General features: G+C 35.5%; 6 protein-coding genes, 2 long non-coding RNA genes and 1 pseudogene across 12 annotated transcripts; 4 read left to right on the plus strand and 5 right to left on the minus strand.

Annotated features, from left to right (window-relative positions):
* The first annotated feature begins 1398 nt into the window (after positions 1-1398).
* Positions 1399-2309, plus strand: LOC123632240 (annotated as a pseudogene).
* A 24293-nt stretch (positions 2310-26602) lies between these two features.
* KIAA0408 (KIAA0408 ortholog) lies at positions 26603-38551 on the minus strand. Its single transcript, XM_045544328.1, has 5 exons — positions 38417-38551; positions 34194-34556; positions 34026-34105; positions 30200-31523; positions 26603-27691 (listed from the first exon to the last, which is right to left on the minus strand). The coding sequence occupies exons 1-5, from the start codon at positions 38549-38551 to the stop codon at positions 27518-27520; spliced, it is 2076 nt and encodes a 691-aa protein (XP_045400284.1). The 3' UTR covers positions 26603-27517.
* On the minus strand, positions 38538-95480 carry SOGA3 (SOGA family member 3). Its single transcript, XM_045544327.1, has 8 exons — positions 95054-95480; positions 91939-93140; positions 91249-91473; positions 89285-89443; positions 65039-65110; positions 58326-59501; positions 56376-56513; positions 38538-38657 (listed from the first exon to the last, which is right to left on the minus strand). The coding sequence occupies exons 2-8, from the start codon at positions 93043-93045 to the stop codon at positions 38538-38540; spliced, it is 2997 nt and encodes a 998-aa protein (XP_045400283.1). The 5' UTR covers positions 93046-93140; positions 95054-95480.
* Positions 95481-133636: 38156 nt separating this feature from the next.
* C2H6orf58 (chromosome 2 C6orf58 homolog) lies at positions 133637-143460 on the plus strand. The gene is made up of 6 exons (XM_045542313.1): positions 133637-133937; positions 135152-135238; positions 136720-136904; positions 137814-137914; positions 141942-142180; positions 143420-143460. Exons 1-5 carry the CDS (start codon positions 133637-133639, stop codon positions 142171-142173), a joined length of 906 nt encoding a protein of 301 aa, XP_045398269.1. The 3' UTR covers positions 142174-142180; positions 143420-143460.
* Positions 143461-164518: 21058 nt separating this feature from the next.
* LOC123632136 (protein LEG1 homolog) lies at positions 164519-182398 on the minus strand. The gene is given in 7 exon segments (XM_045542244.1): positions 164519-164526; positions 164585-164823; positions 175592-175692; positions 176637-176821; positions 178354-178440; positions 182099-182272; positions 182275-182398. Coding segments are annotated over 7 exon segments (918 nt in total).
* Positions 182399-193954: 11556 nt separating this feature from the next.
* On the plus strand, positions 193955-363748 carry LOC123633248. Its single transcript, XR_006733565.1, has 3 exons — positions 193955-194122; positions 312015-312135; positions 363728-363748. It is a non-coding gene; the product is annotated as an uncharacterized LOC123633248 (long non-coding RNA).
* On the minus strand, positions 254924-408210 carry THEMIS (thymocyte selection associated). 3 transcript variants are annotated; one of them, XM_045544329.1, is made up of 6 exons: positions 407873-408210; positions 371294-371452; positions 347141-347599; positions 334793-335841; positions 266218-266368; positions 254924-256732 (listed from the first exon to the last, which is right to left on the minus strand). In XM_045544329.1, the coding sequence occupies exons 1-6, from the start codon at positions 407961-407963 to the stop codon at positions 256701-256703; spliced, it is 1941 nt and encodes a 646-aa protein (XP_045400285.1). In that variant the 5' UTR covers positions 407964-408210; the 3' UTR covers positions 254924-256700. The 3 variants fall into 3 exon arrangements, with proteins under 3 accessions (XP_045400285.1, XP_045400287.1, XP_045400286.1); XM_045544331.1 differs by lacking the exon at positions 407873-408210 and adding an exon at positions 382533-382578; XM_045544330.1 differs by lacking the exons at positions 254924-256732; positions 266218-266368 and adding an exon at positions 318915-319010 and having other exon boundaries at positions 407873-408168.
* Positions 408211-426324: 18114 nt separating this feature from the next.
* On the plus strand, positions 426325-448660 carry LOC123633249. Its single transcript, XR_006733566.1, has 3 exons — positions 426325-426345; positions 446048-446139; positions 448591-448660. It is a non-coding gene; the product is annotated as an uncharacterized LOC123633249 (long non-coding RNA).
* Positions 448661-468316: 19656 nt separating this feature from the next.
* Positions 468317-971917, minus strand: PTPRK (protein tyrosine phosphatase receptor type K). 3 transcript variants are annotated; one of them, XM_045544333.1, is made up of 30 exons: positions 971508-971917; positions 858780-858902; positions 787188-787459; positions 714792-714873; positions 712590-712705; positions 695709-695883; positions 667372-667665; positions 582730-583032; positions 576691-576800; positions 575374-575575; positions 572890-572995; positions 560696-560969; positions 557935-557971; positions 511459-511594; positions 503325-503485; positions 497024-497208; positions 495228-495315; positions 494083-494159; positions 491295-491331; positions 489924-490021; positions 489404-489520; positions 482782-482936; positions 480546-480681; positions 480177-480326; positions 479113-479286; positions 476068-476199; positions 475804-475929; positions 473031-473194; positions 472410-472545; positions 468317-469796 (listed from the first exon to the last, which is right to left on the minus strand). In XM_045544333.1, exons 1-30 carry the CDS (start codon positions 971602-971604, stop codon positions 469743-469745), a joined length of 4317 nt encoding a protein of 1438 aa, XP_045400289.1. In that variant the 5' UTR covers positions 971605-971917; the 3' UTR covers positions 468317-469742. The 3 variants fall into 3 exon arrangements, with proteins under 3 accessions (XP_045400289.1, XP_045400288.1, XP_045400290.1); XM_045544332.1 differs by having other exon boundaries at positions 511459-511597; XM_045544334.1 differs by lacking the exon at positions 480177-480326 and having other exon boundaries at positions 511459-511597.
* Positions 971918-975175: the final 3258 nt, after the last annotated feature.

Here is a 975175-nt window from a genome sequence, read left to right on the forward strand (position 1 = left end):
CTCGCTTGTTTACCCCTGTGGATGAAAACAACGTTATGTCTTGGCTACAATCCTGGTTAAAATAAACTCTTTCTCAGGAAATACCTCTCCCACAGAGTGTGTGTGTGTGTTATGGGGTGGAACGGAAAAGCAGGGAGACTGAGAACGAAAGTGGGTTTCCTGCCTTCTCTTCTCTGGTGACCACCTACTTTCCCTTTGCCCACTTCGTGTTAACCTTGCTGTAGTCCAAGGTCACGCTGGAAACCATCCCTGACCTTGACTCTCTCTGCTCCCGTCCTGCCCCATGAGAGGGGCAGATGCTGTATAGGTGCCTCAACACATTTCCCCTGAACTCTCCACTTCCAGCAAGAAGGAAATTTACTTTACTTGCCTCTGTGATCAACTCCCAGCCCCTATCTTATGCCCAAACATCCTGAGTTTTCTAAATCCCCAAGTTATTGCCACACTCACAATAATTCAGATTAAAAAGAGAGAGATTTAAAATTTTTAAGCTAGGCTTAACTGAATTTGCTACCTTTACACGAATTAACCAGACAAGAATGTATACCAGTGCTATGTTTAAAGATATAGTCTCTGTCTGATAGACTACCAGGCACTTATAATTCCTTTTCAATTTCAGGATTGTTTGGGGGAGCTCTGATGTCCTTGATTGTACAAGATACTCAGGAACTTACACAAAACATCAAATACAGTTTTATGGGGAGTGTTTTAAATGCTGCTGTCCCTTACCTCCTGTGACTTTAGTTTAGAAAAAAATTCTTTCTAGTACTTCAAGTTTCTGTGAGGAAGGAGGTTTTTCTGAGTGTGGTTTTCTGGAGTCTCTGAGATTACGCCATGTCCTGGGTGCTACATACTCTTCTTGTTCAGAGTCCTCCCTACCCCTCACCCTGCACAGGCTGAAAATCTGCCTCATAGTGACTGTATCTAAGAAAGGGAGAAATCAGGGCACAGCATAGCCCATGGTGAACTTCAGCTGGACCTCGGCCTCCCAATCCTGTGCCAGGTTCTTGACCTCCAGCCATTGCTTCTGACATCTTCTTATGTCTAGTCAAGGAAAGGATTGAAGGAGCAGTAATCACTAGAAATGTTCTGTCATGTTCCCTGCCTCAGAAATATTATAAAATGACAAGAGATAATATCTCAAGTTAGCTTTAGTTTGCTCAGTGCATAGTTTTGTCTAAAACGTGAAAGTAGAAAGGGCAGCCGAGGAAAAGCCCAGGGAGGCTGAGTCACACAGGACTGCAAGGGAAGGGCGCGTCCGGGGCAGGACTGAGCTAGGAGCCCCGACACCTCCCTCTGTGGTGCCCGTGGCAGGGTGGCAGGAGCAGGTGTTCCTTGATCTGTGGAAGCAGGTGTTGGCCCCAGGAGCACCCCTGGGGACCGAATGTGCAGTGGACGATGCCCCTTCTAACCTGGCATACCCACAATGAGAATGATCAGTACAGCTTAGTGGCCAGCCTTGGCAATGCTAGGAATCTCTCCCCTATTTTGAGAGCTATTCATTTCCGAGATCATGCTGAGTGTTTTGCTACTAAATATGGAATCAAGGTTACTGTGGAAAATGCAAGTCTGTGTGCAAGCAAATGCTTTTATTCAGGCTGGAATATTTCAAGAGTTTACACTTCAGGAAGAGTCTGTTACTTTTCGAATTAATTTAACTGTCCTTTTAGACTGTTTATCTATTTTTGGATGAAGTCCTATGCCAGTTTTCTTGCAGTTATTTTTGGAATTGTCTACACACCACTGTCATCAGGGAGGATGTAATCCCTTCTTGTGAGGAGACACATATATGCTAGAAATTGGGCAGAGGAAATTATTCTTGAGAAATTTTACATGTAATTTTGAGAAGCTGAACCCAGAGTTATAAAGCCAAGCCCAAAGCATGATTTCTTCCACTGCTGCACGGACTTTACATGCACTTCAGGTGTGTTACCAAGGTTATGGTTGTCCTTTCATACTATTCCTGGAAGAAGAAAGAGTGGTGACAGTCTGTAAAATCAATACTCAGGAGCCTGAGGAGACTCTGGACTATGATTTTTGCAGCACCAATGTTACTAAATAAAATTATTCTGCAGAGAGGCTCCATGAAGCACTTTCTGAATTGGATGTGATGAGTGAGGTCCTACAGATTGCCCTGTCTCCTGACAAGCCTTTATTTCAGGTTATCTACTTTTGGAAATGCAGGAAGTTCCAGACATAACTGAGGATTCCTCTCACTGCAGTATATGATTAGAAAAGAAGATGGACAAATATGTTTTGTGGAATATTACTGCTGCCCTGATGAAGATGTTCCTGAGTCTGAGTCTTGAGCATAATTCACTGTGATATTGATATTTTATGTGTAGATTCATGATAGGTTAAGTTCTCCCACTAAGTATAGTACTTTTTATAATTTATTGGATTTTCTATAGAGAAGAAGCATAGAGAAGATAGGAGTAAGATCCCTGTACCCTAATAGTTGTAGTGTATTTTGTAAAATAAATGTTTTCACATAGTCATAGATTATCCAGAATTGGACTGTCATGTGATTCTGTCTTTTGAACTCATGGGAATCATTGTGAGCTGAGATGCATAAATTATATGTTCTATTTCAGCAGAACATTTGAAGAATCTAAAGAGTTACAGTTTGTTGAAGCCACATCTGAAATGTTCTTTTATTTATTTACTGTTGGAAAAAAGCAAAGGTAGACGAGCATTGCTTATTAGTTTGAAATCTGGAGACTAGATCTTAAAGCAGTGGTTCTCAAAGTTGTCTGCTAACCACCAGCCAACTTGTAAGAAACTCTGGGGGCGAGGCCAGCAATGGGTATTTTAACAAGCTTTCCCCAGGAAATTCTGATGCACATTAAAGTTTGGGAATCACTATTTTAAAGTACACTTAAACAAAAGCATTTAATTGCATTGAGGTGATTGCTTTTACATGTGATTTCTTTGCAAACATTCTAAAGTTGAGACATCGCCAGATAAGTCTGAACAATTCTTTATATGATTTATTTTTAAAGTATACCTTTTGAAGAAATTCATGAACAAGATATAAAACAGTCTTCAGAGTTATAGATTTTCTTCTTGTTCTCAAAGCTGTTCATAACAGTAAGTACTGTAGTAAGTACTTATTAGATACCTTCCATTTGCCTATAAGTTTCTTGACCAAACCAAGGTGTAGAAAACCAGTTATTATGTGATTTTGCACTTTCTTGGGTAGGTCTCACTGAAATAATTTTTGTGGCATATAACTATTTTTTGTATTTAATAAAATATAACTAAAAAATAAACAGTGAATGTAAATGTAAGCTCTATATATAACTTTAATGATGTATCTTATTTAATCTACTATATCTAAAATATTATCCTATCAATGATATGATATTTTACCTTCTTTTTTTATTGGTAGTGAGTCTTTAAAATGTGTATTTTACACTTATAGGATATCATTAGTGGTTTAGACAAAATGAATCATAAAAATAAGTTTTATGGAATGTATGATAATTTATTAATTACATTTATTTTTATTCTATTATTTATCACTTCACTTGTCTCTCAATAGAACACCCAGACATATGTAACAGTAGTTGAATTCAGTAGAATTTGGTATTTTGCAGACTTTCAATCACATAAAAACCATATTTTGTCACATATTTTGCAATTTAACTGCTATGAAGGTAGGTGACATATGGAATATGGATCTCCTTTGGTACTATTTCCACAAGCCCCACAAATGTTAAGGGTAGGCTTAATTTCTTCTTCTCCACCCTATAAGCAGGTGCAGTTGGAGAAGAGACTCTTTAGAGCCCCAGACCTCCACCATGACAGCGCTTACCCCTGTGCTTTCTCATTCCTGAACACTGTCCCCCATTCCCTCCATGATTCACCTCAATTTTTTCCCGTTCAGTGAAATAAATGTTGGTTAAATAAATTAGTATGGTATTTTTTTTTTCAATCCATAGGGGCTTTCACCTATATCATCTATTTTATGCACAACAAACTCCATGAGTAGTAGCACATAAGGAAAGAGGATGAGAAAGTTTGAGTGATAGGACCAAAGTTTAACAATCAGTAACCCAAGCTTTCTCATTCTGAGTCCTTGTCCTTTCAACTTCATTTTGTTGCTTAGTTTCGGGTGTGATTTTGACTAAGAGAAACTGGAGTGAAGGAAGCCTTTTAGGTGGAGCAAACAGCATGAGCAAAGAAGCAGAAAATAGTAGTTCAGTTTGGCTAAATCCCATGGTCTGTGTGCAGGAAAAGTAAAAAATGTGGGAAAGAACAAGAGCTGTGCTGATGAAACCTTGGGTGTCAGGTTTGGGATTCTGCATTTTATTCTGATGACTGTGTTGTTTAGAAAAATTAATTGAAATAAAGAAATGTAATTTTTAATTAATAAAAATGCTGTTTATTTGTCCTTGAGAGGAAGCTGGTGTCCATCTTAGGAATAAGAGGAGAGAGAAGTAGCTCAACCTGTAACCGCAATGAAAAAGTCCTGCAGCCCACAGCTTCCCATCTTTCTACCTTCTAATCTTGACCAGCTGGCTCCCCAGTGTGCACAGCTGCTAATAAGGGTGGCAAGGTTCCAGAGGAAGAATGGGCCACTTCCAACTTCTACCACCATTTTTCAGCCACATGGCCAAATGAGCATGAATCAGTCACATCTTTGTACACTAAGGACAGGCATTTATTTTTTCAATTGATATACAATACCTTTGCAGATTTTTGTTTTAAAGGGAAAGAATTATATGTTTAGATTTTTTTTAAAACAATTCTGAACACAACAGAGTAATCCCTTTAAAACGTGTGTAGGATCATGCCATTCCTTCACTTAAAGACCTGCAATGGTTTTCTATTTTATTCAGAGAGAAAGTCCTGAATCTACAACAATCTTCAGAGTTACAGACAACTACCCAGGAAAGTACAAAATCACATAATAACTGGTTTTCTACACTTTGGTTTGATCAAAAAACTTGTAGGCAAATGGAAGGTTTCTAACAAGTACTTACTGCAGTACTACTGCTGTGAACACTTTTGAGAAGAAAATCTACAGCTTAGAACATCCTAGAAGGCCTTACACAACCTGGCCCCTCATTACCCTTCTAGTCTCTTTTATATTTATGTTTCTGTTTTTCACTCTTTTTTGCTGCACGGGTATCTTTGCTGTGCCTCTGACACACTAAACACACTGCTGCCTCAGGAAATTTGCACTTGTTATTCCCTTTGCCTGAGATACTCTTCCCCCAGATACTTACAGCATATACTCCCTCGCTTCCTTCTGACCTTTGCTGTAATATCCTCCTCTCAATGAGGCCTCCCAACCACTCTTTTGAAATTGAATCCCCATCCCAGGATACCATATCCTCTATTTCATTTTCCAACATGCCATCTGACATCCTACATCTTTTATTTACGTGTTTGTTTTCAGTCTCTCTTCTTCCACTAGAATGTAAGCACCAAGAGAAGGGATTTGACCCATTTTGCTCATAGTTGTTTCTGCCAAAACCTAGAACAATGCCTGATACATAAAGGTGCTTGACAAGAATGTATTGAATTAAATAAATGAGACCTTCTATTTTCTGATGGTTGAGCACAACATATCATGGAGCCTTTTGTTTTGTTAAAAGAACTTCTAATTTTCTTATTAATTTTAATGAATCTCAACAAATGTCTTCATCTCCCTGAGTATTTTGGGTTTCTGTGTTAGATGCTTCATTTCTTTTCCCATGGTGGCAAAGTTGCCAGGGTTTTAGTCAGACTGACTAAAGAAGATCTGTTTCTTCTAGGTCATAAAATGGAGCATTGCAAAGCCTGGGTGTGGGGAATTCTTATAATTTCATATTGCCTTGGTATCCAGTTTGAATATATGTTTAACTTTCTAATACCAGAAGCCGGGTTCAGTCACCCATGACACAGTTTCCAGTTCTACACACACCCAAATGGCTCAAGCCAGGGGGAAGAGATAATAACTTAGGGACATGTCTCCTGCTTAGTAGACTGAACTCCCCACTTTCCTGCTGCCTCCTTTAAATGTACCATTTAGGCATTTGCCCATGAACCTAAAGTGACCTACATCCTAGTCCCTTATATATACTGCCACTTACTCTCTCTCTTTCTCTCTGTCTGACTTCATTTCTGCCTTGTGTGACCCAGGGAAGGAGAATTGCCCTCCCAACTCATTACGCTCTTCTAGCCCAGGATTTGTTAAGTAAAAATCTTTGAACTTGTTTCCCATTGTGGTGGTGTATTGCATTTGTGCTTCCTTCTGAAGAACCAGGGGCTGACCCAGACTGAGTTTTCCCTGTGATGCTGGGGAGAACACAAAGTTCGGCTCCCAGCACCAGAGTACTAGGCAGGCAGGCATAAACTGGATGTGGATCAAACAAGAGCCACAAGGGTATGTGTATCAGTATAAACAAGTTTCCTGTGCAAGGGACCCCTGGTTGAGGGTTAGACAGCTGGGCATTAGGCCATCCACCAGGTAAAAGAAGTATTCTATGAAAATCACACTGAAAACACCCATGTCTAGCTCCCCTTCATTTCTTCTTAGGGCAGGGTTGCCTACCATTCTGGTACTGGAACCCCAACTTAGCTGAAAGTTACCAAGACACTGGGACTTCGCAAAATTTCCATCTGTTGGCTGGGACATGAGCACACTATGTGATCAGAAATAGTATTACTCAATTTATCTAGTCTGTTATTTCTACTCTGATTACATCTTATATGTGTGTATGTAATTTGTGCTATTATGATATTGATTTATGCTCACTGACATCCTGACTTTGGAAATGATTCAAAGCATATATATGTTTTTTTCTCTCTAGAACTAGTTTTAATATTTGAGGGTGACAGACCAGTTTTGTACTATGTCCAAAATAGTAATGTGCAGACAGGCTCAATAAATGTAGCTTGACTTGGTGCAGTGATGACTTTCTGTCTTTTGATGTTGAGAGTCAAATAATGCCATGAAAATTATAGTCATAATCCATGGATATCAATTATAACAAGCTATTCAAGATTCATACAAGGACAAATAAATCTTGCATGTCCTTAAAATATCAAGAAATGTGGAATCAGAGAATGGAAGGAAAAGAATAATTGAAAGGACAACTTTCTATTTATTGCTTTCTATTATATTGCTAATATTTCTATTATATTGCTAATATTTCTATATTTTCTATTATATTGTTTCAATGTTTATCTCCAATTATTTAAGCATTGAAAACATTTTCAGAATGCTAATTAATCTTCTTCATCCTGGTATGTCTTGCTTCCATATATTGTTATAAAAGTAATTGGTAAAATATTCATAAGAACAAATTTAGTGATTCCTTCAAATCTATAGATTATCCTTATGCATCATAGAATTTTAGAATTTTAGAAGTGGGCAGAGAATGTCAGAAGTGGGGCATAGGTCTGTGGAAGACAGCACTAGTGGGGTAGGCCTTTATTATACTATGTTATTTCAGCAACGGAAGATAATTACTCAACTCTGATGTAGATAAGAAAGACAGGGATCTGACCCAAGATCTGACCGATTGGTAGGTCTTAGAGCCACACCCCATAGATTCCAAACCAGTTGTCACTGCCATAACCATTCACTTCCTGTCTGCCATGCTTCTCCCAGTTTTCTTGACAACTGAAGGCTTCTGAGAAAAAAGACTTTTTCTCAGAAAATGTTCCAGACTAAACAAGCATCACATGTACTCACCAGAAAATTGGTTTCCCTAATCATCACCTAAATGCAGGGAAGGGTACCAATTAGATATCAGACTGAGGCGGGGGGTGGGGGGAAAGGATGGGTGTATGCCTACATGATGAGTGCCTTGTGCACCGTCTGGGGAATGGTCATGCTTGAGGCTCTGACTCGGGGGGATGGGCAGGACATGGACATTGTATATAACTTGAACTTATGTACCCCCATGATGAGCGGAAATAAAAAAAAAAAATGTTCCAGACACTTGAACATAGAGACTATTTATTAGAGATGATAGTGACCCAAATTTCTTATTTAAAAAAATGGTTCTTAGACTTTCTGGTCATTGCTACAAAGAAACAGCTGACTTAAGTGGATATCCCTTAGCTACTGTCTAACAGAACCTGAGTATCTGCGAAGCAATTTTGACATCTCATTGACACCTATAACAATTTTGCCAGCGTTAGTGATCCGAAAATTTGATATCTCATAGTATGGCAGTCCTAGGTTCCTAGGTGTAATTTATTAAAAAAAATATGAAGACTATTTCCAACTCATTGGCCTGTCATTTTCTTCAAAGATATTATGTCATTCCCTTGTTCCAAATTTTGATTAGTTAACCACTAGTTTACAGAATAAAGTATAAACACTTTATCTTTACCAAGTTCTAGCCTCACTGGAAGGCTTCCCTCCGGGCAAGCTGATGTAGTTACTGTCTTACAAATTCCAAAGGAGGACGGGGTGCCAGAAAATGGCGAATTAGTGGCGACCTCCTGGCTCTCTGCTCCCAGAGTAGGAGGTGAAGAACGCCGACAGCTACACACGAGTGGATCGCTCTCCCGTAAGAACAGTATCGTGAATTCTGCAGAGAAGCAGTGCGGGACAAGCAGCGCTGGGGGCGGGGAAAAAGACGAATTGGAGAATCGACTGCAAAGTCTAAAGAGTGCGAGATATACAATAGGGAATAGAGCGTCGGACGGCCGTACCTGTCGGCCGGCCAGGGCAGTGTGATTTGACACACAGGAGGACGACTCTTCCCTCACTGACCTCCGTATCCACTCCAGCAGGGAAGTGCCTGAAGTCAATTGCCCCTCCACAGCCCAATAGGTCAGACTCCGCCCTTGCAGGCAGGGAGAAAGGAGAAAAGTCATTTTCTCTGTGCGACTGGCATGAATCTGTGGGACCTTGGAACTAAGGAAAAGGGGACAGAATGCTGACTCAGTCCAGTGGGTTGGTTTTGATCATCTGATAAGAACATAATACTTGGGCTCACCCTTGGTGCCCAGGCTGCTGCCAGCTTTGGGGCTTGTGGTCTGGGAAGAATAATCTTGGCCAGAGTCCTTAGCAATTGCACCAATTGACATCCCCCACCTGGGATGAGCCCAGAGTTGCCTCACAAGTGTGGTGAAAGAGCCCTGAATAACATATTAGCAGCTCTCCCCTAGCAGCAGATCAAGCAACCACAGAAGTATACGCCCTCAGGCTTGCAGGTACCTGTTGCTCTTCTCCTACCACCTAAGTGGCAACAGAGCTCAAGTAACCCTTGGGAGTGACAAGACATTTCCCAAAGATGGGGGCACTGGTATATCTCATTTGGGTATTTAAAGCTCAATAAAAAGGTATTGGAATACCTTGATAACTGACTCATCCACGCAAACTACAAGCAACAACAGAGAGGCAGAGAGGGTAATCCCACAGCCCAACACAGTGGCTTCCATCTCAAACTACTGGAGGGCAGCAGAGTAGCACACACAAGAGGGTTTCACCACCTGGGAGACTAAGCAAGGGGTTCAAACTCACTAATCTCCTTTGGCAAGAGGTGAAGACAACAGGTCAGAGATAACGCAACAGGCTAAAACACCTCTAAGGCGATACAGGACCAGAGCACATCTCCCCAGCACTGGCAAGGAATATCCCTTCCGGGACTTGGAGTTAAGGCCATAAACCAGCCCATCACCCCCAATTCTTGACAAAGTAGTCTGTTGAGAAAGAATCAGTGATAGAACACAGGAAACATGAAAGATCAGGGAGAAAAGTCACCCTCAAAAGAAAATATTCAATCTCAATCAATAGATACCAACTTACACGATATGATTAAACTGACAGCGGAAGAATTCTGAACATCGACTGTAAGAAAACTCAATGGAATAGAAGAGAAAATAGAAACCCAATATAAAGAAGCCACAAGAACAATACAGGAAATGAATGAAAAAATTCTCTAAAGAAATTGAAACGCTATGGAAAAACCAAACAGAAATTCTGGAAATGAAGGAGGCATCCAAGGAACCTCAAAACACAGTGGAAAGCCTCAAGAACAGAATGGATCATGCAAAGGAAAGAATCTCAGAACTTGAAGATAATGCCTATGTGCCAAACAAATCTGATGAAGAAAAAGAACACAGAAAGAGGAGACAAGACTAAAACATACAAGAAATGTGGGATTATGTAAAGAAGCCGAATATAAGAATCATAGGCACCCAGAGAGAGAAGAAAATACACAAGCGCTGGAAAACTTATTTCGTGGAATACTGGTGGAAAATATGCCTGGCCTGGTCAGAAATCTAGATATCCAGATACAAGAAGCACACAGAACTCCTGGGAGACTCAATGTGAAAAGGCAATCACCACGTCACATAGTTATTAGGCTGACCAAAGTAAACATGAAAGAAGCAATCCTTCAAGCAGTGAGGCAAGTGATATTAGGCAAATAAATTCATTAACAGGTTCTATAAATTATTTTAGGGTGACCTGGGTTAGAGGTGCTTAAGACATAGTTTAACGAATAATCCTCAATGATTTATTAATCTTCTATAGTTTCCCCACACCCTTAGAATGGATGGAGTACTTTTATGGTCAAGATCTTATTCCTTGCTCTTCTCTTTCACATAAACAAGTTAATATCTTTGAGTACAACATGAAAAAAACCAAACCTCTTTATTCTCTTCTCTGGCACTTTGACATTTCTGTCAAGCTTAACTCTGCCAAGTTAAGCTATAAATCCTCTTTGTTGATTTTACTGAGAGCTGTAAGTAAATGATCCTGCTACGTATTGAAGATAATTTTATTTTGCGCTAAAATTTTGGAATAAACAGACAATCACCCAACAGACACTATCACTTTCATTTTTCCTGTTGTTTAAGACATTTTAAATCAAATGTTTAATTTCAGAATAAGTTCTACAGAAACATTTCAATTTTCCCCACTTGCTTTTGTATACTTTGCAGTGTGTAGCCAGGGCAGGGAGACTACAAGTTATATTATATTTCCTAGGCTCCTTTGCTACTGGCAGAAGATCAGAAGAATAAATGAAAAGAGAGGCTTCGAGTCTCTAACTCATGCTAGTGGTAGTTACTGGTAGTTGTTATTATGGTATTGGAAGTCAGGTGATTTCAAACTTTACACTTCGAAATGGAAGCAGAACTTTTCCATGTGGACTGGTTCTTACTTAGTGTTTCAGAATCTGCCAACAGTGAAGCATCAGGTGTGTGCTCCAAGCTAGAAACATTAGCAATTTCTAATCTCTAGGTATTATCTCTGTTTCCTTCTTTCTCCCCTATTCCCTTTCACCATTTTGTTCTTCTAGCTATTCCAGCATCTTTGTTTCCAATTTTCTGTTATGTGTTTAAATTCTTAGTGTTGTTTCTTTTCTCCTTACTGGACCCTGATTGATAAAATACTGATAAGAAGCCACTAGAATCTTACACTAAAAACAGAGCACATGTCTTTGACACCAGAATAAAGAGGCACCTCAAAAAGTATGCTCTTTTTGTAACAAGGTATATTATTTCACAAAAGAATGATGAACTACATTCATGCTTCTGAAATGGAAGTGGAAGCTGTTTGCCATATTGTAAGCTCAACACAGCTTTCTGGAATGTAAATTTTACTTGAAGATTTGTATTTAAGAACACAATATTTTTTCACTCAAAAATTTTGAAGCAGATGGTTTTACTAGAAAATGCTACCAAAGATTTAAAGAAAAATTGATAACTATCCTTCACAAACTCTTCAAAAAATAGGAGACAGGAACACTTCACATCTCATTCTATGAGTCCACATTACCCTCACACTAAAACAAGATAAAGTCATCACAAACAAGGAAACTAGAGAAAAATATTCACTAGGAATACAGATGCAAAAAAGCCAGCAACATATAAAAAGGATTATACACCATGACCAAGTGAGATTTATCACAGGAGTGCAAGGTTGGTCTAACATATGAAATCAGTCAAATGTAATACAATGTATCAATTGACTAAAGGATAAAAAAATCATCTGATACCTCAATAGATGTAGAAAAAGCATTTGGCAAAGTCCAACTCCCTTTTACAATAAAAATGCTCAGCTAAGTAGGACTGCAAGGAAACTTTTTAAACTGAGAAAGGAGATCCATGAAAAACCTACAGTTAATATCACACTTAATAATGAAAACTAAATTCTTTCCCCTAAGATTAGGAATAAGACAAGGTTATCCACTCTTGCCACTTCTATTCAATATTGTGCTGAATGTTCTAATCGGGCCAATTAGTCCAGAAAAAGAAATGAAAGACATCTAGATTAAAAAGGAAGAAGTAAAACTATCTCTGTTTGCAGATGCCATGGTCTTGTATATAAAAGATCCTAAGGAACCCCCACGCACAAAATATTAGCATAAATAAATGAATTCAGTAAGACTGCAGGATACAAAGTCAACATACAAAATAAATTATCATATGAAATCAATAAAACAATTCCATTTACAATAGTATCAAAAAGAATAAAACAATGCCAATTTTAACAAAAGTAGTACAAGACTTGTACACTGAAAACTACAAAATATTTTTGAAAGAAATTAAAGAAGACCTAAATAAATGAAAACACATCACATGTTTATATATCAGAAGACATAATATTAAGGATGGCAATACTCTTCAAATTGATCTCCAGTTTTAATACAAAAAGTACCAAAATCCCAGCTGTATTCTTCTTTTGCAGAAATCAATAAGCTTATCTTAAAGTTCATGTGGAAATTCTACCCAGAAATTTACTATAAGCTTATAGTATTCAAGATAGTGTGGCACTGGCATAAAGACAGACACACAGATTGGTGGAATAGAACTGAGAGTCCAAAAAGAAACTATTATATATATTGTCAATTTCTTTTTATCAATGATGCTTTGAAAATTGTGTATTCACATGAAAAATGTGCTTAGACCCATATCTCACACCATAAACAAAAATTAACTAAAAATAGGTCATAAATCTAAAGATAAGAGCTAAAACAACAAAATGCTTATAAGAAAATATAGAAGTAACACTTCATTATCTTGCATTAGGCAATGATTTTATTAGATATGACAGCAAAAGCACAAGTGACAAAAGAGAAAAAAACAGGTAAATTGAACTTCATCATAATTAATAATTTATGCACTTCAAAGGACACAATAAAGAAAATGAAAAGACAACATATGGAGAAAATACTTGGAAATCATATATCTAATAAGGAACTTGTATCTAGAATCTAATAATAAAAAGGAAGACTTAAAGCACTAACATATCTGGCCGGGCACGGTGGCTCACACCTGTAATCCTAGCCCTCTGGGAGGCCGAGGCGGGTGGATCGCTCGAGGTCAGGAGTTCGAGACCAGCCTGAGCGAGACCCTGTCTCTACTAAAAATAGAAAGAAATTATCTGGACAACTAAAAATATATATATAGAAAAAATTAGCCGGGCATGGTGGCACATGCCTGTAGTCCCAGCTACTCGGGAGGCTGAGGCAGGAGGATTGCTTAAGCCCAGGAGTTTGAGGTTGCTGTGAGCTAGGCTGACGCCACAGCACTCACTCTAGCCAGGGCAACAAAGCGACACTCTGTCTCAAAAAAAAAAAAAAAAGCACTAACATATCAATAATTACTTTAAATGTAAATGATGTAATTATACCAATTAAAAAACAGATTGACAGAGTGTATTTAAAAAACCGTCCAACTTTATGCTGTTTACAACAAATTCACTTCAAATACAACAACATAGGTTGGTTGAAAGTAAACAGATGGAAAAAGATGTGAAAACATTAATTTAAAAAGAGTAAGAGTGGATATGCGATAAACTAGAATTCAGAGAAAAGAAAATTACCAAGGACAAAGGAGGATTGCATACTGATAAAAGGGTCAATGTACCAAGGAGGCTTAGAAACTGAGCTTCAAAATACATGAAACAAAAACTGATAGACCTAAAAGGAGAAAAAACAAATCCAAAATTATAGTTGAGACCTTCAACATCACTCTCTCAGCAATTAATAGAATGATGAGACAGAAAATCACCAAGGATATAGAAGACTGAATCACACTACCAGCCAATAAGAGCTAACAGCAACATATAGAACACACTGCACAAGATCAGAATACACATTCTTTTCAAGTGTCCACAAAACTGTCACTAATACAGACCATATCCTGAGGCATAACACAAACCTTAACAAATTTAAAGCATATGAAATCATACAGAATAAATATACTCTCTAATCATAATAGAATCAAACTAAAAATCAATGACAGAAAGATAACAGAAAATTTTGCAAAGCCTTGGAATTCAAACAATGTACTTCTAAATAATCCATGTGTTAAAGAGAAAGTCTCAAGGAAAAAAATCTTTTAAAACTTAGAATGGGATAAAAATGAAAATGCAACATATCAAAATTTGTGAAATGTAGCTAATGCAGTGTTGAGAGGGCAATTTATAACATTAAATACTTATGTTAGAAAAGGAAAAAGTTCTCAAATCAATAATCTAAGCTTCCACCTTCAGAAACTAGAAAAAAATTAGCAAAATAGACACAAACAAACAGAGAAAAGGTCATAAGGAAGATAAAAGCAGAGATCACTAGAATTTAAAACAGAGATCAGTAGAACTTAGAGAAAAATCAATGAAACAAAAAGCTATTATTTGAAAAAAATCAAAATTTATAAGACCCTAGTAAGACATGAATATAAAAAAGAAAGAAGACATAATTAGCAATTTTAAAACAAAATAGACAATATTTCTACAGACTTTGCAAGCCATTAAAAGAACATAAATGAAATATTACAGACAACTCTGTCTAGACAAATTCAACTGTTTAGATGAAATGGACCAAACCTGCTAAAAATCATAAACTACCAAACTCATCCAAAATGAATTAGATGATCTGATTAGTCCAAATTCAAGAAAAACTGAATCTATAAAAATATTTGAAAAAAGAAATCTCCAGGTTCAGATCATTTCACTAGAGAATTCTACCAAATATTTAAAGAATAATTAATATTATTCCCAATCCCACATCATCTCTCTGAGAAAACAGAAGAGAAGCTAACGCTTCCCAACTCATTTTATGAGGCCAGTAGTAGTATCCTAATACCAAAACCACATAGATGGCAGAGAAAAGGAAAACAACTGACCAATATCTCTCACAGACACAAAAATCCTCAACGAAATACTAGCAAACTGAATCCAGCTGTCTCCCCCTCTGTCTCTCTCTCTATGTATACACACACACACATACACACTTTTATATTTATATACTGTGACCAAGTAGGGTTTATTCCAGAAATGCAAGGCTAGTTCAATATTAAAAAGCAATCAATATCATCTGTGAGATAATAACAAAATATCTAACATTTGTATCACTGGAGTCCTAGAAAATAAGGAGGAGTGGTAATAAAGAGTATTCAAAATAATGGCTGAAAACTTTCCGAAGTTGGTGAAAGACATAAACCTGCTGATTCAAAAAGTTTAGTGAAACTCAAACAGAATAAACCCAAAGAAATCTATGTCAAGATATATCATTATCAAACGTCTGAGAGCCAAAGGAAAAAACAAATCTGGGAAGATGCTATAGAGAAACAGAACATTATTTATAGGGGAAAATGATTAAAGTTAAAGTGAGTTTTTAATTGAAACCATGAAAGTCAGAAGGAAGTGGCATAACACTGTTCAAGAGTCAACCACAGTGAAAATATCCTTCTGAAGAAAGGGGAAGTGAAGGCATTCTCAGATGAAGGTAAACTAAGAAAACTTCTTGCCAGAACTACCCTTAAAAAATATTTAAAAGGATGTTCTCTAAACAGAAAGGAGGCTGGGACTTCAGAAAAAATTTAAAAAGAGAATAGGTGAAAATAGAGGTAAAAACAATAGACTATTTTTTGTCTTTTTTGTTTTTTAACCATGTTTGAAGTTGACACTAAAATTATGACATCATTTGATGTGTTGTTTAAAATATGTAGAGGAAATATTTATAACATTTATATAGACAAGTGAGGTGAGTAAAAAGACCTAAACAAATGTCAGGTTCCTACACTTCACTCAAAGTGGTAAGATGTTGACACTAGCAGACCATGATATGCAATGTATGAACACTGTAATAACAAGACCAACCAGTAAAAACTGTACAAAGAGATATATTTAAAAACCCTCTAGATAAACTAAAGTGGAATTCTAAAACATATCTAGAAAGCCCACAAAAGAAGAAATGGGAAAAAGAGGAATGAGAACAGAAAAAAAATTGAAACTCAACCTCACAACTTAAAAAAAAAAAAACAACTCAAAATGGACCATAGATTTAAATGTAAAACATGAATCTATAAAACATTTAGAAGTTAATATAGGATAAAATATTTGGGACCTAGGGCAAGGCTAAAGGTTCTTAGACTTGACACCAGAAACATGATCCATAACTGAAAAGAAAATTAATAAATTGGATTTTATCAAAATTAAAAACTTTTGTTCTCAAAGGGTCCCATTAAGAGGTTAAAAAGATAAGCTACAGACTGGGATAAAATATGGCAAACCATCTGTCCAACAAAGGTCTTAATATTAGAGATATATAAAGAACTCTCAAACTCAGTATTAAAAAAAATCCAATTAGGGCAGGACATGGACAGTGTATATAACCTGAGCTTTTGTACTCCCATGATGAGCTGAAATAAAAAAAAAAAAAAGAAAGAAAATGGACAAAAGAAGAGGCCGGGCACGGTGGCTCACGCTTGTAATCCTAGCACTCTGGGAGGCCAAGGTGGGTGGATTGCTTGAGGTCAGGAGTTCAAGACCCCGTCTCTACTAAAAAATAGAAATAAATTATCTGGCCAACTAAAATATATATATATAAAAAATTAGCTGGGCATGGTGGCACATACCTGTAGTCCCAGCTACTGGGGAGGCTGAGGCAGGAGGATCGCTTAAGCCCAGGAGTCTGAGGTTGCTGTGAGCTAGGCTGATGCCACGGCACTCACTCTAGCCCAGGCAACACAGCGAGATTCTGTCTCAAAAAAAAAAAAAAAGAAAAGAAAAAAGAAAATGGACAAAAGAAGTATAAAAACATTTTGTCAAAGGTAAGGCATAAATTGCAAATAAGGTCATTAAAAGATATTAACATCATTTGCCATTTGGAAATGCAAATTAAAACCATAATGAGATATCACTATATACTTATTAGAACATCTAAAATAAAAAATAATACAGTTGGCCCTCTGTATCAATGGGTTTTCCCCATCTGCAGATATGGAGGGTTCTACTGTACTAGGCCATTTTATGTAAGAGACTTGAGTGTTTGTGGATTTGGTATCCTTGAGGGAGTAGGGGGTTGTGTTCTGGAACTAATCCTTTAAGGATGGAGAGGGCCAATTGTAATATCAAATATTGGTAAGGATGTGGAGAAACTGGATTGGAAATATAAAATAGTACAGTCACTCTCAAAAATAGTCTGCCAGATTTTATAACACTAAAACATGCACTTACCATTTGATCAGCAATTATACTTTTGGGCATTTATCCCAGAAAAATTAAAACTTATGTTCATACAAAACATGCATATGAATGTTAAGAACAGTTTATATAGTAAAATACTGGAAAGAACTTCAATGTCTTTAAATGAATGTATGGTTGAACATACTCAAGTACATTCATACAATAAAATACTTAGCCAGCAATAAAAAGTAGTGAGCTATTGATATATGCAACAATCTGGATGGACTCCAAAGGCATTATGCTTACTGAAAAAAAGATTTATTTCAAAATGTTACACACTGTGTATTTCCATTCATATAATATCCTTGAAATGACAAAACTACAGAGATGGAGAACAGATTAGTGGCTGCCAGGGCACAGGGACAGGTGTAGTGGCGGAAGGGAGACACAAAGAGGTAGCAGAAGAGAGCTCTTTTGCAGTGATAGAACAAATCTGTATTCTGATTGTAGTGGTGATTAAACAAATTTGTGCATGGAAAACAGTGCTTGGAAACACACACACACACACACAGATGAATGCAGATTTTGAAACAGTAATGTACCAATGCTCATCTCCTGGTTTTGATTTGGTATTACAGTAATACACTGTCATCATCAGAGGAACCTGAATGAAGAATTCATGGGATTTTTGTTCTATTTTTTTAACCTCCCATGAGTCTAACATCCATTCATAATAAAAAGTTTTAAAAATCTGGTACATGAAAACTCAATGAACATAAGAATATTTGATTTTCTTTGTTGGTAAATATTTTGTTGCTTTTATGTAAGCTCAAAAAGCATACATTTTTATATGCAATTGTTGATTAGAAAATTATTGATTTGGTGCTTTTGTGCTTGGGGAATAAAGTGGCATTAACATTGCAATCCCCATGAGTTGATCTGGGCATGCTACTACGGGAAGAACAGAGTTGTGCGGAGGTTGCTCATGGAACTGGCTGCCAGAGTGAAAGAGCTGAAACTGTGATGTCCTCATGTAAACTCAGAGACCCACATGGCCAGTCTTCTGAGAAATTATTTTGCATCTGCAGGAATCAGTGTTTTAGGTCACAAAACCTGACCAAGTCATCAATTCCAAATGGAGTTTAAGAATTTCTAACAGTTACTCTCATTATATATCTTGTTTACAAGCATATGATTCATTTTAGTTCTATTTCCTCCCAATAGTACATAAGTACCCCCTAAATCTGTATTGTGTGTGTGGTTACCATTTTTTTCATTTATATATTTAAAGTGGAATAATCTTAAAATTATATTTCCAATAGGAAATATATTGTGACTTAATACAGGAAGTTTGGATCATAACTTGATATTGGGTAAAACAGGAAAGATGATTTAAAATTTTTAGTACAACCATACATCTGAAAAGGTTGAAAAGATGAGGCTTTCCCAATGAAATTGATGGTGAAAAATATCATAGACCATTCTCTTTACTACTAAACTGGTAGTAGCTAGATGCCATCTAAAAATAGTAAATATATTTAGAAGCTTTAACATTGTGTAGCTGCCAAAGGTTTAATTCTTTATACATTTCAGCGGATAAAACTCTGAAAATGACTGCATAAATCCTCATTGTTTTTGTGGGTAACATTAAAAATGAAGGATTCAAACAACCAGAAAATGTTGCATCAACAAAGGAAAAAATATAGCGACTAGCAATGAAAAGCACAATTCAAGTCAATATTGCTTGATGATTATTAACTTAAAGTTTATTTACAAGAACCATGAATCAAAAAAAAAAAAAAAAAACCAGCAACCAAACAAAAACTTGGTGAAGTGGAACTTCACTACTTGGGGAAGTATTTAAGGTCAAACCTGTGTGGAGCTTAAAAACAAACGAGTAATTTGAAAAAGGTATACTTATTGAATAATGTCCAACTAAATAATTCTAACATGCATGATGGGTATTCTGGAATGATTCGCCAAGAGATGAATGTTCTTTATTTTACATTGGAAAGCATAGATACTAATAATTTAGCAATTTAGTTATTGATCTTTGTTCACTAATTTTATAAGGATAATTGATAGTGCAATAACCAGTCAAAATAATTTTTAAAAGATATAAAAGTTTTTTTACAAAAAGAATAGAATAACAGATGGATGGGTAGGGACATGCATGGAAACAAATCTCTGAGGCTGTCATTGGTGGGAAAAGTAGCACTTTTGTACCCTGCATGAATCAACAGCCCTGGCGTCACCCGTCAGTAAAATCTCCTCTCAAAGAGTTTGTTTCTTGGTTTTCATTGTCCATTAATGACCTGAAAAGGAATGCTGGATTTTGTTTAAAATTAGCAGAAAAAAATTATCTAGATGCTTACCTTCTTAGATTAATTTATAAAGAAATGGGACGTGAGTTTGACAACTTGATCTTTGACATATATGTGTGCTGGATTAGGCAGAGAAAAATGTTGATCAGATTTTCAATTATTGGAATTACTTTTTTTTAAGTGACTAAAACATAGGTTAAAATGATGAATCATTGTTTTGCCTAATGGTAAACAGCGATTCTCAAGGTTGGCTTAATCAGCCAAGACATTTTAAAAGTAATTTCTTTGTGAAAGGCAAACCGTGAATTCTTTCACTGGGTGCAATGAGATTGCAACAGAATTAAAGTGTGAGAGTTTTGAAGAGTTGACTTTATTGACAATAAAGTTTTAAAAACGTAATTCAGTTCAACTACATGTAATAAAAGCCCATATAATCTGTTGTTTTTCTTCCTTCAAAAAGGCCCTTCAACTATTTTTTTCTAAGGCAATAAAAGAGACAGCCTTATGATATTTCATATGACACAAGTGCTTTGACCTTTCAGCTAAAAGATATTTAGCAAAATTTCTATCAGCAGTCCTCTGAAACATTACAGTGTGCTGTCTCTTCACTAGTGTTCTGGTCATCTTGCCTTAGTGACTATGTTTATAAAATTTTTCAAACAATGAAAAAGCAATTTCAGTTTGTATGCACATTTTTCAGTGGGTTCAGGTTCTCAAAATATTGTTAAACAGGAAGAGAAATTACTATACAATGTAAATTCAGGTCAGCTCAATTTTATAAAATAAGTAAATTCAGTTATCTGTGATTAAATAAGGAAGCAGGGAAACCTTTTTCATTTTTCCTGATAGCGCTTGATTAAAACATTTAAAAATCTCATTTATTCACTCACTCAACCTACTGTCTGCTGGCACTTTTCTAAGTGCTTGGCATAACTGGTGAACAAAGCTGTTAGAATCCTGGTTTGCTTACAGAGTAAAAATTTTCAAGTTAAAACCCTTCAAATTTAAACAATTTTCTCTTACAATGTGCTATCTTAGACAATAGGAGAGATCTTTGGATGGCTATTTCTTTTCTCTCCTACTAGAGATTTTTCTGGAGACATTCAAGAAACACTGGTCTAGATTTCTCCAACTTCTCTAAGTACAGAGATTCTGTTCTTACCAATGCAGTAAGGTCGTTCTCTATGCTCATTTACTTCATACACAGATAATTTTGGGTAATTTTGTAAGTTCTAAAAACGGTCTAACTCTTTATGTGCCTATTTTAAATTTTAATTGGAGAAGAATGTATCATTTAATTTTAGCATTTTATCATATGAAAGTATGAATGGCTTATTTTATTTATCATATTATCAGGAAAGTATTGGGTTCTGGAGATAGAGTCACAAGAAAATAGCACCAAAAGGAAGAGAAAAAGAGGATTAGTCCCCACTTCATCATCTTTGTGCCTTTTCCAGTGAGGTCCTCTGACAGTATCCTATAAATTCTAGTTGCTGAAAATGTCTCAGTTGAGGGCCCACACTGCAGACCCTCCATTTACTTCAGCTTAGTGGTGGTTATTCTCCTAGTTGCCTACAAATGGGTTCTCATTTGCTACCCTAGTCTTCTTGGGCCTCAGCTGCAGTAGAGATCTGGTGTGCTGGTGAATATTTCTTCATTTCTAATTCCAGTGGCACCTGCCTTCCTACCTCAGGCTGTATCTCTTAACTTTCCTACATGCTGGTCCCTAGGACTGGACTGCTTGATCTTGGATCTTGCTTTTGCTAATTTCCTTCCCCGGACACTTCATTTCTACCTGGGCCCAATGTCAGGTCTTTGCTGCTTTATGAAGAAATCTCCTTAAGGATGACCACCTGTCTGACCCCTGAGCACTGCCCATCCTGGAGTCTTTGATGTAGTGTGTTCTCCAGGCCTAGATCTGCCTGGGAAGCCTAGTGCTCTCATTTAGCTCTGGCTCCCTGGGCTATACTGCCATCTTTAGCACAGTGACATGCCAGGTCTCAGCTCCTCTCTCTTTGCCTGGGCTTTTCTAGGAAGAATCTTTATTCCCAATGATTTATCTCCTGAATTTTAACATATAGAGACTTTTGCCCCCTATTACTCCTATATGTAACTTCCTCTTAAAAATTACTTGGATGCTTCTCTGGCTTTCATTGCAAATGAACCATTTTACTTCAGATATCATTAACTCAGAAAACTCTTTACTGAGTTAATTTTAAAAACAAAATTTTAAGCAATGATTGGGATGAAAAAATATATAATTTACATTAGATAATTTGGCAATATTTTGAGACTGATCAGCATTACATAAAAAAAAATTTGCAGATCGCAAAAAGCTGGATTAAATTTGTTTAATGATTCTTATAAAATTGCCATGAGTAAATAATTTGATTGGAGAATAAAGCTTCAAAAAGAAACTGATGGTAGAGCACAATTACAGTCACATTGCTTAATGATAGGGATATGTTCTGAGAAACGCATCCTTATATGATTTCATCATTGGGCGAACATCATAGAGTGTTCTAACACAAACCTACATAGTATAGCCTACTACACTCCTAGGATATGTTGTACAGACTATTGCTCCTAGGGCACAAACCTGTACAGTGTGTTACTGTACTGAATACTGTAGGCAACTGTAACACAGTGGTAAATATTTGTGTATTTAAATGTACCTGAACATAGAAAAGATACAGCAAAAACATTGTATTCTAATCTTATGGGTCCATAGTTGTATATGTGGTTTGTCATTGACTGAACCACTTTAGGCAGATATGACCGTAATTTTGAGTGAGATTTAAATTGGAAATAACTGCATACTTGCTATGGTTTGAAAGTGTCCTCCCAAATTTAAGTGGAAACTTAGTCTCCAATGCAACAGTATGAAGGGGGGAGCCTTTAGGAGGTGATTAGGTCATGAGGATTCCTCCCTCACAGATGGAATTTAAGGCCATGATAAAAGAGGTTTCACACAGCATTTGGCTCCTGTTTGCTATTCTGCTCTTCTGCCACGTGAGGGCACAGCAACAAGACACCATCTTGAAAGCAAAAAGCAGCCCTCATCAGACACTGAATCTACTGGAGTCTTGATCTTGGACTTCTCAGCCTCCAGAACTGTAAGAAATAAATTTCTATTCTTTATAAATTACCCAGTCTCAGATGTTTTGTTGTAGCAGCACAAATGGACTAAGAAGAAAGCTTCAAGTGAAATGCAATTATTTATTCTGGAGTACACGTAAGTTACCTAGTGTGAAACTTTTCTGTGATTCTTTTGAAGACTAAGGAGGTCAGGATTCCATTGATGCTATAGATGAGGATTGCTTGGCTATTTATTAGTTTTACTGTCAACATCATGTCCTACACACAAAATTTATATAAAACAAGAGCACAAGCATTGAAAGTGGAAAATATTTTGTTAAACTGTGCCTTGTTGACAACTTTTTGAATTTGTTAAAACCATATAAATCAGGAGTGATGATTTTTGATGAAGAGCACTGAAAGATGGAATCAAGAGACTCTCAGTGAAAGCAAAATGAACAATTTCAGTGTCATGGATAAAACATAAAACAAAATGAAAAAGTACTGTCCGGTCTTTTCCTTCCTCTTGTTCTTTGGGAAAGGAAAAGCACCTGTGCTGGGACTCTGAAGAGCCATCTGCTATTTATTTCTAACTATTATCTTGGAAATATTTATTCTAATTATTATCCCGATGATTTAATTTTTCCTTCTGTAATTGGAAATCACGACGTATGCCTTGAGGTTTGTTGTAAGAAGCAAACAAGTCATGGACTATGTAAACAAGTCTCGTGCTTTGCAAACAAAGAAGTCATAGATGTACACGGCACATTTTACAGGGAGGTGGGATACTAGTATTTGAGCCGAGGTTTGGATTCTGTCCTTGTAACCTTGGCAGCCACACAGACCTATGAGTCCCCAGTTTCTTACCTCTAAATGAGATTGTTCTGAATGACTTCTTAGGTCCTTCCAAATCTAGACTCTTCCCTAATTTCTAGGCTTCACCATCATTTCATCTAAGTAGGTTTTTTTTCCCCTTCAGAATTTAGCCTACTGGATTCATAAGATCATTGCAATATGTTAAGTCTCATGATTTTACTCCCAGTAAAACAAAAATCATTTCCCATGCTAAGAAAAATTCATACAGTAAAATTGATCGGGTAGAAATTATATTTGGCACTTTCCTGAAGGACTCCCTCCCCCCAATTTTCTTTGTTTTTGATTTTTTGCTTTATGAAGCCAATTTTTTGAAGGATCATGTTTTCTGGGTAAGATGAATAAGTCATAATTCTAACTTCTGATATAAGTACATGCTACTTAAGAAAAACATGCAGAATTTGAAGGAAAATACTACTATACTAGAAATCTGAATCTGCCTAAAACTAATGAATTTCGTCATGTAAATGCAAACTTCAGAGGTAAATGCTGTTTTCAAAGAAAACTTTTATCTGACTCAATGAGCAGCTAAATGGGCACAGAGAGGATGTCTGTGTGAGAAACAATATGAGGTTGTGTGTGGCCAGGAGCAAGGAGTCAGGCAGATTTGGCTTAAATTCTACTGTCTGGAGATATTTTGGGAGAGGCTAGATTGAACTGCGCACATATTTGAGTATAGAATTTGTAAGACTCTCCGCTTTACTGGAGTTCACTGCAGAAGAGGAGGAAAATAAAAATGTTCTCAATGTATACAATTGCCAGGGTGAATGTTTCCACACCTATTTTATTTGATAGCTTCTAATGGCTGAAGATTTCAGTACCAAGTAGTTGTTTATCAGCAAATATGCCTAACAATAATTTTAAAGATCTTTGTAGGGAAGCATATACACTTTTTTTTTCAGTCCAGATGTTTTCTCAAGATACCATGGAGCCCAGTGAAATCACCCATGTAGAAATAACTCACGTTTTATAGTAATATCTACGAAATGAAATATGATCATCTTCAATGTCTATATAAAAACAAATGAAAGTTATGGATAATTTTTGATAAAGTGAATTATACAAAGCATCATTTATATTTTTATATTAGGCTTTGGGACATAAAGCAATACCGAGAACTTAATGTGTTGGTGGCGTACACACACGCACACACAAACTCAGGCACTCTTCTCTGTCTCATTCTTATTCTTTTCTGAGATCAACCTATAATATCAGTAACCCCCTGACGAAACAATATAAGATTTTTTCCCCCAAATCTGCTAGGGAAAACATCTATTAATATAAGTTTTTCTAATCAAATATTTCTAGAAATGTTTACAAATCTTTTGTATCTAGCAATGATGGTATAATGGAAGTTATGCTCTTGGGAAGAAAACACCCATCCAAAGTAGAAAAATTGCCAGTTAAAAATTGCAATCAATCACATCAAAAATTATTTTCAAGGATAATTCCTATTTACCTAATAGGTTTTTCCATTAAAAAATTATAAAATATTTAAAAAGAGAAAACAACATTCAAATAACCTATTTTAGTTTCTTCAGTTTTACAATCAAGTGGTTGGCATAGATGCTAATTATTTTTTCAGTTCTAATAGTCTATGATTTTAGTCAACACAAGAAGATGTTAAAATATGTCCCAATGGTTCATTCAAAAGTTAACCAAAAAAGTAGCTTAAAACTATGAAGCCTGACAATGTAACCCTTTTAATTTACAGATAACGAAGGTAAGTCTCAGAGAAGGAAAGTGACCACCCAAGGGTGGGTACCCATCCATTCAAGTATTAATCAATGTCACTGCTTTGGAATCTGCCTGGTCATCAAATATTTTGCTTTGCTTAGTTTGGTTTTACTAAAGACTCCAGAGTCCCAGTCCCCACCTCTGGAAATTTTGTTTTAGTAATTATGGAGTAAGATCGGGAATTTCATTGTTTAAAGAGATCCTTAATTTCTGGTTTATAGGTAAAGGTAGCAACCACAGGTCATAGCAGACTACCTGGGATACAGTGCTGGAGAGGAACAGTGACGTCGCGCAGTCGCTGGGCAGGCTCGCCAGGGCCACACAGCAGCATTTTCCTAAAAGGACCATTATTTTATGCCCCAAGGTTCCACCTTCCTGCTGTTTTTTTCCCCTCTAGCTGAAAAGTATATTATGACAGGGTCTAGGTTATTTTTCTTTCATAGGTTTCCTGTGGAAATGGATATTTCTAAAAGAAACAAGAATTAAACGAGTGAATCTACAGCCCTTACTTACCATCCGATCCAAACTCACATTCTAGAAGTTTAATTCTGGGTCACTCCTGAAAGTCTCCTTATTGTAAAGTATGGATCTAGACATCACCAGTCTTGGGCCTTTCAAGGCAGTCTGCAATTTGAAAATTATTTATTTACTCCAGGTCATGATCTAGAATGAAGTAAATTTCTCTAAGCGGGTTAGAAAACATCATAAGGAAAAGGCTCTTTGAATATGTTTGGCGTAGGAATTGCTTAACCTTTTTTGGTAGTAAGAGAAAAGCTTAAATAGCATTAATGTCTAACTAACAACATAATTGATTTTATATAGAGACAGTGGGGAGCAAAGTTGCTTCTAAGATCTTCCATGTAGTATTCCAAGCACCTCAGCATTCATATTTCTATCAGTTCTCAATACATATTTTGTGTGTTCACTGTATGTAATTTGTAACCAAAATATATGTTTCTCTTCCTGATGCTACTATGCGATGTCAACATTTAGTTTAAGGCTTTTTTTTTTTGGTAGCACATTACAATCAATATAATTCAGGTCTCAATTAAATATTATTCTTGATCTTCATTGGTTAAAAAAAAGTAAATGAGTCTTTTACCTACTAAATTTAAGGAAAAGGTGAGAAAAAGGAAAAAAATGAATAACTTACCTCTAAATATATACGACTCCAAGTAAAGCAGCTAGACTAAAATCTGACAACAATTTTAACAAAGAGTAAAATTCAACGTAATTTAATGTCTTTTGCATCCTGTTTAAGGAATGTTTGTTACTGAGGTTGACAAAATAAATTCATTATTTAATCATTTATAAGGCAGTCTCCTGACATTGGCTCTGAGGATCAAGTATAGATAAAGCCTTAGTAGACTACCAAATGATATATGAAAGCATTTATGAACGTTTTATGCTTGCTTTGGAAAGCTGATCTGTTAAACTTGTGACACTTTAATTCATAAAAGAATAAACAAGGAGATTAATGGTATTAGTTTATCCTTATATGGGTTAAGAAACTATTTATGAATTGTATTTAGAAATCTACCGATGTTAGATATGTGTATAATTCTTATTTTTCAGTGTAGCTGGGGGTCAAGGAAGTGGTTAATTAATATATGTACCTCAAATGCTTAAGTGGATACCTATTAAAAGGTATACAAAATATAAATAGTACTATATATTTTCAAAACTTTTAAATAAACACAAAGAATATATAGGTATACATGTTATAATTTCAAAGTCAACACTAGCACATAAGTTTTTCTTATCTAAATACATACTAAGATACTTCCTATTTCAACACATGCACCTACAAACACATGGTCATGCACATAACCTTACTTTCTGCCACTTGCAAGAAAGTTAGAATATACAATATTATACATTGTTTCAACTTAAATCATATTGGAAAATTAATGAGAATGGCATTAAAAAATTCTGATCTAAGAAATCAAAATACAGGGAAATAATTATTCTGTGGATTAAAAACACTGAAGACTGATGGAAAGTTAAGAATTAAGTTGCTTGTCCCAGTGATCTTGAAAGACACAGAAGAGAACAGGACTGGCTGTAAACACTCAGAATGCTGTTTGACAACTGGGACTAGAACTTTTGTAATCTCACAATCCAGGCTAGAGACTTAGATCATTGATGCTTCAGATCGCAAAGAAGTTGTATGGTTGTGGGCAGTTCTCCGCAAGGCGGGGGGCGCTGATGGAGATCTAGATGCCCATCTGGATGGGAGACGGCGATTTGCTGGTCTAGCAGGTCGGGAAAATCCTTTTCCATGTGAAGTTTTCACCGCCATGGATTCCTAGGACACAAGTGAAGGCATCTCTTACTATACAGGCACCAACAGTGGGCTTAATATGTCATGGATCCCAACTATGGGATTCGTGTATTAAAAAATTTATAAGCAAAAACAAGCATTGAAAACTAAAGAAGGTATTTGTCTAATATTTGTGGTCTTGGATGTTTTAATCAAAGCAATTGAATTTTAATTGAATTTGGAATGTGGCACTTGATAATCTTGTAGCTTTACTCTCACTAACAAATTTTAATACAATTGATCTCTTTGTAGAACTAATTATAAGCACAAGATTCAAAAATTCAAGTTAAATAAGTTAAATAACTTCGATATGATAGAAGAACAGATGTTTCTTAGCAGAATATTAGGATGTTTTAATGTTATTTAAAAATAAAAAGTAATTGATGGAAGAAACTGTTCATTTAAGTCAGATTATTGGCACTTTTATTTTATTTTATTTATTTATTTTTTTGAGACAGAGTCTCACTCTGTTGCCCAGGCTAGAGTGAGTGCCGTGGCGTCAGCCTAGCTCACAGCAACCTCAAACTCCTGGGCTCAAGCGATCCTCCTGCCTCAGCCTCCCGAGTAGCTGGGACTACAGGCATGTGCCACCATGCCCGGCTAATTTTTTCTCTACATATTTTTAGGTGGCCAGATCATTTCTTTCTATTTTTAGTAGAGACGGGGTCTCGCTCTTGCTCAGGCTGGTCTCGAACTCTTGACCTCGAGCGATCCACCCGCCTCGGCCTCCCAGAGTGCTAGGATTACAGGCGTGAGCCACTGCGCCCGGCCAGATTATTGGCACTTTTAGAGTTCATAAGCAAAAGGCACACAAACTGAATTATTTATCTGATACGATTTTTTTTCACTTAGAATCACTGTTATTATCTCTCAGAAGTCTAAAAATCATCATCATAATACTTTTAAATACAACTTCATTCCAATAATAATTGCTAATAAAGAGTTGCTGTCTCTACTGGGCATGTTCTGATGTGTGAAAACCTTTTCCTTTTCTTTCCTTCTCTTTCTTTTATTTCCTTTCTTCTTTTTTTATTTCAGTGAAAGAAAAGCATTTTTTGAATCTCACAATTAAAAAAATTAAAAAGCTTTCATGACACATTTTATGCATTTGGTTCTTACTGACCTTTTTAACCAACACTGTGCTCTTTCACCCGAGACGGGCAATGAAGATTGCCTCTATTTCTGCTATTTTAGTCAAGGCCTGACACTAACCTGCATTTTCTTTTCTCTCTTTGGAGACATTGTTTAGATTTATTCACAGAGGGGGAAAAAACTAAAACCAAAAGAAAAGTAAGGATCTATAACACACGACCCCCTCTCCCAGACCTCCAGTCAATGCAAAAAAAGGGAAACATTTAGTATTATTTCTTGTTAGTGAATGAGAATTTTGGCTGTTTATTGTACACAGGTTTCTATTTCCCATCTCTAGCTACAGGACCTTACAGGCATTTATGAGCTCAACTTCTAAGCTTTTAGTTTTTTTAAGCTGAGAAATACATAAGCAGGATAATTATTTGTACCTTCTGTTTTTATCAGAAACAGGTAAGAGTTCTGATAAGATGGATAAAAATTGATATTTTTGCAGGATTTGAAATCCACATAATATTTTAAACCAGGAAGAGTCAATCTGCATAGCTTAAAACTATGCTGCGTACACACAGCATTCTGTAAGACTAGAATTTTTGAAGCATTGGCTAATAATAACAATATGCCACCTTATAACTTTTTGTAAGTTATGTTCTTAATAATTATATCCATAAAAAGGGACTGTTGTATAACTTTTTCATTGTAAATATCAATTTCTTTGACCTCTTACTCTCCTATAATTAATGAAGATTATACTCTTTTGAAATGGACAGGAACAAAAAAAGGATAAGAGTTTATTTAAATATCCACTTAAATTCTTTTTCCAATTTCCATGCTAAGAATATATACAAATAAGAATGACCTTATTTTATATGCTATCTTTTAGTTCCATAAATAAAAGAACCCTATTAGGTGCTGTTTTAAATGATGAGTTTTACCCATATTCACTCTTGATGTGACTAATCTGATCAGAAAGAACATGAATCAAATGCTGAGAATGACTGAACCAATCATAGTTGTTAACTGAAAAGTGAAAATTATTTTTAAAATATTTTCCATATACTTGAAAAAAATAAACCTTTAAGAGAACAAAATTCTATAAATCAACCAATGTTCATTCTGAATATTGTTTCAAGAAAGAACATTTGATCTTCTCGAGGTTGAAATCCACTTATTATATATGTGTTATACCGTTTCAAAATTTTAAAAAAGTTATAATGTACTATTCCCATTCTTAAAAACTATACCTTAAAAGTTCCTTTTGAGTTATATTCATTCACAAACAGAGGGTCAAGCACAGGTAAGAAGAGGCCAAAGTGTTTGCCTACATCCTATTTATACGAATGGGCAATGGATTGGACTAAATATGGATGCATCTCTACCAAACTATGTTATTTGCTTTCTCACCTCTGTTACCTTTTTCTGATCTATTCCTTGCTTCTCTTGCTGTCCCGCACGCATAGATGTCTTTTGCTGAAATTCTTGTTCCATTTGGAGCATTTCTAAATGCTGACTTAATGTGGCACCAACACTGACATGAAAATTACATTTGGTCCAATTATCCCGGAAGCACTTAGAATTTTGCAATGCAGACCCTGTTGATGTCTCATAGGTTTTCAACAGCTTTTCCACAACGCCATAATTTGACTTGGGATCAGCTGACCTTGGTCGACCAGACAAATTACTTGGTCTCCAATCATGCTCGTGGAGCATATTCCGATAACTGCGAGGATTTACGTGTCCCTGCATTTGTGTGACTAGTCCTGTTGTGGATTTCTTGGTGGGATTATCAGGCACATTTTCCATGGGCATAGGCATGTGGGCACTGGCTTTCCATATACCAGACACATTGTAATTTTCTGATGTGTTACCTGTATAAGTAGATAAAGTATCACAGGGTTTAAGATCTTCAGAGTAGCTTTGATTCTGCTGTATTGCATGACAATTTCTATCTGTTCTAAATACAGCTCTGTTAAATTCATCAGTCTTTGCTGCCAGCTTTTCATTCTTTGTAGTTCTTTCAAAGCCACAACTGAAACTTCTAAGTGGGCTACTGCTCTGTGTCACTGAGGAGCTACAGTCATTACTTACATGAAGATCAGGATGAGATTTAGCAGGGTGATCTGGGATCACCATTTCATATTTTGGCTTATTGGGAGTAGAGCAGGTTTTCTGAAACCAAAAAGTGGAGGGACTCTTTTTGGCACCTATACCAATGTCATGTGACCACATGCTAAGGCCAACATCTTCTTTACTTGGAGGCTTGCTATCTATTTTGACTTCTGGTGCCAAAGAGGAAAACATGATACCATCTTTCAAAGTCTTCTCTTCATTTGGACACAGCTTAGGCATATCATGCTGCCTCAAAAGGAAGTGAGAATTGCCGTTCCTTTCACTTAGACCCTCATGGGCCACCCAGATGTTGTGTTCTAAACTTTCCTTCAACCTTTCATAGGCTTGTTCAGAATCTGAGCTCGGAAAATTTCGAGAGGTGCTTCTGGGAGGAGGTACTGGTGGAGTTTCATTTATTTGCAAATGAATTGTGTCAGTTCCACATTTTTTCATAGGATTGCTTTGTAGCACATTGGTACAGCTCAGATTCTTTCTATTTTTCTGTTTCTCTTTTTCTAAGTTAATCGGAAGAATGCACTGGCCATTGTTGATCATGTGGTCCCCATGAGGCACATTAATTACATTTGGCATTTCCTGGAGAAAAGAATCTGACTTCATCCTAAACAATTATAAAACATGCTGTATTAGTTATAACTTTATTTAGGATAAGGCCTCAAAAATACAGTTAGATAAAATGAACAAGATCTAATAACAAGGTGACTATAGTCAAAAATAAGTTATTGTATATTTTAAAACAACTAAAAGAGTGGAATTGGAATGTTCCCAACACAAAGAAATGAGAAATGCAGGCTGGGCGCAGTGGCTCATGCCTGTAATCTTAGCACTTTGGGAGGCTGAGGTGGGAGGATTGCTTGAGGCCAGGAGTTCGAGACCAGCCTGAGCAAGATCAAGACCCTGTCTCTACAAAAAAATAGAAAAATTAGCTGGGCGTGGTGGCGCACACCTGTAGTCCCAGCTACTTGAGAGGCTAAGGCAGGAGAACTGCTTGAGCCCAGGAGTTTGAGGCTGCCCAGGAGTTTGAGCTATGATGAGGCTGCTGCACTTAAGCCTGGGTGACAGAGCAAAACCCTGTCTCAAAAACAAAAAAAAAAAAAAAAAAAGAAAGAAATGATAAATGCTTAAGGTGATGGATACCCCAATTACCCTGATTTGATTCTTACACATTGTATGCCTGTATCAAAACATCACATGTACCCCACAAAAATATACAACCATTACATACCTATAATAATTTTTTTAAAAAAGCTAAAGAAAACATTCAAATCCCCTTTAAAATCTGGCATTGTCAAAGTCCTCAAATATGCTTTACATTAATTGTGATGAGATGCTTTCTGTTGTATCTCCTGACAACCATTTTGAAAAAAAAGTATTTTTATTCTCTGAAGAAGTTCTATAAATAAAATACAATAAAAAAGGGGAAAAAACATAGCTTAAGCAATAGATTTCTGCTACAGCAAAAGGAGTCACAATTCCCTCAAACATCATTTTTATATAAATCTGCTAATCAAAAACTTCAAGTCATATTTTGGCTTTTATGGCAGAGTCTACCTCTCAGTGTTACATTCAAGGCTCTACATACTCCGACTCAAACTATCTTTCCAAATTCGTGTCCCATTTTCTCTGTTACCTGAAACTTCACATACACTCAAATTAGACTGTGTAGTCTTGTGGGTTTGTGCTATTGGCTTTCCCATTTTTATAGCTGTCCCTTGCCATTTCTTTACCTCCTCTCTGCCTACCGAATTCCTATTCATTATGTAATGTGAGCTCAAGTTCCTCCCCTTGAATATGAAATAACATTTTAAATAGTAAGATAGAAATCTGAATGCAAGTGCAATGAGACATGAATAATTCCAAATGAAGGTGTCATTTGGACTTGAAAGAAAAGTAAGATTTTTTTTTTAGATGAGCTGAGTAAAGGGCACACAGACAAAGTGAGCTCTGATAAAAATTGTGTGGCTCTTCAAGGGACAATGAGTATTTTGGTACAGATGGATTATAAAGCAGAGTGGGGAGCACAGTGAAAAATGAGAGGGAAACATTAGGTCATGTCAAATCATCATGCCTTTGAACTACATATCAAAGATTTTGAATCTTGTTCTAAAGGTCATGGGATGACAATAAGAGCTTTATACCAGGTGTGACTTATGAAAGAAAATTGGCAAATAAGTTCTGAGTTATTTAAATAAAAACCTAAATAAAGCAACAATCACAAATCAAACATATTTATAAATATAAATCATACATATAAATATCTTCAATTTATTAAAGAGTATGAGATACCTTACAATAAAGTACAGATAAGCACTCATTAATAGAGAATAGTAAACAAAAGCTAAATGGGCAAGTAGAGGAAAATATTATGTATAAAACATTGTTGGCTAAAAAAATCTATTGCAAGTCAGCACAAAAATTCTCTCTGAACTTCCTAAGAGCTGAAGAAAAATAAGGGAACACATGTTGGAGCTTTCTAAAAGAAGCATACTGCCCCACAAGATGTTAATCCTAAAATATTCCATCTTTACTTAACTAATAGAGAATTCCAAATATATTTTTTGAATTTGGCTAAAAATTGCTGTTACAATTATCTACTGTTTCTGAACAACATGTTCAGAAACATTATATTAATACTAATTGTAGAGAAATAATTGTGTCTTAAGCATAAAATGTTTCAGTAGAACATCATTATATATATAACTAACACACCATTGTGTTAAACCTGACATAGTTTAAAGATGTATTTGACTGGGTTAGCCCAGTTGTATACTCTTCTACTGGCCAAATACTCAAAATTATTAATAAGAACTACATTAGAGGCTACTTGTTAATTTATTATGGAAGATCTACCTTAACAAACACCAGAAGAGTGAAGTATTCCTAGTAGCCAAATTACAAAACGAACTGGAAGATTTGCTTTAAGAATTAGTGAGCAGAGACTTATACAATCGAAGTTTCTATCTCCCATCCAAGATAATAAATTTTAACAACTCAGTAATTCTCACGAACAAAATGTAAGGAGGAGGCAGTTTGGATTCACTAACTAGAAACAATATTCTTTTTGATTTCCCATCATAAAATAATCATGGATGTACCAGCCTACCTTCTATGGTTAGACCGCTTTTGAATTTCCTCTTGAAAGCTGCATAATTCTTCACTAACTTTGGCAAGTTCTTCAAGAGCCTTTATATGTATAAGCAATAGCATGTTAGCACTTTGAAAAGTAAACATTTCTTTAGAAACAGTTCTAGGCTAATCACAGCTCACTTACAGTGCTGAGGGCGCCAGAACAGCTCTTGCTCTCTTCCTCAGAAGTCCTCGGAGCAGGCCAGGCCTCACATTCCTTTTGATTGCCTGTGGCCAGAGGATCTATAAATCCTACTTTTGATTTTTTTGTTGCTTTTTGTTCTTTACACATTTGATTTCCTTCGCTGAACAAGCTCTGCTCTGTTTTCTTTTCTTTTCCCAGACCATCCCTGTGATTCATCCCTGTAAATTCGTATTGTCCTGCACTGGGGTCATCTGGAGAAGATTCCACCATTTTGTCCTGAGTGGTCTTCTCAAGATCAAGACCAATGATCCTAGCACGTTCATGCATATTGATTTTCCTCCGAAGCTTTACTTCCTGGCAAAGCTGTAAAACAAAATTAAAACTTTTTTCCCCCTAATTCACTTTGTTAATATTCTTGATACTACGAAAACTGTTTTTAGTTCTTTTTGCCATATTACTCTATTCCACCTGGGTATAATGTTTCTGCCTCCAAACAGGGCTTCCAAAATATGGATTAACTAGAACAGCTTTGATGAACCATAAGACTACTTTTAGTAGGGCAATACTAACGTCTATCTTTATGACTAGAAATCAACTCATTTGAAAACAAAATGAATCTGTACCTATACATACATAGATACAGAAGCACTGTCACAAAATTAGAATGATTTGGATCAATTATTGGCCATACTATCTAATTGCTTTCAGAGAGAAGAGTTTAACATTAAAGTCATGTTTTTAAAAATATATGATCCTACTTGTATGCCAACATTTAACACTCTAAATAGTTGACAATCTCACATAATAAGTCAATTCATTCTGTTCCCTAAGAGACATGTGTCAATCAAAGAATGTTTCCCTTGGTCAATTACATTGGTGAAGGCTAGATATTACCAAGTTTTTTTTTTTTTTTTTTTAATGCTAAGGCTATACACATTCTAAAAGTTTCTCGTCCACATTAAAACATATGTGACAATCCCCTATGTGGCATAATAGAACTTTAAGGCTTTGATTGTCTATTAGTCTCTGTTAAAGTGGACTCCAAATTGTACCTTGGTGAGACCTTAGTGAAACCTGCAGGCACTCACTCACCTCACCTTTGAATAGAGGAAGGAAGTGGCCTTCTCTTTAGGCTGGAGTCTTGGAAAAGCTTGTCAAATTTCAAAACAGACTGTCAGATAACCATTGACCAAACAACTCTACATTTTATAGCCACAATCAATATCTCACCACATGTATTATTTAAGGATATAACAGATTTACTGCTACTTAATATTTACTCAAAACTCAGTTGAGAGAAGCAGTGAACATAGTTTATGCCTAAAAGATATATGATGCATTTATTTTACTAATACTAATAAATTTATTAGTATTTATTGTATAAAGTCAGGATAGCATCAAACTGCAGCCATGAATCAATTGTTTTGGTCTCGTAAAATTATTTGTATTGAATGGCTGTGGGCATGATGGTTTGGGCTGATCTCGAGATAAATTATAAGAAGCAATGCTAAAAAGTGACATATTAAATGTAAGGATGCCATTGGTGACATTGTCCTGTTTTTGAGAAGCCATCGGTAAAAACAAAATTGCTTTAGTTTAAAAACCAGGGGGGAAAAGTGCTATTCCTAGGAAACAGGTTTAATTTGTCTTCTGAATATTAAGAAATATGCACCTGATAATTTCTGTGTTAGCTACTAGAAAGACAGATCCACTGCTGCATTTCACATACAATCCTTCTTCCTGTCTTCATCTCATCTTTCTACTTTAGTTTTTGGATACTTTACCTCATATGTAATTTTATGTCATCTTAAATATTCTTGGGAATTTAGGTGAGGTATGAATACACAAATAACATAAATGTTATTGATGGAAAACCATTTATTCTGTATAAGGGAATCTGAGTTACCTGATACTCAGCCCTTGTCAATGGTTATATGATTATTCTACCAAAAGATACAAGCAGGAAAGATTACAGTGTGAAAAAAAAAATTTCCCAGATATCTATCAACTTTATCCAGTGTTTCTATCTGGATTATTGGAAGTCGTTTCAGATGATCTGTGTATGTATATCTTAGTTTTGCAAGAGCAAATGCAATGATTGTGGATAGTGGCTGAACAGACACTCATGAGCAACTTAATACCCAATACTGCATCCTCTCATTGGATGATATTATCACTTGAAAGTACTGAAGATATAGGTGTGTACCTGGGAATCTACAATTCTCTAGCACAGGACTTAATAATTTACATCTAATTTCATACACAGAACTTAGTGATAAATTTTAAACAAATACAGTCTATGATGTTTGTGTCATATTATTTTTCCAAGTGTTGACTTCTTAATTTTAGCTTAAAAAAATTGTCCTGATTGTCTGAGACATGTGAAGATCCTTTTGCCTTGTTTTCCTCACTCTTTCTATGCTTTGTAGCCCCTAAGAAGGTACCTTTTATATATGTTTTGGTATATGATAAGGGAACACAGTGTGGTATTCAGGTATAGTAAAGCATCATCTATGGGCATTGTGGGTAACATATTATCTAAACATATTCCCAGCTATGGAGCTGTATAGTACAGGCAGCAAGACATAAATAGTAGCACAACTCCTCTCCAAGATGAAGAAAAAATATTACAGTCCTTCTGTTTCCCTGATGTAGAAAGGGATGCTATAATATATCTATGAGCAATAATCCTATGTTTAAAGCATATTTATTTATTTATTTATTTTTATTTCAGCTCATCATGGGGGTACATAAGTTTAGGTCATATACATTGTCCATGTCCTGCCCATCCCCCCGAGTCAGAGTCCCAAGCGCGTCCGTTCTCATTCTCCAGACAGTAAAGCATATTTAATGCTCACTAATTGATAAGGCTAATACTTACCTTGGACAGACTCTACAGAGTGTCAGAACAATTATTGGACAATAACAAATTCAACCAGACAGATTATTTTATCTACATGGCTTAAACAATTGGCTAGACTAATCCTGCATCCCTTAATTATTTTGCTTAGATGCTAGAAATGTATGAGACTGTTACCAACTGGACCTCCCAAACATTTGGGACCAGCCAGTGACCCATGATTACAGATCAGTTTCTGATGGAACTGGAGTTCTGGATTCTGACTTGACCTAGGCATCTCTTTGTTGATCCAATCTGAGTCTCTGGGTAGGGGAGTTAAAAGAGCAAGCAGGACACATTTCTCAAACTATAAAAGGAGAAGTGGATTCTCCTTTCAATCTCCAATTATACACTACATGCCTGCCTGCTCAGCTCTATTTTAGAGAAAAGGCTTAATAGCTAATTTTCTTTATTTTTCCTTTTATTAATACTATGCCAATTTGTACTTTATTCACAATTTAGTACATGGCTGTTAATAAGAAAAATGTTTGCACTATAAACACATAAAGCACTTACTTTGCCTGCAAATAAAGACCAAGGGGTCTTACAATAACTGCTTTGGTAATGTGCATAAAACCATATAAGTCAATACTATGGATGTTACCAGAAGAAGCAAGAAAAGTATAAATAATTTCCAGCTGGAACAAGCTTGACTATATACCAATGCAAATGCTTGAAGGAAATATTCCAGGCCTACCAGGCTGAGGGATGGCTAATGGGAATAAAATGGCTATTTGTATCAGAGTTGTGACATGTAATTTTTCATAACCCCTTTCCTAACAAATGTGCCAATAAATGTGGCACACCATGCCAGAATACAGCTCTTGTCTGCTGCCACTTTCTGTTTGATATATGATACTCCTTTTTTATACTGACTTATATAACATGTAACTTCCTTTAATAGACATTACTTATAAATTATCTCAGGAAAGATCGATATTCTAATGTCCAGTGGTAATTTTGCTAATGTACGTCTTAACAATTATGTCTTCCTTGCCTTTTACTCCTGGGACCTGGTATTTGAAAACTCATGCAGAATACATACCTCACTTTTGAAACCAACGTTCTCTAGCCAGAAAATAATAAATTGATATATTTTAGAGTGACATTTCAAGTTCTTAATTTTCATGCAAGACTATAAAATAGTTCTTAAGGTACCATTGGGTAATATTATGCTATTTTTGGTCCAGTAAATGTCACTGAGACATGCACCTCTTAGGGGGAATAAGGAAAATAGGAATCGTTTCCAATACAAAACAAACTTCAACAGACTTTTCATTCAAGAATGAAGTTTACAAGATATTCAAAACAAATCAACTTGTACCTCTTCTATCTTCTTCTGCATGATCTTCCACTGACTTTCCCATTCCTTTCTTTCGTTGTCAAACTGGTCCAGTAATTCCATCTTTTCCTTGTGCCAGTTAGTCTCTGTGTTCTCCCACTGCTTATGTAGGTCCATGGCAACAGTGTAAGTGTCGGCGAAGAAGTGTTTCTGCTCTTCTCGGCCTTCTCTTAACTGTTTCTTGGAAGCTTGGAGTTGTTTTATTTGAAGCAGTCTCACTTGCCTTTAAAATAAAGCCTAATATAAACATAACAAGACAGAGTTCCAAATCCACGTGCTTTCTGGAAATATATTTCATCATTTTGTTAAGAGCCATTGACATAAGCAAACTGTAGAAAAATTGGACTCAAAGGGAGAGATGAGATTACAATAATCTGCTTAGGGAGAAGAAACTAACACGGTCACTAAAGTAATAAGTATTGTCTAAAATTATTTTTTTCCCTTTCTGAGACCAGACAGCAAAATTATAGTGGACATGATGGCTAAATGCACATGTGAGATATAAATATTCCTTTAAGTAACCATGTAATCTAAAAATAGAATTTTTTGTGAATATCTAAGAGTAGATGTTTGAAATTCAAATGTATCATTACATCTACACAACTGTGGCAGATTCTGCTGCAAGAGAACTACCCTTTCTGTTCTGATGCAACCTGATTATATATTTCCGTGACTTAAAGTCCTGAGCCCATGCTGGTCTACAGCCTCCTTTCTATATTCAGAGATCAAGCCCATGCCAAATGTGATTACTGCATTAATTAAGACCCCAAAGTTGGTAGTCAACTTAGGACTGATGTATCAGCAAGAAACCCACCTAACTTATAAAAAATGTGTTCATTATTTTACTTCATCAAGTAAAATCTAAAAGCATCAAAACTATTCCATGAGACATGTTAAAATTTAGCCATTCTCTTTTCCTTCTAATAGACTATATATCATAAAGTCTTTAGGACACTGAATACAGAGAATTAAAGAAAACATTTTGCTTACTTGGCAGGGAATCTTCTATTATATTAAGTAGTAATTGAAATAATTAGATTTCTAGCATTCAGGGTATGTGTATTTAGGGTTTGAAGATGGAAAATACTACATATACAACTTTGTTATAAGTCATCTAAAATTTCTGAGATTTATTTACATTAAAATGGGGATATTCACAAAATTCTTATGAAGATTAAATAACATACTGAATACAAAGTAGTTTGAGAAAATTAAGAAATTTTCCTAAATTTTGCTTTATAAAATTTTGCTTTGACTTCAATTGAAAATGGTTTTTATTAATAAAGTCATATACCTTTTTTAGTGGGTCAAAAAGCATTTTAAAAATGTCTGAAACTCTGTTTAAGATAATTATGCCTATAAGGAACTCTAACTCTTCAATTTACTAGGCCATTACCAAAATGCTGTAACTTATTAGTGACAGCCTATGCTAATTATGGACAAAGTTCCCAATGGTCAACAGCTTCAGGGGTGCTGACATTGAAGAATTAAGCCTACATATCAAGGCAGCAAGCACCAATTTTGTACTCACAGAAGATGCCTGCATATTTCATATCCTAAATACAAGATAAAAATCTAAGACTAATTTTATTTTTGTCAGACTGCTCCTTTTATTTTTTAAAATTATTTATTTATTTATATTTATTTTGTAGAGACAAGGTCTCACTATGTTGTCCAGGCTGGTCTCAAACTCCTGGCCTCAAGCAATCCTCCCATGTCAGCCTCCCAAAGTGCTGAGATTACAGGTGTGACCACTACATTCCGTTTGTCAGACTATTCTGAAAATACGTATCTGAGTTGTAATCAGTTTCGAACATATATTTTTTTAAGCTGCAATCTATCAATAAATTATAACAGGCTACTAAGAATAAAAAATGTCAGCTCTATATGCAGGGCTCCACCTTCAAAAACACCCTAGTAATATTGGGATCTATACTGTTATTCTTTTCTCATACTATATGCTAAAGACATTGATAATTTTTTCCTTTTTCTTTGGCATTGCCACTATTATGATTAATTCAGTGAAGAAAAATAAGTAACTTCAGATCCAGCTATTAATGCCAGATGCCATCATGTCTCATTTTATCCACTTAGCCATGCTCATTTCTATATGAGCCACGCTCACTTCCCATCCCCTCTGTCACTCCTTCTTTTTTGCTGTCCCCTACACCTACAAGCCAGTAACCACAAGTACTTTCCATACCAAATGTCAGTGAAGAACTAGCAAAATGAATATAAGAAAGAGCATACAGAGTTTTGGTTTTGGTTTGTTTTGGTTAATCTAACGTTCAGTGATCTTGATTACCCAGTAATATTGTAGGTTCATCTAGCAACTACTCACAGGAAATGTAGACAGTGCTTATCTTGAGACTGGTGGACTGCTTTAAACTACATGTAATTAACTGTGTGCAGAAACTGTCTTGCTGACTAGAAGGTATTTATCATTGGAACTCAGTGGTTTGAGATATCAAAAGATAGCTGAGATTTAACCAAAGAAGCTATAAAAAGGAAGCAGACCAATTTCAAGCTACGTGGAAAAGAGGCACTATGATAGTTCATGTTTTATCCCAATTCTTTTTAAACACTGAAAATGTTCAGAAATCATCATCGTACAGTTTTTCCTACAATTATGTAGCAAATCGCTCCAACTTTTCTTTTTATTCCTAACTCTTCTTGAACCACTTCCACACCACAGTTGAAAAGATGCCAGTACTTTCTTTTTTTTAACCTACCAGAAGATCATCCGTGAATCCTCTAAATCAGTCTTGCTCCTGGTAACAACTCTATCTGAACCCAGGTAACGTTCCCGAAGCAGAATAATCCTGCACTTACTTGCAAAGAGCCAAACTCATCACTTAATATGGAGAAGGGCCAATCTACAGTTCCCCTTTCCAGGCCAAACAAACTCCTAATGCCAGGAAATGTAATAGTTACAGATCAAAAACAAGTTTTTGCAAGAAAATTTCCATACAGCGATATCTGTGCCAATTTTTGTGGGAGGATTTAGTTAGCCTTCCTAGCATCTCTGTCCTGTCATAAATATAAATATCAAATGTAATATGGCCAAATATACTGCTTCCTCTTCCAAAAATAAAGTCGGGGGTGGGGGGCATTGAATTGTGTTGAGGATTAAGTGAGAAAGAAAGGAAATCTTCATAGAAATGCCTAAACATCGTTTTGGATCACAGTGGATGCTTAATAAATGCTTGTTTCTTGGTTTCTTCCTTCTGTCCCTCTTACCCTTCCTCCCTCTTCTCACTTATCTCTCCTCCCTCCCTCCCTTTCTCCTTTCTTTCTTTCATCTATCCCTCTCTCTGTTTCCTTTCTCTGGAAAAAACAGATTATTTTTATCTTTATTTATTTTAAAAATCGATAGAAGCAAGTCTAATTATGTGAACTTTCATATTCTCCATGATCTTCCTTTGCCCTCAAGTATTTTAAGGATACATGTCAAGTTAAATATTTAGGAGAAAGTTTTTTATTGTTAGTAAAAATCTAAATGAATCTTATATAAAACTGCTTTTGTTATAATTCTAACTTAAATATTTAAAAATATCAGACTAAAGGGGCAACCTTTGTAGGGACAGAATGTTCTGTTACGAGATATTATGGGGTAAAGTGATGCAGCAGATTCAAAAACTCAATTTAAGTGCTCTCTACTGAGGCAAATATAAAAGTTCTCTTTGTTCCTAGTTGTCACTCTTTTTCTCCCACAGATACTGGCATCTATGTGGGAGAGAAGGAAGGATTTCTGCTATCTGAACCTCCCTTCTCATAGCTCTTTGGTTCTCCATGTCATTTCACTCCTTCCAGAATTTCATTCAGAATAAAAATTTATTAGAGCAAATGTCAAAAGACAGAGTGAGCTGCGTTACTTAGTCACACACATTACTCCCCCAATAACTCTAAACTAGCATTGCATAATCCCTTTTAAACTACTTCCCCTCCTCAAGGCTGAAAGCCAGAATTATAAAGGGTTGTGAGTGGGTTGCATAAGTATGGTGATAGGAGGCAAATAGTTCTGCTAACCTTCCGGCTGACCAGTAAACAAAATTTAAGAGCAACACAGAGGTCTCACAATAAATTATTTTCATCCCCCAAATTAGTCTTGGTTTGGCCATGGCAACACTTCTTTATCTGAGGGGTGGTGTCCCATTCTTACTACACCTTGGTCATTACCATTTCAACCTCCATCTCCCCCACTGAAAAGTGGACTGTAGCCAAACACACTCAACAGTGTTAGGACAGACAGGACACTCCATTGCTACCTCTCTAAGATTTTTGTTCAGAGTACTTGTTTCTTGCTCTACTATTTCCTTTTCCTAACCATATTACTTTGCACATAATCGAAGATCTTTCACTTATAACAGGTTACGTATTCCAATAGGAACACCACATACAGTAGGTACTGCCAATCTCACAATTCCTAGAAGAATCATTTGGCCTGAAGATGCTCTGCTTCTGATTAATTTTGAGGGATTAGGAATTCCCACGCCTATACTTATCAGAGTAATGTACCATTTCGCTCCCAAATTTTCTAGCTATTATGAATCACTTGCATCATTTCAACTAATTAACAGATCTCAATCCTCCCCTATTGTTCACTTGCAAATGCATCTTTCCAAAGATCGCCATGATTTGATTTTGTTAAAGGATAAAAGGAAATTTTTAAAAATTGCTGTCTATTGCTATTCAGCAGGTTTCTCGGGCTCCAAGGTCAAAGAGACAATACTGCATGCAATTCTGAATTCATCAATTTTGCCTTCTCATTTAATTATCTTGTCCTTCCTTGTTTTGTCTCCAGTTGTTTACTTAAACAAGAAAACATTCAAACTACAGGCACACTGATTTTATTTCTCTTAACATTTAAAATACAAGCTTTGAAAAAAATGTTTGGCTAACCATCTTGAACAGAACATATTGTGTGGTAAGCGTCCCTCCTAACTGTAGATTATCCCACTATGAACGGCACAGACTTCAGTCCAAATCACAGAAACACTTATCCTACAGTGTGTACACCATCACCTTAAATGAAATTACATTTATTTATTTTTCATCACAATTTTCAAATACCAGCAATCTCAAGGTTTGTGAACTTTGATTTGCAAATGTTAAAAACTCTTCACCCCAATAAAAATCACATTCTAATAAACATACTTAGTGAAATCCCATAGTGAGCAGAGTGCTTTTCAAACTACTGAGCAGCAGAGACTCAGAGAGCGGATGGCACTGTCAGTCCAGAGTCTGGAAATCCACCCTCAGCAGCTGAACCGCCTCTTCCCAGGGAGTCAGTACAATCCATTACACACCCCACCCACTGTTTTTAAGCCCAGACACAGACGCCAGCACAGGCAGATGTTGAAATCAGTCTCCACGTAAACAGTATCCATAGTTCAAAACATGTTAGCAGCAGCCCCTCTGTATCGTGCCATAATTAGTCACTTGCTTGCAAACTTGCCAGAAAGAAACATACCTTTTTGCACTGGGGAGAAATCCTATGGATGCTCGGCCACTGGTCAATCTAGCAAGGGAAGGAAGCAGAGTGGGTGGCTAGCTGTCTCAAACAAAAGAGTCTCAGGTCGGTGAACCTTGATTCTTCACAAGAAAAGGGAACACAGAATACATCCAACCATTCCACAGAGCGGTACTGACAAGTCCCTCTGAAACCTTCACCATCACATTCACTAGTCAAGAAGCTGCTCGGCTCAGTGTCACAGCAGCAGCTGAGACTACCATGACGTCAGTTGCTTGGAGGCGGCCTTCAAGCCACCTCTTCCAACCAGAGCCCTGTAACTTTAGAGCAGCTCGTACTCAGGGTAAACAACTCCAGGTCCAGGACATTTTTAGCTTTTATAATGGAGCCCAGTATTTTCAAACTTGCCAAAAGAGCTGTTGTTAATATCACACGATGACAATGGACAATTTTAGATTTCTTTTATTGGAGTAAACTCATCTTTTATAGGCAAGAATTACCCCCCTCCTTACATACTTTTCTCCATCCCCTTCCCAGCTAGTGTCAGGAAGTACTCTTCAGGGACTTTATAAGTTTGTGTCTGGATGTGACAGAACATGTGTAGCAATTACATATATGCGATCTCAGAAGTTCTATAAAACTTATTGAATTTCTGTCTTTAAATAAAATAGAGATGGGACATAAAGTCCAACCTCATAGCTCTTTGTGATTCTGAGAGTGTACTGCTTATATCTCCAATGAGAGTGATGTCTTTATGTTAGAGGAAATCAGAGCCCACAGGAAAGGATGATACTTATTATGGGAAGACAAAAACCAAAACAAAAACCACCCAATGAGATACCTACGTGCTTGTTTTCAACTGAGGTGTGCCTCAGCCAAATCGGGAAAATAAAGCAGCTCAAATGAATGGAAAAGCTCCCTAAATCATAATCAAATAGGTCTATCCTGGAAAATACTAGAATTTGCCTCCCCAGCAACATGTCCAGCTTTATTGTAACCTAGCACACACGTGCAATGGTTGATGTTTGGTGTAATTTAGTCAAAGAAAGTCCCTAGAGCAATTCTGTGTCTAATTTAGCAAATATACTAAAGTTTAAATAATAAGTTCTTATTCTCAAGTCTGAAGAGCTTCCCTGGTGTGGTCTTTAAAGGATAGCATATTCACTCTCATGTTATTTTCATCTGCTTCTAGACAAACATTTCACAGGGAGATAAAAAGTTTAATAATAGTAACCTGCTCACAGTAGGACTTTAATACATGTAGGACAATTAAATGAAATCCTATCCTGTGTTTGGAAAGCCTGGCATCACAATCTCAACAGCAATAGCAACAGTTACAGTAATAGTATCAATTATTCATTGAGCAGCAACTCTGTGAGGCTCTGTGCTAAGTACTTCGAATACATCTTTATCTGAGCTCACCCTCACAGCCACTGTGTCTATAGATATTATTTACCTGATTTTACTGATAAAACCATGGCTCAGAGAGGTAAAGCATCTTGCCAAAGTTCATAGAAACACATCCACCCAGAGGAGCTGGACTTGGAACTGGTTTCCCTGATTGGACACCCTGGAATTTTTGTCTCAGAGATCTAGGATTCAATTCCACCGCCACCACTTATCTGTCTGATCTTGGAGACTGTGTTTCTTCCTTAAAGGGATCATTATATTTTCTTCAAGAGGCTGTGAGAATATGAGGAATACATACAGTGCCAGGCACACAATAAATGCTAGCTCATGTCTGCCTCCATACTTCTGTGGAGAGGAAGATGAAGGAAGGTTGAAGGGAATTGCCCAAAAGCATCAATACAGAATTATCTAATCACACTGTTTCTTCTACCCTTTCTTCCACACCAAACTTCTTAATTTCTGTGTGTTCTCTGTAAATCAAGTTAAGACTGTTTTCCAGATCCTATCAGAAATTCAGATAAAACGTGGCTAAGTTATAGGAGAAATTATGTTGGGCTATACTTCATACAGTCACTCAGTAGTACCCATTTCAATGCCCTTTCTCAAGGATATTCTAATAATTGCATGTGCTTTATCTGCTTCTTACCTTGTTAAAGCTGATCTTAAACTAGTGAAAGACATTGACAAAAATTTTACTCCAAGTTTACCACTTATTCTAGTATTTACCAACCCTTTCTGATGAATAATTTTTATATATGTGTATATACATACATATATAATGTATAATTTCCATGCCATATTTCATACCCAAAAGAAATAAAATAACTCAATTAGATGACAGAATGCAAAGGCAACAGCTACTTAGCACAGCTTTCAAACCTTTCCCCTGGAAACTTTTTCTAAAGAAAACTTTGTTTTAAGAAAAGTTCCTACAATTCTGTACATAAAATGAATGCATTTAAAAGACTATTGCTGGTGTACTCAGCCGTGCAATGACATTCAGACATCTTGAACGCCCTGATATTTTCAAACAGGTGTCAGAAAGACTGAAAACATTATGGAAAAAATGCAATTTTTTTTGTGTGTGGGTAATCCAGGTTACTTTTAAACCATTTGAACCTTTAAATCTTCAAATATGAAATTCACCCAAATTATTGCTCTATGTTTTGGAAAGAATCACAACATTCATAGCCAACGACACATTAATCTTATTTCAATGTATAACAGATATGTAAAAAATGTGTATAATATTATTTAATGGAAAATAAACGTAGAAACTCTGGCTGCTATCAAGTAACAAGAAAGAAATTCTAAAAAGGACTCAAAAAGAGCTATATTAATAAGATCTATTAATCCGCAAACAAAAACATTTTGGAAAGTGTGAAAGAAGAATACTGAGTGCATAAATGTCACTAGCAGGTGTTTGGAGACTTACAGAATTTTAGAGACAGAGAGAACCCCTGAAATCCTCTAGCTAACCTTCTCATTTTACAGCCGAGGGAAGGGGCCCTCCCTGATGATAAGTCATCTGCTCAAGGTCACAGAGCCATTTACTAGCTATGCCGAGAATAGAATCCAGGTCTTCTCATTCCTGGTGGAGTGCCTTGAAGTTTAAAATTCCAAGGAGTTCCAGGGAAAAAAATTGAACCCAAGGATAAGAGTGTTGGATCAGAGAGGAAATTGAGAAGTTGATTTCTGGCTGTGCCAAATTTTAAATTCAGTTTTCTTCAATGTCCAAATGAGAGAGATGATATTCTGTCTTCCAAGTATGGCACAAGAGTCATATAGCAGAGTGTTTATTTTCATGACTATTTATCTAAAGAGGCCTGTGTCCTTAGCTAATAGAAATTCTGGGTCAAAATAAAAAGGCAAGACAATTGTACCTTAGTAGTTTAAAACTACTAAGGGGGGGATAAACACAGTAACATGGCCTTAAGCATGCCTGCACATATTTGTTTCCTTGTTTGTTTGTTCTGAGAAAGAGTCTCACTCTGTTGCCCTGGGTAGAGAGCAGTGGCATCATTGTAGCTCACTGCAACCTCAAACTCTGGGCTCAAGCGATCCTCCTTCCTCAACCTCCCGAGTAGCTGGGACTACAGGTGCACGCCACAACGCTCCCAGCTAATTTTTCTATTTTTAATAGACAGTTCTCATCTACAGCCATACCACCCTGAAGGTGCCTGATCTTGTCTGATCTTGGAAGCTAAGCAGAGTTGGGCCTGGTTAGTACTTGGATGGGAGACAGGTCTCACTCTTGCTCAGGCTGGTCTCGAACTCAAGCAATCCTCTTGCCTCGGTCTCCCAGAGTGCTAGGATTACAGGTGTGAGCCACTGTGCCTGGCCCATATTTAATCTACAGTTTTCTGTCTGGAGGATGGTCCTGAAATGTCACAAGCAGTTACTCATTTAATCTCCTTACACTAGACAATCCCAGTTGTTATGGGCCTTGGGGGCTTCTGACATCTTGCTTGTACAGTTTTTCAGTTGCTTCTTCCTTTACCCTTTAAACATATTTAATAGTAAAAGGGGTATTGTGTTTCTATTTTCATTGGAAAAGATTGGAAAAGAGAATAACTTTTGAAAAACAAATCATTTTCATGCATGTTAATGTTCAGAGGCTACAATAGGTGGCAGATTTAACTAATCTTTCCTTCTCAAATAATGTCTGCCCTTTGCAATTTTCAAAGTACTTTAAGATTCATGATCTCACTTGTTTAGCAGAATTCTTGAATCTTAAATTATCTTCAGTTCCCAAGAAGTCTTGGGTACTTCAGTGAACATTCCATTTAACAAATATTTGTGAGTACCAACTCTGTGCCAGGTTAGACCAAGTGGATTCAAAGAAGAATAAGACAAATCCTTGCCTTTAATAAGCTTGGTCAACTCTGAAAATTCCCTGAAATGTGACGTGCAGCATGACTGTTCACACCCTGAGTAGCCACTATCTTGAAATAAACTTATAGACAAATATGGAGAGGTTCTCCAGGGAGTACCCATAGCATTCCACCAACGGGATCACAGTGTGGTGTTACTCTCAGCCCTAGGTGCACACTGCAATCACTCAGAGAATTATAAACAAAAATAGTAAAGCTGGAACTTTCCCCCAGGCCTTTTGAATCAGACCATCCAGTGGTGAGGTCCAGGAATTCTGAACTTTTACAAGGTTCCACAGGTGATTCTGTCAAATTTGGTCCTGTGTTATTTGAGTCCTAGAATGGCAGAGTTTCAATTGTGTGTTAATAAAATAAGTTTGATACTCTTCAGATGCTGTTTTGGGGCACAAAATTATGAAGGTCACACACAGGGCATTTATTATCCATGAAAATTGCATGTTTAGATTATTGTGTTCCAGCTGATGTACTATGTTCTCAGTGCTGGATGTTTTTCCCTAAAGTCATGGGATGCTGGCTCTCTCTGCTATTCTGAAGGCTGGTGCCATGTCAACAGATTTTTTTAGCCAAGCAGATCCGTCATGGGGCTTATGTACAGGCATTTCCAGATGACAGAAATATTCAAAAGAAACAGTTTTGAACTATTTGTTCTTTTAAAGTATTGGTCCAAATTCTGAACAAAACAATAACATATTTGAGAAATGTGAGCTATTTTAAAGTTAGAAACAGATCTTGCTTACATTTTTCAAATTTGTTTTTAGCGTCTCATATTATTTACAGATTCTTAACTTAGGAGATGTTGATAATGATGACAATAAAATCAAAATAATAAAGAGACTTCTCTAGGGCTACCTGAAAAAAGTGACCTGAAAAAAGCCCTGGGAATGCCTATCCACCACAAGAGGGCCACCCTGAATCACTTTCTCTCTGCTAGGATGTTCCAGCAGTAAAGCATGGCTCAGAGAGGCCATTTAGCCAGTGTATTTGAAAGGTCACAGGAATTAATCCATATTCCCTCAGGGAATTACTAGTCCACCTATATCTTCCACCAGAAATGTCAGATTTGTCACTACTGGGTGACAGTATTATATTTCCAGTAATCAATCGTCTACTAAAATACCACTGATAGAGGAAGCGATTACTAGCTCATTACACCTCGGGACAGAACTAACACACAGAAAGGACTAGAAGGAACAGGTCGATATAGGTAAGCTCTGACTGGAGCTCAGGAACGCTGTCTGTTTCATTCATGGGGTGTAGAGCAGGAAACGGAGGTAAGATCTGAATGGGAACTGCGTGAGTGGGTGCTACAGTTTGAGCACTTGGTGTTCAGGTGAAAAGAAATGTGGCACCATGATATGAGAAGGCTAGAGTAAAGGGTCTGGAAATGAAGGTACAGAAAGGGAGGCTCAAAGTCACACTTCAGAATAGCCTCTGGGCCACTCTAATCAGAGGACATCTGAAGAGCCAGCCAGATCTGTTCTCCATGGCCAAGGTCCCCCAGTGAGTCCACGTGAGCCTGTAAACACAATACCTGGAGGGCTGGTTTGCCCACGATCATCTCAAATACTCTTCCCAAAATGGTGGTATTGTGTAGGATAAAAGATATTCAAGTGCAGGAAGGAAGCAGTAGGTTTTCAGTATATCCCCAAAAGCGGCTATGTCTGGTCCTTGCACTATATTCTGTTGTTGTTGACGCTATCTATATATTTTGTGCAATAAGATTCCCATAACTTAACTTTTTCTTATCCAACTATTTTGAATCCACCCTACCATTTTGAATCCACTCACTTTACTGATACAAATATCAGTATCTTTAAAATTACTTTTGAATCAATTACACTCCCTCTAAAGAAAGGAGTCTGAGCAGAGACGTAAGTTTCCCCTTCTGGAGAGTTTTCTCACTTCAATACTTGTGAGGGTAGGGAAACCTCACTTTCCTTCATCTACTTCCTTTTGGCTGCTTCACTGTGGCTTTTTTTATTAGACAAAACCTAAACATGTGAGAGTAACACTAAGGCTCTCTATGCACTGGCCCTGGAGTCAGAGCAGATACACATTCTCTTCCAGGTAAAGGTGCTCAGATTCCCAGGAGTCATCTAAAATCTGGAATAAATTAATTCTGGTAATTTGTCATGTTGAAACTCCTCCTCTGAACCTCTGAAGTTCTAAATGAGTAATGTAGGCCAATACAAAGGATGCTATTTCTAACTCTGTTTTATCTGTCCAGGAGTTAATGATACAAAGGGAATGACATAGAATGTGAAAATATTGTTCATGAAAAAGAAGGAAGGCAGTTATAGACTACATGTTAAACTGAGTTCTCTGGCATTAAGAAATAAAAGAAAGATTGCATATGGTATTAAAAACAAAACTCTTAAATTCTCTTCCCCTACTAAATCATTTGAGGCAAGTGGGCAAACAGATGAGCTTCTCTCTGTTCCTTATAACCTCTTAATATTTGAATGCATAGGTTAAGGTAGGTACTTTTGACATGATTTTAAAGAGCTGACTTTGAAGGTATATCATGTTGGACAACCACAGAAAGGAATGACATCATTTTCCAGCCTTCAATAATCACTTACGTATCTTGTATGTTAACATAAACAGCTCAACAACTCAAAACATTTCAGAAGAGACTACAGAAAGTAAACATGTAAAGCACACTTTTTCAGTAATTAAATTATTAAATTAAATTAGATCAATAATTTCCAAAGCTCTATCTCTGCAGTATACAGCATATTAATACTCTTCAAATAGTCAAGAAATTGTACCATTCCTGAATACTTCTGGGTGGCACACCATTTTGTTAAATTAATCAGTGTTCTAAACTTTCTGAAAGATTCTAGTTTTTAAATTACTGTTTATTTAATATTTATTTTGGTATAAGATAAAAACATTTTAAGTTATTTATTTAATATATCTAAAACTGTACTGATAATTTAAAGAAAAAATATTAAAATAGCAAAATTTTATGATCTGAATTTGAAATACCCTAAATAGAAATTTGGGGTAGACAATATTAAAAAAACATTTTAACATGCAAGTCAATAAAATTATATGAATATTTTTGAAAAGGCTGAATAATTGCTAACAGTCACTGATTATATATTGTTATTTTCTCTTTTTTTTTTCCCTTTCTTGTAGACCAGCAGGCAGAGATACAGTCTTAAGTTATAGTAAAGTTTTGCAGTTTTATTTTCAGATGTTGGGTTTTGGTGGTACCTTATTTTGAAAAATAGCTACAGGAAAATACATACAACTATGAACTAAGAAAACTTTTTATCATTTTAACAATGAAATTGAATAATCAGGAAATGTCAATAGATTTAAGTTAATTAAACATAAACATCTGAAATAAAAGATAAGACTCCTGAGAACACCACAGTGTGGCTTAACAGTGGGTAGTGCAAGGTGGAGACTTCTGAAGTTTCTCCTTATTTCTAAAGAATAAGTGTTACATTTGCTGCTCTTATTCTCTGATCAAGTGGGTTATAACAGTACTCTACTCAAAAGGAGTTCCTGGACATGTTTAAAAATTACCCACAACTTCACTAGGACAGCCACAGATTAGAACTGCCAGTGAATACAAAAAATACACCCTTAAGCAGAGAAGGTGTGGATAAAAATGCATTTATTAAGGTACATGGTAAGGACCTTTCAAGATTCTATAATTTTGCACACACTTTCCAAATGGCTAACATGAAAAACAGCCATCACCACCTCCCCCCTCTCACCTGATCAACACAAAAGTATTGTTTAGATGAATTCAAGATGTTACCACATTTATTACTACAATTACAAAGGGGCTCCTGCCATGTCCAGACCATGAGGCATTCTTACTTTGTACAAATCGCCTTCTGAACTTTCACAAGTAGGCTGCTGAGAATATCAGGACCTACTCACGAAATGCTAGTTTCATTAAAACGTGTACAAAATCACCCCACCTATCAAAAACCAGATCTAAATTAAGAACATGGAATCAAAATTAATCTTCCATTAGACCTAACTGGTTTATAACTAGGGTTTAAGCAGCTATGTCTTCATGCATACTGTACCAAAACCCAGTAGTTTAATAAATGGTCAAACTTTTCTCACTTCCTAATACTATCTACTACTTTCACTTCAAACTCTACATTCATTAGGGCATCTGACCCAGAGCATGCCTCTACCAGATGAACTGGCCTGTAGTTCTAAGAGAATGTAACTACAAACACTGCACGAATATTTGGAGTTAAGGCTGAGCTACCAAATTGACATTCCAAACTTTGCTGGCAGCTGATTAGATACTTATATCCTATTCCAGCACAGAAATTGGAGTGAAGATTGGGGAACGCAGGCCAATACACATTCCAGGCTCAGCACTGAATTTTTCTTTGTTTTATGAGTTTAGTCAGTTATACTTAAAAATAGCCAACCGGATTCCTTTTTTCTTACATCTAGGCCAAATTAACAAAGACACTCCTTCTTAAGGCCACGAGTGTGCATGCAAGGATATTTTCTACAATAAGGTTTGCTTTTTTGAGTTTAGTTTCAGTGTTATGTTTATGTAACACAGCTTCAAAGGTGCAGACAAAAGATCCCTTGTCTCATCAACTGGGGGACTTTGCTCCCTTGGTGAACAAAGAAGCATGGGTGTTCCTCTTTCAAAACTAGCTTAACACAACAAAAATAATACAGATCAAAGGCGGAGGGGAAGGAGATTCTGGGAACTTTCTCTCTGCAGTTTTGGGCACCAACCATCTAACTTCTCTTCCCTAGTCTGTGTTCTGTGGTGTATGAGAGAGACACACAGATACTGGATGCCCACGGAATAGCCTGAAGTGACAGGGAGAAGACAGTGAGGGAAAAAGGTCACTTCATGCCTGCTGGCAATTTGCTGAGCCCACCTTCAACCCACTGGCCCCCAACTTGTCCCTAGAGACACAGGCAGGTCTGAATGCCCTGACCCTAGATGCATTTCTCATCATGCACCATTATGACAGAGGTATGTGCACACACACAGGCAGGGCTGGGAAGCTGTCTATGCAGTGGGTACAGCAGAGTTGGAAAGAACCTCCCTGGAATTCAACTGTACAGGAAAGTTGCCTTACTAACTTCAGAGGAACTGTCAGAGAGACCCCAAATCCCCCAGAATCTGTAAGCAGCAGTCAAGTCAGTCCTGTTTCAACCTACTTTCCCCTCCCCAGTATCTCACGGAGTTTCCATGTATGGAGAGCCTGGATGGGGTTCGAGATTCTCATGAAATTCTTCTACAAAATTAATGCCTTAGGAGTTCATAAATAAGATTAATACCCCTGTTGCCAGAATGACCATAGTTCCTAAAAAGAGATCTAAAGATGAGGCTGGTGTTTTGGTTAGCTCAGACACTTCTTCCTTTTTCAGATTATAAGTTATCACTGAGGTATTTGTACCATCCCTGTATGTATTATATTTATGGTGTCATCCCATCTACAAATGCCTAGGGATTTTATTGTAACAGCATGCTATATCATTGCAGGATCATCTTGAATTCAGTGTGCACATGGGCCTGTATCTCTAGGTGTGTGCATGACCCTGCACCCATACACCATTCATCTTGGTTCTCTTTTATGTTATGGATTATTCTTATTTGTCTGTGATTTTGTTAGTTTTGAGAACCTGTATTAATGCCAGGAGAGCTTTCTAACACCACCACCAGCATAGCAATAGAACCGCTTTGTTCTGAGGGGGCATGCTCTAGAGAGGATCCAGACATCCACTGAGTGACTGGATCTTTACGGTCTACTCAAACCCAGACACCTGATGAGCCTATATCCTAGTACAACATAGTTTATTGTAACCTTTGTTGGGGCTACATAGAATGTGTATAAGTATTTTAGATAATTCAAATACCTAAAATCAGTCATTCTCGGGAGTTTTAAAAAATACAAATACCTAGATCCATACATTTAGTTTCAATTAGTATAGGGTAGGGCCCCAACTAAAAACATCCCAGAAATTCTAATGTGCAGCTAGGCTTGAGAACTACTGATCTAGATATTTAGTTCTTGGTTCTGCTCATGATAAAAAAAGCTAAAATTCCAAAGCCAGTTTCTTAAAGCCACACAGGGCAGTGAATATGCATGATACTTCTGAAGTGAACAAATGCATCACATACCACTTTTCTCCACAAAGACAGTATCAGCAATTTGGGCAAAACCGTTGTTTGTGATGTGAGATCACAGGGAACTTGAAGTTCTGACCCTTTTCCTCTACATGCCAGGGAGCTGCCCAGTGTGACAACTCACAACACTGCCATACATTTCCAAATGCTCTGTTGGTAGCTGAGAACCACTGCGAGGCTGGATGTATCTGGCTTCAAAGGTAATAAACATTTCAGAGACATATCAGCCATCAAACATTTACTTTCAGTTCCTTGAGATGGTGACCTGGATCTAACAGATTTTGTTTTTTAAAGTGGTTGCTATTCCTGAGATCAAATTTTTTAAAAAGTAGACTTGAATCATAATGATTAAACATGGCATTTATCATATTTCATTCATTTTTCTAATGAAGTTCTACCTAGCCTTTTGAATTTCTAAAATGAAAACCCAGAAGTACATATCAACAGGTTCTAACTATTAGTTTTTTTTTTTTTTTTTTTGAGACAGAGTGTCACTTTGTTGCCCTGGCTAGAGTGAGTGCCGTGGCGTCAGCCTAGCTCACAGCAACCTCAAACTCCTGGGCTTAAGCGATCCTACTGCCTCAGCCTCCCGAGTAGCTGGGACTACAGGCATGCGCCACCATGCCCGGCTAATTTTTTCTATATATATTTTTAGTTGGCCAGATAATTTCTTTCTATTTTTAGTAGAGACGGGGTGTTGCTCAGGCTGGTCTCGAACTCCTGACCTCGAGCGATCCACCCGCCTCGGCCTCCCAGAGTGCTAGGATTACAGGCGTGAGCCACCACGCCCGGCCTCTAACTATTAGTTAACCACCGATCCTCACTCTAGGACTTTTCTCCCCCAACCAAAAAAGCAAAAAAACAACTAAACCAAAAAACCTAAAACCAAAACAAACCTTATGGAGAGTAAGGGCAGTTATTTTAAATTGAACTTTTATACAGCTGTGAAGTTTTTTTTTTTTTTCAAACTAATACTCAAAGGGAAATGGATGTGTGTGTGTATGTGTGGGGAGGAGGGATGAGAATATAAATAAATCGTGGTCTGTTGCAAGCTAAATTCCTGGGATTCAAAAGGATGTTACCAGTGCCAAATTTTGTGGCAGAGCAACATTTTTCCACACGTTACTCTTTTTGTTGAGACACAAGATATTTCACTTTACCAAAGATTTTCACATCCACCAACCAAACAGTGAATATTTACAAATATGTGACTTTCAACAAGTGCTGAGATTTCTGGATCTTGGGTGGCACTCGTATAGTCCAGCTCTCCACTGGATAAACTGCTGAGGAGATGGACAGAATGGGGCCTTTGGGTACATGGAGGCTCTCCAGGCCACTTTAGGTATGAGGAGAAAGTAAGTTTATATCTCAAGAGCACCTCCCACTGGAACTGTGCTACTGGCATTGGATTGTGGTTTAATGAAATCTGGAGAATGACTGTATTTTTTTCCCCTACTCAAAACAATTCACATATCATTTTTATAGCATATTTTCTGCTTTGGAGGCAATCTATAACAAAGGATAGGACTCCAGGCAACAAGCTTGATTAGCAATATATGGCTCTAAGTATAAGTAACAGCAGAAATGGCTGGTTTGGTGGGAAGCAAATACAATAGGATGGGGATAATTATTCTCTAAATGAACTAAGACTTAATCTACTCTCATGCTTCCAAGCATATCTCTGTAAACAGAACACATCAGCATTACAATACATTACTTAGTTTCCAAGAAGGTCACATTTCATTTATTCACCATATTTTTCACAGATATTTGGTGGACGCTATCTTGTCAGTCTGATGCAACCCAGAAAGGTACTTTATAAATCTATATAATTTTTGAAAGTGTGACCAACTTGTGAATGTCCAGCTTTTGAATTACCATAATAGTCAACTACTGTGAAATAATTATGAAAGATTTGGTCAATCTGCCAATTATTTATCAAGAAGAATACAAATCAAGTTGTAAAAGAAGGAAGCAAACATTAAAATGAATTATACCAAAAAGCCACACTTACTTCCTTACCTGAAATATTTTAATGCTTGGGCTTCTTATTGAATTTGGTAGTGGTAAGATGAGTTGTGTCTTTTTAAAGAAATAAGCAGTCTTCAGTGTTTTTATAGCATTGGTTACTACAGAAATTATACTTCTTTTACTTCTTGTCTTGAAGGGTGAACAAAATAAACAAACCGAAAATACTACAATGAATGGTAAATGATGAAAGACTTACAGTACAAAAAATAGTGTAAAAAGGAAGACAAGTTTAAATATTGTTGTGTAAGAAAGTGATGAAAATAATACAAGAATGAGAATAAGTAAAATGATAGGCTGGAACATCTGGGAAGGTAAACGCAAAGACAAAGAGAAGAGTCAATTAATAATAATTTTTAAAACTTAAATTTGTATCAACTAATCTAAGTATTCATCCCACTTAAGAAAAAGACACCCCCCCCCCCACTTAGGCCTATATTTACAAAATCTGAAAGCCTGTTATTACACACAGTGCTTTCTCTCACTCTGATTTCCCCTGAGGGTATAATTTAAAAACTACATGCCTTTAGTATTAAAAAATCCGCAACAAGGAAACTAAAAACCAATTATTAGATATAATAAGTAGAAAAAAGTAAACTTTAACATATCAAAATACACCAAGTTTTATCATAAAACTTATTATCTTTTTCATAGCAAAGCAGAGAGCAACATGCAAGATAAATAAGCGATAGGGTTGCAATTTTTCTTAGTTGTACTGACAGGCAGTTAATCTAATATCATGCTTCTGTGTATAGGCTGATTTTTAAATATAAATGTCTTGCGTGTCTTAAAAGCCATGCATGCTGTTGTACTTCCGTGGGTTCTCCAATGGATACAGGACACCAGGCTTGCCAACAGGAAGAGCATTGCCTGTTTTGTTTCATAAATTATCTTTCACGTGGTTAACTCTGACAAAATGCATTGGTCTTTACGTGGCCACCATACCTGGCCAAAGCAGCTCAGTCCAATTCATCCGGTGTGCCTCTACAAATCAGGATGGAGGAAAAATGCTGGTTTTCCCTGTTCTGGAATAGTTATTACTATTTCTCTGATTTAATGGTGCCTTCAAGCTACAGTATAACACTCCTTCCCCAGTCCTGAGATTCTCCACCAAAGAACTGACAGTGATTTTCTCTGGAAATAATGATCATGTTACTTTAACTTATGATAAAGAGGAGACTTTCATTTGTTCCTTTTGATAAGGTGCTAGACACAAGATCATGTCTCTTTACCACTGGTTTCTATTTAACACATTTACCAGTAGGTATCCATCAATCCTGCTTATTTTTTTATTTTTATTTATTTTTAAAAAGCCAGGCCTTCCAGAGCTTTCACATGGATTTTAATTTTTTTTCTATTTTTATTATATTTTTTTCTTTTTTAATATATTAGAGACAGAGTCTCACTATGTTACCCGGGCTGGTCTCCAACTCCTGGGCTCAAGTGATCCTCCTGTCTCAGCCTCCCGAGTAGCTGGGACTATAGGCACAAGCCACTGTGCCCGGCTCAAGCAATTTTTTAAAATCTTAAACTTAGTTTGGATCTTGGCTCAAAAACCGCAAACTAGCATTTAAGGATTCCTATTCAGGACTTTCTTGCAGTTCGATGTGTTAGTAGAGTCCAAGTGAAAAATGCTGACCTTCCAAAATAATAATGCATCTTAAAAATCCTTTAACCTTTACACAAAAACGGAGGGTGACGGTGTTAAATTTCAGAGGGGAAATAAATGGTGACTAGATGATTGGCGTACAAAAACCTCAGGCCTGAAGGAGGACAGTGTGAAGGAACCAGTAGCCGGGCCAGGGGCTTCGAAGCCCAGCCGGACTCCGAGCGGGGCTGCCCTACAGCGGGCGCGGCGGTCTGGCCGCGGAGACGCCCCGCCAGGGACGGCAGCGCCGCGGGCCAGCCTCGCCGGCGCCCGGCTCGCAATAGGCAGAACTGTACCTGACTCACGGAAATGGGCTCCTCGGCACCGCGGTCGTCCGCGGACTTGGGCACCTCGAGGCGGTCGATGAAGGTCTGCAGCTCCTTGCGGAAGGCCTTCATCTGCGCGTTGATGCGGTAGAGCAGCTCGTGCTCGCGGATGCGGCTGCCGTCGTCCTCCTCGTCCATGAGTCCGAACAGGTCCCCGTTGGCCACGTAGATGCGCGCCTCGGTGATGATGGTGCTCGTGTCGGCGATGAGGCGGTCGATGGTCTTGCCCAGGCGCTCGGCCTCCGAGCGGATGTCCTTCATCTGCTGCCGGTCGGAGAAGCTCTTGGGCCAGGGCCCTGGCGCGGGGTAGAAGGAGCGGGTGGGCGTCAGGCAGCGGATGTTGCGCACCTCCTCCGAGTCGCTCTCGCCGCCGATGGGCCCTTCGCGCTTGCGGTGCGGCGGCCGCGAGTCGTCGTCGCTCTCCTTCTTGCCCGCGTCGCTCTCGGCGTCGCTGTCGCGGGGGCTGCCACGGATGCCCAGGTGCGAGGCCAGGTCGTAGCGCTGCATGTTGGACATGAGCACGCGGTTCTCGTACTGCAGCTGCATGACCTTGCCGCTGAGCTCGTTGATCTGCAGGCGCGCCGCCTTCAGCTCCTCCTGCAGGGCCTCGGTCTTGGCGTTGTCGTGGTGCCGCGCGCTGTCGTGGCCGCCGGACTTGTACTTGTACTTGTTGAGCTCCGCCGTGATGCGCTTGTTCTGCTCCTCCAGGTCGGCCACGTTCCTCCGCAGCAGCTCCGTCTCGTCCTCCACCAGCTGCAGGTGCTGCCGCAGCTCCGACAGGGATTCACTCTGCTCCCTCATGAGGGGGTTGGCCGAGCCATTGAAGTCGTCGCCCCTCAGGTCGTCCAGTTCCGCCTTCAAGCCTCTGTTCTCCACCTCCAGTTCGACGATTTTCCTGCCCAGGATGTTGGCTTCTTCCTCCACCAGCCTCAGCCGTAGCTTGAGCTCGGCCTCCCTGGTGCTGGGAGGACCCCCGGCTTCTCCCTTGGGCAAAGGACTGTCCAGATCCCCATAAAAGGATCTGTACTTCTGGAGCTCGTGTTCGAATCTGTCCTTTTCTTTGTCAATCTTGGCCATTTTCTTTCTCATCAAAGCAGCTTCTTCCTTAACGAACTGCAGCTGGCATTTCAGATCTTCATTGTCCTCCTCATTGTGGGAAAAAGAGGGAAAAGGACAGGAGATCATTTTTATGCAAATCAGGAAAACAACCAAAAAAGGACACCTGCGAAAAGAATTTCTTTTTCTTGTAATCAAGATTTATTGAAACACAGAGACAGTAGATGCTGTGTACTTTCCTCGTATCACTTCAATTCTTTGGCAAAGTAGAGATTAGGACAATATTACCTCCTGGAAACAAAAAGGGAAAGGAATATGGAAAGAGAAAAACTGTTCATCACTATTCAGAGATTATTATATGTTGCAACTGCACACAACTGTTTGGTGGTCATTTTAACAATGCTCCTTTTGCTTGTTTTGTTATTACTCTAATATATATAAACCCTATTCACTGAAAGGAATATGTGGTTAATGTGCACTCGCTGCCATTTATTGCGCACTTACTCTTTGTCACGTGCTGTAAAGTTCTTTACACACATGACCTAATTTAATGTTCAGAGTCAAACTTACGAGTAGGTATTAAAATTCCTGGTTTATTGATGCTCAGTGACTTGTTCAAGGTTACACAACTAATAAGAGGCAAAGGACTAAGGTGAAATTTGAATTCAGTTTTGTCCGAAACTAAAGCTCAGGTTCATGATCACTATGAAATCTAGAAAATAATTTGCCCTCTGTCTTTATTCAAAGGAAAATTCTTTTAAAGGCCTTTAAGTAGAAAATCGCCCATCCAAGGAGAAACTGTTATTCCATCTAGCTCACTTTTAAAATAGAATGTACTCCCACCAGTATGAAATGGATAAAGGTGGTTCTTGCTGGTGAAAAGATACTGGAGTAGAATCTGTAAAAGTTCCTCTCACACATCCTTATGCCAACCTTTAAAGCCCAATAATTAACTAAATTGAAAAGTACAAAATAAGAAGTGGAAATACATTCTTTCTCTGAGAGCTATTATAGAAGCATGTTACTAAGTCCAAAGACATATCTCTCAAGGACAAGTTCCCAAAATTCTATTTTAAGTATGTACTTTGGGCCAATCATGTAACTTCTGTGAACTTTGGTTTCCTCATTTTTACAATGGGAATAAAAATGCCTTCCTTAAGCAGTACTCAGAGTCACGTGTGTCTGAGATGCATTCCGGTAAAGAAGTAGCGACCACTGGGGAGAAAGGCAAGGAGGATAATAAGCTTCTGCCAGAATGCTCAGTAAATAAGGCCCAGAGCCTTTGAGATGGAAGAGATGGACAACAGGGCACAGGTCTCCTGTCCTCCCATCTCCTGATGGAAATATGAAGGGTTTGAGAGCTGCTGGGTATGCAGAGCCTGAACATCACATTCCTTGTATCATTAAAGTCTCACATCAGCCTTTCAAGATCTGCCCTTTACCAGTAAGAGAGGTTTATGATGATAATACAGCAGAGCACAAGTTAATAAACTACAGAGCGCAATCTGTGTTCAGGCTGATTCCAAAACTTATATTCTTTCCACTGCACATGTTGTCTCTAAAAAAGAAGCATGAAAGAAGAAAAATAGGGCAATGGGGTAAAAATCAAAGAAATCAGATGTGTTGGCTTGTACACTTTCCTCTAGAAGAAGTTTAGAAGAAAGGGGAGAAGCACAGCCAGAAGAGATGAGAGAAGCTCAGCAGCAGAGAGGATAAGAGGGTATGTCACAGAAAGCTTTGGTGGGAGAACCAATTTCGCAAGGGAAGAGAGAAGCTGCACTGCAATAGACTATGTGTTGAGGCCCTCCCACTAATTCCGTGAGGATGAGACCAAGGCATTATAATGTTTAATATTACATCAGTAGAGGGATCAAAGATAACCCTGAATTTTTGAGCTTAGGTGTCTCCCTGGATTGTACTGCCAATAACAGGGATGGAGAATGAGCAAAGAAGAGCAGGTTTTGCGTGAATAATATGGGTTTAAGTTTTTTAAAATGCTGTCTTCGAGGTGCATCAGTGAAAGGATACTGAGTGGAAATATGTATCACCAAGCATGTAAAATCTCAGGCTCCAGATTACAGAGATTGCACTTTGGCACCTGGAGAGAGCTCAGGTCTAGCGGTGAGGACATGTGAATAAGATGCACAGAGGTGAGGGTCGAAGCTCTTGCAGTGGTCAAGCGGTAATCAAAGAGGAGAAGAAAAGAAAGGAAGACAGATAAGAAAGGGGCAAAGGATTGGAAGGAGAAGTCTAAGATCATGTAGGCCAATAATTAGAAACAATGTGTGCATAGAAAATTGACCAACAGTGTCAAATATGCTTTTACATATAGGCTAGGTTTTATTGAAAAGTAAGAGCAGATGAGACTGGGGAGCTAGGTAGGGCTACGTGTGGGGTGGAAGTCCTTGATTGCAAGGCAAGGCCTTCATTTGCTAATACAAAAAAAAACAAAACAAAAAAATACATTGGCATATGCGGCAGTTTGAGTCTAACCAAAACAGCAGTGGGTGTGATACCAGCCACAGACTGAAGCAGAATAACACTTCACTGGGCTATGCTAAGTGAATTAAAAAAAGAGAAGAATATCTGATTTGTGTATATGTAAGCTCTCCTGCCCAAAGGAATGAAAACATAACAATTATTTTAACACTTGGACATATACTGCAAGTAACAGTCATTATGAGGGAAGAAGCCACATCAAGAGAATGATGGGTACAGTAATTATTCTCTTTATTTAAAAATAAATCTTTTTACAAAGTGTGATAATTTCTGCAATGCCAAGAGTTTAAGAACCCTGTATGCCAATATACCTTGTATCCCCATCTTGTAACCTAACCATTATAAGCTGCATTTGGAACTGGGCATAGAAATTACTATATACAATTGTTTTAAAAACTAGGAGATTGTATGGGAAGTGCCTGGTCCACAGTAATAGAGCAGTAAATGTTTGCTCCTGTTTTCCATAGTGAATGGTAGGCAGGAAAGATTAAAATGCTCTGAGGTACGGAGCAAGTTGTTTCTGATTTTTGTGTCTGTTAAAGACTCGCTCACTCACTCATAAGATACAGATGACTATGAGGAAGGGAGCATAAAGATGAAGAAAGGCCCCCAAAAAGTGAGCTAAGCCTGGCTTTGACTTAAAGAGCCACTACTAGCACCTAAACTGCATTCTAATTAATTACATATATTAACTGCTTTAATCTGTACAACTCCCTATTATGATTCCCATTTTATAAATGAGAAATAGAGGCACAGAAAGAATCAGTAACTTGTCTAAGGTCATAACAGCTGGTATATGCCAGACATTTCAACCCAAGCAACCTAGGCCTAGAGCTACAGTTCTGGTTTGCTATGCAACAGCATTTCTCAGTAAATGAAGTCACTGCTGCTGGAGGAACATGTAAAGAATAGATCAAAGAAGATGAAGCAAATTAACAAAATGAAATACAAAGCTATGCGAACAGTAGTAGATCGGACCATATGAAATTGCTATTTCTGTAGATCAAAATGAATAGCATGTTGGCAATTCATGTGGTTCAACCTAGAAAAGGGGGACATAGAAGTATTCAAAAGTGTGCACTGTGCATGCGCAGAGTGCCACACACCAGACACAGATGATTCACAGCTGAGTAAGATGGGCCCTGTCTATAAAATGCCCGGGGCTAAGATGAACACCTAAACAATAACAATAGAATGAGATGTTTGCAGTAATATATGTGGATCAACGGTCCTCAACATTGACTGAGCAACAGAATCATTTGATAACTTTATAAAAATGAACCATTCTATCACTGAGATATCCCATTGGAGACAGCCTTGATCAATCAGCTGGGGTGGGTGTTTGAAAAGTGACAGATCATAACCACTGAAAATAAATGTGTTGGAAATGATAGCAGGGACTTCAAATACCACAACAGTACACTTATAACTATTCCAGGAAGTTTGTGGTCAAACAAAAGCTGGTGGATTGCAAGGCATCTTGACTTTTGTAAAGTCCCAGACCCTCCCTAAAAAACTGATGAAAACTGTGGATGTCTTTTGCACAAAGGTGCCCACAAGCACATGCCCATGGAGTGGAAGTCCATAGAACCAGGGACAAACACTTAAGAACTCCTGGATTAGAGAATATTGTTGAAAAAATAAATAAACTTTAACATAGGAAGTGTAAGAATAGGACAAATGTGGATTAAAAAAAATAAACTGCCAATTAAAACTGACTTAAGATTTTAGAACAGGGAGCATATAGCATCTACTTCCTAAACAAGGGAGGAAAGAGGATTCATGGCAATGTGTGAAATGATCCACAGCAAAATATTTAGACAGAGGTGACTAAAGTGATAGCAAAGAGAATGGCAAAGCTGTAATGACAGAGCATATCTGGACTTATTAAGGGAATGGGGAGACAGGAACAAAAACAAGTATTATGATCTTGATATGAGACTCTCTGGGATTCTAGAAATGCTGAGGCCTATAAATGTTCTTGTACAAGTACCAGGAGAAAAATTAACCACGAATGGAGCAAGGACACAGAGGAAAAGTGAAACTAATACACATTTAATATGTTATGCTTCAAAAAAATGATTGGGATCAACTTTTTCAAACTTTGGATATTTAATTATCACTTTAAAGTTACTTAATGAGAAAATATCTTGTAGTAATTTTTTAAAATGTACATTTAAAATACATTTAGATTAAATAGATTCCCACTTATTAATACATGTTTAAAAGTCAGTATCTAGCCATGTGTTGTTGGACAGCCATAATGTCACTTCTATCCCAAATATTTCCTCATCTGTTTTAAAATCTCCTTTGTTACAACCATCAGGATCTTCTGCTTACCCTGAAAGCAGAGCTAGTCTTTATTGAGCCTATTTCTAAGGTACTTAATAAGCCCATGGTTAGTACATCTTGTAAGTTTTATTTTTATTCCTTTGTTTCCTTTCTTTCACTTCTCCAATCACTGGCATAGAGAATTACCTCATTCTAGGACTCTCTAAAGACATCGTGAGCTTCTCTCTCCCTTCTGCCATCCCTTCCTACAACATTCCTTTCTTTGCCTTCTGCTGATACTATGGGAACAGCCATTCTATTGACCTTATTAATTATGAAAGAACAAGATTAGCGTCATGGGTACAGTTCTCAAATACAGCAGCACATAAACTACTAATGACATTTTGCTGTGTGCTTACAATGTAAAAGCAAGTATAATGGGGATATTAGTGCTGGCTTTACAAGTAAATATACTGAATTCTTTATACTACTTGTGTCTATAGCTACATAATTGATATGCATAATTTAACTTTGTCTATTTGGCCATTATGTTGCATAATAGGGTGACTATAGTTAAATAATAATTTATTGTCAATTTCAAAATAACTAAAAGAGTGGAATTGGAATGTTCTTAACACAAAGAAATGATGAATGCTTGAGGTGGTGAATACCCCAAGTGCCTTGTATAAAAATATCACATGTATCCCATAAATATGTACAAATATTATGCATCCATAATAATTAAAAATAAAAAAAATTTACAAAACATTATGTCTATGTCTATTTATAAGTATAGCTTATTATTATATACATTCAGAGATACTTGATGTGCTAGTTGAAATTTTATTTCTACATACCTCTGTGGGAGTCTGTTGAGCCTTTTTTTCTGATTTTGGCAAATCTTTGCTTCCTCTTCTTTTTAAGGATAACTGAAACAAAGCATGGACACATTTAGTTTGGCAAGCTATAATATTAATTCTATTTTATGTTTTTAAGTGTCCTAATCTCCTATGACAAAACCAAGACCAATAAAAAGAGTTAGTTCAACAATCATAAAGGAGGAAAACATCGCAACCAGTTAGATTTAGCTATATGTTTACCTTGGACTGGGATACACATCACAGTAGAATGTAGCTGGCAATTATCTAATTAATTTGAGAAATACAGGAAACCTACTGTGAAAATGCAGAAAAACAACTCAGATAAAATTCAGATTGATGACTTGATAGGCTATATAATTCAAATGAAAGCAAATGCTTGTGGGCCTTCCACGTCACTAAAGAAAAAAAGAGGAGTACGTTATTATTTCCAGGGTTGGAGTTACGTTGCCAGAGGCTTGTAAAGGCCAATTTTCAATGAATTCATGTAGAATTTGAAGAATTTCATTATTCCCTCATCCCACATCCACGTAAGCAAAGCACAACACACGCATGTGTACCATGACAGGAACGGTAGGGTTGCAGTGAAACGCAGAGGGTACGCTCCATCTCCGGGAGCAGGCGGACTGGGAACAGACTCAGCTCATTGGTGCAGTACAAGAATATGGGCATTTTCAAGAGGAGCTGGAAATCTGGATTCATGTAAAGTCCCCCACATTTTATTGGGTGATTCTAATTAAAACTCAAACGAACAACACTTTGTAAGTCAAAGAATTCATACCTAGTGCCAAATTGTTTCATGGACCAGCAGATTATGATTGCTGGTGCTCAGTTGCATTTCTCACACAAATATAAAAAGAAGGGTCTCTCTATGTAAATAATAATTACCCACTGTACAAATCTACCACATACCAGATATTGAGCTGGAGACCCAAAGTTCTATTAGATATTACACCTACCATCGGGAGGCTCAAATTTAGCATGGGTGGCAGGGAAGTAAAGAATGACAGTACGAGTTGGTAAATGTCACGCTTTTGGTTGTATGAAGCAAACACTTTGTTTTAGTTGGCATCACCACCATGAGAACAATGCTTGCTACATGGCAGATGGTGATAAAATATTTGCTGTACCAATGAGTTAGTATAAAATATGAAGTTCTGAAGTCAAAGAGAAGGCCAGGGGTATGGACAGACAGTAAAAGCGGAAAGGCTTTTCAAAAGAGGAGGATTCATGACTTTGCACAGAACTGAGAACTAAATTCTTCACGTTAATTTCTAACCCATATCCACTATTAAATAAAGGCACATGGTCAAGCACAGAAAGTAGGGGAATACATTGCTGCAACTGTTTTATTCAGTACGAAATTGAAACTACAGAGACACATGAATAGTCCACATGGTTATTCATTTCTAATTATTTATAGAAAGAAGTTCTTTATGTTGCTTGTATAATCTTCTTAGAAACAAAAGCTGTGGAGACTAACTCACTAACTGAAAGTAACTTAACAACTGATCAACAAAAACTGTCCCAAGAATATAGCGAGCTGAACTAGGACACCTGAAACACCGTAGGTAGGAACTACCTACAAGAAGCACTAAATTTTTTTATTAAATATTTATTGAATGCTTTTATTTTAATTCACCACAGACATTTGTTGAGTTTCTGGCATACGTGTGGTTCTGGATGCTGAACACATATGACTAAGAAATATTTTACTCTTTCCCCAAAGAGCTAACTGTTTATGATGATAAGAAAGATGTAATTAACTAAAACAGTGGACAGTATTAACGAGGGGCAATAAATAAAGAATAAACAAAGGACCGAGAGATCAAAGGAAGAAGCTATGACTCCAGACCTGGGGAATCAGAGAAAATTATCCGACTGAATTGATCTTTGAAATTTGTAAAATTTCAACAGAAACAAAATTGAGTAAATAGTTTTAGGAATAAAGATATGGAGGCATTAGTGTGCCCTATAGGTGCACTGACCTCTGAAAAGAAATGAGGGAGGTAGGGTCTCTGCAGAGAAGGGGTGAGAGAAGATCCTGAAAAGATTGAGGTCAGCTTGTGGAGCAGAGAAATTTAGACTTTATCCTGTGGGCAATGTTAAAATGAGACCTCTAAATTAATATAGGAGAAATGATGAAACTAGGACATTCTTTCCTAAGAGAAATTTTCTATTTTACTTTTATTTAAATATCACTCAAGTAGGGGGTGTTAAACTCAAATAAAGCTCTGAAAAAAAGGTTTCCCCTTGAATAAAGGTACATTGCTTTTAAGGTGCCCCTAGGACTACAAGTGCCTTTTAAGTATCACATTTAAATTTTTAATAAATATTTAATCATCTTTTCATATCCCAGTAAGTTTTAATAAACCTTCTGAATGCTATGAAACAAAGATAAGAAATTCATACAATTAGAGAAAGTCAGAGAAATAATGTAAGTCCACACAGTCCTCTCCTGTGTGGATAAAACTGTGTCACCTGCCCCCTTGTCATCCTCCCCCACCCTTATCTACTAAATCTATTAACCTCTGCAAAGGCGAGCAGTTTGGGAGGCCAGAATGAAATCTCAGATTTTCGTCTTTGTTGGCAAAACAGGCACTTCAGATGGTTCTCTAGATAAATATGTTCAAAATATTTCTTGTCTACTTAATTCTTTGCATTCTCAGCCTCAGCTTGTCCAAAAGAGGCTGCTGTTCTTTTTTATCCATGGGAAGGCCAGGAATTAGAGAGTTTTGCCAATAATTATGTTTGCACAGCAATTATATAAAATGGATCGTCTGTGTTCTAAAAATGTTTCAGGATTGCCTTTCTCAGTTGAAATTTGGTCCACTTCTTAATATGGACCAAATTTTTAGTTACTTAAATAACAGAGAAGAACCTGCTTAAAATGCTACCAAAATATATATTATGTATGTATACAGACGTCTCCTATGTTGTTGATAAAATTAAAGAGAGGCCCATTTATATGGTGATTAAGTCAAGAAGGAAACTACAGATATATTAATATCGAGGATTTACTGAGGACAAAATATATGCCATGCATTTTTCTAAGCACTTTATATGCATCTACTCATTTAATCTGACAACAGCCTTATGAGCTTGACACCATTATCTGAAGCACACAAAAGATATACTACTCAGCTAGTAAGTGTTAGAATCAGGATGCAACTTCTCCGGTTTCCGAGTTCTTACTCTGAACAACTACACTACACTGTTACTCCAAAGGAAGAAAAGTGCAATTTAGAAGCAAGGTTATACTACTTCTGAGCATATCCTTCTCTATGGTAACAGAGCATGACTGCATGGGTTTGGGGTGCTAGTTTACACATATTACACATGTACAATGTATTTTTGTATTTTCAACGTGGAACCAGCAGAAGTGACATACACACTTAACTGGTTCTCACAGTCAATCTGTAAATACTTGTAACTTCAGGGCAACATTGGGAGAGAGGCCTGGGTATTGCTGACTGAAGGCTAGAGGGAAACTGAAAGAGGCAGAAGCTCTGTCTCCAACCTGTCTTGGAAGGAAACAGGAGGGCACCTGTCCCTAGAAGTCCTCCTCCTTCCCTTCTATTATATCCTTGACACTTAAGCAAAGAGCCTAGCAGAGGCAGGACAGGTAAGGTGCTCAGGGCCTCATTCTCCACTCTCTCCCCCGAAAGGATGAGGCAGGATCCCAAGCTTTATACCAAGGCATGATCTTGGGGGCCAGAGGAGAATGTGGGTGAGGAAGAGGCAGATGCCAGGGTGATGAGGCTGTGTGGGTAATGAGGCTGTGTCATTCTTCTGTGCAAAATCTCCTGGCAGTTTTCTATCTTGTTCAGAGCTGAGGCATGGTTTACTAAGGCATACCAGACCTTGACTACACATTAGATTTATTCTGGTAATGTTTTATAAAGACTTTATCAGGCTTCAACCCAGACCAATTAAAACGGATTTTGGAGTTGGGCCCAGGCAATTTTGCAAAGCTCCCAGGGTAACTACACTGTGTGGCCGGCTGTGAACCACCTCCCTGCTCTAGGTGGTCATCCCATCCAGCATCCCAAACAAGTGCTCCAACCACACTCCTCCCAGCTTTCTTTGACATTCTCGAGCTCCTCAAACATGCCAAGCATGATCCTGATATAGGGCCTTTGGCCTATGGTTTCCTCTGCCTGCAACACTCTTTGCTGTAAACGCTCATGACCCATCCCACAGTTTCTTCAGGGTCCCTAATTAGAGAGACCTTCCCAGACCACTTCATATGAAATAACAAGTACTTCCCTCATTCTCTTCCTCCACATACTCCTCGTCTTCCTAACCCTGCTTTTATTTTTCTCTATAGTACCTCTCTCCATCTGACTTGTGTGCTTGTTTGTTTCATGTCTGTCTTCCTGTTCTGCAATGTGAGCCCCACAGAGCAGGCTCTTAGTATTGGTCTCTGTTATACCCCCTGCTCTTAGCAATACACCTGGCCCAAAGTAGCTGCTCAGTCAATATCAGCTGAATGAGGAAACAGCAATGTCAGCCGTATTTCTTACACAGATTTGTTTTGGAAGCATGAATAAAAGTTGATAAATGATTAAAACAAACAAGTAAATAAAAGTCCATTTTAAAATGTCCACTTAAAAATTTCCCGTAAAGCTGGAAAAATAAAAATGTCTCAACCTTTTCAACAAAGAGACTAAAGAGCCAAAAATTGTATGAGCTGAAGAGTATTTAAAATGGGACATATCAAATAGAGTCGGCCTTCTGTATCTGTGAATTCCACATCTGCAGAATCAACCAACTGCAGATCAAAATATTTGAAAAAAAGCAATAAAAAGTAACAATACAATTAAAAATACATTATAACAACCTTGTATAGACAATTTACATTGTATAAGTAACCTAGAAAAGATTTAAAGTACAGGTCTACCTCATTTTATTGCACTTTGCTTTATTGCACTTCCCAGATGCCGTGTGCTTAACAAATTGAAGGTTTGTGGCAACCCTGCATTGAGTAAGTCTGTCTGTGCCGTTTGGTCAATAGCACGTGCTCACTTCATGTCCCCATGTCACATTTTAGTAACGCTAACATTATTTCAAACTTTTTCATGATTATTATTATATCTGTTATGGTGATCTGTGATCACTGATGTTACTATTGTAATTGTTTTGGGGTGCCACGAACCACACTCATATAAGACAGGGAATACTCAATAAATTATGTGTGTGTTCAGACTGCTCCACCTGCCGTTCCCTGCCCCCCCACCCCCGGGCCCCCGCTTCTCCTCAGGCCTCCCAATTCCCTGAGACACAACGATACTGAAATTAGGCCAGTTAATAACCCTATAATGGCCTCTAAGTGTTCAAGAGAAAGGAAGAGTAATACGTCTCTTACTTTAAAAATCAAAAAGCTAGATCAAAAGCTAGAAATGATTAAGCTTAGTGAGGAAGGCATGTCAAACACTGAGATGGGCCAAAAGCTGGGCCTCTTGCACCAAACAGCCAAGTTAAAAATACAAAGGGAAAGTTCTTGAAGGAAACTAAAAGTGCCAGTCCAGTGAACACATGAATGATAAGAAAATAAAACAGCCTGTTGCTGATACAGAGAAAGCTGTAGTAGCCTGGACAGAAGGTTAAACCAGCAGGAACATTCCCTTAAACCAAAGGCCAATCCAGGGCAAGGCCCTAACTCTCTTTAATTCTATGAAAGCTAAGAGAGGTGAGGAAGCTAGAAGAATGCTGGAGGCTAGCAAAGATTGGTTCATGAGGTTTAAGGAAAGAAGCCATCTCTATAACTTAAAAGTACAAGGTAAAGCAGCGAGTACTGATGTAGAAGTTGCAGCAAGTTATCCAGAATATCTAGCTAAAATAATTGGTAGCCACACTAAACAACAGATTTTCAATGTAGATTAAACAGCCTTCTATTGGAAAAAGATGGCATCTAGGACTTTCACAGCTAAAGAGGAGAAGGCAATGCCTGGCTTCTAATCTTTAAAGAAAAGGCTGACTCTCTTATTAGAGGCTAATGAAGCTTGTGACTTTAAGCTGAAGCCAATCCCCATTCACCATTCTGAAAATCCTAGGGCCTATAAGAATTATACTAAATCTCCTCTGCCTGTGCTCTATAAATGGAGCAACTAAGCCTGGATGACAGCATATCTGTTTACAGTGTGGTTTACTGAATTATTTTAAGTCCACTGTTTAAACCTACTGCTCAGAACAAAAGATTCCTTTCAAAAGATTTCTGCTCATTGACAATGCACCTGGCCACCCATGAGCTCTTATGGAGATGTACAAGGAGATGAATGTTGTTTTCAGCCTGGTAACACAAGACCCATTATGCAGCTCATAGATCAAGCGAGTAATTTCAACTTTCAGGTCTTATTATTTAAGAAATACATTTTGTAAGGCTATAGCTGTCATAGATAGTGATTCCTCTGATAGATCTGGCCGAAGTAAATTGAAAACCTTCTGGAAAGGATTTACCATTCTAGATGCCATTACAAACATCCGTGATTCATGGAGGAGGTCAAAATATCAACATTAACAGGAAGTTGAGTAATATTAACAGAAAGAAGTTGGTTCCAACCCTCATGGATGACTTTGAGGGGGTGCAGACTTCAGTGGGGGAAGTAACTGCAGATGTGATGGAAACAGCAAGAGAACCAGAATTAGAAGTGGAGCCTGAAGATGTGACTGAATTGCTGTAATCTCACGATCAAACTTTAATGGATGAGGAGTTATTTTCTTCTGGATAAACAAAGAAAGTGGTTTCTTGAGATGGACTCTACTGCTGATGACAACAAAGGACTTACAATATTACATAAACTTAATAGATAAAGCAGTAGCAGGGTTTGAGAGGATTGACTCCAATTTTTAAAGAAGTTTCATTGTGGGTAAAATGCTTTCAAACAACATCACATGCTATAGAGTGATCTTTTGTGAAAGGAAGAGTCAATTAATACAGCAAACTTCATTGTCGTATTTGGTTTTAAGAAAGTGGCACAGCCACACCAACCTTCAGCAGCCATCACCCCGATCAGTCAGCAGCCATGGACATCGAGGCAAGACCCTCTACCAGCAAAAAGATTATGACTCACTGAAGGCTAAAATTATGTTTAGCATTTTTTAGCAATAAAGTAATTTTTAATTGAGGCATGTCCATTATTTTTTAGACATAATGCTATTGCACACTTAATAGACTACAGTATAGTGTAAACATAACTTTTATATGCACCGGGAAAAAAAATTCACATGACTTGCTTTACTGCTGTACTTGCTTTACTGTGGTGGTCTGGAACTGAACCACAGCGTGTCCAAAGTATGCCTGTAAATGAGAGGATGTGCATAAGTTACATGCAAATACTACACCATTTTGTATAAGAGACGTGAGAGGCCATGGATTTTGGTACCCGTGTGGGTCTTGGAACCAATCCCCCTACAGATACTGAAGGATGACTGGACCTTCGTTCTGTTTTAATACTTTGCCTGATTTTTACCAATCCATTTTTACCAGTGTCATAAATTAAGATTCTGGTTCTCAAAATCATTTTGTAAAGGATATTTGCTACTCACATTCTTGATGGCTTATCTGCCTTTGTGCCTTCTACTCATTAGCTCCTTTCTACAATTCTTCTCTGGTTACTGGTCCTCCAAGTACCTGAAGCCTGTGCTCCTACCTTCCTGCCCTGAAGCCCAAGTCACAAGGACTCTTCTCCAAGTTGCTTTCTAAAGTGCCTTCTTTCTTGCCTTCACTCCTGGAAGGGGTGCTTGGGCAGGAGTCAAGATTCTTTTACTTTCCCTTGATTTGGGCATATGTAATAATTCTAAGGTGAACTAAGTTATTTTCCATGTACTATAATTCACCAAGGGTTTACAAAAAATATATATTTTTAGCTGTTTGGCTAATTTCTTTCTATTTTTAGTAGAGACAGGGTCTCACTCTTGCTCAGGCTGGTCTCGAACTCCTAACCTTGAGCGATCCACCTGCCTCGGCCTCCCAGAGTGCTAGGATTACAGGTGTGAGCCACCGCACCCGGCCCTTTTTCTATTTTTAAAGATAAGGAAAGTACAGGTAGAAGTAATTGGTTTCATAAGAAAATTACTGAATATTTAAAATGGCAAATAACTAAACTCAATCTTTTAAAATCAAATAATACAACCATGAAGTGTATATGTTTATATATGTTGTATGTACATTCATAGAGCAACTGTGTATGAAAGTGTGTGCCTGTTTATGTGCATATGTGTGCATGTGAATTTGCATATGTATGTGTTGGAACATACAAGTGTATGTGCATGTGTATATATGTGTATGTTCTAGGTTCCAGAAGGAATGTCAGCACACCTTAAAAATTGCTCAGTGAATTCTAAAACACAAGGACAATCAGAATCTCTGTAACCTCCATTCATATACCAAACAGATAATTTTGAAGTCTATTGAAGATATTAGAACACATGCCCATTAAAATAAGTCATAATTTGATTTTACTTTATATTAATGGGCATCTTGATATCTTTTGGAAGTATATTGTATTTGATCAAATTGGTCAGCTTACTTCAAAATTATTTTGGAATAAATGGGCAATCACTAAATTTCTGAAAATTTAATTTAAACAGAAGCAAGTGCCATGTTTTAGGCTACATAAATTACTTAATTTCTTGAATATAATCTTGAATAATACACACATGCACATAAATTATTTTTGGACACAAAAACAACTTAAGAGGTACTCATAGTAGTAACTTAATAAATAATAAATAAGTACCTAGGGGAATACATGCATGAATACAAGAGCATGAGATATCACTGCAATAGTAATCAAATATTTCACATATTAAGGAAGTTATGGAAAGTAATCATAAATGAACCAGATTGTTTTCTGAAGTATTGTATTTTAAAGAAAATTGACGGTTTTCACATTGCTACTCAAATTGAAAGAATTCTGGGTTAACATCACATGAAGTTATCATTTATTTCCTACTGAAATACACCTGAAGGCAAACGTAAAAATGTAAACACAGTAATGTCCAAAACTAATCAAGCATTCGTCAGAATCCAAGAAAATTTTCCTTTAACAAAAGCATCAGTGGAATTCAAACAAGAAACATAATCTATCTAATATATAGCCTTTATTGTCTGAAACAGAAGAATAGGACATGCAGACCAATCAAAACTAACCATCCTTTTCTTTCTTTTTTGTTTTTTTGTTTTTCTTTTTGAGATAGGGTCTCACTCTGTCATCCCAGCTAGAGTGCAGTGGTGTCATCATAGCTCACTGAAACCTCAAACTCCTGGGCTCAAGTGATCCTCCTGCCTCAGCCTCCCAAGTAGCTGGGACTACAACTGTGTGTCACCACCACATCTGGCTGATTTGTTTTCCATTTTTTGTAGAGATGGGGTCTTGCTCTTGCTCATGCTGGTCTTGAATTCCTGGCCTCAAGCAATCCTTCTGCCTGGGCCTCCCAAAGTGCTATGATTACAGGCAGGAGTCACCACACCTGGCCACCATCTTACTTACTAAAAGATTAAACATAAATTTTCCATATGATCTGGCAATTCCACTCTCAGATACATACCCAAGAGAAATGAAAACACATATCCACAAAGGACTTGCACAAGAGTATTCTTAGCAGCATTATTCCTAGTAATCAAAGCTTGGAAACAACTCAAATATCCATCTACTGGTGAATGGATAGATAAAATATGATATCTGTACAATGGAATACTATTTGGCAATAAAAAAGGAATGAACTGCTGATAACATGATATGACATGGATGGATCTAAAAACCTTATGCTAAGTGAAAGAAGCCAGACCTAAGAGACTACAAATTGTATGATTCCATTTAAATGAAATATATAGAAAAGGTAAATCCATAGATACAGGAAGTAGATTAGCAGTTGCCTGGGGTAGCAAAAGGGAGGGAAGAAATGGAGATTAACAGTAAATGGGCATGAGTGATCTCATTGGAGTGATGAAAATGTGCTAAAACTGATTTATGGTCATAGTATGAATTGGAAATTTACTAGAAAATTACTGAGTTGTATAGTTGAATAGATTAATTAAATGATATGCAAAATAAGACTCAATAAAGTTATTTAAAAACAACCAACCAGGGAGCAACACATCTGCACCTCAACCCTATTTTTTTATGTGTAAATATTGCACAGACAACATTACAATCAGCAGCTCTCTGGTTATTACCATGCCAATACAAGTAGGAACTATTCAGGGAAAAGGAGCTAGATGATTAATTGTGCAATGACTCATGAGACATAGTCTTTCCTTATCTGGTGTTTCTTGGGTAGAAGCATAGGCAGAAAAGCCTTGGGAGCACCTATGTGGGCGTTTATTGTTTTTCATGTACCAAAGATAGGCAAAGAACAACTACAAGCTGCTTCAAATTTTTCTAAGACACAAGTCTTCCTCAAAGTCAGTGTACCTGAGTGCTGCAGTAGTAGACTTTCCTATTTCAGATAAATAGGCCAGAATTAGATGAATGTCTACTAGCCATCAGAAATTGGGTTGCAATTGCACACATCAAGCTGTTCCACACCTTTGGATCTGAGAGAGGGCAATTAATAGCCAGCGGACAGTGACAAAGATAAGAAAAAAAGCTATACCATGCATGTCTTAAGCCAATATTAAGTCTACAAAGAATGGTTGACATTCAATGATGACATTTTCTAAAAGAAAGAAAAAGGAGAAAGAAGATAAAAGTGCACTGGGTCAAGAAAGCTCAGTGGGGAAAGGATAGTTTTTGCAACAAATGGAGCTGGGGCATTTGGTGATCCGCATGCAAAAAGATGGAGCTGTACCCCTAACTCACACCATACACAAATATTAACTCAAGATGGATCTTAGATCGGAATGTAAGAGCTAAAACCTTAAAACTGTTAGGAAAAAAACATTACAGTGAATTTTCCTGTAGTTTAGGCAAAGATTTTTTAGATGTGACACCAAAAGCATAAGTAATAAAAGATATATAAATTGAATTTCATCAAAATTAAAAACTTTTGCACTTCAAAACACACCATTAAGAACGTAAAGAGATAAACCATAGAAGAAAATATTTTCAAATCTTGTATCCCATAAAAGACGTGTTCAAAGTATATGAAGAACTTAAATTAGAACTCAAAAATAACTAAATAAATAACCCAATTAAAAACGGGCAAAAAATTTTGAATAGACATTGCACAAAATAAGACATATGGATGGACAGAAGCACAAGAAACAAACCACAGGAAGAGATGTGCAACATCATCAGGGCAATACAAATTAAAAACACAATGATGTATCATTTAACACCTGATAGAATAGCTATAGTAAAAAAGATGGGTGATCAGTATTGGCGAGGATCTAGATAAATTAAAACCCTCATTTGTTACTGGTGGAAACGTAAAATGGTGCAGCCACTCTGGAAAATAGTTGGCACTTTCTCTAAAGAGTTAAGCATAAATTCACCATATGACCCAAAAATTCCACTCTTAGGGATCTACCCAGGAGAAATGAAAACACACATCCACACAAAAACTTGTATATGAGTGTTCATAGCAACATTTTTCGTAAAATTAGAAAATATCCAATGTCCACTAGATGAAGAATGGATAAACAAAATGTGGAATACACATACGGCTGAACATTATTTGGGAATAAAAAGAAATGAAGTACTGATATATGCTACAGGGATGAACCTCAAAAACACTGATCTAAGTGAAATAAGTCAGATGCAAAAGGCCACATATTGTATGATTACAATTATATGAAATATTCAGAAAATAAAAGCTATAGATTCAAAAAATAGATTAGGGGTGGATCGGGGTTAAGGTTGAGAACAAAGGGGACCTGCAAATGGGCACAAAGGATCTTTATGAAGTGACAGAAATGTTGTAAATTTAGGTGAAGGTGATGGTTACACAACTCTGTATATTTACTAAAAACCATTAAATTGCACACTTAAGTGAATTTATGATACGTACATTATACCTCAATAAAGCTGTTAAAGTAAAATGCTTTGGGTCAATAAAAAAATCATCTGAAGAGAACAAAAAACCCCCAAAATACATCTCTGAAATCTACTATGAAAAATAGAAGATAGTTTTAGAAAATACTGCATTCTTAATGAGATAATGAAGATGGCTTCTATAAACAAGGTCATAAGAGGAGATTAATCTCTGAAGACTAGGAAACTGTGAGGAATCAGAAAACTCACAAAGGACACTAAAATTCAACGTAAGAATTTTGCACTCATATCTTTAAAAAAGCAAAACTGACATGGCAGAAATTCATTAATACTGGGAACAAACTTGAGAAATTATCCAAGGACGCAGAGGAAAAGAATTAAAAAATGAAAGGATGAGAAGATAGTAAGGAATACAAAGTGAAGAAAACGCTAAGAAGAAAAAAAATAGAGTACACATAATTATCAAATCTATAATGCAAGAAACCTTTTCTGAAATAATAAATAAGTAAATGTTAATTTACTTATTAAAGGGTTTATGTGTCCTGGACATATTTAAAACAAAGACCAACATCTAGCTATGTCGAGGCAATATTTCTGAACTGGTTATTCTCCTATAGCTACTCAGATTCATTCTTGCTCCTTTTCTGCCCTGTTCTGTGCTCCAGGAGCCTGACCTCCGCACCCTGATTTACCCAGGTCTCCACCCCACCAGCTTACTCCTAATTGGGTTTAGCCAATAGAAGGAACTGGTAGAAATGCTTAGGAATGGAAGGTGGGAGGAGAGAGTTCATTTCTTCACTTTTTCAACAGCATATCTTAGGCAGTAGCTAAGTCCACTCCAGGCAATAGATCCCACTGGGTGGACCCTACTCCATAATTTCAGTTTTCACTGGCCTCCAAGTACTATTTCCTAGGCATGTCTTCATTTTCAGGGATGGTGATCGTTTCCAAGCATTGCTAGTCTTTTCTGAATGCTTCGCCAGCCCTGGTTTGCTCCCTTAATCCTGCCCACACCACTGTGAGTAATCCCACTTCATTTGAATCATCTTGGGTGAATCTGGTTTCTTACTGGAGGACTCCAACTGATACAAAGGGTAAAGAAAAATATTCATAAATATGTAGAGAGGGGGCTGGGTTCAGTGGCTCACGCCCATAATCCTATAACTTTGGGAGCCAAGGTGGGAGGATTGCTTGAGGCCAGGAGTTCGAGACCAGCCTGAGCAAGACAGAGTCCCCATCTCTACAAAAAATAGAAAAATTATCTGGGCATGGTGGTACATGCCTGTAGTCCCAGCTACTCGGGAGGCTAAGGCAGGAGGATCACTTGAGCCCAGGAGTTTGAGGTTTGGGTGAGCTATGATGATGCTGCTGCACTCTAGCTCAGGTGACAGAGTGAGACCCTGTCTCCAAAAAAAAAAAAAAAAAAAAACATGTAGAGAAAAAATAATTTGACCTACAAAGGAATCAAAGTCAGACTAATCTCATTTCTCCATTGCAAAACAAATGCCAGAGTTAATATATAATAATATATGTATGAGAAAAAATTTTTACTCAATAATTCCATTCTGCCTTCCCTGTGTAAAGTCAACCAAAGTCTACTTTCAAAAGTGCAAAAGCTCAGAATATATAACACTTACAAACTTTTCCTAAAAAATAATCTATTATCTAATCAATTAAGAATTATTTAAAATTAAGGTCTCAGAAATGTAGAAGTGGTGGTTTAAAATCATTGATTTTAAATACTAAAATTGTTTGAATACACAGAAATTGTATGACTACAAAATCGCATATAAAAGCAAAAGATAGTTTTTAAATTAAAACCATATGGTATAACAATGAATAACTTAATAGTAACAATCTTAGTCTATAAACACATATTAATTTAACAAAGACCAAGTTGTAGTCTAAGGGGTTAGACTAACTGAAAGAATTTTTTTAATTCCTTGCGTTAGTTTTGATTTTGGTAATTGGGAAAATTGAAAATCATATATGTATTACAAAATAAAGTTAACACCAGTAGGATTAAAAATAGAATAACCACTTTCAGAATCATCACAGGACAAAATTATTCTGATTTAAATTTAGCCATACCTCTAAATAAATGAATCCAATAGCTATATTTTACCTATATGGAAAGACAACATTTTCCATGTAATGGATCCTCCTAAATACATACAGATGGATTCACTTTATCGATAAAGTTCCATGTCCAGGGAGGTAGTGGATGACTACATACCAACACATTAGTTGCTCATTATGCACCTGAATAAAATAAATGATTGGGTTGTCTAATTACTTCTGCTATTAATTAAGGTGCTTAGCCAATGTAATGCTAAGAAACTTCGTGAAGGAAAGAAAAAATAACATAGTTAATTTTATTAACCACTTACACCTATGATTAATTGGCCAGACAAATTGGAAATAACTGAGCTAGCCAGCAGATGAATACAGAATACTTTGAATTTTTAATTTTAAGTGCTTCTAAGTTGAATCATGCTGAATACAAATGGCCCCATTAAGTGAAATATATAAGTCTAAAATGGAAAATGTCAGGAAAGAGGCTAAATGACATCTTCAAATGTCATCTTCAAATGTCATTTACCATCTGGATAAAGATCAGCTTAACTGACCCTGATATGTAAAAATGGAATTAGAATAGAAACATCAAATAAATAATTATATTATATTACCATTCAAATTCAGCCAAGTATAAAATCTTCAAGCTATAACTAAATTTTCATTTGGAAACTACTTCCTAATATACAGTGAAATTGCATACTATATTTACTCAAAAGTAATAACACACATATTGGAAAACAAAGGAAATTAATAAATTCTAATTTAAGGAGCTAAAGATGAGCTCTGCCAATAGCAATCTTATCTTTAAAACCTCTTCTCTTGCCCAAGCATTTATTGATGGTTTTTGTATGTATAACAGTATGTATATGTGAGTCAAATAGAAATATGGTTCTTAAATTCAGAGAGCACAGAATTTAGCTGTGGAGTCCATAAAACCTACAAAGCAATCCAAATTGTCTTGTGCTTGAATACTTTTGATCAAAGAACAGCCCTACTCTCTCTGCTAAGGCTCTCCTCTTTAGGAAGCATATTTATAGAGCAGCAAGGTAGGAGAGAGACATTTAGCAAGACAAGTCAGTGTAGTCAGCCCTGTTGACGAATGCAGTGGCACGTAGTGCAGCCAGATTAAATTTTCATCCCCCAAATCCTTTGCAAATGTGAGATAATGGATGGTGAAGCAATAAGAACTAAAGACAAACCTGGTGGAAGAGGCATTGGGACAAGTGGAAGAAGTTAGAATGGCTTTATAAGGAAGTAAGATGTAAAGGGGAGGTTCAGAGAGTGACAGACATTCATTAAAAACAAGAAAGCAAAAGCGATTCAAAGCCCTGTAGAAAAGAATTGGAGTCCTAGACTGATCTAAAATTTCACTCTCATAGACTTAAAAATTCTTTCTAGGAGTTAAGTCTTAATCAGCTAACCTAGAGCTATGTGATGATAATAATAATAACATCTGATACAGTACCTTACCATTTATAAAACACTTTCATACATAATTATCTCATGTTATCCTTGTGAGTAGACTGGATAGAAAAATACTTATTTCCCTTAAGAGGTGATTACATTGAGAGTCAGCTATTAAGTGACTTATCTGAAATAACACAGCTATTATATCTTTAAAAAGGGAGACAGTATTGACGGACCTGAAAACATTTTTCTAGCCCTATATTTCTCGTTTTTTCTCCAAAGATTCCCTTTCTGTGAGATAACATCGATTTTTTCCTGTAGACACCTTGGAAGTCTACTCTCAGTGCTTGATCAAAGAATCACGAGAGACACAGAATATGAAGATTCAAGGAGTATTGAGGTCCCTAAAGAAGGTAGGCTATTTGCAGGGTGGGAAGAACGCGGAGGTGGCTGTAAAATATAACTATTAACAACATAATTATACATAGAGTATCTGATACAGTGACTGGAAGATAATTAGCACTCGACACTGGTGGCTACTGAGCAACTACAGCCCTGGGGTAATTTTCCATATCTCTCCAGCCACATTAACTGCTGAATCGACTGTCCCAATGAAGGTTTGAAGCAAATTCAACTGGATAGTCTCTGGGAGTGACAAGCTCTGCAGTCTTCTTTCCTTCCCTAAACCTGCATTTCACATTTTTTTACCAAAGCACATAGAAATTAAACTGCACAGCTGATGCCCAAGGTGTCAGAGTTATCTTGTTCTGCGTTCCTGTCCTCATTCCTCTTCCCAAGACCCCTTTGAGACGGGACCTTGTTTCAGGGAAGACTTGCTGCTTCTGGGGGATAACTGGGATTTGAGAGGAGCAGGGTAGAGAATTGGAAGTTTGTAGAAGGTCAGGAGACCTCTAGTTCTGCAAGTGGGGTGAGGCTGGAGTTACCTACCTGTTATCTTCTCATTTGTTTGTATTGCATTAAGTACCATAGAAAGAACCCTGGTTCTGAGTCACCTTTTTTTTTCTCTCTGTGAAACAGGACCTGAAACATCTTGCTCAGTTCCATTTATTCTCTATTCAAAGTGACTTATTGCTTATCACCTTTGTGCCAAATTCTCTTCTGGTTGTTGTGGACATAATGATGAATAAGACAGACTCCGTCTATACCCTCAGGGAGTTTACAGTCTAGTGCACGAAAAAGATATGCACAAATTAAGTATGAAATTATTATAATATTACAGAAGAAAGCAGTCTATTGGTCTACATGCTGGGCACTGAACTGATGGCTGACAGTGCCACAGTGACCAAAACAGGCATGGGCCTGTCCTCGTAGAGCTTACAGTCTGGTCGATCTTGTGAGGACTTCACGAGATGATGGACATTAAAGTATTTGGCACAGGAATGTGTACGTGTAGTTGTTGTCAAAGTACAGCCTGTACAAGGTTGTCTTTTCTATTAGAAAATAATTAATAGCTTGATGGCAGGAACTACTCCCATGGTGAGATTATCTGTTATTCCAACGTTTGCTACATTAAAGTCAGATCAAAGTTTATAGGTTTTTAGAGTTATGTAAAAGGCTGAGACAGAGAGGAGATGCTATTTTCTGCCACTGTTAGGGGCAAGGCCATTGTCAGGCAGCCAAGGGTGGCCATGGAGAAGGGGAGTGGTAGAGAATGGTGTCATTAGTTACTGCTCAGAAGTCTAAAGGTACCGCATGGACTACTTAATTCATGGCTGCATTCTTGGAATCCCCTAAGGAAGGGACTGAGGTTGTTTAATGGGCATCTACTCTACATGAGGTTTATTATGTCTGTCACGCATACAAAGACTAAGTAGCCTCAAAGAGATTTTTATTATATTCTTTGAAATATAAAAACTTGTAACTTCAAAAAACATCAGAGAAGTCATGGGGGATAAAAATAAGTTTCAATAATAGCAAAATACAAACGTTTGGATGTTTGACTGAGGATCAGCATGCATTAATTCACCCTCTGTGGTGAGAGCCTGGCAGCCCTCCAGGGGCAGAAAACAGGAGCAGATTTTACCCCAAGAACTGCATGGTCAAAGAACCCACCTCGGAGACTTTCTGCACAAATTAGAATGTTTAGGTGCCATCCTTCAATACAGTGGTTTATTTACTGGGAAAGATGATGAATTCTTTGGTCACGACATGATCTTTGTGGCTTCCTAGGGTGGAGAACTAAGGCCACATCAAAATGAATGGCCTAGATTATTTGAAAGATTCCACTTGTCCTCAGACCCACACATCAGGGCTTCGGTTCTAATTTCTACAGTATTAAACCAGGCTCTGAATGCTCAGTAGCAACAATCAGAGAGATCACTGTAGGTCTTACTCCCTGGGTTAAAAATTCTTTAGCAGGGCCCTTTGGTAAATGCAAACTTGGAGTTTACTGCAACACTATGCCATCTATATCTTTATATCCTCTGTGATATGTATACGGCCACACTATAGCAGGTATTAAACTATTCTTCAATAAATATCTGTTGACTGAATATATAAAAAATTATAGTAATTAAATAACAGTAATAAAACTGAATTTCATACCTGAATATGAAACTTTCTGGGAGAATGGAGATAGATAACTGACAAAGTAGCAAATGACATTTTTATAGGGACCACTGAAAGCATTCAGTTTAATTTCTGTATTCACAAATACAAGAAAATAACCTAAGGCCTATAAATTTCAAGTTATTTGCCCAAAGTCACAGGGAATGACAGGTGAGGCCTCAAAGCCAATTTCCAGAATTGATGACATATGTACTTTCTAATCAACCACATTTGAATTTATGGCTAGTGACAAAATGCCTTAATTTTCTTTTCTGTAAAGTTTTCATTCTTAATGTATTATATAGATGAGAACTGGCAATTGTTTCGAAAGCTCATCCATCTATAGTGGTTGCCATGTAATACCCGTTTATAATTGTCAACATTTTGCTGCACTGTAATTGATTTGCTTCCTGGTTGCTCCAGAGGCTTCACAGGAAACTTGATGTTGCTTCCCTGTCTGGTCACAGCTACAAAAGAATTTCTTTCAATATTTGTTTCCCTGCCTTAATTGCTTCTAAACTCAGAGCTGTTACATAACAATGTACATCCCCTGGATTCCCAGAATTTTTACTTGACCTCATTTTTAAACCCTTATTTCAATAGTTTTATGATTTTATTGTGAACCACTTCAAATCCGTTTTTAAGGTCGGTTGGACACAGAAGTCAGAGAAGTAATAACCTTTTGGTAACTCTATAAATAATATACTTCCATGGAGATATTTAACACAGGTAAACTGTAGTTACTGCTCTCTCAGGGGTGGGTCACTCAAAGTTCAGCCTAGAGTCCTTGGATAATGTTAAACCGGCCTCTGAGCAGGGTCCAGGGTTGGAAACTTAACTCTCATGAATATGGTTTAATGGCAAATAAAAAAAGCATTTAAACACACCTGTGTTGAACAATTTCTGTGAAGTCCATTACATTGCAAACATTAAAATCAAAAGATATTTTAGATGGGAACTGCAAATGTACTCAACTGGCGATGCTTACTCAGGTAAAACCTGTATTTGCACAGTGCTTTACAGTTTCAGGAACATAAAGTTCAAAATTTCAGCCAAAAAAAAGGAACTAGAATCTGATCAACTATGTGGGGGTGTGTCATTTAGACCTCTATTCTTATGTAAATAACCAGAAGTTTGAAATCTTTATGAAAAGTTCAATATATTTCATAAAATAATCCACCAATTTCTGATTGTGTACTAATTTGCTTCTGCCAGGGGCTTGGCATTTGAGTAAAAAAGCCACTTACACAAGCCTAAATCTTGGGCATGCAGCTGCATATGTAATGTCTTTAAAAAAAAACAATAAAATGTATAACTCCTAAATAAATACATCTTTAAACATGCATTCATAACAAATGGTAATTTCCTGGAAGACAAGCTTTGCTATACTTACCTGGCATGCTCTTCCTTGTTTTTAATTTAGTCTTTATTATTCCTGCCTATGTTATTCAACAAACTATTGGCTCTGAGAAGATATGACTAAAGTATTGGTGTTTAATTGATGCATTTAAAAATATTTATGGCCAGTTCATCTTAAAATATCAGTGACTACTGTTCTGTTCGCAAATTTTAAGAAAACCACCAGAACCAGGGGAAAATATTTGCATGCCAAAGAAATTCCCCATGAAAAGTGTCTCTTGAGCTGCTGCTTCACTGATTTATTGCTTGGCATTTCTTTTTCACGCTTTATTACTTAGATAAATATATCCTATCAGAACCAAGTGTAGTTAGGATTGGTCCTTTATTTTATGTAAGAAAATAAATTGGTAATTATAAATGTGTCGTACAAAAATTTGTCTATTAAAGTGTTCTGTTTGTAAAGAGAATCTGGGTATATAGATAACACTCTCAATGGACTCTAAAAAACAAAACCAGAGGCACCACTGTTAAAATTTATAGTACTAATTAGTTTTGTGTTCTAGAATAAAAGTTCATTATAATAGATAGGATATATAAACCAAGCACACAGAAAATAAAAGTCCCAAGATAGGTGGTGCTATTGCAGTAGACCAGTTAAGAACCCTCCAGAGCAAAGACTGGGACAAGTTAAGACAATTATTTTCTTTTAAGATTCTTATGTACAGCTGAGGGACAACACAGAATACCTATTCTGAAATGAAAAAGAGCTGATAAATAGTTCTCATTATCGTCATCTCACTTATTCTTTCTTCCCTTTGGTCATCTGTTGGTGATTTCTTTGCTCAAATGTCTGTCATCAATGCTTTTTCCAAGCACCCAACTTTAAAAGTGACATGAGAAGACCCCTCTCTCCTGAAGAGCACAGAGAGTTTCAAAGTTTTGAAAATAATGTTTACTCCTACAGCAGCAGAACTTCATGAGGGCAATGACCCTCAATTTAACTGGACCAAAAACTCACCTTTTACAGAAATGTGTTGTCTAGAGCCTCCTCCATACCCTCCCTTTATCCTATTTGTTCATGAACCCATCCTGGCATTCAAAGAGCTAGTTGTTTGCATGAAACAACTTTTACAAAAATTACTGTCTGTCTCATCATTTACGATGCTGAAAGATACACCATCATTTTCCCCTGGTTACATAAAGGTAAAGGCATTTTTCTACAGTGAGAAAGCATACTGCTAGTAGCAATCAATGCTTTATAATTGGGATGAGAATGCTATTAAGATTTGAAGGCAGCACTCTAAGCGGTTCCTCTTGTTTGCAGTTGGCAGAATATCAGCTATTTCTATACAAGCAAGGAGTTGCAGTAGACACAGCTAATTACCTCCATCCTGCCTCTACTCAATTCTTCTTACTCCCAGGTGCCTACTCCACTCGCTCAGGGGGAGAAGATAAGCAGATAGATGTGAGCAGGCACACAGGACCTTGTGTAGCCACCAGCACTGAGAACAACTGGTTAATACCCTTGGAGCTACTTAAACCCTTAGTAAACAGTCTCAAACTCTAGCAGATGGTCTATTAGTCCCAGTGGCGCTGTTCAACGTCTATACGACTCCATACAAGGAACTAAATTCTTAGGATTGGATGATTGCTCTTCTCTAGTATATTCTATTTAACATTTTATGATTTTACTCTGTAACTAGTATCTTTTCTCATAATGGAGAGTTTGGCCTGGTTCTATTTTTCTCCACCAGTAGAATGACAAAAGGGATGACAGTCCATGTGGTTAACACTCACCAAGGACTTGAATGTATTTTCACTTTACAACCAAGGAAGCAGATGGATAACTGAAGCTGTTACAAGTCATCCAATGGGAAACTCACAACCCCTACCCCACAGAGTAAGCCTGTTATATAGCAGCTCAGTTTTAATATTTATCTTCTTAGAGGGTAACAGAATTACTGTTGTAAAAATCTTATTTGAAACATTTCTGATTTCTAAACATATTTTTTAAACTACTTATTCTATTTCTCACACTGTTTTGAATACTATGAAGGTCAACCTCAAATGGATGATTATAAAATATTCATGCCATAATATTCTTCATTTTTCCTTTATTACATGTAGCATTCCTTAGACTGTTATCTTCTCTTTCTCCCTTCCTATTTCTATTCCCCGCCACCACCCACCTTCTCAAACTGTGAATGCTATTTTTCTTAATGAAAGGCTACTTTAAAAGTTGATGTCCTGAATACATGCTCCTAAATTCTTTATATTTTTGTTGTATTTCCTAATCAGGGATTGGCATTTGGCTTTTATAACTCCAAAGAGAATATGAATTGCCTCTTTGTCATGAATATATATATCCACACTGCTTGGTGCTATAATAGTATTTTCTCAACTCAGAATTAGAGCCCTGAAGGAGGAAATAGTTACAGGGAAAGGTGTGGGAGAAAAAAAAATCAAGGAAACATATCTTTAAAATTCTCCTGAGGACATTCCTAAATTCCAGCCCTTACTCCTTCCTGGTGGCCAGATTATTTTGGCTTTTATTTTAAGATGAGAGAGATCACATCTTTCTAGCTAATGGACAGTCTATGAGCATTTCCTTTCCTGGATGTAGGATGAAAATCAGAAAACTTTTATGCCATTCTCAAATACAACTTTTCAGATAACCACTTGAAAAACATTCACATGACACCAAATTACAAGGTATTTCTTTTTAATATCTGGTAATCAAGTGAAGTTTGTTTTTACTCAGATGTTTTTATAGACATTGTTTTGTATAGACAAAGAATATGGGATAACACGAGTGATGTATGAACAGGGAATGGGGCCTAATGAGACTCACGATGAACTTTCTTTTAGCCTGCCCATAGGACGCCATTAATTGCTACTGTTGTGGGCTGAAGTGTGTTCCCTCCTACCCACCTTCTGTGCCAATTTCATATATTGAAGTTCTAATCCCCAGTGCCTCAGGATGTGACCTTATTTGGAGATAGTCTTTACAGAGGTAATCAAGTTAAAATGAGGTCATTAAGGTGGGCCCTAATTTAATATGACTGGTGTTCTTATAAGAAGGGGGGGGGAATTTAGAATTTGGAAGACGGTCATCTGCAAGCGAAGGAGAGAGGTCTGGAACAGATCCTTCCCTCACAGCCTCAGAAGGAATGAGCCCTAGCAACAACTTGATTTTGGATTTCTAGCCTCCAGAACTGTGAGACAATACATTTTGTTGTTTAAGCCACCCAATTTTTGGTACTTTGTTAGAGCAGCCCTGGAGAACTAATACAGTTTCCTACTTAATTTTTTGCCCTGGAAATGACACTTTTAACATGACACACTACAACTGTAGTTATTGTTGAAGACACATATATCTATATTAATTTCACATTTGATCTCTTAACGTTAGAAAAAATACTATGCTGCTCTTTAAATGGTGATGTCCTGAATTTCAGGAAAAAAGTCTTATATAGTGGCAAAAGATGTTGAGAATCATATAAAACAACCTTTACAGTTTATAATGAATAAATGAAGGCAAGTAGAAATTACAGGCCTTTTATAGTCACTCAGTTAGTTACTGGTGAAGATAGCTCACATGGCTCTCATTTTGTACGTTTTTCTACTGTAGCACAGAGTCACTCTTAACTAGTAGCCAAGGATTTCATATCATTAAAATAATTTTCCCTATTTCATCATGTTAAAAAATGTTTAAAGTCGGGATAATATAAGAATAAGTAAACACTAAGATCAAAAAAAAATAGTTTACTCCACTGAAATCATGTTTTACAAAGTCTTAGCACGTATATATTCTCAGACTATATTTTCACTGTTACATTGTAGATATATTTTTGTACCATTTTGAGATAAGCACAGCTATGACATGTGGCTCAATACCTCAGTGTCTGTGGAAAGCTTAAGATTTTCCTTAGAACTCTGCATATCCAAGCAGAGGAATTGTTCAGAAGACCACTTGTGCATTTGCTAATTCTCAAGAATAGTTTTCATAAGTTACATTGTACATGCTCAGGTAGTTTTCAAAGAATATTGTTTTAACTAAAATTAAATTGCTATTTATCATAAAGCTAATTACTTCTTGATAGATCTTTCAATTTCTTTTCTCCTCCAATTATTTTCTTTGGTCCTGATTCTGTTTTTTTTATTTTATTCTTTGAGAAGACTCAGGGTAAATAAGGTAGGAATCTTCAAGTAGCTAACATGGAAGAGAAATTTGACTCTTAAGGGTAGAACTAAGATATATTGGTTAAAGTCATTATTCAATAGATTTCAACTCAAAACAAAGAAAACTTTTAAACAGAGCTATGATGTGATAGCAGTGGCTGCTATAAAAGATCTCAAGGACTAGTCACTGGTGATATTCTAAGTATTAGAGCATCAGGGGCAAGGGGGCTTCATTATAGACAGAATTCAACCAATGAATGGATTAGACTAAATGGCCTTTGTAGCCTTTTCCATCCTAAAAGTTTATGGCTCTATGAACTCAGCAGTAATCTCATAGGACTAACTCCCTGCAACTAACACAAGGCTCATTCCTTCATATTCTTCACACACTTTGCATTTAGTACACTATGTAATTTATCTAATTAACATACATTTAGATGACCCAGAGATGAAACATCCATCACAGCCCATGTATGTCAAGTTAGAGACAGAGTTCAGGTCAGAATTTTTTCATTGCTACTCATATATTAGTATGAAATCATGTATTTTTTTTTTAACATACTGCGTGAGGACAAAAAACTGTCCTATAATCTTAAAAGAAAGAATTATTTTAACAGTCATATTACTCCTTGGAATTCTTTTCTGAAGAGCTAAAAATATATGGCACACCATGAGATAATCAAATACTAACCTCCTTCATTTTTTCCAGTTCATTCTGTAAAGCTTGCTTTGCAATTTCAACTTCTATGAGCTGTTGCCTCAGTTTCTCATTTTCACCTTCTGTCGTTGTTCTTTTTTCTTCCACATTTTCCAATTCATGGTGAAGTCTCACAGATACATCCTTTGCAACCTGAATTACAGTGTTTGTACCAATAAAATATAATTAAAGACAACACAGTAAATGGGCTAAAATTTTATTCATACTGAAAGCATTAAGAGCCAATACTTATCTAGTACTTACCATGTGTGAGGAAGTGTTGAGCATGCTTTGCATATAAGCAATTCACATATACCAACCATTTAACCCCCATGACAATCTCATGAGATAGGTATTATTATTATCCCTATCTTACAGATGAGGAAACTGAGTCTCAGAGAGGTAAAGTAATATGCTCAAGGTCATAAAACTAACAAGTAGTCTAGTAGTCTGGCTCTAGATTTTGTTCCCTTAACTTCTACCCTACACCATGGTGACAAATGTTCTACTGCGTTTTATCACATGTAGAGAAATTTCATATATCTCCTCGAGTTCTACAATAAAACTCTGCAGTAGATGTTTTCATTATCACCTATGATAAAGAATGGAAAACAGAAGTTTTTATAATTAGGGGGCAGGGGCTTGGATTTTGATCTTATAACTAGAATTCTAAGTGCTTAATTTTAGGAAATACTTTAGTTCTTGACATTAATTTTTTGGAATGACTGTGCATTTTTACCCCATATTTTGAGATTATCTTGGAAGTTTTAGGGTTTGAAAGAAAAGTGGAACATTCTGGTGCAGAGGAGTAGGATACTGGCTTGTGGTTTTAGACAGGATGGAGAGTGAGCCTGGCTACTTATTAGCTGCTTTCCAGGTCTGGGTCCTATACCTCTGTGAAAGGTGCAGCTTGTGCCTCTGTAAAATGATGTCATTAATAATCTCTACCTTAAAGGTTTTTTTTTTCCCCCTTGAGAATTAAATGAAATAATGTATGAACGATGCTAGCCAAGTGCCTGGTACATAGTGAGCACTCAAGAAATGCTAGGAAAAGTAACAAAAGAAGTAATACAATAATGACTTTCATAAAATACATACTCATAGCTTTCTTTAAAAGAAATATAGAATATTTATACATTTGATTTTTATATCTTGATGAAGCTAATACAATTAAAAGTACATTCATTTCGTTGCCTAGGGCCATTAATTCAATATCTGGTTGCGTTGTCAATGAATCCGCCTACGATCAAAATGAACTGGAGACTACTCTTGCCTAAAAAAATGCATTTCAAGGTCGAGATTTCTTCACTGGGAGAGATTCTGAAGGAGCAAACTTCACTTTAAAAATGAGATTCTTTCATTTACTTTATTCTCCCTTTACTTCAACAAACCGGCCACAAGTTGGCCAGTTTTCCTTTCAGGGAGTTACCTACGTGGCAAGTACAGGAAGAAAGGTATCCTGGAAGGAGGTAGGGTGGGGACTTGCAGAGAGAAATCTTAACAGTCCCCTTGCCGGTGCTGTTCCTATTCTGGGCTTCAACTCCCTGGGAGGGGTCCTCCTAGTGCTCCTCTTGAGTGCTTGATTCCACCCGGCTTTGGCTTGGAAGACAGACTCCAGGCCAGATCCAAGCCAGAGCCTGCGCTCTGTCACGCCCTTGTTTCCGCCCAGGAGGGAGGCGGCCTCTTCCCTTCACCTCTGGAAGAGCCACAGTTACTCCCGGGAGAGCCCACGGAGCCCGTTTTCTGCCAGGCCCGCCACACACGCTGGACTCTTTACACCCACCTGTCAGTGCTAACCCCTCCGGGACCCTGCTGTTTTGTGTCAGCGGGGCGAAACTCTGTATCCCCAGAGCTCTTTGCGTGTCGCCACTGAAGACATTTCCGCGCCAAGAGCCCTCGACCAAAGCCCCCACCGGCCGCCCCTGCCGCACGCCGTAAGCCCGCCCCCCGCCGCAGACCTTCAGGTCCTGCTCCAGGCTGCGCAACAGCTCCCCGTCGATCTCCCCCGTCTGAGCATAGCGGAGCCTTTTGCGCTCGGCTTTGCGGAGGCGGTACTGCAGGATCCGGCAGTTTTTGTTGGCTCTCTCCAACTCGTGGCGCATTTCCTGCAGCTGACAGGCATCCTCCTCGAAGAAAGTGTCCCTCATCTCGTCCATCTCGGTTCTCAGCTCATCGATCTCGTTCTGAGGCGGTGACAGGCCGCGGGTCAAAAGTAGCCTCACCTCCAGCCCCTCCGACATACATCGTACACACCCCATTCCAATTCCAAATTCTCAGCCTTATGTCCTCCTCCTCCATTAGACAAGTGACAGGAAGACGAATGAAGGAGAGGAAACTGGAAGGAGGGCCCACTATAGGCCTTCCCTCGCTCTCTCACTCTAGCTTTCTCCACGAAAAAGTGGGACAAACCATGATGATTAGAGAAACGAAGCCCCAATTTGGATTTAAATGAAAACCCAACGTTACCAAGATAGGGTTCTGTTTCAAATCCAGACAAGGCCGAGGACCCCCCCTCCCTCCTTTCCTGTTCCCCTCCCTCTTTAAGGCTCCCTATCGGCTTAGCGGCCTCGCACCCCCGCCGGGACACGCCCTAATCCTCTGAGGCCCACACCTCCCCTCCCCCACCCGACTCCCCCCACCCTCCTCACCTTGAGAGTCTCGTTCTCCTCTCGCAGCTTCTCCATCTCCTCCTGCATCTCTTCCTGCTCCTGGAGCTGCTGCGGGTGCGGCTGCGACGAAGGGGGCGCCGCCGCCTGCATGCCCCCTCCGCTCGCGCTGCCCTCTGCGCTCTGCTGGGGGCCCTCCGCCGCCGCCGCCATTGGGGAGGCGGAGGGGACTGCGAGGGGCTCACAGATGGCAGGGGCGCCAGAGACAGGGGAGCTGCGGCTACTGCCAGCGCCGCCGTTCTTAGTGTGCATCTGAGCCGCGGCTGCCGCCGCCGCCGCCCGCTCCTTCTTCAGATGGAACTGGATGAGCTCAGACTGCAGACATCCTTCCTTCCAGTAGCTCCCGCCGCCGCCGCTGCCGCCCCCTGCAACGCCGCTTCCGGAGTTTCTGCTACCGGGGCCTGGGGGTCTGCCCGCGGGAGAGGAGGATGGCGAAGGGGAGGCCCCCTCCCCGCCGCTGCCGCCCCTCTGCGGAGCGCGGATGCCTTTCCCTCGCCAGCCCCTGGGCGGCGGCGGCGGCGGCTGCGGAGCGCCCCCCTCCCTTTCCCCGGAGCCGCCGCCGGCTCCTCCTCCCTCCCCGTCCCCTCCTCCCCCTTCCCCGAGCGGAGGGGGTTCCCCGAGTTTCGAGGGCACGGAATCTAGCTCTCGGGGCTGCTCCTCAGGCGGCCCGGGCCTCCTGCTGCCCACAGCGGCCAGGGTCGCGGCGGGGGCCGCTTCAGCACCGGCCGCAGGCTGGACAGCTCCCGGCGCGGCCCCTTTGGGCGCCTGGGGCGCCGCCTTCTCGGCCCCGCCTCCGCCGCCTCGGGAGCCCGCCGGAGGCCCCCCGCGGCTCCCGGTCTTGTTACCCTGCTGTTGCTGCTGCTGCAGCTGCTGCTGCCGAACAGAATTGAGTTTCGTGCCGGCCCCCACCGAGGACCGGGTGGCCGTGGTTGTCTGTCGGAGCGAATTGTCCCTCGGCCTAGCGGGTGACTGAGCTCGCTGCTGCTTTCTGCTGCTGCCCTCCGGGTGCAGGCGAGCCTCTGGGGCTGCGGAGGCAGCAGAAGCTGCGGCTGCCGCAGGGGCAGCGCCCCCGGACGGTGGCTGACTCATGGCAGTCTAGGAAGAACCTACTGGATGCGATTTGGAATCGTCCATCACTAGATCATCCTCTTCCCTCTTCACCGCCTCCAACCTTCCTTTCTAAGCTGGGACAGAAACAAAAGAAGGAAAGCACACATGTCGACATTGTTACAGAGCACAGGGTGATTTTGCTGTACAAGAGAAGCCCCAGAAAATGATGAGATTTGGAAGGAGCTTAATAGAAGCTTTGACTTGAGGAATAGAATGCAGGGTGGTCAATTCTCATTTTGTCCACGGTGGCGCTGTCTCCCTCTCCCGCCACCTCAGTAAAATGATGACGGATCTGAAAGCAGCTGAACCTTACAGTCTCACGGTAGCAGGTTTTGGAAAGGGTGAAATACAAAGTCAGAAATGTATTGATGGGAATGGAGATTTAAAGAAAAGAGGATAAGGTCGAGAAGAAGCTTCCAAAACAAAAGGAGATGTTCACATGCTATAGTTGTTAAACTCTTGCTTTTACACCTTTGGCTTTCCTCACCATCAAATCTATATTTAAAGCCTAGTTTAGTGGAGAAGGTTTTATTTAATGAGTATTCCCAAGTGTCAATTAGAGGGAAAGGGTTATGATGTAAGGCTCCTAGAGAAAATTTGATTTGTGTAAGTGAAACTTTTCTCAAGCAGCTTCCAACCCCCAATGTTGTTTTTAGAGAAATACACCCAATTTCCTTTAGAACAGAACTAAAAGAAAATCTAAATAACAAATGATTTTAAATCAACCTCAGTTTCAAGAAAATAATGGCATTAGGAATTATCTTTATGGTTTAGTTATTAGCAACCCCAAAGTTTTCTTGTTGTTTTGTTTTGTTTTAGCTTTGTAGAATAATTTTTTAAATTCTTTTGGAAAAGTTGATGGGTAGCTCTACAGAATTCCCTAAGTTTCTGGTGATGAATTTTTCTACACTTATCCAATTTCATAGTTCTTGCTAATCATTTCAGTTTTAAGTATAATTGCTAAATAGAAAATATTTTCATTCTTAAGCATCTTCTTAACTGGCTATCATAGGCAAAGATGTACTTTTAAAGTGCCCATTTCTTTCTATACAATGAATTTTGAGACAGAATGACCCTGTACCCAGAAGGCTGGTACATCTTCCCTCATGGTGGTAAGATCAATTTCCATTGTGTATCTTTCCGAGATAAATCCAACACTGGCTTCCTTAATCTGGAATATAGCAAACTACTGCCTCATGGGTTCCTCTCCCTAGTGATGCAGTCAGCTAGTCAATTACATACCTTTTCCTTAGAATCCTTTCTCTCTAAAGCACTGAAAAGGCCATGACTAGGCATAAAGTTTTGCTTTTTAAAATTTTTCTCTTATTAAGAGAGAAAGTTACTGTACTCTCAGTCACTGTACTTGCATTATACTTGTCATCTATTTTTAGTATCATAAGTTAGCATGCAGTAATTCATCATTTTATAAAGAAATATTACTGGAGGACTCCTCCCCCACTTCCCTATCTGTTTCTGGCATCTCCTTCCAGAAACAGAAGTATTATAAGGTGAACAAAGAAGATATTAGGGGAAAAAATGCCCACCAACATATTTTCTACACCTTCTCTTGGAGCCACAACACTACTAAAATGTGTGGCCTAGTTCATCAGCCTGGGTCACACTAACGTGGGCCACCCAACTAAGCTATATGCCAATGCAAACTTACTTTTTGTTTTTAGTTAGGCAGAATCATTCCAGAGCTGAGAAGCCATCAGATAATGCTTAAACTCGGGCCCCAGACAGCTTTAACCCAGGAGAAAGTTCGTGTTCCAGTAACTGGGCTCCACAATCAAAGGTACCTGGCTGCTGTCACGTGGTTCTCACAAAGTGACAAGATGCTGCATCTCTTCAAGGCTTCCCCCTTGGAAACTGCCACCCAGTCAACCCTGGCAGGGCTCAAACCAACACTTTCAATCTCAAGTTTTGTCTGCCTACCGACCCAGCCCATCTCTCATCCCCATCCCTTTAGAAATCCAGAACTGCTCACTTCTCAGCAGAGGCGATGTTTCCAACAAGTTGATGCAAATCACCAACGTTTTCCTTTTGGTATTCCGTGGATCTCAGGGTTTTTATTATTGTGCCTTTCGGAGCCAAGGAAAAGTTCAACTTCGCAGTATTATTTGCGGCTTTCTGGCTGAGCACGACTTTGGGCCAGCTTGCTCCAGTTTCACACCCACTCGATTCCTCCAAACAATGGCGGTAACGTCAGGCCTCAGCTGCCCCGAGAGCGGGTTACTTCCCGGCGCTCGGCCGCTGGGCTGGGGCTGCGGCTCGCAGCAGGCTGACACGCGAGGTACCACGCCGTGCCAGACGCTCCGCAGGAAGTGCAGTGATATGCATGAGCTGACCTCACCGGACTGGGCAGGGGACAGGGCGGGATTGCAAGGGACCACAGGGTAGGGGTAACCAAAGAGAGGTTACTTTCAAGAGGAAAGGCAAGAAGGCAGGGAAGGGGTGGGGGGTGGCGGGACAAGAAGACAAAAAGGCCGGAGCCACCGCCCGAGATGGAAGATTGGCAGCCGCGCTCAAAGTCCTTCCTCCACTCTCATATCCCGCACTTGGCAGAAGATTCCAAAGCCGCTTGAAATCGCATGCGCTGGTTTTCTGCGAAGCTTTGTCCTGGATCCGCTCAATCTCCATCAATTATTTACTTGGGCTCTTTTTCCAGGGAGGCGGATTCAAACAGCCCTCTGGGCGTGCCCGATGCCTCCTGCTGCGGCTCCGAGGCGCTGGCGGGCGGCTGCCCGGACTCTCTTTGTTCACTCACTTTAATTCTCAGTCGAGCTCTCCACGCGGTGCTCGTCCCCACCCCCAGCCCGGGCGGAGTCATCGGATGTCGTTTCCACGAATAGATAATGGTTGCCGCTGTGGGACTTAGCGTCCCACAGACAAAGGTTTCTTGCGAAGCCACCAAGAATGTAGTGCAAACTGAATAAATATCGGCTGACAGAGATCGTTCACAGATAGGTTTGCCCTGGGTGCATTTTTCTCTGTCCTTTATTGAGTGCAGGAGCAACTGCTGGGATCCATAATCTTTATTGTAGTGCATGTGGGTAACAGGATTCAGGAAGAATGTATTTATGGGATATCAGCTTAAAAGGGAATCCAGGAAAAAAAGGGAGAATTCAGAACATATGCCTTTACAGTGTACACAAATCCATGCCGGTCCATAGCAATAACGTTTTTAAAATCTGAATGGAAATTTCTCGTTTTCTTCCAGGGTTTTTGTGGGGAGTGGGCATGGGAGACTCCCTCCTACCTCTAAGAATTCCTTTGTGAGCTTGAAGATGAGAAAAAAATAGCTTTTGAAAGGGCATTTTTTAAAAATTAAATTTCTCTCTCATTAATATGGTGGTTTTGTAGGGGAAATGAGGTAAATATCTTGAAATAATAATTGTTTAGATACTAACATGAATTTTTGTGTAAGAGATTTTATTTACCAAGTGTAAATTTTGCGTTAAAAGTGAAATTAAAACAATGTATAAGTAGTTTGCAAGCAAAAAATCAATATAGCAAAATAAAAACATGTTCATGCCCTGCTGATTAATATTTCCAGTGACATATAAGACAAATATAGTATCATAACAAAGTCATTCATGTTCCAAAATAGATATTAAGAGCCTACTTTGTGCCTGGCACTGTCCAAGGTGATGGAGATGCAAAGATTAAATCAAGAAATTGTCCTAGTGCTAGGGAGGCTCATGCATATTGGTGAGAATTGAGATAATTTCTTTATTTTTATTCAAATAGTTTTGGGAAGTGGAAAAGTGACGTTACCATCTGTAATAAAGAGATCAAAACTTGACTAGCATACCAAAAAGAAAAGAAAAAAAAAGTGAAAATGTAATCATAAGTTAGTTTGAATTTATATTGGGCAATTCCTCATCATGTACCTAAACTTGAGGTGTAATATCCTTAAGAAATATCAATATCTATAGGTCTCAATCAATCATAATTGATAAAATATTTTTCAGCTCAATCTTTACAAATAAAATACTGATACTGTAAATATAATCTGAGGACACAAAACATACTCGGTCCTGTTTCTCTAAAAACTTGTACTCTGCTTAGGCATGTATACTTTAAATTTTTCCTAAGGTAATGTTATTTATTTCAATACAATTTGTAACTTTAAAGAGTCTAATAAAATCAAGAATGCATTATTTATGAATGCTTAAATCAAACAGTCAATGTACCTGAATGTTTCATTTTATAATTTAATATTACTAACTTCAGGGTTCAAAACTGTAATAATATAGGATAAGTATAAGCAATATTTAAGATACTTCTTAGCTCATGTAAATATACCATAGAGGTCAGCCATGGTGGCTCATACCTGTAATTCCAGTACTTTGGGAGGCTGAGATGGGTGCATCGCTTGAGGCCAGGAGTTCAATTAAGATCAGCCGGAGAACACAGGGAAACTCTGTCTTTACAATTTTTTTTTTTTTTTAAATTAGCTGGTGGAACCCATTCTACTAAGTGAAGTATCCCAAGAATGGAGAAATAAGCACCACATGTACTTCACTGCTCATCACCTAAGAGCACATTTAGGAATAACATCAATCGGGTATCCGGCAGATGTGGGAGGGGAGGGGATGGGTGTATACATACATAATGAGTGCGATGCGCACGGTCTAGGGGATGGACACGCTTGAAGCTCTGATTAGAGGGGAGGGGAGCAAGGGCAATATATGTAACCTAAACTTTTGTACCCCCATAATATGCTGAAATAAAAAAAAATTAGCTGGGCATGGTGTTGCATGCCTATAGTCCCACCTACTTGGGAGGCTGACGCAGGAGGGCCACTTGAGCCCAGGAATTCAAGGTTACAGTGAACTATTATCAGGCCACTGCACTATAGGCTGAGTGACAGAGTGAGATTCTATCTCTAAGAAAAAATAAATAAATAAATAAGCCATAGAAAAAGAACTTTTGAATTAGAAATTTGTCTGGTTTATTCTTTTATTTGTTGGTTAAAATTATATTTCTCTAATTAAGCAAAACCCAAAGATGATTACTAAAAAATTTTTCCAGAATTTATAGACTTTGGAATTATTTTTAATGTGTTTGAGAAGCAGGCAAGCCAACTGACCTTTTAATGTCTGCTTGTATTAATGAATCATCCACTTCATAGCACAGCAAGATGTAGATCTTAGATCAAGGGAAGAAGGCTAAAGTCTCAACTTCAAAGCCCTTAATATATACATAGCTTAAAACATCTACCCTTCAACTCTCATGACTTTCACCATATCACAGTATCTTAATCTACATAGCTTTACAGCTTGCAGGCCCTTTCACTTTGTGTGTTCAAAACACTGTGAAGTAGATACTATCACCCCCATTTAAAAACTGAGTTTCAGAGATGTTAAATGACTTACTCAAGTTTAATTTCACAATCACACCTTGAATTTGGGTCCTGACCCCCATCAAGTCTGCTTGTTGTATTGGTCTTAGGTGCCTCACTTCTTTTTCATACTACAGTTTTAAAATCTGTATCTCCATGTATCCTAGTTCAGTCTGTTCACCTATACATAGAATATCGACATTTGGAGGTAACATTATCACCTCAAACTCTATATGAAATTTTTCTCTTTTCTCTAACTGGTATCTATTTCTATTCTATTTTTCTTTTAGTGAAGAAAAACATTATGTTCTATATCTTTTTCTTTTGGGGAAACCATCACTTTGTATACATTCCCACTAAGCACTGGTTTCTTCATTGCTTTATTTATTTATTTATTTATTTATTTATTTATTTATTTATTTATTTATTTATTTTGCTTATCCATTTTTTCTTTCAAAATATCTTATAGCTTTTATTCTTTATTTCCTTTGCAATCACTACCAAAATTCAGGCCCTCATAATTCTACATTTAGACTGTGGCAATGCTTCCTATTTAAATGATAGATTCTTTCTGACAAATCTACACTGCCTAATCCTGACAGTTTACACCTTTATTAAACAACACTTTCGTCATGTCACTCTGATTACAGTCATGTCCACATTCTTACAGTGCATCTAAACTCTTCTTCCTAGACTTCAAAGAAATATACTGTCCCATCTTATATTACACTGTACTCCCTAGTACTTCACTACACATTCCCTGTCCTAGTGAGACTTATTGTCTCTGTTTCCCATCAACATGCAGACTCATGCTGCCTCTGTACCTTTCCCCTTGCCATTCCCCATACTTTTCATGTGTCCTTCTCCCTTTCCTGTCTAAAATCTGCCCATAGATTTTGGATGATTTTATACTGGTGAGTGTTGATTGTGCTGATCCGTGTGTAACACTGTTCTGAGTACTTCCTGGAGGGCAGGTCTTGTCCTGATGAATTCTCTCAGTGGTTGCATATCTGAGAAGGTCTTTATTTCTCTTTCATATAAGAAACTTAGTTTTGCAGTGTATAAGATTCTAGGCTGGGTATTATTCTGTTTGAGGAGAGTGAGAATGGGGCTAAAGCATATCTCCAATTTGTCATTTTTCTCCTGTATCTCTGCTTTCCTTTGTGTTGGCTTCAGTCAGGATCACAAACTATTTGGTATATAAATTGCTTTTGTACCCTTCCCATCCCCCAGATAGTGTACATTGTACCCATTAGGTGTGATTTTACCCATCCCTTGCACCCCTACCACCTGTTTGATTTCCAATGATTGTTATTTCCATATGTGCACATAGGTATTGATCAATTAGTTCCAATTTAAGGGTGAGTTCATGTGGTGTTTGTTTTTCCATTCTTATGATACTTCACCTAGAAGAATTATCTCCAGCTCCATCCAGGATAATAGAACAGATATTAGTTCACCATTTTTTATGGCTGAGTAGTACTCCATGATATACATATACCATATTTTACTAATCCACTCATGTATTGCCGATCACTTGGGTTATTTCCACATTTTTGTAATTGTAAATTGTGCTGCTATAAACATTTGAGTGCAGGTGTCTTTTTAATAGAATGTCTTTTTTTCCTTTGGCTAAATACCCAGTAGTGAGATTGCTGGATCAAATGGTAGTTCTACTTTTAGTTCTTTGAGTTATCTCCATACTGCTTTCCATAGAAGTTAACTAGCTTGCAGTCCCACCAATAGTTTATAAGTATTCCTATCTCTCCACATCTACAACAACATTGGTTGTCTTGGGACTTTTTGATATCCGCCATTCTCGCTGGAATTAAGTGATATCTCATTGTGGTTTTGATTTGCATTTCCCTGATGATTAGAGATATTGAGTATTTTTTCATATGTTTGTTGGCCATTAGTCTGTTCTCTTTCTGAAAGTTTCTGTTCATGTTTTTTGCCCACTTTTTAATGGGGTTGTTTGATTTTTTTTCTTGCTGATTTGCTTAAGTTCTTTATAGATTCTAGTTATTATCCCTTTATTGGATGTATAGCATGCAAATATTTTCTCCCACTCTGTAGGCTGTCTCTTTGCTTTAATGATTGTTTCCTTGACTGTGCAGAAGCTTTTTAATTTGATCAGGTCCCATTTATTTATTTTTGTTGTTGCTGTGATTGCCTTTGGGATCTTCTTCATAAATTCTTTGCCTAGGCCAATGTCTATAAGAGTTTTTCCTACATTTTCTTCTAGAATTCTTGTAGTTTCATGCCTTAGGTTTAAGTCTGTTATCTATATCATGATTTAATTTTTGTGAGTGGTGAGAGGTGCGGATCCTGTTGCAGTCTTCTACATGTGGCCATCCAATTTTCCCAGCACCATTTACTGAATAGGGATTCTTTTCCCCAGTGTATGTTTTTATCTGCTTTGTCAAAAATCAGATAGCAGTATTCAGATGATTTCATATCTGGGTTCTCTGTTCTGATCCATTGGTTTATGTCTCTGTTCTTGTGTCGGTAACATGATGTTTTGGTTACTATAGCCCTGTAGTATAGCTTGAAGTCTGATAAAGTGATGCCTCCCAAATTGTTCTTTTTGCTTAAGGTTGATTTTGCTATACCAGGATCTTCTCTGGTTCCATACAAAGCATAGAATTATTTTTTCTAGATCTGCAAAAAATGATGTTGGTATTTTAATAGGGATTGCGTTGACTCTGCTTCAATTTTATTACTTGATATTGGTTCAGGAATTCTATTTCTTTCTGAGTGAGCCTGGGGAGGCTGTATGTTTCTAAGAATTTGTCCATTTCCTCCACATTTTCAAGTGTATGTGCACAGAAATACAAAATATCATCTCTGAATACTATAAAAATCTGTATGCACATAAGATTGAGAGTTCTTAAGATGGAAAATTAGTTTATTATAAACTTTCCATAATTTTAATGGTACCAAGATACTTTCAGAGTACTTATAAAACATCTTAACTACATATTTTAAAAAAGGGATTATACTACAACTTTGTTTATATTTCTACACAGTAGATTTCAAGTACAAATGGGGCAAAGTTGAATTTTTTTGCATTATGGTTGATGGGAGAGGGTGGTTGAAGTTCCTTGGGTAGTGAAAAATCATAGGGAAAGAGAAATCAGTGAGGCTGGGCAGTCTATGGTGTATTAGTCTGTTTTTTGTTGCTTATAGCAGAATACTTGAAACTGGGTAATTTATAAAGAAAAGAAATTTATTTCTTACAGTTATGGATGCTGAGAAGTCCAAGGTGGAGGGGCTACATCTGGTGAGGGACTTCTTGCTGGTGGGGACTCTGTGGAATCCCAAGGTGGTGCAGATCATCACATGGTGAGGGGGCTGAGTATTCTAGCTCAGATCTCTCCTTACAAAGCCACCAGTCACACTCCTATCATAGCCTATTAATCCATTAAGGTATTAATCCATGAATCTATGAATGGATTAATCCATTCATGAGGGTAGAGCCCTCATGACCGAATCACTTCTTAATGGCCCCACCTCTCAATACTGCCACATTGAGGATTAACTTTCAACATGAATTTTGGAGGGGACAAACATTCAAGCCATTGCATGTGGGGCAGCAAAAACATCATATAATCACCTGAAAAGGAGCTTTGTAGAAGAGGAATGTCTATTATGGATTATTTATTTATTTTATTTACATAAGTGATGCTAACGTATATTATTATGAAACATGTTTAAAATACAGATATATATATATATATATATATATATATATATATACTAAAAACTAAACTGAAAGTCTAATTTCGTATCTTTCTCTTTTTCCATTATCCAAAACAAAAGTTATCACCATTGAGAGTGTAGTGTGTATACTTTCTGGCCTTTATTATGAATTTGTATTATAGGTAAATGCATTAAAAATAAAATGTGAGCATACTATGTGTGTAGTCCTACAACATGCTTTATTTTAACTTAACAATATGAGTTGGATATCTTTCCCTATGAGTCATACAGATTTGCCTTATTTTCCAATTGCTGCTTAGTACATCACACTATGAATATTCCAATATATTATATTTAAGGCATTTATATTGTTTATAACATTTTATTACAAATAATAATATAAAAACTCACTTTGTACATATGTTCTTGTGCACCTCCGGTTTTCTGTAGAACAGATATTCAGAAAGGAATTACTGATTGCAGTATATACTCTTTTAATCTTTTTAAGATTTGCCCTTTTATTTTTTAGAATGTCATTATTAATATATTTATCTACTAACAGTGCATGAGAGCACTTGTTTTTCCTTTTTGTCAAACCTAAATATCTTTTTATTTTCAGTATGTTAGATTAAAACTATATATAATTTTTATTTAATATGCATTTCCCTATTTATTAGTAATATCAAACATATTTTTATGTATCATTTTTATTTGAATTGCTTTTTATCTCCTTTACTTATTTTTCTATTAGATTAAGTTTTCTTTATTAATTTTAGGATTTTTTAACATTCTGGATAATATATTTTTCTGTATTCTATTCATAAATATTTTCTCTAGACTGTCTTTTGTTTTTGACTTTATGGTGTTTTGGACAAAATTTTAAATTTGTATGCAGACACATTTTTCAATTATATTTGTCGTGATTAAGCTTTACTTCTAGTTTATAAAGGTCTTTGCAATAAAAAATAATAATAATCTTATAAATAGGTAGATGCTGTTATTATCTTCATTTTACACATGTCAAAATTTAGGGTGAGATTAAATGATTTGTTCCCAAGTGACACAGATAATTAGTGTCAGAATCAAATTTGAACTCAGGCACTCTGGCTCCAGAATACATGCTCTTAACTATATTCTAAGTCTTTAATATTTTAAATTCCAGTATTAATATGGGTCTTTTCTATACTATCCATTCTGTTCATTGATCTATTCTTGTGCTTATGTATGATATTTTAATTACCATGAATTCATATACCATGTTGATATCTGGTAGGGCTTATCCCCTCTTATTTATTTAAATCTTTTTTGTCCATTTATTTTCATTTTCTCTTTTAGGTGAACTTTAGAATTAGCTTCTCAAATTTCATGAAAATCCTGCTGTGATTATCTGACTTTATACATTTATTTAGGAAAATTAATGTCTTTATAATTTAGAGTAATTTTACATAGGAATATAATCTATTCATTAATTTTGATTTTTTAAAATGGTCTTTTCAGGTTTTTTGTCATAGTATTACACTTTTCTCTTAGTTTTATTTCCAGGTATTATAAAATGTTTAAAACAGCACAATTTTCAGCTTTATTTTTCAACTATTTATTGCTATTTATAGAAACTATAACTAGTTGATTTTTTTCTCTACCATGTAACTAAATGGTCTTGTAAATTGTAATTCTTACGGCTTTTTCATTTATTATTTTAAATTTCTTTTAGAAATTAAGAATATTAAAAGTCTTTTAGATTTCTTTTAGAAATGAAGAATATAAAAATGTTACAGAAGTAAATAAACAAAGGAAGAAGGACAAAGAGAAGTACCTTTATAGTAAGTACATGTTATGTATTTTGAGCTAGTTGATGTGTGTGATTCAAGTTTCCTTCACTTGAATGACTTTTTTTTGGCTATCTTTTTTTGAATTTTTCTTTTCCTTTTGCGATAAAGAAGTATAATAAAAGTGATATGTCAATTTACATTATTATAATAATGTCAAATATTGCTTATGTAACTAAAGAGTGGTTGACTCAAAGTGAAAACGTCAGCATTGTGCAGTGATTTCTTTCATCGTTTTGTCAATATCAGCATCTTTAAAAGACAAAAACTTGATATTATGAATGTCACTGATGGCCTTAGACAACTTAAAGATTATTTTGTTTGAAATGCACACACACACACACACACACACACACACCTCTAAAGAGTAAAAAACAAAGTCAGTAAAACAATAAACTGCTGTCTACCATTTTAAATGAAATGTCCCATTTTGACCAAGAGCATCTTGCCAGGAGAACTGAACTAGCATGATAGCAGGTGAGTGTGCTAGCTCAGGTGACATTATGTAGTGGTAAATAAAAATATGCTATTTTTATAGAGTGCTGCAAGATTGATAGTGTTTCCATACCATGTTATTTTTTTTACATCTTCATCACAACCTGGCAATATGTGACATGGGGAGGGTTTAGTATTTCTATTTTATAGGTGAGAAAGCAAATTACTAATATCTACCCAGGGACACAAGTTTATTAAGCCATAGAGTTGGAACAAAACATGGATCATCTGACTGCGCATCAAGTGTAATTTTCACTCCCACTGAAGAGGCATAGAAAAATTAGTCTTCACTGGTAGTTTAAATCAGAAATATTTTAGAAGAAATTAGAATAACATGCAATGCCTAATAAAAGGAATCTTTACATCATACATCTCATGATTGATTGAAACTGTACATAATATGTGGGAGTAGTACTGTTGCCTGGCTTAAAGTCTAACAACTAAAATTAGTGAACAAGTACTTGACTGATTCTCTTGAACATTTAGTGGATTTCTATCTTGGGCTGCAAAAGATATATATTCCAAAAGAAGAAAGTTTTCTAGGCTTTTGGAAAGACTCTCTGCCTCCCTCCCCCTTTTTCAAAACCACTTTTAAGTAGTGTGAGATATTTTATAATATTCTAGTATATTTTGTAATTTTTTCACAATGTTTTAGTGTCTATAAAGTTCAAAGGAAATTAAATAAGATGAAGGTCCTACTTTCAAATTTATATTCTAGAGTGTATCTAATGTATACCTCTAAGCAAATATAAACATAAGAGTAAGTCAAATCTAGTGCTCATTTCATGGAGGTGTGGGGGAAACCTCCTGAAGGTGCATTTTTTCATTAGGGAAAGCACCATGGAATAGTAAAACTGAAGCAAGTCTTGAGCAGGTTTGACCTATTTATTTAATTCTCCCATCAGTGATTTCTTTCCACTTTAATTCTGGTGTTTCATTTTTTTCATTTAATGCATTCTGAAAAATTCTTCTATCCCAACCATGCAGTATGGGGATACCATCATTGAACTCTGAGCATAGGATACAAGCTTCTTGAGAGTAGTCATGCCTTTTTCATTGTTATGTACCTACTGGACTTCTGTGCCTATTCACTATTCTTTTTTTATAAAAAGTTATTTATCCAGAAAATTTTGCATATTTGAATCACGGTATATAATAACAGGTACACATTATTTTTCTTAAATAGATCCATGTAATATATTACTCTGCCATATATTTTGTAATACAGAGCCATGTAATATATTTTGATACCCTTTTCAGTTTCTAGTGCAGAGCTTTGCAAATTATGAACGGTTCATAAATGTTTTTAATTGAATGAGAGTATTGTGGGTGGGAAAATGAATTTAAGCAAAGGAAATGAGAGACGTAGCGTAAGTCCAGGAACGACACCGACCAAACTGAAACAAGTAGAATTTTTCTGTTAAGGAGTAGTTGGATAGTTGTCCAACGTCAGTTGGTGAAAACTCCATCTTTCTGGATTATTCAATTCAAAATCTTGGGCTCCTTTCTTTCTCCACACATCCCACCTCATTTGGGCAGGAAATCTTGTCGCCCTATATACAAAGTAATTCCCTAACAGGAGATCCGTTTCTCACCACTTTCACTGCTAGCATCACGATCCAAGGGAAATATAATGTGCCTGTAAGGACCTCCCTGCTTCTGCCCTGCTCTCCTTATTTAAGTAATGTCCACATGGTGACCAGTGATCTCTTGAATGATGAGGCGGATCATGTTGCTCCTAGCTAAACCCTTACAGTGGCGTGGCACCTCTCCCACAGCAAAACCCAAGGTGTATAAATGGCTCATGAATCCCTCTGTGTTCTGGCTCCTGCACTTTTCCTGACCTTCTCCAGTCCCGCTGTACCCTTTCACCCTCACCTCCTTGCAAGACTTATCATTTTTGAAGCATTGTTTCCCTTTTGTTTCCCAGAATAGTTGCTTGCCTACTCTTCACACTTCCTTCTGGTCTTTTTTCAAATGTAACCTTCTCTGACTGTCGGGATATATTCTGAATTGTTTATATAAATTTCCACTGAATCAGTAATCTCTACCCTTCTCACATATCTTTATTTTTTCCATCATAGCGCTTATCTCCAAGTGACATATTATTTGTTTCTTGTCTGCTTCCATACTTTAGAGTGTGAGCTCCATGATGGTGGAGTTTTGTCTCACTTTGTTTTGTTTTTCTCACTGCTATATCCCCAGGACCCAGGACAGAGGACTTTAGTTAAGACTAAAGAATGTTTTTACTTACTTGAAGAATGAATGAATAAAAATAAATGCATGAATGAACAAGAAAGCATTGATGGAGGTTTCAAATACCAAAATAGAGTTTTGATCTGAAAAGAAACAGGGAGAGATACACTACAGATACCTGAGAAAGGGAACAGAGATTATTTTCAGTCAAAAAAAAAAAAAAACACAAAACAATAAATCTGTGGAAGACAAAAAAAAAAAGAGTTAAGAAGGGATTGCTATAACCCAGTCTGAGATTATTGGGATCTGGTTTAAGAAAATAGGTATGGAAATGGAAAAAACATTATAAATTTTAAGTAGGAGAAAATGTGAATTGGCTGGATTAACTATAGTGGGTGGAGAGAAGTGGTAATTCATGGACATTCCCAATACTCTGATTTTAGAAGACTGGAAATTGTTGGGCCACTCTCAACAAGGGAGAATTTGGGAAGTTAAATTTGTTTGGGAAAATAGCACTGCTATGTATGGGGGGGCGGGATGTGGTGAGTAGCTGTGGTTTACTGATATTTTTTTTTTTTTAAAAAATCCTTTTGAATCCACAGTACTCTCTATTGTAATGACTTAGAAAAGGGTGAATGAACACATTTTTACAATTGTAAAATACTCTTTTTTTAAACCATGTTTTTACTTTTTATGTTTTATATTCACCTCTACATATCAGACAACTATAATTTAATCTGTAGACTAGTCAGCAGAGGAGTAGTTTTAGCTCCAAATTATTTTAGGGTATGTTTTTACTGGATTTAAAAGAGTCATAAAACTAATAAATGAGTCCCCAGGTTCTCTCTGGCCCTACCCCCTCCCAGCTGTGTCCACATTTTAGGAATCTGTTTACACAGGCAGCATATGAGTATAATGGATTCTCAAGATTTTACATTTTTTTCAGAGAGAGGGAGAGAGAGAGAGAGAGGAGAGACAGAGAGATTGAGAGAGAGAGAGGAAGGAAGAGATCCAAATTGGTTTATTGCTTTGATTTTATTGTTCTGTACTGGACTGGAACCCCTGGTAACTTCTGCTATTTACTTTAGCCTTGAATTTCTGAGAATTTAAGTGCCTGGGAAACACATGTTTACATCATCATTTTATAACCATCCAATTAAGACCTTTATAAGTTAGTGGAATAAAGTTATGCCACTCACCCACCCTCCAAAACTATTGAAATCCCAGTAGTAGAATGTCTGGGAGGGCTGAACCATATAGACTTTTAGGTTTGAAGCAATGGTTTTAAGAAGTAATAACCACCTGCAAAATGCTTGGCATTTCTGGGCAGGTGTATCCTTTTAAGATTCTAATTAGTCCTAATGAGCCACAGCTTTGAACTTATTCTCCTTATTTTGCCTTTTTCTCTCTTTGCATCTTTCCTCTTTTGGTATTATCAAATACGATGGGAGTTAGACTACAGGGCTAAGGGCTTGTAACTGCTCCGTTACTCCTTGGAATGGACACAATGAACGAGCACCTAGATTGGTAAGAATTCCTTTGGTTAAAGTAACTATAACCCAGGCCAAACAGGCTGGGGCAAAAAGGGGTATTTACTGGAGGAACAACTGTTTACCAAATTTGATTAAAGAAGTATGAATAATCAATTCCTAGAAGGGCAGGGCTCTCACGGGCTCCAGGAATAGTTGAAACTAGGGACATGAACATGGTCAGGACTCTCCATCTTGGCCTCTTGTCTCTGCTTTTCAGCTTCATTCTTTTTTTCTTCTCAAGGACAGCTTTCTACCCTGCTTCCCCCAGCACCTGCATTTTAAATCTTGCTGTTCCCACTACCAGGGAGGCACTAGCTAGTTTCCTAAATCCAGTTTGAAAACTCCCGGAGAAGGATTTCTGAGTCACTTCTTTTAGGTCATAGGCTTACCCTGGTATATTCAGCCAAGATGAAGAGGCTACATGTGGGGCTGTGCACTAGAACCAAGTGTCTTCTGCTCACTTCACAGATGAGGAAACTGAGGCACAGAGAGGATAAGTGACTTGTCCAGTATCACTCAGTTAGTACATTATTATTTGATCAGTGTCCATAGAAGCCATCAAATATTAGCTATAATTAGACTTGTAATTAGAAGCCATTGGAAAGAGCTTGAGGCAGAGAGCAGCACAAGAGGGAATATACTGTATTTAAAAAGCTATATAGTACCATCTAGTGATGATCTAGATAATTTCAGCATTATACATTAAATATGTATTTCATATCTGAGGAAGTTTTTTCTTGTTATAATCTATTAAAATGTATCATAAATTAGCAATATATTTATGATCACATATTTACATGTTTTATGGCCCCAGTAAGAGAACAACGCTCACTTAAAGGATCATTCCAATTAATATTTTAAAAACCCAGCCTTTTAATGCTGATGTTGCAATAACTTTGCAATTTAAAAAATTGGGATATATTCTCTTGAATAAAATAGCCATTTACTCCCAGATGACAGTTTGAAATGAACCAGATGTCAAGATTTGCAACAGATAGTCTGATATGTGGGTCTTCTTTCTAGGAAACAAATAGGTGATATTAAGAATGAAGCAAAACATAGCTAAGGGGTCAGGTCAGCCTAGCGTCTTGAGGGTATCCTGCTTATCCCAGATGCCAGGCCTGAGAGCTGCTCTGCCACTTTGCTGCTAGAATAGGAGAGAGGGAGCCACAGAGCACAAAGCTGTCCAGTCACCCTGGTTCTGAATCCACATGTCCACTCTGTTCCCACCAAATATTTTGATACAATGTAGCCATGTTCCCCTTGTAAATGAATAATTTACGATAGCAGGATTCTAGCATTTATCATGTCTACATAGTACAGCACAGTTTTAATGTGAAGAATAACTGACAGCTTTATATATTAAAAAATTGAGCACTTGACTTTGAATGTTTTTAAGATTATATTTTTTTCAATATTATGCAATGATGTTCAGTATAAACTCACATTCATATTGCAGAAATAATATTTTATAGTGCATGTGATTAATAAACTTGTCCCTGGAGCACTAGACATGTACCAAGGGCTTTTACATATCTTTAGAGAATTCATCATGCCCTGAACTATAGGCCTGGGATCTGGCTAATATTCAGAAATCTCCAGTTAGTTGATGAGGTCTTTCAAATCTTTATATGATCAACAAGGGGAAAAATCATGAGAAAGGAGGTAACTTGAACATATTTTCTGCCCTTGAGGTAACAATATTTTATGGTGTGTGAAAATATTATTCTACCCTTCCCCAGGTAAGAAAGAGCTGCTACTCCAGCTTATTAAAAATTAGTTTAATTTTCCATTCCTGTATCAAATGCCAGCACAGGAACAGATTTTAGGGACATTGGTCAAGGGCTGATGAATGTAAGCTGTTGAATGTTAAGGTTTAAAATTATATTAATATATATTTTGAATATAAATAGCATTTTCATTGAAGTAAAAGGGATTTTTTTATAGATTCTTAAAATATAAAATGTATATGTATAGTCATTAATATATTTTCTTTGGTATAAATGTGTTATATATTTTAAGTATATGCTGGAATATTTATTGAAACCATGTGGCTTCTTAGCAATTATTTTAAAATGTATCACATTAACCACAATTTTTAAAATGTTTCATTGGAATATAGAAAACAGCATCTCCTGCTATACCTCCACCTCCATCCCATTTCTTCCTTCCAGGTAATTTGGAGGTGACCCAGAAACCTGGTATTCATCACGAATCAGCATTCTCACACACCAAGGGCTCAAGGTCTTGGGAAGCCTGAAATTTGAGTGGCATCTGACCATCTTTCCCGATTGAGGAAAGTGTATTGGTGGGTACATCCGCATCCACGTAGGATGTAGGATTCCTGGGTCTCCTCTATACATGTTCCATAGACTTGCACATTACAACAGAATAAACACTATGATTTACAGGTTGTTCATGGCAAGACATCACTTAGACTATTTTTGGCAGTGACCAGGAATAGTTCTGAAAATTATTCAGAGACACTAAGAGATAAATCAGCTCAGGTGTGGCTAGAACACAATCCACACAGGTATGTTGAAGGCTAGGCTATGTCTGCTCATCTTCACCGTACTGTCAGGGGTCCTCCTCCTCCAAGCTCTAATTCAATGAAATTGTCCTTGCCCAGGCCAGCTGTGCCTGGGCCTGTCTCTCACCTGAGCTGAAGATTTGGTAGCACAACTGCCACCATAAAACCTCCACCTCAGGACTAACTATAAAAGGAGAGGTGAATCTCCAATGCCCACAGGACCCTGGTCCTTAGCTGATTTAGATTAATGATGGAAACCACATGAAACAGAACAGTCTGTTTTCCCAGAGCCTGTCTAGGGTAATTCAAAGAGAGAATGGGGCAGAAAAGGTGTGTCTTGACCCATTTTATGGACCAAGTCTCTAATTCCACGTGGTATTTTTATTCCTTCTGTGGAGGACCATTCCAACTGAGCAGATTCTCCAAGTGAATGTCTTCTGATGAGAACTCTAATACTGATGGAATCCCCCACCCTCACCCTGTGGACCTTGCATGAGAATCAACTCCAAATTGCCATGCTCTCTACATATATTTTCCTCAGTCGTCAATTTCCTTCTAAATGCCTATAATACCAACACCTGCAAGAGACCTTGCAGCTATACTTTTGCACACACCTGCCCAAGCTTTCTGCAGGCCCACAAATTTCTGTTCCACCCTACTACCCCCTTGCTTTTTTCTCCCTTATTTGGCATCTGGATTCCCTTCTAAATGTGTCATTTACCAAGAGGTAGAAGACCCTTCCTCACCTGGGGAGTGTTGCCAATGGAGAGAACAGCATCTCTGTTCTCATTCCTTGAGCCTGAGATGGAGGTTTTTGCCACCATTGGTGACCATGTTTCCAATATCTACACTTCTTTCTGGAACCAAGTATAAGACAAATCTTGGATGAAAAATCAGCTTTTGGAAATGCAACATAAGTTGGAGGAGGAGGCAGAGAAAATTTTAACATCATGATCCTCAGAAGACATGTGAGGAAAAGCACCCCTAACAACCCGTCTCCATTTACTCCCCACTGCCATGCCCATAAGAGCATGTGTCTGGAAATGGAGAAGAACTGCTGAAAATCTGTACCAGGGCACACAGAGGAGAAGAGGCATGAATCTGTGGGAGGAGCCAGGGGAATCGAGGGACATGTGGAATTTAGAGTAGGGAGAAGAGACTGTAGCCCTAGAGGAAAAGTTTTCTTATTGCCTACTAATTACAAGGGTGGTGGCCAAGCTAGGTGGCTCTAAGACCCTAGATGAGAGGCTCTGGGCCACTTAATGATTTGAGCATGACTTGTATATGGCAGAAAAAACTACTTCTGATATTCTACTATTTGTGAAATATGTATAAGTTGGAAGATATAGTTTAAGTATAAATCAAATTATTATTTTATATATCCTTCTGGCCTCCTAGTGAGTGTGATGAGGAAAGAGATTGTTCAATACAGGACTCCATCACCCTCCCTACAACAGTTAGTGCATTGCCCCAGGTTATACTTCTATTAATACATTCATGCAACACTATATGTGCCATGGTTCTCTTCTTTGGCTATTCCAATGTAGTCATGAAGAAGAAAAACGGATAACTATGTTTCCAACATGTTTTCTGCACCCTTAATGCACTGCTGTGAGAGAATGCTACTAACGTACACCAATCCTTTTCTAGCCCTGATTTTCATGAAGCCAGACCTCTGAAATGTCTGAAAAACAAATGAAGAAAAACACATTGCTGGAGATTTCTGAACAACATAAGTTTATACTATTGACTTTTATTTCTGGTTTCTTATGACAGCTGACATACTAGATTCTGCATGACCTTGTGAAACAGCCAGTATCGTTGCTTATCTAAATAATTTATTCCACTAGTCTGCCTTACATGGTCTCTGGTTCAAGTGTTTATTTGGTTCAAAGCTAAGAAACATGTATCTGAAGACCTGTAGTAGAGTTTCTTGAAACTGTTCTATCTGCTATGGTCACCTGCAGAACACCAGACAACTTCATCATTTATTCTGAATGAGAAGGGTCCCAATATTAGGGACATCCAATAAATTCTGCATTTCAGTGGGTTTCTGTATCCCATTTTCCCACCTTCACTTTCATGTTTAACAATTTTTTGAATGAAAAAGAATCTTCTTTACAAATTCACTATAGGTTTCCACTTTTGGTGGCATAACTGGATAGGCTTTTCTTAACCTAGGATTATTCATCAATATTTTATTCTGGAATTTTTATAATTACATGTTTTCATTAACTCATTGACATGAGTTTTCTTCTTTTCTTTTTTTCTTCTTTTTGCTATGGTGTAGAATTTGTTGCTATAATGTAGAATTTATTTCTCTAATATAAAGTGGTCTGCCTTGATTTTTAGTCACTTAGACCAATGCATTATTGAAAAATCAAACTGGTTTGAAACCCCATTTTTATCATATACCAAATTATTTCAAATACTTTGGTCAGTTTCTTATTTTGTTTTTGTTTTTTTTTTTCCATTTATCTGTTTGTTCTTAAACTGTTACCAAATGTCTTCTTTTCTATTTTATTTCTTTGGTTATACCTCTTTTCCTCAAATATAAGAGACTTGAATTTTCTATTTTTTTTTCCCAGAAACACCTTGCCTTTCTAAACTCTCTCATATGCATTGACAGGTCTGCATTTGATTATCTTGGATTTTCTACATAAATGATCATGTTGCTTGTAAATAATCATGATTTTGACTCTTTTAATATTTATAGTCTATTGATTTCCTTTCCTTTCTTTCTTCCATCCCTCCTTTTTCTTCTTTTTCTCTTCCTCTCCTTTTCCTTCTTTCCCTCCCTCCCTCCCTCCCTCTCTCTCTCTCTCTCTTTCTTTCTTTCTTTGTTTCTTTCCTTTGCTTTCTTTCTTTTTCTTTCCTTTTTCTTTCTCTCTTTCTCTCTTTATAGGTTAAAGCTTTGTAAACAATGTTGCAGTCTCATTTATATCATATCCTCTATAACTTTAATGGATATAGCTAGGTTTAGTTTTGCTTTCATTTTTCAATCAAGTATAATATTTGCTATTGGAGTCTCTTACTGGTATACCACCTAGGACAAGTGCAAGATAGGATAGTGGGCAAGCCAGTCTCCATGCACTTAGGTAAGATGAGGGTAAGGTAAGATTGAGAACTCCCTTTCCTCTTCCTCACCCATCATCACCTACCCTGGTTTAGGTTAAGCTTGCCTATGTTCCCCGCCTAGTGGAGATTCTTGTGTTTTCAGATCTTTTGAAAACTATCCATTGACTTTCTAGGTGGGTGAGTAAACTGCTGGGTGGTTTGCCATTCACCAAGCTTAATATCGTTAGTATCATGTCTTCCAGAAATTACTTAAAGTTATCCTTCTCTGATTTCCCTTAATTTTTTTTTTATCGTTCTTTGGAATTGCAATGAGAATTAGGTAAAAAAAAATCAACTCAGCCAATCAACTTGAAATAGTTCCTTTAAAAATAAAATTTATCATTTTCAGTTCTCAAGTGTTAAAACATAATGAATCTTCTGTTAAGTAATAAAGACAGATGGAAATACTATTTTAAAACTCAGCCTCTACCATGTATCAGTGATAGTAGCTCACTTAAAAATGTTATCCTGCTTAACTTGATTAACATTGGATTAAGAGCAGTGGTTCCAAAGTGAAAATATGAACATGAATAAATTGTTCCTTTCTAGAAAAAGTAAAAACTAGCACATGTACTGAAAGACTGCTTCTTGTTCAAGTTATTCTATGAATTATTTTCCTTTTATTATGTTGAAAAACAACCTTCCTAAGAAACAATGTTGAATTTTAGATCAACACAATACCAACTAGAAAAAAAAATGGTCCTTATTAATCTCTCTGAATAACAAGTATTTTTCCAGTTGGATCACTGTACGCTTGTGCATATTAATGACTGATTTTTCAAAAGATTTACCACTCTGATGTATGTTTTACAGCACTAGGTTTCCTTGTGTCCTCCACAGTGAAATTTCATCATTGTTTGAATCACATTTTTGGCAGGATGGTGTTTGGTTACATTCCAGGGGAATCATGGGAGGCTGAGAGAAGAGGGAGACAAATCTCATCTATAAAGTTTATTCGTGAATTTTTGTTTTGGTGTGTGGGAAATTTGCCCCCGTGTATAACAAGAGTGTTAAAAAAAATTCTGTAATGCTCGATCGATCTAAATTAGTTTCAAAGCAAAGGAAACTCTTTTCTCTGAGAAGCTCTTTTCTCAGTTGTGTATATGCTTCTAGACTTAGTTGAAAATTCAAAATGAGCTTGAATGTTGTCTCCAATCTATGTCACTGCACCCTGCCTTTGTTCCTATACCCTCCTTTTTCAGACACTTTATATCCTTGTTTTATTCCTTCAGTGGACAACAGTTAGCACTTTTGTCGGTCCCTAATCCAAACCTGTTCTCTGTCAGCACTTCATGCTTGCAATCCTTCCTCTTTTTTCATTTGACTCAACTCGTCCACTGATTTCTATGACTTGGTTCCCTGATTTTCAAGGTAAAAGCTGGCTGATCTGTCAAACTGATTCTAAATCTATCCACATTATTTTTCTCTATACTATATTGTCGCATTAACACATTGTTGTGACTCCATGTTAAAGATATGATAGTACGAAGGGTTGCATTATTTTTTAGTAACTGAATACTTGATTTGACATGACTCAGTGCTGAACAGCCTGGACATTTATACTTACTCCCCTACTTTCAATCATACTGAAACTTAATTTTAGTAACTAAGGTTATTACAAATATTGCCTACATATTCAAATACTGCCTCTCGTCTATAGCTGTCAAATTGAAGCAACTTATCTTAGAATTCTGCAAAGTCCTGAAAAACATGGTCTTCAATGACACAGACTACGGATGTTAAGATTTACCAACTTAGTAACTTCTCAGGCTGACTGAAATTTTTATCAAGCAGGCAGCTGTGTGCTCCTGCTGGTGGGTTGCCTCACTGGTCTGGCCACTCTCTTGGTGGAAAGGCTCATGTGTTCTCTAGAACTGTTTCTTCTTTTCTATGGCCAGAACCATCTCTAGTTCACTCTCCTAATTGGCCTACTGATGCAGCCTTTTAAACATAGGGCACTACTCTTGCAAACAAAAGGTGCAGATGAAAGAACTATCATATCTAGATTCTAAGTTTGGTTCTATTCCTGACCCAGTATGTGATTTTGAGCAAATCAGGGTGGACCTCAGTTTCCTAGGAAGTAAAATGAGTGTTTTGGATTATACGTTATTCAATGACATTTCTTGTTCTACAGTTTAAAACCCTCTCTCGTCTCAAGGTTACTTCTCTATTTGTTTATAACTGGCTGTACTGACTCATTGTTGGGAGACAGAATGAGGCAAGTGGGGTATTTGTCAACTCAAGACTGCTAGGAAATTAAGCCCTAGCCAAGATACACATTTTTTTCTCCATGTAAATTATCCCCATCTAGTGGTTAAAAGTTAAAATAGCAATCCATACTTGGAGAGAAAAGGAATTTTATATATCACACCTAGGTTATGTTTCCTTGGGGTAAAAGATACAGTGTAGGCCATATTTCTGAGCATCAGGTTCCAGATGATGGTGGGTGTAGTTGGGCCATCCTACGTGGTAACTCCAAGGGCTGGGTTTACCAGAAAGTCAGAAAAGGAATGGAGAAAGGTCACGTTTCTAGAAGCTGGTATGGAGACCTTTGTGCCTCAGATAACTAGAAACTTTTTGTGTGCCCCAGTCTTTACAGTTTCTTTGATTAATGAGATTTGAAGACAACTAATCTCTGACAACATCAGAGATGAAAAAATCATTTGTTTAAAGTTGATACACAGGTGGGGCAAAGTTTACTTATTTATTTTTAAATTTTGGGCTGTGTGTACAAAAACAAACTATAATTCCTGCTTGACTGTCTGGAACACACCCCAGTTGAACATTCAAGTCGAGTGTCTAATGTTTTCTCTTCTTTTCATTTGTCCAGGCTGCCCCTGTGGGTCACTGGACAAGTAGGCTAGTTACAGAGCAACTGGAAGTTCAGGAGCCCAGGTGAGTCAGAAACAAACAAACAAAATGCAGAAGCATAAAATAAAGTCACAGGAAGCTAAGCTGTATTACTCAGACTTCTGAAGCAAAGCCACATCTTGTTATAATAGTAGTTGCCTTTAGACTCTTTGTAAGGGTGGAGATATAAAAGTGGAGAGTGGAGAGGTAATCTTCACTATTTGTTACTCAAAGAGTCTTCCTGTTTGAGCTCATCTGATCCTGTTAGGCTACTTTAAATAAACCCATTTTATTCAAACATCAAGAGATAAAATTCAGGCCAGGATTTTTGGATCATTTAAATTCCATATAATTTATCTATTAAAAATTTGAAGAAGAAGTTATGATTTTCATACAAATTATTACACAAAAGATCCTTTAAAGATTAATGTTATTGCTTGGACTTCACTCATTTTGTCTTGATTAGCTTGCTAGAAGTTTATGTATTTTGTGATTTTTCCAGAGAGCCATGTTTTGTTTTTCTTTTCTATATTGTTTTCCCATTTTCAGCTTTTTAAATTTATATTCTCATTTTTGTTATTTCTTTACTTCTACTTTCTAAACTTTAATTCACTCATCTTTCTTTAGTTTCCTAAAGTGGAATCATGGGTTATTAAGTTTAGATCTTTTGTAACTTCTTCTTTTCTAATGTATGCATTTTAAAGCTCTAAATTTATTTTTAAGCACCACTTTTACTATATCTCACCAATTTTCATTAGCTGTATTTTCATTCAAAATATATTTTTTTCTTTTGAGACTTATTCTTTGACCCTAGTGTTATTTAGAAGTGTTTTGTTTAATCTCCAAGTAGTTGGGGATTTTCTAGAAAACTTTCTATTATTATTACTAGCTTAATTCTATTGCAGTATGAGAACATACTTTGTCTCAAATCTATTATAAATTTGCCACATATGAATATAATAATAGTGTGAGCATAAATTTTAAAAGTTGAAAATGAGTGAACAGTATAGAAAATAAACAAAAACAAAAGGTAGTTATTTGAAAAGATCTGTAATATGGATAAACCTCTAGCAAGGCTAACGAAGACTAAAAAAAAAAAGTAGGAAGAAGACAGAAATTACCATATTACAAATGAAAGGAATCATTACCACTGATTTCATGCATAAACACTTAAAGGATAAAGAGGGAATTCTATGAATAGCTCTGTACCTACAAATTTGATGATTAGATGAAATGGACCAAACTTTTGAAAGACACAAACTACTAAAACTCACTCAAAGAGAAAAAAATAACCTTAATATCTCTATGTATCAAAGAAATTAAATTAATAATTTAAAACCTTTCCAATTCCTCACTGGGCTACTTTGTCTTGCTTGAGCAAGCAGAGAAACACAGTGTTCATTATATCGATGGATAGTCTTTGACATTCTTTTAAAAAGAGATCCTACTGAGTGAAACTGTTAGTTTTTGTTCATCTAGATCGGAGTTTCTCAACCTTGGCACTATTGATGTTTCAGGCTATATAATTCTTTGTTGTGGTAGGGGCAGGGAGACTGTTATGTACATTGTATCAATAGCATAGTTAGCTACATCCCTGGCCTTTGCTCATTCATTATCAATAGCATCTTCCCTTACAGTTGCGATAACCAAGAATGTTTCCAGACTTTGCCAAATGTCCCCTAGTAGGCAAAATCATGCCTTGTTGAGAACCCCTGGCTTAGATCAACAAAGGAACTGAAGTGGTCAGTGATAGGGCCTTTTGAGGTTAAGTTCCAGGTCAACTCTTTCTAGTGATGAGTAACTCAAAGACAATGGAGGTTTTATTATCCTCAGTTAGTTTGGTTTGCTAAGTACTAGCCAGCAATCTTCTGTGAGTGGTACACAATGCCTCTATGTTGTGACCAGAGTTTGTTGATTGAGCTCTCATCCTTGGTTTGTGCTCTGTTTTACCCTGACGTTACAGAAAGTGGAAAATGTTTGTCACCAGGATTTGGAATACATAGTTAGTGGGTTCTTCACTCAATCTGTGCCTAGTCTGTTTGCCCTTTGTATCTTTTCTTTACTCTTTCACCCATACACAGACTACCATTGACCAAAACACTGGCCAATCCTCAGTTGGAAAGTTGCTGTCTGTCATTCCTTGCATATTATCTTTGTTATATTTTTCTTATTTTCCTCTTGATTCTATGTTAAACAGGGTGTCCCTGAGTTCAAAAGATTCAACAATCTCAAGAGAATCTCAATTTCTAACAGAATACGCATTATAATCTTAAGACTTGCTGACAGAACTGGCAGGCTTTAAAACAATTTAAAAACTTTAGTAAGTGGTATATAAATGTAATAAAAGTTCAAGCCATATCCTTAAATTTGGTAAATACTTAGAAATTAAACTAGGTTGTTACTATCTTCTTGCTTTTGTCATAGTTTAAAAATAATGTTAACATAATACTATAGTTTAAGCAAGACATGAATTTATTTTCTTATGGAATGCTTAGACAGATAGGCCAACATTACTTTGGTAAAATTTTTGGATTATGAACATGTAAACATGTGTTCAAGGAAACTGAATTATAATAACCAATATTCTTATAAAATGGGCTGGTTCATTTAATTTGTGTAATATTTTAAGAATAATTCTCTTATTTTAGACCATCTTAATTTTATAAGAAACTATTTATACAGTCAATCCATATATTAGATTTAATAAAGATATAATAGCATCAGAAAATTTAATAACCTTTGTATTTGTTTCAGTCAACATAATCAAAGTTGAAATATTTGTCTCATATTAGAAAAATTTTAATATCCAGACCATGTTATATAAATGAATTTTGTAAATCATTAAGAAAAAGAAATAACTTAATAGGAAAATAGGTAAACAAAGGGAATAGGCAATTAATCTAGGCAAGAGAAACTGGACAAAAATAATTTGCATGGACTCGATCTCACTGAAAGAAGAAGAAAAAATAAAAAAACTACAATTTTACCTTATCAGATAGGCAAAGATTACAGCAGTTTATAATAGAATTGCTGAGAGTTGGTGGGATGTGCAAATTTATTTAATAAGAGAGGTAGTGTAAATTAATTTATCCATCTTGGAGTTCCATCTGATAATGCCTCTCAAAATTTCAAGTTATATATGTTTTAACATAACGGAAAAATTTTCCTTCTGCAGATACACATTTTTTAATTTAGTAAACATTCAAGGTCACCTATTATGTGCCAGGCACTATGTGAGACACTGGGAATAAAATAGGAGAGAATATTTACTATAGGATCATTTTTAATATAAAAATTCATAGCCAATTAAAATTTCCATGCTAAGAGTTGGTTATATGGACTTACAATACATGTAGTATTGTGTCAACCTTAGAAAGAATAAAGTAAGGCTGCAAGTACTGCTGCAGCCAACTGCATTTCTTTTAATTTATCAATATCTCTGGATAAGCATATGGACTAAATTATATGAAAAAAGTTGAAAAACTGTGTGATATAATTACATTTTGGTAAAAGAAATTTAAGTATACATATTTACCAAAATTTAACCACTAAATTGTTAAATTGTTGGTTTTGCTTTTATCATTAGAACTGCTGGCCTAAATGAACAAATAAATAAATTTATCAGAGCTACGTCATCAAACACTTAACTATTTAATTTTAAAAACCTATTATTCTTTACATTATTTCTTCCCCAATAGCATGAACAGAAAACCACGTTAATGAAAACTATTAATGGAAATACCCTAGTATTTAAAAATAATTATAGTTTGTTTTAATGATCTTTAAACTATAGTAATCCTAAAATTTAAAAAACTTCCTCAAAATCTAAGTTTGTGTCAGCCTCTTTGCCTTTCTCTTCTCTGCCTTTAACCTGTGATCCTGTGCCTGTTCTCTTTAGCCACACGGTGGCAGCATTTGAACACTGCTGCTCATTTCCTTGTGGGCAAGAACCAGGTCGGGTGCCGCATGATTAGGGGGGCGTGGTTAAACGAGACTTCCTTGCCAAGACCACCAACGTGCTCTGTAATGCCTTACTATGAAAACACATCAAAGAAGAAATAATATCTAACGTTTGATCGCCAAGTATGAAAATTATACATGTTTTAGAATACTTTAATTTTTAGAAAGACCCTTATATAAATTAAATAACCTTCAGAATTAATTTTAGTACTTGTAGTGCTTTTTACAATTAGTCATACTTTTTTATACTCTTAAACACTTATTAAAACAAACAGTAATCCTAAATCAAAAAGTAAAATATGTTTTATGTTTTCTGGAGAAGGATGAAGAACCGTTTTAGAGCAGTCTGTTTTAATTTTAGGATATTAGATTGTCACCATGTGAATGAGCCCATTGGCAGGATAGTACATAATTTCCAAATTCACCATTCTCTTCCTGGAACTTAACACCTCATCTAAAATGAATGAATACATTAATGATGGTCTCATTGATCATCTGATGATTTGCCTCTTGGAGCTGCTATTCAGATTAATGCTAATATCATGATAGAATGATACTAAAATTTGTTCATAAAAGATAATTTCACAATGGACTTGCCTTTTAAAAATATCTGGAGTATATATGTTTAATATAAATATTAACAAAACATTTTTGAAAGACTTTTATTTTGCTTTCCTTGCAGTGTGTGAATGTGCTTTGGCAATGTAAATGTAGTTTTTTAAATCACCTTTTAAATTTGTAGTTCATAGCAAAAACATTGTGTGAGGTAATGTCATGTCCATGTAAGACCAAAAAAAAAAAATCCCTGGGTCAATTATTATTAGGAAAATATGTCTTCTGGTTCAGACATTCTGAATTTAAATTTAACCACATATCTAAATCTTGTACAAGCTACTTAAACTCTCTAAAATTCAGTTTTCTCATCCATAAAGTGAGGATGAAAATAGGTCTGTTATAAATTATGGGAAGATTCAATGTAATAATGTCTGTAAAGCACTTAGTACAGTTCCTGGAACTTAGGGAGTATTATAGAAGGTGTTCTAGTTGGTATTATTATGACTAGAGAGTATACTTCTGGAAGTGGGAAAACTCAAGTCTCTGCACTATAGTGACACACTTTAACAATGGTAAAATGGTAAGTGGGATAGGCTTTGCATGGAGATTCATCTCTAATTATAGATAGGCATGGCCTACTAAGTAAAAACAGGTGTGTGTGTGTGTGTGTGTGTGTGTGTGTGTGTGTGTGTATGTATGTGTGTGAATTAACCTTTCTCCAGTAGATGGAATAGATACTAATAGTTGCCAATACTCAGCTTTATTCTGGACTTTGTATGAGAAATGATACGACAATAAATTGTTTTTTGTTACTTTAGACAAATATGCTCCACCTTGTGTTTTGCAAATATATCTGAAAGTCTTCACAAGTGAAGATGGAAAACCAATGTTTTTTCACTGTTACTTTTATCTTTCAGAAAATTTTGGACATTTTCATCTGATTGTATTCTAGAATACAATTTAGAATCTTTTGGCTAAGTTACCAAATCATTATTTTTGGATCTGTTAGAATTGCATTAAATTCATGAGTCATAAAATATCCTTCTAAAGTAGTGCCTGACCAGGTCAGTCAAAAATGCCAAAATTGGAGCAATGTTGGCAAGATGGCAGATTAGGAGTTCTCCAGCTCCACTTCCCCTCCACTTACCCAGAAATGTAATTAGCACCTATCCAAAGGCAAGAATAACTTTGTAAATATCCCAGAACTCACGAGTGAGGCTGAGAGATTCCCTTGGACCCCAGAAGTGAGAAAAGCCAGAAGGTAAGAGGAACAATTCTCTTTGACTGTATCACCTGTGCTCCAAGCCAGCATAGCACAACACACAGAGCATTCTCCTGGACCCATGGTTCCTATAGGGGGCAAAATGAGTTGGAGGTAGACATTCAGTTTCACCACAATTCTGGGAACCTTTTCAGGAGGCTCACTGCTGTCTCATCCTATGGGCAACATTGGGAGTAACAGCAGGGCTAGATTGCCTGGGCTCAGTTAGAAATAAAGAATGGAGTGAGGCTTACAGAAACCAGTACACAGATCTTGGCAAATGCTCTGCATTTCAGCCAATGGAGGCAGCACACCAGACTAGCCAACAGCATCATGCTGCAGGAAAGATGGTCTACAAATCTGCTTGGCTTGAGTTCTCTGCTAAAGCGTACTTTAGTCTGGGAGGGAAGACCAAGTCCACGCATATCTGTGAAGTATAGCCTCTGGCCTTGTCCACCCCATGTGGCTGAGCAGCAATCACAGAGACCTCACCCAGCCTTAGAGCACAGCACACAACTCTGCCGAACTACAGATTCTAAACAATAGTACTACCCAGCCAGGGAAGAAAATCTGCACCCCTACCCAATCAGAGATAATCACAGAGCCCAGCCGGAAGCTCCACCTGACGGAGTCCAGCCAGTGTTCTTACCAAATTACAGAGCATGGCCATTAGTATCATTTGACTTCAGAACACAGGAAATGACCCAGCTGCATTAGGAAATCTGACACCAATATCAGCCTGTCTGGTGTTGTCACCAGCCTGACCTATTCAAAAATCCAGGCTAGACTAAACAGTAAAGGTATATCACCACCAAAGAACACCTGCAAAGGCCAGATGATGTGGCTGTCTGCTTAAATGCACAGGCATCAATGTAAGGACTCAAGGATTATATAAAATCAGGAAAATATGACGCCACCAAAAGAAACTAATAAAGCTCCAATAATGGACCTGGAAGAAATGGAGATCTGTGAAATGACTCACAAAGGATTCAGAATAATCATCTTGAAGTTCAGGAAACTCTTAGAAAATACAAATAGAAAAATTAAATGAAATTTGAAAAATAACGCATGAACAAAATTAGAAGTTTGACAAAGAAATAGAACTAATAATAAAAAAAGGAAATCCTAGGGATAAAGAATACAATAACTGAACAGAAGTATCCAACAGAAAGCTTCAATGGCAGACTTGATCAAGCAGAAGAAAGAATCATGAGTTCAAAGATAGGACATTTGAAATTATTTAGTCAGAGAAGCAAAAAGAAAAAGAATGAAAAATAATGAAGGAGGCCAATGGAAGTTATGAGACATCATCAAATAAACTAACCTTTACATAATAGGACCTATTTCAGAAAGAGAAAAGAGAAAAAGGCCTAGAAAGCATATTTAAAGAACTAACGGCTAAAAATTTTCCACTTACCGGAAAAAATGACAACATTCAGGTACAGGAAGCTCAGCAATTGCCAGTCAAATTCAACCCAAAGAGAAGTTCACCAAGGCATGTAATAATCAAATTGTCAAAAAGTAGACAAGGAAAGAATACTGAAAGCAGCACAAGATAAAACATAGCACATTCAAGGCTTTCAGCAGATTTCTCAGCAGAAACCCTGCAGGCCAGAAGAGAGAGGGATGCTATATTGAAAATGCCAAAGGGAAAAAAAAACTACTAAGCAAGAGTACTTCGCCTGGAAAAAGCTGTCCTTCAGAAGTGGGGAGAAATGAAAACTTTCCCAGACAAACAAAAATAAAATAAAATAAAAATAAAAAGAGGGAAATCCTACCCTGCAACGTGGGTGAGCAGGAAAGACAGTATGCTAAGTGAAATAAGCCAGACACTGAAAGACAAACACTGTATGATCTCACTCATATGGGGAATCCAAAAATGTTGAACTCATTGAAGCAGAGGGCAAAATGATGTCTTCCAGGCTAGGGAGAAGAGGAAATGCGAAAGCAATAGTCAAAATATAGAAAGTTTCAGCTGTATAAAATAAGTTTTGGAGATCTGCAATACAGCAAATAAAATTTCTTAAATTTCTATTTACTGTGCTATAAAAACCATAATAAACACTCAGCTGTTATCATTATAATAGATGAATACACAATAATATCATGTGAATCAGTGAATGCTGTACAAAGAGATTTGTATGTAATTGTTACGATGGATAACAAAATATATTTCAGATAAAGCTATAGATCTAAGTAATTATCAAAAATTTTAAATTTTATTTCATCATGAAATGAAGTAAAAGAACTATTTCTTTTATCAGTTCAGCATTACACAAACAAACTGTAATGATTTATTGTCTTTAGCTCCTTAAGTGTGACTGACTGTTCATACATTTCATTGCAGAAGCTTGCACGTGCTTGATTATATGGTTCAAGTTCAGACTTTACTCAGGCTGTTACATAATGCTTATACTACCTTTCTAAAATCTAAAAAACTTCTGAATTCCAAACTCCTTTGCTGTTTATATGAGTTATTTATTGCAGTTACAAACCACCCCCAAATCCTGTGTCTTGTAAAGACATTTATTTACAAGCTCACAATCTGTGGGTCAGCAATTTGGGTTAGACTCAGCTGGGCAGTTTTACTGCTTGCATCTGGGCTCATGCGTGGGACTCAGTCACATGGGGACTAGAGTGAGGCTGGATCCTCTAGGATGGCCTCATGTCTGCTGGTTGTCTGGCTATCACCTGGTTCTCCACTGATGCTTCTTCAACAAACTAGCTGGGGCTTGTTTGCATGGTGTCTGTATACTAAGACAGCAAAAATAGAAACTATAAGGCCTCTTGAAGTCTGGGTTTGGAAGTTATTCAAAGTTATTCGAGGTATTCATTTTCACCACATGTTATTAATGAAAATAAATCACAAATCATCACAGCTCAAGAAGCAGAGAAATGTATGTCCTCTCTCATGGGTCTAGCTACAAAGAATTTGTGGCCACTTTGCATCTGCCATGGTGACGTTTCTCACACAGGATTATGGATCCACATTGTCAGAGGAGGGCAAGCGTCAAAACTATCAAGGAAAATGTTCCTGTTGCTAATGGAGTATCTAATTCTGGAAACCAGTTTTGATTCTCTTTATAGAATTAGAGATAGAAGATAAGAATAAAAACAAAAAAGTGAGGTATCCAATTATTTATTTAAAACTAGGGAGAATATTATTACAAATCCCTGGCAAATACTAAAAGAATGGAGGTGAAAGTTAATAGAAATGATGACGATATAGAACTGTGTGAATAGGGCGTTCGATGGGGGCAGCTTGCATCTTGCTGAATCTGCCTGTGATTTTTGAGCTGTAAGTGAATGAGGATGCCCAGGAGCTACCTACCAGGGAAAACAGTGTGTCAGGGAAAAGAGAGCTGTCAGATAAGGCAAAGAGATACAAATAGAGTGTGTATGAAGAGAATGAGGATTATATTTGCCTATTATTTAAAATGGAACAAGAGGATACAATGGAAGAAGATCGATTGGACAAGGTGAGTCTAGGGGATTCTAGGTTCAGATCTTTGAAAGAAGCCATTTGTGCTTGAATATTTGATAAGACTATTTGTATTGAAAGTCTGAAAAAAATCTGTCTTTGCTAAGAGAATGGCACATCTCTATCTGTTGATTAATGATCCAGGAAAAGAACATAAAGACCTTGGAAACAATTTTTGTTTGGATAATAAACAGCAGGCAAATACCGTACATGTTCCTTGAGTAAATCAACTCAACGAACTGGAACTTAGAACTAAGAACACATAAAAAGGCAACGATAAATATTAATCTACCTTTGTACAAAGACAGTTTGCACTGAATGTTGAGTGCTTGTCATTTAGGTCATCTTAGGGCAAGAAAACAGTAAAGCTAGAAAAAGACATAAATTTAAGAGGAAAGGAGGAGATAGCTGCCATGTAAAGATAGACGAAGAAAGTTATACTTCCCCCCTGCGTCTGGGTATATAGGGGCCTTGGGAATTAAATAGGAGCCATTTAAGTCTTAGGCTAAACCAATTACCTGGGGGTGGCCTTTCAGTTTCCCCTTTCCTTTCACCTCCCACGCACTTCAGCAGTAAGAAATATTGTTCCTCACAGGGAAGACTGGAGAGCGCTGAGAAAGTTTCCCCATGGTACAGGTAGGGAGGGGAACAGCAGGTACTGGAAGGATGGCACAAAATTCCCTTAGGATTCTTTATCTCCTATTTTCACATTGGAAAGAAAAGCCTTAATCTGTCAGAGTTGGTGGAAACAAAAATGTCAATCTTAGAGTACAGGTGAAAACTATTTGCAGCTGGGAGAAGATAATAGAAAAACTCTGTCTATGAAGATGGGCAAAGATAAAAAGCAGGCCCAGAGCTACAGCCGGAGGAGAGTCAACAGCACTTGTGCAGGCCACGCTCTTGACCAGTGCCTGCCTAACCTGGAGTCTTACTCAGAACATCACAAATGATCCCTGCGTCCCACCTCGCTAGGCTAACAAGTGTCAAGGAAAAGGAACTGTGAAATACTTCCGGCAGAGCTACAAGATATGTAATTTCTGAATTATATCACAAAGGGAAAGTCTAAAGCTGAATAAGGAGACGATATTAAAAATGATTCTCTGGTAAACCAGCCCTACTAGAGGAATTTGAAGTCTGTGGTTCACTGAGTATAACCATAGAAACAAAACAATTCTCACATCTAGCTCAGTGAGATTAATAAAAATCCCTGTGCTAAGGAAAGATCTAACAGAAAGTGTGCCCATATCCAAGCAAAAGTCTATTTAGTTCAGTGTCTATTGTCCTACATAAGCTGTCCATGTTCAACAAAAAATTACAAGGCATATGAAAGTCAAGGAAATGAACATACTCCCAAGATTCAAATAAATTTGCACTAGACACAGATATGACACAGACACTAAAATCATCTGACAGAGAATTTAAAATTATTATTACATTAAAGGCTGTAATGGAAAAGGAGGTCAACATACAGGATCACATAGGTAATCTCAGCAAAATAATAGAAACTTTAAAAAAATCAAATAGAAATACTACCAATCTAAAGCACAGTAACAGAGGTGAAAAATGCCTATAATCAGCTCATTCATACACTCAATACAGCTGAGTCAAAAAATTGTTGAACTTAAAAGGAGTTCACTAAAAATTGCCAAATTTGAAACACAAAAATAAAGAGTAATATTAATTAAATTAAATTTGCTTTGAATTGCTATGTAGCAAAATGCAATCTAACTTAGTACATAAACCATTTAAATCTATCTTCATTGATTGTATTCAGTAATATCACAGGATATGGCTAAGTACAGGTTATTCAGTGTTCTTTTTATGCTGTCAATTCAAGGTGTTCTTAATTTCAGGAAGTGTTCTTTGGAATCCTGATTTCCTTTTTTCTTTCTTTTTTATTTTTCTATTTATTTATTTTTGAGACAGCGTCTCACTCTGTTGTCCTGGCTAGAGTCCAGAGGCATCATCACAGTTCACTTCAACCTCAAACTCCTGGGCTGAAACGATCTTCCTGCCTCAGCCTCCTGAGTAGCCAGGACTACAGGCGTGTGCCACCACACCCGGCTAAGTTTTTCTATGTTTGGTAAAGATGGGGCCTTACTCTTGCTCAGGCTGGTCTCGAACTCCTGACCTCCAAGCAATCCCCCACCTCAGCCTCCCAGAGTGCTAGGATTACAAGTGTGAGTCAATGCGCCCAGCTGTCTTTGGATTTTTTTATTCAACTTTTTCTTGCTCTTCTTCAGATAGGAAAGAACAATTATATGTGTTGGTCCTTGTCTTTATTCTTTTTTATTTCATTTTGAACGACTTCTTCAAGCAGTATATCAAGTACCTGACACTATTTAAATAATTTCTATTTGTCACTGTTGTTTCCTGTAACTATTTTATTTTCTCTTCATCTCTAGAGCTCTTCAAGTTTATTTATCACTTTTTATGATACTTTGCAATTTTTTCTTCAAGTGCTTATATCACTTTTTTGTATACTTTACATTAACAAGCTTTGTTGTCTATAATTTCTGATATTACAGATAGTTATAGTCTGAACTCCATCTCCTTGTATAATTTCTCTAGTGATATAGGTTGTCTACATTTTGAATATATTATTTCTCCATTTAAATGTTTTAAGGATTTTTTCATTTTATCATATTATATTTTCCAATCTCTATTGTGTCCTATCATTGTTTCCTAAGACTGTGCTTATCTTGAATGGAGCAGTTTAAGAACAGATGAAAAAAGGACAGAGGAAGAATGAGCTAGGAAATCCTATAGTCTTGATTAAACACAGTTGTTTGAATAAATTCCTACCAACTCTGTACTTACTTTTCCTTAGTCTTTCCTAGATTGTCTGAACTCATATATTTTGGATTTTGTCTGGATAATTGTCTGGATCCAGGTATTTGGGGGAGCACACAACAAAATCCCCTATTTCATCGGCTGTTAGCTTATAACCCAGTGGCTTCTCCTTCTTTCCCCTCCTATACCTAGTTTTACATCTAACATTGTTCTCTATCAAAGGGGAACGATAACAGATAATCAGAGTCACATGTTGGCCTGATTTCTCTCTCAACTTCTTGTTTTCTGTACTTCTCCCGTTTTAAATTGTACCTCTAGTTTATCTTCCACACTGTGACTCTAGAGACCTTTCAAGAAGTTGATTTTTTTTTTTTGAGACAGAGTCTCACTCTGTTGCCCGGGCTAGAGTGAGTGCCGTGGCATCATCCTAGCTCACAGCAACCTCAAACTCCTGAACTCAAGCGATCCTTCTACCTCAGCCTCCCGAGTAGCTGGGACTACAGGCATGTGCCACCATGCCCGGCTAATTTTTTCTATATATATTTTTAGCTGTCCAGATAATTTCTTTCTATTTTTAGTAGAGACAGGGTCTCGCTCTTGCTCAGGCTTGTCTCCAACTCCTGAGCTCAAACAATCCGCCCGCCTCGGCCTCCCAGAGTGCTAGGATTACAGGAGTGAGCCACCGCGCCTGGCCAAGAAGTTGATTCTTTACCTGAACTACATCAAAGAGTTCATCAAATATCTTTGTCTTCACACGTGGTTTATACTGTTTGATAAATATGTTTCATAATCTATAATATTCAAATGTATCCATGTCCTTGTTTCAATGAAGACGTTTTGGTGTTTTTGCTTTATTTTTATTCCCTTCTATATTTCATACTATAGGAAAGAATATAAAAATCCTTTTACACTGGAGTAAACAAAAAACAATTTCAGAGAAAAAAGTATACCCATAGAATATTTAGTCAGGAAAAATGTAATTACTCTGATATACTAAAAAGCATGTATAAATATATCTAAAGGAACAAAAAAATTTTAACTATAACATCATACTACTTCTTAAGAGTTAGCCAGTTAAGTATTTTAAGATATTCTTATTTTGTGTTAGGAATGTTAACCATAGCTTTTCCTTTGGGTAATTTTAAAGAAATTTTTTATTATTACCGCTCTTCATGTGTGACTGTGAGCTGTGTGTTTTGCATGAAAAAGAATCTAAACTTCTCTACTCTTACTGAGGGTGGGTAAAGGAGGAGAAGGCTGACTGCACTGAGGTAATTCAAGAATATATCCAAATCATTTATAAGTCAAGGCACATATTTAAAAGAATATGGAAATGGACCAATTAGAATTGCTTAATTCTAATGAAAATGTTTTTTGTAATTATTATTTTTGGATTATTTTATACTCTTTCACTCCTTTTGTCTTCTCCTTAGGTCTCCCAATTCCCTTATGTAATAGGAAAGAATAGTTTCATTATTTGCATTTTGTAGAGAAGCAAATTTAGACTCCCCTAGTTTATGCTGCTAGTGACAAGGTTAAGATGATATTACAGATCTTCTGTCTGTAATTTCTTGGCAGTTTCCACAACATTATGGCTATAGAAATACACACTTACAGTCAGCATTCTAGGCAAATGAATAAAATGTCTTGAAATGCATAAAATGCTGGATTTTTTTTAAATATAATTTCTTCCCTTAGATAAAGTTAAAATTTCCCTGTAATATTATTTGTGTCATTAGTTTGTGGCATAATACAGCATCATCTACAAGAACCCTGGTTTGATCCAAGGCAGATTGGGGATCAAATTTAGTCTTTCCCATCTGCAACCTGTATGACTTTGGGGAAATTCCTTAACCCTGATAAGCCTCAGTTTTCTTATTTATAAATTAGGGTATTAGCATTCATTTCACATTGAAATTCTGGAGTTTGAGTAATTGTTTGTATGTGTGTGCCTCAAACACATATTTTCTATCCAATATCTAATACAAGTTACCTATCCAAATGTCAAACTCAAACAACTTGAAATGGAGTCATAATTAGTAGATCTAGAAGCATGTAACACTATTTCTACATTACAGTTAAGGAAAATGAAACACAGAAATATTAAAAGACAAAGTGTTTGTTCAGATTCAGTTCTCCAGGTAGTAACAAATCCTGCAAAAAATACTGGTTTAAGTTAAAATTTCATTGCTTTCTTGGAAATGGTAATACAGAATTAGACAATCTAGAGCTCCATGAATATCAGGAACTCAGTCTTTCTTTGCTTGTCCTACTATCTTTTCTTGCTCCCCTGTCATAATCTAAGACAGCATCAGTCTGTAGATATACTTGTATTACAGCTAGCAGAAGAAGAAACACCGAAGAATAAAGGACAGGGCATCTTTTAAAGAAATTTCTTAAAAGCTGCGATCTAAGAATTTTTCCAGACCTTTATCACATAGCTGCATCTAGCTGTGACACTAGATAATATAATATTTATTCCAGAAAGACTGTGTTTTGTGCTAAGTATTAGAGGTGTTCTTCTTGCAAAAAAAGAAGAATAAATAGTGGATTATGTAACTAGTAGTTCATGCTATGGTAAGTTTGATGTGAACTGGAAGTTTATTTGTAAGTTTCTAATTTATTTCCTCTTCTATTAATAGTATTTGTATCAGAAGGTCCAGATTCTACTATTGACATTATAATTTTATTTATATCTTCCACAAATATCTTTACATTAAGATATACTCTTATTTTTTTCACTGTATATGGGAATTTCAATAACTGTCTCATAAAGGGATATATAAGCAATGTCTATATCTAGTCCTAGCACAGTTCCTTGTTAAACTCTTATTTGTAATTGGGTCTTTCCTTTTAAATCTTTCTCTAATAGTCCAATAATGTGTCTTTTATGTGTACCTCAATTACATCAATGATTGTAATATGTTACTTTAATTTGTGAGGGTTTATAACAATGTTTTAATATTTGTTAGGGAACGTTTCCTTTCATCATTATTATTTTCCCTTATTATTAGAGTTTTTCTATTTTCCTACATAATTTAGTTTTTAAACAAACTTAAGTCTTAGCTGTTCTACTTCTAAAAATCCTGTTAATATTTCTCATTCTTATTGTGTAAATTTAGATTAACATGTTGATAATGTTGAGTCTATTGAAAAACATGGTGTGACTTTAAAATTGTTCAATTTTATTAGAATTCTTAAATATTTTTATCCAAATAGATCTAATACAATTACACTTATTTCTAAATATGTTGGTCCTTTTGTTGACCTTAAAAATGAGGACTTTTCTTCATTGTATTTCCATGCACTGTACTTTCCAATTGCTTTTACATACAAAGCTATTGACCTATATATACTAATTTAGTTCCTATACACTTTATTAAATTTTCTTTTTCTTTGTAGTTATCTTTCCAGTTTTATTCTCTTATATTTTCCAAATATTCAATACTTTCATATCATCTGCAAAAATTGTACTACCACTTCCTCATTCTCAATTTTATACCTCTAATTTCATTATCTTTACTAACTTATTTATGACTTTAAAGGAATGTTCTTAAGGTTTCTTCACTGAGAATGATCCTGACACTTGATTTTAGAGAAACATCTTGTAGTATATATTCATGTATTTATTTTTTATAAAGATGGAATGTAACATCCAGAATGCTTGTGTTTTTGATCAAGAACACAATAGCAATTCCTAACACTTCTCTTTTATATGAATATATCTGAAAAATTGAATAGTTAATGGTCAAATGGCTATTGGGTAAATAATATGACAGAAATAGAGTTGCATTATGCTGAAGGATATTCAATCTGGACCATGCCAGGAGTGAGCAGTGCCCCTGAACTGCTATGAAGCATATGGATCTAATTATGCTAATAATTCAGCATTTCAAGTGCATTACCTATTAAAGAGGCAAACATTTTGACTATGTGTGAATGAAACCCAAATAACAGTAGTTGAAACCAGGAAACAGGATGTTTTTCTCTCAGGTAAAATTCAGCTGTAGGAATTCAGGGGTATCTCATGGCTCTACAGTCTGCTGGGACTCACACAACCTCCAGCTTTGCATTATGTCATCTCTAAGATAGTGCCTTGTGCATAGGGGTCAAGATTGAGTTTTAACCGTCACATCCATAATCCAAGCCACAACACAGAAGAAGGGAAGAGAAAGTGGCACATGCTCTCCATTTAAGGACATATCCCAGAAGTTGTGAACATGGTTTCTGTTTATGTCCCAATGGCTAACACTTAGTCATATGGTTGGTTGGTTGTGCAAGGGACAGTGAAAATTTAGCCTTAATTGTTTGAGACCATATCCCAGCTAAAATTCCAAGGTTGTTTTACTGATAAAGAATGGAAAATGGATATTGGGAATTAACTAGCAGATTTTTTTACAGCAGACTGGCTTTCGCTATTGAATTGGGCTAATTGGATGTACTTGAAACTTCTTAAACTTCTTTCTTGAAGCAAAAAGTTGTATTATAACTGGATCACACATGTTTTTCAGTTTACCTTTATACATTATTACAAACCCTTGTATGTCAATCTTCAACTATTTAATATTTTCCATGAAATATATTAAAGTATTTTTATGAGAGGAAAGCATCCTAATGCCATTTGCAATATATTTTGTAATGATAGCGTAGGCTGAGAAACTTCAGGAAGGTTTTTGTTGACAAATAGTTTTATCCAATATATTATAGACAAGCCTAACCTTGTAGTCATGTTCTGACACTGAAGAGATTACACAATTCAGTTATGTTGAATTTCAGCTAATATACAAATTTCCTCTGTATTTTCACCCTATCCAAGAAAAAGTATTTAAAGTATTGATAAGCTATGATGTAAGAAAATATCATGACTTCCTCCTCCATTCTCCAATAAATACCCGGCCACAATCTCAATTGCCACCTTTCGTACGATGGCTGTCCTTCCTTCCTGGGTTCATATACTAGTCGGTTGCTTTTCTGCTTCTTTAGCATGGGCTTCCAATCTCTCAGCTTTGGAGCCTCCTCTGTGGAAGGAGAGTCCTGGTCAGTTCAGTGACTACAGGGTGGAGAATGGGGTGTACATTGTTGATCCATGGGTATTCCCTGAGAGAATGGGGCTATATAAAATCCTGTTGAACCAGACAGCCAGGTATTTTGAAAAATTTGCACCAAAAAATGAACAAAATATTTTATGGGGATTGCCTCTGCAGCATGGCTGGCAATATAGTTCAGGTAAGTAGGGCTCTTTTTTTCATTCTAATGATCTACCAATATAATGAAATATTTGGGAAATGGGGATCTTATACACTATACATGTTTTTGAAAATTGATTTTTTTTCCTTTCCCTCTTTTTCACTCATAATCGTTATATTTCCACATCTCTTTCTCCTTCTCCACAAATCCATCTTTTATGGGTTGTCTGTTTGTATTAGAAGCTTCAGTGAGGCCTAAAACATAGTTACCAACTATAAAAAGACACCATATCTAATCTATTGAGCATTTGAAAAATATTTACTAAACTTCTACTAAGTGCTGGACTCCTTTATAAGCAATGAGATGAACAGAATAGTCAAGAAATATTCACTAAAATCAAAAGCTGATGCCAAATTTATCTGAATTTCTTGACATTTTAATTGTGATTACCTAATCATGGATATGGGCTTATAAAGGAGCAGCACCTTGTTCATGAGGATCTTTCTCTGCAAATGACTGCTTCCTCTTGGAAATAGGTATTTTACAATATACGGACAGAAGATATGTTGGGGAATAAAATATTCATCAGTTGAAAGGTAATTTTCTTCTGGCAAACAGAGGAAGCTCATGAGAAAGTGGTACATGTTTCCCACCACACATTGATAACACAGCCGATAAGGAAATTAGAAAGAGAGAGAGAGAGAGAGAGAGAGAGAGAAATAGCAATTTCATTTGGCAAGGAAAAGAAAGATTCTTTTCTAATATTTACATAATATATATTACAGGTGAAACACTTTTGATACTTTTCCTTAAATGTAGTTTATGTTGTTATTCTTGATTTATAGGTGAGGCAACTAAGGCATAAGATGTTGTTATTCAGACAAAGCCAAACTAGTAAATTATGGAGCAAGGATTTGGTTTGATTTTAAACCACCTCTTTAAATCTGTATGCATATTGCTTCCATAATTTTGACTATGAGGTAGAGGAAGAAGTAGAAGAGCTAATACTTGCAGAAGCAAAAAATATTTGACGTATAATTCAAAAGTAGAAAATTGTAATGTTTTTAAGGAAAAGAAAAGAAATTGGTTGAGAGGTAGAACATAAAAGATAAAGCGGGGTGGGAATACAAACACAAGTTTTTCAGAAATAAATGTTTTTGCATCTGCAAACAAAATGTATCTGGTTAAGCAACAATTATAGTCAGTTTCAAAATGTGCATAATAAATACAGCTGTGCATCCTTTTTTCTCTAGGCAGGTTAGCAGATCCAACCCGGACGACAAGCTGTGGCTATGCATCTGGAAATACATTGTGCATCTCTGTGGATAGTTGGTGGGGTGGTAAGTTGACTTAAGTAGCAAAATAGATATTAACCTTTTCCAAAAGAAAGCATTCAAACCTAGAATCTTAAGGACAGAAACAAAACAAAACAGTACTGTTCCTTTTAAAAAAGGACTCTACTTCACCATGTACCTTGTGGTCTTTATGTCACATTATAGGGTTTAACAGCCACTATGTCAATAATAATTCCTTAGGACATATTCAGCTTTTCACAGAAGGACTGAAATAAGGAACTGCAAAAGGTGATGAAGGAACCAACACTAGCAATTAAGTGGGAGGTCCCACGAGTGACAGCGAATCTCCAGAATAAGGAAGGATTCAAAGTGAGAGACCAAGAAAAATGATGCTATTTCATTTTGCTCAGACCAGATGTGTTTAATACTGAAACTCATAAACTTGTCAGAGATAAAGACTGACTGCAATCAGTAATCTAAGGCTTTAGTCATATACTTCATGCTAAAATAACCAGAAGGTATATTCTAATTCTTCAGTTTAATTTTATGCTTTAGTAATGAAACCAATTTACACAATTCCTTAGAGATATTTCCCAATAATTGGAAACATGACCACATTAAATTTTACATTCTCAGAGTGATGCACATCATACATATCCTTATGTGTTTTCTTCATCCTACCCCTAATCATTTTTTTTTTTTTGAAGACCCACAAATAGTGGTGGCCACAGATCTAGAATTCAGAGTTTGTTATACTCAGATTGGTTTAGGACTTTGGAGTTTTGCCTGTCATACAAGGGCATAGGACTGATTCACATGTGCATGTCTATGATGAAATATTCTGTATCACTGATTTCTAGTGGGACTCAGCATAAGCCTAATACCTAACTAAATTATAATGTCTGAATCTGCTGGAATAGGTAATTTATAGACAGGAATTTTTAAAAAATTAATGAAAGGGTCTTATTTGATTGTCAACCCAATTATCCAATGGTCTATTACCAAAGCTTTTCCAAAAATTTTTCTTTAGAGACATAGAATAAGGCACAAACTTAGTGATAACATGGCTACAAATTAACTTTACATATATAAAATAGAAAATACCTATTTACTAGAGCTATAATCATGTTAAAACGTTTTAGGAAAAACACAGTTCACAATAAAATCTGAATGAGCTTTTTTTTTTCCATTCTGTGAATAAGCTGATAGCTTTCTTCCTTTTTTACTTAATGCTTTGAAAAATGAATACTGCCAAATCTATTACAATCACTTTTTGTTTTAAAATATCATAGTCAAGTTCTTTAACTAATATATGTTTATGATTATAGGATTATTAACAAGAACACATTAAAATTACATATATAATCCTCAGCGGGATTTTTGGTCAATATTCTTTTTCCTAATGCCTAGCTCTTATTAAATGTTTCTGGATCTGTGAGTTTTTCCTTAATGACTTATGGCTTCCTTAAAAATGTCCTCTGATGTTTGTTAGTGCTTGTGTAATAATAAGGCTTTTGTTCTTACAGACTTAAATTATTTTCTGTCTTCATTGCCCTTCCTCGCTGCGGTTGATTCTGGCATAATGGGGATATCATCAGGCCAAGTTAGGCTTTTGCCACCACCCAAGGATGAGAAGAAGTTTTGTTATGATGTCTCTAGCTGTCATTCATCCTACCCTGAGACAATGAACAAGTGGAATGCCTTTTACCAGGTTCCTTCTTTATACTCTTAGCAGATGGCAAGAGAATTTATTTTGTTATATAACACTTTTTGTTTAGGATTTTTTGTGCATTGTATAATATTTTACTTAGTATGAAAATATAAATTGTTATGCATGATATAGTAATAATATCTTTTATAGTGGGGGACTATGTGTCATTAACACCCACTGCCCCAATACAACATTAACACAAAATCTATACATTCTTCTCACCTCAAATAAATTATACACTAATGGTCAACATGCAGGATATTTTGCTGAATGGCGAACAAACTAAATCTGGTTAATTGAAACTTTAGCTCAACTGTGGGATCTTGGATGAAATATAATTATCAAATTGGTTTTAGAACAATCAACACATTTCAGCTGAATTAATGAATAAACATGTATGGGTAGAACAAAACAATTATGTGTTGCTCAAAATCAAATATTCAGTGATGCAACTAAAGAAATACATTGGTTAAACACAGACACAGACTAAAATCAACAAGGAAAAGATAGATTTATTTGTTGTTTAGATTATTAATTTATTACTTTAGATTTAATTAAATTAAACATTCTAACAAGATTTTTTTCTTCTTACTTTTAAGATGTTTTGGTAATTTTAACAATGTTAATAGAAAAAAATGACAAACAAAAAATAAAGACCTGCTGACAAGTATAAAATATGGATTCTTCGAAGACACTTGAAGTTCATTTCTTCTAGATGCATGTGCCATTATTAAAAATAGTGTATATTTTTGTGTCCTTTATAGAGTGTTAGTCTTACACATGTTAATTCTTAGAAACAAAATTCTACTTTCATTTAAATATTGCTAAATTATATATTTGAACATGATTGAATTTCAGGGAGAGAAATTGTTACAGTTGCTCAAATATTAATAAGTTTGATTTCTTTAGTATATGCAGTCACCTTCTAGTAAATTTAATGACCTGCTGAAGTACTTATGGGATGCACACACCTCAACCTTGGATCATACTGTCAAAAGTTTTGAAGACAGGTGAGATTGTATCTAAAGTCATCTCTACTTAATATGCTAAATAATATTTTGTCTTATTTATACCTTTTTCTTTTTCTTCTAGGGTGCTTTTTAATCTTTATATTAAACATAAATCTAACCATTGGGGATTATAGTGATGAGGTGTAAATATTTTAGCGTGATCAACCTTAAAAAGTGTTTTATGAAGAGGGAACAAAAATCTGAGAAAAAAGTTCTTGCATTAAATAACAAGTAAACAAGCAAGGTGCAATACATTCCTCTAATTGTATAAAAAAAAACACAATATAATAAATATGTGGATGACATTTATTATTTTGATCATAGATACTATTAAAACAAACTTTAAAAAAATTAAAATTTGAATTCAGGAGAATTTGAACAAAGAATGATTCATGAATCAGGCATCACCCTAAACCAGCAGAGGTTCAGCATCACTCCTATCTCATTGTATTTCCACCCAATCCTGAGTCCTGTGGTCAGGGTCAAACACTCAATTGAGTGTTCTTTTTAGGTCCTCCTCTGAGCATATGGGAGATTCAGGGCCAAGACATATTTTAGGCAGCAAGGGCATCAACAAAGTCTTGGGGACATTTTTTCTTGTTGTTTTGTGACCTGATCTGCCTGATGATTGCCTTTTGCCACCAGACCGCCTGCTGATGTCTGAGGCAATGTACTATAGCTACTTCCTTGGCGGCTAAAATGGCAAGGCTAGGATTTTTTTTTCAGCAGGTTGTATGTCTTTATCACCAGAGGTTAGGAGTTCCCTTTTACTCCAGATGGCCCCATGAGCATGAACAACAGAAAAGGTGTAACTGGAGTCCACGTAAATGGTCACTCGTGCTCCTTTACCTAGCTGGAGTGCCCTAATAAGGGCTACTGGTTTTGCCTTCTGTATTGAGGTGCCAGGGGAAAGCACTGCAGCCTGGAATGTCTGTCAAGGAGTCACCACTGCGAATCCAGCTCTCCACTGTCCCTGATCCATAAAACTGCTTCCATCAGTAAACATCTCTCTGTCTGGGCTAAGGGTATGTCTGTCCGATCTGGTTGGCTAGAATAAACTTGTTCAATTATTTGTAAACCGTCATGCACAGGTTCACGTGGCATTTGAGAAAGTAAGGTGGCAGGGTTTAAAGCAGAGACTGTTCTCAATGTTACATTTGGATTGTGTAAAAGGATGGCCTGTTTTTTGCCAGGCCTCCCAGAGATCAGCCAGTATCCTCCTTTTTGTTCCAGCAAGGGAAGCACAGAATGAGGTATGTGTGCAGGTGGTGTGGGCCTGCCTAATGTACACTTTTCTGCTTCCTGAAGCAGGTCACAAGTGGTGGCAAATGCTCTAAGGCAAAAAGGCCATCCCTTTGTAACAATGTCCAATTGTTTTGAAAAGTAAGCTACAGATCTCTTAATATTTCCCAAACCCTGTATTAACACTTCCAGACTTATTCTTTGTCTCTCATGTACAAAAAGATTGAAAGGATTTCTTATATCTGGGAGCCCCAATGCTGGTGCAATTAACAGCTTTTCCTTGATATTTAAAAAGGCCTTTTGACAGTCCTCAGACCATTCTAAAGTTTCCTTATCTTCTACTTTAAGGGATCATACAGGGCTTAGCAATAGCCCGTTAGAAATCCATATATGGCAGAATCCAGCCATGCCTAAGAAGCCCCGCACGCATCTGTTGCCAAGTCAGGGGTCTGGCTACTCTGGCAAGGGTCTCCCTCTAGCTAAGGAGCAGGTTCCTCTGTCTTTGGGAAAGCTCGTACTCTAAATATTTAACTGAGGGCTGTGGAACTTGGGGTTTTTTTTTTTTTTGGATACCTTGTACCCACATTCAGCCAGGAAGTTTAGATTTAACATAGTGTTATGACCAGATGTCTCTTTTGTAATGCTAGCAGCTAATATGTCATTGACATATTGCAGTAAAATCCAGTTGGAGGTCTCAGAGGTCTTTAGCATGGATTTCCCTGAAGATGGTAGGGGAGTTTTTGAAACCTTGGGGAAGAACTGTCCAAAAGCATTGTTGCTTTGCTTTTGTATCTGGGTTCCTGGGTTCTCCTATTCAAAAGCAAACAGTTCTTGTGATTCAGAGCTCAGAAATTTGCAGAAGAAAGCATCTTTTAAACCTACGACTGTGAACCAGCAAAGTTTACCAGTCAGAGCTGTGAGTAGCATTTAAGGATTGGGAACCACCAGGTGAATGTCTTCTTCAATTTGGGTAATGGCTCTCAGGTCCTGAACAATCTATATTTTTTTAGTCCCAGGCTTCAGGAGTGGCAGAATGGGTGTGCTGTGTGGGGACTGGCAAGGTCTAATAGGTTCAAACCAAAAAAAAAAGGCAGACAGCAGAGGCTCGATTCCCTATCGTGCCCCTTCCCTCAAGGGGTATTGCTTTAAATGTGGTGGTGCCATTCCTGCCTGTACCTTGACTTGCACTGGGATGGCGGTTTTAACCCTTCCTGGTCTCCCACCTGCCCACGCCTCTGGACTCACCTCTTGAAGTATCTCTTCAGGAATGGGAGCAGGTTCAGAGGCTTCTGGTTGCAGCAGGGCAGCCAGCAAGGCACAGGGCTGTTCTGGAGGCACCCTGACAGTCAGTCAGCTTCTTTAGTTTGAGACCCCTTGCTTTGGGTTCAAAATCATGTACAAGTAGATCTTTTGCAGCTGCTATAGCTATAAAGACATGTAACTGTTTGCTTTTTGTAAGGAGTTTCCCCACTGTGGCTACTCCGACTCTAAGTTTCCTTTGACAAGCTTCGCCCATTTCCCTAGAAAAGCACAGAATCTGGGTCCATAGTTCTTATACATGAAATTGGTTGGAGTTCCAGATGGAGGAGCTCTAGACCCCTCGATCCAGAAGAACCCATGATATTTCTTCATATACTTTGTTTTGGTAAGGCACAGCCTCCAGTAGATTCTGAACAGGTATATGATAGGTAAAATTGTTTGAGACTTTGCATATGTGAATATATTTTTTTCTATCATTATTTTTGACTGAGACTTTAGGTGAATATGGGAATCTAGGCTGGCAGTTTTTAAAATTTTAAAGTAATTTGTTCATTAATTTTTACCTTCACTTTTACTCGTGAGAAGTCTGAAACCAGTCTGATTCCTGATCCTTTGTAAACATGAATAACTTCATATTTTTTTTTCTGTTTGTTATTTTGTTTCGTGTCTCTTATCTGTGTTAGAGGCTTTCCTCAGGTATCTGGTAATACCTGGATGTCTACTCATATCATATAAAGAGGATCACTCAGAAGCTCTGAAGTGCTTGAGTGGAATTTTTCTAAGAACACACCTCTAGAGTAATCTTGCTGGGTTGTTTAGGTAATCTTTTAATTATTGACACTATGGTGCCAATAAATTTTAAAGTCTTTTCTCTTGAGCTTACCTAGTTTTCCCGAAGAGATAATTTATCTTCTTCAAAAGTGAAGGCCTGGCTGCTGGTATTATTAATGTCAAGAGAGAAAAAGGAAGGCAAGAGAGGAGGGTGCCTCAGTATACCATATTCACTGACATCCCTTGTTTTCAAGGTGGGGTCCCTACCACCAACCATGAATAGTTTACACAGTTCAGGTACCCGCTGCTCTACCCTTTCCAGTGTGAAGAGTGGCAGTTACACACTATTTTAAGTCTGGAAGGGAATTTTTGTATATGACTACTCCTTTAACAGACTTTTAATCATTCTGATTTTAGCAATCTCCCTTTACCCAGAGGGTAACACTCGGTTTTAAATTGAGAATTCCACAAATTATATTAGCATTATTTCTCTGTTTTCCTTTCTGGTTGCTTAGGATTTAGTTTTCTTGATTCTATTATATCTTTTCAACTAGTTCTTTCTTTTTTTTTTTTTTTTTTTTTTTTTTTTTTTTTTAATTTTTTAATATATTTTTTTTTATTTCAGCTCATTTTTTTTAAACCTTAAATGGGAAACGATTAGAATTCTAGAAGAAAATGTAGGAAAGACTCTCAACTAGTTCTTTTCAATTTTCAGCTTCCAAAATTTTGTTGCTCTCTTCCTGTTTTTTTTCAGATATGATTATTATTCTAAACCAGAAGCATGTTTTGAGAGAAAATGGGTTGTGGCTGTGGAATATATAGCTGCAGCGCTCTTTCCTACCACCTTGACCAGAATACACAACTTCCAGAAGGGCCTGCCACCACGAGTCCTTGTTAGTACTGATGTGGCCCCTTTCATCAGTGACTTTACTGCTTTTCAAAATACAGTCCTGTTTGTTGTAAATAAACTTCGCAATGCAGATTAACTTGTAGGTAAGAATCTTAAAAGAATACTTTAAAAAATCAATATTGGGTTGAACAGAGAGAGGAAGAAATAACAATAAATCAGAGAGAGAGACATTATAACACTCCAAAAAGAAAGTTATGATTTCTTGTGGACATCCCTTCCATTCCTTTAGCAATGATCACTCTTGATATATGGCAGAACCATTTAATGAGCATACATTTTGTTCCTTCCGCTAATGGCCTGTCCTTTCATCTGGAGTCCACACCAAACCTTGAAGTTGGCAAACTAACTGAAGCACAGTTTTTGTTCTACACACCCACATATAATTCTTATTTTGCTTATCAGATCTTTTTAAAGAAAATTTCCACTCTGCTTTTAAATTTAAAGAAAATAAATTCCAAAAGAAAACCTGCCATAATTAATGAAATTTAGCAATTTGATTTATCTGAGTTCCCTCAATCCAATACTATTAGTCATAAAAGAAGTCTTTTGTTCCAGCCCTTCAAATGCCACATCTTCTAGCAGAGTGAAAAACAGGATTCTATAATTACAAGTTTGAAAATTACCATGTCATCCCCATTTTCCATATATACACTGAAGGATTGAGCCAAACTTAAAACATGATTCTACTTATTAGTGTTTTACAAAGCATTGGATCTGAAAGATATAAATGAGGCAAATTAAACATAAATAAATTAAATATATGTTTTTAAAAAATTAGAGTAACTAAAACATCCAAACATTTTAGGGACTTCATGTGATTGAAGTTGTTCATACTCTAGTAATGGCTCTAGTACAGCATTGTCAGTCTGTAGGCAGCTTCCCTTCACACAAGGAGTAGGAGCCCAAGTCTCTTTCACTCTGAAAATTATTTTCTTGGAGATTTCACAAAATGAGTTGTTCCAACCCATTCTGTTTTATAGATATATAGTGTTTCATTTCATGAATTTACCTTAACTAAGAACATTAGTTATTGTTGTAAGTTATTGACATTTAAAAATAACATTATCTTTTCTTGTATAATTTATGATTTTACCACTAAATTCATAGAAAGGACATGAAATAAAATTGGTAGGTCAGATATTGTCAGATGGTATTGATAATAATGCAACTAATGGCATGCCATATTTACTTTTCTTATAATTTATGATTTTACCACTCAATTAGTATAAAGGAAATGAAGTAAAATAGAGGAGTCATATTTTGCCAAATGTTACTAAAAAAATTTTCAGGAGTTTACTGTATTAATTTTGTATCTTTTACAGGTTAACTTTGTATGGAAAAATTTCATGAAGATAGAAGTTACAGGGAAGCTAATTCTAGAGGTTTTTGCACAATTGAAAAGGTTTTTGAAATAGTTCTTGAAATGCTTAATTCAAAACTTCTGGAAATGATTAATGAATTAAAAATAAACAATTCTACCTTGGCAACCAGTAATTTCAAAAAATTAATATGATCATAATCATGTAGTTTTATTATTTCTGATGTTTTTAACTTATGTTTGAGATTTTGTTTATGCATTCTTAATTTAAAATTCAAATTAATACTGTGATTATTTTGCTCAATTAACAATTCTTGGTTTTTGAATTCATTAATGTTTAAAATGTTTAGGATCAAAGGAGATTGCAGTAAGCTACTAAAAAATCACAGAGAAATTAGCAAACAAATATTAAACTGGTATGGCCTTTTTGTTGTTATCCTATCTAATCTCGTTTCATTACATTTACAATAATATATCTTACAGATTTATAATCAAATATAGATTATTTTTAAATAAAAGTTTAAATTTTGGCTGGGCAAGGTGGCTCACGCCTGTAATCCTAGCACTCTGGGAGGCTGAGGCGGGCGAACTGTGTGAGCTCAGGGGTTCGAGACCAGCCTGAGCAAGAGCGAGACCCCCATCTCTACTAAAAATAGAAAGAAATTATATGGACAGCTAAAAGTATATATAGAAAAATTAGCCGGGCATAGTGGCGCATGCCTGTTGTCCCAGCTACTCAGGAGGCTCAGGCAGGAGGATCACTTGAGCCCAGGAGTTTGAGGTTGCTGTGAGCTGGGCTGACACAACGGCACTCTAGCATCGGCAACAGAGTGAGACTCTGTCTCAAAAAAAAAAAAAAGTTTAAATTTTTAAAATTTGTAAAACTGAACTGGCAAATAGAACACATTAACTGATTTGTCATTTTTTCTGTGTTTTTACTGACCCCAAGTTTACATGATAACCCAAGATTACATGATAGAGTTCCCTCCTTTGACCCACACTTGATAATGAGTACCTCAGGGTCAGGTTTGTCAGAGTTGCTCTCTTTTGTTATAGTAGAGAGAATGTACTGGCCAGGAGGGGGTGATTTACAGAGCTGATGTAAAACTTTCATATGAATATTTTCCCAGGGTCTCATCCACGGACTAAATCTACCCACTAACTATTGAGAATGAAATTGGATAAATTGGTTTGACTTGCATGGGTATTGGAGTAGGAAAGATGTACTTTAAGTCTCATCCCTGTTGTTTGTCAGTTGAACGAGCTTGGGCAATTTTTCTAGTGTCCTCTGTGCTTCAGTTTATTTATTGTTAAAATGAAGATTATCAAACCTACTTTGCAATATTATTTTGAGGAGTCAATAGAAATTTAGATATAAAGTATCTAGTATAATCCTTTCCCTAACATATAGTAGGTATCCACAAAAGACAGGAATTGTCAAAATAATGGCGCTTGAATATGGATGGATGTTCTATTGCTGGGACAGGAAAAGCATCTGTGATGAGCCAGGACCATGAATAAATTTTTGTTGAATCCACAAACATACAGAATATTTCCTGGTAGCTGTGGATAACCGAGTCAGTGTAATAAATAAATACCCTCCCAAATCTCCTTCCCAAACCATGTGAAATAACTATGCATCTATGAAATGTATATACACAACTAAACTCTCATTATTACCTGAAGATAGACAATGCAGAAACAACAAAATAACTTGGATTAAAAAGCAAAATAAACAAATATCAGTGCCCCAGTCCCATTGGCTTCTACTTCACCCCAGCAAGCAAAGGTAGACTGAGAAAAACTTTAGGTGAAGACTGAGGAGAGAGGGACACTAACAAAGGAGCCTGAGTGTAGCACTGGAAAGATTCAATCCAAACCTATTCTGAAGATACTAAAAAGCAATGGGCAGATAGAGCACTTCAGAGTACAACTGCAAGGGGAAGATTTCAAGGTAGGAGCATCTTAAAGGGCCAGGCCTGTGACTTAATTATTTTTTACTTTTTCCATCTCAAAGCTTCCTTTATTTGACTAACAGTAGAAACTATTTTTTCCCATTTATTTTTTATTTGTATGTATTCGTGAGATACAAAGTGCAATTTTGTTACATCAATATATTGCACTGTGGTGAAGTCAGGGCCTTAGGTGTATACATCATTGAAGCAACACACATTGTACTAGCCAAGCAACCTCCCATCTTCCATCCCCCCACCCCTCTGTGTCTCCAACGTCTATCTTTCCACACTCTGCTTCCATATGTACACATTATTTAACTTCCTTTTATACATGAGAACATGTGGTATTTGCCTTTCCATAGCTGAGTTATTTCACTTAAGATAATGGTTTTCAGTTCCATCCATGTTTCTACAAAGATATGATTTCATTCCTTTCTTACAGCTGCATAGTATTCCATTGTGTGTACATACCACAGTTTCTTTATCCAATCCTCCATTGATGGACACCTAGGTTGATTTCACATCTTTGCTATTGTGAATAATGCTGTGATAAACATATAAATGCAGGTATACTTTTTATATATTGATTTCTTTTCCTTTGGGTTAAATATCCAGGAATGGGATTGCTGGATTATATGATGGCTCTATTTTTAGTTCTTTGAGAAGTCTCCATACTGTTTTTCATAGAGGTTGCACTAATTTACATTCCCACAAACAGTGTAGAAGTGTTCCCTTTTCTCCACATCCCCATCAACATTTGTTAGTTTTTGTCTTTTTAAAAATAGCCACTCTGGTGTAAGAAGATATCTCATAGTGGTTTTACAATAATTTGCATTTCTCTGATGATTAGTGATATTGAACATTTTTTCATATGCTTTTTGGCCATTTATTAATCTTTTGAAAAATGTCTATTCATGTCCTTAGCCCAATTTAGGGGCTTGAGGTTAATTGTGTGGTTTTGTTGTTGTTGTTCAGTTGAGTTTCTTATAAATTCTGGATGTTAGTCCCCTGTCAGGTATATATAGTTTGCAAATATTTTTTCCCATTATATTTGTTGTCTCTTCACTCTGATGATTATTTCTTTTGCAGAAGGTTTATAGTTTAATTAAAGTAAACCATTTGTTTACTTTTGTTTTTGTTGCTTGTGTTTTTGTGGTCTTGGTCATGAATTCTTTGTCTAGACCAATGTCCAGAAGAGTTTTCCCCAAGTTTTCCTCTACTATTTTTATAGTTTTAGGTCTTACATCCAAGACTTTAATCGATCTTGAGTTGATTTTTATATATGGTGAGAGATAGGTGTCCAATTTCATTCTTTTGCATATGGCAATCCAATTTTCCCAGCACCATGTATTGAAAAGGGTATCCTTTCTCCAGCGTATATTCTTGTTAACTTTGTCAAAGACCAGTTGGCTGCAAGTATGTGGCTTTATTTCTGGGTTCACTATTCTGTTCTATTGATCTATGTGTCTGTTTTTATACCAGTACCATGCTGTTTGGGCTGCTATTGCCTTGTAGTATAATTTGAAGTTAGGCAATGTGGCCTCTCCAACTTTTTTCTTTTTGGTCAAGATTGCTTTGTCTATGTGGGCTATTTTTTGCTCCATGTGGACTTTAGAATTGTTTTTTTTCTAATTCTGTGAAAAATGACTCTGGTATTTTGTTAGGGATTGCATTGAACCTATAAATTGCTTTAGCATGGTCATTTTAGTGATATTAATTCTTGTGGTCCATGAGCATGGGATATTTTTTCATTTGCTTGTGTCATATACAATTTCTTTCATTGGTGTTTTGTAGTTTTCCCTGTAGACATTGTTCATCTCCTTGATTAATTATATTCCTAAGTATTTTTTTTTTTTGCAGCTATTGTAAATGGGATTGCCCTCTTGATTTGGTTTTTGGCTAGATTGCTATTGGTATATAAAAACACTACTAATTTCTGTATGTTCATTTCATATTCTGAAGCATTACTAAATTCATTTATAAAATTTAAGAGTTTTTTTGTGAAGTCTTTAGGGTTTTCAAGACATAAGATCATATCCTCAGCAAACAGGGATAACTTGACTTCCTCTTTTCCAATTTGGATGCCTTTTCTTCTTTTCTTTTCCCTATTGCTCTGGTGAGAACTTCTAGTACTATGTGGAATAAGGGTGGTGAAAGTGGGCATCCTTGCCTTGTTCCAGTTCATAGGGGGAATGATGTTTTCAACTTTTTCCCATTTAGTATGATCTTGGCTGTGGGTTTGTCATATATGGCATTTATTATTTTGAAGTATATTCCTTCTATGCCTAGTTTGTTGAAAATTTTTATCATAAAGTGATGGTGAATTTTATTGAATGCTTTTTCTGCATCTATTGAGATGATCGTATGACTTTTGTACTTAATTCTGTTTATGTGATGTATCACATTTATTGATTTGCGTATGTTGAACCATGCTTGCATCCCTCGTAAAAACCCATTTGATGATGGTGTATTATCTTTTTGATGTGCTGTTGGATTCAATTTGGTAGTATTTTGTTGAGAATTTTTGTGTCTATGTTCACCAGGGATATTGGTCTGCAGTTTTATTTTTTTGTTGTATCCTTCTCTGGTTTTAGTATTAAGGAGGGACTTTATTTAAACACGCAAGGCTAATTTAAAGGGACAGGCAGTTTCAAGTAACAGTCTTCCAAAAGCATAACTTCTAGAGGAGAAAAAAAGGCTAAAAGGAAGGGATCTTAATGCAAAAAACAAACAAAAACAAAAAACATAACATAAAAGCACTAGAAGAACGTATAAATGAATTCCTCTTTAACTTTGGTATAGACACAAGCTTTCTAACTATAAGTCAAAACCTACCTACAGGCAATAAAAAATAATTGATTTGATCACATACCAATGAAAAATTTTGTGTGACAAAAACAGTACAAACAAAAACAGAATATAATTTATCTAGGAGATATGTTTATTCAGAACATATACCATAGTCAAATGCAATTATCTCTAATATACAAAGAATTCTTTAAACTTGAGGGGCAAATGACTAAAAACCTGATAGAAAAAATGGAGGAAAGACATGAACAGATGATTCATCAACAAAATATAACAATGATATGAAAAATACAAAAAAGATATAAAAAATAGTCCTCATTAAAAAAATGGTTAAACTCATTCATAATTATAGAAACAAAAATTAAAACATTGAGATACTATTTCTAAGCTCTCAGACTGACAAAAATTAGAATATGGAATAACCATTCTATTAGTGAAGCTGTAGGGAAACAGGTATTATGATATTGCTGGTGGAAATATAAATTGGTGCAACCCTTCAGTAGGGAAAGTTGGAAAGACCTAGTAAAACCACATATGCACTTAGCCATCTATCCTGAAGATATACCCTCATCAATAACAAAACAGAAATATACAAGTTTATGTATTGTACCATTACCTGCAATTGTAAAATGTTGGAAACAATGTATGTCCTCAAATAGGAAAGTGATTGCATTAAAAAAAAAAAAGAATGCTACGTGTCTGTAAAAAAGAACGATGAAGATTGCTATGAACTGTCATGGGATAATTTCCAGGACACATTGTTAAGAAAAAAAGCACTTCAGTAGGAAAGAAGAGAAAATCACTTTAACCAATGATTAAGACTGGCATCTTCAGTAAAAACACTTTGACATTAAGAATCTCTTAATGGTGCACTGAAAAGGACACACAGCTTTTCTCTGGTATTATTGTCAACAATGCATAATTTAAATTAATAAGTTATTATACCTGGGACCACAGACCAGCTCCTCTGTTTCTCTTTGACCATTTTCTTCACTCTTCTTTGGCTATCTCCAGTCTGTCTTTCAGTACTGCAATTACAACTGACTCATCATCACTGCACTCCAAATGTATTCTAAGCCCAGTAATGTATATTACTTTATAAGATTATATATATACAAGGATATAGTCCATATGACTAAACCTACCCCTTTCAAAATCTAAATTTACAAAAGATATATTTTATTTATCTCAAAGAAAGCTGTGAAATTTTTCTCCTCTATTGGCTGGCATCCTTAATCCAATCATCTATGAAGCTTTGTTTAGAGGTGCAAAAAGTGGGCAGATATCAGATTCTGACATCTATTATTGAGCGTATAGACTAAAAGATACACAGTTTCTCCTTGTACTAGCCTTTTTTTGAGGAATCTACTACAGTATAAACCATATTGAATCAAGAAACTACTGGCAAAATTGGCAGAATGACTGATAGTGAACATTAAATATGTTAAATTATATATGTAGGAAAAATATGAGAACAAGTGTGAAGAATAATTTTAAATGACATATTCTGATATATTATATTTAATACAACTAATGCAGGAGAAGCACACCTGAGAGGGGAGATTAGAAAATCCTCATTGATCAATGAGATCATCACATAGTTCGGAGTTAAATGGTGTCATTTAAAACTATTCAAGCCAAGTATTACAAGGGTAAGTTGGAAAGGCATTATAAGGGTATTTTATAAATGTAACCACTAGAACATAATGAAAACACTTTAAATACCAAAAGATAAACATAAACATATAAGGGGGGAAGAGAATGAGAGAGAGAGAGATCACAAGAGAAAAAATATTTCAAAGTTAAGAACAAACATGTATACATATCAATAAAAGTTGAGACTTATCATAAAATTAGGAAAGCTTTTTAAATTTGACTCTCAGAGCAAAATCTAGCTCAATGATGCATGTCAGAGAAACCCCTAAGCTCCATCAGGGCATCTCAAAGGCAATTGTACCATGGAATAACAGGCTGGATTTTATTTTCTTTAGCTCTTCTTTTAAACAGATAACCATCAGAACAAACATCTTTCCTCTTTCTGAAAGAACAGTTATATTATGTTTATCTAGATAGAGTTATAATATTTAATATATTTATGGTACTTCATAGCAGTTAATGTGATTTTATTCATTTGGTAAATGTTTATATGTAGCACCCATTAATATGCCAAACACTGACGTATGTACTGTTATATAAGGACAAATTAGTTTGTTTCTTGCTCATAGGTGAGCTACACACATTTGCAAACAAATTTATCCAGGTCAATGATATCAGTGATAATACTTGGAAGTATAAAAAGCTATATGCACTACAGTGGAACTCAGACAGATGAAAATTTATTTTAAAGTATTTTATCTGAAATGAAATGATAAGTACATGTTCAACAGAAGAGCAAAGGGCAGGAAATAGCATTTTTTCGTCTATATTTTTTATTGACACAAAGTAATAGTACATATTCATGGGGTACAATGTGATATTTTGATGCATGTATACATTATGTAATGATCAAATCATGGTAATTAGCATATTTATCACCTTAAACATTTATTATTTCTTTGTTGTGAGAACATTCAAAGTCCTCTGTTCTAGCTATTTGGAATACACAATACAGCTTGTTACCTATAGTCACCCTACTGTTCAATAGAGTGCCAGAACTTATTCTTCCCAACTGTAACATTGTACCCACTGACCAACATCTACCCATCTCCGTATCCTCCCTATTCTCTTCAGTCTTGCATAACCATTACTCTACTTTCAACTTTTATGGAATAATTTTTTTTAAGATTCCACATATGAGTGAGATCATGTGGTATTTGTTGTTCTGTGGCTGGCTCTTTTCACTTAACATAATGTTCTCCAGGCTCATCCATATCATCACAAATGACAGAATTTCATCCTTTTTAATGGCTGAATAGTATTCCATTGTTTATATATACCATAGTTCTTTATCCATTCATCTGCTGATGGACATTTAAGTTGATTCTATATCTTGGCTATTGTGAATAGTGCTACAATAAACATGGGAATGCAGATGTCTGTTTCATACACTTCCTTAATTTTCTTTGAATATATACTGAGTAGTGGGATTGCTGAATCACATAGATCTCTTTTTAATTTTTTGAGGAAACTCCAAACTGGTTTTCATAATGGGTGTACTAATTTAATTCTCACCAATAGTGTATGAGTATTCTCATTTATCCACAGCCTCCTCAGTATTTATTTTTTTGTCTTTTTGATAATAGCCATTCTAACTGAAATGAGATGATATCTTATTGTAGTTTTGATTTGCATATCCCTGATTGTCAGTGATGCTGAGCATTTGGGACAATTTGACTTTCTCTTTTCCAGTATGGATACCTTTTATTTCTTTTTCTTGCCTAATTCCTCTGGCTAGGACTTCCAGTAGTATGTTGAATAGTAGTGGTGAAAGTGGGCATCCTGTCTCATTCCAGATCTTAAAGGAAAAAGTTTCAACTCTTCTCCATTCACTATGATGTTGGCTGTGGGTTTAGCACATATTGTCTTTAACATGTTGAGGCATGTTTCTTCTATACCTAATTTGTTGAGAGATTTTATGATTAAGTGATGTTGAATTTTGTCAAATGCTTTCTCTGCATCTATTGTGATAATTATGTTTTTAATCTTTATTCTGTTAATATAATGCATCAAATTTATTGATTTGTGTTTGTTAAATCATTCTCACATTTCTGGGATGAATCACACTTGATCATGGGGTGAATGATCTTTTCAATGTACTATTGAATTCTTATTTTTAGTATATTTTGTTGAGGATTTTTGCATCTATGCTTGTCAGGAATATTGCCCCATATGGTTTCTGCTGAGAAGTCCGCTGCCAGGCATACTGGAATTCTCTTACATATTATTTGCATATGTGTATTTTTTTTTTTGCTGCTTTCAGGGTAATTTCTTTGTCCTTGACTTTTGAGAGTTAGATTATAGTATGTCTTGAGTTTGTCTTATTTGGGTTGAATCTGATTATTGACCTTTGACCTTCTTGTGCATGGTTATTTGTATCTTTGTAAAGTTTTCTGTTATTATTTATTTCGGTAAGCTTTCTACCCCTTTTTAATTCTCTCATCCTTTTTTAATGGCAATGATATGTATATATGCTTTTTTGGTGATGTCCCATAGATCTCATAATTTTTCTTTTTTCCTTCTCATTCTTTTTTCTTATCTGTGTATTTTTGAATAGTTTTTCTTGAGTTCACCGATTCTTCTGCTTAATCGATTCTACAATTGATACCCTTGATTGCATTTTTCATTACATTTATTGTATTTTTCACCTCTAGTATTTCTGTTTGATTTTTTTGTTATTCCAGTTTTTCTATTAAATTTATCTGATAAATTTATGACTTGTTTCTCTGTGGTTTCTTGAAGTTTGCTGAGATTTCTTAAAACACTTATTTCGTATTCTGTGTCTGCCAGATCAATTATCTATTTGGTGAGGTCATATTTCCTAGTCTATTCTTATATATTTTAGATATATGTCTCTGTCTTTGAATTGACTAATTAGGTATTTATTCCAGTTTTCACTGTCTGGGTTTGTGACCTTTATGTTTCAGTGGGCTTGTTTAGAAATTCTGAGTGAACTAACTATTGTATTCTTTTTTTAATCACTAGTGGGCACCATAAGACCATGTTAGATGCAAGTCTCACACTGACTCTTCCACTTACCCAATGTTTAACCTGGATGGGCCCCCAGACTCCTGTTCCTGTGAGAGTAAGATGGCTAAAGATACCTACTGTGCTATCTTGCTCCACATCCCTAGTTAGAAATAGTGTTTTTGAAAGGCAAATAATTTGTGCAAAAGTATGGAGATACAAAAGATCACAATAAAGTCCAATAAGTATTTTGACATATGTGACTATATTTGCAGAAATTGTTGTAAACAAGACCATAAAGGTAAGTGATTGATCATATCATGAAAGCTGACATATAGGTTAATGAGGAAAAGGGGAAGAAGTAAGAGTTTTGAGGATAGGGCCGATATAAGCCAATACATTATATTTAGGCAATACACTGTAAATTTCATTCACAATGGCAATCAATGGCTCAGGGCCAAATCTAGCCAGCCACCTGTTTCCATAAATAAAATTTTACTGTAACATACCATCCTCATTCATTTACATATTGTCTGTTGCTTTTTTGCCCTATGAAGTCCAAGTAGAATAGTTGTGATAGAGACCTAATAATCGACACACTTAAAATATTACTATTTGGCCCTTTATAGAAAAAGCTGGATGATCTCCAGTGTAGATTAATGAGCCTGTAAGAATACCCAGGAAGTTTTTTCTGGAAAGAAAGGCTGGGGCTTGTCCAGTCAGATATTAAAGTTTACTGCACAGCCACAATTTTTAAACACATGAGCACTGAGTGATGCATAAAGTGGAGGGATAACTACTTCATTGGAGTAGAAATAAAAAAACAGAATATTTGGATTAAAAATAATGTAGAGGTAGGTTCCTCTCTTTTTAAAAAAATTAGTATATGAGAAATGTGGTACTTTACCACAATGGGGGGCAAATTATTAAACTTAGGCAATTGGGCCCATTAACTAACTTCCTTTTTCTGGAAAAGGAAATAAAGTTTCATCTTTTCCTTAACTTTATACCAAATTTTGTAAATCTAGTCATTCGTTTTTTATAATATAATTTAAAGAGGTATAAATACCCATATTAGACCTTACATAGGAAAGATATTTTGTAGCAATTTTACTAAATGCCATTTAATGAATTAATGGTTGAAGAAATAATGATATATCCATGCTATGGAATTTTATATAACTATTTTAAAAATTCAATAAAATTATGCATAAATAGATTGGTAGATAGTTGACAGAAAGTTAATAGATTGTTGATAGTTATTAGATCTGAAAAAGGAAGGACATGTGCATAATAAATCTCTCGGGAACCTTTCAGACATGGGGAGGGACACAACTCCCAGGGCTAGCGAGTTACTGAGGGTGTTGAACAGCTGGCCTGAAACATGCCTTTCATGTGTGCACAGGCCAATTCAAGGCCATGCCCCCCCCCACACTCTTATGTAACTCTCGCACACTAAACAAATGTTTCCCCTGCCCTATATCATACCAAGGCCAAGTAAGTACCAGGCAACTAGAGAACAGCCTTATAATTCCAACCTTGCTGGAATTATTCAAACTGGACAATCCTAAACTGTTTTCTCTGCCCTACTTGCCTTTTCTGTGGAAACACCAATAAAGGTTCTGGACTGTGCCTTCCCTTTGTTCCTGTCGTCTGCCTCCTGTCCATCCTGATATTTCCTTGTGACCCTGTTCCCTTCTCTTGGGAAATGTAAGCAATAAATTCTTCTTCCAATGGCATTGGCCTCTCTGTGTCATCACTCAGACATACCTCTATAACTTAAATCCCAGGTGTAATTTTAGGACAGAGGTTGCCCAGCGGGTAGAAACTCTCCAGCCACTCTGGATGGACAAGGCTGAGCACCAAACAGGTTCCAGCAGATGCCCCATGTTGCAGTAGAGGCACAAACGCCCAGGGAAGTAGGTAAGAGGTGTAGGGAGTGGTTGAAAGTAAGCTCTAAAGTTGCATCTGCATGAAGCAGTTCAAAGCCTGTGTGGAACTGGTCATAGCAGGAGTGGCTACAGTCAGAAGAGAGGCCGGGAGGATTCAGGATCGATGTACACAAGGTGGCTAATTCAGAACCTCTGCACTATGGTCTGATTTGTGGGCCCAGCCATTCCCTGCATGTGTTTTGTGTTTATTCTAATCACAATGAGTTTCCAGAAAACTCTATCAGAAAAACCTGTACAAACCTCAGACCTAATTCAACAGATATTTTTTGAGCAGCAACCTCATTCCTGGTGCTGCATCAGTACTGGCTTACAGTGATGAACAAGGTAGAAAAAATCTCTATCTTTGAGACACTGAACAAAGAATGACTATAAAAATCTAATTTCTGATGAAGTAATATGAATGTTTAATAGAAGAATTTTACCCTCAATTTGACTTCTCGTTGCAAGTTATTTCTTATGATTACATAGAGAAGAATCAAACATAAGCAATGCTACAACCCTGCAAAGAAGGAAGGACCATTTTAATGTCAGTGAATCCTATCAGTGGGGTAGGTTGTGTTACGTGTATGTTAGTAGGTCAGTGAAAAATCTGCTGTTTTTGTTGTCATGAATTATAACATTTTTACTAACATTACCTTAAAGCAGAAGTGGTAAGCGTTTCTTTTTGTAAAGTGCCTGATAGCAAATATTTTAGGTTTTATGAGCCACTCCCTAAACAAAAGTAGAAATAGACAAACTTATGGATGTGGCCAAGTTCCAATAAACCTTTACTTATAACAACTGACAACACAAATAAAACTTTATTTATAACTACTGACAACAGGCCAGATTAGGCCCATACCTCGATGATCTGTGCCTTAAGTTCTTTTAGACAATATTGACAATACTGATATTTAGGACTCAGCTTGGCCTACTTAAGAACACATTACCATATAATTCAAGATGCAATAGAAAACTACATTTTATTGTTCATTTTTCTTGGAAAAGATAGCTTACATCATACATTTTTTATAAATTTGAATCAACCTGAATTCAAAACATTAGAAGTTCCCTACTGATAAAGTCCTGGGTTAGAGACCCGATGATACAGGGCCTGAATTCACTGAAGATGAACTAGTAGATCAGAGGATAAGCAGGAAAACAGAGAATGACCTTGACTACCTACTCCAGGCTAGCAAGCACCAAATATTAATAACAAGTAACAAACTCCTAACATTGGAAGAAGAGTAAAAGCATGGAGAGAGACTCTCTTTGAGGCATAGCCTGATGCAAAAAAAACCCCTAAAGCTGAGGGTGGAAAAAGACTATTAGAAAAACCCTCGAGCAATCCAGTTTTCAACCTAAGCACAAGAGAACACCAGAGAACTATTAAGCCCTAGTGATGCACTAAGGGTAACAATAGCAACAAAACACAAAGCCAGCTCAAATCTCCACTAGATATTTTCACCCCTTCAACTAAAAGCCTATCAGAATAAGATACCTGCTCACTTACCAGCATAACTATTCTTTACCTTGGTTTTTACTGTTTCACATGTTGATTGGCTTTCAACCAAAAATTATAGGTCGCACAAAAAAAAGGTAAAAAACAAACAAACAAACAAACAACAAAACAAAAAAACCCCGAACGGTCAAGAGACAAAGAAATTAGCAGAATCAGAGTTATATGACTGCAGTCCTGAAACCCCCGCTGTGGACTGGTACGGGTCTGTGGCCTGTTAGGAACTGAGCCATAGAGGTCCCCCTCCCCCACAGCTCCGCCTCCCCCATCTCCCTGATACCTCCCTCTGTGGAAAAAATGTTTTCCATGAAACTTAGGAACCAGGTGCACCGCAGGAGGTGAGCAGTGGGTGAGTGAGGGAATCCTCATCTGTATTTACAGCTGCTCCCCATTGCTAGCATCACAGCCTGAGCTCCGCCTCCTCCCTCCCCACCCCACGTCTGTGAAAAAATTGTCTTCCCTGAAACCAGTCCCTGGTGCCAAAAAGGATGGGGACCACTGATATATGACACAAATGTTGAAACTATTTGGCAGGGAATTTAAATGAACTATGACTAAAATATTAAAGGTTGTAGTGGAAAAGGTAGAGAGTAGCATGAATAAATGGGGAATTTCAACAGAGAGATAAAAACTGAGAAATAATTAAAGGGAAAATATTAAAAATTAACAATAAAAACTGCACATGGTACTAGAGGTGGAAAATGCCTTTGATGGGCTTATCAGCAGACTCTGCACAGATGAGGAAAGATCAGTGAACTCAGAGACACGTCTACAGAAATTACTCAAAATAAAACTAACAAGGAAAAATAGTAAAAAACCAGAACAGAGAATAAAGGAGCCGTGGGATAATATCAAATAATCTAACACAGGTATAATTAGAATCTCACAAGGAGAAAGGAGAGAAAAAAGGCCAGAAATATTTGAAAACATATTGGTGAAGAATTTTCCAAAAGTAGTGAAAGATATCAATCCTCCAGAGCTAAGAATCTCAGAGAACACCAAGTGGGACACATACCTCCCCAAAACACAACTAGGTACATTATATTCAAACTGATGGAATCCAAAGATAAAAAGAAATTATTAAAGATTGCCAGATAAAAAGGCAAGTTACACAGAAGAATAAACATAAAGATTCTAACAGACATCTCATTAGAAACTATAGAAATCACTATACTATAGAGTAAAATCTGTGTACTAATAAAGAGAAAGAAAAAATAGATGAATGGAAAGTAATTTTTTCAGTGAAGAAAAAGAAAACAAACCTCATCACAGCTGCTACTATTACCATCACCACTCCCAACAACACCACAATTAGTTTCTTGTAGGAATGTGTTACAAAAAAATGTTTAAAAAATTTCTTCAGGTAGAAGAAATTTGATACCATACAGAAACTAAAAAAAGAAAAAAAAAAAGAGGAATGCTAAATACAATAAAAAACAAAGCAAATATAATATTTACATATTTATTAATGATTTTTTTCTAAAAGGCAATTGAATATGTAAAGAAAATATAATAGCAATATGTTCATTCCATATTTAAAAGTAGAGGGTATAATGAGAGGACAAAAAAGAGGAAAAAATGAGAGTATTCTGTTGTAATATTCTAGTACTACACATAAAGTGACACAATATTATTTAACAATAAACTGTCATTAAAGTTTTATGCTGCAATTCCTAGACAACCAGTATGTGTTTTTTAAAGTGACTTGAATGACAGTAAGCTAATAGAGATAAAATGCAATTATAAAAATCAATTCAAAGTAAGGAAAAAAGAGAAAAAGAGGATAATACAAGGACATACCTCCTTTTTGTTGGTAAATTCAAACTAAAAATTACATTAAAAATAAATGGCCCACACATACAAGTTAAAGACTTGATTGTTTGGATAAAAATATCAAGACTCAATGATACACTGTACACATAAGATAGGGATAAACATAAAGATAAGATAGGATGTTCAGGAAATTAATTTTGTGAGAATCCCAGTCCCTAAAATTTTCCACTTAGTAAACTGATTTTCCTAAAACAATAGTGCAAATATGAGAACACAAAAAACATGGAAAGCATTTTCAAAGTTTTCTTTGAGAGATTTTTAGGCCATATATGTTGCAAACTTAACTATCATTATAAAGTTTAAAATTAATTTGTCTAGACCAAAAATTCACCTTGGAACTTTGCATTATTTGATCTGAATCTCAGGTGTGCATGGGCATTTGTGAATAGTTTGTACATAATAGTTTAGTCCATATATTCCTTCCTGAAAACAGTCCACATATTCTCTGAATAAAGTGGGCTATTATTGCCCATTTTTTTACTCTGTGATTGTACACATATTAGTTCTTGTCCCCAGCTCATTGGAGCCAGTGTGCACAACTAACATAGGGAAACTAATTCAGAGGCTACATTCTACCAGACAAAATCCATATCCAGGGAATTTGCATTTTGATAAGAATGAGTCAGTTAGTTTTGGGTTGTGAGCCCAAAACCTATTAACTGATGTGGACTCTAGAGACTTGGACAGAAAGGATGATTCATGTTCAAATGTAGCAAAGGAAGCTAGGCTGTACATATTAAGAGAAGAATAAACGTAATATACAGAGAGAAATGAAAAAGTTTTCATAAAGCCCTCAAAATATAGAGTATTTTATTTCATTCCTGATGATCTTTCAGCTCTGGGTTTTAATATCCAATGAAAACTATTTCCCCTTTCATCTTATTGTTTCCATGCAATAGTCCTGTAGTCTTCATATAAACTCTCTACCTTTTTAGATTTTTAAAAAAAACTTTTTAAGGACGGGGTCTCACTCTTGCCCAGGCTGGTCTTGAACTCTTGGCCTTAAGGTGATCCTCCTGTCTTAGCCTCCTAAAGTGCTAGGATTATAGGCATAAGCCACCACACCTGACAATTCTCTCTCTTTTAAAAAATTTGCTTTACCTATTCACCTCATGAAGCTAAACTATTCTAATTTTTAATTTAATTTAATTTTTCATTAAAATACTGCCAACCACCTTTTCTGATATTCCTATTGTATTAAAGCCATCAATAGAAAACACATACAGTTGACCCTTAGACAATACAGAGGTTAGGGGTAGTGACCCCATATGTAGTCAAAAATCCATGTATAACTTTTGACTCCCCCCAAACTTAACTACTAATAGCCTACTGTTGACCAGAAGCCTTACCGATAACACAAAACAGTTGATTAACACATATTTTATATGTTACAGGTATTATATACTATCTTCTTATAATAAAGTAAGTTCTCTAAAAATGTCATTAAGAAAATCATAAGGAAGAGAAAATATCTTTACTATTTTAAGTAGAAGTGGATCATTAAAGAGGTCTTGATCTTTATCATCTTCATGTTGAGTAGGCTAAGGAAGAAGAGGAAGAGGAGGGATTGGTCTTGCTGTCTCAGGGGTGGCAAAGGCAAAAGAAAATCTGTGTATAAGTGGACCCGTGCAGTTTAAACCCATATTGTTCAAGGGTCAATTGTATATTACTTTGTAATGAGACACTCAGAAATTCATCATGTGTTTATGACACTGCAACTACTAATGTGCGATTTTCTTATATCTATCCTTGAATATATACAAAGCAGAGATAATCTTATGAATGGTGTGATAGCAGAAGTAATGGCCCCCTAAAGGTACCCATGTCTGAATACTCAGAACAAATGAATATATTAATTTACATGGCAAAAGGGACTTTGCAGATGTGATTAAGTTAATATATAGTGGGAGATTATCCTGGATAATCTGGGTTGGCCAATTATAATAGTGATGGTTATTATTAGTGAAAAGTGGAGGCAGAATAGTCAGAATTAGAGAAAAATCTAAAGATGTTACACTATTGGGTTTGAAGATGAAGGAAGGGGTCATGAGCCAAAGAATATGCATGGCCTCTGGAAGCCGAAAAATGCATGAGAATTGATTCTTCTCTGGAGCTTGCAGAAGGAATGTGGCCCTGTCAATTCTTGATTTTCATCCAGTGAACCCATTTCAGACTTGTGACCACGAGACTGCAGTATAATAAAGGTGTGTTATTGTAAGCCTCCAACTGGGTAGTAAGTTGTTACTGCAGCAAAAGGAAACCAATACAAATGGTTAAAAGTTATTAACAAATGGAAAATGGTTTCTATGAATGGTGAAGTTGCTGGAATTCATTATGGGTATGTTTCATGGTTTCGGATTCCTGGAGTTGAATGCTATAGCTGTAGTAATAATTGATTTTTGATCCAACAGAGTTATCTTATTGGTGTCTTGGCTGCTCATTACCTTCTAACTATTGATCCAGTCACTTTTTATCATCAAAATCATGTGGACTCCTCAATAATCTTAATGTTTTCAATAAGTATATTAAAGTACAAGAAAATTTACTAAGTTACTTAGGTTTAACCAGCTGACACCCACTGGAAAATAGCAGACATTAGATGCAAACTCAAGTCTTTCTGACCTTGAAGTTCATGTTATTTTATCATGCTATCTACCCTTTGCCTCAATTTATCCATTTTATTTTTCCAAATAGTTTGTTAGTGGATATATTTTGCCTATAGATAGGGATCTATGCAATCTGTATAATAAATAAGCTTCATAAAAGCTGTTGAAGAAAAGTCACCAAGAAGACAAACAAGAGGGAGAGCTACCTTCTTGCCAGTGCAGGTTTCTTCTTAAAAAAAAAGAAATTTTGCCTTCTGTGACCCTGAAGTACTCCATAAAAACTATGCACCAAAAAAAGGGATATTCATAGCATAATTTTTGGAACTTTGAGATAATTGACAACCTCTCAAAATACTGATAAATCAAGCGGTACCTTGTAAACTAACTGTTCATTTTGAAGTGTTTTAGAAATCCAGACTAATCTTCCAAATGTTTATTTAAAATCTGCCTTTTAGGCTGGGCCCGGTGGCTCACGCCTGTAATCCTAGCACTCTGGGAAGCCAAGGCGGGTGGATCGCTCGAGGTCAGGAGTTCGCGACCAGCCTGAGCAAGAGTGAGACCCCCGTCTCTACTAAAAATAGAAATAAATTATATGGCCAACTAAAAATATATATACAAAAAATTAGCCGGGCATGGTGGTGCATGTCTGTAGTCCCAGCTACTCGGGAGGCTGAGGCAGTAGGATCGCTTAAGCCCAGGAGTTTGAGGTTGCTGTGAGCTAGGCTGATGCCATGGCACTCACTCTAGCCCGGGCAACAGAGCGAGACTCTGTCTCAAAAAAAAAAAAAAAAAATCTGCCTTTTGACTCTTGGCCATAAAAATCTATTCCTCCAAATTTTATGAAATTAATTTAGGCAGAATAACATCCAAGAGTCCAATAAAATTTTGGCTTTTATGAATTTATTAGCACTTGTCAGTTATTCAATTGAATCTACATTGGATAGTAAACATTTTAGTCATTTTTGTTAACTAAAAATGATTAATTAGGCAAACTAACAGCAACATTGATTCAAAATTTAAAATGTAGGCACAGATAATGAAAAAATTATACAAACACAATTTTGAGTACAGTTCTTCAAGAAATTACCTTTGTGGATTTTTATTTCATTATAGATTTCCAGAAGCATTTAATTTAAAAAGTGGAGGATAAATTCCAAAATTGCTAGAAAAAGTTTTCTTGCAATTTTTAACTGCATTAACATTTTCCACACAATGAAAGACAGTGTTCCTAGAAAAACGGTGAAGATATTTAAAAATTATAGGTTAAGCTTTTATTTTGATCCTAAATGATGACATTATTTAAAACAAAATTCAATTAAATTAGTATTAAACACAGGTTCATATAAATTCTTTACTAAAACATACGTTTTGCTATTTTAAATTATGTTATCCCTTCTTTTTCAAATTTGTAAGATACATAAGTAATTAAAGAGTAAAGGATGATAAATACAGTGATAAAGAAATTAAGACCTATAAAAAGTGAAGTATCATTGCTTTCATATCAGACTCTTACAAATTAAAAAGTGTGCTAATACTCATTTTTGGCTGTCTATGCAGAAACATAAACCTTAATAAGAGTTTGTGTTGTTTTATTTTGGTTTGGCGAGAAGATCATCTATAACATACTCTTTAATTATCATTTGGCAATATTGGATCCATAAATTTATTTTTAGTATTTTATCTGTTATTATTCTGACAAGTTAAGCTAATAAAAGTACACATTGAATGCCACTTTTGCATTGCTTAAACATTAAAAGAATATAAATTCACTCAATAGAAAGCTAGCATTAATATTACTTAATGAGAATGATGTGTGTCAGTATTTGCTGACTTACTAACATACCAAAGACACATGGTTAATGAAATATATATAGCACAGACAAGTGCTATACATATAATCTCTTTTATGCAAACAACGAAGTTTTTAATCAAATAATTTATTCATTTATTTTTATTCATTAGGGCATACAAGTTTCGTTGTAGGAGTGAGCCCAAAACCTTAAAGAAAATATCAGTCAAGAATCAAGGTATGGAGGTTAGAAAGAGATATTGGAAAGAGTAGGTTTTATTTGCATTTAATAATTTTCTGTAGCTATTAAATTTGTAGTAATAACATATATAGAATATTTATTTAAAATAAGTAAAATTATAGCCATAATAATTAAATGTTATTAAAATACAGAGAAAAAATATTTAGTAATGGTGTGGATTTTAAATACAAGAAATGTGTCAGGATCAGTTAATGTGTAAGAAGGAAAGAGGACAGTTAAGCCTGAGCCTATACTAACAGTCGGCCAGGGCAGCTGTACTAGATAAGTGGTCTGTTTTGCAGACTAAGCTTTCCCTTGTAATCAGTGTTTTCAGCACTGTTTCTGAATTCTGAGCATCAGTAAAAGCATGAAATCACTGGAGGTGGTGATGATGCCAGGTAGCTAGTTTAACGACATTCCAGTTTGTCCTTTTATTTCTTTTTATTGTTTCCTACAGAGTCAATTAAAAAGTCACTAACAAATCCAAAGCTAATTTTAGTAAAACTGGAGTTTACAAAAATCTGGAAATTTGTTACATACAATTCTAACCATCCATTCAATCCTTCACTTTTTATATACCAGGAAATTAGAGTTTGTTTATATCCTCTGGTCCTAGAATGTACTGCCTATATCTGACAATGTGGCAAAAACGGCTGGCAGAACACTGGATTTTGTGATTCTCCTATCAGTGAGGCTCCAATAAAATCACCTTTCCCAAGTTGCACCATCCCCCATTTACTGGGGCTGTGTGACTACTCTTGCCAATGGTACATGAGATAAAGTTAACGTTTGCTACTTCTGGTCCTAGACCTTTAAAAGAGCTCCCTTCTTTCAGCTCTCTAACACTTTTTACTTTGCAGGAGGCTGCAGTGGTGAAGCTGTCAAGATTGGTGGAGCCACAGATGGAAGGATTCTAGGTCCCTGAATTACCATGGAGGAAAGTTTCCTGTCAATTGATTAAACATCCTCAATCATCCTGTGAGCCAGAAATAGAATCTTATTGAGTAATGCTATTAAAATTTGAAGATTTATTAAAACAGCAAGTATTACCTTGAGTAATACGTACAATTTTTAAATTTAATATATAATTTATTCATTTTTATGTTGATATCTTATCTCTAAATTTTGTATTAGGGAATAGAAATTACACACACACACACACACACACACACACACACACACCCCGCACAAGGCATGTTTTCCCTCAATAGAAAGAAGAAGGGTAAATGGTATCTGGGGAGTGACATGATACAGTAATTTTAAAATTTACTATTATGCGCTTTCCTTTGTGTTTTCTACTGATAGTAAACCTAGGATTTGGAAATTTTGGAAAAATATACCTCCCTCAAGACCAGACCTTTTGGGGTCACATTTTTTTCTTTATGTCTGTAATTAGTAGAACCGGTGAGGATAAAGGTCATATAACACAATTTATTTTGTTGTTCTGTTAGTCATGGCAAGTGTCATTGTTATGTTATTATGTTTTTCATTTAAAAGAAAGGATAAAGTAAGATTAAAATTTAAAAACCTATATAAAAAGGAAATAGGGATTCCTGTTATCTCCTTGTTAAACTAACATGCCTTTATGTTGATCTGCTGTTTTTGTGCAAGAACCCTGTGGAAGAAGACATGCCAAATGAGGAAGGGGTCATAATATGTGCCCATTAAGTGAAACCTATGATAAATCCACAAGGATTATTGTTCAAACTTTTAAACAGATACCTATAGGAAGTTAACATTTCCTTCTTTAGATAGTCTGTTGTGATGATCTATAATTCTGAGTCTAATGCTGTAATATTTAATCACCTATGAAATCAACACAACATAGAGAATTTATCAAAAATAATGTCTCTGTGTCTCTTACCTGTATACTTATGCACTTTGTGTAGGACATTGAGAGCAAGCAGGACTATGTTCTGAAAGTTAGTAAAGTCACTGATGAAGTGAGCTGTGTCCCCATTAACAAGTATTCGTGGTGGCATGCCCTTCTGAAATTCATAAACTCTAATCAAAGTTGTAGGAAAGAGTGGTGGAGCTAAATAATCCACAAATAAAGCCCAGCTTCTTTGAAAATCTGCTTCGTGTTTAGAATAATATTTTAACCTAATAGACAAATGAGGAAAAAACATGCATTAAAATCAGTCTACTCAGAATTTTGCCAACTAAATTTTCATTCCAAAGCTCCCTTGGTCTACTTTTTAGAATACAGATTGTATAAACTTAGTTTGGATTTTAGCCCCTAGATTTGAAAATGTGAAGAGACATTATTAGAATTTTAAATATGGAAATTACCATCCCAGAAAATATGTATTTTTTAGTTGAACATTTTGCTCATTTCATCGGGCATGCTATATTTGCATACATATGAAATATGATTGTCTCATAATTTTAAAATGTAAAAATTACAATGGAGGTGAGGCAAAATTTCTGCTGAATTTTGACATCTCTTGAAGAACACATGATTTTCATGTCAGATGACCACTGAAAAATGAAATAAATTAAAGAATTTTTCCTGTTTTTTAGGTAGTTTTGTTTTTCTGAAATATGCTAGAAAGCAAATTTTTCTTGTCTTATTGAGACAGAAATTTTATTTTTGTAGTGAATACTTTTACATCCATACAATCTTTACCACCTTTTTCAGTTACTCTTCTGAACATATGAACAACTTTCTGTTTTGTAGCATGTGTGTTCTCTCCAAAAAAATTTACACTCTACATCTCGCTCATTGTGCCCTATGTCCTTCAGGATTTATTATGAAAGTTACATGGTTTGTTAAATCTTCCCTGGTATTAATAAATAACCAGTAGTGGGATTGCTGGATCAAATGGTAATTCCACTTTCAGTTCTTTGAGGTATCTCCATACTACTTTCCATAGCGGTTGGACTAGTTTCCAATCTCACCAGCAGTGTATGAGTGTTTCTATCTCTCCACATCCATGCTAACATTTGTTTTGGGACTTTTTGATAAAAGCCATTCTCACTGGAGAAAAGTGTTATCTCATTGTGGTTTTGATTTGCATTTCTCTGATGATTAGAGATGTTGAACATTTTTTCACATGATTTTTGGCCATTAGTTTATCTTCTTTTGAAAGGTTTCTGTTCATGTCCTTTGCCCACTTTCTACTCTACGTAATACAGACAAGGGGGCCTACATGTTATGGATTCATAAAGCAATTAGAACATATCCCTTTATCAACACTGAAAGAAACAAACCTGTACATATGTGGTCCACATGGAGCTAGGGGAGTATATATAAAGGATGAAATAACTAACCCAGCACTGTATTACAGAAAAACTGGTTAGAACTCTATCCTCTTATCAAAACATCATAACCAATTCTGAAGTTTGAAAGAAAGTATATACATTTTGAGGAACTGTCAAACTCTTTTCCAAAGTGGATGCATGGTTCCCCCTTCCCACCAGCAATATACAGGTATGAGGGTTCCGAATACTCCACATCCTCCTCAACACTTATTACTGTCTTTTAAATTTTAGCCATTTTAGTCAGTGTAAAGTGGTAGCTTATTGTGGATTTGATTGACAGTTCCTTAATGATTAATGATTTAAAATATCTCTTTGCATACTTATTGGTCATTTGTATATCACCTTTGGAGAAATATCTATTCCAATATCCTTTCCATGTTTAAAAATTGAGTTGTTTGTTTTTTTATTATGGAGTTGTAAGAGTTTAAAAATACATTATGAACACAAGTCCCTTATCAGATATATGATTTGCAAATATTTTCTTCCAACCTGTGTACTCTTTTCCTTTCTCTATGGTATCATTTATAGCAGCAAAACTTTTTAATTTTTAAGAAGTTCATTTTATCTATTTAAATGCCACATCTTAGGAAAAAAATACCTAACTGTAAGTCAAAAGAGTTCATTCTATAAGTTTGTAGTTTTAGCTCTTACATTTGGATCTATGATGCATTTTAAGTTAAATTTGTTGTGTTGTAGGAGACAAACTTCATTCATTTGCATATGGATTTTCAGTTTTCCCAGCACCATTTATGGAAGAATATTCTTACCCATTGAATTATCTTGCTCCCTTGTTAAAAATCAAGTGACCATGTATATAAGGGTTTATTTATTCTGGACTCTTAATTCTATTCCATTGATCTATATATCTGTTATTATGCCAGTGCTACACTATCTTGATTACTATAGTTTATTAGTAAGAGGTTAATAGGGATTGTATTGAACCTGTAGATTAATTTAGGGCATGATTCCAACTTAATAATATTAAGTCTTCCAATTCATGAACATGGGAGGTCTTTCCCCTTATATGAATCATTAATTTTTTCAACAATATCTTGTATATTTTCAGCATAAGCAAATTTTATATTTATTTTTTAAAATTTATTCCTATATATTTTTTCTTTTTTGATACTGTTGCAAATGCACCTGTTTTCTTAGTTTTATTTTAAATTTTTTTACTGCAGTTATAGAAATATAACTGATTTCTATATGTTGCTCTTGTATCCTACCAGGTTGATGAACTCATTTATTAACTCTAATAGTTTTTTTGTGGATTTCTTGGAGAAATAGAGAAAGTATGGTCCATTTTTAGTGTTTTTTTTTTAAATCATGAAATGGTGTTGGATTTTGTCAAATGCTTTTACTGTGTCTATTTGGTGATCAAGTGGTTTTTGTCCTTTATTCTCTTAATATGGTGTATAATATTGATTGATTATCAGATGCTAAACCAACTTGCATTCCCAGAATAAATCTTACTTGGTTATGGTTTATAATTCTTTTTATATGTGGTTTGATGCTGTTGCTAGAATTGTGTTAGGATTTGTGTATCTATATTCATAAGAAATATAGGTCTGTGGTTTTTTTCTTGTGATGCCTTTGTCTTATTTTGATAATGTATGTGGTATAGTATTATCATTTTGCTATTTGTTCTTGTGTCTTATGTCTTTTTTCACATTTTCCTTTGCCACTGCCTTCTTTTATGGTAAATGGATATTTTCTAGTGTAACTTTTAATTCCCTGTGGTTTCTCTTACTACAGATATTTTTTGTTTTCATTGTTGTTACTCTTAACAGATGAGATTACAACTACCAGCTTAACTTGAAACAATGTATTTCAGATTGATACTAATTTATTTCAATAGCTAACATATACTTTGCTGCAATTTACGAAAATTCCTACTCCTTTGTGCTATTATTGTCATGCTAATTATATCTTTATACATTATAAACCGATCACAACAATTTTAGAATTGTTGCTTGATGTGGTTTTATTTCAAATGAAATAGAGAACAAGTCACACAAAAATGTACATGTACACTGTCCTTTATATTTACCTATGTAATTCATTTACTAGAACTGTTTATTTCATAATATGGATTTGAGTTACCATCTGGTGACCTTTTGTTTCAGCTTGAAGGACACCTTTTATTATTTCTTAAAAGGCACACCTACTAACAATGAATTCTCTCAGTATTTACTCATCTGGAAATGTCTTAATTCCTCCTTCATTTTTAAAGGATAGTTTTGCAGGACATGTAAGTCTTGGTAGACAGTCTTTTCTTACAGCACTTCAAATACGCCTTCTGGCCTTCATGGTTTCTGATAAGAAATCAACTCTTAATTTTATTGAGGCTCCCTTATTTATGAGGGGTTATTTTTTTCTTGGTGTGTTTCTTTGTATTTGGACAATTTGACTACAATTTGTCTAAACATGGCTTTTCTTTTCTTTTTTTTTTTTTTTTTGAGACAGAGTCTCGCTTTGTTGCCTGGGCTAGAGTGAGTGCCGTGGCGTCAGCCTAGCTCACAGCAACCTCAAACTCCTGGGCTCAAGCGATCCTCCTGCCTCAGCCTCCCGAGTAGCTGGGACTACAGGCATGCGCCACCATGCCTGGCTAATTTTTTCTATATATATTTTTAGTTGTCCAGATAATTTATTTCTATTTTTAGTAGAGACGGGGTCTCGCTCAGGCTGGTCTCGAACTCCTGACCTTGAGCAATCCACCCGCCTCGGCCTCCCAGAGTGCTAGGATTATAGGCGTGAGCCACCGTGCCCGGCTAAACATGGTTTTTCTTGAATTTATCTTACTTAAAATTCATTGAGCTTCTTAGATATATGGATTACTGTTTCTAAATCAAGTTTGGGATGTTTCTGGCTATTGTTTTTTCAAATATTCTTTCTGCTTCTTTTTCTCTACCTCTCCTGGGAATACCATTATGTATATTTCATATATTTGATGATGTGTTATTGGTCTATGAAGTTCTGTTCATTTTTCTTCATTCTTTTTTTTTATTTCTCAGACTGGATAATATCAATTTGTCTATATTCAATTTACTGATTTTTTTTCTTTTGCTAGCTTAAATCTGGTTTTGAATACTCACATTGAATTATTTATTTTGGTTATTGTACTTTTCAACTCCACAATTTCTATTTTTTTTTTCTTTTTCTATAAATTCTATTTATTTATTGATATTCTCTACCTGGTAAGATGTTGTTATCAGGTGTCATACTTTCCTTACTTTAGACACGGTTTCTTTTCTTTCTTTCTTTTTTATTTTATTATTTTATTTTACTAGTTTTTTTATTTATGGATATTACAGGGTACAAATGTTTAGGTTATATATATTGTCTTTGCCCCACCCGAGTCAGAGCTTCAAGAGTGTCCATTCCCCAGACAGTGTGCACCGCACCCATTATGTGTGAATATACCCATCTCCTCCTTCTCCTTCCCACCTGCCTGACACCTGATGAAGGTTACTACTGTATGTGCACATAGTCAGTTAATACCAATTTGATGGTGAGTACATGAGGTGCTTGTTTTTCCATTCTTGTGATACTCCACTTAGTAGAATGCGCTCCAGCTCTATCCAGGATAATACAAAAGGTGTAAGATCACCATTGTTTTTTGCGGTTGAGTAGAACTCCATGATATACATATACGACATTTTATTAATCCACTCATGTATTGATGAGCACTTGGGTTTCTTTTATTTCTTTAAAAAAAATGTTAGAGACAGAATCTCACTATGTTTCTCAGGCTGGCCTCAGACTCCCGGACTTAAGCAATCCTCTTGCCTCTGCGTCCCAGGTAGCTGGGCATATAGGTGTGAACCATTGCATTTGGCTATCTCTTTAAACATGTTCAAATACCTAATTTTAAATTTTTTCCTAGTAAGTCTACCATACAGGCCTGCTCAGGAACCATTTCAATTGACTGTGTGTATGTGTGCATGTGTTCAATACTTTCCCAATTCTTTGCAGGTTTCTTACTTTTATTTTTTTCCAACAATGAACTTTTCAGAAAATATAAAGTAGCAACTCTGAAAATTAGATACCCACCCCCCCAACCAGGGTTTCTTGCTTCTTGGTTCATTTGTCATTGTTTGTTTGTTTAGTGACTTTCCTGGACTACTTTTGCATATTCAGTCTGTATTCTCTGTAGTGAGTCACCACTGAAGTCCTGCTCAGTAAGCTTAGTGATCATCTAACAATTGGTAAAAGATTTCCTTAAATTCTCTGAAATAATGCCTTTTGCCCTTTGTTAAGGAGCAGTGTGTGTGTATGTTGGGGCATACCTTCAATGCTAAGGCCTTTTTCAACTCTGCCTTAGCTTTTACTTTTTACTTGTTCAAGGCCCCAAGGTGGGGCCCTCTCAGTTCTTGTCTGGGTATGTTCATAGTCCTGTTTATGTTAGTGGTCTTCTAGATCCCCAGGAACATTTTAGAGTTTTCCAGAGTCCTTTTTGAACATCTTATTACCCAGATTGTCGTTTTAAGCTTTTGACCTAGCTTTTATTTTTCCCAACTGCTATAGCAGTCCCAGACAGCTGAGATGTTAACCAATTGATGCTGAGTGTTTTTCACTAATTCCCTGGGTATAAGGTTTTTTCCACAGAATGAGTAGTTTACATAACTGTAATACCCTGAAAATCAAATTTTTCCAGGGAGCTGTAAGGCAGGTCAAATAGTGCAATGTTCTAGGGATGGGGCTTTTTGAGGAGCTCCAAACCAAAGATGCCCATTTGGTGGCTGCACACCTGCTGTTTTTCACAGCTACAGTAGTTGCAAGGCTGCTGGTTTTCAAGGCTACTACAAAGCTAGGGATAGTGGGAGAGAATAAGCAACGTTAAAATACCACAGTCCCTGTTGTTCTTACCTATGTTCATCATTTTTTAATAAATATTTTTCAGATTGTTGCAAGCCATTGGTTAATCTGAATAATTCTGAAAATATTTATTTTGATCATTTTTTTCAGTGTTGTTGCTTTTATGAAAGAAATGAATTTAGGGAAATCCCCACTCTGCTATTATGAAAGTACAACCTAGATTATTTCTTTTTAATAGATGAAGAAATAGAGATATGTAGAGAAAATTACCTAATTTTCTACAATTAATAATATGCAGATCTCGGATTTAAGAGTAGATGTTCTGGTTCCAGAGTCATATACTTAACTACTACTCTATATTTCCTCTTATAGAAGCCACTTTATATTGATTCCTTACTATATGGCAGTTGTTGTGTTACAAATGTTACATGTATTACTCAAAAAATCCTACATACAGGTTCCATTATTCCTATTTTACAGGTGGAAAACTAATTAGAGATTTCTCGTGTACAATACAGTCGGGAGTCAGTACTTAGATTTAATTGACTCTAAAGAAAATGATCTTAAACTCTACAAAATTATTTTATATCAAAGAATGATTAATATATTAACAAATTTCAATACAATACCTTCTAAATATATAAATCACAAAACTCATCATCAGGATTTTGAAATTTTTATAGTATTAACATGCAAAATACCTACCTTCTATTAAGGGACAACTTTGGAAGGATCCTCCTTGTCAGGACAACTATTAAATACTAAGGTAAGTTTTAGGTAGACAACAATTTCTAGCATTTTAAAGAAAACTAATAGTAGATTAATTCATAAGCTTGTCTATATTACAAAAATATTATTGCCCAATAATAAATTTTAGATTATATTCTTAAGTATAAAATGACAGAAGATCTTTTGTATAAAGATGGGCATTTGAATACATGCATCTCCTTTTGCTCCCTCACCAAAACAGAAGCAATAAAACTGTAAGTATGTTTAGGGAAGCAAGTACAACAACATTTCGGAAATTGGAAATCAAATAGATGAGTGGCAAAGGATTTAGCAAACCCAAGAAGTCTGAATCCTAAACCAGCAATGGGGAAAGCTAACGCCATATATTCTGTTGAATTCTCCAAACAATTGTGAGTGTCTGATAGCAGGCACCTCTGGAAATTGAGTTGAAGGGTGAATTGCTGAAGAGGGAAGCGTTATTTGAAAGGCTGTTAAAGAAACAGGCAGATTCAAACACTCCCACTGAGCCACAATGATGGGTTAATTATATAGACGGCAAAGTGGAGGGTTTCTGAACTGCAGTAAACTGAGCATAAATGAAGGCAACAATACACCAAACTGAAAACAGAGATCTTAAGTGAACATATGCATACTAGATACTCAGTTCCCCAATATTCTTCTCCCACTAGACTCTTAAAACACTGTAAGCCAGGCCTTCCCTCTTAAAGCAGAAAATGGAAAAGTTTTGGTCAATTGATCTAGTCCAAGAAGACCAGCATAAACTTAATGAAATCAGAGTTGTCTAAATTGTCCAGGCACATGTTCTACAGTTCAGCAGTGAGCAAGCATTAATCCTGCCCGTGAAGTTTCAAACCGGCTTCTTACTGCCCCTATTTTAAATATGTACATAGCCAAAGAATACAAGGTACCTGAGAATGGTACTTTGACTAAGAGATACCACAAATAAGAGATACCACACAAAGCAAAGAAATGAAAAAGCAACTTAGAAAATACTGCAGAATAAACTGTAATTAATATTCTAACATTCACAGAGCGATAAGAAAAAGCATTGTGAAGAAAAAGCATAAGATACTATAAAATCTATATTGAACTTAAACAATGCTTTGAAATCATAGAAATAGCGTAGTATTAGGAGAAAAACTTGAGGAAATTTGATAGGAAGTTGCAAAAGATAAAAATGGAAAATAAGAGAGAAAATACTATGAAAATTAGAACTATTGTGTAGGAGATTCAACATAGAAATAACGGGACTTCCAATAGTAGAATAGAGAAAATAGAATTTTGGATAGACTGCATTCCACAAAATGAATGAAAAATAACACACTAAGTCACAACTGCTTGAAATTTTAGAAGCTTTGTGAAAAAAGTGTCTTATAGTATTCCAGAAAGACAATAAGTTATACTCAAAGGATCAATATTCATAATAATTCAGACTTATTAGCAGTTAGAAGTTAATGAAACAGTTTCTAAATCTGAAATAACATGATTTTAAGTCTATGAATCTATACTCAGCCAAATTATCCATCAAGTGTTATGGTATAATAAAGGTTTTTGAAATATTCCAAGACTCAAATTTTACCGGTCGTCAATCTGTCTTTTCCACTTAAAAATGGGAAATACCAAAATAAGAAAGTAAATCAAGGAAAAAGATGATATAAGATGAAGGAAATTAGGCATGAAGAGATTTGTTTCCTTACCTGATTAAATCTATGGCTCATTTCAACTCATGTTCTAAAACTCCTTAAGGAACAAAATCTATCTTTGTATTTATGTTTATATCTAACTCATTGTCTAATACATTGCTTTGCACATTATAGTATTCAATAATACTATTAATTGCTTAAAGCATCTTTAAAGAGGGAAGAAGAGCTGGTGGTTGATATTAATATCTGAACCCCAGCTTGCAGGACATATAGTCTTATAAACACAAGAGCTGTGAGAGTAAATGCCTGGTCTTTGGAATCAGTCAACTCAACTCTTTATGTCTTCTTCCTGCCGCTGACTATTTACGTAACGTTAGAAGAGTTATCATTATATATAAAAGTGTATTATTGTAAGAATTGAGTAAAAGATGATAGGAAAATTCATAGTCCAGGCTTACAGCTCTGGCACTTACACATCTATTTAAGGGGAAAAAAATTTTTTTAAATAGGTAGAGGTTGACATCTATGTCGATGGTCATATAAGAAAGGTAGAAGTTCAGGAAATAAAGTAAATGTGTGAGTATAAAAAAATTACTGTACTTCTGTGTTTATATATGTTTGTACTAAGAACAGCAAAAGAGACTTTTTTCTGAGGAAAAAGATAGGCACATACACATTTAAATTTATTCATGAAACAGTTCATATGGTTGTCATTTTATATGTATTTATAAATTTGTTCTATTACAACTTAATTAAATCTTTCCAAAGTAGTCTCATTCAATAGTTAGGAATAAATGCAATGAGTGTGAAAAGCTAAGTAAGTAAGTGATGAAAATTGTATCTATAAACAAAAATTATCTATATCATCTTTGAACTTTAACCCCTTGAAATACAGCCATGCCTTCGAAAATAGAAAAAAAGCTCTTTAATGCCTTGGAAAAGACAATTGCCCCGAAGACATTGTAACAAGTGGCTGCCAAACCATTTTTAGATCTCTTCAATTAACAAAACTTGCCTCAGTGAACAAGTTTTTGCAAGCCTTTCATTAGTGACATTTCTTCATATCTGACATTAGCCAATCGGAAATTGACTCCCTCCAATAAACATGTACCTGAGTATCTCAGAGTCTCACCTGAGTAAACACCTAATACTGGTGATTCAATCCATGTACATGCATGAATAAGCTCTGTACTTCCAAAATCTTCTATAAGATTAACAGGCTACAATGCTCACAGACTGTTCCTCATCAGCATGACTCACCCCTCTTTTAGGAAGCAATAAATTCACTGTTGACTTTTTATTTTAGATAACTTAAACAGTCTTATTCTAGAAAAACTACTATTTTTTAGAATAGTTTAGTTTTGCATGTGACTGGGAAAATCCACATTAATATAAAAAAATAGTATTTTACAAACCATTTCCTGTGATTATAATTACTTGCTCTCAGCTCCAATCTTGATGTTGAGAATCCCCTTTATACCAACGGACTTTTATAATGGCTACAATTCTAATTCATCTCACAGACATGCTAAGTGGATGAACTCTTCCATTGTACAATATAAACATCAGGCCTTGAAGCAATACTAATAGATAAAATATGCAAAGCAGTGTTACTCTCCTGACTGATTTGTTCATCTAAATTGGATATGGGGTCTGTGGGAAAGATAACAGCACATGGTTAAGAGGAAATCCTCAAATTTGTATGCCTGTGTTTATATATGTTTTAAAAACTAGTCACCCTTCCTTCCTTCTTTCCTTTCTTCCTTCCCTTGTCTTCTCTCCCTCCCTTCCTCCCTTCCTTTCTTCCTTCCTTCCTTCCTCTCTGTCTCTCTGCAACCCCATGTCACCCTGGGTGGCAGATACCCCCCCCATAGAGTGTTTTTCACTTCCATATCAAGTTACACTGCCTCATTCAATCTCATGTACTATAAAATGGGGAGAAGTTTGACATTATTTTAGCTATTTGGCATAATAAAAGATGGTTCTTAGATATTTCCTTTCAAATATGCATTAACCAAGCTATATTCTCTGATCAAAATGATGCAGAAATCCTGTACTACTTGTCATTACATCCTTTTGGTTTATAGGTACTAGCTTGAGCTAAAAGATCCTTTAAAAAAAACCTTTCCTTGTACTTATAGTTAAACTTTCTTTTATTGTCTTTTATTTTGCAATGCTTTGTGGCACAATTCTATTTTTCTTCATATTTTTCTTATAAAATACTTTTTGAACTTTATCCAGCAAAACATTTTTTGTCACTTTTCTTTTCATAATACTCTCTGATGGTTGACATAGTGGTAAATGGGTAAATTGAAAAAGACTTGAATGAAAGAGATAGCATAACATGGAAAGACTGTTGTCATATTAAAACAAAATAACTTAGGATCTCTTCTTACCTACTGTGAAATTTTTTAGGAACAGCCTTCAGGGATGAAACATGGGCAGCCCATAAGTATTTCAACAGGTCATCAAAACTACTAGAAGGTGACTTTACATGCTATCCAAGAAGGAAAATGTTGTTAATGTTCAGGCCATTATTACAATCTCTCTTCCTGAAAATCACTTGTATTTATAAATATAACTTCAACATTCTAAATGAAAGGAGAACATTGTTTCTAAGTGAAAGTATGAAAGATTTAATTCTTAATACTTCCTGAAGAGCTTAATATTAGTTATATTAATTACTAGTAATGCCGAATGTATTTGAAAGGAATAAACTAAGGTTTTTTTTGTTGTTTTTTTAAATGTTCAAAATTTTATATTGTTCAAAAACAGACCTTCAGTATTTTAATTGTTTGTTTTTCTCCTGCTATGCAATGAACTTTCCATAAAGTCTTAAGAGTCAGAAATGGGAGTCAGGGAAGAGTGGGAAAAGTAGTAGGATTTGATCTAATATACACAATAGAATGACCAAGTTCTCTAAAGGGAAACTTTATCTTTGGTCACTTACTCTTTCACCCATGACACTTTAGTTTGAATATCAATATTTGATTCTAATTGTCAAATGATCATTTCAATCAACTCATGTGTGTTTATCAAGCAAGTTGAAATAAGCTGATCAAATTTATTATAATCTATTCTATAATTGTATTTCTATATAGGTTATTGATCAGTTGATCTGCAATTATGATTAACTAGAACACTTTATGCACCCTTAAGCCACAATTTCTCTGTGCTCACGTTTGTGTATAATTTGTGTGGTGTGAGAAGAGTGTATAGGGCCGTCTCAACACTGTATTGGGAATAAGGGTGCTAATGAGATAGATGTTATGTGGAAATCTATTCATATTAATATTCATAAAAATCATCATAAAATTTTTCATATTAGGAATTATTAATTAGGAAAATATTATTCAATGCATTAAAAATCCTACATGAAATACTATTCAAAAATTATCTGGCTACCTTCAAAGATTATTAATTAAAATATTAAAGAAAAACCTGGTAAAATTCATTCCACATTTTCATTGCTTCTGGAAAGGATGAATGACAGCTAGAAACATTATAACAAAAATTCATTTGATCCTTGGATGGTGGCAGAAGGACGACATTGTCTGATAAAATCCCCATTATGCCAGAGTCAACTGCAGCAAGAAAGGGCATTGCAGAAAGATAATAATTAAGGTCTGTATAAACAAAAAGTTATTAATGTTATTAACATATAAAAGAGTTAGCTTTTTAAAGTAAAGAAATCTATCATAAAAGTAAAACGCACAGATCTAGAAATATGTGGTAAAACTTAAGCAGTCATTCTGGGTACCTTGGGAATTTTACCAGAAATTTCCCTAAGGATCATAAAGAATTTGAATATGCTTCTCTATGTACACAAAGGAATATTATTTAGCCATAAAAAAGAAGGAAATTTTGTCATTTGCAGAAACATCTATAGATCTGGAGGACATTATTTTAAGTGAAATAAACCAGTCACAGAAAGACAAATATTTCATTTTCACACTCATATATGGGACCTATAAAAAAATTGATCTCAAGGAAGTAGTGAATAGAATAGTGGCTACTAGAGATTGGTAAGGGTGGTGGGAAGGGGTGATTTCTGTTTAATAGAAGGAGGAAGTTCTGATGCTCAGTGGTACAATGGGGCAACTATAGTTGACAATAGTTTATTGTATTTCAGAATAGCTAGAAGTTTTCAAATGCTCCCAACATAAAGCAATGATGACTGTTTCAGGTAAATCATATCCCAGTTACCCTGATTTGGTAATTTTATGTTGTGTGCTTGTATCAAGATGTAACATGTACTCCATGAATATGTACAATTATTATGTATCAATAAAAAAATTTTAAAAAACTCTACTCTCATGAAGAAAAATAAATTTATGTTGTAGATATATTATTTTAGATCATTGATAACAATTACAGTGAAATTTAAATGCTAATTAAATTCTAAAGCATAAGTAAAAAAAAATAGTAACTTTGTAGAATGCTATATTTTTCTTTTATCAGACATTTTTATTCTAAATTTGAAAATTTGGTATACCTTTAAAATATTCTAATATGTATATGTAGAATTTTTTCTTGTGAACAAAGTTTTATTTTATAGCATGATATAAATTTCTACTTCTATCTTAAGTATTTAACACATTGACTACCACACTAGAAAAAAAATTTTTTTCCCCAGGGTCATGGTGTTTTATTAAAGCAAAACAATCCTTTCTAATTTGTTATTTTTTTATTGTTTTCAGTGTGTGAATCCACATTTTTGGAATGCAATCCACATTTTGGAACACAATCCACATTTTTGGAATTAAATTGTCAATATTAATTGTAACAATAAGAACATCAACAAGTAAGATTTTCAGGAACCAACTGCAGGATTTTGCTTCATGCTGCCCTGGCTCAAGACTAGCCTGACTTAAATACAACTCACATGGCAGTCAATGCGTTAAAGCAAGTTTTAAGGTTATTAGTTTCTTCCAATTAATATTTTCATAATTGGATACACTGATTAGTAAATTTTTGAAGTATCTATTTATAAACTCATTTCAAAACATTCAGGTTTTAAGTTCAGAAAATTTAGGTCACACAGATTTCCTTCTGTAAAAGCAGTGATTCTGGTTTTGGTTTTTATAATTGGAATTCTAGGTTGAATCGATGCTTTGTGGAAAGCTCATTGATTTAAGGTTTATTACATTGAACTCACCAGCCCACCAACTGTCCACAGAGATGCACAGGTGATCCCCTGAGTCATGGCCACAGTCTGTCCTTTGGGTGGGATCAGCCAATCTGCCTAGTAGAGAGAAGATGCAGAGTTGTATTTATTAGGCCCACTTATAACCTGCATGCGCAAAAACTTAACTAGATACACTTTTTTTTTTTGCAAGAATGCCCCAAATTCTTATTCTCTGAAAAAGCTGTCATCCTTCCCATCACTTTCTTTTTTCATGACTTTTTGCTTCCCTTTTCCCTTTTCTTTAACATTCCTGCTCTCTACTCTGTCTCCTAGGGCTTAATTTGTTTAACCTCTATGGCTCTTGTCTCTTCTACTTACTCACTCCTCCACACTTTACTAACATATTAGGAGTCAATATTCATGTATGTGAAACAAGACCTAGATTTTATCTGCCTAAAATCAAATCCCTAACAATTGCTTACCCACTGTTTGGCCCTGGATGTATACCTTCTGTAAGCCTCAATTTTCTAATCTATATACAAGGAATACTAAAAATAATTACCCCTAGAGGACTGGTGAATGTTAAATGAAGATGAACATGCAAAGTGCTCAGCACAGAGAACACTTAATAAATATTAGCCATTATTCTGTTTTATCTCTTCTTTTTAAAATTCTCCCTTATCTACTACTTTCAAAAGTTCCCTTTCTGGTTCATTCCATGTTTAACTGTTACCTGTAATAACTTCCACGTATACTCCCTGCACATCCCTTCAGCGATCTTCTGATTCAATGCCCATCTCTCTCCGCCTTTCAACCATTTCCGTACCTGGCTTATTCTCTCAACTCTTGTTAATCTCCTCTCTTCCCTAGCTCTCCCCAGTGTTTTGACTCTTTCTTTGCCCCTTCAGCCTTTGTCTTATCCAGTATCAATTTCTGCCCTGAATTTATCTTACTTTCCAATTATATTATTATATTTCCCAGGTATGTTACGTATCCCCCATGCTCCCAACGTTTCCCTCTCTCTCTTTTTCTCTGACACATGTCATACTAATTCCAAAGTCTTTCCTTTAGTTCATTCTATTTTTTTCTTTATTAGTTACTTTTATTTTAATCCACCACTTTCTCTTCTTTTTCAAGATTTACTTTAAATCTTATTCTATTTCCGGATTTTTCCAGCTCACAACACTCTCACTTTTATCCAGTAACTTATGCTTTGGCCTTTTATTCTTCCTGGTTTTTTTTTTTTTTTCATTTCTAACTTTCCTTCCTGATCATGTTATAAGCCCTTTGAGGGAAGGCATGATATTCACCTTAAGTTGTTGAACACCTGCTACAGTTGTTCCTTTTTCTCATCCATTTTTTTCTTTGGTGGTACTTCCTTACCCTGCCTCAGATTAATATTCTCTTCCTCATTTCAACATTTTCCAATTAAAATTTCTGCTAAGCGATAAAAGGGAATGAACTACTGACAGATAGAATGGGATGGGTGACTCTCAAAATAATCATGACAACTGAAATAAACCAGACCAAAATGAGTACACAGCTGTTTGTATGAAAATTCAGGGTAATGCCATCCAAAGTGCAGTGATAGAAAGCAGATCATGGTTGCCTGTGAAGTTAAGAAGTAGGGTGGAGTGGGCGGCAGAGCAGTGTGAGGGGGGACAGGAACAAGGGGGAGAGTGAGGGAGAGTAGGTAGAGGGGGTAGCATAGTTCCTGTAGATGAGAATATAAAGGGGAAAAGAAAAATTTTAGAATAATACGTGTGGTCATTATTTGTGGTGATGAGTTCAGGGCTATAGACATAATCAAAACTTATCAAATAATATATTTTAAAATGTACAGTTTGTTATAGCTTTATTATACATTAATAAAGCTTTTAAAAATCTGCTAAGCAAGCAAGAAGCAAATATTTAAGTTACTTAGGTGTTGTGCAAGCAGTAGGTCCTTGTTGCTAAACTAAACCATATTGCCTAAGGGCCTAATCAAAACCCTTCAGTCTGACTTTGAAAACATCTCTGAAACTGGCTCTAACTGATTTTTTCAAATTTATCACCCACTAATCTCTTTCACATTCTAATTCTCCTGTCAGTCTGGTAGTCATGCTCCCAGTACAACCTGCTGCCATTGCCATCTTTGTAAACATTATTCTAGTAATACCTCCAGCAAGCTCTTTGGTTTCCCTTCTTGCCTACCACCATCTCAGCCCATAGTTACCACTCTCTTTCCTGAGATACTTTTGTACTTAAGGTCCTTATCCTGTCTTTGAGTTTTAACATACTGTTGAAGACACTTTCAAACAAAAGCCCAGAAGGACGGTGGGAGCAGAATAAAAATTAAACATGTTGACTTTGGTGTCCCGTAGATAAAATGTCACATCTTCTCCTTGGGTCCTCAAGATTCAGTTTTTTTTGTGGACTATTTTCATAATTTTTAATTCTGTTTTGACTTCCTTTGTTTATGCCATAAAGTTCAATGCAATTAAACATTAAGTAAAACAAACCAATCACTTAAAATAAAACCAAGCCAATTTATTGTGTTGTTGAATGAAAATAAAATTTTGAAAGTTGTCTAATCTAACATTCTACTTTCCCGTTTGCTTACTATTGGATCCAGGGTAAAAAATTCTCCTAGGACTGGGTGTGGAGTTGTTAGGGAGAATTGTTTATTGTTTACAGTGGACCTTATGTTTGGTCTCCTCCTGAACCACACCTCAGAAGTTCAGATACTCCTTTTCTCCAGGCCAAGGATAGGCTACAAGAGTTATACTGAGTGTCGGGAGATCCCCTGGACAAGGCCAGAGGTAATGCCAGCTCAGGGTGTCATCACACGTCAGACCCTGCAGGATCACCTCCCCTGTCTTTTCCACAACAGCACCCATTTTCTCATTGATTCCTTTCCTCTAATACTGTTTTCTGGGAGATGACAGTGAAGGTCCCTTTTTTCTTCAATGCCCTTGTTAGCCAGAACAAGATAGCTTTGGATTTACGATGGATTTGTTCCCAAAACAAATCTCCACTCTTTTTTCCTAAAGGTAGACACTATTTTTAAGAAGAGAACATTTAAAAATAAACCTACAGAGCTTTGTTTTCCTCCCTCTTGTGTCACTCCAATCTATGTCATTACTTAATCACATTTAGAACTATAGATAATGTAGACTAATCATATAGCCGTGTATATTTAATGTATATCACCTAAACTGTTTTGTTCCTGGACATAGTTACCAGTGGTTAGAACTGAGCTTAGTACCTAGTATTATTTCAATTAATAATTGTTGATATTGAAGAGACTAGGTCTAATATTCTGCACATCAGTGAATGTAGTAATTGCTACCCACTTGTGATTATTTACATTTAAATGAATTGAAATTAAATAAAATTAAGAATTCAGTTCTGCAGATGCATTAACCATTTCAAGTGCTCAATAGCCATGTATAAGAACATGTGAGCACAGTATGATTCCTGCTCCCATACTGGACATTGAAAATATAGAAAATGTTTCTCATTACACACAATTCTATTTGACAGTGCTCATGGAAAACCTGGGCACACAAGGGGATTCCATAAATGCTTGATAAAGAAGGATTAGGAAAGAATGTGGGGAAAAATAGAAGAGGAGTGGGAAAAACAATAGGTGGAAAGGAGTAGAAATGGGAAAGAGACAGGGAGAAATAATCAGTTTTCCAAAAGGTAGTGTTATATATACAAGGTACTACTTCCTAATTAATTTATGATTAAATCAAAGGGTCATTGTAACAAAAAAGTGAGTCATTCTTACCTGTATGATACTGCCATCCATGATGTACAGGCAATCCCCACAAAATATTTTGTTCATTTTCTGGAGCAAATTTTTCAAAATATCTGGCTGTCTGATTCAGTAGGATTTTATACATCCCCATTCTCTCAATGTAATTCCAGGGGTTAATGATATACTTTCCATTTTCTACCCTTAGTCACTGAACTGAGCAGGGCTCTCTCTCCACAGAAGGGGATACTCATCTGAGATATTTGATGCTCCTCCTAAAAAAGGAAAAACACAACCAACTATTACACAGGCCCAGGAAGGATTGAAAGTCATCGTGCATAAACTGGAGATTGAGATTACGACAGGGCTTTTATTGGGAAATGGAGGATGAAGTCTTATTACGTTTTGCAGCTTTGCCAATCAACACTTTTAATTCCTGTCCCAGAAATGATAGGGTGGCGATAAGAATGCCTTACCAAAGACGATGAAGTGCCTCCTTTGTTAATTATGTCCCACATAAATACTTTTGTTGTGTACCAGTCCCCAGAATTTTTAGTAAGTCTTGCATTCTTTCTAAATATATTTCTGTCTCTGTCTTCTTTCTCTCATATTAACTAGACAAATAAATTATATGTTCTTACCACGGTACTTACAGTTTAAAGAAAGATGACTGTTGATCCAAATTAATCTCTAATTGGTGGGATTTTATGAACAAAATGACAAAATAAATGATTTTACATAGAATTTGAAAGACATTTTGGTGATATTTGGGATTTCACCAGGTCTTTTTAAACTTTCAGTTTGTATGCAAGCTCAGACTTGTATGTCAGACTTGTCAACCCAAATTCCACATTAGCATAGTCTGAGTTTGTATGTAAATCATTTACTAGGGGTTATAAAGTGAAAGAAAAGGAAACGAGGAAAAACTAAAACAAGTAGAGATAACTGGCTTGCCTCCACTATGAATATGGAAACTCAGTGCTGTCATGGGATTCATGAGGAACATTACAAAAGGCATCTCAGAACCACTGGACTCAAGGGATGGAAATGAGAAGCATGGCCATCTGCTCTCATCATCCATTCATTGATCAAAGGCGGCCCAAAGGGCAGAAACTGTCCTGTAATTCTGGTTGGACAGGCCTGAGCACCAGGTGGATTCTTGCAGGTATTGCAGGTAGCAACAGAGATAAAAGTCCAGGACAGTAGGGAAGAGGTATAAACAGTGACTGAAATTAAGCTGTCAAGTGGCCCCCTCACAATGCAAGTCAAAGCCTGTGTGAAACTGGTCATAAGAACAGTGGCTACAGTCCACAGGGAAGACAAGAGGATTGAGGAGTGATGCATAAGTGATGACTGATTCAGAAACTCTGCACTATAAATTATCAGCCCTTTGAGAATATGCAGGCCCAGTCCTTCCCTGTATTAATGTGCTACATGTTTAGTCTAATCACAGTGACTTACTAGAAAATTCTCTGCCCAAGCCTCAGATTTCATTCAACAGATATTTATAGAGCAGTGACCTCATTCCTGGTGCCACATCAACACCGGCCTACAATGATAAACAAGGTAGGAAAGGTATTGTTTTTGAGATATTGAACAAAATATTACTTAAAAATGTAAATTCTAATGAAAGAAAGTAATTTGACATTTGATAGATGAATTTTACCTTCAGTTTGACTTCGTATAATTTATATTTTATTATTGCATATGGGAGAACTCAACATACAAGCAATGCTAGAAGACTGTAAAGAAGGAAGAACTGTCACAATGTTAGATAACCCTAGCAAGTGGGGTAGGGAGGCTTATGTGTAATTTATTACATCAGAAAAAAATTTTTTTCAATTATAACATTTTTACTAATATTATCTTAGTCTTTTAGACAATATTGACATTACCGATCCTCAGAAATCAGGATGGTCTTTTGAATAAATTTTTATCTCATGAATCTACATGCAATAGAAAGTCTAATTTTTCACTTCCTCTGGAAGAGGGACATTGGTTCATTCTTTTATTCATTCTTTGACTAACTATCCATTTTATGAGCACCAACTAGGTGCAATATGTTATGGCAAATGAAAAATTTTAAAAGAATCAGATGATATTCTCAGAAAAAAATTCTTAAGAGAATTATAAGGAAAGAGTTACAGAAGTTCAGAAAAGCAAATGGTATCTGTAGGTTTGAGATGGCAGGGGGGTCATTAGATAAGGGAAAATTTTACAGAGAAAAGGGCATGTAAGTTGGAACTCATCTTTATTTACACTCATAGCTTCTCTTCCTACATAACTTGTTTAACCCTGAAAACAGGTCTTCCAGAAGCAGCTAGAAATAGATTGAGGTAAGAGGAATGAAGGGATAGGCACATAGGAGGAAGAGCTCATTTGTATGCACTTGGTTGAAGTTCAGGCATGAGTTGTAGCTGGGTAAGCTACTGGTATAAATTCCTGTTCTTCCACATGTCTTCCATGGCCCAGCAAATTAGCACATTGCTTCACATATAATAGACCTTAATTCAGTGTATTTGATTGCATTTGCCATTAGCAAATGAGAATGTATTCTGAATATATTTTGACTATGTCAGGGAAAGCAAATAAAAAGAACCCAGAACCTCTTAATTTTTAGTGCTAAATTAATTGTTCTGTATGGAATGGCTACATTCAGACTTTTTAAAATTACCCTTTATGTTCATTAGTTCTCCTTGTTATATACCAGTTTCACAATTCTTAAAATGAAACTTGATTTCCTTGGCACTTGTATTGGATAAAGACATTGGCCCCAGAAAGATCGCCTACCAATTTTTAACCACTTCTAATTTACTTAGAATTTTAATGTTATCTGGCATTAAATTAGTTGAACACCTGTGTGATGACCAATATTTTTTCTTGATTAACTATCAATAAGCATCTAACGACTTTTTCCCTCATTATTTTTGCCAAATGCAGTGTGTCTTCTGTTTCTCAATCTATTGAAATGGCTTCAAATTTGTATACAAGGAAAAATGTGATATTATAGAATTATACTGACACTGAAACAGAAGTGGCCAAATAATTATTTAAGGATGTTCCTGTTATCTTCCAGGACATGAGGCAGTTTAGTACATCACATATTGCAGACACAAAACTTTGTTCATTTTGGTTATAGTCTCCCCTATAAAACTGAATAAAGATAATATAAACACAGTAATGAACCTGCTACTAACAGGTTCATCAAGGGTAATCTTTTTGTATGCATGTGCTGTTGTTTTGATATGCTGTTAGATTCATTTGTTTATGTTAGGACTCAATTTGTAGCTTTTTAATCTATCTTTATTTAATATTAGCTTTATTGTAAAATATTACCATATCAAATATAAAACAATATGAAAATATATACTCAAAGTTTCATTCCTCCATTCCCTATCCCTTCCCAACCCATTTTCACTCACTCATGATAGACAATCAATTAAATAGTTCCTGGTTTATCTATCCTGTGTTTTTGTTGTTGTTTTGAGACAGTCTCTCACTATGTTGCCCAGACTGGATTTGAGCTCCTGGGCTCAAGCAATCCTCCTGCCTCAGCCTCCTGAGTAGCTGGGCTTAGAGGTGTGTACCACCAGACTGGCTCCGTCTTGTGTTTTTTTGTTTGCATGCTTGCTTTCTTATGTAAAAATAAGTATATCTATATCTTCCTCCACTTCTTCCACAAAAGGTAGAATACTATATATATATTCCTTGACACCCTGCTCTCTTCAGTCTTTTTGTTCCTAGGAAACTACTATATGTGTCCTTATAGATATATTTATCATTTTTAATTTTTTTTTTTTGCTACCTACCTAGTACTCCTCCGTGAGGATGTTCAGTAGTTACTTCAACCAATACTTATGTGTGAGTACTCAGATTTTTTTTCAATACAAATAATATCATAATGAATAACTTTGGATACCAGTTATATGTTTAAGGTAAATTCCCAGAAGAAGGATTACTAGTTCAAAAAGAGAGTACATAGGAATGTACAATTCTGGAATAAAATGGCATAAACTCAGATTTCTCTGCTCCTCTCTTTCAAATACAACTACATAGCCTAGAAATTAGCCTACAGATAATAGTGAAAAGACTCTGAATGAGAAGATACAGAAGAATAAAGACTGGCTAGACACATCAGGGCTCTTGGAATGATACCATGATGGGTTCTCTGGGTTTTCCTTGATCTCCTGTGCATTCCCTGACTGGACACCAGAGAAGTTTGCAACCTATAACCACCAACAAGAATACAGAAGAACACACAAAAAACTGCCTTCTCTGGCCAAAGACAGGAAAGGGGAAGCCTGATACAGACCTAGTGGGGAGTTTAGCCCCATTCCACAACTTGAGCACCTGCAGGCAATCTAATGTGCTAATAGGAGTGGCAGCAGTGCAGGGGGAAACCTGAGGCCATTCTGGCTCCCACTCCACAACCAAGGAACCAGAGTATAGTCCTACCAGGCGTCAGGCCAGGAGTGTAGGCAGCCTTAACTTCCTGCCCTCCACACCTGCAACTCTCCTCCACCCAGAAGGTCACTCTGTGATAGCATGTGAGTCAGGAGAGTGACTTCTGCCCCCACAGATGCCTCCAGTGGAGATTGAGTGGGAGATCAATAGCACCAGAATAACCACACTTGAACAACATTGTATAGGGCTAAAAATACTAAACTGCCATTGGAACTAAAGCCCACAAAAGTAGATCAGAACCCATATGCTATATATGGCCCTTGCCTACTAAGATACAAAATATATATAGGATGAAGAGTCTCTTAGCATAATAACCAAAATGTCCAAGACATAATCAAATAATCAGACATACTTGGAGCCAGACAAACCACAAGTTGAATGAGAAATGGTAATCAACAGATGTCAATATGGTGATGAAGCAGATGTTGGAATTATCTGTCAAGGATTTTTAAACAGCTATCATAAAAATACTTCAATATCTAATAAACATTTATAAAGCACTTCACCTAACAACAACATAATACAAATTCTTTTCAAGTGTCCATGGAAAATTCTCAGAGAGACTATATCCTGGACAGTAAGACAAACCTTGAGAAATTTAAAATAATTTAAAGTAGAGTATGTTCTCTGACCATAATGAAATCAAGCTAGAAATCAAGAACAGGACAATAGGAAAATCCTCCAGGATATAACATGAATAAGCAAATGTTAATTGTATTTCTATATACTGACTAGGGGAAACTGAAATTTTAAAAAAAGTTTCATTTGCAATCACTCCAAAAAAAATGAAATATTTAGATTTAAAACTTAGAAAAGAAGAGCAACATTACCAAAATGGTATAATAGAAGCAAGCTGGCTTCATTCCCCTCAAAAGAAAACCAAAAACAAATATGCAGGGGTGAGATTATTACCACCAATATCACAAAATGCAAATATGAGAATGAGACAGTTCCTGGGGCCACAGAGAAATGAAAATATTCTGTGCAGATGGTAAGAGAATCAGACTTTGATATTTAAAATGCTTCCCCAATCTACTAGCCACCAACCATGCAGAAATTTCTTCCCAGCTCACAGTTACTACATAGGAAAAAGTAAGATTGGGGTGGACCTCAAGCTTCACCACTATTTAGGGTTCCCTGGCAGGAGACCTGTCCTTGCCTGAAACCACTGGGAGCATCACAAGTGCCTGAACGAAGAAAAATTCCTGAGGACGTCAAGAGACAAAAGGGGAAAGCAGGACAAGTATCCTTAGCCTAGGAAGCCTAGGAAACTGTTCTGTACCTCGGCTGAAGGAGACTCTAAATCAGAGTGGCTGTTCAGCAGCAGCTGTAGGAGGTATATTCCACACGTCCCCTGGGCATGAACCTCTACCCAGCCTTCTCAAACTGTTGAGGTATCCCCTATAAAAACTCCCCCATCCAGGATGGTCAGTTCTGTGAACATTTGCTAGAACCAAGGCAAACCTGGGTTTAAAGCACCATCTAGTGTTAAAAAGGAAGAATGACCTAGCAAAAAGATATTCAACAGGTAAGTTGTAAAGACATCTCTAAGCAAACATTCCAAATAGAAATCAAAATAAGAGAAGACTGGAATAAATAAATAATACTTCAGTGCAATGACATAGACATACAGCCACAAGAAACAACAGCAAACAGGGAACCATGATCTCCCCCAAACAAACAAAGCAAGAAGCCAGTGATTGACTCTAACAAGAAGGCAATAGGCAAGCTCTCTGATCAAGAATTCAAAATAGCAATCTTAAGGAAACTTAGTGATCTTTGAAAAAATCCAGAAAAACAAGATATAAATTTATCAGATAAATTTAACAGAGATCAAAATAATAATAATAATAATCGTAATAAAAATCAAACAAAAATCCTGAAACTAAGAAGTATATTTACTGAACTGAAAAATTTATTAGAGGCTATCAATAGCAGAATGGGTCAAGCAATGGAAAGAATCAGTGAGCTTGAAGTGAAGATAGGCTAAGGGAAGATAAACAGGGAGAAGATAAAATCTTCTGAGAGGAGAAGAAAAAAATAATGAAAAGGAATGATGAATATCTACAAGATATACAAAATTACCTTGAAAGAGCAAATCTAAGATTTATTGCTGTTCAATAGGGACCTGAGGAAAATCAAGGGGTAGGAAGCTTATTCAAAGAAATAGTAACAGACAACTTTCTAAAACATATGAACAATATAAATATTCAGGTACAGGAAGGTCAGAGATCACAAAACCAAATAAGACTACCCAAAGATATGTAATGATCAAACTCTCATAGGTCAATGACAAAAAGAGGATCTTAAAAGCAGCAAAAGCAAAGAAGGAAATAACATATAAATGAGCTCCAATTTGTCTGGCAACATACTTCTCAATAGAAACCATGCAGGCTAGGAGGGAATGGGACCAATATTCAAAGTGCTGAGAGGAAAAAACTGCCATCCAAAAACGTTGTACCCTGCAAAATTATTGCTCAGACATAAAGGAGAAATACAGTCTGTCTCAGACAAACAAAAGCTGAGGAAATACCAGATCTGTCTTATACGAAATGCTGAAAGGAGTTCTTCAATCTGAAAGAAGAAAACACTAACATGCAAAAAGAAAATATGTGAAGGTGTAAAACATACTGGTAAAAGTAAGTGCACGAACTCTCAGGACACTTTAACACTGTAATTGTGGTATGCAATTCACTTGTAACTCCAGTATAAAGACAAAAAGACAATTCTATCGAAAATAATAATAGCTATAGCAACCTGTTAAGAGGTAGGCGACATAAAAATATGAAAATTGATACTGCTAAAACTCAAAATGTGGGAGAAATGGAGTTAAAGTGTAGAGGTTTGTTAGTTTTTTCTTTGTTCATTTCTCTTCTTTGTGATCAAAGATAAATTGTCATCTGATAAAAATAACTGGTTATATCTATCATATGATTTTTGCAACCTTCATGGTAACCACAAAGAAAAAACTATAATAAATACACTAAAAACAAAAAGCAACAAATTAAAACATACTATTAATTCCAGAGAAAATCATTTGACCACAACAAAAGAGAGGAAGAAAGGAAGCGAAGTTAAGAAACAGCCAGAAAACAAGTAATAAAATGGCAGCAGTAAGTCCTTCCCTATCAATAATAGCATTGAAAGCAAATAGACTAAATTTTCCAATTAAAAGACATAGACTGGAGGCATGGATAAAGAAATAAGACTCAACTATGTGCTACCTACAAGAAACTGGAACTACAAGAAACTCACCTCACCTGTAAAGACACGTATAGACTGAAAGTGAAGGAATGAAAAATGATATTTCATGCAAATGGAAACCAAAAAAAGAGCAGGAGTAGCTATATTTATATCAGATAAAACAGACTACAATTCAAAGACTGTAAAAAGAGACAAAGAAAGTCACTACATAATGATAAAGGGGTCAATTCAGCAAGGGGATATAACAATTATAAATAATTATGCACCAAACACCAGTGAACTCAAGTATTTAAAGCAAATATTAGGCCGGGTGTGGTGGCTCACGCCTGTAATCCTAGCACTCTGGGAGGCCGAGGCGGGTGGATCGCTCGAGGTCAGGAGTTCGAGACCAGCCTCAGCAAGAGCGAGACCCCGTCTCTACTAAAAATAGAAAGAAATTATCTGGCCAACTAAAATATGTATATAGAAAAAATTAGCCAGGCATGGTGGCGCATGCCTGTAGTCCCAGCTACCGGGGAGGCTGAGGCAGTAGGATTGCTTAAGCCCAGGAGTTTGAGGTTGCTGTGAGCTAGGCTGACGCCACGGCACTCACTCAAGCCTGGGTAACACAGCGAGACTCTGTCTCAAAAAATAAATAAATAAATAAATAAATAAATAAATAAATAAATAAATAAATAAATAAAATAAATAAAGCAAATATTAATAGATCTAAAGGGAGAGATAGATTGCAATACAATAATAATAGGGGACATTAACACCCCATTTTCAGTAATGGACAGATTATCAGACAGAAAATCAACAAAGAAAATTGGCGTTAAACTAGACACTAGAACAAATGGGAATAATTGATATGACAGAACATTCATTTTACCCAACTGCTGCAGAAAACACATTCTTCTCATCAACACATGCAACATTCTCCAGACCATATGTTGGATCACAAGACAAGTCTTAACAAATTCAAAAAAGTCCAAGTCATAGCAAGTATCTTTTTCTGACCACAATGGAATAAAACTAGAAATCAATAACAAGAAGAACCTCTAAACCTACATAAACACAAGAAAATTAAACAATATGCTCCTGAATGATCAAAGGGTCAAAGAATAAATTAAGGAAATTTAAAAATATCTTGAAATAAATGGAAATATACCAACATACCAACATACCAAGTACAGTAAGTAGTGCTTAGAGGGGAGTTTACAGCAATAAGTGCCTACATCAAAATGTAAAGGATGTCAAATAAACAATCTTATGATACATCTCAAGGAATTAGAAAAGCAAAAAAAAACAAAACCCAAATTTATTATTATAGAAAGAAAGAAATAACAAATATTAGAAGATAAATAAATGAAATTGAAACAGAAATTCTGGAAATGAAAGATGCATTTCGGGAACTACAAAACATAGTGGAAAGCCTCAAGAACAGAATGGATCACGCAGAGGAAAGAATCTCAGAGCTTGAAGATAATGTCTATATCCTAAACAAATTGGATAAAGAAAAAGAACAGAAACAAGAGACAAGACCAAAACATACAAGAAATATGGGATTACGTAAAGAAGCCAAATATAAGAATCATAGGCATCCCAGAGAGAAAAGAAGAAAATACACAAGGGCTGGAAAACTTATTTCATGGAATACTGGAGGAAAATATGCTGGCCTGGCCAGAAATCTAGATATCCAGATGCAAGAAAAACAAAATACTCCTGGGAGACTCACTGTGAAAAGGCAATCACCATATCAGTCCAGAATTTCTGTTTGGTTTTTCCGTAGTATTTCAATTTCTTTAGAGAATTTTTCATTCATTTTCTGTATTGTCCTTGTGGCTTCTTTATGTTGGGTTTCTATCCATATTCGAAATCTTCCTCTGTCAGTTTAATCATATCATGTAAGTTGGTATCTATTGATGGAGATTGAATGTTTTCTTTTGGGGGTGACTTTTCTCTCTGACTTTTCATGTTTCCTGTGTTCTTTCACTGATTCTTTCTCATCAGGCTACTTTGCCGAGAACTGGGGTTGCTGGGGCTGGTTTATGGCCTTAATTCAAAGTTCCCATAGAGCTGTCCCTTGACAGTGCTGGGGAAATGCGCTCTGGTCCTGTATTGCCTTAGAGGTGTTTTAAGTCTGTTGGGTTATCTCTGACCTGTTGTCTTGACTTCTTGCCAAAGGAGATTGGTGAGTTTGGACCCCTTGCTTAAGCCCCGAGGTGGTGAATCCCTCTTGTGTGTGTGTGTGTCTGTCTCTGCTGCCCTCCACTAGTTTGGGATGGAAGGCACTGTGTTGAGCTATGGGGTTACCCTCTCTGTTGTTGCTTGTAGTTTGTGTGGAGGAGTCGATTACCAAGGTATTCCAATGCCTTTGTGTTGGGCTCTAAACCCCCGAATGGGGTATACAAGTGCCCCAATCTTTGGGAAATGTCTTGTCACTCCCAAGGGTAACTTGAGCCATGTTGCCACTTTAGGTGGGGCAAGGGCAACAGGTACCTGCAAGCCTGAGAGTGTATACTTCTGTGGTTGCTTGATCTGCTGCTGGGGGGAGCTGCTAGTATGTTATTCAGGGCTCCCTCGCCACACTTGTGAGGCAGCTCCAGGTGGAAGGTGTCAATTGGTGCAATTGCTGAAGACTCTGGCCAGGATTTTCCTTCCCAGTCCACAAGCCCCAAAGCTGGCAGGGGCCTGGGCGCCAAAGGTGAGCCCTAGTGTTATGTTCTTATCAGATGATCAAAACCAACCCACTGGACAGAATCAACTGCCTGGCCCCTTTTGCTTGGTTCTAAGGTCCCACAGATTCATGCCAGTCACACTGAGAAAGTGACTTTTCTCCCTTCTCCCTGCCTCCAAGGGTGGAGTCTGCCCTGCCCGGCTGGGGGTGGGGCGTTGCCTGAGACCTCTGCAAGTCCCAGCCCAGAAAATGTCTCCTCTTATTTCTCCCTCCTCCAAGGGCAGGGTCAGCCCTGCGGGAGGGAAAGTCAGGCCTCTGGGCTGGGGGAGGGGCGCTGCCTGCGGCCACCGCGTACCTCAGCCCAGGAAGTAGCTTCCCTAGTCGCTTCTCACCTCCAAGGGCGGGGTTCATCCCAGTGGCGCCGGACAAGGTCAGGCCGGGGAAGGAACACCGCCTGAGGCCACAGCACATCTCAGTCCAGAAAGTGGCTTCTCTCCTTACTCCGCATCTCATCTCCAAGGGCGGGTTTGTCCCGTCAAAGCGAAATACAAGTGGCCAGGCCGGCGGAGGAGCGACGCCTGAGGCCGCTGTGGGTCTCAGCCCGGAAAGCCGCTTCTATTGTTACTCCGCCCCTCCGGGGGCGGGGTTTGCCTAGTTGGCGGGAAATGCGAGCCGTGGGCTGGGGGCGGAGCGTCGCCTGAGGCCGCTGTGGGTCTCAGCCCAGAAAGCCGCTTCTTTAGTTGCGCCACACTTGCAAGAGCCGGGTCTGTCCTGCCGGCGCCAAAAGGCAAGCAGCCGGGTTGGGGGAGGAATGTTTAGAAAGCAGCTTCTCTCCTTCCTCCCCTCCTCCAAGGGCGGGCCTGCTCTGCCCGGCAGGGCCAGGGGCGTTGCCTGAGACCATTGGCTGCGTTTGCCCTGCCCAGCTGGAGAAGGGGTGGTGCCCAGAACCGCAATGCGCCACAGCGTTTCCAGGTTATGGACCCTCAAAATGGCAGCTGCCCACCACAGAGAGCCAGCACTGGAGGCGACTGCTTGGGGGACCGCGGGTGCTGGGTTTGGCAGCCTGACCTAGTGTCTCACGTCAGGCCAGTAGGGAGTGCTACACTCTCCATCCCACCCTGCGCCAGCCGAGTCTTGAGCGGTTTCCAGGGGCAGAGCCTCCCTTTCTGCGTTCCCCTCCTTTGTTCCGGTTCCGGCGACGCCAGAGGCCAGATGCCGGCCTCCAAACTCCCTCCCGCGGACCCGGGAAGTGTCCATTCAGACCAGCCCCCCCCACACCCAGTGCGGCCCTAGCACAGGGCACTGGAGAGTTCAGAATGTTTTCCGCTATTGTCTCTTCTCCGCACGGCCTGTCACCCCGGGCCACAGCTTTGCACTGACTCTAGGCGCTTCCCTGCCTGAGGGATGTGGAGGTCGGTGGAGGAAGAGTCGTCCTACTATGGCTCAGATCATACTGCCCTGGCCAGGCCGCGGCCATCCCACGCTCTATTCCCTATTGTATATCTCACACTCTCTAGACTTTGTGGTCAACTCTCTGATTCACCTTTTTTTCCACAGTGCTGCTCGTCCGGCACTGCTCTGCAGATTCACGATGCTGTTCTTGTGGGAGAGCGATCCATTTGTGTGTAGCTGTCTGCGTTCTTCACCTCCTACCCTGGGAGCAGAGAGCCAGGAAGTCACCACTAATCTGCCGTTTTCCTGGCCCCACCTCCGCTCTTCATTATTTTAAGGTATACCACCTTAACTTATTGTTAATTATAGTCACTGTGTTATGCTATCAAATATTTTTCATTCTATCTATCTAATTATATTTTTGCACCCATTAACCATCCACACTTTATCTCCCCTCCCCACTAGACTTCCAAGCCTCTGGTAACTAACATTCTACTCTCTGTCTCCATGAGATCAATTGTTTTTAATATTTAGCTTCCACATATGAGTGAGAACTTGTGAGATTTGTCTTTCTGTGCTTGGCTTATTTCACTTAACATAATGTTCTCCAGTTCCATCCATGTTGTGAATGGCAGGATTTCATTCTTTTTTGGTGGCCATATAATATTCCATTGTTCATATGTAACACAATTTCTTTATCCATTAATCCATTGGCGGGCACTCAGGTTGATTCCAAATTTTGGCTATTGTGAATAATGCTACAATAAACATGGGAGAGCAGATATCTTTTCTATATACTGAAATTCCTATCCTTCAGATATATACTCAGCAGTGGGATTGCTGGTTCATACGGTAGTTCTCTTTTCAGTTTTTTGAGAACTCTACATACTGTTCTCCACTGTGGTTGCACTAATTTACATTCCCACCAACAGTGTATGAGGGTTCCTCTTTCTCCACATCCTCACCAGCATTTGTTATTGCTTATCTTTTTGATAAAAGCCATTTTAACTGAGGTGAAATGATATCTCATAGTAGTTTTCATTTGCATTTCTCTGATTACTAAGGATGTTGGGCATTTTTCATATACTTTTTGGTCAGTTGTATGTCTTCATATGAGAAATCTCTATTCAGATCCTTTGCTTATTTTTTTAATTGGATTGCTTTGTTTTTTTCTATTGAGTTTTTGGAGCTCTTTATATATTCTAGTTATTAATTCCTGGTCAGATGGGTGGTTTGCAATTATTTTCTCCCAATCGTGGGTTGTCTCTTCACTTTGTTGATTGTTTCCTTTGCTCTGCAGAAACTTTTTAGCTTGATGTGATTCCATCTGTCCAATTTTGCTTTCGCTGCCTGTGTATTGGGGATATTACTCAAGAAATCCTTGCCTAGATCAATATACTGAAGTATTTTTCTGATGTTTTCTTTTAGTAGTTTTATAGTTTCAGGTCTTAGATTTAAGTCTTAAATCCATTTTGTTAGATTATTTGTATATGACAAGAGACGAGGGTCTAGTTTCATTCTTCTGCATATGGATATACAGTTTTCCCGGCACCATTTATTGAAGAGACTGTCCTTTCCCCACTGTATGTTCTTGGTAACTTTGTCGAAGATAAGTTCCCTATAGATGTGTGGATTTATTTCTGGGTTCTCTATTCTGTTTCATTGGTCTATATGTCTGTTTTTATGCCAGTACCATACTATCTTGTTTATTACAGCTCAATAGTATAATCTGAAGTCAAGTAATGTGATTCCTCCAGTACTGTTCTTTATGCTCAAGTTGGCTTTGGCTGTTCTGCGTCATTTGTGGTTCCATATAAATTTTAGGGTTATTTTTTTCTTTTTCTGTGAAGACTGTCAGTGGTATTTTCATGGGAATTTCACTGAACCACTTTGGGTAGTATGAACATTTTAACAACATTGATTCTTCCAATCCATGAGCATGGAATAGTTTTCTATTTTTCATATCCTCTTCAATGTCGTTCATCAATGTTTTATAGTTTTCATTATAGAGCTCTTTCACTTCTTTGATTAAGTTTATTCTTAGTTATTTTATTTCATTGGTAGCTATTGTAATGGTGTTATTTTCTTGGTTTAGTTTTCAGATCGTTTACTGTTGGCATATAGAAATGGTACTGATTTTTGTATGTTAATTTTGTATTCTAAAAATTTACTTAACTTGTTTATCAATTCTAATAGTTTTCTGGGGGAGTATTTAGGTTTCTATAAATATAAGATCATATTTTCTACAAATAAGGATGATTTACCCTCTTTCTTTGCAATCTGGATGTCCCTTATTTCTTTCTGTTTTCTGATTGCAGTAGCTCTGTTGAATATTTAACAGTGGTGAAAATGGGCATCCTTGTCTTGTTCCAGATCTCAGAGGAAAGGCTTTCAGTTTTTCCTATTCAAAATGATACTAGCTGTGGGTCTGTCATATATGGCTTTTATCATGCTGAGGTAAGTTCCTGCAACACCCAGTTTTTTGGAAAGTTTTTGTCATGAAGGGATGTTGAATTTTACTGAATGCTTTTTCAGCATCAATTGAAATGATCATAAGGTTTTTGTCCTTTGTTCTATTGATATGATGTGTCACATTGATAGATTTTCATATGTTGAACCATCCTTGCCTCCCTGGGATGAATCCTACTTGATCATGATGAATAATCTTTTTTAATGTGTTGTTGAATTTGGTTTGCTAGTATTTTGTTGAAGATTGTTGCATCTATGTTCATCAGAAATATTGGTCTACTGTTTTGTTTTTTGATGTGTTTTGTCTGGTTTTAGTATAAGAGTGATACAGGCTACAGAGAATGAGTTTGGTAGTTTTCCGTTCTCACTTTTTTGGAATACTGTAAGTAGGATTGGTATTAGTTCTTTGAATGCTTGGTAGAATTCATCAGGAAAGGAAGCCATTGGGTCCTGGGTTTTTCTTTGACGGGAGACTTTTTATTATTGCTTCTATCTCATTACTTGCAATTTGTTTATTTAAGTTTTGGATTTCTTCCTGGTTCAATCTTGGTAAGTTGTATGTGTCCAGAAATTTATCCACCTCTTCTAGGATTTCCAATGTATTGGCACATAGTGCTCATAGGAGTCTTTAATGATCATTTGGATTTCCGTATAGTCAGTTGTAATGTCTCCTTTTTCATCTCTGATTTTATTTATTTAGATCTTCTCTCTTTTTTCTTAGTCTGGATAGAGGTGTGCCTATTTTGTTTATCTTTTCAAAAAAACAGTTTCATTTCATTGATCTTTTGTATTGGTTTTTTTTGTTTCAATTTCACTTATTTTTGCTCAGATATTTATTATTTCATTTCTTCTACTAATTTTGGCTTTGGTTTCTCTGATTTTTCTACTACTTTGAGTTGCATCATTAGATCATTTATGTGAAGTTTTCCAATTTTTTGATGTAGGCAATTATTGCTGTAAACTTTCCTATTATTGCTTTTGCTGTATCTCATAGGCTTTGATATGTTGTGTTTTTATTTTCATTTTTTTTGAGAAATTTTTAAATTTCCTTCTTAATCTCTTCATTGACTCACTGGTCATTCAGGAGCACATTGTTTAGTTTCCAGGTATATGTATAGTTTCCAAAGTTCCTCTTATTGTTGATTTCTAGTTTTATTCCATAGTAGTCAGAGAAAATACTTGGTATGATTTCAAATTTTTTGAATTCTTTAAGACTTGTTTTGTGGCCCAACACATGGTTTACTTTTGAGAATGATCTATGAGCTGAGGAGAAGAACATGTATTCTGCAGCTGTTGGATGAAATGTTCCATAAATATTTATTAGGTCCATTTGTTCTATAGTGCAGATTAAACCCAATATTTCTTTGTTGATTTTCCATCTGGATGATCTGTCCAATGCCAAAAGTGAAGTATTGAGGTCTCTGACAATTATTGTATTGGGGTCTATCTCTCTCTTTAGCTCTGATAATATTTACTTTACATATCTGAGTGCTCCAGTGTTGAGTGCATGTATATTTAGAATTGTTATATCCTTTTGCTGAATTGACCCATTCATCATTACATAATGACTTTTTTGCCTCTTTCAAAGTTTTTGTCTTGAAATCTATTTTATCTGATAGAAATATAAGTACATCTGCTCTTTTTGGTTTCCATTTGCATGGAATATCTTTTCCTATCCCTTTATTTTCAGTCTATACGTGTCTTTATAGGTGTAGTGTGTTTCATATAGACAATATATCATTGAGACTAGTTTTTTTATCCAATCACTCTATGTCTTTTAATTAGAAAGTTTAGTCTATTCACATTCAATGTTATTACTGATAGGTAAGGACTTACATTTATGTTCATAGAAAGGTTAATAGATTGGAGATGATTGAGAATTAAAAAACCTTGGTGAAACCTAGGAACAAGTATTACCTGTGAAGAAATGAGAGAGAAATAAGAAAAGGGCTGTCTAGGGGAAGATTTTAGTGTAGTAGGAGATTCACTGATGAAATTTTATTCTGAGATTTTTGAACAATTAAGAAATATGAGAAAAAGGACTGGGTTGTTGAAGTCAAATAAAATACAGAGATGAATCTCTAAATTTAAAATGTTTTATTTGGTAAGCAAGATTTGTGATTCAGGGCATACACGTAGAGTAGGTGGTCTTTGCTATGTCCAAAAAACAAAGTGAAGACTGAAGGTTTTATAAAAAGGAGAAATGTTATATATTGTATTGAAAGAAAGTTCCTTGGCACTAGTAAAGTTTTGGGGAGATGGCAAGCTCTGACTGATGAGTAATAGCAGTGGGCAAAACTAGTCTTAGAGTCAGCAGGTTGTTTTTGTAGCCATTGGATAAAACTGGTTTCAGGTTACAGCAAGCAGTTTCAGCAGCCAGGCTTGCAGAGAATTACATTATTGGAGCAATGTTAAAGTGTGTTAGGTGCTTTTCCCCCTGGCTTCTTGACTCTGTTTTAGTTGGGTATGAAAAGAATGACCCAATTTGTATAATCAACTTTCACAGTGTCTTATATTATTTGCCAGCATATCGGCAACACTAAGAACAATTTTGTATACAGTGGTAGGCACTGCATAAATATTTGTTAAATTTGTGAATGGATAATAATCATCTGTTGTTGAACACCTTGGTTGATTCCGTATCTTGACTATTGTGAATAGTGCTGCAATAAATATGAGGGGTGCAGATGTCTCTTCAATATGTTGATTTTCTTTCTTCTGGATAAATGCCCAGTAGTGGGATTTCTGGATCATATGGTAGTTCTATTTGTAGTTTTTTGAGAAACCTCCATATTGGCTGCATTAGTTTACATTCTTCCCAAAAGTCAATATTTTCTCTGCATCCTCACCAGCGTTTGTTTTGTTATTTTTTGTCTTTTTGATGATAACCATCCTAACTGGGGTGGAATGATACCTTATTGTGATTTTGATTACCATTTCCCTGATTAGTGACATTGAGGGTTTTTTCATATATTTGTTGGCCATATGTATGCCTTCTTTTGAGAAATATCTGTTCATACTGTCTATTTTTTAATTGGAATGTTTGATTTTTTTGCTATTGAGATGTTTGAGTTCTTTGTATATTCTAGATATTAACCATCTGTAAAATGAACAGTTTACAAATATTTTCTTCCATTCTATAGGTTGTCTTTCCACTCGTTTTTTTTATTTCGGAATATTACAGGGGTACACATGTTTCAGTTACATAAGTTGCTTTGCTTTTGTACAGTTTGAGTCAAAGTTATAAGTTTGCCCTTCACTGGGATAGTGCACACTGTACCCATCAGGTATGAATTTACTCATACCCTCCTACCCCCCTCCCACTTACTTGGTTTCTGTTGAGTTTTATTTTTTGTGTACACGTAAGCGTTGAGTGGATTAGAAAAAAAAAATGGTGATCTACTATCTTTTGTAACAACCTAGATGGAGCTGGAGACCATTCTTCTAAGAAGTATCACAAGAATGGAAAAAAAAACATCACCTGTATTCACTCTGTTGATTGTTTCCTTTGAGGTAAGGAAGCTTTAGTTTGATATACTCTTATTTGTTTATTTTTTGCTTTTGTCGCCTGTGCTTTTGAGGTCTTATTCATAAAATCTTTTCTCAGACCAATGTCCTAAAGCATTGTCTCTATGTTTTCTTCTGGTAGTTTAAAGTTTTGGGGCTTATATTTAGGTCTTCAATCCATTTTGAGTTGATTTTTATATAGGGTGAGAGGTAGGGGTCACGTTTCATTATTCTGCATATGGATACCCAGTTTTCCCGGCACGATTTATTGAAGAGATTTCTCTTTTCCCAATGAGTGTTCTTGGTATCTATTTAAAAAATCAGTTGTCTATAGATATAGGGATTAATTTCTGGGTTCTCTATTCTTTCCCATTAGTCTATGTGTCTGTGTTTATGCCAGTACCATGCTATTTTAGTTATTACACCTTTGCAAAATATTTTGAAGTCTGGTAGTGTGATATCTCCAGCTTTGTTCTCTTTGTTCAGGATTGCATTGGCTATTCAGGGTCTTTTTTGGTTCCAAAAAAATTTGAACATCTTTTTTTCTATTTCTGTGAAGAATGTCTTTGGTATTTTGGTGGAGATTGCATTGAATCTATAAATTTCTTCAGGTAGTATGGTCATTTTAACAATATTAATTATTCCAATCCATTAGCATGGATGTCTTTTCATTTGTATCTTCAACTTTTTTCATCAGTGTTTTGTAGTTTGCCTTATAGAGATCTTCCACCTCCTTGGCAAAATTTATTCCTAGATATTTTTATATATTTTTATAGATATTATAAATGAGATTTCCTTCTTGATTTCTTTTTCAGCTAGTTGTTGTTCATGTATAAAACCAATACTGATTTTTGTATATATATTTTGTTTCCTGCAACTTTACTTTATTCATTTATCAGTTCTAAGAGTTTTTTAATGAAGTCTTTAGGTTTTTCTATATATGAAATCATATCATCTGCAGACTGGGACAATTTGACTTTCTCCTTTCAATTTGGGTGCCCTTTATTTCTTTCTTTTGCCTAATTGCCCTGGCTAGGACTTCCAGTACTGTGTTGAATAAGAATGGTGAGAGTGGGTGTCCTTGTCTTGTTCCAGTTCTTAAAGGAAAAGCTTTCAGTTTTTCCCCATTCAGTATGATGTTACCTGTGGCTTTGTCATATATGGCCTTGATTATGTAGAGGTACTTTCCTTCTATATCTAATTTATTGACAATTTTTAAAATGAAAGGATGTTGAATTTTATCAAATGCTTTTTCTGAATTTATTGAGATGATCATGTGGTTTTTGTCTTTCTATCGATGTGAGGTATGATGTATATTGATTTGCATATGTTGAACCATTGTTGCATCCCTGGGATAAATCCCACTTGATTACAGTATATTAACTTTTTGATGTGTTGTTGGATGACCTCATTTTAACTTAATTACCTCTTTAAAGACCCTATCTCTATACACAATCACAGTCTCAGATACCAGGGATTTGTACTTCAGCATGTGAAGTTTGAGGGGTGAGGAGGCACACAATTTGCCCATACCAGGTAGCATTATTGAATTTTTGTTTTCTATATTTATATTACTTATATCAACCATTAACTTAATTTCAGCTATTATGAACATAACTTTTCATTTCATCTTCTGGTCATATTTTCTCTTTTAATAGAGGTAATGCCAATTATATCTGGCCAACTGTTTTATGGTGTTTATTGTTTTATTTTTATTATTACTTTTTTAAAGACACTATCTTCAAATAACTTCACATTCTGAAGTACTGAGGTTTAGGAATTAACATATAAATTTGGGGGGAAGACAATACAACCCATAACAGATGTAGACATATTTGGGGAGTCATCATTCAGCCTACCACAGCATATGCCCACATGGTGGAAGAACTTAATGACATTATAATATAAGGATAGTGGCCAGGTGTACTGGAGACTCAGACTAAGTTACATATTTGGGAACACTAGGGCCAGCTTAAATTTGATAAAATATCACTGGAAAATGTGGTTATAACTGCTGTCCCCTCATTTCCAAAGTATCTTATACCCTGTGGTAGCAGAGTCACACTGTTTTTAGCAGAATTGGCATGGGTTTTCCCCATGGACAGCAGATGAGTGGTGCTTCCCAATGACACAAGAGCACCTATGTTGATGAAAATATGTTCCTTAGTGGTTAGGGTATGGTTATGCTCCCAGGCCAGATGGAAACAGTTTATTGAGCAGTAGCCTCAGGTGACTACCTTGATAAAGAGAAATATATAGTATATATGAAAAGAGTATTTTGTGTGTGTGGGAAATGTAGGAAATGTAGCATGTTAATATTAACTGATACTTGATATAATAGACATTAATCTGTCTGCCACTGCTATATGGTATAAAACAGAATGTATAACTTCACTAAATGAAACATGCAATATGAAAACAGATAGATATTTTGGGAAAACAACCCAAAACATCCAAATTGATATAACAATATAGACTGATTAAATAGAGAAAGAAGTAAATTGACTTTGGAAAACTTACATATGGAATGTCTTTATCAGCACATTGAAAAGGTGCAATTAACAGTGGATGGTGGAGTAAAAAGAATAATTCAATTGGTAAATAAATATAAAAATACTTGTGAGGGTTATGCTCATGGTTAATGTATTATTTTAAGAAAATTTAAACTTATTTTTGGATGGTATACCTTCTGATGGCTGCTGGAGTAACAGTAAGTCTGCTTTTGTGCACAAAAGATTGCACAGGTTGCTTTATAAGAATTATAATAATATGTCTGAGAAATATATTGCAAAGAAGTATTAAAATGTGATTAACAATCATATCAGAATATGACGATGAAATATGATCTCACAGCAAATGTTGGAAAATCAAATATTTTTAGTCACAATTTTTGAGAGGTCAGGAGAAAAATATCCTGGATATATGTGAGATAGAGGACTCTGTGAAATACCATCTATTGATTCACGTTTAAGAGATTTGGCAGGAATTCTTGCCCCACTTTCAGGTATAAGTCACAGGAAATTGTATGGTTTTTACTATTTTTCAGAGTAGCTTCAGTCATTCAATATATTTATTATCTTATGCTAAGGACTATGAGTCATTTTGATGCTAAAGAGAAGTAATTGAAATTATGTTCTCTACATATGTATCTGTGTATAGTGTGATAGGAATTTATCTAAACTTTTTTATAAACATAAATAGCAACATATTATATACAACTTTGTGAAAGGTTTTTATAAACCTGATTTTAATATATCAGTAGATAATAGCCTGCCCATTCCTTTTCATGGATGGCATAGAATTATCTTGTATTAATTTTGATGATATACTTATCAAGAACGTTTTAACTGTAGTTTAATACATTTATTATTTTTCCAAATAATCTTGAAACAGTGAACATTATAGTTTATTTTCTCAGACTGCAATAATATATGAATGATAAAATACATGTGGAAATTTAAATTTTTGAAAAATATTGCCAATATTATTTTTTTCCAACAGTTATGGAAAGTACATATGTTCGCACAGATTTGTCAATACTCTTGTCTCAAATATTTTGATCCTATCTATTTCTAAACATAAAGAACCATATACATTTTTTTCCTGTAAACTGCCTTTTCATATTTACCCAATTTTCTATAGGACTATTGATATTTTTCTTATTAATTTATAATATTTCTTTATGTATAAGGGCAAGCCATTTTTGACATACTTGTATAATTTTTTTCTATTTAGTTGTCTCTTGATTTCATTTATTAGTTTTATGTCTTTATGTAAAACTATCTCACTTTTATATAGATATTAATTAACATGTTATTTGACCTTTTTGAACATTGGATCTTGCTTAGTATAAGACCTTCTAAGGAACACTAATATTTTTAAAATGTCAGATCATTTCATAAGGGGCAATTTTTGTTGGGAGGTAACTAAAAAATGCTGACATTTGTGGGAAAATAGAGGCATGACACATTATAGGGAAAAGGTACAAAGGGTGCCTGGAACCATCAGAAGATACTTTCCCTAATATAATTATTTTGATTAATGCCATCAGCAAAGATCTGAAGACAGTAAATTTTAGGTAACTTTTAGCTCTTAATTTATGTTTTTTTTTCACATAGGGGCTTTAAAAGTAGCAAAAAAAATTTAAAAAAAGGAAAATTATAGGTTTGAATTATTTACCCTGGAGTAGCTCAGAAGTTTTCTATTGGATAGTTAAAATGACTCCTCCAGTGCTCAGACACTAAGCCTTTTTCACAATGTGGGTTGACAGTTATGCTTATATTACAAGGTACTTTGAGCTCAGTCTTAGAACATAAAGTATTTAAAATCTCTATTCCTGTATCCCAAGTTGTGTCTTATAAGAATTATCATTAGAGAAAAATTTGCCTTGTTTGCAAGGCAATATATGAGCAAGCATTGAGAAAAAAAATCAATACCTTAAGTGGTCTAACATGCCTTAAACATGGATATTTGCATATTTGTATGTAACTCAGGTACTCTATAGGATTAATTAGGCTTCCGCCAGTTGTGTTGCTATATTAAAATGGAGTGGAGTGGGGAAGATTATTGGCTGATAAATTCAGAAACACAAAGATGCAAAGGGGTTAGAAGGAACCAGAGAAACTTCCATAAAATAGTGATCATAACATTTAATTGCTTTTTATTATGGAATTAAATTGCCTAACATATAATAACATAAATTTAGGCTACTAAAGACTGGGTAGTAAGAGTAGACGTTTAATAATGAACCGTCCCAAAACCCGACCTTGTTCTGAAGAATTCAAGATCTTCCAAATTGTGGAAAACCCACCTCCTGAAAAATAAGTGCGTTTATATTTCTAGTTAGTTAATAAAACTATGAATACAATTTATAAATCTAAAAGTATACAAAATAAATTATATTTTCTAATTATAGAATTTGCAACGTATTTATAGCTCTACCTGAAAATTATATTTGGCAAAGTATATAAGAAAATTCATTGTGTTGGTCAGTCTGACAGCATAAATGAATATTTACCTTAATTGAGAGTTATACCTATTTAAAAATTATTGAACAGTGCTTTATACTGATACTCTGCCTGCTAAAAAAAATAAAAATATAAAAAGAACAGTGCCTTAGCCACAATATTGTATGGAATAAATAAAGGATAATTTCTAAGTATAGTCATGCACCACGTAGCAATGTTTGTTCAATGAAGAACCAACTATATTATAGTGGTCCTATAAATTATAATGGCATATTTTTACTGTGCTTTCTCTATGTTTAGATATGTTCAGTTACACAAATACCATTGTGTCACAATTGCCTATAGTATTCAGTACGGTAATGTACTGTACAAGTTTGTAGCCTAGGTGTGTAAAGTTATGTCAAGTACACTCTATAATTTTCACATAATGATGAAATCACATAACAATGTATTTCTCAGAATGTATCCCCATAATTTAGCAATACATGACTGTATTATTATTTTAATTCAAATAAAAATGTTAAGACTCATGGTAGCACCCTTCCTATCCCTGTCTACAATGTTTTGTTTACTGGAGGAAGAAGACTTTGTGGTTGTCCAGCTGACACAAAAACTGAGTGATATTTGGCAATTCAAGGCCCCTAGGTCTTAGAGTCAGTCCATGAAATGGCCTGAAATTGGAAACTACTACAGTTTTCTCTAATTCTAAAATGCTGAGATTTAAATGTATAATATTCATTAACTCATTGATAGTTTAGTATTTTCAAGAAAGGTAATATTGCATAGTAAAATAAAAAATAGGGATTAAAAGTAGCCAGCTCCTGGTTTAACTTCAATAGGTCTTTTTACTCTAAAATGAAGATAATGTCGCCCATTTTATACCATTATTATGGACATTAAATAAAACGATGTTTGAAGACACTGAGCCTACTATCCATTATTTAATGGATGCTCAAATATATGAACTGCCTCTCTCTACACCTAGTCTTTCTACTTCCACCCCAATTATCTCATTTACTTATATTATTAATCTTGGTGGATGATGTCACCTTACATTCCATCAACATAACCAAAAATCACTAAGTCATCTTCCCTTCTCACCGTCAAATGCAGCTGCAAGCCCAATTGAACTGATCCCTTCAGGCCCATTGAAATCTGTCTTTTTATATTGACTCCTACTGCTATGTCCTTGCAAGCCCTAGCAAGAGTTCCAGTTTTAGACTCCCACAATTCACCTTCCCTATCCTTAGTCATTTTTTGCTTTTTAAAATGAAAAAAATCACATCATTTCCCTGCTTAAACTCTCTTAACACTTCTTTAGTCTGTCCAAATATGAGGGAATTGTGCAATTCACAGTGGCTCCCCCAGTTACTCTATCTACGTATTCAACTATTTGGGGAAACCATTCCTCCTCCCCTCCTGTAGGCTCATGATCTAAATGGAGATGTAATCTCTTACACATTCGTTTCTTCTTGTATTACAATTATGGTTCAATAGTTGGGCACTTGACCTAGATTTAGCCAGTTAATGTTTAGCCTAGGTACTGGAGTAACAACAACAACCAAATCATATGCATTTCAGTCCATAGGGAAAAATAAGCAAGTAAATCAGCATATGATTGTTCAGTATGAAGAGGGTAATGATGGAGATTCAACTTTAATACAAGGAGTAATAAGAATGCAATTCTTGATCTTGACACAGGTTAGTAAATGGACTGGTGAAGGTAGTGGTCAGAGAAAATAAACCTTTGGAGGAATTGAAAGAGGAACAGGAACCAGTCATTCAGAGAATGAGGAACAAGTGGATTCCAGGCAACATGACATGTTAGAAAACTACAGTAGTTTGACTGCAAGGGTATGGTTTTATATGAGGCAAGGGAGAGCTACACATCAATAATAAAGAACCCTATTTTCACAGACCAGTAAATTTTAATGTTAATCCCCAAATGAGAATGCTATTAGATTAACAAGAAAAATTTAAAAAGAAACACGTGAAGATAATTATTTTAGAAATGTGGCCAGGCGCAGTGGCTCACGCCTGTAATCCTAGCACTCTGGGAGGCCCAGGCGGGCGGATCATTTGAGCTCAGGAGTTCGAGACCAGCCTGAGCAAGAGTGAGACCCCGTCTCTACTAAAAAAATAGAAAGAAATGATCTGGACAACTAAAAATATATATAGAAAAAATTAGCCGGGCATGGTGGCTCATGCCTGTAGTCCCAGCTACTCGGGAGGCTGAGGCAAGAGGATTGCTTGAGCCCAGGAGTTTGAGGTTGCTGTGAGCTAGGCTGACGCCATGGCACTCTAGCGTGGGCAACAGAGTGAGACTCTGTCTCAAAAAAAAAAAAAAGAAGAAATGTTATTACTACCCTAGCTAGATAGTATATTGAGGATGGTTTATATAAAATCTGGTTAGACCACTTAGGGGGATAATGATTAAAAACTAGATGAGAAGTGGTAAAAATTTGCCCCAGGGAAATCCAGATATTGGAGAGGAGAAAACAGAATTAAGTGTAAGAAGGAGGCAAAATGATAGGATCTCAAGATTTAGGAGAAACAGCTTATGGGGGAATAGGACAGTTTGATATGCAAAACATGAAATATCTATGAAATGTTCCCCTGTTAATGTTCAGCAGTGAGTTCTTGGATGGTGATAACAATAATCATATAGGTGCTAATTCAAACAATCTGCTTTGATGCTTCATCCAGAAAGAGTGAAAATAACAAGAAGTTGAGGACAGACAGCTCTGAAAAACGATGGGGAGGATGGAAAAACCTAGAACAGTCAAAACATATACTTTTTCATTTATATGGGGAATGATTCAGACTTCCTTTGCTTTTTCACATACTTTGTTATAAAAGTAAATTTTAAGTATACTTCTATTACTGCACTGATGAAAATACATTGTGATAATTTATATATTCATTTTATCTATTAAGCATGAGGTCTTAGAACCCTGACCTTTGTTAATTATCATAATATATTTAATTTACCTAAAATATAGTAGATAATAATTCTTGTTGAATGACTTATTAAATATATTCAGAAGTTATATGGCTTTTATTCACTTAAGTTTCATTCATATTATAGTTTATAATCATACTTGTGATTTTATTCAGGCTTGAAACGAGTTTTACTGAAGCCAAAAGTGCCTTTTCCCATATGCTGAAGTTATTTGAGAGAATTGGAGCATCTTGGTCTGTGAGCAACCTGTGTGGGTAACTCACTAGGAATTCTGCTGAACTTTCAAAGTGTAAGCGATATCTTGCTACCTCACAAAAGTCCATGACAATTAAAAGGTCCTCAGTGAAGTCTCTTTCAGTTGCTGAAGAATACTGGGATCTGAAAAAGCGTAATTAGCAACATAAGTTATAAAATATTTCATTATAAGTACAAATTAATGTCCAGCTGTGTGTTTGCTCCCATGTTCTTTATGGTTACTATACAATTTACTGAATAGTTGACTCACCAGAATCTACAATTTCAGCATTATAGAATTAGTACCCAAAATATCTTCTATAGTATAGTTGGTTGGAAAATCTCTTAAACAGCAAGAGAGAAGGCTAATTGTGAATTATAATTTTAAAAAATTATAACGTGGCAATCCCTCTCTTACTTCCATCAGATTTATTCTTCTTGATTTCTCTTTGTATTTCTTTTATATCTAATTTCTACCCTACTCACTTCTTCTGGCATCAGTTGTTTTCCACAAAAGCTCAGAGACTGAGTAAAGTAACTCAACATAATGAGTAGAGGGTTATCAAATAGAAATTTCTGAGAATTCTGCAACAAAATACATTGTTTACCCTAATGTTTATTGCATGTATATTATTAGAATTCTTTTAATTCATGGGGAATAAGGAATGGATTAAGAATTTGCCGTAGTAACAAAAGCACCTTCTTGGATAGAACTCATGTGAGAGAGCATGGCAAAAACAAACAGAAAAAGTTCAAAGTTTCTTTTAATTCTATCCAAACTAGATTTTAAAGTATCAAATGGCAGGCTAATTCTTTCTTGCTGAGAATAATTATAAAAATTTAATAAAATATAAAAAAACATGTTTGATGGCATTAGAAAGGAAACAAATTTTGAGAAATCATAAGATAAAAATCTAGGTAAGAAGAGAAGCCATGTGGTGGGTATAATATGTGTGGATATTTTTCCACTTGAAGCAATAGATGATTTTGAAAACTATGGCTCAAAAGAAAAGACGAGAAGAGGCTGGCAGAATCATGGACTCAGAGAAGAAAAATTATGGTTAATGACTAACTAAATAGAAAAGGCCATGATATACATCCGTATATTTCATTTAGAACCACTAAAGACCACAAAGTGGGTTTAAGAATGAACAAGAAATAAATTGTCACAAAGACTAAAGATCATCTTTGAATAATCATAATCTCTATTTGTATTAAGGTGATGCGGTTCTAGCCTGACCGCCAGGAGCAAAAATAAATTCTCCCTGGAGCAAGATAATACCACCTGCAGGCAAAATTATCTCTACAGATTTCACTTGCATAGTCCAGCACATAATTCAAAATAACCAACAAATAAGAACATAGCAATTAGCTGGAAAGCTATAGGAAATGTGTATACACATACATATGCACATTTGACAAAACCCAAAGGAGATCCATATTTTGAAGCTATCAGGCATGGACTTTAAAATAGCTATAATAATAAAGTGCAAGTTCATAAATTTCAGAAGAGAGCTTAAAAATATAAAAACGTATCAAATCAAAGTCCCAGTAGTAAATATATAATAAGTTAAGATATCAATGAATGGGGTTAACAGCATAGTAGGTATAGCAGGGAAACAAAAACAAGTTTTGCATTGAAAGATGAGCAAAAAGAAAATACCTACACAAAAAAACAGAGATAAAAGTAATGGAAAGTATAAAAATCACTGAGGAGACTTACGGTCCATGGAGAAAGGTCTATTATATATTCAAGGAGGTTTCTAAAGGGAAGAATTTATATAAAGAGATGGAAGCAATATTTGAAAAGATAGTGATTTCAGATTTTCCAAAACTGATGAAATACGCCAAGCTACAAATTCTAGAAGCACTACCACAAATTCCAACCAGACTCATTAAAGCAAATATGTCTAGGGACCTCAAAGTAAAATTACAGAATACAAAATAATTTAATTAAATGAAAATATTATCTAAATAGGATCAACAATAAAATTAACTTCTTTCTTCTAGACATTAAAACTGGAACTCAGAAGAAATTGAATAAAAGCTAAAAATTTCTAAAATAAAATATAGCTATATATATATGTATACATATACACATATATGTGTATCTATTAACCTATAAATTCACAAGATATTCATATATAATTCATAAAAATATTCTTCCAAAAGGAAAAATCAGAATAATTTGGACAAACAAAAATTGAGAGAATTTGTCATCACGGATCAGGCAGAAGGGAGTTTCTAAAAGGATTTTTTTAAGCAGAGGGAAAGTATACCAGAGGATAATTTAGAGATGCAGAATCAAAATAAAGAGAAATGGAAAAATAAATATGTAGATATATCTAAACAAATATTGCTTTATAAAATATTTATAATAATATTTATCATAGTACATTATGACAATAGCATATACTATGGGAGAGGGTGAATGGATTTGAAATGTTTTTAGGTCCTTGCCCTTTTCAGGAAGAAGTGAAGTCCCTATATTAAACTTTAATATGTTATTAATGCCCTATTGAAGGTAAATACTAAAACAATTTTGAAAAACACCCCAAACAAACTTGACAAAGCACGAAGAACGAAGTTGCTTGTAAGACACCTACACCATTTAAGTACACATGGGATATTTACAGAACATGTTAGGCTAAAAACCAAGTCTCAACAAATTTTAATGGATTTAAATTATACAGAAATTTTTCATACATCGCAACAAATTCATAACAAAAAAACTAGAGAACTTCATATATTGGAAATTAAGTAACATTAATATGGGTCAAAGAAAAATTCATAATGAAAATTAGAAAATGATATTTATTAAACCTAATGAATATATGATATATTAAAACTTGTGGGATATAGGTAAAACCACACCTGAAATAAAGCTATAGTCTATGAGGTATATAAATTATCTAAGTTTTTATCTTTTGATGTTAGTAAAAAATAAAAGCAAATGAAAATAAATTAGCAGAGAGAAGAAAAAAATAAAGATAAAAGCTGAGCTGAAATCAGTAAAATAGAAAATTAAACTAAAATAGAATTTTAAATGTCAAAAATTGGTTCTTGGAGAAAATATGACTTCACTACTAAAGACCAACAAAGAGTTAAGAAAGAAATCGCACCAATTTTACACAACACCTTTCAGAGAGGCATTTTTCAACTCATCCTCTGAGCCAGTATATTCATTATAACTAAAGTTAAAATGATTTTACACGAAAAGAAAATTGCAGGCCAATCTTAAGAGTATATATGCAAAATTATAAACTATGTTGGTTTACACAATAATGTATAAAAAAAGATGGTAATATTATGGCCAATTTTGTTTAGTCCAGAGATGGATGGTTTATATGCCATTTGAAAATCAAATGATGTATTTTTAACATTAACAGAAAAATGAAAAAAAAAAAAAGAAAAATGAAAAAAATCATACAATTTTCTAAGTTTAATGAGATTCAGTATCCATTTGTGGAGAAAATGGTAGCAGGAATAGAAGGGAAAGTACTGTCTGACAAAAGTTATCAAAATCCTAAACTTGATTTCATCACTTCTATTCAACATTGTACAGCAATACAATAAGAAAGTTAATAAATGCCATGATTTGAAAGGAATAAACTCTCAATATTTACATAGTAAATTATTTATATATAACATGTGAAAGAAAAACATCATATAACCTATTAGAATTGGTAAGTGAATATAGCAAGATTGTTGAATACTAAGTTATATAAAAAATCACTTGTATTTATATATACCAACCAAAAAAAGGAAAATTAATTTGGGAAATCAATAGTTATTAATAATGCATAAAATAATGAAACGTAATAATTCTAATGAAATATGTTAAAAATTCAACACAGGAATCTATAAAACATCCTTTAAAAATATTAAAAATATGTAATCTTAGGTTTAATCGCATGAAATGGCTGTTTCTATAGATCAAAAGCAGTTGAATATTAATTACTTCATATGGGTCAACCTCAAAAATGGGGTAAAACTTAGTGTTATAAAGGTGTAAATTCTGCCCAAATTGATCTATAAATTAATGCAATCCCAGTCCAATTCCCAACATTTTTTTCCACTAATAAATGTTAAAAAATTAATTCTCAAATTTGTTAGGAAATACAAAGGGCCAATTATAGCCAAGATGATCTTGAAAATGAGTAACAAATTTGGAGGAGTTACAGCACCAGATAATAGGTCTTATAAACAAGTACTAAAGACATTGTGATATTCACGCACAACAAATGGAGCAATGGAAAAAATTGAGTTTATGCATACACATATATACACAATAAAATACCAAGAGGTTTAAATCTTCATAATCTTGGGATAAAATTTTTTTTCTGAAACCAGAAAAAAGACTAAATGACAAAGGGAAAAATTGAAAAATAAGTCATTTAAAATTTTCTACATTAAGACATCAATAAAGGAGTAAACTGGCAAACGTGAAATAAGAGAAGTCAATACCTCAAAGTTAGTACTTCAAAACATTTTTGGTTTTTGGTGGTGAGGGGTGGTCGCAAATTGAAATCTGGCTCAGAATCTTACCATCTTACATGCATAGCTACCACATATATATATCATCTGGATTCCAAGAACAGAAATTGAGTGTATGTTGCATTCATAAAAAAATTGATTCAACATAAAGAACTACTTTATGATGAACTATACTGTCAGAGAATGTTCTGGAACTTTCTCCTGAAAGAAGTTTACACAGCCAGTCATTCTTTCATCTTTCTATATCTTCAATGATGGACCAGATGACTCGTAAGATGAATTGCAAATAAAAATGAAAAAAGGATTTCCTATGACATTCTGGAAAATATGAGAAATAAATATTTGTGGCAACAAAAACTTATACATTATGGTTTACAATGCCAGAAAGAAACTAACAGTTAATTGTATCACAAAGACCAATTATCTTACATGTCACTGAACTTTGGTTTTCCAACATGGATGACTGCTTGATGGGCCACCCACATATAAAATATTACTGCATTTTGATCTGTGTCGTACACAGGACTATCTCCAACAATGGAAACTTGCTTCCTGGACTGCAAATACTGCAAAATAAATAATGTGAGCTATGTGAATTGAAGAACTCAAAATCAAATTAAAATAAATTTAATCACTGATCTCATGAATTCTCAAAATAGATTACTGTGAAATACTAGTCTAGCTGATTGTCTAGAACAGACATCAAATAAATTTTAACACTTGAAGATGTCATTTAACTTTTTAGATTTACTTTACAAGCAGATATATGCTGATTTACTAGCATAGACAAGCATGCTTTGAAAATTACTGTATCAATTGTGCAAAAAAATTTTTATACATAAAATTATATTAATTTGTTATTAATTATCCACTCATGATACAAACAGGAACACTCCCAGAGTCTTGGGACACCACTCTATACTTATATATGTATGCAAATATGAGAGTTAGTCAATTTTTAAATCATAAATCCAGTGAAGTATCTTTAGTGTCTTCATTCATTCCACTCAGAAAAAAAATCATTGCATTTTTTAAATTTTTAATTATTATGGAGACTTTTACCTGATAAAACCTTTTGGCTGCATACATAGCTTGTGGGTAGGATGCACGGCATTCCTCAATCGAATAGCAGAAGTTAGGTCTGTATTCCTCTTGAGGTAATAACTCTACCTCATGTGGTACATTCCTCAAAAACCCAGAATCAATTGCAGCAAAAAAATACATAACAATCACATAAAAGTTGATGCCTGAAATGTAGCAGAAGATAGGTGTCCTAGAATCAACAACTATCTATTCAAAAGAGGAGTTAGCAAAATGACTAAGGCTCTGCCTATATAATTTAGTAAGTTTATCCCTCAAACCATTTTATTGAATTACCTGGTTCTTGGAAATGCATGGGACTAGGAGAGCTTAGTCCCAGTCAGGAAATTTCCACATCGGGGGGCTCAGTCTGAGTGCAGATACTTGTACATGAGTCTACCTAATTCAACCCAATTTTAAGTTATCCATGTTCTGATTTATTTACTCTCAATTAGGAAGGAAATAATGAGGTTTGGATGAAAAAAAACATTTACCTCAGTGTGGGTGTATTTGTAGATGATGCTCAATATATGTTATTTGTGGAAATTCTTTGCTTACACTGAGGAAGAAGTTTTGGATTCATTATTTTATCCTTTCAGTTCTTTTAGATAATCATGTTTCTGAATCCCTTTCCAATCAACCTTCAATGCATTTCCTTAGGTTTCTATTAAGTTTTTTGTTTTTGCTTTTTTTTTTTGTTTCTTGATGCTATCTCATTTTAACAAAGTGCTTACTCTAGTACTTGTGCACGGTCTGTCTTTGAACTGTTTATCTACTTCTCAATCCCTGAGTTCATCTTGTCTACCGTGATTCTGGTTGCTCCCAGGCGTGGTTTACTCCTAAACCTAATCCTCAGGTTGGTTTCTGTGGTCACAGGCATGATTCCATTCTTTCTGTCCAAGAAACACCTCCTCCCATGTCTCTGCTTAGCAACCAGAGAATAATTTGATTCTCAATCTAGCTGTCAAGGAGACATCAGGATCATTATTCTGTTTCTGTAGGTGGCAAATAATTTTCTCATTTTTTGAAGCCTGGTATACTCAGTTACCTCATTCTACTTATTTGTACTTTTACCCTGAATCTCAAAATTGAGTGATTGTTAATAAATCTTTACTTTGAGCTCTCTGCACTGGGCCTATGTGAATTTTGTTCATTACAAAGTATGACCATTATTTTGAAATATAGATTTAACAGATGCACTTTTAAAAATTTTATCACTAGTGGGTTTTATGACTAAATCTTTGTGAAGCAGTGGATATACAGTTATTAGAACTAGCCTATGGAGAAATTGATCTTTAAGCACTAAAATAAATCTTGCAATTAGAGATTTGAAATCATTGTCAAGGTTGGGTTTTTTTGTTTTTCTCATTTTTTTTTTTTTGAAGATTGGGAGTTTAGGAAGGCAAACTAGTGAAGTGATTAAGAAAATAGATTTTACAAATAGAAGGATGAGTGTTTGGAATCTATTACTAACTTTGTGCAAATACGCAAATTATTCAAACTTCTGTTTGATTATCTGTATTGTGGGGATATTAACATTAATATTGTGATGAGCATTAAATTAAACCATGGCTCTGAAGGGCTTAAGGTGCTAGAGTGCAGGAAGTATGAAATAAATAGTAGCTAGTTGGGAAAGGGACTGAGAGAGCAACAGTAACTCTGAAATGCTGACTATCTTGAAGGATCATCTTTAATATATAAAATTAATAATGTGCTATGCATCAGAATTTGGAAATGGCCATAATAGAAATTATCTTTCTTGTTTGGTTTCTTAAATTGATTAGTTCCTAGAGAAATTAAACAGAAAATTGCATACTTTTACAAAGGAGATATCAGGATTTATCTTCACTTATCCTACCCAATATAAAAGCAGAACAAGCCTTGTAACTACAGATTAGTAAAGCATGGGGCAAGTATAGCACTTACCCGCCCAGCCACTGTTGATTGATATGCAGCCAGGGGCTCCAGCCTCGTAAGCACAGATTGAAGTATTGGAAGGCTCCGATAATCGATCTGCAGAGTAAACACAGTAAGTAACTTATCTCTAACATAAAAGTTTAAACTTTTACTAGAAAATCATGAGAAAGGGGGAAAGATGCACATGTGCCCCTTCAAAGAATAGAAATCCAGAGTTAATTCTTGCTAATAACATGGTCCATTTATAGCCTTTCCTTATTGCAAACTTTCAGAATTGGAAGCTTCTCAGAGACACTAGTCTGTAAAGACGCCTTGTTTACTGAGCAGTCACTTCATTCTTCCCAAACTAACAGCTGTTTGAAATAATTAACATCTGCAAGAAGTGATTTTTGGTACCAAGGTATCACATTCTAATACTCATTTCATTCTGTGTTCAGCCTGAATTTCTTGGGGGTCTAGTCGCTTCCAAATAAGAAAATTTGGAAAAGAATTTCATGCAACTGGGAAGGTGGTCAAGCTAGGGGAACTCAGTAATAAGAAAATTGGTTCATGGACTAGAAAGCATAAAAGCCAGATAGAGAAATTCACCTAAACACAGGAAAAAAAAGAGAAGAACTTTCTAGAAACACCAAGTCCCAAGTTGAAGCATCACATCTCTACTTAGTTTCTTCATCCTACTTATTTTAGTATAAGAAGAGAATGGTCTAGTTACTAGAACTTTCTTTCTTGTTTTCATTGCTTTCTTCTGTCTGAATCTAACAACTAACAGAAAGAAAACCGTGCATTGAATGCCATGTCTTAAATTCTTTCCATTAACATTATATGAGGCAAAGCCCAGGCTTTTAAGGGAAAGTCGTTCTTTACCTTATTTTGTATCAAATTTCACTCCAGGTTTTATAATTGAAAGAAGCTTTTGTCATATTTTCTGTAATAATCCCACTTTATGAGGCAAAGATATGACTCATATTTCTCTGAGAACAAAAGCTATGCCAAATAATATAACTGACAGAAGAGTCATTGGTTAGTCCATAAGAAGTTCTGAATACTGGCAGATAAATGATTGTATTGACTGTACAATCCACTCTGTGAGTATTCAAACAGTAACACTTAAACACATTAGCTATAACGACACACTTAGGAAGAAAAAAGCAAGCTTCCTTGGAAATAATTAAAATGTACATACCTGTTCTGTATAGCTGTCCATAAAATAAAGTGATTCCCCACAGTACATTGCCTGTGTTGTTTTGTCCAAACTGAGCAAAATATTTGTTTGTTTCTGTTATAAGGATCTTATACATTTGCAGTCTATCCATATATTTCCAGATATCAATGATTGTTTTGTTATTCTGTACTGGAAATTCTGCTATGTCTCCATTAATCTGATCCCAAAAAGGTGGATAGCTGTCAGTTACATCTGAGACTGACCCTGGATTTTGGGCCAGTTCTACAGCAAAGAAGCTCAGGAATAGAAAAGTGGGATCATCAAAGAAGACCACATCTTCTCACTGCCTGTTCTGTTTAAGCCTAAGTCTCAAACAGGAGCAAATTATATAGCAGAAAGGAGCCAAACAATTTTTTGCGAGTTAGAGAATGGCAAATCAATGAGCAGATAATACACTGAACAAAGAGTACCTGCATAGCTAATGAGCAAATCAGTGGGCATCTGTCAATATAGATTTAGTAACTAAAATGACTAACAGCTATTGAAAGCTGCTTCAAGTAAATAATTTATATAGATAATTTACTGCAGTCAGTCAAATATCTAATTATTTCCTGTAGCTTAAATTACCTACACATTGTTAATTTTTCTAAACAAATGTCTTATGTATTCATTTAGCCCAAATAAATACTTGTATTATTTTGTAAAAGGTATCTTCCTGCTGACCCTAAGCTAAAAAAAGTAAAGAAAGAAAAGTAAAGAGAATATAGGGAAATAAAACACTTTTGTCTTGGGACAGATTAAAGGTTAAAACTAAACTCTTTTCTATGACCCAGTATTGTCTATAATGCACTTTTTTTGGTGGCTTGGTAATATAGTGGTAGGGAAGAATGATAACTAGCATTTATTTACCTTTGATTGTTTGCTAGTCCCTTTTTAATTATTATTTCATGTGATCTCACAATAATTCCTTGAGATATATATTATTGTCACTATTTTAAAATTTATAAAGACAGAGCAAAGCCAGAAAAGATTTAAGTATTATTGTCTGGTGTGCACACAGGGCTATAAATTATGTCTGTGCCTAAATGGCAATTTGAATGTATCATAACTCACAGGGCATTGTGTAGAGTACACAAAAGAGTCTTGCCCTACAATGAGTGCTGATCTAGTTTTCACTAACAAATCTTAAAAGCAAGACTGGAAAATTTAAAATAGTTCTAATTTAATTGGTTTCCATTAAGAACATATACATACATATATATAGTATTCATATATATACAAATAAAAATGCCTAACTCACAAAACAGTAAAATTTTACTGTCTAACATTCAAATATTTCTACATGCTGAAGTAGTAAAATATGATCCACATTAGAAAATAAATCAATAAAAACCAACACAGAACTGAAAAACATGTTAGACTTAGCAGACAAGGACAGTGAAATACTTGTAACTACAATCTACATATTCAATAAACCAAAACAGACATGGATGATTTCTAAAGGTTAAAAATAAAATTTTAGACTTAAAAACCACAGCATGTTAAGTGGAAATGCATAAAAGAGCATGAACACCAGATTAGACGTTGCAAAAAAAAGATGAATAAATTTGAAGACATAGCAGTAGAAACCATCCAGTAGAAACAGACAAAAAATAATATTTTAAAAAGTGAAAAGATCATTACCTATCTGTAGGACAAATTAAAGCAGCTTTACACATATGTAGTTGGAATCCTCAAAAAAGTGGAGGGAATAAGAAAAAATATTTGTGAAATAATGGCCAACTATTTCCAAATTTCATTGAAAATATAAAATCATATATCCAAGAAACTCCACAAAACCTAAGAAAAATAAATGAAAAGAAAACTATACAAAGGTACATGATAATCAAATTATAAATACCAAAATCAATCATAAAGAAGAAATATTAAAATCAGCCGGAAAAAAAATGTGATTGGAAATAATACAAGTAATAAAGGAATGGAGCAATTTCTTTAAATCACTTAAAGGAAAAAAAGTCAGCCTAGACTTCCATACCCAACAAAAGTTTTTCAAATGAAAACTAAATAAAAATTGGGGGAAGGCATATAAAACCTATAATAACACATCACAAGCAGACTTGTACTATAGGAAATATTAATGGATGTTCTTCAAGCAGAACAATGCAGATGGAAGAATACCAGATATGGTAACTACATGTATAAATATACAAAATCCTTTTAGTTATTATCATCTAAATCTCTTTAAAAGATAATTGACTGTTAAAAAATAATAACCATGTAGTATGGAGTTTATAGTATATGTAAAAGTTATAACAGTAATAGCATAAGAGGGAGAAATAGCAGTATACTATGTCTGGCATTCAATTAAATATTATTAAAGGAACAAGACAAGAATTCCTGCTTTTACCACTTCTATTTAACATAATACTAGAAGTTCCAGCCAGAGTTAATTAGGGGGAAAGAAAAAGAGAGAAAAGAAAAGGACAAAAGAAAAAGAAATAGGCCTCAAAATTGAAAAGGAAGAAATAAAATTATTTCTATTCAAAGATGACATGATCATATGTTTAGAAAACCCTAGAAATTCTACAAAAAGCAGTTAGAACTAATAAACAACTTCAGCAAAGTTGCAGAATGCAAAACCAACAGACCAAAGTCATTACATTTTTACACACTAATAGTGTAGTGAACTATCTGAAAAAAAATTAAGAAAGCAATTCATTTACAATAGCATCAAAAAAAAAAGAAAGAAAAATTCTTAGTAATAAACTTCACCAAGGAAGCAAAAGATTTGTACATGGAAAACTAAAAAATATGGCTAAAAGAAATTAAGGAAGACACAAATAAATGGAAGGACATCCATGTTCATGGATTGAAAGACTTACTATTGTTAAGACATCAGTACTACGCAAAGTAATCTACAGATTTAATTAAATCCCCCAATAGTCCCAATGATGTTTATTGAAAACAGAAAAATTCATCCCCAAATTAGTAACCCTCAGTTAATGTCAGTATCCATAGGTTTAAGGGCTTAGTCGCACTAGACTGCCTAGATTTCAGATGCTAGTCACAAGTATCAGATACTTAGGTTATCCACACTTCTGTTTGACTTAATGCCAAAGTTGAGGGATTCCCTAAATCCATCCCTTTCAGGTTTGAAAATTTGCTAGAATAGATCATAGAACTCATGATGGTGCTTTACGTACTATTAAAGTGTTATTATAAAGGACATAACTGAGGAAGTGAAATGGAAAATATCCATAGGGCAAGGAGTATGTGTGTGTGCAAATGTCCCATGCCCTCTCCAGATATGAAGTTAACAAGGGGCCCCCTCTAAGAATAATCTCATTAGAACAAAAGAGGCTCCTATCATGCTTATCACTTAGGAAATTTCAAGGGTTTTAGGAGCTTTGTGCCAGGAACTGGGGACAGAGACCAAATAGCTTTCTATGATACCACACTATGACATCAAAAGCATAGGCAAAAAAAGTAAAAATAAATTAATTAGATTACATCAAAATTTACAATTTCTGTTCATTAAAAGACACAATCAACATAGTGAAAAGGCAACCTACAGAATGGGAAAAAAATTTTGCAAATCATGTATCTCATAAGGGGTTAAGAACTCTCACAGCTCAACACTACCACCAGCAACAAGAAAAATAATGCAATTTAAAAATGGGCAAAGGACTTAAACAGACAGTTTTCCAAAAAAAGATGTACAAATGGTCAAAAAGCACACAGAAATGCTCAACATCATTAATAATTAGAAAAGTGCAAATCAGAACTACATCTGATTCAGCGGGGGAGGGAGGGGGCTAGGGCAATATATGTAACCTAAACTTTTGTACCCCCATAATATGCTGAAAGAAAGAAAGAAAGAAAGAGAGAAAGAAAGAAAGAAAGAAAGAGAGAAAGAAAGAAAGAAAGAAAGAATGAACAAACGAACTACAATGAGATACCATTTCACCATCATTAGGATGGTGAACAAACAAACAAATAAAAACCAGAAAATAACAAGTGTCGGAGAGGATGTGAAGAAATTAAAGGGAATGTAAAATAGTGCAGCTGCTATGGAAAGCTGTATGGTGTTTCCTCAAAAAATTAAAAATAGAATTGCAGTATGAACCAGCAATTCCACTTCTGAGTATATAGCTAAAAGAATTGAAAGCAGAGTCTTCATAGATATTTGTATGCTGATGTTTAGCAGCATTATTTATGATAGTCAAAAAGTAGAAGCAGCTCAAGCGTCTGTTGACAGATAAATGGATAAATAATATTTGGTTCATAGATAAAATAGAGTATTATTCAGCCTTAAAAAGGAAGAAAATTCTGACACATGCTACAATATGGATGAACCTTGAAATCATCATAAGTGAAATAAGCCAATCACAAAAAGACAAATACTGTATGATTTCAGTTATATGAGGTATCTAGAATAGTCAAATTCATAAAGACAGAAAGTAGAATGGTGGTCAGCTGGGGCTTGGAGAAAGGCAAAATAGAAAGTTGTTCAAGGGATAAAAAGCTTCAGTTTTGCAGGATGAAAAAGAATTCTGGGGATTGGTTGCACAACAATGTGAATACATTTACCACCACCTAACTGTACATTTAAAAATAGTTAAAATGGTAAATTTTATGTAATATATATGTTATAATTAAAAATTTTTAAAGATTACATGAAAACAAGCAGAAAAATATTAACATAATGGGGAGAAAAATCAACCAATCTTAACTGATGCAGAACTGATACATATGTTATTAGCAGATAAAGAAATTAAGTCACTTATTATGTCAACATTCCAAATGTTCAGTTAAGTATAAATGTAGAAAATATTTAAAAGACTGAAATAAAACCTCTAGAAATAAAAATTATAATGTATGAGAATAAAAGTATGCAACCAATTACCTAAACAATTGGTGAGATAACCAATTAGCACCAATAAAAAGATTAGAGAAATTGAAGACATAACAAAAAACTACCCAAAGGAAATATGGAGGGATGAAAAAAGAATAAAAAATGAAAAAGACAATCATTAACTTAGAAAACACATGTGCAGTTGCACACTACAAAATATAAATTTTACTGTAGGCAAATATTTTTAAAAGGTCAAATGGGATAGCATGGGAACACAAGATGAAATGTAGACTGTGACAAATGAATTAATCTACCTGCATTAAAATTGTATGATGTAAACACTGAAGGGTGTGGGGATGAAAAGAAATGACCTAAATAACTTTGTAAAACTATTTATAAATAGAATAAGTCTATTTATCTATAGAATAGGATAAACTCTATATTATTCTGCCTAGATAGATTAAGGGCAAAGAGAAAAAAAGAACTGTACAAAAGAACTGTATCCTAACTTGAAAATTTTTTTCTCTCATGGTATATATAGATTTGCAATTCTGACTTTGTTAATTTATATATACATACTAGGCTTGAACAAATAAGTAAAAAAATTGTAAATAATGAGTGGCTAGATTCTCACTGCTGAGGAAAGAAGTTACAAGTAAGCAAAGGGAGGATGCTAGGATGGACACTGTGGTTCTGGACTAGAGTCATAGATATTAATATGAACTCATGTTTATTTTTATATATACAGATATTTAATAGTATATAGAGAAATAAATATAGGTATAGTTACATGTATTAGTATACATATATGTTCTCTAGCTGTGTTCATTTAGAGGGCATAGAAGTAGTGACACCCCAATAGCAGGGAGAACATCTAGCACCCAAATTTTGGTTTCTAAACACCATCATCCAATGAAAGTAATCAGGCTCCTTGAAGGCATGGCTGATTTTAGGGCTAGGGCAGGGGAAATACACAATAAGTGTGGGGCATTTTGTAGTGCCAGAAAGTAAGAGAGTAAGGGGAAAAAAGATGAGAGCATGGTCAAATGCCAACCTAAGTGAGCCAGTGGCCTAAAGTAGAACAACTTAAGCAACAAAATAAATAACAATATTATTGGATTATAACTTAAAAAATGAAAAGTATGCATCCACAAGTACATGCTGATAGAATAAAATGATTGAGTAAAATAATAAATGAGAAAGACATTGTTTTATGGAAGAATTCCATTTAATAATTATAATAGGAATGGGAAAAATTACCATTAGAACATAACAGTAATGATTACTGCAAGTAAGATTCTCTGATCTTAAAACTCAAAAAGAAAAAATATTCCCCTCAAATATTAATTACTATGATTGTTATAACGGTATTTTCACAGATTTTTATACTCCTTCCCAGGTTGAGCTTAATTCTCTTCTTGAGTGTGGGTTTGACTTAGTGAGATCTAAAGAGTAGAATATGAAAGGAAAAATTTATAACTTTACAGTAAAAAACCTAGTAGACACTACCTTAACCAACTAATCAAAGTTGACATGAAGTCATATTGATATCATATCCCAAAGGTACTTCACCTTCATGATATTCTTTCCAAAGATATGTTGCTTCAGTGTTATTATAAAAAAACTGACAAATACAAATTGAATAAGCTATATTAATACTATATATCCCCTGTTTTGATTATGGAATACAAAAGGGAGATTGACAGAAAATGAGGAAATTCAAATGAAGTCTATAGATTAGATTACTGTATTATACCAACGTTAGTCTCTTAGTTTTGATGATTATACCATAGTTCTGTAACATGAGGGCACCTAGGCGAAGAATATATAGCAATTTTCTGTAGTAATTTTGCTACTTGTTTGCAAATCTAAAATTATCTCAAAATAAAAGTTGTTTTTAAGAATTTAGTCCAGAACTTCAAAAAAGTTGAATGATACCAGATAAATACATAATCACACACTGAGGAGGATTTTATATATTATCTTACGTGTAATATCTATGTTCATTTCACTGATGAATAAAGTGAGGCCTAGAATGGCAGAGACTTGACCAGAAATCCAAGGTTTAGTAAATTTCACAGCTGAAACATGATTACAGGCTTTTTAATCCCAGCATCCTCTTCTTCCAACTAAACCAATATATTAATACTTCTGTTATTAAAGTGATTCTTGAAATATGAAAAAAAAACAAAGCAAAACAACAAAAATTCTTTAAACATCTGTATTGAAGCATATTAAATTTTGCCACAAATTTCTACCAGTATTTTAATCTAGCCATTATCTTAATAGCTAAAAGACAATCTAATTAATTTGATGAATTGTAAAAGTGTACATACTTTTGTGAATGATATTGGCTAATTCCAGAAAAATGGACAGAGCAGGGCAAAAATTCCAAACAGTGAAAATAATGCTTATGTACATATGTATTTAAAGTTATATCTTCTACATATACAGGTATTTAAAGTTATATCTTCTATATATTTAGGTATTTAAAGTTATATCTTCTATATATCCAGGTATAACATGTCATTATCTTTAAATTCCTGAAAAATCATCTCTCAATTTCCTACTTTCTTTATAACTTCAATCTCATTGGTGTAATGTATGTTTATGTAAACAACAAAAAAGGCAATAAAAGGACACTGGAAAAAATGTGTGATGCTGTCTTATTTTTTCTAAAAGTGTTGAGCTGACCAGTGATAATTACTAAACATTCAAAAGTTCACAAAAGTGTAATTTCTTAAAAGTCTATTATCAGTTTTACCTGAATAATCACACTCAATAAAATTGTGCTGCTCAGAAGCTATTATTCATGAAAGAGATAATAACATACAACATTAATTCTCTTAAATATAATATGATTTACAAACAACTATATCAACTTTGCCTGCTCTAGGCTATATATAACCAAAGTGCTAAGGTCTTCCTAAACCAAGTGTTCATAGTGTTAAAATCATCAAAGTTCTCTTGAGGATACTGTACCAATATTGTTGGATTTTCACACTTAAGAGAATGTTAAAGGAAAATGAAAGTACTTACTAGAGCATCTCACATACTATTAGTGATCAAGTTATTTTTCATGATTTAGTAAACACCATTGATAGTATAAGATCAGTGCTATTAGGAATGTGTCCTTCAACTCAATGGTAAACAGCCCATACATATCAAATCTTGATTTGGGGCAATTATCTTACAAGATGTAAAGTTCCAATACCTCAAAAGTGTACAATATATTATTAATTAATGTACCATATTCCAGAAATAAAAAGAAAGCTGATGATAGCTTAGAGGATTGTGGTAACAGAAGAAGAAACTATGCATAGATAATTTTTTTAAAAAAAGAAATCAATGTCTACAGAATAGGCCAAGGAATGTGAATCCTCTTACTAATCTATCTTTAAAGAACAGGTTATACACCTGACCTTCGTGACAAAAGCCCATAGGCTCAAACCGTTTACTGCTTTTGCCCAGATTTTATCTCCATAGAGAAACTGCTTTCCTCAGTAGATTTCTCTGCAGGCACAAAATGACATGTCCAGAGGACACGAATGTACAGCCAAGTTGGCTTCTCAATTGTAAATAAATCTGTTCTGTGTTTAAAATGAGGTGACATTTTTGTTTTGTGCTTGTTTTTTAATTTGGTCAATGTGAACATGTTGCCCAAGTTCCATCAATGATGTGCACAAAAACAAAATTAACTTTTTTTCAATAGAGATGAACCACATCTTGGACAAGATGAGTTAGCTGAGGAGTTTCTGCCTGAGGAACTGACCAGCTTTGACTCTATCAAATTGCTTTTTAAATGATTTCATTTGTTTGATTTTCCAATAATTGAGCAAACATTTACTGAGTGCTTATTATAAGCTAGGTAGGCACTGTGTTAGGGACTAGGAGTATAAAAATGAAAAATATGTTAATTCCTAGTATGGAACTACAGCCAGTTTAGGAAGCTAGGTTGATGAGTGAACATGGCTTATGTGATAAATACTTCTGTATAGGTGAGTACAAGCTACTCTGGGAACACAATAAAAACATCTTAGTAGGGAAGGAAAGTCAGGTAGTATTTTCCAATTCAGATTTACATAGGCTTGCAGGGAAGGGAGTCCTTCCTAAGAGTACTGCCTTTCCCTCAGATGTGACAATCCTGGTATTTAGTATAGTATTTAGTGTAAAAGATCCAGAGAAATACAGAAAAGTCACACACAAAGAAAAAATTGTCCCATATCCGTGATCACCTAAGAATTCATGTAGTTGCAAATAGGCAATTATTTGAGTCTAAAATGTTTTTTTAAATTTTTGAATTTTTAAATTTTATTTCTTTATTTCAAAGTATAAAAGGGATACAAATGTTTTTGGTTACATGGGTCACCTTTATTCATATAATGCTTGAGTCCAGACTATAAGTGTGCCCATCACCCAAATGATGCTCATTGTATCTGTTAGGTAGATTTTTACCCCTCTCTTTCTCCCCCCCGCCCCCAGCTTGATTCCTACTAAGTTTTATATTCCTCTGTGCACATGTGCTCATCAATTAGTTCCAATTTAATAATGAGTACGTGTGGTACTTGTTTTTCCATTTCTGGGATCCTTTCTTAGGACAATGTCTCCAGTTCCATCCAAATTGTTGCAAAAGGCATTAATTCATCCTTTTTCAGGATGAGTAGTACTCCATGGTGTACATATGCCATATTTTGTTAATCCACTTATGAATTGATGGGCACTTAGATAGATTCCATATATTTGCAATTGTGAATTGAACTGCAATAAACATTCAAGTACAGGTGTCTTTTTGATAAAATGACTTATTTCCCTTTGAGTAGATATCCAGCAGTGGGATTGGTGAATCATATGATAGGTCTACTTTTAGTTCTTTGAGGACTCTCCATACTGTTTTCCATAGAGGTTATACTAATTTGCAGTTGCACCAAGTGTGTATAAGTGTTCCTTTCTCTCTGCACCCACCCAACATCTGTTGTTTTTGGACTTTTTAATAAAAGCCCTTCTAACAGGGGTAAGGTGATATCTCATTGTGGTTTTAATTTGCTTTTCCCTGATTAGTAGGGATGTTGAGCATTTTTCATATGTTTATTGGCCATTTGTCTATTTTTTTTTTAAAAGCTCTGTTCATGTCTTTTGCCCACTGTTTGATTTTTTTTTCTTGCTGATTTGCTTGAGTTGTTTGTAGATTCTGGTTATTAGCCCTTTATCAGGTGTAAAGTTTGTGAATATTTTCTCTGATTCTGTAGGTTGTCTATTTGCTCTGTTGATTATTTCCTTACCTGTACAGAAGCTTTTTAGTGTACTCAAATAAACTATTTATTTATTTTTTTTTTATTTATTTATTTTTGTTGTTGCTGTGATTTCCACTGGGGTCTTAGTCATAAATTCTTTGCTTAGGCCAATAATTAGAAGAGTTTTTCCTCTAGAATTCTTATGGTTTCATGCCATATTTTTAAGTCTTCTATCCACCTTGAATTAATTTTGTGAGTGGTGAGAGATAGTAGTCCTGTTTCATTTTTCTTTATGTGGCTATCCAATTTTCCCAGCACCATTTATTGTATAGGGCTTCATTTCCCCAGCATATGCTGTTGTCTTCTGTGTCAAAGATCAGTTGGCTTTAGGTAGATGGTTTTATATCTGGGTTCTCTATTCTGTTCCATTGGTCTATGTCTCTATTTTTGTACCAATACTATGCTGTTTTGGTTACTGTACACTTGTAGTATAGTATGAAGTCTGGTAATGTGATATCTCCAGATTTATTCTTTTTGTTTAAGATTTTCTTAGCTATTCAGGCTCTTGTTTGGGTCCAAACAAAGCATGGAATTAATTTTTCTAAATCTGTGAAATATGTTGGTATTTTGATGGGGATTTCATTGAATCTGTAAATAACTTTGGGTAGTATGGATATTTTAACATTGTTGATTCTGCTGATGCATGAGCAAGATATGTTTTGCCATTTGTTTATGTCCTCTGAGATTTCTTTCCTCAGTGTTTCATAGTTTTCCTTGTAGAGATCTTTCATCTCCTTGGCTAAGTATCTTCCTAAGTATTTTATTTACTTTATTTACTTACTCTTCTGATTTTTTATTGGACTCTTAGCATGATTATTATTGGTATATAGACATGCTACTGATTTATGTACATTAATTTAGTAACCTAAGACTATACTGAATTTATTTATCAATTCCAGCAGGCTCTTGGTGGAGTATTTGGGGTTTTCTAGATGCAAGATCATGTCATCAGTGAAAAGCAAGTGTTTGAACTCCTCTTTCCCTATTTGGATGCCCTTTGTTTTTTTCTCTTCCCTGATTGCTCTGCCTAGGACTTCTAGCACAATGCTTAACAGAAGTGGTGACAGTGGGCACCCTGGTCTTGTTCCAGTTCTTAGGGTGAATATTTTTAACTTTTCCCCATTCAGCATGATATTTGTTTTGGGTCTGTCATATGGCTTTTATAATTTTGAGATATATTCCTTCTATGCCAGTTTGTTGAGAGTTTTTATCATGAAAGGGTGCTGGATTTTGTCAAGTGCTTTTTCTGCATCTATTGAGATCATCATATGATCATTGGTTTTGCTTCTGTTCATGTGGTGAATCATATTTATTGGTTTATATTTGTTGAACCATCTTGCATTCCTGGAAAGAAGCCCACTTGGTCGTGGTGGCATTTTTTTTTTTTTTAATGTGCTGTTGAATTCAGTTTGCTAGTATTTTACTGAAGATTTTTGCATCAGTATTCACAAGGGATAGTCATCTGTATCTGTCTTTCTTTGTTATGTCCTTTCCTCACTTTGGTATCAAGGTGATACTGGCTTCATAGAAAAGGGGAGAATTTGCTTCTTCTCTATGTCATGGAATAATTTCTGTTGTATGGGTATCAGCTCTTCTTTGTAGGTCTGGTAGAATTCTGCTGTGAATCTGTCTGGTCTGGGGCTTGTTGTTGTTGTTGTTTTTGTTGTTGTTGTTGTTGGAAGATTTTTATTACTGCTTCAATTTTGTTGTTCGTTACTGATCTTTTAAGGAATTCTAGTTCTTCCTAAGTGAGCCTAGGGAGACTTTGTGTTTCCAGGAATTTTTTCATTTCCTCTAAGTTGTCTAATTTAGGTACATAGATATTTCATAGTATTCAAGGATGATGTTTTGTATTTCTGTGGTATCAGTTGTAATGTCTCCTTTTTCATTTCTTATTGAGCTTATTTGACTCCTTACTCTTCTCTTCCTGGTTATTATAGCAAGCAGTCTGCCAATTTTGTTTATCTTTTCAAAGAACCAACTTTTTGTTTCATTGTTCTTCTGTATTATTTTTTTATTTTCCATTTCATTTAGTTTTGCTTTGACCTTTGTAATTTCTTTTTTTCTGCTGGATTTGGGTTTGGCTTGCTCTTCCTTATCTAGTTTCCTTGAGATGTGACATTAGGTTGTTAATTTGTGATCTTTGTCTTTTTGCTGTAGGCTTTTAAGGCTATGAATTTTCCCCTGAGGAATGCTTTTGCTGAGTTCCATAGATTTTGATAGCTTGTGTCCCCTTTGTCATTAAGTTCAAAGAATCTTTTGATTTACATTTCAATTTTATTCTCTACCTGACTACCAATCAGCAACAGGTTGTTTAATTTCCATGACTTTGCGTACGTTTCAGTGTTTCTCTTTTGATTGATTTCTAGTTTTATTCCACTGTGGTGTAAGAAGATACATGGTATGATTTCAATTATTTTTTTTAATGTGTTAAGGCCTATTTTGTGGCCTAAGATACGATCAATCTTGGAGAATGTCCCATGTGCTGCTGAGAAGAATGTATATTCAGTAGTTTTTGAGTAGAATGTTCTGTAAATGTCTGTTAGGTCCATTTGATTTAGAGTCTGGTTTAGGTCCAGTGTTTCTTTATTTATTTTATGCTTTAACGATTTGTCCAGCTCTGACAGTGAGGTGTTGAAGTCCCAATACCGCTATTTATTTCTTTGCTTAGGTCTAGTAAAATTTGCTTTGTGTATCTGGGAGCTGCTGTGCTAGGTGTATGTATATTTAAAATTGTTATATCTTCTTATTGAATTCCTCCCTTTACGGTTATGTAATAATGCTCTTTTTCTTTACCTTTGTTGAGTTAAAGTCAATTTTATTTGATATAAGAATAGTTATACCTGCTCTCTTTTGTTTTCCATTTGCATGGAATATTTTTTCCCATCTTTTCACATTGAGTCTGTGTGCATCCTTATGGTTTAGATGTATTTCCTGGAGACAAAAGATTTTGGGGTTGTTTTTTCATTCATTCAGCCAACCTATATCTTTTGAGTGGTGCATTTAAACCACTAATGTTAAGAGACACAAGTGATATGTGGGATGCTGTTCTCTTCCTCATGTTGGGTAGTACCTTGTTGCTTTGTGTCCCCTCTTGTGCTATTGTTTTATAAGAATTGTGACTTTCAGCTTTTTGGGATAATTTTATACTGGTGGGCATCTATTGTGCTGATTCATGTATAATGCACTTCTGAGTATTTCCTGCAGGGCACATCTGGTCATTACAAATTCCCTCAGTGTTTGCTTATCTGGAAAAGATGTAATTTCTCAATCAAATATGAAACTTAGTTTTGCAGTATACAAGATTCTGGGCTAGAAGTTGTTCTGTTTAAGAAGATTGAAGGTGGGGCCCTACTCCCTTCTTGCTTAGAAGGTTTCTGCTGAGAAATCTACTCTTAGCCTGATGGGCTTTCCTTTGTAGGTCAGTTGTGTCTTTTGTCTTGCTACTTGTAGAATTTTCTCCTTCATTTTTACTTTGGCCAGGTTGATTTCTATATGTCTTGGAGATATCCTGTTTGATGTGACTCTTCCTAGAGTTCAATGATCACCTTGTATCTGGATGTCTGGATCTCTGGTGTGATACCAGGGAAGTTTTCCTCCATAATTTCCTCAAATAGATTTTCCATGCTGTTAGTTCTTTCTTCTTCTTTCTCAGGGATACCTATAGTTCATATGTTAATTCACCTCACATAGCCCTATCTCTCTAAGTGATTCCTCTGCCTTTTTTTTCTCTCCTCTGCCTCTTTAAATGACTGGGTTACCTCAAGAAACTTGTCTTCTTTTTTTGCTATTTTTTTTTCTCTTTTTCTTTTAATTCAATACTAGTGAGGTTGAAGAGAACCTTTTCTTCAAGCTCTGAGTTTCTTTCTTCTCCTTGGTTTAGTCTGTTGTTGAAGCTTTCTGCTGTGATTTGAAATTCCCTAAATGACTTTTTCATTTATTTTAGTTCTATTATATCCTTTCTTATGCTGTCTAGCTATTTAATAACTTTTTCATTTTTTTCATTGATGTCCTAAATATTTCTTTCACTTCTTTTTGTTGGTTTTCAACTTTCTCTTCAATTCCATTCATCTTATTTGCCATCCATATTCTGAATTCTATTTCTGTCATTTCAGTCATTTCCTTGTGGATGGGGTCTAATACTGTACCTCCATTGTAATCCCTTGGAGGTGTCAAGCTATTTTGCTTTTTCATGTTGCCAGGAATCTTTTGCTGGTTTCTTCTCATCCAGCTCCTCCTCTCTCAGATCTGAGTTAATAGGATTGCAAGGCATTTGTTCTCCTTTGTTGGGAACTCTCCTATTTAATTAGGGGAAAGGGAGGGCCCAAGATGGAGCATTTGTGACCCACTCTGGAATGTTGACCAGTAAGGGGAGGGGCAGGTGCTCTGAGAGCCTGTATAACAGCTGTTCTATTTTGAACCCTTCCTCTATGATTGCCTCCGTTCAAGTCAGTGCTGGATGATCTTCATGTGGGATGGAGGGATGTTCCCCAGCTTGTTGGGGGTTCAAGTTGGGGGATGGATATGATCCTTTCCATCATAGCTATTGTTGTGGGGGATTGCTTGGTCCTGCTTCACCCAGTGAAGATGATAGTGGCAGCTGGGTGAGTCTATTTAGGCACTGGTCATGAATGACCAGGCTGTGGGCATTTGCATGAATCAGGTCCAGGAGTAATATCTGCTCAGGCCTGGGGGTTCCTGGGTAAAGTGTTGGCCCTCAAGGAGGCTCCACTAGCCCAGAGGCAGTGGTGGAGACTCAGAGATTGTATCTTGGGGCCTATGCTCAGTTCTGGAATCTCAGGGGTGGTATCACAGTCCTGGCAGGGCCTCTGGAGCTACAGGGACAGAGTGTTAAGCTCAGGCACAGTGACAGCTTCAGAGATGGATCTGCAGAGTGTGGGGGAAGAGCCACACCAGTGGAGGGTAGTTCTACCAGTGTGGAGATTGCTGGTGCCCAGTCATGCAGGCAGGGGGTTGTCTCAGAGACCCAGGGACTTCAGAAGTGAGCCAGAGCTGCCGGTCAGTTGAGGTTCTCTTCCCCCACCTAGGCCCCACTGAGGCAGTCACCCAATGTTTCCCAGGTGCTGCCTGTGGTGTCGGAGACTCCTCCTCTGCTCAGATCCCACACAAGGGCAGAGGGATGCTCAGCCGCTAATTCTCAGGGCACAGCATGGGGGAGCATTTGTTCTGTCTGCTCTCTCTCCAGCCTATGGGGGAAGTGATGTAAAGGCTACTGTTGGATGGCTGAGTCCTGAGCAGAGCTGGCATCATGCACCAGAGCAATCATGGTGGCATTGGCTGCAGAAACCAGGGGTCTACATCCCCCAGATCTCTGCTGTGCCTGCTTTCTAGTGCAATCTCTCCACACAGACTCTGAGCAGCTCCCCTATCAGCCCAGAGGTCTGAAGTGGAGGAGGGAGACCCCTCACAGCTTGAGCCACCTGCACCTTTTATTTCTCTCCTATAAAGTGGTGTCTCTTCCAGCTGCTTCTATTCTGCTCTCTTCCCTCCCCCCCCAGTTGTGTGAATTGTATTAGGACCCCCACCTTAATCTCTGAAATAGTTGGTGGTGCTTATGAGTAAGAATCAGTGATTAGCTGTCTGATTCAGTCAGTAGATGTTGCAATGGCCTGTACAGTTGTTCTCCCTGTCAGAAACTGGTGCTTGCAGTAAAGAACAGCCAACTGCACAGCTGTTCTGTGGTGCCTGTAATCAGCTTTATACCCTCAGAAAAGGCACTTGAATGCCCTAGGCAGTAGGTGGGGCCCTGAGTCTCCTAGGGGATTACTTTTTCTCCATCACAGAAGAGGTGGGTGGAGAAGTGAGGCTGGGTGGGGCTAAGTCAGGGAAGCCTGCCTTCAGTCTCTGCAGATGTAAGTCCTGGAACTGTCCCAGCAAGGATCAAAGGTCAGCTCCCAGGCTGCTGGAGAAGACCACCAGGAAGGGGACTGAAGTAATCCCCCCAAACTGGAAAGACTGCTTGTGAACAATGGCCATCTGCAATTCACCAATTGGCTATCGGATAACTATTTCCCTCCTACTATTCCCCTGCCTCTAGATACTCCTACCAGCGTCTGGTTGTAAAGGGTCTACAGATTCACCATGCTCACCAGCAATGGCACCTCAGACCAGGAACCACACAGCCCGTGGATTGCCCCAGTCTGAAGGCATGGTTTTCCTTTTGGGTGGATGGGTGCCCTACCAGTTTGCTGTGTCTCAAACCCACACTGCACTCTCTTGTCTGTTCTGCCCATGTGGGCCCTTCTGCCTCTTGAGTTTAGCTCTCAGTTCTCCCCTCTGTGCACCCAAGCAACCCATTGCGTCCTGAGGGTATGGGATCCAAGCACATGCCTGTTTCACTAGCAGGAATCTCTGCGCTGTGTTGGCAGGCAGGGAACTCCCAGACCAAGCACCCATAGGTCTATTTCAGGTCCTCAAGGGGAAAGGTGTGGGGCCTCTCTCTGCGGAAAACTCAGCCTGGAGGGAGCACCAGCGGAGTGCAGGAGGCCACTTTTGAAAGTCTTGTATCAACAGCCTCTCTTGGCTGCAGTGGGTGTGGGTGGGAGTAGAGGGGAGGGAAGAGTCTGAATGGAAGAGAGATGGTACTCCAGTTCTTCTGGTCTCTCTCCCTGGAAGGAAGCCCACATGGAATGTCCAAGCTCTGGGATCACAAAAGTTTTTGGGGGCTCACCACAATCTGGGTAGGAATTGGGAACTGTGTGCGTGGGGGAAACAGGTAATATGAAAACTGAGGGGCTAGAGCTCCCCTGGGTAGAGAAAGGGGTGATATGAGGGAGAAGCACTATGGCATCCACTCTCTCAGCTCAAGGCAGTTGCCATGGGGGCTGATCCCCAAAGGGGCTGAAAGCCTGACGCTTTATTTTCAAGAGGGTCCCAGTTCAGTGGTTGCAGCAGCTTTTGGACTTGAGAGGGTAGAAAAGCTCCTGAAGAGCTCAGCAGCCCTCTGACCACTAGAAGTGTGTGAGAAGGAGAAACAGAACCCCCACCTACTGCCTTCACTGGACTCCAAGTTTCTGCAGGGTTGATCTCTGTCTGTATCTTTTTTTCTTCTTAATTCTGCTTTCCAATTTGTTTCCATGAAGTCTCCAGCAGGCTCCAGCACCTTTAACCCTGAACTACGCCTAAGCTATTGCCATTTCCCCCTCTCCTCTATCTGAAACCCTTCTTTCCTTCCAGGACAATATGGCACCTGATGTCTCTAGTCATCCCTCTTTTCCTAGATCTTTGAGTCTAACTTTAATTCCATTAAACAGAATTTATCTTCTATACTTTTAATATTCATTTAATTTTCTATAAATGCCAATATCAAGTAATTCAAGGGAAGATTGTTACAATATTTTCTTGGGTGATTGAATTTTTATTATGTAGAAAAGAGAATTCACCAGCAGAAAAGACTTTGATGGCATTTTAACTTCCAGTAAAAGCATATGTGAGTATATGAGTCTTCATTTGTAGCTGTCATATTTATATAACCTTACTTATAGGCATAAATATGTTTTATCATATCTTGTAGAGTGTGGTCGTGCTTCAGCATTGATTTATTACAATATACATTTCATTTGTTCTTTTGATATCTTTTTCATGTGTCCATTAAGGGATTTTATTGATTTATTTCAAAATTGTGTGTACTTAGCTTATATTACCTAAGAATTTCATCTCATGATAAAAGTAACTATGAAGTATTTGTTTTAAAAAGGGGATTTTGTTTAATATAGTCTCCAATAAATAATACATAAATGAGTAAACCTATAGTTCTAGGAGAGAGTACCTTTTGGGATGTTCAAGATTTATAAAATTTTCAACTAGAAAGGAGGTAGAAGTCAGATCACCAAGAGCATTGTTACCAAGTAAAGAAAATTTATTCTATTCCAATTCCATTTATCCTTCAGACTTTCCTTGTGGGTCTATCTCAATAATGATTTGAGCTCTGACTGTCAGGTAATTACCAAGGGATTCCAGGTCTCCTAGGGATGAAAGTTTGTGCTTTGTGTTGGTGCAATTCCCCACCTAGGAAGAAAGACAAGGGTGGGCTCCAGGACCCATCTTGGTCCTACCCCAACTTAATCCTGCCCTGAGCTGCTGCCATACTTGGGGGAGGAGGGAATACCCCATGAATCTGCCAATTGGAACTTAGGGTGCCAGCTGCAAAAGAATACAGAGGACTCTCTAGCCCATGGGCCAAGGTGCACAGATACCATAGAATCTGGAAATAGATCTAGAACAACCCGCATGCATAGTAATGCAACTCCCAACTGTCCAATCAAAGTGGTTCCATGGTGACATCTGGGACTAGGGAGGTCCCAATCCAGGCACTATAAAACAAGACACATACCATAATCAACCTCTTTTTGGCCCTTTTGTTCTCACTTTGCTGTGACAACATGTCAAGTTCCTATCTGTGGCATATGTATCTCCCTAGTGGCTCAGACGTAACCATGGAACCACTTTGATTGGACAGTTGGGAGTTGCATTACTACATATGTGGGTTGTTCTAGGTCAATTTCTGAAATCTGTGTTATCTATGCTGCTTGGCCCGTGGGCTAGAGAGTCCTCTGTATTCTTTGCAGCTGGTGTGCTAAATTATTGGCAAATTCATAGAGTCTTCCCTTCTACCCAGGTATGGCAGTCGCTTGGGAGATTAGGGTGAAGCAGGACCAAAATGGGGGCCACAGTACCCACTTTTGGCCCTAGGAGACCCAGAATCCCTTGCTATCTACCTATCAACTATAGTTTTATCTTTCCAAGAATGTCATATAGATGGTGTAAAACAGTGTGACATTTTCATACTGGTGAGAAATAACAATAAAATCCTAAGGCCCCCAACGGACTGAGTCGACCCTCTCCTGGCCAAGGGAACCCTAAAGAAACCTTAAAACTGAGTTCCCAGCAATGGGAAGTCAGATATACCTCATTTTACCCCCTCCCTTGCTAACAGCCTTCAGGCTTTCTTCTCTAAGGGCTAAACAGAAACCAATCTTGTGATCACTCCTCTGATATGATAACTGACTAGCATTCCTTCTTGATAAGGGAACACTAACCGTGAAGTGGTTCTAACCAGTGTATTGAGGGCTTTTGTGTCCTCTACTTCACCTTTTGACATCAGAGGGCCAAAAACTCCATCTTTGAATCACTAAGTCTGCCATTTTTGAACATAGGACCCATAAAGGGGCATAAAACTCAATTTTGCATCCCCATGGTTTTCCTTTCATAAATATTCATGACTCCTCCTTTAGTTTATTAAATATGTATACTTGACCACCTTGCTCAGCATAAATTCCTGTTCCCAGCATCCCTCCTTCTAAGCTTCTGTCCAAGGATATGTTTCCCAGCCTCCCAGAATGGCCACACTGTAGGCTTGTGACCCTTTATGAGAAACAAAGTTCTCCTTTCCAAATTTATGAACCTTGGCATTCTTCAGTTGACTCTGTTATTTTCACTCAAACTTTGTTATTCACCAAGTTGTGTGTGTGTTAATAATTATGTTAGGTGTTTTTTTAATGGGTGATGGGTTTTTTGCTCATTTTGTTTTGTCTTAGTATTCCATTGTATGGATGTGTGTTTATCTATTCATCACTGAAAGACATTTGGGTTCTTTACTGGTTTTGGCAATTATGGATAGAATTATTATAAATAGTCAAATATAGTTTTTTGTGTGAGCATACATTTTTTATTTCTCTAGGGTAAATACCCAGGAGTGAGATTGCAAAGTAAGTATATGTGAAATTTTAAAAGAAATTGCCAAAGTATTTTCCAGGGTGGATATTTTAGATTGCTAGGACTGCTGCAACAAAGTACCACAAAGTGTGTGACAATAGAAATTTGTTCTCTCACAGTTCTAGAGGCTAAAAGTCCATGATCCAGGTGTCAGTAGGGTTGGTTCCTTTTGAGGCTGTGAGGGTGAATCTCTTTCACACTTCTCTCCTAGCTTCTGGTAGTTTTCTAGGACATTTTTGATGATCCTTAGCTTGTAGATGCATCACTTCATCTCTGCCTCAGTGTGCATCTACTGATCTCCCTGTGTGCATGTCTGTGTTGAAATTTCCCCTTTTTATAAAGACACTAGTTATATTGGATTAAGGACTTACTCTACTCCAGCATGACCTTGTCTTAACTGATTATATTTGCAGTGACTCTGTTTCCAAATAAGGTCACATTTGGAGATATTGGGGGTTAGAATTCAAAGTGCAAGTTTTTTTGGTTGTGGGCACAATTCAAGCCATAACAACTGCTATATCATTTTGTGTTCCTACTACAATGTATGAGAGTTCCAGGTCTTCTGCATCTTTCTTAACATTTGATATTTTAGTCATTCTAATAGGTATGCAGTGGTATTCATTTTGGTTTGTATTTACATTTCCTTAATGGTGAGTTATGTTGAACATCTTGTATGTGCTTATATGCCAGCCTTATATCCTCTTTGGAAAAAACAGTCTATGTACATTCTTTATCATTTTAAATTGGGTTTTCTAAATGTTAAGTTTAGAGAGTGCGTTATCTATCTGTTGTGAGCAGAAATACATTTTTAGATATGTGATTTGCTAATATTTTCTCTTAGTCTGTAGCTTGTCTTTCTTTTCATTTTTTTGGATACTGTCTTTTCTCAAGAAAACATTTTTAATTTTGATGAAATCCAATTTATTATTATTTTATTTTGTGAATTTTGTTTTTGGTATCAAGTCTACGTACTTATTTTCTAACTCCAGGTTACAAAAATTTTCTCCTGAAAGTTTTATAGTTTTAAATACATGATCCACTTGAGTTAGTATTTTATAAGTTGTGAGGTCAAGATTCAAATTTTTAACATATAGATGACCAGTTTTTCCGGCATGTTTGTTGAAAAGGTTATTCTTTCACCTTTTTATTTATTTTGCTCCTCTGTCAAAAATCACTTGGCCTTATTGGATCTATTTCTGAAGTCTTTATTCTGTTCCATTCATTTATCTATATAATCCTTCACCAGTCTCACAGTGTTCTAATTATTGTGACTTTTTACAAAGCCTTAACATTAGGTAATGTGATTTCTCTAAATATATTCTTCTTTTTCACAGTTGTTTAGTTATTCTAATGTCTTTTGTAATCCCCTTTGCCATTCTATATAAATTTGAAAATCATCTGATCTATATAGTTTTTAGAATCTTGTTGAGATTTCAATTGGTATTATGTAAATCTATAGATAAATTGGGGGAAATTTACATATTTACCATTATGAGTCTTCCAATCCATGAACACAGATATCTCTGTATTTCTTGGTTGTCTTATAATTTCTCTTACCGGCATTTTTAGGTTTTCTATACATTTTTGTTAGAATTATATCTAAATATTTCATTTGGGGTGATCTATTTTCAATTGTATTTTTTTTTTCTAATTTTGGTTTTCAATTGTACATTGCTAATGTACAGAAATATGATTGATTTTGAGGTATTGACTTGTATCCTGTAACCATGATACATTGGATTTACTTGTAGATTCCATGAGATTTTCTATGTAGACAATTTATTCTCTGTGAGGAGGAACAGTTTCATTTTTTTTTTTGTTTCTGTTTTGTAGGTCCATTGTTTCTTTTTCTTGCTCTATTGCACTAGGAACTCCAGTACAATGTTGAATCGGAGTGGTGAGACTGAGCATCATTATTTTATACTGATCGTAGGAGGAAACCATTCAGTCTTTCACCATTAAGTATGATGTTAAATGTGGGGTTTTTATAATGCATCTTAATCAAATTGAGAATTTTTTCCTCTATTTCTGGTTTGCTGAGAGTTCTTAACCATAGAGTTTGTATTTTATCAAATGCTTATTGTGCATTAATTGGTATGATCTTATAGATGTTATATTTTAAATTGGTAATAATGTGGATTACATTGACTGATTTAAAATATCAAATCATCTCAGGATAAACCCACTTTTATTCCTTTTATGTACTGGTGAATTTCATGAACCAATATTTAATTGAGAAATTTAAAATCAGAATTCATGAAGCATATTGGTCTGTGGATTTGTTGGTTTTCTTTACTTTCTTTGTCTGGTTTTAGTAACTAGGTAATAATGGACTCATTAAATGGGTTGGGAAGTGTTTCCCTCTCTTCTATTTTCTGGAAGAGATGTATAGAATTTTTTATCTTTTCTCTATCTATTTTTTATATGGATAATTTCTATTGTTCTTTCTTTCCTTACTCAGTCAATTCCATTTTGTTATTGAGTTTATCTACTGAGTATTTTATCTTTATTATTATTATTTCCTTTGTAAAATTTCTGTTTATACATATTTTCTTTTTCTTTGTTAATGCTTTTTTATTTTTCCATTTCTTTCAAGAATGTTCATGATTTCATGTTTGAGCAATTTACAACAGCTGCTCTAAAATCTCTGTCAGACAATTCCAATATTTATGTCATCTTATCATAGACATCTGTTGAGTGTATTTTCCCATCAAAGTTGACATTTTCATCTTTTTTCATATGCTGAGTAATTTGAATTGAGTCCTGGGCATTTTCACTATTATAAGACTCTGGGGTTTGTTTAAATCTCATGGGGAATGTTGATAATTTTGTTTTTGTAGGCAATCTACCTGCTAAAACAAAAGTTCAAGCTGTGAATTTTTACCCATCGTCTGTAGGCTATGGTTTCCTTGTTAGCTCAGTTTTTAAAGTCTTTGCAATGCCTTAGTACTATTTGGATTTGTCCCTTTTGTACACCACTCAGTGGCCAGTCTTGCACAAAGGCCTATTCATTAGCTCATTTCTCAAAATCTTTGGTATGCTAATTAGAACCAGATCTATGCATATGCAGGTTAAGGTCAACCTAAAAGTTCATAAACAACTTTATGGATGATCTCTCTGAGCTCCTCCTTCTTCATCAATCTGGAAATAGTTGGTGCCTATCACTTGACAATTGATAGCCTGTTAGGATCATTTGAATAATAAAAGACCCAGCTAAAACCTTCTTACAAAGAATCTATTCAACTGAGAATACAATAATAAGAAGCAAAAAAGGAAGAAAACAAAAATACAAAACATTCTGCAAACCAAGCTACCAGTTTATTCCTATGTGATAGGAGCACTCTGTGGTCTTTAAACTAGGAAACAATGATACTACAAATTAAATTTTCCATTAGGATATTTCTTGGTTTTCCTTTTTCAGAAAACAAAATTGCAACTAATTTAGTTTAAAGATCTAATTGGCTTTTATTATTCTAGAATAAAGCAGCACCTCATTCTATAATATAGACTAAGTGCTCTGCAGGGCATGGCAAAACAGCTGTTTTTTGTAAGGGGAGGACAAGGAAACAATAATAAAAATAAAGCAGATTGGTTAACATCAAATTACTTCAGGTGACTTTTTAAAAAAGAGTGTGGTATATTGTCTTTCCCTTTTTATTTGTTTCAAGAAATTTTTAAATTTCCTTCTTAATTTTTTCATTGACTTATAGGTCATTCAGAAGCATGTTGATTAATTTCCATGCGATTGTATATTTTCTGTGGTTCCTCTTGTTATTGATTTTTATATTTATTCCATTGTAGTCAGAAAAGATACTTGATAATGATCTATTTTTTAAATTTGTTCAGTCTTGTTTTATGGCCTAAAATATTATCTGTTCTGGAAAATGTTCGATGTGCTTATGAAAGAATGTATATTCTGCAGCAGTTGAGTAAAATGTTCCATAATGTCAGTTAGGCCTATTGGATCTAATGTGTCATTTAATTCCTTTATGTTTGTTGATTTTTCTGTCTGGATGATCTGTACATTACCAAGAGTGGGGTGTTAATATCCCCTACTATTATTGTATTGCTGTCTATCTCTTTCTTTAGATCTATTAATATTTGTTTTATATCCTTGGGAGCTCTGGTGTTGGGTGCATAAATATTTATAATTGTTATATTCTCTTGCTGAATTGAGCCCATTATTATTCTATTTTAACCTTCTTTGTCTTTTTTTAAATCTTTGACTTGTATCCTCTTTTATCTGAGCATTTTTTTCCACCTCTTCACTTTCAGTCTATGTGTACCTTTATAGGTGAAGTGGGTTTCCTGAAGGGAGCAGATAGTTGGGTCTTGATTCTTTATTCATTCAGCTGCTCTATGCCTTTTAATTGGAGAATTAAGACCATTTACATTTAGTGTTATTATTGATAAGTACCTACTACTGCCATTTTATTGTTTGTTTTTTGGTTGTTTTGAGATGCCTCTCTTCCTTTTGTCCTTTCCTACTGTCTTCATTTGTGGTTAAGTGATTTTCTCTGGTAGTATGTTTTAATATGTTGCTTTTTACTTTTAGTGAATGTATTATAGATTTTTGCACTGTGGTTACTGTGAGGCTTACAAAAACCTCTTATAGGTAGAACAAATTATACTGAAGGGATTACAATCTCTCTTAGATCACAAATAAAATAATAGACACAAACATGAATAAAAAAACACACAAAAAATTCTACACTTTAATTCCATCTCCTCCACATTTTGACTTTAGTTGTCTAAATTTACATATTTTTATATTACCTCTCTCTTATCAGGTTGCTGTAGCTATTATTGTTTTGGGCGGTTTTGTCTTTTGGGCTTCATACTAGAGTTATGAGTGGTTTGCAAACCACAATTATGGTACTAGAGTATTCTATGTTTGGCCATGTACTTAATTTTACCAGTCGGTTTTATGCCCTGAAATGTTTTCTTTTTACATGTTAGTGTTTTTCTCTTTCAAACTGAAAAGCTCCCTTTAACATTTCTTGCAAGATGGCTCTGGTTGTTAGTGACTGATGAATTCTCTTGGCTTTTGTTTGTCTAGGAAAGATTTTATCTCTCCTTCATATTTCAAGGATGATTTTGCTGGATACAATATTCTTGAATGGCATGTTTTTTTTCTTTCAACACTTTGAAAATGTCATCACACTCCCTCCTAGCCGATATGGTTTCTGTTGAGAAATCTGTCACTGGATGAATGGAAACTCCTTTATATGTTATTTGTTTCTTTTCTATTGCTGCTCTTAGGATTCTCTCTTTGTCTTTGACCTTGGACAGTTTGTTACTTGTCTGGGGTAATATTATTTGGGTTGAATCTGTTTGGTCTTCTAAGACCTTCCTGTACCTGAATATTTATATCTTTCTCAAGTTTTGAAGAGTTTTCTATTATTATTTCTTTGAAAAAGCTTTCTTCCTTTTGCTCTTGCTCAGCTTCCCTTGAACACCAATTCTTAGATTTGATCTTCTGAGGTAATTTTCTTAATCTTGTGGGCAGTCTTCATTCTTTTTCATTCATTTTTTTTCTGTTTTTTTTTGGGGGGGGTGCTGTTTTTTGTTTTTGTTTTTGTTTTTTTTGGTGACTGTATTTTCAAATAGGCGATCTTAGAGCTCACTGATTATTTCCTCTACTTGGTTTATTCTGCTGTTGAAAGCCTCTAAAAAGTACTTCAGGCTGGGTGTGGTGGCTCACGTTTGTAATCCTAGTACTCTGGGAGGCTGAAGTGGGAGGATGGCTTGAGGTTGGGAGTTCAAGACCAACCTGAGCAAGAGTGAGACCCCATCTCTACCAAAAATAGAAAAAATGAGCCGGGTGCGCACCTGTAGTCCCAACTCCTCAGGAGACTAAGGTGGGAGGATCACTTGAGCCCAGGAGTTTGAGATTGCTGTGAGCTAAGCTGATGCCACAGCACTCTAGCCCAGGCAACAGAGCAAGACTCTGTCTTAAGAAAAAAAAAAAAAAAAGAATACTTCAGTTCAGAAAATCTATTGTTCAGTTTCAAGATTTCTGGGTTTTTTTAATTATTTCAATAATCTTGTTAAATTTCTCTGATAAATTTCTAAATTGCTTTTTGTGTTATCTTGGAGATCACTGAATTACGTTGAAAATGGCATTTTGAATTTTTGGTCAGAGAACTCACAAATCACCATGTCATTAGGGTTAGTCACTAGATTTGTGTTTTGTCCTTTTGGGGAGGTCCTGGTTCCCTGTTTGCTGTTGTTTATTATGAGTATGCCTCTATATCTTTGCATTGAAGGATTAATTATTTATTCCAGTGTTCTCTATCTGGCTTACTTTGGGTTTTAATGAATATATTTTCTTAGCAAACTTTTACCACAAGTTGCTGCCTCTGTTTTGCCTCTAAGTTGCGCTTTAAGCCCAGGTTTGCCTCAGCTCTAATAGATGATCAGTAATCAAGACAATGTGGTATTGATAAAAGAATAAACAAATAGATAGATGGAACAGAATAGGGAGTCCAGAAATAGAACCATGTAAATAAAATCAACCAATCTTTGACAAGGAAACAAAAGCAATACAGTGGAGAAAGGTAGTCTTTTCAATAAGTGGTGCTGAAACAGGCAGACATCCATATGCAACAAAAATAAATCTAGTCACAGACCTTATCAAAAGTTAACTTAAATAGATCATAGACTTAAATATAAAATTCAAGTAGTTGGGGAAAGTGAGGGATTAATGGGAAGAGCATAGAGGAATTTTAGGGCCCTGAAACTATTCTGTATGATACTATAATAACGGTGGATACATGTCATTATACACTTGTCAAAACACATAGAATACATAACACCAAGTGTAAACCCTAAGGTAAACTATGAATTGATATGTCAATGTATGTTTGTTGACTGTAACGAATATACCACTCTGTTGGAGATGTTGTTAGTGAGAGAGACTGTGCTTGCGGTGGGACAGGGGATATACAGGAACTCTAAGTATTTTCCATTCCATTTTGCTGTAAACCTAAAACTTCCCAGAAAAACAAAGTCTGTTTTTTTGTTTGTTTGTTTTTTTGTTTTTTTTTACAAAAAGAATTGGGTGCTTACCAAGTTTTCCTGGGGAAGAAGATGGCAGAGAGGCAGGGAATAAGTGTTCTGTTAGTATAGTATCTCAAACAGAGAACAAGCACTGCCACCTGGGTTATGCTATTGTTTATTCAACATTAAGAAACATGAATTCAGCAGCTGCTATTGGACAAAGAGCTAGGTGGCTAGAGACTGGAGATTCAGAGAGCAATAAGACTCAAATCCTGTTCAATATAGGGAGTAACAAAGAGTATGGAGAAAGGGGAAGTGATTAACTCAGCTGTAGGGGAACAGGGAAGTTTCCTGAAAGACATGACTTCACCTGGTGAACTAGGTGGGAGGAGATTACAGGCAGAGGTAATGGCACACACATTTTACAGGGGAAGCTTCTGCTGCATGTGTGGACAGTTAATTGAGCTGGTGTAAGCGATGATATAATTGTAACATTATTTTTTTACTTTAACATTTATTTTTTACTTAATATTGCCCTTGAAGAAATCCTGTCTTTGGGTAGGAAAAGCTGGCTTTCAGGCAGACTTACAGAACAATCTTTTAAGAAGGAATACTAATTCTTTCTTAATTATGCTTCATATGCTAAGTTCTCTCTGATTTCAGCAAAATAGACCTTGGCTTAAAAAGTTGTCAGATTCTAGCAGAAATTTTTCCTCAATGTCTTTGTTTTTTAACTCTGTGCTTTCAAACTGTGTTATTCAGTCATAACTCTAGAAAGTGATGTTATGTGGTATTCAATTATACTAAGTATTATATTATGAGGGAAAATAAGTAAAAACTAAACATTTGATCAAATAATCCTTTTAAGATTTAAAGATCTAAGAATCTGCTTTCACATTTCCAAAGAATAAAGGTTAAAGTTGCTACCATCTCCCAAAATATACATTCTATCATCTAAACATGTACTTAGGTGGTGGCAAAGAATTATCTAATCATCTTCCTGGAAAATTAGGGAATGTGAGACTCAGAGAAAACTAAATCAGTTTCCATTTATTTCTACTTTGTTTTAGATTTGAATATTATGAAACAAGATTTGCAAAACACTGGGCTGTCTTTAGGGACTACATTCCTACAACCTCATTCCTACAACCATGATAAATGTTTTTTCCAGAGGACCTATCACCGTGGATTCTTATTACTGGCGATAAAGCCCCCTTTATCAGTGACTGCTAACTGGTAAGCCAAGTGTTGTCTAAGCTAAATTTTGTCCACAAAGCACCTAATTCTGCAGTTAAGAGGCTTCGATACATTTTACTTTGTATGGTATGGATACGTGAAAAATTAGAAGCTGAATAATAGATGTAAATCATGGTGAGTCATGCTCAAAGAAAAACGTGTGGCTTTTTCTTGCCATTTTGTCCACTGTTTTTGTAACAACAGTTAATGGCCACCTTTATAGCCCTCTCCTAATCGGTCTGCCTCTCCATGGTGTCCTGAGGCAGCAGCCCCTGTAACTTGCCCTTCGATTGACCTGGAGGTAATATGAAGGCTCTATTCCTTTTCTGGGGCTCATTATTTCTGCTTCCTCCATTGGGCTCATCAACAGAAAAAAAAAAAACCTTAGACACAAAAATCCTTCCTGACTAATAGAAGCAATAATTAAAGCTGCCTTGCTAGAATTCTGTCTATCTAGTTCTGTAGACTTCAGACATAATCACAAATCCCTTCCCCGAATCTTCACATTCTACTCCAAGCCCTTCCCAACTCCTAGGTTACACTGCAAAGGAAGTCTGTAATGGAAAGTTTGAAAATTGCTCAGTTAGCCTAGCTCCAAAATATGTGTTCAATCAAACCAAGTTATAAAGTAATTGAACCATTTGCAGTCCTACAGCAAAAATATGGAAATTAATATAGTTAAGATAGGAGGCAGGTTATACATTTTAAAAATTACATTAAAAATAACTTTTTAAATATCATAACTGTATTCCAGATTTGGATGTTACTACCTTTGAGGATGTGAAGAAAAGAGATTGAGTGAAATGTTAGAAGCAATTTTTGTAAAACTTGAATGTTACAAACTTTAGCCTTTATGTGCTCCCACATTACTGAAAGTTAATATTGAATTAGATATTATATTTGAAAAACTGGTAAAAAAAAAAGGGAGAAGCAAGCTTTTGAGATATGCAATGGCTTAGATTTATAAAATAGACAACTAGCAACATCTAGTGGCCATTCTCATGATCAACCATTCTCTTCATTTCCACTGTTGCTTAGAATTCAGAGATGTGCCAAGTCTTGGCAGGTATTTTGAATTAGGTTAAAAAAACCGCAGAAAATTGAAACTAAGCATTACTTTTAATGAGTATGTAATGTAAACATACAACACATGTATTGTTCTTTACAGCTGTTTGTGTTTGGTTTACAATTGCTAGAATTTAATACAATGGAGTACAGCTTATCTAAGCGAATATTCAGCTGTTTACTTGTCTTAAGAAAGGTTGTGATTTTGCTATATACAAGAAAAGCTACATACTTTTGTTAATATTACCAACTTTCATCTTAAAAGTTTAATAGATATTTTAAGACTCCTGTTATAGATAACTATTATTGTAACTAATAGCATTGGCATGGACTTTGGACCATTTTTTATTTTACTCAACTGTTCGAAATTGAGCTATAAGCACAGCAGTTTTCCATCCATTATCCGGCTGTGAGGTTCATAGACATGTAAAGAAATAACAATAGGTAATAATGACTTGGTGGCAAAAGAAAGAGAGCCTGGGGTTTTTATCATTTTTGTGACCAATCAGCAAGTAAATAATAAAGTTGAATACAGATTAAAAAACTGTCCAGAAATGGATGATTCCTACTAATATAATTCAAATGCTCTAAAATATTATTTATGTCACATATTGATAGTATATCATATTGATATCAAAAACATATACAGGATTGTAATCTAAAAGCCAGGAGGGAAAATGGAGGAAAGGGACTAATGATAAATATGCATATTTCAAGCACCAGACACTGGGTGGGGCTTCACATGCAGCCATCCGTCATCATAATTTATCCCCAAGACAATACTGGAGGCAAGCATCTTTGCCTCCCATTTTATAGATGAAGAGATGGAGTCCCACTTTTGTGATTCCACAATTAGGAAGCAACAAAGGTGGATTTGAATTCAACCCAATCTGACTCCAAAATTGATGCTCTCCGAGTGTATCAACCCATCATCTACACTAAATCTATAGTCTGAGCAAAAAGTTCTTAATATGATATCAGCATTTTTTCTGTCTTGCCATTGTTTTGGAAGCCCTGGGAAAACATGATTCCATGGGTTAGGACAACTACTGCTTTGAGTGCTTTAAAATTTTATTTTAAAAATAATAATTTTGAAATAATGCACAGTTATGTTACTATTTGTTTTAATAATTTGTTATCTTGTGTTAATGTTTGCTTCTTTAAATGTTTTCTAATATTAAATGTTTATTTCACAGACTTCATATCTATATCGTTTCACAATATATTATCTCTTAAGATTTATAAAGCATGCCTTTATCATTATACCTTCATTTATTAACTGAAAACCTTTGAAACTGAAACTATCACTACCAAAAAAATTCACTGTTTATTATGGGCATTCATTATTATTTTAAAACACTTAAATAAATTATTATTTAAAAATATTATATGATAAATAAGACACATAGACCAATGTATCATAAAAACAGACATATAGACCAATGAAACAGAATAGAGAGCCCAGAAATAATCTTACATTTAATATGGTCCACTACTCTTCAACAAAATACACAATGGGGAAAGAACAGTCTATTTAGTCAATTGTTTTGGGAAAACTGGATATCCATGCACAAAAAGATAAAACTGAATGGTTAAAGATTTAAATGTAAGTCCTGAAACTTCAAAAACCTTAGAAGTAAACATTGGGAAAATGCTCTTTGGCATGGGTCTTGACAATGATTTAATGATGTGAATATGTCTCCAAAACACAGGTAACAAAAGCAAAAATAACAAGTGGGACCATATCAAACTAAAAAATTTCTGTACTGCAAGTAAAATAATCAGCAAAATGAAAAGGCAATCTATAGAATGTGAGAAAATATTTGCAAATCATGTGTCTAATAGGGGGCTGATATCCAAAATATATAAGGAATTCCTACAGTGCAATAGGAAAAAACCAAATAACCTGATTTTTAAAATGGGCAAAAGACCTGAATAGATTTTTTTCCCAGAGAATACATATAAATGGTCTACAAGTATATGAAATAGTACAAAGCAGCACTAATCACTAGGGAAATACAAAGCAAAACCACAATGAGATACCACCTTACAACTGTTGAGAGATAAATATTAAAAAGTCAAATGGTAGCAAGTGTTGGTGAGGTTGTAGAGATAAGGAAACCCTGGTACACTGTTGGTAGAAATGTAAACTAGTACAACCATTATGGAAAACAGTATGGAGCTTTCTCAAAAAACTAAAAATGGAACTACAATTTTATCTAGCAATCCAACTTCTGGGTACATTCAAAGGAATTAAAATCAGGACCACAAAGAGATATCTACGCACCCTGGTTTACTGCAGCATTATTCACAACATAAATGTTGGTCAACAGATGAATGGATAAAGAAAATGTGATACATCCTTTAATAGAATATTATTCAGCCCTTAAAAATAAGGAAATCTTGAGTGTTCCTGTCTTTCCACATCCACGCCAACATGTGCTGTTTTGGGACTTTTTGATAAAGGCCATTCTCACTGGAGTTAAGTGATATCTCATTGTGGTTTTGATTTGCATTTCCCTCATGATTAGGGATGTTGAGCATTTTTTCATATGTTTGTTAGCCATTCTTATATCTTCTTTTGAGAAATTTCTATTCATGTCGTTTGCCTACTTTTTGATAGGGTTGTTTGATTTTTTTCTTACTGATTTTCCTGAGTTCTAAATAGATTCTTTTTATCAGTCCTTTATCTGATGTGTAGTATGTGAAAATTTTTCCCCATTCTGTAGGTTGTCTGTTTATTCTCGTGACTGTTTCTTTGGCTGTGCAGAAGCTTTTTAATTTAATCAGGTCCCATTCATTTATTTTTGTTGTTGCTGTGATTGCCTTAGGGGTCAATATTTTTATACACATTTTTAATGTTAAGAAACCGAATTTTAAAAGTTGCAGACCAGTAGGTTTTGTTTTGATCCTAGTGACTAATATAGTACCACATAAGTGTCACAATTCAATATCTCAATAATGAGCACACGTGTTTTTATAAAGCTACTGTGAACAAAAAAGATAATTAATAAATAATCAAACTGCAATCCCTGTGGAAAGCAATATGGAGATACCTTAAACAGCTTCAAATAGACCTACCATTAGATCCAGCAATCCCATTATTGGGCATCTACCCAAAGGAACAAAAGTCATTCTATAAAAAAGATGCCTGCACCTGAATGTTTATAGCAGCACAATTGACAATTGCAAAGATGTGGAAACAACCCAAATTCCCATCAATTCATGAGTGGATTAGTAAATTGTGGTATATGTATACCATGGAGTATTACTCAGCTATAAGAAATAACGGTGATATAGAATCCCTTTTGTTCTCCTGGAGAGAGTTGGAACCCATTCTATTAAGTGAAGTATCCCAAGAATGGAAAAACAAGCACCACATGTACTCACCAGCAAATTGGTTTCCCTGATCATCACCTAAGTGCACATTTGGGAATATCCCAAATTGGGTATCGGACTGAGGTGGGGGGTGGGGAGAGGGGATGGGTGTATACCTACATGATGAGTGTGTTGCGCCATCTGGGGAATGGTCACGCTTGAATGTTTTGACTCGGGGGAGATGGGGTGTGGGGGGAGGGGATGGAGTGTGGGGGGAGGGGATGGGGTATAACTACATGATGAGTGCAATGCGCACTGTCTGGGGAATGGACACGCTTGAAATTCTGAGTCAGGGGGATGGGTGGTACATGGGCAATATATATAACCTGAACTTTTGTACCCCCATAATAAGCTGAAATTAAAAATAAAAATAAAAAATGAAAAAATAAAAAAATAAAAATAAAAAAAATAAGGAAATCTTGCCATTTATGACAACATGAATGGACCTAGAGGACATTATGTTAAATGAAATTAGCCAGACACAGAAAGACAAACACAGCATGATTTCACTTATGTGTAGAATCCTAAAGAGGTCAAACTCATAGAAACAGAAAGTAGAAAGGTGGATGCTTGGGGTGGGAGGGGAAGAAATTGAGATGATTTTGGTCATATGGTATAAAATTTCAGTTATAAGATGAACAAGTTCTGGAGATCTAATGTACAGCATGGTAACTATGATTAATAATAATATATTGTATATTTGAAATTTGGTAAAAGAATAGGAGTTCTTACTATGAAAAAAAGGTTAACTATATGAGGTGGTGGATGTGTTAATTAGCATGATTGTGGTGGTAATCACAACATATTCATATAACAAAACATCTCATTCATATACAATTTGTATTTCTCAATTATAACTCAATAAAGCGGAAAGAAAATAAATAAATATAGAGAAAGAAAAACCTATGATTTGGAGTATTCCCCAGATTTCCCAGAAATTCCAATTTTTTTCGTCCCTAAATTCCCAATATTAAATAAATAAAGAATTTGGCAACACTTCTTTAGCAGTTTTATTTATTCCTTGTTTTAACAGTCCCTGGCCTACAGATCAATTTAAAATCTACCTTCAACTCTAGTGTCCATACCTTGAAGTATTAGAATTTGGGTTTTGATTGGACCTATCAAGTTGTTCCATGACTTTATAAACCCATGTCCAAAATTTCACCTTCCCATGACTTTCTTGTGAGACAAGGATGTAGTATTATTTGAGTACATCTTTCTATACACATACTAAAATTAAATAGTAAACTTTTTTAAGTACAAGCCACAATATAAAATAAAATATATGATCTAATTCCCACTTTCATAAGAGAAACTTATTTGTAACAAGCTCAAAGTAAATTTCTATTTTAAACTTTTAGACTCTAAATGAGAAATATGTTTGGATATCTTTTACATTTTAATATCTTTAATTTATAAACAAATAATCTAGACAAAGTTAATTATTTCCATGTAATAGGAGGGTGGAAACATTACAGCAGTTCTCCTCCAATAGTGTGCTATTTAGTCTAATTAGTTTATGAGCACTTATAAATATTTTTGCTACTATTTCATTACTAATCTTTAACTTAGAAATAAGAACTCTTCATGTGTCTTTCCAAGCATTGGAAATATTCAACCCAAGCTTGAGGTTTCCTCATAATGCATGAAAGAAAAAAAAATTAAATGTCAGGGTTATGTCCAAAAGAGTATAGATATCATATGCATTAAGTATTTTAAATACTTTGATAACACAAACTAAAGAGTTTAGCTTTTACATTTGAATACTGCAAAAGATAAGAATTTGACATACAGTGTAGCATGCATTTATGTTCAGCAAAAGGATTGGGGCATTTTAAGAAACATGCTGAAGAAAGTGTGCTTTTTATCTTCTATTAGCATGTGAAATAAATATAAGAAAATATTTATGAGGTCATCCCTATGCAAAAATACATGCCAGCAAGATAATAGAGCAAAAGCACGTGCCTAATAACATTACATAGGATAAAACAAAGTGCACATGAGGGATTCTAATATATATTTTAAGGGAAGTCTGCTGAACATCTGTTGGTCAAATCAAGTAACAGTGTATTCCTTATGTCATTTTTTTTCTATTTAATATGAAATATTTTATATATACAAAAATATATACTATACATGAAATAAATAAATATAACACTGCCGATGCACTTTAACTCCCTTAGGCTCTCATCCCCAATTTCTGCTCAACCTTTACCCCAGGGGTAATTACTATTCTAAAATTTGTGCTTACCATTCCCTCGCTTTCTCACATACATGCAATGAAGTGCATGACCCCAAAGTGTATAGCTCCATGAATTTAAATCTTTGTACACCTCCGTATAACTAGAACACAGCTTAATATGTGGAATATTGCCAGCACCCCAGAAACTTCTATTGTGCCACTCCCAGTCATTACCAAACCAAATGCAAACAACACACTTTCTTCTATTACCGTAAAGCACTGTTGCCTGTTCTTAAAATTCATATAAATGGAATCATACAGTATATACTGTTTTTGTGTCTGACTTCTATCATTCAGCATTATGGTTTTGAAATATATTCATTGTTATTGCATGTATCTGTAGTTTATCCCTTTTCATTGATGCATCATGGTCCATTGTATGGTTACACTACAATTTATTTTTCTATTCTACTACTCATGGACATGGGTCGTTTCCAGCTTGGAGTTACTTTGAATAAAGCTCCTACAAACATATTTCTACATGTCTTATTGGTAGGAAAATACATTTAGTTTTTTTGTTAGATTTATACCAAGAGTAGAAATTCTGGGTCATAGGGTAGGTAATATGTTTAGCTTTAGTACATACTGCCAAACGGTTTGCCAACGTGGATGTATCAATTAAAGCTCCCACCAGTAATACACGAGAGTTCTGGTTGCTCCACATTTCCTTCAAAACTTGTTTTTGTCATTTTTTAAATTTTAGCCATCTGGTGGGTTTATGATGATGTATCTTGTTGTGGCTTTAATTTGCATTTTCCTAGAGACTGCTGTGATTCTGAGCACATTTTCATATATTCCTTATCCATTTGGATATCCTCGGTTATAAAGTACCTGCTTAAGTTCTTCATTCTTTCTTAAAATTAGCTTCTCTGCATTTTGCTTAACGATTTGTAGGTTCTTTTAAAAATGTTCTGGATACAATTCTTCCATTGGACATATATATTGCAAATATATTCTCCCATTCTGGGAGTTCTTTTTTAACATACTACTCCTTCTTGATTCTCAGACGCTTTTTTTCTGGATTTATTTTCTTAGAGTACATGATTTAGATATACTGAGAATTTCAGTTGACTGTAAACCCTCTCTGTTTTGTTTATTTGTAAAATCCTTTTATTCTTATTTTTGAAAATTATTTAACTGGATTCACAGTTCTTGCTTGAGAAATTCTCCCCTCCCCACCCCCAGCACCACATCTTCCAGCTTTTATTTTGATCTTAGAGAAGTCTACTATTTATCCAATTGATGTCCCAGTCTTACATTTGTATCCATATTCTCAAATTTTACTATAGTATAACTTGGGAAGTTACATTTTTATCCTTCTTGAAATATGCTTGTCTTTCTTAAAGTCTGAGAATTGGTATTATTTATCAATTCTAAAAACTTTTCAAATATCATCTTTTGGAATATTGTCTCACCTCTACCTTGCACCACTCTCTCAATTTCTCCTACACTAATTCAGACGAAGTAAATATGCCTTCTTAAACTCTTCTTGATATTTTTTAACATCTTTTTTATATTTTCCATTGTCTTATCTTTCCTTGCTGTTTTCTAGGTAATTACTTAAGGTCTACCATTTGATCACCTTTCTCTTCTGTTATGCCTAACCTGGGTTTTTGATTTCTTTTATTTTTTAATCATTATAGTTGTTATTTCTAGTAATTATATGTTTCTTTTGTACTCTTTCAAGAACAAGACCACTAGAATGATTTTCAGTTTCAGATTATCCATCAAATATACAAGACACAATAGGTTTACTGAGCTTTACTAAAGGATCCAAAACAAATAGCAAGCACTATGCAGGGCAAGAAAATACTGAAGGTGTTAGACACCAGCTGTAGTTTCTTATGTGTCCAGTCATTGCACTCATCTCAAGAAATGACAAGAATGTATTAAGAGTGAGAGTCATATCAGCAAAGGGAAGCCACAGGAAATGACCACTGGTAGGATCTGTGAAACTCATGGACCCATTGTGAGATGGACTTGTTCCATTATCTGATCCTCATATGGTTGTACCCTAAGAGCAGTTGTACTGAATATTATGAAAGTATAAATCTAAACACTCTGTACTTAATTATTAAAATTATTTATCATATATTTTGTCATTAATGTGCTGAAGCTGTACTAAAAAGTGAGAGCTAGACGCATACCCTTTTAGGAGAGTAGTAAGGTACTTAAGCTGAGGGACCCTAGTTCCTGTGGACCCCATTGAGATATTAAGTAATCACTCTGTTATTCTCCCTGTGTGCATGGTAAATAAATTTGTAATCTATTTCTGATATTAATCTGTGCCTTATTGTGAGTTGATCTTTCAACCAACCTTCCGGTGGTGAAGGAGAAATTTTCCTTCTCTCCCACAACACATAACATAGATAGTATGTTAGATAGAATCCATTATTATGGAAAAAACTAAAGTAGGGAAGGAGATAGGAAGGACAAGGAGGGCTTGCAGTTACAATTTGAGATAAAGTGGTCAGAGCAGGCTGCACGGAGAAGGGGACATGTTGGAAGTGAGGGAGTGATCTGTGTGGAGAGGTGAGCAAAAGTCCTCCAGGCAAGGACCTGGCCCGGCTGAGGAACAGTGGCAAGGCCAGTGAGACTTGAATAAAGGGAGTGAGAAGAGGCTGGAGAAGTGAGGGGAATAGATTGTGTAGAACTTTGTAGTTCATTTTGGAAGTTTTGGCTTTTACTCTGAGTGAGATGAGAAGCAACTGTGGCATGTAATAATAGCATGTTTTAATGAGATCGTTCCGGCTACTGCAATAACAATAGATTTATAGGTAGCAAGGACAGCAATGAGAGTAATACTTACAGGGTTATTGTAATCATCCAAAAGAGATGACTCAAGGTTGGACCACAGTATAGGTGGAAGCAGTAAGAACTAAAACTGTAGAAGTATTTTCATGGTAAAATCAAAAGAATACTTTTGATTTCTATTATTGGATTTTGTTTTTAGTATCCCAGCCTATTGGGATACATTTAGATCCTATTCTGACTCTTTCTTCCCACAAATTTTACATGCTCTCTTCCTTATAAAAGTAACTTGAATCATAAACCTTTGGATAAACATCTGGAAGTCTCCTTAAATGTTGACTTTGACCTTAAAACATTTTTACATTAAAGTTCTGGTTATAAGAGTTGAGCCAGCTCATCTCAAAAAAATCACATTTTCCTCTTTCCACTTCTCACTCCCTTTCCACCCACTTCCCAAAACTGCTAGACAACTCAATTAGGAAGAGGGCAGCATTTACAATCCGTAGTCTTGGCACCTATCTGTGCAGCTTGACAAAGCTATGAAATTTGGTCATTGTGATTGGGCTCAGCAGTATAGGTGTGTGTTGTTCCTAGGAGGATTATCTCTTTCCTCCTGGTTTCTTTAACACGGTTTCCTCCTTAGTAGTAAAGGATTTATTTCAGTTTTACTTAAAGCATATTTTAACTAGCTTGTTATAGGAAAATAGTTATTTCACAGTCAAACATGGCAGAGACCACATATAACACATACAAATAAAATCAGAAAATTTGTTTTTAACCTCCCAAAAATCTTCCATAAGTGATCATGAAATTTATTATACTTTTCAGTATCGAGACAACTGGAAGTACAGTATGTGAAGGGGCGTGTTAAGTTAAAAATGTTATATGTGATTTCCATTAGAAAGCTCTTGATAATTTACAACCAAAGTAAAGATATGCATTCTCTTAATTTTCTAATCATAAAAATTATACTTACTAAAAGTACAAATTTAGTAACTGTCATCTACCAAATAAAAAAATTAAGCATTCACTGTTATTTGAAAAATATCAAATTCTATGAGTCTAAAGGCACCTATGGTGCAGTTTGCCAAGGTTGTTGGGTTGAGTTAGGATACTCTGTGGCTTTCAATAACCAAAGATTTTGCTCTTACGGATACAAAGAGGCAAAATAAATAAATGCAAAACCACTCCATAAAATTTTAGAAGTTGTAGGTAACAAATGATGTTATCTATACAATCAAATCACTAAGAATCTTTGGGGCATTGGAAATCAGGGTTCATTGCCACTTAAAAACATAAGGAAAGGTAAGGGGAAGTAAGCTAAATCAGAATATAAACATTGTCTGAAAATCTCTAACTGTAATTTTTTCTGTTAAAAGGTTGTCTTATGAGTTGTAGTCTTCAGAAACTTTTTGGTACTAAATCAACAAATGGTTTCTTCTCATAACGTAAAATAATTATGTGAAGAGATTAGCTAAGTTATATTTTGTAGAGTATGACCTATGAACAAAGTCCAAGGCTTACCATTAAATTCCTATGTAACATTAACCAGACAACCTCTCTCCCTCTTCATGTTGTTAAAGGCAAAATAATATTGTTCCTGTATACTTAATACAAAATAAAATAAGTTATCAAAATGGAGAGCCCTTAAAGTAATTTTTATAGATGGTGCAACTGTAAGAGCATAATTCTAATGTCCACTAATTAAGAATTGTTCTGGTTTCTAGTTAACCAAATTTATTATATCTCATTACAATTCTATTGCCTTTTTCTTTCCATAAAATATTATAATTAACTAGATAATTTTCCTATAATCCTAATAGACATTCATCTAAAGGGTTATCTGGTATATAGTACATAAAACAATAAGGCATATTATCAGAACTTTGGTGATCTTTCAGTTTTGAACTCTAGTTGTACAGGGGTAGAGGAGAAAGTTATGGAAAATTCCTATGATTCACAATGGCTTTGGCTGTTGAGACTCGAACACATTTATTTACAGTGTATTTATAAAACAAACTGAAAATATGAAGTCAAACTCATTTCCACAGTTCCAAGGGAATCAGATAAGAAGCCTGGGTATTTTATTAATAAATCACTCTCAAATATAATTATTTTTCTTTAAGGTAGTTCTTAACAGGAATGATGATAACACTAAAAATATGCAAAAAAAATTCTGAAAAAAGTGAAAATGTTTGGTGAGCTTTCATCCTATTTTAGACTGGTTTTACTCAGAATCTGAAATATAAAATTATTTTTCAATCACTTAATTGTTGGTACTAGAAAGGAATCCACAAAAAATGTTCACATTAAATAAATATTTCCTAAATAACAATAAAACAATACATACAGATTTGGGCACAACAGAACAGACTATGTTAATTCTATATCATAGGTTTCTTTCTGAGGTTTATCTGATAAAACTTTTAAGGTTGCTTTCTCCTTTGCAGTGGCCAAGTTTCTTCTGGAGTTGGCTGGGGAATAGCTGTTTTTCACCTAGAAGTCTAGGCTTCCTTTTCCATTGCAACATTCATGTTCACTGCCAAGTGGCTCCCATCACATCTTGTTATTTTTGATGTTTTTCATTTTTGAATATTTCTATAAATAAAAAAAGAGGGATCCATCAGACATATGTATTGGAAATAACCAGGAAGGAAATTGCCTGCTTTTAAATATTGTTTATAAGACACTCACATGCATATATGCTTTTTGAGAAATAATTGGGAGCAACATAGAAGAGTCAAAAATAAAAGAAAAGAAATATAAATTCTTCAGAAACAAGGTAGATATTTCTATGAGGTATTAGATAATATCTTAGGTTTTATCTAAAGTAAAGTGTTTTTCAGTTGACAAAATGCTTTTCTATGCATTTTAGTTTATCCTTAGAACATCTCTATTACATAGGCAATGTAAGGTAGGAAACTGAGGCCCCACTGAAGTTGAGACCTGCCCAGCAATCAAACAAGTAGTAAGGGATTGAAGCTGATTGTGTCTAAAAATGTCTGATTCCAGACTCAACCAACACTCTTTTGGCTGCGGCACTATGCTTACAGAATACAGCACAAGCCTAGTGGAGTTCTAAGGACTACAGAGGAGGAAAAGGTTACCTATAAGGGTTAAACTGCAGAAAAAGCAACAGGTCTCAAGCATAATCTTTGCTATCTAAATCTCCTAGTTAACAGATGCACAGACTCGCCATTAACACAGCATCATATCAAACTTTTAAGTAAAGCAAACTACGTTACAGACAGGAATTTTGTCTGTCTTCAGACAAGACAACTTCAGTCCTTTCCACCATGGTTTTAATGGAGACCCTGGGATGGACAGTTTAAAAAAAGTACTAACAGCAAGCACCCCAGTGATCAAGAGGAACAGAAAACCAGAAATCTCTCCACCTCCATTGTGCTAGAGATCTGTTAAAGTGTTAGCCACCTGGACGCTGAGCGGAATTCTCTGCAACTCTTGCTCCTGAGCACCCATTAGCCTACGACGTTCTTTCCTTTCTTCCCCCTTTCCCCTTCCTTTTTTCCTTACTTCCTCCCTTCCTCTCTCCTTTCCTCTCTCACATTTCCCTCCCTTTCTTCTTTCTTTTCTCCCTCTCTTCCTTTCCTTCCTCCTTTCTTTCCTTCTCTGAATTCTTTTTCTGCCACACTAGCTGTATCACCTAATGTAAGTTACCTAATCTTCATGTGCCTTATTTTCCAATTTTTTAAAAAAAGGACGGAGAAAGGATAATAACACCTATTTTATGCAATAGTTACAAAGATTAAATGAATTAATAGATATAAAAAGCCTAAAACTGTCTTGCCAACTGCTGGCGATTTTGATGATGTGTGTGAAATACAAAGACAAAATACAGTTTTGTGACTTCTGAGGAGCTCACAGACTAATTGGGAAGAAGAAAGGTGATGTCAAAGCAGAAAAAGTGAAACTTCTCCACACTTCATGTTAATTCCCCTGACAGCCTGAATTTATTTTCCTCTGTCAACATCTCTCTCAGTGCTAACAGGGGCTGGAGGTGGTCAGGGGTCTGGCAGGAAAGCGAGCCCGGAGTCCACGCCTGCCTGGACACATTCCCTCTCCTCATGAGTCACTGTCCTCAACTGCTGCTTTTTTATATCACAAACATCAATAAAACTACACACACTGTAGAATACACATTATACATAAAAGAATACAAGGTTTTTAGGCAGTATGCCCAGATGAAATTCCCACTTCTATCACTTACTATCTTTGTGACTTTATCTGTAAAAAAGAATAACAACACTATTTCTCCCTCATGGTGCTGCTTTTCTTGGGTGGGTGATGGATGAGGGAAAATGAAATAGATGTGTTATAGCACAGAGAACGGGAATCTGAAGACCCAGGTCTGAGTCCTAAGCCTACAACCTATGAGCTGTGTGTCTTGAGGAATCTCTGAATTTCATTTTGTTATCAGTGAATAAGTTTTCATAATAATAACGGAATCATAGAGCTGAGGAAATATCAAATGAAATAATGGACCTGCAAGTGCTTTGTAAAATGTAAAGTGCTACAGAATTATTACTTGCTATTACCATCTCATATTCACATAAAACTATTACAAGCCTGTAGTTGGAAAGTTCAATCTGTCATCTTGACAGTTATTAGTCTCACTCTCCCTTGTCAATAAGCTGATTTAAGATAGTACATAGTCAAGCAGAAAAATGGGAGGCGAGGAAATTAAAATAATTAGATTATCTCAAAACAAAATAATAGGATTTGAACAATCTTTGCTTTAGAAGGGACCTTATAAGTCACCTCTCCCTGTCTGATCTAGCCCAACCTTCTACCCAGTGCAGGGGTCCTCTAAATAGCACCCATCTCTGGTGGCCAGCTCTAGTTGACAGAGCAGATTTCACATCAAATAGAAATTGTGTTCCTTATTGTATTAACTTGCAAGAAATCTCAAAATGTACAGGAACTGGTTTTTCTGACAATTATTTAGGTTTCTAAAACCTAAATTGATTTACAACCTTTATGTTTTTTGGCTTTTATCTCCCAATCTGTTTGGAAATCCCACAAGTTAATATGGAGGAGATGTTTCTCATATTGAATTAAATATTCACTAAGCCAATTACTTAGGTGATCAAATTAACTGAGCGATTTTGAGTCATATAGACTACGTTCCTTGGAGACCACGTCAAGTATGTATTTCATCCATAAAAGAGCAGACACAAAATGGAGTTTTGTTTTGTTTTTCTCTCTAAAAAATACAGGCTGAATAAGTGTCCCTCAATAGTCAGAATCTACATCTTTGTAACAATAACCTACTGTTTAATCCACAAAATGAAGTTATAAGCATAAAATTAGACAGATAATTCTTTGAATAAGAAGATTAAAGTGACAGAAAATTTTTATTTCCTTACATTTTGGAAGGATCAAGTTCAAGTATATTTAAAAGTGATTTATATTCTCTTATAAAGCTGATGTTTCCTAAAGCATTAATTTGAACCAAGGCTATTCACACTTCACTTTCCTTATTGGGAAGTTTGAGTACCAGTCTCCTAAAATAGCTCACCCTAATGCTGAATAGTCAAACCTGCAGCAAGACATCTACCTCATTTAGGATGCAGCTTGATTATGAAGTTGGAATTTTTTCTCCACATTTTCAAATGGATTTTCATCCATATTTTCATATCTATACCTACTATCCACTTCCCTTTCCTCAGCACCCTTGGTAATCAAATTGTTACCTGAGATTGAACAAATAATATAAGTTGATAGGTACTTTATTTTCCCTCCCATTTGCATTGATTAAGTGGATATTGCATCACATTTCAGAGATGAGTCTTCTATTTGTACTCCTGACAACTGTCTTTACATACAGAAAATGTTTCATAGCCACACATTATCTGTCAAGTACAAAAGAGGACTCTAGGCTTCATTTCTTTATTTAAAAAATATTCATTGAGATCCTATTATGGGCCAGACACTCTTCTAGAATCTAAGGATAGAGCAACCTGATAAAAACCTTTGCCTTCATGGTGCTCACATGTAGGGGAAGTTACCAATAATCAGAATAAAGAAGGAATGTAATGCTAGATAGCATAAAGGAGACAGGTAATCCCTGATAGGACGCTTATAATTTTAAATAAGGTGGTTATGGAAGGGATCACTGAGAAGGTAACCGCTGAAAGAAGACCTAAAGGAGAGATAGCTGAAAGCCATGTGGATCTCTGGGGGAAGATTATGCCACTTAGAAAAAAACAGCCTGTGCAAGACTTGAAGATAGAGCTTCCCTTGGGTTTTTGAGAAACAGCTAGGAGGCCAACAGACCTAGAGCAGTGAGAAAATCGGAGAAGTAGAGAAGTCAGGAAAGGATTCTGAAGAGAGGAATTACATGATCTGATTTGGGTTTTAACACATTTACTCTGGATGTTGTGCTAGGAAGAGACACTGTGGGACAAGTGTGGAACCAGATAGACTAGTTAGAAAGCTGGGATTAGAATCCCAGTAAGAGACAAAGGTTGATAGCAGTGGGCATGGGGAAGAAAATAGCCATATTCTAGATCATGTTTGAAGATAAAGCCAATAGGATTTGCTGATAGAGTGGATGTGATTAGTGAGAAGAAGAGAAAGGTTGTTCACAATTCTTCTAGCACATTATGTTTTTCAAAGTCTGGTCCATAGACCCCCTGCATCAGAACCACCTGAAGACCATGTTGAACTAGATTCTCCTGGTATACCTGAGAACCTCAGACTCAGACTCTTTAGAGCAGAGGTTAGTAAATTTTTTCTTTAAAGAGCCAGTTCGTAAATATCTGTCGCAATTACTCAACTCTGGTGATATAGCACTGAAATAGTCAGAGACAATATATAAATGAATGAGTGTGGCTATGTTCCAATAAAATTTTATTTATAGACATGAAAATTTGAATTTTATATGATTTTCACATGTCAAAAAGAATTATTTTGGTTTTTTATTTTTTTAACCATTTAGAAATAAAAAAAATTTTTTCCTAGCTCCTGGGTTGTACAAAAACAGTCAATGAGACAGATTTGACTCACAGGCCATAGTTTGCCAACCCTGCTCTAGAGGACAGATCCCAAATATGTATTTTTAGCATGCACATTGTTTTCTTACACACAAGAACTTTCATGTGAGGTAGGTATTTTTATTCTAGTTTTAAAGACAGGGAAACAAAATCACAAAGATATGTGATTCTTTGAATTAGAGGTTACTTTTGGGTCTGTCTGGTTGCAAAGCCTACACACTATACCCAACCACCTTGTGAAATATTTCCCAGTGGTTAATGTTCCTGTCCAGCCACAGACTGAGGAGAGATTGGGGAGAGAAGAAAACAAAAAGGTTGCTTTGCCTAGAGAACTCTTTTTCCCTTTTAATATGGTGTACAGTTTCGCTTTGATAATTAACATTCTGCTGATGAGATCTCCCATTGGTGAAGGCTGACGAGTAAGATTTTCCATGAGCAGCAAGCACTGCAGGAAATAAATTAATCTCTAGGGAAGAGGAAGGGCCAGGTTGTCAGTGCTCACACCACTGCCTAATAGGAAATGATATTTCAGAATTGCTCAAAGAATGAAATGACTGCGGGTTCTACTTCCAGCACATTCTTAAACATTTAAACCTTCTATAAGAGGGAAATAGGTTTGTTATAAAATGAAGAACAATCTTATAATATTTTTCTTTAGGGTGTCAGTATTTCCAAACTAAAATAGCTTTCCCTAGGAATGTAAGGGAAATTCTACTAATAGCCTTATTTTCCTTATATTATGAAAAATCTGCATTGATATTAAATAGAAGGATGAAAGATATGCCAGATTTTTTGATTACCAGTTTAAAATTATCCAATAATTTAAATAACAGATTTTCTAGGCTTTGGAGTAAAACTAATCATTGTGCTTAGAACACTGAGTAGAATAACACTAAATTATTGAGGTGTTCCTTTATTAAAATTGAGAAACAACAGTGTGATTTATGATATCTAAAATTCCTATCTCTTAATAGCATATAATCACTCATTTCATCAATATAGAACCCCCACCTTGACTAATCCTCAAAATAGCTCTGATAGTTTAAACTAAAGCTCAACATAAAGATTGTTTTTCTGCAGATCCACTGTTTATACCCTAACTTCCACCTTGGCCTCAGTGGAAACATTTCGATGGACTTCATTTCCTCTCATCTGTTTAATTTACCAAATAAGTAGGATCCTAGATGTGGAGGATCACCTATATGTGGGTCTTATTTAGAGATGAGACGTTTGAGCTCAGCCGTCTCAATGCTCTGTATCAGAATAGGCCACAGAATGAAAAACTTTCAGAATTGAGAGGGCATGCAGATTAGCTGGTGTGTCTCCTATTTTGGTGGGGAAAGTGAAGCTCAGAGAAATGAAATGGCTTCTGAAATGCTACACATCTAGGTTGTGGCAGAGCTGGGACTAGAACTTAGGGCACCTGGGTTTTCTCTTCTGGCCCAGTGTTCCTCTCACTACTTGATTAGTCTGATTTTTAAAGGACAAATGATGGCACAGATTTAGTCTAAAGTTATAGCGATGATTCAAAGAACATCGTTGGAAATTCAAAAGGAAGGAAATGACATTAGAGAATGTGGAGTAGGAAAGTATAAAATTTGCTCAATAGAGAACACTTATGTAGGGCAAAAACAAATAGGCATATTTAAAAGGTTATCCTCTCTGGCAAAGATTTCAGTTTCCAGAGGGACACATAAGGAGGAAAAAGGAAAACGGCCCCTGGTGTAGCCAGGCAGATCACCAGAAACACTTGCAGCAATTAATGAGTGACCCACATAATCACCAGATCCTCCTCACAACTAAATAATAATGCTCTTATCCCAAATGGCTTTGCCCTTGGCTGGAGGAAGCCACCTTGCCCACAGTCACAGCCTCTCCTCAGGGACAGCTGCGTCTAATGATTGATTGATGCAGGGGGTATAAAGGCCTGTTCCTCACCAACCTCCCAAATTAGGGCAACTCTAAAGAGTCATGCCAACTCCAGAGCTCCCTGTGGGATCAGCTGAGGCCTTTGTTGTCACTGTATCATCATGATTCAACTTCCTTTTGTGCCCAGACCTGCTTCTGGGACTCTGTCTCAGGTGTTATTCCTGAGAACACCTCCCAATTAGCTTTCCACAAGCAAATGAATCCAAGGAACTGGATGTGCAACAAAAAGCTTAATGCAGACATTTCCACTTAACACACATCATCTACTGAAAGTAGCTCCCAAGCTGATTGAACAGTGAAGTCCTGTGCTCCTCCTGAGCTATTGCTGCTAGGGCAAGGTGGGGAAAGAGTTAATAGAGAGAGGCAGAGCATCCAGCCTCACAATGGGAGTGTTTCTTGTACTCTGGGGAATTGGTGACAACACCAAGGAGCATTTGTCATCCTCTTCAATGTCCATGGCATGCACAAAGGCCATAAAATTTCCAAGAAGATACAGTTCTCAAAGGGAAAACAAAATGCAGACAGAAACTCAGAGACTGCCAGAGCCACAACATCAAGTGGCCACAGCCAGCACCTTGAAGAGCATATTATAAGGAAACAAAGTTTTCCTTAGCCATCAGCTCATAAAGACTCAGTAGTTAATTATTATCACTTGACTTAATTGGAGTTTATTATGTACTCCACTAACTTTCACCTATGTGATCTAATGTAATCTTCAAAATAGCCTATGGTGTAACACTATTATTAACCTGATTTTACAAATAAAGACATGGAGTCTTTAACAAATTGTTCATGGCACACAGCTAGTGGGTGAGGAAGCCAAAATTTAAACCCAACAATCTCAGTTCAGACTCCAAAGGTTTGAACTTTATCATCCTACCACCTAATCATCCTATTTTCAGATGATTATTAGTCTTTTAGTAAGTTAGGGACAACATAACATGTAGCATTAATAAAAACATTCCTAAAATAAGACATGGGCATCACCAGGCAACCAGACTGAATCAAGGACCCACAGAAGGGCATCTATGAGATCTGGTGAAACATTTTCATGTTTCTTAGTGAAGAGGAGCCAGCGGCTGACAGCACTGATTCTGCGTGAGAGTTTAGCCATACCCCTGGCTGGAACAGAAACATTAGCTAACTCGTGTTCAGCCATTCACAGCAAACCCTCTTGTTGTTTACACTGAAAATCAAGATAAAGAATTCCCTTTAGTATAATTATTAGATACGTATTTGAAAAGGTTCCACCTCATCTAACTGAAAGACTAGGCCTGGGTATAAGGAGCAAAACTAGAAAAGTGGCATCCATTTCGATCTTAATTAGTCTTTTTATAGTCTACAATATGCTACAAAGTCTCTGCAACTACTACTCTCATCAAAAGGGAATTTAGGAAATGACTGACTTATGTCTAAGCATTAAAAAGAGGAGAAACCTCAGACAGGGTTTCATTTGTCCATTCTGAACTCAAAGGAAGCTACTACATATTCAGAGATGAGCTATTCATACCAAATATGGTAAATGTTAACTATGGATCCAATTTCATTTTTCAGATAAATAAACCATATACTATATTATATAAAAATCAAGTTTGAAAATTATATTTCTGCTCTACTTTACTTTTGTATTTTTATATATGGAATTGTTATACAATTATAATTCATACCTGAGAAAGGCTCTGTAATTTACTGCATTTCAAATGGGAAAGCAAATAAAAATATTGCCCAGATGTTCACACCGGGTAATTTCTAAATGATGTTGAAATCAACTTCATATAAGAAAGGAGATTTCATTTTACGCTCTTGAATGAAGTTAGGGAGTCTAGCTTGCCTAGAACCACTACTTTAATTCCAGGTACTCTTCATCCTTAAAACCATCACTTAAAGGTAAGAGGTTCAAAGCAGGTGCTGGTTTGGTCTGTAACAGTCTGCACTATTCTCTCAGGGCACAAAGCTGAGACTATCGTGGACCATTCCAGAGAGAAGTATACACAAGGGAAGATTAAATAACAAGTTTTCCTGTGATTGAAACAAAAACTTTGATCTTAGGAATTGTGTTATCTGGCACTTTTTAAGATCCATAATCTTAAAGAAAAAAATAGTTTCCAATGAATTAATAATGGCTTGAGACTTAACACGCTGCAGCAATTTTCGCTGCAGTGGTTGTTTCTTTTATAGTCACACTTGATTAGTATTAGAAATTTGGAGGAATTGCAATATGCATGGTTTTCAAAGCCCTTTACAGAATTTCATTTTTATCACTCAGAGAGAGTCAATGAAAAGGTAATAAGAAAAGCTCGATGGGATATTTTTATAGGAGTGTCAGAAGCCAGTAAGCTAACTACATGAAAGAACTCAGATTGCACAGACAGGGTTTGGAGCAGAAACACTTCAGAGACTTTATATCTAGTATTTTGACTTTTACATGTCCTTGGAGAAGAAAGTGTGCTAGCTACAAAACCAAATAAGGAGGGGAAAAGAACAAACTGTATGCTTAAGAATAATTACAGTTTCAATTTTCCTACAAACTAAATGTGAAGTTTCAAAGATAAAGTGCAATAGAAACTGAGCTGGTTTGGTGTGTTTAAAATATTGCCAAGAAAGAAAATTCTTATTTCCCTTGCTAACTGATCCCAAATTTCTACCAGATGGAATTTAGTCTGGGTAGCTTAATTGAATGCTATCAACTCCTCCACAAGTCCATTTATCAGATCACCATCTCTATAAACTAAACCATCATAACTCTAGTCTGCATCTGATTACTGATCTCTTTAAATTAAAAACATCTCAGTTATTTTAACCTCTTCTCTAGCCATTAATTCTTCTTATTCATTCTAGCAAAAATGTCAAAGTATTATTATCATAACAATACAAGCTATCTTGAAATAAAATACTTCCTTGGCCACAAAAACCATAAATGAGGAGAAAAGTCCAATAATGGAAAACAAATAATGATACTGTCATTATTGTGAGTGTTTAATATCATGCTGCACTTAAAACTTCATTTTAATGAGATTTGTAGTGCAGAGTGGTCACTTTGGCTGAGCCATCTATTCCAAACAAAACGGTAGTAAGAATCTGTATATTGTGCCTCTGTCAGGTGGGCAGTTAAAGCTGCCCTCACGTGGCTTAACTGACCTGTGGTCACATCGGTGCCTGCTACTGCACTGGCCCCACGGTTTATCCTCTTGCTGTCATCAGCCAAAGCATTCTGACAACCAGCTGGTACTTTTGAATCCAGGCCAGCTTGATTTGAGTGAAGTTTCTTGGATATGTGTACGTGGTGACTCTGAAATGACACAGGGCAGAGTGATTGATTTCACAAGTAAATTATCAGGCCAAAATAAATGCTTCCCAGAGATATGACAAGGATAAACATTTATCATATGGCAGGTCATTTCTGTATGTCTGGAACAGAACATTCTACACATCAAAGTGAGTTACAAATTATATGTTCATCGATATATTTTTGTAATCTAGGTGTGGAGTTTTTGAGCCAACCTGAGTAACCAGAATAAGAAGTCATTTTAGGCACAGAAAATCATCTTCAAAGACCATTTGTATATATTACCTTCTCCTTGTGAAACTTATAAAATATTGTTCATTTGGAGCATTTTTACTCAGTATTTATTCTTATAGTTAAATAATCCAGCATTTCATTATATATTATATAATTACATATTATATAATGAAAGCGGGTTTCATTTCTGTATTATCTGTACACTTTTTATAAAACAAATCATCTACTCTAAAATAACCCACATTTTTAATCAGAATTATGCAAATTTAACTTGACTAGTTCCTCCAGTCAAGTTAAGAATAATAATTCATCGTAACAATGAATTATTAAGGCACAGCATCAATGGCCCCTGTAAATCATCTCATACATAAGAGATGTCATTGTGTTTGACATTATACTGACACATTGTATGCTTCAAAAGAATCATCAGATGGGAACAAAAACTGAAGACCTCAATAGGAAATTAAACTTTCAGCACTTTGATTCAAACCCAAGTTCAGACTAGAAGCTTATCAGTTTGAATGTGATTACAAAATATTTGAAGATTCATAGAGTCAAAATTACCCAATCAGTTTTGGCCATTCACACTAGCCATTTTGGCTCACTGAAGGGTAGGATAATAGACAACTTTCCTATAAAGTTCCTCCTACAAACTGCATAGCATTAAATTCATTAAATGTTTGAATTTATAGAATCAAAGGCTTTTAAAGCTTTGAAAGGGCTAACAGGGAAATTAGAGTCTAGAATGATTAACTAATTCACTAGAGTTCACAAAATGAACAGTGCTGAGCCTCAGTGCTATGTCTTCTGACCCTGAGTGCAGTGTGCTTTGTGTCATTCTATGATTGATTTCTTCAGTTTTTAAACATGGTGGACTGGTTGCACTGATGGCCCCAATTCTCCACCCGCTCTGCATCCATGTCTTTTCCATGTAATTTTGTTTTGCCCTCCTACTCTGACTCCTGGCTTGTCCACATGGCTTCTTGTAGACCAACAGGATATTGATACAAACAGAGGCTTGGAAGATGCTTGCAGAGTTGGTTTTGCTCGTTATTGTAATTCTACTATGCCATAGGAACATGCCTAGACTAGCCGGCTACAGGGTGAACATGAGATGGAGCACAGTTAGGTTTCCCCAGGTGTCCAGGCTCAAACAAACACCAGCCAGAGGAGCCCCAGATGTTTGGGTGGACCCAGCCTGGATCACCTGAGACCAGCTCAGGTAACCTGAACCCCACAGCCTCATGAACTAAATAAATGTGGTTTTGGCCGTATGGCATTAAGTTTTTCTGGTGGTCACACAGCATTGTGTGGTGATGCAGATAACTGTACATTCAACAATCATTTTTCTATAGTATCTCACCCACTGGATGTTGTATGAGAATACAAATATAAATATGACACAGTGTCAGGGTCTACATTGTTCAAACACAATTTTTTAAATTGGTTAAGCAGAAAATTGAAATAGAGTGTGGCAAATCATTTGTGCATAATCCCCAAATTTCTTTTCTAATGACAAAAGAGGGGATTCTGCTGATACTACCAAAGACAACTCAAAAGATCAGAGTTTGAATGTTGGTATTAACTAGAACTAAACCACTGCACTTATTTACGTTTGACTCACCCACAGCCCACAAAAACGTAAGTTCATCACTTAGTGTGAATTCTTACATTTATCGTCAGGCCTGTATTATCACATAGCTTTTGGAAAGAAGCAGATTCAACCAGCATCTTACTACTTTCTTGATTTTTGAATTAGATACCTTTGGAAAATATATTATTATTTCAAGTCATTAGATGAATATTAACGTATAGTTTCTCAGTACTGAACAATAAACTAGATTAAGGAAGGGATGTAGCTTCATGCTTTTTCATAGCACATTGCATTGATAATATTACTACATTGAGGGAAAATTTGAGTCCATGCAAATTATGTATAATATATCCCAGACTGCAAAGATGAAAGGATGAATTTTTTTAAAAAATCCTTAAACCTGAAACCTTTGTTATGAAAGCCTGAGGAGAGAAAATAACCACTTGATCAGAATGGGTGAAGTATTGCAAAGCTCCTGTGATTCCTGGTACAAACCTCTGGAAGATTGGATATATTATAAACATGTTACCATTTCAGTACTGAAGAACCCCATTTTCCTGGAGACAATTTCCACACTGGAATTTCCTCTAGTCAAGTCCTGTCAGATTTTACAACCTCTCCTCTGCTCTACTTATTACAGCTAGGCTACTGTTCCCAGGTCTTCACCTAAAGGGAAGCACATGTCTCACACATTACTGACCATACCACACTCATTTATCCTTGTTCATTTAGTCAGCTCCTCTGTCCAGTTCCCTGGTCCCCAATCCTGCCCCAGCATTTAGTTTCCCACAATGTTCCATGCTTCATTGACCAGTTGTCCTTCATTAACCCCCAACTCTCTTCCTTCTCTCTCTCCTTTCCTATCTTTCAAATTCTCCCACTGTGCCTTGAGAACTTTGCTCATGATTTGCAGACTTCACTACATATTCAACATCCTTTCAGAACATTGCCCCTACCTTCCTGCCTTGACCGAAATCCCACCCTCCATTGACAACACCACTTCTGCTGTGAATGATGATGGCTGCTTACTCCTCCACACCCCAGATACCCTCAGGTTCATGAGCCCCTTTGTCCCAGGGCTGTCCATTGCAAAAATCTCTGCTGCTTTGATATTCCCACCGTCTAGCTATCTACCATTTCCCTTCTTGCTGGTATCATATGTCTGCTAATCTCTAGTCACCATGCATCCTATATAAAAAGGGATTGGCAGCTGTGTTATTGCTGTCCCTTCCAGCCCCAGTGTAGCCATGACCCTGGATAATAGCCACATCCATATAAACATCCCATTCAACACCCAGCTGTATCTCCTTATTGCAAATGAACTTTTCATTTCTCTACCTCAGGCTTTCACTCCCAGAGTCACATCTGAAATCTGTCATCTCCTGAAATGTTCCACCTCCAAAATTACTAAGTATCTTCTGCTCTTACCTAATATCCTATCCTCAAGTTTATTTTTTCCATTGCTTCCAAATCTCCCATCTCCAAGACTGCAGCAAGGACTATTCTTGGACCTCTTTTGGATCTGAAAGCCACTGATCACTCTTCTTTCTCTATGTCCATCAGTCCTTTGTTATTTTTCCTTTCCCCTCTACCACCTATTAGCAGTTTGAAAACTTTGATCTGGCCAGCAATCTGTCCAATGTCCTCTGTTTTACCCCATAGCAGCATCTGACATGTCTAACCACTTCCTTTCCGTGCCTTCTCCTGTTCCTCTACCACTCTGAGTACTCGTTCTTAGTCTCCTTTGCTGGATTATCTTTCTTCTCCTAAACATCAAGTATTCTCAAGGTTTTGTTACTGACCCAGTTTTCTTTTTATTATCCCTAGATAATTTCAACACTCATGTGGCTTAATATACCACCTGTATGTTTAGGACTCCGGGGCAGGGATGGAGATTTATGAAAGGAGAGGAGGGTGGAGAGGCCAGGGTTTGCATGCCACAGTAAGCACTCGGGACTCCAATGCTAATGTCCCCTCAGCTCCACAATCCCACCAATCTTCCTTCCTGTCTTAAGGCTCATCTGTTCTGTTTGCCTAGAACATTCTTCATAAACTTTTCCCCTTGAATTTTACTAAGTCTTGAGTCCTACAGTTTTTCCCTTACTGTATAAGCTTTGCCAGCACCCTGTTTTCTGGTTTTTGAGCACCTTATACTTGCACTGCAATGCAATTTTCACAACTACATTAAATAATATCTAGTGTAGTGTTTAATGTCTATCTCCCTGGCTGAACTAAAAACCCCTTGAGAGGACCTTATTCGTCGTCCTCCATTCTTATCTCAGAGTTTTAAATATATTAGGTATTAAATAACTATGTATCAAATGAATGGATAGATTCATGAATAAAACATAGTCTTAATTTTTATGACATTTTCTTTGGCCATTTATCAATGGCCATTATGTCATCACATGTTCACACCCATCAGCAAATTTTTTTTAATATCCGGTCACTCCTAATGGTACTGCTTATTATATATATATATAAAAGGCCCTTATATTTTACCTTGTTTTATCCGTTAAAAAGCACATATTTCCAATCCTGTGCTTTCAAATAAACTCAGTACTGCAATCATTGCACACACTGTATTTATGTAGTATCTCATGCATCTCTGATTCAAATTACATTGGACAACTATCTGTGGAAGTTATAAATCAAAGAATGGTTATGTTAGGGAAAGTGGGAATTGAGAACTGAGTGTGTAAACACAGTGGCCCCATTTCTCTAGGCATGAGAATGTAGCCTGACAATTGAAGGAATAAAACCTTGTGTCAGGCACTGCTTTGGTGATGTCAAGTCTTCAACCTGTGGATAGGATCCAAGGAAAATGAAAAAATTAAAATGTGTGTAAAAAATAAAGTGGAACATAGATAAATTAGAACTGTCATGCCTCAGGCCTTTGTGACCACTCTATAGTTGTACTTCAAAAATAAATCCTGTTTATTCTGTGTGTAATTTCCATTTAGCTTATCACTGGAAACCCGTCTGCTAATATGAAATGACTATTACATTATTTTTCATGTTATTCTTGGCTTGTAGTTTGCATGTTGCTTTTAAGTGTTTCTGCTGAAATTAATGATTTAATTACAAGGTACTGAATATTTGCCTCATGAGCAAAGAAACAAATAAATATTACCAGAAAAAAAAGTTAACCCAGATGTCCACGAAAAAAAAAATTAAAAGAATTCTTAAACTCCATCTTTCATCACACACCTAAGGTCATGTTGTTTGGTAAGATCATCCCTTTCTGAACAATTTATTGAGATTCCCAGGTCATGACTATATTTATTTGTGACCCTTTTCCGCAAAGGCAAATAGGCTCGCTTTTCCTTCAAGAGCTACAAAGGGCTTGTCTTGGCCAGGGACTAAATATGATTCATATTTAAAATAACGTGAAGTATCCAAGATGATGTACTTTACTTTTTACTATGTAAAAAATCAATCCTCTCCTGACTAAAAAAAGCAACCTCCTTCTCTGCTTATATAAACACTGCTTTTTTCCACTGCCTGTACTTTTTTCACTTCAAAAAGTAAATTTAAGTGATACATAGGAAGAAATTTCAAGTGATACTTGGGAAGAAATCTCTCATTAACTAACTTTCTTCCAGAGAATTAAATTTGACTTAAAACAAAAGCAATGATGATGACACCACTGCACTCTAGCCCCGGCAATAGAGCAAGACTGTCTCAAAAAAAAAAAAAAAAAAAATTGCAGTAGCTCAGAGACTATATGTTAAAATAAAGGAAGATCAAATCTAATCACAAGAAATACAAATTTTCTGTGCATATTCAAGCTATCACCCCAGAAAAACATGCAGTCCTATATATAACCTGTCTCCTACTGTGTGTGTGTTCTCTTTTGTTTGTTATATGGTTGAATCACCATAATAATTTAGAAGATTATCAAGTATTTAAAAAAAAACTAATAAATTTCTCATTGTGCATTATAAAGATCCAATTTAATGGAGACAAGTGTTTGAAAAAAATATTTAAACAAGCAAGAATATAAACTGAGAAAAATAATCTAAAGCTGGTCATCCGTATAGACAGTCTTCTCTTTACAATTGTCCATATGTACTCATAAACTGCCTTTTCTGCACAGAATGTATTCTTTATACCAATTCAAAGAGAATGCTTCTGAGCTTATTCCACACTATCCCAAAGACATGCTATCTTTTGACGTCTCTCCTGTCTCTTCCAGCCCTACATTGTTTGCAGAGAGTTTACTCTGGCCTGTGTATGGCAGGCCTCGCTTCATCAGCCCATCAGAAGCTCATCTCCCTGTCTCCTGCTTCTCCCAGCATGTCAGGCTGTGCCATTCCCAGGGGAAACTCCTTGCTGGCATCACTTACCCTCCTCAGCCAGTATTCTTCCTCCTTCCACCGTGCACACCTTCTTCAGATGGGACCTCACTGGCTGGGCTCTGAGCTGACAGCTAATTGGGGTTTCACCAGCAGTCACAGGTGCTTGCATGTGGCTTGACACTTAGATACTCTTGGGCCCAAATGTGGTTGGACAGGTGGGACAGACCTCTTTCTTCCCTGCCCATTCCAAGTATCACTAGAAGATCAGACATTTAAAAGAGTTGGGGTTTTTGACCTACCTTGCCCTTTCCCTTGGGTCAGAAAAGAGGCAGTAGGCCTATGGAAGAGAAAGGTGCCTGTATCTATCTCCCTAGTTGCCCTGATAAGAGATGACAGCCTCCCATTCCAGCCCTTCAAGGACCTCTTCTTCCTCCTAGGCTGGCCGGGACCAGATCCAAGAAAAACCACCCCTGCTGGAATTAGGATTAAAAATCTTACCACATGTCATGTATCAAAGATCTTACTGTGTTGTCTGGAAAAGAAATCCTTCATTTACTATTAAGACTATTTTAAACCTTCACTTTCAAAGACAGGCTTCAAGAATACATCATGTATTAAAGAAAGTGATTAATAGTACTCACATTGCAGTGATATATTTCAGTTGCATCTTCCTTTATTTTCCCTGCTGAAAAGTGGGATCTAGTAAGTTGATATCTAGAAGTCCCACCATCCTGATCTGCTTTTGATTTGACCATCCTCTTGGGAGAAATCAAATCCTAGCTCATGGATGCAGGAAGAACCCAATATAATCACATACTTTGTTTGATCGAAATGAGTTTAAGAATTTTTATCCGCAGCAATCAGGTGGCAAACCTCTTCACACCCTTTGTCAAGCTCAGTTCAATCTGCTTCTTGCTACTCTAATGTTCTGTGGATTTAGCCAAAGATGAAATGGGCATTTGAAGCAATACTTAGCCAACATATTTTTATTTTAAAGTGAGGCCTGAATAGGCAGCTAATATGTACAATTGTTACTCTTAAGGAGATAAATGAGAAGTCCTGCTGCCCTCAAAGATGTTAGCCCTGTCACTCCAGATATTGAACAAGCATGCAAAAGTGTTTGCTATTTGAGAGACGTGGTGGGTGGCCGGCCAGTGCCTCCTCTTCAAAATACCATGGTCGGCTTACTCAAAATGCTGATGTGATGAACACTGGAGTAGCTCTTTGTGTATGGATAAATCTTCCTCCTTCCCTCTTACTTTGCCTTTCTGAAAACTTAAAAGTAATTAATTTGCATGGTTATTGTCATAACTTTCATAGCTCCTGTTTTAATGGAAAAATCATAACTCTTACATTCTGTGAGTATAATCTTTGGCCAAGGGCAGGAAAATTAATCTTATTTTGAATTACAAAAACTGAAATTACAATGGAATCAACTAGGTGACACATTTTTTTTGTTAGATTAGTTTTTGGTGAAATTAGTTTTGAATTAGTGGACATATGAATAGCATTTGAACAGTGGCCAGCAGGGCAGCACTTGCTGAGGATGGCAGATGGGAACTGCAGTGTACTATACCATAGGTCTGTATCTAGGAAAATTATTCTAAATTCGTTTCTTAAAAATTACATTTGAAATCATCTTAACTTTCTAGGTATTAAAACACAGGCTTTGACATAAGTCTTTAAAAGGTACACGTCCTGGCAGCCTGATTTAAAACACTGCTGTATTATCATTTGAGCTAGAAACAATTTTGATGTGTATAATTCATCTCACTATTTCTTCAAGCATTCACATTAATGGATATGAAATACTAAATGGCATTCTTGCCACCAAAATGTTGCTAAAATATAAAAAGCTCACATGAACAAGTGCTCAACAGAGGATATGGTCCCAGGAGGCTACTTTCCACCTTCTCAGCTCAGGTCAAGCCTGGAAATGACCTCTTCTGACCCACAGACCCTATTTCAACCCCCCTTTGAAAGTATTTTCTTGCACCACTATCTTACCTTCTCTGAATTTCTATAGAATCCAGGCATCACCCTTCATCTCCAGGTTCCTCTCCCACTTTTCTCATACTGGCCTCTTCAGTTCATGTTCTCCTCCTTGCCTTCCCTGTCCCAACAGGACATCAACGGACCTTAATGTTCACATCTCTGTTGAACTTTTTTTCTTACTCATTTTTGGCATCTTCTAAGTACAATCAGAACTTGGACCTCATTGTCCCTCACAATTTCTCCTGCCTCGCAATCTTGGATTCTAGCACTCTCCTCTGTGCTCACACTTGCTCTTTCCTCTCAGTCTTTCAATTATTTCTGCCTATTGGCCTCTTCTGTGCCTCATTTGTCTCCTACCCAAGGGGTCCCTAGAACCTGCTTTCTTATTGCTTTGATAACAGCTTTCTTACTGTGGTTATAAGACCCTCTCTTTTCATTCTACTCTTTACCAATCCCTGAAAATTTCTTTTTCTCCTCTCATTCCCAAAAGTAGCACATTACTGGAATAAAAATTCTTGTAATTTCTTATCTGTCTCTGACATAAATCCACATTAGCTGATGGCATCTGGGTCCTCAATGTTACTGAGTTATCTAAGGATCTTTGCTTTAGTTCCCTGTGAGAGGTCTATGGAAGATATTTCAAGCCTTTTCCTTCTTTTTTTTTATGAAGCTCACCATCACAATCTGGCATTTCTCAATTTTAGGAGGTTACTTAACCACTTAATCCACTGAGGTTGTGGCTATTTGAAATCAATCCCCACAGCTTTCCTTTCTTTTCTTAGAAACACTCTTGATCTCTTATATTTCTTATGATTCACAAAGTGTCCTGTCCTTTTACTAAAGTGCCTCCTTCTTTGAACATGACCCTTTCCCTTCCATTCTCCCCTTGACTTAATCAATTATTCTTCCCACTTCTCATGTATTCTCCAATTCTCCCTTTCCATTATCTCATCCATTGTCTGCAAACTTTAATAAGAGTAAATCTATTCTTACTGCTCCTTTTCCTTCCCTCCCACCACTTACCAGGGTATTTACTGAGTAGATTCTGATTTCTCTTCCTACCACTTGCCTAACAATACTTTCACCAATAGCTTTCTAATCATCCGTCTGTTCTCAGATCTTGTGGTTCCTAAGCTTTCTGTTGCACAAATTTCTGTTAACCAACTCATCATTTTTAAAAAACATTTTCCCCTCAGTCTCCTGTTCTCCAGTAACACTATATTCTTCTTCCATCTCTTGGATTCTTACACACTTATCTCTTTTGCCATCTTCCTCTTTCCTACAATTTCTAAATCAGTGATCTCTAAACCATTCCTATTGCATGTTCTTAACAATAAAGACTTTATGCATAAAATATAAATGTTATACATGTATGTATGCATAAAATTATAAACATGCAATCTACTAACATACATATAGTTATGTATATTTGCTCTACTAATATAGCAGGGGCATTATAAAACAAAGAATAAAGTCAAAATAATTTTTAAGCAAAATTTTGTTTTACTTAATAATACATTGAGAAAATGACTGAATTGTTTTTATAATTTTTAAATCTTGATTTAATACTTTGTGATACAGCAATTCAATTGTTTGCTTCATAATTCAGTTGATTTATATACTGAGCTTTAATGACTGTCACCACTAAATATGATATGCCACAAAGATACATGGATCCAAACAGGAAAAGTCATTGTTAATTGCTCTAAGTCATGATGCATATTTTTCAACAATGTCTACTAATTTTGCAAAGATATTGTTAAAATTGGCTAGTAAATTTTTATCTACCTTGATGTCAAACTGTTTTTAAAAGCTAAGTGGGACTCAATTAAATTAAAAAGGTTCTGCACAGCTAAGGAAATAATCAATAGAGCAAATAGATAACCTACAGAATGGGAGAAAATATTTGCAGATTATATATCTGATAAAGGGCTAATATCCAGAATCTACAAAGAACTCAAACAAATCAACAAGAAAAAGAACAAACAACCCCATTAAAAAATGAGCAAAGACATGAACAAAAGCTTTTCAAAAGAAGACAGACAAATGGCCAATAAACATATGAAAAAATGTTCAACATCACTAATCGTCATGGAAATGTAAATTAAAACCACAATGAGATATCACCTTTTCCCTCTTCGAGTGATTTTTATTAAAAGGTCCAAAAGCATTAGATGCTGGCATGTATACAAAGAGAAAGGAATGCTTACACATGGGTGTTGGGACTACAAATTAGTACAAGCTCTATGGAAAACAGTATGGAGATTCTGCAAAGAACTAAAAGTAGTCCTACCATTTGATCCAGTGATCCCACTATGGGTACCTACCCAGAGGAAAAGAAGTCATTTTATCAAAAAGACACTTACACTCAAATGTTTATTGTAGCAGAATTCACGATTGCAAAGATGTGAAATTAACCTAAGTGCCATAAATTCATGAGTGGGTTAGCAAAATGTGGTATATGTATGCCATGGAATACTACTCAGCTATAAAAAGGATGGATTCATGCCTTTTGCAACAATTTGGATAGAACTGGAGACTATTATCCTAACTGAAGTATCTATAGAATGGAAAAGCAAATATCACATGTACTCGTTATTAAACTGGAACTAACCTATGAGCACACATGTGCATGGAGGGAAGTAAAATCCAGTGGAAATCAAGCAGGGCAGAGGGGGGAAGGAAGGGTAGGGCAAAAACCAACCTAATGGTACAATGAGCACTATATGGGTGATGGGCACACTTATAGCCATAGACTCAAGCCTTACAAAAGCAATCTACATAACCAAAAACATTTTTACCCCCATAATATTTTGAAATAAAAAGACAGAAAAAAGCTAAATGGATTTAAGTTAATATTTAATTATTTAAGATTTTAATCATTGGGTTTAAAACCCATTGCAATTCTTTGGAAGATTTTTGTCAATGATTAGACATTTTATTTCCATGTTTTTAAAGTTTGCAACATGAAAAGTTTTATAGACTGCACACTTTTCAGCAATGAAAGCTCATAACATCACAAATATTCCCAAACAATCCATTTTCAAAATATTCTCTGTAGAATGATTCTTTTATGACAGTTATTTTTTCATCTTTTAATTAAAGGACCAGCTCAAGGATATGTATATGTGATCTTGACTACCAGCAGGCATTTATCATGAATTAAGTAAGTAAATTTGAACACTCCCCTTTTTGTAAAATAAATCTCAATGCTAACACATCGTTAATTTTGGAAATGGTGTTTTTTCATGAGATAATCAGCAAATCTTTAGATTACACAAAAGTCATTCCCCATCTCACAAAATATCACGAGGGTCCCCTATATTTTTGTACCTTTGTTTCTATAAATTAATCATATTTAGAACATCCTACAGAACTTGATAAACTTCCAGCTACAATTTCTTTGTCGCAGTAACTTGTCCATAATGACACCGCAAATGCATTTCATATGGGGATTCATTTCTCTGGCCTTCCCTGAGGACCACTTTAAAAAATTCTAGACAATGCAGCTGCTGTATTAGTGGTTGTACTTACTCAGTTTATTCATAAAGCAATGCTTTCACTAAAGAAGTCATTAAGGGATAGAATAATGGTTTCTCCAATGCATAAAAAAATACTTCCTCATGGATTTCATTATTGAAACACAATCTAGCAAATATAATGAACAGATATGTCAGGAAAAAAAACTACTCTCATGCAACTTTATAGAAAATCTCCCTCACTAGTGATTTGTTCCTACAAATAATATTAACAGCTAACATCTATTTTGTGCTTACTAAGTGTCAGGCACTAGTCTAAGCCCGTTACATGTATTAACATATTGAAATCTTCAGCATTTTTTTTCCTAAGCATCTTCTGAGAGTATTTTCAGAAAAAATAAATGGTTCTAATTTGTCACCATATTGTTTCTTTATATTAGTTTAGCCATTTTTAGGAAGAACAGGTGTAATAAATAATAGGTAGCTTTTTCTTTATCACTATTTTTTAAAAATTCAAAGGAGTTAACATTAATTTTAATGACTCTTAAATGCAATGAAGTACTAGATTAGGTATAACATGATTTTAAACAGCACAGAAAAACTACAGACAAGTATCTTTATATTCTTATTGCTTAGTTTTAAAATATATTGTTAATCATGATGGCTTCATCTTCTCAGTGGCTAATAGAACATAAATATGTGAACCATAAAATATGGAGAAGTTCATTGTCACTTAGAGTATTTTAAAATTTCCATTTCAATCTTTTTCATAATTTCAAATTCTTGGCTGACATCTTGATGAGTATGATCAGTTGATCTTTTTTCCGCTCCTAATGTGGCTGATGGAGAAATATTTTAAGTGTGAAAACTGTCAGTTCTACTTTTTAAAAAACTGTTCTCCTTTACTTACATCACGAGTACAATATTTTAATTAATTTATTTTCTGTAGTACGTAATACTTTTAGAAAGTGCACAAATAATAAGGACACAGCTCAATGATTTTATACAAATTGAATGTCCCATGTAACTATGACCCATATCTGGAAATAGCTACCCCAGCAGCTCCCTCATGCCTCAACATTTCCAATGCCTTTTCCCCAAAGCTAACCCTATCCTGACACGGAATATCGTAGCTTAGTTTTCTTTCTTGTTTGGAAACTTCATATACTTTCACTCCTATAGTATATTCTCTTTTGTGTCTGGTTTCTTTCTTTACATCCATAACATTATAGAGTATTCCATTGTATGGATAAACCAAAATGTATTTATTTACTCTACTGCTGAAGAATATTTGAATCATTTCCAATTTTTAGCTATTACAAATAATGCTGTTGTGAATATTCCTGTACCTGTCTTTTTGTGCACATATAACACATTTCTGTTGGGTGCACATATGCATACATTGCTAGAGGCATGTAATTGCTGGGTTATAAGCCCAGCTTTGGTAGATCTTGCCATACAGTTTCCCAGAATAATACACTCTCTCCAGGAGTGTGTGAAGCTCCAGTTTCTCCAAATCCTTGTTGAGACTTGGTGCTCTCAGTCGATTTAACCATTCTAGTGATTCTGTGGTGTTGGTGTCATCTCATTGTGGTTCTAATTTTCATTTCCCAGATAACTGATGATATTAAATAGCTTTTCAATGTTATATTGATCACTGGAAGTACTTATTTAAGTGAAATATCTATTTTGTGAAGTAACTATTTGAGTGTTTTTCCCACTTTCTTTATTGTGCTATTTCTATTTTTGTTACTGATGGGTAAAAGTTATTTATATGTTCTGAATATAAGTCCTTTTTAGTATCCTTTATATATTTTGCAAATAGCCTCCCCTACTCTGTAGCTTGCCTTTTCATTCTCTTAATGGTGTCTCTAGTGGTATAATCTTTAGTCCACAGGTTGTTTTCAGTAATTTTTGAAAACACTTGTCCATTTTATAGGTTTGGTTTTGTTTAAACTAGAAAATACAATTTTCAAACAACTTAACCAGGTTTTCATTGAATCTGCAGCATAATATTATCCTCTGAAATCAAGAATGCCTCTGTGTACCCCTCGGTGGGGTCCCAGACTCTGAGATAATCAGTCTCTGGAACAAAAACAAGATCCAGTAATCAAAACTGCCCATTATCTTTGAGTTAACAGTGATCATAAATGGCTGCTAACTATTAAAAAGAAACAACCAGACATTATATAACTTCTGATGAAAATACACAGCACTCTCTATGGAGTAGTCTTCCTAAAAAATCAAATCTGAATCTATCCAGCCTCAATATTTCACTATTAATTCAAAGGAAAATAAGACAGAAGAACATCTTAGGAGGAGGCCCACCGACACACAAAACAATCCTAGAATATATGATATCTAAGATGTATGATATATAGAATATATGACACGTACTAACCAGGAAAGAAACTGATATATAATGAAATCCCATGTGAAGTACAAGGAATCTAGGAATAGAAGGTGTTTGGAAAACAACAAAGCACACTAAAATATCACCAGTTAATTCGAGTTTCTACATGAGTGGCTCTGTGTAACTGGCAAAAGGACAACTGTGTCCACTCCTATTCACGTCCAACCGTGGGAACACAATCAGCAAAATTCATGCTGTGGTAAACTCTATAGAAAACATTCAGTTTCTCCAGTAAATTGAGAAAAAAATAAAAAGAAATCTGTAGATTAAAAAAGGTTTAAAAACATATCAGTTTCAATGTAGGCACCTTATTTAGATCCTGATTTGAACTGTAAGAAAATATGTATGAGACAACCAGGTAAATTTGAACCTTTACTTAATACTTGATGACTTCAAGTAATTATTGCTAACGTTTTCAGGTGTGACACCCTACTGTTTGTTTCTAAGAATCTCTACCTTTTAGAGTTTTGTAATGAAGAATTTGTTGATGAAATCAAATGAAATAATGTCCACTTTTTTCCTTGAAAAAACAGATGAAACAAAATCAGTCTTGAAGTAATAGTTAATGAAGTCAGGTGATGGATACCTGAAGGTTCATTATGCTAGTCTCTCTACTTTTGAATATGCTCCTATATTTTATCATAAATTTTTTTTTTTTTTTTTGAGACAGAGTGTCACTTTGTTGCCCGGGCTAGAGTGAGTGCCATGGCGTCAGCCTAGCTCACAGCAACCTCAAACTCCTGGGCTCAAGTGATCCTTCTGCCTCAGCCTCCCAAGTAGCTGGGACTACAGGCATGCATCACCATGCCCGGCTAATTTTTTCTATATATATTTTAGTTGGCCAGCTAATTTGTTTCTATTTTTAGTAGAGACGGGGTCTCGCTCTTGCTCAGGCTGGTCTCGAACTCCTGACCTCGAGCAATCCACCTGCCTCGGCCTCCCAGAGTGGTAGGATTACAGGCTTGAGCCACCGTGCCTGGCCTATTTTATCATAAAAATTTTAAAAATAGTTTGGTCTAAGATGAGATCAAGACAATAACTGGCTTATGTGCAATGAGAGAGCACAACAAAAAATATACTGATGTTCAAAAAATAGGATATCGTTTCTTAAATCATCTCTTCTGCCTAAAGTCAATGTTGGCAATGAGTACTAAGTTAGGGTGATATTGCTAGATCTCCTACAACTCAGAGAAGAATTTCACAGATATGATTCTGTACTTCTCCAGAAGCTACAAAAGAAGCTCCAGTTTAGACATTGATACAAGGGGTAGACAGGAACTAAGGTTACAATCTAACAAGGCTGAGCGAATGAAGGCCAGGCCTTTAACCTTTGTGGCTTGCTCTTAGGAACACCTTAATGATAATTAGAGACAGCATGCTACTAAATCTGTTAGAACTAGAAATGTTTGTGTTGAGAGAAAACATTAGTCAGTATTCTTTGAAGTTCATATTGGACCTGAAGGGAACAATGACTTTCAGTGAACAGAAAATCGAAGACTAGCAGGTGATTTGAATCACCCGGTGATTGTTTTTATTTTAATATTGATGGCCCATTAGGTGAAGCTCTTAAAGTACGGATAGGACAAGTATTCTTCACACTCTCACTATACTGAAAACATCCCAGTTAATTGGTTTCAATTATCATCTTTATAGATGACATGAGTTTTCTGTCTTTTTATTACTGTATCATACAAAACAGACTGGTTGATAATGCACCAAATTTGGATGATGTGTTTGGGATTTTTTAGCCTTTAAATATAGGACACATGTTGTTTTTAAAGTCAACATCATGGATCATACCTGGAAAAACAAGGTAGACAATTTTTTAATCAGCTGGCACTGTGATCAAGAGACCCTGGTGCTGCAGACCAGGAACAATCTGCTATGGATGTTGACAGCCTCAGAAAGCCCTTGAGTGACAGTTGCCAAGACAACTCCTCTGAACTGTAGGCACTAATGGGTGATTAAGTTGTTCCCCACGTGAGCAACTCTGTGTTGCCTGCTCCAGGATGTGGAACGTGGGTTTGTTTATTTAATGATGACCAATGATTCTTCCAAGAAACATCAGGGAAATCAGCTAGTATGTGCTCTTTTTGAGGATTTTCAGCCATGAATCCTCAAAGCATTCATCCAACTACATACATCATTTTTGTTAAGGAAATCATCAGTAAATCCAGTCATATAGATCTGGATCTACCTAGAGAGATTTGTTGGTAAGCAGGAACACAGACTAAATTCTCCTTTGTGGCCAAGCTCACTATCCACTATGGCACTGGAGCTTGGTTAATTACAGAGAGCGAAAGAGGGAAAGATGTTGGGTCCAGCTGTCTTTTCCACCTATATTCACAATTATCACTTAATAAGGAACAAAAAATTTAGACATGACATTTCTCTTTTGGCATATTAGTAATGCATGTTTAAGGTTGTGTGTTAAGAGAAAATTAATTTTATTATATATAATGGATACAGTAAATGGAGAGACAAATTCATACTAAGAAAATATTGAATATGAAGTATGGTTGACATACACATACACACACAGACACACATGTATACAGAAAATGCTTCAACCCACGCCCACATTCACTTTGAAGAGATAGAAATTCAGTGAGGTAGAGAGTAAAATTGATAATAAGGGATATTTAAGAGCTGAGTATTTATTGATATGGATTTTATGGCACCCAGATCTAGCCCTAGGATCATATAAGCATTTTCAATACATTAAAATGTTTATACAAGTAGGTGATCTGTCGTTATCATTTCCCAAGGTGAAACCCAGCTAATAGAGGAACTGTAAGAGCAAAAGCTGATTAATAAACCTCAAGAACAAAAGGATTAAACAATATCCTCAAATGCAAATCAAACAAAAGTCTAAGCTATAGACTCATCATTCTCAGACCTATGTTTGGATTACTTTCATTATTTGCCATTTTATTAATTCCTCTATAGTCTTCTATCTCCAAATGTGGTCTGAGTTGTGTATTACATTGCCCTTTTTCTAAAAAGAGAGGTATGTCAGTTTTTGAAAACTATGAGATGATAAGGAAAAACTGAATGATCAAATAGAATAAAAGGAAAACATTTGTCAGTATCTTTGTTTTTTATGCCAGAGAAAAAGTAAAATGATAGAACACAAAATAGGAGGGAACTTGCAAAATAATAGCAATTATTGGTTATAACTTGAAACATTGCTCATTTGATCCCTGTGGTATTTGATCTAAATTTTCATTTCACTTTCGCCTTTAAACTTGGGTTGTAAACAAATGCTTGATAAAGCAACCGGGAGTTGTGACTTGTATTTAGGTAGTAATTTTATATTCCCACCAGATGGCACTCTTCCCTGGCTCTTGGCAGCTACCCTCCAGAGTCTAGCTAGCTGTTCATTGCTGATGAAGCACTGACATTATATCTCTGTACTCAGTTTGAATATGGGAAATCTGCCAGGACTCCCTGGCTCCAGGATTAGATGTCTCTCATTTGAAAAGAGACTTCCATGGGCAGAAGCTTTTATTTTTTCATGTCATACATATATCTTTAGGACAAAGGCTATTTACATAAACTTTAGGCTTAAGTTGAGCCTCTCAGGATCCCAGTTGGCACCTTTTCTTGATGTTCAGGACTCCAAAAGGCTGGTAAAAGAACTAGTGAATGTTTCAGAGTACTGTGTCTCTTCAAGCTGAGCCAAATAAGAAGTATTTAAATGCCACCCGTATCTCAAGTATTCTTATCTAATCTTAGCTCCTGGAATATTTACTTAAAACATTTTCATTTTCTTGGCAAAGAGCTGTGTAAATACATTTAACTTTACCTTTTTTTAAAAAAAGAATACATATGTCCCTGAGACATCTTGACTAATGTGTTATATCTGAGGATTTTGCTCTTTAACTACACGGGCACAAATATATAAGAAACTAATTCAAGAATAAAAGGTTTATCACAAAGATCAGTGACATTTGCATTCAGGAATTATAAGCAACTGAGAATTCATCAACTCTCTTTACTGCTAGAGAGAACCTTAACGCATTTCGAACTTATTTATTTTAAATTTGTACCTCTAACAAATTTATTCCCTTGACATGAATCAGTATTAGTAGACTACTTTTTCAATACAGGAATTCACATAGTCATAGATGCTGTTTATACTTTGTACAGGGGCCTGTGCAGGGCAAAGGGTGAGACTTTAGGGACAGAGACTTCTCAGAGGAGAATGTGTTGGTGACTCAGGGAGGTACCTATGAGATGGGGCTCTCTCCTGATACCTAATAGAGAAAAGCACAAGCTATTAAAGTCCTACCCTGGCCTGGAGTCTCATTCTCTGCGCTCACCCTTGTAGTATGCTGCAAATCTCAAGAATGTAAACTATTTTTAATATGCATTAATATAAAGCAAGAGTTAGAATTAGTGTAAGTTTAAGTTAAAAAAATTCATTACCCAGAACTAAATTCACAGTCATCCACAGAGAATGAGACTGTAATCCAATTGCCAAATAATGTAGCATATGTAGATACAATCATGCATAGAAAAGGAAAATTTTCTATGCATGGGGAATTTGGGACCAAATTATTTAGGTAAACAATGCAACATGGAGAAGCCATAGTATTGTTTAGGGCAGTTTAAAACCGAGAAAGGTCTATCTTATTTCAATAGCAAAGTAATAGGTTTTTCACATAAAATTAGAGATGTCAATTTAACTTCTCTATTTAACTCCCCTATAACTCCTTTTCTATTGCACACACTATAAATTCCAGACCTTGAAGATTATTCTGCCACCCTACTTCATGCTTCCCTTTCTGTGCTTTGCTTTGTAATTCCCTGAGTAAGACCTGACTTTGCTTATTTTCAAGTTCATCCTGCTCCTGAAAGTCCTTCTGCTTGTTCACCTTTGAAATTCCTCTTGAGTCCTTGATACATATGTGATGAATTAATTACTCAGTGAAGTAACTCATGGGAGGTTTACTGACTAGGCTGTTTCTGCAAAATTCCAAAGTGCCTGGGAACTATATGTCTATTCATATTTCCTTGGAAAGTCCTAGAATACCTGTGCATTATATTAGTTATTAGTTTCCCAGTGTTGCTGTAGTAAATTACCACAAATTGGGTGGCTTAATACAAAAAAGAATTTTTTCTCTAAAAGTTCTGGAGGTCAGATGTTTGTGGTTCCTCGGCTCATGGCTGCACTATTCTAACTTCTGCCTTTATCTTTACACTGATCATTGATTTCTCTGTGTTTGTGTATGTTTCAACTCCCTCAGCCTCTCTCTCTCTTTTTTTTTTTTTTAAGGGATAAGTAAAGAGGCTTTATTGGGGTGCTCCCGGGTGGGAGTAACGAGTCCCAAGAGAGGGGCCCAGGCGAGCCTCATGGTCCCACGAGTGGAACCAGAGAATCAGCCTCTCTCTTATAAGAATATTGTGATGGCATTGAGGGTCCACCTGTTATTCCATGACAAACTCCTTGAGATCCTTAACTTAATCACATATTTTGCCATACAAGAGAATATTTAAGGAGAATCAAGAGAGAGGCATTTTGGAACTAGGTCAAAAGGTGAATAAGAAGCCCAAGATGAAGAATGATGAACGATGAATTTCATTTCCAAGGAACAAAAGAGTTGAGAAAGAGACAAAGAGTAAGAGTGAACAAACTATGGGGCAAAAATTAACTAACTACTTCCAGCTGCCTCCCAGGGCGCAGAATGAAGGAAGAACCAGCCAACAGAAGGAGGTAGTGGCCATGTGAAACAGGAGGGCCTGGGCAGTGTATTTAATGCTGCTACCCTAAAAAAATTATGCCAAATGTATAAACTAAAATGAGATTTTGTATGAATCAGCAATCTGCCATTTTGCTAATACTCTTGTACTCTAAGATCCCTCTAAGCTAATAGGAAAACACTGGATGAGTTTTAATATCATTAACTGCAGGGCTCACATTCAGCTGGTCTGCCCTGCTACAGAACAGTCCCCATCCATTCCCAATAAGGCATACTCTGATTGGCCAGTGCCCATGTTGATTTTCGCTGGTATGATTTCCAGCTGCACCCATGGGAATGTGAGGACAGGGTTGGAAAAGAGCCATTGGAGAGGGGAGCCTTGGAACTTGAGTCAGAGATTCTCCTCTGATTCCTCCAGGGGAAGACATAGGAAATTAATTAGAGCAGGTGCAACAGGAACCTAAATGGTTTTTTCTGCTTTGTGGGTCTTTTCTGGGCAGGTAGGAACAAAGGGCATTTACCATCATTTAAGTGCTGGAAACTCAAACACCTTCAGAGCTCAAGAAACAAGGTTCTAGGCAGAGAGTAAGAAACAAGTGTGAACAGTATTTGTGACTGTTCACAAGTTACCAGCTTGTAACAGCCAGTAAATGAGAGTATCTTGTCAGAGAAAATACCGCTGAAGTTTGGAAGCCTCTAGTGGATTTAAATGTTGCTAAAAATCTTTATTGGATGTAAACTTCAAACTGTTCACAGTCATAGCCCAGTGATTTAAAAAATGCAACAAACATGATTTAATCAAACTCTACTGCATAGCCAATCCAACTGATTCTTCTGAAAGTTGTTCCTAATTGGTCTAAAACTTCCCAATGTTATCGAAAAGGGTGACCATATATAAAGGCCAGCTTTGTTTTGCTGACTTTCCATGGAATACATGAGAACATAAATAACTTGGTCATTTTTTTCTTTAGCTACCTGAAAGTAAAGCTAGTATGTGCTTACAAATGGTTGTAGAGAAGAAGAGAATTTATTTATTGAAGCAATCAGAGATGAACATAGCATTATACCTCCAGAGAGCATTTATGAATTACTAGAACTCCAGGATATAAACTATTAATATAAACCATTTGCTGCAATCTTTTCTTTTTTAAGAAAAAAGAAATAAGAATTTAGGGGACATTTTATATTATATATATATTTTATATTACCAGCAAGTGCTCTAACTAAAATTTAAAAGCCTTTTTAAATTTTTGCTTTTGTAATCATGTTTAAAATTATTTCCACTTCTTTCTTCCCCATTGTAGTATATACGGAGAGACATTTGCACATTTGCTTGCCCACACCTGAAAAGTACTTAAATTTTATAGATAACATCTATGAGAACCCAATAAAACCCTACAAATACTGTAGCTCTGTAAGAAATTCAGTTTTAAATCTGCAAATGTATTAACAAACTTCACTATTTCTCAGCAAACATGTGTTTCATAGACACAGAAGCAGCAAAAGGTATGCTCTACAATACATAAATTGTAAGCATATAAGTAAGCTTGCTACTTCCTTTAAACTGGCTATTAAGTTTTGTGGTGCATTTTCAGTACTTTTTAAGGGTCAAATACCTCATACCTCATTTAAAATTAAATTATTATTTTTATTTTCTTTGATGTCTCTTATCTTGCAAATAGCTGATTGTTTGATGTTACTTATCAAATTTCACTTACAATATTATAGACTTAGAATCATAAAAGGAGGGAGAATTTGCTAGACACATTATGTACTCTACTCCATAACAAAATAAAAATGCAAAAATGAAGTGAACGAGGAGAATAAACCAACTAAGGATATATAACAGTTCCAAAATGAATTTTTAAGCACACAAAAATTTAGAGGCACTGCAGAAAGTGTTCAACCAGGAATTAAGAAATAAATTATGGTGCAAGTGAGAGGAGGGGGAAGATATGAACCGTTGTGGAAAATAATATGGGAAGTTGTCAAGAAATTAAATGTTGGCCAGGCGCAGTGGCTAATGCCTGTAATCCTAGCACTCTTAGAGGCCAAGGCGGGCGGATCGTTTGAGCTCAGGAGTTTGAGACCAGCCTGAGCAAGAGCGAGACCCTGTCTCTACTGAAAAAAAGTAGAAAGAAATTAACTGGACAACTAAAAATATATATGTATAAAAATTAGCCGGGCATGGTAGCGCATGCCTGTAGTTCCAGCTACTCAGGAGGCTGAGGCAGAAGGATTGCTTGAGCCTAAGAGTTTGGGGTTGCTGTGAGCTAGGCTGACACCACGGCACTCTAGCCAGGGCAAAAGAGCGAGACTGTCTCAAAAAAAAAAAAAAAAGAAAGAAAAGGAAAGAAATTAAATGTAGAATCACCATATGATCTACCAGATGATCTAGCAATTCCACTCTGGTTATCTTAATATATCCAAAAGAATTGCAAGCAGAGACTCTAATGGATGTTCATATATCAATGTTCATAGCAGCATTATTCATACTAGTCAAAAGTTAGAAACAACCCAAGTGTCCACCCATGAATGAATGGATAAACAAAATGTGGTGCATATATACACAATAGAATATTATTCAGACTTAAAAAGAAATGAACTTATGACTCATGCTACACTATGGATGAAACTTAAAGACACTATGCTAAGTGGAAATAAGCCAGACACAAAAGGGCAAATGTCATATGATTTCACTTGTATGAGGTACCTAAAGTAGTCAAATTCACAGAGATCAGGAGACGAGGGGAAGAGGAAGTGGAGAGTTATTATTTAAGGGGTACAACAAAGTTTCAGTTTGGTGATATAAAAAAGTTCTGGAGATGGATGGTGGTGATGATTGCACAACAATGTGAATGTCCTTAATGCACTGAACTGTAAACTTAAAAATTGTTATGATGGAAAATTTATATTATGCATATAATACCACAATAAAAAGGATTATAAAGAGTATTCCTTCTTGGATTTTGCAAAAATTATTTATTGAAAAGGTCAATATATAAAATAATAAATTATTTTAGAAATAATGTACAGCATTTGAATGGTGAATCATTAAAGAAACGAGAGAAAGAAAGTGGGCTATTCTTCTTCTGAGGAAGGTTAGCATGCTAATAAGTGGTTCAGAGAATACTAAAAGGCAAGAAGCACCAATAGGGACTATCTTCTCCAGCTTACGATAATGGTGTCTCAGCTTCAGTGATAGCTTTGCATTTGAGCCCCTTAATTTTATCATTTGGCTGTTAATCTTCTGGGCATCAGACATGCCAGATATGAAGTCTAAGACTGGGAAAATGCTGTTACACTCAAATTTTCTCCCACCCAAAGCCAATTTAAATGAAAAATGTCTTTTTGACATTTAGAAGTTTATGGATATGAATGGAATGAAGGAAAGAGGTTCATGTTAGAAATATGCTTAGTGTTTAAGAGGAGTAAAAGCATGAGATCTCTGGAAAAAGAGGAGGACAGAATGGTAATGTTCAGAGGATGCACCATTCAGTCCCTAAATGTAATGGGGATAGGGTATAAAAGGTTTCTTAAGATAGAGTCTCTTAAGAAAAATGTACAAGTGTTTCTTAGTTGCTATGGCATTAGCTTTGTGGGCAGATGCTGAATTCAAACAAAACTACAGACATCTGATTGTGCCCCAGGCTGCTTGACATATTTGTGATAATGAAAAAGATGATGATTACTTTCATAAATCTTAACCCAAATTCCTCAGGTGAATAATGCATCATAAAAGCAAATCTTTTATTTAGATTCAGTTCTGTTGAAAATAATGTATAAATAGTGAAAAGCAAGTCAATGTTTCCGTCATTATTCTAGTCATTTCTGTATTACGCCCTGAGGTATTTCCTCAGGTGAAAGAGCAACTCACTAGACTTTACTTCCAACAATATATTGTTATCCTTTAAAAAAATTTTTTGGCTCAGAATAAAAAGTAGATAATAAAGACAAGTAACTGAGTTCTGGGTATAAAACTTTTATTAAATCATTTAAATAGACCAACTTTTAAAATATCTGATATCAGGTACAGGATCAGAGTTGCCCCCAGTATAGCCTGTTTATTGACTACATCAGGAAATTATTCTCCAATAAGTTATAGAAGCTGCAAGTGTCTTTATCAGGTTTTCCAGGGTCTGGTCACTTAGCTCAGGAAGTTAAAGAGGGGTTAATCCTATGGAAATTTTTAGTGAAAACAAAATTTGTCTGTTGTAGTCTCTTCTTGCTCATTCTTCCTATTTCAATTCCCCAACCTCCCTTAATATCCTTATGTTACCCCATGTCCTTCACACTGTATCACCTCCCAAAAATATACAATTGCAAAGTATGAGATGGAAATAAATACTGCACTCCTGTGCTCATGGCAGCATTATTCACAATAGCCAAGACATGGAAACTACCCAGATGTCCATCAACAGATTAATGGATAAAGAAAATGTGACATATACAGATATAGATATATACAATGAAATATTATTCAGCTTTAAAAAAGAAGGAAATCCTACCATTTGTGACAACATAGATGGACGTGGAAGACATCATGTTGAATGAAATATCAGTCATAGAAGGATAAATACTGCACAATTTCACTAATATGTGGTATCTAAAATAGCCAAACGTATGAAAGCCAAAAAAAAAAAAAGAAAGAAAGAACGGTGATTGCCAAGGGATGGGAGGAAGAAATGGGGTGTTCTTGTTCACTGGGTATAAAGTCATAGTTATACAAGATGAGTAAGTTCTGGATATCTGCTGTACAACATACAGCCTATAGTTAACAATAAAATGTTGTGCACTTAAACATTTCTTAAGAAGGTAGATCTCATGTTAAGTGTTCTTACTGCAAAAAAAAAAAAAAGCCAGGACACAAGGCAACTTTGGAGGTAATAAATATGTTTACTACCTTGATTGCAGTGATGTTATCATGGATATTCATATATGTCCACATTCATCAAATTGTATACATTACATTTGTGCAGTATTATTGTACATCAATCATACCTCAAAAAAGCTACAAAAAGAATAAAGAAATGAAACACAGTGGAACTTATGTCAAGATGGCTTCTTAGTTTAGAGAGAGTGAAACAGAATCCTCTCTTTAACTTCATAAAATAATCCACCAAGCTGCCCAAAACAGCACACTTATATAAAGCTAACTTTCCCCAACTCTTATGGAAAGCAATTTGGAAATACGTATTCAGTCCTTTAAATATGATTCAACTCTTGACCAATAATTCTACTGTGGAAAACATGCCTGAGTAACTAATCTTAAATATAAAATGCTTTAGAGAGAAAAATTAGAAACAATCACTCAATCGACAAACAAAAATACCCAAATAATGTAGAATAACTAGGGAAATTGTGGTGAATCCATAAGGTAGATTTTTAAAGCTGTCAAAAAAGATAATCTATAATGTTTATAAATATCTTTAGGCTATAATTTTATATGGAAAAAAACAAATGACAGTGTGGGTATGGTCATACAATGTATATGTACTACTGCATCAAACTACAAGTACTGGTCTGTTGGTACCAACATAATATATTAAGTAATATATTTGGGTTCTAATTCTAATTCAATATATTCCTCTCTAGTGCAATGGGGGGAAAAAAAAGATGCTATTGGTTGTTTTCTGCCAGAAAGATAGGTTAAATAATATCCAGACCAGTTCAATCTCCTATTGTTAGTTTTTATTTTGTTTCTAGTTTTAGTTCTACAGTTATTGGATCATTGATAATTAATTGAAGCTAAATGTGTGCAAAAAATACGATTACCCAATAGGACACATGCACTCACAAAAGACCTAGTTGATGTCTGTTAAGGCAAGAATCATACCTGTGAATTCTCCTGCCAGGAAGTAAAGAATTTAAAAAATTGTGTTTACTTAAAGGAAAAAGTTTTCAATTTATCATTTTAGACCTATTCTCCTATATTTATAAATATGGGTAGAATTCTCAAAGATTATCCATACTACCAGAATAAGATATAGAAGCATAAAATGCCTGATATTATTATGCATAATTAGAACCTTGAAACTTTATTTCAAATTTAGTTTATATCCAGGTATTTCTCCGTGTCTTCCCAAGTATTTCTTTTACTGTGTCCTACTTCCAAGGAATAATTATTTATTAAATATCATTAGGTTTGAACCACATGTGAAAGCACCTCCAAAATATGAATGGATCAATGAAGAGATGTTAATTCTTTTTCACAGAAAAAGTGCAATACAGGTAGGCTGTCCAGGGTTGGTGTGAATTGCACATTGTCAGGGATGCATGCTCATGCTCTCTCTCTCTGATCTAACATCCTCAAAATATTGCTTTTTTCTCATGGCCAAAATGGCCACTGAAGCTCCAGTCATTAGTTACTACAGTGACCAGCCTTTCACCACCCTAGAGACCCTTCTTGGAATTTACATATACCATCTTATTTTTAAATCTCGTTGGCCTTAACTTTGTCCCACAGCCAATATAGCTTCAAGAGATGCTGCGAAAGAGTGTATATACTGGAAGCCATACTTTAAAATCACAGATTCTATAATACTAAGGAAGAAGTCAAGAAGAGCAATTAGATTAAGAGTCTCATGCTCTACCAACTGAGCTAGCTGGGCAGCCAAGAACAATTTCAAAACAATTAGCAATCTGGCACACAGACATTGTTCTTCCTTATATTCCTATAGTACCTATCAAAGTGCTTTGCACAAAATAAGTATACAAGAAACTTTTGGTTAACAGTATCTTTAAATTTTAATTCAACTGAGTTAAGATTATTCAATCACAAATTTGGTAATATGATCTGGAAGTGCCAATTCTAGTGATTCATATCAAATAATAAATCAAAGATGTGCTAAAAGATTTAACAATAAGGGTACACTGTGTATATTAAAATACTGTTTTTAATACTGAAAAATAAACAAATGATCAACAAGACTGAATATATATATTGCAGTATGCCCATAAAATATACTATGCATAAAATATGTTGGCTTCATATAAATTTAATTGAAAAGAGCTGGTTACAAATCAAATTGAGCAGGGCAAAAAATGAAAAGAAGATTCATTAAAATTATTAAAGTAATTAACTATTGATGTATAGGTAAGTTTATGCTCATGTTTATCTCTTTTTCAAAATATTTTTCTACAATAAGCATTTTTGCACAAGAGACAACTCACAGGATAAATTTATTTTTAAAAATTATATTAGGATATGTACTGTCCACATCAAAAGAAGATAGTCTTCATAATTCGCATTGAATATTCTTTATACTCTGACCAGACAATACTTGAGAGACAAAAGAAATCTCCACCTCACCTTTCCTTTAGCATGTGTGTAGCCCTACTTTCCTCCCATTCTCTCATAGACTCTTTTTATTAATATCAGACCCCCCTGCCACACACACACAGAAAGCAAGCCAGCTATAAATGAAGAAAGGAATACGAAGAATAAACTTCCAGGGAAACCATAACACTGTTGAAAATATAATGGTCTCAAAAAAAAAATGTTACCTGTTATGAAGATAGCGCACATAAGAAGAGACTCAATTTTTCCATGCCTGTTTTCTACAGTTAGCAACGCTGCTAGATGGGGGCTAATGGCTGGGAGGATCTGCTATCAGTACTATTGCTTGCCTCTACTGGCTGGATTACATTGATCTGTGTTTATTCACTTGAAGAGTGCCTTAGTCCCTTCTCTGTTGCTATAACAGAATACCTGAGATGGGTAATTTATAAAGAAAAGAGTTTTATTTTGGCTCATAGTTCTGAACATTGGAGAGTCCAAGGATGGGTGGCCACATCTGATTGGCTGGTAAGGGGCTCATGCTGTGCCAAAACATGGTGCAAAAGCAGAAGGAGAAGTGGGCATGTGTGAATAGGAGCAAAACACAGGAGTATCCTCCCTTTATAACAACCTGCTCTCACAGTTACTCATCCAGTCCTGGGAGAGCAGAACTCACTCACTCCTGCAATAATTAATCCAGTCCTGCCAGAGTGGCATTAATCCCTCTTAATGACCTAATCACCTCTTAAGGGACTCACCTCCCAGTACTGCCACACCTGAGACCAAATTTCCAACACATGAATTATGGAGGATAGGATCTGCTTTACCAACACACATAATCAAGATCTGATGGCCAAAAGGAACTGTCATGAATACTGCAGCAAAATGAGAATTTAAAAACAAGGCTTTTAATTTCAGTTCTATTACTACTATTTAACCTTGGGAAAATCACAATTTCTCAGAAACTCAATTTCCAGGTTAACCTAAAATAATACAATTATGCACTATTTAGATGCTTTATGAAATTAAAATTCGATATTCATACCTCAAATTATTTCATAGTGAAAGCAGCCCTGGATTGAAAGCCAAAAGACTTAAATGTTCGTTCTCAATTCCATTCTGAACTTTCATTGATATTAGGCTAGGCAATGGATCAGGAGCTAACAGCGTATCTATAAATGAAGGAGTAGGATAAGATGAACTCTAAGGTCTCATTCAGTTTAACATTTCATGATTCTTTGAGTATAACCTCTATAACAATTTCATATGCCAGAATACTGCCTTTGGCAAAAATCTCCTCACAGTAAAACTTGATCCAGCCCTGCGGATATTTTGCCTTTTGAATCTAGAGCTCTCTGCAGGGTGAAAAGCTATTCTTCCTTTATCTGGAAAAGCCCCTAATTTTTAAGTCTATGCCCCCCATGGTGTAACTTCTTTATTATCTATTGTTCAAAGCTGACAAGAGCATAAAGATATGTGGTGATTATAAACTGACTGCAAGCAAAGCAACTGAGCTCAGTATTTATTCAAACCCCAGGACTGATGCTCTCTATGTCAAGTTAATGAGGAAGAAAAGTCTTCATGAAACCCGATATGAGGTATTACACATCAGCAGCTTATTTTGAAAGAAAATTTTGAGGCAGAAAAAAAGGATCATATTTATTAAAAGGCTCTATCACATTTTCAGTTCTTCCTTAGGATTTTTGCTGTGTATACCATATGCCTTCACAGGAAGTGGCATCCCTAATGTAGCAGTAAACTTACAGGTAAGTCCAAAAGAGATGCTATGACAGGGCCAGAGACTTTCTAGAGAATTTGGGAAAGGGAGTTAAAACTCCAATTAAGTAATCTTATTCTCTAAGACCCTGACAAAGCATCACTGGGCCATAGGGTTAAATGTTTCCAGACCTTACTAGATTGAAGTTGAAGTTTAAGCCATAAAATAGGCCTTATTCCCTGGCCATATAGAGGAACTGAAAGTTTATTAGAGTATAATACATCACGGAGCATTGCTGCTAGCCCCATTGACCACAATAACACCATGTCATGCGTTTTGCAGAATATAGGAATAGATTTGGAGTTTTGAGTAGACCAGATATTAATAAAAGGGCATTTTGCCTGGTATTTCCTGTGGCATTAATAAAAAGTCATTCCTAACCTCTGCTTGATTCTGTACGGAACGAGGGGCACTACATCCTAGATCATTTAGAAATACTTATGAGAAATGTTCTAACAAAGTGTTAATGGCATCATTATAATCGTTGTTATTATGCAGGTATGACCACACTTCTGTCCAGATCTCAGTATACTAACTCTACTGGACCTAAGTTGTAATGAGAAAACTGTCCTTGCAGTGGTGAGGAAAATTACTGATATCTTTCTAATTAATAGCATATTCTGGTCACCTTTAGTTGAGAAAAATATTTTCTCTCAAGTGGGAGAAAAACAAGAAAATGATATGGTTTATAGATAATTCTACTGAGTCAAGTATGTTTTTTTTAACAGCCTTGGACTATAAGGAAAATGTCTCTTCATATAGACATTTCAAGAACTGATTTTCTTTATTTTTATATATACCACATATAATATGATATTGAACTGCAATATAAATAATATGTTCAAACAAACCAATACTTACGAAATTCTTATGGTAAAACTGTGAAATGTGTAAGAAGTTGCAACCCAGGATGCTGTGACCAGATGATGCCATAATAGACCCAGATTCTTGCTATCTCTCTGCTCTGCCATTCTTGGCATGCCAACTTTGTCCACTGGTCAATTCCTCTCATATTCACAAGATTGCTACCAGCAGCAACTCAACAAAATGCTTCTTAGCTCACATCCACTAGAAGACATGGAAACTCTTCCTGGATCAATATAATTTCCTCCATTCATTCTCACTGGGCAAACTTGGGTCACATACTTATCTCCAAACCAATAATGGTTGCTAGAAATTGCCTTAAATTTATCAGAAAATAACCTTGGGGCTTGGGATGGAGGCTTAAAAAGGGAAGGGGCTATATCAGGAAGAAGGAAGAAAGCAATACATTCTAGGCATTTAGAATGCAAAGGAATTCGGGAAGGACAGCAGTGAAGACAATAAAAAACAGATGAGCGAAGAATGGTGAATAGTGACAACCGTTCAAATTAGGAAATTGTCTAAAAATTTTCTATTGACAGTTTGAGGAAAGTTTATAATATTCATAATGAAATATGTGTGTAGGATTGTGTTTCTAGAAATTATTGCAACCCATTGGAGGATTTTCCCAGGAAATCAGGTTAAGAATTATCTTAAAACTCTATCACATCCTTTCTTTTTGAAAAACTTCCTTAAAAACTATACAACAGCTTATTATTTTGATAATAAATTCTTTAAGGAAAAATCCTAGTCTGCTGGTATGCAAAGCATCTTTTCTGTAAAACTACTATCATCAACAAACGTGTGTTCCAGGAACATATTACATAATGCTCCAACATTATATCTAACATTATCATCACCACTTAGATTTGGGCACCACAATTTGAGGTTATAGCCTATGATAGGTACTGAATCCCTAAATTAAAAAATATAAATACTTTTCAAATTAAAAGTTCTTATGGAGTACTGGTTAGTTTGGCTTCCCAATCTAGGTAAGCTTCTCTGAGACAGCAACAGAGAAGTCAATGAGAAAGAATTATGAGGCTTTTGATAAAACATTTTACATTTTGATCCAAAATATACATTTTTCCCATCACCCTACAGAATGCTTGAAGTAACCATATGGCACATCAAGACATCATTTTTTAACTCCTTTTTTTACTTTGGTATTAACTTACTATAACTTTTAATTGTGTGTTGTATAAACACGTTCCACAATCAAAGTAAAAGCAGAAAATAGTAATATTCTACATACTTCCAATTTTCATCTCTAACCCATCCAAGCACAGAAAAGGATCCATGGCATGTAACCAAGTGTGCCATTAAACAATATTCTTTAAAAAAAGAAGAAAGAAAGAAAGACTTCATCATCATTCTCTTTAGAAAATTAGGAATTTTGTTTCAACACATTTCCATTTAACTTTCTAAAAACCCACATGTGAAAATATCAATATGCAAGCAGACACTCATTTGCATTACATTACAAGTACAATTGTACAGAGCTGCTCTCAGTTAAAAAAGGTAGCACACAAACATCTCATTAACTTGTAGATCAATGCCACAAATGCCACTATAAAATCATGGACAAATTTTACTATAACTAAGGTTGTTACTAATCAATTTCACTTTTGCAGCAACACGAAAGATGAAAACTGTTGTATGACAGCCTCTAACAGAATGCTTCTGTGACCAAATTCAATTTTATTCAAGGTGACCATGTGCCCATCGCCTCTAATGGTTACTTTTGACAAGATGATAATAAAAACAAAGAGAAGAGAATTATCAATATACAAAACATTTCAAAAAGCATTCTGGCACTTTTAAATGAAGCTTTTGGTTTGTTCCTCCAACTTCTCTGTCACTCAACTGCATCACCTAGTATTTTTCACTAATTATTAACTATTTACTAATAAGACAGCTTCTTTATTTAGCTGCAGAAATAAAGCCTACATGATAGTTTATTTTCTAGTATTTTAATATACTAGTCAAATTAATTCCAAAAGTGAGTTTCATCAGAATGGTTCATTGCTTAGCTTTTATGAGAGAGGAGTAATGTCGCTTTGAACTCCAAAATGTGCCTACTCTCCAGTTCAATTATTTATATCCTAATAGAAATGCCACCACAATTAATCCTGAATATTTTTTTCTGATAAGTGAACAACATATAATGACTTTCAGTTCAGACATTTTCTCATGAGAACATGTCTGCCAATTTGTGACTTTTGTGGCAAAAATAATCAACTAGTACTATTCCATAAACAAAAAATGGTCACCACCTTATTTTAGAAAGGAAAAGTGGGAATTAAAAAATATCTGTACTTGAAGTCAAAAACACATTCTTGTCGTCCATAATAAAGCTTTCCAATAGAACTTCCTATAATGATAGAAATCTTCTGTATCTGTGCTATTATTACACTAGCCACTAGCCATATGCGGCTATTGAACACTTAAAATGTGGCTAGTTCAAGTAAGTAACTAAATTCTTAATTGTAGTTAATTTGAATTAAAATAGCCCCAGGTGGCTAGTGGCCACATTAGCTATGATCTATGGTATGGTATGTTACTGATCTGCAAGTATTGTTGGAGTTACTGATAATGTATCTAAGCCTTGGATAATATATATAGATTTATTCTTGAATAGACAAAAATGTTCTAAAAATGTAATAATCTCTAAAGACACTGTATATTTAAGTACTTTATATGTAAAGAGAAATTAATTCTCCCATGCATTAATAAATACAGATTCACATAGATAGAGATATATATTTACATCTGTAAATACATAAGTGGAAGTGGCATATGTCACATGTCACATTTTATTGGTCAAGTCAAGTCACATGGACAAATCTGATATCAGTAGTGCTGAGAATATTATCATCCTTTAGGAATAACCTGGTAGAGAGAAATCAGAGAAGGGTAGCAAATATTTTGACAGTAATATAATTTATTCTCTATAGATAGAAATATACATATATAGATATATAGATATAGATAAATAAATTATATTCACCATAAATACATATGTATATACACACAGGTATATATACACATTATATTAATATATATTTATGCAGTGTATATTATAAAAGAGATTTGAATTGTTTAACAATTATACATAAAACCAATAGATTACAAAAGATGAAGAACTAAGAATAAAGTAAAAATAAAATCTAGTCAAGAATAGGAAGTCTACAAATATCAAATCATATGGTTGACAATTTTTATATTGATATTAATCATAAGCTAAAAATAAATCAATTTTACTGATTTATAAAGAAAAATAGCTTTATTGGAATAACAATTTATATAAACAATATGTGATAAGTAAAAAAAAATTCCTTAACAATTACTTTGAAATAAATCAATATTTTATATGTATATATCACTGCAATAAATAAATACATAGCCATAATGCCTAGTAGGCTCTCAGTAGATATTTATTGAATGAATAAAAGAAAAACAGGAATGTCAAGTTTCCTATAACAGCCACATGGAATCAACCTTAACTCTTTGTCTCATATATGTCCATCATTGAATTATGTTGGCTCTATCTTTACATATATCCAGCATCTAACCACATGTCATCACATCCATCCCTACGTCCCTGGTCCAAGCCACCCCCCCTCTCTTCACAGGATTATTTAAAAGGCCTTTTGCATGATGTTTCTTTTTTTGCCTTTATTCCTTTACAGTCTCTTCATAGAGCAGCCAAAGATACCATTTCAAAACGTAAATTAGATTATTTAACTTCCCACCTCAAAACCCTATGTTGTTTTATGGTATCAGGTCTTATTGTTAAGTCTTTCATCTATTTTAAGTTGATTTTTATATATGATGTAAAGCAAGGGTTCAATTTCATTTTGTTTTCCATTCCATTCCACTCTTTTCCAATTTCATTCTTTTCTAGTTTTCTCACCACAATTTGTTGAAGAAATTATCTTTCCCCATTGTGTATTCTTGGCACCCTTGTCAAAGATCAGATGACCATGTATGTGTAGATTTACTTTTGGGCTCTGAATTCTTTTCCATTGGGCTATATGTTGGTCTTTATACAAGGGCTCTACTATGTTGATTACTGTAGTTTTGTAATCTATTTTGAAATCAAGAAGTGTGATGACTCCAGCTCGTTTTTTCTTAAGATTGATTTGGCTATTTGTGGCCTTAATGGTTCAACATGAATTTTAGAATTTTTTTTTATTTCTGTGAAAACTGTCATTGGAATTTTGATAAGGATTACAGTGAATGTGAATATCACTTTGGTAGTATGGATATTTTAACAATATCTATTATTCCAGACTTAAAACTCCTAGAAGAAAACATATTAGAAAAGGTCCTTAACATTGGTCTTAACAATCATTTTATGAACACAACACCAAAAGCACATGCAACAAAAACAAGAATAAACAAGTGAAACTGCATCAAAACTAAAAGCTTTTGCACAGCCAAGGAAACAATTAGCAAAATGAAAAGGCAACCTATAGAATGGGAGAAAATATTTGTAAACCCTACACTTAATAAGGAGTTAACATTCTAAATTCATAATGGACTCCTACAACTCAATAATAAAAACAAACCAACCAACTAATAACCTAATTTAAAAATGGGCTAAGGACTTGAATAGACATTTCTCCAAAGAAAACATGCAACATACAGGGAAATGCAAATCAGAAACTACAATGAAATATCACCTCATACCTACCAAGATGGTTATTACCAAAATAAATAAACAAATAAATAAGTGTTGGCAAAGATGTAGAGAAAAGGGAATCGAGGCACACTGTTGGTGGAAATGAAAAATGGTGCAGCCATTAAGGAAAACAATATGGAGGTTCCCCAAAAATTAACAATAGAAATAGCACATGATCCAACTGTCCCACTTCTGAGCATTTATCCAAAAGAACTGAAATCAGTATCTCAAAGAGACAGGAGTACTCACTCCTAAGTTCATTGCAGCATTATTCACAATAGTGAAGATGTGGAAACACCCTAAATATCTTTTGATGAACAGATAAAGAAAATGTAGTATATACATACAAGGGAATACTATGTGGCCTTGAAAACATAGGAAATTCTATAATATGTGACATGAATGAACTGGAAGACATTATGCTAATTGAAATAAGCCAGTTCCCAGAAAGACAAATACTGCATGATTCCACTTATTTGTGGTATTTACAATAGTCAAATTCATAGAATCAAAAAGTGGAATGGTGGTTGCCAGAAGCTGAGGGGGAGGGGGAATTGGGAAATTATTAAATTTCAGTCCAGCGAGGTGAATAAGCTCTAGAGATATTTTGTACAACATTGTAGCCATAGTCAACAATATTATATTGCACAGGTAAAAATTTGTTAAGCGGGTAAATCTCATGTTAAATGTTCTTACTGCTGTAGAAAAAAAATCTGTTGGCATCCTATCTTACTCAGAGTAGAAAAGTAAAATTATCACTGCTTGCATGATCTGGCTCCCTGCCAACTCCTGATCTAGTAGCCTACCACTCATTTCCACGCTAGCCAGGACAAGAACCTTATCCTCTCAAGGCCTTCTCACTGTCTCTTCCCTATGCCTGGAAAGCTTCTTCTCCCAGAATTAGACATGACTGTCTCGTTCACTTCATTCTCTGACCACTCATTAATTAAAATAATTGTCACCATCCCCATCATTTCCTCTACCCAGTCTAAATAGTTTTCAATACTCATCATGCACAAAAATTATATAAATATTTAGCCTATCATTTCTATCACCTTCTCTGAATTATCTCTTCTTGTGGCCAATGTTCTAAGCATTCTTAAGTAAACAGAAATAATACATTCAATGTTGTTCACTAACTTCCATAAAAATGAAAGAAATACTAATAAGCTATTTATCTGTACTGAAAAAAAAAGAAAGATAATTTTTAATAATTAGAGAACCATAGAGTCATTACACAACTTTGAAATAGCTGTGTTGGGGGAGGTGGGAGGAAAGGCAAGGGGAAATTTTCAATATCACCTTTGTCAATCAATCCCAACCTGAGTTTATTCTTTTACTCACTATTTTGAGACCTAAGAGTTTAAGAAATAAAAGAATTTGCCTGATTTCCATGACTAACTCATAAAGGGAAAGTCCATTTAGAAAGAAAAGGATGAACATTACTATTGTAATTTAAGTGCATTCACCAATGATTTCTCTAGGTGATGACAGTAGTCTTCATCCTTGATATGCATTATATAGTGCTTTATAGCTTACAGCTCATTGGATTATCAAAATCAAGATTTATGCTGTGGTTATGACTGGATTAACTAATTAACATGACCCTCAACAGAAGTTAATTTTGAATGCCCAGAAGAATTGATGGTTGTTTGAGTTAGGTGTTTCTGAACAACACTAGGCTTTTGTATTATAGAGTAAGTTATTATTAGAAATGATTTAAAAACAAAGACAAACCATTAAAAAGCCTTTGTCTGCTACTCTCCTTACTTATCATGACCCATGAAAAAAATTACCTTATCCACTTGCAAATGGTTGAAAATACATAGAGATGACTTTCTTTACCTTCAATTTCATTCTCTCCTTATATAAATCTGCCTGTCCATCTGGCTATTGAATGCTTAAAATGTGGCTAATCTGACCTGAGATTGTATATAATATATATACTAGATTTTTAAAAATTAAAAAATGTAAATTCTGTCTAATAATTTTATATTGATTACACCTAAAGCAATGAAATTAATGATATTTTGTAAATATTGGGATAAAGCATATAACCTCATTTAATTTTCCCTGTTTCTTTTTGTTTTTTCAATATGGCTAATAAGAAATTTTAGGCTGGGTGCGGTGGCTCACGCCTGTAATGCTAGCACTCTGGGAGGCCGAGGCAGGTGGATCGCTGGAGATCAGGAGTTCAAGACCAGCCTGAGCAAGAGCGAGACCCCGTCTCTACTAAAAAAAAAAAAAAAATGGAAACAAATTAGCTGGCCAACTAAAATATATATAGAAAAAGTTAGCCGGGCATGGTGGCGCATGCCTGTAGTCCCAGCTACTCGGGAGGCTGAGGCAGTAGGATTGCTTAAGCCCAGAAGTTTGCGGTTGCTGTGAGCTAGGCTGATGCCATGGCACTCACTCTAGCCAGGGCAACAAAGTGAGACTCTGTCTCAAAAAAAAAAAAGAGAAGAAATTTTAAATTACGTATGTGACTCATAATTGTGGTTCATATTATATTTCTTTTGGATAGATAATTCTAAAAGGGGACATATTAGATGAATCTATTTAATCCTAAAAGCTAGTTTAATTAGGTGTAATTAAGGAAGAAATAAATGAAAGGATCCTGTTATTTATCAACAGTTTAGGGGGAAAAAAGACATAGGAAAGTGTACAAGATATTCTGTATCATAAAATCGGCAATAGAAATTGTAACATTTACTTATTGCTTACTAGGTACCTAGCATTATACATACTTCATCACATTTAATAATATACTTATAAAACACCTGTGAGGTAGGGACTAAATCTGGACCGAACCTATTTCCTATATATTTTTCCATGGTCAGTTGCCAAAACTTGGCTTCTCTTTCTCTTTCATTTGCTTGAAGTCTACAAACTTGAGGCTTTTTCACTCCAGTAACTTAACTTTAATTTTGAGATAGAATTAATACTAAAGAAACAGAAGCATGTGTGGAGCAGAATCCTGTGATCAATAAGATGAAAATACAGAAGGAACTTCTTCTTAAGTGTATATATAGCTATCATAGCCTCAGAGAAGACCTAAACGGGACTCCAGTCCTCAAACACCTCCCCTTCCTTACACACTCAACTATTTCAGACGCTGTTTCCTAAAGTAATGCATTTGATAATAATGCTTATCCAGGACAGGTGCCATGGTGAGATGTTGCATGCTGGTATTAATTACCCTAAGGCAGTGGTGATCATCTGTAATCATCCTGTGGCTCAAGAACAGCTTGTGCATTGTCTTCCCATTACTCTTCCCAATCTATGATCAGATTTTTGAGTGTCTGTATTTTTTTACTTATTACTTAAAATCTCCAGAAGTTATTTAAACTGTATTTTTCCTGAAGAAATTAATACAAATGTTGTATTTTTTGTGCCCTCCTCTCTTTCCATGTTATCGTGAAGTTAAAGCAGTAGGAATTTGTGCTTCATTTTGTTCTGATATCTCTATTTGTATTGGCCATCACCAGGGAATCCTCATTCACTGTGAATTTGAAAGTTTCACATAAAGTACAAGTGTCCCATAAATCTAATCTTGTTACAAGAGACCCTTACATTCTCAAGGATACCCCCGAGAGTTTCAAGAATTCTCAAAGTCAAGGATGCTATTATAGCACATAATTTCTTTCTTAAAAATCCAGTAATGCAGAATGAAAGGAAATGTAAATGGTCTCTTCAGACTCTCAGTGTGTTTCTTGAAATACAAGGCCAAAATCATACAGAAAGTTATTTAAGGGATAAGAATTGGTGCTTTCTTAGGCCTTTTTATTGATCACCAAATTGAACAGTTGGCTATTATCTGGGAAATATTTCAGAGAGCAACAAAGTTTTCATCACATTATGAGCATAACTGTACAGAAGATGATGAAGAGAGAACAATAAAATCCTAAACTGGGATGAACTGCCAACTAGAAAAAAATGGATGGGGAAGCTGACATCACTTCACTAGCTATGAAGCATAAGAGATTCAATTTCAGTTGTGGTAAATTATGAATTATTACATGCTATTGTAACTGAAGATTGTAAATAATGAAGAGAATTTTATAATGACAAATGTAAGGAACTACTACTTAAGCTATTTAATCAAAATTGAATTGTATTTGGTACAGTAATGAGCCCCGTAACAATGTTTTGGCCAATGATGGACCACATATACAATGGTAGTCCCAAAAGATTATAATACTATATTTTCACTATATCTTTTCTGTGTTTAGGTATATTTAGATATACAAATACTTACTATTGTGTTACAGTTGCCTACAGTATTCAGTACAGTAATATGCCTTACAGGTTTGTAGCCTAAGAGAAATAGGCTTATAGCCTAGGTGGGTAGTGGGCTATACCACCTAAGTTTGCATAAACATATTCTATAATGTTTACACAACAAAATTGCTTAATAATGCATTTATAAGAATGTATCCCTCTCATTAAACAATGCATGATTGTATTCAAATGCTAGCTAAATAATACAATATTCCTTGAGAGAATCTGCAATTATTCTTAAATAAATCTTTACTGATTCTCAACTGAGAGCAAGGTTTTATTGAGTGGCTAGTGGCAAATGTAGAAGCAAATAGATCAAAATTTAGCACCCAAAATTCAAGGCATCTGCCCTCATGGCTTTCAATTTGTGATACATATTTGAAATCACTGTGTAGTATTCTCTGTCCATGGCACCTTTTTCTTATTTTTAAAATTTGTATTTTTATTTCTTTACTTTTGAAACTTTTTTGATTAAAACTAAGACATAAACACGCACTTTAGCCTAGGCCTACACAGGGTCAGGATAATCATATTACTGTTTCTCCCACCCCCATATCTTAGCCCACTGAAAGGTCTTCAAGGGGAATAACAGGCATGAAGCTATCATCTCCTATGATAACAATTCCTTCTTCTGGAATGCCTGCCGAAGGACCTGCCTGAGGCTGTTTAACAGTTACCATTTTTTTTTTTTACAAGTAGGAGTACACTTTAAAATAACAATAAGTATATTCCTAAATATTTTATTTTCTTTGTTGCTATTGTGAAGGGCGTTGAGTCTATGATTTGGTTCTCAGTTTAACTATTGTTGGTGTAGAGGATGCTACTGATTTCTGTACATTGATTTTGTAACCTGAGACTTTGCTGAATTTGTTTATCAATTTCAGTAGTCACATGGCAGAATCTTTGGAGTTTTCTAGATATAAGATCATATCATCAGCAAAGAGCAATAGTTTGACCTCTTCTGCCCTCATTTGGATGCCCTTGATTTCCTTCTCTTGTCTGATTGCTCTGGCTAGGACTTCCAGCATTATGTTGAATAGAAGCATTGATAGATGGCAACCTTGTCTGGTTCCAGTTCTAAGTGGGAATGCTTTCAATTTTTCCCCATTCAGTTTGATGTTTACTGTGGGTTTGTCATATATGGCTTGTATCATTTTTAGGTAAGTCCCATCTATGCCTATTTTGTTAAGTGTTCTTATCATAAAAGGGTGCTGAATTTTGTCAAATGTTTTTTCTGCATCTATTGAGAGGATCATATGGTCTTTGCTTTTGCTGCTACTTATGTGGTGAATTACATTTAAAGATTTGCTGGATTTAGGTTTGATTTGTTCCTCTTGTTCTAGTTCTTTGAGATGTGACATTAGGTTGTTAATTTATAATCATTCTGTCTTTTTGATGTACGTATTTAAGGTTATGAATTTTCCTCTTAGGATTGCTTATTCTGTATCCCATATATTTTTGATGACTTGTGTCCTCTTTGCCATTCAGTTTGAGGACTCTTTTGATTTACAATAATTATTCTTAAGAATGCACATATATATTTTTTAAGACAGGTACTATTAAGTGGAATTGCTAGGTCAAAAAGTACAAATACAGGGTATAAAAACTTTTTCCTCACACTGTCTGATTGTTTAATTTCTTTATCTTTTTTTAAATTTTGCCCCTAATAAAATATATTACTTTAAAATTTTAATATTCTTGAATTTTAGTGATATTAAGCAGTGCTTCATATGTTTACTGGTCATTTGTATTTCTATAAATTTTCTATTCATTATGTTTCTCTGTAACATACAATAGGGAAACAGGATTATTTGCTCATCTCTCAGTGTTCATCTGTTCACTGAGGATTTTTAGAAAACAGTTCTTATATCTGAGCTAATATGTGTTTTCTTTCAAATTTAATTGCATAAAGATTGAGGTCTTGAGGTCATCCTTTAGAAAAAACCTTGGATGTGATGATTCATTTTTGTATAGCCAGAATCACTCAAATACCTTCTCGTTTCTGTCATTCCAAAGACTACATTCTCCTCTTCTTTAGTAAGCATGCTTGCCAACAGATTCTAATTCTTATGGCTCTTTCTTGGAAACAAAAGTAATATCTTTGAAATCCATTGTCATTATGATGTTTATAGTTCCAGAGAAATCTAAAAATCTAAGAAGTTCTGGTGAATAATTTGAAGGCTTCATTTAGGTAGCTCACTAAAGGTAGGGGGGACACAGTCTTGAAAGAATTCTTATTCTATAATAAGTTAAAATTTGTTTATTATACTTCTTTTTGCTCTGCTAGTCATGACCTATTTAACATAAAAATGAAGTTATGTTAAATCAACTTGATAGCCCTACATAAGTTCCAGAATTCAATGTTTGGATGCATATAAAGATATGCTAACTCAAACTAATCACCTTATAAAATAACTTTTTGCATGATTTTGAGGCTAAAAAGTAAATAAGAAGCTAGGGATAATCCCAAAGTTTTTCTGATAAGACAATAGAATTTTGGCCTGGAATGCACTCCCATGGGAGTAAGACAAAGAATGTAGCTCTTTATAACAATTTCATATAATTAAGCTAATGTGGAAGCATTGAGACCTACCAGATAGTTTTTGGAGTACCAGTTTATTGAAGAATCACTGTTTCTGATCATCACTCATACTCCTGAAATATTTCAGCATGGCTAATATGCCAAGTTCTAATGCTAGAAACTTCCAAAAGAAGAATTTATATTTTTAGAGGATATTTCAGCCTCTTTATTCCATTTTTACCATTAAAATTGGGACACTGTTAAGAATAATACTTAAAGATCTTAAAAATACTTCATGTTTGAAAAAGTTATGTTTTTCTATGCCTGATAAGCCACTACAAATCTAAACTTCCGCTAAAGGAGTTTAAAAAGATCTTTTCATGACAACAGGAAGATTATGGATATTTTCATCACATACATGACATCTGGTATCTTCTTTCCTGCCAAGATCTATAAATGGCTTAAACAGTCACTTACTTTGTAAAAAGCAGCCTTAATAAAGGAGCCAAAGAAACCTAAAAAAACAATAATACAGCAACAACTGCACAAGGCTCTAATATTGGTGGCTATATAATTATATGCCAGAGAAAAAGACTTAAGATTAGCTAAAATTCAAAGTGAGAAAATTATAATTAGAAAAGATATTCATTTTTTCCCAATACAATCTCATGTTCTTATACAGTTAGTGGCTTATATGAGAATCTCAGTTATCTATTGTTGCATAAGAAATCAACCCAATACTTAGTAGCTTAAAACAACACCATTTTATTGTCTCCACCAGTCTGTGAATCAACTGGGTCAAGCTCCATGTGATGTCTACTAGGCCTGGAACATCCCGGATGGCTCACTACATGCCTGACACTTTGGTGACAAAAGCTAAGCATCTTGGCTGAGCTTAGTTGTTGGGATGCTGTGACAACTGAGCATCCTAACAGTCTCTCCAACAAAATAGTGAACTCTTTAACATGGCAGCTCAAGGATATCCTAAAAAGTAAAGCAGAACCTACTAGGCCTTATTATGGCTTACAACAGGAACTGGCCCAGAGACAACAGTACTACTTTCAGTTGGTTAAAGCACATCACAGGGCTAGTGCCAATCAATAATGGTAGAGGACTACAAAGGGGCTTGAAGATCAGGAGAGGGGGTTCATTGAGGGCCATTTTTGGAGAGTAGCTATCAGTGTTAGCCCTCTGGCCAAAGATGATGCACATTTCTCCCACTTTCAGAATACACTTACCAATCTCCCTAAACCCCCCCAGTCTCATCCCTACCAGGATTATACTTTTTAAGTCCAAGATCTCATCATGTGAATCAAGTCCAGGTGCAGTAGAAGCTAGTGGGGTGGGGTGGGGGCCTTCCTTGTGATCAGAAGACCATCAAATAAAAAAATAAGCTGTATGCCTCCAACATACCCACCTTACAATAGGGAGACAGGATCAGGAGAACCACAATAGACATCTCCACTCAAAAAGTGGAGAGACAATGTAGTGACATTGCAGTCACTGGGCTGGGATAATTTTGAGATCCAGTAGAGCTGTGGTCCCCAGCCTCCATGCTGTAGACTGGTACTAATCCATGGCCTATTAGGCAGTGGGTCACACAGCACGAGATCAGTGGCAGGTGAGTAAACAAAGCTTCATCTGTTTTTATAGCTGCTCCCCATCTCCCCATTGCTTGCCATTCCCCCCAACCCCCAGACCATGGAAAAATTGTCTTTAATGAAACCAGTCCCTGGTGCTAAAAACGTTGGGGACAGCTGCTGAGCATAAGCTGCCATTTCACCTTGCTCAGAAAGCAGGGAGTATATTGATTAGGACTCAAACATGTTCCCTGGGGAAGGTTCTTCTTGAATCCTTCCTGGCCCCACACTATGGACTCTTGACACTACCCTCTGAGTCATCCTTTTGTTCCTTAAGAAATGGCCCATGTTTGCAACTGAGTAGTGTTCTCAGCCTGCTACCTGCCGGTGGGAAGTTGGGGTCTCAAAGTGTTTTTGTGTTTTGGATAGTGCTGGTTCCTTTCAGTTGAAGCTGGTAAGTCTTTTTGAAATCTGTGGACTTGGTATGTCTAAATTATAATCAAATTTATTAGGTGACAGTGACATCCACATATTTTTCTAAGTAGGGTCTTTCTCTATTTGGGGTCGCTTGTGAGGATGCAGAGGCTCATAGCAGAGAGGGTCAAAGAGGCGTGTCCTCAAAATGCTTAGAAGCAATTTCTACTGAGAAAAAAAATAAGACTTTCTTCTACAATTTTCTGAGATCTCACCAAAATTACAGCCACTCCTTTGGTCTGATCATAAACCTGAGGCCACAACATTTATTGGCAGCACTCTGAGTTTATCTGTTTTCTCTGAATTTGTTTCCATCATCACCCCAATTATGGCCTCTTTGCCATGAACGTCCTCCATGCCTGACAACAAATAATCTGCTCTGTTACTATAGATCGGTTTTGCCCTTCTATAATTTTATATAAATGGAATTATACAGTATGTACTCTTTAATATCTGGCTTCTTTGGCTCAGCATAAAGCTTTTGAGAGTCATTCATGTCTTTGCATTCCTTTCATTGCTGAGGAATATTTCACTGGATGGCTATACAACAATGTCATCATCAATTCATCCATAAAAAAACATTTGATTCTTTCCATTTGGGGGTTTGAATAAAACACATATAAATATTCCTGTACATATCTTTGTATGGATATAAGTTTTCATTTCTCTTTGCTAAGTACCTAGGAGTAGAATGGCTAAGTCTACGGTAGGTTTACCTATAACTTTAAAGACTGTCATGCAGTTTTCTAAAGAGGTTAAATCATGTAATTCCCATCGGCAGCATATGATAGTTCCAGTGTTTCCACAAGAACACCAAAAAGTTGTTATTGTTAGTCTTTTTAACTTAAGCTACTTGGCAACTCATTGTGGTTTAATTAATGATAATGATAATTTTAAACACAGAGTATCTTTTCATATATTTATTGGCCATTTGAATGTCTTCTTGTGTAAAATGTCTGGTCAAATCTTTTTCTCTCTTTTCACTTGTGTTGTTTGTCTTTTCACTATTAAGTAGTTGAGAGTTTTATTTTTGTGCATAACAAATACAAGTACTTTTCAGACATATGTATCTCTAATATTTTCTTTCAGACTGAGGCTTTTGTTTTCATTTTCAATAGAATATCTTTAACAGAGAAGTTCTTAAATCTAAGGAAGTTTAACTTAACATTTTTTAATAGTGCATGCTTTTTTAAAAAAAAACTTGGCATTACCAAATTGTGGAGATTTTTCTCCTGTATTTGCTTCTAAAATTGAATAATTTTAGCTTTTTAATTTAGTTCTATGATTCACTTTAATAATTTTTGTGCATAGTGTGAAGTTAAGCTTGAGGTATATTTTTTTTCCAACAGATATCAGGTTGTTCCAGCACCATTTTATGAAAAGACTATCTTTCTCCATTGAATTACATTGGTGCCTTTGTTGAAAATCTGCTGACCATTTATATGTGCATTTATTTCTCATCTCTCTCATGCTTCATTGATTTGTAGTTCTATACCTTATGCCAGTACCACATTGTTTTGATCATTGTAGATTTATTAGTAGTAGTGAAATGAAGTAATGTTTGCCCTACAACTTCCTCTTTTTTCAAAATTACTTTGGCTATTTTAAGTCCTTTGCCTCTCCACATCACTTTTAGTATTAGCTTGTCAATTTCTATTCTTAAGAAGGCAGCTAGAATTTTGACTGGGATTGTGTTGAATATATAGATTAATTTGAGGGATAATTGACAGCTTAACAATGTTGAATCTTCCAATTCATGATCATGATATAGCTTTCCATTATTTTGGTCTTTTATAAGTTTTTCAGTTTTCTTGGTCTTTTCAAAGAAGCAAGTTTTGGTTTCATTAATTATTGTTTGTTCATTATCTATTTCTTTAATTTCAACTCTTTATTAATTTCTTCTTTTTCCTTACTTTACATTTAATTTTCTCTCCCATTTTTTTAAAATGGAAGATAGATTATTGATTATGGCTTATGATTTTCTTTATCATAAGCCACTAAAACCATAAATTTATCTGACATGTTGCTTTAGCTGCATTCCAAACATTTGAATATATTTTCAATTGTTTCAAAATATTTTCTAATTTCCCTTATGATTTTTGTCTTTGACCCATGGATTTTTAAAAAACATATGTTGATTAAATGCCAAATAATTGGGGATTTTTCCTTATATCTTCTTGTTATTGATTTATAATTAATTCCATTGTGGTCAAAGAATTTACTCTGTATAATTTGTCTATTCTTCTAAATTTGTCAAGACTATTTTTATGTTTCAACACATGTTCTGTAGTAGGCAGCTTCTAAGATGATCTCCCAGTGATCACTGCCTTCTGTGTTCATGCTCTTGTATAACCCCTGACTTTATAGGCTAGATTCAGCAACTAGCTTCTAACCAATAGAATAAGGCAGAAGTGATGGAAGCTTGCTTCTGAAATTAGGTTATAAAAAGTCTCCTGTTTTTGCCTTAGGTGATCTGTCTTGGACCTCTCCCTCTGGGGGGCTGCCAGCTGCCATTCTGAGAAACAGCTCTGTGGAGGGGTTCTTATGAGTGACTTTGGATCAGAGAATCTTAGGCCTGCCTCAAGCCAGGTGAGTGACCTTGAAAGCAGAACCTCCCTGAGTCAGCACTATAGATGTGTGCAGCCCCACCTGATACCTCGTTTGCAGCACATCATAAGAGACCCAAAGTCAGAACCACCCAGCTTAGCTGTTCCTAGATTCTTGACTCACAAAAATTGTGATATAATGAATGTTTGTTGTTTTCATTTACTATGTTTTGGTATAATTTGTTATGCAAAATAAATAACTAATGTAGATCTTGGTTATGTTTCTTATTGAGTGTTCCGTGACTTGTAAAGAATGTGTGTTTCTGTGGTTTTTGAATGGAGTGTTCCATAAAATCAGCTACGTCAATTTAGATGAGAATCTTGTTCAATTCTTTCATATGCTGTTTTTGTTTTTGTTTTTCTTTTTTCTATCAGTTACTGTTAAAGGAGTGTTGAAATTTCCAACTGCAATTGTGGATTTGCCTATTTATCTTTTCACTTTAATGGGTTTTTACTTCATGTATTGGAAAGCTCACTTACTAGGTGCATACACATGTAAGAATTGTGGTATCTTCTTATGAATTGTCCTTATTGTTACAAAATTTCCACCTTTATATCTGATAGTATTCCTTGCCCTAAAGTCTATTTTGCCTTATATAGCCTCTCCAGCTTTCTTTTGGATAGTGTTTCAATGTTATATCATTTTCTATTCTTTCACTTTTAAACTATCCAGGTCTTTATATTTACAATGTATTTTCTGTAGACAGCATATAGGTGGGTCTTTATTTTTTATTTACTGTGACAATTCTGCCTTTTAATTGGGGTATTCATCCATTTCTATTAAAGTGATTATTGATGTGTTTGAGTTTAAATCTGACACCTTGTTTTTTGTTTTCTGTTTGTTCTATCTTCACTTTTTTCTTTATTTTCTGCCTTATGTTAATTGAAAATATTTTAGGATTTTGTTTTACCTTCACAAGTATCTTATTAGTTTTACCTCTTTAATCTATTTTTAGAGGTTGCTTTATGGTTTATAATATTGATCTGTAATTTGTAGCAGAGATTTTTCAAATAATAGTACACCATTTTCAATCTATAGGCCATTCTTCATTATAAGACCTGAGACATTATGTTCAGGATAATATAGTTCATATTTTTCAATGACAATTTCCAGTACTCAAAATATAAAACAGAGAAAAGATTTGTCATATGACAACGTAGCCTAATAATGATGAAATCATTATTCAGACGATTATATTTTTAATGAAAATATTGGCTATTTGAGAATAGCATGCTAATTATTCTTTCAGACTCTGAAAACTTTTTTTAGAGCTAGATTGAGAGCTGGAAAGCAGGTGCTACTTACCAGATGATGGATAAATACCATTATGGTTGGGCTGTGCTTTGCTATCTTCAGATTCTTCAGTGCTTTCAATATTCAAGTAACAATTATGTATATGATAAAAGGAGTGGTTATTTGTTTATCATTTTAAAAACATGACCTGGGCTTTCTGAATAGGATGATTCACTAAAGATTGCTTTTTCAGTTTAAAGCCATAGATATCCAGAATTCTATAATTATCTCTGGAGGAATGACTAGGTTCCCTAACATATGACTCACAAGAATCTATTCTTTGTGAAATCAAGATTGCAGGAATGCTATTCTACTTACTATTACAAAAGCTGGAAATTGACACATACACAAATGGAAAAATATTACTGAGCTGCTTTCCAGAAATATGTTAAGTGGGTATATACCTAAACTGAATGTATAAATCTCAATGCATTCTCAATCCTAGAAGAATTATTAAGCAAGTGAAGTAATATATATATTACATGCATGTTTGTGTATGTATATGTCTATCTTAAAACCAGTGCTTAGAAGTAGCAAACCAGTTAGCACTATCCAACAAACAGAAGCAAATATAAAAGAAAGATGCCTTATTATAATCTTCCCTATGGCATAGGATATATATAGGAAATGAATTTAGGACTGAATTCCATTTTTAAAATTAGCTAGCTTTCCTCTTCTCCAATGGTAGGTTTGTATATAACCAACAAACATCTGTTTCCATTCTTTTACTGTCAACCTGTATTTTTATACTTAAAATACATTTTCTATAGACAGTATGTAGTTGGATCTTTATCTTTTTTATTCAGTCTGACAATTTGTGCCCTTTATTGTTTACTCATTTACATTTAATGTAATTACAGATTTCACCTCTTTGAAGGAATCTATTTATCACAGGAACTTTGAAGATTTCTCACATTTAACCTTTTTTAATTTGCCAGCCCCTTTAGAGCAGGCAGCCTTTAAAGCTATGCCATGACAGTGATCCTTTTTGTCATATATAAACCATGTGTTCGTTAAAAGGAAATCACCAGAGCATAATGTTTCATTTTCTTTATGTGTTGCATTTTATTTTTGGTAAGTTATATATGACAGTACTTTATCCAGGCAGACTACTTTGAAGTGTTTATTAAAGTCTAGTCCTAAAAGTCATTCAAATAGATTTTTTTTTTTTTTTACTAAAAAAAGTAGAAGGAATTGGAGAATAAAGAGATGATACCTATTGGGTTGTTTCAACCCAAGATTTCATTTTTGGTGTCAATTTTATTACCTTGCACAGAAGCAAATTGATCTAACTCAGGAGCTACTTCATGTTATATATCTGCAGGAGGTACATACTGGGTTATTACAAAATTCTCTCTCTCCTGAGAAACATAGGCAAGGACTCAATGAAAGAAAATTTCTGCAGAAACCTGAAACTACAGACTGCCTACATGTGATGATCAGTCAATCTGTCAAAAGGATAGTTACTGAGCACATTCAGGGTTCAGCATATTCCTCTAAGTGCCTGATCTCACTTACTCTGGGCTTTATCATCTTTTAGAAGGAATTGAAAGCTCTTCTCCCTGACTGATCCTTCCTTAGGCATTAAACAATGATAAACTATATCTTTAAATAGAGTTTCACTTCAGATACATTCCCTTTAACAATACCCTCTTCTCAGATCTTTCAGGGATTTAATATCGATTTTGAATTTATTTATGGATTCTCTTCCAGGAAGGGAAACACACAAGTAGTTTTCTCATGTTAATATTGAGAAGAAATGATTAAATTAACATTGTCTTCTGGACTTTTCCAATCATATGGGATCAATCATCAGTCATTACTTTACTTATTTTATTTTGCTCATTCATTTACCAAACAAAATTTTAAGCCACTAAAAAATTTTCTATGCTCCACGGAATAAAATATTGTCCCTTACCTGAAGGATTCAGTATTTCTAATGCAGTGTAATAATTACTGTAATAAAGACATGGCATGAATTGATGCTCATAATTCATTTTTCTCTAAAATAGTGGAGCCTGCCAATCGGCAAATCAAATTAGTTAAAGCTGTGTAATATAGGAAAAAGTCCATAACCTCTCTGGCCTCTAGTTGTTCCACCATTACAAGACACTTAGAAGCTTAATGGTTCTAATTATACTATTCTATATAACTCCAATTTTACTAATAGTTCAAAAAAATTTATTTCGTTAGGAATAGTTCTGAAGGTATATTTCTCCCATGATAACTTTCTCTATCAAACATGTATCTTCTCAAATTCTATTTCCCCTTCCTCCAGCAAAGTCCTCACTCTCATTTAGGCTATATCCCTCTCTCTAATTTGTCCACATGATCTGAGTGAAGCACATGCCTATCTCCAGAGCAGAATGTGTAATCTTGACTTGTCAATAAGCATATTACATTCTCCTGGACATACAAACACACACACAATTCAGGGATTCATATGTGACCTAAAGCAAGCCAATCAGGGAAAACAAAACTCAGTTCTGTGGTTTCTATTTGAGTCATTGTCAAAGCAGAAATTTTTCTTTTGAATTGAATGTCTTGATGACATGGCTCTGAAGATACTGGGGACAGCAGTGAAACTGTGAACCCAGAGGTGGTGGAACTGCGATGGATCCTGCGTTCAGCTCTTAATCCAGTACTTCTGAAAGAGCTCAACCTCTGGACTTCTCAGAATATGTATATAATTACTTAAGCCAGTTTGAGATGAATATTCTGTCACTAACAACTGAAAAAGTTCTAACTGTCATAAGGTTTATCTATGAAAGCATTTTAATTTCAAGCAGATAGCAAAGGCAGTCCCACTATCTATATCTATCTAATATTCATGGTACAATGAAAAATTACATAACATTAAGTCAAAACTTTGGTTCTTAAGAAACAAACTCTTTTTCCTGATTCATAAATGTAATTAGAAAGTATTGTGTGGAGTATATTTCTCTTCTTTAGGTCTGATTTGGTATAATCTTTACCACATGAAAAGATTTAAAAAACATAATTATTAAAGTATCTCAATTTACTCTTAAAGTTGAAGAACACCTGGTGAACCAGTATAGCCATCTTTGCTTGCTTATTTAAAAATAAGAGCCTTGGGAATACTGACACATACAGACCGAAATAAAAGTAAGAATATCTTTAATGAAGTGAATCATTATATGAGTATTATGCTTAATATTTACTGATATTAATGTCATTCAGAATAGAAGGCAAACAACTACTTGTCTTTCACAACTGATTATCATTGTTAAATATTCTGAATTAGCCATTGTAATTGTATATTAAACCCATTCATGTAATTCCCATTTACTTTTACCGACAGGCTCAAATTTGTTGATATTTAAGGTGCTAAATGTGCCCCGTCTTATAACATACACTTCTCTTAGTAGATCTCTTGAGGAAGCAGCTTCGTCTGTCATTAAAAATTTAAATATTTCATAAAAACATTAATGACTTTGATGGTTTTAGGTGTCCAATAAAATATTTTACGTTTTTTTTATTTGGACCCTGAGACAATCCTCTCAAAAAGTGCAATTTTATAAATCACATTGAAAAAAATGCATAAATAAATGTAGTATGCTTATTTTTCTGAAGTAACAAAAGGCAGAATTACCCTCTTATAGTGCAGTTTTCAGCCTTCATATTTGAACAGTAAGTAGAATCATAATATCTTCAATAGCTTGGCCATCTGTTATTGTTCCAAAAAGCTTTAGGGAATATTCAGTGTAATGGAATGTAAAACATTATCAACCGCTATTGTCTGAAACATTGTGAAATATAATCTGTAAACCTTTCTACCCAGATAAACCAATTCAGAAAAAAATAAAATGTGACTTATACTGTGAATATGAAACCAAAATTTAGGGAAGAAAAATAAGAGATGAGTTTGCTAATATCTGAACTTATGTATTTACAATGAATCTACCTGATACTGATGGTCAGTGTTTATTGGGTATTCATTACATGCCAGGTGCTATTTCTAAGTGCTTTTCCTGAAATGGTTTTCTTAATCTTCACAATTCTGTGAGGCATGTTATTATCCCTATTTTACGAATGAGAAAATTGAGAAAAGAAGAGATTAAATAATTTGCACAAGATCCACAGTTAGGAGTGGCAGGCTATGGACCTCTGAAAATCCATTCCTGCTTAAAAACATTGAACACTAGCAAAAATTAGCAGAATCGACTTTTTCAAACTCTAGAAATTAGCTATAGATTTGCAACAATGTAAGAAGCCTTCATTCAAGAAAAATGACAGAATCTTAGTAAGAACAATGAACTTTGTAGCGTTTTTATTTGCCCTATATCTACACCCCTTTCCCCAGTTCCATGATAGCCTTGAAAACCAGTGGCCTTGCAATCACAGTAGCTGTGAAAACCTTGCAGCCTTATAGCCACCAAAGAGCTGGGTTTGGAGCTCCTCAAAAAGCCATGTTACCAGAGTATCACCACTATTTTACCAATTGAGAATTCCCCTGAAAAAGTCCCCTTTATAGGTCTTGTCTGTACTTGAACTGACTCCACTCACTCTCTAGGATTAGCCCTATCACTAGGGCATTTATCAAAGAATCAGCAGCAATTCTTTCAACATTGCATCATCCTGAGGCTATGATACTAATGGTGGCAAACAAGATACAAAACATTCCTTCCATATTCTAAATTCTTCACCTTTCTTGTTTATCTCTGTCTCTTTCCGGCATCCTAGTATGCACATGCACACACACACACACAAATACACACTCATATGTCATGCACACAAACACATGCACACACTACCTTCTTCCTTTAGCTAGAAAGCAAAAACCTTGCATGTCTACTCTTGTGGATAAAAGGCCCCAGAGATTTCCAGTCCATCGAATCTGCCAGCATGAATCTAGTCTGCTCCAAACTGACACCCTGCTGCACCCAAGTCACCATGTTCATTGTATGACATCACCTTAACCTTGGTATGTTTCAATGAAATTCAATCCCACTGCCATCTCTAGGGAAATGCTTTCATCTCCTCAACAGTCCTGTGAGTATGTGCATACATACATGTGTGTAAAGAACTCTATACTTGGACATTTATTATTTCTGGGATCTTTGTTGAATGTATCATAGAGAACAAATGGCATACATAACATTTTGACAACCAATATCATAAATTGAGACTTGTTCCTCATCAGTACAAACATCAACATGGCATGAGGCTCATGAAATGAAAACATCAGTATTGTCTAAAATTGTTGTGGATCTGGGATGTAAGTAGACCCTCTACTTATAAGCTAAGAAGTTAGCCTCCTGCAGTGATAAGTCAGTAGGTAGGTAGGTGGGTAGGTATATGGATAGATAATAGACAGATGTTACCCTGAGAGTAAACACAAAGTCTCTAGATCAGAAAACAGTTTAGTATTCACAGAGCATCATAGTGCTGGAGAGGCTAAGAAGGCCTAATATTACCCTGCACATACGGAGGGAGTGTACCACAGACTCACAAAACTATGACGCTCAAAACTTTGGCTGGTGCGTGGATCCATCCTCCCCTCTGGTGAAGGAGAGTCCTTTACTCTGGGATGTAAAAAATGTCTGCAAGAGAGAGAAGTGTCTAAATGTCTCTGAAGCAATATGCTGTCTCTATCTTCCAAGACCTGTTTGCTATTCAACCATACTTATATGAAGGTCACCAATGGTCTTCCTTCAAAAAGATCAGACCATGTGATAATATGAAAGTATTCACTCATGGAGAATTGCCTCTCAATAATCGGATTCAGGGATTAAGGTCAAACACCAAGTGACATTTCCTGATTTATTCTACAGCTTGCTATTATTGAATAATGAAAAGTTGAAGGACTAATATAAAGGAAGCTCCATATTTCATAAGGAAAAAAATAAAATACTTCCTTTGCCATTATTGAAATTTTCATTAAACAAATGAATGATATTCATAATTATTGCCTTATTCCAAACTACCTAAACTTTTTGGAGTAATCATTTACTCACAATAACAAGGTAACATAATATTCTCAGAGATAGCATTCTATTTGAAAATAAGTTCTTTAATATTTTAGCCCCTCTATCTTTTCTTTAAAAAAAAGCACAAAAAAATATCATATCAACAGATTCTCTCTTTCATCACAGAAGAGGCAATAAATCTTTATATTTTATAAATTCTGCTCAGACAAGGCTATTTCACTTAGTCCTCACTAACTAACCTCAGCCCGCTGTCCCAGAATATGGCAAAATATTAGAGAAATAAAATTGACTTCATTTAATTTGATATAGCAAAAATATTTTCAAATAAATTTAAAAATCAAAACAAAATGGCCCTATTATCTACAGCACACTCTAGGAGCAAAACTTCAGTGTCCTAATGATTACAGATGTTAATCATTTATGACCATCTTAGAGCCATAGTGATTCTTTTAAAGCATGTTGCATCTCTGGTCCAAACCCTCTGATGTCTTCTCTCCTTTCAATGCCATATTATACCCTACATAATCTATTTTTTTTTGTTTCATTATGTTTTGCTGTATCTACATATTCCAACCAACTGATAGGTCATTCGATGAAAAATTGAGTATGACTAGCATACAGCTTAGAAGTAAATCTTAGAGCTTTTTAGTTTTGCACTGAAACTGGATGAATTCTGTATATAATTCAGATGTTTTCACTGGAAGATTTTTCAAGTGTTGTGATCATTTGTTCTCTTGTTCAACACTAGACACAGACTTACTAAGCATCCTGTGAGGATAGTCATACATGTATTCAAAACATGTCATTTGCTCTACAGAATATCCCAGGTCCAACAAAGGAGGTAAAGCATGTAAATAAATATTAATATTACTTAATAAAACATCAAAATAAAATAAAATGTGAATGAATTCTGGGGAAACTGTGCTCGAGATCACTTGATTACTGGTCCAAACAGGAAAATTCTCCTGAGTGAAGTGAGGAATATCCAGAAACCTAAATCTGCTCAGAGGAAAGTAGAGCAGATTAGAGAGACATTAATTTTGCAAAGTTAAAAAAAATAAGTTGACAGCAATGCCAACATGCAATACAAATATATTGGCTTTATGCGCAGTCTTGGTTCACCTGATTAGCACATAGAACTACAGAACCAACTAGAAAACTGGTATAAAATACATCTCTCCAACAATGTGCCAGCAACACCACTTTTACATAAAAAGAAAAATGTAATTGCTTCTATACTTGTTATTGATGTACCTCATTGCAATACCTTTCACTTAGAAGAAACATCTTTTTTTTCAAATCATGAAATGTGCACGATTTGCATAAAACTACTAAAAGTAAGTTACCTTTTAAGTGAGGTCATATTAATTCCCTTTTGATATTTTTTTGACTGCTGTTATTTCTTTAGATTTTGTCTTTACAACCACCCTGTGAGGAAGGTGCTATTGTTCTGTCAAAATAGAAACTATAAACATGGCTTCATGTAAGGAACAAAATAACAGAAAAGTTGAAAAAGACACTCTTAAACCACCTTCCCAGGAGGCATCATGGGGCCACGAGAAGTACCTGGGCCCTGCCGCTGGGAGACAAGGGAGACTGATGACACTGACTGTAAACCTTGGAGCCTCGGGCAAGTTTTCTCAGCTGTGAAATTGTGATCACAATACCTATCTCACAGGGTTGTGTTATATCAGTCAAATAAGATGAAGTACACAAAACCACTCTTACATTATTACACTTGCTGGGAAAGACACAACTTTAAAAATTTGCAGTATATTTACCAATAATCTGATGTTAGGAAAATTCTGAGAATCAGCATTTTGGATTGTGTTTCTAGCTCTCAAAATGCTCCTCATTTTGAACCATTCCCTGAAAAGCCTATGTTGCCAATCAAATCTGAATTACTGCTTACCTCTACAGGACCACTCTCCCAAAGGCTGATTACCTTTTAACCACGATTCGAGATTTAGTTTTCATAATAGGAAATAACAGTGTTGCAGCGTAGTCTGGCAGGGCTTTACAGAACAGCGTCAGTCAGGCTGACATGTGCTTTTATTAACCATATTTCCTGTAGCTGCACAGACAGTAAGAAATCCACTTCTGTGAACAGAACCAATTATAACTGAACAGGTACACTTTTTCCCCGGCCTGGTCATGATGTCAAATGTTTGATTAGAAAGGTCGTGTGCTTTTAGCTAAATGAGAGTAAATTTCTTTCCATTTGCAAGAAAAAGCTATTTCTGTCCCTCATTCCACAGCCTCTTAGTATCTAAATTCTGGTCTCTCCATGGCAAATAGAGTCACAAATGTAACCCCTTGTGATGGGGAAAACAATATTGTTATGTTTGTTTGAAAATAAATTGAGTTAGTTTCAGGAAGGAATAGGGTGCACTACTGCACAGAATCAGATGCAACATGTGATCTTGGAGGGAACACGGACAAGCCACATGTAAACAATGGGCCCCAGTGGGGGAAACATGGGGACAGAGTGAGTAGCCATGAAGAGGAATCTCAAGAGTGACAAATGAAGAGAAACTTTAAGATCAAATAGACAAATAGGCTAGTGGGGGTACTGCCATGTGCATATCTAATGGAGTGGCACACCACAGGTATTCAGGTTTTTGAAGTGCAGGAATAAAAGAGGGAGGAGTAATTCTTTCATGTTTTAGAGATGAGGTCTCTCTCTGTTGCCCAGACTGAGTGCAGTGGTGCAATCATAGTTAATTATAACCTTGAACTCCTGGGCTCAAGCAATCCTCCCACCTCAGCATCCCAAGTAGCTAGGACTACAGGCATGCCACCAGGCCTGGATGATTTTTTGTAGAAGACAGCTCCTGGGAAAGTCCTCCCAGAGAAGGTAAGAAAAGATGAAAACAGGCACCAAGTTCCTACTATATACAGGATTAAGAAGAGAAAACAGGCCCCATTAAATCAAGCATTACAGATAAGGGCTCCTCTTTGGGTGCCAAGGACAGAGAAATTTACAGGCAATGTCATCAGGAAGACCACCATCCTCCAAAGTACCATACTATCATTTGAGGATCCTTCTTTCTTCTTCTCTTTAAAATTCTTTAGCTGTCGCAAGGCAACGTGTTGCTATTTTAAGGAACCCAAATGAAGATCTTCAGTTATTTTCAACTCTTTACTGGTCAGTGTATAAATATAGAATCATGAATTGGTAAAATATTTAATCTGGAAGAAATAGTACTGATCATTTACTCTAATCTCATTTTATGGGCAGGAACACTAAGATTACCCAGATCACATGAGAAACTAGTAACAGAGCCAGGACAAGACTATATGCTCCTAATTTCCAAATAACTTTTTTTGTTGTTTTTTTTTTCCATCATAGCTATCTAACTCCAGATTAAATTTTCAATATTTTCTGAAGAAAATGACATCTATTTAAAATCCAAGAGAAAAAAAATTCTGTTAATAAGAAAATGCAGGTAGAAATAAGCTAAATTTTAGTTGTCAGCAGTAAAGAAGTTATAAAATGAAAATTCCTCATTGCAAATAAGAGAGAAAAATGCAATCCAGAAAAAAAAATACTTTTAGCTTTGCACTCCAAACAGATCTATTAATAGGAATAACCATTTATTGTTAGCTAAATTTTTATCCTTCCAGTACATGGTAGTATCAGGTATGGCAATGTGCTCCTATGTAGTCCCCCTGTTTCCATCCTTGCTCCCATACTGTCTAACAGCAACACAAAAGCAAGAATGAGCCCTTTAAAATGTATGTCAGTGTATCTCATTTCTCCACTAAATCCTTGAATCACCTTGTGTCTCATGAAAAATTAAGCCAAAATCATTATAATGACCTACAAGGAGCTACACAATCTACCCCCCACCCTCCGACCCCCAGAATTTAATCTTGAATCTTGGCCCCTTTTATCTCCTTCAGTCACTATATTCCAGCCTTTCAGGCATTCTGGCTGAATTTTCAGCATATTAGGCACATTCCTACCTGAGGATTTGTGCCATCTCCTTCCTCTGCTTGGAACACTTCCCCCTATGCTCTTCTACCTAGCTCATCTTATGCCATCAAGCCTTTGAACAAATGTTGTCTTCTCAATAAGGCATACCTTGACAGCCTTTTAAAAATTATTCTATCCCTCTCATACGCTTAGTACTTCTTATCTTGCTGTATTTTTCCACATAGGCCTTTGTTATACTCTAACGTTTACCTGATCATTTACCTGTATGATTTACTCCCACTAGAATGTATGCATTAAGAAGAGTATCACACCATTTACCAAGGTGTTTTGTTATTGATGGATATGCAGCACCTAAAACAGTATATAAAATATTATAATTGATAAATATTTGCTGAATGAAACACTTGACTAAAAGATTCCTCATGTTCAAAGACATAATCTCTGGTTTTACTCAGATGAAAGTATGTAAATATAATACCATGGAGAGTATCATATCACTGAGAGTTCCTAGCACTCAAGGAAGGGATCTACTATCTCCAGTATGAGTTTGAAGACATGTCAGAAGTACACCAGAAATTGTTAGAAAGATACACATGGCTTTAAGGAGAAGATTTAGCTAAATGGAACATCAAACTATTTACCAAGATGGGAAAACCAAGTATATAAAAATTCATGTTCTCTCAGATTAATATATTTAATATAATTTTGATCAAAAGCCTCACCAGATATTTTTTATAAGTTAATGAAGTACTTGAAAAGCTCATTTGAAAGAGTAGGCAGCTTAGAACCTAAATATGTACTGAAAAAGAATAAGTATAGAAGGAAAAAATATATCAATATTAGGATTACTAGAAAATTCCACATTGTGCATAACTGATATTGGTGTAAGACAAGTTAGGTAAATCAAAGACATAGAGTAGAAAGTTGAGAAACTGCCTCCAGAATGGATAGGTAAAGAATAATTTAGTCAATACATGGTACGGGGAAAATATATTAATCATTTGTAAAAAATAAAATTTGATCCTCACCTCATCACTACAATGACCTATACTATATACAAAGTAAATTCCTCATGGATTAAAAAGCCCCATAATATCCTGAATTAAAAAAAGAAATAAAATAAAGGCATATTTTGGGGAAAAAAGTTAAATAATAAAGACTTAGAATAAATTATAAGTAGATCTGATTTTAAGACAAGTAAGGCTTTCCAAACGGTGCTACATCACCATTGTTTTTTGTGGCTGAGTAGAACTCCATGGTATACATATACCATATTTTATTAATCCACTCATGTGTTGATGGGCACTTGGGTTGTTTCCACATCTCTGCAATTGTGAATTGTGCTGCTATAAACAATCCAGTTTTAGAAGTTTTTTGTCACCTAAAAAATTTTCTCATGCCTGTTTGCAATTCATCGTGCTCTTACTCACCACTCTAGGGAACCACTGATCAGCTATCTGACTTTATTAACTGTCTTTTCTAAATATTTTGTATCTAAAAAATAGAAATTTTATTGTTAGTACTCTAGGGGAAACCCTACAATGACCTCCATCTTTCCTCTATGAAAAGTCTAAATTCCTGAAAAATTAGAGCAGTTTAAGAAGGACCAGTCTTTTTCAATATGGAATACACCTGATTTGGTTTTTCTTCATACTTTGTGTGACTGAAAGAATAAAATGCAGTATTTCCTTTATCGAGTACGAGGATGAGAAGAAAATGGGAACTAACTTGTTTCAGATTTTAGCTGTGAGCTTAATGGTGCATTAGTTTCTCTTATTAAAGAAGGGGTGAAAGTAGCAGGGTAAAAAACAACTGCCTCTTGGAATAACAAAAAGGAAGAAATGGCTAAATAGAAGAAGGAGAAGGGATGGTAGTGGGGTCTCCCAAAAACCTCGTACCAATCCTTGGCAAATTGGCCAAGGAGAGAGGGGTCTACATTTCATGTAATCAATTGATGGCTAAACCAGGTAAGGAGCAGGTCAAGTAACGTGAGGCCTGAGTCTTGAGCACTGGGAGAAAATGGCGTAGCAGAACACCTAAAAGTTGTTGTGAGGAAGCCTCACTCCCCATCTGCAACAGACTGGTTAAGAAGTGAACTGAACAACTTGAGAACCCTGAACTAAGAAGCTTGGTAATGACACACATTTCATGATCTGACCCTCTTTGCTCTTCCATCTTCATGTCATTACTCTACATGCCAGTTATTATAAACCTCTCTCAGATCATGAGTTATGCCTACACACTGTCATAAATGCATGATCTTCCTCCTGGATGGACCACACTAAATACCTCTCTGTATCTGACTATTTCCCAACAGATTTCAACCTGGATGTTGAAATATCCTTTTCTCAGCTCAACCCCACCCAAATTTTGATAGGAGTTCTTAATCAATTGTCCCAAAGATACTTTACTCCCCATCTGATAGCAATTTTCTCTACAGTGTTTATAGTGTAACTGTCTTTTTCCTATATCTAAAACATTAGACAGAAAGTCTCTTGAGCATAGATACTACATTTCCTTCACCTAATATGTCTCCAGGGCTGATCACAGCAAATGGCATATAATTAAGGCTTTGTACTAGTGGAATTAAAATGGTGTAAGTAATTATGATAACAATAATCACTAACATTTTAAAATATAATAACTGAAGATACAAATAATTTAAATGCATTATATATACAACACACACAATAATATTTAAAGAAATGCAAACCAATAGCTTTTTAATCTTTTCCCTCAATCTTGTACTGCAATTACATAGTTCTGCTTTTCCACTATGTAGCAGTAATACTTTTTGAATTTTCTATGCTTATTAAAAATGTGTTCATTATTTTGTACTTCTTAACACATTAACCCTTATTAGCTTTTTTCTTGTTATAAATCCATATCTCCCTTAATGAAGAGAAGGCTTCATATTCTCTCTAGGTCTTGTGTTATCACCTACTTTATATGAAATTCCAAAATTAAATGTACTAGTCCTAGTCTTAATTCCAGTTCCTGAAGTTTATTTCAGTTAAACCCTGAATTGCTACTAAAGAGCTTTTTGCTGATGCCAAAGCTTAGCAGCTAAAATTATAATGTCACTTAGAGAATTCAAGGCATTCTCAACTTTCTTCTCATTTCTAGATCAGGAAAGAAAAATTCTGAGCATGAAGAGCCTACATTTATAAGAACAGCATGTCAGTAGGAAGTCTCTTTCCTTACCTGATCACTTCCTCTGACCTTTGATATCTTTCAGAGGTGAAAATGTTGTAACTGCTACAGAACTGACACAGCGTGATAGCCTGGCAATTGAACTTTCCTTAAAAAGATGACATCTAAGCACAGTTAAGCAGATTTTAAAAGAAAAATGTGACACCATTTCTTAGTTGCGTCCCTTAATAAATCCATATTCATAATTCTACTGACAGCCATGTCATATGTATAAAACAAAAAATTTTATGAGTATGGATAGAAACTTAAAAAGTGAGCATAGAGATGGAAGATCAAGCTCTAAGGCAGTTGAACATTAAGAGTTAAGGAAATCAGATAAAAAGCTATCACAAGGGATGAGAGCAAATTCAGCCACTGCAGTATGAAAAAACCAGGACAGCATGATATTCCAGAATACAAAGAAAGGATTTTAAAAAGTGGGTAGTGTTCAACTGTGCCATTTACTGCCTAGTATTCAAATAGTACAAGGACTGGGACTCTACCATAAAATTTGGCAACCTGAGTACTGCTGATAACCATGACATATTACATACCTCTTAGCCTCAATCACCCCATCTGCAAAATAGAGATAATCACAGCATCCATTTCATGGAACTGTGTGGAGGATTAAATAAGAGAAAAACACATAGAAGCACCTAGTCTAATGTCAGCAACAGAACAGGAGTTTGGTAATGAGCAGCTGGTGTTTTTATTACAGAAAATTGAGATCAGTCTGGATCACAAACCTTCAAATGTTTTATTGAACACAGGATACCTGACAACCCTGTGAAAGAGAATTTGGTTGAGGAAGAGTCTAGTATGAATGGAAAATAAAGAAAGGATCACAGCTCAGAAGAGAAGCTGGAAACAGAGCTAATGAGGAGAAAAATAGCTTGGGTAGGGCAGCTCCCATCCTTGGATAGCAATTGAGAGAACACACCTCACGTGACTTTGTGTTTTATCCTATTCCACAACTGGTAATTGTATACTTTTAAAACAGTAATTCAGATTCGTGAAAGGACTTGATAACAATAATAAATGTTTCCTAGGGACAAATAGTATATAAAGTTTAGTGATCTGAATGAGAATAATGTCATAAGGTAGAATGACATCTTTTCAGTTACACTAAAAGACCAAATATTTATTGCTTTTTGTGTATTGTGTGACTCCATCATTTTATAATCAGCCTATTTCAATTTTGTGTCTGCAAAAATAGCAATGGATTTATTATATAGTTTTTGTGGTCTTTATTATATAAATTGACTCCTATTTGGCTAGTTTTGTCATCAATAGCCTTCTGATTAGTTCCCTCTTATTTTTTATCTTCTCATCAAATCTAAAATCATATCTGTAATTGGTTCCTGATAAATATCTTAAATGAGAGTATATCTTACAAAGCAGCTAAAAGCAACTTGTTCTATTAGAAGTTCATCTTGATAATTGAGTATTGGGTAAAAGGATTCTAAGACTTCACGATCATGTTGAAGTTAGATTCTAGACAAAGTATATGAAAAATGTTTAGGGCTGTAAAAGGTTTGCTGAGAGTTTTCCCTTAAATAATGCATGTATCATTTCCTTCTCTATGAATTTTTAGAGTATTTATGGACCCTCTGGTGTCTTAAATTCAAAGTTCATTTTCACTTTCTACTTGCCTTCTATTTTTAAGAAAATCTTTTTCTTCTCAAATTTTCTACTTTTCATAATTTGAAAAAATAATGATTTTTGGAAGCCTATCCCTATGATTCTTTCCTAGCCATCTTATGTTCATTTTCAATCCTAATATTTATTCAGGAAATTTGATTTGGGATGTACAGTATAAATATTTTTGTTGATGTAGATCTGACATCAATGAAAACATCATCAAAGATTAAAAGTAGTAGTTGGCTTGCAAGAGACTAGAGAGTTATAATAAAACTTATTTGCTCAAATATATGGCTTATGTATTATCAATTTATTTCTAGGCAAGGTTTTTATTCCAACATAAATTCAGAACTGATAAATATAGTAATGGAAAATTCAGATAAATAAGTTTCAAAAACTGCATAGCCAGCTGGAACTTTTCTACTTTTTCTACTTTTTACTTACACTGTTGAGTTTTTAAAATTAAAAAAAAAAAAAAAAGACAACCGAAGGTAGTGAGTCAAGGAGTAGAACTTAAATATCCAGTGAGCCCATACTCAACCCAGTGATTACAGGCACTGAAATCCCTACGGGGATTATATGAAGCTGGCAACTCAAAGGTCCCCACATTATACATACTGTGCATTGAACATTCCAAAATAATAATTCTTCCATTATTGCTGATGATTTCTAACAGACATTTCCATGTCATGAACAGATAAGAAAATGAAAACTGTTCTAATTTTCTTAAAAGCCAAAAGTAATTTACTCCAAATTTCACTCGCTTTGTTGATCTACTAGAAAATTAAATACTTTTTTAAAAAAATTATATTTTTTGCTATGTTTCTGTTTTACCGTAACCAGTTCTTTTTCATTTAAAACTCTTTTACACTGAGCTTCAGCTATCCAGCTAGAATTATTCACATAGTACATGTCATGCCTAGAGCAAAACTTTAAAAGTTCAGATTACTCTCCCACTTCCAGAAGCACAAAAAGAACTTATAAATATTCTGCACATGCCATTGGGCACAGATTTCTACCTTCGAGGTAACTCAAGTTTGGCTAATTTTCAACCCAGCATTCCTTTATCCATTCTTTGCCCTCTCCTCCAATCTTTTTCACTTCTGCCTATATAGTTGGCTGTTTATAGGCCATGCCACTTCCTAGACTACAAACCTTAGGCAACTCAAAAACCACGATTTATTATTCTGTATATGTCTTACCTTAAGGAAAGCTCAAATATCTACTAAAAAAATGCTAAAAATTGTATCTCAACATTAAAATTTGCCAACTTTGTAAAAAGAAATTCAAAAGTTCCCTTTATTTTTCTTATTTCCAGATTCAAAAGCCCAATTTTTAAGTACATCCATGCTCTACTTTCTTTGTCTATGGTCTTTGAAAAATGCTAGAGCAACAATCTTCCCTATTCAGAGGGAAAACAGATTTACAGCTTCTATGTTAGACCAAGAGGACACAGCAAGAATAGATAGAGCTCAGAATCAGTTACAAATTCAAACACTCGTAATGTCTTCACACTACATCAGGTTAACAAAAACAAAAGCAAATCACATCCTTTGTGACCAAATCCTATTAATAACAAATGAGTGGATCTAATACTAGTCTCTAAAGATTGAGATTTATCCCAGGAGCGTGGGTTTCTTTAACACATTTCAGCCACTCTAACTGTCACAACGGATCAGAAGTGACATTTTAGCACCGGCAGCAGCTGCTGAAGTGTTCTCTCTGCACTTCCCAGGAACTATTGCTTTCCTTCTGCCTTTTCCAGCCCTCACTCTAATTCTGGTGCAAGGTTTCTCTTCTGCTCATTTCACAATATGTTGCCATTACTGCCTCCCTTGCTCTTTGCTTAATGTCTCCTATGGGTGTTCTTGTCTGACAGAAATCTAGAAATTCCGACAGCAAAGTGGACACTGGGGCATTAAATGACCAAACAGAGTTAGTGAAATGCAAGATTTCTGGTCCCAGCTGCAGTCTCCAAAGACATGGAATATCTCATCTTTCAACCAAAGGTTTGTTTTTCTATCTGGTTATAGGCCCTTTCATCAGAATGTAGAAGTTACATATCTCCTGTGTGGTACTCAAAAGTCGTAGCTATATATATCCACGACAGGCAAAAACCCCAGTGAGGATATGTTCTTCCAAACTACCTGAAACTACTTCTGACATAGAAACCAACCTTTGAGGAAGGAGAGTCTACCCGGCAACATTTCTATTGAGAATATAATTTTAGACCCAGCTTCATTTAGTCACTTTATAATATTGTTTCCATAAGCTTAAAATTCCAAATGCACACATCCTAAAGAAACTATTTCTACATTATGTCATAAACCTAAAGGACATTTTGAAGGGTCCCTTTGTATATCCCCACCCCTTTGTTTAGATCCCATACATTATTATTCCAAAGAGTTAACTATCACATTTAAAAAACAGCAATAATATTCTTCCTTACAGAACCTCATAGGTCTGGAGGTAGGCTGTCATCTCTGTTGGTATCCACCCCCCACCCTCACCTGCCCCAGCCTATACCTAAATTACAGTTCTCAAGTTTCTACTTTAATATATATATATGTACATATATATATATATTCTTATTTAAGTAACGCTAAAGCTAGAGAGGAATTGGCAATCTTACTTTGGAAAACAGTCCTTTCTACTTCTCCTACTTCCTATAACCTGTCTTCATATATTCTTAATTTCCAAACTTCTTAGATGAACTTGTAGTGTAAACAACTGACAACGGATACCTGCTATAGGTGAATTTGGCTAATACTGAATACATTTAGATTCTTACTGTTAGACTGCCCATACATCTGTCCTGATACTTAACAATGCAAAAAATCATTTAGTAAAGTTAATGATCCATTGGGAAGGCAAAAACAAACTCATATAATGAAGCATTTAGTACTCTTCTCTATGCATGTAAAACAACATTTTAATGAGCTAAACAAGTTTGAAGATTTAAACGCTGAAAAACCCTTACAAATTGTTGTCTGGATTTAAAGCAATATTCCCTATGTGGTCCAAAATCTTAGAGGCTTGTTTTATTTGGCTGCTTCCTACATGTAAACTAAAAAAAAATGTTCTTCAAAAGTACATACAATAAAGAGCTTTAATGTAGATATCAGAAGAAACATAAAAGAAATATATGAAAGGATGGCATTGTGATAATAAGAAATAATTGGTTGCAAGACTTTTTGGAGTAGATTATGCAGAAACTGACAGATTCTGTTTATATTCCATAAATGATCTACTAAGCAGATTCCTATCTTTATGGTGAAACAAATTATTGAAACTAATGAGATCAATAGGTATAAAACAGGTAAATTATAGCATCCTCTGACATTTTAAAGTGATTTCAGAGAAAATATAATGCTTTATCTACCACATTAGAATTGATGCAACTAATCGTAAACAAAGAATTATAGACCGTTTCCAACTGTCTGATAAATTCTCAACCAAAGCAGGAATCCCCTGTCAACATCACTGACCTATGGTCCTCTATCTTCTGCTGTCACCTTTTGGGGGGCAAGAAATCTGTTCCAACATATTGTAACAAGTTTGTTCTCCCTTTGACTTTATACTAGTGTTGAAGATGTTGTAATGGAATTTAAGTCTTCACTCTTTCCCACAGAGCAGCTCTTTAAATGTGTAAAATAACTATTATCATCTAGTAACATGACTTTCACGTTTAGACTATCATTCAGTTCCCTCAACCACTCCTCAAATGAAAATGTCTCCAGAACCTCCTAACATCTTAACAACTCTTTGTAAACTCCAATATTCTCTAGAGTGGAACTCAGAACTGGAAACCAAGAATCCATGTGGAGTTTAACCAGTGAACAAGCCAGTTAGGAACTATTAAGCTGATCTGGAATCCTGCATGTATGAGTTTATTCAAAGAATGCATTCTCTTTATTTTATTATAGTAGCCTAGGCATAACATTGTTGTTTTGTGAGTTTGTTTCCTAATAAAACACTTAGATCATTTTACCTGATGCTTTGTCAAAGGACAGTTTTTAAAACTTTTAATTTATTTTTACCTATGAATGCTTTCTTAGTGGTTTAGAATTGTTTATCTCTTTCGTTCTGAGAGTAGTGGACATCCATTATTTTGTATCTCTAGACCTTCACATACTGTGGTTCTAGTATCTCTATTATTTGAGGCGATTAGACTTCATTGCCTTACCCACTGCTGTGGTTTGAATGTTTTTTGTCTTCTACAAAATTCCTGTGCTGGAAACTTAATCACCAATGCAACAGTGTTAGAAGATGAGACCTAATGGACGGTGTTTAGATCTTGAGGCCAAAGCCCTCATGAATGGATTAATACCGTTATAAAAAGGGCTAGTAGGAATGGAGTCACTCTCTTTTTGTTCTGCCATGTGAGAACACAACGTTTTTTTCTCTCTAGAGGACATAGCAACAAGATCTCATCTTGGAACTAGAGACTAAACCTGCCAGCACCTTGATCTTGGACTTGCCAGTCTCCAGAACTTGGAGGGAATAAATTTCTGTTCTTTGTAAATTTCCCAGCCTATGTACTCTGTCATAGTAGCACAAACAGACAATCCTCCAATCTGGCCTCTAGCTGAGGCAGGCAATAAGTTGATTGAGTCAGGAGATGGGCATGTAATCCAATCAAGGTCCTTCCCTTTTTAAAGTATGAAGCAGACAAAGAGATTGTATTCTTCTCATGGGTGAAACTATGAGATATGAGATGCAGGAACTCTCAGCTATAGCCTGAGAAAATAAAATCTGAGAAAGCTAGCCTGGAAAAATAAAACCAGTATGTGATGAAAAGTAAAGACCACTCTTGCTGTTTTCAAAATCCTGGTTCCAATTATTCCTGAAGCTTAGCTGTACCCTTAGGTTCTCTACATGAGCTAATAAATTCACTTAAAGGGAAAAATAAAACTGCTTTTCCAGCAAAACAAGTCCTCCTAACTTACATATAGATTTTACTGTTGAGGCTCTTTCTTATTCCTGACTCTCAGTTTTATGTGCTATATTATCTTTCTATTGTTGCTGTAATAAATTACTATAAACCTTGTGGCTTAAATAATACAAATGTATTATCTTACAGTCCTGTAGGTCAGAAGTCCAACATAGCAGTTCTCAATAGCTAAAATCAAGGTGTTGTTAGTTGCATTCCTTTCTGGGGACTTTAGGGAAGAAGCTGTTTCCTTGTCTTTTCCAGCTTCTGAGAGGCCATCTGCGTTCTTTGGTTCATGGCTCCCTTCTTCCATATTCAGAGGCAGCAATGTTGTGTCTCTGATCATTCTTCTCTAGTCACATCTCCCTCTAACCCTCACCTTAATTTTAAATACATGTCCAAAGACTCTTTTGTCATGCAATACTCACAGGTTCTGTGAGTTTAGGCATAGACATTTTTGGGCATGGGGGGCATTATTCTGCTACCACTAAAAACAAGGAAAGCATTCCATTTTTCACACTATTTATGTCAGTGATAAAAATATGCTAAACAAAAGAAGTCAAAGATACTCTTCATATTAACAACATATTAGTCAACATGATTTGGAAACCATTGTATTATTTGAAAAGACTCCTTCAAAATTGTTTTTCTGGAAAGGAAGTTTCTGCTGGCTTTATCTTTTTCTAATGATGAGTTTGGAGATTCTTACTGGGTTTCCCCAGCATACAAGCAGAATGCAATCTCTGAGATGTAAAACCTTAAGTATTTCCATATCCGTATACTTGAAGCCTATGGCTCTGCTATCATTCCTGAGCATAGAGAGTAAACACAGCATCTCTTTGTTTTACTAATTGCTTTGTTTCCCTAAGCTGCTAGCACAACATCTGCCAGGCCAGAATGCACTCCTTCCACACACGATAGAACCACGGCTGGATAAACGACCTACACATCATGGTGTAAGGGCAAGCGCTTTGTAGGCAGTCAGCAGGCAGTTTTCAAGAGGCAAAGCCCTCCAGTAAAAATAAAGCTGAACCACCCCCGAAAATCTTTAGAGTGGTTATGGAGTTGTTGATTCTGTAATGATCTCATACTGTCTGCAATTTTATTGATTTTGTTTTGCAATAGAACTGTTAAAGATTACAATTTTAAGATCAGCAGAATGTGGGCAGATGCTCACATTCTCACACACAGTTCTGCCAAGATATTTTTACATCTTTCTGCACATAAAACAAAATGAAGACATGTGTTATAGATGCATGTTACCAGTAACCCCCCCACAAAAGAAGGGAGTTTATTGTATGCTCATTTCCTGGATGAAGTATTAAAATAATTCTACCTAGAAAAAATAAAACAGCACTTCCAAAATCAAAGAGATTTGCTTCTGAAGTACCTTATAAAACATTCCTAATTACCAAAACCCCTTGAAAAGGCAATTTTGGTCATCATATCCAAATGTCATCCCTGCTCTTCCCAATTCAATATAAACTTCATGCCACGTCTATTAGTTAAGCATCAAAATACAAAACGCTGGAGTATCTTATACTCTGCTGATGTTCATTTATCTACAGTGCATCAGAAAGGCTCATTTCAAATATGGCTTGAAATAAAAAAAAGTAAGCAGAAAGCAAACTCAGGAAAGACTTGAAGCAAATTGCCTCTGGAGGAAAAACTGCAAAATCATAGCCTTACCTTGGGAGATTTAGGCAGATCCACTGTCCTTTCTTCTGCTGAGGATAGCAGGGTTAACTTTGTCTCCTCCACTGAGGGATGTTTGGGAGGGCGAGGTGGGGGGTGTGAGACAGAGCTCTCATATCTCCGCATCATGTAATATTGTTCTTCAGTGATCTCTTCCACCAGAGTTCTGACTAGAAATGATCCTGTGTCCCTAGACAAATTACTAACTAACTGAACAGTCATATTCAAGCGGCCAACGGGGATTTCCCAGCACTCCCTGGGGTTGGCAAAGTCACTTATGAGTAGGTAAGAGTCCGTGATATCCTCCTCCAACTGCAGTCCTGGTGTAGCAGCCAAAATGTCCTCTTCAATGGAAAGATCTCTCACAGATACCTTCACATTGAAGGGCAAGCGGAACTGTTTACAGAGCTCGGAAATCTGGTACTGTTTCTTGTCATGAATCACCTCTACAAAACCTCCTTCCATGTACAAAGGGAGCAGTGCGGACTCATAGGATTTTTTGAGGATTTTTTCACAGGCCAGAACATTCACCACCTTTTTTATTCCCTCATAAAGGACTTCAGTAGTCTCTGAGTGATGCACTAGAAACTGGTCCCCGACGGATACAGATGACAACTCGTCATGAGGGGGATGAAAGGCTTTGGTGGCCACCACGTGAAGAGGCTCCTTTTCACTCTTAGCTATCTCTAGGTCATAGGCCGTTGGGAACTCCCGAGGTCTCCGCTTGAATTTGCCTTTATAGCTAGCGGGGATCAAGAAGTGTCTTTTAGGGAAATTGCTTCTAATTTCAGAAGCTAAGATCCTTGATGCCTGGAACTTTTTGTGAACCACGATGGTTTTTCCAGGCTGTAAAATATTTCTGGGCAGCTGGCTTCCCTGAGGTGCTTCTATGACTTCAGCCACTATGGGGAACTCTTTGCCGGTCATTTCAAAAAGATCTTCTGTAGATAACAGCTGAAGAAACCAGTTAGCATCATAAGAGTCAGTAATGTCTTTGACTTCAACATCTAAACTGGGGAGGATGCGGACTATATCCTTTCGAACTGAAAAGAAAAGAAAAAGAAGACTATGACATTTCATGCATCGAAATGTTTGCTGTGAGATACTCTTCTGGTGCCATAGACAGAGCATAACATAACATTTCTCTTATGTGTGACATTCCTTTTCTCAAATTTTAAGATCAAAGAGATTGTATATAAAACACAAGACCCATAAGCCCATACTCAGTTTAAGAAATAGACATTACCCAGTACCCTGGAGCCCCATGACCCTCACTAAAATCATGGCCTCTTTGCTATTGATGGGTAACCACTCTCCTGATTCTAGTGTTAATCGCTCATGTGTTTAAATTTATAGTTTTATCATATATAATGTCCATGAGTATGGGTATGTGTGAAAAGTCACATTCAAGCAGCCAACAGGAATTTCCTAGCACTCTCTGGGGTTGGCAAAGTCACTTATGAGTAAGTAGGAGTCTGTGATACCTTCTTCCAACAGCATCCCTGGTGCAGCATATATAAATGTATATATGTGAAGGTTTATGCTGTTACATCATTTTAAGTCTTATTATTGGGTCCCAGACTTTATATGTAAAATTATCATAGAAGAAAGTTCTCATACTTTAAAAAGACCTTTCATGTGTAAGTCCCAAGATATACGTTCTTTATACAAAATCCTATCCTGTGGGATAAAACAATATTGCAAAATCATGAGATACAAGGGACTTAAGATTAACATATGGAAATGAATACCAAGATGTAAAACTTTTTCCAGTGTCAAAGTTATTTCTTTCTTCACTGGTGCTATATTAATACCTAGGTAGGAAAGGTGTGGTGTAGGTTAGGTCACAGTCAGAGGAGCCACTCAGGAGCCCCAGGAAAGCTGGAGAGTACTCACCAAAGTATTCTTTGCCTCATGTGTCATGGGAACTAATGAATCTCTGTATTCATTCTAAGCACCCACTGTTCCAGGAGTCTTTCTTTGGGACTACAGAGAGACTTAAAATATTGTCCTGAAATTATTTATCTGTTCTCCATGTACTACCCTACATAGTATCATCATAAATGGTCTTGAATTAAAAGTAAAGTTATGTGTTAATATTAACAGGATTTTATAATAGTTTATATTTTCTTGATAATTTTCTAACGTAAGTTTTATAGCACTTTCATGATCCAGTGTTTTTTCCCAATATCTCCGGCCATCCTTCTATAAATATTCTTTCTTCCTTCTATGCTTTTGAAAATGAAAAATGTGGAAGACTTTGAAGACAGAATTTCCTCTTATAGAACATTACCTGTGTTATTACTTCTGATATTGTTAACTGTTTACTCAGCATCTGAAAACCCTAACTCTATAATTTGTGTCATATTACTTATACATCCCATATAATTATAGAATTTGTTAAGGCATAGCATTAAAAAGTATTATTTTATATTCTTTAAAAGAAAAACTTAAAAATCAATGACTGCCTATACTGCCTATAGGCTTAAGGTCTGTAAAAATTGTAAAGATTTTTTAATTTTTAGAAAAAAAGAAGAGGGCTGTAAGAACACTTCTTACCTTAATCAATTTGTTTTATAAAGTTTAGCATACTCTAACTTTTGCAATATATTGGGTGATTATAGCTCACAGATAAGTGAAATGAATGACAGCAATGTTATAAGAGATGAAAGGAAGGAACTGAGAATACTTTGATGTAAGGTAACTGCACTAGCCATGAAGTTATTTTGTTATTTGAAAGTGGACTTATATTAGTTATAAATGTATATCGCAAACTCTTGCAAATGTATATTGCAACAAAAAATGTTTTTTAATAGTATAATTGGAAGGCTACAAGAGAAAAGAAAATGAAATCATGGAAAAGTTGCAATTAAAACTACAATAAGCAAAAATTAGAAGGGAAGAAATACCACATCTAATTTGGGGATAGGGATAAAGACAAATATTATGAAAGTCATAGCCGCAACATGAGGCTTTAAGGATAGAAAAAGATTACAGGTCAAGACAGACTAGGAGAGGGAATATCCCAAATGGCCAGGACACCATTACCAATGATAAGGGTGGAAACTGAGTATTGTCCATAAATAACAAGGAATCCAGCCTCTTAAGATTTTAAATTAGAGCACAGGGACTGGACAGAAGAGCTGCTGAAAGTAAGACTATGAAGATAAATTGATCCTTTGAATGCCAGACTGAGAAATGTATAACTACTTCAGGAAGAGATCCAAAATGTTTGCAATTAAGAATACCAAATTAAAATTAGGAATTTGGCCGATTAATTTGATAGCTCAATCGGAAAAGAGGCTGAAGTCAGAGAATCTACCTTTCTCTACTAACTTCCATGAAGCCCACAGATATCCAATTTATTGGCAACTCAGTCCGCCTACTTATTTTAGCATAAACTTTAAATTTTATATATTATTCTCTAGTGTCTGTTAATACATTAAAATAAAACCCTTTTTCCTTTTGTATACTATTCTCTTTATTTTTGCACATGTTCTTAGTTTTCCATAGTCAAAAGTTAAAAATTTATACTTGTTTAAAGTTATCTAGAATTTAGCAACAACATCCTCAAATTTTTAAACTGGAGTAGGTTTCACTAATTTTTATGACATTATTATATCTAAGGATCTCTTCTAGGGAAAGATAAAGAAACCAACACTTAGGGTTATTTTCTTATAACAAGTTACATGCTTTTATAAAAAATATTTAAAAATATAAGAGGAAAAACCATTATAATTTTTTATTTTCATATATATAGCTCTAGTCGTGTGTGTGTGTGTGTGTTGCACATACTACAAATTCTTTAAACAAGCATTTGTTATTTTACAATTGGAAAAATGTAATCCTTTCCTCCTAAAAAATGGCTATAGAGTATAAGCTAAATTAGAAAATGTTGTTGTCCAAAAGAGTTCTTTTTGATTTCAAAATGATAGAGAGAGAAAAAGACAGCACCTGAGAGCATGAGAAACATTCCTAAAGGTATTTATCACAAGTTTTCTGTTTCAAACTAAACTGAAGTAAAAACCATATATACTTATAAAAGCTTAGACTTTCCAAAATTTCTTTCTGGGTGAACATGAATTATCCTCACTGGGTATGTTTTCTGTTATCCAAAGGGAGTGCTTGTGAAAAACAATTTCCATTCCATTTTCTCTAAAAAGGCAATACTGGTTTCCTCTCTATGTTGCTGAGTCATTTCATTCAACGTTGTCTTTCTGCCTGCTCTTTCAGGGAAAGTCCCTTCAAGGTTAGGGCGAGTGTTAATCATAATGTGGTGTTTTTCTTCATTTCCCACTACAACAACTCTCTTCACTACATTTGAATGTTGAGGACCCCACTAAAAATTATCTTTAAAGAGAAAATAAAGAACTACATTTAAGCTTGGTTGGCGTTGAGCAACATATGTTTTCTTGTATATTTAATATTCAATTCTAGAGTACACTCAGTCTCAACTCAGAAAATGCGGCTCCACCCTTTGCAGATAGACCTAAATTATCAATAGTATAAGGCTGGAAATCCACTGAAACAGTCTTATTCAACCTTGAAGGCAAGATGATTGTTCCTACATATTTTTTTCTAAACAAGTTTTGTAAATTCTAGCTCTACAGTTTCTTCCAATGTCTATAATAATAATGCATAGTGCCTCCTATATTGTTATTTAATAATTATAATAATTTACATATTTTTGGACATTTTCACTTTCTAAGTTTCATTTCCTTCTCATTTATTTCCAGGACGATACTTATTTTTCTCAAAAGTACTTTCATAAGCTTCATCTCCATCTCTCAACTACTCAATGAACTGTTTACATTTTTGCATTGCATTATATTCTTTATTAAAGAGCGAGTATTAGACTTAGTTATGATTTGTGAGCTCTGCCGTGTTCTACACTTTTAAATTAAAGTTTGATTTACAGTTTATACATCAGATCTCAGTTTTCTTTATTGATATTCTGTGATTTTTTTTAATTTATTCAACTTCATTTCAACTTAAGAGAAGCTATACTGTAAATGTCCATTTTGGTAGATGGTTCCCTTCTACCTCTTCTGCTGTTTATATTTCTAAACTGCCTTTGGATGGCTGTCTAACTTTTGTATTAGAAAATAAAAATCAACATAACTCTCACTGAGAAATCAAGAGGCACTTAAAATGAATATACTTGCATTTGATATGGGTTTATTTATAACACTACTTTGTCTTATACATTTTCATTTATTTCATAAAATATAAGAAAAGTGAATAAATATTTTCCTATACTAGATGACAGATTTCAACAATGTTTTCCACTGATGTTTGTGATGGTTAATTTTAGATGTTAAGTTGGCTAGACTATAGTATCTACTTATTTAATTAAACTCTAATCTAGGTCTTGCTGTGAAGGTATTTTGTAGATGTAGTTAACATCTACAATCAGTTGACTTTAAGTAAAGCATGTTATTCTTCATAATGTGAGTGGACCTCATCCAAACAGGTGGAGGTCTTAAGAACAAAAACTAAGGTTTCCCAAAGAAAAAGAAATTCTGCCTGAAGATGACAGCACTAACTTATGCCTGAGTTACCAGCCTACCAGAAGGTCCTACAGATTTAGAATTTATCAGCCCTCTTACTTGCATGAGCCAATCTCTTAAAATAAACAAATAAATAAGACTATACATAATATAATAATTAGGTATATTTAATATAATATATATTATATCTAATATACATATTCTGTTTCTCTGGAGAATACTGAACTGACAAAATATTAATAATTGGTAATATAAAAATATATACATAATGAAAATATGTACCTTCCTCTGCTTGTTATTTGATATTTCTATTAGCAATAAGACAGCAGCCTAAAGGAATGAGATGGAAGCTGACTAGAGTGTCCACTGGTTCTAAATAGCATGTTGTCACAGTATTTTCATGGACACATTAGGAAAAGTATCATTCATAAATATCGAACTTGTTATATGAATATAAGTGATATCAACATTGGTGTCATCAAGTTAGTATTCTCCTTAGCTATTGAACTCATAAATATGTCATCATAATAAATCAAATCTGGATATGGTGCATGAAATGCATCCTCTTGTTACCTAAATAGGAGCTTTGTACTGTGCAACACAAATATATATGCATAAAGAATACTTTAGTTGCTTTATTCATTCATTTACTTGATTTACTGAATACTTATTGAACATTTACTCCGTCTCAAGCACTGAGAAGATAAAAATGAATACATAAAAACTAACTCTGATATTTTTATAAATTACTGAAAATTATGTTTTGCTAAAAATATTAAGTTCATAAATTATACTTGTTGTCATTTAGCAGTATTAGCAGCTGGTCCTTTGAGAGATTATAGTAGGTCCAGGCAAAACTCTGGCTAGGATTTATTTAAGTAGGTAGTGAGGTTTATGGGTGAAATATGTACCTTTCCAAACCTTTCTTCCCTCAAATTTACCACAAGGGTAAAAAGACAAAAAAGAAAGAAAGAAAAAAAAAAAGCTTCAATGAATCTAAAAGACATCTGTAATCCTTAATCTAAACAAAGACAGAAATTAGATGGAAGAATGGTAAATGACTTCACAGAATAGAAAAAGGAATGCTTATTTGCCTAAAGAGACAGCATCTAATGAAAAGTGAGGGTTTTTTTGCTTACTTGGGACAAGAAAGCTTAGGAATTGGAAACATAAGTCCCCTCTGAAAGTTTAAGTGAAGCTAGGGGGCAAACATTTTACATGGAGATTATTTGAATGTCGGAAGCATGATTAAACCCAGGTCTCCATTCTAACCTATGGAAGAAGGGTGACCGCCCCTTCCACATATCTCTGCAGGAAACAGTGTATACGGGACCTTAGAATTGGGGAACATAGGCACAGGTGAGCAGGAGGAGAAGCATGAGACTAAAAGCAAAGGAGTTAACTCTAAATCTGCAGGAGGAATGGTGAGAGCCTCAGCTCCTTCCACACTCAGCTCCAATAGCTTCATAATCGCAGGAAATATCAAGAAGAATCTTCTTAGATGAAACTGAACAAGTCCTAGGAGAAAAACTCAAAGAACCTGAATTTAGAGAATGCCCCAATAAAGGAGCTGGCATGATGAAACCTAAAATTCACAAATACAGAACTTGTATACAAATAGTACTTCACCTTTAAGTTAAAAAAAAAAAGTGCCTCACATGTAAATATGAATAAATGCCAAATAATCACCAGGCATTTGATGAAAACATTGAATAAAAATGGCAGACCAAAACTTAAATAAAAAAAAAAAGAATCCCAAAGGAGGCAGATAAATGATGGTAACAATAGAAAACTTTTAAAAAATTCTAAGATATTCTCCGAGAGATGAGATATTACATTTTAAAAACAAGAACAGAGTGAAATATTTAAAATGAAATAAGAAATTACTCTTGGAAATTAAAAATATGATAGCTGAAATTAAAAATTCATTAAAACGGTTGGAGATATAGTTAAGAACTTTTCCCTGAAGGTAAACCAAAGACAAGGAGACATTAAATAGAAAAGAAAAAAGTCATAGAAGATCAGTATGAGAGCTTCAATATGAGATTAGAAGTTAAAGAGAGAAGAAAAAGTATAATTGAGAGGACATAATCAAAGAAATTATTCAAGAAATGAAGAAACTAAATTTCCAGATTGAAAACTGCCATCACAATTAAAGGACAGACCCACCACAGAGCACATTCCTGTGAAACTTCACAATACCATGGATAAGCGGGCAAAGGCAATGCTGGAAGGTAGAAGATAAAGAAGCAAAGCTTTCAAAATTCTGGGGGAAATTATCTTCAACCTGGAATTCTATAAGTAGCCAAACTACCAATCTTATGAGCATGTAGAATAAAGATTTTTCAAATGTGTAACTTCTCTAATTAGTTAATTAATTAAATATCCTATGTACCTTTCTCGGGAACCAAGCAGGGAATAGAATCCATCAAAATTAGACTAAAATCAAGAAAGAGGGAGTTAGTTATTTGATTCTGGAAATAGCTAGATATTCGATTCCAGAAATAGGCAGCACGGAAGCAAGTCCAAAGGGAACCACCAGGATGATTTTAGAAGGAAGTCCCAGGATGGTACCTACTCAGTCAGTCCAGACAGCAATAAATTCAGACTGGAACATGAAAATGGAGAATTCTGGGAGGAGTACCTTTAGGAAAAAAAAATAATAGAAAAGGCAGATTCTTGAAAATTTAGGCTCTGTGGAAAATTGCATTGAGTAGCTTCTTATTACAGAGATGTTGGAAAATACTCCAATACTTAGGAAGAACTGAAGAAAACCAAGCAAAGAAAACAATAGGATCATCATAACAGAGAAACAGTTATGCAGAAATGGAATTATACACCACTTAGTTGAGCAGCAAATTGTTACAATGATGAAAATACTAATGCTTAACCATAACTTACCATATACTGAGAGAATGGGGAAGCGGAACCAAGAATATAAAAGTATTAAGTCTTCATCGCCATATGTAGAAGTCAAAAGTTATTATCTAAAGTCAATTACTTGAAAAATAGCAATATTTCTTTATTATTTGGAAATGTACCAGAAAACAGGGGGAAACTATTTAAAGACATTACCTTAGAATAGCAAAGTCTGAGGAAAATTTGGCCCTTGTGTCAAGGGGACAAGGTTTACTGATTACTTTGTTATAGTTTTTTACTACTATTTGACTTTTTTGACTTTGATAAATATTGAAATTATTTTTTAAAATTAAATGAGAAAAAGAAGAAGTCTCAGAATATTAAATATTAAAGACCAAAGTGTTTTTTCTGCTATCCTTTTATCTCTATTATAGAATATTCGGATACTACATTTTTGATACCACTTTTCACTTGTGTGATCAGTCAGCCCTCTGCTTATAAAATGAAATGATGTTTTATATATCTGAGCAAAAAAACATACCCTCAAATTTTGGGAGGCATTGAGATTTTCTTCTAAGAGGAAAGGGAGCTGTACAACTCTGAAATTTTCAGTTTCTGAAAAAATAATTGTCAACCTACATGTCAAAACATAACACTATTTAAAAAGTTTTCATGGTCAAGACCTCTGGCTTGTTGAAGCAAATTTAAATAACTGACTCAAATTTCCATTTGCAAATATTATGCATTCCATTTATTATGGTAATATGAATTTTATCTTCCTGTGAAAAGCAGAAGTACATCATGAAATGACTTATATGAGACTAGCAGTTGGAGGTTTAGACTGTTATTTATATCTATTTTCCAAAGAGGGATAATTTTTGAAAAATTATTAAATGTGTGATGAGGGTTAGTGGGGTTTTAGGCCTATTACAGGGACTTTAGCCAAGAGTTTTCAGGAGCAAGTATTTCATTTCAACACTGAATGATACTTTTTTTTTTATAGAGACTAAATTTTCATATTAATAACATGTTAAACAATAGTAATAGGAATAGAATATCTTATATTCCCTCTTGTCTCTACTTATTTAGTATGTTCTCTTTACAGCAAATCAATATTTCATAGCTTCTTGTAGTTCTGAGTCTTTTTAATCTTGCTCTTTCCCCTAAGATTTCTATAAAACCTCCTATCCCCTGCTCAGACCTACTCTTTTTCTTATCACTTTAGAAAGGAGGGACTCAAGCCAAGAAGGATTTGCACCGTGCCTGACACTCGAGGCCTATGGAAAGCAATTTAGCAACATCTCTTGAGTTTAGGCAAGTTTGAATCTTCAGTTTAAGAAAAAATAATAAAACACAAGACCACAATGTATTAAAAACATGGTGTACATTTTATATTTAGGAAAAAAAAATACCCACAACAAGAATTTTTTTTTTTTTTTTTTTTTGAGACAGAGTGTCACTTTGTTGCCCTGGCTAGAGTGAGTGCCGTGGCGTCAGCCTAGCTCACAGCAACCTCAAACTCCTGGGCTTAAACGATCCTACTGCCTCAGCCTCCCGAGTAGCTGGGACTACAGGCATGCACCACCATGCCCAGCTAATTTTTTCTATATATATTTTAGTTGGCCAGCTAATTTGTTTCTATTTTTAGTAGAGACGGAGTCTCGCTCTTGCTCAGGCTGGTCTCAAATTCCTGACCTCGAGCGATCCACCCGCCTCGGCCTCCCAGAGTGCTAGGATTACAGGCGTGAGCGACCGCGCCTGGCCAAGAATTTTTTAAGTTAGGTATTCATGGTGGACACCCATCCTATATTTTCAGGGACTATTCTGCTGTGAGTACATATGGAAGCCAGTCTCATACAACATCTTTCCTGAAATTGTTATATAATAAGAACCAATGTTCAAAATAATCCTTAAGAAATTAAAGATTCAGAATAAATTAAAAGTTTAATTTTAATATCATTAAAGAATGAAAATTTGACTAAAACATTTTGTAAAGGATATTATTTCAAACAAAGGCTTTTATTCAGGGTCTTGGTTAGCAGAAAACCATAGTTAAGTCTACCTAAACAATTCTGTTAATATCCTTTGCTCTTCTGATGTTTATATTTAATGAACTATACCTCCATCCAACCGGTAGATCAAGCCAGAAATCAGGTTGACTTTTTTCCCCCTCCAGTAGACCTCCAAATTCTGCTGATTGTATTTCTTAAATACCCATTAAGCCCAACTACAATTCTCTGCCTTTCCCACTGATACTGCTACTGTACTAACCTCCAGTACCCTGCCACAGAGACCCAACTGGCCTCACTACAATCCTCTGTCCTTGTTCCTCCCAGCTGAAAGTCCTTTATTGATTTGCCCTTAGGACAAATTTCAGACTCTTAGCGTATATTTCAAGATCCTCCATGGTCAAGTCCACTCCCTCATTTCATGTTTTCATATTTGTCTCAATCTGCCCCCTCCTCTTTCTCTCCAGCTATGATTGAGCTCCGATCTCTCACTTACCTGCTTTCCCACATGCTGCCCCTGCTTTATCCAAACTTGTTGCCTCCTTCTTTGCCTATCTCCTATGCATCCTTCAAGTCTCAGCTAAAATGCCATTTCCTCAGAGAAGCCTTTCTTGTTCTCTAATCTAAATTTATTAAATGTTGTTACCACCTTACCCCCTTGATTAGATTCTTTCATTTACAACCATGTGATAGATAAGAAATGCCAATAGTTTTAAAAGGTAACAAATTTTGAAGTGAGAAAATGCTTTCGATTATTTATAAAAATCAAAGAAAACTCAACTACCCATTTCAATTTTACATTTTGGGATAGCTCACAGAACATTAATGTGAGGTCTAAAATTTGCTGTGGCCTCAATTCTTTTTAATATTAAAAATAATCTTGAGTGGCATTCCTTCCTCATACCTTTAGTTAAAAATGAAACTCTGGTTAAATATTTGTGTGTGATAGAATTTAACACACAATTCTAAAACCTGCCAAAAGATTAAAATCTACTTTTTCATAATTGTATATGTGACCAACGGTATTAATGGGAGCAGGGATAGATTTTGAGATATCCCAATTAGGTTCCTTTTGACCAAATATTTGTACATACTGTTTTATGTTCTCGAGAGTATTATATAATGGTACCTTAATAACACTTTATTTCTCTCTCTAAAGAACTCCAACAAGAAGGCAAAAGGGTATCATCATTTCCTTTGCATAAACACAGGGAGTTTAAATGGCTCATTCAAAGCCTATTAAGTTATTGACCTAGAATTAGAACTCAGGACTCTAAGTTCAGAACTCTTTGCTCTATTACTTGCCCACTTATATGCCAGAATGTTGAAAATTCAAAGTATTAGTACTTTTTGGGGCAATGAAGCCCTCTCTAGATATTTCTTTTTTAAACTGCAAATAATTCTATGAAGATTGCACATTAAAACAAACGTATGTGTAAATTAATTTATCATATCAGTTTCCCTTAAGGCAGAGGGACTCTGAGTTAATAAAGATTTATAAGCAGTGATGGTGTCTGAGAGAAAAAAGGTTGTCATAAAAATAGGAATAAAGGAAAAAATCAAGGAAACTTTACATTCTTAGCTCTTTTTTGACCACCTCCATATAAAACAGACTCATTCTAACCAAATATGCTCTATTCTAAAAAGTAGCTCTTTTTAAACCATGTTTTAACAGGCAGTAATAAAAATGAACTAGCATTTTAATCTGTCTGTACCTGATAGATACAGCATCTTACATTTGGATAAAACCAAACAGTTTACAATATACCTGTATATACATTATTCAATTCGATTCTTGCAATAGATATGTTGATTTGCTAACTGATAGATAAGGAATCTAACTCTCAGAGGCTTAATAGATGAAATAGGGACAGAGTCCCTTTCTTCAGGCCCTAAAACCTTTTCTCTATTCCAAACCCCACAATGCTTGTGCTCATAGACTATCATTCTCAGTGGATACTCACATTTCATCACACCTTGAATTTCATAAACAGGCTTGAGAATCAGAGTACCACAGAAGTCTTTAGGAAATGGATTTGTTGAGTCCCATTTATTTGAAAAATCTGTAAGTTTCACAGTTCGTGTTCTGTTCTTGGGAATCTTCCATTCGACAATCTCCTTTAGCGTATAAATATGTTCATCTTCACACTCATAGAATTCTCCTTCTTGTGACAAAGGCAGGGTAAATGAGTGATTTTGATGATTCCTTACTACTCCACAGTTCACCCTTATTTCTCCGTCAATCTCTTCAACTGAGTTGAGCATGATTTGCTCCCCCTGCTTTATGATGAGATTCTGTAGTTTTATATCCTTCTGATGATAGAAGCAAGGATGCCCTAGTCTACTTGTTCCAATATGAATGGTCCTTGTAATTTCTTCCATGGTAAGGTATGGAGTTTTATCAGCCACAATCTTAAAAAGACCTAAGAACAGAATTGTGCGAATTAGAGTTCTTACAATAAATAACAGTTCTCATAATAAAATCACAATGATACAGTAATAAAACAAGTATTGTGTAGCTTTTAAAAGCACTATTCCTCCCTATTCAATAAATAGTGCTGGGAAAATTGGATAACCACATGCAGAAGAATGAAACAGGACCCCTATCTCTCAGCACTCACAAAAATTAATTCAATATGGATAAAAGACTGAAAAGTAAAGCAGGAAACCATAAGAATTCTAGAAGAAAATGTAGGAAAAACTCTTCTAGATATCGGCCTAGGCAAAAAGTTTATGAAATAGACCCCAATGGCAATCACAGCAACAACAAAAATAAATAAGTGGGGCTTAATTAAATTAAAAAGCTTCTTCACGGCAAAAGAAAAAAAAATCAACAAAGCAAATAGACAACCTACAGAATGGGAGAAAATACTCACAAACTATACATCCAATAATGGGTTAATATCAAGAATCTACAAAGAACTCAAACAAATCAGCAAGAAAAAAACAACCCCATTAAAAAGTGGGTAAAAGACATGAACAGAACTTTTTCAAAAGAAAATAGACAAATGGCCAACAAACACATGAAAAAATATTCTACATCACTAATCATCAGGGAAATCCATATTAAAACCACAATGAGATATCACCTTACCCCTGTTAGAATGGCTTTTATTAAAAAGTCCAAAAAAGAAGATGTTGGTGTGGATGCAAAGAGAAAGAATGCTTATACACTATTGGTGGGACTGCAAATTAGTACAACCTCTATGGAAAATAATATGGAGATTTCTCAAAAAACTAAAAGTAGACCTACCATTCGATCCCACAATTCCACTATTGGGTATCTACCCAAAGGAAAAGAAGTCATTTTGTCAAAAAGACACCTGCTCTCGAATGCTTATTGCAGCACAATTCACAATCACAAAGATGTGGAATCAACCCAAGTGTCCATCAATTCATGAGTAGATTAACAAAATGTGGTGTATATATATTGGCCAGGCACAGTGGCTCACACCTATAATCCTAGCAAGGTGGGAGGATCACTTGAGGTCAGGAGTTTGAGGTTGCTGTGAGTTAGTCTGATGCCATGGCACTCACTAGCCTGGGCAACAAAGCAAGACTCTGTCTCAAAAAAAAAAAAAAGAAAATGTAATACACATACACACACACACACACACACACACACACACACACACACAGAGACACCATAGAGTACTACTCAGCCATAAAAAGTATTAAATAATGCTTTCTGCAGCAATTTGCATGGAACTGGACATCATTATCCTAAGTGAAGCACCTCAAGAATGAAAAAACAAACACCACATGTACTCTAATAAATTGGAACTAACAGATGGACGCACATGTGCACAGAGGGAAGTAAAAGTCCTTGGAAATCAAGCAGGGGGAGGGGGAGGAGGAGAGGGGTGTAAACCTACCTAATGGTTACAGGGAACACTATTCAGGAGATAGGCACACTTACAGCCCTGACTCAAGCATTACAGAAGCTATCCATATAACAAAAGCATTTGTACCCCCTTAATATTTTGAAATTTTTTAAAAAAGGAGAAAATGAACAAAGCATAAGAGGAGGTAACTCAGAAAAAATTCCAACTGGCATGTAAGTATATGGTAAGGTACCTTCCAACTCAACCTCATTAATAATTAAGAAATAAAATAAATAAGTGCTACAAAAAGTTTAAATTTCTATTTTAAAAAGTACTATTCCTTTGTAAAGATTGGAGATACTTGTTTTAATCCTGAATTCTTCTAGGCAAAATTTTAATGCATTAAAAAATAGATTCCTGGATCATGAGACCAGGTAACACAAATGGAGACAAGGGAAAAATACCTTGAAATAGGAAAAGCTGCATTCTTGGAAATGGGAAATCTGAATGAGATACTGGGTCTGTCCCAACTACCTGTGTGATCCCAAGCAAGGCATTTAATCTCTCAAAATCATATTTTTAGTTTTTTTGGTTTTAAAGTGAGATGATTGGATTTGATCAGTTTTTCTATGAATATATTCTGTAGATTAACCAAAATTAAAAGATAGTCCAGAAGGAAACTGATTCATGGTCAAATGAATGATTAAAAAGCTATATGGTTGGAGCTAGACAGTGGTGATGGTTGCATAATATCACAAATGTACTGAATGCCACTACATTGCACACTTTAAAATGTTAAATTTTATCTTATGTATATTTTACCACAAGGAAAAAATATCTGCATAGTTCCAATTACTGTAAGATTTCTCAGAAACTTCAGATGCATTGAAACTCTTCAGAGGGGAAATATGACATGCAGAATTTCCCAAATTTCTTTGATTGTAAAACTCTTGGAGGAAACACATATTAATAAGTCACAACATAATATATCACAGTATATTAGTGTTCCTCATAATTCTCCTTGGAAATGCCATGTTACATAATTGTTCTGAATTGACTATGCTTGATTATATATCAATCTTTCTTCTCATATCTTCTCATTATATCTCTAATTTTTCCATCAGAAAAGCTCACTATTTTCATTATTTCACTAATTTCACTATTTGTAATGTTTTCTCTAATTCTGTCAGGATAATCACTATTACAATGAATTTTTGCTATATAAGTATAGCTTTTTATAATTGCATATTTAAGTGATTGTCCTGTTTGAATTATTTTATTTTTATTTTATGGGCATATCTGCCTTGTATCACTTTCAGAATTTATTTATTAAATAGATTTTAATAAATTGCAGAGAAAATAAGAACAGAGAAAAATTAGTTAATTGCTTTCTTAACCCAAAGCAAATGAATGGGAAATATTATACATTAACATGCTGAAAGAAGACAGTATATTTTAAAAGCTTACTAAAATGATACAGCTTAGAAAATCATCAGTTTACTTAACAAATGTATTCCAATTAAATTCATCTATATATCAAATCATTATTAACCAGATTATATTGTCATATATATATATGTTGGGTTATTGTTCAAAGACTCCTTCTGATCAGTTATTTTTTAAATTTATTTCTGCTCACACACAAAAAAAGGAATCAAGGTGATTTTTAGATACAAACTTCCTGAAAAAGTGTGAGTGATGCAGTCCTAATAAAGAATGAGTAAACTAGCATGTGCAGTCTGTCCTGAAAACTTTAAGAAACTGAAGTGCTCATCCACTGCATGGTGTGCTTGAAGACAGTAAGGAAAATAAACATTTACTTTGAAGGAATTTCTTATTTTATTATGTCTTGTATCAGGGAAAATCCAATAAAATAGTATTCTTGAATTTGCCACAGTAAATGAATTTGTGTGCATGTGTGTGTGTGTGCCTGTGTGTTTAATCTCATTTGTCTGTACATGAAGATTTATTTCTAAGAGTCCACAATCATTATCAGGGTATAGAAAATTCAGCAGTTTTTCTGAAATAAGTTTTTAAAAAATAGCTACCTGGAATCTCATAAAAGGTAGAGACACATAGTTTTATTTTGATATTGATGACATAAGTCACAGAAGAATTAATTCAGCATCATCTTTCCTGGGGAATAAAGTTCACCTACGGTAATAACAGACCTAAAATATTATGAAGTAGGGAAAGCCTAAAACCCTAAGGGCCACCATTATTTCAAGTTAATCACACTACTCGGAGCTGTCTTGTTGTATGTCTGTATTTTGAGAAAAATGTATCTATGGATCTGTGTATTTTCCCTTAGAAGATGATGAAGTGCACAGTTTAGCATACGAAGTGGCAGAACATACAAAAAAATCTGATTAACTTATCTCTTTTTATACTATTGTAGCCAATCCAAAGAGCCCCTCCTTAAAAACAGCCATTTAATACCATAAAAACTAGGGCATTTTTAAAAATTAAATATGATGTCATATTGGAACTTCAATTTCACAATGAAGGAAGTTAAATATAAACTATAAAGCACCATCAGGACTGATCAGCTATAAATTTGACCAGTGTTTCCTCCATCTTTTTCACAAAGAGTATAATAGTTTTATGCTGGGGAAAATATGCTTTATTATTCTTTCAAAGAAAAACAAAACACATTTCAGGAGCTGAGTAATCATGAGACTTATTATAAAAGAAGCCAATGTGTAATCTTTATAAAATAAGTTAAAAAGCAGAAAGAAAATAGATTTCTGTTTCCACCTTGGATTATTAGCTCTTAAAATGGATTTTATTGTTATTTCTAAGTCAGTAGAAATTGTTCATAAGAAACATGTCATTTAAGAAATAAAAATTATAAGGAAATGCAGTAAATTGAGCTATTAAAAATTAGTCAATAAGTGAATTTAATCTTTTGAATCTCCTCCCTGAATCTTAGGTTTTGGGGGAGTTTATATTTTTAGCCAATTCTTGATGATTTGCAATCATTATTGTGAATAATAACAGTAACAACTGAAATTTGTTTAGAAATTTGCAACTTTGAATAATTTTTTTCATATGCATCATTTATCCTTGCAATAATCTTTTGAAGACAGTAAAATAAATATTATTACTGGAGGATGTGAAAATGGTCACAATTTGTACTCATGGCTCTAGAATCTGAAATCAGAGCTTTGACATCCAAGCCTTGCATCTTTCCACCAAGCCAGGCTGCCTCCCTGTTACATGTATGACTTACGAGGACATCATTCATGAGAACACCATGTTTATTTCAGTTCACAAAACACATTTATGGGTCTTACCAGCTGGCCCTCCCTTCACATGGATCAACCTTCCCCAGATACCCTGTGTCAGAAGAGCAGCAATAATCTCCTGGTTCACTGCCCAGAATTTATGCTTATCAGATTTTTTTCTACTTTTTCTTCCTTCAATCTCCACCCAAATAGGAGTAATTTTCAAAGTTAAATTCTCCAAGAGTCTATCACAATTAGCATAAGATCACAGTGAAGATTTCACAATCTTTTATTCCAAGCCTAATCATTTCTCAAGTCCAACCAAAAATATTTCCTCCATCTTTGAGATAAGAAATCTTGAAGTGAACATTACCTACTAACGCTCGTCCTTTTCTCATATCAAAATTGGGATTATTAAAATATTAGCAGTTTTGAATGTGCTGGCAATTGACATGTATGGTACAATTTCATTTTCAAAATGGCAATATGAAGTAGCTCATATGAACAAAACACAAGTAAACACAAGCATTTCACAGGTAAGGACATGAAGTTTTAAAGAGAAGCCATAAATTTTCTATCATCAGAAATCACAAGAGACAGAGTAGGTTTTTGAGTTATACAAAAATTTCAACCTTTCATTATTATTGCAAATCATAAATTGTTTGTCTAGCCTTTCATAAGCTAACAGAGATAGTTCCAAAGTGGGTGTCCACCCTCCTTTTGGGTACAGGAAGATATCAAACTTTTAAAACCTAACAACATAAGAAAGCGAACTTCTCTAATATTTAAGACATTGATTGACACTAGTCTCATCTGTTCACATGTCAGATGGCCACCTGCCTCTGGGTAAAGCTGAGGCCTCTGAGAAGGCCTGGGAATTGCATGAGGTGAGGGTCAACAGTGCTGCCTACACAAGTTCATGCACTTTGTGGTGTGTGCTGCAGGTCACCTGGCCGTATTTCAGCAGGCTTCCAAAATATATTACCACAGTTTTTAAATAAAGTAACTGTCATAAAATGGATAAATGGCTTTAAACATTTCCTGCCAGAAAAAAAACATGTATTGAAAATAACACTAATAGAAATATAAGTGATTCAGCAACCTGGGTGGAACTGGAGGTCATTAGGTTAAGTGAAAGGAGCCAGGCACAGAAAGACAAATGTCACATGTTCTCACTCATACGTGGGAGCTAAAAAGTGGATCTCATGAAGATACAGAGGTTGGTGATTACCAGAGGCCAGGAAGGGGAAGTGGTGGATGAGAGAAAAAAGACTATAAATGTATTTATTACCACTGAACTGTACACTTAAAAATGGTAAAGATGGTAAACTATATATGTATATTTTGCCTCAATAAAAGATAAATTAGAAACAAATAAATAAATTCAAGTGAACAACAACAAAAAAATGAACAAGTTAACATTTCTACTCCCACTTAAGCTTTTCTTTGGCCATATATTATGAGGTAAAACAATGATACTGTAGCCTAATGAAATATGAAAATTGGAAGAAACTTCTTTAATACTTTAAAGTTATCAAAATATGGATTTATATCCACTATCATTACAAAGAAATTTGCCCTTGAGATACAGATAAAAATAAGTCAAATGCACACACACACACACACACACACACACAGGCACATACAATTTTAAATAAAGAAATACATATGTATTTAAGATGCATGTTCAAAAATTTCTGATGGACTGAGGTGAGTGAAGTAGAAAGTTTGGAGACAAATCATGCTGCTATGTCTTTCTGATCATGTGCTTTGTCTATCAGTAGAGCAAAGTGTCTCTTATTTTTGTGAGTGTGTGCCTCTGCCTTTTGAAAAACTACACTTTGTTCTGCAATCAGATTCCTAAACACCCTTGTTATTACATATTTGCCTATGTGGATATCTCATTTCAGATGTTTCTTATGGATTTTCTATCATTCTGTTACATTCCCAAGACAACTCTTAGGTCAGTATATTCTACAATACTATCCTCTTCAAGACTGCACCAAGTCCAGTGTTTCCATTAGAAAATCTAGTTCAGGTTTCTTTCTTCCACATCAGACTGAAATGATGTGCATGAAATGCCCTATCAAAGCAAAAAAATCTCAAAATTCTCAAGGTATCAGAATATACAATAATAATAATGTCCAAACTGTGAGAAAATTCTTCAGATTTCTGAGTCAATTATAGGATCCTTAAACATTATCAACTAAAGAGTGACTCCAAAAATCTTCATAGGAGAGTTTTCAAGAGAAAAAATAAGGAATGTTAGGAAAGTCAAAGTTTGTGATAAGAAAATGGTACATAGTAATTTAACTGAATATTTGAGAGGGAAGAAGATAGGTCAAAGATGGTGACCAAGTTTCTTAAATGTTAGGTGAGACTAAGTGAGGCTGTAGAATTCCTACATTTCAATGTCTTTACATTAATATTAATAATTGGACTGAAACCATCGCAATAGCTATTAACAGTTTCTAATAGTTCTTTCACGTTCAGGTAAAATAATACATCCCAAAACATTTCAATTCATTTTTACCTCTTTGGTTCCACCCTTGCACGGGGAAAAAAATAAACACCTCTTTCCTAATAACATTTAAACTCCTTGAAAAGAGTGACTACAATATCTAACATGTTTGGGATGTTTAACAAATAATTTACATTTAACAATGTTAGCTCTTGAAATCAAACGATGCAACCTGAAACCTGTGCCTATAGCTGCTATACTTAGAACTTATTTATTAATGCATCAATTTGACATGACACTTGCTCATGTCAAAACTTTCTCTCTCCCAAGCAGTAAGGATAAGTAATAGACATAGGATGAGTAGAGAGAATGTGAGTAACTGTTATTCTCATAAACCTTGGTGACAACAGCTCCCTGGATGCTCACCAGTTCTGCAGAGCACTGCCCCTTGTGTTACGGTAAGGCACATTGAGGCATCAGGGCTGGAAAGAACCACAGATCTCAGGCATCCCAAAACCTCTCACTAGGTGTTGTTAGCAGGATCTTCAATACACCACAGACTTACTACTACTGGCCCCTTGGTGACTTTACGCAGTAGACTCTTCAGGGTAAGTGGAACATAGTCATCCCAACAGTAAAGTGGAGTGGTTAAGAATATGGATTGTTGATTCTGACAGCCTGAGCTTTAACTCTGGCCTCAGCCACTTACTTAACATGTAAACTTAAGAATTTACACTCTCAGGGCTACAATTTCCTTTCTCCTAAAATGAGAAAAATTATATCACCTACATCATAAGGTCAGAAAGATTAATACCTATTAAGTACAGTACCAAAGAGGACAAACCAGATATTCTAGTCTGGACCAAATTAGAGGTAATAAATATATAGAATCCACAGCTCAGAATCTGGCACAGATTGAGCAAAAATTTCCAGCAATGATAATTTGCACAGATCCCGCCAGCATGTTTGAATATGGAAATGAGCCTCAGGTGACCTCTTTAGGTGGACTGCCTTTGGGGAAATATTTCCAGGTTGCTTTCAGGAGTTTGTCTGATCCCATGCTTTGATAAATTGCTTAGAATTTAGCCACCATAATTTTATGCCTATAATGAGCAGATTATAGGGAGAATAAAAGATGGAAATACATTTTACATGCAGATATTGTGCTGCGTGTCGTTATTCACAAGGTATACATTATACACAGTTTTTAAAGTTCCCTTGAACAAAAGAAACAGCTAAATGCCAAGGCATTTTTAAAAACGTGTTTTATTCATGACTCTGAAAGGTGGTCTAAGCCAATGGAGGGAGGAGTATACCCTCCCTCTATCTTAATGATTTTAATTTTGCTAATGGAATGTTAGTTGAAAGAGTTTGGGAGCCATGTGGAGCTGATTGTGTTGTTCAGTATTGATGTTGCCTGCAAATTAAATGCACCTAAGTAGCCACCTGTTTATGCTTACGATTATGTAAAGCCCCATATGTTTCTGTCTCTACACATGGGAGGTAAATATTGAAAAAATTATTCTGGTGTGAAGGGTGAAAACAGCAGCAATTCTTCTATAACTGTCAACATATGCTGCGGTGTTTCCTTGTAATGTTGTGCTTTGTCTGACATATTTGCTGATTTTTTACCATGCAGCATTCAAAAAAAAATCTGTTTCCCATGGTTATACAAAACAATTAAAAATCAGTTTACATTAAATTCAAATTAGCAAGAGGTATAATTTTCCGATGTAACCATAAGTTTTAAATGAACGTCAGAGCTTAGAATTTAAATAGATTTTGATTTGAACGATAAAGAAAACTGAACTTGTTTTCCTAAATTCACCAGCATATAAAAAGGAGCAATTTCTCTCTAAGCACATCCTTTTGGTTCCATATTACTAGGCAATAAAAACTGACTCGAAAGACATGAATTTGAAAATCCCACCTAAAATTGGTATTGGGCTCTTGAACTGGCTAGCCCACCCACTCTCCCACAGGATTTGACTTTGAAAGCACCTTGCTGGCCCCAAGCAGTCCTCTCCAGAAGATCTGACCTGGTGCCTGGTCTGCAGGAGTGCCTGAGCAGTTTTGGGAGAAGCTACTTCAGAGCATTGGGAGTTCTGGTGCAGGTAACCCCTATTGAACTGCCTCAAATCCATTCAGAGATTGGCCCAGACAGTCCTTCCAGGAAAGTCCAGAGGGTCTGGACTTGCTATCGTTGACCACTTCAGACACTGAAGGTAAATAAATTGGGGTTTTCTATGGTTTGTATCTGATTAAGAGGGGATTACATATTGACCATCTAGCAGCCCTAGACGTGGCTGTCCCTGATTTCCCAGTGAAGTATTCACAAAAAGACACAAAATGAGAGAGAAAGAAGAAAATTTACCACATCACCAAAAGCTAAGAATAATAGACCAACTACTCCAAAAAGCCAGAAACAAGTTACTTTAATAATAAGGTGGACAGAGCTGGACAGAGAAGAATATTAGAGGCCTACTAATGCTGGACTTAAGAAATGGTACAGCCCCTCTAAATTTTAAAAACACAATAATAATGAGAATAACAGTAGTTAACAATCATGGAGTACTTGTTATGTGCCAAGGTTTGTAGCAAGCACTTAACAACCAATTCATTGAATTTATTTAATTCTCAGAAGAATTTTATGAGTTAAATAATATTAATGTTTTTGTACTTTATGGATGAGGAAACTGACAAATGGAAATAGTAAAACACATCAAGGATCTCAGTCTAAATTTTTGTGTGTTTGTGTGTGTGTGTGTGTGTGTGTGTGTGTGTGTGTGTGTGTAGTATGTGTATATATGTATATATCTAGGCATATATATCCCCTATAAAATTCAATAAATTTAAAATAAAATTTAAATCACTCATATCCCCACTAGACCGAAATAGGCTCTTTAAAAATTTTGGCATTTTGGGCCGGGCGTGGTTGCTCATGCCTGTAATCCTAGCACTCTGGGAGGCCAAGGCGGGTGGATTGCTTGAGCTCAGGAGTTTGAGACCAGCCTGAGCAAGAACAAGACCCCATCTCTATTAAAAAATAGAAAGAAATTATCTGAACAACTAAAAATATATAGAAAAAATTAGCAGGTATGGTGGCGCATGCTTGTAGTCCCAGCTACTCGGGAGACTTAGGCAGAAGCATTGCTTGAGCCTAGGAGTGTGAGGTTGCTGTGAGCTAGGCTGACGCCACGGCACTCACTCTAGCCTGGGCAACAAAGCGAGACTCTGTCTCAAAAAAAAAAAAAAATAGCAGACGAAAATACAATGAATGACTATTGAACGTAATGTATGTTTTCTATTAATCAAGCATATAATTCTCTGAATGAAACAACGGGGAAATTCATTTTTAAAAATGGTAATGTATTAGCATTTTGGTACCCAGGAATAACGGAGCAGGTTTTATAAATTTTCCACACTTTGCTATTAAACTTTTCTTCCTTTTTGTTTTAATTTCTGACATACAAAAGTTCCATTTTATGTAATCAAATATATTGTTTCTTTATGGTTTTCCATTATATTTGTAATCTAAAAGTTGTTTCAAATACAGACATGAGATAGTTTTACTTAAAATATAACTTTATCATCTATTTCAAATTTCTTTTGCCATGTAGTGTAAGGTTGATGATTCAATTGGATCTATCGCTTGCTAAATTGATAACTATACTAGAACAATTAACTAAATAGCTCTTCCTTTAACCCCAGATGTGTAGAAACAACTTTATCAAATAGAAAGTAATACTCTATATTAAAATTTGTCTCTAAGCAATAAATGAATGCCTAAGCACATGGGCACTAGAGTCAAATTCAAAGCATTTCCCTGATGCTTCCAGAACAATTAGTACCATTATAATTTTTTTTTTTTTTTTTTTGAGACAGAGTCTTACTCTGTTGCTTGGGATAGAGTGCCGTGGCATCAGCCTAGCTCACAGCAACCTCAAACTCCTGGGCTCAAGCAATCCTCATGCCTCAGCCTCCCGAGTAGCTGGGATTACATGCATGCGCCACCATGCCCGGCTAATTTTTTCTATATATATTTTTAGATGTCCATATAATTTCTTTCTATTTTTAGTAGAGACAGGGTCTGGCTCTTGCTCAGGCTGGTCTCGAACTCCTTAACTCAAACCATCCACCCTTCTTGGCCTCCCAGAGTACTAGGATTACAGGCATGAGCCACCGTGCCAGGCCAGTACCATTATTATTAAAGTAATTTATTGATACAGCTTTTGATTTTCTGTAAGTAACATAAAGTACCATTTATTATGACTTTATATTATGTTTTAATGCTGGCAAGACAAGTAGTTTCTTATTGTTCTATATTTAAAGCATTTGAATATTTTCGCTTGTTTTTTCTGCCAAATAAACTTTAGAATTACTTTTTCAAGAGCCAACATAATAATAATTATGATTATAGTATGGGGATTCTGTTTAGCATTGTGTTGAACATAAATTAATACATATACAGTTGATATATTTGCAATACTCAGCTTTCTGATTCAAACAATGTCTTTTTATTTTACTAAGTAAACTCTTATAATATTCTTTAAATAAGTAAATAAATGAGTTAAAGTTGTATAATGTTACCCTTACATATTCTAAATGGTTATAAATGGGAAGTTATGACTATATATATTCTTATGTATAAATATATGTTTATGTAGATACACTTGTTTCATATATTTGTTTTCATCCTTCATCTTATGAAGCTTGCTTATTAATTTTAACAAGCTTCAAATTTGTGTTTCATTTGATTCTATCAGTTTTTCTGGGTAATGTTATTGTCTGCAAATAATGATTATCCCCTCATTTCTAAAAGTTTTATGATTCATTCATTTCTGGCCATATTTACTTACTGAAAATTCTAGACTGATGTTAAATAAGTCTGAACAGATACCCTTGTAGGAAGAGCTCTTCCTTTGTGTGACTCGCTGGAAATGCTGTACATCTTTGTGCTCCGCCAGGATCAAGTGTATTGCTGACAGCGTGACCCTCTGCTACGTCCGTCAGGGCTTGCCATAGTCTAGGATTCTGAAGGTTTTAAATTTTATGTCACTAAAAATCTGGGACAGGGATACTAAAACCCACTGAGTTGTATTCTTTAAACAGGTGAATGTTATTGTAGATAAATTAAATTTTAACAAAGCTGTTAACTTAAAAAATGGGAAAGGAGAGATGAACAGTTAAGTCAGAGCCTCAAAAAAGCAGTCAGATTGGCCCCCTCGAATGTTCCTGGTGGGAATGCAAATTGGCAGAGCCTTTATTAAATGTGATTTGGCAATATATATCAAGACCTTTAAAAACATTTTTACTTGTACTTCTGAACCAGTAGTTATAATAATCAGAAGTGCAGACAAAATTTTAGTTTAAAAGGCTGTTCATCATAGTACAAATTGTGTAACTCTTCAGAATGGATTTAATAAGTTATGGAATATGCATACAAGGGACTATTTCATAGAAAATAAAAATTATGTTTGGAAGAATATTGAATGACACAGGCAAGTCCTCAGAAACAAGGTTTTTTTTCCCATTATGTTAAAACCTGTGTCTGTATGGTGTGTGAGTGTACAATGTACTGGAAAACAATGGAAAGAAATATACCAAATATTAATACAAGATAACTCTGGTGATGAGATTATACGGAGTTGTATTTACTTGCCTGCATTTTCTTCCATTTTTTAATTTTCTACATGTGTTACTCATAAAACAGAAAAATCAATACATTTTATAACTTTTAAAAGTTAAGTGCCTTATAGCCACACAGAAACCTGCACATGAATGTTTATAGCAACTTCATTCATAATTGTCAAAACTTGGAAGTAATCAAGATGTCCTTCAGTAGGTGAATGGACAAATAAACTGGGGTACATCTAGACAATGAAATCATACTCAGAACTAAAAAGAATGACTTACCAAGTCATGAAAAGCCACAGGGGAATCTTAAATGAGTATTAGTAAGTGAAAGAAGCCAATCTGAAAAGGCTGCATGCTATATGACTCCAACCATGACTTCAGTGACTTTTCTAACACTGATCTAAAAATTCCTGTTTTATGTTAATTTATGAGTGCCATTAATTCCAACCATATAAGATACTGGAAAAAGCAAAATTATGGAGACAGTAAAAGCATCAGTGGTTGCCAGGGTTTAGGAGAGTGGGAGGGATGAACAGGCAGAGAACAGAGGATTTTTATGGCAGTTAAACTATTCTGTATGATACTATAAAAGTGGACACATGTCATTCTACATTTATCAAAACCTGTAGAATGTACAACATCAAGTGTGAACCCTAATGGAAACTATGGACTTGGGGTAATAATGATGTGCCAATGTAGGTTCATCACTTGTAACAAATAAATGTACCACTCTGACTTGGGATATGGATGATCAGGGAGGCTGTGGTATGTGGGGTAAAGGGATATAGGGCAACTCTGCTTGTTTTGGAGATTTAGAGACAGAATCTCTAAATCTCCAAAATGTAATTGTGTATAACTCTAGAAACGTGCTCTACCAATGTTCAGTGAAGAGTCAATAAACTGAAGACCTGAGTAAACAATCTTTTAAGGGCAATCTAGTTTCTCTTATGAGATTCCGTCCATAGTGGTCCTATTGAGGTAACAACATAATGAGCTTTTAGAAGAATTGTGCACGTAGGAAAGGAGGTTGGTGAGAACAAGGAGGGATGAGAGAGATTTTAGGAGATGGACATAAAGATATTAATACTATGAAAACTTGTAGAACAGTGCCAGCTGTAAAACAACCTATTTTAAAATGGTCTTTCTGACAGAATTCTAATCTGATGCTAAAATGCACACAGGTGAGTAAAAAGACCATTTTAACGTAGAATTGCAAAATCTGTCTTCCACATAAGATACATGATAGTTATCCAAAGACCAAGGACTTAGAGAAACAATCTGATCATGTACTAAAGAGTAGAAGAAAAATGGGCTAAAAAATGCAACTGAAAATTATTGTGAAAGCCTTATTTTCTTTTGCATCTTGATTAATTAACATTTTCTTATGTAGTTGGTACAGAATATTCCTTTTTGTCTGGGGAAATATTTTGTTTAATAGACACAGCTGAATTTATTTTGCTTAAGTGAGCACAGTTGGGAAGAGGTGCCTTAAGAGAAGTTGACCCAGAAAATCTGGAAGAATAGCTCCTGATTCCTTGGATAGCAAGTTATCTAAAAGGCAGGGAGCTCTATTTAGGGCTGCTCTGAATCATGCGTCAATGCAACATCCAGACGGAAAAACAGGAGCAAATTCTGCCTTACATCTTGCTTCCTTTGACAAAAGTCCCTCAAAAAAACATAAGATAGGTTATTTAAAGTGATTAAATATACTTAAATTTTTGCATAATAATTTTCCTATCAGGTCCTTTAGAAATTGATATTTTAGTCAAATAAAAAATAGGTACAATAATAATATAGTTAAAGATGAAAGATTAGTCATTTCAATAGTAGATGAAAATAAAATGAATGACCACTGAACGTAATATATGTTTTCTATTAATCAAGCAAATAACTCTCCGAATGAAACAATGGGGAAATTCATTTTTAAAAATGGTAATGTATTAGCATTTTGGTACCCAGGAATAACGGAGCAGGTTTTATAAATTTTAGCCATTTAAGCTTAACCAATGTCTTGCAGAAAGCAATTTCATTAATCCAATTTTTGTCATTGGTTATTTTTAATACTTTTCTAAATTTTTCACACTTATAATAAAAAAATCATTTTTAAAAGACTCTTAGTCTTACGGGATACAGATATTCTGGAAAAGAATTCTCTGTGGCATTTCTACATGCCTGCAGGAGCTAGAGGTAGCAGATCTGTTTTTGACCAGTATAAAAATGATCAAGAATATCTCCTTCCCCAGAGACATTCTAAGATAGTAAAGTCTCCCTCCTCTCCCCAAAGGAAATTTTTTTATAAAGATAATTTTATAAAGGTAATAAAGATAATTTTTTTTTGAAGGGTAAAGGTTGGCAGTTTTGCCTGCAACTCCTTATATGTTTGGGGTTTCTAAGCTGTGGGTTATCCAGCTATGAGTTCAGCACCCACCTGGTCTGCTCTATATCACTTCATGGGGCTTGGTGGTCAAAGGGAACCATTGAGACATGAAATTCATGTGGCCTGCTGTGCTATGAGTAAGAAACTGCAAAACCCACTTGGGCTCACTGTTTCCTTACTGACATAATTTATGGAAATGTGGTGTTAGCCTAGAGCTATATAGCTACTTATGAGTTGCTTGATGACTTGGCAGATAAAATCCATTTATCTGGTAGATATTAATTTAAGTAGAAAGCACTGACTGAAGATTGTTTTTAATACATGGTTAAAATCCACGAAACATATGAAGGAAATTTTATATTTAGTCGATTTAGTGACTTTTCTAACACTGATCTAAAAATTCCTGTTTTATGTTAATTTATGAGTGCCATTAATTCCAATATTTTTCAATATTACAATGCTTTCTGCATGTAACAGGAAAATCCCTTATTATGGCACTGATATTGGTTAACAAAAAGACCATCTCCTTTTTCTATGGTTAAGCAAGAAGTGCTCCAGAGCACAAACTCTGGAATCACACATACTGTTTAGATCTGTTATTCAGTACAGTACCACTATTGGGGCCATCACACTGAGCACTTGAAATTTGGATAGCATCAATTAAGATGTGCTATACCTGGAAAATACATACCGGATTTCAAAGACTTAGCATAAGAAGAATGTAAAAATACCACAATAATTTTTACATTAATTAGTTGTTGAAAGGCTAGTATTCTAAATATGTATTTTTAAATAAAACATATTAAAATTAATGTCACTTTTTAAAAAAAATATCTGTGCTAGGTAGCCTCCAAGATGGTCCCCAGTTACTTGTGCCTCCTGGTAGTCACACCCTTGTGCAGTCCCTTCCCAGATTGCACTGGCATTGGTCTGTGTGATCAAAAGAAGATGGCAGAAGTGATGCTATGTCACTTCTGAAATTAGGCCATAGAGGACTGTGGTTTCAGCCTTGGGCTTTCTCTCAGTCTTAGATCATTCACTCTGTGGGAACCCTGCAGAGAGGATCACATGGTGAAGAACTGAAGCCTCCCAGGACAGCCATCTGAGTGAACTTGGAAATGGATTCTCCAAGCAGTCGAGTCTGCCGAGCCTGCACTCCTTGCCTGCAGCTTCACTGCAACCTCAGAGAGACCCTGAGGCAGAACTACACCATCTTAAAGCACTCCCAGTTTCCTCAGCCTCTGAAAGTGTGTGAGATAGTAAGTATGTGTTGTTTTAAGCTGCTGAATTTAGAGAAAATTTATTATGCAGCCATATATAACTAATAAATGTGGCTCTAGAAAATTTAAAAGTATATATGTGGCTCATATTTTATCTTTATTGGAGAGTGCTAATTGAGATTCAACATATAATAACCACTTCCTATGTGATTGTGGACAAGTTACTCAACCTCATGGTGACTGTTTTCTCATCTGTAAATGTGAATTTGATTAGTGATTTATATATGCATAAAAGTATTTAGAAAAGTTTTATAGTAAAAGTATTAAGAATAGTGTCTGGCATATCATCAGTATCCTCATTGATTATTTGATATTGACAGGATAGGGTGTAGAGTTGTAGAGGATGTTCCATCGCTAACATTTCTTCAATGCCTCCTAACTCCTGAAACAAAATTCCTACACAGTATTAAAATTCATAGAGTACTGTCTAAAAATTAAAACAGAAAAATGTCTTTAACTTTGTAATTTTAATGTTGATTTTATAGATAAAACCATAGCCTTCCTTGAACATATGGTTTAGAGACACTTAATGTAAACTTGCTGTTTGGGAAAAAAAAATCTCTGTTCATCATAAAAATGTATCAAAATACTTTTTGTTTCAGGATATTTCTCAAGACTAAAGAGAAGACATTCATTATTCATAGTTTGTAACACTATAAAAGAGAAACAAATCTTTCCAGGAGGTAATCCAAAAATTTGGAACTTCACAATAAACCTAACACTACATGATTTACCAATCAATGGGGATAATGCAATCAACTACTAACTATCAGTATATCTTTCTGTTGTGTTGGGCAAAAATAGCAAGTTTTCTATCTCATGAAAAGACTCAGCAAGAAGCGCTGTCTTCTAAAAGAACAAAATGTGCTTCTAAAGCAGTATGTTTAGTTCCATACAGAACTGAAATGATTGCTTTTTATTTCTTTTAATATATTTGAACATATTTTGAGGTGACAAAATAGAGACATAGGGAAACATAATGTTAATATAAGATGCAACCAGCGGTATTAGTTCCCCATTCACATTTTAGCAAAAAATACCAAGTTCCAGTTTGACCCCTGAAAGTGTCCTCACCAAATCTCAGCAAATCTTTTCTTTATTGACTTTTGCTTGAGCTTGGATTTGCTGAAGCTGAATCTGCAAAGCTATGTTTATTGGTGAAAGGCTGGGTATCTTTTCTTAGCAGATTTCTTTTTTTATTTGCAAAGAAATAATTCTGAGCATCCTTTCCAAAGTTATTGTCATCTTCATCAAAACTTTTAAATTACCATACGAGATTGAGGATCTGTATTTATATACTTTAACACAGAAAGGTGGATGATGTTAGCAAAAATGGTGGAATAAGAACTTCTAGAAATTGTTACCTTCATAAAATCAATAAGACCACTGGTCTAAAAAAAGTATCAGGATCAATTTTTCAGAACTCTAAAAATTAGCCAAAGAATTAGAGCAATCTAGGGAGCATTTCTTTAAAAAAATGGTGGAATCTTGATAAGGACAGCAAACTTTGTGGGCATTTTATCATGTTGCATTCCCATGCTCCCCTGTCCCCTACTTCGGCTCCATTATAGACTTGAAAACTAATAGTCTGTAGTCATGGCAAAACCATCAGCCTAGCAGTCACAGGAGGGATCAGAAAGGGGTTGAGGCATCTTCAAAACTCAACCCCAGAGAATTGTCATTATTTGACATGTTCAGTGGCCCACTGGAAGATCTTACTTGCGAGGCTGTCTTTATTTTATCTCATTTAAACTCATTAACTGGGGAAAGACTTTTCCTCAGAACATTTGTTGAAAACAATAAAAGAAAATTGTTTAACTTTTGTGGCTATGTGCAGTGGTAGGGAAAAACAATAGGCTAACCCAAAAGCTTAAAAAAAAAAATCTGAGAAATCAGAATTCCATAAGGACACTGAAAAGTTCCAACATATTCTGAGAATCTTGAAGGTCACACACATAAGTAGATCTGTGCACATGCCCGGGACTGTATGCATACTCAAGAAGGCCCTGAGAAGGCCTGTAACTTTCAATTATTTTGGCTAACTTTGAGACTGTACATGAACCTGAAGTAAAGGCCAAGCAAGACTATTCAATTGTCTGGCTGAGTGTTGAAGATATGCTCACAAATGAACACAAGAGCCCCTCCTCAAAGACTGAAGACTTCTTGGTTTCAGTTGTGGAAGAAAATCTCTATTCAGACATCAGTTGTCCACTAAGGTAACTTAGCAGAGACTTCAGTGGCCACGTGTGACAAAGAATGCAGACTTTACACATTTAATTCAGAAAATTCACTAAACAAACAACTGGCAATAACAACAAGCCCTGAGGCGGGGAAAGAATTCAATTTCTACAAATCCTACGTAATATCCTTTAAATTGTTCTGTTTTTAACAAAAATTATGAAAAAGGCAAAGGAATAAGAAAGTATGACCCATACACAGTTGCAGGAGGTAGCAAGAAGTCAATAGAAACTGTCCCTAAAGAAGCCCAGATATTGGAATTGCTAGAGAAAGAATTTAAATCAGCTATTTTAAATATATTCAAAGAACTAAGAAAATCATGTCTAGAGGGGCAAGATGGCAGACGAGAAAAACTGCCAGCCAGAGTGTCTCTGCAAGAAAGACAGATTTTAGAAGAAAGCGGAAAAAAAATAAACAGGCAGACAAACATAGACCGGATGAGGGTCGGAAGGAAGGGTGCCTGAAACTACACGAGACTCCACGAGAAGAAGCTGCGGAGGAGAACTGGAAGGAGAAAGGCCCCCGAGAGGCTTGGAGACCAGCAACAAGGGTAAGTGGAGCAGTTAAATTTCCCCTCACTTGCTTCTCGGACTGCCGGTGGGCTCCTGAGTGGTTGGGAGACCTGCGGACATCAGCCCAGAGACGCCTGCCGCCAGTGAGCAGTGATCCTCTGCGGACAGGGCACCTCCCTGCCGGCCCGCAAACCGGAGCCGACCAGCAGGCGCCATGTTGCTTCATTCTCCCCTCCCCCTTCCCTACCCGCGGCTGCCGAGAGAGACAATTTAGCTACCACCCAGAGGCATCAGCAGGGAAAGGGACCTTTCCTTTTGGGGCCCTACAGCAGACTGAGGGGTACTCAGACTGTGAGCTCCCTACCCACCCCCCCCGTCCCAGGTGCGTCTTGCCTGAACTCCAGGAGAGCAGAGCAAATCCTGAGGTGGAGAGACACCGATCCAGCTTAGGCACCCCGTGGGTCACTTGAGACCAGCACTCCTCTCCCTGGGAGGGTCCGGGATTGATCTCCAGGGCCCAGGGGACAGGCCTGCAGACCAGATTCCTTAAACCCAGGTCTTGATCGCATTGCCCTGGGGCACAGAAGGGATATAGGGATATTTGTGAACGAGCCTACTGAGGTGTGTGTGCCTTCAGGGGCAGATCGGTGTGCTTCAGGGGCAACCCTCCTCCCACAGGAAGGCCCTGCACCCAACCCAGGTTGCCATCCTGGGCAGGGAACCTCCCGGCCTGCATGACAGCCGGGGGAGATCTGCTGGCTTGAGGTCCTGCCTGTCGGCAGAGGCCTGGGAGAAACTGCGGAATAGGGGAGGGTGGAAAGGAATGAGGCCTGCTCCGGACTGCAGGTCTCAGCCCCATTCCCACGTGCGGACTTTTCGGCTGAGTGGGACCATTTCAGCCTCTCCCTGGCAGCTTTGCCCAGAAGCAGAGAACAGAACTTTGACTCCTGCTAACAGCATTTGTGGAGCTTGAGGGCAGGCTCACCCAACCCAGCTCCACCCAGACTCACTCCCTGACCTGCTCCACTGAGGTGGAGAATAAGGACACACCTGGAAGTCCCAGGGCTCCACCCACCACGTGAGGCACTAGAGTGCCTCTCCAGATGAACAAGAGCTGGTTACAGGACCCAAAAACAACACTGCAGCCTGCTCCTCCCAGCAAGCGCCACCTACTGATAGGGAGGTCATTCTGCACACCCTTTTACTGCATCTACTGACTCATCATACAGGTGTGGTCGAATCTCACCCACAAACACCACCTACTGGCTCAGACACTAAACAGGGTGTGTCATTATTCAAATGAAAATCTAAAGGTAAGAAGTAACACCTGATCCAGTTAAGGAATCAGTGAAAGAACTCTGGAAGTATGAAGAATCAAATGGAAAGCATATCCCCAAAGAGGAACACCAGCTGTCTAGCAATGGACATCAACCAAATTCAGAACACTGAAATGAGAGAAGAATTTCAAACATGGATTGTAAGGAAACTCAATAATATGCAAGAAAAAATGGATAATCAACACAAAGAAAAAACACAAAAAAATCCAGGACTTAGAAGAAAAATTCACTAAAGAAATTGAAATATTAAAGAAAAATCAAACCAAACTCTTGGAAATGAAGAATTTATTCAAGGAGTTACAAAACACAGTGGAAAGCCTCAAGAATAGGGTAGATCAAACAAAAAAAAGAATCTTAGTGATTGAAGATAACACTTTTCAATTAACAATTGTTAATTGTTAACAAGTAACAATTATAAACATGTATACACCTACCAGTAGAGCCCCAAAATACATGAAGCCAACAGGATTGAAGGGAAAAATAGACAATTCAAATATAATAGCTAGAAACTTCAATATTCCACTTTCAATAATGAATAGAGCTAAACAGAAGATCCACAAGGAAATAGAAGACTTGAGCAATGCTATAAACCAAGAGACATCTGTAGAACACACCACCCAACAAGAGTAGAATATGCATTCTTCTCAAGTTCATAGACAACATTCTCCAGCATAGGTCATATGTTTGTAAGACAAGTCTCAATACATTTAAAAGGATTGAATCACACAAAGTATTTCCTCTAACCACAATAGAATGATATTAGAAATCCATAGCAAAAGGAAATTTGGGAAATTTATAAATAAGGAAGGATGCTTTAAAACAGTATTGGACTTTTTGAGTTTAAAATGTAATTAGGAGTTTAAATTGAAAGTTTTAATTATAGTGTAAGTAAAGAGATGTTGCTATTGATATTTTTGAATAATATTAGTATCCTTGATTTTTATCCTTCTCCCTCTTGCTGATGTAGCAGGGATTACTCCTATGTCTGGGATCCCTTTCATCACCACCTAGGATTCCTCTTTGGAAGAAAGACTACCCTGACCATCACCAATCACTTTACCCTTCCATTTTAACCCTGCTATCTACAATACAACTAGTTTTATAAACATATTTTTCAAATTGTTGCTCAATTGATATAAGATTATCATGCCAATTGAAAGCTCAAAGGAATATTCTAAATAGCAACTCCCGAAGTTAAACTGTTGGCCAAAAAGTACGTGTTTTCATTACTCTAATAAGAAACACTCCTTCTACCAAAAGGTTCTAGTCATTTTAACTTACTAAATATTTATTATGTACATCTTACTGTAAACACTGTGGGGATTACAGCAGTAAATGAGATTCAGATTCTGCCCTCAGCAACCTTGTGATCTGTTAGGCAGATGGTACTAGTCAGACAAGTATGCAAATAACCTCAATTATATGCAAAATGTAATAAATGCAATAATTAAGGCATGAAAGACTATAGTGATTTAAAAAGGAGGTTGTTCCATCTAATTAGACTACTTAAGAAAGGCTTTTTATAAAGCAGTGGTTCTCAACCTTGGCTGCTGATTAGTAACACCCTGGGAGCTTTAAGAAACTTTGATGACCAGACTTCCCCAAAGACCAAATAAATCAGAATATCTCATTCAAGTGGCCTGAGCATCAGAATATTTTTAAGCCCCCTAAATGATTCCAATATGCAGTCAGGTTTGAGAACCATGGTTGTAAAGGACAGGGATGAGGAAGAAACAGAATTGAACAATGGGTAAGGTTTCAGTTGAAAGTGGATAGGATACTATAGCACATGGAAGAATCTTCACCTCAATATAGCTAATTCATTTTCATTCTCCAAACCTCAGCTCAATTAAAAAATTCCCTGAAAGATTTTCCTGACTCCCCTGATGATAGTAATAATATCCTAACAATGGTAATAAAAGCTGACACTTTTTTATAGCCCTTGACATATGCCAAGTACCATTCAAAGCATTTAAATATATTTTAGTCTTCTCAATAACACTAGGAGATAGATAATTTATTATTTGTATTGTACATGAGAGGAGGGTAAATAACTTGCAAAGTTCATACAACTAAAAGCAGCGGGAGTTGGGATGCAAATATGATATCTCCAGAATCCATGTTCTGAAACACAGCCAACTATAGTTTGTGTTCCTTACCAAGCCTCCCATAGAACCCATGTATACTTCACTCACATCATGAAACACATTAAATTGTAAATGCTCATAAGATTTTCGCTTCCATTATGAATGAATCTCATTCATTCATTCAATGAACAGTAATTGAGCACATACTCTGTGCCAGTAAATATGCTTGGTACCAGAAATACAAAGTCACATGTTCATATTTCATCTGTCCAGGAGTTTTAGGCTAGAGTAGAGGTCAGCAAACTACATTTGACAGCCCAAATCCTGCTGGCTACCTGTTCTTATAAATAAAGTTTTATTGAGCCATAACCATGCTCATTGATTTATGCATTATCTATAGGTGCTTTCATGCTACCACAATAGAGTGGAATAGTTATGACAGAGACCATCTGGCTGCAAAGCCTAAAATATTTACTATCTATCCCTTTATAGGAAAAGTTTTCCAATTTCTAGTCTGGAGAATAAGACAGACAAGAAAATCATCAATGACTACCCAATGAGGTGTATGCTATCATACCCAAGATACTATGGAACATAGATGATAGATATCTAGATTAGGTTAAGGGTCTGCAAAAGTGTTCCAGACAGCATGATATTTGAGCTAATATTGGAAGGCTAAGGAGAGTTAATTAGACAAAGAAGACCAGCCAGACTTGTCAGTAAGATCCAACAGGGAAGTTCAGCAGCGATCCAAGGAGCTAGAGTAATGGCAATAGGAATGACAAAGAGGGTGGATATTGTTTAAGCAATACTATAGTTCTATATACTTTATGAAAATATATCTTTGATTTGTTGATTCTCACTATCTAGCACAGCTAAGGGTGCATAAAGTTGGATCTCCCTAAATATTTTTTAACCAAAGAGATTAATTCTTAAGTAAAGGATGTTTATTAACAAGGGGAGAATATATTTGCCTTGCATTAGTCCTTGAAATGATTGAACTACAAGAATTCTGATTTCTTTTTACCCATTATCCTAAAATGAAAAAAAGACTTTTCATTGTTTTCAGTTTTGTAGATGTACGTGATTATTAACAATATAGTTGTACAAATGAAAAGTGTTTGTACTATACTGTACCTGGAAAATTCATAGGCAGTTCAAATGGTTGTGGAGACTCACAGCCTTCAATGCTCTCACAAATTTCAGCTATGATCTTCTTAATTTTGAGTCCAGTAATTTTAATCACTTCTCCCGTGGACAAACAGCATTCGTTTCCAAACATTTCATAAATAGAGCCTAAAAAGAAAGAAGAGTAAAAACAGCTTTTAAAAAAGAATTAAACAGTGGAGAACAAAGTAGAATCAAGGCCTCATATAGGGAGAATGAGAGAGGTGAGAAATAAATAATTACTATGAGGTACAATGTACACTATTCGGGTGATGGGTACAAAAGCCTGGATTTCCCACTATACAATATATATGTGTAATGGAAAAATAAATAAATAAAAATTTTTGAAAATAAAATTTAAAAAATAAAAATATGGGGGTAAAACCCTCAGTTTTACTCAGTTTTTCTTTAGCTACCTGCTACAAAGGAATTTAATCAAGGTTGGCAAAATGTATACCATGTACTAGGAAAAATATTAGATTTTCACTTCATCTACTGGGCCAAGTATAAACAACCTTTTTCCCTTCATTATTATGAATTGAATTTATGGTTTCCTCAGCACCTTTAGCTCATCTTTCCGAGGTCAAACTAGAAACATGTCTCCCACTGCTGGGATTTATGATCTGTTTTTGCTGGGTCACAGAATTGGGCTTGTATGACTCAACAATGATCTAAGTAAGTACTGCAAACAAGGTTGTAATACAATCCGGGAACCAAGGGAACCAAAGACAAAGGGGTCTGCTCACCAGGACTTTATATTGTGAGCATCATAGTTATTTATTAGATTTGGTTTTCTTTGTTATTATGAATATAAGACTTTTTGCCCATTTTTATCTCTTGGATTTTGACAAGCCGGAAACAACTGTCAATATCTTTATGGCAATAGGGGCATACCAACCCAGATAAAACTGAAAAGCTTCATGTTAGTTCAGGATTTCAGTCTCTTTCCTGACAAACCTTTTATCCTAGATGTAAAAGCTAAGCTTTTCATTCGTTATTTTCCCTTTGTACCTCCTGATAAAAGGACAGTGAGCAGTGAAATAACCGGAAGATGAGCAACAGGAAAGAGCAGAGGTAAAAGTTCTAAATAATCTACCCGTAATGAAAAAGGAACAACCCAAAACTATAGCTCTGGCATATAATTGCTTTACGATCAAACGGTAAACTAAAGGTTGATGTAAATAAACACTACAGAATGATAGGCTTTTAAATATATCATTTTTTTTCTTACCCCCAAGATGGTTTATATTCTCTTTGCCACACTAAATATAAAGTATATGAGCACAGGATTTTATGTTGGCTTGTTTGTTTTCTGAATTTTTCTCTATTGAACCACCTCCCCATAGAATCTTTTCTGAAATATAGCAGGCCACTAAAACATATTTATGGCATTAATGGTTGTCATAAAAGTTATTAAGTCTGGCATCCAATCTAGCTCTAAACAATTCTGCAATTGTATCAGAGTCCCAACAGGTAATGGGCACACTCAGATTAGAATAATTTGAGGAGGTTTAACATAGGGGCCATTTAAATGGAGGCACAGTGAGTTCTAGGCAACCCAGGAAAATAAATATCCTGACCTCACTCTTCTCTCAAGGTACCCCGTCAGCCAAATTCCACCAGATGCCAGAGGACAAGGGAACTCTGATGTCCCTATAGAAGTCAGCCTCCCAGGCAGAGTGGAAATGACGATCCAGCACACCAACATTTCTGTCCATCCATAACTTACCAAGGAGCATTTTTGCAGACAAGCTAGTCTATCTATCTGTTCCTCATGCTTTGAGTATGTATTTCCACAACCCCCTCCTTTTCTCAGTATTCCCTTTACTACACATGTGCTCATACTTCTATTAACTTCAATGCATAGTGTTATCAGGAGTCTCAAGTAGTTTGTGGAAGAAATTGAGGTATTAAAAAAAAAACTAATAAATCCACAGTGACATTTTCCTCCAATGAACTCAGAATGGTTATTTGCTACGATTTTCATTTGGCAATTAATCACATACTAACATTTTACATCTTTAGTATTATCTCACCCTGTACTTAACTTTTTATGAGTTTAGTTTTTATTACTCCCAATTCAATTTTAAACTTCATGAGAAGAAATATTACATTATATTTTTGCATGATTACAATACATCAATCTCCCTTCTTTATTCATTCAGCAAACTTTAATAAAAACCTATGTTGGTGATTGGCAGTAGGTATCAGAGATAGAATACATAAGCTCTTTCTCCTAGAAGCAATGTCTTGAAGGGAACAAAAAAGTAAGCAGACAAGTGCAAGAGATTATGAGAAAGATTATAGGAAATACAGGGCATTGTGGGAGTATATTGGAAGTATTTAATTAAGCAATTACATGGAAAAGAGATTAGGGAAGGGTTTCTGGAAGAGATGACAGCTGAGCTGAGTTTTAAAGGAAGTGTCACAAGATGCCAGGATGGGCAGAGGAAATAGTATTTGAAAGGGACTGAGATGTGAAACCACCTAATACATTCTGGAAACTTCAAGTAGTTTGTAATGTCTAAAATGTAAATTAAGAAAGAAAAAGTAGTAATAAAAGGAGACTAGAGAAATAGGAGTCTCAACCATCCAGTCTTTATGAAATTACCAAGAAACAAAAAAGCCAAAGGTTGAAGCAACCTCAAAGTCAGAGAATCTACATTTCTAATTATCAATTTAATGAGAGGTCATTTGTACTCTAGGTATTTGCTACCCAAAGGCCTACTGTATCACCTGGAAGCTTGTTAGAATCTCAGCCAGACCCCAGACCTGCTGAATCAGAACCTGCATTTTTAACAAGATCCCAAGATGATTTATAAGTAAATTAGGGTTGGTAAAGCTTTGGTCTAGGCAACAGATGTATTATATGACAAATAGTCTCTCTTTCGAGATTGCTGCAAAACTAACAAAGAGGGGAGATCATGCCATGCAGAAGAAGCATTAGGTATCACTGAGGTGGAGGATGTTGCAAGTAAAAACAGAAAAATGGAAGGATTTTAAGTAGGGAAGTGACATGGTAAGATTTTTCTTTGTCACATGAAATAGAAATTTTAACCTAGCCCATTTCAGCTGAAGTCTGTTGGGCTTAATTTCAATGGAATGAGTGTCTAATTGTAAATGTAATGTATATCAAACTGGCTGACTTGGAATGCCATCTTTCTTTCGAAGGTTCAATTGGAATTCGAAATGAAAAGATAAATTTGGGTGAGGTTGCACATCAATGCACAGGGAATAGAAGCTAGAGAATTCTGTGCAGAGAAAGTTCTGTGAGTGTTGGTCACCACAAGAAAAGGTTTTAACTCTTCAGGTCTCTTTCCAAGCATCTCTCTCCTTTTGAAAAAAAGAAAAATCACTTCTTTCAGTCATATAAGGAAAAGAACCTCATGCAAATGCTAATTTTAACATTTCTCCTTAATATTTTGTGACTTCCAATTTTCTCTAACCAAGAAAGCTTTTAACTCATTTTTAATAAGGACAGTGGTCGGAGACGTCCAGCACTAGAAAGTTATATCTATGATAGGTGACAGGGATGTATAGCAAATCTCAAATCCCTGAAACTGGAAATCTTATTGTACTTTGTCATTACCAATATAATGTGTCTTAAAATATATTTTTCCCTTAGTGATAAAATAAAATGATGGATTTAAAAAATAGCCAACTTTCATAATCTCAGAACAAATACTTAATATGTTTAATCACTTTTTAAAAATTTGCTGAGGTGTGTGTCTGAAATATATTTGTGTATATATATACACACAAATTAAATTGGTTTCCATTTCATTTTAACCACAAAACCTGTATTATGAATATGCAAATCTCAAATCTACTAAATCTTTACAGACTGATTCTTTCCAAGTCAGAGCATATGTATTCAGGATAACGCCAAACATCAGAGAAAGCTGGAACAAAGCAGCCTGTTTTCAGTGATCAAACATCGCCCCTGAAGGCTGTAATGAAAGAGCCATGTGCCTTTGAAATCACCTTTTCTGTAATGCTACTTTGCTCAATAAAAACGACACATTAATATCCTTTTATGAGCTCATCCCTTGTTTGACAATCCATATAAGCAATGCTGTGATCACATCAGAACAGCCAAAACAATTGGTTCAATAGATTTTTTTTTTCCATCTTCTCTACAAAGTTAAAAATGTGTGGCAGTCAAGAAAGAGGAAACTACATTGAAGGTTTTTTTTTCCCTTTACTCAAGTGCACTCTGCCCCCTGCCCCCACCACTATACCACACCACTCATCCCTTTACCTCCTCGTCAACTTATCAAAGTCCAACCAATTCTAAAGATTCAGCTCATATTCATCAAAGCTTTCCTTGATCCCCACACCCACATAAGAATTAATTATCTCCTCTGTATTCTAATAGTATTTTGCATTTATCTCCATTATTGCCCTTACGTGATTATTATCACTGCCTGATATTAGGGTATTATTTTCTGACCATTGATGTCACATATATTTTGGAATTTATTATGAATTCCTAGAGAAGAGACATCATCTAAACTATATTTATACAACCCCCCACAGCTAATAACACAGTTTTTGTCACTTAGTAGATCCTTAGTGAATGTTGTTATAACTTAGCTTTACTGTAAAATTACAATTAATTATTGTGAACATAGTAATGGTCTTTCCACATCAGCAATTTAAAGCATGGTCAACTCAAGGTTTTGGCATGAGTTATATCTTCACTTGGTATGTTCGATATCAAATGCATATATAAGCTATGTACCTTATGAATTCCCTAGACAAGGAATATTAAGGGTAAGTGATTCTATAATATGAATCTCTACTTGTTAAGTTTGCATGATAGGGAGCTCGTGGGATAATCTGAGATAGATTTTGAAAAGTTAGGAAATTACATCTGGAAAGTATGGTTAATAGTGTCTGAAAATGTATATAGAACCACATCAGATTGGGTTGCCAGTGGAGATGCATCTTTGCTTTTCATAAATAGGTGTGGTTATTCTTTGTTTAAAGATAGTGCAAATTATCAAGAAGGAAACATCCCTGTAAAGGAGATGTTTAAGTGTAAAACTATTTCCTTGGCAATTGTCCCTAGACATGGTGATTGATGACATTAAAAGACCATTATAGTGATAAATTTAATTTTCCAGGTGAATCTCTAAACAGTTGACCACAGGAATGAAGCTTAAAGGAGGCTAGGGTTACGATAGACATTTACAAGGCCAATCTTGCCTAAAGATATGGTCTCCATTCCCTGTAAGGTAGAGACAAAGTCATTCCCACTACATGAAGACTATGTCTAAAAATAGATGAACATGATATTTGAATACAGTGTACAAATAAGTAGGCCTGAAATAGCAAGCTTGCAACCTTACTAGGGGTGGATTCTACCAGTGACACACTGGATATACTCTCAAGATGTGTATCTGAACATTGATAGGAAATGATCTTTCAAGATCATAGAGATTCTCTTCCCCCCTAAATAACCGTGTATAGAGGGCAAGGGATTAGGTAGTAAGAAAAATGATGGCTGCACTAAGATGAACTAAGTTATAATCTGTTTAACCACTAAGAATATGGGGTTCTTTTTGTGAATTTGGGGTTAAGTGTTATCCAGGAAGTTAAGCCTGATGACAGAAATGAGCAATAGACTGTAGTGATTATAGTGAACCTTACTTAAAAAGTCTAAACATGGGGAAGCAATAAAAGCTCCTATAGGTTGCAAAGACTGGAGCCTGAGATAAAAAAAAATCCAGATTAAAATAGTAGGGCCAAAAACTAAAAAAGCTCAAATTTTCAACCACTCTGAGTGAAGTGCATGACATTCAGATGACAGTTTTAATGGTTGAGAAAGAATAATTCACAGTTTCATACACTAGCTAAAAACTTGTTTGTTTAATGGCAGAACCTATTAATTTAATATATTAAAGGAAACTTCTAAGAGGGTTTGCAAGTGGTTATGATGGAAGTCATCATTGTGGCTCTTTGTGTCAACCATATCAGAGCAAAGGGATTGAGAGGCGTGGGTGTGAGATGAACGTCCCTCCTACACGTCCACAAAACATTTCCCAATGATGGTGGAACAAATCACTGGTTTCGCACCTCCTGATGCTGTCATTGACCAAATATTTCCCACATTTTACTCACATTTTAACCCTCAAAATGACTTCATAAATAATGTCATAATATTTTATCCAAACAGTATGCATTGGGAGCTGGCTTATTCTTTTAGGAAGGACTTGGTTTCAAGTACATTTTATACATTTTCATGTATTTGCTATGTTTTTATCTTAAATGTTAAATAAGTCTACTGAAGACCTTTATAGCCATTTAAGATCTTAAACCTGTTCTCTACTTCCCATTTAATGAATATAAATACACTGATTGCATTGATTATTCAGGGACCCTAATGCACTGTAATGTGTTCACATAATACATAAAAAATAAAGCTTCACTATATTATATATTTCCCTAAGTTCATTTGCATTAATTCCTTTCTTAACTATTTTGCTTGTGAATTATACTTTAGAAATTGAGAGTAAAGATTCATAAATTTTTATAAAAATTTTTGAAGTTTACTGAAATTGTGCTGATATTTTATGTCTTTCTTTAATTTCATTTTATAGTGTATTTCTATTATAGTTTATCAAAGTGCCAACCTGTGATGGATTCGAAAAAGAAAATAAATTGGACCTTTACCACAGAGTTTGAGAAGCACTTCCGGTAGGCATTGACTGCAAACTATGACCACAGTCAAGACAGGAAACCAGGATGTAGACTCAAGGAGTTAGAAAGTTAGAGTAAAATTTGAACATATAGAAAAAAGGAAAGTTATAACCTAATACACAACGTCTTCCTCAGTGTTATTAACTCATCTATCTCAGTGACACAGCAGCCTGGGTGCCCTAAGTAAAAGGCACAGGAATTTTAATCAACTTGACAGTAATAGTTCTAATTGCAAGTTACTATGTTGGCATTCTGATTTCTACATTACACTCTTCTCAGTTGTACAAAGCAGTGCTCAGCCTAATTGACCCTGGATGCTTTGAGTTGCTGGACCTACACTGCTAATCCAGGAGATGAATTCTATGAGTTCTACCCTAAATAGTATGCCAGGTATCCTTCATGAGATGAAGGCAATATGAAATGGCAAATATCTGTAGTATATTCTACCATTTGTCCCTCTCATCATTAATCATCCATGGCATACTTCCAGCTGAATGCAGATGTGGCCTAATAATCCTTCTCAACATAAAGTTCCAGGTGACTATCCATCAGTTGAAGATGGCATGCCAGGTGTAAGTTATTCCCAGCCCAGTTCTGCACTATGACTGATCTTGCTTCCTTTAAGCCCTCTTAGCTGATATTTACTTTTAAAGATTTTAACCCTCAAATTGGACTAATTTGCTCCCAAAGGCTTAGTCAAAAGAAATCTGGCAAAGAATACAGATCCCTCAGTCCATCATTTATTCCAGGGAAGGTGTCTGAATTGAGGGATAAAACATCTAACTTGATAATAATCACAACCTTATACAGCCCAATGCCAGCTGTAGAATGTTTAAATTTCATTTACGTCTTTAAGCAAAATGCCATCTATTGTAATGATCCCCTGAATCATTGAGTCTCGGTGTCAGATAGGAACTTAAATACCTTCTTACCCTACTAACGTGTTATGATGACCGAGCCCCTATATGGTATCTCTACCAAGTGGTTGTTCAACATTTATTTGAACACTTCCCCTGATGGAATTACATTTATTTTAAGGTGACCTGCTTTATTTTTGAGCAATTCTCACTGTTCAAAAGTTTTTCATTTTATTAAGCGTAATCTCTGTTCCTGTAGGATATACATTTACAACTATTTTTAGTCCTTGAATCATACAGAAATTGGAATTATTGGAATTATTTTAACTATTCTACATAGAAGCCTTAAAATGTTTGAAGGTAGCTGTCATCAGTAGTTCTTTCTACAAATAAAGCTATCAAACAATTGGAGTATATTCAGGGCCACTGCTTTAAGCATAGGTTGACAATTATAAAACTACTCAAACCACAACTTACATGGATGTGAAAGGCATCCTTGGAGTTGTGCAACATGGTGTTCTGCCTCTCAAAAATGTGTACCTGTCCAGGGATGTCTGAAGGAGGTTTCCTTCCAGGAAACTCAGAATCTTTGTGTGATGAATAGTCAGCCACTTTATATGAAACATTTGGCTTTGCTAACCAGTGGTAGAAGTAATTCCTATGGTAGAAAAAGTAACAATGCCCTAAAGCTGAGTAGCAAAGTTAGGGAAACAATACCTTATCTAAACTGGATTCTTTGCCTGTCTTTCTTCCACAATTAAAGCCAAGGAGGTGAGGATTATTTTCCCAGGGAGCAAGAGAGAAATTTTAGTCGTTGTTGAGCTCTGAGATTCAACAAATATTTGAATACTTAGGGAAATAATAATCTTGAAAAGATAGGCTTTATTGAAATGGAAAAAGATTTTTCACAATTGCCAAAATCTTCTCATGTGAATATAAGAATCAAATAATGAAAGGTTATCATATAGTAGATTTTAGACCGAGGAGGACTCAGTGTACGACATAAAGGAATTTCTCACCTGCTGAAAAGAAAATTAGGATTTTTTTAATTACAAAGAGAAAAAATACCAAATGTACTATTTTTTACTTCCAAAAATCTGCCCTTTGTGCTACATCAGGAAAACAAATTGGTTTTGTAAATCAAAGCGCTGTTTCTTATTGAAAGAAGTAAAAGCCAGGTCTTGAGGAAGCAGGGAATAGAATTTACGCTTAGCAGTTAGTTTGGAAAGAGACTAGAAGAATCCAGGCTAATTCGAGGAGAGTGCTAGGAAAGGAGAAAGGTGAGTTCAATGGACAGCTATCTTGGAGAAGATGGGTTGGGCCTGATTTGGAGATACAATGTGCAGAAGTGCAGAGACTTCTATAAAAACTCAGCATCCTGTATGATCAGCTTCAGGAAGCTGTCACTGTAGATTATGACAAATGACCATTCTAATAAACACTAAGTCAACGTGAAGAAAGAATCTCAGTTTCTCAACTTCTCAGTTGCATCTGTTGAAAGACTCCTTCAATAGCTACCGCAATGTCCAATGAAATGACATTTACCCGTACGTATCAGAGGTCCCCACATCCACTTTCAGGTTTGATGATCTACTAGAAGGACTCATAGAAGTCAGAAAAGTGGTTATACTCATGGTTACAATTTATTACAGAGAAAGGATACAGATTAAAATGAACAAATGAAAAAGGTGCATATGACAGAGTCCAGGAAAAACCAGGCACAAGTTTCCAATTGTCTTCTCCCAGTGGAGTCACATAGACAGAGCATAATTCTCCCAGCAGTGATGAGCAATAACATATACAAACTATTGCTAACCAGAGAAGTTCACCTGAGCCTTGATGTCCAGGGATTTCACTAGGGGTCAGTCACATAGGCATGGAGTGCAAACATGACTGACCTTAACTACTCAGCTCCCAGCACCACTCTCAGAGGTCAGACTAATACAGTGTGGCCCAGGACCTCAAGCAAACAAAAACAGGCATTCACCATAAATCACACTGTTACCATGAACTATCTGGAGTGGCCCAAGGTTGAGAAGGTACAAAGCCACTCTTATCAGATAGGATAGTCCAAGAGCTTATATGGTATTGCCAAGAAGCCAGTCAAGGGCTTGTCCTTTCTTTGGAATGTGCAAAGTTTGACTACACTTTATCCCAGAGATACAAGGCTGTTTCAATATCCATAAAGCAATCAGGGTAATCCATTGTATTAATAGGCTAAAAAAAAGAGCATATGACCATATCACTTGATACAGAAAAGCATTTAACAAAATGAAACACCCATTTATAAAATTTAAAAAAAAAACAACTCAAAGAAAAACTAGAAATACAGGGAACTTACTCAAATTGGTAAAGAGAATCTACAAAAAAAAAAAAAAACAGCGAAAATTATTATACTTGATGGTAAAAGTCTGAATGCTTTCTTCCTAAAATCAGAAATAAGTATACCCATTCTAACCACTCTTATTCAACACAATCCTAGAAGTTTTAGCCAGTGAAGTAAAGCAAGAAAAAGAAAGAAAATCATACATCTCAGAAAGGAAGAAATAAAACCATCCTTATTTGCAAATGACATAATTATCTATACAGAAAATCCCAAGGAATCCACAAAAAAAAAAAAACCCTCCTGTAACTATTACATGAGTTCACCAAAGTTGCAGGGTATTAGATTAACATAAAAACTCAATTTCATTTCTACAACTAGCAATGAACATTTGGATACCAAGATTGAAATTATAGTATAATTTATAAATGCTGCCAAAAATGAAATTCTTAGTTGTAAATGTGACAAAATACGTATAGAACTTGTATGCTGAAAACTAAAAAATGCTGCCGTGAGAAATTAAGGATCTCAAAAAATAGAGAGACAGACTGTGTTCATTGACTAGAAGTCTCAACATAGTAAAGATGTCAATTTTTCCCAAATTGATATACAGGTTAATGCAATTCTGATCAAAATTTCAGCAAAAATTTTTTGTAGGTATAGACAAGATTATTCTAAAATGAATTTAAAAAGGCAAAGGAATTAGACAACCTAAAACAATTTTCAAAAAGAAGAATATAGTAAAGGGGAATCAGGCTACCAAAGTTCAACACTTATTTGACTACAGTAATCAGGACAGTATAGTACCGGAAGAGGAAGAGATACATACATTAATGGATCAATATACACTTTCTAGAAACAGCCACACAGAAATAAGCCCATCTCATTTTGGACAAAGTTGCAAAAGCAGTTTAATGGAGGAAAAATAAGCTTTTTAAACAACAAAAAAGTGCTGGAAAAAATTGATATCCACAAAATAAAAATAATGAAAATAATTAAACTAGTACATTTGACCCTTAAACAATGCAGGGATTAGGGGTACCAACACCTATGCAGTCAAAACTATAAGTAAAACTTCTGACTCACCAAAAATTTAACTACTATTATAATTGCCTGCTATTCACCAGAAGCCTTACTGATAACATAAACACTTTATTAACATACAGCATATATTTTGTGTATTCTATGTATTATAAACTATATTTTTACAATAAAGTATGTTAGAGAGAAAGAAGTGTTATTAAGAAAATCATAAGGAAGAGAAAACACATTTACAGTACTGTACTGTATTTATCAATACCGTAAGTTTACGTTGTCTGCTTACAAGATGAATTGTCTGTCTGAAGTGGTGGGTATCCACAGCTGCAGACCTCGATCTATGGTGCCTACAAGCAATCCAACTATTTCGTTTAATGTCATGACATTTCTCTGCTTCTTGGGAGCACTTCCAGCATCACTAGTGGCACTTCGCCTGGATCCCATAGTGTTATTCAAGGTTTACTGTATTGCACTAAACACAATGAGAGATAACTTTTTACTGTAATATGCAATTTACTGGAGAGACAGAACTATTCACGTGGAGATGATTAACGTCACATGGAGTTTTAAGGTGGTAACACTTGAGTTCACCACAATAGCAACAGGAGGTGGCTACAAAATTATTACAGCAGTACAATACATGCTACAGTTAATTTAATGTATTATGATTTAATACTGCATTTTTACATCTGCTTACATTTCTCTCAACTGTGAATGGCACCATGTATGGTCTGTACATGTTTGTATAAATTTTCACTTTTTGTAATACATTTGTATATATTTTATGGTATTAAATGATAAAATAGACTTGTAATAACATTTTATGCCTAACTTGTTCTTAATTTTTTTAATATTTCTAGTTTATGCAGTTCATCTGGGAGTTTTTTCAAATTGTCACAGATCTCAAAAAAGTTTCCAATATACTTATTGAAAAAATCCACATATAAATAGATCTGTACGGTTCAAACCCATGTTGGTCAAGGGTCAGCTGTACTAAACTTCACATCATACATGTACAAATATTAACTCAAAATGGATTATGAACTTAAGCATAAAACAAAAGAACTTTTAGAAAAATAAAATAGAAAATGTTCAGGACGTAGGGCTAGACAAAGAGTTCTTGGACTTGACATCAAAAGCGTGATCCATAAAAGGAAAACTTGGTAAATTGGAATTCATCAAAACTAAGAACTTTTGCTCTGTGAAAGCCAATGTAAAGAGGATGAAAAGACAAGCTACAGATTGGGAGAAATATTTGCAAACCATATATCAGATAGAGAATTTATATCTATAATGTAGAAAGAACTCTCAAATCAAACAGTAAAAATTCAAACAATACAATTAGAAAATGGGCAAAAGACATGAAAGACATTTCACCCAAGAGGATATACAGATGGCAGATGAGCACATTGTTAGCCATTAGTGAAATGCAAATTAAAACCACAATGAGCTGTCACTGCATACCATCAAAATAACTAAAATAAAAAATAGTGACAACACCAAATGCCGGTAAGAGTATAGAAAAACTGGATTACTTTGTACATTTACTGGTGAGAATGTATGATAGAGCCACTCTGCAAATAGTTTGGCGGTTTCTTAAGAATAAAGAAACAAACAGAAAACACCAAACTTGCAGCCATCATTTGACCAGCAATTTCATTAATGGGCATTTATCCAAGAAAAATCGAAACTTGAATTTTCACACAAAAATTTGTATACAAATGTTTACAGTAGCTTTATTCACAATAGCCAAATACTGGAAACAGACAAGATGTTCTTCAACGTATGACTACTTAAACTTTGGTATATCCATACTACTGAATATTACCAGGCAATAAAAAGGAACTACTACTGACACACTCGAAAGCCTGGATGAATCTTCAGAGACTTATGCTGAGTAAAAAAAGCCCATCCCAAAAGATTATACCCTATATGGTTCTCTCTTTATATAACATTTTGAAATGACAAAATTATGAAAAAGCTAAACAGATTGATAACTGAAAAGGGTTAAGCACAGGGTGAGGGGAGTGAGAAGGGGGTGGGCATGGCTATAAAAGACCAATGTGAGTGATATAATGATATAAATGTCCTGTATCTTGACTGCATCAATGTTAATATCCTGGTTGTATTAATAATATTGTACTATAGTGAGGCAAGACCTTATTATAGAGGGAAATTGGGCAAAGGATACATGGCATCTCTCTGTATTATTAATATTTCTTAACAACTACATGTGATTTGGCAACCATCTCAAAATAATTTAAACTCCTTATTTATTTATTTATTTAACATGGGCATGCAAGGTGAAGTAGTATAAGCAACTTCAGGAAAATTTATAACCCACAAACTGCAGTAAGGCATTAGGAGAGCAAGATAGCAGACAGAGTGGCAATGGGTTATATTGGTATTGGAAATGTGAGCTTCTTCCCACCATGGGACTTTCAGAGGGACTTCAAAGTGGCACTGTCCAACATAACTTTCTGCAGTGATGGAAAGATTATCATCTGAGCTGCCCAATGCTGCACTTAATAGCCATATTAGCCTCATAAACATTTGAAATATAATTAATGTAAAAGAGGAACTCAATTAGTAAATGTATTTACTTTTTATTGTTTTATTTCAAAATATTAAGGAGGTACAAATCTTTTTGTTACATGGATAATACCTTTTATAATGCTTAAGTCAGGGCTTTTAGTGTGTCCATCACCTGAATAGTGTTCATTGTACCCGATAAGAAAGTTTTTACCTCTCCCCCTTCTTGATTTCCAATGACCTTTACATGTCTTTGTGTCTGTGTGTGCTCATTGATTATCTCCCAATTATTAGAGAGTACATGTGGTTTGGCTTTCCACTCCTGAGGTATTTAATTTAGGATAATGGTCTCCAGTTCTATCCAAGTTGCTGCAAAAGACATTATTTCATTCCTTTTTACGGCTGAGTAGTACTCCATGGTGTGTGTGTGTATATATATATATATATATATATATATGTGTGTGTGTGTGTGTGTGTGTGTGTATGTATATATATATATATATATATATATATATATATATATATCATGTTATCTTAACCCACTCATGAATTGATGGGCACTTAGGTTGATTCCACATCTTTGCAATTGTGAATTGTTCTGTGACAAACATTTGAGTGCAGATGTCTTTTTGATAAAATGACTTCTTTTCCTTTGGGTAGATACCCAGTAGTGGGATTGCTGGATTGAATGGTAAGTCTGTATTTTATTTCTTTAAGGAATCTCAAATGTATTTATTTTTGATTAATTCAAATTAAATAGCCACATATGACTAGAGGCTACTGTACTGAACAGCACAGTTCTATAAAAGTGTAAAAAAGAAACTTAAATGAGAGGTGAAATTTTGCTATTGGTAGAGTGCTTCAGAGCTTTGGTAGTTTGGTCATCCATGTGTCACCTTGATTGTCCTATCATGCTAATGAAGACAGCAACAGACAAGTCAAAGTATAATCTCCTACACATGTAGTAAGTGATATGAGATTATAGCAAATGGGGTCAGTCTGGATGGCTGGTTATTAATATTGATGGAAAGGACACATGCTGTTGGAAAAATGGCACCAATAGACTTGCTCCGTGCAGGGCTGCCCCCAACACTCAATTTGTAAAAAACACTGTATCTATAAATGACAACAAAGCTGAGCACAATAAAACAACATATGCCTATATGTATGTGTTCAATAGTTTTAACCCAGGGGAAAGGATGAGAAAACTGCTAGTGAACATGTGAAGCACACTAATCAGAAATATAAACTCAGAGTGGCTAGTTAACATGCAAAATATTAATTAGAAGTCCACACCACTAAAACAACTATCACAAATATCATCTACTTTTATTTCCTATTAACACAGGTTTTGTTAACTAGAGTAATAGTTATTAGTAAGGCTTTTTCATGGGTGGAATGAGTGGTGTTCAAAGTGTATTGGTTAGCTCCAAATATAACATAGGGACTCCTGTTGAAAAGAAATATACACATCTGGTGAGCCCTATGCCCTATGGTCTGGGTTCAGTGGCTGATTCAAAGCAGTTTTTTTTATCTGACTCTAACCAGAAGGGTAGCTGAATCCTGCTGCCTGCACATTGCTGCAGAAGTCTCTGTTGAACTTTTCCTGCAAGTCACTGTCAGAGCGCTTCAAAAGACAGCTGTAACTACATCAAACTGACAAATGGGTCACATAACTGTCGTTATGCCTGCTTGTAAAAACAAATGTCTTTTACATTTGGCAAAATTTGATCTAAAGCTTTCTTTCATTGTACTAGGCCCTCAAGTTTGTGGGGAAGAGATCGAGGAATGAAGGCTACCAATACTACCAAAAATAATCTAATAATGGTGAATGAGCAAATTGATTCTGGTAAGTTAGCAACAAAAGTCATTTTCTTGGGAAAGTTTGGCATGCTTTTTTTTCTATTGACTCTTAATAAATGAGATTAGCATTCGACAGGTTACTTTAGGAAATAGGAGCTGCTGAATTTTACTAAGCAGTGAGCCTGTGGTTTTATAAAAACATGATACTTTCTTGAATAATTATGCTTTGTTTTTTCAAAGGGATCTAAATTAGAAAAGCATGAACCCCAGCAGTAAAAATGCAATGCCACAGGTCTCTTGTCAGATGAATGGCATCTATCAATAGTTAATTTGCACTGTCAATTTCTTAATGAATGGGTTAGTCTTCTTAGTAAGAGAACATTGTTAATAATGGCAGAAATTTAAATTTTCATTAGTGCTTCTATCTTCAGTGGATTAAAACACTCATTTAAGCTTTAAAGCATGTGTTACAATAAGAAGTAATTTGCAAAGTGTCAACTTAGAAAAAAGTCTTTTTTCAAGATAATGTTATTTCTATGCAAAAAGTTCTCTGAGGTACATTATATGAAAATTCAGGTGGTCTAATTATATTAGTTGACAGAAACAATACCAATCCAAGAGTGATCACCTAACCTGTTGAGCATACATTAAGGGGTAGCATGTCTTGAAATGTCTTTGTAAATGTTACGTCTACCTTCATGACAGAGCCTTGACTTGTTTGAGAGTTAGGCCCATGGTGATTCATGATCTTGATTACTTCAAGTTCAGCGTACTGCCAGGTATCAAAGAGTGTTAGTTGAATAAATGGATATTCTTGGGCACTTTAGTTTATTCATTGTTTGTTTATCTGTTTCCTTATATTTATCATTGAGAAAAATAGTTGTTGATCCTATTAATATTAAAAGAAAGTTTTATTCTTGTCTTTATTAATAATGGGTGAATGGGATAATTCTATAAAAACGTGTGACTTTGAATAGATCTCTGCCTCAGTAAAATGAAATTATTTTACACCAACATTTTAGAATGCTGTCTCATTCTTCAAAAGATTAGATTTACTAGAAATGTAGATTTTTTTTTTTTTAATGGGGAAATTATGCGGGAGCAGGGGGGCGGGAATGGGTGTTTAGGACCCTCAGAGAAGGGAGATGGAGCAGCTGTTCTGCTGTGGCGGCTCTGACGCGCCCGGGGAGGCCGCGGGAGGCGACAGCGTGCAGCGCGGGGAGAATCCCGGCAGCTCGCTCGCGGCTTCACAGCCTGCCGCTGCCCTTTCTGGAGCTGCCGGGTCGCGTTTTAGTATCTCTCAGAGCTGGTCTTCCAGGATTTACAACCGGCCCTGTGCACGCTAGTTCCAGGGCTCGGCAATTCCCAACCAGACGACGGAAATGCTCCCAGCCCAGACTCCTCCACCGGGTCTGGTCCAGTCTCTCGGATCACAGCCACCTTGCTCTCCGGAAATTTTAAGGCATGCAACCAACGCCTGTGTGGTTGATCTGGCTGTTAGCTCTGGCTATTACCTCTTAATTATTTGTGTTTCTTTGAATGAAAACTTGATGGCTGGGGTTTTGTTTTACAGACTTCCCTTTCCCATGCATTGTGATTCATCACAGCACGTAACAAGCATTCAAAGTAAATTTCCATCAAAGAATATCTGAAAATGTATCCAATCTCATTTGTCTAAAGTAAAAATGAAATGGAAAGAAGGGAAAGAGGGAGGGAGGACAAGCCTGTATCTGATCTGAAATAGTTCAAATTTCCATTATTGTCAAGATTCTATAAACTCTTTGAACATGGTAAATAGTTGCTAATTTTTTTAATTACTAGAATAAACACATGTGCTGTCTTTAAATAGGAAGGGTAGGACAACTATGTTACTAATTTTAAAAGTCAGAGTGGCCTCTGCTAATGAATAAATAAATTCAAATCTCACATGATTTGATTTCAGCAATTAAGGGAAAAAACGTTTTGAATATGCTTTAAGCTTTTCTTGATGCAAATAGAGAAGTAAAAAAAATGTACTTTGGTCTGTGGTTAGGATTCACACATAGTTTGTGGGGCAGATATTCTTTCTGTAACTGATACAAGCACTGAATCACTAAAACCAACCTTTCTAACCTAAAGAAAAACCCTCTTTACTCCTAATTATTTTTTGCAATAATTAGAATGTCGTATAGCTAATTTGATTACATAGACCAGTAGAAAATTACTCTAAGAAAATTTGTCCTAATAAATTATTTTTCTTTAAAATAACAACAAAAAAGTATTGTCAAATAATGGCTGACCACCTCCATGTAAAAAGTATTATTTCATGTGAAAAGATACGTTTCATTTAAATACATTTCATTTCACAGCTTTTGCTAAAATTTTGGCTTTAAAAGGTGCAATGATTGCAAATATTTATTGGAAGTAATAAAAATTAGATAATCCAACTGAAATGTAAAGTTTTTACGTTCAAGAGCTTGAATATTTCATCAAAGATAGACATTTCTAAAATCAAGTTTTCTGATTTTTTTTTAACACACTAAACTTGAAGTTACTTTCTCTCCCATTTCAACACTTACTAATTATTTAGCAGTGCCTAAAAAAATCTACCAGTTTTATAATATACATAATTATTAATACTACTCTTAAGACAAAAATCTTCATTTTATTTTTCTTTAGTAAAAGTTGTTCAATGTTAAAAAATTGACCAATAATTTATACTTATTAAAATGAGCTTAGGTAAGTAATATCCTTGCCCCAAATTTTCATTTCAGAGCATTTAAAAATCTAGCAGACTATAAAAAATAAAATGTTACTTAATCTCTCGTTCATTGTTTATACTTACAAAATGAAGGAAGCATACAGTGATCTATATTTATATGGTTATATGAGAAAACATTTGCCAGTATTCCATTTTGTAATTTTGCATTACATGGTCAAGGGTGACACTTAACAAATAAGTTAGATATTTTCAAGTACGAACACTCTACCATAAGTGTACATAATATACTCCATTGTATAAAAATGTCCACATTTTGGCACACTGCCACTTAAGTAAACACAAAAAATGTTCCGGCAGTTATTTTCCTCCACAGCTTTTGAAGATAATACAACTGAAATTGCTTTTATCTAAGCTTATTTGCTGGTTTTTAGTGCACCTGTTTTAGGGCTTTTTTCTAAAATAAGGCCCGCTTAAGCTAAATTTTAGGAAGGAACATGTTCTGTTCAAGCACACACACAAAAATGCACTAAACTTTTTTTTTTTTTTTTTTTTTGAGACAGAGTGTCGCTTTGTTGCCCTGGCTAGAGTGAGTACCACAGCATCAGCCTAGCTCATAGCAACCTCAAACTCCTGGGCTTAAGCAATCCTACTGCCTCAGCCTCCCGAGTAGCTGGGACTACAGGCATGCGCCACCATGCCCGGCTAATTTTTTGTATATATATTTTAGTTGGCCAGATAATTTCTATTTTTTTTAGTAGAGACGGGGTCTCGCTCTTGCTGAGGCTGGTCTCGAACTCCTGACCTCGAGCGATCCACCCGGCTCGGCCTCCCAGAGTGCTAGAATTACAGGCATGAGCTACCTCGCCCGGCCTAAACTTTTAAACTTATAATTTCCATTCTTAAACTTCATATGTTTTTATTCCCATTTTCAAAAACGTAATGTCTAATTACACTAAAAGAGGAACTTTTTATTGACTTGTAGTATATGGCCTAAAGGCATTCTAGAAGCCAAATTATAGTCAAGTCTTACATAGAAAAAAAATATTCCCTAAGTTTTGAAAGAAAAAATAATCAAGCATCACTTAAAATGAGATTATGCTTTTAAGAATGTAGACAAAAATATAATTTTTGCATATTATCAAATTATTACAATTCCAGTATATTTTTAACTTAAATTAAACAATTAAGGTTTCCAAATTCTATTCTGACAGTCATTTTAGTGTCCAACCATACACAGAGAAAATTTACATTTATTTCATAAATCATTACCAACCTTAAATTTCAGGATGTAAGTTTTTACACAATTTACAAGCTTAAATATAACAAGTTTAAAATTTTGGATGTCTGTGACTTCAGGTGGTCCTAAATCAGAGCAGATTCATACCAGCAAAGTCCAACAGAACATGTAAACACACAGAAAAATTCTACTTTAGAAATATAATGCTTGCCCTTAATAAATCTTTATAAATATTAAGTTCATGTGGAAAAATACTGGTACTTTGTTTAGCTGTAATTATTTTTTTTAAATATGACTGGACATATTCCGTAAGATTTCATATAATTTCAATCCGCTTGAGTCTGTATAAACCAATATCAATGTTGTAGATACATACTTAAAAGAAAAGTTTTTGTTTTGTCTAAGCATTGAAACCTATGAAGTATGAATAAATGCAAGTAGAATACAATGCTGTGAAAATACCATACACTGGGTAGTTTAAACAACAGGAATTTATTTTCTTGTAGTTCCAGAGGCTAGAAGTTCAAGATCAAGGTTTTGGTCTATTCAGTTTCTGGTTAGGGCTCTCTTCCTGATTTGTAGTCTGCTGCTTTCCCCCTATGGCCTCATACGGGCTTCCCTCGATGCGTGTGTGTGTGTGTGTGTGTGTGTGTGTGTGTGCGTGCGTGTGTGTGTGTGTGTGTGTGTGTGTGTGTGTGTGGAGAGAGAGAGAGTGAGCTCTCTGGTGTCTCTTATTAGAACACTAATCCTATCAGATCAGGGCCTCACCCTTATAACTCATTTAACCTAATTACTTCCTTAGAGGTCCCATCTCCAAATACAGTCACACCGGGGGATAGAGCTTCAACATATAAATCTTGGGGGGAGAAACACAAACATTCAGTCCATAACACAAATTGTAAAAATAACATTTTTTTATAGTTTCCTATATTTATTACAGTAGAAATTCAATATCCTTATTATAGTTCAGAAGCCATTTAAACTATGACCACAAGTTACTTGGTTACTTACTATTTCCTGAGCAGTTTTTGAACTCCATTTTGAGTGTTATATAACCTTCTGAATAATTTTCTCTCATTCTGAAAGTTTCTTATTTGCCCAGTCATCTTCTTTTTAGGTTGTAAGCCCCAGCAAAATTATCACTTCTTGTTAAGCTTTCTCTGACTTTCCTGGGTGGTACATTTTACTCTCCCCAGTATTCTCTGAACACTTTATGTCAGTTAGAGCACTTCTTACATCGTGTTATAAATACTGAGTTAAATAAAAAAAAACTGTCTCCTTTTACTTGCCTATGGAGTCTTTAAGGGCAAGAATCATACTTTATTCATTTTATAGAAGAAAATAGGGAGGAAGAAGAAATGATGAAATAAAAGGAAGAAATGAAGGGAGGTAGATAGACAATTTTAGAGAATAATTTTCATGATTTTAACATATTTTTTGCAGGAACAAGAAATAGTATAACATTTAATCTATCCAAAACATGGTACTTAAAAATCTTAACTCTGAAGAGAGAAAAAAACATCTTCTTGGCATTTAAAAATTGCTACAAGGAACACTTTGAGCATCATATTTTTGGGCTCAGTTAAGCACAGCTATGCTTTGTCTTTTGCAAATATTTGTGTAGTTTCATCAACATTTTTCTTCTTGATAAACAGTGAAAATAAATGACTCATGCTTTCTAAATTCATAGTTAAGAAACAAGTTCTAGTATTGTTTTAGTTGTTTTCGGCTAATTTAGTTTTGTATCTCCATGTTCCCCACTGGATATTGCAATGTCCAAAAGAACCATATTTAGTTCTCCACCATTTTCTCTCTGATACCATTTCTGATCACTCTTCTCCTCCTTCCATCCTCAATGGTTTCTCAGTTTTCCTCAAACATGCCAACATATTCCTGCCATAGTAGTTTGCTAAAGATGTTCCCTCAGCTCGGAAAACCGTTCACCCAGATATCTATCTGGTTACCGCCCTCACTTCTTCCAGCTAGAGCAAGACTTTTCTACTTGAGTCATTCTCAGAGTGCTTTGTAAATGGGTGCAAAGTTGAATAATTCTTTCAGTACTTGAGTTTAAGGATTTAGAAATTTCTAGCCAACTCAAAATGGGTCAGAGACCTAAAGATAAGAGATAAAGCTCTTCTAAAGAATACCATGCAGAAAGGTTAACTTCGTGAGTTTGGGGTACTCAGACCTCACACACATTCTAAAGAAAGAACTAACCCTTGATGGGTTTCTGAAAGAAAACCTCTGTTCCCTTGGAATATCCTGCTAGATAAGAGTATTTTTGTATATTTGAGACCTTGGGTCATATCAGTCAGTTTCAGCTAACAATGTGACTTGTGGTAAATTTATGTTTTTGTTCACCCAGGGTCCTGGACTACACTGTATCAATTTGACCTCTGAAGGGGCTGGAGACTGAGTAGCTACGGTGAGTCATATGGGCACTCCATGTATTATGTCTGTCCCCAATAAAAATCCTGGACACAAAGGTATGGGTAAGCTTCTTGGTTGAAAATACTTTGTACATGTTGCCACACATCATTGCTAGGAGAATGAACCACTGTCCATGTGTCTCTACTGGGACAGGATAAGTGGCAGCTCACACCTGAGTTCTCCTGAACTCTGCCCTATATACTTTTTTCCTTTGCTGACTTTAATCTGTATCCTTTCCCTGTAATAAACCATAACCCTGAGTATAACAGCTTTTGTGAGTTCTGTGAGTCCTTCTAGAAAATCAGCAAACTTGAGGATAATCTTGGGATGCCCCCAACACAAAAACAGAAGAGGACATTTTTGTGACTTTGGTTAGACAACATGATACCAAAAGCATAAGCCCTAAAGGAGAAAAAAGAAATAAACTGGATCTCATAAAAATTTAAAACCTTTTGCTTCAAAATACAACAAAATGAAAAAACAAGCCATAAAAGGAAAGAAAATATTTGCAAATTGTACATCTAAAAATGTTTGTAAATCAAATATCCAGAATACATAAAGAATGCTTATAACTTTATAGCAAGAAGACAAACAACTCAATTAAAAATGAGACAATGATTTGAAGAGAGATTTTATCAGTCAGGCATGTTGGCTCATGCCTGTAGTCCCAGCTGAGGTGGAGGACTGCTTGAGCCCAGGAGTTGGAGGCTGCAGGGAGCTATGATTATGTCATTGCACTCCAGCCTGGGTGACAGAGTGACACCCTGTCTCTAAAAAAAAAAAAAAAAGAAAGAAAGAGACATTTTATCAAAGAAGACAAACAGATGAATAAATTGCTAATAGGTGCAGGAAAAAAGTGCTCGACATCATTAGTCATTAGAGAAATGCAAATTAAAACTACAATGAGATACCACTTGCTATAATATGAGAAGATAGACAACACTGACTTTTAGTGAGGATGTGGAAAAACTGGGACCCTCATACATTATTGGTGAAAATGTAAAATGGTACATTAGTCATAATATCTCCAAGCATGAAAAATATGAGTGTCCTTCAGCTGGTGTTAGAGAAACAAAATATGGTATATCTATGCATTAAAATGCTATTTACCAGTAAAAAAGAATAAAATACTGATATATGCTACAACATGGATGAACCACAAAAACATGCCAAGTGAAGGAAGCCAGATACTAAAGATTATATGTTGTATGATTTCCTTTGTATGAAATGTCTATGGAAGGCAAATTTACACACAGAAAGCAGATCAGTGGTTGCCTGGAGCTGGAAATGCCAATGAGAATTAATGGCAAAGAACCCAAAGGAATTCTTTGAGTTGATGGAAACTGTCTTAAATTGGTGATGATCATACAACTCTAACAATTTACTAAAAAGCATTCAATTATATAGCCGTAGTAGGCTAAATTTTATGGCATATAAATTAAACCTCAATAAAGTTTTAAGAAAAATCTAAAGAGAGAGAACAGACAAATAAGCACTAAATAAGTGATTTGTGTGCAAGAAGGAGCTAGGTGCTTTGATATAAAAGAAAACGAAGACCAGAATATGGAAAAACAAAGGGAAAGGGAGTGGAAAAATTGCAAGAATAAATAGGTGGTCAGGGTACGCCTCATAGAAAAGGGAGTGTGAGTCAAGTTGAGAAAAAATGGAGAGTCTGAAAGGTTTTTAATAGAAAAGTGAGATGACTAATCTGACATACATTTTAAAAGCATGACTCTGGCTGCTGTGTTGAGTGTAGACTTAGGAGCGAAAGAGTAGAAGCAGGAAGACTATTTAGGTGGATATTTTGGTAAATCCTGGCAAATAAATTATGATGGTTTGAACTAAAAGGATAGATAGAAGGTGTGGAAAGTGGTGAGATTCTGGATAAAGCATGGGGAAAAGGAATTGGGCATCAATTTTCTCTTTTTAAAAGTTAATTCATACTTTCATAAAAATTAAAAGAGAATGCATCAAAATGTTAACAGTATTTCTCTGTCTTTGGTGGAGTTACAGGTAATTTTGTGCTTCTGCATTTATCAAATTGCTAAACATTCACATATGTGTGTATATTACATATATATATGTGTGTGTGTGTGTGTGTGTGTGTGTGTGTATAGAGGGAGAGAGACAGGGTCTCGCTATGTTTCCCAGGCTGATCTCGAATTCTTGGCCTCAAGTGATCCTCCTGCCTTGGCCTCCCAAAGTGCTGGGATTACAGGCATGAACTACCATGCCCAGCTCAACAATGTATATGTATTTTTATGAAGAAAAAAAGTAATTTTTTAATATTCAGCTCATCAAAAAAGATCATAACGCAAACCCACTTTGTTTTAACCCAAATATTTAAATCAATACCAAAATGGTTATATGTATGAAGTAAACAGTGGTAAGGGGTAATGTTAACAATATGGACAGTAGTTAAATAAGCAACAGATAATGTTTCCCAAATTGAGAGTGGTGAACTCACTTTCCTATGAATGTATTGTAGCATTATTACCCAAGAAATTTTCCTGACATTATATGACTTGCTCCAGAATAAATCTGGTGTCTAATTTTATTGAATTGATAATAAATTCAGTTCCAGTTATAATAAATATAAATTATTATTATAAGTAAATTTTAATTTATTATAGCTCACTGATGTCATTGTATCAGTGAGAAAAGTTTAGGTTATATAAAGATAACAACTTCAAAATCTCAGAGATTTAAGCAATGAGTTATATTTCTTGTTCTACTACATGTCCAACAGAGCTGGATAAGAACAGGGTCACTTAGCAACCTAGGCTGTTTTATGGTTTCATTTTTACATAGTCTACCAAGATGAAATATGTTAAATTATGAACTGGTTCTTAAAGCATCTGCCCCCACATGATACATGTTACTTCTGCCCTCATTACATTCTCCAATGCAATCCATCTAACCAAAACAGATCTGGGAAATACAATAATACTTAAAAGAAGGAGAAAACTGGAATAGATGAACACCAATTTTGTTTGAATTTCTCAAACTTGTTCCTTGGTTATAAACTGCTCTTTCAAAGAACTGATGATGACATGGTAGCACAGGACAATTTATCTATGATGTATGTCATAATTACCCAGAGTTTTAGTCTGGGACTTACAATGGCAATTAAGTTATCTCCTAGCAGGGATCTCTAAAGTGGGCTACCTATTCCATATAGTATTACAAGATGTGAGGTCAGGAAAAAATATTGGATATCATGTTTGTATTAAATATCATATTCATTTCTACATAAAGCAAATAAGAAAACTGAACTATGCCAGTATTTAACAGAAATATTTACTAATATTTCATTTTAAACTTACTAGTATTAAAAAGTCCTCAGTTATCCCTCAGATGGTCTTGTGACATGTATAGTACATGACGTACTGAGACAGATTGGGAATTCCAAAAAATGAGTTAAAAGAATTGTCCTAACTCATTCATTTACTTTGAATATACTACCACATGATGGAGTTTATATGTGTCAAGTTAAGTTGATTTAAGGATTGCTATAATCTAATTTTAACTATATTACTTCTCACAAAATAGACGATAGCTTTACAAGATGCCTACACAGGCACTTGCCAACTGATGGTTGCAGAGCCTATCAAGAAGCGAATGACAGAGTGGCATGTCTTCTGCTAGTGCAAACTTGTCATCAACTGCATACATTTGCTATCTAATGAAACTGCCAAAATCAGATTTATGAAGATTATTTCACATATAGAGTGATAGCCATAAACACTAATGCTAAACCTGCTCCATGCATAGATTACAAATGGAGTACACCGGATCTTTATGAGGTATCTTTAATAGCTGTCATTCAAAACAACTACGGAAATAAATTAAATTAGAACCATTTGGATCTCTGTACCACATGGCGTTTAATCAACATTTTCAAAAATATTAAAATATTCAGCAATAAAAATATTTAAATATTTTCAATAATTTTCAGTAATATTTCTTTCACTAAAAATTGGTTAACAGTTAATATGTTATGTTCTCATTCATATGTGACAGCTAAAAAATTGAAACAGAAGGAATAGTGTTCAATATTAATAGTATTCGATATCTAGGGTTTGATAGCACAGTAGAGTGACTGTAGTTAACAATAAGTTATTGTATGTTTCAAAATAGCTAGAGGAGAAAATTTGGAATGTTCTCAACACAAAGAAATGATAAATCTTTGAGGTAATGTGTATCCTAATTACCCTGATTTGATCATACACATTGTATGCATGTATCCAGATGTCACACGTACCATGTAAATATGTACAATTATTATTTATTAGCTTAAAAAATAGTGTTATAATAAAGTTGATAGCTTTGTGAGATAAAAATGGGTTTTTACTATTAATTAAAAATTTGCCTTGTTTAAAATATTAATTTTATCTTTATCCTTTTATAATTTTTATTAATTATGAATAATAGATATTTATATTGAACATGTCCAAGACAGAACTTTTGCTTTTCTCACCAAATTGCATCTTCCCCTGGTCTTCACAACTCTGTCAAATGCACAAACATTTACCCAGTGGTTTAGGTTAAAATCCCTGGATTCGTCTTTCAATCTTTTCATTTCTTCATATCATATCAAATCCATTAGAAAGTCCTGACATTTCTACCTCCAAAGCATCTCCTGAACTGCTCATTTCTCTTCAAACTAAATCAACGCACCGTTTTCTCTCTTCTGGATTATTGCATGGTGTCCTAATGTGTCTCTTTATTCTGCTTTTCCCCCATAGTATCTGCTCTTCCCAGAGCAGCCAGTGATCTTCCTAAAACAGCAATTAGGTCTTGTTCATCTGCCTTGAACTGGCTGTTGGTATCTCATATAAAACCCAAACACCCTGAAATGCTCTGTCCATCCTTAAACCTCGTTTCATATGACTCATGTCCCTGCTTTATACAGGCTCGAGGTACAGGGATGTTTTCTCTCTTTCTCCTTTTGGTCTCCAGATATTTACACTATCTGTTCATTCTGGAATAATATGGAATGCAGATCTTTTCTTGGCTGATTCTTCCTCAATATTCTGGTCTCTCCTCCAAAATCACTTCCTCAAAGTAGCCTTCCCGGACCACCTTATCTTACAGGCCCCACCCATTTCCCCAGCCCCACTGTGTACCACATTGTGTGTCACCAGGCCTTCAAGGCTTCAAGATCTTGGCCTGCCATCTCCTGTCTTATCTGCCAACAGTCTTCCCCTTAATTGCTTGTTTTCAGCACCACTGGCCTCCTCCCTCTTTCTTAGCCAGGTGAAGGAAGTTCTTAAGTGGTTTGCACTTGCTCTGTCCTCAGTAGGAATGTTCTTCTTCCAGATGTAAACAAGGCTCATTTTCTCAGTTTATTCAGCCTGCACTCAAATTTCATCTCATCAGGGATAATCTGCCCTTGTCACCCTATCAAAAGTTCACCTCTCCCCACGCTTTGCTTATTCTCTATTTAGTTCTTCATGACACTCATATATATTTTAAATCTATCATTTGTTTGTCATTTGTCCCATCCACTAGAATATAAGCTCCAAGAGGGGAGCAGCTTTGCTTTTTTCCCCAACTATAATTTTAGCCCCTTGAACAATGTCTTATAATGTAGCATTGGAATTTATGTTAGTTATACCATGCTTAAGCTTGATTAATGTTTGTGTATAAAACATGCCTCTATGCACATTCTAGTATAACCACTATTTTTGCTTTTTGTAATTGTATTTAAAGTTAATTTCTAGTGGTCAGATGTTTATATACGTTTTTATATGTTGATGCATATACCCACATTCATGCCTACATTGGGTTTGTGAATCTTTTTAGTATCTATGACCTAATAGGTAAACAATGATTTATTGTTTCATATGCATTTTTGTTAATACATTTAAAGTTTTTAATATTACTATGGCATATGACCTGCCTTTAACATCTTTTGCTTATGTTTAAATTTTACATTCACTTTTCTAATTACTGTTATCTAGTAATTCTTTATACACTCCGGATATTTACAATCTGTCTACTATATATACTGTAAATAGTTTCCTAGTTTAGAGTTTGTCTTTCTTCTATATGTATGTATTTTGGGCTTTCTCTAGTAAAATTTTTTTTATTTTATAAATTTAATAATTTTTACTTTTACAGTTCCGAGTTCGAATGGTTTCTTTAAGTGTTTTAATTGTTACTGTTTTTCTTCATATTCAGCTTATGTTGGTGTATGAAGCAGTGGAGACATTCAAATTGGTTTTGTTTTACTTTTTAGGAAGAGTTAATCAGACTTCCTCATAATATATAAACACTGAGGTAACAATAATAATAGTTATTATTTACTGTAAGATTACCATGGGCCGTCATTTTGGTTAAATGCTTTATATGCAATATCTCAATTACTCTGCATATCAACCCTCAGAGTGATGATGGAGCCTATTTTTCTTAACAGAGGACAGAGCTAATTTTGGATGTTCTAACTTGACCATAGAATCATCTCTCATTTGTAACGTACCCAGTACTTGAGTTTATAACCTACAGCTCTGTGCTTCACATCAGTAGGGCATCTTAGCCTCCTAATATAATAAGTGCTTAAGCAACATATTATTGAGCATGCTGCCTATTATCACTGTGGTTGTCAACTGGAAGTATTTAATCCATTACCACAGAACCTCACATTACTTGACATCAGCCTTTTGCAAATTCCCTTATCCTCCCTTCCCCCAAAATCTTCTGTCATGGAGTCATCACCACAGGATGGGTGGAACCTGGCTCCACTGCCTGCACTGACACAAGAAAGCAGAAAAAGGATGCACTTAAAACAAAAAAGACACCAAAATATTAGAAACAAATGCTTACAAAATGATGTACAAAAAGAAAGCAGAGTAGTAATATTATCTGACAAAATAGTACCTAGTAGAAAAAATCGTCAAGCAAAAAGGATGATAATAACAGAGTAAAAAGATATAACCCTCCTAAACACAGACACAGGCAACAACTCAATCTCAAAAACATATGATGAAACAAAAGAAATAGTGAGGGCTGGGTGCAGTGATCCTCCCACCTCAGCCTCCCTCGCACTCTGGGAAACTGAGGCGGGAGGATCATTTGAGGTCAGGAGTTCGAGACCAGCCTGGGCAAAAGCGAGACCCCCATCTCTACTATAAATAGAAATAATTAGCTGGACTAATTAGCTGGGCTACTCCGGAGGCTGAGGCAAGAGGATCGCTTCAGCCCAGGAGTTTGAGGCTGCAGTGAGCTATGATGATGCCACTGCACTCTAGCTGGGATGACAGAGCGAGACTGTGACTCAAAAAAAGAAAGAAAGAAATAGTGAACTAGATAAATGAACAACTGCTAATGTATTTTTTAACATGAATCCTCTAATAAAATGATGGATTAAGCATATGAAAAATAAGCAGTGAGAGCAAAGATCTGAACAAAACAATTAAAAACTCAAGCTATTTGGTATATATACAAAGATGTTATATCAAAAAATAAAGTATGCTATTTTTGAGCACACATGAAATATTTCCAAAGTAGGACATGCTTCATACCATAAGGTAATGGAAACTGCAATCAATTTCAAAGAAACACTATAATCCAGACTATCACTCTCCAACAAAATACAATAAAATTATTAATTAAAACAAAAGCATAGGTATACTAAATCTTATATGGTCAGTAAATAAATAAAATGAATAGTCATTGGATTTAAAAAAAAATAAATAATCATTAGAATTGAGTAATCCTGAAAATGCTACATGGCAAAATTTATGAGAAACAGTCAAAAAGGTAATTAGAGAAAAATAATAGTTTCAAACATATTTATCAAGAAGCAAAAAATGTTTTGAAAATGACTACTGATTCAACATAGGAATCTAGAAAAGGTGAAAGATCGCAAACAGAAACAAGAAAAAAATGAAGATCAAGTCAGAAATCAATTAAAGAAACCATAGAGAATATTAACAAACCCAAATTCTGGATTTTTTCCACAAAATTCACATTCAGTGGGTATTACAGGAGAGCTCTAACAAATTTTAAAGAAGATTTTAAGACCCATTTTGGGGAAATTACCTCAGAAAATAGAAAACAACAAAATCTATGTGGTTCACTTTAGGAAGGTAGTATTATCTTAACTCTAAAACAGATTAAGTGTATTGCCTCATTTCAAATATGGTCAAATGCAAAAATCCAAAATATAATAACAAATTCCTACATTGTATTTCAAAAATGTATATATAATATGAAAGGATTCTTCACATTTGAAAAATCTCTGAAGGTGATTCATATAAATAGACTAAAGAGAGCAAATCACACTATTATCTTAATCAATGATAAAACAGCATTAAGCTCAATACTTATTTATTATGAAAACACCTAGAAAGAAAAGAATACGTAGGAACTTTCTTAATTTAGTAAAGGTTAAATACCAAAATTTAGAGTATTACATATAATGGAGGAATTTTAGATGATTTTCTTTATGATTAGGAATAAAATGAGTATTTCTACCATTGCTTAATATAATACTAGAGACCCTGGCCTACACTACAAAGGTAAGAAAAAAACAGTTGTAACAAATGGCAGGAAAAAGACCCAAGTCAATGTTTTCTAAGATCAATATCTATTTAGAAAAAACAATGATATAAAAATACAAACTATTAGAATTGATAAAGGAATTCATCAATACTGCTGGTAATATTGAATTACATTTTTCTACTTCAATAATAACCAATGGGAAAACAGAAGAAATATGATATCATTCAACATAGCAGTATGTGTATACATAATATCTGTATATGTGAGTGCATTCTAGGAACTAGCCTAGGATACATAAGATCTTTATAAAGACATTTTTTTAAAAAACTATGATTAATGATCTAGAAGATGTTTTGCTTTCTTTTTCTGTTTCTTAAATGAGAGATAAACTATGCTCATGAATGGGAAGACTTTGCTATTAACAAATTTAAGTCACAATTAAAAACATTTCTACATTAGAAATCTCAGCTCAGAATGGCTTCATTGGAGATTCTACTAAATATTTAAGTAGGAAATAACACAAAATTTACAAAAAATCTTTAGAAAAGTTAAAAAAAAAAAAAAAAAAACCCTACCCAAGAAGTTCTAGAAGTTCAATATAACTTGATACTGAAGCCTGGCTAGGATATTACAAGAAATAAAAATTATAGGCCAATATCATCACCTAAAAGAGATACAAAAATCCCCCCAAAAATTAGTACACCAAATTCCGTGATATATGACACAATTGGTTTTATTCTGTATGTAGAGGTTTGTTTAATGGTCAAAAAATAAATGTACAATAAAAATCATAATCATCATAAAAGTTACAGAAAGAAGATAAAAATTCAGCATACACTCATGATTAAAAACACTGTTAGAAAACTATAAACTTCTTTAACTTAAAACATACATATTTACTTGTGAATAACTGAAAATTTCTCCTTGCGTTTATGAATGAGAAAAGGAGGTCCTGATAGAAAAGGAAGTGATGATGACATTACCCCTATTTGATGTTATAATAGAAGTACTTGCCAGTGCTTTAACAGATAAAAAAGCACAATCATTGGAAAACAGAAATAAAATCCATCAATATTCACAGACAACACAAATGTATACATAACAAATCCAAAATAATCATCAGGGAAATGCAAATCAAAACCACAGTGAGATATCACTTAACTCCAGTGAGAACAGCTTTTATCAAAAAGTCCCAAAACAACAAATGCTGATGTGGATGTGGAGAGAGAGGAACACTCATAAACTGCTGGTGGGACTGCAAGGTAGTACAACCTCTATGGAAAGTAGTTTGGTGATAGCTCAAAGAACTAAAAGTAGAACTACCATTTGATCCAGCAATCCCACTCCTGGGTATCTACCCAAAGGGAAAAAAAGACATTCTATAAAAAAAGACATCTACACTAGAATGTTTATAGCAGTACAACTCAAAATTGCAAAGATATGGAAACAACCCAAGTACCCATCAATACATGAGTGGATTAATAAAATGTGGCATATGTATACATGAAGTACTACTCAGCCATTTAAAAAAAAAGCAACACAGTGAACTAACACCTCTTGTGTTAACCTGGATGGAAATGGAGACCATTCTTCTAAGCGAAGTATCGCAAGAATGGAAAAACAAACACTACATGTACTAACCATTAAATTGGAACTAATCAACACTTACGTGCACATATGGAAATAACATTCATCAGAAATCCAGTAAGTGGAAGCAGGGGAGGAGAGGATGGGTAAATTCACACCTAACAGGTACAATGCACACTATCTGGGTGATGGACACACATATAACTTTGACTTCAACAGTACAAAAGCAATTTGGGTAACCAAAACATTTGCACCCCCATAATATTCTGAAATAAAATATATATAATATACATATAAATTAAAAAAAATAAATGAATCTTAAAAATAAATAACTAAAGATATATACTTAAAATTCAATAAGCACAACAAAGAGAAAATGAAAATTTTAAAAGATGTTTATAATGGCATGAAACAATCAAATAACAGAATAAATCTGAAAAAAAGTACAAGATCTCCACAAAAAATTATAAAATGTTATTGACAGAAATAAAAGAGATTTATATAACTAGAGAGCTACACCAGGTTAATGAATCAGAAGACTTAATTTAAAATGATGCCAATTTTCTCCAAATCAATGTATGGCTAATCAAAATTCCAAGAGGACTTTGGGGAAAGTTGATAAATTAATTCTAAAATGTATATGAAAATTCAAAGCATCAAACTTGAAGGGGAATAATAAATTGGGAGATCTTATTCTACAGTAGTAGTTCTCAAATTTGCTGCATGTTATAACCATTAGCAAGATTTTTAATAACCTGATGGTGATGCTTTACCTCTGACATAATTAAATCCTTATCTCTTGAGGAAGGACCCAGGAATTTGTATTTTAAAAATAATCCAAGTGTTTCTAATGTGCAACCAAGTTTGAGAACCACAGCTCTGCAGCATATTATTATATCTAACATAAATTATACATTAGTTGTTGCAAATCTACGTTAAGTAAGATGGGTGAAATTGATGTAAGGATAGCAATTAGATGGATGGAATAGAAGCTGCAGAAAAAGACCCAAGGAAGTAGGAAAAACACAGTTTTTCAATAAATATCACTGCACCAATTGGCTCTATAGAAGAAAAAAATAAATATTAGCTTCAACTGCAAACCGTATACCAAAAAAATCAATTCCAAGTAGACTGCAAATCTGAAGGTGAGAGTAAACAATAGAATTTCTAAAAGATAATAGAGACTACTTTATTGAACTTAGCATAAAGAAAAATTTCCTTGCCAACACAGAAAAAGGCAAATAATTATCAATTGACTACACTAACACTAAAATTAAAAACTTCCATCCATTAAAAGATACCATTAAGAAAATGAAATGTTAAGCTATAGACTAAGAGAGGACATTTGCAACACAGAAAACTGACAAAGGGTCAGTAATCCAAATATATACAAAAACTTCATCAAATCAATAACAAAACTTCATGTAATAAAATCCAACAGAAAAATGAGCAAGAGATATGACCTATCTCTTCCTAAAAGAGTATCTCCAAAAGAGCAATAAAATATATGAAAAGGTGCTCAATCTCATTACTTATCAGGGAGATAAAAACTAAAACCATGCCCTACCCCAATTTTCTTACCAGAATGACTAAAATTAAGAAGACTGATAATATCAAGTGTTACTAGGCATATGAATTAATTGGAACTCTTGTATACTGCTGTTGGGAATGGAAATAACTATTATATTTAGAAAACTTGTTTTTCATTTCCTACCGAGGCTGAACATATATATACCATATGACATAGCACTGCCACTTATTTTTGTATTGTATTGAATGCATATACATGTGTGTACACATGTACAAGAATGTTCATGGCAACATTACTGGTAACAATTCCAAACTGGAAGTAATCCAAATGTCCATTAGCAGTAGAATGGATAAATAAATTATAGTATATTTATCCAATAGAATATTATACATACTGAGAATGAATGAACTATGTAAAACAGCATAAATTAATTTTATAAATATAATGTTAAACATATATGCCAACCAGAAAAGAATACATAATCTAATTTTCTATTTATATAAAGTTCATAAATGGACAAAAGTGGCAATAATGGTTACCCTTCGGGAAGATGGTAGATAATAGTTGAGAAAAGGCACAAAATGAGACTTCTAGAATATTTTCTATTAATATTCACCAGGGTGGTAGTTACATGAATGTGCTTACTTGTGAAAATTCATCAAGGTATTTGCTTTTCTTCCCTCTTAATTGAAGTATAACATAATATTAAAGTATGAAGAAAATGGTCCGGACATATGAAGGAACAGCCTATGTTCTTTTGTAAGACAACATAAAAATGTCAATTCTTCCCAAGTTAATCTATAAAATCAATACAATGGCATAAAAAATCCCAGTTGGATTTCTTATAGAATCAATTGATTTTTTAAAAAAATTATTTGAAAAGTCACAATGAGATAATCTCATCCCAGTTAAAATGGCTTTTATCAAAAAGATAAAAAAATATCAGACAAAAAATATCAAATATCTAATAACTAAAAATTAGAACTACAATATGACCCAGCAATCACACTGCTGGGTATATATCCAAAATAAAGAAAATCACTATATCAAAGAGATATCTGTACTCCCATGGTGATTGCAGCACTATTCACAATAGCCAAGGTATGGAATCAACCTAAGTGCCCCTCAATGGATGAACGGATAAAGAAAATGTGGTACATATGCACAATGGGATACTATTGAGCCACAAAAAAGAATGAAATCCTGTCATATGCGACAACCTGGATGGAACTGGAGGACATTATGTTAAATGAAATAAGCCAGGCACAGAAAGACAAATAGCACATGTTTTCACTCATACGTGGGAGCTGAAAATATTGATCCTGTGGCGGTGGAGAGTGGAATGATGGTGACCAGGAGCTGGGAAGAGTAATGGGGAAGGGGGATAAAGAGGGATTGGATAATAGGTACAAAAATACAGTTAGATAGAAGGAATAAGATCTAGTATTCGGTAGTACAATAGGACAACTATGGTTAACAATAACTTATTGTATATTTCAAAATTACTAAAGGAGTAGAATCAGAATATTCCTAACACAAAGAAGTGATAAATGTTTGAGGTGAGGGACATCTCAGTTACCCTGATTTGGTCATTACACATTGTGTGCTTGTGTCAAAATATTACATGTACCCCATAAATATGTATAATTATTATGTATCCATAAAAAGTTTTAATAGCCTATGAATAAATAAGTCAACTTAGAAAAAAAAGGAGTAAAAACAGGGGGTTGGTCTATACAATGTCTTCATATTAACATATTCCAAAGCCACAGTTACAAAAATACTGTGATTTTGAAACAAGAAAAAAATAAACTAAAGGAATAGAAGAGATATTTTAGAGACAAACTGAGACATGAGCACATAATATGATTTAAAGGAAGGCAACATAAATTACTGGAAAAAGGATGGCCAGGTTAGCAAATGGTACTTGGAAATCAGGTGTATTATATAGAGAAAACAAAAATTGGATCCCTGTACACCTCATAGCAAGGTGTCCTCTAGTCTAAATAGACTAAAAATTAAGTGTAAAATATAAGATTGTAAAGTTGATATAAAACAATATAGAAAAATATCTTTATAACCTAGACATGAAGAAAGACTTCTTACACAAAACCTCAAAAGCACAAACCATGAGACAAAAAATTATTTGGACATAGTTTAGAAATAGAGACATTTATATTATGGTATACATGGCAAAACATGGTCTGATTCCAAATAATCAATCTGCAAATGAATTAAACAAAACCCTATACTAAACTGATAACAGCCTCTACCAATCCATCACCTGCACGTGCGCGGGCGTGTGTGTGTGTGTGTGTGTGTGTGTGTGTGTGTGTGTGTGTGTGCGTGTGCGCGCACATGTGTATAAACTGGAGCTGACATTTGTCAATCTTTATTTTATTTTGTACAATAATATCTAATGCATTCTTTTATCTATGAATGGGAAAGACTTGCCTACCAACAGTTCTTGAAGTTATTTTCCCTGTAGCTTGTGTGGACCTGACTCTACTACTGCTTCAATTCTACTACTCTTGTGACCAGAAATATACACTTGCCTAGAAAATGACTCCTTCCTTGTCTTGTGTATATTCAGACTAACCATGAAAAGGATTCTAGGGTATATATTGAAGGTTTTAATGTTCTTTTATCTGAATTAACATAGCAAGTTACACCAAATCTTAGTAACTTTTTATTCAACAGTTTTAATTGAACTCTGACTTTTCAACATAGACTTTAAAAATTATTTTGTGACATTCATTACTATACCTTCAAATAAAAATTGTCATTATTTCAGGAATTAGGAATTAGGCCACAACAGAGCAAGAACATTGATATAAGCAATATTCAGAAATGGTTAACAGTTTGGGAAATATTTGAAAGTATTTCTTTCTAAAAACACTGTGCTTTTGATAGTTACTTTTGTTTTAGAAAAACTAAATTTTATGTTTGTTAACATAAATATCAATAACTTTAAACTTGTCATACTTGATCACAATTTCAAAGAATAGGCAGAAATAATGCACTATTCATTTTGAACTACTGAAGACCTACAAAAACTCAAGAAACTTCATTCAATTCCTTATCCCTATCCATCCCAGAGTCCTATCTAATTTCTCCCTTATCCAACACTATTGAATCTTGACCATTCATGGGTCAGTTAACTGCTTGCTTTCTTTTACGATCACCTTTCCTTTAACAGAACTCATATATTCTCTATTAAAATTTCCCCCTTCAATTCCCAAGAGTATACACCCTACAAGTACTTTCTAGCCAGCTTAAGGGGTGGAGAGTGCTTACCTTCAAAGTAGATGCCGGACTGGATTTCTAGAACCCTGGGGAGGGTCCTGAGGTCGAGAGAGTGGATGAATTCTTCCAGAGATAATGCCATTGCTCTGGTTTGGGTTGTGTGCAGACCTAGTACTTACAGAAATGCGTGGCTCCTGGGGGTCTCTAGTCTGCAGTTGTAGTCCCTACTCATTCTTCCTCTCTCGCCAAGCAGGGACAAATGACACTGGGACCAGACTGGGGTGGAGTAGGTCTATGTGGGGAGTGAAGTGAGGAGGGAGGGAGGAGGCAGGAGACAAAAGGTGTTGCAGCTCTTTTTGTTCACATTGTGGCTTTATTTCCTTCTGACAGTGAAGTAGGGCAGGATGGGGGTGGGGTGAGCATGTGTGAACAGACACAGCCAAAAGAATGAGAATGGGTAAGTAGCTTGCTCTGTCCTTGCTAAACTGGGTGAGCACCTACAAAAATGGCAAGACTGTTTGGGATCAGAGTTGCTTGTGGCTCGTCCACCAAAAAAGAACAAGAACAAGGGACTAAAAGTCTAATCTTACAAATGGCACCACTTGAATTCATTATCTCTCCAGTTCATTTCTAAAGTTTGGCTTTGTGCCTTATTTGCATACTCTCAGTGCTTTTATATTAAATTTGGTTATAAAAGTGCTTTGTGTCAGCTCTTTTCAGAAATCTGATACTCTGGAGAGAGTATTGAAACCACTTTTTATTCTTCCACATTAAAAATTTTGCTGAATCTTAAGGAGGGTAGGGTAGAGGTAGAATATGCAAAGTGATACAGTAAATTAATATAGTAAGTTAAAATGAATATTTTAATCTCCACACTACAGTGGAAGGTATCTAAATCAGTCGTTAGGAAACCTGGGTTTTCTGGGTTGAGCTCTGCTTTTAATGTACAGGGTGACTTCAGCTTTGTCTTCTCTGATCTTCATTTGTCTCATTTATTCAATGGAGCAAAAGTAGAGTCATATAAATGCTATAATTGCTTCCAAGTCAAAATTCTACAATTTTGATCCCATGGTTTGAATTGGGGGTGGGGCGGGGAATCCCCAAAGTCAAAGGATGCAGGAGAAGCCTCATGAAAATCGATCTCTTAAAAATCCTCCCCCTCTCTATTGTTTGTATGTAACTGAAACAATATTTTAGAGCTAGAATATACAATTCAAGGCGATATTCCCTAGGTCTCTTTAAGGGTAAATAAAGGAATATTGGTTGGTTTATATACACCTGAAAGATGCCAAGAAGCTGTACATTCTTTTTATTCATTGAACTCCAGGCTCCCTGTGAACCATTTTGTCCTTAGGCTGCAGAGTGTATGAGCCAGATAGAAGGGTCAGAGGACATCCCAGCTCTACCCTATCCTCCATATAAATGGCCTATGGAGAAAAATACCACCTTATTTTGATATAGAGCTTACAAACCTCTTTCAACTCTTCATAATTACATTTGATACTTGCAATAATCTGCCTGACTATTTCTTTCTTTACAAAACTAGAATTTACGGTTGGCCACATCAATAGGTTTTTTTCATCAGTAGTTTCTACTTCCTCACCTGCAACTTTTTCATCCAAAAAACTCCCAAACTTGTTCAGTCTGCTTTCTGCACCCCTCCCCCAAGTTGAGGTTGTTTACAGCCTACCACCATATTTCACGTGGTTAAATATATGAAAAAGGCTGCTGCAAACTCCTCCTTAAAGATCATACATCCGTTAGCACTGATGCCAGAACAGATTTCATTTGATATCTAATCCAAGCTGGGCTTCACTTATTTTTTTTAAAATAAATATTCCCAAGTTAAATTTCTGTCCTACTAGCCAAAACAGCCATTGCATACTATCACCAGTCTCTTAAAATTACCTATGCTATGTCTGCTTCTGCTTTTTTGACAATCTGCTTCTTTTATATTCCCCATCTTAATTAACGATGCTACCATTCTCTCAGTTTCCCAGGCCAGAGGCTTACAGTCATGAGAGATGCCCTCTTTTCTCCAGCCCCCAAATCCATCAGGCCCCATAGACAGCAATACTCAACACCACTCGTTCTGCCCTTGCTCTGCATTCCCACTGCCACTGCTTTAGCCCAGACTGTAATCACTTCTGACACTGCAGGCAAAGGAATCCTGATGTGAACAGTCAAGAGAACATTAACAAAGCAGAGCATTGAGAAGATGGCACTTGAACCATAGGGCAGTAAAATGATTATTAAAGATCAGTCATTAAAACAGCAGATTAGAGGTGTTATTACAGTCCAATTAATGAGTTCAAAATAAAACTAGACTATATATAATAATTTGCTATTGAAAAAGGTAAAATTCCAAAGCAGTAGGAAAGGATGTTTTATTCAACAAATGGTTGTGAAATAATTGAAAAAAATAGTTCTCTAACATTTCAAGTAACAAGACTAAAGTTAGATAAATTTTGAAATTAAATTTAAATAGAATAAACCAAAGAAAAAAATAGAAAAATGTCTGAAAGAGGGTAAGAAAAGAACTATTTCTAAGCAGTAATTGAATTCTTAAAGGAAAAGACTAATAGATTTGACACAAACATATGAAATACCTCTATAAATCAAAAAGGAGTTTTAACAAAATGGGAGGGGGAACGTATACATACTTCAAATAAAGAATTAACATCCTAGGGGTATAAAGACCACATGTTAATCAATATGAAAAATAAAAATATTCAAAGACTCTGCTTTAGCTATGAGCTCCTATCTGACCAACTCTCTTACCAAAGGCACCTAGAAAAGCTGGATGATTTTTTTTAAAGCTGTTTTAAGTACCAGGAGAGCTGTCAGGGCAGTTGGGCCATGAGAGGCCAAGATCCTAGACAGTAGAACAATGCCACTAGAGGAACCCCATATTCTGCCCTTTTTTTCCCCTCAAGGCATTTGTGGATTAGTAATTGGTATTGAGAGAGGCTGAGAAGCAGAGGAAAAACTGGTGTTTAAGGAGAAGAGAACCTGAATCAAGTTTTTGGCAGTTTCACATAGCTAGAGAGACAATAAATTGGAATTTGGGACTCGTGAGGCATCCAGGAAAAGTCAGAGACATATGTTGCTCAGCACCACTTTTCCCCTTGAGGATTTTGCCCATTCAAAAGCAGTACAAGGTTGACTGTATGAAACACAAGCTAGAAAGTGACTAGGAAGAAGCTGACGAAGCCAAGCAGTGCTTTCAGCAATCTCATGGAGCCAGGAAGCCAGGGCCTGCTAAGGAGGAAGAAGGAGCCCCAGTAAATGCTCACGCTGCCAGTTGGGGCTGCTGAACCCTGCTTCCTAAAAGAAAGGGGTGACTGTAAGTAGAACAGGCTTTACGATACCTGAAACCAGATTAAAATTGGCTCAGTCCCTCAATGGATGAAGTTGATCAGTCCCTATTCTAGCTGCCAGACAAAAGCAAAAGTAAATCCTCCTGTTGAGGGAAAACAGACAGAACTTCCATAATTTTCTAAAGAAAACATCTAGAATTCAATTTTAAAAAAACAAAAATGCCAGAAAACAGAAAAAGAGGGCAGAGAGAGAGACAGAAAGACCATAGAAACAAACCCATGGGGTGACTCAGCTACTGGAATTATTAGTCCTGCAATTTAAAATAATTTTTACGAACATGTTCAAAACTAGAAGATAAGAAGGAGAATTTCAGAAGATAACTGCCATCTATAAAGAGTATCAAATGAGTATCCTAAGTTGAAAAATACTATAACTGAAATTAAGAATTCAATAGTTGGGTTTAACAGAAGAAGGGACAGAATAAGAGAAGCTTGTTGAACTGGAAATAGGAGAGTAGAAAATATTTACTCTCTATCTACAGAGAGATTTTTAAAAGTGAAACATTCAGAAAAGAATCTAAGGAACATTTCAGCCATAGTGAAAAGATCTTATGTGTAAACTGAGTCCCAACATGAGAGGAGAAAGAAGAGGGGGAGAATCAACATTTCAAGAGATAATAGGTGAAGATTTTCCAAAGCTGGAAAAGACATTCAATCCATAGATTCAGGAATTTCCAAGAACACCAAGGAGGGGAAATGCAAAGAAAAGCACACCAAGGAATATCCTACTAAAACTTCTGAAAAACCAAAGTCAGAGAATATCTTAAATGCAATCGGAGCGGAAAAAGTCATCACTTTCAAAGGATAGCTGGCTTACTAACAAAAACCAATAAAGCCAGAATACAATGAAATATCATCATTAAAATGCAGAAAGAAAATAACCACCAATTTAATATTCTACATAAAAAAATAATCTATGAAAGCAAAGGCAAAATAAAGACATTTTCAGACAATGAAAACTCAGAAAATTTGTCACCAATAGATATGCTCTAAAATACTAAAGGGTGTCCTTCAGGCAAAAGTAAAATGATATCAGACAGAAGGCAAAACCACAGAAAGGAACGAAGAGGGTAAATATGTGAGTAAATTGAACAAATATTGAGTGTCCAAGACAATGATTTTAATGACTTACAGAGTTTAAAATATATGTGAACTATATATGGTTCATCCAATATATTGCAATGTAACAGTAATACAAAAGAAAAACTGATAAATGAAGTTGAAATATTCTAAGGCTCTGGGCTTCTATAGAAGTTTTAGAAGTAATCGTTAACATCATACTGAAATAAATAAGATGTATGTTGTAATTTCTAGGAAAGCCACTAAAATATAGTAAATGGAATAATAAAATTAATTTTTGATTAATCCAAAAAAAGTCAAAGAAGGAAAGAAAAAGGACCCCAAAAAAGCAAGAAAATAGTAAGTTGGTAGACATAAATTCAAGTATATTCTTAGTTGAATTAATTTAAGTTAAATAAATATACAAATAAACATTAAATAATTTAATAATCCACATAATAAACTAATATTGACAGATTGCATTTTTTAAAGTTAATGTTGCTTAACAATATATACACTCTAATTATAAGTACCTAGAAAGTCAAAGGTGAAGGAATAGGAGATGAACCACAAAACATTAAGCAAAAGAGCTCATGAAGCTACATCAGTATCAGATAAAGTAGATTTAAAGGCAAGAAGTATTACTAGAGATTAAAAGGTCATTTAACAATGAAAAAGTGGCCAATTCATTAAGAAAATTCACAGGCTTAAATAACATAGCTTCAAAATATCTAAAGAAAAATCACCTGAATGAAAAGAATAGAATCCACTATTAGAATAAAAACCATTTACACACTCACTCCAAAGCTGACAGAACAAGCAAATATTTAACTCATAAAATCCATACTGTTGAGGATGCAATATTTAGTCACTCATGCATCCTGAAAACTGGTGTGATCTATCTTGATATCAGTTTGATCTAGCAATTTCACATTTAGACATAATCAGATACACACACAGATTTATTCACATTGATTGAAGCATTAATTACCTTAATGGCCAAACAAAGGAGAAGATAAAAAAGAAAATGCATTTCACATTATCCCAATAATTCAAACATGCTTGGAAAGTTGAAAAATCTCGTCCACACACTGGGATTGCTCCTAAGTACATCTCAATACTTCCACTAAAGGACAGAGATGGACCTGCCCGTCAAATGATGATAATCGTCAGTACCATCATTGTCAATGACTTCTTCCCCAAGAGATAATGTTGAATAAAAAGGGAAAAAAGCCAAAATCCAGATTTGCGCAAGTTGCCCATTCCTTTGCTAAACTCTTTGTAGCTGCTTTCCTAAAAAATGAGCAGAACTGGCTGAACATTAAAAAAATATATATATCTCCTAAGTATAGAACTAACAACTTCAAAAGCAGAGGCTTCAAACCATATTATAATATCTGAATATAATTTAATATTTCCTTACATAGTGAATAAACCTTAGAGATCATTCTGACTGGTAATATGAAGCACTCATTTTCTGAAACTTTCTCCTCATTGTTTATTTCTGAAGAAGTAAAAATTAGGCCTTGCCTAGAAAATAGGAATTGCCTCCTGATATTGGCTTAACTACAAGGTGGCATTTATTGGTTCAAGTCATTAAAACACAACAGAGGTGTATATATTTAAAAGGATTGCTAAATCAAAACCTCTTACCTTCCCCAGGAACATTCTGTGTATCTGACAAAACTGTGAGTGTGTTCACTCGTTATTGACTTATTTTCACAGAAGTTCCTGCCTCCCAGCACTTTTAGTCTCCTTTTCAATGAAACTCAATACAGGACTCATATTTTTTCCCAAGTAGATTTAGACATAATCAGATATTTTTCTGGTCATCCATTTTTCAAAATTAATGTTTAATTGTTCTTTCAGCAAACATTTGTTCATGCTTTCCTCTATGCTTGTCCTTATACAAGGCACTGAGTATATAAATAAGGCCTCGGAGACGTGACATTTTAGCAGACCATCCACACAAGCTAAGAATCAAAATCCAATGTATAAAGTTCACTGGAGAGATAAGCAGGCTACTTTATGGAAACACACAGGAGAAACAGCTAACTCAGGAACGTCAAGAATTAGGAAGGGATTTCTCTGCGAAGAGTGTTCCGGAGGCTGATCTTAGAGGGTAAAAAGCAGTTAGGTAGATAAGCCTGCTCACCTTGTCGAGACTTTACTCAAATGGAAAGATCTGTATATGTTTTCCGTGAGGTTCTGCCTATTGCCAGATGCTGCAGAGCAGGAGCACAGATGAAAATGTGTCTTGCAGGCTGGAACAGTGTGGATGTTGGTGTTACTGCATGAATCCTGCCCCTGACAGTTTCCCTTGCTGTAAGTAGGACTCAACCCTTCCTCAGAACCATGGCAGGTGCTCCTTCACTCAAAAGATTTTCTGATTTCTCTTTTTAAATGTTGGGAGTTCTATGATGTAACTCTAGCATTTTCCTTTGACTTTTATAGAGCATTTTTTACAAACTTAACTGCAATATGCCTGGAGAGTGGATATTCCCACTTTGACAATTCTTTTCTCTTTGTTCCACATTTGTTATATCTGAAAGAATATCAAAGACGTCCTTTGCATTTCAGAGGGATAACATCTAGGAGCCTCACAGAAACAATTTAGTTCTAAGCATTATTAAAAATATTTTTTTAAATGTTAACTAATTTTTTATCATAGAATAAACACTGGTAAGTTATCGACCCCTTAAAAAAAACAGGTCTTTCCTGTTAGATTTCAGACCTAAAAATAAAATATTAAGTACAAATTATATTATGAAAATAAGATATTAAAATATATATATTAAATATAAGGCCAGGCATGGTGGCTTGTGTCTGTAATCCTAGCACTTTGGGAGGCTGAGGTGGGAGATGGCTTGAAGTCAGGCATTCAAGACCAGCCTGAGCAACATAGTGAGACCTTGTGGCACAGGAAGGTGATTCCCAGTGCTGGGTGCCACTTAAAGTCCAAGTGGGTCCTTGGCTTCACACAAAGAAAGAATTCAGGAGTAAGCCAACAAAATATATAGAAAATATAGAAATGTAGAAAGTCTACTCCACAGAGAAGAGTAGAGGCTGGCTTTCCCTGCAGAAGAGAACTGGCCTCCTGATTCCTATTGTCTTCCTATTTAAGCAACAGCCTAAACAAGTGGAGGAATATTCGTGCCAGGGGCGATGTTCCTCCACCATCTTGGTTCTAACCGGTGGGAACTAACCCTGCCTTCATCTTGTTTTGATCAGGATGATTAGAAGCTTGGTTTTGACACTTCCTGACTCAGTAAGGCAATGCTGCAGTAATGCCCAAAGCAATGCCAGTACCTGCCAGTTCCCTGTCTCACTACTCTCTACAAAAAGTAGAAAAAATTAGCCAGTCATGGTGACGCACACTTGTAATCCAGCTCGGGAGGCTGGAGCAGGAGGATCACTTAAGCCCAGGAGCTTGATGTTGCAGTGAATGATTATGACACCACTGCGCTCCAGCCCAGGCAACAAAGCAAGATCCTGCCTCAAAAAAAAAAAAAAAAATATATATATATATATATATACACACACACACACACACACACATATGTGTGTGTGTGCGTGTGCATGTGTGTGTATGTGTGTTAAATATAAATTATCTAGTTTGCAAATTTAACTTGGGATATATATTTCTTTAACACAAGTCAGTTTATTGGGCAACAGACCATTTGCTTAGCCTGACAAATGTATACTTGAGACGGTTAACTACAAACAACTTTTTTCACCTGGTGCCATCAGACCAAAGCTTTATAATATCAACAGCATATTGAACGGTTCATGTCGAATGGATTATGGGGAAAGTGATAGAGATGGCAACAAAAACAAATATACAAATGTAACGCAACAACAACTACACACACACACACACACACACACACACACGCAAGGGAGAGTGGTGAGTGATGCAGCTTGGTTAGGATTCCTGTTTCCTAAAGTGTGTAAATAACTGAAAAACCTATTTGCTCACTTGGCAGATCAGTAACGCATGGCCGAGAACATTATGTTTCTCAAAAGTGTCCCTGTTTTACAAACTTAGCACATGATACACAATTTGACTGAGATAATTTTCAAAGTGGGAAAAGTCATAGATCCAGTGACAGGAAATCCTGGGCAAAGACCTACTGTACTTACAAAAAAAAAGGAACTCTGTTGAGAAACTCTCCGGACTCAGTAAAAAAAAAAAAAAAGAATTTATACATATATATATCAAAGGAAGGGGTTGAGAAGGTAGCAACTGGAGAGATTTACAGATTCACTTTATAGAGAAAGAATGAATTTAGATTTTATTACTTTCTAGTGTATCCAATTTCCTTTTATATATATATATATATATATGAAATAGCGAAGAATAAATGAAGTAAAAGGCTTATTATAGATGATGATTTTTCACAAAGATTTATAGTCATAGTTCAAATTACCTTTTCAGTGACTATGTTTTCCAATTAAACTCTGAGACCATTGCAATAAGCCTCATCATTCTGTGAGCTCATTGTTTTAGAAGATGTGCTTATTTCATTCTCAGGAATGGTAAATTTTTCTTCAAGAGTTTGTTATCAGGCAAGAAAGTTCTTGATATGAACAGTTACAATCACATTACATGAGTATTTGTTTTCTGATAGCATGTATCCAAAAGTAATTTAATATTTTTATCCATTTCCTACAACGTTAGTCCCAGAATAAAACTGTCTGAATAGAAGCAGGTATTGGGGAACTTGTTTCTACCATCACCATGCCTCAGAGAGGGTAATTAAGGGACTTCATATTTGAAATGGAGTTTATAAAGTAGAGCAATCATCATTTTTAAAAATATTTAAATTATATGTTTTTAGAATAGGTTGTAGATTCATCAAAAATTTGCAGGACAGTACAGAGATTTCCTGCATACCCATACCTACACCTGTTCCTATTTTAACACTTCACATTACTATGGTGCATTTGTCACAACTTAAAAACCAATATTGATATAATATTATTAAGTAAACACCATATTTCACTAGAATTTTATTAGTTTTTTGCTATTGTCGTTTTTCTTTTTTAGGATCCCATTCAGAACACTCCATTGCATTTAGCCATCATGTTTCCCTAGTCTCCTGGGGGTTGTGGCAGTTTCTCAAACATTCCTTGCTCTGGAAGACCTTGACAATTTGAGGAGTACTGGTCAGGTATTTTGTAGAATGTGCCTCAATTTGGGTTTTCCTGAGACTGGGGTGATGGATTTGGGGAGGAAAACCACAGAAGGAAAGTACTATACTCATTCCATCCGATCAAAGGTACAAGCTGTCAACATGATTTATCACTAATGATATTAGCTTTGATTATCTGATCAAGGTAGTATTTGCCAGGTCTTTCCACAGTAATGTTGTATTTCCCCTTTACTGTTCTCCATGGAAGCAAGTCACTACTAAGTGTAGCCCACACTTAAGCAGCAGTAACTTATTATGTTCCAGCTCCTTGAAGGAGGAGTATCTTCATAAATAATTTGGAATTCTGCATGAGAAATTTGTATCTTCTCCCTCATTTATTTATTCATTTAATCATGCATCTATATCAGCATGGATTAATGGATATTTTATACTTTAGGTCATAATCTAACACTATTCTTTTTTTTTTTTGAGACAGAGTATCGCTCTGTTTCCTGGGCTAGAGTGAGTGCTGTGGCATCAGCCTAGCTCACAGCAACCTCAAACTCCTGGGCTCAAGCAATCCTCCTGCCTCAGCCTCCCGAGTAGCTGGGACTACAGGCATGCGCCACCATGCCCGGCTAATTTTTTCTATATATATTTTTAGTTGTCCAGCTAATTTCTTTCTATATTTTTTTAGTAGAGACAAGGTCTCGCTCTGTTGAAATTAAGGTCTTCAGAACCTAGCCTGAAGTTACCACATTTCCAATGCTTCTGCTTTGAATCCTGTTGTCTAAGCAAAGTGAATTACTTGTTCTTTCAGATACATGTCCCTAATCCAGTGGGAAAAGATTGTTTTGGTGTGCTTTTCTCAGTGGTCTGACTGGGTCATGCATCCGTCCCTGAATCCAGCCCTAAACAACATCCATGGCCAAGTGAATGTAATGCTCAGCTGGCCCAGAGAAGGTCACAGGCTTATCCTGACATTGGACAAGAAACACTTAGATGGAGAGTGGAGCATCAAGTGATTTCTCAGAGAAGGGCAAATAGACGCTGGGGGAAAAAATGTCTACCATACTCATCTTTTAAGTTTGAGTTTGAGTTCCTTTACCTCCTTGTAGCCTTTTTGGTTCCCCCCCCTTTTTTTTTTTTGATCTTTTACCTTTTTTATTTTTATTTTGTTTTAATAGATGTAGGGGTACGAGTGGTTCTTTGTTATATGGATGAATCACATAGTGGTAAAATCAGAGCTTTTAGTGTACCTATGAACTGAATAGTGTACACTGCACGCAACGGGTAATTTTTGACCCCTCACCCCCAACCCTCCTCCCTCTGAGTCTCCAAAATCCTTTACCACTTTTTGGCACCAGAGACTATTTTCATGGAAGACGATTTTTCCGTGGATCGAAAAGGTGGGGGATAGTTTCAGGATGACTCAAGTGCATTACATTTATTGTGTACTTTATTTCTATTATTACACTGTAATATATAATGAAATAATTATACAACTCACCATAGGTTGGGGACCCCCACATTATACCACTCTTATGACCATGTGTACCCATAGTTTAGCTCCCACTTATAAGTGAGCACCTGAGGTATTTCTTTTCCTGTCCTTTCCTAACTTTAAATCATTTTCAAAATTCACTCTGTTTTCTTAGACTTCCCATTAGCTTAACATCTCTTATCATGTAGCCTTTTTCATGTTTTTCTCTGTTTCTGAATTATACGTTTTTGGAGGGGAGAGGATCTGTGTCTTGTTGCATGCACTCCATAGCTCTAAGCTTCACAAGCACTCCCACCTTTACAAGCACTGTGTTAAGAAATATTTTCTAAAAAAAAAAAAAAAAAAAAAAATGTATGGCTTTTACGTATTTGTTGTATTTAATTGAATAATCTGAATCTAAATCAGATTAAGTTCTACCTCCATTCTCTTCTTCTCCCCCAGAGGACATAGTCATGACCAGACCTGGACACAGGGCAATGCTAGAGTGTTTGTCTCACTGAGAGACTTCTCAGTTGAAGTAAGATTGTAAATTCAGGCTTTTAATCCCCAAAGCATTATTTAATGTATATTTGAAGTAAATATCAATTTCATAAAGAAGCTGAATGTTTTTCTCCTGTGTAAGATTTTACAGCTCATGCCTTAGAATTCAATCCCATGTACTATATTCCTGGAATACCAGTATTGATTGGTAATAATGATCAAGGGCTGTGTGCTTCCTAGGACTTAATCTGGAGGAAACAATGCTCTGAAATCCCTTCATGAACAGCACATAAAATGGTAGGGTTCAAGTCTCATACAGGTTGAGTATCCCTTATCTGAAATGCTGGGGACCAGAAGTCCTTCGGATTTCAGATTTTTTTTGGATTTGGGATATTTGCGTATACATAACGAGATATCTTGAGGCTGGAACCCAAGTTTAAATTCATTTATGTTTCATATACACCTTATCCACATAGTCTGAAAGTAATTTTATACAATATTTTAAATAATTTTATACAATATTTTAATAATTTAAATAAATAAAATTTTAACTGTGTTTTGACTACAACCTGTCACATGAGGCCAGGTGTGGAATTTTCCACTGGGGCCTAATGTCAGTGCTCAAAAAGTTTTGGATTTCAGAGTATTTTGGATTTTGGATTTTCAGATAAGGATGTTCAACCTGTATTGCTATCTTCTAATGGCATGTCTATGAAGATAACTAAGAACAATTTAGGTATTTTATTTTCTTGTCACTTTGTAAATTCCTATGGGATGAATCCCTTATGCAGTACAGTCATACATCACTTAACAAAGGGATATGTTCTGAAAAATGCATTGTTAGGCGATTTCATCATAGTGCAAACATCATAGAGTGTACTTACACAAACCTAGATGGTATAGCTTACTACATGCCTAGGCTATATGGTATAGCCTATTGTTCCCAGGCTGCAAACCTGTAGAGCATGTTACTGTACTGAATACTGTAGGCAATTGTAACACAATGGTATTTGTTCATCTAAACATAGAAAAGGTACAGTATAAATACTGTATTGGAATCTTATGGGATCACCATCACATATGCAGTCTGTTGTTGTCATCAGAAGAGTAATTGACTAGAAACACAATTTGACTGTATTTTGTATATTACCAGTGAACCTTTAGAGCTGCTGATTGTTGATGTTGAACCATTTCTAGAATAAAGTCTGTATAATTTTAATGTTACACAGATTGAAGTCCCAATATAACTGCATCATTTATGGATCCATCTTGAGCCCTATCTATAAGAATTTTACTTTTAAAAGAACCAATGGAAAACTCTTTTAAAGCTTTTATTGGGGTGTTACATGGGGCTTATCATACCTGCCCTTTGGGAACAAACAAAATTGAAAACAGACCTAAGAAGTAAAATGACGATAACAGTAGAGTATCTCGTTTTGTTGTTGTTTATTTGTTTTGGTACTACTGGTCTAGAGAACATATCTGTGACCATGGGCTAAACAGGAGCCTCCAAGCACCATCCCCCAAGTCTAGACCTTGGTACTGACAGTGGAAAGAGTTGAAGATCCAGGTTCTGCACTTAGGAAAATTCAGACTCCACAGGACTTCCTTAGGCCTATCTCTAGAAAACGGTCCTTGGACCCAGATTTGGTTGTGCTTACTAAATAAAGACAGGGCACAGAAGGATAATGTTATCTGTGCTCTGCCTGGTGGTAGGGGAGAGAGAGACAGAAAGACAGGCAGACAGAAGCTGAGCCACATGTGAACCTTTATCCCAATCTTATCACAAAAAGAAACTTCTCCTGGGGGAGAAGCAAGTAAGGAAGAAGAATGAGCAAACTTTTCTTTTCCAGAATTTAATCTAGACAGCAGAAGTTCTTATTTCATGGGTAATGGAAAGGAAATCTGAAGAGAGTCAAAAAATTCATCCTATATGTGTTTAACTAAAATATGATTTTATATTTGGAAACCTAATGAAAGAGTTAGAAAGAATTTCATATATTTTTACATTGCAATTAAATAACTTTATTGAATAAAATAAACCTAGGGAATGAGTTAGAAGGAAGTTCATATCTATGTATGCATATTCCAGTATAATAAAATACTTTTATTGAAAACAACTGTGGCTACTTTACAATTAAAAAGTCATTGCCCATCCAGTCTCCACACATGTTCTCCACTGAGCCCCAATTTTTGTTTGAGGATCCTCCTCTCATGGCAGAGATCCAGCTGGGATTCGGCCTCGGGTAAGGGGAAGATGATTAATGCCTTTCTATTACAATCTCCATTCACTGGAATGGTTCACATGGCCCTTCCACCTAGCTCAAGAGGGGAGCACATAATCAAAGCTATAGTATCCTTTCTGTGGGAAACTTAAATGTTGAGTGCAGTCAGACAAAGAGCAAGAAAAATAAAATGAAGAGTTCATTCATTTCAGTGGCTGGCAATGTTCAGACAAGATAGTGAATTACTTTCTGCTGTGCTGTTAGATTCTAAATCTGATATTTCCACATTCTAGTAGAGCCCATGAACTCTTCAATATCTCAATATCCCTACTTTTTTTTTTTCTTAAGCTAGAGTCAGTTTCTGTTGCTTGCAGTCAAGTAATATATTACCGGGCAATTGTTTCAGATTGCCGTGAGTCATGGGACAAAATAGAGACCATTAAGTTGGTGGATAGATCAGAACACCTAGGCTCAAGTCCACTGATAAGGATCAGAAACACTGAGGCCAGGGCTAAAATCAAAGTGTTTGTGCAAGAGCATTGACTTTGAAATCTAGTCTACAGAGTCTAGGAAATGGAAATGGACAGAAACAAACAAATAATTTAAGAGTTGTATTTGCAAAGACTAAGTACTAGATTATTCAACTTCTAAAATCATCCCAAATCTCACGAGCTATATGAGAAGGGTTACAAAAGCAGGATGGTCCTGAAAGCTATCTCAGATGTGGTCTGGAAGTCAATGTCAAAAGAGCAGAATAGAGTGAGTCCTACCATTACATTTTGGGTCTGTAACACACAATAGGTGCTTCTGGTTCCAACCTCTTTATTGATTAGAATCCTTTGGTTGCAAGCAACACAAAGCAACACTAACTCAAGCAATATGGGGAATTTATTAGAAGGATAAGGTACACAGAATTGACAGGATGCTGAAAACAGGACAGGCACCGGGGCGTAGAATCTGGACCTGCACCTAGTCTTTCATATTAGCTTTGAAACCAGCAGTTACAAGTGCTGCCCCGTGTCAAAGCTCCTCATAATGACCATTGTTTTAGGTACTTTTGATCTAACTGCCCAGCTGTTCTTGATAATTCCCCTTCTCTTGGAATGATCATCAGGAGAGCCCCTCAGCCGTGTTTATAGCATCTGATCACATTCCAGATCACAGTCGATTGAGAAGGGACCAATATCTGAGACAAGCTGGGCCAGTCAGATTCTATTCTCCAGAAATTTAGAATTTGAACTAAAAGATATCCTGGAAATTGGGAATTTAGTGTCATTAAAGATAAACCCTTGAAGAACCAGCCACAAACTCCTGCTTCTGAGGCTTATCTTTCCTGATTTCCTTATTCCAAAAGCCTGGTGGTTCAACATTTCCTTGGATTCCATGAGAGATCATAATAGGTTTCTAATGAATTTCTTCTTTCTATTTAAGTTTGTATGAGTCAGCTTACCTCACTTATATCTGATAGAAACCCAACCAATATACTCTCTAGTTAAAGTCCTCACTACAAGAGTTATGTGGGGTTAGACTAACTTTGGAAGCCATTCTTCTTTAGCCATACTCTTGGCTAGGTCAAATTTCAGCATAGAGGGGCCCCATCATTGACTCCAAGGTAGCACTTAAGACTTTAAAGGGCTGACCCCCAACATTAAAAATGAATACATAAAGTCAGGTACAACACATGTCCTATGATTGGCATTTTAATTCTAAAAAAAGAGAATTTAAGGATTAAATTATCAACTTAACCTTACACGTAACAGTAATTTTTTTAGAGAAATTTATTCTAGACTAGGTCTTTATAACTGATCACTTAATGCAAGAAAACCCTGACTGAATATACATAACCAATGATAACTTTGGCCCATGAAATCTTATGTAAGAGGTATTATCCCACAAAGAGTTGTACCTTTGATTGGAGAGGCTGACTTTAAGGATCATTATCTGCATAAAGGCATTGGAGCAGCCCAGGTGTTTTCCTCTTCTCCTGCAGAAAAGAAAGGATCCAGGAAGAACCTCTCACTGCAATCCACCAGCCAAAGAGACCGGTGTAAATACAAACCTTGTGAACGTAAGTATAAACCTTGAGTCTGCAGAACTGTCGATTTGTTAACTTGGTATGTCTACAAAGTGGGTGGGGCTCTTAAATCTTGATGTGGTTAAACCCAGATTGTACCAGACTCGGTATTTCCTGTCATGTTATCTGGAAGTAACAGCAAACAATTCTAGCTAGATTAATCTAAAGACTGAAATTATTATAAGGTTTCAGAATTGTTTAAAGGCAAGCATGCATCTGGGGATCAGGTGAAAACTGGAACCACAAATTGAAAGCCTTCTGGAACTTTAAGTGTTCTCTCAACATCATTCATTTTTGTTTCCTCTGAATGTCATGAGGGCAACTATGTAGCCTGACCACATTCACTCAGCTAGTTTATAATAGAGATGGAACTGAAATCCAAATCTTTTGACTCTGGTTTTTAGCAATTTCTACTTTCCTTTACTCTCTGCTGTGACGGCAACTGAAATCAGCTATGTAAATCTAACCCCTTCCATGTTTTATCAAATGGAAAATTGCACTAAATGAATAGCTATTAAATGAGGTGATGAATAGTTGCACAAAGGCCACTAATTTCCATCTTCCCTCCCGTCAGCTTCTTTTCCAACATGTGTAGTAGATAGAGACCTAGCCACGTAGTCCCAGCTCTGCACCTAACTAAGCAGACCCTCAGCAAGTCATGGAAACTCTTTAAGTCAGAACATTATGCTAAGTGAAATCAGGCAGTCAAGCAGGCACAGAAAGACAAATTTTGCACGATCTCATGCATATGTGGAATCTAAAAAAATTGATCTCATGGGAGTAGAGAGTAGAATGGTGGTTACCAGAGGTGTGGGTGGTTGGAGGGCGGGGAGATGGGGAGATGTTCGCCAAAGGATATATAATTACAGTTCTATAAGAGGAATATTTTTTAAGAGTGTCCAGAATAGGCAAATATAGAGAGACAAACAGCAAATCAATGATTGCCGGGGGCAGGAGGGTGGGGTGTGGTGGGCGGAAGAGGACAGATGGGAGGGGTGGGGAATGACTACTAATGGTTAAGGAGTTTCTTTTTTATATGATAAAAATGTTCTAAAATTGATTGTGGTAATGATCGCACAGCTCTGTGAACACACTAAGAATCATTGATTATACATTTTAAATGGGTGAATTGTATAATACATAAATTATATCTCAATAAAACTGTTTTTAAAAAGAATAACAAATAATAATAAATTCTCCAAGTCTTGGCTTCCTCATCTTTGAAAAAAAGATAGTGATTGTATCTCCCAAAGGGTCCTGCAGTGTGATTTAAATGAAATAACACACAGGCACAGCACCCAAAGTGTACCGGTCCATGACAAAGCTTTTCGATGGCACTAGTATCATGTCAGTCCTGTAAACAGCTCTGCCGACGCATCTCCAGTTTGAAACACAAACACTATGGCCTGGAGAATTCTCAAAACAGGCATCTTTATATTGATAAAAACAATCTTTTTGTGTTTTTGTGGAGGAGGAGGTGAGGTAAACAGATGAATATACATTCATCTGTGCCCTAATCCAAGTGTCAAAATCTGATTTTCCAAGGAGAATGGCCAGTATTTCTGGGCAGCTGTCAAACCTTCACAATTTGCACAGACACAACAGTACCTGCTGAATTAACCTGTGGCATTTACCAGAGCCAACCCCTGCCAAAAACAAATCTCTCTTCTCTTGATATGCTGAATAAGAGATAGGGATGCATTAAACATTTACCAAGACACTTCAAGAGCGTCTCAGGTAACAGGAAGTGTTTTGAGATTGATTTGGCATGCTTTGAGTGCACTCACTTAAGACAGAAGAAGATACACAGGGAATGTTCCTGAGACTTTTTCTTTTCAATCAGCCTTCTCTGTGACTTTTACCCTATAATTTATTTTTAAAGAGGCATCATAGTTTTCTGGGTGCCATAACAAAATCTAAAATAAATGTTTTTGCCCAGATAAGCACTATTAAAAGGAAAGGATACTGAATTCATTTAAATACATTTGCAGGAGATTGATTTTCCCAAGACAGTGTACATATCCCATTTCTTTAATTATTCTTGAAGTTTTGCCTATCAACTGACAATTTCTTACAGAAATGAAGCAAAACAGCCTGGCTTTCCTGACAGCAAAGAGTTATAATAATGCTAGAATAAAAACGGGTTTGTCACTTTCCTTATCTGTTCTAATGTCTGAGTTACTGGAAGTCAGAAATGTAATAACCCCATTCGAGTGAACACAGTTGTTCAGAATATATTAAACTAAGAGTAAATTCAAAGTCAACTTTCTCTAGTTTTTGAAGACCGGCATACTCTTTCCTAAATATAAAGAACCAGCATAAAGAGTTATATAAAATTAGAGTAAAATATGGTCATATTCGCTTTCTTTTCCCAACTGATCACTTCATCACTTGATTAGAGAGAAGTCCAATTTCTTTCATGAGTTGGCATTCAAGAACAAAACTGTTTAATTAGCATTAAGAAGGCCAAGTTTAAACAGCCTGTTATCTTCATTGCTTTGGCCTCTGCTCTATTGTGTCACTGTGAGAAATTGATCCTGATCAGTTCAATGTTTTTCCACTGCACAGGGATGGCTTTGCCTCCTCATGTCATTGTGGCTGCTGACAACAGGATTTCTCAGCAATGCATGAGCTCCAGAACAAGTTCCCCTCCTTCTTGCACTAATGGTAAGTCCCACCTAAAATCTTTTTTCTGTTTTAGCCCGGTTTCTCTTTTGGAGCTATGGTTCCTTTCTTGTTATTAGACATGGTTCAGGTTTCCGGAACCTGGTACTCCCTGAAAAGTAATTACCTCTGCTGGGGAGTGGTGGTAGTCGCACAATCTTGTGAATATACTTAATGCCACTGAATTATACAATTAAATGGTAAATTTGAGGTTATGTATATTTTACCACAAAAAGAAGTAATTATCTTTAACTTTTGTTCCTAGGTAGCAGAGGGGCTCTCTTTTCATAGGACCTTGAACTTCTTTTTTCAGTAGGTCCACCGTCTCCTTATCTTTGCAAGCCAAAGGCAAAGGATTCTTATGCTAATAAGATAAACAAAATTGTCCCTTTCTACTCTTTCCCTTCTCCAAGCAATATAATTCCCTCTCCTTGAATCTGTGTGTTTTATTGTCAGTTCTTAGTGCACTCAGGACCAAAGAATGACCAGCCACATGTAAGTAAGGCAAGCAAGAAAATGAGATTGATTGAGGAGAGAAAGATAGGATTATAGGGCAAGAGCAAGATATAGGTTTACGGAGCATGATACAGACACCACAGATGATGACCGGACCCACTGTTGCAGTGAAAGGAGAGCCAACAGAAGGGAAAAACGGACTTGGTTATGGTCTGCATCTTGTTCTCTACTGCCCAGATTGGGACCTCCCTGTGGCTCAGATGTCACCATGGAACCACTTTGATTGGACAGTTGGGAGTCACATGACTTGAGTCTTAACTATGCATGCATGTTGTTCTAGGTCAATTTCTGGACTCTATGGTACTTATGCTGCTTGGCCTGTGGGCTAGAGAGTCCTCTGCATTCTTTTGCAGCTGGTGTGCTGTTATGATCGGCTGATTCATAGGGTATTCCTTCTTCCCCAGGTATGGCAGTTGCTTGGGAGATTAGGGTGGAGCAGGACTAAGATGGGGGCCTTCTTCCCAGGTGGGGAAATTGCACCAAAGCAACAGCACCCACTTTCTTCCCTAGGAAACCCGGAATCCTTCACTATCTACCTAACATTATGACACACTTGAAACCAATCAAATGTGGCAGATATGATGCTGGGCAAATTCTAAGTCTAAATGATTACGGGCAATTCATCTTCTTTCTCACTTGCTCAAACTCTTACATTGGATCCCTGAAATGCAACAGAAGCAGTCCAAGTGCCCTGAGGTCCCCACACGGTAAGGAAGCCCAAACTAACTCATACAGAGTGACCCATAGTGAGGCCCTAAGACGACATGACGAGAGAGACAGAGAAGCAGCCCTTAGCTGCTCCACCTTCAGTCACTGTCTGACTGCAACTAGATGAGACCCTGAGCCAGAGCTATACAATCAAACCCTTCTCCATTTCCAGACCCACTGAAACCACCATAAGAGGTAATAAAACTATTACCGTTTTTGACACATACATTTTTATGCAGCAAGAGATAACTGAAACTGAATTTGGTACCTGAAAGTGGAGTGCCACTGCAATTTTATCACAAATAGGTGACATTGGGTTTGGAGCCAGGCAGAAGCTGGTAGAGTCTTGTGGAAACTATTAAGAAAAGCCTAAAAGACCTGTAGAAAAAATTGCAGAATCTTAAAAGGTCTCAAGGAGTCAGTGAAAACTTGGAGGAAAGCAAGGAAACATTATTAGAAGGTTAAGGAAAACAGATTCTTTCGTGGAGTGACAGAAAGTTAAGCACAGCTGTCATCCGAGGTAACATGGAAAATAGAAAATGTATCTAATCAAATTGGTGATCTATCTAAGGAGATTTCCAGACAGAGCGCTGAGTGCTGCCTGGTTTCTTCCAGCTGCCTATAATAAAACGAAAAGAAAGAGATGAACTAAAACACAAAGTATTCAGGTTTTAAATTAAATTTGAAGAATTTGCAAAGACCCCCAAAATTGTCTTTTCAGCTAGCAAAAGCTTCCAAAATAAGAAAGCGTCTGAGGCCAAAATGTGGCTATAGAATTATCAGAAAGACCTAAGTTGGAACTTGAAGGAACTTTTCAGACAAACAAAAAGGACTGAAAACTCCCTACAGGTATGCCTCATAATCCTTTCAATTAAATAAAAAGATCGTAAGGGGATTGTCCCTCAGCAACCTCAACTGTGTGCCTAAGGTAGAGAAGACTTTCTGCACTAATCACAGAGATTAAGAGAAAGGCATATCTTGAAGATATCTATGGGTGTGGCATTTGTCTAATGAGGTAAATTATAAATTGTTGCATAGGAAGCCTACAAAATTTTTAAATTTTTAAGAATTGTATCAGAGAAAATCCAAAATTTAAACAGGCCCTTGGATTCTTGAACTTCTACAGGCAGAAAGTTGGATGACAGATGTAATCAAAAGTAAACAGAAGAGACTTTTATTGCAAAAGAAAAGATGACTGAAGATAGAGACAAGAGCCCAGGGAGAGGAGTGAGGGCACATAGAGAACAACTCCCAGGGAGTGGGAATAAAACCTAATCAAAGGACTGTAATCATATGGCTGGCTGGATCCCAGAATTGCTACAGAGCAGTGACAGTTGCATGCCTGCCTTTTGCCTCCCTTTTGAGTGGGAGTGTCAATCTCAGCTATTGAACACCTGTTCTGCCATTGCACATTGGGTGTCCATGGGGAAGAGAAGGCCCCTCTTTGGCTCATAGGTTTTCAGACAGAAAACAGTACTCAAGGAACCAAATCCAACCACCTGACAACTTTTAATTGCCAGCAGATCTTATTTAAATGTTAAGGTCCTGGTCTCTGAGCCCAAGCCTGATTCTGTAATGAGACAAGAATTTTGGTAGGTCTTTGGAGGGGTATTTTGCATGTAAGAGAGATGGATATAGAGGTCAAAGAGCACTCTTCGGCAGGCAGTATTTTTCAAAGATGACTGAAGTGATATCTTCCATCCAGTTTGCACTTCTATAATTCTGCCACTCTTCCATCAGGAGAAGAGGTCTGATTTCCCTTCTTGTGAATCCAGGCAGGCTTGTGACTCACAGACTCACTTAAAACCAATCAAGTGATACAGAAATGACATCGAGTGACTTCTGAGGGCAGATGATACAAGGCTTTCAGCTCCAACCCTATTCACTGAAGCCATAAGCTGCTATGTGAGGCTGGCTGACTACACTAAGGAAGCACAAACTAGTCCACACAGAAGGACCACTTGGAGAAGCCTAAGGCTATATGAAAAGAAAGAGAAAGAGAGAGAGAGACAGCCCATTTGATTGCATGCAACCACACGATAGACCCTGAGCCAGGACAGCCCCATCAAGCCCTTCATGAGTTCCTATCCCTCAGAAACAAGAAGCCAAGAAGCGAGAATAAGGTAATAAATGGAAGATACATTTTTGGGTGATTTGTTACACAGCAACAGATACCCCAAACAACCCAGTCTTCCTTATCTCAGCAACATTACTAACCAAAGGTTTCTCTCTTTTTTCTTACTCCATATGCAAAACATCAGAAAATAAAGTTCATTCTATTTCTAAAATATATACTGCATCCCAGTATTTCTCATTCTCCCTCCTGTTTCCCTAGACTAAAACACTATTATCTTTTCTCTGGCTAGTTCAGGAACCTCCTATCTACTCTCCCAGCTTCCACTGTTGCCTTTTGAAACTCATTCTTCACACAGCAGCCAGAGTAACCATTTACAAAGTCAGTTACGTCACTTATCTTCCTGCTTAAAACCTTCCAGTTTTTGCCTAATGGTTGATGTAAAACCTTAATTTTTCCTCCTGATCGAAAGGTGTTACATTATCTGACCCTGAGTACCATGCTAACTCCATTCCATGTGGCTCTCTTTCTTTACAAATAAAACATTTATAAATATGTGGGTGTATATGGGATACTACACATGTATGTGTATTTCTTTGCCCTGTCATCTGAGAGATCCTAGAAACAACAACACGTCAGCAGTAATGAGCACTCGTAGTACCAAGATCTTGGTTTCTAACACCATTCTCCAGTAAAAGGAACCAGTGCTCCTTGGAAAAATGACTGATTTTAGGAGTGTAGTAGAAAATATACATGATGAGCCTGGAGCATTTTTAATGCCAGAAAGGAAATATTTGAAAAAAACCAAAGAAACAAAAATCACATACATCCCACAATGGTGGGGTATATCAATAGGACACATTAGCCTACTGAGAGTTTCAATGGCCAAATGTGGAACAATTTGAACCAAAAACTTAATAACGTAGTTTGGGTTATAATCTAATTTACAAAATAAATATTCATGAGTCCATGCTGATATAAGCAAATAATTGAAAAAATAAATAAATGAGGGAAAATAGGCAAATACCCAAAGCAGAAGAATTTCAAATACTTTATATAGATATTAACCCCCCCCCAGGATATGGAACATAACTCCTCACACTTTAATGTGGCATATGCATAGTGACTTGCTTCCAAAGGATACAGTATTGATAGGAGGAAAAAACGTTAACTTACTGGTTGAGAAACTTGGCTAACACTAGCTTAAACAGGTATAATCAAACTCAACATTAGGCTGGGCGCAGTGGCTCACGCCTGTAATCCTAGCTCTCTGGGAGGCCGAGGCAGGCGGATTGTTTGAGCTCAGGAGTTTGAGACCAGCCTGAGCAAGAGTGAGACCCCCATCTCTACTAAAAATAGAAAGAAATTATATGGACAGCTAAAATATATATATAAAAATTAGCCAGGCATGGTGGCACATGCCTGTAGTCCCAGCTACTTGGGAGGCTGAGGCAGAAGGATCACTTGAGCCCAGGAGTTTGAGGTTGCTGTGAGCTAGGCTGATGCCACAGCACTCTAGCCCGGGCAACAGAGTGAGACTCAGTCTCAAAAAAAAAAAAAAAAATTCAACATTAAACAGTGATTAGTCATGTTGATAGCATGTACCTTTGATATGATAGGATGCAAATAACACTTCACCTCTTCAGTCTGCCTCCCCAAATTCCCTCACTGCAGTCTAATAATGAGAATATCAGACAAATCACAATTGAGGATAATTCTATAAAATTCCTGACCAATGCTCCTCAAAACTGCCAAGGTCATCAAAAATAAGGCAAGACTAAGAAATTGCCACTGCCAAGAGGAGCCTAAAGAGACATAGCAAGTAAGGTAGTATCCTGGATGGGATCCTGGAACAGCAATGGGACATTAGGAAACAACTAAGAAAACCTGCATAAAATATATAGCTCAGTTAATAATAACATGTTGATATTTGTTTGTTAGCTGTGATAAATACACACACTAATATCAGATGTTAATCACGGGAAACTGGGTGTGAGGTATATCAGCATCCTCTGTACTATCTTTGTAATTTTTCTATAAATCTAAAACATTCTAAAAAAATTTATTTAAAAAAAAGAATTAGGGAAGGAATTGGGTCCTAATGGCATCACAGCTGCTATCCCAATCCTGCGTTACCTATCACTGGGCTTCTTAGTGCATCATGCAAATTCCCATATTGTTAAATGACTCCTGATATAATTTTCTAATTCTCCTGTGAGAACAAGGCTGTGATAAATGACTATACTGGGTTTCAGAGGTGCGAGAGAAGAATGGCAGGACTGAGAACAGGAAGAGGCATAGAAAGGAGCAAGGTTTTCGGAAGCAGGGCCATTATCTTAGGTACCCAGATTCTAATGTCATCGTTGTGAGAACAGCTGCACTTTCTTTTTATAACTGAAAGAATTATTCACTTTTCACGGTTGAAGAAAAACCTCTAATTGTTGTTGTGGGTTGTATTATGGAAAAATGATATTAAAATAACATGGATATTAGAATCTAGAGATATTCAGAGGTAGCAAATGGAGTCTGGAGAAGACAAGAAGGAGGAACAAAGCTAATAGAGTAATTGGGGAAAAAATGTTAAGATTTGTTATGGAAGGAGGATAATTGTACACAAATTTCATGAATACTTGGTGTTACTTGTGATCCTCAGAGAATTATTCTTGTTTGTCAGGCTTAAAGCCCTTAATATCTGCAGGGCAAAGGAGGCGATAAATCCTTCCACCCCTGTTTGTCTTTGAGATTTTGTGAATCTCTGAACAGGAGCCTCAGAGGCCCAGTTCATGAGTAAATATCTCATGAGCCTCCCCAGAAAGAGTCTCAGCCCCTCTTGTTAACTGTTTGGGTGGTTCAGCCAAGGTCAAGGATGCCACATCCAAATCATCCATTTAAGGGGCACAGATTTGGACTTAGGATAGAAACCCAGATACTTGTATCTGAGGGGAGATAAAACCAGCAAAATAGAAACACAATGAGATCAGAAATAGAAAACCAGAATGTGGTCACTAAGCAAAGCCCCAGCAGTGGCGGGTATGTTGAAGCAGAGGGAAGGTTGTGATTGTGCTTTCTGGGCAATCAAGAAGGAACACCCCAAACCAGATCACTGCAAAGAAGAGTTAATATCTGTTTGCTTCCAGTTACACCTCACCTTCTATAAGCCTGTTAAGGTCATACCTTCATCATTCCCACATGGATTCAAAGGAGTATGGAGGGGCAATTGTGGTCCCTGGGAATGGAAGGGGTTCTGGAGATAAACTTTGCATTTTACTTTCTTTCTCAGAAAGCACCATGTCTCATTTCATAAATTAAAAACTTGGCATGATATATTTAATTGTAATTTCTTCCTCAGCCTATGTAAAGTTCAATCTGAAACAATTTCAGAGCATTTCATTTTAATGACTGAAATGTGTATTCAATTCCTATAAAAATCCTAAGCTCCATTCCAAATGCAGTTGACATTCTCCAGCACATCATTTAAATTTCTCTTAGTAATTTTCTGCCTTCTGTGAGACAGTGATATTACATTGCCTCAAGGCATTTTGCATATTTTGTTGATTTTAACATTTAAAGTCCTGGTGGGTTTTACTCTCTCATTATGCCCCTGTTCATGTCCCATTTTTCCCTCGACTCCTCACCAGGAAGCAGTGAGAAGGTTTAAATAAGTTGTGTGATTTTTTAAAAAGCAGTTTCTCTGGGATGGGACAAGTGACGGTCTGAGACAGAAGCACTGATGAAGGTATCAGGAGTCAAGAAGCTTATTCTGGTTATGATGGCTATGAGGATGAAATATAATAATAGAATTTTTCTACCTGCTGTGGAGACGTCCTCAAAATAAAATGGAAGCTAAGGACTAGAATCACGTTTAGCTTTTAGGGAAACAAAAAAATTAAACATAAATTTATAAAACTACTGTTTTGTCTGAAAAAGCTTGAGAAAAAAATGATAAATCCAAATGATAAATTCCAAATCTCTGACTTTTCAAAGGCAAACTCTGTTGAGTGGAGAAGAAACATTTGAATGAAAACAGAAGAGAAGAATAAGCTAATTTGATCCAAAGGCCGTCCTAAGAGCCATTATGTCTATTAAATTTTTCTAGAGCCCTATTCCAACATACTACTATAAACACAAAAGGCCAGCCTCATGTCTACTTGCTACTGTATATATGAGATATATTTTACTTCCATATATTATGTTGTAATATCTAGACAATGACACATATTCCTAGGTTCTTTTAAACTTTAAATTGTAAGATTCCTTGTAATTTCATTTTTAATCTTTCCCCCTCATTCTTTCTCATTCATCTGCTTTTTTGGCCTGGATAGTTCATTTACCCATCCATCTATCCAATAATTAATGAGAAATACTAGTATTGTAGACTAAGGATGGCTACAAATTCTTTAACACTCTTCACATTGAGAGTTGGGTTTCTATTTCTATTCCTTGTGAATCTAGGTGGGCTTTGTGACTGCTCTGAACGATTAGAATAACTGACCGAGAAAAATTAATGTTCTTCCATTTTTGGGGAGCCAGGCTCTAAGAGACTTGGAGATTCTACTTTCTTTTTCTTGAAATGCTTGATCTGAGGAAAGTAAGCCACTATATAAGAAGTTCAATGATGCTGAGTCTACCGTGGTATGAGGGAGCCCACACTACCAACAGACTGAGGCCAGGAGAAAGAGGTGGCCCTGCTGATAGATATGTAAATGAAGAAGCTTTCTAATGACTGCAGCTACAGGTCATCTGACCCTGTGTGAGTGACCCTAAGGAAGAACCAACCACTGACCCTAACAACACCCAGGGAAGATTAAAACATATATTGTTACTTTAAGCAACTAAGTTTTTGGGTGGATTGTTACACAGCAATAGATAACCAGAACCACCAGACCCAATGTGAACAGCTGGGAGAACACACAGAAAAATAAAACAAGAACCTCTCCCTCAAGAAAAGTAGAAAAGATTTTAACTAACATTATGAAAATTATTTTTTAAATGATGTGAACTAAGTCTGCAAAAACATAGAGGAATAAGGGATTAACTATGGCCTAGGTCAGGTTTCCTAAAAGGTGCATTCTTGAAGTAAAAGAGAGAGGTGAGTTACACTGGGTGAACTACTTAAATACTTTGAGTCCCAGTTTGCTTATCTATAAATCTTGTAGAGAGTAAATCATGTAAAATGCCTAGAATATGGTCTGGCCCATACTAAATAATCAATATATATTAACTGCTATTATTATTACTATTATTAACATTGTTATCATGGGCATTAGCAATGCAAATATCTCCATCTCTAGATGTAGCTAAAAAGAACTGTGACTGTCCCAAGTTCGGTCTTCTGGCCACTGGTGGAAGAAGTGTCCATCACTGTGCTTCTGCCTCTCATATGAATGTTCTTCAGTGGTTGCCAAATAGCTGTTTTGTTGCAAGTGCCACTTGTCTGTCTAAAATATTATTTCTAAATAGTATACAGAGGGGAGACAGTATGGTATAATACTTGAGTGGGTTCAAATCTTGTCTCATCTTCAAAAACATTATTTATCTACTTTAAGAAGTTATAGTGAGAATGAAATGGAATAATACATGTACACTCCTTAGCACATGATGTTGAATAAATGTTAGTCATTATTATCATCAATATTACCACTGGTAAGTAAAAATATTCAGTTCCTGTTACATGCTAGTCATTTTTATACATTATTAATGAGCCATTTAAGCAACTACAATTGTAACTATTATAATTTCTATGAGAAAACTGGGGTTCAGAGACAGTCAAATTACTTTCTCACTGCCATCTAGCAAGTAACTGAAAAAGTCAGACTTTAACTCATATCTGGGTCATTCCAAACCTTATTTCCTTTCTACTATGTCTTTGTTTCTTCAATGATAATACAATTTAACTTGAACAGGAAATAACACATATTCCCACTTTATTGGGTTGCCAGATATGGCAAGTAAAAATACAAATTATCCATTGTTTATCTGAAATTTAAATTTAACTAGATATCTTGTATTTAGCAAGACTACATCTTAAACTCTTTTTAGCTATTAAACCTAAAAGGTTTTTTTGCTAACTATTGAACATTAGGGATCTTGTTTTTTGGTATGTATGTCTTCATTTGTTAGATGAAATTTAGTTGAGGGAGGGATCTTGTTCCTCATTAGACATCTCCCACTCACAGACTCACAGATTAATACCCAAATAGATCAAAAGAGCTCTTTGGAAAAAGGGACTCTGTTTTATTCATGTCTGTGTGTCCCAACACTATATATAACATATATGGGCATTCAAAAAAATGCTGTGGAATGAAAACAGCAGTCAAGTGTTCTGAGGACTACTTCAGCAGGGAAGATTAGTGTGACAAGAAAACATTTAGCAAATGGTGTACACACAGCAAATACACAGCAGCAAGAACTTCGTACAGCTCTTTGACAACTTAGAAATTAACACTCTTCTTTCTTCTACAACCATAAGAAACAACTTCAAATCCATTTATCCAATCCTTATGTAAATACTTTGACTACTCCCTTACTGATGTTGAAGTTCTAAACAGACAGAAGAGACTGATACTAATATATCTGGAATGTTAAATACTATGGACTAAAGTTTGATCCAAAGCTATATTATGGCAGGAAATGTTTCATCATCACCATCATCATCATCATCCTCATCATGATGTTACACCTAGTAGCTCACTGTTTCATCTTCAGAATTCCGTTCAGTAAGAAAATCATAAAACTAAAAAAACCTTTTGGGAAAGGCAAAGGAAGTCCTGACTAAGCCTTATGGGGAAGGTCAATGGAGTCTCTGAAATAAAATAGTTTTGAGAAGAAAAAGTAGTGGTTTGGCACAGAGACAAAGGAAATAAAATAGTTTTTGATCTTTGAGCTGGAAAAACTGGAACAAGAGCTGAACTGGAACAAGTACTCTGGGGAAGTAAACGTGTCTAAAGAGCTGTAGCCCTCACAGCCCCAGTCAGTTTCTGCAGGTAGCTCTCTTGACAGATCATCTGGAGGGGTAGGTTTATATCCCCTCTGACAATGCTGCAAATCTGCACTAGCAGATCTGAGAATGGTGGCAGATGTGGATTAACCCAACCAAAACTCTATGAACTTGACCATCAGTGATGGTACTTATTTACTATGAGCAATTCTTCTGCCTTATATGACCTTATGCAATTTACTTAACATCTCTGTTGTCCCCATTTTCTCATCTGTAAAGTAGGGTTACTTACTAAGGGCACCTATGTCATATCTGTTGCATGAGCTAAGGTACTCAAATGCTCACTTTTGGTATTCCCTATTTTTCACTGTAGACACTGTCTTATGCAATGACAGTGCTTTATTATAATAAAAGAAGCTGTAGCCTTGGGAGCCCAAGACAGTTTTGGTCTTGAATTTCTTGACTCTATACTGAGGGAGGGAGAGGGAGTATCCCTCTTGGAAAGCTGACCTGTCTTGGGCAGAAGGAGGAAACACTCAATCCTTCCATTCTTCTCCTGCATTTCTGACACCAATTCTCAGGCCTAAGGTCCAGTAGAGTGCCAGAGCATCTCAGAATGCTGACAGCATGGTGGGTGTGCGGCATTTTCCAACTCCAGAGAATTCCCCTGGCAGGGAAGTACCAATCCTGAGATCCGGGAGTGCACAGGATGGCTACCCTGGCTCGGCCAAACACACAAGGATTCCTGGGCACTTAAGGGGACAAGGGAATTCCTGACCAGGGCAGCCATCTGTTTGACCTACATGCGATACTCCTCACCCAATTATGTGGGCACAAATAAAACCAGTAGCATCAAATGTTTAGTTTGGAAGGAGCAGAGGTACTTTTGGATGAAGAGCAATAAAAAGCATTGCTGGGGTAAAGAGAGGAGAACAATACATATTGTCCTGTGGACCACTGATATGTATGCCTCCTATATTTTCCATTGTGATCAAGGAAAAAAGGACACAACCCCTACATCTCCTTTTTCAGTTCCAGATCCATTTTTTCCCATAGGTTCCAAAAGCTAAAAGTAGATTTTTTTTTAACAAGAGCATACAAATTTATTTAAGTTTTATGTGACATAGGAGCCTTTATAAGGAAATGAAGACCCAAAGAAACTTTGGGTAAATTTGTATATTGCTATGCTTAAGATTGATAAAGAGTAGACAGTCATGGAAAAATCACTGGAAGGCAAAATGGTATGAGCAAATGGTATTAGGTTATTAAGTATGAAATGTCCGATTTCCTTAAGTACTAAGTTTGGCAGTTGATATCTCTGACATTTCACTTTGATACTTCTTGTTTAATTTATATTGTGAAGGTACATCCTCCTTCTTTCAAGCGCATGATTTGGCTTGTGATTATCTTTCAAAAATTTTTTTAGAACCATTTTTGTGAAACCACAGATAAGTCAAAACTTTGTGCTATTTTTTTGAATATGAGTTCCATTGTGGAACCAAAGCAGTGCAGACGGTCAAAATATCAACGAAGTATTTGAGAAGGATGTGGCTAATGAATACACAGTACATGGATGGTTTGAGAAGTTCCATTCAGGTAATTTTAATTTTGAAAATGAGCCACATGGGTGACCAGAGACTAAGGTGGATAATGATGAGCTGAAAGCTATAGTGGAAGAGAATCCATCTCAATCTACACGTGAATTAGCAGCAAGGTTTGACGTTACTATTCCAACAATATTGGACCATTTGAAACAAATCGGCAAGGTAAAGAAGCTGGATAGATGGATTCTGCATGGATTAAACAACCATCAGAAGAGAAATTGTCTCAAAGCTTGCCTTTCTTTGCTATCACAACATAAAGGCAAACCATTTCTACACCATACTGTGATGTGTGATGAAACATGGATTCTTTCTGACAATCACAAGTGTTCAGCACAATGGTTGGATAAAGATGAAGTGCTGAAATACAGTCCAAAACTGAATAGTCATCAAAAAAAGCTAATGGTGTTTGGTGGTATAGTGCTGGTATTATCCACTACAGCTTCATGAAACCTGGTTAATTGATTACAGTGGTTATCTACTGCAACCAATCAGACAAAATGATGAGGATGCTTGCAATTAAGCAGCTGAGATTGGTCAGTAGAGACAGGCCAATCCTCTTGCAAGACAATGCTTGACCACATGTCGCACAAATAATGCTGTTCAAACTACAGAGGCTGGACTTGTAAACTCTCTGTTATCCACCATCTTCACAAGATCTAGCACCAACTGACTACCACTTCTTCCAGGCTTTGGACCACTTCTTGCAACATATTCCATTCTTAACAAGCTGTGGAAAACACCTTTTGCGATTTCATCGCCACTTGCTCTCCAGACTTCTTCATTGCTGGAATAAAGAAGTCATCATTAAGATGGCAAAACTGTGTCAACAGTGCAGGTGCATACTGTGATTAAATGCTCTGCTTCTAGTTTGAGATACAATAAACTAAACTTTTAATTTGAAATTGGACATTTCATATTCAATGACCTAATAATAAACTGGGGGAAACTTAGTAATGTCTGTTCAGATTCTTCTGAATGTCTTTCTGTCTTCAGAAATTTAAAAATAAATTATTTTATTTTTTCATTCATGCAGTAGAGCATGTTTTAAATGTTCATCAATTCCTGGATATGGCTGGAGTTAGGAATTTAATAATAGAATAGCAGTAAGTGACATTTGATTTAAAATGTATATACAGAGAGAATATTTCTTTTCCCTTTGAATAGATTTTATCTGTTTAAATTTCAAAGAATTTGTCTAGAAAAATGCAAAACCAGAAAAACAGGAAATATTAATAATCTTGTATTTGTTCTTCATCATTTTCTCCCTCCTGATGAGTCATCTTGTTTTCATTTTGCTGACTCACTGTTTCTGTGAGTGTTGTAATGCTAAGGCAACAAACTCTAATGTTTTTAGCTTTTAAAAAAAAATCCACAGCCTCCCAGTGAAAGCACATTTACAGCTGTTTATTTTCTTCTTTTCCCCCATCAGTTCTCAACCCAAATACAGTAGTTACAATTCATAAAATGACAGTATGTATTGCTCTTTTCTACAATTTCAAAGATACATTTGGTAGTATGTTTGTGGATGGTAAAAATGATGTCAATGCATTTATCCATCTGTCTTCCTACTAAATTGTAGATCAACTCAGAGTATTTGATGCATACTCTGGATTGTAAGTGCTGTCCTCAACACTTCTAAGAATGGGTTATGCCAAAAGCTACAACCATGAATTCATGAACCTTTATTTAGAGTGGGAAATCTACACATCTCAGAATAGTTTAATTTCATATTGATTCTCTCGTGGAGGAGATATAATCTTTGGAGATTATTATGGCTAGAATTTTCTTTCTAAAAAAACAAACAAAGCAGACAAAATAATAAAAATCTTCTTTCTTTCAGAGAAGCCCTTGGTGCACAATTTCCTAAAAACAAATGAATAAGAGCTCATTAAATAAGACTTCTCTGTCCACTTCTGTCTGTGATAGCACAGCTGAGGGCAGACCAACTCTTCCACTGAGGACAACTAGAATAGCCTGGATTAAATAAATAAATAAACAAAGTCAATATATTTTTTGAAGGCCAGAGAGCTTCTGAGGCACATGGAACTTGACCATCCAAGATACTGGAAAGAAGGAAAACAGATATTTCCTTCAGGGCATTTGCTAATTTTTGGAGCACAGTGAGAGATTAACTGGGAAGAGGTGGAAAACATAGAGAACTTTTGAAAATGTTATGGTGCTTTTTCCACATCACAATGGCTAGAGTGAAAGAGACTGGCAATCCCAAGTGCTGGTGAGCATGTGGAGTGCCTGAACCTCATGCACTTCTGCTCCAGAGAGTTAGACTTGTCACAGCCACTTTGCAAATCTGTTCTGCCCTCAGTATCTACTAATGGCAAATGTGTATATTCTACTCCTAGGTATATACTCAGAGGTATACTTATCAGAAATGACTATATATGCTCATGAAAAGACCTATACTGTACTGCATAGCAACACTATTCTTAATGGAGAAAAACAGGAAACAATCCAAATATTCACAATAGAACAAATTATGTTATATTTATACAATGAAATGCGATGCAGTAATGAAGAGAAATGAACTAGTTCTACATGCAGTATCGTTCAGCTTACTCTCCCAGACATTGTGTTGATTAAAAGAAGCCAAACAAAAAAGAATTTCTCAGACCTAATTTTATTTCTATAAAGCTCAAAAACATGAAAATGCATCAAACTATACATTTATGATTTGTGTATATCTGTATATAGGCTATACTTTAATAAATAATTACTTGCAAAAATAAGATCTTGCCCCTATAGTTTCATGAGTTTTACCTTCATGAACCTTACCACAAGGTTTTCACAGTAAAAAGAAGAAAAAAAAAAGAAAAAAATATTCTCATCCTGGCTCTGACAAGGGAGGAAACATGTAATCATTTGAAATATACCTAGAGTATTCTCCATAACAAAGACAAACTTGCTAGGGTGAAAGACTTTATCAGAGCCTTATCTCAGCTAAGAGAAAGAGAATTAACCAAACTCGAGCTTCTTCTGTCCTTCCTGTCTTACCTAAGGGGGAAAGAAGAAAGCTAAGAAACACATGTGAAGGTCAAAGCTCAAGAATGCAGGTTGACCAAAAAACTGAGGTTTACTCAAAAGGTTATAGATTTCTTTCCCTTCCCCACATCTCACCACCACACCAACAGGACTCCAGTGTGGCAACAATGGGTTACATCTCAAAGAGCTGCAATGTGCAGATTCTAGCTAAGGAGGAGTTCTTGCGGAAGCTCAAAATAACAGGAATACAGAAACAAGGACACTAGAGGAATCTGAAGCCAAAGGCACCTACGCTACAGCCAGCAGAGCATTAAATACAGCTCAGCTCCTAACCAGATTAACACACCAAAGGCCTGTTTACCTCAGTTCCTACTTGGCTTTCAACAAAAAATTACAAAATATGCTAAAAGGCAAGAAAAAAATATCTCCAGAATAAGCTACTACATAGTTTTTATTGATATAGTATAAACTGTGTTCTGTCAACTGAATTTACCCAATGTAAGGTAATTTTTCTTCATTGGGTATAAGGCTGTGTGAGTTACCTGTTTGAGTTATAAACAGCACTGGAATTTTGGAGACTGTAATACTGAATTTAATGAACACATTTTCTGCTAACATGTGGAATAATATTTTCTACTTTGCATCTCTGCTCAATGTCACCCTGTCAGTGAGTCCTTCCCTCACTTAAAATAGCAGCACTTCTCCATGCTCCTGACGCCCCTCCCTGCTTTGTTTTTTCTCCATAGTACTATCTTTGTCTGATGCATTATATTCTTATGTGATTGTTTATTAGTTGTCTCTCCCCACTAAAATGTAAACTTTACCAAGCTATGTGTTGTATTCATTACGTGTCCCAAAATGCCTACAACAGTTAGGTGTTTGTAAATATATGTTAAATAAATAAATAAATAAATATCCATCAACATTTATGTACAGTTAAATAAATGTACCATATCATATAGGGTTAGCTAACATTAGTTGAATTCTTATTATGTATTAAAAACTGTGCTAAACACAGTGGGTTTTATATGGATTACCTCATTTAAGCCTCACAACAACTCTAGAAGTAGGTACTATTATTGTTCTCTTTTTAAAAAATGAGAAAACTAAAGAACAAAGGGATTAAGTAAATTTTCCAATATCCCCCACAGATGAACTGGATTTTTCTTGATCTCTTAGAATTTTGGCTAAATTACCAATATAATTACCAAAATTATAAACTATAAATTATAAGAACTCATTCAGTCTAAACAAGGGCCAATATACATATCTCTGTAGGACTTTTTAGAAGGTATGTCAAACAATCTTACCATCATAAGACCATCACCTGCATCCAAAGTATATAAAGGGAAGGCCAGGAATTTGGATGGGGTTTCTTAGAAGTAAAGAACTGTGTTGTCTTCTCAGATAGTCATTACCAGATTGATGAAAAGGGCTGTGGATTTTCCCATCATCCCTATTCCTTCCCCCAACACCCCCAGCCAAGGGCTATGCTGCCTAAGAAAACAATCCAGGCATGAGCATCTCCCTCCCACACTTGCTGAGCTTCAGAAACTCACAGACTCTCCCTAGCTCACTGAACCAAGGTGAGGTTCAGGGAGAGAATTCTCAGTAGCTTAACTGGTGTCCTCTGAAGTTTGGGAGCCTGCATAGAATCAGACATCTGTCTCTCACCTGTGTGATGCTGGAGTTAAACTGACAGCCGAAGCGGCCCCTGTTAACAGGGCCTGAACTCAGGGAGCCATACTCAGTTACCACTCCCAACAGTCTGCTATGGCAGAGCCAGGATTAATCCATATTGAAGGTCCCATTTATTAAGATAGACTCTGGTTCAGTGGAAGATCAGCAGATAGAGACCATGGGATAAACCTCCAGGTGTTGGATCTGAGTTAGGCATGAACAGAAGTCAGCCAGATTGACTGGCATGATTGACATCAGAAAACCATGCAGTGCAGAAATTGTCATAAATTCTGTGAGGAACTAAATGTAGTACAAACTGGTATTTGGATGTCTGTCCCAAAGCAGGCATTGGCAGCCTCTCTACCTGTCCTAGCCAAGGGAAAATAAAATTGCAGAACCAAAGAAGTAAAAAATAAAGAAAGAAAAAAAGTTTACACCCTTGTTTCTAATCCCTTCTCTCCTTCATTATGCTGCTCCAGATTTCTTTTACATAGGTAAGAAGGAGGTAAATGAATAAACTTTTCACCAATGCAAGGCCACAAGCCCCAGTCAGCATGAGTTGGGATAGAGAAGGAAGTTTCTTTTAACTGGATTAATATTCAAGTCATGTTGTAATCTCTTCTGGAATCCATAAAGTTCTTTTTAAAATTACTTCTTTTAATTGAAAGTTATCAGAAATCTATGGGATCTGCCTTCCTAGATATCATCAAGGGATGAGGAAGGCAAGATCAAACCAAAGATGTTAAAAGCAATGGTGGGAAAAATTAAGCTATCCTGTCTGTACCCTACCTAAATTGGATTATTCTATAAATGAGTTATAGTGATAATGCTCATACTACCTAGAGCCTTAATATATAACAAAATAAATAATTAAAAAGGAATATAAAATAATCCTCATGATCTCTAAACACAGGGAAATATTGCAAAATCTGGGCTGGGAATCTCAGTTCTCTGGTTTGGTACCAAGAGTATAGATCTATAGCTTTAGTCCTGGTATAAATGGGCTATTTTTGACACAGACTCCACACTCAATCTCAGTCAACCATTTGGCATCTGCTCTGATAGCCATATGTGGAATCTGGAATAAGCAGCAAAGAACAACTCAATAGAGAAAACACAGTTAATATCATTTCTATCTGCTGAGACCATAAATAATCAAGATTATGTATTAAGGGACAGCAAAACTCCTTCTTATATAATGAAATAATAACCACTATCACTGATTGAGATATGCCAGTCATCAGACAAAATACATTACTTAATTCTTACAACCAACTTGTGAGGTAGGTGCATTAATATTCTTATTTTACAGGTGAGGAACCTGAGACACAGGTTAAGAAAATTGTTTGTCACCAGATAGTTGGTGGCAGACTGGACTTGAACCCAAGCAGTCTGGAGTCAGTCTAAGCTTACTCTAATATTTATGTAAAAGAGATGTCTCAAGTGGCAAAGCAGAACTAGTCAAAATTCTTCAAAAGTAGTTAAGACATAATTATAAGAGAGTTGCTCCCCTGTGTTTCCTTAAGAACCCAGAACTCCCAATGCCTGTCGGTTTTGAAACATTTCCTCTGCCCAAAGTTGATTATAGCAATATTATAAAATTCTCAATGCCTGTCTCTTTTGGGTCTTCAAACCCGGTATGGTGGGCAGGGATTTCTTTAAAGTCAAATTTAGCTGGAGGGAAAATATTAATCATTAAAGGTGGACTGGCCCCAAAGGCTTAGTGTTTCTGTTCTTTTATCTTTATACTTCTTGTAATACAAATATTATAAAATTATATATTTCTGCATATTTTTCTTTTTAAAAAACTTGAATACTGGTTCAATACTTCAATATTGGTTCCATACTTTTGATTAATACTTTACTAACAACCCAGTTGAAATAAATATTAAATGTTCAGGACTAATTTGGTAACTTCCCCAGCTGCTAGGAGTGTTACCAACAATGGCTCCCTGTTGAGTTTATCTAAAGGAATTGTGCTTGGCTGAAACACGTTACCTTAGTCCAGATTAAGATACTTCCTTGAGGGTTGCTTGAATTTAATGAGTAGTCAAAGTTGTGGTACAAACCTCTTGATGCCTGACTCAATTGAGACGATTCTGAAGGGCTATCCCGGTCACAGAAATTTCCCCAGGATCAGGTGAGGCCTCTGGTCAGCTCATCACAGTTAAATTTTATCTTGTGTCCTATTTTGCCTCCCTCATCCCTCCCTTGTGTTGCTCCCCAGTAAAGGCACTCCTCAATACCTGCATTCAAATCCCAGAGTCTTATAGTTTGTTTTCTGGGGAATCCAACCTCGGAGAGTCAGCACTGGGAGTGTTCCTAGGAAGCAAACTCAGAAATGGGATTTTGGAGCCATATTTACTGCTGGCCATGTGGCTATAAAGATGCTACCACTGGAAGCAGATAAGCACTCATAGCCCCTGGCTTGTACTTGCCGTGCAATCAGAACTTTGACCAGTAGCAAACTGGGATAAGATGCTAGTGAAACAGAATGCACTAAGAGAACCTGCTCCAGAGCAGGTTGCATTCTCAATCCTGGCAGGTCTGTTATGTCAAGGTCAAGGTATGCGTTGAAAAAGAGTGGGACCATGAGACTTGGAATGGGAACCCAAGAATCCTCTAGACCCCTGGGCTGCAGAAATATCTCGTTTCTCACCCTTAATGATTATCGCTTTCCCTTTATTGAAGGCAAAGCATAGATTTCTGACCTAAAGACAATAGTTTCTCTGTTCAAGATATAGCACCATTTTCTTTACTGACTGCTAGAAAAATTGGGCCACAATATAACTAGGCCAGGAAAGTGCAGGACCTGCTAAGAGAATAAAGTCACTATATAACAAAGGCACTGAAAGACCTACACAACATGTATGGGAAGGATTTGGGAGAGTCCATATAAGACTGGATCTGGAGAGGGATGGAATGAGAAATTGGGCAAGGATGTGTTGGCCAATGTGGGGTCACTCTCCCATACAGGATTTAATACACTGGCAAGAATCCTGGGAGATGGTGCTATCACACTGCTAGATTGGCACTATGATGCTTGGAAAGAGCAATGTCTCACATTAAGTAAAGGGGAAACTACAAATCTGTCAGGACAAATGGTGAAGGAAAGAATTAAAAGAGCTCAAAAATGCCATGTTAGAGTTGATAGTCTATACTAATAACAAATCATGATTCACTACCCAGTTTTCAGACCTGAGCTGTTTCCTAAATCTGGAACCTACTGACTGAAGGAGAGGCACTCAACCATGAGAAAGGAACCTGCAGCACCACAGCAGGTATGTAGAGAATCAGTTCCCCAGTCCTTCTCCAAGGGGAATCAGGACCGTTTGCTCAAGTAACTGTACATTGGAAAAGGAAAAATACTTAAATGTTTAGAAGACTGTTGGAAGTATCCTCATTTCCTATCCTCATTAGATCAATGGGATGTGGGAGGAAGATGATAAGTGTGATCCTGGCCCAGATCCAACTCACAGTGAGTTCACTTATTCCATGGACACACCAGTTGTTATTTTTCTAGTCTCCAGACATCTGATTCAAATGGATATCATGGTAGTTGACAGAGTTTCCACATTTGTTCCTTGATCTGTGAGGCAAGAGCTATTGTAGTGGGGAAAACCAAAGAGAATTCTCTGAAACTTCCTGACAAGTGAATAAGTCAAAAATAATGTTGCCCAACTGTGTCAGTATACTAAAAAATATTGAATTGTATAGGTTAAATGGATAAATTATATGGTATGTTAATTATATCTCAATAAAACTTGAAAAAAATTGCAACTTTGGGAAATGGCATATATTAGTGTTAGCCTTAAGTATATAGAAGATGTAGGGGTGGTGGTTCTTACCATATCCCTTTTTAATTCACCAGTCTGGCACCTAGAGCAACCAGATAGATCTGCCAGATAAGTGTTTCCCACAAACTCAAGTATTAACTGTAATTAGAATTGCCATTCCAAATATATTATCTTTACTAGTGCAAATTAACATGGCCTTAGGACCACGGCGTGTGTCCATTGATCTAGCAAATTAGTTCTTTCCGTTCCTATCAATAAAGAGGAGCAGAAGTATTTCACATCCACATGGGATAAACAATAGCATATATTTATAGTCTTGCCTTAGTGGTGCAGTATTTCTGCCACTCTATCATAATATAGTTGGAAAGGACTTTCACACTTGGACGTTTTGTAAAAAAATAAAATTGGTTCAATTTAATGAAAAAATGCTAGTCAGACCTGATGAACAAGAAATGGCAAATACTTTGTAGGCCTCGGTAAGGAACAATCTCTCTTGATGGTGGCAGATAAATTCTGCAAAAAATCAGTGACATGCCACATCAGTAAAGTTTTTAGAAGTCCAGTGGTCTAGGTCAGCCTGGGACATCGAAAAGTAAAGAACAAAGAACTGTCCAAATTAAAGAACAAAGAATTGCATCTTGTACTTCTCAAGTAGAAGGATATGTAATGCCTAGCAGAACTCTTCTAATTCTGGAGGCAGTATACGAGGTCTGTCTAGAAAGTATCCAGCCATTGTTAATATACATATTCATATTACTTGGCTGGATACTTTCCAGACAGACCTTGCATAGTCCATGCTTGGGAAAACTCTATCAACTCATTTAAAGAGTGACAAAAAAGTTTGTTGACTTTGGGTAGAGTCAAGAGCAGGCAAGGACACTGTAGCAGGTTCAAGCTGCAGTGAGAACAAACATCCCTGCTGCTTGAACTCTAAGATCTGGCAGACCCATTGTATTAAAGTTATCTGTGGTAGGATTGATGCCGTGTGGCATTTAGGGTACCCCCAAATAGGAGACTGTATGGGTTCTGTAGCAAAGCAATACTGTCTCCAGCAGAAACTCAACATCATTCCAAAAATAGCCACTGGTTCTCTACTGGGTTCTGGTACAAATGGAGCACCTGAATATGGACATACAGCAAGCAACAAAGGGAACAGAGATACCCACCTTGAGTTGAATTCTCTCAGACCCACCAAGTCATAAGGTCAAGCAGACCTAGCAGTAATCAATCCATTGTAAGGTAGAAGTGATATCAGTGGAACAAGCAAAAGCAGAGAAGTAAACTGCGCAATCAGATAGTTCAGACCTCTGTGTCATTCACTACTATTGTGCCAGTACCCTTCTCTCACCAAACAGCTATAGCTAAATGAGAAATTTCTTATGACTAGCTGACATAGGAAAAAGGCCAAGCAATGTTCTTAAATTGGTTGGTTCTGCATATGGGTGCAAGGTGAGAATGGACTGCTATTCACTCAGTGGTGGCTTTGAAAGACAGTGGCTAGCACTCAGAAAAGTTTTGGGCAATGCCTCTGGTCATTTGCTTCACAGATGGAAAGAGAAATAGCCATGTATACCTGGATTCTTGGAAAATGACAAATGGCTTGGCTCTTCATTTGGTCCTAGAATGAAAAAAAAATGGAAGATTGTAGACAAGGAGATTTAGGGAAGATATATGTGGCTAGATCTATCACCAAAAGCACAGAGTGTGACAGTCCTTATATTTCATATTAATACTAGAGAATATTTACCACAACCAAGTGGATAGAATTACAAGCTAATTAATGGTTACACAGCCTCTGTCCTTAGCCACTGCCAAATGGCTGTGGTGACAGCCACCGACAGGTGGTGGCAAGTTGAGTACATTGGATTCCATCTCATTGGAATAATCAGTGATTTATGTTCATTGGAATCAACAGTTATTCTTTTCTGCTTGCAGAGCTTCAACCAGGACCACTATCCAAGGAATTCTGATTCACCAACATGTTTCCACATAATAACAAATAAAACCAAAGGAATCATTTTAAAGCAATGGAGGTTCAGCAGAGAGCTCATGGTCATGGGAACTACTGTCCTGTTACATTCTACAATACCCAGAAACTACCAGCTTGATGGAGTGATGGACTAGCTTACTATTAATATTATACAGATGCAGAACCTGCTTGAATACACAGGTGAGGCACCAGTTTGGACAACAGGACACTATTCTTCATGATGTGATGTACCCCAAATCAATATCCATTATATCGTGTTGTGTTCCCAATATGCAAACACATGGCAATAGGAACCAAAGTGGCCCCAGTGATCATCAAGCTCAGTGACCTACTTGGGGTTTTGCTTTCTGTACCTTTAACTCTAGGCTCTGTGGCCATAGGAAATTTGGTTCCCAGAGAGGAAACACTTCCACCAAAGGACACAGCGAGAGTCCCACTAGACTTTAAGTCAAAGTTCACTTCTGGTCACTTCAGGCTTCTTATACCCAGAGTTCAGCAGGCAAGGAATGGGGTCACCATCCTGGCAGGTAGAGTTCCTCCTTATCTTTAGGGGGAGACAAGGCTGATGGTGCACAATGGAGGCAGGGAAGAATTCATTTGGCATCCAGGCAATGCACTGGGGTATCCGTTGGTTCTCCTATGCCCACTATTCACAGTAAATAGTCAACTATAGCAGCTATGGCTTAAGAAATGCATGGGGACTAGAGGCTCTCATTCCTCATGGATGAGAATCTGCACCACCCAACCACATAAGCTATCAAGACCAGCAGAGGGACTAATCAAGGGTGAAGCAAACTTAGAACGAGTGATAGAGGAGGAAGATGATGTATGTCCTTGAAATTAACCACAGCAATGGAGTCTGTAGTTTGTGCTATTAATCTTCCTCTTGTATGTTTCCCAGGTAATAGAGACCAATCACAATACTGTAAGAGCTGCATCCGGATGGGATGAATTCACAATATGAAGTGAATGGTTCCAAGAGACATATGAGACTGAACTGTAGTGAATGCTGTACTCAGTGTTGCACCCAGCTCTTTCTTCAGGGCCAGGCACCCATCCCCCAGCTTCTAGAAGTGTTGACTATTGACAGGTCTAGCTGAATGCCTCTCCAGGTATCACCCTTCATTTATGGAAACGTCCTCATTGAAGGTTATGTCCCTTTACCTCTGGGTAGCCTGCAGCCCATGAATGGTCCATGCAGGGATACCTCAACTCTGTTACAACTGGATCATGATCAAACTCCTCCCTCAGCCCAATCCTGCTTTCCTCACCCCTGTCCTGTGCTGTTGTTAGGAGCACTCCCCAGTAAACTGCCTGTGTGCGAAACTCCATGTCAGGGTCTCTTTTCAGGAAACTGACCTGCAACTTTTACCAACTCTGTTAGAATAATACTTCTTTTTTCTTACCTAGTTGTTATAACTGTATACATAACTCTTTAAGGCAACTGGTAGTACTTTTAAAGTTATATCTAAATGGTTCTTTCACGTCTCTTGAAGATTTGGTGTCTAATTCCATTTAGCCTCCTTTTCTTTGTCTATACAGTCGCCAGACCTGGGTGACTGCAAACACTGCCATGGAGATTTGGCATTTACTCACCTACTGTTCAAAAGTGCCATTATCTAGTCTCTCTATTGCAGCAATGGCATGAAGAAAACCCTTGCAACGGTTTCTTTTAATATGAAACAACTCAAAGTTTTTACTTTACCAAAGCCACCAATTTCCTGTATCTATCTGTAAGCCTCTGTTTCACTTCATGAACCACAAAACACTATCATTAACAAAAGCCAACAGTATTTCTCAGCCTTAATTCAAGTGTTTCAGTTTAAGTTTCACCACAAAAAAACACACACCTCCTTTTGTTGCCTTTTTGGTTGCCTGGATAACTGTTTGTTGAGAACAAAATAAAGTCCAAACTCCTGCCATTGCACATTTTGTCTTTAAATGAATCTCCGCTCAGTTCCTGCTATACCGGGTAACATACAATTCACTAACATATCTTGTTCCTTTTGTGTAGGGCTCTCCTCTCTCGCAACTCTTTTACCCGTTAGTCAGGCTCCATCTCTTATGTCATCTGTGGTAAAGTTTTTGTAACCAATAGAGAGGCAACATAAAGCAATGGGCTCCCATTGCTCATAGAAGAAAGACCATGATCCCTCACACAGCCTAGATGCACCTGGGGGGTGTATCCTCTCTGTCCAACTCCACGTTTATCTGGCCTTTTGCTCTCTGAATTTCAGTCCCACTTGTGTTTTTCTCTTTATAGCACCAGTGTTCTTCCTTCCAAAGGGTTATTTGCATACTGTTCTTTTTATTTATTTATTTCAGGATATTATGAGGGTACAAACATTTTGGTTACATGTTATGACTTTGCCTCACCCAAGCCAGGATTAGAGGCATGCCCTTCCCCCATACAATGCTCACCGCATCCATTAATTGTGAGTTTACCCATCCCTAGCCCCCCAAACCCCAATGAATATTACTACCATGTGAGCACTTTAGTGTTCTTCAGTTAGTGCCAATTTGATGGTGAGTACATGTGGTACTTATTCTTCCATTCATGTGAAACCTCACTTCACAGGTTGGGCTCAAGCTGTATCCAAGATCATATAAGGGGTTCTAGACCACCATTGTTTTTTTGTAATTGAGTAGTATTCCATTGTACACATATACCATATTTTATTAATCCACTCATGGATTGACTGGCACTTGGGTTGTTTCATTCCTCTAACACTTCCTCTGTCCTGGAAGCTGCAGTCTTTTGCCTAGTTTCTTCATATTCTTTCAGATCTACGATCAGTTTTCACTTCCTCAAGGAAACTTTATCTTATTTCCCAGAATACGTAAAAGTCTTTTTATTATATGCTCACACATAATTCTGCTCATAACTATGGCTATGTGCTAGTTACTCTGTATTTCTTATTGATTTAGTACTTTTCATATTGACTTAGTCAAAGTTTGTGCAGAAAATCAGAAATATCCACTTTAGGCATATCGAGGAGGAAGGGATTAAATACAGGAATTCAAGGCTTGCACCAGTCTTTGGAAGGGTGGGAAGAGTAAAGCCTGGGGAAAACTGCTATCAGAATTCAGGAAATCATAAAGTGAAGGAGTCACTTGCAATCTGCGCTGAGCCTGTGTGGTGAATTCGCCAGAGAATGCCTAGGAGCTGCTGGCAAAACCTCCTCCCAGCCGTCTGCCAAAGCCCATGCAGTTTGCTTACACCCCATAGGGGATTTCTACCTTCTGCCTCTTTTCCTCCTTCTAAATATCCTGAACACCCCTCTCATTATTGAAATTTAGTCTGCTAGTAGGCATTTTGGGCAATGACATGACCAGGCTTCTAGATCAGGTTTGGCAAACATTTCTATAAAAGGCCATACTGTCAATATTTTAAGCTTTGCCACTGTAGCATGGAAAGCACCCATAGACACTAAAATCTGAATTTCAGATAATGTTTTTATATGTTACAAACTATTATTTTTCTTTTGATTTTCCCCCCTTTCATTTAAAAATATAAAGCTTATTCTTGGTGTGGGAGCAGGACAAAGCAGGTGGCAGGCAGGATTTGGCCCACAGGCAGTTGTTTGCCAACCCTTGTTCTAGATCCTGCAAAACAAGCAGGGTGGAAGTGGCACCGTCATGCCAACAGATGCTCTGGTCCCTAACAAACAAAACCGCAATATTTTACCATCTCAACAACATCAGAGATGTGAGTTAGGGCAGAAGCAATGAAGAACAGGAGCGGATGCTGGAGGAGTCTGAGCCACCACTCCTGAAATTTACTTGTGGTTTCTTGACCTTCTCAGGCACGGTCTTATATCTACCGATTACTTTTTATTGTGAAATACTCCTGCCCACAGCCAACTTTATACTAATAGTTTCTTGGATCAGATAACATTCAGTTCTTGATGGTAGCTATGTTGTCACGGCCGCTGGTGTTCCACACCGCAGTTAGCTGTTCCTTGTCTACCAGGGCCACAAAGCAAACTAAACGCAGCTTTGCCAATGGAGATCAATAATTAGTGAGGTACACTGCATTGTGATGTCACTGTTGTTGGCAACACACTTTAGTCCTTTCCTGACAGTCTGCTAGATTATAGGTGTAAGTGGCAGGTCAGCTTGTGCAGAAGCCTGGACCTGCCACATAACCTGCTCTTACTCCAAATATCTCTTTGAACAGGTGGCCTCACAGATTACCTTGTAGATAGAGCAGAGCAGTATACCTGAATATGGTATTTGTTGCCTCCCAATTTCAATGAAATATACTAAATGCTAGGGCTCCTTTGTTCTGCAGACTATGCAGAATGAGACCAACTTGTCTCTCTTTTAAGAGGGAATATTCTGACATTCTCACAACATTGTCCCACTAGAAAACTCATAATTTCACAATTATGTGAACTTTCACATGGTTTGTCTTCTTTCCTAGGTCATGCGTTTGGCTGTTAGCTTCTTGCTGATGACATGGTCAAATTAATATGCCCCAATATGACATCCGGTTGGATATCCAGACGATCAAAGTTCCTCTAGAGCAGGAAGCAGCTATTCAAAGTACCTGTCTGTAGCACTGAGGTAAGGAGCTTACACCAGAATATAAATCAATGCACTGCTCCTCATCAAAAAATCTTTTTAAGAAAAAAATTGCCAGCTGAACCAAACAGTGTGCTTAGTGACATAGTTCACGTTTTGGTGCAAACCTCCTAATTCACTGGGGACAAGTAAGATACATGGACCAGAAACCAGTTCACAGATGACACTTTGAGGATCACTGCTCCAGTCTAGACCCCAACATGACAGAGATCAGACATAGCCTTGACAAAAGACAGCAAACTTGTACTGCTAAACCTCTGGGCAAAGGTGAAGTGTTGCAGGTTATATTTACTGATGGAAACTAAAAAGAAAGCATTTTCTGGATCCGTAGGTTCATATTGTGTGCCAAAGGCTGATGTGCTTTGGTAAAGGTACTGGCCATTGCTTTCCTTGGATAACCAGGGTTCCATTTCCCCTGGCAAAGAGTCTGTCCATGCAACTCATCTAATGCATGAGTGACCCAGCTCCATAATGCAGTTTGATGGACAGTGTCTTAGGGCCACTTCTGGAACCAATTACAGTATAAGTCAAGAGTTTGTCAGGAAATAGACGGCATACTCAGTCCATTGAGGGCTATGTTTGGGTTTCTTTTTTTAAAGATTATTTACAGCGGTACTAGCAAGGCTGGGGGACCAACAAGGGTTAGCAAAGCACACAAGAAGTAGCAGAAGGTGACAGTCATTATCATTCCTGGACTCGAAGTGGGAACAGGATGAAGGAATGTGACTGGATCTGGATATCTGAAGCTATGGAGTGAGAAGCTGGCTACAAGGACTCTATATGGCAGAGGAATTGTACCCACTATGAAAAATGTGGACCAGCAGAGGAAAATACTACTTCCCTCCCCGCCTGACAGCTGGTCTCTTATTGCCTTGGCCAAACCCAAATTTCAGCAGACAATGAGGGAGCCCTGGCAATGCAGTCCCAGAGGCTGGGCTCCTGTGACAGACAGCCATGCACAGAATGGCAGAGACTGGCTCGTAAGAGGCAAATGGAGACTCACATTCATTTATCTGCAGGAGAAAGTTTTGATAGAACAGGATATATCTCTACAACTGAATACCCATATAGCAATTTTAAAACTGAGCTAGCTTTCCAATGTTAATAAATCTCAAAAACATAAGTGAAAAACAGCAAGCAGCAGGATACCCTCAGTATAACATTTACATAACATTTAAATCCAGTAAAACTGTATTTTATGGATACATAAATATAGAGGAAAAAGATGTTCTAGCAGTAACTGCTGGGATGCAGTTCTGTGTACATCACTGTTATGGGTAGAATATGTCTGACAATATCTTCATTCTATCCTCACACTTGAATAATTTGGCTGGGTGTGTTAGTTATTTATTGCTGTGCATTGTGGGCTGAATTGTGACCTCCCAAAAGATATGTGGACGTCCTAATCCCCAATACTTCAGAATGTGACCTTATTTGGAAATAGAGTCATTGCAGACACAATTAGTAAGTTAAAATGAGGTCATACTGTGGGGTGGGCCCTTCAGCCAATATGACTAGTATCATAAGAAGAGAAGAGACACCATGTGAAGATGGAGGCAGAGATTGGAATGATGCACATATAAACTAGAAATGCCAGGGATTGGAAGCTAGAAACAGGCAAGGAAGGATTCTCCCCCTCGAGGTTTCATAAGGAGCATGGCCTTACCAACACCTTGGTTTTGAACTTCTAGCCTGCAGAACTGAGACGACAAATTTCTGTTGCTTTAAGCCACCCAGTCTGTGATACTTTGTTATGGCAGTCCAAGGAGCCTAACACAGTCTCAGGGTCAGCGACATGCTGCGAAGCTATCAGGCCTTGTTGGGTACAGGTGGGTGACTCCATCTCTCAGTCAAGAGCATGTTTTCCTGCCAGGTATGGTTCAGGTCCCAGCTGCACAGATGCAGTTTGGCTCAGGGCCTGCCCATCTTCCCTGACACCCCCAGCTCACTTTCTATATTTTTTCTTTGTAGGTAAGCCTCTCCACTTCTGATTTATGAGATTTTTCTTTCTAGTTTTCACAGCAGGCTCCATGTTTATAAAATATGTTTATATGTTGCTATCATTGATGAGTTTGGACTGGAATGGAGGAAGATTTTGTCTATATTCAATCCGTGATGTTGAACTGGATGAATGCCATAGTCTCTTTAGTCCTAGATTTATTTTTTGTTTCTCATGGTCCTGAGTGAAATTACTTACTAAAGAGCTCATTGAATTCATGAATACTATAAATGAAGTGCCAAAGTACTTAAGGGAATGAGCTACCCAGTGTACTCAAAGGATAATCCTGGAAAGTTCCCAGGAGCAGATGCCTGGGGTTTCATTTATTTGCCTGCCTTTTTAGAAGCAGAGACACTATATGATGTAGTGAGGAAAACACAAAAGAAAGAAGCCTGGATTCTAAGGCTGGCTTAAATCATACCTAATAAACATTTATTGAAACCTACCATGTGCAGTGCAATGCATTAGGCTCTGGATTATGTAGTATGAGGGTGAAGAGAATGGAGGACAACAATGAATAATATATCCAAATTCTTAGCTCTGGCTGACAAATCCCTGTGTGCTGTGGATCACTCTCACTGACCTCATGCTGCACCACTATCCTCAGTGTGTGCCAGGCTCACTGGCCACTTTGTCTTTCTTGCATACACCAGCTTCTTCCCATTGTAGGGCTGTGGATTGAAAGGGTCGTCTCCTTTACCGTTTTCAGATATCTGGGTCACTTGGTGAAATATCACCCTTTTGTAATCACTCTGCATAGCACATATCGTGATCCTACATTTGTCTTGTTTATTTGCTGTATGTGTTTAGTTTGGCCTTTCTCTCTTCCCTAGCTCATTGTATTTCCTTGGATTTGGTTTTAGACAAGCACAAGATTTTGATTTAAACCCTGTTTCATATTCCCTTTCCTTTAGATACTATTACTCCAACAGTAAGAAAAGGAATATGTTGCAAAAGGATACTTTTTCCATTTGAAAAAGAGATATGGACTCAGGGGTTAATGACTACCTAATTTTTAAAAAAAATTTAATCATTATGGGTACATAATAGTTGTATATATTTATAGGGTACATGTGATGTTTTGATACAGGCATACAATGTGAATTAATCAAATCAGGGTAACTGTGTTATCTATCACCTCAGGCATTTAACATTTCCATGTTAGGAACATTCCAATTCCACTCTTTTAGTTATTTTGAAGTATATTCTAACTTATTGTTGATTATAGTCACTTGGTTGTGCTATCAACTATTGCTCATTCTATCTATGTAATCATTTTTTTTGCACCCATTTTAACCATCCCACTTTATTCCCACCCCCTGCTATTCCTCCCAGCCTCTGATAACCATCATTCTACTCTCTGTCTCCATGAGATCAACTGTTTTTAATATTTAGCTCCCATATATGGTGAGAACATGCAAGATTTGTCTTTTTCTGCTTGGTTTATTTCACTCAACATAATGTTTTCCAGTTCCATCCCTGTTGCAAATGGCAGGATTTCTTTCTTTTTGTGGCTATATGATATTCCATTGCATATATGTGCCACCATTTTTTTATCCATTCATCCACTGATGGATAATTAGGTTGATTCTAAATCTTGAATATTGTGAATAGTGCTGTAATAAACATGGGAGTGCAAATATCTTTTCGATATACTGAATTCCTTTCTTTTGGATATATGCCTAGCAGTGGTATTGCTGGGTCATATGGTAGTTCTATTTTTAGTTTTTTGAGGAACCTCCATACTGCTCTCCATAGTGATTGCACTCATCTTCATTCCCACCAACAGTGTACAAGAGTTCTCCTTTCTCCACATGCGTGGCAGCATTTGTTATTGCCTTTCTGATAAAAACCATTTTAATGGGATTTATTTATTTGGATTATCTACCACTGGGGAATGGATGAAGAATTTTATAGTTATACATTGGATATAGTTGGATCATATGTACAGTGGGACATGTCTTTGGAAGCATATTAGAAATATGTCAACATACACATACATGTGCACCTGTATCTCAGGGTTTCTAGGAGTGGTGGCTTCTTGGATCCAAACGGTTCCCTCCCATGCCTGTGTCTGTGCTTTCTGGCCCTGGTTGACTGGTCCAGGGGTAGAGGCAACTGAAACAAGGAGTGAAAGTAGGAGAGGTTCTTTTCAATAGTAAGTCCAATAAAGCAGTCACAGTTTTCCGCTTTCCATTCCTGACACTTTGGCTTTATTGATCTTAGAGTTTTATTTCTCAGAGGACACAATAATGTCTCATTGAGCTGGAAGTTAAGTCTGCCACCTGGCCTTCTAGGCTTCTCTTGAATTAAAGAGGCAAGGGGATGGGTGGGGGGTGTTGTGTTTTTGTACTCATTGGGTTATTAATCCTAATTATCGAGTATAAATATGGTTGCTAGGGCCAGGAATAACAATGTTTAGAATTCAAGGGATTTTCTGGAACACCAGTGTAGTAGCTTGAATGGCAGCCCCCAGAAAGATATGGCTATCCAAATATGAATGTAATCTTATCTGGAAAAAGAGTCTTCACAGTTTTAATTAAGTTAAGGATTTTGGAGTGAGATCATCCTGGTTTATTAGAGTGAGCCCTACATTCAGTGACAAGTGTCCTCAAAAAAGAGGAGAAGACACAGAAAGAAGAGGAAGAACACAGAGGAGACGTCCACGTGAAGGTGGAGGCAGAGATGAAGTGATATGTCTACAAGTTATGGAATGCTAAGGATCACAGGTGATCACCAGAGGCTTGGAGAGAGGCATGGGACAGGTTCTCCCTCAGAGCTTCAAAACGGAATCAACCCTGCCACTACCTTGATCTCAGACTTCTAGCCTCCAGAACAGTGAGAGGCTATATTTCCATTGTTTGAAGCCACCAAGATGGTGGTAATTTGTTACAATAGCCCTGGGAAACTAATGCAACCTCTTAGTATTTCCATATCCAGTAATAAGTTATGGAAAATTAAAGTATCCCTATACAAGCAGCGCCACCAATGTTTCAGGCCTTTCAGAAACTGAGATTTGGGTTACCACACCCTAAGGTGCTGACTGAGGGCCGTGAGGCAATGGGTCTGTATCCCATGAAAAGGAAGCCATAAATACCCAGCCATAGCCTCATGACCAGTTACAGAAATGAGAACTTAGTAGCTATGCATATTTTCTTGTTTGTAAAGTTTATTTTTATATACATTTTTCACTTTTACTTCCCCTTGTATCAGTTTTTCATGGAATGTAAGTAATTATCACAAACTTAAAAACTTAAAAAAATGAGCATACACTTACTACCTCACAGTTTTGGTGGCTAGGAAGTCTGGGCATGACTTAGCTGGGTCCTCTGCAAAGCTGAAATCTAGGTGCCTTCCTTTCCAGAACTTGTGGTCCTCTTCTAAGTTCATGATGTTGTTGGCAGAATACAGTTCCTTGTGGTTGTAGGACTGAAGTCCCTAATTCTTGCTGGCCACTGGGGCTACTCTCAGCTCCTAGAAGCCCTTGCAGTCTTTGAAGATGTAAACTGCCATTTGTTAAGGGCCTGCCCCTTGCAATTTAGAAGCTTCTTCAAAGTCAGCAGAAGAATCTCCTGCTTTGATTCTCATCTTTCAGGGAGGGTTGGACTCTCTCTCTCTCTCTCTTTTGTCCAAAACTAAAGTATAATAGCACAACCAGAATATAGTCATTGATACAATTCACCAGTGTTATTAAGATTCATCCAGTTTTACTTTTGCTCATTTGTGTCTGTCTCTGGGTAGTTCTACACAATTCTGTCACGCATAGGTTCATGCATCCACTATCACAGTAAAGATGGTTCCATCATCACAAGAATCCCTTGTGTTGGACTGTTATAACTACACCCACCTCCCATACACCCGCCCTACCCACATTCCTAATTCCTGGCAATACTTATTTGTTCTCCATTTCTAAACATCGGTCATTGCAAAAATGTTACATAAATGGAATCATATAGCCTTTGAATCATGTACATGTACATGTGTAAGAAGTCACGTACCCTTTTTGGATTGGCTGTTTTTCACTCAGCCTAATTTCCTGGGGATTCATCCAAGTTGTGGTCTATATCAATAATTTATTTCTTTTTATTGCTAGTGGTATTTTATAGTATGGATATACCACAGTTTGTTTAACCCTTCACCCCTAGGCTGTTTCCAGTTTTTGGCTATTATGAATAAAGCTGCTATAAACATTGATGTACAAGTTTTTATGTGAATATAAATATATTTGGAAGCAGTTGCAGAGAGGGGAATTTGACATTTCCAACCATAATCATAGATTTGTCTACTTCTTTCATTTCTATCAATTTTTGCCTTATGTGTTTGGAGGCTCTGTGGTTTGGTGGGTATACATTTAGCATCATTATTATGTCTTCCTTGTGGATTTATCCTTTTATCATTATGTAATGTCCCTTTATGCCTGTAGCAATTTTACTTATTCAGAAGTCTACTTTAGCAGATGTTAATATAGCTACTAAGATTTTTTAAATTGACTGATTCCATGATATATACTCTTTTCCTTTCTTTTACTCTCAGCCTACCCATTTCATTTACTATGAAGTGGGTTTCTGTAGGTGCTGGGTCTAGAAGGATGGATGGATGGATTGAAAGAACGTGAGTAAGGTGAATGAAGGGTCAGGCTAAGACGCCTGCCCGAAGCTGCTTGTTTGCAGACTGCAAAGGTCAGCTGAAAACAGCTCACCTATATGGAAAGAAAGGACGCATGGATGGAAAGAACGTGAGCAAGGTGAATGAAGGATCAGGCGAAAATGCCTGCCCAAAGTTGCTTGTTTGCTGAGTACCAGGATCAGCTGAAAACAGCTGACCTGTATGGAAGTTGTTAAAAAAATTAACAAACAGCCCTGACCGTTTGCACCTGTCCTTGGATATAAATAGGGGGAGGACCTTAGCTGAGGAGGCCATTTTCTCCTTTGGATGTTGGTGGCCTCCTCTTTCTCTTCGTTGCCGAGCTCAGGAGCGAGAAAGTAGCCACAAGTGGTGACCCCCGACGTGATTCAGGAGTCCGCGCGGCAGTGATCGTTTTTCATCCTCCGGACTACAAGGGGGAATCATCCCGGTAAGGGACAGTCCTGCCTGCTGCTTTGGGAAAGGGTCCAACGCATGTAGTTTCAGAAGGGGATTTCTAACATGGATGGGGCAGCACCTGACAAAAGATCAGCAAAATTATGTGTGCACTTTGCAGCAACTCTTAAAAGCTGCCCAGTGTTCTGTCCAACCAAAAGCTTTAAAACAACTCTTAGGCGCAGTGAGACAACGTTGCCCCAGGTTCCCAGATAGGGCGTGTTAGATTTAGAACTCCGGGAAGGAGTAGGGAAGTTTAAGAAGAATTTTGGGCAGGGGGTTCCTGTGGCCCCTGCTGTGTTAACGACATGGAGTCTGCTGCAAACAGCGCTGACTCGCTTACATGTTCCTATGGGTTTTGATGCATTGAAACCCGCTTCTCCTCCTCCGCTGTCTGCTCTGTGGGAGAAGCCAGCATCCCCTGCCATAAAATTCCCAAATCCTGAGCCATTCTCTCCACCATCACCTTCTGCGACTCAACAGGAGGAGCAGCTACCTCCTCATCCCTCTCTCAAAGGGGATCTCTGTTCCTCCCCTGGTAAACCATCTGCTTTGCAACATTGCCTAGAAGAGGGCCAGTCTTCAAGGATGAGATTTGCTAGAACAACGGAATTTTCTAACTACTCAGCCTTTTCATTAGGGGCCCACTGCTCAGGTGCATCAAATACAATGCACACCTTTACAATGGACTACTAATTCGCCTATTTGGGTAGAACAGTGGCCCATTAAGCATGATAAACTAAAGCATTTAAAATCTCTTGTCCAGGACCAACTTAAATCAGGACATATAGAACCTTCCCTGAGCCCATGGAACACTCCTGTATTCTACATACTAAAAAGAACAATAAGTGCTGTTTACTATAGGACCCAAGAGCTCTTAATGCTATTATAGTGCCAATGGGACCTCTACAATCTGGTCTTCCCAGCTGTCATTAATTCCACGAGACTGGCCTTTGATTGTAATTAGTTTAAAAGATTGTTTTTTCACAATTCCTCTAGTGAAACAAGACTGGGAAAGATTTGAATTTTCTATTCCCAGTTATTATAGTGCCCATCTGGTTGACAGGTATCACTGGAAAGGCCTTCCATAAAGGATATTAAATAGCCCCACTATTTGTCAATATTATGTTCATCAAGCCCTACTCCCTTCTCGGTGCCTGTTCCCATCCATTATTATCTGTCACAATATGGATGACATATTATTAGCAGCTCCTACTCAAGCAGAATTATTGTTTGTTCATGTACAAACATACTGCTGTCCACGGGCTGCAAATTGCCCCAGACAAAGTACAATTTACCCAACCCTGGTGCTATCTTGGTTATCTTTTTTCCCCATTCACTGTGACCCTAACAAATGATAATCTCCTTGCCTTCTACCCTGACACTACATTCATTATAACAACTTTTGGGACATGTGAATTGGAGACGTCCCACTTTAGGAATTACTAACCAACAAATACATCATCTTACTAATACATTAAAGGGTGATCCAGATCCATCTTCACTGTGTTCACTAGCATCTCTGGCATTGCAGGAATTCCACGCTATCAACAAAGCCCTTAATTGCTGTCAGCTGTCACACATGGACCAGACAAACTTTTATTTATCTTCAATACCCCTCTATCTCCAACTGCTCTTACAGGCCAATTAACACCTCACATCGCTCCTTGGGAATGGCTATTTCTACCTCACACTCCCTCCAAAACCTTTTCTCTCCTTCTAGATCTCTTTGCCCCTTTGATTATTGAGGGACACTGTCGTATACAACAATTGCTTGGATTAGATCCACACACTATGTATCTCCTTATTCCTAAAAACAGCTTTGAAGCAACTTTACATAATTCTTTACTTCAGCAGTCAGCCCTTGCAAGTTATGTAGGTTCTCTTTCCTTCCATTACCCCTCTGACAAGCTTCTCTCCACTCTCTCCTTACTTCCTGTACAATTGCCTACAAAATTCTCTCCTACACCTCTTCCTGCCACCCAGACAGTGTTCATAGTTGGCTCAGGACCATCATCTAAAGCAGGAATTGCATGGAAAGATGGTGACTGGAAATATTTATCCACCTCCAGTTTTCCCTCCACTCAACAAGCAGAATTAGGGGCTCTTATGTTAGCTTCAAAAACATTTCCATTAGAACTTCTAAACATCACTGACTCCCATTATGTATTCTATTCTGTTTTCCTTATCAAAAATGCTATTAAGGATATACCTAATCAAACTTCAACAATTCCTTGTTCTACAGTGCTTATTAGATATCTGACGACACCCCCTCTTTATTTCTCATATTCATGTGCATACCCCTTTGCCTGGACCTCTGACAGAAGGAAATAATGCCATTGATTGTCTCGTTTCCTACTGTATATGTTCCACTAATGTGTTAACATGGGGAAGCGGATATGCTTGTGTTCAAACTTCTGTCTCTCCCTCCAGCTGCTGCCCACGGGGGTCCCCCCACAGCAGACAGGTAACACCATGACGGTGCCCAGCATCACGTGGGGTCAATTGAAACAACTAGAGACACAGGCCTCTGCTATGATGACACAACTGGGGGCTCCTCCTACCCTGGGGAACCCTGTTTGGGTGTATTTGGTTATTGTTGCCCATAATAGCAGTCAGGAGGGATCTGCCAATTGATGACCTCCCAATGCCATTATGAACAGACGCTGGCTGAAGCTTACATTTTCTACTCGCTCCCCATCTCTAATTTTAAATACACAAAAAGGGGGACATGTAGGGCCTGAGCCTAGAAAGGTGGATGGAAAGAACGTGAGCAGGGGGAATGAAGGGTAAGGCGAAAACGCCTGCCCGAAGCTGCTTGTTTGCAGAGTGCAAAGGTCAGCTGAACTGTATGGAAGTTGTTAAAAAAAATTAACAAATGGCCCTGACCCTTTGCACGTGTCCTTGGAAATAAATACAGGGACGAACTTAGCTGAGGAGGCCATTTTCTCCTTTAGATTTTGGTCTCTCCCCTTCTCTGGAAACACTGTTTCCAGTAATCATTCTTTCCTTCATTGCTGAGCTCGGGAGCAAAAAAGTAGCCACAACAAGTTTCTTGTAGATAGTATACAGTTGGGTCATTTTTTGTTGTTGCTTTTTATCCATTCTGTCAATTTCTATATTTTTATTGGCACTAATTATCTTAGCAATAAAGCCTGTCATTTATTTTTTATCTATTTTCTCTGGTTCTTATTCATCTTTTTCTCTTTCCTTACTTTCCTGTGAGTTATATGAACATATCTCTTGGCATAATTTTCGTAGTGGTTTCTGAATATTGCAATAAACATATGTGATTTATTACAATCTAGTGGTATTGATATTTTACCACTTTGGGTGAAGTATAAAAATCTTACTTCTTGGATCCCTTTTTGTTTTCCATTTTAACTATCATTTTATTGAGTATCACATGATGTTAAAATTTTTTCAATCAAATATGACTTAGAAAATATGTAAAAAGGATATGCTTTTGTATGTACTCATAATTTTGCTCTTTCCATTGTTTCTTCCTTCCTGATACTTGAAAACTTTTATCATTTCCTTTCTGTTTGAAGGACCTTTTTAACCCAATCTTTAAGGGGAGGTCTCTAGCTGAAAAGGTAACAGAGACCAACAGGCTGCAAAGCTTAAAATATTTATTATATGTCCCTTTAATTTAGGTTTAATTTCTTGACAATAAAGGCATTGAATTTGATAATTTCTAATGTCCCCCTAACATTCTGTCATTTCATGGGGAAAATCAATGCTCTGGTTTCTTATGTGAAAGTGGATGTTTTCCCTCAATGACCACAGTTGATCACAGGCAATAAAGAACTTGACATTGGAAAATAAGTACTTAATCAACACATACTCTATCATTCCAAGAATATAACACGAAGGTGAAAAGAAATAAAATTCGGTCTGCTGACTGTGCTTCAGGTGATTAGATTTACAGAACTAGAGTTCAGGTTCCCACCGTGAGCTGGCAAGAGCCCATACTGCTTTGCACCTGCCATGGAAGTCAGCAGGCACCATCACAGTCCGGAAACGTGGTGCTTCCACAGATGCTATTCTGCACTTGGGACTAAAACGGTTCAGGCCATCCCATGGCTCACGGAACCAGTGCTCCTCTTTTGAGTTCTCAACACTATTACTTCCAGAAGAATTAATTTTCCTGTCATCATTTTGGGGAATGCTTACTAGGTAAAATGTGTGGGTTATTTTCTGAAATATGCTTTTCTGAATTTAGTCCAGGTACAAGGAGAAGAAAGAGATATCAATCATGTTGTTTTGTATTTATCTTAGGAGTTGAGGTTCTTCACACATTTTGAAAAGAAGTATGTGAGAAAATAAGGCAAATGAGAAAAAAATAGTGATGGCTATTTCAAGACAACTACAATCCATGTTTCTTTTAAAACATCTTAAAAAGGTCAAAACAGTAAAATAGGTTGTTTTGTTAATGGAGGTCACAGACTAGGGGGCTGCAGCTCTTATACAACCACAGCAAACATAGCCTCCAGACAGGTCTTGTTCTGCACAGAGTTGGGCCAGAGTTTTTCTTTTTTTTTTTTCTTAATTGGCTGTTAACACTCAAAAAATTTTAAAGTTAATCTAAAAAATTTTATTTCTATACTTGAGAAAATGAGCACTATTTAGTCCATATTCCCATGCAGCAAAGGCTGCTGGGAGGTATGTGCCATTCTCTTTGGCACTGAGTGTGCTTTCGAGTCCATGTGGGATGGGCCTCCCCCCATCATCCCTTCTGGTCCCCGTATCAAACAGCAGTTGCCATTTATTATCAGTCATGCTTTCGTGTTTCTTATAGTGGAGCTGAAGAAGACAGAATAGTATCCATTTTTTAATCAAAAGTAGGAAAATATAAGAAGAATCAAGAGGAATATGTGTTTTAAAAAATAGGAAACAATATATTTCTGTAGAGATGAAAAGTATTCCTACTAGAAAAAAATGTGTCATTTAAGAATGTTTTTTGTAATAATATAACCATTTTTTTTTTTTTAGATGAGGTCTCGCTATGTTGCCCAGGCTGGCCTTGAACTTCCAGGTGCAAGTGATCCTCCCATCACAGCCTCCTGAGTAGCTGGGATTACAGGTGTGTGCCCCTGTGCCCAGCTCTGAGCAACCATTCTTAAACACACATGGCCCACTTCCCGAATTCATAGTACCTGTGTTTACCTTGCAGGCATGAGTTTGCTACTCCTTTCTCAATAAATAACAAGTGGCTGTCATGACAATCACATTTTCTATACTTTCCCAGTTAGACTTTGTTTTTGACACCATGCAGCATAGTCTAAATGTGTGGCCTCTGCCTATCTGTACATTCTAATTTCTATTTAAGAAAATGACTCACTGGTAACTCCGATATTCCTTTTGTTCATATTCTACATCTGAATAGATTGCATCTAAGTACTGAGGGGTTTGAGTTTTTTTGGCCTAAATGCTATATACCCCTGACTGAATCATGACTAGTAAAACTTAAAAGACTAATGAAATCTGCCCAGGGAAAGGGAGTGGGAGAAAATATTTTATGACAGATAACATCTCTCATGACGCACCTGCCAGTTGTAGAAAATGATCTATAATAGTTGAAATCTAACACAGAAAATTGAGTGCTGATTTATTTTGATGTGGTTAATTAGTCTCAACATAGTCTTAACGTTAAAGAAAGAGCTTTCAGATATTCTGTAGGGAGCTGTGTTTGCTTCAATGGTGTAGAAACCCCCCTCTGCTGGTTCTTTCAGGATTTGTTAACAATAGGGTCTCTGTGGTGTTTGTTATCTTCCAGGTTAGCATTTCAATTCACTTTGGAGGATGCTGGAAATTCATAAGTGTTATACGTCTACCACATTTCCATTGATTTTTGGAAAATTTATATTCTGGAAGCCATTTACAGCTTAAAGTACATCCCAAAACAGGGCTTTTCCTTTTAGTTTCAGAGAGATAATATTCTAATACTCTGCAGACTGCTTGAATAGACCAGAGTTGTGAACAAATTCAGATATCTCTCCTACTCCAAGCCTCTCTAAGCTATGGGGGGAGGCTTTATGAAATGATATGTAAGTAGAAATTGTTAAGGGAGGCACAGTTAACTGTCTTCTATCTTCACTTAGTATAGTGTTGAATAAACTGCACACTGACCCTACATTAAATAGGGGTGTTTACTAAAACAGTGAAATGAGTCTAGGAAGGATGAGAAGTTCCTGCCTATGGAAACATTTTATAGGATATATATTACATATTACACTGGGTTATGTGACAGAATATTGATTTCTGGATTTTTTTAATGAACAAGAATGATTGCCAAAGTGCAAAGAAAGTAAATATAAATGTACCATATCACTCCCCCATGAAAGTTAGGCAAATCTCAAAGGTAAGTCTTCCAAAGGTAGCAGACTGTCCATCTCATATTTCCAGTTGAACTACAGCCAGCCATTGCTGGCCTGCATCTTAATATATATTAGTGTCTAGCAGTTTTTTAGATGCTAAGAACCTCTTTCTTTACATCATTTTGTAGGAACAGAACAGCTTTGAAAAGGAGCAGCTGTTGGTGTCTGATTTCCAAGCTTATCACGTGAGTGCCTGAAATCCAAGAGATTGTTGATAAGATGAATATTGAATGAGCGTATCAGCACATCAGTGTAGAGGTAAACATTGTGTTCTCTCCATGTCCAGGCAAAAATATCTTCCTGTCTCTCAGTATCAGAGATCATTTGGCTTCAACACAGCAACACCATCATCCAAAGTCCTTTCCTTTCTCCAAAGACTAATTATTTAGAAAAGGCCAAGGAGCAGCTCTAACTATGGGGCTAACACTTATTTTCAGGAATGCTTGGTTAAAACTCATAAATTTCCAGTTGCTTGTGTGTCTCCAGTCCACACACTTCCAACCTTTTCTTAGTAGTAATTACAGGATGGGGCTCTGTAAAATTCAACTTTATGACAGCCATTTGAAGAATAACTGATATAGGGGTAGAAAGCCCTTAACTATGAAAAGCATGTAGTACTCTGCCAGGACGTCTGTCTGGAAGGACACGGCTGGGTCGGGGTGAGGGACATGGCCATGCACAGGACTACGGAGGGAGCCCCTGACGGGCATGAAGTGTATAAGCTCTGAAATGAGTTTTGAGAAAAACAGGTTTAGGCCCTCCTCCCATTATTGCCTGATGAATTGGCCTCTTTGGTGCCCAAAGCATTACATTTTTACTTCCTATTATATTAATAAAGAGGACTCCATTTGTTCTTGGCTTGAATTTTGGAGGCCACATGGATCTCTGATCTTTGTGGACAGCTGTAGTTATGGTGAATTTGGTTGTGTGTGGTGCAATCATGTGAATAAAGATGAAATCAGGGTCACACAGTAAAACAGAACCCGCCATAGGATTAACACAACGACATTACTGGGTGAAGAAATCTTGGTTGAGTTTGCAGACTTTTTGGTAACGCCTCCATGTTGAAATGGAAATTAGCATTCCTAGGAAAAGAGAAAGTTGCTTTATCTGAATTTTTTTCTAATTAAACTCACAAATATTCTAATAATATACATAGCAAAGGGGAGTTTAAAGATGTACATGATAATGCTTTGTGAGAAAATCTAACAAGGAATAATAAGAACGTAGTACTAAATTTTCTTTGTTCATTTTTGCAACAGTGAGGAAACAGTATGTTTAGTGGTAAAGAGGGCTGCTAAATCAGACTTAGATTTGAATCTGTTGACACATCATTTACCTGCTCATTAGCTTCAATTTCATCATCTGTAAATTTATTAGATAAATGGATAGTGACATATAAATATAGAAACTAAATAAATAAATGGCCCTGGCCTTTTCCCCTCCATTCACCTGGACCTGTTGGCATTCAATTAAGAGAATACAAATGAAATAAATGAGAGCTTGGAAATTTTGCTTTTAATAGAACTTTTGTGGCTTACTTGTATCACTGAGTATAAGAATAAGTTGTTTAGTAGTGAAGGTGTGAAAACTAAGGAGAAAATGATGTGCAAACAATAAGTGTTGTAATTATAAAAACTTTATTTCATTCTTACTTTAAATCTTTATAAGCACCATGTCATGAACTGGCAATCTAGAAAGAGGACATTGGAATGCTTTAGTCAATAACAAACTGCAAGCTGATGATGTGAAGTTACAGCTACATGGAGCATATGAACAAGACCACATTTAGAAAGGTTCACTTGAGAATCCCAGAACAATGCACAAAACAGCAATCTGGCATTGATTTGCTCACACTTTCTATGGTCAGAACCCAAACTTGTGCGTGTAAACATCAAACATTTTATCACCTTGACAGTTTACAGTTTGCTAAAACTTGACCCTCAAAGCATAAATGTTGCCATCTTGTTTTCTTGACCAGTGCTTGGCCACAAGCTGAAAAGATCAATTCCTTTAAAATTTAAATGATGCTTAAAGGCTGTGTTCAACATTTTGCAAGTCATCAGCGAGGCCTTTTAATGTGTACATTTCCTCATACCTGACCACCAAACCACTATTTACCTAATGAAATTGTGAAAAACTATACATTTTCAGCAAAATGTTTAAATTTGGTCCTATATTAAAAGACCCAATTGCCAAGGTGTTTCACATAAATTTAATTCACAAGCATGTACACAAGAGAATCACTATAAAGAACATTGCTTCCTGGTTTATGAATAAAAAGTTTATCCTCTAGTTACACTAAAACATACAAAAAATAATCTACAAAAATCGTTTACCATTGATTTTAGCTAAAGAAAAAGCTTTCTTCAGGGGAAAAAAAAATGATCGTGTGGTGGTACTATTTTAGCCATCAAAAAAGGAATGTAAGTAACCAATAAATATAATGTGCTTTCTCCATATAGACATATTTACACTTGAGTCTTTGGCTTATGTTATTTTCTAAAAAGAACTTTAAATGATCCAGCCATCATTGCACATTAAAAGAAAATAAGCCAGTTATATATATTTATATATTTATATAGAGATCTGCTACACTTGAAACATATAAAAAATGAACTTTACTATGAATTTGCACATCTTTTCTTCTTCCTTTAAAGATTCAACAGCTTTCATTTTAAAAAGCGAAGAAAATGCCATGTAGAAAGTATTAATTCATGCAACATGTGGTAGCTGGTCTACTGAAACCAGGAGAGAAAAGGCTGCATATTCACTGTACAAACACCGGTAAGTTCTCATTTGAATCTGGTTCTTATTAAATATAATTTATGTGGCACGAAATGTTGATGCTTTAATACAGTCATAGAAACTAATTAAGTCCTTTTTATTAAGATACACAACTTCATAAGAAAAATACTTTTACCTCTCAAATGTAAAAGTCTCCCACCCCCCACATTAAAATCTTTCTGCACAAGTATAACAGGTACAACAGCTGCTGGCTCAACAGATGAACAGGTCTCTGCGGGGATGTACCTTAAAAAGTCTCACCCAACTAAGATGATTCCAGGTACTCCAAAGCTACATCGTAGCAGAAACGGTACTGCTCCTGAAAGATGTTAAAACAAAAGGGGTGAGAAAAGGTAAGAAAAAGTGACGAAAAAGACTAATGATAAATAATAGCTACCAAATGAAACTTGACAACCAATTTAAATTATTCAAGGATTATGAATTTTTTCTATAGACAAGATTAATATCTAGACATACATATTTTACATTCAAGTCTAATGACTGCTTTTTAAGAAAATGGAAGTTGATGTTAAAAAGACATTTTATCTTTGCCCCATACTTTCTCTCAAAATTTTTTAATGTCTAGATTTTTATTTGATTACAATAGCACTATCTGGTCCTTAGAGAAAAATTTCCCAGCACAGAAAAATATAAAGAAAAAGAGCTAGAATTCTATCATCTGAAGCAATTGTTAAAATAGCACCTTAGTTTGCTTCAGTCCTTTTTAATGCATGGTTGAAATAATGATCTTAGAATATAATTACATATTTCAAAACACAATTTTATATTTTACTTTCTTAAAACATTGTTATAGTCTTTCTCCATGTTAATATCTCTTGTAATACATAAAAATCTAACGTGGATCATTTGTTAGGTTTTTTAAATTTTTTCTCTATTTTATGAATATGTACAAATATTTTTCTCCATATTTCAGAATAGGAGAAGGAAAAAAGCCAGTCATTTTAAACAGCCATTTTGCAATTAAGTTATTAATTTTTGACAGGTTTTGTTCATCAGAGTATTTAAGCAAATTTTTCAAGGACAGTTAGTGGCTCTTAAAATGCATGATCCTATGTATATCCAAAAACTTATTCTGATGCCCTTATATATTTAGGAGAACTTGTTGGCAATAACATTTTTGAGTTAAATGTGCCTTTCCTCTAAGTTCATGTATAGACTTGCTCCATTATCCTGAATTTAGATTACAAATTAGGACTTACAATACGTAAAACATTTAAAACTTCCCAACGCAGTCTAAGTGGGTAAAATTCAGGCTAAATTGGAGAACAGTCTAACATGTATACTTCTAAAGTGAACTTCCAGGTCTCTCCAGCAATAAATTAGAGTAATAAAAGTTCTCACAAGAGGTCTTTATCCTTCCTACCCTATTTACCAAGTAGGTATGATTTAAATTAACCTACTCCTGCAGCAAGGGCATCTAAAGAACAACAACAAAAAAAATGCCTGGAAACAGGTATGTCTCTTTAAGGTAATCTCCAGCAATTTTGTTTACACTCTCAATTTCCTTACCAGCCTCCTCAGCTCAACTCCATAGCACACTGAACTAATCATTAACTGATAAAGACCCAGACTTTGATTTTTGTTTAATCAGGATATATGGAATGTGAACATAAAATAGTTAACTCTTTGGAAGGCTCTAGAATGGCAGAGTTTAACCACAGATTTTTTTAATAGAAAAGGTGAGAAATCAAAGTTAAAATTGGAAGTAAAAGTTGAATTCTGAAGCCAGAAGTGACCCCACTGATGATGCTAACACTTGAAACATGGAGGCAGAATTTACATTAGGAAATCTTCAAACTGCAAAGAGTTTAAAGACAACCATTACCCATACAGTCTAAGTTCCACCTCAAATCCACTCCCAGGCCCCATCTCCAGTGCCAGCACCCCCATCAAACCCAACATCACCTTGTCCAGACAACTGCAATAACCCTGAGGGTTGAGGTGGAGTTAGAGGGGTTTTAAGGGGATGTTAGAAGGAGCAGAAGTCTGGTACCACTCGTAAAAGTGAAACAGTATAAACCTAAGTCTTCAGATTTTGTCTCAGGAAGCAATGCAACTTCTGTGTGAACAATCCATGAGCAGGAAGTGGTAAAAGTACTTTAAAGGTTTATTGAATTGCACGTTTTAGTTATCTGATCATCTTGATAAATGTAGGCAAGCAACAATAATGCCTTGATTTTTCTGGTTTACTTTTTTACATAAACTATATACAACGGCTTCTAATGTGATCCCATGATGCACATGTATGTAACCCAAAGACAACTCTCTTTAGAAATAAAATATGTTAGAGAGGTTTGACTTTCATACTCTGCATACAGCTTCACCCAGATAAACCTTGGCAACCCATACCTATTCACTCTTATTTTGAAGCTGTGTTCTGTCTTATGAGCCCTGACAGATTCGAGTAGCATCATATGAACTTCATTCTACAGGTGTAAGAGTTGCTGTAGACAGTCAGTGATGACAGATTAACAATGACAAAAATAAATTTCAATTGTCCTTTAAAAGCATTGGGTATCTAGGGTACTTATGTAACTTATCAGTATATCCCATAGATTAATGTTTTACAAGTTAACTCAATATGCTTTAAGAAATAAAAATAAATGAGAATATAGCCTAGATAGGAGGATTTATTCTTATCATAGAATCATTCACCAAAGTTTATTGCAGCAAAAAATCCTATAAATTTCCCAAATTAAATGAAAGTAGTTATTTTCATTATTAGCAATTTTTGTGAGATTAAGTTTCTATGGGTAGAGGGGATGCTAGGCAATTTAACAATTAGACAGGAAAGTCCCTACGACGACTCATTTTCACATCTGATTCCCTGTGTTTAGATGACAGCCAGTCAACAAGCAGATCTATGACTAATCTCTAAGATCCCTTCTAAGCCTAAGATCCCGGGACTCACCGGGGCTTCCACCATGTTTGGCTTGCTGTTCCTTAGTGTCTTCACCGCATGGAAAACATCGACGACATTTTGCCGTTTCACCATTTCAACAACGATGCCTATAGCACAAAACATGCCGCTTCGCCCGCCGCCGTTTCTGAAAGCAAAGGCCTTTAAGTTAGCAGTGCTGGATGGCTGTAGGTTGCACAATCATGTATGTTTGGGAAAAGAAAACATAATTTGTGTCTTAATTTCGCTTCATAGGTGTGCATGGATGTGTACAGAGCAGAGAGGAGGAAATGTGAGGATGGGATTAGTTCAGTAGCTTTCACTTAGAAATATGCTATAGGCACAGATTGCTGCAACCTAGATACCTTCAGCTTCTGATATATTTGTAAACTGTAAGAGGGTGCTCAGGATAGTGTTCAATAGAGGTTAAATCATACAATAACTGTAATATTTAGAAAACAAATTAAAGGCAGTAGTTAATTATAGAATCATAAGGAAGACTGTTTTAGAGTAATATCTATACGAGGTCTGTAAGATGTGAGTCAGACACTCTTTAATACAGCAAATGCAAAGGCTACTGAGAAGATAAGCACCACAGCCCAGGGGATGGCCAGGCGGAGCTGTCCTACTCACAGGCAGTGGATGATCGTGCGGCCTTCCCCTTCCTCGCATTCCTCCTGCCATTTCTCCACCTGCAGTATCAGTTTCAAAAATGACCGTTTGGAGCCGGGCACTTCTCGATGAGAAGCCCACCCTAGATACTGAAACTGCTGCACCATCAGATAACCTTCCTGTGGCTGTAGAAGGAAAAGAGTTTTTGTATAAGTAAGTTCGGACTAGGATTTTCACGACAAAGTAAAAGATGCAAATGATATATATAATACAAATGAAATTTACACTGGATTGAGTCTAGCTGATATAAGTCCTAAATATGTACATGCCAGTACAAAAACATTCTAAATGACAACCACAAGAAACATGGGAATCATCCTTTATACCCACTTCTCCCTCACACCCCATATCTAGTAATCAATTCCTATATTTCCTTAAATAACTTTCAAATTCATTTCCTTCTCTTTATTGCCATTGACATCATTGCAGTCCCAATGACAAGTTATGTCAAACTTTGACTTCCTTCCAATCCTTTCTTACTATAAGCATCATGATTATTTTGGAGTGCAAATATGATCTTGTCATTCCCTGTCTTAATGGCTTCCAAATGATGCCGGTATAAAATGCAAATTGGTGCTATGACTTAAAAATCCTTAAGGGATTGTGATCTGGCTCCACCTCCTTTCCCAACCTTCCCTTGGCTTGCTTTTAATCCATTTACAAAGTCACTTCTTGCCTTGGGGACTTTGCATATACTGAACCCTTTGCCTTGAATGCTTCTTTCTTGCTTGCCCTTCTCAATCCCAAATAAAGCGAGCAACTTGTCCCAGGTTTGCTTGAGTGTTTTCTGGTCTTAGCACCTACAACTTGCATGTCTTCAGAAAGCTCTCTATCCTGGGCAAACCAAAATGGTTGGTTACTGCACCCCCAGATATCTCCTATTGATTCTTTAAATTTTGGCTTAAATACAACTATCTCAAAGAATTCCTCTCTGATCACACAGCTATGTCAGGTTGCCCAGTTAAACACTCTATTCTTTTACTTTTTCTTTATAAAATGTATCATTTTTATAAATAAATCATTTTTATAATTAGTTGGTTAATGCTTTTCTTTCTGATAATGTATAGATTCCTTAAGGACAAGGAACTCTTTTTCCTAATCTCTGTATTACGAGAACCTTGTATATACTTTCCAAAGAGTAATATTGTTGAAAGAATGAATCAAAACCATAAACCTTCCGATAAGAATATAAGGAAGAGAATGTAATGCATGAGGAAGTCATATCAGACAACATCAAACCTGCAGCTCCATATGGCAAGGGCTCATGCATCCTTTGGTTGGATACAGGCCCTGCGTAGTACTGTACCCAACTTGTTGGTGGGTGCATACTAAATATTTGATGAATTAAATGATATTAAATAATGAGATGGGGAACAGAAAAAAAATCATGCACTATTAAGGACCAGAACATGAAATAGGAAGTTCAGCAAATAAACAAACAAACAAAGATGCTGACTAAAAAACGTAACAGATTTCAGTTCCTGTTCCTAGAATATTTTCCATATAAACAGCTCAATTAACAGACCAGCCTTACTCTCTTCAACAGCTAGGCTTTCGCAACTAAAATATTACTAGAACCACAATGTGACAGATGTGCAGACATAATGAGATTCCATTTAAATTAACATCTAAGATATACATGAATATTATGACATGATTGAAGTTCTCCTTTTTTCTCCACTGAAATTAGCAACAGAATTGGATATGATTTTATTCCCTGCTCATAGTCATATACATACAGACTTATTAACCAGACACATATATAGTCATTTTGATATGAAAAACACTGAAACCTGACAACCTTAATCACACACTTAAAATAATATACATAGAGCCGGTACTTTAAAAAAACAGAACAATCTTTCCCTTTAAAAAGAGCTTAGTTCCATGAAAGTTACTAATTTTTCTTTCCAAATTCTGTTTGCTACTTGGTTATACAATCTAAACAGTTTTGATTAGTATTTTTTATTTTTTTGAAGTAGAGACCCTCAAATTTAATTTGTCATTTAGTGCAAAGAACATGAAGAGTCAGGGCAAAAAAGACTTCTGAGGGACACAGTAGTTGCTACTTTGCTGCAGGGAAAAGAAACAATAGTAGCAGCACTGGTTCTACCTTTAGATCTGGGCAGAGCCAGACGTTGGGACATTTAGGAAGATGAAATTGTAGGTAGGATAATCAATATGGTGATTCTCCAAAAAAAAGTGATTTACTTTCTCCTTCATGCCTGTTCTACATAGGACTTGGAACAGTGACATGGAACCCCCCCCCCCATAATGGCTGATCCAACATATCCCTTCCTCCTGAGGTAAAGCTCCTCTGTCACTATAATTATTATGTTCTATTTTCAGTTGCATGCCTTTTTGGGCTGGATGGCAATACTAATAAAACATGTAGTCATCCTTAAGATAAGTCCACATGTGCTCAGAGTCAAACCCCAGACTGTCAAACTTGATTAAGCCAGTACATCTGAGTCTAGATTTTCAGATGGAATGTCAGTCTAGTAACTGACCAGAAAACCTAGCTCCTAGCATTTCTACTTTCCTGTATTTGGAGTGCATTTTTGCTCTAGTACACTAAGCTATGATTACTAGCTTTGGGATGAATTATGTAGTGCTTATTATTAAATAATTCTACTCTCCCTGTTGTCCGAATGGTATTATATCCCATAATGGTTATGATCTACTTGTTCTGGATTAGCTCATTTAGAGTTAGAATGATCCGACCATGACTTACTCTTGTTAGGTTGCATATCCTAAAAATCCGGTTGATCACATCGCAATCCATTGAGCAAGACATACATTCCACTTGGATAGGCCCATATCGTAGCATCCCTTCTTCTGGCCAGTACTGAGGGCAGCCCTAGATGATGAGTGTTTTGAAAGAAAAGGAAATGAGCATTATTTTTTCTCATTAGGGTAGTATAAAGCAGATTTTAGCATTTTATTACTACTTTATTGAGTGTGTACAAGGACACAAAAGCAAACTATAGCCATCAACCTGGGACAAGTCGACTTCATTTAGCATCACGATGGAGGTACAGCCATAATCATACACTAATCTCCAGAAGTCTTTCACAGTGTTTGGCAGAGGGTACTGGGTGACGATGAAAGCAGCTGGTTGTCTGTAGCTCTGTAAAGAAACAATGTAGAGGAAGAAACATAAGAACTTAAAACTCGTGATCAGCTGTACAAACAGATTCAATATACTTCAATGTAGGACCAGTAAGATGTAATAAATTCATATAGAGATGTAGCCAGATGGCTGCTTAAGCCATGGAATAAAAGATGAGGATCTCTGGAATATCCTGGAACTAGTACAGTAATGAGCCAATTTGGTGGGTAGATTTCAATGCCTCCAAAGCAATTCAAGTCAAGAATTGAATTTTGACTTCATTGAGAGAAGTAAATACAGGACAGCTATAAAAGAAGAAACTAAAGAACTTCTTGAGGGTAAGATCCTCTATTAGGTACCTGATAGGCTATGTCAGTTTTCCAAACGTAATTAGTCTCTGAGAGGCTGAAGGCCAAAGTAAGCACAAAACCTCTGTTAGATCTTTCTATTAATCAATCATCTGTGTTTATTTGAGTGTGTGTAAATAAAACAGTTTGACTCTCCTCCACTCCAAATATGAAAAACCGCAAGTACCTCAAACTCCTGTGCTTTTATATTATATGGATATCATCAGCACATTCTGCACACCTGTTAGGGCACAATCCACTTTCTATGGTTTCCTGATGTGTATCAACTGTCAGCACAACAGTTTCAATCATTTAAGATTCCCAAGTGCAAAGAGTAACTTGGCCTCACCTAAGTGGGGAGATGGCTTTTTGTTTGTCAAGCTCCCCTTGATTAGGACATAACATATCATCTCTTTCCATAGGGAGGGGTAGTAAAGGTAATGTTTACCTTGCCTGGAAAATCTGTCATTCTGCAGATTGATGATCTATACTGAAGTAGAAATGCATGTTTCTATGTAATGATTTAATCTTAATTATTTGTTAAAAAAAAAAGGAGACAGTTTCCTAAGATAGATTTCCTTAATGCTGACAAAAATTGTCAATAATCTCCTCACTCATTTGTATCACACTACTATTAATTCCTTCAAATGTCTGAACATCAATGTGGAACTGATCCTTGGACTTTACTGATGCGACCATCATTTGAGAAAAGTGAATAACCATGGTATTCCATTCTATGGGAGACTGCAGAATAAATCTGAGTAGATGGTAATTAACCTGGCTACTTCTCAATGACCTCGAAACCTCATGAAGTTACACCTGCAGCTGGGGTGAGTGCCTCCGAAGAAAGGTATAAAGGCTCATGAGAAAGAAATAGAAGGAAGTAAGCTTTCCTTCCAATTAAATGTCCAGTTCATGAGAAGGTAAGTCAGAGCAGCTATTCATTCATTCTTTTGAGTCACAGAGGAGGCAAATGCATGAGGAGAAGGTGATAAAGGAGAAGACTGAAGACTTCTTATTTCTTTCCTTTTTAAATGCAGGAGCATATATAAGGCTTTGAATCACAGAATCTTTGGCCTTACCACCTCCTAATTTCTTGACAGGCCTGAAAAAGACTGTACCACTAATGTTGGGGGTAGAGGGTAGGGAGAAGGAAAGAGTGTTGAGTGATCATCCCTGTTCCTGTAAACCAAACCCAACCTTACTCCTCTGAAGGCTCAACTCCACTACTAAATCCACAGAACACCTTTGACTACGAAATATATCTTTTTTGAATCACAGAGGATTCAGCAGAGAATAGGAACAGGTAGATTATAAGGATCAATCTTCATATTGAAAAGAAGACAACCTGAAAATTGCAAAAAATTTGCCAAAGATGCCAAGCACAATAAATTCAAAGGTATCAATACTTTTCCTAATATTATTATTTTCTCTTTTCCTTTTTCATACCTCCTTTTTCATTCCCAATCTAGACTCAAGTCTGGCATATTGTCCCTGTATTTAGTACATTGGCCTTTCCAGACGCCTAGTAGGGGAAGGAAAGGTACAGCTGGGATCTAATGTGATTTCTGCAGATGTGATTAATGGCCAGGAAAGACTCTGGTCACAGCAAGGATGAGAGCTTTTCCTTTGAGTTTGCCTTTGCACAATTCTGCTCTGCAGTTCCAGAAAGAGCAAAGGGACTGGCTGAGACTGGTCTCAGAAGTAGAATGTGGGCCTTCCTAAGTCTCTATTAGCAGGCTACTAATTTACAGAAGGTAATTTTAGGAAGCACAATAGAAGCAACAACTTAGAAATTTTCATTATAGTCAGGAAGGAATGAACCCTGGCTTCTAATTTCTCCTTGCCATGGTTTCAACTGTGAAAGGGCAAAAGCTTGGCTATGAAGGCAGTAAACTTTAAAATAAAACTTTGATAGCCTTCTTGCTTCTTCCCAAGGTAATCAAGGTAGTGGCCAAAGACATAATTTAAAATTCTCTTTCCACGCTGTTCTGTATATTAACACAGTGAGTATATGCTGGGCATCTGCAGTTTATGAAGATTGGAATAAGGCAAGGTAGTTCTCTTGTTATGATAGATGTGTTGACATGGTATCATCCATGCTTTCCCTAGTTAGTTGTAAGTAGTCTTTTCTAATTAATAGCCAATAAAACAAGTTAGCTTCAAATTATTGAACTATTAAATGTCACAGACAAAAATTTCCCAAATTAACACAATTTTTGTAAGATATGGCATTCTGTGACTTAAAAATTTCATTTCTAACTATATTCAAAATAGATAAGCCATGATTTTCTTTTCTGAAAATAATTAAGATGAGAAATACAATCTGCAGTTATGTCCTACGAATACAGTGATTGACAATCAAGCTCCAATTCTACAATTATGCTTTAAAAAATAATCTTTCGCAAGAATCCCCATGGGGATATCTAAAATCATTCTCCAAAAAAATTTGTATTTCAATGAAAGTTTCCAATTTTTCTCTTTAGGCCATTTTTATTTCCTAGGAAAGAAAACTAGCCAGTATTCAATTGTATTATATAGCTTTTCATGGCACTCCGCACTAACAAAGAGGGCAGTCTCTTACATCCATAAGAGCAGCATTGATGTAGTTACTGCTCTCCCCATCAATTGTAATTAAAAAAGGCAGACATCTGTCAGGTGGCAGCATGTCCATGAAACGGTTCTTGTCATGGTTCCTTGGCAGGCACGCTATACTGCAATCTTCAGCTTGTAGTCGAGGGGTGACTGAATTCAGAGTCTAAAAAGAAAAGGGAACCCAGGTTAAAAGAAAGTGACCCATTTAATAGTATAACACAGACCCATCAAGTATTTAGGAGGCTAAGTAGAAAGTCAAGGATTTGTGCAAGGCAATGGCATTTGCCACTACTACAGGCTGATAGACTTTGTAGTTAAAGCCAATGAAGCCTGAGAAGTGACAAAGGAACAAAACACACATCGTTCAATATGCCTCTTCTTAAAGGGAAGAGGGAAGCTAAACAACACAGCTACCTACAAAATGCATTGCCCAACCAAAGCAAATACAATCAAGTAGGTCTATGATGATCCTTCATCAATGCTGGAAATCATATCATTTGTAATCGTGTTTTGCCACGTCATACTTGAAGATAAGCTGTGGCATGTTGAAAAAGAGTACTGGACCAAGAATCAAAGACTTCGGTTTCAAGAGCTACCTTTGACTTCATTTTCACTCACCTTCAGGATGTTTTAAGGGCAGTGAAAACGCTTAGGACTATTTTGAGATAATGTTTAGTACAAACTTCAGCTACTACTATTAATGTGCTTGATCTCACATCGTAAGTGACACAGAAGGTCAAAATCCATAAGACTGCATGGAAAAAAAAAGTTATAAATACACACAAATCACCACCAAATTTGACTTCTATGATACCTTCTACCAATATTCTTTCCTGAGTCTGAACTTATTTGCCCTTCAGGAAACAGCAGATATGAGCTCATTAATACAAAAGTGACTCCATAATATGTATAATGAAAGAGACAGCTATTATATTATACTAAAAATAGGGTCAAAGGTTATAAATTTGACTTGAAGACGTTCCTTTAAAGAATTAGTAGTACCTAGAACAAATTGTAATAAGTCATAGAAGAGGCCTTAGAAATAGTTAATACCTGAAATTCATCTTTGAGATGTGAGGAGTTAGTCTGGGAGTCTATTCTAATCATGTCAAAATATGCAGCTTTAAATTCACATACAGGTATAGCAGTTTCTCCACATAAGCAGGCTTCTAAAATTGCATCATGAATAAAAATGTACTGTTCCTATCAAAAGAAAAAGAAAATTTCATAACATTTTAATAAAACTTTTCTATCATCAAAGGTAGAAAACACAAGAGAATTTTCTCTATATGGAAATATTAATTGAAATGCCAGTATTTCTGTGTATGATTTAATGAGCTAATATTGATTATATATGAAAAACAACTCTCTAATTTTTTTTTGCAAAAACAAAAAAAGTGCACTAGAGGTAGATTAACATACTTCTGTCTGGACCATATTTATACGACGAGATCTCAAGGCTTTGACACAGTTGTAGATGTCAACAACACCTTCTCTTTCAGCCATGTCCAGCATGATGTCAATCACAATGTAACAGCCAGTTCGTCCAGCACCAGCACTGAAAAAAATTAAATTTTAAGAACTATAGGAAGCATGTTTGTCTTTATATGTTTAATAAAGCCCTTTTTCCCTGTCAGGTAGAATCAAATTGATTTACCAAAGTGCAAGACACACATAATTTTTACATGCCGTGTAAAAACTTATTAATGTACAAATAACTTCATGTAGAGTATCTGCTTTGGTGTAAACTAAAGATCAGAACAAGAGTTCCAAATTATTTACAAATTGAAAATAATGCATATATATCATTCAAGAGATATGTCATATCTCTCTCACAGCCTTCATTTGATGTAAATTTAATACACATAATTTCAGTCTCATACAATTTATCAAGTGGTGGATTCATGCTTTGAAATTTAACTCCCAACTGAAATATTTTTATATTCATCTAGTTGTGGGTGCTTTGGCAACAATGTGAGAATACTGGCATTGTCCCTTAGAGAGATACCTGTAAATACCAAGGCAAAAGAAAACTAATTCCAAAACCTTTAAATAGGAAATTTGAGGAGCCACAATTCGCTGGAAATGCTAATGGTGAGGGTGGGAAGGAGAATGATGGTTATCAGAGGGGAGGAGACCAATAGTATAAAGACTGTTGAAGTCATGATCTGAAGGGAAAATGAAAACGAATTGTGAGTAGAATATGATTCTCAGCAAGACACCAAGCTAGCCACTATCTTACTGTATGTAATTCAAAAGTTGAATCATAATATACTGCGATTAGTTTACCACTGGGGAATATTTCCTCAATTTTAAATATAGAAGTCAATGGAGCAAACAAGATAACTTTTTTTTTGAAATTTACTTTGTAGTCAGCTGCTTCTTTCCCATAAATCCAGAGATACCTGAGTGCAAGTGGAAAATGACACTTCTGTTTCAAGAGAGAATCTGAGAATCTTGGAGCACTTCTGAAGCAAGTAATTCATAAGAAAGTAAACCTCTATGATAAATCAACAAACCCTTAAATTGAAAACCTATTTATCTCATTTTCCAAACACTTAGATGGGTTAGTGACATTATTTCTTTGTTATCCAGATTTGGTCACTTCTCTTAGACTCACTGTTCTTTTAGAAATTTAAGCAAGAGATATTGCAGCTATCTCTATTTCTTTTTTCCCACTACCATCTTCTCAATCACTGTTCCCAGGGTTTGAGACAGAAAAGTAATTGAAGAGTACATCAGATTTCTTGAGGACTGAAATGAAGGGTGAAGGGTTTTTTTTTTTTTTTTTTGTCAGGGTACATAGTGTCTGATCTTATGGGATGTCTTACCTTTATTTCATTCTCTGTTTTTTTTCCCCCTTTTATACATGGTTATTTCAATCCTGAATACTTTGGATTTTCAGAAAGAACAAAAATGCTTAAGTAAAACCTATTACGTAGCTTGGGGGGGACAGTATTTGAAAATGGTGTGTAGCATCATTTAGAGAGAGCTTTTCAGATTCAGTACTTATTTTTCTGGTCACACCTCAAAATGAGGCCGTGTAATTTGCTTTTAGTGTCTCTGAATGCTTGTTTTAAAAGAAGTTTCTAATCAGAACAAAGTCTGGATATAATGTTCATGTTTTTACCATATATTTGCTGAATCTCACTGATGCAGTTTTCAAGATCCTCTAATGGGACTTTTTTTTGTCAAAAAAAAATCTAAATAGCTGTTTTGCCACACAAATTCTTGTAATTTAGGCCATTTAGTAATGCTATATGTCTCAAATTTAGTTTGAAAAGCTGGGATTCCATTAGGAATTTTCTAGATTGGCAAGAAATCTCTATTTCAACCTACTATTCCATACAATATGGGATTTGCAAAAGTGATAAGAAAAAACCCCAAAACCACAGATGTTGCCACTAAAAGGCAGAGTTTCTACATTTGTAATTGTGGATAACCACCATACACATTAGGTTGAATGTATGTATTTCTTAAGTTTCTAGTTTATAGCCTACTGAACAGCTTTTATTTGATGGCTGTTTTACTTTATCTGTAATACATGCGAGCTGGAACTTTGTAAGCACACATTAGTTTTTGTGCTTGAAAGTCTTACCCTTGATACTCTAAAAAGAGCTGACTGCATACAGCCAGTGCCATTTGGACTGCCACTCACCTGCAATGCACAACGATGGGGCCGGCACTGGGAGGGTTGGATAACTTGACTCGCCGGATGAAGGAAAGCAGCCCCGTGGCATGGTACGGCACTCCGTGGTCAGGCCAGCCCGTAAAATGGAACTGCTTAACTTCACGAATTTCACTGTATCCCCTCTGTGCAAGATGGAAAGAAGTGTTTTCAAAATGACCAAAATAAAGCCATTAAACACAATTATAAGTACAGACACAATTGACAATGATAACAAATAAAAAATGTACCAAAGATCATACCTTTTCTAAAAAGGGATGCTGGCCTAACATGGCTTTAGGAGCTTACCTTTATTGTCAGACAACTGCCAAAGAAAGAAAATTAGAAGTCTTGCTGAGTTCTTTAAGTCTGGGTAAATTTTATTTACCTTGACAGCTTGTTTCTTACTGGGAATGACAACACGTAAAATTATTAGGGGGAAAGAAGAAAATGGGAAAGCTAAAATGCTGCCCTATTGACCCAAGGCACTGAGTTCGCAAGCGGTATATAAAAGCAACTTTCCAGCTTCTCACCTCACAAAGAGATTTTAGTGCCTTGCTTATCCATGTTGAAAATGGTTTTGAAGCAGAGCATGTAGGGATTTTCCAGGACAGTGCTACTCTAGTTTGGTTTGTGAAAATATACAGGTGGCTAAACTGTTCTTTGGGTAAACTATTTTTCTTAGCTCTGTGAAATAATTCGGCAGAGTGTTATTTATAAGTAACAAAAATACACACCGAAAGAAGTGAAATATTCATTGTTGTGCTCCTCTCCTATTGGGTTAATTTAAGAGAACCCTACAAATGTCCATTTTGAAGCTTTTTCCTGACTTTTTGCTAAAAGCAGCATATAGATTGGGGTAGCACAGCTTGGAGGACATACATGAAATACTGCAGAGTATATTTTTAAGAATTCACATTTGTAGCAAAAAGAAAAAAACCTACTATAATCTATATAGTTGTAACTCTTGTGAGCCATCTGTGAAACCTCAACCTCACTTGTTCAACCAGAAAAGGTAGAAATTTTACATGAAATAAATAAAATTGAGAGAAGTTTATCTTTAGAATCTATTTTACGCAGACCAATATTACCAAAAGGTTTGAAGCCAGTGATCATGTCTTAGAATTCTTTTTAGTTCCAGTTCCTGGCACAATATGCGACACAAAGCAGAGCACAATAAATAATTATAATAGTTACAACAATAAATACCATCACGAAATCGCCCGAATGGAAAAATCACCTTTTTTGCTACTTTTAAAGTCAGTTTTCATGAAGAAGGTCACAAATTGATTGAAGACCTGATTTCAGTCAGTAACTTCACCTCTGTATTAATCCTTTTACTAGAGTTGCTATATTGGACCTGCTCCCTTTATCCTTCTATTACATGTATAGGACTTGCTCCTTTTATAAATTTTCATATCTGATAGTAACTATTTCCCTATCATTCTTTTTCTATAAATTTTTTGGAGTAATTTTTGTATATGTAGTTAAAAAAACACTCAAATCCCACTCTTTTCTAGTTCTAGATAATAAGAACAAAATTAAAATTCAATGATGCTCCAATTAGGATTGTATTAAATCCATATAGTGATATTAGTAACAAGTTCTCCCGTATTCTGGGACATGGTGCATTTCTCTATTCAAATCTTATTTTACATCTTTCAGTACACTTTTGGGTTCTTATTCAATTAGGACCTGTACCTTTCTCGTTAAATATATTCTACTATCTGGGCATTTTTTGTTATTGTGCAAGATTCTTTAATGTCTATTTCTATTTATTGCTAATGTAGAGAATAGCTATAATTTACAAATATTTATGTTGAATTAGTCACAAATGTTTGTTAGTTCTATTTAAAAGTATTATCTCCAGTTTTCTTTATATGAAATCATTTCATCTTTAAATAATTTTGTCTTTTCTAATTGTTACATAATTTCTTTTGTTGTCTCCTTTCATTTGCTGAAACTTCCAAAAATGTTGACTACTACAGTGAAAATGATTATCCACATTACATTCCTGATTCTAAAAGCAATAACAGTGTTTATATTAGTTTATTTTTATTTATTATTTTTTTTGAGACACAATCTCTCTCTGTTGCCTGGGCTACAGTGAGTGCCGTGGTGTCAGCCTAGTTCACAGCAACCTCAAACTCCTGGGCTTAAGCGATCCTCCTGCCTCAGCCTCCCAAGTAGCTGGGACTACAGGCATGCACCACCATGCCCGGCTAATTTTTTCTATATATTTTTTTAGTTGGCCAGATAATTTCTTTCTATTTTTAGTAGAGACGGGGTCTCGCTCTTGCTCAGGCTAGTCTCGAACTCCTGACCTCGAGCGATCCACCCGCCTCGGCCTCCCAGAGTGCTAGGATTACAGGCGTGAGCCACTGTGCCCGGCCTATGTTAGTTTATTATAATAAACTAACAGTCTTTAGTTTTTTGTTCCTTAACATGCATGCTACTAGTTATTGTTTTTTTTTGTTTTTTTTTGTTTTTTTTTGAGACAGAGTCTCACTCTGTTGCCCGGACTAGAGTGCCGTGGCGTCAGCCTAGCTCACAGCAACCTCCAGCTCCTGGGCTTCAGCGATCCTACTGCCTCAGCCTCCCGAGTAGCTGGGACTACAGGCATGTGCCACCATGCCCGGCTAATTTTTTTTTTTCTATATATATTTTTAGTTGGTCAGATCATTTCTTTCTATTTTTAGTAGAGATGGGGTCTTACTCTTGCTCAGGCTGGTCTTGAACTCCTGACCTTGAGCGATCCACCCACCTCGGCCTGCCAGAGTGCTAGGAATTAATTATTGTTAAATCACCTTTATCATATTTAGGAAATATTATTTTTCTAATTAGAGTATTACTATGAAGATCTTTTAAATAAAATTAAATGCATTAATCAATTAATAAAATCATATGGTTCTGCTCCTTTAATGTACTGACAATGAAATATCCCGCTAGGTTTCCCACTACAGTTGAAATATTCTTGCAATGTTAGGAAAAAAATCATGATAGATCATGTTGTGATATTTTCTTAATTCACTACTAGGTTCAAATTTTCAATATTTTATTGTGAATGGTTTCTTCAATTGTTGACTTTAATGGTTTTCTATGACCTAAATTGTTTGAATAACATAAACATTAGTTATTCTTTAAAGCAGCAGTCCCCAACCTTTCTGGCACCAGGGATTAGTTTCATGGAAAACAATTTTTCCATGGCAGGGAGAGCTGAGGGGTGGGTGGAGGGGAACTCAGGCAGTGATATGAGGGGTGGGGAGCAGCTGTGCGACCCAGTTCCTAAGTTTCAGGGAAGACAATTTTTCCTCAGGGTGGGGAAGTAGGGGTTGGAGGCGGAGCTCTCCAGCCCAGCTGGTTGGGGACTGCAACTTTAAAGGATAAAGCAACATCAAACATGGTGCAACTTTTAAAAATTATTTTATTTTATTTTTTTATTTCAGCATATTACAGGGGTATGAATGACAAATGTTTAGGTTACATATATTGCCTTTGCCCCACCTGAGTCAGAGCTTCAAGCATGTCCATCCCCCAGACGGTGTACACGTTATCCGTTAGGTGTGAATATACCTACCCATCCCCTCCTCCCTACTCCCACCTGCCTGATACCCAATGAATTTTACTACTATATGTGCACTTAAGTGTTGATCAGTTAATACTAATTTGATGGTGAGTACATGTGTTGCTTGTTTTTCCATTCTTGGGATACTTCACTTAGTAGAATGGGTTCCAGCTCTATCCAGGATAATATAAGAGGTGCTAGATCCCCATTGTTTTTTGTGGCTGAGTAGAACTCCATGGTATACATATACCACATTTTATTAATCCATTCATGTGTTGATGGGCATTTGGGTTGTTTCCACATCTTTGCAATTGTGCATTGTGCTGCTATAAACATTCTAGTGCACACATCCAATAAAGGGCTGACGACTAGAATCTATATAGTACTCAGGAAAATCGGCAAGAAAAAATCAAACGACCCCATTAAAAAGTGGGCAAAGGACACGAACAGAAACTTTTCAAAAGAAGACAGACTAATGGCAACAAAAATATGCAAAAGTGCTCAACATCTCTAATCGTCAGGGAAACCATAGTGCAATTTTAATGCTAAATTATAAGAATCATTCTATTTTCTTCTATTATCTGTTCAGGTTTCTAATTCTTCTTGGTCCAATTTTTGAGAATTATTATTTGCTAGAAAATCAGTGTCTCTAGACTAAAATCTATGTTTCTAAATTTGTACATAATATTTTTTTATAACTTTTCTAATAGCAAGTATAACTGCTGTTATATCTCTTTGTATTTTCTAATATTATAAATTTTGTTTTCATTTTACCTCATTTAGAATGAATTGACAGTGGTTTAGTTACTTTATTGATCTTTTCAAAGAACTAGCTTTTTGATTTTTTGTTTGTTTATATTTAATTTTTCCTTTGTTCTAGTCTATTAATATTTTTCCTATTTTCTAATTTTATAATTTTCACATGATTTCAGCCTGCCTTTCAAAATACAAATCATTTATGGGCAGATATTTTTCTTAGAGGATAACTTGAGGTAAATTTTGGTATAAAATTATTGATCTATATATTAATTTTAGTTTTGAGGTAATCATTCATTTAAGGTTTACTCAGAAGAGAATTTGGTGATTTCTGAGAGGCTAATTTGTGGGGTCATTGGTCAGTGATTTGTTGTTGTTTTCTACTTGATTTTGGAAACACCTCAACTTTTTCCTGTGTATTCAGCTTCATGACTGATTTTATCAGACAGTATAAACTCAAGTGACTGAATATTCTACATTTTCTCTTTATATAATTATAGGATCTAGTTTATTAAATCAAGCTTAATGGTTCTCTTTTTGAAATTTTTATCATTGCTTATTTTTATTCTACTTGATTTGTCTAAGAAATTCCCATATATATTTTATAGTTGTGATACTCATGTTATATAATTATGATTATCTATAATTTTCTAATATTATAAATGAAGCCATTATATTTTAAGTACATTCCTTAGGATAGATTCATGAAAATAAACTTCTCAAAGGACATAAATACTTTAAAGCTATGGACATATACTGCTTTATTGATTTACAGAGGGTTTATAGCCATTTAACTATGATTGGCAATGGATGAAAACATCTATCTCAACACACCCGGATAATCAATCAGGATTATTATTCTTTTTAAAGTTCTTGCTGATTTGAAAGTACAAAATGGTGTAACAGTACATGAGGTTAAACATTTTCTTTTCTTTTTTTTTTTTTTTGAGACAGAGTCTCACTCTGTTGCCCGGGCTAGAGTGAGTGCCGTGGCATCAGCCTCGCTCACAGCAACCTCAAACTCCTGGGCTTAAGCGATCCTCCTGCCTCAGCCTCCCGAGTAGCTGGGACTACAGGCACGTGCCACCGTGCCCGGCTAATTTTTTTTTTTTTGTATATATTTTAGTTGTTTGGCTAATTTATTTCTATTATTTAGTAGAGGCGGGGTCTTGCTCTTACTCAGGCTGGTCTCGAACTCCTGAGCTCAAACGATCCGCCCGCTTCGGCCTCCCAGAGTGCTAGGATTACAGGCGTGAGTCACCGCGCCCGGCCAAACATTTTCAATAGGCATATTAGCAGTCGTGTTTCTTCAGAGACTCTAGTGTTTTCCTTTCTTTCTATCGGTATTAACACTATGAATTAAGGATTGATAAATAATCACAGGTTTCTTCTGTGTATGTACCTTAATTTTTTTTGTTTGACACAGATAATTTTACACTCTTTTGTGTGGTAAAATCTATTAAGCCTTTCCACAATGATGTGTTTCATTGTGACTATGTCACAATGTGACTTCAGTCTACTACACTACCAACCCTGCTTTAGTCTTTCCGCAACATAATAACTGGAGTGATCCTCTTAAAAATAAAAGTCAGATCATGTTACCTCTAGGCTCAAAACCCTCCAATGGCTGCCTAACTCACTTTAAATACAAATTAAGCTGATCATAATGGCCTAAAAGACTCCACTTATCTGGCTTTGATTTCTCTCACTTCATTTCATATGTCTTTCCCAGTCACTCATCCATCTCTGAACACCCTGGCTTCCTGGCTGGTTGTCTTTCTGACAGGAATATACACAGATCTCTGGGCTTCTGAAATGACTCTTCCCTCTGTTGGAAACATTCTTCCCCTGGACATAACTCATCATTCCTTCTCCTTCACCTACTTCAGGTCTTTACTCATGTTATGTTCTCAAGAACAAGTCCTTCCCTGATCATCCTTTTAAAATTATAACCCATTGCTTCCCCTACCTTAATGATATTCCCCATTTCCTGTCCCAACATTATTCTTCTCCATAGCACTTTCCATGATATAGGGTATATTAGCTTATTCATTTTTAGTGCCATTTCCCCTCAATAGGTTATATAATCCACAAGGGTAGAGATTTTAACATGTGTCCCAAGGTTTAGAAACATGCCTGGCACATGGTAAACTCTCCAATAAATATTTTTGGAATGAATAAATATGTGAACAGATTTTATAGCATCATAAAAACAAAACTTGACAAGGATTTAAAGAGAAAAAGCAGTTTTGATATACATTTTTTTTTTTTAAAGAACTTTAGGATACTTACCCTTTCCAGGGTAAATGTCCTAACAACATATTCAGCAAGTGGTTCCATTTCTACACAAGTTACTTTGAAGTCACCATAAACTTCAGTATCATCAGGCCAATATTTATAGCATTTAACCTAAATGACAAAAAGAATATATAAGTAGACCTGAATACATAATACATATGAGCCAAGATGATTTAATTCCTATGATAACTCTTTAGGTCCTAATTAAAATACATTAAAAAAATCTATAAATGAGAAAAAAAATCTGTTACGTAATAGTCTTTGTATATTCTCATAAAAAATATACAAGCTTGATCATGCAATTAGATTCTAGTATAAAATCAAAGGTTATTTTATTACTCAATAAGTAATCAAATAATTTTTAAGCCATTGAAGGTCCATTTAGTAGCATTCCATTGAAATGCTATGCCTATACGTTTTTTAAAAAAATTGGATGATATTCTAAGTATGTTATATGTTGCTTTATACTGTATTCATTTTCATGACAACAAAAGAAATCTTTTTTTCCTCTTACCCGGCCAACCTCAACCAAATTTGTAACCATCACAATGCAGGCAGACTGTTCTTGCCAGATCATTCTCCAGAAGTCATATACTGTTTCATGAACTGGGCCTATGAAGAAATTAATTTCAATATTATATTATCAAAGGGATTTTGTAGTTAGTAAGGAGTTTAATTAAGATAAAAAGCAGAGTAAACTAAATAAGACAAAACTATAATTAAAAGTCTAACACAAAATGTCATGGAAAGTACTTAAGTTCAGTTCCTATCTAAATTCACACTATAGGCAAAAACATACACATTTACAAGATTTATTTTTTCCTCCCAATTTGCCTTCTGTACTTTCCAATTCAGAAGATGATAGCACTGAGGCTATTTATGTCTGTTACTAGGTCACTTTAATGCATCTTCAAATATATGTGAAAAATAGGAATTCTTATGCCACCATCAAACAATCAGCATATATTACCAATTACATAAATGTCCATCATTTATAAATAGCACATGTTTAGGGGTTAATGAAGAAGTATCCTTACATATAAAGACACATCCTAATGTCATATATTATCATCTCCAAACTGCAGAAGCATGTGCTGGGCTATACTCTATTCAATACCATAAAACTAGAATACTGTTCACCACTATAGCTGGTCTTTCTAACTTCAAAGAATCTACAATTACACTCGATTTCTCCAAAGATATGTGAAAACACAAAATGACTTCTGTCAACAGAGCAAACATAGCTTTTGTTTTACTTTCCTCTTACATAAAACAGATGTGCAAGTTTGTCTTCTGAAGACCAGTAGTAAATTTGGAGAAATCACTAAAGATAGTTTTTTGTTTGGATACTTTATTCCCCAATGTACCACTATAATAAGATTTTCCTTTCTTTTTATGTTCCATGAAGAATGAACCTGACTAAATTCCCTGTAGCTCTCTGTTTTGTCTCAGTCTTTACTTGTCAGGACATCGTTGGAAGACAGCATAATATCTCATTATAACAATATTGGTCTTGGGTACTATTAAACTATGCTGCAAGAAGACAGGTAGCTTATACAAGATGAAGCCACTATTCTCTTTCATCAAAAATAAGTAATTCCTCTGCCCACCATTACTGACTAAGGCTCTGAAATATCTGGATAACAAGGACCAAATCACAAAAACTACCAGCAGCTTCTCTTTTACTTTTAATTAAAAAACAAATCAAGCTTAAATTTATGTAAGTCTTACATAGATTTAAAAAAATTATACTATACAAATGAGTAAAGAGCAAGTGTTAGAAGAGCTGATTTTTTCCAGTTAATTAAGATAATATTGCAAAAACACCGTATGGATGAATAAGCAAGTTTGTTTGTTCTAAAACATTTAACAGGCAATGTTTTACCTTGGGTTGCAATGTAGTGACTTGGTCTCTGGTAGCCCTAAAATAGGAGAACAAATTGGTTATCATTTTACATCAGTATCAGAAATAAATGAATGAAGGCATAAAAAGATGAAGACAACCACCTGTTAAGATTAAGTTATAGTAAAAAGTCCAGAAATGAGTAGTGAACACATAGTTCACTTCTCAAACCTATGTTTTCTGAAAGGTAAACATAAAACAAAATTAAATATTTAAAGGCTCTAATTAGAATATATATTGTATAATTGAGTTTGGTTTGCTATGGAATAACCTCATACATTTTGTTTGATTTCACTAAAGTGTTTATGCCTTCATGTTAATCTTTAGTCATTCATTCCTAGTAAAAACTGTGTTTAAAAATATTAATTCTCATTTTATCATTCAAAAGTACAACACACTGCATTACAAATGGACGAGGACATATTAGAACCATAAAAAAAATAACAGAACATTCCAATGTTAGAGCTGGACAATGCATGTGTGCATCAAATCAAAGTCCTGCTGAGATTTTTAGAGAATATTCCTGTTCTATAATATGTTCAGGAATCTGCAAAAACTATTTTGTGTGTGCTACTAAAGTTAACTTACACACACACAATTACAGGTACACACATATATAGGGAAAGAAGAGTTTTTAAAAATTCATCTTATCCTGAACAAAAGTTTAGTACTTTTTCCCCCCAGTGTGCCAAAAGTTTCAATAAAGAAATGATTCTTCATGAGGAATAAATTGTTAGTTGCTGTCAATTGGTTGGAATTGCAATAGACCATGAGTTGCAAAAATGTTGATGATATGATAGGGTTAAGTTGTGAATTTGTTGTGCATTTACCAAAGGGCTTTAAGTCTGTGGTATAATCTGTCCACATTTTGGTGTGGGCAACTCAATACACATATAAATGCATGTGAACTGAGATCTCCAACCTAAAAATTCATAGAGTGAGCATTACGGTGTTGTAAATTTGGAAGATTTCTATTTCTTAAAATATCAACATAGTACAATGTTTTATGGAAAAATTTTTTCCAAGCTTTATGAGCACTTCATCTGTTCTTAATGAAAAATATACCAATTGTAGAATACTTATGTCTTTTAAGAATAATGAAATAATGGGAAAGGGAAAATTATGAAACTGTGTAGTCATCAGCCAAAACACACTGGGGTCTTAAGAAAAAGACTGGAAAACAAGTCTTATTTAGAATATAGTCCTATTGTATAAACTATAAAGTAGTATAAGGAGCCTCCAGTTTACATGTCTTGGCAGAAAACCAGGTTGAACTAAATAGGTAAGAACAATTACAAATTTGTCAGAGAATTGCTGATTTTTTTTATTTTCAAGGTAGACCATCAACTTAGTTTTCCATGATGACATGTCTGATAAATTTAAATATTGAATGAAAGATTGTGATCACAAATTTAACCAATATACTCATATGCTATACTTAATACATTAATTCAACTAAGTAAATAATTACAATTCATAAAATAACTATAAACCATGAACCTAAGAGATGTGATAAAAATTATGTCCTATTTATGGAAATTAGAAAAAGTTGGGTCCTAAGTTTCATTTAAGTATATAAATGTCTACATATATGCAATACTTAATACTTCTACCTTTTGTCTTACAATTATCCATATTTTGAATCAATTAATTTCAGCACACCTAGGTTTTAACTGTTAAAGACATAGGTGAAGTTTAATAAGTGCTAAATATGTGCTAAGCATTGGGCTAAATGCTCAACATGCATTACTTCATTTAATTCTCACAACAAAGTGATAGGTTATTACTATTATTATTGTCCCCACTGTAAAGATGAGGAAACAGGCACACAGAAAGAGGTAACATCCCCAAGATCTCCAGTGTGATTTTGAACCAGGCAGTATGACCCAAATAGCCTGTCTTCCTTACATGTATTATAATATTGCCTCCTTAACAATATTTTATATTTTATTTGATAATTACTTTCCCTTATATAAAGAATTTGCATGTAGATATATATGTAACTAAAATTTAACAGTGGAATGTGTGATCAAAACAAACTTTTTCATTTGTGTGATTCGATATATATGTGTGATATGGATATTTTACAATTACAATTTAGTAATTATTTTGCCTGAGTAATTTTATTACTGTAAAGTAATACCACACACCACAAAATAGTCTCCCTACTCATTTTTAACATCACAAGTCAAATGTAACAAGGAAAATTTCAGCAACACTAAATACACATCATACTATCCAGCTTCTCACATGTTTGGGGAAGGGTAAGAATAAAAGCCAGAAACAGAAATCATCAACAAATAAAACTCGAGTACATAATAAATTGTCAAAGCTAAAAAGGGTCCTGTTTGTCTCAACAAGAAAAGGGAAGGAGGTAAAATAGATCTTTACACATGTAAAAGAATTACAAAAAATGAACATAGATATACTGTATGAAGCTAATTAGGTGAAGCATGCAGAGATAACTAGTAGTAAGCATTAGTAATAACTGTAATTAAGAATATTTATATTAAATATTTATAATAGGGTGCTGTTATTTACATATAGTGATACTTACATCCCTGTACAGCCAAATCTACAGCCCAAACCAAAGTCAGGTGTGAAAGAAAGCACAACAACGTCAGTAAGTACTAGGACGTAGAACAAGGAAAAGTGTACAGTTTGTTCTTTATTTTAAAAAGCTAGCAATCACTTTATAGGTAACAACAATCAAAAAAGTTCATATATATAAGCCAATAAAATGGACATACTGAACTATAAACATACTTACATCGATATAGTTGGCATTAATGTAATCTGAAGAAGGATCATCCTCAACAGGTTGCAGAATTACTCTGGAGTGATCATCTAAAATTTTTAATAATAGAACACAAGCTGTTAAATTTTCCCCCTGTTCTGAGACAATGTTATAGGTAAGACACTAAATAATTGGTTCCCAATAGTCTATCCATAGTATACGACCAACAAATTAGTCATTTGGAGAAATACAAGAACCTTAATGAGCTCATTACTTATTACAATTATAATATTCTGTAAATAAAGTTTCAGTGACTTGCATTTTTATAGTTAGGAAGATTTTAGAGGACATGATAATGTCTGATACATCATCATTTGAGTCATGGACTCACCTAAACAACCGAACTTGCCTTACTTATAATTCGGCTTCTTAGTCATGATTTTAAATGGGTGGGATCATTTTCTTCTGCACTTTACAGCAAATGAGCCACAGAACTAGAAAGTGAATTTTGAATTCCTGCTCTCAACTTCTTATTCACTGAGAGTCAAAGTTAAATTTTGATGTATTCATAAGATACTTTAAAATAATTTAAATTCTGAATACAGTGGTCTAAGTAAATCAGCAACTAGTTACAAGTTACGCTATCTGCTACTTTCCTTACTGCTCTTATAGTTTTGTATGATAATGACTTTATTTATCATGTGTACATATAATGAAGATTTAATCAGCAGGAAGACCCTAATGATAAATAACATGGAGCAAGTGGAGTTCACACATTGGCTCTAATAAGAATCAAAGGCATGTGGAAAGAATAACACTCCAACCTTCAATATGTTTGGTGGGAGTGAGACAGCAATTTACAATGAAAAGATCTTTCCTTTCCATTATCCTGATATTCTTAGCTGTTTAATAACACCCATGTATTTATGTACAAACATGAAATCAAACAGTAAGTTATCTCCATGGGGTGAAGAGTCTGAGTCAATTTAATTAATGAGGATAATGACAACTTCAGAGCCACTGCTAATACCAATGCTGTTTTAATATTAATAGATTACTTTGTAAACAGATGCGCCACTCTCTGGGATTCTCTTGAAGTTTAAAACCATATAAGGAGTTCGGTATTTATCTTTATACATATAATATTTACATTCAGCAAGAACTGTATGGGCACTTACATGCTATAATGTTTCCATATCTGTTTTTCGCTCTATTTTGATCTTTTTTAGCTACATCCCAAGATGCTGACTGTCCTTCAAAGAAGCTCTGGGGAAAAAAAATAAACAAGCAGACTGAATTTAATTCCTTTTTAAAAAATCTGGTTTATCTGTTTTGAAGATCTAAATAGTAAAAGCCATTTTGTCAGAGAGAGAGTCCTGTAGTAGTAAACAAGTTTTCATTCTCAGACCTCAAAGCTGGTTTGTTGGACTCGTACTTGTTCATCTTGGATTGGATTGAGTTCAAAATAAAGACAAGAAATAACTTTGGAGAAAAAAGGGACCTTGAAAGTATTTCGAATTTAAGATCACTGTATCTTTGTGAGATAAAAGTAGAAAAAGCATCATTCTTTTCAACACATACTGAATAATGGTGCATCAAAAACTGAAAAAAATTCTTTTAACGAGTATCATTTAAATGTACATTCTTTAGCATTTATAACAGCAAAAAGGAAAGCTGTTTCCCTCCATAATTATTCATTAAATCATATGCAGTACAACACATTTCAATTTCTTTGAAGATCATGACTGAGTCTTTACAACAAGGGACCACATGAAAATTAAAGAGAGGCCTCTTCTCCCAGAATCTGGGAACAGATGAATGTGTTGGTTGGTTTAATTACTATATGCAGCAATTTAAAATACGGGTATAGATGTCTTTTTGCTGAAAAACTTAAACTTTGCTCAACACAGGAAATGGGGTCTTCAAAGAGCCATCGGTCTTTGAAGTGAGGTACACAGGAATACACATGAAACGAACAAAAAGAACCAGCTCTGGCAGAATATTCTAATTCCTTACACTTATTTTGTTAGCACAGCATCATGTTTCTGGTATATATATAAAATTAATTTTTCCAAATTGAAAGAAAATTTTATTCACTCCCAAATTAAGGTATACAAGTAATCTGTAGATAAAATGTAGAGTTTTAAAAATTCTTCATGAAGTTGGATATATTCAAGCAAAGTGCTGCTTGAATTCTTTCACTTCAAATGTGTGTGTACTGTGGTGTGTGTATGGGGAGTGGCTTGGCTTCCTTCCAGGCCCCAACATAGCATTTTTCAGTAAGTGAAGGGTGGCAAAGGAATTTTTCCTTTTTTGCTATATTATGTTTAGTGGAATGTTCAGTTTTAAATCACTTCCTTTGTAAGATAAATCCTGGTATTTTGGTTTGAGTAGGAAGGGGAAACCAGGTCGGAAGAAGAATTTCCCACAGCCTTCTTTTGGCTTACTTAATGCTGTTTACCAGATTTTCAGTGTTCTGTTTTTCTTCCCAGCCACCGTCAACCAATAATCCACAAAGTAAACTGAGAGTGGCAAGTAGTACATACAGAGCACAAAGCTTCATTTGATTTCTCAATCAGAGGGTCAACAAGCAAAGAGGCAGAGAAGTACCTGCTACTTAAGTCATTCAAGTGATAAAATCTGTAATGGTACAATGGGACTCAAAGTATCTTGCCACTTGATTTTTGACTGGGGACATATAAGGTTTAACAAAGTGTTTCTAATAACAGTGAAATAAACTATGTGATCCAACATTAAAAATTCTTATAATGAATTTGGGCTGAGATATATCTCTGGGAAGAGCTTTTTTCTTTCAATTCCCTCCCCCTTCCCATATACACACTTGATTGTACACTCAAACACTGGATTAGAGACCCTATAGAGCAGTCTGTGCCTTTTAAAGGGAGGAAAAACGTTAACTTCCGCTGAGTATCATGGTTAAAAATCAAATTCAATACAGTATTAAAGCTTTCACCTCATATTCCTCTTTGAACCCATAGCTGTCTGATGTCTTCATGAGATTAATGTGCTGCAGTAAGTCGGCTACCCTGATGGCTGGGTGCAGCTGGCCCGTCTGGTAAGGGGATTCCGTCCCCTCGCAGAGGTAGCGAGGAACATCGAGAAGGCGACTGGACTCTGCTGTGGCGCTGTGGTTCTCATCTGGTATTTTTCAGATTCCAGAAGATTAAAAAAGAGACAAAGTTATCTTGTTTAATATATAGCCATGCAAAGATTTTAAGACCTTAAGACCTTTCTGATAACAGGAGGAAGGGAAAGAAAAATACCAGACAGTATAGGCCTAGGGCAGCATCCCCACAAAGACAAAGCTCAAGGTTTGAGATCAGAGTGTATCATGTGTATATCAGCAACACAACAGATGCTGTGAGATGCAGGGAGACATCTGATCCACTTTTAAAAAGCGTAAGTGGGAGATTTTGCTGAGTTCTTATTTTTTCTTGCATCTGCAGTCAAAGCAGTAACAAGATGTCAATTAGAGAGGTGTTTTCACTGCCCATTAAGCTGAACAAACTCCTTCCCACCCACATCCCAACCTCCCTTAGAAACCCAACTTAGGCAACCATCCCAAGGCTGCTCTTGCCCTGGTGGCCCTGCTGTGCCCTACCACCTGGGGCTTCTTACCACAACACTCTGGACTGGGAAATGTGAGCATTCTACAAGATCACCCCAACTCCACTCTGTCTGCTACCCAGGCTGCACACGCATTTATATTCAATCTCTTCCTCCTTGATTTGTTATTACGTTGTTCTTATTACAAATAGATTTTGAGGCTCCTGGGTACTGTGTAAGGAAATCACGGTATATCTGTAGCAAAATGTGGGTGTCTTGCCTGGAATTGTTCCCTGGCCCACCCAGACTGAGTTATAAAGCTCCTTTATGTTCCCATGACTTCCTGTTCTCATACATGTCATTTCACTTGCCCTGTATTTAATCATTTATTTACTTGTTTATTTTCCTCACTAAATTCTGAATAGATTGTAGAGACAAAGTCATATTTTTCTTTTTATTCCTATTGCCTGGTGCATAGCACTCAATAAATATTTCAATGAATGAATTATTTGAAATCCACAGACTCCCTGACCACCCACATTTAAGTGTAGGACCAATCCCAATTGTATCATTGGCTTAAAATGAAAAGAAACTTTTAATTCTCTTTCTGTCATAAGAAGGAAGAAAAGTACAAGAACATTTTGCCTATGAAGAATAAACAGTATTTTAATGACCAAAGTACTAATCATTACAATTAGAAGCATGCTCATATTTATCACATTTAAACTTACCACTTTAAGAAAAAAACAAATGTTTTAAGGGGTGTTACTTTGAAAAGCATTATAACTACTATACTCATTAACAGAAGAGAAAGTACACTTTTAGGGGAACTTTTGTTTTTAATGATAATGCATACTGTAGAAAATGATATTTAATTAACAGTTAAACATATTTCAAGTGCTGGTACATTTGCCTGTTCTATCACCAACTCTACAAATAGGATATGGCAAAAAATGAATTGTTGTCCCCATGATAAACATTTTTTCTTCCTGGAGAAGGAAAAAAAAAAAGAACCCTACAATCAGATTTGTGTGCCTCTATAATTTTAGCTTGATTGCATTTATCTTTACTCCCTCTTATTAAGCTGAATGCATTTTTTTTTTGCATTCACTCCTAAAAATACCACAATGAATCAAAAATCCCTAGTGGATTCTGTTGTGACCTAACCACCCAAGTGAATTTATGCCTTTTACTCAGGTTTTGACCACCCTTCTACACACAAACATTTGCTAGCAAACATGATTCATGAGAGTTTCCTCTTCTTACTATGAGACCACAGTCAATTGATCTACATTTGTTAAAATATTACAATCAATAGACTGACATAAAGAATATATACATCTCCTCAGTAAAATTAAATTCAGAAGCAATTGATTTGGGCACTATTACAGAATATAGTTTAAGATAAGGAGTAAAGAGAACAGATAACATTAGAGAGGCAAAATGCAATCACCCAAGCTGGAAGAAGGTAGCCAGGGCTCAGAGGAGCCCAGAGCTCACATTGTACCTGCTGCAGCAGCAGAAAATTTACAATTGTAAAAGGCTCAGTGAGAAACACAGAATTCAACCATATTCCAAATCTTACAGATGATTGTGTCCCAATATGAAATAGACAGTGCCTTTTGTTTTGCATTAAGCTTTAATACAGTAGTACAATCAGCAGTAAGGTCTTTAAAATCATCACATATGAATTATTAATCTCAATACATTTCCACCTCATTAAACCACCTAATAATGTGACTAGTAGTGAGGGTACATGTACTAATCATTATCCTTATTATACATTTAAGAATAATAACTTCAAATATATCCTTGATTGAAAGGTTTTCTAGAGTTCTTTGAAATACACTTACCTGTTATAGGGACTTAAACCCAATGAAGCAGTAAAACACAAAAGAAAAATATGAATCAATATGAAAAGTTTCTAAGCCCTTTTAAATCAGTATGTAAATATTAATATCAAGCAATATTTGAGATGATTTCAGAAATTGCGTTATAAGTAAAGAATCAATTGGATGCAAAACTGTAAACATCACAACCCCAAGAATGATAAAAAATGCAACAAATCATTTCTACATCTACTATGATTAATGAGAGATTTAGCTTTTAAAGAATGCCAATTTTTTTAAAAAAAACAACCAGCTTGACTTTCAGAATGAAATAAAATGCATGATGAATGTTTATATAACTGCATTTTACGACTCTATTGTGTTAAATCTAGCCTTCCTTAAACACGAAATCCCTTTTCACAGGGAAAATTATTAAAATAATTGTATAAACTTTATAGTTTGTAAAACTCACACACATTATCTCATTTTCTCTTTACAAAACCTTGTGAAAAAGGCATGGGAGGAATTACTATGTTGGTTTAAAGATGAGAAAGCAAAGATGTAAGGTGTTTTTATGAGTTCATATTGGAAATCCACAAGAGGACTGAGACTTAGACTTAATTCTACATACATGTAGAAAATGACTATAATGAAATCTTAACATTTAGGCAACTATTTTTTTCTAAAGACTTTCTCAATATTTTAATTGAAAGTACTTATTAATTTGATACTGACAGCCTTCTACAGTGCTCAACAGAAGATGACATTTCCAGAGGCATTTGGTGCCTCCCCACTGATCACTGTTTATATGTTACATGATCAGGCCACCCCGAGGGACAAATCCCCCAGTTCACTTCCCTGTCATTATTGGTGTGGACATCAAAGAGAGAAAGCAGTCAGAAACAGGAGCATTGACTTTCAGATTCTTTCAGCATATATATTTTTGTATCAATTATAAAATTATAACTTTTAATTGTTTATTTTAGGGAATAAGAGGTATATTTTACTTAACTGAGTCACTGGTATTGCTTCAAAATATTTTTAAAATGTAATTGATCATTGAATAGATGGATAACAAAATCATGAATAAGATGTAAGTTTTATGTTCACAAGAAATATTAAATGTAAATAACAAACATGACACTTGGGAATTTTTAAGATATATTTATCTGACAATTTCCATATTTCTTTGGTTAAATCTTAATTAGAAATAGGTAAAACTGATATGGAACTTATGAACATAGAGGCAAGCTGGTCATGAATCATATAATTAGTCAAGGAATAGAGTAATCATTGAAATTAAACCCATTCCATTCTTAAATATATAGCTGGATTTAAAAATTAATGTAACTTATCTGAAAAGCCTTAATCATCACTAGCAATAACAGTTGTCTAGATGTTATATGGTGCTAAACCAAGTGGCTTGTTCTAAATTTCTTGAGACAACACTACTTATATTATATAAGGTTCATGCAGAATGCTGAACCCTGCAAAGACTCGAACAACTTTACCTACATTTATAAATTCCTAATATAGACAAAAACTAAAGCAAATGCACACAATCATAGTGCTCACTTGTAAATGTGTTATTATATCACTATAAAATAGGAAGATCTAGAAAATCTCTATCAAGTAGACTTTTTTATATGAACTGGTTATGCAGGCAGCACCGGTCCCTGAGATATGTGCATTTCAGTTCATTCTATTATACTAACTTTGATATGTTAACATTAGTCATACATTAAGGGCCAGGGTACTTTTGCTCCAAACCTAACAGAACCAAGAATTTAAAAATACATTGCTTTAAACAGTATACCTTGCTAATGTGATATCCACTAGATCTGACTGGGTTGAACAACACAGCTCTTTGATAAGATCATGGCTATATATTTTCAAACTCAAGCTGCTTCCTGCACTGTAAATAATTACTATGTGGACAAATGCAAGAAGGTGTGATCCATGCAATAAAAAGATGATAAAGATTTAGAGCCTCACCTAACACAGCAGTCGGTACAAGTGGATCATTGGGCACTGTAGGAAAATAAAGCTCATGAAGGAATATATTGCTCTAAAGTTATATTTTAACATCTTTTTCTTTAAAATAGATTTATGCTTTCTTAAGAAATATAATTATTAAACTTTCTCTGATTACTGTATCCTGCAAAGGTAAAATTCTTTCTTCCAGCTTGGGTTATCTCTAAATATCAAGAAAAGTGTATCCATAATTATAGTTCAGTACTCTGTTCAATTTAAAAAGTCAGAAGATTCAACTTGACATTATAACGATTATAAAGTTAGGAGAAAAGAAACCATGCATTTTAGATCTATCAAATGTAAGGTATTTAGAGAAGTAATTATCTCATATTCATTCCAAATAAATTTTTTCAGTTAACTGTGGGAAATAGATTTAATCATTTCTCTAAGTTCATAAGTGGATATTTATAGTTACACTGCTGAATTCAAACTTCCTAATAAGGTCCTAACGTAGGCAATACGTAAAAAATTGGGGGAACCAAAATGCTTTCAAATATGTAATTGCTTAAATATTAAATCAAGTAGTTAGAGATGATAAATCTATATTTTCAGCAAAACTAACTTTCAACAATAATAGTATTTTATGCTATTCTCTATCATTTATCTTATAGTGAAATAAAAATAAAATAGATTAGAGAGGTCCTATCATGATTAAAGCTACGTTCCCAAATGACTCATCTATAGCATTTTTAACTACTAATTTGGTATAGATATATATCATGGAAAATGACAGGCTGCATTTAGGGACAATAATTACTGAAAAATTTCACCAAGCTGAACACTTCAGAAAAAAATTCCCTCTTTGAAAAGACATAAAAACATATAACCCATAAATACTTTGTTTGCAATCTTACTATACGACACATGCTTGTAATTCATATAGGTAAAAAATAGTCGTATTATTTACTTCTTTCCTTATACCCATGTTTCCTAAACTGGGATAAGCATATCTCTGGGAGCTTGCAAATGCCACAACACCCAAGATATATAAGGCCAACAATAAACCCGATTTGCCTACCTCAAGCATCAATTTTACTTAAGGATTTGAAGAAACAAAGTTAGGTAATTTAGCTTAAATTTAATTAACTTAAAATTAACATAGGAATAGATGAGAACACAAAATTCATAGCAAATCTGAAGATAAACAGTAGTATCAATCTGGGATAATTATTCAAATCATCTGCTGTTAAACATCACTTTAGTGGATATATTTTAAAAGCCTTGCCTTCAGAGATCAACATTAGAAATTCTTAAGGTGGACAGTTAGATGGATGAATTTCACTATTGTCTGCAAAGCCTCCAATTCAAGTATATTTTTGTATTTCATACTGGATATTTAAGAGCATGTAGATTAATCTCGCTCCTAGTTAACTTTTTAATGGTGAAATTCTCCTAAAGTTCATAGTAGACTATTTTAATGGAATGATTTTACCCATGCCAGTAATTCCCAGAAAGAATTATTGTTTTCTCTTATTGCAAAAGAAACTATTTTACACAAAGGAAGATGCAAATGGAAAAATAATTATAAATTCTGAGATGAACTAATTTTATGTAGGCAATCACGTATTTTAACTTAGCGCAATGACAAATGATAGAGACTGAGTGGTATAGGTTTGAAATTTCTCTTACAATACAGTAATAAAATTTATGTACCTTGAAGTTAAACTAAGCCCAGTATCAACTCTGCAAATAATCCTTCTTGTAAATTTCATAACATCCTCTTTTCTCTATCTGCTTCTTCTTTCTTTTTTACTCTCTCTCACTATTCAAAAGGTAACGTGTAGAAGTCAAAGTGAACTTAATGAGATTCAAAATCATTTATTACAATTTTAATGAAGAACTTACATCTTGGACTAAAATTATGTTGATCCATGAAGGTGATGGAAAGAGGATCCTCTGCATGCAAAGTGCTCTGATCAGCATAACTTCGATCCATAGCATTCACCATGTGAGTCATCTCCTGCCGCGTGTTCCCCATAGCATCTTTGCGTTTTTTAGCAAGCTTGCTGCCAAGGCAAATACAAAAGGGAATCCTTAATGTGAGATTTGAAGGAGAGTTGACACCAGCAATAAGCAGTTCAGGTGAGCCCGAGGATCAAGTTATAGACATGGTTCAGAAATCTTAAGACCTGATCATAATTTCAGGAATTAAGTTTGACATTGAAACAGTTATATTCGTTGGTTGCTATGAAACTATTTTGTCAGATGGATATATCAGTATTCGCACTGTCAACCCAAACTTCTCATCATTTCTTGTGTTTTATTGTTATCCATAAAATAAATATCATAAAAATATAACTGCATGTTATTAAAAGCATAAAAAAATACTTCCTTACTAGAGTAGTTCAAGGAAAATTTAAGCTAGAGCTAAGTTTTGATTTTCCTCCTGGGTGATTAATTCTTTTGGTCAACTTTTAGAAGTTCTTAGAAATAACATGACTATTTTTTCAAGTTTATTTTACTATAGCCACCCAATTAAGACAGACAAAGAAATGTCCCATTCTTCATTCTTTGTGCCATTACTAAGTAAAAAATGCAATATGTGTAACTTTAACACATTTAGCAACATATTTATACCATTAATCAAAACCTCATCTGAAGACTTTTAGAATCAACCATGGCTAGAATGATTCAAATACATATGAATATATGGGATTAAATCACATACTGTGTAAGAAAAGCACAGAGAAAAGTTTATAACATGGTACGTAAAGGAATTATACAAATTACGATCCTCTTGGAGTACTGACATGGTCAAATACTAAAAATGTGTATTAGAACCAAATGGCAAAGTATCCAGGACAGAAATGCTTTACAAACGCTGCAGGGTGAATGATTTAGGGGATCTGGAAATTAGCCACGTTAGAATTATGAACTACTCAAATATTGACATCTTTGTCTTACACATCAAGGATGTAAAATACATTTTGGTTCTTTGTGAATGTTACACATGAAACATACAAGAAAAAACTATTAACGGTATGTAAAACATTTAAATCACATTAACAATGTAATTTATATATTATATAAAGGTACTTTAAAAGCCTGTACTAGGTACATTATGTTATTAAGTTTATGGCAGCAGTTTATGTAGCCTTGGAAATATTCTTAAATTGTTTTAAGAACAAGATTTCTCAGCTAGACCATAAGCTATTTTCTTCTCATCTTCATTAGAGTAAATGTACTATAAATACTACAAAGTCTCATTTAATAGACTGAGTTTATATCCAAAGGCTTTTCCTTTAAAAAATTAATCTAGTGATTTGAGGACCATTCTTGTGTAGGCTATTTTTCTCTAAAAATTATAGTACTTGGCTTCAGGGGGTACATAACAAACACACATAACACATTGACACAGCAGATCTGACAGTATCTTGTTTAAGACAGTCATAAACTAAGATTTAGGGATGGAGATAGCTTTATTTCTTAAAAAATAATAATCACAGTATCAGTAATGAGAAAACAATGACAAAACTATAACAAGAACTACGACCACCACCACTATAACTACCACTACACCATCACTACCACTAGTACCATCATTTATTAGCAATATTTACTTTATACATCAAAAGACCTATTATCTCTTTTTCTGGGCTAGGGGGCAGAAGTCCTGTATGAATGCGTAGGTTTCAGTCGGGGAATATAAATGAGTGCTGTTCCAGTAAGGAACGGTAATGACTGTGACGAAGTGGAGAGCAGCTTAGGGGCTACTTGGTTAAATGACGACTGGCATTTGGTCCCAGTGTTGAATTTCTGACTTAAATTTTTTTTTTTTTCAGAGACAAGCCATGAATCTGATTGTTTATATTCATTTTCTTGATTGTTTTCAAGTGGTTTTAGTTTTTGAAACAGTGTATGGGCCTAATTAAACATCATTGGGTCATGAAGACTTCATGAAAACTTCCATTTTCCAAGCTTTTGTCTAGGCCATCATACAGAATGTGTGTTCTTTAACCTAAAATGTTCTTTTGCCTCTAATATCTGGCTAACTTCCATCTGTTCTGTCTCAGCTTAATAGATACTTACCAGGGAGGCCTTATATGACTGATTCCAACACAATGGGTCTCAAGTTAGGTTTCACGACTAGGTGTTTTCTATACCACCAAGTTCTCCCCCTGTGATAACACTCATCGTGTATCATTGCAAGTATCTTTTTATTGTTTTCCCTACTGTGTGTTCTGCGAAGAGAAGGATCATCTGTATATCCTTGGCACTTGGAGCAGTGCCTGGCACATAGCCGGCACTCAATAAATACTTGGTGAATAGATAAATTAGGTCTGTTATATGCTTGGCACTTTTCATTTGTTAACCCAATTCTCAGATCAACCCACTGAAAAAGATGTAACAGTTCTAATTGTACAGATAAGTTCATTGAGACTGAGAGGAGTTAAATAATTTGCCCAAGGTCATTTGTCTACTAAACAATAAAGAATGACCTGGTTCCAAAGCCTAAGCTCTTATACTATATCTAGTGGCTTACATTTTTTTAATTGCCATATTACAAAGTGTGCCATGATATAAAGCACTACTTAACTCTAGCAGTTAAACACTAGTTGTTATAAATTTGAGAAGAATACGAATATAGCACAGATGTTCTACCATTTGTAAATTTTAAAACAGCAAGAACATAGTTTAAGAAATAATTTCCAATTTTTGTTTCTTGGGCATGAAGAAAGAATGAATTCATTTCTCAAAAAATGTGAGAGATTGAATTGGATAAAAATAGCACAAACTGAAATTTGGATTTAAAATAATACTAACATTTTGAAGATGGGCCATTCAAAGTAAATGGAAAAGGCAAGTTTAAACCTTGAGACTTTACTTTAAAATATGTACAATTTATATGTATTTCATGATTGGGGAAAAACAAAGAGTAGTGAATTTGTCAAGTGCATGGCAAGTTGAAGTTTTCACACAATGAAGGACTTTTACTTTTTGGATTTATATGTCTAGATTACTTGACAAATTATGGGGGAATATAACCTTTGTCAATATCTGCCAGCCATGAAATTATCAGCTTCCTTCTTATACTTTAATCCTCACAACAACCCTGTGAGGTAGGCTTTCATTGCAGTTCTTACAAAACAAAGACAAATTAACATTAAGTGTTAAGTGTTTTGATTAAAAACTGATAGTTACTATGACAATGCCAATGAATATTAGCTTAAAAATTACATCTGGTTTTAAGTTCTACTCCAATTTATTTTTACTTTCATAAAAATACCCCTCTAATTCAGATTAGCTTTACTAGGTATGTTTCAGTAGCCTTTAAAAGCATATTTCTGTGACACTCTTTCTGGTTATGATTAAAAAATGCCAGTAGCCCTAAGTATTACAGTAACATTGGCATAACCTGCTACATCATCTGGAACACAGAAATGTTATCCATCCACCAAAACGGGAGTCCCATCCTAATATTAGAGATACATTGATGGCTAATGGTAAGCTTACTGACATTCTCATAATTAAATACTTATTGATTGCAGTATATTTGATGCTTTGTTTCCCCCTGAGCAACTGGCATAATAATGTGCACTTCAGGACAGTTAAGCAATTCATTTTGCAACTACTTGAGTTTGACAGATGTGCAAATGATTTTCATTACCAAAGCAGCCAACAGCATAAACTTCTGCAGGTGGATGTATGGGTGGGCCATAAAGGGGGAAAGTGCTCCATCACTGTATGAAATGGTACAGTTAATTACCTCTGGCTTCATCAAACACGATTTAAAAAGGATATTATGATTCATCACAATAAGCTGGAAGCACTCTTAGTTTACACGTGCTTGTTTTAGCAGATTTTAGGAAGCCAAATGTTTATAATATTTGAAATGTTGGCAGAATTGTGTTGTAGTAATGGAGATTCTTAAGTTATGTTGTAAAGCCAGTTTAAATTTACCTAGTGATTTAAATGCTGTGGGATATATGACCCAAACGTAATGAATTTCAATCCTTAAGCACTGAAAGGTGGTAGACCAAATTTTGGTCAAGCAAAGTCCAAGCATGTTTTGTTGTATCATTCCTTTGGACCTGGCAATATAAGGTGATAAACTGAAAATGACTCAGAAATAGAATGGACAATCTTCTCCCATCCTTATCCAAATGAGTATTCCATGCCCAGGTCTAAGATAAGTCATAGATTCTGGAAGAGAAAAGTAGCTATGTAATACCTATGTTAGTTCCTAAGTAGGCTGACAAAAGGGTTATTTGGTCTTGGGTTTAGAAAAACTTTGTCCTATATTTAAGTTTTAATAAACAAACTCATTTTTTTCTCTAAAAAGAATTTTTTTTTTTTTTTTTGGTGCTACAATGTATAATTTTTTTTTCCACCTTTTTTTTTTTTTTTTAACAAGAGCACACTGATGGGCTTCGTAGCCAGACAAAAGGTGTTCTGAAGTTATAATCCATCCTGGATTCCTAGAAATATGGAGAGAGACGTTATCACATGCAGACTTGATCTGATTTGCATCCCATGAAGGCATTTTGAGTGTTCTCCTATAAATACATCACATGGCTCATTTTGTCAAACATCATGGTGCTACATAAAGACAGGGATTTGAGAGTTGAAACCGCTATCTGTACTTTACCAGATGAGTTTAGTGCAATATTGCTAAGAGAAGGTACAGGTTTGACTTCAGTAAATAAATGATGTTTTTGGCTGTAGACTAAAGCTACTTATGGAAAATTATAAATAAAAAGTAGCTGAACATACAGAAATACAATATCCCTTTTAAAAAAGATTAGCAAAATAGGTAATAAAGTTTATAGTTTTAGCATCCAGAAAAACATTTTTTGAAATGACACCAAAATTGCAAAAATTCTGTTTTGTTTTTGAAAAGGGATATTGCATCTTTAACACATGTAAAGTTGTACATCACCCATTTTCTACTTACAGGTAGTAGGAGTAAGAATAGTAGCTCCTCCTGGCAAGCAAATCACAGACAGTGGAAAAAGAGAAGCAATGGTGAATGAAAAGCATGACTCTGTCACATTCAATAAAGCAGAAAAATGTGCGTTAAAAAATAAAATAAAATAAAATAAAATTCATGTTTTTTTGCTTTGCATTTCAATTTGCTCATGCACTGTTAGATTTCTTTTGCCATGCAATTAAACAGACAGATATGCAATAGAAAAATAAAATTTAAAATACATAATTTGGAAAAAATAACATGCTGACATTTCTCTTATAGCCAAAAAATTGAAAAATTAAATGGATTGTGTATTTTCAACATGCAGTTAAGCATAATATCCATTATCATCTAAATATGTGACAGATGGAACAGCTGTGTATAGAACTTGTGTACTATATAGACTATTTTTATTTAAATGCAAACATAAAGATCTATTATGTTAATATATCATATATGCAGAATAATACCCAAAGTTTTATAAACAAGTTACTATAACTTAATGGTACACAGGTATATACATATGTGAATATACATATGTACCATATACTATATATACACAAAGATATTTCTACAGTAGATGCATGTGAACATGGTATAATACACAAACATTTACTGTACTGAAACATAATTTAAAATTTATGTTTGAATTATTAACATGTTCGTGCTGCGCATGTAAAATATAATACATAACCAATGGAAAAATGGCATACATTTGGAAATAATTCAACAGCATTAAATTAAAAAATGACATTGCGTTTTGAAAGATGCAATATCCCTTTTCTTAGCCTAAAAACTTACTTTATATGTACCCTTAGCTGTAAAACTTTACTCAATTGAATTCTAAACCATTCTCTTACAACACAACCAAAAATACATGGAACTTTTTTCAACATAAGAAATATACCTACATATATTAATCTCAGTGAGGGATTAAGTCTTGAGAAATTTAACAATTTCCCATTAAAATGCAGATAATAAGATGCTAAAGTCACTTGCTTTTCCATTATTTTAATATAAATTTAGCTATTATAAGGGAAACTATATTATATACTAAAAGTTTTAAGCTAAACTTGATAATACGCAATGCAATAGTGTTATATCTATGCTTTTATGTATGCATAATAAATATATTGTGATTAAAACATACATGATACATGTGTGACACACACTCCATATGAGTAAAAGTCATTACAAAATTGCTTAGGTTAGCAAGGGCTTCAAGTAACGCAGATATATTAGATATTGGAAGGTAACAGACCTAAATATGGAACTTTACGTATCTATAAATTGCAACTTTTCCTAGTCATAGAGGTGATGGTAAGGAAGAGAAGCAAAAGGACTAGCATACTTTCCATCAAAATACAATCAATTAAAGCATAATTATGAAAACTCAAATGATAAATATTTTAATAGAGAGGCTCATTAATCTAATCCTTTAAAATATGAACCAGAAAAAGAATTTGTTACATTATGCAATTTTAGAGAGCTGTCAGAGCATTTTACCCCCTAAAAATCTTGCTTAGTGATGGTTTTAGCATACTTTAGGAAATTTATTTTTCTATTTTTCTTTTTTTTGTTCCTAAAAGAGAGAGCCATGGATAAGGAAGGCTATCAAAACAAGTAAGTGTTTTCAAATAAATGACAAATAAAACTGATATGTTTAACCCAATTGTAACTGAGTAAGGACATAATCAGAAGCCACTTTCATGCTCATATCCAGTTTGAAGTGACTGGAATAATTTTAATCGTGAAGCAATGTTTAGTTTACTCTCTAAACTGTTTAGTTAACTCTCCAAATACAAATTTAAACTAAACAGAAACATAAGATATGAAGATATTTGAAGGTTTTATTGATCATTATTGGCAAATTTTTATTACTAAAATGTTTAAATCTTTTTGCCTCACAGATGATGTATTTTCCAACCACAGAGGGAGACAACAGCAAGAGAAAGCACTGTTTGGGGAAAGCACGTATGTAGCTAATTTAACACAAAACACTATAATGCATACCTAATGTTTCTAATGCAGATGTGTCTTCTCCAACATATATATCTCCAGGGGATAATTGTAAAGAGGCAATATATTAAAATAAACTCTGACGGAATCATTAAAACATGTAGTATGAGTCTTATCTATATTGTTAATGCTTTATTTCAAGTATAAAATGATTATAATAGTATCTTATATGATTTAATGTAATATAAGCAATATCATTTATTGTATTATGCAATAGAATTCATAAATTACAACCACTTCTACACACCAAACTATTTTAGGACTGTACTCTGCATGTAAAGATTGTTTTAAAAAGTCCTTCCAAATTGTAGCATTATCCAAAATATATGATTGGAAAGATTAGAGTGCTCTATTTGTTTCTCACACAATGCCTTACAGATTATGACATTTTATATAATGAACCAAAAGCTCATATTATAACTGTATACTTTGAAATGTTTTTCAGAGGAATATACTTTCTTCTCCAGAACAGTGTTCAGTTTAAATTCTAGCAGGTCTTAGTATCTTCATATAATTCCAGAAGATGGCGATATTGGTTGATATAGTATAAAAGATTAATATTCAATTAAAAAAATTTACTCTCCATTTTAAAAAGCTAAAATTTTTGGCCTATGAATATTTAATATACAAGTTTACTAAATAATGTTTATGTTCTTCTCATATCTTATTTGTAGCCAAGATTTAGAAAAATACAGAGTAAGAGCATAAAATAATTCATAGTATCAAGGATCAAAATAAATCCATATTTTGCCATTCTTAATAACACTTCAAATACAAGATAATATCTCAAGCACATTTGCATTTGAAAATTTAAATTCTTACATTAATTTCAAGGTTAACTTAGTAAAAGTTGTATCTAAAATTAAACTGCAAATAATCAAATGAAAATTTATTTACAAAAATATGTATGATAGACTAAGATGCTGGCAACATTGTTAAAATTAAATTCTTCTTACTGTTTGTTCTAATTTAAAAGAGCATGGAGAAAAATTTTTTTAAACTAGTGACATAAACGGTAAGTAAGTGGGACAGGACAATATCAGGTCTTACCTCTTTTTTACGATTAATATGACAACGAGGAGGAGGAGGATGAACACCAAAATTCCAGCACTAATTCCTGCTATTTTCACCACTCTGTCTGTCTGCTTGGCAGGATCTGGAATCACTTCTGGTTCTTCTGTTGCTGCTGCTAAACAAATCAAAAAAATAAGTTACTGAAAGCAGCTAATTAATCCCGAAAAAAATTATTCCCAGCCCCAAACAAGAAAACTACTTGTTTATTGTACTTGAATAATAATGACCTGAAAATATAAATACAGAAGCATGCTAAACCACAACATAAGATTTAGGGTTGAGATAAGGGGAAAGCTTTCTGACTGAAGGTTTTGTTAGCACAAAAAATAAAAAAAAAATGCAGAAATAAGTGTCAAAGGGAATGGTGAGCTGTTTTTCTCTGAATGTCCTTAAAAGTGAGAACACAAGATTTTCAGCAAATAGTACAGTGGAAAGAGGGGTTCAGATTTAGAGATTCATTTTCCTTATCAGTAAACACTTCTTGACTCAAATGCAAGGTGCTGAGCTTGGTGCTTTAAGGCAGCTTCAATGATACTCGTCTGGGACACAAGGGGTTAGGTTAAATAAATACATAGTCTCACTGCTAGAGGCATAAGTTTATGATTTAATATATGAGATTTAAGATGAATAGTTGGTTTGGCAGAAGAAGAGAATAAGCAAAGAAAAACAGATACAGCAAGGAATATTTCACATACTCTCACCAAATAAAACCCAGATAACAAAACTGAGAAGAGCTTTGAGAGGATTAATTTATAAAATTCTTTGTATGCCCTAACTTAATTTCTTTCTCAAAACCACCCTGACTCCCCATATACACAATTAAAATTATAAATTTTAATCAATTTACAAGCCCCAGTAACTCTCTGAAGACATTTTCCTTTTACCTCATTTACCTTAAAAACTGGCAAGAAAAATACTATTATCTATACTTTATAGATTAAAAAAAACAGAGGCTTAGAGAGATAAGGATAGATTATAAATTGCTCGAGGACAGAGAAAAAAATCTAATACATCTTCTGTCTTTTAAGACAGCATTTTTCAATGTTTCCAGATCCACAGCCCCTCCTGCTCAGAATCTGCATGACAAGAGCCGAGGTGATTCTTAGGATTAGGCACATTTGGGAAACTGCCTTAAACCACCCGTCACAGCCAGTATCAGCATCTTGCATTTGGAGTCAAGAGATGGTCAAATAAACAGATACACAAACACATCTCTACATCTAATGTTGTATATTTCCAGTGGACGATATGTTAATTCTCTTTTAAAAATTATCTATTTTTCTACATTCCAATCCTTTCCTCTTCAGCATCTTTTCTTGGCTTCCTTACCCCCCAACCCCAGTTCTGCACATATAAAGTCTGCTCTAGTTTTCCCACCAGCCAAAACGGGACTGATAAGGTTGCTAACTTTTATGTTTTCCAAGAAAGAAATCTGAAAGAACAAATATATCTAATACTAGTATCATTTTACAAGATGGCAATTTAAAGCTAAAGCAGCGTGAAAGATACAGTTTGGAAAAAAGTGTTAGAACACAGTTAACTGTGTAAAACAATTTACTCTGTCTTAATTTATCTTCTTTCAACTGCATAGGATAAAACTTCTCCATGACTAGTTTTGGTAACCATTATTCACAAGCAGAAAAAGGCTTTGGCTTGTTTTTTTCCTGGTGAGCAAAGGGAGTTTTCCTTTCTCACCTGACACTTTCCATATATTCAGGCTGCAAGGAATTTCCAATCTCGTAATTATCAATAGAGGTAGCCCAATGCTTTCAAACTCCTTTATGGTTCAATTCATGAAAATATGTAATAAATATGTTAGAGATCTCTTTCTTTCCAGAGGCAACTTTAGAAATATATACCTATATCTCTATGTATAAGTATCTATGTATATGTATACATATACATAGATATAGATAAAAATACTGAAAACAGGTGGAGTATATTCCAAAGTTGAATATAAAATTTAAAAAGAACATTGTGATTGTAATTCTTAAATTAGATTGGTTTGACACAGAAACTGCTTCAAATAGGAAGAGAAACAGAATGTTTGATGTAGAAATCCCTAGAAAAAACTTTACTCCATGCAACAAATCATCATTATTCATTAATTAAAGCCTACTCTCATCAGGTTCTACGTTATACTTGGCTTTCAGAGGGTAATGATAATGATCCTTTGATGATTTCCTGACATATGTGAGTTACAGAATTAAATGTTTCTGAAAATTCTCTGGAAGATCAGTTCTTGTTTAATGAGGTCAGTATTTTTAACATAGCATTTTAATTCAATAAAAGAAATCCTATTATGAAATAATTTTCTAAATATATTATGCCATAAGTAGCCTATGTTATTTTATAAAAATCTCTAGAACTGCTAATCCCCACAAGAAGCAGGTAATATATATAGGTACAAATTCATCATGAAATATGAATAGCACCATTAATACCACCTGGGCTTAGTAACTAAATAACAAAACTGACATAAGGGTGATGGATAAATAATTTCAAAGTCAGAGGATGAAGAAATTTTTAAGGTCTTATAAATAACATAAATTTACTAATGAATTCATCTAAACATATTTCCAGAATTAAAAAGAAAATCTAAAAGTATATTTTTGAACAGAGACACTGATAAACTTGCAGGTGTATTCAGAGTGCAAAGCATTGAGACTTTCATAATCTTATGCAAATCAGTGATATCACTTTAATAGTCCATATGTCTTTGTTAAAGGCTGGATTTCAATTCACATTTACTAAATGGTTAAACAAGGAAAAAAAAAAGCCCACTCCAACTTATTTATTTGAGTTGGGTAAGGGTGCTTGTCATTCATGATTACAATTATTGTGTAAAAAGCTATTCATTAATCTTCAGCATAATTATTAAACTGGAGTATAGAAGGCTAATCAAATTCTGAGTACATGTGATTTGGCAGTCGTTTTCCCTTGATTGTGAATCTTCCTCAAAGACTTTAGCTGTGACATGTATTATTATTATGAGTATTGCTACTACTAACAGTATTTTTTTTACTAAATATGTCTGTATAAATTTATTACTTTGGATACTTTAATCACACATGTTTTTCTAAGTTCTTGGCCTACTAGGACCAAGGAACATAAATATCCTGTTTAAAATCATTCAAGCTTAAAAGATTCATTAATGGAAATGCAAGCAGTAGCCCTTAAGTGAGCATTTTCTATTTTCTTCAAAGAGAGCAAAAAGCTATTATAGTGACAGCACCCCTGAGTCCTGTTTATAATTTATGCATATACACAAAGACAATGTGGAACACCTTTTTCAGAAATGCTTTCCTTTTCCATAAATTTTTACTTTTTTTATCTATCAAAGAACATTCAAAGAATCCAGTGTTCATTTGGTGTTCTCAAGCCAAGAGTAGCATAATTCTTTGCACAGTGAGAAAAAAAGAACTAAGGCAGAATTTCATTTTTTATTGAGCAAATTTGAGATGTACTTTTGGGAGGCAAAAATAGCTAAAGCAAGTTCATAAACTGTGTTCTTGCTCCCACTACTTAAAAATAAAATAATTTTAAAGTCACATAAATTTACCTAAAAAATTAAAACCATTTTAATAGTGATGATTATACAGAATCATTCTTCCACTTTCATGATAGACATTAAAGATGGAAGCTTCCAAGTACAATGTATAGGTGATCTTACAGCATCTTCAGAGACATTATCATCAATCAAATTTTGCAAATCCTTCTGGTATTTCACTCGTGCATTCTTCCTTTTTCAGTTATAGATCTGAAAAATTATTCACACTCATGTCCTAATCATTCCTTAAAATTTCACAAGCAGATGGGTGCAGTAGCTCACACCAGTAATCCTAGCACTTTGGGAGGCCTACGGGAGAGGATCACTTGAGCCTAGGAGTTCAAGACCAGCCTGGACAACATAGTGAGACCCAATCACTACCAAAAAAAAAAAAAATTTCATAAGCAGGATTATATCGCCCAACCCCACCAAACCACCATCACCACTGTCTCTAATGACTTGCTAGTCATTGAAGCCAATGTGTACTTTTCTCATCTTATTTTGTGTGCCCTCTCAATAACACTTGACATTCCTGTCCATTACTTGTTTCTTGCAACATTCTTTTCCCAGGGCTTCCATTACTTGGGCACCTCCTCATTTTCTTATGACTCTGGCCTCTCCTTTCCAGATCTCCTTCGTGAGCCCCTCCTTGTTTGCCAACCCATTAAAAATAGGCTCCTTTGAGTTCCTCAAGGACCTATGCCTCTTCACACTGGTTTCCATACTTTCTGGCTTGATCTTATACATTTGCATACATCACTTCAGGCACCGTCCTGATAACTGATCACTCTCAAATCACAATATATCTCTAACCAAAAGCTCCAACCTGAACTCCTGACCCATGTAGTCATGTGATTATTATGTCTTCACTTCAATTCATGACAGTCACCTCAAACACACCACTCCCAAACCTGAGATCATAATCTTATCTCACACCAGTTCCTCTTCTAGTAGTACCCTTTCAGTAAATGGCACAACTCTCCACACAGTTGTTCAAGCTAGAAACGGGCAGCATTCTCGAATCTTCCTCTCTTTCCTTACCACTGGGATTAACATATAATTAATCATCCAAATTTGGATGCTTCTGAAAGTGAAAGGGAACGCTCTTAAATAATTAGCATAGGAGAAAAGGCAAAAATTGGAATTATCCTGGACAACCTGAGATGCATGGTCACTTTACCTCTCTTTCTCACACAGTTAGTTACGAAGCACCACTACTTCCTAAATATCTTGTCTCCACTTTTTCCCATCCTCACTGCTACTACCTTAATTCAGGTCAGTATCATCTCTCACCCAGATCACCCATCAGTTCCTCCATGCTATCTCTCTGACTATATTCTCTGCCTATTCCACATCAAAGCTCACATCGTAGCACACAGCATTTCTAGGGCTTGAATTGCATCATATCACATTCCTCATTCGAGCTCTCCAATGGCTTCTTGCTGCAGTTAAGCTAAGATCCATAAAAGCGAGAATCATGCTTATTTTGCTCACCATTGAATTTCTAGTAGCACCTGGAAAGGATCAGCACTAAAAAAAAGTATTAAATAAATGAAAGAATGACATTACTAAGCTAGGTTGCACTGGCATATAGAAAATCAGTTGTCTTCTTAAAAAACACAAGGATATATTTGATCAGATACATATCTTCTTGTTCTGGATGTTAGCATAAGATGAACTTGGCACATGCATTTCTGAGTCCTCTCTGGAAATTTCAAGCCCCTGTGCTAGCCATTCCTTCACAGGGCTAATCGCTTCCATCTGCCACTACCTACCACCAAACCAAAGTACAGGAAAATTGCAGTGTCATGGAAAGAATGAAAGATTTGATCAGCAAGACCTTGTTTTGATTTTTAGTTTCTTCTTTTACTTATTGTATGACAATGAGCAAGTTAGCATCTCTTAGAGTTAATACCTTTATCTATAAAATAAAAATAATAACATTACCTACATTATGTAGCTTTTAGGAATATCAAGTGACATAACGATGTGATAGGTTTTTATGAACTGAAACACTGTAGCAGTAGAAGTAGTAGTAGATGCTGTTGCCCTGGGTAGATACAACCTAGATGAAAGTTTTTTGGATCCATCATATAAAAATGAAAAACTATGAATAGGGGAACTGACATTATTGAAAAAAAAGCTTTTAACAAATCTTAGCAGTCTATTATATAAATATATAATGATGGGTTTTGTAAAGCACATGTTATGAATTAGTCTGCCACAGTGGATGACTAAGCCTTATGGGCATCTTGAAGTATGTATTATTTAACTCGATGATTCTTTGAAGTCATTTTGCTTCATCATCTCATATGATCTTATGAAACTTGTCCAGTATTAGATTGAATATAAAAAACAGAGTCTATCAGAGTTTTTCATTGGTAACAACAACAACAATAAAAGCAGCTATATGCCACACATTTTAACAGTAGCTGGAAAATAATTTATTCTTGTTTAATAAAGATATGGCTGCTACCTGAAAATTTCTGATGTGGATAATAGTGAAGCAATCTATGAAGACTTTAAGTAACTATGAAATAAAAGTATCAACTAATATTATAAATATTTAAAATTAATTTCACACTGTTTAAGGCATCTCCTAGTCTTAGATTCTCTAAATTTGTTTTGGTTTTAAAATCACAGTTCCAAAATGTTACATAAAATTCTGAAGATATGATAAAAATACTTTTAAAAAAGCAACCAAGGAAGTATAATTCAGGAGTATATTTAAAAGTAAAAAACATGTAAAATATTTTGCTTCATGGTGATTTTTTTTTTGGAGACAGGGTCTCACTGCATTGCCCAGGCTAGAGCATAGTGGCATCATCATAGCCCAACGCAACCTAAAACTCCTGGGCTTTGAGTGATCCTCTGCCTCAGCCTCCTGAGTAGCTAGGACTAAAGGCATGCGACACCACGCCTGGCCAATTTTTCAATTTTTCTTTTTTTTTTGTAGAGATGAGGTCTCATTATGTTGCTCAGGGTGGTCTTGAACTCTTGGCCTCCTAAAGTGCTAGGATTACAGGTGTGAGCACCACATCCAGCTTGCTTCATAGTAACTTAATGAAGAGCAAGTATTTTATCATACATATTAATTTTCCAAGCTTCCCATTTAGTTAAATTCATTGAACTGGGTAAAATAGAGCCTTACTTCTTTAATGCAGTTTACTCTGTCTGTTAAGTTATCCCTGAAATATGTCCTAAATTCTCCTTTCCAACTTCTACTTCCTTGAAGACCCAATCTTGTTTTGTTACTAGCCCTCTTGCTTCCCATGTTGGCTTCCTAAGATTTTTCATGTACATATGTATATATATATCAAATATGTGTGTGTGTATATCAAATAAGCAAACATATATATATTGCTACAGAGATGAGTTTTCTAAAATGTACATGTGATTAAATGACTACTGTAAGTGCTTTACATAGGGGTTCTAAACCTATGGTGAGTTGTATAATTATTTCATTGTATATTACAATGTAATACTAATAGAAATAAAGTACATAATAAATGCAATGCACTTGAATCACCCCAAAACCATTCCCCACTCCCTGGTCGGTGGAAAAACTGTCTTCCATGAAAACAGTCCCTAGTGCCAAAAAGGTTAGGGATTGTTGCTTTACATTCAAGAGAAAAAGGCAAAAGTTGTGACATGTAAGGCCTTTCAAAACTAGGCTCTAATCAGTCTTTTAACCTCATCTTCTGACAATTCCTTTAGGATAGCATATCATACATCTTAATCATTTAAAACCATCTGCCATTTCCCAAATACACAAATACTTCTCACTCTATTTCAGGGGTTGGCAAACTGTAGCCCATGGGTTACATAAGGCCCATTTTGACTGAAACAAATGTTATAAATATTGAACTTTACAAGATAATGTCAAACTGTTACCAATTTACATACCCACCAGCAGTGTATGCCAACTCCATTTGAATTATATCTTAACACTTTGTATTATCATTTCTTAATTTTTGTCAATTTGGTGGTAGAAACCATCTAATATGCCCTTGATTACTAATAAAATGACTTTCTGAGATACTTGAAATATTTATAACTGTTTCTTCTCTGAAATGCTCAGTGTACAACTTTGACCCATTTTTTTTTTCTATCTGGTTTTTATCTTTTTGTTCTGTCAAAACATTTTATATGTAGATACTAATCCTTTGTCAGTTATCTGTGTTGCAAATACTTTCCCATATGGGATGTTGTGGAAGAGAGAAAACATCTGTTCCTTTTAACCTCCTAAGTTCATGGCTAAGGCCCCTATAACAAAAGACAGACTAAAAAAGAAAAGCATGCAGATTTATTTAATATAAGTTTTTCGAGACAAGGAAGATTTCATAAGGAAATGAAGATCTAAAGTAACAGTTAAACTGAGTGTTTCTTTATAGCAGGTTTGATGAAGGGTGGGCAGTCATGGAGAAATACGACAGCTCAGAGTATGATGTAAGGTGTAGTAAACTAGAGGTAACTTAGCAAGGCCTGTTCGTTCAGATTCCTCCCTCTGTCCCTTCATCTTTGGAGATGAGGCTGTTCCTTTCCTCCAGGCATAAAGAGGACATTTTTCATAAAAGGGTCTTATGACCTGCTTCAGGGGAAGGTCAGAGAGAACGCCTTGCTTCTGCTGTTTTCTCAATTTTTTTCGGCTTAAAATATTCAATAAGCCAAGGCGCCATATTTCAGGGTAATGTATCTGAAACTCCATCAGTGGCTTTTCTTCTTACTTTATTTATGGTATGAATAGCAGTTTTTAATTTTAATGAAGTCAAATATATCAACCATTTTTTTATGGTTAGTGCTTATCGTTCAAGAAGTTCTTTTGTAACCTGAACTTTAAAAAAATTACTTTGTCTTTAAAAGTTTTAAGACTATGCATTTCATATTTAATCCTGGGTTGATCTAGAGTTGCTGAGTGTGATGTACAGTAGGAAGTTGTGTCAGGTCTTCCCCCTTACTACATAAATATCCAGTTATCTGTGTACAACTTTTGAATTGATCCAGTGATCTACAAAGCCACTCTGTCCTGTACCAAAATTATATAACTGCATGAATCACTTTTTGGAGTGAGAACCATTACCAAGAACCAAATGGAACTTGTAGGAAGAAAAAGCATAATTGTCCAAATTTTAAAATAATTCTTTGGATGGACTTGTAGCAGATGTGACAAAAGGGAAGAGATTAGTTATTAGCAGGATGCTAGATGTGAAGAAGTTACCCAGAGCAAAATACAAAGAAAAGCTAAAATGCTCAAGAAGAAGAGAACTGGCATGGGAATGTGCCCATCATGTATTATAACAAACTACAGAGCTACAGCATTTAAAATCATGTATTAATAAGATCAGCACAGAATAGATTGGTCGCCTCTTGGAAAATAATAGAACCATTTGGTTTTTGGTTAGTTACTCTTGACAGCATCTTGCTAATCTTTATAATTTGTACTTATTTAACTGTTTTGTATTCAGCTATTTTATATTGTGTATTTGACAATCCTGATACCTGCAATCCTTTGAGGATTTAGATCTGTTGTTTTTGCTACCTCTCACAGTAAGTTACTTTCAAGAATGCTTGGTGACCTTTGATTGTGAGTTAATTGCTTTCTGTTAGTCTGTGGGAATCCTGCAGGCCTAAATTGATTAGGCTTTCATCTAAAAGAATTTGCATTTCCTCTACCAGTAGCCATGAAGTACCCCAGACCTCAGATCACCTTTGCCAGCTCTATATGGGAGTCCCAGGCTGGCCAACACTCTTATTAACAGCCCAAAGATCAGTTTCTCAACAATAATATAACTTTTGCATCCCCCTTTAGGGACCACCAATTCCTCCCACTGCTTCATGCTGTGTTCTCAGCTTCAGTCACATATCTCTCTCCCTTTTTTTTTCTCTTGGCAGAATACTGGGTCCTTAGAGATCTCCCCTAGCTTCTGTGAGTCCAGCAATGTATCTAAAGACATGTCTTATCCAGGGTAGAATTGTTCTGCGGGTTCTCCGAGCATTCAATCTGCCAGGCTTCCAGAACTGCAAGCCAGATCATGGGATTTTATGTTATTTTTCCTAAGACCTTACCCTTAACTATCCTTTCACCTCTAAACACCAGTTAATTGTTTTCTCATAGCCCACATATAAAATTGTGTTGCAAATATTTTTAAGTAAGTCAGCAACACACACTAGATTGAGATCTAATTGAGGGGAGACATATAATCTCATTTATCTTTTTAATGGCCAATGACTTAAATAGTGACCAATATATTATGTCAATTTAATACATTATTTGTCTAATGAATAAATAAGAAATGAAAATGCTGATAATTTATCATAGTGTGTTACCTACATAAGAGCATATATCAACTATAACATACTGTTTACAGTTTTAACATTTTTGAAACAAATACATTAATACTTCTAGGGTTAACTAATTTATAATATCTAAAACCATTCTTTAAGGAAAAAAATCTACACAGTAGATTTTTTCTACACAGTACAAATTGGTAAACAACTTCAATATATCTGGAAAACACAGAGAACATTCTAGTCAGGTGACATTAAATTATTTTTGATAGAACACAACCATTGATCTGGGTTTGAATTCCAGCTTTGCCACCTACCAGCTAGGTGACCTTGGGTAAGTTATTTAACCACTGTTCCTCAATTTTCATATTGGCAAAATGGTGATGATAAAAATACTCACCTTCTGGGGTGATGTAAAGATTAAGTGTATCAAAATATGTAAAGTGCTTAGGACAATATCTGGACTTAGAAAGCCTCAGTACGTGTTAGGGAATATATAAATTATATTTAAATAAATTTCTCTTTCTAAATGTAGATTTCTGTGTCATATTTATCATAACTTCAAACAAGCAGCATTAGATGGAGAGAAGTCAAATTTTTAAAAATACAGAGACATTAATTCATTAATGCTCATCATTTAGCACATATTTGTTGAATACCTGATGGGCACAAAACACTACACTAGGCTAAAGAATCAGAAAGATGAACAAGTGCTCTTTCTTTAGAGCTGTGGTCCCTAACCCCAGGCTGCAGACTGATACCTGTCCGTGGCCAGTTAAGAACTGAGCTGCACAGCAGGAGGTGAGTGGTGGGCAAGCCAGTGAAGCTTCATCTGTATTTACACCTGCTCCCCATCACTCATGTCATCGCATAAGCTCCACCTCCTGTGAGATCAGCAGCAGCATTAGATTCTCATAGGAGTGCAAACTCTACTGTAAACTGAGCATGCAAAGGATGTAGGTTGTGTGGGCCTTATGAGAATCTAATGCCAGATGATCTGAGGTGGAGCTGAGGCGGTGATGCTAGTGCTGGGGAGCAACTGCAAATACAGATTATTATTAGCAGAGAGGTTTGACTACACAATAAATGTAACGAGCTTGAATCATCCCCAAACCATCCTCCACCCACCTTGTCCGTGGAAAAATTGTCTTGCATGAAACTGGTCCCTGGTGCCAAAAAGGTTGGGGATGGCTGCCTTAGAGAGTGTATAAACTAGAAGCAGAGATACTTATTAACAGAATATCACAAGTACTAAAGAAGAGGTACAAACAGGGCTCCTGCACAGGAGGATAAAATTACACCTGGTTTGTTGATATCCTAAGACATTTCTTAGAATTATTCAACATAAAAGCCCAACTGTGATTTTCATAAACAAACAACTTGTGGAGGTAAGTGGCTTTTTCATGGCCATGGTATTAGTTTCTGTCCCAATAAAAAATACAGCCCATGTTTCCCAACTCCCATGTAGCACTTTCACTTGGGAGAAATGTGATTAGCCACCAGTATTAGGAGTAGTTTTTCACCACAGTCTTCTTACAAAAAAGAAAAAAAAGAAAAAAAAAGGGTGAGGAATACAATAGAGGAGTCAATCTCAACTACAACCTAACAAAATGAAGGGAAAAGTTGGAGAGACAGAAACAGAAATAGATAGTCACATGAACTCCTTTCTGGAAATAAAGCAGACTTGGATGGATAAATGAATGAATGGAATATGGGAAGGTTCTTAGAGGAAGACATAAAAGTAAATTTACAAAGAAAGGAAAACATACATTCAGTGCCCCATCTTAAACCCATAGAGAAGGCATTTTTTTTGTTTCCTTCTTCATTAGAGTTAAATAAATTATTTGTTGTTCCTAGCATGTGTCTGCCACATTTCTAGGCTCTGAAGGATCATCACTGAACAAGACACAGAATATCTCTGTTCTTGTGCAGTTGATATCCCTGTGTTGTGAAGCAAATGACACACAAGTAAACAAGCATCACCTGACAGTGAGTTCTATACTGAGAATTAAAATAGGAGGATAAGACGGAGTGCCTTGGTGACCACGTTAGATTTGGAGGTGAGAGAAGACCTTTCTGAAGAAGACATGGAGATGGATGTTGTCAGTTTTTAATGAGATGACGAAGGATGTACCATATCAATAGCAAAAATGCTTTAGTCTAAGTAGTAGGTAGAGATTATGGAGCTGTTTAGTTAACAAACAAGATTTTTGTTTTTGCCTACCTCAAATAATAAAGATCAGAGAAAAACAATAGAGGGGAATTAAAAATTAACTTGTAGAAGTAAAAAACATAAAGGTTAAATAATATATTAATAATACTGCAGTCCTGGGGAATACTGACAGCTGGTGTATGCCAAAGGTAAAGAAATGGAAAAGGAGTATGGATGATAAACTACATCTTCCACGTACTAATAATCAAATATGGGACATCCAAGTAGGAATGGCCTATTAAGAGTAAAACAAGTTGAGCTAAAGAATACTGGGAAATGAGAGAAATAAGAGAAATGAGAGAAATAAGTTAAAACAGATGGTGCTGAATCATGTACCCAGACATAATGTTTATAGCAAAGTAGGTTATAGAACAACTAAACCTGAATCTCAAAGTGAAATGTTTACGAAATTATAAGTGTGGTTATCTAGAGATGGCAGGGGAAAAAAGCTTCATGATAATGACAGTGATATGTTTTTCCTCCCATAAACTATAGGACCGGAAAAGTCTCTTCTTCAGGGAAAAATCTGAAATATTAAAATCCAGGCATTGCATGTAATTAAAAGGCAAATGCACTTGACATTTTTATGGGCACAAACTCAGATTGCCAGATCTGGGCCAGTCATCCAAACATACCATTGAAAACACAAACTGGAACAAAAAAGTTGAATATTAGAGAAAGAAATGGAAATCAAACAAAACCTTTATTAGTGTTCAAATTATTAATATAAGGATGTGATTTGATATAATAAAGGTGACCCACCTTTTAACCTATTCCTACTGCTTTTATTTGCAAAATGAAGGGTTAAGACTAGCTGCTTTTTGGGCTGCTTTTAGTTATGAATTCTACTTCCATTGTGAGGTCATTTTTGACATAGGCTTGGATAATTCATTAATCTGGCATATCTCCGAAGAACACACAATATGGTTTAAATCACATTAATAGAGGTTGCACTGAAACTTTCACAGATGTTTATTTACTAAATTAGAGATTACCTCAATATTGGACAGAGGCACCAGATTAAAATAATGGTTTTATTTGAGTTCTAGCTTTTCCAATATAATTTAGTATAAATTCTAAATTATTTACATATATTTTAGAAATGGAGACTGGTTTTTAATCGTAAAATATATTTTGGCTTTGAGTGAATGAATAGGTTGGGGCCACATTTTTAAATGATTCTAATCAAGAACCAAATTATCTAATGTCCAAAATTATCTAATGGCTACATTACACAACTTAGAATTCTCAAAATATCTAACAAGCACTTATATTCAAAATACTTTAATGGACTAGTTTTTCCACTTCTAGGTAATAAAGCCTTTATATTCAAAGTCTTCCCCTTATCTAAATAGGACTCTTTTAATAAGAAAGTTCCATCTCTTCTATGAAGCCTTCCTGGCCCTTCAATCCTCCCAAGGTCTGAATTCGTAGGCACTTGTTGGTTCTATTTCTCTCTTTCTTTCTTTCTTTTTGGTTGTCATAAAATTTACTTTAATTTTCATTCATGTTTTCTCATATTTGAACTCTAAATCACACACTAGTAGAGTTAGGGTGGAGTTTTAGGAGGAGCAAGGTTTTCTGAAGTCACCATTCACAGATATATATGACTCAGGGAAGTTACATAATTTCTTTGAATCTCAGTTTCTCCATCTATACATGGGGTAATAATATTCTTTCACATTTATTCTAAGGATTAAATGAGATAATGTTGAAGAAAGCTCATAAAGATTGTTCCCCGTGCATATGCCCTCAAAGAGGAAACACGTGGCATAGGCCAACATCTCTACTCGCTAGCAAAGAGTAAGGACTCAGGAACTATTTGGTCCCCAAATCCCTCCCTCACTTATATTAGAGATGTAGCCACCAACAATCTCTATACCACTGTTTAGAACATAGGAGTTTTACAGTGTAAATGCAAATAGGCCATTAACTTTTTGCCTACTATTTCAAAAGCTCGGGTAGTTGGTATAAATTAGTTCTCAGAAGAAATCAGGTACCTGTGAATGGTGCCTTCGGCTCTCTCATACGCCTTCATCGCTCCTTCAGATTCTACTGTGACCATTTTATAAAACATGGGGGGAGTGTTTATCTTTTTACCATCTAAACTTTTGGTTCCTTACTTTTCTTCTCTTAAAATCTAATCTCAGCAGCCTTCAAACAAGGGACTTCATTTTTCCCTTGACCTTTAGTATATTTGCTTTTTCAATTATGTCCATGCTCACTGAATCCAATGTTCACATACTTCTTCCACCCACAGTTTTGAATTTTTTAAAGCTGGTTTCTAAGCACCTCACTCCAAGTGAGCCCCACTACTGTCAATAACTTCTAGCTTATGGAGAAAGGAAAAATCTCCATTTATTCTGAAGAGATCTCTGAGGCATTGCTCTCCAGTCTAACCCAATCGCATGGCTGGCGCGGAGTCTTCAGTGTTCCTTGGAAGACCCACCCATCTCTCTTCCTCCATCACCCTCAGTCTGAATTTCCTTCCTCTCGTGGACTTCACTGAGCCTTACATTTTATGAGCATATTTCTTTTTTAATCTCCCCCAATATGTTTTCACATTTGGGAGGGACAGAAAGCTAAGCTATTTAAAGGAAAACTGTGTTCTTCCACAAGGTTTACACCGATTTAACAGATTAGGTGCAGGATTCTGCCTAACCTTAGCTACTCTGATTGCTGCCTAAATCAAAATGTTCTGATACAGAAATTAAACACTTAAATTATAAAATCCCATCCTCACCACATTCTCCTGCTTTAAAAATACTGAACAACTTCTCTGACCTGTAGTGAACTGAGCAGTAAGACTGGAAGGAGCCAGGAAAAAAGCAAAAGAGTGGAAGCGAAGGCTGAAATCTGAAAAAAACAAGTATGATTTGAGAAACCGAGATCTATAAAGACATACAATAAATTGTTAAAAATGTTACATGTGAATATTAGCAATCATCCCAGAATTCTTAGCTGAAGACTGTTTTCTCAATGTCTCTCCAAAAGTCAAGCTAAAGTTAGAAGTGAAGAATCAGGAAAATCACATTCTATTTTTTTTTTTTAATCAAAAAACCGCAAGATAATAATTCCTTCACTTTTGCAAGAGTACCAAAGCACATTACAATAAGAATAAGAGTTTTTACTTCCTTTCCACAGCTGAGTACAAGGATCCACTTTTGGACAAGCACATATGATATGAAGGCAGAAAGCCTCTATCTGAGATCAGTAGCCATCGATCTCCTGGGAATTTGCTTGGCCTACACATGGAGGTAGAAATAAGCACCCCTATTTAGAGAACAGCGGATGACCTCAGACACCACCACTCTAGTTTTATGATGTATGGTCTTTCTCTACACATACTAACTTCTGTGCTTGAATTCACACCTCCCTGAAGTCAAATTTTGTTCACTGAACCTCTCTGGAGGCTAGATTCTCAGTCTCAGCCCCTCCGAACTTTCTCTACTCCCCTTCAGCTCTGGACCTGGCTTTGTCTCCCTTCTCTGCACAGCATGCAGATTATCTTCACCCCTGAATCTGCCCCCAGCATATTTCTTATCTTGCTATGGTTTCCCATTAAAACTCTGCTGGCCAGTATTCTTTTCAAAGATGTGATAAAAACAAAGAAACAATCACTTCTCATCTAGCATATGTCAAAACAGAACCATTTGATCTCTTATTTTTAACTTAAACTGAGAGCATTTCTAGGGCAATCACGACATGATAATTCACAAATTTTAGTCTCTGTCCACTCATATTATTTTTCTTTCCCAAACAGGCATTTAACCGACTCCTGCAGTTCAAAGCTACTTAAATATTCTGAGTCGTCACAGTAACTCAATCCTTTAAGCACATAACATTTCAACCCATATGAACACACTAAAATAATTCCTTGTAAGAGCTGTGTAAACATCTGGACAAATCTTATTCTATCATATCACAATGTACTTTAATAACAAGAAGTCTATTCTAAGCACATGACCGCAACTACTTGCACTGTAACAGATGATGTTCTCAATATAAGATTATGTTGCTATGGCATCAGCAAACCATGATTTTATGAATCCTCTTGTTTACCAGGAACATTTTTAAGGAAAAAAAATCATTCCTTACTATATGTTTACATTTACAATAAATGTAAATTCAGTAGCAAGTGTGAAAATTAATAATTTAATATTTTTGTAGTGTATACAAAACATTTTAACTAATCTCTGATAATTCCTAGAATTTATTACTGTACCTTGCAGCACCAGCACTATAATTTTGGAATTCATTAACATGTACCACTAGAATGAATATGAGAGAATAAAATGTAAACTAACATTTACCTTTTCAACTAAGGTTACACAGGGTGTTAGTTTATTTTGCAGTACAGTAAGTATATCTTTGATATATGTGGAATAAATTCTACAAAGCTGCAAGAATTTGCCAGTCCTTTAAAATTAGATTATCTCACGCTATTTCCAAATCCCCAACAAACTGAAACATAGTTTTGCATTCTGCATGTATGAATGTGGCTGACAACAAAGATTTGCATAAGATGCTCTCTCCCTATGAGGCCAAGTTTTGTTTTCCTTCATTAGTTTGCATGAATTCATATTCCAAAGTCTCTGATTCAGAGAGATTGTTTTCTCCAACTTTTGTTATATCAAGGTTATTTAAGCGGAACCTCAAAGGAGACAACATATTCTTGAAATCTTTTGCTAAATTGTCCTACCTTATAGAGGAAGAATAAGTAAACACGTTTAAATTAAGAGGAAAATCAATGGTTTGTAAATTAGAAGATCCTGGTTCTACATCGGCTTGAAGAAGATAAAATGCTGACTAAACAACCGCACCTCAGAGAACAGGTCGTAAAATAATTTTCTATGTCCTTATTAGTTTCCCATAGCCGCTGTAAAAAATTACCACAAACTCAGTAGCTGAAAACAACACAGAATTATTCTCTTATAGTTCTGGGAACCAGAAGTCCAAAAGCAGTATCACTGGGCCAAAATCAAGGTGTCAGCAGGGTTACGCCACCTCCTGAGGTTTAGGGGAACGCTGGTTCCTCGCCTCTTGTAGCTTCTTGTGGTTGTTGGTGTTCCTTAACCTGGGGTTACATTGTTCTAATATCTGTCTCTGTGGTTACTGTGGCCATCTCCTCCTCTGTGTGTCACATCTTCCTCTGCCTCACTCTTGTGAGAATACATGTGACTGGATTTAAGGGCCAACACTGTTAACCCAGGATAATCTCCCCATCGAGATCCTTTACTTAATCACATCTGCAAAGACTGTTTTTCCTTCAAAAGTTAACATTTACAGGTTCCAGAGATTAGGACCTGATATCTTTGGGTAGCCATTATTCAGCCTACAAAAGTCTATATGCTTCCCAATGTTTCTCAAACAGTATTTTTCAAGGTACATGCTTTATATAATCAAGAGAATCCCAGGAGATCTAAGTAAGAGTGAAAGGGCTAAGTGACGGTATGGAGTGGTCATGAACAAAGGAAGACATTGTCATTTGCCATCTTTTGCAGATCTGAGTAGGCAGGTCTACTTCTCATATCCCACTGTTTGTTAATTTACTTCTAATAGAACCCCTCGTCATTCTCCACTCATTCAGGCAAACAGTGGCTATAGAAGGTCCTGCAACATGGTTCCAAAACTTCACTCTTCTATGTGCATGTGTGTAAAATGGTCTTTCTTTTAAAAGGGAACAAATAAATTCTGCTCTCTAGGTTTGTTTTGAAAAGTATTGAATATATAAAGTATCTAGAAATGTTTGGCACTTACCAGGCACTTAATACAGTTATTGGTATTATTATTAGGTAGTAAACAGTTAACACACACTTTCACTGGCAAGGGAAGAAAATACCTGTCACTATGTGATGACTGAAGTATCTTTACTTACTTATCAATTCTGGAAATAATGCATATATCAATTCCTATCAGCTGTCTCTACTAGCATGTTTCTAGACAGAATTCTTTGTCCATTTAACCATTAGTTATTTATTGCCTGGCCATTCATGACTTCAATCATTGAAGAAATATGTATGTTGGGCAATAAAGTAAGTCAGGCAGTGTCGTTATCACATGAAAATGAATAAGCCAGTACCCACATTCAAAGATTTTCAAAGAGTCTTTCAGGAAATCAGGTTCCTAAAAGTCAAACTGACCTTTAAAATTTTTTTTCACAGCTTTCTCTGTTGAATGAATGATCATTGAAGAGCTTCATAAATGCCAAGTTCTTTTAATATATTATTTCAATTAACTTTCACATGCACCTATGAGGCTTGTTGTATCTTCTTTTATAGATGAAAATGAGGACATCAAGAGGTTGGTATCACCTCTTTCCTAGTCTATGTTGCAGCAGTTCCCTTACTGAGATTTCTGGCTCCAAATCCTACTCATCCCAATCTATCTGCAACTTTAATATGTCATTTTTCTAAAATCCAAATATGATACTATTGTTGCCCCACTTTGCAGCTTACAAAGATTTCACAGAAAATAAAAACAAGGAATGTAAATTATAATAAACACATTATTTGTACAGGTATTTAAGTCACTTAAAACAAAAACACATAATAATGTGGGAAAAGCTCACAATAAATCAGTAACTACAAATAATTACAATTACAATCACTGAAATACAAAAAATATTTAAGTGAGCATTTGATAAAGGAAAAAAAGCAAAAGTTATAGTTGTTTATGATATTGTTTAAGATCATTTCAATATGTTACTACATCATTTTAACAAATTTTAAAGCAGAGGAAAAAATGAAACCAGAAAGCACTGTTTATAGCTGTTACCCTGCTCTCAAGATAAAGTCAATTCTGAGTCTTACAGTGTTTTTCAGAACTGTGTATCAAATATACCTTTTGGCCTAATTTCTTACCAATCCATCCAAGCATCCTTCCTGAACATTACATTAACTTTCCTGTCTGCTCACCTTTGCCCACGCTGGTCCCTACATGGATACGACCTCTGGTTCTTTCCTCCAGCTAATCTTAAGTGATTTTATATGGAATTCTGTTTGATGTTGAGGCACATTGCATGAAATTATTAATTCATCTATCAGGCTATCTCAGCATTCATAACTTCTTGAGGGCATGGACTTATCTTACTCATTTTTAATATTTTCTTGATGCCTAGCACAGGACATGTGGCAGAGAGTAGATGTGCAACAAAATTATGTTGATTAAATGTTCTTATAAACTTTCATAAGTGAGAACATTTTCTGTTTGATACGATGCTTTGATGGTTTCTGATGTAAGGTTAGGTTGTTAAATGGATTCCATTTTGACATTGTCATAATTCTCAGTTCTGCTGTGTTCCTAATTCTTCAGTGAGCTGAGAATTCAAAGTAAGGTTAGAACTGTGTGGACTGGTTGTGACTTCAATTATCCATTTTCCACTGTGAGCATTTGGCCAAAGGAAGGTCAAATTTCATACTTTGCCCGCTCTTCAAAATACCTGTGATATTTGTGAGCATCATATTCCAGATGTGCTGGAGAATGAGGATGAAAGACAGAAGAAGGCAGGATCTATGTTCTCAAAAATATTGCTGTCTTAGGTTAGGTCCCTAGAAGCAGAGCCTGAGACAAGGATTCAGATGCACATGATTTATTAGGCAGTGTTATCAGGTGAAAAGGAGAGGGGAAGCAAGATAAAGAAGAGAAAGCAGCTAAGAATGTGGTCTCAGCTGGAGTCTCGCTTCAGCAGGATCTCTTGGGGAACTCTGAAGCATGACCCACCCCAAAGTTGACTTCATCTTGAAATGAAGAAGATGATGGCCTTTTTTACTGCCCGCCTCTTCCCCATGCCAGTTAGTCATTGGCTATGAGCTCATAGGGTTGGAAGGTGGGCACACAAAGTCCGGGCACAGCAAATGCTTTTCTGCTGTAAGTGATTCTGAAAAGAAGGGGAGTTGTGACTCATTAGCAGCTAACATTCACAGAAGCTGGGGGTTTTACAAGCTTGGTAAAAGGGATCCGGTCAAGACATCAAAAAAGTCACAAAAAAAGCACAACTTCCAAGTGACAGCATAATTGACTCTTTAAAAAGAATATAAAGCAGCAAGAGAGACATTTTGAAGGATAAAAATCATAAGATTTCTAACTTAACCATCAGTGTTTCTAGCTCAACCAGCAGTCGTTCATATTTGTCTGTATATCCCGACATTATCTGTAGATGGTCCTTAAAGCCTGATTCTTCTATTAGGTGACTGTGTCATGTGAGGCATGGATGTTTCTTAGTTCCTGTTTCTAGCTGTGCATCTTGGAAATTGCTTTCTTGGATTATTTTAATCTTATCAAAGCCTTCATACTTGTGACTCAAACTGAAAAAGGAGGGCTTCTTCATTTCCACAGAATAAGTCCTACATGGCCGATCAGATAGCAGCTGGATTATTCTTTTAAAAGCAGCTCATTCTCTGTATAAAGCATGTGTACAAAAGATTTGCTTTTTATTTCCTTAAGTCAGAAAGCAAGTTCAAGATGAATTTCAAACTAACATAAAAAGAATTCTTTTCAGAAGTCTAAAATGTCATTCTCTACAGGCTGTACTAAACTTTTCACATGAAAATTGTTACAAACATCTGAATATTGCATGATTGAGTCATAGCATTAATTTTCTTCCCCCCAAAATATTTATCAGACCCTTCCTAGGTCCAAAGAAACACATTAAATGATATGATCGGTAAAATGATCAAAATAAAATGAAATTTCAAGTTTGGAAGAAATGTTGGACACTATCACATCATTGAAAATTTAAAAAATAACATCAGATGTAGAAGCCCAAAACATGAAATGCATGAAGGGCAGACATAGTAGTTGAAGCAGAGATAAGGAACCCAAGGCTTGAATGCTCTGACTTCATCTTGCTCCACCTCCTTGAAAACCATTCATTCAACTGGATGTGTGGTTTAGGCAAGCTAGATTTGGACAGGTGATTTGGTTAAGGATACACAACTGGCTTTGTAAAACTCAGGTCATCTGATTCCAAGTCTGGTACATTGTTTTTTAAACTGTAGCTAAAGATATGATCTCTGAAAGTTTGCACTTTGTTTGGAATGAAAATAAATGTACAATGATACAAATTGTGTAACACAAATGCCATGTAAATGCTGAAGAGCAAATGCTGGGAATTCATATGAGGGGGAGATGTGAAACGGAACTTCCCTGAATCATTCTCCAAAGAAACTGATGAAGTAATTTTGATGTCCTTGTAAAATTTCTGAGTGTTCCATGTAAGAACAGACTATGGTAATTATCTTTTGTTGTTATTGTTGGGGAGGCAGGTAACTGATGAGAAAATGACCAGTAACCAAAACTCTAAAGCCATTTTTTTTTAAATAAACTATGCTTCTGTCCTCCAGTAACCCACATACTCTCAAATGTTTCTCTAGTCAAAACTGCTTGAGCTTGGCCTTATTTTTTTCTTCCTTCATTATCTTCAATTTGCAGATCTTGAACTAATTTAAGACAGTTTGAAGAACACTAAAATTTAAGTGACAAAGACAAAGATGTTTTGCTTCCTACTTTCTTTCCCTATAAGAAAAGCATCTGAACAGTCCAGTGATCTGTCTAAATCCACACTCTTAGTCTCATGTCTTGTCCTTTCCTGCACCCTCCCCCAGTGTCAGGGTCCTCCAGCGGTGACAAGCTATCAGGCTGCAAGTGTCTCAGGCTTCAGCAGGCCACTATACCAGCAGTCACAAGAGCAAGGACTTCCTGGGCAAGGCAGGTATTATTTGAACAGTTCAAGTGTTTCTGGTTCCTTGTACCTGCTCTGATCTCAAAATCCTACCTGATTTTGATCGATAACCTATTTAACCCGTTTCTAATTACCAGCTTCTTACACAAAGCAGACCTACCAAGTCTTCCTACAGCTGCTGCCTCTCACTGTCAGACTCCCTGCAAGCTCTGCCTCCTGACTTAATCTGTCCTTCCAATCACTGCCCATTGGTGTCTGGTTTCTGCCCCACTCTATCCTCCTGCTTCTGGGCTCTGTGTTGCGTTTTTCAGCCCCCGGGTGGTTTTCCTCATTTTGGCTTCTGGTTCTGTGTGAAGGATCATGCTGGTTCCCACTAGTTTAGCCAGTTATGTAATTTGGATCAGCAACAGGAGATTGGCCATTTTGTTAAAGGTTTGCAAAGGTTATAACTCTAATAGCTTCAGCTCGTCATACTTCTAGGAGAGTAGTTCTAAACCCTGATTGTAGATAATCCAAGAAATTTTCAACCAAATATCTGAGTCGTTATTTATAATGTGTTAGCCTATACATTGATTACAACCGTAAAAAGTCAAGTAAACATCAAATGCGAACAGTCAATTTAACTATAAAGGTGAAAACATTCCCCTCTGTAAGAAGGATGAAAAGAAGCAATCATTCCAGTTTCCAAGGCTGAAAGGCCTCTAGAGTTTTGTAGGTTCTACATTGTTTACAGTTTAAATCAGTCTCATGAAAGACTCAGTAACCCCGTCACAGATGCAGATCTGGCTACTGGAGGCGTATCAGCACGGTGAGTGCATATGACATCGCACATAACCGCAGGAATCTCAGCCGCGTCAGTGGCAAGAGCACACTCCAGACAACACTGCCTCGACCTGTCCCCAGATCTTATTCTCTGGGATGACAAATATTTTTAAAAAATCATTTTTGATAACCCAGAGTTATTCCCTGAACCAGTTCTAAACTATGTGCTCTTCTCAGGGAGAAAGCAGCTGAAGGGGTGAAGATATTAATAATATGAGGCTATTGGGAAGCAGAGAGGGCAGTAAATGTGGAGAGACTAGGAGAAAAACCCCACATTTTTAGTGTTTCTAAATTGTTTCCAGTTGGCAACATTCCCTGAGGAATAACTTGCAAAAGCACTAGTGATTGTGGAAAACAAGGGGTAGCACTTGGGGCCTGGCGCAGATGACAGAACTAAGCTTTTAATTTGACAGTGGATTTTGTTGGGGAGTGTCAGGAGATGCCAAGGTACAACGGATAGATCGTGGTAGAAAGTGGCAGTTGTTGAAGTCAGATTTAGAGCATGAAAATCCAGCTGACAAATCTCTCTTTCCAAAGAGTTTAGGACTATATTCAAACTTCATGAGATCATAGCTATCTTTGCAGTTTTCACCTTGCCAGATTTCTGAGGATTTTAGAACAGCATATGTCTGCTATTACTGCATTAAGAGAAATTGGTTTTATTTTACTGACACACAGATTTAAAAGTTAAATGAAATGATGGCTTTACATTTAATGAAAGATTTCATATTAAAAGGTAAAATTGGTGATAATTATAAATGTAAATATTATTTAAAACATTTACATGTACTATATATAAACATACGAATATAATATGACAAGGTAACAGAGGTCAATTTCACAAGTCAGGAATAGTTTAGCACACAACAGTGGGTTTGACTAGGGATCTATGAATGCCAAAGAGGATTTGAAATCTTCAGATATCACCTACTTCATATAAAAAGAAATACTCCTTTACTGTTAGGACCAGCTCCTTGAACTCAGACTGGTCCTTCCAGTAAAACCTGTGCCTCTGGTCAATAACTATGTACACTAAACCATCCTCAAAATTACATTATCATTATTATGTTTTTTATAAAAGGACAGTGCATGTTTCAACAGAAAAATCTATATGCACAGCTAAAGCGATTAACGTCTAAATACATTTCATTGTAGAAAAAGGCAGCTAAGGCAGCCCAATCAACTTCTCTTGTGTTTTCAGAAGTAATACAACAACATGATAGAAAAGTTATAACATACATTCAAATCGATGACCAATTTTTGATGAGCAGCATTTCAACCATCAAAATAATATAAGCTTCCCTTTGGTAAAGGAAAAGAATCAGTGAAATCTTCATTGAAGAAATATACTTGCCTGTTTAACAAAAAAGTTGATTATTAAATATCCTGAGTACTATAAATGCTTTGGTTTAGAGACTGATACAAAAAATTAAAAAAACAAAACAAAACAAAGATTCATGAAACCTATAGTCTCTTCAGATTTTTAAATGGGCCATCAGAAGGAAAAATAAAAATGTTACTTTTATAATTCCTCTTTGGAGAATGGTGTACTTGTGTCAGATAGTTTTATTTTTTAATTTTAAGAAAAGGGATTGGGCAATCAGAAATAGGTATGCAAGATTTGATGACTGAAACATGGAGTTATGTAAAAAGTATGTAAGCCCTTAATAAATACTTGTGGACTAAGTGAAATGTTTAAATCAAAGTGAAAAACTTGTTGCAAATGCATGTATCTGAAGTAATATTAGGTGTTTCATAGCAATGGCAGAAAAGCATATTACCAAGGAGAAAGATGCAAGTGAAACAGACATGAAAATTTTGAAACTGCTTATTTAATGTTCTTTGTGCTGGTTGAAGAAAATTCAGGATGTGCTCATTTTCTGCGGTTTAAAATGTCTTTCCACTCAATGGATGTCGCCTATTAAAAACAACTATATGAATTTTCTCTTTACCAAAACATTACCAAATCCTTCTGTGCTTTTTGCCAATGTCATCTGGACACAAGATGACAGCATGGTAATGATACAATATAAGGCAAGTCAGAACTGCATTTTGTGATCTGCCACTTAAAGATGTACTCATTAAAAATATCATGCCCAAGTGTGGGCATATCTGGGTTCTATTTTAGGGAAAAGAAGAGAAAAAAATATTCTAAGACTCTATGTGCTCATAGAAGATTGAGAGCAAAATCTTCCTCAGAGCAACCAGACACAGATGTCAAAAACAAGAATTGGCACGGAAAGGTAAATTTTATAGCAGTGGTTTGCAGTGTAGCAGGCAGTGACTTCTGGAGGCATGTAGGAAATGTGAAGGGGCATTTTGGTCACCTAGTGATGAGGGCTGAGGCTCTGTAACATGTACGGGGAACAGGGCAGGGCTCATAAACATACTGTGATGTGCAGGGCAGCCTGCGTTAGTAGATGTCGAGTTCTGAAATTCTAAGGATAATGGCAAACATCAGAGTATTCCTCAGGTCTTCCAGCGTGGTTACGTTCAATTGCTTAGGTATTAAGTACATCTCATTTTAAGTTATTTCCTTTAGCTCTTCTTTATATTAAAGTTACGAAAGTTTGGTTATCTTTTGAAATTATGTATGCTGGCACCTGGGATGCATTTTTGCTTCATAATAGTGAAGAGGGTCTTAAACAGTCATTATATTTGGGATCTGGGTTGAGGAACCTGTCTCATGAGCATGTCTCAAAACATGAACGAAAAGAAGCAGAGGCAACCAAGGCTTATCCGAGAGCTGTGAGAGAATAAGCCCAGTAAAACCACTGAGTTTTATATGGAGTTATACACTCTATGGTGACTACATCATGTTCCTGGGAGCCACTACACCCAAGAGAAGCTTTAGAGACAAATACTTAATCTTATGGATAACCAAACCGTAAGATGGTTGGGAGAACAGAGTTTAGAAAGAACAGTAACTTTATAGGTAAGAAATGATAACCATAAAAAAGATTTGTTAAGAGGAGCAGTGACAAATATTAGCCATGAGTAAGACAGAAGATAACCTCCATCAATAGAAAATAGCAAGAAAAAGAAAAGTAACTAGGATGTGAGTACCTAAAAGTCAATACACATCTTATTCATGTTTGTAATCCTGAGCCCATTTATACTTAATATATGCCATTGCAAGTACTTAATATGATAATTGAAATAAATGTGGAAAATAAAGAATTAACAAAAAAGAAAACAAAAGGCTATATCACAGAATTATAAAGGATCTTTGAAAAGGAGTCCCCATCATGCCTGATCTTTTTGAAAGTAAATGACCTGATTTCTCTCCATCTCCTCCCTAACTCATTCTTTTAGTTGTGCTTGGAAGCAAATCTTGTTCAATGTGCTGCCAGCCCTCCCCCTTTTATTTTGCACTAATAAGATTTTTCTGCCTCTTCTCAGTCAGCAGGCCTGTTTATTTGATATCTACACTTAGGTCTCTGTCACTGATAGATTCTCTTTCGGAGAAACGAGAGACATTATATACTAAGTCATTTAAGTCATTCCAGATTAAGACTGAATTAATTTACATTTCGGGGGAAATTTTAAACTGGAGTCTCTTATCCTGAGGTCCCTCTACTTCCTGCAGAAAAGTTAATTTAGGTCATTTTCTGATACCCTGCATGATGGCCCACTGTTCCTGTGAATGGAACCAAGCAAAAGCATGGTGCACACGTGGGGCAAGTCAGTCCTCTGAGAGAGTTACCCAACTGAGCTTTCGTAGAGCCTCCTAGAACATATGCCTATCGAGGTTTAAAAATGTATATCTTAATATTTAGAAAATAAAATTTAGAGTTTGTTATTCCTATAACACTAATACATTCAGGAAATAAGTCTAGCATATTTAGAATTTTACTACATGTTTATTTCAATGAAGTCTTGATTAGAGAAAGAATGGAGAGAAAGTCAGTGCAAAAAAATTTCAGTAAATAAATATCTTGCCCATAACAACAGATTAGGGACATGTACACATTACAGTTATTTGGTTACTTCTAAAACTTAAAAAAAATAAGTAATCCAAAGTGGAACAATGTGTAACATTATTCTATTTTTCTCTGAAATATACTCTTTTAGATGGCTGTATATACCGTGGTGAAATATGATTTTATTTTTTAATATTTTTAGAACAATTATTATATTGAGAATAAAACTTAAATCTCGGTTTATAAAAAATTTCCATATCGTTTTAACGCTGATTTTTAAAACCATATGTTCTTTATCATCAAACAGGATATATAGCTTAGATGTTTCACAGCAACGTGAGACAGATAACATTACACCGAACACTGGAAAAGACTCTATCAAAACATCTGGTAAACAGAAGTGAAGCTAAACTTACCTGGTGATGTGCATATTTTTCTAACTTTGTTTTCATCTTGGTTATATATCTTAGAAGAGATGTAGCAATTTTTATTTAGGAGAAATTTAAAATACTAATGTGCTTATGTATTTTTTATGATTGTTGTGACATTCATCTTGTTGTCATTCTTCAAAGTATTGTGCAAATTTTTTAAATAACAACTTTAAGCTAGATTTTTTTTTTAAAAATTTTCTTAGCAGTGAATTTAAAAATACTTTCCGCCTTTGCCTCTACCAACTGGCTTGTCTAATGAATCCTAATTTATTTATGTGGCTATTCATGTTTTTCTCCACTTTGAATATTTTGACACATTTCTTTCTTTCTTTCTTTTTTTTTTTTTTTTTTGAGATAGAGTCTCACTCTGTCACCCAGGCTACAGGGCTATAGTGCAGCAGACTTATCACACCTCACTGCAATATCCAACTCCTGGGCTCCAGTGATCCTCCTGCCTTAGCCTCCCGAGTAGCTAGGAGTACAGGGGTGCCCCACCATGCCCAGCTAATTCTATTTTTAGTAGAGATAGGGGTCTTGCTCTTGTTCAGGCTGGTCTTGAACTTCTGAGATCAAGTGATCCTCCCACCCCCATCTCCCAGAGTGCTAGGATAACAGGTGTGATCCGCACCTGGCTCCTTTTTTAAAGGAGTAAGAAGTACAGTTTTCACAACTTCTAGTGATGCTGTCCCACTCAGGGTGAGAATGTCTGATGAATTCTGAGTCGGAGACTGTCGGTGATTAATGAAAGCCTAGCATAAAGGAAGACGATACCTCATGATTTAAGACAGATGTGGCCAATGTCTATTTTTACCCCAAACCTGCCCTGCACAGTTAGTGCATATAGGGCTTATGCCTTCCCTTCTACAACCATCTTCCTTGGAGCTCAATATCTGGTTTAATGCCTGACAGACAGGAAGCACACAATCAATACTTCCTAAATGGATGACCAAATTCCCAATATTTAGCAGCTGATAGAATAGTTAGGTGTAGGAAATTAAGCAATGAATGAGGATATATTCAAGGGATGGCTGTTATCACCATGATGATGTGAATATTAAATTAAAAAAATCACACATTAATACAGTGATTGTTACTATAATCACTTCTAAGAAGTGGTGTGTTAGGAAAGTCTAGAGAAAACGCCTGAATTACGTGAGGTGAAGTCTTAGCTACATTAATTCTTATGACCTTTCAGTTTTTTCTCTTTTCCTTATCTATTAAAATTTTTTTATTTTGTCAAGTCTTTAGTATACTGTTGGACCACTAACGATCAACCGTATTTACTTCAAACTATTTCCCTCAGTGGCTAAACTTCTCAGAAAAATAACTGGATGATACCAAGCAGCTTTTTATAAAGGAGTCAGAACAGAGATGGTGGTTATCAGGGTGAGCAGAGGCAAGATCTACTAGTACAGGGAAACTCTACCTCAAATGTATAGCCCAATTGGGTTTTCATCTGAGAAATAACAGCAACAAATAGACCAAGAAAGCAGGAGGTATACGAGAATTGGGTGGTTTCCTCAAACAAAGCCACAAGATTGGAATTTTAAGAGACACAGATGCAAAGGCAGGTGTTGTAAATAACAGCTGCAGGCAGCAAGTCAAACATCATCTTTCTGAGTTGACAATATGGAAGGCACACCTGCACACACAAACACCTATAAGGAGGCGTAGCATTGTTTTAGAAGGATAATCTGCATTTTTACTGAAGGACCAGTAATAGACACTGCATTTCTGTATTTCCTTAAACAACAAAGAATACAGATGTAGAGTTTCTACATAAACCAAGCAGAAATGATAACCCACCTCTTTACAAGGAAATCCAGAGGAGCTCTTGAATAAAGAATAGGAAATATAAGGAGGAGAACAAGATTCCAAAATTAGAAGCTCAGTTGAGATCTATGTTGAAAGCAATAGCTTTGAATTTAGAACCTGTTCAGATGTTTCAGATAATATTCATTTTCTCTGTTTTTAAAGTAAAAATACACTAAAACATACACTTGTTCCTGTATGTAGCATTTTTTAAGATCTCATTTTCACAAAATTTAAGAAATTTTTATTTTAAAATGCATTAAAATTTCTCTGTGATTTTTCTCAGTGTAATAGGGGTTACATACTTTGAGAAAACCGATTACACAAAAAATAATTTTCTAATAAAAGTTTCAAACACATTAAATTCAAAATATATCATATACTATCTTTTTCCTATCAATCACACATAGTGGTCAAGGCTCATTCAAGAAAGATCCAATTAACTTTCTACTGTAATGCCATTTATTAAATCAGAGAGATAATCTTTAAAGTAATCCACATTTCATTGAAAACTGAAAAGAATTCATAATTTCAGACACTAAACTGATAGAGGATAAAAATACTTTGTTTGTCTATAATAGCGTAATAATCATAAGCCAATGCTCTATAACACTCTGCAAATGTGTTTCAAGAGGCCAAACCGGATTTTAATCTTTTTTCCCTACAATAGGATAAATTTAGAAAAGAGAGAGGCAGAGATGATGTTATTGTAAGATTGCAATAAAATTAATGTAATCCTTTTCAGGTAGGGATTCACTCTAAAGGGCTGTTTTTAATTACTAAGGAAAAAAAATACTTAGACTTCTTCAAAATCAAAAGACAAAACAGGGAATCTGTACTGCCACTATGCAAAGACAATAATATTAACAAATTATATATACACATGTGTGTATGAATGTGTGTGTATATATATATAATTTTATTAAAGTGTATACATACAGAGTGTGTGTGTGTGTGTGTGTGTGTGTGTGTGTGTGTGTGTGTATGTGTTTGGAAAGGCTGCCCCTTCAACATTTTTTTGAAATCTCTTTACCTCATATTTTAGTTCACTGCTTTTAAGTTTTGCTTTCCACCTAACTGCAGGATACAATTCAGCTACATTTCTGCCACATAACAAGGATCTCCTTTCCTCCAGTTTCCAGTGACATGTTCTCCGTTTTCTTCTGCACCTACACTGCAGAGACTTTAATATTCATATTTCTAACAGTGTGTTGGAGGGAATCTGCCTTTCCATCAAGCTTCTCAAAATTCTTTCAAGCTTCTGCCCACTTCCCAATTCCAAAGTCACTTTCATATTTTTAGTTATTGCTACACTAGGATGCTACTTCCAGGTGTCTAAATCTATTAATATATTAGTTGGCCATGAGTGCTGTAAGAAGTTACAACAAATTTGTAGGTTAAAACAATGCAAATGTATTATATTACAGTTCTGGAGATCAGAAGTTCTCAGTCTTATGGGACTAAAATCAAGGTGTTAGCAAGGGTCTGTTTTCCTGCAGGTTCGAGGGGGAGAATCTTGCTTTTTCCAGCTTCTAGAGGCTACCTGTCTTCCTTGGCTCCTGGCTCCATTCTTCTTCAAAGCACATCACTCCAACCTTTGTTTCTTTGACCCTCCGACCTCCCACTTATAAGGACTCTTGTGATTGCACTGAGTCCACTTGGAAAATGCAGGATAATTTCCCAATGGGAATTAGAACACAGACATCTTTTGGCGGGGGGTCGGGGGCAGTATTCAGCCTACCAGCCCCAAACCAAGAATTACTATTAAGTACAAATAACTTATCTATTTAGTACAGTGTGATTCTCTAGAAATGTTAACTGCCTCTGTTTTGAATAACAGCATTAAAAAAGGGATTGTGATAGGAATAATCCTATCACCAAGAACTTTGCCATCCCTGCTCTGACATAAATGTCTATGAAAACGTTACATGAACAGTAAAGTTCTTTCAGTCTCATTAGTCACTTAAGGCAACATTCCTAGAATTAAAGGCAATAAGTAATTTAGACTTAACTGTCGATATTATTTGAATGAAACTCTAAATCATAAAATTCTTCCCAATAAACAAATAGTATCCTCAGTTTGATGCTATCAGTCTAGTCTACCAGATAGAAATCTCCAGATTGTCTTTTAATCACATTAGAGAAATGATTACTATAAAAGACCTCTGGTAATTATATGGCTCTGTTGACATGAAGATGGGAACTGAACATATATTAGCATTTAAACTGATGATTCTAGATGGACAGTGTGGATAAATGCAGGACACTGAAAAGAGCACAGGGAATTGATTTCTGGTCCCACACTTTCAACAATCTGTTCTGCCTTGAAAAATCAAATCATCAGTTAACATCAATATTCTCATCCATAAGAGGGCACTGACTTAGGTCAGGGGTTCCAAACTTCTTAGCATAAAATCATTTTGGAAAAGAAATACTTAATGGAATATAAGTATTTTATTAATATGCATATAATTTCAAATTTACTTATTACTAATACCATTTCATTTCCTATTATGGAGCCAATCAATGAGTTTTCAGCTGTAAATTGGAAATCAGGGGTTAATAGTGATAGCTGACATATATAGTAACTATTTAATGTTCTATTTGGTTACACATTGTCAATATATGTCAAATGGGACTGTCATTTTAGTAACTCACTTTGCAATTTCAAGATATACTTAAATAGACTTAGAAGGAAAAGTTTTATATTTTACATCTGCTTGTAAATAAAGAAACTTTATGGTAAAACTTAGAGAAAGATATTTGTCCATATTCTCTGTATAACAGATTTAAGTAAGCATTGTTTTCAATTTAAAAAATAGTTTATCACAAAAGTAGAGCAGATGTCCTTGAAATCTCAGAAACGTCTACAAAATAAACTAGTAAAATCTTTAGAATATATAATTGCTAAATAACTTTTGAGTTTGAAAATTCTATGATTCTATTTTTTAATGACAATTGATTTTTCTATAATATAAAATCCTGCATTTCAATCCTCATCTTGTCCAAATAATACTGAAAGAACTCATGGATTTCAATTTGAATTTGCTTAGATTTCAAAGAATATACTTTTTCTACAATATCACACAACCAAATAAAATGACAAGCTCATCCACTCAGTTGCACATGCCAAAAACCTATCACCCTACATTTTACTTTCTTTCATATATTATATTGAATCTATTAACAAATTCTATGTGTTTATATCTAAAAGTATTAATGTTAAAAATGCCTATTTCTTTCTCATTTATTTTGCCATTTCCTTAGTCCAAGCCACCATCATGCCCTGCATGTACAACCGCAATATCCTTACACTCTCAACACAATCTGACCACCTTCTAATCTTTTCCCCATGGAGCATCCAGAGTGACCCTTAAAAACACAAATGAAATCAGGATTCTCTGTTTAAATGCTGCAGTGGGTCTCCACACCTAAAGCAAAATGCAAACCCTTTACCATGGTTTACAAGGCCTTCAAGACCCTCTCCATTCCTTGAATATCCAGTTTGTTTCTACATCAAGGGCTTTGCATTTGTTGTTCTTCTCTTTGGTAAGTTCTCCTGCCAATTTATATGACAGGCTAATTTTTTTCTTTTAAGTTTCAGTGCAAAAATCACCTCAGAGAGGATTTACCTGAAATCCTTTCAAAATTAGTTTCACTCAGGGAACTCACTCAAAATCACATCCTACTGCTCTTTTTTTTTCTTCATTGAACATGTCAAAAATTTAAAAACCATCTTGATTATTTAATTTGCACATATATATGTCTGTCTCCTCATCTAAAATATAAGCTCCTCAAAAGAAGTGGCATGTCTTCTTCACCACTCTAACTCTGTCACCTAGAATCATGCCTGGTACATATGTGGTGTTTACAATTTTTTTTGTTGTTGTTGAATGAACGAATAAACTCTTTGGAAGGAATCCTCATGTAACCTGTTATTTACCACCTTTCTGCCTTTGCTGATGCCCAGCCACACAGTTACAAGTTCAACTGACTGAAGACAGAGATATGAATTCATCAGTTCCCAGAAATTTTCCATAAGTAACCATGGCTGTTTTTGAAACTCCTCATTTATTTCATAGAATACTTACATGTAGTATTCACATATTTACATGCACAGGTTTTCTTGTATATTTTTTCTACACTTTAATTATTCTCAGGTCTTTTAAAATATGAATTGAACTATAAGCTTCATGAAGTAAAGGGCTTCTATATCATTTGTTTCCCCTATTTACAGTAACAATAATACTCTCTACCCAGTAGGGGGAGGGAGGATAAAAATTTAACTACTTTTTAAATCTATTTTCCTCATGAAGTAAAAAGGTGAAAATTGATATAATAAAGAATGAAATTAAGAACTCAGGCAAAACTTTTCTTCCTATATTTTGTCCATACTAAGAGTGCAGAATGGTTTAGATTGGGGGGAGCAAACGTACAAGCAGGATTTCTATTTATGTTAATTTTCTCTTTTTCCATGGAAGACTAAAAAGAAAATGAACATTTCTCACTGTTTCTAAATTATATCAACAAAGATGTAATAGGAAAAAAAGCTGATATATCTTTAGGGCATTGAGAAGAGTAATTCTCAATTATACTACTGAATAATATTCTGAATAAAAAAATTAATTCATCCTAAAGAGATTGATACATTTCTATTAAATATTAGGCAAAAATACAAGCAAGTTTCCACCCTACTCTCATAAACTTTACAGTCCATTCAGATAGTTCTTCAATGCAATAAAAATTTTTCTGAATAATAAAAATTTTGACCACTCAGGCTTTGAATCCATCGTGGGAAAGTTACATTTTGTATTCTAGTTTTTCAAAAGCAAAGGGATAACTTAGTTTTGCAAATAGGCTGATAATAACTATCAGAACCTTTCCCTATATTAAGAAAAAAAGAATTTACAATGATAAGAACTTTGACAGAGCATCAGGAAATATTGGCACCTAACAGAAGTTAGTTTCAAGTCATGAACCATTGATTTAAACTTTATTAAAATTGTTCTTGTTCCTGGCTTGGTTTCGCTTAGATATGCTTTCATTTCCCTAAGGCTATAGTCTACTACTGTATTACTAATACACTTTTCTGTAATTTCCTTCCTTCCGAGTTCAGAAAAAATGAAACTTCCATTCAGATTATTTTTTGAAAACTAGCGCATAGATCCAAAAGGCAGGAACAATGACACATACTTGTTCCCTCGTAGGGGAAAAGAGTGTGAGTATCAGCAAGCGTGCTTCAGCACTCAGAAGAAAAACAAGTTATGCTCAGTGATTATAAGTTTCCAGAAGGGTTCGCAGCTTCCTCAAATCTAATTCCATCCTAGGGACCAAGAAAAGCCACACTCCTGCCCAAAGTTTCTTAACAGCCAGGGCAACCTACCATAGTTGACACTAGTTTGCGTCACTTTAAAAAAGTGATAGATACAAAAGCATCTGAAAACGTATTCCTGACACTTTCCTGTTTTCTTCAATGCCTAGCTGGCTAAATATAAAGCATCTTAGTATAATACAATTTAAGAAATTAAGATTAGGATTTTAGACCCTGAAACCTATCTAAATATATTTTTTTTTCTTTAGACTTCATCCCTGCTTTCTAAACCACCTTCCACCATAGTAAGCTCTGTAAGGGATAAAGCACAAGAGCTCAACTGAAAAGCAGAGACTGTGGAGTTGCACTGAATTCAAGTTCCCTGGTGGTGACTACGGTGGGCATGAAGTCCATTTCTAAACACACGGAGCTACAACCACACGAAGCTTCCATGGTTTTACTGTAACTTCTTCACAGATTACATGTTCTTTTTCTTCTCCGGTTTGTTATTTTTGAATGTCTGTCACTTAAGGTGTTGTCACCCATCTGCATTCTCACAGAAAAGGGCACGAATGAGGTGACAGAAGCAGCATGAGACACAATTAAGATTATGAAGAAAAAGCTCTTAAAGACCTACTCTTCCTCAAGTAATCAGGGAACAAACAGCAAAGGAGAGAAGAATACAGGAAGTAAATAAAATATTACCAGAGCTCACATGTCTTATGATATCCTGGGGTAAAATCTTCCATGCCTACTTACTCTTTTGTGACAAGTGATTTTTTTCCTTAATATTGGAATACATGCTTAAAAATGTAAGCTAGCACTGAAGTAAAACATTTTTAAGGAGCTAAGGAAGGACCTATATCATCATTGCTTACCATCAGTAATATTCTGAATAAATATTAATAATAATCCAACTTAGCCCATTCCCAGGATGGGAATATATAAGATGAAAAATTCAAACTCCAGCCTACAGACATCTTTAGTAATAACTCATCAACTTTAGGTTTATCAAAAGAATGAATAAACTGATATTAAATGAATGAATGAATGAATGAATGAATGAATACAGATAAGCATGTCTTGGCTTTTGGAATTTTCTTCTTTCCATGGCTTCTAGGAGAACTGTCTGAGTTCCTGCTTTCCAGCTATAGCTGGAGCCAGTGAGGATAAATCCCACCAAATACCCACAGAGAGGCAGCAAATGTGTTCCTGGTATTCTAGACTGACACCCAAAAGATTCTCTATTTAAAAATATCACTGGTAATGATTAGGTTACATGAACTTTAAGTGTTTTCTTGCAATCACTGTCCCGTGAAACAAATGGACCTTTTTTATATTTCACATTAGAAACTAACTACTGTTTTTTACTATAATAAAATTCCTAAGGGAAAACAGAAATCTAACATCAGTTCAGACATTATGTGCTCCAAGTAATAGACTGCTCATTAGTAGTGGTTTCCATAATAAGGACATTTATTTTTTCAAACACAGATATCTGAAATTAAGGAAGTCCAGCAATGAATGGGTAGCTCAGAAGCTCACAGTTACTAAGGCTCGGAGTTGGCTAATTTGTTATTCTCTAGACTTCTTCCTCTTGTTAGCCGATTTGGCTCAACTTTCTAAACACCACATTCTTTTAACACGATGCCTCAAGGCAAAAAGTATGGGTTAGGGTTTGCCCTTGCCATCTCTGTGTTTGTAAATCAGGAAGCAAAACATTTCTTGGAAGACCTACCAGAAGATGTATCTTGAGATCTCCCAGGCCAAGGTTAGATTACATACACAACCCTAAACACTGGCAGAGGCGAATGGGATTTGTTTAGGTCAGTGGTTCTCAAAATGTGGCTACCTGACCAGCAGCATCAGCAGTAAGCTTAGAAATGCAAATTCGTGGGTCTTGCCCCAGTCCTAGTGATTTAGAAACATTGGAGTTGAGGCCCAGCAGTCTGCTTTAAGGAGATGCACAGGTGATTCTGACTCAAGCTTAACTTTGAGAACAGCTGATTTGGAATAATCTAGTCCATCCGTTGGGTCTGAGTCCACCTTCCCTGAGCAGCTAAAGATACACTGTCCTCAAGATCTTTGCACATGCCCCTCTACCTTGAATGCTCTCCACCCTCATTTCCTTTAGGTTTTTGCTCAAACATCACCTCACTAGTGAAGCTTTCTCTGACAACTGTCTATAAAATAGTAACGTTCTAGACACATTCCCCCAGCATTCCCTATCTCCCCCTTGCTACTTTATTTCTTCAAAGGATTATCCCATGTGACATCCCATATTCAGCCTCTGCACCCTCAGGCTCCATACCCACAGATTCAATCAACCACAGATTGAAAAAGTTCACCGTGGCAAGGGACAATGAAAAACAACAACACAACAATGAAAAATACTACAGATTAAAAAAACAATATAGTAGCACAACTATTTACATAGCATTTAGATATTAGGTATTATATATAATCTAGAGATGATTTAAAGTATACATGAGGATGTGCATAGGTTATATGCATTACTATGCTATTGTATAACAGGGACTTGAGAATCCCTGGATTTTGGTATCTGTGAGGTCCAAGGGATGACTGTATTTATTTATTTGTGTCTAGTCTATTTCCCTCCACTGGAATTTAAGTACCATAAGAACAAAAGCTCTGTTCTATTCATTTGCTTCTCTGTCCCCCTATAACATTGTCTGATATGTATGGGACACAAAGTAAGTATTTGCTAAATGAATGATTGGAAAATTGATATCCAAATGTAATTAGAAGTCAAAGAATGGCTCATGAGTACACGAGTAAAAAGTAAATAGTTTGCTCAAAGTAACTATTTACAAATGGAGTTTTAGAATAAAATCCATTTATTCCTTCAGAACTTAAGTGTTTGTAGGATAATATAAAACACAGCTCTTATTTCATTAAATTTTTTTAAAAAAGCTCCTTTCACCTTAAACACTATGTTCAAATAAACTTAACTATAAGTTTTTCCATTCTACGTAATTCGATGGTTTTATCAATGGAAATGTCAGATTAAAAAAATACATTTGACCAACTTAGAAACTGCCACCAAAACTAAAAGCTAAAAGTAACCACTTTTATTCTAAAAACTCATAAATTCATATATGAGGGGGAAATTGGACATATTCAAAATAGTTTCAAAATATTTACTTATGCAAAGAGTTTATAATACTTTAAATTTCCCATACTATTGGTTTTGTTTCTTAGTCCTATTCAAGGTAATTATTCAACATCTTGATTTCTTATTAATGCTTGCTTGCTTTACTTTAAGAATAAGTTTATGTAAATAAGTCCACGGGTCCATAAATGACTATATATTGGGAAAATTTTAAAAGATATAATATGCTAATTATTGAAAAAGATGGAATAAAAATTCATTTGAAATATATCTTTTGTTAGTTTAATATGGATAAAACATTTCCAGAAGTAATTTGAAAATCCTTGAGTAAATTTTATTATAATTTATATAATATTTGCATGAATCAGTACATTTACATCGAACCATACAAATGTTACTCACTAAGATCATTTCCTTAAGAAAAAAATAAAGCTATCACGGTATAAATTCTTTATGGTACTATGGCACAAATATCCTTAGTTCTAGTTTAGAAATAATTGTGTGTGTGTATAATGTTAGGACACTGATATAAACTATATATAAAAAGATAAAGTAAACCAATATCAAACAATCTAAAACAGTATTCTTTCAGTAGAGAGACCCGAGCCTAAAGACACTGAACATCCAAGTTGTACAATGATCCCATCTCATTGTAATAAAGACCTTCTGGTGTTGCCCTACGTTCTTAATGTACCACAAACACCTTTCCGGAGACTTATTCTTCTTTTTACTTTTCAAATATACAGCTGACTAAATTCCCTTTCATATGTTTAGAGCAATTCTGGGTTTGGATAGACTATTTTATAAATGGAATGGCTTTCATGATTTCTAGTACAATTTAGATAAAACTTTCCTCTCCATTCCTGACGTATCTTCTCAGTGACATCTTATCTAAATGACAGTCAGAGAGCAGAACCGTTGATTTCAACTGCAATGAGCATATTCTCAGAATTAGCCCTTCTCTTGCCTCATAATATATATTCACATGATTGTTTATTTTAAACATTATGATGTTGATTATTTAATTCATATGTTTCTTTAATAGTCAAACAATGTCTGCATCCCCTTTATGTGCTGGTTGCCACCAGGCATAAGCTCCAAGAAGGCAGGAAACCAATAATCTGTAATACTGGGGACTTTTTACTATGACTTGCACATATACAGACATTTTTCAAAATGGTATTATTTTAGTATGTATACTAATTGTTCTTGGCTTTGAAATTCTTTTGCATTCCCCCACAAGAATTTTCAAAGCTTTTTTCATTTTCTGGCCTCCTGTTATTCCACATCTGATACTTGGACTTTCTCTACAAGACTTCATCTAATTTGTGTAAATGGATCATATAATAGACTTCTCTCCTCAAATTTTTGTGTTGGTGTCACTTGTCCTTCTGCCCTATATCACAGATTCAAATATTCTCTATTGTTTTTAAATATTTATTTCCACATTTGTTCAACTTTATCAGTACTTACTTCCTCCAGGAATTTATTTTCTCATATATGTTCAATATTTTTGGCTTCATTATTTTTCCTTTGATAAACAAATGTGCTCAAGTCTTTGCCATGCTTAATAGTTCTTTCCTAAATTGGAGTCTTGGTAATCTCCTTCTTATCAGTGATACATTTCTGGAAAGGATAGTCTACTGAACTGCCTTTATTTTCTCAGTTCCTGTTCACTCCATAAAACCTTGATGTCTTGCTTCTATTTATTATCTCTGTGCCCAAATGCTCTATTGAATGCCTCCTTTTCCAAAATCAACCATGGACATCTAATTTGCAAAGCCAGTTCCCTCTTCTCAATACTATTTTTTTTTTTTTTTTACTTTCTACACTGTTTAAAACTATTAATTACTATTTCCAAGTCCCTTACTGAAATGTATTCCTTTGTTGATTTTGTGACAAGGCACTCTACTGGTTAGAAACCTTTCAATCTCATCACTTATATTCTAGCATCTTTATTACCTCATTTTGCTCCTCCCACTCTCTCAACATACGCGCCCCCCCTGGAGCTCTCCTCGTCTTTCTATATTATTTTCTTTATGTGTTTCTAGCAATCCCCAAACTCCCAAAACCCCCAAGTCTAACTTCTCCAGTTCCACAAATTCTCTAAATTTTAATTTCTGCTTTTCTAATTGCCTCTGTCATTAGCTATTTTTTGGTAACCAACACTTGGCATTTCCAAAATAGAATAAATAATTTTAAAAAAAAAATCTCAGCCTTTGCTTCCTGTTTCTTCTGTCCCTGTGACTGACACCACATCTGCCTAGTGTGGCTGGCTCAGGACAGAAGTTCAGCACCATATTCAAGCCTTCAGCTTCCTTGCTCCCAGTAGATACACACCATGTTTCCTTTTTCTCCATTATATCTCCAACATCCTTATTCCCATTCTTTAATCGCTTATCTCCTCCACCTGTATTAGTGTAACAGCTTTAAATTTCATTTTTATTTTTAATATACACAAACTTACAGAAAATACGGTACTTTTTTTTCCACTTAACTAAGCATTCAGAGTAAGTTACTAACTTGGTGTCTCCAATACCCAGAATACTGCAGTATTTCCAATGAAAAGGAGTATTTTCCTAAGTATTTCCTAATATTTCCTGAAACCACCATGAAACTTAAGAAAATTACACTGATAACATTACTACTGTCTAAACTTCAGAGCCCATTTAAGTTCTGTGATTGTGCTAATGATGTCCTTTATATCAAAAGGCTGCAATTCAGAAGCAGGTATTGTAATTAGTTGCTGTGTCCCTTTGGTCTCCTTTAGCAGGGAACAGTTCAGCCTTCCCTTAACTTTCATGACCTTAACACTTTTGAAGATTATAGGTCAATCGTGTTGTACAATGTCCTCAGATTGGACTTGTCTGATGTTTATGTTCAGATTAAGGTTATGCATCTTTGGTAAAAATATCACGAAAGTGACATTGTGTTTTTATTGCATCCTGGTGATAAACCATAGTGACTTTCCCAACATCGATGCTATTCATTTTCATCACTTGATCAAAACATCTGCCAGGCTTTACCATGGTGAAGTTAATCTTTTTTCCCTTTGTAATTGATAACCAGTTTCTCATCCACGTATCTATTTATTCATATCAGTAAAGACTGTGGTTTCCTATTTTATTCAGTGTTATAATCCATCAACATTATTTATTTTGATTTTCAAATTGACCTCTATTCAGCCACTGATGCCCCCTCAAACTGGCAGTTGTGTCCTCTTGATATGCCCTCATTATTTTTTAAGTACTTCTTTGTTTTCTGGCAAAAACAAAGGAGTTCTAATCTCATCTGATACTTTCCCTGTTCTAGTCCTAGAATTAGTCACTTCTCCAAAGATCTTCAGTTCCTGAGGATTTGAGGATCCTATTTTACTGGAACATGGTATTCAGACACCAGGATTTGGATACAGGGGTGTTTAGTATCACAATATTGTTGCTCCCAGGCTCTGTCAGTGACCTGAGTTATGGAACACACACATACACACACACTCATCTAGTTTTATTTCTCTAAGTAACTAAAACTCTCTCTCCCCCCCTCTCATTCTCTCTCTCTACATATATATAATGTATATCTATGTAATCTATGCCAACCTTGTGTGGTTGTGTTCTTCATTTCACACATACTCAGGCACCCTGCACATGACCAAACTTCTGCATGGAAGTTTACCCACCTAGACAGATGGGACTCTGACACCCGGCATGGGCCACCCTCTTGTGTTGACACACTCTTTACCTCACTCACATTCTAAAACTTTCTTACTCCAAACTTTTCGCCTTGCTTGGACCAGACATCCCACACCAGGTTATGCCCTGCAAAGCTTGGGTTCTGATTTTCCGTGCTGTGAGGATCTTCTGCTCTCCCGCACTATTTGGGCTCCCAAACCCGAGAAGTTCACCTCTACGTGTGGCCACTCTCTTCTCCCTGCTCAAGCTCTGACTTTCCACTCTGGACTGAGCCACTCACTGCCTCCATGATGGCGACCTTCTGAATCTGATAGGTCTTAGAGATGCCACAGCTGTCTGCTCCTCTGTGAGATTGCTGCCCTCACCTGCTCAGGCTCTGGCAAGTTCTGCTGGGCCACTGCTGCATAATTTTTATATAGTGTGTGTTAGAGGTCAAAATATATTGCCTTCCATACACATATGGAAATCCAGCAGCATTTATTGAAAAGATATCTTTTCCCTTCCTCCCTACGGTTTTATCTGTCATAAATATAGTGAACATATGTGTGTGGGTCTATTACTGAAATTTCTTTCACTGGTCAGAATATCTACATTATCTATCTAGACTATCTACACTGTCTTAATTACTATAACGTTATCATGGGCCTTAATAACATCTTGGAACTTAGTTTTTCTTCAAGATTGCCTTGCATATTCTTGTTCCTTTGCATTTCCATTTAAGCTTAGAATCAGGCTGTCAAAGTTTAAAAGAAATTGGGATTTTGATTGCTTTAAATCTATAGATTAATATGGAAAGAACTGATATTTTACCAATATTGTACAGCCATGAACATGGTTTGTCTTTCCATTTACTTAGGTCTTGTTTAATTTCTCTCAATAAGGTTTTGTAGTGTTCAGTATTGAGGTTGTTATCTATCATCAGATATATTCCTACTCTGAATTTTTTTAGATACATTATAAATGGCATCATCTTAAAATACTGTTTTACTTGTTGCTAAGCTATTGATTTTTGAATATTAGTGATATAACCACCCACTTTAATGAGTTCTTTTCTGACATGAATTAGCAGGTAGTTCTCTTAGGTTTTACCAATTTATTGATTTTCCTCTAAGTATTTGATTATAGCATTATAAAACAGATTAGAAATTGTCCTTTCCATAGTTAACAGTGACATTTGATAAGCCTGGACATTAATGCCATTCCTCCTGTCCTGTAGAGTGGCCATAAATGTAAGGCACCTCCAACAGGCTTCTCAGGAATGAGCTGATAACAGGTCAAGGTCATCTCATGAAACAATTTAATTTCCATAAATGTAAAATGTTTGAATTGTCTTCAGGTCAGTTCTACTTTTTCCTTTTTTCTCTAAATCCCAGCATCCCAATTACTATCATTCTGTCAGAAATTATTAGAACAGTAATACTCCATATGCAAACAACAACAATCTATTAATTTTAAAGCAAAGAAACATTTAACTTCCAGCTGGTTTGGAGTTGGGATGAAGAGAGTGAGCATGAACCTCTGAAAGTCCTTAACGCATATCTTTTCTGTTTCATTGACTAGGATACTTCTCAGGGAACATGGTGGGGAAAGTCTGCTTACACTAGCAATGAGAGCATAAAAGGAGGTTTTAGTGTCCATCTTGGAGTGAATTAAGAAGAAACTGGTTAGGCACATGGTATTTCAGACATATAGCAGTTTTGGGAGAACTAGCACCAACTTTCAAAATGTCAGGAAAAGGTGAATGTTGCAAATAGCATAAGTGAAACCCTTTTTTAATTTCTAGTCCTGATTTTATGTTTGAGAACCATAAAGAATATTTGAAATCCACCAAGGAAGTCAGAGTTTCTCATTAGCAAAACATGGTACATTCTTATGCCACTTAGTTATATTGATTCTTATGACATCTAATAGAATTTTAATCTCATATTATAATTGCCTACATCCAGAATCTCAGTAATATGAGGTAATAATAGCTAGATTTCCTTTGGAGCCTTTGCTCTAATACATCACACTCATTCATTCTGATTAAATCACTAGAATAGGTCCTTCTCATTGAAATGTGAGTACCAGGAAAGCAAAGCAGCTAGGATATAGTCATAAGAATAGCCGTGATTACGTTGAAAAGATAATTTGAGCTAAACTATCTTCCTATTTACCCTAGCAAGTAGCCATCTGAGTGAATAAAAAATCATTGATTATCATAGAATGCAGCAGAAGAAAATTCATTTGAATAAAACTGATATAGAGACAGACTAGGATTAAATTTAACTCAATTCACATTACTTTATGAATTATATTTCTAACTATGTTCTAATTGAATCAAATAAAGTCTTAGCTTTGGTGAAAAGTATTCTATATTAGAAGGTAAAATGTATATCACAATATACATGCCCATTTAAATAAATAAGAACTCTAGTTGTATAATAAATTTGTCTTAACTCACATATAAATTGCTCTACTACTCTTCAGAATTACTCTAACTAGTACTGTAAAACTAGTTTGATTAAACATGAAAGCTGAAACATCTACCTTACATTTAAATTCCATTACCAGGACAACAGATATTTATTGTCCCTAACATGATTCTCACTGTGTATTGTCCCTGGCACATAGTGATGTATTAAACTATTAAATCACAGCTTCAAATTTAGCTAAATATTCATTTTAAGTTTAAAAAAAATGATAGAAAGCAACGGACTATTACATATGTCCTGAACAGAAATTCTGTGTAGTAAAAGGCCGCTGCAAACTGGAATGTCTCCTAGGAGGGCACCGAGTTTTCCAGAGAATTAAGTTCTTTTCAACAAACTAGATCGAGATATGGAGGAGATTAGGAAAAGAAAGTTCTAGCTGTTCAAGACTCACAGCTGAGGCTGTGAAGGTGGGAACCCGGGGAGGGGCAGGTGAAACACAAGGCTTGTCCATGGGAGTCTTCCAGGATGGAGAAAGGTCTTTTCTAGACTGTTTTCCATTCAGCCCAGAGACTCCTGGGCAGGGTTGCCCTGCTCATTGAAAGTGGCTTGGAGAGTGAAGATCCATTTTGTCCCACGGAAGGAAAACTGCAATGAAGCCAGCAATGGCAGCCTTCTAAACTCCAGAGACTCCTCTATGTGCTCAGTGTTATTTCTACCTATGGTCATACAATTTTTAATGTTGTATTTATTTCTATTTTTTATATGGGAGAAATACTTTACATACCTACCTACACACACATTTATAACAATAAAGTGCACACATTTTAAATATACAGTGTCATAGATTTTTACCTGTGTATACACCTGTGAAATATTGAACCACTCTTTCACCAGAAGGTACTTTCAGGCCCCTTCCCAGCCAATATGGTTAATGCCATTTTGGCTATTAAGTGTGTCTTCAAAATGCCCTGCCAGGAAACTTTTTATTTTCCTATTGAAAAATTTCATACCAAAGTTGACCATAGTTGCATGGTTTTCATTTAAAATGTAATCAGGCAATAAGTTGATATTACTCTAATAAATGTAGTTTTTAAAATGTGGAAAAAATGCTAAATGTTCAGAGAAAGAAATATATTAGATCTGGGCAGAAACAATGAAAAAAAAATAAACACCTTAGTTTTCCCCCAAGAATTCTCAATCATGAAAGTTTAGGTTTTTTGCACATAATTTCTTTCATAACTATATAAATTATGTCCTTCTGAGGTAAGGCACAAGATGATTATTATTATTACAATGAAAAGATAATAGTTAACACATAATATTTATAATACACTAAGCACTATTCAAGCACTTCTTATATATACGTTATTTTAATCCTCACAATAACAATACGGTGTGGGTACTCTATGATTCTTATTTTGGGAATGAGGGTGTACATAATTTGCCTAATGCTAAAGAACGAGTAAGGGGAAAAGTCAGGATTTGAATTTAGGGAGTCTAAGGCCAGAGTCACTTCTCTTATTATATACCACACTGTCTTTCTGAGATCCAGAAATACAGCAGGGCTTGATTATTAGATAAAGAAGAACATCTACAAATGGACTCTTTCTTAGTACTTCTGAGTTCCTGGCAATTATTCTTTGCCACATAGTAAGATCAATTTCCTTGATCTCAACCCTCCAGCAGTCTATAGCACATGATGTTTGTCATCATCTGTTTATTTCTATTGAAAGAGGAACAAAATAATGCTTAAACAATTCATGCAAAAGCAAAAAAATGAAATAACTGAGTACAAAAATTTTAAACGTTAGAATCATTTATAGCTATCATTTCTTAGTTATAGAAATGTAGCACAATTATATCTAAAGAACGTTCTTAGATGCTGATGTGAGACCCTTTTACTTTTTTGACTCTACTTTAAATTTGAAAAAGCACAGGTAATATACTCCTAAATACCTTCTGCCATTATCTTTTAAAAAGTTCAACACTAATTTCTGATAATATAAGCTAAACTTTAAAAATAAAATAAATGCTTATAAATTATATACACCTGTGCACATTTTCTCTTTTCCTTCCTTAAGGGTCGCTTTATTTTTTTAACCATCACAAGGAATCTTAATATTTGAATTGAACTAGTATATTTTCTTCTTCTGTAAAGCTTTTTTATTATTTGCATGAATCAAGAGGAAAGTCTTTCTTTATTGACTTTACAAATCAAGAGTAAAACACAAATGCTAATTGAGCAGATTGATGATGAGATGGAGAAAAATGAAGAAAGGAAAGATGCCAGCACAAAGATAATATGGCCATTCATTTTTACCTCAAATGAATCAGCTACTGCTTATGAATGTGGGTCTGATGCTAATTCTGGCAGCAAACCACCCAGAGCACCAACCCTGAGAGGAAGCCCATGTCTGCATGCGGACAGCTTTTTCTTATTTCTCTTATTAGAATACAGCAAGTAGCTGTCTATCCTTTGTGGGCATCATCAAATACCTCCTTAATGAATGATTATAAATACAGAGAATGCAGCAGACTCTCCTCCACTCCGAACTCTAAATACTCATTCAAGGATTAAAATGTTTTCTCTTGTCAAAGAACCTGGGCAACGAAGCCACAATATGCAGTCAGCAGGAATTGCCCTGGCTATTAGCCATCACAGATCTCATTTCTTGGCATTAGTTAATATTTTTTTTTAAAGGTAAACTATCTTCAATCTAATTGCCCTGCAGATGAAGATATGGACCGGTCTCCACCCCTATAATCTCAGATTTGCATGAACTCGCTGGATTCTTTTTATATTTGATTGTCTATCATAAAAAGTTAACAGAAGTTTTTAGACAAGTAACTTGCTATTTTAAGCTGCTATTGCTGAGCTTTTCCAAAGACATTGGTTGATCAGCGGCACAAGACCTTGCAGACACTAAACGGCAGAAATAAGCTCTTCTAAGGTTTTCTAAATCCTTCCTATTCTCACAAGATTCCTTCAGTCAAGTACTAGAGGATGGGAAGTAGCACCCCATTACTTGTTTAAAACACCCAAGTGAATCAGAGAACTAACTGTGTAATAGAAATGCCACATTTAATTAGCCCTGAAGCAAGGAACAAAGCTCTTTCATTTTAGAAAGGTGGGGGGGGGGGCAGGGGGCACGAATAGAGTTAAAAAAAAAAAAAAGCAAAACTCTTACCTTTTGTAGCAATTCGTACACACTGGGTTTTAGTTTCCTGACAGAGTAAAAATGAAAGAAAATAGTCAATGTATAGATAATGTTTCCTATTTTATAAACTATAACTATTATGAAGCTCAATTTGGGGTCATAAAAAGGATTATAAGCAACAGAATTACAGCATTAAGGAGACTTCATTTTTTAATACACACTCTCAGAGAAATTTTTTAAAAATCTAAAATAAGAACTTTAAAAAATTTTCCTGTATTTTCTAAAGATGTAGGTATCTTTTCCCCCTTGCAATAAAATAGGCCAGTTTGTCTGTGGCAAGTAGTACAGCATTCTATTTACATGTATTGTACTTCTTAAACTATCAGAAGAATATTTTCAAAGCTAATACATATCAGATCCAAATATAAATTTAATTTTCATCTGGTAGCTATAGACTCAGACCAAAGCTGCACATTATATACTCTCATTTGGATCCTAGCATGACTAAAGAGCTAAATGATAGTAGTTAGAAAGATCATCAAAACACTGTATCACAGTTGCAGTATAATTTATCTGTTCTTTTCTTTCTTTTAATTTAGCTGTTAGGAGTTAACTGTTTCTCGGCATAGATTATTTTCCTCCTCTTGCTAGAGAGGGAGGGGGTAGAGAAAACAGAAGTGGAACTAGGAAATGACAAGAAAAATCTTATTATTTTTAAATGTTGTAGAACTGTATTAGGAGACACATGCCCCTGCCAGTAGAAGCACCCAGGCCCACTCCTCACTTCTCTAGGACTTAATTCATTCCATGTATATCTTTAAATACATAAGAGGTTGGAAAAGGTGTCAAAGCCAATGAACAAAACAGGCTTTTTGTGTTCAAGAAGCATTTTTAACTCCATCTTGAGTAGTTCTTTATAATTTCCTCTTAGGCATTTATTGTTTTTAAATTAAACAAAATAAAGCATTGAGGGAGAATTAGTAATTAAAAATAAAATTTTACACTTCTATTACTTAATTGTGACCTGAGGCCTTCATGGTAAGCTCCAAGAGATTATTTCACATTCCCATAAAAGCCCAAAGGGGTTTTGATTTCCTAAAAGCAATTGCTGTTAACTCTCTACGGACATTACCCGCCTCTGCTGGCAGGAGTCAGGGCAATTTTAAAAAACTCTTTGCCAAGATAACTGTGAAATACATTGTTGCTATTCTGTACTTTGATTAAACCACAGTATAGATATATTAACAATTGGAAGAGAAAATTTGTATCAAAGCTTTTAAAGAGTGCCAGCGAAAATCCTTTATAAGTAACAGACATTCATTAGCACTCCTCTCATACAACAGATCAAATAACAAAAGTTAATCTGGAAGCTTTCACCTCTCTAAAGACGAAAATCCTAACACAAAACTAGGTTTCCTACCTCTATGGTACTTTATACCCATAACTGATGAATAACTTCCACAGTGTTCTCTTGTTTTGAGTAGCTCAGTTGTACCAGGGTATGGAAGGCTACATAGGTAGGAAATGGGTGTTGGACTTGCCTCTAAAGGCCCTCAGTTATACAGAAATAAACTAGAAGAGAAGAGCGTCTTCAACCATGAGCAGCCTCTGACTTTGGAGCACATTTTAGAAGATGCTACAGCATTTTTCTTTGCCATCTGTAAGCCAACCATATAGGTAGGCAGAAAGACAAAGCTTTCATTCAAAAGCAGCTAATCAACACCCAAAGTTCTCAATGCAAATGGATTGTGATGTCTTCCCATTAAACTATTCTAAGATATAATACGACTGATACGATTGTATATCATATCCCACCTTAGGGACTCAATTACACAAACCCAGCAGTTTCCTATTTAACTACAAGTCCATTAAAATGTCATTATTCTATTGGATTTTAAATTGTGGAAGTTTCTATTCTCGACATTTTTTTTCTCTGTCCCCCTCTGCCAAAAATTAAATAAAAGTAAATAAATAAATAAATAAATAAATAAATAAATAAATAAATAAAGTAAGTTTTAGGAGAGAAAAGTCTCTCAAAGCGAACAGCATGAGACATGAAAGACCAGGCTGTTTCTCCATATACGGAACCACTGGTAGTTTCTAACATCCCGTAGTGTTTTCCTCTTCAATATTCATTTGGGATCAGCAGCAGCGCTCAAAACAACTGTGTCCAAAATGGGAAAAGGAGGGGGCAGGTGGGGAAACAGCTTCTGTAATAGCCCAGCAGCCAGTCACCGCCAGGCTGCCTTCCGTTTAGGTTCTGTCAGCTATACCACAGGTGCCCTATTACTTTGTAATCAGAGGATTGTTACTTGTTATTTACTATTTGGCTTGAAAACCCTGAAAAGTTTATAAGCGTTTATTAGCCTGCTGTGGAACACGCATTCTGTTTATCCTGCAGTAAATTTAATCTTTTGAAGTGCGCTACTACTGAGAGAGGAAGACAGAACAACGCCTGATATTTACTGGGGGTGGAGTCCTGGCAGCAGCACGCCCACCTTTTCAAATCATTTTACTCACAATTGCTACTGTGGCCTCCCCAGAAGGAGCAGGTACAGGCAGTTACTAGGAAACAGGAACCCTGTGAAATAGAACCAGCCTGCAGCCTCAGCCCTGGAGTAGGCTCAAAACTGTGCACACCATTGGGAACAGAAACAACACCCCCTACACAATTTTCTTCTCCTTTCTTTCTTTCTTTTTTTTCCTGGACAAATGCTACTGAGTACTTATAAAATTCGACTCCAGCTTTTTCCAAAGGACAGTGAAAAAGCCAATCTTGGAGGAAGCTCACCTTCTCCACACTACTCATTGCCTGGAAATAGATGTTGTATCCTTTGCGCGGAGCCAAAGGGGGGTTCCAAAAGCCTTGATAGGTCCTGTTGTCACCCACTGTGAATGGGGCGGGCTCAGGTAGATTCCCTGGGGGTAGTTCCGCAGCAAAGTAATAGGGTGCACCCCCGCTCATGGCATTTTGGTAGGTGACAGGAACCTGGTAGCATTCCATGGCTCCAGCCTCTCTCTTGGTGCGGTGAGGGTGCAGCTCCTCCACAACAATCTGATAAGCACTTTTGGAAATAGAAAAAAAAAAAAAAAAAAAAGCACACATGTAATGATTCAAGACACTAAGATTTTTTTTTTAAAGGAACAAAAGGTTTACTATTAACGTACCACATTTAAAGCCAGTTTTAACCCACAGTACTCATGTTTTCAGCTATTTTGCAACAAAATAGAATTGCACATGGATTTTGCTCTCCCCAGCACCAGAACAGTTACTAGGGATTTGAAAAAGGTAAAAAAAAAAAAAATCATCATAGAACTCTTCACATTTTAAAATACTGAGGAATAAACCACATTAATAAGGACCCTGACATTAGCCAGAGACACATCATAGATTAAGTTCTTTGTCTGGTATTTTTAAATGTTTAAAGTTAACATTTCCCTTGAATTGGTATTACGGAGGGCCCAGCTCCAAGGTCCAACAGAATGAGAGCCTCAGGGCGGTGCTAGAAGCACCAGTTTGTGGTTGTCACAGCCTTCTAGACAGAATGTGCTGACAGGCTTCTCCACCTCTTGACCTTGCCACGGCATCTACATTGGCTCAGAGCTATGTAGATCTAAAGTACAAGTGACATGCGGCAATACGGGCACAGATGGACAGAAATCTGTCCTCGCCACTGAAATAGACTGCCTCCTTCTTCTGGAGTTGTTATTAATAAAATGTTACAAATTGTAGAAACAGATGGCATTTGGCCTATTAAAGCTCCAACCTAAGCCTTCTAATACCTTTCTTAAAAGTCTTAAAACTTTTCTACAATAGCTATGAGAGGGAAAAAATGCAATTTTCAAGGTTTCCCTGATTTCTAATACTAATTTTTTAATCACTTTCTGAAACTGGTATATTAATATTCTTCCTTTGTAGGGAATTCTTTAGGTTAAAAGTTTTTTCAGCTAAAGCACACCTGGGAAAGTTGACGTTATTAATTTATGTATTATTAAAATATTTAAAAGAAACATGCTTAAAATTCCTGAAAATTATGGGAAAATGCATTGTGGTAGTTTATATAAATTGAACATAAATAAGCTATGTGTAGGGCTTGCATATTGAATCTTGAGTCTGTGACAAATATGCTCCTTCTACATAGGAAAAACAGGCACTATTCAATGGTCCCTCAACAGGAATAGAATATTTTCTTTAACAGGCTTATAAAAAGAAAGAGGGTTCCGTGTGTGAGAGAGAGAGAGAGAGAGAGAGAGAGAGAGAGAGAGAGAGAGAGAGAGAGAGAGAGAGAGTGTGTGTGTGTGTGTGTGTGTGTGTGTGTGTGTGTGTGTGTGTGTGTGTGTGTGTGTGTGTGGAGAGAGAGAGATTGAATTTACATCTATGAAAATTAAGACAGTTTAGAATCTAGTATAAAATTCTAACTTAATATAAACGATTACATTTATAAACAAGATCTTTACAGATTAAAATAATTAAATTATAATTTAATTTATAAATTAAAGATTTTCTTTTCTTCCCAAATATTCAAGTTCCCATTTTCCATCAAAATATTGCTAAGAAATTGATAGGGTAGAATCCATCTCCTTTCCTTTAGAAAGAGGACAGACATTGCATTAATGTCAGAAATTGCAATTTGAGCAAGTGACTTAAGGCAGAAGTAGAGGTTATTCCAAATTATGTCTACTGCATCACTCTCTATCCTGCTGCCAAATTGGGTTGCTGAGCTAAGAAAGCTATTGACAAGATACATGGTTTCTGAGACATCCATGGAGCAAGCACTTGTCAATTTTAAAATATAGGAAATACATAAGCATAGCCCTAGAGAAAGAAGAAAAGAATGAACAAAGCTGACATCTGCTATGTGAAGCAAATCTAGCCCTTTTTGGTTTTATTTTTAATTTATAATCCATATTTGTATGTTACACATTTGCATATCCTGGGGACACATCGACATATGCATATAAACTCCCACATCCATGCTCACCAAACAAACCTTACATTCTTCCCCTAGAGAACAATAATGATAATTACCTATCCTTGTTAATCATTTAACCTAATCCTTAAAAATAAATTCCTCATTAATTATCTCATACCTCTAGAAAAACCCAGAAAATCTAGTCAACATTCAATCTTACCTAATTCTATTAAATTGACATAGATTCTACATTACAAATTAAGGATACTTCATGCAAGACAGCTTGTCTCTCCAGATCTATTAGGAGCAAAGCAAATTGCCAGTGCTGGAGAGGAGTGAAGGAAGAAAAGGTGCAATCTGCTCTTTGGGAAAGAACCTTGAGCATGGTTTCACAAAAAATAAAAATCAACACCTTGGGCTAAATCTTCAGATTTGGCATTATTCTCAATTAAATGAATCATTTCAATTTTATAAGTTGGGGATATTTTAATAAAGAATATAAATTAAGAAAACTATTTGTACATATATATACATGAATATTCTATTACCATGCACTTTAATCTTATAATACCTATTTTCCCTACTAATATTATCCATTTATTCTTCGAATGATCATAGAAGAAATGTTGTATTTTTGTTGCTATTGAGAAACTGAGGCCAAGAGAAATTGAGCTCTTGTTAAAACTTACACTACTAGTCTTACTTTCTTCTTTCTCTATTTTGTACTAGATGGTTTTAAACTGAATGTTTGTGTCCTCCACCCCCAAATTTCATGTTAAAACCTCACCCCTCAATGTGATAGTATTTGGAGATGTGGCCTTTGGAAAGTAGTTAGGTTTAGATGAGGGGGCTTCACAAAGAGCCAAATTAGCTAGCACCTTGATTTTGAACTTTCTAAGCCTCTAGAGCTGTGAGAATAAATGTTTCTTATTTAAGCCACCCAGTATTTTGTTATAGCAGCCCAAGCAGACCAAGACACATACATACAGAAAGACTTGTGAAAACTGGCTTCCAAGCATAATTTCTAAAATATTCTTTGTGCAATGACTGACAACAGACAGAAAGGTAGATGGAGATAACTAGATCTCTATACCCCATCCCTCTCCCAGCTCCACTACCACCCCTACCAGGAGAGAAATGTCTTCATAATATAACAGCTCAGTTTCTGGATATTTTTCAACCCCAACTATGCTTCCCTTTACAAGCTGATAGAGCAGCCATCATACTTTTTGTTCAAGTGTGGTTTCAAATAGGGTAATGGGCATTTAAATAAGTATTTGCAGAATGAATAAATTGTTTCTGACTTTTCTGCTGAGTTTTTGCTTAGTTAGTACATATTTAAGATATTCTTTTTGTTTCTACATGAATGTACATTTTTCACCTCAAACACCCTGAAAATTTTTTGAATAAGAATTTCCTCAATTAGCTTCCCTCCTGTGTCCAGTCAATTCATTCATTCATTTTCAATCAACAATTATATATTTAATAGCTAGCATGTAGGCACTTAGGATAGAGGGGTGAAAAAAAGTCCTAGCTCTCATGGACCTTATATTTATATACCTTGTTGATTTATTTTAAATGGTCTAATATTGGAATAGTAACGTCAAAACTTGCTGTTAATTCACATGTAGATTGAGATGGATTCACTTCCACTACAGCTTTCAGCTTATCATCATCTACCTTGGTCTCAGGTTGCCCACGTGGCTCATTTTCAAGATTAAAATCACCAGAATGGAACATCTCAAACCACTGATGTACTGTGCATTCATTGGCCACAACCTTCCCAAATACTTTGTTGATATTTTGAGCTGTGTGCCCTGCATCAGTTCCACGATGGAACGCATATTCGAAATAACATGAATTTTTAACTTACCCATGGTTTTACAAAAATTGCTCTAAAAAAATTTGAAAGATAATCACAAGCCAAAATGTGTGTTTGCAAGACTGAGGATGTATCTTCACAATAAAAATAAAACAAGTGTCAAAGGGAAATGTCAGAGATATCAACTGTTAAACTTAACACTTAAGGAATCAGACATTTCATACTTAATAACCTAATAACAAAGTCACTACAGGGAGAGATCGCACTGAACTTGAGATGAAGCCCCAAACTAAAAATTATAAAGTTCATGTTTAAAAGAAACTATCTTTCCTTCATTGTTCAATGTGAGAGGTTGTTCTCCAACCACATGTTTAGAGAACTTGTTTTTATCCTTGTTACTTTCTTATTTATCAATTCAAATTAATTAAAGGGCAGAAAATAAGAAATGGGAAATCAAATTAGAAGTGATTTGACTAATTACATGAAACGGGCCTGTGCTTTTTCATTCTTGTGGTTGTCTAATTACCTAATGGTACTTAACTCTAGCTAGATTTAAATATTATTTGAGCTCAGTGCTCTCATAATTAAAAATATCCCAAAGCCATCTTAATATTTTTTAATCACTTTACCCATATTTCATATATTCCCCATTCCTTTTAATTACATTTAAAAATATTTCTGTAATTAAGTTAAAATCAATATACTGGCATGAATCTTCATTCAACACTCAAAATGTGATTTCCTTATGTTTAAAATATTAAAAATGACATGCTTTTCTATACTATACAGATGCTTCTTGACTTACAATGGGGTTATGGCCTAACAAACTTGTAAATTGAAAATATCCTAAGTCAAAATGCAATTAATAGACCTAACCTACTGGCCATTATATCTGAGCCTAGCCTACCTTAAATGTGCTTAGAACACTTACATTACTCTATAGTTGGTCAAAATCATCTGACACAAAGACTGTCTTATAACAAAGTGTTGAATATCTCAGTGTTACATATTCCTAAGATAATATCAAAATTCAAAACTTGAAGCATATTGAAATTGCGATGGTTTCACACTATTGTAAAGTTAAAAAATTGTAAATTGAACCATAATCGTAAATTGGGGGATTGTCTGTAATCTAATTTGAGTAAACATTGGTATGTAGTCATTTTTAGTTTTTTGGGAGGCCAAATGATGACTTCTCATCATACAATTTTCCCTCAGTTATAAGACTGTAAGAAAACATATAAGGGGATTTTGCCATTAGCTCAAAATAGATTACATGATACATCTGGCAGATAGACTTCCTGATTTAATGCTTAAAATGTTTGGGCTGAACCCCAAATTACCTGTAATAGCCTGCCATGGATTTTTTTTAACCCATTACTAAGTAAATCCTCTGTTAATCTGGTTACAGTTTCAGCTTGCATAACCTCTTGGTGATAGCAAAATAACAAATTATACAATGTTATATAAACTTTCTCGGATTTTATCTAAAAAGTCTCCAAAGCTTCAGGAGAAATTCCCCAGCTCCAGTGTTTTACCATTCCTCTTATGAACAGACTCCCCAAGATCCCATAGCTACCATTGCTCGTACTGCCTACTGCCAACATTTTGATGATAACAGAGTAGAGGTTATCATCACTGGTTACCATCAAAGTCCCTGCTCTTCCCTCATCACTCCTTTTAAACACATAAGCCAGTTCTCACAAGATTTCCCTTTGCCCAAGATCAACAAAGCTCAAGATCCTGGCATTAACTTGAACAAGTTCTGTCTTTAACCAAGTTCTATCTCCTGTAATTTCTCTTCATAATACCTTTTTATATACCATTTGTCTCCATTCCCACTGCTTCCATCATTTCATAAAGCAACCTCTATACCCTTTACACGGAAGTTGATGGTTTCTTACCACATCCCTTAAATCTCCATTGTTACTCTCACTCCCTCTTGATATATATTATCCATTTGACACTGGTATGCCCCTTGTTACCCAAATACATTAGACATACTGTCAAGAGTTTCCTCCTTTCTCCTTATCTAGTTTTTATACTTCTGTCATGAAGCCACCCTTGACTCTTTCATCCTGGCTTCTAAGCCAATGGAGATAATTTTTCAAGGGTAGATAGATGGCTGAAGGATGACATGGGGATAGAAGTCATAATCACATGGGATGCTTGTTCAATCTAGTCCCTAATGCAATGACACCAATTATAATGTCACAAACTCACTGACTCCAACCATTAAGGTATCCTTAGAAATGCTGGGGTTGAAAAAAAGGCCAAGAATTGCTGTCTTATAATACTTGTTTCTTCCATCACATCACAAATACTATGTGGTAGTATTTTTTCAGGTGTACATCTTTTCTTTAGATTATAAACTCACTAAAGACAGTAGCTATCATAGTTTTAACTCCACTGTCCATTCATTCATTCACCAAATATTTACTGAGTGTTTATTATATGTCATGAATTATTTTAAGTGCTGAGGTTACTATAATAAACATAGTAGTGAAAGTCTCTGTTCTCATGAAGCTTTCATTCTAGTGGGGATTTACCAATAAAATAAAAAATAAATTTAGGAAACAAATACATAATATGTCAAGAAGGGATAAGTGCACTGAAGAAAGATAAAGCAGGATAAGGGAAATAGGGAATGATGGGAACGGAGAATGCTGTTTTATACTGGGTGCTCAAGAAAGGCCTATGTGATAAAGTACCCTTTGAACGAAACCTGAAGGAAGAGATTTCAGCTATGTGGGTAGATGTAGTATCTTTTCCTGCATAACAAATTACCCTAAAACTCTGTGGCTCAAAGCAACAAACATTGTTATCTTATAGTGTCGGTGGGTCAGGAATTTGAGAATGGCTTAGCTAAGGTGGTTTTGGCTGAGGGTTTCTCATAAGGTCACAATCAAGCTGATGGCTGGGGCTACAGTCATCGAAAGGCTCGAAAGGAGATTTAACAGAAAGGGCATGTCTCCTCCTACTTCATGTTAGAAAAAAAATCTACCTACCATGATTCTATAGAATGAACATAAAATTAAAATAACCTCTAATTGATTTAACTTGGCCCATATAACCTTTCTGTCCATAAAATGAGACAAAAAATTATTTCTATCTTTGCTTAAATTTAAAGGCATTTTTATTTGGAATTCAAGTAAGTTCTATGTTACAACAGTGGTGAAGAAAATCAGAACTATTTGGTCTCTTTATACGTATGTGATGAAACAGACTATTTTGCAGATGGATGAGGGTGGTAGCCCTAATATTTAAAGCTATGTATATGTGACTGAGTGACCCAAGGAAGACCCCTACCATACAACGTTTGAAAAGATCACTTCTGTATTTTGATCTGTATTTCTGTTAAGCTATCACTTAACTTGGAACATCAGATAATTTCTTTTCCTAATTTAACTATGGAACAAATGGTGGTTTTGACTGCATTTCATGATTATATCCTAATTACCTAACTAAATATACGTTGCTTAATGTTTTAAAATGTAAAATTAGATTTTACCCACAAAATAAAGTAACCATAGAATGGGTCCCTTTCTGTGGCTTAAAATGCTAAAATATTTGGAAAACACTGAAATAAAATACACATTCATTTATTACACCTTACAATAATCTGAGCCTTACCACAGAGGAACTATTGTTTGTTTTTACAACATTCTGCTCTTATTTTCATTTTTTGAAAACACAGTTATACTGGGTCAGTCTCTTAGTAAATGGGACATCCTATGCATTATAATTTATAATTTTATCTCCTCAGGTTAGCATTTTAATACATGTATGAAGAAGCCTTTTAGAAAAAAAGAAATTGTGCATTTTAGAAAAGTGATTCTAAATGTGGAAAATATTCATTTTGAGTCATAGCAATGATTGTCAAGTGATGACAGTTGTAAGGATAGATCTCAAAAAGTTGGTAAAGAGATTCAAAGTTCTAGTTAAGTCAGGCAATGACTTTCAGTCTTCAGAATGATTTTAAAATCAAAAGTAATTCTGTCAAAAAACCACACTTGCCAGGGTTGTAGTGCACATGTGTTACATTAGCATAGGGATTCAGTCTTCATGGGTAACAGAAGTACAAGTGGTTGGTGACAGTGAATGTGGCATTATTTACAATGGGATTTTTCACTGTGGCCATTATTTCTTCTGTGAACACCATGATCTCTTAGAGGTAAAATTTGTTGGAAATATTGGTAAGGTAGGAACAATATATACAAACTAACTCCCCATTCCATAGAGAGCATGACTTTTTATGATTTGGGGTAGCGATACTAAAATATTTTTTTTTAAATTACTGAATAACCTCACAAAAACAAAACCCTTCAATTCCAAGATGACTTTTTGCTCTACTACCACTTTTAAAGTATCTCTCACCTGAAGTCTCCACTCCATCTCCCTTCCCACCAAGCTTATACATCCTTCCCATCTAAACCCTTGTATAGCAGGCGCAGCTGCGCCTGCATTGCCATTGCTGCTTTCCTAATGTGGCCCATGAGCACATCTCACAAGGACCACTGCAGCTTTCAGTCTGGATTGACCCCAGCGCATTCTCTATGTTTCTATTAGAGTGATCTTTCTAGACATGCAAAATTACTCACGGTAACTTCTGATTACATTCCTTCTGTGGCCACCTTCAGTTTTCAGGCTGGCACTAAACAGCCTCTTGCTCTGTTCATCTCTCCAGCCTCAGCTACTGTCACTTCTCCCATAGACCCGTCACTCTCAATGACTTGAACTACTTGCAGTTCTTGAAGGCACCATGCTATGACACATAGCCCACCATTTGCTTTGCAATCATTTGGAAGGCCCACTGTCCCTTCTCTTCTCAGCAACACCTCCTTCCCCACCAGTGAAAGTCACTCTTGGCCAAGCTAATTTCTACCTCTCCTTCCACACTCAGCTCTAGCACTACGCTTTCTAACTGCTGTCATTGCACTTGTCATACTGCATTGTTACCAGTCATTGATTCCTGAGTGTACTGCCCCTACTCGTGGGCACATACTAAATTGCTTTATGTGGATTTCTCTTCTGAATCTCCAGTTCCGCTCCTGGCACATATAGAATGGTATTGAATCAACAAATTTATAAACAACATTGGTAAATTTAGCTTTCTTAATGCACTCAACTAATCTAAATGTACAAACTCTGTATAACAAAGATTTCCCAGTTGCCATGACAGAGGATTGTGGAACTGGAATTTGATACTGGGAAGACCAGGCAGAAAGAATACATATTTCCACTGAAGGTGGGATGAATGGATGGTGAAATGCAATCTGGCAGAGGCTAGTAATGCTATAAAACAGGGAAGGATAGAATCCAGTATTTAGGGCCTATGACAACAGACTAACTCTTGGATGCTCTTAGAAGGTTTAGGTGGGAGGTAAATATTAATAAGTCTGGCTTTTTTAGGGAGGTGGTGGTGGGGAGAAGGGCCACAACAGAGTGGAATGGCACCAACCATTACCAGAGAAGAGATTCTGATAGGCTGACATAAATATAGAAAAATTGAGTGGACAAATAGTTTCAAATATATCTGAAGGCAATGATGGAGATATTTGAGATGCCAGACTGTAAATTCAGTGCTAGGAAAATTTATTACATCAAATTGGGTAGTCATTCTCAAAGAAATCAGGACAGTGGGTCAAAGAAAATGTATAAGCCTCAAGATAAGGCTCCATTTGCTGGTAGGGAGATGGAAGGTAAGAATGTGGTCAGAGGAAAGAGAGACAGCTCTACCTGGCTGGAGGATTCAAAGAGAAAAGGAGGCTCATCTGAGGCCAAACTGCCTGACTAGCTCAGTCTGGTCCTGCCACGTGGCAACCACTTGTAGGTGAGCTGTACAAGTCAATATACAAGGCTACAGATGGACTTGGTGGGGGATTAGAATATCAGTTAGAAAATAGATTTTTTCCTGGTAGTAAATTCACTTAAAGAATTTGTTTATATTATCATTAAATTATTTCTTATTGTAGTACTCTAGGACTGAAGTTTTTTCTTTTTTTTTTTTTTTTTGCATACTAATCTGTGTGTAATTTGGAGTTCTCAGCCACTGGGCTCAATCCCAGGGAAGGTCAAATGTCTTGGCAACAAATACAAAGAGGTGTATTTCTGTGTTGGAGAAAGATGATATATGATTATTAAGGATTATTTTTGCACGATCATTAGTTCAGTCTATGAGTTCTTGGTAATTAGAAATTATGTGATTCAGGTAACAAAGTAAAAGACTTTTGAATTAAGAATGTGTTATCAGTAACATACTCACTGAGTCAACAAAACCCCTGGACACCAGCTATGAGCAAAGGATTTACAAGGCTGCAGACACCTCTGATAGTCTACGACAAATCTGAGCACAGGGTTGGTGTTTTGTTTGGTCATTTTATTTTTGATTTACAATGCCTCGAATAGTGGCTGGCTCTTAATACATGATCAGAGTTTGTGGAAAAAATGATTAAATGAATAAAGAGTTAATGTAAGTTATATAGCATAGTTATACAATAATAATAATAATAATAATGACACACTGTGTTTACAATTTACACCAAGTAAAGCTGAATTCACTCAAATATCTAACTCTTGGAAGATAAATGCAAGTAACTGGTAGCTCATTTAAACAGCAGTAGCAGAAGTGAATTTTATCACAGGTAGGAACCTGTGAATGACTCTGATTACTTGTCAAAAGAAAAAGATACTGAGTGTAGGCATTTTCTCTTTCTCCTTTGGATCAGCAATCAGATTCACTGAGATCGTTGATTCATGAATAGCACTATATACTTACTTTGAATTTTCAAGTAGCCAGTGCTTCACAAGTGTTTATATTACAAGTACACACTCAGCCATCTCTCTTTTTCTCTGGTGTGGTATTCCCATGATTTTTAGCTGGAGGGATCTTAAGGATTTCCTTTATGACTTATGCCCTTTAATCAATATATTTTTTAAATTAGGTAAAATATTTTTTCTTTTCCAGTGATATAAGATTATTTGAATGATTAATATGTGCTTATAAGGTCAAATGTATTCATTTTACACATAGAATAAAGATTGATTTTATTTTTTAAGTGAAGTAAACAACTTGAGATGATTCAAATGTGAAATATTTGCACTGATTTCTGTGCCCTGATTTATTTCTCAATAGAAGTTTGATAAGAAAATGTCGACAAAATCTACAAGTTTCAAATGGAAACTGTTTAAGCTTTGGACATTCATCTAATTAAAAATGTGCAGAAATTAAAGTAATTGAAATACTTTGATTCAATCCCTAAAAACAATAGGGCTCACAATTTTTTGAAAGATGAGGGGTGTCATGTAATAAAAGAGATTTTAATACTGGAAAGTTAAAGGAAATGGCAAATTAAACTTTAATATTTACTAAGAATTCTTGACAAGGAACAATTCAGGAATTAAAAGGTCACACAGGCTTCATATGTTATAACTATTCTGCTTTTATTTCCTCAAAGTTCCTATTTTTCAATCACTCATATGAAATTATTCATAACTGATTTACTGCACTGGACAGGAGTTATTTTCTCCTCCTATTTCTGACAAATATCTTCAAAGCTCTTATAACAGACAGCAACAGAGGAAGGGAAATGAAATGGGACTAGAGGGGGAGAAAAGGGCAACGGTTTTAAATCAAACAGCGCAGAAAGGTGCATGGTTCAGTTCATGAAAATCTCAACAATTCCCTTATAGAATTTGCCCTTAACTTCAGGTCTATTTGTAGGCTTCATCCAAATGAAAAGTGAATAAATAGAAACTAAACTGAAAAAAAGAAAACTTTCTTGCCAGTAATTGCCAAATGAACGTCTCTTAGAAATAAACTACTTTATTAGCTGTTAACCAACCATGAGAAAACATTTCTCCAACTGGCCACTTTTTATTTAACTATTACAGCAGTCCCCCCTTACCTGCAGTTTTTCATACCGTGGTTTCAGTTACCCATGGTATCAATTACCCACAGTCAACCTGGTCTGAAAATAGGTGAGTACAATAAGATATTTTGAGAGAGAGAGAGAGCAATCACATTCATATAATTTTTATTATAGTATATAATTATTCCATTTTATTGATCGTTATTATGGTTAATCTCTTACTGTGCCTAATTTATAAATTAAACTTTATCATAGGTGTGCATGTATAGGAAAAACACAGTACAGTATATATAGGGTTTGGTATTACCTGCAGTTTCAGGCAGGTCTTTGGACATTTCCCCCTGGATAAGGGGGGACTACTGTAGTTTTCCCATCTTACCTGATAGGAGCACCTTTGGCTTGTGCTGGTCTCAACAATACAGTTATTGTGGTGGCAGTTTCATTGAGAGAGGCATCAACTCCTTCATAGTCAGGTAAAGTTGGAGCTGAGAAGCGATTAATGAGAGGGAAAAAAGGTTCAATCAGTTCACAGTAATGTCATAGGTCAGGATGAACAGATGACTTTCAAGTAAGGAAAAATCCATTTAATACCTAATTATCTACAAGGTACTTTATTTTGGAGCATCACATCTGCCACTGAAGGCTAACCCTGGAAACCTAAAGCATCAAAAGCTATTAAGTCAAGATACATTGTTGAAATTTAAATAATCTGGCAACTTCTGACACACATTTGAAACATTTTGTGAAGATACTTTCACTTTTAGTTTCCTGAGAACTTCAAATGAGCAATGATGGGAGCGGAGGAAGGTGGACACAAAAGAGACTCCGGGGAGCATATGAACCACAGGACCTGAGAAGAGCGCTGCCTGGTGAGGTCTGGGAGGGACCTGCTAATGTGCATTTCTAGAAGGTTCCTAGGTGATGCTAGGAAGAAGGTTAAGTCTGAGGCAGGGATAACACTTAGAAAGATGTTTCAAGGATCTGTTTAAAATATAGTTCAGATTAAATAAAGGAACAGTGACATAAGAAGGAGACAATTATCTTAGAGTTCTTTAGGAAACAAAAACAATAAATGTTAAATATAATGCATGCACAATATGTAGATGTGTACTGTGTATGTGTGTATATTAATAGTGCCTCTAACCATTATACTTCCAATAACTTGATTTCACTTTTATTTAAATTGCTTTAAAAATGCTGAGGGAGGCAATTACTGGACTTAGGAAATAAAATTAATAATAAATTATCTTGAAAGTTCAAGTGATGCTGAGAACCACACTAACCATAATTTTATTAGCCTTAGCTGTGATTAATAGTTGTTCTCAATATAATGTGACTGCAACCAAGTTTTTAAGGTACAATCTAGTATTCACTGTACTTAGGTTAATATGAGTGAAACCACAATTAAATAATTCAAAGAAAAAGCTAGATGAGTATTTCAGTCTTTTTAATAAACTTTCCGTTCAAACAAAACATAGTATCTGAGCCATATATATATGGCTTTCAAAAATGTACATTTGTTCAATGTTTTCAGTTTTATAACTTTATGTAAATTTTGTAGCTATGTCTGTTGAAAGATCTTACTTATAGCACTACTGCTAATTCCACAGGGTAGAACACATGTGTCAGTACATCATAATATCACCAAGTCTTATATTCTAGTAAAATGATGATTTAGAATTGTTCTACCAGGAAATAAAATAGCAATTTTAATACATTGTTATTTTCTGAGGTAATGATGATATTTAAAAAAAATTCTTTTTCATTAGAATATTAAGATAAATCAAATGTTATGCCAAGGAACTATAGTTCATATTGGAATAACTAATTTTATTTATTATATAAATTTTTAAAGTTTGGATTCTGTTCAACACATTTCCAAATAAAATTTTAGACTTAAAACAATTTAGAGAGTATGTAGCGTCCTTTTGATACAAATGTTATAGATTCAGAAAAATGGAAAAAAAAATTAATGAATATTACTATGTATCATTAATATATGTTATATAGAACTATAATAAAATGAACACAAATGAACAAAAAGAATTTACAAAGTCAAAATTAGTACTTTAATACATTGTGTGGCTGACTTTTAAAACATTTAATTCTCCAAATTTTACTCTTCAGTAATATATATTTATTTAAGTAATATTAAATAAATAAGATAAAACATTACATAAACTTTAGTTAATTTAGGACATATTACAATGCAAATTCCTAGCAAGAATTTAATCAGGTTTAACTGATGATTTGACTAAAGGAGAAATAAGATCTGTAAACAATCTAGTCAAATGCAAACTATGCAACTGTGAACATAATAGAATGTAAAATTTAATTATATTTGTTTATCAACTTAAAATTCTCCTGCATGTTCCCATTTTGAAGTTTAGATGCATTTAACTACGAGAGAAAGAAAACCTGTATTTGTTTAAAACTATCAGAACGTCAGAGAAAATGGAAAAAAAACAAGACACCTGGTACTAGTATGTTAAAGCTGGCATCTTTTACCATTCTGTTGATAAAATCCATTTATAGTAAAGCTCTGATACCATAATAATTACCAGCTCCTCAAAAGTATAAGATCTATTAGCATTTATAATGAACTCTGAAAGATTTTTAATAAAGATATAATGTAATCTTTTAAAAGAGTATTAAAAGTGACTATTTGAGATGTGTTTGGGTTTGGATATATAATCAGTAATAATCTGTATTCAAATAATTCTTTAAAGTGCCTTCAGTCAAACATATTAAAGATTCAGTGAGCGAGATGAACTACACTTGGTATATATGTGATTCTCCAGGACATTGTATTACAAACCAAGAGCATGATCAAATTCTATTTGTACTTAATTCATTTGCATACCTGAGATATTAGTGGTCACGTTGATGGCTGTGGCTGGCCCAAAGCCTTTGACTGTGCTGGCTCTTATGAAAAACTGGTATGTGGTTCCAGGGTGGAGATGCATAAACACGTGGTGGGTACTGTTCCACAAATTTGATACAGTCTGGGGAGGTCCCGCCACCGGAACTGCAGGATCAAATGATCTTATGCTGCTATAGCTGACCTATTTTAAGAAATATATTTCCTATTATCTATATATATCCAATATAAGTAATAATAAACTGTAAATAGACCCTTTTAAAATAAGGTAGTGTGAAAGAGCATCCACATGGAGTCAATCATAACTTTTGTCCAAATCTTTTCCTTCTCATTTTAGTATGGCTATTCTTGTCATTGTGTATTTATCTCTCTCCCTCTTTCTATCATCCTTCTACCTACAGATATACCTAGAGTTATATCTGACCAGACCAATATACACCTATTTTCTTCCACCAAAAAATCAAATAAATTAATATACCTTAATATTCATACATACATGCAAAACCTTGTGGTTATATACTTTAACATAGAACATAGAATGTTCAATAAATACTTATTAACATATTCTTTGCTTTGCCCAAGTTACATAACAAATATCATGTAAATAGTATTCAAATATGCTAAACACAGTCACAAAATATGAGACTGAACTAGTGATTCTCATTCCCAAGATTCACTCTGTAGCCACTAGAAATTTAAGCCTTTATGCTCTAATCAACATTGACTATGTAGGAACAGAACTACACATTTGTGCAATTAAAATGTTCCTTTCATTTCTTCTTTTCAGCTTCTCTTATTTGAAAAGATAATGATTTATATTCAAAGTTGACATGAAGCTCTGGAGTAGTCAGGTTCATAATCTATCTTGCTTTCTGGTATTAATTCCTTATGCTGAAACAATTTACATTCCATGGCCTCTCCTAAATCCTAGTATGGTATAAGTTTCTTAGTTTTATAAAAAGGAAAATTAGGGTTTTTATGTGTGATTATTCATTACTACAACCATCAGTAAGTCTGTTTGACAAGGACAATCCTGCTTCCCTACAATAATAAAACAACAAAAAACATACATTTATTATAATACTTTAAGAACCTGAAAACTCTAGATGCTATACAGTCTTTATTTTGATACTCAATTTTAGAATCAAAGAATTTACAAATTAAGACAAAAGATAATGATTTCAATCCCCTAATCCTCACTTACTTCTTTTCCATTATTTCCCTCTACCTTTTTCCTTTTTTTCCTCCCTCTTATTCCTTCAATCCACATTTCAATTAACTTCCTTGTTCTCCCAATACCTCATATTGAGTGATGATTCCATTTGGATCCAAAGGCTCTTTCCAGTTCAAGAAGATCTTATTTTCAAAGGATGTTCCTTGAAGAGATTTAACTGGTACAGGACCAGGCACTAGAAATATATACATTTTTTGGTCATAAGAATGCTTATATTAGAAGAAGACAAAGCAAATCATGTAAGCTAGAGAAACAAAATTAAATATAAAATAAATAAAAATGTGTTCTTAAAAAGAAAATAAGCTATATGACCATTCTTCTGACTTGACTTTGATATACGGGAACTTAAAGTAATTCTATAAAATTCTAAAGCAGAAAATGTAGAAATGCAAAGTGATTTTTATTCAAAAGAATATTCTATCACCTCAGAGAGTTGCATAAATTATGTAGTCTCATTTTCTCTGTTGTGTACCTCTAATAACATGAAGATCTTATTTGTAATTTGTTTCAAGCACGGAGCTATATTTCCCTGAAAGATTTTTTGAAGATTATGATAATCCCCCAGTCTCCATAAACAAAATTCATAAAATAAATTATAATAATAATTAACATTCTTTGGACTCAAAAGCCAAATCACATAGCACTGAATTGAAATGCCCAGGAGTCAACCTGATTTTTATAGCTATACTTATTAAATTTTCTATAATTAAAAAAAAGCAGTGTTATTGTAATTTTATAAAAATTGTTAAAGATGAATAGGTTAAAATATCATTGCTTTTAAATGAAATTCACTTTTTCAAAGCAAAGAATCAAACAAGTTTGTAACATCAGACGTTTAAAACAATCTGCCTAACTACTTTTGAAGTGTCCCCAGGTATGACCAGATTTGAGGAGCCTTCGCTCCAGTCCTTATTTGCAAAAGTCACACAACAGGCAATACTCAGTAGAAATGCTGAATGATGCATCAGCTTCTATCAACAAAATACAAGATACTTTAGCTATTGTGTATTTTCCTTTTATATATTTTACTTAAATACCTAGCTTCTATGTATTCACATAAATAGCCAGTTTCTACTTTTGATAATGTCTTAAAATACATACTATCTATCCTACTTGGCTTAAAAACTTTTTTTGCTTTTAAAAATATCACCTAATATTGGACAAGTATGGTTTTTAATTAATATTTTCCCTTAATCTAACGTTTCAGTGAACTTTACACATGACATTATCTAGAAATGTAGTTTCAAAGTAAACAGCAATTTTGTGAGGATTGAAATAAATTAAAAATCACTGGATCAAAGGAAATGCATTGCATCATGGCTGGCAGCATCAAGAAATTCTGAATGATATGTCACAAGAGTAAGATTCATTTCTATCTATAAGGAGACTACGAATGATATTACGACCTCTGAGATAGGTAACATAATTTGGCACATTAATAGTAAATTCATAAAGGCAACAAATCCACGGTAAACAGAAAAGATGCCCCCGTTAAACTTCAGAAGATATGTCCATGCATCTGTCAGCTTAAGGTGCAGAGAGGAGTAAACCAAAGATGTCCACTCCCCTCCTGCTTTATAGTACCAGCACGGGCTATGCAGCCAATCAAGGACAGGGGCAGTGACAGACCCTGTGCGCCATCTGCAGCAACTGCAAGGCCATGGTCGTCACTTTGTTTTCCAAGGGAGTACCTGTTGTTTCCATTCTACTCAAATGACATAAACTTATGATTGTAATTAAGGAAAAATATTCATCTTTATATATCTCAAATTGAAAGTGGACATCAGGGGAAGGAAGGAGCAAAATCCCCAGTTAGTAAATAAATGTTTATCTGATGGCATTATAGTAATAGTCATGTTCACCCAACACAATTCGGCCTAAAAATACTATGAAATGGCATAAATGTGTTTCAAATTGTTCCCAAATAGTGATAGTTTAAAATGTTTACATAATTCTGCATTGAAAGTAGAATTGGAAAGCTTTCCTTGAATTTTTGTATTTCTATGTTCTTCTTATACATGTTCTACTTTGTCAAAAGAATTCACTCCAAGTACCTACAGGTCACATTTGTAAGAGGGAAAAGATTTTGGGGACGTTACGGGCAAGAGAGTGGCATACTACTTATCTTATACTTGGACTAGTGTAGTGAGTGGATGGAAGACAGAATTACAGATACTTACGTGAACTACAAAACATACACATAAACAAGTGGGGGTGAGATATGGGACAAACCAATTATATTCAATAACTTTCTACATTTGAAGGAAGATGATGTCTACACATATAACAGACAATGTCTCTATGTACTTATGATTTGTGTAAATACAACGTGAAGTTACTAGAACCATTATCTCGGCAGTCTACAGATTGCAGGGAATGTCACTTCAATTTCCACATCAACAACTTTTAATGGAGACAGAATGCTGACTTTTATTCCCCTGTTTGAGATTTATATGAGTGCTGTTTCAACTAATTTTTTTTGAAAGTCCTGTAAAATACAACTCTCAAAATGGAAAAGAGAGGAAAAATGATATATGGGTGGGGCAAGATTATATTAAATAAGCATTATGGCCTTTAAAATGTAATAAATGTACATTTAAAAATAGCTTTGTAGTCTCAAAAAATGTCCCTAAACCAGGCTTTTCTGCTGAGCTAACTTCATAATATTGATTTTTATGAATGCTGGAATAAAAAATGAAAACAAAACCTCATACAAAGAATTCTACCCATGCATTAAAAAAATGTATGCAATAAATTAAATATAAATTCTACCTTAGGGTTCTGGTGGGAAATCGTTCCAGCTTTGCTCTCGTGATTTATGGATGTCTTCATAATTCTTTTCATAAGATTATATCCCTTTATTAGATGGTTTATAATTTATTCCTTTTCTATATATATAGGGCAGCAATAATTTAGTAAGATTGACTTAATCAGATCATCATAATCCATCGATCTTCACAACAGATTATGATTTAAATGTTTTTTTCCCCCTCAGGAACATTAAGATACATGAAGTATTCTACGTAGAAACTGAAGCTCACATATGCAGATGTGAAGACTGAGTCACTTGCAAATGCTTCACAGAAAAGTCTGTATACCAATCATTAAATTTTGTATGAAAAACAAAAACAATGCACTCACAACTGAAGAGATTAGTCGGTGACCATGCTATGAAATAACAATATACCACTTAGTATCATTAAAACCAGTAAAAAAATTCTTCAAAGCAAAGGTTAATGAAACTAGGTTTGAAAAAATATTAAAATTAGAATATGCAGTTAATGTCATTTTATTTTTATAAGACTATTCTGGATAAAATAAACAGCTCCGTCCTAAGTTTGATCAATGTAGGGCATACTTTAAAATTCCAAAGCAATTCATTCCCTGATTATTAGTCTAGTCATATGTGTACTGAAAAATGCATTTAAAAATTTAATGCAATATGAAAAAGATTAAATAAGCCTGACTGCATTCTATTGTTTGTGAAAAAGAAAGGCACACTAACAAATCATACCAAAGAATACCATCAAATGAATTGCATTGTTAGACAGTGATTGGCTAAAAAAGCACAAAACTCATGTAACTGAGTCTACCATTAGTAATTAAGAAACCACGGTTTTTAAAAAAAAAATTTAAATGCAGTCAATAAAACATGTGAGTACACTCTTATTACTAAATGTGTGGATTACAAAATGCCTAGTGTGACCCAACCACTGTAACATTTATTCCACTTTATGAGATACATATTTTTCAGAGCTTCTGAATCTAGGATTAGATTTTCCATTTCTATCATGCATATAAGAAACAATTACCCCAACCCAATCTTTCTTGTATAAACATGTATTGAGGTGTGTGTGTGTGCATATGGGGGGGGGGCGGGAGAGGTACAGGTGTTTGTGTGTTTATATGTTAGGGCAGGGGGAAGGGGTTTGTTGTTTAAATATTGTTGCCGCTTCAATTAGGTGCAAATTCAAACATGATAGCTGAGATAATCAACATGACAAATGTACATTTATCATAAATAAGTCTTTGGCTTATTCTCTGAAATTTTAGGAATATGAGAATGAGTCCATGTATAATTTTATTTTTTATTTTTTTTATTTTTTTTGAGACAGAGTCTCACTTTGTTGCCCGGGCTAGAGTGAGTGCCGTGACGTCAGCCTAGCTCACAGCAACCTCAAACTCCTGGGCTCAAGTGATCCTCCTGCCTCAGCCTCCCAAGTAGCTGGGACTACAGGCATGCGCCACCATGCCCGGCTACTTTTTTCTATACATATATTTTAGTTGACCAGATAATTTCTTTCTATTTTTAGTAGGGATGGGGTCTCGCTCTTGCTCAGGCTGGTCTCGAACTCCAACCTCGAGTGATCCACCCGCCTCGGCCTCCCAGAGGAGGCGTGAGCCACCGTGCCCGGCCTAATTTTAGAACTATATTAATTGTTGCCTTCAAAGTCTGAGCTAAATGAGGTTAAAGGGCTCTCACTTCTCTTCATTACGACAAAAACAACAGGACAAACTAGGGTCATTTCCACTTTTCTGAGTGGGAGAGTTTGAAGTGTTAAGATGTCTAGAAACTATGGCATATTAACCTATCTGATGGCATCTCATACTTGGTAGGCACCAAAAGATACATCTGAGCTGAAAGTTCAGAATGTGAGGGAAGTTGGGAACACCTGGTTATATAAAATACATCCTCTTTCTGAAACCCAAATAAAAATGTAGCCCTACTGTCAAGCTACTGAAGGAGAATTTTAGAAGGGGATGGACCCTCAGAGACCACCTCCTTTAAACCCCTCATTTAGAGATGAGAAATGGAGAGCTGGAGAGCAAAAGGATTTGCTAAGCTTACAGAGGTATTAAAACTAGGACTTAAAGCTTGTGATTCCAGACTCCCAGTTTAGCTTTGCCTCAGTTCAATATATAGCACACTTTCTTTTTCTATATGCTTTCATTCATGAAAGGAAATTCTGAAATGTAATGTGTTACATCAAAAGAATGCATTATTGTTATTATTAGAATATTATCATTGTAGACTTTTGCATATAATAATGTTTTTGCTGAATTAGGATATATATTCATATTCACATTATAATATACTTAGTGCTGTATCAGGTGTCTGTATATTATAATATTAATATAAATATTTGTGGTGGCTCACGCCTGTAATCTTAGCACTCTGGGAGGCCGAGGCGGGCAGATTGTTTGAGCTCAGAAGTTCGAGACCAGCCTGAGCAAGAGCGAGATTCCGTCTCTACTAAAAATAGAAAGAAATTATATGCACAGCTAAAAATATATATAGAAAAAATTAGCCGGGCATGGTGGCGCATGCCTGTAGTCCCAGCCACTTGGGAGGCTGAGGCAGTAGGATCGCTTAAACCCAGGAGTTTGAGGTCGCTGTGAGCTAGGCTGACGCCACGGTACTCACTCTAGCCTGGGCAACAGAGTGAGACTCTGTCTCAAAAAAATATATATATAAATGTTTGTCCCTATTATTTAAATATTAAGAAGTAACACAGAAATTAGACAAAGTATAGTTCAGTTACTTGAATGACAATAAGATATATAAAGGAGGATAGCTTGATAATATCTAATAAAGGTCTTTATTTAGACTTGAAGATATGAACTGGCGCCTTCTTTTATATTGAGACTCACATAAAACCATCTAAAATGAACAAAAAAATTAAACAGTGTTGTTTTCAGATGTTAGGAAAATAAAAGCAGCTAATATTGGTTTGTGAAATGCAAAACCCTAAACTTTTTAATCAGTGCATTTAACCAATAGGTAAATTGAATTTCCATTCAATAATTACTCTATGGATAATACAAATTATTTTTGAACACTTGAGGAAAAAAACTGTATTTAAGCTTTTAGTGTTGCCACTTCTATATCACTGTATACAAAGAGAAGACAACAGAGGTATATTTCATTTAGTATTTGGATGCTTCTCTGAAAATATTGAGTTCTGTTAAATGCAAACTTTTTCCAAAGTTATCTTCCTTAAAAGAATTCAGCAGATTTCAGAATCCAATTCAGTACTGGGTAATCTAGGGAAAATTTTAAGCAATTATATTATTGTTGTTAGCATAACAAAGTATGAGCATACCATCTTCATCAGTTTGAATAATTGTTTCTTCACTCTCCTTCCTTCCTTCCGGATTGGTTAGGATCATCTTGAGGCTGACGTTTGTATAAGGTGGCAGATGGCTCACAACATGCTGAGGGGCTTTGGGGTCCATGTCCAGACAGTCTGCCTTGCTCTCGTTGTGACCACGGAAGTAATGGTAGCAGATAGTGACATTAAAAGTGTGGCAACGAGTAATGTTGTAACCCAATGATTCCCAGTCCACAGCAATGCGTCTTGCCTGTATTTCAGCAATCTTTAAAGTCTTTGGGGTTCTCATAGGTTCTGAAAAATAAAGTTGCAAACAGCTGTCAATTTTACCATGAATAATCTTGGAAAAATAAAATGCTGAGTATGATGTAGCATAGGCAAATCTAGAAAATGTAGAAGTCATCTTTTATTTTCATTTGTTTTATTTATTTGTGATCTTATTCTGGAAAGTTTCAATCAGGGACTATGACTCACTAATGGAAAAATAAATGAGATGTAAAATGTCAACAATCAGGAACTTGTTAGAAAAATAAAAAAACTGAACATGTGGCCACAATGCCTTTATTGTTGCTGTTCTTACTGCCCAATTCCCTGTCTTTCTTTTCTTTCGTTGTTGTTGAGCAAGTAAATTAGCCAATATATTAAAATGGATAAGAGCCAACACATTCTAATCTATGATTTATCATGTCACCAAGCTATGCTGTATACTAATTAGTCTAACTGTAACACTAAACTACCACCTACAAAAAGTGACACAGATATTAATTAACATTAATTATTTCAGTAATGATGTTCATCAAAGCAAAAAAAAATTGAGAAAAATTACAAGAACATATGTGGATATTCACATTGTCTTCTTTCCTTATTTATCTCATTCTGTCTTTTCCTCGAAACACTCAGGTCTTAGGATCCATTCACTGTCACCCAAACTAAATGGGGAGGTGAATTTCCATTCAACTGGAAAATGCTGGCAGAACTAAACACTCCAAAGACTGGAGTCCATCCATCACTGCTTCCCAAGTGTATTCCTTCCTCATGCAAGACTAACTTTAATCGTTTAACTTAATCAAAATAATTACTCCATGAATGTCATGGCCATGGCAACGTCTATACAGTAAAGAAATGGATATACAGCAAAACCTTAATACACTGATTTGACCAAAAAGAAAAAAAAAAAAAAAAAGGAAAAAAAGGGCAAGGCGAAAGTCAAGGATAATTCACTGACGATACTCAACAACTCTGCTAAATGGAAATCACTAGAGAAAATAATACCAAAAAAGTCTAACTTGGGTGTTTTTATAAATTTTTCCTTTTGAGATTAAAATTATAGTTCCATAAAAAATAATCAGCATGTTACACAGATAGCAAGCCCAAACTGGCATTCTTGTATTTAATACACAATCTGAAATAAACTCTGGTGGCCACTTAAAACTACAGTAGTCTATATACAAGCATGCACATTAATCTTTGGTACAATACAATGCTTGGGTTATGTTAATTGCCAATCTTATGACTATTCACTACCCATCCTCTCTATTTTACCACTTTTGTTTCACATGTTACCTTAAGCACATAGGTTGGAAGAATGCCATGGTTCTAACCATTTTTAAAATTGCTTTCTATGTCTAACTCTATGCTAGCATTTTCCCCACTGGCCACAAGAGTGAAGTGATGATACTTTCAATTCAGTCTAGTTAGACTAAAAACACAATCTTTTCTACAACTGCCCACAAGCTGGACCAGGCAATTCTAGCTGGGATCACCCTAAAAATTCCCAGATGAACTGTTATTTTGCTCCCTGCTAGGTAGCAACCAGATACTATTTAGTAGCCATTCTAAGATTAGGCCATACTTTGTTCTAAAAGTATCCAGAATGAGAAAGTAAGATTTCCCATGGAAATACCTGGAGTATGTGAATGAACAACTCCCATGCAGCAATGAGAGAAAACACCAATAAATATTTACTCCTCTATTTAGTACTTTTTAGGTCTAATGTTTATATACTTGTTTTCATATACCCCTTATTTTGAATCTGACATTTCCCCATTTTATGAATTTTTCTCTTTCCAAATCATCACTCTCTCACCAGTCTTTTCATTTTGTCTTAGTATTCAGTTTACACTTACCCTGCATTCTAATACTATTTTTAAAAACATATCTAGACAGCTTACAAACTGTGAAAGAAGACAGAGTAGCTCTGTATGCTTAATTCTTACATATCTAAGGGTTGGCAAAAGATATATATTAAATATAATATATTGCCTATTATGTAGAAAATGCATAGGGTTCACTTTGAGTGATAATTTTGTGTTAGTGTATTTAAATGCTGCTTACTTTGGCACTCATTAAACACTATCATTTAAAACCAGGGATAAATAGCTTTATTAATCCTCTATATATGTGTATAAGCCACTATCATAATTTCATTGACTAATGCTTTATTAACTGATACAGAAAGAGTTGTGGAAACAAATAATTTTCTAAGACGCAAAGAATCTTTCAACAAGGTCAATGTGTTATTCAAAATTTATAGTTTTCACCACAGCTTGAATAAATGTGTAAATCAGCAGTCCCCAACCTTTTTGACACCAGGGACCAGTTTCATGGAAGACAATTTTTCCACAGACGTGTGTGTGTGTGTGTTTCGTGGAGCTCTATAGTCCGGGGGTTGGGGACTGCAGCTGTAAGTTGCCCTATTATTGCTAAAATAGTGATTTAAACATAATTTTACTCTTACATTAGGATACTATTCAGAAACATATACACAAGATTAAAAATCAAAACTCAATTGTTCTGAGTTTCATGGAATGAATAACAACTCAGAGTCACTAATTACATTTTTTCTTACTTGGCCTGTGCCTTAACTTTTTTTCAGTTTTTATTGTAGTAGGAACTTCTGTGTGTGTGTCCGTATATATACACACACACAGACATAGTATGCATACACACATAAATGATAGATACTCTGCCATGCAACTCCTCCAAATTCTATCAGGTTTGACATGGGCTGACAACTATATGCATATGGATTATTATATTAGAGTTTTTATAAATAGCAGTGACTCAAGATGGCTCTACTACTATGAAATCCATTCAAAGAAAATTTTGTCAAAGTACTCAACAATAAAATCGCCTAAATTTCTCACCTTAATCTATTATTTCTCATGTTTTACCAATAAATGTATTATACTTCTGAAGTATGAATACATAAATAAAAATTTTAACTTTCTAAATCAGAATAATTATTTCAATTGTCACAGAATAACTGAAAGCAGAAAGATATTGTTTAGAAATTTCTATGTTATATAAGAGCTGTGCATAGAAGCTATTTTAAGGACTAAATAATTTAAAGAAATGACCAAGCATGATCAATGGCACATAGAGGTACTATAGTAAATTGTATGTATAACAACATAAAAACCCAAAATGATGATAAAACAATGTAGAGTGCATTTAACAATGCATTATTTGTCAGTTGTTTTGGAATTTGCTAAATGTACTTTCTCTTTAATTTTTTGACTTTTCATTTTCCAATGTTTATTGAGTATTTCATATATTATAATATGTAATATGTAATATATAATATGTCTCTTTATCTGTCTTTTTCTTTCTTTGCTTTTCTGGTAAAAAGAAACAAGGAATTTAAAAAAGTTGTAGGGCAAAATTTCATCAGAAACTTAGGGAGAAACACAGCAATGGAATGATCTTATTTGCAACAGATAGTTATATTTAAATGTTTAGATCAAGTCATCCATCTATTATGAAACAAAAAGATTTTCTATCATACAAAATGTACTATTAAAAACAACTGTGGGAGGTACTAAAATGAATAAAATTTGTAATATTAGACCTCAAGGAGCTTACCATTTGTTTATTAAAGATTTAAAAATTAAGATATACATATATATGTATATATACACATACAAAATGTGAATGGAATAAAATACTGTAAGAATCCAAGAGGGTGAGATAACTTCCACCTGTCAGATAGAGGAGACGTTTGTGTTAGGTCTCAATGGAGAGAGGGAAGATCTATCCACACAGTTTGGGTAAATAATTCCAAAGTAGAGCAAATAAGATGAATAAAAACATGGAACACAATTGGAAAAAAATGTAATCCCATTTTGGTTGCTGTACAAGTTACCTGGTAGGAGATAATGTAGAAAAGACTGGTTGGGAAAAGATTGGGAAAACTTCAGATGTACAGTAAGAGGTTGAACTTACAACAGGCTATGGGAAGTCACTGAGGGTTTGTCAGCTGGAAGTAAACATAATAAAATAACTGCTTTAGCAAGATTTCTTTGGAGGCTATGTCAAGGGTGGAGACACTGTAGGTAGAGAAATCAAAAGATTGCAATGTATAAAAGGCTAAGCAAGGAGGGTGACAACAGGAACACTTAGGGATGAATGCTACTGATGTGGAAGGACAATTGAAAAACTTGGTAGTTACTTGGATTTCAGATATGTGAATAGATACAATATAACTAATGTGTTCAGAATGAATGACTGAGAAAATTACAGCATTCTTAAATAAACAGAGAAAAGTCAAGAAGAGACACAAATTGGGGGTTAAAATGATCCAGTAGTTCACTAAAATTTATTTATTGCGTTCTATTGGTCAGGAACTATACCAGGAATTAAGAATACAAAGATCAATTTGACAACATTGTCAGCTAAGAAACAAGACATACAAACAATACTTGAGCAGATCTGTATTTTATATAACTTGGGGAGTATTCTGAAGAAAAGGAGGTATAAATAGAGCTATCAGTCTGCCTTAGGGATTGGGGTACTCCCATCCTTTCAGAGACAGCAGAAAGAACAAGAGGAAAGGTAACAAAGAGAGAGAGGGAGAAGAAGAGAGAGAGGGAAAAGGAGATGGGAAGGGAGAAATGGAGTAGAGGGGAATGACAGGAGGCAGAGAGGGAGAGGGGGAAACAGAACAGCACATATGCCAGTGAGCTTGAAGGGAAGATGGTGTTAATGACATCACATTACAAACTCACTCAAGGGAGATGTTAAAGAGAGTTAGATAAATTCTAGTGCCCACTTTAACTCTACTTTAACCCATTTTATAGATGAAAAAAACTGAATTCTAAGGGAGGCTAGTTGACTTTTGTAAAGAGACCCTTGAGTTAACAGCAAAGGTCAATACCAGAGACCTGATCACACCATAAAAAACGTTAAGTATTTGAAGTGATGGGTGTGTTAAGTAGCTTGATTTAATCATTCCACATTATATTAATAAATTATAATATCACTTTGCACTCTATAAATGTATACAATTATAAATTAATCAACTTACAATTAAAAAAAGAAACACCATTAAGTTCAACTTTCTCAGACTGTTCTACTTCTTTATGAAATTTGTGTTCCAGGCATGCACTCATCTGACTCTTTCCCCTAAATCATCAAGCAGGGGGTTCAGATTGGGTAAAATCTATGACATAGGACTGAGCAGAGGAATTACATTAAGAAGGCTTAAGGTCCCATTTTTTAATATATTTGGAGAACAGGATAGGAGAACGAACATTAAGAAGGAAGTCCAAGGAAAAACAGTTACCTATTAAATTTTTAAAAACATACATCCAATGAGAACTGCAAGTATTAGCTGGTTTTCTTTATCTTTCCTGTCGAATGTTGATCAGCAAGGTCTACTAACTTTCCCATTCCTTTTTTGCCTTTTACGGTCCACCTATTTCTTAATTGTTTCAGTGAGGAAAACTTTGTGAAATCAAGATGAAATAAAAAGATATGGTGGAGAATTTCTATATTAAATCTATGACCAGTATTATACAATTAGCAGGTAAACAGAGAAGTAACATATCATGGCCCTCACTTAAATTCTAAATAGATCAAGCATGGATTTATATCTTTAATAATTTATGTGTCAAATATTTAACCCAACTTGATAGGATAAAATGAAGAAGTACTTAATAATTCTTAATAAGTGGTTCTAGGTAACAGATAAAAGGGAATTCAATTTTTTTTTTTTTTTTTTTTGGTACTTGCTAAACAGTTCAGGACATGGCAGGTCAATCCATGTCCTTTTGTAGTGATAATTTCTAGTTACTCTGAAAGAGTTGTGAAAACAAAAGCTTTAGCATCTATAAGAGAATGCAGGGCAGAGATCATATTTCCCAAGAATCAGTTTTTAATGATAAAACTTATTATCCAGCTGTCAGTCAGATAAAAATAGACGATGTCCCAAAGCTTGTGCCAAAAAAAAAAAAGGAATATCTTGTCAAAGATGTACACAAACTAAGAACACTGAAGCATGACAGGAGCTTCATGCTCCTGGCTGCCTTTTCATCTGAAATCTTAGAAGCCGACTGCAAAAATACAATTTTCATTCCATTTATCAAAACAAATACAAGAAGAGTGAGTTTTCTGACTGCCAGAGAAAATATTTGTGAGTGTAAATAAAAAAGAATCAAGATGAATTTTCTGAACAAAGAAATAAAACCACAAATGAAGAAAACAGTGCCATACCTTAGGGAAGGAAAAACTTAAGGTCTTTGAAAGACATTGTCTTTTACTGTTACCTTTAGGTGCTTTGTATTTTTATTCTTTTCCTCATGGTATGGACTGAGGATAATCAAGGTTTTACATTTCACATCTTTTCAATGTTATAGCATCATTAGTCTTGCCAAAAAGATTTCATCTCTGCTCCCCTGGGTCAAATTGAGTTAATGATAAGTTGGTGAGATGACTTGATTAGTACTGTAACATGAGGGAGCCTTAGGTCCAGGAATAATCACAAGCCAACTGTCAGCTCTTCTGGCTTTCTGGCTGTGTTGCTGAAGTGACATGCTTGGACTCAGGGGATATAAAGTGACAGAGGGTGCATGGCACACTCAGCTCTCCTGCAGAATCAACGTAATATTTACCCATGGCCAGCAGAACCACACTAAGCACATCATCAATTTAAACCAAAACAAGTCATTACCTCTGCTCTCAAGAGTCTTACTGAAGTTCATCATATAATTTTAATAAAATTAACATTTGGTCCCTCTCTACATTAATGCCAAGTAAATTGTTTGATTTTTAAAGAACAATACTACCAAAGTGACATGGATAAAAAGAAAAAAAAAAGATTCTTTCTCCAAGGGATAAATCCCATCTAATGTCTTATCATGAGACTTAATTCTCAAAATGTTAGCAGGTGAAAATTTGGGGACCCTTAAAAGTTTTTAAGTTATATTTTTATGTAATGATATCAGAATTAGGAAAAAATCAGTATTAGGAAAAAAACATGTAATTATAATCAATGAACCCACTTCAATTCATCCCTGATACTGCATATCATGCTTATGTGTTATTTAAATGAAACTTAAAAAATAAAACATTTTCTATGGGTAACTGTCTATACTTGGAGAAAATATAAGAAAGGCATTTTCTTAATTTTTGGAAAACAATAAGAGAATAATCTACTTCTATAATAATAAGCTTTAATATTCATAGAAATGTTTAGCAACAGCATAAATCACAGACACAAAAATGTAGAGTGATTTGTACATAATGCTAAAAAAAGGTAATATGGAAAACACTTTTTCATAATATTCAGTGTAAAAAAAGTAAGATGACTTTAGAAGAGCTGTATATAGCAATGACAAAATTCTAAAGGGGATTTTCAATGCCTTCTTCATCTTTAAAAGAAGATAAATTACCTACCTCTTAGGTTGTTCTGAAAAATAAGATAAATATTTTGCATGCCAAGCATAGTGGTTGGCCCATAGTAGATGCTTGGAAATTTTTATTTAATGAACAATAAAGTACATAGATTTCATATGTTTTAAGCCCAAAAACTAATGAAAATAAAACCTAAAAACTCAGTTCTCTTCGATGGTAGTTGCAATGACAACTGCAATTTTTCATGTCTCCTTTTATTATTCACACTGTTTGCCATGTGACTTTGCAATTCCCTACACCAAAGAAATGGGGTCAATTTCCCCACCCTTTGATTTTGGCTTTACCTTGTGATTTGCTTTGGTCAAAAAAATGAGGCAAAAGTGAAAGTGTGCTAGTCCTCAGCCTGTATCTCAAAAAGACTTGTGTCCTCCTGCTGGCTTATACCCCTTCTAGAATATGAGATACATGTGGATCAGAGCCGACTCACCCAAGCTGTACCAGCAGAAGCCAACCTAGATGAGCCAAACCCAGTCTAACAGCAGATTTGTATTGCCAGGACCAGCCAAGATCATCAGCAACTCCTGGCCAACCATCCCATAAGTATAACCAATCAGTGCTTTGTGCCACTGATGAGATTTTATGGTTAGTTGTTGCTCGGCATTTTAATATGACCTCTCTTTCATTTGATAAATTACCTTTTTTTTTTATTTTTTAAAGACAGAGTCTCGCTCTGTCATCCAGGCTGGAGTAAAATGGCACAATGCTAGCTCACTGCAACCTTGAACACCTGGGCTCAAGCAATCCTCCTATCTCAGCCTGCTAAATATCTCAGAATACAGGCACACACCACCACATCCAGCTAATTTTTTAATTTTTTGTAGAGACGAGGTCTCATTATATTGCCCAGGTTGGTCTCTAACTGAACTGCTGGCCTCAAGCAATCCTCCCACCTCAGCCTCCCAAAGTGCTGGGATTACAGGCGTGAGCCACTATACCTAGCCATAAATTACCTTAATATTTATGTGAAGATTATATCAGTGATATCTACCTAGAACAGTGCAGTAGTTTAAGAATTTTATTTCCCTACTAATGGGTTATGTTGAGCTGCTATATGTTTATTTAGTATTCTGTTTTTAATAATGTGAAATATTTCGTAAGTGCTTGACATGTGCCAGATACCGTGGTAGTATGGTCTATACTTTAAAATATGGCTTTTAATGGATATGTTTTTGTCTTTCTTCACTATGTTCTCATAGAGAATATACTAAATGTTGAAATAACAATTCTAGAAGTGATAACGCATGTCAATCGTCTAAGCTAAAATAGTTGAGACAGAAGTTTACCAGTAACCTATACCAATACTGCAACATAACATTTATTAAAATATTTTAATTTTTACATCAATATGACTTTGTGTATATAAAAGTAAATCTGTAATATAGTCTAAATTTCTTTGTTTTTGAATGGCTAGAACTGGGAGAAAATAACACATTTGTATATATATTTTTATCCAAACTCCTCTAACACTGCTTAGATACAGAAATAGTACATGTTTTTCTCAACTACACAACTCTCTTATAAATATTTCATATCTGTCTTTTAATGAGTTGCTCAATTCAAAGTAGAAAATTATTATAAAGTATATTAATTAATGAAATGTTGAGGGCCGAGTTTAAGTGAGGATATCTATGACATGGAACTCCTTGTCCCCCACCTCCCACAATAAACTATTACAATTACATTATAATGTTATTCCGATTATGTGCTGCCCATTTTGTTCCTTACAAAGATTACGATTTTAAGTACATCAACTTCTTTCATTCCTACATGAAACTTATCAAAGAGACTAATTTGCTTTTGCTCACGTAGGTGGAGTAAAAAGAGAAAATGTCTAAATTATAATAGAAATACTCTATGGTATACAACTTTCAAAAGTGAGCATGAAGATAAAATTTAGCACATCGTTTGATTTTATAAAATATAAGTGCCTGGTAACACACTTGCTTCAGGGAAATACAAAGACAGATAAGGACTGCAGGGTTGATAATTATTTGTCTATTTCCTTTTCTGAAGCTACCATTTATTCTATGCTTTCATGCATGATTAACAGCTTGTGGATCCTTCACATATAATCAATAGTTGTGAAGTTTTATATTAGGTTTAGAGATTAGACAGCCTTGATTATAAATTTTATCGATTTGTACAGCTTAGCTGAAGAAGTCCCTGTACATTTTTCAGAGATTAAATTAAAAGGAGATATATGGCTTGCACATACTAGAAATGCTAGTGTGATTATAAGGTGTGACCTCTTTACACTCATTCCTCTAGATGAATAAAACCTATCTAGTGCACTAAAACATGAATCAGCATGTCAACAAGCATCAAGATGAGACAGTAAACACAGTAAAAATGTGACAAAAAGAATTACAAAACCTCAAGCAAACCTGTCTAAGATTATAATTAATACAGGCATCTTGCAAGGATTAATTGCTTCAGCTCATTTGTAAATTAGGAAATTGAGAGAGATAATAATAACGAACTCCTCAGCCTCTACCTGGAAAATCTAAGCCCATATTAAAATTGAAGATTCATGATCTCATTTGAGATAAAGGAATGATGATGATTTTTTTAAATTACTAGAATAAATATGGTCATTTTAAAGTTAGTGAATAACCTAGTGACTATAAAATTCATTACCAAAATGGCTTTATGAAAATTCTCACTTTAAAAGTTGTTTTTTTTTTTAATTTCAGAATATTACAGGGATACAAACATTTTGGTTAAATGAATTACTCTTGTACAGATTGAGTCAAAATTATAAGTACGTCCATCACCCAGATAGTGTGTATTGTACTCATTAGGTGTGAATTCACCCAAGTCCCTCTCTACCCTCCCACCTGCTTGATTTTCATTGAATTTTACTACCACATGTGCACATGAGTGTTGATCTATTAGTTTTACCAGTGAGTTCATATGGTTTTGGTTTTTCCATTCTTGTGATAGATACTTCACTTAAAAGGATGGTCTCCAGTTCCATCCAAGTTATTACAAAAGGTGTTAGTTCACCACTTTTTATGACTGAGTAATACTCCATGGTATACATATACCATATTTTATTAATCTACTCAGTTATCGATGGGCACTTGGGTTGTTTCCACATCTTTGTGAATTGTGCTGCTATAAAAATTTGAGTGCAAGTGTCTTTTTCATAAAATGCGTCTTTTCCTTTGGGTAAATACCCAGTAGTGGGATTGCTGGATAAAATGGTATTTCTACTTTTAGTTCTTTGAGTTATCATCATACTACTTTCCATAAAGGTTATACTACTTTGCAGTCCCACCGACAGTGTTTAAGTGTTCCTTTCTCTCTGCATCTGTGCCAGCATCTACTGTTTTGGGATTTTTAAAGCCATTCTCACTGGAGTTAGGTGATATCTCATTGTGGTTTTTGTTTTGAATTTCTCTGATGGTTAGTGACGTTGAGCATTTTGTCATATGCTCATTGGCCATTAGTCTACCTTCTTATTGAAAAGTTTCTGTTCATGTCTTTTGCCACTTTTTAATGGGGTTGTTTGATGTTATCTGTTATCTATTTGCTTGAGTTCTTTGTAGAATCTGGTTATTAGCTCTTTATCCTATGTATAGAATGCAAATATATTTTCCCATTCTGTAAATTGTCTATTCACTCTATTTATTCTCTCCTTGGCTGTGCAGAAGCTTTTTAATTTAATCAGGTCTCATTTATTTACTTTTGTTGTGACTACCTTTGAGCTCTTCATAAATTCATTGCCTAGGCCAATATCCATAAGAGTATTTCCAACCTCTTATTCTAGAATTCTAACAGTTTCATCCCTTAGGTTTAATTCTACTATCTGTTGTGAATAATTTTCGTGAGTGGTGAGAGGTGCGGATCCTGTTTCAGTCTTCTACATGTGGCTATCCAATTTTCCCAGCACAATTTATTGCATAGGGATCCTTTTCTCCAGTGTATGTTTTTGCTTGTTTTGTTGAAGACCAGATGACAGTATGAGGATGGTTTTATATCTGGGTTCTCTGTTCTGATCCATTGGTCTAGGTCTTTGTTCTTGTGCCAGTACCATGCTGTTCTGGTTACCATAGCCTTGTAGTATAGTTTGAAGTCTGGTAGAGTGATGCCTCCCGATTTATACTTTTTGCTTGAGGTTTCTTTGGCTATTCAGGGTCTTTTTGGGTTCCATACTAAGTGTAGAATTATTTTTTCTAGAACTGTGAAAAATGATGTTGGTATTTTAATGGGCATTGCATTCAATATGTAAATAACTGGGGAATATAGACATTTTAACAATGTTTATTCTGCCAATCCATGAGCATAATATGTTTTTCCATTTGTTTACATCCTTTGCAATTTCCTTCCTCAGTGTTTTATAGTTCTCCCTGTAGAGGTTTTATACCTCCTTAGTTAAATTTGTTCCTAGATATTTTATTTTCTTTGTTGCTGCTGTGAAAAGTATTGAGCTTTGATTGTATTCTCAGCTTGACTGTCTAGAATAGCATTCCTAGCTGTATAGGAAAGCTATTTTTGATTTGTGTACATTGATTTTGTAGCCTGAGACTTAGCTGAATTTATTTTATCAATTCCAGGAGTCTCTGGCAGAGTCTTTGGGGTTTTCTAGATATAAGATCATATTGTCAGCAAAGGGTGACAGTTTGACCTCTTCTTCCCTCATCTAGATACCCTTGATTTCCTTTTCTTGTTTGATTGCTCCATCCAGGACTTCCAGCACTATGTTGAACAGAAGTGGTGACAGTGGGCAACTTTGTCTGGTTCCAGTTCTAAGTGGGAATGCTTTCAATTTTTCCCTGTTCAGTTTGATGCTGGCTGTGGGTTTGTCATTTATGGCTTTTATAACGCTGAGGTATATTCCATCTATACTTATTTTCTTAAGAGTTTATATCATAAAAGGTAATGAATTTTGTTGAATGCTTTTTATGCATCTATTGAGAGGATCATATGGTCTTTGTTTTTGCTTCTATTTATGTGGTGAATCACATTCATAGATTTGCATATGTTGAACCATCCTTGCATCTGTAGGATGAAGCCCTCTTGATCATGGTGGGTTATTATTTTTTTTATATGCAGCTGAATGTGGTTTGCTAGGATTTTAGTGAGAATTTCTATATCTATATTCATAAGGGATATTGGTCTGTAGTTTTCTTTTTTGTTGTGTCCTTTCTTGGATTTGGTATCAGGGTGATACTGGTTTCGTAGAAAGAGTTGGGGAGGATTCCTTCCTCATATATATTATGGAATAATTTCTGCTCTGTAGGTCTGGTAAAATTCAGCTGTGAAATCATCTAGTCTGGGACTTTTTCTGGTTGTGAGATTTTTTATTGCCTACTCAATTTCATTACTTGATATTGGTCTGTTCAGTTGTTCAATTTCTCCCTGATTGAGCCTAGGGAAGTTGTGTGTTTCCAAGAATTTGTCCATTTCCTCAACGTTTTGAAGTTTATGTGCATAAAGACATAAAGATTTTTATAGTATTAAGAGATGAAATTTTGTATTTTCACACTAACAGTTGTAATATCTCCTTTCCATTTCTGATTGAGCTTATTAGGGTCCTTTCTTTTCTGTTTCTGGCTAATCTAGCAAGAGGCCTATTAATTTAGTTCATCTTTTCAAAGAACCAACTTTTTGCTTCATTAATGTTCTGTAGAATTCTTTTGTTATTGATTTCATTTAGTTCTGGTCTGATCTCAGTTATTTCTTTCCTTCTCGTGGGGTTGGGATTGGTTTGCTCTTCCTCTTCCAATTCCTTGAGATGATTCACTAGATTGCTGATTTGTGACCCTTCTGTCTTTTGGAGGTAGGCATTCATGGCTATGAATTTTCCTATTATGACTGCTTTTGCTGAATCCCACACATTTTCATAACTTGTGTCCTCTTTGCCATTTAGTTAAAAGCATCTTTTGATTTCCATCTTAATTTCCTCCTTGAACCAATTACTATTCAGCAGTAGGTTGTTGAATTTCCATGACTTTATGAAGAGTTGAATGTTTCTATTGGAATTGATTTCTAATTTTATTCCACTGTGCTCTGAGAAGATACATGGTGTAATTTCTATTTTTTAAAATTTGTTTAGACAGGTTTTGTTGGGATGTGATCAATCTTTGAGAATTTTCCATGAGCTGAGGAGAACATATATTCAGCGGATTTTGGATAAAATGTGCTGTAAATGTCTGTTTGGCCCATTTGTTCTAAAGTTCCATTTAAGGCCATTGTTTCTTTGCTTATCTCCTGCTTGGAGGATCACATTAAAAGTTTTTCAGTACTGCTGCATATTTTATGCCCATTAATTTTAAGGTCTGAGGTTGTCCAGAAAAAAAAATTAATAAACATCTATACATTCAATAAACATTAGGGGAGGCCAATATTTTCCAATTTCAAAATCTTACTTTTCCATTTTCCCATTCTATTATGGTTTTCTGAATATTATTTCACTTTTTTTCCTTGTGAAATTTCATTATTCTAATTGATTATGTCTCAGATCTGCATAAGTCCTGTATGTGATGACACACAAACCATAAATAAATAAAAGGCAATTCATTTTGATATGTATCTTGAAGAATTCATTCCTTACATTTGAAAAGATATTCAACAATAAGTTTTAAACCACGGACTGCCTGGAGCCAGTCTACAGGGGGAGTCAAATGTTCCAGTGTGTTTTATATTGGCCTTGAAAGAAAATGAAAACCGCTTAAACTGTGTAAGTAAAAAAGTAACTTATGTATCATTAAATAGTTTATGCAAGGTATTTTATGAAACATTTCTATTCAAATCTACTAATATCTTTAAATGGTTCCACAGGGAAGCACTGAATACTGACAACACATAGAAAGGACAACTTAGGAGATTATTTTCCTGGTTAAGACTACATTTTGAAGTATTATGTGGATGGCCCTAATCTGTATATATATTCACAGAAGAATAGTAAACAAAGATGAAAATACGTAAAACTGTAAAAGCACTGGGGAATTGTTTTATGCTTGTTCTGTTCATATGCTACTTTAGTAATCATATTCTTTCTTTCTTTTTTTTTTTTTTTTTTTTGAGACAGAGTCTCACTTTGTTGCCCGGGCTAGAGTGAGTGCCGTGGCATCAGCCTAGCTCACAGCAACCTCAAACTCCTAGGCTTAAGCGATCCTCCTGCCTCAGCCTCCCGAGTAGCTGGGACTACAGGCATGTGCCACCATGCCCGGCTAATTTTTTCTATATATATTTTTAGTTGTCCAGATAATTTATTTCTGTTTTTAATAGAGACGGGGGTCTCACTCTTGCTCAGGCTGGTCTCGAACTCCTGACCTCGAGCGATCCACCCGCCTCGGCCTCCCAGAGCTAGGATTACAGGCGTGAGCCACCGCGCCCGGCCTGAGCCACCGCGCCCGGCCCATATTCTTTCTATATCCAAATCTCTATTACCAGTTCTAACCCATCTCTTGAATTCTGGCTCTGAATTTCTAACTGTCTGTAGATTTCCATCTGGATGCTAACATATAATACCATTTAAAACAAGATTCATCATCATCTTCCTTTCATGAGTGCTTTATTCTAATCTTTCTGCTTCTATTAAAGGCTTTAGTCTGCAGACTAAAATCCTGCAGATATTACTGGCTCCTCTGTTCCCAACAAAGTCCCTAATCTGTTACCAAATCTATTTAATACATCACTTGATAAGATCTCTTGCATTTTTCTGGCCCTTTAATTCAGGCCCTAATTTTCTCTCACTTCAACTATGAGGAATTTTCACTAATACCAATATTCCCAATGCATTCTTCACCCAGACTTTCTGAAGTACAGTTCTGATTACATGACTTGTCCATTCAAAAAACTGTTATTTCCTAGGTTATACAAATACAGTAAAAATCCATTGTCCTAGCACTGAAAGATCTCCCAATACATATGCCAATTGTATCTCATGTCTTCTCCCAATGCCCTGCGTTCCTGCCAATCTATTCACCAGATACCAAAACTAATGTAGTTAGTTGTTAGTCCAACGTCTATGCCATCGTCTATTTCATTCCATTTAATTAGAATAAATTCCCCTTGAAGATCTCACTATTAAAGTATTTCAATGACCAGTTGCAATATACTATCCTTCCAGTGTAAATTTGGTCAAAAAGCCTGACAGTGTGATAAGTGACCTTTAATACTTTACTTTTACCTGTTCCTCTATTAAGGCATTTAATGCATAGAGTCTTCCATTCATTTTGTGTGTGTGTGTGATCAGGTCTCCTATATTAACACATAAACTTGAAATCAAAAACTATGCCCTATATAAGCAGTTTATGTAAACTGGGCCTCGAAGAAATAGAATAATTAGCTATTAGTTTGCACTATGTAGTAGATTTTTCAAACATAGAATAAACTCCAAAATCAGTTCCTACTAGACATTTAATTGTCAAGAACAATTATTGTTATCAAATATTTAGCAAGTAAATACAAATGGACCAGACCAGTTGCTTAGGATTCAAAGATGAGTAAGAAATGACTCCTTTTCATGCAAAACTAAAAATATGATGGAGGTACAGACCGACGCACAAACAGGTAAACTGTATTTTAATGAGGTAAGAGTAAAGCACTATTGGAACAAAGACAAATGAATATGACTGAACGGATCTTTGTATTTTCTCCAATCAGTTAAGTTCCTAGCACCTAGTAAATGAGCTACAGAGTTTTGCTAATTGAAGTTTACTCTTTAATAATGCAAAAGCCACCAATAAAATTATATGCCTGAATTTAGTTACAAAATGAGATTTAAACAACTGACCAGACCAATCCTCTAGAAAAAGCCTTAACATATTTTAATGCTTTAGGAGCAAAGATTTCAATTTGAATAACAAAAATGTCAAATTACTGGGTGAAATCAACTGAGAGGAGAAGAAAAGGTTATTGTAGACCTTTGAAATTTTCCAAAGGTGGAAAATCTTTGATAGAAGAAAGTGTACATTTAAAGATGAAAATGTGACGAGTACTTTAAACAAGTTATCTATCATGAACATCAGACTAGTTTAACGGGTTTAAGGATATTCATTCTGAACTCCTTTTATTGTTTTTTGATCTTCCAAGTATTTTTTCTTATTTTCTCAACTAGAGAGCAAGTTTCTCCAGGACAAGGAACATATTTACCACTTCACTTGTTTCTTATTCAGTGCTAAGCATAGAGTAAGAAAGCGATGAACATATTAACTTTAAGTAAGCAATTTTGCCCTAAAGGAGGTGTTATGAAACCTAAGGGCTTTGAAAATAAAATATCAAAATAAAGCAAACCTCATGAAGATAGAGAAAAAATAAATCCTTGAAGTCAATGGATGTTACTTTCATAGTATAGGAAGAACAGATCTTTCGGTGTCTAGATTATTTGATATTCCAGCTTAAAAATGAGATGTTCTGCATAAATTGAGTTTAATTCATGAACAATTGATTTTGTTTTAGGTCACACTATAAAACAGATGGTGCCATTAAATGCACATTAAACTTATTTTTCATGTGCATGGAGACACAAATAGCTAGTTCTTTAATCAGAGGCTGAATCATTACTGCCTGCCATGAGTTTACTGTCAAATTGTGTTCTCTGATTCCAAAGGGCAAGTCCCATTGTACACTGCTTTTAATTTTACCAGCCTATTATAGTAGCCTCCAACAAGTTTCACAAGAATATTTCCTGGCTTCATATATATCTACATGTGATATATGTCTTAAATTACCAAGTGTAGCCACAGTGAAAGGGCAGAGCCCTCCCATTGTTGAAAAGGCCATATATGTATTAGGTTAGGGAATGGGCTACGGAATCAGACTTCAGGAAACTTAGGGCAAGTTATTTAACATCCATATACATCATTTCCAAATCCATGAAATGAAAAAAAAAATAGTACCTACTTCACAGAGTTGACTCAAGGATAAAATAAGATGCTACATGTAGAATGCTTAGAAAATTAAGCTAGCAAATATTATGAATAAAATGTGGCTATTAATTTTATTGTAGTTCTATATTAGTAGTCTTGTCACATTAACACTTATAAGAATAAAATCCTTGACAGTTTTGGAAAGAGTTGTTTAGTTTTTTCTTTCCCCAAACTCAAACTGAGTGTCTGTTTGTGGCTATTTATCCATCTTCTACTCCTCATGTAGAAAGTAAAAGCATGGAGTTTCAATTTTCAATATGTGAAACTAAGTAATTTTAGACAAGAAAGCAAGGTTTCTGGATTATTCTGCCCATTTTCAAATCCTTGAAAAATATGTGTGTAAGGTACTAGGGGAAACACCTAAGTTGAAATAAAAACAGCACTAAAATCTAACAGAAATCAAACAAGTAGAAAACTATACTAAAGAATAGATATTGCTGCTGAACCTAAAGCTTTTCTACCACACTGAATCCCTTGTGTCGACCCACTCGTTTTTACACACAAACTGCTTTTTTTCTCTGTGAGAAAAATTTTCAATATATCATTAAGTATTACTACTGAATATTTCAAGAATTCTTGTTTTGAATGTAAAGCTACAGAGAGAATTGTTTAAAAGGTTTTGTTGTTCATTTATCTTCTGTATGAATGGGAGCTCAAGGATGTTTCTAGCACCCAAATATCATGATCAAACTGTAGCTATTTATAATATTCCAATATTCTTTAATGCCTTCTTGAAATATTTTAGTATTTTTCCTACAAATGTAATAAAAGAATTTGGTAATTACAAGTGATTTGAATACCTAACAAAAAGTACTTTGTTATGAATTCTGAAAAACTAGATTTAACTTAAAGAAATATTCACATTAATTTTTGGATTGTTATGAAATTATAATGATATCAAATACAGAATAATATATCCAGACATTTACTAATATATTCTGATACATAAACCAAATTAGGCAATGTATGTAGTTACACTTCAACAATTAAGGCCACTAATAGCTCACAAGTATATAAGTTTTACCTGTCTGTTTTTAGAAAAAATTTATAGCATAAATGGAAGGCCTTAAGAAAAATCATGAAAATGTAGCAGTTAGCAATTAGAATATGACAGTTTCATTGCTTCCCATTTTTTTCTTTCATATGCTTCAAGAATGCATTTTTATATCTATTTTATAGGGGAAAGTATAATTTATTTCTATGATTCATCAAGGAATAAAGTATACAAGAAATATATATTTTAAAAATATTTTTAAACCATTCCCCTAAAGCAGAAGGATATATTAAGTCCTTTAGCCCAAAGCTGTATAATGTAAAAAGTGATGGAGAAATAAATAGCATTTATTCAATGTCTCTAAACATTACTTATGTTCAAGTAAAAAGAGTACATAATTTTAAGTAAAAGAATTATCAATTATTTTATAAAAAACTGAAACAAAAAATAAGTGTTAATAGTACATTGATTTGCCTTAATGTATACACATACTATTTCATTGCATTTCTTTTAAAAATGTGATAATAATACTGTGTTAAGTCATAATACTTGTGCCAATTTGAGAAATGAGGATTTTTAAGCTTCTCCAATAGAAAACCCGATTCCCTCACCATGGATCTTCATCACTGAGCAAGGACTCACATCGAGAGGCATAATTGAGATGACATCTCCTGCTGGGCAAGACAGCAGTCCCCTACATGGGCACAAGCCAACGACTGTGCCGCAAGAGGCCTCTATTTTCTCCTTGACACAATCCTATTTCTTTTCATTTGTCAACCATATCATTATTGCCATTTTCTTTTAATTTTACATGGATCTGGAAGTGATCTCTCAACTGCTTCATGATGTCACCAGGCCATACCAGAACCAAACCAAAGTCCTAAATAGCAAAAAAACACATGCAAAAAATTTCACTCAAAAGTAGTTATTCCTAAGGACATTCTTAAGTGCCAACATTGTTTTAGTGTTATATTGACTTTTTAAAAATTGCACTGAGCTTAGTCCTTCCTTTGCTAAAACAACAAGCTACTATAGTCATTTTAGTGTATAAAAATGGTAAAACAATATTGTCAACAAAAACTCAACAAAATAACAAAAAAAGAAAGAAAAATTGTAATTTTGTCATTATACCTAGTGAAGGCAATAAAAAAAGTGGAGGCATCTAAGTTAAGTACTGTGTGCTATGGAAAACATTTTACATTTATTATTTCATTTACTCTCCACAAAAACTCTAAAAGGCGGGTATTTCCACGCCCCCCCCTTTATTTTATAAAAGAGAAAACTGAGAGTAGGAGGGAATTGAGTAACTTATTGATAGTCTGGCCAAAATTCAAATTCAATTTTGATAGATACAAAAACATTCTTTTTAACAAAGAATGTACAAAATTTACATTAAGAAATCTGAAAAATGTAAGATAGGATATATAAAAAGTTTTCCACAGTGTCTTAGTCTGTTTGGATGACTCTAAATTACCAAAGAATGGGTGGCCTAAAACGGAGAAATGTGTTTCTCACAGTTCTGGAAGCTGCACGTCTGAGGTCAGGGTACTGGCATGACTAGATTTTCTTGAGGGACCTCTTGTGGGTTGCAGACAGCTGGCTTCTATTTGTGTTCTCAGATGGCAGAGAGTGAGCCAGCTCAGTTGTCTTAGAGAAACGGACACATTCTCATCACGGGCCCATCCTTGTGCCTCATTTAAATCATTTAAACCTGATTACCTCCCCAAACCCGTTCCTCCAAATACCCTACATTGAGGGATAGGGCTTCAACATATGAGTTTTTTTTTGTGGGGGGGGGATACAAATATTTAGCTTGTAACACAGAAAAGGGTTAACATTTACTAGAACATTAAAAAAATTAAAACAACTGGTATGTGCCAATAGTTAAATTTAATTTATACTGTTAAAAAAATAGCATTTAAAATAACAGAGTAACTAAATGCAAATTAACAGCCACATCAGCCTTCTAGATGAGCTCCATGCTTCCCATGCTTGTCGATTTTCACATTTCAGAAATTTGAAATGTAAGATAAATTATGATTTTCAAGTTATTACATTCTTAATAATTTTTATAAAGATTGTACCAGTCCAGTTGTCTTATCTATCTTATTTTTAATTTGTGTGCATTGTCTACAAACATTAAATATACTTTCTATTTTTTTAATAATTTTTATTTCAAAATATTAAGGGGGTACAAATGTTTTTGTTACATGGATGAATTGTATAATGCTGCAGTCAGGGCTTTAATGTGCCCATCACCAGAACAGTGTACACTGTACCAGATGGGTAAGTTTGTATCCCTCACCCCTCCTACCACACTCTCCCCTTATTAGTTTCCAATGTCCTTTACACCACTTTATAACCCTGTGAAGCCATTGTTTAGCTCCTACTTATTAGTGCGAACATGTGGTGTTTGTTTATCAATTCCTGAAATACTTCACTTAGGATAACTTTAGTCACTAGAGATGAGAAGGGATGAAAAGCAGAGACTTCCAATGGATTCCCCTAGAAGCAAAGCCAGTGTATCCACACTATTTCTGAGAGGCTTATAAGGCCACTGAGAAAATTAATGATAGTTATTATGCACTCAAAGCATCAGGAAAAGCTATTGGCAAAATGTCTACATCAATGAACATTGTTAAACATTGTATAATGTCAACATGGAGGGGCTATACAATGCGGAAAGGCAATCAATTCTCGTCTCTTGGAAGTGGTAGCAGACATTTCATTTAACAGTTGAACAAACCACTGATGTGCAGAGGGTACGTTCTTGACAGATGTGTGGAATAAACTTGAGGGCAAAAGGCTTTAGAACTTTTGGTACCAGTCATCCCAGAGAACTAGGACTATATATGCAGGAAAGAGGCAGTGGATTCAACACTGGAAGAACAAATGCAGAAGGGAAAGGTGGCACTTTGAAAGAAGAATTAAATAAAATACAAATGTCAATACAGATATTTTATTCATCTGAGAACAGCCAAGAGTCAAGCATAATACTACCTGATTTTGATTCAGTGTTGAAGGAAATAATAAAATCTGTGTATATAACCATGTATTTTCAGTGTATTGAGTAAAGTAATAGGCAGTGAATACAAGACTGCCTTGCGGTACTGAAGTATACTGACTGTCAAGGGAAACAAGCTCACATGGGTTTTCAAAATGAAGGTTGGGATTCATGTATTTCTTGCTGGCATTGATCATGCTATTGAACACCATTTCAATGATTTCAAGTGGCATGCCCTAATAACACAGTATCAGTAATATATTCGACTTATTGAATAGTCTAAATCTATTGCATCAGGACCAATGCATCACCATATTTGATTTTGAGGATCAGAAAGATTTCTTAAGATGACAGAAAAGTAGTACAAATGACACAGTCGCTGCAAGTTTAATCTACATCAACATATAATGGGTTCTATATTTTTTAGAGAAAGCAATTGATGTCCTATTGGTACGCATATTTAAAAACAGCCAATGCTGCAGCGAAACATGAAAAAAGTAATTTCTACTCCTGAATTCAACCAAAGAGTATATAAAAAGTTATTTGTTGTTATGTCCTAAGTTAAAACATTTAACCCTCTAGCTTCTGAGTAAGACATGCTTCCCGACATAGACTCTGAATTTGCCAAAAGTACATTCCAGCAAAATAATTCATTGCTAATTCTGGTTTCACATTGGATCCAAACATCCAAAACACTCAGTCACCAAATACTTGCTAGATCATTCTCACTGACCTACTAGTTAGTATTTAACTAAATTAGAGAAAATAAGGAATAAGAGAAAGTACAGACTAGCTCTAGAACTTAAGCTGTATCTCAGAATATTTATCTCAAACCTGCATACAAATAACAATAAAAGTTGCTATTAATGACATCATTTTCTGATATGAAACAAATATTATCATTTTAATTTGAAATATAGTTTTAAGTATACTTAAAAATGTACCTATAACTGTGTTTTCCAAGTTGCATTATACTCTCTGTGATATCTGTAAATACATCGAAGTTGTGAAAAACACTGACCTATTGGGTAAAGACCAAATTCTTCAGCCAAGTAGGTAATATCCTCACTGGAGTCTGGACTCTGCTTACGTCTTCACTGTCTTTTCTCAGAACTGGCTACCTCTTCATGTTTCTGGAATTATAAAATACCTGTAGTCCTCCATACCCATTTGCATTTCTCTTACCTCCACAATTCTGTTCTTGCTGTTTCCTTTAACATACTTCCCTCCATGATGGCTGCTCCCCCTCCTCACCCAACCATCCCAGCTGGCTAACTCTTCCTAATCATCCTTTAATATCACTTCAGTGTTCTTCAGGACTCCTTCTCTGATCCCATATCCTCTCCTAGCACAATTATATGTCTTTATAATGCTTGGTGATACTGGTATCATGGCTCTTATAAATATATTTTTATTTTTATTTCCAAATGTTGAGGACATACAAGTGTTTTTGTTACATGGATGATTTGTATAATGCTGGTCAGGGTTCTTAGTGTGCCTGTCACTAAAGTAGTGTACAGTGTACCCGAGAGGAAAGATTTTACCCCTAACCCCAACCACCTTCCCCCCTTCTTAGTTTTCAATGTCCTTTACACCACTATATGACCATGTGTACCTATCATTTTAAATCACCAGTTTATATGCCTGTCTCTACTCCTGCAGTGTGGGCACTTCTAATTTCTACTTTATTTTCATATTCCCAGAACCTAGTATGATATCTAACACATAGAAGGTGTATCTATAAATGATTGAATGAATGCTCAATTTTACTTAGAGATGGAAGAGGGTGTTGGTAAAGCTTTTACACCTTTAATAAATTTATTCTTATAATGTAATCACTATTCATATCTGATTATGAACAGTGAAGTAAATCTTGATGATACAGACAGCTGGTTGTGATGGGTAGTTACAGATTTGCTCAAATACATCAATTTTAGAACTTTAATGTAATATCCAAACTTTTTGATGTACCATTATTAATGTGTTTATTTTAATTACACCAAACCCTTGCTCTGCATTTAGCTGGGATCACACTAAAGAGAAATTTAATAAAGAAAATGGGAAAAATATACAAAAATAAGTCCATTCAAGGCTGAAGTATATATGATATAGTTTCTTGAAAAGTATAACTTTCTTGGATGAAAACATATTAAAAGGCAAATGAGGTATTGGAGAATAATGCTTCTTAAGTCAATATGAAATCCTGGCATTTAATTTTATGATGGCGAGAATATATCTTAGTAAATTTCAGTGAATTCTTACTGGTTCAGCAAGGGGAAAACATTTGATTATGGAAACTGTGGTACACTAGAAGCATGTGACAGAGTCAACATAAAAATAAGTACATCACAGGTTCAGAGCTCTGGAAGAGTTCTTGACAGGTTATCCATGCTGGCAATTGCCCTGCCTTGGCAAGTTCATTTTCAAAACACAGCAGACAAATGCTTCTGTGTGCTTACAAAACACCTCTAGGGGAAGAGGAGTCATAATCTCCCTCAATAATTCACTAAGCCTTTTCTAACATGGAAGCTAAATATAGTTTAGCACATAGAGTTCGGAGGCCATATTCTTTAGCTTTCACTTCACTGGTGAATTAAAATAGCCTAATTCACTGGGTAAATGCAGTTTGATTTCTTACGGGCATCTCAAACTCATGTCTGTAACTGAATTCACCTTTCCTATCCTCTTTTCCTTCTAGTCACCACCACCCCACCCACTTACTCAAACCTGAGAGTCATCCTGGATATACTAGTTTTTCCCTCTTCCACACATGTACATAAAATAAAGCTCCAAATTTTACCATTTGTTACTCTGAAATCATCCATCTTCACAACTCCAAGGTCTCAGAATAAAACAGCATCCTAACTAATTTCCTCACTTCCAGTTCTATCGGCCTTCTGTTTGTTTCTAATCACACAGGAAAATATTTTTAGTATAGCAGACATACAAATATACATGCAAAATGCATCTGTGGTATTGTTCCACATAACTACCTGCAGCTATAATACACATATATACACAGAAGAACACAAATAGAAGGAACGACACCAAAGTATTCAGTTTCTTTGTGCACACACACAATTTCTTATACACACATACTTATATGTATACACACACACACACACACACACACACACACACACGCATATTCAGCTCACTACCTGTGGGTTCTGCATCTGTGGATTCAATCAAAAGCAATTGAAAATATTTGGAAAAAAATGAAAATTACAATAAAAATAATACAAATAAAAATATAGTATAACAACTATTTATATAACATTTACATATTAGGCATTATAAGTAATCTAGAGATAATTTAAAGTATATGGGAGCATGTGCATAGGTTATATGCAAATACTATGAAAGCCATTTTATATAAGGGACTTGTAGAGCATCCATGGATTTTGGTATCTGTGGGGGTCTGGGAACGAATTCCTTGCATAAACTGAAAGACTATTCTAAATATATATAGCAATTCTCCTGCCATGGCAAGATCATTTTCAATCCCAGTAAACAAATGCTTCTGTGTACTTAAAAAATAGCTCCCAGGGAAAAAGAGCTTAAATACTCTACAAGTACACATATATATGCAGACATATGTATAAGTATGCACATATACACATACTATCCTTAATATAATGTGTATATAATAATAGTATCCCATATTCTTTGAGTAACATTTTGATTTAATGTTATAAAGGAAAACTGCAAGGAACTATGACAATCAGCCATTTATTTCTCAGTTGCATTCTAGCCATTCTATAGTTTTAAACCCGAGAACAGAATTTTCCTCTTAATTTTTGGTCATCAGCTCTCCTTAGCTTTACCTTGTAAAACTACTTTTCCAGAAGTTCTGAAACACAGTAGCATTTCCTTTCTCATATAACATTTGCCAATCTATATATAACATTTTCCAATCTACTTATTGGATGTCTGTCATGTAAGGCTCTATTTAGTCTTCAACAGAACAATCAGAAACATTATTTAAATACTCTAATATAGCATAACTCAGCTATTTTAAAAAAAACAGGTGAACAGATTAAATGACATGAGAAAATTTAAATTTCACCTATCTGCTAAACTAATGCATAATCCAATAATTAAATGAAATCTACTAAGCCAGTAAGGTATATTTAATGGAGCTCTCCAGCAATAAAATATTCTTTAAAAAATTAGCATTAAAACATAAGTAAACAAAAAAATAACAAACCATAGATACATTAAAAACTTTCATATCTTCGACTGTAAATTAAATTTAAATTAAATTTCAAAGAAAAAATTGCATTGTTTTGGATGGACTGTTACTTAAGTCCCAGTTTTACTCTCCTGGTAAAGAATGCAAAATCTCTTAAAATAGAAAAGGTTTTGAATATTAACCTCCTTGCTGAAACACATTTCACAAACTTCCTTGGGTATAATGAAAAATTCAGAACTATATTATAGAGGCTTGAAAATATTTTCTCAAAGGATTTATTTCTAATAGAGCTGGTGACTTTGGCAGTTATTTCCAGACACAAGCTAAAGTTGTCTATGAGAAAATAATAGCTAGAAAAATAAATTTACTCAAGGACCAAATTGACTTTGTCCCCAAAGAGAAAGACTTCTGTTTTATACAGGTTTCTCAGTCATGGTTATTCTCCCTTCCATATTAATTCTACAATACTATGATGGGGTTAAGTATAACGGAAAATCAGTAACTACAATGCTTATGACAACAGCTTCTAAAATATTTATGCTAGATAGACTCTATTATTAATAAGAGCCAATGGAGATATTTTAAAAATTAATTAATGAAAGCTAGCATATATTAAGCAACAACTATAGACCACGCACTTACTTAAGTGCTTCATATGTCATTTCCTTTGATTCCTACAACAGCCATGCAAAATTGTTCTCATCCTTAGCTCTATATTAGAAAGAAAGTTTAGTGATTGTCCCAGGCTCAATGTTGAAGGAAGAAGTCTGTTTTTCAATATTATAAGAAAATGTTCTTAACTAACTTAACTGTAACTTTTAAATTTGATAGTATTTTATCATTATATGATTTTAATCTTAATCCTAGTTTTAAGGATGACTACTATTAATTTTTACATACCAATTCTAACCTTTCTTATACAAATCTATTCCTATGGATATGGTTAAAAACTGATACTATGCTACAGACAATTATTTTGGTATTTCCCCTTTACTATTAAGAAATACTTAAAAATATTATTTTTAAAGTTCTTCTATGAAGAAGTACAACATTTTCTTTTCTGTAACAACTGCCAACTCAGAAACTTCTGAAAGGTTATAATCTAAAACAAGAGTATCATGGAACATAAATCTTTATCTCAATTTCAGACTGTTTATTTTGGATACAGTAATCCCACTACCGGAACTCTATGAAGAAGACAATGCACACACATTACCATGCGGCAATTTGTGACAAATGCTAATGGATTACTAAACTCATAACCTAGAAACCAGTGAAGATTGAAGGAGTGTACTGATGACTGTATTTTATGGACGTAATGTTTGCAGAAAAGCTTTACTTATTGAATATTCATCACGATCAAGGCAGAAAAGTATAATATTCTTTACAGCAGAAACAGGAGGAAATTAAAGCATCAGGTTTCTTGAAGAATATCTTAGACAACAGAAGATGTCAAAGCCTGCTTTTCAGTTTAAATTTTTTTTTAAGTATTTCAACACATACTCAATTTTAACTGTTATCACAGGGAATATAAGGCTAAAGGAACATTATGGCACACTTCACTAAAACAACTATTACTAAAAATCTAACTTTCCATTACAGGAGAAAAGAGGACTATATCACAATAAATGCTTCCCCATATCAATCTACCTCTTTATATGAGGTAGATAACATCTTTAAAACTGTGTTATTGAGAAATGTGTTGTAAAGTACTAAACAAATCAAAGGATTTTTCCCCATAAGTTTTAGAGGACAAAAATCCCTTCTTTTTTTCCTATGGACTTGGAAGAGAAGAAAAATAATTTTAGAAAATAGTTATTTAAAATAGATTTTTATCAATCAAAATATTTATTGAGTAATAACAACTCTCCAGCAATAAATAAGATACCGGACAAGAATAATACTTATGTTCAAGAACTTTACAAAATAGTTGTGAACTATTACTGTGTAAAAAAATAACAACAAACATTTAAAAAGCATAAATTGAAAAAATAAAAGACTTACATAAATGAGTGTTAACACTATGGTGCTTAGTATAGCTCAAATTTAAAGATTCGGAACTGACTCAAAGGTAGAATAGAAGGGGAGAAATTCCAGTTTTAATCAGATAATATCATTTCCAGGAAGAACTAAGATTCATTTACTACTTCCTTGGACAGGTAGCTGCAACAGATATAAATGTTAATTGGAAGTACCAAATATTTACTCTTCACAGTAGTAGAAAAATAAAATAAAAATGATGATGTCTGAATGACCTAATTTTTTTGTTTGTGTGTGTGGTGGGGCCATCTATTTTTCAAATATTTCTGGCCAAAATCATTAAAATGTTAAAAACAGTAACATTAAAAATTATGTTTTCTCCTCTTTCTAGTATAATTCTCTTAAGGCTTTAAAGAAACATAACTACAAATTTACCTATACAGATAAATTTTTTTTTGAAAATAGCATGATAATACTATTTTGCATATGAAGCTCAGGTAATTTTAAAAAACTCAAAGGAATAAGTCATAACAGCTGCTTCCTTTTCCCTAAATGATTGCCTTTTTGGACTTTGTACCTTCCAAATGTTGAGTGAATTTTAAATGTCTTTTAATGTGCAGGTATTTTTTTTTTCCCACACCAGTAATCAACATGAAGATTACACCACACCTGCTCTCCTGTTTAAGTTTCACTTTTTCTGACCTTAGCACTAGACTCCAAGAACTGAATTTAGCTTTCTGATTCTTGTCTAAAAAATGAGCCAATGGAATTTTTACTAATTTGTGACCATCAGTCATTTCACCATGCCGCTCTAGTGTTCAGAGATACTTCATTCCATGAAGGGCAGTTAACACCTGTAAGGTAATTATATCTACCAAATGCTGTTGGCCAGGGATATGAATATATAATTGTTGCTACCATCTGTTAATTGTTCTATTTGAATCACTTACTTCATCATATATATTTACTTGACATCTACATATTTTAATAGCCTCTAGAAATGTTACATTTGCTTGTTGCAGAATTTATAAGTCTTTACATTGCTAGGATGGAATTTTTAAGTCTTTGGGGGAAGACACAAATTAAATGGATAAAAAAGCACATGTGTGCATTTATCGGGGTGGGCTTCGGAGTCAGGGTTTTCTAGTTAGAGGGAAACCTGAATAAAAAGATAAATCATTTTCAGAGGAAAATAGAAATTTGATAGAGAAGAGTAGGTTGGAAGATAGCTGAATTACAGAGGAGGAATCTTATTTGAAATCCTATATTGATCACTGTCACGAGGAACCCCCAGCAAAAAGCACTGATAAATCTTCATACCAAGAAGCTGAAAGAACATTCAATGCATACCTCTCCCCCATGGCTTTAAACCTTAAAGCAGAACCCTCAGGTTCCACAGAGGGATTCAGAACTTCTGCAAATGTTTGATATACATTCTATTTGCAGTGTTTTAATTGCAATAAATGTTATTAACACAGGTTTGCAATTTACTAGCTGTGTGACTTTAGGTAAGTTTCTTCATTTCTCAGTACCTTGGTTTCATCACCTACAAATCACAGATACGAAGATCTGCACATGAAGATTAAAAGAGAATGTATGTAGGGCACAGCACAGCAGTGAACAGCATATAGGAAGAGTTCAGTAACTATTGCCTGCTATTATTACAATCATCATTACTAAGATAATTCTAACATTTGGTAAACCACTAGTATATTCAATTGTACTGTAGATTAATATGTTTTTCTGCAGGCTTCTTTTGCTATGTTTACGCAGATTGTTGAACATTTTATGCTTACAGCATGGTGTTAGTGGACAGAGTAGTGGCTCTGGAAACAAACATCAACACCCGGAACTTCAGAATGGGACTTTATTTGGAATAAGGCTCTTTGCAGAGGTAATTAAGTTAACACTCTCAAGATGAGGTTATCCCAGATTTGGGTATACTCTAAATTCAATGATGAATGTCCTTTTAAGAGACTGAAAAGAAGAAAACAGAGAAACACAGGGGAGGTGGTATCTGGAAACCCCCAAATGCAATCAAAGCCAGGGTCACCAGAAAGCAGAAAAAGCACAAGGAAGAATTGTCCCTAGAACCTTCAGAGGGAGCATGGAGCAGCAGAAACATTGATTTTTAACTTCTGGCCTCCATAACTGAGAGAGGTTATGTTATTCCAACCCACCCAGTTTGTGGTAATTTGCTAAAGTAGCCTTAGGACATGAATGTACATGGTTAGTAGGAGCTTTGTTTACACTGGTCTTTTTTACTTCAGCCCTGCATGTACACTCCAATAACATTGCTCAAGAAAGAATCTTACTTTTTTAAAAAATAAATTTATTTTTGAATAGTTGTAGATTTATAGAAAATTTGCAAAGATAATAGAGTTCTCACATATCTCACATCAAGTGTCCTATTAATAGCATTTTACATTAACATGGTACCTTTGTCAAAATTAATGAAAGCACACTGATACATTATTACTTATTAAATTTCTTACTTCATTTAAATTTATTTAGATTTACTTATATTTTACCTAATGTCCTTTTCCTGTTCCAAGTTCCCAATCAGGATAAGTTATTACATCATGTCTCCTCAGCTCTCTGACAGTTTCTCAGACTTTCTTGACAGATCAAGTTAGAAGAATTGACATTTTAACAAAATTGAATATTCTGTTCCAAGAACAGAGAATATCTCTTCATTTATTTAGATATGTTTTTATTTATCAGTGTTTTGTAGTTTTCCAAATACAGAGCCCTATTGTGTTAGATCAATACCTAAGCAACTAGAACATAGATCCAATGTCTTGGCCTGCTTATGATACAGGATTTTATTTAGCTGGACAAGTTCACACTGTTGATACACGGTCACATGTTACCTGCAGAAAAGTATCCTTAATGAAACTAAAATTTGCAGTTTAGACTCAACATGCAAACTACGTAAATGTGACCATATATAAACTGACTCAATATCCGACTAAGCAGAACACTGACATACTTGAGATTACTTTAAAATGATATCTTACAATAATTTGGTTTACTCCACCCAAATTAATTCTTTGCTCATGAGCAGTAGTTAAATTCTTAGTGATTCAGCATTAAAATAACAATTTCCAATTATTCCTCTTTCAAGCCTACGGATCAGCTTAATAAGAAATTATTCTGGGATTTCAAAATGAACTATTAATATACCTTTTTGTAATTATATGAGTTATCAGTATGAATCCAGATTTTCCTGACACCATGAAACCAAAACAAAACACAGCAATCAACTAGATGTTCAGGCCAATATAAGATGGTCACTGTCATCTAAAACCAGCGAGGTTCAATTTTTGTTTTTATCAAAATACTCTGTTCTCACTAATTGGCTTACAAGGAAATTTTTTAAACTTTAAAATAAGTGTATATTTATAGAACCATTTATTGGGCTTTCATATTAATTTCACTTTTTCAAAGTTTCTTTCAATGCTAAAGAATCACTGACATACTATATGAGAACCCAAATCCTTAGTTTGCATAGCAAGCCAGACAAAGTGATCTCTAGTTTTCATCTTCATCTTTAGACACTCTCACTCCACCCTCCAGCCACATGGCTTATGCAGGCATAGGCACTATGCTTCTGCTTGGAACGTCCTCCTCTTTTCTTTTTCCCCGTCTACCGAAAGCACTCCCATACTTAGAGGGTCAGCGGCAATTCTCCTTCACAATGGACACAAACACAGAGTACTCAGAGTACTCTGAGTGAACATCATTTTATTAATAATACTTCATGGTGAACTCCTTGGGATACTGTGTTTCTCAAATGAGAGTATTTGTGTATTCACAGGAGACAGGAGAAACCACGTGAAAACTATGGTCAACCTCTCCTTGATACTGAAGAATTTGGTCAGAAATTATAATAAGACACCAGAAGAAAGAATGCAAAATTCACATGCATTTTTAAAATACAGCAAAAAACCTTCCAAGTAATTTTTCTGTTGGAGACGAAGAAGTCAGGCTATACCCTCAACTCTGCAAAGGTATTCCAGAGGCACTTGGTCATTCTTTTCTAACGCTAGAGTTATCTGATAGGAAAGTTACTTTGTACGTTCACAAGCTAATATAAAGGACCAAAAAGATGCTTTTGCAATAGATGACGAATGAGTGTTGTACAGAAATGACATGAAGCAATACTTCAATGTACTGCAATAAGAGTTCTTGCTTTCAAAGATGTTACTACTGCCCATTTTGAAAAATAAGGCTAAAAGGGGCCTATTGATTTCCTCAGGACATATTTCTACTAATTGCACGTACTGCTTATGTGAACCATGATTTGTAGAGATATTTACCTTGATTTATTCTGTGTCTTCCTCCTTGCTTTGAAAATTATGTAATTTGCCTTAACTTGATTTATCCTTTACCTGTTTAAGTTAGCGTGTGATTCTGACTATATCTATTTATTTCCATTCATTCTGATTATTCCACATTTAAGCTCAATCTTTCCTCAAATGATTTTTCTGTACCTCTCAGAGTAAGCCATCCCATCATTGCTATTCAAGAACAATATAATATTCACCAATATTATTTATGTGTGGTACATGTTTTCATTTATAACGTCATTTGTTTGAAAAATAAAATTATGACTTGCCTTCTTATTATACCTGAATCTACCACTTATCTATTGTACCCAAATCTACTCCTAAAATATGATACTGCTAGACTTCATGTTTTTCATTTGATCACCAATTAGCTTTGATCATCAGGAAGTATTCACCTAAATTAGGTTTATGTTCTCAGGTTCTTCTCTTTCTGTTACTTTCATATAAGAGGCACTTTGCATAGTACCTGAAACAGAGGAATTACTCAGTAAACATTTGGTAAATAGAACTGAAGAAAATAAGAAATGCCATCGCTTTTCCGAGATAAAGGAGTCAAGGCAAAAGTGAGGCGATTTATCACTCCTAACAAAAACAGTGTATACACACGAATGTATAAATATAATGGCATATGCAACACATTTACAAGTTGAACATCATTACCTTCAGAACAATCTCAAACTAATAGTATTTAGAAAAAAATTAAGGTAGTGCATTTTATTAGGCATGTCCATACTCCCATTTTGTACATACTTTATTGTCATTTCATGGCTAGATGTGTCATCATGTCAGTTGAGAACATTAATCTTGCTTAGACCGAAAGGAAAAAATGCAATTCAAGGAAAGCAATGAAGCATTTCTCTATATCTTTTATGTTTAAAGGCTTTCTGAGTGTCATCAGATAATGTCACATTCAGACAATCATCACGCCAGTTCTGAATGTACAACTCTGCTCATTTTGCTTCGCAAGAAGATATAAGACTACAATGAGAGTAAGATACGATACATTTTCTTAAAGTCATATGTTTTCAGATGACAATAATGCACAAATTAAATAATTGTTTAAGTCTAAAGAGTAAGGCCTCTTAATGTGGAATATAATTTGTTCTAATTATTTTGGTTATAATTTTTCTATCTTATATTTTTAAGATTCATTTCCTCACATAGCTAGAATACCAAATCTATTTCTGCAAACATTACATTTCTTCAAAGGATGTGCTCTCAGTAATAAATCTTGCAATGTACAGAAAGCCTGCTTCTCTTCAAATCAAGAATACTAGCCACACTTTGTTGTTAGGACATATGTGAAAGTCATAAAAAAACAAAACAACAAAAACAAAAACAGTGTCTCATCTCAGTGAATGGTGGTCTACCAACTACTGAGTTAACAAGCCAGAAACCCAGGCCTTGTTCACTTTATCCCCATAATTCCTCCCTCTCCAAGTCCTTTCAAATTTTTCCTGGGTCTTTTACCTACACATCAATCCAAGATAGATAAAAACAGGTATTAGGGGGCGAAAGGGTTTTACTTAGGAAGTTGCTGGGTTAAACAAATTAAACAGGGCTATTTACCGTAAGACTTACTGAGCCTTAACCATGTTTACTTTCATTGTAACTTTCCAAGGAACATTTTGCAAACTCATTTGGCAATTACATTAAATACTTAGGAACTCCTTGATCACGCCATAAACTACTTTTCCATAAACAAATGAATGGTTTGGGTATAAAAATGGAGAGATTTCACCCCTAATTTAGATATTCAAGACTCTAGAAACAGGCACATTAAGGAATAAGGAAAAACACACTTGATATAAAACTTATCCAAACAATTGAATGATTGAATTATATTTGAAGGAATTTAGTTTGAAAGCTGCAAGGTTCTGGGGTTAGCTCCTCCATTCCAGAATTATATAATTTGTTGTTGCATGAGTGAGCAATGGTTGTCTTGTGTTTTATAATTTCCATCCATTTCACATTCTCATGGGATTGTAAATGTCTACTTTTTGCTCTACTTCCCAGACACCTTTGTGCACCATTTTTTTTTTTCTTCCTCTCTTCTGATTTAAAGAGAGACAATTGGGAGGAGGGTGGTACACTGAAAAGAAAAATCAATTCCCTAAGAAGCAGTACAAAGCCTAACTGAAATAATGTGCTACAGATTGTACAGGGACAGAGCTTTGAGCATTCTATTCATGACATGGCTTTCTTTCAGTCACTGGAAGATAAAGCAATTGTGACTTTGGAAATCTTCCAAATATAAGCTGTGTGTTGCTTGAAAAACTACTTTTCTGGTGGCAGAACATGGGTGATCAGGTGGGGGGGCGGGCAAGCAAAGGATGCTTGACCTAATAAAAGTCTGCAGGGAGCCATGTCAGATGAGAGATCACCACTATGAATGCTCTAGACTGCATCTACTTGTGGGGGTTGGGGGGCGGAATGGCAGGTGTACATTTGGACACAGGTAGGCTGTTAACTACTGTTCAATAATAAAATTAGCTCTTTTCTGTTTCCAAGCATCTCAGTATATAATAAAAATTCATCTCTCACTGTAGTTCTGGCTGAAAATCTTCCAATGTCCCTCCAACCAGGAGTAAAATTAGTACACTTGCAGAGTAAAATGTCCTGCTTCAAGTCAAGCAGTGTTGTATAATAGTGCTTTTTCTGTTAAATTAATGAGGCTGAGTTTTAAAAGGGATATACACAAATCACCATCTCCCTGTTTATAAGAAAGCATGAATAACTACTCAAAGATTATTTTTTCACTATATTTATTTAATGTGAAATTAGAGGCAGCTAATGCTGTGCTAATGTTTTATAACATGTATCAAAATTTAAAAACTAAGTCTTAGTGGAGTTTTTTTGTTTGGTTGGTTTTGGCCGTGATCTCTTTACTAAATAAAAATATCACACTGGTTAACAGTTTGTATATAAACTATTTAAACAAATTTGGCCCATTGATGCATAAAAATTATGTCTTCAAAGGTCAAATCCATTTTTCAGACAGATAATTACAAACCACTGTGCTGCTAAAAATTCTACATCTGTAATTAAAGCAATGAAATAAAATGCACACTAAAAATACTGTATAAGACAAAAGGTTAAGTATTGAAATAGTTACAGGCTGTGCATTTTTAAAACAAGAACTAGTATCATCAGTTATAATCTCTTCCTCGGATTCCCACTTTTCCCAACGAGGGCCCACACTGGAGAGCAAGACTAATATAGAGGTCTGCCATAAATCTTTCCAGGATCACACTGATGAAACCACTAGTATGTGAACAAAACATAAGCGGCATTAGTTAAATTTATGGTACACTTGACTTTCATTTAGTATATGAATATCATACTCATTTTATTCTCCACAAAAATTTACCCACCCCACACAACCTGAGTTCTACATATGCTACTGCAAGTCTGATAAAACAGTAAACAGTAATAGGCATGACAAGCTATCTTGTATGTCCTTTTGGAAAGCCCTGATGCTACACAAACTAGAAAATGGTCCTGATTTTTTCCATTAGCCATATTTGAACCCTTGGTTGTCAATATCTTCCATTCCAGTAAGAGAGCAACTCTCTGCAGAAAGACATTCAAAAGGTACTGAGACCAACTCACATCATCACTTCAACTATGAAATGAAGTGGAACTAACACATTTCTAACAAGGAGTCATTAGTCAAAAATTCAATCTTAAAAAAGATAGGTGCATGCTGAAAATTTTAGCTCAAGTTATTTATATAGAAAGAAATTAATAACATCTACTTAAAATTAATTGCATGTTGAAAAATAAACATTAGAGCTTAGATATATAATTTATAAATTAGCTTGATTCCTTTTTCTATTTAACAATTTTAGTTTAGACAAGACAAATCAAATGATGTAATTTACAAGATATGATCCTGACAACAGATCTTTAAGGTTTATTCTAGCTTTAAAATTTGTGTTATTTTGATATCTAAACACCAGAAACACAACATATTTTCATAAACGGCACATATAAATGATGAACTAAATTTGAGAATATAAGAAACTTTAGTATTTCTCATTTTCATGGACAAAATTTTAAAAAGAGTATGCAGATATTTTAGATTTTATTTTTTACTTTGAAATATCCTTATGAAATAATTTGACTTAATTTTATGTGTTTATCATTGATGATCAAAATTATACCTGAAATATTATTTTAAAGTTTCTTTTGAAAGATAAAAAAGACAAGATTTATATTTTAAGAAAATATATTCCACTAAGCCAAAATTAAAACTAAACATTTTAGTGTACTGGTAAATAGAAAAGCTACAAGCAAGTAAAAACCAAAAATACCTTCATAATTATCTGTATGATATAGTCTGGGCAACAGTGAGACTAGTCTTTACAAAAAAATAAAAATAAAAAAATTAGCCAGGCATACTGGCATGCACCTGTAGGCCCACCTACTCTGGAGGTTGAGGCAGTAGGATCGCTTGAGCTCAGGAGTTTGAGGTTTCAGTGAGCTATAATGACCCCACTGTACTCCAGCCCTGGCAACAGAGCGAAACCCTGTTGCAAAAAAAAAAAAAAAAAACACAAAAAACAAAAAAACCCACAACAAAAAAAAAAAAAAAAAAAGAGAGAGAGAAAGAATGACAAAATGATATTAAAAAAATACATTAATGTTGCAGGACCTCACATATTTATGCCAAGTTTGTATCCTTTATTTCCCCAAAATAAATCATACAAGTGATATGTATTTTAAGATTCAAATCCTACTCCTTGATACCAAAGTGACAAAACAATTCTGGCAAACTATGAGTTCTGATTGTTGATTATAAATGGATCTAATCATAATATTATTCCAATATCAAAAAATATTTACCAGTAATTAGCAACACAGTATACTATATTTGTGGGGATGCATATATTTCAATTTCCACAACCTAATGCATCCATATGATGCAAAAAAAATCTACATGCATATTTGCAGCTTTTCTTAGAATATGCATAAACTTAAAAAAAATTCCTGTGTTCTACCTGCCCTTAGTCACTCTTATCTCTTATCTCAGAGCCCATATTTTGTGAATTCTAATGAAAGTACAAATGTTATCTTTTCTAAAGGGTTTTGTTTTTCAACACTATACTCTACATTGCATTTTGAGGATTGTACTTTTCATTACTTAAATTTCAGAAAACTTTCATAGTCACCTGGGATGGTTAGTTTTGTGTCAACTTTGCTAGTCTACGATACTCAGTTTCTAGTCAAACATTAATCTACATGTCACCGTGAAGGTATTTCTTAGAAGTGATTGACATCTAATCAGTATTCTTTCAGTTAAGCAGATTACCTTCCATAACAGAGGGTAAGGGGGGCTCACTGAATCAGTTGAAGGCCTTAAAAGACTGAGGTCCCCAGTGGAGGAAGAAATTCTGCCTCCAGATTGCCTTTATACTCAAGACTCCAACATCAATATTGCCAGAATTTCCAGCATGCCTTGCAGATTTCATATGTAGGAGCCTCCACAAATCTGTGAATCAATTTCTTTAAATGAATTCTCTAACTAAACATAACTAAACTATTAGGATATATATATATATATATATATATCCTGATGCATCTCCATATTTTGTTTTCTTTATTTAGAATTAGATAAGGCTAGGTCTAACCATGATTTTTCCACTCTCACAGTTCATGGAACTACTGTTAAACACTGTTTCTTGACTGGCTGATGGAGAGAGCTGGACCCAGAGCTGTGGTACTCTTCCCTGTGTGTTAGGTAAAGCCACTGTGCCATAGTCCACCTTTGACTTTGGCTTTGGCTCCCCACGATGTAAGGAGTTGCTGTGTAAAAGCAACTTTCTACTGCTTCTACAACAAAAAAAAGCCCTGCTCACTTTTTGCTCATTATCACAGAGTTATAAACTTTGGGGATTCCAATTGCTTTTCATAGCTGTTGAGATTTAGCCTAGGGAGTGAGCCCTGAGGGGTTTAGAACCAATCTGCCCCCTGCACCATCACACACTTTCAGAGTAGATGCTCGTAGAGCTGCACTAGGGACCACTCCATTCACTCTCTTTTAGGAAGAGGCCCTCTTGGCTAACTCCACATTAAGATATCCCTGTGTCCTGTGAGCCTTGAAGTGCTGCTGATTCCAAACGCTATTTATTTGTAACAGTGAAACCAAGTCTATGATATGTGCCCTGTGTTTACCCTGAGTAATTTATAATCATGTACAGAGGTTGGGCATTGCTATCAAATGGTCAAAAAAAGAATAGCAACTGGTAGAGTTTTAAGAAGTCATCAGATATGAATGAATATGGTATTATGGGATGAATTGTGTACCTTCAAAATGCATATGTTGAAGCACGAACTTCCAGTAACTCAGAATATGACTACATTTGGATATAGGGCTTTTAAAGAGGTGATTAAATTAAAAGGAGGCCCTTCAAGTGGGCCCTTATCCAATCTATCTGGTGTCCTCGTAAGAAGAGAAGAACTGGACACACAGAAAGACACAAGGGATGTGTCACTGTGAGGGCACAGTGAGAAGGCCTCAGAAGAAACCAAACCCACTGACACCTTGATCTCAGACTTCTAGCCTCCAAAACTGTCAGAACATAAATTTCTGTTGTTTAAGCCACCCAGTCTGTGTTATTTTGTTATGGCAGCCTAAGCAGACTGATACATACGGTATCACAAAATGAGGAAATAGAAGAACATTTGAGAAAAACATTACAGACACAAGGCTTGAGGTTCTTTCCTGGGCTGCACAATCTATTTATCAAACACGCATCCAACCTAAGTTTTTGAGATCTAGGATCACAATGTGTAAAGATGTGTAATTCATTTAATAACATGGCATCCTCAGGCTCTTACTTTTGATTTAAGTACATTTTGTCATGGAAGCTGGACGAAGGTATATTTTCTGAACTCCAGCTTAATAAAAATGCCTTTTTGGTGCCTTCTCATGTAACAACTAATTTGATCTGGTATAAAATTCTTGGCTAGGTAGTTCTCCTCAAAACACTGTAGATTCTATTTCATTTTCTTCAGGTATTTACTGATGTAGAGTATTAATAATTCTAAAGTATTTTTATTTTTAAAAGCCATAGGTTACTTCTGTTTACATATTTTTGGACAAGGGTGAAGCTATACTGAATGTGGGTGACAGCCAACAAAGACAAGGCATTCTTTGCTCTTTGCCCTGCTCTATATGCCCTTCTGTGATGGCTGGAGCCATTTCTCAGATGGAGAGCTGTATGGCTAGTTGAGGTGCATGGTTCCTATCCAAACTCCAGAGTCTAGCAGAGTGTAGTCTGGCAATGTTCCACAGTTCTGAAGGAGACCTTATTCTTCTCCAACAGCTCAGTGCACTAATGCTCAGAACAGCTAGAATACGTAAAAAACTAGAAACTCCTAGCCGGCTTCTTCCTATCTCTGATGCTTACAGTACTCCACTTGCGGGAGCTATACTCTGCAGGAAACAAAATATAACCATACGTCCCCTCCTCCCTGTTTGTCATTCAGTTACTTTCTGAATAGATATTAAAACAGATAGGTACAGGCAGAAGGGGTTTGTTTTGAAAAATGAAATATGTACAAAATGAGAGTAATTTCCAGTTTAAAGAAAACTTTTGTTTTGAGCCAGGTCCCATATGGCATTTTACTTCTTGCCTTAAGGCAAACTTAATTTGCACTATTTCTAAAAGTATAACAGGAAAACCACCAGTTGCATTTGAAAATCTAGTTCCATCAATAAAGAGATGGAGATATACATGATAAAAATGAGTAAAACAATAATAACAAAATCTATTTGGTATGGTGGATATATAGGTATCCACTACAAGATTATCTTAATTGCTATATTTTTGAAATTTTATGTAACTAAATGCAGAAAAAAATTACAGAATTCCTTCCAAATTCTGGCAGTAAGCTGACCATCAGTCTATATTGTCCATATTGTGAATTGTCATTCTTTTGTGTCTTCATAGTCAATTTATTGGAAATTGTAGGGAGGCTGTGTCCAGAGCTGCTAGCCAAACACCATTTGAAATAGAAATCTTGGTACCTCTTAGCAATAACAAGTATTTACTTACTGAACCCAAACAGCATCCAAGACACTCTTTTAGAAGTAAAGGGAGGCTCATAATCTAATGAAGAACAGCCAAAGTAATTATACCAAATGTTCCCACTAGCTAAAATAATATAGTAAATGTAAAATTTAGTAAGCCACACAAAATTTCCCAAGCAGTAAATGCAGGGATCATATAGCTCTTATAAATCATTTCAAAGAGTAGCAGGTATTAATCAAGAAAAACAAATGGGGATCATCCCACAAAATCGGTGTGTCCCACTTCAGGTATTTTTCTTGCCCACTTAAAATATAACCACCTGCCACATTTTATAAAGACACAGCTCTTTGATTCACAAAATATATAGCTTTATGAAAATAAAGGCTTATCATTATCCAGGGATGATTTGTATCTGGATCTGTGCCAAATTACTTTTCTTTTAAAGAGCTAATATATACCCAGTTCCCAAATTAAAGGTAGAAATAATCCATGTGTTCTTCTTGTGTCGATATTACAAAACATAAAAGAGATGTTGAACATGCACTGTCACTGTAAATGCCAGAGACTGGCCAGAATAATTTTATCTTGCCTAGTATAAATGGTTTTCTGGCCAGCCCCAGATATATATAAAGTAGTTATACAAACCATATAATTAACTTACACGTCTCATTCCTGCCCTTTTTGATTCTTTCCCACCTTACAACAGGGAAGAAAAGACGTGCAATCTGGGTTGCTGAACAGTAAGCAGTAGAGACGGGGGAAGCCTTATGAAATCTGTTGTGTCTGTGTGAGAATTTCACAATTTCATTCCTTATTCAAGAAGGTTCCATGTTTCTGCTGTACCTTAGAGATTACTGTCCTATTGACTTACCCAAATCTTCCCCTTAAATTCTCCTTGGTGTTTTTACCACGATGATTTTTATTCTTATTTTTAAAAAACAAGTCTAATTTTTCTTACCTATCCTTCTTCCATTAAGTTAAACGACCCTCATTTTTCTTTATTTCTATTTGAGTTGCTAATCAATTTCACTTTTTATACTAAAACAATATTTCCATCCATCATCTGGGACTCTTGGGAACTAGATATTCTGTCTTTACAGCATCAGCAATACTGAGGCTTTCAGAGGCTCTTAGTTTTCAGACTGGCAGCATAATGGGAGATAAAGTAAGAGTCTTGTACTCGGGAAACTTAATGGACATATTCTATAATCACTTGAGTGCTCTCTCTGCAGACAGCACTCCTCATCACACAAGTCATGTGGGAAATACAAAAAACTCCCCACATGACTCTCCCCAAGAGACTTCAATCAAATGGGGGACAGGGGAGGCAATTAACCAATACACACAGGGGTATCTGTCAGTGGAAGATCAGAGAAGGGGAGAATAATGTGAGCTAGAGATGCCTACAGAAAACAGCATGAGATCAGGGTACAGTGAGGAATGAAGACAATGGGCTAGTGGGAGTTTAGGCTCTGGTCAGAGAACAATAGGAGGCAAAATTAGATGGACAGAGAATTTTCAATACTGGTTAAAGAATTTGGACTTTCTGCAAGTAGTGATAAGCCTTCGCAGGTTTGGAGCACAGGAATCGGGAATATTGAAAGCAGCATAAGAAAAAGCAGCTGCAGTAGTCCATCTGTGAAGCGATGAGAGCCCAATAGCTTTAATGCTATCTTAGACATCTCTTAAGAATAAAATGTCACACACACACACGTGCACGTCACTAACTTAAAATAAGTGAAATTTCATGAAACTAAAGTTTAAAGGGCTCCTAGCTTCCTTTTGCTTAAAGGTCCCCTGTTGAGATCATAGATAGGAAAATAGCTTTTAACACTAACAAAGTGGGAAACTTTGAGGAAGGTCTTTTAGATGATTAGGGTTCCTTTTAATTGTAAATTCAACTCAGTCAATAAATCTCTCTCCTCTCTTGTCCTCTCTTCTTTTCCTCCCTGTCTGCCTCTTTTTCTAACACTAATCCTGATATACAAACATATTTAAATCCCGGTTGCCCCTCATTAACGGTGTTTCAGGAGTAGTCTGGCCTTCAGAATCAAGCCTGAGCAGCTCTGAGCAAACCAAAGGGTACTAAAGAGTTCATGCAAGTAGACTCTTCTCTAGTTCTCCAAATCAAAATGACGTCAGATACCAATAGCTTTGTCTTAATTCCATACTTAAGGACATCATGGCTTCGCTTGTATGTCTTGAGCAAAACCTTTTTCATCCAAATAAACTGGCATTGACTAATCAAAATTAAAATTAAGACATCAGAAAGCAGGATGCCAACAAAGGCTATGAACAGTCTTGAACTATTCAGACACTGTCACCTCATCCCTTTTTCCATAATGAACAAAGACATTTCCTCATTTACTGTACCAACTGCTATTGCACCCTCGTGTTGCACCCAGATGCACGAGTTCCAACATTGCTTCCCCGCTCCTTGACACTGGCACTAGACAGAAGTCACTGTCTACCTGGCAACCTAAATAATAAACATATATGACAGCTAAATCTGTTGTTGCACACTGCTCTGAAGAATAACCCTGAACATATGGCATTATTTATAGTCAGATAAACAAAATGAAGAGATTATATTAAAATCCTATAGGGTGAGATATAATTTGTGCAAGTGAACTTTGAAAATAGTAAATTAAAAAATATATAAACAATAATTTTTCCATTAATTTGAAACATTCCCTCTCAAATACCTCAAAGCATACTTTAGAATAGTCAAATATCCCATAATAAATGTCAACAGCTTGTCTAAGATACTTCTACCTCGTCAGTCCTACCCCAAATGATTTTGTGGTTTTAACTTCAATTTTATCAGACTGTTCATTTTTTAATGGCAGATGGTAAAATGTATTGTTCTATCTAAATTAAGATGTCTTTCTTCCTTCTAAACATCAAATTAGTTCTGATAATCAATAACCAGCTTTTCTCTTACTCCTTAGACATACACATAAAAATTATACGTTAAACATATATGTGTGTTTAGTTATATATTAGTATTTATGTATATACATGTTATGTGCATATATGTGTATACATTAAAGATCATATACATATAATAAAGCTATTATAAATGACAATCTATAAACTTGCTTTCCACTCTCTAGTCATCACCCCAGAAACAGAGAGCAGAATTTGTTCAGAATATGGGCTCAACAAGCAACATAAATACATTCATTTTTACTTTAAAATTCAAATTGAGAAGCCTGCAGAGAAGCTGATAAGCCGTCTAGTAGAATATGAAGTCTACCACATGCCATAGGATCTTGCACAGGTAGATTATGTGTAACGAAGTAAAGGGAATAAATATCATTTAAGGTGAAAAAATCCACCATAGCTTTCACCCACTCAAGTTAAACATTGAAAATACCTGGGAAATTATGAATATAACATCCCATTGGAAGTTAAGAATATAAATACTGCAAAATGTATGTATATATATTGCTCTCATAGACATGTGTAAACATATTTCTTATGGATGAAAATATAGAGGGAATTTTTGGAGTGCTTTTCTTTCACGGAGAAGTGGACTCAAGAAAATTAGCATGTAAACAAAAAAAACCCCAGTCAAGTCTTAGTTTTCAACAAAAATAAAGACTAATTTTAGTAAGGTGTGAATGCTCTTCTATTCATACAATGCCTCATCCTCTAAGTATCCTGGTATCACACACATAAATTGCATTTTTTTGCACACAAAAGAAAACTGGTACTATCATATATAGGGCATGCTATATTTTTAAGCCATCACCAAATGGAGACAATTTACTTTTTCATATAATTTCAAATTATTATAATATAACTATTCAAGATATTTATGGCTTCTGATCTAAAATAGTGACTTACTTCTAACATACTTCTCAAAACTCATCCATGTTAGAAGAATCAGAATATTCAATACTGTTTGTCTAAAGCTGATTGGTCCTGAAACTTATTACACTATCCCCATTCTCTCCTATAATGCAGATCTCCACTGCAAATGTCTCCCCACCTGAGGACAGAAGGGAGGCTAAAGGAAACAGCAAGAGATTGACATTGAGCAGCAAGGTAGCAAACACCAATGCAATAACTCAGTGCTTTCCTCTCTCTTTCCCTTCACCCAGTACTTTGACTCATCTCCATGTGTTCCCCTGAAAATGGGTTTACCTCTCACCGGACACGGTAACTGAAGGAAACCATACATTCACCTAAGAAAAGCACTTGATGAAAAACCTTGTAATTATCTGATTTGAAATGTTAAATGCCATTAGTACACATAAAAGTGGTTTATTTTTTCTAATGGTGACTGACTTCACTTAAAACACGGTACTGTGATGCTACTCTGTTTTACATAAGTCTAAACATGAGGCTTTTTATTAGTGTTTTAGAATATTGCCACAATGAGGTGACCTCTTTTCCACCTTAGTCATTATCAGTAATTGGACCATTTTCAAAACACCAATTTGGGCATCCCGCTCATTGACTTACTGCCCTTACCTTTCAACTCATACACTCTAGTGCTCCCACTCCAGGGATTCTCTGGCCACACTGGCACTGCCAATCCACTGATCTTGTCATTGGCAGCGTCCCTATGTCTTGTTTCCCTCTTTACCCAGCTTACATTCCAAGCACATTATTATAATCACATCCTTTCATAAGCTCTAAACTATTTTTTTCTCTTAATATTTTGCTAAAGAAACCCCAATTCCCAGTTAAACCCTACTCTCTGTTTATTCTGCACTTGTAATGAAGTAGTTGAAAGTGGCTGATTTTTTTTTTTTTTAAAAGCATACCTATGATGACTAGTTTCACATTCAATTTTTAACTACAAAATTGAGTGGGTCCTCAGCACTGGAGAGGCAAGTCTACTACTTCCCTGACCTATTTATGCTCCTCGTAGACTATTTTACATCTTCCTCTCTCTTCCTCCATCTTTTTTTATCTCCACTCTCACTCTTAGCTGCTCAGCTGGTTCCTTTTGCACTCAGAAAAGAACATCCTCATGGTCCTGCTGCAACTAAGGGGAATCAATGTCCTCTTTCTCCTAACTCACACCAGTGATATCCTTTATTTCTTTCTCTTGCCTGACTGCTCTGGCTATGACTTACAGTACTATGTTGAATAGAGGTGGTGACAGTGAATATTCTTGTCTTGTTCCAGTTCTTAGGAGGAATGCTTTCAACTTTTTCTCATTCAACTTTTCCACCCACTGGCTTGGGTTTGTCATATATGGCATTTATAATTTTGAGGTACGTTCCTTCTATGTCTAGTTTGTTGAGTTTTTTTTTTTTTTAGTCATGAAAGGGTACTGGCTTCTATCAAAAGATTTTTTTCTGCATCTATTGAGCTGATCACATGGTCTTTGTTTTTGCTTCTGTTTATGTGGTGAATCACATTTATTGATTTGCGTATGTTGAACCATCTTTGCATCCCTGGGATGAAACTCACAAGATCATGGTGTATTATCTTTGTGATGTACTGTTGAATTTGGGTTGCTAGTATTTTGTTGAGGATTTTCGCATCTATGTTCATATGGGATATTGGTCTGTAGTATTCTTTTTTTATTGTGACTGGCTTTGGTATCAAGGTGATACTGACTTCATACAATGAATTAGGAAGGATTCCCTCCTCTATGTTGTAGAATAATTTCTGTAAGATATGTAATAACCAATGCTGGTAAGGATGTGGAAAAGGGGGAACCCTCATACACTGATGGTAGGAATGTAAATTATGGCAATCACAATGGAGAACAATATAGGGGTTCCTCAACAAACTGAAAATACAACTATTTAATACCATATGAACCAGCAATCCCACTGCTAGGTATATATATATATCCAAAGGAAGGAATTCAATATATTGAAAAAAATATCTACACTTCCATGTTTATTGCAGCACTATATGCAACAGCCAAGATTTGAAATCAACCCAAGTGTCCATCAATGGATGAATGGATAAAGAAATTGTGATATATACACATATAGACACACACATACATATATACACATACACAATTGAATATTATAAAGCCGTGAAAAAGAATAAAATTCTGCCATTTGGAACAACATATATGGAATTGGAGAACATTATGTTAAGTGAAATGAGCCAAGCACAGAAAGACAAATCTCACGTTCTCTCACGTATGTGGGAACCAAATATTAAAAACAATTGATCTCATGGAGACAGAGAGTAGAATGATGGTTACCAGAGGCTTGGATGGGAAGTAGGGAGGGGGAAATAAAGTGAGGGTGGTTAATGGGTACAAAAATATAGTTGGATAGTTAGAAAGAATGAACAATATTCGGTAGTTCCACCAAGTGACTATAATCAACAGTAAGTTAGGATACACTTTAAAATAACTAAAAGAGTAGAATTGAAATTTTCCTAACACAAAGAAATGAGAAATGCCTGAGGTGATGGATACCACAATTATCCTGATTTGATTAATTCACATTGCATGCCTGTATCAAAACATCACATGTACCCTATAGAGAGATATTAATAGGAGTATTATATATCCATAATAATTAAAGAAATTTTTAAAAGACTTTCCAACAGTTATATAATAACAAGAGTTTTCGATTGCTCTAGGTTGTTCAGGAGGAAATCACCTGGAGCAAGCTTTTTTATACAGAGGAAACTGTCAATGAAATGAAGGCATGAACAATTCAAACATACTGCCTTTCAAGAAAGCTAAAGATGAATTCAGAAGATTATTATTCCTTAAAAATTTGCCAAGGTAGATCTTGTGTTCTGTTCTTATTGCACATACAAAATAATAATAATAATGATAATAATAATTAAAAGGGCAGGAGGAAACTTGTGGTGGTGACAGATTCATGGCATAGATTGCAGTGATGGCTTCATGGGTGTATCATCATCTCCAAACTCATCAAGTTGTGTACATTAAACATGTCATAATACCTCAATAAAGTGGTTTAATAAAAAAATTAATGCTCCTTTATTTATAAAGGGATCTATGGTTGTTTTACTTTACTTCTAAACTGATTTACTGTGTACTTATTATATTAAACCATAAATATATGTAGGTGAAATTCAGAATATGAAGACAAAAAATTGTAGGAAAAATCAAATTTCTTATTCTTGAGGTTAGAGAAACAAGAATGAAAACATTATTATGTTCTGAGGAGTTTAAAATGGTCAATAAAGATCACAGGTTTTTTAAAAAAAACATTAACCATAAATTAGTTCACACTGTATTTGTGCCCTAAATATTTTCTATTACATTACATTAGATATAATGTGTACCCTATGAGCTTACAACATAGATATCTTACAGGTAGCATAACAAAAAGTCTTTTCTATCTTAAAAAACACATTAACTATCTTATTGAAAGTTATTAATTGATTTTTATTAAATTATTATAATAATAGACATCTATTATCTTATGCTCCCAGCACTCCTAGCCCCTGCTTAGGGAAGAGCAACCATATTCTGGAAAATGTTCTTTCCTCCATTTGGTTTAATGGTAGCTCCACCTATCTTCCCATAACTGTAACCTGAGCCACAGCTGGGTCAGGTATGGTACCCTAGTTTGCTAACTGGGATTGAAGGGTCTACAGGTGGCCCCTTACCTAGGTCAGGCAAATCAGGGCCTTCCAGTGGATCTGGGGTTAGAAGTTCACTCTCTTTCCTACAGTGGTACTGTAACATGGGGGACAATAAAGCTATTGACTTTGAAGTCTGACTACAAAGGGGCATGAGGGACCTTTTTGGGGGGTGATAAAAATATTCTATATCTTGATTATGGTGGCAGTTTGTGAAAACTCATAACTATATACTGAAAAGGACAAATTATATAAATTATACCTCAATAAGCCTGATTAAAAAATTTAAAAAGGTAATGTGCTGCATTACATAAATTATTTTTGTGTTTTACCATATTGTTTTAAAATGGTTTTAATACATATACCAATTTGGCAAAACTTTATTATTTTTGCATTCTAATCTGCAAATATGGCATAAGAGGCCATGCCAAGGTATAAAATTAATACTTTAATATCATTCTGTAGAGAAGTATATAATGCTCAACAATTTCACATCTCGTTTGCAAAATCTACAAGCACCATATAATTGCCTCATTTAGGAACAAGTTTTAATACAAATGAATAGTCTGAAAAAACAAGTACTTGAGAACTTAAGTGGGAATGTTTCTCCTATTCCAATCTAATTAGCTCATTCTTCTACCTCAGTTTGCTCTCCTGTTATCTTCTAAGATATTGCCTTTGTATAAAAAGAATATTGCTTCCATTTTTAATTGTTTTCCTAAGTAGTAAATATATTGTTACTTACCATACATATAAATGTATGCTGTAAAGAATCTAAAATTTATACAGTGATTATCCAAATATACACGGGAAAATTTATGAATAAATATGATATTTAGAAATGCATAAACATGCTGGTAAAGTAATAATCTGCTTAAAGCTAAATAGCTATAATAACTTTTTCTAAGTTTTTTTACTTACAATTATAAGAAACTGGGGGCATATTATGGTTTCAGAAAAACCATTCATCATCTTTTGGTATTAGAGAGCAAAACCCTAATTCTTTTTCCAGGATGGTTCTTCAGATACTTATCATTCAAACACATTCATCAGTGTTTCTCCTCCATGGGAATAGCTATTTTCAAATATCTATGAATTTTGTAGAGTCTTCAGACTATAAAACTGACAAAAGCATATCATCATTAGGAAGAAGAATCAAACCTTATAAAGAAAATGGCTCTAATATATGAATGTCAATATATTTCAATGCTCACACATAGAAATATTCCCATCAGCAGCATGTCATTGACTGGGGGGGTTAGTGTGACACAGAGTGCTGCAGGTTGTTTTTAACATTCTGTCATACTAATAAGCGTGTGGGTGACTTGGTTCGACAATGGTTCATATGAAAACAACATAGGATAAAACAAAATAAAATAAAACCCAAGAAGTGAGGAAGAGTTCTGGAAAAGAAAATATTCAGTGGATCAAGTATCATTAACGTAAGTTTACAGGCATCTCCCTTCCCTCCTTTCAGCCACTGAAGCAAAGGCTTGTCTGCCTGCACAATTTTCACCTCTTTCACTACTCTTAAAATTCACAGATTCTTTCTTCTTGTGGAGAAGGTTAAAATGTCAATTTATATAATAATAATGTTATGGAAAGAAAAACAACAAAACACACAAGAATTTGAGTTAACTGCTAAACTTGAGCTGAGAAAAGACCGCCAAGAATTACAATCGTAGTGACCAGAAAGGGGAGGTGAAAACCCGTTACATCCAGTATTGGTTGAAGCACTGCATGTGGAATTCAGTTCTTCATGCCATATTTTAAGAGGAACACTGATGTACTTGTCTGAATGATGAATACCTGCTGGACCATCATGGAAGAAGAACTAGGGTTTTGCTATTTGCATTAGCCAGAAGGATGATGAGAATACATTTTACTTAAGTAAGTAGATGCGGTCTAAAAATAAAAAGGGCTGCTTTATGAGCTAGAGAATTCCTGATTATTGGAATTTTAAAACATTCATTGAAAACCATCTTTAGCATATATTATGTAAAATGCTATGCAAAGCATTATGAAATTACAGATTGTAATAATAATACAAACTTCTTCCCTCAAAGAATTTCTACTACAGTAGTAGTCTGGCAGGTACTGGTAATTGCTGTGTTGGGATTATTGTAGAAGGTGATCTTCTCTTGGCAGGAAAAGGACACAAATGTTCCTCTATAAGCCATTCCAATTCAAATGGTTAATGCTGATCATTAGCATTTTATTATTCCTTTCCTGAAGAGACTAGATACTCCTTAACAGGTTACAGATATATTATTAGCATTTCTTCAATGTGCCAATCAGAGCAGAAACTAAGAATTGGCTGATTGTGCAAAAAGAATACATCAGCCTTTCGTTTCTTACCTTTGCAAATTTTCCAAAACATTTTAGAGTTATCAAAATATAAAAAATTCTGCTTAAAAATGACATGTCCGGCTACATTGGTTTACCTATAAGAATAATTACTAGTGTGTAGGAGATTTATTTGCATGTTAACTAACTTTGGGGGAATGAGACCTTGTTTATTCTAGGATTATATAATGTGTTTCCAGGAAAAGAACAAAGCCAAAGTTTGGGAAAATGACAGAATTTAATTACCTGTTTCCATGATTTCAAGGGGAATTCATCGACCATATCTTACATAAATGACTGGTGCATTTTAATCAAAGGGAACCGTGAACTGAATCGGTCCACCTGATATAATGGTGTTGTAGACTGTCATTGAATATGAAACAAAATCTTTATGGCATAGCATAGCTAATGAATTAATAGGAATAAATAACATTAATAATAATTCTAAAATAAAAAATACGTTAAATGTGAAATGTACTATAATGCTGTTTTAGATTTGTCTGACTTAAGAACAATATTTTAACTTTTGAATAGTTGTTAAATTGCAGTTGCTATACAGAGCCGCACACATATAGAAGACAGCTTTGGAATTGGATAGACTATAAATCCAATTCCAATCTAGTAGTTACTGTGCAGCACCTAATCTCACTAAGGTTATTTCATTTATTTTAAACAGGGTTAATGACATATCTCATAGGGTAGTTGTGAGAAATAAAATAGATATGGCATGCATGCAAAGTACTTGGTAAAGAATCTAGCACTTGGTAAAGTTTCAATAAGTGGAAGCTTTACATAAGATTTGTAATATAACTGTCTATTTTGAGACATTGAAGCCCATTTGTATTATTCTTATCACTCCTCTCTTCCTCCTTGTTCCTGCCAAACTAAATCAGCATTGGATTTGTGTGCATATAAATGATAGGTAGGAGAAGAAGCAGTCATTGCTGAATGCCTTTAAAACTGAGATCACTTCCAGCTAATTGTAGATGTTCACTATGGGAAATGGTATTCTGGGAGCTATAACATGCTAGGATTTCATTAGAATTAGGAGACCTTCTTCAGTAACACTAAGTAAATCTCACTATACCACTGGAAGGTAAAAGAGACAAAATGCTTGTTTGTAACTAGAAGCAGGTTATAGTCAGTCTTCAGACATTCATTAGTATCAATTCGGATTACACAATACCAAGATGTTCAGTAGATTTGGCTGTAATTTTTGCTACAATCAATATAGCAGCAAGCCAAAAAATATAAAACCCAGGGTAAGATAGGGTAACAAATCTATAATTATTGCACTTGGCTTATAACTGCTTCTTTAAGCTTTTAACATCATATAAAATCATTTCTGATTTTACTCCTTTTGACTTACACCAAAACATACTAGGCAAGAGGCCAAATAAATTCAATGTTCTAACAAAACTGGATGTGAGAGAGGAGCTATATAACTCCTTCCATTGTTTATGAAGCAAACAACCAAAACCTAATAAATTGGTATATGTCCTACATTCTAGCCTCACTGGACTGTGAAGGGCCCATACTTTGCAGTCACCGTTCCCTCCCTCTGGAATAAGCCACCCTTTTCCTCCCCTGCCTGCCTTGCTCATCTTTTCTAGAGGCATTCCAAATGTTACTCCTTCTGTCAAGACTTCCCTGCTTCCTTGCAACTTTCAAACAGTTGACTGCTACCAATGCTTTGAAAATGTGCCCTATGATCATATTATATAAACATCTGGTTATCTATCCTTTCCCTCCTGGATATCACATTTTCACTGAGGAGTCACAAGTATAAAAATACATAAATATGGGAGGAGGGAAGTATGAGGGCATGAAAAAGTCAGACTCAAGGTCAAATCTGGGCAGTACATATATGGCCTGGGAAAATCACTTAAACTTTCCATGTTTACTCATCATTACAGGAGGATAAAAACACCCTTTTTTAGATTGTAAGGTTGTATTAAGCGTTAGACATAAAGTATATATAAAGTGATTAGCACAGTATTTGGCAAAGACAATTGTGTTTTAAATTGTGTCAGGTATTATTATGATTACAATCAATAATGCATATGTGAAATATCAATGACAAGTGTTTTGGTAGGAGAAATTAAAATAGTAAAGGAATATAAAGTAAACATGTAATTTTGATTAAGATGTCAGAAGTGTGAAGTGAAGCCTTATAGCATTCAATCAATGTTAAGTTGATTTGAATTTGTAGATCTGTTGCAAACTGAACTGGGAGTTAAAAGGTAAACAAAGTTTTTGAAAGTCAAATAGGGAGGAGGAGATTCCCACCCCTCCCATTTTATGGATTTTAGCTTTCTTCTTGTTCATCTGTAAAGTATTCTGAACTATAAAAACAATCAAGAAAGTCCTACATGATTGCTATGTCAGATTTCCTTTTATGAATGTATTATACATATAGCCATACAAAATAATTAAGCCAAGGGTGTGGGAGAAAGAGAGAGAACTAAGGCATTCTTAAAGAAAGTCTGTCTGTGGCTTTAAACTTCACTTTAGTAGATTATTACATTAGACATGAGAAGGAAATATAAATGGTAAAAGAGACCACACACAGATCGACATACAACTAATGAGGCAATCTCCAATAAGTAGTAGAAAAGATCATAAATTTTTCAGATGAAAACCTTAAACAGTTCTTTAAAAAATAATGCACACCACTCCACTTGTCAGAAGGTAGCATACACATAAGCAATATTCACTTTCCATAAATCTACGTTTCTTATACTTTATATAAAAACTTCTGCTGTAGAGAGGATGATATCTAAGAAAAATGACTTATATTTGCCTATTAGAAGGTTATTACAAACTTCTAAAAGAAGTTTTAATGAAGTGGTCAAGGAAACATAATAACAGATGATTAATGAGGGAGTGAATACTATAGAGGCAGTATAAAAAGGCAATTCTCTTGAAACCTTTGTTAGTGAAGGAAAAATAGGATCCAGTACAATCAGAGAAACCTGGGGTCAAAATAAAAGTTATTTTTTTCTTTGATGACATTTAAGAATATGAATATTTGTAGGCTGATTTGAAGAACCGGCGCGATGGATGAAGAGAAATATGTGAGAGGAATTGTTTGATGGGGAAGATCCCTGCAGAGACAGGAACAGCTAAGATTAAGTAGACCTGGGAAGGGGCTATGGTATCTGAAAAAAACAAAGTATATTTGCCACCGGGTCAGGAGGAGAGCAGGAGGGAATAAATTCTGAAAAAAAGAAAACATTTTGTTGAAAAAAGGAAAGAAAGAATAATTGCAGAGTTGACATCAGATGACTTTGACTTTTCTCACTAAAATGAAGGCTATGATTTTTAGCTGAGAGTTAAGAAAGTGATTAGGTGTTTGAAAGAAAGGGACATTGTTAGGGTCACCCGCTGCTCTCAGAAATAAGAAGTTGAGAGGGATGGATCAAAGGACTGACGGTAAACTGGATTTCTACTAGAGCCAGTCAGCGCAGTGAGAGGACTTCTGGTCACATCATATCATGAAGGAGGACTGCCGGGTTTATTCAAGAAGAGGTCTGGCAAGAGGAGGGATTATCAGGAGAGAGGGAACCTAGCCAGAGAGCGCACTGTGGTGAAATCCTCAAGTAACAGAACCTGTAGAGTGGGAAGAGGAGAAAAGATGACAGAGACTGAGGTGGAGAAAAACAGTCATTAAAACAGAACTACCCTAAGAAATAGGGTATTCATTTGGCTACTGAAGTCAGCCAAGATGGTGACAGAGTGAAAAGTAACAGAAAAAAGCATGACCCATGTGGCAAAATGGTAATTAAAAATAAAAAAGTTTGCTTAGAGTGGGCAGATTATGTTAAGAAAGTAGCATTTATATTTGTGACTCACAAAGAGGGAATACCTTAGGGAAGAGAAGGTGATAGCTATATCAACAGGCAACACCTAAGTCTTAAAAGTGGCACCTAGTGACATGCCTGGGACAGGCTAGAAATCAAACATATCTGTAGGACTGAATTCATAACACCATCTGCCCTTTTTTAAAATTACAGAATTCACTTAAACTAGAGTTTGTCACATGTCTTCTATCTTTCTAAATAAAACTAAGTACAGTGAGGAAAATGATGGCCTAGAACCTGGGAGAGTTTTTTGCCTTCAAGGAGAATAGAATGTGTTTGGTAAGAAAAATAAAATATATGAAGAAGTTAGTTGATCAATAAGATAAAATACTAATAACTAATGTGTATTATATTTGAAATCAAAATCAAAGGAAGGTCAGAGATATACAAAGAACAAGATTTCAATAAGTTAAAATGACAATGGTAAAAAATGACAAGATGGTGAAGACTGGTAAAAAAGAGACCATTTGCTCAGTAAGGTATAGCACAGTGTGCTGCAGCCACTGGGACATGGCTGAGAAAGATTAATACATAGTGCAAGAAAAATAATTAAATCTATTTAATCATGTTCATCTTTCTCTAGCATGTGAGTTTTCTAATTTGTTAAAGCATATTATGTATTTGCTATTAAAAAAAAGTGTTTTGCAGAATTTCTTTTAAATTACTTGCATGTAAAACTGTTCTACCAGAAAGGGACAGGACTATTCAAACTACAATTATATTTTTCAGTGCATCTCTCCAGTACAAAATCTATCTCTTGGGTTACAATGAATATAAGCGAATACACTGTCCTCCCCTTCAAGAATCAACTAGTATACAAAGAATTTAAGATAAAGACAGTACAACACTGTTCTGATAGACAATGCTAACGTTTTGGATACAATGACTGCTAAATAAAAAAATATGAAATTTGGCAAGACCTTGTGAATCATTTAATTTCATGGAAGTTTATTTGTTCAATATTCCCAAGGAAAAAACATGGCCTTTTCCTCTGAAATATTAAAATAGTTAAAATGGGTTTTGTGATATTCAGCATAAAGATGTAGTTAGGACCTCCATTTATCAAACTGTGCTTCACTCAACATGGTCCAAAGGAAAAGTGAAACTCCACAAATACTATCAACAATAATAATGGAAGCTTAGGAATTCAGAAACATATTTTTTAGCTAAGAATTGATTTATGGTTGGAGCAGACTATGATTGTAATAGAGGAATTCCATAAGGAAAGAAAAAGCTTAGAAAGGTTTATTTACTAAGACTTAACACAAGAGTCATAACTTTTCTGTATAATTTAGTAATCTCATCTGCATGTCACATTTCATACAGATATTTGTTAATAAATGTTACATATTAGTAATTAAAAATTGAGATATTACATATTGACAAAAGAGAAGATTCAGTTCCTGATAAAGGCATAACAAGCATGAATCTCTATTGAAGCACATAGCATTGGGCTGTCAATACCTAAAAAAACAAAAACTGAAAAGGGGGAAATGAGAAAAATTTATTTTTATTGATATTTACCATTAGTATCTCCAGAAAATTCCTGTAACCAAAAATGACCTGACTTTAGTAATATAATGAAAAAGAAAGATTAATAATGGCAACCACATTTTAGAGAATCCATTCTTTAACAGTACACATATCTTTGTTAAAAAAAAAACAAATCAGCATTTACCTACTTAATGTAGAAAAGTTTCAAAAATTCCAAAAAGGCATAAATTGCACTACCCCATTTTCTGACCACAACGTAATACAAGTAATTTAAACTAACTAGAAATTTGAAAGAATAGCTCGCCTAAGGAATTCCTTGAAAGAGGAAATAAAGGTACAATTAGACCTAATTTCAAAAATAATGAAAATGATAACCCAATTTCTGTTATAAATTCTCAGAATTTATTATTTACGTAGTGATACAAGATGAAGATACAGTTATATTTCACTTTTATGTTTATTACAGAAAATTATTAAGCATTAGAACAGTAGATAGAATAATGTAACAAACCCCCACTTAGCTTCAGTATTAGTTGATTTGCTCAAATCAGGACCTAAACAATGTCTACGTATTACATTTGTTTGCTGGGCCTTTTAAGTCTCTTTTAATCTTTAACCTCCACCCCAACCCCATATTGCACTTTAGTGATTAAAGAAACCTGGTCATTTATCCTATGGAGTTTTCTACATGCTAGATTTTTCTGCTTGCATATGCTTACTATTGTTAACATATCTCTCAATGCTCAGTATTTCCTATAAACTGGTGCTTAAATACAGAAGCTTGATGAAATTCAGGCTTGGATCTTTTGAAAAGAAGTTTTCACAGGTGTTGTGCACTTGTTATTAGGAGGCTCAGAATGTTCAGTGGTCTCTTTTGGAATGTTAATAGCCACTAATGATGATCAAATAAATCCATTATTTGATTAAGTTTTGCACAGTGGAAATATAATTCTACCATTTGTCCTTATTCATTAGATGGAATAATTCTATAAAGAGAGCCTTCCTTTTTCAGCTATTTAGTTACCCTCAGTTATAGTTAATTTAGGAAAAGCAGGTTAAATGTTTGATTTTTTTCCTTACAGTTTTAAGTTTTCAGAATATGTTGATTTCCTAGCATCATCCAAAGATTATCAATGATATCAATTTTGTGAGCTATTATTATGAACTTATTTTTCATATATTTTATGTGATTTAATACATTACAATTCCTTCCTTCCTTTTTATTTTTTTCCCTCAGGATATCCCTTTTTTTTTTTTAGTAGGAGCAACTTCAAGCTAGCTCCTCATCCCTTGTGATGCAACCTAAGTAACCTTTGATACCTTCCTTATTTTCTGGTGTTAGGAGAAGTTTCATGCTTCTATATATTTCCTGGTCTAAATGTGGTATCAATTATTTTTTCAAAACACCACAAAAGTTTGGATAAATTAAAAAGTGCAAGATCGGTAACACAAACGTTAGGAAGCATTCCTAACTCTGAGGCCAACAGTATATAATTCTGTTGTCAGCTTTTATGCCCAAGAGTGCTAACACCAAGTTTAAGAACTCTTAAGTTCTGCACTCATGAAGCAATTATTGTAAATTTCTTAAACTTAAGTTTTATAATTTTGATTGTATTTTTTTCTCATGACTTATCATGAGTGTTTGTCTTTGGTCATCTAAATATTTTTACTGTATGTCACAAAGTCAAAATTCCCAGTACGATCGAACACTTTATAAGTTATACCTGGATTAAAAACAAATATGACATTTCTTAAATATCAAACTAAATACAAGCTTTGATAATCAATCTGGAGAATAGAAAACATAACATATACGGGCAATAAAAAGACAAATGCAATACGAAACAGTTATAAGAAAATTGTCTTTACTTAAATCACATAGATGTATAGAATTTTGGGGATCCACTACTGAATGGTTTGTAATTGCTTCTGTATGCACACCTGTGTCAGTGGGTATATATTTGCATGCATGTACACCTGTCAGAGTGGCATTGTGGCATCATGATTAAGAGCATGGACTGTGGAGTCAGGCTGCCTGGGTCCTTCTTTGAATAACTGTGTGAACCAAAGAAAGTTGCATAACTCCTCTTTGTTTCAGTTCCTATGCTTATAAAATGGGTCTAGTAACAACTCCTCTTGTTATTGTGAGAACATGAATAAGTTAATACAGGCTTATGACCATTTATCCAAAATCAGGGAGAGCGGACACTGAAAACCAGAAGTTTATTCAAATTCTAAACTATGATGAGGCAGTTTATAGTTTTTAATAATCCCCCTTGCTTTTCCTGCAAAGGTATTAATGTGTCTGATTACGGGAAGTTGCTCTGGACCCCACTGGAGAATTATTATGCTTTCATGTCTGAGCATAGGCTATTGATTTTTCATAAGGTCTCTTTAAACTCTTTGAATATTATTGCATCCTTTCAACACCTTCTTTCACTTTTTTTTAAAACTGGGAAGATACTCCAACACTGTTAGGATCATCTCATTTCTTAAAACTTGCAAATGATATTTTTATTATCATTTATTGATATATATTTATATTAGTATATAAGTAAATATATGAAGTACATCATATTTGACTAAATAAACCATAAACACTATAAAGAAAGACATCCCTCTAACTACTAAAGTGATTTGATATTTGTATTGGATTTTTATGCAGCTTGTAAACGGTCAAAAACATTCCACAATCATTTAAATTGCTAATTCTCTCTCTCTTCCAAAGGCATTAAAATAGAAATACTCAAGAAAAATAATTTTTAAAGCAACCATGCTGAAATGACAACTTTTTAAATGAATAGCCTCCCTGTTGAGTTCTTGCTGATTGAGTTGTGTTTACCCTGGGAAGGGAACAAGGTGCACATTTAATAGAGGAGGGCCAAGGCCACTGAGGAAAGTCTGAATGCTTCATCCACAATACACACACATTTTTTTTTTTTCTTTTTTGAGACAGAGTCTCGCTCTGTCACCTGGGCTAGAGTGAGTGCCGTGGCGTCAGCCTAGCTCACAGCAACCTCAAACTCCTGGGCTCAAGCGATCCTACTGCCTCAGCCTCCCGAGTAGCTGGGACTACAGGCATGCGCCACCATGCCCGGCTAATTTTTTGTTTTCTATATATATTTTTAGCTGTCCATATAATTTCTTTCTATTTTTAGTAGAGACGGGGGTCTCGCTCTTGCTCAGCCTGGTCTCGAACTCCTGAGCTCAAACAATCCGCCCGCCTTGGCCTCCCAGAGCGCTAGGATTACAGGCGTGAGCCACCGCGACCGCCCTCACACACATTTTAAATTGAATCACCAGGTGTTAATTTACGTAGGTATACATAAATGTCCTGGGTTTTACTTCCTATTTTCCTTTTTTCCCTTCATCTAAAGCCTCATGAAGCATTACTGTTCTCAAACATGTGACTCTTTAAAAGTCATTCAAAGCATATCTACACAGTGGCCACTTCATGTTTCTTTTTTCCTCTTTCCAAACCTTTATCAAATCAAGGTTCCTTGTTATAGCTTTTTTCCTCTTCATTTGAATAGGAGGCCTGTTTGATTCTTCTGTTTCATTCAGTTAGATATATAGTATCCCCCTTTTCTATATGTAGCTGGAAAAAGTAATAGTTGCCATAGTCTCCCTGGCAGGTAATATACTGAAGTTCTTCTTAACTCCTCAGGACTAACAGAGATGAAAATCATTTTGGAGGTTAAAAGTCCTTCTCTTGATTGACTGTATAGCCATCCCTTTAATTTCTGAATATACATGGGGTGGTCATGAAAGTCAAAATTAGTTTTGAGTGACAAAAGGCACTATTAAAATGCTTCTCTTAGATCTGAAAGGTTGTAAAATTCAGTATAGAACAAAAATAACTTTCATAGAAAAAAAGGACTGAGGAACACTATAGAAGGAAGAAAATCTAAAACCTGAGTGATCAGTTTTATCTACATAAATTACTGATTATTGGGTGTAATTCTAAAAAAGATATAAAAAACATTTCAAAATTCAATTTATCATGTTTTTGATCCAATGAAGTAGATCAAAGCCCCAGACTATGAACTTTGCACAGACTATATATAAAAGCTCCAAGTAATTTTCATCATCTTCTGGTTTCTTTCCAGTAATAAGAACCTACCGATGAGGCTTACTCCTAACTGTTGTATTTTTACATCACATGATAAAGCTGGATGTGTTAGGTTACCACAGTTTCTTAGTCACTGGTTGTCAGCTAATTTTATTTAAGGTGTAAAAGTTGTAGAAAACCCATTATTTGAATTCTTTATAAAGCATCATCATCCAATATGGTTTTTTAAAGATATTACAGAATGAAAAGCAAAGTCTTTACACTTTCTAAAGTACCAACTTGCAACGCTTGTATTTTAAAAGAAAATGAAGATAAACATAAAAGGAAGTACATTATCTTTAAAAGTCCACTGGTACCAATAAAGTCTGTTTTTTTTCCTGACAATCTCCTTAGGAACCTGCTCTGAAGACATGAAGATAAGGCATCAATCACTTCCCTGGCAATAGACTGCGATGTCAAAACAAAGAGGAATGTGGATTTAGATTAAGAATGGGATACCTGTAGATAAACAGAAAGTTTGACAAAAGGTCTAAAAGTAGAAAAAGTGGGTCAGATCCTATTTACCATATTCATTTGCAAAGGGGGCAATACTACCCCCAATGGGGTGAAAACTGGTTCTTGGAGGGGGCCAAGAATATTACTATTTTTTACATGGAGTATACAAACAGTATATTTGTGGTATTAAAATTTTATCAGGAAGGGTTGGGGGGAAAAATTCTAAAACGGCTGGGGGACTGGTGATAATATAAAGATATCTGAGAAACACAAGATACACTTCCATTAGCTGAGGAAAAAGGACTATAAGATGATACAAAGTTGACGAAGAGAAGAGGAATTTGGACTCTAACGCTGAGGAGGTAGTTCAGTGGGAAGGAGTTAAATCAGAAAAACTTGAATTTAAGTTACAGCAACTCTTTTTATTAGCCACGTGACTTGGTCACATTACTTACCTTTCCTGAACCTAGCTTTCCTCAATTTATAATGGAGATAACAAAATCTCATTACATTGTTAAATTGAATCTAGGTGGATACTTAGTACAGCAGCTAACATTGAAAATAATCCATAATGGTATGATATAAATATTAATAAATCATATTTTATTAATAAATTTATATTGATCAATGGAAACAATGAGGCTATGTAGTCTTCCAAAGCCTGACCATGTTATATGAATTTAAAATAATTTGAATATGCAATGGAATCCCTTGGCAGTTTAGAGTGATCAGATTCAAAAATGAACTATTGAATGAAGCTTTAGAACCTCTATTCCTATAGAAGTTTAGGTGATTACACCTCCATCTGTTCAAGAGAACGTAAACATTCATGAGCCTTAAGGAGATGGGCTAGACCATATGGCCTTGAATTCTCTTCCACCTCTATTATTTTAAAACCTCAAATAATTTCTGTTAAGCAAATATGCTAGCTCAAAATCATATAAAGGCTATATAATAGAAATGATAAGACGTACAAACCCATGTTCTAAAGAATACAACAGTTTACATTTTGAAACAATTTGTTTAGCATGTGAATCTAGTGAAAAATAACAAATGATGTTTGCATTCATAATTAACAGTTCCATGACTTCCTGGAATCTAAATCAGAAAGCAACAATATTTGATTAACGCATTACTGAAAGTTCATGTTCTAGTAGCCCTATGTGGATTGTCAGTGTGTATTCCATAGCTCGTTATGATTTATCTTCATCCGCCATAGGCCAAAATTACCAGACTTCAATTACTTTGCTTCCCAGTTTCAAGAAAGAGAGAGAGAGAAATTATGTCAGTCCTACCACAGGAGATGGCTTACAATGCCCAAGGTAAAGAAAGTAATCTACTGTTCCCTGACATTCACTGCCTGAAAGTCATTCACATTAACAACCATTCAAACTTGTTTAGTGCAAGCCAATTGCTTCCATTTCCCTCTTGTCAGTTATATTAGCTTCAATTCTAATTTAACTGTTATAAAATTAAAAAAATAAAACTCTTCCAAATCCTGACGAGGGCATAGATGGGTCCAGACATAACATAATGTCTCTGAGTTTATCAACTTTAATATAATAATTTTCATATTTTGATTTTCAAAAAGAACACTCTACCCCTTAGAAAATAAGATCATTTTTCCCTCTTTTTTTCTCCTCCTAAACCTCAGTGTGATGATGGGCAAATAAATATATTTGTCAAGACAAAAAGAAGAAAAAAAAAATTCTTCTTCATTTATACCATGGGCAGGATTAGTAGAAAAAAACAAATGTCCCTAATTTCAACCAAGACTATGTCATTACTTATGATTATGAGGTAGAGATCAAGTTACATTTCAAACTGCATAATATAATCTAATATTCTTTCACTAAGAACTATTAAAGTCATGTAACAGACCATTAACTTCCAGACAATTTAGAGCTTACAAGGTTAACATCAGCACTACAAAAAGGAAATGGGGATGACATTTAAATAACAGTAAGTGCCAATATACCATTATACAACCTAATGAGGATACTAGTTTTGATGTTTATCTATTGTATCAAACTATAAGACATTTATGTCTTACAAGCTGATTAACTTTTTATTTATTCAAGAAATAAATCTTACATGTGTGAAGAAAATTATATGCTATATAATACCACTATCAATGAATTGAATCACACATTTTTTTCCTCTAATTTTCCTCTATTTTCTCTCATTTTCTCCCTCTATGTCTTTGGGTGTGTTTATGAGTTGGTGTGTTAAAGAGAAAAGAGGAAAAAGACATTGGACTCTTTCTGGGCTTTCCCATGTCTGTCTGCATTGGGAAAGCCAGAATGGGGGGGCGTGGCTCATACACTCCCTAAGACTGTCTTAACACTTTTCACATACACAGAAAGAGCCTGAGGCAAAAGTAATAGATCCAAATATATTTAGAAATAATTAATTATCAAATCCTTTGTAAAGGCTGCCTTTCAACTTAAGAATGAGCCAGAAATATCTTCGTGTGCTCAATTAATGAAAGAAAGAGTAGAGCTACCCAGTTAAATCTACCTGGGAGAGGTCCATTAATTGTGAAAATTGAGCAGTAAAACAAATTGCTACAAATATTGATAAGATCTGCACAGAACTTTGCTCAGAGATGATCAAAACCTCTGAGAACAGTGATTTGGATCTCAACACGGATAGGCTTTCTGGCTTTCTGTTTTCTTTTCTGCGTAATTAGTACAATTTTAGGTGCTACTTATTATTTTATGACTTATCAGTTATCACTCTTAAAATTGTTTCAGATCATCAAAATAAAACCTAAGTTTCTATTTATTACGTTTTATGTTCAATATGTTAATGTTATATATAATACTTAGTATGTTGATTATGTTTAATATTTACCATTAATATTGTTAGAATAGCTTAATATGTTTCTATTTATTAGAACAAAATATTCATTTTCTACCAAAGAATTTTTACAAATGAAGTTACCATTGAACCTTTTCTTCACTGTGATGTTTTAAATGTCTTTAGGCTGCAATGGACTTAAATAAGTTACCAATTTTTCTTTTTCCCCATTTTACTGGGTACATTTATTTCATTAAAATAAGGCAAAAGCATGAATAAACATCCTGGTAGAAAAATATTTCTCAATTTCCCTTATAAGTGTATGCTTGACAGCAGATAAAAAGGAGAGATGCCACATTTGGAATGGAACAGAAGGAGAGTTGAAAGCTAGCTGAATTAGCTCACCTCTTGCAACAAGGGTCTTATACTTTTTTATGCCCCGTCTCCCTTTGGCACTCTCCTGAAGCTCAGTCCCTTTGTGAGAATAAGGTTTAAATATGCTTAAAATAAAATACAGAGAATTGCACCCGAAACCACTTATAATGATACACAGTTACTAAATTTTAATTTAAATACGTGAAAAGTAACAAATATCTTGCTCTATTAATGCATTAAATAGAGGCAGATATACTAACTATTGTAATTTCAAAGTAGTGATAACAGTAAATGATATTCCAAGCTATCTGCAACATCTGTAATATAATGAAAATACCTGCGAAGTTTGCTGGAGACAAAGACACAGGTGCTATTGTAGTTTACGGACTAGTCACAAAGGAAATGCTAAATTAGAGTTGGAGAGTAGTGAAAATAGGATATAACTTTTTTTTTTATGTACAAGTTCTCCAGGGGCGTAAAGACAATCCACAAATGTGCATGTTAGAAATAAATCCTCATTATAGAGGAATGCTTTCCTGTCCTCTCCATCATCTTCCCTTGACCCCACACAAATCTCTCACTCCTTCTCATCTTCTCATATTTCCCTGGAGGACACCACATCACCAACTCTAATTATGCTTCTCCCAGTAATGGCTACAACTGAAGAAGCTCTTATATATATAAAATACACACATCGTTATCTTTATATGCATATTTATGTGTATATTTGTAAAGGGAAGATGAATGATGAATCAGAGATAAAGGTAACACTCTGAGACAATGACCATTCAATTTCAGGGGTGTAGCTCTCATCATGGAGAAAGCATGGCACCTATTCTTGAATAAAGCATGATCCGGTAATCCTAGTTCTCACAAGTTATGACCCTGTGCTTATTCTCAGATGCTTTCTTCACAGAGGAAAATCTTTACCCATTGGTTATACAGCGTTACTAATAGCTTTATAACATTTTCAAACACATTTAAGAAAATAAAAACTATCTAAATAACCAAGATGAAAGTGCAAAGAATGGAGTATAAAACAAAAGGAGATAACAATTGAGTTGCTACAATTCACTAAGCAGGAAATGTAAACAGCCAACAAAAAAATGGTATGTTGGAGAACTGAATAATTAGGTAAAGAGTTAAAATAAATATAAATTAAAAATTTTATACTCAGTTTCAGTTTTATACTCAAACTGCCAAAAGTTAAAGTCTGACAATATAAAATGCTAGTCAAAAGTGTAGAAACTGGGATTCTGATAATTGATGATGAGGAGAGTAACAAATATGGCACTTTGGACTGCAATTTGACAATTTCTAGTAAAAGTGAAAATGGATATGCCATATAACAATACTGTTCCAATTTTATTCACATACCACAGAAATATGTTTTAAAAAACACATACATGGTCATATCAGCATTGTTTGTATTTGGAAAAAACACTGGAAATAATTTAAATGGCCATCAATAGGGGAATGATGCATAAATGGTAAGTCACAGAGTAGGATATGTTTTCAGCAGCCATAAAACTAATAAACTAGATTTACATGTTTTTATATGAATATTTAAAAAATTAAACAAAGAAAAAAGGATATTTTATATATTTAATATATTTCCCCAAATCCTTCAATTCACTCCATTTTTCAAAACAATCTACTAGAAAATATCCAGTCAAAAGGGATATATCAAATAAAGGACTCAAAGGTAGCTAAATCATGGTAAAATGACTGGTTGTAAGCACTTAAACACGAAACTAGGACAAGAGAGTAGAGAGACTGGTTGTAAGGACTTAAACGTGAAACTAGGATAAGACGGTAGAGGGAATTATGGCTATTAAATGGAAGATAAATATTATATAATATCATAATATAAAATAATAGTGTACCTAATACATTATTAACTATTAAATAAGTGGAAGTGAATGAGGTTGTTCCTAGTTATAGAACAAAGTCAAAAATTATCATCAAAAGTAAAAACTGAATTTCAAAACAATCATATTCAGCTCCAAATATTTTTCACAATCCACTGTTTATAAATTTTTGGGATCTTTAAAGTATACCTGATCTCACTGGCTAAAGTAGATTCCCCATATTATAACAAATATTATAGTCCTCCATATAAATTTTATAGTTGCAATTTTACATATGTTTGCATGGATTCATATCTCCCGTATATTCTATGTGTGAAGATTATGCTAAAGTTGCTATCAAATCACCCAAGACTTTGGTCTATGGGCATTAAAAAAACATAAATCAAGGAAGAAAAAATGAAATGACAGACACACTTGCAATGGAAATATTTTCCATAGCTGGCAGTAATCGTTTCAGTTTCACCTTAGTTTCCTATTTTGTTACATGAAAAATAAATAAGTTTTGTTAAGAACTAGTACATATGGAATATATTTTGTACATTTATTTTATCTAACTATTAACTGGTCTCTTTTTCCACTTTATACACATAGACATGCATACACAAAGTATGGAATGAAGTTCACCATAAGTTAATGTTGTTTTTTCCTTTTATGATACAATTTTTCATTAATTTTTCCTTTTTTCCTTCTTTTTAGGTGGGGGGAAGGGAAATATGCTATTGTCTTATGATTAGATCACAGTTTTTTGTGAGTCTGATATATATATGGTATATCATTTTTACATTTTCTTTATTTATATGTGATATATATAAAGTAATAAAAAGCAGACCCAAATGTACATATAATGGAAAAATCACCAAGCTTTTCATAACCAGTAAGATGATTTTGTTCCTCACTGCCTTCACTAAGACAAACTTTCAAATATAACTCTGCCTGAACAAAATCAGTAATAAATGTACCACAAATTCATAAGGTACTATGAATGAATATTCAAGTATTTATGAAAACTTAATGAAACTAAAACCTAATCAATGCTCTGTGAAAGTTTATATCATACAATTGTAGTTTAATAATTAAATGAATGATGATAGAAAAGTAAAACACACATAAAAAATGTTTAAAACTGTTTAAAAATAGCATGGACTATTTTATCAAAATTCTGCATAATAGATGAATTTCTAAATTTAGTTCTCAGTTATAAGAGTATTTCTTCTAGATATACATAAGGATAAAGTTACTAAAACTCTGACCAGAAACCGTTTCCCTTGGCTTTAATATTAACTGTTCATAGGAGACTTAGCTTTTTAGAAAATCAATTTGCTCATAGCCTTAAGACAAAATAATTTGGTAGCAACAAAGAGCAAAGAGATATTCACAAGGACCGCCTGAAGGCTCTGCGTTACAGACGTTCCTCTGGACAGGCTCCATTTTATCCTTGAATCAAGCCTGAGCCCCACATAAGATTTTTTTTTCATAGCCTCAGAATGTTTATTTCTGATTTACTTTATCTTATGAAAACTGTAACCTCTGTGGATTTATAGCATGGATTTTGGAGTCAGATTTGTTTGAATTCACATCCTAGCTCAACTAGTTACTAATTGTGTCATCTCAGGAAAGACACTTAACTTTTCTGAGATTCTGTTTTTGCAAATTTAAAATATAATATCACTATGACCTTTGCAAGGTCACTGTAATAATTAAATAAGATCATAGACCAGGCACAGTGGCTCAACCCTGTAATCCTAGCACTCTGGGAGGCCAAGGCGGGAGGAATGCTTAAGGTCAGGAGTCTGAGAGCAGCCTGAGCAAGAGCAAGACCCTGTCTCTACTAAAACTAGAAAAAAATTAGCCGGGGCTGGTGGCACGCACCTGTAGTCCCAGCTACTTGGGAGGCTGAGGCAGGAGGGTTGCTTGAGCCCAGGAGCTGGAGGTTGCAGTGAGCTAGGCTGACACCACTGCACTCTAGCCTGGGTGACAGAGTGAGACTCTGTCTCAAAAAAAAAAAAAAAAAAAATCATGTCAAATACTGAGCACCGTTTTTAGAATATTATGAGTGATTGATAAATAAAAACTATTATAAATAATACCAATGTTATTAATTAATTCAGATTTTGCTTTTACGACTAGTAAATTCCAAACCAAATCTGTGGTCTCCTCTAATAACATAAGACTCTACGGCATAAATTTTGGTTTATTCTCTTTATCCGAGTTTATTTCTTTTACCCTTTGTGTCACTTTTTCCCCTAAATTACTCATCAATTTAGTATTCTGTTAAATCTTTTGTGTTCTAGTAAATTACCTCAAATTCATCTTAAAATTAGGAAGGATGTAAATAGCACATATATTTCCATGCAAATATGTAAATAAAGGCTATTTGAATAACACTTTATAATCTGTAAATCAATATCAATATTATGTTTTCTATTACCTAAGACCCCCTGAGTTATCGTATCATCAGGAAACAACTAGGAATAAAGTATTTGCACTTCCGAATAAAATATGCAACTTCCCCCAAAACTTTTTTGGAATCAGTCCAGTGTTTTACTTGAGACATAGCCTGTGCTATACCTTATACATAAATATAAATGAAAAACTCACCCCAACACAGAAAACTATTACAACTTGATTGGTGAGGAAGCAAAATATCATAGCCAGGAAAAAATAATCCAATTTTAATAGTAAAGATTACATTAACAAAGTGTTTGCTGGCAATCACTCTAAACAAAATAAATCTTAAACATATAAATTTATATTAAAAATTATCCCAGAACTCTAAAAGTTAATTGCATTAATATTTGCCATGAGAAAGTCTGTGATAACTCATTTCTAAATTGAACAAAAAGCATATATAAAATTATTTTCTTAAATGTTATTCTAGTGTCTTTTTTCACCCAAGTTATTTTGGCATTGACTTTGCTTAATGCCAACTCAGTATTTCCACATGAACTGCCCCATCAAGTAGAGTTCAATTACACTTTACATTACTTTGCAATTTGGTTGCCATTGAAAGCAATATGGGTCATACCACTAGGTGAGTTACAGAAAAATTTCTTACAAAGGAGTAATTCCCAAATAATTTTAATTTAAACTGCATTTCCATGCAGTCCAACTGCAGTCCAACTCTCTATCACTAAGTCCTCTTGTAGGGCAGATTTAAAAGCTTGATGGACATTTCAAAAAGTTGATTCTTGCAGTTTATCATGTTGTACTTACTAATAATGTTCCCATCACACAACTGATAATTCACTTTCTTTATATTACTTCTATTTATATGCCTTTCCCAAATTCAATTCAAGACTGATTCTACCCCCTGTACCTGACCTACTATTTTACTGATTTAAGTGAAGACATGTCAAAGCACTTACTGTCACCAACAACCTACGTTTAAATAAAAACTTAACTGAGTTCTAGTCTGAGGCCCAATATTTTCAGTTTTGAAAAACTTTAAAAATCTTATCTTAAAAACAATATTCTATAAGCAGAGCAAAAATAAGATATTTGAAATCTGAAAACAGAAAATGACACTCAGAAGTTAAAACTGAGTCACTGGAATGAAAATACTTCTGGATGAATAGTGAATGCTAGAAAATACGTTCACACAAAATCTTAGGAAGTAAATTGTGTGACATCTACCAAATAAGTAGCAGCTCAATTTAATTCTCTCATGCATTTTTGATTGAAATGAAAGTGAAAAAGGATTTTGCTCAAAATAAAAACAGCCCTAAGTGTTGGCGAGGTGGTAAATAAAAGGAACCCTTGTATATTGTTGGTGGGGAAGTAAATTGGTAAGCCTTTATAGAAAACAGTACGGACGCTCCACAAAAAAAATTAAATATAGAACTACTATATGACCCAGCAATCCCTCTAGCAGAGTATATATCCAAAAGAAATGAAATCAGCACCTCATGGACATATCTGTGTTCCCATGTTCATTGCAGCATTATTCACAATAGCCAAGATGTGGAAACAACCTAAGTGTCCATCAGTGGATGAAAGGACAAAGAAATGGTGATATATATACACATACACACATATATAAATACACATACATACATACATGGATGTGTATATGTACATATACGTGTGATGTATGCATATATGCATATGTGTGTGTATGTGTATATATTATTCTGCGATCCTGCCATTTTCAACATCGTCAATGAAACTGGAGGACACCATGATAAGTGAAATAAGTGAAATAGAAAATACAGTATGATCTCACTTATATATGGAATTTTTTAAAAAGTCAAATAGGCCACTATTGTGGCTTATGCCTGTAATCTTAGCACTTTGAGAGGCAGAAGCAGGAGGATCGCTTGAGCCAAGAGGTGGAGACCAGCCTGCGCAACATAGTGAGACCCTGCCTCTACAAAAAATAGAAAAATTCACCCGTGCAAGGTGGTGTGCTCCTTGGAGTCCCAGCTACTCTAGCGGCTGAGGCAGGAGGATTGCTTAAGTCCAGGAGTTTGAAGTTGCAGTGAGCTATGATGATGCCACTGCACTTCAGCCAGGGCCACAGAGCAAGACCCTGTCTCTATGGAAAAAAAAAAGAAGAAAGAAAGAAAAGGAAGAAGGCAAGAAAAAGTCAAATAAATTAAATAGAAACAGAGTAGAACAGGGGCTACCAGTGGCAGGGGATATTACCCATAAAATTATTTCCTGATATCATTCAGGGTATTTTTTTTATTATTATTTCATCATTCTCGCTTATCCTCTCAATATGAATAGGTATTATGTTCATGCTTTGAGTTAAATACATATAATTTTAATGACTAAAAAATGTTTTATATTTTATTTGTTACATATAACAATATATTATATATAACATATAATATGTAATATGATATATAAATATATAATTTATAAAATAATAAACACATATAATTTTAATGGCTACAAAATATTTAACATATAGATATGATATAATTCATAAAACCATTTCTTTATTGTTGAACATTTAGTTTCTTTCCAATTCCCACTAATGTAAATAACATTTTAAAATTGTGTGTGCATTATTTTAAGGCTCATATCATAGTGGAGACAAAGAATATACACAATTGTATAATAAACACCATGCACCTTCCAGAACAATATGAGAGAATGTCCTTTACTTTTGACTTGAAAAACAAAATGAATTAATGGTGAAAAAATAAATGCTGATATCTTAAATTTGAAAAACTATTTTCAAATTGTAGTAGGCATCTTCCTCTTGTTGTAATTGCTTTTTTACTCAAAATTTATTTAAATTAGACTGTAAACAAATTTTAATGATGGTAGTATGGATTTCTTAAAATATTAGGTCAGCTATCATAGGCAAAATTTTAATTAACACAAAGCCTAATTATAAATTTCATGCAATAGACACTATAAAATAGACTAAGGCAGATCCTGAATACTGCCTATAAGAGAATGTGAGTACTGGGGACAAGTTAATCTGCCCTGTAGGTCACAAACAAGCAACTGAGAAAATACCTACATCTTTGTATCTATATCTAGACTTAATTTATAACTATCCATATCTATATTGATAACTATTTCTATGCTTTTGCTCAGCACAGCCTGCTGCTGGGACAGCATGATGAAGAGAGTGAAGACATGGGTACTTCCTTTACAATCTTATTTAGGAGTTTAAAAAAAACTATTGATTTGAGTCTGCATTTTCTAAAGATATCTCCTAAATGAATCATTTTATTTAAAATACAAACAGATCTTACATGGCATATTAATTTACCTGAGAAATGACCTCTTTCTCAGAAGCGCCGCTTTAGGAGTTAGCACTGAAAATTCATGGGTCATCTTTTAAAGTAACAATGTTATTACTTTTCATTTTGTCTCTATGACAGATGCAGATGTTACTAAAGAAGAAAAAGTTGAAAACACAACTATTTCCCACCCAGGCATGATTGCCAGGGACATTTAAGGAATACAAAACTTATAACTATTAAATCATAAAAGCAAAAAGGCAGAATGTTCGTGTTTCACACCAACTGACAGATTATCAATGACTTTAAGAAGCTAGGGTTATAGACACTGCACAACTGCTCTTTTTAAAAATTGAGCCCCAATAAGAAGGTAAAAAAATACGTTAACCTCTTAGATTGTACACTGATGCATGTGGACACACATGTACATCCACAACTGAGAAATTAATAAAACAAAAAAGCAAATTACACATTTCCATGAAAAGCTTCCATCAGTTTCACTGTAAGGCATTTCCCCAAAAAATGATGTAGCTTATAAAGAAATAAAGAAGTAAAATGAATCTGAACTCCTGGAAGGAGTGAGGGTAGGGTTAGATAGGGAGAGGACTGAGAAATGAAAACAAAAAGAAAGACCTCAAGTAAAATTTTACTTTCCTCTATACAGTTAATCTAAAGTCATTTCAGCCAGCATGTCTCAACCTACTTATACATCTACTAGGTTTGAGTGACAAAAATTCTCCAAGCCAGAAGTGATGCAGTATTTGTCAAAAAGATTGAAATGCACTTTCATATTAATACAAAAAAACTACAGTTCATGATTGTTGCCACAAGCATGAGGTTGTTTAGGGGATAATGTGAGCACCTTAACAGTAGGTAGTAATGGAAAATATCTAACTCTCTTGCTTTCCTTTCAAGGCAAACAGTTGTAATCTGCCTTGTTATACTGCCAAACCATTTCTCACTCCTTAAATACTACCTGTCCACACTGAGAATATATTTTTAACTGAAGACTTATGCAATATTCCTTGCTAAAAAATACAATATAACAAATGGTTTACTAGCTCCATGAAAATTAAAATATTATGTATTGTTGTAATGTGGGAGCAGCTGTTTTGCTGTTTTGTTGCATGCAGGTACTCGTTTATTTCTCTATTATTCAGAGACTTCTTATGATCTGTATATTAAAGGGCTGTAATTATACCCTTGTTTTTTAGAAGAATATTTCTAATTCTGAAAGAATTTCATTAGATTAATTCTTATTCTTATCAAAATTTAAGATAAAAGTCACATTACCCCATTTTAACTTTATTTTTACAAGTGTATGTATACATGTTTGTGTCAAAAACATATTTCCAAAAGCATAGCAGATTTCCAAATTTGACTCTTCCTCTTAGAGTGAATTTCATAATTGAGGCAATACGAACCTACGTTCTTCAAAGATAATGAAAGGACTGATCCACCAATTTTAGAATATGTTTTGAGAATCTTTTTATTAAAATTGTACACAAATAAATAACTGATTTGACTAAGCATAGCTTCAAAAAAGGGCTTGCCATGTGCAAAAGTTATAAAAATATTGTAACTGAGAGAAAAAGACTGGCTAATAAAAGTAGAAATCAAATTAACCCACAGCCACTATAATTAGCATCTAACTCAAAGACCAGGGCAACTTAAGGAATGAATCACTAAAAATTCTCCCTACCTTTGTTTTAATAATAGGCAACTGTAGAGTCATTTCCTTAAGATGATATTTGTTCTTAATAAAATAACTCAGTCTTGCTGACCTACTTTTTAGTTTATAAAAACATTCCACTAAAACCTGAGAGTAAAAATACTTATTTTCTGCTCTTCACTGAAAAAGAGATAGTGCTTTATTCCCCCTGCTCTAATGGAAATCCTGGGAAAGTCTAAATATTTAAGTTTGTCCTACAGAGCCTTCTGACTTGAGGGTGTAAAGAATCAGACTAATTATTTTCATTAGTTCATTATCAAAGCACTCAAATGTAGAACTTCCTACAAGGTTTAAAAAGAAGTTGTTAAAACTGGAAGTTCTAGTAAGATATCAATACGACAGTGCGTCTGATACCAGTATTCAAAAACCATGGGCACAGCAAGCAGCCCTGCTATTAAACATGGGGACATATGCTGAGGCCCCTCTCCCACCACCCTGTGGACGCCTCTGTGAAACGTAAGAGCACCATGGATCTTTTTTTTTTTTTTTTTTTGAGACAAGAGTCTCACTCTGTTGCCTGGGCTAGAGTGAGTGCCGTGGCGTTAGCTTGGCTCACAGCAACCTCCAACTCCTGGGCTCAAGCGATCCTCCTGCCTCAGCCTCCCGAGTAGCTGGGACTACAGGCATGCACCACCATGCCCGGCTAATTTTTTCTATATATATTTTTAGCTGTCCATATAATTTCTTTCTATTTTTTTAGTAAAGACGGGGTCTCGCTCTTGCTGAGGCTGGTCTTGAACTCCTGACCTCGAGCGATCCACCCGCCTCGGCCTCCCAGAGTGCTAGGATTACAGGCGTGAGCCACCGTGCCCAGCCTGAGCATTGTGGATCTTTGAGGGAAGGGACAATGGGAGGTAGGAGAGAAAATGGGAAAGAAGATAGAAGTACGCTCATAGCTTATTTCTAAATATGCCTAGGATTGGCAGGTGAAAACCAACACTAAACTGTATTTTGAATTTTCCTTTAGCCTAATGCTCAAAGCTGCCCACTCTGGGAAACACTTAAAATACAGCTATAGATGTTCACATTCTACAAACTGATCACTCTTTATAAATCATATATTGACCAAGTTTAATGCATTTGTAAACACAGAACCACCTGCTGTATATTTTAAAGTAGTTTCTATATAAAATTATTACGACTTTCTGTCCTTGAGCAGGGAGAAATCAGAATAGTTCATGCAATTAGATACTGATGCAAACAGTATAATTTCCCCTAAAAATGAGTATAATTTTTGAAAATGTGGTTGAAACAAGCTTACTTCAATTTACAATTCAAGGAAATTATAGTGTACTCATGATTCACACACCAGGAATGAAATGGTGATGACACTCCAGTCTGTATATCCTGCTCTTGGCCCTCTCTAATTCCTACCCAATATCTCATTTCTAAAAATAAGCACAGAGATTTTCCTTCTAAAACTTTCCCCAATGTTTTACCCCTTCAAGTTAAAATCTGTCACTATCCTTTAATTTTCTAAGCCAGAATTCACTTCCATTGTGTCACCAAATTCTACTGATTGCACCTCTCAAATCTCTTTCAATCCTGCCTTCTCATTGGAATTCTTATCTCCACTGCCTCAGTTCAAGCACTGATCAATTTTTGCTTAGACTGAAGTAGCAGCCTTCTAATCTCCCTGAAATCTCCTTTCAATCCTTTTCCTAAACTACCACTAGAGAAATATTTCTGAAAAACAAATCGTTGTAAACATTCGAATCAAAAATTCAAACAATTCATTCCTTAAAAAATGATTCCCTTACATAAAATATTTTAATGTATTAACTAAAGAATTAAGATGAACTGATGGATGAATAAAAAGATGAACAGGTGGATAAATATGAGATACAGCAAATACAGGAAAAGGTAAATTACAGTGATGGATATGTAAGTATTTACTGAATAAATCTTTCAGATTTTCTGCATGTTTGCAGTTTTTAAAATATCAAAGAAACATTATCTTTAATAAAATGGCTTCTAATGTAGTAATGGCTAATATTTACGGTGGGCTTCTTATGTGTCATAAGCAGTGCTAAGCAAGCACTTTGCATGAATCATCTCCATGCGTGTAAAGAAAAATGTTTAATATTTTAAACGTGTTTTTGGCTCTCTGAGAAAAGAGCGTAGGGAGGGGAGAAAAAAAGCTCTGATTTGTAGCATTTGCCAATTTCCAAGCTGAAATACTGCCATTACAGTTTTAAGCTTTCCCTCTCAAAAACTGGGGAGAGATGAGCATTAGATTATATAGTATCTCCAATGTACACACAAAATAGGCATAAATAGCCTCATGAACAGAGATAATGGTGTAATATATTAAAATAATTAGAACTCTGAGATACATAAACCTTTTAAATATATGACTAAATACTTATAAATTTTATCACTTATTTCTTAATAATCATTTAACAAACAGCTGGAAAAATTCCTAAAAATTTAATAAATTGATGCTTAGCTTTAGCACATCACTGATTAGCTCACCAATATTATATTGGGCAGGTTTGTTTATTGATTCTTCTTTTACAGATGAAGAGATGAAACACTAGGGAGCTTAAGTTACTTGCCCATTAGTAAGTATTAAGGCCATATTTGAACCCAGAGTTTACTGGCTCCCAACCTTAATTCATAACTACTAATTCTCCTGATCTGCTGATTAATGAAATTCTACTCACACTTCATGGCTCCTTTGTGCTCTCACAGAGCCTAAAAGTACATCTACCGTATCGCTTATTGGTTTAATTATTTACCTACATATCTATCTTCTAACCTTTCTAGGTGGCTCAGCACAGAAATGCATTCTAGCAGCCTCAGTTTGTATCTGAGAGTTTATACGAGTGCCTGGCACATAGTAAGTACTCAGTACATGTGAGCTACTATGATCATGAGCCTCTAGACGTTGAGTGGCTGGAGAGCAGAGTCTTCATCTTAGAGCACCCGACACTTGAGACAGTGTCTGGCATACGGGAGACACCCATGTAAGAGAAAACAAGAAAACAAATGATAGTTTTGGTTTTCTCATCCAGTAACTGTTTGATATTGATCAAATCACTTTACTATTGAGTCTAAGTGCCCAGAATCATGATTAATAGGGGAGTTGGACTTGATTAATTATAAAGTACCTTCTTGTACTAAAATTGTGTGACTGGCCTTGCTGGTGTCAGTCAAGTGCATTGACAGAATACTTTGAGAAAGTACTTGACTAGTATTTGTCAAGAACTTTTTAGTCATATGGAAAAAATATATATGCATGATCCTTCTTGCAGCATTTAGAATAGCCAATTATTGGAGTTAGTCCAAACTTTCAGTAATAGGAAAATGGTTAAATAAACTCAACTACATGTATCCAACAGAATATTAAGCAATCATTAAAGATGAGGGTGAGAATGTCCTACAGAAACACAAATAATGGGTTCACATGTTAGCAATTAAAATAAGCAGAATATAAAATTGTATTAAAATATACCTTATACTTATAACTAAAAAACCCCCACAGGCATAGGGAAAAATAATGCACTGACAAAAATGAGAATAGTTTTATAAACACCATAGAATTAGTGTTTTTAAAAATTCTGTTTGCAAAATTTGGTGTATTACTTTATTATGTATAGTTTATAATAACAATTTGGATATATGTATTCCGTGCAGTCTTTACAGAATTTGGGACTTCCAGCAAGGGAGCTCCAAAGAAATCAAGCTTAAGGACAGTTAGTTCAGCCCTGTCACATTTTCTCCACCTAAGCAGAGTGGAGCTGGTTGTTTTAGAGAGCAGGCACATGCACAATATGCAGACATATATAAGGTGCAGAATTTGCTAGAGGAAAGAGATAAAGAAGCAGGAGACGAACAATGGAACAATGACTCTGCTTTAGTGCTCCTCATTAATGTAATTTTTAAACTGGTGTCTAAATTTGTAAAGTAATCACTCTTAAAAGGGGAGTGCATATATATATATATGTGCTTTCATATATATGCTTATATATATGTTTTCATATATATACTTATATATGCTTTCATATATATGTTTTCATTCATATATATATATATATATATATATATATATTTAAAAAGCCCTGTTTTGGCAATAATATATTATAGGTTCACACGTAACATTAGTATAAAAAATATGAAATGTAGTATATCTGGTGAGGTAGCTATAACAAGAAAGAATACAGCACCTGTTTTAAATAAAATAACTTAAGTAACAGGTAAAAATAAACTTTTTTCTGATTGCTTATTATTCTTTTGTTGCAAAGAGGGATTATGCAGGGGTAGGAAATAACATAGTCAAAGAATGAAAGATGAGTTATTTAAACTCAACTTCACTGAGATGATTTAGCTGAGACAATTAAAATGGACATCACTCAATGATTTCTAGACCATATCATATGTAGTGACAGCTGAATTTGCACAGATTTTGCTTAGGGTGACAAGAAAGGCATGAGTTTCTGCCCTTTGAAGTTCATTTTCTATTGGGTTCACAAAGTAAGACTATAATTTACAAGACTAGAGATTAGAATTCACTCATTATCTCTTTCCTTTGAATAGGCTTTTTTCCCCTCTGTAGTGTATATACAAGTTGGTGGAGAGAAAACAAGATGGAAGAGTCATCCCTACAGTAATTATTAGCTATAGTAAGGGCTTATCTTGTACGAAGACAGTGAAGACCAGAAAGTGAAATCCTAACCTGAGGATTCCATGTTTAGTTAGCTAAGAGTCAAATTAAATGATGAAATAATGAGATACATACATATAATGGCATTTTTTCCCTCCGGAAATTGCACCGAGTGAGCAATACTCCCCCAAAATGCTAATTATAGTATTTCTATATGTAGCTAGAATTGGTCTGGGTAAGTGAGTTCCAGAAATAATCATAGAGCTGTCCTCCCCACAACCTCTATGAAGAAGAGGTGACTGCAATTTTTATTCTTTTGGCAGAGCTTGATTTAGCATTTTCTTACAGATTCCAAAGCAAAGGAAACAAATTATAATTCCAAAAAGGACATAACAGGGAGTGAGAATTAAAAGGCGGAAGTAGACTCTCTGGGTAAAGAGGAAGAAAATCAAGAGCAAGTCTACAGGATGACCCCAATGGCACCATCCAAGACAGGGCTGAAGCTCATAGGCTGGGTGTCCTGAACCCACCTTGATCACTAACACATCCCTTAGAGTTTCATATCTGGATCCATTTCTTTTTAATTCCACCTAGGTCATTTTCTTCATCAGCTACTCCTGTGTTATTATCACGTAAAACATTATTAATATATCATTTTATTTTTAAAGCCATTTCTACTTCCTGATATCAAATAAAAGACCCAGGACTTGAGGGGAAATCCAGAACATTGAGACTGATGTTGTTATTCAAATCATTTCTACCTGTAGCTTTATTGTTCTACCCGAAATTCAATAAAAACAAATGAAGCCAATAAAAAGAGTACTTAATGATACAGTTAACAGACTCAGCATGTGGTAAAGTACTATGAATAAATACAGTGTCATTTTCACTGGTTACAAAATGCTTTTCACCAACAAAGTTAGATGACACAACTTTAAACTGAAAACAACCCAACACTATTAGTAAAGTTAATTACATTGCTGCTGCTGATACTACAGATAAGAAAATGTGCCATGAACTGAGATGCACAATTAACTGTACATCCTGCTCTTGAGGTAAGAAACAAAAAAGGTGGTGGGCAAGATGAGTTCATATTTATTCAACTGTTAAAACTCTAATGCTGGGAGCTTCTAATATTATAGACTATTAGCACAGCATACAGAGGTTGATCACCTTAGTAGTAGTTGGTCAGGCTATCTCTCTCAATTTCCATGGAAATTTAGAATAACATTTCTATAATCTATGAGCCCCCGGGATTTAAAAAAAATTACTTCAATGGCTCAAATTAGGATGTATATTACATCTTTCTTTTTAATACCTCCATGTGTCCATATAGCCTATATATGGGTAGAGAGGAAAGAGGGAAGGCAATTATTATTCTGGCAACTACTGGCTGGACACAGTTTTATGCATTATTTCACAGATTAGGAATTAGGGATAAGGTTATGGGTCTGTTCAACAGAAGCATTAATCCAACTCTGTTTAGAAAAGTTCAGAGTGCTTGGGAAAAATTAATTTTGGGTCAGAAATTAATCTGCTGTTTTCCAAATTTCTGAAGTACTTCGTATTTTTATATCATGTATCATGTTTATTATGGTTTTAACACTAAATGGTCGATTTCTTAAGAGTGGCAATCCTGTCATTAATGTTGCATCATCTGTGGTCCTGGTATGGCAATGTGTACAACTTGAACCCTCAATAAAATTTGTGAAAGAAATAAATGTGCCATCAAATACTCAGTATCTCTTGAATTTCTCTCCAATCTTTCACAATTTTCTCCTCTACAATAATGCATTATACCATTTGGTTCATGTGTATTAATACTGGACAAGCCACATATTTGAAAAAGAAAAGTAATTCAAACAATAAAGTTAGACCACTTATAAAATATCTTTAAAATCCCTATATTAAAATAAACCTTGATTACTGGGAATGGTAATACTTTTCAGGAATTTATATACTTCCTGTTTTTCTGATTTGAAATGAGAAACACGCTGTAGAGAAGATAAACATATAAATATAAATAAAGTAAGCATGTTTTCGTGGTTTCTCTGGTCCTCATTCTTCCTGAGCTCCAACCCACCTTTCAGTGTGCGTCATAAAAACAACTGGATAACAGCTGGATCACAGACCTAGCAGCAGCTTACCTGCCACAAGTGCAGAGTAAGCCAGTGATTCATGTATTTTCTGAACCCACAAAACATCAGCAATGTTTATAAGTGGGTTGAACATGTGGTTCCCTCTGTTTTTAATTCTAGTCATATCACTTTTCATTGTACTCTTTGTTTATAGGTCTGTCCTAGTGATGACTAGGAGCTTAAGTGCAAGCCACTGGATGTATAATTCTGAAGACCTAGTGCTTAACCCAGTACTGTTAAAAAAAAGCCAACAACAGTTATTTTTAATGAATAAATGTTTTTCAAATAGAAGTATTCTCTACAGAATCTGAAAAACAAAATCAAGTTATTACTCACTAAAAAGAAATCTAAAACACGATTTTTATTCTTGGCTTTCAAAGAAAATTGAAGAACTGTTTTCCATTACTTTTGCTATGGCTTTTTACCTTTAGTTTTCTTGATGTCAATAATAATAGCATTACCTTTTAAAATTCTTGCTCAAAAGCAATAAAACAGGCACACAAAAATAATATATAAGAGGTTAATACATTTAAAAAAATTTTAAAGCAAGCATTGAAATAAGCCTTCAATTTTAATCAAATAGTAAGTCATCCTTATACTGTTAAACCAAACCAATTCTTAGAAGCGTTGCTTATTTCGTTTTAACCTCTAGGCTGAGTGTCAATGGTAACTAGTCTTTGTGATAGGTAACTATCTTGGACCACAGGAAAAAAAAATAATATATGGTACCATTTTGCTGATGAATCTAGAGACAAAAGGCCAAAATTTAATTCCTCACCTTATGGTTTCTGGTATAAGCCTGAGTATTATTTTGTTTTTCCTTCCATTTTGAATTTGGGAAAGAAAAAAATACATTTTTAGTAAATGTTTACATTTAAAATAAGATACTCTCCTGTTCACTGCTTCATAGATCTAAATGTTTCATTGAAAATTGCCAAGAGCACTGAACTTCAATATAAGAGTAGAGAGTAGTTTTCCCAACTGTGTAAATATATTATGTTCTGGACACTCTGAACTATTGACCTTCCCTATGAGGGAGATGCTGCTAAAATGACAGTTAATCATAAAGCAGTTCCACAATGGCTTACCCAGAAGGAGAAGGCAATTGAAAAGAGCAATTTTAACATACAATTGCCAAAGCATGCAACACAATTTCTGATGGCATATTTTATTTCCATTTAATAAGAGAAAGAAAAACTGTATTTTCCTACGTTCTATACCAGATGGTATACCCAGAGGAAATAGACACACAGAAAAAAAGCAAGCATACTTTCTCTGATTGTTCCTTGGAGTTTTTGAATTACTTCCCATTTAAGGCAACTTCACATTTATACCTTTTTTAAAATTTATAAAATGCCTGAGGAAACATTATGTGCACAACAACATGGGTCAGAGTATAAACTCACAGTAAAATAATCATACCCCTCAGGTTCATAGAGAAGCATGAGGCACATGCAGGTGGCTTCAGCCACCAGAGGCTGTAATTACCACTTCTCCTAACTTGAGAGACCCTAAAGCAGGTAATTGTACTTACCAAATGATTTTAACATACTTTAGAAAGCAAGCAAAAAAATAGCTTTGGTAACCAGGCAGGACATTTTCAGAAAAGGATAAAGTAAAACACTTTTATTCACTTCTTTAACTATTCAGAGTATTTAAAATACAGCATATATTTGTAAGTTAAGCACTAATCAATTGCACTTTTAATAAAAGTGAAGTTGAAAATATTAACCTATGTTTTCTCAAGGAATAAGTTAGCCATGCAGATTCTATTTTTAAAAATGTACAGGCCTACCAGATTTTACCTGTTGTACTTTTATTTATTCATGCTATACTATTATAAGAGAAAAAAAATTACCTATGGTAGGAGTAGAAAGAGAAAAGAATTAAGGCTTTTAAAGTACCACAACATGCAGTTGAGGTCCAGCTACCCAACTATCTGATATTAGAAAAATTACTGTCTATTTTTCTTCCTGAATCTTAAATTCACCAGCCACAAAAGTGGGATAACAGAAATCTAACTCACAGAACACTGGTGTGAAAATAAAATATCATGATAGATTCACCTCATATGCTGGTTCTAAAGTAGTATTCATCGATACTTGGCTATAAAAAAATCTTCATTTTCATTTGAAAATATAAAATGTGTTCATTAATATACACGAGGAAAACCTTTCTACTGACTTGCTGAAAAATTATTGACAGATTCCTGGCAAATAAATAACATTTACTATTGCCAGAAATAAAATGGCAATGCCTTAAACACATTAAAATGGAATTTTTTTAATAGTAAATATTAACTAATTTACTCTTTGATTTGTACTTAATAGTTACAAAAATTGTTGCTCTGTGATATACAAAAATAAAATGAGAATTCTGACTGGCAGAAAACGATCTTCATTTCTTTGTTACTTAAAAGAAATTTATGTGAAGTTGATATCTCAAACACACATATAAGTTAAGAAATATTTATACTTTTTTAAAAGCTTCCTGGTGGTCTAATATGTAGGGTATATTAAAACAACTACTTCAAAATAATCAATATTTATTCAATCAGATGATATTAATGGTAAAACTCTACAATTATAATGTGGACTACTCCCAGTCGTAATTAATATAGAATGGTTTATAGATCTAGTTTTCAGAACCACTAATAAAACTAATATGCAGGCATGCAGAATAATATAGAATTATTAAAAGTATATGAGAACTGCCTCCAAAAGTTATGTTTGGGGTCTCAAAGGTATAGTTTCCCCAGATTATAAAGAATTTTTACAGTTTTGAAAACTGTACTAAAAATCAGCTAATACCATAGTTAGCATAAATTGTGCTCTATTTTGTTGATACAGTAGCCCAGGCTGAGGCCAATAGTGGTACTGCTAAAGTCTAAAGGACCTTAAATTTGGGGAAAAGTAAATAGATCTTTAAAAAGGGGATAAATGGACATCATAAGTTAGTGAACACTGACTATTTAGTTATATAACACTTATCAATTACATTTCTACTTTTTAGAGATTGTTTAAACATACAATATATGCTTTCATAAGCTTTCCCTTTTCTAATAATAGAGCAAGATTAGTAGACATTCCTAATGAAGTGGTAACCATGGTTTCTCTCAAATCTACAACATACTTATAAATCTAGTCTATAAGAACCCCTGCTTAAATCCTGCAGATACACCTCATGAGGATATTAATTAACTATAATAAATATGCATGACAAAGACTCATCACATGGAAAGATGGTTTTAAAACAAACTTACCACAGTTGGAAGTAAAACTACAAATGACTGAACCTGATAGCATTTTATGCCACAAAGAGTATGCAAATTAAATGTTTCTTAAAAAAAAATTGGATAAAAAGACCAACATAACTCCAAAATGTCAAGGCATTTATAAGTTAGCAGATATGTTATTTTTACTTTATCGCCTCTCACAAAGAGATGGTTATACTCTGAATAAAATATTTCAAAGAACTTTATAGTCATATTTTTACTTACCACAATTCAATGTGCACTCAGAACATAAGCATTCAATAGGGATAAATTAATGTTCATTAATATTTTTTTACTCACTTATTACAGTATAACAAGCTTTAAAACACAATCCTATTTACTTATAATCTCCACGGTTCTCATACCAATGTCTAATTTTGAATAACTCCAAGTTAAAAACAAATTATGGTACAACAATACACTATGTGGTATTTATTACTAATTTTTTTAAAAACCATTTTTTGTTAAAACAAAAAATAAAGCAGAAGACATATTTAAAAGAAAGAAATTTGGGCAAAGGAGGTCAACAGGAAGACCACTGGAATAGCAAATTATTACTGGTTATTATTTACATATACATTATAAAGATTACATGTAGAAAAAAGGTAATTTAATTAGAAAATATATGTAGGCAATATCTTCAGTAAACTGGACTCCATTGTTCATCCTTTCACATTAGCATGGAATATTAATTTTGGAATAGAGAGGCAACTACTTTTCAGTTTCCAAATTGTTTCCTATTTAAATGATTTCTCTGACTAGTTGAGAGTGTGGAGTCAACTTGGTCTCTTCCTCAAAGTTTATTTCCTACCATAAAAACAATTTAGGTTGAATGACATCAAATGAAAAGATGTAGCTGGTACAGAATATTTGAAAAGCAAATTGTGAGATTTAGGCTGAGTCATGGAGATTTGCCCAACATCTTTTAAGTTAAACTGCCTTTCAACCACCTTTCAACCAGGTGAATGTATGACAAAAATCAGTGAATTATTAGTCTCTCTCATCTAATTCTCAAACTAATGGTTATAAGCAGTTAAACTTCTTATTAGTGAGTATCTTCCAATTGGTGCTATTAACATACAAAAATTGAGCTGGATTTTAAAATATTTAAGTATTACAGTAAAACAGGCGATTAAAATGTATTTTGTTTTGATTGTACATCAATACTCTTGGTGGATAGCCCAGCAATATTGCAAATGATAAAAAGATGCTCAAGAAACAAAAGATATTTTATAGGCACTTAGATCTTCATAGACCTCACAGTTTTAGTTTTCAATTTTCAGATATTTCAATGTAATTCTTGAAAAGTATACAAGGGCTGTCCGGAAAGTACTCAGCCATGTAATATGAATAATTATGAAAAAAATATGGATAGATATGGCCTCTTTAAACTAAAAATTAAAACCATTTTCAATAATAAATACTGTACTCAAATAACTTAAACTTTTTAATAGCTTTATAGCTTTTAATAAATAGCTAAAAATTCCTCCCATTATAAGAACATGGTACAGTAAGAAGCCAGGATGTATTTATTTTTATTTCACTTTTTAGTCTTTGTGTTTTCTCCATAAGCTATTATTTTCAGCATTTTGTTTTAGTCACAGGAAGGACAATAACAGGGCATAAAAATGTAAGGAAAATCTCTGTGTATTCTACAGCTGGGTGTCAAGCTACTGAGCCAATCCTCAACAATGGGATTTTCTGAACAGAATACTTACCTCACTAAGGCACAGAGTAACTTTTCCTATCCATTTTATATGATATGGCCTCTGCACTGACTATAAGAAAATTATTGAGGAAGATAATTTCCACATGGTAAAAAGGTATTCAGTATTTGCTTGAACTGAAAATGTCTTTTTCTTCTAATAATAATTTCAAGCAATACCTATCAGAGATATTTAGACCAAGTACATAGCAGGCTCACCAAAATTACCATGCAAAAAAAGATTCCAGGTTCATAATATTAGGTTAATAATGGAAAAGCATTAATGTTGCTTATAAATCAGTCAAATGATGACATAACCAAGGTGATGATTTATGTAATTCTTGGAGCTCTTAGAATAGTGTGACTGAATCATATACCAAATAATTAGAACTTTTAATATTGCATGTATACCGTAAGTCTATGCTAGATTCCGTCACAAAGTAGAACGGCCTGCTGTTCAGTCTTACCTGCACATTTGGTTCTGGTGATCAGGGGAGGTCCTGGGAGTCCTGTTCCACCTTCGCCAGGTCTTGTGAGTAGGACACGGATCTCATATTCAGTATCTGGATCTAAATGCCATAATTTATAAGTTGGAGCATTGACTGCATGGGTTTCTGTCCAGGATCCTGATGTCATTCGGTACTCTACTTCTTTCAGGATAATGGGACCGTCACCGATGATCGAATTGGCATTTAGTTGAATTAGCAAGTATGTAGGCCCAACACCAAGGAGCTGCGGAGGAGCGATGGGTCTTGGAGGTTCTAGGAAAGATGAGTGTGCACTCTAATTAGTGAAAAATCTAAAATGTTATAATACATAAATATATTAATGTCTCACAAAGCCTACATGCTTAATGGACAATTTATATGGGAGTACGTGGTAAATATTGAAAAGAAAACCAGGAACAAGAATGGTCTGGCAACTATACTTTTAAAAAGCAAATAATTTTGCAGATGGCATATGACCATTTTACCACAATTTTTCTTCTATTGCAAACATGTCTCTCTCCAGGAGATAAACTTTTAAAGGCAGAGTAAACAAACGAAATAGAAAATATTTACAGATGATAACTAAGATTAGCTATAATTACTCAACAGAGTAGAGTTGATCTTTGACATTTTATTTCATTCATGAAATATGGCCAAGTGGTATTTTTCTTTTTGTTTTGCTTCCTATGCCTTCAGAGTTCCAATAGACAAGAGTAGAAGGAAGGCATAGCAAAGCTGAACTCAGAAGCTGATGCTGGGTGCTGACCTGTTTCCACACACCCACCTCAATTTACACCTAGGCAAAAATCACAAATCACTATACATCACTCACCTTTGAGACTACTATGCGGTAAGGCAAGGCATCAAATACTAAACTCAAATGTCAAAGGTATACTGCATTTTAATTTTGGAAAGCTTAAGATATTTTTCCTTGAAAGAAACTTTGAGAAACATTTCATTGTTTACATTTATAGAAGTGATGAATGATATAGCACTTTTTGTTCCTTAATAACGATGCAACTTAAATGAGATATCGGACTTCATGAAGGACTCCACAGCTATAGCTTTCTCCATGTGGCTGTCCATAGGGAACACTAAGTCATGAAGTTTCCATTAGTACATTTTGATCAGGCGGGGTTTTCTTGGAATTTTTGAACACTTCTCACACTTCTCGAGAAAGTTAAAAGACTTTAAAGGAAAGTGTTAATCTGAATAAGTAATAACTGCTCAAAAATTGATTTGAATATTTTTTTAAAAGTCAGAACAAATTACATAAAGGAAAACTATTAAATGCCACCACATAATGCTCTCACATTCCAACCCACTCCCGGCAGGGGTGGACTAGAGAAGACACAGATAAAGGGAAGTTAAGAACACACAACCAGTATCTTTCAAATTGGATTTTCTATTTTAATGGCAATGCATTGCACGGAAAAAGATACAATGCAAAAAAAAATCCACAAATAGGTTTTACCTTCTTATGCAGGTTTAAATGAAACAAGAATTTTCAGTTGCATCCCAGGATTTTCTTTTTAACCTCGATTGTATAACCGCGCAGTTTCTAGCTTAAAAGCCTCTGAATTACAAACATCCATAACATAAGGGGTAAGACTAGCTTGCCTGGACCTCTATTCAGGCTAACATTACTTTTAAGAATATTCCTTCAAAATTCATGACAAACATTTACAGAGTAGCTAACGGACTGGTAGGGTGATATCCATATAATATTGTAGGGGAGACACAGTAACAATAAACCAACAAATTCATCACTTTAAACAGAGAGTTATACAGAAAACAAACAGAATATTGTGATAAAGAATAACAGATGTAACACCATTTTTTTCCTATCCAAAATTCCTTGAAGAATATAATTTCCTTCAAATAATCACAGCTCATTATGGCAATAGTTTTTAAACTAATTACCAGCAGAACCGTATGACCTTGTGATTCACTATATTCATGTTTACAATGAAAATAAAACTAAGATCAAAGAAGACAGCATATGGTATATAAACTACATACATTTTGAATTATTTCCATTTCTATGTAAATGTAGTTCTTAATACCTGAAATTTTAACCACCAAATTTGTTCCTGATGGTTTGCAAGTTGTTTCAACAGTATGTAGTCAAAATTGTATAGCAGGTGAACTATTTCTAATTTCAAAAAAGTTTAAGTAAAACCAAATAGTTTAGAATTTTCATTTATCAGCTAACATAAGAATAGCTAGACATTTCATACCATGAAACTTTACCAACTAGTTTTATATTCAGAGTTTACAAAGGCTCTAGCAGATAGGGTTGATATATTTTCTAAACCCTAAACTAAAATGAAACTGAATAGAGAAAGGAAGGAACACAATAGAAAAAATGTAAATGTCTTCCCACACTATCTAAACGTTGCACGTGTTTTAAGATGCAGTTTGTATTTTGTGAATACACTGAGTTGCCTCAACATGTGCAATGTTTGTTTTCATGCCAGATGGTTCATATACTGACTAATTTAAGTACGAAAAAATGTGAAAATCATAGTTCACTGGGGTTCTACCCCAAAGCAGCAATACCCTACTCATTTTACAGCTCAATGATGACCTCAAGAGATCTGATACTTAACATAATGATGACAGGAACAATATGCCAAATGAATTGTAAATAACAAACCTTGGTTGATCTATAAATTTACGGGTATTATGAAACTTCACCTTATGTGTGTGTATTGAATAATAAATCTCACCTGTTAAAAAACTCTGCACATCCTTTCTGTAGAAAATAAGGAGAAAACCTAAGAGGAGAGAAGAAGATGGAAAGGAAGGGAGAAAAAAGCTACACCAAAAATATATTAGAAACAAATGAAAGAGTAAAGTGTAGTATTTCTTCATCACTTCTATCTTTAAGGGAGCGGCATAAAAGAAAATAAAATGTGGAGTCAAGAAGCCTAGTTTCAAAACTGTATACATAGTAATTACTGGGTAAAGTTAAATATGTTATCTAACTTCTCTGCGCTACAATTTCTTCATTTGTAAATCATGACTTGAAGAATTTATAAAGATTCCACATTTCTAAATGTATCAACAAGCCCTATCCGTGAGGCTTGCTTTGCCTTGTTTTGCTTTGTTTTGTTTCTGCCACAGGGCATGTACATTCTAAAACTGGAAATGAATATTCAACACTAGTGTTATGTGTATATAAACAAATGAGTGTGATGTAATCAGTCTCTTGTCCTGAGGAAGGGCAGCAATTCACTCTGATCAGTTTTGCACCTCACTTGCTATAGTCAGGCAAGAAAAGGGGGGGGGTACAGTTCAATAATCAAAGCAATAACTCAAATTTGGAAACGTGGCAATGTTGAGAGATGATTAAAAGCATATACATTGATTAACAGCATGATTATAAGAAATGAAACCAAGCATTAATGAGACTAATATACCCCTACATATTAAATTTTTTATGTTGGAGGTAAAAAGTAGCCTTATATTAGCATATGTATTATGTTTTTAGGCCCTTGAGAACAAGGAGGTTTATTTATAAAATCTCTATTCATTTCAATAAATTATGCATGAATTTTAATCAGTTCACAAATGAATAATTGTTTTGCAGCAATATTAATATTCTTCATAACTTAATACACTACCAGACCTAGAGGTGTCGTATGAATAAATTCCAAACATACGATAGGTCTTAACTGAAGCATGCAATCCCCAAAATATAAGATAAACTTTGCCCATGTTACCAATTAACTTTCAACTAATGACTTACGTTCATTACTCCAGAAACGAACCTATTATAAAACCCCAATTATATATTCAAATTGCTATATTTGTTTTTATACTTCAAATAATTTTTAAGTGTCTTGAAATCCAGTAAATCATAATGAAAGTATATTCTCATCCACTTATTCCTATTATAATGCTATTTTACAAACATGTCACTTATTAAAATTGAATAAAATACAAAATCAAAAATAGAAGCCACATATCCAGAAAAAGTAAGTAACAAAGTGAATGTCAAGGCAAATAACACTTCTACATTCATCTTTTCAAACAGATGAACAAAATACCTTTCAATCCTATCTCTTTCCTAGTTGCTTATTTGTCAATGAGGCCTTGACATAAAGGATCCTAAGATTACCCTTCCACTATAGAAGCAGGCAGTGATACTGCATTCATCTTCTATGGCTGCTGTAATAAATTACCACAAACTTGGTGGCTTAAAACAACAGAAATACTCTCACAGCTCTAAAAGCCAGAAATTTGAAATCAGTATCACTTGGTCAAAATCAAGGTGTCAGATAGCCATACTTCTTTTAAACAGCATAGGAAAACATCACTTCCTTACACTTTCTAACAACTAGTGGCTGCTGGTATTTCTTGTCTTGCAGCCATATCCCTCCAATCCCTGTCGTATTGCTCACATTGCTTTCTCTTCTCCCGTCTGGAGTCAAATGTCCCCCTGCCATCCACTTATAGGGACACTTGTGATTGTACCTGGGGCCCCCATGGATAATCCAAGATACTCTCACCATTTCAGTATCTTTAACTTAATCACATCTGCAAACATCACTTTTGCACAGAAGGTAACATTCACAGGTTCCAGAGATTAGAACATGATATATTTGGGGCACATTTTTCAGCCTACCACAAACATGGATCGTGATTCTCATCCTTCTTCCTAAGAGATATCTCAGCTCCACTTTTTCTCAAGTTCATAGGAAGCTTATGAGCAGAAAACACTTCACCTTTACAAAAGTTTCAGAGCTAGGTCCCAGCAGTAGAAATCACAGAGGAGCCAGTAATATATCTACATGATCTTTTTTTTTTATTTGTTGTAAAAGGAAATGATAGAAACGATGAAAATTATTACATAAAATGGCTACAGGAATAGATGCTCCCTTACCATATCCAAATTCCTACAAAATTCAACATTAGTATGTTTGCCATGGAGATAGGATTACTTTTCTTATTTGCTACCATTTGTTTACTTAAATGAAAGAATCACTTCAAAGTCAATTTTATTCTATTTCTGTATCAATCCCCTCACTGAATTTTGATCCAGTTCTGGTTCCTGTTAAATGAGAAATTTACTAATTTTGTTCCCTATCACCTACTAGATGCTCAAGTAAAGGTAAATGGACGTGAGAGAGGCTGAGGGGAGGAAGAATGACATCATTGTATCACATGGGTCAGTCATTTATCAGCTACCCCATAATAATTTTTAAATGATTTTAAATTCTGGCTCAACACAATAATTTAATGGTACTTGAGTGTTTCAAGAAACTTAACATCACTGATGAATAAAAAAATGGCCTTTGTTCCCATAAGAAATGGAAAGCAGGTCATAATAATTATAAGTATTTTTTGACATTTAGTACCATATCTGTGACAACATAATTTGTTTCATTTTCCTTAGTTGTTAAAACATGAAGTGTACATTTGAAAATTTTTAGATTTAACAAGGTTTCTCTTGTACCCCCAAGTTTATAAACCGTAACCCAGATATATTTCTGAGAAGAGTAATGTTCTCAGGATTTTTACACTGTGATTTTTCTGAGACTTCATATTTTTAGGCCTAACAAGTTCCTTAGGCAGCCAAATACCTCATCATTCTTGCTCATATCAGATGTAGTCAGCAAATTCTAAAAATTTTCTTTCATATAAATTATTATGCATTGATAGAATTTACATAATGTTTAATTATTATATTAAAGCCTTTTTTAAATTCTTCAATGCAATTGATAGATACCTTTTTCAAATCATATCACTCAGGTGGCTCATAAGCTGTCCCTGGTCAAATAAAGTTAATGCTAAGACATCACAAAGTTTGGGTATCGTCCAATCTGAGACCCCTGTGCCAGCAGCTACACTAAGTGACAGACAATCAAAAAGAGCCGCTATCATCTATCTCCCTAGAAATTAGACGGGTGTTAGCAAACAGTTATGATGAGTATGGACAGAGTGTACACTGTGCCCCACAGTCTTATATTCACATGCAAATCACTTCTAAGAATCACGAAATAAGCACACATGATTTTACAGTGGTAGGTAGGTAGAAAACTTTAAAGTGAAAAAAAAATTCCAATTGCATAACAAAGTGCTCATTTAATGAAAAATTATCCATGTCTGTTTATACCATGTTTTTTCAATCACTATTAATTCTTTCCAGCTAAACAGTTTCTTCATTCTCTTCCAGTGGCTCCCCACTGAAAGTAGTAGTTCAAAAGTCAGGCAAAGAAAGACCAATACTGCATGATCTCACTTAGATGTGGAATCTAAAAAAGATGAACTCACAGAAGCAAAGAGTGGAATGGTGGTCATGAGGGGCTGGGAGAGTAGTAAGGAGAAATGAAGAGATGTTGTACAAAATTTCAATTAGACAGGATGAGTGGGTTTTGGACATCTCTTGTGCAGCATAGTGACTACAGTTAATAATAACGCACTGTATACTTGAAATTTCTAAGTGAATAGACATTCAATGTTCTCACCACAAGAAAAAATAAGTATGAAATGTGAAGGATATATTAATTAGCCTGCTTTAATAATTCCAAAATGTATATACATATCAAAATATCACATTGTGCGACTTAAATATATGCAATTATTTGTCAATTATAATTTAATAAAGCTGAAGAAAAAGAGAATTCTCCAATCTAAAACACCAATAGGCTCCTCTAGAGAAATACCACAAAAATGTAGAAAATAATTTCAACGATGTTGAAAATAATAAAGTCACCACTTATGCTTACGTAAAATTATATCACTTATATTTTCATTTCTCGAAAGAGCAATAGAGTGGAATTTTGAAGAAGAGATGCAAGCCCTGTATGAGTGATTATTTATTCACACTGAATTGACTATGGCTAAGACGATATAGGTAAATGGGCATTTGAGTAGATGGCCTCCTCATAAGCAAGTGACCTGGTAACAATGCTATTGGAAATCAGAAATACAGATGTGTTTATAAATCAAAGTAATCTTCCTTCTGGGAATTTATTATAACGATTTATTTTAAATCTTTGTTTAGCAGAGCAAAACTTGAAAATATTCAACAAAAGGAAATAGTGACACAAATCATGGCATATCTACTCAAAAGAATTTCATGCAAGCCTTAAGAATGCAAGTTATGAAGATTATTAGTTTTCACTTTAAAAAGTAAAAAGCATATCCCTAGGGCAAAAAAGTTGGCAGCCATTAACACCAAAAGAAAACATTCCAAAGAATGAATAGCACTGATTGGGGAACTGTAGGACCATGAGTGAGTTTTACTTTTTCTTTTATCTCTGTTGGCCAATAAAATTTGCAGTATGTCCATAAAACCTTTCCAGAATTTCTCACAGTCCCTGACAAAGTTCAACACTACTGTTACAGGATGAGTGACTGGCTCAACAATGTCTTATAGAAAGAAAGCTACTCACACTACTGTAAGAAAAAATTATTTCCACAAATTCTACCCATTCCATATAAGAAAATGTATACCACAACTTCAGTGTGCAAATCAACATTTGGGTATGACCCAAGGGTAAAACTGTGTATTTAGTTTTAGGTGCTAGAATTAAGTCCCCAAAAAGTGAGATTTAATACCTTTTACTTTGAACCCTGTAGCAAGCCAATTGCTCTGACATTGATACACAGCTCCTACAAATTGTTACTATTTAATTAAAGGAGTTAGTTGACTGGAACAAAAGAATGCTTTCTAAGCAATTGCTTAGTGACCAAGTGGCATCAAATGATTTATCCAGGTTGTAAAAAGAAGGCATAGCTACAAACCTAGCAATAATTCTTTTTTGTCTTTTAGTCAAATCAGATCAATTAAAATGTTTTTAAAAAGTATTTTCCATGTGAGGAAAACACTCTCATTTATATATTTTAAAAGTAATTTGAATATATAATATCAGGAATGATATAAAAATGTATCATTGTACTAACATCAGCATATATATATACATACATATATCAAAAATTTAATTCAAGGTAGAAGAAAATTCTGATACTAAGCATGCCACTCTTCATATTAAACAACTATTTTGTCTCTCAAATCCCCGTGTGATATGAATTCATTTTTAAACTGCAAGATCTGTAGAATTACAGTATTTAATCTATGACATGGCTCTTTCCTGCTACCTAAAGTGCTGAAATAAGAAGAATCATTTCTGCAATGAAACTGCAAATTTTGCATACTGAATTTTATATCCTATGTATTACTATGGCATTTTATTCACCTTGATTTGAAAACGCTGGTGTAATAACTTTATTACCTGCTTGAAATAAAAAGGCCCAACAGCAGCACACAGTTTTAGACCTGTCAGCAGAAACTAAAACAAGGTTAGGTGCATAGTTAGTGTAGATAGAAAAGGCGAAGGGATTTTAAAAAGTAAAGTTTATTTGCTTTTTAGCCCATATAATCAAATTGTAAGGTAACTACAAATTTGTATCTCGTTTTGTTTGAGAACTACTCTCTTCCTCATTTATATCTATGCAATGAATTGGTTTAAAATTATGAATTACTGGAATAATTTAACAACTTCACAAAAGCCTCTCTCAGTACCACACTCCACATGGCAGCAAACCACAGGTTATGATGAAAATTATGGATTCCTTTGAATGAGTCATAAGCTAATAAATATAGAAGATTTCTCTCATGGTTGTTTAATACCTCATTTCAGCTTTGTCAGAGTTCAACCTGTTCACAGCATTTCAAGGAAAGAACATCCAGTTGATTCCAAGAATAACAATTAAGTCAGTAGTAAAGCTAGGAAAGCCTTCAGCTTTGTTTGGTTCCCTGAAGTCTAGGCCATAAACAGGTAATCACTTCTCCATCTCATCTGTCACCTTTATGAGATAGGAGAATTAAAAAAAAATATATGGTGGTAGAAAGGAGAGAAACTGTGCGTGGCAAGGACAATATATGTCCCAGTAACATGTTTACTATACCTAGATTATACAGCATCAACTATTACTCCATCATAGATTACAGGCAAAAGGATTTGGAGTACAGTAACACCACTCACATTTGTTTTATCTGAATACATATTAAGACACAATGGCTGAACCCAGTAAACAAGGAGATAACAATTAAAAGAAAAAATTCCACTGTAACATTTCTACATTGAGATTATAATCTCTTCCTGTGTATATACATATTACACACACATACATACATGTATATGTAATACATATATATAATCAAGAGAGAAAAAAGTATTATTAAAAATATCCTGAGTCTTCCACAGCTAGAATATAAACACATTTAAAAATTACATGAGCCTAAATGTCAAATTTTAAGGAAATTTAAAACTATGCAATCAGAAGAATTTCCCAATACTTAATTGTGACCAAGCAATCTAAGTTTGCCACCTTGCTCCGTGGGTCTGAACAATCTATTGTGTTGACTCATTGAAATACAGGACATAAGAAGCATATGTTCATTATAAATACATACTCTGTGATCATTCTGAGACAATTCAAAATAATGAATGGGGATTTTATGTATATGAAGCCAGAACAGATGGCCATTTTTTCAATGTAATGACTCAGACCTGCAATGGAATCAGGAGACACTACTTGCTTCCTCCACTCAGTGACCCTGTTTTCCAGGCAGGTAAAAACCAAGACTTTATTTGCCCCAGTTAATCAGAGGAACTATTAGTTGTCTGTTATCTCTACATGCCCCTGGAAGGTACACAGTGGCCATCTTTTGGCTAGGCATTTCCCTCTATGCAATAACTATTTATTTTTCTTTCATCAAAAAGAATTTGTGATGACATAGTAAAACCAACTGAACAAGCCCTCAGTCATATATACAACTCCTCTAAATAACAGTATTGACTTGTCCACTACTAACTCCAGAGAAGTCACAATTTTAAGGCTTTTTTTCAGTTCAAGAAACACACATCTTCAAAGACTTTAAAAATCTTCCTAGCAGAGAAAAGGCGTCATTTGCTTATACAAATCCAACTCAGTTTCATGATGTAAAGATCCCCAATATATATTCATTCCAAAGAAAAAATGACTTAAAATGAGCAATGATAGAACATTTCCTCAATTTTGGAATTAAACAAAACAAAAAACAGTCATGTGTTCTACTGGGTTAAATGTCTTGGATTAAATTAAGAGATAGAGAACTTTTAATGAGAAATGAGTTCAGCAGATAAAACCACTGACTTTAGATAAGCTATGCCTGATGGCAACTACTTAAAAGAGTTAAGTAGATTTGAACAAGGGACAAGAGGAAAGATTCTGTGCACTTCCACTTAAGTCTGTGCATTAAGAAAAGCAGGTTTTATGGGTAACTGGAGAGTACTACAGGCATAATGATGAAAAAAAGGCAACACCATAAAAATAGAGCCATCAATGCGGTCACCAGAACTGTAAGTACTTCTGAATGATTATTGTAACCATCTAGTTCTATTAGCATTCCTTTAGGGGCCAAAACACCTTTGCCCAACAGTCAAAGTACCATCAAAAATAAAATCACCATACCTAAGTTTTATAATCAGATGGAAACTGAAGGTAGACAAGAATAATTATAGACCCATCTGATAAAATAACAAGTTAGTGATATTTCAGAGATGTTTAACCATGTAAATAAATAGTTACCTGTCCAAGGATATCTTACACTAGTGTGATAGCTCGGCCAGTAAAAGACCTTTTATTTTCATTCCCTTCGAACACACCCACTTTCGCACCATAACGGGTATTTGACATTCATATCAAAAAAAGTCTTATCATCTAAAATATAAAATACTAGAAGGCAGTCCTAGTTCTTTGCACAGCAAGGGAAAGTTTCAACAGTAGTAAAATAAAGGGTTTCTGGACTTTAAGTAATGCAATTATACAGCTAAGGGGTTGGGCTCTTCTTTCTCAGCTACTTCTCCTAAGCAAAAGAAAGTTCCCTATTCTACTTTGATGAATATCATGTCTCTTAAAAATAAGAGCCTTTAGTCTGGCTACCAAACCAGACTATTCATATACTTTTTTCTCTAACCTTCAAATTTCCCACCCTTTTCCAACTTCAACCAGTCAACTGAAAATTTGCTAGGGGGAAAAAAAATCCGTAAGTAAAATGTGCTAATATTTTTATGGACACTGAAAACTCTCATTAACAGTAGCTTAATCAGTGGACATAAGATGAATAAAGAATTGAGAAAGAAGGCTACTATTTCAAGTATTATAAAAAAAGAAGTATCATGTTTCTTTGGCAAACATTTGTAAAATGACACACTAATGGAAGTTATAGCTGGGAGATCTCCAATTGTAACTGAAGGGTACCATTTTCCTGCTCCAATGGCATGCAGTGTATTTTTAAATGTATATCTCTATGTCTATGTCCAGGTTTTAAGGGTCTGATATTGGATAAATGTCAACATAGTAACTTTGGAAATTAATCATGAACGTATACCAGATATATTAATATCACTACTATAAAGCATAATGATTTGTTTAACATGTAGAGGCACTAACTTGTGCCTATAGATTTTTAATAATCTTTCAAGTTATTTTCATATATAAATGCAAACCATATTAAATGCATTTATTCATTGTAATTTTATATTTTTCTGTTTATAAAATCACACATCAATCTTGTGGGGAGGAAGAGGTGAATGGTTACACCTGTGCTCTCTAAACCATGGTGCCAGTTAGGAGATATTCAAATTACAGGCAGAATGGCCAGGAATGAAAAAAAAAAAAAGAAACACCAAAATTATACTGGGTAGTTTTTGTGAATATTACAGCATTATAGATAACATATGGAAAATGAAATAAAGGCATAAATAATATAGTCACTGTGACAGTCTGAAAATGTGCCCACAAATCTGACAGCACTCCCATTGAGAGGTTGGGTCCATCTTCTCACCCCTTGAATCTGAGGGACCTCATGCCTGCCTCAACAAGTAGAACACAGAGGAAGTTATGGAAGGAGACTTCTGACGGTAGGTCACAAAAGACCAGATAGTTTTCTCTCTGTCACCGGAAGCTAGAACACTCGTTCTTGGAGACCTCAGGTACCACATACAATTTTCAATTAGCTGGTGGCATTAGCTCAGCTCAGGTGCCACTCTTTAGCATAAGGAAATCTCCACATGATTCTAGCCTCCAAGAGTGTAAATCACCTTCAGCTGACCTGTTTGAGACTTAGCTCAAGACCCAAATACCATGAAACAGAGAAAAACCACCCCCTGCTATGCCTTTCCAAATTTATGGCCCATGGAAGCTGTGAACATTATAAAATAGTTAATTGTCTTATGTCACTAAGTTTAGTGGTGGTTTATTATGCAGCAGTTGATAAATGGAACTCTATTAAGACAGCTGAAGGTAAACATCAAATACAGATGCAAACTCCTTAAAATACACTGCCCCTTTCATGATCTGTCCCCCTGCTTACCCGTCCAACCAACTGGACAATTCCAATCATATGCTCATATTTAACAATTTGTACTTTCCACAGGAAAATCCTCTTTTAAAATCATCCCACTTTTACCTTTTATATGCCACCTGGAATGCCCTTTTGCCAGTTATACACTTAGCAAAATTATTTATCTTCAAATCTCAGTTTATTTATTACTGCCTCTGAAAAACCCTCCTCACCACACCTTCTCCACCTTCAAATAAATGCACCTTGTCTTATAAAAGATTTACCTATATTTTTTTGCCTCTCTCTTCACTTATTGAGCTCCTTGAAGGCAAGGGGATTATATTATTAATATTTGAGTCTGTATCTTCAGTGCTTTGCATATTAGGTAATTAATGTTTGTTGAATGAATGCACTTATAAACAAAGAAGGTAATAAAGATGGAAGGTAGGATAATAAATATTAACTGTTGGTGAGGATATGAAATTTCATGCTGAAAGTTGAAGCATAAACTGATTAAATAACTACAAAAAATATTTTGCTAGTATCTTCTACAGCTCAACATAAGCATACTCTCTGACCTGACAATTCCACTTCCAAGTACATGCTACTCCAAAATGAGCACATGTATCCTCAAAAGTCATATACTAGCATATTCATATACCACTACTGTAAATAGTTCTAGAGGAAATAGAATCAAATCCCATCATCAGTTAACTGGACAAATTGTGGCATAGTCACACAATAGAATATTTTATAACAATGATGTCATATGACAAATAGCTACATACAACAATATGCATAAATTTCATATACTTGAATGTTGAATGAGAGAAGCCAGATAAAAAGAGTATAAACTAAGTAAGATTCCACTTACTTAAGTTGTGTATTATGGTTATAAGCCAGGAACAGTGGTTACCTTGGAGGAGGAAGATATTAACTGGAATGGAGTGAGACGGACTTCTGAGGTGCTGGTAATATTCACCAAGCTATATACTGACCAAGCTATATACATTTAATACACATTTTTCTGTAGAGGGAGGGTTGATATAATTCATCCTAAACTCTTGCCCAGAAATCCCACCAACCACCCCCACCCCATCCTACCCAAGGATCATTAAGTATAAGCAGAATCTCACACTGAGATTTAAAATGCAAAGTAAGCATTTATGGCAAAATCTAATTGCATCAAAATTTCTCTTGAAAATCACTAAACCATTCACAAAGACTGGAGTATATGTTTTTCCTTATGTACTTCATTACAGCAGATATTTTGACTTCTAAAATATGAGAATCCCTGAAATCAAAAGAAACAAGAGGCCAGGCGCGGTGGCTCACGCCTGTAATCCCAGCCCTCTGGGAGGCTGAGGCAGGTGGATCGCTCGAGGTCAGGAGTTCGAGAACAGCCTGAGCGAGACCCCATCTCTACTAAAAATAGAAAGAAATTATCTGGCCAACTAAAAATATATATAGAAAAAAAAAATTAGCCGGGCATGGTGGCACATGCTTGTAGTCCCAGCTACTCGGGAGGCTGAGGCAGTAGGATCACTTAAGCCCAGGATTCTGAGGTTGCTGTGAGCTAGGCTGACGCCACGGCACTCACTCTAGCCTGGGCAACAAAGTGAGACTCTGTCTCAAAAAAAAAAAAAAAAAAAAAAAAAAAAACAAACAAGAGGAATGTCTACCTGCAAAAGTTTGGGCATTCAAATCTTTTTGCCTTTAAGTTGGATCAAGCTCATGTTAGAGGAGTAGTTGAGTTACATACCATGCTTTGTATGTTAAACATATTATGAGGCAATTATACCATATAAAGGCATTAAGTAAACATTTTTTCTGCTATGTAACTATAAGTTTTTGAGATTTATTTAAATTTATCTATATATGATACACTATTTTTACATAGTTCATGTATTTCTCATAGCATCTCCCTTTATGAGAATATAAAATCTTCTTTATTTAACATTATTCTGGAATCATGCCAACTTAGGTCATTTAGTGCCTTGACGTTATTTGAACTCTGATTGCACTGCCATTGTTAGTCCAAGGCAATACTCTGTGAACCCATCTAAAAGCATCTCTCTAAGTTTTTACTCAGGTAGCAAACAGAAATGGAGCCACTCTGCAAGTGAGTCATTTGAAAGAGAGATTTGGCTTATGATTTGACTTTCAATATGAAGAATACTCAGGCTACATCTCTACTTTAAATATAAAAAATAAAGTATAGAAGAAAATTTCCTCCAGAGCATACATGAAAGGTTTCTAACGCTATTTCACCAACCTGAAAATAATAAGTCAATAGAGGGAGTCTGCAGAAAAAGAAAAAAAATAAAGAACAAGCCAGGGAGACTGAAATTTTCATCCGACTTGATCAAAGATGACTAGGCCACAGAAAAACTATGTGTATCCAGGAGGGTGTTTTTAATATTCACACAAAATTAAGGCTAAGTACTGACGGAGTTTCTTTGATTAATGAGCACTGTGACTTTAGAAAGTCTTGACTTTAGGCTATTGAATTCTGGATAATTTATTTTTTCCACAATCAGAGAAGCTCTGAAATCCAAAGTATCTTGTAATGTTATTAAAGACATTTAACATATTTGCAACATCTTCTTAGAGCTACAGAAGCAATTCATAATTGATATAAAATTTAAAAAATGTTGAGAAGAGGGGAAGAAGAATGCAGGAGGAACAGCAGAATCATTTCTTAGCTTTTTATAAACCACATGGGTGACAGCCTCTGCCTTCTAACAAAGGTTTGCTGAAATTTAGGTTGAGTGAGCCTACACATAACATGTCAGTGTGAATGGGTGTGTGCACATGTTTACATTAGTATACCAGAATCTGGAAAAAGGGCATGTGTGGTAGTCATAAGTAATTTTTAAAATATCCTATACTTGATTTATAGAGGCTCATATACCTCCTTGCTAGTCTATTTACAATCAGTGCTGTAGCTAACCTGCTACTTGTCATGGCGAGATTTAGTTAAAAATAGTAGCCAGGCAATGTAAACTAAATGCATTGTTTCTAAAGTGGTAAGGTAATAATCATAGTAACAGAGTAGTTACAATCATTGAAATTTAAGGTTGAAACCTAACAGCTCTGTTTCTTATTCATATTCATTAAATCTTGTTTCAAGCAGCATTTTTCTTAATGCCAAAATATAAATTTAGTTAGTTTTTGTATAGCCTATTGTTACTGTGGCGAGGTGAAAAGAATATGAGCACTGGAGTCAGACTTCGGTTCAAATCTAAGACTAGCCCTTTAGAGCTGGGTGATCTGAGTAACTTTGCCTATCAGGCTCAGGATGCCTTTGGGTAAAAAGGGATATTAAGAGTTCTTATCCTTAAACTAGAAAAATAATGTATGTAAAGCATCTATCACAGCACCTGCACAATGCAAATGTATTATAAATGTCATAAATTATTACAACTCATACTAAACTTTTGTTTTATATTCTGTTGTATAGAACTAACATTAACCAGAAAGAATAAATGGTTGGAGCATGGTCATTTTCCTCTGTTACAACAATCAGTTACTAAAATAAGCTCATCAGTTGGAGCTAAGCTACCTTCACTACCAACAGATACGGAAAATAAAGAAATTTCAAGTGAAAAAAATTCAAGAGGGGAAACAATTCCCTATGGATATACCCTGCTTATTGACATATCTTGTTCAAAAGAAAAGTCACATTTCCAGATAACTTTTAATTGTTAACTGAAATCTTGATAGTTGTTTTTAACTGAAAACAAAGAACATTAACAGTTTTGTTATTTTCTTGGACCCTCATAAAAAGAAGCTATAAGAGAAAAAGGAATTACAGAATGAGGTGTAAAAGAAGAAATGTTATAATTTTAAGACTAGACACTCACATACCTACATATGGAACTATAAGACCTTCAAGATTGTATATCTTAGTCATTTTATTAACAATAAACACAATGAATAACATATGGTGACTGCTCAAAAATGTAATCAAATCATTGAATAAATTAATAATGTTATAATATATAGGTGAATAAGGCAAGAAAATAGAAAATTTAAGTATTTGGGAATACTCTTTTTGAAAAATTATAAAATTTTTTGTGATCACCTCAAGAGTAGTTTCATATAAAATCATAGGCTCAAGATGAAGAAAGGTCACTGATATATTACCAAATGCATTTTTATGAGATAAATTCAATTATAATTGCTGTGACTATTCCAGCCACAATTTAGACATAGAATCCAATTATCCATTTCATTTTCATTTATACCTCATGGGTGAGATCATTTATCATGTTTCATGATAATGATCAGAAGACACATGGAAAGCGATTTCTGGAGGTAACAAATTACCTACCATATTAGCATAGCTTACAAGTTCCTGTCAACAACTACTATGCATAAATATGAGGTAATTAAATTTACAATGTGCAGGAGTGTTTGATATGCTGCTTGCTTCCTTCACAGCTGCCAAAAATCTGGATTGCTAAATGCAGCAAATCCGTTTGGTTGCAAATCAGGAATCATTATGTCCCAGAACTCCAACAGGTAGACGGTATGCTGGGGCTCAAGATGCTGAGACGCATCTTTCATCATCTGGTATTATTACTTCTTGCCACCAAACCATCCATCATTGCTGCTGAGACAGCTTGAAATGATAGTTCTGGACCCTCACATTACTGCTCCTTGAACTCTGTCTCATCCATCTTTTGCATCATTCCTGATTCACAGCTAAGTACCCTCTCCTGGCTGCAAAACCAAGTGTGAACCTTGTAATGCCTTTAACCTACAGTGCCTCTCTAATAGTAATTGATTTCTCTTTAGGATGGAGCCACTGTTCAGAAAAGACTACCCATGGTTGCTGATGCTGAAAGATGATTTTTAGAAGACCTGATTACAGAATTCCAACATTTGTAGGAAAATGCATTCTTATGTGCAAGTTAGGCTTCAGAATTGCATTCATATTTCTATTAGAATATTTATCTTTAAAACTCAGAAACACAAACATAGACACAGACACCGCTGAGTGTACAAGTACATGCACCAAAGGCCTATAAAATATATAAAAATGCAATATTTCAATTGGAAAATTATTAATCAGAGTTTCAAATATGTTTAATGGTAAAATTCAAAACTTTTCGGTACTTAATATGTTGACATTGCAAAAAGTGTTTATTCTTGACACAATGCAAACAAAAGAGAGGGATTTAGAGTTAGATGTGAGAATAGAAGTGAAAAAAATAAGTCCTTCACCCACCCATTTTTTCCCTCCTCAGAGATGCTAAGAGAACCTTCAAAATGATACCAGTAACACAGTGGTTGGTGTACCATAAACTATCCAAGACTAAAGGTTTTAATTCAGCTTCGTCTGAATGCTGTTATAAAAGTTTAATAAATCAAAATGATCAAAATGTTCCCAGTGGCAGATTGAGATTCAGTTTCCAATTCAAATTCTCTTTAATATATGGCTTCTCTGACATTTAGCATTTCTATCGTCCATGTTGAATTCCAAACACCCTGCTTTTCATCATTACTATTCATCAACCAGCCTGGTCATGGTAACTACTTTTTAGCAATCCTGCACAATACACAGAAATGTCAAACCTACTGGCTATTTTAACATAGGAAAATTATGGCAGGTGGGAAATCTTTACCCTTAAGTAAATATTTTCAAACTACCCACTGCAGTGAATGACATTCCTTGAGGATTGAGAAATGCCATCAGCCAAAAGTCCTAGAAAAAAAATCCCCCACTTCTCAACCCTTTAAAACACTGATGTAAGAAAAAGACAGGTCTAAGAGCATTATTATCAGGAGCAATCAAATTTGAAGAGCAGAGAAAGTGGAGAAGTCTTTGGACTGTTTTCTTTATTCATATGAAGTAAAAAGTTTTACAAAGAACAGGAAAAAGATTTTCACTCAGCCTCAAATTCAGTCAGGAATCTACATGAAGCAGCAGGAAAAAAAAAAAAAACTTAATTGAATACATATGTTTTTATCATAGATTTAACAACATGAAAAAATCTAATAGTACTGGCTAAGGGCTCTAAAATGGAACAAAATGCAAAGAATTTCTATGCACTAAGTACTTAATATTTAATTCATCTTGTACTGAATACTTATTTAATACGCTACACTTAGTCTAAGACTTACCAACATGCCTAAAGATTTTAAACCTGCATGTCTCCCCAGAACCCAATCAAAAGTTTACAACAGAAATTATCATCTACGCTCTCAAATTAGTTGTCCTATAAGTCTTATGAATTTCTGTCCACAATACAATATTTCAGCCAGTATCCCAGGCTAAAAATCTAGACGTCTCTTTTGACTTCTCTTCCTGCTGTCATTTCACAATGCTCTTAAACAATAATTCTGCCATAATCTCACACTCTTGACCTGTCCTTTCTACCACACCAAGAACGCTTTACCATCTCAAGCTTTTAGGATTGTAAGAGCTCCCTAAACTTTGTGAAAACTCACCATTCTGCAAATCATCTTCCATCCTGGTTTTATGAGACAGATACTAACACATGACTAACCTACACGAGTAACCTATTCCAATACTGCCAAAGGTTTCCATATCAAGTGACATCATCTGTCTCTCAAATTCCACAGTAAGGCCTCAAAGTAAAATTTCAGGCTCACTGAAAAACACTGTGTTATAGTCAATATTTAATACTAGTCCATAAGAACATGTGTCTTCTCAATATTATTCTCTTTGCTTGGAATGCCTTTATCTATCTTCAACTATCCAAACGCTACCCATCCGTCAAGGGCCAGATGAAACCTCTCCTCCTCCTCAGCACATTTCTTAACCATGCCAGGCAGTGATGAGGCTGGCCTCCCTGCTCTACACATTAAATCCATGCCATTCACATGGTACTTTATAACTCACACTGTATTTGTTTCTTTGACAACAAATATTTGATTATATCTGCTGGACTTTGGTCATGGTGCTTGCTACAGAGATCCTATCATGAATAAGCAAAAGAAAACAGTCCCTAAATTCATCAATCTAGTGGAGGCAGATATTAGGAATGCAGTTATATTTTTGAAGGCTTGCAAAGGTGCACAGCAAGCAAAAAAGCCAAGGCCCGAAGGTAGCAGAGATCACGGTGCATTTAAGCAAGTGAAAGAAAGCCAGTGGTGCCAGAGATTGGGGAGCAAAGGAGGGACTCATGAAGGACTGAAGGATGTGAGCACAGCTAGAGCAGGCAGGACCCTGCAGCTGTGTTGAGACATGTGGAATTTATACCGCGTGAACAGGAAGCCACCAGAGCCAGGGAGCAAGTATTCTGACTCACTCTGTGTCACATGGTTACTGGCTGCTGTGTGAAGACTGACTTGGAGGAGACAAGCGCTCATGGAGGGAGACCACAAAGGATCTTTTCATAGAAGTGCAGGAAAGAGAAGACGGTGATATGTACAAAGTGGTGGCAGTGATGGCAAAGAAAAGTGCTAGGTACTCAGAGTCTGCAACAAAATACTGATAAATGAAGGAAGCAATTAACACATACATAACATACAAATTTCATACAGATTTCTATTTGTTGTAGTTCTAGCAATACAACAACCTTTGAGACCACTGTCTTCTGCACATAGTTAATAACAGTTGGCATTTTACTGAGATCTTTTTTTTTTCTTTTTTATACTGAGATCTTTTGAAAACTTTGACCTAAATAACTTTGGAGAAAAAATTGTAAAACAAAATCAATGAATTCTCTTCTGTACTAGAAAGTAATTGTCATTTGGCCCAAAGGAAGCCACTGGAGGGGGCGGACTGGCAACATGAGAGTAGCAATGGTACCCTCCCTATGTATATGAAGACTAAAGAAAATGCCGGTGGCAATTATGAAGCTGTAAATAACTATGTGGGTAAAATTTCTTCCTAATAAGGGTATACAGGTAATTATCTATTTGTGGTTTGTTTGTTTTAACACAAGGACAGATTCAGCACCACCACTACTAAATCTAGGGTTCCAAATTGTGCAAAGCAGAAAGACAAAAATATTTTCTTAGTTTAGGGCACAGAAAGCAGAAATTGGACACCAAAATAAAGTTATATTCCTATAACCAGGATAAGTTATATCCTAAAGTTTAAAAGTAACCCTGTTCGCATATCTTGTAAGAGATTAGAATACACCTCCTCGTAAGAGATGAGAATAGACCTGTAGGCCCTACTTTCCCTAAAAACAAACATCAGCACTAAGGTAAAGCTGTACAAAAAGAGGCTGCTGCACATTTATGTGTTGAGAAAAGCTGCCATATATTTTGCCATATTATTCAATCTCTGCCCAGTTTTCAGTCCCCAAATCCTCATTTCTAACACTGAACTGGACCATTTTTTCCTTTTTTCTAAAAAACTAATGACTATGAACTAAAACACAATCCATGTGGAGGACTAACAAAATATGTTTATATGAATTTACTTGTGTTGACTTTATGCTTATTTTTAATTTCTTACTAGACTAAATATTTCCTAAAAAGGACAAAAACATTTATATTAACTCAGATGGAAAAGAAGGTGCTTTCTGAGGTACTACCATAAACTTGGAAGAAGTTGGCTTTGACTGATGTATTCATAATTAATAAGAACGTACTATTCTCTACCTCCTTTGTAAGGCTTCTACCTACAGTTTTATGTTTTCTGTTATGCATGTATTTCCTTGTTTTTACTCTTTGTAACAGGTTCCTGATCATGTATTATTAGTAAGCAAAATGTGTATTAGCTGGCTTTTTAAAAGATGTGAATATTTCAGTGGCAAATAATTTTATCTAAACACAAAACTCACCTGTAAGTTATCTGCTGGTAGGAAACTGCTATTATTGACCTTCTTGAAGACAAAGTGGAGGGGAGAATGGGAAAGACTCAGGAACGGAAATTAATGAAGTAATGCCCCACCACAACACTTATAGTACACCATCTTCACTCATTATACCACTAAACACCATGAATTATCTCTGCCCTCACTGATTGATTTCAATCTGTCTGCTCTCGGGCTTCTGTTCAATTAACGTTCTATAAGACTCTCACAGTATGACATTATTTACCAGATTAGTGCTTAATACAGGATTTTGATGGAATAGCTATTTTGTAGGCTCTTTTTCATTTGTTAGGAAATCTTTTTTATTCTTATAGAATTAAAAATGTGACCAAAATCTAAGTCAAAAGTCTGTGCCAAGATAGTCAGAAATTCTGCATCTTCCTAAGGAATGAATTAAATTATAAATTGCTTGAGGGTTGGGACTACATCTGCTATTTCTTTGGTGTTTGTTCATGCCTATTACCATGGTAAGTACTCAATAACGTCTGCTAGCTGATTTTCCAATGAAGTTGCAAAGAAACCCAGAGAGACTGAAAACTCTTAGTTCAAATTGACATTGTTGCTTTCTTTTTCGTTTGGGGTAAGGGAAAGAAAACTGGTGAACAGGGAGTGGAATATAAATTACAAAGACACTGTTAGTCCATGAAGTAGATATAAGTCCCACGGCAGAAGTTGGCCCAAATTACATTTATCACAAACTTCAAGAGAAGAGAATTGAAACTCAAAAGGAGATTATAGACCTACTATCAGCACTCTGAAATCAAATTCCCCTGAGTTCTACAAAAACAATTATTTGCCAGGTAGATGATTCCACGTCCTTCTTGATCCTTTGCAAATTCTTAAGACGAAAGCTCCCACAAAAGCAAACTCCACAAAGATTCACTTCAAAAAGCAGTGCTATGCACGTCAGTCACCTGTGGAAGCAAACTCAGAAATCCCTGGGGAAAGAATTTTCATCACATTTTTATTTTAAAAACAAACTGAGAGAAAACAAAATGAAAATAATCATTTGGGCAAAGGCAACTGCTGCACTCTACCATTCTTGTAGAGTACCAATAAGGAAACTCGGAGGAGAAAAATAATAGAAAACGTATTTGGAATAATGGTGTGCAGAAGTGGATCAGAGTTTCCATAGTAATATTGAATCCCAGTTAATATTAATATCAAATTGAAGAGGCATCTTTCCCTACTACTTTTAAATAAACATAGGCACAATCATTATTTATTAATGCTTTTTGGCTTTGAAAAAGTATTCCTAAACTGATTATACGAACAATTCAAATCAGTATCCATTTTCTGGTTGCACCACAATATACTATCTGAAGTAAGAACACCTAGTACTCTTTTGCTCATTTAGAATTTAAATAGGTACCAGACATCTTAAACAATGAACCACCTGAATTACAAGTAGGTGCTATGAATGAGAGGAGACTCCAAATGTTTCTTTTATCATACTCAAGGGTAGGAAAGTAAAATTTTAAAATATGAGACATCAGGAGACTCCTCCAAACCTGAGACATTCAGCATCCACTTGCTGCATGTGTTTTCCTAACTATGTAGGGGTGTTTGGGGAAAATTAGTATGTGACTTATCAATGTATTCTAAGACTTCATTATTAATAGTTCAGATTTTATGAAACACAGATGTTTAAACTGCATCCTCCCAGCTAACTCCAAACTTCCTGTCAAGTTGACTAGTTTTCACAATAGAAGTAAAGAAAAGGGATCTTCAAGTCACCATTAGGAAAAGGGATCTTTATATGAATTCATGAGTCTGACAGCTGTGCTATGAAAACTAGTTAAAAATCAATACTGTGTGATATTAAGCAGACTGCTGAAGGTCTCAAGCTAGAAATTCCATGGCCTTTAGCTACCCAGTAGCAAAAGTTTTAAAGTATTTCCTACTTCCCAAATGTCCTTACCTCTAATATAGAAATACTAAAATGAAACATTCAGATTTACTTTTATACACAAATAGAATACTAGACTAGAATCTTGGTCAAATCGACATTGTCTTTCAAGTGAAAAATATCTCATGCTAACCTTAAGAGTCACCCTTATTAGTTCATTTGAGAAAGGAAAGACGCTGGTTCAGACACTACAAAAAACATCCATCATCACTTCCTTTATACCAGCAAACTTCATTCCATCTGCAGGTGAGACCGGGTATGCGGTTCACACCCATTCCCTGAATCTTCCAGGGTCAGTCCCACTGCTCCGATTCCAACTAAATAATTTTACTTGTTAATTTCAAGAAAAGTACTGTATGTCTTTAAGTAAACTTTGTGCTAGGTGCTGAGGCAAACAAAGATGAACTAGACAGGCTCTGACAGAACATAAACTACAAATAATTACAATAAAAGCAGTATTTGGAAAGCTCAAATGCAAATCTTGTGTTAGTTTTGACTTCTTTCCTTTCTTACATGTATAGTGGATAACTGGTACTAGCAAATGAGTCCATTAACAGCTCACCATTGACCAAGTAAGTTGTGATCCCACTGATTACCTATGACCCATACTGTTACTTGACTTAGTATGATAATACCCCTCTCCTACATTATCATATTCCAAAGTCTGTATGTCAAGGTTCTGCTGTACTTTCTCTTGAAATATTTTCCCAGTTACTCTCTTAGCTGAATAGAATGAAAAACTACCTCTGAATAACATATTTATGATCTAGAGTCCTGTGTACAAAAGTTCTTTACTAGACATACTAGTTGTCTCTCCAATATCCAGCAATGCATGTTTCTAATAGTTGTGGGGATTAATGCCCTCGTTAATCCCAACTGGATGAGACCAAGGAAGCATGTAGCCGTATTGCTACCCTGTGACTATGAAGTGAGCCTGGCTTAGGATAAAAGCCATAACCATGGGCTACAGCATGAAGGATTGGGAAGAACCTGCATGTTTGATGACTTGATCAACCAACCCTGAGGCCTGCCTATCCTGCACCTTCCAGTCACAACAGTCAATAAATACCCTTATGTTTAAGCTAGTTTAAACTGTCTAACAAGAAAAATATTGACATCAATCTGAATTTCTTGTGATTTTAAACTCCAATTCTGAATAAGGTTGGGTACGTACTCTGAGTAAAGCTGGCTAAATGGATTGATAATCACCCCAATTTCCAGCTAGAGGTTATTCATTAGGAATAGATATTATTAACTGAATACTTTTTATTTCCTAAGCATTTTGATAATGACTAATAGTTGACACTAAAATTTAAAAATTAAACCATTAACAATGACAAACAAACTGTGATTTTCAAATCAAAGAATTTACAATGTAATAGTTTCACAGGTAAAAATGATAGATATGAAAACAAACAATTTGGAATAGAAATTGAGTGTGTCAGGTGTAGCAATCAGAGAATTTTATAAAAGTATATGCAGGTCAGTTGGTTAGAGATGTAAGTGGGTGTTTGATTTAGATAAGTGGAAAAGGAAGAAGGAGAAAATTGAAAATGAAGTAGAGAATGAGCAAAACGATCTGTAACATAGTTAGACGGTGAAGTTGGTATTTTCAGTTTGGAGCTTGCAAATACCACTTCAACTTGTATTTCATACTTTTTACACTTCGATTTTGTAAAACATCAAGCAAAAACGTCTGCTCTTCATTTCTTCTCTGTAAAAACTTCTTTGTCAATAAAGATTGGCTTCCACAAGCTAAAGATGTTATCATTACTCAAAATGAAGCAATGTTCAAGTAATGACAAAGTAAATTCTGTTTCACCATACTTTTTTGTCCCTTCCTTTGGCTGTGGGAAAACATAGATCGATACTCTTCAGCATAAGAATTTTTCAGTGAAATTTTCATTTATAACAAACAGCAACAAAAAAGCCTTAAGCGTGCCCTGTCACTTTCAGTTTAAGTGAAAATGCACTAATAAACTCTTACCCTTGGGTCATCTTTGACAACAGGCAATAGTATGCCAGCTCTTATTAAAGACTATTCATATCACTGCCCCAAAAATTTCCTTTAAAATTACCATCTTTTCTATCCATGTAACAGGATGTCAGCTTTAAAAGTGCCAATGAGAGATAGGACCTGTCATCACAGTTAATCTCAGCATTGTTTCAACACCAAGACAGATGACCCTTAAAGGGTCTGGTTAGCAATTTTTATTTGGTGGTCATCTGGACAAACAAGAAAACTTATACCTCTACATCGGTTTTCAAATGAAACAGCAAAGTATCACCTGTAAGTACAATAACTTATAAGTGATACAACCTAAAATTTGTTGAAAAGAAAAATAAAACTGCAAAAACTAGCAAAATATATTCCTAAAATATTAGCAGACTGTAGAAAACATATTCAAAGAACCATCATATTTGAACCCAACCTTCCCAACATAAAACTTAAAAGAAAATCTACATTAAATGGCAGGACTTTCTTAAAAAAGATAAAAAGAAAGAAAGAAAAATGCATCAAAATTCTCAATGAAATTTAAGGATCCTTTTATAAATTTTGTTGAAATAATTATTTATTTTATAAGTAATGCTCCTAGAATACCTGTAACATAGTTGTTTCCAGGTAAAGAAAACCAAGTTTTGATAAAATGGTAAAATCTACTTGTTGATTAAGACAAATGTGAGATCTAGTATTGAAAAAATGACTCTCTTTTAAAATAAACATGCAGAAAATGTCCATATAAAAGAAGGAACTATATATATAAAGGGAGCACCTGGATAAAATAATCGCTTTCTTCTACAATCTGTCCAATAAATATATCATGGGATGACTGCCTCGAAAAAAATGTATAGATAACTATATATATATAAATATATGTAACTATAATATATATTATACATAACTACATATAGTATATACACGGTAAGGTATTCAAAAGCACTCTAGGTACACTATTAAGACACCATTTCCTTCAGAGGTTGTATATAGTGAATGCATATATAGTACTATGAAGATACACTGAGCATTAACATTCAATAGGACACCCACATTGCAGTACCTACAGCATATTAATCACCCTGAAAATTACCCAAGGACACCTTCAGGCTTTCAAAATTAGGTTCAAGTGAGAAAGATGCTAGAATCGGGCTTAACAAAGATGAATATCCATGCATCTGTGAACATGGGATAAATTGTTTCTCTGCCTGAACACTGGAGCCAAATATTATAATATTTTCTTATTATTCAATAAATTGGGGCTATGATCTCATGAACTTCTGCAGGTGATATGAGCTGACTATGCGGACATGGGAGACATTTCATTAAAAATAGTCATATTTAATCTACAAAGATAAAACTTTTTAATAAGCCATATGGTCTCCCCAAGACGAAAGTATACAAGAAGCTAACAGCATTATTCAGTAATGTTAATGAGAGACAAAGCTGGGGTAGAAAAGAATGAGCTCACCATTAGGAATCAAGAAACATGGGGTTATATTCTGGCTCAGTCAATTATTAGATTTTTGTGGCTATGGGCAAATTATCAAATAGCTTGAATTTCACTTTCCTTCTCTCTAAAAGTATGAAAGGTTAAAGTATTAAATTAAGAAACTCTTGAAATAATATATCTAAAAGGCATTTGGTGCCAAGCATTATAAACCATAGTAACCAGAATATGGACGTATCTCATAGTCTCCTTAAAGCCCCCGGGCCTTGGCATGTTCTGTGCTCTCTGCTTGCTGGTGCTTCTTTCTTTCACCCCTGCCCCTCCACCCATCCCCCTAACCTGGGCAACTTGCAACCTTCAGGTGGTCCCTCAAAGAGGACTCATTCACAGACGCCTTCCATGATATCTCTGACAATCTCAGCACAGTTATTTTTTTCCCAAACTTATCCTTAAAGAGATTTGCACAGTTTATAATTATTTTCATTTGTGTCTATATTGATTGGTGCTCAGTATCCTATTCAACAAAGCTACTTTCTTTTAAATTTTCACCTGCCTGAAGTCCTCATTGTTTTTGTTTGTTTGGTTGGTTTTTTAATGATTTCAACTCACTTGTTACTTTTCGAAGTGGCTTTCCAGACCACCTTACTAAAATATTCTCTGTCATTTTGTGTCTTTCTTTTTCTTTCTTTCTTTTTTTTTTTTTTTTGAGACAAGAGTCTCGCTCTGTTGCCCAGGCTAGAGTGCCATGGCGTCAACCTAGCTCACCGCAAACTCCTGGACTTAAGCAATCCTTCTGCCTTAGCCTCCCAAGTGGCTGGGACTACAGGCATGTGCCACTATGCCTGGCTAATTTTTTTTCCTATATATATTTTTAGTTGTCCAGCTAATTTCTTTCTATTTTTTTTTTTTTTTTTAGTAGAGATGGGGTCTTGCTCTTGGTCAGGCTCGTCTTGAACTCCTAAGCTCAAACGATTTGCCCACCTTGGCCTCCCAGAGTGCTAGGATTACAGGCGTGAGCCACCGCGCCCGGCCTTTATTTTTCTTGATAACATATACCATGGCTTGATACTACATTTTCGATATCTATCTATGTAGTATGCCTAACATATCTCAATATTAAGCTTCCATATGGGCAAGGACTTTATACTTTATTTATAATTGTATCTGTATAACCTAGAACAGTGCCTGGAATATAATGGGGACTCAGTAAATTGTGAATGAATAGAATATATGTTTTACACTTGTACATATCTTTCCAGGATTCACTACACATATGTACTAATAGGTAAGAATCCCTGACATTCCCCTCTAGTAACTTTAGTATCCAACAATATTAATAAAGACATCTTAGCAGTTCTAACTTTCTAAGATTCTATAGGGAGCATGAATTAGTGAACATTTACTACTATTTTGATACTGGTAAAATTTACAGGTCTGTGGGGATAGAATGATTGACCTTGACATCATTGCCACAATGCTTTGAAGAACAAAAGAGAACAAGAAGTTAAAATGCAAACTAGATGATAGCAAAACAGAATAAGATATTTTATATATTAATATTCAGCCCTATTAGAGCATTATAAAATAGATCCCTTTTGATGGAAAATACTTGTTGGAAATTTGAAAAACTTTACAATTACACTCTTAATTTTACCTTAAGACATTATCAGAACTTTTATAATAATATGGTTTTTATATATAGGGACCTGAGATTAAAAACACTATGATTTAAAAATCAATCAATATACCTACAGAGTTGCTTTTGTTGTAACAAAGCCATACAACTCAATGAAGTAAAAACAATTTCACCTTACCTCTCACAATAAGTTGAGCAAAATTGGACACACCAGAGCCTCGTTCTGACTGAGTTACACAGCGATACAAATCCTGGTCAGTTTTTGTCACTTCTTGCAATCTAAAGGAAGCAGCAAATCTTCTGTGATTGATGTTCTTAGTCTGGGCTACGGGTATATCTTCTCCATTTCGTCTCTGCAAACAGAACCAATCTTTAAAAAACAGATTGTTAACCTTCCCATAAATCCCAGGCATCTCAGCAAGCAATATCTGTGATAAATTATTCTTATTGCAAAATTAGGGGGGAAATGTCAATGTAGACCCACAAATTTTTACCATTGTCATTTCATCAGGAAAATGATGTAAGTGAATACCAGTATCCTTTAAAGGATGTAGGGCTGACATTAAGGTAGTAATATTCATTTTCCATAAAATTGCTAGTATACCAGAGTATATGAAGTAACAGGAGAGTTAACAGTTCCATGGCAAATGATTTGTTTCCCTCATTCTTCCAGAACATATGAACAAGCTTCTTTTAGGCCTTATACTATACTCTATGTGCTGCATTGTAGCCAGCAGGAGACCGAGACCACGCCCTACGCGTCTTTGTGTTCCAAAGATGTAGCATGTGCTGGCCTCAGAATGACAAAAAAACAAACTGATGAATAATGTAGGATCAACCCAAAATCTGTACACATTCCATACTTCTCTCTCTTTGCTATTAATGACAGCCAATTTATACTCTTCAAAGTAGTACTCAAAAGAGCCCAAATGCTAAAAGCATATCTGTCAGCTTTCAAAATAAAATATTAGAGAACATATTTATGATATCGGGGTATCTCACACAAGACTAATAAGCATAAACTATAAAGGAAATAACTGAAAAATTCAACCATAATAAAATTTATCGCTTCTATATATTGAAAGACATCATAAATAAAGTGAAAAAGAAAAGTCATGAACTGTGCTATTTGTCAATGAAATAGCCATCAAAAGATAAATAGCCAAGATATGGAAAGATCTTCTACAGTTCAATAAGAAAAAAGATAAATAACTCAATCAAAAAATGGACTATAAAAAGGAGAAAATGTATATGTCTAGTAACTATGAAAGGTGACTGTCAACCTAAATTTTAAAATTTCTATATGTCAAAGACAACACAAAGAGCAAAGAAAAGCCACAACTCTGAGAAAGAATTGATAATGATCCTCAATCTTATTTCTTGTCAGTGAAATGCTAAATATCCCTGGTATCTTTTCATATAATTTTATACAGTAAATGTGGGAAACAAAAATTTTAAAATTCCTGGTGGAAGTGTAAACCGTTAAAGTGGTTTTAGAAAATTACTTGTTACTATTTGGTAAAGTTGAGAATGCACAAACCTCAGGTCCCAGCAATTCCACTTCTAGGTTTCTATATTGGAATCACCTGGGCATATGTGATCAAGGAGATATGTACGAGAGCATTGAACTCAGCATTGTTTGTGATACTTAAATATGGAAAAGATCCAAATATTTCTGAGTAGCAGATAAACATTAATAAACTGAGTTTTATTTATTCAATAAAATACAAGGTAGCAGTTAAACTAAGGAAACTTGGACCAGCAATGTGCTGGCAAAGTTTGGAACAGATAGGTGTTCAACCAAAATAATAAAATGCTGATTGGTAGCATTTTTGAATTTCTGTGGCATAAATACTCCACTATGGTCACTTTCAAATTATCAATGTGCTATCATTTGGCTCTCAAAATTCCCAAAAACTTAATAATTTTCTGATACTCACTGGCTCCAGCAACCCACTAACTAGTACTACATGTATGAGTATTTAAATCTCAAAGAAATGTTCCTGAACGAAAAGTCATGGGACAAAAGTACAAAATGTTAACTTCTATTTAATTAGGGTGATGGGAACATTAATGGCAATTTTATTGCTGTCTGTGATTTTTTTGTATGTTTGAAATATTTTATATTTTTTAAAAGAGTAAATGATAAAGAGGATATTCTATTAATTCACTGTATGTTTAAACACACTTTTCCATATCTGAAATCATATATATGCATATTATGTAATATATACATATATGTGTGTGAATATGCATACATACATACCTAAGAATACCAAGTTCTCATTATTAGGATTTTGTCATTTTTTATTCAGTGTTTTGTTAATTCTTCTCTCCTTATCCACCCATCCTATATGATTTTTGTACCAAGATCCGCTACTCATTAAGGAAGAGGAAAAGCAGCTTATATTCAAAAGCCCTGAATATAATCAGCCTAAACTCTTTCCCTACAAACCACACAAACACAAAAGATCATTACACATGCACATCTCAGATTGTATTTTCAATTAGGACATCATTTCCATATAATCTTTCTAATTAGAAAGCAGACCACGACTCTGTGCTCCTTACTTTCATACACAACTTCATCTTCTCTTCCTCTAAAGTATCCTTCCAGTTGTGCTCAATGTATCATCTTGCTCTCTGCCATTTATACATCAAAGTTCTTCTGCAAGACTAGCCAATGTCTGCTGCCTGTCCTGCCTTCTGAATTCTCTTGGCCATGCACACAGCCACTCAAGTCTTTTAACACTATGTCTTTCAAAACCTTTCTCCTCTTGTGAAGAGATTCTGAGTACCCTTAAGGTTTACCTCTGAAGAACCATTATTCCATCTTTTCATCTTCATTGGCATTCTTCTTACAATACCACTTTCTCAAAGGAGGGCATAGTAAGACACAATTTCTTCTAGTACCTTACACCCTTCTTCATGGAGAGCTACCAATGTCCTGGTTCCTAACTTGCAGATCCTTCTCCTCCTCTCCCACTCAACCACCTCTCATCTTCTGCAATTCCCAGCAAGTCCAAATATCATTCCCATCTCTGGGAATATTCACAGACCAAATTATCTTCCCCACCATAGTTCTGTGAGCATTCTCAATGATTCCAAACTCACTTTGGCCTCAGTGATGCTCTACCTAACAACATCCAAATTCCTGTTCAATGATAGTCTCCTCTGGACTCACAACTGCCCATGAGATTCTATCTCATGCTCCTTCCATCCTCTGCATTGTCCATGAGACCTCCCCTTCTGACCCTTCAACTTATTAGCCAGCCATTTCAAAGAAGATTTTACTAGCCTGAAAGAATTCTAGGTTCTCTTAAACTTTCTATTGTTGATGCATTACCATATATCAAAATTGTACTATTTCTTTATAACTATTTTAAAATTACTGACTTTTGCTGAAATCAGTCATTTGCTCTTATGAAAAAAATGTTATCCAAAAATGGAAATTAGTAACTTTTAACGTTCCTCATTGATTCCCACAATGACTTGATCTATAGTGTCTGGCTCTTTCCTTTTTGCCTCAACCTCACATTCCATCAGCTTATACAGACTCTTCCCTTTCTATTCCTGCTAGCAGAGTCATGAATACTACCTCAAAACCTCCATGCAATGTTATTATATAAAACTTATTAACTGACTGTTCTATCTTAAATCTCTTCTACTATAATATTTTCCGTATGTGTATTTTTATCTCTTTGTATACTGAAATCATTCTGAAGATAGGGTTTCATGTCTTATTTTTTTTCTTCAATGTCATCTAATATATATTACCATTAGTGCATGTTCAAGTACTTTGTTAAAAGGAATTAAATTCATTGTACATATTCGAGACAAGAATCATGTCACCCTCCTTAGGCTTTTATAAATTATTATAACTAAATATATAATCTTAAGTCAAACTAATAATAAAGGGAAGCTACATAAATATTGAATCACGAGGACACCGAGAGATCACTTGCACCAAGCTATTTTAGAACCATAACACAACTCAAAGAGGTTGAAAAGTTTAAGGTCATCCAGTCAAGAAATCACAAAGCTGATACATTACATGATATTTGTATTTGTATGTATTAATAATATTAACTACAAAATATATATGTTTATATAGGATGTATATTATATAATTAATGAGAACAGAGAGGTACTATTTATCTACTGAAATAGAATAACAATAAAAATGAACCCAGAGTCATAACATTCAGGTTTCTATTCAATAATCATTTAATAAACACCTCCATGTATCTGACATTATGTTAGTTGTCACTGGTTCTGTCACTTCTATCTCATATAAACTTAATTGTGATAGAGTCATTTCCATTTAAAGATCATAAAATCAAGATTCAGAAAGATCAGAAATGTGATGCATAGCCTCTAAGGAGCAGGACTAAAACTCAAAACCAGGTTTGATGACTAAACCCAAGTCTTTCTTCTATATTAAACCAAAGCTGCTTCTTTCATTTTTATGATAGATCTTATCCAATGACTTGATTATTTGCTGTTGAGGCTTGATGAATGCATTGTTCCAACGAGCAAATATAATGCATTATAGTAGGCATTGCTTTATTTACTCAGCTTCCGGTATTGCGTCACAGTCAAAATAGCAAGGGATAATATGTATTATACATTCTGGAAGTCAAAAATACTAACTTTTTCTTTTAAAATTCCAAAAATAGGCCTTTAATAACAAGCTATCAATTTATCAGAGGACCATAAAGGAGGATATAAGAAATAATGGTAAATTTCTCTCTTATGAAGCAACGTTTGCATATAGTTCATTGTCTGTGCTATGTTTTTCAGTTCTAGGCTCTTTATTCTGCTTTGAGTTTTTATGATTCCTCCACTACAAATATTCCCTACTCTGAGAAGTACTGAAAAAGGAAGTACACAAAATTATATGGTAGAAGGGATTATATATAACCTCCACTTAGTTATCTTCTGCTCCTCTTCTTTTTTCCCCCAGATCTATCTCATGCTTTCTTTCTTATTTACTTTGTCTCCAGTACAGGCTGCTGGATGGAACTTGTCATCTACCAAGTATACCTGAGCAAGTCACCATAATCGCTGGGTGTTATCATTTTCCTCTATGATGCTATGTGAGCATTATCACACAGAGTTCACGAAGTGCTCATGTGACAAGTTCAGCCCCTGGCATAAAGTATTTAAGTGGTAATATTGGATGATTCCCTAACATCCATTCCAACCAGTTATTAACCAAATCCCTTGCTATTCAAAGTGTGATCTACAGCATCAGCATCACCTGGCAGATTCTTACAAATGCAGAGTGTAGAGATCACTTTAGACCTATTGAATCAAAATCTGCATATTCATAAGATCCTTAGGCATGCACAAGATACTACACCTTGAGACACACTAGTTTATTAACAATAGGTTAACGTGAGCATTCTTTCCATTAACAGTGACATATTTAAAAAGAGGTGTGTGTCCTGATTCTGGTCAAGGAGATGTGACAGGAATTGGTCAAGTTGTATCTAGAAAGGCTTCCTCACTTCTAAGATGACACATGAGAAAGTGGGTTCCCTTTTCTTTTTCTCAACGTCATCCCTAAAACTGGAAGAGCTGACTTGTAACCATGAGGAAGGTCAATCTAAGAGAAATGTTGGCACTCTGCGGATGGTACATCAGGGAGAAAGACAGAGCATGTTCTCGATCAAGTCTCTGAAATGACATCAACAATTCCTAGAGCCCCTTTTCTCTGGTCTTCCTGCACATAACACATTTCATTTTCTATCACTTTCAGCTTGAAAGTATCCTAAAAAGAAATATGATACAATTAAAATATGGTACAGTTTATTTCAACTTCTCTTTTCAAAGCCAGAGAAATAAAATTAATCCAATTTAATTTTAAACTAAAAAAAAGTTGCACTTACAACACATGCAGAGATTATTTCACTGCCTTTTCAGGAACATAATTATATACGACTCCTCCATCTTCTTAAAATTGGAGGAACAGGGAAGAGATTATCTCTCTACATTTGATGTTTAGGTCCCTGTCAAGCTGGGAAATAACTAAATTCATGGTTCCCTGAGCAAAACAAAATGTGACAAAATAATTTTTTTAATTTTAAAATAAGGAGAATAAAAAGGATTTGAGAGACAGTGACCAATAACGATATGCATGCAAAGAAGATCAAACACAGAGATAATTGTGGTCCCTACAGGAGCAAGGAACAGAAAAAGTACTAAAAATTATAATTTAAAAAAATTCTGCAATTAAAAAAATATTTAGAAATTACATAATGAAAGAAAATACCACATAACTGAGAATAACCCAGAATGATCCACAGTAACATATATTCTGGTAAAATTAGAAACTTTGAATGAATGGGAAAAAACATTGGGGGAATATCTAGACAAACTAGGTACATGATTTATAAGAAAAAGAAAATTAGCAGACTTTGTCAGTAGGCTTTCTGGCAGAAGAAAAAGAAGTAACATTATTTAAATTACTCAAGGAAAGAAAATGTGAATGAAAGATTTTATTTAATATATACTGCAAAATTGGCTTAAGAATCAAGGACACAGACTATTAACATCATCTAAGAACTCAAGAATATTATTCCCATAAGCAGATCCTCAAGAATCTGGTAGAAAATGAATTTCAGACATCCAAAATTCTCAGGAAGACATAACATATGGACTAACAATGAACATTAAAAACATTCAGAACTAAGACTACATGAGGGCAAAGTGGCAAAGCGCATAGTATGTAGGCAAGAACTGTACTATATGCTGACAACGGATGTATGGGGCAAGAATTCAAAATAATATGAGATAAAGTAAATGTTTAATTATGAGATATTCTAAACCTATTTTCCCCAGTGTTATTGACAACCAAAAATATCAGTGTGAGGCCGGGCGCGGTGGCTCACGCCTGTAATCCTAGCACTCTGGGAGGCCAAAGCGGGTGGATCATGTGAGCTCAGGAGTTCGACACCAGCCTGAGCAAGAGTGAGACCCCGTCTCTACTAAAAATAGAAATTAATTATATGGACAACTAAAAATATATATATATAAAATGAGCCGGGCATGGTGGCGCATGCCTATAATCCCAGCTACTCGGGAGGCTGAGGCACTAGGATTGCTTGAGCTCAGGAGTTTGAGGTTGCTGTGAGCTAGGCTGGCGCCATGGCACTCTAGCCTGGGCAACAGAGTGAGACTCTATCTCAAAAAAAAAAAAAAAAAAAATCAGTGTGGAAAAAGAAGATGCAATTGAGACGTTGTAATAGAATAAACATTAAGTGAAAATATTTAGGCCTGAATTTGAAATATCAATATAAACTCATTAGGTATGTTATCTTTAAATATATATTTTTTTACCTCTTTTCACTAAAGAAGTCTAGCAATGAGTGTCCCTCAGCACCCACATTATGATCTTGAAATACAGTTTCTCACTAACACTAATCAGGGCACCACAGAAGAGTGACTGATTCCAGATTTGGAGGAGAAAGTATACTAGAACATTTCACAATACCAGGTAACAAGGAGGCTCTCAATGCCTGCTAAGGTCATACCATAAAAAGGTTCAAGGGGCAACTTGGAAAGGCTACCAATGGGCAAAGACAGGACAGTTTGAGCTTTAATAATAGTAATAATTGCAATGAATTGAAGTCCATTAAATATGCTTAAATCCGTGAGTTAATACTGATATTAAAAAAAACGAATCAGTCATCTTTGGAAGATAGGGAAACAACTCGTTATATTGAAAACTAGGAAATAAAGCAAAGATTGGAGAATTTATCCTTCTTTTACTTAATGAATTATATCATTTGGTAAAAAATAGTAGATGAGGGAAATTTCATCAACTAAAAAATACAAAATAAGCAAGAAACAAAAATAATAGAATATCACAATTTTCCACCTCCAGGAATAAATATAGGCATTTATCATCAGCAACTGCCAAGATCACAAAAAGACAGACAAGACATTTTGTTCCTCCATAATTATTCCAAGCACCACCTATAGTGTTGCCAAAGGATCAAACTTGACCCTGGATCTGGCTGCCAATTTGCAGGAAATACAGAGGAAAGAGGAACATGTTGAACTGAAGAGGACATTAGTATGCAATCAGCAAAATGTAGACTGTGAGAAACCAGACAGCGGACAGCCTAGGTTCCTTAACAGATAAACTGTGAGAAAAAGAATGGAATACGGGACAAACCTACAGATTAAAAGATACTTCAAAATACGTATTTTTAAAAATCAGTAAGACTAAACTATGGTGCCTAGGAATGCATATATGAGTGAAAAGAAATACCTACAAGAGCTGTAAGTCATGATAGTGGTAATCTGTAGGGACAGGCACGTAGCCCAGCTGTGCCTGACACGGCGCACGCGGAAGGAGCCTCTGGGATGGCCAGCAAGGTCTCTGTCTTGACCTGTACGGTGTGTATCTTGTAAAAATCTTCACTGAGTCATAACAGCTGTTATTTTTGTGTGTTTTTCTATATCTATGTTTCATTTTACAATAAAATGATTTTATAAATATTAGATCTTTGTAGCAGACTGCTTTTCATAAAGAAACCACACCACTGCCAAAGCCCCATGTTGTAATACTGATCACAGGAGCTCGATGGAAAAGTTATAAAGTGCTTGACATGACACATCTGGAAAACACACTGAAAGGGCAGCTCTACAAACAGTAGGAGAGTACATTATTCTTGCACAGGAAGAGCAGTAAATTGTTATTTATAGATATCGATAAGAAGAAATCCTCGAGCTTCTATGATTACCATGATTTTACAGTCATGTTCCAGGAATAGATAAGAAAGGTAAAGAATATTCCACACATTATTCATTTATAATCAACTATGTAATCTGTAGACATTCAATTCTGAGATTATAAATTATTAAAGAAGGAAAAGAAAGCACTATATCTGCAAAGCATTGAACTGTTTATGGTAGAAACCCACATAAAGCCAACCAAAATGACCTCAGGAATATTTAACAATCCTAAAAATTAATGCTTAAACTGTCTGATGCTCAGTGTTACATATGTGGACACACACACACACACACACACACACACACACACACACAAAATGCCATAAGGAAAAGATAAACCATACAATCCAGGATACATGGTCAGTTATTTTCTCTAAAGATATATGAGCAAAATTCTTTATAAAAATCCAGGAAGGAATAATATAATCCCATGAATTAGAATAAACCAAAGGCCAAACGAAAAGCAGGACTGCCAAGAGTGACAGCTACTAGCCACGAAACAGAACACAGTCTCTTAAATGAAGCAGAATTAATTGTAAACCAGCACATACATGGAAAAGTCACTACTGTTTAAGCAAAGGATAAAGAGAATATGAGAATTAAATAGCAGACCAGTATACATGTCAGGTTAAGTCTAGAGCAGGTTACAAAATTTAAGAAAACAGAGATATTCTGTGAGCCACAAGTTACAGAAGCAGCCAGGGCTGAAGATACCAACAGCTTTCCCATAAATTAGCTCTCCTCAGTGATACAAGGACCATGCAGAGGTTTGTTTCATTTGGCTGCAAGTTTCAAGTTGACTTGGCAAACTTTTATTAAGGCTAAAAAGAGCCAAAAGGAATTGAAATGTCTCCTCATCTTTCACTTCTACTGAGGATCATTTATATGCAATTACGAAGGTAGAAACAGGAAAAAATAAACAATGGTTCTAATAGACAAATTAGTTCCAAGACAGAAAATAAATTTATCGACTGGCTTTAAAAGTTAAACTTTGAGAAAATTTAGAAGGTTGTCTTTATTATTATCACTCTCTCATCTTCCCAAATTCTATCAACTGGTACCAACCAGACCCAAAACCTCTCCTTTCCTACTCATAGATTTTCCGATTCCGCTGGCACAGTTTGGTCTCAGGCTTTCATTGTTTGATGTCTGTATTGCCAACGGTAGCCTCTTCCTCTTCCAGTTGTTTCCATCATGGTCCAGCACCAACTCTTCCATAAACTATATTTATCTCAATTAGCCATTGTGAACCTTCAACTTCAGTAAGATCCTTTGCTTTATATGTTCCTATCCCACTTTTGCAAACATACAGTGTGCTTTCTGCCTTCTCAATCTGCAGTAATAACCTACTTAATCTTTGCTTATTCAAGGCCTATGTATACTTCCAGGTTTCAGTTAAGTGATTTCACCAGTCTATGTTGCTCACTTCTCATCTCTGAAATAGCTGTCATTAGAGTCTATAGAGTCTTTCCTTACTCAGTTACAGAATCATCCTTCAGGGCTGGAGGTATTTTAAAAAGTATGCAGCCTCAGTATTTTTTTTTTTTTTTTTTTTTTTGAGACAGGGTCTCACTCTGTTGCCCAGGCTGGAGTGCAGTGGCACATCATAACCTGGCTCAAGTGATCCTCCCACCTCGGCCTCCCAAGTGCTAGGACCACAGGCGTGCACCCCCATTCCTGACTAAATTTTTGTTTTCCTTTTCTCATAGAGACAGAGTGTCACTATGTTGCCCAGGCTGGTCTTGAACTCCTGGGCTCAAGCGATCCTCTCCACCTAGGCTTCCCAAAGTGCTATGATTACAGGAAATGAGCCACCATGTCCAGCACAGCCTCCGTGGTCAATGTCCCTCAACTTCTCTAGCAAGTGCTTGTCCAGATTATGCTTGGATACTTCAACTAATTATAATGTTACTACCTCCTGAAGCAGCTCATTCTAGGTTTCAACAGCCCTACAATTATAAAATTATCCCTTATACTCAGCTTATGTCTCTCACCATAAGCTTCAAACCATAAGTTATTATTTTACTTTAAGATATATAAAGAGCAAATTAAATCCCTCTTGTGTATTCCCTACATAAGATTTTAAGACACTTATCCAGTCTTCCAAAAATCTCAAGATATATTTATGTCATGTCTCTTTAGCCATTCTGACATCATTCTTTAAGTTTACTCACTGCCCTAATAATTATTAATATATACTGCCTTTTGTTATTCTAGTATTTCACAAGTATGTCAGTCACTCTTAAAAGTCAATTACCTAGAAAATGTCAGAACTTTAACCACACCCAGACATTAGGACAATTTTTACTAGATTGTATTCCTTTATGTTTTGCTTTTTTTAGGGTTTCTAACATGAGCTGATCACATATGATGTGTTTAATCAAATTGACTTTGAAAAACTCCTCTCAAATTAGTTTTCAGTGAATGGCTCACTGTAAACTGCGGTTTCAAAGCATAGATTAATGTCTTCAGGGAACTTTTCTTCATTATAATACACAGGAAATTATCAGACTTTTTTCTCTAAAAGAAATAGTATCAAGGATAATAAAATCTCCTGTGGAAATTATATATACCATAAACATCTGGGCATATCAAATGACAGCATAAATAAGTCTGGGAAAATAACATAGCATGGGCCATCAGAAAGAGTATCTTGAGCAATGACTACTTGGCATCTGAAATAGTTTAGTGATACATTTTCATCAGTTGAAATTTTTGTACTTCTAAGTAAACTCCATTTTTAAAAAAGCATGCTTCAGATTTGCATCACCATGCATATGCAGTATAGAAACAAGGTGGTGTGGTCAGAAGTTTCAGACCAACCCTTTTCACTGCCCCTCCACTGACAACAGTTGGTACTGCAGAGATCAGCCTCTCTCTGGTTGTTTTTAGAGCAATTTGCATCTCATTTTACTGATATCACTCTCCAATTATTACTCTCAAGCCATTGCTTAAATTATCTGTTGCTCCATGAGGAATGACATTTCCTTTGGCTGAGAAACGAGCTGCATCACACTACTTCAGCAGCGCCGAGCCTCACCAAGGGCAAAGCGGTGGCTGACTTTCCCGTTTTGGCAGGCCCACTGAGGAGGCACGGTGCCAGCCCCTGCGGCGATTACTGACAGATTGGCCCAATTGCCACAGCTTTGATGGCAATCTGCATAGGATTACCAGACACGCATTAAACAGCCTCATTTCAATGCACCAAAACAAATGGTGCCACCAAATCTACCCACACAATTCTCTACTTTCAATAACTCCACTGTTGAATTTCTCTGCCCAATTCAATGATGCATGTCTGCCAAGCTCTGTAATGATGGATGGAGTCATTAGCATTTTAGTTTTTACACTGAACCTGAAGCCAAAGCATATGGTCTGACAGATGTTCGAGCAATAGGCTCTATTTGATTTGCCATGTAGGTGTCCACTTACACTGGACCTTCACGAAAGAATACTGATGTGAACGTTACAGTCCAACCCAAGGTTCAGCCTTTTCACCTCCTCAAGTTGTAAGGTGTTCTTAAAAGCAGAATACTCAGAACATGCTTCCTTCTATATTTCAACTGAGAGTAATGATTACAAATTATCTTTGAACCTAATCAAATCAATTCAAATGGAAAAGATGGAAAAAAATGCAAGTAATCTTTGTAGGCTATTGCCATCTATGGCTTGATTAATACTGCCAGAAGCTGGTTATTTGATAAAATGTGTCATATATTCACTTTTTCCTCATTCCTGTTTTATTAAAATGTATACACATGTAAAATGTATATACAGTGAATTGGACAAATCTTAATCTTTGACAACGGCATGGGCACCTATAGACCCAACACCTCAACCAAGATACACGACAATGACATTACACCAAAGAGTTTCCCCCCCTCTACACTTCCGGTCAATCCTTATTCCCCACAGGCAAGTATTGTTCTGATTTCTATCATCATAGATTGGTTTTGTCTTTTCGAAACTTAATATTATATAAATGAAATCATAAAGTATGCACTCTTATGTCTGTCCTCTTTGCAAAACCATAACGTTGGGGAGATTCATCCATGCTGTTGCATGTATCCGTAGTTCCATTATCTTCATTGCTGAGCGGCATTCAATTGCTTACATGAACCACAAATTGTTTATACATTCTTCCGTTAATGGGTATTTAGGTACTTTCCAATTATTGGTTATTATAAATAAAGCTGTTATAAACATTCTTGTACAAGTCTTTGTGGCACGTATTAATTTCTCTTGGGTAAATACTTAAGAGTGGAACTGCTAAAACATATGTTAGTTATTTGCTTATATATTTACTTTTTCCTGCAATCACTTTATCTACTATTCATATTAGTAAAAATTATAATAAAAAGCACATGATCAACATTTTTAACCTATAAAAATGTACATGCTAACTTTTGTTTTTCCTGTGTGAAAATTATGTGACAATTCTCAGGAATATAACCAATGTTCTTATTATTTCATCTCAGTATCCATTATATGTTAAAATTTCATTTGTGATCTTATATCCTATAACCCAAGTTTTCCCTAATCTCTTACTGTGTTTAATTTACAAATGAAACTTTATCATAGGTATGTATGTGTTGGTAAAAACATAATATATAGATTTGGCACTATCTGCAGTTTCAGGTATACTGGGGATCTTGGAACTTATTCCCCATAGATAAGGGGGTACTACTCCCCCATTAAAATAGCTTAGTTGTAAAATATGTTGTAAGAATTGAAAAACATATGTTCAATTGGAAAACTTTACAAATTGTCAGTTGACAAAACTTGTTAGGTATTTATATATAGAATATATGTTACTTCATTGAGCTTTATGATAGAAAAAATTTGGAAGTTCTTTTAAGAGTGACTAAAAACTTTATTCTGTTTCTTTTACTACATAAATGTATTGCATAACATACTTTTTCAAAACTATGTTTCAGAAAGCTTCACAATTTCACCATATTTACAGCTTGTTGACAACAGACTTCTAAAAACTTTCACCCACATTGTTTTATGTGTCATTAGTTCATTTAGAATGTATAAGAAGGTTGATCTGGGTTGTATATTTTGTCATTGTTTTCTATATATTTAGAGTGAATAACCTACATCAAAGACATTGTAATTACATAATCTGATTCTAAAAGAAAGAACATTCCCCTAAAGACACTTTCAGAACCACCGTATGTGTTATGAATTATCCTAGATTAGCTTAGGTAACTCATTAAGTATTTGTGGCTTTTTTCCTCCATTTGTAATTTACCTAATTTGTGTGTCATTTTAGACAACACAAATGATTGGAATATGAATCATAACCTAGAAACAACAGACAAATGCGTTTATTCTTTAAATGTGTTTCCATATACAAATTTTAAATATCAAATATGATCAGGCATTATGTTCAGTACCTTTCATAGAGTTTAGTGTATCATTTTTCCTTTAAAATAGAAAATTGGCCACTTTTCTAGTTTTTGCTACTTTCTTCCGTATTTAAACAATATTTTACCAATTGAAGCTCAATGCTACACAATGTAAGTTATTTGGAGGACATAAAAAGTTGATCACCATTTATTATTTTACTTGACCATGGCAGGTATAACAGCTATTCTATTATTCCATTACTTCTGTGATAGACTACAGTGACCTTTCATTGAGTTGCTTCAAGTACATTCATTCTTAATACTCTCAGCAGATATTTTAAGCATTGTTCTCACAATGATACTTAATTTAAGGGACCATTTTTTCCCCCATACAAAACAAATAACATAAAAATTTTATATTCTTCCATCCAACAAAAATGCTATCAAGGCCATGTTTCAGACCATCAAAAATAATGAAAAGACCTAAGTTTAGCATCTTACAGCTGGAAGGGATTTTAGTCTCTATCCAGCATCTTCTTTCACAGATAAAAAAAACTAAGGCCCAGAACAGTTCAATGAAATCTCTAAGCCCAGCACAATTAACTGGATTAGAAGGGTTAGTAAGGTTAGAATTAAGGTTAGACTTAAGAACTGTGCATCTTGAACTCTAGGGTGTTGTTCTACACCAAATGAAAATAACTTGGCATCTATTCATATGGATTAGAGGCCATATAAATAGACGGCATCTATTCATCTATTCTGATTCACTGTGGAACCAAAACTATTCCTGCTTTGTTATGTTTTTACTACTTTCAGCAAAAGATGGGTAAGTTTTTTAAGTCACTGCCACTTTCTGATTGGCTGATATATACATAATGACCAATTTTATCTGATTCATTGTTACATGGTATTATTATACTATAAAGATTTTTTTTATTTCAATTTAAAAACATCCCTAAGTAATTGACAGATTTCAATATTTCTTGAACATGGAGAATAATAATTAAAGAGAATAAGTTAAGGTAATTTATGTGTTATTATTGAAAGAGGCAGAATAGTTTTTAAATGAATAAGGCGAGTAAGTACACTGCTGAAGAATTGGGCAATGTCAATGTCAAAATTGAAGAGAAATACACAAATCCACTTTTCTGCAGCAAATGCAAAGAGAAGGAAAGGGCGGGAAGAAAGCAGAATAGAAGTCCAAAGAAATATTTTCTCTCTCTCATCTTTGTTTAAAAAATGGCAGGAGAAAATTTTTAAGAAACCATCATGAAATGGCCAATCTACAAAATAAGAAACAAAAAATGAGCAGTATTTTGACTGCAACCCACTCAGACCAGCAGGGTCCAGAAAGTCTTTGTTGCCACAAGGCAGCTGGTGACTGAGGATACAAAACCCTTTTTATTTCAATGTCACATTAAATCCTGAGGCATAAAACCAAGGGCAGACTACAGATCCTCTGGGTCTCCAAGAAGAGACTACATAGCTCACAGTGAAAGCCAAACACCATCTAATGTTCCCATCTAAATGAAAAAATAATTAGCAAAATAATTAGAAAACATATCTAACATCATTTTTACTCTATTTAGGTGGTGGGAGGGGGTGACTTGATGTTTAGTTAAGACAGGTTGTACATTACACAATATACACTCTCCAAGAAAAACTGTCCTATATTTCTGCATCTGTAGGGCCAATTAGCATAATGACAGAAAAAAAGGGAGCCTCATTTGGACACACAAAAAAATGGTATCCTGATACCTGTAAATCAAATAAATGATAAAAAAGTAGTGATAATTAGATTAATATGAAATACATTTGTTATAACCTCCAACTGGATTATTGCAGGTATGAGATGAAACAATACACATACAACTAGCACAATATCAGACATTATACTAAGTATGTTTTCAATAATCATTTATTATAACCATTACCCCAAACACCTGCAAACTAATGATTATTCTCAACGCTACCTTCACCTCTCTAAAGGACATGATAAAACAAATCTTAATGTCTATGTTGAAGAAACTAAGCTAATCTTGCAGTGATTTTTCTTTTTGGTCTCTATTGGCATTCTTATGAATTTAAAATTCGAAACTAATTAAATCCTTTTCCTCATTCTGATGCAGAGAGAACCAAAATAATAATAATAATGGTGCTCAGAGAATATTATTACTTACATATCATTTAGCTTCAAGTATTTACCTCAACAGACACCTGTGCTAGGTCCAGTCTCCTGGCTTTAGAGCTGCTCTCAGCTACTTCCAGCCTCCAGCACCATATTACTGACAGATATACTTTCTGGAAATTCTCTAAAGAATATTCCTTAGTCTACAGTTTTCACTGTGATTCTCTTAAAGCTCTTTATATGAACCATTTACATTTCCCTAACATGTATGTTAAATTGCAATTAATTAAATACAAATTTATTAAGGACTTAATATGTGCAAGGCAAATGTCTTGATCTCAGATCTGTGATTAACGCTCCTACACAAAAATTCTGAAAAAATTTAATTGGCTCTCTTCCAACTCATATTTCCTGAAATACTCCCAATAGTTTCTTAAAATACTTTTTAAACACTTATCAGAGTATGACAGCTCCTGCTTAAGTACTATGCTCTTGTAAGTTCAGTTTTCAAAATATTTTTAAACAAGAAAAGTTTTACTTTCATTCATATCTTGAATGGATCTAGAGAAATTATTTTGAACATATTCAAGAATCATTAGGTTTAACTAGATACTAACACAAATACTTATTAATTATACACCCTTATATTTTTTACTTACATTCCAGAAAGGGAAATCTCTAACACAAATCTGCAACCAAGTAAATTAAACCCAAATGGACAGCCTGGCTCCCAAACACAGATAAGGATAAGACCATGAATAGCATAATTGTAATTTAAAAAAAAAAAATCAAGTGTTACTCTTTAGCTGAGCTGCCAAGCTGGCCTTACCTGCAGCCATAACTTGTTATGCACAGCATCTCTCCCTGTAGCAATGCACTGAAATGTAGCATTCTGCCCTGCATTGACCTCTACATCCCCTAGACGGAGGAAATGAGGAGATTTATCTGTGAAGGTAGAAAAAAAAGTTATTTTTTTTTTCACATGAAGAAAATATGCCATGCTACTCTATCCCACCAGAATACTGTTGGTAGTGTTTTTAACTTTGGCCAAGACTAATACCATGCAGAAGAAAATTGAGGGGTTATTTGTGCTGGAAGACACCATTTCCTCTCTGACTCTCACAGTTCTCATTTTCTCAGTAGCTCTATTACTTATTGTCTTATAATTGCTAGAGTATTGTTCTATACAGGCTGAGCACTCAACAATTACTGCTGAATGGCTGCCATAGCATACAGCATATGGGTGATAATAAAAGTTACAAGTCAAAGCAAGCAAAGGAGATTAAATAGGCACAAATCAGAGCATAATATAAAAATATAATGAAAACATATAATGATTCCTAAAATACTGACAGTTACATGGCCATTGAACTGATTAAGCTATAATTTAAGCAGTTAGATTTTTTCTTTTTTTTTTTAAACTTCAATAGTTATAACCCTCTAGCACTTCAAAGAACAAGGGAATGTTTTTGTTTCTCTCTAATAGAAAATCAACTAAACTGTTCATTAAAACGATTCCCTATTCCCTTATAGCCATAGGAAAGCTACCCAAAAGAAATACCCATATTAGAACAACAAAAAATGATGACGGCAGTGAAAATATACATGAGTTTTATGATTGTCAAACAAATATTCTCTGCAGTTACCTTTTAAAACTGAAGCCTCATCCATGTTTTCCACTGAAAGGAAATGTAATAGCAAAAGCTAATCTGAAGTAAAAGAACAGTTCATGGAGGAGCATATCACACTAAAATTGTTGTGCTCACTTTGTCATTTTCTATTGATTTACTCATGAAAGCTTTTCTTTAACTTCTATCATTCAAGAAGTGAAAACGAAGTGCAGACAGAAACATGGACCTCTTGTACTATGGACTGAAAGAACTTAGTAAACCAACTTGAACTCTGAGTGAGATGATTTTGTTCTTTCCTTAAAACATACCAAACATGGAATATACAAATTGCCTGCCACATCTTTCTCTAGTGTCTTACCTCAGTAGGAGCTTTGAAAAAAAGGAATACTTGAGCTACAACATGAGCTAGAACACCAGCAGCATCAATAGCATCTGGTGATTGATTAGAAATGCAGATTCTTAGGCTACCCTCAGACTTACTCAATCAGAACCAGAGGAGCAACCAAGCAACCTGTGATTTACTGCACCCAGTAGGTGATTCTGATGCATACTAGGGTTTGACAACCACTCAGCAGTAGCACAAGCCTTGGACCCTCACAAAAGGGCCCCTGTGCATGCTGCCTACAATGTGTTAGAGATACTTCTGCCAGGGAGGATTACTGAACAGATAATCCAGAATTCATAGGCCCTATAAAATACTGCTGTTGGGAACTATAGGTAATGTCTGAATTTATGCCAGCTGCTTTTTGCCTGGCTCTATTAAGTGTATGCAATAACTGTCTTTCAGGCATGTGATGTCAACACACATTTAGGTACACCATCTAAAATCCAACCACTGTGCACCTAAAGGCATAACAAAACTATGTACTAGTAAATTGAGTTTCTTGTTTTGTTTTCTATTTTTCAAAAAATACAGATTAACCAGATACTATAACATCAAAAACTTAAAAATAGTCCTAAATTTCGAATAAGGTGAACTAATTCATTCCCTTCATCTCACCCCAACCCTCAACTTAGCATATCAAAAAACTTAGTGAGCCGCCTTTTTATTTTCCTTTCTATTGAACTCTAGTTTGCTATTCTTTGCTTTTCTAGACAATTTAATATGTAAAAAAAATGAACAAGTCCTACCAAGAGTTGCCTTTCTATTTATATTTTGTTCTCAGTAATTAAATAATTTTTAAAAATCCTTTAATGTGTGTGCAATTAGTTACAAGACAAAAAACATTCGGTTCAAAACTTTAGAAATATTTCAGTGTTCTTTTAAAACTCAACAGAAGGCTAGGAGTAACAACAACAAAAGACAGCAATGACCAAGTGATAAACAATCAAGAGTCACTGCCAATATACGACAAGTGTTGAAAGGACACAGAAAAATACAATTCTTAATCACAACCTACCACAAGGATAACTCAGCACTTGGATGTCATCAATGGCAATATAACCACTTCTCCCTCCTGAGACTTCAGCTTCAAATATTACCTGTCAGGAAGAAATAGAAAATATTAACAACAATCATTTTTAAGAAATGTCCACAGTGGAAGGAGAATAGCTATAACACACGTAAAAGTAAATTTGATTTTTGTTCTATAAGAATTAAAAATTTACAATGTAATTTCCTAAACCTTGTGCAGGTAAACAGAAGAAATATGAAGAACAATTAAATTACTGTGGTCAAGCAGCTTAATATTTTTAAACAGCTACTATCAAGTGTTGTTAGATTTCCTGGATAGGCAATATATAGCAGCAGAATGACTTGGCAGATACAGCAAATCTAATATCTTCAAAAGTGAATTTCTCCAATTGACATTCTCCATTTTTGTTTTTTATTTAACACACATTGAATACCTACTATATGCCAAGGAGTATGCTAACCACTAAAGACATCAAATGAATAAAGAAATTATCTGTTCTTTTAAATAGCTGAATTTTCAAAGATGGAGATCAACTGATAGATTTTTGGTATTCCAGGCCAAAGGAACAGCATACAATGAAATAGTTTGGGACTGTATGTTTGGGGAACTAAATGAATGTAATCTGTACAGCCACAAAGGCTCAAAAGAAAAGAGATGAGATTAGAGAGGTAGGCATGGAAGGCCGTGGATACCACAGGAGTGAGATCAAGTGTATATCCGGTCAATAGTTTCATATTAACAAAAATTAAGGGGAAAAAAATTTTCATGTTCAAATATAAGCTCATGTTATAGAATTTTGTTGCTATAGTCAACAGCAAAACTTCATATGGTCTTTCTTTTAATAATGTGTGCTGTGACTTTTTGAGAGAAAACAGATTTAGTATTCAACACTTCAATATTGTATTTAACTCCTTTATTCAAGAAGATACATAGATTATTTTTGGATTACCTTACGAAGCACTTTAGAAAATGTAATGCAGTTGATGCTTAAAGAAAGAATATTATATAATCAAATTGGTCTAATATTTAACAGAAACATTTGGCTATCTTATATGATGGAAAATGGTCTGAAAGAAATAGAGTGATGGTTAATATGTTGAAAGCAGTGGGAATGGTGAGATAAAAAGAAAAAGAAAAGATCAAAACAATGCTAAGGAAGTAGACAAGATGTTGACTAATTAGTTTTGGTGAAATGTAGGACGACTCAATGATTTCTAGCTTGAGATATCAGGTGAATGACGCTGTCAGAATCCTTAGTCAGGACTAGCGATACAGGAAAAAGATACAAAGTTGAGGGAGAAGATAACTAAGTATGTTTCAGACATTTCAAAGTTGATTTGTCTATAATATAGGGGAAAATGCACAGGAGATAGCTAGATAGATCTGGAAGAGAAGAGATGGTTCTAAAGTAAATTCTGAAGTCAGCACCATGGACAGGAGTAAGCTACTGACTGGAAAGTTAATGTGATGGGTGGGTTAAGATGGCACAGAGCGATAAATAAGAGGACAAAGCTACCAGAAATGGAAGGTCAAGAATGAAGAGAGGGCCGGGTGCGGTTGTTCATGCCTGTAATTCTAGAACCGTGGGAGGCCAAGGAGGGTGGATTGTTTGAGCTCAGGAGTTCGAGACCAGCCTGAACAAGAGCCAGACCCCGTCTCTACTAAAAATAGAAAGAAATTCTATGGACAACTAAAAATATATATAGGAAAAATTAGCCAGGCATGGTAGTGCATGCCTGTAGTCCCAGCTACCTGGGAGGCTGAGGCAGGAGAATTGCGTGAGCCCTGGAGTTTGAGGTTGCTGTGAGCTAGGCTGATGCCATGGCACTCTAGCCTGGGCAACAGAGTGAGACACTGTCTCAAAAAAAGAAAAGAATGAAGAGAAAGCAGAATTAAAATCAACACAGAATGATGATTAAAACATAATGGTTAAGGAAGAAAGAGCACTACCAGGAGGTTTCAGGCAGGTCAATACTCCCAACCAAAAGAATTAGAAAAGACCAGGTATATTACAATAACGATAATTTAAAAATATCAGATATCTGTACAAACAATGGCATCTACATGCACACAAATTTTAGGAGGAGAGAGCCTCTCCAAAGTTATCTTTTGATTTACAGTCATTTTTCCCCCAAATGGAATATTTGCCAATTCTGGGATCAGGCTGTAGTTCTAACTTAGCACAGTCTGAGGACCTCCAATGGGAGCAAGTGTAAACAGTGAAACTTACTGCAATTGAGCAGAAATAGAGCAATAACTGGAATGTTTGGGAGGCTGAATTTAAAAAAGATGTAGACCATGGCAAATAATATCTAATGTAGGAGAAAGGTCAAGAGAAACTACAATTAAGAAGTTATCAATTGAAATTAGCCATTCTCTGGAAAACTTTGCCAGGACATTTTTACTATAGTGGAAGAGGAGAAGCTTGATTGACTAGGCTACTAATAATAATTCACATTTATTGGGCACTTACTATATGTAATAGATTGTCCTAAGCTAGGATGCACATTCACACTTGTTTCTATGTTCTCTATACACACTAACATACACCTATATAAACTCAATTCAATTAGCTGGGTGTAGTAGCTCATTCCAGTGATCGCAGCTCTTTGGGAGGCTGAGGCAGGAGGATCGCTTCAGGCCAAGTGTTTGAGATCAGCCTAGGCAACATAGCAAAAACCTGTCTCTACCAAAAAAATAAAAAGATTAGCCAAGCATGGTAGTGCCATGCCTGCTGTCCCAGCTACTCTGGAGGGTGAGACCAATTGAGCCCAGGACTTCAGGCTGCAGGGAGCTATGATGGCGCCACTGCACTCCTGCCTCAGAAAACAACCCTCTCAAACAAACAAACAAACAAACACCTCATTTAATCCTCATTACAATCCTATGAGGTAGGTATTATTTTCATTCTCAATTTAAAGAAAAGTTAAGTAACTGGCCAAGACCTAATTGCTAATGATTGCTGGAGACAATAATTGCCTGAGCCAAGCTACCTCCAGGTTGCTTTCCTCAGCTTCACCATGCCACCTCCCAACATAAAGAAAGGAGACACAGAGAGAGTATTTCATTTAAACAGACTGTAGGCTTTAAATTTCCTTGAAAATTCTAAAGTTTTAAGTAATGTTTAAATTTAAAAAAATTTAATGTCAGCCGGGCGCGGTGGCTCACGCCTGTAATCCTAGCACTCTGGGAGGCCGAGGCGGGTGGATCGCTCGAGGTCAGGAGTTCGAGACCAGCCTGAGCCAGAGCGAGACCCCGTCTCTACTAAAAATAGAAAGAAATTATCTGGCCAACTAAAAACATATAGAGAAAAAATTAGCCAGTCATGGTGGCGCATGTCTGTAGTCCCAGCTACTCGGGAGGCTGAGGCAGGAGGATCGCTTAAGCCCAGGAGTTTGAGATTGCTGTGAGCTAGGCTGAGGCCACAGTGCTCAACTGTAGCCCAGGCAACAGAGCGAGACTCTGTCTCAAAAAAAAAAAAAATTTTAATGTCATCTTAAAAAGCACACTGATTATATATTATATTGACTAAACAGCAGTATCGTCAGCATTAAACCCTTCCCACACTCATAACCAACTCTTACAACCACCCCAAAGCCAGTAACAATGGAACAAGGTGAGCTGGGAAGGATGGTTTGTCTCCCCTCCATCCACTCCCATCATAAAACCTTCTCCTGTGTTACTTCTTTTTAAGTCTGCCCTTGTGACTATTGATTTTACTGTAAGAAGCTGAACCCCAGAAGGAGGACAGGTTCTTTACGGGAGAAAAATGTTTCATGGTGGAAGGATGGCTAATCTATGAACACAGAAGTGTGTATGTGTACATGTATGATTTACGTTTTATGTAAATGTATTAGGTATGAACACAAATGCCATGCCATTTTCTAAATATTGGAATATTGGCTTAGAAAGAAACAGACTAGAATCAAAAACTTTAATATATAACTGGAAGCAATTATGGTATGGGCCACTTTGGGGGGATTGAAGAAAACCTACATTTGACTCCAAGCTCTCCTATTTATAACTTTTTGAGCAAATCACACAGATTTGAGATTTAGAACTTTTAGAGCCAAGTTGTAACTCCCTATAATGGAAATAATACAGCTTTGAATATAAAGTTTTATGAGGATTAAATAGTAGCATATTTAGTAAAGGTGCTATATAAACTGAAAGGAATGATTATCACATTGTTAACATTTGAAGTTTGTATAAGTGTATCCCAGTATAGAAAGAAAAAGTGATAAAACCTTTAGAAAAAAATTATATTCTAATGAATAAACCACACACCTGTACAATGAGTAATTATTGGTTATTTCAGTTTTGTTGTTGTCAGTATTTGTTAAACTACTTTAACTTCTAGGCTCATCTTGGTTTTACTTTCTTGAATAAACTTCCTGTGCTTTAAGTTTAAACAAGATTACTATACCCCTGAGAAAAAAGTTGTTTATTTGTTCATTTAAATTGAGCTTTATTCAGGACAATAAATTTAGGCCTTGATTTAAAAGGAGACAAAATGATTGGTTCTTTATTAAAGAAAAAAAAAGTTTCTCTTTTTAGTGACCTCATTTTCCCTGCTAAGTGTTGTCTTTGCCTCATTAACTAGAGCTAGAAAAAATTTCTAAGATCAGATTCCTTTACTGCTAAAGATCTAATCAGCTTTATCACTTCAACAGAGCCCTCACCTTGTAGGGCTCTTCTGTCCAGTCAGGGGAAACAAATCTCAATAGCTTAATTACGCAAAGCTTTCCTGGGCTAATGCTCGGGTCAGATCTAATGCTAGGTGTCAAGTAGTCAACCAGGGCTTCCCAGGAGAACAGAGCGATCGAAGCCACACCAGATGTCAACTTCAACCCATCCAGGAGGCCAGCCCGGGAACAGAATGGCTGGCTTCTGCTTTTCATGCTGTTTTCACTCCACTCCATTACCTGAAATACTGAAGGTGATGATTCTAATCAAATTTTTGCTACTCCAGCAACATTCCTGGATTATTAACTAAATAAATGAAGTTGAATTGAAGTAGAGGGGAAACAATGGCAAACCTCAAAGAACAAGAACAACTTTATCTGGCAAACTCAATTAATGCAGACGAAGTTTCTCCTATAATGGAAAGCTGAACTAGATGTCAGGAAGCCTGGTATCTAGTTGTTGGTCTGCTATAACCCATACCCAAGGCAATTTGTTTAACTTGTGTCTTTGTAGCCTCACCTGCACAATACTGCCTTTGCCTATACTACAGGTTTCGCTGAAGATTGAATGGTATATGTGAAATGATTAAATGGCATACAAAATATCAAGCACAAAATACTAAAGACTAGAAGTACCTAAAAAAAAAAAATTGCCCTTAATTTTTTTTCACTATATCATAGTGGTAAGAGTACGGCTCCAAACTCAGATATATATTTAGTTCATACTTTTTAACTGTAACTTTAACTTACGTGAAAAGTTATATAATGTTACCTGTATAATGTTAATTTATGTAAAATGTAAACTGCAATTTCCTTTTCTATAAAGGAAACTATTACTATTCACCTCCAGGCTTTAGGGAGGATTAAATGAGATAGTGTACATGAAACATTTAGCACAGCTCCTGACACACAGTTAAGTATTCTATGTTAAGCGGCACCACTCTTATCATGGGAAGAAAACATCCATGGACGACCCATATATAAAGCAAAATTAAATTTCTTCCCATTCCCTTTTCCCTTCTCCCTCTCATCACAAACCTAACCCTCACCCCAATTTGGAAGAATAGAATAAACTGGTGTTTGATTCCTATAAACTTCCTTAAATTTGTGGCTGTTTAATTTTAACTTTTAAACATTGAATTTTACGTATGTAAAATTTTTTTACATACGTAAAATTCAATGTTAATTACACATTTGGCTTCAAATAACAAACGTGCCATAATCAAAACCGATTTCTAAATATTCATGTCCACATTTTGAAAATGAATAAAATAGCCATCTGTAGGATACACAACAATGACTAATGTTGGAGTTTCAACCATATGAGTACAAGTAAAGCACATACATATGTATCTTTCATTACAATGTGTGACCTCAAAGTCAGGAACTGTGGTCAACTCAACTTTGTATCCTCAAAGCTCAAATACTGCCTGGCACAAAGTAGATTTTCAAGAAATGACCCCAGGACTATATACATTTACATACATATATATACACATACATATACATATAAAATCATTAAATATAATTGATCTCTATCCTGTAAACTAAACATTGTAGTTTCTCAAGGATCCATCCAAGGTCTGTCTTTCTCTCTTCACCCCATACTTTCTACCCTGATAGGATTGAGGAAGATAAGCCTACAAAGAGGACAGAAGGGATTTTAAAAGATTTCTATGTGTGTAGAGCTATAAAAGGAAGATAGAAGTGTATGGGATTACAAAAGCTAATAAAAGAATACCTAAGGGGGAAGAGACATCAGGAGCAAATGTTAGTCAAACACTAAGTAAAATGTAGATTTAAAATGCCCCTTTTATCTATGCCATTGAGATCAGAAGTGCCCAAAGGAAGACCTATCTGTATGAAATAACAGAAGTGGAAACTATATTGAGCAATGACAACAACAGTAGAGGTGTGCAGACCAGAAGTTTAAAAACTAATATAGGAAGTTTGCTTGAATGGATAGAGAAATATAACTGAGAATAGAAGAATATATGGGATCAAGGAAAGGGTTCAGGGTTTTTTTTTTAAATTATTCTTATTATTTTTAAGATGGAAAATATACAAACATATTTAGATATTGAAGAGGACGATTCAATTTGGTGGAAATATTTGAGTGCACACAAGAAAGAAATAATAATTGTTAGTGTGATACAGAGTAAGATCCAAATCACGGGTCATAACAGGGGACTCTACCTTTTTGTAATAATAAGAGGAGAAGGTGCATGAAGATGTCATTTGTAGGAATGGTAGATAAAATTTCTATTATGTAGCCTCAATTTTCTCACCTATGAGGAATGGGATGGTGAAAAGAAGGAGTCACTGAAGTTTGGAGTGAATTGAATGGAGTGAAATGGAGAGGAGAATGAGAAACAGAATTGAACAGAAAAATACAGTAGTAGAATTTCCAGTTGTATTGTGAGCCCAATTGAAATTGATGACCATGAATTTCTAATGATCAAAATCTATCATATGATATAATTTTTTCAAAAACAGCATTTGCTTAGATTTAAGCCCAGAAGAAGTAGATAAAGTTAAGCAAAGAGTTTATGGAAACAGCAACTGTACAACAAAAATGATTATGATGAAATCGAATTTTGATATGATAAGCGAGTTGATGAACTGGCAAAAGACAGATGGCTGGATGGTTAGGAGCTCTCCATGACGTTGTTGGATGATCTCAGCAAAATGAATATAGTGGAAGGAGATAAGTTTATGGTGAGAAAGAGAGATACATACATGTGAAGAGAGAACAGTTGTGAGATATTACAACATCCATGTAACCAGAGCGGAGGTTGCTAAGGTGAAATAAGGAAGTCACTGAACCTTGGAAGTGGGGAGGTAAAAGAACTATTAGTGGGATTTCCACAAATATACTGATGCCATGAGCATAATGATGGGCCTTGGAAGTAGAGAGAGCAACTCTAAATGATGCCGCTCCCAAAGTTTATGACGAATAGAAGAAAATGACTTAGTGTCCAATGGAAGGAAATAACCAGGATGATGGCATGGTTGAAAGCAAAAACACTCAAAGCAGCCCAGGTGTCTCCCACCCATTGACCTGGTCCTAAGTTACATGAGAAGTAATATCTTCTCTTTTGGAGAATGTTTGCGAAGAAGTGTCCACAGGCTGGAGCTACAAACAGATCACAATTATCATTACATAATTATGTAAATAAACTTGTTATGTTTATCTCTTCAACTATTAATAAAATATAAGCTCACTGAGAGCAGCGACGTTGTCATGTTCCTCGCATTACTGAACCACAAGATTTCTCTTGCATGTGAGGGTTGAAAAGAGTTCCGGAACATTATAGAAAACAGCTATGTAGTATCAGTGAATTCTAGTTAATAGTTTTGCCTAAAAAAGAAAAATGGGAACAGGTATTTAGCTTATTTTTACCTAACTTATAAAATTTTGTTGATATGACGCTCCCTTGAGAAAGTTCTAGATAATCTTTCCGAAGCTAATTTAGAAATCATGAAAATAATAATTACCTCTCTTAAACGATTAAAGAATGCTATAAAGCACAAATTTCTGCCAATGGGCCCCAGATCTTCTATAGAGTAAGTATGTCAAAACTTAAAATTCTAGAGTCTAATTTCTTTTCGAATGTGAATATTCTATATTTGTCCAAAAAGATGAAGATACACCCAACTGACAGATGATATCAAAAGTCTGATGTACAACCAGCAGCTACTATCATCACCCACTATAGTTCCTCTCAGAGGCACTGGTGATTTGGATTTCTGCCTTCTCAACTAAGGATTAGCCGAAAGTGTTCGAGAAAAGGAGCTTTTCTGAGACAGACTGCTGCATGCCAGGCTGGTTTGCCCACTGACTCATGTAATAGCTCACTTCTAAGAGCCTAAAGTGTGAAAATGCCTTCAGTCAAGGCCTTGGGGCTCTCTAAAACTAATGAATTCTTAACAGCCTATGGGTTGTTTACTTGTTTACTGAGTTCTTGAAGGAATTCTAGAACCTGCGGTCACAAAAGGTGCATAGATAAAATATGTAAGCACGGGAAACACCTGTATATTCTTTGACTTTAAAGCTGCTTTTGAGAGTAAATTGGGTGTTCTAAGTATATGCCAACAAAGTGTGCAAGGCAGTTAAGACACATACTCAAGCCCAAATCAATTCTTCATCTAACCTGTAAGAGATTTCAAATTTGAGCTACCCTTAGCACCTCTGTGACTTATAGCTATGTAAGAATTCAAAATCACTTACTTTCCTTCAGATGTCCTGAGATTAAAAATGGCTGGCTCCTGAGAAGGCCTTAGTCCTAGCAAGACTTCACAACTTCACAACAGGACTTTATAGTCTGCAGGGAGTAATTAGGGATCCAGCCAGTCTAAAACCAACACTCTCTTACCTGAATACATATGTGCTTTTTATATAGTTACAGTATCTGCCACTCAGCAAGAGCTACTGTATGGGTTTAGACATTCTTTTTCTTTCATACATACACATGCCCACATAGTCCTAGATATCAATGGACCACAATTATATAATAGTGACTTAAGCTGATTTTAGAATGCAAATACTATGAATAATGCCACCAAGTATTCTTGAATAAAACGTCAATGTATCCAATTATAAGGGCTTTGGTTACAAAATATATCCCGAGGCTTAGTATTACCAATTGCCTATATGATAAGAGACATTACCACATTATGTAACATGGATGACAATATCAGGTATAACAAAACTGCACTTATATGAAAAGCCAACTACAGCATCCAACTACAACCCTTTTCAGAGTGATACTGTATTTTGCCTGATCAATAGACATCAGTCAAAGCACCCACTGGTGTCCAGGTAACAGTAAAAATGCAAGACCACAGACCTAAAGAAGAAAATAAAACCTAAGAGATTTCACACCCAAGTAGACTGTGTAAAAGAAAAGCCCAAAGATGGAGATATTTAGAAGAATCCACACTAAAACGAATATGCAAGCATAGTATACTCCTATGTTTCAAATGAGCCCAGGGAGTTGGCTATCCCTAATGTAATCACCAAAAGTATCCAGAAGATCTGAATAAAGGAACTAACAATAATCATTATCAGATCTTATGCTAGAATGTTGAAGTTCATAATAATAGTCCATTAGTTATTTAATTTAATTCATTTCTGAAATCTTGCACTTGTAAAAGATTCTCAGTGGTCTTTTAAATTTGAACAGATACTGATGCAGGTTAATATGTATCAAAAACACATTACTTCTTAGTTCTTAATGTGACTAAGAGAGACCTAGACGAACTTTTCATCTCTGAAAAGAAACCCAAAACGTACAATGAGTAATGTTCACAAAATAAACCCAAGAAAAATTTTTGTGTTCTCTGTATATTCTTTATATCATTAAGATGGCTTTGGAGAAAAAAAAGTATACATTGGGTTCTCCAAAAGGTCTGGATATAAGACCCCTATGATAAAGATACACACATGTGCACAGTTACACAGCACAGACGGGGCACACCAGAGTTAGGCAGCAGAGTCCCAACTCTGAGCCACAGACCGCAACTCAAATCCTAGTTCTGACCTCATGAGGTCATTGGGAAGGTTAAAAGAGATTATATACAACTTAGGACATTTTCCAAAAATATTAGCTTCTTCCTCCCTTTCCTATCCTTCCCCAGGGACTGATGCATCACAGGCAGTGCCTTAAGACATAGCCAGTGAGAAACCAGGTGGCACAAGGGCAGCTCCAGTTGGCACTATTGCTGGAGAATATGAGGAAACATCATTTAGCACTTCTGTACCACAAAAAACTCAGCACCACAAACTCACTACCTTTTCCATTCCTAATTTCTTACATCCCTATCACTAAACTCCCTTATGTGACTTCTTTGCCATTTCAATTCAGGGCATTAGAAGGGTGCAGCTGGCTGAGACTACAGACCAGTAGAAGGTATGCCAGCTCCCTGCTCTCTTTGGAGCCTTCTCCAATTCCAACACAAGCAGACAGATAGGCGGAGGATGATACTATTAAATATATTCTAAATGCCTTTAAAAATGTATTCAGAAATAAAACTGAAGTAGGACCTAGTATTCATGACATGAGTTTAGCAAAAGAGAGGAAAAACCAAAAAGGCAATAGAAGAGGAAAATAAAAGATTACTGAAATAATCCAAGATCTAAAAATGTCATTAAACACATTTTTCATCCTATGGATCTGTCCTTAGATACATAAGCAAGCAACTTACACCATAAAAGATTTGGTATAAAACTGAAAGTGGGGAAGCAAAGAGTAGCAGAAAATTCATCAGCAAAATGTCATTTCTATATCTTTACTATCATAGCTCTACCATCTGGGTTATATTTTATAGTTAGTTGTCTGGGCCAAAAATAAAAGATGACTGGTTAAGGTTTCTATTTCTATCAACATGACACTGAATTACAGTACTATTTTTCCTTGCTTCCTGAGATGTGCCATTTGTCTTCCTACAATCCACAAGCAGAACCTTTTAAATTTTAGCACCAACATTCCAATCTTACACATAGCAGAAGTAGATCACTTCACTTGTACAACTATATCTGAAAAATAATGCTTTCAAACTAACACAGTAAGTCTATTCCCTGCCACATTTAAGTGACACTCAAGAGCTTTAATTTACACTCAGGAAGCTCAATTAAGAAAATTCAAATTAGTAGTGAGACCCTAGATGGACCATCATACTAAATATCTATTAACATATGAAATCTGTTGACAACATGCACTTTTTTTAAGCAAACCAGATGATCAATTGCAACTGAACAGGTAAGATAACTGGATTAGTCCAGGCAAAATTCAACCAGATGCTAAACATGAGCTATCATCACAAATTCAAACACATTAATAAGTAATTGTTTAGTGAAAACCTCTTGGTAAAAAGAGAACTCTGTACTCACATCATATTGGTTTAAAAATTAAGTAATTTCAAAGGTACTATGATCTTTCCTTTTTGAGAAAATACTTTAGGGTTGGTGTGGAGAGAAATTTTTACACAAAGTTTATTAGAGTAATTAGGTTATGTACTCTTCGTTGAATTTAAGAATAGAAAGCCCATAAGCTTTTTTTTCTTTTTTGTTTTACAAGCCAAATGATCAAGTGCAGTGACACCTTTAGCTGTAAGGTTTAAATAGTACAAACATAATTGCATATTATTGTATAATTTATGATATTAGTGCTTTTACTTAGCAAAAGCCTAGTTAAAATTCAAAAATATTTACAAGGAAAAATGCATTTCACAGTCAGCTTCTACAGAAGAAAATAATGGGGAAATTTAGAAGATATCCTATCACTACTAAAAAATGGATACATACATACAAATATGCACATCCATATTTGCCTTGATTTTTTTCTTTAAAACACTAGTTAAGATGAATAAACTAAAAGTATACAGTTCATTTAATTCTTTTCAGAATATAAACTGAAATATTTGGTAATACACTTAATAAAATATGTGTCATAAATCAGCAAATGACAGTCTTTAAGACTTTGAGAATCTTTCTTGTGAAAATTTTTAAGGCAAAAAAATTGTTATCTAGAATATTCAGAGATTTAAAGTTAGTCAAAAAAAAAAGCAGGAAAATAATATCTTTTCCATATCACAAGTCAGTATTATTTTTGAAGAATACCCATAACATTTCTGGGTGTCTGGTAGTCAATAAAAATATATTGAGACGTAATTTAAGAAATTACAACATAAGGAAAAGAAATCCTTGGAACTCTTTGTACAATTACAAAGCCTGAAACAATTAAACATATTTTAAAAATGTGACTTATTCATAGACCAATTTTGTTACCCATATAAAACAAAAGTAATGGAATAAAATCAGATTTTAAAGATAGATGGGGAGAGATAAACTATACTCATTGAAAAAAGAACATGGGGGACAGGGAAGAAAGAGGAGGGAAAGCCTTAATTTTATTGGCAGGATTTAGTTATAGGTGACGGAAATTGATAGACATAATGACCAAGTGCCTCCTTTAATAAAGAGTGTATAGAATAGAATCCAAACCAAAGTGATGTAAGTGTCCTAAAAGAGAGTGTCACTCACATAATTAGAGAAATTGTTTGTGCAAATCAAAAGTCTTTGCCAGAGACATCAGAAAATACTTAGCCTACTTAACCTTTGCACCAATCCAACATATTGACAGATTATCTAGACATTGAAGGCTGCAAAATACCATGTGAGAGACCAGATCAAAAGTTCTCAAAACGTGGTCCTGGCACCAGTAGCATCAGCAACCCTGGAAACTTCTTAGAAACCCTATGGGTGGAACAGAGTGATCTGTTTTCACAGCGCCTCCAGGTGACAACGATGCAGCTAAAATTTGAGAACCACTTATCCAGACTGATCTCCATGCTGAAGCCAGAAGTTACTTGACAGTCTTAGTCCTATAGTTACTAACGGAAGGACTGGTTCTAAGAACCAGTAGTCTTCTTCAGTACTGTTTTCTTTGCGCACACACACACACACACACACACACACAAATAAATCCACAAGTGGATTCATGAGTTTTATCAGATACCCAGCTAAAACAAAAATATAGCCCTGTATAAAATACTAATTTTAAAATGTTTGAAAAATTGGCCACTCATTTATTCATCAAAAAAATTCATAGAGTGTGTACTATTTCATAGACTAAGATTTGACAGAAACAAATAGCTAATTTTTGGTTTCTGTCCTCAAGAAAGTCACAATGTGGCAGAAGAGACAGACGTGTTAGGAAATAACTATAGCACAGTTATTTGCGATAAAGCAGAGTTAGAGAGGTAAGAAAGTTGATAGGAGGGAGAAAATTACCGGGGAGAAGAGCAAAAGACTTCAGGGAAAGTGGCCTTTGAAACATCCTTCATTCACCAAGCACTTGGTGAGCACACTATACATTCTAGCCACTAGGAATACAAAGACAGATAAAAGGCAGAGCCACAACTCCTAGGAGGCAAAAATCTACGACATGTGTAGAACAATCACACGGAAAAAGGGAAAGCACTGGCAAACTATTTTCTACCTGGGAAAGCAGATGATTCGAAAAGGAAATGATTACAGAGCAGAGTTTTAAAACAGCAGAAAAGAGGACATTGCAGATCAAACGAGGTCCATCTGCAAAAGACTGACAACAGGAAACATCATGAGCTATTGGCACAAGCAATTTGTGGACCATGTAGTTATACTTAGGAAGAAGAGAACACAAGAGAGAAGGCCTGGGAGATAGGAGGCTGGGACTTTTTGTCCCACCAGCAGGAGTCTGCCCTTTATTCTGAAGGAGCAGTCATGCCTTTGAAGGGTTTTACAAATGAGATAATATGATTGACTTGCGTCTTAAAAAGGTCAGTGTGGTAGCAACAACCAGATTGAAGAACTGCAATCTCATCAGAAAGGCCTAAACATCTAATAGTATACCTTAAACAGGCTGGGATATTAGTCAGTCAAGAAATATTTATTGCTTGTCTGCTATGTACAATAATGTGGAAAAGATTTAAGTTGTACTGCTATATTCATATACATATTTATGGAGAGATCAAATATGTTATTATATATTCAGGAAAACATACCTGTGTGTGTGTGTGTGTGTGTGTGTGTGTGTGTGTGTGTATGTGTAGATTATTTTTCTTTTAAATCAAAAAATTAATGACAAATAAGTGTTTAAAATAACTAAAAGTCTCAGGCTTTATTTAAATTTAATTGGAGACTTAAAGTCATAAACATTGTCTTCACTCTAAGATTTATGAAACAGTAAGTGAAGTTGATGTAATAAAATGCCAGTTTCACCCCTTTCACTTTAAGTTGAATCCAGTTTTCATAGATAGGAGAGTGCTGAAAATTCATCTTTAATTTTCTCTATACTGCATGTCACCAAAAAGCCAAAATAATTTACTCAACTAATGTAATTCAAAGTTCCAGATCTCAAAAATATGAAGGTTCTCAGATTTATAATCAGACTTAAACTTTACTGTCATAAGCACATAACAAATCCTGGCCCAAAGAAAAATGGCCAGAATATATTTACTCAGAAATCAATTAGGACCACTGACAATTACTTAAATATGACAATTTCCTCCTCCTATGCATCACCTCAAATTAACTAGAAATAAAATTGTTTCTTTTATACTAAAACCATAGTTTTATTTTTTAAAAATAATGCTTTTAGAACAGAAATCACTGTTCTGTTTATACCAATTTTCTCCTGTAAGAAAATAAAGGTTATGCAAAATCCCTTAAAATTCCTATAATAAAGACCAAAACATAATGTTATATCCATTAAGGTAATAATTAAAACCTTCATTTGACTATATTAAAAAGATCAAACTATCCTACACAATGATAAGGCAGAGTTAATCATGCATGGCTTAATTGGCCAATATCTCTCCTTTACCTCTTCCTGAAGTGCCCATGCTAAATAGTAGAGATAAATGATCAGAAAAATCCAAGGCATTAGGAAAATGAAAGTAAAGGAGACAAGGAATAGAAATGTTAGTTTCCCTGTCAGTAGACCCTTATGGCATATGCACTTGTTCATTAGATAACTAATGCTTTCATGAAAAATATTCTACTATGGAAAAAGACAATAAAGAACCATATGGAATTGTGACCAATGTGCTATGGAGGCAAGGAGCTAAAGAACAGATGGGTAGAAACAGGGTGATCAGGTAAGTCTCTGACAAGGTAAAGTATGAGTAGAGACCAGCATGTAAAGATGGAAGGAATGTCATTCCAGGCAGAGGAAATAGCAAGCACAGACACCTTGAGACAGGAGCAACCTTGGAGCATTCCAGAATCAGAAGGCTGAATGAGGGACTTGATGTGGAGAGCGCCAGGAGTCAAATCATGATTAAAAATTTGGATTTTATTCAAGACTCTGTTGAGAAGCTGCTGGAAGATTTGGGGTAGACTTCCTAAATTCATAATATCTAATATGTGGTTTGTTTTTTTTTTTTGAGACAGCGTCTCACTCTGTTGCCCAGGCTAGAGTGAGTGCCCTGGTGTCAGCCTAGCTCACAGCAACCTCAAACTCCTGGGCTCAAGCGATCCTCTTGCCTCAGCTTCCCTAGTAGCTGGGACTACAGGCATGCACCACCATGCCCGGCTAATTTTTTCTATATATTTTTAGTTGTCCAGATAATTTCTTCCTATTTTTTTGGTAGAGACGGGGTTTTGCTCTTGCTCAGGCTGGTCTGGAACTCCTGAGCTCAAACGATCCGCCCGCCTCAGCCTCCTATAATAAGTGTTTTTAAAAGAACAGTCTGCTGTGAGAACAGCCTATCATCATCAAGGGCAAGAAAGGAAACTGGGAGAAGCGTGGGGAGGCCCATGTCTGGGGTAAGAGATGGCAGAAGCCTGGACTTCAGCAGTGCTTTCAAATGTTTCCACGTTCAGAAACAGAAAATGACAGTAGCTGTGTGGCACGTGGAGTGAATGGACAAGACTGTTTAGAGTTTGAGCCTCCAATCTATAGACTAGGTTGTGGCAACACAAACTGACTACACTTGTAACAACACTGCCAGGGAACACCAGCATGCCACCGTGCAGAAGTGCTAGTCTAAGAGAGCAAGAAGTGGTCAGATGGGGACAGGTTGCTTATGGGTAGAGTGTGGAGAAAAAAAGCTCCTCACAGTATACTAACTAAGAAACCTAAACATCATGTACTACTATTTCATTGAATACCAAGTTTAGTACACACACATACATACATGCCTGTGTAAAGACACACAGACACACATACGTGCCCACGGGGACACTTATCAAAATATTAGGGATCATCTCTGGAGGGGAAGGAGGGTGAGATTATGCGTTACTTTCACTTTCTATATAGTTCTGCAATAATTTATTTATAACAAGTTTGTATTGGTTTAGTAAACAGTGTGTATGCGTAAAAGTTTGAATAGTCTTTCTCTCCTTTAAAATAAAATATGTCCTTTCAACTAAATCATCAGGAGTAGAGGGGAAGAAAATATAATTTCAAGTTCTACAAGAATGATTCAGTGTGTTTTCAATTTTCATTCTTTTATGTGAAAATCATAAATCCTTAGGAGAGGACCATAAAAATTCTAACAATACTACTTTTCTAGCAGTAGAAGATGTAAGTTAAAACATTATTCTTTCCTTTTCATTTAAAGAAAGTTAAAAATAAAGCACAAGAATGTGACTTTCTTCTGTAAGAACTCTTCCACACAATCTCCTCCATTCTCCACTCCATAACATGTGTAAACATATATAACATGGATGTAATTTCTTAGAAAACGTCTTAAAGTTTATAGGTTCAGCTGATAGTAATCTCAGAGGAGGCATTGGATGGAATGGGTGAAATGATAAGAAAGAGGAGTTTTACTTTTTATTTATTGATGTCTGCATTTGAATTTTTATAAGTATGTCAACTGCATAACTTAGAAAACCTTGTTTAGCCCTAGAGTATATTATTATTCTCTAGACTATACTTTTCATGACATGGCTTCCCTAAAAATATATTTTCCATTCCAATTTTTTAAAAAAGAGATTGGACTTTATTCTAAATGTAATGGACAGGCTTATAGCAGAGGAGTGACATAATCTGAATTATGATCTAAAGAAGCTTATTCTGATGACCATGAGAAGTGGTTTGTCAGAGAGAAGAGCCAGAAGCAGAGACTGTATTAAGGAGGCCACTGCAGTTGTTCGAGGAAAAGGATGGTGGCATTAACTATGAGGATGACAGAGGAAATGGAGAAAATGGCCTTAACTATGCTAGCATAGCAAGTGGCATGAAGTATGCTTTTCTATACCTAGTCTTCAGGGAAGAAAGAAAGAGGGCTGGGGTGTAGTACACTGCTTTGGAGAGGTGGAACATTTTTTTTTTTTTTCGTAGATACTTGTATAATGTCCATTTCTGAAAGCAGTTTCCTAATCCCCTAAGAAATTTAGAAGATTTATATAATCACTTTTACACATTTGGAAGCAAGTGAGGTAAAAATGATTGCAACACAAACTTCTTCCTTGACTCTAGTATAAAAGCATGCTGTCACGGAAGTTTCAAAATATTAGAAGATACTGCAAAAAATACAAAGTCATACTGAATTACTTTAACGATACCTAAGAAATACTGCTTTAATAGTTTAACAATTAATGGTATAGTTGTCCTCTAAAGAAAAAAAAAAAAACTTAACCTAAATTGCAAAACTGATATGCATTCTCTTAGCTTTTCCACCTCTCTTTTTAGTGATAGGCTGAGGTCTCTACTTAGTATTTCATCCTGAGACTGGCTAGCAGTAATTTCTTTTTCACCTCTCTTAATCTGTCATTCTGTCAAGCCTCTGAACTTTATTTTCTATTTTATATCCTCAAATATAAATTCCATCTTGTCTTTATTTTTTTATCTATTTCAAGTTCAATGCTTAAAATACAAATTTCAAAAAAGAAACTTTAATTTTTGTTCAAACAAATTAGATGATTCATTGTTTTATGTATTTTGGCTTGTATGACTAAAGATGTAAAAGCAGAAATCAATATTCATACGTATTTTTCAATAAGTTATATGAGTTTGAAATTTGAACATAATTCTTCTAGAGGGAAAAAGATGTTAAGAATACTGCAACAAATTACAGTAAATTTTCCAAACTAGACCTTAAGATACTCGATAATATAGGTGAAACACTATATTATACATTTCTAACAGGCTTATTTTTTATACTTTCTTCACAAAACACACTGTGACCAACTCTGAATTAGCAAAATGTTTAAAACACAGTAAAATCTAGCCACATCTCTGCAGTTACCAAAGAGCAGGTATTATGTGCGGAGCTTTAGTCTAGAGCAAAACTGTCCAACAATGCTGTCTGCCACAAAGGATATGTTCTATATCTGCCCTATACAGTAGCCACTGGCCAGCCACATGTTGGCATTGAACACTTGAAATGTGGCTAGAATGAAGGAAGAAATGGATTTTTAATTTTATTTAATTTCAACTAAATTTAAATAATCACATCTGGCTAGTGGCTGGCTCACTGAACAGCACTGCTCTGAAATGTGAATTTCAACAAATTCAGGGAGTAGCTTTTAGGTGGTTTGTTAATGATAGTAAAATCAGAAGTAAAAAGCAACAACTGGTGTGTCACTGTATATTTTCATATGAGTAATATAAATTCCATAGCAATCAAGAAAGTAGGTCCTACTCTTGAAGACAGCCTCAAGTTGGGTCCTTCCATGGTAGGCTAATTATTTCATGGCACCAACAAGCAAGAGTGACATGACTAAGTCTAGAATCCAATATCAGGAGTTACTCAGCCTGAGAAAAGTCTCTCCACATGTGCAAATGACAGAACTGATCAAGTGTGCTTTATTTGGATCAAGCAATGCTGTATGGCTTGCTATTACAGCCAAATATTACTTTCTAGGTTTGGATTTCATCCCAATTTTATGGATGACAAATTAAGCAGCCTGGTGAAAGTTACACTGCAACTTAAAATTGTTGACAAACCAATTTTATGTACAGTTTCCAACATGTTTTCTCCCTAGATTCAAACAGTGTGAGACAAACTCAAGATTAAATTACTGAAATTAATAAATTCACAATGGTGAAAATATATTATAAACTATATTCTCTTAAAGGGGGATTTTCATCTTAAGGGAACCAGATTAAGAGTCTTAAATTAAAATACAAACATTGGTCATCGATATCTAGATCTTACAATCCTAAATTCTGGATCTTTTGTTATTGTTTTCCAGTAGTGAGTTCTTTCAAGAAGCATCAGACTTCCCACATACAAAGAGAACACTAACTTCCCAAAGAAAAAACCTTAGAGTTTATTTACTTACATTATCTTTAATAACAGGTAAACCCTAAACCAGACTCAATTACAGGGTTATGGTGGTGGGGATGGTGGGGTGGAAGGCAAAGAAAGAAGGAAGAGAGAATGACTAACACTTTCTCCAAAACCAACTTGACTCTCAGTTGCTTTGGAAAATCAGTGTAAGACTACAGACTTAGTCAATAGGAATGTCTACCTTTTTATGAGTTTACATGTCAATGTGAAACATTTACATAACAAGTCTATTTTATGAAATAAATTTTAAAAATGAAATACTCTTTTAGTTTTTTGTAATAGGAGGTGAACTGGTACTTCTTTTTTTCCCAAGAATTTGGAGCTGGGGTCCAAAACCAACGACAAGAACCATTCCAAGTACTTTACATTCTAGATAATTCATGAACTGAGCCAACCTTCCTTAAGTGTTTGCTGAGAGGTGGCAGACCCCAGCTTTTCAGAGTCCACCACTTCCAGATACCCAGCTGGCCTAAGCAGGGCCATGATGACAAGGGAGCCAAGTATAGTGTTGACAGTGACAGTGACAGGCTTCCCTACCTCCCTGGAGGAAGAGAAGCAGGTGCTCACCCCACAGGAACCTTCCCAGAGCCAAACACAGGGAAGGATCTAAAGGGATCACTTGACCCTGTGGAGTCTACGAGAAGAGGAGGCTGGCAACTGGCTCTCAAATCTTCACGAGAGAGTTCTTGGGAGAATTTGGTAAAAAACTCTCCGAGAAGGAAAAAGCAGTTCCTTTCTACTGGAGATTGTTAATGGAGGGACACTTGCTGTTGTCGCCTCTAGCAGTAGAACCACAGGACACCAAAATGCAGCGAGTCCGGTGGCCTGGTGTGGAATGTTCGGCAAATGGCAGGGAGGTGAAGGTGGGGAAAGGTAGACCATAGTTTGTGGCATTTGATTTCAGTGGTGGAAATACTCACACCGTGGCCAATGTCAAGCTACCAGTATGAAGTTACTGAATGTGGGGTGGGGAGAGACGTGCAACAGCACACTGCTATTATACAGTAATTTCCACCACAGAAAGACAACAGATGCAAAGCAGTATCAGGAGCACAGATAATAACACGCAGCAAAATAATTAGGAAGTGATGTTTCGAGTACTTAGTACTTTCTTTTTAAAATAATCTATTTGATTATTCACTTACATAATATAATTAGTAATGTCTGTGTTAACAGCAAGATCACAAATTCCAGAAGATTTAACAGTCAGCTCTCGTGATCCAGTACAAGCCAGCTCTTACCAAGCTGATGGGCATTTCCTTGCTGTCCTGAGGGTTTACCTGTCTCCATAGGAAAGAGCACCTTGTGGAGGTGGTATTGGGGCTCTCAGTCTTCCCAGGCAGCACCTAAGTGAGAGGCCACCCTGTGGGAAAGGCCAGAGTAGCGAACCACTCTGGTCTGGAAGGGACAAAGCTGCTTCTTCCCAGAGGGCTGGTACGAAGCAGAACGGTACACCAAGTAAACCACCCACACCAGCTACGACAAAAGACGAGACTCATCAGTGGAGCTTTGTAGCAAAGTTGAAAAGCTATAAAAGAAGAAAGAGTGAGATCAGGAGGTCCTCCCCACATCTGATGCGGGCCCGGCTAAGGAAGAAGATACCCACCTCTTTTATGTCTATTCCCAACCCAGTTCTAGGCAGGAGAAGATTATGTATTGAGTTCTCTCTTTCAAAAGCCAGGCAGCAAGTCTAGGTAACAAAGGGTGGAGGGAAGGTAAAATAAAAGGATGTAGACTTAAACTGGACTGAACTGAACTGAAAATGATCAAAAATTATAAAATTTGTCCAACATGTTCTTAAGAGTCAGGGAAAAGTGAATTGATAAACACAACTGAAAATAATGGCTGGTGGTAGGGAATAGGTTAAACCCTCTGCAAGTTGAAACCTCACAACCTGGGAAAATACATGTTTAAACAGTGTTACTACATAGAATATTGTGCTAAGTACCCACCCACAAGAAAATTAAAAACAGAAAAGTTTTTCTCTAAAGAAAACAACCTATTTTAAACACTGATATCATACAAATGGTGATATATGTAAGTCCTGCTATTTCTGTGTGGGCATTTTCCCATCACAGATTTACTTCAAATGTAAAGCACTGTAAAGTGATCTAAGTATGCAAGTCAACATCATTAAGAATGGGAACACTATTTGAATAGGTCTTTATAGTTTACAAAGTACTTTTATATTTTCATTTTTACAGACGGGGTCTCACTATGTCACCAGGCTGGAGTGCAGCGGCTGTGCACAGGCATGATCACAGGGCACAGCAGCCTCCAGCTCCTGGGCTCGAGCAATCCCCCTGCCTCAGCTCCGGAGTAGCTGTGCCGGCAGGCATGCGCCACCACACCTGGCTCACAAAGTGCTTTCATGCACATTATTTCATCTGATCCCCACAAAAGGGGAACAGTCATTAATAGTCATATCTTGTAGATATCAAAAATGAAGCTGACAGAAATTAAGTGACATGTTCACTTAAAAGCCAAAATTTAACTATATACAAAGGCCTACATAGTCAATTATCCGATATACCTTGTCTACTCTGTATATCAATTATGTCACCACAAAACTATGTAATTTAGGACTGATTTGACTATTATAAATGATGTGGCTAATGTACACACATTCTGCTAGGCTGAACAAAATTTTTCAAACTTAGGCTCATCTTTCAATTTTTAGAAAGCTAATCGTAGATATAAGCAACTCTTTTTTTCTTATTCAGTTATTAACAAACACATCAATAACGGTGATCATGTACTAGAAACTCTTCCAATTGTTTTAAAATATTAATTTACTTGGTTTATGACAACATTGTAAGGCAGGGGCTATTGTGACTGATGAAGACACAGAAGCAAAAGGGGTATTTTTCCTAAAGTCACACAGCTAGTGAGTGGCAGCACCAGGATTCAAACCCAGATAGTCCATTGCCACAGTCCTTGCACTTTGCTTGCTCTTCAATGTCAAAAGTAAGTAAACTCATCAAATGGAATTACCTTTCAAGATTGCATCCAGAACTGCAAATTTAAACTTGGAGGTATTCTAATCTCTAAAGTGGTACAAAATCTATAAGTGCTTCAGAGGGTATCTGAGAGACATTAAAAAATTTTAAATTAGCACATAGTATGGTCTAAATGTTTGTGTCCTCCCATGTCCAAAATTCATATGTTGAAATTCTAATTCCCAAGGTGATGGTATTAGGAGGTGGGGCTTTGGGGAGGTGATCAGGTCATGAGGCGTCCACCCTCATGAATGGGATTAGTGCCCTTATTCATCAGACCTTCACCCCTCTGCCCTGTGAAGACATAAAGAGAAGGCGTTGTCTATGAGCCAAGAAATGGACCTTCAAACACCAAATCTGCCAGTGCCTTGACTTCGGACTTCCCACCCTTCAGCACTGTGAGAAATCAATTTCTGTTGCTCATGAGAAACCCCGTTTGTGGTATTTTATTATAGTAGCTTGAAGGGACTAAGATAGCACACATATTTTCTTGCCAGAAGAGGTGGCGGAAGGGTTGTGGAAACAGAACAAGAATCAAACAAAGCTAAAGGTGCCAGAAGAGAGGCAGGCCCTAAGGCTGGAAAAGGACACTGAAGTGTTATTTCCTGAATTTTTGAGAATATTAGTAAATGCTGCACAGTGCTTGGCAAATAACAAATGTCTAACAAATACGTTTCCCTTCACTTTCCCATGGTCAGGCAGTTACTGGGACCCCAATAAATGGGTTCATGAGGCTGAATATACCAGTGTGGAAAGTCTGAAAAGCACTGGATTAGGTAACTTTTAAAGAACAAGGCTGCATGCAGTTCACTAAGGACACCAAATACACTGAGTTTAGAGATCAGGTCTGAGTTCTAATCCTGATTATGCCAATGACAGTTTTATGATACTGGGCAAATCAATCTCTACAGGCCATGATTCTTTCTTCTATGAAATTTAACCATTGGATTATAACATCTAAGGTCTTTTCCAACATTAAGATTCTATATCACCAGCACAGAAAGCAACATTTCCAGAAGACCAGGTAGTGATTACATATCTAAGCACATACAATGCCAAAGGGAAGAATCCAGGTAAGGCTTGCAGGGTGCCAGAAATAAACAAACTGTGCTCTCAAATCAGAAGCTTTTAGGTTCTTTCCTAAAGCAATGTTTCCAAGCTAGCCTAACCAACAAGGCTGGCATATTTAGAAGTAAGTGAAAACTCAAAATTGAAGAATATGGAGAAGAGTAATTTATGGGAAAAAAATCGCTAAGCAATTCAGGCAAAAATTGTATCTCACTTTGTTCTAGAAATTATCAACAAATATCATAAGGAAACATTGTACGATTTATTGTAATGTTAGATATTATGTTGTTACTTTCACAAAAAAATATAAAATTATATAGCTAATTAAATGCTAATTTTGATATTTAAGTTTTCACAAAGAAGCAGAAACAAAAATATCCACATATTAATACACACCAAGAAAAATAAAAAATCAGCATCAGCGATGAGTCAGTCAGTACAAAGTAAATGGAAAAAGTAGTAAAGTCTGGGATTTCTCTACCTGCCATAAATCCATCTTTGAATAGGTAAAAATGAAACTCATTTCTTCGACCAATTTACCAAGAATAGAAATCACTAGATGAGTCAATAAAACATGCATTATTTTATGTCCTCTCTCTAATTTCTATCCTTTTTATTATTTTACCAAAAACTTATTGACTGCTATATCATTTAAAACCTATGTATTCCACTGGGAGGAGGGGGGTGAACCTCTCCCTTATTTTTGTTCCTTATGTTCCTAATTAAAAAAAAGAATAAAAACACATGGGCACATACAAGTGAAAAATAGGCACAATTATGTACTTTAGTAAACATGAGATACTATCTTCTAAAGTGATTAAAAGGTGACTTTGCAAAGAAAGCTTGGGTTTGTGACATAGTTTATAATTCGGCTTTGACCCACCTGGGCTGAGACTCCAGTCATCACTTACTGTGTGACTCTGACAGCACTGTTTCAGGTTCTCACATCCACTCTTGGTTCTCCGAAACACAGGGCTGTTCAGAGGAGGTCATGCGGTAACATATGATCTGTCCTAACATGGAGCAGACATTCAATAAATTCTTAATTTCCCATTAAGCCCTGTTAAAAATGTCATAGCTTCAGTGAGGGTTCCTACACACTATAGTTCTCAGCAAAGGCCTCCAGTCTATTAACAAGAAACAGTTATACTGACCTAGCTAAGGAATCACACACAAGTCATTAATCCTACTCCCAGGACTTAGAACCAATGCCTGGGTGCCCTTATTTCTATTTTTTATACAAAGCACTAATAACCACCTTGACCACATCCATCCACCCAACACACATACTCCAACAAAATTTATGAATGCAATGGCAAACATAAGAATGAAAAACAAACTACTACTATTTATTGACTACTTCTCCATCAGACAATGCCTTAGGCATTTTTGAACAAGTTTGAGGTCTAGAATAAGTTGTACAAGGAAAGACATAGCAAGTGATTCTGTAGGTATTTTGTTGTAACTGGATTTGATCCTAAAGTTGATGCTCTTTAAAACTCTTCCTCCAATATTTGGCTATTACTAATAACACAAAACAACTTCCTTAAAAAGTTTACACTAAATAATTGCCAAAACAAGCCACAAGATTCCATAGTTAACAATAACTACATACAAAACTCCTTATCTCCTGGCCTAGAACTGTGCTATGTACAGCCCTTGAAACATTGAGTACAGTGCTAGTAAGCAGCTTAAATAATCCAAGAATCCTAAAAATCCAGACACAAGAGTATACACCAAAATTTCTGGTAGCAATAGAATATGAGTTCAAATTGGAGATTTCTGAAAAAAAGATCTGGTAAGTCTTACTGGGAAAGGCAATCACAAAAGAGCTCAAGAAAAAATCTATTTTCTCTATTATATCAACTATTTGTGCTAATGGACCATGCTTATTTCCTAGTGATCATAAGGAAATGTACAGTTCAGCTAAAATGCATACCAAACCATCATAAAACTACTAGCATCATATTTTAGCACATAAAAAATCTATTATTCCTCCCTCTGCCTAATAGGGTAGGGGGGGAAATGGGATAGTGGTGGCAAGGAAGACTGGAATGGAAGCATTCCACTGTTATGAAATAATCATTATGTCAAAGGAACAGATACATTTGCCCACACCTTTCCCATTCTTATGCCCTAGAGGTGTGTGATTATCTTATAATCATTGCTATTCCCCAGAAAAAAACACATTTTGCTTCATGATACAATTTTTTAAGTGAAAAATGCATTACCAGAGATGCTTGTTAAACTGATGACGATGACTTAAATTAACCCACATTTGTCACTAAATTCCAAGAGTCATCCATTATTGAGCATGAAAAGATGTAGTTTCTACATGAAAGGAAACATAAAATGCAGAGAAAGTGAGAGAACCACTGATTAAAGTGTATATACAAGAAGACAGAGAACTATTAGAAATGCTTATGATTTCAGCCGTTCTTGAGAACAGGGTCCATATTCAGAAACATAAAGCAACCAAGACAGACAAAAAGTGCAAAATGGCTTACTTATATTTGCCAACTGCATTACCAACAGAAAAGTCATTATTCTGTAATAATCACTGTGCCCCAATGAACAGTAAAATTATTTTTAACAATTCATTTGTTTTACAATCTTTAAAACACAATGGCTCTAGTTAAATTACTGTACGATCACCTACTTTTTATCTGGAGTACTAAGTACTCTTGAAATATAGCCACCTATAGTAAAATATTTTTAATATATTGAACCCATCCTTACTATTTTATTCTTTGCTACCTATATAGTCTCTTAACATAAACTAAGATAATTAAGGTGTTTATCAATCAATTACCAACAAAAGTAAAAGATTTAATATATTCCACTGAGAGACACTTTTCAAGTTCTTTTCTTACCTTGGTAGGAAATAGGGAACTGTATGGTTAATACTACTAAAGGGAATAATTATTAGTCTTATCATTTGCTTTCTACCAATAAAATATAAATATGAACTCTTAATGAAGATGACTTGTGACTATCCATCTATTACGTGATTTTTTTCAATCATTTCCTGTACTATTACCCTCATCAAAAGAAATGATTCAGGTGAAATAACATGCAATAAGCTATCACTCTGATGTTACGTAGAGAGAGATCACATCAATCAGTAATATTCTTGTCAAGTAAAAATCAGGAGAGAACAATCTGGTAATAAGTGTCTCATATTTTACATGCTAAGGGCTAATTAGTTCTCGCAAAGTCCCAGAGGGCAGAAATTTATTCTCTTCAATAAAATAATGGCAGTTTAATGAAATGGCCTCTAAAATTTGGCTCTAAAATTTCAGAGTTTATCAATCTTATAAAACAAAGGCAATTGATATCTAACTGTCCTACAAAAATGTAACTACTTCATTCATTAATATCATTAATTTTTCCAATATTAAATAAGCATTAAATTGCCTAATTATGCACCAACAAGTACAAGAAAATGCTGTAAACTTGTCAGTTAAAAACAAAAAACACTAAATTTTCACAATCACATATATAAAAATAATTATGTAATATTTTAAGTAATAAAACTCATAACATCCTTAACAGGTAAATATCTGTGAAACAAAAAACTCTGCATAACATAAATCAAGAATACATAAGTACTTAAACTGCAATAAGAGCTCAAGGGGCAGTTCTTAATTTTAACGCCTATGTGCCCAACACTGTGTAAGGCAGGAGGGAGAAGAGAGGTCAAAGTAGAATACATGGACCCTGTCCTCAATAGAAGAAAAAATTGTTTTATAAAGCATCCATCTATCATGTGTCAGGCAGTGCTGCAGGGCACTGAGCTACAAAACTAAAATAGAGACAGTTCCAACAGTCAAGAAGCCAGAGACTAGGTCAAATAAGCATAGTTACAAGAGGACATTACATGGCTATGACAGATGTATCTACATAAATCTGCTGAAACACAGAGGAGAGACTAAGTGTCGGGTAAGCTAGAAAGGCTCAAAAGAAGGTGACATTGCTACTAATGCTAAGGCTGAGAAAGGTGTGGTTAGAGAGGACTGAAAATCTTGAAAAATATTTTGATTCCCCAAAGTCAGCTGTAAGTGTTTAAAGGAAATTCATGCCATAGCAGTTTGCAGGATGCCCTAACTTTGGATCCTGATACCAGGAGAGGCCAATCAATCAGGACAATACTATAGAGAAATCCAGGTGATGCTGGGAGTAGAGAAAGTTACCAGGTTTCAATGAAACACATTGCAAAGAAAATGTAATTCGTTAACTGATTTTAATATGAAAAAATGAGGAGGAGAGGTTTAGAATGCAATGAAAGCTGAGCCAATTCTAACTATTAAGTTTCCAGCCAGAGAGATTCTGAGAATGATTATGTCATTGACAGAAACATAGAAATTGTTACACGGTTGCAGTGTACGAGCAAATTGAAACAGTTCATTGCTAAACTATTGGTAGCTAAAAACATAAAACAGCCAGCTATATTTAGGCAAAAATTTTTTGTTTATTTACGATTAATTCTTCTACTACCCATATAAGGTCTAGGAGTAAGAACTGACATATTAAAAGGGCAGTCTGTTGAATCTGGGACAGTTATTTTCAAGTTTCCTAAAATCAATAGTATCATCCATAGAAGGTAATATATTCTCCAAAAGCAACTCCCCTTGTACAATGTCCTGCAGTTTTTCTATGAAGTAAAACAAAATCAATTTAGCATTTTCTGTGGCTGCAAGAAAGTCTTTAAACCAATTAAATTAACTTTCCCTTCTGCTGATTGCACCTGCTAGTCGATTATCCTTAGCCCATAATAGGCAGTCCTTGCTTTGGGGCCATGACAGTTTCCTGGAAACCACATCCTAAAACAGATGCTATAAAGGGGATTATGCTTTTTCATAGAAATGATGTTAGAATTTGCATAGAGTTGTTGACATCAATAAATGATGACAACATCAACTATGTATGATTAAAACAAAAGAAAAATGCACATAATAGTCACAAATATAATCATTTTAAATAGGAAAATTATGTTCTAAGTACTAGCATTTTCATACTGAGAAAGCCTTAGAAAGTATCTAAAAATGCAACATATTTTTTTCAGATGAGAAAAGTGACACATATAGCTTAAATCAGATTCCAAATGCTTCAGTATATTAGAGACAGAAATAGGAATTTAACTGAATTCTACCAGTTCAAAGATCAAGGTATTTTGCATTCTATTATACCTTACCCCCAACCTTACAAAGCCACATATGGTGACCATACATAATTAGCACACATTGATTATAACAGGAGAGTCAATGTATTGCAAACTAATCATATTCCATAAGAAAAATGTAATTCCACCATATTCAATTTTGGACATTTTCCATATATAATAGAGATGCTAGAAATCTCAGGAACATCATTTATACATGTGTCTTTAGAGAATGTATAATATGCAGCATCCTGTAGTCTTAACTTTTAGAATGTGTTCTTGGAGATTTTTTAATATAGTATACATTTTTTCAAACTGCTATTCAGAAACATTTCAATTTATTTCTCATCCAAAACCATCTCAGAAATCATTCTGTTTAAATGTAGCATCTTGTCATGGAGAAATCAGCATACCAGTCAGGCATCAAGAGATCTAGATTCCACCTTGCTTTGTTTTTTAGCTGCAAATATGCTATATAAAAGAAGAGGGCAAGACAGGATGGCTAAGGTCTTTTTTTCTTCATCTTAAAAAGCTATGACTCTGACTTCAGTTGTCAACTTTTGGCAAGTAAGATTTGTATTATTCAGGTCCTTAACATCAGGAGCAGCCATGAAGGAACAAAAAAAACAGACAAAAGGCTGCATGTGTTCTGTAGTCTATGGAGGGAGAGAATAGAAGCTGCAACCCTTACCCTTGATAATAGTGGGAGAAATACAAACCTCAAACAAGTCTTCTGTAGTCAATCCAAGGTAACTGAGATGGCTGGCAGAGGACCAGGTACTGAAGGAGGCACAGTGGTTGCCAAGTCAAAAGCAAAGGGAACATGGTACCTGACTACCCCGGAGTCAGAACAGTGATTACTAGTTAAGTGCTTTAAACTCTGACAGGGATAGAGAGGGGATCGACCAGGTGTCCATTGTAGACATGGTCCTCCCTGGTTCTTAAACAAATCAAGATGAAAGCACCACAGGGAGGTTGAAAGCAGATGATTTTATTCACCCCCACCCTGTTATCAGCTTTATAAGAGCTGTAGCTGGAAAATGGCTGATAAAACCAATGTACTAATCTCCCCTGCTATGCTTTGATCTGGTATTCTGGCAGAAGCAGCTATTAACTACTCAAAAAAAGAAAGGTCTGATCAGGTGCAAATCTCTACTGGGACCCTGGCCTAAACTCAGAAGCCCCCCTTCTCAAACAAAGTTTAAAGCATTCACAAAACACTAGCACACTAGTGTTCTCAACTCCGAAGGAATCATTAGTCAACACTTGGAAAACTGTGATTATAGTATCTCTGGTTCTCTGCCAAGACTACTGATGCATGATCTCTAGCCAATGTTTGTGTCCTTAGCACAACTGACTGGTTTATTCATTTTATCTGGAAGAGCTGGAACAAATGCACTTAAGTAATACCAAACTGGGAGGTTTAATCTGAAGCTTATCAGGGAAATAAAAAGTATTATCATTTTAATAGCACTCTTTATGATAGTAACAATTCAATTTCCTAAAACAAGAATGCCAATATCAACTATAATGCAGCTTGGCAGGTTTATTTACATATGCATTAGTCATTAAAACATAAATTAAAAATAGATGATGAACTTTTTTAGTATGAAGTTAAAGAAAATATAAACTGTTTACAGAAAGCAGTGGTACTTAATCTTTGTGAAGTCCCAGACCCACTTTATGAAAACTATATATTCTCCTCCCTAGAGTATGTAAAATTGTGTTTACAAGCCTTTGAAGCTGAAAATTGGACAACCTACTGATCTACAGATCCCAGATTATGAACCTGAATCTTTTTAAAATTCCTTCAAACATAGTCTAAGATGCAACATCTTCTGTTATAATCACTTTAAGATTAAACTCTAGACCAAAACATTTCTAGATATCACTTGACCAAGCTCACAGTAAATGACAGAGAGCCAATATTTGAACTCAAATGATTCTGAATCCTAATCCTGAAGGTATGATTTCTATGTGTTTACTTTTTTTAGTGCAAAACTGAGTGTTCAGAGCTCTGAGACAGTTAATGCATATTTATCTGTTTGTTTTTGTTTGTTCATCTATTCATAACCAACAGGCAGACCCATAATGTTCATAGAAAGAGTAAAGAAAGAGTTCAAGGGGCCTATAGCAGGATTTTTACCTGGAGTCTATTGGCCATAAAGAGTAAAGAGCTAATCAATTGATAAGTGAGGTTGGTACAATTTAAAGAATGGTTACAATAACAAGGGACTGAAAGGGTGAAAACACTGAACCAGCAGCTAAAAGTCTTAAGTGTAGTCACCAGCAAGAAGGATTAGACTACTAAACTCTATTTGGAGTTAGGGGACAAGTGTGGTTCCAATGAATAGAGGTTTTAATATCCATTTGAATGTTCTGGAATTAGAATAGATTGTGGCAATAGGAGACATGACATAATACAAAGAGAAGTGGACTGCACCCAAGAGATATGATTTGAAATCCCACTCTGTCAGTAACTAATTGTGTAACATAAGTGGAAAATTCTTCAAGACTTGCATTGTTTTCACTCATAAAATCAGAAGGCCGGACAAAATACTTTCTAAGGTCTTTTTCAGTACTAATATTTCATACAACCAAAAGTAACTTATACTTATTGAATTATGAATGACTAATTCTTAAGGTTCTTTCAAAATTTAGTATCTTATTTTTCTTTTTCACATGATATAATCATTGTTTTTAGAAAGTCAAAACCCAACCAGGCTTCTAAAATGGTTGTAATATATATAAACCATGGCTACTTTGTAGGATTTTTTTCAGTGTGATGATATATGTAAACTTTAAAATGTTAAGTATGCACATATTAAAATTTTAATTAAATATTAATTAAATATTAAAATCGTGTTAATATAAGATAATATATCTTAACTACAAATGCCAATGTATTAAATTATTTAATAAACAAAAGCATAAGACTCTGCTTGAGGCCAAAATGTAAAGTTTTATGGTAGCTGTTAAGTAATTTAAACACAAATTTCTTTATTTATGTCTACTAGTAGCATTTATCAGGACATCTTATTTAACAAAGCAGAAATATTGTCTTAGACCACAGAAGTTGAAAAAGAAACAAATTCATTTCCTTTCTAATTATCCTATTCTGCTACAGATGTTTTGTATTTGTTTATTTAGATTCTGCCTCCATTCTAGAAAAAACTTAAAGCAGCTGAAAGCATATAATAACCACAAGAAAATTCCACAAATGTAAAACTGGAGGGAAAGAAGAGAGAAAAATGAAAATAAAGACATCACTTAGGACCAGGAATAAAGCTCAAATATGTTTACCATAAACATTTATAAACTTCCTATTAGAGAGCCATAAATTGGCTGTAAGCTTGCTAGCAAAAAATGCAGCAAGCAGCTCCCAGTGTAATTTGATTCAGTAAAACAATTCCACTGGGAGGTAAAATTGATGTGTTCCTTGTGCCAGTTTCTGCAGATCTGGTTTGACTGGGGGATAGCTTTTAAATAATGAAGAAAAAGAGGAAGAAGGGACTGCATATCTTTCAAACAATCTTCTTGAAATATTGTTTATCTAAGCAATGGGCACCAAGGAGTTCCAGACTGCTCCCCGAAAAGGTATATAGCATGAAACTACTCAACAATGTCATTTAAATGCAGATCCATTTGTTTTAAGAAATCTTAAGTTTTAAGAAACTCTGTACGTGAGATTCGTATGCTCTTATGACAGCTGAGGATTGTATCCTTAAAAAGACTTGACCATGTACAGTGCAACACCACAGGAACACAGATTTCCTTAGAAAAGTTTCTCTAAACGTTCTCTAACTGAAAGACAATGAGTCAACTGCTGGCTGAAGAGTCTAGTCCTTACAGCCAGGCACAACAGTGTGAGTCTGCAAAAAAGCTTCACTAATGAGAAAACAGCTGTCTCCTCAAGTTCATACAGAAAGTAATTCAATAAAGCACATATTGAATGTTTAACCTGCAACTAAGCTTTATAAAAAGTACCTGTGAAGTATAAACCAAGGTAATTTGTTGAATGAGTCTTTCAAGTCAGTCACAGTATATTGACCAAAGAAAATAATACATTAGTTGTACAAGCAGTTGTCAATGTATGCCACTTTTAGACTGAGATAAACTATGAAACTGTCATGTTAAGAACATGATTATCTTTTGTCGTCTATTATGGAACAGCCACGCAAGAGCTCTGTCAAAACACTGAGAATCAAGTTAAAGAGAAAACAGGTCAGAACACAATCATGTTACCCTAATGAAATATCTGACCTGTGCTCTCAAAGCAATATTCCTGCTCACCCTGACTCTAGAAATAGTAAAAAAGAGACAGATTCTGAAAGGAGATCAATAACTGGGACGGGGAGTCTATGCTGAGCTTGGGCAGACTAACCCTTAACTGACTCCTGACCAAAGGGTTGGGGAAAGGACGCACATTAATTTCTGTGTGGTTAGAATAACAAACATTCTAGCATGATTTATGAATCAGCCTCAGCCAGTGGCTTAGGTTTGAATTCATAGCTGCCTTGAATTAATTTCAGTCTGCTAGTTCAAACAAATAATATCCTAAGGTATGGTGAAAACTTGCAGAAGTACCTGGCCTCTCTCTAGTACTTAAAACTATTTGCTGAATGAATGGCTGAATGATCTAATATGCAATTTGCTAATACTGAAAATAATAAAAAATGGACATGATATGAGACTATGGGGACAAATACAGTCCCAATATTTTTAAAACAGAATAAACTGAGTTAAAAAAAAAAATAAAAAGCCCTACAAGCCAATGTTTCCAAATTATCAGTGACATTCCATTGATATTTCTGAGAATTTCCAAAGAAAAGCTAGATGTACCAGAATAATAGGTAAAGGAAATGATACAGGCTTTAATTTGTCCATATTTCAATAAGCATTTGGCAGAATCTCCACTTACGGGCAAGCTGCAGAAATGAGAGATGGATAATAACCTAGTAATGTCACTTCATGACTGTTATTAACCAGGAAAATTCCATTCTGCACAGGACCACAGGGCTTGTTCTTTAGCCTTAGTCTATTTATTATCAAACACTTGAAAGAGAACATAACTAGCTAATACTTCTCAAACATATATAAGACTGTAAAGAATACCTAATGCACTGGCTGAAAAAATTAGAATAAAAAAATTCTTAACAGGCTGTGATAATGAGATACATCTACAAGATAGAATGTATTAGGGACAATATACAACCTCGGTTCAAACACAGACCTCCTGATTTCTCAGGTCAGTGCTCCTTCCACTCCAACACATTGGTACATCAAAAGAGAGAAGTAATATTTCTTATTAGTCCAGGAAAGGGTCCTGAGCAAAGAGACCAGGGGTGGGAGTAGAATCAGGACCAGTTTGATCTGGTCTTCGGTCCACAAAGTGCTGTGTGTTTTGCTTCCCACTCAGTCATTAATCACTCTGAGATATGGCCAAAGCACTTATTTAGACTAGAAGTGGCTCAGACTGTGAGCCTTTGTAAGCTGAATATAACAGAGCTGGAAATCATACCAATCCCTCGGGAAACAAGTCTCCCAAATTCCTACTGAGGGCAAAATAAAAAAATAAATAAATAAAGACAACCTGGAAAAACTGATTAGTGCTTAAGCCTGTTCTCTGAGTGTGTTACAGCCTGATTCTAATTAACCACCACAACAAAAAAAATAATATAAATCAGCCCCTAGATTAAGAAAAATAAAAAAAAATATATTGATTTGTGATGTTTGAGAAAATGGAAAAACAGGCACTCCAGCATTAGACACCTTTAATTAAAAATACAAAGTAAATGGACTCATTCCCCAATGAATGGCTTTTGTTAGCAGACTACAGAATTGCTTATCAGGTAAATCTGTTATGGCAACAGCCACTTCAATAGCGATCAATGCAGTTGGAAGCCAAGTAGATATATACTCCAGGGGTAAACCAAAGAGCTATTTTTTTTTCCTTTATTTAAATTGAAGCCACTGGAAAAGAGTACTCTCACTAAAAGTCTTTTGAAACATTATTTCATAGAGTTAGGCATAAAGAGGAATGCAAAAATGCATCCCCAAGTGACCATTAAAATATTATTTTAAGTTTGACAAGAATAGCTATATAATTTCTACTACATGTTTTCTCCCCAATGTTGGTGTGGTGAGTGGAGGAAAAGTATTCATGATCACAGCTAATGCTTTTATTATTAACAACCCCTCACATTCCATCCTAAGCCATTTCTCAGCATCTCACTGACAGCATCTCTGTAAATAATAGTTACCAGCATCCTAGAAAAGCTCACCGTCAGGCAATAAAGGCCCTGTTAATTACTGACTTACTAGAATAGACCCATTGAGCATGCACATGTGTGTTAAAAGCTTCTGATGTTTTCTCTTATTAGTACCAATAATTTTTTTTTAATTCATGGATGTAGGACAAATAGAAGTTTCAAAAATTAACCTCATCTCTGTTTCTTCAGCCTGAAAACACAGCTTGAGTTAAACTACTGTATTTCTTTTTAATACCTCTTCTTTTAGCTCTCAGTTCAAAACTCCATGACATACTTGGCAAGTTTCTCCGTAACCAGCTTTCCAGTGCTAATGTCTCCTGTGGACCAGCAGGGACAGGGGCTCTGCATATCATCCCTGGGGGCCTGGCGCTTCACACAGTAATGGGCACCAAACAGCTTCTCCATGTCAGTGAATAAATTTAAAAACACTGTTTATGCAAGATCTCAGTACCCTGAAAATTACCACTATACTTCTCCTCCTTGAGAATATCCTATCAATACTTTCAGAAAGCAACTAAACAAAATAGCTCAAAGGCATCTTTGCTGAGTGCAAAGGCCAACTTTGGAGAATTAAAGCCTTTGCAAATAATATAAAGTATGCTTTAAAAAGATATGTAAAATTTAAGAGAAAAAGTATGGAATTAATAGGAGAATAATCAAGGCAACTACAATAGTTTCTTAAGCATGTTTTACAGTCTTTGAAAATCATGGTCACAAAAACAACATCAAAAGCAGGTGGGAAAACATTTAAATTTTTAAACAGGATATGACAGTGTACATGCACTATGTGAAACACATTTTTAGAAAACTCTGGATAATGGTATTATTAATAATTGTAGTTATGTTAAATGTTAGGGACTTAGAATAATTTTAAAATCTATTTCCATATTCTTTGTACCATATCACTTCAATAATTACCTAATCAAATCAAACTTTTGGGGGGGAAAAATCTAGGTGACAGTGATTTCATATTTTGGTCCTTTAAGAGGATTACAGGAGTAAAAAGAAATCTATATTTGCAAACAGTGGGCCACAGCACAGCACAAAGCAGCAATTATTTCTCTCCATCAATATAGAAAGACATCTGACATCCAGCTGACCTCGCTAACATGATCCACTCTGCTCCACTCTGCCCAACCCTGCTGCGCTGGTGGTCAGGGGTCACAGGGCAGTCCCAGGGCAAGGGGGGGAGCTGAGAACAGAGCAAGCCCAGATGTGGGCTTCTCCAAGCAAGGCAAAGAGGCAGGAGGTGTTTCTGGCTCTAATGGTGAGGGAAACAATCTTTAGTTTTTTGTTTATCCAAAAATGATCCATATCTTAAACATATTTTATAAAGAATATAATTATCCCACCCCCCAATTTTCCCCTCAAATACTCCTTTCGAATGAATGAGAAAGGGGCAAAGGCTGAAGAAGAGCACTCAGGAGCCTGACAGGAAGCCTCTAAGGCTAAGCGGATGATACATTAACTGCCTCTTAATTTCACTTTTATCACCCCACTCTCCCTCTTAAAAAACTCCAGGAACTCCACTATGCCTGGCATTTGAGCAGTTCGGAATCAAGCACTTATTTAATATTGGAGTCTTATTTCCCACAAGCCCTTCTGAGGGCATTCTACCTCAGTGATAAGACAACGTCCCACGGTCTTGGGGCCCCTGTGCCTACTAATGAAGACTCCCTATCTCTGTACTTACCATCTCACCGATTCCAAACCCACTATATATCCCTCTCTACTGGAATCCTAATAGAAACCAGAGCAAGGCAGACCAGTGACCATATACTTACACACAAGCTCAAGTTCCTTCTAATTCCCAAAACCCCATCAGAATTAATCTATCTTTGTGTGTTTAGAGGAAATGGGAATCCAAGAACAGTCTTATTTTCCCACATATTTAATAGCTAAAAGAAATCAAAGGGAAGGTGGGGAGAAAAGGGCAACATGTATACATAAGAAAAAGAGAGGAAGTGATAGCAAAGAACTGATTCTCTTCCTCCCTTTGTACTCCCTGGTTTATTTTCCCAGTGAATCCATACGATACAGTGGGGAAAACACTAAGGTGCCTTAGGACTACAAATTGCTTTCAACAGAACATAGTGGGGCTTCCTAACTTAAGGGGAAAAGCCTTCAGGGTTTTGTTTTGTAGAAATGGTAATCCAGATGATCCACATCAAACTCTGTAAAAGCGTAAGACATCTGACTAGCTTTCTATAAATATTATCAATATATCAACATAAAAATACTAATTATGTGCCAATGAAGCTATTATATACATGAATGAGTCATACAATTGCCAGAGGAGCTTGTTGTAATTTTCAAATAATGCTATCAAGAATCCAAATTTGTCATTTGCTGAAATCCCAGTTCAGTAGCTCACTGCTCCCTATCACTCCCCAAGAGGCAAGACAAAGGAAACAAGGTTTAGTGCGCAGATATAGAATAATTCCTTCAACACCAGAAGTTGATAAGACTTGCTTTACAATTGCAATTTTATGCTACAGGCATGTTCATATTTCTGCCAAGGGATTCAGTTTCCATCAATCTCTACAAATTTATGTACTCAGTGTATAAACATTTAACATAATAATCCTCCATCATACAAGAGAGACTGCATGGTCTGGCGAATTGTGTGCTGAATACCCCATCCAACCCCAATCTACCTCATACAGATTCTGTAAAGATGAATTAGCAGATACCTCTAGAAAGCACTGTGAGATCTTTTGCAAAAATAGTTTACAAACATAATGTGTTTACTATACACTGCAACTTGTGAGATAAAGGGGGGGAAAGTCCATAATATAGCTATGAGAGTTAAAAAGAAAAAAAAAATGAATGATAGTTGGGACCAAAATGAATGAGAGAGCCACTGAAGGAGATTAGAGAGCAGACTAAATATCAGAAATAAAAATATATGGGGCCTGCAACCGCAACAAAGGGCGGTGTTTTCCGACAGGAGCACTGCAACAAACCACCTCAGCACAAAGGGTTAAAATAGGCCAGGCTTCCCCCCAGCCAAGTGTCCTGATTTCCCTGGAAAGTGAGTACAGCAGAACCCAGCTTGTCTTTGATTTGTGCTCACCCCCATGGCTCACTCCATACCTGGCCTGGCTGCGGAGTCCTCAGCGCGCACGTGTCCTTCACAGACCATTTCCTCCAGGGGTGCCCCAATCAATTTAGAAAATGACAAGGTGACACAGAAACAAAAGGGAGAAGTGCAGAAATACAGCCCAGACTAGTCAACAAACAGGACTCACAAATATATATTAACCAAGGAGTGAAAGTTATTTCAGAGAACTAAAAATACAATTAGTACATTTTTGTTTTTGAGAAGAGTTTCACAGTTATGAAGCCACATATTAAGATAGTTATTCCTTCTCATATCTCAAAAGTAATAATGCTTGGGGAGTGGGGGGTACTTTCTAACCAGCATGGACTTTTATATGCAAATCACTACTACTGTCAATTCTTAAACACTGCATGGTAAATTAAATAACTTTCAATATTCTAATATGTCAAATGTAACCATTCCTAAACTATCATTTTCAGATACAGGAATATAAACCAAAAAAACAGTATAGATAGAAACAATACACATTTTACACTAAAATTAAAATCAATAGCATTTATTGAGAAAATAGTTTTAATAGTTAGAAATAATTAAACTGTCCTTGAAGGAAACCACAAAGAAGCAATTTGCCCAAAGATCCACTCACCTTATAGTATATAGTATCAGCATTCCTGACAATATTTCTGGTATCCATCCTTCACTTTTCTTTCACATTGCAGTTCACTTTTAGGCCATAACTGCATTATACCCAGACTACTACAATGGCCTACTAAGAAGCTGGCCTGACTCCATGTGGCCTACATATAGCAAAAAATTAAATTCCCCTAAAGCAAGGCTCTGAAGGTAATCATTACAGGTAAACCTTCAGAGTGGTTCTCTATTTTTTTTTTTTTTTTAACTGACACAGTTCACACTTATTAGCCTGGCATTCATAGCTCTTCAAAGTCTAACTCCATTTAGCCTTTTATATTCTCAATTTCTGTTTCAAAACAAATCCTAACTTTTACTTAATTTGACTTCTGTAATTCACTGAAAATACTCACTTCTCAACTCCCAAAGCACCTTTTTAAGTGCCACTCGTGGTGCCTACGACCTCTCCCAAGGTCACCAGAGTAAACTCTAACCACTCAAATGCCTCCTCATCCTTGTCATCTTTCCCACACACACCATGTTGATTAGATTCCCACCTCCACACTCAGCACACCTCCACCCTGCCTACCCTTCACAATCGGGGAACATACCCTGGATTAATCAAATGATACCTTTCATACACTGATTTGACTACAGATACTGACCCATGTGTGTGTGTTCTGAGAAGAGAGAAAGTGTCTTGTATAACTTGGCCTCACATAGTATCCGACTTCAAATGTTCATTCAGTGAAAGGTGTCCAGTGAAAGAATGAATATTTCTACTTTTCAACAAAACTTCCAAAGGTTATTCTTGATTTCATCAGAGGAAGGATAAAACACAATGGCCTACTTTTAAAAATCTGTACGATATTTATAGAAAAGATGTATTTACAGAATATTTCATAAAGTACATAAAGTTTTATAATTATTTTTCATAATGCATACAAAGTAGGTCAGAAGCATCATCTTCCTTTTAAAGCTAGACTGCAAATATTATTTCTGTAAGGCTCTACTATATAATTATTTAACAAAACTTCAAGCCATTTTTACTATGCTTGATTGACAGTGTGTGGGGTTTGTGGCAGTTTTTTTTTTTTTTTAATCTTAATTTGTTTCTGGCATTAAAGAATTGGCAATGATTAGGAGAGTATGGAAAAATTCATTGAATATCTCACATTGGGCCAGGGATTGTGCTGTGCAATGGAGAATATAAAGTTCAATTAAACAAATGTAGACCTTATTCTTTCTTAGTTTACATAACACTACTCTCTATTCATACACAGTATTAAAATTTCACAAGAACAGCTAAAAAACTGATTTTTGCCATCCCTGTGCAAACGTAGCAAACTACATCAATGTTCTAAGGCCACACTGGTCAGTCACTATCCAAGAATCTCAGCCAGTTCTCACATCAAAATCACAATCCAAAGTTAAAAAACTTGAGGCCATTAATTATAATCTTAGTAATCCTTGGCATCCGAAAATCTCACTTACATAGTTCTATTCAATGTCATGACTCCCTTCACCCCCTAAACCTCCCAAGAAAACCTAATCCACGTGCCCTCTGGAAGATCCCTGCCACTGTTAAACTCCCCTCTGTGTGGGACCCAGAGTCACCCAACTCCGAAAATTGCTGTCTCAACCCTCCCCAGGGTGAAAAATGGGCTCCTTTTGCCAAGCCTCTATTACACACCTCCCCTCTCCACAGCAGGGAGTGGTAACTATGTCATTGCTCTGACTGCTTTTAAAATTTTAGATTTTATGTTGGTATTCAGCCACTTTATTATGAGGTGCCATTATGTGGTTTTCTTTACATTTATTCTGCTTAGTATTCATTGTGCTCTTGGATCTGTAGGGTTTATGGTTTTCATCAAATTTAGAAAATATTTGGCCATTATTTTTCCAAATATTTTTCTGTTTTCCTTCTCTTGTGCAATCCAAATTACACGTTAGACTAATTGATACTGACATACAGGCTCCCTGAGACTCTGTTCATTTTTTTCACATTCTGTGTTTCATTTTTAATAATGTCTTTTGCAATGATTTCATAATAGGAACTATCCCTAGAAGTTCTATTTGGTTCCTTTTTGTATCTTCCATTTCTCTCCTTACTATGCTCATAGTTCTCTCTGTCTCTTGAGCATATGGCACATATTTATAATAGCTGTTTAATATCTTTGCTAATTCCACCATCTCTGTCTTTCCCAAGTATGTTGCCATTAATTATCGCTTCCCCTACTAGTTATAGCTCATATTATTCTGCTTCTTTGCATGCAAGGTAATTTTTTATTGGATGCTAAACATTATGGAATTTACATTGCTTGGTGCTGGATTTTGTTTTATTCCTTCAAAAAATGTCCAACTTTTTTTTTTTGGCACACTGTTATGTTTAAATTAACATGATCCTCTCAAGGGTTAGTTTTAAGCTCTGTTAGAGTGCATCCAGAGCAGCCTTTTAGTCAATTTAGTACCACTACTAAGGTGACAACATTCTGATCACTCTACCCAATAATCTGTGTATTATGAAGAAAGTCTCTTTACCCCAGCTGGTGGGAATGCCAATGCCATACAGTTCCAAATGTGGGTGCATTTTGAGAATTATTTAACCTGCCCCTTCCCAGTGGTTCTTTCTCCTGCCTCTTAGAATTTAACCTACTATATGTGCCAACTTGAAAGGACACCTCTGCATATTTCTGGAGCTCTTTCTGTGCAACTTCTTTCTCTCCAGCTCTCTGCCTCATAAATGTTCACTTCCTCAGCCTCCCCAACTCTGACCTTGGTCTTCTCCCCTCACATGAAAGTGCTAGATCCTGTTTAAGTTCCTCTCCCTCTGCCAGGCCTGGATACTACCTCCAAGTTGTTAACTGGGAAAAACCTTCAGGATCACTTCATTTGTTTCCCTTCTATCAGGAACGGCAGTACTATGCTGCCTGATGTCTAATGTCTGAAAACTCTTGCTCAGGGGACAACTTCTGCAGCAGTTAAGCCTTCCTAAGCAAAAGCAGAGTTTCTCTCAAACTTGATAATCAAAATTTCCTTTTACTTTCTCCTTTTAGGGACTTCCAAACTTTTATCTACCTTCAATCATACAGTTGATAATCTAAATTCCTCTTACCTATGACCTTGATTCTTTGCATCTCCTGTTCTTCAACCTCACAAGCCACAGTAAATTCTCCTGTCTCAAACTTTATCAAGAAAAACAAATCAGACACTACTGCCCTTAACTTGTCACCAAGCTACAATGTTTTGTGCATTCTCACTATTGTTATTTCCTTTCAATCATTCCTGGAAGATGACCTAATCTTACTTGTTCATGGTCAACTCTATGCCTTTGACTACTTGCTTTCCTGGATCTCATTTGATCCATTGATTTCTTTTGCATCTTTAACATCTCCTTTCCATTTCCTCCTTTCCACTAGCCTTTTATGAATATACTCAAGTAGTTTCTTCCATTTGTAAAAGCCCTCATCTGATAATGATTACCGGGTGGCTTCTGTCCAAACATTCCTCTTATCCAAATTTCTACTCCCTACCTACCTTCTGTACTGTACCCTGTCCAACTGACATACTAACACACCGACATGGCTTCTTCACCCAAAACTCTACTGGAGCCTCTCTCATTGGAGCAGATGGTTTATTTAATAAGCACAAACATCATTCTTCTGATTTCTGGCCCCATGAGAGCTTGCTTCTTGACACTTGACTACCTTGGTGCCCCCAAAACTGAAAGGTTTTATTTTTGGTATACTCAATGACTATTTTCAATTTGGAAGTTCTTTTTATTTCTTTCATAAATATGGATGTTATTCAAGATTCATTTCTTGGCATACACATATGCCTTTTAGCACATTAAATACTAAATTTTATATTAGTCCGTTGACAAAATTTTTTGAAGTCTACAACTATATGCTTTGGATGTGATAATACAAAAGTTAATCTAGATTGTTTCCCCATTTCATGTGAAAAAAGATTTCTATCTGCATGTTCAATTATGTAGTGAGAATTTTCTAAAATAATTCAATCTGTGTTCTGAAGAATCCTAGAATTTCCATGGTGATGCTTTAAGAACTCTCTAATTTAGAAAAGTGTTGAATACATGAAATGGGGGATAAAAGGACATGGGATCCAGCCCCTGTGACAAATCTAACCAATTTTTTTATGTTGTTTTTGGTTCTGCTTTTGGCCTTAGAGTTCCAAGTAAGATATGCCTCAAATAAAGATAATCCAAAACGTTTAAAACCCACTATGTTAAATTACAAGTATTTTGAGGTTAAGAACTTTTATTCTTCCTCATATTCCTGAAGTACCCTCCCCACCACATACTTTATAGCCTGTTAATATTAAACATATAATTTAGTTGACCTGGCTTTGAAAACTTGAGAATTCCTTAAGAGTTAACAGAAGCCACTTTAGTACTTGTAAATTTAAAAGTATAAAATTCCCTATCCTGGCATAATAATCTCTTCAGGCTCCTAACTTTGCTTCTTTCTCATCAATATGTTGGCTTTCTTCCATTTTCCATTTTCCATCTGAATCCCATCTTCAGTAATCCATGCCCACTCCCACCAAATCTATGGCCACCATGGCTAGAACCTAGACCTGTGCTTCTCAGAGTAAAGTCTGAGAATCACTTGCATCAGAACCATCTAAAAATATATGCTACAAATGAACATTTCCAGGTTCTATTAAAGATTTAATGAGTCATCATTTCTGAATGATAGGGTTCTTGAACCTACGTTTTTGAAAAGCATGCCAGGTAATTTTTAGGCCTCCTAACATTTACAAAGCCATGGAATGGACTCAAAATTCTTGTTCACAGCAAAGTTCCAAGAGCAGTGTGTATTCTGGGTACAGAAATGTCCAATTATATTGCCTTACTAAGGTATTTCAATTAATATTAACAGTACACCAAACACACTTCATTATATATGATACTCTTCTAGGAAATAAGACACAAATCAAATTTATAAAATCTAAGTCCAGTTGGAGTTCAAAAGTATTGAAATAGAATATCTGACTTATATAGTTTAAATGAGTAAAGATAAAATTACTTTAACAATGTATTTGATTTTCTCTTATTGTTCAATCAATGCAATGTCATTAAACTTCTTTAAAAAATCATGGTTTTTAAAAATTAGCAATTGATCCTGTAGAGTTATACTTATTTAATAATGTACTTGAAGTTTCTAGTGAAACCTCTCTGAGCTCTATTTTCTCCCATTTAAAGTCTCAGCCTTTTATCACATAGAAAAATACAGAAAATTTGACCTTCGCCACCTTAATATACTTTACAGAGATTAAATAAGTTTCAGAAACTTATTCTAGGTTCCTATATCAAAGTAATCTGAGTTTAAACACGATACAAGTTGTTAGGTATTTTATAGTACTATAATTCAAGGACAATTTCAAGGATGTGTCAAACAACATTATTAATTTAACACTTTATTTTTCATGCCTTATATAACAATGAAGTATCTTTGTACTGCATAAATGTCATGTTGCAAAATAATGGCACTATGTTTAGTAACTTTGAGACAGTATTATTAAAAGACAATTGATTTGTGAAGCAGTAATACAATCAGATGGAAAACCATTCCATTTTTCGATTTTGACAATTGAAAAATAGCCTGCTAAACTGACTGAAAAAAGATGGGAACTAACCGAAACCGCCATAGGAATCCTAGTTAGACACTCTTCCTTGGCTGGAAAGGCACAGATTCTGATATCTACTCTATGGCTACAATTTGCTTCACTTCAAATAATGATGCTTTTGGAGGCAGATTTGCATAATTGATACACTCAGGCCGGGCGCGGTGGCTCACGCCTGTAATCCTAGCCCTCTGGGAGGCCGAGGCCGGTGGATCGCTCGAGGTCAGGAGTTCGAGACCAGCCTGAGCGAGACCCCGTCTCTACTAAAAAATAGAAAGAAATTATCTGGCCAACTAAAAATATATATAGAAAAAATTAGCCGGGCATGGTGGTGCATGCCTGTAGTCCCAGCTACTCGGGAGGCTGAGGCAGGAGGACCGCTTAAGCCCAGGAGTTTGAGGTTGCTGTGAGCTAGGCAGACGCCACGGCAGAAGCCCGGGGGGCAACAAAGTGAGACACTGTCTCAAAAAAAAAAAAAAATTGATACACTCTACCACTAATGCAGATCTTTCCAGTATTTGAGGAGCTAGCAACCAAAGAAAAACACAAAGGTACACTTAGCTGCACACAGGAAGAAAGCCAAATCAACCCTATTTCCTTCACAGGTATTTCTACAGCACCAGTTCTCAAAGTTCTCAAACTGTGGTTGCAGATCAAAGGCATCAATAGCCACTGGGAACTTGTCAGAAATGCAAATTCTCAGGTCCTTCCCAGTCTTATGAGTCAGAAACTCTAGGTATGGGTCTCAGAAATTTAAGTTTACCAAGCCGTCAGAGTAATCTGATGACTGCTCAATCTTGGGAAACCCTGGTGTAGAGATGAAGGAACAGGAGCATTAGACTCTAGGATAGAGAACTGGAGGATGCTTTAAAGGATTCTACATATAAGCAATTTATTTTTTTTAAGCTTTCAAAATTTCCAACTTATTTAAGCTTATGCCCTGTATGCTTATTAGTAGTGTGAAAGCAACACACTGAAACTCCTACTCAGCAGAGAAAATCTCTGAAGATTGATCTTAGAAATGTAGAGCACTATAAGCTAAAAAGGACATAATAGAAAAAGCAATGCAGGAAGTAACAGCAGATACCACTTACCTAATTCCTACAATATAGGAAGTATTACACAAAGCATTTAACATACTTTACCTTTTTTTGCTGTTAATCTTTACAACAGTCTCATTTTACAAATAAGGAAACTAAAAAGAATAGCAGGCAGAATAATGGCTCCCTGAAAATCTCTACATACTAATCCCCAAAACCTAGGAATGCTGTTACATGTCAAAGAAGAATTAAAGTTGCTAATCAGTTGACCTTGAAATGGGTCAATAACCTTGGATTACCCAAGTGGGCCCAATGTAATCATAAGACTCTTTAAAAGTAGAAGAGGGAGATGAGCATCAGATGCATGTAACTACAGAAGAGGACAGAGAGCTGCAATGTGCAAAGGGCTTAACCTGCTCTTGCTGGTTTTCAACACAGAAGCGGCCATGAGCTAAGGAAGATGGGCAGGTGGTCTTCCTAGAAAGGGCAAGGAAACAGATTCACTCCTAGAGTCTCTAAAGAGAAACAAAATCCTGCCAACACCTTGATTTTAGACCAGTGAGACCCATGTCAGACTTCTGAGCTATGGAACTGTAAGATCATAAATGTGGCAATTTTAAGCCATTAAATTTGTAGGAAAGTGTTATGGCAGCAATTAGAACATGAATACAGTAAGTAATATGCCCAAAATCACAACGCTAGTATGGGGTCAAGCTATAAATTGAACTCGGATAGAAAAATCACTGTTCTTTCCATAGGCCATGTTGTTTTCCAGTCAATACCCACTGCTATTCAATATTTAGCAGCTCTTACAAAATACTGATATTTCTCACACTATTCAAGTTACAATTATAAATCTATTCAGGAGTACTACACCCTTCCTAACTGGGTCAGCTCCAGCAGTCCTTTACCGGAATCAAACTTGGAGATGTGTTTGTTTGGCATGATGTCTTAAAAGAATATGATCTCTATATTTCTGGCTCTGCCATTTTCTATTTTCTTACAGTTTGCCCAGTTCACACATTTATGCTACCAGTGTGTCCCTGGTAGGAATTTGTTTGTAACCATTCTTATTGCATAAAAAGGGAGAAGTTCTCTCACCATAACCCCTTCAACCTCTTGGAGAAAAACGTGTGATTTTAGAATTTCATGCTGATGCCATATACCATGAAAGAGAAATATATGCCACTGTTAGAAATGAAAAGATAAATATGGCATTCTTTGAAGACAATATCATTGGCTAGAAATAAAATACTAGAAAACAATTTTCAAATTAAATAAGTTGTTTGGTCAGTTGTTAATAAGAACAAAACATACACTGGGGGAAAGAATCTCTATTCAATAAATGGTGCCGGGAAAATTGGGTAGCCACATACACAAGACCAAAACAGGATCGGCACCACTCACCACTGACAAAAATTAATTCACAATGGATAACAGACTTTAAACCTAAGGCATGAAACTATAGGAATTCTAGAATAAGAGGTCGGAAAAACTCTTATAGATATCGGCTTAGGCAAAGAATTTATGAAGAAGACCCCAAAGGCAATCACAGCAACAAAAAAAATAAATAAATGGGACCTGATTAAATTAAAAAGCTCTGCACAGCCAAGGAGACAATCAACAGAGTGAATAAACAACCTACAGAATGTAAGAAAATATTCACATACTATACATCTGATAAAGGGCTAATAATCAGAATTTACAAAGAACTCAAGGGAATCAGCAAGAAAACATCAAACAACTCCACTAAAAAAGTGGGCAAGAGACATGAACAGAAGCTTTCAAAAGGAGATAGACTAATGCCCAATAAGCATGTGAAAAAATGCTCAACATCTCTAATCATCAGGGAAATATAAATCAAACCACAATGAGCTACCACCTAACTCCAGTGAGAATGGCTTTTATCAAAAAGTCCCAAAACAACAGACTCTGGCATGAATTCAGAGAGAAAGGAACACTTATACACTGTTGGTGGGACTGAAAACTAGTAAAGCCTCTACAGAAAGTACTATGGAGATACCTCAAAGAGCTACCATTTGATTCAGCAATCCCACTATTATTTACCTGAAGGAAAAAAAGACATTCTATAGAAAAGATATCTGCACTCAAATGTTTATAGTAGCACAATTTACAATCACAAAGATGTGGAAACAACCCAAGTACCCATCAATACATGAGTGGATTAATAAAATATGGTATATGTATACCATGGAGTATTACTCAGCCCTAAAAAAAAATGGTGAATTACCTTTTGTAATAACCTGGATGAACTGGAGAGCATCCTTTTAAGTACGAAGTATCACAAGAATGGAAGAACAAAAACCATATGTACTCACTACTAAATTGAAACTTATAGATCAACACTCATGTGCATATATAGTAGTAAAATTAAACAGAAATCAAGCAGGTGGGAGGGGAGATGAGGGGGTTGGTAAAATTGAGTACGAGGCACACTATATGGGTGATGGACACACTTATAATTTTGACTCAAACTGTACAAAACCAATTCATGTAACCAAAACGTCTGTACCCCCATAATATTCTGAAATTTAAAAACAGAACAATTACTATATAGTTCATGTATATTTCACGGACTTGTAAAAAGCAATGAGAATTCACAAAAATTATTCTGTTCACAGAAAAATAAAGCAAATATTAGTAACATATATATGAATAAATTTTACATAATTTTCTATTGCTGACCTCATGACTGTAACTCATACATTTCTTAGGGAAATTATGTCATATATTGTAAACATAAATCTTCTAATATTATTTATTTAGAAAAAAGTTCAAATGCATTTTTTAAAAGGCTTTGAAGAATACTGGCCTAGATGAATGCCAGAATATTTTTTAAATGTATTAAATAGCAATCTGGTTGATATTTTAATTGCAATTCCATCAAAACTAAAAGTTAAACTGTGAATAAATTAGAACTTAAGATATTTTTCCCTTTGGAAACACTGGTTTCTATTTCAAATATTATTTTACATTTGTTTTCCCCAGGCTCCAGGCACAAAGAAATATAATTCCCAAAATATCTCTTTCACAACTCTGTGGATTTATATGTGTTATTTTCTCTATCTGTTATGAACTTTTCCCTCTTTTCCCAAAAACGGCACGCAATTCCCCATTCGGGACAGAGTACATCTGCTCTATGAATTCTTCCTTTGCCAATCTCAGGCAATAGGTAATTCTCCTCTGTGTTACCTAGCACATCGACATACATATATTATAGCATCTGACTTGTAATATTATTTGCTTACTATTTATAATTATTAGCAACCCCTATAAGACAGGAAGCTAGTCTAGTAGAAGCAACAGCCGTGGGTAATTTATATTTGTATTCCGACACCTAAATGAATGCCTATATTGCAAAAGAAATTCCAAAAACCTTTAAGAAATTAATATGTTGGTGGTCAAAGAACAGCCAAAGAGTGAGATAGTGTGGCGTTCAACACCTAACTGATGTTTACTAGTTTTTGTGACCCTGGTTAGGTAATTTCACCAAGCTTTTTAGTTTCCTTCTTTATAAAATGGATGTAATAGTTCATTTCATCCAATCATTATGAAAGTAGATAATACAGTAAAGATACCTGGAGACTCGAAATGCAAGATCAAGGCACTGGCAGGTTTGGTTGTCTGATGAGGGCTGTCCTCTACTTCCAAGACGGTGCCTGTTGCTGCATGCTCAGAGGGGAGGAACGCTGCGTTTTCACGTGGCGGAAGGTGCAAACTAGCATCTTGTACAAGAGCCTTAATCCCATTCACGTGGGGAGGAGCCCTCATGACCTAATCACCTCTTAATCAACCTTAATCAACTTTTAATACTATCACTTTGGCAACACCTGAATTTTGGAGAGGACTCAAACGATAACAATAATGACAGTCTATTCTAGACCTTCATAAACCTCTCCTTACTTATTGTTTCATTTGACTGGGATTTCTAAAACCTTACCAGACATAGCAATCATCATTTGCCAGCTTATCTCATGACAGAAGTAAAGCACCTAATAAAATTTTAGAGAATATAAAGCTCAGACCTTTTCCAAGCCAATAAACCAGATCAAAATATTTTTTCAGGAATTATCTGAGCTACAGGTTGTTGGGTCCAATATAATTAAATAACAAGAATAATTAAACTGAGTGAAACTACCCTCACTGACTGAAGTAGAATCCAATTCATTTCAACAACCTTTTTGCAACTGTCTAGTACATACAACTCGTGCAAAAAGCACAAAGGAGACACACGATCATAAGACAGACTCAGTTCCCTACACGCTGTGATCACCCAGACTCAAGCAGACAATAATGCACCTGACAGAATCTAAGGAAAGGCCACTTGATATCCCAGCGATGGGGCCTTTGTGTTTACAGCTGAGTGATTTTTTTTTCATTTAACTTATGTGTGTGCTTTTTAATGTTTCCCAGTCTCTACCATATTACACATTTTCCACAAGGACAATTAAGGATTTTTACATTTTATATATTAGTAGACTAAGTACATTCCTTAAATTTTGCAATTTTAGTTTACTGAGTTTAATTATATAAAGATATATTCTTAAAAAGATGAAATCAATAAATGTGTGCTGTACCTGCTATGAGCAGAACATTATGTTTTTTCCTAACCCTGATGCGCACAATCAGTTTTTCTAAGGTGTCCATTACTGATTAAATAACAACCTTCTCTCGAGAAACAGTTTTCTTTTCCCCACTCCTTTGGAGTCATATGTAAAGAAATCTCTCTCCTTTTTTTCTCTGGTGCACCCTGAAGTAGAAATGCTGTTTGATGTCTATTTCTCTTCTGTCACTTGAATTACCAAGCTGGTCTTCTTTGGGGTCCCCTTGGGTTTCACATACCCTTAGCATCTAGTTTCCATCCATAATTAGTGAATTCTGTAAATGTTTGCCCATATTTTGCAGTTGCGTTTTATTAAGTTAAAGTTGCCATGTTAAGGTTTTGGGGAAGGAGACAGAGCTTATCACGTTTCATCTCTTCGGTTTTGGTAGAGAGTGTATTTGAAATTAACCTAAAATATACCTGCAGTAACCCAACAAAATTTTAAGATTTAGCTAAATATCACATTGGCTAGGAGCCCAATTTTTTCTTATCCACTTATGATGGCTTAAGATATGCTAAGCGCAGACTTTACATAACATGTGTATAATATATATTCTACCTCTACTTTACCCTAAATGCAATTAAGTTTTATTAAATAACTTATGAATTCAGATATAATGATAATTTTATAAATACGAGTAAATGGCAGAGGGTTGACCAACTCAAAAAGAAATCACAGACCTCTGGGAACAAAGCCAGAGTCATTAAAAAACACATTTGGGTAAAATCACAGTATGAAACAGGAAATATATAATATCCCACAACATAATTGTATATGTGATTGCACCATAATATGCATAAATCCTTAAGTTAGTAATATTTGAATTTCTTTCAAAAGTTAACCATGATTAGTTAGCATTTGAAATTGACTATGCAATAAACTATATGTTCCCCTATGAATATCTTCAAACTATTATCCTTCAAATTTAAAATTTTTTTTAAAAAAACTTGATAGTACCAGGTTGTATTTATTGTTTGAAAAGAAATAGAAACTTCTTTAGTCTAATGAGATAGCTCAGAAAAATGAAATACAAAATATCATTAATGTGATTAACATCCATTTACATAAGACAAGAAGTTTCTGAAAAAGCAACCAAGTCACAGGATAAACAGGAGCATATAGAAGATATTACATAGGAAACACAGAATGGAAAAGGCAGGATGGATAAAATACACTCAGATATACGTTGAAAGTACAATACATATTCAGCATAAATTTCTAAAAGTCAATGTGCTGTTTGGACTAGGCTACTTTAAAGTTCATCCAAAGATAAACCCCTTTGACCTCCCTCCTCTGAAATCAATGAATTGCCATAAGATGGGGGAATATAAGCCAAGATAGACAGGAAGTTCAAGAAGGTCCACCTTAGGGCAGTACTAGTCTATAGCCTGGTAGGATCTTCACCATCTGGGAGGAGCTTGTTAGAATACAGAGACTCAGGCCCTACCCTATATTGATGTAATGAAGGCCATGAAAAAGATCCTTGAAAAATATTTGTTGAATAAATAAATGAATGTTTGCCTTAATGTAGAGTAAATATCATTATTTCTTTTTTTAATAAAATCATAAAAATATAACAATTGTCCACTTATGTAAAGTTTTATCATCCCTTTTAATACAATTCCCATTTTGCCAAAAATAATAATGTTTTTACTCATACATTATCTATTTTAAATCTTAAATTCAGAAATTTTCTTTTCGGTTTGCTCAAATGCTCAAACCAAAATGACATTTTTTTCATCACTCTTTTATTTAAAAAAAAAAATAATAGGTAAAAGTATGTATTACATTACTATGAAGGTAAATTTTGCATTTTAATTGTTACTTGCTTTAAGACATAAGATAACACATAACAAATTCAGAGAAATATGAAATATAAAAATACATTACTAGCCCAGGCATGGTGGCTCACGCATGTAATCCTAGCACTTTGGGAGACTCAGGCAGCAGGATTGCTTGAGCCCAGGAGTTTGAGACCAGCCTGAGGAAAAGCCAGATCCTGTGTCTACAAGTAATAGAAAAAAATTAGCCAAGCGTGGTGGCACCACACCTGTAGTCCCAGCTACTCAGAAGGCTGAGGCAGGATGACCTCTTGAGCCTGGGAGCTTGAGGTTGCAGTGAGCTATGATGATGCCACAGCACTCTAGCCCAGGCAATAGCAAGACACACTCCCCCCCAAAAAACAAAACAAAACAAACAAACAAAAAAAAACAAATTACTACTTCAGGCATATAGTATGCTCATTTTAAAAAATAATATTAACTTATTTAAATTATAACAGCAGAGTCTTTTTTCTTTTTAAAAGAAAACAATTCCAAGTGCACATCTATAATACATACTAAATGAATACTTTTTTAGATTTTTTTATTTTCCCCAATTTTCTATGATAAGATTTTATTATTTTCAGGATAAAATAATTTACACTTTTTTAATCATAAAAAGAATTAATAATTGTGCTTTTTTCTTATAGAAACTAATTATAGCTATGAAATACTGCCTGTGTTTTCTGTTTGTCCGGAACAGCCTGCTCAAACTTTACTGTGCCTGCAAATCACACAGGATCTTGCTGAAATGTGGGTTCTGACTCAGCAGGTCTGGGAACCTGAGATTCTCCATCAACCAACCCACTCTCAGGGTTGCTGCTGCTGCTGCTCCATGCACTTGGTGCATGCAGCACACTGAGTAGCAAAGGGCCTAAGAGATTCTTGAGATAAACTGTCTCATGGTTTCCATAGATCAGGAGTCTATACATGGCATGGCTGGATTCTGTGCTCAGGGTCTTGCCAGGATATATATCTCCACCTACCTACATACATACATAAAGTGAAAGTTTGGAGGTCACTCTAGTTAGAGGGTATTCTTGAGACACATACACATGTCCATATAAACTACATTTATTTATCTGAATATACCTACTATATGAGTTTACTTTAGAGTTAGTCATCATTACTGATATATTCTTTGATAACTAGACTGCCTTGTTTCTACTGCTAGAAGACTACATTACTTTGTTCTTCCTTTTAGGATAAGGATATTATCTCAGTGATTTATGTTCTGGATCTATATAAGCTAAAATGACTAACACCTATTGTCTTGCCTGCTACAGGTAGGTGATTTTACGGCCTTCTACTAAGAACAGCAGATAATACAGATAACTTCATTCAAAGTTCCTACTACTAAATTACAAATAAAGAAACAAAAAAGCAAACCAAAAACAAACCAGAAAGGGCTCTCATTTTCATCAGAAGCCAGAAAAAATATCAGAATATCCTCTGCCTCAGAACTATCTCGATTTACTCAAAATATGTATTTGGAAGAAATTAAAACCAAATTTTTCTAGGCTAAAGTCAATAAATCCTTTTAAATGATCTTCTTTGTGATTTCTGCAGGATTTGACAGTCTTACCTATGCCCATCATGAAACATTTTCCTTCTTTAAATTTCCTGCCACTCAATTTCATGGTTTTCTCTTAACTCTGTATCTCCCTTCTTTGGCCCCTTGGCAGGCTGGACTTGTGTTCATGAGACCTTCTTAATCAGTTTATTCTTCCTGGGCAATACTAGCTCCCTCTGAATTTTATCAGCATCTTCATGCTAATGAGTCTCTACTTGATATCTTTCTCTTGACCTTTAAGGTATTCAAACTATGAATACCTATGAACATGGCAGGCCCATGGTCAACTTAATCATTATTTTCCACCCCTACTACTCCTAGAACACACACACACACACACACACAAACACACACACATTCACACGTTCACACATACACACAATCTGCCTCCTCTCAAATAACCCATGTCTCAATAAATGGCATCAGTTCATGACACTTGCACAAGTAGAAAACTGGATATCATCTCTGCCTTTTTTTCCTAAACCCACATGCCAAATAACCCACAACCCCTATCAATTCCATCTCCAAGTCATCTCTGAAATCAACTGACTTCACTCAGTCTGCATGACCAGTGGACTATTCAGGCCTTCCATCCCTCCCTACCTCTGAACTACTACAAGAGCCTCCTAAATCGGCAGACTAGCTCCAGTACTGCCTTCCTTCTGGCTCTCCATTCCCAGCTAGATCTTCCAAAGCTAGCCCCTTGTTTGGTTCACTGATCGCTATCCGAGATTAACTGGAATATTTTACCATGGACCCCTATTACTGGCATTGCTTCAAGGAGTCGATGTTTCTGTCAGTCCATGAAAAGATGCCCTTGGGGAGTAGAAAGGTACATGGGTGAAGGTGTCCCTGTGGCTGTGGAGCAGAGCAGAGAATAAACAGTTGGAGATGACATCCCTTAGTGTATTAGTCCTGCTATATTTCTCATCAATTCTTTTCCAAGACACTTCCTGGGTTGCTTTTGCAATGAAATGATTTCATATGGGTTGACACTATTCAGTATTAACCTGTATTACTCTGTTATGAATCATATATTCTCTAAGTACATACGACTCTTTACTACCTCAAGATGTTAAAAGAATCTCTGCTATAATTGACGATCTTAAGCTGGAAGACTTGAGTTAAAGTTATGTGGCATGAAGATTCATTACTTAATTTTATTCCATTAAAATAAGTTGTTGAAGCCAATTTCTCTTTCTAAAATGGAAAGTTTTGCTTTAACACACTTAGACTATTTTTACATAGAACTTAACGAGCATAAGATCTCCACAATGATTGCAGTTCCAAGGGCTGATTATCTCAATTACAACACTCATTTAACAATTATTTTAAGTCGAGATACCAGTTGAAACAACAGAGGAGCGTACCTTAAGAAGACTACAGCATTGTGGTCGGAATGAAACACACCCATGGAAGATCCCATCATAGCCCCAGGACTTAATGCAATGCTGAAACATTAACATTACTCTGAAGTGTGCTCCATATTTTGTCTGTGGTTTATTTAAGACTAAGGGAGCAGCACGAATGCCTTCTGTTCTAAACTGGTAAACTGGGGTTATATACGAGCTCTTTCCACATTCTCTCGCCAAGCGAAACCGAAGTATACTACTAAGAAAGAGGAACACAATTTCTTTATGAGAAAAAAATATTTTAGAATAACCTTCAAAGTAACAAGTTTTCTTTAATTAATGTCACTACTGAAGGTGGCAGCATTTAACATCAAGGAGGCAAAATTTTACCAAATATATTTTAACTTATTTAACTACTCGTGGTTCATGTATCATATAGACTAAGTAATTTCAATGGATGTAAATGACAAAAATATACAAAACACCCTTTTAGTTTGACTTTATGAGGGAAAGTTATTCAATCGTGAAATGTATAAAACAGTCCATTTATCTTGAAAGTAGTTGAATGGAAAGGAAATCCTGGCTCACTCAGATACCTTTCTTAGTATGACATGTACAGATCATAGGACCTGTTATGAATCTCTAAAATGAGAGAGTTGATAAAGTAATCATTAAAGCCTTTCATATTAAAACATGTATAATTCTACCGATTGTTAAGTTTCATAGCCAACTGTGCCCAAACAAAAGCAACTGCAGATTTATTTATTCAAGAGAATTGAGAAAAACACTAAATTTTCAGGGAGTTCATTTTAACATATAATCAGCATATGCTCCTTAGTCCTACTAGGAGGTATAGTAACAGGATGATAATCTAGAAGGGGAAAAAAGACATACATGTTTTTAGAAAACAACACTTGTGAGAAACAAGTCATTCTAACTCATCCTTTCAGCTTAAGGAATGGATTGGCTAGTACTGTACTGTTCAAAAAGCTGTAGCAAGTAGAAGTTCTCTCTTACACCTATTTTGCTATTTCTATATTTCTTTACTTAGATAAAATTGTTTCTGAAGGCAAAAATAGCTCTTTATTTGTCTAAGTATTTTCTTCTTGATTGCTCTAGGAGTCTTAAACAAAAGTTTGAAAAAGAAGAAAAGTTGATATCCTTTGTGGCAGATTTTTGAAGAACTCCTTTTTCAAAGCCATCATTTTGTTGATTTATCAGTGTCATTTTAACGCAGACCAATTAATATCTGAAATATAGTTGACTAACGAAGAGGCCTGAACAAGATTTTCCCTTTCTCTTTTTTTTTTTCTTACATTACATGAATCACCAAATAATGTTGGATTCACTTTCTACATCATTGGTAGCTTAGAGAATTTAAAATTTCCTTTTTTCCACAAAGACATCATACAAATATCAGGCTTGAATAGTTGGTCTGGGAATTTTTACTATGACTTGGCCTGTTTATAGAAAATGGAAAGGGAAGAAAATAAGTTTACTAAGATGTGAAGGTGTTATTGCTATAGGGCTACTAATTTTCTCGGGCCAAGAAAGTCAAGAAACATACAAAAAGAAATGAAAAAAGAAATCAAGAAAACAAAAATAGAAATGAACCATTTATAGTTAACGTAAAAATACAAGTAATTTAGTAAGAAAAGACTCTTCGTGCAGATTGAAAATTGGATCTTTCAGAAAAATATTAAATCTGTCAATCATCCTAAATAAAACTCCAATATTTCACTTTTGCTATAATAAAATCAGTAGCATTTTTAAAAATACAAGTCCCCAAATTAAGTATTTTTAAAAGAATTCACTTAGAAGAACCCAATTTCACTGCATAAAATTAGTATCTTTTTACTAATTAATCTATTAATACTAATATTTATTAATTATCTATTAAGTGCCAGGTATTATGATAGGTGCTATAGAAAATAAAACATAAGAATTGGTACCTGTAGTTCAATAAAAACACTCAGCAAAGTTATAACTCAGGGAATCATGAATGCCAAAAGAATGTTACGATGGGTCTACTTCTCTGCCAAGAAGCAGAACGATGGATACAATGGAATGAGCTAATAAATGAAAACAAAGAGCATAAGACAATTTAAAGAAAAACTAATTTAGAAGAGAGATGTTACAAAGCAGAGTTGGGGCTAAAAAGAAGAAGCAAAGAACGCTGTAGGGACTAACACACCTGAGAATGACAAGGAGGAGTTAATAAGCCACTTTGAGAGAATCAAAGTCTCAATTTAAAAAGATTAATACTATTATGGTGGAAGCAGCACATGGTCCATGTGGGAAAGAGAGAGATGTAAGAAGTCTACTTGAAACACTGCAGAGTATGACATTCAGGTCATGTGGTATGAAATAGGGTGACAGTAGGAATAAAAACTATCAGATAGAAATTCATTTTAAAGGAAATGTTTAACCGATCCAGAAACCAGTTAGATGTGGGGGTAGAGGCCGAGAGAATATGAGAAAAGGAGTTTTATTTTAGATATGATGAGTTTAAGGTGATGTATATCAACATGGACATTCCCATCAGGCAGCTGGAAAGAGGGCTCAGAGCTCAGAAGAAAATATATGTATATACACACACACACACACACACACATACAGAGACAAACAAAGAGAAAGAGAGAGAAAGGGAGGTGGAGAGAGAAAGAGAATACATGTATGAATCTAGCACTAAGGAAGACTATCATAAAAGACCCTACTTTATATCATATATAAAATTAATCCCAAGATAATTAAAATTAAATATTTTAAATTTGGAAAGCAAATCACAGATTTTTTAAAATAAGTATAGAATAAAATAATCACAGGGTTAGAAAGCCTTCCTAACCAAGTCATATTTTTAATAATCTGTAAAGTAAAAAAATCAATAAAATCATCAACATTTTTTGTCCAAAGCACTGTAAGTCAAAAACAAGCCCAAACCTGGAAAGATACATATTATTGTCAAATGATGAATATCTAGTCTAGATAAAGAATGCCTATCAATTGATAAGAAACAGATAAACCAATAGCTAACTGGGCAAAAGACATAAAAGTGCACCTAAAAAAACTAGAAACACAAATGACAAACATATGAGAACATGCTCAACTTCAACGGTAGTCAGAGAAATTCAAATTTTGACCGCAATTTTATCCTCACCCAATGGGAAAAATAATCTGAAAATGTACACATACCAAGGGTTGGTGAGAATATGTGACAATAGAAACACATAGTACTAGTCAGAATGCCAATTGTTCAATCATTTTGGCAAACAACTTCAGTATTATCTTATCAAGTTGAATACACACATGTACCACATGACTTAGTAATATCACTACTTAGAAATATCATGCAAATATACAAGAATGCTCACAATGATATTGTTTTTAAAATAACAATTAGAAAACCCAGTAACAACCCAATTATCCATAGGCAGAAGACTGAATAATTAATTTTAGCTTATTCAAAAATAGAATACTATACAACGCTGAAAGAAATTAAGTACAACTACATAGAAAACGTGAATGTTGAATGGAAGGGGGTAATCAAGATGCCAAAAAATACACAAAACATGATACCATTTCCAAAATATTTTTAAGATGTATAAAACTTAAAATATTTGTTTAAAGTAAGCTAAGCAAAAAGGAAGAAAATGATAAAACTGCATCCCTTGGGGTAGAAGAAAGGTTTCAATGGAGAAGGGCTCTTGGGGGATTCTGATGAGATTATTTAAGCTGGTTTATGGATATATGTATGTGTGTTTTATTACTCTTTATATCTTGTACATAGTCATTTATTGTTAAAGTATTCACCAAAAATAAATATTTATAAAAGAAAACTGAATAAATACATAGAACTGCTTACGTTTAGAGGAATAAAAAAAGAAGGAACAGAAAAGGAAAAAGATGAAAAAATGACCAGAGAAATTTACCAAAACAAAAGGATAGTATAGGCTTTTAGATCTAAGGAAGGAAAAAAGGATCCAGTAATGTCAAATGTTACATGGAAGTCAAGAGGAATAAGGACTTACAAAATGTTAGAGATATCTCATTATCTTAAAACTGAAATTTTCAGATGCAAGAAATGGATAACACCCAAGCTACAAGGTATAAGAGAACCATTTGAGAGGAATTAGAGACATTAAGTAAAAACTACCCTGTGGAATCTGGCTATGATGAGTAGATACACAGAAGGACAAGTCAACATCTTTTGAGGATGAAAGGTTTACATGTTTGCAGAGAGACAGGTAGGTGTCTTTGGGCACATGGTATACAGTGGGGTAGGCATAGAGAAATAAAACAAATAAGAGGAGAGAGCAGATAACTGTGGAGGTTTTATGTCACTTTTAAATAAATAATATTATAATCTTGAGCATTAAAAAATCATAGGGTTGCTAGTCCCAATATTGAATGTCTCACCACTCAACAGTCAATAGGTTATAAATTACAACGCTGTTACAGAACAGCTTCTAAGTTCAAAGAGTTAGCATTTCTGATTCTTTTTTCTCTTACAACAAAGTCTAACCCAACTGAGCACTCAGTAGACTTTTTATAAAAAATGAGTCTTATTAAAGGGCATGGTAGGGGCATCACATCTCCCACTCCCCAATTCTCCTATCCCCCCGATCTAAGGACAAGATCCTTCCCTCCTAGGGCCATGGTACCCCTGGGGTAGATGAAAATTAGGATGTAAATGGGGCCTCCCAGGCCAATGCTGAAGGCAGAGAAGGGTAGGAGAGTCCAGGGTCCAGGAGGAGTCAGAAGTCAATGTAGATCATCTCAACAGTACGGAAGTGTCAAAGACCAGAGGCAGCAGTCCTGGTCTGCAAGCAAGGTTCGGACCCTATGCAAAGCTTCATAGCCACGCTGGAATGTGGTAGGTAGCTGCTGCCCAAAACAGCTTGGAACTTCTTCTCACTGGAGTTACTGCCTCCAAAATCTGCTACATCAGAAGATTTAATAACGTCTCATTGGTCTACGTGTTTTATATTGCTGAAGCAGAAAACTTTAATGACACTCAGGAATTAAAGAATTTTTGTGTGGCCAGATTGTATATTTAAAAAGTACAAATGTTACTCTGATTGGTATTTTCCAAATGATTCTCTCCAACTTAAGATATCCCTAATTTTTTTAATTTCTCCTTCTTCTCAAGGTTAATAAATAATTACCATTTTTATAGAAAATTTCCCATTCTCAGACTGGTCCCAGTTCACTCTCTCCAAGCAATATGTTCACAAATGAGGGTTTATCTTTCTCGTAGCGGCAATGAGACTGAATAAAAACTTCTAGTCGCTCTGCTCCTACGAACCAATGCCATTCATTTGTATGAAGGCTAATCAGAGATGCAGTGGTAGCGAACAATGAATGGTCTTTTCTTGTCTTTCTTTTCTTTTTTTAAGCTTGGTGAGCTACTCTGTCTTCACCTAACAAGTACATGCTTTATTAAGTAAGTTACAGCTAAACAGGCTTTTACTTGAATAACAAAGGAAGTAGATTGCACCTTCTTTCTTTCTAATTTCTCGTCCCTGGATAGGGTAGCTGACAGATACACACGGTTTCAACTGGGTGTAGAGATGATTTGTTAGGAAGGTTTATGTGGCTGAGATGAGAGGACTGTTTCTGCAACATGAGCTTTCTCTGAACTAGAATGGGATTCAAGGCTGAAATTCAATTCAGGGCATAACCTCTTGACAAGGTTGTCCACTGAATTTAAGTAATTTAGCACAGTAATAGCTAAGAAGCAGCGGATAACTTTGCCTCCTGTATTCTTTGCTTGATGCTCTTCTGCAAAAAGAACCCTGACCAAGGAAGATCCAAAAACAAACTCTTTTAAAACTGCTGTACCTTACCACTCTGACCTATGACTAAATAACTCAACCAGCTCCAAAGAGGGAAGCAAATAGCAATGAAAAAAGCAGAAAGAACCTTTTGCTGCATGGCAAAGGCAACCCACTGACAATTCTCAAAGGCAAGCAGCCCTGTGAAAAGAAACTCTCAGTGTGAACAAGGAGCTTCCCGCTGCCAATCAATGGGGCACTCCTGGTTGTATAGTGAGTGAATGCCATTTATTAACTGGGTTGCATTAAAACTGGCGGGTCCATTTGTGAACAGCAGCCCACTTTATTTTCCAGGAGATCTCAGGGAGTAGCGTGCCCTTTTATGGCACAAGGAAACTTACGTGGCATATGTGACACATAACGTGTCCCACTTGGAACTACTGGTACATAAAGCAAATAAAGGATTAGAAGCCACCCAGGTGAAGAAGATTAAGGACTTAACAGGCAGACGGGAGAGAAGAGCATCATCTGGACATCCTTCATCTTTTATTATAAGGGAAAGATTCCCAGCGATACTAGCAGAAAGAACAAACTTAAATGAAAAACAAAACTGCAATTCTGTTGACAAAAGAAGAATCCTTAAATAAATGTTTTTTTTAAAAATATGAGTTTATCAACCAAAACATGATTACCTTTCATAGCAAATCTCTACCTAGCAGAAAGGGAACTAAGTAACAAAAATGTGCCTTTCCCCTCACAGATCATCATCCAAAAATATTGCACATCATGACTTTGAGAGTCTAGTTTGAACAGATGGAGCCTGAATCACAGCAGTGCGTGGATGGCCAGCAAATGCTGCGTTAAGGCCCACCTTTGATCTGCTGAGCTCAGTCATAAGAATGACTTTCAAAAACCTTCACTGTCATCACACTTCTCTGCTGATTCGCCTCTTCTGAGGGGTCCACAAGAATTGAGGAATCAATATAAACAGACATATCTCCTGACTTGGCATTGGAAACTTCTCAATAATGGGGTCCAATCTATTCAACATAATCTGTCCTTCCTCCTCATTTCAAAGCCCTCCCCTCAGCCAGGCCAGTGGGGCTGTCTCCTTCCCTTAAACAGTACGATCATTCTCATTTCCAACCTGAGGCTGCTACCTATGCCTCCTCACTGAGAAGCCTAAACTGCCTTTTACTCTTGCCTTTACACACTGCAATTTTAATACCCATAATACCAGCTGAATTTTTATCTGACCACAGAGCTTATGTGTTTCTCCCTTCTTAGAGCTCCTTAAACATTAATAGTATTGTTTGTTTCACTCTGTAGGGGTGGAAAGGGAATGATCCCCTTCCTCCCCAACATAAGGGTCATGGCCAACACCCCAAAACAAAAAACAGGATAACAAAAGAAAAGCATAAGATTTTACCATGCTTTTACATGACTCTAGAGCCTTTGGAACGAAATCCCAGAAATACAGTGAAAACTAGCCATTTTTATGCTTTGGTTCAGTTAAGTATGGACAGCCATATAGAAATATGATTGGACAAAAAGGATATAATCTAATACTAGCAAACTGAGTAGGGAAACCCAGCAAGGCCTGTCTGTTCAGATTCTTCGTGGCCTCTCTGTACAGCATTCCTTCCTCCTGGGTATGGGGCAGGACCCTTTCTGGAATGGGAGTCTTACGATCTACAGTCAAACAAGGTAGGTCAGAGAATTTCTTTACGGCCAGTTTTTACACAGAAAGAGTAGTAATTTGGGCTTAATGGCTAGCTTTGGGGAAAAGGGGGTTCTGGTTTCTATGACCTGCCTAGGGGAAAAGGTTTCTATAGAAACCCACCATAGTTTTCATGACTCATCTTTGGGGAGATTGAAGGCTGAGAGACTGGAGGACAGAGGTAGGTCAGAGAGAAACTTTTGCTTCTGAGGCTGTTTCTGAGGACTTCATTTTAGGGATCATTTTCTAAGCCCCAACAACTCCTTTGGACATCTAATTAAATAACACTACCAGGCTGCCAATATAGATATTTTATCTTCCTCAGAAGACTTTTTCCCCTATTGTTTTATTATGACATTTTCAAACATATATAGAATTCAAGATAATTATATAACCAAACTGTATTGAACCATCACCTTCCATCAAAAATTATCAACACATGGGCAATTGCCTTAGTGGGCTTTATATTCCCTAAAGAAAAATATGAAATTGTTTTCACACTTTTTTGTTTGTTTTCTCCTTGAGTCTGGACTAGTGCTAGGCATGAAATAACAATCCAATATTCAGTTGTAGAAATGAACTGAAATCCAGTTCACCAAAGTTCTGAGCTCTCTCTCAAGTATTCAGCTTATCTTATCCAATCAATTCTTGGATAGACAACCCACAAAACTATTCAATGATTTTAAAGAAATATTAACAGTCTATGGCCACACCACCTTGAATGCACCCAATCTTGTCTGCTCTCAGAAGCTAAGCAGGGTTGGGCCTGGTTAGTACTTGGATGGGAGAAATGTCAACAAATAAAGAATAACTCCACTGAGAAATGGACATGAAATAATTATAACCTTACTCTTGTACCATCACTATTTCATCTGCAAGACAAATTTTCCACATAACTGAAATCTGCCCATCTCATCTTGAACAAAATAAACTTTGACCACTATGCCTCTGTCTCCTTAAGGCAAATCTCCTTCCAGATTTAGGACTTTGTTGGGTTTTTGTTTTTGTTTTTTGTCTCCAAGGCATTTCCCAGATCTCTGCATGCCTAGTTCCTTTTAGTCATTCAGATCTCCAGGTGAAGGTCACCTCAAACAGTCCTTCCTAGACCACCTGGTCTAAAGTGGTTTCCAAGACTCCAGGTCTCACATTTTTCTGTTTTAGTATCTGTTTGTTTAGCACTACATTCAAGCCTTATGTATTTATTTATCTAGTGTTCCCTGCCCTCACCCCCACCCCTAGAGTAGAATTCCTGGAAAAACAGGAACCTTGAGACTTACTCAGCACTATCTATCCCCAGCACCCAGAAGGATGCCTAGCATGGATTAGGTTGCTCAAGAAATACTCACCGAATGGATAAATTAATGAGTTAGTCACAACAATCCTTCAGAAAGAAAGTCAGTATTGCTGTCGTCCTCAGATCTACTCTGGCTCTCCTGTCTTCTTAAGGCTTGGATATTCCACTTCCCTTAAATGCTGAGTGACTCTCAAATCTTCTCAATTCTGTCTCTTTTTTACTTTGCTAGTTCTAGTTGGTATCTGTTATTCATAAGAGCTTTAAATAGACCACTTCAAAGGCAGCTTTCATTATCTCCTTCAAACTTAATAAAACATAGTAGACTAGCTATCATCCCATATTATGGGGACTGAAACTCAAAAAGTCCCACCAACACAGTCACTCAATAAGTAAGGAGGCCTCAAAAGAATGGACCTGAACACAGGATAATGGATATTGAAGACAGGTCAAATGACAACTAATCCAAACCTTTATCTAATATACAAAATGCCTTCTGTTTTATTCTCTATCATCATCAAAAAAGAGAGACATTCTACTTCTAGTTCTTATGTAGCATGTCACAATGCCAAATATAACATACACACTCGATAAATAATTATTTGGTTATGTGTTTATTGTTGTGCTTACAATGGGACCCACCCACCCCCAAAATTAGAAAGACGAGGAAAAAGGAAAGAAAAGGAAAACAAAACACAGTAATCCATACTGGTATTTATAAGGCTAAACTGACTTCATCCCTTTGTAAGCCTTATATCACTTAAGATCACAATCAAACCAAAGTGTCTTTTAATAAATATTAACCAAAAGAACTACAGTATTTTTTCCAAGTACTATAATTGTGCTGTTGTTGCAAAACACCAAGATCTAAAGATATTTAGATTTTAACCAAACTTTGTCCTCTAGGTACTAGAATTTTTCATTCTTTATTACTTTATTGAACTATTATTTGGTATAAATTTATGATGATAGACCTTATTTTTATACATAAAATGAGAATTGATTTACCGCTTCCAGAAAGCCTAGAAGAATGATTTTTTAAAAGATCATTCAAACAATATTAAGAATCTAATTTTCATCAAGGAATTCCAGTGGTGTGTGCAATGGTTATTTATAACTAAATGCAGAAATAACATGTAGCAGCTAGTTTTGTAATGACAGTTTTAAGAATACCTTTTGAAAATCAAGATAGCTAAAATTAACCAAAAATTGTCCACTAGATTACATGATTGGAATTTACAGTGTCCAAAGTTTGTTTTCTTTTATATTCCAATTTGTGTTACTAACAAGAGAATAATTAGATTCTACATAACATTATCTAAAGAATAATAAAATTGATACAGACTAAAAATATGTCTGACATTTTCCTTACATTTCTTTTCTACCACACTCTCTCAATTGAAAAACTTATACTAAAATAGATAATTGTATCCTTTTACATTTGCATTATGTTCTAAGAATTGAAACTAAAATCACCACAGCATAAAAGTTAAATTTTAGATAAAAACATGTCACTCATTTTTGTTTTTCCCTTGGAGAGCAAATATTTTGTTCACATGCTACATGCAGACTTAAATGAAGAAAAATCAGTTTTGCAATGAAAATGGACAAAGGGATCACACAGAAATTCAAGTTGTACAGAAACTGGAAAACCCTAAAAAAAAAAAACCCAGACCAATTGTAATTGACTATCAAAGTCAATTAGACAAAATAACTGAAGAAGGAATTAGTTTTAAATTGCTATCTAGATTTTTCATATATATCATGAAACGGTAGGGCATTGTCAGAAACACCATTAAACTGATTAGAAGGAAGTACTTCTCCCATTTTTTGTATTTGGCTACATTTTTTTATCTTAGTACATGAAGATCTGCCAGATAAATGTATGCTAAATAATTAATAAACAGGGATGCAAAACAAGGAATCGGAAGTGTATTAATTCAGAGTCAGCAAGCTGAAGTGAATACAAGTTGAGTGAACAAGCAAAGAACCAGCATCTCTTCCACTACTCTTTGTAGAATCTGTCTTCCCCACTCCCCTTGGATAAAACAAACTCCTAAGGGGGAAAAAGTCATAAATTGGACAAATAATGCCTTTCTCTCTTTACTGCTCATTATTTTTCAATCAGTTACTAAGAGAGAGTTGAATTAATTTCATGGAAATATTTCTGAAAAGAAACAGTGAAAAGGCACTGTGGCATAAAAATATAGTCCCCACCCACATAAAAACAGGTATGATTGACCAGAAGAACAAGAGACTGGTCGCACACTTACAGGAATTACTGTGTTAATGAGCAGGGCTCTTTTGTTCATTGGTTTACATTTATTTACACAACCATAAGTTTCATCAATGAATCAATACAAACAGTTCAAAGTCAAAGAAGAGCAGGCGTTTTGTAATAAAAGCACATCACCATCAGGAGCCAGGGAGAAGTCACCCTCACTGGGTTACAAGGTTTAAGAAAACAATAACAACATGGGAGTCTTTCCAAACCCATCTGGGGTACTTTAATTGCAGCAAAGAGAATCATGAGGATTAAAAAGCAGCAGCAAAGGCTGCTTTGTTAATAGCCTATCAAACAGAAGGCATTTTACCAATGTAAAAATGAGCCACAGTGACCAGGTTAGGCAATTCCTGTTGTCATAACTAAAATAAGCCTATCTAGCTATAGCTCACTTCAGAAGTCAGGAATAGGGCTAAAGTCCAAAGATTAAATAAGCACAATTTAATCCATTCATGAAGGTAAGAAACATTTACTTAACACTTGATCAAATATTAAACCAAATTAAAGATGACATACAGGAAAGTATCCCGCCTGGTGTCCTACACATGGTAGACACTCAACAGATGATCTTTCTGTCCTTTCTTTCTCCCTCTTTCATACGTCGATCCACTGCCTCATGGCCCTATTTACATATTCAAGTATAAAAGTTTGTCTTCCCTCTCCAACTAGACTGAAAAATACCAATTCCTTCATGCCTAAGTAGATATGCATACTTTTAATTCTGCCACATGTCTCACTTGTGCTATCCACAATGTGTTGACAGGTAGGATTCTTGAAACCCCAAGAATAATGTGACATGGTATCTTAGGATGCTTTGGGCAGCAGAGCAGAATAGTCATCTAAAAATTCTTTAAACAACTGCTATTATTATTATAATTACCACTACTCTGCCTGAGAACAGGACCCAGACTCCTTCCAGACTCTCCTGTTACCCTGTCTGTCGAGTATCTCCTTCCTCACAGTTACGAGATGGCCACAGTGGCGCCAAGCATCACGTTCTCATGCAACAACATGTCTCTCTCTTTATTATCAGTGAGGAGCATCTTTCCCAGGCGTCTCCTGGCAGATTTTCATCATAATTAATATGACCTAACTGTGTCATATGGCCAGGACACCCTGACCTGCAAAAGAGGTTGCGAAAGCAAGTAAGATGGGAGGGAGCCCTCTCAATATGGAAGAAAGTGAGGAGAATGACTAACTGAATAGACAACTAACAATATCTGCAACGCTGCTATGCAAGATAATGAGCCAGAGCCACTTACAAAGCTTATAAATGAAGATTTTACCTCTATAAGATAGAGCAAGAAAGAAAAATCTTGCTGCCCACCTTTCTAAAGTGGGCCTCGATATGGAAGAATGAGGACCAGCAATAATTAGAAGAGTTCTAAGCGCTGTGACAGAGCAATGGCATCCCCTCTTGCTCACTCTCGGCATGGATGTTTCACGAGCACACTTCTCATAATAAGCCACTGTGTTTGAAGGTCAATCTTTTAGAGGTTCTTTATTCAAGTAAACAGTCACTTGGTTTAAACCCCAGTCTTCTTAGATCCAAAGCCAGCAGAATCTCTAGAGTGTAACAATCTTTCTATTGCCAACATATCAGTACAATACATGTTAATATAACCCTTTAAAAAAGGAGACAAAAACAGAAAATCTCATGTCTGTCCAGTTCTTACATTTTTTTTCAAATTGATGGAAAACATTAAGAAGAAAATGAATTACAAAAGTTCAGTGTTTGTTTCTTGGTGAATTAGGGGGGAAAAATTCACTTTATGCTATATTATCACTTTCCAATTTCTGGCCAAACCCCTGTAGTTTTCATCACGCATCATTTTTGTGATTAATGATGTGCACCCAGTTAATGGCAAACAGCAGATTAGGTTTCCACTAATAGTTTTGCAAGTTACATACGTCTGCCTGCCTCATTTAGTAACAACCTCACTGTTCAGTAAGAAAGTAATGGATTTAATCCCAAAGCAGAACTTAGTTTTACACGTACAAGACAGGTCAGATTTCCAGAGTGGAGAAAATTACACTTTTCGAGGTATGCTGATCTTCAGTTGAAATTTAATACTAAGATGATACCTTATACAAATTTTGAGGGTTTCTTTTTCTGCTTATTTCTATTTAGGAATCAACTTAAGAATCTATAGTACTTACTTGAGGCCTACAAAAATAGGTAAATAAAACAAATGTAATATGATAATTTCTATAATTAGTACAGTAAGGTGAAAAGACATTATTCTAAAGACAAAGGTGAGAAACAGGTCCTTATATATTAGTGTATCACTGTAATGATCATGTCGAACAACAAAATTTATATTTGCTTTTTCTATTTGTGTCCAAAAAGTATTGGCTCTAAATAATTATGATTTAAGAAAAAATATGTGGTACAGTAGAAACCATACTAATCTAGGAACAGAGGAATCAAGAGGCCAGAATTCTAGTCCCATTTCTGCTTCAAACTACTTTGAACACAAATCTAACTACCTTTTGTTTTTGCTTTCCACACTACATTTTATATTTACCTCTCAAGTCATTTAACAATTGCTTATGTGTTTCAAGTTATTTCTTTGTATATCTCACATTTCCCATCTGCCCTTGTTTCCTTAAGGGTAGCGCACACATCTGATTTACATTTTTATCTCCTACAGTGCTAGGCTAGACTGCGAGCTTCATGAGAAGAGGGACTCTGCCTGCAGATCCCCAGGGATTAGCACGGTGTGACCTCATGGTCTAATAGATGTTATAATAAATGAAAAACCTGAAAAGAATAGCATGCTTTCAAAATTTTAAAAAAATGAGTATATCATTTAAGAACCACACCATATTAACTAATACTAACAAACTAAGGAATGATCCAAAAATCTCAAAAGAAGAAACGAAACAGAAAATATAAATGGACAGTGACTAGCAAATCTGTCAAGTGAACCAATATGGTATCACTATCTCAGACAAAAATACAAATTTAAAAAAATTAAACTAAATCCATCAATGGCTCCCAACACCTATTAAGTTTCAAATCTCTTTCACTTTGTCATTGTTCCTGGGAAGTCTTTATCTTCTACATATTGATCAATCTCCATCAAACCTCAAGATTGGATTTAAATATCACACCTCCACGAAGCTTCCCTTGATTCTCCTGGACGGAAGAGTAATCTATTCTCCAAACTTCCAAACGAATTTATCTGTCCTTCTCTACTAATATATAGCACTTAAATTAAGTGTTTACTCCATAGCACCCTGCAAACAAGGATCAAAACAAAATAAAGTGACTACAGCTTCGGAAAATACAGAACATAAGATTTAAAAACCAATAAACGACAACACTGACCTTTATAAGCTATTCTTTTTTAATTGGTATTTTTCACATATATTACTTAATATATTGTATCACAATCTTCAATATAGTGAAGTTTAGCCTGTAGAGAGTTTCTAAGCAAGCAGTACTTGAGTATTTGCATTTTTGCATAACTTTCCCCCAACCCTAAGAATAATAAATGTGTGCCTTTTCAGCTAATTCTTGAGACAAGTCCTAGAACCTAATTGATAATGCAAAGAATAATTCACAACCTAGCATAACCTTCTTCTAAGATGCAGTAAAGGGCATTGATAGTAAAGGGCATTCTTCTGCTAAAGAGTGGCTAGGATAAAAAATACCATCTGCCATTCTATATAGCCAGTATTCTCATCCATTCATGAGTTGGACAAGCCTTGAAGAAGAACAGTTATTGCCACAGCAAACAGATCTCCATAAACTACGCTATAAACAAAATTAAAGTATAAAATACTAAATAATGAAATCCAGTAGATCAATTCACTGGTTAAGTTTGTCTACAGTCTGAAGCTAATTCATTCTGGCAAGTCTAATAAGATGATACGTGTAAAATTAGATGCTTTACAGGGGCCACAGCTATATTCTTTTATATTAAAGGCAGACATGTGGTACTGCTTTTTTTCCTAACGACAAGTTTATTTTCTTTAATACTTTTGTACTTAAAAGTACTTTTAAAATCTTTTTTATATGAAATATTTCTGTAATCTTAACCAATTACTTGAGCAGTTTTGATCACAGAAAGACACTTCGACGAATAAGTTTGTCTCTGTAAGCAAGTCTGACACACACCTCTGTATATATATAAGTTGGTTCTTTTCTTACACAAGAATAGAAATCAAGGCTCCAAATTTCCCTAATGGAATCTCAAAGCTGGACTCTGATATATGGTATTTTAAGCAGTTGAGTTAGTCTTTAAATATAGAGACTACCAGCCCCTAAGATACCTACTAAAAATTCTACCATGTTTTGCCTACAAACCAGCACTTACCAAACACTTGGCAGATATTTGATTCTGAAAGCTATCAAAAATATATAGAAGATTTAATATTTTTTTTGCTATTTCCTGAGAGGAAAAAAAATGCTACAGAAATATAGTTTATGTTATGCTGGTTATTTCTAATAGTTAATGTACAGGTATAAAACTAGGTATATACATGATTGAATTGATGAAAACATCAATCATGTAATTTATTAAGCACTAAGCACACGAATAAAAATTATTCTGTTATTTGCTCTCATTGATTAAGTTTTACAGGTTAAGTAAAAAGATGTGGAAGCAAAATAATCACTGAAGAAATTATCTATGACTCAAATTTTAATCTTCAACTATAAGACATTTACCCATAGGTTCCATGTATTTAGTTATCTTTTTCTCTGACAAGACATCTCCAAAAATATCTCACTGGCCAAGGTGAAACTCACCCAGGCACTTTTTACACTGTTTGCTTAACTAAACCACAGACACATATATCATAGGGAGTTTCATCATGCAAAAGGAGACTGAACAAAGAACTATCCATCCAGTCGAGGCACAGTAACTCAACATTAGAATAACACTGTAATAATCTGTGCCATAATGTTATTAACATCAATGATTCAAAGACAGATCTTTAAAAAAATTAGAAAAATAATTATATGTACGGCATTTCTTAGTTATGAGGGACAAGAAACATACCATAGATATATTGTTTGTTGGCTTTATCAAAATTTACTTCTATTTTTTTTAGTGTACAACTAACAATCTGATTCCTTAAAGAACTATCTACACAGGTAGCAAATAGCAAACAGAGCTGAATAAAGGCAATCTGACTCCAGAACCCACACTTGTAATGATTTTGCTAGATTAACTTGTTACTTGGGGCTTTGTTTTATGGAGGCCAAATCTGTTGACAAATTTATTCTGCTGAATCAGAGCTTCTTTCCAGAGCTACATTTAGCTCCTATGACAGATTCTCATGAAATCAGTATAATGATAATGCATTGTGAGGGTGACCCAGCGATGACAGCCATCAACCCGCTATTGTTAGTGAGGAGCCCACTGATCTTGCAGCCAGTGCTTTAGCATAAGTTTCACACACCCCCACCCACCTACCTGCTACATTTGCAGCCCTCCTGAAGCTGTGGGCCCTGAAAAAGCAGATTGCTGTCTCAGATTGAAGAGGAACATCCTTTTGTTTAGTAATGGAATCAATGAGTACCTAATGAAAATCCACCGAAATCTCAACAGACACATAACCCTGAACTGAGGACCTGTGGAACCATTTCTATGATGTAAAATAGAAAAATCAACTCAAGACAAATTAAAATAAGGCATTGCTTTCTGTCTCCTTTAGGAATAAAGACAAGCCTAACCTGAAGAAACATTTCATTTTCAAAAAGCAGAAATAAAACTATCGTTAGTTTGCATACTGCTTACTGACATAATGAAATATACTTTTACACAAACGTATTCTCATTAGGCTGTATAATAAGCTACAAATAGGCAAGTCCTTTAAAAGTTAAATCTCAACATCTAACACAAAAGTGAGGTTTCAAAGAAATAATATTCTGTTTCCAGGTACTGACCCTCATAGTGTGGGTTACTGAACAACTCTCCAGACTGGTAAATACACTCTTTTGTTGGTTAAACCATATAAGCTCAGTCACACAAACATGATGTAAGTATTGACACTATTCATTGTCTGGTTTAACCATAATTAGATTAAGCATTTCTGGAAAATGAAATTCAAAGAGATTATGGACAACTTATTTTTTTGTTTGCTTATTTTTTTATCCCGTTTAATTGACAAAAATAATTCATCAAATAATTGAATAATTAGTTAAATTAATCAAAATTAAAATAATAAAAATGTCTTCCCCTTAAGATAACATATTTCATGAAACACTATTTCATGTTTATTTTCCAAATGTAATTTTCAAGACGTTGGTAAATCAATTCAGTCTGAATATTACAGTCAACTCAGAAAGACTCTTTCCTCCATAGAAATGTATCTGTCAATAAATAGCTCTCTGCCAAACAACCAACAAATTTTAGGCCTAAATTTACTTTTTTTTTTAATACATGGAAATACTTTCTCTACTTTGAAGGTTTTGTGCCAACGTACCTAAACATTTCCTCAACGACAAGGGTGGAGGAGGGCAAGAGGGACAACGTCTCACTACTATGGGGTGAGTAGTTACGCCTGTGTAGTACACATACAGTGAGAGTTGATGACATCAAAGCATACACCAGAAAAGCACAGATGATTACCTGATATTCATTGGGCCAAAAGGTGCTCACTGCTAGCTCAGCCCGAAGCCAATCTCTACCCGTGAATCCAGTCACGTTCCAAATTGGATTGGCAAGAGGTCCTTTATTCACCCTAACTAATATGTTCAAAGTGCCAGGATTCAGCCCTTTCTGGCTGTATAATAGGTAACTGAAATCAATGCAGTGAGTGTCGTTCTCCTTCATTGTAGGCAGCTGAAGTCTGGCTTTTTCTCCAGGGTCATGATCTGAAGAGTCCACTATCATATAGGAACCTGAAATGACATTACAAACAATAAAGCTAAATATATACAAGGAAAAGGGAATGTATAACACTAGAAAGATACCAATCCATTCTGGATATTAAATTTAACTCAAAAAGAGTCTGTCTTCCAGAATATACCCATAGAAAAATACCAATCAAGTCAGGAGGTGAATTGAACTAGATAACAGACATTATTTGAAGTACACAACATGTATTAACTCATTTAATCTCCACAACAACCTTTTATTATCCTTATTTTACAAATTAGCAAATTGAGACACAATTATTAACATATTCAAAGTCATATAATAGAACAAGTAGAGCCAGATCTCACTCTAAAAGAAGTCTTTTGATATAAAACAGAGAAACAAACAAAACCAATATAGTATTGGCCTTGTTTACATAGAAAGTGCACCTTTCTTTCTTCCCATCCAGAATATTATGGCAGGGAGACAGGTTAAGAGTGTAGGCAATGAAATCATTTCAAATATTCTGAAAATCATCATTTATATAAGTTGTATGACCATTTGCAATATACTAATCACTTTGAAACTCAGTTCAGGGAACAATGATATTTTCTATCAATAGTTTTAGTGTGAGGGCTAAAATTTAAAATTTCTGAGCACAGGATTGTGCACACAGATTTAGCCACTTGGAGTCTTACCCACTAAGCTGTCAGCTAATCACCACTTCTATTGGCCAAATTCTGAGGTAGACCCTATACTCTCCTAGGGCTGCAAGAAATCCAATTGAAATTGCTAATCTACTCCACTTCCTTTGATTGAATAAATGCACATTTGTTATCTATTAATATCACGAAGAGGCATAGCACACAGCACTCGCACACAGACTTGACATGGCAAGCAAAGTTCATGTGGTAACTAAGTACAAAAATGAGACGACCACTAGACTGCTGATATGAATCCAAGAACCTCTGCAGTAAACCACCATTTGTTCTCCTGTCACTGTGGATATTAACAAAAACATATCACAAAAATGTAATATAATTAGTTATCACACTTAAGGCAGAACACAAATTTTATTATAAAATATCTTTTTTCTAGGATGTAATTCTAACCAAAATATATTAGGTGTAGTGTTACAGAACCCAGTGTTTTCAGGGGTTACATTTTACCTTCTCTTCCTAACACCATGGAGAATTAATCAATCCTCTGTATTCCCTCCCAAAAATTTGCACCCATGACACATTAAACACTCAACTACTATTCTAACTAGTTCAATTAATCCCCAACAACAGATTCAGAGCTTCAACTACTTAAGAAACCAATTTTCAAATCTGACCAATTCCCATTGAATGGCACCCTATGGACGAGAGCTTTTGTGAAGCTTTCATATAACACTTTAGTATTGTCCAAGCACAGAATAAGCATACTCTAGTGACAGTGACTGATATTATTGTTCACTCCATTTTCCCAGTTCTCATCTTCTCTTGTAAACTGGAATTATTTTTTTATTTTCCTTCCTGATTCTCACAGACAGCACATTAACAGAATAAATCGTCCGTGCATATTTTTGGAGAAATTATACCATTTTTTAAACAGGATATCCTAGATTCCAACCCAATTTATAGAAGCAGGATGTTTCTATTCTTGGTTATTCACATTCTGAAGTCAATGGCTGATTAGCAAGATGCCTTTGAGATTCACCACTGCATAGCACACCAATTATTGCTTTATAACTAGGACCAGCCCTGAGATTTTAGATAAGTTACTTAGTGTTATTGGGTCTCAGCTTCTTCACAAACCTGTAGCCTATTTCTCCACTGCTATAACAGTTTTTTTTCAGTGGCATATTATGATAGTAGTACATTTTAATTATTTTTACAAGTCTGCATCAATTATGGCTTATGAATGTCAATTTTAAAGTAGTGATCTAGAAATGATTTACTGGCTTTCTAATAGTCATTTTCTTCTATTCTACAATAAACTTGGAGTAAAATATGCTTTGTGTCACATTTTAATTATATAGTATGATATTTACCATTAAGACCATTTAGGGATTTTCAGCCGGATGTACTTTTAAGCTATAATAATTTTCTTATAATAAGAAAATTAGAAAAATAGGATGAACAAACTATCTTCATTCGTAGGCATTACCAATTTGATCATTAGAAAGACAAAAGTCACAAAATAAAAGCTTGCCTAAACTACTTCTGCATTTCAAGCAAGTTAAATAATAAAGAAAATTAGTGTTGATAATTAATCTCTATAGAATGTTCCCACTAAATTGTCTTCTTTCAATGCAGCGTAACATTGCTACATTATCTGAGTGCTCTGGAATAATAATGCATGTATTGCACAGTCCCAGAAAAGAAGCAAGCACTAGCACCAAAAGGCCACCTAAGTCCTGCCTGCTAACTTGATACAGTGGCAATTTAACCAGTAGGCACCACAGAGGTAGCTGCCTGTTTGACACAAGATTCCCCTCCGTCATCCCAAGCATAGAGAACACTGTGCTATTCTTATCAACTTCCAAAAACTACTTCTACAGTCTCCCAGAATAATTGGCTCCCAATCCTTCAGTAGGAAAATTCTACAATATGCACTTCCTTCATCCTTTATGATATAATTTAAGCTTATTTACTATTGTTCTGTTACCAGCTAACTAATCCCTCAGGTTTCTAATAAAAGCTTAGCTATCTCAAGGCTTAATAATGAAACATATGTGTTCACACACATACAATGTATTAAATTTTAATTAACATAACTTGTTTAATATGGCCTTACAAATATTCCTTGCAGTCTCTTGAGCAATGGAGTTCTCAAATATATCATTCAAGACAGAGGAGAAAAACTTACATGCTTATAATATTATCATTTGGAAAAAGTGCAACCTTTCTGACAAGCAATTTGGCTATCAGAATAAAAACCTTAAAGAGATATATACTCTCTAATCTGGTAATTTCATGTTTGCAAATGTGTACTAAACAGTTGTGTATACATAAGAAGATATAGCTAAAAAAGATGTCCATCTCATCATTACACTTTAAAATAGTGAATAACAAAGTATTTTAAATGCCTGATAATAGGTAATTTGGGAAACTATAGAAAATCAGTTTGATGAATAATTATGCAGTCATTAAAAAATATATTAGTTAAAAGTATTTTACAGAAGATATTCACAACATGGCAAGTAAAATATGCAGGTTACAAAATATTATACCCATTTATGAAAATATGTATTGATGTTAAATAAATACATCTGTGTAAATGTGTGTATATTCACATATGCATGCATATAAATTTGTAGATACGACTAGAAAAAACAAAGAATATATAGCAAAATTTAACAATATATTCTTGGGGGGACTGAAATTATCTCCTGTTTTCTTACTTTTGCTATGGACATTTTCCTAATCCATGTTCTACAATGAACAGACATTAGATTTGTACTTTTATTTATTAAAAGAGACTATATGAATACTATCTTACATGAGGAACATCAATGAATAATGATAAACACTTAGGAAAAAAACACAGGTTTGGGGTCTTTCAAAAATAAATCCTCTTTGCATCCTACAGATTAATAGCATCTTGGCATTCAAAAACACACAATACAAAAATCAGGTACTTCTATTTCAATTCATTTAAAAAGAGAGAGAAAGACAAAGAATACTTAGAATAAATGGCAGTTTTTACTAAAAATAATGGCCAAAGAACACAAATCCCATATTTATAAATACCATAGTCTAATGTCTAGATGAATAAGTAATGCCCTATGGATTTTATATATTAATGAATTTTTTTATCTTTAAATTACACTTCCATGAATAACATATTAACATAGAAAACAGGATTAATAACAGCAAAAATAACAAGTGATAAATAGGTTTCCATACTTTAAAACTCCTGTGTGTGTGTGTGTGTGTGTGTGTGTGTGTGTGTGTGTGTGTACTTTAGTACACTAATATAACATTTTTATTGTCGGGTCTTATTCAAAATCCTATAAATGAAAAGAGAAATTTCAGCTTCTCTGCTCAGTATTCACAGCCTTCCATGATCTTGCTCCAAAGTACTTGGGTCATTTTACCTGTCACTTCTCTTCACAAACCACTTTCTCCCATATCTGACAAACCCTTCACAATTTTCTCCAACTGCCGTGCCAGTTTTCTTTTCCAGAGCTGGTTCACAGTTTTGAATTTCTGATTCTGACCCTTAATTATAAACTGCTTTTGTAAAAATTCTAAATCATTTAAATGGAGGTGATATATTTCCCTCAGAAGGGCAATAATGTTCTCTTAGAAAGCACCTGACTTTATCAGTGTCCAATCACAAGTGAGAGGCATGTAGTACATTGAACAGTGAAAGTGTAATATAAAGACTTTTGACCTATAAAAAGGTAGAAAGTTTAAAGTTGTAAGGAAAACCCTAAAGAATAGCCTGAGTACCCAACGAAAAAACAAATGTGGAAAGGGGGAGGGGTGTTGACGAAAATCAGATATCTTAAAGAAGGTGTGATTGTGGTTCACTGGATGATGAAGTTTGCTTGGTCACTCCGGCCAGAGCTGGTCCACAGCAGCTGGAGAAGCAGGAAACACTCTCCATGCAGCAAGTAGCATGAGGCCAGGGTATCCAGCCTTAAGGTGGACACTAGGCCAGGTTTGGGGCTGCAAGCTCACTGGGGGACTATGTGGGCTGCACAGAGATAGCACTGCCAACGATGCCGATGCCCTACCAATAAGAACCAAACATAGAAGCACAATGCAACCAATAAGAGAAGCTTCTTTCTTCTAAAATGTCCCTCCAGTGCCCTGGACTGACAAAGCTTAGCACTGTGCTAGCAGCTGTAGAGAAGAAACACTTAAAAGGGTCAAGCACCACTATCACAAAATAGGTAGTGAAGGGCAGATCTTGAGCTCTGAGTAAACAAATTCATAACTGGCACACCATCTAACACGGGCCTTGCATATAGTAGAAGTCCAATAGACACTTGTTAGTTGATTAACTGGATGACTGATTGAATAAGAAACAAAGAGTATAGATTCTAGAATATAACAAATAACACTGAGGCAGTACTAGTTCTACCTATATGTGAGATAATTACCAGAAAACATCAAAACAAAAAAAAATTTTATTAAATAGAACTGGTTTATGCTGCTTCAGACATAATAATCTAATGTAAGATTATAATGTTTGGAAGTACATACCTAACATTTGGGTCAGAGCCACCCTAGTATATGTTTAATATAAGAAACCTTTTATTAGATTAAGGATTCTGAAATGCTTTAGGCTCAAGATGCCTTTACACTCTTAAAAAATATTAAGGATGTCAAAAAGTTTTTGTTTCCGTGAGTTTTATCAAAATTAACCATATTATAAATTAAAACTGAGATATTTCAAAAAATTAATTTGTTTGATTAACAAATATAATCTCATAATTTGTTAACCTAATTAACATAGTTTCACGAAAAATAACCATTTTCCAAAACAAACAAAAAATAGTAAGAAGGTAGGCATTGTTTTACTTTTTGTACATCTCTGTAATGCCTGACTTAAAAGAGTTAAAGTCTCATTTTTACTTTTTCATTTAATCTGTTGTGATATCTACCACACATCACGTAATCTGTGGGAAATTCTCCCATACACTCATGAGAAAATGAGAGGAAAAAAAAGAAAACATCTTTGTTTTCTTGTGAAAACAATTTTAGCCTTGTGGATCCCCTGAAAGAGTAGTGGGGGCCTACAGTGATCTTTGGACCATGTATGAAGAACCACTATGTTTTAATATACATAATTATTTTTATATTCCTGCTTTAATGAGAACATTATTAGTGCTTTTATTTTTATTGAGTCTACTTCACTAATTCAGCCTCTGCAGGATATAAAGATGTACTCTATGAAATCAGTTAAGAAACAAAACCCTTCACTAGGGTGTTGGGTGTCTAGAGAATGAAAATCAAAAAAGCTGAATTTTCCTACACTACCATAAAGGATTATAAAGGATGTATTTATTAGGGTTCTTCAAAGAAAAAGAAGCAATAGCCATATACACACATACAACACACATATATATTTCTTATAATAAACCTCTTTGTACTATATAGTGTAGTTTATAATCTCTTTATATAGTATAAAGAGATATATATAGTATATAATCTCTCTGTACAGTAAAGACATATCTCTATATAAATCTATATATAAAATCTTTTATATAAACAAATCTTTAGAGATATAATCTCTTTATATAGAAAGATTTATATAGAAATACCATCTCTATATAAAAGCAGATTATAAAGTAATGTTAAATCCTTATATAAAGATTTATTTTTTAATTTTTAATTATGGGGACATAATAGTTATATATCTTTATAGGGTTATGTGTTTATATTGATATAATATTTTTTATATATTTACATAGATTACATAGTATAAAGAGATTTATTATAAGGAATAGGCTGATGCAATTATGGAGACTGAAGAGTACAGACCCAGGAGAGCCAATGATGTATTTCCAATTTGCGCCTGAATGCCCGAGAAGCCAGGGAGCTGATGGTGTAAATTCCAGTTCAAGTCCAAGTCAGAGTCTGAGTCCAAGAAGCAGCAGAGCCACTGGTGTAAGGTCCAACCCAAGCCCAAGACCAAAGCCAGGACAATACCCATGTCCCAGCTGGAAAGTCAGTCACGGAGCAAGTTCTTTCTTACTCACTCATTCTATTCAGTCCTTCAGTGGGTTGGATGAGGCCCACCCACACTGGGGAGGACAATCTGCTTTACTCAGTCCACCAGTTCAAATGTTAATCTCATCCAGAAACATCCTCACAGACACACCTAGCAATAACATTTAACCAAATAGCTGGACACTGTGTGGCTAAGTCAAATTGACACATAAAATTAACCATCACGAAGGGCTTTCTTCCACTCGAGGCTCCCACCATCAGAGAATCAGGTTGTTGCAGATGAACAGAAGAATAAGTAATACGCTATTCTAATAAGAAAAATATTTTTGTATGTTCTTAAGACCATTGTGAATAGCTACCAAAACACCAACACACTGTGCGAAACAGTTAGTTCTTGGCATTGAGATTTTCCCAGTAGAAACAAAGAACATGCCAGAAACTGCTGATCTAAAAAAACTCAAAATACTATATAGTAATATTGTTTCGTGCCTAGGCAGCTTAAGAAGCAATAATCAGGATCTGTGGGCAGAGAGAAGTGTGACAGATGAAATCATGATTTGGCTCTCAGCCCATCTGGGATGATTTTTTTTCTATGTTATAAAATTAATGTCTCTAAATATTTCTGTTGCCATTACCTTTGTGCTGAAGGCAATGCCATTACCCTACTTTGCATAGTATCTTTCATCTTCTTACTTCCTTTTTTCAAGCCTCTTCCTCCACTACCATTTTTGCTCATCTGATTAAGTGGTAACGTAATATAAACAGTTACTAAAACTAAGAACCTAGGAATCAGTTTGATTTTTCCCTTTACCTCTCTTTCCTCTTGTAATTCACTAGCAATTCCTACTGTCTCTACTTCCAAGCTGCCTCCTCAATTCGTCTACTTTTCTTCATATTCACTAGTTTTATCAAACTCCTATCACTTCTCAGAAGGACAACTAGACTAGGATCCTAACAGATTTCATGATTTCCACACCAGCAGCCCTACAATGGTTAACTACTGGCAGTCAGATTAATTTTTTTCACCAACACATACAATTAATCTTTTCTCATCCTTACATTGCAATTGAGAGTAAAATCCAAACTCTTTAGCCCCTCAGCTTCAATATGGTCTGGAGCCTGCCTTCCTTTCCAACATTATTTCCTACATCTCTCTTCCCTTACTTAAGATGCTCCAGATTCAGTGGACTTTCCTCTATCCTTTAAAAAGCCCATGTTTATGTTTGCCCCGATCCCTTCATACTGGATTTTCCTCTGCTTGGAAAGCTCTCTCCTCAGCTGGCTTATTTTCATCATTCAGGTCTCAGCTCAAATATCACCTATTGGTAAAACATTCCTTGGTTTGTTAACTAAAGAAGTTCTTCCTTTTAATATATCACTTTTTGTTATATCCTTCATAGCCCTTGCCACTTAAATGAACTGAAAAACTCCATAAGCAAGTAGGGATTTCATTTATTTTGTTCTCCAAAAGTCCAGAACAAAGGTTGGAGCATTCAGTCTGGAGATGAATGTTTTTATAACGAAATTCGACAACTGTCTACTTGTGTTTCCTGTTCTGCATTCTCATAGCACTTACATAACCTTCTTTTATGTACCAAATATACCGTACCTGTCTATGCATCTCCCTGGTCCTAGTGCAAGCTTTTCAAGATATGAAACCTCATTTGTCCTGCCAGCACTTAACAGAGGGATTGTGTACCTGTAAACTCTTGGTGGACTCAATTAAAGGCAAGCAAAAATTATGGACTTTTTTTAAAGCATTGTTTTTTCAAAAATAGAAAAAAAAGTCATGAAATTTAAAATGACATTAATCAAAGTTCTCAATATGGACAATTCCCCCAAAAGATCCCATTATTTTGGTAGGTTGACATCAGAGCCCTCACTTTTTTGCATGTCTATTTTTAATTCTTCAAGCTGTTACATTTTATTATCTCTCAAGATAATGCTTCTCTTGAAATAGAGTTCACTCCCTATATCATACAGTTTGTTTCTAAAAGACAGAATGAAGCACACATTACAAAATGTCAGATTAGAAAAAGTAAACTTGACCCCCAAATTCTAAAACAAAATGACTGAACTATTATCTTTGTAGGATTCTAATTCCGACACCTTTAGCCTTCCTAAAATGTCTCTCCCATGGCCTTGGCAAAATACAAAACTCCTTCATTCACATTATAAAGGATAAAATTTCTCTTGGTCCCTGAATAAGGGCTTTGTATTTGTTCTAAGTAGTCAACTTACATTTGAAAATAAAAAAAAAAAATGTATCGATTTCAGTAACAGCTTTTCAAACCTTGAGACAATACAAAAAAATAAAGAAGGTTTCAGAAGAAGGTAGTGCATTTCTCCTTCTTGGGAGACTAGTCTCCACCTGGTATTTACCTGCTACATGTTAAGATTTAGAAAGTGGCTCAAGTACTATTCTATAATTTAATCCTTTTCCCTTACTACATCTTAGAAAGCAAAAGTAAGTACTTGGCCCTTAATTTGACCACCAAAATTTCCAGTTCCATCTTTACGACATAGGAAACCTATGCTTTCAAATAGGAAAGCAGCTAATTTTATAATGTTTTGCTTTTCCTTCTAGGACCTTTCAGGATTCTACTTACTTCCCACACATCTATTTAATTGTCTAGCTTGGACAAATAATTTAACCATTCTCTGCTTTATTTTCCTCCTATTCAAGAGTCTATGCCCCAGAGATCTGGTGTGAGGACGTGCTAAGGCACACTGATTAGAAGAATAGATAGCTCCTCAATATTTGCTCCTTTGGACCTATTCATTCCTTTCTCCACCAAACAGTAGAGAGAATCAAGTAGTAGACAGAATAGTAGAGAGACTAGGGAATGTATGAAGACAACTTTTTCAAAGCTTAAAAACGAAATGACAACGTTAAAGAGTAGCACACTCAAAAACTTCCTATTCATTAGCCCTTAGCCTTTGCAGCCTTCCTTAACCCTCCTTCCCAGCTCTATCTAACCCGTTCCATACCAGTGGGAACCAACCCTCCTCCTCTGCTCTTTCTTCCCTACTCCTCCATAAGCCTCTTTCTTTATTTTTTTAAAATCTGATACATATTTAAAATACTCTTCCCACGACCCCCACTCCCAGAAAACACACACACACACACACACACACACAACTTCACCAACAATTTTAAAGGACTGATAGATCTTAGTTTTAAAAACCTTGTTGTAAGATTTCTCCAATTTCTGAAATCCTGGCACTTCCCTATGGCTATCCAACCTGCATAACTTTGATGTTATGTAGGAGTGAAATGTTTTTCAGAAGTAACTGCTAAAATGAAAAGCAACTTGAGAGAGAATAATCAGTTACATTACCCCAAAAGGCAAGAGAGTCTTTGTCCTGTAGCCAATTCTGTAATCATCAGTTGCATTTTAAAAAGAACCAAAATTAGAACAAACTATGAAAGAGAAGAGAAGGTGGTATAGGCTATAGTCCCTGGAAATTGCCTAAAGACTAAATATCATGCTAACAATTCCCACCTGTTGTCTGGATATACTTTCAGTGCGGATACTAACAAAGGCCAGAACTGAAGGTTGGTAGAGAATGAATGTACAATGCTTTCACATTTTCCACATAAACGAATATCCTCAAATTCAAAATATTCTATTCAGTAGTCACATTAGGCCTGAGGTACCAAAATTCTATTTTAACATGCAGGCATACCTTGAAGATATTGCAGGTTCAGTTCCAGATCATCGCAATAAAGCAAATTCCACAATAAAGCAAGTCACATGAATTTTTTTGTTTCCCAGTGCACAAAAAAGTTATGTTTATACCCTATTGTAGTCTATTAAGTGTGCGATAACATTAAGTCTGAAAAATAATGTACATACCTTAATTAAAAAATACTTTATTGTTAAAAAATGCTAACAATCATCTGAGCCTTCAGCGAGTTATCTTTTTTATTTTTTTATTTATTATTATTATGGGTATATAATAGTTACATATCTTTATAGGGTACATGTGATGTTTTGCTATAGGCGTACAATGTGAATTAATCAAATCAGGGTAATTGGGGTATCCATCACCTCAGGAATTTATCATTTTTTTGTGTTAGGAACATTTCCAATTCCATTCTTTTAGTTACAAGTGAGAAGATGTGAGGTTTGTCGTTCTGTGCTTGGCTTATTTCACTTGACATAATGTTCTCCAGTTCCATCCATGTTGTTGCTAATGGCAAGATTTCATTCTTTTGTGGCTATATAATATTCCATTGTGTATATGTAACACAATTTCTTTATCCATTCATACGCTGATGGACACTTAAGTTGATTCCAAATTTTGGCTATTGTGAATAGTGCTCCCATAAACACAGGAGTGCAGGTATCTTTTTGATATATTGAATTCAGTTCCTTTGGATATATACCAAGCAGTGGGATTGCTGAGTTATATGGTAGTTCTATTTTTAGTTTTTTGAGGAACCTCCATACCGTTCTCCATAGTGGTTGCACTAATTTATATTCCCACCAACAGTGTACGAGGGTTCCTCTTTCTCCAAATCCTTGCCAGCATTCATTATTGCCTGCCTTTTTGATAAAAGCCATTTTAACTGGGGTGAGTTTTGATTTGCATTTCGCTGATGACTAATGATGTTGAGCATTTTTTCATATACCTGTTGGCCATCTGCATGCCTTCTTTTGAGAAATGTCTATTTAGATCTTTTGCTCATTTTTAATCAGATTATTTTATTTCTAACTATTGAGTTGTTAGAGCTCCTCATATATTTTAGTTATTAGTTCCTTGTCAGATGGGTAGTTTGCAAATATTTTCTCTCATTCTGTGGGTTGCCTCTTCTCTATGTTGATTATTTCTTTTGTTGTACAAAAGCATTTTATTGATGGCTTGATGTGATCCCATTTGTCCAATTTTCCTTTGGTTGCCTGTGCTTTGGTAGTATTACTCAAAAAATGGCCCAAACCAATGCCCTGAAACATTTCCTCAGTGTTTTCCTTTAATAGTTTCATAGTTTCAGGTCTTAAAGTTTTTAATCAATTTTGGTTTGATTTCTGTATACGGTGAGAGATAAAGAACTAGTTTCATTCTTCTGCATATGGAGATCCAGTTTTCCCAGCACGATTTATTGAAGAGACTGTCCTTTCCCCACTATATGTTCTTGCCACCTTTGTTGAAAATAAGTTCAGTGCAGACATGTGGATTTATTTGTTATCTTTTTGCTGGTGGATGGTCTCACTTCAATATTGAGGGCCTAGCTCTGAATGTGGCTTTGGCTTAAGGGAATGTTGTGGCTTGTTTGATCTCTCCAGATCAATAAAACTTTCACCATATCAGCAAGAAGGCTATTTCACTTTCTTATCATTCACATGTTCACTGGAATAGCACTTTTAATTTCCTTCAAGAACTTTTTCTTTGCTTCACAAACTTGGCTAACTGTTTAGCACAAGAGGCTGAGTTTTCAGCCTATCCCAGCTTTCGGCATGTCTTATTCCCTACGGTCAATCATTTCTGGCTTTTGATTTAAAGTGAGAGACATGTAATTCTTCCTTTCAGTTGAACACTTAGGGGCCAATGTAGGGTTATTAATTGGCCTAATCACAATACTGTTGTGTCTCTGAAAATAGTGAGGGCCAAGGAGGAGAGAGATGGGAAAATGGCCGGTCCATGGAAGCATCAGAACGCAAACATTTATCAATTACCATCCTATATAGGTGTGATTCGTGGTGCCCCAAAACAATTAGACTAGTTACATTAAAGATCTCTGATCACAGATCACTCTAACAGACAGAATAATAATGAAAAAGTATAAAATATTATGAGAATTACCAAAATGTGACACAGAGACACAAGTGAGCACATGCTGTTGCAAAAATGGAGCAGACAGACTTGCTGGATGCGGGGCTGCCACAGAACTAATTTGATTTAAAAAAAAAAAAAAAACGAACGCAGTATCTGCAATGTGCAATAAAGCGAAGCATAGTAAAACGAGGCATGCCTGTGGTTGCACCAAGTGATGTAAGTTTCCTTCTAACTCAGCTAGTCTGTAATTCTGAAAGTTCCTACCTTTGAGATGACTATAGCCTAGAAGGCTCAAAATAACAACTATAACTACTCAATTGTTATCACTGTAACAATGGTAACTACTCCTGAGTAAGTAAACGGCGAAAATGATCCATGAGAGAAGAACTCAGGTAGAACAAAGTTTCTCAACTGAGTTCTCCAGCCACCGTGACTGAGTAATCGGGTCACAGGAGCAGTTTAACCCGCAATCAAGGAAGTTTCTTCCTTTATTTAACTTTAAGGACTATTAAAGTTCCTGATTTCAGTAGGAAACACTTCATAAATATTCGAAAGGAAGGAATAACATATACCCAAATGAAAGCATATTCCTGTTTGTGGGGTGGGTAAGAATTCAGCTCTGAAGGCAGAGACCTGGATTAAAAGCCAGGCGCTGCCACTTCCTGCCCACCAGCACTCTCCTGTCCACCACTGCACTGATGAAAATCTGAGGCCCAGAAAAGATAAGTGTCCTAGATGTAATAAAAGCACTGCTGAGAGGATTGTTGTGGGGATTACAGAAATGGGAACTGTCACATTAAAACATCTTTTCACTTTTTTATTTACAAAGTACTATTATCTAAACCCAAAATCCGTCTGCTCGTTTGGATAACAGCCCTGTCTTAGAATGCCTGAGAGGAGCAAAGGAAAAGAAAAGCAAAAGGGAATGATGGCAAAAAATAGGAGAGAAAAAAATGAGAGACTGAATACAGGGAAATAAAGAAGAAAGTCCAAATGGTAGGAGAAAAAGAGACAAAATAAGGGCTTACATTTTAAAATGTTAACGTCTAGGAAGATGAGAAAAAAAGCAAGCACAACAGAGTGGTAGAGAAAATGGGGTTATGTTTATTTTCTGTGTCCCCCAGTAGCTTCATAAACCATCCAAATATGAAAAAAGAAACTGAGGTCCCAGGATATAAAAATGTAAAAGAGAACAGTGTCATCATCTCAGATATTGAGATTGTTGCTTTTGGTCACAAGATAATTAACTCCTATAATTCAAGGTGTTGATATAAAATTTTAAAAAAACAAACAAATCTGAGACCCCTCTGAAGTTCCTTGAGCCTGTATTAATTTAAAGCAGCTCTAATGAAATTAGTGGTTCCCAACACTTGAGCAAAATATAAAAATGAATCATATCCCAATTTTCTGGGATAAGCTATTCTACTTCTAGTGCTGCCAATGCAGTTGTTATTTAAAAAATAGGAAAGCAAAGAAAAAATGGTCAAAACACAACTGTTCAATTTTGAACTGCCATATTGTCCAATGGTAGGAAAGGAACAGAATGCAAATACTTCTCTGATTGTAACACACAATTAATTCAACCTCCTCGGAGCAAATGCAATCACCCCAGGATATTCCTCCAACAGAACCAGAAAAGCTGCGTGATGCAAGTGACCTCCCTTCCAACAGTGCTTTCTTTGCCCTGAGAGCAACCAAGAATTGTACTTTAATGTTTTCATAAATGCTAACTTAAGGCTCAATGGGTAAACACAAACATTGAGAAATTGTAGAGTTTTAGTTCCCACACTAACTTTTTAAAGCTTCCCTCTGGGGAGTACTGAAGAAACTAAAAAAAAATCTTCAGCCAAAACAAGTAACAGTGGATCTCTGACCAACAATCAAGTACAGGTGTCCCTCCCCAACCCCATGGCGGTGGAGGAAGGGGCCTAATCTTTCTTTGATGGAAGGGAAGGGGATACCTTTCAGTAATGTCAAAAGTTTCGCATCTTTCAATCTTCTATTGAGATATACTTTCAAGATTTCATTAATATTCATAAGCTAAATGGAAAGAACTCAAGCACAGAGAATAGGATCAAATTTCTCTCCCTTGAGAGAAACCACAAGCAAGGATATACATCTCCAACATTTTCTCCTTCTTCTAACTAAAATATTATAAAGTATCTCCCTAAGAACTGCTTATATATCTTTAAAAAAATGTGGTTTTTTTTTTTTTTTTGCTTTGAGAAATTATCCTACAAGCAGTAACTGACCTCTGCAAGCACCATGAACTGGCAATGATTACTCCAGTTCTGGTGACATACATCCACCAGAAACAACATGATTGGTTGAAGCTATTACCGGCAGGCCTGAGCACAGAAATCATACATTCCATCTGGCATTCAAAATCCTCACGAATTTGGTCTACATAAGCCTTGCAATGCTAACTTGCCATGTACCACCAGCATGAACTCACAGGTCACAGTTCATAAGAGTTCACAGCTCATAATAAAACAATATACATTTTTGCTCTGTTTACCCTTCTTTTTGCTTAGAAGGCTTTGTGTTCTTTTTCTCCCTTAGGAACCTCTATTCCTACCTTGTCCAAGAATTCTTAGGTTTAATTACATAGCTTTTTAGGTAATTAACAAATTTTACATTTCCTACCTTGTGTTGTCATAATGTATAGAATTTTCCAAACTCTATAGCAAACTTCTTAAGGGCTATTATTCCTCATCATACCTTTCCGTATACTGATCTACACAAAGCAGATACTCCATCAGTGAAGTGTTGATGATGGCTTCCTCACACATATTAATTAACAGAATGGTTTAGACAGTAAAAATATTTAATTCATCCAACCCTCCAGTGAGAAAGATACTGAATAACTGCTAAATATTGTACAGAAAAATGTGAGGTTGAGAAGGATTAAGTAACTTGCTCAGAACTCAGTCAAAATCTAACATTAAAACCATCTTCTTTAGCTTCTATTTATACTGCCCATCAAATTGAATGATGTTTATTTTATGAAGGAATAATGTAATTTAAATATTTTTAAATTGCATGGAAACCCCAGTGAGGATGAATTTAAAGTGCTCTAACCATCAGTACTTTTCTTTCATGAGGCTTCTTCCACATGGATGAAGCATCATACAAATAATCAAAGCATCGACAAAATATCCGTCAAATAAAATTGCGGAAACCTCTACAAAAAACTGATTGGCTGTGACATCATATCCTGGGGAGGTTTGACCTCATCAGAAAGGTCTGAAGATCTCCTTGAGAAAGTGATGTTTGTGCTGTGACCTGAAGAATGAAAGACAGTCACTGGCCAAAGAGAATAAAGAAGATCATTTCAGAAATCACTTGTGGAAAAGACCCGGACAGGGCTGAGTACAGTGAATAAGAGAGACTGAAACTTTGGCTAGATAGAAGAACATGGGGAAGATGAGGATGCAGATGTAGGAAGCAAACAGACCAAGGAGGACTCGTAGGCAAAGACAAGGTGTTTTGTCCTTTTTCTAAAAAAAATAAGACATAGAAAAGGGAGGTGGAAAAGGTTTTAAGTAAGACACAGAAAAGGAGGTTGCTATCTCAAATCAGATTTACATTTTGGAATTAGTATGGCTATAATGTAGAGAACAGATGAGTAATGGGGTGGTAAGCAAAGTAGGCAAGGGAAACCAGGTAGGAAGTAGTTGTAGTGTTCCGGTAAAGAAAAATAATATTTAATTATGGTAGTAAATGACAGAGATGATGTGAACAGCCAACCAAGACCTATATAGGAGGTAAAACCAGCAAAATTGGTGACGCATGAGATACAGAAGTGAAGAGATAAGTGTCCAGAAGTACAACTATATTTCTTGCTTCTATACTCAAATAAACAGTGGTGCCACTCCCCGAACCACGGTACGCTAGACAAAGACCAAGTTTGGAAGAATGGTCAGTTCAAGTTCTTTAATGTAAATGGCAGAATCCACGGTATCATTTTCAGTTAAAAAAAAAATCTTAAAGAACATTAGGAAGCCCAAAGTATGATCAAAACATACCCTAAGATCCCTCCAGTGGAGACCCACTGCTGCGAGCAGACAACATTGCTCCCAACACCGAGGCTAGGACATGTACTTTGCTGCCCCTGCATGTCCATGCTTCCCCTCTGCAGAAGGAAATCTTCATGACGCCTCCTCTCTAATCAATAGTTTCATAATCAAAGCTCCTAGGTGTGGTGTGGATGGTGGAGATTTGGTCACCTGTTGATATTCTAGCTATAAGGATGGTTGAAAAGGTGAATTTTTACTTCTTTCTGGAGCCATAAAAACTCATTAGGCAAGAAATTTACCAAATATTGAAAAGGCTGCCACCACAAAAAAAAGAAACAAATACTGTCTAATGAAAGAGGGCCATTAATTGTTGAGACATCCCAGAGAAGGTGTCAAGTAGGAGTTGGATACATGAGGTGTTAGCTATAAACACATTTGTAAATCATCTACATACATACTTACAAACATAAATTCCATAATGCTACTTTGTTTTTTGTTTTTGAAAAACTTTTCAAAATCTCTTAAATACTTTATAAATAAAATATAACAGTAAATTTATTTTATCAAATCAATACTGCACTGTATGTTACTATGGAACATGGAATGTAGCAATCTGATTGCAAACTTTTTTTCACTAAAAGTGATAGCAATTTAGAAATTCTATAGAGGACAAAAGAGATGATATTCATTCTAAATCTCTACCTTACATGGCTAGCTTTTATAATTAAGAATTTTCTTACAATTTTTTACCAAAATGTTATTTCAATAGTCCCTAACAATTTGGGTAAAGTCCAAGAGCCTACAAGAGACTTTATCTGCGGTAGGATAAAAGCCATTTAATCTTGCCCTGATAAGCACATATAACTAGTTTGGGCATCTCAAGTATATTCACCTCTTGATCTTCACTAAATATATCTTGAGTCTGAATAGCCACCTACTAATTTATTATTTTCAAATATAAAACCAAAATTCCCCTTTGAGTGTGTTATATATTTATCCTCATCAGCATTCAATTTAAAAGACAATGCATTTAGGGGAAGAAAACATCGACAAGATGCTACAACAGACATATGTACCTGGAAGGGCAAAATTGGAACTAATTGTGATTGAAACACAGTTGTGATTATCCTCTCCACAGTAGTTTCGGCCTAACATTGCTTCCTGGAACACAGAAAAGTATAAAATATCTTTCTATACCTGAAACATGAAAATAAGTATATAAGTGAGAATCTAACAAACAAGTTCATGGTGATAAATTGCTGCAGATAAACTTCCTGCTGAGCTTCCAGAAAGGACTTGACCCTAAGGACTTCTTTAGATTTAGCAAAGGTCCTCCAAGGGACTCCAGTCATACTACAGGGCATCTGATTCTTCTTTGCCAGGTAGAAACAGCCCCATGACCAGGTTCCTTAGGGTGAGTAATTGAAAGTATAGTTTTACCCATCTCTCCATTTGCCTAGGATCAATATTTGGGCTGAAATCCAAAGGTCAAAATTACTACCATCACCACTCCCCCAAAATAAAACTAGAAACAAAGAGTGGTGACAGAAAAGATGCAACCAGTTTAGGAGCTGGGCAGAAAGAAGTCATCTGAGGAACCTAATTCTCACACAAACTTAATAAATTTATTGAGAAGACCTTCAAGAAGCATTGGGTTTCTCCAATGGCTAAAATTTCCTCCTAAAATAAGCGATTTTGTCTAACTGTAAACTGTTCCTTGGTTCTCTACCAAAAAAAGAGCTAAGAGTTCGCTGGTCCAAGCTGTTGGAGCATACCCATGTGGCTCACAAAATAAACATGGCAGCTAGACAATTTCAAGACTTTCTCTGTTGATGAACATTTCTTTCAGGTACCAGTCCCAGTACATGATTTCCTTATGGAACCTCCCCATTCTGGCAGACCCAGAAACTGAAGCATTATTACTTTTATCTTGACAACCTTCCAATGTGCAAGAAAGCATGCTCTGTTAATTTTCTATGGCCATGAAAGAGTTTAACGGTAAACTCTTGATTCAGTGTTTCTTTTTTTTTTTTTTTTTTTGAGACAGAGTCTCACTCTGTTGCCCAGGCTAGAGTGAGTGCCGTGGCATCAGCCTCGCTCACAGCAACCTCAAACTCCTGGGCTTAAGCGATCCTACTGCCTCAGCCTCCCAAGTAGCTGGGACTACAGGCATGTGCCACCATGCCTGGCTAATTTTTTCTATATATATTTTTAGTTGGCCAGATAATTTCTTTCTATTTTTAGTAGAGACGGGGTCTCGCTCTTGCTCAGGCTGGTCTTGAACTTCTGACCTCGAGCAATCCACCTGCCTCGACCTCCCAGAGTGCTGGGATTACAGGTGTGAGCCACCGCGCCCGGCCACAGGGTTTCTTAAATATGAGTAAAATACCAATGTTTGAAAAAGAAAACTTTCTCACAGACTTCAGTGTTAATGTAAACCGTGCACAGATAAATATCTAAGTATTAACTTACTATGATAAGAATTTACTCATACAAACAAATGTATAAAATCAATAAAATATCAATTAATACTTATTTAACCTAGAGAAAATGTTTGGTAGAATCAAAATTGCAAATATCAGGTTTAAAAGTGAAAAATATATACGTGTTTGTTTCATATTTTACATTTCACTTTTAGGGTTGATTCTTTTGATTTTGATCACAATGAAACATCACTTGAATGAATGACATAATTAATTTTTGTTATTTTTCTTTAATAGTGGTTTTAGTAATTTTTAGCCAGTGATTCATGCTTTTGATTGACCAGTAAATTTAATAGTGCATCCCAAAATAAATAGTAGGAAAAATTTTAAGTCGCTTAATAAAAATTCTTCTCTGAGTATTTACTGTATTTATTGTTATTATAATAAGCTCAAGTTAATTTGTACAAATTCAGGAGGTGTACAGTATCTATATTTTAAAAAGCAGTATGATATCAACTAGTATTTCAAAGTTCATTATGAATTTTGCATGCTTATGGTATGTATTATCTGTCACATATTTACCTTTTTTAATATGAACTACTGTGAAACCTTCATTTGTACTCTAAACTATAATGCAATTTAGACTTTAACTTAGCAGATGTAACATAAACACACATGCAAATAATGTCTCTGAATTATTTCTCAATCATCCAGATTATCTTAAGTATATGTATATAAATTTTAGAATCAGGAAAAAAACATACAATTTGTAAAAACCTTCATAACACTCAGAGAATTCTGAGTTCAAACGATAGCTTGAGAAGCATTGCCCTAGCTCACTTAATAAACGGAGCCTGAAAGACAACTTACTGCATATCACACAGTAAAGTAAGAAAAGATTATCTATGAAAAGCACATTGGAATAAAATTGTGTCTACACAGCCTTTATTCATTTTCTTAAAAGAAAATTTATATCTTTAATTTTCCTGAAAAAAACACCTTTAAAAAAGATATTGAGAGTGATTTACCCCCTTAAAATACTTAAAGAACCACCACTTTGCCCTCCATGCCTTTTTCTCTGCATCTTTAGAACTTGGTATTAGGAAGACGTTGCTTCCCTTAGAAGAGTCAAGTAAAAATGAAGTAACTAATTACGTGTTTCCTCTTCAAGTTGGTTGCCAAGAAGCTTAGCATCTCATTTGAGGGTCAACTAAAACAGTAGTGTAGGCCTTGGTGGCTGAAAAATTTAGGTTTACTTGTCATGAACTTGATTTTATAATCAGATTTGCATTCTTACAGCTCAGGAGTCTTTTTTCCTTATTTCTCTTTGTTACTTGGATAATTATCTTAGAGGATAAGTCACCTCAAATTATTTGTGTAACAATGAAAAGTATAAGAAAGTATATAAATTAAATAATGAATGATTAGTAACATGAATACAGCCTCTACTTGTTACTAAGAACAAGTTTTCCGTAAGAGATCATCTCACCAAAAGCCCGAAAGCCAATTCTACATAAAATTGTGAATTGAGATGGTCAATTGTGATTGCCCACTAAGCTATATGCAAGAAGGATTAAAACTATCAACTGGTTATTTATCACAGTATAGAAACTGAACATAGTTATGTCCCAAAAAATGCCCATCATGTAGGTATGTCTCTGTCTCTATACCATCTCATCTCCCTTGAGTAGCTTGTGCACTGGCTTTCAAATAGGTTATCATAAATTGCATAAAATTGTACTATACACTGTAAGTTTATCACTACTGCTAGAACAAAATAGAAAAAAAATCATGGATGAAATTAAAATGGTAGATCCAAAGGAAAAATATTGTTATAAAATCAAAGGGAACATCTAAAAGTTATCTTTTAAAAAAAGAAAAAGGTTCATTCTAGCAAATATTCAAAAAAAAACTTTGAATAAAAGAAATCTTTCTTATTCCAAAAAAGCACTGCTACCAAAACCTACATCAAAAAATATTTTCACTGGTGAAAATTCACAAAAAATTCCTTTTAAAATCAGGAATGAATAAAAGATGTCTACTATCTTTCTATTTAATGTTCTGCATATCTTGGACAGTGAAGATATTTATATAACATAAATGTCTACATAAAAATCATAAAGAATCCACAGTTTGTTGTCATAAATAAGAGTTAATGCAAGGTTATCTAGCATTTAAAGACTACAAATAAAATAAAGAAATAGAAGATGGTCAAATTTCAATTAAAAAAGTCATTCATATATGTTAACTCTATGGCACAGTAAAAGTTCTATTAACAAATTCCCTTAGAATAAAAAATTTTAAATAGAGTTCAGCTGTTGAATGCTTTATCCAAAAACATATTATAAATTATGTGAAACAGAATTGTTTGCATTTTTAGCTGCTTGACAAAATATACGAGGGCAAAGTTCTTATTTCTCCCAAGTCCAGCTGAAATAAACAGGACAGATCTTAAGCTAAGAAACATCTGCAATTTTGTCTATTTTTCTAAGCTTATAGCTGAGAGAATTAACTCTTGAGTCAGATCAACCTTGGTTCAAATCCTGGTGCTATCACTTAAAAGTTAAGTGATTTACATAACTCACTTTCCCTTCTATAAATTTGGGCTCCTTATTTGTAAAAAAAAAAGAGATAATACTACCTGTCTTATAAAAATGTTGGGAGGAATACATGAAATGCTTATTCTTTTAAAGGTTCCAAGTATTACATAGAAAAAACAAATTTCTGTGCTTTGGTTTCTAATGCCTCAACAATATTGCCTCACTCTTCCCATCTAAAAAGAAGCCCAACTCCTTTACGTTGATCCTCTATTCAAAGTGAACAACTATATCCTGATCCAACATAAGAATACATTTCTCATGTCATCCTCTCTGCATCCACTAAAATTGCTTCCTCTCTAAAACAACCCTCCCATCACCACTTAGTCAATGAAATCACATTCATCTTTCAAAGGTCAACTCAAGTTACACCAGGACTCTCATGCTGAATTCACTAACAATTGGAGATAGGTATTTACCAAAATAGTGTAAAACCTAAGGTGATACCCTACAATGTAAGCTATATACAGCCAGAAGTCAACAAAATTAAACTATAATTATTCAATCTTTTCTCCACCTTTTTAAACAACCCCTCATTTCTAAGGGTTTTTGTCTGGACTGTTCAGCTTTTGTTGTACCTTTGTGGACAAGAAAAAACGGTGGGGGGGAGGTAGAATTTTTTAATTAATCTAGAGAAAATTTGTTTATATAATAAAAGGCAAGAAGTTACCTGGGGGGACAGAAAAAAATTATCCTGAATATAGGAGAATGGAGGGGAAAAATAAGTCTTAAATATGAGCCAAGTTTTGGGGGTTTTCTTCAGAGACACACAAAATTGGAGCAACTACTATGTGATGTGGAACTTTGAGAAGTCAGATAAAGGGTTTTTTTTAAGCAAGTTTTTCCACTTATTATGACATATATCATACATACATTCAATCACAAATACATACAAACATGTATACATAGACATCTGAAAGAATCTTCAGTGAATGCATGCTATTTTAAACTCTTTCTTGTATTAAATATATGCTTCTTTCTGATACGACTCCAAAGGCAATTGGGCCTCTAGGTATGGGCAGAAAGATGTATTTTTGTTCCCATTACATATATAAGACAAAAAAACTCTGAAACTGGCATAATATAAGTATCAAAAACAGTAGCTATTCTCATCTTGTCATCGGTTTAATTATTTTGTGTGTGTTCCCCATCTCAAGAAGACAAGTCATCTTGTTGATGGCAATACCCCACCCTACTTCAAACCACAGCATCTAGCATTGTGCTAAAGACACTGTCAGGAATCAATAAGTATCGGCTAATTGAATCACTGACATTTGAGAAACATCCCAACATCTGAGACACAAATAATTAAGTTATGATGTGAAGCTCAGCTTCAGGAGAAGCAAGAATGTTTTCCAATTTATTTCTCCTCTAACACAGTCCAGGATTCCTCTTCAGTACATAATTCAGGCTGGAGAGATAATACATGTGCTAATCACCATGCAAGGAGAGTATACACTACATGCATTTTGTGTCCCTTCTCGCTGATACATCTTGTTACCATGAAGGTGTTTAATATAACCTTGCCTGTTATACCAAAGGTTCTGAGATAATGAATCTAAATGTATAAGCCTTATTTCCATTAGAATTAAATATATCTAATCCTCAAAATAGAAGCACTCAATTTTCTTTAACTACAAAGGAAAGTAGTAGGTGTTTTCTTTATATCCACTGTATCTATTTAAGTTATATTTTTAAAGGATATATATTTCAGGCAGTACATGGCTTATTTATCTTGCAAAAAAAGAATCTACTTTCACCTTAGTATACCTGTCTGAAAATTTTGCCAATGAATAACAACCAGAAGCAAGGAAAAAAAAAAGATATACAAAGATATTGTATTAGTGATGCCTTCCCTGTCATTTTCTGAGCGGCCACAATTTCAATGAATTCTGTGGGTCTTAGGGACCTTGGAGATCATTTGATTTTGCTAATACATCTTATAGACTGAAAATCTGAAAAACATCGAATTTAAGTGACATATGGCAAATATCTTAAACATTCAAGGAAGCAAGGGAAAACAGAAACATGAAAATTGAAAAGCAATCTTTCATCTTTGCCTTATCTGTAGTAATCCTGTCACTTTAAAAAGTTGAAGTTTTTAGCCAATTTTCCATATATCCTAAGTATAATAAATCTTTAATTAACAAATTTCCTGTATACAATGATTTTATTAATAATCTGATATAAAGTCAAAATCTAATTTTAAATTATATGAAATAAAATTGTTTTATTTTTCAGTTGCCTAACAAATTAATCCAGTGCAGATTCTATTTCTCTCAGTAAACAGGCAGATCTTACAGAAAGATAAAACCACTTCATAAAGCTTGTAATTGTGCAATGCAATATAAAGGGAAGAGACCAACCCAGTTCAATTTCCTTGTCAAGTGTGTGATTTTGAACAAGTTATATCCCTTTTCTGAAACACGGCTTGCCCATCTGTCAAACAAAGATAATATAGCCTGTCTCATAGGACTGCCATGAGGAATATAGGGGAGAGCATCAGCAAAGCACTACAGGCATTAGGCTTGGCACATCAGAAGTCTACAACAAATGACAATTCCATATTTGCTCTCCCCATAAAAATAGGAAAGGAATGGAAAATTATTAATTTACATGCATCATATGTCTGACCTTAAATGGTAACACTGTAACTGGTTAAAATACCAAAAACACTAAGATCTTCGTGTATACTGGGAAACGTAGAATCTGATTGCAATGTTAAGTTACTTGCAACTGAAAAGGACAATTCTTTTTTATATAATTTATAAAACGTTTTGGAGTAGGACTTTACACCAGTAAATAAGGCTCCTAAAAAATAACTAATGTAATGTTATCTCATTAGAAATAATAATATAAATTTATATTTTAACCTCAGTCTCTGACCATAAAAGGAATCTTAGCCATTCACCAGCATGCTTGATGGGATAGGCAGGAACAAAGGAAGAGAGGTGAGACAAGGGACCTTGCATGTCATGCTGACTCAGGGAAGTCTCGTTTTGTCTCCTGGTGACAATGAAAACGGTATCATCATAAGATTGTTTAGAACCTATCTCCTGTCAAAATGGTATTATGAAAATGTTGCTAATTCAGGCAACTGAAGGAGTTGAGAGAATTCATTGCAGAAGTCAGTGCATACCATTTTGGGGTATCTCTAAATTTGTAGAAACTGGAGATAAATACATAGTGAAGAAGGGTCAATATAAGATGTTGAGGTTTTATTGTTTATTTATGTGTTTTTTTAAGAAATAAAAACAGTCAAACCTATCCCAGAGACCTTTAAGTTTTTCATTTGCTCTGTACAAGCCTCCATGTGAGCGTGTGTGAGGGGAGGGGCACAGCGGGGGCACACAAAGGTAATCTCCTATCTCATAGGGTTTTAAACTCATTTATGTTCTTTTCTTCATACAAAATGTAGTTTTAAAAAAAGAGAAATATATTAATATTTAACCATTTCAATTTCAACTAGTGTATTATATTATCTGTAAATAAACTTTTTAAGGAATCTGAAAGTTTTTTAAATATTATTTATGTGTAACACTTCAATTTCTACATTGCAATTAAAATTCAGAAGTGCAACCACCATTAAAACATAATATTCCATAAATTAGCAGTAGTATTAAGTTGATTTCATTTTTGCTCAAAAAATTTATTCTAGGTCTTAAAATCTTGCTTTATTAGAAACACAGTACACATGGGAATTAGATTATGTCAATTACTCCAAGGTTATGACAAAAAAAATGTTAAGACATAGCTTTCAAGTGTAGATCATTTATTGTAGCTTTCACATAACACATATACTTTGATAAAAAGCAGCAGAGAATAATAATATGCAGAAGTGACTACAAGCCCCATCATTATGGAAACATGAAATGAAGCTGCATTATTTCCAAATATGAACTTATTTACAGAAACATGAAATGAAGCTGCATTATTTCCAAATATGAACTTATTTACACAATCTGCAAATACATGTCCCAATTAATTAACTCAGTATAGGAAAGAATGCAATATAAACAAACAAATCTGATTAAATAAAGCCCTAAAAGGAAAAATTCTGCCAAAAATAAGCTATTTTAGTCAAATCTTTATAAAGACTTCTAAAGTTTTTAATTCAATATCCCATCTCTAGGTTAATGAAAAACTATCTTCCACTTGAATGAAGATGGTTTAAAATGACTGTTAGATATATTAAAATAATTTTTTAGTTATATTAACATAACAGTACCTGTCCCCAAATCTTTAAAATATAATTACACTTAAGATGAATAATATTAAGATCTACATATTGCTCTTAAGATCTATGTTTACTATGTTTTATTCATAGTGAATATTACAGCCATAACAATTTACAAAAAAAATTTCTATGAAAGTTACAATCCAAGTATCGTTTAGTAAATTGAAATACTTCAATTTATTTTGTTAACAAATATCCAATCAATTTTTATTTTTCCTATTTTCATTATATGAAAAGTTTTACAGGAAATAAAAATCCTAACAGCAGAATTGAAGAGAACTACTTTCCAGTTACTTACTTTTAGCTATGTCTTTAATAAGTCATGTATGAAAACTTGGAAGCTCAATAACAATTTGTTTAACTTCTAAATTGGAGATGGAATAAATCAAACTTCCTGTTGAACACTGATAAGAAAAGTAATCACTAATTTGGCTACTGATGAATAAAAATATGTGGGCACAAAAATGACTGCATCCTTATTTAAAAAGAAAGCAAATAAAAACCCACCTATCTAAGAATGCTAGTAATTGCTATGGGCTTTTACAAACATAGATTTCCGTACTATACTCACCTGCCTTATACTACAAAAGAAGGCAATTATATAGGTAAAGAAAGAAATGAAGGTAAATGACAAAGCATGAAAAGAGGTATGCATAAGGCATATGAGAAAATTTTCATGAGAGAAAACTCAGAGAACTCAAGTGTGAAGTCCAGAAAAAGGAAAATTCACAGCCAATCAAGAGCAATAGGAAGTACTATAGCAAACCTAAAAACGTGATGTTACTATTCCTCATACATCTTCTGCACATTCACTTAATCAAATGTAAGCAGGAAACAAAACACTGAAATAAATTTGCCCATAAATATTCCCTAGTGGATTTTTTTTTCAAGAATTAAATCCTCCCAGACAGTGGTTTATAATTGAATGTACAATTGCAGATAAATGGAAGATTCTATCAACAGGAAAATACAGAAATTCATTCTAGTTTTATGCTTTCATGAACTAGAGCTTCTTATCTTCTTTTTATTGTATACAATATAAATAAATGAATAAATGTGAGGTGAGAGACCCACTGCAACAATTTAAGTAAGGAGCTTCTACTGTTTTACTGCCTTAGTTAACAACAAACCAGCATATCTTCAGAAACTGATTCTACTACAAGGAGAGATTACACAACCATATTCACACTGCAGAACAAAAATTGAAAAATCAGTGTGCATCATAGGCTTTATTTGTATAAAAAATAAATAACGAAGAATTGTGATGAAAAGAACTACTATTGAAAAGGCGTAGGTGTTATACTCTATTTTGTTTTACTTGGGTAATAAAAAATTTTTACGCATTTGAAATCTATTCAAACATCAGGATTTGGGCAAGGTTGCCAACAGTGGAAACCCAGTGACGGATATAGAAGAAAAGGCCTGTGGGTAAGTTGATCATAGAAGGCATCCTCCCAAGCAAAACACAGTTTTGTACAGAGAAATGGGGGTGCTAGTAATAATTATGCTATGAACCAGGAGTGTCTCGGGAAAATCACCACATATGGGCGATCCACCCACTGGTTTCAGAACACAGAGCAGTGCTTTCATTGTGGCCAGCGGTGAGACAATCATGTACTGAGAAAACTATGTATTAAGTCCACATAGATGGACCGACCCATGCAGCCACTTGATGGGAATGGCAGCAAGGGAGAAATAAAAACTTTAGGCAACAGGATGGGAGCTAGAAATAGGCCAGAGGGAGGAGTTAGAGGATCAAAGACACTAAATTTTTACAGGGTACATATGGACTAGCTCACAGCAAGGTAGAAAGTGCTCAAGGTACCAATCAGGGTCAGATTTAAAAATGGTCTTAAACTTCAAAGGCTTCAGTCTTTTGTTGGAAACAAATCAGCAGACATTATATATGTTGGAGTGCAAAGACAGAAGAAAGAGAGGAAACTATGCTAAAATTCAAGGACAAGTAGACTTATCAACAGTATCAAAATGCCCTTAAAGGAAAAGAGAATGGAAGGAGGAGCACACAGAGAAGTATTCATGGATCCAACACAGTAATGTGGGTACGATCCAGTAATGTGGGTACTAGATCAAGGTTTTCAAACTAATAGATGAAAGGTGCAATCAGTCCACAGAAATGCTTTGTTTGACCCAAACTGTTCTTTTTAAACATTTAAGCCAATAGTTCTTAAAAAAAAGAAAAGTTTTTTAACATAAAAAATGAGACATCTAGTTTCTCTAACATAACTGAAAGTTATGCAAACACTGGGCCTACACTTCGTGAGGCAAAAACCCGTGGGACTGAAGTTCTCTTTAATATTTATACTTTAAATGGGAAAAGTATCACCAAGCCACCCTTATTACCTAGTGGCTAGCAGTAGATCTTTGACTCTGCAAGCCACATTAACTTCATTGAAGCCAGAAAATGAGTGGCTTATATCCAGTTTAATGTCATACTCTTTTGTCCTCTAACCTAAAAGAAGTTAAAAAAAAAAAAAAGGAGGGGCAACAGAAAAGGTGGTTTCAACTCTTCTTATTCAGTTCTAAGCACCTCTGTAAACAAGAATGTGTGATGCTTTCCTAGGTGCTGAATTGTACCAGTGAAGCAAATACTGAAACTAACCAGGGATCCAAAAGATGCAGCGCTGAGTCTACAGTTGAAACATGACTCGTTCTTGGAGTTGTGACTTCTATCATATTCTACTCCTTGACAAACAAGGAGATTGATGAACCTAATCTCAGCATTTTCAGTAAATAAAAGGTAGCATTATTGTGTCAGTGGTGACTATATAAATATAGAAGGAAGACATCTGCAAATCCAAAACAGCAGTGGTCCTATTTTTATATAGGCAAGAAGGTTAGAGTGTTGTATGTGGTAGAAAATAAACTGTGAATTTAAATAGGACATGTTCAGACAGGTAGAATAGAGGGAAAATCATCACTTTAATTCCTTAAAGATCTGAAGGAACATTTCACAGATAGCCGTAAGGACATGGGACCTTAAACTTCAAAAATAAAGAAAAAAATTTCTCAAAGGCTAGATCATCAGCTTCTCACATAATTTTCACAAGTCAAATTGATTAAATGAAAGTTCCTGGTAGTTCATTTCCTCACCTAGTTCTTACAAAAAAATGTACCCCAGAGTTTAAAATTTTCCTTCTCTAAATTAGAATTTACCAACCTTAACTCCCAAAACCCTAAGGGCAAGGACTTTCAAACATTTTGTTCATGGAGAATCTTTGTAAATATGAAATCATGCAATGAAACTTAAATAAAATAAATAAAAGCTAAAATGTCATGGTTGAAACGGCAAGGGGACTCCTTGCAGTGAGCTCCAGCCTACAAAGAATTCTCCACTAGGGGCTTGGAGAAATGGGGTCAAGGTCTGGTTAGACGTTGCAAAGGGAAATCAAGTCTCTGAGGTCTAAACCATCCACCTCAATTTTCTGCAGAGGAGCTCAACTTTAATCAGTTTCACATTTTGGTATTGGGCCTTCGGGTTAGTATATAATCATTTGAAACATTCTGTTATGAAAAATCATCATATAAATACCAAAACAAATATAAACACTAAAACAACTTTGTAAAATACTTCTATAAATTTTAAGGGCTTTAGTTGCATTACCCTATAATTTATTTTCCATTTTGCAACCAGAAAGATCACTATGAATTCCAGTTTTAATTGGGTCTCTCTCAGCCCTATTATAAAAATCATGTATTTTAACATACATTATGATATAAGTTTGCCTCCTCCTATCTTTGAATCTTATTTACTGCCCTTCTTGCTTTATGCTACAGCCATACTGAACTTCTTTTATTTCCTCTAATATGCCATGTTCTCTCATACTTCCAAATCTTTGCATATGCAGTTCCCTGTGTATGGAAGACCACCTTCCCCTCTATCTCTGCCTGCCAAACTCCTATTCATACACAGGTCACAACTGAGACATGAAATTCTCAAAGGCTATGGGCTTCCACAGCATCCTGTATATCCTATAACAGAGCAGGAATCATCTGTTGTTATGATTACAGACAGGCTTTGCTTTGATCAGTAGTGTAGGAATATAAAAATAACCATGCTAGTTGAAACTGCAAATAAATCTTTATAAATGAGTGATAAATTTAATGATTGTTCAATGCCCTTTGAAAATTTTTGTCAAAACACTAAAAAATTTTCTTACTTGGTTATAAATTTATACAGAAATGAAACAAATAGAGACACTAATAATTATTTACTATACGGAAATATAAAACATTAGAAATGTTGATAAAACATATCAATAACAAGGACACAAGGACACTCAAAACAACACTTAAAAATTTAATCAGGCCAGGCGCGGTGGTTCACGCCTGTAATCCTAGCCCTCTGGGAGGCCGAGGCGGGTGAATCGCTCAAGGTCAGGAGTTCGAGACCAGCCTGAGCAAGACCCTGTCTCTACTAAAAATAGAAATAAATTATCTGGACAACTAAAAGTATATATAGAAAAAATTAGCTGGGCATGGTGGCGCATGCCTGTAGTCCCAGTTACTCGGGAAGCTGAGGCAGGAGGATCGCTTGAGCCCAGGTGTTGGAGGTTGCTGTGAGCTAGGCTGATGCTACGGCACTCACTCTAGCCCGGGCAACACAGCAAGACTCTGTCTCAAAAAAAAAAAAAAAAAAGAAGAAGAAGAAAATGGGCAAAAGAAACAGATATTTCACCAAAGACATTTCCCAGTCGTTAAATAAGCACATGAAAATATATTTGATATAATTAACCATTAGAGAAACGAAAACTAAAACTGCAACAAAATCACTAAACAATTGTCAGAATGACTAAAATAAAAATAATGCTAACATCAAATTCTGGTGAAGATGCTGAAAAAATGGCTTTTCCATTGGTGATGGAAATGTTAAATGATACAGCCACTTAGAAAATAGCTTGACAGTCTTTTATAAAACTCAACATGTATTTAAAGCTATGTAGCAATTGCACTCTTATGCATTTATCCCAAAGGAAAAAAATATGTTCACACAAAAACATGCAGATGAGTATTCACAGCAGTTTTACTTGTAATAACCAGAAAAGGAACACTAAACAACCAAAATGTCCCTCAATGAGAGAGTGGTTGGAAAAAAAAAAAAAATATATATATATATATAAAATATATAAAAATACTACTCAGTAATAAAAAGGAATAAACTATTAATACTATTAATACACATGACAACTTGCATGGCTCCCAAGAAAATTATATAGAATGAAAAAAGTGAACCCAAAAGGTTCATTTATATACCATTCTTGACATGACAAAAGTACAGAGAAGAAGTAACGATTAGTGGGTCACAACTCATAGTGCAGAATGAGCAGGGAAAGGTGGCTACCTATAAAAAGGTAGCGAAGGGATCCTTTGGTGAGAAAAATATTCTATTTTGACCATGGTGGTAGTTTTAAGATCTACACGTGATAAAATTGCAAAAAACAATTGCAAAATACACACACACACACACACACACACACACACACACACACACACGAGTCCATGTAAAACTGATAAAATCTGAATAGGGTCAGGTTGTATTGATATGGATTTCCAGGTTATGATATTGTACTAAAGTTAATACAAAATGTAAGAGGCTACCTCTGGGGAAAACTTAATGAAGCGTACATAAAAGCTCTCTGTATCATTTCTTAAAACTGCATGTGAGTTTATAATTATCTCAGAAGTAAAAATTGAATTAAAAAATTATCAAGAGTAGTTTGAATAGTGCTTCCCTTCTTTTCATTGGTAAACTTACCAAACAGAGTTAGCATATATTTTATGCCTCAGCAAATTCTCATATTCCTTTCTAAGTTTGAATAAGCCTCCAACACTTTATTCTTTGCATTTGCAACATCATGAAATATCTCCAAGACTTATTTAATTTGAATGGTTTGCTAGTGTCATTTCTTCTGAGATATCTTTTTCATTTTTGTCACAACCACTTTCCTTCTTTATGTCGATAAACTCACCTCCACTAAGTTTCTCTGGCTACATCTAGAGTCTCTCGAATGGCACGAAGGTCAACATTCCCATTATCAGCAATTTCTTCTATAACTCCATTTATGTTTGATTTAATTTTATTTTCAAAGTTATCACTTTTTGTTTCTTTCATGCACTTTGATTTTTGTCAATCAGTTCTTTTATTAAATTATTCTTTTTTTATAAAATGTAGGCTTACCGCTGGGAGACAATGAGGCAACACAAGTACATACTTGCTCTCTGTGCTTGAACTGAACAACAGGTGAGCAGAGACCACTTTAAAAGAAGTGATATGATTGGCCACTGATCATGACATACATCTGTTATTTACATAGTGATGTGTGGGCTAAACATCTAGCAATAAGGTTTGTACTTAATTCAATTACTCACAGTTAATATATCATGGTAACTGACATTTGGACCATGTTGTTAGGGGCCTGGTATTACTCAATAAAACAGAACGAGTTGAAGAATGCTTGTATTTGTTTCCTATATTGACTAGTACATGATCTCCTGATTTTCTAGGTGATCACATACTAGTGCATATCAACATTCTTAGCAAAAACTCTTCATCCTACCCTATTTCCTGCATATGTAAATATCTAAAGAGATTCTGATGAGTGTTTCCAATAAATTTGCACCCTCATAACTAATATGAAAACAGAAGCCTTAAAAGAAACCACATACAGAGTCATACGGGCATTACTAATCATGTTAATACTAAATTATAATGAAAGTACGCTACACAAATCTTGGAGTCTAAAATCATTACATGATTATATGTTGTCAATAAAGAAAAACAGAGCAAAGCCAGGGGAAAAAAAAAAACAGAAATAATTTACACATGATTTGGTAGGTTTTGTTGTTTGTGGGGTTTTCATTATTAATATTATTTTATTTTATTCTTTTACCTGGCTAAAATTTCCATGCTAAAATGCTGGTTTTTCACTCCTTGCATAGGTACCTACAGACATTAGGATGAGCCATTTCAAAACTGTGCTACAGGGTGGCCAAAGAATGTTATCCCAGGAGGTAAAATCTGCTAAAAATACCCATCTAAGTATTATGCTCATTGATTAAATGCAGAAACTGCTTCAATTTCTTCTGCAATTTCTGATGCAATTGGGAATTGCATCCCAAATACAAAAAGATTCATCTTATATTCTTAACTTTGCTTTTAATATCTAACTAGTTCACATTGGGAATGATCTATATTATTTTACCACATTTGCTATATATATTTTATAAGGGTAATATGCATTCCTTATAGAAAATATGGAAAATGCAAAAATTCCAAAAGAAAATTAAAAGCATTCATAATCCTACCACCCAGAGATAATCACTGTTTATATTTTAACATATTTATTTTTTTCTATATATGGTTATACCTTTTTTCCCAAACAAAATTGTATCCCTATAATATTCATCCTTATAAATTGCATTTTACATAAAATATTCTGAATTTGTTATATTTTTATTCATTTTCTTTTACCACCTACCATAAGAATGCATATAAATGGCAACAAGAAAGGTTAACATCATTAGAAAGAGTGAGCTCAAGTGCTAAGCATTTTATGAGTATTAACTCATCCAATTCATAATGACCGTAGGAGAATACTATTATTATTCCTCTTCTACATGGAATATGAGGCCTAGGAATTTAAACTAACTTGCTTAAGATTACAGAGCTAATATACGATGGAGCTCAGATTCAAGCCCAGGCTACTTTCAGCTAGACTGCCCTTTAATCGCATACTTTCAGCCTCCAATGGTCAGCTCTTACCTTTACCCATTCAAGGTCAGGCTGAACTAATTAAGTGCAAATCACAGCATGTATTTGAAGTAAACATAATTATTTCATTAGCAAATATTTTCCAGAAATCAAATAACTAGCATAGTAAAAATTTTAATGAATTTAATGCTTTACTGGAGAGTCAAGATTATTTTTATAGAAACAAAAAGCTGTTTTTCTCTTACAGTTAACAGCTAACTCTAAAATTCTTAAGGGTATATTGACTTCATTATTTTATACCTTTCAAACATTCTTTAGTATTGTTTACAATCTGAATATTCTGATGTGAGGATGAAAGTTTTCCTACACCTACAGGCAGAACAATTGAGTTCAGTAATTATACCCTGTCCAAAAGTGGGCGAATACAGGCTAAATCTGCTTAGCAAACCATTTTATCAAAGATTACACAAAAATTTCTATCCATGATGCCCAAGTTATTGGAAATTTAAAATACTAGAATTGAAATACTTGAGATTTGAAATACTTAAAGTTTGACACTATTAGGCCTCTATTTTCCCTTTCCTTCCTTATCCAGAGAAAAAAGATTTTTGTGCCTCTAACAATGCACAGTCAACACATATTTATAGACAGTGTGTGGCGAGCAGCCTCTCTTTACCAAATAACAATAATAACATAAATCCATATGCATTGTGAGTATTATGTATCATAGACATTATAAACATCTGGCAACTGAAGAGTAAAGAAAAACATTCAAGTACATTTAAAAAAAAATTTTTTTTATCAAAGTTCCCAATGTTTCTACACATAAACTTTTTCCCTACTAAAATTTCATAGTTTAAGAATGCTGAATGCAGTATCATTGAGTCAACTAAAAGGCAAATAGCTTTGGGAAAAGTAAATGGGAAATCAATCTATACACAATATTTAACTTAGGCAAACAGAGAAACGTCTAAGTCCCAGGTGTCACTCACCCTGATTAAAGCTAGGCCATCTTTCCACGTGCAGGATCTCACTCCCCTCTATCTTCTTCCAGCCTCTCCCCCTCATCAGTTATCTCCTTTCGCTATTTCTTTAGTCTATCCCCCTTTGATTGATCTAGCCCCTGCATATAATCTCCATTTTAACAACTCCTTACTCAGGTCCAAATTCCTCTCCATCTACTTTATCCCCTTTCCTCCACCCATGCTTATTGAAGGCACAACCAACAGGCTTCCTCCTTGCACAGCAAGCTCACTTCAGTGCAACCTTGCTCTTGCCCCTTTCTGCAGATAAAACTAGTCCCATCACAGTTACCAATGAGCTCTTACTTAATGAATTTAATAGGCATTTTTCATTTCTCATCCTACTATATCTTTTCATAGCAACATATTTACAATTCTTCTGCCTTCTTAAAATCCTCCCCCATGCACTTCATGACACAACAATTGTTCTTTTTCCTGCTACCTCTCAGATAACCCTCTTCAGTTTTCCTATGAACTCCTCCTTCTCTGCCCACCCCTCAATTAAAGGTTTTCATCTTGGAAACTTTCTTCTTTTACCACATCATAAATTGCAGTGTTATATGAATGATCTTCCATATCCCATGACTTCAGCTGTCAGTTCATTCTGATGAAACATAAATCTATATTTCCACTTCAGATCACTTTCCAAACTAATATGAGCAACAGAGGTCTGGAAATACTTTTATTTATTCTATGTCATTAAGTTAACCAGGATCAGTTTTGAAATATTAAGCCATGCTAATCTACTGTAGTCCCATGCTTTTTCCAACATAGTTTCTAACACAACTTTTCTGGTTCTGCAATGGAAGAAACACTAAACTTCAAAGAAGTAGTAGAAGAAATATGAACTCCGGGACTTTACAGACGATCAGTACTTCATGGTGGAGCCAAGCACTGAGTATTAAGAACGTTTAATATAGTGGAAAAGAGAATTTCTAGACAAAAGAAATAAGGCTGGAGCCTGGTAATGCAGAAAGATGGGACAAGGACAGGGATCCATCCTTCCTGAGTCAAGAAATACATACAGTTTTTACCTTTCACATTTTCATTTTGCTGTAATTTCAATTACCTATAGAAACAAAGTCAGCTATTACCATGCTGTTAAACTTGAGCTTTAGCCTGCTCATTCTGTAGGTGTAACGTAAGAACTATTTAATCAGCTAGGGGTCAGAGTTCATGTTTTAATAGTATCATATGATATCACAATATTAAGCAGCAAGAAAGAAGCAAAGATAGAGATCATGGACCTCCAATTACTAACTGTTTTTCACAAGTTGTACAACATGATCTAGGAAGCAGTCACTTCCCTTAGATAGCAAGTGAGGCGAGCAGTAAGAGAGAAGTATGAGAAAGAGACCTACATTTCAGGGACTATGTGGGAGCCCCAGCTCCCAGATATCCAGCTCCACCACGAGTGTTAAGGATTCAGCATTTCTGGCCACCATCACAGTACACACTGTTCTCAGACTCAGCTTATTTATATTTATAGACTAGCTAGCTCTCTGTAGCCAGAAGAGATCAACACTACCCAAATAATTATAAATATTCATACATTCAAGAGCAACTGTCTTTGTTTTTCAAAATGACAGAAAAATGAAAGATAACAACATTTCAATTTTTAGCACCTTACTACAATTTCCTTATTGCCAATTTTATTATGCTGACATTGTCTTATTACATTCTAACTTAACTTTGTCTCTCTGTCCAAATTGACTGTAACCATTACTTTTATCAGTGCATCATTTTCAAAACTTAAGGCACAGCCTCGCCTGTGTGAATAGCTTAAGCATTGCTATTTGAACAGTAAATGGTGGTGATGTTATACAGACATCATACTATTCCATCACCTCTCTTTACCGTCCCCACTCACACAGCAAATTTCCTTGAAATACACTTGCAGTTACAAAGGATAGGCCCGCTCAATAAAGCTGGATCAATTACAATTTTATTTCAGATCTGTGAACTTATCCTAAAGTTAAATTTAATACATTTTTATAACTTTAATGCTAAAATACGTCAAAATTGGTTACCTCCTTCAAACTTAGAGCGGTAAGAGCAGCCAAATGAAATTCTAAGCAGCTGTGATAAAGCACAGACAAAATTCCATTTGATCTGTAATAATCACAATTTACTATAACGGTACTTAACCATGAAGAAAAGGGCATATTCAGGCCAGAGCCTACAATTCCATCAGACCCATCAGTGGTGGGGAGTGGCAGTGCTCACTCACACCTTTGTGTGCAAAGTGACACTTCCTGTCCATTCACCATGGCTCTTGGTGTGACTGGTACTTGAAGAGTTCAATACCGGCTACCTGTTCAGAGCAACCCAACAGTGTGCAGCTGAATGAAAACACTGCTCCAACCACAGTGAAGTTTTAATAGATGAGGTCATGCATCCGTAAGTTTTAGTCACTATATAAGAAAGAGAAACATTTGAAAAGGAGAACCTTAAGCACTGCTCTGGAGTATCTGCCAAAGACTATGAGGTTTAGTCTACCAAAAATTCTCAGTAGACAGTACAGTAACTCAAGGATACAGTGCCATCTCCAGTAGCAGATTACCTGGAAGTGAGATATCTTTCTAAGTCTGCTATTTCAAAGCAAATAATTATCCTCATAAATCATGCAAATAGAACTCTTGCTCAGCCAAATGACAAAATATATCCAGTGCATTATCTCAGCATATGGATAGGCAGAAAGATAATGTGAAATGAGAGGCTTGTTTCAATTTTTAAGTATCTGCAGGCAGCAGCTGGAAAGCAGCAATATACTTCAGTTAGGAAGAGTAGTTCCTAAAAGTAGAATAGACTGCTAAGATAGGAAGGCAGGGGAAAAGGGGGGAGAATGATATATATGTAGATAACAGTTTTTACCTATATGACACTTATTGCTCTTGGTTTCTGCCATGTGAGAGCTGGTTAGAAAGGATGTGCAATGCAGACAATACGCTATTTGCTCTTGCTTTCACTGAGATACAGACTCCTCCAAGACGCTGGCACTCAAATGTGGCACAGGAGCCCACTGGAGAGCAACCTAATGGTTGCCTGTTAAAAAGGATAATTTCCAGGTTCCACATCCAGGTATTCTGATTATGGGGCCCAGAGTTTCCCTTTTAAAATAAGCACCCTAAGAAATTCTAGTATGTGGGATCTTTGGATCACGCTTTAATAAACAGTGACATGATTTCCTAGTATCCTGTACCCTCCCCATTCCTGGTAGCCTAAGAAAACAAATGGTGGATAATTTAAAGGATGTTTTAGGAAAGTTGGTTTAAATAACACTACAAAAATTAATACCTTCGTGAATTTTAGGGAGTTTTATCAAGTAGGAAACAGTTAATTTTAGAAATGGTTTCCATATTCCAGTTTGACAGTCCTATCACATTATTTTATGATTGCATTTTGTGCCTCATGGATTACTATATTATAATGTATTTTATAGACGTGATTAAGTATTTAAGGACCATGCATTTCAATTGCTTGCAAAAATTGTTTTAGATTTGTAACAGTACCTATACTCTACACAAATTACCAATATTTTCATTTTATTTTATTTAAAAGACAGTATTTTCTTGAGTACAACCTAATATGATTCTCTGTGTGATGATATTTTTCAATTTCCCTAAAGAGTAAATTTTGATATTTGACAGTAATATTACAGCAATATTTTAGTATACACAGCAATATTTTAGTATACTGCTCAGATGGCATCATCCATTGGTCTAGAATCAGAAAAAGGCTGGTCTTTTTTAGAGACATTTTCCACTGTTGTAGCACTCAATTCACTGCTTCCTGAGTGATGCAAGTTCAAAGGTCTTCTTCGTCAATATACATTTATTCCCAAAGAAAAACTACCTAGTTCTCTTCAAATGTAAGTAATTTCACATTCTTTGCTCAGGGTTAGATCCTACCAAGTTTTCACAACAGAAAAAAAAATCCATTAAGACAACCATAATCTTTTGAAAATGACAGAGTTTAAGAAAGCATTTCATAAAATTACATCATTTTAACATAAATCTGGAAAAGTTTAAGAAACTTAAACTCCTCCTATTTCCCAGGGCCTGTTCACTTTACAATCAGAAAAACAAATAACAATTGACCTAATATTTATAAGCTCAGCATATAAAATCCTGACATATTATTACTTCATTTAATCCTCATTTAATCTCTGTATTTCAGATGAGGAAGTAATGTTCTTAAAACTACAGCCAGTAAGGGACACAGACAGGATTCCAACACTTTTCCTTATTCAATACCATCTCCTTGAAATTTCATCAATCAGAGCCAAAGAAGTAGTCACAGGACATTAAGATGTGATGACAGCTGCTATTATATAATGTCAAGGTAAATCACTAGCATTTGAGAAACATATACAGAAGATTAACTTAATATGTATGGTGAATGTGAAGCCAGTAATTCACCTCCAAACCCATTCTTCTAATTCTTCCACTTTCCTTGGCAGAATTCCTAGACTAATTCTGTAAAATGTTCATAATCCAGAACCCCATGTGACTTTCTTCATGTTGAACTGAGCATCAATAAAGCTTTAATGTGCTTTTAAGTAAACATTGATGCAATTAATAGCTAGGAAACTATGCAAGGTGGGATGGCAATGTTTTCCACACTTTATACAACTAGCCTGAGTTTCTTTTCAACATAGCATCATGGGCATTAAACCTCTTTTTTGTTTCAGATGTGTAAATACTGCCAATCAGAGCTTGTGAGTAATATGAAATAACTTATGTCACTGCTCTGAAATAATATAATTTCAATAAAAATCAGAGAATGTTGATGCTTTAGACAGAATGAACAATTTACAGTGGTAAATGTATAATAGCCTTTAGGTTTTGCTTTGTTCTTTCTTTAATATTGAAAATGGGACATAGGTCATCCACTGCCCCTATTATTGCTATCTTACACACAAGGATTCAGAGCAAATTAAGAATCATTAACCACTTGAAATGAATCTATGTAAGTATCCAATACCTAAATCTATAAGGACTAGCTTTTCAGTCATTTGGAATGTTTCATAATTAGCACAGTTTATAGGGATTCCAGAAGTTACTTCAACTATTCAATTTACAAACTCTACACACAAGTAGTATCTGGACAAAACTGGATACATAAAACTGCTATCTCAATAAAGAAAAATATTTAACTATGGGAGAATCTGCTCTCCTTATTTCCATCTTGTGCCCTAGGAATGATTACCTGTTTTCTTCTGTGAAACTAACCTTAATTTCTTCATTTAAATAAAACCAGTATTCATTCAGTTACTTCTTGTTATTTTGTTCTGTTTTTATTTTTTCATTACACAGTGTGACTCTATGCAGGCCATTAAGCCCACTGGATGTTTCTTTAAGTTATAAGATGTACAAGTTTCAGTTAACACGGAAAAATTTATATACAGTCATGAGTCAGTAGTGGTAAGGATAGGTTCTGAGAATGTCACTGGCATTGTGTGAATGTCACAGGGTGTGGTTACACAAACCTAGATGGCATTGCCTACTACACACCTAAGCTATATGGTATATAACCTATTGCCCCTGAGCTACAAATCTGTACAGCATGTTACTGTCCTGAATACTGTAGGCAACTATAACCCAATGGTATGTATTTGTGTATCTAAATATAGCAAATATACAGTAAAATACAGCATTAGATTCTTATGGGACCACCATGGATGCACAGTACGTCGTTGACCGAAACATCATCATAGAGCATGTGACTGTATTTAAACAACATAATAAAGAAGTTCTTAACTCATCTAAACAAAGATATTTTTGTCAAATAAATGCCTTGCAAATAGCACATTTCATAGTTTCTGCCTTATTCACACTCCCTCACGTACTATCTCAACATTTTAACAGAGTATGTATGATACAAACCAGATTCCCATTAATATAACTTTATCTTTCATATATTAGAGCACAAAGGGAAACTTTTGTGCACTTAATTTGTCTTCAAGTCTCTGATAAGCCCACAGATATAATCAGGTCATATTAAGTACATACTATTCCATAGGATTTATAAATAAGGATCTAAGTTACACTCTTACAGTGATTTATAAATGCAACTCTCAATTCCTCATTAACAAATTATAAGAAAGAACAGCTGTGCAAATTTGTGTTAAAGCATAAAAGAAATCCTGGTTTTTACATTTTAAAAGACAGATGGAGAACCTCTGAATTTCCAATTTTACCAAAATAAAATTTAAATGTTAGATTAAAATTTGAAAAGGGCTCATATCAAATAAAATAGCATTTGTAAATAGAGGCAAGGACCACATTTAACACCAAAATTTCAAAAAATATTACAGAATATATACTTAAATGAAACGTTCCATTGTACAAATACTTTCCCGTCAAATAGATTTGTCCGTGTCCCAGCGACACGGCTATGCATTAGAATTTATGTAAATTTGACTATTATGAAATAGGTCATCATAAACTGAGAACTGATACCAACACTGAGAAGCCAAGATAGAAAGAAAAAGAATTACTGCAAATACAATAATATAAGTCAGATTTGTTTTAATTACTACAACCCTCTAAGCTTAAAAAAGGTAGAAAGAGGTAGGAAACCCTCTTCTGCAACATTTCTTTTGTGTTACACACAGTGAAGTGCATCAAGCACTCCACCTGCTGCCCACAATTCTCATCCTCCTTGCAGTGAGATGTTGTACTGTGACATGTGTTACTTCCTGCTTGAGGTTTCAGAACACCCATGGAGATTCTATAGTCACTGTCTTCTCTTACCAATGAGAAAGAGAGAGTTCTGCGTTCTAAATGGTACAACCACAAAACTGCAGAGCCTCAGTCAGCATGAGTCTCTGAGTGACTACATAGTACTAATCCCCCAATGACCTGCTGCAGACATATATCAGAAATAAGAAATAAATTGTTATTGTCACTGAATGTCACTGAATGTCACTGAATGGTTAATTAGGAAAAACAGTACAATCTAGTGTAGCTTGACTAAAAGACCTTTTTCAAAAGCAAAGAGATGGTCATATCAGTGGTCTGTTCTAAACTACTTGATAAAATAGTACCTGCTTCCATTGCTACTGGATGTCTCTAAACCTGCTTCAGACTATATTCTGGCTCATAAATTACAATCTCACTAGAAACAGACATAAACATCACATCTCTTTTTACCTGGCATTCAGTTTCCTGATCATCCATTCCTGTCTACCACATTTACCACTAATGATTGGTAAATCATGACAAAGTAAAAATATTCTCAAAACAACTCAAATAGTCTCCCTAAAAAAAGCTCATCAAAGAGTAAGGCTCTCTTTTATAAATCTACGTGGAGAATTTTCTATAGGTTTACTTTCAGACCCAGAATTTAAGTTTGTTGCACCATCTTTGTTACATGCTGCTTATGGTAGAAGATGCCCAAATGACATTTCCATATTTACATCCATGGTTAGTTATCTTATCAATCAAAGTTACAACACTGCAAAGTAGAAGAAACACATTAGTCCATCTCTCTCCCACTGTATAGCTGAGGAAACCAAAGCCTAAGAGTTAGTAATTAGCAGGGCCAAAACCTGAACTTTTTGGTGTTATTGTAACCTCAATATTACATACTTAGCCATTTATCCAAAAACCAAACTCAGATTTTATCATTCAATTATTATAAAATCATAGTACCTAAACATGGAAACTTACTTTATACTGTGATACATAATAAAATTCTAACATAATTGTGATTCTGAGTCATGGTGAATTTAAGGCGTGATTTTTCTTATACATTCTCAACTTTAGGTTTTAAATTTTAACATATTCCTTAGAACAAAACGGCATTCAAACAATTATGTTTTTACCTTGTCCTATTACAGGGGGAAAATGATCCATATATAAACTTGTGAGTTAGTTACAGAAGTTTACATTACATTTACTGAAATTTTTTTACATATAAAAACATATAATTAAAAATACATACTTGATTTGATACCTAAACCTAAAAGGTTCCATTTATTGTCAGGAATAACTCCCGTATCTTGAAAAGCTATTGGTAACTCCACAAAGAAAATAAGAGGCCATATTAACACATTATTAAGTAAGTTTTATCAATAGGCAATAATGATCATTGACTTCTTCCAAACAAATTAAACAAATAAATAAATAACCTTCTCCTAAGCAGAAATGCTTGGATTGATTGATTGATTTTAGTTTCCACACACAGCTCTGAATGCTTGGATATTTTAAAGTATATGGATAATTATTAGTTATGTCACCTGTGTAAGTAAACTCAGCCTAAATGTACACATTGTAATTTAAATGTAGTAATGAACAGTTACATCCTTTCTCCTGCATACTGGTTTGCCTATTAGGCCTGCAAAGCCATTTACATTCTGAGTCAATTTTTTTAAAGTTTCTTTTCCTGTCATCTCATCTATCTAAATCTGAGCTTCTTAACCAGTATACTTCTGTAGTACTGTGGAAGAATCAATGACTTCATCTTTTCCCAGTCATGGTGTGATTTTGATAAGCTATGCTTCTACATTGTTAGTGGTAAACTTAAGAATAGGTTAGTAAAAGTATACTGTCTGCCTATATCTACATTAGATATATTTTGAAAATGGCAAAGAATGTATAATGAACACTGTGATTCAATCCTATCTTCAAATTTCCTGGAAATGTCCCACAGAACCTATTAATAGCACAACACACTACATAAAGTAGATACAGAAATGGATAAAAACTTGTAAGCATCATAGGCCAAATTCATGCTCTCATCAGGGTATCACCCCCATGCTCAATTTTCTTTTTCCCAACAATCTTATCTAAATTTTCATAGACACAATCAAAGACATTTAGTCAGTTTAAAAGTCACTTCTAGGTTTAAAGTGTCCTTTGAAAAACATCAGTTGAGATTTGATTTCATTTGAATATGGGCAAAGGTGGAAGGAAAACTGAGGTCATATTTAACTAAAAAGAAATATATTGGCACAATAAAATTACTCTCAAAGCGTCAAAAATTAGATTATTAAAGGTCTTGAAAAGTTTTTGATAACAGATCTGAAGTGGAACTGGCATTTCTTCTGGCCAGTAACCATTCACACCCACAAGCCACAAGTATATCAATGTGACACACCCCATCAGCCACTGTGTGCCCAGCTTCAGCTACTGATAGCACTTTGGGCTGCATTTATGAGTTTGTTACATAACTTGTTATCAATATCAGCCTGGTCTATGTACTTTTAGAACACGGAGAACATGTACCTCTCCTAGCTGGAGAGCTGGGTATTTACCAAGCTAGTGATCTTTACGCAATGCTTAAGTTAAATCAAGAACAGGGAAAACCTGATAAGATTGGTTTAAAACCTAATCAGGTTTGATATCCAAATGCTAAGCTATTCTTGACTACTCTCAGCAGACACTCCCAGTAGAACTACAGATGTGATACTTGTCACCCGAGCATCAAGCAACAAAGAGTAGTGTTTTATTTGTCTCTGAATCATTTTGCAAACACTGGGTAAGAACTGAGCCAGATTTCCTGAGTTCAGATCAGTCATAGGAAATGACTTATTTGAGTAGACAATAAATAAGCCTTTCCATAGAATATCTCTGATAAACTAACCCCTACCATTAGGAGAACTTATCAGTAAAGGGGTCATACAGAGATGCTCAAGGTAAACACAAAAATAAAATGGATTCTAGATGCTTCTGAGAGTAGTGTATCATTCTGACTACCTTTTTAGGTACTAAATTATACATGTTAGATCATACTTTTAGAAAAATCTGCAAAAAAGAAAACTTGGATAACTTAGGGAAAACATTGTAGCTATCCAAGAAAGTTCCAACTAATACAACAGATTTAATTAAAACACTTAACACACTGATTGCCACACTAGAAAAAAAAATTTTTCCTTGGGGCCACAGTGTTTTATTATGAAAATAAAATAAAATCTTAGAAAACAAAATGATCCTTTCTAATTTAAGGAAAAATTTGTTTTTTATTGTTTTCTGTGAGTTATATGTAACTTGAAAAATATTTCTTGTGACTCCCAAGGTGAAGAGACCTGTGAGTTACATATGCTTCACGAGGCCCCAGGCTCAAAGCTAGCATGAGCTAAATACAATTCACACAGCAGTTAATGTGTTGCACCCTAAATGAAAGGATTTACACAAACATATTACATTTCATACCTCTTCTTCTGTGATATATTAAAGTTCTTATAATTTTCCTATTTTTCAATTTTAAGTATTAAATAAAAATTGCTGCTGTTTCTATAACACATTTCCATTTACTAAGCATCTATCTGTACCAATGGCTGGGCTAAGGGGGTTACATATCTCAAACATGTGCAAGATCCCTACATGTAAATATCAGAGTATCCACTTTATGGCTGAGTAAAGAAATGGTTAAAGTTTAAGGTAACTTACCCAGCACAGGAGACAGAGTTGAGAAATGAATCAGGTCTTTCTGACCCCAGAGATTGTGACAACATGCCTTATAGCTTTGCAGTAATAATAATACACAATGAAGATGTGGGGCAGCTCAAGTGTGCATTGAATATACATAAAACCAACTGTGTGGGTTTATGACATAGAGAGTGAAGTAAAATCATGGTGACAGTTTGCCTACTTTTAGACTCAATGAACATGCATATCAGACAGCAAACTTAGGTCTGCTATTCCCTTCATCTCATTACTTCCTTCCTACCTGTCATGATATTAGCTTCTTTAGATTCAGAGGATGACTTCAGTGTTAGAAGATACATGTCTTCATAGAAGCAGGCTTTTAAAACCAAGCAAACTTCTCATTTCATGCTCAATAGTTCCAAAACTGGGGGGGAAAGCTAGCTGTTTGGGACCTACTATTAATATATTATAGTGCCTTGGTCTCTATGTGGCACCTTCCTCAAGGATGTAAACTCTATAAACAATGAATATTTTATTATTTTGTTCACTTTTCTAACTCTATCCATAGTATTGAGTAGGCCCTCTATAAATATCTGTTGGTGTATGGTTAAATTAAATGCAATTCTACTGTATTCTTCATGCTGGTTTTCCAACACTGGCAATAGATGATAATGAATTATCCAGGACTCCACCCCAACTCTTCTCCCTTTAATTCTATCCAGTTTCATAGCATTTACTTTAAAAAAAGAGATTACCAATATCACAGGATTCTACAATTTAAGAGATATGTAAAACTACCCATTATAATACCCACTTGGGCCTAAAGTAGCAGAGTCCTCAAATCCAACTCTTACCAAATTCAGTGATTCACCTAACGTATCCAATATTATCTGTCCTGAAATAACTTGGAATGCTTTTAAAAACACTATCACCCTGGCCCTATCCATAGAGATTCGAATTTAAGTGGCCTCAGGTGGGGCCTGGGCACAGGTATTATTTTAAGCTTCCAAAAGAGTCTAAGCAGCCAAGATTGATCCCCGCTGCCCTTTGCTGAATCTCTGAGTTAAGCATTGGCAGAAGGCCCATATTAAAATAAAGGATAGTATTAAGTATGGCAATAGAGAGCATCTCTCCTTCTAAATTGTTTCATATATAAATCAAACCTCTAACTTGGGCCTCATTTATACTAGGTCTGTACATCAAACACAGGTTTCTGAGTACATAATAGCAGTGCTGAAATGGAAACCATTAACTACTATAAAAAATACAAAGTAATGCCCTACTTAAGAGTTTGAGAGAGCCTTTGGGAAAAAAAAAATATTCTCACTTTAATGATTTACCATGTTAGTTCAATTTCATAAAGCAATTAAATGAAGCAAATCCAGGACTTAATTTTTGAGATTTGACTCTCTAATGTGCATACATAACCTTCCCCATGTCCACGATAAAAAGTAATGCAAAATGCAGGGATGCCATTTCATTCCAAAATTGCTGAGCTTATTTTGTAAGTCACTGGGCTTAAAATCAATAGGTGTCAAGAAATAATAGGGTCCAAATTTTACTCAAATGTAGACATGGTAAAAGAAGCCTGTTGGGGGTAGACAGGCACAACAGGAAGCAGAGACTGAAGGGGAGAATAAAGGTAGGGCCATAGAGAGCAGAGGAAACAAAAGAGAGGCTCTGGGATGAAGAGAAAGGGACAGTACCGTACACTGATGCAGCACTTACACTCTTCCAACAAACAAAACAAAATCAATTAATGTAACAGTGATTCCAATAGAGAGAGAGATTTCTCAACAATTAACTATTCTGTTAAAAGAAGAAAAACAGTGCAGGCAAATCTTCCAAAAGAACAATGAGCAAGGTCCTGCTTTTACTGGTTGCTTCCTCTGACTAGCTGGAGCTTCCTTTGAGTAATCCTAATTTGCCCCCAGAGAAGCTTTATCATTCTTCTCAAATTACTTCCAATTTATTTTTAACACAAAATAAGCGCTACTAACCCAAGATTAGGACTAACTGGAAAGCAGAGTGTCTGAGTCAGAAGTCACATAATCAGAGTGAGGGATCAGCCATGCCGAATGTGGCCTTAGCTCTAAGTCACTCTGTGCTCTTCACCGAGCTAGTACTGCTACTTCTCCAGGACCACGCTTTCATTACCTGCAAAGGAAGGCAGTTGGGCTAGGTTTCTACTGTACTCTCGAGTTCCAAAGTACTATAAAATTACAGACTAAAATAATGGTCTGTAAAATTCAGGCACAAGAAAATCTTTCCATTATTCAGAGGATATATAAGAATAAAACTCATCACTTTTTTCCAAAAGAACAAAAATCACCAAAGAGCTAAACTGCACAGTTGACTTAATTCACTTTCTTTTAAAGAGCCTTGGCTTTTCTTTGCATGCAATTTAAATTCCACCACCACTTCACAAGTCAAGTTTTCTGCCTTTAAGATACAGTAGGTATTTCACCAAGGGAAAAAGTTATCCTAAAAATACATTCATATACTGATTTTCCCCCTCACAGTCCCACCATTTTTTCACTGGAGTTTTACTGAATCATTTCCTACTTCTATGTTCTTCAAGAAAAGATGGCAGTTTTGAGAAGTTCAATAATGATTTTAGAGAGTAGGCTCTTTTCTAAAGTACAGTTTAACTTGAAAGAGCTCTGAAGAGAAAATGAAATGTTCCATATGTAAATAAGGTTCAAAGACTGAGCATCGTATGTAAAATCTCAGAGAGAATCGCAATGTAGACACCTTATAAGCCATTCCAAATATTTCAGGACCTGGTCTGATGAATCTCAGTTCTATTTTGCCTCTCACCAGGTATAATTAAATACATGTGAAAACTGGCCAGGCGCGGTGGCTCACGCCTGTAATCCTAGCACTCTGGGAGGCTGAGGTGGGTGGATCGCTCGAGGTCAGGAGTTCGAGACCAGCCTGAGCGAGACCCTGTCTCTACTAAAAATAGAAATAAAAATTGTCTGGACAACTAAAAATATATATAGAAAAAATCAGCCAGGCATGGTGGCGCATGCCTGTAGTCCCAGCTACTCGGGAGGCTGAGGCAGGAGGATCGCTTGAGCCCAGGAGTTTGAGGTTGCTGTGAGCTAGGCTGATGCACTCACTCCAGCCCGGGAAACACAGCGAGACTGTGTCTCAAAAAAAAAAATACAAGTGAAAACTGACTATTCTCCACCCTTAAATTCCTGACATAGAGAATAATATTTAAAAGAAATTTAGCTGTATCCCATATTCAAATAATTAAATTTAGTGGATTAAATTTTAATCAACTTACAGAAATTACATTCTTCTTAACTCAATGCACATTTATTGAGAAGCTGAACAGATTATGAAAATTTTGCTAGTTTTTAAAAAAGCTTTAGAAATTTTTAAAACTTTACTCAGTTTATATCCCCTCTCTCACATTTTAGTAAACACCTATTGTGGCATATTTCACAAAGATATGGATGCCATGTTTCTAAAGAATATTCTACAGCTACCCTTGTGAGGAAATCTATTCCAGGACTGAGCACTTTGCTCCAATGATGGAAACTAAGAAGTAGTGAATACAAGTTTCTTTCTTCTGTAGCTGAGAGCCATTTAAAGGAACAAAACCATACAAAATTTGAAACCATTCAAAACTTGAAACCATTCAAAATATTTACGGTCTAAATGAACATTTGTTGATTATTTACCATGTAGAAGAAAGCAAAGTCTTGAATGGACAGAATACCATAATGAGTAAGAAATGAAAGCTGCATTTCAGAGGATTCAAATCTACCAGAAAGGACATGTAATTTGGTCCTTTGCACATAACAGAACCAAAATAAATATATTTAAAATAAGTATTACAAAAAAATCAAGTGGTTCAATGATTAACAGCTCGTGTTCATATTGTAGTATTTGCCTTCCCACCCACAGAGCTTAATGTACTAAATAAACATCATCATCCACCAGGGCATCCCTGTTATTGATGTAGCTGGAAAGTATTATTCATTCCTTATCCAAATGAGGAAAAGATTTTGGAAGATTAAATTAGTTGCTCACACACAGCTACAGAATTAACAGTAAAGTAGGGACTAGAACTCAGGGTTCCCTAAGCTGTTGCTCCAGATATTTTTCTTCCTTTCATTTCCTAAATAAAATATTTCTCCTTTATAGGCAGGCCTATAGGGTCTTAAGTATTTTTTCATAGTAATATTATTCATGAAGCAGTGCCTTTTTAACAACAAGATAATCCATCAAGTTTACATTTTTCTACTTAAATGGGCATTACTTTTCTGATAAAAATTTCTACTCAATAAAACTCTTAAATTTTAAGCCCAAAATTATCAAACAAATATTCCAAATTTTTATATAAATGTACCACCAAAATTGTCATTCTGTAAATCCATTTTAGATTTTTGTTATTGCCATTTTTAAAAAGTCAATTTGCCTCATTATAAAGCACTTTCAGCTTATTACTTTAAGGATAAAAAGATTACCTTCATGATTTATTACAGTAATTCATTATTAAATTCAAGTCTGTTCACCTTGGAAATAATTTTAAATATTTGGTTCCAAGCAATAGTACCAACACCACTAAATATTAATACAAATAGTGTTTTCCCTTTTTGCCCTTTGTTAGCATCAGCAATAACTTTACCATGTCTTGTGGCTATTGTTTCAGTATAATTGAATTCTTAGAAGATTTCGTTTACCTCCAAACATTTCAAGAGAACAATATGAACAGCTCAATTATAATCAGACAACTCAGCTTTCCCACACTTTGTACTTCTACAGCCCATCAGCAAAAAAAAAAGAAAAAAAAATCCTCAGGAAAACACTTGCTTTGATTCTTTCCCCTACAATTATTATCCTGACAATTCATTTTATTAGTTACATCTGCTTAATCAGTTTGGCCTCTATCTTACCACTGTGCTGTAATGCAGAGTTAGTAAAACAGCTACTCCATATCAATCATATGAAACAACACTATTATTGCAAAGCATTTCTAACTCAAATTGATATTTTGTTAGCATATGTTAATTTTACATATTCTCATTAAAAATTTTATGGCAACTTATTTAGATTTTGACTACAGTTGTGATGTTGCCATTACTCTCATAGGTCTGAACTCCTTGGTTAAACAGCCTTCTTCCTTCCAACTGCGGTTGTGGAGTCAAAATGGGATATCGGGAGCCCTCAACTACTAACTCACCCAATCACCCACCAATCTTTTCTTCCCTGAAAAACAAGTAAATGTGTTAATCTCAAGAAAGAGAGGCTTTTCCAGATTTCATTCTTCATCCCCAATTTTTCAGCTTTTTAATGACTCTGCTTAAGGAATGAGTTCAATGGCAAGGAAATCTGCTTAGAGATTAGAAATTCTTGGGAGCACGACTGCATGGAATAAACAATAACCCAGTGAGTGACCCTAGGTTTGTCTCTGTTATTTTGGATTCTTTCCAGCTAGCACACCTTTCCATCAGATAAATTAAGTGCTCTCCTTAGGTGTAAACCCCAGTTTTCTTTTTCTATTTCCATGTTCTGACTACATTTTATTTAAAAGTGCTAAATAGGGTTTTCTGGGAACGGCTCTACTCACAGTTGCCTATATCATAACAAACGAATGGACTTCACAGGCATGGCACAAGAATAAGAGGGAATGGTGATAAAAATAAATTACAAGAGAAGAAGTAGAGTTAAAGTGGAATCTGTAGAAAGGAAAGGATTTTTTAATGCCTTGAATGTAATGGTTAAAACCATGTTCATCCACAAGATCATCTAAGAACAAAAGAATCCAGCCAAAACTTAGGCGTCAGTTCATTCCAACATTTGACATATGCAGGGAAACCAAAGGGAAAAGTGACAGAAGTACATCGGGCACATTGTGTACATGTATATATTGTTCATTTAATCCTTAAGGAGAATTTACAAAGAGTTGAAAAGTAAGCCAGAAACCTAGCGGCAAATAAGGGCTATCTGTAGTTGGTCTTTCTTACTTAATTTTAGGTTATTGAGGACAGATTATGGTAATGAAGACAGGTAACTGTAATTAGGTTGTATTTTAAGTGCTCACACATGATACTCTGATGGGCATGGATGACTGGTATAAATGACTACTTCATGGTACATAGACTGACCCCTAAAGGGCCCTCAGAAAGGTATTTAACTTCTTGGTACATCAAAAGAACATTTCTGTAAGTCAGTATCCTGAATTTTTTCACTGGCAAACAGAACAGAATAGAATACACTCTGGGAAAATGAACAAAACAGAATAGAATGGACTCTGGTATATATGAGTTTGGATATGTCTATTGTATGATATGAACATACTATACACTGTAAATGTTGGAAGATAATGATGGAAGTGATTTCAAGACAGGAAATAGTGATCTAAGACTGGAAACAGTCCAATATATTTTTAGTTAGTATTTCCAAGTAAAAACAAGGTGTATGTGGCCACTGTAAGTTCCTATCAAAGATTCTGTGCTAAAACTACTAGCAAACCAATTAGATTTATTCCGAATGTTCATGTATTCCTTTTAGAATTCTTAAATATAATACTTAAATACAATGGTAAGGCTTAGGCCTTAGACTTTATTACTTGCAAAGCTGTGTTAGTTCACATTTTGATGTGCAGCACATAGACATCAATCAGACACAGATGCATATTCAATACCTCTACAAACAAAAACAGGATAATCTATTACAACGCAAAGTACTAGAAATGCTTTACACAAAACATACACATACACTGCCTTTGCTTCCATTACTTTGATGTTTATTATTAGTTGTACATTAGAATCACCTTGGGGACTTTAATCTATGGGCCAGCTCTAACTCAAGCCAATTAAAGCATAGGGGGTGTGGCATTGGTCCTTTACAAAGAATCTCCTACTACAGTGCCTTCCAATTTCTCCTTAAGTCAAGATCATCATATAGTTCCTCAAAGGCCAGGCATGCTCCTCTTTCTAGGAGTTTCTCCTTGCTGATCCCTCTGCCTGGAATGCTTTTCCTCTAGATGTCTGCATGGATGTTCCTTCACATCTTTTAAACCTTTAGTTTTCTCCATGGCACTTAGAAACACTGCATATTTTATTCATCACTGTTTTATTATCTTTTTCCTCATTGCAATAATAAGCTTTTTGAGGGCACAAAATTTTGTCTATTTTGTTCATGGGTTTATCCCAAGTGCCTGGAAGAGTGACTAGCATATATGCTATTAAACATATATTTGTTAAATGAATGAATGGACAAATGAGTTAGAACTAATAGATAACTACAAGTGCCTAAATTCTCTTCATCATAGTACTTTGATTTGCTATTCAAAATCTCATGGAAAGTTAGAAAGGATATGAAAGTGACCAACTTCATTAAAGCCAAAAGCAACCAAAAAACAGAATCAAAGTTTACTAGATAAAGAAAATGTACTTAGCTCCAAAATAAATGAAAAAAATGTCCTAATTAACATGGAAGGTCAACTGAAATGAGAACTACATGCAATTTTCATTCACTCTACAGACTTTAATCAACTTCAGAACTATTACAAGCATATAAATTAGGTTGTATTTTAAACACATTAAAACTCTTCCTTTCTTAATGTTGAAAAGAGCACTTGTTTCTTTGCTCTGCTTAACTCCAATACAGTGAAGAATTATGCTTCAGATGTAATCTGTGAACACAGTTTGCTTTTTAGGCTCTGCAGCTTCACAGATCTTTATGGAAGCATGACAAATTAACCACACATATTAAATTCAAAGTTATGTTCCAATGAATAAAAACTATAAGTTACTTTCATCTATATATATTAAGATATTATTACATTTATGTACCAGAGAGCAAATATAATGGAGTTAAATAAAACACTACTAGCACTTTGGGAGGCCAAGGCAGGAGGATCACTTAACTCCAGGAGTTTGACAGTAGCCTGAGCAACATAGGGAGACTCTGTCTCTACAAAAAATAAAAAAATTAGCCAGGCTTAGTGGTGTGTGCCTATAGTCCCAGCTACTCTGGAGGCTGAGACAGGAGGATCATTTAAGCCTTGGAGTTTGAGGTTACAGTAAGCTATGATGACCCCATAGCACTCTAGCCTGAGCAACAGAGTGAGACCCTGTTTCAAAAATGAAATAAAATAATAATAACAACAACAACAACTTAGGCCCTACTTCTGAGGGACAAGACTCAGTAGTTCCTTCTGAACCAACTTTCCCAAAGACAGCAACTATAAACTACAGGAATTTTGGATGTTTGTTGCAGCATTAATTATGACAGCAAAAATAAATTTTATATGCTGCATGGTCATGGTTTCAAACATAAACATAAAGATGTACACACAAACACTCCATATACACAAATATAGACTACTTTTCATTAGAGGTAATAAGATCAACATTTGATGATGGTTTTCTTTGGGTTATAAGACTTACGTATGACTTTTATCGTTTTTGATTCATTTTTATTTCTGTACACTCTACATGTACTAGTTTTAAAATAAGAAAATAAGCATTAAACTGGTGGGACTGCACACTAGCGCAACCTTTGTGGAAAGCAATATGGATATACCTTAAACAGATACAAGTAGACCTACTATTTGATCCAGCAATCCCATTACTGGGCATCTACCCAAAAGAACAAAGACATTGTATAAAAAAGACATCTGCACTCAAATGTTTATAGCAGTACAATTCACAATTGCAAAGATGTGGAAACAACCCAAGTGCCCATAAATACATGAGTGGATTAATAAAATGTGGTATATGGATACCATGGAGTACTACTCAGCTATAAGAAACAATGGTGATATAGCACCTCTTGTATTTTCCTGGATAAACCTGTAACTCATTCTACTAAGTGAAGTATCCCAAGAATGAAAAATAAGTACCATATGTACTCACCATCAAATTGGTTTCACTGATCATCACCTAAGAGCACACTTAGGAATAACATTAATCGGGTGTTGGGCAGATGTGGGGAAGGGGAGGAGATGGGTATATACATACATAACGAGTGCGATGCGCACCGTCTAGGGGATGGACATGCTTGAAGCTCTGATTTGGGGGGGAGGCAAGGGCAATATACGTCACCTAAACTTTTGTACCACTATAATATGCTGAAATAAAAATTAAAAAAGAAGGCCGGGCACGGTGGCTCACGCCTGTAATCCTAGCAGTCTGGGAGGCCGAGGTGGGTGGATCGCTGAGGTCAGGAGTTCGAGACCAGCCTGAGCAAGAGTGAGACCCTGTCTCTACTAAAAATAGAAAGAAATTATCTGGCCAACTAAAACTATATATATAGAAAAAATTAGCCGGGCATGGTGGCGCATGCCTGTAGTCCCAGCTACTGGGGAGGCTGAGGCAGGAGGATCGCTTGAGCCCAGGAGTTTGAGGTTGCTGTGAGCTGGGCTGACGCCATGGCACTCACTCTAGCCCAGGCAACAGAGCAAGACTCTGTCTCAAAAAAAAAATAAAAATAAAAAAATAAAAAAGAAGAAGAAAATAAGCATTAAAAATTTCCATGGAAAATACAAAGAATCTTGAGACATCTTTTAGGAATCTGACAACAAAAATTAGACTCCAAAATAATTACTGCTAATGTATATGCAGAATCTTTCTTTTTCAAAGAAGCTCAAAGAATTTCATATAAAATATACTATGTAACTAAACATATGTGCATGCGTGTGCACGCGTGTATGTGTGTGTGTATGTATGTGTGTGTGTGTCCACATATATATCTCATTTTGGGGGAAATTTGGGAGAAATTCTACAGAGCAGAATTTTGTCACATCCTGGTTTCATCTATTTTCTTTTTTAAAAAATGCTCTTTTTATCTATGCATAATTACCTCCTACTTTTATCTGCAGTATAATTGTTACACTATGCAAAGTTCAAATAAGATTGAAAATAACAGAATGAAGCAATGAGTTATCTGTTATGGTTAAAATGACCTTAGAGATTAAACGTTAAGAGGCTATTTTAATTACCGAATGTCTCTCACAGCGAAGTACTATTCTAGGCACTATCAGGAAAGAAGGAATACAACATGGTAGCTAATTATTGGCCACTTGACTCTTCTCCCTGATATTCTCCTACCAGTCTGTCTAGTAATTCTATTCTGTGTTCTTTTTGGAACTTGGCAACTCCTATTTCAGCCACTTTATTTCCACATACTCCAGTTTACCTGGTGCTTGCTTTTTCCTCTCTCTCTACATGCTCCCATTGTTACCTGTAGTCATAGCATAAAATAGCACTAATCAACTAAATGCTCTATAACACATTACCATGAGCCCTGTAATTCAGTCTCAATCTCTGAAGTACTGGCTGGTAAAATGACATGAAATAACTAAAGGTCCAAGGTTCAATCCATATACATGACCAACACGATATACCTGTTACTCCTTGAGATTATTAAAACCTACTTTCACTGTTTTCACGTATTCTTTTGGTCCTTACAAGTACCTTCTGGGAAAGGAAGGACAAATATTAATGTCCTGATTTTACCTTTAAAGAATGAGCAGACCATCTATCTGTCCAGGTCATACGGTGTTAAGTGCTAGAATCTAGAGCCTGAGTCTTCCAAAATAAAAAGCTCTTTGGTAAAAATGTCTCCATTGCTTCCTTTTTCTTCATAAGTTATTAAAGAAAAGGAATACCTTTTGATATTTCTAAAAATATCAAATCCTTTATACTTTGTGAATAATCTCAGACTCTTGGGAAGTGCTTAGTAAGTCATATATTCATCTCTAACACTATTTGGCACTATTTGACTAGATCAGGGGAAAAAAGCTTTGGTCTTCCAGGGTATTCACACTTTAGGGGTAGACAGCAAACTCCCTCCATGCTTATTCTATTGTTTAATAATGTTTGCTATCTAATATTTATTTTGTTGTTTAATAATGTTTGTGTGCTTGTTTGTTTCTTTTTGCTTATGGCTTTACTTGGAATAATCAACGAGTTACAGGAAATGAGGAACACAATGAAACTCAAAGTAATTTCTCTGAGTTTTCCCATGGAAAATATATGGGAAGTATATGGAAGAAAAAGGAAGGAGAGGACTTGCCAAATTCTGTTCTGCCTGGATGTAAACTGTTACAAATGGGGCTTCAATCCCAACAATGTAGCAAGCAGGACATCAAAAAATGGGTTCATCTAGTAACAGAAAAAAATCTATAAACAGTATTCTAAGGAGGGAAAAAATTCACAGAATAATCTTTTGAGAATTAAAGATTTAAATCCTTTAAACTCTGCATATGACTAACTCTCTGAGGTAGTGGAAATGAAATTAAAAGGGCACACAAGAGACTTTACAGAAAGATACCATCTTTGACTGGATCAGCAAAAGATACAAGACCACGAGATGGGCAAAGTGAGAGTTTTGTTACCATTATAAACTCAACCTCTCCCCAAGGACTGTGCCTTAGGAACCTGTATAATTTTGTACTCTATGCAGCAGTCCCCAACACCTTTTTGGCACCAGGGACCAGTTTCATGGAAGATAATTTTTCTACGGGGCGGGGTGGGGGGGGAGGTGGATTTCAGGCGGTGATGCAAGCAATGGGGAGCAGCTGTAAATACAGCTTAAGCTTCACTGGCTGGCACTGGCCCCCCACTGTGCACCTGCTGTTTACCTCCTACTGTGCCGCCCCGTTCCTAAGTTTCATGGAAGATAATTTTTCAGGGGTTGAGGGGTGAGTGGGTGGTATCCGCAGACCAGGGGTTGAGGACTACAGATGTATGGAATTCTGTTACTATTCTGTGGGATTATTCTGATGTTCAGTGTCTAATAGTTTCCTGGAAAATCAAATACATACAGACAGATATATACAAACATATACATATACAGCATTATAATTTTAAAGGGTTTATAACCCCTTAAAAAACACCCATGGATCCCTAGGTTTAAAAAAAAAATCTGCATTGGATATTCAAAGTAGCTTATACTATACATTATCACAATATGTAGATAAGCCTATAAAGAGCAGAGAGAATTGAACTTACCCTTCTCTCATTCTTCAGAAGAAGTAACCAGCCATAGGTAGGACAGCCAACATAATCTAATTTCTCATTAGGCAACCACTCACAACTAACAACCTGGGGACAGCTCCAATAGTTGATAAAGTTTTAAAAATTACTCAAATATGTAGAAACCAAATAAGTACTTTTACAAGTTCTACTTTAAGCCATAACACCAAAATTTGTTTGTATGATAGAATATCCATATTTTTAAAGTAATAACAATAAGCCAGTCAGACAGATTTAGACTCAGTTTTTCAAAATCCAGATATTTCCTATGCTTGCCTGAGGGTATTTGTATACTAAAGCTCAGTTTTTGTAGCACAAGATACTTTTAATAATTTTTCCAGTATCTCAGTGTTTCAAATGTTGTTGCATAACTTCTCCCTCTGCCTTTATAACATTACAGGCTGCAGCTGCTGTCAGCATTAAGTAAAAATCCAAAGTAAAATGTTGTATTTCATAAGGAAAAAATGTAAATTAGAAGGATCACAAAGCAATTCAGTAATCCAAATAGGATAACTATGTAAATATAGTCTTAAAGACTTGAGAAATAATAAAACTTTTCCCAAACTATTTCCATACCTCAAATTCTATCTTTGTTATAAAAATCATTTCCAGGTATCATTATGTGTCACAGCGCAAAGCACCTGAACGCAGTGCACAATTACGTAACAAAGGTAATTTTCAGAACTGGACATAAAATAATTTCTAATGATTTACTGAAAAATTACAATGGAGAAATGCAATTTATTCCTCTCTAAAAAAAAGTGAAAGGAATTCAAATTAATTTCTTGTAGATTAATGAGATTACTAACCAGCCATGTCACTTTGGGCCAGAGGGAAGAAGGCAAATAATATTTATTAAGCATCGACTACACGCCAGATACTACCAGATGCTGCACAAACCTGTTTTTCATTTCATTGGTACAACACTGAGAGAGAGAGAGAAATCTTAATATTCCTAATTTACTGATGGGAAAATGGAAGCTCAGAAAGGTTATATGTCATAACCAAATCACAAGCAATAAAACTTAAATTTAAATTCAGGTTACTTTGGTCCCAGTCTGTGGTTCCTCTGTTTACCTATTTCTACACTATTTTCTTTATTTGTGAAATGAAAGGTTAAAATAGTGATAATCTCTAAGGTCTCTTTTAGATTTAATATCCACTATTCTGGTGCTACTACCAAAATTGTTTATACAATACACCAGGTTTGGGAATTCTGTGTGTCAAAATACAAGCAAAACTGAGCACAAAAGAATGTGTCTTCTGTTATAGCTTACTACCTTCTCAACTATATATAATAATGTGTCCACAAAAAAATGGACAGTAAATATTTAAAATCAGCATGAAACAGACCTATATATAAATTATAAATCATATTTGTTGACCACTCATTTTTCTTATTCAATTCACTCTAATGATTTCTCAGGACTTGTCAGTATCCACTTCCTAACATAGATGCAGAGCATTTAAAATTTCAAAAAACTACTGGACCACTGCCACTGCTCTGGTACAAAATTGCTCAGGCTGCACAAATAAGAGAGTTACATGAAAGCTGTTCATTTTTTTTTTTTTTTTGCACAAAGGGTTTATATAAACATTATGACTGGGGAGAGCATTGAACTTTATGTTGAGGAATGTGACATATAACAGCAATAGTCACCTCTTCCCACTGGCTTGTTGTCTTCATTGATTTTAATTTTGAGTAAAATAGAACAGAAGAAATAGTCACCCCTACCAAGCTAAGGAGAGTCTATTTCTTGGTTTCACTGCCAATAAATCTAACTAAATAATCCAGTTTAAAAAATCAAAATCAGTACCTATCATATAAAGCAAGATTTTATTGTCACAATAATACCCTTAGTAGCCAAGTTAAACTGTAAGACATAACATGAAAAATATCAACTTCCAATACTGCTGCAAAGATATAAACTTCCAAAGATTTCAACATGTAACTTACTAGAGATATTTCTCAGTACAAAGATTTTTGGCCAATGTTTCAATTTTTTTTTCCTGAGAAAATATTTTTACTTATGACTCAAAAACTCAAGATAATATGTAAATTCTACAAGTGGAAAGAGTTGTGAGTTATATTCAAATAGTAAAATATCAGAATACAGTAGATATTTTGAAAAGCTTAGAGTGACTAAAAACGGGATGTATGTAGTACATAATTAATAAAAGGTAATGTACCACAAAACAATCCTGTAGTAAAAAACCATATTAATTTTTTGATGATCATAAAAAATACATTATCTTTTTTTAAAGCTTTCATTGCCAAATATTAGATTAATGCCAGACTGGAATTAGGTTTTCTATTAAAATAACATATTAATATTCTCATCTTCTTCCTCACAAGAGATTATAAAAATTATTCTTAATCTTTTGTTTAATCTAAGGAAAGATCTGTATCTCTCCAGAATACTTTTTTGTGCATTAAGTTGATTTTATTATTGTTTTGATGATTAAAAACAAATATAACTTTATTTCTTCTGGAAGAGTTAAGTTTCCTTATAGCTGTGTTACCTTCTGCTATTTTATTTTTAAATATAAAATTAGTTACTATATTAAAAGCAATTGCTATTATTCTAAGTGTTGATAGTAATATTAAAATATTGATATTAATATTAAAATATTGGTATTTCATATTCTCAGGCACCTATGCCAATATCTTAGTCAAGTGACCAATCTTCTGTGATAATTCTTTTCATTCTTCCTTGCATAACAGGACCCTAAATCCAGAAAAATAAAAATTTCAAGATGTCTTTTCTTCTAAACTATCTTTGGGATTTCCCATAGGGCTTTGAACAACCACAAAAATTCATTTCCTTGCCTTATAAGATTAGGAATACTAAAAATAATTAAATTTGTTTGGCATGCTCCATATTTTTTAATTAGCTCAACACCATTATAAGGGTTACATAGAAAGAGCTTCATATCAGAGAAGTTCGACTTTCTACGTAAATATTATTAACATAAAATACATGTCCAAGATAAATCAATTTATAGAAAGAATCTAGAGGTACGTTAATACCCTCAGTGTCCATATATTCTTAACTTCAGGAAAACATTAACCCAAACCTTATAAAATAGTTAACTGTTGTACCCTGATAGAGAATTTTTTCTCTACTCTGATATGGTTGGTTACTGTAATAAATTAATTGCAGCCATTTGGTCATTTAGCAGGTGGTTTCTGCATTCCTTCCATAATTTCCCAAGGGCTCTGCTATAAACTATAGGTTCTACAAATTGAGGCCTTAAACAATGGCCTCAGTGGAAAACTGGACCAGGTACTTATAACAATGACTAGCCTCAAGGGTACAGGCTTCAGAGCTGGTATCACTTACATATCAGCCAGACTGAAGGAGAATACTAAGCCGGAATTTCTAGGACTGAAGACTTCATGAAATAGAAGGGATCTTGAATCCCAAAATTCAAGAGATCAAGAAATAACTAAGTGTAACTTAATGAACTGATGAGGGGAATCTAATTGGGATTATTTGTTTGGGAGAATACCAGCATATTTTTAATGTTTTATATTTTGATTGTTATATGATAAAGATTTTTATTTTTCTTGATTTATCTTTAATCTTTGCCTTTGATAAAGGTTCCTTAATTGTTATCTGGTTCTAACTGACCCCTGAGAAATTTGGTAAAACATTTTTTGGTAAGTGTCCTTACTTTTAATGGTAAAGCAGTTAAGAGAATAAATACACTAAGAACCTGCCTTCTTTTTACCAGAACATAATTTGGCAAAACAACTGTGCAAATTGTTTTAATTTTATGGTGTGTCCTACTTAAGAAGAACTTTTTACTGAAACGGGTATGAGAAGCCCACCCAAAGGGACAAAGGCTGCATTTCATATGTGGAACCAATCAATACCTACAAAGCCCTCTAGTAAAAGGGTCTGTTACATAGTCTAAGCTTATAGGGTCCCAGCCTGAAAGAAAGAAAGGCAAATTCTCGGCAGGCCAAGAAGCTCAGCTGATTTGGAAGACACAAGAAACAAAGGAATTCACCCACATTTATAAGAACTTTATGTGATATACTCCTCATGGAGATGAATATTTTGAGTTTGACTTCTGAAGAGAAGAACAAATAATGGATATTTGTTCTTTAAAAAACTTTGAAGTGACAGAAGCTATTGAAAATACAATTCTAGATTTCTAATAAAATCTTCAAACAGAAGTGAATTGTCTGTGCTTATTATTTGTTTAATACTACATGGTACTGGATAGTTTAATCCTACTACAAGGCTTACATTTGTTAATAAACACTTACTGCTGCACCTATATGAATGAATCAGACTAAAACAAAATGAGACCAGCCTTTTTTGTTGTTGTTTCCAACAATCATCATCCTTGGAGAATATTTATATTCATAAAAAGGAATTTTAAAGAACAAATGTTCAAAACTGAGAACCAAGTAAAAGAATAAATGTGTATCCTTCACCAAAGGACTAATTAATTCTGTAGAAGTATGTACCTTTGTCTGAATCACTATTTGCCACTGATTAAGATATTTTATAACTCTGAGAAGGAAGAGTAAATTTGTAGAAGACTCACGGCAATACAAACAATTCTCACCTGCTAATAAAGCAAATAAACTTTAGTAGAGAGGCAAATGATTTCTTTCTGGTAGTCAAGATAATCTCAGGGTTTACTTTCATTGCCCCATTGCACATTTCGTATAGGAATCTTACTCCATATAATCTTTCAAACCGGCCTTACCATCCTGCTGGTTTCCTTAATAGTAAATTAATATATCTGTAGCACATGTTCATCCACATATATACTATATAACACTTGCCTCTTAGTTTTTGAATTTCTTATAAAGTATGTTCCCTTATTTATTCTGTATCATAAAACTCATAAGGAAACCAAGAGAGAATACAAAAATTCTCAAGGGTAACAACTGCAGGTTAGAAAGGTAAAATAAGTTTACTAAGGGCAGGAGGATTTCCTGCTTCTCAAGTTACAGATCCAGAAAATGTGTGATATCCAGGTAAAACTGATACTAGACTAAAAATAAACAATGCATTAGAGAATGCCACGCTATTCTCATAAATGCTTTATTTGTGCAACACTTTTTAAAATCTCACAGCTTTGAAGTTCTACTACCAACAGATCCATCCTACCATATCTATATGAAAGAGTCCTAAAACAGGCCTGTTAGTTACCTACCCAACATCTACCCCATCTTTATTCCAATACAATCTGTCTGGTCATGTGCATCAAGGAGAAATGGCAATAGCCACAGCCTCACCCTCAGCTCCAGCTAGAAGAGGGGGGTGGGCCTGACAGAATAGGACAATCAGGCATTATTCTAGTAAAGGCTGATTGGTTTAGGCATGGACATGTAACATAATTTTGACCAATTAGACCAGAAGATAAATCTGTTGATGGGCATTGCAGAAAAGTTCTTTTTATTTACACACACACACACACACACACACACACACACTCACACACACAATGTCTCTTATGTATATATGAGACATAAGGAAGGAACAACCAATAACCTTTTCTTCTTCAGGATATTGTCATGTCTGAATTTAGTACTTAGAATAGCTGCAGATCTTATATCCATGAGGGGAGCCTGAGGTAACAAGATGAGCTACCATGATGGAGTAGCAAAGAAATGGGAAAAATCTGGATCCCTGATGACATCACTGAGCCACCAAATTAGCCAACCCTGGACCTGGTGTTAAGTAGCTTTTCTTGTGGTTTAAAGACACTGAGTCGTGTTTTGCATTACTTGCAGGTAAGGAAAGCATAAGAGATATAATATCTGCCACATTTCCAAGTCATCCCTGAAGCTTTCTGCTGCAGTTCTAAAGAAGGATCTCTACTTATACTTGTTTATATAAAGTTCAAGAGTTAAATCCTTATCCTATATCGCTATACATACTTGGATTCCTAGCCTTGCCTTTCCCCAGACATAAAACCTCTGGAAATTTACTTAACCTCTTCCCTCATCTATAGAATGAGTTTAATATATACCCCAAAGGATATTTGTGAGAATTAAATGAAATGACATATTTTAAAATGCCTGAGATTAGGTAGAAGTGGTCAGAAGTATTTTTTAAGTATCCAATAAGTCTGACCTACCTTGGATAAAAATTACACACTCAAAACATAATTTTTGAATAGCCAAATGTGTCACCCTACTTTCCTATTTAAATTACCAACTACTAAAAAACTGAAGGGGTTGGGGAAGAAGGTTTGGAATTACATAACTAACTTGATGAAGTTTGTGGATTTGTCCTATTTTCCATTTAATTTTATTCTCATAAACCTACAAAAAGCAAGCTAGCATCTTTTTAATCTGTGTCACTAGGTGAAGATTTCATGATGCTGCAGGCATTTCTAAGATGGGCTCTAAATATATAAAATGTTCACTTTACGTTGAGCAATATTTCTCAGTCAATAACTTCCTCTTTGGGTGAGGGCACGCAGGCCTTTTCAATATAACATAGTACTCTCTGCAGAAATTAGGCTTAAAAACTGACAGTCTCTTCCAAGGTTTGAAAGTACCTTTTATATGTAGTGATAATCTAACATGTACACACAGCTCTAGATTTTTCACAACACAAACTATATAAGATTATTAACATCAGACGTATTTTTAAATAATCCTGAACTTAATTACTTACCTTTTGTTGGTTTTTTTGTAACTTTGTTTTCCTGGCATTCTTCCTGTGTTTGAAAGACAATAAGCTTTTAAACTGAGATAGTCCCAAGCCAACATGAGACAAATTTATTTTTGAAGAAGAAAAGTATAAGGTCATAACTGTACTTTCAGTCACACTCCTCCCAAGGAAAAGTAATTTTGTTTCTTTGGACTATGTATTGATTTTAAAGTGTATGTTAAAGGTGACTGCATAGTCTTTGAAATTGCTGTGTACTCTTATCTCTAATTCATTTAGGAGGGTGGAAGTTCTCTAGCACTGACACCAATATTAATTTTTTTCTTTTTTTTTTTTTAATACTAGGCTGTTCTTTTCTCCTGAGATATATTGGGACATAGCTAACTTAGGTACATTATGTACCTGAAATATCAGGAAAAAAATTCCTGTCTCAGCATGCCATTTCTGTCCACTGTAATTTAGACATTCTTCATGCTGCATTTATGTCCACAAGGATAATAGGCCTTACATTAAAAACCAGCCTTCATTAAGTGGCTCACCTTTCAAGCAGTCCATTACAGCCTTTCACTCTCACTCTGCACTGCCTCCAACTCCCACTGTGTTTAATAAGCAACTCAAATGTAGTAAACTATCTTCTCTGTGCTAAGGGCAAAAGCACCGATAGACACATGATAATATGGTTTGGAAGAGGCACACTGAAATAAGCCCATAATTCTCATCCTAAAATACTCCACTGCAAACAAAGTCTTAAAATTATTTTCAAACCCTAGACTTTAGTCTGATTCCCTTGGTCCAAGAATTTTTCTTTTAAAGTACATGCTCTAATGAGACAGCAGATAATATATGTGTTTCTAAGGGTTTGCTTAGACAAACATGCAGCCAAGTGTTCATCAAACAACTAAAAATAACATACAGGTAAATCAAAGAAAGGGCAAAGCATCTCCCCAGCGGATGAGAATATCTCGGAGGAAACCCTGAAGCTCAGCACCAATTCCAAACAACAGCGAGGCTCAGACTCCATTTCCCTTGAAGAATACGAGACAGTCATTTAAAGCTTTCAAATTGTGGAAAGAAATAATTTGAGATGAAGTGGTAGAAAATGACTGTTGATTAAATCAAATAAATTATAAAGCTCATACAGTAGATTTAAATGTACATGTCCAAGTCATGGAAATCTGTCAGCTCAACTACAATTAAGAAGCAGGATAGTACTGTAGCAAGAGTAGCTTTGATAACAGACAGACCTAAGTTCAAATTCTGTCCCTGGGTGACTTTAAACAACTTATTCACTCCACTTAGCTCTAAAATATCACCAATTTTATAAGGTTCTTGTGAAGATTAAAAAATATATATCATGTCCCTCATAGAGTAAAACTCCCTAGCTACCAGTAAGTGGAAGCTAATAGTAGGAAGTGCCTTCATCTCAGAGATGCTTATCTGAAAGCACTTGAGTTTGCAAACTCACTGTTCTCAAGCTGTCCCTCAGAGCCTGACATCTCTAAGTGTTTTTCACAGAAGCACTTTGATGGAGCTGTGGTAGTGGAAAGGAAAAGGTTAGGGGTGGGTATTTACAGAATTACAAAGCAAGTTCCAAGACCGTTCATTCCTAGTTACTGATTTTACATATTTGAGCAAAGGAACGTACTGTGTTTTTTAAAACAAAGATTTCTATTGCCTAAAAAATAATTGAAAAACACTGAATGATGCATAGCCTTTCACCTTTAAACTTCTGTGGCTTTCAGGCTCCTTAGAATCTAATGCCAGTATCCAATACTTTGAGGTTTTCTCATCCGTGTTAATGGACTGATGTTAAGCCATTCCCTTCCTTTCTTCACCCATTACCACTCCATCTCTCAGTCAGCCTTAGGACAACTGCACATGTTCACACATATATTATCTTTGGTTGTGTTAACAGACAATGCCGACTAGACAACAAAAAAGAAAATAAACCAACATTTGGCCTGATTTTCTCTATCCTCTAACATAAAATTAGCCATAATATTAGCAACTTAATATCTCATTACCAACACTATATGCAGATAACTTTATTCTACCACTATCTGCCTTGTTTTGTCTCTGACAGATTGGCTGTCAAATAATTCTGTTAATTCAGCTGTGTCAGATTTTTGGCAGTTGTGACTTTGTAAAAATATATGCCTTATTGTCAACTGTCTCTAATAGGTTGACGGAAATATTAGGCAAAATGATCCACTAATTTTAATACATGATTACCATTCCCAGAGAGAAAGAAATACTAAGTCAACACTGAAATTATCTTGAAATTTCTCAGCTATATTAAAATGTGTTATATGACATACATTTTATTAATACTAAATTATAACTGTCTTCTATAAAACTAAGAGATTAGTATCATTACTTAAAAAACTTTGCTGAAATTGTTACTTATAAATGTTATCATATGTATCAAATTGTGAACACCCATGTTTTATTGAATTTACACTACGTCACATTATCAGAAGAAAGCTAGATACAAAATCATGTGACTGATGCACTTTCTCTATCGAATATACAAACACACTGAAGCTCTCCAACTACATATTTGAAGAAAACAAGGCTTATTTTAACCACCTAGCTAAGAATTCTTGTTTAAAAATGTAAGGAAAAAAAATAGATACATACATAGTTCTAAAAGTAACAAATCAATTAAAAGGCACTTTTCTTAATAGCATCATTCATTTCTCTTCTTTCTCTGTGTAATCTCATTTGCTCTCTATATTTTAGTTTAGGAACTAGACAAAGGGACAAAATTGATTATCCAGTAGGGCCTTAAACTATTGAATCACATCTCACCAAGTTTTATTAGAGAGGAGGAATGGTTTCTTACTTCAATCTTCAGATTTATTTAATAACAGAAGGCTTTTATTTTTTACTATATACACAGCATATGCATTTTAAATAAGGAACTCTACACAATGATTATCATTACTATCAGTGAAAAGGAACAAATCAGAAAAGGTGGATATAATGTAGTCATAATTTTAAATACTGTCAAAAGGGTGCTCTAGAGACTCTAAAATTCAATTAGTTACTTTACAAAAACCTGTTAAAAAGAAAAAGAAGTTATAATTACAGTGAAAGATAAATATATTGAGATGTCAATCACAATCCCTGCTCTTGGAACTAGGACAGAACAAATAGTAAAATGGTCAAATGAATTTGTTTCGTGAGGTCAAAGGCATGAAGGAACACTTGACAAGTAAGGTCATGAACACAGATGCATTTGAGATCAAAGAACAATTTCTAGTTCCATGTAAAATCTCTCATACTCTATGAATTTCATACACACAAATAGACACACACACAACAGATTTTTAAGGATTAGAAAACTGGGATTAATTTGACAAGCAAAGGACAAAAAAGAAAGTTAGACAAAAAGAACAAGAGAAATACAAAGAGAGAACTATTTCTTAGTGGTATTCTAATTTTATTTAATAACATATCCAAAATAAACAGGTGATATTTTTTCTAAAGAAATAAGCTGAATATTAGTGATTTGAAGGTCTTCTAATTACATAAAAATCTGAACCCAATATAATGTTTGAGAAATGGGATTTTTTAATTCAATTAATTTTCTAATACGAGAAAAAAAAATCTTTATTATTTAACCCTTGACCAAAATATTTTAAATCTTACATTACAGAAGCTGACATATTTGTCTAAGCAAAATAAAACAGTGTCTTGGGATATCAAAGATGAAAAAATATGGTGTATGCTCATGAAGACATTATAGTCTAGTGGAGAGGAGGACATATAAAAATATTCTATGACAACAGCGACAATTGAAATATGTACAAAATACAGTGGGAGCATATTTACACATGAGAATAGAAGAAATATGAGAGTTCCAAACCAGTCAGGAAAATCTTCTCAAAGTAGATAAAACCTGAGTAGACATAGCAAGAATGAGTATAAGAAGGGTGAATGGATAAGTGGACAAAGAAATGTCTAAGCAGAGGAAAGAGAACACACAAAGACCCAAGGATCTCAAAGAGTATAATATTTTTTTTAGTGTGGAAGAAGGAATCTAGGATTATGGGAATATAAAAGTTTGTACCCATTTGATGATTCCTATTACTAATATACATCTTTTATTCTAACCTATAACATTTTTAAATATTATTTTAGTTTCACAATACTATCCTTGGAGTATTGGGTTGGTTTGTTTGGGTTTTTTTTTTTTTTTGGCAGTTTTTATTAACATATCAGATACATAAAGTACAAAACTCAATGTGGAGATGGATGACTTTTTACAATTTGAGCATACCTGTGAAAACACCAACCAGAGCAAGAAATAAATTATTCCCAGTATACAGAAGCCTTCCTCATGCCACCTTACAAGCACTAACCATTGCCCACCCTCAGCCAGTCCTGCAAGTAAATAACACACTGACTTCTGACATCATCCGTTAGTTTTGCCTGTTTTTGAAATTTATATAATTTACATAAGTTTATACAAAACATACTCTTTTGTTTCTGATTCCTTTCCTTCAGGTTATGTTTGTGAAATTCACCCATATTGTGGTATATAGCAATAGTTCATTAATTTACATTGCAGTATAATATCCCATTATATGAATATAAAACCATTGATTTATCCATTACACTGCTGACACACATTTGGGTTATTTTTGGCTTGGAACTATTATGAATGTCAATGCTGTAAATATTCTTGCACATGTCATTTGTTGAACATATACTCAGTTCTGCTGAGCTTATATCCCAAGAATGGATTTGCTGGCAATTAGGTTGTAGAAAGTGGTTGTGCACATTTACAATCCAACCATTGTATGAGGGTTTCACTTGCTCCACAATCTCACCAACACTTGAAATTACAATTTTCACTTTTCCACTGTGTATGTAGTAGTTTTTCATTGTGGTTTACATTTGCATTTCCTTGATGGCCAAGTTGAGTAGGTGCTCATATTTTCATACGATTTTGGGCCATTAGGACTGTGTTATGTAATGTATGTTTAAACATTTTTAGCAGATCTTTCGGCCATCATCTCTATAACCTGAAAAAATGTAGTACGTGAGGCTAGGAATTGCTGCAGAATATTTTAAGCAATTATTGATAGCACTGTATCTTTCCATGAGTAGAAATAATTTTCTTCTTTTTTTCTATTCTTCTCTTCTATCCATATTCATTCTTCTTTTATTCTAACCTTTTTATTCACCCTTTCTTTTTCATCTCTTGGCTTCCAATCCAAAAAGATCAATGAACACAAGCCAATGAACCACACCCAAGTATTTCACAGTGTTCAGTAACAAGTTTGCATCAGAGGGCCAGTCTTAATACTTTATAGTTGCCAAATGTTTGGGATTTCTTGATTTGTTATTGTTTGCCGGTGGTTTTTATTTAAGTGAACAACAGAAAACAAGCATTCCTTCCTTCCTACTTGAAAATAAAAAAAGTCATTCAGACAATTTTAATTGGATAAATCTAAATGTCCCTTTCTTGTCAATTTACAAGTAACTAATGTTCAGTCAGCGCTTGAGAGGAATATCAGAAGGAAAATGGAAAAAAAAGATATCTATTGTAAAAATAGAGCAAAAGAATACACGCAAGTGCTTTCTCTCACCTCTCTGAAGACTAAACAGTCGCATTTGACAAAAATAAAGTAGCCATGACCTTTTTCCCTCCTCTGCATGATTAATTACTTTATGTTCTATTAATTGGAAGATATGGCTGAATTTCAAACACTTTCATTTTCTGTGCATATCATCCTGCACTGTAACCACCGATTAAGCTGTTCATCAAAGGTGAGCCAACAAGGTCATCTAAGCAGTAATTCTTCAGCTATTCATTACCCACCATCAATGGTAATTAACAATGCTAACATTTCCATAAATCAACGTCTTTCTGATTATTCTCTGACGATAAACAGTCAAAATGTGTGCATCCCAGTCCACCCCCTTTAATTTTATATGAAAAATGTAGTCTAAATATAACACAGAGAAAACTCAGTTGAAAAATTACAGTAGTTTCTTTAATTAAAACGCACTGGGAAAATAACATTATGTATCTTTGAAAAAAAAACACAAACCTATGCACAAAACTAAATAAGTCTGCTGACAAATTAGGGGTCACACATAAGAAGCAAAGGGTATCAACCACATAGTTCTAATTTATTCTTCAGCAACGGAAATTATTGCTCATTTCAGCCTCAGAAATACTTCCCTACTCAGTAATGGAAAGTGACAATTTAGACTAAAAAGCAGATTTAATTCATTCTATTATCAAAGTACACATCAGATTGGATCCATAAAAACCTTTCTAGGCCAGATGCGGTGGCTCACACCTGTAATCCTAGCACTCTGGGAGGCCAAGGCGGGAGGATGGCTTGAGGTCAAGGAGTTCAAGACCAGCCTGAACAAGAGTGAGATCCCGTCTCTACTAAAAACAGAAAAAATTAGCCTGGCATAGTGGTGCATGCCTGTACTCCCAGCTACTCAGGAAGCTGAGGCAGGAGGATCCCTTGAGCCCAGGAATTGGAGGTTGCAGTGAGCTTTGATGCTGCCACTGCACTCTAGCCAGGGTGACAGGGCAAGACTCTGTCTCAAAAAAAAAAAAAACTTTCCTAGGGATATATTTACTATATTCATTTACAAACCCAAATTTGGAAATGTAACTTTTTTATTTGTAACTCTTTTATTTGCTTTATGTACTGTGATATGTTGTTTATTGTTGACATTTTTTTACTTTTTACTTTTTTTTTAATCAGATTAATTAGCACATTCTGGGATTCCACTAATAAAATCTTCTCTCTTCAATGGCCAGAATTGACATTTTCATTTCCAATGGCTGTGTCTAAAATTGTCATATCTAAAATTCACACTCAGGAAGGACTTACTGAATTTGTAGAAAAAATAACTATAAACTATTTTTAAATAATTATAATAAAAATACTAAAAATATTTTTTAAAACCTACATTATTAGTGGGCAATCACCACAACAATTATTATGTATTATAATATATACATGATTATATATAATTATATACTATATTTATTCATTTCTTTCTAAATGTTGGAAGGAAAATAGTTTGCTCTTTTTATTGTTATATTTTAAAATTTTTGTTTACATACTCCATTTTTACAACTTGGAATTAGTTCCAAATTAATATAGAATTGGAAGCACAAATATTAGTCTGATATTGTATGAAATGGTATGTATATATTGATACTCTATGTCAATGTGGTTTTTACAAATAAGAAAAAACACAACTCAAACTGACTTAAATAATTAGAAAATATATTGTCTCACAAAACCAAAAATCAATGGCTATAACAAAGGCTAGGTAAAGAACAACAGGTCTTGGTGCTATTTCTCTACAACTTTGTCTCCAGTCTGCCTGCCCTCAGAGTCACTGGCATGCGTCGTACAACCAGTGAGAGGAAGATACAACCTCTCTCCCTACTGTGTGATCTAAGTCCTTCCCCTCAATGTGATGGGATCAAACCTGTGCAATTCAATTGAATAGCTATCAAATGAGTTGATTCCATGTTTAAGATTTTTTGAAAGGATTGTTAGTTCTGCTTTCTTATTTTTTGGCTTGCCATTTGGATTTATTATTAAATAGGGAAAAAGAGCCACTCATATTTTTGTCCAAAGACAGAGATAACAAAGGTATAGTGAGCATTCCTGACTAATACAGGATTATAGAAAGGTATTAAGGGAAAGGCAAAGAATATTTTAAGGCTCTTCAATGTGCTCTAGTAGCACAATAAATTAACTTATTATAACAGTTAAATTATTGTTGTTATGCTTGAAATAAGAAAATGCTACATATTCCAAAGCTATTTCCCCAATACTGGGTAAACAGAATGTTTCTCACCTTGAGGCATCTCAGGGGGCAGATAATGAGGCTCTTGAGCACTGACATGTACCCATTCAAAGTCATCATACAGATCCTGGTGGTAATCACAGGCCCCCGGACCATCATCAAAAGTGCAGCCACCTGGAAGGAGAAAAGAGGACTCCGGTTATATTCTAAACAGACTTTCTAAAGGCGGAAAAAGCACTGGAGAAGCAAATGTTATACTGAAGTATGTAATGTGGTACTCATAATTTTAATAATAAATGACACATCTGTTTATCACTATTTTCTTTAAATTTTCACACAAAAAGAAATTTTTACCAGTATCTTCTGTTTGCATGAGAAGCAAGTTTGAGCCTCAGAAGGATAGCTTAGGCACAGATTTTAAACTATTAAAAATTAAAAAAAAAGACTCATCTATAAGTGAGGTTTTCCTGAAATATACAAAGAACCTAGAATCTAAACAGTTTTTAATAACTTTAGTGGGGATAAGGGGAGGACAAAAAAGAAGAAATTGTCTTTCTCTGTAATGCAAGTTCAAAAGGTGAAGTTACTATCTTGTCTTACCAAATTCCTTGCTTTAAAACAACTATTCAAAATCTACTCATAATAGCAAATGAAACATATAAAGTTTTATGGAGTCTAAAGTGTTTGAGGTCCATGATATCTTTCATACTTTACTCAGATTACTTTCATCCACATTTACCCAAGCACATAACCAATCAGATTATCCTATAATCACTCTCACCACTTCCACTTTATTTAATAATCTATTTTTTTAAATGGAGGTAGCATTTGCCATTTACATCAGTCAATTTTTTTTTTCTGGCTTTATTTCCAGGGGTAATTTTATGGCAGAAGTAGAATGATTACTTTTGCTTCTTGCCTACATGTACAGGCACACACAACATATTTGGTTTATTAAAATCATGAAAATAAGAACTGGCCTATATGTCTAATCTTGAAAGAAAATGGATTAGAACTAACAAAAACCCAGCAGTGGGTTTAATGAAAAAAACCAATAACTTGTCTCCTTTCAAATAGCTTATTTGTTTAGTTTCCATGGGGATCTCTGCGAAGAAACTCGGCAAATTCTCTGACCAAGCAACAGGATAAGGAGTGGTATATTTAAGTCAGTCCTGTGAATTCTTCTCTATATAAAAGGAATTCACTTTCCTCATCAAAAGTTTGGCAATTTGAGTATGAAGAAAAATTACATTCTTCACCAACGACAGAAAGGAGCCACAGTCACAGGTAAAATAAACAAAGCAGGCAAGATCAGACATGTCCAGATGACACTACAGCCCTAAAACCTTTTGCAAAAGCAGAATGTTTGTGTATCCTTGAATTACTCTTATGACTACAACAATCTTTTAAAACAGCCAAACTCCAAAGGCCAGGTGCAGTGGTTCATGCCTATAATCCCAGCACTTTGGGAGGCCCAGGTAGGAGGATTGCTTGAGGCTAGGAGTTTGAGACCGGCCTGGGCAACATAGTAAGACCCTGTCTCTACAAAAAAATCTTAAAAATTTGCGAAGCATGGTAGCATGTGCCTGGGGAGACTGAGGTGGGAGGATGGCTTGAGCCCAGGAGTTCAAGGTTACAATGAGCTATGATAGAGCCACTGCACTCCAACCTGGACAACAGAGTAAGACACTAGCTCTTAAAAAAACAAATCAAATAACCAAACTTCAGAAGCTTAAAGACTTAATGCTGTCTTTTACATATATTTTCTGTAAATGTTCTCATGAAAAATGATGTGTTTTTAATCTAAAATTCATCAATGAAAAGAGGTTGCTAGGAAATACATCTTCACATAGCAAGGGGAAAGTTCTTCTCAAAATATAATTTGCTAATTTGCTATCATAACCCTAAAATAACTTATTGCTTTGCAACACAGGCCTTCAGGGGCCCCATTACCCTTTGTAATAGTGTGAGTGCCCTCTGTATATAAATTTAAACTACCAGTGGAACCCACATTGACTCATTTGGAAGACAAATGGCCTTAATTGCCGTCCTTCATAGTCACTGTTAATTTTAGACTACAGGATCCTGATTAGCAGTAACAACTAGGAGTAGCTGTACAAAATAAGTGGGTCAACCCCTGCTATTTGTTGCACATCACTGCCATATCAGAAATGTGTCAAGAGAGTCTTGAAAATCATTATTGGCCTACTTGACTTGAGTGATAGGAAATTTTTTTAAGAATTTTTAATTTATAATTTACAATAAGTTCTAATTCAGGAAGTGTAATATATAGCATATTAATAAATCTTTTACAAATCCTTTTTTAAAGAATTTTGTATTTTGAGGTTAAGGACTAACACAGTAGATGATAGGAAATATTTAAAAAATAGTCCTGAACTGATAAATGAGACAGAACTATGGGGGATCTATGTGTGTGTACGTAAATCTATATGTATGTACGTATACATAAGGTATGTTATGTGGGATAATAATAGCATGATCCAACTTCCGAAGAACACAAAAGAATGCACTACCTACACGAGGGTTGGTTAGGGAAAGCTTCACTGAGTTACTCCTAGTGAAGATGAGGAAGAATGTGCCAACTAGAAAACAGCCAAAATGGAAATGTGACTGAAATTAGGGGAAAAGCCAGACAAAAGCACACAAGTCTAAAAGAACAAGATATGTTGAGGAATCTCAAATAATTCTGTATAATGAGCATGCAGAGTATGTAGGGAACTAGGCAGAAACAAAACTAAATATAAAAGACTTTAAATGTCATAAAAAGCAGTTTAGAGTTTCTCCTACAGTTATATTGAAATCATTAAAAGACTTTTATCCAGGACTATGACACAATTCAAGCCATATTAAAAAATAATGGTAATAATAGCAGCCATGTAGCTTAAAGAGGATGGGTCGGGGTCGGGGGTGTGTAATGGAGGTAAATAACTTGGTTCAACATTACAACAGAGAGCACATAATATATATCCTGAGCTGACTCCATCATACACAATTCCTATTCAGTCTTCTATGATACATAGTCCTCTATACACATGCTCTTGACTGCAAGACATCGTTATGTATAGCATTATAATTTATTAAAAGAGAAATGTCATAGCAAGTTTCTAAGTCATAAATTAAAACATAGCGCATGGATTTAAAGTTTCACTGACCCGGATGGCAAAACAGAAGGCGGCACTACTGAAATTTAGTTAGGCAGAAGGGAAGAAAACTGAGCGAGGAAACATCTTCCATTTTCAGTTGTTGCATTTGCTACTGGTGACAAGGCTACAATGAGTAGCTGCAAATCATGCCAGAGAGATGGTGACCATGGTTCCTTGACCCCTGGAGGAGAATTACTTCTGAAGAGCATTTCACAGATTGCTAATTCCTCTACACCAATCAATCAGCTAAGGCACAGATCTATCACCACAATGGTCTGCTTCCACCATGGCAAGCCACTTAAGGGACTCTGCAACCTGTTCACTAAAAATAAAAACCAAGCTGATCGGCACTTGCCAGAATTTCTTTCCATTTCTAAGTTGCTGACTGAAAAATCTAGTACTGCATAATATTAGCCCCACACACACCAAAAATAAAAGGACAGAGAAGAAAGTAACCCTAGCCCCAAAACTATATTGCCTAAACATGCAGCATTTAGAGATTAGCATTTAAATAAGCATCTTGAGTGCTTTATTTAAACAGAGGGGTGGTAGCTCTATGAGAGAAAATGGAAATAGAGACCCTTTCTGTAGAGTTATGAACAAAATGAATACTAAAAATCCTTTCTGAAGTCAAACTTTTCAATACAACCTGGAGTCAGGTTAATTTAGACAAAGTTGAAATGAAGAAAAATAAAATGTCAGCAGAGCACTGGATAGCTCTGAACATTTTATGAGGGACTTTTTAAAAAAGATATTGGCCTAGGATCTCCCACATTCTCTCCTCCAAGGCACTTATATATTCTTAATTGTCTGAGTATAGCAGCAAGAAACAAATAGAATTGTCTTTCATGGTTCTTTAGTGTTTATAAAGAATAAGCTTCATTTAGCTTAAGATACAGACCGCTTTCTTAAATCATTTTAGAATACACAGGGTTTTTAAAAGTAAGAGGAAAGTCCTGGACAAAATATGCTGGCAAATGCAATATCCTTAGCACAGTTGTTTGATGACCCTCAAAATGGACAAATTAACCTTCTCTCATTGTGAATTAAGCTGTGATACACAAATTTGCTCCTGCAAGTGATCATCAACTTTGGAATGATCTTTCTTTCATTTAGAACACAGAGAAAGATTAATACATGTCACATTAGGATATGTGCGATACCAAGTTAAACTAACTTTGAATAGGTCATCTTTATCTACGCTATCAGAAACCGTAACATAAATTAGCTGGTATAATCACCAAAACTCATTACAAAGAAGCCAATAGGTTTCACAAAAAATTAAATAGAATAAAAAATGAACTTACTACTGAATATCTTAAATGTGATTCCATTTATAATCTAAGTAAATATAGTCTATTCCTAGAAAAACACCTTATTGGAAAAAGTATAGAAATTGATGCTTTTAAATAAAGTCCATATTTCCTCTGAAATATACTGGGCTATCTTAAAAGTAGGGGTTTTTTTCCCTTTTACCTCTATATTTCTGGGAATATTGAAGGTATCAAATAAAAACTGACATACCATGATCAACACTGAGGTAGTTTACATCTACTCTATGGACAAGCAACTTTTTTCCAATTTAAGTACTGAAATTAAAACAGGACAAAAATCCCAAGTAGATACAAAGAATGAATGCCTTTAGGGCATGTAAGTATGAGTCATGGTCAAAATATATTGCTCAGGATCTACTGGAAGAAAACTAAGAAAATTTATGAATAAGAGTTCTTTAAAAGATAATCACTTCAGATCCAGAAAAAAATCCTTTGCCCTGAGTATAGTTAATTAATATGTGAAAATATTTTTTGAGCCTAGCTCCTTCATAAAGGAAAAGAAACCTGAGACACATTTGTAGAAATATAGACCCAGCTTTTATTGATAGGTAGAAAAAACTCTTAATGATGAGAGAAGAACTCATTTCAAACATGGCAATTAATTATCTAATTGATCATCTGTAGCACTGCATCTCTGGCCAAGAATATATGTGTAATCTATATAATCCAAGATTATTTAACTGGCAATGGCAAGACTTCTACTCAAATTGCCTATGATTGAAGCAACTGCTATACTCCAACTAAATAATCATCCTTCAATAAGACTGAATCAATGGATGGTAAGTCCAATTTCACTCCCCTCCATCTTTGCAGAGAAGCAATATTAAAATCTCCTATACCTCAATTAATAAGACTTAAGGAATTTTAAGAAACTGGCACACATGATCCACTTAATTGCTAGAAGAGAGACAGTGTACCAGACACAGCACGGAGTGATGGCTAAGTATACATATGCAGCTTTTCAGTTTACTTCTTTGAGCTTTAATTTCCTCCCCAGTAAAACAGGATAATAGCTACAGGACAATGGTGTTAGAATTAGTCACAATAACGTAGGTCAAGCTCCCAACACTCAACAAGTTTTTTTTAAAAAGCATCCTTATTTTTGACATGTTCCATTCTTCAGTTTATTTTGTTTATGTGCATACAGATGCAACCCTATGCACATATTTAACACAATAAACCTTTAGTGAAACAGAAATATGGTTCCTATCTAATTTATCCAGAAAGACTAAAAAGAATGTATATAAAGGCAATACCATATTGCCAAAACAAGTTTTCCCTGAATACTCATCAGATATACTTTCAAGCAGTTAGGAAATATCTTCCTTTAGATAAGGAGTCAGTAAACTATAAAAAGCAAGTTAGCAAATATTTTAGGCTTTGCAGGCTATACCATTTCCGTTACAACTACACAGCTGTAGTCACTGTAAAGAGAAAGCAGCCAAAGAGAATACCTAACAAATGGGCATGGCTGTATTTGAATATAACTTTATTTCCAAAACAGGCTGCAGGCTAGATATGGCCTGTGGGCCATAGTTCCCCAACCCCAGGTTTAGAGCACTTTGATCTTCATTGTTCTTCAAAACTGTAGGTGGAATAGAGTCTGGTTAAAGCTTACAACCAAGGGTCTTTGATTTCTGCATCACCTCCATATGGCTCCATATTCTTTCCCATATATAAAGATAAGTGGTGGTGGGTCACAAAATGGAATCTGAATGTTAGCACTGTGTCTGAAACCAAATCAGTTGTCTGGCTGGACAACCGGATAAGTCAGAAAGTGAGACTAGAAAAAGGGGGCGCTAAAGATGCTTTCAAGGGTCCTCTAGTCCAACGGCTTCAAACTTGTAGGACGACAAAGGGAAATATATTTTACCTCATGACCCATCATATACATGCATAAATGAGTGAAAATTATCTCTATTATTCACTAGTTCAGCGCTCTTTCCATAAGTGAAATAAAATGAAGAGCAGTTGTGTGAATCAAGGAAGCAGATATTAATAGAAAAAAGGTCAGCAAACCTTTTTTTTTTCCCTCAAATACATGTGACCACGTATCCATCGTAGGAGGGGACCCAGAAGACAAGTGTGAGCAATCCAAACCTCTTTATTTTCAGGTCTCAGGAACTAGTTGGAATCCAAAAACAAAACAGCCTCTGAGACCCGAGCAGCCTTTACAGTATGTATGTGACTTCATCCAACCTCATTATGGAGCTAATGGGTGATTACATGCCAAACAGCCATAGAAATGATTTCACAGATGAAAAGAGGTTTATTAAAATGTAAAAGGAACATATTAGTGAAAAGTACCTCATAGTGGAAAAAATAAAATTTGCCAAGAGTCACAGAGCAAGAAAGTATCAGAGCCACTAACTTAACCTAGGCACTATAGGTTCTTTACTCTTAACCACTACACTAAACAGCTCCTGAAAATAAGGCAGGAGTAGATATTTTCAGAATCATCCAGTATAGCTCCCTCCAGTGAGCACTGCCTCAAGATATTACCCAACAGAGAGAGAATTCCCCAACCCACCCATGAGATAGCATGGTGGTTGGTGTGAGGATAAAATGGTAGCAAACTTTGAATCACATTATATGGTAAAATCTCTCAGGCACCTTTGATGCCACAGACAGGAAAGGATCTTTATTGGACAAAACTAGTTGATTGGGCAAAACTAGCCTAGTTGATTGACTAGATATTTCTGCAAATACTTTTATTTAAATAGGGTGACTTAAGGCTGAAAATTTATACGATCATAACATTGTCCTACCACTCTTGTTTGGCAACCTTCAGTTTTCATCTCATTTCCCCCAAAACATGTATAAACAGTGACTTTTCTATCTCTAAAACCATTAAAATAAATTAAAAGCAATTTTGTTCTGACAATTTTTGCAGCACCCCTCACACTCACTGTAGGATAAGAAACTAGGTGTTTTCCCAAAGATCATTAGTGATTATATTTACCCAAGTTTCTTTTCCTAATTTTTTTTTTTTTTTTGGTCCTTTTAACTATTCCAGTAAAATCTTTTCCACTTAGTGTTAGATACACAATCTGGAGAAAACCATTGAACAAAGTAATAGAGAGTAAATGTAGTGAAAAATAAAATTCCCAACTGAAGCCATATTTACATTTTGGTAAAATTGGAAACCACCCAGGCTCACACTTAAACATTTCTTTGTTTTGTTTTGTTTCTCATGGAAGGATTACTTATTACTGATTACTGGTGGGCTCCACTTCACCCATGTCAGACACATTCAGGCTTATTTTCAGCAGTTGCTCCTGACTCAGCTCAAGCATGATGAGTGATACAACATTTTCATTTATGAAAGGAATTCTGTGAAAGTCTAAAGCCATGTAAACAGATTTGGATGACCCAACCTCCTAGAGGAAGGGCAAAAACCTGCACTGAGGCTTTGAATTTAAAGTTTTATATCAGATTGGCAAAGCAAATTTAAATATACGCAATTACATTTTAAGGAGATCAACAATTCAGTTTTATAAAACTTTGAGGTATACTTCAAGGAAACAGATAACCAACTAATTTAGATAGGTAATTAAAATCCATCTTGAAAGTATAGAAAACACTTGATCTTTCTATAGTTTTCATTAATATGAAACCCCTTTCCTCTCAGAATATTTCTAGACTTGGTTAATGTAGAGAGAAGGTTTATAGGCCAATGTTCAGGTTTTTCAGAGTTCTTAAAATACATTCTGATTAGTAAAGAATTATGGTTCTTTTGCCATTTTCTTTAGATAGAATAAGAAAACTGAGTATCATCTTCATCTGAACTAGTAGTTACTGCTATTGGATGTATTAACCAGTTCTTCTCATTCTAAGAATCATGTAATGTCAGAGTGTGACCTTCTTTCAGGTCTACGGTAAATAAGCCAGTCACACAAATACAAGCGAATAGTTGTGTTAACATTGAATGATGTCAGAAACCTTGCACCTGTGATCCCAGCTACTAGAGAGGCTGAGGCTGGATGACCTCTTGAGGCCAGGAGTTAGACATTATCCTGGGCAACACAGTGAAACCCTATCTCTAAAAAAATAAAAAATAAATTAGCCAGGCATAGTGATGGCACCTGTAGTCCTAGCTACTCAGGAGGCTGAGTGGGGAGGATCACTTCAGCCCAGAATTTCCAGGCTACAGTGAGCTATGACTATGCTACCACATTCCAGCCTGGGTGACCGAGTGAGACACATCTGAAAGAAAGAAAGACTGAAAGAAAGAGAAGGAGGGAGGAGAGAAAAAGGGAGGAAAGAAGGAATTTAGTCAATTGCCACATAAAATAAAGATGTCTCCAGCAGCAAAAAGTACTGCTATCCACAGATATTTAAGTGACATGTAAGTCAATGGCCATTTTAACCTAATGGAAAGAGTTTTAAGTGGAAGAATGGTGAATAAAATTTTACATTGGGCTTCACCAAGGTTCAGGTCTGCCTGTGTCTTCATTTTTTCATTTCCTTAACAAAGAAACAATTTGGCTTCACTTTCCCATCTATACTTCAAACTACTACTTAGGAATGCTGTGCCAATTAATTTGAATCTCTCTACAATATCCTATGATATTAGAAGTTAAGTGCTATGCACATTTAAGTCATCATTAGGTGGGATTTTAGTTAGGAAAACATGTAGCTGATATTCTTATTATTGTTTTTTATATACATATGAAATTTTCAAGGTAAAATGATCAGTAATTTTGGAGGATTAGAAAAGGAAAGATGAGCTTACAACAGTACCCCATCACTCCTAGCCCTCCATGAAAAGATAAAGCAGCTATGTGATGATAAATTCAGGCCAGTGTCAGGAAGGAGTGGCACCACTGACTACTCTCCAGCAGAAATTCCTAAAGTGTAAACTACCACAATTCAACTATTCTTACATGATAAAAAAGTTTTAAAGATGCTGACTCTACCCATATTAGGATTTCATAGGCAACTCAAAAATACAAAAAATAAATCAGTGCAGAAAAGAGATCTGGAACTGGAAGAATAATTTAATAGAAATAAGAAGTTAACTTTCTTATGCTGCAAACTCCAGCATATCAGGCATACATAGTACCTAAGAAGAGTAGGTATGAAAATATCTGCAGACTTCAAATATCCTACTCTCATCAAATTTGGATGATTGGTTGAAGTAATATAACTCATCTATTCACATACTCACTTTTAATTTTCCCTCCAGCTCTTGCTCTAAAACTTAATGACCAAATGTAAATCTATCAAATTATAAGGTTTACTGAAAAAATGCAAACACATTTCTTCAGAATGAAACATAAAAACATAGAGTTTTTTTTTTTTTTCTAATTTCAAATATGGGGAGAGAGAACCTGGCAAATAAGATTTGAATAATAGATTAAAGGCAGTAACAGTGTGAAGATAGCATTTGAAGTCTGGTATCTCCTGTGCAGTAACTCACCTCAAGCCATAGCTCATATTTCGAAATTTTCAACTCTCCAAAAATAGGTAAAATAAAATACATTATTACAATGTGTTGCTGACAAGGGCATTCTAGCAAATAATTCATAAAATAGATTGCCCCTAATTAATGTACCAATACATTTAAGAAAAGTCTCTCATCTTTGCCATTCGAGTATGGGCAAATTGCAGCAAAAATGAGGGGATTGTCCATATCATTTGGAAAAATAAAAAAACAAAACAAAGAATTGATAATATGTAGTGTTGACCAGAGAGGGGGTAACAAAGAAGGGCAACTGGCACTTTCTCTTTTTGAGGGCAATTTTGGTTTATTTACCAAAGTTTTTAACACACTTGCCCTTTAATCTAGCATTTTCACTTCTAAAAAACTACCCGACACATATGTTGGTATATGTGTGGTCCTGAGTCCTACAAACACAGTATAGGGTGACAAACCCTCCAAGGAACAAAAACAAAATACATATGGGTCTTTTCAATGACAACCAGACAACAGGAAAACCTTCAAGCTTACAGGGCACTGACAGCAAAATGACTTGCAAATACACCCTCAAACTTTGGACTAATGGACAACACTAAGGTACTATAAGAGTTAACAGTGGGGAACCTAAATATTCAACATTATCAACTGATGAAGGCAAAACATATTTTAAGAAATAATATGGAAGCTAGCAATTATTTGGCAAAATGCCAAGGGAATAGAAAAATTCAAAGATATTACAGAGGTAAAGAAATATTGAATCAAGTATACTAATGCTTTGAAAGAAGAAAGCATCATAGGAGATCAGTGACATAAAAGTATCCCTCCCTAGCCACCAATTGTTTCAGCTAGCTATTTAGCAAATTGAGAAAACACACACAGGGGAACTACTTATGAAAAGTAACATTTTATGATAAACGATTCAAGATAAGATTGATTACACCAATAGTATTTTAACTCAACCAAAAATAAAATTATATAAAAGAATGGCTTTAAGTATAACTTCCTAGTATTCTCCTGACATCTAATAACATAACTTACCTCCTTTTCACTTATCATTTCAGTAACTACAGGCCTTATCTGAAGATACAACCAGAATGCAAAACAGGTTAAGGCATAATAGAGGTAGACATGCCAAAAGTATTTCCAGTGCTGCTTTATTTGCAAAGGATGAATTTATACCTCTGTCAAAGAATGCAGACATATACATATTTCCATATGAAATGCTTGGATCATGGTTGTGACTACCTAGCTATGATTACTCATAACATTATTTAATTCACTGTTTTTACTAGTAACTTGATATTAGTAAAACAAAGTATATTCCTAGAAATAGCATTTTCAGTTAATGGAATATAATACAATCAACTAGTGAAATCACATGTTCAATGTATTAAGAGAAATAAGAAAATGTCTTCCAATGTCAAGTCCTTTCCTAACCTCTCAACTCTTAGCATTGTGATTAATTTTAGTCTACAATTTGGGTGTTACCATAGGTTTGACTTAGATGATGTATGGAGGAAGTAGGGCTGGAGATAGTAAGGCATAAAAATCGTGATAATTAGCTGGTATTTCAAGTAACTGTATTTGACTAAGATTCTTTCACAAAATGCTCTACAGAGTGGGTAGTAACAGAAGAAGAGCTTTCGGATTACAGAAGATGACACAGACACAGAAGAATGAAGGTATCTCTTGGGGGAGGCACAGAAGGGACTCTAACTCTAGGCAGGGAGCGGAAAGAGCTACGCTAAAGACTAAGAGCTTGAAGGGTGCATGGAGGTGGAGAGTGGGGGGCAGAGACCTGAGATGGGGCCTAAATGGACTGGGGAGTGGAGTCTGTCAACTACTCAATCCACGTGGCAAAGCCATGACCCAGGAAAACTGGCAGGCTGCTCACGAGAACCATGAATTGTATCAAGTTACATCCCCGTAAGAACTGGCCGCAGAGGCACAGAAGGCAAATAAGTAAGAAGCATTCAGATTCTTGTTCAACAACTTTTAACTTCCACCCCTTATAAGATGGCTACATCCAGAAGCAAATGTGTGCGGTGAGGAACCATCCCCATGATGTGATTGTGTCTACGACTAAATATCTCCCAAAGATGAGAACCATCCATTTATAGGATTCTGCAGTTCACAACCAAACCCCCCTTAGTGATCCATAAAAGGGACTGGGTATGTTTCATATGAAGATTTGCTTTGCATATGTTCCAAACATCTTGTAAAACAGACGAAAAGACTTCTTTTTGCTGTAGAGATATTGGCAATAACATGGTCGCATTTTCAAGAAATAGTATTTCTACCACAACATGAAAAATCAATAAAAGTGACTCATCATGTGGCGTCACGCCAGGCCTCCACGACAGGCAGTCCGAAACTGGGCTATCTGTGATTTCTCTAAAGACCTTAAGAGCACAATGAGTGAAAGGCTATTGAATCTGACTCAGTGGCATTAATTACACCTCCAAGGCGAAGTGAGAATTGTGTGAGTCAAACAGTAAAAGTTTAAATATAAAATACTGGTCTAGAAGTGGCAGGGGAGGGGAACTGCTGGGTAAGTAATTGAGGGCAAGAGAGCTGACTTCCTGCCCAATCACCAGCCTGGCTGAGGCTGGGCTTTCAGTGGTAAAACTTCCTTCACAGACTTAAATTTACAACCACAATCACGACCACAGCCTCCAAAGAAAAGAAAATAAACAGACTCTGTGTCTTAAAAATTTCAGACACAATATAAAGCTCTCCAAGGATCCAGAGTGTCAAGCATATTGCACTTTTTCTGAATTTCTACATTTCAATGTTACTTTTTTAAACAAGTTAGTTCTAAACTAGTCAACATTATTGTATACATTTTACACAGAAAATATAAATGTTTATTTTCCCACAGAGAAAGGAGGTAGGGCTTTTAAAAGTTTTCACTCCCAAATTAAGAGCAGTTTTACTTGAGTCCTGAGATCAAATCTATTCTCCACATATTGACAGCTTCAAGCAGATATAAGTGGCAGCAAATTATAATATGTGCCAAGTGGAATGCAGTTTTTCAATTACAATCTTTAGATGCATTCAAATTCACAAACAAAACTTAGAAAAGCTTTATGGATCTCAAAAGGGATTAATGAAATATTTGGTCAGAATACAAATGAAGTGTAAAGCCAAGAGTTATTTTTAAAATACCAAAAATATTTAACACAGTTCATAGCATGTAGTAAGTACTAAATAAACAATAGGGTTTTTTTTTTAATTTAAAAGATCATGTATATCCCCACCAAACAGAGGTAATAAGTACTAATATTTTAGTTTGCATTTCTTTCTAGTCTTTCCCAGATTATATTGTCCTGTTGTTTATTTTATGCTACTTAGAAAAGCTACCTCTTTTCAAAAATCTGCAGTATCTAATCATTTTGCTAATGAGCTAAAATCTAATAATTTTACAGCGGATGCTACTGGGACCTCTAAGTATGAATTCATAATGTCTAAATAATGCTCAGTTTGTTCTCCTTTGTGTGTACATGTGTTTAATTATTTACATCCATAAGAACTTCTAAAACAATATTAAAAATGGTGATACTGAGCAGATGTTAATTTATTAGTGCTGATCCTATGAGCCAGAGTATTCACTGGTAGTTTAATATCGCTCTCCAGCCATCTTCAACGCTACCATCAATAGAGGGTATTCTTTAGGCACATGGTCAGAGTACGGATAGAAACAGTAAATGTGCAGGAAGGAATAACAGACATTTCTGTAGTAGAGATGGAAACACCACCAGAAGGAACAGCAGCGACAGTTCTAACAGCAGACAAGGATGACAGAGTGGCTACAACATGCCAGGCCCTGTTCTAAGTACTTCATATGGAGTAATTCATTTAATCCCCACAACACCCTAAAAAGATGGATGCTATTATCAGTCCCATTTTATTGATGAAGAACTAAAGTAGAGAGAGCTTGACTAATTTGTTCAGGGTCACATTGCTAGTAAGGCACCAAGCCAGGGTCCAAATCCAAGCAATGCTGGCATTTCCAAACTGTTCAAATGGATGGAAATAGGGACTTCAAAGGGAAGAGTAACATCAAACTTCAGAAGAAAGCCAAAAAACAGGCCAGGTATTAGCAAGTCAAAAACATAGACTAAACAGCAGCCTCAAATAACAGGACAGAGAGTGCTGGCATTCCTATAAACACAGGGAAGATCTCTGGAGAAAGAAGATACACTCTTGCACAGACTATGGCCAATTACAAAAGTCCTCTTAGGAAAGGTGGTTTTCATGCTGCAAACATTCCCACATAGTAGAGTAATGGCTTCCTCTTGGCCCAGGAATCTCCTAGACTTCCAAGCCAGTGAATTTTAAGTAAGCTATTGGCACTAATTCTCTTTCACTCCTTTACCCTTGTTTCTTCCCTTGAAGAAGGGGAGGAAGGCGTGGTCTCATTTTAGCAGCTGTGACTCAGCTGTCTCTTCTGCATGCCCACACTAGGAATTTGGACAACCCTTTGGAGATACCATTTACAAGTGAGAAATTGCTGGGAGAACAAGGATGTGTGCCTCTTCCAGTTAGCATCTCTTTTATGTAATAAATATTTTTAACCCAGTTTACTTCAGCATCTACAACCCATATATTTCCTCAGTAGTAATGGGCATTTAATTTACTAGAACCAGCTATTTGAGAATGGAACTGTATTTAAGCCTGCCCACATATTGCTAAAGCAGAACAAGGCAATGGTATTCTAACTTGACTCCCGGCAGAGTTCAAAACAAACCCACAAAGGAACAAAAACAAAGTATCAAGGGTTATCTGTCAAGTGCCTACCTGTATAGAGTGCTGCGCTAACCATTGCATAAAAGAACATTGACTTGTTCCTTTCTTCCAAAGTCCACCCTAGTTTTCTAGGAAAATGCAGAACTCCACTTATTCTAAATGCTCATTTAAAGTGCAAAAAAATTTAAATTTGAGGAGTTGCAAAAGATTCCTAAGCCCACTGAGTACAATTCTCCACCCACTATAGGAATGTCCTCTAGAGTCTCAGGACAAATGGCCTCTCTGCATCTGCTTGGATATTTTTCACATCCTTTATCTCAAGAAAGGGCAGGACCCCTGTGATACCAATGGCATTCCTCCATGATGTCTTTGAAATCACTTGACTATTCAGGTGGAATGGCACGGCACTTTTTAGAAATTAGATCTTCCCAAAGGCTACACCCTATTGAATCTAATATAACCATTAGACTTCAGAATTGGAAATGACTTTAAGGATCATTTAAACACAGGTCAACACAATCTAATCTAGTTAAGTAGCAGGTTCACAGGTGCACAATGTGAAGCTTACCTATAATGATCACTTTATGAGGATTACCATCCTATACTGACCCAACTTTTCAAATCAAAACTTTATTTCTGTAGACTTTTCTTACTCAAACTGATGTCTATTTCTTAATTTTTCTCTTTCCATCCTATTTAATTGACCTGAATAACCCTAATCAAAAAAAAAGAAGAAGAGGAAGAAGATGACTAACAAAAGCTAGTAAATCACTAGAAGAAAACAGAAACTATAGTATTGGGAGTCTAAGGTCTCATGGCTCACAACTGGGAGAAAATAAAAATGGGTCCATTCAGCCTTTAAAACTGAATAGGGTAACAAATTCCCTGTGGTACTCCCCAAATACTAAGGCAGAAGCCTATTCATACCAAATATTCTTGTAAAATGAAATAAAATAGATGCTTATAGAAAAAGGCCAGCTTTTCTCCAACTCCTAGTATTAAAGTGCAGAACTAGAAGGGACGTCAAGATTTTACCTGAATCAACTCCCTATGTCCAGGTAGGAAAAGTATCACAGCCTCCTTTCATACCCAGGACTCTCTAAGGGTAACTGACTTTTCCAGATTCATAGTAAATGATGAGAGGCTCCATCCCAGGACCCCTTTTTCCTAGTGCAGCAATGCTTCTTTCCCTATTGCACACCATCCTGCAATTTTTAGTATTCAGCTTGTCTCTGTTTAGCCAATTTAATTTTTTAATATTTTGCTAGAGCGCACAAGTGAAATTTCCTCAGACTGGAAAAATTTTTAAAGATAGTAGACATTCTATGTCATTGACCAAATTTTTTAAAAAGCGAATCAAATAGGTGAGAAGTTGGGTTGTCTTGCCACTAATTATTTTTAAAACCTCATCGTCTGTAAGAGATTTGTTCTTTATTGCTCTGTCCAATTGATCTAATGTAATAAAGCCATTTCTAAGCTTTACTAAATGTGCTGTATAGAATATGAAAAACCAAACACTTCAGGAAAGGATTACATTTTTTATTTTGTCCTCTCTTTCCTGGTGATGAGAAGGGATTAAACTTTTTAAAAAGAAAGCAACCGGGCTGGGCGCAGTGGCTCATGCCTGTAATCCTAGCACTCTGGGAGGCCGAGGCGGGTGGATTGCTTGAGCTCAGGAGTTCGAGACCAGCCTCAGCAAAAGCGAGACCCCCCCCTGTCTCTACTAAAAATAGAAAGAAATTATATGGACAACTAAAATATATATATAGAAAAAATTATCCGGGCATGGTGGCACATGCCTGTAGTCCCAGCTACTCGGGAGGCTGAGGCAGGAGGATTGCTTGAGCCCAGGAGTTTGAGGTTGCTGTGAACTAGGCTGACGCCACGGCACTCACTCTAGCCTGGGCAACAAAGTGAGACTCTGTCTCAAAAAAAAAAAAAAAAAAGAAAGTAACTGAAGTGATTTTATTAAATCACATATTATGCATCAGACACTGCAGGTGATACTTTCATTTAATATTTACAAACATTTCATTTTATATTATTCAATATTTTCAAATATTAATTTCATATTTTTACTTAGTATGAAACTTTAAAATTTCATTTAATATAAATATGTAATTTCATTTAGTATTTACAAACAAAGCCAGTAAAAATGTTCTCATTTTACAGCTCAGAAAACTGAGATACAGCACAGTTCTTTGGTTTGGCCAAGGTCACATAGCTATTAATTCCTGGATTGAAATTTGTCTCTGATGCCAAAGCTTGTGTACTTTTTAATCTACCTGAGAAATAAAAGCACCTGGGGTCCTGATGACATATAGCAGAATGAGAAAATGGCAGGGACTAGTCATAAGCACATAGTCAAGATTAGGCAAGTGTTACTAAATCAGATAATCTTGGTTTTTCTTTGATAAAATTTCTTGAATTTATGCTCATTTGCATAGGTTTGGCAGAATCTGGCAGAAAACACAGACAGTCAAAGAAAGAGCTGTTCTCTGCAGGTCACCTTCCAAATCTCCTCCCAACATCTCAGAAACTGCAATGGAAAGGCTCCTATGTGAAAATTGAAAGAAAATGAGGTTTTTCTCCAAGAATTTTCATCTTTATTCCTGAGAAAAGTCTGGATGAGGCATCATATAAAAACTAAACTTATGCTTAAAATCCAAGGTCACAAGACAATTGCCACAATTAAGCTTTTCCTTTAAATAAATAACAGTTAATTATTATTTTAATAAACACAAAAGAACTGTATTCTTATTTCAGTAGTGAAAAATGTGCCATTTGAGACATACAGTGAAGAAGAAAAACATTATTGTCACAAATCACTCCTGAAGAGCTGACTCTTGGGGATAACATCCACTTGTCAAGTCCCCTTCTCTTCTGAGAACAAGCTAGAGCAAAGGAGCAGCACCTGAACCCATGAGGCAGCAGATGGGCCTTGTTGAAGATAATGGCAAGATAAACAAACCCTAATCCAACAAATGTTATGATGACAACAACATTAAATCCTTCTCCATAAAAGATTCTGGAAGTTTATTCACTCAGTCACAGTATCCTGTTTGAATCCAGCAGGGTTCAGGACACATAGTAAGGCTTAAATAAATAACTATTCAAAATAACTGAAACTGTAAGATGAAAACTTTCATTCTTATATATATGATTCTTAAAGTATGCCCCCAGCCAACAGAAAAAAATGGGCTCCCCCTGGCTAAAAACTGAGGTGCTCAAAGTTAAAACAGAAAACGGTGGCCAAGGCTGGGTGAAGGAGCTGTAACATACTCTGTGTTCTCAGAAAGAGGTAAAAGTGTCATGGGACCTCTCTTTCTACAGTCGAGCCAAACAAGTTTATGTCATCAATGCCAAGATAAATTGCAGCTAGAATCCCCCCACCTCACTGGCATTTTGAAGGAAACACCTGGCAGAGACTCCTGGTTTGGGGCTCGGAAACCACACAATCAGGGATCAACTATTTCCACCAATCAGAACTGAACAAGTCTGAATCAATCATTTATTTGAATAATGGATCTGAGTGGGCACAGGATGAAGAACTTTCCCTATTTAAGTAAGATCCTCCCTTTTTTCTTTGGAGAACACACTTTCACTTGTTCTTGAAAGCTGGGCCTCCCCAGTCTGCAGATAGTTATTTTACAGAAAACAAAACACTCCTTTTTTCCTCCCTAGATCTCATGGTCTTTTGTTAACATGCTTTAAAAAAAAAAAAAAAAAAAACTTGGTTATGCTGAATTTGAGATGGTTGGGATTAAATGTTTGGGGCTGATAATATCTTTGTAGGTAACATTAGAGTTCACTGAATCTAGTTAACTGTAAAGAATTCAATTCAATAAACATTTATTGATGTACCAATACTACACTAGATTTAGGAAATACAAAGATGAAAAAGTAGCCGTCCTAAACGAGACTAGAGAAATATTAAGTAAATAATATATGAGAAATATATACCATGTGTACAGGTAGCAACAACAGGACAAGTGACTAACAAACACTATGGTTGGGTGGATGGTCACAGAAGATCTGACATGTGAACTAAGTTTTGAAAGAAGAATGAAGACCACCAAAGAAAATGGACGTACAAAAGCAGAATGACTAAAGCAGTATAAACTTTGTGGGCAGATCAAGTGTAAGAGGGGAATGCTCAAACAAGAGCTGGAGCAGTAAACAACACTCAGTAACAACTGGCTGTTATGCCAGGCTGAGTCTCCAGGACTTACCTTATAGGTTAGGGACACCAGTGAAATTTGTGTTTCAATGATCACATTAGCAGTAGTGCAAAGGATGGTGGGAGCCACACACAGAGAGAAAGAGAAGATTTGAAGAAGTGATCACAACAGTCTCCGTGAGAGCTGGTAAAGCTCTGAACTAACCAAGGTTTAAAACTAAATCTGTTGGTGCAGTGGTGTAGAGATGTTCTTATCTTTGCAAGACATTGGGAAAAACAGTATAAAACTATAAATTTATAGGAATTTTTCAATTAAAAGCAGTTTATGTATTCAATGTGTTGTCTTCACTTTGCTTGAGAAGAGAATGTGTGGATGCACAAAAACATATACAGGCATGCATACAAAAGACTCAAAGAATAGACCAAAAATGTTTTAGCAGTATTTTTTTCAGACTAATAAGATTCTAACTTTCTTTGAACTTTCCAAATTCCTAACCATGAATTCTTTTATCTTAAAATAAAGATGTTATATATTTATTTGCTCCAAACTAGTGGGAGAAAAAAAAAACTTTTTAAGTCAAAAGAGAATGTTCACAATATTCAGTTGCTATTTACTAAGTAAAGACAGATATTTAATTATACATATTTATCCTGCAAAGTAGGAAATTTTATCTAAAATTCATATTTTCCTTTTTTAATTCAGTGTAGTACTCATAACATGCAATGGAAAAATATTTCCATTTTTTTCTTGGGCTAATGTCTACACGTTCAAAACATAATCTAGTTAGATTTAACAAGCAGTCAAGAATTAAAGAGACATGGTATGCATGAGAGGTAAGAGAGCCTAGGTGTTAAAATACCAGGACAAGATAAGCCATTATGAAGGTCATACATGGGAATAGAGAGTTAACTATAATTTCACAATTGCTCTAGGGATAACACAGTTCCCCCTGCAACCCTACCCAAAAATAAGCCATAAACATCAGCACCCCCAAAGAGAAGTTTATACACTATTTATGCATAGCAAAAAACATAATGGTTAATAATGCAAATTCAAAAGCAATAATGTTATAATGGAAAGCACGGGAGTCATTTACTAATGCTAACAGGTACTGATCACTTTAATACAAGAAAACTAATTTGTTGGTTTATCATTAAAGGTTCTTTCTGCGTCTATCACTATTATAAATCATTCTGACTTCACTAACAGACATTTAATAATTAGGCAATAAAGCTGAGCCTTTCATCTTGATTTGCTTAATAATGAGGAAATTTCTTTGATTTTGACAGTATTTTTGTCACTCCATCCCTCTTAACTTTTTTGTGTGCAATAACATTGCCACAAACTCAGGGTTTAACTGTACTCCCTAAGGAACAAGCAGGATTCCACAGTAAATCTAACTTACCTGGTATGAGAAGGAAAAGGAACACGGCCATTTTCATCTCTAATGCCCAGAGACATTCTCAACAACTGCTTTGTGTGTGTTCCTCTCCCAACTCTTCACAGTCAGGTGTAATGTACCACATTACTTCCCATCCATACACGGAGAAATGGAAGGGATAGTAAAAATGCCTTGGTACAAGTGAATTTGATTTTTAGTTAAAATTTTTTTAAATGCAAAGATGGATGCAAACATTCTGTAAGATTCTGTATGTTGTCAAAAAAAAATTGAAATGCATTTTTATCGTTACTTGATTTTATGAATTCCATTTATTATAAAGTTATGACCACTTAAAATCCATTAGGTGCTATTTTCATAACATAATCATAGTTATTCACTTTCTTCCCTTCTTCAAAATTCCAAATACTCCAAATAAAATGTTTCCCTTAGGAAAAATGTGGTTTGAATCAGAAACCACAGTCCTCATTAAAAACCAGTTGTGGGTCCGGTTCAGTGATTCACACCTATAATCCCTGCACTTTGGGAGGCCAAGGCAGGAAGGCTGCTTGAGCCCAGGAGTTCATGACTAGCCTGGGCAACAAAGTGAGACCCCATCTCTCACAAAAAAAAAAACAACTTCTTGTTCTGCATATCCTAAACATGCACCACAAGCATATGTCCCTCTATCCATGTCCTGAGCCTACTCCTCAGCACTGGAACGCTACCAAAAGAAGTATCCAGGGGAAGCTGACTTGAACAAATCACCTCTGCCACATTTTAAATGTTACTTAGGGCGTCTCTGACTTTTTTTCAAACGAGCTTCTTACCTACGCCATTCTCTTTTCCCATCCCTATTCTGGATCCTGTCCCTACTCAGAAATACTTCGTGGTGATGATCCCCTCTAGCTCTGTGAAGCACTCCATTATGTCACATAAGACCACTCCCCTACATACGCAATCAGTCACATACTAGCTCTGTCCTCATCTGAAAATCTTATCAGGACTTTATGGAGAAATCTCCAAATGTCTACAAACATCTAGGATCCAATAATCTGAAATAAAGTATAAATGGTAGCACGGGGCTATTTGAGTGTTTTGTTTTGGTTTTTTCAGAGAGCTGTAAAAAAACATTTGGAGGCAGAGGACCATTGTTTGAAACAAGACTCTGTCTACTCAATCTGCATATTTATTACAGACCAAGGAAGGAAGGAAGAGGCTGAAAGGAGTAGCTGTGACCTTTAGCTGCCTTTTTTAAATAGTGGAAAAGTCAAAAGACAGAGAGTAGGAATTCAGTAGGAAACCAATCTGAGAACCTGTTGAAGATGTAGACTTGCAAAAACTTGCTGCTCTGGGAGCCTCTCCCAGCCAGTGGTGAGGAGCCAGAGCAAGACTGATTCTGGGGTTGAAGAGTATCATATCCTTTCTGTACTCCCAACAAAAAAATGTTAAGCAAAACTGGTGAGAAGAGTATCTGTTCTCCAAAGTTTTCCTTCCAAAAAAGAAGATAACAAGGGATCTAAAAACTGTGCTTCTAAACTTCCCAAGGTCAACCCATTCCCCTTGTGGAAACTCAGGATGTTGGTTTAGTTAGGTATGAAATCCTTCATAACAGCTACTTAGTACTAACGCCCAATTAGCACCTGGGAAATGAATAATCATGCATAACACTGAACGTGTATGTGATCTACTATATTGTGAGTTTATACCACAATAATTCCAAACTTTGTTCACGTGTATTCAGTCTATCTCACACTTTGCTTAAAATACGGCTGCCTGTTCTCCCTAAAAAAGGAATGGGAACACTGTGATCGGCTATAAAGTTTACAGAGAAAAACAGTCATCTCAACTAAATCAATTTGAAAGAAAAAATATAAATTGTTTGTCTCAATGAGGTTGAAATTCTGGCAATGGTCTTTTTTTCTATTCATAAGGAAAGTAAAAAATAAACAAAAAGCTCTAAACTCAATTACTTGTATAATTTTGTCTCAAAGTCTTGCTAGCAAAAAGCTAAAAAATATAGATATATATTTTCCTTCTTTGACCTCCAAATCAACTGTTGGTTTTCAATCAATAAGTGTTTAATTATCACCTACTAAATCCAAGACCTTATACTAGGTGTACAGAACACGCTTTGATGAATGAGACTTTGTTGTTGCCCTCAGAGAGCGCAGACATCCTGGAGAGGCCTGAGCACAGATACAAGTAATGGCAGCACAGGCAATCTGTGGCCATTACAACAGAAAGTACGTGCAAAGTTATGTGAGTTTTAGAGAGCAGCAGGAATCCAATTTTACATTCGCCATTTATGGTCAGGAAGAACTTACAGAAATGACAGCACTAAGCCACAAAAGATTTTGCCAACAAGCTGAAGGAGGACATGCCAGTGGTAGGAACAGCAGAGGACAGAAAGAAAGCCACGGGGTGTATTTAGGGAATATTGCAACAGGTAGCTTGGATTTGCACCACAAGAACAGCAGTTGATAAAGATGGAAATTAGATGGGTACTCTTAGTATAATCATCTTCAACTCTAAGCTAAATGATACAATCCAATTTCGGTATTTGGAAGAGACTTTCTGTGTCCAGGTAAAATATCCTACCTGCTTACCTCAATGGTTCACCTACCTCCATCTCTTGAACTTCAGCATCACCTTTCCTATATCAGTTTCTACTTGCTTGTACAAAACACAATCATTTATTTTCAGATTCTTTAAAATCAATATTCATCAAATTTGTCAGGTTTATTTTGACTAATGTCATTTTTAGACAAATAAAAATTCACTGCATTTGAAGCACATTAATTGGTGAAGAACACTACCAGAATATTTTAATTTTGAAATTATAAAGCAATAAAGAATGAAGTTGGAGAATATAATTTGAGGGTTCAAGAATTTGGAAAGGTGGGAGCAAAAGAGGGTATGAAAACAGAAGGGGCCAGGGCTGGTTGCCAGAAGCAGTCCCATAAATACTTAAAAAGAACACTGGTGTTTGTGGCACATGATATTAGTCAGTCTATCATCCAAAACAGTGAGAATAAGATCAATTAGAGAAATAAGAAAGGAGTTTATTGTTTGGACTTTTCCCTTTTTTTTTCCAATACTCATCTGACAAAGATTCAAAAGTTGTTGAATGGTAAGGGCAGGATTTTTTACAAAGCATTCAAGACTATTCTTCACAAGGAATCACCCTTCCAGAGGTACAAACAGGAAGGAAGGACTCAGTAACTACACAAGAGATCACCACTCCACTTCCCACTTCACACAGTATACCCAAAATGTACTTGCTGAATAGTAAAATTAATCAGCTTTGTTGTTCTGTTACCCAGAATCACAAAAAATTGGCATACAAAAAGCAGAGAGTTAGACGTTGATTATAATGACAGGCTTATCATCATCAAATAATATTTCTTCAAGCTCTGCAATAAATCTGAGAAGCTAAAATTCTGTTCTTAAAATCTTTCCAGTATAAAAAGGGTCTGGGCTTAGTTAGTGTTTCTGGCAGGCTTATAAGAACACCTTACTCTTGTAAACTAACAATTCATGATTCATGAGGCTAGGCCCATTCAAATAAGAGAACACACATTGCTAAGCAACATACAAAGGCTCACCCACCTTAGAGTCCTGGCCAGAAACCAACAGAGCTGCTTTGTACTTCTACAGAGAGTTCCCCCTGCCTACAACCTTTTTTTCTGTTGTATATTTTCTAAGTGTGTTGTCAAAAGGTTATGTTTAATTTTTCATGATGCATTATTTTTCCCCATGCATACATTTTTAGTCTGTTATTGAAGGTATGAATTTAATCTTTTAGTTCTTGCGTTTGTGCGCATGCATGGGTATAATTGATTTTGATACCTTATAATCACTCTAAAAGTAAAAATCTGCTACTCCCACACCTTTCTCCCAACAAATACAACTCTTTTTCTGTGAAAGAGCTAAAGCACTACGAAACTTTAAATGGCCATACTACTGTGTGGAGAAAAAGAATGTACCTTAAAGAAAAAAAAAATGAAACCAACACACAAAGAGAAATAAGAGAAGTGAGATGAAGATAGTACTGGGGTCGGTCTCCCAGCTGTAGTTGTTCTGGAGGTCAGACCACATTCCTGACCTCTCCATGGTTTGTTGTTTATTGTTCACTTCATCTTTGGACTTCACTAGATTCCCATGTATCTTTCCAATATATTCCTTTTTCCTCTCCAAATAGTCATATCTTTGTCTATAATCAAAAGATTCTTAACTAATGCATTATTGGTCGCATTAGCTACAGCATGGGAGAATGCTTTTTTTCCCAAAGAACTCAAAATAGTTTTTAACATTTCACAGATGTTAAAAAAATAAAAAAAATAACCAAGCATTTCTGCTGTTTAGCAATACAATAAAGGAGAGATTAAGAGGTTGAAGTGACTAGCATAGTAACCTGGTCAGTCAGTGGCATAAAACTAAACTTTTCAAAATTACTCCTCTTTGATCCCTAATCTGTGTGGTTCAAACTGAAGATGAGCACACAGTCATCTCAAAACACGTTCAGTTCTCTCTAGCAATTAAAAATCTCTGTTCACGAGTAAACTTGGATCTGTTTTTTTCTGAGCACCTAAAATCAAATTAATATGTCTGGCTGAAAAATCTTGGGACGTTCACGGTTTCTGATTTAGAAAGAGGAAACTACTTATGATTTTTTTTCTCTTTTCCTTTATGCACAATCTGCCCATTGGTAAGTAATGTAACAGCTGTGATTAACGATGAAGAAAAACTATTTTCAGACTCTTCTCGTGAGCTAAGAACATTATCAACCCACAAATGAAAATGGAAAAATAAAAAAGCTTAACATTGTATCAAGTGACTAAACTCTATCAAACCAGTACAGACAGATTTCTAAGAGGAAAAAAAATAAGAACATTAGTTTCATGACAGCAACATTTATGCAGGTATATAGAGTCAACCAATATATATTTCAGAGCAATTTAAGAATAATATTGAATAATCCTTATGCCTTTTTATAATAATTTGTTGGATCAATAATTCTGGTTTGCAGGGAGTTTTTGGTTTTGGGGGGTTTTTTTTGGTGTTCTCTATTTAATAAATATTTCTTGAGTTCCTTAAACCATAAGAACAGAATGTATAATGGTAAAATCGGCCCAGCACCGTGGTTCACACCTTAATCAGGCACTTTGGGAAGCCAAGGCAGGAGTATCACTTGAGGCCAGGAGTTGTAGATCAACCAGGACAACATAGTGAGACCCTATATCTACAAATTTTTAAAAATTCTTTTAAAAATTAGCCAGGCATGGTGGCATGTGCATGTAGTCCTAGTTACTCAGGAGGGTGAGGCAGGAGGATCACTTGAGCCCAGGAGTTCAAGGTTACAATGAGCTATGATTGCACCACTCAGTCTGAGAGACAAAGTGAAATGAAGAAGGAAGGAAGGAAGGAAGGAAGGAAGGAAGGAAGGAAGGAAGGAAGGAAGGAAGGAAGGAAGGAAGGAAGGAAGGAAGGAAGGAAGGAAAAGATGTACTTGAATCTTTTTTAAAAAGTAACATAGATTAAACTATTCTTAAGATAACTATAGCAGATAAAATGTGGTATAAAAATGTTTATTTTGACAGCTAGAGGTTAAGATCTACTACAGATATAGAATGGTGGCCACTGAAAAGTCATTTTGAGACAGGAGGTTTAGGCTGCTTTTCTGGTCAAGTTAATAGACGGAAGATCCAGGATAAGTCCCACATCTCTCAATTAAGCAGCATTTTATTTAAAGTCACACTATTCACAGCTGTGTAAAATCAGGCTAGTAAGTCAATAAGTGAGACGAACGGAAGTTCAGAGGGATCCCTCCCTTTTATTACAGGTCAAAAAAGCCTACAGAGACCAGCAAAAGTCATCAGGGAATCCTGGTTCTGACACTCACTCATTCTTTGTCTCTGAACAAATCAGCATCTCCTTTGGCCCAAATGAACAGAGATTACTCTTCTAGCATCACCTTCTTCCACATAAGGAGTAAAAAACATCACACTTGTAGAAACTGCTAAGCCCCAAGTTACTCTCAAGCAACTTGTGCCTTTACCTCAAAATCATCCTCAACAGCAGAATTGTTTCACCAAATCTAACATTATGTACCACTAAGAATGAATGACACTGATAATTAATGAGTGACGAAATGCTAAGATGCTTCTTGATTTCAGAGATGTTACAATGTAAAAAGAAAAATGCATGTTTTAGAATTTAAAAATCATGCATTAGCCACATTTAACTGAAATCAACGAACTTCTGGCTCTACTCCTTTAAGATCCCTTTCTTTCAAGCCTGTCCTTCCATAGCTATCACAACCACTGCAGGTTAGATCAACATTACCTCAAGCTTAAGTCTGCTAAAAAATGTTTATTACTGGACGCCCCTCCACAAATCTCTTCCCCATCCCCAATCCGTCCCATCTCATACGCAGTCTCCAGGTTAACTCTCGTAAAGGGCACGCTGAATCTTGGCTCAGCTGCATCAGAAAGCTTCCACGGATACACCCACAGATTCTTCACTCTGGTGTTCAGTTCTCCCATCACCTTAATTCAACCTACCTTTATAGACCAACATGTTCCAATAGGCAACTGCAAGAAATTGCTTCATAGCATTCTATGCACTTTGTCAATAAAGAGGGTTTCATAAGTAATAAGGTAGTATAAATAACATTAAATATATTTTTTTACTAGAAGACTTCTCTGAGTCTTTAATATCTAATGTTTGCAAATTTCCAGGAGGTAGACATAGTATCCAATGTTTCCAAAACTAATTTTACCATAGAAACCTCTGTGTGCATGGTATCTTTTTGAGAGTAGTATTCTTGGGGAAATAAACTATGACTTACTGCTTTCCATAATTATTCCTCTGACTTCTTCCTCTAGTCCTTGCACATTCCAGTCTGTTTGCTGAGGATGCATTTCCCCTGCATGCCTCCAATTTGTATCAGTATTTATCAATTCCACTTCTTTTCAAGCCCCAGTTCAAACACCAGTTCATTTTTAAAGCTCCCCTTGAGGTCTCGAGCCAGAAGTAACATCTCTAAGAAAACACTAATTTTACTTCTCTTTCAGTATCTACCACTTTCTACTTTCCATTAAAGTTCTATTTTTCTAGTATTTTATTCAATCCCTGTAATCCATTTGAAAGCACCATCTGGCCCTTATTATCTTTTTATTCTCCTCAGCACCCTACAGTGGGCTGTAATTATTTCTTAAGTGACAAATTCAAATGTAACCTAATCCTTATAACTTCTTACAACTCCCTAAGACCCCAATCACTCACCAAGCTCCTTCAAATGTATTTTTTTGCTTTGAGAAAAATGAAAAAAAAAAGAGTCAACATTTCCAATACTCACCACATCTTTAAAATCATATAGGAACAAAATCTAACATTTCATTTTCGAAGAAAAAGATTGTAGTTTTAAAGTTTTATTGAACACTTTGTCATTTCCTCTTGTCATTTGTAACTAAAATGGCTTTTTTATAACCCATGTTTTGGGGAAGAAGGTGAAACAAAAGAAAAGCACCTGCTCCTGGAAAAGATAACCGTATAGTGTCATTTTTTTTATTTACCTGAAATTAAATACACAATGCCCCTGCTGCCAAGTAAGAATTGCCAAAGAAACACTTTTCTTTTTTAAAAAACTGATAACTCTGAAGATTTCAGAGCCTTGACTTTTCCTGGTACTCCTCAATTTCAACATTCCATAAAGGAATCCTTCACCTAGCCAACGTTGCAACTGGTGAGGCACAAATCATGCCTTCAAAACACAAATAAGTTGAATGATTATGATCTTCCTTTAATCTAGTTCCCTGTCATGTGTTCTAATGTGCATTAGTACCGAATAGGCACATGTTAAGTATGTAGAGCTAGCACTGATTGGATTAATAATAAAAGTAATATTAGCTAACACTTATGGCCACTATGTGCAAGAGTACTTACGTGATTATATGCGTTATCTCATTTAACGCTCTCAATAATTCTATACAGAAAGTACTATTGTTACCTCCACAAATAAGAAAACCTAAGGAGGTGTTATATAATTTATCCAAGTTCACACAGCCAATAATGAGAGTTCCTGGATTTTAATCCAGGAAGTTTGACTCCAGAGAACATACCCCAAGCCACCCTGCTCTCCTGCCTGCCTTCTATTAAGGCATACAAGAAATACCATACAGTTACATTCATGGTCGGAGAGCCATTCCTATTAACAACCACACTTCTTCTTGCTGTTACTGACAGTCTGAAGATATGTCAAAGTCCTAGAAAGCAATAATGTCTAGGCTCCTTCCTGGACACGTAAAATATCTCCTCTAGGAGGACAGTGTAAAATACGAACATGGTTTTCAAAACATTTGTGATTTAATTAATACCTTTATAGATTCATTAAGTAGATTTAATGAATCTGTTAATTACTTCTGTGTTCTCAAAGTAAAACTTGAAACTTCCGTCAACACCTGGATGACTGCCAGACCAGAATCAGTCCCTTCTCCATAATCACCTCCTCCACCCAGCCTCCCCACAGCCAGGACCAACCACTACCATCGGCTAGCAAGAAAATATTAAAAAAACAAAAATATTTTGGCATCATCCTTTCCATATACAGTAAATAAGAAATCATATAAGAATCTGTGGGCACTATGAACTGACAAAACCTCTTCCTAACGATTCAATGGATCCGTTAGGTTAGGAATAAGACTGAATCTATTCTTCAACCGAAGTATTAGCTGTTCAGAATGGTAGAACAGGACTATGCTATCACTGAGCATTGTACCCCCAGCCTAGAAGAAAGCAATTATAGCTTCTCAGAGGAGCTAGAATCACTGGAAGAAAGATGCCAATGTGAAGATCCGTAGTTGACAGTCACTCCAGGCAAGCAAACAGCATGTACAAATTATACCAATAACAAGTTACCTATAAACAATTAGGGAGCCCAAAATGAATTTCAATTATCTATTCTGATGATTCAACTTGCAATTCACATTCAGTAGAAACTGTACTTTGAGTACCTCTACAAAAATCCTGTTTTTCACTTTCAGTGCAGTATTCAATAAATTACATGAGATATTTAACACTTTATTATAAAATAGGCTTTGTGTCAGATGATTTTGCCCAACTGTAGGCTAATGTAAGTGTTTTGAGCACATTTAAGGTGGGCTAGACTAAGCCATGATGTTTGGTAGGTTAGGGGTATTAAATGCATTTTTGACTTATAATATTTTGAACTTATGATGGATTTATTAAGGGACATAAGCCCATCTGAAGTTGAGAAGCATCTGCACATTCTTTAAAGTCTTAAATCCAGGCTGTGCTACTGGGAAAGTGTAACCTAGGTCAAGTCATTTAGCTTCTGTGCATATCAATTTCCTCACCTGTAAAAACAGGGACAGGAGCAGATGGCCCTAATGTACCTTCCAACTGGAAATTCCTATAGTTCTGTGGTCATGAAGTCTGCCCTTTGAGTTGTTTTTCCAACGTGGATAACTGATTTGTTCTCTCTACCACTATGGCCTTGTGCCACCTCCCTGATGACAGAGCTGACCGAGGCTGTGTCAAAAATGTGCCCAAGAAGACACTAAAGCTATGGTCCACCCAGGTGATAAACCTGTGACCTCAAGGTGACTATTACATTATTTCAAGCAACTAAGCTAATGACCAATATCAAAATCATCTTGGTTTCTTGGTAAAAATAGTCCCTGATCCTGTCCTACTAGACTATGAAGAAACAAAGGTAATAGTACCACTTCCAAAGTGATAGCAAAATAAAGTTTAACAACTGAAACCGTCCCCATCCAGTCATCAATCTATGAAATATAAATCCCCTAGAACGTATCCCAGTGCACTGCAGTGGTAAGGCATGGGAGCAGATGGCTGTTTTAAAGAGCATCTCTATTTAAAAAAGAAAATCCTAGAGGCCCTTCTAGACATTTGCCTTAGTTATTCAGAATGTAAACTCACTCTGCTCAATGGGGTATGCATTATTAATTAGATAATTTCAGCTTTGAGAGACTTACGATAATAAAGATCAAACAGACTGAGACCATCCACCATAATATGTTTGTATATTTGTCAATGCTATATAAAGTGTATTTTAAATTATAGGCGTTTTCATTTTTTAATTCACTTCTTAGGCATGAAATTTTATACATAAAAGATCAGAATTCAAACTTCAGCAGTTTGTAAGAGATTTTACCTGGGATTATGATGATGAAAAGGTTCCAAGAATAATGGAATCACCTTGAATGGTAAGTGTGAAATTGGATATGTTTACATAATATGAGCAATTTAAGGGAAGGAACTTAGATTTGAAAATGGTACATTCTACCACCTCACTTAGCAGTGACTGAAGAAAGAAAAGCTACGAAACTGTGGAAATTCCAACTCACAGGAAGCACTTTAATACAGCTTTGACAGGAGACAGATAGAGGGAAAGCCTAATTCTATAGCTAATTAGCCTCTCAGTTTCCTCATCTGTAAAATAGGGACAGTGCTTCCTTTCTCCCAAGATTATTTGAAAGAGTACACAGGCATGGAATCATAAAGTAACAAATAAATAGGCTAGTATATGTTAGGAAAGCAATACATGTTAGTTCTCTTTCCAAGTCATTTTCTTTTGAATTCTGATTTTCCTTGATTCAACAAAAACTTATTGAGTATCCACTCTATGTAAGAGAGTACATTAAGTGTAATTGATACAATGAGACTGAAATATTAATGTTATATACTTTTAATGATAGCAGATAGCAGAAAATATAGAAAGGACATAATAACTAAGGCAGCATGATACGCACTGTCATGAGAGTGTATACAACATGCAAACACAAAACTTAATTCTGCTTAAAAAAATAAAAAACCAAAAAGGAAAGTCACAAAGGGGTGACTTTTAGATTTGACCTTGAAATATACGCAGGAATTTGTCATGGAAAAAAGACAAGACCACATCAAGAAAAAGGAGACATTAATTCAGTAATATACATTAAGCAGTCTAATTCATGCCAGGCTCTATACTAGTACCATGCACGCCCAAGCAGAAACCTGGAGACACAAACATACCTGGTGTCTTCTACAAAGAACAAGCACATAAGTACTGTGTTCTCCCTCCCCAGTGCCTATCCCATATTCCCACCCACAAATTGATATTTAAATAAACCTTTAATAATCGATGTGTCATTTTTAAAATATTCTTAATTATTGTGCAAATATATAAACTTTGTATACTGGAGATGTTTTCCAGAAGTTCTTTATAAATTTTAAATAAATATGCAGTCTTAAAAATACAAGCATCTATGACATCTGAAACATATTTTGAAAAAGAATACAAAATATCTTTATGAGCTGAGCAGTCTGAAAATGTCTAATACATTAAATAAGTAAGACACCAGATTCCTACCTCTCCAGCATAACCAGTGGTCACAGCTGATGGTGTTAGACTGAAATCTTTTTTTTAAAAATATACTTTAGAATTTTAGCAGATGCCACAAATAACGTCCAGGACGTATCAAGTGAAATGAAATGGCATTTCACTTAGGGCAAGCCTCATTACGAACTGAAAACGCTCAAGACATGTTCATGTTAAACTATCAAAAATTCTAGCATTCCACTAGATCTAATTGCTTGTTTTTCTTTCTTTCTTTTTTAATGAAGCAACAGTCTCTTACAAAACCTCATTTAAGAGCATACAACACACGGAAAAGCTTAACATGAGATCTCCTTTTCAATCTCTGGTACCTAACACTAAAATTGTTTCCAATTGCATGGCCAGGAGACATATTCAAATGATCAAGACTTGGCCTATGGACAGGGTGGACCTACCTTGACAGGCTGACATTTTCATGGAAAATATACTGTTCCTCCATTTCCAGCTCTTTTAGAAATAGTGGCAAGGTATAATATTATATATTTTCTTACCCCTGATGTAAAACGGAAAGCGTAGAAGGAAGGAAGAAGAAGGAAGGAAGGGAAGAAGGAAAAGAAAGCTGTTGAAAACACAGCTCCTTAGAGTTTTCTAGTGCAATTTGTTAAAACTGTCAAAAACCACAGCAGATCACTGCCTTTATAGCTACTATTTTCAAACGATTTTAAGTGCTCAAAACAGAAATTCAAAAATCTCACTGAAATATAAACACTGCTCCTCACTTACAAAACAGGTAGATTGTGATAACTTGTTATTGTATGAATACCCACGTATATTAAGTGAAAAAAAGCTGATATAAATTAATTTTTTTAGAAATTACTACTGTAATATGTAAATCAAAGAGCACTTTTAGTGCCTTTCAAATGCAATAATGTAATTAAGAGCAGACCTTAAGGGCTAAACAAATGCATGTTATTATTATTATAAAACTCTGTCCTTTTATAATTATGTAGCAATGTGCTTTGATAATTTTTCATGCTTTATATAAAATATTAAAACCATTTAAAACCATTACAAACCAATAAGATTATCAGCTCTGATCTGAACCATACACAAATATGTGTATGTCCTTGTTTTACTTACAAGATGAAACTATTTTAAGTGAGTCATCAATTAGAGATTTTCAAAGTCTAAATATTCTCACAAAGGGCTCAGTTGAGTATTTTCAGCACAAGGCATGAAACCTAAGTCTAAATCAATGTTACCTCTACCATAGAGGTACGTTGTGTTCACAAATAGACACACACATCTAAGTCAATGTAGTTTACTCAATTTTACTTCTATAATTTTACTATAAATTTTTATTATTTATCTTATTTTAAATTTTATTTCCTTAATCTAGGTATTCATTTAACTGTCTTCTGATTTTGTAACTATTTTATTTTATCCTTTATTCTGCAATTATTATTCAATTTCCATGGCATTTTTTCGTTTTAATTATTTTTATTAATACATAATATTTGTATATACTTATGTGGTACATGTGATATTTTGATACATGCATACAATGTGTAATCATCAAATTAGGGTATTTAGAATATTCATCTCTTTGAATATTTATCATTTCTTTATCTTGGGAACATTTCAAATCTTTTCTTCTAGCTATTTTGAAATATACAATATATTGTTAACTATAGTCATCCTACTGTGCTAGCAAACAAGAGAACTTATTCCTTCCATCTAACTGTACATCTGTATCCATTAATCAATCTTTCTTCATCCTCCACCCTCCCCAAATACACATCCTTCCCAGCGGCTGGTAACCACCATTCTACTCTCTACTTTCATGAGATCCACTTTTTTTAGCTCCCACATATGACTGAGAATATGTGGTATTTGTCTTCTGTGCCTGGCTTATTTCACTTAACATAATGACCTCCAGTTCCATCTATGTTGCTACAAATGATAAGATTTCATTCTTTATCATACCACAGCATTTTCTTACAGTTTTTCTTTTAAATATCTGTAAGTGACTATTACCCCACTTTGAATAGACACTAGGAAGGAACTTGAGCACAGGAGAGAGAGTCCCAGGTACATAATCCATAAGCCATACACAGGAAACAGAAAAACATCTTTATTTTGAGGGGTTTGGTATTAAACCACCTCCCATCCCAGGTCAGAGATCTCTTAGGCAAATACTTGATAAAATACTTGATACTAACCATCATTAATCAAAAGTGGCTGACAAACTCATTATTTATCCATTTAGACAAAGTCTAAGAACTACAAGGGTAAAATTAACCCTGCTGGAAGATGACAAACCATCCCCCAAAACAGCACAGGTGAACTGAAGCAAAAACATTATCTTGTCTCTGGGACAATTCAAACCTCTGCTGAGCCAGGTGGATGTAATAAAAACTGTGGTCTCTGAGCACAATTGTTTGTGACTTTTTCTCCTGAGCAAACCAGCCATAGATAGACAAGAAGACATCGGATATTCCTAAATAAGCCTTTTTACTCAGTTTTAAAATGACTTTTAAATAGACATAACCAGATACTTCTGACACTCCCTTTCAACTTTTTTGGAGAAATGCACAGCATAGAGGACAACAGAATACAGTTGTCAACAACAGCAGAACAGATCCCACTGCTTAACAGCTATATGACTTTGAGAAAACTGCCTAACTCCCTGAAATCCCAGTTTATTTACTTACTATATGAGTCAGTCATAGAACTTGTTTCATATATTGTTGGAAGTATTTTAAATAAGACCATGAAAGTGGAGCATGTCTGGCACCCAAAGAACTCAATAAATGTAACTAGCTTACAAAAAAAAAAAAAAACAACTAACCATCAAATTTAAGGTACTGGAATCTCTCTTATGCTGGTCCATTCCAAAATAAACTTGAATAAATAGAATTATTTCACTTTAAGAAAGGAATTTAAATATTCCTCATATGTGAGCCTCCCCAGTCCGCTATCATTATGATGAAAATCAGGAAAATGCCTACGTTTGAGATTCTCCCAAATAGGTTCTACAACTATTTAAAATAATTTCAAAGTTTAAAATTCCCAAAAGCTTGGCTTGGACATCCTGACAGGATTTAATATTATGAGTCACATAAATATTAATATGTAATTAAATAGCTTCCCTACACTAGTTGGTCTTTTGAGGATGAAATAGTTTGACTTGAGGTATATTGTAAACATTGATCACTAATAGTATTAATTTAGTTTTTTTAATTGTTTTAAAAGAATCTTCATCCGGAATTAATCTCAAAATAACTGGGCAGTGGCTTAGATCTGAATTTACTAAGCACCCAGGAAGAGGCTGGACAAACACCGAGAGCGACACAGAACAATCTGGGTCAGCTGATGAAAATAGCAGAAAATGATAGTTTTCGATCTTGCTGGTGGATGGCTTAAAGCAGCTCCATATCTGCTACTTCAAAGAGAAATGTTTACACGAAGAACCATTAGAGACTGCTCTTAAGGGACAAGCCACAAAGGGCAGGAGAGCAAGCATGTCTGTTTGTGAGGGAGTACACCCCTCTGCTTTTATGATAGCTTGGCCCCTGTGTGAAGATGGACAGAACTGTTCAGAAAAGCCAGTTCTCTGAAATTATAATAAAAATAAGTTGTTGTGTGCTTTCTAGTCATCAAAAGTTTTCTAATAAAAATTGAGCTCTCAAGCTACAGAAACAAGCATCTTGGCATTATGGATGTAGTTTAAGAGAAGCCAACCAATTGGCCAAATTCTTCAGTCAACTTGAAAAAGGGGGAAAATACAATACAAAAGGCAATAATTATATCTCTTAAAAGTTGGAGAGTCCCAGGTAAAACAACAAAGGATATGAAACAGTCATCCCCTTTTTTATTCAAAAAGATAATTAAAAAAAAAAAAGATAATTTGTAAATTGCTCTTTGGGGTCTCAACCAACATTTTGCTAAAGCATTGTTTTAAAATCCCAGGATAACCGCCAAAAGACTAGTAGATAGTTTAAATTCCGTTTTAAAGTATAGTTTTAAATTGTACATTAAAATTGGAAAATGATGAAAAATAATAAAGTAGCAATACTAGCAATTAAAAGAGTAAAATGATCCAACTGAAGCAATCTTTTAAAATATATTTCACCTCCCTGGGCTTTAAAAAGGCAGATTTAAAAATGTAGTGGAGGAGGAATATTTAGAGGCTTGCAGTTTCTAAAGACAACTTGCAACATTTTCACTTACTTTAGAAATTGGTGTAAAGCTACTTTCTCTAAAACAACTTTTCCATGCTTTTGAGTATATACTGACACTAATTTCATCAATCGAGATTATTTATGGCACTTAAATGAAAAGGTGCAGTGGCAGCTAAATAATAAAATCTAACAATCACTGAGGGATTTTTTTCACATAAAATGATATGCTGAGAACTTTACATGCCTTATTTTATTTTATTTTAGCCTCTCATTTTATGGGAAACAAAGGCACAGAGCACAAGGTAACTTGCCAAGAGGATTAAAACACAGGCAGTATTTCTCTTCCTGTGATTGGCACGATTCCACTTGAGTTTTCTAAACTAGCCAAACTCATAGAAACAGAGAATAGCATGGTGGCTGCCAGCGTCTGGGGGGGAGGAGGAAATGGGGAGTCGCTACTTAATGAGCATAAAATTCAGTTGTACAATTTTATGCCTATAGTTAACAATATTGTATTGTGCACTTAAAAATTTGTTAAGAGGGTAGATCTTATGTTTTAATTTACTGTGGTAAGTGTTCTTACCACAATAAATAAAAATAGCTTACATAATTAAATACTTCTTTAAAAAACAAACAGGCAGACTTCAAAGCCTTAGCCATTATTTTGCCATTTAAGCCGACCAAAAGCAGGAAGAGAGTCCAGAACGGAGCTAAAGATGTTGTTACTAGAAAGAACAGAATGAGATAATATTAAATGATCAGCAAGTAGAGAAATAATGAAGGCACACCTGAAAAACAGTGTGGGCAGTGCAAATGGGGGAAAGGGGTGGCGGTATACACAGGGTGGATGGCACAGCAGATGGACCATGAGAGTAAGGGGAACTTGAAACAGACGGGTCCCGCTTTGGGCCAGAAAGTGTCGCTGTTCCTCGAAGGCCAGGGTTCAACAGAGCACAGTCCTAGGTATAGGCAGGACCGCCCCTGGATGCCCAAATCCCCTCATACTCAAGTCGACCCAGCAAAACTCGCCTATACGAAAAATTCACCCTTGCATATACGCGGGTTCTGCATCCCGAAAACACAGTGTTTTCAATCCACAATTGGTTGGGGAAAATCCACCCATAAGTGGACACGCACAGTTCAACCCCGAGTTGTTCAAGGGTCAGCTGTATATATATGAGGGCTGATTCAAACCACCTACCATCACAGGGGTTTCTGAAAGAGATACAGTTTATGAGTGACCTTCACTGACATTTCTATCTCTCCTAATGAATGAGGGAATTAATGATGATTTGGCATGCTACTTCTGAATGGATGCCAATCCCTGGATCTTCACTCTACCTACTCCCGTACACATATTAACACTCTAAACTATAATAATTTTTCTACTGTAAGTTTTTTTCTTCTTTGAAATGGCAATTGCCAGCAGGGAATTCTCTAAGAAGAATGTGCTTTATCACTGCCAGGGCACACAGAAGTTTGAATTAAGAAACTGCTGGCTGCTTGCCACAGGCAGGGAATGAGGAAGAGAGAGCCAGTCAGCATTCATCTCTCTACTTCTGTCCAACGAACTACTTCTAGCTTTCTTCATCTGCCTTCATCTTACCTCCTTTGATTTGGGGATCAAATTGAAAAGCTGTTACACACCTCAGATGCAATGCAGTATTAACTTAAAAAGAGATACGAACAGTTAACTAGGGCTGCCCCAGGTGCCAGGTTAGGCTGAGAAAAGTCTAAAGACACAGGAGTTCAGGCTCCAAGACTCAAACTTGAACACATTACCAAATACCAGTACCACCACTTAAGCTCTTACTGATCAGCTGCTTCTGAATCAATAACCAAATAATGGCAAGCATTTACAGAGCTCCTAGTGTTTGCCAGGCACACAATAGATACCTTCAATCCCTGTGTCAACTCTTGGAGGTAGTTTTTGCTTTCCCATTGAAACTAAAATTCAGAGAAAAATATAACCTAAATATGGTCATATAATTAAGTGATGGATCAGTACTCCAATCAGAACTCAAAACGTCTCTTCTTTCCATTACACAATGATGCATTTCTAATACCAGGGGAACACTGAGATTTGCTTACAAAGTACTTTGGAATGATCAAGGAACTGCTTTTTAAAAATGGAAAAATTTCTTAGATCAAGATTCCAATAAACGGTCATAAAATTCTTTACTAAATGGGAACTGAGTATTTTGGAAATAAATAGTGGTTGAACAATTATGCATGTTCCCCTCCCTTCCCCTCCCACTTCACAATATTTTACAATGAAATTATCAAAGAGGAGAGGGGTATGAATGAGCAAGGCAGATAAAACCTACATCCAAAAGACTACAAATGCAATGAAAGCAGAAACTTTATCTACCATTGAATCCTCATAGTCAAGAACAGAATCCAGCCCATGTCAAGTAGTCAGTATTTTTTTAAATAAAATAATAAATTAAGAAAAATGGAAAACTATCCACACGCATGTAATCTAAAACAATAACCCTTAGTACATAGGGCTAATTATACTATGAAAGAATTACAGTAGGTTTACGATAATAAAATCTCCTTCAAAATGCTTCACTCATCATTTCTGCTATGATTAAAGAATTCTAAACTCTCTGCTTTAAAGTATCACGAAAACAGGTCAAACACCAACAAGCCCACCGATTATAATGAATGACAAAGTCTATGACCCCGCAAATAATTACATGTTGTCCCTAATTAGTCTTCCAAAAGTTTGAGAATTAGGTTACTAAAAGTGAAAATGCAGTTGCAAACATAATACAGACTTCTAAACATTAGAAAGGTTCCCAGAGTAGATAATTAAATATATTTGACCTGTAATAGACCTCAACCATGTGCTAATTCAAAGCATTTACGTTATATTTCCATTCTGATTCCGATTAAATTCTGTTTCATACAAAAAGCAGGAGAATAGATAAGAAAGAACATCCTATTCTACCTTTTGCTTTTCTTGGAGTTTTCTTGGCTGCAGACAAAATTTCAAAGTACAGCTGACCTTTGAATAATATGAGTTTGAACTGGGTGGGTTTGCTTATACACAGATTTTTTTCAACCAAATATGGATTAAAACTACAATATTCAGGAGATGCAAAAACCCACATATACAAGGGCTGACTTTTCCTACATGTGGGTTCCACAGGGCCAACTGTGGGTCTTCAGTAGGCACAGATTTTAGTATACAGAGGGGTCCTGGAACCAACTCCCTACATTTATACAAGGAGGACTGTAGTCTAAATTAACTTTTGGCATCCTTTCAGCTCCATTTTCTTACAAAGTTCCTACTACCTAATTTCATATCTCCCAACACTTTCAAGCTGTCCTCACTGTAGGTTATGGGTAGGATCCCGCCAGACAGAAGGATTCAATGCTCTGCAATTGCTTAGTTCCTCCTTCCTTCCCGGTCAAACCTCTTTCCCCACTGATTTCAGATGAGTGTTAGGAAGAAAACAATGTAATTAAATTAACTCACACTAAAGTATGATTTTTAATTTAATTGAGATAATATATTTGTATGTTTCAAAAATTTTTAATATAGTGAAATTTTTGCCTTCTGCAGGTAACTGCTGCCATTAGTACCTTATGAATCCTGCCTAAATTTCTTTCTGTGTATCTATGTATATATGTGTGTATTCAAGCAAGTAGGAATATACTTTATTTTCTCTCCTACTTAATGGAAGGTGGCACATTATACAAGCTGTTGGACACCTTTTCTTTTTATCTTTAATAAAATGGTCTGCCCTTTCCATGTCAGTTTATAAAGAACTGCCTCATTTTAAACTTTTTTAATAGCTGGAGAGTATTCCACTATGAGTGCACCATATATAATTGATTTAAGTAGTTCCATACTGATGGACATTTAGTTGTTTTCCAATCTTTTGCTATTCAAAAGAATACTGCCATGAACATCTTATATACAGATATTTTTAATAAATTCCGGGGGGGAGGTTGTTATGGATACACTCATCTGTATTTGATGGATATTGCTAAATTACACTATGGAGTGTGTGTCCCAACTTACACACCAAACAACAGTATGTAAGAATGCCTGTTTCCAAAACCTTTGCTAACAAAGAGTATTATCAAATTGCTAGATATTTGCCAATCTGACAAGTGGAAAAAAATGACATTTCTTGTCATTTTAATTTGCATTTCTTTATTATAAGGGTTATTGAAAATCTTTTTAAAAGTCTGTTTAAAAGTTTTTCTTTTCTTTTCTCTAAATTGTTTGTTTGTATTTTAGCAACAGTATGAATTTTGGGTAGCCACTTAAACCTCTGAAAAGCAGTTCATATTTTTTTAAGGAGACTTAACAACCCAAATTAGTCCTTAAGTGGTGCTAGTTCAAAAAACATGTGAAATGAAAACTTTAGGCAGTGTGGAAAGAATACATTACTGGGCAAAAGTAATCAACAAAAGTGAGGTCAGCCTGGCCTAGATGTTCTGAAGTGCTCTTTTGTGAATACGAAAAAACAAAGATTAAAAAAATTAAACCAATTGACACACATCAGTTTTCAGGTCAGGAAGGACCAGAGCCCACCCTCAAGGTTTCTCTCCCAAAGCCCAGTCTTCCATCCCTTACATTAAATCCCGCTGTTTTTGCCCAACTTGTCTCCCCTCTAGACACAAATTCACTAAAACTGACCTCCTAAAAGGCAATCACAAGATTAGTAATTTAAGCAAGTATGTACACAAGAAAGCTAGGCAGCTGGGTTTTTTCACTATTACAGTAATAAAAGATTAAGAAAGCACAAATGGTCTTTACTACCATCCATAAGAGAAAATATCAGAAAAGAAAGACTAGAAAAACAGTTTAGAAGAGACCCTGGTAGCTACCAACACTCAGGAGCTACACTAAGCAACACATCTAAAAAAATAAGCAAAATTAAACCTTCAGAGACCTCAGACATCCAAACCCAGAAGAACTAAGGACTCATCAAAGTCAAATTTCAGGCATCAAATCCATATTTGAATGAATATCAGAAAAGACAGGCAAAGATGAATACTGGTAGACATGTCCTCGAAATACTTTGTAATGTTCTTTACAATTCTGAGTAAAATGCAGATTTGTAAAAGTTTAAATATGTAAAAGTTAGTTCTGGAACAATAAATAATGCAGGTGGACTTTTCTCCCTGAATTCTCTCTACTCTGCCAGGTGAAATCCTTCTAGCCTTAGGACTATATTCATCTCATTTTTCTATGCTTTGCTTACCCTTCCTTTTGTGCTATATTCCCTTTGTAGCTCCCACTTTCATTATTTTATCTCTGTCCACATTCTCTTCTTTTCCTCCAACACTGGTGGAATCAGAGTCAACTAGGGATCTATGGTTCAACTTCCAGCCACCTCCTCAGACCCCCAAACTCACCTCAAGTAAACTATTTATAATATATTTCAAATAAATATACATTTGCATGCTATCAAAGGCAGCTTTAAAACAAGTCTCTGGTCACTCTTAAGTCCCTCCTGTATAGAAAATTGGTCGCCAATGCTCATAAACATCCCTAATTGTTTCTAACCCTGGATACTTGTATCCGACCCATTACCTATCTCATTCTCCCATACAGTAGGAGCTTCTAAAGAATAAGAGTATGCTGTCATACATGGTAAACTATCTTCAAACCAAAATTGGTAGCACAGTCTCCACTATGTCCTGAGCAGAACTGAGGATAGTTAGAAACATGTAAAGCATTAAGGAAAAAATTCTAATTCATTCACTGATTGACTCTTGCATTTTCATGTCTCTAATTAGTGAACATTAATACAGTATCAGTTAAAGAACAATCAGGAAACTTAATAACTAATTAAGAAGAAAAACAAAAGGAATTCAAAATCTGATACCACTGGTGAAAAGCAAACATGTGTACTTTTACCAAAACTGTAAAGTTTAGAAATTTAGTAGTTGGTTGCAATTTTAAAATAACTCTGACAAATCAAGTTACAATAACATAATAACATGGCATATTTCACAGAGAAAAAAAATACAAAAAAACAAAAGATTAATTTCTTTAAAAATAGTAGCAGAGAAAAACATTCAGGCCATTCTAAAAGACACAGATAATTTCCTTCAAATTTCATATGGTTATCAGTACATTGTCTTTAAATAAGCTCAGACTAAATCATTAAGTTTACTGAAACACACAAGTCTTTATTATTCCATTTGTCAGGTACCTGAAGAAGGGAGAGGTGAGAAGTAGGTAAGGAGGAGGGGTGAGGAAGAGAACTGAGAAGGAAGGAAGGGGGGACACAGGGGGCGTAGTCAGGGTAGGAAGGAATAGAGGAGGAGGAAGAGAGGGAAGGGGAGAGAGGAGGCGAAGAATGAGAAAAGAAATGTGATCATAATTATAATCCAAAGATAACCAGCTCTCTGGAGAATGGATTTGAGGGAACACTAAGTAGATTAGGGAGCAAATACTGTAGTTGTCCACGTGGCATAGACTCAAATGGTGAGGCTGGAGTGAAATGCAATAAAGTACAAAGATCCAATATTAAACTAAATAGAGCTTAATGCTTGAAGGCAAGGCATGAGGGAGAAGGAGAAATTATGACTCCCAGGTTCCTGACATTAATCACTGAGGCAAGGCTAGCAGGGAGAGCTGGAGGAAGAAAATACAGATTTGTACAGGGATTTGATGATTTCAATTTGCTATGCCTGGGAAATAACCTAAGGAGATATGCAGTGAGGAAAAGGTTCTGGAGCTCGACAGAGATGCTCTCCTTGACCAAACGTTATTCGGGCTCCTCTACATATTTTTCTCCAGTAGGCCGCAAGTGTGCCAGAGCTGCATAGCCTGATTTTAGCAAAAATCCTGCTAATCAGTTTAGTGAGAATCCCCCACCCTAGATACCTGATCAAGTTCCTTCTGGCCCCACCACCCCCCAGGTGATGCAAGAGTCCTGTTAGGTCAGTTTAACCAGAATCCCCCTTTATCCCTCATGCTTCCTCGTAGTAACTTTCCATCCACTGACCCCCACCCTGCTTCCTCGGCTATAAACCTCCACTTGGCAATGCTGTATTCAGAATTAAGACCAGTTCTATACTGAGGTCTCTCTTTCCCCTTTTGTAATAGTTCCTGAATAAAATCTGTTTTTACCCCTTTAACTACTGTCTGGCTCTGGTTTTCTTTAACAGGCTCAGAAGAGAGGCCAGGACTTTAAAGAGTCATAAATTTAGAGTAATGAATGGGTTTATAGATGGTACTAGTAGCTATGTGATTAGGTAAAACTATCATGGAGAGAGTGTAGAAAAAAAGAGAACAGGACCACTATGAAGCATGAAGGACATCAAACTGAAATGTAAAGTAAGAGGTAATGGCCTCCCAGTTTGAGCTAAACAGTGTCCAAAAAGGTAGGAGAAAACATAGAAAATGACATTATGGAAAAAAAAAACTTTCTAAGCTTGTTGCCAAAGGAGTATTTATTGTCCATTCAAACTACAATAGAACTTCCTCTAAAGCCAGGATTTTCACATACTTATAGGAGCAGGTATAATTACTGAGGGAAAAGATAAGAACTTGAGCTTCAACACTTCATGTGTAAAGAATTCATTGGAGTGCTAAGAAAAGTAATGTATGTAATGTGTATATACTACATATTTATATATAATACCATGAATAGTGAGAGTTCCTTTCTCTATTATAAAAGGAAAGGCTGAGAATAAAAAATGCATTGAATGCATGGACATCCAACTATGGTATGCATTTTTCTTCCTAACATTTAGAAACAAAGCAATAGCACTAGGTATATAACAATTATATATCTTGATTTTTTAAAATGCTTTGAATTTTCTAGTTTTGCCTTAGGAATGTATACTGATATTTATACTATTACAGCTGTATGGCCCAAGTAAGATAAATCATATTAATATGACTCTTTATTTTCATTTGATGGAGTCCCCCAGATAACGACTTGGATGGGTAATAACACTGCTCACAATGCTGAATTCTTTTGCCTCTCTTGTGTTTTTGAAACTGAGCAACAATTAACCTGATACAGTTGCCAGAAACCGCCATGTGTAGATAGGCCTACCATGTTCCATCTTGTCTAGGTTAAGACTGGGCCAGTTTTCTTCTTCTTAGAATCCTACACTGGCCTCTCACCGAAAGACATGCTAACTAAAGGATCAGACCAAAAAAAAAAAAAAAACCTAAAGAGTTCTCTAAGTAATGATGATGAACTCACCTATGACTTTGCAACTTGCAACTTCTCACTGTGTTTGGAGACGTCTGGCTGGATAAGCGATTTCCAGATAAACAAGAGAAAGGGTAAAACCTCTTTCACAAAACTCCCGCAATTAGCAATCACCTTCATTTAGCGGCAGCACCTCTACCATACCAGCTGCAGGGGAAATTAATTAAATTTAATAGAAGCCACCGGGGAAGTAATTAAATTTAATAGAAGTCATGGATTCCAAATGAAGATAAACTGTATTTGTAATCAGACCTACTGTGTCACTTACTCACTCCCAGGTCTGTAAAAGCATGAGCCAAGTCCTGTCCAAACCACCTTCCACAGGAACACCAAGTTACCTGGAATCACTCTTGCATTCTCCCTTCAAAATGTAAAATGATTAATACAGTATGCTATGGAAAGCATCCCTATTTTTTAAATTCTTTTTTCAAAATAAAAAATCTGCAACACTGACACCATTACATGTCAATTATGTGTAAACGAGCAGATCTGAATAGCACAGAAGCCTTAGTACAGACAAGAAGTAATGAGAGGTTGGCATGTTTGCTTTGGGAAGGAAAACTAGCAGCCCATTCATCTAAATGCAGTTATGTTTCAATTTAACTAAATTACAAGGTTTGAAATTAGCAATGCTTCAAGCGCCCCGGGCTACCGGCTCCCACCAGAACACTTCATCTTTAATACCTGCTCCAGCTTGCAAATAAAACTAAGGAAAACAGTAGGGGAAAATGCTCAAAACAGCTTTTTAACAAAGGCCTTTTCTAACAACTGCAATCTTACGTGTTTTACCTCTCAGAACATCTAAAGCTTAAATAAGACAAAGCTAAGTAATACTTTTCCTTTTTTTAACTATGCAGTATATATTCTTCTGCATATTTATCTTATTTATCATGATAAAGTGTAAGCTTCCTAAGGACAAGGATAATTTTAGTTTCAAGTTTCTTATTTCTAAAATACTTAGCACAGTGCTTTTGCACATGGTGAGGGGTTAGAAAACGTTTATTATCCTACTTTCTTTAATGGGAAAGAGATAGAATCACACTCTACAAAATCATTGTCAACACTAAATGCAGCTAAATGCAGCTATTCTCTTGGTTGGGAGTGCAGAGCCATGCAAGAATGCCAGGATTTCTACCTGAGATATGAAATAAGAAAAAAAAATCCTATTTCAGAGTTATTTTGAGGATTAAATGCTATTTGTTTATTATAGTCCTTTAAGAGAAAATAATAATAGCTAACATATAACAAGCATCTACCATATGCCAGGCACCATGCTAAGCACTTTACATAGATTATCTCATTAAATGCTCACAAAAAACACCTAGATTTGGCTACTATTTTTATCTCTAATTTACAATAGAAGAAAGTAAGGTTTAGAGACGTTACATAACTGATCCACAGACCTAATAGCTAATTAGGGGTGGGATTTGAATCAGGCTTAACCTATTATGAGTGGTTAAGGTAGTGAGAAAACCTTGGCCATTTTCCAATATGCGGACTCAGGACCATGCTTCTAGAGGAAAAGAAATACATACAGCACAAAAGCAATGACCTCTTTTTATTTAGAAATATTGATGTTAAGTAAACATAAGAAAATATTCCATGATTTAGAAACATCTGTCTTTACATTGTGGCAAACACAAGTTTGGTTTTTTTGTTGTTGTTGTTGACATGACCAGCCACGGGGGATGTTAGATGCCTCTTTGTGCAATTTCATCTCCATGGCACTTGCTACATCATATTGAAATCATGGAACTCTCCCACTAGACTGCAGCCTGCCATTTATTCCAGCATCCCCAGGGCCTGCCACATAATAGATGCTGCAGATACTTCATAAATGTTTCTGTACTAAATGAAGAACTATTAATTTTTTATAACCGTGGTTCTAGAGTTCTAGAGAGACAATAAATAATTGGTACTTGTAATTGTTAAGACATCTGAGTGCATATAATTCCAATTGGTCACCTGTTCTGCAAAGACTTTTTGGTCTTTTCATTCAACACACACACATACCACCCCAATAGAATTGAACTCTTACTGAGGCCCCTGTACGTATTCCTATATAGAGCCATAGAGACATTCGTCTCTGCTAAACAAAGTCCTTATCTTAGTCCTCTTTTATCCTCAGCACTCATCACAGAGCATGCCATATATTAGGCACTAAATAATTATTGGAAATAAATGATTTATTCGTGCAGTTTTTATGATTCTAGTTACTTGCTAAAAGGAACCAAAGATTTTTCTACTCTCTATGTTTGGGGTGAGATGGGGACAAGAAAGTATGAATACCATTTACAATTTAAACTTTAATCACTAACCAAATATAAAAAGTATTAACCAAGCACAGCATTTACAAGGGGTCATTTAACAAAAAATTTTGCCTTCTGTGAGTAGCAAAGTGTTTCTGTTCTGTGCCATGCCTGTTTTATAAAACGTATTTAAGTGTTTGTATTCATGTAATTTTTAAACAAAAACACACCCACACACATCTGGGAAAGGGCTTCACAAAAATCTCATACTGTACATAGTTATATTTTATTCCTTTGTCTATATCACTTCATATTATTTAAAATAAATTAATATTCATACTTTATTATTTTATTGGAATTTACTATTTTGGTTCCCCCCAGGGTGTTTGATATCAATCTACAGAACTATTCTTAACATACCTGTAGAACTTGAAAAGAAATGCACTATGACATCATTACTGTTAAAAGGACACTTCTTTCATGGTGCTACTTTATACTTTAATGTTGCTTTTTTCCCCACAAGGGAAATCTGGATAAAAAAGAGGAGAAAAACTAGAAAAACTATTCAGAAAATACTAGAAAGACTTACATAATCTGATCTCTCCAGGTAAAAACAATAATTTTTTCCCAAGGTGCAATTTTTTAAATTGACTGTTAACCAAGGGTAGGAATAAATATTTAATAATGCAGTACATGAAGAGTCAAACACATTCACACTTAAGCTATTTTTGCCCATACACTTACTGTGTGAGATTAAACTATAGTAGCAGAAAAATCAGACCAAGAACTCTATAAGCAGAGAAATGATTAACACTTTGACAATAGAGAGTTATGTCACCTGTTCAAACCGTATTTGTTTCTAAGGATGCACACAGTTATAATAGCAAGATCACTATTAAGAAATTCACTGTGAAGCATTATTGCACTTAATTTATTTGAAAATTAAAAACAAATTATCCTCTTCTCAGTAATAGCAATTTAATTTTCCCAAGCTGTTAATGAACCAATTACACAAAACCATTTATTTGAATGCATGGAAGAAATCCTACTCTTAGAAATATATTCCAAGAGAACTTTTTTACATACAAGAACAATTACTGTATATGACAACTCCCCAGCCCCTACTCCGAACCAAGGACACTCAAAGCGTATGTTCCCGGGACCCTTCTAGGGGTCTGTGAGGTCAAAATAATTTTCATAATGATACTAAGACACTATTTACTGTTTCCACTGATGGTACAACAAAACCATTGGTGGGTAAAACTGTTCGATTCCTTTAGCAGGAATCAAGGGAGGGGATTTTACTGGTAGTCATTTCATACTCTTCACTGACATGCCATCACAGTAAATAAAATCCAGTTTTACTTGAGAATGTTTTTGATAAACCTGTAAATTTAATTAATTTTTAAAAATTACAGTCCTTGAGCATGTCATTTTAATATTCCATGCAATGAGGAAAATATATATAAAACATTTGCGCTGCATACCAGAATGTGATGGGACAGTTATCTCATGGAAAAGCATTTATGAGACTGAAATATGAGCTGAACTCTCCATTCTTTTCATGAAAGGCCATTTCATGAATTCATGAACGAATGACTAAAGACAAACTATTCCAAAGTGGTCATGACCAACATTTTCTGGAACAGGAATGAGTGAGCTTATCATATCAAGAAAAATAACTGGTAATTTCTGTTCCTTGTGATAAAATTTGAGCTTTTAAGCAGAAATTAGTAAATTAGAAAATTGTATCCACCATCCTGAGCTTGGCAGCTTTTCTAACACTTAAAACATTTTCTGATATTAATAAATGATTGTTTGATACATAATGAAATTTGTCAACATTTGGAAGAACTTCATAATTTAGTGAACTGATATTTTCTAATTGACCAGTACATGATGTTACAAAATCATGCAAAAGTAAAAGATCCATTCTAAGTACAAAAAATACCAATGTATTTTAACGTAACGAAGTACAAGTGCTTGGACGAAGTTTTATATTCTATATTCAAACTTAAGAAATTAGACCGTGTAGAGTTTGGGTATAGTATCAAAGAAGGATATAAAGAATTGTTTGAAAAGTCTATTAAAATATACCTCCCTTTTCCACTACATATCTGTGTGGGGCAAAATATTTTTCATATATTCAACCAAAACAAAATACAAGAGATTGAACGCACAGCAGATATGAAAATCCAGGCTTCTAGTAAGCTAGATATTGGAGATTTGCAAAATATGTAAAGAAATGTCTGTCTTCTCACTAAATTATTTTTTGTCTTAGAAATATAGGGTTCGTTTTCAACAAAAATGTAGTTTATGTAGACAGAGTGGGTTTTTTAATTGTGTTTTTTAAATTTCTTAGTCTTAATGTCTTATATATTAAGTATTGATAGACATAATGCACATAAACATAGTTATTTTGGGTCCTCAATAATTTTAAGATTATAAATGGGTACTTAAGACCAAAAGTTTGAGGACCACTAAGTTCAACTAAAGACTAGTTATCTACACTATAGCATGATTCTCAATAGAATTTTTACCACAGTCCCCTAATAAAATAAAAATATGCTTTTCATATGCACACTTAAAGAGAATCTACCAAATACCAAGCACCATGTTGATTTCTCATGATGTAATAAGATAAAAATACTTTAGGCAATACTCAGTTATTGCCTAAAGTTGCTTACAGTCTTGTAAAAAGATATGCTAGTCATCCCAGGACCATATGAGGACAGGCGAGGTGGCACCTTGAGCCCATTCCCAAAGTCTCCATCACTGTTCTACCTGTTCAGGGTGCTTCCTACTGTTCTAGTGTCACCATAATCTCTGCTTTTCTTATTTCTTATGCTTTTGTTGTGGTCTCCTTTCACTTTTTCTGTATTCTCCAACTCTCACATAAAAATCTCCCCCCTTAAATAAACACGGCCGTCCATCTTGAGTTTTCTCTTCTTTTCACTTACAATATACAAAAGTGCATTTGGTACTTTTTCCTGAGTTAATTTGTGGCTGATCACAGATTGTGTCTTTACTTCCAAAGAGGGTTATAGGGATGCATTGCATTCTCTTTATATGCTTTTAATTATCAAAAACATTTGATAGAGTAAAATTATATACCTGTAAAACCAAAGCTTTAATCACTGGAGAAAATAACCAAGGCTTACTTTTCTTAAATTCAAATTCCACAATTATAATGAGGCAAACCACACAAGGATAAAATACAGCAAGACCTCTTATTGCATGCTTATTTCCAAATAATGAGCAACACCTATTGAAATAATAGCAGCAAAATTCTGAGCTGATCATGATTAGTCAACACCTATTCCTTCACTGTCCAAAACCAGGGAGTAACTGAAAAATGAAAACAAGCAGACTATATGACCAAGTTCTGACACTGAGAGAATTAATTGGGCCACATTCTATAAAAATCATGTTGTTCTTTGCTACGTGGGTCTCCTGTTTGGGCTGGAAAACAAACTTAAATTGGCTTCTGGAGAAGGCTACTCTCCAAATTATGCTTAATTCCTATTAACTCTTCCTCTGCCTTCTCAGCATAAAGTGATTAAGAATAAAGAGCTATGCAATCAGAGGAGCCTTGGTTCAAAGTTCACTGTGTCACACTGAGCACTCCATTTCCTTAAGCCTATCTCCTCAGATATAAAAACAGAGCTAACAACTAACCTGCAGATTTAATGATTAAATGTTATCATGAAGGTAAGTAAACAGCCTAATGTCCATCACATTGTAATCACTTGGAAAATGCTAGCCATAATGGTCTAATCAAAATACAACCACTGTACACAACTCTACCTATATCCATTTTCTTATGGCAGAATCTGAAGATTAAAAACAGAATCATTCCATTTCTTTGCTTTAGAATGGAAGTACCAAAAATCCCCACACTGGATGGGATCAGACACGTGAAATATCCCACTCTGAGAGGAGCAGAGAATTGGGGTCCACCTCACAGGCTCTAGGTCTCCCAACAACAGCACCCTTCAGCCCCCAACCCACCTTTGCTGGCCCCATAACGTTAGACAAGTTGACACATTTGACCTTCTGGTTCTTCTTTTGTTGCATGAGAAATTAGGTTACCTACCTCATGGGATATCACAAGGGTCAATGAGCTAATGGTTGCAAAGGGCTAAGCTCAAAGCTGGGCACAAAATAAACCCTGAACAAATGTTAGCTATTCCATTATTATTTTTAGGTTGCCCTTGGAGTGTTTTTTTCTGTGGTTCATTTACTTTAGTTTGTAGATGAACAAATATAAGAAAGCACCTCCCAAAACACTCCTACAGAATTGCTTTGAAAGAAATCCATATAATGTGATAAAGTTTGGCAAAAGAATGTATCATGTGGTAAAAACAATAGCCAACTTGTAAATCTGCTTTTATAATAAGTAATAAAACTCTGGGATTGGGGATGCATCCAAGCTCTAGCTTCCCTATCGTCGCTGCACATAAGAATCTCTGGGAAAGACTTTTAAAAATACGGTGGATGCTGGGGCACCAACTTAGTATACTGAAAACTGATACATAAGGAAGAGAATTGTCCCATGTTGCCATAATAAGCTGCATTTCAAGGTAACCAAATAGTCCTAGCAGATAAAGCAAAGTTCTTCTATATAAAATAATTCTAGATAATATATGGATACAGAGCAATAGAATAATAAAAATCTCCATTTTGCAAGCCTTGATGGAATAAAGCAACAGTCTTCAATGAATGACAAAACCATTAGTTGTAACAGACCCCAGAGAGCTCCTTCACCTCTATAGCCATGTGAAGACACAGCCAGAAGATGGCCCTCACCAGAAACCTCATCTATGGCACCTTGACCTTGGGCTGCCCAGCCTGGTATTCTGTTATAGCAGCCTGAGCAGACTAAGATAGTTCAGATGCTGCTAAAATAACTTTGATGACAAATCAAAAAGAGCTGTCTAAACAGCAAATATTTGTGTAGTGATAATGAAACATGTCAAAAGACACAGGTTCTAGGCCAGGCTATGGTTAACCAGCCATCTTGCCCTAAGAAAAATGATTTTATTATTCCCTTTTCACACCAAATTGACTAGTCTGAAAAATAAGGTTTTTTGTGGGGATTAAATGTGTATTACAGTACATGAAAGCTTTTTGCCAAAATCCAATCTCTAGGTAGGAAATATTAAAATACTTTAAAAGCCAATTAATAGCATAAATAAGATTGAAGACAGAGTGCTAATGTAAAACAAACTATTCTAAGTAAGTAACTCAGAAGCTTAGTTTTTCTAGCTCCTAATTGATAGGCTAATTATATGTACCAGAAAAATATTAAAACTTAATTTCTCTAAAACTATTCTGTGATTCAGACTTTCAGTTAATTCAGACAGGTGTTACCCACAACTCATCTAAATTAGCAAGTTTTTACTGCAATGCTATTAAGCTGCACAGGAAAAAATTAAATGAACCCAAAATGGGTATATTTGCTCATTCGAAATCTCATTATAAATTCTTATCATTAAGTACACTCATTTTCTTCTTAGCCTCATGCCAATTCTCTGCTTCTCTGACCTTGAAAGCAGGCATACTGCAGGTAGAAAACTACCATTCCCACTTGGGGCTAAAGTGGGATTTTCTGTGAATTTAGAAACAAGCTCACTTTCCAATATCGAAAACAATGTAAGTTAAAACATAGGCAGCATATCCTACTTTATAATGATCTAACAATCTGTCTATGGGCCCGGTGGCAAGGGCACTGACTCCAGAATCAGATTCAAATCCCAGCTCCTCTACCTATTTCAGAGTGTGATTTGGGACAATATTTCTTTGCCTCTCCTGCCGTCTCTGTTATAAGAGGGAGAACAGTAGTAATTGTCTCCTGGAATGGTTAAATGTTTAAACGTAATGATGCACATAAAGCCCTTGGTACATTGTCAGGCTCAGAGCAAACCCTCAACCTAGATTGGCATGGCCATTATCACAGGGTGCCTTCTCAGGAACGTGAGTACATAAGCAAATCATTACAAATTCATTCACACTCTGCTGCCTAAAGTAATAATTAATGGAAGGGTAAAGATATGCAAGTTATTTTAGAAGAGGAAAGAACATAATTGTTGGTTTGTCCAGTACAGTTAAGAGTGAGAAAACATTTTCATCCTAGAGATGGCTACCAGGTACTAGATAGAAATGTCCAGAAACAATTTATACAGCGACCAAAATACCTTTGAACATCTAATTCCAAAACTGGTTCACCCAGGAGCCATCTAATCTACAATGTGATGCCTCGGCATGGACTCATTCATCAAAAGGAGTGAAAAGATAGAACCAGGGAATTATCAGCAATTGTACGTCATAAGTCAGTCTCTTTTCAGTTTGCTTATCATAAATCAGTCTCCTAAAAACAAAGTCAAAATTTTAACCCTGCAAAACTCAAGGTCCAACAGTGGAATGGGATGACACCATCAACATTTTGAGAATCTGTAATGCCCTGACAATCTGTGAGATCATATTTATCAACAAAGCGACTTAAAGTACCCACTATGTGCCACACACTGTGAGTATAATGAAGACACAGTTCCTGCCTTCACAATCTAGCAAGGGAGGCAGAAACCCAAACGAACTTGAATATAATGAGACCAGCCTACAAGTACGTACCAAGGGCTACAGAACAGAAAAGACTCAGAAATATTTTTAGATTCAATAAAGTTTATTAATAGGCACCAAATCTAATAGCTTCCCCTGACTGTTGGCAATAAAGAATGAATAGAATCATATCTGGAATAAATAAAGGAATACTCAATACTCTTCACTGCAGCACACAATGGCAAAAGAAGAAAAAGTATCACAAACACTCTGAACCTATGCAGTCCCTACAGTATGGAAGATCAACTATAATTATGATATCCTAAACCAAAGACACAGAGATTACATAATTTAAAGTTGGGGTACCATATACTTATATTTATAAATATTACTTAACTAAAAGTATGATGGTTCTGGACTTTCACTATTTTGTAATTTTTTTTTTTTTTTTTTTGAGACAAGGTCTCACTCTGTTGCCCAGGCTGGAGTGCAGTGGCGTCATCATAGCTCACTGCAACCTCAAACTTCTGAGCTCAGGGGATCCTCCTGCCTCAGCCTCCTGAGTAGCTAGGACTCTGCCCCCACACCTAGCTGATTTTTCTATTTTTTGTAGAGGTGAGGGTCTCTCTGTGTTGCTTAGTCTGGTCTTGAACTTCTGGCCTCAAGTGATCCTCCTGTGTCCTCGGCCTCCCAAAGTGCTACAGTGACACAGATGTGAGCCACCATGCCGGGCCTATTTTATACTATTGACAACTGCTTGAGTCTTTATTCTTTTAGGCTTTTGAGTAAAACTGCTTGAGTCTTTATTCTTTTAGGCTTTTGAGTAAAACTGCTTGAGTCTTTATTCTTTTAGGCTTTTGAGTAAACATTAAATCAGATTCAAACTTTTACTTGCAACTGTCACAGAGAGAGCAAATGTCTTCCACTTTGTCTTTGCACATATAGAGAGAAGAACATTCATTCATTCACTTTATGTTGTTTTATATTTTCCTCTTTAAAGGTAAGCCTAAATTTAGAAACCATACATATTTCCCAAAATCTTTCTATTTCCCTCTCTTTAAGACTTTACTTCAATAAGAACTCCCAACCCACCCCTGTAATCCAAATCCTGTTTGGTCCTGCAGTGAAGTCAAATGTAGGATCCTGACATCAATTTGTTGCCATGGAAATAATTGAGATGTCAATGTTTCTGCATTATGACTGTACCATAGGAGCAGATGGGCTGACAATGGGAAAAATCTACAAATATCTCCTAATAATTAGCCAAAGTGTGAGGTATTATTCTAAATTTACATTTTTGTAAAAATTTGACTCAGATCTACCTAAACAGCACAGAATATAACCAATTTCAACTTCCAGGTTTACTGAGGAAAATATTTTCAAACGATACGAACAGAAAGGCTTGTCATACTCATTTATTCCTTTGATTATGTTTTCTTGCTGTTGCATCACTTTTTGTGCTTCATGAAAACATATAACCAAGTTCAGAATGAATAACATTTGACAAGAGCAAACCTCTTTCCACATAGAGAAGTAGATAACAATGCTGGGTGAGTGGAAGAGACAGATTAGTCCTTTAACTTCTTCCTACTGTCTTATGACAATATTTTCCTTGCGAAGAACACTGAACTTGGCTAAGTAATCATATGGCTAATCGATTACAATAAATTTTTACTATAAAAATGTTTGCCACGTCCTATATTTGCCACTGTCCTATGAATTTGTCCAGAAAATTGGCTACTTGAACGCAAAGACCAAATCCTTTTCTCATTTTCCACAGTATTTAGCCATGTCTTCTAGACTAAGCTGAATTAATAGTCATTTGTGCATTTACTTACAGAGAAATTTTTCCTAAAAATAACAAGAGTCAGTTTACTTACATTAATATAGTCTGGAGGTTATATATATACACACATATGGATTTGCAAGTATGCACAGATACATGCCTAAACCATGAGGTATAAAACAGTCACGCTCCTGATCTTCATAACGTACTGTCATTTGGAACCTCTTACTCTACCACCCACAGTGAGCCCTTTTTATCCAAACATGAAAATGTTGTTCTTCCCCATTGTGGGCTAATTACACCATCTGTTTAGCCACAGTACTATTAATGTTAACTCCTTAACATTCCCACATGTACTGTCCTCAAACACCTTACACTGTCAAATGTACAAGTAGCAGAGGAGGCCAGGAAATCTGTCTCCCAATTTCTGTTCTCAACTTTCTCTGCTGGGTCTCCAGAGAGACTTGAATATTCAGACAATTTCCTTCCATCTCTCCTTAGTTTAGTGGCACAAACTGTCAAGATAAACAACCACAGGCTGGGCGCGGTGGCTCACGCCTGTAATCCTAGCACTCTGGGAGGCCCAGGCGGGCGGATCGCTCAAGGTCAGGAGTTCGAGACCAGCCTGAGCAAGAGCGAGACCCCGTCTCTACTAAAAATAGAAAAGAAATTATACGGACAGCTAAAAACATATATAGAGAGAAAAAATTAGCCAGGCATGGTGGCGCATGCCTGTAGTCCCAGCTACTCGGGAGGCTGAGGCAGGAGGATTGCTCGAGCCCAGGAGTTTGAGGTTGCTGTGAGCCATGCTGACGCCACGGCACTCACTCTAGCCCGGGCAACAGAGTGAGACTCTGTCTCAAAAAAAAAAAAAAAGAAAGAAAAAAAAAAGATAAACAACCACAACAAGAAAGTCAATCCCCTTCTCTCCATCAAAACTAAAGATTGGAAAACATGGCAATGTTTTGGGAAAGAGAAGGGAACAAAGCCAGCACAGGAAGTGCAGATGGAGCATCAATCATCTGATGGGCATTGCTTATCCTTGAAAAGTTAATGGAAGTATACAAATCTCCATAAACTCACGATATAGAGCAGATAACTCTATATTAAGAAATTTAAAATATAATTTCAGATAAAAGCATAAACTAGATATTTGAATATTGACTAGAAATAAATGGCTACCACAATAAATTGTTCACAATAAGAAACCATACCATTTGAAGCAGATCTTAACTGCCCTTACCATGCATGTGTGTGCACACACACACACAAAATAGGGTTACATGTGGTGAAGGATATGCAAATGAAATTGACTGTGGTACTAATTACACAACATATATGAGCATTAAATCATCACACTGTGCACACTGAATATATGCAAATTTTACTGGTCAATTATACTTCAATAAAACCAGAGGAAAAATACCATTTGGGAGAACAAGAGAGAATATTTTAAATCCATTTATTTGCTTAAATATATGCTAGAAATCCATTAGACTCTTCTCATTATTATTCCCTATACTCATCTCAATCACCAGTAAAAAGGCACTGATTAACAACTTCTCTCATGGCCACTATAAATATTCTTTGGATTACTAAAGCCCACAGAATTTTGGAAATATATGCATTTATGCTAAAACTCTATGAACATAAAAAGCCATTCTCATAGGCTGAAAATTGGAACATTTAAAGATGGACACTATGGGTTAAAATTACCAGGAATCTCTTATAAAGGAAGAAAAAGATTAATGGTATGTTGGGATCTTTGGCAGATTCTTATTCTGGAAAAGGAGGAGATGAATTTCATTATCTCTATGTTCCTTCAAGTTCTAACATCCAATAAATCAAAACATCTCTTTATAGTTAGATCATCACACTAATTAATATCCCTGAGTTCTATAACAGACAGGGCATGGTACCAAAACTTGGCAAAGTTCATCATATTCCATAGTTTTATGCCTACTGTTTACAATGGAACAAAAGAAAAACGGAAGTCAGGCAGGAAACCTATAGCCACCAGTGCATCTTGTTCCACTTCACCAAGTTCCATCTTATAGGCCGTCCTCCCTCCATCTGAGTCCTTTTTATAGACAATGAAAGGATGGCTTTGAAACCTTTGTACCCAAAGCTGCTACTAAAATACAAACAGACACCCAAAACAACAACAAGTGGAATCATTTGGACCAGTGAGCTGGTCCTGCCCTCTACAGACTGTAAGAAGATGCTAATAGGCTGTTGCTATCATTCTTTAAGTTCCTCCGAGTAATAAACCTTCATGGGTGGCTATTTCTAATAAACAAGGCAATAATGATACTTATCTATCAGAATAACGGCATTATATTGAAGATAACAGTTGTCTACAATTTAGGGGAAAAGACATAAATCCATAAAGAGTTACAGTATGTTACTGATTATAGATTGATTACATGGCCCAACTGTGGTTTGAAAATCATCAAGAATGTCCTTTTCCTTCCAAGAGAAGTAATCATTAAAGACCAATATAGGCTAGGCATGGTGGCTCACACTGGAGTTCAAGACCAGCCTGAGCAAGAAGACTGAGACCTGTCTCTACAAAAAACAAAGAAAAAAAAAATTAGCCAGGCAGGGTGGCACACACCTGTATTCCCAGCTACTCAGGAAGCTGAGGCAGGGTGATCCCTTGAGCCCAGAAGTTTGAAGTTGCAGTGAGCTATGATGATGTCACTGCACTTCAGCCAGGGCAACACAGCGACACCCTGTCTCAAAAAAAAGACAAATATAGTGCAATTTTAGGGGTTCCTTGTCCAATGAAGTCACTGCTACAAGTCAGGTGACATAAAATTCTCCCTTTGGAGAAGCAAAGCACACTTAATTCAATGGAGACTCAACTGCTTTCCCAGTGTAGTTGACAGAGAAGATGCAAGAAAAAAACTATCTCCACTGAAGATGTACTTCTGTAAGGAACTTTGACTTCTCCACTCTTTTTCTCACTTTAGGTCAAATGGACCAAAGTTACATTAGTTTTATAGCTGTTTACTTATACATTTATTTTGAAGGTTAGAAAAATAAGCTATGTCAAAATGGAGGACATATAAAATAATGAGCACAGAGATGCATAAATATAAAAATAATATTAACAAGATATTGCAGTTTCTAGCCATCTTTAAAGGAATATGGAGAAAGATAAAAAATGCAGCTTGAAAGAATTTGTTTTAAAAAATCCTCTTTCCCACTAATCTTTTTCCATTTCTTATAATGGAACAATTTAATCAAAATGTTTATCTTCAGCACACAGACCCCTGTATTGTGCAGATTTGTTAGACAAAATACATATTTGTACACTTGCAGTATATGTAGATATGTGTAACCACCTTGCAAAAAAGTTTTTCTTTTGTTATTTTTTTTTATATATAAAATCCAGATGTCCTAATGAAAAGCCACAATTCATCAGATGTTGGAACATCAATGAAGTATAAAGAATTTTCAAAAAGCTATAAAATGCATTAAAATGACACTTAAATACATTTGGCTAACAAGTTCCCTTAGGGAGAAAAACTGCATTAAAATAACTCTTCTGCATACACCAATTTTAAAAAGGGATTGTAACTGCTTACAAAAGTTCCAACACACACTGACCTGTTGATTTTCATTTTTTAAGATGAAAGCACCCAACCGCTACTGACATTAACAAGAATATGCACTTAATTTTTAGGAAAGCTAAATTGATTATTGAAAAAATAAGGCAAATTTATTCCAAGAGGCAGAAAAGGGGAAGCAGAGCACCAAACAAGACCGACCCAGGACACTTTAATGCCACAAGCGTGGTCTAATACTTCTTATTTTAACAGATATAATTTATACACCCATAAAATTCATCCATTTTAAAATTTAAAAATATATATTAGGAGGTTTTTAATGTATTTAGAGTTGTGCAACAATCACCATTGTCTGATGTTACATCTCGTCTCTCCTAAAATATTCTTCGCAGTCATTCCTCACTTCTCTCTCCCCCTTAATCCTAGGCAACCACTTTCAGTCTCTATAGATTTCTCTGTTCTAGACATTTTATACATAACTAGAATTACACAGGATGTGATCTATTGTGACTGGCTTCTTTCACTTAGCGTAATGTTTGTGGGAGCATGTATCAGTACTTCGTTGCTTGTATTGCTGAGTAATATTCCATCTAACATTTATTTTAAAGACAAGTTTCAAGAAATTTGTCAGTTTTCTAATTTCCAATCCCCATGAAAATATTTTCCAAGGAGTGAGAATAGAATGGGCAGGAAGATGTCCTAAGAAGGTTGGTAGAAAACTCACTAAAAGAATCTACAGCAGGGCTCTCCCACAGAAATATAATTAGATTCATGTACATAATTTTAAATTTTCTAGTAGCTGCATTTTAGAAAAAAGGTATATGGAATTAATTTTAATAATATTTTATGTAATCCTATATAGCCAAAATATTAACCCTTCAATATATAAACAATCTAAAAATTAATGAGATATTAAAAAAATTATGTTCATATCACATCCACTATGTAACTTATGTTTATTGCAGATCTCAATTCGGACTAGCCACATTTTAATGGCTCAGAAGGCGCATGTGGCCTAGCTGCTACTGTTTGGACAGTATAGACAGAGTTGAAGAACAGGAGAGAAACATAATAGAAAGATGATAATGGTTAGAAGGGATGAGGAATAAGGAAAATGAAGTGAAAAGAGAGTGGAGAATGGAAGAGTATCAGGAAAAAATAGGCAAATTTTAATTTCTACATTAAAGATTTTTTGAGTCCCACATCTATAATAGTTACCACAGTGTATGACCCATGGTAAATTAATTGACTAACTGGGTTATCAAGAGGACTATAAAGAAGGGAACAATATATGCCTATCATCAATAAACATATCATCAAGATAGGAGATAAAACATTTTAAAAACTCTAAGTTGGAAAGTGATGCCCCTAGATGATAAATGCAGACAAAATGATAAAGAAAGAGCTCAGAGGTAGTAGAATTTATTAAAAATGGGGGGAATCCAGCCATGCACTTCCAGGTTTGTCCTAATCACTCTCTCTGTACTTTTATACTATAAATTGTCTCTATTACAACAGTTAAAATTAAAAGTGTGTATGATACTATTGTTCTGATCACCCAGCAGCCTCCAACATGCTATTCCCAGGATTGACAATCAGTTTAGGATTAATATCTTTGCTTATGTATGTTGAATGTCTGTCATGTACATTCATTGCTTCAGGCTACTAAGGCCTCAATTTATCTGTGAATTACACCTTGATGCCGTATCTACCCAATGTTCACCAACCACTCTAGGGTCCTTAACAGTGTTTAGTTCTACATCATTGGTATTCTATATTCACTAGTTTTATATAAAACAAATTTATACTTTAAAGAAAAATACTGTGCCCTTCTAGGTAAAAACAACATAAAAGTATTGTAGTTATTAGAAAGTGAGAAAACTGAAGCATTTGTATTAAAATTTTATTTAGTGTCTGCAAAATAATTTAGCCTTCTCTATGAAAGTCAAACTTTTAGTTTTAAATAAATGATTCCACCCATGAATTCCAGAGATAAACTAAATTATGCCTGGAATGCAAAGCACCTATTCATTATTTGCATAATATTTTAGGCAATGTGCCAAATTACAATAAATACAAAAGTTTCATATATTTTTAAATAGCTAAATAGTTGTTTCAACTGTGAAACCATTTAAAAAGTCATAAATTCAACTATTCAATCAAAGGGGCAGTCTAACCTCTAAATGGAAAGAAAAAGTGAGATCATAAACTAGATAAATGCTGGCATAGAAGCCAAAGTAAATTACTTAAGGTCCCTAGGACTTTTGAGAAAGAAAAGAATGCATTAATAACCCAAAATACACATTTGTGTGATCTGCCTTAGAAGACATTAAAAGAAGCAAAAAGTTAATTTGGAAAAAATCAACAAAGCAGATCTCTGAAATCTGCTATACTGATATGACTCTACATCAAAAGTAATAAATTAACAATTTTTTAACATATCATTATTATATATTTCCACAAGGAGCCCATCAGGTTTTTTTTAGGTTAAAAAAAAATACAACAGATGGTCACACAATGGCTCTAGCACACTCCCCAGTGAGCACCTGTACCACCAGCATAATCAACTCTTCCAACTTGTAACAAAGGAGAAAACTCGAGCAGTAACACCAATATTTTTTTATTTTTAATTTAGAAGAAAATAAAGAAAACAAGATCACTGAGGTTTTTTTTAAAAGCCACAGCAACACAACAAAAATATTGCAGGTCTACAGGAGTGGGAATAACAGGGGTCACAAAGGTTATGGATGGAAAGATTAAAGCCAATTTGTTCTCTCTTTCTCTTGGGTGTGTTTTTTTGTGCCGAAAAAACATTTGGGATTTTGCCATGGATAACCCTACACTACTCTGATGTATTAAAAGTCCTCATGCAAAGAAAATATGACCTTCAATAAAGCAATCAAATAAAATTTATAATCTCCAACAAAAGCAGTTTGGTAACTTAAACCAATGGAGGGTAAAGGCAAGGCGGAAGTGAACACGGGATAATATACAGAAAAAATTTTATTACTTAAAAAAATGTTTCCAAATACTACATAATAAAATAAGATCTTTCAAAAATAGATCATTATGAAGATTTTTCATTGAACAAGTAGCTTATTTTTTCAATAAATTCAGGGTAAAAATAATTGTACAAATTTGGTATTAATCTTGCAAATCCATATTTTAAATTCAAATGCCTTTTGTTACTACTGCAAGGATATAAATAGCTCAATTTCAGAAGGGTAGGGGGGTTGGAGAGAGGTTGATTAATGGGTACAAATGTACAGTTAGAAGAAATAAGTTCTGGTTTTCAATAGATCGGTAGGGTGACTACAGTTAACATGAATCCACTGTACATTTCAAAATAGCTAGAGGAGAATAATTTGAATGTTCTAGCATAAAGAAAAGATAAATATTTAAGGTGATGGATATCCCAATTACCCTGATTTTATCTTTACACATTTTGTGAATGTACCAAATTATCACATGTACAGCTATTATCTATCAATGAAAAATAATAACTAAAATGAAAATTAATGAGAAATCAATTTGGAAAGACAATTACTATTATAAAACATTTGGAAATTCTTTAAAATTCTAACTACTACCTAACCTATTCATATATTATGTTCAAAAAACTAAAAATTTCAGGAACCTTATTTCTAAAAATACAATCAGTAAGTTGCAAAGGTGAAATCTTCTTCTAGGCACTAGTTCACTACTAACAATTGTCAGGGCCAATTTCATAATTTGTCCAGAGCAAAATGAAAATGCAGGCCCCTTATTCAAAAACCAAGAAAAAAATAACTTTTACCTTTCTTCCAGGGTGTCTCTCTCAACCTAGTATGGTATGTTTTATTTGTAATTGAATGTCAAGCTCTCTTGGGCATAAGAATACTCATGGGGTGATTACAGACCCTCAAAGGTGCCTGGTGGCCGGGCGCGGTGGCTCACGCCTGTAATCCTAGCTCTGGGAGGCCGAGGCGGGTGGATCGCTCGAGGTCAGGAGTTCGAAACCAGCCTGAGCAAGAGTGAGACCCCGTCTCTACTAAAAAAATAGAAAGAAAATTATCTGGCCAACTAAAAATATATATACAAAAAAATTAGCCGGGCATGGTGGCTCATGCCTGTAGTCCCAGCTACTCGGGAGGCTGAGGCAGTAGGATCGCTTAAGCCCAGGAGTCTGAGGTTGCTGTGAGCTAGGCTGATGCCACGGCACTCACTCTAGCCCGGGCAACAAAGTGAGACTCTGTCTCAAAAAAAAAAAAAAAAAAAAAAAAAAAAAACAAAGGTGCCTGGAGCCCTGAATCATATTTCAATAAGCAGTAGGCACTCACCAGACTCAACCAACCCCCTACCTGGGCACAAGCTCCCTCCAGGGGTGGAGAGTGGGAAGTCACTGGGCTGGGCGGGAGAAGGAGAGCCCATCCCAGGGAGGCAGGAGGCATGGTAGCCAGACTATAAGTGAGCTGAGAGTCCAAGCCTCAAGCTCTTGGTCCATTGTCTCACTGGGCTGCATTTATAAAACTCCAAAGACTGAATTAATAAGAATGTCAAGGTAGCAATCACAACACATTAAATCTCAAGTGTGTGCCCTCTTCCGAATTTGGAGCCCTGTGTGATTGCACTGGTTGCCTGGCTATGGAGCAAGTTCAAACAACTGTTACTCAGACTAAAGGAAAAAATTACTACATTTTTTTTTTCTTCTGAATGTTTTTTTATAGCAATGACTGCCAGTTTACTTGGTTGAATCTGTCTTCATACTATCTACTGCCAAGTCTCTGTCAATGCCACAATTACAAATTCAACTGTCAGTGAATACATTTCAGGTCTTTGAAATGTAAGAGTCTAGAAACATGGGACAATTAAGCTCCTAATAACCAGGAGAAAGTTAGTAGGTATGGTCAGATATTTAGACAGTTAAAAAGTAAATTATTTTTAATTGAAGATAGGAAAAACTATGATTTTTATGAATACAGAGGAAAGAATAAGGCTCATTTTCATAAACAAGCATCTGAATATACAACGAAAACAGATGAAGAGAAAAAGTAGGATACACTCAAAAGCAATGTACACAGTATTTTCTTTTAGATAAGGGACTTAACATATATAAAATTTAAATAAAACTTAAGAGAATAATAATATACAAATGAAATATACCCTAAAATAATGTCACGAGGACTAAAGTTGAGAATGAACTAAAACTGAATGAAACTAAAAATTAGAAAAGAAGCTTTACTATTATATTTTGGGCAAGAGGAATAAAGAAAAGTATGCTCATATTAGGGCAGACAGTGTATTGTTAACAATGGTAAATCCTAATTTGCTAATGTCATTAAGTTTGGTTTTGAGAGGGTAAAATAAACATCACACAAAAAAGGAAGAAAGTAAACCCTGTACATAGATTAGAATTCTATAAAAATAGCAAACGATCACTTCCAATAAGATTAAGTATGCAATCCCTGAAGACTTACATCTCACCATAAGAAAACTTGCAGTTTTGTGTCATTGAAATCACTTTGTCTAAGGTCACTGGTGACTTTCATATCATCTATGCAATGTGTGGGTTGCACACACATTGTAATATGCAACAGTGAGGCAGCCCTCACTATTCTTGATGTTTCAGAATTCAACACTGGTAATCACTCCCTCCTCTTCACCTTCTTGTTCTCTCAAACTAGAATATTTTGCCCTCACCTTCACTTCCTCTTCCTTCTCTTTATTAATTTATATTTATCCCTCAGATCACAGCTCACCTTTTAGGGTAAGCTTTTCTAGATTCACATAGTGGCACATATCTGTATTTCATATCACACGCAGACTTAATGCTGTGTAATTAACTAATAAACAGGCATCTTCCCTTTTAGACTTACAAACTCCATGAGGACAGGAACCAAATTTGCTTACATTCTGTCTCCTACATCTGGCATCGAGCATAGTGCCTGGTAATTAGTAGACACTCAAGTTCTTATCAAATAAAAAAATAAAGACTTCTGATTTGAGAAATCTTAGTTGACAATGGAGAGGATAACACTATAGTACTGATGAATAAGCCATCAGGACAAACTAATTTGGGTTAATAACAGGCTGATAGTCTATATCACTAAATATATAAATACACACACAATCTCAGACAAAACTTCAATCTGCCAGCATCACACAGATCTTCAATTTCAAGCTTTTCTAGTTAACTACACTCTTCAATGGGAGTGTATTGGGACTGTCACTTAAATGCCCAGCAACACCATGTAAACTAGATCTTTCTTACCACGTAATGTTTATTTTCAAGTGATGTGTCTCTATTTAGACTGATTTATTTTTTTTCCCTCTGTTCAAGTTTATATTACCATTGAATCTATTACCTTTAATATTTTACTATCTAATATCTTTCATAAGTAGAAAATTGGTTAATAGATTTACAGAAAAGGATTTCCCACCAAAACCTCCAGCATTTCCATAAGTTCTGTGGACAGCAACTAAACCTCCTTATTGGTAATTCATTTCTAGATGGGTCCATCTACCCAGGAAACAGATTTCTACCGGTTCTGTTTTATTTTCTCTTAATTATCACTCACCTACCTAGCATTTGGGACTTTCCTTTAGTCACAGATTTCTCCAACCCTTTGAAAATTTGCAATGTTTCTATTTCAATCAGAAATAATTTCCTGAAAGTTGTGTACCAATCAGAAACACTGCCCTAGGCCAGGGGATTCAAAATACACATTAAACACCTGTTTCAAAAAAAAAAAAAAAGTCTTAATTTATCTGATTTCTCCAACATAGGATAAATTCCTTTCCCACAGAAGTTCCCTTTGATAAATAAACCTCACATCTTTGAAACAAGGTATTTAGTTGATAGCAATGATGAATGTACTTTTCACATCTGTGGAAAAATAAGATCAAAATATCCACGGCAAGATTAACAAAACCAGACCAGTATCTACCCTTGAAAAAATAGAAATAACCACTATAAATGAGTGCTTTCCTCCATTTATTTTATCTAGCTAGAAAGCATATATTAAGCCATCTATCAAGAAACAAAAGGTTATCTTGTGTGCTTAGCTGTAGATGTATGCCAAGGGAAGGTGCTGTTAGAAATTAATAAAGTCAGAATGCACACAAGGAGAGCACGCCTGATTCTTTTAACTTCCAATAACCTGAAAATACCTCCAAAATAATTTATGTGCTGACCTGGAAAGCCACTTCAAATTCAATAAAACAAAACGCTGGCCATTTCTTATATTATTGTTACTTATTAACAGCCTAGAGTAGCTTGAAGGGGATGTTCTAGCACAGTTGAGGGTAGGGGAAGAAACAGGAGAGTAAAACAATCCAGTAACTCAACACTTGTCCCTCCAAACAAATAAACATTTTGATGTTTCTAGTCATATTTTAATTTTAACATGTACATAGATTAGCACTCATGGTAGGCAGAATAGTGGTCCCGCAAGTGTCCATATCCTAATGTCTGGAACCTGTGAATATGTAAGGTTATGTGGCAAAGAGGAATTAAGGATGCAGATGGAATTAAGGTTGCTAATCAGCTGACTTTGAGATGGGGAGATTATCCTGGATTAACCAGGTAAACTCACTGTAATCACAAGTGTCCTTAAATGTGGAAGGAGGAGGCAGAAAAGGAGAAAGAGGGATGGCAGCATGAGACGGGCTTAGTCTGCCATTACTGGCTTTGAAGTTAGAGAAAAAAGGGGCCATGAATCAAGGTTGAGTGATCTCTGGAAGCTGAAAAAGAAAAAAAAAAAAACTAGGATCCTTGCAGAAGGAACCCAGCCTTGCACACCCCGATGGACCCAGTGAGACCCATCTGACTTCCGACCTCCAAAAATGTAAGGTAATAAATTTGTATTGTTTTAAGCTACTTACTTTGTTACAATATGTTATGGGAACCATAGAAAACTAGTACAATAGATATATCACAACAAATAAAAAATTGAATCAGCCTGTTATTCCTAAGCATAATAATAAACAAATCATCTTATGTAACTTGTAGTTGGGAATTTATGTTCTACTTCAGACCCCATTAAAACAATTAGTTACTTCTAGTGTCTCAGTTTCCATTTTTTTTTAATATAATGGCATTTGCTAGAATGTTCTAAGTTTCCTTGGAGCTCTGATGTTTTTTGTGTCTTTGTCTCCTGAACGAAGTCTTGTTTGAGCTTTGACTTTTTCTATAAAATCATTTTGTTGACCTCTAATGAGCTTTTCTAACAAAAGTAGTCACGTTAAAATAAAGCTGATGGAAGTTCACAAAATTATGCATAATAACCTATTGCCTTTCACTTTAGGTCTCTAACAAAGTCTGTGCTTTACTATGGCATTTCTCTCATCTTTGGAAAAGACCAAATTCAAGTAAGAGAATGAATGCTTCAGTGAATACTTGCCTGCAGCTTTTTTCTATCTCACAACAGGCAAGACAAAAAAAAAAAAAAGCAATATAGTGCAGAATTTTGCTATGAAATAATTCTTAGCATACAGATATTTAAAGGTTAAATAAGGTATTATCTAGATGGAAGAAACAATGTATCTCCTGTTTTTAAATGGCTGAGAAGCCTTTCCTGTAAACTATTACAAATCCTAGCTATACAGTTTGGAAGGAAGGAAGGAAGGAAGAGGGGAAGGGAGGAAGAGAGGAAGGGAGGGAACGATAGAACTCATTTTCACTGCATTAAACCATGTAGACAGTTTCTTTTGCTTAAAAAAGGGGGCAGGGAGTATGGGAAAAAGAGTCACCAAACTAAAAAGAAACCAGATAAGGAAAGCTAAATCCACATTACCTTAAGGGCTAGGTTAAGTCTCCCATAAATTGTAGAGTCAAAATATCCTTAGAATATACGACAATCCCTGCAATACCACTGAAGAACATCACTGAAAAGTACATTTTGTGCAACAATGTTCTCTGGGATTTAAAGGAATTTAGTATTCCTGGGAGTAACTGACAGTCAAGGCCAATAGTTGTAAATGGTCAGAGAAGACATATGCAAGGTCTGTCTGAAAAGTGTCCAGCCATGTAATGTGAAAAACAGACATTTATTGAAGATACAAGAAACACTGTACATAAGACAATGACACCTCAGTCCCCTTCAAAGTAGGCACTGTGGAACCTCACACAATTCTCCCAGCGTCTCTTAAGCTAACCCGTACACATTCAACAGTCTCGGGTGTTCTGCTTGTTGCAGACCTTGCAGAACGTGGATCACTTTCAACAGATTCTTGATCATCTTTGAAGCATTTTTGCCATGCTTTTATTTGTGCTTCACTCATTGCATCATCCCCATAAGCCTTCTGAATCATCCAAATAATTTCCACAGAGGAATGTTCAAGCCTAACGCAAAATTTGATGCAGACATGTTGCTCTACTTGCTCATTTTCAACTGGACGGCCACACAGTACACATGCTCACTCAACAGCATCTAGCGTCCCACTGACTAGTACAGAGACATCATCATTGTTCACACATGCGCATTACAGTCCACTCTCCTTGGCTACCAGGTTACATCAATGTCCTGCAAACTGTTCTCGTTATGTTAACGGCTGGATGCTTTCTGGACAGACATTGTATGCAACATTTTCCAACTACTGTTGGGAAATAATAGGCCAAAGTAATAAAGGCATTTTACAGAATATCTACTTTTCTGATATGAGTACTGTGAGATTTTTGTTTCAATTTTTCTCAACAAAATAACATATTTAATTTTCCAAGACATTTGGAAGTCAAAATTGGGGCAGCAAATGAATAGGAAAACTAAAAATGAATGGGGCAGAAGATTCTATATATTATGGAAGATAAGCAGAAAATGTTGGAACAATTCTGTTCCAGAAAAAAAACACTGATGATAGAAAGTTCTCAGGAAGAGTTTGGAACAAAGTGAAAATGGGGCATAAAAGACAAATAGGGACTGTATCATAGAGGAGAAGAGAGAGGTCTTAAGGGGAAGCAATTATAAATCAATAAAAATGTAAATCAGAAGCATATTCAATAGGTACAAAACAACCTTAAAAAAAAAAAAAAGAGCAACCAAAGGAGGTCAATAAATAAGGGGAAAGTAGCCTGGCTGTGAAATGGACCAGGCAAACGGACCCACTGGTGAGGAATATGCCTTCCTATTTCAATCACAAGCTAGAGGCCCAACAGGTGTATGTGAGGGTGTGAGGTTAACACTGGATATCTTCGTACTACAAATTGGAGCTGGGTTCCAAATGAATTGAATATCGTTGTGTTGATTATGGTTTCTCCTCCATGATCTTAATTGAGCTAATGTATCATAAGAATACAGCGGAAACAAATCCCTGGGCCTTCTTAGCAGAGGGAGATAAAAAGTAGAGGAAGAAAAGGAGAGGACTGAAAAAAAGGAAATCACAGACACAAAGCAGAGAAGGAGGGAGTAGAGGAAGTGAAGGAGGTGGGTTAGGAAGGCAAAGCAAAAGCTGCCAGCAACACAGCCACACCGAGCCATCTTTCCAGGGCTTTGTCCCTCAAGAGAGGATAAAGCCAAGTGAAATCAGGTGATTCTGCTGAGCCTTTGCTTCAATTCTGTTCTTTGTTTCTCTGGGGTTTTTCCCTCATGAATTCTGCATTTTATTTGTATAGTCCCCCAGAAGCCTGGTTTTGTAGCTTCTGTTTATTCACATGGTTCGGTATGTCACAGATGGTCACACAGCTCAATTCAGTGAGTGGGTGAGTCGGGGGGTGTGTTTACGTGTGTTGCTTGTTAGTTTTGTTCTCTGCCTCTCATTTAGTTTAGGGAACTCCCTGAATTTGTTTTTATCTTTTTATTTTGAAGTTATTTGAAACTTTCAGAAAAGTTGCAAGAATAATACAAAGAACTCCTGTATATCTTTTACCCAAATTCATCAATATTCAACATCTTCTCATATTTGTTTTCTACTTAGTTCATGTACTTAGTATTTATTCTATAAATATATATATTTTATAAACAATTTGATAGTAGAATGCATACAATGTGCCCTTTATCCCCTAATAATTCAATGATATGTATTTCCAAACCACAAGAATATTCTCTTGCATGATCCCAGTACTGTAATCAAATTGAGAAAATTTAACATTGACATAATACAATTATATAATATAGAGTTTGGCAAACCTGTGGACCAAATCTGGACTGTAACATGATTTTATCAATAAAGTTTTACTTGTTTTCTATGGCAACAATGTGAACAACAGTGCTGACTTGAGTAGTTGTTCCAAAGGGTACAGTATAGCCTGCAAACCCTAAAGTATTTAGATCATCATGCAATAACCACTGTCTTGGGCTTAAGGAATAAAAGAATAAGGTGTAGGGACCAATAACTAAATTCTATTTAATATAACTGCCAGTGTTTTTTTAGGCGACACTAAATTATATCTAACTATACACTTGGGCCTCCTAATTCAAAGTGAGAGCAAGATGATTAGAAAAAGAAAAAAAAAAAAACCCTGAAAGTCATGTTGTGAGCGAGGAACCTGAATGTTTATTTAAAGGAGAGGTGACCGGGGTGGGGGACATGATGGCTGTCATCAAATAGATGAAGGAATCTCATATGGAAGCCGCATTAGATATTGACTTGTTTTATGTCACTCACAAACGTCTAAACTGTGACATGGAAAACACTACATTCTTCAATGGAAACAAATGATCTTTCTAACACACCTGACCCTAGAAGGAAAATCAATAACCTCAGGAATGCTTAGAATAAGCTGTGGATTGAATGAATGGCAAGGAGTTGGCAAAATAAAGCTGTATAATATGTTTGTGTTCACACATGCTTTTTCCCAAATCAAACTTAACTTTAAGACAGAAAGGTTTCAATGGCTCTGTCCATCAAAATTTTAAAACTTTTCTGTACTTCTGCAACAACGGAAAGCTCACAACTGCCTCAGGCAGAAAGGAAATAACTTCATTCCCAAGCTCAGTGTCATAATATTTTTCTCTGTAGCAAAATATATGCCCCAAACTATCAACAACACAAGGACAGGAAAAGATACTGCTAAAAGGAAAATATCAGGTATGAGTGTTGCTAATACATTTAAAAATGCCCAATGTCTCAACTAAAACGGAAGCCATACAATGTATCAAACAGCTTAAGAACCATTCATTAGTGCTTATGCCGGCTCACAGGTCAAGAACCACTGGCTTTCAGTGTTAATTTTACACAGTAAAATTTAAACAATCTCCTTTAAAGAAAGTAGCAAGGCAGGGCACATTCATTAGTATATGATAATATAAAATGGGCCCATCATCTCTTGGTTCACTTTAGGGGAAGATAAGAAATTCAAATGGGCCCATCCTCTCTTGGTTCACTTTAGAGGCAGATAAGAAATAAGAAGCATCATAGCATAGTGTTTACAAAAAGGGTATCTAGCCTCAGGGGGGCTATGTTATCATCAGCTATGTGACCTTGGGCCAGGTACTTAATTTCTCTGTATCTGTTTCCTGGTTTGTAAAATGGAAATAGTAAGTGTTAGCACCTCATTTAGTTACTGTGAGCATTATACCAGATAATATATTTAAAGAGTGCCTTGTACACAGAAAACATTTAAGAAGAGAAACTATATTCTATTGGCAACAGGGAGGTAGTGAACATTTAAGATACGAATCACACGATTAGATTTTTGTTCCAGATAAATCACTTTGAGAGCACAGTGAAAGATGGGTTGGTTAGAGGAGATTATTTGTGCAACCAAGGCAGGAGACAGGAGACCACCACAACAGTCTAGGAATGATATTCTGAAGGTCTTAATTATGGCAGTATTGAAATATGCAAGAGAGGTAGGTATGGGCCATTTTAAGGAGCGAGTACCAGATTTGGTGTAAGAAAGGTAAAAAGAATCAAAGGCAACTCACAATTTTCTGGCTTGGATAACTAGAATTCTAAAGGACTGGTAAGAAACAAGCTTGAGAGCAAATAATACAATTGCTTTTAAACATGCTGAGATTGAGGTACTCCTGGGCATCTCTGGTATTGTCTTAAATAAATCTGACACATAAAGAGGGAGACTGAGCTGGGATACCTATCTTTTCACTAATGATAAAAATATTTTCAATTTATTTTACACAAGAAACGGATGGTGCTTCCTAATAAAAGAGACGGTTTCCAGCTACATTCCATCACATGCAATGTTTGGCATCAAGTATTTTTGTACAGTGTGTAACACAGATACTAAAATCCTTCCATCAATATTCCACCAATTCTTCAAAATCAGAACTTGCAATTGCTTTTCTTAAAAAATTTACAAAGGATGTTTTTGCCAAGACAAGCCTTCTGTTATGGTTCAGTCATCATTTCATTCTATAATTTTCAAGAGGACATTCATAGTGCAGATCTAACTCTGCTGCCCAAGAAATCCACTTCTCCCACTCCCATAGCAGTCCTTGTGTCCACAGCACCTCTTCCTCTCATACCAACAGCCTCTCTACATAGTTTTTATTGGGCTTGGGATACAAACCAAAAACAAAAAAGTATGGATGGTGATGGACATGTTAGTTAATTTGATTATGGTAATCATTATACAATATCTACATACCAAATCATCATGATAAACACCTGAAATGTATATAATTTTTATTTGTCAATTAAATTGTTAACAAAAAAATAAACAAAACATCTCTGGTAGCATCTTGGTCATGAATATGTTCAGAATGTCCTGCATGCTGGGAACCATCCTTCTTGTTTAATGTCATCGAATCTAAAAGTATGTAAGCAGTATTAACTATCAGCTGACATAAATCTTTAGACACAATATGCATAAATAATACACTGGAGAATCATAGAGTCATTAAAGCAGGCTTAGTCTAATAAGTATATAAAATATGTATATTTAATTTTATTTCAACACTCTCTTTACTATGGTTTGGTGGTATGTTAAGGTGATTTAGTCTCATTCATAGTTAAGAAAACATAATTTCATTTTGGTTTGATTCAGCAAATACCTTCGTATTTCTAGGTTTAGCACACATTTAAGTCCTGGAAACCTGCAAATAATTAGTGGGGAACATAGGGTATATGATATTAAGGTATAGATGATGATAAATTTCAACAAGTGTGAGTTCTTTCTAAACTGCTTTTTAAAAAAAAATCTTGAGATTGGAAAAAAATAAAATCTTGCTAGGTTATTACCACCAGTATGTAAAATAAGGACACTTCCCTGTGTTTAGTTTCCCAAGCACTTAATAAAGAGGCAATACACAGTTAAAATGTGATTTCCAAATTTTATGAAGTCAGAGCAATCCAGAAAGCCAAGAAGAATAAAAATGTTTACCCGTTTTGGTGTGAATTATCCTGAACTAAATTTTAGAAAAAATAACAAGCTTATGGCAAAAAAGCAAGTTAATTTTATCTTAGGAAGCTAATAAATTGTAGTAAAAAATATGCACAGTTACATTTAGGAACTGCAGATGTATTTTAGCTAAAGGTGCAGGGGTAGGGAGAGTAGGTGACTATTTTCATGGCTACAGTCAACATTTATCACAAAGTCACAATCTCATTTCTATAACCTATAAAGACTAAAAGCTAAATTTCAGGAAGAGTAACCATCATATGTCAACTAATATTTTTTAAAAACACTAAAGAAAAAGCTAGACTTACCTAGTCCTTTCAAAAAGACTAAGAAATAAAAAATTCTTTGTGTAACAAGCAACTAATGCTTATAATGTAAACCTGACACATATAGAAAATACTCAAATACACAATTTAGACTCTGACCATTTTTTTCATTAAAACCGGAGCAAACTTGATTATAAAAAAAAAGTTCATACTTAAAAGCCACCTTCTTTTCATAGGTCTGAGAAGAGGTACTGTTCAATTCCGAGGCATTATGGGGACAAATTAATAACAGCTCCTCTTCCTGTCCTCATTCTCCATATGCCATTGCCACTGCCACCAAAATAAAGAAGCCAGGGACAGAACTGTGCACAACCTGTAAAGACACAATTTAACCGCCAGGCGCAGTGGCTCACGCCTGTAATCCTAGCACTCCAGGAGGCCGAGGCAGGAGGATCACTCAAGGTCAGGAGTTCGAGACCAGCCTGAGCAAGAGCGAGACCCCGCCTCTACTAAAAATAGAAAGAAATTATATGGACAACTAAAAATATATATAGAAAAAAAAACTAGCCAGGCATGGTGGCTCATGCCTGTAGTCCCAGCTACTCGGGAGGCTGAAGCAGTAGGATCACTTGAGCCCAGGAGTCTGAGGTTGCTGTGAGCTAGGCTGACGCCACGGCACTCACTCTAGCCCGGGCAACAAAGTGAGACTCTGTCTCAAAAAAAAAAAAAAAAAAAAAAAAGACACAATTTAACTACCGCCTTACTCAGGGCAGATGTGTTGACGTCATTTAAAACAAATCAAAAGAGGGGCATGGCATTCCTACATACCTGGAATTAATGAATTCAGGCAATCTTTGGAAACACTGTTTTGGTATCAGTGTTCCGTGAAAAAAGTAAAGCAAAGATTAAAAAGTTAAAGAACTGGCATGATTCTGTTTATGTTTCATGGACTCACTCTTTCCCACCTTACCCACATCTCTCCTCCCTCTGCTATTGTTCTCTGATAGAACACCAGCAAATCTAAAGAACCTTCACTTCGTGCCTCCTCACTGAATCCAGTCCGGAGCCATCTCTGTGCCTGAGCATTGGTGGCTGCAAAGGGATGCACCTACCTGCACCTGAAGAACTGCTTGGCAACTTTTAGATAATATACTTGTGCTGGGACTGCTCTAACCTGCCTTTGGCCATCTCTCTACGCTGGAAAGCAGAAAAACATGTATCCAGGGAGCTCTCAGATGACCTTTATCCTGACAAAGGCAAACAAAATAATGCTACAAAACAAGACAGTAGATACAGGCCACTTAGCATTCTTATGATACTTTTGCCACTCTAGAAGAGAGATGATCTCAGATACATGTGGGTTTTTGTTTTTTAGCAAAGGGAAAGATAATCATGCCTTGGTTGTCTGTTACTTAAAACATTTTCATTTTCACAGTTGCTTTACTTTTCACCTGCCCACACCGAAGAAAAAGCAGTATGGTTAGAAAAAACATAATAAAACAATTTTAAAGTTATGTTAATTTGCAGACAAATTAAGAAGTGCCTCTAGAAAAGGCTAAAATATATTACTAGGAAATAAAATTCTGAAAAGACAAAATTCAGCAGCCATTCCTTACAAGCACTTCTTTCTGGACTAACAGGTGAGTTGGGTGTTCAGCTCCACAGGAACCTCACCTTAGCCATCCACCTGGCTGGATTATCTCACCCAATGCAACTGGGCTCCCATTCCTCCCTGGAGAGCTACAAAGAAAGCTAAATGTTTTCAATGGGTAGAAGGGTAGATTTGAGGATGGGGTAAAGCCTCTGTAAACACTGACTACGCTAGAGCATAGCTGGTATTGTTCTAGTTGAAAAAAAGCTGCTTAGTAACTAGTCCATACTCAAAGATCCAGAAGACTTTTAAAACTGGTCCTGTCACAAAGTTTATGGTATAGTCAATGGTTCAGAAGTTCACTAGGGCTTCACTTCCCTGGTGTCAATAAAATTGTGTGATTCTGGTGCAAAGTTATTGCAACTGATTAGATGTCTCATATGGGAAAAAAATCTGCATTTAATTTCTGAAATGCTTATGACACTGAAATGGCAGGGGTTGGGAGCAGTAATTTTAGCCATCTTCATGTAGGTCACTGCAAGTCTTGCTTCAACCTCTCACATACAAACTAAACAGAGTTATAAAGTCCTATGTTGACTCAATCCCAGTGTCCAAATTCCACTGTAACAAAATCCATCTTAATCCACACATAGTGTTTACATGGTGAGGATGAAACCAAGCTGGTGCAGGGCCTCTTTGGAGTAAACAGATTGGGAGGGAATGTGTTTTTAATCTCAGTAGTTGAGAAAGAGGGGGTTTCATACAGTCTTTCTCTGCCTTCCTGAGGGAGAGCCATGCTTCATTTGGGTATGTGGTAGTACAGATTAGGTAGGATTTGAAAGAGAAATGATTAGAGAGGATTGTTACTTCTCACTGAAAGCAGAATTAAAAGGGAGAAAAAAAGTTTTTTGTTTCTTTTAGCACACAATTAAATCATCTTGAATTTTACTTAACCCTAGGTTCCTACTTACTAGAACTTCTAAGTTCTTTTAATGAAAATAAGGACTTTATTCTTATTATCCCCATTTCCTCCATAACATTCTTTCTTCCATGTCAATACTTGGGAAATAGCTCAAGGAAACTGCCCAGGAGCCATTTGCTACCTCATAAGCCAAGTCAGTGACTTTCTCAACTTCTTAGGTACCCCCGGTCTTTCCCATTTCTCTCACTTATTTTCGTCCTTGACTTCCACACTGTTGTCTCTGAATTACAAGAAGGTTTTTTCCCCATTCTCACTCCAATTCCAAACCTTAGGCCAGTGTTTTGTTTTCTGGGGTTTTTTTTTTTTTCTTCTCATTCCTTCCTCAGTGAGCTCATTCACTCTCTGTTCTAATGACACCCTGACTGTGGCTGACAGCCAGGAGCCACAGCCAGGCTTGACCTCTGTCCTTCCCCTTTCATGCCTGTTCTTCTAGATGCCTGCAGGACATTTCACTCTGAAGTCAACTAAAACTGGACATGTGAGAACCTGAGCTCATCTTCTTCCCCCAACAATAAGCAAGTGTTCGCAAATTTCCTGGAACTGTTAATATTACCTCTATCTTCCCAATCCCCTAAACTCATAAATTTAAAGTTATTTCTGACTCTCTTTCTTCTTTCACCTCCACACTCAACCTGTCTACAAACTGCCATTTCTACCTCTACCATATCTTCCTGATCTATCTTTTCCTCTTCAGTTTGAAATGCCATTACAGCCCAAACCTGTATAGTCCTCACGTATGAACTACAGCAAGTCCCTACCTCATCCACGCACTTACAGTTTCTTCTCAACACTGAACTGAGAGAATGACCTTCACACAAGATGGAGGGCACCTTACAGAGCAGTCTAACACCCTCATTTTCCTGATGAAAAACTAAAGCGCAAAGAGGGAAGTAACTTCTCCAAATGTACTTATCTAGATGGAGGTGGAGCCAAGGCTACAAAACCCAGGGTTCATGACTTCCAGTCCAGTGTTCTACTCACCATATCAGGATGCTTCCCAATATCAATCAACCCCCCAACCACGGCCAAGGCCCACTCTGAATCTTCATGAACCACACTATACAAAACCTAAATTCTTACACCGTACCATTCAAGCCCTTAAAAATACTTTCCCTGCTTCTCTAAATTCACTTCTCATTACTCATCAAAATAACCCCTTTCCCTAAGTCACTCTCTTTGTCACAGCCACACCAACATAACTTTTAGCCCCACTGCTCCATCAGTGCATATACCAAACCCTGAACAGTCTTCTATTTCCAATACACAGTACAGCCTGAGAATAAGTTATAAGACACATACAGAGCCAAATAAGCTTGCATTTCCTATTCCAATTCCAGAGAGCAAAAAAATTCATTTTAAAGCCCAAATTATACCTTATCTTTTGAAATAATTTTAAAAATCATTTCATACACACTCCTTAACTTCGTTCTGCTGTTAAAACTAAACACATAGTCAATTACTTAGGTTCAACTGTTAACTGGCCACTTACCTGTTTTTAACCTGAAATCCTATACCTTTTTTAAGATTTGCAATTTTGCATATTGAACGGTTTGCATTTTAATTGCTTTAAATTAGTGGATATTTACAACTTGCAATATTCCCCAAGAGACTAACCAATCCAGATTTTGAGACAATGAGCTGAGTGAATGCAGACTCACTTTTTAAGGGATCAATTAATTCATTTTTTCCTATTATGATGACTTCTATTTCCCCATGCAATACCTGCAACATTGTATTGCAGGGATTATGGTATCAAGGACTTCCTTATTAAGAATCACTTCCACACCTTTTTCTCCAGTTCTGTATCTGCCTCCTTCTTTTTTGACCTGATTAAATAATCATTCCTTAGTTACATTGGAAATATTTTGATTTCATTACATGTCCAGTTCCTTTATTTTAAACTGTAATATTGTTAACAGGTTGAGACTACCAAGAATTTTCATGAATATACATTTTGAGAACATGCAACAAGATTTACATACTTAAACGAAGTGGGTCTCACAGGTCTTTTATCTTTTCCAGTAGTATGTAGCATAGTATTTTCCAGAAAACAAGCGCCTAATAAAGTCTTGTTAACTAACTCAGGAGCAGTTTTAAATGGACCATTTGGCTGTTGTGCATTTTCTTCTTAGAATTTTGTTCTCACCCACAACACTGTCCCCAAAATACATACGTACATACATAAGAATGAAAGTTGCATGCATTTCAGGCACTAGCACCTATTAGCAATTTACATGTTTTCTTTTTTGCTTTTTCTTTCTAGCATTTGCCCCTAGTGGTTCAAACAAGAAACCTGACTCTGGGCCCTAGTGAGACCTAGACCTGTGCCAAATGATGTCAGAAAACATCCCTTTTAATATATGAAGTTTCAAGTGAAATAGTCAGGGCTGTTAGGATCCACCCCAGCCTACAAGTGGAATTCAAAATACACCCAGTAGTTCATCTCTGTCTACCTTTCCTCAGAGTTCATATTGTACTGTATTATATTTGTTTTTAGCCACAATGCATTGCTTATGCCCAGAATGGGAGCAGACTTAAAGAAAATCCTGACTGAGAATGATGCGTGGTCACAGGATGAGAAATAGGAGAAGGAGGTGGAGAAAGAAAGGAAGACTAGAAACAGAGACCTGTTTAAAACGAAATGTATATATCAGAAGACACAAATAGAAACATACTTTAGAAAACAGGCTCAACAGAAACATTCAAAATGAACAGGCAGTGTGGACATTTTTAGATACTTAGCAGTTACATCAAAGTAATAAACAACATCCAAAACACAGAAAAGCAGTACCCATGTGCCACCTCAGTTAGTCGGTCAGCAAACAGTCTCTGCTGATGATGGGCACACAAGAACAGAAAAAGCAAGGTGCGAGAAAATACAGAGAATTCCCTCTTCTACTGTTTGCAATCAACAAGACACCAATTGTTCTTGGTTGAATGGCTTATTCTGGGAATTCTTCTGACAAGAGGGATCAGATAGCATCTGTCTCTTAAAAGTAAAAGGCATTAAGCCAATGAACAGTTCTCATTATTCCAGACAACAACAAATGAAGTCAGAGCAAGGAGGAACCAGGTGGCATCCTGCTCATAAAACCACTTGATGCATCAACATCATGCTTTTTTCTTAGCTGAGCCAACTAAGGGGCTGAATTCCTTACATGCAGGATTCTTGATGAAATAAAACTTTACTAATCTGAAAGTCTATTAAGTATTTAGGCATGGGCTTTTAACAGTGCAGTAATGCCACCAACACTGAGTCCAGCAATTTCTTTATTCATTTTCAAAAGTTTGAGTAATATATGACTTTATTACATTATCAAGGCCTACTAGAGCAGTGTTTTTTCTACCAATTTTTTATCACACTGAGTCATTTACATTGTTTTCCACTACTCAATGCTTAAAAGCAAAAAGTAGCATCTCTTTCAAAAAAATAATGTAATTCAAAAATATAATTCTGATTTTTCACTTCCTACAGGAGAGTAGTTTTTTTCTAGCAATTCGTTTTATCCTATTAGTTCATCTACATCTGCTACTTTGTATGTTTAAAAGCAAAAAGCAGCCATGTTAGCATGTTTCTTATAAAAATAATACAATTCAAAAATAATATAATTCTGATTTTCCACATCCTTTTCCTTTCACCTCTTTTCCCTCTGATACTAAGAATTAGTGTAGGTTAAGTATAGTAATACTGAGCCTAATTCTCTTTCCAAGTAACTATTCATAAAGAGGAACAAAGGAACAGAAAAAAACACAATCATGGAAATGTATTGCAGTAAAGGAACTCACATGTTTCCCTAATGGTCAGCTCATGGCCATTTTGCTGTGCATTCAATGTCATTTTGCACACAATCATGGCTATGACTTGATATGAAGAACCTGTCCTAAATAAAATCTCTGCACTCCATCATCAGAGTCAGTGTCTGCAACTAGTTTAGAATTATACTGTAATTAAACCAAAACTCTAATTAAAAGTACTAGGCTAATGCGATATGAAATGTCCACAGGCCAATTATGTCTCTGTTTGCCATTGTCCTCTGGTGTGTATAGATGTAATCTTTTTATAAAAATAACGGAACACAGATTTGGTAATGACATCCTGGGCAGGATGTCCTAATAATTTCCAGGGCCAGTCATTTCCTTTTTAATTTATTTTCTCCTCTTCATGGTTAGGTTATATATCCCCAGTTTCCCTTGATTCCTCTCAGAAACATATCCTAACTACTGACCAAAGTGCCCTTCAAATATAGCAACTGATAAACCCTAGATATACACATGTTATGGTTGCCATGTCTATCAAATAAAATAAACCCCAAAAACCTGTTTTTTTCTCCTTTGGTATTAATGGGCTTATCCATCACCCTTGGTACTATGTTATGTCCAACATAAACTAAAGTAGGTTTAATGAACAGTGATCTTTTAGCAAACCTATATTTTCTTAAGAATAGGTTTCAGTTCACCTAACCCTTCTTTCTACTTCCTTCTTAACAATAAATGCTTAGCAACATTTTAAACTCCTAACAGTAAAATTATAATCTAATTATTTTGGGAAAATAATCCTTTCTACATATTATTTGCAATCCTGTTTGTAATCTTAGTTAAATTTTAAAGTGAATTATTATCCTTCAAAAAACTTCTACCTACAAGCTTTAACAAATTAAACAATCTGATACTAGCTTCAAAAATTTTGAATGAGACTGAGTATGTGATGCCAATTTCATGTTGTTGAACAAATTATCAAGCGATAATATTAACATTAACACATATTTTTTCCCATGGTCAGAAGTAAACTAGGGAAGAAACTATTTCCTGACTAACCCTTTATAAAGTAAACTTTTAAAACACAAATAAGTCACTTGTAAATTTTGTTAATGTTTTATTTTTTAAAAAACCAAGTCTTAAGAAAATATTGAATTGTACTTCTGAAATGCAAAAATGCCTCCATTTATATTTTTCTACTAATAGTGTCCTAAAAAATAAATTTAATTAGCATAGTTTGTTGAAATCAAATCACATTTTTAAACTCAATAGTTTCCTTCCTTTCAGAAAATACAAATCAAATCCACAACCCTAAGTACTGTAATTTTAATTTGCTTCAAAACACATACAAACCTCATAAAAATTAAATTTCCATTTTAATAAGCAGACAATCTCAACAGGATGCTCCTTGGATCAAATGCATTAGAGTGGTGTCTCTGAACTCAAAATAAAAAGGAAGAATGATCTACATATAACAAATGTAAATTATATGAAGTTTTATGCTACCCACAAATAAATACAAGCTATATAATTACAATTCAACTACATGATTATGAATATTATCAGAAATACCTAGTAGTCTATAAAAATGCTGGCCTATGGCTTTGTTGCAATCAACCCATAATTACATTTTTTTAAATTACTTAAGTAATGACATTCTAAATTTGGAACAATTGTTTACATTAGCACACATTACACATTTATGATCTGGTTCTCAGCAAATAACCAGCTATCATGCTATGCAGTTGTCACTCAGTTCTGCTGCCATCAGATTTGCAACCATTTCCTTCATTGGGAGAAAAACAGAGTAGAGAGGGGAAAACTTACCTAGCATCCCATACAAACATAACCTTAGAGACTCATATCATTAACTAGTTTTATCTAGTACATCATTAATTACAAATGCATGCATATACACACAGAGATAATGCCTACTATATAGCAATCACTGTTAGTATAAAGGCAAGGTCCCAATCACTAGAGAACAGACACGGTGATAACTCATATGTGTTGCTATGATAAATAAAATGAAGTAAAAGAAAAGAGGACTATTTTGGCCACAGTTACCATCACAGTGAGGGATGCTAATGAACAAAGGAAGATCCCATGGAAGAATTATGTAGTAGCTCTTCCAAGGGGGCCAAGCGTGGAGGCAATCACACCAGGGAAAGGAGGCAGAGGCAGAAGAGGGGGAAGCTGACAGGGTCCAAGAAGAAACTGGATGGTGCTCCTGCTGGACACATGTTATTAAGAATAAATTAACAATAATCAGACAAGCAGTAATGGAAAATACCTTGTAGAAATGAAAAATAATCAGCAATCTTTCTTGAGTGATGAACATACTTTTTTAAATCTAGATACCATCTTTTCCCCTCATCTTTATAACAAAGCCAGAGACAGATGATATTATCCTCATTTTGAACAAGAAGTACTTAAACAATTGTTTAACTAATGCCATTTAGATAATGACTGGCACAAGTTTGAATTTGTGTTCAATTTTACTTGGGTTCTAAAATCCATGCTCGTTCATTAGTTTCATCTTTTTCTCAATACTCCAGGTTTTAGAAATTAACACACGGAATACTACTAAAAATGTACAAAGTTTTTTGTTATTTTTGCTTAAAAAAACTAATAAAAAAGGATTGAGAGGAAACCTAAATATTTAACATAGGTGAAATGGTAAACTAAACTATGGTACCAATTCATATATTATACAGGTTTTTTTATGACAACTATGAAGTAAGGTTTAGGGGGAAAAGTATGTATTCATTGGATGCATTAATTCAAAAAAAAGGAAAAAAAATCTATCTATGCTGTGATTATAATCATTGAAAATAATGTATGAATATGGGAAAAGGAGAGGGAAAATATGAACAGAGGAAAATAATATAATCGAAGTGAATGTCAGTTTGGTCGTAAATGACAGAAATTGAACCCAAATTAGCTCAGGCAAAAGGAGAAATGTATTGACTTGAGGAATCGAAGGAAATGTTGAATAATTAAACCCTAGGATACAAAGAAAAGAAGCTAATTCTCATCAACTGGAACCAGAGATTTTTAACATGGCGGAGCATCTTCAATTCCTCTCTCTAATACTCTCCTACTGCTATTTTCAAATGGCAGGAAAGACGTATAGCCCTCACATTTTAAATAAATCTGGCAATTTTCACCACCTGTGAGAGAAACTTTCTCGGTCCCACTTTAAGAAATCCTGAGATGGGATTCATATTTTCCTGGTGCGGCTCAGTAACCCACCCCCTGGATAAAGGAAGGCAGGACTCCTTGACTGAAAGTCTCTCCAAAACTGTGTCGGGGCTCAGAAAATGATAGCCCAAAGTATAGTGTTTTGGCATGATGAGGACTTTGAACTAAAGGAGATTGAAGGCCTCAGAAGCGAAGTTTCTCTTTGACCTCCTCCTGCCCTCCTGTCTCCGGTCCCTCTTGCTCCCCCTGAAGCACGTTATAGAAACCAGAATTCCTCTTCCCTCAGGCAGGTCATAGAAACTAGAACCACTCTCCTCCCAAAGCAACCATAAAACCTAGAAAGGTCACCATCTCTCTTAAAGATTCTCATTCTAAAGGGGTCTTGCACCATACCCAGGAGGAAGAAATGCTACACAGAGAGGCAGAGAAGAATGAGCAGGCAGGCCCTGCTGAGTTTCCCCCATCAGTATGATCATGAGATCATTCCCTTTTGTCCAGTCACATTTTTACACGGCTATCCATTCTTCATCAAACCTAAACAAAAAAGTAGAGTTTTCCCTTGGTCTCTGGGTCTTCACTTCTGAAGACTCTTGTGGCACATAAAATTTGATTAAATGAATTTGTTATGCTTTTCTCCTGTCAACCTGTGTTTTGCAATAGGAGTATCAGCTGTGACCCTTACGGCTGGTGAGAAAAGGTATCACAACTTTCGGCCCCTACAACTGCACACAATAAGGAGGTGTAGTTTCCCAAAGTAAAATCTGGATGGTGCTATCAGAATGGGGAATGGCTACTGGGCATCCACAAACCAGGTTCCAACTGAATATGCTATTTGTAACATAAACAAAAGCAGGTAATTATCTTTGAAACAGAGGTCTAACTTACCTTTCATGTTGAGTATGCTGGATAATTACATACTAATATTGCTTATTCAAGGGCTCAGAGCAAAACCTCCATATTTACAATAGTTTCACCAATAAGCAGCCCATATTTAGCATTTCTGGGAGTGGGTAGCGCAGGGACACAGTTCAAGAAGAAAATCATCACCCCTATGTTGGTATTAATATAATGGTACTGAAGGTTTTCAACAAGTTTACATGTCATTTACTTCTTTAAAATTTGAAAGAGAATTCTTAAAAGTGATTTTTAGCTATGATGAAATCTGCAATAACTACTTTCTTTCAGCTTTTACTGACAAATAGAACAGTGTAAAACTAGAATAAGTTGACACATATAAAAAAATTTACACTAAGCTATAGCTATAAGCCATTGATCTCTAATGGGAAAGAAAAAACTCTACTGTATATTAAAATAATCTCCTTTTCTCATAATTTACATTCCTCTATTTTTACCATGAGTAGGCATGAGAAAAGAACATACTTAAAAAAATAATTTAACAATTCACATGATTCTCTGGTACGCTTTCCCAAAATCATAAGCTTGAGTTTTGAAAATATTTCCATAACCACTATGGAGGACTGTACCTCCAGGTATTAAATAAGGTAATTTATAAAGACAAATGTTTTATTTTGAAATGGAACATATTTTCTACTGAAATTATGTGCAGAAATATAGCTAAAGTGGTTCCATGATGGAAAAAAGTTTCATAAATTATTCTAGAGGCAGTTTATATTTAGAGTTTCATACTTAAGAGTAAAGCTCATCACACCTTCCTGTTTCTTCTAATCCTGGTAAGAGTCCTGCACACAGAACAGATAATAGCTTGCTCCATGGCTGGGAACACATCTCACTTGGAAATGATGCATATTCTCAGGCCTGAATCATAGTCACTGAAGTGATATTAAAATGCTTTCAGAAATTAAGAAATGTTTATCATATAACTCTTAGTCATACAAAATTAGTAAAATATAAAAGCAAATATGCTAATCAATAAAATCTAATTTTATTTATCTACAGCCAAGTATCTATATCAAATTACACTATATAAAAAGCACATGACAAGGTATACATTGTCTGGTCTTTATTTAATTACATCATTAAAAGGAGCCTCAGGAAAAGAGCCCAAGTATTCAGCATAAGTTTTGTTTTCTATACAACCTGTGCAATTGCAACCTTGTAGGAAATGTTTAATAAGCTCAGAAATAAACTTTTCATTATTTCCCAGACCAATCCCAATGTAGCTATGTATATAATGTAATCCATTCTATACATGCACTCTCAAGAAAGCTCCCACGCTTATCCTCAATGTTCACTGTATTGCATTTTCATGACTGAATCATTTCTTTAGGTTTGCAGAAGCATAAGTATCTACCAAAAAATACTATCATATTTTAAAGAATATTTTAAAATACTGTACCATATTAAACAGAGCTCAATTCATCAGTGAGACCAGTCACATGAGTTAACATGGTCACTTCAATTCAAATAACTTCCCTTCCTCTCTCTTCTTTCCTTCTCCCTGTCCTTTCACAAAAATTCTTCTCCAAGAAATGGCACTCAAGGATATGCTACAAAAGTAGTCTTTAACAGAAATAATGAGACTAATGCTGGGGGAAAAAAATGAAGGTAAGTTTTGCTATTATTTGAAAAGTTAATACATAACAAGAAAAATTTTCAGTGTTTGCTAACCCTGCTCATTCTAAACCACAAAATTGCTTACGCCAGGGCAAATTACCAACCATGACAAGAGTAAGGGATTCTGCAGATGTCTCCTTCCTACCTAGCACAGGCCACTGTGAACAGTCCAAGAACACTGTGCACTAGAAAGCAGAGGAGTAGGCAGAGACAACAAGGGAGGGTAAAATGCCAAAGGCAATATGTGGGCACACCACCCAGGCCCAGATATTAGGAAGCTCTACCTTCATGAGAAGCAGAAGAGCATGGTGATTAAGGGCTTTGATTCCATATCACTCCTCCTCAAGTGTGAATCCTGTCATTTTCTAAGCTATGTGACATGGGGCCAGTTGTTCAACCTCTCTGTGCCTCCATTTCCCTGTATCAAAATGTGTATGTATGAGTCCACTAAGGCCGGCATAATAAAACATCATAGACTGGGAGTCTTTACAAAAAGAAATTAATTTTCTTGCAGCTCCAGAGGCTGGAAGTCCAAGATTAAGATATCGGCAAGGCTGGTTTCTCCTGAGGCTTCTTGGTTTGTGGACTGGCTGTCTGGCCTTCTTGCTCTGTCCTTTTTTCTGTGCACACCCATTCTGGGAGTCTCTTCCTCTTCTTACAAGGATATAGCAATCATTGTAGATTAGGGCCTCACCCCTATGACATCATTTAACCTTAATTAAATCTTTAAAGGCCCTACCTCCAAATACAGTCATTGGAGGTTCGGGCTTCGACATATAAATCTTAGGGGACACGATTCAGTCTATAACAGTGGATAACAACAATACCTGCCTCACATGACTGTGGTGATAATTAAATTTATTAATATACATAAAGTGCCTGGCACCTGGTCAGTTCTATATAAGTGCTTACTATTAGACTAAGTTCTGTCAAATTTAATGTTTAAGAATTACCCACAAATCACAGCATCAGGTAGATGAAAACAGACATTTATAGTCCGCCTTAAGATTTCTTATATTTGAAGGGAGATATCTTTGGTGAAAATATAGGATACATCTTGCTGATAACATTTATCTCAATTCGAAACCTGGGTGGTTAATATAGAAATGTTAGTGGTTCCTAACCAGGAGCAAAACCAATAGATGGGTTTGATTTTCTCACATTCCCAGTGGGACACAAAGGCTTTTTGTGACTCAGGATTATGTGCTGATAAAGAATGCGGAAAGAATGTTTATGAGGAAGCAGACAAAAGCAGCCTGGCTCCTGTGTATCCACACTTGGCAGCTGTAATGCAATTTGGGCTACACCAATAATTTCCAATTATTTTACCTTCAGTCAATTCCCAACCTGGAAACCTGTGATGAAAACATCAGATTAATTTAGAAGGGCTCATGTACTCATATGAACACCAAAATCTATCACCAAAATAAACATTAGGCTTACATTAATCCATAATTTTTTTTTCTCGTTACTTTTTCACTCTCTCTTCACGATCCTGGCCAGGGTTCTGTGTAGCACACACATGATGGATGGGGACTGGAATGGTGGGTAGCAGTAGAACAAGGGTAGCAAAAGTTACCAACCCCAAGCACAGACACTAAAAGCTAAGGCTACTTGGTAACTATTAATAACAGCCTAAGCTTCCAGGCAGGAAGAGTATTAGCCGATGAAGCTTCCCCTGGGAATTAATTCACGCCTTTTCACATTTATTTAAATAACTTCAACATCTTCTAACTGTGGAAGTCTGATCCTATCACTACCCTGCCTTAAACCCTGCAATATGATCAGGCCACCTCTAAGATAAAGTCATCGCTCCCTTGCACAGGACCCAAGGGTTTCATGATCTAGTCCCAACAAGTTGCCACATTCATCTCTAGCATCTTCACAGACACCAGTCGCAGTTCCTACTGCTTTATTTCTGGGCCCTTCACAGGCTGCTCTCTCTGCCAAGGAAACCCCCCTTGTTGACTCTCTCTTGCCCTGCTAACTCCCGCGTGTCGTCGGATCTCAACGCTGGTATCAATTCCTAGGCAAACTCTGTCCACCCACCCCCAGATGAGTAGTTTGCCTCGTCAATATGTTCCCACAATACCCAAAACCTAACACCTAAATTACTGAATTTATCATACTATTACATTGTAAATATTTATGTATTCACTCAAAATTTTCAACAGTACCTTGTAGGCTAGGCATCCAAAAACCAAAATTCCAATATATTATGGTGGTTGAGATCACACATTTCTATATTAGACAGACCTGGGTTTAAAACACATCTGTCATTTACTACTCAAGTGGCCCTCAGAGAACCTATAAGATAAATACACAATATTTATTTTACATGATTTTGAAGATTTAATAAATAAATATACTTGCCACAGCACCTTGCATGAGACAAGATAATAGTCATTATTTTCATGTTCTAGACCTAATTTATCGCCTACTACTCTATTCAGTATAACCCACTCTCCAACTTGAACCATTTGGCCTAAAAATACTCTTGTTTTCTCTTCACCTGAAATGCCCCATCTCCCAGTCTTTGCCTCCGGAAATACTGTCTTTCAAGAACCCCCTCTAGTGCCACACTCTCCATGTGGCCTTTCTCAAGCCTAGACATGCTCTCACCCTTCTCTTGTGCTTTTTTTGAAAGAAGCAGGAAAGACTGATGCTCGTTGACTACTGTGGCAATTCATATCTCTGTATGCCCCCATCCAGAGTGTGGCATCCTATGTACCACCAGAATGTAAGCACCTGAGAAGCCAGAATGTGTATATTTATTGTTCTCTAACAATATCTGCCACATACTAGGCACTGGACAATATATGGGGGTGGGTTGTTAGTTTTTTGAGGTTTTTTGTTTGTTTCTTTTAGAGACAGGGTCTTGCTCTGTTGCCCAGGCTGGAGTGCAGTGGCAACGATCATAGCTCACTACAGCCTCAAATTCTCGGGCTCAAGCAATCCTCCTGCCTCAGCCTTCTGAGTAAGTACGACTACAGACCCATGCTGCCACACCCGGCTAATCTTAGTAAATTGAGGAAGCCGGTCTTAGACTCCTGGCCTCAAGGTATTTCCCCACCCTGGCCTCCCAAAGTGCTGGGATTATAGGTATGAGCCACTCCCCAGCCCTTAACAATATATGTTATATGAATGAATGCGTTGATTGCTTCCACTGCAAAAAGCAAGCAAGCATTCACCTAATTTACTTTTTCCCTAGAGCAAGTTCCATTTACCAAAATCCACTAAGAATTGGGAACTGAACTGGAATTTTAAAAATGTATTAAATACGATTTTTCAAGCCCTATTAAAAGTGCACACACACAACTATACTTATACTATGGTAAATTCATAGAATTAGAAGAGAGCTTAGAAATCACCAAATCCAAAAGCTTTATTTTAACCAAGTGGTAACTAAGCTCAACATGTGACTTAGTGTCAAGGCACTTTTCCTCCATCTCTTCATCTGGAAACTCCAAGGATAAGACTTAACACAACTGTTTCCCCATCTATCATGCTTTTCCCAACTTTTCCAGGCAGAGCCAGTTCCTCTATCATCTGACACCTCTCAGCACTCCACTCCTAAGTGAATTGTGAATTATAACATTTATCAACATGTCCATTTCTCAAAATAGACCGAAGCTCCCAGAGGGCAAACCCTAATCAGAACCTACAATAGTGTCTTGCCACACTAGTGGTTGACAACATTTGTTATTTTTAATGTTGAATGCATAAAGAATAGTTACTAGAGCATATGCCTGTAGTCCTAGCTACTCAGGAGGCTGAGGAAGGAGGACAGCTTGAGCCCCGGAGTTGGAGGCCACAGTACACCATGATTACGCCTATGAAACGCCACTCCACTCCAGCCTGGGCAACATAAAGAGACCTGGTCTCTAAAAACAAAAAAATAAAGCGTAGTTACTAGAACCTGTTAATTGATGATTTGCTTTAGTTTTTGTAAGACTAAGCTTTATGTTGTTCACTTTAACCATTTTTTAAGGATAAAACGATTTCACTAAATTGAATTTAAATGTAAAAAAAAAAATAAAATAAGCTACACTCTGGTAGATTTTGACAAAGATTTCCCTTCAAAAAAAAATATCCCTTAAATTATTATATTGTGCTTCAGATAAGACTTAGGAAGCTTTCTGATCAGTCAGAATTGCAGTGTGTAAATAAGGAACAACTTTCAAACTGTTGCCCAACAGCTGGGGCACTCAGCAGGAGAACGGAGGTAAAGAAAACACTTTTGTTTCCCTGGGGGCAAAAGGTTAGAGCCAAACACAATAGTACAACAGAAACAACAAAAGGAGAGAAAACGTTTACAGGATTTATCTTGACTCTTTGGGAAAGAAAATAAAATATTACAAGCCTTCAATCGAAGTGGCACCATGCCGTCATGCAATCCAAAAGCATTTTAAAATCTGCCCATGATGTTTTTTCTAGTAAACATTTCCGAAAGAGTCTGAAACTCGATTTATGTGCGTGAAAGGGAATTAGAGCATACCTCCCTACATTTTACAATTCACATTAAAACTGTCATAACGCCCTGAAAGTATGTGGGGAAAGTAGGAGTTGAATTCCTATTGTTCTGATGTTAGGATAAGCAGTCAAACTGTAAAACCTCTGCTAGTTTCACACACATAAAGAAGAGAATCTTAGTTCTCAACTTTCTAGTGTTCATTTTCTAAGACAAACCACTAAAAAAAAAAAAAGACTTTTAAAATTTTTCTTCCTTTCTCTGTATTTTACTACACACACTCAGTGCAATCTAAAAGAAACTATCTGTGTGGTTGTGTTGGTATATAGATACATACCAATATATTCATATACAGTCTAGAAATGAGAAAGTTAATAGGCAAAGAACTTCAAAAACAGAAAAAGTTATCACTCAAGGAAGCTAAAATATAAAGGAGAAAAAGAATCTCTATATAGAAAAGTGCCTCAGGTGAGGACTTAATTGTTTAGAACTGAAATGGGTAGTTGTAAATGACTGTTTTAAACAAATACTTACATACACAAATACTAACATACCTTAAACCATAATACAAAGGTAAGTAATCTTGAAAAATCAGAATATTTAGCCATGTTGTCTAAAACAGAATTAAGTAAAATGCAAGGAAAAGGTAACTTCCAAATTTGTTTTTAAGTCCTCATGTAGGCAAAGACTCCAAAATCCAAGCTTTCATATTCCCTATCTTGGCAAATGTTACAGTTTAAACCAGGTACTCAGGAAGCATCTCTCACCACTCCCCTCTCATTAAGTCACCACAAATCCATCAGCAAGCCCTATCATTCCTACCTTAAAAATATCTCTCCTACCTGTCCACTTACCCTCATCAAGACTACTGATCATCCCTAACTTAGATTACGATGTCTTGCTAACTGATCTCACCAAAATCCACATGGCCCCCCTCCAAACCATTCATTACACTGTGCTCAGAGGGATCCTCATAAAATTAAAATCTGATCATGGCTTTGCCTTAGAATAACATCTTTACAATTACTTATAAGGTCCTGCATGGTCTGGCTCCTGCCTGAAGCTTTGGCCACTTGTGGCCAAGCTCCTCTTCACAGCCTCCTCTCCAGCCATGGTGGGTGGGCTTCTTTCAGTTGTTCCAATGCACCATATTCTCCCCAGTCTCCAGGTCTTCATGCAGGTTGCACTCTTTTTCTAGAATCTTCTGCCTAGCTTTTCTCATGTCAAAAATTTCTCTGTACTCTTTGGTTCAGTGACCACAAGGCAAGGGCAATCTCCCTAAGAGCCATTCTTCTAACACCCTGTATTTCTTTGCAGGACTTTCCAAATTTAAGAGTATATATTTACAAGTATCTGTTTAACATCTGTCTAGCCTGGACTGCAAAAGACCAAGAGGAAAAGTCCATGATGAAAAGGATCACGTACTCAGTCCCTAAAGCATGCCACAGTGAAGGTGCTCAATATATACTATAAAGACTGATTGAGAGCATCCTCCAAAGTCTTGGGAGAAAATGCAGGCCTAATGAAGAAGTCCATCTTAGATACTAGCAATGTGATTACTGGAAAATCATTTTCCTAAATCCTAAGGTAGAAAAGTAGGGCAGAGAGGGGGAGGCTAGTCCTAAAATCCTGTCCAATAGTAGAGAATAAAGAATATTTGTTAGAAAATTCCACCTCTGATTATGATATTCTTTATCCAGGGAATTTATCATATACTTTGTATCCCTATGGTTTCTAGTAAAATATTGTACATATAGTTAGCACTTAATAAATACTGGATGAATGACCATTTTTAATATAAAATATTAAGTCAAAGTGAAGTAACAAGTTTAATTTAGGATCTTGGGATTTGAGATCAGGTTCAGATTTAGTCCTTACATGGTCTTGGTCCAAGAGGATCAGAAAGACAGTCACGTTTGAAATAATGTAACTTCTGTCAGTTTGATCATTAGTAACAACATATGGAGCCTTTAAAATTATTATAGCATCCTGTAAAATTATCTTCTAAACAAATATTATATAAGCCAACTCTGCTTCTTGATTTATGAAAAGCCTAAGTATGCTACAAGGTATAATAAACTAATGATGATGTATTGTGACATTTTCAGGTGGGGCTTTTGGAATTACTCTCATTTTATAATACAATTTTTTAAAAACAAAGACGACTACAGTTTTCCTCACAAAATCTTACTCAAAATACTTGTATTGGGCTTGGTATCACAGTAAACTGAAGAAGGCCAATGTAGCTCTGGAATCAATAAAACATTATAGGTAACAAACATAAGGTTCTTTATAAACTAACAAGGATAACACCCAAAAAGGATAACAGAATAACTCTATGCCATCACCCTCCCACATACATAATAGTATGTGATTAGTCACTTATAAAAGTTTCTTATATAACTTGTCAAAATTGAAGATGACTACATTCTATACTACAGCAGCAAGTTTTCACTTCAGAGGTACAAAATAAACATGTAAGTACCCTGTCAATAGCAGAACACTAATCTTAACATTATTAGTTTTATGACGCCAGGGAGTGGAGGGAATAAATAACATTAAATTATGCCTGGCTGTATATACTGAAAAAAATAATAATTTTAACACAAACTAGACTTGAAAACAAGTTGTTCTAAATACATGAGATTTTTATTTTGTTACGAAATGAGTAAATATAAAATTTCATATTTCAATCAAATAAACATCACAATGAGAGTCATGCGCTTACAAACCTTGACTTTCTGGTTTTGACTGAATTCATCCTATTTCCTCTCTTTTATTTCTTACTCCATCACTCTTATACCTCGCTCAGTATTAATTCATCCATATTTTGATGAGCCCTGTTCTCCTAGTTTGAATCCAAAGTTTAAGTGATTATCACTTATCAAAAGAGTCAGGTATTTTTTTTCTATTAGATCTAACTAACACATAAACTGTAAAATCTCGTTAATTGGAGGTAGAGTGTGGCGATTCTGTGAATAACTTTAAAATCTGAATTGCAGAACATTTTAAAAGAATATTGTGTTTATACCTTGAAGGTTTTTTTTTTAATAAGTGTTTTTTAACAATATGTTGACTAATATGTATCCTTTAAGGAATTTTTCTCATGAATAGGTATGGCCGCTTTGCTATTAGCATATTGTTTATATCTGAAGTGTGAAAAAGTAAAACAATTAATTCTCTTAGGAATTGTAAATAAATCCCCAGAAACTGCAGTCATCCTATTTCCTTAAGACTCTCCGTCAAGATGTTACACAGACAAATCACAGCCAAGCTTCCATTCCAAGCATCCTCTCTGGACAGTTTTCAGTTTCCAAACAGGTAGCCTTCCCAACCTGGGCTCCTGGATGCTGAGGGGCCATCATGCCTGCCCCTCATTGCAGGGACTCAGGGAATCTACCTTTGGGATATTTATTTAAGAAACCTCAGCACTTGGAAGTGTGCTGGCTTTTCCTGCCCACTTAAACTAACCAGCTCCCTTCAACCCATGGGGGAGACGTTTACTCAGTTCAATAAACAACACTTGGCCAAGAGCCCTTCCTCTCCCTAATTTGCATCCCAATATCCTCCTCTGCTTTTAGCAAGACTGGGCTAAGGGAATGCAACAGAACAGAGGCATCAATGCTCCTCTGTCCAGATAACTGTCTGATCCTTTAAAGGTTGAGAAACATGTCTGAGTATGATAATGTACATAACTCTAAGCCTTCAGGGTATATACTGAATCATGAGGTTATGTCACACTAACATACAAAATGCAAAATATGTACATTTTATCATTATATCCTGGAACTAGGCCAAAGAATAAATATGAAATAAAAACATAATATCTTGACAAAAAGTTCAGCCAGATGCCTAGATAGACGAAAGAAAGAAAGAAAGAAAGAAAGAAAGAAAGAAAGAAAGAAAGAAAGAAAGAAAGAAAGAAAGAAAGGCAGCAGCTATTCTCCTAGCTATTTTCATTTATTGAAATATCTCCACTCACAAATTTTACCATTAATTGGAGGGTGTGTGTTTGTTTTTTATTCCTTTGTTTTTCTTTAAGTCTTGGATATATCTTTATTAGTTAAAAGTTTTTAGATGTTCCATTGAGCATCATCATGGGTATTTCAAAAAAATTTTTTTAATCAAGTTTTATTTACACAATGTTATTTTAACATTTGATTTTAAAGATACAGGTTTATTTAAAGACAAATGTGAATAATGAGTTCATACAGGTATGTCCAAAGTACATTTGCCTTCTGTTGTTTTGTCAAGAGTAACACCAAAATAGAAAAAGTAAATATAAATAAAAATCACAGCTTCTTTATTCATAACATCCTGTCATAAACAAGAAACAAAAGATCTCTCCTAGTGAAACACTGAATTGTACATTTTTAGGTCTGAAAAATACTTTAGAAGACAATCCAACCTTCTCAAGTCAAACAAGGTGTTCAATTTGTATTTATTTGAAGAGCAAGTCATTGTAATAATAACTTACATACATATAGCTCTTCAAGGTTGGAAAAGAGTATCCAACATAAATTACCTGATTAGATCCTCACAACCTTGTAAATAGGTGACATTATCCCCAAATTGAGGATAAGGAAACACGTGAGATAATTTAAATGATTCCTTTACCAAATTAAGCAGAACCCTGTGCTCTTTACAGTCTATGTACTAGGAAGTGCCACAACATAATTGTTAAGAGAATGAACTTGAAGTTTACAAAGTTGTGAGACCTTGGACAAGTTACTTCATAGGACTGTAGTGTGCACCGTATGAGTGCAGTGGCTTTCCCACTTCTTTGGGCAGAGCCAGTTAGAAATTCATTTCACATGGTGATTCAGTACCCGGACACATAAAGATATATAAATCTATTCAATTGAAACCAAAGTTTCATGAAGCAATACTTTTCCCTTCCTCTATGATATGTATACTTTTGTTATTATTTGTTATATTCTCTTCTATTTAATGTGGTTTTTTTTCCTTAAGCCGTTAGCGACCTGCTGAACTGAATTTAGTACCCACGAAATGGGTGGTTGCATGCAATTTGAAAATCCTGAGCTGATACTTAGCTCAGTACTAGGACCAGTAAACACTAAAATGTTAGTTATTGAAAATAACATTTTTTAAAGCTATGTCCCTAAAGGTTAGTGCCTCCCCCCCATCCTGCAAAAAGGGATATATTGTTTGCCCTTCAATAATAGTCTAAACAAGATATGTAAACAGCACGCAGAAATATAACAGTTTCTGATGCAGAGGCAGATAAAATCCTGACGCCCATACACTATTGTCTTATCACCTGGTTTTGATGAATGAGTGGCTAAGTACAGTGAGAAATGAATTACAGATCTTTATTGGGTCCTGCTGAATAAACAGTGTTGAGATACAAAGTAATACAAATTAGAAGTTGGCTATCAAAAACAGATACTCTAAAATGGGTCATCCTATGTAACATGATCATGTGATTAACTGAGAATGGGGAGGTTTAGGGATAGCATTTCACTGTGGCCACTACTGGTAACCTTTCCAGCTTTATGAATCACACTCTACCTAGCATAATTGCACCTTTGATTATGCTTAGCTAATTCATCCATCACTCTGAATATCAATTAATTGGTATAGTATTATAGGCATAAAGGTAAAAGACTGAGTTTAAAATCTACTGATCCAGGTCATATAGTAGAAATTGATTTTTTTAAATAAATTCCTGGGAGTTTATATTAACATATGCCTCTTTCCTATACTTATGTTAGTTCAGAAATCAAAGCTTCCAGTCAACTTAGCACCATACCTTTATTAATTTTGAGTAATACTTGCCTCTACTTATCCCACTTGGTTTCCTTAAGGAGAGAGACCACTAATTGAGAAGAGTTAAAAATCTATATTTTGTTTTGAGCAGTCTGGGAAAGTTTTGTTATGAAATCTAGCTTTAAATTGTAAAGTCTGGAATGCTTCCAACTTCTTGAAATTGTTTACATATGAGAGAAAGTAGAATTTTTTTTTCTAGATTATGTAAGATACAAAAAAAGAGATCATACAGAGAAACCCATTTTGCCAAAATAAGTCACTTGGGAACTGTCAGCACTTTGTTATATATTAATAAACTCAATTCACACACACACACACACACACACACACACACACACACACAGCCCTCCCACCAAAATGGAAAAAAAAGCATGCATACACAACATATTCACAATTAGCTAATTTCAAGAACTATCTTACAGTATACTCCAAAGTATAAATATCTTATCTTGGATACTAACTTCGTAGCAGGCAGAGCCTAACAAAGGCATGTGGAGCAAAGGGATTTTCATTGAGCACTGCTTTAATCCCACAGAACATTTTTTGGGACATTGAATATTCTTCTCTTACAGAAATAAATATAATAAGAGCATGTGTTAAAATAACATTCCACTTCTTTACATATCATTGGTAGAGATTAAATAATAAAAGAATTTTAAAACTCAAGTAAAATAATCAGAAGTAACTTTAGCTACCAACTAAATATAGTAATAACTAGTTAGAAGTAACTGATAATTCAGTCATTAAACCAAAAGCTCAAATACAGTATTAAGATAAGAAACATATCCTTTATATTTAAAAACGTAAATTTCATAGATGTCAATTTCACAAACATCCAAAAAAAATCTATCGAAGTGACAATGTATAGCAGAATTCGATGCAAATCCATTCACTTTTACTGACATGTTTATTCTTCTAATATTTCTGAATAACTTAAATATTGGTACTCTTGTGGGCCACAAGAGGTGTGTTAGTACAAGATTATATAATAATTTTCAAGCTGTATTTGCTGGAAACCCTCTACGTACTGTGTAATATTCATAAAACATGGTGTTCAGCATGAAAACATGGACACAATTCAAAGGTATTTAAAAGCTTACCTTTTATGTAGTCTCAGCAGGCCTCTAAGTTAACAAGCCTTAAGGAGAGCTTGGATAGTCATACCAACACCTGAGACCGAAGACATCCATCTTGTGTAATGGGGAAACTTGAATTATACAGAAAAACGTTCTTGGGACTTTTCCTGAGATACAGCTCTACAGTGGGTGCTCCAAAAGCCTCTGACATCAACATTTTATATCAATGAATCTAAACCTTGATAATTAAATACTCACCATTGTGTTTCAAGATGCACCTTCTCACACTAAACTCTGTTTATTAGGAAAGTGTTATAGAAAGATCCCATAATTAAAGAGTATTCTTACTCACTGGATCCCTCACACGCATATCCAAGATTATAATGCATTGAGTAGTTCCTGACAGGCTATCCCAGTTCCTGACAGATGCTAAAATTCTCAGGAATTTTGTGAGTCAGTTCTTAGAGCATTATTTAAAAATAAATTATATAAATTTACACTTATCAAATCATATTTAAAATAGAGGTAATAACTCAAAACTCATCACTTCCTAATTATTTCACTATTATTTATGTTCTTGGGGTTATTTACTTTCTGGTATCTGTATGGTGGAAGTATTGTATAATGGTGTGTTACTATGCATCTCTTCCCAATTCTGTGTTTAGTGATGTCACATTGCTAATTTGAAATCACCCACAGTAGGAGTACTTACAACATGAAATTGTTAAGTCCTAAAACTTGAACTTTTTTTTTTTAATTTTTTGAGAGCTGTTAAACATTTACCACCATCACCATTACTTCCTCATTCCCATTCCCCCCACTCCCGTGCACGTGTGCCCATTCTTACAGATGTCCTGTTGATGGCCTTCGGACCCAGGAAGCCTAAGTAATCACCCCAGCAGTGGATGACTGTCCTTTCACCAGGTTCTGATGGCACTTCTTAGTGTACCTCCCACTCGGAATTATAACTTATTTATTGCTAGATCCACCAAATAATCTGTGAGTTTTTAAGTGCTTGAACTCAGTCAGCTTTTTCATCTTTTTGCCCTCTGTGCTATACATACCGCCTGGCACAGAATGAGCATGCATTTAATACTTGGCGAACTTGACCAAGCTACCATGAATGAAATCAGATAAGCTCTGCCATACACATTCTGTTGAAGGAAAACAGGCTGGTGAACTAGCTCACTAGCCTAACTTTAACAGGGATCCAAATCAATCATACGAATGCACAAATCAGTGGTTCCTGCCCCAACGAGGTGCAGCCAACAAGAAAGTGCTAATATTTTGGACTGGTATCATCTGTTTTAACAAGCCCGAAAAGATATTATATTTGACATTCTGTCATAAGTTCAAGTCTTATTGTCAAAATGTACAGAATAGATATATCCTTTTTTGTCATGACTCACATAAAAAACAATGCTTGAGGTAGCTGTTATCCCAACAACAATGGATGGGGTGACAAAAACAGTAAGTGTCTCTACCTAAAAAGAAACCTCTTACTGCTTTCCAAGCATTAGCCTCTGAAAAAGTAAATGGCGCTATGCCATCCTGCCCCCCACCCTTTACTCAACTACACTTAAAAGCAACATGAGACACTCTTAACAAAATTATATGGTTTTTTAAAATGTGTTGGTGACTAGAAACGTCTGCGGTATAATTGAGAATGAGTGATGGAGGTGGATAGAAAACTTTCATCCAACGGTGTGCCAAACTGAGCACACTGCTGAGAGACTGGCAAAGATCTCAAATGGATACTTAAGTGAAAAGCATGTAAGTGAGAAATTCAAAAGATTGTCCTAACTGCCCTCAAAGCAATTCCCAAGCTTCACCTGGGATCTGTATTCCTGACAAGAATCAGCCAGGACAGGACATAATCTCTCTTGCAAAAGACTCTGCCTAAAGAGCAAGCAATCAGAGTCCCCGGTTCTTTTGGTGTTATCTGTTCTAACCTTTCCTGGTTATGAGTTTCTCTGATTCCCTAGTGCAAAAAGATTGAAAATCAGAGCCTGAACCACAGTGGTTAGTATTTATAGGGCTCATATACTGTCAGTTATATATAATAATTTCATTTCATACATAGGTCTCCCATTCTCAGTTAATCACTGTGTGATTGAGTATCCTTTAGGTATTATTGTGACAAATGTTATCTATGTAGCAGTCTGCTTTCCAAATAATAACTGAGTCAGGATTCTGGAGCACAAGATAAGTAGGTATGCACACCCTCTTTTAGAATTAAGTTTAAATGTATCGCAGAAGTTCTAAGTATTTTTTAATCCTCCCTTTTATTAAGACTATGCAGCTGGTCAAATAGCATACCAGAATGACATCTTAAGCAATTTAGTTTTTAAATGGAGATGCACTTATGAAGACACCTGCTACCCCCACAATCACAAAGACCTGTCAGCAGGAACATCCAGTCAGAGCACAAAGTTGCATTATTATGGTAAATTAAATATTATGAGAACATTATTTTAGTGAGATTCAAGTCTGCCGTGTAAAGAACTTCTCTGGTAAGACATTTAAGAGGAATTTTTAAATATCTGGAGAGAAAATATTTTCACACGTATAAGGCAAGGAAAAGGAAAGTTGGTGTTAATTAAAGCTAAAAAAGATAGCGTAAAAAAGGTTAAAAAGTACAAGAACTCTGAAGCTGGAGTCGAATATAAAATCCTTGTTGATGTTTAGCCAGTCTTTCCTCTGCATTGACTGGCCAAAGAACAACTCTACAAATGAGCTAACAATTGCCGAAAATTTAGCCAGACCTTTCCAGCATGTGCCAGGACTAAAAATGGCTTTACCCAGTGGATAGAGGCTTGAAAAAAAAAGCTTAAATGAATTTGAAACTACCTATCACTTTGTGAACTAAGGAAGATTAAATATCTAGGCAGACTTCCAAAAGCAAAACAGAAATGTTACCTAGAATTCATAGGTAAATGTATCTTCCAAATGCCAGTATGCATTTGTTTAGCACGTGTCAAATGCAGATAGAAGCAATACTGATACTCCTTTCTCATTCTATAACCTTTGGGGAAAACAACATTCTTTAGGAGTTAAGGAGATCTCTCTTATCTTGTTGCTTAATTCCGATTCTCCGGTTTCTAAATCTGAGTGCTGCTCCTATGCAGAACATAATTCTCACTGGGATGGATACTTCTTGAAGTGGCATAAATTTCACTCCTCAACTTTCTGGTCAATTCCTATTTTAATTCTATCCCCAAAGTAGAGTTTTCATATTTTACCGGAGATTAGATCTCTATAGATGGTAAGCAGTTCCATGTATGTCAGAAACTTCCTATCTCCCCCATCCTGCCTAAGAAATTTTAAATGTATTTTCCAAAGATTTTGGGAGTATTTTTGTACCTGAAATTTAATGCTTCTTTCACGCTTGCTATAGCTACCCTACCCATCATTTTTACTGTTTGTTGGGTTTTGTTTTGTTACTTATCCTAAGATTCTGATTCTTAGGAATCAGTATAAATTTGCTTCTCGTTTTCATAAACATTGAATCATATTCTTTACAGTGCTACCTGTGATCTTTGTTAATCAGCATATTACTTATTTCAGGGATCTTGTTATCTATTCTCTGATGATTTTAAAGTAAAAGATAATGCAGTTAGAGATTTTTAAAAATAATAGCATGGGATTAGAAACTCTTCAAACATTGGTTAATTTAGTAATAATGATGTTAACAATAATAATAACTAAAGCTAACTGATTTTATTAGTGTTCCAGGCACTCTTTTAAGCATTTTAACTCAATATTCCTCAAAACAAATATCTGCAATAGGTCCTCTCATTATCCCATTTTGAAGAGGTGGAAACTGAAGGAAAGTGGTCAGCTCGTGCGGTAAGAAAATGCTGGAACCTGCATTCACACTCAGGCAGTCAGGTCCCAACATCTGTGCTCCTGAGCATTATGCTATATATGCTCTGTGATCAGCATTGGGGTGTCTTTTCCTTAAATATCAAATGGACACAAGATATTAGTGACTCGACTAAAACAAAATAGTTTTCTAGATTTCTACTTTTGAAGCTTGAGTGTACGCAATTTGGGTATTTTAATTTGGCTTAGAAAAAATTTATACATCTCCAACATTACTTCTCTCTCCAATTCACACACTGCAGGTCATACGGGCCTCCTTTAAGACAGAAGTTCAAAATCTCCATTTCCTGGTAAGATACAGCATATTTAAGTGTGGCTATTGTCCCCTTCAGAATGAACGGCCAAAGCACCAAAGAGTGAATGTGCTCTTCTTCTGCTTCCAGGACTCCAGTGCCAGGATGCAGGTGCCCGGGCAGTTAGGGGATGGTCATAGCCCACCCTCATCCCTGACTGACAGGCCTCTCTGCCAGCCTCTGGCCTCCCTCCCTCATGGCTGCCCACTACACAGGGCAACGGGCTTCACAGAAGCAGCAGCAGAGAGAAGGCAGGTCAAAGTCCAGGCACCAGAGGCAGTCCACAAGCAGCTGTAGGTCACAGCAAATATAACCTGCAGCCAAACAACCAGGGATTCTGCATATGAATGTTCAGTCTTCCTGATCTGCTTCCAGAGGGAGAGTGAGTGGCTGTGAGCCTCTAGAAAACAAATGTGTTCTCTCCTCTGCCTGACTCTGTTTACACTTCAGATTACTCAACTTTTGGGAAATTCCACTTGGTGGAATTTTACTATCATTGTGGCAACTTTTGCGTAATTCTTTTTTGGTAGCCTTTTATTTTTGTGTGTACAGTCTCAAAAATATGGAAAGACGGCTGGTAGACTGGAATAATCCTAAATTCTGAAATAGTCCATCAAATTGTGAGAGACAAACTGGGCTTTGAGACTTGCCCGATCACCAGTATAGGGTCAGTTACAAAATACATGGTCAGTTATAAAATAGCCCCAGGCTTACCTGTGAATGAGCAAATGTGGAGCTATGCAAAGCCTACCACTCCTTGAAAGTCATAAAAGTTGTATATGCTCTCCAAGCACAGGACAAGGTCTGACTTACTTGCCAGGATAGCCAGGACTTGGCACAGCACTGACACATAGTAGATGCTCAAAGATATGTGCAGTGAAAGAATAAACAAAGGGATATAAACTTCATCAGAATCATGCTCTCAAAAACTAGGCAAACTAGCTCAGATGGCAATTGCATTATCTATCTCTTCATGAAATTATTTTAAAGGAAAAAAAGTATACACACAACTTGATATATATAACAGCAGTCTTTAAAATATTTGTTTAAACTTATTTAATAAAATTATAAGCACATAATATTTACTGATATATATGGAAAAAATACAAATACAGTAGTTTCTGCTTATCCATGGTTTCAATTTCTATGGTTTCAGTTACTCTCAGTCATCCTCGCTCCAAAAAGATTAAATGAAAAAAATTCCAGAAATAAACAATTCATAAGGTTTAAACTGCACGCCATTCTGAGTAACTTGATGAAATCTCACTCTGTCCTGTTCTGTCCCACCCAGGCCATCCCTTTGTCCAGTGTGTCCACACTGTACAGGCTACCCAGTCAGTTACACGAGTTACTTCGTGGCTGCCTCCATTATCAAATTGAAAAAACGTAGTATAGTATATACAGGGTATCTAAGGTTCCAGACATCCACTGGGCACCTTGGTATGTATCCCTCGTGGATAAGTGGGGACTACTGTACTAATTGGCAGCATTAAAGTGTGTGTGTGTGTATATATATATGTATATATATATATATATATAGGAAATACATATATGTGAAAATGAATTTGGAAGGCCTACACAATTACTCATTGTTCATAACAACCATACTAACTCTTCTTTATTATACCACTTTATCCAAATTTAAATAGGCAATGTATAATTTAGATATGCAAATAGATAAAGCATCTGTTATTCTCATTTCCATTCTTCAGCTTATATACTTTTTGTGCCTTCAACAATAATCTCTTCCTTTTTTTTTTTTTTTTTGTAGAGGTAATGTTTTGCTCTTCCTCAGGCTGGTCTCAAACTCCCAGCCTCAAGCAATCCTCCTGCCTTGGCCTCCCAGAGTGCTAGGATTACAGGCGTGAATCACTGCACCCAGTCAACAATAATCTCTTTATTGTCAGAGTTTATATTCCTACAAAAATAACATATGTTTATGGTAGTTAACAATTATAAAAGTACTTTCATAAATATTATACATTTTAACTTTTAAAATGCCTGGTTTAGCAACAAGACATTAAAATTATTCTTCATTGTAATATTCCCATTTGGGTGATACAGAAATGAAGGATCATGCAGAAAGGAAATGCCCCCAAATCTCAGAAAGTGACAGAGAATGGAACACAGGTCCTCCTATGACAAGCCCAGTGCTCCACGTATTAAAACATCCTGCTACGTAGGTCTCCAAAGCCTTCTGCTCTCTGAAGCAGGTCACTGCCAGCCCCTTCACCTCATATATTCCCTGAGTATTTAAATGTGAGTTTCGATAAAGGGGCAATAATGAGTCAACACTAATACCAATCTGCTCCAACCGGCCAGGTTGTTAGGGCAAATTATTACAAACTTCATAATTCAGGGCTGACAGTTACCACAATTGATAAGGATATAAATAACAGAGGAAAAGAGTCATACAGAAAGCAGACAAGACACAGGGTAGAAAATGACAATTTAATAAGTTCTTTAAGATAACAGACAAAGGTATATGAAAGCAAGCCCCCAGTGACAGAGGGAAACATGATGAAGTCAATAAACCTTGAACAACGACTATCTTTACCCCTCTGTGCCAGGTCAGCTTTCTGATCACAGAAGGGCCACTATGGACCAGAGATGTGCCTAGGGTCTATCCTTGGGCCTAAACTGGCCCAGCCGTGGTCCTCAGTCAAATCCAGCTTTACGTCACTAGCACAGACACGTATCTAAGACAACCTGGGTAAATCTCTCATTATGAGAGGAGGTAACTAGGCAAATAGCTGCTACTTTTCTACATTTCATTCATTATTCAGTACCCCAAGATATTTCTTATAGCAACTCTTTCTAATAGCCTATGTTGCTCAGATATGCACTATAAAGTTAGGCAGCAGAGGTTAGAATATCAAAATTATAAACAAATTCACCTTTACCACTTTTGTTTTTCAAAATTAGTTTCCAAAAAGTAGTTAGCTTTATTTCTCTCTGTCAATTAGTATTATTTACCATAGCTTAGGCGATCCCCTGCTTTCTAATAAAAATAAGTAAATGCAAACATGCAAACACCTATGCACACATATATAAATAAATCCTGTCAGGATACCTGAAAACCAAGCAGTTACCTAAGACGGTCTCTTTCAATCACACTTTATTTTCACCCTATGTCTGGATTACTATTCTAATCAAAGCCAATCATTACATCAGGTCTGTATTTGATAACATTGGTTCAGAAATTCAGAATACAAACCAAAATAATTAAAGACTCTTAAAATAATTTTAATAATTATCTATGTAAATTACCATTAAGCAAAATGATATATATGTTGTAAAAACACTGACCTATACATTAAAATCTTGAATTTGAGCTCAAGTTCTTCCAAGCTGTAAAACTTTGGGCAAGTTTTGTCAAAGGAAGGGGTCATTAATTTCTAAGGTCTTTTTTTAGCACTTAAAGTTCTGCAAATTTTTAATAGTACACTCATTCAATACTGAGGCAAAGAGAATAAAATAATGAAAATAATAATATTCATGCTTTAAAGCATGGCTTAAAAGGAAAACCAATAGATAAATACTCCCTAAATTACAAACAGCTGATCTGTAATGCACACAAACCTGCCAGGCACAAATTGTCTCTTTCCTCTCCACTCTTTCCACCTTTGAGACCACCTAGCGGTTCAGAATAGAGACCCACCTGATCCAACTGACTTTCCCCCACCACCTCCTCTTTTCCCCCTCAGAAGGATTATACACACACACAAGTGTTCCCCTATTCTTTCTTTTACTGTTCATGCCTTATTTAATTGCATCTCAAGCAACCACACTGTAATGGTTTTCTAGCCTCTCCAGAACCAATTCCCCTATCTGTTGACAATTAATGGTTTGAGGACCCACAGCTCCTCCATCAGCCCATGTAGGCTGGGTGGGAATGTAGGGCTGAATCCAGAACCCTGGACTCAGCCCATCAGCACACTAACTTCCCTTCAGTCAGAACCTTTGATTCAATGACTGGATACATGATCTACAGGAATCAATCACAGTAAACCTCAGAGCCCTTTCAGGTACAACCAGGAGATAAGTTCACATTTCCCTAAGGGATTTGAACCTGGGATCTTGTTGGGTAGGGGCTGCCACAGCCATCTTGCTTCTGTAGAAGGTTGGGAAACTCCTGGAGTACCCCCAGAGCTCAGCTGAGCAGGCAGAGAGAGATCATATCCCAATGCAATTATATGACCTTCTAAGTCAAGCTTCACCTGAATTGTAAATTCAGAGAGACAATAAATTCTTTTGTTGCAACCCAGGGTGGTTTTTTGCCTACATGCAACCGAAAAAATGTCTAATCATTACACATGCACACATTCAATAATTCTTGGCCCTACCAGTTCCTCATGCAGCCACTTGGAGCAAGTTATTACTAACGTCTCTAGGACGCAGTTTGTAAAATGAAGATGATTCCAATCTTTAGGGATTACTGTGAGGATTTAAAATTATGTAAAAGATTGATCATAGGGCCTGGCAGGTCATGGGCTCTCAGAAAATGGCAGCTCCTAATGTTATTTTTGCAACTGCTTTGGGAGAACCTCTCTTTTCCAACATGTGAGAGAATAAGTAAACCTAATTATTGCTATTAAGAATAAAAGTAGAACTAGTAAAAAAGACAAGTTCTAGAATCCAGAGTAAAATTAGAAAAAGTAACTAGTCAAAACATCAAACTCTAAAGCTACTGAAGATGTATGAAAGTTTCTTTGAGTTTCTTTCTCCATGACTAGTTCTGTAACAGTGATGAGTCTCCAATTAAACCTCTTTCTTTAAATACCAGTGTCTAAATTAAATAAATATGGAAACCATGCTGATTTGTAGTTTACTTATCAATCCAACACACTATATTTTTTATATTTCTGACAATACAAGTTAAGCAGACTTTAATTTAGAGTTTCAAAAATGCAGAGAATGCTGCTATTAGCCCTGAACTTCAGCTTCTGATATCACAATACAACCAACTATTATGGGTTAACATTAATTTTTACTTCTTCTTTTTCATTAGTCTCTGTCATAACCATGTCATTATGCCAGTATTTTCTGAATCACTAGTGAATGGCAAAAACAAATATAGTAGTTGTGATTTAATCAGAGACATCACTGTTGAAATAGCTAGCACAAGTAGACACATTTAGAATAGTAAATGGATAACAAAAAACACTTACAGGCTCATTAATAAGAAGGCAATTAGGTCTTCAGGGAAAATTCATTTTCTAAAAGAATGCTAAGGCAAGCTATAAAATGCAAGTAAAATTGTGTTTTGACATGAATAGTGTACACTGTCTATTACATCATAATTTTTCTCTTGAGAAAACTGACAAGAATCTCTGTTCTTAAATATGAGCACAAAAGATAATAAAAAGAACACTAGTTATATTTAATGCATTCTACCTCCTAACTCTCATTCATTAAATTTGACTGTCCTATAAATGATCTCCTTATGCAAAGATCTTAAATTATACTTAGATGAAAAAGAGAATTATAAAGCAAGAGACTGTTACTAGTAATATCAAAGGGAATAGTATTTCCTACACCAACGTAACATTATGCTAAGTAAAAATGATTTGGATATGGCATGTTTGGTTCCTTAAATAGTATGTTTACCTTTAAAAGTTCTTATATAAAACATTCATAACCAAAACTAGTCAGCCTTTTTTATTCTCTTAAGAAAATTTTTATTTCCAAACTTGTCTGAGTATTCTTTCAAAAAACATGTATGGTATTGTTGTTTTGACGTGTCTGGGATGTTAAATTATAATCAAGTAAATATTGATCAGAAATATAAATCCAGGGAAATGTTTCATACTATAATTAATCCTTTCACAATACTCTTAAATTCTACAATAAAGTACATGCACGTGGCAATCTTTTTAAGCTGAGCTTTCTTTGTCCTCAAGCAGTGTTTCTCAAAATTAAATGTTCAAGCAAATCACTTGAGGATTTTATTAAAATGCAGATTCTGATTCAGTAGGTCTGGGGTGGCTCTAATAGATGATCACAGATCATCACAAGTTCCCTGGTGATGCTGACACTACTGGTCCATGAACCACAATTCAAGTAGCAAAACCCTAGGACACCTTGCAGTTGAGGAATCCAATGACCCTGAAGCACTCGGGCATCACCTCTGCCTGGGTGGGAAGTAAGGACCCTAGAAAGGCTTCCTCTCTACTCTTGAATTTGCTGAATGACCTAAGACAAATCACATGAAGGACCTGTTACTAGTCTGCCACTTTAAGCAGCTGCTACATCACCCCACCACCCAACCAGGATTAGAGGAATTTCTGTGGCTGGTCAGCTGCTGCCTTGGACAGAGTTGAGAACTGGTCTATGAGCAGCTGGTTAAGGAACAGGCTGCACATTAGGAAGGGTTTATATAAATAGACACCAATCTGGAGGAAGATTTATTATTCTCTCCCTAAAAGTACAGCACAGTATACTACAGTATAGACTATAAAGTTCATTTATTTTTCCACTTCAGTTTCTCCATCTTTGAAATAGAGAAAACAATGATCTATTTTCACCACTCTTTCCAAGAATATAAGTATGGAGTTTTGATCCCACCTCTAGATGTCCTTACCTTCCACCTTCCTTCTAATCTGAAACTTTGAATAATGAAGTCCTATCATTGGTAGGATTTCATTATTCAAGTTTTATCATTATATACATGTATATTCATAAACATATGAATAGATACTTACATTTTTCAGCTTTCCCAACAAAATAAATGCAACCAATAACTCAACTAGGCACTATGTGACTTGGCTTTATTTCTGAATTCTTCTAATTAAAGCAATTCCTAGAATGACACCTATAGGAGGATTCAGCCAGAACTGTCCTGTTCATCACTTTTATTAATTAACAGAGCTTGGCAATCATATCAAGTGGAAACAAGGATTATTCTATTTAAGACTACTTAATTTGCTCCTAAAACAATTATAGTGACAAAATAAGCCTCTTGTAATTTTTATGGATTATCAACACACAAAGGAGAATGCCAAAAAATTCACCCAGACTTAAGTGGGGAAATGGCAGTGTTCCATAACAGGATCAATCCGAATGATCCTTACATCCCAAGCCCAGTGTTTTCCCTGAACCTCAACAATATGAAAAACCTCACAAAACTGAGTTTTAAAATTACATAAATTCAGTTTTTATTATTTAAATATTAACTACTAATCAAAAGAATTCCTTCAAGAATACAAAAAGAAAATAATCATACTTCTCACAATGGGATCTTCATGAAACTTATAAAACCTTCTACATAGAATTATGTTTCTTTAAGAATATTTTCATCAAACACATTTGCACTAACATGGAGTTTGAAGTTTGTAAACTATCTACCTCAGAGTTCACATCGATACCAGGCATTCAAATATTGTATTTTTTAAAAGTTTTGCAAAGCATAGTTGTGTGTAACTTATCTCAAAATATCAGGCAATGAGGTACTCAAATTTTCTATCCCCATTTACAAAAAAGAACTTAAAGACTCTCATTCAGAGACAGATAAGCACAACAAATAAACATCATGTGACATTAAAAGATTATTTCATGGATACACAAGTGTGCTTTTTGCTTCAATTGAAATAAAAATTAGCCCAATTGATGTTTTATTTACTTACTTTGTTATGAAATACCATTTTAAGACATATCATGAATTGATGTCTCGTACTATTTTTCAGTAGTCTGACAAACAGCATGAGTTTTGATTTAAAAAAAAAAAAAAGTCATGTTCAAAAGCAATTACAACCTCTTTAGGCAAAGAGAAACATCATTTGATAAAGGAACACAGACCAGATACATATGATCAAAGGGTAAAGTCTGAGAGGAATACACAAAGGGAAATTTTTACATTGACAGAATAAGAAATGAATGTGTTTGGGTGAAAGCAAATTCCAATAAACAAGTCAAAAATAGGACTTTTTCCCCCTCTTCTGAAAATTAAAAGATCAAACACGCATACACACAAACACACAAATACACAGAATCCCTGTGTTCTTTGTTTTGTCTTTAAGAACAATCTGTAAACTCTCTTGATGTTTCCTGCTCTCAATCTTCCAGCATCTCTCTTCCTGCCCTGGATGAAGAGCAAGGAGGGGAAATGGGAGCAGCTCAGATCCATATTTAGCATGATTTACATTGTCCATAATACCACCACGACTAGACCTGGTACACTGCACTTCAAAAATACTTAGTAGGCAACAGAACAACACACTTGCTCTATATGAAATCACAGCCATAAAAACTCGTAACAAATCATCATTGCTAGAAATATGAGATTGGTGGGAAAACCGGCATTAGCTTTGGACAGTGGATGAGTCATATTTCTAATTTTTAAGAACACGTCCAGCACCAAAAGATATTTAGTGAACACAAAAAGGCTGTGATTTTGTGTTTGGGGGGGGGCGGTTGTTGTTGATAGAGAGGAGTGGGAGTGTGGGAGAGGGGCCGAATGGCAGAGGGGTTGATTTATTTTTCAAATTCACATCTATGAATACAAAGAAAAGAGCTGTCAGCAGCACACACGCCAATGTCCAAATAGCAGCCAGACTTGCCTCTTCCCGTCTGTGTAGGCCGGATACAAGACAACATCTCACAATCCAGGAAAATCAACAGAGTTTGATATAAGGAGACTAGAGAAAGAAAAATCAGTCCTGGAAATGTCCAGTTATATATCATTTACTAGTGATTAGAATTTGTAGTTTTAATGAATTGAGGAACCGAGGGATACTGGTCAATCAAAACCGGAAAACTAAAAGGTAAACCTTAAAACAAGCTGGCTTCAATGTATGTTCCTAGTAAGTAATAAGTATAAACTAATTTCACGTACAGAAACAACAAGGAGTCAGGAGCAAAGTGGTAAGGCTTAGAAGAGTTCCAAGTTCCTAAAGGATCAAGTACATGTGTGTTAACAGTGTGGCATGCCAGGAACTGTATCCAAAGCAGAATTTTGAGCTGATTTTTCCAGGCTCACATCATACAAGAGAGACAATAGTCCCTCTCTAGGTCACTGATAAGACTGCATCTAAAAAGCTGCATATTATTCTCTACGCTGAGATGGAAAAGCTGAACCAAGAGTTGAACAAACAGCTAAAGAAATTGACTAAAAACACTTTTTCCTACAGTTAACAATTCTAGCTAGGAATGTTAATACTGATTCTTCCACAGGTTTAACTCAAGGAAGGATTTACAAGAGGTAAGTAAAAAAAAAAAAATTTAAGTATAATTTCTCTCATTGTGCTGATAAAATTATAAAATTATGGTCTAGCCAATCTAGGCTGTTTAATAATTAAAATGAATGACTGCCAGGTAAACACACACACACACACACACACACACACACACACACACACACACACACACACATCCATCCTGAACAGCATGTACTCACTAGGAAGAGAATTCTGGAGTAGTAAAGGAAGGAAAGAGCTGAAACTAAGGCACTTCAACTATATTAATGTGTGAGGACTACATCCCAAATAGCTGCATAGTGCTTTACAATTCACAGTGTGTAGTTCACAAAAATGACCTCATTTGATCCTCCTAAAAACCATGGGGCAAGATCAGGATGGGTATTATTATCCCCATTTTACAGATGAGAAAGTTGAGATGCCAAGTCACCTCCTCTGTGTCCAGTTTTGTCAGTCATCTGAGTCCTACAGAAAACTTTCTTATATTATGATATTAAGAAATGATAGCTACACAACCCAGGAAATAAACTCTAGTACTTCTTTGAGCTTTTATGCCTCAGTCTCCCTAGATATAACATAGCTGTCATTTTAAGTGAGAGGTTAAACTGGAAGAATATAAATACAAGCTGAGATTCATAGGAAGTTCTGGTTTTAAAGAGGCTCACTGGGCAGTAGTTTTATACTTCAACACCAAAAGCTAAGAAAAAAGTCACAATAATGAAAACACTCTTAAATTTGTGGTTTAAACAAAGCACACTGAATATCTATATGACATATTAAAAGCTCAACAATCCTCAGCCTTTCAAAATTTTTTTCTGAAGCTCACTATATTAGGAACCACATAAAAACATCAGAAAGTTAATTGGCCTTAATGGGCATAATTTTAGTAACATATTGTTTTAGACTTTTAAAGCATATTTAAATTTCTCAAAAGAAATAAAAGTTCATAATTTAAAGAAAAAACAGCAAGAAAGAATACACCTCCAATCTCCAATATATCTCCACTCCTTGTCTTGGCAACAAATCAGACTGCCATAGAATTTGGTGACAGTAGAATATCAAATGATTTATGATAACTAGAGAAAGGAAATATTTACAAAACAAACTTTTAGTTTATGGGGAAAGGCAGATCCACAATCTGACTTTACATTCTGGGAATAAAAGACATTCATTTCTGGGCACATATATAAATCATAAAGGGCAAAATCTTGAGATACTATCCTGTGGGAATTACACTTAATAGGAATGCATATTCTATTAATTAAATATAATCTCAAATGTTATGTTTTGTCACTAAAGAAAAGCCAGGTATATTTAGTTAAATTACTTAAAACTGGATATCTAAACACAGTCGTTCATTTGAGATATCTATCATCACAAGTTCATCTGCACATTCTGGAGGAAATTTAATATTTGTTCATTAAGGGGTAAATAACATTTTAAAGGAGAAAGAAAAGTTTATTTACTGCCGAAAATATATCCATCAGCTGTTGAGACATTAATAGTTGCAACTCTTGAATACGTGTAAGTTTAATCATGCAACTGGTAGAGTTCAAACTTTCAATTAACAAACTACATGCCTTTTCAAGCGTAGGCTCTCCGTGCAGTGACAAACACTGTGCAGAAATCAATACTGACTCCAACTTGCCTGCATATAATGAGTTACATCAAGCACGGTTTCAATACTAACGGGCATTATATGTCAGAGATGCATGCAGTAATGCTTACTCCAGAAAGAATTAAATTAAACCATCGGATCATTCATTGCATAGAGCTGTTGCCCTCTGCATACATCACCTATATACATGGCTTTTCCTCTGCACCTGCCATTTCATAATCTCTTCCTGAGAATAGGACACACGCTGCCACCTGAATCTATTAACTCCTTGTGTAGAGTTCTAAAGGGGCGGGGGAGTGCTGGGGAGAGGAGGAAGGAAAATAAACGATTTCTCCGGAAAACAACAATTTGAGTTTATTTCCAGGAAACAGGGCAGCCACAACAATGAGAGTAACTGTCAAGTACAAAGTAAGTTCTTTCTCTGCGTCCTGCGTCCTCAGCCAGGCGCGCGGCTGTCGCTTTTCCCGTCTTCTCCATCAGCCTTCGGCCACCTCTGCGTCTCCATCTGCCCCGCCAAGCAAGGCAGCAGATGCGCTCGCCAGCCAAGCTGAGCGGGGCGGGTTGGCCAGAAAAGTTGTCAGAGCTGGCGGGAGGTAGGCGAGCGCCCGGGAGCCCGCTCCCCAGTGTCCACCTGGTGAAACTTCAGAGCCCCCAGAGGAGAGAACGAAAGACGCAAGCAACCTACAAGAAGGGTAGCAAAACTGGAAGGGAACAGAGGACGGGACCGGCAGAGCCGGGGTTCACAGACTTCTCTGAGTGCCTGAACCCAAAGGGCTAATGCGAGACCGCACCACATCCCTTCTTTGGGGTTCTCCTGGCGGAAGGCGGTCATTTACAGTCCCCACCACAGCCCCAGGCCGGCCCCGGGAGGTGCTGGGCCAGCTGCGCTGCGGCTTTGCCCGAGGCGCGGGCTCCCACGCGCGGGCCAGGCTTCCGCAAGCCAGACCGCGCTGCCCGGGACGGCTCGGCGTGGATCCTCGGAACCACATTTCAAAACATCTTGCGAGGCTCCCCCAACACGCACACGGAACACACTCCAGACATCGCCCTGGCCCACAGGACAGGTCCAGAAGCGACCCAACGCTGGGGGAGGAGAAAGGCGACTCGGGGAGGGACGGGGAAGTAGTTAGACAATAGTCAGGGTAGGTTATTCCCGGGACAAAAAGCACCTGGCAAAGCGCGCCGAGGTCAGTCCCTTCGAATCTGCACATTTCTGACAATGGCTTCCCGGGGGATTTTTTAAAACACTAGTGGCAGCAACAAGCCCGCACCACAAGCAACAGAGTATAGGAGTAGCCGTCCCCAGAGTCGTAACTACTTTTTCTTCCTCTCCTCCCCACGAACCCCGAGCAGGCTGCACTAGACGCCGAGGCCACCAGTTTCCCAAGAGGAGCAACGTCTCCGCACTCTCCAGCGCAGTCGTGCCAGCCTGCGCCCCGAGCGAGCTTCGGGGAGGAACAATGGGTCGCGCGGAACAAAGTTACCTGCGCCAAGTGGCGCCCAGCCCGGTGGCCCGCGACCCAGCTGGCACAAACTCTGGGGACAGCCCTCCCTCCACCCCGTGCCCCGGACCCCCGGGCCGCGAAAGCTTCCCCCAGATCCTTGTCCCGGCCCCGGCGAGAAGCCGGCTCCACGCCTCTCGAGCCGCGGGCTCCCGCGTTCGTCCGGGCTCCGGACGCCCCCCGGCCACTCACCTGCGGAGAACTGGCCCTGGGCCGACCCCAGGAGAGGCCAAGGGGAGAGGAGCAAGAGCGCCACAAAAGCAGGCAGCGCCGCCGCCGCCGTATCCATGTCGAGTTTGGGAGAAGTTTCAAGCAGCTTTGCAAAGAGCTGCCGGGGCGATCGCCGCGAAATCCACGACGCAGGTGCGGGCCAGGCCTCCCAGGGTGAGGGCGGGGAGTCCACAGCTGCCCGCCTGCACTTTTTCCCTCTTCGCGGTGGCCAAACTACCTCGGGGGCGACAGCGTCGCCCGCGTCGCCGGCCGGCCGCGGCAGCTCTCCATGCTCGGCGGAGGCTGCTCCTGTTAGTCAAGAGTTACTTTGCTCGGGGAGGGACGGGGGCGGAGCCGGGGGGTGACGTCGCCCCGCGGGCTCCGGGCGCTTCGGAGGAATGCGGGCTCGGGCGCGGCGCCGCCGCCGCCGCCTGCCGGGGAGACGCGCACTCGCCCCGGCCGCGCGCCCGGCGCCGCTCGCCGCCTTTGTTCGCCGCCCGGGCCCCGCCGCCCGCGGCCGATCGGGGGAGCGAGCGGGAAAGGAGCCTCGGCTCAGCTCGCTGCCCGGTTCCGGGAATCAGAGTTGGAGAAGCGGGAGTTTGGTAAGCAGTGTGGCGGGACAGCCGGGGACGAGCGCAGAGAAACCCGCAGCTGGAGGAGAGGCGTCCTGGGTTGTGTCCCCAGGGTGGAGGAGGTCCCACGAGAGCGTTGCCGGTAGGAAGAAAGGGGAGTTTTGGAGCGCCCTAAGGAAACACTCACCGCATTGAAAACTCACTGTTGCTTTTTCTTGAAATAAGGAGTGACACCCCAACCCCACAGAAAACTTATTGTTCTTTATTCATATAATAAATAAAATTTGAACCAAAATAAACGTTCAGTAACTAACCAGCGTGAACAGCTGGCGTGTCTCCTCTCTGGTTTATTTGTCATTTGCCAAATATTTGAATTTACTCTCTGCTTCACTGACTTTGCTTGTTCTGAAACCTTCCGGCCTCTTTGCACTTCTCACATAAATGCATCAGGGGTTAGTATCTTTCCTTTCACCAAGGTCTGGATTGTGTAAAAAGGGTTTTTGTTTTGTTTTTAATATCAAGTAGCTATTTGAGTGTTTAACAAAAGGACTTTACACTGACAATGAAAACAGCAACGAATGATTCATCTGGAGGAAAATAATGGTACATTGTGACAGTAAAGTATTTTACAGTTTGCAACTTCTTCGGCAGCTTGAAGTGGTTTCACCATATGCCACCCTGACTTGCTTCTGTGGCTAAGAACTGTGGTGCATACTTTATTCATTTTTGTAAAATATCACTTAAAAATAGGTGTGGTCACAACTGAATAAACATAACTTTTATTCAGAATTTTGATGTCACTTATGCATTTCCTAAAAGAATAGTCTGTTGATTGACATCTGTCACTCAGATATCCCATCCTTAGCCTTTGTAAATCAAGACAGTGTGAAATTCAGCTTAAAATAACATTCACATAATTTACCAAGCCACATATTCCTTTAATCAAATATATGTTATTAATGACCAGGCTTATGACAGACCTGAAAATATAAATAAAATAAATACACAGACATGTACATATATGTTACACACACATACATATCAGGAAGAAAAGACTTTTTTAAAAATGTGGCATGGCCTTGCTAATAATTAGCACACTAACTAGCCCAACAATTGTCAATTCAATACAGCATAGTTAAATTCATCCTTCCTTAGCACACCATCATCATTCCTATTTAATGAAGGAACTCCTAGATTCCCAATTAAAAAAAAAAAAGTGAAGGACATGTATTTTTCTTTTTAAGGACTTTGCAGAACTTCCTAAAATTTAGCAGCAATTTGTCCCAGTAAAAATGCCCCAGTAAAAACAAACAAAACCCTACCATCCATTAACTATTTCATCTGTTCTGTTCTCCTAAGAAAGATAAAAGAAGTTCATGACATGGTAATTTGTTTTTTAAACACACAAAAAGCTTCTTTAAAGATGGACACACTTTCAAAATTGACAAAGTGTACACAATTCTTACCTTGCCCATGGCCTGGGACAACTGATTTATTACTTTCTCTATCATGAAAGTAATAACAGTGTTTACAGAGTACTTAAAAGGTGCTAGGCACTGTCTTAAGACATACAGTGTCACATGTCTTACTGAGTTCAGACAACAATTCCATGAGGTTGGTACAATTATTATTCCCATTTGACAAAATGAGGAAACAGGTTTTAAGTAACTTGCCCAATGACATATATTTGAGTGAGAAGTGGGCAAGAGGAAACAAAGAGGAGGAAGGAAATTCTCAGAAGGAATTAGCAAACCAGCAAAGGTACCTTCTCACTAAAATGAAGAAATGCAATAAAACTTTTAGATGAGTAAATCAGTTCTTTTGTCTTTAGGGACTATGACTAATGCTGGCCAGTATGGATTGAAATAATTTGAGTAGAGGCCTTGTCTGTTTTTCACATGGCTAAGTGCCTGGCAAATATTAGAAATTACTAGGTTTTTGTTTGTTTGAAATGGTACAAGAATACATCAGTCAATCAATACAAGTGTAAATTTGTATAACTTTTAGAAAAAATTTGTCAAATAACATTAAAATCACTAAAATTTGCATATTCTTTAATCTAGTAGCTATAATAAGGAAATAATGTAAAATATAAAAATGTTATATGCCCTAATTATTATTTACAAAGGAGAAAAGTGGAAAAATGTAAATATCCAATAATAAGCAGATTCATAGGCATTATATGGTAGAATATCTCACAGCCACTAGAAATGAAGGTTATGAAAAAGGGTAAATTACAATACAAAAAAATGCTTATGGTCAAATATTGGGTAAAATTATCAGAAGACAGTACAGAGTTTCAGTTTGGGAGGACAAAAAAGTTCTGGAGAGGGATGGTGGTGATGGTCACATAACAATGTGAATGTACTTAATGCCACCAAACTGTACACTTAAAAATAGCAAAAATGCTAAAGTTTATGTTATGTATATTTAGCAATAATGAAAAAATCAGAAGACAAAAATCTATATGTGGTATGAAAACAACCAAAAAAAAAAAGAAGACTGGGAAAAAAAGCCCACAAACCATAGTATTAATTTAATTAGCAGTACATGTGGAATCATAAAATTTTATGGCTGCCCTTCCCTATTTTCCTATTGTTTTAGCATATGGTTATAGCATTTATTTTAAAAGATGACCGATCTGTATTCTTACTGCAGATTTACCACATATTAACTCCAATCATGAACTTAGAACTGCATTTGGCAAAATGTTTCTGTAGAATCTCAGTTCTGTCAGATTTTAATATGTATAATTGGAAAACAGGGTCTCAAGATCAAGTAAGCTTGGAGAAATCTGGACTCAACAAAGTTAAACAGGTTTTTTCACTATAGCAGTCTTCTTACTATAAGACCTTTTCCATGGTTACCAATATGATATTGTGCACACTCATCTACTGGAGAAAGAAAAAGCATGCAATGTTTCTCAAAGGTTTGAACCACAGAACTCTTTAATAGAAGAGTATCTCTCAGGATTAAGGTTCCAGGGAACAGAATTTGGGAGGCACTGCCTTGGACAACATTTAATATCATTATATCACAATTTCTTTCATATGAAAATGGGGTTAATAAATCCAATTT

This window comes from Lemur catta, chromosome 2 (genome assembly GCF_020740605.2).
Source record: "Lemur catta isolate mLemCat1 chromosome 2, mLemCat1.pri, whole genome shotgun sequence".
Lineage (NCBI taxonomy): Eukaryota > Metazoa > Chordata > Mammalia > Primates > Lemuridae > Lemur > Lemur catta.

Excerpts from the sequence above, each read along its gene's own strand:
- KIAA0408 (XM_045544328.1), bottom strand. The coding sequence starts at position 38,551 with ATGGACCTACATAAGCAGTGGGAGAACACAGAGACTAACTGGCACAAG. Across the intron at positions 34,106-34,193 it reads GTTCTGGCGCCCTCAGCACT|GCTCTTGAAGAACTTGCCAA; the intron begins GTAAGTGAGCTG and ends ATACATATAAAG. Across the intron at positions 31,524-34,025 it reads AAGCGGTCTAACCATAGAAG|GATGAAGTCAGATTCTTTTC; the intron begins GTAGGCTGGTAC and ends ATAATTGTTTAG.
- SOGA3 (XM_045544327.1), bottom strand. The coding sequence starts at position 93,045 with ATGAGTCAGCCACCGTCCGGGGGCGCTGCCCCTGCGGCAGCCGCAGCT. Across the intron at positions 91,474-91,938 it reads AGGAGAACGAGACTCTCAAG|AACGAGATCGATGAGCTGAG; the intron begins GTGAGGAGGGTG and ends TCACCGCCTCAG. Across the intron at positions 56,514-58,325 it reads AGCCCATTTCCGTGAGTCAG|ACAAGAAGTAAAAGAAGTAT; the intron begins GTACAGTTCTGC and ends TCACCCTTCAAG.
- C2H6orf58 (XM_045542313.1), top strand. The coding sequence starts at position 133,637 with ATGGCTGTCCTTCCTTCCTGGGTTCATATACTAGTCGGTTGCTTTTCT. Across the intron at positions 133,938-135,151 it reads TGGCTGGCAATATAGTTCAG|GCAGGTTAGCAGATCCAACC; the intron begins GTAAGTAGGGCT and ends TTTTTTCTCTAG. Across the intron at positions 135,239-136,719 it reads TGTGGATAGTTGGTGGGGTG|ACTTAAATTATTTTCTGTCT; the intron begins GTAAGTTGACTT and ends TTGTTCTTACAG.
- THEMIS (XM_045544329.1), bottom strand. The coding sequence starts at position 407,963 with ATGGCATTATCTCTGGAAGAATTCATCCACTCTCTCGACCTCAGGACC. Across the intron at positions 371,453-407,872 it reads GTCCGGCATCTACTTTGAAG|GCTCTATTTATGAAATGTTT; the intron begins GTAAGCACTCTC and ends CTTTCTTTTTAG. Across the intron at positions 266,369-334,792 it reads ATCTGCCTAAATCTCCCAAG|AGTCACCACGTACACATATC; the intron begins GTAAGGCTATGA and ends GTGTCATTTCAG.
- PTPRK (XM_045544332.1), bottom strand. The coding sequence starts at position 971,604 with ATGGATACGGCGGCGGCGGCGCTGCCTGCTTTTGTGGCGCTCTTGCTC. Across the intron at positions 511,598-557,934 it reads TGTACGAATTGCTACAAAAG|CAGCAGCAACAGAAGAACCA; the intron begins GTAAGAGTTTTG and ends TGATTTGTTTAG. Across the intron at positions 497,209-503,324 it reads ACATAATTTTAGTCCAAGAT|ATGAGAACCACAGCGCCACA; the intron begins GTAAGTTCTTCA and ends GAAAAATACCAG.